General features: G+C 37.8%; 1 protein-coding gene, 2 long non-coding RNA genes, 1 other non-coding gene and 4 pseudogenes across 13 annotated transcripts; 3 read left to right on the top strand and 5 right to left on the bottom strand.

Moving 5' to 3' along the window:
* Window positions 1–216,133: 216,133 nt before the first annotated feature.
* Trnaa-agc78 (transfer RNA alanine (anticodon AGC) 78) lies at window positions 216,134–216,215 on the bottom strand. Its single transcript has one exon. It is a non-coding gene; the product is annotated as a tRNA-Ala (tRNA).
* A 374,727-nt stretch (window positions 216,216–590,942) lies between these two features.
* Rhox4bl-ps1 (reproductive homeobox 4B like, pseudogene 1) lies at window positions 590,943–591,525 on the top strand (annotated as a pseudogene).
* A 33,419-nt stretch (window positions 591,526–624,944) lies between these two features.
* Window positions 624,945–1,032,343, bottom strand: Cdh8 (cadherin 8). Of its 10 annotated transcripts, none has more exons than XM_017601380.3 (13): window positions 1,026,096–1,032,343; window positions 1,011,366–1,011,816; window positions 887,208–887,502; window positions 833,118–833,237; window positions 797,271–797,438; window positions 793,457–793,644; window positions 787,527–787,780; window positions 759,355–759,491; window positions 711,787–711,908; window positions 698,754–698,871; window positions 633,727–633,978; window positions 631,379–631,598; window positions 624,945–625,404 (listed from the first exon to the last, which is right to left on the bottom strand). In XM_017601380.3, the coding sequence occupies exons 2-13, from the start codon at window positions 1,011,615–1,011,617 to the stop codon at window positions 625,269–625,271; spliced, it is 2,262 nt and encodes a 753-aa protein (XP_017456869.1). In that variant the 5' UTR covers window positions 1,011,618–1,011,816; window positions 1,026,096–1,032,343; the 3' UTR covers window positions 624,945–625,268. The 10 variants fall into 10 exon arrangements, with proteins under 10 accessions (XP_017456869.1, XP_017456867.1, XP_017456866.1 ...); XM_017601378.3 differs by having other exon boundaries at window positions 631,416–631,598; XM_017601377.3 differs by lacking the exon at window positions 624,945–625,404 and adding an exon at window positions 626,440–630,456 and having other exon boundaries at window positions 631,416–631,598.
* Window positions 946,923–1,011,359, bottom strand: LOC120098600 (uncharacterized). The gene is made up of 2 exons (XR_005496969.2): window positions 997,911–1,011,359; window positions 946,923–997,558 (listed from the first exon to the last, which is right to left on the bottom strand). It is a non-coding gene; the product is annotated as an uncharacterized LOC120098600 (long non-coding RNA).
* Window positions 967,922–968,007, top strand: LOC120098685 (small nucleolar RNA SNORA32; annotated as a pseudogene).
* On the top strand, window positions 1,026,667–1,066,174 carry LOC134483521 (uncharacterized). The gene is made up of 5 exons (XR_010060349.1): window positions 1,026,667–1,026,795; window positions 1,034,747–1,034,802; window positions 1,036,295–1,044,800; window positions 1,053,941–1,056,935; window positions 1,057,807–1,066,174. It is a non-coding gene; the product is annotated as an uncharacterized LOC134483521 (long non-coding RNA).
* Window positions 1,066,175–1,082,797: 16,623 nt separating this feature from the next.
* Window positions 1,082,798–1,083,532, bottom strand: LOC134483673 (metallothionein-1X-like; annotated as a pseudogene).
* A 16,796-nt stretch (window positions 1,083,533–1,100,328) lies between these two features.
* Hexim2-ps2 (HEXIM P-TEFb complex subunit 2, pseudogene 2) lies at window positions 1,100,329–1,117,550 on the bottom strand (annotated as a pseudogene).
* Window positions 1,117,551–1,153,433: the final 35,883 nt, after the last annotated feature.

Here is a 1,153,433-nt window from a genome sequence, read left to right as displayed (position 1 = left end):
AGAAAAAGGAAAAGGAAAAAGGAGAAGTTGTGGGTGAATAGAGCATGCCACTATATAGAAGAAATGATATGGTACTAGCAAAGTTCAGAAGCCTGATAAAACAGGTTTTCTCATAATTGAGAACAGCAGGAGTTTGAACTAACTCCAGATTCCTACACTAAACCACATGAGCATGACACCGCATTAGGAGGGTAATTCAAGCATTTGGGATAATGTCCACTTATCTATGAGTGCATTCCATTTGTGTTTTTCTGTGATTGGGTTAAATCACTCAGGATGATATTTTCCAGTTCCATCCATTTGCCTATGAATGTCATAAGGTCATTGTTTTTGATAGCTGAGTAGTATTCCATTGTGTCGATGCACATGTTCTGTATCTATTCCTCTGTTGAAGGGCATCTGGGTTCTTTCCAGCTTCTGGCTATTATAAATATGACTACTATGAACATAGTGGAGCATGCGTCTTTGTTATGTTAGGGCATCTCTATACCCAAGAGAGGTATAGCTGGGTCCTCGGGTAGTGCAATGTCCAATTTTCTGAGGAACCCCAGACTTATTTCCAGAATGGTTGTACCAGTCTGCAATCTCACCAACAATGGAGGAGTGTTCCTCTTTCTCCACATTCTTGCCAGCATCTGCTGTCGCCGGAGTTTTTGATCTTAGCCATTCTGATTGGTGTGAGTTGGAAGCTCAGGGGCTTGAGATCCCATATGAACAACAATGCCAACCAACCAGAGCTTCCAGGGACTAAGCCACTACCCAAAGACTATACATGGACTGACCCTGGGCTCCAACTGCATAGGTAGCAATGAATAGCCTAGTAAGGGCACCAGTGGAAGGGGAAGCCCTTGGTACTGCCAAGACTGAACCCCCAGTGAACGTGATTGTTGGTGGGAAGGCGGTAATGGGGGTAGGATTGGGAGGGGAACACGCATATAGAAGGGGAGGGGAAGGGGTTAGGGGGATGTTTGCCTGGAAACTGGGAAAGGTAATAACAATTGAAATCTAAATAAGAAATACCCAATTTAATAAAGATGGAAAAACATTAAAAAAGAAAAGGCAAAAAAAAAAATAAAAAAAAATAAAGAAAAAAAAAAGGACCATGGCAACTGGTCACATAACATTCAGTCTGGAATTCTCCATGCTAATGAGCCCTCTGTTTCTAACTCCTCAAGGTTCTCAGCCATCTGGCTACACAGGAGTTTGAGAACCACAACCTCCAGGAACCCCAGCAGCAGAGAGGAAGAACTATAACCTTGCACCACTTCCTTTTACCTTCCTGAGGTGACCCTATTGCCAATGTTCTGACACCCCAGCAGCTAGGCAGAAAACACAACCTCTCCCCAACACACACACACACACACAAACACACACACACACACCCCAACACACACAAACTAGTTGGAGTAATAATTCTTCACTACACACTAAGAACCATTTACTATCTAATAAAAACCCATGTACCAGGGGTTGGAGATTTAGCTCAGTGGTAAGGCGCTGGCCTAGCAAGTGCAAGGCCCTGGGTTCGGTCCCCAGCTCCGAAAAAAAAAAAAAAAAAAAAAGAAAAGAAAAAAGAAAAAACAAAAACAAAAACAAAAACCCAAGTACCAGACATGAGGAACCTTTTGAACTTTTGGTCAGGGAAGTCACAGAGACTCAAAAAACAGGATAGGTTTTTCATTTGGTTCCCTCACAGAAAGTGAAGGCAGCTATTGCTGATGATACTATGCACTTTGGGCATTGTACCCCGAGTAATAGAACTGGATATGACCCGGAATCATCCTTTTTGAGTACTAGCTTTGATAGCATTAAAAGCTGATATGCATGTTTTCAAGGGGTAGAAAGCAATGAGTAATTCTACTGAGCTCAGATGGCTATGAAATAGAACAGTTTCCAACATGACAAGATATTTTAAAAAGTACAATCTTGACACTTACATCTTGTTAGTGACCAACAGTTGTCTAATTGGACTTAAGACCATTCAAGAGAGGGGAAACCAAGTCAGGTGCTTTAAACCTAGTGTGATGGATGTGTTATATATGTTGGGCCCATGGACTGGAACTATTAGGAGATGTGGCCTTATTGGAGTGTGGTGTGTCACTGTGCGCATGGCCTCAAGACTTTCACCCTAGCTGCCTGGAAGCAAGTCTTCCACTAGCAGCCTTAAGATGGAGATGTAGAACTCTGAGCTCTGCCTGCACCATGCCTGCCTAGATGTTAAATGTTCCCAGCTTGGTGATAATGGACTAAACCTCTGAACCTGTAAGCCAGCCTCAATTAAATGTTGTCCTTATAAGAGTTGCCTTGGGCATGGGGTCTGTTCCCAGCAGTAAAACCCTAACTAAGAGAGAAGTTGATACCAGGGACCGGGTTATTGTTGTGATAGGCCTAACCATATTTTGTTTGGAAGAATGTGGGTTTTGAGAAATGCTTTAAGTGGGCCTTAATGGGACATCCTAGTAGGAACATGAAAGACAGTGGTGCTGAGGGTCATTTGAACTGTGTAGCCCAAGAATTTTTAGTGGAGAAGAACTTTAGTATGTGATCAAGAGACTGTTTTGTGATATTTTGGTGAAGAACTTGGCTGCTTTTAGCTCTTGTCTGAAAAGACAGTTTAAGGCTAAGGTCAACTTGAAAATTCATTTGGAATAATTAAAAAACCCAAAATAGTGAAAACTATCCCCAAAAACAAAAGAATTTTTTGGGGAATCACCATCCCTGATTTAAAGCAATAATGATAAAAACTGTATGGTACTGGTACAGAGACAGGCAGATAGACCAGTGGAATAGAATTGAAGACCCAGAAATGAACCCACACACCTATGGTCACTTGATCTTTGACAAAGGAACTAAAACCATCCAATGGAAAAAGACAGTATTTACAACAAATGGTGCTGGTTCAACTGGAGGTCAGCATGTAGAAGAATGTAAATCAATCCATTCTTTTGGATCCTTGTACAAAGCTTAAGTCCAAGTGGATCAAGGACCTCCACATAAAAGCAGATACACTCAAACCAATAAAAGAAAATGTGGGGAAGAGCCTTGAACACATGGGCACTGGGGAAATTTTTCTGAAAAGAACACCAATGGCTTAGGGTCAAAGATCAAGAATTGACAAATGGGATCTCATAAAATTGCAAATCTTCTGTAAGGCAAAGGATACTGCCATTAGGACAAAATGGCAACCAACAGATTGGGAAAATATCTTTACCAATCCTATGTCTAATAGACGGTTAATATCCAATGTATACAAAGATCTCATGAAGTAAGGCTCCAGAGAGTCAAGTACTCCTATTAAAAAAAATGATGTACAGAGCTAAACAAAGAATTTTCAGCTGAGGTATATCAATGGCCAAGAAGCACCTAAAGAAGTGTTCAACATCCTTAGTCATCACGGAAATGCAAATCAAAAGAACCCTGAGAGTCTACCTCATACCAATCAGAATGGCTGAGATCATAAACTCAGGTGACAACAGATACTGGTGAGGATGTGGAGAAAGAGAAGCATTCCTCTAATGTTGGTGGAACTACTCTGGAAAGCAGTCTGGAAATTTCTCAGAAAATTGGATATATTACTACCTGAAGGCCCAGCTATACCACTCATGGGCCTAGACCTAAATGATACTCCAATATATAACAAAACACATGCTTCACTATGTTCATAGAAGCCTTATTTATAATAGGCAGAAGCTGAAAAGAACCCAGATGTCCTTCAACAGAGGAATAGATACAGAAAATGTGGTCCATCTACACAATGGAGAACTACTAAGCTATCAAAAACAATGATTTCATGAAATTCATAGGCAAATGGATGGAAACTATAAAATAACATCCTGAATGAGGTAACTGAATTAAAATAAACCACACTTGGTATGCACTCACTGATAAATGGATATTAGCACAAGAGCTCGAATTACCCAAGGTACAATCCACAGACCACATGAAGCTCAATAAGAAGGATGACCAAAGTGTGGATGTTTCAGTCCTTAAAGGGGGGGAATAAAAAATCTCACAGGAGGAGATATGGAGACAAAGTTTGGCACAGAGACTGAAGGAATGGCCAATCAGAGCCTGCTCCACATGGGGATCCCATGTATATATATGCACCCATATCAACCAAACCTAGACAATATTGAGGAAGCCAAGAAGTGCATGCTGACAGGAGCCTGATATAGCTGTTTCCTGAGAGGCTCAGCCAGAATGTGACAAATACAGAGGCAAATGCTAGCAGCAAACCATTGAACTCAGAGTCTCCCCATTGGAGGTGTTAGAGAAAGGATTCAAGGAGCTGAAGGGGCTTGCAAGTCCATAAGAACAACAATACTAACCAACCAGAGATCCCAGGGACTAAACCACTACCCACAAAGTGGACAGGCCCATGGCTCCAGCTGTATATGTAGCAGAGGATGGTCTTGTTGAGTACCAAAGGGAGGAGAAGCCCTTGGTCCTGACAAGGCTGAACCCCCCAATGTAGGTGAATGTCAGTGTCAGGAGGCAGGAAGAGGTGGTGGTTTGGGAGGGGAAACACCTTATAGAAGAAGGCAGAGGGGAAATGGGATAGGGGGCTTATGGATGGGGAACCAGAAAGGAAATAACATTTGAAATGTAAATAAAAAAAATCCATTAAAAAAAGAGATTTATATTAATTGCATTGACAAAGTAAATCTCAAAAGAGTCCAGTAGAGACTTTGTTCCCCAGTTAAATTTGATGGAGTGCATTTTGAGCAAACAGAGCAAGCTGAGAAAGGAAAAATTCAAGAAATATACTTTATGTATTAAAGGAACATCAGAAAGTTAAATGAAGCTGAATCCTGTGTTCAAGGATGGTAAATGGAATTAAGGGAGTAGTGTCTTTGAAGCAAGATCTCACCCAACTAAATTTAGGTCCAGACAGAGTAGTACAAGCCTTTAATCCCAGGAGGCAAAGATAAGCAGATCCCTGAGTTCAAGGCCAGCCTAGGACAGAGCAAGAACTAGGTGAAGAAAAATTTAAATCCAGGCTTGGTGGACCACACCTTTACTACTAAGCTATCAAAAACAATAACTTCATGAAATTCATAGGCTTTAGGAGAGAGGCATGCAGATCTCTGAGTTAAAGTCAATCCATGGAGCAAGATTCTAGACAGCCAAGCTTATTAGGCAGTGAAGGAATTGGAAAAGAGGAAGCTAGCATTAATGTAATAAAACAAGGAGGTCAATGTTCTAGCTCCTGCAAGCAGCAGAACTTGGTCATGTGTCTCTGGCTTTATATTCAAGAGGAGAAGGAGACTACTGGGACAATTGATGCTGGTTAGCTGGAGCTAAGAAATTAATGGTGATTAAGAAGAAAAAAGCACCACTGATGTGAAATCTTCTGGGAAATGTTTTCTGAGAGCACAGTAAAGCTGTGTTCCAGAGATAGTCAAGCTTGTACTTCATGCTGCAGCTGTACTTGGTAATGTGAAAGAATCAATCACCCAGGTGGTACTGGTTTTGATGGCATTAAGGGGTCATGAAGAGCAGGTGAGGCTTGGTACTGTGAGAGGACATGGAAGGACATGGGTGAAGGTGAAGCCTCATTTGTAGTTGACAGTCCAGGATTGAAGGTGTCATGCAAAAGATTTGAGGCTTGGCACCATGAAGGGTGCCTATGAAAGGCTATTGGTGAAGCCCAATTGCATTAGAAGACCCCAGTATACTGGAGATGTCAGTACCCAGGGATGATCACCAAGAATAGCAGTTGCACTGGACTGAATCAATCAGGTTGGAGTGCTACAGAGAAGTGAAGAGCTGGAGAAGAGAAGCCAGCCCTTTAGAGGAGCTGAGAAACATATGTGGATCTTACACATTGAAACAAGAAGCTATATCATTGAAGTTACCTTGGGGACCCCAAGAGGGTTGAGATTCCAGAACCGTGGGCTATCTGTTGAGGATGCTGCTGACAGGGAGTGGAACAAGTGGAAAGAAAAATATTTTGGTCAACAAGGATGAAAAAGGAGTTGGAGATCCGACGTCCACTTTGACATCAAACATGGAGATGCAGAGTTTGGAGTTTGCCAAGTTGATTTCCTGGCTTGCTCTGGGAATTACAGTTAAATGATTGGATGCATCTCTGATGAGATCTTTGGACGTTTAACATTGTTGAGACTGCTAAAGACTATAGGCACTTTGGAAATTGGACTAAATGTATTTGTTATTATGCTATGACTATATATGGCCCCCATAGACTCATATATTCAAACAAATTTATGGGGGCCAGGGAGTGGAATGTGATGGTTTGTATATTCTTGGCCAAGGAAGTGGCATTATTAGGCGTTATGGCCTTGTTGAAGTAGGTGTGTCGTGGGCATGGGCTTAACACCCCCATTCTAGCTGCCTGGAAGCCAGTCTTCCACTAGTCGAATTCAGATGAAGATCAAAACTCTGAGCTTTGCCTGCACCATGTCTGCCTAGATGCTGCCATGTTCCCAGCTTGATGGTAATGGACTGAACCTCTGAACCTGTAAGCCAGCTCAAATTAAATGTTGTCCTTATAAGAGTTGTCTTGGTCATAATGTCTGTTCACAGTAGTAAAACCTAACTAAGACACCTACCCTCTGGATAGTCAGCTCAGTGGATTTTAGCTCAGTGGATTTTAGAAGAGAACTTACTACTACTACAACTTACTAAACCAGTGTAATTACTAAGTCCATCTAAAATACATGTCCTTATAAACACAGATAAGTGCATCTCTCAGCCTTCATCAAAGAGCATCTCTTGAAACAGATAAAAAAATGTAACAAAAAATTCAGAGAGCAACTAATCATGAGGATCTCTATCTGACACATCTGCAGTACAATTTCTATTACTAAAGCTCAAGGAACAATAAGAATAGGAATCAGAAACAGAGGAAGGACAAGAAGACCAGGAATTCAACTGTGAGATTTTACTCTTTAGATATGACAGGAGATCCACACGTATGCAATCTCAACAATATGGCTTCATAAACAAATCCTGAACAAAGGCAGCAGCAATTAACATGCCAAGTAAGTGGAAGAAATTTTAGAGGCTCCTAGTGTCAGATGAAGCCCTTTCCAATACGACACTAGTGGTTGGTTATTGAATACCAACTGTTCAGTTCCAAAATCACATACAAATTCCTTTAAATGGACTTATTAGGCTCTATTTATATATGTATTTATATGTATGAATATAATAATAATATTATTAATAATAATAATGATAATCTGTAGAAAAAAGAGGCCATGGATTTGAAAAGGAGTAGTTTGTAGAATCAGAAAGTTGGAAGAAGAGTATAATGAGACAATTTTATTTTCATTTAAGTACAAAATTGTGAAAATATTCTTTAAAGTAATGCGTTTTCTTTTCCATTGTATTTTCTTTTTTTTTTTTACGTGGACTTATGCATGGATGGATACTCTTTTTCTACTGACCTAAAAGAGCAAACTTCTCTTTTAAGACAGGTCTTATTAGTTCTGTCCGGACAGTCTTGAACTTACTCTGCAGCCCAAGCAGTCATTCATTTGCAATCCTCTTGCCTCAGACTCCTAATTATTGTGCTAAGACAGAAGCCCAGACAGGGAGCACTTTCTTTTCCTTTTATTTTTTGAGGTATTATTTATTTTTTAGGTGTCTATGTGTTTTACCTGGATAGACATCTTTGCCCTGTATGTGTGCAGTGTCTCCGAATGTCTGAAGAGGGAGGGAGTGGCTCTCCTGGAGCTGGAGGTACAAATGGTAGTTAGATGCCATGTACATCTTGGGAACAGAGCTCATGACCTCTAGAATAGAACTCAGTTCTTTTAACAGATGAGCCATCCCTGAAGCCAAGAATCTATTTTTTTTTGATTGACAGTGGCACACAGAAAGCATAAGGAAGCCGTACAGTTTCCTAGTGACTTTTCACCAGCGTCTCGTTCCCAAAATGCTTATAAGTTCATTGATCATAAAAATGCTTCCATTCTGTGGGCTTAGGCCAGAGATGGGTTTATGGACAAAAATAGATTTTGAAAGAACTGAATAAACCTCAGTGTTGTAAAGTGAAAAAGGAGTTAGGGTGGAATGGGAATTAAGGATAATTTTTTTTTATAGGAAACCAAACTTCTGAGAGGAGCCAACAGAAAACTAATTTCAGTAAGACTGAGCAGTGGAAAGTCTCTTCTGTCTGGTATTATGTCTTGTCTTTTCTAACATGAGTCCAACTCCCAGCTAGTATCAACTTTATTTAATTCTCTCCGGTCTATTTATTCACTGATGGCACATGTAACTTTTCACCTAAGAGTCAAGCATAGAATTTGCCACCACCTGGAAAGCAGATGTGTCCAACTAATAGAGTCCCCCTTCCGATCTCGGTGGCCCTTCCCTTCTGCAGGGCTCTTGCCACAGCTGAAACACACTTTGAAGGTGAAAGAAAGCCCCTTCTGGTGAAGGAAATGAGAATGTTAATGGGAAAGTAATCCCACCATAAAATTACTGCCACGATTAGGAGATTAATGACAGTTATATGCGTTTGGGTTACTGGAGAAATTAAGTAAAAGGCGAGAGTAAAACTTGTCAGAATCTTATCTGTCCCGAACATCAATAAAATCTTTGTCCAGTTTGTTTACAATTGAAATGTTTCATTGTGTTAGGATTATAAATGTGCATTTATAAAATTGCATTTTTATGTGTTTATGGATACAGTTGAGATGTTTTCCCTTTTTGGACTAGGGATTAAACCAAAGCATTATAGATGGGAAACAAATATTTAAAATATAAACTAGTCAGATTTTCATTTTTTTAATTTCAAACAATACTTCACTAACTTTCCCAGGTGGTCTTGAAATTCTCATGTCCCTAACTGAATATTTTCAGATAGGCCTATGCCACAAGAAACAGCTGTTGACCTTTGAACAACACAATTTTGAATCAAGTGATACAGTCATATCTAGATGTCTTTCTTTCTTCCTTCCTTTCTTTTCTTCTTTCTTTCTTTTCCATTTGTGACAATTAGAAAAATCTTATCTGTGGGTGAACACTATCTTAGAAATAATAATTAATTATTTTAAAAGATATAACATGACTACATAAATTATATACAAATAGCAATCAACTTTGTTATTACTGTCATTAAATAAATAATTATAAATTCAAAAACTTCCAAAATATGCACAAAAATTGCAGATTATGTATGGTATCATTTAGACCAAAGAGAAACATGCAAAATTATACCGTCAATGAATAGACATCAACAGACATCTGAAATCTCACCACTCAAGAGACTGACAAAGAAAAGTCTTGACTTTGAGATTTAAAAGACAGGGAGAAGCCTGTCTTTTAAAAACTACCCCCAATCCAAACAACAACACCAAATTAAGTTTGAAACTCTGCATGAATTCATTGTGGTGTCTGCCATACTATTGTCATGTTTCTTCTATTGTGTTGAGCTTAAATGTTGTTCCGAATCCACTTACAATATCATGCATCATGTATTTCATACTTATAATGGAATATAAACAACACTAGAGCCATACGCTTGCCCATTTATTTCTTACTATTCTGATACTCATACAAATATATATATATATATCACTATATATATCACTATATATATATATATATATATATATATATATATATATCTCACTCAGATGTTTATATAATTGGTATGGCTTTAAGTAAAAAATATTCCCCTAGTAGTTAAGATTTTGGAGAACCACTAGTTTCCTTGGAATTTTGAGTGCATAAGAAATCATTTAATCACTGGTCTTAAAGACAATTCCGTGTATAGATAGAAAATAGAAACAACCAGATTATGGTTGTATTTGTTTTCTGTCACAAACTTAAAATGTACCATACATGTCAGGTTTCAAGAAATGCAAATGTACTGATTTAAGATCTTATCTTACTCTTATTTCTCTAGTCTAGAATCAAAAAAATGGGTCTGTGGCCATAAGCAAGGTGTCTGTGAGACTTTCTCTTTGGGAACTGGGGACACAAATACTCATTTCCATTTTCCTGTTTCTACTGACTGAGTGTTCACATACCCTGATCCACAACTGGCTAATGGCTTCTCACTCTTGTTTTACTGTTGTTTTCCTGACACTTTAATTTCACACACACACACACACACACACACACACACACACACACACACACACAAAGCAGAAAGGAGAGAGCATGAAGTTTACACAGAAGACCCAGGATATTGTTTTAATTTTGAGGTCAGTCGATTTCACAGTCATTAAAATAACCACTGTTTCAGGAAAGTCAGCATAAAGCCAGCAATATTATCACCACCATATTGATTTAGAGTCGAAGTTTGTATCTTCCTTTTTCCATACATCCTCTTCTCAAAGACATGAAATATGAAACATTTATTGGGTGCTAAATGTTTTACTGTATATGTGACTTATAATTACATTGTTATTGTAAATACTTTGTTATATAAATAAGTTTAACACACAATGTTTTCCTTTCACAGGTAAGTTATGTGGCCTTTCATACTAAATTATCATGGGAAATGTTGATTCTTGTTTAATTTACAGAATATTCAAATTGACTGAACCATGGGGTTATAATCCACTATCTAACAGATCAGAAAAATTGATATCCAGCCTTTTGGGACACTAATATTTGAACAAAAATAGAAAACAATGCAAATATTTTCAGACATCTCCAGTAATATCAAAGAAGTTAAATTATCAGAAGACATTCATATAAATACCTACTTCTGATGAGTGTACAACCAAATTATAAAAATGGTAAAGAACTTTTTTCTGTTTACTCCTGGTGAGGAATTGTCAAGTAAGCTAGTAGCTCAGTCATTTATTCACTTAGCATTTATTAAGTCAAATGTATTGATGTATCAAATTCCGCAACCTGTGTGTAAGCATATATTGTGGGTCAAAACTTTCCTTTCCTTGTTATTTCTGTCGCCTATACCTGAGAAAAACAAATATTTTTCAAATGGAAGGACAAACAGACATTAACCTGAGGCTAAGATGTAGGCTATGAGGTATGAACAAAGTAGCGTAGCGAGCAACTTTGTTCAGTTGATAGCATTTTTACAAAGATGGCCTTAGTGAAATGAAACTGGAGTGTGTGTCTTAATATATTGATATAATTTCATATCCTAACCAAAGCAATTTGGAGAGGAAAGGGGTTCTTTGACTTACACTTCCACATTAGTGTTCTTTGTGATGGACGCTATTACAGGAACCCAGTATAGGAATCTACAGGCAGACGCTGAAGCAGATGCAATGAAAGAGGGCTAATTACTGGCTTGCTTGCTCTGGCTTGTTCAGCCTGACTTTATAGAACCAATGACTACAGTCCCATGTATACTCCCACCCATAAAGGACTGGGTCCTCCTGCATAAACCAATATTTAAGAAAATATCCTAGATTCTTGTCTGCAATCTGATCTTATGGAGGAAATGCCTCAATTGAAGTTTCTAACTCTCACATGACTTTAGCATGAGTTATGTTGACATAAAACTAGCTAGCACAGCTAGCTAAGAGCAAATTGAGATACGAGACGATAGTTTTCTAGACATACAAGGGAAGTAGGGTTATGAGGCATGAAGAGGCATAAATGTAGAAAATACCAGATAAGATGATCTGAAATGTAAGTATGGTGTTATGTGCAGGCTTCAGAATAGTTCCCCCTCAAGTGATCAAAGTTTACAGTTGAATAGGGAGATTTGTATTCAACACATGTATGTGCAAGTGCAGAAGCAGGGATAGGAGCATGTCATTGTAAGGTGGTTTTATGCCTAAGAAGTGTGTGGGAGGAAAATCTCTCATTCTCCATGATAGCTGAGACCCGGTCTTTCACTGGAAACCATCTGGTATACCAGATTTAGGGCAAGGTCTTGCATTTCAGATCACTTTATTAAGTTAGATCATGAGAACATGTGCTCCATCCCATGATGCTGAGCTCTGTGTTTGACATCGTTGTTCCCCAGGGAGAACAGGCCTCCAGGGGCATCGGAAGAGGCCATATTAATCACTTAGGTAATTTACAGCTGTTGAAACATAATGGAACCCCAGAGCCTTACAGAGATAGCTTTCACCACATTTAAAGAGGGAAATGATGGTAATTAAAAATGGCATTTCTAATTAGTAAGAGGTTAATTAGTGGGAGGCTCAGAGGACTGAGGAGCTGAGGTCTCCCATTTCCCAATCCACTGCTCCCTTGAAACTAGCTGGAAGAATGACTCATGTTTCTTGCCTGCAGGGTAGTTCCGGACCTTGAGGCTAGCTTCTTCGTATGTTGGACAGCAGCATAGCACTGAAACAGAGATGCATTCTTAGGGTCTTCCTCATTGTCTGCAATAGCAAAAAATACAAGAATGTGACAGTTTTAGCAAATTTTCAAGTCATCCCAAATTAAGAATAATTGGTTTCTGGGAATTCAAAATTGCTGATGCATTGTCTTCCATGTTCTAATATTTTTCTCAGAATGCATTTAATCATGTTTTGCACATAATCGAAGTTATTGTGATTATTTTGTATAACAATTTAAAATGGACATCAGATTGGGAAGGGAAATGAAAGGCCAGGGACAAATGAAGACAATACACAAAGTCACAAAGAGAAACACACACACACACACACACACACACACACACACACACACACACACAAACCAGAAATAATTTTCCACAAAGAAAAGTTAACAGAAAATGAGAATATAAGTTAAATGTAAGCCTACTCATAAAGAAAGCACTTTGATTCACATGTTAGTCATCATCTGCATTTATGGTTTGTCTGTTTTAGATGACTCAAGAATTTGTAATCTTCGAGCCCAAAGAACTCAGAACAGAGCATTTGGATTTTCTGTTCATTTATTGACTTTTTGCTTTCTCTCAATTTTTAAATGTCATTTTCCTTTCCTATGAATATAGCACAAAAAATATGTGATGGGGGTTAGGTATCTAGGGAAGGAGTCAGGTTTACATCTAACTGTGAACCAAAATAATCCTGTTTATATTTGTCCATAGAATGACCATCTCTGTGATATCTAATTGGGTAAAAAGAGCAGATAATTGTTTTCAGCCAGAAATACAAAGTGCAATTTAATAGAAAGAAAATCTGCCACAGAATTCAATTTGTCAACTCTTTTATATCCACCACAGTGGGTAACAATTCTTCCAAGCATCGTTACCAGAAATAATGAAGTATTTTTTGACTGAGGAAGCAGACACATAGGAATTAAGTTCTTTGTAGAAGGTCGAAATGTGAGTGCAATATTAAGTAAAGGCAGAGTGACTCAAGGTATGCATGCTCTTAAACCCCACACCATCACTGAGTATTAAATGTCCCAGTCCTTCCATGTGTGTTTAACACAGGTGATCAAATAGGGACAGAGTTAAAGAAATTCAAATCTGTGCCCTATCTTAAGGTTGCTATCAAGGGCTCTGTTCCTCTTTTCACTCAGATGTGAAGGTTCTTCCTTGAGCTCCTTGCCTGTCAATCACAAAGATGTTGCCTCCCCTGTAAATATCACATTACAGAATGTGTAATAAAGGAGGAAAGAGCAGCATGTGTATTCTGTTTTTACATATTTCTTCCAGAGATATCCATGGGGGATACTGCATTCGTCTGTTGGATACTGACCAAACAATGTTAATAAACCATACTTATTTGCAAGGTGGAATGGTAAAGAAGTCAAAGACAGTAAAATTATATTTATACCAGTCATAATTCATATTATACATATCTCCTTTTTTTAGAACTTTTTTTTTCAAATTTGTGACTCAAATTCTGTTGTAAAGAGGTAAAGAGAAAAATGTCTTTTGGGTAGAAAGATAAAATGATATAGTACAAAGTCATATTCTGCTTGGACTTACATTTACAAGGTTACCATGGCAATGAACTTAATATGTCTAAATTACTTCTTATCTGTTACTTTGTAAGATGTAAGCATTTATTCAACAATTAATGTGGTCCTAATTTGCATGCTAATATGGTGTCCTGTTGTTCTAGAAGAGTTAGCTGCAGGAACATAAAGTATTCTACCATAACTTTCTATCATATGATATAAGATGATGTCATGTGTTACAATAATGATTATTATAAAACTTATTAAACCCTTTAATCATGTAGACATATATATGGGAGGATGATAAGCTGAAATATATTTTTCACCTTGTCCTCAGTAGTCCAATAAAGATCTCTATTTCTTATATAACCTATTCCCATATAATTGAACTAAAGCTTGAAATAAAACTGAAATATTCACTACATCTTAATAGACTCTTAAATTTCCTTAGCCCCGACAGAAGAGCAATTCTATCTACCACCCTAAATTAGCAAATTCTCAGTATCCTAAAGGAAGAGAATGCAAAATGCAGACTCATGATGAGGAACTCTGACTGCAACCCTACTGCACATGTTATCATTGAGGTATGCTACTCAATTTCTCTGGACCTTAGTCTGTCGACTGTAAATTGGAAATTTTAATGATAACCTTACTCTTTTTATTAAATTATTTTATTTATTTACATTCTAAATGTTGCCTTCCTTCCCAGTCCTTCCAACCTGTGTTCTCCACCCCATTCTTTCTCCCCTTTGCTTCTGAGAGGGTAGCCCCCAGGCATACTTCTTTTCTGGGACATCAAGCTTCTCCAGGATTAAATACATCCTTGCCCTCTGAGGTCAAACAAGGCAGTCCTTTGCTACATATGTACTGGGAGCCACAAACCAGCCCATGTATGCTCTTTGCTTAGACTCTGGGAGCTCTGATGGATCTCAGTTTGCTAAACCTCTTGTTCTTCCTATGAGGGTCCAATCCCCTTCAGCTCTTTTAATTCTTTTTCTAGCTCTTCCATAGGGGTCCCAACCTCAGTCCAATGTTTGGCTGTAAATATTTGCAGCTACTGGTAGAAACTCTCCTATTTTGTGGTGATTAAGAGCAGCAAACGTGATATTCTTAGTAGGATGTCTGCTAAAATTCAAACTTTCCCCAGGGAGTATGTAGACTCTTTAGACTGTAGAACAGTAATGTCAAGGTGGTAGTAATCAACAATGACTGTTATGATCACAGTCTTTGAGGTCAGATAGGTCTATTTCCCAGAATCCTTTCTCTTAACTTAGGGGTTATCATCAATTTACTGAAAATTTCAGGCTCTGTTTTAACACTTGTAGAATGAGTAAATTGACAACAGTTAATTTAAGAGTTCATTCCAGGCACTGAACAAGTCATTGTATGTAGTTTCTTTAATCGAAACCATAACTATCACAGGAAAAGTCATCCAAATATGGATTAGGTGCTATTGACATTCACAGAGAAAATATAAACACGACACAAAATATATATTAGAGAATCTTTCGATAACCTTCTCTCTTCTAGAAAATGTAACCCATCTTTCAAGAAAACTGAGAGATTGGAGATGTGGATGGTATACTCTGTGATCAAATATCACAGAAAAGAAATGACAATAGCATTAAGTGAGAAGCTAATACAGTAAGTCGCTAGGAGTAGAATAAGGAAATAAAATCTCATGGGAGAAATCTTCAGTACTAAGCTTGTCTCATGATCTCTGTGTTTTCTATAACTAGGTCTGCCATTCACTGACATTGAGATATTTGGAGAAGTGTGACATTGGTGCTGTAATCTGAGATTAGCACCAACCTTCTAGTTAGGGCTCAGCCACCTAGCTTGCGTGTGTGATCTAAGGAAATAATAGAGAACCCCAAAAGAATTCACTTTGCATAGAAATGATGTCCAGACACTACTTAAATGAATAGATTTACCACATATAGTGCAGCTATGAAGGAGAGAGTGAAATATTTTTTCAAAATAAATATTTACAAAATGAATTATGAAAATTCAGGCAAGGTTAAATATGCTATGCAGGTAAGTGTGTTATGGTTCATTCACTATCTCTCATTTGTTGACTGAAAGCAATTAAATATCTAGAATTGGAATGTAAAGAAAGCAAAAGAAAACCAACAAACACCAGATATATTTCTCTCTCTCTCTCTCTCTCTCTCTCTCTCTCTCTCTCTCTCTCTCTCTCTCTCTCTCCTTCTGCTTCTTTTCTGAGATACAGTTTCTTTATACATGCTGGCTTCCTTGTAACTTATTATGTAGACCAGGCTGACTTCAAGCTCACATAGATCATCTTGCCTCTGCCTCCTAAATGGAATTAAAGCATGGGTCACCATACCTAGCAAACAGTGTTATTGTTGTTGTCCCTCACAATAGGTAGACTGTGGATTCGATCCTAAACTTGGCAGAATAGTTTTAGAAATTAAGTCAGTACTTTAAACTCAAGTGGTAAGAATCTTAATTTTCAAAATTTACCACTCAAATTTTCACCTTTAAAACAATTATATCATCAGAAAAATGAGTCAACACAGTAGGCTAATAAGGCACATCTGTGGGGTTCTTTGATCTGCACTGTTGAAATTCCTGAGATAGTATTTAAAGTCTTTGCTGAGTTACAAAAGCTATAATGGTAGTAAATAGAATAGAAGGGCAAAAGGGTTATGCTTTTATATTCTTTTGGATATTCTGAATTATCCTCCAATTTGAAATAGACAGTAGAACTATTTGCTTGATTTATCTTTTACAAATCGTAGTGGCATTTTTATACTTTTACAGAAGAGATTCTACTTTGCCCTTGGGTGCCAACACAATGTGTCCTTTAGATACATAAAGTTGATGAACTGGTTGAATAGAATATTCCTTCTTCATAGAATAATGACTTCTATATTAAACACTTAAGCCTCCAGGCAAGTCACATGTCTTCATCTCTTTATTAATGTGGGGCTTCTCCACAGCAGAGTGATGTCAAGTATCAAACATTCATTTCAACAGACGTTCTTGTAATGTGGAAGTCAGATGCCCAGTAAGATGAGTATTCTTGCTCTCTGTCCAGAACACTTTGAAATACGTGAAATCTCTCTGGTTTGGAAAAATGGAACAGCTATGAAAATAAAAGACAGACAGCCATCTCCAGATGTAGAATTCTTCTTTTAATCAAAAAACAAGTGAAGGGTCACAGTTTCTCTATAGAAGTGACACTATGTGCAAATGTTGAAGGAGTCTTGGGGATTTACAAGATGGAAAAGTTGAGAATATGTGGGATGGAAGGGTCCATCTGCCGGTTAGTTCTCTGCAGTGTAAAAGCATCAGATACTGGTGCCTTTGATCTCTTCATCAGAAGCTTCCAAAGATGTTATTGGTTAAGTCAATTTTCCTGTCAAAAGCCTCACTGTCCTTAGGTAATTGATCATTATAGAGAATTCATGAGCATCTCTTCCTTTTTGGTTTAAAAGTCATTTTAAAGTACAGAAGCACCAGATATAAAAAGAAGATAAAATGAAAATTCATGGAAATTTAAAACTCTTCTTTTTGTGACTTTTCTTTTGTTTGATTCTACCATGCATCCATCACCACAGTTTCTTCCTTTTAAAATGTCCAAAACTTTATTTTTCTAACACTTGACAAGGATTGCCATGCAATGAGATGAGCATGACCTTTGTATCTTCACAAATCAGTGTGAGCATGATCATTCGATTGTTTAGTTTGCATTGATTGTCGTGATTTGCAAAGGAAGATAAAAAGAGAAGACATGATACCTACGAGTGGAATAATAGAAAACAAGGTGACTGGAAGATGCTATAAGCCCCAACAATAATAAATAATAATTCACACTTATCAAGAGCTTGGCAGTATGCTCCAATTTGTGGGCATCATAAATGGATACTGATTTTGATACCTGACAATAAGAAGCTTAAAATAAAGTAAGAAGATAGTTAAGCTAGAGACTTTAGGTACAAAACACTGCTACTTTAGCACTACAACTATGGGTGCCTGAATTCTATGTAGTTAATGGATAGACAGTAGTGAAAGTCCTTAAATACTTCACTAGATAAATGTTTAATACAATTATTGCTAGCAGTATGTTTCATAGAAACAAAAGTGAAACCACAACTCCAACTTTCATTCAAGAACAAACTCCTTTTGTGGCTTAATTAACAGGAAAATAGGTTTTCTTGTCTTTGAACTCCTTGACTTTATACGGTCTTAAGACTTTCTCTGCTCAAAGTTGGAATCCACTATCTACAAAACAACTTAGAAAGAAACCTCTACTCTTAGTTACTATCAGTGTCATTGCTGCTGTACAGGGTCACAGCTGAGTGATGATCTGGGAACTCTGATAGATGACGCTTGTCTCTTTACTGGCCCTAATCCCTGTGTGGAGTGTGATGAATTCTCAAGGAAAGGCGATCATCTGCCTCCAGTACTAAGTTGGATCAAAAGTATTTCAAAGTTCATGGTATGCCAAGGTTAAAGCATTTAGCAACCCTACTTCCCCAAAAATATGAACCACAAGGTCAGAGAAAATGGGTTTTTACTCACCTTTTCTAGTTGACTTTGTCTTTCTAAATTTAGAAATAAGATCAGAACTCATGAAATTTTTCTTTCAAGGAGAAACTTCTTGATGTAGCTTTCATTAAATAAATATTAAATATATTAAAAAGGAGAACACCACTCTACATATGACATGCTCTTTCTGCTGCTATATGAATTAAAAGTTACAATTTTAATATGCTCACAAAATACCCATGGGATTATGTTTAGTTTAGCAGGTATTCTGTGAAATAGGAAAACATTGCCACAACGTACACATTAAATCAGGAACTATTGCCATATCCAACCCTTCAGAGTGTAGCCCAGCTAATAGGAATGGACTTCGTATTCATTTTCTCAGTTAATGTCACTCAGTAGCTAAATGTACATCCTTTGTGGGAACTCCTGAGCCTGAACTGAATTCTCCCAAATTGATTACTAGATAACAAAGAAGAGGAAGACCATGATTGAAATGGCCCAACCTAAAGGTCCAATACTACCCTACCATACCTTTAGTGAAGAGACATTCAGGACTTTAGATTTGGAAAGTATGTGACAATCTGGAAATAAAATAGACAGTAATGGGTCAGTGAAGGAGCTTTTTCAGATGTGAGACCACAATGCCTTTAGATAGAGGGGTCTCTCTCTTCTTAGTAGGAAATACAGAAATTTAAAATAAAAGTCAAAAATATATTGTCAATAACTTTGTACCATTATAATCAAAATTACAGATGATATATGTGTCAATTTAAAATCAGTCCAGATGAGCAGACACTGAGCAGGTCTCAGCAGGAACCTGCCATCTAGAACTTCACATGTCAAAACATATTATCATATATGAGGCCACTTAGTATTGAGAGGGTAAGAGGAACAAATTCAGGACAAGAGCGCATGCCCAGACACAGTGGAACACACCTGTAACCCCATTATTTGGGAGGATCTCTGAGTTCTAGGTCAGCATGTCTACATACTCTGGTTTAGTCCAGCCAGAGAAACATAATGAGACCCTGTCTCAAAACAAAACAAAGCAAAAACACAAGGTAAGTCTGGTTTACCAAACAGGTTTCGGAACTATTGGGTTACTCTCAAATATTATGAGATACCTATACAAGAGAAATGAAGGTAGAAGGCAATGGAGGAGGAACACTCCACCTCCCTAGCCTTCCAAAAGCACAGGTACACATGGTCAGGGACATTCATGTGCCTTTAGAGATTATATACAGGAATAATCATGTTCCCTTTAAAAATGATAGAACACATTTTTCTTTGCATTTAGCAAGTAGGTGCAAGGCAATATGTGTGTGTGTGTGTGTGTGTGTGTGTGTGTGTGTGTGTGTGTTTGTGTGTGTGATAGAAGTATAAGTGACACTCTTCAATCAAGTGCATTGTGGAAATTTGATGTTACCTACTCATAGCATTTGGAAATACTCACGAACTTGTAAGTTAGTGGACAGTAGAGGGAGAGAGGGAGACAAAGAAGGGAAGAGAGCCAGGAGACGGGGAGGAGGGTCACTTAAGTAAGTACAGGAAGGAATGAAATGGTAGATTTGAGATCTCATTCTATTTATTAATGCGTCTAGATGTTTTTGGGTGCTCATGAGAGCCATTGTTATTATCTATGCCACTGTAGAAGAAAAAAACCACCCCTTTCCATGCAGCCAAATCAAATCCAGTCTGCAGTATTAACTAGCAATTGCAAGTATTTTGCATTTTTCATGGAAAATGAAGGAGTAATTTCAAGCGGCTACTTCCAGATAACTCAGCAGTTATTTGTTTCTCTTCCTTTCAGACTTTCCTAAAATTTTCTAATCATCATCCAGGATTCAGGCCACATTAAACATTTCTTGTCCTTTTTTTTTCCCTAACACCCACATTAGCTATGACAGTGCTGGCAGGTTTTGTGTGTGTACAAGCACATAGAACCTGCATCCTTTAAAATTCTTTGTTATATTATTTTATTTTATTTTTCTTTATCTTCTTCTTTGTTTTTACTGTCTTTATTATTAGAACCTACTTCCCGAAATTGCCTGTTTCTATTCTTTCTGCTGGCACTCAGGGCTTCAGTTTTTTTCTCCCACCCCAAACCATAATATGTCCCCCTATCCCCTGCTGCCTGTCTCCTTTTCCTCCCAGGCCCCTCCCTCTCCCCTGTGGTTCCTTTCTTCTTCCTTCCAACTGGAATTGAGGTGTACTCACATGGGCCTTTTAGCTGTTGACCTTTTCTGAATTCTTTGGACTGTATCTTGGGTAGTCTGTCCTTTTTTATGTTATGGCTAATATCCACTTATTAGTGAGTACATGCCATACATGTCCTTTTGGGTCTGAGTTACCTTACTGAGATGATATTTTCTAGTTGAATCCATTTGCCTACAAAACAGAGGATGTCCTTGTTCTTAATAGCTCAGAAGTATTGTCTTGTGTAAACGAACCACTTTTTTTTCTGTATCTTTTCTTCTGTTATGGGGCATATTTATTGTCCTCACGACAGAATTTTACTATGTAGTTCTAGATAATCCTGACCTTACTTTGTATATGAGACTTTCTTTGAACTCATGGAGATCAACCTGTTCTCTGCCTCCCAAGTGCTGGAATAAATGACCCAGCTTTTACCCATTTTACAAAAAGTATGGCCATAAAGATTTTAATTCCTAGTTGTAGTTAAATTTTCATTAAAAACAAAACACAATAAAAAGATGTCCCATCTTTCCATTATTCACGAGATTCTATCAAAAATGATGGTGTTTTTGACTTTTGACACCATTATTCTCTCTCTCTCTCTCTCTCTCTCTCTCTCTCTCTCTCTCTCTCTCTCTATCTCTCCCTTCCTCCCTCCCTCTTTCCTTCATTGCTTACCCTCTCCCCTTTAGTCTCTTGCTATCTGTCTCCCTTCTTTTCCCTTTCCCTGCCTCCCTCCCTCCCTCCCTTCCTTCCCTCCTTCCTTCCTTCCTTCCTTCCCCTTCCCTCCTTCCTTCCTTCCTTCCTTCCTTCCTTCCTTCCTCCTTCCCTCCTTCCTTCCTTCCTTCCTTCCCCCTTCCCTCCTTCCTTCCTTCCTTCCTTCCCCCTTCCCTCCTTCCTTCCTTCCTTCCTTCCTTCCTTCCTTCCTTCCTTCCTCCTTCCCTCCTTCCTTCCTTCCTTCCTTCCTTCCTTCCTTCCTCCCTCCCTCCCTTCCTTCCTTCCTACCTTCCCTCATTCCCTCCTTTTATATTTGAGCCAGGGTGTTAGTCTGTAGCCCAGATTAGCTAGGAACTCACAATGTAGCCCAGGATAGCATACTTTCTGATTTATCTGCTTATACAACCTTCACGATATCTTTCATTCCATTTTCCCAGGGACAGTGCTAAAGACGCGGGTGTTGTCCTGTTCATTAGTGTTGGGATTATAGTTTTGAACCATCATGACTAGCCTGATTTTTGGTTTGTTTGTTTTGGTATTGGTTGGTTTAAATCTTAAAAAGTTATTTTATGAAGGTAAAAGGCTTATGTGGGCCAGTGTTTCTTTGTAATACTTGACAAGAACCACCTGGAATAGAAGTGATTTTAAAAGTTATTTTAGAAGAGCATAATGAGAAAGCAAGTCAGGGTGTCTGTGTTCATTACAGCATACCTGGTATCCTAACAATTGCTAGATAGAGAAAGAAGGAGCAAAAGTTCAAGGCCAACTGAGATATCTCAAAAAAGTAAAGAAAAATTTAAATAATAATATGAAAATGGATAAACAGTGTATAGTGCAAAGATTTGCTGCCACTGTAAGTAATACTTTAAGATGCGTGCTACAGTAAAGAAAGGAGGAAAAACGGATAAATGTCTTCTACTTTCTAAGTCATTTGGAAGTGTGACTAGATCATCTAAATGTCAATTTTCTTTCCATCTTTAACATGAAATGGAGATTAAAAAGGGTTCATTCCCCAAACTGTAACCTGTATCAAACACTCAATGGCTCAGGAGCTCTTAAATACATTGTTAAAATTTCCCAAAATATCAATATCAGTAAAGCATTAATAACACTTTGGCATTTTTTCAAGCTGTATTGCACACTACTTTCTATGAAATGGTGCTCAAGTAGGTTTTATTCAAATGAGAAAAAGACAACAGACATAATGGAACTATTATATAAATTTCACACTTTGACTTTGCTGGGACACTGAAATGCAGTTTAAAATATGTAAGGTGAAGTTAGATGGAGTTTAGTGTCAACAACAATCTTCCTGAGTCCATTGTAAAAGAGAATGTATCGCTCAAGATGATGTGAAACATATGTGTGGATTAAATCATGTATGTGTAGCTGTAGATGACAAATGATGAACAGAAGCACGGTGGGATTGTTGGAGTTGGGGGTGAAACCAGGGCCATTGACTTCCTTGCAATTCATTTCCTCAAACTTTTCCATTAGTTTACTTTTTTTCTGAAAGAAAAAAGACACAGCATCCACTCAAAAGTATAATGAAGAAAACACAGAACAAAAGATTATCATATGAGGAATGGATGCTGTATTCCTACAAATTAGTTTTACAAATATTATGGCTTACTTTCCTTCTAAATATTATGATTTCTGTAATAGTTCTTTTTTTCTGTAAGGAACATTTGTTTACATTCAATAAAGTTTGCAAATGTTATGTGTAAAGGGAAATATTAAATAAAATAATATACAATGGAGTAAATGAAATTTTGCTGAGGGTTCCCATTCCTTAAACACAAATGTTTTAAAAAGCCTACAACTAGCCACTCTATCTGTTACACATTGGCATATTATCATAATCACAGACAAAAGCACTGAAAAACTGTATCTGTACTTAAAATATTAAAAGTGTTCGCATGCTCATGGATTGACAGGATTAATACAGTAAAAATGGCCATTTTACCAAAAGCGATCTATAGATTCAATGCAATTCCCATTAAAATTCCAATCCAATTCTTCATTGAGTTAGACAGAACAATTTGCAAATTCATCTGGAATAACAAAAAACCCAGGATAGCTAAAACTATACTCAACAGTAAAAGGACATCCACGGGAATCACTATCCCTGAACTTAAGCAGTATTACAGAGCAACAGTCATAAAAACTATATGGTATTGGTACAGAGATAGGCAGATAGACCAGTGGAGTAGAATTGAAGACACAGAAATGAACCCACACCCCTATGGGCACTTGATTTTTTACAAAGGAGCTGAAACCAACCAGTGGAAAAAAATAGCATTTACAGCAAATGGTGCTAGTTCAACTGGAGGTTAGCATGTAGAAGAAAGCAGATCTATCCATGCTTATCACCCTGTACAAAGCTTAAGTCCAAGTAAATCAAGGACCTCCACATCAAACCAGATGCATTCAAACTAATAGAAGAAAAAGTGGGGAAGAATCTCGAAAACATGGGCACTGGAGAAAATTTCCTGAACAAAACACCAATGGCTTATGCTCTAAGATCAAGAATCGACAAATGGGATCTCATAAAACTACAAAGCTTCTGAAAGGCAAAGGACACTGTTGTGAGGACAAAATGACAACCAACAGATTGGGAAAAGATCTTTACCAATCCTACAACTGATAGAGGGCTTATATCCAAAATATACAAAGAACTAACGAAGTTAGACTGCAGGGAGACAATAAAAAATGGGGTTCAGAGCTAAAGAAAGAATTCACAGCTGAGGAATGCTGAATAGCTGAGAAACACCTAAGGAAATGTTCATAAGGGAAATGCAAATCAAAACAACCCTGAGATTTCACCTCACACCAGTGAGAATGGCTAAGATCAAAAACTCAGGTGACAACATATGCTGGCAAGGCTGTGGAGAAAGAGGAACACGCCTCCATTGTTGGTGGGATTGCAGACTGGTAAAACCATTCTGGAAATCAGTCTGGAGGTCCCTCAGAAAATTGGACATTGCACTACCTGAGGACTCAACTATACCTCTCTTGGGCATATACCCAAAAGATGCCCCAACATACAACAAAGACACATGCTCCACTTTGTTCACAGCAGCCTTATTTATAATAGCCAGAAGCTGGAAAGAACCCAGATGCCCTTCAACAGAGGAATGGATACAGAAAATGTGGTACATCTACACAATGGAATACTACTCAGCTATCAAAAACAATGACTTTGTGAAATTCATAGGCAAATGGAGGGAACTGGAAAATTTCATCCTGAGTGAGCTAACCCAAACAGAGAAAAACACACATGGTATGCACTCATTGATAAGTGGATATTAGCCCAAATGCTTGAATTACCCTAGATGCCTAGAACACATGAAACTCAAGAAGGATGACTAAAATGTGGATGCTTCACTCCTTCTCTAAAAGGGGAACAAGAACACCCTTGGAAGGGGATAGGGAGGCAAAGTTTAGAACAGAGGCAGAAGGAACACCCATTCAGAGCCTGCCCCACATGTGGCCCATACATATACAGCCACCAAACTAGATAAGATGGATACAGCAAAGAGATGCAGGTTGACAGGAGCCGGATGCAGATCTCTCCTGAGAGACACAACCAGAATATGGCAAATTCATAGGCGAATGCCAGCAGCAAACCACTAAACTGAGAATGGGACCTCCATTGAAGGAATCTTAGAAAGAACTGGAAGAGCTTGAAAGGGCTCGAGACCCCAAAAGTACAACAATGCCAAGCAACCAGAGCTTCCAGGGACTAAGCCACTACCTAAAGACTATACATGGACCTACCCTGGACTCTGACCTCATAGGTAGCAATGAATATCCTAGTAAGAGCACCAGTGGAAGGGGAAGCCCTGGGTCCTGCCAAGACTGAACCCCCAGTGAATGGGATTGTTGGGGGGAGGGTGTTAATGGGGGAGGGTGGGGAGGGAACCATCCATATAGAAGGAGAGGGGGAGGGGTTAGGAGGTTAGGCTGATGTTGGCCTGGAAACTGGGAAAGGGAATAACATTTGAAATATAAATAAGAAATACCTAATTTAATAAAGGTGGGGAAAAAAGAAAAATATTAAAAGTGCATTTCCTGAAGCAATATAAGGTAGCAACTCTTGATATACTCAGTATTTGCATCTACTGGGTACTCTAAGCAATTTGAAATTATTTTTATAAAGCATATGCATACATTCATGTATGCAAATGCACACATGTATACATAGGTCACATGGCAGTATTTATATGGTTTTATATGAGATACATGAGTGTCTACGGATTTTATATTTGGATGACACTGGAGCAGGTTTCCTGTGATACCAGGGGCTGGTTTGCATCTATTATACTCAACATGGTGTCTGTCCAGTGAAATTATATTGACCTTTTCTGTTGCTTCATGAAGTCTTGTTTTATTTGGGGAAATCAGACCATTAACTTTAATTAAATGGGCTACTAATTTTTATATTTTAGGCTTTTGATTATTTATATATCTAGGTAAAATCCTGTTACATAGCCTATATATTTTACCAGGTAGAAAGGTTGTGTTCTTAAACAAGCTTTCATTTTGCTTATAGTAGTGTAATATTTTAACAAGAACAGTTGGGATTTTTATATAAATTTTATGCAATTGACAAGCTATGACTACACTTCTTCAGGCATTTTTAAGGCTTCTTTCACCCTGCGACTTTTAATGTGTAAGAGTGGATTAAAAAATGTGGAAAGATTTATCCTCCTCTCCAATCCACAGTGTCACATAACGCAGACTGGGCTGGCACTCTGAGGTTGAGTTTTGCTGTGTACCCCTGGTCCTCTTGCCGAAGTGTGGGTAGTTAATACTCGAACTCCAGAACTACATTTTCTTTTCTTCAGTCTATTAAGGCTTTTGTGCATAATACAAGCATAATATTTCACCCTATTTTAGGACTTCTGCAACCTATTGAAGAATAGGTACCAAGTTAAAATATTATTATCCGAAATAATTTTCATAGAGGGTTGAGCATTTACTATTGGAAACCAGCTCATAAAAATCAAGATGAAATCAGCTGTGTGCCTCTCAGAAAGACAGAAGCAGAATGTTTTATATACCTCCAAGTTTACACATATGATATATTGTACTTTACCAGGTAAAAGCTATCAATAATGTACAACTACACAGAAGACTACCACACAGAGCATTAAAATGGGGGTCTATTGGGCTAAATGCAGTGTCATTCAATCTCAGCAGCTGAAAAGCTGGCACAAGGAACTTGGTCTACACAAGGCTTTGGCTCAACAACAAAGGTATTTAATATAATATTATGCCTGTTGGTTCTTCAATCTACATGACGTAACATAGTTGCTGAATTGTATAAGATTCCAGTCACATAAAACACATGTCAGTTTACCATGAATTAATAAATAAACTATATCTTAGCAGTTTGGAACTTAACGAAATGTTGATAGAAAGTCCTCAAAAATTCCAAATAATGCCTACTAAGATTTTTCAACAGTAATTTTACATAGGCAGTTCTCATCCTGTGGATCACAACCTTGCTGACAAGCCTTTATCTTCAATTATATTTGTGTTATAATTCATAACAGTAGCAAAGTTACAGATAGGGAGTAATAACATAAAATATGTTATGGTTGAGGGTCATCACAACATCAGGAACTGTATTAAAAGTTTGCAGAATTAGGAGAGTTGAAAACCACTGTCTTAGAGGACAAAGCTCATAATTAACTTTGAGATTTCTAAATTAGAACTGAACATTACAATTCTTTCCATAAAGTGGAAAATATCTGTGTGGCAAACACACAGGTAAAAAAAGGTCAATTGGACTCTAAATTCCTCTTACGTCCTCTGCCATAAGCCGTAAATAAAAAAAAAAAAAAAAAAAAACCAAGAAACTAGTGAATGCTTAAGTTTAAAATGTAAAAAAGTTACCCTTTCAATTCCTCCTAACTTTTGTAATCTTAAGAGTCCTTGTGCTGATAAAATTACTTGTGGCAGCTGGAATTTGCTTAAGAATGTCACCTGATTTAGAAATAGCCACTGGAGTTGAACATGAAAGCGAAAAGCTATGCCCTTTCTCCAATATCAATATTACTGTGGTGTTTTGTTCTATATCATTTTGTTTCTATTTTCAGCCTCTCCTGCAATAAAATACAACACTTTCGTGAAGTGGTGATAGCAGGTTGCCTCAATGGTCCTGTATTTTAGTAGTTTTACAGAGGTTTGATTTTCACCTTTAAGAGGACCTTAAATACAGTTAGAGAGCTGTTCGTTACTAGCCAGGTATGTGTGCCACTATTGCATGCTTCGGGGTACTGTGCCATAATATAAATGTCTTAGTTAGGGTTTTACTGTTATGAGCAGACACCATGACCAAGGCAAGTCTCGCAAGGACAACATTTAACTGGGGCTGGCTCACAGGTTCAGAGATTTAGTCCGTTCCCATCAAGCTGAGAGCATGGAAGCATCCAGGCTGTATGGTACAGAATGGGTTGAGAGTTCTGCATCTTCATCTGAAGAAAGACAGGAATGGACTGGACATCCTCAGGCACCTAGGAGGAGGGTCTTCAAGCCCACCCCCACAGTGATACGCTTCCTCCAACAAGGACAAACCTTCTAATATTGCCACTCCCTGGACAAAGCACAGGCAAACCATCACAATATATAACAGCAATTAATGAATAAAAGGGCAATGATTTTGAAAGAGAACAAGGAGGGTTATGTGGGAGGGCTTGGAGGGATGAAATGAAAATGATAAATTATGTGATTATATTATAATCTTAAAAATAAAAGAAATAACTTTAAAATAAGAATAACCTAACAAAATTCAAGAGATACATATATAGATAATAGAAAAATAAACTTACTCTTTCAGTTCCAGAATACCTAAAGCGTATATTTTGTACCCCCTCATTATGTAGATTCCAGATGAAATAATTAATTTAAACTACAGCACAATGTTATTACTACATAATTTTTTACAACTCATTTATTACAATCATTTTCTCCAGAGTACTTAGAATCTCTTTATCCTTCAGCAAATCATATAACTTGCTAAATCCATGCCTTTTCTTTTTCCACTATCTGGAGTGCTTTCTCTTGGTAAAGTTTTCAATGTTCTTTATTTGGCATACAATACAGAGCAAAGCAACTCTTTTCCTTCCTAGAATTAATGGGGAACTCGTATAAAGAAAAAAAAGTATTGTAATATGATGCCAGAATAGTGAAATTACAGTTCTTTGGTGAATCTTATTTTGCTGCTTCTAGACAAGGTGTCTTAGTTATGGTTTCAATTGCTGCAAAGAACACAGTGACCAAACAGTAAGTTGGGAGGAAATTCTTTTCAGCTTACACTTTCCCATTGCTCTTCATCACTGAAGGAAGTTGAATTGGGACTCAAACAGGGCAGGCTATCTGAGGCGGGAGCTGACACAGAGACTGTGGAGTGGTATTACTGTTGCCTTGCTTCCCCTGGCTTGTTTATCCTGTCTTCTTACAGAAAACCGGAACATCAGCCCAGAGATGGTACCAACTAGACTGTTAGGGACCTTCTCCCACTGAACACTAATTGAGGAACTGCCTTACAGCTTGGTATCACGGAAGGATTTCTTCAAATGAGCCACTTTCCTCTTTGATAACTACAGCTTGTGTCAAATTGACACAAAAGATAACAGTACACAAAGTTTCAAGAATACTGGGCTAACTTTGCCTTGATTTCTATGGGGAAGATTGTCTCAAAGTTCTTATTGTTGTGCTAAAACACCTACAAAATTTTGAGAGGATAATGTTTACTCAAGCTTACAATTCTATATCATGGTCCATCACCAAAGGAAGTCAGGGCAGAAATCCAAACAGGGTAGATACCTGCTGGCAGTAGCTGATGCAGGGGCCATAGAGGAAGGGTATTTATGTGCCTGTCCCTCAGGCTTCATCATCTTGCTTTCACATACTACTTAAACTTACCAGACAAGCAATTCCAGTGCTTACAGTGAACTAGGCACTCCCATGTCAATCATCAAAGAAGAAAATGCACGTCTCCAATATGACGGAATGTTCCCTCTGTCCAAACAACTCATGCTTGTTTCAAGCACACATAACCTAGCCAGCATACACATTATGACCTTAAGCCTCTGAAATTTCTGGGCCTACATATGAAGTGCTAGTCTACATTCTTCTTTAGTGTGTTAGAAAAACATGCTAACACCTAAACTTCTTTTCTAAATCCCTTACAAATGTAATAGGAAATGTAGACCTAGTTTCTTCATGAGTATATATTGCAGCATAATTAAAAAATGCACACAACTAGTTCCTGCTAGTTCCTACTCTGTGTGATCCGTGCACTCATAGCTGTTTGTCTGTCAGCCGCTTTCACACACAGTCCCCTTGGTGGGATTTTGCCATGCCTGACACACACACATTGTGTTCCATGGGATGTGCTAGCATGGCCCCACGCCACGCCAGCCCCAAGCATTCTACAGCCTAGAATGACTTCCTGTCATGGACTCTGTGCACACTCCCAACCCAGTGAAGTCATGACTCAACAAACTGTAACCCAACAACCAGATTTATGTGTTAATTACTCAATGGACAATACATCCACACAATTAACTTACAACCAATTGCTAAGGATATAAACATCCCACCTACATAATATATAATTTGTTCATCTAAACACACAAAATTCTGTACATATCCATCACTATATAAGAAATACTCAAGTTAATAATAAAAAAAAGAAAAAAAAAAGAATAGTCATAACAACCTGTAAATATAGAGAGAAATCTTAACATCGGCCTCTCCATGCTCTCCTCTCTAAAACTTTTCACTCACCCATCCTTCCTTCTCGTCCAATGACAGACCTTATTCTATCCTGTACCTGCCTTCACTTGCATCATGACATCAACCTACAACCATACTCAACTTTTATCTCCATGATGAAGGAGCGAAAGAGGGATAAGCAAGAATGACAATGATCTGTGGTAAGACTCTAGCATATTTAAGGTATACTGAATAAAAAGGCAGTTTAACTTTTTCACAAAATTGAAAGAAATTTATTCTGACTGGAGTTCAGAGTTTGAGAGAGAAAAATGTGGAGAAGTCATAAGCACGGAGGCTGGAAAGCAAATGAGCAGCAGTTCATAAAAGCCACAGCGAACCAAATTAGGGACTTTGTATTCCTGATCAATGAGAAGCCATTTCTCCACTGGCTAATTAACATATATCATAGGCAGGTCCTTCTGTTGGAGACACTAACTACTTCACATGCTTTCCCTCGGCCCTCTGCTCCTTCTGAGGGCCTATATTTTTCAATAATTACTTGCTGGATGGTGTTGTAGTTAGAATGAATGGCAGAGTTATTCCAAAAAGGCTCAATTCCATTTCTTTTCAGTCAGTCATTTTGTGATCACTCTCCAAAGGCTTTGGTGGAAAAAAAATCCCAAGATAGCCAGTTACCTCTACACCACGTAAAATGATCTCTTTATACTGTGGCTAGCATTTCTATCTGTATTCACTAAAATACCTTTTCTGTCTCCTCATTAAGCAAACATTGCTGAAAGGCGGCAGCCCTTCAAACACTGCTAAAATAATTTGAGCAATCTGTATTTATCTTTCAATTAAAACTCCAATTTATAAAGACATGGTATCCAATCTTTAAGAAATGAGAAATCAATAAAACTGAGTAAATCCCTGTTATTTTTATATCTCTGTGACACACACACAGTGACACACACACACACTCACACACAGAGACACACACGTATACATCTACAGAATGAACCACAAAATATTTTTGTGTTAAAAGACAGATTACTAAATGAGTCTCACATATTATTCTTAAAATGTCTTTTGCATGAATAGACTAATTTCTAAATATAAGGCTCCCACGATATTCTAAATAGAAAATAAACTTAAACAAAATAGTGATAAAAAACAAAATGCAATTTCACTCTTCTCAGAGAAAGTGGAAAAAACAGATAAGGCAAATTAAAAAGAAAGATATGATTGAGAGTTTGTGTTAGAATTAATAAAAGGAAAACACCAATATCCGAAGTTGTATATGCCATCATAAACTTCTTTATATCTGTGGTACTTAGATTTTATTTGCTTTCCATGCCTGCATTCTTCCTGAGATATTTTCCCTGAGTTCAGTTATATTGGAAAGTAAGATTATATTGCTATTGAGTTCATTTTCCTAGTATATAATACCAAACTGGGTTGCAATATCTGACAGATTTATGACTATTTGCTGAGACATATTTTATAAAATGGCAGAATAGAAGACAGTTTTTTCAATCTGCTCTCTGAGCAAACCTTCACAGAAAAAATAGTTTTTAAGGAGGAATATATTATAATTTTTGCGGTCTTTTTTGTCTGTGACAAAGACAATTTCTGAATAATACATTGTAAAATAACGTATTTCAGATGAAATACACAATTCATTGCTTATCCTATAGAGAAAGACGTCTTCCTGTCTCTGCTAAATGTGTGAGTTCATGGGTATATAAAAATAGAATGCACTTGGCAATGAAAGTTACAGGCTGATGGATGACACCTTATTGTCATACAATTGATAGCTAGTGAGGAATTATAGCGACCTTGTAGTAGAGCACAGGAATTTCAACAGCCCCTGAGATAAGTCTAGCAAACTACCTTCTCTCAGAAGGGTGCCTAGGTCACTTTGCTAGGGGAAACTCAAGTCCTTAGTTTTGTTCAGAAACCATGTTATCATGTCTGGCCAAGGAAGACAGTTGGGACTTTCAAGGCTATTTACTTTAGTGAATTCAATCTGTAACAATGACCATGAGTAGTACACATCGTCCTATGACAGCTTTTACAGTGATACAGAAATAAAACTGAACATTCAACTTTTCATCCTTCTAATAAAATGCCATAGTGATGAGGCACAGTGGGAGGGCAAGCCAGAGGAGCTGAAGCCCAGTTCAGAGTTTACTACATCAGCTACAGAGGCTTGAACACAATTCCTCTTCCTCTATTTTCAAGGAATCATGGTTGGCTTTTAATAGACTGATTGGAAGGACAATAAAACAGTGTGTATGCACGTGTGCACACACACATTAGTGTGTGTGTGTGTGTGTGTGTTTTCAGATGGATAATAAAGTAACAGCACTGAAAAGTATCCAGGTGGTTAAAACAACAGGACTTTGGCCCCTAAAGTCACTGAGGCTCTTCAAGAAAATATCGTCTATAATTCTGAAAAGACATATATTTTGTTATTTTGACCTTAAGTTGTTGTTGGTGTTCTTTTTTTTATTCAAAATGAGAGCATTTATATTGCGATGAAAATTAAGTTTAATAAATGCTGAATTTGTTGATAGATATTAGGTCCATCAGGGTTTCAGATTTAGGATTAAAGCTACTTAAGGGTTGAAAGAAACATATCAGTTTCAGGTGACCAATGAAATCATAGTGAGAGCTGAGAAAAAACACAAAAACAAGGCCTAAGATAGCTGATTAGTCAAACAAAAAGGCTCTGACAGTAGAAGGTTTGAATTTCAAGATAGGACCACATTTAAGAAGAAACTTTAACAAAACTGGGCACAGTGGCATTTGCTTGTAATCCCAGCACTGTGGAGGTGGGCAGAGAAGGATCAAAAGTTTGGGGACATATGGGAACACATGAGGCTATGTCTCAAAAGTAAGAAGCCAATCCCCAGGGAAGGAGGATAAGATTAATTGAAAAGAAGTTTGGTCAAGGTGTCTAGTCATACGGGTGAAGCAAACTCATAGTGAAGAGCAAGAAGAATTACTCACAGTAGCAATGGGCAAAAGGCATGAATAACTCTCTTAAAAGGTTTGGATTTGTGCATGGAATGCATCTGTTATAAATACACTGAAGTTCATGGTTTGAGTGTGCAAAGGATATTCAGATGTGTAAGCTTCACATTTTCAAAAAATTGCCTTTCAGGAGTTATGAATGAAAATAGACACCTGGAAGGTTAATTAGATCACACTAATCCACAAAAAGAAAGCTGAAAACCAAGGCTGAGCTCAGTGTGGACCTTTGTTAAAGCACAATTATCTACATGTATGTCTTCCAAGAATTGTGAAACAAACTAAAGAAAAATATGTAAGTTATAATATTCTATTTGCGTAATAAAAAGCATTTGCTAAACATCAATGCAACAAGAACTTGGATGTTAATAAAACTCAAATTTTATGTGGGTGTGGGTGAAAAATATTTGTGATCCCAGCACTTAGGAGGAGAGTGTGAGAGAATTATAAATTATATGCTAGACTGGGCTACACAGTAAGACTACCTGAAAGAAAGAAAGAAAGAAAGAAAGAAAGAAAGAAAGAAAGAAAGAAAGGAAGGAAGGAAGGAAGGAAGGAAGGAAGGAAGAAAGAAAGAAAGAAAGAAAGAAAGAAAGGAAGGGAAGAAAGGAAGACTGTGGGACACCTGAGAATCCTAAAAGCAAAATCTCAGTGGCTATTAGACAACTTAATTGTGTGTGTTTGTGTGAGCACATGTGTGTGTGCACACATGTGTGTTTGTGGATTTGCATGCATATATGTGAGTATATGTATATGTATTTATAATGTGTATATGCACATGTGTGTTTTTGTGTGAAGCTGTCAAAAGCCTTCAAGGAGAGGACAAAGGCATGCAAGTGAGATTTTTGGAGATGACCCACCATTTTGCTGGCAATGATGTATGAATTCTGGGATGCAGGGGACTTAGAGACCTCAACGCAGAATTGCTTCTTGCTGCTGATAAGTCTTCCCTGCCACTATTACATAGCCTACTGAATTCTGGGCGTCAGCTCACCCTATTGAGCAACTTTCAGAAACTAATGCTTTCAGATGAATTAGTGACTTTATAGAATTCCTTATTTGATTCAATAGTTTTTGAAAATTTTAGATGATTTCTGTTGTTTTGCCAAAAAGATGTAATATTAAATTAGAATCAAGAATAGAGTGTGCCAACTCCTCATAAAACAGTAAGTAAAAGCTGCACAGTAAGGAATATAATAAGTTTCCATAATTGTACTCAAAAGAGAAATAGGCTTGGGACAAATCTGTGATCAAGAAGAAACAGTCGTTCTAGGTCAGGTCCAAGACTGAAGCCACAGGTATGCACTATGATAAGAAAAAGCCATGTGAGACTTGCTTTAAACTTGTAATGACCTTAAAGAATGAAATCCTGCTTTGAACTCACTATGGACATCTTTCTGGAACTCTCCTTTTGTGTAACATTTTATCTATTAGGCAATTTTCTAGAGGACTTTTGTCTGGAAGGTATAAGATGGCCAGATAGGGAATACAGTGTGACTTTTGTGTCTATATATACTTGTGTAGGTAAATATGTATGTGTAAGTATGCATGAACACTGCTGGAGTTGATGAGACAGGTGGTAGGGGCTGGCTAGAGGTTGTATATGTATGAATCTAGGTACATCTGTACATGTTGTCTGTGTAAATAAATTTTGTTTTTCTTCCTGTCTTTTCTTTCTCTTTCTTGATGAGTTAATGAGTTTCCAAGCCTTCACCCTGACCAGGGAAGAAGTCCTTGAACCAGAGAAAAAAGAGCTCTACCAATTAACCCCCTTTTCTTTATCCTTTGAGGTGGAGCAGCAGGAATTAATTACCAGAAGTCAATGGCTTCGGGCTTAGAATAGTAAAGAATTAAGAAAGGTAAATATTGCTAAAAGTAACCAACTTTTACCCTTGCAAAACTAAGTTTTGTCCCTGAAGAAACACTGGTGCTATCCATCCCTGGTTTCCTCAGTACTTGCTGCTGGGGCTGTTTCCTTGCATGAAGAAACACAATATGCCTGGAGAAATAGGAAAAACCTTAGGTTTCAAGATTTGTGCCTTGTTTGAACGGACATCTTTTTGCTTTTTACTGCTACATGCTATGTACAGCACGATAACTGGTCAAGAGCTCCCAAGGATTCTCCTGTCTCTGCATCACCCACTTCACCATAGGTTTAAAGATGTGCACTAAAGTAGGTTCCCAGTCAAATGCTTTACTCATTAAGCAACGCCCAACCCCCAACATAGTATTTTTTTATCTCTTTAAAGAGAGTTGCATAGTCTATTTAATGTGTTTGAAAACTAACTAGTTAGCTGTCTAAGCCTTATGATATTTCAATTATTCTTGATGTTCTATCATATAGAAAATATGCAGTGATCAACACAAACTGCTTGTAGCACTGCCACCGTTCACATTTATATATTGTATGCAAAAATAAGTGAAATTGACATATCAAAAGTATTCCAAAGAATATAGTTTGCTCATATAATTGTTTTTTTCAAAGTATTTTTCATTTCTTTCTTTGATAAGGGAAACTTCAATAATCTTTTCCAAAAATTATTTTTATGAAAGTTGCCATATTTTTTCTTTCACCCATAAGAATTGAAATTCCTTAGCATCTAACTACAGTTTTATTTTACTTTTGCTGAAATCAGAAAATACTCTGTGGCTGAAACACCAACTACAAGAAGCGCAAACACACTAAACACAGGCTCCAGATAATACACTAACTGTGCTGAATAGCGTTTGCTGGCCCTCAGATTTTCAGGACTTTTGCTCTATGGTGTATAAGCATGGGTCCCATGCTAGGCTCTCTTCCCCTTGGGCTAGGCTTTTTTTTTCTTGCCCTATTTTACAGAAAAGATAGAAACCAAGAATAAATGGATAGTTTTCTCTTTTACCATTTTACTTTCTTTCTTTCTTTTTTTTTTTTTTTTGGTTCTTTTTTTTCGGGGCTGGGGACCGAACCCAGGGCCTTGTGCTTCCTAGGTAAGCGCTCTACCACTGAGCTAAATCCCCAGCCCCACCATTTTACTTTCTTAACAATACTTGGGTTTTTCACAGAGTGAAATATCTTTTCTCTTATACTGAAAAAGCACGTATGAGCAGATAAACTTATTTACTAACGCTGTCTTTATTTTTAACAAAATTATTGATTCATTGGTATTTTGTACACAAGTTTTTCCTCTGACCATATATTCCCCAATACTGGATGCCCTGAAATATTTGATTCTCAGTGAGAATTTTCTCTCTCTTGTCAATTATTTTTATTATCGCTTCTTTTCTTCATTTATTTACTTACTTATGTATGTACTTATGTATGTATCAACAAATTTACTTATTTTAAACTTTACTCTCAATGATAAAGTGTTGCAAGAGGTTTGTTAAATTCATGTTTGATCTATGTGTTCTATCATATCTTCAACAGAAAGAGGTGACTACGATGGCACCAGTTCCTCTGGATGGAAATGAGATTGGGAAGACAAGTATAAACACATCCAAGGATGGATGAAGCAAAGAAGTGCAGGCCGACAGGAGCCGGATGTAGATCGCTCCTGAGAGACACAGCCAGAATACAGCAAATACAGAGGCGAATGCCAGCAGCAAACCACTGAACTGAGAATGGGACCCCCCGTTGAAGGAATCAGAGAAAGAACTGGAAGAGCTTGAAGGTGCTCGTGACCCCATATTAACAACAATGCCAAGCAACCAGAGCTTCCAGGGACTAAGCCACTACCTAAAGACTATACATGGACTGACCCTGGACTCTGACCCCATAGGTAGCAATGAATATCCTAGTAAGAGCACCAGTGGAAGGGGAAGCCCTGGGTCCTGCTAAGACTGAACCCTCAGTGAACTAGATTGTTGGGGGGAGGGCGGCAATGGGGGGAGGATGGGGAGGGGAACACCCATAAAGAAAGGGAGGGGGGAGGGGGATGTTTGCCCGGAAACCGGGAAAGGGAATAACACTCGAAATGTATATAAGAAATACTCAAGTTAATAAAAAAAAAAGTATAAACACATCCCAACTGAGGTAACAGCCAGTGTTCATACAGCCATACTGATACATTTTTAAAGTCTTCTTTTTATTATCTTAATTAAAAATATTTAATTATCATTATTTTATGTGTAGTAGTGTTTTTTCCCCTGCATCTGTATATTTGATGCCCTCAAAAGAAGGCATCCCTTAGAATTGGGGGTGATAGATAGAGTGACTTACCATGTAGATTCAACTGACTTTGGGTCCTCTGTGGCAGGATCAAGAAATCTTACCACTGGAAAGATCTCTCCAGCCTCCTATCTTTATTTTCAATTATGTATATTTGCATATTTGTGAGTGTCAGAACCCTTAGCACTCAGAGAAGAGTGTCAGATACCCTAAAGCTGGATTGAAGCTGGAGTAAGCCACCTGATATGAGTGTTTGACACCTAACTTGGGTCCTTAGCCACAGTAACATATGTTCTTAATCATGGAGTCATCTCACAAGCCCTTTGAAATCATCTCCTAGCCCTAGGGCTTGATTTTTTTTTTTAAAAATATGTGTCAGGAAACAACATAAGGATATAAATAGTTCATATTAGTCAATAATTGCTTATGGTGTATTAGATTATTGAAGGAGTGTTTTTTCTTTCCTTTCTCATATGTATTATGAAAAATTTAGGTGGAGATGTCATTCCCTCAGGTGAAGAGCAGAGATCTAGTGAGAATAGAACAAAGCATTTGAGGAATGTCTCCTAGAGCATCAGCATGATTTTTTGCCAAGGTGCCAATAGGATATTTCTTGTCAAATAGAAACCCAGGAGAGTGCATCAGAAGTCAGGTATGAGAGCACATCACTGGGATTCCAGGACTAGGCAAATGATATAATCTGTACGTTGCATTACTACTTATCTACACATTTCTCCATTTGTCTTCTTCTCTGGGGAGTTGCCAAGGATTTGTGTTTATGCTAAAGTGGTGCTAAGACTTGTGTATATACACGATAACAATCCTAGGACAGGAGCATGCTTCTCTTGGCCTTTCAAGCAATATTCTACAAAACTAGATGAATTACTCACTGACAGCGCCTATAGAGGTTTGACATAGCTAATTGTGATGAGGCATAAACACACACACAGTAACAGAAGCACACAACCACACAGACACACACACACAGACACACACACACACACACACACACACACACACACACACACACCACTCACATATACTTAGTGTGTTTTCTTTTCATCCACGGTAAGCAATGCAAAAATATTTTTTATTAAATATGTATATAACCAAGTACACAATTTCTGTCATTATTGTTTCCTGTCTAGTAGCAGGGAACAGAGGAAAGTAGTCTGAAATATATCACAAAAATGAAGCCATTAAATGATGTAATTGTCCAAGTTCAAGAATAATAGTGTTGTCTCCTTGTGCAGTCAAACACTTCAAAATAAAGAACAGAAGTAGTGTAAAGATGTGTATAAAGTCTCTCTTCGACAGGAAACAACATGCAGGAAGCCTCCAGGGTGTGGGGAAACAATAAGATTAAGTTAGGCAACTCAGCACTGAGGAGAACACCAGCTTTCATAGCAAGTCTGTACTGTCTTACCCAAAGCAAAGATGTTCTGCTGCAGACCCAGCTGAGAAAGGAGAAGTGACAGAGAAAACAGATTTCCTCCTTATAATGTGTCAGGGAGCTTGGAGTAGATTAAATCCTTGTAGGAAGGCAGTACAGAGGCTCAGCAGCTATTCTGACAGAGCTGAAATAGAGCCAGGAGCCCATTACTTTAATACTAAGGGAAACCAGACTGATCGGCATCAGAGCCATTCAGGAAAGGTGGGTAGATTGATGGCATGGTCCCAGGTGACATCTTAGAGCAATGACAGCCTTTCAATACTGGGCAGACTTCCAACTCACACCCACATTATCTTCACATGCTACAAATCCTGCAGGCTCTTACCTATATTCTATATACTGGCAGGGGGAAGATTTATAATAGGAAATCACTTTGAATGTGCTCATTAGCTTATATTGTAAACAATAATGCAACATCAGCTTTCCCCTTGCCTTCAGTTCTACAAATGAAATATTACATATTTAATATAATATCATATGCCTGAAGAAAATTTATATGCAGCCTCACAATGTCCGTGTCTCCATTTTTCCCCCCAACAATCTTGGGACAAACAAAATAGACAAGGATCCAGGAACCTTGATTTAAATGGACAAGGAGTGAGAGCCAAGAGGGAGGAATTGGCAGTTGTGTAATAGTAAAAGTGGACAGCTTCCATATATGGAGGGTGCATTTGGAATCCAAAGTTGGGCTCTGAATATCAAAGTGCAGTCACAGCAACAGAAGGCTGTCACTAACAAACAACACAGGTCCAGGCTGAAATGGGCACTGGTCTTTACAGTCCAGGAGAGTGAATACTCCAAATATTTAAAGTGTTGTTGGAAGAACAGTTTTCCTCAAAATATTTATGACAATTTCACCTGTATTGAAAGAGCTAGTGATTCAGATTGTTTTGCTTTTAAAAAATCTATACTATTTTGCAAAATATAAACCTCTTCAATACTTTACCTCTACCCCCACCCCAAGATCTCCGCATCACCCAGTACACATTTGCACTTGTTGAATTGAGTGGTTTATCCTCGGGTCTGTCAGCACCATTTCTAACCTCTTGCTAACATCAGAGCTGAAATCTGATCCTACTGGGAGAAGATTGGTAATATATATTTACTCCATGTTTTTCTTTTGTTCATTGATTGTCTTGTTTATTGATTCATTAAGCCTCCCATCAACAAATATTTGCCACATACTCAAGTGAGGAATATTTATTAGGCACTGTAAAATACTGCCTCATAGTCTAGTCCTATCTGTGTTTTCTTTCCACACCACACTCATCCATCTGCATCGTACATGGCTTCTGACAAACTTGGAAACAGAACATAAAAGAAATTCATTGGGAATCTTCAAGGTCAAGAGTCTTGTGGAATTTATCTTGTGACACACAAAATTGGGTTTCCAGATAATATGAGTAAAATTCTTAATACTGTGTTATAACGTAAGTGCATGACTGAAAGGAAACAGACTCTACTAGATTTTTAGGGTGGCCATATCATAGTGGCACAAAGAGGAAGCTGAAAACATGTCTGATTTAAACAATTCTGAAAGCAAACACTTGAAAGGAAGATATCAGAGCCACGCTTACTCAGACGTGTCTACTGAAGACTCTTTTTCATGCTTTTTCAATTAACTTCTGGCATTTTCTGACAATCTGCACTTTCAGGTAACTTTTATCTCTAAGTCTAACCTCAGTGGTGTTCTTCTATGTGCATTATCCAAGAATTTCTGTTCGCTTATAGATATAGCCACATGAGCCAATGACCCACCCTACTCAAATACAACTACACATTTTGCACTTATGTATCAGAAAACAAATAATGTCACGTTCTTGAGTTCAATGGAAAACATGAATTTCAGGCACACAATTCAACCTATTACGTGTCATTGTAGAAATTACTGCCTCTACTGTTGAAAAAGGTATCTTTGTGTTTTTCATAAAGTATTGGAGTCATTGGGAAAAGATGAGTAATATCACTTAATTTTATGCACTATCCTTTATGCCGAATTATTTAATCTGTGGAGGAAAATTGACCTTGAAGAAATGATTTAGAATGAGAGATGGGAACTGAAGTTTAGCGATCCACCAATCTATAGAAAATCTCTAAGATAGCAGCTAAGATTTATAACTAAATCGTTTACTTTTTACATACTAAAGTGGAAAAATGAAGGGGGTGGGAAGGGAGGGCTTGCTGCATTTCTGGTTTAATATGAAGAAATTTAACTACATATGGATTATAAAATCTTTGTTGCCTAGTGTCCTAGGGCCTATGGAGATGAAGGTGTATTAAATGGTGGACGCAAAGAAGCCTAGAGTTGGTTCCCTATTCTGATGATAAAACACAAACGTGAATTGCAATTCTCTTTTCCAAATCCTGCAATGTCCTGAGCAAGATACTCAGTATGGGAGTAACTAAGATAATAGGGCAATCTGATTCAATCCACTTAATTCAAGCATGTTCCAGATAGGTTTAGAAATCAATAAGCATTATGATCTTCTAATAGATTCTAAGGTTTTCAATAATATTCTCACTCAAATGAGCTCAGGACAAAGCATATACAGGTGCACCCTGAAAGGCAAGATCGTGTCTGAGTGATATCATGCGTTACTACTAGAACTGAAGATCTGCACTTAACCCATATGGCGATGGTATGGCCTATTCTAAAGATCACAGACATAATTTATATTTGCTTTCTCAGGTTAGGCAGACAGTAAATGATTTTTGCCTCTTGTCAAAGAGAAGTGCTGTTCACACAAACTAGTTTTCATCTTAGGTGAGGAAATGTAGAAGAAAGATTTCTATTCTCATTACTAAATGTGAAATATTGAACCTAATAGAGTTTAAAGTGGTAGGCTAAAGAACTGTCATTGACAAATGATATATTGTTTTATAAGTTTTTATAATCTTTATGAAGCTATGGGGAATGTAAATATCCTCTCTTTCAGATGTGGAAGTTTTATTTTCATTTAAAAAAATTAAAAATTAATTAAAAAATCTGCAGAAGTGGGAGATTAAATTCATGAGATATGGATTGGAGAGGTGGCTTTGTGGTTAAGAGTGCTCTCTGTTCTTTTTAAGGTCCAAAGTGTGGTTCTCACCATTTAACTCGGGCTGCTCACCATAGCCTGTGACTGAAGTACTAGGAAATCCAGTGACCGACCCTGACTTTTGTGGAGAAATGAATATGAGTGCCATATGCTCATATGGATACACAATGCACATGGTTATTTTTGAATGCTGTTGGAGTACATAAAAATCCACTAAGGTATCTCAGAATGCTAGAATTATTATATGATTGTACTTTTCCTTTGGGGGATTTTTTTCACTGCCCGGCTTTCCTGTTCCAGCAACGATAAGATGTGCTTTAGAAATCTATCTGTATACCATTTGCAAGAAAACTTTCCTTCTGCTGGCCTAAAGAATGCATATATAAGAAATACAGATACAAAAGTACACTTTTCAGCTCGTAAAAACAGCACTCTAATGAGACAGATGAAAATATGAATTGCTCCTAATGAGCTCAGAATTACATACACTTCTCTTGGTTTAATTTTCTAAGTGTTCATAGATATTTTTTTTTGTTGTGCTTATTATAAAACAAGAAGTGGCCACTAGGCTGTGATAAACCAATTTGTGAGATTAAAGTGCTGAACTTGAACGGTTTCATTAAATTCTAAGTCATGAGTTGAAATCAGAATTTTAAAAGCCTCCTTTCCTTATTTACACGCGAGCCACAGCAGTCGCAGAGGCGGAAAGTGGCGCCAATTAATGTGAAGTCTGTTGATGAGGTCTAGAAAGACCCCTTAGCAATGCTGTGGTTTTTACCATTCAACCCCTCATCTTTGCACACACCCCCCACCAAAATGCAAAGCTTAAGTTTTTTTTTTTTGTTTTTTTTGTTTTTTTTTTTTGCAAAGCTTAAGTTTTAATAACTCTCAGCCCTAGCCCCACATCATACTCACAACTCTCCTGGCTAAAAGTCAACATCATGTCTGACAATAAGCACTTACCAGCTCATTTAGTGTCTTATACCTGGGGAGTCGTGCAAAGCCCTTTGTCATGTTGCTAAGGGATTGATCATGGCAATGCGCTATGCGTCTAATATAAAGATGAGCAGAATTACAGTGACTATTATTTGTATGCAAACAACAGCCTCTAGTTAATTAGTGGTGCTACTTAGAAATTATGGGTTTCTCAAAAAACTGCAGGGTGTAATAAAATAGGGTGGAGGATCATTAGCTTTCAGTAATGAAGTTCAAGAAAAATAAGCAGAGCCTTGTCTCTCTATAACCCACAAGAGCCAAATTAAAATACGTAACATGGGTCTAGGCCTATAGCTCTTCATTCTTGACGAACACGCTGCACATTTTAGTATGTTTATGTCCATAAATCACTTGTCATTTCTATCAAGTACATCATCAGTGTATCTCCACATTCTTCTTTTCCCACTCTCCGCTCTGAAGGTAACTGTGGCCAGCAGCATGTCCAAGGGTATTTTGCTTGTTCTGAGCACACTTGGTGTGAGTTCACCAAGTAAATTCAGCTATTATTTCATCAAAGTTGATAACTCCAGCCGAATCGCATCATTTCCTCATACGTTGTTTTAGACTATAACATTATTTAACTTGCGCTATGTGTAGGTTATATGTGTGTGTGTGTGTGCCCATATCTGTGACCATAATAGATATTATTCCCACAGGGCAAAAGGAAGGTAGACTCTGCATCTTTATCAGATCAAAATTTGTTCTCTTTCTATTCTCTCCTTGGCGTAAGAGTAAAAACAAAGGTGCTACACTTCAGTGTTTAATAACCCACTCCCAATGTTTACAAAACTATGGCTGCTTCCATTGCTCCTTAATCCCCGTGCTGAAATATATTAGTGTGCAACCCTGGAGCTTGTTGTTTTATTTCTATGTAGCTCATTTTTCTTCCACCTAGAACAGAACACCTACAGCCTAGAGACAACGCAGGGATATCATTGTGTGGGGGATAGAGACTCATTAGTGGTTTCCTGATAAGCAGTAGCAGACACTAGATGAATATTCACTACATAGCAGGAGCCACTGCATGGTAAGTGTTCTTCCTTAACACCGATGACCTCTGCAAATCACAGGCTTCTGTTTTACATCGTTGGGAAGAAAAGAAATGGCAAAGCATTTGTTCTTCAGTTTTAAGTGTAGTCGAACTGCACCAAGTGTGGCCTAAAACTGCACACCCTGCTAAAAGCCCGCAGAAATCTAAAACAAGCATTACCCTTTACAGGAACCAAAGTAACCCAAAGCAAGACCCATGTGGTATTACTTGGCTTTTTTTTTTCTCTTTTAAAGGCTTACAGTGATGGTCAGATCCCCAAGTAGTCTTTAAGTACACACCAGCCATGAACATATGCTTCTGCAAAATGGTTGTGGGGAGACACAAAGGATTCAGAATGGTAAATGCACTCTCCTGGCAGGTGGCTACAACATTATGCCCAGTGCAAAAGTGTCTGTGTGCCCTCCCTCTGGTTTTTGTCAATACCTCAAGTCAAATGCCCTTCACAAAATTTCAGCACTTGAGGAATTACTCTCACATTTCGGAGAACCAATAATAAGCAGAAGAAAACACCCAGAAAAATGTATTTTCAAAATCAGTTGTGCAACACAACCTTGAAATTGTTCCAATACACAAACACAGCAGTGGGTGACTTCTACAAGTACATATGCATGTGTGAACATATGTACCGTATACACAGAACTGCCAATATTATAAATGAAAAATTTACATACATACACTTTGTGTGCATATATATAAATATGTGTGTACATAATATGTATGTGTGTGTTGTTTGCATGCTATAAATTTGCATATATATGTATATGTGTTAATGATGTTCAGTCTTAGAAATAATAGAAAAAGTTAAGTAAATATTGGATCTACAAAATAACTGGAAGACAACTTTAATATAAAAACAGGTTTTTGTGGGTGATGAGTAAGGTCCCAGAAGGTGCACAGGCACCTTGAACAGAAAATAATGAACCTTGTTCTTATTCATTTAAAAGTGAGGTCTGAGAAGACATTCAGAGACAGGCTTAGATTTGTACAGTTTCTCAATTTGCTATTAAAAGCAAACTCCGTTCTTTATTCCAGGCGGCCATTTTTGTGCTTTACTTTCTTGAGGTAGTTCTCATCATGATATCTTATTTTAATTTTTCAATGAATAAATGCCTCTCTGCCTCTTGTGCTACATACTACACAGGCTGGCCTTTAAATTTCGATGTAAATAATAAAAATTGTTCATAGAGCAATTAGTGTCTGAAGCCAGAATTATCTTACCTCTGTGCTTCAATATGACCAGCCTAAATTCGGATGCCAGGGACATCACCAAACTGCCTTAGATGCCAAGATAAAAGGTGTCTCGCTCCAGCCTGGAGGACACTAGATAATCTTGTGATAGTTGGGCAGTGAAACAGAAAGGACAAAGCAGTGTTATTATGTTTAATTTGTGTTGACTTAGAAACTGAGAAAGGTCCCTCAGACCCGAATGTGCTAGCAAATGAGAATTAAAACCAGCCTGTCTGATTTGTCTCTTTGTAACTGGTCTGCTATTTAAAAACCTAATTCCAGCAGACTTTCTCTCCAGCAAGACTCTCTTAAATTCTGTCACTTACCAGGCTCATTTCTTAACAATGGCAACAAAACAGGATACAAAGAAAGCTGCATTTGTTGTCTTGTCAAATGTGTTATTGTTGGTTTTAATTTAATGTATAGATCATGAGTTCCCAAGCATTGCTAAGCCTGGTAATTAACGGTAAAATAAGGATTAAAATAATCTTTGAGGGTTTTTAGTGTATATTATGTGTGTGTGGTTTTGGGAACGTGTGTGTGTGTGTGTGTGTGTGTGTGTGTGTGTGTGTGTGTAAATGTGTATACACTTGGATATGAATGAGGGAATGCATGCATGTGTGTCTGTGTCATATACAGAAGTGGAATATTTCACAATAACCATTTGTATTTATATAATATAGTTACCTGCATATAAAATATAATTTTTCAAGTTTTCCAATGAACTAAATGATGCATTATCTTTCATGAAATCTAATGTAGCAATCTTCTGATCCATACTATAACTCTAGAGATCTATCATAAATTTGTTCAAATACGCATAATGAAAAACATCAAAGGGTAAGCCCCTGAGTGAACTATGGACTTTGAGTGATAATGACATGTCAATGTAGTTCCATCAATTCAACAAATGGACCGCTCTGGTGGCAGATGCTGGTAACAGCACAGGCTGTGTGTCTGACAAGCAGCAATGTTGAAAATATCTGTAGCCTTCCCCCCTGTTTTACAGTGCAACCATACATAATCTAAGCGCTTATAAATTCTACAATCAGCAAATTATTAATTCTGCTCCATGCATTGTTTTGTGAATTAATCATTTTTAAATGTATTGTCTATTAACCTCTCCCATATGGCATTAATCTTGGTATATGTTTTCCTTATCAGAAAATTTTCCTTTTGTTTTTTAGTCTTCTCAATGTTCAAATATTCAGCTTATGTTTTTATGAATATACCGGGACATGTCTTCCGATATAAAATTACTAGGTGATATTGACAACCCTATCTTTAAATCCACCAGACTGTTCAACTGCTCTAAAAAATTGGTTATAAAACTTTACACTCCCACCAACATTTTTTTTTGCTCTGCTCCCTTGCTAAGTATAGACTTACTAGGATTACTACATTCTGCAACTATGGGGTATAATAAGGATGTGTTTGGTTTGTGTATATTGGAATTCAAAGGGGAATGATATGTCTATTGGTCACAGTTGTCTCTATATTTTGACTTTATCAACATCTTTGTTCATTTTCCAAATTGCTTTCCCATTTTATTGTAAGAAAGTTTTTTGTGCACCTTTCATAAGATTCTAGATATTTAGTATTTAAAGATACTTATGATAATAATTTTTTCACATAATTTCATAAAATTTCTAATTCATGAGTTTTTGGTATTTTGAAACGTTGAGCTTTTTGTTCGTTTTTGGCTGGCTGGTTGTGGGGCTCCGTGCTGGAGGTTTTCATGGAGATCTTTGGTCTGGCTAGGTGTGTGGATTCAGAAGGGAAGAGATCTAGGGCAGGGAGGGGACCGGCGTTTTGCTGCCTCCACTGGTGCTGCTTCACCTCCATTTCAGCCCGGGCTGAGCCAGGAGGGGACTGGCGAGCTGGTGAGGGGTGCAGGGGAGCTTGTGGCAGCGATTTTGGGAGGACAGATCTCTTCCCGAAGCGTTGGTGTTACAGCTTTTATGACAGAAGTTCTCGGACGATGAAATAGTTTCTGCACACCTCTAATTCTTCTCAACAGGATTCTCAAATACAGTTTTTGGATGGGTCAGTGTCTGACCGCAGGTACTTCCTATTGGGATGGCCTGAGAGCTTAGGAAGACCTCATCTACATAATTGGGGGCGTGGTCTTATTTCTAAGTCTGATCCGTCTTGAGCCTATGTGACCCGTGGTCATGTCCTCACCTAAGAAGGAGGGTCTTGGGTTGTTGTCCTTTGTGACTGATCTGTCTCAAACCTCTCTATAGTGGGTTCTGGGGCACTGTAGCTACATGAGAATGGCCTGATCTTCTGGAAGACTGCGAATGCTCCACCATCCCTTTTAGGGTTCTCTGAGATTTGACCTATCTAGATCAGGAATCAGGGTACTTTCATAGTCCGCTGCCCTACAGTTGTTTTTTTTTTTTTTTCTTTTTTTCTTTTTTTTATTAACTTGAGTATTTCTTATATACATTTCGAGTGTTATTCCCTTTCCCGGTATCCGGGCAAACATCCCCCTCCCCCCTCCCCTTCCTTATGGGTGTTCCCCTCCCAACCCTCCCCCCATTTCCGCCCTCCTCCCACCAGTCTAGTTCATTGGGGGTTCAGTCTTAGCAGGACCCAGGGCTTCCCCTTCCACTGGTGATCTTACTAGGCTATTCATTGCTACCTATGAGGTCAGAGTCCAGGGTCAGTCCATGTATAGTCTTTAGTTAGTGGCTTAGTCCCTGGAAGCTCTGGTTGCTTGGCATTGTTGTACTTTTGGGGTCTCGAGCCCCTTGAAGCTCTTCCAGTTCTTTCTCTGATTCCTTCAACGGGGGTTCTATTCTCAGTTCAGTGGTTTGCTGCTGGCATTCGCCTCTGTATTTGCTGTATTCTGGCTGTGTCTCTCAGGAGCGATCTACATCCGGCTCCTGTCGGTCTGCACTTCTTTGCTTCATCCATCTTGTCTAATTGGATGGCTGTATATGTATGGGCCACATGTGGGGCAGGCTCTGAATGGGTGTTCCTTCAGTCTCTGTTTTAATCTTTGCCTCTCTCTTCCCTGCCAAGGGTATTCTTGTTCCCCTTTTAAAGAAGGAGTGAAGCATTCACGTTTTGATCATCCGTCTTGAGTTTCATTTGTTCTAGGCATCTAGGGTAATTCAAGCATTTGGGCTAATAGCCACTTATCAATGAGTGCATACCATGTATGTCTTTCTGTGATTGGGTTAGCTCACTCAGGATGATGTTTTCCAGTTCCAACCATTTGCCTACGAATTTCATAAAGTCGTTTTTGATAGCTGAGTAATATTCCATTGTGTAGATGTACCACATTTTCTGTATCCATTCCTCTGTTGAAGGGCATCTGGGTTCTTTCCAGCTCCTGGCTATTATAAATAAGGCTGCGATGAACATAGTGGAGCACGTGTCTTTTTTATATGTTGGGGCATCTTTTGGGTATATGCCCAGGAGAGGTATAGCTGGATCTGTTGCTTTGCTCCCCTCCCTGCTCCCATGCTTCTATGAAGATGTTCTCACTCACACACATCCCCACTTACACCACAACACCGTGGCATTCCCCTACACTGAAGAAACGAGCTTTCAGAGGAGCAAGGGCTTCTCCTCCTATTGATGTCAGAAAATGCCATCCTCTGCTACATCCTCTGGAGCCATGGATCCATCCATGTGTTTCACTGGTTGGTGCTTTAGTCTCTGGGAACTCTGGTTGGGTCTGATTGGTTGCTATTCTTGTTCTTCCTATGGTGTATTGCTTGGTTTTTTGAGACAGAGTTTCTCTCTGTAGACCTGTCTATTCTGGAACTCTATAGACCGCACTGGCCTTGAAGTCAGATAACTACATGCTGTGCCTCGGGATTGCTGGGATAAAAGTATGCCCTACCAAGGTCTGGGCAAGTCCAATTTTCTTTTTTATTTTAAGCTTTCTGTTTGTTATTTCAAGTCTGCTCTTCTTGGCTGTAATAGAAGTTCCCATTTTTTTAAAGTTACTAATTTGATGTGTGAAATATTATTTCTCTATAAATTATAATGCTTTTACAACTTCATAAATGTATATAATGCATTTTGGTTTTCCTCCCCCTTTTCCATCTCTTTCCTATGTCCATGCTACCCTTACCTCCCTGCAATGCTTTCCCATAACCCTACTTCTTTGTTTTGAGATTTTATGGTGCTTTATGCGGTAGAGACTCATCTTTGTTTTGCTTGAGAATGCAAGCGCCTACACGTGTGTAGATGACTTCCAAGTAGTAAGTTTCATTCTCTCAGTGCCTTTTGTTTTTTTTCCCTTTCTCTCTCTCTCTCTTTTTCAGTCAAAACCACAGATATTTATTTTCTTCCAGAGAAGAAAAATCTAAAATCAAGTGTCGAAGATCAAGCCAGGTGGTTTCTTCTAGGGCATTGCGTCCTGGATATAGATGACAATTTTCATCCTGTATCATTTCATTGTATTGCTTTTTATTGCATTTCTCTTCTCACCTTCTCTCTTTAGGACACCCATCAGCATCATATTTGATACAGGTATATTTATTCAGTTAGTGGCATATTTTCATTTGGACCACAAGGTAAATATGAATACAGCCCCCACATAAAATTGTAAATGTCCTTAAAAATGAATTCTTTTCCAACTGTCTTTAGTAGTAGCTTACTTAGTAGAAGACAATATTGTGTATTGATATCAAAAAATTGGATAGTCTTGTTATATAGTACCATAATATCCTGACTCAATATTTTAATAATGTATGCTCATCTATAACAAATGTATTTAAATATAGTGTAGAAAAGTATGGTGGTGCAAGTGAGTCATTCCAGCACTTAGGATGTAGAGAAAAGAGTAATAGGACTTCAAAGTTAGTCTTGGCTCCATAATGAGTGAGTATGGAGCAAGGCAGGGCTAAATGAGCCAATCTCTCAGCCCTACCTCTCATTCTCAAAAGATAGATAAACAGCATAAGGGTTGCATAATTTTAAGATTTAAATTATTTTTTATATTTTTCTATTGCTACATAACAGTATTAACTATATTGCTTTATCTTAACACTTGATGTAAAATAGGGTTATACGTCTAAATTTTGTCTAAGAATATTCTGCCTTTAGCATTATGCACATCTCCAGAATAATTTCAATATCTTCTTCTACATTTATTCTTTTTTTTTATTTTTATTTTATTTTTTTTTATTAACTTGAGTATTTCTTATATACATTTCAAGTGTTATTCCCTTTCCCGGTTTCCGGGCAAAATCCCCCTCCCCCCTCCCCTTCCTTAAGGGTGTTCCCCTCCCAACCCTCCCCCCATTGCCGCCCTCCCCCCATAGTCTAGTTCACTGGGGGTTCAGTCTTAGCAGGACCCAGGGATTCCCCTTCCACTGATGCTCTTACTAGGCTATTCATTGCTACCTATGGGGTCAGAGTCCAGGGTCAGTCCATATATAGTCTTTAGGTAGTGGCTTAGTCCCTGGAAGCTCTGGTTGCTTGACATTGTTGTACTTTTGGGGTCTCGAGCCCCTTCAAGCTCTTCCAGTTCTTTCTCTGATTCCTTCAACGGGGGACCTATTCTCATCTCAGTGGTTTGCTGCTGGCATTCGCCTCTGTATTTGCTGTATTCTGGCTGTGTCTCTCAGGAGCGATCTACATCCGGCTCCTGTCGGTCTGCACTTCTTTGCTTCATCCATCTTGTCCAATTGGGTGGCTGTATATGTATGGGCCACATGTGGGGCAGGCTCTGAATGGGTGTTCCTTCAGTCTCTGTTTTAATCTTTGCCTCTCCCTTCTCAGCCAAGGGTATTCTTTTTCCTCATTTAAAGAAGGAGTGAAGCATTCACATTTTGATCATCCCTCTTGAGTTTCGTTTGTTCTAGGGATCTAGGGTAATTCAAGCATTTGGGCTAATAGCCACTTATCAATGAGTGCATACCATGTATGTCTTTCTGTGATTGGGTTAGCTCACTCAGGATGATATTTTCCAGTTCCAACCATTTGCATACGAATTTCATAGACTCGTTGTTTTTGATAGCTGAGTAATATTCCATTGTGTAAATGTACCACATTTTCTGTATCCATTCCTCTGTTGAAGGGCATCTCGGTTCTTTCCATTTTCTGGCTATTATAAATAAGGCTGCGATGAACATAGTGGAGCACGTGTCTCTTTTATATGTTGAGGCATCTTTTGGGTATATGCCCAAGAGAGGTATAGCTGGATCCTCAGGCAGTTCAATGTCCAATTTTCTGAGGAACCTCCACACTGATTTCCAGAATGGTTTTACCAGTCTGCAATCCCACCAACAATGGAGGAGTGTTCCTCTTTCTCCACATCCTCGCCAGCATCTGCTGTCACCTGAGTTTTTGATCTTAGCCATTCTCACTGGTGTGAGGTGAAATCTCAGGGTTGTTTTGATTTGCATTTCCCTTATGACTAAAGATGTTGAACATTTCTTTAGGTGTTTCTCAGCCATTCGGCATTCCTCAGCTGTGAATTCTTTGTTTAGCTCTGAACCCCATTTTTTAATAGGGTTATTTGTTTCCCTGCGGTCTAACTTCTTGAGTTCTTTGTATATTTTGGATATAAGGCCTCTATCTGTTGTAGGATTGGTAAAGATCTTTTCCCAATCTGTTGGTTGCCGTTTTGTCCTAACCACCGTGTCCTTTGCCTTACAGAAGCTTTGCAGTTTTATGAGATCCCATTTGTCGATTCTTGATCTTAGACCATAAGCCATTGGTGTTTTGTTCAGGAAATTTTTTCCAGTGCCCATGTGTTCCAGATGCTTCCCTAGTTTTTCTTCTATTAGTTTGAGTGTGTCTGGTTTGATGTGGAGGTCCTTGATCCACTTGGACTTAAGCTTTGTACAGGGTGATAAGCATGGATCGATCTGCATTCTTCTACATGTTGCCCTCCAGTTGAACCAGCACCATTTGCTGAAAATGCTATCTTTTTTCCATTGGATGGTTTTGGCTCCTTTGTCAAAAATCAAGTGACCATAGGTGTGTGGGTTCATTTCTGGGTCTTCAATTCTATTCCATTGGTCTATCTGTCTGTCTCTGTACCAATACCATGCAGGTTTTATCACTATTGCTCTGTAATACTGCTTGAGTTCAGGGATAGTGATTCCCCCTGAAGTCCTTTTATTGTTGAGGATAGCTTTAGCTATCCTGGGTTTTTTGTTATTCCAGATGAATTTGCAAATTGTTCTGTCTAACTCTTTGAAGAATTGGATTGGTATTTTGATGGGGATTGCATTGAATCTGTAGATTGCTTTTGGTAAAATGGCCATTTTTACTATATTAATCCTGCCAATCCATGAGCATGGGAGATCTTTCCATCTTCTGAGGTCTTCTTCAATTTCTTTCCTCAGTGTCTTGAAGTTCTTATTGTACAGATCTTTTACTTGCTTGGTTAAAGTCACACCGAGGTACTTTATATTATTTGGGTCTATTATGAAGGGTGTCTTTTCCCTAATTTCTTTCTCGGCTTGTTTCTCTTTTGTATAGAGGAAGGCAACTGATTTCTTTGAGTTAATTTTATACCCAGCCACTTTGCTGAAGTTGTTTATCAGCTTTAGTAGTTCTCTGGTGGAACTTTTGGGATCACTTAAATATACTATCATGTCATCTGCAAATAGTGATATTTTGACTTCTTCTTTTCCGATCTGTATCCCCTTGATCTCCTTTTGTTGTCTGATTGCTCTGGCTAGAACTTCAAGAACTATATTGAATAAGTAGGGAGAGAGTGGGCAGCCTTGTCTAGTCCCTGATTTTAGTGGGATTGCTTCGAGTTTCTCTCCATTTAGTTTAATGTTAGCAACTGGTTTGCTGTATATGGCTTTTACTATGTTTAGGTATGGGCCTTGAATTCCTATTCTTTCCAGGACTTTTATCATGAAGGGGTGTTGAATTTTGTCAAATGCTTTCTCAGCATCTAATGAAATGATCATGTGGTTTTGTTCTTTCAGTTTGTTTATATGATGGATCACGTTGATGGTTTTCCGTATATTAAACCATCCCTGCATGCCTGGGATGAAGCCTACTTGATCATGGTGGATGACTGTTTTGATGTGCTCTTGAATTCGGTTTGCCAGAATTTTATTGAGTATTTTTGCGTCGATATTCATAAGGGAAATTGGTCTGTAGTTCTCTTTCTTTGTTGTGTCTTTGTGTGGTTTAGGTATAAGAGTAATTGTGGCTTCGTAGAAGGAATTCGGTAGTGCTCCATCTGTTTCAATTTTGTGGAATAGTTTGGATAATATTGGTATGAGGTCTTCTATGAAGGTTTGATAGAATTCTGCACTAAACCCGTCTGTACCTGGGCTCTTTTTGGTTGGAAGACCTTTAATGACTGCTTCTATTTCCTTAGGAGTTATGGGGTTGTTTAACTGGTTTATCTGTTCCTGATTTAACTTCGATACCTGGTATGTGTCTAGGAAATTGTCCATTTCCTGAAGATTTTCAAATTTTGTTGAATATAGGTTTTTATAGTAAGATCTGATGATTTTTTGAATTTCCTCTGAATCTGTAGTTATGTCTCCCTTTTCATTTCTGATTTTGTTAATTTGGACGCACTCTCTGTGTCCTCTCGTTAGTCTGGCCAAGGGTTTATCTATCTTGTTGATTTTCTCAAAGAACCAACTTTTGGTTCTGTTGATTCTTTCTATGGTCCTTTTTGTTTCTACTTGGTTGATTTCAGCTCTGAGTTTGATTATTTCCTGCCTTCTACTCCTCCTGGGTGTATTTGCTTCTTTTTGTTCTAGAGCTTTTAGGTGTGCTGTCAAGCTGCTGACATGCTCTTTCCTGTTTCTTTCTACAGGCACTCAGCGCTATGAGTTTTCCTCTTAGCACAGCTTTCATTGTGTCCCATAAGTTTGGGTATGTTGTATCTTCATTTTCATTAAATTCTAAAAAGTTTTTAATTTCTTTCTTTATTTCTTCCTTGACCAGGTTATCATTGAGTAGAGCATTGTTCAATTTCCACGTATATGTGGGCATTCTTCCCTTATTGTTATTGAAGACCATTTTTAGGCCGTGGTGGTCCGATAGCACGCATGGGATTATCTCTATCTTTCTGTACCTGTTGAGGCCCGTTTTTTGACCAATTATATGGTCAATTTTGGAGAAAGTACCATGAGGAGCTGAGAAGAAGGTATATCCTTTTGCTTTAGGATAGAATGTTCTATAAATATCCGTTAAGTCCATTTGGCTCATGACTTCTCTTAGTCTGTCGACATCACTGTTTAATTTCTGTTTCCATGATCTGTCCATTGATGAGAGTGGGGTGTTGAAGTCTCCCACTATTATTGTGTGAGGTGCAATGTGTGTTTTGAGCTTTAGTAAGGTTTCTTTTACGTATGTAGGTGCCCTTGTATTTGGGGCATAGATATTTAGGATTGAGAGTTCATCTTGGTGGATTTTTCCTTTGATGAATATGAAGTGTCCTTCCTTATCTTTTTTGATGACTTTTAGATGGAAATTGATTTTATTTGATATTAGAATGGCTACTCCAGCTTGCTTCTTCTGACCATTTGCTTGGAAAGTTGTTTTCCAGCCTTTCACTCTGAGGTAGTGTCTGTCTTTGTCTCTGAGGTGTGTTTCCTGTAGGCAGCAGAATGCAGGGTCCTCATTGCGTATCCAGTTTGTTAATCTATGTCTTTTTATTGGGGAGTTGAGGCCATTGATATTGAGAGATATTAAGGAATAGTGATTATTGCTTCCCTTTATATTCATATTTGGATGTGAGGTTATGTTTGTGTGCTTTCATTCTCTTTGTTTTGTTGCCAAGACGATTAGTTTCTTGCTTCTTCTAGGGTATAGCTTGCCTCCTTATGTTGGGCTTTACCATTTATTATCCTTTGTAGTGCTGGATTTGTAGAAAGATATTGTGTAAATTTGGTTTTGTCATGGAATATCTTGGTTTCTCCATCAATGTTAATTGAGAGTTTTGCTGGATACAGTAACCTGGGGGGGCATTTGTGTTCTCTTGGGGTCTGTATGACATCAGTCCAGGATCTTCTGGCCTTCATAGTTTCTGGCGAGAAGTCTGGTGTGATTCTGATAGGTCTCCCTTTATATGTTACTTGACCTTTTTCCCTTACTGCTTTTAATATTCTTTCTTTATTTTGTGCGTTTGGTGTTTTGACAATTATGTGACGGGAGGTGTTTCTTTTCTGGTCCAATCTATTTGGAGTTCTGTAGGCTTCTTGTATGTCTATGGGTATCTCTTTTTTTAGGTTAGGGAAGTTTTCTTCTATGATTTTGTTGAAGATATTTACTGGTCCTTTGAGCTGGGAGTCTTCACTCTCTTCTATACCGATTATCCTTAGGTTTGATCTTCTCATTGAGTCCTGGATTTCCTGTATGTTTTGGACCAGTAGCTTTTTCCACTTTACATTATCTTTGACAGTTGAGTCAATGATTTCTATGGAATCTTCTGCTCCTGAGATTCTCTCTTCCATCTCTTGAATTCTGTTGGTGAGGCTTGTATCTACAGCTCCTTGTCTCTTCTTTTGGTTTTCTATATCCAGGGTTGTTTCCATGTGTTCTTTCTTGATTGCTTCTATTTCCATTTTTAATTCCTTCAACTGTTTGATTGTGTTTTCCTGGAATTCTTTCAGGGATTTTTGCGATTCCTCTCTGTAGGCTTTTACTTGTTTATTAATGTTTTCCTGTGCTTCCCTAAGTGTGTTCATGTCTTTCTTGAAGTCCTCCAGCATCATGATCAAATATGATTTTGTAACTAGATCTTGCTTTTCTGGTGTGTTTGGATATTCCATGTTTGTTTTGGTGGGAGAATTGGGCTCCGATGATGGCATGTAGTCTTGGTTTCTGTTGCTTGGGTTCCTGCGCTTGCCTCTCGCCATCAGATTATTTCTAGTGTTACTTTGTTCTGCTATTTCTGACAGTGGCTAGACTGTCCTATAAGCCTGTGTGACAGGAGTGCTGTAGACCTGTTTTCCTCTCTTTCAGTCAGTTATGGGGACAGAGTGTTCTGCTTTCTGGCGTATAGTTTTTCCTCTCTACAGGTCTTCAGCTGTTCCTGTGGGCCTGTGTCTTGAGTTCACCAGGCAGCTTTCTTGCAGCAGAAAATTTGGTCTTACCTGTGGTCCCGAGGCTCAGGTTCGCTCGTGGGGTGCTGCCCACGGGCTCTCTGCAGCGGCAGCAACCAGGAAGACCTGTGCCGCCCCTTCCGGGAACTTCAGTGCACCAGGGTTCCAGATGGTCTTTGGCTTTTTCCTCTGGCGTCCGAGATGTGTGTGCAGGGAGCAGTCACTTCTGGTTTCCCAGGCTTGTCTGCCTCTCTGAAGGTTTAGCTCTCCCTCCCACAGGATTTGGGTGCAGAGAACTGTTTATACGGTCTGTTTCTTTCAGGTTCCGGCGGTGTCTCAGGCACAGGGGTCCTGCCGCTCCTGGGCCCTTCCCCACGGGAGCCCAGAGGCCTTATACAGTTTCCTCTTGTGCCAGGGATGTGGGCAGGGGTGAGCAGAGTTGGTGGTCTCTTCCGCTCTGCAGCCTCAGGAGTGCCCACCTGATCAGGCGGTTGGGTCTCTCTCTCACCGGGTCTGGGAGCAGAGAGCTGCTGCGGGCCGGGATCTGCGGGTGTGGGACTTCTGGTAAACACAGAACGTGCCCGGTCCTAGAGAAATTCTGCTTTCCTGTGTCCCAAGCTCACCAGGCAGCTTTCTTGCAGCAGAAAATTTGGTCTTACCTGTGGTCCCGAGGCTCAGGTTCGCTCGTGGGGTGCTGCCCACGGGCTCTCTGCAGCGGCAGCAACCAGGAAGACCTGTGCCGCCCCTTCCGGGAACTTCAGTGCACCAGGGTTCCAGATGGTCTTTGGCTTTTTCCTCTGGCGTCCGAGATGTGTGTGCAGGGAGCAGTCACTTCTGGTTTCCCAGGCTTGTCTGCCTCTCTGAAGGTTTAGCTCTCCCTCCCACGGGATTTGGGTGCAGAGAACTGTTTATCCGGTCTCTCTCTACATTTATTCTTAAGTCTTTGAAGTTGTATTCCCCTAAATGGGTCTGATGTTCTGATTGCAATATCAGTTCATTATGCAGGTAAGTAAGGTTTATTGTGTTTTAAATTTGTGATTATTAATTTGCCGAATTTCCTTAAGTGAAAACTTGCATGTAGATCATGAATTTTCCTGGTGGAAAAAACCCTCTGCTTGCTTAGTAAATTTTGTTTCTTTCTGTTCACATCTATTTTTCTTCACCTTTATCTCTTTCCAAATAATGATTTTCCCTATTATACTTTATTATTGTTTTCTCATATCAACATATAGAAACAAAATCATTTCAAAATCTATGTGAAAAAGAATGTTTAGTACGTCCCTGTCATAAGATTTGTTAAATGTTTGCTATTTAAGTTTTAGTTTTCCATGATCATCAAGTCCCCCTTCATTAGATAAGAATGTGCCATTGTTTATTACTGTGTTAAAATACTTGTAGGTATGAAGGCTTAATTTATTACAATATTGGTGCCCATCTAGTGAAGTTGCTTCTCTCATGCTCAGAACCTTGCATGCCTTCCAATTTTTCTCTTTTGTTTGAGTTCTTTTAAAAAAATTAATAAACAATTGTATAGCTTCCTATAAATCCACAGATTCTTATAAAAGCCTATGATTGGTTACAAAAGTATGTAGGGAAGTGTTATCCAATTTGGGGGTCATTAATAAATAATGTTTGTGCAATGTTGACTTAGGAAGATTCAAAATGTTTCTGAATTAAAGTTTCAAATTTCTAAGGTCTGATATGTCATGAATTTAACAATGAATGGATGGATGACAGATTCTGCATTCTCAAAGTAAAGTGTAAGCATGTACATATTCTTTTAAGGAAAACTGTATTTTAAGTGAGGAATGATTACTATAATTTTATAGTTACCTAAAACACCTGATAATTTCTGTCACTTAAAGAAACATTTCTACAAATAATTGAACCAATGATTTTCATATTAAAGAACTAGAGGAACCAATGATTTTCATAATGTAGAACTAAGAAGTGGCCTTCGTGGCAAGCAAACAAATTATCTTTAAGAATTTACTTTCACGAAAATGTCATGCACTTGAAAATATTAATAGACTTCTTTTCTCACCCAAATGGATGGAATGCAACGTCATCCTTCCAGTCAGTGACAAATTTAATAACATTCTATAAAATATCAAACTAGCAATGAGGCCCGTTTTAGAACAACTCAGTAATTAGGCATATGATAGTATCAGCAAAAAAAGTCCAATTCTCTAATGATTTATTCTGGAGATATTAGGACATTATACAATTTTAACTTTTTTATTGGATATTTTCATTATCTACATTTCAAATGCTATCCCCCTTCCTGATTTCTTCTCTGGAAACCCCCTATCCCATCCTCCCCACCCCTTCCTCCATGAGGGTGCTCCCCACACTCCTCCTACCTCACTGCCCTGGAATTAACCCACACTTGGGTATCGAGCTATCACAGAACCAAGGGCCCTTTTTCATCTTTATTTCAGTGACTACTGACAAAAGATTTGAAAGATGGAGGGAAACAGTCTTTGGAAAGACAAATAGATTGAGGTGGGCATCTCTGGAATGAGCTAGAAACCGAGCACAATGAAAGCTTTCAGGGATTTATGAGGGTCAACCTAAGACTCCTAGAAATGAGAGATATGGAGTCTGAACTGGTCATCTCCTGTGCCCAGGCAAGTCTTCCAATAGAGGGTTTGGGAGAGCAACCCAGCCATAAAACTTTAGAACCACAATTTGTCATACATATAAATTGTGCAGGAGTAAAAGGACAGAATTTGATGGAAGGGCCAACCATTGACTGGCCCAGCTTGAGACTCAGGCAATTGGAGGGAGCCCACCCAAGACACTGTTAATGGTATTTTGCTATTCTCGCAGACAAGAGTCTAGCATGAATGTCATGAGAGATATTTCACCCAGCAATGGCTAGAAACTAGTGCAGAAACCCATGGCCAGAAATTAACTGGAGCTTGGAGAATCCTGTGGAACTAGGCCTCTAACCTATTCATAATCCTGTATAAGTATACATATTCGAAAATTAGGAGGTAGGATCCGTATATGAAAAACAATGTATACAGTATTTACCTTCCTGAACCCTAGGTTAATCACCCTTAATATTACCCAGCTTGATTCATTTTCTTGAATATATAATTTGTTCCTTTAGAGTTGTGTATATGTATATATATATGCATTTTCTTGAGTAGTACAATTTCCTTGCTCATGAAAAGAAAAGTCATTTACAAATGTCTCTGTATCGTCATTTGGGAAAGCTGATGTCTTTGATAGTTATGCTTTCAGTTTTTTTAAGAAGACTTTACACTGAAATCTAGGTTCTGCACCAGTATGAATATTTTTTCCCCAGCTATGACTAAGTTTATTCTTCTTTACATCCTAGCCAATAACTGTCAGTACTTTTTTCCTTAATGATGGTCATTCTGGATAGAGTGAAGAGGAAACACTTAGTACTTTGAATTTGCATTATCCTGATGCCTGCCGGATTGATATGAGAAGATTCAGGGGCACACTTCAAGATGAAGTTATAGACAAGAACTGTGTGAATAAGCCCTGGATAGCAGGGGAAATGGTCCCAAGAGACGACAATTAGGATTACATCAAGTTAATTAAAACAATTTACATAGCAAAAGAAACTATTAATGAATCTAAGAGGCAGCTACTGAGGGGTTGGGGATTTAGCTCAGTGGTAGAGCGCTTGCCTAGGAAGCGCAAGGCCCTGGGTTCGATCCCCAGCTCCGAAAAAAGAACCAAAAAAAAAAAAACAAAAAAAAAAAAAGAGGCAGCTAGTGAATGAGAAGAAATTTTGTCAACTACTCTTCAGACAAAGTTTTAATATCTACAATATATACGAAAGGATACAAATTAAGAATCAGCACTTCTATCAACAATTCTGAAAATCAATTGATGGTGATTTCTAAAAATCATGAACTTTTCTGAATAGCTAATGTTCTAATATATTGATTTCTCCATTATATATAATTAACAAACATATCATAAATGCTCAAAAATTTTGAAGTGCATTTTATTTTTCTGCTTAACATGTGTTTGGATTAACATAGATGGAATTATTTTGTCAATAAGCATCTTTTAGTTTACAGTTCTTTCAGTCAAAAAAGAAGACATTTATCAAGTTGGAAGAAAAATAGCAATAATCAAATTGGATATGGACAGAAGTTTTGCATGTGTTTTAGAGAATACAGTTGGTGAAAATAAAGATCAAATGGTTTCTGGACTTCAGTGACTCCATGGTCATACTGAATACTAACTCTCCCCATCTATTTCTTCTATATGTAGAACAATACCTAAAATTAAATTGAACTTTTCGCAATTCAAAAGAATATATTGTGAGATAACTTAAATAGAAAGAATTTTAATGGAAGTTCTTAAAGAAAGTACAAGTTGAATTATTTAAAACTTTAGATGGAAAAGCAGTGAAGCTTACAAATGTAAATGATGTCTACATTTTGAAGTTGGCTAAGAAGGTAGTTTCAGGTAAAGAGCAAGACAGCAAACAGAAACAAGTGGCACCGACTTTCTGGGAACACTATCTCCCTCACACGCTGAGGTATTCTGAACAATAAAGCTAACTAACATCAGTGCCTTTCACGCTGGTGATTTGCTGGAGATTCCCTCTTGCACAGTCAGACCATAAAACCGGCAGGATTCATGTATATTTTGAGAACTCTAAGTTTTCAATAGGTCATTTTTTTAGAAGGAATTTTAGAAAGACTCTGTTTTGGAAGAAGAATGATCAGTAGAAGGAACAAGGACCACAGTAGAAGGGATACTAGACTTAGTCAAAGTAGAATTACTCCTAACAATGCTATTAAAATCTATATTACATAGGCATGGACATATGCCTCTATAGAACTTTGTTGTGGTGATAACTAACAGTAACACATTTATTCCTTTGGTGATAGCACATTACAGTGATCATCTGAACATTTCTCTTGGAATACCTAGGATCTAATAACTTGTAGATATTTCTCAACAAAGATAAAGATATATAGGATGGCCAAACTTCTTGCTTCTACATTTGTGTGACACCTGCGGACTCAGGGGAGATTGGTGGTTTCTTAAGAATACAGCACACTTGTTGCAGCTGCCATCTGTTTCTCAATACCTTATGATGGTTTATTGCCTTTTTGGGTCTCATGTTTCTGATGTCATATTAGCACTTTCTAGAACTGCCTGCTGTGGGAACCACTATGATATGAAACATTTTCTTGGATCAGTTTCATGTTAAAAACAGCATAATATACTTATTTTTCATTTTTAAATGCTTACTCCTGAGGAAATTCCTAATTTTAGCTCTGATGAATAATAATTTGGGAATTTATTGCTCTTAAGAAAATCAAACCAATGTGAATATCTGTGACATTTCTTGAGCCTATAAAAACAAAAGTCATAGAACAAATTCTTCTTAAGGTATAAAGAGGGAGACATAGTAAGTGAATAATTTTTCTGGTACAGAAGCTTATGGAATTATGATGAGAACAAAACAGAAGAAAATGTTTATTGTGAACAAATTCAGTATGAGGAATGGCCCCACATATTTGTGAGTTTTATCTCCAGGAACTTCAACATATTCCTAGAACCAGGAAAGAAAATGCTACTCATAGAGAATGGTAAAAGAATATTCTTAAATGAAATGGGCCCATTATGTGCCAAGTCACATGCTGTAATCCATGACTTTTGAAATTTAAAAAGTCTTTCTCATCTCTGGTTCCTAGATGTGCAGAAGTTTCTTTCTCTAGTTATACCTCCTCTGGGTCTTTTGCTCTCTCCAAGGTCAGAAAAGTTGTATGAATGTGTGTGTGTGTGTGTGTGTGTGTGTGTGTGTGTGTGTGTGTGCATGTGTATACACACACACACACACACACACACACACACACACACATATATATATATATATATATATTTAACCATATTAACATGCAGCTATGGGTTTTAAACTCAGAGTGATTTACCTTCTGTATATCTAGGACCATAGCATGTGGTATAATGTGACTATTTCTCAGAGAGCTGAAAGGAACCCTCTTTGAGAAGGGGTGCTTTAACTCTTGGTTCCTTACTTGAAAGGGATATTTCAACAACCCAAACAAAGAAAAAGTTTTTGAAGAAAAAAAGCACTGGCATCATCTCCATTAAATTATGTCATGAGTCATTTCACCTATGCTTATTACCAAAGCATATTTTAGAGTTCATGCTTTAATTAAAATAGTAAGTTCCAAAGTTATGCTATCACTAAGAAGCCAACCCTTGTTTCAAATACTTAGATTTTATAAAAGTACATGAATGAAGAGAAATGTCATTCTAAATTGAAGGTGAAGAAAGCTATGCATAACTTTGCAACAGACAGATAAATTTAGGTAAAAGAATATTAGTAATGATAGAGAGGGGTGCACCTAATGATAAGGGTCAATGGTCAAGAGTAAGAAATACTCAGCCATTCGGCATTCCTCAGCTGTGAATTCTTTGTTTAGCTCTGAACCCCATTTTTAATAGGGTTATTTGTCTCCCTGCGGTCTAACTTCTTGAGTTCTTTGTATATTTTGGATATAAGGCCTCTATCTGTTGTAGGATCGGTAAAGATCTTTTCCCAATCTGTTGGCTGCCGTTTTGTCTTAACCACAGTGTCCTTTGCCTTACAGAAGCTTTGCAGTTTTATGAGATCCCATTTGTTGATTCCTGATCTTAGAGCATAAGCCATTGGTGTTTTGTTCAGGAAATTTTTTCCAGTGCCCATGTGTTTCAGATGCTTCCCTAGTTTTTCTTCTATTAGTTTGAGTGTATGTGGTTTGATGTGGAGGTCCTTGATCCACTTGGACTTAAGCTTTGTACAGGGTGATAAGCATGGATCGATCTGCATTCTTCTACATGCTGACCTCCAGTTGAACCGTTACATATGACTTATCAACAACTGATATATGAATCACATAATAATAGCCATAACATCCATGAAGGTTTGAAGATGAACTTGTATATGTCTGTGTAATTTATTGGTCAAGAAAGATATTTTAAGTGATTTTAAATATACTTTGAATTCATACCATTGCATGCCGGCAGCTTTTACATTGAGGAGGCAGAAGCAGGAAGATCATTTTTAGATAATAGCAGGACCCTATCTCAAATGAGTAAGGATGGGCAAGGATTTCAATGGCAAACCAATTAAGTTTGGCCCCAAGCAGTGAAGAAAAGTGAAGAAGACAGAATGAAGAGTAAGGCAGTAGCTAACAGATATGCATAAGGTACGGAGAGCATTTAGAAGGAGATCTATAGTCCAAAGATGTAGGGCAGCAAGATAAAAAGAAAAAGAGGCCGAATTTACAATTTAATTTTAAATGTAGGAAACTGCAGAATGAAGGGTTGCAAAGCCTTCAGCAAGCATAAAGAAAATCACAGAAACCAAATTAAAAAAATAACAACAGGTGTTTTTTTTTAAAAGATTAACCTAATTGATAAAGCTTCCCACAATGACAATAAGGTAAAACAATAACAATAACAAAGGTCTGGGCCTATGATGGGAAATCCCAAATAGTAACTCAATAACTGAGCTCAAGTGGAGACATTACTACTGTCATAACAGATACGAGGAGTAACATATTACCATAAACGGTCTTCTGCTTGTTTCTCGGGTAGGAAATTTCAGTGCAATGGCAAATGGATATGTTATCAGATGGCCAAAGGCTACTCAAGAAGAAGTAGACAAAAGAATTCCCAATAATTTTTAAGGTAAAGCATAACCCCAAGGTTTATCAGTTTGCAAATAACCTCCTTTTATACAACTTAGTTTCCTGCCAAAGGTACAGGGGTAAAAGTACATAACCATAATCTCAGTACTCTGAATGCAGAGACAGGAACATTGTACATTTAAAAATAATACCATGCCAAAGACCTGGAGGAGAGTAAAACACCTCTTTGGAGAAATATCTCAGTGGGTTGGTCAAAGTCAAAATGCCCAGTGGCAAATTAAATTCTCAGCCTGTGTCTTCTGAGAGCTGTTCACGTCTGTGGTCTTCCTTCCTAAACTCATTCCCTTATCAGATCATGAGAAAAGCAGACACACACACACACACACACACACACACACACACACACACACACTCTAGTGGCAAAGTATTTTTACAAACATATTGACCATCAAAACTCTCAAAGTAATGGAGACAAATTTTGAAAAGAGTCCAGCAGAACACATAAACCATAAACTATTAATAACTGATGTGGCTTCTTGTCTGGGACCCTGGGACTGAAAAGGGACACTGGATATAAATAAGTGAAAGAAGTGTGAAATGAGACTGTGTTTTAGCTCAGGTGATTTATCCATGTGAATCACTGATTTTACCAACTGTACATAGTAATGTATGATGTTAATAAAGAAGGGAAACATAGGGTATAGAATTATTTGCAATTTTCTCACAATTTTACTGTACAGTCAAATCGTTCTAAAGAGTTGCAGTCTTCTTTTCAAGTGTGTCAGTAATACTACCTCAGACAAGCATGGCACTGTGTTGTCCCTTTAATTTTCACATTGGAACATCAAATTATGTATATTTTAGTTGTTTCTCAGTTTCTGCTCTCATTAATTTCTGCATTTGGGGGATACAATTCACAGCTCCAGGAAGTGAAAGACTGGGATAATAAAATCTTCAATTCTTTGAAGAAAAAAAAAGAAGATTTTTTTAATTAGATATTTTAATTTACATTTCAAATGTTATCACTTTTCCCAGTTCCCCATTCATAAAACTCCTATCCTATCTGTCCTTTCCCTTTTTCTATGATGGTGCTCCCCCACCCACCCACCCATCCATCTCTTCCTGTCTCCTTACCTTGACATTCCCCTACACTGGGGCATCGAGCCTTTGCAGTACCAAGGGCTTCTCCTCCCACTGGTGCCCAACAAGGCCATCCTCTGTTACATATGGAACTGGAGCCATGGGTCTGCCCATGTGTCCTCTTTGGATGGTGGTTTAGTCCCTGGGAGCTCTGCTTGGTTGTTATTGTTCTTATGTGGTTGCAAACCCTCTCAGCTCCTTCAGTCCTTTCTCTTACTCCTCCAATGGGGACCCAGTTCTCAGTTCAACGGTTGGCTGTGAGCATCCATCTTTGTATTTGTCAGGCTATGGCAGAGCCTCTCAGGAGACAGCTGTATCAGGCTCCTGTCAGCATGCATTTCTTAGCATCAGCATAGGTAGGATTATCTTTTTAAAAATGACAGTCCTATCCAAAGCAATCTACAGATTCAATGCAGTCCCCATCAAACTTCCAATACAATTCTTTATAGCCTTTGAAAGAATACATGTTAACTTCATATGAAAAAACAAAAAATTCAAGATATTCAAAACAATCCTGAACAATAAAAGAACTGGTGGAATTCACACCATCCTTGGTATCAAGTTATATTACAGAGTTATAGAAACAAAAACTGCATGATGTTTGGCATGAAACTAGACAATGTTGATCAATGGAATCCAAATGAAAACTCAGAAATAAATCCAAAAACATATGGATACTTGATTGTTTATAAAGATACCAAAAATCCACACTGAAAATAAGTCAGATTCTTTAAAATATGGTGCTTGTCAAAATGGAAACATTTCAAAATTTATCTACTGCACAAAACTAAATTCCACATGGATTAATGATCTCAACATAAAACTAGACATACTGAACATGCTAGAAGAAAGAATGGGAGGCAGCCTTCTACGTACTTGCAAGGAAAAAACATTTCTTTTTCACTAGAACACTCAGGTGCGAAGACCTACAATCAACAAATGGGTCCTCACGAAACTGAAAAGTTTATGAAGGGCAAAAGGCTGTCAATTGGACAAAGCAGAAACCTACAGCATTAGAAAATACTTTACCAGTTTCACATCTGGTAAAGGAATAAGATCCAAAATATGTAGTGATTGTAGATATCATAGCCAGGAGGTGATGGCATATGACTTTAATCTCAGCACTAAGAAGGGGAGGGAGGGGCAGGTGGATGTCTGAGTTGAAGGCAGTCAGGCCTACAGAGTGATTTCCAAGATACCCAGGGCAACGTAGATAAACCTTGTCTCAAAAGCTAATAACAGCACAGCAACACAATTATTATTATTATTATTATTATTATTATTATTATTATTATTTTTATTATTAAGATGAAGAGGAAAAATAATATAAATATCAAATAATTGTGGCTGGAAAGATAGTTCAGCAGGTAACAGCACTGACTGCTCTTGCACAGGTCCTGAGTTCAATTCCCTGCAAACACAACCATCTGTAAGGTGATAAATGCCTTTTTCTGGTGTGTATGAGGAGAGTGACAGTGTACTCACATACATAAAATAAATCTCTAAAAACAAAAACAACAACAAAAACTAAAACAACACATATATACACACACAAAACAAGCAACCAACCAACCAACCAACCAAACAAACAAACAAACAAAAGAAAAACTACAGGTGTCCTGGAGATTAACAGGAGCACTGGCTGCTCTTCCAAAGGACCTTGCTATAAAAATAATAGTAATCTAATTAATAATGACACACAGTTGTAAACATAGAATTTATAATGAAGGACTCACAAATGGCCAAGATACACTTATATGCTCAACATCCTTAGCCATCAGGGAAATAGAAATTCAGACTGCTTTGAGATTCCATCTAAACACCTGTCAGAATGGCCAAAGTCAATAGCACAAGTGACAGCTCATACTGGAAGGAATGTGGAGCAAGAGGAACACTCGTCCATTGCTAGTGGGAGGTCAAATGTGTCCAGTCACTATCAAACCAATATTGTGCTTTCTCAGAAAATTGGGACTCAATCTACATCAAGAAATAATTACGCCACCCTTATGCATATACTCCAAGAATACTACATTCTGCTACTCGCTGTACCATGTTCATTGTAGCTTTACTCATAATATATACAATCTGGGAGCAATCTAGATCTCTTTCAACCAAAGAATTTATAGTGAAACTGTGAAACATTTATACAGTGAAGTACTTGTTTAAATACTCAGCTGTTTTAAAAACAATGACATCATGAATTTTGCAGGCAAATAGAAAGAAGTAGAAAAAAATTATCCTGAGTGAGGTTAGCCAGACCTAGAAAGAAAGATAAATATGATATGAATTCACTTTAAAGGAATACTGTACATTAAGTAAATGATAGCCAACCTGTTTTCTTCACCCAGAGAGGTTAGATAAAGAGAAGTGGGGAGACACATGGATATCCCTCAGAGGGTGAAATAGTATTTACAAGTAAACTGAGATTGTGTTTGATAGGAGAAGATCCACATCGGGTGGAAGAGATAGGGGGAAAGGAAAGAATGCAAGGAGTAACAGCTGGAACTGGGGGGGCCCTGGGGGTGATGCGAAGTAGAAATGTAATAGAATCAACAAAGGTGATTCTAATAAGGACTTCTTTGAATGGAGAATTTGTAGTTCCAACTGGCCATGACTGGTAGTCAGGTGAGGGTTCCTGTGGTGGTCTGGGTTTGCTAAGTTGCTGGCTGTGGAGTTATTATGGAAATTCTCAAACAACTCAGGATGTTTCTAGGACAAAGGGTTGTTCTCTCCAAACTGACAGTGGGAACCCATTGATGAGGACAACATCTACACAACTCAATGAATATAAATTTGCTCTCGTCCCCTTACCCTTATTTTCTAGTGTCTTAACTGCTGGAAGGTACTCTAGGGGCTACAGAAAGAACAAAAAATGGACACCAACAGAGCCACAAAACCTTTCATCTAGAATCTGTCCTCCCTAGAAAATACACTGTGGCAATTGTAGTACAGAAACTGGGGGAGTAACCACCCAATGTCTAATTTGACTTACAGCCTAACACTGCTTGGATAACAGGAACTAAAGACTATATGCCCAGAAACTACAATTCATGTAAAGAAATAAAATGGTTTCTAATGATGTTCAACATCTTTAGTCATAAGGGAAATGCAAATCAAAACAACCCTGAGATTTCACCTCACACCAGTGCGATTGGCTAAGATCAAAAACTCAGGTGACAGCAGATGCTGGCGAGGATGTGGAGAAAGAGGAACACTCCTCCATTGTTGGTGGGGTTGCAGACTGGTAAAACCATTCTGGAAATCAGTCTGGAGGTTCCTCAGAAAATTGGACATTGAACTGCCTGAGGATCCAGCTATACCTCTCTTGGGCATATACCCAAAAGATGCCTCAACATATAAAAGAGACACGTGCTCCACTATGTTCATCGCAGCCTTATTTATAATAGCCAGAAAATGGAAAGAACCCAGATGCCCTTCAACAGAGGAATGGATACAGAAAATGTGGTACATCTACACAATGGAATATTACTCAGCTATCAAAAACAACGAGTTTATGAAATTCGTAGGCAAATGGTTGGAACTGGAAAATATCATCCTGAGTGAGCTAACCCAATCACAGAAAGACATACATGGTATGCACTCATTGATAAGTGGCTATTAGCCCAAATGCTTGAATTACCCTAGATCCCTAGAACAAACGAAACTCAAGACGGATGATCAAAATGTGAATGCTTCACTCCTTCTTTAAATGAGGAAAAAGAATACCGTTGGCAGGGAAGGGAGAGGCAAAGATTAAAACAGAGACTGAAGGAACACCCATTCAGAGCCTGCCCCACATGTGGCCCATACATATACAGCCACCCAATTAGACAAGATGGATGAAGCAAAGAAGTGCAGACCGACAGGAGCCGGATGTAGATCGCTCCTGAGAGACACAGCCAGAATACAGCAAATACAGAGGCGAATGCCAGCAGCAAACCACTGAACTGAGAATAGGTCCCCTATTGAAGGAATCAGAGAAAGAACTGGAACAGCTTGAAGGGGCTCGAGACCCCAAAAGTACAACAATGCCAAGCAACCAGAGCTTCCAGAGACTAAGCCACTACCTAAAGACTATACATGGACTGACCCTGGACTCTGACCCCATAGGTAGCAATGAATATCCTAGTAAGAGCACCAGTGGAAGGGGAAGCCCTGGGTCCTGCTAAGACTGAACCCCCAGTGAACTAGTCTATGGGGGGAGGGCGGCAATGGGGGAAGTGTTGGGAGGGGAACACCCATAAGGAAGGGGAGGGGGGAGGGGGATGTTTGCCCGGAAACCGGGAAAGGGAATAACACTCGAAATGTATATAAGAAATACTCAAGTTAATAAAAAAAAATGGTTTCTAATGATAGGTAAGTACCTTAATCAGTTATCACAAGAAAGATTCTATTTAGCAACAGACAGGAGCACATGCAGAGACCCACAGCCAGATATTATTTGGAATAAGAATTTAAATTGATGGACTCCATTAAATCCCACTCCTCAGAGATCATGGAATCTTTATTTTTCCTCTCGTGGAGAGGTTTAATGAGAGAAGAAGAGAAGAGGAGAGGAAAGGCCAGCTATGAACCCAGGGAAGGAAGGGTGGAGGGATGGGGAGAGAAGGGACAGGGACAAAGAGGAAAAGGGCACAGGAGTAGAGAAGAGAAGAGTAAGAGCAAGAGCGAGATCACGGAATCTTAATAAAGAAGATGCAGAATGAATGTAAGACCCAGAGTGGATGGAGGATGCCAGCAAAACAAGGCCCCCTCAAATCAAGTAAGCAAGACACATGTGAGCTCACCAAGACTGGAGCAGTAAGCATACCGTCTGCACGAGTGAGTGCCACATCTTCCCTCAGCAAATACAGCATTGCTTTTATAGTATTTTTGAGGGACTTCTGTCAGATAAGAAGGTTTCTTTTGTTAAAGACTTTTTTTTATTGGATTTTTAAAATTTACATTTCAGATGCTATGCCTTTTCCCGATTTTCTGCCTGTAAGACCCCTATCCCATTTCCCCTGCCCCTTCTTCTACTAGGGTGTTTCTCCATCCATCCACACACCCCTTCCCACATCCACTCCCTGATATTCCCCTGCAGTAGGGCTCCAGCCTTGGCAGGACGAAAGGCTTTGCCTCCCATTAGTGCCCAACAAGGCCTTCCTCTGCTAAATATGCAGTTGGAGCCATGGGTATGTCCATGTGGACAGTTTGGATGGTGGTTTAGTCCCTGGGAGATCTGCTTGTTTGATAGTGTGGTTCTTATGGGGTTGCAAATCTCTTCACCTCCTTCAATCCTTTCTTTTACTCCTCCAATCGGGACCCCATTCTCAGTTCAGTGGTTTGTTGCCAGCATTCTGTATTTGTCATGCTCTAGCTGACCTGTCAGAAGACAGCTATATCAGGTTCCTTTCAGGATGCATGTTTTGGCATCATCAATGTTGTCTGGGTTTGGTGCCTGTATGTTTATGGACTGTATCCTCAGGTGGGGCAGGCTCTGAATGGCTGTTACTTCAGTCTCTACTCCAAACATTGTCTCCATAACTCCTCCTATGAATATTTTTATTCCCCTTTCCAAGAAGGACTGAAGCATCTGCACTTTAGTCATCCTTATTCTTGAGCTTCATGTGGTCTGTGAATTGTATTTTGGGTTATACATCCAAATATCCACTATCCACGTATTGACTGCATACCCTTACCCTTACCCTTTTTTTTTGTGCTTGGGTTACCTCTCACTCAGGATGATATTTTCTAGTTCCATTCATTTGCCTATTAATTCCATGAAGTCATTGTTTTTGATAGCTGAGTAGTACTCCACTGTGTAGATATACCACATTTTTTGAATCCATTCCTCTGTTAAAGGGCATCTGGGTTCTTTCCAGCTTCTGGCTATTATAAATAAGGGTACTATAAACATAGTGGAGCATGTGTCCTTGTTGTGCGTTGGAGCATTATTTGTCTCTGACAATGACTTGAGCTTCTTATAAGCCTGTGTGTCAGCACTGCTGTAGATATGTTTTCTTTCAGCTGGATCTGGGTACAGAGAGCTGTGGGACTGGGTTAGCTATGACTGAAGGCTGAAACTGGAAAGGTTCCAGACTGCTCCTGTGTTGTATGTCCTGATGCCTCCAAGCTGGTTCTTCTTGGGCAAAGAATGTGTGGAGAAGTGGTGGTCCCCCCTGTGCTCTCAGGATTGGCCACACTTCTGAGAGTCTTGCTCTCTCCCCAGGGGATTGGGGTACAGAGAGCTCTGTGATTGGTCAGTTCCTGTCACAGGCAGAGACCAGATATATTTTGTGCCGGACTGCTCCTGGGTTCCTGTGTCCTGAGGGCTCCAGACGGGTCTTTCAGAGCAGAAGTGGTCTTAGCTCTGCTGTCAGGTGTGTCAGGGTCCCTGGAAGCTGGCTTTCACCTCCAGGCTCAGGTGGAGACCAGAATGATTCAGTCCCTGACTCCTTCTAGGTTCCTGTGTCCAGAAGGCTCTAACTTGGTTCCTTTTGTGCCAGGAATGTGAGCAGAAGTGGTGGTCTCCCCTTAGCTTTTAGGATTGTTTTCACTTCTGAGAATCCACCTCTCTTCCCAAGGTGATCTGGGTACCAACAGCTGTGGGACCAGGTCAGCTCTGGGTGCAGATGGAAATCGGAAGTGATTAAGTGGATTTCTGACTCTTTTGCCCGCTCTTGGAAATTGTTTCCTCCTATTGGGTTGCTACAACTAATTCCTATGTGATAGTTTTTGCTTCTCCTTATTATATTTTATTCTTTCTTTCCTTTTTTCATTTCTTTTTTTGTAATATCAGACAGAATCCCTAATGTTTTATTTAAGGAAACGATATTTGCAAACAAGAGTTTATTCACTGATGAATAATATACCATTATAAAATCGTTCTATAATATATTCCTGTCCAACAGGTACACATTTATAATTACACAGTTTCTCACCAGTGGGAATTAGAAGGTGCCACTGCTCTAAAAACCCCTTGCATAGCAAGATTGTTTCAGGCTAAAGACAGTGAGACAGCAGAAAGAGAAGGAGGAAAGAGAGGGGCAAGGTGACAAAGGAGTGGAAGAGGAAGGAAAGAGAGAAAAGAAGGGTGAAGAAAGGAGAGGAAGGAAAGAGTGAAAAGAAGGGTGAAGAAGGGAGAGGAAGGAAGAGAGAGGGAGGAGGGAATAGATTGGGTGAGGAGAAGGAGGTAATTTAAGGGAGGAGGAAGGGGTAAAGGACAAGCTTGTCTCATTTATGGTTCCTATTGTAAAACACCATGACCAAAAGGAACTGGGGGAAGAAAGGGTTTACTTCAGTTTACACTTTCAGTAACTATTCATCACAGAGGGAAGTCAGTGAAGAAACCTAAGAAAGGAACCTTGAGGCAGGAACTTAACCAGAGTCCATGGAGGGGTGCTGCTTACTGACTTACTCCTCATGGTTTCCTCATACTGCTTTCATTTCTATCTTTTTTTATTATGGGATATTTTATGTATTTATGTTTCAAATGTTATCCCCTCTACTTGTTCCCTCCTCTCCCCTCCCCCTCCACCTGCTTCTATGAGGATGCTCTCACTCCCATCTCAACACCCTGTCAATAAAATTCTTGCAAACCAAATCCAAGAACACATCAAAATGACCATTCCCCATGATCAAATAGGCTTCATCCCATGAATGCAGGGATGGTTGAATATATGGAAATCCATCAACGTAATCCACAATGTAAAGAAACTCAAGGAATAAAAAAACCTATATGACCATTTCATTAGATGCTGAGAAAGCATTTGATGAAATTCAACACCCCTTCATGTTCAATATCCTTGAAAGACCAGGAATTCAGGCCCATACCTAAACATAGTAAAGGCAATATACAGCAAACCAGTAGCCAATATCAAACTATATTTTATTCTTTCATGTTTAGTTGTTATCTCTTAGAATCCTATTCTTTTCTAATCTGAGACAGAAAGGGAGTAGACCCTATTGAGAGAGAAGTTAGCAAAGAATTAGGGGGGAGTAAAGAGAGTTGAAACTACAATCATGATATATTGTATAAGAAAAGAATCTATTTTCAATGAAAAAAATAAGAATCCAAAAACAAGAACAATAATACAATATAAGAAAATAGCTTCAGGGAAGTTCCTGAATAATTAGAGTTGACTCTGAAGGAACCATGTATTTTTTGTCCTCTTTTATTTGCTTTCTCTAGTCTTGAAAGGTCTTACTTTAGTTGTCATGAAACATTTTATTCTTGATGTTAATGCTAGATAAACAAAGTTAAATAATCACATCAAAAAGGTCTTGATTCTCTTAATCTCATATTTTCCCTAACTTCACTTTTACTTTTAAAATGAGAATTAGCTATTTACTTTTATAGCATTTGTGTTACATATCAATACTATGTAAAATATTGTTCTATACACAGAAGGCAAGGAATAGATCAAGTTTCATACACATCTTACACATAGTTGAAGGCACACTCTGAAGGCAATATTCACTGTTATTTAATTCATAGCCACACTCTCCTGGATACTAATGTTCCAGGAGACATACACTAGAGTGCCTTTAAATTAGACACATGTTTTGTCTATACATGGACCTAAAGGTGGGCTTATTCCCTGAAAACATTACACAAGAGGGACAATTAAAATTTGTACAAGAGAAGCCATCATGTTCTCATGTCACAGTTTCTACTTTTTCTTTTTCCTTTTCTTTTTGGTTTAAATAAACCATAAGTCATTTCCTCCAAGAAAGCTGGCATCATAATAATGTGTACATTTCTTAACTAAAAGCTCTTTTTAGTTTTAAAACTTTAGCATTGTATGTGAGTGTGTATGTAGGAGTGTGTGTGTGTGTGTGTGTGTGTGTGTGTGTGTGTGTGTTTCAGAGACAGAAGATTGTACATGTGAAGATATCAGTACAATTTCAAGCATCAGGTTCCTTTTCAACTCTTGTGTGGCCTAATTTATTGATTAAGGTCACCTGCCTGAGCCGCAAGCTACTTTAACTGTTGAGTGTTGAGCCATCTTGCCATACCTCAACTACAAATTCTCATGGAAAATTTTGTCATAAAGGATACATATATACATATACATATATGTGTATATATATGATATTTATATGAATATATGTGTCATAAAGGATATATATGATATTTAATATATATGAATTTAATGAAACCATATGAAAAATTTATTCTAGTTTATCGAGAGTGTCTCTTTCTGTAGCAATGGAATCCCGGAAGCCAAGAAATCTGTATAGTCCTATGGAGCTTGGTTAGTTTTTCCACCTTGGCACTGGATACCAAGAATGTATGGGAAAGGTCCTAGAAGGCTAGAAGTAAGAAAAAGTAAAGCAGAAAAAGAAAAAAAAAATCAGTCTCTTTGTTGAATTCTCCCTTCTGGTGCTATGGACAGATAGAGGTTACGGAATGCCTGCCAAGCATGCAGGAGGCCTCCATCTTCAGCACACCAAGAACTGAGTGTAGTGACTTAAGCTGATAATCCCAGTATTTGGGAGGTGCAAGCAGAAGAATCAGAAGTTCAGGATCATGCTTGGCTGCACAAGCAAGTATAAAGCCAGTCTGGGTTAAATGAGACACTGCCTCAATTTTTTCTTTTCCTCTGTGCAAGTTAAGGGGTAGCAAACTGTATCCGTTGTCATCACAGCTTGTTTTACAAGGCTGTGTACAAAATTTATTATGAGAACTATCTTCCAAGGAAAACAGCAAATACAACATGAAAGGACAATGCTGTATTTTGTGATGATAGTGTCTGAAATAGAATAAATTAGAATTACTAAATTAAGAAATATTCGTGAATAAGATAAGGTCACGAATGAAGACTGTGCTCAGCAATTTTCAGTACTCAGCATTGACTGAGCATAATTTGCTAGTGTAAGCCACAGGTATAAAGTGTATTACAAGTTTAGCTAATTTCCAGAAATACCTTCCAAGTCATGTGGCACTGAGATATTTGATTTAAATGTAACATCATTGAAGAGTACCAGCAAAAGAGAAGCACCAGGCTCAACAAAATTCTAAAAATATGCCATCTTATAAAAAATGTTTTTAAAAAAGCCTCAGAGAAAACTTAACTTTTGAGTTTTTCTAATTAAATAGCATTATGCATATTCAGTTGTTGTTCATGAAGCACATGTACCATTACTGAAATTGCCACTCAGATTTAGGAAACTGATGAAAATTGAACTCATAAAAATTTAATGCCGGGAAATCTAAGTGTGGAATATATAGACAGGGTGTAGTTGTTTAAAGGAACCACATTAAGCTGGCAAAAGAAATCACACTTTGCTATACAGACTAATTTAAAAGGTAGCATGAACATATAGCACTTATGCTTGCAGAGCCGAAGTAAAAATGATTCTGGGAAGGCTTAAGTTCTCTAGGAAGAGCCATGATACTTGAGAGAAGTGGGATGGATACTGTCATTCAATGTGGTCTCCTGCAGAAGTAATGGAGGAACTGTCAGGGTTGGGGGGTAGCGATAGGGTATTTTGTGATAAAAATGCAACTGGATGGTTTGGTTGCATAAAAAGAATTTTTCTATTCAAAGTGAAAAATCATAAAATTCTTACTTGGTTCACTAGTTTGCTAGACAATGTGAATAGATAATTTGGGGACTATGAAGCCAGCACAGGCACAGAGAAACTTCAGAAGAAAGCTTATTTAAATAAATATTAAGTATCACAGGGCCCTTGTAATCTTTTTCTTTGTATTACATGCTAAAACCACCAAAGAAGTAGTATATTTTAAAAAGCAAGTTGAAATTTTAAGCAAAGAGATAGTGCACCAAATGAAGAATCAGAAAATAAGTGCTCTATGGACTGTTGAGATGGCTCAGAGGGACAGAGGACTGGCCACCCAGTCTGACAACCTGAGTTGAATCTCTCTGGTAGAAGGAGCAAGATGACTATAAAAAGATGTCTCACTTCAACAATGGAGTTTTGGTGTGGTGTGTTTTGTGTGCGTGTGTGTTTGTGTTGTGTAAATAAATGTTAAAAGTTTCCATAATACAAAGTATAAGGCTTATTGATAATTATGAGAAATTAACCATGAAGACTGCTGTGTGCCATCTTATCTTGTGGTAATGACATCACTTTCATTTCTTAACTGTTTTCCTATGTAAGTGACACTCTGTATAATTCATACCTTTAGAAATTCTCACACCACCACTCTGCTTGAAATATAAATATTAATATTTATTGGCTAGGGAAAATATTTCACTTCTGAGAACTCAGAGGACACGATTACTTTCTGACCAACATTCCTGACCTGAGAGGAAATTGATTAGTGCCAACCATGTTCCCTGGGCATAGGGGCCTAGGAAAAGTCAGGGGCAGGACCATTCAGGTTTCTGCCTGTGTGGACAGCTGAAAGCTAGACTCCAGGAGCATCTACACAACTGAGAGCAGAAGTAAGACCAACTATTTTGCTCCAAGTGACCTGCCTGGTAGACTCAAGATACACAAAGGCAGAAGTGCTCTGGGACAGGACACTTTCAGTTTCTGGCTGTGCCTAGAACTGAACTGAACCAACACTACAGCTTCCTGTACCCAAGTCACGTTGGGGAGAGAAGCTGAACTCCCAGAAGTGTGAATTATCCTGAGGCCTCAGGACAGACCACCACTTCTGCCCACATCCCTAGCCAAAGAGGAAACTGTGTAGTGCCTCTGGACACAGGAATATAGTGGCAGTCAGCAGCAGAAACCAGGCTGGGTCCTGCCTGCACTTGGAACTGAACTGAACTGGACACACAGCTCCCTACACCCAAATCTGGTAGGGGAAAGAGCTGGACCTTCAGAAGTGTGGACACTCCTGAGAACTCAGAGAAGAAAACTACTTTCTGTCCAACATTCCTGACCTAAGAGAAATCGCCTAGTGCCATCTGTACCCCCTGGGTCCACAGGGACCTAGGAGCAGTCTGGCAGGACCCTTTGGGGACCCTGCATGGAGAGCTGAAAGCCAGTTGCCAGGAGTGCCTACACACATGAAAGCAGAGCTCTCTGTTCCCATATCCAGATGAAAGGAAACAGGTCTATAGGAGTGCTGACACAGTGGCTTACAAGAGAGTCAAGGACTGTCACAGACAGCAAGACAAGCTAACACCAGAGATAACCTGATGGCAAGAAGAAAGTGCAGGAACCTAAGCAACAGAAACCAAGACTACTTGGCCAGTTCTCCCACCAAAGCAAATACTGGATATTGAAATACACTGGAAAAGTAAGATTTACATTAAAAATCACATTTTATGATGATGATGGAGGACTTTAAAAAGGACATAAATAACTCTCTTAAAGAAATACAGGAGAACACAAGTAAATGAGTAGAAGCCCTTAAAGAGGAAAGCCAAAAATCCCTTAAAAAATTACAGGAAAATACAACCAAACAGGTGAAGGAATTGAACAAAACCATCTAGGATTTTAAAATGGATATAAAAACAATAAAGAAAGCACAAAGGGCGACAACTGTGAAGATAGAAAACCTAGGGAAGAGATCAGGAGTCATAGGTACAAGCATCACTAACAGAATACAAGAGATAGAAGAGAGAATCTCAGGGGCAGAAGATACCATCGACACAACTGTCAAAGATAATGTAAAATGAAAAAGGATCCAAGCCCAAGACATACAGAAAATCCAGGACATTATGAGAAGATCAAATCTAAGGATAATAGGTATAGAAGAGAGTGAAGACTCCCAACTTAAAGGGTCAGTATTTATCTTCAACAAAATCATAGAAGAAAACCTCCCTAACCTGAAGAAAGAGATACCCATAAACATACAAGAAACATACAGAACTCCAAATAGACTGAAGCAGAAAAGAAATTCCTCTAGTCTCATAATGGTCAAAACATCAAATGCACAAAACAAAGAGTATTAAAAGCAATAAGGGGAAAAGTTCAAGTAACATATAAAGTCAGAACTATAAGAATTATACCAGACTTCTTACCAGATACTATGAAAGCCAGAAGATCCTGGGAAGATGTCATACTGACCCTAAGAGAACAAAAATGCCAGCCTGGGCTTTTATATCCAGCAAAATTCTCAATTAACATAGATGGAGAAACCATGATATTCCATGATAAAACCAAATTTACTCAATATCTTTCTACAAATCCAGCCCTACAAAGGAAAATATATGGAAAACTCCAACACAATGAAGGAAACTACACCCTAGAAAAAGCAAGAAAGTAATCTCCTTGCAATGAGAGCAAAAGAAGAGAGACAGACAAACATAATTCCACCTCTAACAACAAAAATATCAGAAAGCAACAATCACTATTCCTTAAAATCTCTTAACATCAATGGATTCAAATCCCCAGTAAAAAGACATAGACTAATAGCCTAGATATTTAAAGAGGACCCAGCATTTTGCTGCATACAGGAAACACACTTCAGAAACAAAGACAAACACTACCTCAGGGTAAAAGGTTGGAAAACAACTTTCCAAGCAAATAGTCTGAAGAAAGAAGCTGGGGTAGCCATTCTAATATTGAATAAAATTGACTTTCAATCAAAAGTTATCAAAAAAGATAAGGAAGGACACTTTATATTTATCTAAGGAAAAATCTACCAACATGAACTCTCAATTCTAAATATCTATGCTCCAAATGCAAGGGCATCTCTATTCATAAAAGAAACCTTACTAAATCTCAAATCACACATTTTACCTCACACAAAAATAGTAGGAGATTTCAACAACCCGCTCTCATCAATAGAAAGATCATGGAAACAGAAATTAAAAAGATACATAGAGAAACTAACAGAAGTTATGAACCAAATGGGATCTTTTCCAAAATTGACCATATAATTGGCCACGAAACTGAAAAGTTCTCAGGGAGAACTTTCCCTCGGGATGGAGACCCTCCAACTCAATGACCAGACCGAGACCACAGGATGTAATCAGCAAGAGGATTTGGTTTATTGTCGGGATACACAGGCACAGGCACCTGTGGGCGCTTCAGTCACTCGGGGGACTGGCGCGCCCCACGGAACCAAGGATGGGCTTTTTATAGGATTCTGGGGAGCAGAAGCAAGCATACAGAAGCAGATGCATGGTTACAGGGATATAATTGGTGGATTCTAATGTGGCAAGGGTTCAGCCCGGGGGCAAGTTTCCTAGCTACCTTCCTGAAACATAACGGCTGACTCGGCCCCCCACCAGGGTGTGGGACCTCTCCCGGGGCTTTTCTCATTGTCAGGCGCTCAACCGCAGTCGTCCTGTTGCCAGGCCTTCAACCACACACATCTTGCTTGGCAGCCGCTGTGTACTCAGTGTTCTAACCTTTCCCTGAACCAGTCATCTTAAGTACAGCCTTGCAAAATGGCGTTACTGCTGCTAAGCTGGGGTCTTTCAAAAACAAGCCTCAACAGATACAGGAAGATAGAAATAATCCCAAGCAACCCATCAGATCACCACGAACTAAGTCTGGTCTTCAAAAACAACAAAAACGACAATATTTGGAAAAGTCTTATTTGTTCTTTCAGGAGGCCATAACTTCTAATATTGCCACTCCCTGAGCCAAGCATATACAAACCATCACCTTCCACTCCCTGGCCCTCATAGGCTTGTTTGAATACATGAGTCTATGGGAGCCATATATAGACATAGCATAATAAAAATACATTTAGTCCAACTTCCAAAGACCTCATTGTCTATAGCAGTCTCAACAATGTTAAAAGTCCAACGTTCAAAGTCTTTTCAAGATGCATCAAATCGCTTAACTGTAATCCGCAAAGCAAGTATCCCATGGCTCCGCAATCTCAAACATCTTGGGGTGTCCAAGACAAATTCAGTGTTATAGTTTCTTGCTTCATTGTCTGGAATCCACACAAAAGGGCTAACATCACTTATCCTTCTCTTCTCCCTGTAGCACTCTAAGTTCAGGTCGATCCATTGCTGTTGTTCGTGGTGATCATCCCGTGGTAGGGGCATTTGCAATACGAATTCACTGCAAAAAGGCTTCACCAATAAATAGTCTTTCATAGGCTCTCCTCATGTTACCACGCCTCAACTCCTTTGCATGACCTCTTCAGTCCTGGGCTGTCAACTGCTACAGGGGTTACACCTTTACCCATGGCCTTCGGTGGCCTCTCACAATGCCAAGGTTCAGCTGTTCTTCATGATGCCTTCATGCCTTCAAAACCAATACCACCTGGGTGACTCTTATACAGTAGCAAGTGCAGCTGAAGCACAAGGTACAATCTTTGCTAGCTCTGGAACACAGCTTCATTGTGCTCTCAGAAGACACTTCCCAGATTTCAGCTCAGTGATGCTGGTCTCTTCTTAATCACCACTAATTTCTTAGCTCCAGCTGACCAACAGCGATTTTCCCAGTAGTCTCTTTTATTGCAGACTCTAAAGCCAGAACCATGTGGCCAAAGCTGCCGTTGAGTTCTGCTGCTTGCTGGGGCTAAAATATGGCCCCTTGTTCTATTACATTATCACCAGCTTTCTGTTTTCCAATTCCTGCACTGCCTAAGCTTGGCTGTCCTGGAACTTGCTGTGTAGACTGACTTTGAACTCAGAGATTTGCATGCCTGTCTCCTAAGCATGGGGATTAAAGGTGTGGGCTACCAAACCTGTATTTAAGTTTTTCTTTACCTAGATCTTGTTCTTTTCTAGGCTGGCCTTGCATCTAGAGATATACTTGTCTTTGTTAAAGGCATGAGCCATCTTGCCTAGATTTAAATTTAGCTGTGTAGAATGTTGCCCCAAGGTCCCACTCCCTTAATTTGTTATCTCATTTAGTTCCATTTCACTTCCTGTTACCCCATTAATGTTCAAACATATATTTTATGTGTTTTCTTTCTAAGCTTGCTACACTTGTTTAAAATGAAGGTACCATGAGGTAATGAGAAGAAGGTATATTCTTTTGATTTAGCATGAAATGTTCTATAAATATGTTAAATTTATTTGGTTTATAACTTCTGTTATTTTTTCTATGTCTCTGTTTAGTTTCTGTTTCCATGATGTGCCCATTGATGAGAGTGGGGTGTTGCAATCCCCCATTATCATTGTGAGAGTTGCAATGTGTGCTTTGAGTTTTAGTAAGGTTTCTTTTATGAATGTAGGTGCCCTTGCACTTAGAGCATAGATATGTAGGGTTGAAAGTTCATGTTGGTGGGTATTTCCTTTGATGAATATGAAGTGGCCTTATCTTTTTTGATAACTTTTGGTTGACAGTCAATTTTATTCAATATTAGAATGGAACTCAAGCTTGTTCCTTTGGACCACTTGCTTGGAAAATTGCTTTCCAGACTTTTATTCCAAGGTAATGTCTGCCTTTATCACTAAGGTGTGTTTTCTGTATGCAGCAAAATTCTGGGTCCTCTTTAAGCATCCAGTATGTTAGTCTATGTCTTTTTATTGGGGAATTGAGTCCATTGACGTTAAGAGATATTAAGGAATAGTGATTGTTGTTTTCTGTTATTTTTGTTGTTAGAGGTAGAAATATGTTTGCGTGTCTCTCTTCTTTTGGGTTCCTTGCAAGAAGATATTTACTGGCCCTTAAATTTGGGAGTCTTTGCTCTGTTCTATAATTTTTATCCTTAGATTTGATTTTATTATCATTGTGTGCTGGATTTCCTGGATGTTTTTGATTAGGAGCTTTTTGTGTTTTACATTATCTTTGATAGATGTGTCCATGATTTCTGTGGTATCTTCTGCTCCTGAGAGTCTCTCTTCTATCTCTTGTATTCTGTTGCTGATGCTTGGATCTATGACTCTTGTTCTCTTTCCTAGGTTTTCTATCTCCAGGGTGGTCTGTCTTTGTGATTTCTTTATTGTTTCTCTTCCCGCTCTTACATCCTTGATGGTTTTGTTTAGTTCCTTCATCTGTTTCGTTGTGTTTTCCTGTAACTCTTTATGGGATTTTTGTGTTTTCCTTTTAACGGACTTCTATTTTTTTACTTGTGTTGTCTTGTATTTCTTTAAGGGAGTTATTTCTGTCTTTCTTAAAGTCCTCTATCATCATCATAAAATGTGATTTTAAGTCCACAACTTGCTTTTCCCTTGTGTTGGGATATCCAGTGTTTGCTTTGGTGGGGGAACTGGGCTCTGCTGATCCCAAGAAGTCTTGGTTTCTGTTGCTTATGTTCCTATGCTTGCCTCTCACCATCAGGTGGTCTCTGGTGTTAACTTGTCTTGCTAACTCTGACAGTGGCTTAACACTCCTGTTAAGCCTGTGTGTCAGCACTCCTGTAGACCTGTTTTCTTTCTTTCAGCCAGATCTGACAACAGAGAGCTGCTCCTATGTTTGTGTGTCCTGAAGCCTCCAGGTGGCTTGGAGCAGAAGTCTTTGTCTTAACCTCTGCTCTCAGGTGTGTCAGCACTCCAGGTGACTGGCTTTTAGCTCTGGGCTCAGGCAGAGACCTGAAGTGTTCTGCTGCTGTCTGTTCCTATGTTCCCATATCGAGAGGGCACTAAGCAAGCTCCTCTTGAGCCAGGAATGTGACCAGAAGTGGTGGTCTCCCTTGAGCTCTCAAGATTGTCCATAGTGAAGGGGAAACTTAAAGGTTCTTTGGAAAGTCAGTTTTATTGGATGGTGTTTTGCTAAGGCAATCGTGTGAAGGAACATTGCATTGAGTAGACACAGGTGAAAGTCTAAGTCAGACTTGTGAAGGAACTAAAGCTCACACAGGTAAAGGGATATTCTGCTAAAGCAACCCTGTGAAATGTCACATGAGGAAGGATTCTTTGCTAACAACATACATGTATTGGGCAGCCTACGTTGCATAATTGAACTGCATTTGTAGAGATTCCATAGAGAGAAACTCAGTGAAAAAGTCCTGGTGGTATGCTGCAACCTCTTAGTGCTTCCGTAGACTCAGGCTGATTGGCAGAGTGATGTCAGCTGAGGCAGGCATGTGTGCTGAGGAATGATACAAGCTCAGGCAAAACCTGTGGAGGATATTTGGGTTTTGGAGGGAACATAACGTGGACTCGAGGGATAGTCACTGGGGCTAAGCTAGGCTTGCTTGCATAACTAAATGTTTGTTGGTCTCAAGTCTTTGTTGATCTTTACTTTTCTGGGAGAGGCAAAGCCAATTACTTTTCCCTGATTTCCTCTTGGCCCTGGTCTCTCCTGCTGACTCCAGGCTGAGGCCTGTCTGTCTCTGCTAGGTTTTGCCACTCTTGCTGCTACTGGACTGAACTGCTGGTATATCCACGAAGTTTTTGTGAGTGGATTGAGCTGCTGCTGCCGACCTGTGAACAGAACTGCTGGTTTTCACACAACACAGATGGAGGTTACTCCAAAGAACCATTTCTGAACAGGTCCACTCCTCCCGTATGATCCTTTCCCACTAGCTCTGGGGTTGGTGGTCTAATAGGGAGCCTAGAGCATTTAAGGATCATCATTGAAAGTCTACTTTGAAAAATTAAAGTTACATCCAGGAATCAATGGGGGTGATCTTACCTGCGAGTCACAGCATTGGGAATGTGGAACTTGAAGAGGCCTGTACTTAGGAACCCCTGTGAAGTGACAGGGACACCAACACACCCACAAAATTTTCAACCCCAAATTTATAACGTCTACTAGAAATGCCAGGACAGGGGATGGAACAAAGACTGAGGGAATGGCCAAATGATAAGAATCTGAATTGAAAACATAATTCCACCCATGGGCAAGCACCAATTCCTAACACTATTAATCATACTCTGCTGTTTGCAGGTAGGAGTCTAGCATGGCTGTCCTGCAAGATGCTCCACCCAACAGCTGATTCCCAGATCAGATATCTACAGCCAAACAGTGAATGGATCTTGGGGAATCTTATGGAAGAAAAGGAGGAAGGATTGCAGGCCCTTTTGGAGCTAGAGTAGACCTAGGCCTCGCTGCACATATGTAGCAGATGTGCTACTTGGTCTTCATGTGGGTCCTGGACAACTGGAGTGGACACTATCCCAAAACTGGCGCCTGTCTGTGGGTTATGTTCTTCTAGCTGGTAAACCCTTTCTTGTCCCAGTTGGAGAGGATATGCCTAGTCTCAAAAACAGTTTGATGGGCCAGGGTTGGGGAAACCCAGGGGGCCCCCACCTGCTTAGAGGAGTAGGGGAGGAATTTGGGGGGAAGGATTTTCTGTGAGTGGTGTGTAACCAGGAGGGGAGCACTGAGTGGGTTGTAAATTACTTGAGATAAAAAGGAGTGACTTTTTCTCAAGATATATTTGGTTGTTTAGTAGAAATTTCTAGGAAGATTCACTTGATCTATATCTGCTTTGTTCAATTAGAGGACATAAAAAGTTTGGCTTATTATGAATTTCAAAATACAGTTAATGAGACAGAGGGAATGAATGTTTTATATTATACAAATAATGTATCTCTAAACATCTATACTTGGCTTCTAACAGATCCGCTGGAACAGCAGAACTTTGGGTAACAAAATATTTATTTTGCATTTTATTCCTAGTCATTAGCACCATGCTACACACTGCCAAGTCAATCTAGACTATTCACTAGACTGTCACAAAATAAAGCAAAGCAGCACACTGCAGTGCACAATGATAAAAACAAAACCCCAAAAACAACATGGTCAAATTAGGTGTTCATCCTTTTATTAAAATTCCCCTTGACAGCATAAGACTTTGTTTATTTTAGGTTGCAATAAATATTTACTCTTTCACCAATTCTCTGTGATCTATAAGCATCCATTATGAATCCCTTTTCTGGGCCACAGGCACAGTTCCTAATCTTGACTGGCTCAATTTTTCAGTCTTAAAAATGTAAGAGCCACTCCTGAGGCTGCAGAGCAGAAGAGACCACCAACACTGCTCACCCCTGCCCACATCCCTGGCCCAAGAGGAAACTGTATAAGGCCTCTGGGCTCCCGTGGGGGAGGGCCCAGGAGCGGCAGGACACCTGCCTGAGACACCTCCGGAACCTGAAAGAAACAGACCGGATAAACAGTTCTCTGCACCCAAATCCTGTGGGAGGGAGAGCTAAACCTTCAGAGAGGCAGACAAGCTTGGGAAACCAGAAGAGACTGCTCCCTGCACACACATCTCGGACGCCAGAGGAAAAAGCCAAAGACCATCTGGAACCCTGGTGCACTGAAGCTCCCAGAAGGGGTGGCACAGGTCTTCCTGGTTGCTGCCGCTGCAGAGAGCCCATGGGCAGCACCCCACGAGCGAACTTGAGCCTCAGGACCACAGGTAAGACCAAATTTTCTGCTGCAAGAAAGCTGCCTGGTGAACTCAAGACACAGGCCCACAGGAACAGCTGAAGACCTGTAAAGAAGAAAAACTACACGCCGGAAAGCAGAACACTCTGTCCCCATAACTGACTGAAAGAGAGGAAAACAGGTCTACAGCACTCCTGACACACAGGCTTATAGGACAGTCTAGCCACTGTCAGAAATAGCAGAACAAAGTAACACTAGAGATAATCTGATGGCGAGAGGCAAGCGCAGGAACCCAAGCAACAGAAACCAAGACTACGTGCCATCATCGGAGCCCAATTCTCCCACCAAAACAAACATGGAATATCCAACCACACCAGAAAAGCAAGATCTAGTTTCAAAATCATATTTGATCATGATGCTGGAGGACTTCAAGAAAGACATGAACACACTTAGGGAAACACAGGAAAACATTAATAAACAAGTAGAAGCCTACAGAGAGGAATCGCAAAAATCCCTGAAAGAATTCCAGGAAAACACAATCAAACAGTTGAAGGAATTAAAAATGGAAATAGAAGCAATCAAGAAAGAACACATGGAAACAACCCTGGATATAGAAAACCAAAAGAAGAGACAAGGAGCTGTAGATACAAGCTTCACCAACAGAATTCAAGAGATGGAAGAGAGAATCTCAGGAGCAGAAGATTCCATAGAAATCATTGACTCAACTGTCAAAGATAATGTAAAGCGGAAAAAGCTACTGGTCCAAAACATACAGGAAATCCAGGACTCAATGAGAAGATCAAACCTAAGGATAATCGGTATAGAAGAGAGTGAAGACTCCCAGCTCAAAGGACCAGTAAATATCTTCAACAAAATCATAGAAGAAAATTTCCCTAACCTAAAAAAAGAGATACCCATAGACATACAAGAAGCCTACAGAACTCCAAATAGATTGGACCAGAAAAGAAACACCTCCCGTCACATAATTGTCAAAACACCAAACGCACAAAATAAAGAAAGAATATTAAAAGCAGTAAGGGAAAAAGGTCAAGTAACATATAAAGGGAGACCTATCAGAATCACACCAGACTTCTCGCCAGAAACTATGAAGGCCAGAAGATCCTGGACTGATGTCATACAGACCCTAAGAGAACACAAATGCCAGCCCAGGTTACTGTATCCAGCAAAACTCTCAATTAACATTGATGGAGAAACCAAGATATTCCATGACAAAACCAAATTTACACAATATCTTTCTACAAATCCAGCACTACAAAGGATAATAAATGGTAAAGCCCAACATAAGGAGGCAAGCTATACCCTAGAAGAAGCAAGAAACTAATCGTCTTGGCAACAAAACAAAGAGAATGAAAGCACACAAACATAACCTCACATCCAAATATGAATATAAAGGGAAGCAATAATCACTATTCCTTAATATCTCTCAATATCAATGGCCTCAACTCCCCAATAAAAAGACATAGATTAACAAACTGGATACGCAACGAGGACCCTGCATTCTGCTGCCTACAGGAAACACACCTCAGAGACAAAGACAGACACTACCTCAGAGTGAAAGGCTGGAAAACAACTTTCCAAGCAAATGGTCAGAAGAAGCAAGCTGGAGTAGCCATTCTAATATCAAATAAAATCAATTTCCAACTAAAAGTCATCAAAAAAGATAAGGAAGGACACTTCATATTCATCAAAGGAAAAATCAACCAAGATGAACTCTCAATCCTAAATATCTATGCCCCAAATACAAGGGCACCTACATACGTAAAAGAAACCTTACTAAAGCTCAAAACACACATTGCACCTCACACAATAATAGTGGGAGATTTCAACACCCCACTCTCATCAATGGACAGATCATGGAAACAGAAATTAAACAGTGATGTCGACAGACTAAGAGAAGTCATGAGCCAAATGGACTTAACGGATATTTATAGAACATTCTATCCTAAAGCAAAAGGATATACCTTCTTCTCAGCTCCTCATGGTACTTTCTCCAAAATTGTCCATATAATTGGTCAAAAAACGGGCCTCAACAGGTACAGAAAGATAGAAATAATCCCATGCGTGCTATCGGACCACCATGGCCTAAAACTGGTCTTCAATAACAAAAAGGGAAGAATGCCCACATATACGTGGAAATTGAACAATGCTCTACTCAATGATAACCTGGTCAAGGAAGAAATAAAGAAAGAAATTAAAAACTTTTTAGAATTTAATGAAAATGAAGATACAACATACTCAAACTTATGGGACACAATGAAAGCGGTGCTAAGAGGAAAACTCATAGCGCTGAGTGCCTGCAGAAAGAAACAGGAAAGAGCATATGTCAGCAGCTTGACAGCACACCTAAAAGCTCTAGAACAAAAAGAAGCAAATACACCCAGGAGGAGTAGAAGGCAGGAAATAATCAAACTCAGAGCTGAAATCAACCAAGTAGAAACAAAAAGGACCATAGAAAGAATCAACAGAACCAAAAGTTGGTTCTTTGAGAAAATCAACAAGATAGATAAACCCTTAGCCAGACTAACGAGAGGACACAGAGAGTGCGTCCAAATTAACAAAATCAGAAATGAAAAGGGAGACATAACTACAGATTCAGAGGAAATTCAAAAAATCATCAGATCTTACTATAAAAACCTATATTCAACAAAATTTGAAAATCTTCAGGAAATGGACAATTTCCTAGACAGATACCAGGTATCGAAGTTAAATCAGGAACAGATAAACCAGTTAAACAACCCCATAACTCCTAAGGAAATAGAAGCAGTCATTAAAGGTCTCCCAACCAAAAAGAGCCCAGGTCCAGACGGGTTTAGTGCAGAATTCTATCAAACCTTCATAGAAGACCTCATACCAATATTATCCAAACTATTCCACAAAATTGAAACAGATGGAGCCCTACCGAATTCCTTCTACGAAGCCACAATTACTCTTATACCTAAACCACACAAAGACACAACAAAGAAAGAGAACTTCAGACCAATTTCCCTTATGAATATCGACGCAAAAATACTCAATAAAATTCTGGCAAACCGAATTCAAGAGCACATCAAAACAATCATCCACCATGATCAAGTAGGCTTCATCCCAGGCATGCAGGGATGGTTTAATATACGGAAAACCATCAAAGTGATCCATTATATAAACAAACTGAAAGAACAGAACCACATGATCATTTCATTAGATGCTGAGAAAGCATTTGACAAAATTCAACACCCCTTCATGATAAAAGTCCTGGAAAGAATAGGAATTCAAGGCCCATACCTAAACATAGTAAAAGCCATATACAGCAAACCAGTTGCTAACATTAAACTAAATGGAGAGAAACTTGAAGCAATCCCACTAAAATCAGGGACTAGACAAGGCTGCCCACTCTACTTATTCAATATAGTTCTTGAAGTTCTAGCCAGAGCAATCAGACAAGAAAAGGTGATCAAGGGGATACAGATCAGAAAAGAAGAGGTCAAAATATCACTATTTGCAGATGACATGATAGTATATTTAAGTGATCCCAAAAGTTCCACCAGAGAACTACTAAAGCTGATAAACAACTTCAGCAAAGTGGCTGGGTATAAAATTAACTCAATTAAATCAGTTGCCTTCCTTTATACAAAAGAGAAACAAGCCGAGAAAGAAATTAGGGAAACGACACCCTTCATAATAGACCCAAATAATATAAAGTACCTCGGTGTGACTTTAACCAAGCAAGTAAAAGATCTGTACAATAAGAACTTCAAGACACTGAGGAAAGAAATTGAAGAAGACCTCAGAAGATGGAAAGATCTCCCATGCTCATGGATTGGCAGGATTAATATAGTAAAAATGGCCATTTTACCAAAAGCAATCTACAGATTCAATGCAATCCCCATCAAAATACCAATCCAATTCTTCAAAAAGTTAGACAGAACAATTTGCAAATTCATCTGGAATAACAAAAAACCCAGGATAGCTAAAGCTATCCTCAACAATAAAAGGACTTCAGGGGGAATCACTATCCCTGAACTCAAGCAGTATTACAGAGCAATAGTGATAAAAACTGCATGGTATTGGTACAGAGACAGACAGATAGACCAATGGAATACAATTGAAGACCCAGAAATGAACGCACACACCTATGGTCACTTGATTTTTGACAAAGGAGCCAAAACCATCCAATGGAAAAAAGATAGCATTTTCAGCAAATGGTGCTGGTTCAACTGGAGGGCAACATGTAGAAGAATGCAGATCGATCCATGCTTATCACCCTGTACAAAGCTTAAGTCCAAGTGGATCAAGGACCTCCACATCAAACCAGACACACTCAGACTAATAGAAGAAAAACTAGGGAAGCATCTGGAACACATGGGCACTGGAAAAAATTTCCTGAACAAAACACCAATGGCTTATGCTCTAAGATCAAGAATCGACAAATGGGATCTCATAAAACTGCAAAGCTTCTGTAAGGCAAAGGACACTGTGGTTAGGACAAAACGGCAACCAACAGATTGGGAAAAGATCTTTACCAATCCTACAACAGATAGAGGCCTTATATCCAAAATATACAAAGAACTCAAGAAGTTAGACCGCAGGGAGACAAATAACCCTATTAAAAAATGGGGTTCAGAGCTAAACAAAGAATTCACAGCTGAGGAATGCCGAATGGCTGAGAAACACCTAAAGAAATGTTCAACATCTTTAGTCATAAGGGAAATGCAAATCAAAACAACCCTGAGATTTCACCTCACACCAGTGCGATTGGCTAAGATCAAAAACTCAGGTGACAGCAGATGCTGGCGAGGAGGTGGAGAAAGAGGAACACTCCTCCATTGTTGGTGGGATTGCAGACTGGTAAAACCATTCTGGAAATTAGTCTGGAGGTTCCTCAGAAAATTGGACATTGAACTGCCTGAGGAACCAGCTATACCTCTCTTGGGCATATACCCAAAAGATGCCTCAACATATAAAAGAGACACGTGCTCCACTATGTTCATCGCAGCCTTATTTATAATAGCCAGAAAATGGAAAGAACCCAGATGCCCTTCAACAGAGGAATGGATACAGAAAATGTGGTACATCTACACAATGGAGTATTACTCAGCTATCAAAAACAACGAGTTTATGAAATTCGTAGGCAAATGGTTGGAACTGGAAAATATCATCCTGAGTGAGCTAACCCAATCACAGAAAGACATACATGGTATGCACTCATTGATAAGTGGCTATTAGCCCAAATGCTTGAATTACCCTAGATCCCTAGAACAAACGAAACTCAAGACGGATGATCAAAATGTGAATGCTTCACTCCTTCTTTAAATGAGGAAAAAGAATACCGTTGGCAGGGAAGGGAGAGGCAAAGATTAAAACAGAGACTGAAGGAACACCCATTCAGAGCCTGCTCCACATGTGGCCCATACATATACAGCCACCCAATTAGACAAGATGGATGAAGCAAAGAAGTGCAGACCGACAGGAGCCGGATGTAGATCGCTCCTGAGAGACACAGCCAGAATACAGCAAATACAGAGGCGAATGCCAGCAGCAAACCACTGAACTGAGAATAGGTCCCCTATTGAAGGAATCAGAGAAAGGACTGGAAGAGCTTGAAGGGGCTCGAGACCCCAAAAGTACAACAATGCCAAGCAACCAGAGCTTCCAGGGACTAAGCCACTACCTAAAGACTATACATGGACTGACCCTGGTCTCTGACCCCATAGGTAGCAATGAATATTCTAGTAAGAGCACCAGTGGAAGGGGAAGCCCTGGGTCCTGCTAAGACTGAACCCCCAGTGAACTAGTCTATGGGGGGAGGGCGGCAATGGGGGCGAGGGTTGGGAGGGGAACACCCATAAGGAAGGGGAGGGGGGAGGGGGATGTTTGCCCGGAAACCGGGAAAGGGAATAACACTCGAAATGTATATAAGAAATACTCAAGTTAATAAAAAAAAAAATGTAAGAGCCAATGCAGTGAGCTTCCCAGGAGGGAGACGAGTCATCCTGACCATTTAGCTAGGTCAGGATTAACCTCCAACTTGTACTTTTTAACTGAGTGGTATTAGAGAATTTACTTAATGTTTTTGTAACTCAGGTTTCTTACCCATAAAGTAGAAAGAAATACCTGAGCCAATATGAGGAGTCCTGGGGACTCCAAAAAAAAAAAAAAAAAAAAAAAAAAAAGTTAAGTCCTCTCATTTTTGGGGACAGAAGAGAAGATAACATCAAGAAACATCCTATCAAGAATTGCATACTGGATCATGTCTGTTTTGTTTTTGTCCTTTTTCAGACACAGGATGCACCTGTCAATCTATCAGTCAAACTATATATCTATATATGTATGTATCTATCTATTTAACTATCTATCTATCTATCTATCTATCTATCTATCTATCTATCTATCTATCTATCCTCTCTCCTTTAAAAAATAACTCGATGAGAAACTTTGTTTTTTGACATGTTCAATTGTATCCTCCCTTCATATTGAGTGTAATTTTCAGGGTGTACTATATTGTTTTATGTAGATATCAGAGGGCTGTTTCTCTTTCCTTTGTGTCATCTCCAACACAAACACAGAGAGATGGGGTGGGGCAGGAACTAATCTATCTTGTGTTACAATGGTCTTCTGTGATCTCAGAAACACCAGTTGCCTTTCTCAACAACTTAATTGCTAAAGACAGTGCAGGGTCCTTGACTTACAGTGATAGTGAAGAATCACTATTCCTAGTACCAAGTCAATGGAAAATGTAGGTGACCTATGGGCTCCATAGGTCCTCTCAAGCACTTCAAGCTTTCCCAAGGAGATCCCTCTTTCCCTACATTCCCCTGTGTTGGAACTTAGGTCAAGCTTCAGTTTGAAACCTGGAATTGCAGCAATCCAAATAAAGGAAAGTATAGGAAGCCAAAGAGTTCACCACATGTTCCCTAATAACCTGGCTTAGATTTAAATAATAATCACCCCTTTGGGACAGGCTTCTAGTCTGGGGATTTACTATGCAAAAGAACATTGTGTGCATTCTGCAAGGAACATTTTTTGAGGGAAACCAAACACACTTGCTGACTCCAGTGTTGGTGGCTATTTTAAGCTGCTGTTAACAAAAAAGAACTGCAGGACCCGCCTGTTCTTCCTTTAAAAACATATAGCCAAAAGGAAAGGGCAAGTGAGTTACGTAGAGCACACCTCCAACGTGCCACACAGGGCCTTGGGCACTTTAACAAGTGACATTTTACTTAAGTCCAGCAATCAGTCTGTGCACAACCTTTGTGAGCCAAATATATATATATTAGGGGGAAATAAAATAAACGGAAGGAATATCAAAAAAACAATTAATGTTTAATATATAGGAAGTGAGTATTCATCTTAGTAATGCTGACACACTAAATGACAACACATTGATTACTGTTTAGTGTAACCATTTTTAAAGGCGATAATCTAGGGAAATTTAGCAATTGTCTCACTTAGAAATCTAGGAAGAGGGACTGAGGTCAGTCAGCATGATACTTGCTATGTAAGCATAAGGACCTGAGCATGATCTCCAAAACCCATGCAAAAAAAGCTAAACTCATTGGGCCTTCAATTCCAGCCCTGGGGAGGCAGAGACAGGCAAATACCTGGGCTCTCTGGCTAGTCAACACAACCTACCTCGTCTCAGTCCTGGCTTCTACACGTAACAGTTTTGACTATACATATATATCCCTACACACACAAAGAATATATAGAACCAAAATTCCCCTTCAACTAACCCATTGGAACACTTTTACATTTTTAATATTTTGTGAGATAGTAGTATGTGTTCAGAGAAAATAAACCATGATTTGAATCATGTGAATTACAGATGTGATTTACCATGTTACCTGTAAAAGTTAAAAGGCAGAATTAATTGATATACTTTTTCTTGCAACTATAATTTCAGAAACAAGAATTCTTTTAAGGTGATAAATTATAGAATAAATTATTCCTGCTGAGTGATTATACATGTTATTAAATTTGTTATTTTAAGGGAAGTAAAACTGGGATTTATAGTAAAGACCTAAAATTTAATTATATTACAACTTTCCATATCCATTTGGTTTGCTCCTACTCCTTTTTTTTAAAAACCTAATCTGGTAATTTGATCAGAACCCTACAGCTACACCTCTGTATAGAGAGGTGTGGGCGATTTGACAAACTGACTGTAAACTACTTGGACCGAAGAGAAAATTTACAAAGATATTTGGATCCATTAACAAAAAAATTATGTTTTGTAGCAACAAAACATTTTCAAGATGAGCTATTTGAAATTCCAACAAAATTAATAACCACGTCATTGTGAGTAAATCTAGGCAACTGATAGATCTCTATGAAGGAAACCTCAATCATTCCATTGAAAGGAATGATAAGTCAAAAAGAAAAAGCAGCCCTATAGTATTAGATCAGGAGAAAAACAAAACAAAACAAAGCAAATGAAACAAACAAAACACAAAACAAAAACAAAAGCAAAAAGACAACAAACAGAATAGAAGAAAGCCACATGAGTTATAGAAAGTTGTAATATTACTAAATTTTAGTTCTTGACTATAATCTACTTTCCTTATCGTACTTTGACTTGAGATGGCCTGCCGAGTCTTTGTTGCACTAAAGGAGCAGAATTACTCTTTTAATCCTAATCTAAGCGTCCCAGTCTCTCTGCAGAGGGAAGGCTGTGTGGAGGTGGTGTTTTATACACCTGAAAATGGGTAGCAATGTGGATAGAATTGCACATTGCAAGTCAGTTTCTCTGATTGTCCAAGCTGTAGAGGTAGAATTCAGTCCATGTCCTGTGTGTCACCTCTGCTCAGGTCGTTCTACAGCTGTTATCAACTTTCTTATTGAGAGCATCTCAGTATCCTGTATGGGCAACGATAAAAAAAAAAAATGTCAGCAGTCATGGCTGAGGCAGGAGAATAACATGTGATAGCCAGTTTGGGGCTTTGACCCTGATAGCCCGACCAGAGTTCTAATTCTGTATTTAAAAAATAATCTGTATTTAAAATATTTTTAAAACTATTTATTTAAAAATATTCTACATTTAAGAAAAATAAAGTAAGATAGTAGAGGAGGGTTGTGAGAGAAGGCGCATTCCATCCTTACATTGATTACTGTAAAAATCAGGGAAGAGGTGGAAGGTAAAAACATTGGTCATGTATTATGACTTTATGTAAGTTGGTACCAAGACAGAATAATGATTACAGAATAAATTACGTAGAACACATTCCTATTACATTCAGAGTTTCACTCAATGCCGAAGGCAAAGAAGAATCTTTCACTATATGGAAATGTGGGTACCCTCTGTAATCAAAGTTAGAAAAGTGAATGATGACATCTGAAGAAAAGAGTTAAGAAGATAGAAGAGAAAATATGTGAGGAAAATTAAAGCTACTCCAATATTCCCCCCCCAAAAAAAACAAAAACAAAAAAACAAAAAACAAACAAACAAACAAAAAACCCAAAACCACCAGTCCACATGTGGTTGGTGATTCCTAGCAAGCATCTATTGCAATTGGTCTTTTAACAGTCATTAAGCACTGGTTACAGGCGGACTGTATTACATTTAGGCAGTGATAGCATTTACACTCGAGAACACCTTCCCTGTCCTGTAGTGGGTAGTATTACACATGGACACAGAAACTTTGAGGTGCACTGCCGTTTTACATCTATGTCTTTCCATTTGTTAACGAAGACAATTACTTAATGTTTTGTTTGCCAGTTATATCATTGAGGTTAAAAAGTAAGGACACATGAAAAAGTCAAAAGTGAATATAAATTTAATTGAATTAAAGGTTCATATGAGTGAGGATTATTCCAAGAGAAATGGAAATCAACAGGAAGAAGTACAAGGAGTGAGATTACAGGAAAGATGCTATTGAGGTCAAAAGATAAACGCCATCTCCTCCTAGGACCATAGAGGTGGAATGTGTGGTTCAGATGATACTAATTAGAAGCCCCAGTGACAGACACTTCAACACACATGTATCCCAAATAACATGCTCAAAAGTGGAAAATATGGGGAAAATACCATTGTACATTTCCTTCTAGCAGATGCTCACAGTGAATTAACAATGTGATTGTAGATACAGATTCCCTAAGTTTCCAAAATCCTAACAAGCCAGCTGTTAAGGGGCGGGCCACTGGACCATTGAGTGCACTCCAGTGAATACATAAGCAAAACAAATAGGAATTGGTATTTTTATAATTTTTTTCTTCTCTTTTATTTCTTTATTTCCCTTGGAAATGTCACAAGGGTGGGGTGGTAGACCAGTGAGGACTAGGAAATAAGTGTGATTGGGGTGTATTAAGTGAAATTCCCAAAATAATCAATAAAACAAACCAACTTACTAAACAGTAGGTCCTTTGCCAAGATGCTATGTGCTGCCAGCAAAATAAAAAAAAAAATCTTTTGCTTGCTTGGGCTGTTTTGTTTGTATGTTGTTGCTGCTGTTGCTGTTTTCTCTGTTTATTTACACATCTTTGGCAGTGGTTGTAGATGTGCAACTGAAGAAATACAGCTTTAGAGAAGAGACTTTTATCTTTTAAGTTTTGGAATATTTTAATTTAGTGCTTTTTGATGTATGAATGCAGGCATGTGTGTGCCATCGTCTGTATATGAAGCTCATGAAGACAACTTTGGACTCAGTTTTTCTCTGTCCACCTCCACATAGGTTTCAGAGACTCAACGAAAGTCACCAGGCTTGAGAGGCAAATGTGCTAACCTTCTAGTCTATCTGCCAACATTTAATCATAACAGCTTTTAACAATACACACTCCAAGTTTATTTTGGTTCCCTAGGGTAAGAGAAGAAAAGGTGCTGTTGTTTCTTTGTAGGTTTTGGAGGTTTTGAAGGCACAAGAAACTCCCTGCGCACTTTATCACTACCTGGACCCTTCCTATGTCTCCATCACAGCCTGTAGCTTCATGTTTTTCTTGATCCAATTTATATTTCTACCTGAATCTAGCATGTATCTAATCACTTTATGCACATACATGTTTGGATTATGCTTTCAATTAATGCTGCCCTATGGGATGGTTTGGGATAAAAGAACAAGACACACATAGTCTCCTTTCTCTCTTTCTCTCTCTCTGTCTCTCTCTCTCTCTCTCTCTCTCTCTCTCTCTCTTCCTTTCTCTCTTACTTTTCTCTTTATTTTTTGAGTTCAAGGTTTACTACACAAGTAATCGTACTAATGGAACAGGAGACAAGGTGTGGAGCAGAGACTGAAAGGCCATCCAGAGATTGCCTCACATGGGGTGTATCCCATATACAGCCACCAGACCCAGACAACATCGTGGATGCCAAGAAGTGCATGCTGACAGGAGCCTGACAGAGCTGTCTGCTGAGAGGCTCTGCCAGAGCCTTACAAGTACAGAGACAGATGCTCACATTCAACCATTGAACTGAGAACGGGATCCTCAACAGAGGAGTTAGAGAAAGGATTGAAATAGCTGAAGGAGTTTGTAATCCCAGAAGAAGAACACAATATCAACCAACCAGACACTCCCACCCTGACCCCAGAGTTTCCAGGGAGGAAACCCACCATTCCAAAAGAACACAGGAATGGATCTATGGCTCCATCAGCATCTGTAGCAGAGGACGGCCTTGTTGGGCGTCAGTGGGAGGAGAGGACCTTGGTCCTGTGAAGGCTCGATGTCCCAGTGTAGGGGAATGTCAGGGTGCGGGGGGGGTGGGGTGGGGTGGGGGGAGTATGTGGGTGGGTGAGGGAGCAGCCTCATAGAAGCAGAGGGCGGGTGAGGTAGGATAGCGGGCTTTTGGAGGGGGAAACCATGAAATGAGATAACATTTAAAATGTAAATAGAAATACTAATATTTGGCAAGACCATAAACAAGTTCATTTTTTTCAATCAGTCTTTGCTTCCTAATTTATTTTGGAATGCCAGAAAAGGTAAAACTATAGTCTATCATTCTGTGTGGCCTGATTCAAGCAGTTTCCACAGACTAAGCATTCTGTTACCAGCAGAAAGAGGCAGGGTGAGAGCTGGTCCAAGATCTCTGCTTTCTGTTTACCTTCAAGTACCTCATACACAGAATGATAACTTGAGATGGCATCCTTCCTATCCTCTACAATAGCCACAAACCTTATTAATTAATTGAAAATTTTTTCCATTTTATTTTAAGCTAGGTAAATATACTAGGCAGCAAAGCAAATTAGATACAAAATTCAGGCTATCAAAATCTAGGCAACTCTTAACCACTTTTCCAAGTGCCTGGGGCCCCCTGGGAGGACAACTTAGTCAATTAATATTCTGCCATTCTTCCACAAATTATTCACTTCAGTTTGCCCACACAAATTAACAAGCATATGAATGTGCTTGCTTTGGGCTAGAAAAACTGTTAAATTAGGCTAATCAGAGGCCATTGTCCAAAAAACCCCCCTGCATTTTGTTAATAAAAAGCATAAAGTACTTACTTTAAAATTGGAGTCAATGATGCTCAAATTTTGGACACCATGCTTTCTTGTATTAAAAACTTCCACCTACTAACCTTGCTGGTGGCATATATATAAATATATATATATATATATATATATATATATATATATATATATATAAATTTATGTGTGAGTGAGTGTGTGTGTCCCTCCTTGAAAAGTTTAGTGGATATTTCAATATGTAAGAATAAGTCACAAAATCATCAACTTTAAAAAATTTGAACATGGAATCCTAGTTTACACTAACAGGGTCCGGTAGTTTCTGTTTGAACTCAGGGTGCCTCAGGCACTTCTGTATCCTCTGGCATTTTCCTCTCCAGCTTAATAGTTTAACCCATTTAAATGCCCTCAGGTCTATCTCACCAGTACTGTGTTCTAATTATCGCATTTTACTGAACTCCCAGGTTCTGGCGAGGCTGGTTCAGATGTTTTCAGACTGATCCTTGTGTCACACCATCTGCAGATTTGACTGCCACCCACTTTCCTCACGTCGATCAAATCATTAATAAAGGAAGAAAAGAAAACAAACAAGCCCGAACTGCTTCTGCTCTTTATCTTCCCCAACTTCCAGCAAGCTATCGCCATGCCCAGAAACACTCATTTATCACCAGACTTGCTATGTTCCTGGAGCAGATCTTCCGGTGTGGACGGGACTGACCTCCAGTACCCCTCCCTCCATTTGTTAGATGTAAGATCATGGATAGAGCCATACTGGACACATCAGCTAACCCCACACTCACAATCCCTCACGGTTTTATGGTATGTAAATTCAAGTATCACAGAACTTTATATGTGTTCTTGAAAGATCCCCAAAGGGAGACTCCCATTCTCTAATGTTCCAGAAGTACTCGGGGTACACACATGGCTAGAAGCTGTACATATTCATGACTCATGATGTCTTTTTCAAGGTCCAGCCTTTAATATAGTACATCTATCATTTACCTTGCTAAATATGTTGCTCTTAAAGTCACTGCATATCTTTCAGTGACTAAAATCTTAGCAGTGAAATTGTACTTTGTGATCTCGAATGTTTCTGGCAACCATCTGTGGATTTCTGTTCCGAAAATAAGCAAAATAAATAAAGAGTGCTTGCTTGTGTCACTCAATACACTTCCCTTGCATACTCGAAACATCTTTATTTTCGAAGGATCTTTAAAATGACCTATGTCCCCACGTATTTCTGATTCTTTTCATGCCTGTTCATATGCTAGCTTTGTTTTCTGGTGTGATCTCATTTTGAATAAATTTCTATTTTAGGATACAACATACACATTCATACACACATATGCACACACAAATGCACACACATAGAAAGACATACAAAGACACACACACACACCATAAATAGAAACTTCAGAGTGTTTGTGAACAAGAACAGGTGCCACCTCCTCTTTCAACGCCCAGCATCTTCTCTTGAATGGAATTAATCATCTAGTAGAGTAAACAAATGCTGTAGCAGTTTTTGTTGTTTTTTGTTTTCTAAGTCACTTGTTTTATCCACTGTAATGATGCTATTTGCTCATTTGTATCTAGCAGGTCCTTGGATGAATTCCTATTTCAAGATCTGGTTTAGAACATAAACTGCGAGGCTTTGCACCTCAGAAAGGTGGTCTGAGATTAATCAGCCTGTCTTTGGTACGTATTGAGTACTATTCTAATGCTTTGGCATTCTACCATTTAAAGCTCCTTCTAGTGAACATGGGTATACCTTTCCATGTGGAGATGCTGCCCTATAGGTATCTAATACTATAAATATTTGGCCGCAGTATTGTAGTCAATGCCTTGGTTACAAATAAATATGGGGAAATACCACTGATAAGGGAGGAGTTGGTTTCTCAATTTCATTCATGAATTATTAACCATGAGTAATATTTTACCTTGGACCCACTGAAACTAGATACTTTCGTAAAATAATATATGATTATAAAACCTCATATACGTAAGAGAGACATTTTATCTGCCACAGGTATACTCTATTAAGGAAATGTATCATTCAATATGTATACTTTTTAGTAAACAATTTTTGAGAATAATTAAGTTTACTTGGTTAAACAATGGGCTGAGAGATCCATGTTTATTAGTAAATTCACAGGGAAGCTACTTTAAAAGTGAGAATGTTAAATATATTCACTACAATTTACTGTACATGCCCACACACATATGTATGTTCATTCAAGAACATACTCTAAGTTACACATAAGAATAAAAGCATGTCATATGTCAAAAACCTCAATCACCAGGGAAATATTAAAAACTGCCAAAGCCCAATGGTGTCCCTACCTGTGACTTAGAATAAAGGCGCATGAGTAAGGCCTTAAGACACTGATCTCCACTTACGTTTCTCTGACCAAGTAATGCATAACTCATATCTCAGATTTTTATTACCAAAATCCTTACATTAAAAGTAAATAAATGAAGTAAAATAATATACAGTAGTTGTATATGTTTTACAAATCAGAAAGATGACTTTCCACTACTATGGGTTGATATTGATGAGGTTCAAATTGAAAATCAAATAACGTTAGTTAAAAACAATACAAAAGTTATTTTTCTTTCAATTGCTTTTAATTCTTTTTCCCATTGTGACAATGCTAAAGTTTTATACAAAGATAATGTGATTTAATGTACCTTGCTAATGTCTCACTCTTTGGAAGGGTTAGAATAAATAAACAACAGAAGGAAGGGAAAGAGGACAACAGCAATGAGAGATTATCACAAATCCAGACGTCTGACTCTCTAGCATGTGTATGGTGGAGAGAGGCAGGAAAGCAGAGTAAGAGCGAGAGCGAGAGCGAGAGCGAGATTGGGCCATGGCATTAACTTGCACAACAGCATTCTACCTATAGGAAGCACCACGATAACAGTACCAAATTTACTATTTAAAATGAACAATTCGTGCTGTGCTTTTAGAGTTGTATTTTAATGGTATAAATATTAATGGCCTTAACTAGCAATTACCTGCATCCAAGAAATTGTTTTATGAATAATAACAGTGAGTCGGAAGAACATATTTGTCCGTGCAATCAAACACTTTGACATTTTGCTTTGGTCTTTTTTATTATATTAAGGAGTATATGGAATGATCTCAAAGGGAGTCTTTTGTTCCAGTAACTTTTGTAATAATCCCATCAATATGTCAATATTTAGGAAAACTTAGTAGAAAGATGAAAATATAAATGTAGGCATATATCTTATGAAAGTTTCTAAAAAGTATGTTTATTTTGACTTCTGTCTAAATTAAATTTCTTACAGCTGAAAGAATTGTAAATGAGTTCTTTTATTGCAGAAGATAGACCTTCCATAAAACATGGTTTCAATCATGTCAGAAGTGGCTTATTGGAAGCAATGGTGGGGTGACCACCATGGACACCCTTATAACTGAAATAAATTGTCAACATTAGGGTTCAATCTGGAAGTTCATGGAAGTAGGCATGGTCTTTCCTAGCCCTCTCTTCCTTTCTCCCCTTCTCCCTCCCTTCCTCCTCCTCCCATCTCCCTATATCTGTCTGTCTGTCTGTCTATATCTATCATATATCTATTTCTATCTCTTTCCTTTCTTGTTTATTTCTTCCTTTCTTGTTTCTTTCTTTCCATTTTCCTCATTTGTAGTTTTGAAAAGTTTGTCAATCAATTTCAGTCATCAAGCAGGTACAGTTAATTATTCAAGTTTTGCTATTTGCAAAAGAATAAATGAACGCTTGCATAGAACCTTCCTGGTGTTGTGATGTCAGATCCTTAAGTACATACTTTCACAGCATTCTGCATTCTTTTATCTTCATAAGACTTGGAGAAATAATGATAAACCACAAAGAACATACCTGAGATCCTAGGTAAACATTTAAGTACGATTTATATGCATTTTGAGCTCCTTAAAGATAAAATCATAGTTTGCTATATCAACCCTTACATCTATTTTTACTTTAAGTATATATGTAAAAGTGTTTCCATAACCATAAATCTTTTCCAAAGCCACAGTGACCATCACCCTGGAAACACAGTACCATACTGGAAATTATTTTGGACTTCATAAATCTGACACTGAGGATTTGTTAATGCTGCTACTGTTGTTCGTTTGAAAGCAAACAGCAGGTTGCCCTGAAGTTCACAATATAGCTCAGGCTAGACTTGAATTTTTGGCACGCCTGCTGCCTCCACCTCTGGATGCTGGAATTACACATGTGCACCACTACACTAGGCTTTGCTATTTCCGTGATGAGTTTTAATTTGCTTTCTCTGAGATTCAGGATGCAGAACTGTGTCTCATACCCACCTTAAAAATTTTTTTTAACACTACTAGTTACCTTTTATTTTATCTGTCACCCTCCCATATCACTTAACAACAAGAAGATAGTATGATACTATCTACTATTTATTTATATATATTTATTTATTTATTTATCATTTATTCGGTTTTTTTTGTTGTTGTTGTTGTAGTTTGTTTGTTTCTCAGTATCTGTTATCTTTACTTTATGGCAGAAATTGCATCATACATAGTCACAGAGCATTGGCAAGTTGTTGAAAATATTTGGTCCTTAGGCCACAGTAGAATGAGGTAAGTTTGTTTAACAGCGTTCAATATTACAGTCTTTAATCATGGCCTTCTCTCAACAAGTAGGGATTGGTATGAGGAGAGAAAAAGGTTTACAAAACAATCTTAAATGAAGAAACTAAAGCAGTAGAGGTGCTAGTAATTAGTCTATCTGAGCAAAGGTCTAGCACATGCAGATAGTAACGGTAGGAGTGATAGTAGCAGAGGTCGGTGGGAGTAGTGAGGATTGTGATAGTGATAATGATGGTGATGGTGGTGGTGGTAGTGTTAGTGGTGGTAGTAGTAGTGGTAGTAGTAGTAGTAGTAGTAGTAGTAGTGGTGGTAGTAGTAGTAGTAGTAGTAGTAGGAGTGGTAGTAGTAGTAGTAGTGGTAGTGGTGGTGGTAGTGGTAGTAGTAGTAATAGTAGTAGGAGTGGTGGTGGTAGTGGTAGTAGTAGTAATAGTAGTAGTAGTAGTAGTAGTAGTAGTGGTGGTGGTGGTAGTGGTAGTAGTAGTAGTAGGAGTGGTAGTAGTAGTAGTAGTAGTAGTGGTAGTGGTGGTGGTAGTGGTAGTAGTAGTAATAGTAGTAGTAGTAGTGGTGGTAGTGGTAGTAGTAGTAATAGTAGTAGTAGAGGTAGTAGTAGTGGTGGTGGTGGTAGTGGTAGTAGTAGTAGTAGGAGTGGTAGTAGTAGTAGTAGTAGTAGTGGTAGTGGTGGTGGTAGTGGTAGTAGTAGTAATAGTAGTAGTAGTAGTGGTGGTAGTGGTAGTAGTAGTAATAGTAGTAGTAGAGGTAGTAGTAGTGGTGGTGGTGGTAGTGGTAGTAGTAGTAGTAGGAGTGGTAGTAGTAGTAGTAGTAGTAGTGGTAGTGGTGGTGGTAGTGGTAGTAGTAGTAATAGTAGTAGTAGTGGTAGTAGTAGTGGTGGTGGTGGTAGTGGGAGGAGGAGTGGTAGTAGTAGTGGTAGTAGTAGTAATAGTAGTGGTGGTGGTGGTAGTGATAGTAGTAGTAATAGTAGTAGTAGTAGTGGTAGTAGTAGTAGTGGTGGTGGTGGTAGTGGTAGTGGTAGTAGTAGTAATAGTAGTAGTGGTAGTAGTGGTAGTAGTAGGAGTGGTAGGAGTGGTAGTAGTAGTAGTTGTGATAGTAACTGTCCTGGCAAGAGTAAAAGATATTTGAAGAGACACATCATGTATCCTTCCCTTTGACTAAAGATTATTGAAACAATTGCCCTCAAGAAATTGGAATTCCACCCAGAAATCTCATGATAGGAATGTGGTGTTACCAGAAGTAGAATCCATCTCTCTATAAGTAATTCTACACAGTTCTGACAATGTGTCACACTGCCTTGCAAGAAAAACCTAGACAGAAAAGGTAATGGTTGGGGCCACACTTCCTTCTGAACATGATACAACTAACCCTAGATTTAAGCATAAAATTCTTTGGAACCAAAAGGATGGACTTGGTGGAGGTGTCCCTGGACTGTTTTACTCATCTTACCTATGTGACCATATTGAATTAATCACTTATTTGACTTTTGCTATTACTTTTCTCATTAATTTACTTACTGAGGTCAATGATGGTTTGTTAGGATTATCAAACTCTAGACTCTGATGCTAATAACTCTGAAAACAGTGACTACTGTAATAGACTCTACTATTGTAAGAAGTGACAAGCCAGCAACTTCCTCCAGGATAAATTTTACAACAAAGGAAGGAATGATGCCATCACAATATAACATAGTGAACCAATGCATTCGTTAACTGGACTTGTTTACTTGAACATTAGAGAAGGACTTATAATGAGCATAGGAAACTCAAAACATCACGGAATTTCTCCTTTAGTACACTATACTGTAAACATCTCCTGAGATCATTACAGCCAGGAAGCAAAAAGAGGCGATGACCCAAACTTTAGGGGAAGGTCCAGTGACCCTTTGCACCTCTCTGCTTACTAGTAAGAATTAGTAGCTATGTGAATATTACAGTAAACATGTCTATAATTGATTTCTCCTTTTTCTTTTTAAAATTAAGTATTTTATTTACATTTCAAATGTTATTCTGTTTCCCAGTTTTCCCTCTGGAAACCCCTTAAACCATCCAACTACCCGCCCCCTGCTTTTATGAGGATGCACCCTAATCCACTCACTTCTGCCTCTCCTGGCATTCCACTACACGAGGCACCCAGCCTTCATAGGACCAAGGGCCTGTCCCCCATTGAGGTCCCACAAGACTATCCTCTGCTACGTATGCAGCTGGACCATGGGTCACTCTATATATACTCTTTGGTTGGTGGTTTAGTCCCTGGGAGCTCTGAGGGATCTGGTTGGTTGATATTGTTGCTCTTCCTATGGGGTTACCAAACCCTTTAGCTCCTTCAGTCTTCCCTAATTTTTCCATTGGGTTCCTCGGGCTCAGTCCAATGATTCTCCTTTTTCAATGGCACGACTACAGAAACAAAGTTATCTCTGTTCCAGGAAGCTTGGGTCTTTTCCCTCAAAATTTCATGAACAATGTCAACACCATATTGACCCAGGCATAACACTGGTGAGAAGAGATTGTCAACTCAGCTATCTAAAGTGCGTAGATATGCTGTAAGTGTTCAACACATGCACTACATGTGTTTGTGTCTGTGACTGTGTATTTGTATCAGTGTGTCTGTGTGTGTGTGTGTGTGTGTGTGTGTGTGAGTGTGTGTGTGTGTGTGTGTGTGTGTATGTGTGCATGTGTTGAACTTTTGAGATGAGCTTGGAACAAGGTCTCATTTCAGCCTTAAAAAATCTGGTCAGATTCAGGTGTCACTGGTACAGCTCATTGTACAGCTTTCATTTAAAATTGTTTTGTCTGGTAATTTGAATCATAACAGCCAAGTTGAGTGGGGCGTTTGGTGGGAGTTCTTTTAATGTAATGTTACTAAAGGCTTAAATAAATAATCAGGTCATCCAAAAGAGACTATTTATTATGACTAACAAGTATTCAGTGAAAATGCTTTCTAACGAAATGATGCAATTTCTATTTGAATTTATGTTGTTTGATTTTTTTTCCTTCTCTTTATGGATATAGAGTGCAGAGCTACTCTGATCTCCATAAAAGCATCTGCCAACAGTGACACAAAGACATTAGTTCCATCATTTATAGTTTTTCCTGGAAAGTAACAGTTCTAATGTTCTTCACCTGCAGAATAAATTTCAGTTGAGTTTCAGAAGATGTGGAGATGAATTCAATTGAAGTTTTTTCATGTTTCCACTGAAGGGAAATATTGAAAAAGAAAAGAAATATAACATTTTTTAAAAACATTGTTTCATCATATTCATAGTTTTGTTCATTGAGTCACATATGGAAAAAGATAAAAACAATAATTATTTGCTCCAAACACTAAGGGATAATGAAGCTCAGGAAAACAAATTAACTTTTCTAATACAACATGTTAATGTACTAATGAAATCAAAATTTTGGGCGGAAGGCGGGAAGGTGGGTAGTTGGGGAGGAGGAACACCCTTATAGAAGAAGGGGAGAGGGATGGAATAGGGAGCTTATGGACAGGAAACCAGGAAGGGAATAACATTTGATATGTCAACAAAAAATATCCAAGAAAAAAAAGGAAAAAAAATAGAAAGAAATCAAAGTTCAGAGTTCCATTTCTCTTTTCCTATTCTTGGCTCCCTAAAGGACAATGTTAAGTCTATAAATCCTAATCTTGAAGGGCATAGGACACCCAGGAAAGAAATATAAAACTGAAAAGAAAATGATTTAAGATCAGTCATAAATTATAAATTATATACAAAATTGAAAAAGTTGCAAATTGGAAAAAATACCAGACAGGGAGATTATGAAAATGGTACTTACATCAACACTTATCTGACTTTTAAAATATAATTTGTGTGTGTGTGTGTGTGTGTGTGTGTGTGTGTGTGTGTGTCTTTGTGACATTCTTCTGTCATTGCATTACTCTCTGTCAAAAGTCAGTTTGCTTCTTCTGTACCTGTTCTAAGGATTAAATACAAGTGTTCAGGATTGGCAGCAAAGACATTTACCTGTTTATCTCTCTTTTCAGGTCATTAAAAAGAGATTAGCTTTGCTATTTTATAATTTCAAACATGTGTGTCATGCTTTCTAATCTATTCTCTTCCCATCCAACACTGTGTTCTCCATTCTTTCCATGAGTATCAACCCTCCCCATCCATTCCAGTACCTTTCCCAAATTAGTAACTTTTTGTTTTGTGATTCATTAGTTTAAGCAAGGCTAGTTTTGTGACTGAATGAATTGGTATTACCCACTATACTCTGGTGAGGTCATTAATAGGTAAGCAGCTAAGATCAATGAATCTATTAGAGAATAGGTCAGCAGAAAGTTGTAGGGTCCTGTGAGCCTCTCATCTACTCATATCTGTCTGTTAACAGACCAATTTTTGTGTCAACCTAGTGTAAATATTCTTAACTTCTGAAAATACATGGCTGTGTCTTTCTCAGAACATGATATTTCACAGCCATCTATCATCTATCAAACCATAGGCCACCACCATTCCCTGGAAAAAGAAGCTCCCTTTACTAATGGTGTAGGTAACATTTGTCTATGAATGTAAGCATAAAAAGTGAAAGGTAGCACGGTGCTGTGTCCACTTAACAAGATTGTTGAGCTTGCATCCAGTCACCTCCTAGAAGTCACCATCTTCTTTGTTATGGAGTTTTTGACCAGGTTAATAGTACCATACATGGAGTCCATGTGTGGAGTGAACCATAAATCTAGTCATAGGGAATTGGGCTGCCACAATAACAGTAGTGTCACTGTTGTACTGAAGGTTTATCTTGCCTATAAATAATAAAATTCAATGCTGGATACCATCATTTATACTTTTTCTCACCCCATAACATTGATAGATTTTCTGGGATTAGGAAGTAATTTGGAGGCAGGAAACCTCCCTATCTGTTCCAGCTTGTTCATGCATCTGCCTCATGCACCAAAGATACAGGATATTTTCAGAAAGACAGTTGTATCACACAGTGAGCCACCTGGAGAAATGAGAAGATCTTATATTGTTTTGGGGGCCTCTAGGGTCTCTCTGACCAACAACACCTACAGAAGTATCACACCCTGGCACTAGGGTTTTTGTGTAATAACCTGTGGCATCTAGAAGTAGCCTTTAGCGGCCATCGAGGGCATCTTCATTAAACCCTTCTTTTACAAAACCATGATTGCATTTTCTTAACTAAGCCAAAGGTTGTAGGTTTCAATGTGGCTTTTCAGAACTCTTCGTCCTGATTAATTCATCCTGTGCTCTTCTCCCAGCCCAAGTCTTGTGCATAGCAATGTCCTCTGAGATAAAATTATTCAACTTCTAGGGAAGCTCCTAACACACAGGATGCTCTAACAGTAGTTGAAATATCCCCTCCTATACAGAAGCTTGTTAGACCAGGGAGTAAGCATTTCAAAGTACAAAATATTCCCTGGTTTGCATTAATGTTCCATCATTCTCTGCTAAAAATTACCATCTCCATATTCCCTCTCTTTATTTTCATGTCTCCAAATTTCCAGTAACTCAATCCCTTAAGTATTTCCAATCCCAAAGATCTGCTTGCCACATCATGGCTTTCTACAAGTGTTCCTATCTGTACACACAAAATCAGAGATCCAGGCAAAGATACAAACATAACGGAGAATACATAGCATATGTCAAGATTACCTAATTCACTATAATTACTTTTCTGTTCCACTTATTTATTTGTAATTCTCATAATTTTATTTTCTTTACTCCCAAACATATTTCTTTCATGAATATGGACCATATTTTCACTATGCAGCCAGTGGGTCACAACTTCTACAGTGACTACTTTCCCTAGTTTTGGTAATGAGCATGGGTGAGCTTGTGTTTTTGTATCAGGACAAAAGTCCTTCGGGTATGTGCCCGGATGGAAACGCTGCATTGCATGGAAGTTTTATTTCTAGGTTTTTGAAGAATCTTCACGGAGTAGGTTTTGAGTAATTTCCACAGTGCCTGTTCCGCCAGTTTGCGTTTCTATCAGAAGCAGATAGGGTTTCCTTCAGTGGTAACTAAGGGTTCTTCTTTCCCCACCTTCTCGTCAGCGTGGGCTATTGGCCTCATGGATGACAGCCCTTCCATCTTCAGGAGGAAGAACTCTCAAATTGTTATTCTTTATTCTTTTGAGAATTTTCTGTTCCAGTCCCTTAAACATTCTAAAATATGTAATTAGGTTTTTGTGTGTTCTCATTTTCAAGTTTTTGCTTTGCTTTGAGTCCATTTATAGGATTATTAAATTTATTTATTTTCACCTATTGAGCCAGATCCACATCTCTGGAATGTAGCCAATTTTATCAAGGTGAGTGAAATTTTTGGTGTGAGCCTACAATTGGTTTTAAGGATTTTCTTGATATTTTTCCACTGAGGTTCATCAGGGATATTAGTCTATATTTCTCTTTGTTGTTGAGCCTTTATCTGACTTTAGCAGTAGAGTAATACTGGCTTTAGTGATGTTTGAAGGCATTTCTTCATTCGGACTAATTTGGGTAGTTTTGGTTGTATTTCTACACTTAAGCTATGGTAGAATTGTATATCCATCCCTCTGGACATGTACTGGATTAGTTCCCAGGAAATGTTTTATTACTGCTTCAAACTCTCTGCTTATTATAGGTCGGCTTCAATTAGTGAAGCCATCTTTGCTTATCTTAGATGCATCAGATATATCTAGAAATTCTTCAAATTCCTTCAACAAAACAAAGGATGTGCAGTAGCCTACAAACTCAACTGTAATTATAGTAGGCATAAAATAATTTTAAACCACTCATTTATAGACGATTTAAATAAAACGAATGTAACATGCTCAACTTCCTTATAACTAGATTTCCAGGTGAAATCTTCCCCTCTTAAGTACTAGGAAAAATATCAGTAATGCGACTAGAGGCAAAATCCACATGCAATAAGGTTTGTCATCTAGCTGAAGGCAGAACTTTACCTGTGTGGTGTTCAACATTGAATAAGAGTCGTTAAGCAATAATTTAGAACAGTAAAGTATACAGTGCAAAATTTGATGACAATATGGTGACTCCTGAAAAGTATATTTAATTCTTCAGGTTAAAGAGTCTGCTGCTCACTAAATGTTTTTGCTTAGTATGTGCATGAAACTAGCAAAGATGTATTGGCAACTATTATAATTCTACACATGTGTTTCGCCTATGAGAATCCTTTTGCCCAAATGGAAACCCTTAAGAAGTCAGTAATGTGTTCAGGTGGTACTGACTTCAGTTTCCACATAAAATCCTTGTCTTTTTCTACCTTCAAGATGAAAGTCACATGGAAGATAGAGTATTATTTTTCATCTATATAGTTCCATTTATTTACTCAAGATTCCTCAGCAATACCTTAATATGTTAAGCCTTTGGATGGGTTCCCTAGAAGTGATGGGTGTTGAAGTCCAAACTTAATTTGCTGCAAGATAAACTTCAGAAAGCAAATCTCTCCATCATTGTGTGGTTTGTGCCCTGATTCTCATTAATATGTGTTTCAAGAGTCTTATGAGGAAGAAGTACAAAGAAGATTGTATTCAGCAAACTACAGAGGGATCTTTACCTTTAAATCTTAGTAGATTTTTTTTTACAGTCCAGTCATTATCCCCTTTTCATTCTGCCCTCTGATAGTTCCTCATTCTATTTCTCCTCCATAGTCTCCAAGAGGATGTCCCCACCACCCCACACATACCCACACAACCAGCCAGGCCTCCCCACTCCCTCACACATCAAGTCTCTCAAGGGTTAGATGCATCTTCTCTCCCTGAGGCATAGTCATCTGTTGTGTATGTCAGGGGCCTTACATCAGCTGGTATATGCTGCCCGGTGTCTTAGTGTGTTAGGGATCTCAGGTGTCTGGGTTAGTTGATACTGCTGGTCTTCCTTTAGGGTTGCCTGCCTCCTCAGTTTTTTCCAGCCTCTCCCTAAATCAACGACAGGGGTCCCTGACTTCAGTCCATTGGTTGTGTGTATACATCTGCATCTGTCTCAGCCAGCTGCTTGTTGAGACTCTCAGAAGGCAGCCATGCTAGGCTCCTGTCTGTAAGTACACTATCCATGGAAGGATCTTAAAGAAGGCTCCATTCTGAATTCTGTGATGCTACATAGCAATCATTCATGTATTTCTGCTCTTTATCTCCGCATTCACATTCACCCTCCCTCATGCAAGCTCTACTTTTACGGTGATAGGAGCACTTCAGTTTTCAATGCTATTTCTAATGGAGAATACTTATGAGTGATAACATTCCCTAATCATGAAAGAGTGCTTGTGTTTTCGGATTGGTTGTGAATAGACAATCTTTTATTTTTGTCTTCAAAATATGTTATTCATTTCAATTACAGCAGATAGAATCATTCATGCTCATACAAACACACACACACACACATATACACATACATATAGACACACACATAAATGTACTTCTGTTTGCTTATTTTGTGGTGATTACTGAATAAATACTTATGGTCAAAGTTAATTAGCAAATATGAACAGCTGCCTTACTATAATAATTCTAAATAATTATTCAAGTCATATAAATTGATTGTAGGTTATTTTTATATACATAGATTAAGTACTTTTATTTAATTTTACCCATTTTAGCTGATTTTAAACCAATTTAATAACATCATTCTCATACTTTAATATTTTATTCTTTATGATCCTGAGAAGTAAAATTTATTTTTTTGATAGATGTGGGATTAAAACGATTTGACTTTTGACTTTGAGAATAAATGAATTGCATTTTTAACATGCATTAATTTTCCAGACACGAATATTTTTAGGGACGTTCCAAAATTAAAATAATGTTTTTATGAATGTTTTTGCATTAAAAAATTACTTACTGTTTGTTTATTGCAAAATATCATTTTAATTTCAAAACACCAATTATAAGCAAGGGTGAATTTAGAAGTCTCCCAGCTTCCTGTAATTCATGGTCACCCAGCTTGTTAGGTTTCCTTTATTTGTAACATCTAAGGGAAATCAGTTTATGTAATCAGCTAAGAGTTGAAATACCTTCTAAGCAGACAGAAAGCTATGTTTTTACATTGTCCTAATGTATTTGAAATTCTTAATGTGAAATACATATTTGTATCAGCCCTTACTGTCTTCCTACTTTGGTTTTATGATTTACGCATCAAATATTTGGTTTATATTTTTTGCTAGAAAATAATATATTTTTTATTTTTAATTGAAAATAGTTCCTTCTTTCATACAATACATGCCAACAACAGTGTTCTCTCCCTCCATATCTCCCAACCACCTCTGACCTCGTCTCATCTCCAGATCCACTTCCCCTCTGGATCACTTTAGAAAAGAACAGTTCCCCAAGAGACAACAATCAAACATGGAAAAACAAAATAAAATAAAAGCAAGACAAGAAACACTCACACCAAGGCTGGACATGTCTACCCAACAGGAAGAAAAGAGTCTCAAGACCAGACAAAAGAGTCAGAGACAAATGCTTGGAAAGGGTCCCATAAAAACATCAAGCTTACAGCCACAACATGTATGCAGAGGACCTGTGTAGACCCACGCCATGTCTCCTGCTTTGCACTTCAATCTTTGTGAGCACACATGATTTCTGCTCAGTTGATAAAGTGGGCTTTGTTCTCATGGTGGCCTCCTTCTCCTCTGATTTCGACTATCTTTCTTCCCCATCTTCAATAGGACTCCTGATCTCTGAAAAGGACCCTGCTGGAGATCTCCAGTTTAGACTCTCTCTGCCTAATGTCTGTCTGTGGGTCTCTCAATTTCTTTTCATGTTCTTTAGCAGAAAGCCTTTCTGAGTATGATTGGACTAAATAGCATTCTCAGTGTAGCAGAATATCATTGTGTATCATTGCATTGATATCTATCTACTTATTTGCTATTATTTGTTTGTTTGTTTGTTTGTTTGTTTGTTTTATTGTCAGTCATACCTGGACTATCAGGTCTCTGGTTCCTGGTCATTGAAGCAGCAACATGCATCAACTCCCTCTCATGGAGTGAAGCCCAACTAAATCAGACATTAGTAGGCTCCTCCCCAAAATTCTATAACCCTAACCCCCCAGCATATTTTCCAGGACAAATTTTAGGTTGAATATTTTGTGGCTGGGTTGGTTTCCAGTTTTCTCTTTCAGAAAGGTATCTTGCAGAATACCTTCCCACACTCGAGAAATTAGAATGCAGGGCTGAAGGCTACATGCAGACACCAGCTTGAACTCCCCATGCTCTATAGGCTGTCTGGATGTTGTCCTCTTCATGAGGACTCTGTCAGTTTATGGATAGTAACTCTGTCTTAGCATCAGTCTGGAGTGTTTGGGGATCTCTACATGATCCCACTAGCAAACGATGCAATTTATTGCAGCCAAGGACTAACACTGGGAGACTTGCCTGGCTATAAAATATGCCCAGTTCCGGTTCCTTTTCCCCATTGGTTGGAGTCCTCATTAGAATCGCCCTCATAGATTCCAGGAAGATTTCACTGCACTAGATTTCCACATAGCTCCCGAAATGTCACTCAATTCCAGTCATGCCCCAATTCTCTAGTTCTTTCTTATTTCCTCCTGACCTGATCCCTACCATCAGTTCTTCACAACGTCTGCTTCTTCCTGCCTCTAGTCAAAGTATAAAATCCACACTATGTCTCCCTTCCAGGGAAAACCATGTACCCACCTCTGTCACACCCCAAGAGCTCTCCTCTTTAAATAACCTTTCCTGGTCTATAGATTTTAGATTGATTATCATAAACTTAATGATTAATATCCACATATAAGTGAATACATACCATATTTGTCTTTCTGGGTCTCTTGTAACTCACTCAGGCTGATTTTTTTTTCTATTACTATCCATTTTCCTGCAAAGTCCACGTCATTTTTGTAAACTGCTGAATAATAGTCCATTATGTAATTGTACCACATTTTCTTTATCTGTTCTTCTGTTGAGGCTCATCTAGGTTGTTTCAAATTTTTGGCTATTATGAATAAAGCAGCAATGAATATGTTTGAAGAAGTGTAGTTATAGTACTATGGAGCATCCTTTGACTATATACCCAAGAGTGATAGATCCTTGTCTTGAGGTAAATAGAGTCCCTATTTTCTGAGGAGCAACCATAATGATTTTCAGAATGACTAAAAATTTGGACTTCCACTAACAATTGACAGGCGTTGCCTTTGCTCCCAACCCTTTTTGGTAGGACTTGTCACGTGTATTACTGATGTCAGCCATTCTGACAGGCATAAGAAGGAATCTCAAGCTAGTTGTGATTTGCATATCCAAGACAGCTAAGATGGTTAAACAGTCGTTTTAGTCATTTTCAGCCACTTGTGATTCAACGAATTGTTAGAATATTCAATACAGTTTATTGTGAGTCTGTTTATATCTGTATTTCATCTTAAATTTGATTCTTTGGTTTTTGATATCTAGATTTTGAGTAGTTTTATATTTTCATATTAGTCTTCTATTAGATGTGAAGTTGGTAAAAAGCTTTTCCCATTCTGTAGGCTGCTACTTTGTCAAACTGATGGTTTCCTTTGCCTTAAAGAAGCTTTTCAGCTTCATGAGGTCCCATTTATTAACTGTTGACGTTAGTGCCTGAAATAAAAGTGTTCTGCTCAGAAAGTTATCTCCCGTGCCAAGGCATTCAAGGATATATCCTACTATCTCTTCTATCAGATTCAGTTGATCTGATTTATGTTGAAGTCTTTGATCCAGTTTGGGCGACTTTTGTGCGGGGGTGATATAGACCTATTTGTACTCTTCTATATGCAGAAATTCAGTTTTACAAGAAAAATTTTGAAGACAATGTCTTTTATTCAGTATATATTTCTGGAGTCTTTTAAGAAATCAGATGACAATAGGTATGTAGATTTATGTCTGGGTATTCAATTCAATTTCATTGACCATATTGTCTGTTTTTAATGTGAATCTCATGAGGATTTTGATTACTTTGTAGTACATCTTGAAATCAGGAACGGCGATATATCCTAAAAAGGTATCTTGTGTATTTGTTCTTCCATATAAAGTTGAGAATTATCCTTTCAAGGTCTGTGAAGAACTGTGATGAAATTTTTATGGGGATTGCATTGAATCTGCAGATTGGTTTTGGTAGGATGGTTATTTTTACTATGTTAGTACAACAGATTCATGAGCATGGGAGTTCTTTTGACCTTCTGAAATCTTCCTCACTATGTTTTTTAAAAGATACGGGTGTTGGAATTTGGAAAATGCTACTTCAGCTTTTAATGATATGATCATTTTTTAAATTTATTTGTATGGTGGATTGTATTCACTGATTGTCATATTTTGAACCATCTCTGTATTTCTGGGAAGGAATCTACTTGATCATAGTGGATGATGCTTTTTATGTGTTCTTGGATGCAGTTTGCAAACACGTTATGGAATATATTTGCATCTAAGTTTATAAAGGAAATTGGTCTGAAATTCTTTTTTTTTGTACACTCTTAATGTGGTTTGGGAGTCAAAGTTGCTGCTGCCTCATTAAATAAATTTGGCAATGTTCCTTCTGTTTCTGTTTTGTGGAATACTTTGAGGAGTATTGGTGTTAACTCTTCTTTGAAAGTGTTCCAGAATTCTGTGTTAATTCTTCTGGCCCTGAACTTTCTTTGAAACTTTTAATAAATGACAGGTTCTATTTTACTAGGAATTATAGGTCAATTTACATTTTATTTTATTTTGATATAACTCTGGTAAGTGATACCTATAAAGAATGTTATCAATTTATTTCAGGTTTTCTAATTTGATAGGGGTTGTAAATTATGTCCTTATTTCTCATTGTATTTTCTTGGTGTCTATTGTGATGTTATCCACTTCATTTCTAATTTTATAATTTAGATATTCTTGCTGTGTCTTTTAGTTAGTTTAGAAAGGGGTTTATTTATTTATCTTGTTGATTTTCCCCAAAACCAACTCTTCCTTTCATTGATTCTTTAGTGTTCTTCTCTTTGTTTCTATTTTACAGATTTCATCACTCAGTTTGATGATTTCTTGCCATCCTCTTTGCTATGCTTATATCTTTTTATCCTAGAGTTTTCAGGTGTGTTGTTAAATTCTAGCTTAAGATTTCTTTATGTACCTACGTAGTTCAATGAATATTCCTCTTAACATTGCTTTCACTGTCTCTAGTAAGTTTGTTTATAGTGTCTATTCATTTTCATCAAATTCTAAGATGTCTTTTTTTTTTCATTTTGCCTTGACACTTTTTTTTTTAGTAGAGAGTCGTTAAGTTTCTATGACTTTGTAAGATTTCTGTTAATTCTGTTGTTGGTAAAATACAGTTTTTTGTTTATTTACCTGTTTGGGGGATTTTTGCTTTTTCCCATTAATTTGTTCATTCATTCTCTTTATGTCTGGATTGATGCCCTCTCCCAGATCCCACTTCACACATGCTCTCCCCCTTCTCTCTCCCCTTCTCTGAGAGACTGGAGGCCTACTCTGAGTATACTCCAACCCTGGCACATTAAGTCTCTGCAGATTTATGTAATTTTAATTTTGTGATATCTGTTTTGATGATGATTGTTAACTGCTTTAAGCACCCTAATAGCCCACCATCCAACAGAAGTAGATACAGGGGAAGTTGACATGTTTAGAAAGGGTTCTTGGGGGGCTGGGGATTTAGCTCAGTGGTAGAGCACTTACCTAGGAAGCGCAAGGCCCTGGGTTCGGTCCCCAGCTCCGGAAAAAAAAAAAAAAAGAAAGGGTTCTTGGTTCAACTGGCAGTCAGCACGTAAAAGAATGTACATCAATACATAATTATTTCCTTGTACAAAGTTCAAGTTCAAGTGAATCAAGGACCTCTACTTAAAACCAGATGCACTGAAACTAATAGAAGAGAAAGTAGGCAAAGCCTTGAACACATGGGCACACGGGAAAATTTCCTGAACAGAACATCAATGGCTTATGCTCTAAGATAAAAATTTGACAAATGGAAACTCATAAAATTGAAAAGCTTCTATAAGGCAAAGGACACTGTTCTTAGGACAAAATGGCAACCAACAGATTGGGAAAAGATCTTTACCAGTCCTACATCTGATAGAGAGCTAATATCCAAAATACTAGAAAAACTCAAGGGAGTTAGACTCCAGAGAGTCAAATTATCCTATTAAAAATGGGGTACCAGGCTAAACAAAGAATTCTCAGCTGAGAAATATCGAATGGCTGAGAAGTACCTAAAGAAATGCTCAACATCCTTAGTCAACAGGGAAATGCAAATCAAAACAAACCTGAGGTTCCACCCCACACCAGTAAGAATGGCTAAGATCAAAACTCAGGAGACAACAGATGCTGGGGAGGATATGGAGAAAGAGGAACACTCCTCCATTGTTGGTGGGATTGTAAGCGGGTACAACCACTCTGGAAGTCAGTCTGGATGCTCCTCAGAAAATTGGACATTATACTACCTGAGGACCCAGCTATACCACTCCTGGACATGTACCCAAATGATGCTCCAACACACAACAAAGACACATGCTCCATTATGTTAACAGCAGCCTTATTTATAATAGCCAGAAGCTGGAAAGAACCCAGATGCCCTTCAACAGAGGAATGGATACAGAAAATGTGGTACATCTACTAAATGGAGTACTACTCAGCTATCAAAAACAATGACTTCATGACATTCATAGGCAAATGGATGGAACTAGAAAATATAAACCAGAGTGAGGTAACCCAATCACAGAAAAGCACACATGGTATGCACTCACTGATAAATGGATATTAGTGCAAAAGCTAGAATTACCCAAGATACAATCCACAGACCATGAAACTCAAGAAGAAGGATGACCAAAGTGAGGATGCTTCAGTTCTCCTTATTCGGGGGAACAAAAATATTTATAGAAGGAGATATGGAGACAAAGTTGGGAGCAGAGATTGAAGGAATGTCCATTCATAGCCTGCTCCACCTGGGGATAAAGCCAACATATATGCGTATCTGTATCTGTATCTGTATCTGTATCTGTATCTGTATCTGTATCTGTATCTGTATCTGTATCTGTATCTGTATCTCTATCTGTATCTGTATCTCTATCTGTATATCTGTATCTCTATCTATCTATCTATCTATCTATCTATCTATCTATCTATCTACCTACCTACCTATGTCTGTCTATATCTGTTGTTGAAAAAATATAAAAATAAAAAAGTAAAGTTGCCTTTTACCCTGCTAGCTCTGGCACCGTAGTGTCCCAACATAACTGCTAGATATATTGGCGGAAACACATCCCAGCCACACGCTTTCCTACACTCAGACCCTCACATAAAAGAACACACAACACAATAATCTTTGACCCAATTGATAAGATATAATTGCCCACTTAAACATACAAAGCCTGGTACTATCCATCCCTTAAGAACATTGCTAACAACCTGTAAATACACAGAGCAGAATCTTAACATCACCTGCCATGGCTTCTCACCCTCTCCTCTCTCCTCTCTCTGTCCTGTGTCTCTCTCTCCTACTTTTGTCCTCCTCCTTCAAACTTCTCTTCTGCCCATCCTCCCTTCTTCTCCAAGGTTAAAGAAAAATCTGTGGCTCCGGGTAGAGAGCTTAACAGATGGATATATTTTGGGTTAAATTCCTGAGTTTTAAGTTGTTTATTGGTATTAGAATTGATAGAAGGTGTTTAAGTTTGTTTTAAGGAGAGTAAAGAGATTACCCTAATCACATGGAGATTTTCATCTATAGTTCAGAACTTAGATAGGGAAAAATGGTCACTAACTCCAAGTAGAGAGTTGTGATAAATGTCTGTAACACCAGGGAGAGTGAATGCAGGCATATATTATAGAAGTTATTAAGGTTAAATAAAAATCTGTGGCTCTGGGTAGAGAGTTTGACAGATTGAGATATTTTGGGCTAAAGTCCTGGTGTGATGTGTTGCTTATTGATACTGGAATTGATAAAAGATATTTGGTTTGTTTTATGAATTAGCCCACCGAAGGCCATATGGCTCGTTGATGCCAGCTAGCCAGGGTTTGTGGTTACTCTTGATATTTACCACAACGGGAAATTCAAAGTCTCTTAATGTGGGCTCCACGGAAATTTTGGGTTCATTTCCTGATATCATAGAGTACAAAAGCCTATCAGGCTCATTGTTTAGCTTACTTCCTTTTTAAAAAATTGTTTAGTCTTCATGATGGGTGTGACTTTGAGTTTTATGGTTATATTATTACTCTGGGAGAGAGTGCAAGATACAAACTTTTCTGGTTACAGACTAAAGAACACAGTATTTTGGGAGAAAGATTTTGTCTTTGTGTTTTTAAAAAGTGTGATTAGGCTCAGAAAACCTCACAGAGTCATACTGATCAGATTTGATAGAGGTAGACTGCCTGAAAAATTTATTCAGGAGAATCAAACAAAAAGATATCTCAATTCTAAACTTTTGTCTTGAGAGTTGTAATTTACAGAGTGTGCCAACTTAGAATCCTGGTCTCAAGGACTTTCAGCTGGGTCCAGTCAGGACACATCGGCTACAGAATTTGCTTCAATCTTCCTACCCCCTTACCCCCAAGGAGATCTCAACAGCCATGTACAGCTTGAAGAAGTTATAGAGGAGTCGTTGCCCCAATTCCCTGGACTTTGGGGGGCTGGAAGTGGTTATTCTAAAGTTGTTTTTATGAGAAATTTAGAAATGATTGTAATTTAACAGGGAGGAATTAGCTAGATTGAATTGTACAGTCATAATCTCATTTGGTAACTAAGCTTAAATCATTGTTTTGGTATAGAATTTATTTGTCAAAAATTTAAAAGTACAGGGTTTAGAGCCAGTCCTTCTATTGTTGTCATTACAAACTTCTGAGTTGGTATCACCTGTGAGTTAAGGTTCAAATAGCAAAGTCATGGCTCTGAGTTTATGAGAGTGCTTTCAAGATATTATTAAGATATAAAGACAACAGTACAGATTGTCTTTATAGGTAGATGGTTTTCAAAAATTTCAGAAATCCACAAAATTTGAGATTTAAAGTTATTTATCTTTTGTTGAGACATGTCTGCTCCTAACAGTTACACTTTGGTGGATTTAATGAAGAATGTGAACATCTCTACCTCCAGATGAGGCAATACTTGTGGCTAGGCAGCCACTACACAAAACCGCCTGTTTCATCTGCAGACTAATACTGTCCAGAAAAGGACAAATTATGCAGAATAGTTGACTGATAAACTCTGCCAAGACAGGGTGATCAGCCCTTCAAAATCTGCATTTCTAGAGTCTGTCGGTTGATTTTGGGCCAGAAGGCTGAAGACTTGTGCTAACATGTTGCTAACAGGGGACTGTGCTAGTGGAGATTTGTCTCTACAACCTCTCAATTCTGGAAGCCGTGTTAGGCTTCCTTTGTGTATAGATATTTGGTCATTCTCAGATTTCTGACGGGGTTGAAAACTGATTATAGTCTCATAGCCTGTTTAACTCTGAAAATACATATTTTATTGGATAGTTATCAGATAGTATACAAGCTAGCCAAGATATAATATAGATTTTAAGCCTTTCTTAAGCTGAAATGAATAACTAAATGTTCTGTCTAACTGTTATAGTGATGGACTGGGTGTTCATTATATCATATGCTTTATAAATTGTAGAATGATAATAATTGTACTCAATTTATATGTAAGTAAACAGGCTTTTTAACTGGACAAAAAGGGGGAAATGTTGTGGTTTGCCCTGAAATTATCTGTATTTTGATGCTAATTCCACTGCCCCAAGGACAGCTGCCTAGTCAGGGATTCAAAACTCAGGTGACTTCACCAGAACCACCTCCCCATTGAATTTGTAAAGTACAAGTGAGGGGCAGGTACAGGACAGAAGGAGGCCTGTAATTGGAATAGAAGGAAGGATGGGCGGGAGAGAAGTTTGAAGGAAGAGGAGGAGGCTAGGAGAAAAAGGAGAGACAGGAGGGAGAGAGGGGCGGAGATGCCATGGCAGGACAAGGGGGCAGGTGATGTTAAGATTCTGCTCTGTGTATTTACAGGTTGTTACTAATGTTCTCAAGGGATGGATAGTACCGGGCTTTGTATGTTTAAGTGGGCAATTATATCTTACCAATTGGATCTAAGATTATTGTGTTGTGTGTTCTTTTATGTGAGGGTTTGAGTGTAGGAAAGTGTGCGACTGGTCTGTGTTTCCACCAAGATATCTAGCAGATATCTTGGGGCACCGTGGTGCGGACCAAGCGGGGTAAAAGACATCGTTACCTTTTTTATTTTTATATTTTTACAACAACATATATCTATATCTATATCTATGTCTATATCTACATATCCAGCACACCTAGAAGATATTGATGAAGCCAAGACGTGCATGCTGACAACAGCTCTCCTGAATGGCTCAACCAGAGTGTGACAAATACAGAAACCAATAATAGCAGCAAACCATTGAACTGAGACCAGAGTCCTCATTGGAAGAGTTAGAGAAAGGTTTCAAGGAGCTGAAAGGCCTTTCATCCCCATAAAAATAGCAATATCAACCAACCAAATCTCCCAGGGACTAAACAGATACCCAAAGAATACTCATGAACAGACCCATGGCTCCAGCTGCATATGTATCAGAGAATGGTTTTGTTGGACACTAATGGGAGAAGCCCTTGGCCCTGCCAAGGCTGGACCCACCTCACTCCCAGTGTACGGGAATGTCAGGGTGGGGAGGCGGGAAGGGGGGTGGTTGGGGATGGGGAACACCCTTATAGAGAAGTAGTAGGAAGAAGTATTGGGAGAGGGATGGGATAGGGGGCTTATGGACAGGAAATCGGGAAAGGGAATGACATTTGAAATGTAAATAAAAAATATCAAATAAAATGTAAATTAAAAAAGAAAGAAAATGCCCTGCAAAATATATAATGCCATATAAAATGCAAGTTTATGTGGAGACCTTTAATTTCCTTTCATTTCTCTATATTTGCTTGTCCCTACTATGGAAGTTTTTTGCATGGAGACAATATTCAGCAAATGAATGATATTCAAAAAAAAAAAAAAAGAAAGAAACCCACAAAAGAAGACCCCACAAAATCTCTCTCTCTCTCTCTCTCTCTCTCTCTCTCTCTCTCTCTCTCTCTCTCTCTCTGTGTGTGTGTGTGTGTGTAAGAGTACCTTGTCTTCAAAAACTACCTTGCCATCCAAAGTTTATGGTCCTTTTCTTGTATCTTGCTTATTTCCTTCTCATTTTAGTTGACATCCACCATCCCCTACTGTTATTCCATTATTGGGTAATTTGTGCCCTTGTACACTCAAGATAGCAGGCGCAGAGCCAAGGTTTGTCTAGTATAAAATGGACTGTGTTAAGAAGTTTGTTTGAACAGAACTCCATAAGTTTGAGGGAGACATTATGTCACTTATTTATACAAAAAATATAGTTTGCTTGTTATTTTTAAAGAAGTAAACTTTGCTTTGCTTTGTCTCTCTGTCTCTGCTATCTCTGTTTCTATCTCTCTCTGTCCTACACACATACTGTACTTTCTGTATAAGAAGGTAGAATAACTGGGTCAATCCAGCCCTGTAGGCTACCTGTTAGTGGGTCATAATTTACAAGAAAATTCCCTTGAGTCCGTCAAGACACCTCCTCATTCTTACTAATGACTTAAATGCTATTTATAAATAATATCAGGGTCAGCATTTGTGTAATCAAACACTTCTGCATGTTTATAAATAGTTGTCTCTGTTCCTAATAACCATAAATTAATTAGTATCACAGTGACTCCACAACCTAGAAAGTAAAACTTTGTGATTTTTATATGGACATTTATTTTTCTCAGTGCAGATTTACTGGCTACATGGCAACATATGGCAATCCAGGTGAGGTTTCCCTGGAAAATTGCCCAAGCACCTGAAAATCCACCTGGCATTCTCTTTTTTGGTCTGTAATTAAACTCATTCCAAACTGGACTTCTCTCTCTAGATATAGCTACCATTTACTTTTACATAAAGTACTTTTCCAGCACAATTTTTACATACAGTTGTATCAACTCATATATCTATCTTTTTGTGTTTATTGGCTATGTATTGAAAGATATATACGCATACAGAGAAAACCATACATTTGTACCTCTACCTGAGACTATAAACAGAAATATTTCTTGCCCATTAAATGAAATGACAGTTGAGGTAGTATTTGAAAAGTGTGTGGGAAACATGGGTCATTTATTTTTAAATGTAACAGTATGGTGGGGACTTTTAACAATCTAGAGTCACCCACTATAGACATCTTAATAAGGAATCTAGGGCAGGCTGCAATGTCTTTGGGGGTTGTCTTTAGTGAAGTCAAAAGACCCCACCTATTTGTAGTGTCATGATTCACTAGGCAGGGCTTTCTGAACAGGAGAGGAGAGGAGAAAGCTACTGATATCAAACAAAGCAAGCAAGGAGGTGATCAGCTGTTTGATTTCCTGCCTTACCAACCAAAGATGATACACTGTAACTTAGCATTGTAAGCCAAGTAAACTCTTCCCTTCCTTATTTTGCTTTTTTTGTTGCAGCATATTTGTCCCAGAAACAAAACAAAACTAACAAACAAAACAACAGCAAAACACAAAACAAACACTCGAATAATTCATTTTCAAGTTGGGGAATGCATCATGGTACTGAAGACAACGAGGTCCACTTAACCTGGGAAGAACAGGACTTTCACAAACAAGGTTTTAAAGAGGGAAGATTATTAATTGCTCATCCCAGTAATATCGGGTCAATAAACGTTCTTTATTGAATCCGAATACTAATTTCAAGACAAGAAATTTGTAATCTACCAAATCAGGATTCACTAGGCACCCGTGATGGAACTAATTTTTATTTTACAGCTGTTTTTCAACATTAGCGTAACCCTTTTAAACTTTTTGATCAAGGAGAAAACAATTTGATTACTTTTCATCCCCTCGTGCTTTTTCTCCCAATGGTGCTTCCTGTTAATCCTTTGTATTGTTACCTGTTTTCGGTTAACCCCAAAGAGAAAGCAAAAGCCTTTAGGGTTAGGTCAGCCTCCAACTCTTACATTAAAGAAGAATTCTGCCCTAGATGGAGGCATAGTGTTGACTCCTCCCTTAAAGGGTTAATCGAGTTGCACAGGTCAAAGAAACACCCCTGAGACAGGTATGTTTCTTTACGGCCTACTTTAAGACCCACTCTAAGACCCACTTTAAGGGCTACTAAAGGGATAGGTGGACTAACTATCCCTTTCAGGTGGTAACGTACAGTTCCTTTCTAGAATTCCCACGCGTGCAGAGGTTACAGCGCTTTCCTTCTGACTGCTTTCCTGGGGTCACGACCACTTTTTCCCACCTGTTTTCTAAGAATGCTTACTCAAACATTTTGGCCTTCGCTTTTTATTTAAATTTTCTCTCCTTCACATGCGGCTGCAGTCTGCCTTCTCAAGGCAGTAGCACAGATTTATGCCATTTCAATGGGGTGGGGGTTTTTGTTTGCTTGGATTGCTTTGCTTATTTGCTTGCATTTTGCATTTCTTCTTCTTTTTATAAAATCATTCCATTCCTTTACACCTCAAATGATACTCCACTTCCCGGTTACCCCCTCCAACAAGCCCCCATCCCATGATATCCCACTTCCAGGTTACCTGTCCACCAGGTCCCCAACCCACACCAGCCCTCCCCCGTGCCCTTTGCCTATAGGAGAGTGCTCCCCCACTTGCCCACACTCTCCTGCCCCACTACTCAAGCATCCTGCTACACTGGGGCATCAAACCTCCCCAGGACCAAGAGTCTTCCCTCTCTTTGCTGTCAGACAAGGCCATCCTCTGCTACATATGTATCTGGAGTCATGGATCCCTCCAGGTACACTCCTTGGTTGGTGATCTAGACTCTAGGAGAACTGGGTGATCAGGCCAGCCTACGTTGCTCTTCCAATGGAGTGGCAACTCACCTCTGCTCCTCCAGTCCTTTGGCCAGGTCCCCCATCAGGTTTCCTGGACTACATCTTGATGGTTGGTTCCAGGCATCCACATCTGCATTGGTCAGTTGCTGACGGGATTGTCTCAGGAACCGCCATATTAGGTTAGTGTCAGCAAACACCTCTTGACTGTGGCAACAGTGTTGGGTTTGGTGTCTGCAGACATGATGTATCACCAGACGCAGCAGTCCCTGATTGACCCTTACTTCAGTCTCTGTTCCATTTTATGCTCCTGGTCTTCCTTTGGACAGGAACTTTTCTGGGTTAAAAACTTTGAGATGGGTGGGTGTCCCCATCCCTCGACTGGGGGCCATGCCAGAGGAGGTCTCTACAGGATCTATCTCCCCCTTTTCTGCACATTTCAGTTAAAGTCATCCTCGTTGAATTCTGAGAGGCTCACATTTCCCTAATGTCCATTGGCTATCCCCAGTCCCTCATCCCCAGCTATATATTTTTGTTTGATTTCCTGAACCCCTGTACCTTTCTCACATCTCTAGATCCTGATGCTGCCACCCTTATTTTCTCCCTGTCTTCTCCACCCCCCACCCTCCACCCCTGTCCTCCTTTCCCTCCACCTCCCACAGTCATCCTGTGCTCCATCGTTGCAGGACTGAAGCATCCATACCCTAGTCTTGCTTCCTTTTATGTTCTGTGGGTTGTATTATGGGCAGTGTGGGCCTTGGGCTAATATTCACTTATTAGTGAGTGCATACCATGTGTGTTCTTTTGTGTCTGGGTTACCTCACTTAGGATGAAATTTTCTAGTTCCATCTATTTTCCTGTGCATTTCATGAAGTCGTTGCTTTTAATTGCCGTGTAGTACTCCTTTGTGTAAATGTTCCACATTTTCTGTATCTATTCTTCTGTTGAGGACATCTGTGTTGTTTTCAACTTCTGACTGTAATGAATAAGGCTGCTATGAGCATAGTGGAGCACGTGTCTTTGTTGTATGTTGCAGCATCTTTTGGGTATATGCCCAGGAGTGGTATAACTGGGTCCTCAGGTAGAACTATTGCAATTTTCTCAGGAGCCACCAGACTGATTTCGGAAGTCGTTTTACCAGCTTGCAGTCTTAATAACAATGGAGGAGTGTTCCTCTTTTTCCACATCCTCTCCAACATCTGCTGTCACCTGTGTTCTTGACTTTAGCCATTCTGTCTGGTGTGAAGTGGAATCTCTGGGTTGTTTTGATTTGCATTTCCCTGATAACTAAGGATACTGATCATTGCTTTAGGTGCTTCTGAGCCATTTGCTATTCCTCGGCTGAGAATTCTCTGTTTAGCTCTGTACTCCACTTTTTAATAGGGTTATTGGGTTCTCTGGAGTCTAACTTCTTGAGTTCTTTGTATATTTTGGATATTAGCCTTATATCTGATGTAGGATAGGAAAAGATCTTCTCCCAATCTGTGAGTTGCCATTTTGTCATATTGACAGTGTCCTTTCCTTTACAGAAGGTTTTCAATTTTATGAGGTCCCATTTGTCAATTGTTGCTCTTAAAGTATAAGGCATTAATGTTCTGTAGAGGAAGTTTTCTCCTGTGCCCAAGTATTCAAGACTCATCCCCACCCTCTCTTCTATTAGATTCAGCATATCTGGTAGTATGTGGAGGTCCTGAATCCACTTGGATTTGATCTTTGTACAAGGAGATATGAATGAATCAGTTTACATTCTTCTACAGGCAGACTGACAGTGGAACCAACAGGATTTGTTGAAAATGATGTCTATTTTCCACTGGATGGTGTCAAGATCAAGTGACCATAGGTGTGTGGGTTCATTTTTGGGTCTTCAATTCTATTCCATTTATGTACTTGCCTGTCTCTGTACCAATATCATTCTGTTTTTATCACTATTGCTCTGTAATATGGCTGGAGGTTAGGGATGGTCGTTCCCCCAGAAGTCATTTTATTGCTGAAGATAGTTTTCTTTATCCTGGGTGTTTTGTTATTCAAAATGTTTTTGCAAATTTCTCTTCCTAACTCTGTGAAGAGTTCACTTGGGATTTTGATGGGGTTTGCATTGACTCTGTAGATAGCTTTCAGCAGGATGGCAATTTTTATTATATTACTCCTGCCAATCCATGAGCATAGGAAATCTTTCCATCCTCTGAGATCTTTTTCAATTTCTTTTTTTCAGAACAAAGTTCTTGTCATAGAGATCTTTCATTTGCTTGGTCAGAGTCGCACCAAGATATTTTATATTATTTGTGACTATTGTGAGGGTGTTGTTTCCCTAATTTCTATCTCAGCTCTTTTATTCTTTGAGTAGAGGAAGGCTACTGATTTGCTTGAATTAATTTTATATCCAGCCACTTTGCTGAAGTTGTTTATCAGATCTTGGAGCTTTCTGGTAGAATATTGGGATCACTTACTTATACTATCACATCATCTGCAAATAGTGATATCAGGATTTTCTCCCTCCCACTTTGTATCTCTTTGATATCCTTTTGTTGTTCAATTGTTCTGACTAGAACTTCGAGAACTATATTGAATAGGTAGGGAGAGATTGGGCAGCCTTGGCTAGCTCCTATTTTTAATGGGATCAATTTGAGCTTCTTTCCATTTAGTTTGATGTTGGCTATTGGTTTGCTCTGTATTGGTTTTACTTTATTTAGGTATGCAACTTGAATTCCTGATCTCTCCAATACTTTTAATATGAATGGGTATTGTATTTGGACAAAGGCTTTTTCAGCATCTGATGAGATGATCATGTAAGTTTTTCCCCTTTGAGTTTGTTTATATAGTGGATTACACTGATGAATTTTCATATATTGAACCATCCCTGCATTCCTGAAATGAATCCTACTTGATCATAGTGGATGGTTTTTTGGTATGTTCATGAATTCAATTTGTGAGAATTTTATTGAGTATTTATGCGTTGATAATTTATAAGGGATATTGGTCTGTAGCTCTCTTTTTTGATGAGTCTTATTGTGCTTTAGACATCAGAGTAACCTTTCCTTCATAGAAAGAATTGGGTAGGGTGCCTTAAGTTTCTATTTTATGGAACAGTTTGAGGAGCCTTCTTTGAAGGTCTGATAGAATTGTGCACTAAAATCATTTGGCTGGGTGGATTTTGGTCAGGCGACTTCTAATGACTGTGTCTATTTCCTTGTGAGTGATGAGACTATTTAGATGGTTTATTTGATCCTGATTTAACTTTGGTACCTGGTATATGTCTAGGAAATCATTCATTCCATTCAGATTTTCCAGGTTTTTTGTTTGTTTGTTTGTTTGTTTAGTATAGTTTTTTTTTTTATTTTCCAGTTTCTGATGTTAAAGCTCCCTTTTCATTCCTGATTTTTGTTAATTTGGATACTCTTTCTGTGCCCTCTGGTTACCCTGGCTAAGGCTGTATCTATTTTGTTGATTTTCTCAAAGAACCAGTTCCAGTTTTATTGATTCTTTGTATGCTTAATTTTGTTTCTTCTTGGTTGATTTTAATCCTGTGTTGATTACTTCCTGCCATCTACTCCTTTTGGGTGTAAATACACTTCTTTGTGTTCTAGAGCTTTCAGATTAGCTGTTTAGCTGCTCATGTATGATCTCTCAGATTTCTTTATGGAGGCACTCATAGCTATAAGTTTTCCTCTTAGCACTGCTTTCACTGTGTCCTATATGTTTGGGTATGTTGTGCCATCATTTTCAATGAAATCTAAAAAGTCTTTAATTTCTTTATTTCTTCCATGACCAAGTTATCATTGAGTAGATAGTTGTTCGGTTTCCATGTGTAAGTGGGCTTTCTGTTGTTTTTGTTGCTATTGAAGACAGCCTTAGTCCATGAATGTTTGATAGAATAAATGGGATTAATTCAATGTTCTTTTATCTGGTGAGGTTTGTTTTGTGTTTGAGTATATGGTGAATTTTTGAGAAGGCACCACGAGGTGCTGAGAAGAAGGTATATACGTATGTATGTATGTATGTATGTATGTATGTATGTATAGTGAAAAGTTCTTTTGGTTCATAACTTCTTTTAGTTTCACTGTGTCTCTGTTTAATAGGTGTTTGTTAGGGCATCTGGGATTTGCCAGTCAAGAACCTGTTCCTGGGAAGAAACTAATCTTCTGTACAGCACTGACTACCTGTTCAGATAATAATGCCCTTTAGTAATGTCAATTCAGAGAACTTGGTGAAGTATGTACAGAAAAGAGCATCAGGATGAGTCAATGAGGAAAAGTCTTATACTTTGAGAGATACATCTGAATGTGGGAATTAGGAAAGGCATAACCTAGAGAGGCTTTACATGTGTTTTTATGCTATTTATAATGACTTTGTTCAATGTGACCAATAACTCTAAAGAGTTTAAAGGTTCCAATAAGTTTACTCATGAAGTTAAAAGGAGAAAAAGTATTTGCTTTTCTGATCTTAAATAATTTACCCATTTTGGTAAGTCCTTTTCCAGTGATCTATATCTTTAGCTCTTCATAATTTCCATTAGCAGATGAAATTGTGAAGTGATTGATTAAAGGATTTATGGCATGAAAAGACAGCTGAGGAAGTTAAAAGTCAAAGGTCACACAGGTTGACTGTACAAGCATTGACATCACACATTCCTTGTCAGTTTTCTTAGTACACTTGTGTAATGGTAAATTAATTAAACCGCTTTGGACCAAGCCAGTCAAGCACATCCTGTACCCACCCAAGAACTCTCTGGACTTGTAAATGAAAGACTCAAAAGCACAAGCTAGTTTTAATATGGCTTGACTAGGTCAATAGCTGGATACTTCTCAACCTCTCAGCAGGTAGCATACATTTCCCTCTGGTATTCCTGGCTTTACACTTTTTAAATCCATATTTATCTTTGCTGCTCTCTTACCTTCTAGGCACTTCCCCTCCCATAGGACAGGTTTCCCTTTCTACCTACATCGTTTGATGATTTTTCTCCTGCAGCTCTTAAATCTGGTTCTTCTCCCTCAGAGTCATGGCAATTCCTCTTTTTCATCCCTTCTCTTGGTCCCTTGCCCACTCAATCTAAAAGTCCCACCTCTGTCTCCCTGCCCAGCCACTGACTTTAGAGCAATTCTTTATTACCAATGGATGCCAGCTATGGACAAAGACCCTCAGGTCTAGAACTGTTGCTTTGGCGAGACAAATTAAGAGAAAGCATTAGAACAAATACTCAATGCTCTTGTTTGAAGTATTTCACAGAAAAGTTAACTAATCCTTGCACACATATTTTATAAGTTTAGGTTCCTGATTCTACATAAGTGATGAGCAGAAACTGGACTCAGAGGGAAAGGACTGTTTCTCCTCTTCGTGCCCCTAAAATTTGTCACCTTTCTTTGTATAAGGCCCAGTAATGGAACTATTAAAATGCCTGCTCAATTAGGGGGAAGATTTTGATTGTGAATAGGAGATTGAAGACATCCAGAGACATTTGGAAAAATTGAAAACAGAGAAGAAAATTAGTGGACCAGACATCGCCAGGACTAGAGAAATGGGAGTTCAGGAGACAATAATGGAGATAGCATGACATGGGGAGTAGTGAGAGCAGGAAATAGCTGGAATACCAAGAAGAGCAGGACAAGAATGTTCTGAGGTGAGAAGGGCTAGGATGCTTGAGAGGAGGCTTTGAATTCTGAAGAATTGTAGGAGCCTGGAGGCCTGCATGGGCTTTGATATAAAATTACAGGTACTTGGATCATGTGCATATACCATAAACAGATATATGGAGTTATGTACTCTATAACTACAGCTAATGGAAAATGATAGGTCCCTCTTGCCAAAGATAAGCAAAGGGACTCTTTTGGGTGAAATAAGAAACTGTTTCACAAGTTCCTGAGGATTACTGGTTTCTATCTAAAAACCAGAAATCCTTCTACAGCCCATCTTGATCTCAATTCTGAATATAGGACTTCATGAGACCTAACACTTTCTTTCTTAAGTCCTTGAGTTTCTACTGTGCTGAGAATTATAACAAAATATATAGCTGTTAAGGTAAGACAGGCTAGTTGTCACATACTTTACCAAAGAATGTACTTAATGTTTATATTTGTTTTAGATTTTAGAGTGTCCTAATCTCAGCTTCATAAATTAGGTATTTAAGTAGTTATTTATAGACTAAATTTATAAATAATTATATTCTTGTGATTATAATGTAAGTTTATCATGTATAAAAGATGTGTGATTTTGGTTCCATAAAACATGAAATGTCATGCCTATGAGAAAAATCTTAGGGAGAGTATTGTCTATATAAAAATGAAATGAATAAAAGCAAAAACAACATAACTATCAAAACAAAACAAGCCTCCAACCTACCACTGCCAACAGCAAAGAATGGGTGTGAAGACACCAGGAAAGTTTTTACAAGGAGGTTGACTTCCCATGTGCTACAAACTACATATGATGATTGCAGCTGTAACTAATATAGTATTTGAAATCTTTCAACATGTAATCACAATCAAGTACAGTTAATTCTCATCCATCATTCATTGTTCAATTTAGTGTCCATAATAATAACATATTTATTGGATGACTACCTGGTGATTATTTTATTTTTTGAAAATAATTGTAACCTTGAGGGAACCTGGTTTGGATAACCTAATCAAGTGATTCATAGACTTGGAGTTCATGTGTCATACTGTTTAGCCTGTAATTTTGATCAGGTTGCTTTTTTAAACTACTGTTTCCTTGTTACCTTGGGGACATGTAGAAGAAGAGTTAAGGACATGCCTTTGCCATGAGTCTTCTTGATGCCTAAGCTGCCTCCTTTCTTTGGTAATCTGAGAAGCTCAGACATCTCTCTGCTTCTTTCTGCTATCTAGAAAATATAAACCCATTGTGGAATAATTCTTTCTGGGCTTGAATCCAACAAAGTACAGTTAACTAGTTATGGAGAAAACTTCATAGTAACATGAGGTCATGGTGCTGATATAATCTTAGAGCTGTTTGAGAGCAAGGTCATTTGAAAAGACCTATAATAAATGAGTATTTCTGCAATAAGTGCTATTTAACCTTTATTTCACTTTAGTGGTCTATCCATAAGGACTTTCAAAAATCACCGTTTCTCTCCATGTACATGGTACATGACATATACATAAAATTCCATATAATCAATAAAACAAGAATGGCTCTGTTCTTAAACCTGCTACTGTAACTCACCTTCTTTATTATCCTTTAACTTACAAATGATCCTCCTGACCATTGCTTATAAAATGAAAACATTCAAAATTCCAGCCCACAGAAAAGTCCACGAACTTATTGCTTTGGCTAGATATTATGGTAGTATTGTTCTATTCTCAAAACTTGTTCTCTCTTCTCTCTCTCTCTCTCTCTCTCTCTCTCTCTCTCTCTCTCTCTCTCCCTTATTTATCCTTAAAGATAATTGTAGTTGTTTTCCCTTAAAAAGCATCTCATTTTTTAAAATTATTATGAAAAATAACATTTTAATGTCTTATTTAACCATTGATTTCCTTTATACTAATTTGTCCAGGAGTTTCTGTCTAAAGCATAAGAATTATGGCTTCAAATGAAGAACTTCTAGGTTACTCTTGATTTTTAATCTAATACACAATTTAAGAAATGAACCTGGAAGAAAAAAAAGAGCTAATTTTATTAGAGTTTGGGACAAAAAAAATCAAAGGAGCATGCAAGGCAGCTTCTGGAGAGATGGGTGGGATGCAGAACTAGGCTTTATAAGGTAGTAGTTCAGCAATGGAACTTCTGAGAACATACATCAGGAGTGGTGGTCCTAAGAGGAAAAAGGACAGACAAAGACACAGAGACAGACAGACATTCACATGTTAGGCCAAGCAAGTTTAGAGTTTTTAGAACCTCACAAAAGAAGCTACAGCAAAAGGAAATGTAATGCTCAAACTTAGGAAGTGGTCTGCCTTAGCAGTGAGGATCTCTAAGCTACTAAAGGAGGAGAGGGACTTTGCAATGCATATGTATAAATATATAGCTCATGAAGAAACTACACTTTTGATATTCTTAACACGTCTCAAATATATCATGTTTACTGGAACTAACAGTTTTCTGTGGGTCATGTAGTTGTCAGAGTTCTCTACAGGAACAGAAAAACTAGAATGTGTGTGTGTGTGTGTGTGTGTGTGTGTGTTTGTGTGTGTGTGTTTGTGTGTGTGTGTGTGTATGTGACAGAGAAAGAGAGAAAGAGGGAGGGAGGGAAGGAAGGAGAGGGAGGTAGAGAGAGAGGCTGGGAAAGCCTAGAGACTTTTAGCTTCTTAATCCATGAAGTTGAATGACTCAGCACAGCCTTCACATTATGGTAGTGAAGGCCAGGAAGATTCCTGGAGAGTCTTGGAGACTGGTCTTCAGTCCACATGGTCTTAGTAAACTGGAGTCTGCTTTCAGTGAAAAATGACAGTGGCAGTTGCAATCCAGACAGTGCAATGCCTTGCAAGAAATAAAGATGGGCTATCAGGCAGCTCTGGTTTTTCTAAAATCTCTATATTTTGGCTTCTACCGAGTTAGTTCCCACTCTGGTGGAGAAACATGTCTCCTCCAGCAATTCTCTTTCTAGCAAATACTCTCATCACCCTATCACAGTGGCATGTATGTTCCTTGACTCCAGATCCAGTCAAGTTGGCAATCATAATTCACCACCATAAGAATTTTCTTATTTGGAAGAATGACAGGCCCATTTGGACTCCTTCTTCAAAGTAGAGGCAATCATATGTCTTTGTAATCTTTTGGACAGATTAGAATATAAAGACCCTACCCCAGGCCAGAACTACAACTCAGATACCATTCTTTTAAACAAGAAGAGTGTAACTGAATGGATTAAAAGAATTAAAGAAGAATAAATGAACCTATGCCATAGGCATGCCTTACCATCCCTTAATGGTACTCGCCTAAGCCTAGCTGCTAATATCTTTCTTCCATATGTACTTTAAGCCTTTAGAAAGGGAAATCCTGGTGCTTCCTCTGCCTTTCACAGGGAATTTCAAATTCTAAGGAGACTTAATTATGATAGTTTTCCTAAAATCAGTGTGTACCAGGAATATAGGAAGCTGAGCCCCAGCTGATTATGAGAGAGAGGGTCCTAATCAAGTGTTCTTAGATCTAACCAGCAACCTGTGGTAGTTTTCTCATTATGAGAAAATACGAAACATGTAAGCAAAGAACAACTTAGATTAGGACAGAAAGGTATGTCAATGGGTACAAAGAAGAGCTGACTGGTAACGCAGTCCACAGTCAAGAGTCAGAAAGCAGTAAATACCTCTCAGCTCTTTCTAGTCTTCCTTCAGTGTGAGATTCTGGCCTGTGGGATGATGTTATCCCTGCTCTTCTGATTTACAGGGGCTATTCCCACTTCAGTTGACAAAAGTGAAACCATCACTCACAGACAACCCCAAATTTTTGTTTTGTTTTGTTTTTAGGATGATTAGAAGGTTATCCATCCCATCAATACATCTGGATAGCAGGTACTTCACAACTCATGAATCTGACACATTCTCCTGACTTCTGTGAGCATCAACATGTACCTTCATTTACATGCAAATACATGCAGGCAGTTGTACACACATATACCAACAAAAATAAAAAAAAATCTTCAATGAAGAAATTACCCATTACTCTATTCAGGCTGCAAAACTGGCAAAATGTGGTTGAACCTTCATTCCAAAAATGTTCTCATCATTAACGATCTCCAACCAGTTACTTCTAGTCCGACCCTCAGAATTAGTACATTTGAATGATTTTATCCAAAGTGAAATCATAAAGTCTTATTTTCCTCTCAAAAGAACTCTACATACATTTGGCTATCACTTCCCTACATTAAAAGAATGATTATTTCCAGCACCAATAGTGCTCATGGACAGTCAGAAATGGACGGGCTAAGCAGAACGTTAGTAGATTCCTTACTATGTATTTCTTATCCATACTTCATTTGAAATTGCCATAAAATGTCTCTAATGATTTATATCATTTGGATAAAACATAAAATCATTATATACATCTATTTTAGTGGCCTACTATACCAAGTTGAATTCTTCCCTCATGCTAGCTCATATAGAAATGAATGAGAGCTGAGAAAAAAAACCAAAACAACCACGCTATCACTGTGTTCTTGCGCATTGCTTGTAATACAAATCCTATAAATATTTTATTTGACTCTTTTTTTGCTTCTGATAAATAAAACCCTCATTCTCAGTGACGTGTTATCTTATGTCCTCAAGCATTTGCCTGCACTCCTATTTTCTGCCCCTAGTGAGTTAGGAAACAGCCCCAAGGTTTATGAATCAATTTGCATAACAGAAAAAAAAAACATCTTCCAGTCTGGAACTCTCCCAAGGGTCTTGATTGGAGGATGAGCTAGGTTCATTCACAAACTTCAGAGGCAGGTAGGTGACTACAAAGCAAATGTTAACTACTCTAATGGGGAGGTTTGAAAGCTCATCAGCTCCAGAGATGTGATAGTTTCTGTCACTATTGCCAACGCAGCTGCTGGAGAAGTCTGCCAAAGAGGCTCGGAATGAAAGAGACTGAGACTGCTACTGGGGGAAAGTGTTTCACACAACTTGGCACCATCTGCTATTCTCTTAATCTTTGTTCAGGCAAGGAATGGAATGAATAAGAATACCAACAATGGCTCTGACAGCAGCCTTTCTTGTTAATATAATCCTCAACACACAGTGACCCTGTTGTCCTAAAAATAAAATGAATCGCTAGAGAGCATTGTGTATTTGTTTTTAAACTGCGTTTGCTTTCTAGAGATCTTAGACACCAAACAAAACAGCAGCAGAGAGACACACGCCTGTTAGTTCATGTACAGGACTGTAATTTACTTGGCTGTGTCTACCAAGATAATGAAGGCGCATGAGGGGTTTCAGTGGTCAGAGAACATGGTTGATACACCTGACACCATGTGTAAGAACATCATAATTGCATGCAGAAAAAATGACACAAAAGGTGGGGGGAAAGGCAGTGACTAAGATTCTATGCACTGAAGGTACATTTTTAGCCTTTCTTTCTTTTTTTTCTTTAGCTGTGTTGATAAAAATGGCCTCAAATATAAGAAATGAGCTTAGGTCATATAATTCTTACACAGCCATGTAACTGCCAATTGTGTTTCAATGGGTACAGTGAATTCGAGTCCACGTGAAGGCTGTAAGAGAAGTAGACATGTGCGTCTTTGGAAGAAGCAGCAGATTTAAAGTGGCTGGACCTGTGAGTTAAGAACTTCTTTGTTGGGGCTGCCAGGTTTACAAAACAGGATGTGTCTCCAGTCTGATGACTGATGGTGTGATCCCCACAGGCTGATCCTTACTCTGGAATCCCCAGGCTATCATTCCTCAAATCAGACTGTTCTTGGACATTTGCATTAGAGAACAGAATTAGAAGGAACAATCAGTGGTCGGATCTCTAGTGTTCTTTACTTGAAGGTAACACTGTGGTCCAGATAGTGAAGCGTTTACAACCTGTGGACTTGTGTGCGACAGTTCCCACTCCTCTGGGCACTCACTAATTTGTTCTACTTTCTCCTCCTTCTGACGATCCAAGGAAACATACCCAGCGCACTGGCTTTATTTTGATTTCCTTGTCAGTCTTTCTAAGCCAAAAGAATTTGTGAAGAAGAATTGATGAGTGCTTACTGGAGTCTGAGTTTTATCATTACTGTTTCAAGCATATATCCTTAAGCAAATACAACGGTATACAGAATTCTCTTTTTTGCTCCCAAACATTAAATTAATCATAAACATATGTAAAATTAATAAGAGCTGCTACCTCTTAGCCGCCTCTGTGTATTTGTGCATATGTAAGCAAACAAACAACAGACATACAATAAGAGCTTCAGTATCTATTGACCCGACTCATTGGAAACACAGTTCTAGTCAATTCTGGGAAACTACAAAGATAAAGTAAGTTGCTAGTTACGGTTAGTTACTGTCTTCATGTCCCTCTTCCTTCTTCTGCCTTCTTCCTTGTGTTTCTTCAGTTTTTCTCTCCCTCTTTCCTTCCTTTTACTTCCTTCCCTTCCTTTATAAAAGAAAAGCTAATCAGTTATCACTCTAAAGAGAAAAGTATGGCAATTTTATAAAGAGCTTTTTATCACCAAACCTCAATAGCCTTGATTTATGCGCAGTGTTGATTCTGGATTCCTTTAGGAATAAATCAGAAAAATGCTATAAAATTCAGTGGCAGAACACTTCCTAGGATCTTACAGTGAGCCTTTCTCAAGCCATGACAAGAACCTACTGAGTCACTGTCTTTTGATTAGGAGGTTACTCTTCAGCATCGTCAATAAGATTGGTACATCACTGAGGAGGCAAATACTATATTTCTTTAAGTGATTAAATCTAACTGATGTACTCATAATATGTAAATACCTTATCAACCTTTCTAGCATCTCATTTTTAACAATGCTAAAGCAAAATAAAATTTAACACTGTGAAATTGGAGTTAACACAGACTCACTTTTAGTTTATGTCTTTCCAAGTGTACTGTTTGGAGACATAAGATGGCTAGAATAAATAAATAATAATATTGCCTTTTGTTTCCTGATAAAACCATTCCACCTGAGATGCTCACTGTTGTGCTTCATAGTTAATTGCTTATGTCATCGGCTGTCAGATTAGTACATTTTATGGAGCTCTTCTCTTGATTAAAATTTTCTTCTGAAGATAATTAAACCTTCATTCACCAGACTTTGTTGCAATGAATTATCTAATACTAAGACTTATGAAAACATTTCTGAACATGTCTGGCCTTAGTTGGCTTTTTTTATTTACTAAGTGCTGCCATGACTTAATTCATTGTAAACTGATCTGAATTCTGTGATATATTAACTAATATTTATATGAAATAGTCCAAATGATGATCCATGTAAACGCTTTCCCTGTTTGTTAATTTCTCAATTTCATACAAAGCAACACACAACTTTCGTGAAAAATAGTAGGTATCGCTTACATCTAATTGTTTTACTTTGAATGTATGTGTAATACTTACGAGACATTTTAAAAAATATCATGGTAAATATGTTATTCAAATTTCCTTGATTTCCACACCCTTTGGCAAAACAATGAATTTACTCTAATCATTGATACTACAGTTAATGATCGTTAACATGAAAATTGTTATTTACTGATATATACTGATATATATATATATATCCTGTCTATGTGTATATTCCATAAATTATCTTACTTAATGTTACACTGTTATATGAGAAGTGAACTATCATTAATTCTAATTTATAGGTACTGAAACAAAAATAATAATCACTAAAAATGAATGGAGTCAAATGTGTCATTGGGATGTCATGGAGGAATTTCTCAACATCAGACCTTTTCTCTCCACTACAGCACGCACAGCACATGGGTGGCATACCATTTAGGTATCATTTCCTTTCCTTCATTCCAGAAACGTTTTGTACGTACCTCATTTTTTTGTTTATTGTTTTATTTGCAGAAGCTGGAAAGGAAATTTTCCTGTTCCTAAGATTTGTATTTATTTCTAGCTTCCTAGACTTCAGTTTATTTTAAAACTATATTATATGATAGCATCGCACTTTCCCATTTGTCTCTAGTCTTTTCGGCATTGGCCATTGACGTGCGGTTGAAGTTTGCATTCAAGATTTCATCTTCTGGATGTGGATCACAACTTTACCAGACACGGTTAGGGTTTGCCAAGTTTCAAAAGTATTGATCCACCTCACCTTTTCAGGTCACCTTTACATATACTCCCAGGCTAAGAAACATGCTATTTGCACAATGTTTCTTTGCTGATTTGGGGAATCTTTGCTTGTTTGGTTACTTGTTTGTGGTTATGAACCAGAACCTTTCACTGTAAGCCAGGCTGACCTGGAATTCTCTACAGAGTCCTGGAGGACTCTGAGGTTTTAAGCTTCCTGCATCCATGTCTTATTTTTTTAAACTCTTTTATTTGATCTCTTACATAGTTCCCAAATGAAAACATTTGGAATGCAAGTGAGCACTGATACCTAGGGGGAGAAATTAAACTAGATTTTCAGCTCGAGAACTGAAAACAGAAACTTTGTAAGCTGTTGATCACAAAAGTTTAAATAATTTTCAGAAGCATAAAAACAGCTTAACAAATTGTAGAATTCTCTAAGTCCATTTGAAGAAAATTTAATTTTTTTAAAACTCTTTTCCTGTACCATCAGTTTTCCTGGCATACAATGTGCACACTTTATGCCCAATCCCATAGTTTTAAGAACTGGTTTTTATATCATAGTTGTGAAAACTTCAGAATAAATAAATTCAGAACAGTGTTACATGAGTAGGAAGGCATCAGGGACAGTCTCAGAGTCCACTGTATGCTCTCAGACTGGGAAGATTTGAAGTCACCCAAAGAATTGTACAGATTTTACCTCGGCTCCTTAGAGGTGAGTTTCGGTTTCTTGAAATAAACAAGCTGATCAAAGGATTTTCGCTTTGATCCATGAGCCACTTGAATTTATACTGTAGTTATACCTCGGAAGTTTGGGGACAACCTATATTTGTTCCAGCATTCAAAGTAACTAGAGACAGAAGATAATATCCTATATCTCCATGAAGGACTACAGATTCAAGGTCATCCATGAGGTTTATAAATAAACAAGCAACAAAATAAAAACTCTGGACACTAAAATTTTTGTAGACTTTCCATCATTGTGATATATATTTTTGAGCTGGGAAGTAATAAACTTTGAGAAACTCACAGCAACTGATGACAAAAAAGATTGGCATTTGGATTCACTCCCAGCCTTATCTTGTGTCTCTCCCTGCAGTGGATGCTTGTCTTAGTCAGAGTCTTTATTGCTGTGGGAAACACCATGACCAAAAGCAAGTTGGGGAGGAGAAGCTTTATTTCACAGTCTATCCATGAAGGCATTCAGGACAGAACGTGAAAGAGGACAGGAACTAGAGGCAAGAGCTGATGCAGAGGTCATGGCAGATGCTGGTATAGACTTGCTCTTCATGGCTTGCTCAGCCTGCTTTTTTATAGCACTCAGGACTACCAGCACAGGGCTGGCACCAACAGTGTGATGGACTCTTTCACATCAATAACTAATTTAAAAAACAATTTACAAACTTGTTGGTACAAGTTTATATTACAAACTTGTTACTACAGTCTAATCTTACGAAGAAAATGTCTCAAGTGAGGTCCTTTCTTTCAGATGACTGTAACTTGTATCAACTTGACATTAAAAAAAAATCACCAACACAATTCTCATTTGTATTCTGTTGTTGGATTTAAGTTACAAACCTAAGGATGAGACTCCCCAAGGTTCTAGGACTTGTGCTGGCAAAGCGCAGAGTCTGCGGCTTTTTAGAGGGACCTTTGATTTCTGTCCACAGGAAATAAAAACGTATGATGCTCCTGAGAAATAGAAAATTGACAGCTCATGTCTGCAGTAAGGGTACCCTTGTGTGTTTCTCAGACAGTGAAGTGTTTCTAATTTTTTTGTGTGTTTCTCTTTCTTTTTCATGTTCTTTTTATCCCTCCATGCCAAAGTAACTATTAATCTGCTTGTTGAGACAATAGATTTACTTGTTGTTGACATTTAATATGAATGAGACCATGTAATAAGTGTTTATTAAGGCTTGCTTCTCTTAGTACAATGTCTGTGTTGTTCACCTTCGTTTCTCTGTATCACTGCCTCATCCTTTTCTGCGGCTAAGTAATAGCTGAACAGAATCATTTTCAGTTCCATAGGTGTTATCTGCATTGCTTTACCCTAGTAACTCTTTTCTCTGAGTTTACAGAGATAAAATACCACATTCTGCTAATCAGTAACATGTACATGGGTACAAGTATGGCATCTCTGCTAATCCATTCGTCAGGTTGTTGGCATTGGGGTTGCTTATAGCTTATACTTTTCTGAATGAAACAGCTGAGAACATTTATTGACAGGTTTGGTTTGTATTTTGCACATAATTAAAAGATGAAATGTTGGATTACAGGAGTCTAATTTGATGTTAACTTCTTAAAGGGATATGTTAAAACACTGTACAATAGCTCCATTACACTCTCCCATCAGTCATCTTTGTCACTTATCTATTAATTGTCATCATTTTGGTTTCATTATTTTGATGGTAGCCATGCTAGATAGTGTAAAAAGATATTTGAGAGTTTCAATTTTTATTTTCTAATAGTTACATGTTGAACAGGCTTCCTTTAAGATGCATTATTTAATAGATTAACTTTCCTGTGCTGGAATTTTTACATCTTCTTTGGAGAAAGTTCTATTCTCATATGTTCCTCACTTCGTGGTTGATTGATTCTTTTCCCTACCGAATCACAAAACTTCTCTATCACTGATTGAGGCTGTAAGTGGGATATATACGAATCAAGTATTATTTCTCTATATTCTTCATGTTCATTTTTAAAAATTATTTTATTTATTTACATAACAGTCATTGCACACCACTCCCAGTTTCCTTTCTCATGATTCTTCATCCCATTCCTCCTCCCCCTTGCCTCCATGAGGATACCTCTCGTGCCCAACAGGCATTCTTGTTCCCTAGAGTCACAAGTCCCTTGAGGATTGGACATATCTTCCAAGGAGGCCAGACCAGGTAGTCCTCTGATATATATGTGCTAGGAGACTCAGACCAGCCTTTGTGTGCTGCGTGGTTGGTGGTTCAGACTTTGGGAGATGCCTGGCGTCCAGGTTAGTCGAGACTGCATGTTTTCCTGTGGGGTTACCCTCCCCTTATGCTTTTTCAATCCTTGCCCTAATTCAACCATGGGGTCCCTGACTTCAGTCCCATGGTTGAGTGTAAGTATCTGCCTCTGTTTCCATTCAGGGCTGGTATGGTCTCTCAGAAGACAGCCATACCAGACTTCTATGTGTAAGCACATTATAGCATCAGTAATATTGTCAGGCCTTGGTGCTCCCCCATGAGATGGATCCCAAGTTGGGCCAGTCATTGGACCACCTTTCCTTAAGTTGCATCTCTATTTTTGTTCCTGAAATACTTCTAGAAAGGAACAATTCTGGGTTGAAAATTTTGACTGTGGGTTAGTAACCCTGTCCTTCCCCTTGGGAACCTGTCTATCTACTGGTGGTGGACATTTTGAGCTCCCTCTCCCCAGTTTTGGGCCTTTTGGCTAATGTTACTGCCATTGATTGCTGAGAATCTCTCACCTACCAGGTCTCATACTTTCTAGAGAACCCCCCACCTCATTAAATATCTATCTGTCTGTCTGTCTATCTATCTAATCTGCATGGATTTATGCACAAGTACTATTCGATGAATATTCAAGTCTGTTCTTTCCAATATTCTGTAGGTCCTGGAGGATTGAAGTAAAATCATGAAGCAGAGCAGCAAGTACCTTTACCCTCCAAGCCATCTTGCTATTTCTCGTTAGCTTGTGTGTTTTGAAAAGTAACCATTTTCTTTATGGTAATATCTAAGTTTCTAGTTATTATTTATTCTCATAGTTATACTGCATACTATGTGCACAATCCTATACATAGTTACCATGAACTCTGAGTTGTGGACACCTCGCTATACCAAAACTCAGAACAGTGTTCTAAGAGCAGAAAGAAATCTTTATATCAAGAAGCTGGGACAGTCTATACAGTCAAGAGTTAATGTCACTCAAAGAAAATCAGTATGGTGGTTCCTCAGAAAATTGAAAATAGTATTACCTGAAGACCCAGCTATACCACTTCTGAGCAAATACCTAAAAGATGCTCCAACTTATAACAAGGACCCATGCTCCACTATGTTCAGAGCAGCCTTATTTATAATAGCTATAAGCTAGAAAGAACCCAGATGTCCCTCAACAGAGGAATTGATACAGAAATTATGTTACATCTACAGAATGGCATACTACTCGGCTATTAAAAAATGACTTCATTAAATTCACAGCCAAATGGATGGAACTAGAAAATATCATCCTAAAAAAAAAGAAAAAGAAAATATCATCCTGAGTGAGGTAACCTGGTCACAAAAACAAAACAAAACAAAACAAAACAAAAAAAAAAAACCACGCATGGTTTGTACTCACTGATAAGTGCAAAGAACTCAGAATACCCACAATACAACTCACAAACCAACTGAGGCTCAAGAAGAAGGAAGGCAAAAGTGTGGTGCTTCAGTCCTACTTAGAAGGGAGAACAAAATAATAACACAAGGTAGAGGGAGACAGGGATCTAGGAGAGAGGAGGGGGAGGAAAAAAGGGTGGCAGGATTAGGTGTAGGAGGAGAGAGAGGTACAGAGGGTCAGAAATTGAAAGGAGGTGTGTAGCAGTGGGGATTGGGTAACTTGGGGTTGCCACTAGAGAGTTCCAGGTGTCAGGAAAGCATCAGGCTCCCAGGACCCAACAGAGGTGTTCTTAGCTGAAATACACAACAATGGGAGAGAATCTGTAGAGACCATAATCACAGGTTAGTTGCTACCCACCATTCAGGGATGGAGCCACCCAGCCATCTTAAAAATATTAACACAGAATTGTTCCTGTCTAAAGGAAATATAGGGACAAAGAATGTAGCAGAGACTGAAGGAAAGGCCATTCAGTGACTGCCCCACCTAGTGTTCCACCTCATCTGCAGATTCCAAATCCAGATAGAATTGCTAATGCCAAGGAGCACTCAAAAGGAGTCTGGAAAGGATGTTCCTGACAGGCTCTGGCAGATAAAAATGTGGAGGCTTGCAGCTAACCATCAGACTGGACTGATCATTGAAACCTCAATGGAGGAGTCAGAGCAAGGACTGAAGAAGCTGAATGGTGTTTGCAACCCCACAGGAAGGAAAACATTATAAACGAACCAGACCCCCGAGAGCTCCCAGGGACTAAACCACCAAGCAAAGATTCCACATGGAGGGACCCAGAGCTCCACCTGTTTAGGCAGCAGAGGATGGCCTTATCTGGAAACAATGGGAGGGGTGACCCTTGGTCCTGTGGAGACTTGATATCCCAAATGTAGGGGAATGCTTGAGCAGCAAGGTGGGAGTAGATGGGTGGGCAAGCTCCCACCTAGAAGCACAGGGGAGCAGGGATGGGCTAGGAGGATTGCACGGGAAAACCAGGAAGGGGATAACATTTGAAGTGTAAATAAACAAAATAACCAATAAAACCAAAATTTTATATTCAGGTCCTTGGAGGTAAGTGCCAGGTTCCTGAGAAAGAGGCAAATCAAAGTATTTATTTATTGTCTTAGCTATCAAGATTATACCTTACAAGTTTGCTAGGGTGAAATTTATGATTTATTATAATAATTTACAGTACTAGTTTTTATGTTTATGACAGTAATCTATTTTGAATTAATTTCATTCAATTTATGAGAACCCTGTTCATTTGCATGTAGATATAGGGTCATCAGTATAATTTTGAAAAATAATTTTCTTGATAAATTTGTCTTGATGCCATTACTAAATATCAGTTTACCTTCAATGTAAAGATTTATTCTAAACACCAGTTCAACTTCCTTGATGTACTTGTCCATTTTGGTAGCAGCATTGTGCTTTCTTGATTACTCCAGCCTTGTAGACATGTTTGAAACAAGAAAATTCAAGTCTAACTTTTTGATCATTTCATTGTTTTAAGGAACATCGAGTATTCTGGGTAAAATTATTGAACACTGTTTAAATGATATGTTCTTTTAGGTACTGCTCCATGAAAGGAGAGCAGAAGGTGTCATGATACATCACACACATCCATGCCTTCTTTACTTACTCTCACAAATATACAGTTCCAGACAAGTGATATATCAAAAGAACAAAAGGACGACTAGAACAAATTATCTTTAGATGTACAGATTTTATCTGAATGCCCTTTCCTACATTCTGGTCAGTGCCTCAGGGCAGAGGGATATAGGAACAGACAGCTGCCAGTACCCATGGTTCTGTTCTTCACCCAGGACCGATCTGATCCAACATGTAGCTCCCTGCACCCAAATCCCATTGGAGAGAGAGCTGGAACCTTGGAGGTGTGGATGCTCCTGAGTAGTCAGAGGAGAATACCCTCTGTCCACAGTCAAGACCCAAGAGGGAATTGCATAGTTCCAACTGTGCCCACTGGGTGCAAGGACCTACAGGAGCAATCAGGGGCAGGACCCTTTGATTCCTGCCCATGCCTACAGCTGAAAGACAGTCTCCAGGAGCACAGCCACAGCTGAGAGCAGAGCACCTGTTCTCAGGAAAGGCTGAACAAAAACAGGAAAACAGCTCTACAGGAGTGCTGACACAGAGGCCTACAGCAGGACCAAGTCACTCCCAGAAACAGCAAGACAAGCAAACACCAGAGACAGCCCAATGGCTAAAGGCAAGTGCAGGAACCTAATCAACAGAAACCAAGACTACTTGGCATCATCACAGCCCAGTTCTCCCACCAAAGAAAATGCTAGATGTCCAAACACACCAGAAAAGCAAGATTTAGACTTGAAATCACATTTTTTTTATAATGATGGGGGACTTTAAGAAAGACATAAAGAACTCCCTTAGAGAAATGCAGGAAAGTACAAGTAAAAAAGTAGAAGTCCTTAGAGAGGAAACACAAAAAAAATCACTGAAAGAATTACAGGAAAACACAACCAAACAGGTGAAGGAATTGAAAATGAAAATAGAGACAGTGAAGAAATCACAAAGGGAGACAACCCTGGATAAGGAAAACCAAAGGCAGAGACAAGGAGCCATGGACACAAGCATTACCAGCAGCATACAGGAGATGGAAGAGAGAGTCTCAGGGGCAGAAGATACCATGGGAAACATCGACACAACTGTGAAGCATAATGTAGAACGCAGAAAGCTCCTAGCCCAAGACATGCAGGAAATCCAGGACACAATGAGAAAATCAAACCTAAGGATAATGGGTATAGAGGAGAGTGAAGACTCACAACTTAAGAGGCCAGTGAATATATTCAATGAAATTATAGAGGAGAACTTCCCTAGCCTAAAGAGGGAGATGCTCATAAACACGCGTGAGGCCTACAGAACTCCAAGTGGTTTTGACAGGAGAGAGATTGCTCCCGTCACATGATGGTTAGAACAGCAAGTGCACAAAACAAATGTTAAGAATGTTAAGAGCAGTAGGGGAAAGGGGTCGAGTGACATATAAAGGCAGACCTGTAAGAATTACAACAGATTTCTCACCAGAGACTATGAAAGCCAGAGGATCCTGGACAGATGTTATACAGACCCTGGGAGAACACAAATGCCAGCCTAAGCAAAACTGTATCCAGCAAAACTTTCAATTAACATAGATGGAGAAGCCAAGATATTCCATGACAGAACCAAATTTGCACAACAACTTTCTACAAATCCAGCCCTACAAGGGATAATGGATGGAAAACTCCAACCCAGGGGGAGAAACTATACCATACAGAAAGCAAGAATGCAATTTCCTTGAAATGAAACCAAAAGAGAGACAAACAAACATAATTCCACCTCTAACAACGAAAATAACAGGAAGCGACAATCACTATTCCTTAACAGCTCTCAACATCAATGGATTAAATTCCCCAATGAAAAGACATAGACTGACAGACTGGATATGTAAAGAGAACCCAGCATTTTGCTGCATGCAGAAGGCAAGCCTCAGAGACAGGGACAGACACTACCTCAGAGTAAATGGCTGGAAAACAATTTTCCAAGCAAATGGCCCGAAAGAAACAAGCTGGAGTTGCCATACTAATATCTAATATTGACTTTCAGCCGAGTCATTAAAAAAGATAAGGAAGGACACTTCATATTCATCAAAGGAAGAATCCACCAGGATGAACTCTCAATCATAAATATCTGTGCTCTAAATGCAAGGGCACCTACATCCATAGAAGAAACCTTACTAAATCTCAAAGAACACATTGCACCTCACACGAAAATAGGAGATTTTCACTCTCATCACTAGACAGATCATGGAAACAGAAATTAAACAGAGACATAGAAAAACTAACAAAAGTTATGAACCAATTGGATTTAACAGATATTTGTGGAACAATCCATCCTAAAACAAAAGGATATACCCTCTTCTCAGCACCTCATGGAACCTTCTCCAAAGTTGACCATATGATCGATCACAAAACAAGCCTCAGCAGATACAGGAGGATGGAAATGGTCCCATGCATCCTATCAAATCACTGCACACTAAGACTGGTCTTCAATAACAACAATAATGACAGAACGCCCACATATATGTGGAAGTTGAACAATGCTCTACTCAACGATAACCTGGTCAAGGAAGAAATAAAGAAAGAAATTAAAGACTTCTTAGAATTTAATGAAAATGAAGGTACAACATACTCAAACTTATGGGACACAATGAAAGCTGTGCTAAGAGGAAAACTCATAGCTCTGAGTGCCTGCAAAAAGAAACAGGAGAGAGCATATGTCAGCAGCTTGATAGCACATCTTTTTTTTTCTTTTTTTTCAGAGCTGGGGACCGAACCCAGGGCCTTGTGCTTGCTAGGCAAGCGCTCTACCACTGAGCTAAATCCCCAGCCCCTTGATAGCACATCTTAATACTCTAGAACAAAAACAAATAAATAAACCCAAGAGGAGTAGAAGGCAGAAAATAATCAAACTCAGTGCTGAAATCAACCAAGTAGAAATGAAAAGTACTATAGAAAGAATCAACAAAACCAGGAGCTGGTTTTTGAGAAAATCAACAAGATAGAAAAACCCTTAGCCAGACAAACCGGAGGTCACAGAGAGTGTATCCAAATTAAAAAAATCAGAAAGTAAAAAGGAGATATAACAACAGAATCAGAAGAAATTAAAAAAAATCACCAGATCCTACTACAAAAGCCAATATTCAACAAAACTGGAAAATCTGGAGGAAATGGACAATTTTCTAGACAGATACCAGGTACCAAAGTTAAACCAGGAACAAATAAATCATCTAAACAACCCCATAACTCCTAAAGCAATAGAAGCAGATATTAAAAGTCTCCCAACCAAAAAGAGCCCAGGCCCAGCTGGGTTCATTACAGAATACTATCAGACCTTCATAGAAGACCTCATATCAATACTGTTCAAACTATTCCACAAAAATGAAACAGATGGAGCACTACCGAATTCCTTCTATGAAGCCACAATTACTCTTATAACAAAACCACAGAAAGATGCAACAAAGAAAGAGAACTTCAGACCAATTTCCCTTATGAATATTGATGCAAAAATACTCAATAAAATTCTTGCAAACCGAATCCAAGAACACATCAAAACGATCATCCATCACGATCAAGTAGGCTTCATCCAAGGGATACAGGGATGGTTTAATATACGAAAATCCATCAATGTAATATACTATATAAACAAACTCAAAGATAAGAACCACATGGTCATTTCATTAGATGCTGAGAAAGCATTTGACAAAATTCAACACTCCTTCATGATAAATGTCTTGGCTTTCCAGGAACATTTTAGGAACTCAAGGCCCATATCTAAACATAGTAAAAGCAATATACAGCAAACCAGTGGCTAACATCCAACTAAATCGAGAGTAACTTGAAGCAATCCCACTAAAATCATGGACTAGACAAGGCTGCCCACTCTCTTGCTACTTATTCATTATAGTACTCGAAGTCCTAGCCAGAGCGATCAGACAGCAAAAGGAGGTCAAAGGGATACAAATTGGAAGGGAAGAAATCAAAATATCACTATTTGCAGATGATATGATAGTGTACTTAAGTGACCCCAAAAGTTCCACCAGAGAACTCCGTAACCTGATAAACGACTTCAGCAGTGTTGAGGTATAAAATTTACTCAAACAAATCAGCAGCCTTTCTCGATTCAAAGGATAAACAGGCTGAGAAAGAAGTTAAGGAAATGACACACTTCACAGTAGTCCCAAATAACATAAAATATCTTGGTGTGACTTTAATCAAGCAAGTGAAAGATCTGTATGACAAGAACTTCAAATCTCTGAAGAAAGAAATGGAGGAAGATTTCAGATGATGAAAAGATCTTCTATGCTCATGGATTGGCAGGATTAATATAGTAAAGATGGACATTTTGCCAAAAGCAATTTACAGATTCAATGCCATCCCCATCAAAATTCCCACTCAATTCTTTATAGTGATAGAAAAAGCAATTTGTAAATTCATTTGGAATAACAAAAAAAAAACCTAGGATAGTGAAAACTATACTCAACAATAAAAGAACTTCTTGGGGAATCACCATCCCTGAGTTCAAGCAGTATTACAAAGCAATAGTCATGAAAACTGTATGGTATTGGTACAGAGACAGACAGATAGATCAGTGGAGCAGAATTGAAGACCCGGAAATGAGCCCACACACATTTAGCCAATTGATCTTTGACCAAGGAGCTAAAACCATCTAATGGCAGAAAGACAGCATTAGCACCAACTGGTTCTGGTTCAATTCAAAGTCAGCACGTAGAAGAATGCAAATCGATCCATTCTTATCACCATGTACAAAAGTTAAATCCAAGTGAATCAAGGACTTCCACATCAAACCAGATGCACTCAACCTAATAGAAGAAAAAATGGGGAAGAGTCTTGAACACATTGGCAGTGGGAAAAATTTCCTGAACAAAACACCAATGTCTTCTGCTCTAAGATCAAGAGTCGACAAATGGGACCTCATAAAACTGCAATCTTTTGAAAAGCAAAAGACACTTTCATCAGGACAAAATGGCAACCAACAAATTAGGAAAAGATCTTTACCAATTCTACATCTGATAGAAGGCTAATATCCAAAATATACAAAGAACTCAAGAAGTTAGACTCCAGAGAGCCAAATCACCCTATTAAAAAATGCGGTACAGAGCTAAACAAAACATTCTCAGCTGAGGATTATCAAATGGACAAAAAGCACCTAAAGAAATGTTTAACATCCTTAGGCATCAGGGAAATGCAAAATGCAAATCAAAACAACCCTGAGATTCCGCCTTATAGCATTCAGGATGACTAAGATAAAAAAACTCATGTGACAGCAGATGCTGGCGAGGATGTGGAGAAAGAGGAACACTCCTCCATTGTTGGTAGGATTGCAAACTAGTTCAACCACTCTGGAAATCAGTCTGGAGTTTCCTCAGCAAATTGTACATTCCACTACTGGAGGACCCAGCTATAGCTCTCTTGTGCATATACCCAAAAGATGCTCCAACATACAACAAAGACACATGTTCCACTATGTTCAAAGCAGCCTTATAATAGCCAGAAGCTGGAAGAACCCAGATATCCTTCAACAGAGGAATGGATACAGAAAATATGGTACATCTACACAATGAGTACTATTCATCTATCAAAAACAATGACTTCATGAAATTCGTAGGCAAATGGAATGAACTAGAAAATATCATCCTGAGTGAGGTTACTCAATCACAGAAAAACACACTTGGTATGCACTCATTGATAAGTGGATATTAGCCAAAAGGCTCAAATTACCCAAGATGCAATCTACAAACCACAGGAACCTCAAGAAGAACGATGACCAAAATGCACATGCTCCCCCTCCTTCTTAAAAGGGGGAAACCTATTCATAGGAGGATATATGGAAGCAAAGTTTAGAGCAGCGACTTGAGGAATGGCCATTCAGAGCCTGACACACATGTGGCCCATACATATACAGCCACCAAAACTAGATAATATTGATGAAGATAAAAATGCATGCGGAAAGGAGCTGGATATAGATCTCTCCTGAGAGACACATCCAGAGCATGACCAATACAGAGGTCAATGCTAGCAGTAAACCACCAAATTGAGACTAGGACTGCCTTGGGGGGGAATTACAGGAAGTATTGAAAGAGTTGAAGGAGCTTGCAACCCCATAAAAACAGCAATGCCAACCAACCAGAGCTTCCAGGGACTAAACCACTACTGAAAGACTATACATGGACTGTCCTAGGGCTCCAAATGCATATGTCGCAGAGAATAGCCTTGTTGGGGCACCAGTGGAAGGGAAAGCCCTTGATCTTACTAAGGTTGGACCCCCAGTGCAGGGGAATATGGGGGAGGGTAATAAGGGGTGTGTGTAGGGGGAATACCTGTATGGGAGAGGGGGAGGGGAAGGAATGGGGACTTATGGACAGGAACCCAGGAAGGGGAATAACCTTTGAAATATAAGTAAAGATATATAATAAAAAATTAAAAAAGAAAGTTTATTTAATATTCATATTTCCAGACTAAAAAAGATAAATGCTACTTATTGGGGATGTACTATAAACCAAAAAACTACATACATTTCTTCCATCACGAACACACACAAACACACACACACACACACACACACACACACACACACACACACCATTCTCAATATTTTCATTTGATAACTTTCAGTGTTGTACAAGTTTATATATCTAAAAAATGACCTTAAAGCGTCCACTCCAATGGAAAACAGCAGTACCTTATGATGTCCCCAATTGAAGAAATGCACAGATTTACCAAGTAGAATTTAAATGGGGCAAAGGTCTGAAACACATTAGCCAGAAAATGATATTTCTTCTATAGAACATCAAAGACCAAAATAACTCATTAGAAATTGATTGTTTTACTTAAAAGACTAAGAAAAAATTAAAGTACAGCTTGAAGTGAAAGCATTCTACTCATGTTAGTATTCAATTAAAAGCATGTTTTCATTTTGATTTACATATCAACTCATTTTCCTTCTTTCGCATATCACATTGTTTTTCATTAGGATTTATTCTTTAACATTAAGAATCTAACAGTAAAATCTGACTATAAAATTGTTTTTAGCCTTCTGTCTGTTCTAAGGAATAGTACAGTTGGAACTTGGATACTATCCTGAAAATGAGTGGACGTTATTGCTAAATTGCTATTTGTTGAATTTTTATTTTGATATGAATAATGTTATTTAAAAGGTAAATATAATTTATAACACATATTTATAGTTCATATTACACCTAGATTAGAGCAACGTTAAAACGTTTGAAGATTCATTTTCTACACAAAGGAACATTATTAATCATGCTGTGGGTATTGTGAAGCTCTGTCAACTAAGGACATGTACAGCAGCTCTGTTTAATTTGGGGTCATGCCATAGATGAACAATAACATATATATATATATACATATATATATATGTGTGTGTGTCTGTGTGTGTGTGTGTGTGTGTGTATGTATATCTTCTATACTAAGGTAAATTTGCAGTTCCTTGGTTATTTAATTTGAATAGTTTAGGCAGACAACTCATTATGCATTCTCCTCACCATATTTTATTTTTATTATGCAAAGTCACATTGAAATGAAATGGATACATGCACCATTGACTTTAATAGGATTTTGCGTTGTAAGAATAACGTACAACCCCAGTGTAGTGCATAGAAGGCTCATATGGGGTAAGTACAACAGGGTTATTTCAGAATTCTGTAGGCACACAATTCAACGGAGAGTCATTTCTAGTAGCTTTTAGTTTTCCTCTGTGGTAGGTAGTGAACTGAAGAAGAACCAGTTTTAACAAGATTTCATGTGTAATGTTAATTTCATAATGTATCATCTGTAATATTTTATAGATACGATAAGTGGAAAGCACATTTATCAAGGATTTGTTTGTAAGTGCAGTTTCTAAATGATCCTCAGGGTTTGGTAAAGTAGCAGACTAGGTGGTGAGGCCAAGTGAATTTCCTATCAGGCTAAAAGTGATTGAAACTGGAAGAAGGAATGACAGTGTGAGTCATTTAATCATGGAACAAGTATTTATTGAGAAGCATGCATTTTTACTGAACATATATTTTTATTTAGGGTGTAGAGAATTTTTTAACATATCTTTGATCCCTGTGGCTGGAATACAGACATCTCCTTAATCCTTTTGACTGGAATACAGACAAGTGTTTAGTATACATCTTAAATTCCCCCCAAAAATGATATCTAATTTATGGGCAGACAAAGTGATGAACCAGAAATAGATTTGTCAGAATGGGTCAGAGATGGGATGGCTACTTTAAAAAGCAGTGAGGGAGAGAGAAATCAATTCAGTTCAGTTCAGTTCTAGGCATTTCAGATGAGTGCAGTTGAGCCCAGTTCAGTTATGAGTAGAGAGCTGTTAGGTTCAGAGTAGTTCAGTCTGTTCTACAAGAGGCAGCCGTGAGCAGATGCTACTCAGAAGCTGGAAAAAGCCAATTTGAATCAGTGTTCTTGGACAGGGGTTTTAGCCAGATGAGATTAGTTGAACCAGCCAACCAGAGATCAGAAAGTGCTAGAAAGAGTGTGTTGATTCAGCCACAAGTCTTGGAGGCTGAAACACTCTAAGCCTAGGTTATAATTATTTTCTACAATTAAAGTTCTGCATTCCAAAAAAATACTGTGATTGTAAAATTGCTTAAATCAAAGGTTGTTAAAAGAAACACATAAACTATAAAATGAAAACCACTATTTGGTCTAGTATACATAAAGCTATCAGTGGTCCCTGCCATGACATCTCATCCAGTTTATCACAGAATTTTGCTTCCTGAGGATAATCTGTAAGAGGCAATAAAAACTAGCAGGTTCACAAATCACAAAACACAGTGATCCCAATGGTTTGTAGCTCTCAATTGTTCACTATACGTGGAACTTTAATTCAAGTACAGTCAGAAGGTTCAACTTCCCAGAGGGACTGTTAAAACTGTAGGAACTTTACAGTTGGAAACTGGAAACATTTTCAAACTATTAAGTCAAGCTAAGAGAATACATGCTTAGGTAGCATTTGTTAGAAACTGTTGTGGAAAGAAGGTGGCAGTCAGAGAGAAAGGAGCTCCATTATACAAAAGAAGCTGATGCGGCTATTACTGGGAATTGTGCTTGGAATACCATATTGTCTTCAGAACTCTTTCCCGACCTCTTATAAAGCATCATATCCAGCATTGAACTCCCTCCCAGCCTTCAATCTTTAGATAAGCACTGTGAAGGCTCATCTGCACCCATGTTTTTCTTCTGTTCTCTGTAATCTCCCGTCTCTGTTTTGTTCTCTGAACCTGTCCTCAGAAAGCCAACTACTGGGATGATTCATACAAATATTTGGTTCCTGAGTTTTCTACCAAATTCTCACTTCTGTTGGAAAAGATGTCACCATGAATTTTAATAGTAGGCCATGCTGCTAGAGTTTACTTTTGGCCTTTTTATAGCATGTTTTCTTTTTTAATTTGTGCTATTTTAGTATTTTTCTCAGATTTCTAGAGCATGGATTCCTTTAAGACTAAATAGTGATTCCTATCAAATCACATTGCTAGATGTGGCATTGACTGAAGGTTAGACATTTGTATCTGCTGCAGATCCCTCAAATGATGTAAACTAACCCACAGACCCAGAGTCTTCATCTCTTCTCTCCCTGATCCTGTTATCTAAATGAAATACTACCCCAGTAAGCCGTTTTCTTTCTGTTTTAAAAACCCATTTTTCTCATCTTCACTAAAACCTGAACCCAAACAGTGTCAAAACTTTGCACTTTATGCCTCCTTGTCTCCCAATCTCGTCTTTCTACTATAGCAACTGGACAGGTTATTCAATTGTACCTTGAACTATTCCCCATGTTCTCTTCCCATCAGCTGTAAATCTTATTGTATTACACACATTCTGTCAAATTTCTTTGTCTGGAAAATAAAATACAGCATATCTCTCTCTTTCATATCAATCAATGACTCCACATTGCCTGCAAGATTATGTTACCTGAGGGACAATGACTTTGAAGTCTTTCTTCTTCCCTTTGGATAAGCCACTCGACCTGCGAGTCCCCTAGAAAGCTACCCCACGATGCAGCCTATTTCACCTGGATAGATTCATTCCCACTTCTTAAACTGTAAGCAGAATCCTTGCAAGATTATCACAACACTTGTCTATTTGACAAGGTTAATCTTTAAATTGTGAATCAAGAAGTAACTCCAAGTAATTTTCAATACATTTTTAATATTTATAATTGAACATATTCCCAACAGAAACATTTACAAGAACAAAAAAAAACTAAACACAAGTAAATACAAACATTAGAAAATATGTCATTTTATTGCAGAAGACATTTAATTAAGATGTGATAAGTAATGATTACATATATGAGGCATAAGTATTTTGTACCAGTTAAACAATATTTGTGGAAAAATAATATTCCTTGTATATGGTGTATTCAATGTCGGTTATTAGATTGATAAATATACACAGAATGCTGCTGAGAGAGTGGGCTGCAGCATTTGTTAGTGTTTAAAATTTACTCAGGGTCCAACAAAAGGTTATGACAGAATATACACACAGAATGATAATTTTCCAAGGGATTTTGGACTTCTTTAATGAATATTGTTTATTTATTATTTTAACATATTTCCATTAAGAAAAATATCATTACATTATGAGTTATTAAGATTACAGATGATATAAACAAAAAATAGACGATAAAATGTTTACATAATAGAATGTTAAATCAAAATGAAATCAAAAAACCCTTAAGGTCCTCAGTGATTCTAAACGTCTTTTTATAAACACATGGTTTAATATTCCAGCCTCATTCACTTAAAATTTCAAAGCTTTGGTGTTACTAAATCTATTTCCCAGTTCAATACTTACTTTCTAAACTACCCTGTCTATGTGGTTAATGTCACATTCGAAAAACTCAAAGAGTTCACACTCTGGTGTTGCAGACTGAGCTCATATTTCACATGAAATAAAACCAAATTCTATTTGCACAATTCCCTGTTCTAGTAATTTCTATTACCATTTGGTAGCTAGTTATACCGATGCTCATTGAGTAGTTTTCATTATGTGGAAATACGTACAATAGGATGCTTGTATATGTACAATGAAAATGAAGACCCAGTCATATGGCAGTTGTCATAGCAACATAGCATTGTTTCCCAAGGAGCAAAGTAAATAAGCACTTCTCACATGAAACCTACAATTGTCCTGACACTGTGACATTTCCCCCGAAGCAAACCCTTAAATCAATAAAAGTTTTCAGAGCCAGAGAAGGGAGCTTCGTGATTTATGCACTTTGAGGTCTACTCTGCACAAAAGCAGTTGGGTGTTCCAAAAAAGGAGAAATCTGTGGTCAGTGTTTATTTTCCTTTCCTCATTCCAAGGAGCAGTTTTCAGTGAGATCAAGGAGGATCCCTTGACTCTGTCAGGCCTTCTTTGATGATTTTACGGATCTTTATATTGATGCTTTGTCCTTGCCACAGAATTGTTCATGCAAACACGAGTGTAGTGCAACGCAAAACCAATGGAGGCCTTACAGTTCAAGATTATTGGTTGTTGAATTTGGAAGGAATTTGTAGGTAATGTCTTGGCTAATCATCTCGTACTTTATATTTATGGATATGTATGTATATGTGTATGTGTATATGTATATTCACACATGTAGCATGTAGATTATATCATTATCTATGACATCAATATCCTATATCAATTATCAATCATATATTATAAATACCATATGTGTAATTACCACTATTGTTAGAAAACTTAATACATATTAATTGTTATTGTGAATGTAGGGCTTGTTTGCCTGCATGCATGTGTGCTCCAAGTGTGCTGGCCACAGAAGTCTGAAGCTGGTGATATATCCCCTGAAACTACAGCGAATGAAGTTAGAAACTGCCTCGTGGGTGCTGGGAAATGAGCCTGACCTTAAGTGTTCTTAACGTCTGAGCCATCACCTCAACAACAGCTTAGATAATCTCTAAAGGAAACAGGACTCTCTATGTTTTCGCATATAAAATATTGAGTCCAGTGTCCAGTTCATCAGGGGTGTCAGATAATGTTGTTATGGCTTCGATGCCTTTTCTCTTTGGCAGAACTTGACACTTAAAATAGCACATTTTCAGGATTGAAAGCTTGTGCTCAAGTAATACCAGATCAATCAAAGCAAGTAAAAGCCTCTTTACTTTCTACATAAATTTATCCACGTGATCATGATTATGTGTTTCCTTGTCCTTATACTGTTTTTTTAAACTGCTTGTTTTATTTTTCATAGAAAGTCCATGCAGTTTACAAAATATCTTTCTTTTTTTTTTTTTGGTTCTTTTTTTCGGAGCTGGGGACCGAACCCAGGGCCTTGCGCTTCCTAGGTAAGCGCTCTACCACTGAGCTAAATCCCCAGCCCACAAAATATCTTTCTTTTGCCTAAATAATGTGCCAAAGAGTTAATAGACTAAGATGTATGGTATATGAACGAATCTGATAGTTATTTGAACTTCGCTGCCTTTTTTATATTTTATCCATTGACTAATTGCTATTTCTGAAGTGTTTTCTAGGGAGTTTAACTACCTATTGTAAATTAAACTATGAGGCCATGTCTTCTTAATTGAAAAGGAAGTGCAAATAATTGACCTTACACTTAAATATCTCCCACTCAGAGGAGGACATCCTGTTCTCAGAAGAGCCTTCTATCCACATCCAGGGTGCTTTAGTTTACTGAGGTGTCATAAGAAGGGAGTTTGTAAGTCCAAGGTGTATTGAGGGTGCTTTTCCCATGTGCCCTATAATTCAGTACATACCTGTGCTCATTATAGTGTCATATCTGTAAATAGTATTAGAATTTCCATTTTCGTGTTTTCTTTTTAAGTAAGCAGTAATAATAAGTGACTGTCAATGTTAATCTGTATTGTCAACTTGGCTGGATTTGAAATCATAAGACACATCTCAACCATGTCTGAGAGTGTGTTCAGAGAGATAGTACTGGAGTAGAAAGGTCTACCAGAATGTGGGTGACAACATTCCATGAATGGGGGTTGCTGCTATAAGAAGAAAGGAGAAGGGGAAAGGGTCTGCTTCCTGATTATGGCTACTATAGAAGCAGTAATCTCCCATAGCCAATGTCATGGTTTTCTTGCCATGGTGAGTTATATACCTTAAGCCACAATAAAGCCTTCCTCAGCAAGCTTTTCTAGGTATATTGTCCCAGAAATAGAATAGATAAGAAATTATCTTCAAGATAATCTATTACTGTTAAACTTATCCATGTTTTCCCTCTGAATTGTATGGGTAGAGAAATTCCAATTGCAATTAAATATATCATAGTGCATAATCATATGCATTATGTAATACAACAAAATATGTACACATATATGTATATAGATGCATATATTTGTTGTACACACATATATTTCACTTAAAATGATTAAGTTTTCAGTTTGGAAAGTATATGCACATATAAAAATCTTCAGCTAGTCAAGCATTTAATAAGCAATTTGAAATTGATGCCTTTTTTCTTCTAAATTGTTGCTAATTTCAGCTCTCAATAGTGAGAATTTACTGAAAAGGAAACAGAAATGCAAAACTCCTCTTGTCCTATACATTATGGTCATAGATTAGCTTGACTTACAGAATCATTTCCTCTTAATTGTACTGGACATGAAATTTTCCTTCCCCTAACGTTGAATAAAGGTGAGGCAAGTCTATTCTTGGATTTCAGCAGGAGGTGAGTATCCATAATGTATGGGACATAGGTGTTCTGATATTTTTGTTCTCTTGAAAGAGAACACAAAATCAAAATAGGGTTGGACAGTTAATACGAATTTTTTGGATAAAGAGTGAACTGGGGTTTTCAATTTGAACCTGTTTAATAAAACTCTGATGAAAACAAAACCAAAATATTAAATAAAACCATTGAATATAGAAGGAAATTTGGCTGTGATCTTTGGAATCAAGCATTAACTTCGTTTTACAAAGGAGACACTCCTTTGATTTATAGGTAGAATTTACTTCATAATATCTTGAGATATTTGATTAAAGAAAGTATAAAGAAAATTTAAATTTACCACTGCTTATTTCCCGAGACAGGGTCTTGTATGTAGCTCTAAATAGCCTGGTGTGCACAGAGATCCACCTACTTTTGTTTCCTAAATAATAAGACTGAAGGATGGACTAAGATGCTTGGATTAATTGTGTTGGTGGTGGTGGTGGTGATGTTGCTGTTGTTGTTGATGATGATGAGGAGGAAGGTGGTGGTGGTGGTGATGATGACGATGATGATATGTTTGCTGTTTCTTGTTGAAAGAGATTGGTATATTTGCTGAATGAACCTTATCTAATCAGTGCCCTTGTACTATAGCAGAAATGACATAAGGCAAAAAGTTGAGTTACCCTTAACTTTTTCTGACTCTACAGTAGATAACAAAAACCTGGCATCCTTTTAGATCTAACTTTGGTAGTCACATGTAATATCCTGCTCTTTCAGACTTTTTTCATACTCGAAAAATTACTTTTATCTTACTATGTTGGAAAAAACTTTGGTATTATGAGAAAGCAAGGAAAATGAAAAAAGTATGGCTCTCAGGACTTTGGTCCCCACAATCCCCAATACCAGATCATGGGAATGGGGGAGAGGGGAACACGATCTAGTATTGGGTGGGGGAAAAGGACTGAAGCCTTGAGGGCCAACAGAAAGAGTGGAAACAGGGGACCTCTGGATAAAGGTTGGGAGAACCCTCCAGAATGTACCAGAGACTTAGGAATTTAGAGACTCTTGGGACTCAAAACGGGGAGGGACCCCACAGTTGGAAGAGGGAACTTATTGAATCCACCTTCAGCAGAAAGACAGGGCATCAGTGAGGGATGGGGCTGCTATCCCACAGCCAAAGCTGTGACCCATAATTCTTCAAGTCAGTAAGAAATGCAGGGATGGAAATGGAGAAAAGCCTAAAGAAAAGAAGGTTCAGCGACAGGCCCAAAGTGGGATCCAGCTCAAGGGGAGGCCCCAAGACCTGAAACCATTACTGAAGCTATCCGGTGTTCACAAGAAAGGACCTATCATGACTGCCCTCCAAAAGACCCAACAAGTAGCTCAAAGAGTCAGATGTAGATATGTGCACCCAACCAAAGAACAGAAGCTGCTGACTCCTATGGTTGAATTAGGGAAAATCTGGGGCAACCATGTAGTAGGAACAGCAGTCTCAATTAATCTGGACCGGTCCTGTGATCTCTTAGACTCTAAATCACCAACCAGGCAGCAAACACCTGCTGAGATGGGGCCCCCAACACATACAGCAGAGGACTTCTGGGCCTGGGTTAAGTCAGAGAAGATGCACCTAACCCTCAAGAGACTAGAGGCCCCAGGAAGTTTAGAGGTCTGGTGGGGTGGATGGGGTGGGAACATCCTTGTGGAAATGCGGGTGGAGGGTGTTCTGGGGGACAAGAAGGAGGTATGGGATGTGGAATTCTCAGAGGGTGGACTGGGAAGGGAATAAAATTTAGAGTGTAAAAATAAATAAATTTTACAAAACAGAAAAAGTATGACACAAAAACTATTCAAAAGCAAGTACTAGTAATAGCACATGACAAATACTCTCTTTCTACCTTCCTTCTTTCCATTCCTTTCTCCCTTCCTCTCTCTCCCTTTCTCCCTCTCTCCCCCTTTTTTCCTTCCTTCTTTTTTCATTTCTTCCTTCCTACCTTCCTCCCTCTCTCATTCCCCCCTTTCCCTCTTCTTTCTTTCTTTATGGGTTTCATTTTGTAAGATTCCATGTTTAGAAGGGAAACTTTTATTGCTTGGTCATGAGGGGACTATGTGTGAAAGTAACATCAACATACAAACCCACATGCAAGACATTAATTGCCAAAATAAATGCTATGAAGAAAAAATAAATCAGGAAAAGGAAGAGCAGTGGCTACAATCAAACAAATCTAATAAGCTTGACTGGGGACCAAGACAATGCGATTGCAACAAGATATGGAAGTAATAGAATGTGAAGAAAAGAATTAGAAATGGATCAGTGGTGAGGATAGTCTCATAGCCTATTCCTACGACAACCACCTTTGATGAGTCTAGGAACTGACAACACAGCCTTGCTCTAATTTGACCAAAATACTCCATAAGTTAACACTACTCACCAGGGTTAATTAAATTTGGGAACTTTTCTTTGCAAAATCAAAGTCAGCAGTACGGTCCCATGGACTGCCATTTGAAAAAAAGACTTATTTGGAAATTGATGACAATTTCCTGTTCCCTAAAAGGTTAAATAACATCTCTATATTTGCTCTCTGTGGTCTAAATTAGGACATTGTTCTTGATTTGCACATTGAGTAGGAAAGCAGTAATTAGGACCTTCCTAAAACTCCTCGATTTCTTCTAGTTACCTGATTTGGACCTCTCCTCACGTTTGCAAACTTTAAATTATCCCCCACGAACTTCCCCAAAATTGTATAAAATATTGGAGGTCAAGATATCCAAAGACTTTGGTGTAGACATCTATTAATTTTCTCTACTTCTGCCTACATCATCTTCAACACACTGTGATTTTGCTGGAGTTCGTTCTAAAGCAATGAATTCACAGGAAGCTCTTACATCACCTGTAGAATAGCCCCATCCTTTTTACAGCATTCAGGACAGGGGCAGGAGGAACTTTTTTGTAAAAGTCTTCCACAAAGGTTCATGCGTATTTTCAAAATGAGTAGATGAACTTAATCTATGATAAAAGATAATACCTTATTATGCCTTCAGGAAGTTTGCTACAGACTTACTTATTTGTTTGTATTTTATGTGTTATCACGTATTTTTCCATTAAAGAAAACTTTCAAGGTACTTTTCCAATAATGACAAAGCCATATGGCTGCATTTCTTAGTTAAGTCTGGCTTTCTAAGATTAGTATGAAAAAAGTACACATCTAGAAGCATATTTAAAGTAGAAAAAAACAGAGTTTGTTACTTTAGTTCAATAGAAAATAATATAGGATTATGACCAATAATTTTACCAAGAAAGGCTTTAGAGATTTTCCAGGGAGATTCTAATTATGCTTAAAGTGCATTGGGTTGTTTTTTTCCTAAAGAAATTATTTTCAACAGGCACATAACTTCTGAGACACAGGTGTGCTGTACTAAATAAACCTTGCAGTTTTATCCTGTGTGGATGTCAGTATATTTTATGCACCTTTTCAGATTTAATCTACATGGTGAATTACTTATTTGTGTAGCCTCTCTGAGTTCATTAACTCAGAATATTAATACTCCTAAAGCAATTTGTTAACAGCAATCAAAATGATAGATATAGAACTGTAGGTTTTATGCATTATAGTTATGTCACACATATTTCTATGTAAGAAAATTAAATTATGGAAGTTGAATCAGATGATATTTCTAATCCTTTTTGTGATGGCTAATCTTGGTTGTCAATGTGACATAAATGGGAAGAAGACCTCCGAAGTGAGAAATTCTATGCACTGTATTTGCTTGTGAGCATGTCTCAGGTCATTTTCCTGATTGACAACTGGTGTTAGATGGCCCAGCCCACTGTAAAACATGCCACCCGGAACACAGGTGGTACTACATGAACAGAGAAAGCAAACCAGTATGTAGCATGTCCTACTTCGGCACCCCCTCAGTGACTTACTATAACCTACATGCCAGGCGAACCCTTTCTTCCCAACATTGCTTTTGGTCATGATCAGAAGAGAACAGACAGCAAACTAGAATACCCACCCCCCACAACACACACACACATACACACCAAACTTCAATTGATTTTGGGTTAAAAAATAAAGTGCTTGTTTTGGTTCCTCTTCTCACAGATTTTAGAGTTTGCTCACTTCTATATGCTGTTGACTCCCAACATGATAGAATTCCATATTCTCTAGAAGAAAATTGTAAAGAGAGTTCAACATCAAGAATATAACTCTATGGAATGGGTGAGTGGGTGACGGAGTCCCCTCATAGAAGCAGGGGAGGGGGAATGGGATAGCAGGTTTCTGGAGGGGGAAACTGGGAAAGGGGATAACATTTAAAATGTAAATAAATAAATAAATAAATAAATAAATAAATAAATAAATAAGAAAGCATGTAACTGCTGTTATCAGCGTTTACCCTAGTTTATTCTGAAGGAGGTTTTGTGTGTGTGTGTGTGTGTGTGTGTGTGTGTGTGTGTGTGTGTGTGTGTTTGTTTGTTTGTTGCTGTTTTTTCCTATCTTGACCCTGTAGCTTTAAGGCTAATAGAAACAACATTATGCAGGAAAGATACATGTTTTTGTCTATACAGTTTCTAATTTTTAGGTCAAATGGTTGAATGTCTCCTCTTGTTCCTTTTTCTGCTCTGCTCAAGGACATATTTTAACTTTCTCTAATTATCAACTCTTAGATTGGCTTTCGAATTCAAGACTTTTCAGAAGAGTAGTTTTCTCACATTATATAAACATTTAAAAAATCTTAATAAAGTTTTTGTTACTTTTATCATTATTTCGTTTTCTATGGTTAGCTCAAATATTTAAAATATTAGTAGAAGAAATAGCAATTATATACAATGCCATTCGTTGAGTGTTTTATTCTAGAAAACAGTGTGCTATTTTATTAGTATTAGTCCTTATAATATTCAGTATGAAAAGTAGAAATTGTCTCCAATTTTATAGAATAAGCTATACTTAACACATTTTACAAATATTTGTTGATAGTTTTTATGTCCTTTTAGAGAGATGTCTAAATACATTATTCTGCCTACTGTTAAAAGTCATTTTTATTTTTATTTACTTGTTTTGTTACTTTACGTGTTTTGCCTGTGCATAGAAAGAAACCAAGTCTTCAACAAATTCTAAATTTCAGATTTACATACCTAACCACTTAATTGTGCAGTATATGAGTATAAATTGTTTTAAAAAGCCCATGTCCTATAAAATGATCAAAAAATGTGAAATTCAATAGTTTCTAATAAAGTTACTTATTTATTTTTGAATGCATATTGTTGTCATATTCATGTATGGCTGCATTTTCATGTATTTGTTGATACTTGGGCAAATGTGTGCGTGTGTATTTGGAGCCCATGACTTCCTGCTCTTGAGTGTCATTGCCATGACCTTCCAGTTTATATACTGAATCAGATTGTCTCAATAAACATGGAGCGCATTTATTCTGGTATCATAGTTAGCCAGCCTATGTTGGGGATCCCTTACCAGTGTCTTCTGGTTGCTGGGATCATGGTAATAACCAAACTCACCCAGAATACCCATGAATGATGGAGATCTTCACTCTGATTCTCTTGCAAGTCTGCAAGCATTTTAAACTCTGAGCTATATCCCTAGATCCTAAGGTTTGGTTTTTAAATTGAATTAAATGAATTGATTTGAAAAAAATGCTCTTGACAACCATAAAATAGTTATATACGTTGAACGATATGAAAATTCAAAAATTCATTCTACTGGTATTATTAGGGTGTTTACATTTTGTCTCCCCTTGAATGTCTATCTTCTGAACATTTATTAGACAAGTCAGACATAGCACAAGGCCATAGTGCAGCTGTGTGTTCATGGAGTTTTTCCACCGAGATTTCCAAAATTATTCACTGACATTTGCATTTAAGCTCTGAATGAAATTTTTCTGAAGTACAAGAATGTAATGTAAAATCCTTTGCCAGTGTTAAAAAATAAAATAGGTAAATATACTTTATATTTATAGTTAGTGAAAAGGCACTCATCTCAAGTAAGACTGAATATTATAATTCTTGATCTAGAAAGAAAAATCAAAGAAGCAAACAATTCTATTATGCAAATGGGAGCAATTTATTGTGTGGTTAGGAAATAACAATCTCTAAAAATAAGTGTTTATAACAAACTCTCCCATGCATATAAGTAGATCAATGATTCTTTCTGTATTTATGCTAAAATAACCCACAGGGTTATAAGACACAGGGAAGACGTTGTAAGGGTATACATTTATTTGCTTGACTTTTTTTCTCTAAGGTTATACTATTTTTAAGGAAGAGACAAGCATATCTAAGATTCCTTTAACATACTTTTCTTAGTCTTAATTATAACCCAAAATCTCTCTGATAGTGAAGTAAACCTCTGTTCTAATAAAGAAGTTAAACAATGAAATAGTATATATTAGAGTCAAAATTCAGTTTCTCATTGTTCTCATTTTTCAGCCATTCTTATTCAATAACTATCTACTGGATGTTTTTCCTTTGTAATTGCTTACACTGAATAGTACAAATACAATTTTGAATAAGGATATATTTAATCTCATGGAGAAGTCTTGTGAGAAAAGACTTTAGAGGAATAACTACATACATGGAATTAAATTCTCAATTATGACAAATTATCTGAAGGAGAAGAATGTGATAGGAAACATTGACTTAGTCAAACAATGAATAACAATTTCTCAGAAGAGATACAATGTGGTTCTGAAGAATTGCAGTTTTGTTACATACCCTATCATGCCAAATGAATATAGCCAAGATTATTGAATCGTCTGGCAGATTGCTGAATTCACTATGACAATGACAACCCATAACATTGAAATAAATCACAATTACCACTATGTTCAAAAATCTCAGGCAGTCACTTTGTCAAGTTTAATGTTACCATTAAAAAAAACCCAAACATATCTGAGTTCACCGGTTTGAAGGTTTCAATTAATAGGTGGTGTGTCCATTTGCTTTTGGGGAAAACAAAAATCAAATGATCACATTATGAATTCTTGCAGGAAAACCAAATTCTCAGCTCAGAACCACTGAGCAAAAGAAAGAGAACATGTTGAGGTAGGCCTTCAATGACTTGAGCCCATGTAATGATGCTTTACCTAATAAGAGTGTTATATCCTCCCAAATAACAAATCTTAGGATCCCTTTTGGGGATACTTATCATGTAAACAATATACAACACTCCCTTTTCAGGAAAATTTCTTACTCTCTTAGACGAAGCCAAGTTTAATTCTGCTTCAAGTTGTGTAGTACTTTCCTTTGAATAGAAACAATTCATGCTAGATGGAGGCTTGGTAAGACTAAGAAAGTAAGCAAAACTTAGAAGATTAAAGAATGTATATACATAAAATATGTATAGGGTGCTTCAGGGAGACACTCTTTCTCAAGTTGTCATCTGGGCTAGAATGAATTTTTTCAGTTTTTAATACCTTCAGCCCATGTCCTTACATATAATCCTAAGAAATCTCTTTGATTTTCCAGTGTTGGCTTCCTTGGAATGAATTTTCCTCTCCCTCCCTTCACACACATGTTTCCTTTTACTGAAAAGAAATATTTTCTCATACAATATATGCTGTATATAGTTTATCCTCCCTCTACTCCCCAACTCTTCTTCATTCTGGATTTACTCCCTTCCTGTTTTTCACTAGATAAAGAACAGGCTAGATGAGAAAACAGCCAAGCCTGACAAAATAAAAGTTTAGTAATGCAAAACCCAAGCCATCACATCGTGGTTAGACACAAAATCAAACAAAAGGAAAAATGCCCCAAGAACCGACCGAAGAATCAGAGACCCACTCTTCTACACACTTAGGATTCTCTTAGTAGTATTAAGCTGAAAGATATAATATATACACAGGAGACCTAATGTAGGCCTTGTGCTTGCAACTTGAGTCACTGTGAGTTCATATAAGCCTTACTCACTTGTTTCTTATGCCCTTGTTCTCTATCCTCTCTGGCCTCCCCTTCCTTGAAGTTCCCTTGGCTCAGAAGTGAGGGATTTAATAGAGACATTCCACTTAGAGCTATGTGTTTCAACTATTCTCTTAGTAGAAGCTTCTCTGATGATGACTGCATAAAAACTTTTTTCTAATAATATAACAAAATGTCATTAGGAGTTTCTTTATTGATACTTTAAAAAACAGCATGGTTTGCTTATTATACTCAGGGTCTCAGGGCTATCTAGTCTCTGATTCTTGGTTACGTAAAGAATGTTGAGTATGGATCTCGTGCTGTGCAGTACGCCTCATGTTATATCTGACAGGGGGTGGCTACTCCTGGGAATTCTGTTGCACCATTGTCTAAGCATATCTTGCAGGTTTGATAAACTGCAGGTCAAAAGGTTTTATACTGGGTGGTTGCAGAGTACATGTCTGCACCAAAGGCACTAGAACTAGGGGTAAAATCTCCATGTACACACCAGTTGAACTTCTCCACGTTCACTGAATTGTGTGAGTATTGTCCTCTGCAATGGGGCCTCACTGTCAATTTTCCTGGAGCAACCTATTTTCTTTGCAACAACTTGGGTTATCTGGTGATTGTCCTGGGGCCTCCTTGGCCAGCAACTCAACTGAATGGAATGCACTCTTGGTTTTGGAAGTTTCATTTGATGACAAGAAATGACAAGAGTCACTTGGTACTCTGTTTCCCCAATTATTAGGAGACCTCGTTTAGATCACAATTAATATATTTTATGGGGTTTCTACTGCACTAGGGTTCCATACTATGACTCAAATGTCCCTCAGTTCCAGTGGTTTCTCCCCATATTCCCCCTTCTACTTTATGTTCTCTACCCCTTCAAACCTGGTTCCCTCTTTCGCATCTTTACACGCCAGGTCCACTTATAAAATATATTCTATTTCCTCCTCCCAGGGAGATTCATGTGCCTCCCCTCCTGAATTCTCTTCCTCTATACATAACCTCTCTATACCTAACTTCTGTGGATATTCAGATTATAGCTTGGTTAATGACTAATAGCCACATATAAGTGAACACACACTACACTTATCTTTCTGGGTCTGGATTACCTTACTCAGAATAATAATTTTTCTAATGGCATTCATTTGCATTTTATAAAATCATTTTTCTTTTGAAACAGCTGAGTAATACTCCCACTATGTAGATGTAACCCATTTTCTTTATTCATAATTGCATTGAGAGACATCTATGTTGTTTCTGGATATTGGTGAATAAACTGCAGTGGACATGGTTAAGTAAGTGTCCATATTAGAAGATGGAGAGCCCTTTGCATACATTCCTCAGAGGAGTATAGCTAGGTCTTAAGGTAGATCAGTTCCCAGTTTTCTGAGTAACTACTATACCAGTTTCCAAATGGCTGTACAAGCTTATGTTCCCAGAAGCAAGGGAGAAGTATTAATTCCCATCATTCCACTTTCTTGTCAGCATGAGCTTTCACTTGGGTTCTTGACTCTATTAGCCATTCTGACAGATATTTAGCTGTAATCTCAAAGGTGTTGTGATATATACTTCCCTGATGATTGAGCATGTTGTACATTTCTTTAAGTGTTTTTCAGCCATTTGAGATTCTTCTTATGTGAGTTATTTGTTTAGAACTATACCCTACTTTTTCAAAAATTGGATTGTGCTATTTGTTGATTTCTACTTACCTTAGTTCTTTATATATTTAGGATATAAGCCCTCACTCAGATGCGGAATTGGTGAAAATCTTGTCCCATTCTGTAAGCTGCTATATTGTCTTGTTGACAGATCCCTTTTCCTTGAGGTTCTACATATTAATTACTGATCTAGTGCCAGCACTATTAGTGAACTCTTGAGGAAAACGTCTCCTGAGCCAATAAGTACAAGCTTATTCCCCCACCTTTTGTTTTAGCATATTTAGTTTATTAGGTTTTATTTTGAGATCTTTGATCCACTTGTCCTTGAGTTTTGTGAAGAGTGATAAGTATGGGTCTAGTGTTGAGAAGCATCAGTTGTTGAAGATGCTGCTTTTTGTTTTTGTTTTGTTTTGTTTTGTTTTGGTGTGTGTGTGTGTGAATGTATATTATTTCTGGCATTTTTATTAAAATAATCAAGTGACCATTAGTGTGTGAATTTATGTCTTAGTCTTCAATTTTTTCCATTGACTAATATGTCTGTTTTTATGCCCATCTATGGTTTTTTAAATTATTATAGTTTTTTAGAAAAACTTGAAATGAAAATGGAAGGGCCTCCAGAAGTACTGTAAATCTTCAGAATTGTTTTTCCTATCCAGTTTTTGTTTTTCCACATGGATTTGAGAATTGTCCTTTCAAAACAATATCATATTGGGATTTTAATGGGGATTGCATTGAATCTGTGGAATGATTTTTATAGGATGGTCATTTTTGCGACATTAATCCTAAGATTCAGGAACATAGGAGATCATTGTACTGTCTGAGAGCTTTTACAATTTCCTTCTTTACTGACAATGTTATTGTCATAGAAACCTTTGCTTGCTGGGTTAGAATTATACAAAGATATTTTCTATTATTTTAGGCTATTGTGAAAGACTTTTTTGTATATTGTGAATTGTGAAATATATATTGCATATTGTAAAATGTGTTTTCATATATTGAATTATTGCTGTTTCTCTGTGATAAAGCCTATTTGATCATGGTGAATGATCATTTGATGTATTCCTGGATTAAATTTGAGATATTTGGTTGAATATTGTTCCATCTATATTCATAAGGGAAATAAGTCTGTAATTCGGCAGTTGTGGCCTCACAAAATAAACTGGGAATTATTCCTTCTGTTTCTAATTTATGAGGTAATTTGAAGAGTATTGGTATTACCTCTTCCTTGAACATCAATTATAATTCTGTGTTAAAACCATCCTTGCCTGGACAGGCTTTGTTTGGCTACACATGATAAGTGCGACTGATGAATTCAGGTTTGTAGGTTTATTCAAACTATTTATTTGGTGCTTGTTTAACTTTGTTATGTGGTACCTAAAATAAGAAGATATTTTATTTCTTTTCGATTTTCCAATTTGATGGTGTATAGATTTTTTTTAAACAGCAGTATCGACTTTTAATTTGAAAAATTGTCAATTCAGAATCGCAAGTAATCATTAGACTACTCATTTGCTAGTGGTGGCTGCCACTACTCCAGTGTGACATCTGGCATATGAGGGGATCTTACACATTGTGGACAGTCGGGGGATCAACTAGGCTTCTGGGCGCCAGGACCCTCCCTGCTAAATGTCTTACCCTAGTCTGTCTTTTGCATAAGCTTTTCTGCTGATGTAACTGGTCCAGACTGGGTTTGGATCATAGTGTGTGTCACAGCTGAAGCTTACTACACAGTCGCATTGTCACGACTGTAGCTAAGGCTGCCTCATGACCACAGGTCTCTTATGGTCATGTCTCTTTATTTATTTCTTTTTAATTTTTTCTCTTTTTTATTGGATATTTTAAAATTACAGTTGCTATTCCCTTTCCCAGTTTCCTGTCGAAAAGCCCTCTATCCCCTCCTCCCTTCTTCTATAAGGGTGTTCCCCTCCCATCCACATTCCTGTCCCCCAACATTCCCCTATACTGGGATTCCCCAACACAGGACCAAGGGTTTCTCCTTCCTTTGGTTCCCAACAAAACCATCCTCTGCTATATGCAGTTGGAGCCATAGGTCAGTCCATGTATAGTCTTTGGTAGTGGTTTAGTTCCTGGGAGCTCTGGTTCATTGGCATTGTTGTTCTTATGGGGCTGCAAGCTCCTTCAGCTCTTTCAATCCTTTCTCTAATTCCTCCAACGGGGTCCTGTTCTCGGTTCAATGTTTTGCTGCTGGTGTTCACCTCTGTGTTTGACATGCTCTGACTGTGTCTCTCAGGAGATATCTATATCCGATTCCTGTAAGCATGCACTTCTGAGCTTCACCAATCTTATCTAGTTTTGAATATATATATGCTACATATGGGGCAGGCTCTGAATGGCCATTCCTTCAGCCTCTGGTCCAAAGTTTGACTCCCATGAATGTTTTTTAAGAAAGAGTGAAGCATCCACACTTTGGTCATCCTTCTTTTTGAGCTTCATGTGGTCTGTAGATTGCATCTTGGGTTATTCGAGCTTTTGGGCTAATATCCACTCATCAGTGAGTGCATACCATGTGTATCTTTCTGTGACTGGGTTACCTTACTCAGGATGATAATTTCTAGTTCAGTCCTGCCTATGAATTTCATGATGTCATTGTTTTTGATAGCTGAGTAGTGCTCCATTGTGTAGAGGTAACATATTTTCTATATCCATTCCCCTGTTGGTGTATAGAATTAAAAGCATGTGCTTATGATTCACTGACTCTCCTTGGTCTGTGTAGTTATGTTCATTTTTCATTTCTGATTCTCTTTATAATTTGAATATTATTTCTCTGTTTTGAATGTGGATAACTTTTGCCTGGCTTACTTATTTTCTCAAAAAAAAAAAAAAAACCAAAAAACAAAAAAACCCAACTCATTCCTCTATTGATTTTTATTTTACCAGTTTTAGCCCTGAGTTTGATTATTTCTTACTATCTACTCCTCTTGTTTGTGATTACTTCCTTTTGTTCTGGAGCGATCATACACGTTAGTAAGATGCTAGTACAAAAGATCACTCCAACGTTTCAGTGTTTTTGTCTTTTCAGGGTTTTATTTGTCGTTTTGTTTTTGGCTTTTTGTTTTTGTTGTTTTATTCATTTATTTTTATGTAGCCATTTAATACTATGAACTTACCTCTTAGAACCATTTCCGTTTTGTTCTATAAGTTTGGCTATGCCTTTTATTCATTTTCTTTGCAATCTAGAAGGTGTTTAATTTCTTTATTCTGTCCTTCATTTTTCATTTAGTAGAGTTTTTTTTTTCAGTTTCCATGATTTTGGAAGCATTCCGTTACTTCTGTTGTTGACACTGTCCAACTTTAATCTATGACGGCTCAATAGTATGCTAGGAGTGATTTCAATTCCTTCTACCTGTTGAAATTTTACTTTATATCTGAATGTGGTCAAGTTTGACGTTCCATGAGATGTAGAAAAGAATGTATATTCCTTTGTGTTACCATGAGATTTCCAGTAAATATCTGTTATGTGTATTTGGTTCAAAACATCAGTTAGCTCCCACAGTTATCTGTTTTGATTTTGTCTGGGTGGTATATCTATTGGTGAGAGTGGGTAATGAGGTCTCCCATTATCTTTTTCTGGTTGAAGGTATAGTAGTATTTCTTTGATGCCATTGTGTTTGGGTCACAGATGCTAGAAATTAGAATGTCTTCTTGGCGGATTTTTCCCTTAATGGTAATTTAGTGTCCTTCTCTGTATCTTCATATTAGCTTTTGTTTGATAGATATTTTTGTCATAAAGTGGCTGCACAAGCTTGCTTCTAGGTCCATATCTTTGGAATAACTTTCCCATCTCTTTATCCTACGGTATTCTATATGTCTGTTGTTGAATGATTTTTGTTCTGCCATTATTGTCCTTTCTGGTGTGAGTACATGTGCATTCACATACAGTTAAGGAAAAGTCAAACACTACACAAACTTTCTCAGATAACCCATTTATGCTCAATGTCTTATATTAAATGACATGGAAATATGCAGGAAACAATGATTGACATAGAAAACAGAAGCTTTACCTCTCTCTGGATATTAGAATGACAAAAGCCCATAATGGCAGATATGCAAGTCCTTCTAAGGAGATAAAGTATATGCAGAATAATTCTCAGCTTTCATCTTACTTAAAAGGAAGTGAGCCACTGTCACATCATTTTTATTTAAAGAAGATAACAGCATGCTAAAGGCACACATAAGCAATTCTGGGAAGTCATCTAAAAGATGTGTCCAGAACACAAATATTTTATTGCCCTCGAACTATTCTTTTCTTTCTCCTGCCTACATTATTCATTAACAGCCCAAGAGCTTTGGTATCACTGAGCTCAGAAATGATAGTCACCATCTGTGGCATTACTACATCTAATCAGCGCTCCGGTCCTACCAATCTTTCCTCAGTAATAGAATTCCTGTTTCACCATTGCTGGTATAATTCAGGTCTACAATACATTGAAGCTGGAATATTTTAATAGGCTCCTAAGAGGTATACCAGAGCTCAGAGTTTTACTACTGCCATCCATTTCCCTAGTTATAACCAGTGTTCTTTCCTTTAAGTACATCTCTATTCATGAGACTTCCCTTCCTAGACTTCAGTTGGTAGGCAATAGGGAATTGTTAAAAGTTTTAAAACTCATTAGCATACGATTCACAATTTTTCTCAAGAACTATTTTCAAAAATCTGTATTGCTTTATCTCAACAAAAAGCCATTCCTGTGAGGATTACATTAAATAGATATTTATTGAGCACCTATTATAGACTAGAAATCAAATATAGGAAAATAGAAATAATAGAATGATATCTTTCAGTAGCCTGTAAACTTTTAAAGGTTATCCTATATTTTAGCACTCAGCGAGCAATGATGTCATATGAATGTGGAACAGAAATGAATGATCTAATTCAAAATACATTTTGTCATATTTCTTCTTACAAACCTTTGATTATGAATATATTAAACATTGACTTATTTCTTTAATGTCTATTCAGATATGAGGGTATTGCTCACTATTAGATTATAATTTTAATTATCAAATTAAAACTAAAATTAATTTTTGTGCATGGTATCAGCATACTGTTTAACAGGTATTGATAAGATTCTATGCTGCTTTATTTTTCAACCATAATGTGTTCTATTGATGCTTCCTTTTGTAAACTGTGAACAATCCTTCACCAGGTCATATATGTTTTAGTACATCCCATATTCACCACTGGTGGTGAAGCAATAGAAGGTTGGGAATCCTAAGGGCTGTAGCACATTGCTGCAAGATGTAGGTAACTAAGCTGTCACGACAGCTTGTTTGAGTTGTTTATGAATTTTGTAAACAAGATAATATGAATAAGTCAAAGCAGAGATCCGCTCAACATATATGAAGCAGCTTCATCTACCGTGATTATCCCTCCAACAGACAGAGGCAAAATCAATCTCTCTTCTTCTAAGTTGTTTACATTGGGTATTTTGTCACAGTGACAAAAAGTAATTAATTAGAGATCATCAGGAACATTTTAGTAGTCATTATTTAATGCAACAGAAATTTAACCTATTTATAGGTATATGCTTTTACATTTTGTAAACAAAGAGGCTTATTCTTTTGTCTGTGTCTTTTGGCTTTATCTGTGAGAAAATATTAACTCAATAACTTCCGATAAATGATGGTCAGTGTTTAGTTAGAAAAAAAAATGTTCCCTGGTTGCTAGATTTGTTTTAAGTATAAAGATATCAATGTGCACCCCATGCTCCTTGTATCAAAACAAGACTGTCAGGTGTCCGTGAAAAATAAATACAGAGATATATTGTCTGGTTTTTTTGAAAAGGAAAGCCAGCCCTGTGATTAAAACATACAGGAAAACATTATAGATAAAGTTAGATGAAACGGGTCAGGTATATTAATAGAAGTGTCACATGACCTTACATGTTTGTGGCATCTAAAAAGAAAAACTCATAGTATGTTTACTTTATAAATAAAAAAAGGCTGTTACCAAAGGCTGAAAGAGAAGGAGAAATTGAAGTGATGTTGATCATAGTTTGAAACTTTACTTAGACAAGTAAATTTCAATAGATTTACTTTATGCGTACTAGAAGATATATAAAAGAGAAAATCTCAAGAGCACAAATAACAAACAAAATACAAGTATTTCATGTTTCCATGTATCAGCTAGCTCAGGATATTGACTGCATAATCTATAAGAAAATATATATTTCTTTTTAAAATGTATTTCAAAATAGTCATATACATAATAAATCTGAGCATATTATTTTTAAATAAGGTTTCATTATATCATGCTGTGGCACAAGCCAGTCTTTAGTTCCTAATTGTCTTGCCTCCATTGACTCCTGTAATATGTGGTGTATAACATCTGATGATCAACATATACATTTTTTATCCATAAAGTGAGTAAATATATGTGAAAAGTTTAGGAGTTATTAATTTGATGTATTTATAAATTGTGTTCCTATTATATTTGTATGTATGTATCTATTTGTCTGTATACAAGTGTATACTTGTACCACAGAGAATGCATGGAGATCAGTGGACAAGACACCTAAGTCAATTTTCTCTTTTTACTACGTCTATCCTTCAGCTCTTACTCAGGTGTCGGTCTTGGAAGCAACCACTGAGCCATCTTCAGCAATCTGTGGACAGATGTTATAGTCTGTTTCCTACATCAACCCGAAATTAGCATTTACTCTACAGTCATTTCCTCCACTTTGCTCTCAAGAGGCTTTCTGAGAATTTCATTTTTCACATTTTCTCTCCTCAGTTCCATGGATGTATCTGGTTTCTCCACAGTCTTTTATCTAAGTATTATAATATTATAGAGCCTAAAGACTCTAGACACTCTTCCTTACTTGGACTTTCTGACTGTTTTTGTTTTGCTTTCAATTTCTGACATTAGAATACAAAGTATTAAGTTTCATTACTGCATTGTGAAACCCAGTTCCTTTTCTCTTGTTTCACTTACCAGCTTCTCCCCAATTCTATGCCTTTCTTTGCAAACTTCTAAAGGCCCTCATCTTCTCCTCCCACTTCCCTTCTTAGGAACCCAATGGTTATTACTCTATGATTTTCTCCTTGTATTCTGTTTCTGATTATTTATTTATTTCTTAATAATTTCATATTTTTCATACCTGATACATTCTTTTCTAAAAATTCTTCCCTCATCTGTTAAACTCTAGCCATAATTTCTCCTCCCTCCTCTCTCCCAGTCTTTTCCCCAACCTCCCATCTCCACCAGATTCTTTTCCAGTTTCTCTTCTGAAAAGAGCAGGTCTCCCTTATATCAAGGTTGAATCCAGTAATAGGGAAAAAAATCTCAAAAGCTGCAAAATAGTTAGAAATATAAGCCACTGCCTCTGTTAGAGGACCCACATAGCATAAGCTGCATAACTATAACATGTATGTTAAATGTTAAAACAAGCTCCCTGATTGTCACTTTGCACTCAGTGAGTCTATACATGCTCCGGTTAGTTGATTGTGTGGGCTGTTTCTTGACACTGAAATTTAACCCCTTCTTACTCTGTCATCACTTTTTACTACTGAATCCCCATACCAATTTTATGGCTTTCTCTTCTGTTCCTAACTTTTTGCTATGTGATTCATTGAAGCAATAGCAATAGTAGTTAGATCAGTGATGACAAAGGTAATTTGACTCCAGTAATCATCTTGTCATTGTCATTAAGGCCCTTGGATAGTATGAATTTCGTGGGCCCTTCTGCAATCTGTGACTGAATTTTTTACTTGCCCTAGTTTATGCAGGTTCTCTGAAGAAAACTAAATACAGCTGTTGAGATTTCATAAAAGTCACAGCAAAATTATACTGGTGATATAGTTTCTTTTCTTCCTTCCCCACTAGACTCTGATACTTAACATTTTTTTGCTACATTTTCTCTAATGCTCCCCAGCCTTTTAAAACGGGGGAGATTTAAGTGCCTTTTAATTGCAAACTCTAAAAGAAAAATCTTGTCAGCATCTCTTTGGCAGGTCAGAAGTATTTACATTTACTACTGCATATTTAAAAGAGAAATTTATTTGATCTGGGCTGAGGAAAGCATTTGTCTGGTTGTAGACACAAACATCATAAGGCACATCAATAATGTGTGCCTTTAACAATTAAAAAGATGGTTAACCCCATTGCTATGACCTCTCCATCCCTCGTCCTCTGAACATGTACACAGTCCTAATCATGAGCTCTTTCCTTTGGAAGTAGGTCTCAAACCAAATCACAAATCAGTAGATCGCTCTAGTTTAGAACTTTAGGCTGTTGAGTTAATGGTGATGATTCCGCCATTTCCAGATCAAGTAGCGAACTCTGTATCCAATCACATGATCCTGTATCCAATCACATGATGTAGCTATTAAAACTTCCTACATTATACCTGGATTTGTTTTCATAGTAAACGCCACAGAATGAAGGCTTAAAGATACGGTTCATTATTCTAGTAGAGGCTGTGAATCTCCTTCTTCCCAGAGATAATGCCTCCTTCCCAGAGATAACACTGGAGCTAATTCATCATCATTCAACTCTTTTATTCATCCTATTTACTCTGTCAGAATGGTACCTATGGCTATATGAAAAACTAAAGCAAATATCAATCTATGTGATAGCATACCTTATTATTGACTTTTAATTATATCTACATAATATAGTGGCAATGGTATGAGTAAGATTACAAAATAATTTAGTAAAACTAAAACATTTCTCCTGGTAGTCAAACAAATATTATTTTACTCATAGTGATGTCTTCTTAACTTTTAGAAGTTGTGAAGATTCGATCTAGGATTGCAACTAGATTTTGTGTCACAATTTAATGTTTTTATTTTAGCAGTTCCCCTGGCTCAAAGTTTCAAAATATCTTTTTAAAAACTGATTAAAATCATGATTGTGTATTTTAGACAGACTTCGTTCTACCATATTTATTATATTTGTCAATTAATTCTACAATTATGAGCTTTTTGATGAGATCCAGGCTTTAAATGTCAGCCATCCTTGCTAAATCAATTGTCATTGTAAGCTAATCAGAAAATGGTGTAATATTACATTTTAACACACAAATTCAAAGAGATAAATCTTTCTAATTGCGATTTGGCTGAAATTTATATTTCTAGATTTTTTTTCTAAAGACAGAGGTAAGAACTTTCATGTTATATTGACACAGGTTCTGCAATAAAACCCATTAAGAGAAACAGTTCAAATAATCATTTTCTAAGTGTCTTTGAAGCATACGTTTCTTTTTAGAAAAAGTTAATGTCCTACTTTCTATAAAACATTACTCATAGGACAAAATTAAATCATCTTCTTTCTTTCTTTCTTTCTTTCTTTCTTTCTTTCTTTCTTTCTTTCTTCCTTCCTTCCTTCCTTCCTTCCTTTCTTTCTTTCTTTCTTTCTTTCTTTCTTTCTTTCTTTCTTTCTTTCTTTCTTTCTTTCTTTCTTCCTATTCTTGACTTCTGCCTGTCTTATATGTAGGAAGTGCTCTACCATTTAACTATACATTATTTTGGAGCCTAAACTGGCCTAAAACTGGCTGTTGTGTAGGACCCCTCTTCTGCATCGCTTGACAACTATCCTGTCTATCAATTGAATAGGACTAGAAATCTTTTTTACCAGGCCCAGTTCTTGTTGTCTTTTTGAAATATGACTCTCTGTAGACTAAGTATGCTAAGCACCTTATTTTTAGACTTTAATGCTTTAATTTTTTATATGTGTGTTGAAGATGAAACTTATGGCCTGGTGCACAGTGAAGACATGGTGTAGCTCTGAGGTATATTTATAGCTGAAACTTATCTTTTGTATTGAGAGAGAGAGAGAGAGAGAGAGAGAGAGAGACTGATATTCTTTCTGGATATTTTTTATTTGAATTTCAAATGTTATTCCCTTTCCCGGTTTCCTTTCCACAAAGCCCCTATTCCATTCCCCTCTCCTTTTTCTTTAAGGGTGTACCTCCTCTCCAACCAAGCCCCTTTCCTGCCTCCCCACTCTGACCTTCCCCTACACTGGGGGTCCAGCCTTGGCAGGGACCAAGGTCTTCTCCTCCCACTGGTGCCCAATAGAGCCATTCTGTGCTACATATGCAACTGGAGCCATGGGTCTGTCCATGTGTAGTCTTTTGGTAGTGGTTTAGTCCCTTGGAGCTCCAGTTGCTTGATATTGTTGTACTTATGGGTTTGCAAGCCCCTTCAGCTCCTTCAATCCTTTCTCTAATTCCTCCAACGGGACCCCATTCCTAGTTCAATGGTTTGTTGCTAGGACTTGCCTCTGTACTAGTCACACTCTGACTAAGTCTCTCAGGAGACAGCTATATCAGGCTCCTATCAGCATGCACTCCATGGCTTCACCAATAATGTCAAGAATTGATGGCTGTAAATATGGGTTCGATCCCCAGGTAGGGCAAGCTCTGAATGGCCATGCCTTCAGTCTGTGCTCCAAACTTTGTCTTCATATCCTCCACTATGAATATTTTTGTTCCCCCTTTTAAGAAGGACTGAGTCATCCAAATTTTGGTCAACCTACTTCTTGAGCTTCATGTGGTTTGTTGATTGTATCTTGGGTAATTTGAGGTTTTGGATTAAAATCCACTCATCAGTGAGTGCATACCATGTGTGATTTTCTGTGATTGGGTTACCTCACTCAGGATGATATTTTCTTGTTCCATCCATTTGCTTATGAATTTATGAAGTCATTGTTTATGATAGCTGAGTAGTACTCCATTGTGTAGATATACCATATTTTCTGTATCCATTCTTCTATTGAGGGGCATCTGGGTTCTTTCCAGGTTTTGTCTATTATAGATAAGACTGGTATGAACATTGTGAAACATGTTTTTTTTGTATGTTGGAGCATCATTTGGATATATGCCTAGGAGTGGTATAGCTGGGTTCTCAGGTAGTGCACTGTCCAATTTTCTGAGGAAACTCCAGACTGGTTTCCAAAGTGGTTGTACCATCTTGCAATCCCATCAACAAGGGAGGAGTGTTCCTCCTTCTCCACATCCTCGCCAGAATCTATTGCCACCTGAGATTTTGATCTTATCCATTCTGACTGGTGTGAGGTGGAATTTCAGAGTTGTTTTGATTTACATTTCCCTGATGACGAAGGATGTTGAACATTCTTTAGGTACTCCTCAGGCATTCGATATTTCTCAGCTGAGAATTCTTTGTTTAGTTCTGCACCCCATTTCTTAGTAGGGTTTTTTGTCTCTTTGGAGTCTAACTTCTTGAGTTCTTTGTATATATTGGATATTAGCCCTCTATTGATTGCATGATTAGTAAAGATCTTTTCTCAATCTGTTGGTTACCATTTTGTCCTAATGAAAGTGTCCTTTGAAATACAGAAGCTTTGCAGTTTTATGAGGTCCCATTTGTCAATTATTGATTGTAGAGCATAAGATCAGGAAATTGAACCCAGTGCCCATGTGTTCAAGGCTCTTCCTCATTTTTGTCTATTAGTTTGAGTGTATCTGGTTTTATGTGGAGGTCCTTGATCCACTTGAACTTGAGGTTTGTGGAGGGGAATAAGAATGGTTCAATTAGCATTCTTCTACATGTTGACCTCTAGCTGAACCAGCACCATTTGTTGAAAATGCTATCTATTTTCCACTAGATGGTTTTAGCTCCTTTGTCAAATATCAAGTGACCAGAGGTGTGTGGGTTCATTTCTGAGTCTTCAGTTTTATTCTGTGGACCTACCTGTCTGTCTGTGTACCAATACAATACAGTTTTTAATCACTATTGCTCTGTAATAGTGCTTGAGGTCAGGGATGGTGATTCTCCCAGAAGTTCTTTAATTGTTGAGGATAGTTTTTGTTAGCCTGTTTTTTTTTTTAATTCCAAATGAATTTGCAAATTGTTCTTTCTAACTCTATGAGAATTGAGTTAGAGTTTTGATGGAGATTGCATTGAATCTGTAGATTGCTTTTTGGCACAATGGCCATTTTTACTATTATATTAGTGCTGCCAATACATGAGCATGGGAGATCTTTCCATCTTCTGAGATATTCAATTTCATCCTTTAGAGACTTGAAGTTCTTGTCATACAGATCTTTCATTTGCTCAGTTAGAGTCACACCAAGATATTTTATGTCATTTGTAACTATTGTGAAGGGTGTCGTTTCCCTAATTTCTTTCTCAGCTTCTTTGTTATTTGAGTAGAGGAAGGCTCCTGATTTGATTGAGGTAATTTTATACCCAGCCACTTGCATGAAGTTGTTTATCAGGCTTTGTAGTTCTCTGGTCGAACTTTTAGGGTCACTTAATTAAACTGTATCATTTGAAAATAGTGATATTTTGACTTATTTCTTTCTAATTTGTATTTGTATCCCTTTGACTTTTTTTTTTTTGGTTTAATTTCTCTGGTTAGAACTTCCAGTACTATATTGAATAAGTAGGGAGAGAGTGGGCAGCAGCCTTGTTTAGTCCCTGATTTTAGTGGGATTGCTTCAAGTTTCTCTCCATTTAGTTTAATGTTAGCTACTTGTTTGTTGTATATTGCTTTTAGTAGGTTTAGGTATGGGTCTTGAATTCTTGATCTTTCCAAGACTTTTAACATGAAAGGGTGTTAAATTTTGTCACATGCTTTCTCAGCATGTACTGAAATGATCATGTGGCTTTTTTATTGAGGTTGTTTACATAGTAGATTTTGTTGATGGATTTCCATATATTGAATCATTCCTGCATCACTTGGATGAAGCCTACTTGATCATGATGGTGATCTTTTTGATGTATTCTTGGATTTGAATTGCAAAAAATTTATAGAATATTTTTTCATTGATGTTCATAAGGGAACTTGGTCTGAAGTTCTCTTTTTTTGTTGGGTCTTTGTAAGGTTTAGGAATAAGTGTAATTGTAGCTTCATAGAAGGAATTCGGTAGTGCTCCTTCTGTTTCTATTTTGTGAAATAGTTTGGAGAGTATTGGTATGAGGTCTTCTATGAATGTCTGATAGAATTCTGCACTAAACTCATCTGGTCCTGGGCTTTTTCAGGTTGGCAGACTTTTAATAACTGTTTCTCTTTCTTTAGAAGTTATGGGGGGGTTGGGGGATTTAGCTCAGTGGTAGAGCGCTTGCTTAGGAAGCGCAAGGCCCTGGGTTCGGTCCCCAGCTCCGAAAAAAAAAGAACCCCCCCAAAAAAGAAGAAGAAGTTATGGGAATGTTTAGATGGTTTATCTGATCCTGACTTAATTTTGGTACCTGGTATTTGTCTAGAAAATTGTCCATATCCTCCAGATTTTCCAGTTTTTTTGAATATAGGTTTGTGTAGTAGGATCTGCCTAATTTTTTAATTTCCTCAGGTTATGTTATTATGTCTCCCTTTTCATTTCTGATATTGTTAATTTGGATACGGTCTCTTTGCCCACTGGCTAGTCTTGCTCAGGGTGTGTCTATCTCCTTGGTTGTCTTAAAGAAACGGTACCTGGTTTTGTTGATTCTTTGTATAGTTCTTTTTGTTTCTGTTTGGTTGATTCCAGCCCTGAGTTTGATTATTTTCTGCCTTCTAGTCCTCCTGAGTGTATTAGCTTCTTTTTCTTCTAGAGCTTTCAGATGTGCTCTCACGCTGCTAATGTATGCTCTCTCCAATTTCTCTTTGGAAGCACTCATAGTTATGAGTTTTCCTCTCAGCACTGCTTGCATTGTGTCCCACAAGTTTGGGTATGTTGTGTCTTCACTTTCATTACATTCTAAAAGTCTTTTATTTCTTTCTTATTTCTTCTTTGACCAAGTTATCATTGAGTATATTGTTTTTCAACTTCCTTTTATATATAGGCTTTCTGTTCTTATTGTTGTTATTGAAGACCAGACATAGTCTGTGGTGATCTGGTAGGATTCGTGGGATTATTTCTATCTTCTTGTATCTGTTGACGCCTGTTTTGTGACTGATTATGTGGTCAGTTTTGGAGAAGGTATCATGAGGTGCTGAGAAGAAGGCATATTCCTTTCTTTTAGGATGAAATGTTCTGTAAATATCTGTTAAAACCATTTTTCATAACTTCTGTTAGCTCTCTATGTCTCTGTTTAGTTTCTGTTTCTGTCATCTATCCATTGATGAGAGTGTGATGTTGAAATCTCCCACATTATTACGTGACATGCAATATGTGCTTTGAGCTTTAGTAAGGTTTCTTTTATGAACGTAGGTGCCCTTGCATTTGGAGCATAGACATTCAGGATTGGGTGTTCATCTTGGTGAATTTTTTCTTCGACAAATATGAAGTGTCCTTCCTTACCTTTTTTGATAACTTTTGGTTGAAAGTAGATTTTATTTGATATGAGACTAGGTACTCCAGCTTGTTTCCTCAGACCATTTGCTTGGAAAATTGTTTTCCAGCCTTTTTACTCTGAGTTAGTGTCTGTCTTTGGGTGTTTCTTGTATGCAGCAAAATGCTGTGTCCTCTTTAGGTATCCAATCTGATAGTGTGTATCTTTTTATTGGGAAATTGAGTCCATTGATGTAAAGAGATGTTAAGGAATATTGATTGTTTTTCCTGAGATGGAATTATGTTTGTGTTTCTCTCTTCTTTTGGTTTCATTGCAAGAGTACTTTCTTGTTTTTTCTTGTTTGTAGTTTCCCTCCTTGTGTTGGAGTTTTCCACCTATTATCCTTTGTAGGGCTAGGTTTGTAGAAAAATATTGTGTAAATTTGATTTTGTCATGGAATATCTTGTTTCTCTATCTATGTTAATTGAGAGTTTTGCTGGATATAGTAGCCTAGGCTGGCATATGTGTTCTCTTAGGGCCTGTGTGACATCTACCCAGGATCTTTTGGCTATTATAGTCTCTGGTGAGAAGACTGGCATAATTCTGTTAGGTCTACTTTATATATTACTTGACCTTTTTTTCTTACTGCTTTTAATATTTTTTCTTTGTTTTATGTGTATGGTTTTTTGACTATTATGTGACAGGAACAATTTCTTTTCTGATCTACTCCATTTGGAGTTCTGTAGGCTTCTTGTATTTTTCTGGGCATCTCTTTCTTTAGGCTAGGGAAATTTTCTTCTATTATTTTGTTAAATATATTTATTGACCATTTAAGTTGGGAGTTTTTGCTCTCTTGTATACCTATTGTCCTTAGGTTTGATCTTCTCATTGTGTCCTGGATTTCCTGGATGTCTTGCATCAGGAGCTTTTTGTGTTTTACATTATCTTTGAGGGTTGTGTTCTTATTTTCTATGGTACCTTCTGCTCCTGAGATTCTCTCTTCTATCTCTTGTATTCTGTTGGTGATGCTTGCATCTATGATTCCTGGTCTTTTCTTAGGTTTTCTCTCTGCAGTGTTGTCTCCCTCTGTGCTTTCTTTATTGTTTCTATTTTCATTTTTAAATCCTGGACAGTTTTGTTCAATTCCTTCACCTGTTTTGGTTGTGTTTTCTTGTAATTATTTAAGGGATTTTTGTGTTTCCTCTTTAAGGGCTTTTACTTGTTTACTTGTGTTGTCCTATATTTCTTTAAGGGAGTTATTTATGTTCTTCTTAAAGTCCTCCTCCACCATCATCATCATCATCATCATCATCATCATCATCATCATAAAATGTGATTTTTAAGTCCACATCTTTCTTTTCCGGTGTGTTTGAATATCCCGTATTTGCTTTGGTGGTAGAATTGGGCTCCAGTGATGCCAAGTAGTCTTGGTTTCTGTTGCTTAGGTTCCTGTGTTTGCCTCTTGCCATCAGATTGTCTGTGGTGTTAGTTAGCTTGTCTTGCTGTCTCTGACAGTGGCTTGACCCTCCTGTAAGCCTGTGTGTCAGCACTCCTATAGACCTGTTTACTTTCAGCGGGATCTGGAACAGAGAGCGTCTCCTTTGAGTGTGTGTGTGTGTGTGTGTGTGTGTGTGTGTGTGTGTGTGTGTTTCCTGAAGCATCTAGGCAGGTCACTTTGAGCAGAATGTTTGGTTTTACCTGTGCTCTTGAGTGTGTTGGTGCTTCAAGCAACTGGATTTCGACTCTTGGCTCTGACAGATACTGAAAGATTCCTGTTCCTGATGATTCTTATCCTCTGGTATCCAGATGGTACTAGGCAGTTTTTTCTTGGGCCAAGAATGTGAGCAGAAGTGGAGGTCTCCTCTGAGGTCTCAGGATTGTCTGAACTTTTGAGAGTCTGAGAGTTCAGCTCTCTCTCCCATGGGATTTGGGTACAGAGAGCTATGGGACCAGTTCAGTTCAGTTCCAGGTAGGTGTAGGCAGAAACCAGAAGATTCCTGCTACTGACTGTTCCTATATTCCTGAATCCAGAGGGCACTAGGCAGGTTCCTTTTGGGTCAGGAATGTGGACAGAAGTGGCAGTCTCCCTTGATTTCTCAGGATTGTCCACACTTCTGAGAGTCTACCCTCTTCCGGAAGGGATCTGGGTACAGAGAGCTGTGGGAGTGGTTCAGCTCAGGGCCAGGCAGTAACTCAAAGTGTCCTGTTCCAGATGACTTCTGTCTTTGTGTGTCCTTTGTGTGTCCATCAGGAGGCTCACTTGTAGTAGAAGTGTTGGTGCTCCTGGTGGCTGACTTTTTGCTCTAGGTACAGGCAGAACCTGCTCTACCAATATTTAAAAACAGCATCTGATGAAGTCAGGCTGGCCTTGAACTCCTCATCTTCATTTTAATGGTTATTTTGTTTATTTACATTCAAGTATTATACCTTCTCCCAGTTTTCTCCCCTGAAAAACCCACACTCCACTTTCCTTGCCTCCACTTGGGTGTTCCCCCACACCTACTCCTGACTCCCCACCTTGTCATTCCCCTATGCTGGGGCATCCAGCCTTCACTGGACCATGGGCTTTCCCTGCCATTGTTGCCAGACAAGGCCATCCTCTGCCACATATACAGCTGGAGTCCCTCCCCTAACTTCTTCACTGGGGTTCCCATGCTCAGTCTGAAGATGGACAGAGGGTCAGGAATTTGAATAGAGGTATGTAGCAATGGGGCATGGGAAACGGAGTTAACTACCAGAAAGTCCCAGATGCCATGGAAGCGAAAGGCTCCCTGGACACAACAGGGATGACATTAACTTAAATACCCAACAAAGGGGAAAGAGAACCTGTAGAGAACATATCCAGAGATTAGGCACAGCCACCCAACCTTCACACAATTTCAACACAGTATTGCTCCTGTCTAAAGGAAATCCCGGGACAGGTAGCAGAGACTGAGGGAGGAACTGCCCAGAGACTCCCCCACCTGCGCGTCCATCCCGTATGCAGCCACCAAACCCAGACACTTGTTGAAGCTGGAAAGTGCTTGCTGACAGGAACCTGATGTAGATGTCTCCTGAGAGGCTCTTATGGATGCAGATGTGGATGCTTGCAGATGAACTCCTCATCTTTCAAGATGACCTTAAAAAAATCATCTCCCACCTCACTGCCTCAAGAGTTTGAGCACAAGGATTAGAGACGTCAACCACCACAGTTCTTGCATTATATTGCTGGGTATTGAACCAGAGCCGCATAAGCTCTAAGTAATCAATGTGCCAACTGAGAGGTATCTCCAGAATGCATCCTACAAATCTGTTAGTTCTGTGACACAAAGTAGCACGTGAACATTAGAATGTTACAAAAATTTTATATCACCTTAAACTCATTAATAATGTTCTGAGAAGTTTGAAATTAATGAAAACATACTAAGTATGAGGTGTTTCCTTTAACAGGGAAATGATACTAATAGTAAGAAACTGACATGTTTAAAAACATGATGGGTGGACAGACAGCGATTCCTACTCTTGGAAGTCTGCATGAGAACACAGATCAATGACATTAATAGACCTGTCCTTCTAATCATCTGAGGACGCTATAGTCAATTAAGGTTGTAAAAGAAATTCACATATTTCATCCTATAGAAGTTCTGATAGCCTTTTTTGTGTTCTGTTCTGTTTTCCCCATGTTACTGGTGTACCTCTGAATAACTTACATTATATTGTGACCAACAGTACAGCACAATAATACTAAAGATATTACCTATCTGCACATATAGATATATACACTTATCAGGAAAATCAAATTATATCATATCATACTCATCTAAATAGCAAAATTGAGAGAAGAAAAATATTGAGTTAATCAAGACTTGGAATCAGAAAGTTTACATTCTGATACATGAATATAAAAATAGTACAACTGTTTTGGATAATGAAGCTGAATTTAGGTATCTTGAATCCCCATGCATTGGCTCCTAATAGTGCTGAATTATTTCTTTAACACCCAGGAGAATTTGAATAGTAGCACTATGGAGAGTGAATCATAAACAAGAAATTTTTTAGATGTTTACTAAAGATTTAGTGAAAATGATTATATATACACTCACAATGTGTGTTCCTGTGTGTATGTTTGTGTGTGTGTGTGTGTGTGTGTGTGTGTGTGTGTGTGTGTGTGTAATCCTAATACTATTTTTTGGTAAAGAAAAACTGAGTAAAACACTGCTACAGAAAGTGAGTGAGACGATATGTACAATTAAAGAAACTAGAAACCATAATACCAAATACTGTATACTATTGTATACTCAAATTGTGTCCCATAACATTCTTGTCACAAGTCTTAGCTCCCAATGGAGATATATTTAGATATATAGATGTTTAGAATATGGAGATATTTAGATATAGGACATACAAAGAAGTAATTATTGTTCACAAAAGGCAAAACCCTGTAATTCTATATTGAACTGGCATCCTTACAAGAGACAGAGGCAAAAGAGCTTCCTTCTATTAACGTGCACACTCAGAAAAAGTCACAACAAGAACATGGGTTAAGGCAACCAGGCAGAATCAGCATATGCTGACAGCTCAAACATGGATTTCTACTTTCAGAGATGTGAAAAAGGAATGATTGTTGTTTATTTCACTTGTTATGGTAGACTGCACAGACTAAAACAGAAATTATTTATCTATGAGGATGAAATCAGGATGTAGAAGGCATTCTCCTTGGCATAGGGCAGAAAAAAATAAAACAAAACTCAAAGCCTTTTGACCTGGATTGTAGGCACTGATTATGTGTTTTGATTGTTTATTAACTAATTAAAACATGATAAGGACTTCTGTGACCTCAAGTTTCTGTATTCTTATTATCTACAGTATCTTACTGCTTAGTTATATCTACACTAGATGTCTTGCTAATTCTTTGGGATATTAAACAGATCTCTATCTATTCATGACTTCTTACAAAAATGTGAAAATGGAGCTTTTGAATGCCTTCCTTGCTTACAATGCATTACAAAATGAATTTCTTTCTTCAATTTGGTACATCCATTAACATATTATTTTATAAGTAATAGTATTGTGTTTATAGTTATTTTTATTAAACTATCTACTTCATATCCCAATCAGAGCTCTCCCTTCTCCACCCAGTCCCTTCCTTCCTCTCACTTCCTTTTCTCCTATAACCTCATCCTTTTCTTCTCAGAAATGAGAAAACTGCCCATGGTCATCAAACAGACATATCAAGTTGTACTTGACATATCCAAGCTTATGGATTCGTTATGTATTTTTCTTAACAGTAGAATGAAGTTTGAATAAAACTATTCTCAGTTGTTTTGCTTCAAATTTAAATCTCCCTCCCTCCGTCTCTCTCTCTCTCTCTCTCTCTCTCTCTCTCTCTCTCTCTCTCTCTGTTTATTTATTCTTTGATACTTTCATATATATATGCACAGTTTATCTTTAAAAAGATTTATTCTACTACTTTTAATCATGTATATGTATGTGTGCATGCGAAAATGTGCACTAGGTGTATATTTTTATATGCGGATGGATATGTAGAAAAAACAAAAAGAATGGCAGGTTCTGTGGAGATAGAGTTAATAGCACATGTGATCTGCCCAAGGTAGGTGCTAGGAATCAAACTCTGGTTTTCTGAAAATATCACATGCTCTTTACCACTAAACCGTGTCTCTAGCATAACAGTGGATTTCAATCACATCCAGTCCCTACTTCTCTTTCTTTTTTTCTTAAGTGCCAGGATTTCTTTAATTGCTTTTTTAAAATTTACATTACAAATATTGTCTCCTTTCCCAGTTTCCCCTCCAATAAACTCCCATTCCATCTCCTTTCAACTTTGCCTCTAAGAGGGTGCTCCTCTATCCATCCACCTACTTGCCTCACTGCTCTATCATCACCTACAGTGGGGCATGGAGCCTCCACAGGACCAAGAACCTTCCCTCCCATTGATGACAGCTACGGCAATCCTCTGCTACATGTGTTCCTGGGGCCGTGGACCCATTCATGTGTACTCTTTGGTTGGTGAGTTAGTCTCTGGGAGCTCTGGGGTGTCCAGTTAGTTGATATTGTTTTTCTTGTTGTGGAGTTGCAATCCCCTTAAGGTCCTTCAGTCCTTCTCAAACTCTTCTACTGGGATGCAGGCCTCAATACAACGGTTGGCTGTGAGTATCTGCATCTGTATTAGTCAGGTGCTGGCAGAGCCTCTCAGGGTAAAGCTATACCAGGCTCCTGTCATCAAGTACTTCTGGTATCAACAATAGTGTGGGGGTTTGATGTCTGAAGATGGAATGGATTCCTACGTGAGGCAGTCTCTGCATGGTTTGCCTTCAGTCCCTGCTTCCTTCTTTTCCTTGCATTTTCTTTAGACAGGAGCAATTTTGGGTTAAAATTTTTGAGATGGGTAGGTGGCCCCATCCCTCTACTGGGGGCCCTGCCTAACGTCTAGATATGCTCTCTACAGGTTCTCTGTATTTCAGCTAATATCAACCCTGTTGTATCCAAGGAACCTCTTGCTTCCCTGGTGTCTGGGACTTTCTAGTGACTACCCCCACTTCCCCACCTGCTACATAATTTGTTTTTCTGAATAGAAATTATTGTTGTGGTGGTTCATAAGCATCATATTTGAGTAGCACTGCTAGTTGCTTACATTTCTTGGAAGCTGCTATGGCATTTTCTGGTATGAAGAAAGCTGGTTCTCTGGGAGGAAGTACCCAGATCAGTTTCAGATAAGGGACTCTGTGTCTGACATTCATGGTGTCTTCACTTATTGGGACTAACTATCCACTTCTGGTGGTGGGCAGCCAAAGACGATAATAGTAGAGTATGTATGTTAGGAATCTTGAACAAGTTTGATGAATAACTCAGAGGGAGGCTTCTCACTCCCCGTTTGAGGTTTTTGTAATGTGTTTTCAACCCTTCAAGTAAGCATTGCATAATAATCTCTTGAATCCAGTAAGTTCATGGCTACAGAGATCACCCAGTAAGTCATGAGCAGCTTTTCATTACTTGTTCTCAAAAGAAAAGCACATCTATATTTCTCATAAGCCAGCAATTGTCATTAGCTACTAAGGAGTACCTCCCAGCTCATCATGCATGCTTGACCTTTGTGCAGCTATTGTATAGATAAATATATTTGCTATGAGTCAATGTACACATTAGCCATCCCAGGTTTTTAAAGCATTTCACAGTACAGCTCTGCATTGGCTGACTATTGCCTTGTTACCTAAAAATTTAATATTATTTTAATGAACATTGAATACCATGTGGACTAGTGGAATATGAGAAAGACTGAGCTCTGTGATGTTAACTATGATTCTAAGTACTATATTTAGATTTTTCTTTCACCAGTCAAAGTTCCCAAAAGTCCAACATGTTTTTTTTCCTATTACCAAATGCAAACATTTAATTGTTTTAAATTAAAGCATCTTTGCCTTTATTACAAGGGTGAAGTGTAAAATGTCCCCAGTAAAGCAACACAAAAGGGGCTTCCCTAAAGGACCTTTTGCTCCAGACATGACCATACTGGCAACTGCTCATATTTCCACAAGAACTGACGAAGACAAAGTTCACATTTTATGAACAAATACTGGATTTAGAGCTAATTCTGACTTTATTGAGATACTGAAGAAAGAAATGAGGTCAAGGATATTATGCAAGACCCCTGCTCACATTTATTTTTAGTACATAGGCCTATAAGTTTCCAACTTTTATATTTTAAAATACAATTAAAAAACATGTGTGGGGTAAAAGTGACTTCTCCAATGAAATACGTTTTTCTTTGGTGGGCCATATGTTCCCACAGCTAGTTGACAACAGAAAAAGTGAAATGGTATACTCTTAGTGTTAGTTAACAGGAGGGATGAGAAGAGTTAGGTAGGATGCTTTTGTTTTCAATGGTGACATTTCTTTAGTTCTTCCCACTTGGTTTATAGACATCCAGGGTCCATGGCTTCTGGGTACAAGAGGAGGAATGTAGTTAGGAAAGAAGGGCTGAATCTGGCACGCATCGGTGCCATCTGTTCACTCTTCGAATTCACAGATGTTCCATACCAAAAAACTGTGTAAGTTAAGGCTTAACATGCTCGGTGGGCACTCAGAGCCCCACCTGCTGGAGCATCGCTGTGGGGGACTGTGGAAGTGTGACGAGGATGCCAGCATTCCTGCTGGACCTGATGCAGGAAAGACTTTGAATGTGGGAGTCTCCTGCTATCTTCAATAGCTCACTTTGCCAAAGAGCACATTTGAACGACTTCAGCTCAGGCACAAACTGTACACCATGGAGAGAGTAAGGTATGGTGGATTGAACATTGGACAATGAGCCCAAAAGATTTGGCCACTGTTCCTGGAGCCATGACACACTCTTTGTGTGACCTTGTGGAGTTTGTGCAACAATTTTGTCCCTTCAAAAAAAAAATAAAGATGACAATAACAACAAAAAAGTCACCAAGTTCTCACTCCTCTGGGTTCCCAGAAGGATTCCCTTTATGCATTTATTTGGCTATCTGATGTTTAAACTCTTCCAGATTCTGGTAGGGAGTCTGAAAAGTTCTGTGTATAATCTTTAGAAAAATATTGGCATCCCCAAGTTTACAACTGCATCAAGACCGATTTTATCAATGCAACTTCTGTTCAGAATTATGTTTCAAAACTCACATCACAAACATTTTTGAATACTGGTCGCTGTTGAATACTGGACGCTGTTGTGCCCTAAAATATAAACTTAGATATAAGAAAGTTTCTATGAACATGTACTTGTATCTTTTATTTTCATTATGAACAGATTTTAAAACTTATTTACATTTCTTAGTTCATGTTGTCTACAATTGAGTAAAATACAGAGAAACTCAACAATACATTTGAAGTTTTTCACCTGTTATATTTAAATCCTTAAATATTTAAATCCTTAAATCAAATAATCTGGACAGTTTTCTTTTTAACCTGAAGTACCAGCTGGCTGGATTTTGAGTTAGCCATGTTGAAAGATTTAAAGGGAGAGCAGGGATTATGAAATATGATCTTGACTTATCCAAGATGCGAGAAACAAAACTCAGTTTAGAAGTTTCTTTGGCATCATTGACTGAGGCCTGTATTGAGTGACTAATAGTATAAAAAAGAGAGGCAAGGATGAAAGTGGACTTGATTCTGTTTCCTACTGTGTTCAAGTATGTGTCTGACATGTTGGGTAATCTATACAGTTATGTAGAGAACACCACAGTCAACTGTCAAAGGCAAGTATGCACATAAGGATAAAGACATAAAAACTGAAATCAAATATGCGCTTATGTGCACTAGTTGTGTCATATTAACAATCGGCTCAACATTGCCAATTGCTTTGACTTCTCATTTGAAAATATGAAGTCAGTAGTATCTTGAGCTCAGAATGTTGTCAGAGAAGAATTAATGAGATAGTGTGTGGAAAGAGCTTAGCATAGTCCTTCATGGGCCTTAATGTTCATTTGATTGCCTGTTACTGATGTCTACGAACCAATTAGAAAGCACAGCTTAGGCTGTATTCACGGTGGCATAGATTCAGAGGTGCAGACTGAGTGCAGATGATTGATTGGGTAAATGACCCTTGGAAGCACAAGTTGCTGAGTATGGAAATTGAGCTAGGATGATGACGTCGACTCTGTAGAGTAAGTTAATGAGCAGGTTATCCATCTGGGCTGTTGTGGTTCATTTCCACTACTGACTTTAATTAGATTCAAAGACTATTACAGGTAAGAAATGAGGAAAATATTTACTGATTTATTCAGTTCTCCCACTGACAGAAAACTGCTACTTCAATCCTTAAGAGAAGACACTGAGGGCTGTTTGACAAGCACTGTGATATAAGCAATAAACAGATATGGGCATGTAGCATGTGCTGCCTTCAAAAATCTTTTAATGTTTACCACATTCTTATGAAATGGATTTCTAATACCTATTTTTAACACATGACAATTCAGAGACTAGTTTTGAATTACTTTTCTTAGAGCTCTTCAATTACAAGATTCAGGGTTAATATTTGAATCAATGGTGCTCATTTCAGCCATGTTTGGAATGGTTTGTTAGCTGCAAGAGATACTTTGAATAATCTTCAGTATTTCATTCTCCAGTCCCCCATTATTTTGGCTAATGAGGAATAGAAATTCTCTCCTGAATCCCACATCTTCTATTTGAAGCTATTTTCAACACCAATCTTATAATAATTAAGATGTAATTTAACCTATTAACTTTTAGCTATCTTTAGTTATATGTGTTTAAATCTAAAAACTGCCTTTTGATAAATATGTAATACACACAACCTATCGAAATTCAAAGTATTTGTAAAATTTGTGGAGGAAACAAAAAAGTTGATTGTTAGAACTGGAAATCCTGAAGCTGCAAGAAGACATTTTTATTTGCTTGTGGAAATGATAAGAGGTTAACTGAGTAGCATTTAAATGCATGGTCACACTTTAATATTACTGGAGGGGAATCTGTATGTACTGGGGCAAGGGAAGCCAAGAGTGATTAATAGAAAGTACCATGATCTCTGAACACCCAGTCTCTCTTCAATACAGTGACCATCAAAGTTCAATATCATCTTATTTGCTTGTTAAAACTAAAACTAAAGCAAGACCTGAAAAACAGAACTCCAAGTAATTAGCTACACATCATAAAGCAGCTTAGTATGAAGGCTCAAGTTACTTAAGAAAATATAGTGGGAAGAGAGATACACAGATACCATGTGCGTCTCTGCTCTGCCCACTTAACCTTGGAGGCAGGCAAAGGGGCAAGGTGTCTATGAATATACCAGAGGTTCTACGTGTAATAATAATAATAATAATAATAATAATAATAAGTAGCAGCAGCAGCATTAGTTGTTGATTTTTGTTTGTTTGTTGTTGTTGCATTAGTAACTGCAGGGAATTTCTCCTTGTACAGAGCCCAAAGGGAATGTACAGCTTATGAATAGAATCAATCAGTATTAGGCTACAAGTATTCATATTCATCTGGTATATGACTGGTATATTAGCATCATCATCCTTGCTGGACTTAGGCAAGTTATGTATCATTTCTATACATCATCATCTCCATCAATAAAAATAAATGATCAAGGATGACTCCTGTCATAATTTTGCCTGAGTATTCCTCTGGGCCAAGGCTGACATCAGTAATCATACTGGCCATGTTGCAGCCAGACTTCCGCAGTGATTTTAAATTGTACACTCTTAAGAGTAGCCAGTTTTGGATTACAAACTAAATTGCCACCAAAATCAAAAAGGAATAATGGACCAGCAACTCAAGTGAGACCTGAACACATTCTAGCTTGCTTCTATAAAATTTGTTGCCATATTACATATTTACTATAATTTATAATTTTCAACAATTTTCTTAGGTATGATGTAACCGTTGAGTGTGAGTTCTTCTGTAACTTGTTGAACCATACAAATCTTGTATAAGCATTGCTGTAGGGCTTCATGGGTAATTCCATAAAGCACCAAAAACGTTTCTTCTCAGATCTTTTTAAGTATTGTTATTGTCTGTTAAATAACCTATTTACAGAACTTTGAAGATCACCTGGACCAGAGGCTGGCTTAGCCAGTACTCCTGTGATCTTTGATGCTGTTCCTGGCTCATGAATGACATAGTTTTGGATCCTCGCCCCACCCCTATACCACCCTGAGTGATCTTAGGTGATATTACTTGGAAAAGGATTACTTTCCTGAGTCATGAATAATTTTTTTAACACAAGCTATATGGCAACAGTGTTCATTTCAACTATGCTTTGGCTCGGTTTGCTAGATGCAAGAGGTAACATAACTAATCCTCAATACTTCCTTCTCCAGTCCCACTTTATTTTGGATAATGAAGAACAGAACTTAGTTCCTTAAGTCTCCGATTAGAGAGGAAACACCTTACAGCACTGGCAAATTATGCAAGAGGCATGGAAGGCATTGTGTTTAGGACCACAAATGAAATATCTGATCTTGACATACTTCTGCAGCAACCAAAAAAGACATAGAAATTTATTTGACCTTCTCCCTTGGAACAAAAACAAGGGACACCATGTGCCTGTAGATAGTCAGAGGTCTTGCTTTGCTGTTATCCGAGCATACTCCTTTTTATCATTTTAATCAGATTTACTTGAGCAAACAAAAAAATGTAACTAAGCAACCATGGGAAATCAGAACTTACATTTAGAATATGGCAAGGAATGAAGTGAATTTAAACATTGTTTGCTGCTGGGACTCTAATTACAGGTTTTAACTACCAGCTGGAGCCTCCAAATACCTAAGCAATGGCAGGTTCAGCATGAGGCAAAATATCTATTATGGAATGACATAAAAGATTTTTTTATGTAAGAAATAGCCATTTATATTAATTTTTGTTGGACATAATTTCATCATTGTTCCAAATGGAAATGTTAAAACAGAGCTTTTTTTGTCCATAAGAAGACTATCCTTAAGACAAGTGATATTTAAAATTTACAAAGAAAACATCTGCTCTACACTCACTCCCTCAAAGACAGTCAAGGGTTCATGGGCATGAAACAGTGTTTACTAAAACCAAACTTACAGGTTACCTGTGTCAGAATCAATTCAGGTTGTGTTGATCAGAATCTAAATAAAGATTCTTGGACTCCGATCAAGATATGCTACACTGCATTTCTAGTTCTAATTGTGTGTCCCAGAAGCCTGAATTTTAAGAAGCAACCCAGGTGATTTCATTTTGATTACCTAAATTTTGATAATAAAATTAACAAATGCATTTTTATAGAACTAAATCGTTTTTGTTAGACTTCCCCAAAGACTGTGGGTTGCTCACAAGCTGTTGAATATTAATCTATCTTAATCTTCCTGCAGCCTGACATTAAATACCCGAAAGAATTAGACAGTCCTAAAAACTAAAGGTAAAGATGTGTGAAATGGATCTAATTAGGATAGTTTCATAATACATCAATGCCAGTCTAATTGATCTAGCCATGGAGAAGCTAAAAGAAGAAATATGATTTTATACCTTTTAGGATGTGTATTAATGTTCTTTAAGAAACAAATCCTCAAGTGGGGGGAATGGAATTGCCATACCACTGTCAAAAACTAAGACCCAGAATTGTTCCTGTCTGAAAGAACCCCAGGGACAAAAATAGAGATGAGCCTGAGCAAAAGGAGGTCCAGCGAAAAGCCCAAATTGGGATCCAGCTCGAGGGGAAGCCTCAAGGCCTGAAGCTATGGTGTGCACACAAAAGGTGCCAATCATGACTGCCCTCCAAAAGGCCCAACAAGCAGCTGAAAGAGTCAGGTGCAGATACTTACACCCAGGCAAAAAACAGAAACTGGTGACCCCTGTGGTTGAGTTAGAGAAAAGCTGGAAGAAGCTGAGGAGGAGGGTGAGCCTATAAGAAGATCATCAGTCTCAACTAACCTGGACCCCTGAGATCTCTCAGGCACTGAACCATCAACCAGGCAGCATACTCCAGCTGATATGAGGCCACCAACACATGTACAGTAGAGGACTTCCAGATCAGTACTCAGTCAGAGAAAAGCATCTAACCCTCAAGAGACTGGAGGCCCCAGGGAGTGGGGAAGGATATCCTTGTGGAGACAAAAAGTGGAGGTATGGTATATGAAATAATCAGAGTGTGGACCAGGGTGGGGATAAAACCTGGACTTTAAAAATATTAAAGAATAAAGAAAACCATTTAAAATGGAAATAAGTGATAAAATATGTACGAAGAAAATAAATTTTTTCATGTTAAAATCATTGAGGTTGTAGTAGACAGGCATTTGGAGATTCTCATTGTGTCCTAATAAGGAAAGGGGGGGGGGCGAGAGAAGGAGAAGGAGAAGGAGACAGAAGAGAAGACAGAAGGGGAGAGGGGAGAGAAGGGGAGGAGAGGGGAGGGGAGAGAAGGAGAGAATGAACATGAAGTTGGGAAGGTAGAGAAGTGGAAACAATCTGGGAGGAGTACGGAGCTGGGGAATGGAAAGCAACATGGGCAAACTATGTTCTATGAAAGTTGTTTAAACAAATAAAAAGAATGCGTTGTCAAAAGACAAAAGAAAAATAGCAAAGCATAGAGCATTGTTAACACATAACAAACCCTTGGGGGCTCTCAGACAGAAACACCAACCAAAGAGCATACAGAGGTTGGACCTAGGCCTCTGGCATATATGTAGCAGATGTGCAGCTCAGTCTTCGTGTGGGTCCCAAACAAATGGAGCTGTTGGCAGGGCTATCCCTAAAGCTGTTGCTTGTCTGTGTAATCTGTTCCACTAAGTCTTCTGTCTTGTCTGGCCTTAGTGGGAGATTTAAAGTCCGGCAGAGAGTTGATGTGCCAGGGTTGGGGGATACGCAGGAGCAGGGCCTCTACTCTCTCAGAGGAGGAGAGGGCAAAAGAGGGAGGGACTATGGGAGTGGGACATCAGGAGAGGGGTAAGTGATCAAGGTGTAAAGAGAAAAAAATCACACACACACACACACACACACACACACACAAACAAAAAAAAAAAACAATTCTGTTTAGGTGCTTAAGAGAGTTAAAGGTTCTAGGAAAACCATACACCACACTATTGAAAAGATTAGTAGAAAGAGGACTGGGAGAGCCACTGGAGGAATAGAGAAACCATGAATTGAGTCTGGGAAATTGCGCAAAGCTTAATTTAGCCTATTTTAAACTAAAACTACCAAGGGAGGTGGAGCATAAGGCTTCTGCAATATTCCATGACTCAGCTCTACCCATTTGACCAGGTACTGACATCTAACAGCAGGAAATCAGAATCGAAGCTCAAGGGAGAAGAAAAGAAATTTCCGTATGCAAAAATACAGGTTTCCTTCTTAACATGGATTTCTCTGGAGAAACTAAGTAGCTGGAGCTGATCCTTCCAACTATCCCCAGAGGAGAACAGGCCAGTTCAGAGTCACACAGATTAGGGGAAAACAAAAAGCACACCAGAAGATGACAAACTAGAGAAAGCACTAGAATCGCATATGGCAGAAGCAACTGTAATAGGCAAAAAAACAACAACAAAAAAATTGTAAAAACATATATTGTGCGCATAAGATAGCATGCAAGCACAAGTGGTCATGGTAAACAAAGGGTTAAAAATCCATGAAAGAGTTAAATGGAAGTACTAGAACTCAACTGTGACGCTAAGACAAACAATTACCTGTACCGATTCATTAGAAAAGCAGACATGGATAGAAATGAGTTTCTCAGTCTCACACTAGCTAATGCAGACCTCCAATCGCGAGAACTGAAAATGGCCAGAGCTCTGTAATAGGACAATAAGGGGCACGGGACAATTACAAGTGATTGCTTAGTCAAAATTCCAGAAGAAGCAGAAAGAAAGGGGCAGAATAAATGCTTAGAACAGGGCGAGTTTTCTACACCAGTGCCAAGGATCGAAACAAGATTCAAGACTCTGAGAGTGCTATGTAGGTAAATGCCAAGACACAAGGAAAATCTATATAATGACTCAGCCACAGGCAAACACACATGCAGAAATGTGTGGGGGAGATGCAGGGTTAGGGAGATGGAGAGGGGAAGGGAGTGGTAGAGGGAAGGAGAAATCATACTATATATATATATATATATATATATAGAGTGAGAGAGAGAGAGAGACAGAGACAGAGAGACAGACAGAGACAGAGACAGAGAGAGATTTAGCCCACTAACCTAGGAAGAAACCACACTCTTTAAACTTATTCTTCAGTAGTACTGGAGAAATAAAAATTCCTCTGATATAATATATAATAATTTGTCTGGAAGGAAATGTCAAAAGGCCTGAAGGAAGATATAAAATACTGTGAGAAATTCAATAAAACATACAGAAGAACAGCAGAAAAGGATAAAATAAGATAAGATATTGGCTGCTTATTTTATTCAGTTTTTTTTTTTTTACTATTTTAGTATCAAGCAGACTTGTATGTCAGAAGGAGAAAATGTTCCAACTTCGTCAGTACTGTAACCAGTAGAGAGTTGATTTTAATTCTCTCAACAATGAACCATTTGATGAGTACAGCCATTTATTGTCCTGCTCCTTGGTTGAAGTTTCCCTTAGGCTGCGGTTCGTAGGCTCCTCTTGAGTACGTTTGTTCCTTTTGTAGAAAAACAGAGTCATGGTGGTTTAGACGCTTGTGATAATTTACATTTTTTCATTATCCTCTTTTGTACATATCTGGTAATATCTTTCCTGCTTTTGCCTGTTCAGTCTTTTGAAAAAATTTAATAAAACCTTGTCAAATTTACTCTTGCTTTTAAACAACAGACTTCATTCACTTAATTAGTATTGCTGTTGTATCTGTCTGTCTATCATCTATCTATCTATCTATCTATCTATCTATCTATCTATCTATCATGTATCTATCTATCTATCTATCTATCTATCTATCTATCTATCTATCTATCTAACTGTATGTCTATTTTTATCACCCATCATCTATCTATAGCTTTACTCTCAATGTAATATTTTTTCTTTTCCCTACTGGTTGGTTTTGATTCTTTGTAATATTTTCTTTGACATACGATACCTATACATTTATTTGAGCTATTTTAAAGATATAACTGTACATAGCTACAGATATTACCAATGTATTTTTCTGCATCTTAGAACCTATTTATGTAGAAATATAATGTTGTATTGAGATATTTCCCCGGTTTTCTCTTTTACCCTCTTTTGATTAACTGGCTGTAGAAAGCAAGATATTTTTTGCATATTCGTAAGATTTCTCATTATTATGAACAATCATATTTTTTATAATCGAGGTAATACTTGGTACGATTAAAACACATTAAATTTGTGCAGATATGATCACACAATATGCTCAAGGGATGTTTTTGTGTGAAATAATAAAAATGATTGTGTTCCCAACCAATTTGTTATCAGTCTGTGATCAATTTCAAACAATGTTTCATTCTGTTTGTGTTCTATATATCTTAAATTCAACTACTCAGTAGATTTGTTGAAAATAAGGATTCCCTTACTGGTTTCCCTGTAAATATATTCTCCTGAGAATATTTCTATTGAAATCAGGGTCACAAGATTCCTACTATAAATGTACTGCTTTCAATTACTCCATTCTTCTTGGTTCTCCTTTCTGTATAAAGGAGTTCTTACATTTAGAACATTTACATGATAACTGTTTGACTTTACCTTTTTAACACGAGTTAATTGTTGTTCATAATAATCTACTGATACACTATGTAATTGATTACAACCCATTTTCACTGAAAAAGGTTGGCTGCAAAATATTATAACACTATGTAGCTTTTTAGATTTTATTTTTAAAGCATTTCCTTCTTTTTTTGCTACTTTTTAATCTTACAGGCTTCCTCTGGGATTCATAGATGGTTTGTGGCTTTTATTTTTTGTCCCTTACAAGATAGGTTTTAAGTAGACCAGGTTGTTCTCAAATCTGCCACATAGCCCCATAGCTTCGAGCTCAGGATTCCCTTACCTCTGCCTCCAAAGTTCTGTGTTACTGTTGTGTAAATGTGCCTTGATTCTTTTATTTTTCTCTGTATAGTGACATGTTTTGTTTTTCTTCTCTCCTTTTTCTCTGTATGTTCTATAAGTATTTTCTGTGGTAGCTGTGAAGATGATATAAATTATAGTACAGTTATAATGTTCCAGTGAAACTCATTTGTCTTAAATTAGATCCCAAAACTCATCATTCTTCAACATACACCCATACTCACAACCACAAAATTAATATCCTGACTATTACAACTTATATAATATATCATGCATCAACTTTCAGGAATACTATTATTTGTAACATTTTCATTTTTGAATAGTATCCCAAATTACAGAAAAGATGGAGATAGGAAACACATTACGCATTGTTAATTCATCAAAGGAAAAATACAGTTTAAAAATCATATTTACATCTATGAACATGTAAATGTGTAATTCTTATATTCATACTAAAACTCCAAAATGCAAAGAGTAAGACATATGTTTTATATTGGTCATGATTTATAGGGAAGTAATCAATACATATTAAAAATCATGACCTTAAGGAAGGTATTATAGCTTGTTATTTTTCTAATTCAGAAAATATATAGTATATGTAATGTCATCACAGAATCTAAAGCAATCTTGAGCTATACATTAAATGAAATGCCATTTTTAATACCAAACTAAAATACAAGATCATACACTAAGGAAAATAATCATGTAGATTAAATATTTGACACTGATTTTGCTTTTTCATCCCTGTCATTTCAATAAAACATGTGCTTTAAAGGAAGATGTCTTTGTATAATACTATATTCAATACATTTCAACCTTTTATGTCTTTCGTTCTTCAGTCAAAACAGAATTCAATTTTATCTTGCACAATCATATTAGAATTAGTGGTCTACCGTGTAAATTAGCAATAAAATAATATGTCGTTGTGGGACAAATTAGATATGAAATTTAAAGGCCACAAAATAGATTCTATTTTTTTCTTTGTTTTATTGCCTGCTGTTGCGAGTGCTTATTAAATCAGATCCTTCACGTATTTGATGATTGTAGAACATAGAATTCTAACAGTAGTTCTACAGGAGGGGTAAGCAGTGACAGTTTGTCTGAATATTTTGTCATGAGATAAAAGAAAATGATGCTCCTATAAAAGTGTCAAGTGCCTTCATGGAGGTGTCATTTATAAATCTGAAAGGAATGAATGAGTAATCTGGCACAGGGAGATGGTCCATCTCTTTAAATCTTTGCTGCACAAATCGTAAGAATCTGAGTTCAAATCCACAGTTGATGGTGGTAACACCCCTTTCTGACTTGGGATGGTAGAGATAGGTTGGTTTTTGGAGCTAAATGGGTAGCCAAATGATCAAATGAAAAAGGTCTAGATTTGGTAAAAAACAAAACAAAACAACAAACAAAAAAGTCTATTTGGAGGGGGGAGGGATGGAGGGAGGGAAGGAGGGAGGGAGGGAGGGAGGAAGGGAAGGAGAGAATGAGAGAGAGAGGGGGGGGAGGTAGAGAGAGGTAGAAAGAGGTAGGTATCTCAAACCCCCATTATCATACACACACAAACATTATGCATAAACACACTCACCTTTTGGTGAACTTTTAGAAAAAAATAGTATTAAATTTACTCTTTGACATTTTGTAAATAGAAATTATACCCAACACACCTACAGTCACATTTGAATCACCCTAAAACTTTTACCATCTTCTCCCTAAAACTACCCCCTCCCCATTTATGTCTAACTATTCTTGGTTGTCAGCATGATTGCATTTGAAATTATCTAAAGATCAAATCCAAAATGAGGTTTGTTTGTTTCTTTGATTTTTCTTTATTAGACCTTTAATCCAGATGTTTTGAGGTGGGAAGAGACTCCTTGACTACACCTTCTGCTGGCAGCCTATATAACAGACATGGAAGTAAGAAATGCTCTGCATTTGCTCTTTTTCTCACCAAGTCCCTTCCTGCACTTTTAGTAGTATTTACTTCTTCAGAATTCTGGTGTATACTGAAGACCAGCTCATGATACCCCTCACGGACTGAAAAACTACTGGATTGTAGGACCTTCTGTTGGTAGACAGTCATTTTGGACTAATTAGACCACAGCCTATAAGACATTTTAGTAAATATAAGTGCATTTAATAATCTTCCCCCAATATATACTCATTCTCTGAGTTCTGTTCTTTTAGAGGACCCTTATGAATACTGTGTCTTTCTTTATTATTTTCTTACTCATTGAATAATCAATGTGGCCACGGTATTAGTGTAATTCAATGGAGCATGAAGAAATCATCAGTGCATAGTAGCTGAAGACAATGTCTGACAGTCTCCTGGCATCCATGAATGGTCAGTAGTGCAGCAAGACAAAGTGTAGCTCTCACACATCTTTGACTGTTGATCCAAACAATCTTTTTTTTAAAGATTTATTTATTTATTATATATAAGTACACTGTAGCTGTCTTCAGACACACCAGAAGAGGGCACTGAATCCCATTACAGATGGCTGTGAGCCACCATGTGGTTGCTGGGAATTGAACTCAGGACCTCTGGAAGAGCAGTCGGGTGCTCTTAACCGCTGAGCCATCTCTCCAGCCCCCTGATCCAAACAATCTTAAAGAGGCACATTATTGTCAATTTTAACTGTTATGACTTTGTGATTTTATTTGCTCTGTCATGCCCAAAAGATTTCATTTTGTAGCTCATTCCAGTCTACAAATTCCTCCCATGAACCTGAGAGCGGGTGCTAGCAATGTTCTCATTAGGACTGAGCACTCTACAGGCGGGTATCCTCAGTACTTTGAGCAGCCTTGCCTCTCAGTCTTTACTTCTGTACATTGGGAAGAAAAACTTGTCTACCTAAGGTTAAGACCATTAATTTTTTTATAGAAATAGACCTAAATCCATAAAAGGAAGTTTGGTGCCATCTCATTTTACCTTGGAAGTCATAGTTAGTTATTTCCTACCTCCTAAGACATCCTCAGTAATTGCTTTCTAACCAAGGATGAATTAAGGTTGAAATATTAATTGTAATGTTGTATTTATATCTTACTGAAATGTCACCTTTTTTCATTCTCTCTCTCTCTCTCTCTCTCTCTCTCTCTCTCTCTCTCTCTCTCTCTCTCTCTTAAAGATTTATTTACTTTAATTACATGAGTACACTGTAGCTAATTTTAGATGCACCAGAAGAGGGCATCAGATCTCATTACAGATGGTTGTGAGCCACCATGTGGTTGCTGGGAATTGAACTCAGGACCTCTGAGAGAGCAGTCAGTACTCTTAACCGCTGAGCCATCTCTCCAGCCCCCCATTTTTTCTCTTATTAATGGTTCATACCCTCTGCCAAACTCTTGGATAGCCAGTGTGGCATCTTAAGAGTTGGGATATCAAAAATCTCATTGTAGCATCTCTTCTGAAAATAGAAGTAAGACTTCAATAGAAGAGGCTTTAAATAGACTTTAGTTTGCCTCAGTTGTTATCCTCTGGCATCTGAGGACACATATGAGAATAAAATATTTACCTAGATTTGAACTTTATAGCATTATAAAAAACAAAACTAAAACATTTTAATAATTAGCATGGTAGCATATAATAAAAGTCAATGAAGAGAGAAACTAAAGAGTAGATATCAGTCAGAGTTATGCTGAAGTGAACATTCCCCAAATGCCACTAATTAGATTCAATAGGATTTTGTAAAACTACAGATTTACACAGAAGACACTATAGCTCTGAGGGTGCATCCTGAGAGACAAGTGCACCCACACTTGCTTAATCTTGAAATTCCCAGCTTCTGGAGTTTTGAGAAAAGAAACTTGGTTTTATGATTTGTGATGCCTAACCTATTTGGTTTGCTTATGAACAAGAAAGTACAAGCATTGACTGTTATTTTGAAGATTCCTTTTTTTCTTCAAAGTTAATTTTACTCAGTGCAATTGAAGAAAATAAACTAACATGCTTACGAAAACATATTTAAGAACAGATCTTTTGTTTGTTTGATTCTATTGGTTTAACACCTAGAACATAGCCAGTTACATTTATTCAAAATGTTATTGAAATCAAATTAGAAACATTTGGGATTATTCCTTTCAGGCCATTAGAAATTGAAGTCCATTCTTTTATTTTTAACATTTTTGGGGGGATTTTTTTAATTTCTCTTTCAAATGTTGTCTCCTTTCCTGGTTTTGCATCCAAAAACACCCTATCCAATATCCCAACCCCCTTCTTCTATGAGGGTGTTACCCCACCCATCTACCCACCCATTCTCACCTCCCTGCCCTACATTCCCCTACACAAGGGTTGGGGATGGTGGTCCAGTCTTGGTAGGACCAAGGGCTTCTCCTCCCATTGGTGTGCAACAAGGCCATCCTCTGCTACATATGCAGCTGTAACTATGGGTCTGTCCATGTGTACTCTTTGGATGGCGATTTTGTCCCAGGGAGCTTTGGTTGGTTGGCATATTTTCCTTATGGGTCTGCAAATCCCTTCAGCTCTTTTAAATCTTTCTGTAACTCCTCCAATGGGGACCCTGTTCTCAGTTCAATGGTTGACTGCAAGCATTCGACTCTCTACTTATCTTGCTCTGGCAGAGCCCCTCAGGAGACAGGAATACCAGTCTCCTGTCATCATGTACTTCTTAGTATCAGTATTATCTGACTTTGGCGGCTGAATGAATATGGGCTGTATCCCCAGGTGGAACAGGCTTTGAATGGCCATTCCTTCAGTCTCTGCTCTAAACTTTGTTTCCATATTTCCTCCTGTGAATATTTTGTCCCTCCTTCTAAGAAGGACTGATGCATTTACACTTTTGGTCGTTCTTCTTCTTGAACTTCATCTGGTCTGTGGATCGTATATTGGGTAATCCAAGCTTTTGGGCTAAAACTACTTATTAAAGCGTGAATACAAGGTAAAATTTTCAGGATTGGAAGTCCCAGGATATTTTCTAGTTCAATCAATTTGCCTATGAGTTTCACAAAGTTATTGTTTTTGATAGCTGAGTAATATTCCATTGTGTAGATGTACCACAGTTTCTGTATCCATTCCTCTGTTGAAGGGCATCTGGGTTCTTTCCAGCTTCTGGGTATTATAAATAAGGCTGATATGAACATAGAGAAGAATGTGTACATGTTATATGTTGGAGCATTGTCTGGGTATATGCCCAGGAGTGGTATAGCTGGGTCCTCAAGTAGTAATGTGTGCCATTTTCTGAGGAGCCCCCTGATTTCAAGAGTGGTTGTTTGAACTTGCAATCCAACAATGGAGGAGTGTTTCTCTTTCTCCACATCCTCTTCAGCATCTGCTGTCACCTGAGTTTTTCATCTTAATCATCCTGACTGGTGTGAGGTGGCATCTCAGGATTGTTTTGACTTGCATTTCCATGATGACTTAGGATATTGAACATTTATTTTGGTATCTCTCAGGAATTCCATATTCCTCAGCTGAGAATTATTTGTTTAGATCTGCACCCTATTTTTAATAGGGTTTTTTTGATGGTCTGGGGTTTATCTTCTTGATTTTTTTGTATAAATTGGATATTACCCTTTATCAGATGTAGGGTTGGTAAAGATTTTTTCCCAATCTGTTGATTGCTGTTTTGTCCTAATGACAGTGTCCTTTGAAATACAGAAGCTTTGCAATTTTATAAAGTCACATTTGTCGATTCTTGATGTTAGAATATAAGCCACTGGTGTTTTGTCAGGAAATTTTCCCCAGTGCCCATGTGTTAGAGACTGTTCCCCACTTTTTCTTCTATCAGTTTGAGAGTATCTAGTTTGATGAGGAGGTCCTTGATCCACTTGGACTTGGGCTTTGCAAAGTATGATAAGAATGGATCTACATGCTGACCTCCAGTTGAACCAGCACCGTTTGTTGAAAAAGCTATCTTTTTCCCACTGGATGGTTTCAGCTTCTTTTTCAAAGATCAAATGACCATAGGTGTGAGCATTCATTTCTCAGTCTTCAATTCTATTCCATTTATCTACCTGCCTGTCTCTGTACCAGCACCATAGAGATATTTTTGTTTTTGTTTTGTTTTGCTTTGTCGTTTTTTCTGTTCTGTTTTGTTTTGCTATTTTGTTTGTTTGTTTGTTTGTTTTTTGTTTTGTTTTGTTTTTTAAAGTCACTATTATTCTGTAATAAAGCTTGAGGCCAGAGATGGTGATTCCACCACCAGAAATTCTTTTATTGTTAGAACATTTTTCGCTATCCTGGGTTGTTTTTTTTTTTCGCTCCAAATGAATTTGCCAATTGCTATTCCTAACTCTGCATAGAATTTAGTTGGAACTTTGATTGAGATTGCATTGAGTCTGTAGATTGCTTTTGGAAATATGGCCATTTTTACAGTGTTAATCCTGCCAGTCCATTAGCATGGGAGTTCTTTCCATCTTCTGAGATTTTCAATTTCTTTCTTCAGAGACTTGAAGTTCTTATCATACTGATCTTTCACTTGCTTGGTTACAGTCACACCAAGGTATTTTATATGATATGGGACTATTATGAAAGGTGTCGTTTCCATAATTTCTTTCTCAGCCTGTTTATCTTTTGTATAGAGGAAGGTTACTGATTTGTTTGAGTTAATTTTATACCAAGACACTTTGCTGAAGGTGTTTATCAGATTTAGTAGTTCTCTGGTGGAACTTTTGGGGTCACTTAATTATACTATTATATAATATGCTTGTAGTGATATATTGACTACTTCCTTTCCAATCTGTATCTCTTTGACTACCTTTTGTTTTCTGATTGCTCTGGATAGTACTTTCAGTACTATATTGAATAAGTAGGGAGAGAGTGGGCAGCCTTGTCTAGTCCCTGATTGTAGTGGGATTGCTTCATTGTTCTCTCCATTTAGTTTGATGTTGGCTACTGGTTTGCTATCTCTTGCTTTTGCTTTGTTTAGATATGGGCCTTGAATTCCTGATCATCCCAAGACCTTTAGCCTTAAAAGGTATTGAATATTTTCAAATGCTTTCTCAGACCTAACGAGATGATCATGTTGTTTTTTCTTTTTCTTTCGAGTTTGTTTATATAGTGGATTACATTGATGCATTTCCATATATTGAAATATCCCTGCATCCTTGAGATGAAGCCTACTCGATTATGATGGATGATTTTTTTTGTGTGTTCTTTAATTCAGTTTGTGAGAGTTTTATTGAGTATTTTTGCATCGATATTCCTAAGGGAAATTGGTCTGAAGTTCTCTTCCTTTCTTGGGTCTCTGTATGGTTTTGGTATAAGCATATCTGTGGTTTCATAGAAGAAATCGGGTTTCTGTTTCTATTTTTTTTTTTTTTTTGGAATAGTTTGGAGAGTATTGGTGTTAGGTTTTCAATGAAAGATTGATAGAATTCTGCACTAAATCTATCTGGTACTGGGCTTTTTCTATTTGAGAGACTTTTAATAACTGCTTCTATTTCTTCAGTAGTTATTGGACTATTTATTTGGTTTATATCATCCTGATTTACCTTTGGTACCTGGTATCTGTCTAAAAAAATGTTCCTATCATCCAGACTTTGTAGTTTTGATGAATATAGGCTTTTGTAGTAGGATCTGATGATTTTTTTAATTTCCTCAGATTCTGTGGTTGTGTCTCACTTTTCATTTCTGATTTTGTTAATTTGGATACACTTCATGTGCCCTCTGGTTATTTTGGCTAAGGGTTTATCTATCTTTATGATTTTCTCAAAGAACCAGCTCCTGGTTTTATTGATTCTTTGTACAGTCCTTTTTGTTTCTACTTGGTTGATTTCAGCCCTTAGTTTGATTATTTCTTTCCATCTACTTCTCTTGAATGTATTTGCTTCTTTTTGTCCTAGAAATTTCAGGTGTGCTGTCAAGCTACTAGTGTATGCTTTCTCCAGTTTCTTTTTGGAGGAACTTGGAGCTATGAGTTTTCCTCTTAGCACTGCCTTCATTGTGTCCCATTAGTTTGAGTATGTTGTGCTTTCATTTTCATTGAAATCTAAAAAGTCTTTATTTTTTTATTTCTTCCTTGACCAAGCTATCATTGAGTAGAGCATTGTTCGTCTTCCATGTATAAAAAGGCTTTCTGTAGATTTTGTTATTTAAGACCAGCCTTAGTCTGTGGTGAGATGATACGATGTATGGGATTATTTCAATCTTCTTGTATTCATTTAGGCCTGTTTTGGGATCAATTATATGGTCAATTTGGAGATGGTTCATGAGGTGTTGAGAAGGTACCCCTTTTGTTTTAGGATGAAATATTCTATAAATATCCGTTAAATCCATTTGGTTCATAATTTCTATTGTTTCTTTGTGTCTGTGTTTGTTTTGTATTTCCATGATCTGTCCATTGATGAGAGTGGGGTGTTGAAGTCTCCCACTATTATTGTGTAAGGTTTGCTTTGAGCTTTAGTATGTTTTTTTTTTTTTTTTGAATATAAGAGCCCTTGCAATTGGAGCATAGGTATTCAGGATTGAGAGTTCATCTTGGTGGATTTTTCTTTTGATGAATATAACGTGTCCTTTCTTATCTTTTCTGATAACTTTCGGTTGAAAATTGTTTTATTAGATATTAGAATGGCTACTCCAGCTTGTTTCCTAGTATCATTTGATTGGAAAATTGTTTCCAACACTTTTCTCTGAGGTACCGTCTGTCTTTGTCACTTTGTCCTGTAAACTGGAAAATGTTGGGTCTTGTTTACATATCCAGTCTCTTAGTCTATGTCTTCTAATTGGGGAATTGTGTCCATTGATTTTAAGAGATATCAAGGAATAGTAATGATTGTTTCCTGCTATTCTTGCTGTTAAAGGTATATTTATGTTTGTGTGTCTCTCCTCTTTTGGGTTTGTTGCAAGATTACTTTCTTGCTTTGTCTAGGGTGTAGTTTCCTTCCTTGTGTTGGAGTTTTCCATCTATTATCCTTTGTAGGGCTGGATTTGTGGAAAGATATTTTGTAAATTTGGTTTTGCCATGGGATGTCTTGCTTTCTCCATCTATGTTAATTGATAGTTATGCTGGATATAGTCTGGGCCCAAATTTTTGTTCTCTTAGGGTCTGTATGACATCTGTCCAGGATATTTTGTTTTCGTAGTCTCTATTGAGAAGTCTGGTGTAATTCTAATATGTCTGCCTTTATATGTTACTTGACCTATTTCCTTTACTGCTTTTAATATTGTTTCTTTTGTGTGTTTGTTGTTTTGACTATTATGTGACAGGAGGAAGTTCTTTTCTCATCCAATCTTTTTTGCAGTTCTGTAGGCTTATTGTATGTTTATAAGCATTTCTTTCTTTAGGTTAGGGGAGTTTTCTTCTATAATTTTGTTGAAGATATTTACTGGTCCTTTAAGTTGAGAATCTCCTCTCTTTTCTATACCTATTATCCTTAGGTTTGATCTTCTCATTGTCCTTTGAGCTGGGAATCTTTGCTCCCCTCCATTCCTATACTTTTTACATATGGTTTTTTATTGTGCTCTGAGTTTTCCTGGTGTTTTAGGTTTGGAGGTTTTTGCATTTTGCATTTTCTTTGAAGGTTGTGTCAATGTTTTTATCTACCCCTGATGTTCTCTATTCTATCTCTTGTTTTCTGTTGTTGATGTTTATGTGATGATTTTTTTAATTTCCTCAGATTCTGTGGTTGTGTCTCACTTTTCATTTCTGATTTTGTTAATTTGGATACACTTCATATGCCCTCTGGTTATTTTGGCTATTTTGAAATTATTGGAATATGTTGTTGCTTCATTTTCTTCCATGCTGTAAGTTTCAGCCTTTGGTGTTAATTTTTATTCTAACCACAAACTACTATGCATATAAGTTTCAATTTATCGTAAATTTTTATTCTAACCACAAACTACTATGCATATAAGTTTCAATTTATCGTAAAGCAACTTCAGAAATGACTCAATTTCACCTGACAGTCTTCAAGTCTGAGAACTAAGCAGATATAACAACTTTTAAAGGCCATCCAATTTACTAACAAAGAAAGTAAATAATATTTTATTTCTTGTCTTATTTTGCACACTAATTAATGTCATGTTCTAATTATAAGTCTGGCTACACAAATATATCAAATGTTTACTACATTCATTTTTTAATTATTAAGGTTATTTAGAGTATTTGTTATATTGTTCCAGTTTTTTGTGTTGTAGTACAAAAAGGTTAATTATTGTTGTGTGTCTAGGAGAAAAGACAAATTTTCCTCTAAAGATAAATCTAGAGAGAAAGAATACCACATTTCCACTTGAATCCCAGATAGTGACTGAAACTGATCTTCATTTGTAAACTTTATTTTATTTCCTCCACATAAATTTCTAGATTTAATGCCAATGAATGACATAACAATAGCTCAGCGTGCTTTCTATTTTTCCCATAAGTATTCGTTGATACAATCTGACAGTTTGAAATATCTATATCCCACTTATTTGTCTACTTACAAGAATGTCAGACTCCTAAAACCACCCTAGCAGAAAAGACACATTGTGCTGCCTGGACCACCTGCCACTCCTTATGGAAAAGCTAAAAGTATCTTTTTAAAAATTACTCTTCACAGCATGTCAAGCTAAAACTTTATTAGTTTGGATGGATTTTTGAACGCTTAAGTCAATTGAGAAAAAGGAACCAAGGAAAACTTAATTGTGGCATACATTTCATCCATTGCCTAATCTGCAAGTGTTGTTTGAGCTCCCCAAGTGTGATCTCTGAAGCAGGGTTGCCCCACCCATCCTGTCAGAAAAAAAGTGTGGCTGTGTGGATCCTATGGAAGAGTATATCCGGGTTTGGACTTCACATCCTTACTCTGTGACTTGAAGGAAAGAAAAGGGGGAAATGTACAATTGTAAAAGTACACTGTAACCTTGGAGACAATTAGGTGGTGAAGCATTTACAATAGCTGTTACTATTGTTACCCTGTGATGCAAAGATGCATTCATCAAGAGAGAGAAGCCTGGAGTTCAGGCATGGGAAGCTTTTCCTTGGAGAAAAATGTCAATAAGGAGCTCAGCTGACTTCCCCATACCCCCCCACCCCCACGATGTTTCAAATAGATGTTGTCAACCAATTTGATGATCTCATCTGTGGCTGTTGTTATTCTTTTAGAATGACTTATCCTAGAATTATAAAATAATACAGGCACAGACCTACAGGCAATTGAAGAAGGGGAGGAGTTTGCCACAAATAGAAAGATAGAAAATGTAAGTAATACTCCTCAACCACTAAATATAATTTATTACAAGTATAGTCTACTCAAAGGAGGTTTACCTGAAACACACCCTTTGTTTTAAAGCAGTTGCAAAGCTGCAACCTTTCCTGCATCCTACAACTACCCTATTCTTCACAGGGCTAGTCCATGAAAATTGACAATAAATGAAAGCGGCAGGTTTCCATGTGGGCTTTTCGTTTTACCCTCTGCTGTTATTCCAGGGATATCCTGCCACTTGGATGCTACCTCGAGATGAAATAGGCACATCTGTGTCTTGATTACGTAATCTTTGTTATTCCACTGTATAATTGCAATCTCCTGATCCTGGTCTTAGAAATCTGGCTCTCTGCAATCCGTGATTGATCTATCCCAGGATCCCCCTGTCTCTACATTTTTATTTTATTTTAGTTTTAGTTTTAGTTTCCTCCCCAGATCCCCCTTCTCTGCCTCATTAGCACTGGTTTACAATAAGTCTCATATTGCCCTGCCTCCATTTTTATGGAGGTGCTGGGAATCATAACTCAGGAACTCATGTCTGCACAGCAAATATTTATTACTTGAACTAGCTCCCAATTCATCATTTTAGACTAGCTTAAAATATAATTACTTTTATTTGTTCAGGGTTCTTAGTAATCTTTATGTGATCAGTACATCTGCAACCTTTATTTACTTTTGTGTTTAAGTTATCCTCTTTCTGGAAAAAAGTTTCAAATGATAGTATTCAAGCAAAACGCATGGTGTTAAAAGGCCTGAACATTTTTTTTTATTTTCATTTTTTTTATTAACTTGAGTATTTCTTATATACATTTCGAGTGTTATTCCCTTTCCCGGTTTCCGGGCAAAAATCCCCCTCCCCCATCCCCCCTCCCCTTCCTTATGGGTGTTCCCCTCCCAACCCTCCCCCCATTGCCGCCCTCCCCCCAACAGTCTAGTTCACTGGGGGTTCAGTCTTAGCAGGACCCAGGGCTTCCCCTTCCACTGGTGCTCTTACTAGGATATTCATTTCTACCTATGAGGTCAGAGTCCAGGGTCAGTCCATGTATAGTCTTTAGGTAGTGGCTTAGTCCCTGGAAGCTCTGGTTGCTTGGCATTGTTGTACATATGGGGTCTCGAGCCCCTTCAAGCTCTTCCAGTCCTTTATCTGATTCCTTCAACGGGGGTCCTATTCTCAGTTCAGTGGTTTGCTGCTGGCATTTGCCTCTGTATTTCCTGTATTCTGGCTGTGTCTCTCAGGAGCGATCTACATCCGGCTAAAAGGCCTGAACAAGTCCCAAATACGCAGATTACTTGTAGGGCAGTGAGGGTTGTCAAAACTCTTTCTTTAATCTCAATTCCAATAAGTTATTTAGAAGGCCACAAACTTGGTAAAATAAAATATTAGACAAAGGACATTTACATAGAGAAAAGATAAATAGAACATAGAATGTCCAAATAATGGGGTGGTGATCATCTTGAATTGCCAGAATTAATCAAGGAGCAAAGCTTGAAAGCATCAATAATGTTCACCAAGAAGAGGTATGTTTCCAAAAACAACTAATCAAATAATGCCTGTGGTCATTAGCATGTCCTCATTTTCTCTTGACTCTTTTCGAAGTAAGAAAAGCTTTGGAAATTCATAACAAGCTGAACTGAAATTATGATGAATTCTACACTCAAAATATTTTAGTCAAAATAATCAGAGAGAAGCACTTATAAATGAAATGGATGTTTTTATCAAATATTGCAAATAGATTCTCCTTTCTCCCTTTCTCTCTCTCTCCCCCCACCCGGTGTGTGTGTGTGTATGTGTGTGTATACCTTGTTCATGGCAGTCCGAGTTCTAAAGATGTTTTATTTGAATGAATAGAAATTTCTATCCATTTGATGATAAAAATTTTTATCATGTGCTTGCATACACACACACACACACACACACACACACACACACACACACACACGATCCAGTTCTTGTCCCTCATCCTGTTTCTCTCTCAACTCCAAGGTTTTATTCTATATTCCGAGCCCTTGTTTCTATTTTGGTGTAGGTTTATACACTGCTGTTTTGTACAGTGATAATTTGTCTTATTGGAGCAATACTAGTCTTTTTCAAAAATTTTGTATTTGCATAAGTCACAAGGATTGTATCATATTATTCCATTGACAAGTGACTGGGTAGTGTGCAAGTACATTATCATCAGCTACAGAGTAGCTAGAATACACCCAGAAGATGCAGCTGACAAAGAGGCATGTGTGAGGACAGATGAACTCAAAAAAAATTTGCCTGGGAAATTCAGTCTCAGATTTAGCTTTGGTATTCTCTACCTCAGCTTATCTTATCTTATGTTTTATATGCCCCCCCCCCCTCTGGCTCTTAATTTTTAGGTTCATACTATCTACTTCTGCAGCAATCTCTTCTTCACTTAGCTTTAAACAAGGGTGGCCAACTCTCTGGTAAGTGGTGCTCCCTAAGAAGCATTAGAATAGGGTGGATGCTGACTGGAAATATGATCGTTGGGCTTTCCTTACATGAATAGGAAGGGGCAAAGTGAAATTAATTTTGAAGTCTAATATAGGTGTTCTTTAAGGTAAAACCTTACGATATTTAATCGCCTAATTCCTAATTTTTCTCCTTTTTTGTCTTTGAAACGTTCACAATCTTCAGCTAACCTTTTATTTTTACATATTACTGCTGCAGAGCTGGTTCCTAAAAACCCAAAATGGATGGTCGAAGCATCAAATTTTACAACGATTTAACTTAGGACACATGCACAAATTATTTTTCTGGAGTAATGAATGAATTCTTAATTTGGGCTGTAATAACACAAGATACTTAGGGTATATAACTTAGACATGACTTTAAAGTTCTAGACGCTAATGTTACTGTCATGGTCTAGAAAATTTAATTTGGGAGAGAGCTTTATTCCAGGTATTCAGTGAAAGAGGAAAACATGTAGTTATGTTTACCAAAGGGCAGTGATCTCATACTGATTACTCCATCCTCATGAACTCATCTAAATCGAATATTCAAAGGTTGCATCTCTTAGTACTTCGTAACTTCATCTCTGTAAGAGCTGTTTCTGTACATGGACTTTGAAGAGTTAGAAACAGAGCTCTTCCTAATGAAGAGTAGTCAGGATGTTGTGCTGATAGACTATGATTGCTAGAAAACTTTAATGTGAATTTCCAAGGTCTCTAACATGACCAAGGGAACAAAGAAATGTTGTGGAGCAGTAAGTCTCTTTGTGCACATGACATCAATAATGTGATATAAAATAATCATCAGGTAAAAAGGTATAGGTAATTAGGTATAAGGAATTTGTTTGCCTTATAAACACTTTGTACAATGCTGTCATTTCCACAGAAAGACCTCTAAGAAGTGGTTCACTTTTTGCAAGGCCATTTACAGCTATTACATTGACCTGATTTAGAAAGCCAAGCCATGAAAATATATGAGGCTTACTACCACTTATTTTATTCAACATATTATTTTGCAATTTTTAGAGATTTGACAGTGTTTCCTACCTGGGAATATGAGAACGGCTTAAGAGTGTAAATCATATACTTCTTATGTTCTTTAAGGGGCTTATTTTTACCCAAATTACTCTCCACTTGGTTATTAGCAATATTGCCTAGGTGAAATGAATACTACTTTGCTTTTAAATTACTTTTGTCGCAATAAAAGTAGGTTTTAGCATGCTTAATAGTCAATGAAAACATCTGAGGAGGGTTTATGCCATAGGCCTCCAGAGAAAATCTATTTGAAGTTTTCATTACACTCTGTTTCCTCAAGGAATGACCCTGTTTTGACACTGCAACTGTATATTGGAAAAATATAAGTATTCACTGTTTAGTGACTAGTGTTACATAAAATGTAAATACAAGCTTATCTAAATGCACTCATTAGCATAAATATGATTCACTGTAGTACGCATTGGGGAAAAAATAAACATATAAAGAAGTAAATTTACATTTGATTGACTCAGAGGTACCTCTTGTAATGTGATAACAATTTAAAAGCATTACCCCTATAATTCAAGCACTCCACATGTAGTTAGGTGCCATCCAATTAATGTAATGTACAGAGCATTTTGCTTTCATTTCAAGGTGGTAGTAAATAATATCAAACTCCCAGCAAAACAATCAGCCTCAGATTTCTGCAATGTACCTTTTTATAGATTCTGAAAATACTCAATGTAATGGAATCTTCAGCCATTTATTCTTTTCAAACTATAGAAGGAAAAAAATATTGAAAGAAAAAGCTAGTATAAGTTTATGTAAGTGAATCGAATGTGTTGTAATAAAAGTAAAAATCTCAGGTGATTAAAGCATATATGTGTCTCTGACGATTTAAATATGAATCAAGGAATTGGCATCAGCCAAAGATTACAGTTAAGGGTTCATGCAACATACAGAGAGAAGGTGGGGTGGTGTTTCATCTTCCATAGGCTATCCTTGGCAATGTGACACAATTCGTATTAGGCAGTGCTTTCTACAAAATGTCAGAAAAATTCTCCCCTTCCCCTTCTGTTCTTTCCTTCCTTCACTCCTGTCTTCTTTTCTCTGTCTTAAAAATTTCTTCCCTGTTCCCTTGAAATAGTCTACACTGAGATATAATTGTCTGTCTGTCTGTCTGTCTGTCTGTTTGTCTGTCTGTCTCTGTGTGTGTGTGTGTGTGTGTGTGTGTGTGTGTGTGTGTTGGTTATAGTGTCAGGCTAGTGTTTGTCTAACAGAGTAACTTCCATCCCTTTAACTTCTTAGATGCTCTGGGGAAGATTTAACAATAGTTATTCTTTGACAGGTTTGCAGAATTTCTATTTTCTGTCTTCTTTCATTACCAACTCTTGACCAGTGCATATTTTTTATATTGTAATGGTTCCATCTTGCTGGGTTGAATTTATCCTTTTCTTCTCTATTTTCTATTTTGTAGTCTATAGCTGTTTGTGAAGTTTCTCATGCCTACTCGAAAGGTTGCATGATTTTAGTTGTGGCGTTCCTTCTTTTATTCATTTGAGTCTTCTCTCTCATCTACTGAGTTAAATAAAGTTTATAAAATCTGTTCATTTTTTCGAAGGGCCAGTTTTGTCTGTTTAATCTTCTATGTATGTTCTTCCTGGTCTAAGTTTCACTTGTTTTGTCTCTCCTTTGTTTTTCTTTCCCAATGCTTGGTTTATTTCTGCTCTCATAGTTTCTTCAGGTGTGTGTTTAGTTTTTATGAATTTATGTGGCTTATTAATTATATTCATTGTTCAGATCTTTTGAAAATGGTAACAACTACAGGAAACTTCTTTTTCACAATAAATTTGTCTCTCTCATTCAATTAGACATTTTTGCTTTTTTCCCCCAATTGTATTAAGGAATCTTGAAATTCTTTCTTTTCTCCTTTGCACTCATTTTGTATTTTTCATTAATTTACTCATTTATTGACTTTACATCCCAGTCACAGCACCCTTCCTCCTCTTCTGCCAGGCTACTCTCATGAATTGTCCCACATTGCCTTCTCCCTTCTCCTTGGGGAATGGGGAACTCCCTTGGGTACCATCCTGAGACATCAAGTTTCAGCAGGACTAAGTGCATTCTCTCCCACTGAAGTCCAACCAAGCAGTTTAGCTAGGAGAAGGGGATCCAATGGTAGACAACAAAGTCAGAGGCAGCCCTAGCTTCAGTTGTTAGGGGATCCTCACGTGAAAACAAAGCTGTACATCTGCTACAAAGTCGTATAGGATCATACTAGATCCAGCCCTCCCACACCCTTCTGTTGTTCATTCAGTGTGTGCAAGCTCCCACGGGCCCAGGTCATTTGACTTTGTAAGTCTTCTTGTGGTGTCCTGGACACCGACATCATCAATCATCCAATCACATGCCCCTACTCTTCCATGTTCTTCCCGAGCTGTGGGTCTCTGCATCTGTTTTCAACTACTCCTGGATAAAGCCTCTCAGGAATCATTTATGCTAGTCTCCTGTCTGCACATCATTAATAGTTAATGTCACGGGTTGGCCCTCTCTCATGGAATGGGTCTCAAGTTGGGCTAGCCGTTGGTTCTCTTAATCTCTACTCCGTCTTTATTCTTGTCCATTCTGGAGGCATTATGAATGTTGACTGGAAGCTGTTGTATGTGAGTTGATGTCTCGTTCCCTCTACTGGAAGCCCTACCTGGCTTAAGAAGGTGGCCACTTAATCTCAGTTTCCAAATATCTTTTTGCTGATAAGTTGTATTGATTCCATTGTGGCTAGGAAAACTATATTCAGTAGGATTTCCTATCTTAAACTGCTGTGAAACTTGTTTCAAAGTGTAAAAGATAGTCTCTTTATAGATATTTCCAGGCCCCAATGTGATTAATGTGTCTTTCACTTATTTTATAACATGTTATATACATGTCTGACACCTCCATTTGTTCTAGAATTTCTTAAACTGTATTCACTTAGGGCTTCTTCATGCCTGAGAAGTCAAATAAATACAAAAGATATATTACTTAATTATTCGCATCAAACATGTGCTGATAATAAATTATAAAGAAAGGATTTTAATATAATTCTTTGACACAAATACAATTTGTCATTTATTAAAAGAGCATATTCACATAAGTAGTATGAAATGCATGCTGCATATCTTTATATAAGGCTTTAAACTTGAATAAATAGTTAATACTTCAGGGCACAGACCATATTCAATGTTCTCAGAGTTGATTGATATTCTGAATTTATTTCTTATTGCTAACATCACGAATGCCACGACACATAAATACATATTAGGTCTATTTAGAAATGATTAGATGAGATCGGGCGCGTTCAGGGTGGTATGGCCGTAGACTAGAGTAGCACTCCACCAACTGACCCACTGTGAAAGCACACCAGGGGCCATTGTTTGGTCTCCATACCTTATAAGGATACGGTTCTGTTTCTCAAGCCTAGCCTGTCCGGCAAACCATGGTTTCCAACCTAGGCTGAACTTGATTTTTTTTTCTTTTTTTTTTCGGAGCTGGGGACCGAACCCAGGGCCTTGTGCTTGCTAGGCAAACGCTCTACCACTGAGCTAAATCCCTAACCCTCGAAATGATTAGAAATTCCATTGTAATAACATGCCGATAATTATTTTGGGTGTTTTTGAAAACTAAGTCAACAACTCATTCAGCTAATTTTAAATAAAAATATTTTATCACTGAGTAATCATAAGCTTTGCTAACTTAATCTTTATATTCAAAGAAGTAATTGTAGGAACGCATTGAAATCTTTGGGTTACATAATGAAAAGTTTCTTTGTAAAAGGAGGAAAATGAGAATTGGCAATACAAATTTTGTGATTTAAAAAACATCCAGTAGTCTGTAATACATTCTGAGATGTTTCATGCAGCGTCAATTTGCACTGTATGGTTTAGGCACATTCCTCATGTAGAGTACATATGTTGTGTGTACAGAACCAAGGCTATGGTGAACGTCAGGTATGCAAAATGAGTTAGCTCTGTCAATAACACCACAGTTTCTTTATGTGTTGTAAATTCAATTTTGTTCATTGTGCTATTAGAAAACGCTTTATGGTTGTCAAATTTATTTGTAATCTTAACACTCACATGGGGTCACAATCCTTTGCATAAGAAGCTCTGGCTTAAGACATCATTGAATACTTTGTGTTAATTTTCGATTAAGATTATCTAAGAATGATAAAGTATAATTTCTATTCTTCCAATATCATAGCCTGAGTGCTTTTCACAGCTACTCATATTAATGAATAGATGGGCGTTTTCATATACATCAATACATGTTTACAGATGTTAGACTCATTTATCACAGGGAACATGTCTCAATGTTTATTAATGGTTCTGGATCCAAACTCTATCTTATGTTAGTAAGTATAATCGAACCTTGTGTCTTGGGCTTTCAAACACAGAAAGGACCATTATTCTGGTCTTTATAGCCCATTTCTGCCCATACAGAAAGAGGAATCTTAAAGGAAGAATCTCATTCTGCTTAACTGTGGGGAACATTAACTGACATGGACTCCTTGTACTATGTCTTTGAGCTGTTTTGTAGATCATTTGTCCCTTTTTTTCTCCTTCTTCTCTTATGGGAGCTGATTTTTTGCAGTGGCAGGAATTTATCATTCTCCTTTTTTGCTTTTATGTGTTTATGATCAAAGACTATGCTAAAGTTTATATTAAAACATACATTTAGTAAATAACCTAAGCTAATAACTTACTAATAATCACATGACGAAATTCTCCCCCTTTATATTCACACATATATAGTTTCACATATTCTAATATATATTAATATATTAGTAAGACATTTTTCTAAAAATATATATCAGAAAGGTATCTATTTATCAATCGTCTGTCTATCTATCTATCTATCTATCTATCTATCTATCTATCTATCTATCTATCTATCTATCTATCTATCTGTGATGATTTGTATATGCTTGGCCCAGGGAGTAGCCCTGTTTGGAGGTATGGCCTTGTTGGAGTAGGTGTGGCATTGTGAGTGTGGGCTTTAATATCCTGGCCTTAGCTGCCAGGGAGTCAGTATTCCCACAGCAGTTTCAGATGAAGATGTAGAGCTCTCAGCTCCTCCTGCACCATGCCTGCCTGAATGATGCTGTGTTCTTACCTTGGTGATAATGGAATGAACATCTGAACCTGTAAGTCAGGTCCAATTAAATGTTGTTCTTATAGATCCGCACCCCCTCCCCCCGTTGAAGGAATCTGAGAAAGAACTGGAAGAGCTTGAAGGGGCTTGAGACCCCATACGAACAACAATGCCAAGCAACCAGAGCTTCCAGGACCTAAGCCACTACCCAAAGACTATACATGGACTGACCCTGGACTCTGACCTCATGGGTAGTAATGAATATCCTAGTAAGATCACCAGTGGAAGGGGAAGCCCTTGGTCCTGTCAAGACTGAACCCCCAGTGAACGTGATTGTTGGGGGGAGGGCGGCAATGGGGGGAGGATGGGGAAGGGAACACCCATATAGAAGGGGAGGGAGAGGGGTTAGGGGGATGTTGGCCTGGAAACCGGGAAAGGGAATAACATTCAAAATGTAAAGAAGAAATACTCAAGTTAATTAAAAAAAAAAGAGTTGCCTTGGTTATGATGTCTGTTCACAGCAGTAAAACCCTAACTAAGACACTATCTACCTATATTTATTTATTATAGATATAATTGTACTGCCATACACTACAGCTTCATATTTGATAGAACTACTACATTTAACAGAGATGAGTATACTTTCTTATATTACTAATCACTTGTTTAAAGTTATTAAATTTATTTTTATACCCATTTTATAATGGGTGAGTTCTGACTGTAAACTTTTATTTATGTAACAAAATACTCTTTTTGTAGCTTTATTCTTTTTTTATTGGATAGTTTATGTATTTACATTTCAAATACGATCCCCCTTTCCTGGTTACCCTCTCTCCCATGCTCCCTCCCCCTGTTTCTTTGAGGATGCTCCCCTCCTAACCACCCATTCCAACCTCAATGCCCTGGCATTTCTCTACACTGAGGAAATGAGCCTTCACAGGACAAAGGGCCTCTCCTCCTATTGAAGACAGACAATGCCATTCTCTGCTACATTTGCAGCTGGAGCCAGGGGTTGCACTATGTGTACTCTTTGGTTGGTAGTTTAGTCCCTGGGATCTCTGGGAGTTTGTCTACTTGGTTGATATTGTTATTCTTTCTATGGGATTGCAAACCCCTTCAGCTCCTTCAATCCTTTCTCTAACTCCTCCATTGGGGTTCCTGTGCTCAGTTCAAAGGTTAGCTGCAAGCATCCTCATCTGTATCAGTAAGACTCTGGCAAAGCCCCTCAGGAGACATCCATATCAGGCTCCAGTCAGTAATCACTTCTTGGCATCAGCAACAGTGACTGGGCTTGGTGACTGCATATGCAATGGATCCCCAGATGGGGCAGTCTCTGGATGGCCTTTCCTTCAGTATCTGCTCCACTCTTTGTGCCTGAATTTCCTCCAGTGTGCAACTTTATTATTGAAAGTCAGAAATCCTTGGTAGAATATTTCACATGATTGATAGTTTAGTTCAAGGATTTTATAAACTACTCCTATTCATTCTGGTCTTCAAGTTTTCTGCTGTGTTATCTGTTCACTGGACTTCTCTTTTCCTGCTGTTCTCAATATTATCTTTAAGTTTTGACAATTTGGCTATTATGTACCATGTTATAGATCTCCTGTTATTTGCTGTTCTATGGACTTCCCAGATCTTGTAGTTCCTTCTCCAAACTTCAGAAGTTTTCTGTCAGCACTCTTTACAAACCTTCATGCCATCCTTCTTTCTGTCATCTCTTGCAACGTGAGAATCATGTGGCTTTTCTTGTTTGATGGAGTTCAGACTAAAAGACTTGTCGTCAATTTAATTTAGGTCAAATCTCTGCACTAGAGTTTTAAGTTGAGTAAAGATATTGTTCATATCTGTAATTTCTGTTTGTCAGTATTTTCCTACCTTCATATCACTTGATGAAGTTCTCTGCTCATTTGTGTTGGCTTGAGCTCAACCCATTACCTTCCTTAGTTGCATTCCCCTGAGTTCTCTCTCAGCTGTAATACCAACACCTTTTCATTCCGGTCATATTTTGGGGGGAATATATATCTTCCTGTTTTAAATTTGTTTCAATGATTGTTTACTTGTTTGATTCCCTTGCTATTTTAGGTGTTTTGATTTTAAATTTACTTGCTGTTTTGATGTGTCCTTGAGGGTCAGACTCAGGACTTTATTGAAGATGGTCAGACACTCTTCCATCTAACTATACAATACATGCCTATCCCCGTGTCTGAAGTTTCTCTCATTGCTCTCCTCAATGAACTATTGCCAAATAAACCCTTCCTTATATTTTTAGGTAATAGTTTGTAATCACACATAGGCCTAATTCTCTCGATTTCCATACTTAATTAATAACTACATTGCAGGGAACCTTACTAGGTAAGTTCTATATTTATTTTTATAATTCATCATTTCATTTTATTTATATATTTACTTACTTATTTGATCCTGAATCTCCAGTTTGAGAATCTTCTTTTTATTTTATTGGGTATTTTTTATTTACGTTGCAAATATTATCCCCTTTCCCCCACCTGACCACCCACCACTTCCTGTCTCCCCGACCTGACATTCCCCTATACTGAGAGATCCAGCCTTGGCACGATCAAGGTCTTCTCCTTCCTTTGGTGCCCAACAAGGCCATTCTCTACTACATATGCAGCTGGAGCCAAGGGTCTGTCCCTGTGTAGTCTTTGGATGGTGGTTTAGTTCCTGGGAGCTCTTGTTGGTTGGTATTGTTTTTCTTGTGAGGTTGCAAATACCTTCAGCTCCTTCAATCCTTTTTATAACTCTTCCAATAAGAACCCCATTCTCTGTTCAATGGTTGGCTGCAAGCATTTACCTCTGTATTTGCTATGCTCTGGCAGAGGCTCTCAGGAGACAGCTGTATCAGGCTCCTGTCAGCATGCACTTCTTGGCATCAGCAATATTGTCTGGGTTTGGTGGCTGTATGTATCTTTTCAGCTTCTGATTATTATAAATAAGGTTGCTATGAAGAGAGTGGAACATGTGTCCCTGGTATATGTTGGAGCATTGTTTGGATATATGCCTGGAGTGTTATAGCTGGATCCTCCCGTAGTACTATGTGCAATTTTCTGAGAAACCTCCAGACTGTTTTTCAGAGTGGTTGTACAAGCTTGCAATCCAACCAACAATGGAGGAGTGTTCCTCTTTCAAAATATCTTCGCCGGCATCTGCTGTCACCTGACTTTTTGATCTTAGCCATTCCTACTAAGATGAGGTAGAATCTCAGGGTTGTTTTGATTTGCATTTCCCTGATGACTAAGAATGTTGAACATTAGGTACTCCTCAGCCATTCGATACTCCTCAGCTGAGAATTCTTTGTTTAGCTCTGTACCCCAGTTTTTAATAGAGTTATTTGATTCTCTGGAGTCTACCTTCTTAAGTTCTTTGTATATAATGGATATTAGCTGTCCATCAGATGTAGGATTGGTAAAGATCTTTCCCCAATCTGTTGGTTGCCATTTTGTCCTAATGACAGTGTCCTGGGCCTTACAGAAGCTTTGCAGTTTTATGAGGCCCCATTTGTTGATTCCTGATCTTAGAGCATAAGTCATTGGTGTTCTGTTCAGGAAATTTTCCCCAGTTCTCATGTGTTTAAGGCTCTACCCCACTTTTTCTTCTACTTGTTTGAGTGTATCTGGTTTTATGTAGAGGTCCTTGATCCAATTGGACTTAAGCTTTGTACAAGGAGATAAGAATGGATCAATTTGCATTCCTCTACATGCTGATTTCCAGTTGAACCTCCTTTCTTAAGGAGACACTTGAGAATCTTGTCCCAAATTTCTAGCTCAATATCCAATATGGTACCCATGTACAAGGAGGACTTAGGTTGCTATATATTTGTTTTCTAACCCTGTAGGTAGAAATTTCTCAACCAATCTCTAACTTTATTAAATAATCCATTCAGAAACAAATTTGGGTACATCTGTGAGCAAAATGATAATTAAATACTCCATAGTTCACTGTATTGATGATGTTACTCCCTTGGAGAATTCTTCCCTATGTGATAGAAATTCTTTGTATATTCTTTAGTTGTAGATAACAACACACAACAACAAACCTAGAAGCTTTGATAGTTGATTTTTTTTCCTTTTTGATGAAATGTATTCTATCAAGCATTTTGTTTGGGTATGTTCTTAATTGGAGAACAAGGGCTTAATATTTTTAGTAAACTGCCCAAAACTTATATGTAATTGCTGTTTAATTGATATATTCTGTTCAGAAAGCTGGGAAGAATGCAAAGTGTGTAAAGTACTTGCCACAAAATATAAAATCCTGGGTTTTTATTCCCAGCATATATGTTAAACTGGACATGGTGGTAGGCATTTCTGACTCAGACCTGAGGGAGGGGTGGAATAGGCAAATTCCGGGGATTAAATGGAAACGGCAACTTGATTTTCAGTGAAGAGTCGATCTCAAAACCCAACCCAGAGAAGATATCCTAATATCAACTTCTCATCTCCATGATTGCCCACATCACCAAAAGCAAGCACTAAAAAATATAACACATACACACACATACAGAGAGAGAGAGAGAGAGAGAGAGAGAGAGAGAGAGAGGGAGAGAGAGGGAGAGGAAGAGAGAGAGAGGGAGAGGGAGAGGGAGAGGGAGAGGCAGAGAGAGAGAGGGAGAGAGGGAGAGAGAGAGAGGGAGAGGGAGAGGGAGAGGGAGAAGGAGAGGGAGAGGGAGAGAGGGAGAGGGAGAGGGAGAGGGAGAGAGAGAGAGGGAGAAGGAGAGAGGGAGAGGGAGAGGGAGAGGGAGAGGGAGAGGCAGAGAGAGAGAGAGAGGGAGAGGGAGAGGGAGAAGGAGAGGGAGAGGCAGAGAGAGAGAGGGAGAGGGAGAGGGAGGGAGAGAGAGAGGGAGAGAGAGGGAGAGGGAGAGGGAGAGGCAGAGAGAGAGGGAGAGGGAGAGGGAGAGGCAGAGAGAGAGAGAGAGAGGGAGAGGGAGAAGGAGAGGGAGAGGCAGAAGGAGAGGGAGAGGCAGAGAGAGAGAGAGAGAGAGAGAGAGAGAGGGAGAGAGGGAGAGAGAGGGAGAGGGAGAGGGAGAGGGAGGGAGAGGGAGAGAGAGAGGGAGAGGGAGGGAGAGGGAGAGGGAGAGAGAGAGAGAGGGAGGGAGAGGGAGAGGCAGAGAGAGAGGGAGAGAGCACAATACTCCTTAAAATTACTTTATTCTAGAATTATTCTATTAATATCAGACTTGATTAAAATGAGACTTACAGATGGTGAATTTTGCTTACATGTAAATCAAATAAACTTGAACTCAAACCAACACATTAAGAGCAAACATAAAAGTAATAAATACTAAAAGATGGTATTTTTTACAATTCCATTAAATTTTAAACAACAAGGAATTATCATACACATATTTCTTATAACCAGTTTCAAATTGAGCATTCATTCCTTTTTAATTTGGTAACAAATATGATTAAATTTACTTCATTATATGAATAGACATAAAACATTACCTATTCACGTTACTGTGACAAAGATGAAAAGTGGCTGCCAAATAAAATTAAAATATTTCACAATATTTCGTCATCTTCTAAATTTTACAAGTTATCTCTGGAATTTAATATTTTGATATCACTTTCTCATGTTCCTCTTCAAAACTAGGGCAGAGATTAAATTATATAATAAAAGCTACTTGATTATAAAAAAGTACAGTTTGCTAACAGATTTGAATGACTTTTATTTTTAGGGTAAATTTAATACTTTTATAGGGAAAAGCATTCCAGGAATTATAATTACTTAATTTATAATTCAATATTATTTAGGGAATATATCTCTCTTCATCTTCACACACACCCACAGACACCAAATTCTTTTTTTTTTTTTTATTCTTTATTCCCTTTCCCGGTTTCCGGGCAAACATTCCCCTCCCCCCTCCCCTTCCTTATGGGTGTTCCCCTCCCAACCCTCCCCCCATTGCCGCCCTCCCCCCACCAGTCTAGTTCACTGGGGGTTCAGTCTTAGCAGGACCCAGGGCTTCCCCTTCCACTGGTGCTCTTACTAGGATATTCATTGCTACCTATGGGGTCAGAGTCCAGGGTCAGTCCATGTATAGTCTTTAGGTAGTGGCTTAGTCCCTGGAAGCTCTGGTTGCTTGACATTGTTGTACTTTTGGGGTCTCGAGCCCCTTCAAGCTCTTCCAGTTCTTTCTCTGATTCCTTCAATAGGGGACCTATTCTCAGTTCAGTGGTTTGCTGCTGGCATTCGCCTCTGTATTTGCTATATTCTGGCTGTGTCTCTCAGGAGCGATCTACATCCGGCTCCTGTCGGTCTGCACTTCTTTGCTTCATCCATCTTGTCTAATTGGGTGGCTGTATATGTATGGGCCACATGTGGAGCAGGCTCTGAATGGGTGTTCCTTCAGTCTCTGTTTTAATCTTTGCCTCTCACTTCCCTGCCAAGGGTATTCTTTTTCCTCATTTAAAGAAGGAGTGAAGCATTCACATTTTGATATCACTTTCTCATGTTCCTCTTCAAAACTAGGGCAGAAATTAAATTATATAATAAAAGCTACTTGATTATAAAAAAGTACAGTTTGCTAACATATTTGAATGACTTTTATTTTTAGGGTAAATTTAATACTTTTATAGGGAAAAGCATTCCAGGAATTATAATTACTTAATTTATAATTCAATATTATTTAGGGAATATATCTCTCTTCATCTTCACACACACCCACAGACACCAAATTCTTACTGTTTATACTTATGTCATGAAGTCAGAAATTTTGCTTTAGAGGATTTATTTTTCTTTGTAAATTTAGATGTAACTAAATTTAATTTGCTTCTAATTTTATGAGTCTTTAAAAACTCTTGATTTCAAATACAAACTGAGGCAAGAAAGACATTTAAAATAATCACTAATGTTTATAAAATATATACGTGTATTTTATGAGATTACTATGTTATGTAATTTCAGAATTTGATAGATATCGCCAAACAACTGAATATAATTACAGTCCAATAGAAATAGCTTAAAGATTTTTCCACTGTTCTGCCTGACAGTACAAATTAAATTGCTGCATGTAAACTTTGGGTATATTTTAAATTGAACAGTAAGTGTTTTTCTATTATTGTTTCATTTCTTCACTATTACTGTATGTCCAGTATCATTTCCTAGACCAACTCCATCTTGCCGTCTTAATGGTGTTTTTGTCTTCAGTCCATGAAAGGCAGAGCTGAACATAGGCCTAAGACAAGCAAATGGCGAACCTTTCAGATCGCCATGTTTCTGCAAATAAAATTTTACATTTAAAATTCTAAAATCAGTTTAATGAGAATTTTCTCAAAAAATTTAAAAAAAACAACAGTTTTATACTCCATCTGCCCATAGAAACATACAAACTAACTAATACTTATCTAGAGCTTTAACCTCCTACCAACTAGTCTCATTGCACTAGACAGTACTAGGCACCTTTTCCTATACTGATGACCTGCTTGTGGGATATGCTGATATGAGAATGACAGAAATCTTCGAGAGGAGAGTAACCAGTCACTATCTGAATTCATGACCCACTTCGTGAGATGTAACCTATATAGGACATTGCTCAGTTAGCCAGGGACCTGAGAATAAGAAGGATGTCGACTTAGTGGAAAACTAAATACTTAGGTCTGCTAAAGGAACATAGCAATAAAATGACTTCTAACAACATTCTGCTATACTCAAAAGATATATAAACCAGTACCTAGGTCTATAATCAATCTTAGACGCCTAAATACTAGCACAAAAACGCAGTCAATAACAGCCAGGGCAGTATGTTTGCCATCACTGCTGTCCCTGAATATTCCAAAATAGCCGAAGCACAGAAAAAATACCTTAAAAATCTCACTTATAAAACTGGAAGATTCCTTAAGAAGAAATTAATAAGTCTCTTATAGAAATCCAGCAAAACAGAAACACAGAGTAAGGAATGAATACAACTGTGTAAGTCATGAAAATAAAAGTAGAATCAATAAAGAAAACATAAAGAAATGGGATTCTGAAAAAAATTCATAAAAGAAAAATTTAGAAACTCCAACAGAAAATGCAGAGGCAAGCTTTATCAACAGAATACAAGATATGGAAGTAAGAATCTCAGCCTTTGAAGATGTGATAGAAAATGAATAAATTGTTCAAAGAAAATATGAAAGCCAATGAACTCCTGACCCAACACATCCAGGTAATCTGGGCCATGATGAAAAGATCAAACATAAGACTAATGGGAATGAAGGAAAAGTAAGAAACCCATTTCAAAGGGCTGGGGAAAGTTTAAAAAAGAATCATAAAACTCATTCTATAAGGTCAAAGTCTCACAGATACCTAAACCACACAGAGACCTAAACCACACAGAGACTCAAGAAAGAAATAGAATTGCAGACAAATTTCTTTTATAAACACTGATGAAAAAATACTAAGAAAGATACTTGCAAACCAAGTCCAGGAACACATCACAAACATCCACAATGATAAAGTAACCTTCATCCCAGGGATGCAGGGATGGTTCAATATATGAAAATTTCTCAATGTAATCCACCATGTTAACAAACTGAAAGAAAAAATATCACATGGTTATCTCATTTCATGTTGAAAAAACCTTAGACAAAACCCAACACGTTTTCATCTAAGAAAGGTTATAAATATCAGAGATATGATGTGCAAACCCAAACACAACAAAAGCAATATACAGCAAGCAAATAAACAACATCAAATTAAATGGAGAGAAACTAAAAGCAATTCTACTAAAATCAGGGGCAAGAAAAGTCTGTTCATTCTCTCCTTATCTATTTTTTTCTCCTTATCTTTTAAATATAGTACTTGAAGTTCTAGTTAGAGCAATAAGACAATAAGGGAGATCAAGGGGATGTAAAGTAAAAGGGAAACAGTCAAAGCTTCAGTGTTTGCAGACTATATGATAGCATACATAAGCTACTACAAAAATTCTACCAGAGAAAAGTTGAGAAATAAATTAGGAGAAGAACACACTTTATAATAACCACAAACATTGCACAGTATCTTGGTATAACTCTAACCAAGCAAGGGAAAGACCTATATGATAACAACCTCAAGTTTTTGAAGAAAGAAACTGTGGGAAGGCTCGGAAGATGGAACAGCTCATGTTCGTGGATAGGTAGGACTAACACAGTGAAAATGGCCTTCTTCTCAAAAGCAGTCTACAGATTCAATGCAATTTCCACCAACATTCTAAGATAATTATTTATAGATCTTGAAAGAATAATTTTCAGTTTTATACAGAAAACCAAACCAAACCAAACCAACCAAACAAACAAACAAACAAACAAAAAACCAGGATAACTAAACCAATCCTGAACAATACAAAGCCCCCGGAGAAATTAGTATTCTGAAAAGCAATATGTACTTCAGAGTAACAGTGATAAAAACTGGTGTTGGTATAGAAACAGACAGGTTGATCAACTGAATTGAATAAGAGACTCAGAAAGAAACCCACAATCCTTTAGGCACTTGATTTTTTACAAAGAAGGCAAAATCATATCATGGGGAAAAAAAAAGAAAGAAAGCATCTTCAACATATGGCGCTGATTTACCTGATTGTATCTGCACGTAAAAGAATGAAATTAGATTCACATTTATCACCCTGAGCAAAACTCAAGTCCAAGTGGACCAAAGGCATCAATGTATAACTGATGTATAATCACGATCAATGTATAAGTGTAATAGACCAGAAAAGGGGAAGAGCACTATGCTTGTTAGTACTAGAGACAACTTCTTGAACAGAATACCAATGGCTCAGGCTTAAAAGTTAGCAAATGAATACATGAACTGAAAACTTCTGTAATTGATAGGAAACTGTAAATAGGACAAATATTCAGCTTACAGAAAGATCTTCACCAATTTCACATCCTGCAGAGGCTAAGATCCAAAATATGTAAAGAACTCAAGAGGATAGAAATCAATAGTCCAAACAAACTCAGGTGACAGCAGATGCTGGCGAGAATGTGGAGAAAGAGGAACACTACTCCATTGTTGGTGGGATTGCAAGCGGTTACAACCACTCTGGAAATCAGTCTGGTGGTTCCTCAGAATATTAGACATAGAATTATCTGAGGAACCATCTATACCACTCCTGGGCATATACCCAAAAGATGCTCCAGCACATAACAGGGACACATGCTCCATTATGTTCATAGCAGCCTTAATGAAATAGCCAGAATCTGGAAAGAACCGAGACGTACATCTGGATCGCTGTACTGAGATTGGCAGGGGAAAGCAGGACTTTCAAAAGTGTGGACAATCCTGAGTGTACAGAGACCACCACTTCTCTCAAATTCCTAGCCAACGATGAACCCACTCGATGGAGCCCTATGGACACGGGAACCTAGGAGAAATCAGAGAAAGGAACCCTCTGGTCTCCACCTGCACCCAGAACTGAAAGCCTGTCTCCAACAGTGCTGACACACCTGAGAGCAGAGTAAAACCACCACTTCTGATCCAAGGGAGCCAACTGAAGCCCTCAGGACATAGGAAGACAGGAGTGCTATGGGACAGGATCCTTCCCATTTCCACTTGCACCCAGAGGTGACCCTGTGAAATAGCTGTCTGAACAAAGATCCCACTGGGAAAAAGTCTGTCTCCAGGAACTGTGACACACTGGCTTACTGGAGGGTCAAGCTACTGTCAGAGATAACAAGACCAGGTAACACCAGAGATAAACATATGGCAAGAGGCAAGTGCAAGAACCTAAGCAAAAGAAACTAAGAGCCCTTGTCATCATCAGAGCCCAGTTCTTCTAACAAAGCAAATACTAGATACCACAACAGACAGGTAAAGCAAGATTTGGATTTAAAATCACATCTCAATAGGATGATAGAGAAATTTAAGAAGGATACAAATAACTCCCTTAAAGATATACAAAACAAAAGAGGTAAGCAAGTAGAAGAAAATACAAAAATCTCTTAAAGAATTACAGGAAAACAAAACAAAAGATGGGAAAGAGTTGAACAAAACCATCCAGAAAACGGAAAGAGACACAATAATGAAATCACAAAAGGAGATAGAAAAACCAGGAAAGAGATCAGGAGTCATAGATGCAAGCATCAATAACAGAATACAAAATGTAGAATAGAGAATCTCAGGGGAAGAAGATACCATAGAAACCATTAACACAAATCAAAGAAAATCTACAATGCAAAAAGTTCCTTACCCAAAATATCCAGGAAATTCAGGACACAATGAGAGGATCAAATCTAAGGATAATAGGTATAAAAGAGACCAAAGATTCCCAAATTAAAGGGCCAGTAAATATCTTCAACAAAATTATACAAGAAAACTTCCCTAACCTAAAGAAAGAGATGCCCATAAACATAAAAGAAGTCTACAGAACTGCAAATAGATTGGACCAGAAAAGAAATTCCTCCTGTCACGTAATAGTCAAAACACCAAATGCAGAAAACAAAGAAGGAATATTAAAACAGTAAGGGGAAAATGTCAAGAAACATACAAAGACAGACCTATCAGAATTACACCAGACTTTTCACCAGAGACTCTTAAACCAGAAAATCCTGGGCAGATGTCATACAAACACTAAGAGAACACAATGCCAGACTAGGCTACTATGTCAGGAAAACTCAATTAACATAGATGAAACCAAGATACTCCACGGCAAAACCACATATGCACAATATTGTTCCAGAAATCCAGCCCTACTAAGGATAATAAATGGAAAAGTCCAACACAAGGAGGAAACTACACCATAGAAAAAGCAAGAAAGTAATCTTCTTGCAACAAACCCAATAAAAGAGAGACACCCAAACAAATTCCAACTCTAACGACAAAAACAGGAAAGAACAATCACTATTCCTTACTATCTCTTAACATCAATGACTGAATTCCTCAATAAAAGACAGAGACTAACAGACTGGATATGTAAAAAGGAGCCAGAATTTTACTGCATTCAGGAAACATACCACAGTGACAAACACAGGCATTACCTCAGAGAAAAAGGATTGAAAACAATTTTAAAAGCAAATGGTATGAAGAAACAAGCTAGAGTAGCCATTCTAATATCCAATAAAATCGTCTTTTAAACAAAAACTATCAAAAAAGATAAGGAAGAACACTTCATATCCATCAAAGAAAGAATCCACCAAGAGGAACTCTCAATCCTGAATATATATGCTATAAATGTAAGGGCACTCTCTCTGCTCCCAGACCCCATGGGAAAGAGACCTCACTGCCTTGTCAGGTGGGCACTCCTGAGGCTGCAGAGCGGAAGAGACCACCAACACTGCTCACCCCTGCCCACATCCCTGGCCCAAGAGGAAACTATAAGGCCTCTGGGCTCTTGTGGGGGAGGGCCCAGGAGCGGCAGGACCCCTGCCTGAGACACCGCCGGAACCTGAAGGAAACAGACCAGATAAACAGTTCTCTGCACCCAAATCCCGTGGGAGGGAGAGCTAAACCTTCAGAGAGGCAGACAAGCCTGGGAAACCAGAAGAGACTGCTCTCTGTACATACATCTCGGACGCCAGAGGAAAATACCAAAGGCCATCTGGAACCCTGGTGAACTGAAGCTCCCGGAAGGGGCGGCACAGGTCTTCCTGGTTGCTGCCGCCGCAGAGAGCCCGTGGGCAGCACCGCACGAGCAAACTTGAGCCTCGGGACCACAGGTAAGACCAACTTGTCTGTTGCAAGAAAGCTGCCTGGTGAAATCGGGACACACGGAAGCAGAATTCCTCTAGGACCGGGCACGTTCTGTGTTTACCGGAAGTCCCACACCCGCAGATCCCGGCCCCCAGCAGCTCTCTGCTCCCAGACCCTGTGGGAAAGAGACCTCACCACCTGGTCAGGTGGGCACTCCTGAGGCTGCAGAGCGGAAGAGACCACCAACACTGCCCACCCCTGCCCACATCCCTGGCCCAAGAGGAAACTGTATAAGGCCTCTGGGCTCCCGTGGGGGAGGGCCCAGGAGCGGCAGGACCCCTGCCTGAGACACCACCGGAACCTGAAGGAAACTGACCTGATAAACAGTTCTCTGCACCCAAATCCCGTGGGAGGGAGAGCTAAACCTTCAGAGAGGCAGACAAGCCTGGGAAACCAGAAGAGACTGCTCTCTATACATACATCTCGGGCTCCAGAGAAAAACACCAAGGACATCTGGAACCCTGGTGCACTGAAGCTCCCAGAAGGGGCGGCACAGGTCTTCCTGGTTGCTGCCGCCGCAAAGAGCCCTTGGGCAGCACCCCGCGAGTGAACTTGAGCCTCGGGACCACAGGTAAGACCAACTTGTATGCTGCAAGTGACCTGCCTGGTGAACTCAAGACACAGGCCCACAGGAACAGCTAAAGACCTGTACAGAGGAAAAACTACACGCATGAAAGCAGAACACTCTGTCCCCATAACTGGCTGAAAGAAAACAGTAAAACAGGTCTACAGCACTCCGGAAACACAGGCTTATAGGGACAGTCTAGCCACTGTCAGAAATAGCAGAACAAAGTTAAAACTAGAGATAATCTGATGGCGAGAGGCAAGCACAGGAACCCAAGCAACAGAAACCAAGACTACATGGCATCATCGGAGCCCAATTCTCCCACCAAAACAAACATGGAATGTCCAAACACACCAGAAAGGCAAGATCTAGTTTCAAAATCATATTTGATCATGATGCTGGAGGACTTCAAGAAAGACGTGAAGAACTCCCTTAGAGAAACACAGGAAAACATTAATAAACAAGTAGAAGCCTACAGAGAGGAATCACAAAAATGCCTGAAAGAATTCCAGGAGAACATAAATAAACAAGTAGAAGCCCATAGAGAGGAGACACAAAAATCCCTGAAAGAATTCCAGGAAAACACAATCAAACAATTGAAGGAATTAAAAATGGAAATAGAAGCAATCAAGAAAGAACACATGGAAACAACCCAGGATATAGAAAACCAAAAGAAGAGACAAGGAGCTGTAGATACAAGCTTCACCAACAGAATACAAGAGATGGAAGAGAGAATCTCAGGAGCAGAAGATTCCATAGAAATCATTGACTCAACTGTCAAAGATAATGTAAAGCGGAAAAAGCTACTGGTCCAAAACATACAGGAAATCCAGGACTCAATGAGAAGATCAAACCTAAGGATAATAGGTATAGAAGAGAGTGAAGACTCCCAGCTCAAAGGACCAGTAAATATCTTCAACAAAATCATAGAAGAAAACTTCCCTAACCTAAAAAATGAGATACCCATAGGCATACAAGAAGCCTACAGAACTCCAAATAGATTGGACCAGAAAAGAAACATGTCCCGTCACATAATAGTCAAAACACCAAACGCACAAAATAAAGAAAGAATATTAAAAGCTGTAAGGGAAAAAGGTCAAGTAACATATAAAGGCAGACATATCAGAATCACACCAGACTTCTCGCCAAAAACTATGAAGGCAAGAAGATCCTGGACTGATGTCATACAGACCCTAAGAGAACACAAATGCCAGCCCAGGTTACTGTATACTGCAAAACTCTCAATTAACATAGATGGAGAAACCAAGATATTCCATGACAAAACCACATTTACACAATATCTTTCTACAAATCCAGCACTACAAAGGATAATAAATGGTAAAGCCCAACATAAGGTGGCAAGCTATACCCTAGAAGAAGCAAGAAAGTAATCGTCTTGGCAACAAAACAAAGAGAATGAAAGCACACAAACATAACCTCACATCCAAATGTGAATATAACGGGAAGCAATAATCACTATTCCTTAATATCTCTCAACATCAATGGCCTCAACTCCCCAATAAAAAGACATAGATTAACAAACTGGATACGCAACGAGGACCCTGCATTCTGCTGCCTACAGGAAACACACCTCAGAGACAAATACAGACATTACCTCAGAGTGAAAGGCTGGAAAACAATTTTCCAAGCAAATGGTCAGAAGAAGCAAGCTGGAGTAGCCATTCTAATATCAAATAAAATGAATTTTCAACTAAAAGTCATCAAAAAAGATAAGGAAGGACACTTCATATTCATCAAAGGAAAAATCCACCAAGATGAACTCTCAATCCTAAATATCTATGCCCCAAATACAAGGGCACCTACATACGTAAAAGAAACCTTACTAAAGCTCAAAGCACACATTGCACCTCACACAATAATAGTGGGAGATTTCAACACCCCACTCTCATCAATGGACAGATCATGGAAACAGAAATTAAACAGAGATGTAGACAGACTAAGAGAAGTCATGAGCCAAATGGACTTAACGGATATTTATAGAACATTCTATCCTAAAGCAAAAGGATATGCCTTCTTCTCAGCTCCTCATGGTACTTTCTCCAAAATTGACCATATAATTGGTGAAAAAACGGGCCTCAACAGGTACAGAAAGAAGGAATAATCCCATTCGTCCTATCAGACCACCACAGGCTAAACCTGGTATTCAATAACAATAAGGAAAGAACGCCCACAAATACATGGAAGTTGAACAATGCTCTACTCAATGATAACCTGGTCAAGGAAGAAATAAAGAAAGAAATTAAAGACTTTTTAGAATTTAATGAAAATGAAGGTACAACATACCCAAACTTATGGGACACAATGAAAGCTGTGCTAAGAAGAAAACTCATAGCGCTGAGTGCCTGCAGAAAGAAACAGGAAAGAGCATATGTCAGCAGCTTGACAGCACACCTAAAAGCTCTAGAACAAAAAGAAGCAAGTACACCCAGGAGGAGTAGAAGGCAGGAAATAATCAAACTCAGAGCTGAAATCAACCAAGTAGAAACAAAAAGGACCATAGAAAGAATCAACAGAACCAAAAGTTGGTTCTTTGAGAAAATCAACAAGATAGATAAACCCTTAGCCAGACTAACGAGAGGACACAGAGAGTGCGTCCAAATTAACAAAATCAGAAATGAAAAGGGAGACATAACTACAGATTCAGAGAAAATTCAAAAAATCATCAGATCTTACTATAAAAACCTATATTCAACAAAACTTGAAAATCTTCAGGAAATGGACAATTTCCTAGACAGATACCAGGTACCGAAGTTAAATCAGGAACAGATAAACCAGTTAAACAACCCCATAACTTCTAAGGAAATAGAAGCAGTCATTAAAGGTCTCCCAACCAAAAAGAGCCCAGGTCCAGACGGGTTTAGTGCAGAATTCTATCAAACCTTCATAGAAGACCTCATACCAATATTATCCAAACTATTCCACAAAATTGAAACAGATGGATCACTACCGAATACCTTCTACGAAGCCACAATTACTCTTATACCTAAACCACACAAAGACACAACAAAGAAAGAGAACTTCAGACCAATTTCCCTTATGAATATCGACGCAAAAATACTCAACAAAATTCTGGCAAACCGAATCCAAGAGCACATCAAAACAATCATCCACCATGACCAAGTAGGCTTCATGTCAGGTCTGGTTTAATATATGGAAAACCATCAACGTGATCCATTATATAAACAAGCTGAAAGAACAAAACCACATGATCATTTCATTAGATGCTGAGAAAGCATTTGACAAAATTCAACACCCCTTCATGATAAAAGTCCTGGAAAGAATAGGAATTCAAGGCCCATACCTAAACATAGTAAAAGCCATATACAGCAAACCAGTTGCTAACATCAAACTAAATGGAGAGAAACTTGAAGCAATCCCACTAAAATCAGGGACTAGACAAGGCTGCCCACTCTCTCCCTACTTATTCAATATAGTTCTTGAAGTTCTAGCCAGAGCAATCAGACAACAAAAGGAGATCAAGGGGATACAGATCGGAAAAGAAGAAGTCAAAATATCACTTTTGGCAGATGATATGATAGTATATTTAAGTGATCCCAAAAGTTCCACCAGAGAACTACTAAAGCTGATAAACAACTTCAGCAAAGTGGCTGGTTATAAAATTAACTCAAATAAATCAGTAGCCTTCCTCTATATAAAAGAGAAACAAGCCGAGAAAGAAATTAGGGAAACGACACCCTTCATAATAGACCCAAATAATATAAAGTACCTCGGTGTGACTTTAACAAAGCAAGTAAAAGATTTGTACAATAAGAACTTCAAGACACTGAAGAAAGATATTGAAGAAGACCTCAGAAGATGGAAATATCTCCCATGCTCATGGATTGGCAGGATTAATATAGTAAAAATGGCCATTTTACCAAAAGCAATCTACAGATTCAATGCAATCACCATCAAAATACCAATCCAATTCTTCAAAGAGTTAGACAGAACAATTTGCAAATTCATCTGGAATAACAAAAAACCCAGGATAGCTAAAGCTATCCTCAACAATAAAAGGACTTCAGGGGGAATCACTATCCCTGAACTCAAGCAGTATTACAGAGCAATAGTGATAAAAACTGCATGGTATTGGTACAGAGACAGACAGATAGACCAATGGAATAGAATTGAAGACCCAGAAATGAACCCACACACCTATGGTCACTTGATTTTTGACAAAGGAGCCAAAACCATCAAATGGAAAAAAGATAGCATTTTCAGCAAATGGTGCTGGTTCAACTGGAGGTCAACATGTAGAAGAATGCAGATCGATCCATTCTTATAGCCCTGTACAAAGCTTAAGTCTAAGTGGATCAAGGACCTCCACATCAAACCAGACACACTCAAACTAGTAGAAGAAAAAGTGGGGAAGAACCTCAAACACATGGGCACTGGAGAAAATTTCCAGAACAGAACACCAATGGTTTATGCTCTGAAATCAGGATTCTACAAATGGTACTATATAAAATTGCAAAGCTTCTGTAAGGCAAAGGGCATTAGGACAAAATGGCAACCAACAGATTAGAGAAAGATATTTACCCATCCTACATCTGTTAGAGGTTTAACATCTAATATATACATAAAACTCAAGAAGTAAGACCCCAGAAAAATAGGAGTACAGCGAATGCCAGCAGCAAACCACTGAACTGAGAATAGGACCCCATTGAAGGAATCAGAAAAAGAACTGGAAGAGCTCGAAGGGGCTCAAGACCCCTTATGAACAACAATGCCAAGCAACCATAGCTTCCAGGGACTAAGCCACTACCTAAAGACTATACATGGACTGACCCTGGACTCTGACCTCATAGGAAGCAATGAATATGCTAGTAAGAGCACCAGTGGATGGGGAAGCCCTGGGTCCTGCCAAGACTGAACCCCCAGTGAACACGATTGTTGGGGGGAGGGCGGCAATGGGGGAAGGGGAGGATGGGGAGGGGAGGACCCATAAAGAAGAGGAGGGGGAGGGATTAGGGGGATGTTTGCCCGGAAACTGGGAAAGTAAATAACACTCAAAATGTAAATAAAAAATACTCAAGATAATAAAAAAAAAAAAACAAAAAAAGAAAACAAAAAAAACCAAACAAACAAAAAAAAAAAAACTGGAGTACAGAGCTAAACAAAGAATTCTCAGCTGAGGAGTATTGAATGGCTGAAAAATACCTAGAAATGTTCGACATTCTTAGTTATTAGAGAAATGCAAATCAAAACAATCCTGAGATTCCACTTCACACCAGTCAGAATGGCTAAGATCAAAATCTCAGGTGACAAGAGATGCAGGGAAAGATGTGGAGAAAAAGGAACACTCCTCTCTTGTTGGTGGGATTGCAAGCTGGGACAACCACTCTGGAAATTAGTCTGGCGGTTCCTCAGAAAATTGAACACAGTACAACCTTAATAATAAATTCCCTTAATACAAAGAGACATTCCATAAGTTCTGTGACTCTAGAGAATTCTCACTAAAACAATTACCTTCACATATTTCATGAAGTTTCTACTGAAGTAGGTTTCCATATCATCCTGCATATGACCCTCAATTCTAGCTCCCTTTCTCCATAATTCCATCACTCAGCGTATGCTCCCTCCTTCCCTCATCTATTCCTCCAATCATTTCTTCTTTCTGTTGTGCATCTATGGATTGATTTCTGTGTCTTTAATTATATTCTCCTGATCTATCTGCCTGTCTCTGAACAAATAACACACAGTGTTTTTTTTTTACCACTATTTCTCTGTAATCCTGCTTGAGGTCAGGGATGGAGATTCCCCTAGAAGTTCTTTTATTGGTGAGTATAGTTTTCACTATCCTGGGGTTTTTGTTATTCCAAATGAGTTTGCAAATTGCACTGTCTAACTCTATGAACGATTGAACTGGAATATTGTTGAGGACTGCATTGAATTTGTAGATTGCCTTTGGCAAAATGGATACTTTTTATTATATTAATCCTGCCAAACCATGAGCATGGGAGGTCTTTCCATCTTCTGAGATCTTCCTCAATTTCTTTCTTCGGTGACTTGAAGTTCTTATCATACAGATCTTTCACTTGCTTGGTTAAAGTCACACCGAGGTACTTTATGTTATTTGTGACTATTGTGAAGGGTGTCATTTCCCTAAATTCTTTCTCAGCCTTTTTATACTTTGAGTAGAGGAATGCTACTGATTTGTTTGAGTTAATTTTATACCCAGCCACTTTGCTGAAGTTGTTAGGCTTAGTAGTTCTCTGGTGGAACTTTAGGGGTCACTTAAGTATACTATCGTATCTTCTTCAAGTAGTAATATTTTGACTTCTTCCTTTCTAATTTGTATCCCTTTGACATCCTTTTGTTGTCCGATTGCTCTGTCTAGAACTTTGAGTACTATATTGAATAAGTAGTTGAGGGAGTTGGCAGCCATATTTACATCCTGATTTGAGTGGGATTGTTTCAATTGTCTCTCCATTTAGTTTGATATTGGCTACTGGTTTGCTGTATATTGCTTTTACTATGTATAAGTATGACCCTTGAATTCCTGATCGTTCCAAGACATTTAACATTAAAGGGTGTTTAATTTTGTCAAATAATTTCTCAGCATCTAATGAGATGATCATGTGTTTTTTTTTCTTTATATAGCGGAGTATGTTAATGGATTTCCATATATTGAACCATTCCTGCATCCCTGTGAAGAAGTCTACTTGTTCATGATGCCTGATCGATGTGATTTGTTCTTGGATTCAGTTTGCAAGAATTTTACGGGGTATCTGTGCATGGATGGTCATAAGGGAAATTGGTCTGAAGTTCCCTTTCTTTGTTGGGTCTTTGTGTGGTTTAGGTATAAGTGTGTGAGTGGTTTCATAGAAGGAATTGGGTAGTGTTCCTTTTGTTTCTATTTTGTGCAATAGTTTAGACAGTATTTGTATTATGTCTTCTATGCAGGTCTAATACAATTCTGCATTAAACCCATATAGTCCTGGGCTTTTTTTGGATGGGAGACTGTTAATAACCTCTTTGATTAGTTTAGGAGTCATGGGACTATTTAGATCCTGATTATACTTTGGTATCTGGTATCTCTATAGAAAATTGTCCTTTTCTTTCCTCCAGATTTTTCCAGTTTTGTAGATTGGAGGTTTTTGTTGTAGGATCTGATGATTTTTTTTAATTTCTTCAGAATCTGTCCTTTTCGTTTCTGCTTTCATTAATTTGGATCTACTTTCTGTTCCCTCTGGTTAGTGTGCCTAAGGGTACATCTATCTTGTTGATTTTCTCAAAGAACCAGCTCCTGGTTTTGATTATTCTTTATTTAGTTCTATTTGTTTCGACTTGGTTGATTTCAGCCCTGAGTTTGATTATTTCCTGCCGTTTAATCCCTTATTGTGTATTTGCTTTCTTTTGTTCTAGAGATTTTAGGTGTGCTGTCAAGCTGCTAGTGTATACTTCCTACAGTTTCTTTTTAGAGCCACTCAGAGCTATGAGTTTTACTCTTTGCACTGCTTTCATTGTTTCCCATAATTTGGGTATGTTGAGACTTCACTTTCATTAAAATCTAAAAAGTCTTTACTTTCTGTCTTAATTTCTTCTTCAAAAACTGTCATTAATAGAGTGCTGCTCATCTTCTATGTACATGCAGGCTTTCTGTAGTTTAATTTTTATTGAGGACTTGCCTTAGTCTTTGGTGATGTGACAGGATGCTTGGGATTGTTTCAATCTTTGTGTATCTGTTGAGGCCTGTTATAGAACAATTTTACGGTCAATTTTCGAGAAGGTAGAAGGAGGCACGAGAAGAAGATATATTCTTCTGTTTTCGGATGAAATATTCTATAGATAACTGTTAAATCCATTTGGTTCGTGACCTCTGTTAAATTTTTATGTTTCTATTTAGTTTCTGTATCCATGATCTGTCCATTGCTGAGAGTGGGGTGTTGAAATCTCCCACTATTATTGTGTGAGGTGCAATGTGTGCTTTGAGCATTTTTAAGGCTTCTTTTATGAATGTAAGTGCCCTTACATTTTTTTTTAAATTTTATTTTTTTTATTAACTTGAGTATTTCTTATATACATTTCGAGTGTTATTCCCTTTCCCGGTTTCCGGGCAAACATTCCCCTCCCCCCTCCCCTTCCTTATGGGTGTTCCCCTCCCAACCCTCCCCCCATTGCCGCCCTCCCCCCACCAGTCTAGTTCACTGGGGGTTCAGTCTTAGCAGGACCCAGGGCTTCCCCTTCCACTGGTGCTCTTACTAGGATATTCATTGCTACCTATGGGGTCAGAGTCCAGGGTCAGTCCATGTATAGTCTTTAGGTAGTGGCTTAGTCCCTGGAAGCTCTGGTTGCTTGACATTGTTGTACATATGGGGTCTCAAGCCCCTTCAAGCTCTTCCAGTTCTTTCTCTGATTCCTACAACGGGGGTCCTATTCTCAGTTCAGTGGTTTGCTGCTGGCATTCGCCTCTGTATTTGCTGTATTCTGGCTGTGTCTCTCAGGAGCGATCTACATCCGGCTCCTGTCGGCCTGCACTTCTTTGCTTCATCCATCTTGTCTAATTGGGTGGCTGTATATGTATGGGCCACATGTGGGGCAGGCTCTGAATGGGTGTTCCTTCAGTCTCTGTTTTAATCTTTGCCTCTCTCTTCCCTGCCAAGGGTATTCTTGTTCCCCTTTTAAAGAAGGAGTGAAGCATTCACATTTTGATCACCCGTCTTGAGTTTCATTTGTTCTAGGCATCTAGGGTAATTCAAGCATTTGGCCTAATAGCCACTTATCAATGAGTGCATACCATGTATGCCTTTCTGTGATTGGGTTAGCTCACTCAGGATGATATTTTCCAGTTCCAACCATTTGCCTACGAATTTCATAAAGTCGTTGTTTTTGATAGCTGAGTAATATTCCATTGTGTAGATGTACCACATTTTCTGTATCCATTCCTCTGTTGAAGGGCATCTGGGTTCTTTCCAGCTTCTGGCTATTATAAATAAGGCTGCAATGAACATAGTGGAGCACGTGTCTTTTTTATATGTTGGGGCATCTTTTGGGTATATGCCCAAGAGAGGTATAGCTGGATCCTCAGGCAGTTCAATGTCCAATTTTCTGAGGATCCTCTAGACTGATTTCCAGAATGGTTGTACCAGTATGCAATCCCACCAACAATGGAGGAGTGTTCCTCTTTCTCCACATCCTCGCCAGCATCTGTTGTTCACTGAGTTTTTGATCTTAGCCATTCTCACTGGTGTGAGATGAAATCTCAGGGTTGTTTTGATTTGCATTTCCCTTATGACTAAAGATGTTGAACATTTCTTTAGGTGTTTCTCAGCCATTCGGCATTCCTCAGCTGTGAATTCTTTGTTTAGCTCTGAACCCCATTTTTTAATAGGGTTATTTGTTTCCCTGCGGTCTAACTTCTTGAGTTCTTTGTATATTTTGGATATAAGGCCTCTATCTGTTGTAGGATTGGTAAAGATCTCTTCCCAATCTGTTGGTTGCCGTTTTGTCCTAACCACAGTGTCCTTTGCCTTACAGAAGCTTTGCAGTTTTATGAGATCCCATTTGTCGATTCTTGATCTTAGAGCGTAAGCCATTGGTGTTTTGTTTAGGAAATTTTTTCCAGTGCCCATGTGTTCCAGATGCTTCCCTAGTTTTTCTTCTATTAGTTTGAGTGTGTCTGGTTTGATGTGGAGGTCCTTGATCCTCTTGGACTTAAGCTTTGTACAGGGTAATAAGCATGGATCGATCTGCATTCTTCTACATGTTGACCTCCAGTTGAACCAGCACCATTTGTTGAAATTGTTCTCTTTTTTCCACCGGATGGTCTTAGGTACTTTGTCAAAGATCAGATGACCACAGGTGTGCGGGTTCATTTCTGGGTCTTCCATTCTATTCAGTTGATTGACCTGCCTGTCTCTGTACCAAAAATATACAGATTTTATTACTATTGCTCTTAATAATACATGTGATTCCCCCAGAATTTCTTCTATTGTTGAGGATAATTTTTGCTATTCTGCCCTAATGTAGGCCTCCAGCAGAAGATATGGTCCAGATTAAAGGTGTGTATCATCAGGCCTGGATTTGGCACTTGGTCTCTCACCACCTGTCCTTAAGCTCAGAAATCTACTTGCCTTAGTCTCGTGCAATTAAAGGGGTGAACTACATTGTCTAGGCCTAAATTTTCATGGTCAATTGTTGTTAAGATCTGGATCAAAAGCATATGTCATTCCTCATCAAAACCCTAGTATCTTCCAGCCTAAAAATCTAGATCATAGTTGTACTCTCCATTTCTGGATTGTAGTTCATTCCAGAGGTAGTCAAGTGGATAACCAGGAATAGCCATCATAGCGATTTAAATGAAGTCTAATAATGAGGGAATTAGAATCTCACCCGATCATCTTATGTCACCAACTGAGGTCACAAGTAATGGGACTATGCTGCATTGAACTGAGTTGTTGACCAATGGGGTACCATGGAAATTCCCAAACAACCTAGGCTGTTGTTAACATGATTCTCTGAAAACTGAGAGTATAGTCCCATTGCCAACAATAATACACATACAACTTACTGAACGTGAGAAGCCAAGCTCATGCCTACATGAGCCTTCACCATTATGTTCTAGCATCCTTGGAAGGTATCTGCAGGCTACAAAACGAGAACTTAAAATACCAAGATAGCCACAAGACCTTTTATTATAATCTTTCCTTCCTAAAAGATATGCTGGGAAAATTGTGGTACAGAACTTGTCAGAGCAGCTAAGCAATGTTTAATTTGACTTAAAGCCTACTCCAGCAGATAGAATTCAAATCTGCCACCATTAGGTAACCAGAATATACCTAACCCAGTGACTTAGGGAAAACAAATTACTGCTAGTTGTTGTTGTTGTTGTTGTTGTTGATGATGATGATGTTGATGATGATGATGATGACGACGACGACGATGATGATGATGTATACTTACAGATTAGTGTCTTATTCAGTCACTATCAGAGAGGCTTTCTCCTCCAGCAAAAGTTGACAAATGCAGAAACATAAAGCCAGTGAGACCTTGGAACACAGAGCTCTAAGTGGGATGTCTCTATCAAGTATCTTGTCTCAAAGCACAGGGAATCCAATGGAAGACTACACAGAAAGAGTATAAGATCGAGAGGAGGTGGAGAATGCCAGGAGATCAATATCCTCAAAACAACTGAGCAGGTCTCCTATAAACTCAGAGAATCAAGAACAGCGTCTACGTGGGTTTATACCTTTTCTTCTGGTATATATTATAGTTTTCACTTTGTATTTTTATGGGATCCCTACTTTTTTTTAACCAGTGAGTCTCTGATTTTTGTGCCTCTTGTTGGTGCATTCATTTTCCTTCTGCTGTGTTGCTTTATCCAACCTTGATGTGATGGTTTTGGTTTTATCTTATATTTTATTTGGCATTTTTGGTGGTTACCTTCTAGAAACCATTTTCCCCCTGAAGTTGGTTCAGAGAAGAGGGGAGATTGAGACATACTCAGGAGAATAGACATAGGCAAAACTGTATATTGTATGAGGGAATAATCTATTCTCAATTAAAAAGGAATTCAAAGAAATGGAAAAATGTTTCTCCTCATACAAAGAAGAGGAATGTTTATTATAATAAACTGAACTCAAATTCTTATGAAATATTTCTGGGGAAAAGATTTAACATATCAGAACTGAACTATTGATAGTATTTCCATTTTATGATTTATGGAGTGAGCAAAGAAAGGAAATTTGTTAATATTTCTGTCTTCTACATACATTCCTAAAATCATTGCAAGAATGGACAAGTTCAAAAACATTAAATATGATTGCAATTGGTACTATAGCATCCCTAGATTTTTTTTTCTTCTTTTCCTTATTGGACCACTAAATTGAATATCTTTCCTTATTATTTTGAGTCATGTTTAGACATATTTTAACTATACTTTTCACAAAAAGAAAATGAACACCTTGTAAATTGCTGCCTGTGTTTCTCAACACATTTTACTTAGTTCTCAAAATTGTTGGAAATAAATTGATCAGTTGATTTAACTATGTCAAAATATAATTATTTTCAAGAGTATAAATGTAATTTTACTAAATAATAATAAATTATAATTTTTTGAAAACTGAAAACATTATGGTATTTTAAATTAAAAACTCATGGAATACTTATGAATTATGGATTTATTCACTCATTTACTTTTTCATTCAATCACTTAATATTCTGTCTGTTTGTCTGTCTGTCTCTGTCCTTATTTGCCTCTCTGTCTTTTGTGTGTGTGCCTCAGTGTGTGTGGTGTGGTGTGTGTGTGTTTGTGTGTGTGTATGTAATATGTTGTACATCGTGTTTGTGTTTCAAGAATTCATTTCTACTTTCCACAAAAAGGTTTTCAGCCCAATGAATCAACTTATTTTAAGCCTTCTTCAGCAATATTTTCTCATAATAAATTGCAAAAGACATTAAGTACCAACAAAACAGATTTTAACATATGTCCTTTAAATATCTGGGAGGAAATCAATACAAACTGCATAAGAAAGATTAGCTCTGTTGTAAATATTACGCCAAACATTTTATATGTTGTTATAGGCCGTATTAAGTTCTTCCAATAACTGTGTAAAATTTCACTGATTGTTTAAACTGAGTTAACTTGCAAATTATTAACTACTGTACTGATTAGCATTGCAGAGAAAGGAAGAGAAAAAGAAAGAAAGAACAGTTCTAATTTTTCCAAGTCAAAACCAGATAAAACTTTCTATATGGATAAATTTAGAAATAAGCATTTTCATAGAGTTTTCCTTATGTGTTTTATATTTTCGATTATGATCCTATCATTTAATGGCTGAGTTCTCTTTCGGCAAGGATGGGTGGGAGTAGGGGGGAGAGAGTGCAGGGAGATGCAGCTTGAATTTGAAGCATTGGAAACTTTCTGAAATATGTGTGTGTGATCCTAGTGAGACTCCTAGTAATGAAGGATATGGACTCTCAACTGGCCAACTATAGGCAGGCAAAGCTTTCAGTGGGTGGGACTCTTGCATTCATCTGAGTTGTTGGCAAAGGAGATACATTGGCGATCCCTGATACCGATACAGAAGACCACTCTCTGAAATCGCCAGTATGACCCCACTGCCAAGGACAACTTCCAGAGCTCATTGCACGGAGACGTGAAGCTGTTGCAGGCTTGGAGCTTTCAGCCCATTTTATGCCTCTTAGGTGGAAAAGGGCAACTGGCAGGCAACAGAAAGAAACCTGGCAAAAACCAAGCCACCAAACTGTCCACCTATCATCTGTACTTCTGGTGAGATGGAATGGGTCAGTGGTGATGCAGAACTGTGGAGGAAGCCCAAAACATATTTGGTTTAACTTGGGGTCCATATTTCTTTTTTTTTTTTGTTCTTTTTTTCGGAGCTGGGGACCGAACCCAGGGCCTTGCGCTTCCTAGGTAAGCGCCCTACCACTGAGCTAAATCCCCAGCGGGGTCCATATTTCTTGAGGTTGTCCATATCCTACACTGCCTGTATGACCAGGAACCAGAGAATCTATAACAAAAAGACATAAGGTAGAACCAAGCATGCTTGCCAATAATTTACATGGATAAATGATAGATAGATGATAGATAGATAGATAGATAGATAGATAGATAGATAGATAGATAGATAGATAAAAATGAAACTATTCCTAGTGGTATTTTGCCACACTGATAGATTCGTCCTATCTAGCCCTGGTAGGAAGGCTTGCCTTCTTGTATCTTGTTTTGTCCATTTTGGGTGTAGTCTCTTGGAAGCTTGTCTTTTTTGAAGAGAAAGTGGAGGCGAGTGGATTTGGGGTAGAGGAGAGGAAGCTGGGAGAAGTGGAGAGAGGGGAAACTGTGGTTGTTTGGATATACTGTATGAGAGAAAAAAATCTATTTTCCATTAAAATAAAAGTCTTACAGACCTGTTTCTGTTTCAGGGGCAATGTGAAAACCTAGCATAACGGACAGCCCTGGAATCTATGAGGGTGACCTGTAGCGAATATTCCTATTAATGGGAGAATCCAAAACCTGAACAACCCATCTTCTATTACCAGGAAATGAAATGGAACTCAGACATCGGTGCAGCCACAAAGGTTTTGGCACACAAATTGTTCTAACTGCAAGACCTGCTAAATTTATGGAGGAACAGACCTTATGGGGATGGTCACCCAACCCTTTGTTTGACTTGAGGTCCACACTGGGAGAAGGAACCCAGGATACTTCCTGGAGGACCAGGAACCAGAGGCTAGATAGCCCAGAAACATAGGAGCTATGCTAGAACCAAACAGGACTAGCAAATAAAAGTCAATGAAATAGTTCCTTAGTATATTATGTTATATTCATAGGATCAGAGCCTAGCCCGATCACCTGTTGAAACTTCATCTAGTACCTCATGGGAGAAGACTCAATAACCTATAGCCAAAGACGAGGTAGAGCTAGGGAAACCCTATAGAAGAGGGGGAAGAGCAAATGCAGAAGTCGGAGGGGCCCATTGACTCAATTAAGCAGGGCTCATGGGGGAACACAACTATCGAGGGTATATGGCTCCGAGCTAGGCTTTCTACATATTCCTGGGAGGACTGCTGTTTACTGAAGGGAAAGGGAGAAGGGATGGTTCTGGGTGATTGGTGAGGTAGAGGAAATGTAATGGGAGGAATGGAGGGAAAGAAAAGTACCATCATGATGGAGTAATATATGAGAGAAGAATAAAGGGGAAGGAGTTCAGTTTTATTTACTCGTTAATACCAGTGTTTGAGTGTTTGAAGCCCTAACTATATCTTTGATAGGGTTGGTGATTACTTTCTATCTCAGAGAATGTTCAAAACATCCCCAGGAGACCTTGGCCATAGTTGGTAACAAATTATTCAGTGGTTACTTGTATCCTTCAAGATAAAACCAAGCATGATGTACTTGTCAGGACTTTAATTCTCTCTGTACTCTGCCTAGTGCATCTCCTGACTGAACTTTATGTTTCACACTGACTGCCACAGAACACATATTTCCTCCCAAGCCTCTCAGTGCTATAAACATGGAATTACACTTTTCATAACTGCTTCAATTTTCTTCTAGCAATTATTGCCTAAGACTACAATCATAATATTTCTCCAAAGAAACTTCTTTATCTAGCTATTCATCTTCACTCGATACCACTGGGGTATGAAGAAGATGTCTACACTCTCTGTCGAACAATGGCTGTTTGTATTTGTTTTTAGAATTTGTTATGATGTGAATCTTCTGATTGATGATAGAAGGACTAATTTATAGCTCACATGTGACAATGAGAGAATCAGTGTTTCAAGACATGAAGCTGAAATAAAATGATATTTCCGAATTATAGTTTGACGTAAAGAGCAGCTAATCTCACTGAATATGCAGAATAGAACTTATACTGGCTTCAAAATTGAAGAACTAGTCATTTAGCTTCTTAACAAAAACTTGTGTTTAAACCATGTGAAAATATTTGCTGTGCAGCAGAAAGTGGGGTAATGGTCTTCATCTTAGTCAGCTGCTGAGGAGGAAGACATATGCTAGTTTTAAAGGAATCACTTACATTAGTGGGAGAATTATATATTAGCACATTCCTCAGAATAATGCCAACTTTAATATTTTGCACAGATGACATTTGAAAAGAATCTGCATTCCTATTATTAGCTCTAGGAAATAGCAATTAAATTTATTTGGTCGAACCACAAATACATTTTGTGTAGGGTGCTCAAAATATTGGAAAAACTGGATTTTACAATTAGGATTATGTATGGAGTGCTATGGCCCAGAAGCCACCTGGTGTTTTTTAGTGAGCACTAGATATGACAATGTATTCAGAGGTATCAAATCCATGTTTTCTGCCCAGCATGTATCTCAGAACAGGTACCAATGAAGCCCTACTACACAACAGCAAACGTACTCAAATCATTAAGAAACATTTTTTAAAATTCTTTCTTAGTAATATTATGAATGTTGAGATCATAAACTTTATAGATGACAAGGTGATGTTTCAACATCACAGAAAATAGACAGAAATATGGATTTGTTATTTGTATGGCTTCATTGTTTCAGTTATATCATGGTATGTGGCTTTCAATGATATCCAAATGCAGACAGTATACATTATATGTGATCATGACAACTTGGTGAAGGAGATAAAAATTATCAGCAATGTTTTAAACCATGATTCCAAACAATGGGCAACTAAGATTATTTAGAAGTTAAATAATTGTTCTCATTTTGTTAATAGTGCTTCCAAGCCCTCTTTGCATCTAGTGCAATGGCCATTGTACTTTACAATCAGACCCTCAATGCCATGATATATGAGCAGCCTAGATGAACACAGATCCAAATCCTACTACTTTAAGTAATTTGATTTTCATAATAAAAGCAAATATGCTCCCATGTTCTCCATTATGTTTATTCCCAGCCTGACTTATTAAATACCTCAAAAGAAAACAACGCAGAAAATAATGTGATGAGAGAAGTTTATTCTGTAAAAACTAGATAGATGAATTGAGTTTTTGTAAAGACAGATAGTAAGACACTGCTTAATTTGTTGACAATTCATGTAGATTCAGTCTACAATTTGTAAACCCATTAAGTGTAAGTATATGGTGCCAAATTCAGAAGTTATTAAGGACTCTGCCTTAAGAACAAATTAAAGAAAATTAAATGGACTATTTTCTCAACAAAACACCTTGTTTTGTTTTATTTTTAAGTTAAGACTCAAATGCATTCCATTATATCTATTTAAACGACATTATATTCAGTAACAGACAAAATCATTTATTGATGATGAGTGTATTGAACAATGTGTAGAGGTCATGACAGATTAAAGTATGCCTTTATGATGGGAAGATATTTCTAAAGTTAGTTTGCCTCAAAATGCAATGGCTAGACAATTAGAAAAATCTAGAAATCCACAGGAATAAGTTTGAAGGCCAGAAAGGGAAATGTTAAATCCCATGCTTTCAAGGTGTTTGGCAACACCAATGCTACAAATATTGCTCAAGTAGTTCTATATATTAGAGGTATTAATTACAATACAGTGTCACTTCCTTGGTGTTATTAAAATATATTAATGCAGACCATGGTAAATATGTGTTAAAGCAATATTCTTTGTTCCTTGCCAACATATTTGCTGTATTACAGATTCTATTTCAGCAATGGTAGGTAAGAAAAGTGACTTTGAAAATTAATCCAGGACAACACACTGGCCATCTTAAACTCAAGGCTGATAATGTGAATATTTCAACAAGAACATTTACACTCACACCAGTGAGTATGCGACTAATGTACAGACTATTCTCAAGTGTTAATTTCCAAAGGGTCAACAGATTCGATTATCACCAACTGTAGGAACTTCTTGAACTTCTTCTTGCTGGATATGGCACCATTGCCTACTTTTGTGAAGTAAGATGGCCAAATCTCCAGAAAATATTTTCATCACTTATCAACTATTTTCTAGTACTGAAAAAATTTATGCTAGAATTTGAGGATGAAAACTGGCTAGCATATTTAGCATTTTAATATACCAAACATCTCATCTGAATGAGGCAAACATGAACCTTTAAGGAAAGAGAAACCATTCATCAAAAAATAGAGACACAACTTATCTGTGCACTACTTGAAATCATAATAGGATTCCAAGTAGAATTGAGACTGCGGTGATCTCCAACAAAGGCAAAGGATTTTATAAATTGTGACACATTGACTAAACATTTCTGTAATCAGCAAAATATGTAGGCTTATTTGCGGTAGGAGTTTGTAAAAAGATCTCAAGGTTTCTGGGAAAATATTGTTTTGGTGTATTTGTAACTGTATTTTATTTGTCATAAATAAATTGCCTGCCATGTTAGAAATGCAATGGAACTGCAAGCTGATGTTAAATTTAAGGGAAGATTTGCTCATCCTCCCTTCATTAGGTTTGTTGGAACTGCCCTCTCAGAAATGAGCATCCCTCACTAAATGGTCACACCAAGCCCATGTTACCAATTGCCTCAAGCATAACCTTTCTTTTGGGCAGCACCTACACTTTTGTGCAATTATTTTTCAAGGAATGAAACCCTCTGAGAGTAAAATTAGAAGGAACATATGGGATAACCATTCTTTCAGTTAATTTTCTGTTGCAGTGACTACATACCATGAGCCAAGCTACATAATAAAAAATGGGTTTATGCTGACTTATGAATACAAATGATAGTGTTTAGTTATCGTAGTGGGGCATGGGATTACAATTATAGCCCAAAGGAGGCTGATCACATTTTAATCTATACACAGGCAGCAATGAAAGAGCAGGAAGTGGGGTGAATGTATACACCCCCCCAAATCTGACTTTATTTATATATTTTCTCCAGAAAGACTTCAGCACCTAAATGTCCTGAATTGTTCTACCAAATGTGTATCAAGGATCCACATACATAAGACTGTGGGAAGAATTTTTTTTCATTTTTATTAACTCGAGTATTTCTTATTTACATTTCAGTTGTTATTCCTCTTCCCGGTTTCCAAGCCAACATCCCCCAACCACTCCCCCTCCCCTTCTCTATCGGTGTTCCTCTCCTCATCCTCCCCCAATTACTGCCCTTCCCCCAACAACCACTTTCGCTAGGGGTTCCGTCTTGGCAGGACCAAGGGCTTCCCCTTCCACTGGTGCTCTTACTAGGCTATTCATTGCTACGTATGAGGTTGGAGCCCAGGGTCAGTCCATGTATAGTCTTTGGGTAGTGGCTTAGGTGGGAAGCATTTCTAATTCAAACTACCCAATTCTGCCTCTCTATTGACTAATATACATCTCATGATGAGGAATGCTTTTAGTCTAACTTCAAAATTTCCCCTCGGTCTTTAACACTCTCAGTGCTGTTCGCAAAATTCAGTTTCTTCTAAAACTCAAGCGAATTTCTTAATCTAGAACTCCACAAATTCTTTAAATTTTTTTGTTCCCCGCATAAAATGGAAAATAACATATTTTCCAACCAAAAAGTGAAGAATGGCAAAATACTGAGGACAAATTTATTCAAAGAAAGCTAAAGTTTAGTACTACAGGCACCAATTCTGATGCCTCTCATTTAGCATCAGTTTTAAAGAGCTCAGATTACGGTACTACCCCAGATTTTATTCATGGAACATATATTATTCTCTCTTGGGCTGGTTTACTTCTCTGTATGTAGCCGTCCCTGGCAGGCAGATATCTAACAACCACAGCATCGTCACGATTTGGTGCTCTCCCCTTCAGAGCCCAATCCCCAATTTCTCAGAGCCTAATTTACAGGCACTCTGCCCTGGATGTGTGCTACTTAGTCTCAATGGCCCCAGCAGCTCCCTGAATCTGAAGGAGGAGGAGGAAGAGGAGAAGGAGGAGGAAAAGGAAGAAGAAGTAGGGTTTGCTCTCTGTGGCATTTTCTAGGCCACCCAGACTGGTGCCGGGTAAAAATTCTACTAAATTTTGCTGCCAAGTTGGAATGGACCCTGGTATCTTTGGAAAAGAGTTGCTGCATCCTCAGTATATTAAACTGCATAATACATATTCATGTCCATATACATATACATATACTCTAATAGAAGAAAAAGTGGGGAAAAGCCTTGAACACATGGGTACTGGGGAAAATTTCCTGAACAGAACACCAATGGCTTATGCTCTAAGATCAAGAATCGACTAATGGGACATCAGAAAATTGCAAAGTTTCTATAAGGCAAAGGACACTGTCATTAGGATAAAACAGCAAGCAACAGATTGGGAAAAGATCTTTATAAATCTCACATCTGATAGAGGGCTAATATTCAATATATACAAGAATTCAAAAAGGTAGACTTTAGAGAGTCAAATAAACCTATTAAAAATGGGGAGCAGAGCTAAACGAAGAATTCTCAGCTGAGGAATATCGAATGGTTATCTAAAGAAATGTTCGACACCCTTGGTCATCAGGGAAATGCAAATCAACACAACCCCGAGATTCCACCTCACACCAGTCAGAATGGCTAGGATCAAAATCTCAGGTGACAGCAGATGCTGGCAAGGATGTGGAGAAAGAGGAACACTCCTCCATTGTTGGTGGGATTGCAGACTGGTACAACCATTCTGGAAATCAGTCTGGAGGTTTCTCAGAAAATTGGACATAGTTATTACCTAAGGATATAGCTATACCACTCCTGGGCATATACCCCAAAAATGCTTCAACATATAAGAGAGACATGTGCTCCATTATGTTCATATCAGCCTTATTTATAATAGCCAGAAGATGGAAAGAACCCAGATGCCCTTCAACAGAGGAATGGATACAGAAAATGTGGTACATCTACACAATGGAATATTACTCAGCTATCAAAAACAATGACTCCATGAAATTTATAGGCAAATCAAAGGAACAAGAAAATTTCAGTCTGAGTGAGGTAACCCAATCACAAAAACACACACATGGTATGCACTCACTAATAGGTGGATACTAGCCCCAAAACTCGGATTACCCAAGATATAATTTACAGACAACATGAAGCTCAAGAAGGACTACTAAAGTACAACGCTTCAACCCTTCTTAGAAGGGAGAATAAATCTCTAGAATTACATTGTCCTTTAGTATTTATCAAGGCATCCTGGGAGTTACAAGCTTATCCATCCTATCCAGAGTACTTGCTTCTAAATTATGGCAATAGTTTAGTTAATCGTTACCCATAAGACAAGAAATACCTCACTGCTTGAGGCTATTTAAATACAACTAAAACATTCAGGAGCAAAAGAAAAGAAAACTTAGTGCTTTTTGAACCCCACAAATTACAAGAAATATGAAAAACAATTTCTATATATGTAGAATTTGGGAGTGTGGATATAAATTCCATTAGTCTACTATTCTACACTAATTATGACCTTCTAGACAGCCCAACTGCCAGATTAGACGATGCCCTATCTTTTATTTATCATCTGTCTTAGGCTGTCTTGATGCTGAAGTATTTTCTTGTAGTTTATGATCTTCTTAACTGTTTCTCACAAGCTTCTGTAGAGTTTTTAGTGTTTTAAACTATATTAAGTTTTTTTTTCTATTTAGTTATAGGAATAAAGGGCTCAAAACTGCAAAGTCGCCAGAAGTGATTAAGTTTTCATTGTCTTTTATTTTTCTAACAAAGGGAAGATAATAAACTATGCACAGACATGGAAGGGCACATTCCATATCTGTTACTACATGAAAGAAACCACATGAAAGAAATGAGTTTGAAAAGAATACATGCTATAAGATTCTGCTTATGAAATATTCTAGAATTGAGCAATACTACAGAGACAAAAACATCAATGATTGCTAGGGGCTCAAACAGAGGGGAAATGACATTTGAATAGTTAAAAAACCAGGGGACATTTAATGCCTAAGATTGTTGCATAAGAGTGAAATGGGGAATATATACCATGCTTTCTAAAAACTAAAATAACTTTAGAACAAAAAGAAGACATCAAAATTAACATAATTTAAAAGTCATTTTGGATATGGAAATTTCAAGGGGGGAAATACAGATGGTTAAAACAGAACTGATTATATTAGAGTGCATAAAATCATCTCAATAAAGTTGGTGTGAGCAAGCACATGTACCTTATTAACAATGTGGGTGGGTGAAGTCTATCTGGCAAAAGAAAACTAAGTTAACATTCTACTCTAATTAAGCTTGTGATTGCATGCCTGAAATGGTAACACTCATGAAGCTGAGGCAGTGGGGCTTCTGTGAGACTTAGGGCTACAAAGCAAAACTTTAGTGAGATAGAATTATCTATCAATCAATTAAACAATTAAGTTGCTCCCACTGGAGGCATTGTGAATGAATCTGGAGCTTAACATGTGAAAAACGGGATTAAATAATTATATAAATATATGTAATATGATTACAACCAGGTTCCTTTTTGGTTGCATGGAAGGTTAGAGGGGAAAAATGGGAAATATTTTATGTGTAATAAATATGGGAAATACTATGGACCTATTATTAGCCCAATTTAGACAATGATAACTGAACATGGAAATAAAGGAGTATAAGCATAAATAAATCAACACATCTGTTTTCTGATTCATCTCTCTGTTGAGATGAACTTAAAGAATAAGTCATTGGCGAAGGATGGCCTCTCTCCTAGTCTGTGAATTATTAATTTATATGTTTCCAGTCAAAACAGTCACACTTTCTCTGTGTGTCCTGATATGATGCTGTTTATTACCCTTTCAAATATTTTTTGTATTTGATAAAGTCCTCAGACATATTCTGATGATCTTTTTGCTGAATTTTCCGAGTGGAATCCTCTGTATAAACTCAAAATTCTCATCAGCATTTCTGTGCAACACACTCCAGCTGTCCTAATCTCCAAGATTGGAATTCTGTCTGCACAGCCCAAAGATTCTGCTACATTTCGCCCAGCTTTCTTCCCAATGAATACTAGGAGTTGTCTCAATGCATTAAATTATTAAAATATTAAGGCTCCCCTCATATATCTTATGTCTTTCAGGGATCCAGCAGTGGTTGATTGTAATGAGAGAGAGGGTGATAGGGAGGGAACAAGTAAGACAGGGAGGATGAAGTGTGTGTGTGTGTGTGTGTGTGTGTGTGTGTGTGGGTGTGTGTGGGTGCGCGCGCGCGCGCGCGCGCGCACACGTGGGAGCAAGTTCAACTTCACGTGTCTTCCTTTATTACTTCCCTTCTTCACTTTTGATGAAGGATCACAATGAACCTAGACTTAACACACTTATTAGAAGGAGCTGCCACCGGAAGTCCCACACCCGCGGATCCCGGCCCGAAGCAGCTCTCTGCTCCCAGACCCGGTGAGAGAGAGACCCAACCACCTGGTCAGGTGGGCACTCCTGAGGCTGCAGAGCGGAAGAGACCACCAACTCTGCTCACACCTGCCCACATCCCTGGCCCAAGAGGAAACTGTATAAGGCCTCTGGGCTCCCGTGGGGGAGGGCCCAGGAGCGGCAGGACCCCTGCCTGAGACACCACCGGAACCTGAAAGAAACAGACCTGATAAACAGTTCTCTGCACCCAAATCCCGTGGGAGGGAGAGCTAAACCTTCAGAGAGGCAGACAAGCCTGGGAAACCAGAAGAGACTGCTCCCTGCACACACATCTCGGACGCCAGAGGAAAAAGCCAAAGACCATCTGGAACCCTGGTGCACTGAAGCTCCCGGAAGGGGCGGCACAGGTCTTCCTGGTTGCTGCCGCTGCAGAGAGCCCGTGGGCAGCACCCCACGAGCGAACTTGAGCCTCAGGACCACAGGTAAGACCAACTTTTCTGCTGCAAGAAAGCTGCCTGGTGAACTCAAGACACAGGCCCACAGGAACAGCTGAAGACCTGTAAAGAAGAAAAACTACACGCCGGAAAGCAGAACACTCTGTCCCCATAACTGACTGAAAGAGAGGAAAACAGGTCTACAGCACTCCTGACACACAGGCTTATAGGACAGTCTAGCCACTGTCAGAAATAGCAGAACAAAGTAACACTAGAGATAATCTGATGGCGAGAGGCAAGCGCAGGAACCCAAGCAACAGAAACCAAGACTACATGGCACCATCGGAGCCCAATTCTCCCATCAAAACAAACATGGAATATCCAAACACAACAGAAAAGCAAGATCTATTTTCAAAATCATATTTGATCATGATGCTGGAGGACTTCAAGAAAGACATGAAGAACTCCCTTAGAGAACAAGTAGAAGCCTACAGAGAGGAATCGCAAAAATGCCTGAAAGAATCGCAAAAATCCCTGAAAGAATTCCAGGAAAACATAAATAAACAAGTAGAAGCCCATAGAGAGGAGACACAAAAATCCCTGAAAGAATTCCAGGAAAACATAAATAAACAAGTAGAAGCCCATAGAGAGGAGACACAAAATTCCCTGAAAGAATTCCAGGAAAACACAATCAAACAGTTGAAGGAATTAAAAATGGAAATAGAAGCAATCAAGAAAGAACACATGGAAACAACCCTGGATATAGAAAACCAAAAGAAGAGACAAGGAGCTGGAGATACAAGCTTCACCAACAGAATACAAGAGATGGAAGAGAGAATCTCAGGAGCAGAAGATTCCATAGAAATCATTGACTCAACTGTCAAAGATAATGTAAAGCGGAAAAAGCTACTGGTCCAAAACATACAGGAAATCCACGACTCAATGAGAAGATCAAACCTAAGGATAATAGGCATAGAAGAGAGTGAAGACTCCCAGCTCAAAGGACCAGTAAATATCTTCAACAAAATCATAGAAGAAAACTTCCCTAACCTAAAAAAAGAGATACCCATAGACATACAAGAAGCCTACAGAACACCAAATAGATTGGACCAGAAAAGAAACACCTCCCGTCACATAATTGTCAAAACACCAAACGCACAAAATAAAGAAAGAATATTAAAAGCAGTAAGGGAAAAAGGTCAAGTAACATATAAAGGGAGACCTATCAGAATCACACCAGACTTCTCGCCAGAAACTATGAAGGCCAGAAGATCCTGGACTGATGTCATACAGACCCTAAGAGAACACAAATGCCAGCCCAGGTTACTGTATCCAGCAAAACTCTCAATTAACATTGATGGAGAAACCAAGATATTCCATGACAAAACCAAATTTACACAATATCTTTCTACAAATCCAGCACTACAAAGGATAATAAATGGTAAAGCCCAACATAAGGAGGCAAGCTATACCCTAGAAGAAGCAAGAAACTAATCGTCTTGGCAACAAAACAAAGAGAATGAAAGCACACAAACATAACCTCACATCCAAATATGAATATAAAGGGAAGCAATAATCACTATTCCTTAATATCTCTCAACATCAATGTCCTCAACTCCCCAATAAAAAGACATAGATTAACAAACTGGATACGCAACGAGGATCCTGCATTCTGCTGCCTACAGGAAACACACCTCAGAGAAAAAGACAGACACTACCTCAGAGTGAAAGGCTGGAAAACAACTTTCCAAGCAAATGGTCAGAAGAAGCAAGCTGGAGTAGCCATTCTAATATCAAATAAAATCAATTTCCAACTAAAAGTCATCAAAAAAGATAAGGAAGGACACTTCATATTCATCAAAGGAAAAATCCACCAAGATGAACTCTCAATCCTAAATATCTATGCCCCAAATACAAGGGCACCTACATACGTAAAAGAAACCTTACTAAAGCTCAAAGCACACATTGCACCTCACACAATAATAGTGGGAGATTTCAACACACCACTCTCATCAATGGACAGATCATGGAAACAGAAATTAAACAGTATGTCGACAGACTAAGAGAAGTCATGAGCCAAATGGACTTAACGGATATTTATAGAACATTCTATCCTAAAGCAAAAGGATATACCTTCTTCTCAGCTCCTCATGGTACTTTCTCCAAAATTGACCATATAATTGGTCAAAAAACGGGCCTCAACAGGTACAGAAAGATAGAAATAATCCCATGCGTGCTATCGGACCACCACGGCCTAAAACTGGTCTTCAATAACAATAAGGGAAGAATGCCCACATATACGTGGAAATTGAACAATGCTCTACTCAATGATAACCTGGTCAAGGAAGAAATAAAGAAAGAAATTAAAAACTTTTTAGAATTTAATGAAAATGAAGGTACAACATACCCAAACTTATGGGACACAATGAAAGCTGTGCTAAGAGGAAAACTCATAGCGCTGAGTGCCTGCAGAAAGAAACAGGAAAGAGCATATGTCAGCAGCTTGACAGCACCTAAAAGCTCTAGAACAAAAAGAAGCAAATACACCCAGGAGGAGTAGAAGGCAGGAAATAATCAAACTCAGAGCTGAAATCAACCAAGTAGAAACAAAAAGGACCATAGAAAGAATCAACAGAACCAAAAGTTGGTTCTTTGAGAAAATCAACAAGATAGATAAACCCTTAGCCAGACTAACGAGAGGACACAGAGAGTGCGTCCAAATTAACAAAATCAAAAATGAAAAGGGAGACATAACTACAGATTCAGAGGAAATTCAAAAAATCATCAGATCTTACTATAAAAACCTATATTCAACAAAATTTGAAAATCTTCAGGAAATGGACAATTTCCTAGACAGATACCAGGTATCGAAGTTAAATCAGGAACAGATAAACCAGTTAAACAACCCCATAACTCCTAAGGAAATAGAAGCAGTCATTAAAGGTCTCCCAACCAAAAAGAGCCCAGGTCCAGACGGGTTTAGTGCAGAATTCTATCAAACCTTCATAGAAGACCTCATACCAATATTATCCAAACTATTCCACAAAATTGAAACAGATGGAGCCCTACCGAATTCCTTCCACGAAGCCACAATTACTCTTATACCTAAACCACACAAAGACACAACAAAGAAAGAGAACTTCAGACCAATTTCCCTTATGAATATCGACGCAAAAATACTCAATAAAATTCTGGCAAACCGAATTCAAGAGCACATCAAAACAATCATCCACCATGATCAAGTAGGCTTCATTCCAGGCATGCAGGGATGGTTTAATATACGGAAAAACCATCAACGTGATCCATTATATAAACAAACTGAAAGAACAAAACCACATGATCATTTCATTAGATGCTGAGAAAGCATTTGACAAAATTCAACACCCCTTCATGATAAAAGTCCTGGAAAGAATAGGAATTCAAGGCCCATACCTAAACATAGTAAAAGCCATATACAGCAAACCAGTTGCTAACATTAAACTAAATGGAGAGAAACTTGAAGCAATCCCACTAAAATCAGGGACTAGACAAGGCTGCCCACTCTCTCCCTACTTATTCAATATAGTTCTTGAAGTTCTAGCCAGAGCAATCAGACAACAAAAGGAGATCAAGGGGATACCGATCGGAAAAGAAGAGGTCAAAATATCACTATTTGCAGATGACATGATAGTATATTTAAGTGATCCCAAAAGTTCCACCAGAGAACTACTAAAGCTGATAAACAACTTCAGCAAAGTGGCTGGGTATAAAATTAACTCAAATAAATCAGTTGCCTTCCTCTATACAAAAGAGAAACAAGCCGAGAAAGAAATTAGGGAAAGGACACCCTTCACAATAGACCCAAATAATATAAAGTACCTCGGTGTGACTTTAACCAAGCAAGTAAAAGATCTGTACAATAAGAACTTCAAGACACTGAGGAAAGAAATTGAAGAAGACCTCAGAAGATGGAAAGATCTCCCATGCTCATGGATTGGCAGGATTAATATAGTAAAAATGGCCATTTTACCAAAAGCAATCTACAGATTCAATGCAATCCCCATCAAAATACCAATCCAATTCTTCAAAGAGTTAGACAGAACAATTTGCAAATTCATCTGGAATAACAAAAAACCCAGGATAGCTAAAGCTATCCTCAACAATAAAAGGACTTCAGGGGGAATCACTATCCCTGAACTCAAGCAGTATTACAGAGCAATAGTGATAAAAAGTGCATGGTATTGGTACAGAGACAGACAGATAGACCAATGGAATAGAATTGAAGACCCAGAAATGAACGCACACACCTATGGTCACTTGATTTTTGACAAAGGAGCCAAAACCATCCAATGGAAAAAATATAGCATTTTCAGCAAATGGTGCTGGTTTAACTGGAGGGCAACATGTAGAAGAATGCAGATCGATCCATGCTTATCACCCTGTACAAAGCTTAAGTCCAAGTGGATCAAGGACCTCCACATCAAACCAGGCACACTCAAACTAATAGAAGAAAAACTAGGGAAGCATCTGGAACACATAGGCACTGGAAAAAATTTCCTGAACAAAACACCAATGGCTTATGCTCTAAGATCAAGAATCGACAAATGGGATCTCATAAAACTGCAAAGCTTCTGTAAGGCAAAGGACACTGTGGTTAGGACAAAACGGCAACCAACAGATTGGGAAAAGATCTTTACCAACGTACAACAGATAGAGGCCTTATTTCCAAAATATACAAAGTACTCAAGAAGTTAGACTGCAGGGAAACAAATAACCCTATTAAAAAATGGGGTTCAGAGCTAAACAAAGAATTCACAGCTGAGGAATGCCGAATGGCTGAGAAACACCTAAAGAAATGTTCAACATCTTTAGTCATAAGGGAAATGCAAATCAAAACAACCCTGAGATTTCACCTCACACCAGTGAGAATGGCTAAGATCAAAAACTCAGGTGACAGCAGATGCTGGCGAGGATGTGGAGAAAGAGGAACACTCCTCCATTGTTGGTGGGATTGCAGACTGGTAAAACCATTCTGGAAATCAGTTTGGAGGTTCCTTAGAAAATTGGACATTGAACTGCCTGAGGATCCAGCTATACCTCTCTTGGGCATATACCCAAAAGATGCCTCAACATATAAAAGAGACACGTGCTCCACTATGTTCATTGCAGCCTTATTTATAATAGCCAGAAGCTGGAAAGAACCCAGATGCCCTTCAACAGAGGAATGGATACAGAAAATGTGGTACATCTACACAATGGAATATTACTCAGCTATCAAAAACAACGACTTTATGAAATTCGTAGGCAAATGGTTGGAACTGGAAAATATCATCCTGAGTGAGCTAACCCAATCACAGAAAGACATACATGGTATGCACTCATTGATAAGTGGCTATTAGCCCAAATGCTTGAATTACCCTAGATCCCTAGAACAAACGAAACTTAAGACGGATGATCAAAATGTGAATGCTTCACTCCTTCTTTAAATGAGGAAAAAGAATACCCTTGGCAGGGTAGGGAGAGGCAAAGATTAAAACAGAGACTGAAGGAACACCCATTCAGAGCCTGCCCCACATGTGGCCCATACATATACAGCCACCCAATTAGACAAGATGGATGAAGCAAAGAAGTGCAGACCGACAGGAGCTGGATGTAGATCGCTCCTGAGAGACACAGCCAGAATACAGCAAATACAGAGGCGAATGCCAGCAGCAAACCACTGAACTGAGAATAGGTCCCCTGTTGAAGGAATCAGAGAAAGAACTGGAAGAGCTTGAAGGGGCTCGAGACCCCAAAAGTACAACAATGCCAAGCAACCAGAGCTTCCAGGGACTAAGCCACTACCTAAAGACTATACATGGACTGACCCTGGACTCTGACCCCATAGGTAGCAATGAATATCCTAGTAAGAGCACAAGTGGAAGCGGAAGCCCTGGGTCCTGCTAAGACTGAACCCCCAGTGAACTAGTCTATGGGGGGAGGGCGGCAATGGGGGGAGGGTTGGGAGGGGAACACCCATAAGGAAGGGGAGGGGGGAGGGGGATGTTTGCCCGGAAACCGGGAAAGGGAATAACACTCGAAATGTATATAAGAAATACTCAAGTTAATAAAAAAAAAAAAGAATAAAAAAAAAAGTTCAAAATAAAAAAAAAAAAAGAAGAAGGAGCTGGTCATTGAACACTTTACAAACTGAGACACATTTCTCCTTGTATAAAATTTGCTGATATTTTGAAAGCCATCATTTTCTGATTTTTATATAATTGTGTTAAAACCTATTCTTTAAGAGAAATACATATATGTATGTATATATGCATGCCACAATAACTGTCCTGAAATGCTCCTCGGGTAACTATTTTGGATTGGATTTATGTGCATGTCACTTTCTGAGGTTGAACCAACTCTTGGCACAGTAAACAGTGCCAGGGCCCTGTTGTTTGATAGGTCATAACCATAAGGGAGAACTTAAAATTATTCCGCTAAGTGGACATAGTATTAGAACAATTTCTTTTTTTTAAAAAAAGATTTATTTATTTTATTTAATTATATATAAGTACACTGCATCTGTCTTCAGACACACCAGAAGAGAGCATCAGATCTCATTACAGATGGATGTGAGCCACCATGTGGTTGCTTAGATTCGAACTCAGGACCTCTGGAAGAGCAGTCAGTGCTCTTAACCACTAAGTCATTTCTCCAGCCCAAACTATTTTGAATGAATTATTGCTATACACATACTTCAGTGTATTGGTAAACTCGCTTCAAAGAAAATTATTTTAGTAGATGGCAATTAACTTAGAGATCCTCAATGATCATACCACAGAAAATTTAAAAATAAGAAATCTATGGAGTCATCAGCCTTGAAGGGGACTGATTAGTTAGAACAATTTTATGGTTCTTCTCATGCACTCTTCCCCTCTTCCCCTTTGTCCCTTCTCTCTCCCTCCCTCTCCCTCGTTCCCTCCAAGTGTCACAGCCGGCCTTTATTCCTCTCTTCTTATACTCTTCTCTCATTAAACCTTTCCACATGGGAAAGAAAGAAAGAAAACTTTTATGGAAAGGGGAGTTAGAAGATTGCAAGAGACAGAGGAGGTCGTTTATCCTCAAGGTGACAGGGTTTTCAGGACAGTAGCACAGTTGAACATGTGAAATTACATTGATTGTGGCAGCATGTAAAATAGGTTTAACCACAGAAAATCCCAGCATGAAGGCAGGGGGATGTAAGTGTGAAGTCCCACCACTAGCTGAGAAGCTATAGGAACTTATGGATTCTGCAAGAGGGAGAGCCTGTTTCATTAATTGTGTGAGGTTCTGGTAGGGCCACCACACTCTAGCGCCAGCCTCAATACCAATAATAGTTGAGCAATATAAATTAGACTCAACAGAGGTTTTTTTTTTAATAATTCCAAAATTTGTAAATTTTGTTTCATGGTTCAAGCTATCTGATATCCAAATAAATTTTTGAATGCACATGTTATTTTTCCTAAGTAGTAACCACACAGAACCTTACATGAGGGAGTTAATTTGTTCATAAGGCAGCAAAACACAGAATAAAGAACACAGTAAAATCTTCATATGAAATGAAAATCACTGCTTTTTTCTTTTTTTTTACAATTAGTACATTTTCCTATTCCATCCAGTCTTGTGGGTGTGTAGGACGAGTGACTTCTTCGTTTTAGCCAAGTCTATTAAAAATGTGTCATAGGGAGAGTAGGCAAAAATCAAACTTTCTGTCACGCTGTTTAGATACTTTATGTTCCAAATTGGTTCAGTTCTTGAATTTGGTCAGTCATTATGGATCTTCATAATTTAGCAACTCTGAAGAATTATATTTGTGCCATTTAAACCAAATTTTGTAATAAGTTAATTCAATCGCCCTAATTGATTACACCTGTACATGTATATTAAAAATCAAAAGGCCCAGCACAGAACTTATATGATTTTATTACAGTTTAGAAAAATCCATGGATATCACAATCCCCAAAGAGATGCTCAAAGCAGATTTACAAAGTGGCATTTTCTGCTAGGTTTTGCTGTTTCAGCATGAGATAGCTAGCAACACTTTACATACAGAGTTCTTTAACTCTTCTGTGAGGCAGGTTAATGATAACACTTTGCACTCTGTCCTTCTCCTTCTGGTAGGATTTTAGTCAGTAATTTGCTAAGCGCCCAGAACAGTTGCTAGTTAAGGCAAGAAATGCATTCAACCCAGATTCCAGATTCTAGGCTCTGTCTTTGACAGTTTCTGACAACTTACATGTGGGCTTGATGCTGTGTCTCTCCTTTGAGGCTGTTAAAAGGGAAGCAGTTGTGGATGTTTGATGAATTCGTATTACTGCGACTTCCTTTCTCCCAAATGTGTTGTACAGTCATGCAGTCAACAGTAAAATGTATAAGTGCACATAAACGATCCCTGTATTGTGAAAATTGCAGAGAAAAGACAAGCAATTATGCCAGAGAGTACATTAGGCAATGCTGTTTCACTTAGTTCCACAGCCTCGGCTTTATTCCGTGTGTTGAACTCAATTTCCATATTACTCAGAAGACATTGATCATTACTAGCCTAAGTAAATATTCGTTTTGATTGTCTCAGCAGGCAATCTTCATGGTCATATTTTAACTCCTCCTGCAGGCAAAAGGGAAATTGATAGATATTTTGGCTGGTCTCTGCCATTATAAGACAGACCCAGCCAGGTGCGGAATAATAATAGCATCTGGGAAAAGACTTTGTAAATACTAATTTGCATGGCAGACGTAACAATATGGGTTCATCATGTATCACCAGCCAAGGAATATGTAGAGATAAAGTTATTAATCCTCTCCTAGGAGTGGGTACACTGAAGTTCAGAGGATAGGAGGCAAAACTGTATACCCATGGTTACCAAAAAGCTTACCAGTGAACTGAGCTGAGAAGCATGCTTGGTTTCCCTCTCTAATACAATACATAAAGTAATGTATTTAGCTTTGTCTCCTTGTTCTATCTCTTAGCCTGTCTGTCTATAACCTTTTCCCCGTCCCCTTTCCTTGGCCTTAATGCTTTCAATGAAGGCTATTTATAACATAAGAACACAGAGAATTTTCTAATTTTTTCTTTAAAATTTTCTTCAGTTAATGTTCATCCTCAATTCTCCTCTAGTGTGCCTACCTACTCCTTTACACCTTGCTGACTATGTAGGCTATCCAGAACTTTGGGACATATTCCAGATTGCTGCTTTGCCTTTGAACACAACATTCTCTAGATTTCTTTATGTTCATTTCTCTGACATAAAAATATTCCATCTTTAATTTTAACCCCTCCAAAAGTTCTGCTCAGTCATCCTGGATAAACTATTATGAATAACTTTTCTAATTATGTACAACAACGTAACTGTAACTCTTTGTAAACTTTCAAGTGTTAACAGGCAGACAAGAACCTTATGATTTTTTTTTCCTTTCTTTCCAAAACATGTGTTTCAGGAAGCAGGTTTCCTACTCCTGAAAGTTCCCAGATTCATGTGTTAAAATCCTGCTTGCCTTCAGGATTACTACAGAATTTCAAATCGTGTATTGACATTGATGACGAAAAAGACATAGATGCCAGTCACTTCACACATAAACCAAATAAGAACAACTCAATATGTTCAATTTACAGGCAGTGAAAGCTAAGTCTTTCTGCTCACATGCCTCATATTTATTGAAAATGAAAACGAGATGGAATTCAGATTTAAAGGTTTTGTTTAGAAATATTTTAAGTAGTAAATGTACTTTTGTTTCTGCACAGCTTTAATTTTTGTAGAAAGTTTACAGCAGAAATACAGGAGCTGGTTTCTTCTGCTTTCTTGTTTCAAATGAGAAACATGTCACCTAGTAAAGCTCACTCTCTTATTATGTAGTAATAATGGAAGCAGAATATGAATAAAGACTTTTCTAAGTGTATGGCTTAGAAATAATCACACATAACAAAATACACATATAATTTGGCACACACAGGACACAGTGCAGAGTATCTATATGCCACGTCATGCCATCACTCCAGACATGATAAATCTGAGTGGTTATTACTGTCATTTTTGCAGGGGTTGGGGGGATGTTTTTAATTTGCTACCACTGAAAATTCTCACCTCTCTCTTTTTGAATGTTTTTTTGTTCTCATCTTAAATCTGTCTTTGTACATGGTTTCCTGATTCCTTTCAGAATTGGTGTCCATTGACGAGATAATTCTCCTGGTGATTCTACTTCATGAATTATTGTTCCTAGAGGCCATCCAAACAAGGCTACTGAGTGTCACATTTTGCTTAAATGGATACTAAAGCCATTTAGCATAAGCTAATTAAAATTTGGATGTCCTTCATAAGCACACCACATGATGGATGGTGATGAGTTCTACCATCATTACAGAGCACATTACTTTTGTAGCTGTGCCTTATAGAACATTCTGAAACGATTTATTTTATCTTCATGGGCATGTAGAAACATACTTCTTCTGTTAAAGGACAAAGCTTTTTATAATAAAGCAAGGGATTTTTCATTTCCACACTGAATTTATTTTCTATGTTTCCCCTCCCCTGGGTCTCTTTATGTCCCCTGTCTTCTTTCTTGTCATAAGAAGGATTTGGGAAACGTATAACAGCTCTTGAGACTATAATAATAACACCTATCCAATCGAAGTCACTCCATCTGAAAGACTAAACACAGGCTTTGGGGTTAAATTTCAATAAATACATACTTATTTTTTCAGGGAGATTGTATTTATTGCATTGATCTCTCAAAGACATCACAAAGTGTTAATGTTACTTTTTTCCACAGTGATTTGGGTTATACATTGTTAGCTAAAGAGAGAGCTACCGAATTTAAAGTAGAAAATTCTCCTCTCCTCTAAAGGTAGCAACTTTTAGTCTTCTGGCCTTTCTTTAAGTATATTACTAAAAGGGTTGAGGGGATGTAGCTTTTGTTCAGTGGAATCATATTCTCACAATTCATGGTCTGATTCTCCCTAGGGTAGCTGAATTATTATCTTAGATGACCATGAAATAATAGACAAAATAACAACGTATGGCTTTAGAGGTTGGTGCACACTTTGCTGGTGCTTGGCAGGCTATTGTGGGAGGATCATGTATCTACCAACCTAGTGAGGCGTGCAGTTGGCTGCTGAGATGTTAAAAATATCCTAGACAAGTGGACCTATCCCATTAGCAGAAGCAAAAATCCATGGGAGTGTTTGGCAAGGCTGACAACTTACTCCAATGTCCAGCCTTTCTAATTTAAAGGAAGACAGAGAAAAGATTTGTAGAGCAAGCTATCTACTGAGAATAATTCCAGTAAGGAACTTTAGGTTTAACTAAGAAATGCTGCTTCGAAAAAATCAGAAGAGCGAAGGAATCTTTTTTTTTTTTTTTTTTTTTTTTTCCGGAGCTGGGGACCGAACCCAGGGCCTTGTGCTTGCTAGGCAAGCGCTCTACCACTGAGCTAAATCCCCAACCCCATGGAATCTTGATATCACCTATGGCCCTCCACTTTTATGTTGGTACACACACACACACACACACACACACACACACACACACACACACACGCACGCACATGCACACATGAAAGAAAGAAAAAGAAAAAAAAACAAGAAACTCTTAAATATGACTTTAGTCTGCTTTTTTTTTCGATGTTTTTTATTTACATTTCAACACATTCCCTTTCCTGTTTTCCCATCCTGAACACCCTATCCCATCCTACTCCCCTTCTTCTATAATAGTGTTCCCCCTCCCCAACAACCTGCATTCCCATCTACCTACCCTGACATTCCCGTATACTGGGGAGGGGGGGTGACCAGCCTTGGTAACACTAATGTAAAGGCTTCTCCTCCCATTCATGCCCAACAAGGCCATCCTCTGCTAAATATGGAGTGGAGACATGGGTCTGTCCATGTGTACTCTTTGAGTAATAGTTTAGTCCCTGGAAGCTCTGGTTGGTTCATATTGTTTTTCTTCCAAGCCCCTTCAGCTCTTTCAGTCCTTTCTCTGACATCTCCAATGGGTACCCCATTCTCAGTTCATGTGGTGGCTGCAAGAATCAGGTTCTGTATTTGTCATGCTCTCATAGAGCCTCTCAGGATACAATTATTTCAGGCTCCTGTCAGCATGCACTTCTTGGCATGAGCAATATTGTCAAGGTGGCTGAATATATATGGGATGAATCCCCAGGTGGGGCGGACTCTGAATGGCCATTCCTTCAGTTTCTGCTCCAAACTATATCTCCTATGAATATTTATGTTCCCCCTTTTAAGAAGGGCTGAAGCATGTGCACTTTGGTCAACCATCTAGAGCTTATGTGGTCTGTAGATTGTGTCTTGGGTAATTCGAGCTTTAGGGCTAATATCCACTTATCACTGAGTGCATACCATGTGTGTTTTTTTGTAATTGGGTTACCTCACTCAGGATATTTTCTAGTTCCACCCATTTCCCTATGAATTTCATGAAGTCATTGATTTGATAGCTGAGTAGTACTCCATTATGCAGATGAACCACATTTTCTGTATCCATTCCTCTGTTGAAGGGCATCTGGGTAATTTCCAGCTTCTGGCTATTATAAATAAGGCTGCTATGAACATAGTGGAGCATGTGTCTTTGTTGTATGTTAGAGCATCTTTTGAGTATATGCCCAGGAGAGGTAGAGCTGGGTCCTAAGGTAGTGCAATGTCCAATTTTCTGAAGAATGTCCAGAGTGATTTCTAGAGTGCTTGTACCAATTTGCAATCCCACCAACAATGGAGGCATGTTCCTCTTTCTCCACATCCTCACCAGCATCTGTTATCACCTAAGTTTTTTATCTTAGCCATTCTGACTGGTGTGAAGTAGAATCTCAGGGGTGTTTTGTTTTGCATTTCCCTGATGACTAAGGATGTTGAACATTTCTTTAGGTGCTTTTTGGCCATTTGATAATCCTCAGCTGAGAATCTTTTGTTTAGCTCTCTACCCCATTTTTAATAGAGTTATTTGGTTCTCTGGAGGATTAACTTCTTGAGTTCTTTGTATATTTTGGATATTAGCCCTCTATCAGATGTTAGATTTATAAAGATCTTTTCCCAATCTGTTGTTTGCTGTTAATTTTATACCCAGTCACATTGCTGAAATTGTTTGTCATGCTTAGTAGTTCTCTGGTGGAACTTTTGGTGTCACTAAATTATTCTATCATATCATCTGCAAATAGAGATATTTTGACTTCTTCCTTTCCAATTTGTATCACTTTGTCCTCCTTGTGTTGTCTGATTGCTCTAGCTAGAACTCTGAGTACTATATTGAGTAAGTAGTGAGATAGTAGGCAGACGTGTCTAGTCCCTGATTCATAGTGGGATTGCTTCAAGTTTCTCTCCATTTAGTTTGATGTTTGCTGTATATTGATTTTAATATGAATTCCTGACCTTTCCAAGACTTTTAACATAACAGGGTGTTGAATTTTGTCACATGCTTCCTCAGCATCTAATGAGATGATCATGTGGGTTTTGTTTTTTTTTTTCCTTTGAGTTTGTTTACATAGTGGGTTATGTTGATGGATTTCTGCATATTGACCCATCCCTGCATCCCTGACTCTTCCCTACTTGATCATGATGTATAATCATTTTGATGTGTTCTTGGATTCGGTTTGCGAGAATTTTATCATGTATTTTTGCATTGATATTCATAAGGGAAATTGATCTGAAGTTCTCTTTCTTTGTTGATCTTTGTCTGGTTTAGAGATAAGAATAATTATGGTTTCATAGAAGTAATTGGGTAGTGTTCCTTCTGTTTCAATTTTGTGAAATAGTTTGGACAGTATTGGTATTAGATTTTCAATGAAGGTCTGATAGAATTTTGTACTAAACCCATCTGGTCCTGGGTTTTTTTGATTTTTTTTTTTGGGCTGGGAGACTTTTAATAATTGCTCTGTCTTTAAGAGTTATGGGACTGTTTAAATCGTTTATCTGATCCTGGTATAAGTTTGGTACCTGGTATCTTGTCTAGAAAATTGTTCATTTCATCTAGATTTTCCAGTTTTGTTGAATATAAGCTTTTGTAGTAGGATCTGATGTTTTTTTTTATTTCCTCAGATTCTGTTGTTACAAATCCCTTTTCATTTCTGATTTCGTTAATTTGGGTTCAATCTCTGTGTCCTCCTGTTAATTTGGCTAAGGGTTTATCTGTTTTGTTCATTTTTTTCAAAGAACCAGCTCTGTGTTTTGTTGATTTTCTACTTGGTTGATTTCAGCCCTTTGTTTGATATTTATTGCCTTCTAGTTCTCTTGGGTGTATTTCTTAATTTTTGTTCCAGATCTAGGTGTGCTGTCAAGCTGTTAATGTATACTTTCTCCAGTTTCTTTTTGGAGGCCCTCAGAGCTATATGTTTTCCTCTTAGCACTGCTTTCATTGTGTCCCATATGTTTGGTTATATTGTGCCTCCATTTTCATTAAATTCTAAAAAGTCTTTAACTTCTTTCTTTACTTTTTTCCTTGACAAAGTTATCATTAAGTAGAGTGTTGTTCAACTTCTAAACTGACATTTTTGTTGTTTTTGAAGACCAGCCTTAGTCCGCAGTGAACTGATAGGATGCCTGGGATTACTTCAATCTTCTTGTATCTGATGAGGCCTGTTTTGTGACTGATTATATGATCAGTTTTGTAGAAGGTACCATGAGGTAATGAGAAGAAGGTATATTCTTTTGTTTTGGGAAGAAATGTTCAAAAATATCTGTTAAATCCTTTTGGTTCATAACTTCTGTAAGTTTCTCGATGTCTATGTTTAGTTTCTGTTTCCATGAACTGTCCATTGTTGAGAGTGGAGTGTTGAAATTTCCCACTATTATTGTGTGATGTACAATGTGTGCTGTGAGCTTAATAAAGTTTCTTTTATGAATGAAGGTGCCCTTGCATTTGGAGCATAGATATTCAGGATTGAGAGTTCATTGTGGTTTCTTTTTAAGAGTATGAAGTGTCCTTCCTTACTGTTTTTGATAACTTTTGGTTGAGAGTTGATTTTGTTCGATATTAGAATGGCTACTTCAGCTTGTTTCTTGGGACCATTTGCTTTGTTTTTTCAGCCATTACCTCTGAGGTAGTGTCTGTGTTTGTCACTGAGGTGTATCTCCTGTATGAAGCAAATTCTGGGTCCTCTTTATGTATCCAATCTATTAGTGTATGTCTTTTAATTGGGGAATTGATTCCATAGATATTAAGTGATATTAATATCTGAATGTTTATATTATATTACATTAATATTTATATTATATTAAATATATTATATTTATATTAAATATAATTCCTTAATATTAAGTGCTATTAAGGAGTAGTGATTGTTGTCTCCTGTTATTTTTGTTGTTAGAGGTATAATTATGTTTGTGTGGCTCTCTTCTTTTGGTTTGTTTTTTTTGTTCTTGTTGTTGTTTTTGGGTTTTTGGTTTTTTTTTTTGCAAGGAGATGTCTTTCTTGCTTTTTCTAGGGTGCAAATTTTCCTCCTTGTTTTGGAGTTTTCAACCTATTATCCTTTTTAGGGCTGTATTTGTAGAAGAAAGTTGTGTAATTTAGTTTTGTCATGGAATATCTTGGTTTCTCCATCTATGTTAATTGAGAGTTTTGGTGAATATAGTAGCCTGGGCTGGCTTTTGTGTTCTCTTAATGTCTATATGACATCTGCCCAGGAGCTTCTGGCTTTCATAGTCTCTGGTGAGAAGTCTGGTGTAATTCTGATAGGTCTGCTTTTATATGTAACTTGATCTTTTTCCCTTAGTGCTTTTACTGTTCTTTCTTTCTTTTGTGCCTCTGGTGTTTTGACTATCATGTGTCTGGTCCAATCTATTTGGAGTCTGTAGGCTTCTTTTATGTTTATAAGCATCTCTTTCTTTAGGTTAGGAAAGTTTTCTTCTATAATTGTGTTGAAGATATTTACTGGTCCTTTAAGTTGGGAGGCTTCATTGTCTTCTATACCTGTTGTCCTTAGGTTTGATCTTCTCATTGTGTCCTGGATTTCCTGTATGTTTTGGGTTAGGAGCTTTTTGTGTTTTACAGTACCACTGACTGTTGTGTCAATGTTTTCTATGGTATCTTCTGCCCCAGAGATTGTCTTCTATCTCTTGTATTCTGTTGGTGATGCTTGCATCTATCACTCCCGATCTTTTTTCTAGGTTTTCTATCTTCAGGGTTGTCTCCCTTTGTGCTTTCTTTATTGTTTCTATTTTCATTTTAAATCCCTGTATAATTTTGTTCAACTCCCTGTCTGGTTGTGCTTTCCTGCACTTCTTTAAGGGATTTCTGTGTTTCCTCTTTAAGGGCTTCTACCTGTTTACCTGTGTTGTCCTGTATTTTTTTAAGGCAGTGATTTATGTCCTTCTTAAAGTCCTCTATCATCATCCTGAGATGCAATTTTAAATCTAAATCTTGCTTTTCCAGTGTGTTTCAATATCCAGTATTTGCTTCGGTGGGTGAACTGGGCTCCAATGATGCTACCAATCTTTGTTTCTGTTGCTTATGTTCCTGATCTTGCCTCTTGCTATCAAGTTATCCGCGGTGTTAGTTTGTCTTGCTGTCTCTTACAGTGGCTTCACCCTCCTGTAAACCTGCATATCAGCACTCCTATAGACCTGGTTTCTTCCAGCCAGATATGGGAACAGATAGCTGTTCCTGGGTTTATGTGTCCTGAATCCTCCAGGAATGTCACTTGGAGGAGAAGAGTTTGTCTTATCTCTGCTCTCAGGTTTTTCAGAGTTCCTGACAACTGGTTTTTAGCTCTCGGCTCAGGTAGAAACCAGACAGGTCCTGCCCCTGACTGTTCATAGGTTCTGATATCCAGAGTCCACTAGGCAGGTTCCTCTTGGGCCAGGAATATGAGCAGAAATGGAGGTCTCCCATAAGCTCTCAAGATTGTCAGCACTTCTGATAGTCCAGCTCTCTCACCCACAGGATTTGGGTACAGAGAGCTGTGGGAGTGGTCCAGCTCTGGGCACAGGCAGAAATTATAAGTGCCCTGTCCCAGACTGCTGCTGCTGTTTTGTGTCCTGAGGCAACCAGACAGGTTGCTTGGGGCAGAAGTGTTGGTCTTACCTGTGCTCTAAGGTGTAAGACTTTGTTGGTTATTGGTCCAAATGTCTTCTTTGTCTCAGGTTTGATGCTATTGTGTACGGAATGGCTAAGATATCTGCAGGTCTCTATTCCTGGATCATGAGACCTTGATTCCACTGCAGTGGTTGTGAGTAGAAAGAAAAAAGATAGTTACTTAGTTGTAGAAGCCAGTATACCTGCTTTGCCTTTCAATGACCTGGCACTATAATATTTTCACAGTCACACAGCAGCACGAACTTGGTTGGGTTTTGATCTACATTTTTTCCCTTACCTTTTTTTCTGGTTATCCTGAAATGCAAGTGTTGCTGTGTACACTTAGTAAGTCTCTAGTATTTCTTTCCCGCATGTTGGTTTTTTAGTTTTTTCATGGAAGCTTGTAGCTTGTTTACCTTTATGTCTGATTAATTTCACACAGATCTTAGCACTCTGCTGGGAGTTAAACACCATTTTCACTAGCAAAAAAAAAAAAAAAAAACACAGATTCAGGTACAAGTTATTGGAGGAAATATACATGCTGAAAGATAATTGTGGCCCAGGTTGTGTCTATGTAATATGCTGTGAAGAATGATAGAGACAAAAATTAATAAATCTCTATGCAGCTCTAGACCAATGTAAGCAAATCATATGTTGTTTAGAATGTATTTATATCATCATGTCATCTGGTATATTGACTTGAAACTGTTGGCAATCTATACATTGCTTTAGAATTTTCTCTGCTATAATTTATAGTTTGAATGTATTCTCTAAATGTTTATACAATGTAAGGTGCTGCTTCTTTTACAACTCTGTGCTTTCTTCAAGCTGTTGCTCGTCTGTTTAACAAAATTTAATACACTTTCTTTAAGACCCGCTTAGAAAAATGTCCTGTATCACTCTATTTGACTGACAGAAAAGGTGCTGGATTCCTTCTTCAGAAGACTCAAAATAATAATAATAATAATGGTAATAGTGGAACGGGTTGCTAAAATAACTTTCTGACAAGGAAACAAGCAAGAAGGTTATACACATGTGGATTCACTCTAATATATTTAAGAAATCAGACATTTTATTAATAGTTTCCCTTCCCTTTAATAAGATAGAGTAATTAGACTAGAGACGAAGTAACGTGGTATTCTACAAAATTGTTGTGTAAATATTAGAATGCTTTCTTTTTTGATTTGGCAAGAGAAGAATACACATTCATCAATGTATGGATTTGGATACATTAAAGATGGAAAAATAATGTAAGCTGTAATCTATTAAATAATAGAGGCATCAATGAGGACAGAGAGGGGGTACTTTGAGAGGTTTTGGTGAAATATTAAATGCATTTCAAATGCATTTAAATGAAGTGTTTATAACTCTGATTTGTGTCCAGCCTTTTAATTCCCAACTTCTTTTTCTCACCTGTCATTTAGGAGCGTGACATGTGTCAGGGAAAGGCACAGCATGAGAACGCATCAACCTTTATTCCTACCATTGTAGAGTGAGTCTCAAACACACGGCAAGTTTGGGTGAAGACAGCAATGACCTACATTGTAGAGCGCTGAGAAATATCCTCTGCTACAACTACTTTCCACAGAGTTCTGTGTTGGCGGGTGGTTGAGCATGAAGATCCATCCTGGAGATAATTGCAGTGCACTAGAGTTATACCTCTGAAGGAAGATCCTATTATCAGCATGGTGATTGACAGTAAATTATAGTGGGGTTGATGATAGATCTGTAATTACATTACAAATATTTATCTCCAAAAAAAAATCCTCCCTGAGTGGCTTCTCATACGATATGCCTCCCCTGCCTTGCCCTGCCTTTCCTTCACTGAGATCAGTTGTGATTGGAATCAAAATCTATGCTAAAATTATCAACAAAATAAAATGGTTAATTTGATTAAAACTTGGATAATAAATGATCCCTGAGCAGAAGGCAGTTCTTCCAAAGTTATCGTTTCCATCTCAGAAAAGTAGCAATTCAGATAAATGTGTGGTTTTGCTGAAATTCAAAAACACTCAAGGGATGTTGTTGAGAAAGTTTTCCACTTAAAAGTCACTAACCAAACATCTGCTGTTGGCCTCCATGATCTAGCATGCCTTTCTTTTTGGATGTCATTCACTGCGCACCAGAGGGCTTGCTGAAGATATAATAATATTTAATAATGATCATGATGATGATAATGATAATAATAAATATCAAAGAAACAATCTATCAAACGGTATCAGCAACCTCTTTTTTTTTTTTTTGGGGTTCTTTTTTTCAGAGCTGGGGACCGAACCCAGGGCCTTTCGCTTCCTAGGTAAGCGTTCTACCACTGAGCTAAGTCCCCAGCCCGATCAGCAACCTCTTAAATCCACTTTTCTTTTTAAGTATAAATTTCTCGTCCTAATTTCACCTTTGACACTGTTCCCCTAAATCACTGGAGCAGACGATTGACAAGCTTCATGTGCCTAATCGACGCATTTTACTGTTACAGCTCATTTCCTTGTGGGCACTAAGGCAAAATATGTTGTGTTTTTGTTGCCTCTCTACTCGGTTTCCACCAAATATTTGAGCTCAATTCTGGTGTGATATTACAGAACAATGCTATATGAGGTTATCATTTTCAATACTAACATAAAGATAAAAATAATCTTGCAATTGTGGGTTCTTACTTTTGCTTCGTTTGTAAAAATGGTATTATGATGAAACACAATGATTAAATACACAATAAGAAAATTCCACAAAATGTGATCCTAAGTCACGTTCTTATGGACTTGCACATATATTCAAACGCATTCCAGCGTGATCTAGAAACTCACTTCTTCATACATCATACATCATACATCAACTGTTAGGAAAAAGACTGAATGTGGAAAATAAATATCTTTTAGCATGAGGAACTTAAGGGCTTCCGAATGACCAAGGAAAGTAGCAGGAAGCAAGTTGCTAATAGAAAGTAGCAGGCTGTTTCCTCAGCCAAGCCCATCACATCAAGGTACTGCAAAATGTCTCTTCCCCCATTATGCTCAGTATTTGCATCTCTTCCTTCAACTGGTGACAGATCAGACAGAACCTGGTAGGCAGGATGTTCTCTCATGCTTTTGTTGCCTGTTTGTTTCTTTTTTGTTGTTGTTGTTTTGTTTTGTTCTTAAAACCATATTCTTGCAGTGTACAAAGGCAATGTAATCCTCTGCCTTGCTCAGACAGAGCCAGGGCTCCAGGTTGATAGTGTCTTCCTACTCATTTAGAAATTAGGGACTTGTTGAAAACAGGTGTCATTAACATGTTACTGACCACTGCACTAGATTGAATTCTTTGAAATTAGAAACTGATGTGATTCTTTCAGACATGGCGTTTAGAGGTATCTACAGGTGAAGAAAGATGGCCACCAAAGCAAGGTGGTACATTTGCTTAACAATAATTTTTAACTTGAATTATGAGCACATCTAAGATGTATTTAAAATTTTTGTAATTCTTCTCTCTGAAGGAGGTGCTGTGCCCTGCTAAGTGTTTGAGCAATGGGCGTGATTAGTTCACATATGACCATCCTGGGGCACTCCACTGCAGACCTAAAGATGTTCTAGTGTCTGTAGGCAAAGATTAAGATTCTTCCCACCCGCTAACCTAAGAAAACGCAGATCGTTTAAGTGTGCCAATTCTAATCTGGCTTATGGGTAATAACGTTTTCTTGGACTCCGCCATTATGATATGACATTGGGAATATATAGATCCAACTGAGAAAAAGAGCCACAGCTAGATCACTGTGTCCTGCCAAAGTACTTCCTATTTTCAGTTGCATCTTCTCTACTCCTTATGGTACCTCACCACGTTCCAGCCTTCAAGTCTCACGACAGCTATTACAGAAACTTCCGAATTGGGCTCTTGCTTTTGGTTTTGCCGTATACCAACACGTTTTTCTCGTGTCCATTCAAGTGTTGCTTTAAAAAAACCTGAATTGAGGGTACTAGACCTCCGCTGAGATTCCATCGGATTTTCTGAATTATTTTCACTATATATCTGACTAAGAGAAGCTATGAAAGTCTGGCATCTGGCTCCGGGTCACCCCCGCTAATCATGTCTCCTGCTTTAGATCCACTCTTCACAATCTGACCCTCATTGAAGCGAAGTTTATCTTTTGCAATTCTTTTCTCACAATACCTGATATTTGGTTGCATTATAAAGGAAAATAAATAAGGAAGTTTACAAAATATTCATTCTCCAGGGCACATAGTTTCTCACTCAAGGGAAGGTTTGGTCACCTCACAAAGCAAAGTGCTTCTGTATCCAGAAAGGACTGTCTTGCCAGGTCACTATGGTGTGGACTGTCGCCTACTGCAGTCTGTTGGCATCGTTCTTTCTCCCTGATCCCTGGCTTCTCCCCTGCGACATGTTGAGAAGCTGAGCTGCCAATACATGCAGATCCTCATCCCTTGGATTCTATCCCTTGAAATAGTTTCTGCCTTGCAATCTTATGCCAAAACCAAATTTAAAACACAGGGAGAAAACTCTAAAACTGACTCACCCAAATAACTCATCTAGCTATTTTAGATTAAGTGTAGTGTGGATAACAATGTCTTCTCCAATCTGAGAGCTTCAGCTATTTGTGGGCTGAAATGAAATGATAGGCAAAAGATGGTGGGGGAGAAGAGTTTAAATTCTCAACCTGATGGGCTTATAGACAGGAAACAGTGAAAGGGAATAACATATAAAATGTAAATAAAGAAACATATCCAACAAAAATATATGTAAAAAAATTCTAAACCTGAAACCACAAATATCTTTCCTTTATCAAATCCTCAACCCCAAGACATCATTCTTTATATATTAGTTTTCTATCTTATTGTTGTGGCAAAATGATTGATAAACCAGCCTAAAGAAAAAAAGCTAATTTCTTTGCTCATCATCATCATCAACATCATCATCATTATCAGGGATACAGAGATGGCCAAGTGCTTAAAGCACTGACTGTTCTTCCAGAGGAGCAGATTTCAATTCCCAAAACCCACATGACAGCTCTCAACTGTCTGTAATACCAAGAAATGATGCCATCACGTGGACATGCATAGAGGCAAAACAGTAATACACAATCAATCAATGAATCAATCAATAGTTGTTCATCCCACTTCAAATTTATTATTATTATTATTATTATTATTATTATTATTATTATTATTATTTACTATTATCATGATTCAAGAACATGAGGTAGCTTGTCTCATGGTACCCAACCCAGCAGCAGAAAGAGATGAATGCTGGAATTTCGTTTACTCTCTCCTATTTTCCTTTTTATTCAGTTAAGAAACATAGCCCCGTGATAGTGCTACCCCATTCAATATAATCCTGCCTATATTTCTTTTGTCTCTTCTCTTCTCAGTTGAACCTTTTGGAAATGACCTTACAGACAAAACTGGCGATAGGTTTAGTAAATGATTCCTAAACTAGCTAAGCCCGCATCATAGAAAAACCTTCACACTCTATAAAAATAACTTTGGAAATTATTTCAACCTTACCCATAGCTTAACTGTATCATTTTCTCCAGCAGATAAATCTGCAGTTCCAGAGTGCTTGGTAAGGTTTCTTTTTCTTCATTGAAAACTGAGTTAGAATGAAAAGAGGAAAGGAATTGGGTTAGAACATTTTACTTTAAAGAAAACTTTTAAATGTATACCTATGTGTCTGAATGATAAAAGTGTGTGTGTGTGTGCGTGTGTGTGTGTGTGTGCGTGTGCATGTGTGTGTGTGCATGTGCGTGTGTGTGAGTGTGTGTGTGAGTGTACATGTGTATGTGTGTGTACGTGTGTGTTAGGACAGGATCTAGTGAGATGGCTGAATAGTTATGAGCCTGTAGAGTACCAATGTTTGTTTTCCAGGACACATATCAAGGGGTTCGTGACGACCTATTACTCCAGTTTGAAGGGAGCAGAAGGCCTACTCTGGCCTCTGAAGGCACCTGAGTTCACTTTTACATACCTATATGGAGACAGATAACATATAAATGAATAAAATGAAATATAATTAAATAAAATAAGAATTCAACTACCATTTCAAATCTAGTTTTCATAGTTTTTAATAGACAGTCATAAATACAAATATTATAAATAATTTTTACGTTTTTAGACATTTATTTACTTATTTACTTACTTACTTATTTATGTGTGTACATAAGGATAGACGTTGTTTACCAGGTCCTGTCTCTGTAGGGTCAGCCAACAAGTTTCCAGAACTGATTCTCCTTCCAGTGTGTGCGTTACAGACATTGATCAAGCTCATGTCCTCAGACTTGACAGCAGAAGCCTTTACCCACTGAGCAATTTTGCCAGCCCCACCCAAGTACTATAAATCATTTTTACCTTGAAGTATAGCTTTAAGAATTTATTAAAAGTATTACTGATAATATAATCATCTTTGTGTGTGTGTGTAAATCCTTCTACAATTTTGAAAAATATCTACTAACAGAAGAAAGCTTTACTGTTACAACAAAGCATTAAATTTATTATAACTATTAGACCCAGAAATCATTTTATATACTTAGAAGATTATATGGTATAATTTTTATGATTATTTTAACATAGACTACTCTTTGAAGATATAAAAGGACTATGTAGGTGTTAAAGTTTCTTTTCTCATTGTTGTGTCCAGTTACCTGACAAGAAGCAACCTAATTGAACAAGGTTTATCTTTTTGGATATTGTTTCAGTGTACTTTAGAATATGGTATGTGGAGCATGACAGATTGAGCATGAGGTAGCCGGTCCCATTGAATCTACAATCAGGAAGACGTAAGCAGAAAGTGGAGCCAAGCTATCAAACTCCAAGGCCTACTGCTAGAGACTTACTTCCTCTAATGTGATTTTATCCCTAGACTGTTTCACAGCCCTCAGAAACGGCAATACCTGCTAGGGAACCAGTGTCCAAATAGATCAGTTTATGAGGAGGTACCTAACGTTCAAATCACCATAAGCTTCACAGGAAGGGTGAGTAAAAACTCGAAGGCAGTAAGTGGATAAGGAAAAGTTGGGTATTCACCATCATCTTCAATTAATCCTTCACTCTTCTTGCAACCAAAGTGCCCTGGTAGCTTCAAAAAAATTGGTCCATATGATGCCTATTTTTGTGGTTGTTGTTCTTTGTAGTTCAAGGACTCCATGATTCCATGTTCATAGGATTCCAAAAACCATGTACAACTGAATCCTCAAGGAAATATAATCTAAGTTCTGTAGGTATCTGAAGTGGTCACAGTTCTTGGATCTATCATGAAGGTCTACTTCATGGGGCAGGCTCTGAAAAGCTGTTGAGTCGCTGCTCTAAACTTTGCTTCCATATCCCCTCCTATGAATGTTTACCCCTTTTAAGATGGAGGGGGAGCATGTGCATTTCGTTCATCCTTCTTTTTGAGCTTCCTGTGGTCTGTGGATTGCATCTTGGGTAATTTGAGCTTTTTGGCTAATATCCAATTATCAATGAGTGCATACCAAGGGTGTTTTTCTGTGATTGAGTTACCTCACTCAGGATGATATTTTCTAGTTCATTTCATTTGCCTATGAATTTCATGACATCATTGTTTTTGATAGCTGAGTAGTACTCCATTGTGTAGATGTACCACATTTTCTGTATCCATTCCTCTGTTGAAGGGCATCTGGGTTCTTTCCAGCTTCTGGCTATTATAAACAAAACACCAGTGGCTCATGCTCTAAGATCAAGAATCGACAAATGTGACCTAATAAAACTGCAAAGCTTCTGTAAAGCAAAAGACACTGTCATTAGGACAAAACGACCACCAACAGATTGGAAAAGATCTTTACCAATCCTATATCTGATAGAGGGCTAATATCCAAAATACACAAAGAACTTAAGAAGATAGACTCCAGAGAGACAAATCACCCTATTAAAAATTGGGGTACAGAGCTAAACAAAACATTCTCAGCTGAGGATTATCGAACGGTCAAAACGCACCTAAAGAAATGTTCAACATCCTTAGTCATCAGGGAAATGCAAATCAAAACAACCCTGAGATTCTACTTCACATCAATCAGAATGGCTAAGATAAAAAACTCAGGTGACAACAGATGCTGGCAAGGATATGGAGAAAAAAGAACACTTCTCCATTGTTGGCAGGATTGCAGACTGGTACAACCACTCTGGAAATCATTCTGGAGGTTCCTCAGAAAATTGGACATTCCACTACCTGAGGACCCAGCTATACCTCTCCTGGACATATACCCAAAAGATGCTCCAACATACAACAAAGACACATGCTCCACTATGTTCATATACTCCACATTATTAATTGCAGTGTTCTACCCTGTACCTTTTAACATCTCTGAGTCTTGATTGCCTTGGCTATAAAATAGAATAGTTATGTTTTGCTTTGAAAGACATTTGGGAAAGAATGAGATTAGTGGCAAATATGGAAAAGCCAAACCATACAACTTTTGATTTGGAGTTCTTAGCCTGTTGTTAGAAAATTGGCCTTCTACATATTTTGCATTAGTTGATGAATCTCTGAAAGTAGTCTGTTATTCAGCTCAGTGCCTCAGGGACATATGATATTGGGTTGGTATTGGCTGGATGACTGAAAAAATAAAATGTTCAGCCAATTATCTCCATGGTTTCTTATTTGAGAAAAATATATTTTATACTAGGTCAGCATGTTCAAATGTATTTTCTCCTGTTATCTCTTCTACAAGAAAGGACAGAATGCAAAACCATAGATAGAAAAGGGGGATGGCATAAGAGTAAGATAGGGGACAGACTTCTTAGAAGGGGGAAGAAAAATATTAATAGGAGGAAATAGCGAAGACAAAGTTTGGAGCAAAGACTGAAGGAAAAGCCATCCAGACACTGCCCCACCTGGGGATCCATCCCATATATATATATATATATGTATATATATATATATATATATATATATATATATATATATATATATATATATATACAGCCACCAAACCCAGACAATATTGCTGATGCCAGGAAGTGCATGCTGTCAGGAGCCTGATATAGTTGTCTCCTGAGAGGCTCTACCAGAGAATGACAAATACAGAGGTGGGCTCTTGCAACCAACTATTGAACCAACCTTGAGTGGATGACATTGAGAATGGAGTTCCCATTGGAGTTGTCAGAGAAAGGTTGAAGGAGCTGAAAGTTTTTGTAACCCCATAAGAACAATACAAACCGACTAGAGCTCTCAGGGATTAAACCACCATCCAAAGAGTAAACATGGACAGACCCATGGCTCCAGGTGCATATGTAGCAGAGGAAGGCCTTGTTTGGCACCAATGGGAAGGGAGGCCCTTGGTCCTGCCAAGTCTGGACCCACAGTGTAAAGAAATATCATGGTGGGGAGGTGGGGGAGCACCTTCATAGAAGAAGGGGGAGAGGAGTGGGATGAGGATTTATGGACATGAAACCGGGAAAGGGGATAACATTTGAAATGTAAATTAATAAATACAATTCAAACAAAAGAGTGGGAAACAGAAATCTAGTATGCTTAAAACTTTGTATGCACAGAGCAGTGCATTGAAAACCCACCTTATTATTATTATTTATTTAATAATTTTGTTTATTATTCAATTAAATTTAATTTAATTATAGTATCATTTAGTATTACTTTCGTATTAAATAAGAAACAAGGGGGTTAATTTGTTCAACCTTTCATTCTTCAAATTAATTAATTCAAAAATCTATGAAAACTAAAGTCCCAGACACAAAACTGCAAGTAGAATTAGTCCATGACTGATTTTCATCTTACTGTGTAGTCTAAGTCACTTCTAGAATACTTACAACATGTAATACATCGAAATAGTTGTTACACTGTTCTCTTTATGGAACAAAGATAAGAAGAAATCTCCTCTGTATATATCTGAGAGAGATAACTCATTGTTGTCCACTCAAGGTTGGTCTTGAACTCAGATTCTCTGTGCCTACTCAAATGCATGTGCACCCTGAAGAGCTTACTTGGTCAGTATTGTATTGAGTGAATATGTAAGAGGATACACATATAATGGATGCTGGTTCGACTATCTTGTAGCTTTAACTAGACAAGGTGCCTGCTTTCTAACCTTACTTTACCTGTTGGGGTATTAACAATGATACTCACTGTCTTTTCATAAGTGTCTGCATAGATGAACCAATGCAGAAGTATGGGGAGGTTATTAAGCAGGGACAATGAGACAGTTTTTCAGTGTTCATTTCCCATGCCCAAAGTCCTTACTTTGAAAAGATTGTGAGAAATTGACAGTTATTAAACTGCAGAAGGGGCTGATGTGGCAGGTCAGTGGAGGTCAGCTGCCCACAGCGCCTGCCATAGGGTTCCATGGTGGGGAAAAATCAATACACTTAAGAACAACTGGAAGTTAAATGCTTTTCTGTGACCCAGTCTAATGGCTCCAGCTGGCTGTGCTCAAAATCACCCTTCCCTTTCACCTGTCTTATCTACTTATTTTTTTAAAGTCAGTATCAGATAACTGCTTTCTAGGATGTTCATATAAAAGAAAATTTGGTTGCTGGACCAGGGTCAGATGGAATTATTGGAATCCAGAGACATTCTTTTGTTGTTGTTTCAGTCTCCTGAAGGACATGGCAAATGGGAAACGCCATTCAGTGGTGCAGAGGAGAGTAGATGGCTGCTGAGACCTTGGACCAACTCCTCCTAGTTATTAAACTGCATTACAATGGTTACTTCTATAGAACCTCTGTCAGCTCTGCAAAGTCGATGCTCCACTCTGATTGGGAAACATAATTTCTGCTACAAAGGCTAGTTTTGGCTCTGTCTTTTTGTCTGTTACCTTGTGAAGAAATAACCTCCCTTTCCAAAGTAAAAGAAAAGGAAAGGAAACCACTACTTGTTACCCCTTGTGTGATTGTCAACTTATGCTATGAACAACAGTCAAGGAAAGAAATATGCAAGCTACTAGGTTTCTAAGTGGTAAGCCATTCAGTTCTGTGTAACTGCTAAAATACCCAAAGCAGAAAACTTGATAAATATCTGGTTATAATAAGCTCAGAGGGTTTCAAGCATTATATGTACATATATACATACATATATATGTATATGTATACATACACACACACATATATATATGTATATATATATATACATATATATATGAAATCATATGTGATATATGAAAGCATTTATCTGAAGGCTCATCTCTAACAACACAATAGAATAAGTTTCCATCCTCTTAATTCAGTACATTTGAGTTTAACCTCCTTTATGAATTTGAAGGTTCAAAATATATTAATACTCAGAAATAGTAATAATTTTTAAAACTCATGTTACTTGGGATTGCTCACAAAGTATTTGTGAAAACCCAAGCCAGCTCATTTTGTTACAGAGTCATTTTGAGTCTCTAGTTAAGTTTCTGTTTACTATAAAATGTTTGTTTCTCAGAACCTCCATTGTTGGCGCCTGCACCGACATCGTACCAAGAATCGAGCAAAAGCCTGTGGGATGAAAGAAACACACACACACACACACACACACACACACACACACACACAGGTTATCGTGTCAAGCCAGGAGAGAAAGAGAGGAAGAGAGAGAGAGAGAGAGAGAGAGAGACAGAGAGAGAGAGAGAGAGAGAGAGAGAGAGAGAGAGAGAGAGAGAGAGAGAGAGAGAGAGAGAGAGAGAGAGAGGAAGAGCAGAAGAGACTCCTGTAGCTTTATTCACCACTTATATACCCAAGTCTTCAGGTAGAAAATCTCTGGGAAGCACAGTGGGAAACCCTGACTCCTGACTACCTGGCTCGTGACTTCGGTAACAAAAGACCAACTACGAGACCTGAATTAATTAGGGAGAAATCCCAGAAGACCAGCCTAAATCTCAAGGATAAAGGCTGAGGAAGTAAAAGGCAGAAGTAAATTGACCACCACCCAGGTGTGGTCCAGGTGTGTCGGTTCCACATGCATCAGCCGGGCTCAGCAGAGGTCATGCAGTGGAGACACTGGGTGTTTACTACTTGGTCTTTTCTTCCTGTGCCGTAAATACATGGGAGAGGCCTCTGTTCAACAATCCCATGACTTCTTAACTGTGGCCATGCAGTTACAAAGCGGCCAGGCCCAAATCCAATATGGCTCACTACACTCCATAACCATATAATATATGAGAAACCACAACCTAGGCCGCCTATTTCTGACACGAGGATACATTTCTGTATAGTCTACTTTCTTTAGCTGACTGGTTTTGTTTCTATAACCAGGCTTATTGTCAAATTCTTCCATCCTATGGTTTTGCCTATAAAAAGGGCTCATGAAATTGTTTGAGGGCTGGCCTCATACACCCTCCCTTATGGTGAGACCGACACCAATTCAACTTGATGTGTACATGAATAAAACTTCCTTGAATGTGGTAATAATTTAGATCAGTTGTTTTACTCTTCATATCATTGGGATTAAGACCTGACACACAAAATGCACATCATATATCACACACACACACACACACACACACACACACACACACAGAGACACACACACACGTGTGTGTGTGTGTGCATACACGTGTGCTTATATACATATATATGTGTATATATTAGATGAAATTTCTTATATAGTTCTCTGTCAAATGGTTCTAAACCATTAGGAATAAGGGTTTTGAAACCATGAGGTATCAAGAGAGAGGACCAGCAAAGGAAAATAAAGATGAGAAATAAAGAAGACAAAACCAAAGCCTGGGACCAGGAGGTCTTGATGATTTATCTAAGTAAGTTTATTAAGAACATTAGCAGATTATATAGTATTTGCAAGGGGAAAAATATCCAAGGTCAGTAAAAAGAGAATTCAGAAACTATTGACGACTGAAGAGAAGATACCCCTGACACAGATACCTCAAGAGTAATAACCATAGCCAAGAGGAAAGTATTGGGTCTCCGGATGACACAGCTTTAACCAGACAGGCTGTGTCAAGTAAACGTCTGAGGAAACAATACAGAAATAAAGTTCCCTTTGATCTTTTATTGTGGCCTCTAAGAAAATCTTTGGGGGGTCCAACCTTACATAGTTCATATATGACTGGGGAGGATTAGTTTAATAAACATCAACTCTTTTATATGACATTTGACTTGTAAGGTTGCCTAGTACAAAATACTACCATTGGATGGCCTATAACAATGGAAATTTATTTTCTCATGTATTGAAAAAAAAAGAAAGAAAGAAAGAAGGTAAAAAGAGCAGGAAGCTAGGGAAGAAAAGAGACTAAAAGAAGAGGAAGCTAGAGAGCTAAAGAGAGATAAAAGACAAGAGAGGAACATATACTGGCCACAGTAGTTAGGGAACCTAGGAAGACAGTACCTGGCAACAGAAGAGAATTCCTGGCTAAAGATCAGTGTGCCTAATGCAAAGAAAAAAAAAGACACTGGGTCAGGGACTGCCCCAGAAAGAACAAGAGGGGACACTGGAGAGCCTCTTGGTCCTAGAGTGCTGGCTATGTACAGAGATAGAAGGGAAGTGTGGATACAGGGACCCAATGCTCTGTGCTCCTATGCCCCCCAGTGGGCCAATATCCAAAGACCTTGAGTGCAAGGGGCTACTGGCAACGAACAATACTTATGGACTGCCCGAAGAACAGTGGACCTTGGCGTGGGCCGGGTAACCCACCCACTAATTCATGGTCATCCCTGACTGCCCCTATCCCTTGCTCATGAGAAAATTGCTCTCCAAAATGGCTTGCGTGGGCTGAAATGGCTGGGTGAGGCCATGTGTATACATATCTACAGACTGTGTATGTGGAGCTTAAGACCTGTCTCAGTGCACCAGTACCTGATGCTGGGAGATGTGTGACTTAGTCCTGATCTGCCTGGAACACATCACTCCTGCCAACCGGGCAATAACAATTATCACCCAATCCAGGACTTAAACTGTGATAGAGTGGCTGATGTTCTGCCTTTGAATAGAGTGTCCCAAAAGATGGGACCACTGGTCAGCTGCCATGGACTAGATTCTCCACCGGTTGGGGACAATCTGGTCACCTTGCTGCCCAATCCGGACCTGGAGCCACCACAGCACGAGTGTCAAGTACTGGCAGAAGCCCATGGGTGGAGGAAAGACCTCTGCGACTGGCTGATTGACCCCTGCTGAAAGCCGAGGACCTTGTCCACAGACGGGAACAGTTCTCTTCATGAATGAAGGTCAGAGACAAGTGGGTGCTGCCATGGTGGACAACACAATGTCATCTGGGATGGCTGAACCTCTACCCCCCCAGCACATCAGCACTTCAGATGCTTTTGCCATCTCTTGGATGCCCTGGTGAAGCCAACCACTGTGAGTACTATTCATTGCTCAGGATATCAGGAGGGAAGAGATTCAGTGGGATGGGGCAATAACGAAGCAGATCAAGCGGCTCGAAAAATGGCTATGCAGGAGCCTATCCTGGTTGCAGGCCTGCAAGAGACAGCCACTGAGAACTAGGATCGGACTAAGGGATGGCCTCACTTAGAAAAGGCCCAAATTGCTTAAAAGATAAAGGACAATGGCACACTTGAGGGGAAAGCTATACTCCCCAGAGAACAAAGAAAAGACTCACTTTGCCAAATACAGAAATGGACTCATTTAGGAGATAAGAAGTTTGTCCAAGTAGTTAAGGTGTATGTAACAGACTTTAAGATTTTAGCCAGAGAGACAGTAAAAAGTATAAGGTATGTCAATAAGTGAATGCTTAGCAAGCAAACAGGGCAAAGAGACCTAGAGAGTTTAGTGAAAAGTCGAAGTGAACTTCACTGAGATAAAACCAGACAAATATAATCACAAGTATCTCCTAGTGCTTGTAGATACTTTTTCAGGAATAGATAGACGCTTTCCTCACCAAACGAGAGACGGCCTCTGCAATCATCAAGAAGATACTGGAAGAAATCTTCCCCAGGTTTGGAATGCCCAAGGTAATCTGGTCAGACAAAGGCCCTACTTTCGTTGCCAAGGTAAGCCAGGGTGTGGCCAAGTATTTAGAGGTCAATTGGAAATTACATTGTATTTACAGACCTCAAAGTTCAGGACAGGTAGAGTAAATAAATAAAATTTTAAGAGAGACCCTGACCAAATTAAATTAACCATGGAGACTGGCGCAGACTGGGTGACACTCCTTCCCTCTTGCTCTCTTCAGAGCAAGAAATACCCCTTCCAGATTCAGCCTTACCCCCTTTGAGATCTTATATGGGGCCTCAGCTCCCCTGACTGTATTAGATGATGTTACTGAACCAACATGTCATAGTGCCATAGTAATAATGATTTGTGTGCCAGGCTGAAAGACCTTCAGGTGATACAGAAAGAAATCTGCTCACAGCTGACAGCAGCCTATGCCCCGGAGACCCCTGAGACATCCCATCAGTTCCAGGTCGGAGATTGCAGCTACACTGAGCCCAGACACTCGAGCCTCGCTGGAAAGGACCGTACCTGGTGCTGCTGACCACCCTGAGAGCTGTCAATTCTCAGCCCTCACCAGCTGCGTACTAGCTGTTGGGGCTGAGAGCTGGGACCTAGAGGGAAATTCAGTCATGTTTGTCCTGGGTTCTATCAAGATAGGTGTGGGATAGGCTTGATTTCCATTACAAATGATGTAACATTGCATATGTTAGTACTCTTAACACTTCTTGGGACTGTGCCTCAGCGATCACAGTCTGTATAAGCTTAGAAGTTCTAAAAGCTAGTCATGACCTTGGTGGATAGGCTTGGATAGTGTCCAGGTTAGAATCCTCATGTTAAGACTACAATACCAAGCTGTTATGCTAGATGAAGCTGAGTTCTCCATGAAGTTCTAGGATTAGAACTATTAACAAAAAAAAAAGAAGTGGGGAATGTAGAACTAGAGTTTCATAAAGGTTGCTCATTGTCAGAGTCCGGATGTGCAGGGCCGGACGTGCCTGAGGGAGAGCCAGAGATAGGACTTGCCAAACCAGCTATCAGCCCCAAGGACACTGACCATCCTTCCTTCCCCAAGGACACCCTCCCCTTCCTTCACCCCCCTGAGTGAGATGAGCTACCCTACCTGCCTGCCGAGCTGCTAGATAACACGTACTCCTTGCTGATGTAATTTCGCGCTGAAAGTAACTGTGCACCATTTGAATTGACCAATCATGTGCACCCGCGCGAATGCCCCTAACCTCCCCTATATAAACCCTGAGTTTGGAAGCTCAGGGTCGATTCCTCTGTCTCCTGTGTGAGATACGTGTCGACCCGGGATCCCGCTAAGACGTGGGATCTCGTTAATAAAGCTACCTCTTGCTGTTACATCAAGAATGGCTCCTCGTGATTCCTGGGGGCACCCCACCCTGCGATCGGAGCGAGAGACGCGGCTCCCCGTTTTGGGGTACGCTCTTTCAGTATCTAGAGGCTAAAAATTTAAGCTGGAAATATGGGTAGGGCTGTATGGTCTCTCTGAATTGCCCAGAGAATTGGCTTTGAACTTGTACTGCTGCAAGAAATATTCATCTTTTGTGGGTTATAGAAGCATACCTTTAATTTTTCCTTCTTTTCCATATGGTCATAGAATCTGCTTCCCTGTATTAGATTACCTGCTTTTGTATCTGACTACTATTCACCTTGTCTGGTCTGTCCTCATTCCAACTTGATAACATCTGGGAAGACCCAAATGAGGTCACATTCACAATAGTAGTAAGAAAATGGAGCCTCTCTCTCTCTCTCTCTCTCTCTCTCTCTCTCTCTCTCTCTCTCTCTCTGTGTGTGTGTGTGTGTGTGTGTATGCATAATAAATGTAGTGTTAATTAATTCCATTGTAATCTCATTCCACTAGAACTGTAAGGAAACAAGGACTTGAATTAAGTCTGTGTGACCTAACATTCATATGACCCGGATGTATTGTAATGCCTGTGTCCTGACTAATTGGAATTTAAGGTTTGCTGTACCTTGTAATGCCTTAGCCTACCTCCCACTGCTTACTGGCAGTTTCCACAGCAGACATCTAGCTTTTTCTCCCCCACCCCATCCCATCCCAGTCTCCTCTCCTGCTGCTCTGGTACTCACAGGCTGTTTAATGGACATTAAATCCTCCATGCCCTCCAGTCACTAAATCAGGATCTTAATAGCATTCTATTAATTGTGTAAAATAAGGACTTGAAACAAACCATATAGTTATTTTTTGCATTTTAATTAAATTCCCATTGATTTGGAGAAACAGATTTATTGAGACCTTAACAGCCATGCAACACACATAACTGAGTTCTTAAGTCTCAATAAATATTTTAGGGAGAATCAATTGACTTTTGATTAACAACAAATATCTGCTTTTATAAATCTCAGTGAAATAAGCCATGGAGTATAGATAGACATTTTAATTAAGCTGGGCTTTTTTATTCTTATACCTAACTGCCTTGACCCAGAATTGCTTATCTAAGCCTTTTACTTGGGAAAAAATTATCACAACAAAAGAAAGTCTATTTATTGGTGTTAATGGAATAAGTGCTTTTGTTGTGGTGAATCTGCATGAAGACTGGGTGAAAGCCTCTTAGGAATTGAGCGACTTAGGATGTTCTTATTTTTAACAAGGTTTTCCATGAACATCCTTCTGGAATTATTTTAGCAACACAGCTCATGCATGTTTTCTTACTCATCTCCAAATCCTGTGATGTTGTAATGAGCTTTCTTTTATCTCAGGACAATTATCCAATTGTGGTACCTACTGTAATAGAAATATCATTCATGTTAGTAATTTTGTGCTTCTGGAATCAAGACAAGTACCTAGTAAGCATCCGTCCTTCCTCTAAACATTGTTTAGTATATTCCTTAGTTGAACACTCAATAATCAGTGTGAACCTATAGTTCTGTTTCATTCATTTCAGTTGGAGTTGCATAGTATTGTAGTCATATCGAAGAAATCTTATTCTACTTGACAGCCCAAACTTTAACACCAAATCCTTTTCCAATTCCAATATACATGAAACACTGAAGCTATGCTTTCACTACAGAGGTTTCCTCTGCTTTCAGCATTCAACCAGGAATAGATTCCTCCACATTCATGAAAGTCTTTATATGTCCCCCATTCTCCCTGGAGAATATACAACTATAATTCCTAAAAGCTTGATCTATACCTGTGTGTCACATATTGATAAACCGTTGACACCTTGCTTCATTGGACATCGAAAAACAAATCGTGCCCAGTGTACCATAAATTACCACCTTAGAGTCATTTGTTCAATGTCAGCACTCCACAACTTGTCACAGCAATATCCACAAGGGAAGGGGAGAAAGGAAAATGGCTGAAGCCATTCTCTCTGATAACCTCCCCTAAGAAAGACTAAGCACATACAAGAGGATATTTGATTGTCTTTACTCAAGTTAATAGGACTCACCTTATTTAGCTTTCAAGGAGAAACTGTAACGTATAAACTAGTAAACTACAATGTATTTATAAAACTCTACACCCAAGTGAGTATGTGAATGTGCATTGTATTTGAGGCACTATGTTTAGCAAAAGTAATGTTTTTCTCATTATTAATCTACAATTACATTTGAATAAAATGTTATTTACATCTTTTGCATCAACAAAGCTCAAGTATTAGATGGGGTATAGAATATTTTAAGTCACACAAAAATATATTCTACCATTCAAGTCTGGGTCTTAGAACTTCTGGCTATGTATAAAATATATTTTTAAAAATCATCTGATAGGGCCAGAGAGATAGATGGCTCAGTGCTTAAGAGCATTTTCTGCTCTTCCAGAGGCCCTGAGTTCAATCCCCGGAGACCATATGATGACTCACAACCATCTATAATGTGGTCAGATGCCCTCTTCTGGCACAAAGTAGTACATGCAGAGTATTCAGATACATAAAATAAATAAATCAATATTTAAAAGAAAATCTTCTGATAACATGAGAATGTAGAGGAGATTTACAATGAGATCCTGAGATTGATAGATATAGAGCTAAATGGGATCAATTCAAATGTCTAGACAAATAATTTGACATTTGACAGTAGAAATAACATTTAAAAATATTTTTATTGATTTATTTGGAATGGCGCCACACCTCTTCCTATAACCACTACTTTATTCCTCTAACAGAACTTTCAGTTTTCTTCTTTGTGTGTGGGTGTGTGTTTCTTTTTGTTTCTTTTCATTTTTATTGTATGTTTTCTTTATCTATATTTCAAAATTATCTTCCTTCCTGGTTTCCCATGCGGAAATGCCCTATCTCACCCTCCACCCCCTACGTCCATGAGGATGCTCCCCCACTCACCAATCCACCCACTCCCTCCTGCCTCCCTGCCCTGAGTTTACTTCTGTTTCACCTCATTAGTATGGTATGGATTGCCCCGCTAGCCTTGGGGATATGGCCTGTCCTACATGTGATTGACCTACCAGGGTCAATCAAGAAAACTGATTCTCTCCCAGCTGCTATCAAATCCTTTCAGTTCCTCACCCACTGGCAGGATATTTTCTCAACTCCCCCTCTAGACTTGGACTATTACAGACATGAGCTTAGGCAAGTCTTTTACATTCTTCCACTGTCACTGTGATTTCATATGTGCATTTGCAACACATTTTTTTTCTTGATTTATTTAAAAATCTCTGGCTCTTACAATCTTCCTGCCCCATGTTCCCTGAATTCCATAAAGATTGGGGGAGAGGGCTATGATATGTATGTCTCATGTAAGCCTGAGCCCTCTGCAGTATCTTATTCTCTGAATATTTCCAATTGAGGATATCTACATTAGTCTTCATCTACTGAAGAATGTACCATCTCTGGTGGGTTGAGAGATGCCCTGATCTATGAGCACAGCAGTAAATAATTAGGAATTATTTTAGTGCTATGCTCAAATAGCAGAATAATAGTATTGGCTTCTTTTCTAGACAATATGTACTATCTAGTCACAGGCATTTGCCCTTTAAAATGTGTCATATATAGGCTCTGTCTCATTAAGTAAGATTCTAAACTAAGAAGAAAGTAATTGGTTACTCCCATAACATTCGAACCACTATGACACAAGAAGGCATATCTTTTCAGGCCAGTTCTTTTATCAGCTTGCAGTATTTTCATCTGAGTGAAATTGATGATTGCTTTTTCTCTAGAAGTATTCACAATGCATGCTAGTATTATGAAAAGTTCTGAGTGAGCATGATCTTAATTTCACCATGTTCAGGGACTCTGTGTCTTCACAAACAGTATCATAAAAATAAATGAATATATATATATATATATATATATATATAATAAGATAAGACCTAGAAGGTACCAAAGAGTATTGGCAATAGCCTGTAATTCTTGGGTTGTCTATGTAACGTCATTGACCAGCAACTCAGAGATATAACCTATTCGCTGTACCTCATGGACTAGCTATTTTGAGGTATGTAGTTAAAATGCTGTCCTCCCTACTTTAAGATTTCATCTAACCATGTTCACAACTGATACTATGACCAAGACAAGTCTTATAAGACATTTAATTGGGGATGACTTATAGATTCAGAGGATTGGTCCCTTGTCATCAAGGTGGGAACATGGTTGTATCCAGACAGGCATGGTGCAGAAGTAGCTGAGAGTTCTACATCTTCATTTGAAGGTTGCTAAGAGAAGACTGGCTTCCAGGTATTAAGGATAAGGCTATTAAAGCCAACACCCACATTGACACACCTACTCCAATATGGTCACACCTACTCCAACAGGGTCACACCTTATAATAGTGCCACTCCCTGGACCAAGCATATACAAACCATCACACCAAGATTAAATATAATAAATAACAACAGATTCAAGAATGGGTATGTGGAAAAATCAGTTATTTGTGGTTGGTGGAATTTCAAACTGATATAACACTATGCAAATTACTCAAAAGTCTTCTCAAAACTCTAGAAATGTACACAGTATATCATCCTATCATCCTACTGTACAACTCTTGGACATATATATAAATGACTACTTATCTTACTATACAAATATTAGCTCTTATATTCACTGTTGCTCTATTAACATTAGCCAATCAATGGAAACAGCCTAAATGCCCATCAATTGGTGAATGGGTAGTATGGGAAATTTACATGATATATTCTTTTTTCATTTTTATTGGTTATTTTATTTATTTACACTTCAAATGTTTTTCCTCTTCCCAGTTTCCCCTTCATAAGCCCACCATTCCCTCCCCTTCCCCCTGTCTCTATGACGGTGCCCCCCCCATCTGCTTACCCACTCCTTCCTCAGTGCCCTAGAATTCCCCTACCCTGGGTAATCCACCCTCCACAGGACAAAGGGGCTTCTCTCCCAGTGATGCCAGAAAAGGCAGTCCTCTGCTACATATCCAGCAGGAGTCATGGGTTTCCCCACATGTACACTTTAGTTGGTGGTTTAGTGCCTGGGAGCTGTGGGGTATCTGGTTGGTTAATGTTGTTGTTCTTCCTATGATGTTGCAAACCGCTTAAGCTCCTAGAGTACTTGTCCTAACTTCTACATTGGGATTCCCGAGCTCAGGCCAATGTTTGGCTGTGAGCATCCACATCTGTATTGGTCAGGCTCTGGCAGAGCATCTCAGGGGATAGCTATACCAGGTTCCTGTCAGTAAGTACTTCTTGACCTCAACGGTAGTGCCTGAGTTTGGTGTCTGCAGGTGGAATGGATCCCTAGGAGGGGCAGTTTCTGGGTGGCCTTTCCTTCAGTCTCTGCTCAACTCTTGTCCCTGCATTTCCTTTTGACAGGAGGCATTCCGGATTAATATTTTTCAGCTTTGAAGAAAAGTGAAACTTTGAAATTTGCAGGTAAATGGATGGAACTAGAGACAATCATTCTGGGTGAAGTAATCCAGAAACAAGAAGAAAAATAATATGTATGTTCTCTCTTTTTGGGTGTTAGCTTTCAATCTAATGATTGCCCATGGAACATACATCACTGTCAGGACTTTAGTAGGTGTTGTGAGGAGGAAAGAGATTCCAAGGCCGAGGAGATAGAACACCTTGGTCCAAAGTTAAAGGGAAATAGTGGAAGATGGTGAGAGAAGAATGGACGGGATTAAGGAGGGAATATGTTGAGGCAAAACTAGCATTGCAGCCCTTTTTCAAAGCCATGTATAAGAATATATATATATATATATATATATATATATATATATATATATTCTTGTAAATAGGATAATCCCTCCCTCCCACACACACAAAGGGCAAACAGTTACAAATTGCCTTGTCTTGATATTCTGCTATTCCAAATAGTTTTGTGAGTTCCCCCAAGGTCATACAACTAGCATATGTAACAGCCCAGGATTCCATGGTGAGATTGACTTGGCTGAATTATCTCCTAAGTGCTATCCTTTTATATCAAAAGACATAGCCCATTTAGCTAAAACCCTCATCTCCATCCAGTCTCTTGAGTTGATAACTGGGCTTGTCATTTGATTTCACTTTTTTCCTGTGACATTTTTCTCCCTTTCCCTTATCACTGCATCTCTTGATTGACAAACCCTAAAAGATTGTGGAAAAGTCCCCCCCCCCTGGATTTGCTAGTACAATCTACTGCCTGCCTGATATATGCGTCTGTTCAAAATGTGGTCCAAATGTTTGGTTAAAGATAATGACCCAGACTGAAAATGACTGTGATAAAAATGTCATGTAATTTTCCAGGGTGACTTTGAAGAAAGGCTTCCCATACAAATGTGGGGGGTTGGAGTAGACAGCTATTATTCTCTTCCATGATGAGCATTAAATTACTGTCTTCCTAAGCTCCATCCTTGCTAATTTCTTTCTTCTCCTGTAGCCGGGCCAAAGTAATACTTGAGGCTCTCTCAAGAATAGAAGTCCTCTGAGCATTGTTTTCTTCCAACCCAGTCAGTCATTCAGGAAACAATGACGATAAAGCTCAATTACTGGAACATCAGGGTTTTTTGTTTTAGTTGCTATTAATTTTCTTGTGGATTTAGAACAATTTGAGTCCGTGGTTCCTCCTGAAATATTAGATTTATCTAATAATAAATAAAGGAAACACGATTTCCAAAATACCTATTATGAGTAATGATGCTTCTTAAATGTCAGACTGAATGAGGAGAACAGAATTGGAAACAGAGACTGAGGCATCCCCAATTTGAGTAATTCTCAGAGTCTAGGAATCTGTATTTCAACAAAGCATTTCAGTTAGTTTTAAAATAGATTAAGCCCCCACCATGGTTTGAGAAACTCAGGCTATATACAAAGAATAGAACTACATAATGAGAGATCCTAGTCAATCATTCAGTCATTTGCTAAGTGAAAAGTACTGTGTATCATGGTTCCCTGGACGTGGCACAATCACTGTATTGTGTTTGGTTGATAATGTATTTCATTCTTCTACCCTCTTTATTCCCATCACTGAATTGTTTATAAATGATAACCAACTGAATATCTTTTCCTCCAAGACTCTGTAATGAGTTTTCCTGTCTTCAAGTGCAGTAATCCCAACAATAGGACACCAATTCTTCTGGGGGAAAAAGTACTGAGTTTTCCAAAGGAATTTAACCCAAACACCTCACCTATGAATAATAGAGAAAATCTCCACCCTATTATAATTTGCTTTAGTTTGTACATTATCTTAGCATCATTCTACACTGGAACATTTGAGAAAATATATTTTCTTCTCCCAACTCAGATATCTCCTGTTGTCATAAAGATTGCAATTTAAAGAATGAGCAAAGCCCCATTAGTATTAATATACTATTATGAATACTGTTATTATTTTTCAGGGTCTTCTTCGGCAAACAGGTAAGGACTGAATCAAAACTATTCAGAAATCAAGTGTTCTGTTTGAGTATCTTACTTATCATTTCTGAATGGTAATATTTGTTGGAAAATATACATGGTTGACTGCCGACACTAACAATGTTCTCTCAGAAGGTCAACACATCTAAGGAGTGGTTCAGTCTAATTAGGTTAAGCTTAAGGTGATAATGTGTGGATTGTCAGCAGTAAGAGCATTTAGTCTTTTTTTTTTCTTTCCCCCTAAACTCGTGTCCTTGGAAACAGGCAATTAACAGGCTGCAGGGAAGAACAGCCTAGACAACTGGAGATTGAATTGAAAGGCTCTCCCTCCCTGACAGGGCAGAAAGAGAGGCTGAATAGTGACTCCCCCTACAAAGTCAGTGATCCCTGTAGCACTTTTGATTGGAAAGATGTGAACCTTTCCAATTGCTCATGTACATATAAATGGAAATGCTAAGGGGATTAGTTAAGAGTTGAGCAGCAAAAAACTGAAGGAACACACTTAGCTGTCTCTTGAGTTTTATGACTCTTACCCTTTCATTTATAATATATATAAAACTTTTAAAACACTTATCAGTGATGATAGATGTACAAATGTGGAAAATGAAAACTGAAGCTTGAAAACAAAAACAATTTCCATTTCATTAAAAAAATTATTCCATTTCTGGGTTCATCACAGAGGTCTTTATAGGAAGCTTTACAGAAAACAACAAAGTTCATTTGTGTTCAAACTCCCGTTACCCACATTCATTATTTCTATTGTTTACCTTACGATTGAGTAAGGAATGCTGCGAAGAGGTGAAAAAGCCTTAGCCAGGGAAGAACAGAACATTTGGTTATCCAGAACCAAATAGTCAGCCTTAAAAAAAATATATCTATATGTATATATATATATATAAATATATGTATATATATACACAATTAATATTATACAGACCAATCAATTATATTTAAGATAAATATAGACATAAGTATAGATAGCAATATAGATAGATATAGAATAGATATATAAATATAGAATATATATATATATATATATATATGATAACAATGAATAGAGTCCTGAGGGGGCATATGAGAAGTTTTGGGTTGAGGAAAAGGAGGGAAAATGTAATTTTATATGATCATAAACAAAAATGAGTTTGTTGTATATAAGTTGTTTTCTTAAAATACACAAATTATAACAATTTGAAAAACTAACGTTAATAAAGGTGCCTTACTTGACACCATGACCTAGCCCTGATTGCTGACAGATACCTTTACATGTCCAGAGTTTCTTTCTCTTATTCTTAATGAGAGTATGGGCTGTCAAATTAGTGCACAGAGCTTACTTTGTGCTGGAATAGAAGTTGTTTCCCGCTTATAATAACGACTAAGATTCTGTCTTAAAAAATGTTATAAAATACATAGAAATCAAATCCCTCAAAAGGAGAAAATGAACCAAATAAATGAATGTAAGAATCTAAAAATACCATTATACTTTTCTTCTACTAGACCTAACAATCTTGTCATTGTATAAATTCTTTTTTTTAAATTTTTTATTAGATACATTTCTTTATTTATTTTTCAAATATTATTCCCTTTCCTGGTTTCCTGTCCATAAGCCCCCATTCCCTCCCCCTCCCCCATATGGGTGTTCCCCCATCCACCCCCCTTATCAACCCCCACTGTCTACATTCCTCTGCACTAGGGGTCCAGCCTTGCAGGATCAAGGGCTTTCCCTTCCACTGGTGCCCCAACAAGGCTATTCTCTGCTACATATGCAGTTGGAGCCCTGTGTAAGTCCATGTATAGCCTTTCGGTAGTGATTTAGTCCCTGGAAGCTCTGGTTGGTTGGCATTGTTGTTCTTATGGGGTTGCAAGCCCCTTCAGCTCTTTCAATACTTCCTCTAATTCCCCCAAAGGCGGTCCTGTTCTCAGTTCGAAGGTCCAAAGTAAAAGCATTTTGGAACAGAATATTTGGAAATTAATTAAGTCATAAGAGAAGAATCCTCATAATAGTATTCAGGACCTTATATGATGTCATTAACACATCCATATAAAGAAAAAGAAGCAAACCTTAGCAGATACCAGAACTAAGCTGCAGCACCTCGAGAAGTGAACTTGTTTATAACACACTTCTTCCATACTGTCTCAGTGCAGAAGTACAAATGGACAAGTACCTCACTTACAAACACTTTCATAATCCAAAACTAGTAAAGGGTAGATGTTGAGAATTTATTCGTGGCTCAAAGATATGGTCCAACTTCAAGATTGGAAAGAATATTTCATTAAAATACACAGGGGACATAAGAACTTGAATGGAGTAAAGGAACTCAAAAGACACCATCAGGCACAGGAACCTGGTCTCACTCGCTGAGACATTTGTGTATCAATATATGGAAAATGAAATGCTAAAGTAAAAGTAGAAATAAATTACAAATTAATTATACATTGGGCAAACTGCTAGAAAGAGAAGTGGCTCCATGGAGGAGTAACAGAATGTGCTCTCCCTAAAACCGTGGGGCAGTGAGGAAAGGCACATACCAATATTCTGTTGTTCAAGAACTGGAAAGAGACTAGGGCTGGTCATGCATGTGAGGCAGAGCACTGAATGGCTCTGGAAAGAGGTTAATGCAGTGGACCACTCATAAGTCCAAAATTATATGAATCTCAAAGAAAAACATGGAATTCATATGGGGGTAATGTTGTTCAAGAAGCATTGGCTAGATTTTAGAGTATATCTGTAAATGACTAAGACAATGCTTGAGAAATTAGGTTATATGTCCTTCATATTTGCTCATTTGAATTCTTCACAAATCTACTAGTTCAGGCCTTGAGGATATCTTAGAGTTCACATAGGAATTTATCATAATCAATGTGCTGAGTAGTGATACTGGTTCAAGTATAGGATTAACAACATATGGAGAATATATATTTATCTGTATATGTACACACACCCACACACACCACACACCACACACACACACACACACACACACACACACACATATATATATATATATATTCTCAAGACACAGAGGAGATAAAATAATCAGGGAATTTATCCTTAAATTCTGTAGAAATTATGGAGGCAATAAAACTCTGAGGACAGCATTTAAAACTTTCTTACACCTCAACAGGAGAATGACAAAAGAGAAATGGTAACTTGCTGAGAGACTAGCCCTTCCCTATTTTTCAGCAGTATTTTATTTTATTTTTGGTAAACAAATGTGTGTGTGTGTGTGTGTGTGTGTGTGTGTGTGTGTGTGTGTGTGTGTATGTGTGTATCAAATGAAAGAGAGGGCCACAAAGATATACAGACATTTTACATTTTGGCATTTTAACAGAACCATGGGTAGCTAACAGATATATGTGCAGTTATTTGCTTTGAGATCCAGTAACTTTATTAGGTAATAAATGAAAAGAAGAAATATCATAACTTCCTTACTTCTTTTTCATTAAGTAATTATTTTGTTAATTTACATTCCAAATGTTGCCCTCCTCCAAGTACCTCCTTTCATAGTTCCCCCCTCTTTCCTTGTTTCCTCTGTCCTTTACCTCTGAGAGGGTGTTCCCCCAGGCCCAGGCACACCCTTCCACATCCCCAATGCCTCTCACCCTGCCTCTCTGGGTCTTCAATGTATTAGGAACAAACTCTCTTACTGAGGCTAGAAAAGGCAGTCCTCTGTTGCATATATACCACAGCCCTTGGAGTAGCTGCTGTATATGCTCTTTGCTTGGTGGCTCAGGCTTCTGAGAGCTCCCAGGGGTCCAGATGAGTTGACACTGTTGGTCTTCCTATGGGATTGCCATCCCCTTCAGCTCCTTTAATCCTGCCTCTAACTCCTCTATAAGGGTCATCGGCCTAAGTGGAAGGTTTGGCTGTATCTGGATCTTTCTCAGTGAGCTGCTGGTAGAGCCTCTGAGAGGACAGCCCTGCTAGGCTCCTCTCACAAGCAAAACATAGCCTCACTAATAGAATCATGGTTTGGTGCCTGACCATGGGATGCATCCTAGGTTGGGTTAGCCACTGCTTGGCCTTTCCTGAATCTTCTGCCTCATTTTCTCCCTGCTTGTCTTTTAGGTAGGAACACTTTTTCGTTGAAAATATTGAAGGTGGTTTGGTATCCCTGTCCACTGGAGCCCTAATCTACTGAAGGAGATCTCTTCAGGTTCCATATCCTCACGGTTGAGCCTTTAGGTTGAGGTCACTTACACGGAGACCTCGAGCTTCCCCCATCATAGGTCAATGGGAGTTTCTATATCACAACCCCAGCCAGCTGCATATTTCTCGTTGTTCTTCTTCTCTCCCATCTCCCTGGGTATTGCTCCCTCTTTTCTCCTCACTCTCCACCTCTCACTCAAATACTTCTCTCACTCTGTCACCCATGATTTTTTGCTTCCCCTTCTAAGGGGGATTGAAGTATCCTCACTTTGGGCCTTTCTTCCCGTTTAACTCTTTATAGTCTGCGGGGTGCATCATGGATCTTCTGTACTTTTTGACTAATATCCAGTTATCAGTGAGTATATACCATGTATGCTGTTTTCGGTCTGTATTCCCTCACTCAGGATGATATTTTCTAGTTCCCTCTGTTTGTATGAAAAATTCAGATGATAAATGGCTCAGTCTTTAAAGGCTGGACTCACAACTAAAAATGTAAGAGCTTTCCTATTTCTAAAATAATGTTATTCACTATTTACCAATTATCGTTGAAAATCATGAACTTGGCTTCTAACTACTGACATTGTATAGTCATACACCAGAGAAATGCACAATGTGCCTGTGACTATGACCTGTGCTGTGGGTTTATAGTGTCTCTGACTACTAGGCTCTGGTTTCTCCAATCACTGGATACTGGCAAAAGACCTTATAGTCCTCAGATTTAAATATAGTACTCAGTTTTCCTTACAATAGGTACCATTTTTCATTTTCTGAGACATTCTTGGATATCTCAGTCAGAAGTACATGCATCCATTTATCAGCTAGCACAGGAGGATGAAAGCTGAGCTCAAAGGGTCATTCTCTGTATCTACTGCTATCTTATTGGTATTTGCTATGTTATTCTCCTTTGGATTTATTCTTTACCACTACTGTTCATAGCAAAGAAAAAAATCAATGACTAATTTTTTCATTAATGATCGGGTGCTCAAGTTCTTGAAGGCATCCTCTGTACATAAAGTGTTCAACCAACTCTAGAAATACCAAGGGCCTCAATGATAGATTCTGTAAAAATGATGACCTGATACACAGCGTAAAATTAGCTTTTCATGGGGTTGGGAATTTAGCTCAGTGGTAGAGCGCTTGCTTAGCAAGTGCAAGGCCCTGAGTTCGGTCCCCAGCTCGAAAAAAAAAAAAAAGAAAAAAAAAGATTAGCTTTTCATGTAATGGTCTTAAGGAGAGGAATATTTCATCAGTTGCCATTGCTACACTTTAGGAAATTAATTAAAGTGTTTTACCCATGTAAAACTGTATGGTTCAGAATTGTACATTCTATAGGGACCAAATTTGTTTAATAACTTAGCAGAGAGAAAGCATTCTGATATTTTAAGATATATTTGAATTTATATCCTTTTAGAATAAATCATAGTTTTTGGAGAAATGTAAGTCCTGAAGAAGAACAGTAAAACTAGAAATCATCAGACAGTTCCTGATAAATTGCCGTCTAAATGGAAGTGACTGTAATCACAAGAGTATTAGAAGGGTCAAAGAAGGCTTTTCAATGGAAAAGAAATTGGTCCTGGTTCTGAAAATAAAGGAGAAATTCAAATGGACAGATTGAGGTGGGTATGCTTGCAACCCAGGTGTATGTGGTCTTATTATCTTCTGCGGATGGCAGATCATCTTGAACACTGAGATTCTTTGTCAGACGACGCATAGTGTCAGTCCTACAAAATGATGCCTTTAGCTATCCAGAGTTCACAAACTGAGCCAATAATGGGAAGATTACAAAGGACAGGAATGGACTAACAGGTTCCCTATAAACTTCAGAAAAGCATGAAATTCAAAGCCTCAAAGGAAAGACATTAATGTGGGTCAGAATTTATATAAAGCTCTCCAATACTGACAATTTCACTTTCCACATTTGCATTACACTTAGCAAACACTTTTGAGTTGCCTTGTAACACATATGGGGATCAGGCTTTAGTTCTTTCTGAATATATCTCATTACTCTTTGTTTTTTTGTTTGTTTGTTTTGTATAAAATATTTTTATTGGATATATTTCTTTATGCACATTTGAAATGTTATTCCCTTTCTTGGTTTCCTATCCATAAGCCTCTTATCCCCTTCCCCTCCCCCATAAGGGTGTTCCCCACCTCACCCATCTTATTGCTGAATTTCGACGTTTCCTTCTATTACTTTCACCATACATACTAAAGCACTAGAATCTTAGGAAGTTATCATTTCACTTTTGTCCAGTGTCATGTTGATGTGTTAGAAAGCATTAAATTCTGTCTTCTATTTCCTCAACCACAACAGCAGCATAAAAACTCTCCTACTCATTATCCCACCAGAATAAATGAACCAGATTTCCCAAACTGGAAAATTTATTTTTAGGTTTAAGTCCTCAGCCTTTATCCATATAATTTAATTCAGCTTAGATTATACTGAGCACCAATAACTTTACTTCTTCTTTATCTTCTACTTGGCTTTCAAGATTAACAATAGTTAAGAGAAAAGTACATAAATAGTAAAAGACATTCGTGATCCATAACTGCATGTGTGCGTGTGTGTGTGTGTGTGTGTGTGTGAGCACGCGCGTGTGTGCATGTTTGTACCAATCTCACAAACTTGATAAAAAGAATATAAGTAAATAGAAATTGTTTCAAACATGTGCAAAAAGATAGCTACATGGATAAGTAAACTATGGGTTGAAGATAAATCTTTAAATTAAAACACAGAGTTAGTTATTGGAGAATTGTGGATAAAATCACTGAGCCATGTAGAGTGGCTATGGTATTAAAGCCGTCTCTGCCAGCTCTTGGTAAGAATGTGAAACATCTGGAATTTCCATCTCTTTTGTTAGAAAATAAATGGTATGACTTATTTGTGGCTGTATCTCAAGTAATCAAAGAGTTTTTTACTATGTAAATCAAACCTCCCAACCCAAGGCATTGGCCGTGAAAAAGGAGCACTAATTTCTACATAAATATTTTTCTGTAGATGTTTGAAACCTACTCATCTGCCAAAAATAACTTGGGAAAAGCACTTTTAAATCCAGAATTGTATACCTCAACTCTTATAGGTTTTATTATGAGCTAAAATTATTGACAAAATATCAACTTTCTAAAATGAATACTGTTAAGTGAAAGACAAAATAAAACACCCTCACACAATTCTGCTTCTACAATATTCTATAAATTAATATATAAATATAGATATTGAAATAATACATATAAATAATAATATAGTATAAAAACAATTTCAGTGGTTCTCTGTATACAAGTTAACAGAAAAATGGAGAATGGAATTTAAATGGGTCATAAATTTTAATAAACAATTGATAGTTTTTATTAATTTGAGAATATGGCATTTTAGGCAATTAATATTTGTATATTTAAAATGTATTTATTAAATACTTATTCAATACTATGTTATATGATGTTATTTATACATAATAATTTATATAAATAAATTTATTTACTTATAGCCTTTGTCATAATTAAGATAGATATATCTTAAAAAGAATAATACATCTGTGGATAGAGCCCACAGGTTGAAACAGAGGCCAAACCCAATCACTTGTCTAACCTGATCCAACTAAATCGGTTCCCAATCTTGTTTTGATTCTATGCATTTATTTAAACGTTATTTTCAATGAGATGGATTTTAACAAAATAATATGCATTTTAATAAAAAATTGCCATAATAAGGCTCTCTTGCCTGACACTGAACCAGAGGCTGGATAGCTGAGAGTTTCAGGATACAAGCAAAGATGACTAACACAATATATCAATGAAATTACTCTAAATGATATTCTGCTATACTCACACAGTCCGTGCCTACTCCATAATCATCCTGGAGGCTTCATCCAACAACTGATGGGAGTAGATGCAGAAAGCCATGCCCAGACATTAGGGAGAGCTTGGGGAACCTGGCAGAAGAAGAGAGGGATGGATTATAGAAACCAGAGAACTCAAGGACACCTTAAGACAACCCACAGAATCAACTAACCTTGACTCACACAGCCTGAACCCAAAACCAGGGGGCATGAATGGGTTTGATCTAGGTCCTCCCTATTTATGTTGTGTGGCTTGGTCTTCTTGTGGGAAGCCTAACACTGTGAGCTGTTCCCACCTATGATTCTTTTGCCTGTTTTGGGAACCCATTTCTTCCTACTGGGTTGCCTCATCCAGACTTAATTTGAAAGGAGTTTCCCACTCTTACTGCAATATGATATGCCATGTTAGGTTGATATCCTGGGAGGACTGTCCTTTTCTCGAGGAAAGAGAAGTATTTAATCTGGGGGAGAGGGGAGGTATCAGGAAGAGTCTGAGAGGAAGGGGCAGGAAAATGTGGTTGGTCTGGATGTTTATATGAAAGAGGAAATATATCTCGTAATAGTTACCTACTATTAAAAATACTTTCAAGTTTAGATATTGAAAATATGTGGGCTTGAAAGGTGAGCCTGGGATCATCACACTTTGTTAGAATCCTAAAGTACAATTTAAGAAGTCCAGCTGGCATAAGACTGTTTTGTTGGGAAAAGCACTTAGAAATATTTCTTAGAAGAACACGAAAAGTGGCCAGCTACCATAAGTGCCTGTATGTTTCTGTTCCTGTAGTTCATTTATGAGTGAGGTTAAATCTTGATGTTTCTATCCCAAGCCTTTGAGCTACCTTTCCAATATTTAATGGCTATATATATATATATATATATATATATATATATATATTACCAAATCCTCTCTACATGATAGAGTCCTATGCCAAATAAATGTGCCAGTCATAGACCATATCTTGTAATGATTTCATTCACAGGGTTAGATTACAAAAAGTTATTTTCACACCTGAAAGTAGGAAGCTATGGCGACAAAATTTTAGGTACATGTGTATGTGTGCTTAATTTTTTTTTAAATTGGATCCTAAATATAAGTAAGAAGAGTGTTAGAGAGATACAGCTTAGAAAGCTGGTGAATGAAAGCCCAAGGTCCCACAGAGAAACTAATATGAGGAGAGCTGTATCATAGGTCACAGTATATCCAGTGGATGCCAGGGATGAGCATATTGATTTCAGATCAAACACAATTAAGAGGCCCTCATTTGAAGTACAGAGATTATGCTAGATTCAATCCTCAGCCACACGCAATGTTTAAACAATAAAGTCAGGTGGCACAACTTGTGTTTTACAAAGATTGCTCTGGTTTCCACTTGAAAGAAAGAAAAATCAGTTATGTGAAAAGGTTTGTGGGAATCAAGGCAAATGTGGGTGGGTTGAAGCTTAGACTCAGATGGTATTTATGTAGGTGAGTGAAAGAAAAGGCTTAGAATATATTTTGAAGATGAGCAAAAAAATTAAAAAGCAGAAATTTATAAAGATTAATGTAGAGCAAAGAAAATTTCGTAATTTTTTTGTTTATGTGGAATATTCAGAGGGTCAAGTCAGAATTTAAGTGTTTTACAGACATAAAGCTAAAAGAAATTTCATTTCATGTCTATCACTATATCAAAGAATCAAACTTACTTGACTTTCTCTCCACTTTCTCTTCTCCTAGACAATGCATTTTGTTCAACAGCTTGAGTGCATATATGAATACCATATAATGCATTGCCTGCTTTATGGATGAATACTGACGATATCTAAATGATATCTATACTTCCTGTGAATGCTGCAAACTGGTATTTGATCATTTCATTTTCTTCCACAAGATGAAACATTATGATTTTCAATAATCCATAAAGACAGGCATTTGTTTCCTTTGTGAAACTGTACCCTTCAACGATTATACTTCACATTAATCATAGTAAAAGCCACGCTGAAGGTAATCTCTTTCTCACTGCAGATAATAAATGCTGACTGCTGATGGAATAAAAGTGAGGAAAGGTGAAAGGCAGGGTGAGCATTGCATGTTCGTGAGATAAACAGCTGTCATCATCCTGAGAGTACTGTGATCACAAAAGGCCAAAGTTGCCTTTTTACATAACGATGAAAGTACACTTCACCTTCTTTGACTGATGATTCAACTCATGGCACTGTGGATACCTAGCTACTAATTCCATTAAAATGTTTATTAAATGCCCCCAAATTCATAGCTCAAATTATAAAACAATAAAAACTTCTAAAATTGTATCGAAAGTCTACTTCTAAAAAGTCATTTTGACTTATTATTTCATTCAAATGAAAGATACTCTCATTGCTTCTTCCTTATAAGTCATCAAGACTGTATCCACATATGAGTCATTGAGTATAAGTTTAATTTGGGGTAGAAGTCATAAAAATGTCACTAACAAGATGGAAAATAAAATAATAAATAGCACTATGAGGTTTTCAAGTAAAAATCCTGAGGACATACATCAGTGGGTACAGAAGACATTTGGTAAATTAAGTCCAATTGAAAAGGCTTCTAAGAAATGGGAATGATGGAGGTGGCATTCATTTAATGATCATTTGACACTGTACTTTGAGTTGTTTCTGTGAATTGCTTCATTTAATTCTGATAAAATTCAAGCAGATGTCTCTATAAAGCCTGTTATGACATTTTTTTTAAAATAATGAGACTTAACAGAGAGGCAACCAGGAGTCACACAAGTCATAAAATGTCTCAAAATTTTGTAAATTTTACCATGTTTAAATGCAGGTATAATTGGCTGCAAGCTCAGGGATTTTTCTTCATTGAATACCTTACCATGTGTCATGATTTCAGTAAGTTTTAGAATGGTGTTTTGAAAATGATTTCAACAGTTTGAAAACTAGCATCTTCCTCATTGTATCACACATATACCTCCAAATTTCCAAATCTATGAGCATTTATTTACAACCCTTTTCTATAAGAATAGAATCAATGTCTGAACAAGCTTCACTTATCTCATGACACAAATCAAACATGTTACCTTCAGAGAGGATTTCCTTAACCTTAGACTGAGTAGTATATGATTATTTCACAAATGTACTCTCTCACCACACACACACACACACACACACACACACACACACACACACAATCAAACACTGTGGATCAAATTTAATAGTTGCATGATAATCTGTTCTGTCCTCAATTTTTCTGGGACAAGCCTCACAAAAGTAATTACATAGTATTCAAATTTGAATGATTAGTGCCTAGTAGGGCACCTGACCCATTTTGATTTGATTAGTCGATGAATAATATGCACACTACAAATACAGCGTTTGCTGCAAATCTGTTATAGTGTTTATGCCATGTGATTTCTAGTAGACAGGCTAACTCATTCAGAAAGAAATATAATGAAATCAATTACTCTCAGCAACAAGAAGTTTCTGTTAGTTACTATGGTCCTTGTAAACAAATTAATAACAAGGAACAACTTAAAGAAGAAAAGGATTACTTTTGCACATGCATCAGAGAATAGCATTCACTGTTCTGAAGAATACATAATAGAAGGATGTATGTGGTCATCAGTCACATCCTGTGCAATGTCAGAAAGTAAGGTCAGTGCTCACACTCTGGTGACATCTTCTTGTTTTACTCTCTACTCAGACGTGTATGTTGTAGGTGACTCTACATGCAGTCAAGTTGACAATGGAGATTAAGCACTAAAATTGTCCCTTTATCTACTTGACTCCTGAAATATTTCACCCCTGATTCTCAAATATTCATGACCATCTCAAGATTCAAAGGCATTAATGTCATGTCCCCAAATTCACAAAGTCTTATCAATGCCAACTCTAATTGGAATTACCAAGTTCCCATTTTTCTTTTGAGACTCAAGGCTATCTCTTAATTGAGATCACTTCTTAAAAAGAAAAAAATCATAAAAAAAGTCACAGAGATCCATTGTGCCACTTCACTGAGTATACATCCCATTATGAAAGGAAGAAATGGGAGAATATCAAAGTTCATACCAGAGTAAGATTGAAAATCTGCAGAGCAAATACCAAGTTTTACAATTCTATGTCTGGGATCTAGTGTTGTTGGCCTTTCTTGACTACAACAGACATGGCTCTCCTACCCTCTGCCTCTATTGTCTGTAGATCATGTGATGTTTCATTTAGGCTGACTCTACCTGGTGCTTACAAATTTCCTCAGTATACATTTTATATTTCTGTGATTTCCAATACCCTGGAGTCTCCATTATAACTTAGTCTGCAACTTTACAGATTTATGCACACCCTTCTCACCCACATATTGCATAGCTTCAGCAGCTTTTCCCAACATTTTTGCAAGCCTCAAAAGCCCCTCACTCTTGTAGCTTGAATGCCTGCAAAATCAGCAACTCCTGAATGGAGCTAAATATTACTATCAACAAGAGAGGTACCCTGGCACTGACACTCTTGGATTACAAATGTAGCAACCTCTATACACCTTCAAAGCAGAAATTGGGAGAGCACTTCACCAGACAGCTATTTTCAAGCAGTGGATTTCAGTGCTAGCAATCATGGCGTAGGCTTTCCCCTTTTAATTGTATTTTTATAAGCAGTGGTTTTTCAGTGGGTGCTATTTCTCCCAAGGAGCCATTCCTGTTGTCCTACTGCAAGGTAGGCTGTTTTTCTTTAATGACACCAATGATTTGGCAAACTCAATCCATTCAGTCTTCTGGGAGTTTAAGCATGCTCACACTCCCTTCTAAAATGAACTACAAGCTTTTCAGATCTTTCTTACTTGGATTTTCATTTGACCCTCCACAGACCCAGTGAGAATATTCATGCCATGGTATAAATGTTTCACTGCCTTAAAAGTCCCCCAGCCAATCAATTTATTCTATTATTTCTGAATTCAGTTTATTCAGGTTTTCTGGATATGAATAGAAGTAAGTTACATCTTTTCATCCAGAGTATAGTGATAATGGCTTCTATTTCAGTCAATGAGACAGCTGTCCTGCCTGTCTGAAACCTCACAAACAGTCACCACCATTTGCATTAACTGTCAGCATCAGTATTACAAACTCCTACCACAATGGCCCAGTAATTCTCCTTACAATGTTTGGACATTCATTTAGCCTACAACTCCAAATTCCACCACATTCCTCAAATAAACTCATTGCATAAACCATGGGATTCTGGCTTATGGAATCAATAAACTCTGGCCTGGTACAGGTGCTCAGTTTAATCAATTTTGTATTGTTCTGACCAAAGATCTGACAAGGAATAAATAAATTGAGCAAAGGTTTATTTTACTTAAGGCATAAGCAATACAGTCCATTGACTATGGAGAATGTTTTGGTGAATGAGGTGTGGTCACAGGGAGTCATAAACATTAATAAACAAGTGGATTTCCTTTTCTTTCCTTTTTATTCAACAGAAGGTCCTAGCCCATGGAACATTGATGCTAGGACTCAGAAATGGTTATTCATCAAATCTGGAGGCATACCTCAAAGGTGATTCTAGTTCTAGTAAAATTAACACTGTAAATTAGCCTCCATGTGGTTCATATGCATCCTCTCTTTTTCTCATGGCATTATCATTAGTAATGCTATATACCTATCAAATTGACTTAGAAACCTCACTCTGGTAGTCTTGGGAGTCTAGATGGAACAGTGGTGGTGGATTAGACAGGAAGATAAGTAGATATGGACAAACACCCAGGTAAAAGTACTGAATGAATAAATTAGTAAACAAACAAATAGAAAATAATAAAGAACTGAAAGAGATCCACATGTTAGACAAAGTAAAATCAGTTGGAAGGAATCTCTGTTTGTGTGTGTGTGTGTGTGTGTGTGTGTGTGTGTGTGTGTGCGTGCGTGCGTGCGTGCGTGCGTGCGTGTGTGTGTGTGTGCGTGCGTGCGTGCGTGTGTGTGTGTGCGTGCGTGTGTGTGTGTGTGTTATTATGTGTTATTTTAATTATTGTCCATTCTACTTCTACTTTCTTGGTACCCTATCTCTAAATAGTTTCTTTTTCCATTGTCATATAACACACCGTCATAATTACCCTTCTGTAGCTTCTTAATCCTCTTCCATTTAAAATTATCACCCTCTCTGATAGCCACCCTTTTCTCTTTCTCTCCTTTCTCTCTTTCTCCTCTCTCTCTCTCTCTCTCTCTCTCTCTCTCTCTCTCTCTCTCTCATGCACACACACACACACAAACACACACACACACACACACACACACACACACACACACACACACACAAGCACATACCCACAAAATAATATCCAGATTCCTCATGTGAGAGAAAACATGTAACATTTAATTTTCTGAGCTGGCCTAAATTTGATTTATTTAATCATCTTTTGGAAATGTGCTGATTATCATTATTATTACTGCATAGCTTAATGTATAACATGGGTCAAAAGTAAAAGAATTTTAGCATTAGACCAAGTTGGCAAGTAGCAATTCAACTTTCTTTTCTTATTGATATCTTGTTTGCTTGTTTGATACTGCTACTCATTATGTAGCCCAATATGGGCTCAAAATCCAGTTCCTTTTATCTTTGCCTTCTGAATGCTGGCAGTATAGGCAGGCATCACTATTCTTGGTTAAAATTATTGTGATGATTATATATCATAGTCTTCTGAAGTTCGTTTTTGTTTAAAAATCAATGTTCATACTGTACCTCTATGAATTTAAATTGCCATTTAAATGTGCAAAAGAACTGTCTTGGGCTTTCGTTTATTATTACTCTGATTATGATACCAATAGTTTCTGCCTACTGGATATTATCCCCACCCCAACAAACCTTCCAGTCTGCCCTCACCTTTAAAAAAATCCATTTTGTTCTTTGCAATCCAAAACTGTATTCATATACAAGTAATAAGTAAATAATTATCAAAATAAAAAATGTTAAACAAATGGCACTTAAGTGACCTTTGCAGTTTTTGCAGAAAAAAGTTATTATCAGATTTATTACTGGCATGCTAAACCTTTCTTTATATAACCATCACATTACCATAAAAAGTAAAAAATATTCATACAGTTGAGTACAATTATTATCTTTTTATTTACAAAAAATCTTTTTTAATAAGAAAATCTATTTACTTAATCAGAAACTTTAGAGTGCTTTGTATTTCTAGGCTAAGGTGACTTTTTGTGTCCCAACAATGAGCTACTTCCTTGAAGAAGAGTAGTGCCAGTGGTGATATATAATTTGATAGATAGACATGTGCAAGATGCCTTTTACTGACATGCTTTCTGCCATGCTTTATGTAACCAACTAGGGCAGTAATTGAAAAGCTAAATCATCGTGTTCATTTTTTATATAAAATATACAAACATTCTTTACACCTTTGACACTTTAGTAATCATTTAGAAAATAAAATCTTGTGCAAATCATACTAGAAGACAGTCATCTTCTACCCTTAACAAATCTGACTGCTCTGGAAATAATCAACTCATAAATATTTAGCTAATATACATGCAGAGCAATGGATTGTGCAAAATTAAATGCCTCATTGAAACAATTAATTTCAAATGATATGATTTATTGTGCGTACTTTACTGGAAATTTAATAGAAATATGGACTTAAAGTAATTTGAGCAGAAGATGTTTGCACTGTCTTTGATTTCTGGCCAACATGTATTCTTTCTTACCCTGCAGGTGAACCTCAAGAAAAAGAGAATTTCCAGGAAAGCTCTCTAATTGAATTTGTGGGTCAGGGTTTGATGAGAGGAGGTGATGACCACAGATTGCACGATGACTAAATAAATAAATAAACAAAATGAAGTAATCCTCTCATATTTCTCATTCCTCCTGCAGCAAAGCCCCGAGGGAAGAAAATACCACTTCAGTAAACATCCTCTGTTGTCATCCTCTGTCCATCAAAAGAATACAGCTCATGCTTCTCAGAGCATCAATAACCAAATATATCCTCCAGGCATCTTTGAAACACTTGGTCCTGCAATTTCCCCTAAGTGTGTTGTGCTGGATCTTGGGCAGAAATTTTTGCACATCAGCGGGATGTTTAAAGGGATGTGTTGAGGATAGACTGGAGTGGTACTAATGAACAGGAGTTATCTAACAGCAGAAGGTGATGAGAAACTGTAATTAATCCCTTGGTCTACTTAATGCCTTAGGTTAACCTAGGCTATTTGTCTTGTAGCACAAGGGAGCATTGAAGTGGGCCCATGAAGAGCTGGATTTCTAGTTCTTCCTTCTGAAAATTTATTTATATTATTTTATGTGTCTGAGTGTTTTCTCCATCTGTGTGTGTGTGTGTGTGTGTGTGTGTGTGTGTGTGTGTGTGTGTGTGTGTATGTGTGTATAACACATGCAGGTCTGGTACCTGAGGAGGTGGTGAGCCTCCTTGGGGGTGGGTCCTAGAGACTAAGCTAATGCCATGTGGTACAGCAAAAACTGTTCTTAACCACTGAGTCAAATCTCCAGCTTCATTGATTCTAGTTAGAATTAAGCTGTGAATGACCTCAAGAAAGTCATCTGGTTCTCGTAAGATTCAATTTTCTCACCTGTGATATAAAATGGGACAAAAGCATATGATAAACTCTAAGATTTCTTACAATTTAGGGAGACATTGCCACTAACTTTAAATTGTGACTTAATTATTCCATTTGCAAATGTCATTGCACATCTTGCACGAAAATCTTAGGCTCAAACACAGTTGATTTTTGGCTTGTGTGAAATTTGTGGTTTGGAGACAGTCTCCACATGGAGTTCTGTATGACTTGAAGTGCATAATTTCCCTACTTCTGCATTCCTAGTTCAATAACCACCACAAAAGCTCACTAAAACAGCTGAATTTTAGTTTCCAATATTAATGACCAACAAAATTTAGCTGGATCTTCTTGCTTTGATATATTTTTCTCTTTTGTTCACCTTTCAAACACTTCTGAAAGAAGCCGTGCCCTCTGGTGGTTATGAACTTTTAAACTGTAAAACATGTTTACCATCATTTTGAAAGATGTTTATATAATAAACCATTCATTAAGAACATATTGAATCATATGCCAATCTAAAACTTAACTTGTTAGTAATATTAGATATTGTTGACATTTGATATATTCTCCATCAATTTGAATTATCTGAGATACAAATATTCATTCATTTCTCTAATAGCAAACTAACTAATGAGTTACAATTTATCACAATTCCTAAAGACATAGTTCTGAATGTAGTAGTCTTGAGTGTTACATTCCCTCAAAGTCCTTTGATTAAATTCTAGATCCTGAAAATCTTGGGAGTCATACTTCTAAATGGTTAAAATCTCAAATGTTGACATGTCTTAAAACAAAACAACTCTGAAAAACATTTCCCTTTTTGGTGAAAAGGAAAGACAACAGAACAGGAGGGTCTGGGAAGAGTTGTGGGAGAGAAATCACGATTAGGAAGGACATAGTGATCATTTTCTTGAACAAGTACGAGAAACGTTAAGATTTTCTTAAGGATTCACTGTGTCAAGTAAAATGCCTGATTCTACATTTGCCTCATTGCTCAATAAAACAGTGGTTGCTATCATGTAACACTGTGTATTCTTAAAGAACAAAACATGATTATGAAAGCAATTATCCTGAGATAGGGTATTTGATATCTTCTTCGATATTGATGAGATGTTTGTAGTTTTCTTTTATTCCATAAAGGGAAGTCAATTTGGTTCAAGACATTCAGTAATCATTAGTTATTCTCAGTGGTAAAAAACGAAATGAGCTGGTGTCAGGCTAGTACTAAAGCTTTACATAGCCCATGTAAATCTTGACAGAATTGCAATTATCCTTCCCCTGGTCTCTTCTCTCTCTATCACAAGTAAAATAACTTTTAAGCCCTTTTTCCAATAAGTTATAGTATAACAGAGTAAAATTTAGATGGACACATACAGAAATATTAGCACATTAAAACAATATTTCTCAAGTTCCAATTTTCACCTGATTCAACCAAGGTCCTAATATAGTCCAAGTTCTGATTACACAGGATAGAAGTGATAATCTAAACCCAAGTGTTGATCTAGAGTTCCAACTAATTACAATCCAAAGATGACATTCAGTGTTGCAGAGGAGAAGGAACAGTAGTAAGGACTGATAGTAGGAATGACTGTGTAAAGAGGTTCAAAAGAACTATTTACTGCATCTCATCCATGAGTTCATATATGTTACAATCTTTGTCTCATCAGTCTCTATAAATTATAAAATGATTACAGGTATGGAGGGAGGGAGACATCTTGCTGCCTACTCAGCTGCCTCTTGTTTCGCTGAACTGTACATAAATCCCAATTCTTTCACAAAAGAACTAATGAAAGAAAGAAAGAAAGAAAGAAAGAAAGAAAGATAGAAAGAAAAGGAAGGAAGGAAGGAAGGAAGAAAGAAAGAAAGAAAGAAAGAAAGAAAGAGAGAGAGAGAGAGAAAGAAAGAGAGAAAATGGATTTGAAGTCTGTTCTTTTCGGGACAAGTGTTTAAATTTAGTGCCTGGGGTTTGTAGAAATTCAATAAATAGTTCATATATGAACAAAATGGTTGTATCCTGACTTTCCCAATTGTGATAAAATGACTTACCATAAATAACTCAATTGGTGAAAGGTTTATATGGCTTCCTAATTTGAAGTTTCACTTCATTCTTGTAAGGGGCTGGTTATAATGCTAAGGTCCTGTTCTGCAATTTGTTCTTGATTGGTCATTAAACATGGCAGGGGCCAATTGCTGGGAGGAAGGACAGAGGTGGGACTTCTGAATCCCCAAAGGAGGATCTTCAGAGGAAACATATGCTTCTCAGCCATTTGAGATCTTGGACAGAGACAGAGCAACCATAGACCACTTCATTAGGCAGAAGATTAGGATGTTGAACTAGGACTAAAGGTAACTGAGCAACTGAAGCTGAATGCACATTTAGGGTTCTGAGCTAAAATTATTGGGAAAGGCACTCTAGCTATGGTAGATTAGAAGTGCCTAGCAATTGAACCTATAAGGCAGGTTGAAATTGAACAGTGTGCAGCTGGGGACATGGGTCCTTCCATGTGTACTCGTTGGTTGGTTCCTGGGAGCTCTTGGGGGTGGGGGTCTGGTTCATTGATATTGTTGTTTTTCCTATGGGCTTGCAAACCGCTTCATCTCATTCAGTCATTTCTCAAACTCCTCAGTTGCAATCCCCATGCTCAGTCCAATGGTTAGCTGCAAGCATCCTCATCTGTATCAGTAAGGCTCTGGCAAAGCCTCTCAGGACACATCCATATCAAACTCCTGTCAGCAAGCACTTCTTGGCATCAGCAACAGGGTCTGGGGTTGATGGCTGCATATGGGATAGATACCCAGGTGGGATATTCTCTGGATGGCTTTTTCTTCAGTCTGGGCTCCACTCTTTGTCCCTGTATTTCCTTTAGAGTGAAACAATTGAGATGAGTGGGTGGCCCCATCCCTCAACTGGGGCTGTGACTAACCTCTGGATATGGTCTCTACAGATTTTCTCTCCCCTTTGTTGGGACTTTTAGTAGCTATCCCTAATTCTCTCTCTTCAATTTCCTGACCATTTGTACATATCCTCGACCCTCCCCCACCTCCACTCACCCCCACCCCCATCCCCACCCAGATCCTGTTCACCCACTCCTGATCCTGAACCTGCCTTTTCTCCATACCCCTTCTCTCTTCCTTTCAAGTCCTTCCCACTTCTACCTCCCATGATTATTTTATTCACCTTTCTAAGTAGGACAGAAACATCCACACTTCGGTCTTTCTTCTCTTGAGCTTCATATGGTCTGTGAGTTCTATCGTGTGTATTCTGAGCTTTTTACCTAATATCTAATTACTTTGAGTACATACCATGTGTGTTCTTTTGTGACTGAATTGCCTCACTCAGTATATTTTGTAGTTTGGATGACCTTATCTGGCATCAATGGGAGGGGAGGCTCTTTGTTCTGAGAAGGCTTGATGCCCTAGCTATGGGAATACTAAAGTAGTGAGGCAGGAATGGGTGAGTGGATGGGAGAGCACTATCATACAAACAGGGGGAAGAGGTAGGGGATAGGGGGATAACATTTGAAATGTAAATAAATAAAATAACCAATAACAAATAAGCAAGCAAACAAATAATAAAACAAAACTGAGCAATGAATGTATGTCTTTCATCCAAGAATCTGAAGAAACCTGGGCAGGACTGATAGCACAGTTCTCACTGAGCTGAAAGAAGAGTAGTAAACTCTACATGCTATACATCCTATCAGCACCCTGAGGTACCAGATGACATCACATCCACAATCAAGAAGAAGGGGATGATAGATGTTGCTGTGCAGTTCTGCTCTCTTTTTATTTATTCCACACCAAATCCCCATGAATGGTGCTGTCTCAAACAGCTTAAGCCAGTTCCTGGTTAGAATGCTCAGAGGCTTGTCTAAAGTGATTCTAGAGTCTGTTGGGCTGATACCATTAATCATCAGAGCAGCCTTTTCCTTAGACTCAGTCACATGCTTGAAATTGTGGAAAGGAAGTTGAAAAGCATTTGAGAGGTTTTATGTAGGTGATTGAGGTCAAGGCTTATATGACACAATGACTCATTGCAAGAAATTACCTTGACTTAAGCATCAGTATCATCAGAACCTTGCCTAGACTTAGGGCTCAGAATTATCTGGAAATATGGAAGTTCATGCCCAAGAGGCATTAAAGTAACAAGCCATCTTATTGAGAGGAGACCTTCCAGAAGGCTATGGGCAGAGAGAAGAACATGGATAGAGTGAAAGTATATTTTACGATGAAATAACAAAAGTAATTTAAACTATCTAGATACCACCCACACCTGCTTACTGAAAACTTCTGGAGAAGTATAGTTCAGTAAAATATATTTCACCAAGCTCTTCAGTTTTTCTTATTCTCATTAAAATTTTGAGTGCTATTGACTTAAAAGGTGAGGGCTAGTTAGTTCACTTGACTTGGAATGTAGCATAAGGAAGAAAAATATGGACGATCTAAACATGTTTTCACATTAAAGAGATTATTGGATATCTCCATTCAGTGTAATGACTGACCATGGGTCTCCCTTTTCCTTGAGGTCTTTGGCCACATGCTCATGGTGAAGAAGGGAGCAGATGCATTCAGACAGTTAAGGAGGAAGTGTTCAGAGAGCCATGAGTATGATAGAAGGACTTCCAGAGAGACAACTTCTTTGAGACAGCTCTACTTAATTGTTTCAGGCATAGGATATATTTTGGGGGGATGGTTACACGCAGGAAGGATTGATTGGTCATAACACTGTACCTAATTTTTACATAACAAAACAATGAGAAAAGTTCAATGGGACTTATGTGTTGAATCATGTAGTATTTACAGGAATTTCATTGCTGGGTCATCCTCCAGATAAGGTCAAGCACCTGTGCTTAGGTCACTAGCTAGATAAGGTCATTGGAGAAGGATAAGCTCATTGAGAAAGGGAGTCCACCATTTTGAGCTGATCTCAGAGAGCTATCCGGACATGATGGACTGTTGCCTCGACTACACAAAAGATCTCATCTTTTCTCTGTTTGTAACACACAGAGCAATTGATGTTCTCCACATAGATAGCTATTGCCTTAAATATGTACACACACACACACACACACACACACCATACATTTGTACATAAGAATGGAAAATTTTTACTAGGGACAACGAAAGCTGAAAATGAGCAGAAGCAAACATGGGCTCAAGCAACTATTCTGACCCAGGCATGATGCAAAAAGAAAACCTGGATGGGTTCAGGAAATGAAGGAAAAAGGCAGGATACAAATATTAGCTAAAATCCAAAAGACTGGAAATGATTTCCAAAGCAGGGTAAAATAAGCTATTGACATTCTGTAAGGACAGACAGAATCAGGAATTCTTCCACATATTAAAAAGGCTCTTAAGTTACAAAGATAGAGCAGATACCATAATTCCACACTCACATGCAAAGATTTCCTCTCTAAGACAAAAGTATCAATAAACACACCATGAATCCTTTAGTGATGGGCAATTAAACACCAGTTGCCATCCTTTGGAGAATAACTAGAATTTTCTTGTTTGTATGGAATTCTGAATAAGCTTTTAAGAAACAGGCTAAAACAACACAGTTCAAACAGTCCTTAGACCTCAGCAGATGGCTGAAAATGAAAAGCCACAGAATTCCACTTCCCTAAGTCCGAACTGTGATCTGAATGCTCTTCCTAGAGTGCTGTGAGAAGGCAGTGAAGCCTTTAAGAGATGGGGTCTTATGGGAGAAATTGTGCTGCCAGGGACCAGCCTTGGCATGGAGAGGGTTTCTGAGACAAGGGGTGTCTGGGAGTGGTGAAAAGAATGACTTGAAGTCAAATTTTAATATTCTAAGAGATTTCTCAGTCCATGGCCTGTGTGTGTGTGTGTGTGTGTGTGTGTGTGTGTCTGTGTGTCTGTGTGTCTGTCTGTCTGTCTGTCTGTATGTCTGTCTTTAAGTAGTTCTTCCTAAAAAAATCTACGTAGCTCATTTCTTGCAAAACACAGATCCAGTCTTTTACTTTACATATCAATCTAGACATTTAATCCAGGTTTCCTTTTGATTATCTTATCTTATTTTATTCTTAAGATACAGTATACATAAATTTTTTTCTTAGCACTCTAAAAGAGTTCAGAAATCTGTCTGCCCATTTTAAGCACAAATGATAAACTAGTTGGGTGGAACCATGCCCTGAAATTACCATGTCTACCACACCTGGGGTTAACCTGGCTCTGTCCTAGACTGACTGTGAATTCAGGAATCTTTCTGCCTTTGTATCTCTCTGACAAACTGGCTCACAGTGTAACTGCCTTTGTTTCTTTAAATTCATGAAGCCACTCATAATTCGTATTGCGTCCTGATATTTTGCATAATTGAGAAATTATAATTTATGATGTATTTAGAGATCTTTTCCATAACTTTTCCTTATAAAAATATTTTATTTTTCATTTTCTTTATGATCTATTCTATTCAAAAATTCCAAACATACCTTGGAAAACATTAATATCTTTCATGTATGTTTGTAGAAGCTACGGATAGTAAAGTTTATAGTACTCAATATTATCTTCAAAATTGCTACTGAATCAGTACAATTACAATTTTAAGGATGGATATCTTATGTATTTACATTTCAAATTTATCCCCTTTCTTCTTCTCTCATACTCCCTTCCCCCTCCCCCTGCTCCCACTCCCACCCACCCACTCCAATCTCAGTGTCTTGGCATTACACTACATTGAGTAAACAAACCTTCACAGGACCTAGGGCTTTTCTTACTAATGATGCTGGGCAAGGCCATCCTCTGCTATATATGTGGCTGGAGTCATGAGTCCCTCCATGTGTACTCAATGGTTGATAGTTTAGTCCTTGCAAGCATTGGTGAGATCTGGTTGGTTGATATTGCTCTTTTTCCTATGGGGTTGCAAGCCCCTTCAGCTACTTCAATCTTTTCTCTAATTCCTCCATTGGGACCCCCTTTTTCAGTCCCATGGTTAGCTGCCAGCATCCTCATCTCTATCAGTAGGGTGCTGACAGAGCCTCTCAGGAGATACCCATATCTGGTTCCTGTCAGCAAGCACTTCTTGGCATCAGCAATAGTGACTGGGTTTGGTGGCTGCATGTAGGATGATCCCCAGGTGGGGCAGTCTCTGGATGACCTTTTCTTCAGTCCCTGCTCCACTCTTTGTCCCTGTATTTCCTCCCATGTGTAGTTTGTTCTCCCTTCTAAGAAGGAATGAAGCATCCACATTTTGATCTTCCTTATTCTTGAGTTTCATATGGTCTGTGAATTTTTTCTTAGGTCTTCCAAGCATTTTTTCATATCTTTAAGGACTGTTCTGAAGGTCTCAGCATTTAGCATTTTGTGGAGACATAGCCACACCCTTGACCCTGCTGTCTCATATTGTCATGGATCCATTAAAATTAACAAAGAGGATATGTAAACAAAGTAAGTATATTGCTATACAAACAAGGCCTCTTCTAGGGGCAGAACCACATCACCACCATGTCACTCTGTCCCCTCCAGAGCCACACCAAGCTTGGCAATGTGGCATAGGAGATATTGTTATCTGACCCCTTTTCCCTCTTTTTTTTTTCACTTTGCTTCCTAGAGAGCATAGGAAAAGTTGTTCTTCCTACCATGTAGCCCTACATCTCTCAGGCCAAAGAAAGTTGAGTCATGCAACTCTGGACTAAATCTTCAATGCTAAACCTGTAATCTGAATAAACCTTTCAAGTCCTTTAAGTTCATTCTTTCAGTATTCTGTGTTAGTAACCAAAAGCTAAGTAAATAACTTCATGACTTTTGTTGAGTTATTTTCCTTAATGTTGAATATCACAAACCTCTTTATGAAATGAATAAAGATTTGAGGAAGGTGTTTTAAGATTATATACTATTTTTATGAGTATTTTTATTATGGTTGTTATGGTTTGAAGTTTCGTCAAATGGTTTTCATTTTGGTTCGGTTGATATATATATATATATATATATATATATATATATATATATATATATATATATATATAGAGAGAGAGAGAGAGAGAGAACGTATGATTCTATTTGGAAACGAAAGTAGTGATGATCTGGGAGAACATTCAGGAGGGAAAATAATATGATCAATACATATTATATGAAAAAAATCTAAAAATAATTCCCAAGTACAACTAACCTTCTAATGGACTATATAGTATTATTGAGAAACTGATATAAAACAAATCTTGATTGTTTTCTTTTCCTAATTCTCTCCTCCCCTGATTCTTCAAACTTTCACAAAAAAAATCATACTTCAGAAATATATGTATATACATTTATAAAATATTGTCATTTCATTTGCAATCATAACTGTTGAATTATCTTACTGTAAATTTCTTTTAAAAATCACTATCATAACATTAATAGCATCAATAAGAAATAAATTTTCAATCTTCTTTGAATAAACGTATGATTTATTTATGGCGCTGCAGCCTTTAAATTATTCATTTGTTCCTGTTTATTTACAAGTTCCATGCATTTATTATTTATTATAGAACAAGTAAAAGCATGGGCTTTGTTATCGTTGCTGTATAGTACTTGCCTTGAAGAAGTCACTGAGAGTTTGTTTTGTTATCTCTAAAGCAAATTGTTTATCATAATAAAAGCTAATACTTATGAGGACCTGTTTTGCATACTTTCTTAAGTTTGTTAAAATGAAAGGCTTTACGCCTTGATCAGATGTTTAGAATACATACTGATGGTTAGAATAGATACTGATGGTTAGAATAGATACTGATGGTTAGAACGCATACTGTAAATTGCCTGTATGTAGATCATGCAGGTGTATTTGACCTGTTTACATTCTCCTCAGTTTCTACTATTAAAAATCAACCCACCACTAAAGGTGTTAAATTACTCCACTAGTACTGTGAATAAGAGCATGATTACTGGTTATCAATTTGTGTGCTCCCTCCTTATTTCCATGACGAATGTTTTCTCCAGCATACCGCATGCATCAGAGTTTGCAGATATCCTGAATAGCTTTCTTGAAACAAAGTACAGTCATCTGTGAAGACGGAACCAGAATCGAGAAGATACCACCATCAGACCGGCCTGTAGGCAAGTTTCTGGAGCACCTTCTTGATTAACAATCGATAGTGGAAGGCTCAGACCGCTAAGAATGATGCCACGGCTAGGGAGATGGTCCTGAATTGTATAAGAGGAAAACCTGAGCCAGCCATAGCCAGTCAGCCAGTCAGTATCTTCCCCTCATGATTCCTGTCTGTGCTCTCCTCTGAATCCTTGTCCTGATTTCTTTCAATGGTCGACTCTGATTAAGATGAATATGCCAACAAACAAACAAATAAACAAACAAACACATTTTCTTCAAGTTGCTTTCAGAAAGCAAATGAGAACAATGAATGGCTTGTGAATAAATGTTAACAAGTACTCACCAGGAAGTCCCTGGGTTGAAGAATAATGCCAATTCAGAAAGCAGAAAATGTATAAAAATCCCAAAGTAGGAAAGCGTTCCAGGAAAATATTAATGAGAAAACTAATCCTGACATTATAGGAAAGCACATTAATTCTCTTCACAATCCAATTCATTCATTGGCAATGACCGCTCCCCAAACAAGAATAAGAAAAATGAGATACAAGTTAATGTAGGCTAAGCACACATATTTATATTACTTTCGGTTGACTTGCGTGCATGTCGCCAGATACGGATCACAGACAGCAAAGACAGGGAGGGAAGGTTAAAGTAGAAAAGCAAAGGTGATATTTATTACGAAGAATTTATTAAACAGAGAAAGAAGTGGTTACGTGTACTTGGAGAAGAATCCCAGGCATGATGGCAGACACTTGTAATCTCAACACTGCCAAAAAATGAGACAGCAGGATTGTGAATTCCAAGCTATCTGGATTATGCCTCTCCTTCTCCCTCTCCATCTCTAATCCTCTGTCTCCCACTTTTTCTCTGTCCAACCAACTCCTCTCCTTTGCATGTTTGCATATCTGAGGGTAAAACATTTTGCTACAGGAATGATGGTCTCGGGATTTCCTTGTGAGTGATCCTTCTAGTGATATATGGAGAGTGCATACACAGTGGATAGGAAAGAAATACGAAATGTCTTTATAGATGATAAAAGAGGGTAGGGTCATGATTCAGTCAGCAGCCTCAGTGAGGACAGAGAGAAACTGTGAAACTAGGTGAGAACACAATCATTTCTGAAGGACATGGTTGGCCGAATGTCAAGCTCCAACCCTCAAGATATCGATGAACACCATTCAGCACACTCCTTAGAGTACTTCCAGGTAAAATCTGTATATATTTTTTATTTCCTTTCTGATCATCCTTATTCATGTCATAGCAGCATAAGACAACAGGAATTTTAAACACTAGGTTCCTAATCAGAATACATAGAGGAAACATCAGAAATTCTAGCTTCAATAAGTTTTAAACACCTACTAAACCTATTTAATTTAGAATTAATAAGGCAGTCGTATGGAAATTAAATCCCCAATGGTTGTCAGAGAAAAGGACCTATTGAGGTATAAACATAGGGAAGATAAATCTACTTGCAATGTAATTAATTCAAATCAGCAGTACCAATGTGTGTATGACGCTGTTCTTATTATTACATTACATTCTGAAGCATTCTCAGGAATTTAATTAGCATTTACCCATACGACTGAAGAAAATGAGATATTAAGCATGCTATTTAATTAACTAGCTATAGATTTCTTGTTAAATAAATATTAAATGCATAAACACTTGAGACCAGACAGAACATGTGGCCCTAAATAAATACCCATTTACTCAGGAGTTGTAAAAAAAAAAAGTGGTTAATTTCAATAACTAAAAATACACCGAAGTTTCCAGAAGAAAGTGTGCATTTTGCCCATGCAATGATCATTTTTCTAATCCCACACAAAATTTTGCCCTTACCCTTCTGTTTTAATTCATGTCAACTACATTAAGAACCTATGAGCACATTCTGATCAATTTATCAGGCATAAAACCCTCTGGTCTCATGTGTGTCAATGAACTGTGTACATACTAGTGTGCCCAGTCTCCCATGGTGAAAAAGCGGGGCTGATGCTCTCTATTGGAAGCCTTTCAATATTACCTGTAATGCAGGAATAAGGAACTCATGCCAAATCAAGTTCTTAAAGCTGCCCAATAGTTTCATTTTTTGATTTCTAAAAACTACATACTTTTTTATCCCCCTCCAAGCTTAGATTCACCCCATGTCTGATCTAATTTTCACTGCATGTTCTTTTGCTTTTCTGTTCCAAGTTTGTTCCAGGTGAGCTACATCATCAGAATATTGAGTAACAGCAAATTATCGCTACCACAAGTTGGTTTCTACAGGTGCATAAACATTGCCATCGAAGGGAGTGCTCACTCTTACCAGTCCTCTTTATTTAACTCATTTTGCCTTTTCCCCATTGGAAAATATGCTATACATTTCTCACAGTTTGTTATTCTTTTATACTACATCCAAGTAACCATAAGTCCAGAGTAAAGAATTTATGTCTATTCATTATTCTTTACACAGTATCAAAACAAATAGCCCTGAGATATGGTCAACATTCAACCAACATACAATGAGTTAGTAAAATAAAATTTTTAACGATTAAAAATGATCATGTACACATATACAAATACTATATATACATACATGTAACATATATGTTATGTGGTATTTATATTCCATAAACAAGTAGGTATGTATATATACTTTTTAAATGTGTATATATATATATGTATAGTATTTTTTCTCTCTCTCTCTTTTTTTTTATTAACTTGAGTATTACTTATATACATTTTGAGTGTTATTCCCTTTCCCGGTTTCTGGGCAAACATCCCCCTCCCCCTCCCCTTCTTGATGGGTGTTCCCCTCCCCATCATCCCCCCATTGCCGCCCTCCCCCCAACAATCCAGTTCACTGGGGGTTCAGTCTTAGCAGGACCCAGGGCTTCCCCTTCCACTGGTGATCTTACTAGGATATTCATTGCTACCTATGAGGTCAGGGTCCAGGGTCAGTCCATGTATAGACTTTAGGTAGTGGCTTAGTCCCTGGAAGCTCTGGTTGCTTGACATTGTTGTACATATGGGGTCTCGAGCCCGTTCAAGCTCTTCCAGTTCTTTCTCTGATTCCTTCAACGGGGGTCCTATTCTCAGTTCAGTGGTTTGCTGCTGGCATTCGCCTCTGTGTTTGCTGTATTCTGGCTGTGTCTCTCAGGAGCGATCTACATCCGGCTCCTGTCGGCCTGCACTACTTTGCTTCATCCATCTTGTCTAATTGGGTGGCTGTATATGTATGGGCCACATGTGGGGCAGGCTCTGAATGGGTGTTCCTTCTGTGTCTGTTTTAATCTTTGCCTCTCTATTCCCTGCCAAGGGTATTCTTGTTCCCCTTTTAAAGAAGGAGTGAAGCATTCACATTTTGATCATCTGTCTTGAGTTTCATTTGTTCTAGGCATCTAGGGTAATTCAAGCATTTGGGCTAATAGCCACTTATCAATGAATGCATACCATGTGTGTTTTTCTGTGACTGGGTTACCTCACTCAGGATGATATTTTCCAGTTCCAAACATTTGCCTACGAATTTCATAAAGTCATTGTTTTTGATAGCTGAGTAATATTCCATTGTGTAGATGTACCACATTTTCTGTATCCAATCCTCTGTTGAAGGGCATCTGGGTTCTTTCCAGCTTTATAAGGCTGCAATGAACATAGTGGAGCACGTGACTTTTTTATATGTTGGGGCATCTTTTGGATATATGCCAAAGAGAGGTATAGCTGGATCCTCAAGCAGTTCAATGTCCAATTTTCTGAGGAACCTCCAGACTGATTTCCAGAATGGTTGTACCAGTCTGCAACACCACCAACAATGGAGGAGTGTTCCTCTTTCTCCATATCCTCGCCAGCATCTGCTGTCACCTGAGATTTTGATCTTAGCCATTCTCACTGGTGTGAGGTGAAATCTCAGGTTTGTTTTGATTTGCATTTCCCTTATGACTAAAGATGTTGAACATTTCTTTAGGTGTTTCTCAGCCATTCGGCATTCCTCAGCTGTGAATTCTTTGTTTAGCTCTGAACCCCATTTTTAATAGGGTTATTTGTCTCCCTGCGGTCTAACTTCTTGAGTTCTTTGTATATTTTGGATATGAGGCCTCTATCTGTTGTAGGATTGGTAAAGATCTTTTCCCAATCTGTTGGTTGCCGTTTTGTCCTAACCACAGTGTCCTTTGCCTTACAGAAGCTTTGCAGTTTTATGAGATCCCATTTGTCGATTCTTGATCTTAGAGCATAAGCCATTGGTGTTTTGTTCAGGAAATTTTTTCCAGTGCCCATGTGTTCCAGATGCTTCCCTAGTTTTTCTTCTATTAGTCTGAGTGTATCTGGTTTGATGTGGAGGTCCTTGATCCACTTGGACTTAAGCTTTGTACAGGGTGATAAGCATGGATCGATCTGCATTCTTCTACATGTTGACCTCCAGTTGAACCAGCAACATTTGCTGAAAATGCTATCTTTTGTCCATTGGATGGATTTGGCTCCTTTGTCAAAAATCAATGCCCATAGGTGTGTGGATTCATTTCTGGATCTTCAGTTCTGTTCCATTGGTCTATCTGTCTGTCTCTGTACCAATACCATGCAGTTTTTATCACTATTGCGCTGTAATACTGCTTGAGTTCAGGGATAGTGATTCCCCCTGAAGTCCTTTTATTGTTGAGGATAGCTTTAGCTATCCTGGGTTTTTGGTTATTCCAGATGAATTTGCAAATTGTTCTGTCTAACTCTTTGAAGAATTGGATTGGTATTTTGATGGGGATTGCATTGTATCTGTAGATCAATTTTGGTAAATGGCCATTTTTACTATATTAATCCTGCCAATCCATGAGCATGGGAGATCTTTCCATCTTCTGAGGTCTTCTTCAATTTCTTTCTTCAGTGTCTTGAAGTTCCTATTGTACAAATCTTTTACTTGCTTGGTTAAAGTCACACCGAGGTACTTTATATTATTTGGGTCTATTATGAAGGGTGTGGTTTCCCTAATTTCTTTCTCGGCTTGTTTCTCATTTGTGTAGAGGAAGGCTACTGATTTATTTGAGTTAATTTTATACCCAGCCACATTGCTGAAGTTGTTTATCAGCTTTAGTAGTTCTCTGGTGGAACTTTTGGGATCACTTAAATATACTATCATATCATTTGCAAATAGTGATATTTTTACTTCTTTTCTGATCTGTATCCCCTTGACCTCCCTTTGTTGTCTGATTGCTCTGGCTAGAACTTCAAGAACTATATTGAATAAGTAGAGAGAGAGTGGGCAGCCTTGTCTAGTCCCTGATTTTAGTGGGATTGCTTCAAGTTTCTCTCCATTTAGTTTAATGTTAGCAACTGGTTTGCTGTATATGGCTTTTACTATGTTTAGGTTTGGGCCTTGTATTCCTATTCTTTCCAGGACTTTTATCATGAAGGGGTGTTGAATTTTGTCAACTGCTTTCTCAGCATCTAATGAAATGGTCATGTGGTTTTGATCTTTCAGTTTGTTTATATAATGGATCATGTTGATGGTTTTCCGTATATTATACCATCTCTGCATGCCTGGGATGAAGCCTACCTGATCATGGTGGATGATTGTTTTGATGTGCTCTTGGATTTAGTTTGCCAGAATTTTATTGAGTATTTTTGCGTCGATATTCATAAGGGAAATTGGTCTGAAGTTCTCTTTCTTTGTTGGGTCTTTGTGTGGTTTAAGTATAAGAGTAATTGTGGCTTCATAGAAGGAATTCGGTAGTACTCCATCTGTTTCAATTTTGTGGAATAGTTTGGATAGTATTGGTATGAGGTCTTCTATGAAGGTCTGACAGAATTCTGCACTAAACCCATCTGGACCTGGGCTCTTTTTGTTTGGGAGACCTTTAATGACTGCTTCTATTTCCTTAGGAGTTATGGGGTTGTTTAACTGGTTTATCTTTTCCTGATTTAACTAAGGTACCTGGTATCTGTCTAGGAAATTGTCCATTTCCTGCAGATTTTCAAGTTTTGTTGAATATAGGCTTTTATAGTAAGATCCGATGATTTTTTGAATTTCCTCTGAATCTGTAGTTATGTCTCCCCTTTCATTTCTGATTTTGTTAATTTGGACACACTCTCTGTGTCTTCTCGTTAGTCTGGCTAAGGGTTTATCTATCTTGTTGATTTTCTCAAAGAACCAACTTTTGGTTCTGTTGATTCTTTCTATGGTCCTTTTTGTTTCTACTTGGTTGATTTCAGCTCTGATTTTTATTATTTCCTGCCTTCTACTCCTCCTGGGTGTATTTGCTTCTTTTTGTTCTAGAGCTTTTAGGTGTGCTGTCCAGCTGCTGACATATGCTCTTTCCTGTTTCTTTCTGCAGGCACTCAGCGCTATGAGTTTTCCTCTTAGCACAGCTTTCATTGTGTCCCATAAGTTTGGGTATGCTGTACCTTCATTTTCATTAAATTCTAAAAAGTCTTTAATTTCTTTCTTTATTTCTTCCTTGACCAGGTTATCATTGAGTAGAGCATTGTTCAATTTCCAAGTATATGTGGGCATTCTTCCTTGATTGTTATTGAAGACCAGTTTTAGTCCGTGGTGGTCCGATAGCACGCATGGGATTATTTCTATCTTTCTGTACCTGTTGAGGCCCGTTTTTTGACCAATTGTATGGTCAATTTTGGAGAAAGTACCATGAGGAGCTGAGAAGAAGGTATATCCTTTTGCTTTAGAATAGAATGTTCTATAAATATCTGTTAAGTCCATTTGGCTCATGACTTCTCTTAGTCTGTCTACGTCTCTGTTTAATTTCTGTTTCCATGATCTGTCCATTGATGAGAGTGGGGTGTTGCAGTCTCCCACTATTATTGTGTGAGGTGCAATGTGTGTTTTGAGCTTTAGTAAGGTTTCTTTTACATATGTAGGTGCCCTTTTATTTGGGGCATAGATATTTAGGATTGAGAGTTCATCTTGGTGGATTTTTCCTTTGATGAATATGAAGTGTCCTTCCTTATCTTTTTTGATGACTTTTAGTTGAAAATTAATTTTATTTGATATTAGAATGGCTACTCCAGCTTGCTTCTTCTGACCATTTGCATGGAAAGTTGTTTTCCACCCTTTCACTCTGAGGTAGTGTCTGTCTTTGTCTGTGAAGTGTGTTTCCTGTAGGCAGCAGAATGCAGGGTCCTCGTTGCGTATCCAGTTTGTTAATCTATGTCTTTTTATTGGGGAGTTGTGGCCATTGATGTTGAGAGATATTAAGGAATAGTGATTATTGCTTCCTGTTATATTCATATTTGGATATGAGGTTATGTTTTTGTGCTTTTCTTCTCTTTGTTTTGTTGCCAAGACGATTAGTTTCTTGCTTCTTCTAGGGTATAGCTTGCCTCCTTATGTTGGGCTTTACCATTTTTTATCCTTTGTAGTGCTGGATTTGTAGAAAGATATTGTGTAAATTTGGTTTTGTCATGGAATATATTGGTTTCTCCATCTATGTTAATTGAGAGTTTTGCAGGATACAGTAACCTGGGCTGGCATTTGTGTTCTCTTAGGGTCTGTATGACATCTGTCTAGGATTCTGGCTTTCCTAGTGGCTGGTTAAAAGTCTGGTGTGATTCTGATAGGTTAGGGTTACTTGACCTTTTCCCCTTACTGCTTTTAATATTCTTTCTTTATTTTGTGCGTTTGGTGTTTTGACTATTATGTGATGGGAGGTGTTTCTTTTCTGGTCCAATCTATTTGGAGTTCTGTAGGTTTCCTGTATGCCTATGGGTATCTCTTTTTTTTAGGTTAGGGAAGTTTTTTTCTATGATTTTGTTGAAGATATTTACTGGTCCTTTGAGCTGGGGGTCTTCACTCTCTTCTATACCTATTATCCTTAGGTTTGATCTTCTCATTGAGTCCTGGATTTCCTGTATGTTTTGGACCAGTAGCTTTTTCTGATTTACATTATCTTTGACAGTTGTCGATGGTTTCTATGGAATCTTCTGCTCCTAAGATTCTCTCTTCCATCTCTTGTATTCTGTTGGTGAAGCTCGTATCTACAGCTCCTTGTCTCTTCTTTTGGTTTTCTATATCAAGGTTTGTTTCCATGTGTTCTTTCTTGATTGCTTCTATTTCCATTTTTAATTCCTTCAACTGTTTGATTGTGTTTTCCTGGAATTCTTTCAGGGATATTTGCGATTCCTCTCTGTAGGCTTCTACTTGTTCTCTAAGGGAGTTCTTCACATCTTTCTTGAAGTCCTCTAGCATCATGATCAAATATGATTTTGAAACTAGATCTTGCTTTTCTGGTGTGTTTGGATAGTCTGTGTTTGCTTTGGTGGGAGAATTGGGCTCCGATGATGCCATGTAGTCTTGGTTTCTGTTGCTTGGGTTCCTGTGCTTGCCTCTCGCCATCAGATTATCTCTAGTGTTACTTTGTTCTGCTATTTCTGACAGTGGCTAGACTGTCCTATAAGCCTGTGTGTCAGGAGTGCTGTAGACCTGTTTTCCTGTTTTCTTTCAGCCAGTTATGGGGACAGAGTATTCTGCTTTCGGGCGTGTAGTTTTTCCTATCTACAGGTCTTCAGCTGTTCCTGTGGGCCTGTGTCTGGAGTTCACCAGGCAGGTCACTTGCAGCAGAAAAGTTGGTCTTACCTGTGGTCCCTAGGCTCAAGTTTGCTCTTCGGGTGTTTTCGTCTGGCGTCAGAGATGTGTGCAGAGTGCAGTCTCTTCTGGTTTCCCAGGCATGTCTGCCTCTCTGAAGGTTTAGCTCTCTCTCCCATGGGATTTGCGTGCAGAGAACTGTTTATCCGGTAGGTCCCTTCAGGTTATGGCGGTGTCTCAGGCGCAGAGGTCCTGCTGCCACTGGGCCCTCCCCCATGGGAACCCAGAGGCCGTATACAGTTTCCTCTTGGGCCAGGGATGTGAGCAGGGGTGGACAGTGTTGGTGGTCTCTTCCGCTCTGCAGCCTCAGATGTGCCCACCTGACCAGGCGGTGAGGTCTCTCTCCCACGGTGTTTGGGAGGAGAGAGCTGCTGAGGGTCAGGATCTGTGGGTTTGGGACTCCCGGTAAACAGCGCAAGTGCTCGGTCCTAGAGGAATTTTGCCTCTGTGTGTCCTGAGTTCACCAGGCAGGTCTCTTGCAGCAGAAAAATTGGTCTTACCTGTGGTCTAGAGGCTCAAGTTTGCTCGTGGGGTGCTGTCTACGAGCTCTCCACAGCAGCCTATATATAGTATTTTTATCTGTGTATTGTACATATTAATCATATTCAGCCCTCACTCTACAAGTAAATGGAAGACCCCTTATCATAATGACTGCCTGATTTCATTGTCTTCCTTTTAATTTACTTATTTATTAAAAGATCATGATTCAAATTAGTATAAACTCAACCTTTTGGGCTCATGGCCATACTCCAAATATTAGTAATTTTCTTTTCCCCATCAGCTGTCAATTTCAAGTTTCGTGGCCAACCAGAGACCCATTCACTCCATGCTAGAACGTTTAACCAGCATGATCTTATACAGATAATCACAGCTACTCTGAGTTCATTTGTACAACAGCTATGTCATACTCAGACCATAGTATTTGCAGCCCTTCTCCTCAAAATCCTGCTCTTATATCTCTGTTAGTCCCCAGATTTTGGCAGGGGTCAAGGTTGATACAAATATCTCATCTACATGTGAGCACTGACAACCACTTATTATCCGTCTCTGCATCTTACTCATTGATATAAAAAGCTTCTCTGACTAAGATTAGGACCAGGAGAAATCTTTGGATAAGCAGAAATACTTAGAAAGCAGCTTAGCAACCTGACTATTGAACAAAATATTTATCACTTTACAGACCATGAATTTAATTTCATTTACAGTATCAGGCATGAATTCCCTCCCAGGAAATAGGTCTCGAATATAATCGAGAAAACAGTTGATTACCACCCATAAACTGTCTTGCCACTATTATACTGTTGCATATATCTCGCCTGGTAAGTCAGTATGTTTTAATTTGAAGGGTCCAGGCCTGGAAAAGACCATTGATTTCTTTACTTTGCCAGGAGTCTGCATAGCACTCTGAATGCTAGCAAGCCAGGAGAGATTTTACTTCATTTAAGTAGATTTCTCTGTGCACTGTAACAAAAGTATACTATGTTTTCACAAGCAGGATCTCAGCACCTGGTTACAGATTGTGGCTAATATCATTGACAATAGGATGTATCATTTTAGGTAACCATGTTTTCTCTGTGACCATTAGCTTTTAGGGATGTAACCTGTGCATAGCTCTGAGATTTTCATTTAATAACCCATGTCTTCTGGTAGCCATGTTGTCACTACGTGGAGGGCCTTCATTTAAACTCCCCCTTTAAAAATTGTGTTAAACTTACCTTAGAAACTACTTGAGTTTCATAAAATTTCTTCCAACATCTTTAGCTTTGGTAACTACTATTACTATTATCATGTTCCATGACCTTTACATCAAATCTCTAATTTTCTTTTATAGTTCATGTTGGTCAGTATTACATATACAGAAAGGAATTGTGTAACATATTACAAAGAAATGGATGATACCATTGTATTTCCATTTTTTATTCTTTAAATGTGTGCTTTGGCAGTTTCATAAGTGAAAATAATGTATATTGACCACTCTCACACAATACACTTTCTCAACAACTTACCACCCCTGTTCCTTTCCCTGCTGCATACAAATCTTTTCCTGTCAACTTGTTTTATTTTATGACTGACTAAGTTTAAGAAAATGATCCAGGCTCATTGTTCTTGGCTATTACTTTTTCTTGTTTCATAGATATGTATTCTTATTAATAATAAAATAAGTGTTTGTTAAATATTCTTGTGTGTTGTTAAATCTTTGTATGTGTTTCATAAAATAATTTATGTAAATTATTATCACCTTATCATTTCTGATTTATGAGGATTAAAATGTAGCTAATCCACATATAATCTAATATTTTATTGTAATAAATCTTGTGATTCAAGTAATTATTTCTCTATATAACTAAATTTTAATCCCTGAGAATTCATATCTTCTTTTATGCATGGGAATATGTATCTGTTGTGTTAAAGTGAGAGATTTACCTGATCATTACAAACACACAGGGACTAGATATGAAAAATTATTGAAATCTACATGTTATTCTAGAATATTATCCAATATTTTAGTCTATTATTTTGTTAATACTTCTGTACACTGCACAATAAAGATGATTAATTCTCTGTGTTAAAAATCAAGGCAAAGGTTAAGAGAAATACAAGATCTGTTTTCTGTGTATCTCACTTCTGTGATAATTATCTTGCATGATAAATCAGGCTGGAAGCAAAATTGTCTATAGGGCTAAAGCATGGGTATCCCAGAACTTAAGAACATGAAGTTAATCTCATAAAAGGATTTCCTGAAGTAAATAGAGGACTGTGAATGGGGGTTTCATCATTTCCAATTGTCTGAAAGTGTCTTGGTTTAGAAAGTTGTTTATTTGTTGTTTTGGTCCTTATTCACAAAGAGAAGATGAAATGCAAAGAAGAATTTAGACAAAAGACAGATTATGTCAGTCAAGGCAAACAGAGCAAACTCCTAGTCATATAAAGCAAACTCACATAGCTGCATACATACAGATCTCAAGTAGACAAGCAAGTTAATGTTAGAAAGAAATATATGAACAAGGAAAAAGAAGAAGAAAAGAAAGGTACTAATGCAGTGATACCATAGAGAAAATCATTAGAGAGGGAAAATTCAAAACTATAATCCCAGTTCTCCTACGTAAAGGTTCTAGGATAAACTTGAAAATTGGCTAGATGCAAAATTGTAGAAACAAAAGAAATTCTGCCCCAAAAGAAGACTGAAAGGGAGTGAAAGGGAGAACCAACTCAAAACATTGACCTCTGAACTCATATCTGTATTGGGGCACTGGATCATGCATATGTGAGGGGACACAGAGAAAGAAATATTCTCTCTCTCTCTCTCTCTCTCTCTCTCTCTCTCTCTCTCTCAATGAAATAGTGTGAAAGGAATATTTTACTGCCAATAGGCAAAACACATGAAGATGGAAACATGACAAAGTTTTTAACTATGAGTAAATTAACTATTAGTAAACAGTCTGAGCATCACGTTTGTTACAATTTAATTATAACAGAACCAGAGAACACATTTTCAAAGGTCCCAGCTTTTATGAGCATCACAACTGTAAGCACAAATTCTGAATAATGGTTCCCTGTGAGACTGTGAACATATTAGAACTGTCCTCCTATTGCTTTATCTACTAAATTTTGCAAGTTAACACTAGGATAGATATGAATATGCACACAAGCAGATAAAAGTCAGGAGGATCACATGACAGAGCTTTAACTGATATGTTTAGGACAGAGATTAGCATATTTTCTCTTATTCCTCCAACTTTTGTCTAAATTTGTTCGGTGCCCTTTTCAAAATAACATTTTTACAAGAGTGTATTTAGAAGTGTCTTTCTTAATAGTTATGGGGCAAACGAATATTTATTAATTATCAACTTATTGCATTTAATCATTTTTAGGTGTGTGTGTTTTCATGTATTCTGTTTGCCATTTGTATGTAGTACCCACAGAAGTAAGAAGACAGCATATACTTTCCTAAAATTTGAGTTACTAATAACTGTAAGCCACTATGTAGGTCTTGGTAATTGTACTCAGGTTAACCACTAGGCAATAGCTTCATTTATTTTTATAGAAACAAAGTAAACTTTTGATTATTAACTTCTCTTTTTATGATCCTTAAATGTTATTAATTCTCAAAACAGGATTTTGCTAATTCTTCCATTTCTAAAATCTGCAAAATTCATAATTCAGGATTCTCGCTGACAACCGTATATACTGTCTAGCTCATATGTAAATAACGAACAATGCAAATATTGGTTGAAACCATGAAAATTTAACTAGCTAAGAGTTTTACTCTCAAAGAGAAGCCTATGTCAATGAAAGGATAAATGTCATCTTTCGAAGAATATTTGGGGATAAAGAGAGTTAAAACAGTATTATGAGATGTGACACCACCAGGGCCTTCAATAGTTAAACTCCAGAAGATTAAGTTGACATTGGCTTTTAATTCTTTGTTTGATTATGAAATTCAACTCTGATCAGGTTTGGTAACATGGTTTTTTCCAGAATTGTGTTCCATGGGATTTCAGAGTAGGTCAAAAGCACTGCGGGAAATAATAGTTTCCTAAACATTTAAAAACGTTTTCTTCCGAGTGCTTATTTAACTCACAAAACTATCATAGCAAAAATCCTATCATTTTCATATGAATTTATGTAACAATAAAACTGTGGTATGTATTACCAACCCGACAGTGACTTTTGCTATAATAGACTATAGTGGTCTATACACTCCAGTTTTATCCATGGTCATTTTTCTGTTCTAGTATGTCATCCAAACTATTCAGTTGAATTCAGCTGTCATGACTTCAGTCTCCTCTGATCTATAAATGTCTTTCAGTTTTCTTTTTTGTGAACTTAGCAGTTTTGTGACATATTTGTTGCTTGGTAAAATGCCCATCAAACTGGGTGACTGATGTGTTATTATTTCCGTGTGGTTATGTTTTTTTGGCATAAGAATCAAAAAAGCAAGATTTGGTATATCGGGTAACTGATGGTGGCATTATTAGCCATTGATGATTTTACCCTTTATCATTCGGTTCAGGTTACAGTAAGAGAGAGTAGGTCTGGACTTTCAAAGTGATACAATTTGTAATCAAGTAAAAGAAATAACTCTAGGTAAGTCAATGGGTCTATTTTCTAGAACAATAGCTGAGGTGGGAAGACCTGTTCTAAGAGTGGGCAGCAGCATTGCCCAAGGCCCAGATATAAAATGGTTTGAGGCAAAATCAGTGTTGTTATTTATTTTTCTGCCTTTATTACCTGCTGGTGAGTGATTCTACTTTGTTAAGGCCACAGCTGCTGGTTCCCAGTTGAGCTAAGCCTTGAAACCCTGAAACCCTGTACACACTGAAGCCACAGCCCCCCATAGGTTTGTGGGCATCAGTCCCATAAGGGCAATGCCCCAAGCCCCTCCACGTGCAATGAATGTGATCTGTAGTCATGTAGGCTCAAGAGAGATCTCCATTTTAATAAGGTATCTAAAGGCCTGAAGGGTTTAGTCAATAAGCTTTCCTTCCCAGACACTCCTCCCTGAAAAAGGTTATTTAATTACAGGCCCACACTGAGAAGTGGGGTACGGTTTTACTCATCCACTTCCTGCCATGACAATAAATGCCTTAAAACCATGGACTGCCTCTTTTCATTGGGCTCTGCTGTGGGGAGCTACAAAAGCCTGTGCCTACAGAGATGCCCCCTACTCTCCCATAGAAGGCTTCTTTGAGCTCCCAACTAAACCAGCTGTTAGGCTCAAGCCAACTACAGGCAAGCTAAAGCCTCTACCCATGAGACCAGTTGGACCCCCTCTCTACCCTCCTGGCCCCAGGCTAGATCCAGCTCGCAGCCCCCCACTCCATTCTCAGCTCTTCTGCTGATCCTAGTGGAGCCTGGGTATCTGAGAGCCCAAGAACAGGATGGCCCCAGGCTCTTCACAGACCCGGGGAACCCCAGGCCAGCTACCGCTCTCACGTGCCTCAGACTGCCCCCCCCAATGTGTCTCGAGGCTTCCCTATGGCCAGACAAGGCCTGTCTGACAGTGTGGGGTAAGCTCAGTCATTTCCTGTGCCCTGTATCCCTGTGTCAGAGCAAACGAGGGCATCATAACCTTACAAGCTGCCATCATAGGAGTCTGACAACAGAATCCACCTTTTTCAACTTTTCAATATAGACTAATGCCAAGCACTTCTCAAGGTTTCTTCCTGGCCTTCAGTACCAGGCAGGAAGTGTCTTCTGCGTTGAGCAGCTACTGACATTTCGGTCTCTCCAGTGTATACTTTATTTTTTTTAATTGGATATTTTTTAATTTACATTGCATATGTTATCCCCTTTCTTGTTTCCCATCCATAAACCTCCTATCCTATCCTCCCTCCCCCTTCTTCTTTGAGGGTGCTCCCCCACCCATCCACTCTCCCTTCCCGCCTTCCTGCCCTGACACTTCCTTACTGGGTGGGGAGGGGGAGCCTTGGCTGTACCAAGGGCTTCTCCTCCCCACTGTACACTTAATCATTATTGTGAAACTAGAATAACAAATCCTTTTTGCAATGTGAGTGCTTTCTATTCTGTATGTTCAATTCCTCTCGAGATCCCTAACTAATATTGGTGGTTTGGACATCCTCAATGCTATAGGGTCAGTCTTGCTTCATTCCCATACATTTATCTTGGCTACTGAAACAATGTCCACGAAGAATACTCGAAACAAGATGGATTGCCCTTAATAAAGGGCACAGTCCCTTTATAGCTATTCAGAATTCCTCATTATGGCACGTACGTCTTTTTGGCTTTAATTATTCATTTATTTATTGCTTCCACTATTTATTAAGAGTAAAACTTCATAGAAATTTATTGAAAATTTTGCATTACACCTATATGGTAACATGATTTATTTCTTGAGGTATCTTATAACTTGCTAACGATGAGTCTTTAAGTGTGGTTCATTTGTCCTTGTGCTAAGCGTCTATGTGACGGTCGCTGTTACTTGAGTATTGCATTGCTTCCTACCTGTGTCCACTCTCATAGGTGTACCTCACACCTACTTGTCTCTGTTCTAGAATCTTGTGATTTTTTTGTCATTTTCCCCTAAGGATCTACTCAGCCTTCCATTTTAAAATAGTACACTGAAATTGGAGATAGAAGTGAGACAGTGGCCTTTGTTCTTTCAAATTAATTGAATCAACACAGAGATGGCTAGAGGAGGAGAGAATTATGAATTATGCTTGATGTCTTCTGTTCTCTTTTCTTCCTGGTGTGCTGCAGCGAGAGCTCCCAGAAGCTACAGGTCAACTGATATATACTGCTATTTAGAGACAGAAACTACAGTCTTGCATAGAAGGCATCAATTTTGCTCTCTCTCTCTCTCTCTCAATCTCTCTCTCTCTCTCTCTCTCTCTCTCTCTCTCTCTCTCTCTCTCTCTCTCTCTCTCTATACTCCAGAATCCAGCCATTGCTACTGGCTTCTCTGAGCCTTAAATACCTATATGGAATTTAATACTCTCCAATTTATTTTTCTCTTCTCCCACATATCCTCTCCATAATGCTCATAGTGACGTTCCCCCACACTCCCCCCCCCCAACAAATGCCTTAGGACAGAGAAAGAGCATATCTAAAGTGACCTTATTACTATGACTAGGTTTTAAAATTATTCATTGCTCTGTTGCTGTTAGCACGTTTCATATCGATACTGAGCAGAGAGTGGACATAGGTTTGGTCACCTTTTGTCTTTTGAATGTGAGTACCGGCAAAATATTTAAATGAAAACAAATATTATAACGAGGTTCGCTGACTGCTCTCTGAGCACATAAGGAAGTTTGGAAGGGGAAAATGATGAGCTCTAAGCTTTAAAATTCCAGGGAGTTTCCATGCTACTGGGTCTCTGATCAATGAAACATTTCCATAGGAACGGATTTATTATTTTCAGAAAATTCCATATATGATTCAATCTTGTGAATAGCTGATTTACAATTGAAACAGAAATCACAACTTGGTGATCCTCATGTAAAATCATGGCATTTCTCATCTATTGAACTTTAATATGAAATGTAAGATACTGAGATGTGGGCCTCTGGCGCCGGGGGCCTCTCCTATGGAGAGGTGCGTGGTGTGGGGAGAGGGGGAGAACTCTGGCAGGAACAGGCAACAGCTTTCGCTACCCCTGCTGCTGGTCTGTCTTTCTGCACTGCTGCTTCAGTTGCCCGAGCCAGGCTGAGCCAGCAGGAGACTGACTAGCAGGTGAGGGGTGTAGGGGAGCTTCTCGCAATGATTTCAGGAGAGCAGATCTCTTCCTCAAGCAGTGGTGTTAACAGCTCTTGTGACAGAAGCTCTCAGACAATGGAATAATTCCTGCACACTTTTAATCCTGAACACAACTTTTACATTTTTTGGATGTGTCAGTGTCGGACAGCAGGTACTTCCTATTGGTTTGGCCTGAGAGCTTGGGAAGACCTCATCTACATGTTCAGGGGCGTGGTCCTGTTTCTACCACTGATCTATCTTGAGCCTATGTGAGCTGTGGTCAAGTCCTAACCTGACGAGGAGAGTTTTGGGCCATTGTCCTCTGTGACTAATCTGTCTTAAACCTGTCCTTACCTGTGGAGGAGGGCTTGAGGCATTGCCCTATGTACCCAGTCTGCCTCAAATCTGTGGGGGGCTGCAGCTAGTGAGGACTTGACATGGGAATGCGCCTGCCACCCCTATTAGGGTGTCTGGGGATTCTACCTATCTCGATCAGGAATCAGGGTACATTTCACAGACCCACATTGAATATTTTCTCCTCTTGTTCCATTTAATATCTCCTCACTGGAAAAAAATGGGTATTTGTTCTGTTCAAGACAAAGTAAATTCCTATTCAGACTCTTCTTCTTCCCTAAGTCAGTTCTCACATTCTCACCATGGTCCAGCCATTTGCATGGGCTCCATTTTCAGCAGTTTTCTTAGTGTTGTACCCAAAAGTATGACTCATGGTGAAGGAAAAGAACAGACAATCTTACCTGTTCATATGTGGCAAAAACTGGGGGATTTTGGATGAAAATTATTTCAAAGGTAAAATATCAAAATGTGTGAGAGTATGAAACCTGATCTGATTTGATCAATATAGGTCTTCTCAGAAAGTATTCTAGATTCGGTTGGAATAGCTGGGGACGTACCTGACATCTTAACTAGAAAAAGTTGCTTTGATGCAGAAAGCGCCAGCCCTAGAAATCCTGTTCTGAGGTCAGCTTGAACATAATTGACATAAAATAGGAAATTATTAGCTGAGAAAGATGGGAATTCTCGTGACTATTTTTGACCCTCCTGGCCGTCTTCAAACTATGTGCTCTTGTAGGTTAAAGGAAACCCTCTATATTACCACTGGGAACTACCTTCACTAAAGCTGTACCAGTGAAAAAACATTTGATCCTCTCCGATATCTGAAGCTAATCAGAGTTGGACTTGTTAGCACGTATAATGGAGAAATAACTCCAATTAGGAACACAGATACATTCTTCACAAACTCAGTAAGAACTGTGTTCTAAACAATACAAATAATATTAGTGTCTTGATTAGAATGTAAAATGCATCCCCATATATCTAAATGGTATATTTGAACACCTCTTTTCCCCAATTGTATGTACTTTGAGAAAAGTTTGTGAAACCTTTGTTACATGTGTCATAGCTAGTAGAAGCAGGTCTCTGGGTTAGCGGGTGTCTTAGTCAGGGTTTCTACTCTTGCGCAAATATCATGACCAGGAAGCAAGTTGGGGAGGAAAGGGTTTATTCAGCTTACACTTCCACATTGCTGTTCATCACCAAAGGAAGTCAGGACTGGAACTCAAGCAGGTCAGGAAGCAGGAGCTAATGCAGAGGCCATGGAGGGCTGTTTCTTACTGGCTTGCTTCTCCTGGCTTGCTCAGCTTGCTTTCTTATAGAACCAGGACCACCAGCCCAGGGACGGCACCACCCACAATGGGCTGGGTCCTCCCCGCCTTGATCACTAGTTGAGAAAATGCCTTACAGCTGGGACTCATGAAGGCATTTCCACAACTGAGGCTGCTTTTCTATGATAACTCCAGCTTGTGTCAAGTTGACACACAAAACCAGCCAGTACAGCAGCGTAGAAATTATCTTCCTGTTTTTCTGAAACAACCATAAGGAATGTTAAGGAAGGGTACCCTCCAGTATGTGTATGTAATTAGCAGTTACAGTTATATTTACAGTAACAACTCAGGAATAAAAAGATCGGGGAAGAATGGTGAAAAAAATATGTGTAGTTCAGCAAGCAAAGGAATTTAAGTGCATTTGAATTTGAGGACATGCTGAGTGAGCAGCTTTGGGCAAAGCAACTGTAATAATTAAAGACTGATACATTTTACTAGGATCCGTTGATCCTGTGAGACATGAGCCTAAAGTTTACTGACTCAATAGAATGTTTTTGACTGTATCTAACACACTCTCTCCTGAAATACAAGCCCACTTGTCTTAGTTAAGGGTTACTATTGCTATGATGACACACCATGACCAAATGGGACAAGTGGCTTGAAAATAAGTACTTCTCGATGGAAGGAAATAAAGTACAAAACTGCATATATGTATATTTGGCAGAGCTGTGCACTGAATCAAGGGGCCATTGCATGCTAGGCTAGCAGTAATAATGAGCTAAGTTCCCAACGTGGGAAATACCTACCTTTAGGAGAATGCCTAAAGGTCGTAGAATAAAGATATGAAATGCTATGAGAGGGGAGAGTAGGGTTGTTTGATCTACAACAGGGCAAGAGCAAGGCAAAACAATTGAAATAATATTTAAATCAATAAAAATAGTGTGTCTTATATAAAGGCTGCCTGGATCGGGAAAGCAGAAGTACTCTGCTTGGAGAAGATTACTGAGAGAAGGTCTTCTATGTTCAACCATGCACATTCTTTACTGACAGATCATGGCCAAAGAAAAAAATGCACGGTGAGTGATGCCTTAGGCAACTGAGAGAGGCTACAGAAAAAAAAAAACCAACAACAAAACAAAAAACAAAATAAAAAAGTCAAAGGGCATTTTACCTCAGGCACATTTTGTTCCGTTGATTGTTATTGAATGTGATTTCATGAATCATGTGACAAACATTTACATATAGTTTATAAGACAAATTTATTCTTGTTGGCTGTCATAGCACAGGTATAGAATCCAATTTGATCAGTGTACCTTGGATCTGGATATGACCTTCTGCCTTGCTTTCATAATGTCCCTGATATAATCTATAATGCATGCCAGATAATTGCTTGTAGACTGGTGTGTCCTCGGAAAGCTTTGAGAAAGGCTGATTATTTCCCACATGCCTAATCACCTTTATTTACTTATTTTCCTGATCATGTTTTCTGGAACTCAGACAACCTTCCTTGGATCATTACTTTCTTTGTTACAATCATGTGTCTTTGGTTCTGCCCCAGCCTCTGTCTAGGGAATCAGAAGGCAAAGTCTGAATTTTCCTTATCCTTTTCCTACTAAAGGAATCTATGTTTTCTAAAGACAAAACAAAACAAAACAAGACAAAAACAGTACATGAGACTAGGATATAACTGAGACTGCGAAACAACTGGAGACTAGAATGGGAACTGGATTGACCTGCTTTTCTCCTTGCCTCTTCTATGTTTCTATTCACTAAAGAAGGCCTTATTAACTCCAAGTAAGTGAGGCTCCTTTGGTTCCCCACCCTTAGGGAACCATCCTGTTATGTCCAACCTCTGTGTTTCTTAATTCTCTTAAACTCTGTATAACAAAACACTTCTTATTAAAACCCAACCTCTGTGGTCACTGAATAACTTTCTTGGAATCTATCTGACATGAACCCAAAGGTGACTGACTCGGAAAGTATTTGTGACAGTATTTGACAGCCTATCTCCTGAAGTATAACCCTGTCTTAGTTAGGGTTATTATTGCTATGATGAAACACCATGGCCAAAGCAAGTTGGGAAGGAAATGGTTTATTTGGATTATAGTTACACATCAGGGTCCATCACTGAAAGGAGTCAGGATAGGAACTCAAACAGGTTAGCCAGTTAGTGATGCCGAGACCACAAAATAATAATCCGTACTGGATTTCTCGTTTTACATTTCTTAATCTACTTTCGTATAGAACACAGGACCACATGCTCGGGAGTTTCTACATTCACAATGGTCTAGGTCATTTCACATCAATAGCCATTTAAAACCATGCTCTGAAAGCTGGACTACAGCCTAGAATTATGGAGACTTTTCTCAGATAAGGTTCCAACATCTCAGATGACTAGAGCTTATATCCACTTGACATGAATCTAGGTGGAAGACTATCTACCTAGGCACTGTAATGGCACTGTAATGCCATTACTAGGTAGAAGACTATCTACCTAGGCACTGTAATGGCACTGTAACGCCATTACTAGGTAGAAGACTATCGTCCTAGGCACCGTAATGGCAGTGGAGCTTGAAGCCATCTACATAGTCTAACTTTGTAGGCACATATAAGGCAAGGATTATGTAGACTAGGGCTAAAGTTCCATTTAAAAAAACTACTGAAGTAAAACGATATATCGTAAGGTAGGTCATGGAGAGACAGGCTACAATCCCAAATATTTAAAGCCACGAGAGTAAAAAACTAAATTTCAGGAGAATTGCATTGTTAGACATTGCTATAATATTGAACGCCTATGGATAGACATTTCAGATACTAAGCGGAGTTAGTCCAAGATGGAGTTTGCGTGAGCTACAGGAAGCATTGATTTGGGATGGAGAGAAAGAATCTCTGGGAGCTCATATAGCATCACTTCCTGACCTATACGTGAAGCACAGAGCTGCAGTGTTCACCCTAGAAGGTTGCAGTCTGGTCAAGTTGTGGTTCATGGACATCATAGCTGGATGCAGTAATGCTCTCCCCAAGATCTATAGACTACCAACCAAAAATTCTAATACCAATCATAAGAAATATCAGTTCAGGTTGTTGGACACGGTAGTCGAAGTGGCTCTCGAAGCATTGTAGGTGATCGCTGTTGCCTTTGGTTCCCTCTCAGAATCCAAAGGTAAGGCTATATTTCTGAGAAACTGCATACTTAGAACACAAAACGCAGAAGATATAAGTAGGGTCTAACCTAGAAGTCTCCCTCCTGTGTATAGCTTTCATCCTACAAGAAAGTACAATGCAAGCTTTCAATGATGGTAAGTAATCAATAATTCTATGCATCTGAGATGTGTAGGAACCACTACTTTGATAGCACAGCAAAATCTCCCTAAATTTAGAATAGTATATTTGTAACTTGGTGGTAACCAATAGGTATCTAGTGGGACCTAAGTCTCTTTCATGAATATATTGCCACCTTCCTTGGGCTAATGATGTGAAATTTAAAAGAAAACCCACTAACAACATTTTATGAGATCATCATAGCATAAAGTCTTACAACATCATAAAACTTATGCCTACAGATAGAGCTCTGATATACCATTAAAGTAAGTTCTCTTTTCAGAACTGGAGACCAGTATAGAAAACCAGAACTGGTCACAATACAGAGAGATTGACAGATCACAGGAGTTCAACACCACTAGATATATAATCAACATAACTCTTAACATCTAAGGTTCAGGAACATTTTGGACAAGGAGGTAAAATGATTATAAAAGCTAGAGAACCAGGAGGTTGGCTGTGAGACTTTATCTCCCAGAAATAATGACCTAATGTCTTGAATAGTGGCATTATTATTGAATAGTGACAATATTAAGAGATAACTAATGCGCATGGGATGAAATCTCAGGGGAACTCACCCTTAGACAAAGAATTGTAGGTGACTAATTGATGTGGTCAGTGTTCTATTCCTGAAAAAGGACATCATGGCCAAGGCAACTCTTATGAAAGAAAACATTTACTTTGAAACTTACTGCTTCAAAGGTTCACTCCATTATTGTCATGGCAGGGAGCCTGGTGGAAAGCATGGTATCATGCAAGAAGGCATGATAATGAAGAAGTAACTGAATGTCTTATAATTGAATCTACAGACAGCAAGGAAAGTAATCTACTGAGCCTGGCTTGGGCTTTTGAAACGTCAAAGCCCATCTCCTGTGACAAACTTCCTCCAACAAGATTACAAGTACCTCACGAAGGCTACATCTCTCACGTAGAGTCACCACACCCTGATGTCTTAGCATTCAAATATATGAGCCTATGAGGCCCATTATTATTATACCCCATACTAATGACAGCAAGGGAAGTAAAGTTAGCCTCATCCAAAGATGGACATCCTAACTTGTTAACTAGTATACAGTGGTCAGCCCTGACATCAAAAACCATATAGATTCAGTAATACATATCTGTAATAATGTATGTACCAATAATAATAAAAGAAAATAGCCTTTCAATTTGGTAACGATATGGGGATAGAGGGAAGCAAGGGAAGGAAAATGACATAATTACATTTTAATTAAAATATATAAAATAAAGGAATGTATAAGGCAAATGAAGACAAGGAGAACAAATCAGTAAGCAGCATCCCTCTATTATTTTTCTGTTCAGTTCTTTATTTTCTGTTGTAGATTTCCTCAAGGACAGACTATGATTGTGACATGTAAGACAAACAAATCATTTTGTTCATAAATTGATTTTGATCATAACATTTGCCACATCAGTAAAAAAAAAATCAAAAGAAAAAGCACTTCTCAAGTTCCCACTGCTAAGGACTGAACCCCTTTAAGAAACTTGTGTTTCCTACCATGAATCCAGCAAGTAACATAAATCTACTCTCTTTTTCTTTTGACAGTATTCTATCAGTATATTTAGAGTAACAAGAAAAATAACTAATTCATCACAGATTTCTGGAACCTAGGGGGAGGTGATGCTCCTGAGTGGCAGTGACTGAAACATGACCCTTACCTGAAGATTCAAAGTAAATATAATTGTCATGAAACAAATAACCCTTTGTCTAGTGAACAGAAGTGGGGATTAAATAATCACCATAAAAAATAGGCTTCCAACATAACCCCAAGATATTACCTAGTTCTCTAACTCAGGGCCTTTGCTTAGAGGAATGGTATGATGCATGCTTTTAATATATATATTACACAATGTAAGTGTCACTTTATCTTTACCAAATCATCTCCTAATTTCAAAGCTGCCATGTTTCAGGAAAGGGAGACTAGTAAGCCCTTTCAGTGATTCATAGTATTACTCATAGCTGCCACTCAGTTCTACCATATGCACAAAATGCCAATATAGCACATAGACTGTAGGAGTACAAAGTCCAAGGCATTAATAGAGTTTTAATTCAGTTCCATTTCATGGCAGATCTGCTGTGTCCCAGAACACCTTCCACGGCTACTCCTTCAGTTCAAAAATATTTAATAGCAAAAATGTAAGTCACCCAGTCCCTCAACTGATATCTCTGAACAAAGAGATAGGAAAGGGAAATTTAAAGTCTTTTCTACCTTCAGAGTTAGAAAAAAAAAAAGAAGAAGAAGCAACACTCATTTCTCGAGAGACTACAGAGATTAGAGATAGAGTCGGAAATGTGAAAATCTAGGTGGGGAATTCCTGTCACATCAACTGAAAAACCAGCATTTGCCCTATATGGGATTTTCCTAAATCCCTTCAAGTTGTTACTCTAATTACAGTGGCTTCTAAAACTTTGGCTTCTCTCTGAGAATCTGCTTTTCTATACTTTTCCATGTTTTAATCATAGGAGCTCTCTTTGTTCTCACTATGCTGAGTTCTCAAATCAGTTCTGTGTACTGACTTTTCATCAGCTCTAGAACGTTGTGTTCTATATGCTTTGTGCTTTCCAGCTTAAAAGAAAATCATGTTCCTGTCAGAAGTACTTACATTACCTCACAAAAGATAGGAACAACTTTACCCCTGATGTTGGACTGCTAATCTTTATGTTCATAGTTGTGTGCTACAAACTTCACACTGCTGCATTTCTGTTCTTCATTGAAACTCTAAGATGTGTGTTATGTATTTATTTACACGGACAGAAGCAAGAAACAAAGGAAAACAGTACAATGTTGAATCCTTATCTCGAATATCTCACAAAATTGCCTAAATCTCAAATTAATGCTTTGAACTGAGTATCACTAGTCTTATACTGACCAGGATACCATGGTTCAAAGAGTTTAAGTAACTTGGGCAGAACATACAGCTAACTCTTATTCATGTGGGTTTCTCTGATATGGAGCCTTGGAACCTTAACTTGCTTCCTATTTTCTTTAATAACGTTGCATGCTGTCTAGCCATTAGATGATAAGACTCCTGCAGGCACCCTTTTCCTTGGGCTATTATATTTTAGTATCCATGTTAGTATGCGTAATATAGGACTAAATCCTTATAAAAAGAGAAGAAAAACAGATAGAGTTTACTGTTTTTTCACTGCCCAAACTATCATTTTAGAAAAGAATACGCATGTAAAGGTCTGTCTCAGGAGTAGAAAAATAAACTAGACCTTGACCCGTAACTTGACCACTCAATATAGTTAAACACTTGGCACATCCCCATCGCACCAAAATTAATACTTTTGCCTTATTGTGACCACATTACCTCCCAGAAATAGCGTCAGGGAAGGAAGGTTTATTTTGCCTCTTGGTTTCAAACATCTATGCCTGAACAATTCAGTTTGCAGTTGCCTGAGTCTGTGGCAGGGGTTACTCTCCTCGTGGTAGACAAGGAGGCAGAAGGTGAGTTCAGAAGCAAGGGTAAGTATAAATGTTAAATCTAATCTCTATGCACTTTTTCCAGTTAGGTCCATCTATAGTCTGAAATTTTCAGTCTCCCACAAAAATACTCTGGACAGAATAGTAGCGTTTAAAAGACGAGTCTGTTGGGATGATTTCAGCCTGAAGCTCTAACACATGGAAGTCAGAGACTATGCCCTCCCATCTTCACATCTGTGAATACAACAGGCTTCTTTTCTGACAGAAAGAATTTGACCAGACGTTTCTGAACGTAGAAACTTAAATCAATGAAAATACATCTTATGATTGGAATAATGCATTTCAAAGTGAAAAAAAATGACTATAAAGTCAGAGATATCTCTTCATGCTAGGACTGTAAGAGTATCATGCCCAATTAGACTTTAATATTCCTGTTTAATATAGTAATACCACTATACACACATATGAGCCTATATATGCATATATTCATGCAAAAAAATCCACAAACACGCGAACACATGTTCACGCTGACATCTTATACATCGGAGGGGAGATCTTTCATTCAATGCTGTGTTAAGATATTGAATAATCAGAGAAGTCAGTGGAGGAATGGTCTCTGAACTTTACAAAGTGACATTGTCGCTAAATTTCATTTACTTTAGATGCACTGATAAAGGTGGATTCAACCAGTGTATCTTTGGCATATCCCCATGGCACCAAATTAATAGTCAACTCACATGGACTCCTGCTTTGATATTCTCTCTTTCTTCCTTAATATGGATGAGGCATATATGACTTAAGTATTATTGTAATGAATCATGTATGTTTTTATTATTTTAAATGTTTATATATTTAGCCATATATATGTATATATGTACATAGATATAGATGTATAGATATGTCGGCAAGTTATACTTAATGAGGGATATGCTACAGATCGTGTCAAATATACCAAATACCTGGCTGAAGATTGAGGAACTAGTTATAATTGGGAAAGTTTTTATTCAGGTTTTTTTGTTATAAAAATTATTGCCTTTGTTTTATATAACTCTGTTCAACCCCCCATGGGAGAATGAATAATTCTCTCCTTATAGATCCTTTAATAACCTAGACTCATCTTTCGTAAGTAAGGAGTGCCATGCAAATACCCTGTTAGATGGAGAGATGTATCAGACTACCTGTGCATAACGATATACTGAGCAGCTAATGAGAGACCCGAGGAGAGTTACAGTGGAGTAGTAAATCCTTGTTTGTTTGAAAGAAATATGTAGAGAAAATATGAATTGCCAAATGCCTAGAAATGACACAACAGTGATTAATCCTCACTGGCGGTGGGACAACTGAGGAAAGCTCTTAAAAGCAGGTGGCACTGGAAATGAGCCTTGAAAACTAGCATGTGACGCTAACAATTTGTAATACTCAGGAAGATGGGAAGGATCGGAGAGAAAACAGGTTGGCTGTGCTTACAAGGGTGCTTCAATGCCCTTTAAACAAACAAATATTCTCACGATGCTGAATTTACCAGAGTGTTTGTCACTTGCCTTCAGGGCTTTGCAAGTGGGTGTTTATAAAGTTAAATGCTGGAAATCAGAGAGCTGTCAGGAATGAGGCAGAGAAACAGTGACATCTCTCCTGACCCAGCCTAAACTAGAATGTACAGATGGGAGAAAGGACATGCCGATTGTTGGCTCGAATGCTGTGCAATGAACCAGAGAGGATGATCCAGTGTGACAGCCTGGAATGAGTCTGTGTGGGTTAGGGACAGAGGTCAAAGGTGGCCACGGAGTGCCTCGCCAACTGACAGCTCTAGAGTGAAAGTCTCCAGCGAGTTCCTTCAGATTCAGGGAAGGCAGTCGGGTATGCAGGGTAGCCTGCTGACTGCTTCAGCAGATGGGAAGGTCCTTGTAGCCAATTCCCAAATACATGTAATGTGTTTGCCTGATGGTAAAAGAAAAATCAGAGGCTTTTGTTTTTCTCTTTTCCTTTCTTTAACCTACCCGTTACTTTCCTTTTCTTCCTTTCCTTCCTCCTCCCCTCCTCTTACTCCTCCTACCTCTCTCTTGCCCCTTCTCTCCTTTTTGAAAGTAGGAAAGTTACAGGGTGCTTTATTAGCTAAACTCACTTCCAAATTAGAAAGCCTGAATCCTCCCATGGAAGCCTAGTATTCAATTGCATTCTCTGAAGTTCCTGGTGACTTCAGCATCAATTCTTCACACGCTAAGCAGCTTATAAGAAAATAGACACGTGTTGGTGGATGAGGAATGAAAGAGATAGGGAGAAGGTAGAATTTTAGAAAATCTGGGGAGAGTACGTGTTGAATAATTTGAATGTGATCACAGCATTTATCTACTTTGGGCTGTTCCACTCTGACTTGTCTTAATCTGTTTTACGCTCACAGTGCAGTGCAAATGCTCCCTTCAGCACTTGCAGCATGAAGGCTTGTGATTCTGTCTCAGATGAATAGAGTGTGCTTCATCCATTACCTCCACCTCCTCCTGTTTTCCTCTCCAAATGAAGATCTGAAGTATGGAAGCTAAAACCTACACACATACATACACACAATTAATTAATTAATTAATTAATTAATTAATTAATTAAGGGACACAGGGCTGTATGCTCTTCATCAAGAAACAGACTATAGCATCAGGTTCACCATGTCTAAAGGACCTGTGCAGCTACAATGTATCAAAGGTTGCCAAGGGTTACCTTCTTTCCAATTCAATCAGTCCCAGTAGTAATCATTTCAGAAGATTTTATGTTCTATATTTTGGCACAATGTTCACTTTTCATTAGATTTTTTTTCTGTTTTAATACAAGAATACCCACAATCACTTCTGTAGATTCACTACCAAGTGCTTGTTACTTCTTAGCAAAAATCAGAAGTTCCACAGCAACCCTCTGGTACAGCTGCAGCAAGGTAGCCTTGGTCAGCCATCGCCACTATAGAGAGATGAGGAGTACTGAAAATCGGAAGAGGAGGGTTATTTGAAGTAGTCACATTAGCAAGAGGAATAAGTAAAGAGCTATCAGAATCCTAGATCTGTCTTTGGGTACTGCTATGAATTTGGGGTTCAAACTGGAGAACCAGCACAAACAATGGGATGAATCCAGTGTTTTGTTTCCATTGGCCTGTAGTTTGATTACAGCCTAACCAAGCAGTTTGAACAGGTTCTCATTTCTAGAGGAAAAAGTTTTGTTTTTTTTTCTGTGGGAAATGATTGCTTCTATTTCAAGTGGCAGTCTTCACCTTCATGGTCAGTTACCCTGTCTGGAGTGGTGGTTTGTACTGTGAAGTTTAGCTCTTTGTGCCATCTTAGATGGCTCCAAGTTTAGTACTTGTGTCAGTGTTTTCAGTCTTGCAAGGATTTGTTCCCTTAGGTTAAAGGATCAACCTAAGATGACCGATACAAAGTGAAGGCACATATACCATGTATTCACTCATTCAGTAGCCTCATGAATGGAAGTGAGGAAACATTAACATTTTAGGACCAACATCCTGTAACCATGTTTTTTTGTTGAGTTCTGGATAATGTTCGTTATAAACTTTGACTTTGTTCTTTGGAAATATAACAGAGACAAGTTATATTGAGTGTTTCAACAATGTGTTTATGGATGCCTTTTGTAAATACAAATGTGCTTCCGTTTTTCACATATACATGATGTCACAAGGTTGGACTTGAAAATCTCTCCATCCTTTAGGCCATGTACTGTTTTATGGTTTCCAATAGAATAGAGAGATTTTACTTTAAATACGCACCATGTTGAATTCAAGATGTTTTCTGAAACCCAATGATAAGAAATGAAAATTTCCATCTCTTGAAACACATTTTATACTATGTAGCTATGTTTAAAACAGAACAAACAAATCAAAACCAAACAAAATGAGCAACCAATCAAACAAAAATCCCATCAGCTTTAATGGAAGTGAGAAAGTAAAGCAGGAAAGTGAGGACTGCAGTTGCCTATGCAGGGATCGACATTCGATTAATGTGCCTTGCGAGTCATCATATTGCTGATGTATCTATCTGACTGGAACTGAGATAATTAACTTAAAACCACAGATACATTTTCAGTATTCAGTCCCTACCTTTGTAGTCCCCTCAGCTGATTACTGATCCCTGCCACTTTTGTTGCCCTTGGAAAAAAAGTACTTGGGTTACTGTGGGATTTAGAATTACAGTATGTTCCCAAGTGCTTTAATAGTTAGCAGATATAAAACTGAATCACATTAAAAGCTATCTGTTTCATATACCTTTATGATAGGGTCCGACAAACGTAGCTGCGTGAAAAGTCAGATAAGGTAGTAACAACATTGAAGGGAACGTTATAGGAGAAGGAAATGGATTTGGAAAGAAAATTGACAAAGAGAAGGTATTTCGAAGGGCCAAAAGATACAGCCCTTTTCTTTAGCCCTGGTGGGGGTTATTCTTCAATGTCAAAGCGAGTGTGCTTAGAATTAGATTAGGTATGTCTTTGAAAGGCTTTATGGCCAGGTTCTGAGAATCTCAGAAAGAAAGACTCCCTGTAAATGAGAGATATACCATCCTAGGCATTGAACTCACAGACTGGGCAAACATGTAAAGTGTAAGCATGCACACATTTGCTTTCTCGCTGTGGGTATAACGTGACTATCTGGCTCCTACTCCTGTTCCTCTGCCTTCCCTGCCATCACGGACTATACTTTCAAACCATGAGCTAAAATGAATCTTTTCTTTCCTTCTCTAAGTTGCTTTTGGTGTCTGGTGTTTTGTAACTAATAAACTAACACAGACACAGAATAAAATCTTCTATACATTCTACAACCCTGTAGAAATAACTACAAGTTCTTTTTCTCAGTATGATTGGCATCTCCTCTTTCTCATTCTGCTAATGTCCAATATAGTAATTAAGCCCTCAGAGCCCTTCAGTGTGCTACATATGCACCCCTTTCTGATAGAGAATGAAACAAGCCAAATACCAGGGAGCCACTCAAACATATCTATGTTGTATTACGTTGTGAAGGGCACTGACAAGAGCTTGCAAGCAATTCCTTTTTTTTTTTTTTTTTAATGTTACCGGCACCATGTAAGCACTAGTTTATAATGGATTATGTTACATATATCAAATTATGAAATGCACAATTCTTTTTAAATTTCTCTAAAGGGTGCCCTCTCATCATTTTTATGGATTTGAAGGCTATGCTAGATATAAATTTATCATTTGAAATTCAAATGGTAATAGTTATAAAGCTGCTGACTCGTAAAAAACAGGAAATCTTCCATATATCAGGATGTGAGTGCAGTGCATGATTCGCTGAACTTTTATGATAATTTCAATAAATTATTGAATTAGTTCTGTAGTTTTACAAATATGTTTGAAAAATGTTCAGATAGCTCTAGCAATGAATAACGCTTTTTTAAAAAAAAACTTTTTCCCTATTCAGAAAATAATTTTCAGCTGACACACAAGTTTGAGAATGACTTGTCAAACAACAATCAAATCCAATTATTTAAATTTTTGCAAGGTCCACCGGAATAATAACTTAAACTCTCATTACCAATCTGGCATTTGCTACTTTTCAATATTCAAAATGTTTATTGATCAGGCATTTTTTTTCTTTTGCCATAGAAAATCTTTAGGATTAAATCTAAACTTTATGCAAAGTAGTTCAGATTGATGGAATTTTAAAAGATTTCATCATTGCCACAGCGAATAGGAATTGGAATGAGAGCCAGAGTTTTGCAATGAGAACTGAGAGAGAAATGTCAAAGACTGCCTAATATTTTGCTGACATCTGCATTTTCTACTGATTTGATTTATGTAAATATGGACTAATTGGATCATCATACAAAATTGAGTTGAATCTATCCATTGACTATCATCTAAGGTGTAAGCAATTTGTTCTCTTTCTCTCTCACTGTAAAGAATACGAGATTCAGGATATGAGCTCAACAATTTTTTCCATCCAACTTTGGATTTTTATCCAGATTTATAATGAACAGCAGCAATAACAAAGCCCCAAGCCATGTATTTCAACACATCAGGGTTGAGAAGGACCAGGTTTGTTTGTCAACAGGCATAAGTTTAATAATTTCCTGCTGATACTTATAGCACTAAACAGAAATATTACCTTGAAAAGTTCTCAATTTTATTTTATTGAGATAGGATCATGCTGCAAGACTGGATCTAGCCTCTAATTTACTAGATGCACAATGTATTTGTTCAGTCTTTCTGCTTTGGTCTCCACAGTGCAAGATTTCTAAGGACAAAACACCGTAAGTGGCTGATGTACTTATTCATTAATCCAATCTCTATTGTTTTGCCTAACAAAACTAACTTCATCAAAGTAATTCTTTTGCCCAAGCAACTTTGTTCAAAAGTAGAGCTCCTTAGAGAGCTGTAATCAACTCTTATTTTGCCATTATAACCAGTGGAAGTATTTATAATAACATTTGTATAGTGTTGCTGCCATAAAATAAGAGGTATGCAAGGTGGAGATATTTCTATAATTTAGATGATTTTATTAGTGGGGAAGAATACTGAGATGCAAGACATGAGTTATTTATTGAGATAGGGTATTTGATTTATTTGCATACGTTCAAAAGTTTTTGATCAAGCTCTTGTCATGGTTGGATACAACTGATCTGGATTTTTACTTGAGTTCTTAATTTTCTTAAGAGAATACAAGTTAGAAAGCAATAAGTCAAAGAATTCCTATTGCAAACAATATGATTGTATACATAAGTGACCCAAAAATTCTACCAGAGAACACATATAGCTGATAAACACCTTCAGCAAAGTGGTGGGATATGTAATTAGGCCGAAAAAAATCAGTACTCCTTCTCTATATACAAATGATAAGTGGGTTGAGAAAGAAGTTAGACAGTACCCTTCCCAATAGCCACAAATAAAATACCTTGGTGTTTCTTTAAGTAAGCAAGTGTATGACAAGAACTTCAAGTCTCTGAAGAAAGAAATTGAAGAAGATATCAAAAGTTGGAAATTTCTTCCATGCTCATGGATTGGCAGGATTAATATAGTAAAAATGGCCATTTTACCGAAAGCAATCTACAGATCAATGCAATCCCCATCAAAATTCTAACATAATGTATTTTTATAGAACTTGAAAGAACCATTTTTAACTTTATATGGAAAAACAAAAAACTGAGAATAGCAAAAATTATTTGGAACAATAGAAGAACATCTGGAGGCATTGCTATCCCTGACTTCAAGCTGTCCTATAGAGCAATAGTAATAAAAACTACATGGAATACATAGAAACAGACAGATGAATCAATGGATTGGAACACATGGGCACTGGAAAAAATTTCCTAAACAAAACACCAATGGCTTACGCTCTAAGATCAAGAATCGACAAATGGGATCTCATAAAACTACAAAGCTTCTGTAAGGCAAAGGACACGGTGGTTAGGACAAAACGGCAACCAACAGATTGGGAAAAGATCTTTACCAATCCTACAACAGATAGAGGCCTTATATCCAAAATATACAAAGAACTCAAGAAGTTAGACCGCAGGGAAACAAATAACCCTATTAAAAAATGGGGTTCAGAGCTAAACAAAGAATTCACAGCTGAGGAATGCCGAATGGCTGAGAAACACCTAAAGAAATGTTCAACATCTTTAGTCATAAGGGAAATGCAAATCAAAACAACCCTGAGATTTCACCTCACACCAGTGAGAATGGCTAAGATCAAAAACTCAGGGGACAACAGATGCTGGCGAGGATGTGGAGGAAGAGGAACACTCCTCCATTGTTGGTGGGATTGCAAACTGGTACAACCATTCTGGAAATCAGTCTGGAGAATCCTCAGAAAATTGGACATTGAACTGCCTGAGGATCCAGCTATACCTCTCTTGGGCATATACCCAAAAGATGCCCCAACATATAAAAGAGACACGTGCTCCACTATGTTCATTGCAGCCTTATTTATAATAGCCAGAAGCTGGAAAGAACCCAGATGCCCTTCAACAGAGGAATGGATACAGAAAATGTGGTACATCTACACAATGGAATATTACTCAGCTATCAAAAACAACGACTTTATGAAATTCGTAGGCAAATGGTTGGAACTGGAAAACATCATCCTGAGTGAGCTAACCCAATCACAGAAAGACATACATGGTATGCACTCATTGATAAGTGGCTATTAGCCCAAATGCTTGAATTACCCTAGATGCCTAGAACAAATGAAACTCAAGACGGATGATCAAAATGTGAATGCTTCACTCCTTCTTTAAAAGGGGAACAAGAATACCCTTGGCAGGGAAGAGAGAGGCAAAGATTAAAACAGAGACTGAAGGAACACCCATTCAGAGTCTGCCCCACATGTGGCCCATACATATATAGCCACCCAATTAGACAAGATGGATGAAGCAAAGAAGTGCAGACCGACAGGAGCCGGATGTAGATCGCTCCTAAGAGACACAGCCAGAATACAGCAAATACAGAGGCGAATGCCAGCAGCAAACCACTGAACTGAGAATAGGACCCCCGTTGAAGGAATCAGAGAAAGAACTGGAAGAGCTTGAAGGGGCTCGAGACTCCATATGTACAACAATGCCAAGCAACCAGAGCTTCCAGGGACTAAGCCCCTACCCAAAGAATATACATGGACTGACCCTGGACTCTGACCTCATAGGTAGCAATGCATATCCTAGTAAGAGCACCAGTGGAAGGGGAAGCCCTGGGTCCTGCTAATACTGAACCCCCAGTGAACTAGACTGGTGGGGGGAGGGCGGCAATGGGGGGAGGGTTGGGAGGGGAACACCCATAAGGAAGGGGAGGGGGGAGGGGGATGTTTGCCCGGATACTGGGAAAGGGAATAACACTTGAAATGTATATAAGAAATACTCAAGTTAATAAAAAAATATATAAAAAAAAGAAAAAAACAGAAAGTTCCAGAAATAAATCCACACTTACAAAACATCTGATTTTTGACAAAAATGTCAGAAGTATTCCTTGGAAAAGGGAGAGCATCTTCAACAAATTTTTCTGGTCTAATTGGAAGTCTGCATGTAGAAGAACTCAAAGAGGTCCATATTTTTCACCCAGCATAAAACTGAAGTTTGAACTGATTAAAGACCCCCAATGTTAAACCAGATATACTAAATTGAACAGAACAGAAAGTGGGAAACAGCCTTCAACTCATTGATACAGGACATCCATTTCTGTATAGAACACTAATAGATCAAGCACTAAAGTCAAGAATTAATAAATGGGACCTCATGAAACTGAAAAGCCTCTGTAAATCAAAGTACACCATTATTAGGACAAAACAATAGATTTGCCACAGATTGGGCAAAGATCTTCACTAATCATGCATCTGACAGAGGGCTAATATCCAAAATACATAAGGAACCCAAGAAGTTAGACATCAACAACCCAAGTAAGTAAATTAAAAAATAGGGTGGAGAATGAAACAGACAATTCTTAACATAGGAATCTGAGTCATCAGAAAATTGTAAGCCAAAGTGATAGGACACCTTCCACTCCACAGAATGGTGAAAATGAAAAACTCAAATGACAGCATATGCTGGAGAAGTTGTAAAGCAAAGGGGACACTCCTCTGCTACTGGTAGGAATGTAAACTTGAACAATCATTCTGGAGATCAATTTGGTGGTTACTAAGATTGGGACTAGTTCTACCTCAATAACCAGCTATGCCACTCCTGAACATTTACCCAAAAGATGCTTCACTGTCTCACAAGGACACTTGCTCAACTACATTCATCGCAGTTTTATTTCACAAACTGGAAACAACTTAGATGTCCCTCGACTGAAGAATGGATAAAGAAAATGTGCTACATACACACAATGGAACACTACTCAGCTATCAACAATAAATACACTATGAATTTCCAGTCAAGTGGATGGAACTAAAATATAACCCTGAGTGAGGTAACCCAGACCTAAAAGTTCAAACATGGTATATACTTATTCATACGTGGATATTAGACAAAGTACAAGATAACCATGATAAATCAATAAATCAAAAGAAGACAAATAACCAGGATGGCTCAAAGGAGGATGATTGAATCTTTCTCAGAAGGGGAAACAAAATGGAAATCAGAGGTCAATGGAAGGAGAGAACTAGGGGGAAGAAGAAATGGGGAGAAGAACAGGGAAGGGAGGGGAGTATACATAGGAAGAACATGGCAGAGAGCAGGAAGATGAGTGTTGGCTGGGGTGCAGGCAATTTCTAGGAGATGACAGATACCTGGGAGAAGGGGAAGCCCTAGAGGGTCTATAGGGGTGACTGTAGCTGAGACTTGTAGCAGGAGGGGATATGGATCCTGAAGTGGCCACATCCAATAGCCAGGCAGGACTCTTAGTGGCTGGATAAGGACAGACAGCAACCTACCCATAATTCCTTCCACCCAAAATGTGCCATACCTACAAGAAGGGAGGGAATGGCCAACCAATGACTGACACAAATTGAGACTCATCCCATGGGCAAGAAACAATCCCTGACATTAATAATGATACTGTTATTGTTATGTTTGCACATAGGAACCTAGCTTAATTCTGAAAGACTCCACCCAGCAGGCAATGGAAAGAAATGCATATGCTCACACCCAAACATTGAAGTGAGCTCTGGGAGTATTACAGAAGAGTTGGGAGAACAATTAAGGGACCTAAGGTGATAGGAAATCCACAGAAACACCAACAAAGTCAACTAAACTGGACCCTTGGAAGCTCCCAGAGAGTGAATCACCAAAGCAAACAGCAAGCATGGGCTGAACCTAGGCCCCTGAACGTATGTAGCAGATGAGTAGCTACATACGTGCAGAAGGGTGGGGCAGTAGGAATGGGTAGGGGGGGTGGGAGGGAGGGGGTGGGTTTGGAGGGTGGAAGAATGGAGGATTTGGGGAGTGCAGGGCTGGAAGTGTTAGTTGTGAGCATGACACACAGAGGTGGCACTTAGTCTTCTCAAAAAAAGAAAGGGTTTGTTAGAATGGGGTGAGGACTGGTATGAGGAAGTACTGAGAGGATACAAAGGGCTGATATTGTTGTAAAGTGAATGAATGAGTTAATAGATTAATTATTTTTAAAAAGTAGAACTGAAAAAAAACTTCTCTGTGGTAAGCAAGAAACTTTCACTGAATTAATTTTTTAAACTTTTTATTTCTTTCTAGAATATTTTATTTACATTTCAAATGTTATCCTTTTTCCTGGTTTTCCCTCAGGCAATCCCACATAACAACACCCCTCCCTCTGCTTCTATGAAGGTGCTCTCCCACCCACTTACCCACTTCTCCCTCCTCTCCACCCTGGCATTCTTCTACACTGGGACTTCTAGCCTTGACAGGGCCAAGGGCCTCTCTTCTCATTGATGCCCAACAAGGCCATCTTCTGCTACATATGCAGCCAGAGCCATGGGTCTGTCCATGTGTACTCTTTGGATGATGGTTTAGTCCGTAAGAGCTCTGGGGTGTCTGGTTGGTTGATGTAGTTGTTCTTCCTATGTTCTTCCTATGTTCTTCCCTGTTCATCACATCTAACTCCACCATCAGGGACTTGTTCTCAGACCAATGGTTGGCTGCGAGCATCTGCTTCTGATTTGTCAGGCTCTATATCAGGCTCCTGTCAGCATGTACTTCTTGGCATTGACAATAGTGTCTGGGTGACTGTATATGGGATGAATCCCCAGGTATGGCAGTTTCTGGATGGCCTTCCCTTCAGTCTCTGCTCCACACTTTGTATTTCCTTCTGTGAGTATTTAATCCCCATTTCTAAGAAGGACTGAAGCACCCACACTTTGGTCTTCTATCTTCTTGAACTTCATGTGCTCTGGAAGTTGTATCTTGGGTATTCCTAGCTTTTGGGCTAATATCCACTTGTCAGTGAGTACAAACTATGTGTGTTCTTTTCTGACTGGGTTACCTCACCCAGGATGATATTTTCTAGTTCCATCCATTTGCCTAAGAATTTCATGAAGTCTTTGTTTTTAGTAGCTGAAAAGTACTCCATTGTATAAATGTACCTTATTTTTTTAAAAAAAAAACAAGAACTGGGAGCAGGGTTTTATTTTTAAAGTCTCATTTATCAAATGAAAACAGAATATAACTGTTAGAATTTGAATTTAATGTCATCAATTGATAATAATAACACAAGCATTTTCCTAGATACTGTTATTTATTTCTGTTACCACCGTGGTCACAGATCATCTTTTACATCTGCTTTTCTTCATTCTTCACCATTTTGATTGTCATACTAGAGACAGGTGGCTGAGCTTAGTTCATTGAGACTTCCAAAACCTCAACTCTTGCCAAGAAGGAGAAGGGGGAGGAGAAGGAAGGATTACATAGTAATAGTAAGCAAAAGATAACAGTTGACCATTTTATGTTTTGGACCACAAAGCAAGCAAACGTCTTTTATGTCCCAGTCTACTGATTATTGCTAGACTGTATATTATTCCCATTTTGCAGACTAAGTATGAATGCAATTTTGAGAAGCTGATTGGTGTCCTTACCTCTTAGCAAACTCAGGAGAGTGCTGAATAGAGTGGGAATTGTACCAGTTACCATTGCAAAATTGCATACTGAATTATTAGTTTACCGACCTCATCATGTAGACATTAGACAAGCTGGCCATCCAAAGAATAAAGATAAAAGAAACTCACAAGTCTTAAGTTCCAACCCTATATTCTATTTCAGTTCCTGGTATTTCCTTATCCTATTCCCAGTACAGTCTGAATAAAATTAGTTCTTTCAGGAAGGGTGCCCACATCTACAACCCAGGGGAAATCTCTCACATTTAGAAGGTGTGAGCAACAGATTGTGTTTTCCATAAGCAGAGGCAAACCACAGAATGTTTGTACTGTAGAAAGCTAAGGTGTGGCTGTGGCAACAATCAGTCCTGGAGTGGCATTCTGAGAAGAATGTCCTTGTCAAGATCAAAATGCTAATCAGAGTGTGAGTGGGGAAGTCAGTAGTTGCCAGCTGCAGCCAAAGTATCAGTTGCTTGAAGCAGCTGTGCCATATATTAACACTTAACTCCTAAATGTATTCTCTGTGTAAAGGACTGGCAAGCAGTCAGAAATAAAATCAAGGAAGTAGACATTGCATAAACATGAGAATTTCAACAATTAGTCCCCAAAAGACTTAAATTCTCAGAAGACACTCAGGTGTAATCAAGATCTCCTTGTTATTTAGCTTCATCGGGTTTGTAGAATCTTTATACTTTATGACTAATATCCTCTTATAAGTAAGTACATAACATGTTTGTCTTTTTGGGTCTGGGTTACCTCACTCAGGATACTTTCTAGTTCCATTCATTTGCCTGATTCCACTGTTTTATCCCATTATGTAGATGTACCATGTTGATTTTTATCCATTCTTAAATTGAGGGCCATTTACTTTATTTCCAGTTTCTGGTTAATATGAACAAAGCTGGTATGAACATAGATGAACTATGTTGTTCTTGTGGTATGGTGGAGCTTTATATGTGTATATGCCCAGGAGTGATACAGATGGGTCTTGAGGTAGAACTATTCTGAATTTCCTGAGAAATATGCAAGTAGTTTTCCAAAATTGTACCACAAACTTGCACTCCCAACAGCAAAGGAGGAGTGTACCCCTTACCCCACATCCCACCTAGCATGAGCTGGTTCTTGACTTTTTGTTCTTAGGCATTGAAGTTTCTTTTTAAAAAAGTGACTTAAAGATGAAAATAAAATGGTAAGCAAAACAATAACGATTTTGATATTGATTTCTTGTAAACATATAATTCTTTTTTTTTTTTTGGTTCTTTTTTTCGGAGCTGGGGGCCGAACCCAGGGCCTTGTGCTTCCTAGGCAAGCGCTCTACCACTGAGCTAAATCCCCAACCCCATAAACATATAATTCTTAACAACATGAAAGTATTTTTATATATACATGTAAATGTTGATATCTAGTAAGTGTATGCTTTTTATATTTTTTAATGATATTTAAGATTCAGACACAGAGGATATATCTGTTTGTTTTAGTTTATGGATTAAGGGTTGTTTTAAAGGGGAGCCAGGACAGCTGCTGTTGCATTGGGCATTGATGTCAGCATTGTGAGAATGGACTTGTACTCTTGCAACTGTGTTGATGTTTATTTTAATGAAAAGTAGCACCATTTTTTTTTAATCACTCAAACTACATTGCAAAAGTAACTCTATTTCACCAGATGTAATCGTCATCTTGGAGGATCACTGCTGCCTATGTTGCTAACCTTTTCTTGTTCCCTCTTTAATTGCACATGGCTTGTTCAACTCTGTTGTTCTGACTCAAACTCCTATCTAAGCTCGCTAGTTTAAAATGGCGTCTCTCATCTTCTCTCTGAACTGCTCTGCTTGGCCTCAAATTAACTCTGGCAATTTGATCTAATCTTCTGGGTCCTTCTGATTCTCTGGCTTCAAGGGATTTTGCTGACCAGCACTGAACTGTAGTTCAACTCCACTGCACGGGACTCACTGCACTGACTCCCAACTCATTGACTCAAGTCCACTTTACTGAATACAACTGACTGAATAGAATTGACTGATCCTCTCTCCCTGCACTGTTCTTAAATAGTTTTTCTTTCAGGTGGGCATATGCTATCTCTGATTCATTCTGTCAAATCTTTCTCTGACTCATCACTTTGTTTGCCCTTCAATTAGATGTCATTGTTTGGAATTAAAGTACGTACTAAATGATTCTAGTGAGAGTTGTTAAAGGTGAGTACTAAGGGAATGTCTGCATTCCAGCCAGATCCCAAAGACCTAGAAAGCCTTTGAATGTTATCATAGCAAACTGGTTCCTGGGTTAAATTCCTGTTCACAAGAATTTGAAGTTACCTGGGTCAGCCTTCTCATTTTCCCTTATGGAATCCCAACTCCTTTGATTTTTTTTACTTTAATTTTTATTGAATAAGTATATTATATAAAGTATCAGTTTCCCCTTTCTACTATACATCTTCTCTAGAAAAAATGAAGTAGGTACAGTAAACAATACTGAACTGCTTGTCTGATTCTACTTTCTTCTAAATCCATTGTCTTATGCCTACAAATATAAAATATTAGCTAGACAATTCAAAGACACAAATTTGATGGTAATTTTAAAGTATTGTTTGTAAGGAAAGTAAGATTTTATCATTTGCTCACTTCCATTTCCTTCCTTCAACCCCTCCTACTGTCCCTTGAAATCCTTCTATTAACAGTTTTGTTTTCTTTGATTATGGTTTTTACACAAGCACACACATACAAACATATACTTGCATGTTATATATGCTCACCCAAATACACACACACAGCCTGTTGAGTACATTTTTCTTGTTTTTATATATGGTCTCAGGTCTTACCGCTATACATTGGAGAAACCCATAAACAAATTCATACATTGAAGAGGCTAATTTTTCTCTTAGTTTATTTTTAAAAATTATCCTTACATATTACATGAGTGAAATAATACAAACTCAGAAAAGCATCACATTTTCTAATGCATGTTGACTTTAGGGTTTAATATTCTCTCTCTCTCTCTCTCTCTCTCTCTCTCTCTTTGTGTGTGTGTGTGTGTGTGTGTGTGTGTATGGGGGGCGGTATTTATGTTTGTATATTTGACTCATGAAGGAGGTGATGAGAGAGCAGAAAAACATCTTAAGGACGGGTAAGTCAAATATGTATAAATGTAGAAGTGGAGACTAACAGTGGGAAAGAAAGGAACCATATGAAACAAGAGGCAAGAAGCTTGGGGGAGAGGCAGAATGTGAAGGGATGTTTGAAAATAAAGTCCATGAAATATGCATGGAAGTGAAACCTTTTGTATGCTACCTTACACACTGGATTTGAGTTAAGAAGAAAATGTCAGTTCTAACCAAAGAAAGAATCTTGATATGACCTGTAAGCATTCATAAATCCTGGAATACAACTTTATCTCAACACATAACATACACACACCACACTCACACAGAGCTTGATAACTTTTGCTTGATTTCATTCCTCCTTTTCTCCTCTGAATACTGTTTGACAATTTCTTCTGAAATTGAAGCATTCTCTGATGCAGGGAAGCTCTTTAAACATGGCAGTAAACAGCTCAAAATAGCTCGCACAAGTCCCTGAAACTGACCACTTCTCTAGAAACCTGGTATAACAGAACTTCAGAAAGTCACTCTCAGACAAGACAAGCTACATATAAAAATCTGATGATCCAAAATTCAAGGAAGACACCAAGACATGGGAGCTGCAGTGAAAACTCAGAAAATAGCTTTCTAGAAGAAAACAATAACCAACCAAGCTTCCTGGAAGAGGTTCAGGTCAGGATCATCTTGGAAGAGTGACTCTCTGTGTTGCTGACTGCAGGCTGTGCTGTCTGCTCCAGGTCTTTTGAATTGTCACCTATGCTGTGGTAGCCTTTGATGTCTTTGAGTCATTTCTTCCCAATAAGTAGCCACTGTCACTAACTCCAACAAAACTCATTGGTTCACCAAGCTGGACTTTGAATCTTTACTTTGGTCTTCCTTGGGCTTCCTATCTGGGACAAGTAGACTTGTGTTGTATGTCCTTAGGAAAAGTCTTGACCCATCACACTAAATAACTGGTGTTCCTGTATATTTTTTCAAAACCAAATGTTCATTTTCTTAAGCATTCTTGATGCTTGATGAACCAGCCTGCCTTTATCTTCAGATTGAAAGCAATCTTATATTAAAGAAAAATTAGGTTCATTCCTGTTTATGGTTAAATCTGTTTCTCAAGGATTGTGTTATGTCCTACTTCTAACCTTAATTACAAATAGTCCTATACTACCTGTTCCAGGAAAGAGCAACCAAGTCTTTGCTGCAAACCCATTTGCAGTACTATCTCATTTTCAAAAGGCTGTTATGATTACCTTGTTATGACCACCTGTTGTTAACTTGTTATGATTAACTTGTTAATCTTACATTACAACTATGTCTTTTAACTAACTTGTAAATTATATGTAATATATATATATGTTGTATATATATTAAAGCTATTACATAAAAATATTTTCTATCTTCTCCAGGTTACACATCGTAAGTATATTCTTATTTTGCATTAAATTTATGCAGTTATAGTGAACTTTAAATGTTTCATTAATTTGTAAGTATGAAGGCAATATGTTTCCATAAGTCAACAATGTCAAAATGGAGGTCATTTTTACAAACTTGTTTTACTTATGTCCTGTTCTTGTTACCCCACCTAAATTTTTGTGCCAAAACTACCATTTGAAAACCCTCTAAATCTAAACTATAAAAACCTGAGTTCCTTATATCCAATGCTAAACTTTGAAACCTACCTTATGAGGAAGTAGCACATGTACACAAATAAAAAGCTTCCTTTAATTAATTTGGCCACAATGAGTTGGGTTGGAGGTCTTTTTCTTCCTATCTTTTGAATTAATATTTCTTCTCTTAACTGTACAGTCAATGACTACTATCTCACTTATCTTTTCTCTTTTTTCTAAGTGAAATTGTGTACAATGTAAAGATTACATTACTGTTATTATAGAACTATTTTGTTGGATTATATCTCAATGTCATTCTCTCAGAAAAATAAGCACTTGGGGATTAATATTGATTTTATCTAAGTTCAAAATTCCAATATCTTTGAAGGCAACATTGAAATTTGCACGTAAATGGATGGAACTAGAAAATATCATCCAAATGAGGTAACTAATACCTAAAAGGACATGTACAGTATGTACTCAGTAATAATTGGATATTAGCCAAAATAAAGTACAGAATACCCAAGAAACAATCAACAGAACTCAAAAATATCAACAAGCTGAAGACCCCAAGTGAGGACACCTCAGTCCCACTTGGGAGTGAGAAGAAAGCAACCATAAAGGGAGAGGGAAGGAGGAATCTGAGAGGGAAAGGGGAGGGGAATATCATTTAGTATTGGGTGGGGGGAAAAGGACTGAAAAGCCCTGAGGGCCAGCACAAAGAGTGAAAACAGGCAACCTTGGGAGGAAGGAGGTTGGGAGGACCCTCCAGAATGTTCCAGAGACCTGAGAGGTGTGAGACCCTCAGGATTCAAAGGGAGAAATCCTAGGTGAAATGCCCTACATTGGGGGGAAAGAACTTGTACAGGCCATCTCCAGCAGAAAGACAGTGCATCAAGTGAGGGACAGGGTTGCTATCCCACAGTCAAAACTCTGACCCATAATTCTTCTTGTCTAAAAGAAATTCAGGGATGGAAATGGAGAAGAGTCTGAGAAAAAGAAGGTCCAGTGATAGGCCCAAAGTAGGATCCAGCTCAAGGGGAGGCCCCAAGGGCTAACACTATTACAGAGGCTATGGAACACTTACAAAGAAGTGACCTATCAAGACTACCTCCCAAAACCCAACTGGCAGCTGAAAGAGTCAGATGCAGATATGTGCACCCAAACAATGAACAGAAGCTGCTGACCCCTATTGTTCAATTATGGAAAAACTGGAAGAAGCTGAGGAGGAGAGCAACCTTGTAGAAGAAGAACCAGCAGTCTCAATTTAACCTGGACCCCTGAGAGATAACCAACCAGGCAGCTGATATGAGGCCCCCAACTCATATACAGCAGAGGATTTCTGGGTCTTGGTTCAGTCAGAGAAGATGCAGTTACCCATCAAGATATTAGAGGCCTCAGAGAGTTTAGAAGTGTGATGGGGAGGGGGAGTGTGATATGGACATCCTCATTGAGACAGGGATACAGGAGGAGGTATAGGGTGTGGAACAGCACAAGTGTAGACTGTGGGGGTGGTTAAAACCTGGCGTGTAAGAAAAATAAATAAATAAAATAAAATGTCTTAAGTGATTGGAGTCATCACTTGGAACAATAAAATAAAAGAAATCTGAAGTTGTGACTATTTCTTTAATTCCAAAACCCGGGAGGCAGATGCAGAGACCTCTATGAGTTCAGTGCTGAACAGTTCTACATAGTGAGTCCCTGGATAGCCAGCCCTACATAGAGAGACTATCAAGAAGAAAAAAATCAAATAAAAACAAAGGCAAAATACAAAAAAAGAAAGAAATCTGAAGTAATTGCTGTGAATATCTGCTAATTCTAATTATTTCTAAAACTCGGATGAAAATTCTAGGGAAGATTTCCTTTGGAATGCTGATTTTTTAAAATTTAGATTAAATTTAGATTTAATTTTTTTTAAAATTATTTCTCTGTACTTCATCATAATCTAAAGGCTGTCAAAAGAGAATAAATGAATACCAATATTATTTGTGTATTCATCATTTGTGTATTCTAAATATTTATAAATTAAGCTACATATTCTACATAAAGTTTTATTATTTGTAAGTTTTCATCCAGAAATTAAGATACACAAACACACACACCAAACACACACACACACACACACACACACACACACACACACACTCCCTGCTAAATTAGGACATTGGAAAGAAGCCAAGTCCTGTCATACGGATGGGATTATTTTTTCCCTTGTGGAAAGTAGCCTTAAAAATATTCCCTCTTATCTCATCAAGCCATTTGGCTCTTCATCCATCCATAACCTTCCTGGCAGACAGACCCTCCTCACTCTATCCCTTCCAAAGAGACCCTCCTGCTGATCAAAATCTTTTCAAAGATCTCAGCTCCTCCCACGCAGCAGGAGGTGCCTGTGTTTGACCAGGCACTCAAATCAATTTGTCTTTGCTGAAACCTTTAGGAAGATGTCAAAATAGGAATCATTTTCCTTACGCCTCAGTTTTTCCCCCCAAAAGTGTGATATCAATTCGATATTTCTGAAAATGAGCCTCATGTTTTTGTCATTGCTTTTGATAAATTTCATCTAGTACTGTTCTTTTTCCCCAAGAAGTGTCCTTGAGTTTCTTCAAGCTCAAGAATCATGTTGAGGCTAATGAGTAACGTATTGTTGATTCAATGAACTCTTAATGTTTAATATATTTGAGGGATGATATTAGAAGCTGTCAGTAACAATTGTAGAAGAAAATGAAGACACGATCCATGACCTTACAAAGTTAAGTACTTTTAAGGGTGGCTCTGATGATTTACTGGTCCAGTGCTGCACAAAAGCACATTAACCTAGAATGAGTAGAACGTAAGGTCCAATAGATAAGTTAATGGAATAACAATACAGTTAGCATCATTCTGTAGAAAATCAGAACACTCATTTCCTCATTCTTCACAATGTTTCTGAATACCAAAATTAAGCTTAACACAAGTTTAATTAAGCATAAGCATTGATCTAAGAATGTATTATTGTTATTATTATTATTATTATTATTATTATTATTATTATTATTACTTTTAATCTGATAAATGTAGAAAAGAGTTTGATATACTTGGAGAATGTTAAACAGCTTGAGAGATTAGTGGTGGGGAATATTAGTCTAAATGAGGGTAAATATATAATCAGGAAACAAAGACAGAGAGATATTATACTTTGTAATAATCATATTACACATCTTCTGGTTTTCAATACCATGTTTTCATTTAATGACAATAAATGAAGTTGACAGATCCCTGAAAGCAAAAGATGTAGCAGATATAATTTTTGAGTCTACACAGGATGAGCTCCATGCCATCCTAAACACATAAGCATTTGAAACCAGCCAAATTGTTGTAGCTAATTTGTTTTAGAGGTAGGAAGGTGTAATTTTCAAATTGCTTTTTCCCTAATTTTGACAGAATAAAAATGCTTTCCTAGATCTAAAAAATCTAGCTTGTAAAAATCTGTTCTTAATTTGCAACTTAAACGCTTAGTAAGAATTTTAAGCTATGAACTAGTTCTTTTAAAAATTCATTGCAATTCAAGATCTGCCAGCTAATATTTCTATGAATTTGTACAAGGCATATGTGTTATCTGTGATTCTATTTCAAATATAAATTGATTTACAGTTGTTCAGAGATGTATGGTTTTGTGATAATTTTATTAATTTCCTAAACAAAAATTCATGACTATCTAGTCTCTTAATTTCCTTTGGGTATCTGTTTCTCCATAACACTGTCAAATATATTAATTTGGGACTTACACAATTTATAAGGTTTGAGATTTATCTTAGTGATCTTATGTAGTTAGTGTTTCTTTAGAAAATAATATAGCCAAACTGATCTCTATGTTCAATGAGGCTGGCTAATTAATCTTTATTTGTTGGAAATGTGGTGGGCAATGCCATTTTCAACTTGTTACAGGTAGATGCTCCAATAGATTTGTGATTTTCTCCTTAGAATGTCTTTCTATTACATAATTACCTCTCCTTAAGCCAGGCAAATGATATCTAAGTAATTTTCCCGCATACAAAGAATACATAGAAACACAACACACACACACACACACACACACACACACACACACACACACACACACATTCCCCACAAGACACAACAGAACCCAAGCTCTTCAGTTGGATGAGTAAGATTTCATTTTATCTATGTAAATTCAGTTTATTAATCAAATATATATGTGTGTGTGTGTGTGTGTGTGTGTGTTCTCCCTTTAGAAGGATTATTGAAATTCTTGTGGCTTCATGGATGTAAATGGACAAACGTGGTGGCATTTTCTCATTAAAACATCATTGTTTCTCAGAGTCAAAGAGTTATAGTTATATGTTAAAGCTAATACACATACCATTTTCAATGATTCAAAGAGTTAAAATAATGAACCACCTTACCCTAGTGAGCATATTCCATACATGCAATCATACAGCAATAGAGACATGTATGGAAAGGGGGATTCTGATATCTTGTTTCAATTTGTGCACTTGATGTTGTTAATCATACAGGGTTGTGTATGCGGTAGTACAAATTTGAGCCTCTGACATCGTTTACCATGTGAATGACTTACAGGATCAAATTAGGTGAAATTTTGAACCTTGGCCATATCTAAAGCAGCAGAGACCATGCAGATATAATTCAGGCATCTAAAAAATAGGAAGAAAGTTCTAAGTGGATAATTCAAGAAAAGAAGCTATTAAAGTTTGCCCAGACTTTCCTTTGTTTTGGATTCTCTGCCAACTGTTAGATTTTTTTTCTAATGAAGATTCTAGCAATTAAACTAAGATATCCAGAGGAATAGTTATCCACAACATTAAGAATACAGTTTAATTGCTTGATACTACTGTAGTTCTATTCTCAGTTTTTCTGACGACCCTTTATACTCACTTTCATATGTCTGTGCAAATTTGCATTCTTACTTATAAAGTTTAAGATGCTATTTATAAACTTCACCAGATCTGAGCATTACCTATGTGTACCAAAGTATCACATAGTGCCTAATAATTGTAGATAGCATGCATTAATTACAAAAATCTAAAAGCAAGTTGTTTAAATACAGAAAGGCCATTAATATTGCTTGAGCATTACTTGCCTCTTGGAATTAAAAAGAATATCTACTTCAGAATGAAATTTTGATGATTGAATGATGAGTGCAGGCATTGCTTTCAGTGCTATTATAAGCAAAAATAGTATCTTCCAAAAATGAAACACCCTTAAAATTATCATTCTCTAAATTTATTTACTATGCATTTGCTTTTGCCAAAAAATTTGCTAAGCACCGATGGTCAGCACTGAACAAAGGATACATATAAGGCTTTCTATGATATAGTGGATAATAGCCAAAAATAAATAAGGGAATATATATATATATATATATATATATATGTAAGGAGATTAGCAGGCAATGCTAAAATTAAACAAAGAAATGTTATGATTAACTATAAGCAAGTAGTCATGTAGTCATACACAGAATTCCATGATATTCTAAACTATATGGAGACTTGGTTGAACTTGAGTAAGTTATTTGATAATAGAGGACTGAAATATTTCAAATGGTAGGATAAGCTATGTTAAATATATATGGAGAAACCATTCTTGGGGCATTCAAAGAAACCATTGAACTTTGAAAGGAGGAGGAGGAGGAGGAGGAGGAGGAGGAGGAGGAGGAGGAGGAGGAGGAGGAAGAAGAAGAGGTAAGACAAGTAAACATGAGAAATTTTATAAAAATTTGGTGGACAGTAGCAATGAGCTTGGATTTTACTCCAGTATATATAAAGATACTATAAAAGTCTGTTGTACAAGAAGATAACCTAGTTGATTTGTTTCAAGCTTATGCCAGGTATCACTACATACACTAGAGGGAAAATAGTGGGTTATATTCTAGCACAGTGGGGGTTGGTTGGATTAAAGTTAACCTGTGTATACCCATAAAGTTAAAAGTGACTTTTTAACAATAATGTCCAGCACAAATTTTTCTGATGGCAGATGTGTCTGAGGATATGTCATGAGACCAATATAAATGTATCTCATTATTTTTCACTTCTCAAACATAATAATTTAAATGTACAAAACCACATATGGTCTCCTTTCATCATGACGTAGTTGGCTGTAAAAACAACAGTTCAGAATCAAACTGACATGCCTTAAAACTCCATGCTCTTACCTGCAGCCCTGCCATGCAGCATGCGGAAGAAGCAAATGAGTAGCATTGAGAGGCTTCATATAGTTCTACTCATGTTCCCTTCTTCATTTCCTACATGGAAGAATCTGTCAACAGTGCAAATACTGTTCAGTGATGTCACCAGTGCTACTCCTCTGTTCCTGTTCCTATGGTCCATAGGTCATCTTGCAATTCTCTTTTTGGTCATAACATATGGTACATGGGAAAAAAGAGAGTCACGTTTGCTTTCTAGAAAAACTTAGCTGTTCTGATAATGTGTTCGTTCTGAAAGACCTGCTTTAAATTGTAAAGAGGTTGCATCTAAAACTGTCCCATTCCAATTGTTTGTTAATTTGTGGCATCATCATAAGTGACAACAAATAGCTTCTCTGGGAAGGCAGACGTGCAATTAGGTTGTCACTGACTGTCAGCTGTTGTATCGGGGTGTGATTTTTAATGCAATTCTTCTCATGCACTCCAGATTCTTATAACAGAAATGGGACTTGATATTTGCTTTTAAGGAATGGTTATTAATTTATATTTATCTTGTACTCAGATGTGGGAGCTTGAACAAGGGACATAGAATAGCGATGGGAACACAGAGCAATGGTGGCATGCTTCTTTCATATGTGTGGGGCCAAAATTCAATCTGCAACACGCATACATGCAGGTGCGCTTTTACACACACACACACACACACACACACACACACACACACACACACACACACACATCAAAAAAAAGAAAAGTCTTCAAACATTCCATAGTTTAAATACTGGTTGGTGTACAAGTTTCATGAATACTACACATGGTGAATATAATTAAAATCAAATATCCTTTAATAATTCCACCTCAGAATAAATCTTTTATTGCCTTTATTATTATTATTATTCCAACATTTTACTCAAGGCCTGCTTGAAACTACATTTGATTTCTTTTATTGTCTCTTGTTCATTACTAGTGATAGTTTTGAGTGAGTTCTCGGTAGATCTGTAAAGGTAGGGTGTTGCCATTGTATGTCTGCATGCTGCCTGCCCTCCCTATAGATAGACGTGAAGAGTTAAGTGTAATGGATACGTGTAAAGTCTGGAGTCCATGGATACTGTTACAAACACACTTTGTGATGACTTCAATTACCTAGCTTTTGCAAAGAAAAAAAAAACACAGACACAAAATGTGGGGAAGCAGCTGGATTGCCGACCAAATTTGAGAGATAATTTTATTACTAAAAATGAATTTTGAGTATAAATATATTCAACAAACTCATCATCTGAAATAACAGAAAAAGATTCCAATGTTCTAAGGTCCATGGCGTTGCAACTAAGCTGTCATTACCGCTGGGCTAGGAATAGTGCGGAAGAAAGTTTTTATTTTATTCTTTAAAGAGAGAAAAAGCATTGCAAAGCCTGTAACAAGCCAGAATTCTTCGAATCAACTCTTAGTATGGTTTCACTGTGCTGAGAGTTACTGTGAAGGAAGCACAAATCCATTAGAATATCTTTTCCTGATACAGTTCACATCATGAGTTTCAGGTAGAATTGTACATATACACACACTGCTACCTGTGTGTATACTCCCCTGTCCCAGGTCTCTGGAACTTCCTAGAGATCCATCACCCACTGTTCTCCCTCCCCTGCTCATTTCCCTGCCTGCCACCACCCTGTTCCCCTTTCCTTCCCTTCCCCATCCAGTTTCCTCCCTCCTAGCAGTCTTGGATATGGATCTTGAAGTAGCCCCCTCCTGTAGCATGCAGGATTCTCAGTGGAGGAATAAGAATCACAACACACCTAGGAAAACTTTGCGGCAAATGTGTCCTGCCTACAGAATGTACAGGATATAAGTAGAGGTGGAGGAAATGGCCAACAATGACTGGCGTAAATTGAGACCGTTCTCATAGGCAATAATCGATCCCTGACACTAGCAATGATACTCTGTTATGCTTGCAGACAAGGAGCCTAGCATAATAGTCCTCTAAGAGTCTTTACCTAGCAGCCAATGGAAACAGATGCAGAGACCCACAGCCAAACATTAGATGGAGTTCCAAGAGCTCTATGGAAGGGTTGAGGTAAGGATTGAAGGACTGAAAGAACAGGGACTCTACAAGAAAACCAAAAGAGTCACCTGACCTAGAACCTTGGGCCTCCTAGAGATGGAACCACCAACTAAAGAGTATGTGTTGGAACTTGGTCCCATGCACATATGAAGCAGAAATATATCTTGTTCTTTATTTGGGTCCCCCAACAACTGGAGCAGGGGCTATCCCTGAATCTGTTGCCTACTCCCTGTTACCCTAACTGAGCTGTCTTGTCTGGGCTCAATGGGAGAGGACGCACTTAGTTCTACAGTGACTTGATGTGCCAGGGACTGGGGATAGGGAAGGTGATGGGAAGGACGCTCCCTCTTCTCAGAGGAAAAGGAGCCAGAAAATATTTGTGTACCTCCCAGGGGGTACTGGGAGGAAAGGGAAGGCTGATATTGTTACATAAAGTGAATAAATACATTAATTATTTGAAAAAATAATGAAAAAAAGGTATCTTTTCATAATACTACTTGGCAATAAGTAACATTTATTTTTTATGATTTTGTTCATAGGCTCCTAGCTGGTACTTTTTGTAATTGTTGATATTTACAAAAAAATAAGGAATCATTTACATATGCATTTCAGGATGCAATAGTGGAATTGGCTTGTCTTGATATATCTGATCATATCTGTTGGAACTCACTGAAGAACTTGTATATCCTGAACCAGGACTTGGCATTGCAGGAGTCTCTGCCTCCTGTAGATTTTAGAAAATATTTTATTTAGAAGAAGTGAACCTATTTACTTTCTATACGATTCACAGGGAAATGTGAGATTCATCGTGTGCTAACAGCCCAGTGTTTACTAATCTTCATTCCTTGGTATTGCTCTTGCTGCTAATTATAGGCACTAACACTGTTTATCAAGAAACGTGTATTCCTCTAGTGACTGAGACTATTGTCAGAGTCCTCTGTCTTTGATGACTGCCTACTTTGATGAACTCTAAACTTAGTAATCCAGGAAAAAGGGGGAATAAAATAGTTATCACAAAATCAATATATGTAAGCAGCATTCAATTTCTATTCTCCGAGCATCTCTTTCCCTCTATCTATGTCCAATAAAAACCCTAACAAACTGCTGAAGTCGTAATACTGGGTTAATGTTTTTGTCCTTTCTTCACCTCTCTATGTCCTCTTTCTTTCACTCTCTCTTTCTTTCTTCTTTCTTCCTTCCTTTCTTTCTTTCTTTCTTTCTTTCTTTCTTTCTTTCTCTTTCTTTCCTTCTCCCTTTCATCTTATGATTGGCATGCATCTCCCTTTTCTCCTTACGGAAACAGTGTGATATGTATGTCAAAGTCACTAGAAAGGTGGCGTTTCTTATGTTTGGCCCATTAACCTTTGAAATCTCTCACTGAGCTACAAACATTGGCTACTATTGTAGGTTGAGGTCTGAGAAACTTCAATGCTAACTCCAATTCTCATTGCCATTCATGTTTGGTAAAAAGCCATTCTTCACATCACATATGAGATGAAATTAACAAAAGTAAGCACTTGAAATATCTTCATTTAGCCTTTTATTACACAACATGACTGTAAGCAATATGTGATCTGTTTTCTTATCCTTAGATTTACTCAGGAGGAGACCCCTCCACTCCAGTGATCATGAGGGTGGTCTGCTGCTTCCTAGTCATCTGTCCACATTACTTGTGGTTCTATGTCGTCTACACATAATTCAAATATTTCTCAGTAAATTTCTAAATTAAATCCAATCAAAGCTAGACTACCCACCACCCATTACATTATTTTACAACTTGTTTTTTTTTCCATTTTGTAGCAGTCTTAATAGAAGGTCAAGAGTAGAACATATTTGAACTTTGCTATGTCTCTAGAACCTAAAACACACAAACACATAGTAGATACACACTAAATGCTTACTGGCTTTATGAATACAGGTGTCTTTGGCAGGAAAACCTGCTCTTTGATTCACTAATGAGATGTGTTGCTATGGCTCGGGGACCTTGTCTTTTCTCCTCTTTGAATGGCATTGCACTAAAAGACACAGCTCACTCCACCCAAAGAGTGGGCATTATTGCTTAGCGGACAGAGACACAGCTCACTCCACCCAAAGAGTGGGCATTATTGCTTAGCGGACAGAGACACAGCTCACACTAAATGCTGTTCCTGCACTCAGTGGTTTCACAACAGCTCTCCAGGGTACATTTAAAGACTTCCACTCAAGTCACCTCACAAATTAATTTGATACTTTTGAATCTTTATTAATGCAAATTGACTGGATACTGTAAACATACACAGATGACTGCTCAGATTTCCCATTGTTTTCTGTATACACAGAAGTCATGTTTTAAGGAAGCTTTGCAAGTAGACAGAGCTTCAGTAAAAAACATGTTTGAAATAGCCTTTATAACATGAATACTCAACTTTAATCCATTTCTTTAAATTGATCTCAGACTTATTTTTAAAAAGTTGATATTAATGTTCTATGTACACAGTTATTTTTCCTCAAATGAGATAAGCTGTGAAGCCTAGAACAATCCAGGAATAGAAACACACAGAATACATTGGCAGGAAGAAAATTTTGAGTATGACTTTAAAAGTAATTGTTTGTGGATCTGTTTTATGTATCTATATTCTTGGGCATTTGTGAACTTCACCATAAAGAGCTGAGCTCCCTGCCTTTCCCACAGGAACATCCTCTCCCAGTTAGGAGAGACAAGGAAGCCCATTTAGAATAATGTATTCCACAGACAGGAAATAGCTTTAGAGATGGCCCCTGCTCCAGTTGTTAGGGACCCACATGAAGACCAAGCTGTACATCTGCTACTTATGTGCAGGGGTATGAGGTCCAGCCCATGCATGAGCTTCGGTTGGTGGTTCAGTCTCCAAGAGCCCCAAGGGTCCAGGTTAGTTGACTAGTCACTTATGTGACAAAATTCCACACGAGTTTGTTGTAGTGAATTGGACAGCAGACAAGTTCAGAAGGAAGAAACTAATGGGAGAAAAAATACCTCAACAATTTCTAAAAGTGATAACTAAAACTATTACATTTTACAACATTTTTCTTATAAAGTTTTTTTTTATTTTATTTTTCTTGGATATTTTATGTATTTACATTTCAAATGCTATTCCCTTTCTACCCTCTCCCATACCCCTCCCCCACTCCCCCGTGCTTCTACGAGGATAGTACCGCTCACACCCACCCACTCACACCTTGTCTCCCTGGCCTTACCCTACATTGGGGAAACGAGCCTTCACAAGACCAAGGGCTTTTCCTCCTAATGTTGCTGGACAATGTCATCCTCTGCTACATATGTGGCTGGAGTCATTGGTCCCTCCATGTGTACTCATTGGTTGGTGGTTTAGACCTTGGAAGCTGTGGTGGGGTCTGGTTGGTTGATACTGTTGTTCTTCCTATTGGGTTGCAAACCCCTTCAGCGAATTCGATCTTGTCTCTAACTCCTCCACTGGGGTCTCCGTGCTTAGTCTGATGGCAAACATCCTCATCTCTATCTGTAGGGCTTTGGCAAAGTCTCTCAGGAGACACCCATATCTGGCTCCTGTCAGCAAGCACTTCTCAGCATCAGCAGTAATGACTGGGTTTGGTGGCAGCATGTGGGATGGATGCCCAGGTGGAGCAGTCTCTGGATGACCTTTGCTTCAGTCCCCGCTCCACTCTTTGTCCCTGTATTTCCTCCCGTGAGAATTTTATTCTCCCTTCTAAGAAGGAATGAAGTATCCACATTTTGGTCTTCCTTCCTCTTGGGTGTCATATGATCTGTGAAATTTTTCCTTAGGTATTACAAGGTTTTAGACTAACATCCACTTATCAGTGAGTGCATACCATGTGTGTTTTTTTGTGATTGGGTTACCTCACTTAGGATTATATTTTCTAGTTTCATCTATTTGTCTAAGAATTTCATGTAGTTATTGTTTTTAATAACTGAGTTATACTCTATCTTGTAAATGTACCACATTTTTGTATCCATTCCTGTTTTGAAGGACATCTGGGTTCTTTCCAACTTGTGGGTATTGTGTACTTTTAATTGTCATGTCCACCAAATAATAATTACATCTCACTTCGGTTCATGACACTCAACTAAAGTAGTTTATCTTGAATATACTCATATGCAAATTTTGTGTTTCATGATACTGTCTGTTAGATATTTGATATATCCCATTATTAAAAATAAAATTATTCCCCTATATTCCCACTATTTTGTTAGACAAACTATGAAAACTTGTGTAGTAAAATGCCAAAATGTAAATTTCAAAAACAGTCTGAAGTCACCATGACATTAACTAAGGTGCTTATAGAGGAAACTAGATAATTTTATTCTGGTTATATAGTTTAATGATAGGATATTAAGACACTGAATTAAATATTCTCAAAATTAATTTTACCTGCTCTGCTTGACTTGTTATGCACAGATACTGAGAAATTTAGAAATTCTTGTGAGGCTTTTCCAAGTGCTTGTTAAAGTGTTTGGAACTGAATGTGGGAACTAGGAAAGTGTGGTGATATGTATTCACCATGTGGAAAAAAGCCTTCATCACCTGCCAGAAGCTGAGAACCCATCTTACCTCACCACTGAAACAAATGTGCACTCATGTTTGCAAACCGACTTTATTATAGCACTTTGTTCGCTAGTCAAGAGTATGGTTTTTCTTTTCTATTATTAAGGAGATATAAAAATAAAGGGGGAAGTCTCTCAAATTGCAAAAAAAATAGGATAAATGAGAGGTGGGACATTAAATGCTAATATAATTCGGGGAACCGACAAATTCTTGCTTTCTAGTTCTGTGATAATTCTCACAAGGTAAGTGGCACACAATAGTATTCACAGTAAAAGAAATGAAACTATATAGGCTCAATTGTTTGTTTGGAAAATTTGTGCTTTAAAAATTGTATACAAAAATCTCAGAGAGGTTATATTAATGTTAAAGTAATTTATTGTTAATATCTCTACATAAATGTATATTATTCCCACTGTCTAACATGAATGCCGGTTAATCTCTTCCTAAATATATTCTGTAATAACTGTCCAGGAAGCATTTGAAAGCTTTGGAAATTGTTCAGCATCTGGTGGTAGAATTCATGATTCAGTCTAATAAAGGAAACTCATCGACATGGCTAAAGTACACCAGTATTAAACTTGTCTCTGAAATTGCTTGTACGCTCTATTGTGTGACAAGTGTCTTCCAGGAAATTTCTCAATGGAGTTCCTGTCTTTATATGTGTAATTACCACAACATCAATGCAGTCCCTGTCTTTGTATGTATAATTACTATAACACCTATGTGCTAACAGCAAGCTCCTGGGTGGAGTGTCATGTGAACCTTTCTGATGGACTATGTGCATTTTGAGACTATATGAGGTCACTTTACTAATCATTAGAATCACAAAAGAAATGACAGCAATAAGAGTTTCTGAATGAGCAAAAAAAAAAAAGAAAGAAATTCAAAATTAATGTGGAATGAACATGAGTTGTTATTGTGGGCACTTAGTAAACAGTGTTCGTGTGTGTGATCTCACTGTACTGTGGTGCTGGACTCACAAAATAGGCTGCCGTGCCCAACTGGTTTCTTCCTGGAAACCCAAGCTAATTCGTGCAGATTTGGTACTTAATGAATTCAGGGTTTCTTTTACTTTACAGAAAAAAAAAATTCTGATATTAGAGAGACATTATGGTTTAATTTTCCTAACATCACTCCCCAGCATGCACGTTTCAATCTAGTTTGTCTATGTCTTGCATTTTGTCAGACTATTTGAGGGTGTAAATTGCTGTTTGAGTTGCTAACTTGAGTTTCATGTTAAAAATCATTAAGTGACTTTGAGTTGTGGATAGAACAGCATTCCCAACGGTTTCTGAAATGGCCTAAACATACTTATGCCATTTCCGCGTTGATTTATGCAAGAGGATGTCTACCTGTCGATAACTACAAAATCCAAATTTTGATCAATTCTTATGGTTTATCTTCTTGGGTATAGAATGTTCAACCAATATTTAAATTTTTATGCAAAATTAAACATCTTAATGATTTGAAAATTTGTTCCTGTTTTTAACAAATGACCACTTATCTATTATCTACAAGGATTGTCTTAAAGTCCTTCATGGCTTAATATCTGCACATACTTTATTTGTGGATCTATTTTATGTATCTATATTCTTGGGCATTTATGAACTTTTCTCAGATAAAAAGGGTCACAAATGGAAACTCAAAATGGTTTATTCTGTGCACATAAAGGCAAAAAACAAGTCCTACCTTCCATACCAAATATCATCAAGTTAAATTTAACAGAAAGAGTGCCAGCAGGTACTTTAACCCTTAAACAATTTTCTCCCCATATTCTTAGTTCATTTCCCAGGACCCACATAGTAGAAGAGAAGGAATTCTTACAAGATGTTCTTTGACCTCCACACTCATGCTCTGTTATTGTGCACACAATAAGTAAATAAACATGATAACAAGGATAATTCAATAACAACAGACTTCAGAAAGGTTAAAGATCTTTTGTCAAATCAGATTGTTTAAAAAAAAGCTAAAATAAAATTTCTCAGCACTTTTGGCAAGAGAATTCGGAGTGAAAACAGAATTTTATATGCAGGAGAAAAGGGGAATGATAATCTTTTGCTTTCTATGGGAAATATAGAAGAGAACGTTTTTACTTAAATGGGTAAAATATATTCTCAAATGGAAAATATAGATTTTCCACAGCTTTTATGGAAGAAAAGCTAAAAGAGTAAATGAGGAGTCACAGTCGTCACAAATAAGGAGATATTTTACTTCCAAGGTGTTAATGGAAATAAAATGCACAGACTATATCAGAAAACCTTCTTCATAGGGATAAACACAGCTGACAAAATACAGGCAGATGCCCATTAAAGTGACAAATATTAAAAGTTCTGGAAAAAAATACCAATCAGGGAACCAAGGTGTTTTTCAATGACATTAAAATGAAAGCTAAGAGTTCCACTTGCAATGCATAACTGTCTCTTAAATCGTGTCAGAGTGAAGAATGTTCTTTTTAATCAAAATAAAATTTGCTTGAAACATTGGCTTTGCAGTTCTCAAACACTCTTGAAAATATATGAGTTTTATCTTTTTAAATTAGGGTTTGGATATACACTGGACCATTCTTGTTAAGCAGTTCATTTGTCTTTATTTCAAGTCCTTCATTCATTGAACAATTGTTTGCATGGCAGTCACTTTGTGTCTGTTTTGCTGACAGTAAATATATTAGTAATGCCCCAAATTTTTAATTTTGTTTTATGTTTTGGATCTCTTATGGACATACATACATACACACACACACACACACACACACACACACACAGAGAGAGAGAGAGAGAGAGAGAGAGAGAGAGAGAGAGAGAGAGGGAGAGAGAGAGAGAGAGAGAGAGAGAGAGAGAGTCACAGAGTGCAGACCAGAAGATAGTTCCATGGTTCCAAACTTAATGTGAGTCTGATCCCTGGACCCAAAGAGAAGGAGCTGAAAGAGAAAACTGACTCCCATATTTGTCTCCTGATGTCTACACTTGTATTGTGGTATGTGTGCCTAGACACCTGTGTAAAAATAAATGAATGCATAAAATAATAAATAAAATAGCAAGATTACTTATGTTATTGTTCCCGACACGGTGAGATGAAGGTGTGCCTGAGTGGTGGATTAAAGACCTTGGGATGTAAGAGAGACTTGGCAGCCGAGCTTCAAATTCTGATGGAAAGTGTGAATGAAGAAAACCTCTGGGATAATGAACGGGACGCTGTTAGGCAATTTTAAGCTGAAAGCAGAGTCAGTGTGGTGTGCAAACTCTAGATCCCCAAGGAATTGGGTATTTACAAGGACTTAAAGAAATGGAGTCATAGCTTAGGTACAAAGAGGAACAGAGGGTAGGAAGACAGAGGGAAGTAAGATGCAAAAACACAGCGTAGGATGATAAATGTTATGCTCTGCACAATGAAATTAGACCAAGGATTGAAGCTGGTGAATGAAGAATATGAAATTTACCCTATAATAATAACTAATAGGCACTGAGTACCTATTAAATTATGTTGCATGCCTTATATCATTTAATGGATCGATGGCTCATTGAGTTGGAAAGACTAATTCCTCTCTTCAAATTCTTAGATGATAAAATAGAAAAAGTCAATCCACTGAGTCTGCAGAAGGCAAGACACATTTCCTTAGAATATGCATAAATATACTTGAAAACATCAGCAAGGGATATGCTAAAATATTTGCAAGATTATGTACAGAATGACTTCCCCTAGTAACTTTCAAACGTTCTATGGATTTTTAAATACTTTGCAATATTCTCTCTTAAGTGATAATTAGATAATTTGCAATAGATACTTTTACCAAACAAAAAAACAATAATACTTTTACAAAATTCGTTAAGCATGTGTTCCAACATTGAGCCACTTTCAGAAAACATCAATGTTGTAAGAGTTGGCAGAAGAGCAAATATAAACAATAGATTGTATATTTGTATTTATTAATAACATTTGTTTACCTGCAGATGATTCATCATAAAATAGTTAAACAGTATAGCTTCTTTATAAAAATGTATCTAAAATGTTGTATGAGGCACTCAAAGCTTTTACCACCATGACCATTCACCTAACATAAGCATCTGAATAAAAAAAAATCTTAAGCTCTGATTTCTGCATGAAATGTTTCATTGGCAAGAACCTTATGTATTCAAGCTCACAAGTCATTGGAGATCCTTTTAATGAGTGACCATCCATTTTAAATCCTTTTCGAAGTACACACAGTGGGTGGCATATGAATCTAGTGCCTGAAACCTTCACGCAGGCAGAGGGTCAGCCTCTGCTAATGCTGTGGCCACAGGCTTGTGATTGTTTTATTGTCCCTTGAGTTTCATGACCTGCTGATTCCAGTTCCAGGATTCTCTTGAGAAGAAATCTGATCCATGCTGTCAAATGTATCTCACTGTTTGGAATTCCGCAAGCCCACATGACTTCCAGCCTCATTTTTCCTCTTCAGCCCATTTTAGGAGCAAAATTCATTGCTCCTTAAGGAATCCACAAGAGCACTAATTTACTGTGGTTCCCTGCGCTCCTGGCACAACCCAGATTCTCATGAGTGATCACCCTAAATTATGTTGTGAAGGGACTTGTGATTAAATGAATGAGCACCAGAGTTTGACAACAGTAAATCAGCAAATAATCACAGGCATGGAAAAATATATGAGTGCAATTTCACAATGCCTCATATATCTGCATTCGCCTTGGCAGGCTTCGATACTCCTTGCATCAAACTACAAGTCATCTTTTATGCCTAGTCGTGGGAACAAGAATATTCAACTGTGTTTATTCTTGTTCCCACTTGTGCCAACCATAGTATCCAGGACTTCCCACATCAAATACTTCTGACATACTATGTAACAATACTTATTACATAGTATAAGGTTCTTTTAATGACATTCACCTGAATTTTAAATATTAAGATCATTTTCTTCAGATGCATTTAAAACATGTTTTTGAGATACACATATTTCCTTTTGAAAGATTTATTTCTTCCTTTGATGGGCTAATTACCTTTAACCAAGACTTAGGACTAATTACATTCGTAGAATACTATTGTTGTAGAGATGGTGTCCATAGATGACACTATTTACACTTAATTGACATTTAAATATTCAATTTTATTGTGCCATGATATAAATTTTGAAAACTTATGCTCACAGCAAAACTTTGGGCCAGTTCACCACTAATAACCAGTTGTCATTATTTTTAGTAGTGTAATTTAATGAACCTATGGACATTTTCAGGTTTGTCATATTCTAGAGTAAATAGAATTTATACTAGTTTTGCAGGATGGCTGTGACTTTACTTAAAATTAATTGAGAACATCCACAACATAGCTTTTGTTTTGAAATCTAATTCCTGTGTTGAAAAAGTGTGCCAGGAAGTCTTTTTAGACCCCTGATATTTCATCACAGACTTTAATGTTATTCCAGAATGTTAATGAGAAAATTACATGCCATTCTTTTAGTCATAATATTTATAAGCTTAATTCTTGCTAAGGTTTCATATGAAACATATCTTCTACCACCTCCCAAATCCAATGTCTACATGTGTTAAAGTCTTGTTCTGAAGTTGACGGTGCTATCAACACTTATGAATTAAGACCCTAACTTCATGAATGAATCAAGATGTTGAGAGTCCATACTTAGATGGGATACTACAGGGTAGAACCTTTTGGGAGAAATATCCTAGTGGAAAATAATTGATAAGTATATGCTGTCCTCAACCCTTCTTATAGTTCTCTCTGCTCCTGATTACTGTGAAGTTTGTACGTTCAGTCACCACATCATGCCATCTCAATCATTGTGCTCCTCATAACAGATCTGTAGCAATGGATTCAGACAATACTTCCTTGTATGATTTCACAGGTAGTTGGTTACAATGATGAAAAACTGAAACGACTACATCCCAAGAACTCCTTACAATCACTTTATTCTTCACAATGAGAGCTGTTCTCTTTGGATTTGATTTTGTAATAGATCTCTGTGCTATTTATTAGATAAGTATCTTTTGTACTCGAAAATACCACCACCACCACAAGCACACATGCTCTTATGCTTTCTACTGGTTCTGCTTTTAGACAAACAGATACTATTAAAATATTTCAAGACTGGCATTATATGACTAGAGAACATGCAAAATATCTGCACATGTTCAAACCAGACAAAGCCCCAGCATGGTGGCAGGCACAAATTCCTACCCCTAGCTTAAGAGGTACAGATCCTGGATTGCTGATAGGACAGGGAAAGCCATCTTTCCTTGAAGATTTCACACCTGGAATATACACCACAGACTAGAACAAGCGCCACAGACAAAAGTATTAAATAACAAAAACTATTCACCATTCACTTCAGAGAAAAAGAGAGATTTGAGAGGTGATGCATATGAGCAAATACATTGTATAAAATTTTCAAAGGTTGGAAAATATTACAAAAAGTTATAAAATAATTTAAAAGGTATAATCATTTGAAAAGGAGATCAGAAGTATCAGTAACGCACATAAATTGTGGCAGTGTGACTGAGCATTACACTGAGAATCAGAAAGTACAATTTGCTGCCTGTGCCCTGGGCTACTGACTGCCTGACACCTACCTGCCCTTGGAGGGTGAGGTGAGGTGGCTGGGCCATCAAAAACAGACTCCACAGACTATGGGAACAGAAACTCTTGCATCAAGCTTATCTGAATGGCTGCTGCAAGCTTCTTTAATACCTTCCACCTGTACTCCATTGGTCCTAATAAAGCATTTCTTCTAAGCAGCAGTTCCCAATTGGCCGGAATTGACTGGAATTGTCTACTTCAGCAATCCTTGGTCTCCCTGGCAGTCTTCAACTAGGTTCTACTGCAGGAGATGCCTTTGTGGCTGCTTGATCCACAGTGTTTAGATAGATGTGGCTGCCACCTGTACAATTAAAATACAAAGTTCTACCCTTTTAAAGGTTTCGGTAACAGTAACACTTCTGGACCCATAGTGAAAATTCATAAGTGATCTCAAGATTTTCCTTGGATGACAATGTAGAGAAGTAGAAACTTGGGTTTAATTCCAATTCAAAATTTTTCATCGTATCAAATATCAACTCTGTTTTGATGTAGTATTATCCAAGATAGCTGAAATCAGCATTTCCCATTAATTCTTTCTGCTTTTTTCCTCATATGGCCTAAAATGAAGGAGGTAAAATAGTTGACAAGTATAAGTTTGTCAACAAAATAGACTGGAAATTCTGTAACTAGAGACATTAATTTAAGAAGTGATAGTCATTAGTTACATAAATCCTTGATATGACTTTACTCATAAGATACGCAGGCAAAAAAAGATAGAGATTTAATTAAATAATTTTTACAATATGCCTCAATTTCATCAACACATTACAATTACAGGTAGCAATTCATTATGCTAACAATATATTAAAATAAAATAACTATAAGAATTGCATATTTTTTCTAGGCTTATAAAGTCTAATTAAAACAGAGGACATAAACATGCAAATATCTTTAGAGGAATATGAAATCTCATGCCTTCACAAAATGGCATATGCATTCTACCTCTAGGAAGGTCAACATTAAAATCTTAAGGGTCCACAAATCCAGTGGTAGTAACTGAATACAACCTGTTGCCCTTCAACAAGTATGTTTCAACACCAGTGGAAGTCAAGAGAAGATACTCTCTTTAAAACAAAAAAAGAAATAAGTCTAGATGTGATACAATTTGAAGATATCAAATAGAGTTTTAATATCTACATTTAAATCAATGAGCCAAAAATGAGAATCTGCAAGTTCAAGGCCAGGCTAATATATACAGAGAGTTCTGTCTGAGGAAAACAAACAAACAAACAAACAAAACAAAAAACAAAAAAAACCCCAAAAAAACAAACTAATAATACAGACTTCTAAAACTCAGCCAGAAGAAAACAATTGCCTTTTTTTTTATTAGGTGTGTTTTGTGTTTTGTTTTAATTAATCTACTTTTATTCACTTTACATCACGATCACAGCCCCCCTGCTCCCTCTCTTCCCAATTATACCCTTATAAATCCCTATCCCCTTCTCCTTAGAGAAAGGAATCTCCATTTGGTACCATCCTATCTAGGACATCTAGTCCTAGCAAGACTAGGGACATCCTCTTTCACTGAGGTCCCATCAGTTAGTCTGAGATCCAATGACAAGGAATAGAAATCAAGAGAGCACCCACTCCATTGGTTAGGGGATCCACATGAAGTCCAAGCTGCACATTTGCTACAAATGTGTAGGGGTGCAGGCTCAGCTCCTTCATGCTCCGTGAATGAAGGTGCAGGCTCTGTGGGCCCCCAGGGTCACAAGTTATTTGACTCGGTGGGACTTCTTGCGGTGTCCTTGACACCCCTGATTTGCTTACTTTGGTCTCTCACTCTTCCAGAAGACTCCCTGGGATCCACCCGATGTTTGGCTGCGGTTCTCTGAGTTTGCCTCCATCCAGAAAAATAGTGAGCTATCACGATAGACCTTCATGATTTAGGAGTGGCAGAAGATATGATGGGGCATAGGCATATTCAGGCAGTGATCACTGGGATATACCATGGCATCTTTGAGATAGTTCAGAAGTTTCTTTAAAATTTAAATACCATGTTCTATTCAATCCAGTAGTTTCATATATATATATATATATATATATATATATATATATATATATATATATATATATATATGTTTTTCTACATCATATTTGGGAAAAATATTTATTCACAAACCTTTTGTGTGAATATTTTACTAGTCGTTCTCTTACTACTAAAAATTATAAGCAATAAGATATCCTTCAATCCACAAATGAATCAATAGTTTTAGGTGTATACATAAAGTAAGATAACATTCAATAATGAGACATAATGAGCCATAAAAATAAATAGATGATCCTTTTTTATGAAAAAAGCCAAAATATCTTCATAGTATAAGGATACACTTATACATAATAACAAGTTATATATTGGAGACACAAAGCCTGTCACTTACTGCTAAGGATGGGGGAGGCTTTGGGTTGGTGAAACAAAGGCTCTTGGTGTGGAAACTTAATCTGTATTATATGGTGATGATGCCAACATTCCATGGCGCTTTTACCCAGTCTCACAGAAGGTGCTGCTTTGGAAGATGCTTCTTATGCACTTTTAGAACGTGATCTGTATGTCTAAAATGAAGAGGAATTTCCTTCTGCTTTCATCGGAAATATAACTTAGTTGATAAAGTATATGGGTTAACAATACTGAAGTCAAAATACCCAGACATTAAAATGGAACAGAAAGTATATGATTATGGGTTCATCAGTGCGTGATTTCTTGCTGTTGAGTGGAAGTTGACAAACACAGAAATGGTACAGCACATCCTCATCCTTGCATGAATTATGTTGGAGACATTGCACTATTCTGCATTTTAAGTGAATACAGATGCATCCAGTTACATGAAGGCAGGTTTGCATGTATGTACTCATGAATATGTAAGTTTTTACATATGTTTTTGTTTTAAAAAGTCCATTTATACCAGAGAATTGCTTCCCAATGTTGCTTTTTTAATAAAAAAATAGATCGCATATTAAAATATAGAACTCAGATATGGCCTGGGAATTTATAAGTGAGCTTAGAACATCTTGTAGTTCCAGGAAGAAAAAAAAAACTACTCAAAAGAAGCAGATATGTCGTCGTTGTCTTAAAGAAACAAGAGGGTCAATGACAAGACCTTCCCATGGTCTGAACTGATGCAGTTTAAGCAACAAATGTAGATTAACCAAATCAAACATAGCACCGCATATATGTCTATGTCTATATTGTCTATGGCATCTATGTCTATGTCTACTTATATATAGTTAAAAACATAAAATAACATTCATGTACAGAATAAATATCCCCAATTACATATTCATACAAAATAATAGATTAAGGAAATGAACATAAACAGAAGAAAATGAATACAAGAAAAATAATTCGAAGCAATATATGCAGTCTACCCTTAAGGAGAAACAGCATGACCATCCTTTGTGCATGGGGATTATACTGGGTTAATGGCTTCCAGATACCTGTGTATTATTTAATAAAGATATCCTTCTCATTGTCGTGCTCCCTCGTGGAGAGTGTGGAAGCATTATATGACACAGGAAGCTAATGATACTTGTAAATTTAGGAAGCTTAGAAATTCAGAACCCCCGCAAGTCCACCCTTTGATGTTTTATGAGCACCATGTTGCCTGTAAATTGGGCAGTGTTCTCAGGGACAGAGATATCATGTGTGGTAATTCACGAGCTTTTAGTGAGTCAGTTACCCTTGCTACTAGAAGTAACTGTTAACATACTTAGTGGTTTGTCAAGAAGGGCTGGAATAGAATTTGGGGGGAGCCGTTGTCACTCACTCCCTGAAATTGATTGAGATGCACTGCCACTTCCCTAGGAAAAAATTATACAGTGCATATGATAAAAGAGAAAAAAATTGGAAATATGTTTTGGAGAAGTCAATAAATACTTCATAGCCAAGTGAAAAAGTAATCATGGGGAATGCATACTCTTGTTAATGGCATGTATTCTGAGCATGCCACTCAATGCATGTTCTTCATCATTATGGATTTTGATTCCATCATTTTCTGAGTAATATCTATCTGTAAGACAGATATCATACTTTCTAGTCAAGGAATTGTTTCCCTACAAAATCCCTAACCAATGTTCCTCCAATCGGAGAGAATGACACCCAAACCTAGGGAAATCTAAAGTACTATGAAAGACAAAACCAGGCTAAGAAAGCTTTATGACTAAATCTTACACAATATTCTAAAATAGACTTCTGGCAAAAAAAAAAGAGATGTGGATGCAGATGGAAATTAAGAGGCCAAAGAGACAGGATGACTTTTGTTTAGTAAAAAGGTATCAGTTCTCATTAACTAACTGTAACAAATGCAGTGCATTGCTCTCAGGTATTTGTCATGGAAGAAATATAGAAATATTGTCTCAAAGTTTCTTCATTTTTTCCAATAAATACAATTCTTTATAAAGTAATAACAAATAACAAAGGGATTAATGGAATTAACATAGTAGGAGTTTCCTAGGGAGTATTATATTACCATGTTTAGTCAAGAAAATATGTTAAGAACACAGGAAAAGGACACTGAATCAAATACTTAGGCAAAATTAACATGTTTGGGGAAATTTTACTGATTGAAAATTACCATCAAGTAGTAAAATGCTTAGAAGGACAAAAGTCGTCCACAAAGCTGGTGAGTAGGTCTGTTTTCCTGGTGGGCAAAACACAAGTTAAAGATGCTGAGATAAATTAATAACAAATTCCTGTTGCTACCATCCTGCATGTTGCTTTTAAGCACTTTCAATGCTCTGGATTATTGATTTCCTGGAAGGCAGGCAAGGTTGACTTGTGTGATTCTGCATGGGTGTCTCACAGAGGAGCCACTTCTACTGCTTGGGGGAGAGACAGCTCAGCCTCTGCTTTCCAGCTGGCAGGATCTGCAGGAACAGAAGAAGGGCTTGCTGGCACTGTTCAGGGCAAAACGCTGCCAAAACTTCAGTTGCACAGTTGAAAACTCCATGTGTTTCCCATCACACAGCAATATTTCCACACCTCTTGTGCCATTAATTAAGCTCTCTTTATCCTCAGACTTCTGAGAAGGGACCCACATCTTCCAATGTAGTGATCCATTTTTAATGGGTGCAAGCATGGGCTATTTTCCATTGGATGGTTTTCCCATGTTTATTTTACATAGCAGAGCTGAATCGGTTGCAAAAACCTTTACATATTTTCCATATCAATTGACCTTCCCATAGAACTGAATCTTTGGAGAATACTCATTCGAATCACTGAACAGTGTGTCATAAATAACATAGTTGAATCCATAGAATATTATTTGATGGCATTGCTATTAGCTGAATAGTTATTAACAGACTTTGACCTGAATAAATGGGTATTACATGATGTCTACAGCATAGGGGAATTTCAAAATTATAGCATGAATATACAGATATCTAGTAATTGAATTTATGGCCAATTTGGACATTCTAATAATCATATAAGTAGATTAAATAGAAAAAGAAATTATCAATAGATACATTTTAAAAATATTTTGTTCCTTAAAATACCTCACTTTTCTTTATATTCCTTTGAATTTTTTCCTCTGAGATAATTACAAGTTCACAAAATGAGGTGGGAAATACAAAAGTCTTTAGTACCTTTTTCCAAGTAGACATATTATTACAGTATAATTTGTAAACCCACATAATGTTAGCCTAATCCATTTAATTCAAATTTTGTCTGCTTCCCATATACTTATCTTTGGTCTATTCTCTGTCTCTCTGTCTCTCTCTGTTTCTCTGTCTCTCTCTGTGTGTCTCTCTGTCTCTCTGTCTCTCTGTCTCTCTCTCTCTCTCTCTGTGTTTGTGTGTGTGTGTGTCTGTGTGGTGTGTTTGTGTTTGGGTGTATGCATATGTATATGTGTACCAGTGTGTATCTGTGCTGTGTGTGTGTAAAAATGTCTATGCTTGACTATGACTATTTTCTTCTTTTTAATTAGTTCCTTGAATTCAACACTACATTTGTGATTGTATACATCCTGTCCCTTAACTGGTCCTAACCATGAAACTTTGTGTTCTCATTTGTATTACTTATTCATTCCAATTTGTTCTGACCACATATTCTTAGAAGTATAATCCTTCCAATGCAGTGTGACCAAGTTACCAGAAGATGCACTATATTGAAAAATTGCTATTAATAAAAGTAGACAGTTCAGTCATATAATATAACCTGATGAAAATTTCCCCTCCCTCATCTCTGTCCTAATGAGTTGCCTGATCCAGCCTTGATGTGAGGAATGGTGCCTAGTCTTATTGCAACTTGATATGTCATGTTTGGTTGATATCCCTGGACAGCCTGCCCTTTTCTGGGGAGAAATGGGAAGGAGTGTAATGCATGGTGGGATAGGAGAGGGACTAGGAGCACAGGGGGGATAGAGGATGCAAGGAGATGCAGTATATGAGAGAATAAATTCATGGATATATGTCTATTCCTCTCTCTACTACTCTCAATTCCCACCATATTCCCTCCCATCCAATCTACCCCTTTTCTATATTTCAAAAACAAAAACAAAAACGAAAAACTGAACCGAGAGAACTCTATGTTATTAAAATAAAATAAAATGTATAATACAATATAGGATGATAAACCAAATACAAGCACATAGAAGACAAACCCAACAGAAGAAATGTGCACAAGAAAATGCACAACAAAGAGATATTGCCAAAAAATGGACAACTTGTTTGCGAATCTCGTAGAAACACTAAACTGGAAGCCAAGGTGTATTCCTAAAGGACTATATGAATAATAGTATTTTTAAATGTATGAAAAAAAGATTTTTTAAAAATAAGAATAAAACACCGGATAGACATTTTGAGAGGAAGTAGCTCAGAAGATGCAGTTGAGCTTAGTTTCTGTTACTGTCTATTCCTGGGCATGCAGGTTACCCTTAGAAGTAGTTGGTTTTCCAGGCAAGACTCCCGGTGGATCAATTACACTTCATTTGCATATGGTGAAATGAGGAGCTAGCTTCTGTTTTAGGAATGAGAGCATGCATCTACATTTTCAGCTCTGCAAACCCATCTGTTGCAGACTCATGCAGGCCCTGTGCATGCTGCCTCAGCCTCTGTGAGTTCATATGATCTCATGAGTTCTGTGAGGGCTACATTTTCTCGGTGCCCTACATACCGTCTGATGTTGAACTTCTGTTGCCTACTCTTCCACAGGCTTCCCTAAGACCGTTGATTGAGGATCCGTTTAAGCCTCGTGTGTCTATATGTGTTCACATTTGTGTAGCTTCTCTAATAATGGCTGAGCAAGCCACTGATCTGTGAGTATATTAGAATGTTATTGGGCATCATTACATTGCTAGATTCTTTTCATAGAACACTAGTACTTAATTTCACCCCAGGTCTGTGTGCTACAGAGACTCAGGCTCTTGGGACTTGAAGTAGTGTTCCTCCTTCTACTTTCTGTTCCTCTCTCTATCCATCCTCCTGACTCTCTCTTACTCTCTGCTTGTTTGTTTTTTCTAATCTTATGCTCACTTCCTGACAGTGGTTGCTTTTTCCGTTCTTTCTATGATTCCTAATGATATTCTGCTATACTCAAAGATCAGTTTCTTTAGCCATTCATCATCAGATAGGCTTTGTCTTATAGCAGATTAGATCAGAGGAGTCCACCCAAAGCCAGACATTACGTGGAGAGTCGAAACTGAAGGTCCCCATCAATTCCTTCCCCTCAGAGTTCAGGGTAGCCCACAGCAGCGTAGGCAGAAAGATCATAAGAGCAAGAGGGGATGGAAGGAAGCAGAGCAAGTCCCTTTGAATGAAGGCACGCGTGATGACACGGAGACTGAAGCAGCAAGCACGGGGCCAGAATGGGTCTTCATTAGGCCATCTGTGTATATATTATGGCTTTCAGCTTAATATTTTCACTTAAGCTAAATAACTTACATTAAGCTCAATACTTCGCGTTCACAATTCTGACTGTGAGAACAAGTGAGTCTTTCACTCTTGTATCTCTTCTTGGGACTCCTGTTGTTTTGTCATGTCCAACTTAGATATGAAAGTATTGATTCATTGTATTGCATTTTATTTTGCCATGTCTGGTTGTCATCTCTTAGAAGCCCGTTCTTTTCAAAGGAGAGACATAAAAGGGACGGATCCCCAGAGAAAGTTAAGTCAGGGGAATCGTGATTAATAGAGATATATTTTATAAGAAAAGAATGGGTTTTCAATAAAAGAAAAATTAAGACATTTAAGAAAGAATTGAAAAAGATAGATCAAATTAATTACCTTGATGCTAACGGATCAACAGGGCTAACAAAAAAAATGTCCATCCAATGAAAAGCAATCTACAGATTCAGTGCATTTCCTTACAAAATTCCAACATAAGTATTCACAGATCTTGGAAAGACAATTTTCAGCATCATATGGAAAAAAATAAAAACCTTTATTTTCCAGCATAGCTAAAAATAAAAATCTTTAAGATAAAACAACTGCTGGTGGCATCACCATTTCCAGCTTCAAGTTTTACTACTGAGCTATAGTAATTAAAACGTCAAAATGAAAGCATAAAATCAGACATGTTGATCAATGGATTTTAATTGAAAACCCAGACACAAATCCATACACCTATGTACATCTTGTTTTTGATAAAGAATTTGTAAATATGCATTAGGAAACAGAGTATTTTCAACAAATTGTGCTGGTCAAATATGAACAACTACAAGCCAGAGAATCCAAATAGATATAAACTTATCATCCTACCCAAAGCCCGACTCAAGAACACAAAGACATCAGCCTAAAACCAAATACACTGAACCTAATAGTAGACAACATACTTGATAGCCTGGACCTATTGGCTCAGGAAAATAATTTCTAAACAGAACACTATTAACACAGTCGCAAGGATCAATAATTAATAAGTGAGATCTCATGAAACTGAGAAACTACTGGCTAGCTAAGTTCATCATCATTCAGACAAACATCAGCCTGGAGTTATTATAGGTAATGTTACTTGATGTTTGGAAATTCTCATTTCTTTGTTTATTCTGTTGACTAACCAGTGGGCTAGCATATAATAAGCTGTAACTTATTATACATGATCCTAATTTGATTAGTTTAAGAAAAATGGTCAGTAGAACATGATAGAATTTTTTTGTAAATTAATTAAACTCTGGTGTGTACATAAAATAGTTATTACTTCATTCCTTGATAATTGTTTTTCGATAACATGATGAGTAGATATGGTTTTACTAATCATTCATTCTTCAACTTTATTCTAGAGGAAAATCTTAAATATCTTTCCAGAGAAACACTCGTCTATCATTTGCTTATAAATAACTCATTTCTGTATCACAATCTCTAGATACCAGGTATGGGACACAAGTCTATCATTCCAATACTCAGAGGGATGAACCAGTGGCATGACAAGTGTGAAACCAGGAAGAACTTCATGTAAGAAATGATTCCAAAATAAATAAGCACAATGCAGTTTAGAAGGTAAAGAAAGAAAGTCCAATTACGACCTATTCATCATAAACATCAATTAATCCTGTGCTCTTTTTTGCCAGTACAACAAATTTTAGCCTTGAGATTCCAGACTTTAGCACTAATGACAGAAACAGTCCCAACTCATGTTTTTTCACACATAAGCCAAGTAAAATACTATCTACTCAGGTTGTGCTTAAGTGTCTATCCTTTCTCGTTACCTGTTTCAGTTTTACACTTCTGCCAGATACTTGAGTAAGGGCCAAGTGTTCATTAACACGTTGAACCGCCTCTGAATTTAGTTAATTAGTTTATAGATTACCTTGAGAATCTATGGGTGTCATGTTTAAGAGAGGCTACTTGCTGACATGCATAGAAAACCATATACACAAGGTGAATCTCAGCACCGTGTGTGCTACAAAGACCTGCTCTGAAAAGTCCCCTTCAGGGACAGTGCCTTAAGTTATACTCGAGCAGCTGCCTGGTAAACATGATCACAATTGCCATTGCTCTTTATGAGAAAAGGAGTGCATAATTTTATGAGTCTGCTTCCTTGCATCATTAATTTTAATGGAGTTTTGCATAGGGAAATGTTTTTCAGATATTGTATAATGCATAGCAAAGCCTATGAATCTTAAGTAATATAGCTGATATTATTCCCCCTATGAGGATTAGTAAAGAATTCTGACTTACAGTTTTGGCTCTGAAGATGATATCAAACTCCAGTCCTCATAACTGAAAGTTTTGCTGTCAGCCAAACCCAGTTCTTATACTACAAAGTACATTTGCATGGTTTTTTCCCCTTAAAGACAGCAGTATGCAAAGCCAATGGACAAGTGAAAATGACTTATTTTTCGACATTTACACATAAGTTTCATGTAATTAGTAATTTGTCAGATAATAGAATTAGTTAACATTAAAAAGAATTACTGACCTAATTTCTTAGAAAGATAACAAATAAAACTTATCCACAGAAAATGTTACAGAAGCTGAGAGTGCAGACAAATGAAAAATATGACCAGGAGATCCGAACGCTCTCAAAATTATAGCTCTGCTTAATCTGCACATTACGCAGTAAGGCCAGATCTAGTGAGGGGTCATATTTGCAGGCTGCAGGAACATGTTAATATTCCATTCCTACAGATTGGGGCTCATGTTTAATTTGATGCCTCGTTCCCAGAAAAGCACCGCTTGTTGACTTTTGACCACATCTGTCAAGATTTTAGATGCAGAAATTGAAAGTTATTGGTTTGATTCATGAATAGTTTAGCACCTAAAAACTGGTTCCGTCACTTCCATTGTTAGTGATTTCAAATTTGAAAAGACACATTGTTGGTTAAGTGTGAGAGTGCGTCTGTGTGTGTGTATGAGAGAGAGAGAGAGAGAGAGAGAGAGAGAGAGAGAGAGAGAGAGAGAGAGAGAGAAGGAGAGACAGGACAGGGACAGAGACAGAGAGCAGAGAGTGTGTGTTTATATATGCATATATTGGTATATACTTTTATATCAAATACATGCATATATGCATATATCCCAAAAATATATGATATATAGTATATACCAAATGTATGCATACTAAATTTATTTTATCACAACTGTGGAAATTTTCTTTTATTATAATCAGGGAACAGAAATTGCAAGTGATGGTTAGATGTGATATTTAAACATAGTTGCATTAAATTCCATACTACTCTTTTTCATTTTATTTTTATTAAAAATGAATATTATTAGTATAGTCTAGTTTGGGCTTAATTTGTAATATTTTTGTTCATCCTACTAAATGAATATTACGCTTTTTGTATTTTAATTAATTTGCCATATTAATTTGTCATATTCAAAGTGTGAGAAAAGAAATATCATGGTCAGGTACCTTCATTCTGAGTATCCAGAGTAAGCCTTATACCATAGTACTAAAATAAAAGCATTTATATTAAAGGGTCCATTTATATTACTGTCTTGATGAATGCATTTTATGACATTGATTTGAAAATGACTTCTTTTCTTTATTTACTTTCAGATTCTAAAACCAGAAAATCAGGAGGCTGTTACATTTAAAATAGATTATTTCAATTATATATAGAGTCATTATTTGTGATTTTGTAACTAAGGCCATTAATATTTGTTTCCCTTTTCTTTTTTTTTTTTTTTTTTTTCGGAACTGGGGACCGAACCCAGGGCCTTGTGCTTGCTAGGCAAGCTCTCTACCACTGAGCTAAACCAACAACCCTGCCATTAATATTTCACTACAAATATTTATTTGACTGTAAATAAAAGATAAACAAATATAAGCATCTAATCCAGTGTAATCCTTGACACCCTTTGACACATTGATAGGCTTATTATTCTTATAGTTACAAATGTACAAAATTGGTATCTTGATTTTTAACTTTTTACATGGTTTTGTGTAGTGTTTTAACTTTTTACATGGTTTTTAATTTACATATAGATACTGAGCCTAGACTTATTACTTGTTTGACCATGCTATCCCCATCTAATGCACTGTTCGAAGGTCTGGATCATTTCAGACTGTATCATTGCACTACATATCATAGCCTACTAGTTTCTCTTTTGCTACTGTGATCAATACCTAATTCAAATATCTTAATAAAAATGTATTTCTATTGTATTTGACTTATAGCTGAAGGACCTACAGTTTACTGTGGAGGGAAGACACAGTGTCAGGAATATGGGGTGAGTGCTGACATTTTGTATATAATCAGGAAACAGAAGGAGTGTAATATGATTCTTTTATTTGCTTTCCCTCTTCTTCAGTTTGAGACCCCAACCCATGCTCCAGGATGTCTTCTTCAGTCAGTAAAACGCCTCCGTAAAGACTCTAATAGCAGCTTCTATTGCGGCTTTCTTAAACCTTCATGCACGTTTCCATCACACCAAGAGTCTTGCCTTTTTAACACCTGCAAAACCCGTTTCATGAATATGACGCCTCCTAATTCTTCGCCAGTGCATCTTGTCCATTAGAGTATAACTGTAAAGACGATGGCAGAGAGATTCTGTTTCCTCCATTGCTTATTCCTTGTAACTTCTGTGGATGAATCATGTACAGATGTAAAAGCACAACATCAAGTGTCAGAGCACCCTTCACACCTTACTTGGGACAAGGCTTTCTTCTTGTGTTTTGGCTGCATTCACCATACGTGTACCAGGACCTGTTGCCCATGAACTTCTGGGAATTACCCTGTTTCTTCATCCTATTTCATTGAAGATTTCTGAGATTAAAGAATACGTTAGTGAGTCTAGCCATATGTGTGTGTGTGTGTGTGTGTGTGTGTGTGTGTGTGTCCTTCTGCCAGCCGGGACAGCCACTCCTTCTTTTGCTTCTGAGTGTCTCTATTTTATATTTCTCATATAAGTAGAAACCTGTTTTAATGCAGAGCCAGTCTCTAACTGAGATGGTGTTCTCCCTATTCAACTACACCTTCAAAATGAAGCTTATTTATTTTATAGCTGAGCAATATTTTTAGGTGTATATAGCAGAACCTGGAAAAACACTGACTGGTCTGTTGATGGAAGTTACGATTGTTTCTGTCCCCTACCTGTTACATAGAATGGTATAATAAACATAAGCAGAAAGGTCTCTCTCTGAAATCCTGGTAGTAAATGATTTAATATATGCTGGCAAATAGATTGTTTATATTATATTATGATTTTACGATTTATGTTATATTTTTATTGTAGCTATTATTGAAGTGTGTTTTGGAAGATGTATTGTATGTTGTTTGGTATTTATTTTTTCTTCTTACCTTGTGGCTCCATTAACATGAATATAGTTCATTTTTGTTTATTTTATTAAGTTGTATTTTATATTGCTAAGTTTAATTTTGCTTTTAAATTACAATTAAAAGTGACCCAGTGGTCAATGTCACAATACTGTAGTCATCTGTGTTTATTTGTGTATATTTAGCTAGAACTTTTATATTTGATAATTATATTGTTGCTATTATGGATCCTGTCATTTCATCTTCAATCCATTCTTTTAACAATTCTGAAAATGGCCTGTAGTACAGGAGGAATTCTGAAATCCTCCTGTAGATTTGTTAGAGAAAATATTCCCCCTCTCTCTTTTATCTTGGAATGACAGTTTTATCCATATGCAATTTTATATGATTGTTATTCTTTTCTTTGATACTGACTGCTATTTCTCTCCTTTTAACCTGCAAGATTTATAAAATTGTTTTTTCTCGTCATTTTGTAGGTGTTTTCTTGCAAATGTTGAGTTTCTTTTCTCTTGGTTCGGATTTGAAATCGCGATAATATTATTTCTTTCCAGATTCAACCCATAAAATCTTGGTTGTTGTGATTGTCACTGGGGAGTTAATAAGCTTTATCCTGCTGTGATCTGTTTAGATTCATGATGCTCTTGTCCATTTTCTTTTCATTCTTGGGAACTTTTTGCCACTACCTCATTAGAAATGTTCTTCATCCCTTTTCTGCTTTGAGCATTAATTAGTAATTTCAAATTACCGTTTTCAAATTAACTAACTCTGCTTGACCTAGCGTACCTTTATATGCTTCTCGTAATCTTTTCAGTTCATTTGTTTTATTTTGTTTTAGCCCCAGATGTTGCATCTGCTTCTTTTCTTACTGTTGGTATTCCAAGCTTCTTTGTGATTTTTCTAGAAACGTTTTCCACTGGCTTTCTCTCTTCTATGTGTCTTGGGGAAATGCTTTAAATATATTATTTTGCATTTCGTCAGTTAAGTCATAGACCTCCATTACTTTACTGCCATTTTCTGAAGGTTTATTTTGTTGAATTAAATAGATAATTTGCATTGATTACTCTCTTTTTGCTTTGGTGTTGCGAGCTCTACAATAGATAAAACAGTCCGTTCTAGTTACTGACTCGGAAAAGGAAAGTTCCAGTATCTACTGAGCAGCCCAAGCTTCTTTGGGACCTCTGTAATCCCTGCTCTATATTATTTTCTACAAAAATTTCCCTTTCTGGTTTTTATGTGTTTATTCATTTTTTCCATCTATTTTTTCCTCATTTTTCATAACACCCAAATCTTTTGCTCCTTCTGAGCCTGACTATGAACCATGATATTTAAACACTCTCATTCTCTTCTTTCTTCTTAAGAGGAAAACCAGCCTTTCAAGGCTCTGATATCCACTTGTCCCCTTCTTTATTTTGTTTATTCTTTTGTTCTTACCTTTTCCTAGGTATCTGACTAAACTAGCTTAATTATGATGGTGTGGGAGATGAGGCAGAATCTTTCATATTATGGCAAAAGGTTGTGGGTATAGCACATGTGTTCAACTATATGAGGAGAAAGTCATTGGCCAAATTTTTTTATCTCTTTTTTTCACTACTGTCAAGTTGAGAGAATGACTGATACGGACCAAATATAGTTACAACAAATTTAGTCACTTAATTGTTGCTGTTTTAAATTTCATATTTATTTGGATATTCCAATATCTTACCCTGAAAATAGATCCTCAAGAGAACTATTTACAACTATATTTCATTGACAAATGAATGCCTTGTGAAGACACAAACAATGACTCCTAATCCTACTTTTGTACTAAGATACAAAAAGTTTCCAGCCAGAGAGAGCTCTGGAAAAAGTACCTACTGCCAAGCATAACAACCTAAATGTGAACCTCCTTACCAATACTGTGAAAGGGTAAAACCACGTCCCCCAATTTGTCCTGTTTCTTCATACCTGCTGTGTAATATGTACTGACACACAAACAAATATACACGGACACAACAAATGAGTAAACTGTGATAACATTAGTTTCTGTCTATAAAGAAATGTTATTTTGGTCCAGACAAATATGTGATAAATAATTCAATTTTAGACTTAATCACCCATGTGAATTTTGCAAGTTACTTATTAACTTTGAGCTCTAATTTCCTTAATCATAAAATCTGAAATAAAATATACATGTACAATAGTCTTAGGTGATTGTGTGATAATAAGTTTGCTGAAACTAATTAATAATTGTTACTGTGATCACTTTCAATTCAATGTAAAAGCCAAAGTTACTAACCTGTCCTTTGCCTTATCATACAGAAATATGCATGTATTTTATTTATATATTTTATGTATGTGCAATATGATTAATAGTATCACAGTGCTCCTGAAAATGGTGTAAAGTCCATATGAACAATAGCTTCATATTCAAATAAATAAAAGCAATAGGTTATATAGGTAGATTTTTATCTGTTGTCAAAAAGTCATCCATAATATGGCCTGCAAATCCTATACTTTCTTATTACATGGACTATCTTTCAGTACAGAGTATATTATGGACAGTCGTACATTCTCACTTCTATGCTGAACATTTGTTGTGCTATGTATAGTTTGCTATTTTTGTATGTTGAATCATGGTCCACACCATTTTAAATAGCTGCTAGAATATTTCATATTACTCATAAACTATCCATTACCTACTTCCCTTATGAGTGGTCACCAAGGAAGGATTACTGCCTATCAAGAGAAACAAGGATAAAAGCACCTTCTTTCCTCAGTATCTTCTTATGAACTGTTGCTCAAATTTGACCATTGTTGTCAGAGTGACACACCTTAGGGTATGACTCTGACTTCTGCTCCAGGACCACAGGATGCCAAAAGTTAAGGAGTGATAGTTATTTTAACATCAAAACAAAGACACAGCAGATAGCATGCAATCCTGCATTGGCATGTCAAGAGCCATGTTTGTTACATGTTTCACATTTATACATTGATATCACAGTGTGGCTTATTGTGTCATTAGTGTTTATAGCTATAAACATTATCATTCGTATAGGATAAGAAAAATGGTGATTAAAAACTATCTTATTGTAAATATAGTGTGGCTTTCAGGTGGTGTTTTTATTGGACCCCTAACAGTCTGTCTTTATGACTCTTTTTCCCACTCTTGAAACCTTTTTTCCTCCTATTGGGTGGTTTTGTCTAGTCTTGATAAAAAGGGTTTTGCTTTGTCTTTTTATATATTGTTTTGTTGTGTTTAGTTGTTGTCTGTCAAAGGCCATGCTCAACATCCATCGTAAACTGTGAAAGGCAACAAAATGTGGTCTCTTAGGGTTTGCATTGCTCTAACAAGACACCTTGACAAAGGCACATCTTATAAGGAAAACCATTTCATTGAGGCTGTCTTACAGATTCAGAGATTCAGTGCAATATCATTAGGGTAGGAGCATGGCAGCATCCAGGCAGGCATGGTGCAGGAGTTGCTGAGAGGTCTACATCTTCATCCGAAGGCTTCTGGGAAAAGACTAGCTTCCAGGCAGTTGGACAAGGTTTTTAAATCCCATACCCACTATGACAAACCCATTCCAACAAGGCCATACCTACTCCAACATGGCCATACATTCAAATAGTGCTATTTCTTAGACCAAGCATATTCAACCTACCACATGTGGCATCAAATATTACCCCCTTTCCCCAAGATTTCCTTCCCGAAACTGGCTATCCAAACACCCTTCTCCCATTCTTCTATGAGTGTGCTCAATCACTCACAAAACCCACTGCATCCCAACTCCCGGCCCTGACATTTCCTTACACTGGTGCATCTAGCCTTGGCAAAAACAAGGGCCTCTCCTCCCATTGATGCTCAAGAAGGCCATCCCCTACCTCATATGTTGATGGTGCCACAGGTCCATTGCTGTATTCTCTTGAGAGGTTGGTTTAGTCCCTGGGAGCTCTGAGGGGTCTGGTTTGTTGATATTTTTGTTGTTATTAAGGGGATGAACCCCTTCAGCTAATTCAGTCCTTTCTCTAACTCCTTCATTGGGGATCCTATTCTCAGTCCAATGATTGGCTGTAAGCATCAACCTCTGTATTTGCCAAGCTCTGGCATAACCTCTTAGGGGACAGCTATATCAGGTGCCAGTCAGCATGCACCTCTTGTCATCCCAATAGTGTCTGGGTTTGGTTTCTGTATATAAGATGGACTCTCCAGGTAGGGAAGTCTTTAGATAACCTTTCCTTCAGACTCTGCTCCAGAATTTGTAGCCATATTTCATCCTGTCAATATTTTTGTTCCCCCTTCTAAGAATGTCTGAAACATCTACTCTTTGATGACCCTTCTTCTTAAGCTTCATGTGGTTTGTAAACTGTATCATGTGTATTCTGAGGTTTTTGACTAATATCCACTTATCAGTGAGTGTATAGAGTGTATACCATGTATGTTATTTTGTGATTGGGTTACCTCACTCAGGGTGATATTTTCTAGCTCCATCTCTTTTCCTAAGAATTTCGTGAAGTCATTGTTTTAAGAGTGGAGTAGTATTCCATTGTGGCAATATACCACATTTTCTGTATCCATTCCTCTATTGAAGGACATCATTTTCACCTTCTGGCTATTATAAATAAGGCTGCTATGAGCATAGTGGAGTATGTGTCTTTATTATATATTTGAGCATCTTTCACGTATATGCCAAGGAGTGGTATAGCTGGGTTCTCAGGTAGTCTTATGTCCAATTTTCTGAGAAACCTCCAGACTGATTTCCAGAGTGTTGTAACATCTTGTAATCCCATCAAAAATAAAGGAGTGCTCCTCTTTCTCTGCATCCTTTCCAGCATCTGCTGTCACCTGAGTTTTTGATGTTAGTCATTCTGACAAGTGTCAGGTAGTATCTCAGGGTTGTTTTGATTTGCATTTCTCTGATGACTAAGGATGTTGAACATTTCTCAGGGTGTTTCTCAGCCTTTTGTTATTTCTCAAATGAGAATTCTGTATCCCATTTTTAATAGGATTATTTGATTCCCTGGACTCTAACTTCTTTATACATATATATATATATATATATATATATATATATATATATATATATGATATTAGCCCTCTATCAGATGTAGGATTGGTAAAGATCTTTTCCCAATCTGTTTGTTGAAATTTTGTCCTAATGAAAGTGTCCTTTGTCTTACAGAAGATTTGCAGTTTTATGAAATCCCATTTGTCGATTCTTGATCTTAGAACATAATTTATTGGTTGATCTATTCATGAAAATTTCCCCTGTATTCATGTGTTTAAGGTTCTTCCCCACTTTCTCTTCTATGAGTTTCATTGTATCTGATTTATGTGGATGTCCAAGATCCACTTGGACTTAATCATTGTACAAGGCAATAAAAATAAATCTATTTGCATTCTTCTACAGGCTGATCGCAAATTGAATCAGCACCATTTGTTGAAAATGCTGCTTTTTTTGTCTACTGGATGATTTTAGCTCCCTTTTCAAAGATGAAGTGACCGTAGGTGTGTGGATTCATTTTTGGGTCTTCAGTTCTATTCCATTGATCTACCTACCTGTCTCTGAGCCAATACCATACAATTTTTAATCACTATAGCTCTTGCAATACAGCTGGAGGTTAGAGATGGTGTTTTCCCGAGAAGTCCTTTTATTGTTGAGGATACTTTTTGCTATCCGGTTTTGTTTGTTTGTTTGTTTGTTTAGTTATTCCATATGAATTGACAAATTGTTCTTCCTAACTCTGTGAAGAATTGACTTGGGTTATTGATGGGGATTGCACTGAATCTGTTGATTGTTTTCAACAAGATGACCACTTTTGCTATGTTACTCCTGCCAATCCATGAGCACGGGAGATCTTTTCATCTTCTGAGATCTCCTTTGATTTCTTTCTTCAGAGACTTTAAGTTCTCGTCATACAGATCTTTCATTTGCTTGGTTAGAGTCACCCTAAGGTATTTTATATTATTTGTAACTTTTGTGGTGTATTTCATTTCCCTAATTTCTTTCTCAGCCTGTTTATCATTTGAGCTAATTTTATATCTAGCCACTTAGCTGAAGGTTTATCAGCTGAAGGAGTTCTGTGGTGGAATTTTTGGGTGCACTAAGTATAATAGCACATCATCTATGAATAGTGATTTTTTTTTTACTTCTTTTCCAATTTTATCCGTTTGACTCCTTTTGTTGTCTAATTGCTCTCTCTAGAATTACAAACACTATATTGAATAAGTAAGGAGAGAGTGGGCAGCCTTGTCTAATACCTAATTTTAGTGGGATTGCTTCCAGTTTCTCTCCATTTAGCTTGATGATGGGTACTGTTTTGCTTTATGCTGCTTTTACTACATTTATGTATGCACCTTAAATTCCTGATATTTCTAAGACTTTTAACATGAAGGGGTATTGAATTTTGTCAAATGCTTACTTACCAAATAATGAGATGATCATGTGGTTTCTTTCTTTGAGTTTGTTTATGTAGTGGATTACATTGATGGATTTCCTTATACTTAACTATTCCTGCATCCCTGGGATGAAGCCTACTTGACCATAATGGATGATAAATTTATGTCTTCTTGAATTCATTTTGTAAGAATCTTACTGAATATTTTTGCATCAATATTCATATGGGAAATTGGTTTCAAATTCTTTCTTTGTTGGGTCATTGTGTCATTTAATATGAGCATAGTTATGGTTTCATAGAAGGAATTGGGTAGTGCTCCTTCTGTTTCTATTTTGTGAAATAGTTTGGACAATATTGATATTAATTGTTCTATGAAGGTCTGATAGAATTCTGCACTAAAACCATCAGGTCCTGGGCTTTGTTTTTGTAGTTGTTCTTGTTGTTGTTGCTATTATTCAAGACTTTTAATAACTGCTTCAGATTATGAGTGTGCCCTGATTCTTCCCTCTTGAGATGAGATTTTTTTTCATTTTACTTTGATCATTACAGGTGCCTACAGAGGAAGAACTTTGCATTTATAAATGAGATTGTTGGGTTGTTTTTTTAAATGGGGAGATTGGATATTTTAAAGATATTGGAGTTTTAATGTGTTTGAATTTTAAGAATGTGGGGTTAAATTTTATATTTTATGTTGTGATGTGATTATTAACATGCTATCCGGGGAATAAATGAAAAAGGAAAAGTTCCGAGAAAAAAATAACTGCTTATATTTCTATAGGAGTTATGAGGCTGTTCAGATGGTTTATCTGATCATGATTTAACTTTGGCACATCTGTCTAGAAAATTGTCCATTTCCTCCAGATTTCCAGTTTTGTGAATATAGGCATTCGTAGTAGGATCTGATGATTTTTTTTTAAATTTCCTAAGGTTCTGTTGTTTTGTCTCCCTTTGCATTTCTGATTTTGTTAATTTAGATATACTCCCTAGGCCCTCTGATTACTCCGTCTAAGGGTTTATCTGTAATATTGATTTTCTCAAAGAACCAGCTCCTGGTTTTGTTGATTCTTTGTATAGTTGTTTGGGTTTCTACTTGATTGATTTCAACTCTGAGTTTGACTATTTCCTGCCTTCTACTCCTTTTGGGTGTACTTGCTTCTTTTTGTTCTAGAGCTTCTAAGTGTGTTGTCAAGCTGCTAATGTTTGCTCTCCTCAGTTTCTTTTTGGAGGCACTGGGAGCTATGAGTTTTCCTCTTAGCATTGCTTTCATTGTGTCACTTAAGTTGGTGTATGTTGTGCCTTCATTTTCATTAAATTCTAACAAATCTTTAATTTCTTTCTTTATTTCCTATTTGGCCAAGTAAAAACCGAGTAGAGCATTTTTCACCTTCTATGTATATGTGGGCTTTCTGTCTTTTGGTTGTTATTGAAGAAAAGCCTTAGTTCATGGTAATTAATATTAGAATGGCTACTCCAGCTTGCTTCTTCAGACCATTGGCTTGGAAAATTTTTTTCAGCCTTTCACTCTGAGGTTGTGCATATCTTCGTCACTGAGGTGTGTTTCCTGCAGGCAGCAAAATGCTCTGTCCTCTTTACATATCCAGTCTGTCAGTCTATGTCTTATTGGGGAGTTGAGTCCATTGATGTTAAGAGATATTAAGGAATAGTGACTGCTGTTTCCTGTCATTTTTGTTGGTAGTGGTGGTTTTGTGTTTGTGTGTCCCTCTTTTTTTGGTTTTGTTGCAAGAAGATTAATTTCTTGCTTTTTCTAGCTTGTAGTTTTCCTCTTTTTGTTGGAGTTTTCCATCTGTTGCTCTTTGTAGGTTTGGATTTGTGGAAAGATACTGTGTAAATTTGGTCTTGTCATAGAATGTTTTGTTTTTCTTCCATCTACATTAATTGAGAGTTTTGCCGGATATAGTAGCTTGGGCTGTCATTTATGACATCTGCCCAGGAACTTCTGGCTTTCATAGTCTCTGATGAGAAGTCTGGTGTAATTCTTATAGGTCTGCCTTTATATGTTACTTGGCCTATTTCCCTTACTGCTTTCATTGTTCTTTATTTGTTTTATACATTTGGTATTTTGACTATTATGTGAAAGGAGAAATTTCTTTTCTAATCCAATCTATTTGTAGTTTGTGGGTTTCTTGTACGTTTATAACTATCTTTTTCTTTAGGGTACAGAAGTTTTCTTCTATAATTTTATTGAAGATGTTTAACGGCCCTTTAATTTGGGAGTCTTTATTCTCTTCTATACCTATTATCCTTAGAATGGATCTTCTCATTTTGTCCTGGATTTCCTGGAGGTAATGGTTTAGGAGATTTTTGCATTTTACATTATCCTTGATGGTTGTGTAGATGTTTTCTATGGTATCTTCTGCCCCTGAGAGTCTCTCTTCTGTCTCTTGTATTCTGTTGGTGATGGTAGCATCTATATGACTCCTGATTCCTGATCTTTTCTGTGGGTTTTCTATCTCCAGGGTTGTCTACCTTTGGGATTTCTTTATTGTTTCTTTTTCCATTTTTAAATTCTTGAAATTGGTTTTGTTCAATTACTTCACCTGTTTTGTTGTGTTTTCCTGTAGTTCTTTAAGTGTTTTTTTTTTTTTTTTTTTTTGTGATTCCTCTTTAAGGGCTTCTACTTATTTACCTGTGTTGTTCTGTATTTCTTTAAGGGAGTTATTTCTGTCCTTCTTAAAGTCCTCTATCTTCATCATGAGATGTGGTTTTAAATCCAAATCATGCTTTTCTGGTGTGTTTGGATATCCATGGTTTGCTTTGGTGTTATACCTGGGCTTTGATGATGCCAAATAGACTTGAACTCTGTTGTTTACCTTCCTGTGCTTGCCTGTCTCCATCAGGACAGAAATGGTGGTCTTACCTGTGCTCTCAGGTGTGTTAACACTCCTGGGAAAACAGCTTTCTTTCAGTGGATCTGAGCACAAATAACTGTGACACAGGGTTGGGTCTGGGAGCGGATGAGAACTAGAAGACACAATTTCATTTTCTTTTGTTTCAGTCCATTTGTATTCTTTAAAACAAAGTTCTCTATGTAAAAGAAAAAATTGCATCACAGATATAATGTTAAATATAGAGTTGTAGCAGCATTGTTGATAATTTCAAAGCAGTTGTTTTATTTGTGTTTCATTCCATTAGCTCATTATAAGTTCAAAGCAATAGTTTTATGTGTTCATCGCCTTGTTTTTTCATGGTGCACATCTGTGGCCTCTTGTTTGGACCTGACCTAATATGAATATTTTTCTTTGATCATATATCTTTCCCAAGCCTATTTCTTTTCCTAGTGCAATTTACATGCTTGCAATGCATGGCAGCTCATTGTATTTCTTTTTCATGTAGTCGTTAATTACTATTCTTTGAGGAAGGGGAACATTCATAGAATTTGGGGAAGACATACTTTAATCAAATAGTCATACAAATGCAAAGTTATAACACTAATTATACCCAGGATTCATAACATACTGAGATAAAAAGTAAGATAATCTTATACCTATGGGAATAGTCATGGATTTCACTGTGAGTGGATAACTGAACTGAATTTATTATAGCAGTAGAATAATTTAGCAGACACAACTATAACACAAATATTTACTATGTGGTTATGGTTATAGACTGACAGTATCTGTCATCAGAAAAAAAGGGAAAGGGAGGAATATCAGTGTAGAGGTATAAACAAGGACTAGAGTATGTAATCTTACTAGGCAACAGGACAATGTCAACTTTAACTTTGGAAAAAGTGGCAATTAAGGAAGGAAGTAGCATGATAGTGCTCCTGCTTCAAAACAAACAGAGGCTGAGAGTTCCCACCCCTAAGATATAAAACTACTTAGAAGAAGAAACTAATTAATGTTTAGGATCATTCTTTGACTGTAATTATCTTTGATTTCCTTTTTGCCCATCTGAGGAAGAATTGAGAATTATCTTCATTGATGCTTTAATCACTTGAGAACTGTTCTATTTGATCGAAGCTCAGAGTTCTTTCAATGTCGTCTACAAAAACAAGGAATTATCCAATGCCATTCTTGCATTCTGGGAACAAATTTTATAATGATATTAAAAATTCAAATTCAAGGTTCATTTACCAAAGTGAAAAGTAGTTTTAAAAATACTTCACCAACCATGAAGCTTACAATGGGATCATTAATTAAATTACCTAATAGTCAAATTTCAAATCAATTACAAAAATAATTAAAGCAATGAGACTAGTAACATTTAGAACACAATATAGGGAGACCAATTGTGTGAAATGGGAATTGTCCCTGGGCACACTTAATAATTGCAAATACTTAAATGCATTATTGGCTCCAAAATGGTCCCATGTGGAAGGTTGATGAGAGAGGAAATCCTTTACTCAGCACCCTGAATTACTCTACAGGAGTCATCTATGTGCATTAATTTCTTAAAATGTAAATTATATAGATACATTTATTGTTTTTAGTGCAAAATTACTACTTTAATTGTTTAAGATGTAGTTAATTTCTAGATCATTTATTATAAGTGGATATAGACATTGGAATGATTAAATAATCAGTAGAATGTAGGAACCTCTTTCTCCATGAGTAAGAAGATATATTTTATATTTAATCTGTATAATGTTATACAGATTTTTGGTTTGGTGGAACTCATGATAAATATTGAACAAGAATATAAAAATTCATAACAAATTTTATGTCTGTTAAAAAGTGTGGATACATCCAAACTTATAGCATACATTTGAATTTTTTAATTAAATAAAATAGTAAATAACTAAGGGTTTCATTCTTTCAAAAAGCATTAAATTATTGTACTTTTCCCATTATTGTAGGTTAATGGGATAAGCTCAATAATAGCATCCTGTATTGACAGGATATAAATAGATACAATGTTTCATCCTTGACTCTAGCATTTAACTTGAAAATTTCCTCATGAGGATGACCTTTCTTCTTTTAGTCTGTGGTGAAGACTTTGTGTCCTATTGTTTTTCAAATTGCTTTTTTTCTATCAGAGGATTCAGTACAGCGAAATTAAACTTGTCCATGAATCATATTCATTTTCCTTCATCTTTTTTGAGTCATTCTTTTTTTGCAGCTTTAATAATGACTATGTTTTATATTTTCTTTTGTTGTTCTTTTTAATCTGTTTCCAGAGAGAATTTGATAAGGACCAAGCTCGTTTACAAGAGTGAAAGTAAATGCAGAAAGATATGTGGAATGGCATCTATCTGATACTCATGAGTTTCATTTTACATCCCCCAAAACAATCTACTCTGCCAGAGTAGAGTATTATGAATCTATATGATACACTGGCATCGTTGTCATCATATAATTTCATCTTTTAGATTATCAGCCTACCCTAACATACAGATTGTTTGACGATCTCTTCCCTCTGCCCCCAGTCTCTTGAGTTTGCTCTTCTCTTTGTGTGTTTAATTCAGTTGGGCATGTTCATATCAAACTTTGTTTTGACTTCTACAAAACAAATCTAGAGTTCAAATCTAGAGTTGGGTCGCAAAGACGTTCCACACCATTGTAAGGTGATAGTATCCTTCCCCCCCAGATTTACGCAACTTCTCATCATCTGACTTTCAAAATGAACACACACACACACACACACACACACACACACACACACACACAAACATAAACACACACAAACATACATACACACAAACATACACACACACACACACACACACACACTCACAGTGGATATTTAGTAAAATAGGACGCCTTAAATTGAAAAAAAATCCACTTTAATCAACCAACAATGTATTCTTTTGTGTGAAAAGCTCAAAATTTAGAGCACAGAAATAATAGGAACTTACTCTGGTAACAATTTCATCTAGTTATTAGGAAAGACAAAAGGAAGGCTCTTTTAAAATAAAGATGTGACAGGATTAGAAACCAATGAAGATCATCAGAAATTTGAGGGAAAAAGAGTATTTTTCCCCTCTTAGTTAGCAATTAGACAGCTGTATTTTGCACAAGCTAAAATTGATACCACGAATATTGTGCTCAAGTTGCTTGAGCTAGAAATAGAACTGAATGTAACTTAGGGTGAAAAAAGTCTCCCCAAATGCCCAGAAGACTGTTCAACCCAATCTGCCAAGTTTTCTATTGACAAATAAGTGAAAGTTCTTTATTTGTTAGTGTGTTTGATTTCGTCTTCATTCCTACCTTCTTTCCCATTCCTTCCTTCTCCTCCCCTCCTTCCCCTCTTATTTCCTTCCCTTCTTTCTTTTGCTTCCCCTTCCTTCCTTCCTTCCTTCCTTCCTTCCTTCCTTCCTTCCTTCCTTCCTTCATTTTCCTTCTTTATATTCCACCCTCTTTTCTGCCATCCTGACTTTTATTTGTTCCATTTTTTTATTTTCCTTCCCATTTTCATCTCTTCTCATCCTTCCTTTTACCTTTCACACTTTACTTTTTTGCTTCTGTTCTTCTTTTACTTAATTTTTTCTTTATCAAAGAAGATTGAAATAAGTAACATTAAAACAACATATTTAAAGCAATACATGTGAGTTTGGAGATGCGTAAGGAGATAGTAAAGAGAACATCATAATTGGAAGTCATGAACATTTGACCCCATACATATCTGGTACTCTATATCTTTTCATCTATTTATATACACATATTCTCTAGTGATATTTATGAGGACAAACTAATTTCAATAACAATCCAATAACTAATTTCAATGGACATTCATATAATACAATTAAATATTTAACTTATCTCATTTGAAGACACACGTGGATTTATTTGATGAATAAAATTTTTTATTTCATTGAATTGCAATGTTCTGGAGAGGTAACAATATCAGCTGCTTATGGAAAAATAGTCAAGACCTCTGTTACTTAATCACTGTATTTTTAAACATCCAGTAAAAAGGAATAATAAAAATGATTTGTGATATTTGGCTTACATTTCATGATATAGTTTGGAAAAATTAAATATAGGAATAAAGAATTAATGACACCTTTGGCTTTCTGGATTAGCTCATGGATAGGAGGAAGATGAGACTTTGATAGGGTAATTGAGGGTCTGTATCAGGCATTAGCTCAGGGGAACTCTAAAATCTTTCAGAAAAAAACATACTCTCAGCATGTTATATGACAAAACTTCCATTAACATTTCATTGGACTAATGATATAGCAATTATTCATACTTTCTCAAAGTCCTTTGAGTCACTCCATTTTCAGAAATAACTTAATAATAAATGTAGTAGCATTTCATCTGTGGTAGTAATATTATTGATCAAACACCATTAATGTTTGCAGCATTTTTAAGACCCATTACCTGATTGTGTAGTAGCCCTCCCTGGCAAAGCACATCACTTTCTCTGTTAAGGTTTGGCAGACAACACAAAAAAAGCAATTTTACCTGCGACAGTGTCTGTCTGCCTGCTTGATAAAGTCAATCAATAATTGAATTCACTCTCCTACAGCCTCTAGTAAACAAGATGTCTGCTCCATTTCAGATGCAAACAAAAGGAAAAGAACCAAGATATAGGTGGATCACAATCCAGTGCTTTGGATGTTGTTCAGCGGGCATTTGGGGAAAGATTAAAAGGTAGGGGTGGAGAGACTGAAAATTATATCTTCTAAAGAAAACATTGACTAGATAACCCATGACAAAAGCACTGTAGCACGCTGGAACTTTATAGCCAAATTAAAGTTTTACTTTTATTTCTTAATAGGGTTGTAATGGAAAAGCTATGTGAATTAATATGAATTCAAAGATATTCTGGAAGATTACCTATCACCTTACTATCTTTATTCTCTACCAAGTCATCTATCAATCTATTTGTCAATTAAAACATTAATCTATAGGACTAATAGCCACCTAAATAACATTCTATTTTACTGCCTTCCTATATCTTCTATTTGCTTAAATTTTCATGCTTAGTGAACTAGCATGAAATTATACCATCATTATTTTTAATAAATCACTCATGTTAAATAGAGATTTTTCAAATCCAAAGAAACGTGAGGCATTTTAATGCAGAGACAGAGAGAAGGAGTAACAGTGGTTAATTCTCATAACACTCCACAATAAATGTGTCCATATGCAGTCAGTTTGACTCTTTAGTTCTGGTAATGTCTCCTGTTGATATGGTTGAAGTGAGAATGTGAATTTTCATCACTATTGCAACCCTACATTTTACTATAGTCTATCCTCCTTTTCAATCATTTCAATCATTTGAGATTGTCTTGAGATTAACATCTCTGCCTTTTTCATTGAAGATTACTATTCTCTTCTGATTTATTCGTTACACAATTTCCCTTCTCAAAATCATTTCAGCTGTTTGATTTTCACTTAAAAAAATACAAATGCAGAGAAGAATAAGTATCTGGGGTAGGGAACATTTCAGCCAATATAACTGTCATTATAATAATGTATTCTGACAGTTTTTAAGATTAAACTATGCCAGGCACCCAGCTAAGGTTGAAAATCTTTAAAGTTCTATCAAGACAAGCAGATGGAAAACTCAAGTCAGTTTAACTAAAATTAAGGATAAATTTACTTTTTTAAAAAAAAGAAATGCAATATTTCAAGAAACAAATAAGAGTTATAAAGGTTTGATTCCCCTAAAGACTTAAAATGAAAACTTGCAGGTACTAAAGATAAATAAATGCCAAAGGAATGAAACAAAGTTGTCCTTCAAGAGCATTAGATCCAGACCATATCACTGCCTGTGAAGAATTTCATTATCTCACATTCTTCCTATTTTTCCCTGTTCTGTAACTGCATCCCACTACAGGACTCAAAACGAAACTAGTCAACATAGGAAAGCTGTATTTTGTCTTTGATATGCTTTGTCCATCCTGATGGAGAATAGAACTTTGAAAGTCTCGGGAGAGAAAGGATCACACATAGAAAAGAGAAACGTAAGATTCTGTAAGATGTCATACCACAGTTAAATTTTACCGTACCATGGTCTCACTGTAAATTAAAATTGAAGAAATTACCACTCAAGTCAGAAAACAAACGGCTATACAAGTTTTAACAAGAAATCCACAGTGTGGTTAGGAGAGATGGCTCAGAGTTAGTGCTCTTACAGGGGATCCAGATTCAACTATTAGTACTGACATGCTAGTTGTCATCGACTGTAACTATAGTACTCAAGAATTTGACATACTCATGTCTGAAGGAACAGAGCAAACAAACATGCATATCTTCAGTCAAACACTCAGAAAAATAAAAACTAAAGAAATCTAAAATGTTTTTTAATATAATTGACAAATATTCTATTATAACTGTGTTCTTATTTATCATCAGGCACACACCAGCACCAGGCATATATATACATATACACACAGGAACATATACATGCACAGAGTGACACTTATATGCATGTATGCACAGTCTATTTTAAAATATGGATATATCAAAGTATCTTCAATTAAACAAAGAATATTCATCAAAGTTGATAAGGTTGTTAAATAAAGACCTTTGTAGGTCACAGACACTTTGAACAGTATTAAAATTGATTTTTCTCAGCAGCACAATTGCCAGGCTTAGGGAGGGAGCTTTATTCCCATTTATAGATAAGGAACTTAATCTGAAAGAGGTCCAAAAGGGTGTTTGAAGTCTGACAATCAATGTTAGAACTTACACTCAAATCCAGGCAGCCTGAGCTTTAGTCTAGTCATGCCCTCAATAACCGTTGCAAAGCAAACCACAGGATAGAACAGTTTGTGGATCAAAGAAAGTAGCATTTGCATTATACTACCAGCTTTCCTGAGGTTACCCAACAGCTATAAGCCTATGCAAAGATCTACCAATCCACCCAGGTTGATTCAAATCATTGGAAACCCTATTTTGATGTTTATATATTTTGATTTGTGGGTAATTTCTTGTCCTACTAGGCAAATTATAATACATTTTAAATGAATCCCATAGTACAACTTGCAATGACCTTTAACAAAAGTGAGATGAGCTGATGGCAGATAGGTTGTGAACAATAATAAAGGTCACTCAAATGTATCCTTTAATTTTCGTAATTCAGATGTCAAATAAAACATATTTAATACAATGTGTATCCTGAACAAAGAGATGATGCTGAATTATATTCACTGAACTGCACAGTGAATTCTGGTGAATATTTTTCACATTATACAAAGCCTGGAGGTTTTTTCAAAGAGAGAGAATGCTACTGAAGAAGAAGAAGTCTTTATTTCTACATGGGAATTGCTTGTATCACCATCTAAGCTTCACTCTAAAACTGACTCAGTTGCATCCTGAAGATATATAAGAGTATTCTTTTAGTTATCCACTGCTGTATCACAGTCTATAGTGATTAATGATCCATAATAAATATACTTTTCACAATTCTAAAGACTTGGTAGATTTAGCTGAACAGATGCACTGCTGGGAATGACTCTTGTGGCTTCATTCAAACATGAGTCTGTTTGAGGCTGTGACATTTAAAGTATAATTCCTTCCCATACCTAGGGTACTGGTTCTGGTTTCCAGCTGAGGCCCCTTGGTTCTATGTATACATAATATTTCTCTCTCGATGACATCCCAGTATTTAGTAGAGTAGGCTGAGTCTCTTAACATAGCACCTGCATTCTAAGGGGAAAAATTAGAATTGTTATTTCTCATGAACTAAGTCTAGATCTGGCACAGTTTCACTTCAGTCATGCTGCATTGGTCAGATAAGTAAAAAGGTATACTCCCTACATGAAAATTCATGAGATTGTTAGGTATCATGAGTAGACAGTGTTCTTGTTTCTGTTGTGATAAAATGTGCTAGGCAAAAGCAACTTAGAGGAGGTTAAAGTTTATTTGGTTTGCAATTACAGGTCAAAGAACATCATTGAAGAACATCAAAGCAGAAACTCAAGACAGGAAATTGAAGGTAAACGGGGTTGCTCTACCACACCACATTAGATCTAACCAATTAATTCATATCATAGACAACAATATACAGTAAAAACCGCGGAGAATATTAATTGCCAGCACATAAATTGAGTTTCATTCAGTGTATTCTCTGGTACAATTCAGGACCACCTGCTTAGGGATTGGTGACATCCCCAAAAGGCTGGCCTCTCCCTTAGAATTAACATTCAAGCCATGCCAGGAAACAATCAGATCTACTCAGTTCCTCCAGTAAATCTCTGCTGTCAAAGAACTCTACCCTATGTCAAGTTGACAGTTAAAGCTTACCACAGATATAGTAAGAAAAAAAAAATGGGAACAGAGGAAACAAGGAGCCGAACAGATGAAACTTAAAATCCATTGTTAGAACTAGTAAGCCTTCTTCCTTCTGTATTTAACTCCTTCCTTCTCCCTGACAAGCCCTTCTTCTCATTTCCCTTATCAGATCACTAAGATACATGGAGCAGTAGGGCATGCGTATTTTGTTTGGTAGCCAACAGCTCTCGATTGTGACTTAAGCCCCTCTTTGAGAGGGAAACCATGCTTGGTCCTGGAAAACTAACTAGTCAGTGCCAGTGAAGTAAAACTTTCTTGAAGAAGATCTATAAACACTAATTTATTCCTTTGGTCCAATCTCTAATAATAGTCTATAAACGTTTGTCCTCATGCCCATAATTAAGTGAAATCTTCACTTTCTCAAGGAAATTTATATTTGAAACAGCTGTGCTCTTGTACAAAAAAAAATCTAAAACCAATTAAATGATGAGTTTTAGGGGTCATTTCTGATAAATAGATTTACAATTTCTGATAAATAGATTTACAATATACTCTTACACCAGAGGCTCAGGAAACATTGCAGAAGATTGGAAGAAACATTGTAAAAGCTATAAGATCAGACACTTTGCTGTGAGATTGGAGACATACCCAAAAAATTTCATTCCAATTGTAAGCTGAGGAAGGATGATGATGCTTGGTGTGCCAACGTGGACAAAAGAAAGCCCAAAGCCCACCAAAGAGACTTAGGAAAGCTAGAAGGGAAAAAGTTGAGATTCCCTAGGGGGAAAAAACACACCAATCATTTGGTTGTTTGGTGCCAAATAGTCAGCTCTGGGATCTCTCTCTCTCTCTCTCTCTCTCTCTCTCTCTCTCTGTCTCTCTCTCTGTCTCTCTCTGTCTCTCTGTCTCTCTGTCTCTCTCTCTCTGCAATAACAAGTGAGGAAACTGGGGCTTTGGGTAAGGAGGAAAGTGAAGAAGGGCATATGTGTAACTGTGACCTTTTCCACCCAGTCTCTTTTTTCCCAGAAATAATGACTCTGAGACTTAATTATACACGAATGAATGCTTAAGCCATAAGCTGTGAATTGTTCTTCTACTAGCTCATAAATTAAATGCCCATTTCTTCTATTCTTTGTCCTTCCACATGGTTTGTTACCTTTCCTCAGTTTCAGCCTCCTTCAGCAATCAGGCCAAATCTTCCTCACCTGGCTATTTCCCATAATCTTCTCACTCTCTGCTGATTGTTCAACCTTCTAATCCTGTCACAACTCCTTAGCCATAGGCTTTTTATTGACACATGATGCTTCCATACAATACATAAAGATTTGCTCTACATATACGAGAGGATTTGGAGGGAAGAAAGGAAATGGAAAAATGTAATTGTATTGTAAAGAAAAAAGTAACACATAGAGTAAAAACTGAACTTAAATGTCCCCCTATGTGATGTGACAATTATTCTTGGTTGTAAACTTGAGTAAATCCAGAATTAACCACAATCCAGAAATGGAAGGCAGACATGTATGAGAATTTTTGCTTACTTTAAAGTGTATGAATTTACTACTAGCCCTGACCTATACGGTAGGAGGATACATGCCTTTGATCTGGGTCTTGGTGTGAGAAGACAAACTTTTAACCTGACCAGACCTGCAGGAAACATATAACCTATCATAGAAGAAGGAAGCTGTCTCTTTGCCTGTTTGGCCTTGCCTTGCTAGCAAGTCCATTCCTTCATTGGCATTGGGACCTACTTCTTTGGGATTCAAATAGTTACATTTTTATACATGTATACATGATATGATAATTAAATCAGAGTAGTTATAGATATTATATCAAACATTTACCACTGCTCATTGCTTATATCATTCAAATTCCTCCCTACTAGCTATTTTTCAAATACACCATATGCTACAGTTAGGAATATATGAGATGACATAGAGGGAGTAAGTAAAGGGAGAGTGTTATAAAATAGTACAATCTTAAAAAATTAAAATTAAAGAAATATCCAAGTATATAAAAGAATGAGTCCCAATATCACTAATTTTCAAGGAAACACATTTCACTCACAACACAAAGAAATTGAACCTAACACCAATTAGAATGACAATTTTACAGAGTTTTAAAGAGGAATTATAGTATTATATTTTAGTATTATATATAGCATTACATAAAGTAATACATATATATAGTAGTTTAGTGATAGTAGTAATAATCTAGTAATACCATACTATATGGTATACTATAAATGAATTAAAAAGAAAAATAAATAAAATTTCCATGTGTTGGAATTATTCAAAATATAAACCATTATCTGTAAATAGAAATTTATTTCTATTGATGTATGTGGAACTAACGAGGAAATGTAATATTTTATATATTAATCCAATAGAACTTCACTTGGTCCTCAAAGAGTTAGTTCATACTAGAACATCTTTGAAAACACTATGATAAGTGAACAAAGCCAGTCACAGAGACGTCTCATGTGATTTGATCTTCACATAATTTGTCAGTATAATAGTAAATGTGTAAAAAAGTGCAATATGGTGATGATTTCCGTAGGCTTTTCAGGAAAGAAACACAGGAAATTTGTGCAATGGGTGTACTGTTTCCATTTTGAAAGAAAAATGTGCTTTAGGGATATGCTATATAATTTTGTAATTACAACGAAAAGATCATATTATAAATTTAAAAGGTGGATAAGAGGCAGATCTCATGTATTTGTTAGCCCAAAGGGAATTAAAGATACAATTTTCATTATGTTGTATACTGGTCACTATTTCTTTGTATATGCTTTTGAAGAATTTTGTAAGTTTTTATTCTCAATTTATCTTTTAATAACCACTAATATGAAAATAAAGACTTAAAAAATCAATTCCTGGGAGGTTAAATAGAGATTTTTAAATCATAATCAGAGGGTTAAGAAATGGAATTCAAACTCAGTCCCCTGGACTCTAAAGTCCGTACTCAGCAACAAATTTTATTATGTTGCAAATAACTTTTGTTTGATCAATAGACATATATTATGTCTAGCATGAAAAATAAAACTCCAACTTTCAATAAATAAACAAACATGGACCTGTTATATGCATATGATTGTTAGAAAACCAGTAGAAGGAAAGCTAAATGCAAAGGTTTAAAAAGTAAAACAGCAAAATATTTTGTAGACAGATAACTACAAGTGATTTTCTAGTCTGTCAACTGGTAAGCAGAAATGAAACGGCAAGAGGTTAAGGCTGAAACAAATGTAGGGAGAGGGCTAAAAGGGTTATTGGGAAATGCATGTGCAAAGGGATGCATAGAGAATTTTTTCAAGGCAGCGGCTTACATGTATTTTAAGCATTTAAATCACAGCATTTTTTATTTAATGCTGATATGCTTGTGCCACTTTTCTTATTGGAAATTTTCCTTATTTACATTTCAAATATTATCCCCTTTCCCTGTTTGGTTTCCCTTCTGGAAACTCCCTATCCAACACCCCTCCCCCTGCTACTATGAGGGTGCTCCCCCACCCACTAACCCGCTCCCTCTCATCTCCCCACCCTGGCATTCCCCTACACTGGGGCATCAGCCCTCACAGGACCAAGGGCCTCTTCTCTCATTGATGCCCAATAAGACCATCCTCTGCTACATATGCTGCTGGAGTCATTGGTCGCTCCATGTGTACTTTTTGGTTGGTGGTTTAGTCCCTAGGAGCTCTGCAGGGTCTGATTAGTTGATATTGTTGTTCTTGTTCTGGGGTTGCAAAGCCCTTCAGATACTTCACTCTGTTCTCTAACTCCTCCATTGGGAACCCTGGCACTTTTAATGATCTAGAAAATTTTAGTATATCATTTGATTTAAGTTATCATTGATGTCTTAGAACTTGATTTTATTGAATTCTTGGTAGAAAGCACTAACAAGAGTTATATTTGGTGTAAAAAACAGGAAGGTCAAATAATTTATGTCTCCTCTCTGCTCAGTAGGGTGTGCAGGAGTGGCTTTAACTCCTAGGGGTCTCTACATTAACTTCATTATGAAGTTAAGTGACTTCAACAACTTGTCTCTGTATTCTCTATTTCTCCTCAGTTTCCTCTGCAGTATAAGCACGACAGTGGTGTGCTGTCCCCATTAATATAACTTTTTCTTTCATCATTTTTGTACTAGTAGAGTTTGAAACATTTTTTATGACAATCTGGAACATTAAGCCCCTTCTGTTAATTCAGCATATGTCCTCTTTACTTCCGAAATGCTTTACATTTCTTTTTTTTATAGTTAGAATTTTTTGTTTCATTTTAGTTAATTCTCTGTATCGCATATCTAGACAACTCAAAAATATCAGAGAACTACATTAGTAACAGTATGCTGTGCTTATTGTTTTGGGTATGTGATTTCTTTCTTTACAAAGTGATTATCAATAAATATAGTTACATATTTTTATATATGCTTTCTTAGTATATGTATATGCTTTACATTTCAAGATCTAATTCATTGAAAAAAATGTGAGATTCAGAACTTTCTTCCTCTTGTCTGGAACAAAATTTCAGTTTCCAGTTTTGATTTGTCACTAAGTTGATGACCGCAATGACAAAATTTTGATGTTTGTCTGTTTCTTTGATTGTGCTTAGCAATGTGACTTACTTACTGTGCTCTTGCTGGGAAGAGATACCTATTACAACAATGACAAGCTGTATAATACTCCTGAAACAGTTCCAGTTCCATTATCTGGTGACTGTAATACTATGGGGGGCTATTCTCATTCAAACCACTACATTCCACTCTCTAACCCTCAAAGATTTATAGCCATATCATAATGAAAAATCACGTTCAGTCCAACTTCAAAAATTCTCATAATCTATTCCAGTCTCAACCCTGTTTATCTGCCCAAACTTCAAAATCTCTTCTGAGATTGATAGCATTCTTTTACTTATTTTTTTTAATTTTTTTAATTTCTATTTTTTCATCTTTATTAACTTGAGGATTTCTTATTTACATTTCAATTGTTATTCCCCTTTACGGTTTCTGAGCCCACATCCCCCTGACCCCTCCCCTTCTCTAGGGGTGTTCCCCTCCCCATTCTCCCCCCATTACAGCCCTCCCCCCAACAATCATGTTCACTGGGGGTTCAGTCTTGGCAGGACCAAGGGCTTCCCCTTCCACTGGTGCTCTTACTAGGCTATTCATTGCTACCTATGAGGTTGAAGCCCAGGGTCAGTCCATGTATAGTCTTTGGGTAGTGGCTTAGTCCCTGGAAGCTCTGGTTGGTTTGCATTGTTGTTCATATGGGGTCTCGAGCCCCTTCAAGCTCTTTCAGTCCCCTGTGAACTCAAAATAAAAAACAGATCACATACTTCCAAAATGCAGTGGTACAATACACACACACACACACACACACACACACACACACACACACACACGCACAGGGGAAGAAAGAGGATAGTCAGAAAATATTGGAACATAGCACAGTCAAAAGGAGTGGCATATACTTCCAAAATGCAGTGGTACAATACACACACACACACACACACACACACACACACACACACACGCACAGGGGAAGAAAGAGGATAGTCAGAAAATATTGGAACATAGCACAGTCAAAAGGAGTGGCATATACTCCGAATTCTGAATCTCCATATCTGATATCAAAGCATTCTTCAGAACTCTTTAAAGGTTTAGTGACTTCTATATATTTCTCTTTTCTGGGCTCTTTCTATACCTGATCTTCAGCTCTTCTTATCAGCTACACTATGACTTTGGTATTTCCAATACCCTTAGGTCTTCAACAAAGCCTAGGTTCAACTTCATAGCTTCACGCAATGTTCTCTCCTGGTCTCCATGGAAGGAAATTCCTGATGCATGCTTGCCTCAGCAGCTTTCATTAGCCATGGTGATAAATTCCACAACCCTTTTCTTTCATACTAGACTAAAGCCTAAATGAGGTAATAAGATGACTGAAATTGCCATGGAGATGGAACTCAGTGCCCCCTTTCACTTACATTTGCACCAGCTTTCTGTTATTGATGATTTCCTTCCTTACTTAAGCTTCCCTTTATTTCCTTTTTAAAAGTTGAAAGTTAGAAGTGTATCTGGGCAGGGTCTTACCCTAAGGTCACCATTCTCCTTAATACATTTAGCCCTCGGCTTTTCTTAAACTTTTTACCCCCTTAAGCACTGGACTTAGCTATATTATACTTCCTGGTGCTCTCTTTCTCCTTACAATGTATATTTTGTATATCTCTTCCTACAGCTTGCTTCTTTTCACTATAGGTCTGATGAGAGTGAGTACTGATAATCATACCACATAGTAAATACTTGGCTGTCTTAAAATATCCTTTGCCCAAACTACTAAGCCAAAAACTCCTCTCTTTAGCCTCATGTGGATTTATAGGAAGGGCAAAAATCCTCGACATTTTTTTCTTTCTTTTTTGCTTTTATTTTAGGATATATTTATTATGTATATAGTGTTCTGACTGCTTGTATGTCTGCAGGCAAGAAGGGGGCACAAGATTTCATTATAAATGACTGTGAGCCACCGTATGGTTGATGGGAATGAACTCAGGACCTCTGGAACAGCAGACATTCCTTATAGTCTCTGAGCCATCTCTCCAGCCCTGATACTTTTTCTAAACTATCATGGAATAATCTTTATGCTGCTCATCATTTTGCTTTCTTGGGAATCTTCTTGAGCTGAGGTTCCATTTTTTATATTGGTCTCAATGCCACAATCCATGCTCCAAGCCCCACTTAATGCATTCAGCTAGTTTTTCACACCACAGTCCCAAAATATTTCATATTCCCCCCCCCAAATCCAGATTGGTCAAGCCTATCACAGCAATACGCCACTTTTGGTACCAAGACTTCTATCTTAGTCTCTGTTCTATTACTGTAAAAATGAGAAGTAATCAAGGCAATTATTATGATAGAAAATATTTAATTGGGGGCTTGTTAACAGTTTCAGAGGTATCGTTGATTGTTGTGAGAGTTTTGCATTCTGTTCTGCAGTTGAGGACAAGGAGGGAGGGAGGAAGGGGGAAGCCCGAAAGGCCTTTATATCCCCAAAGCCTATCTTCAGTGATACACTTCCTCTAAAACTTCTAATTCTTTTGAACAGTTTTACTCCCTGGTGACTAAGCATACACAAGCCTGTGGTACCACTCCCATTTAAACCATACACGGAATTGAGATACCTATGAGCAAATTATTTGATGTTAATTATGTATCTCCAAAATATTCTTGGGGTTACTCAACAGTAACACTTTAATAGCTAAACTGGTCCTCACTTTCTGTTGTCTAATAATTCTCAGTTATAGCAAATGATATAAGCAGGCTGCTACTTCCTGGTCTCTATTAAGTACAGTCCACTTCAAATGACTACATATTGTGAACAGATAATGACATTTTCTTCATCTTAAACGGTATATCTGACTAACTGCTCTTTTGGACCAAGTTCAGAGAATAGATTAAATGTCTTCATGTCACATCCTTGGTATATTAAAAGACTTTACTCCCCATAGTTGTAATTCAACATATACATTGAATACAAATCACAGGAAAGTCTTCTGTGTTACCTATTGAAAACTTTTAACATCATAAAGTGTATATATTGATATTCTGATCCATCACCATAGGAATAAAAGTTACTGTTTCTTTTTTTTAGGAGTTAATGCATTCTAGTATGTCAGGTAATAACGATAGTGTTCCCATCATGGAACTAATGCCCTTATGAGACTAAAGAAAATGCTTTTCTTCAATGTGCTGCTAATGTGACCTCTTGGACATTTGTAAACCAAGAGGAACACTGTTGGAAGAATGGAATCAGAACATGCTTGATTTTGGAATTATCAAATACCATAATTGAGGGAAATAAATGTATGCTAGTTAAATCACTCAATCTATATTGTATTGTTATAGAAGGTAATCTAAGATATTCTCTAAAATTCACATCAGGTACGTAAAAATCTATGTAGTATAAATTTAAATTTTCTGTATAGGCTATAAGTCAAAGGCAAGCTCGACATTCTATAGTGCTCTTAGGAGATAAGAGAATCTTTAATAACAGGGGCTTAACAAAGTAAGTTATATCATAGGATGGAAATTCAAAGGAGATATTGGACCCTGATGTCTCTATACCTTTGATATTTCCTGGTTAAGATGAGGTGAGTAGCCTTCTGTGGCAAGTGCTTCAAACAAATCTGACACACATTATGGAATTTAAAGGCATTTATTTGACTTATGGCTCCAGTAATTTCAGTCCACAGATAACTGGCCATGTTGTCTTGGGCCTGTGGCTATAAAAATTCAAGTGGCAGCAAGCACTTGATTTGCCTTTCTGTCTCATTAGAAAACAAACATGCTCATAAGGGATACTATTAGTGTAATAAGATAATACAAAATTAACACATCAGAATAGGACAAAACAAACAGAGTGAAAAGAACCCAGGAAATAAGACAGGAAATAGTTATACAGAGAACCACTCACTCAGGGATCCTGTAAAAACACTAACCTGGAAGCTATAATACGTAATTAAAGGACAGCTAGGGTAAGATACAATTTTTAAAAGTAAAGAAGAGATAAAAGTAAAAAAGAAAAGAAGAAAGCTCTGATATATGAGATATGAAGTAAAGAGCCTCCAAAGATTATATTAGGTTCATTTTCTGTTGGTCATCTGCTGCTGGACATGCAGCCTACTCTTAAGAGTAGTTTGCTTTTCCAATGAGACTCTCTTGGAGAAAACCACATTTTCATTTGTAAGTGGCTACACATTGGAGATAGATTTTAGGTTAGAAATGGGGCATTTGTGTACTTCTCCTTAAACTCTATGACACTGTTTGATACAATCCCATTCTCAGTCTTTGTAAGTCAGTCACAGATACATAAATCCTATTAATTTAGAGGACTTTTTTTCCTGGTTTCCCCACAACTTTTGGCTCTTAAACTTTATTTTGTCTTCTCCCCTACAATGTTGCATGTTCGGACAGAGATAGTTGATGGAGGTACACTGTTCAGGGTTTATGTCACAAGGTCTCTCACTCTATTCATTTGGCTTTGCCTCTCTGATGATGACTGACCAAGGTGCTGTTTTATGAGTTCATCAGAATGGCATTTGCAGTCATTCTATTGCTACAATCTTTTAAATAAAACCATTGTATTTGATTTTATTCTGGGTCCCTGGGCTATCTAGTCTCAGGTTGCTGGTCTCTCAAGCAGTAATGGGCAGGAATTTGTTCTTGGGTCGTAGGAGGTATTGTTTGTTTACTCTGACAAAGTTTGTAAAACCATTGCAGTAACTTAACTTGTAGGTAAGACACCATTGTAGAAGAGGCGTTTGCAGTTGGGTTGGTATTCACATTTTTATCTTTAATACTGTGCGGGATATTCCCTGTACCAAAGACACTAGTATTTCGAGGTGAGGCTTCTACAAAGGCACCAAGTTGACTTTTCCATGGTCAATTGCATGGACTTTCTCTTCAGCACTTATTATCTGTTTGTGGAGAGCAACCTATAATCTTGGCAACAACCTGAGTTCTTTAGGAGTTCCAATAGGATCAGCAACACCTCAGTTACATATAACCCATTCCCAGTAAGTGAAACTTCACTTGAGACAGGAGTTGGCCAATTTGGACTCTGTCTCCCACAATGTTTGGTGCTTTCATTTAGATCGCCTTTATATATCTATGTTTTATGTAGCTTCTATTCATTTTGGTTTTTAGTTCAAAACTTCTCATACCTCTAGGATTACTTGGCTTGTGTTAGAAAATTCGAATGAACTCATAATATATCCACCAAAACTGGATAAGATTGATGAAGCTAGAAAATGCGTGCTGAAAGGGATCGGACATAGATCTCTCCCGAGAGACACATCCAGAGCATGTCCAATACAGAGGTCAATGCTAACAGCGAACCACCGAACTGAGAATAGGACCCCCTTGGGGGGAATCAAAAGGAAGTATTGAAAGAGTTGAAGGAGCTTGCAACCCCATAAAAGCAAGAATGCCAACCAACCAGAGCTTCCAGGGACTAAACCACTACTGAAAGACTATACATGGACTGACACAGGGCTCCAGCTGCATATATAGCAGAGAATAGCCATGTTGGGTACCAGGGGAAGGGGAAGCCCTTGGTCTTGCCAAGGTTGGATCCCCAGTGCAGGGGAATATGGGGGGGGGGCAGTAAGAGGGGATGTATAGGGGGAATACCCATATGGGGGAGGGAGGGAGAGGGAATGGGGGCTTATGGACAGGAAACCGGGAAGGGGAATAACGTTTAAAATATAAGTAAAGAAATATATCTAATAAAAAGATATTTAAAAAAAGAAAATTCAAATGAACTGAACCAATTAATTAGAAACTCCTGTTTCTGTCATTTTCTGCCTCTCTTCCACATTTTCACATCCTAACATCTCCACAGCAGTTGTCCCACCTAGAACAAAGGATATGATTAGTTTCAACAATTCCAGTTCTTGCTTCCCCAGCACAGCTATACTGTTTTTGAATTATGACACACTCTGTAGTTAAATACTAATTGACTTTGACATCTGAAAGTCAGCAAACACAGGTGCTTCAAACTTGTGACTTATTATCTTCAATAAGATAGCAATCACTACCTCTAAACACATTAGTCACTGGATGCTTTCACTTAAATGGTGAGGTATCAAAGCAAAGGGAAGGGAATGTATTAGAGCAACAGCATGGGTTCTAAAACATCTCAAGGAGATGAACACTAAGAGCCATTAAAGACAAAATATCCTTTCAATTTGAATGACAATAATAGCTAGGTATATCCATTAGTACATTAATAGTACATGAAGCCATTACACTTTATCTACCTACCTATTAATACTCTGTTTCCACACATACAGTAATGAAATTAGTGATAATATGAAAAAAAACTATTCAATATTTGAAATCTCTAGAAAGGGAAGGAATGAAAAGCATATTTTTGAAAATGAGCCCAATAGTTTTTCTTTTTGTTCTCATCTGTGTTAATTCAAAGATGCTAGCATGGAGCTATGATATGATAGGAGGATGTATTTAGAGTGAGTCAAGAAAATATCTTGAGAATGAACAGACTAAAAATATCTGAGCGCATACTAGGAATATGATTTAATAACAAATTTTGTACATACCACCTTAATCATTTGTCTTCTTCATGATTCAGGCTAAGTCACTTGAAACTTCTTGAGCTACTCTTTGTTCACTTACAAACTTAGGGCAAAATAACACCTTTTCCTCAGAATAAGTATTAAAACAACACATCTAGTTTTACCACTGCCTAGACTACTTGAAACTTGAAACTTGACAATATTCATCTCTTCACAGAGTTAATTCTTAAGTCCTTCAAGAATGGACATATCATGTTCTCTTTATAGGAAAAGAGAACTGAATACGGATTGCAAATTCATAAGCAGTAAACTGTGGGCTTGCTTTCTATACTTGACATATTGTGTTCCCAAGCCCTTCTGCATGATGCCTGACGGGAAAATAAAAGCACCAATATTTACATTTTATTCATTGAGTTCTCCTGACTCTCACCTCACAGGTGTCAGCCAATGAGCATGTGGGAAAGTAGCCAAGAAGGCTGTTAAAAGTGCAAATGAGGGCAAGACCCAGGGCAGATAGTATTTATCCCAAGTAACTGGGACCTGGCAACACTTCTATGCCAGCCAGGATAGTTAGTTAAGGCTGGTGAATCTCTGCAGCATTAAATCTGCAAGGCGCTTCTGCTGCTCCAAAAGGGTCTGATGATCCTTTGTTCCATCAAAACTTTGGTTTCACAAAGTAGAAGGAAGACCTCTCTTCTGGGCTTGATTTTGTCTTTTGTTCTTGACTCTGACCTAGCTGTTTGGCCCACTTTAGGTCTTGAAATTGTTCCATCTCATGCTTAGAAGCAAGAGGCAAAGAGATATTTAAGCCCTGTCAAAGACAGTCTGAGATAAAAGAGCATCTGGTTCCTGCACCAACAGTAGCCCCCAGCAGGTGTCCAAGTTTGATTTCTCTCTCCCTACCCTAGAGCCAGGGTACAGAAGTCAGGCTTCTGTCTTCCTTTTTATTTGTAACTTGATTTGACGAATGTCTCCCAGCATTATACTCAATCAGAGATTGTTTACTTTTCAAAAAAAGAAAAAGAAAAAGCCTAAAGCACATCCTTACATTTTATTTAAAATTTTGAGTGGTTCAAGATAAGGTAGAAAGGAAACACATTTAACTGGAGCAGATAATGATGGCTATTTTCTTAGATATATTTTTCTCCTTTGGAAAGATATGTAGGAAAAGATGTTAAGCAGCAGATTTTAGGTAATCCGAGGGAAGAAAGTAGTAGAAACACCTCATCAGTAAATCTTAACCGGGAACCAGCCCATTCTTGAATGGCCCTCTGTGTCAGAAGGCATAGACATCACGTGCTGAATCATAAGATATAAGTACGGTTGAATATCAATATATCCTCCAGGCATCGCTTTCCTATGCTTGCAATTTAAGTGCATAAAATAAGCTGCTATGTCTTAGCTGTTGAGAAGCTGGTTAGTGTCTTTCATGTCGTACTGTAAATTTAACACCCAGCACTTTCCACTCCTGCTAGAATCCTCTCAAAAGTCACACTCTGAGGGTAGCTTCAGAAGCAAGTTCACAGAAAATGTAGCATTTGGGGCGGACAGCTTGTATCTGCCTGAAAGAAAAGGTCATTTCTTTCTACTATATCCTATTTGATTCGAGAAGGGTCTGTTAGACATAGCCTCTTGCTTACTGTTCTATTTTTTTGTGAGGAGGAAAAAAGGAAAGCAAATCAAAACAAACAAAAATGGACTATAGACAGCGAATTAGTGAAAGCATCTCAGAATGTTCCTAAGAAGTAACTTCAAAATCTGACAGGGGAAAACCAAACAAACAAACAAAAAAACCCGCCTCTCCTTCCCCCGTTTTGAAGATTTATTTATTGATAAACATTTTAAATTCTTTTTTAAATATTCTATTTATTTATTATATATGAGTACACTGTAGCTGTCTTCAGACACACCAGAAGAGGGCATCAGATCTCATTACAGATGGTTGTGAGCCACCATGTGATTGCTGGGATTTGAACTCAGGACCTTGGGAAGAGCAGTCAGTGCTCTTAACCACTGAGCCATCTCTCCAGTCCATTGATAAACATTTTAAATCATGAATTCAATTAGATTTAAGAAAACCTGTACAGATGAAATTATAATAACTTCTATGATAGGAGAAAATGCTGCTACTGCGTGTTGAAGAAGGTGAACTGAAATGTAATCTCAGGAACGTCTAACTTCGGATGAGCATTAAGTGTGCATGTGTATGAATAGAGTCTGTAGCTCTCTCATTGCTATCTATTGATAGACCCTTATATCCCTTCAGGTTTTTCACCATTTAAACATTACACATCAAACATTTTAGTACGCTAAAGAGCACCTCATCAAGACCTCTTAACCTGTGGATCATGACGCTGCATGTGTTGCAGATTGGGAAGGGGGTGAAAATGGCACCTGTAAATGGTTTCTGAGAGCCCAGTATTAATCCAAAAGTGATGCAGGATGAATCAGAGGTGTTTCTGATAGCAGAGGCCTGGGTAACATTAGGAAACTTTACTGTTGCCTTGATTGTGAACACACATTATGGACACTTTGCCAATCACATGCTGGCACATCATTAATCATTGATGAACAAAGAGTCAAGAATGCTGGGTGCTCTGAACTGCAGATCTTTATTCTCTATACAAAGCTATTTGTTCTTATAGTACTATGGTTGCTTAATTATGAAAAGCAAAAGAGAAAATTGTAATATTGTGTTACCGTCACATCTCATCATGTTAATATCAAACTAGAATTATTTTTGGATTGTATTGTGTTAAAATCCTAATGTAAAAAGTGTTTGTTGCCTTAATGACTTGTGTGTCAGAAAGTATTTATTGTTCAATGGCACTGGCTTGTGAGGGGACAGAATTTCCACTTTTTTTCTTTTTAAATGGTCCTATAAAACACTCCTCTTATTTTACACTACATCATTGTGTCAAGCAGCATTCTTGGCTTCAATGACTAAGGGATTAACGTACCGATAACCTCAGAAATTGCTGAATATGCTGTTAGTCCTGCAGTATCACACATTGAGCCAGAATTTAATTACCATAAAAGATAAACAATCACACCGGTCCCATTGACGTACAAATGAACTTTTGTCTTTAATATGTGGTAAAATTATGAGTGTGGCAAACTGTTTTTAAAGTAAATCTGTTTGCGATATGTTTTCAGTGGACACCTGACTTTAAATACTTGTATAATAGAATCATATAAGATTCATTTGGGGTAGAAGGGTTGTGAGTGGAAAAAGTTTAAGAATTCTTTTGGTTCATGCACAGTGACATATACCTCTAACTTAGCACATGGGAAGTAGGGACAGAAAGATCTCTATGAGTTCAAGTCAGTCTGGTATGCAGAGAGTTCCAGTCCAGCCAGGGCTATTAAGTGAGTCCTCTGTTTGAAAGAAAGCAAAATAAAACAAAACCAACCAAATATTTTATAGCCTATAAAAACAGAGTACACCAATATACAGTGTCAAAACTGATGATGTAAATGAGGAAACAGTATTATGTCTCAGGAAGATGTGCACTAAATTAAATGATGCAAAATAATTTTCTGTCTCCGTTTACTAGATGTATAATAAAGGAACAATTCACTCCATGTGTTTAAGCATCTGATTCTTGTTCTGTCAATTCTGCCCTCATAAATAATCATAATTGGTATGTGTTGTATAAACCAGAAAACCTCAATCAGTGAATTCGGATGAGTACAAGAAGAAAAATTGTCTTTTCAGGAACATACCTATTAATAGGCTAATACTTAAACCACTGAATTCATACATTGTATTTCTGTTCCAAATAAATGTTACAAAAGAAACATTATGTAATAGATGCCAATAATCTGGTGAAATTAATCTAGGAATTGTAAATTATGCTGTATGCTTGTCTTGTGCCAAGCACAGCTTTGTGCTGTTTGGGGCAGCATTTTAAGAGATATAGCCTTTCATTCATATACACATACACACACGCACACACATATATACAATGGTATCATAAAATATACAATTAACATTTGAAATAGATAGAAAAGTACTAAAAATGAAATTGAAATAGCAACAAAAATTGAAGCCTTATGAGGCCATTTGATTTTATGAATTTATCAAATGATAACTGGCCTTTCTGAATTTAACAGCTGATAACCAATGCCAGCAATAAGGATATAAATGATTACAGCAAGGATACTTTCATAATTGGTTAACTCTGCACTTGAAATTACCTAATTTTTACAGTACTACCTTGAACCAGCTGTCTCGATCCCCACATTCTACTTGAGACAGAAAGGCATTACATTACATGCCTTGAACAATCCACACACAGAAGTAATCAATAGAGTTGCCTTACTTTAATTTCTCAAATAAAGAGCTCCACAGTGGCTTTCCTTTGGTGTCTGTTTTTAGCTTTTGACAAAGGGATGGTTTCAAAGTCATAATCATCTTTTATCTATTTTCAATCTGTTGGAATTAAGACCATGTGTCACAATATTTGAATCATAATATCAAGCATTATTTGTTCCAATTAAGTGATGATACATTGTTTGAGATACTTATTTTTATGTGTATGTATGCTTGTTGTGTATGTGTGTTCATGGACACACACATGAATGTACTAAAGTCACATGTTTTTCTCATTTGAATCCTACCCTAATTTTGGTGACAAGGTCTCTCAATGTAACAGGAGATTGCTAATTGTTCTCTAATTTCTGGCCAGTGAATTCTGGAAGTCTACATGTCCTTGCCTCCCAGGATTATAGATATCTACTGTTGTATTAGTATTTTTATGTAGGTATTGGAGAACTGACCAGACTTTTTCATTATTGCATGGCCATCATTTACTGAATGAACCATTTCTCCAGCTTCTTTGAAAATGATGCATGTATGTATGTAAAGATGTATGTATCTGTCTTCTATGACGTATCTGTCTATCTATATAACATAAATTTTATTCATCCTGAGTGAGGAAACGCAATCACAGAAAAACACACTTGGTATGCACTCATTGATAAGTGGGTATTAGCCAAAAAGCTGAAATTACCCCAGATGCAATCTACACATTGCACAAGAAGCTCAAGAAGAAGGATGACCAAAATGCAGATGCTCCCACTCCTTCTTAAAAGGGGGAACAAAAATATCCATAAGAGGGGATATGGAGGCAAAGTTTAGAGCAGAGACTAAACGGCCATTCAGAGCCTGCCCCACATGTGGCCCATTTATATGTACAGCCACAAAACTAGATAAGATTGATAAAGCTAAAAAGTGCATGCTTAAAGGGATCGGATCTAGATCTCTCCTGAGAGACACATTCAGAGCATGTCAAATACAGAGGTGAATGCTAGCAGTAAACCACTGAACTGAGAACAGGACCCCCTTGGGGGGAATTAGAGGAAGGATTGAAAGAGCTGAAGGAGCTTGCATCTCCATATGAACAACAATGCCAACCAACCAGAGCTCCCAAGGACTAAACCACTACCAAAAGACTATACATGAACTGACCCTGGGCTACAATTGCATATGTAGCAGAGAATAGCCTTGTTGGGGTACCAGTGGAAGGGGAAGCCCTTGGTCCTGTCAAGGTTGGACCTGCAGTGCAGGGGAATGTCGGGGGGGGGGGAGAATGGGGGAAACACCTGTTTGGGGGCTTATGGACAGGAAACCAGGAAAGGGAATTACATTTGAAGTGTAAATAAAGACATATATCTAATATAAAATTTCAGAAAGGAAAAAAGAAATACTGTAATATAACTTTATACTTCAAATTCACTCACAGGCCTGTAATGAAAAACATGTCCATATTATCAATAAAGATCTTAATATTAATGAAAAATCATTCTCCAATGAACATTCACTTGATATGTAAACATCTAGAAAAGGTTTCTCTTATTCAGTTGTAATTGGGTGGTAATAATTGATACCTGTGAAAATTAGTACTTTGAAAGATTTTCATCTATGAAATCAGAGTCCTTGAATACAGTAAATCAAACACTTGAAGAACTTCAAGGAAATTATGTTGGATGAATACTAGATGGAAAAGTATAAAATCCTTTATTGGCAGTTAAGGTCATAAATCAGAAGAAAATCAGCAAGGTCCTTACATTGAGTGGATAAATGATAAGCTCATTAATTCACTAATTTATTCATAGATCTATTAATTTGCTCACATATGTATGTATTCATTTGTGATTTGGTAATTGATTCAATATTTATTTAAATATGCATATTATGCCTGCTTAGCACAGGGGTAATTTCTGGAGAGACCAGAAGTCAGATAAACGTATTCACACTTACATCACTACTGAATTACAACAACCTCAGGAATAATGTGCAGTATCTACATTTGTTTGGAGTTTCAGTCTGTCACTCAGTTTCCTGTCATGGAAATGTGTCATCTTGCAAGAGAAAAGGAGCACTTTTGTTGTTGCTGTTGCTTTTTGTTTTTTGTTTTTAATTGGATAGTTTATGTATTTACTTTACAAATATTATCTCCTTTCCTCATCCTCCCTTCTCCTATCCCCTTCCCCTGCTTCTATGAGGATGCTCCCACCCCTATCCACCCACTCCCACCCTAACACCCTGGCATTTCCCTACAGTGGGAAAACACGGCTTCACGGGACCAATGGCTTCTCCAATTGATGCCAGAAAATGCCATCATCTGCTACATATGTGGCTGAAACCATTGGTGCCCACATGTATTCTCTTTGGTTGGTGGTTTAGTCCCTAGGAGCTCTGGGGGAGCATCTGGTTGGTTGATATTGTTGTTCTTATGGAATTGCAAAGTCCTTCTGCCTCTTCAGTCCTTTCTCTAACTCCTCCATTGGGTTCCCTGTGCTGAGTCTGATGGTTGGCTGCAAACATCTTAATCTGTATCAGTAAGGCTCTGGGAGAGCCTCTCAGGAGAAATATCAGGCTCCTGTAGCAAGCACTTCTTGGCATCAGCAATAGTGACTGTGTTTGGTGGCTGCATATGGGATGGATCTCCAGGTGGGGCAGTGTCTGGATGGCCGTTTCTTCAGTCTCTGTGTTGTAAGACCCCTGAAGTGGCCTCACCTCAGGAGCCCAACCCACAGAGCACAGATTGACAAAGTGACTGCTGCAATAGCATGAGGGTATAAAATGTTTAATCCACGTAGGTGGGGTTGCTCATCCACATAGTCAGAGGCAACCCCAAAACCCAAAAGCACACAACTTTTATTCATTACAGAGGGCAGACTTCAGCAACAGGGTTAGCTGGCCTATGGTACACAGGACAAAGGATCTGGTCAGGTATTGGCTGACCTGCTCAAGGGCTGCTCTTGGCTCAGTTAGATGCTTTCCTCATCCAGTCCTACACCTGGCCTTGGAGAATCACTGGGAAAGGGGGGATGAACTGGCTGGTCTGGCAGGGTCAGATGACATCTTGCAGTTGTTCTCAGGATTTACTACAGGGAAGGGTGGGGGTGGGTCTTTCCAAGAACAGTTGTTATTGTTTTGTCTTAATTTGCTTAGTCAGAATTGCCTCAATATCTTGACCACCATAACTTTATCATATCACTGGGCATCCTGACGTCAGATGTATCTCTCGGAAAGGTCACAAGTTTGTCATAACATCCTGACCACCAGATGTATTTCTCAAAACCTTGTTTTCACAGCTTTGTTTTTCACATCTATGAAACTTTCTTTCTTCATCTGCTCCACTCTTTGTCACTGTATTTCCTTCTGTGAGTATTTTGTTCCCCTTCTAAGAAAGACTGAAGCATCCACATTTTGTTCTTCCTTCTTCTTGAACTTCATATGATCTGTCAATTGGACCTTGGGTAGTCCCAGCTTTGGGGCATATATCCATTTACCAGTGAGTGCATGCCCTGTGTGTTCTTCTGTGACTGGGTTAACTCACCCAGGATGATATTTTCTAGTTCCATCCACTTGACTGCAAATTTCATGAGGGCGTTGTTTTTAACAGCTGAGCAGCACTCCATTGTATAAATGTACCACATTTTCTGTATCCATCTCTCTGTTGAAGGACATCAGTTGCTGTTGCTTTCTTATCTAAAAATACTTTAGTATTTAAAGGACTGTGTATGTTTGGATTCTAAGTTAAGTTAATATATAGTTTGAGTACTAAAGAGGCACCAGGAAGAGAGATGGAGCTGAATCCCCTGTTCAAGGATACTTAACTGAATTAAGAAAATGGGACTTTACAGCAAGATCCTACTCAGCCAAATATAGATACGGGCATGGTGGTGCACACTTTTAATCCTGGGAGATAAAACAAGTGGATCTCTGATTTCAAACCCAGCCTGAGACAGAGAAGTTCAAGGCAAAGGAAAGCTTAAATACAGGCGTGGTGGTACATACCTTTAATCCCAGGAGACAGACTTGCAGATCTGTGAGATCAAGGTCAATTTGCAGAGCAAGATCCATGACAGCCAAGATTAGGCAGTGAAGGAGTTGGAAAAGAGGGAGCTAGTGATAATGTAATAGAACAAGAGGGTCATGTTCCAACTCCTGCAAGCAGCAGAACTTAGCAGCTTCTGTCATATGTCTCTGACTTTCGAGTTAAGAGGAGAAGAAAACTACTGGGACAATTGGTGTTGGTTAGTTAAAGTTAAAAAATTAGTGCTGATAAAGAAAATAGCATGACTGAGGTGAAACCTCTGGGAAGTGTTTTCTGAGACCACAAAGAAGCTGTGTTCCAGGGGTATCCAAGGTTGTACCTTGTGGTACAGCTATACTTGGAAAGGTGTAAGAGTCACCCAGGTGTTACTGGTTTTAAAGGCATGAAGGGGTCATGAAGAACAGCTGAAGCTTGGCACCGTGAAAGGCCATGGAAGGTGCAGCCTCATGTGTAGTTGATGGCCCAGGGCTAAAGGGGTCATGCAAAGTGTTCGAGGCTTGGCACCACAAAGCTAGCTATGAAAGGCTACTGGTGAAGCCTAGTTGTGGAAGACCCTAGTGTATTGGAGATGCCAGTACCATAGGATGATTACCAAGAATAGCAGCAGCAGTGGAGTGGATTGACCTTAGCTTAGATTGATACAGAGGGCAGAGGTGGAGAAGTCATGCCAGCCCTTTGGAAGAGCCCAGAAGATCATGTGTGGATCCCAGACATTGAAACAAGAAGCCTTAACATTGAAGTTGCTTTGGACACCCCAAGATGTTCTAAATATAAGAACTATGGGTTATCTGCTGAGGAAAGCTTCTAAAAGGGAGTGGATCTAGCTAAGGAAAAGAAGTCTGTTGCAGTCAACAAAGATGAAAAAGGACGGAGATTTGAAAGCCACCTTGAAATCAGCCGTGGAGATGCAGAATTTAGAGATTTCCCAATCGGTGGGCTGTCTTGCTTTGGGAATTACAGGTAAGTGATTGGATGAGTCTCAGAAGAGACATCGAACTTTGGATTTTTAACATTGTTGAGACTGCTTTACACTATGGGGACTTTTGGAGTATTAAATGTATTTTGCATTATGCAATGTTCAGGTATGGCCCCTATAATCTCATATGTTTGGACAAGTGTATGGAGGCCAGGGAGTGGGATGTGATGCTTTGTATATGCTCAGCCCAGAGAATGGAACTATTAGAAGATGTAGCCCTGTTGGAGTAAGTGTGTCACTATGGGTGTGGGCTTTAAGACTCTCATCCCAGCTGCCTGGAAGCCAGTATTCTACTAGCAGCCTTCAGATGAAGATGTAGAATTCCTGCACCATGCCTGCTTAGATGCCGCCATTCTCCTACCTTAATGATAATGGACTGAACCTGTGATTGTGTAAGCCAGCCCCAATTAAATGTTGTCCTTATAAGAGTTGCCTTAGTGTCTGTTCACATCAGTAAAATCCAAACTAAGACAATTGTGTAACTTATATTAGAAACAACATTTCCAAAGCTTACCCCTCCATGATGAAGAGCCAAATGTAATATGTTCCAATTAATCTAAGAAGTCAAGTAGAGCTTGTATAGCAGGGAATGAGCCTAGCCCCAGAAAAGATATATATGATAATATATAATACATATAATATATAAGTTCTTTTCTATTATATATGTGATATGTAATATATTTTCTGTTGTGTATTACATATGGATATATAATATAGAAGAATATATTATATACTTTATATTCACTATATAGAACATATATTATCTATACACATACATATATATAGTCTAAATATTTTCTCATTATACTTCTATATATCTAAGAGTAGAAAAAAATTACTGTTACATATTCAAGAAGCTAGAATGTGGCATATACTAAAGGCAATGCACTAAATTTTACCTAGTCATCAGTAATAGTCATTATTCACAAAATCAAAGGCCATAAAGCATACCCAAAACTCATAATACCTTATCATTTAATCAGAAGACATACTGCTATTTTAATGTACCTGAATTTGGTAATTAGAGTGGGCTTTGTGTTAGCTGTTCTGCTTTATCCAAAATGAAACCAAACACCATAGCATTATAAGGAGCAACTTGGCATGTTGTAGAAAATGAACACCAAAGACAGATTCCTACCTAACCATAGAACCCAGGAAATAATAATTATGTTTCAAAGTCTTGGGCTACTCAACTGGCTTCAGATGTTTAAAAGGATTAGCATACATAACCATGACATGGAGACAAGCTGATTATTGCAACATATCTCTAGAATAAATTATGTATTGTGTGTACTTATAAAATCATGCACACATATTTAGAAGGAAACTACAAGTAGTCAAACTATAAATACTGATTTTTGTTACAGACTATTCAGAAAACTGTATTACATTGGAAACCTGTACACAATGAAAAACAAAGCTATATTTAATATTTAGTTGTTTTATCACAAATATTACATTCAAACATTTCTCAATTCCTTCTTTCTTCATCAAGGTTATTAATTTGAAATATATTTTATTTGATATTGACTTTGCAGACATAACTTTGCTGTGTTATGCCTGTCTGATGTATTTGCAATGCTCCCATTTTAAGCTCTTGTGTGTAAAGATTTTGCTTGTACAGAACTGCATACATCACAATGCATTTATATTTATATTTTTATATTTTCTGTAGGAGCTACTTATCAATATTGGTTATGGAAACTTTAGTATAGTTTCTCAAGATAGATTAGAGAAATATTATTTTCCCAGACCCAACATTTGTTTCTTTTATTTCCTAATTCTTTTAGTCAAATAATCTCTGAAAATTTGTTTCTTTCATTAAATGCTTAAAATGAAAAATTTCTCCTACTCTTGTTTATTATACAAATGTAGATTTTTACAGTATTTTTCATGTAGCTTTATGTTTAAATATCACTATATACTATATTTTTGTAAGTTTTGGTTCACCAAATATACTTTATTTTGTTTATTTTGGGGGGGGGGTGAATGGTCTAATTTATATTCTGAAGCCCAGGATGACCTCACATATGTTGCGGTTTCGCTTCCTAGCCAGCCAAAACTTATGATTATAACTACATAGTTCTGTATTCAGCCCCATATATTGGTTCATAGAATCTTTCTCAGTCTTTAATTTTGTAATGTAGTATCATTATTGTAGAGACTTCAATGTTCTTGTACTCACAGAAAGACGCCAGAGAAACCATGAATATTAAACAGCCAGGGTTGTTTTCCCAATGGAGCACATGTTTATCTGTTAGATTGGCGACTTATATTATCTGTAGGGGCAGGCCATGCCTGGATCCCCAACACTGTTATTTTTTGTCCTAGATTCTTCCTCCCAAAATCTGTGTCTTGAGTATTTTTTTCTGAGTCAATAAAATCTTATTGCACACATACTTTGCAGGTGGTGACTTCTATGATGACCTAGAACATACCAGTTCCTCTGCTAGGCCCTTCAGTTATAGAACTCATATTTATGAAATAGATCACGTGTACTTTGCAAAAATAATTTTGATGTACTCACACCTTAACTTTATTTTACACAAGAGATTGAGATCACTGTTAAAAGGAAACTTTTATTCAAAATAGTACTCTACATACGTATGCTTTAATTAGCTTACCTACTATCAAATTCTAGAAATTTGAACCAGTGTCAGATACGAAGTATGCTGAACCAGATTTCCTTCTTTCCTCACATGTACTATTAGTCTGCCAGAGGTGGCATTTGCAGGGACACTGAATACTGATCCATGTGTGGTTATTCCACACTTTACAGCTTCTCTTTAAGCCGGATCATAAACGAGATTAGAAATAATACAATTCAATACTGCAATTATTTGTATATATGTGCATTAGTTCATATATACAGTTATAGTGTGAATAAGTGTTTTTGTATGTGTTGTTGCTGAGTTTATCTTGGAAAAATTTTCCTCTACTTTCTTCAAGCTTAAATACCTTAGCTTTACAGACAATGCTAGCTCCAATAATCTTGTGGTGTATTTCATTTCTTGTTCTCAGCATTTTCATCTACACCAATTTTTTTTCTGAAAATTCATTAGAATAAAATGACTAATGAAATTCTGACTCACTAAGAACAGTATATGTAAGAATATGAAGAGAGTCATGACAGATTGTGTCTTGGCACCTTCCTCCATGTATTCTTTTGGAGATTTTCAGAGACTTTATTTGATTCTCTTTCTCTGCCCTCTTTCCTCCATTAGAGCACGTAATATTCTGAATTACGATTATTGACTTTCTTGACAGTATGCTCTTCTATAAGAGTAGGGGCTACTTCTTAAAAGTAGAGCTATAGGTGTGCAGAGATAAAACGACTGATGGAAATGATCATACAAACATAACTAGAAGGTTAGAAACACAGGCCGTATGATCTTCTTAATATTGGCTTTTGTCACTTCCCATCCTAAGTGATTAAATAGCATGGCACTTGTTCAAATCCTAATAATTTCTCCCTTCTTCCCTGGGAATTTCAAGATAAGGCCTTAATGTCCTTGTAGACCATCATTCCAGAGATTATGAAGTAGTAGTTAACACACACACACACACACACACACACACACACACACACACTCAACACACAGTCACACACACAAAGGCACATTAATGGATTTTGGTCTAAATATATTTACATTCCTTAAGTTGTACATTATAGAAATCTTAAAACATCTTTAGAGTAGAAGCAAGATGTGAAACTGCTGCTGTTGTGGAAAGTATATTGAAACGAAATTTTATGTACTTTTAATGTAATTATAAGTAGTGTTATAAGCAAAAATCCCAATTATTGAATCCTTAACAAGTCAGATCTGACCACTCATACAGAAATCAAATAAAAAGTAATTATGAGAAACAAAGAAAGAGCTTTAATCAATATAGAGACAGCAGGAAGACTAAGCAACCTTACCCTGTTTTTCAGGTCGTGACATAAGTTGCTATGTTACACATGGAAAGGACAGAAGGCCGAGTCAAAGAGCGTGAATATTTATTGAGTGTTAATCATACTGTAGTCTGTGTGAATATTATTAGTTCGGGTTTATTCAGTCATGGCTTTATTCCTATCAGAAAATCATTGTACTTTTAAATGATTTGAATATTGGTCAGTAGATTTTTATACATCATACCTGGAGTTCCTAAAATACAGGGTGACTAGTATAAAAGTGACACACATCAAAACACACACAGGTTAAAACAGGAGGCACAGACTCTCAGATTTTATATCATTTTTATTTAGCTATTGGATACCTAGAGGCATGTGATGTATCAGATTCTTTTCTTTTCCTTTTTTCTTTCTTTATTCTTTTGAACACCAGTCTCTAAGTCTTTGATAGATGATATATAGTACAAGAAAAAAAATATAAGTAACACTATTGACTACATTAAGAAAATAAAAAAATACTCTCTAAATCCTAACCAACATTTGAGGTCATTTTTAGAAAATAGCTTTTAAACATGGAGCAAAATGCAGAGTGTTATAGATCATACTTTGATGGTGCTGTTAGTGATATTTTGTGATGTTTTTCATATAATTGATAGAAAATTGTTTTAAAATTAAACAATTTCCTTTCATCACTTCTGAGTCTTTTAGCAGAAATGGTACCTGGAAGCTTGGTTGTAGGTATGACTGAAGAGACTTGATAAGCAAGGAACTTCTGTGTCTACAGCTATTGCTATAAGCATTCAAATATCACTAGAATAGAGCCTACTGAAGTCATCACAAAGGAATTTCAAGGAATCTTTAGGTATTTTTTTTTAAGTTAAAAGTGTAGATAGTGACTGTTTAAATACCTGGAAGTGCATTTTTGTTTATTGGATATTTTATGTATTTTAAAGACCACTTGAACCTTGTGCTATTTTTCACCCTCTGCCAAACTGAGCAATACATTATTTGGAATGAAGTTTGAACAGATGAATGTAACACCAAGAAACTTTCATGAAGATTAAGAACCTTGGAAATATAATAGGAATATCTGAATTTAGCCAAGCCAGATGTACACCATGCCTTAATTATATTTTAATTTTAATTTGTTGTGCAGTTAGCAATTTTTAATTTGGACCTGTTCTTAATTTGTCACATAGCATTTCAGAAAATGTGGACTCATTGCCTCAAATAAGTAGGGAGTTCACCAAGCGTTTGTTATGATTCAGCTACTAAATTTCTGAGAGATCTGTAAATATACAGAGTCTTGCTCATATAATTTTAATACACTGAAAATTTTGTTGTGAATTATACAAGAAACATATCTGTAAATACTTAAGAAGATTACAAGATTAGACCTTATAACCTTACTTCAGGGAAAGGAGATCAGAAGGCCTCGCCCTTCCCAGTGAATATTGCCTGGAAAAGGGGAGCCATTTTTTTCCAGTTGTGTAGCCATGGTATGTTGCCTGTGCTCCAGTAACACCCTATCCATGTTATGCAAGCAATAGTAATTATTCAGAAATAATAATTTAAGAGGAAGGGGTGTGGGGCTATAAAAGGATAATGTAGGCTGAATATGATCACAATATGTTATGTATTTTTATAAAAGTGATTTTATAAGTTACACAAGGAAAGAGAAAGGATATGAACTGAGATGAATAAATGGCAGTTGAGTGTGAGCAAAGAACATTGCATGACATTTACGGAGATGCATAATAACATCTCTTTATTCTCTGCAACTAAAATATGCCAATCGCTTGGAAGAAAATGGGTTATAGATGCAACTGTTTTAAAACTTGCTCAAATCAGAGTATGTATATATTTTTGATGTTATTTGTTGACTTGTTGAAGGTCATTCTTGAACACTGAATTTCTCATATGAACAAAAAGGCTAGATGTACGGATTTTATATGCTTTTGATTAATTATACATTGTTAGTCAATTATTATTTATTAAACATCATGGGTTTAGAAGCAACAGCCAGATGGTCCTGTGGCTTCTGACCTTTACTTCCTCAATAAGGCCATTTTGATATTTTCTCTTTTATTTTAAAAGTCATGAGATAACCTGGAGAAGAAGTATGGGCTTGCGGATGTACGGAATGATTTCTGCTTGTATGTTTAGGACTAAGCACTTGTTATTCCTCCTAAACTTTAGTCATATTTACTCTAAAAGGCTATTAATGAGACCAACAGTACATAATTATTAAGTATGTGTGAATGATGGTATAATTTATTGTTGGTAACTTGTAAATGTTTCTTCTCTACTTCCAATGAAGGGTGCTGCAAACTATGTAAAAGCACAGAAGTTCCACAAATTGGAAAGTAGGATGTTTTACTGAAAATTAACAACCTTTTGATCATCCTGAGTAATGAAACAGTACAGCTTTTTAAAATCATATTAAAATCATATGAAATAATAAACTAGCCATACTTGATATTGAACAAGAATGTGAACTTTATGGAATAAACAGAACACATATGTGATTGACACAAATTACATCGGCTGAAAGAACAAATTAACCACTGTGTAGGAACGAGTTAAATTTTTGAAATGGAAGAAAGTCAAAATGATCTGGCCCAGTGTATATAGCAAAGAAGACTTACAAGTTGGAGCTGATTACAAGATGCTACCTTGGGGTGAGTTCGGCCTCTTTTAAGGCAACCCGTGGCAAAATGAGATGCTAAAGGAAATACAAGGAGACTGTAGATCATTTAGAAAACTCAAACAAATACATTTTATGCATTTCTAGCAAGATGAGGGAGTATATCACTGCAACCCTTAAACATCTCAATTTAAGTGATTCAACATCATCCATAAAACTTAACTTTTAAAGAAAAAATTTAAAGTTATTAAGGATTCCCTGAAGTGAAAAACTTGCAAGGCCAGCCAACACATGAACAGACTCAAGTTTTCCAAATAAAATTCTCCAAGTCAATTGTACATTGTGTTCATATTCCCTAGAAAGCTAAAGAAACATAGACACTTTCCAAATAATAATTTATGTACAGAAATGCACATTATCCAAAGGCTTTGGCAATACCTTGTATCTCACAGGCCCACTTGTTTATGGATTTATATATGTATGTATATATATATGCCAATATGCTTATGATATGTTGTCAGCACTTGGCCTCCTAAGAATGTCTCTAACCATCACAATCCCAAAGATAATCATGGGGAGAACAGAGGGCAAGTACACGATATGTATAAGAGACGGACATTGCTGAAACGGAATAGAAGATGGGCCCTCACTTAAATGTAGACTTTGGTTCATATCCATACCATTCTATTCATTATTTTACTTATTTGCTTAGGTAATTAATTAATCAGTTGTTTCTCTTATTTAGTCATGGTAGCTCCACAGCCACAAAGTGCATTTAAATATTTCAGGATCATATTGAGAATGAATATTGCATAGACACAAGACCTCAAATATGTGTTCTATTGCAATTCTATTTTCAAAAACTGCTGGCCCTCTAAGGGAGATATTTACATTCAATACCTTAAGGGTTTATATGTAGTATAAGCTATCATTTTTAGAACTCTATTATATCAAAAGAATTACCAAATACTCTATACTTCCCCTACAAGCTACCTATAAATAATACCACTTTCTTTTCCAAATTTAATGCTAAACATTTTGATATATTCAATTGCTCCTCAAACTGTGAGGCCAGTGGTCACTGAAAAGTGTTTGACACTAATGTAGGATAAATATATTTCTATCCTACAAACGTTTTTTTTTTTTTGAAAAGGAGTGAAACATGTTATTTGCTTCCTTCAATGGGTAAAATGAAGTTGATAAATTGAGGTAGGCTTGAGCTCTTGCCATTGCAAGCCAAAATTATGAGAAACAAACTTAGGACTAATTCTTTAAACCAGCAATACGTGTAGAACCAGCAGCAATTGTAGAAAATGTTCCCTGTATCTCTGGTGTCATGGTATTTTGTAGGGATGCTCAGAGGATGAGAGGATTTAACTTGCCTATTAAAGACCTACATTGGTATATGATAAAAAAGGCAAAAAAAAAAAACAAAACAAAACTGTAAAGCAAAGAAAAGTATATGGCAGACACATCATCAGTGGAACATTTTGGTTGATTATTTTTAAGGTACATTGTGATATCACCTTGAATCCTAATAGTATTCAGGACAAGAATGTAGAGGCCCCCCTTTTTTTTAACCTTGTGAATTGTTGGTCAGCTAAATGAACTTGTTCTATTTTTTTTCTGTATGTATCTCAGTTTAGGACATCTCAATGAGTGTATCTACAGAAATTGAACCATACAGTGTGTAAGGGTAATAAGGGTAAGGAGACGAAATAGCTTAGTAGTTCTCTGTACAACTTCACACATGATCCAGGGGAAAGAAAAAACTGTTCTGGCTTTTATTCCTCTTCCTCTTTATTTTGTTAAATGTTCTATGTAAAGTAAGACATATTTGCTGGAAAGTGCTGAAACACTGTTGTCCATATTAATAGTTATCAAGCAGAGGCAGTGAAACTGTCCCTTCCACCAGGATATATTAATACCTAGAAATGTGTCTATGGGCTGCATCTGAATAGAGAAAGTTACTGTCATAGAGTATGAAGTCTTAAAGGACTCTTAAAGGAATATATTAGGAGGTCCAAGACACCAAGGCCCTCAACAAGTAATTAGACAGCTCCTGTACCATTAGTTAATACTATATAAATATGTAAATATATAAATAAGATATCTAATACTATACCATTTCTCACTATTGTGTGGCAATGTAGAATAAGAGTCCCTGTATTTCATAAAGTTATCAGTTTCACTCAGATGTTAAAATTAAGGTGAGTTTATAGTATTTAACAGGCTGAATGACTGACTCCTTTTACCCCTCAATATTGGGTTTTCCCTAGAACCCATTTTATATGCAGTGAAAGAAGTTTTATAAGTTTTGTAGTTCTGAGGTATCTCTGTCCTCTGACCATCTGTGAGTCTCAGAACTTTGTACCCTTCATGCATTCATACGTATAGTTTGTTTTACTTGAGAGCTCAGGATTTAGCTTCTATTGTAGGATTGGACCTTGTGGTCTCTTTTTGAATTGAACGCTGAAGAAACTTCAGCTTTAATTAAAATGATAGTATCACCATTTAAAGGCTAAAATACCTACAAGGACACAAGTAATAATGGCCCAGTTTTATGTGGCTTGGCGGACTGGCTATCGAAAGAATACTGTTTTGCGCCTGGCTTGCTTCAAGAAAGAGGAAGGCTGCTTTTCTAAAGATATGAATTCTGGATCTGATTGCTTCTGTGAAGAACATTTAAAAAGGGTTAGGCACCCTTGGCTGGAAAAAAATCCCTTTGTGTTAAAAAGTTTCAGTCAGCTTCAATTTAAGTCCATCAACTTTTCCTGTGCAAACTTATACCTGGTTCCTGAGCTATTCCCAGAGCTGCAAAAGGAATGAGATCCTAGAGAGGACAGTGTTAGGACTATCACACAGGCCAACTATGGCAAAGTAAAGAGGGCTGAGACAAAATATAGGCAACCAGAAATAAATATATATGATGCTGCTATTGCTTATCCTTTGATGGTGTAAATTGCTATTTCACTAAGCAAACTTGAGGATGCTACACATCACAAGACTGAGCATATATGTTTTCCTGCTCCATCAACTCACAAGCTTGCTTTCTTCTTATGAAGCCAATTCCTCAATGTGCACATAGGTCAATAAATATGGCAGCATTATATGCTATCTTATTTACTGTTGGATCTCCGATACCTTAAACATTTTCATATTCAATAGGCAGGCTAATTATATTTGAGGTAATCTATCTATCTAATGACCCCCCATTTGTACAGGAATAGAGGCCAAGCATGACTCACTAGGCATTCCATATGTTTTGTATGGAGTAAGAGCTCTGTTATACACTGCAAAATCAGAAACCACCCCACAATGTTTCTTCATGACTAATAATCGTTAAAGCCAAAGAAATAAATTACTTTTATGGTATGCTTGCTCATCCAGCGTGTATTAAGTACTTGTTGTTACAGCCATATTTTATTCATTCCGTAATACTCCATGTTTTGAATAAATGCTCACAGTAAATTTAAAGTTGTAATAACAGACAAGTAGGCACACATAATATAAATAAACATTTTTCAAACCCAGAGAAGCCTTTTCTTATTTTTCTTTTTTTCTTTATTTTCAGGTATCTTTTCTCTAATTCCCTTTATCTTGTGCCTGTTTTCACACAAATGATATATAAATAAACAAGGCATAATACTTTAATTTAATTTTTAATATTCTATATGGAAATGGATTTATCTGTAGACAAGGATGCGTAAAATCTGATATGTACTTTAGACTCATTTGGTACTCATATATCTAATCAAAACATAGTGTTATTTTCCTTGCTCATAATTTCATTTCAAGTGAGTTTGCTTGTAGATGTTTGCCAGAGGGGTGGAATCTGGGCAAACGACTTAAGCTCCTGGATGCTACTCTTTGGAAATGCTATGGCCAGTGATGTAGATATTTCATCTCCATCGTGAGCTTAAAACTGTCTGAGGACCAGAGTCCACCTCCAGTAGAAAGACAGGGCATCAAGTAAAGGGACAGGGTTGCCATCCCACAGTCAAAAATTCTGACCCAAAATTGTTCCTGTCTAAAAGAACTGCAGGGACAATAACAGAGAAGGGACTGAAGGAAAGGAGGTCCAGTGGCCGGCCCAACTTGGGATCCATTTCAAGGAGAGGCATCAAGACCTGATACTATTACTGATGCTAAGGTGTGCTTACAGACAGGAGCCTAGCATGACTGTCTTCTGTGAGGCCCAACAAACAGCTGAGACAGCAGATACTTAAACTCAACCAATGAATGAACTACTGTGTTGAATTAGGAAAAGACTGGAAGAAGCTGAGGAGGAGGGATATCCCATAGGAAGACCAGCAGTGTCAACTAGCCCAGATCACCGAGACCTCTCAGACACGGAACCACATCCATTAGCTGCATACCCTAGCTGGACCTAGGCCCTGGACACATATGCACCAAAGGACTCCCTGATCTGGTCTCAGTGAGAGAAGATGTGCCTAATCCTTGAGAGTCTTGAGGCCCCTGGGAGTGGGGACCCTGGCAGGGTGGGGATGGGACAGGGTCTTGGGGGTGGGGACATCCTCTTGAAGAAACGAGGGGAGAGAAATTGGATGAGGAACTGTGGAAGGGCAGACTGGGAGAGGGTAGTGACTGGCCTGTAAAAACATTAAAACATAATAATAAAAAAATCTGTGACTGGTAACAGTGAACTCTATGAATAATTGTCAAAAATTTCCCACCTGTCTACTGTGGGGCTTGAGGCCTTTCCAGTCTCTGTGTATCTCTTTTTATCTCCTTTTCATTATAACTTCTTCAATATAAGTCTATTTTCTATACTTTAACTTAAACCACATCCAGATTTATTTTTTTAATTAAAAATGTTTGAACTGAACAGATGTATTATATATCTTACTTTATGCTTAAGGGGTTGAATTGTTTCTGGAGGATACAAACCATCAGACCAAGTAAAGAAACCAAGGAAATCTATAAGCATAAAAACAAGTGATTTCGTTTTTATACAACCCATTGTTTTACTAGAGGAAAGGGGACCCTGTTTTTGTGGCTATCATGCTTTAGTGTGGGTGCTCTGTGACAAGTAGGCAGGACTAGGCTCTTTTTCATATTTGAATTTGTCAGTGGGCTGTGAAACTACAATACTAAAGATGAAAGAGATGGTCCAGTTAGTAAAAGTGCTGGCCCTGTATGCCTGAGGACTTGAGTACTATATCTGGAACTCATCACATAATTAGACAAATTATTCTTGAAGTGTCCCCCCACTTGTGCACACATGTGGGTGCACGCACATGCACACACACACACAAACACACACACAAGTACACACACAAACACACACATGCACACACAAATACACACATACACACATACACACACACAAACACACACATATACACACACAAACACACAAAAACACACACATGCACACACACAAACACACAAACACACACACAAACACACACAAACACACACACATGCACACACAAACACACACAAACACACACACAAACACACAAACACACACACATGCACACACAAACACACACATATACACGCAAAAACACACACACAAACTCACAGACACAAACACACACATAAGCATGGATACACTTACTCATGTACACAGTACATCATATATACACAATAACAATAATTTTCAAACAACTGTATTTCCCATCTCATTACCTTAAGTTCTAGCAATGTCTGCCTTCTCTAGTGTCAGCTCCAGGACCAATATGTAGCTAACTTTTTAACCCTAATGTGTGTGAAAGAACACTTAGTGTTGGTAGCCATTAAAAATACCTCAAGTAAAGGTATTTTAATGAATATTCAGAATAAGTTTGTCTGCTGTGCAGTCATCTAGTGTCTTCTATAACCAGGTACAGGTGACTCATACACGTGAGAAGACAAAAATATAAAGAAAGCACACTTGTAAACGTCTCAGTACTTTCGTCCTGACATTTATAAGTGTTTGGGCAAAATTATTCTGATCCAGGCTTAGAGGGCTGGGATGCGTATTAGGAAATGCCGATCAACCACATGTAGTGGGGGATCTCTGGTTGTCTTTCAAACCACAGTGATAGATTAGATGCAGATGTCATCAACTGGTTCTGTAAAGATACGCCCCATCTGCACAGTCTAACTTTCTACTTATCCTTTACACTTTGGGTAACAGACAAAGTCAGAGAATGACCCAATTGTTCAGCAACAGTTCACTTGCAGCTCCTATGGGCATTTCCCTTCTGTGACTCTGAAACCTCAGGAGCCAGGGGGCGGCAGGGAGAGGATTCCTGCTTACTGCTAAGGAGCAGGAATGGTCTTGGCATTGAGCCTTCAAAGGACACGGTCTTTATTTTCGTGTGAATGTTTTGCCCTCTCACAGATCACTGATGAAGTAACCTCCTTCAGTATACTTTTCTGATGGCTGTTATTGTCATGATTCCCAAAAATCTCTATTTAATATGGTGTTTATTTCAGAATCTCCAGGTTTCCCATTGTAACTAACAGAGAGTATACATGTACATTTTTCTGTAACAACATTTTCATAAAGGCACTAGGAGCTGATGCCTTGCTCAGTCCTAGGTCTCACTGGAAATGGGAATATTGTCAGTAATGAACACAAGTAGGTTTTTCTTTTCATGGAAAAAACAGAACACTGTTTTTCCTTACATTTTCAGTTTTATACCAGAAGCCTTTATTTCCTTTTCTGCTGGGCTGCCACCTGTCCCTAGCAGATGCTTCCTTTATTAATCCTTTGACAGTGCCTGCTGCCAGATCACTCCCCAAATTCTCACTCCTCTTAGCAGTCTAATTTCTTTTCATGAATTACATTATTCAGTCATATTAATATTCTCTCTGTGCATATCTCTTTCTGTATGTCTGTCTGTCTATGTCTCTGCCTCATTCTGTCTCTCTGGTTCCATGTATCGTATATGAGTATGTGAGTGTGTGTGAATGTGTACAGTGTATGTGTGTGCACATGTATGGTGTGTGTGTGTGTGTGTGCGCGCGCGTGAATCATGTATGGTATGTGTATGAGTGTGTGCATGAGCATGTATGTGGTGTGTATGTATATGTGAGTGTGTGTCTAAGTACAGTGAGTAAATATATGGTATGTGGGTATATTGTGTATGTGTATGAATATGTGAATGGTGTATGTGTTTGGGTGTATATACATGAATGTGTATATGTTTGTGTGCGTGTCTTTCCAACACTCCCCATTTTATTCCCTTTGAGGTAGTCATCTTTATTCTTAAATCTGTTAGAAAAATGAGTGAAATTTTAAAATCTTTGATACTGTGAAACATTGGCTTAGGTTCTCCTAAAAGGTGAACCTTTCTTTGATTTCTTTCTCTCTGTATAGGGAAAAGGGTGGAAATGTGTGGTAAAATGGAAAAGACTAGCTCTCCTTGCTTTTTCCGGGAAAATTAAGCAAATCTCATAATGATGTCATGTCCACTTTCTTGGACTAAAATAACATGGCCATTCACATTTGTCTCAAGTCTGAATTTACAATTCCAAGAATATTCTTTGCTGACTACTTTTTGTGGGACTAAGAAAGTATGTGTTGTGATTATAGAGATGTTCTTGGGCTGTTTGGATAGTGAGGACTGTCTTCATGTCCTCAATGATGCTGACGCAGCATGCCCACCCCCACAGGAAAAGCTTTCTGACAGCCAGAGTTCTACTCCATGTTTTTAGAATTTGAACTGTTAAGGAATCTAGTTGTAACTTTCATTATCACTTGGGCATCACTAACAAGTGCTTATGAGTTAATTACTTAACTTCTTGAACCTTATATCTCTAACTTGTGATATAAGGATGACTAATACCAATACCATGCTTCATGCTGGAATATCTTAGATTTAGAAACAGAAAATCAAAGAGAATGGGTGCAAACCTTTGATACAAAGCATGTTTTTTAGCAAACTGGGCATCATGTGATTTCATATTCTCTGACAGTCTTTATAGTTATTTTTCAAGAGAAGATGATTCTACAGCTGTCAAATCCCTGATGCAATTTCATCAGATTCTGCTTTATCCCTTTCAATTTTCACTAAAATAATAATAATAAATAATAAAAAATAATAATTTCCAATATACTTTACTGTGTCAATAAACAAAAGTCGTTCCTATCTTTTATTATTATTCTATTACTTGTCCACATAGTTCTTGATATCCTCTTGTTCACAGATGGGATACCAACTTCAAAGAGTTGATTGATCTTAGTGTCCTGCATCACAACTGGAAATTTTGACTGACTCCAGTGAAATGTAGTTGGAGAAATCCATTGCTTGGAAACTGGACCTGTGGATTACTCAAATGAAAGTTTTCCCCATTTTTCTTAACACTACCTCCAAAGCTTCTCAGAAGCATCCACAAAAGTTTCATGTGAAATGAACAGATGTCCTGCCTCTTAATTTAATTTCTATTTAATTTTATGCAAGGAGTAACCATTTTTCTTAAGTCATTTTTAATACAATTCATTCAAGAAAGAGCTCTTGCAAGTAATTACTTCATAAACTTAAGGGAACAAATCATAGAACTTAAGGATTAATAGCAAATGCAGGCAGGAATCTTTCTTACATGCCAAGGGAAACTTCCTGAAACAATATGCTAAAATTATACAGTATTACAGAATGGAGTGGCATAGAATGAAAGGTTTTCCTTTAACACTTAACTTCGTCTCTTCAAGACACTGACATCTAAATAACTCAAGTGGGCTACACAATTTCAGCCATTAATTTGTATTGTTAAGTATGCATTAAAGCTGGGAATGAAGCTTCAACAACACATGTGGATGCAAATTATTATATCCTGAGAAAGAAATTTATGTCAATAGTGGTTGACTGAATTAAGACTGAAGATGCAGGCTTTATCAGTCTAAATGAAGGTACTGAGGATTAAGAAATAAAATTTGCTGAGAGAGAGACCCAACCGCCTGGTCAGGTGGGCACTCCTGAGGCTGCAGAGCAGAAGAGACCAACAACACTGCTCACCCCTGCCCACATCCCTGGCCCAAGAGGAAACTGTATAAGGCCTCTGGGCTCCCGTGGAGGAGGGCCCAGGAGCAGCAGGACACCTGCCTGAGACACCATCTGAACCAGAAAAAAACAGAACGGATAAACAGTTCTCTGCACCCAAATCCCGTGGGAGGGAGAGCTAAACCTTCAGAGAGGCAGACAAGCCTGGGAAACCAGAAGAGACTGCTCCCTGCACACACATCTCGGAAGCCAGACGAAAAAGCCAAAGACCATCTGGAACCCTGGTGCACTGAAGCTCCCAGAAGGGGCGGCACAGGTCTTCCTGGTTGCTGCCGCTGCAGAGAGCCCCTGGGCAGCACCCCACGAGCGAACCTGAGCCTCGGGACCACAGGTAAGACCAAATTTTCTGCTGCAAGAAAGCTGCCTGGTGAACTCAAGACACAGGCCCACAGGAACAGCTGAAGACCTGTAGAGAGGAAAAACTACATGCCCGAAAGCAGAACACTCTGTCCCCATAACTGACTGAAAGAGAGGAAAACAGGTCTACAGCACTCCTGACACACAGGCTTATAGGACAGTCTAGCCACTGTCACAAATAGCAGAACAAAGTAACACTAGAGATAATCTGATGGCGAGAGGCAAGCGCAGGAACCCAAGCAACAGAAACCAAGACTACATGCCATCATCGGAGCCCAATTCTCCCACCAAAACAAACATGGAATATTCAAACACACCAGAAAAGCAAGATCTAGTTTCAAAATCATATTTGATCATGATGCTGGAGGACTTCAAGAAAGACATGAACACACTTAGGGAAACACAGGAAAACATTAATAAACAAGTAGAAGCCTACAGAGAGGAATCGCAAAAATCCCTGAAAGAATTCCAGGAAAACACAATCAAACAGTTGAAGGAATTAAAAATGGAAATAGAAGCAATCAAGAAAGAACACATGGAAACAACCCTGGATATAGAAAACCAAAAGAAGAGACAAGGAGCTGTAGATACAAGCTTCACCAACAGAATACAAGAGATGGAAGAGAGAATCTCAGGAGCAGAAGATTCCATAGAAATCATTGACTCAACTGTCAAAGATAATGTAAAGCGGAAAAAGCTACTGGTCCAAAACATACAGGAAATCCAGGACTCAATGAGAAGATCAAACCTAAGGATAATAGGTATAGAAGAGAGTGAAGACTCCCAGCTCAAAGGACCAGTAAATATCTTCAACAAAATCATAGAAAAAAACTTCCCTAACCTAAAAAAAGAGATACCCATAGACATACAAGAAGCCTACAGAACTCCAAATAGATTGGACCAGAAAAGAAACACCTCCCGTCACATAATTGTCAAAACACCAAACGCACAAAATGAAGAAAGAATATTAAAAGCAGTAAGGGAAAAAGGTCAAGTAACATATAAAGGGAGACCTATCAGAATCACACCAGACTTCTCGCCAGAAACTATGAAGGCCAGAAGATCCTGGACTGATGTCATACAGACCCTAAGAGAACACAAATGCCAGCCCAGGTTACTGTATCCAGCAAAACTCTTAATTAACATTGATGGAGAAACCAAGATATTCCATGACAAAACCAAATTTACACAATATCTTTCTACAAATCCAGCACTACAAAGGATAATAAATGGTAAAGCCCAACATAAGGAGGCAAGCTATACCCTAGAAGAAGCAAGAAACTAATCGTCTTGGCAACAAAACAAAGAGAATGAAAGCACACAAACATAACCTCACATCCAAATATGAATATAAAGGGAAACAATAATCACTTTTCCTTAATATCTCTCAATATCAATGGCCTCAACTCCCCAATAAAAAGACATAGATTAACAAACTGGATACGCAACGAGGACCCTGCATTCTGCTGCCTACAGGAAACACACCTCAGAGACAAAGACAGACACTACCTCAGAGGGAAAGGCTGGAAAACAACTTTCCAAGCAAATGGTCAGATGAAGCAAGCTGGAGTAGCCATTCTAATATCAAATAAAATCAATTTCCAACTAAAAGTCATCAAAAAAGATAAGGAAGGACACTTCATATTCATCAAAGGAAAAATCCACCAAGATGAACTCTCAATCCTAAATACCTATGCCCCAAATACAAGGGCACCTACATACGTAAAAGAAACTTTACTAAAGCTCAAAACACACATTGCACCTCACACAATAATAGTGGGAGATTTCAACACCCCACTCTCATCAATGGACAGATCATGGAAACAGAAATTAAACAGTGATGTCGACAGACTAAGAGAAGTCATGAGCCAAATGGACTTAACAGATATTTATAGAACATTCTATCCTAAAGCAAAAGGATATACCTTCTTCTCAGCTCCTCATGGCACTTTCTCCAAAATTGACCATATAATTGGTCAAAAAACGGGCCTCAACAGGTACAGAAAGATAGAAATAATCCCATGCATGCTATCGGACCACCACGGCCTAAAACTGGTCTTCAATAACAATAAGGGAAGAATGCCCACATATACGTGAAAATTGAACAATGCTCTACTCAATGATAACCTGGTCAAGGAAGAAATAAAGAAAGAACTTAAAAACTTTTTAGAATTTAATGAAAATGAAGATACAACATACCCAAACTTATGGGACACAATGAAAGCTGTGCTAAGAGGAAAACTCATAGCGCTGAGTGCCTGCAGAAAGAAACAGGAAAGAGCATATGTCAGCAGCTTGACAGCACACCTAAAAGCTCTAGAACAAAAAGAAGCAAATACACCCAGGAGGAGTAGAAGGCAGGAAATAATCAAACTCAGAGCTGAAATCAACCAAGTAGAAGCAAAAAGGACCATAGAAAGAATCAACAGAACCAAAAGTTGGTTCTTTGAGAAAATCAACAAGATAGATAAACCCTTAGCCAGACTAACGAGAGGACACAGAGAGTGCGTCCAAATTAACAAAATCAGAAATGAAAAGGGAGACATAACTACAGATTCAGAGGAAATTCAAAAAATCATCAGATCTTACTATAAAAACCTATATTCAACAAAATTTGAAAATCTTCAGGAAATGGACAATTTCCTAGACAGATACCAGGTATCAAAGTTAAATCAGGAACAGATAAACCAGTTAAACAACCCCATAACTCCTAAGGAAATAGAAGCAGTCATTAAAGGTCTCCCAACCAAAAAGAGCCCAGGTCCAGACAGGTTTAGTGCAGAATTCTATCAAACCTTCATAGAAGACCTCATACCAATATTATCCAAACTATTCCACAAAATTGAAACAGATGGAGCCCTACCGAATTCCTTCTACGAAGCCACAATTACACTTATACCTAAACCACACAAAGACACAACAAAGAAAGAGAACTTCAGACCAATTTCCCTTATGAATATCGACGCAAAAATACTCAATAAAATTCTGGCAAACCGAATTCAAGAGCACATCAAAACAATCATCCACCATGATCAAGTAGGCTTCATCCCAGGCATGCAGGGATGGTTTAATATATGGAAAACCATCAACGTGATCCATTATATAAACAAACTGAAAGAACAGAACCACATGATCATTTCATTAGATGCTGAGAAAACATTTGACAAAATTCAACACCCCTTCATGATAAAAGTCCTGGAAAGAATAGGAATTCAAGGCCCATACCTAAACATAGTAAAAGCCATATACAGCAAACCAGTTGCTAACATTAAACTAAATGGAGAGAAACTTGAAGCAATCCCACTAAAATCAGGGACTAGACAAGGCTGCCCACTCTCTCCCTACTTATTCAATATAGTTCTTGAAGTTCTAGCCAGAGCAATCAGACAACAAAAGGAGATCAAAGGGATACAGATCGGAAAAGAAGAGGTCAAAATATCACTATTTGCAGATGACATGATAGTATATTTAAGTGATCCCAAAAGTTCCACCAGAGAACTACTAAAGCTGATAAACAACTTCAGCAAAGTGGCTGGGTATAAAATTAACTCAAATAAATCAGTTGCCTTCCTCTATACAAAAGAGAAACAAGCCGAGAAAGAAATTAGGGAAACGACACCCTTCATAATAGACCCAAATAATATAAAGTACTGCGGTGTGACTTTAACCAAGCAAGTAAAAGATCTGTACAATAAGAACTTCAAGACACTGGGGAAAGAAATTGAAGAAGACCTCAGAAGATGGAAAGATCTCCCATGCTCATGGATTGGCAGGATTAATATAGTAAAAATGGCCATTTTACCAAAAGCAATCTACAGATTCAATGCAATCCCCATCAAAATACCAATCCAATTCTTCAAAGAGTTAGACAGAACAATTTGCAAATTCATCTGGAATAACAAAAAACCCAGGATAGCTAAAGCTATCCTCAACAATAAAAGGACTTCAGGGGGAATCACTATCCCTGAACTCAAGCAGTATTACAGAGCAATAGTGATAAAAACTGCATGGTATTGGGACAGAGACAGACAGATAGACCAATGGAATAGAATTGAAGACCCAGAAATGAACCCACACACCTATGGTCACTTGATTTTTGACAAAGGAGCCAAAACCATCAAATGGAAAAAAGATAGCATTTTCAGCAAATGGTGCTGGTTCAACTGGAGGGCAACATGTAGAAGAATGCAGATCGATCCATGCTTATCACCCTGTACAAGCTTAAGTCCAAGTGGATCAAGGACCTCCACATCAAACCAGACACACTCAAACTAATAGAAGAAAAACTAGGGAAACATCTGGAACACATGGGTACTGGAAAAAATTTCCTGAACAAAACACCAATGGCTTATGCTCTAAGATCAAGAATCGACAAATGGGATCTCATAAAACTGCAAAGCTTCTGTAAGGCAAAGGACACTGTGGTTAGGACAAAACGGCAACCAACAGATTGGGAAAAGATCTTTACCAATCCTACAACAGATAGAGGCCTTATATCCAAAATATACAAAGAACTCAAGAAGTTAGACCGCAGGGAAACAAATAACCCTATTAAAAAATGGGGTTCAGAGCTAAACAAAGAATTCACAGCTGAGGAATGCCGAATGGCTGAGAAACACCTAAAGAAATGTTCAACATCTTTAGTCATAAGGGAAATGCAAATCAAAACAACCCTGAGATTTCACCTCACACCAGTGCGATTGGCTAAGATCAAAAACTCAGGTGACAGCAGATGCTGGCGAGGATGTGGAGAAAGAGGAACACTCCTCCATTGTTGGTGGGATTGCAGACTGGTAAAACCATTCTGGAAATCAGTCTGGAGGTTCCTCAGAAAATTGGACATTGAACTGCCTGAGGATCCAGCTATACCTCTCTTGGGCATATACCCAAAAGATGCCTCAACATATAAAAGAGACACGTGCTCCACTATGTTCATCGCAGCCTTATTTATAATAGCCAGAAGCTGGAAAGAACCCAGATGCCCTTCAACAGAGGAATGGATACAGAAAATGTGGTACATCTACACAATGGAATATTACTCAGCTATCAAAAACAACGAGTTTATGAAATTCGTAGGCAAATGGTTGGAACTGGAAAATATCATCCTGAGTGAGCTAACCCAATCACAGAAAGACATACATGGTATGCACTCATTGATAAGTGGCTATTAGCCCAAATGCTTGAATTACCCTAGATCCCTAGAACAAACGAAACTCAAGACGGATGATCAAAATGTGAATGCTTCACTCCTTCTTTAAATGAGGAAAAAGAATACCCTTGGCAGGGAAGGGAGAGGCAAAGATTAAAACAGAGACTGAAGGAACACCCATTCAGAGCCTGCCCCACATGTGGCCCATACATATACAGCCACCCAATTAGACAAGATGGATGAAGCAAAGAAGTGCAGACCGACAGGAGCCGGATGTAGATCGCTCCTGAGAGACACAGCCAGAATACAGCAAATACAGAGGCGAATGCCAGCAGCAAACCACTGAACTGAGAATAGGTCCCCTATTGAAGGAATCAGAGAAAGAACTGGAAGAGCTTGAAGGGGCTCGAGACCCCAAAAGTACAACAATGCCAAGCAACCAGAGCTTCCAGGGACTAAGCCACTACCTAAAGATTATACATGGACTGACCCTGGACTCTGACCCCATAGGTAGCAATGAATATCCTAGTAAGAGCACCAGTGGAAGGGGAAGCCCTGGGTCCTGCTAAGACTGAACCCCCAGTGAACTAGTCTATGGGGGGAGGGCGGCAATGTGGGGAGGGTTGGGAGGGGAACACCCATAAGGAAGGGGAGGGGGAGGGGGATGTTTGCCCGGAAACCGGGAAAGGGAATAACACTCGAAATGTATATAAGAAATACTCAAGTTAATAAAAAAAAACAAAAAAAAAAAGAAATAAAATTTGCATTCACATAGTTTTCAGTTTGCAGTCAATGTGGTATCTGGTATGTTGGATACATTGCTCTGGTAATTGCCTTCTCAAGTGATACACAAATGATTTAAAAGGACAATCAAAGGGTGCAAGTGGGGGTCAGTGTCTTTTATCTCAACTCAGAGACTAGGATGAAACTCTCTGTAAACTGAAAAGAAATGGATAGTTAAGAGATTGTTTTAGTTCTATTGAGAATGAGTGCTACAGATTCACATTCAGGAATCTGAATCCGTGCAAACCCCCGTTCTATTTCTAAGAGAACTTCTTTCTTGCTTACTCAAGAGAAAAAGAGATTATGGAAAAAATGAATACCAAGCAGTCACATTATGAGACCTTATTTTTCAAAAGTGGCTACAATTCCATAACGCTTTCTAGAAGAAGGAAGGGTTTTCAGAATTAAAATGCGAAGTTACATGTGAATATCAAAATAATAATAAACCTTTAAATGAATCTGGCAATCATTTATTTAAGTGTTTGCCATACATGGAGTCAGGTCTCTTACTTGGTACTTACCTGACTTGATTTCCATAGATTTTAAAGGTAGAAAAAAATTAGGAATATTTAGGCAAACTTTTGCTTCTACAGAGTGTATTCAATATTAATGTCCACATTTGCAAAAGTTCACAAAGGTAAAATAGTTTTAATTCTCTTTCATACACAGGAAATTTAGAAAATAAAATTCATTATCCTAAGTCTCCTGTGATGGTTTTGAAGTGTTATAATGTTAGCTACAAGCAAGTTAGCAAGAGTAACATTTCCAAAATATAATTTCCAGCAATGGAAATGTTTAAGTATGTGTCATCAGGATAAATCAAGAGAAAGAGAAAAAATACAAGAGGAAGAGGAAGAGGATAAAAAGGAGGAAGAAGAGTAGTTTGAGGTTATAAAGAAAACTAAGAATTTGGAGAAAAAGATAAAGTCTAGAGTGTTTTGTCATAGCTTTAACAGCAACAAAATACCCAACAACAACAAAAACAAATAAAAACAAACAAACAACAACAAACTAATTCACAATATTGACTGAGAACTGTAGAATTGATAGAAGAGAGATTGAAAATATAGATGATAGAAGTCTGTAGTCATCATAATTAGAAAAAGGAGCTAGCCCACACACTGAAGAGTAGAAAGTTACCAATTAGATGTTGCCAGTTCTATGCACACATAGGGCCTAGTTTTATAGAGTCTAATAGGAAACTGAAAACCCAGATGGATTTCTAATATGTATCACTGTGTATGAATAAAGTAAAATTGTTTTTTTTTGTTAAAAAAAACCTTTTTTGTTAAAGTGAAACAAGTAACTAGATGAAACACACAATATATTGATCTCAGCACAGGGAGGTTTAAAATAAACTCTGCTAATATTAGGCCAAAGATGATGGCTAGTGTCCCTTTTGATGCCTGAGAACACAATTTCAAGGAGTAAAACTATGCCCAGTCAGAACATCAAGGAGAATGTAAAAGGGACAACTCTGAAATGGAGTAGTGGATACAAATATGTTAATAGAAGTTGGAGTAGAGACTAAGACTCCCTTGTAACAAGTATAGAGGGTACAATGTGTTGTTCACAAAAAACAAAGACTGAAATAATCATTTACTTTGTCGCCCACCAGGGTGTCAGAAGTCTTTATGGGCACCAGTTTCCAAACACCATGTCTGAAAGGAAGATTCTTGAGTTTTGTGATAAAAACTAATGGGATTGAGCCCTATTTTACTATGTAAGTGTTGCATTAGACTGTCCACTCCCTCCTTTCTTCCTGGTGCTACATGATTTTTAGAGTTACTTTGTTGAGAACACATTTGACTTGTCATCATTGTTAATGAGAAAGACTGAGAAGCTTTATAAAATAAATTCATCTAGAACAACATATTAAAGAAATTAAAACAACCAGGAAGAATGAAAATATTGACATTAGTGATTAGAAGAATATGAATGTCATTGAAAATTCCAGTTCAAATCTCTCTCCCTCTCCACTTCCCCTCCTCCTCCTCCTCCCCATCCTCCCCCTCTCCTCTCTATTATGTATAATAGATAGTATTCATTGTGGGAAATATTGACCAAAGTAATTCCAGTCATTATGGAAATGTTTTGTACCCTATTTCCAGAGTCTGTAACATTAAGTTATACCCTTCATAATGCATACCCCATTCTCTCTAGACAACCTTCTATTTGCAATTACTACAAAAAAACTCCTCAGGTTTAAAAAAAAACTCCATCTATAATTTCTGACACATCCTACTCATTTTTAAATTTACATTATTTCTTAATTAAACGAATTCCCACATTCCCACATAATTTGGAATTTTTGACCCTTATGCTTTAGCCTCCCTACTGCTGTGGTCACAATAGGTCAGAGCTCATTGGCAAATGCTTGAGGACCTGCTCAGCTGATGTGTGGCGCCAACATGATCGGTCTTGCTTAGTCCCAATTAAAGGCGAATGGAAATTATGAACGAATAACTCTACCTTTAATACCTCAGTGCAATGTACTCAACATGGTACCTCCAGAAGCAGTAGGAGAACTAAAATTTGATTGTTTGTAGTTGGATCCAAGGTTATTTCTCAGTATCTGGGTCCAAATTACACACAACACTTCATGAATTGTTGATATTGTGTGGACAGAATTATCCCTAACCTTCAGGTTTTATTATTTGTTTTAATAAGTTCTGTTTATTTAAACCATTACGAGTAACACAAAAACAAAAACAAAACAACAACAGAAAACCAAAAAAGAAAAGTACTTGGAGTTAGATTTCTTCCTTTCTTTCTTTCTTTCTTTCTTTCTTTCTTTCTTTCTTTCTTTCTTTCCTTCCTTCCTTCCTTCCTTCTTTCTTTCTTTCTTTCTTTCTTTCTTTCTTTCTTTCTTTCTCTTTTACTTTCCTTTATCCCATATTTCCTTTTTCCTTTGGTAGGACATTCACAAGCAAATAGACAAGACTGAGAAAAAAGAAATGGAGACATCTTTATAAGGCAACCGTGTTCTGGTGTTCCTTTTCCCCAACAAAAAGACCCACAAATGAGAAACCTCTAGTTGTGGAATGGGGCATTCCCTCCAGCCCTCTCCCCAGATCTTCCTGGCTCCTGTACGTTGTCCTATGTTTCTGGTACTCATTGTTCCATTTGCGATGTCAGCAATATTTTTGATGACTCTGATGCTCCAGACTTACTTGCCTGTCGTTTCCAAAACATCATGCAATAAGGAAATAGCTGAGTGCTTAATTTCGGAAGCATTTTCAAGAAAAGACAGGCACTTGCTTCCAGCTTTGTCATTTCTTATCTTAATGAGCCTTAAATTGATAGATTGACCAAGCCAAACTTAGGAGATTGTAGTGTTAAACTTAATAAAGGTTTAACAAATGGATTTGACAGAGTGTTTCAATGCCCACTTAAAATATTAAATCACTTGAGACCAGGAAAGTGGGTTATGAAAAGAAACATTGGGGCAAGGAAGGACAAATTACTTGTAAAAAAAACCTCTCTGAGACAAAATTATTTAAATAAGAAGAAACATTAAATTATACATACTGGAAACATGAACTGCAAAAAAAATTAAGCAGTAGGTTTTATGTGATTCTTCATATATAGGAGAGGGGTTCTCCTAAAAGAGTACAAGAAGAAAGAAAAACAAAACTGGAGCTGGGCAATATTGAAAGAAATGTAATGTGCAGAAAGCCCAGGGTTCAATCTACATACTGAGAAAAACATATCAAATAATGCCAAACCAGTATATTTTCTTGAAAAAAAAAACGTACTATACAACAGAAAGACTCTGTCCTGCCAATTCTAGAAGTATAAAGGTGGATCTGGTTTCAATTATATGGCAGGAAATGTGCATTAGAAGTAAAAAGCCCGTTTTTACCTAATAGAGTGAACTCAGAAAATCCATGGCAGGAAATGTAGAGAAGAAACCAAAGGAGAATAAGAATCAACATTTGAGAGGCTTCAAGGTGAGAAATTGTGACTAGAAAATAGTTTGCATATTTTTATTTTTTGATGGCCACAGTTTGTCTTAAAAGACATGTGTGAATTGCATTCTGAACCCTTCATGGGTGTATATGTGTTGAAGCTAGCTCCCTACTGTACATTGGCCTCCAAATTCTTCTGGGGTCTTTTCTTTCATAGCTCACAATGTCTAGTACTATACATTGTCCTATTAAAATTTTAAAGTTTTCATTTATTTATGGGTATGTATGTGTGTATGTAAGCCATGTGCATGTACACACACATTACATGCATGCACGAGAGAGAGAGTGAGAGAAAAAGAGAGAGAGAGAGAGAGAGAGAGAGAGAGAGAGAGAGAGAGAGAGAGGCGCCCATGTAAACCAGACTCGTGGGTGCTGGGAAATGAACCCAAGTACTGTCCAAGAACTTAAGTAAATGTTCTTAATTATTGAATCATCTGTGTAATCAGTAAGGGATATTTTAGATTACAATAGTTACTTTCTCATTCCCGTAACAACTTACCCAGATGAAGCACTTAAGGGAAGATGGGTTTAAGTTCATGCTTTCAAGGTCTTCATGGAAAAGAAGTCCAGAGAGTGAGACTCTTCCAGCTGAGGTGACAAGAGTTGCTTAGAAGACACCTCTAGTTAGGATTCAGAGAGTAATTCGTGTTAATATTCAGCTTGAAATCATTAAGTAGAGCTGAGGGTCTTCCCTCTTCAAATATGCCTTAGGCATGGGATTCTTAAAGTCATCTTGCTAAAATGAACATAACTGCTTGCATTCTTTCCATTTACCTAACTACTATCTACTCTGAATCTCTGTCTAGTGAAAGTCGTTCCCCCTGCGATCTTTGGTCTTATCGGTGGCAAAGGGCGAATGAAGATTTTAAAAAGCAGGATGACGCTCCTCATGTGCTCAGCATGAAAAAGGAGAGAATAAAACAGTTTGGAAGAAAAATGATGATCATTGTTGACCAGGGGAATAAGATGGAGAGGAGAAACTTGTAAACGTATGGACACATATATAGAAGAAGATATAGAGCATAATTCCAGAGTAAAGATCACAAGGGATGTGATACTAAAGTGGCTAGGAAGATCAGTGTTATGATTATATTGTCTTTACCCTGAATCTCCACTGTGTTTCTTAGGGACAAGCTCTGTTTCTTCTGGTGTCCAGGCCCTGCTGTACACCATGATTGAAGCATGAAACAGAATCTATAGCAGGTGAGGTCTTCAGGATCCAAGTCTCACTGGGAGTTATGAGAGAAACAGGGGGAGGTGTTTCTTGAAGATTTTAATGAAACGGCTATCTTAGAAGATCTTGACTTGTAAGCACACTTTTTTTTTTATTTTCAGAGTGGGCTTGTTTGCATACAGTTTAACTGGGGAGAGCCATGTCCGTATATGAACCTTGGAGAGTTGGAAGGAATTTTCAGGGTAAATGTAAAATCGTTGACTAAAATACTGTGAACGCCTTATTCGTATGGAGGGGCATCCCAGAAGTGTTAGGTATTTGCTGGACTGGTTCAGAAAGTTGACCTTGTTTTTCTGCCAAGAACTATTTGACATTTCTGCAGGTCAGGGTGTGGTGGGTCAGGCTAACCAGGCGAGGTCAGAGAAGGGAAGGCCTTTTGGCAAATGGAGTTCTCCATTTTGCACTGAGCTCAGAGGAACTATCTGGGCATGGTAGACTGGGACCTTAAGTAGCAGGGTTTCCCAGCATTCCACTGACTATCATTTTTTACATCTGCAGCATAAAGCTGTTCTGGACAAGCCAGCAGTTTCATCAAATTCAGGTTCTAATTTAGTTGAACATTAAAACCACATATTAATATGACTGTGTAGAAAATCCAGAGCTCCTTTCTGCACAGGGAAGAGAAGTAGGCATGCTGTCAATCCAAGGGACTCCTAAAATTTCTCCGTAACATTTTCTCCCAGTCTCAGTGAAATCTTATAAAATGGCTTATTTTCTTAATATTACTGGACATTTCAAAGATTCTCAGAGCTTCTTAATATGTACATTTCATAAAATCATTGTTCATGTGAATTAAACATTTTTTTTGATTTTCAAATTTTTTTATCTTTATTAACTTGAGTATTTCTTATTTACATTTTGATTGTTATTCTTTTTCCCGGTTTTCTGGCCAACATCCCCCTAACCCTTCCCCCTCCCCTTCTCTATGGGTGTTCCCCTCCCCATCCTCCCCCCATTACCGCCCTCCCCCCAACAATCACATTCACTGGGGGTTCAGTCTTGGCAGGACCAAGGGCTTCCCCTTCCACTGGTGCTCTTACTAGGCTATTCATTGCTACCTATGAGGTTGGAGCCCAGGGTCAGTCCATGTATAGTCAAAAATTTTATTGACAAAATGTTTCGTACAATATATTCTAATCACTATTTCCCCTTCCCCAACTACTGGAAATTCTGAGGCTCAGCGTGATTAGTAATTCTGAATAAAACTCAGATGTTTGTGAAGTACACAATTATATGGGAACATTTATTATTTGCTGAAAACAGGCTATTGTTTAAAACAATGTAACATCCAATAAAATCATCAAATACCTGGGTGCGTTTTACTACACATGAGATGCCTTTAATTGTAATGTGACTGATGAGCAAACGTAGATTTTAATTCTCCTGATACTGTCATAGGTCATTTGGGGATGTTCTACCCAGACACACAAACAAATCAACAGTAATGAACAACAACAACAACACATAAATACAACAACCCTCAAACTGCAAAAAGCTGGTGAAAAATTATCATTTACTTCTAGAACTCTGTAAACTTTGAAAATAGCTTTAGAATCTACGGTTTTTCATTTTACTCAAAGAAAGCGGAGGACATGCCCCCCGTGAGAGCATTAAAACCGTTATCTCCAGAAGTTCACGTGGCAGAATCCCATTGTTCCCTCCTAAAATAGGCTCTTGAGTGTGACACAAGTTCAAGAGCAAAGGACAAACATTCCCCTGAATTAGGACGGATAGAAAGACATTTACCCTGTTCTTTAATTAGTAACAAGTATTTTTAGTTTTTCTGTTTTGTACAGAACCTTCTTACTGCTGGGCCCTTACAGTGAGCTATTTCCTTTCCACCTTACTCCAGGGAGTGAAAATTGGTATATCACTTTTGCAAATCTGTTGCACACATGTATTAAAAGTTTGCAAAACTGTTCGCACAACCTGACCTAATAATTCACATTATGTATGTAGGAATTTTAGTCGGTTTGAGAAACCAGAAATTTCCAGAAATAGACATGTATGCTTGTTATATCCATAATTACAAATTTAAGTCATGTAAATAATCTATACTTTCTATAATTGAATATACAATTTTTAGAGGAGAATCGACCTAATAACATAAAATACAGCAAAATATAAAGCCATGAGATGATTTTTAGACACACATGTTACAATACATATTTACATTACATAAAATATTTTGTTAATTTTCATATGTAAATAAAATGAATAGAAAGATGCCAGAAAAATTAAATATCATTCTCTCTATATATATATCATATTTTATTTAAATTTATATTATAGGAACATTTCTTTAAATAATTACACTAATATAATTTGTAACTAAAAGCTCATAATTCTCTGTATAAATTTGCCCAAGAAAATGTACTTTAAAATTGTGGTAAAATACATACATACCAGTAAATGTGGATAGCACACCTCACCTCACTTTCTCTCATATATGGTCGAATAAATTTATAAAAACGTCACAGCATATTTTGGAAAAGTCAATCTAAAATGTTATTTTTAACATTTAAATGTTGTAAAACCAGACTGTCAATAACCGACGAATTCAATCGAGCCATTGTCAGGGAGCACAGAAATAAAAAGCTAACGCCATCGATGATGTAAACATGTATGGAGATGGTTTTAAAGTATGAAATTTCTCTTTAAAATACAGTGTACATTATATGATTTCATACTCTAATAGGTTTATATCAAGAATCAAAAATCAAACTGAATACCAAATATGCCCCACGTCTGATATTCTTAAACGCTATTCATAACTGCTGAGAAAAAAAAATGTTTAGTCTCTTCCAATGTATGAAAGAAACTGCAGAGAGAAAAGGGGGCACAAGACTGGTAGAACGGTAGTTAAAGTATTACAGTGAGAAGCAGAATCCCATAAATAATGTTTTATCACAGTTTCATTAGCCAACCTGAGCTTCTGTATTTCCATGTGGGAGGAGTCGTGGGAGGGGAAACAGTGATCTGCATATATTTTATAAAATAATTTGTCAATAAAGTTTTGAAAATGAAATTCAAATTGTTAAAGACCTTATGAATTTGTAATATTAAGCACCTTTTGAATCTTTAACATATGCAATGATGTTGCAGTTGCCAATTAACCTCTCCTCAAATCAACCTAGGGGCAGCAGTTCATTCCTCGCTACCTGCCTGAATGCTTTCGAGTTCATGAATAAAACAAACACACACACACACACACACACACACACACACACACACACACACACACACACATTTGCAGCCTTCCATTTTAATATGTCTAAAACAGCTCAAAGGCTGGGCCACTCCCAAACCTCCATGTGGCTAATGCCTCCCCTCTAATTCTCCTGAGTCGTTACTTACCAAAATTTATATTTCATCATTGCTACCCAAACCCAAATGGGGAGGATCCTGGGCTCTTAAATGATTGGTATGCTCCCGACAAATACACAAGAGGATGCTCAGAGCCAATCATTGGACTGAACATGGGGTTCCCAACGGAGGAGTTAGAGAAAGGACTGAAGGAGCTGAAGGGGTTTGCAACCCCATAGGAAGAACAATACAAACCAACAATACAAACAACCCAGAGCTCCCAGGGACTGAACCACCAACCAAAGAATACGCATGAAAGGACTCATGGCTCCAACCGCATATGTAGCAGAGGCTGGCATAGTTTGGCATCAATCTCAGGAGAAGCCCTTGGTCCTGTGAAGGTTTGATTCCCCAGTGTATGGGCATGCCAGGACAGTGGGGTAGGAGTGGATGGGTGGGAAGGGGCGCACCCTTATAGACTCATAGAAGCAGGCAGGCATAGGAAAAGGGGTTTCCGGAAGGAATACCAGGGAAAAGGATAACATTTGAAATGCAAATTCATAAAATGTCCAAAAAACAAAACAAAACAAAAAACTCTCAGACCTGGACTTTAGTCCTTTCCCTGGCATGGTGGTTATAAGTTCTTCTTTCTCCCTCTGTCTCCTTGCCCACGAAACCTGAAGTCCTGCCTGTCTCCCTCACCAGCCATAGCTGCCAGCAACTTTATTTACTAATCAGAGGGCTTTGCATGTGAATTCTCATGCACTTTTGAGAATGTAATTAACAGAATACAAGCATTACACCAAATCCACAACACAGTAATAGAAAGAGTAACGCTGAAAAACAGTACAAAGAATAAAATAAACAACTATGTATCACTTCTCTCAAAACGGAGAGGGATGCTTTAATTGCTCCCACCGTAAGATGGTTTGTTTTCTGTTTTGCTTTGCATTTAATGGGAAGAGTCCCACTTTGAGGCTTCCGGGTGCCTAGAACTAACAAAGATCCACATGGTCCTGTTTTTATGTTCCAAAACTAATCACATATGGTGCCATGTCTAGCATTCCATAAATGTTAATACCCTCATCAATACATAAGAGGTAAATGTAAACACTCATTGATATGCTTCTGAGTCTAATTTGAGCACTATACAATGCATATTTACAGAAAGGTCACTATACCCATAAAGGTGCACAGTGAATTATCAATGAAATATGTATGATATAAAGTAGAAATATGCATGATATAAAATTAGATGGGAATCTATGGGAAATAAGGAAACTAGTAGATGGAGTAAGGGAAGAGGGGAATAAAGGAGACTAAGGTGGATAAACATTGAAAAATATAAAAATTTGAAAAATATTAAACATGCATTTAGAAATCCAAATATCTATCTATCTATATTATGGATATATCTAGATCTATTCTATATCTATATCTATATATCTATATGTGTGTGTGTGTATAAAATGATGGATAGATAGAAGATGGGCAGACAGAAAGATAAATGATAGCAAGACAGAGGGATAGATAGATACATAGTACATATATACATAGATATTTTATCTAGAGTATAGAGAATGTATAGCAGTCCTATAGTTTGATGTGAAGCAATTTAAATCTTCATTAATACTACTAGACTGCTTGCTTAATAAGAGAAAAATAGCACATTTTATGATATGCCTTCCTTACCAGAATTTTAAGAACACTTATGAGCATTAGTGAAGGGTAGCCTCTTTAAAATAGGTCTTAAGGAAGAAGATCAGTGGAGAGGAACAAGTCACAGTAAACTAAGATTTTCTCTGAAGTAAGAACAAAATGAGTGAGAACAAATGTAAGAATGTAAGAACAAAAAGAATGAGTAATTAAATATTAGAGATCATTATGCTATCCATTAGAAACTACATGTGGAAAGGATAAGAGAACCAGGAAAGCTTCAAGTTCCAAAATATCCTGTATTGTAAGCCAGGCAACAGACTGAATCCAATTTTTAAAATAATGGAAAAATCAATGGAGGATCTAAAGAGGGATGATGATCTGATGCTATTTAGGTTTCTCTGGTGCTGAGGAAAGAGTTTTTTAAAATCAAGCATACACCAAGGAGTTGGTTTGGGAGCAATTTCATCTTTGAATGCCAGAAGAGGAAGAGGGATGCTCTTGGATGACTTGTGGAAGTCAAGTCCTCTGACAGAGCCATAAAGCACACAAACTGATTTTATACTTGAGTTTTGAATACAAGATCTATATCCCTCAGTATTCCTATGGTTGCATCCAGGGAGAGAGAAAACCAAATACTCAAAAGGAAGATTTAAGCTTAGGAGAACATTTCTTTTGATTGCTATCTGTTTTTGACTGAGATTTACTCGCTTGAAACAAAATTCCGTATTTAGTTAATTTGAATGGGAAAGATTTTGTACCGACCGTCTAAGATATATGGTTACTTATAATCCCCCCCTTTCAAGAAAAGTTTCATGTGGCTGAGGACATTGTAGTTACATCCAGGGAAAGAAACTGAACTAAAGAGATTAAAACCCTACATTAATAAGGACTTCTATCCTTGAGGAATTTAAGAGTTCACTGTAAATATCGCTTGACAAGAAACAAACAAAACAAAACAAACAAATTTAAAACGAGACAAAAAACATACTATGAAATTGTATTTAGACAAAATTGGTTCCAGAATCTAGTTCTAACACCTAAGTGTCAGTTAAGTAAGTTATTCCTACATTTTTCAAGGTAATTATTTCCAGCACGCTCAACATATACCAAACCCCAAGTATGCTCAAGTATATTTATAGATGACTGAAAAATACCCTCTTGCCTACTGCAAAGCTTCTCTATATAACTGAGAACATGTAGCCAGTGTACTTACTGTCCTATGGAATTATCTACAGCAAGGGAAATGTCTGCACAGACTTAGTAAAGACAAAATATCTTTTCCAAATATTTTGCCCATAATTACTTGAATGAAAGGAAAAATGTAAGTAAATGTATGTCTTTTATAGCCACCCACACCTGCCAACATTTGAAGATTTGAATTCATTGTTTAATTGGTTATTCTATTATTCTACTTCTTTATTCTTTTTTAGTTTTAAAACATTTTTCTGGTAATTTTGTGAAACTGGTTGAGTGTTAGTTTTCTTCCTAGGAATGATTTAATGATATCCTCCTTTAAACAAATTATGGTTCTAATAATTATTCATTAACTTTTACTTTTGTTTTTGTTTTGGTGTTGGTAGAATGGATTTTAATTAGTTTGCACATATGAAAAGTATGACATATAAAACATATTTGCAAGGAATCCAATTTCATTTATTTCAAAGATGTACAAACTAAACAATAACAATAACGATAAAACAAAGAAACAAAAATAAAAAGCAAAAAAAAAAAACAGGGAAAAATGTTTATAGACGACTCCCTGTATAGATGTTTCTTGTAATGAATGTGGGATAGATGTTCTTGTGTTCTGTCACAGCCAACTTGCACTAGTTTTTGTTTTTAATTTCTCTGCCTTCAAATATGCTCGCTTTCTTTATTCACGTGTCAGTGCCTTTACCTAGAAGTAACCTTGGACTATTTTGACCCTGTTACAATATCTTCCATTATATGGCCATATATCTGCCACAGATTCTCTTCCTTTAGAGAGAAGACAAATAGTAGATATCTTTCTCACTCTTTCCCTCTTCTTCCAACCTTCCCTGGGTCCCTCATCTTTCTGCTTAAGGTAGCAACTATTCAATGGGTGTGATAGTAACTGTTCGATAGGCTTTCTTGCTTAGATGAGGCTCTGGGAATGGATGATATAGCAAAGACTTGGGCGATTGGTAGAGGAAACATTTATTAATAAGCAGCTTAAATCATCAGATGCTAACATGTCAGAAAGCAATCATCAAACTGCTTATTGATGTTTAGTTAAAAATGAACAAGGAGATCAGCAGGGACATTTAAATGGACAAAGAATTTGGTGTAGCGATGATAGGCATGGCTCTTCCGTCCTGCTCCAAAGCAAATAAAAGTCAAAATTCAGACTGACAGTATTCAATATGCCTAGCCACCTTGAGGGAGGGTCAACACCCATCCTGAGTTTGCAGCCATGTGAAATTGCCTGTAAGTGATCTCAAGTTAAATTCAATAGAGAGCATTTAGATTTTTTTTCCTTACTTGACCCTGAAAATTGAGATGCAAGTTTCTTGCTTAAGACTCATGCCATCATGGATATATTCAAGTTTCACTTATATCTTAATAAAAACTTCATCAGAAAAAGACTCAAAGGTAAAGTTCTTTAATCTCTTCGGGTAAGCCAAATTTGATACCTCACCCCAACATATGGAATCCCTTTACTTCTACTTATTTAAATCTCTGTTATCCTTTCCTCTTGTCTCTACTCCATTATTTGGGAGGGTACTCAATGGGAGCTATCACCAACTTTAGACTACTTCTCCCAGGAACTGAGGTGAGTCTCCTGGCATCTAATATCAGATTCAGAGGCCTAGACATGTGTAGTGGCTATTCCTGGTTGTCAATTTGACTATATCTGGAATGAAATACAATCCAGAATTGGAAGGTTCCCCTGTGATCATGATCTTAAGGCTGGGAGATACAAGTTTCTGACCTGGATGTTGGCATGGAGATATTAAGGCATAGTTTCTATAGATCCCAGGAGACTAAGGCAAGGAGATCTCTGAATTCAAGGTCATTTGGGACAAAGCAAATCCCAGATCTAGGCAAGGTGTTACACATCTTTAATCTTGGACACACCATCTGCTGTAAACCTACAGGACATTGGAAAAAGGAAGATTCTCTCTGCTTTTCCTGCCTGCCTTTTGGGATTGGCCAACTGCTAGATCCTTGAACTCATAGCTGCTGCTGAGCTTGTTGGGGAGTTGGAGTACAGATTGTAAGTCATCAACAAATTCCCTTACTATATAGAGACTACCTATAAGTTCTGTGACTCTAGGGAATCCTAACTAAGCCAACATGGTACTCAGTTAACCCTGAAGATGGGCTATAATAGAATTATGTTGAACACTGTAAATGTAAACATCACATTTATTTACTCAGAAGAAGTTAAGGGTTGAGAACTGTACCCAAGCTTATGAATATGTGGCATGGCCTGTGGCCATTGCGTTTCTAGCTAAGCCTCGGTCTGGGCGTAGAAGCTAATAGCCTCCATACAATCTAATCTTCTGCAAGCCCAGACCATAAGGACTTCAGCTTTCATCTTCTGATGAAAACTCTAGGCCTAGATTTTGTTTTAACCTCTGAAATTTACTACTGAAAAACTTACAGTTTTTATCTCTTTCTCAACTCCAGCTGGCTGGTCCAAATCAGCTGTTCTGGCTGAAACTCTTCTCCAAGCTGAATGATTTAAATTTACTTCTCTAGGCTTCTGACTGACTTTCTCTGCTTGGAAAGACTGCTTCTCAACTCCATGAAGTGAGCTGTTTCAAACTGAACTGCACTGAACTGAATGAATGGCATTCAACTGAACTGCACTGTACTCAACTGGCCTCCCCCACCTCTTCCTATGCTGCTCTGAACTGGTCTCCATTTCTTGTCTTCTCATAAGAGTTGGACATATCTGATCTTTGACTCGTTCTGCCAAACCTTTCTCTGAACCATCAGTTTCTTTGCCCCCCAATTAGACATCATTTTCAAACATGGCTGTTAGCTTTTACAAACTAAGTTTACTTACATTGTTTGGGATGCCTAAGGGTGTATCAAAAAATTCTATAAAGGATAAAAGGGAGTTAATGTTTTTTCCATTAGATAGGAATTTCTCTTTAGATTGCCCAAGTCCCAATATTGCATGCATCTTTACTTACTTTAGTTATGCCTTTGTTTTAATAACATAGACTTATTCTAACTATACTTTCTATCCACTTCTATCTGATGCATCTAAGCTCCCAGTCATATAATAGGAACCTAGCACTCCCAGATAGCTTTTCAAGGACATCATTTTAAGGTATATTTCTGTATTTGGCATAGTAAATTTTTGTTTTGTTAAAGCACATTATAAAATAATTAGTGAAAAATACTATACTAGTATAAATCTTAGATTTTTTTCAATTTTAAATTGTTTACTGAGTTGGATTGTGCTTTTTAAGGGGATTACATTATATCTGTAGATTGCTTTTGGGAGGATGACCATTTTTTTTTTATTAACTTGAGTATTTCTTATATACATTTCGAGTGTTATTCCCTTTCCCGGTTTCCGGGCAAACATCCCCCTCCCCCCTCCCCTTCCTTATGGGTGTTCCCCTCCCAACCCTCCCCACATTGCCGCCCTCCCCCCATAGACTAGTTCACTGGGGGTTCAGTCTTAGCAGGACCCAGGGCTTCCCCTTCCACTGGTGCTCTTACTAGGATATTCATTACTACCTATGGGGTCAGAGTCCAGGGTCAGTCCATGTATAGTCTTTAGGTAGTGGCTTAGTCCCTGGAAGCTCTGGTTGCTTGGCATTGTTGTACTTTTGGGGTCTCGAGCCCCTTCAAGCTCTTCCAGTTCTTTCTCTGATTCCTTCAACAGGGGACCTATTCTCAGTTCAGTGGTTTGCTGCTGGCATTCGCCTCTGTATTTGCTGTATTCTGGCTGTGTCTCTCAGGAGCGATCTACATCCGGCTCCTGTCGGTCTGCACTTCTTTGCTTCATCCATCTTGTCTAATTGGGTGGCTGTATATGTATGGGCCACATGTGGGGCAGGCTCTGAATGGGTGTTCCTTCAGTCTCTGTTTTAATCTTTGCCTCTCCCTTCCCTGCCAAGGGTATTCTTTTTCCTCATTTAAAGAAGGAGTGAAGCATTCACATTTTGATCATCCGTCTTGAGTTTCGTTTGTTCTAGGGATCTAGGGTAATTCAAGCATTTGGGCTAATAGCCACTTATCAATGAGTGCATACCATGTATGTCTTTCTGTGATTGGGTTAGCTCACTCAGGATGATATTTTCCAGTTCCAACCATTTGCCTACGAATTTCATAAACTCGTTGTTTTTGATAGCTGAGTAATATTCCATTGTGTAGATGTACCACATTTTCTGTATCCATTCCTCTGTTGAAGGGCATCTGGGTTCTTTCCAGCTTCTGGCTATTATAAATAAGGCTGCGATGAACATAGTGGAGCACGTGTCTCTTTTATATGTTGAGGCATCTTTTGGGTATATGCCCAAGAGAGGTATAGCTGGATCCTCAGGCAGTTCAATGTCCAATTTTCTGAGGAACCTCCAGACTGATTTCCAGAATGGTTTTACCAGTCTGCAATCCCACCAACAATGGAGGAGTGTTCCTCTTTCTCCACAGAGGATGACCATTTTTACAATACTAGTATTAACAATCCAGCATAAGAGGTCTCCTAACTTTTAGTAAATTATTCTATTTTTGTTCGTTTGTTTAGTGTCAGTCTTAGTTACTTTTATGCAACTTTTATGTAACTAAGACACCATGGCAAAAGCACCATAAAAACTAAGTGTTTAACTTGTATGTGTGGGTTCAGGTTGGAGTATATTATAGCCAAGCAAAGTCTTGGTAGCAGGAATGGGTGAGGACTCACATCTTGAGCCACAGTAACAAGGTAAAACACTGGGAATCAGATAGGTTTTTAAAACCCCAAAGCCTGCCCAGGCTACATACTTCTTCTACCAAGGCCACACAACCTAATTTCTTATGGAAAGTTCTACCAGCTCAATACCAAATGTTCATGTCATAGGCCCTCAGGAAAAATCAACTACTATTATTTTTGCTGAGAAGAAAGATCATTTAACTGGCTTTTAATGATGTGTTCTTATAGCCATAGATTAATGAATCTCTTGACGTTCAGCAGAAGACCTTTTGTTTATAGTAGACTGTGGTTTTTTACAGGGACACACAATTAGCTAAGGCACAGAAAACAAGAGACTGAAGATTCTATCATTAAATAGAACATATATAACTCATCTCCTTGTTGTTGTTCTGGTTTATGCAGGATGATTCCTAGAAGGAAAAGTACCATTGGTTTTTTTCAAAAATGATATGATACATGCAAGTCCAAGACAGAGCAAATCTCAACATAGAAATGGGAGTTCGGCAGGATATCCTACCCCTACATGTGAAGCTACTGGCAACTGTTAGCTGTCATGAGAAGAGTCATTTTCTGTAAATGCCCAGACATTAGTAAATTGACCATGCTCCAGTGGAAGGCCTTATATCCACAAACGTTTGGACAGAGCAAATAGGCCTTTTGGGGAAAACAGCAGAATATGGAGTGAATATATGGGAAACTGGAATGGATCTGTGAAAATTCAGGTAAAGGACACTGGTCCTGATCAAACCATGATTTTTGAAATTCTCAAAGAACTAATAAAAATTAATGAGTAAAATCATTGTTAAGAGTAAAAAGAAAAGAATTGAGAAGGGCATTAAAGGCCCACAACATTTGTTCTGCTGTTGTATTTGGTTTTGTTTCGCTTTGTTGACAGCATTCCTAAAGTGATTACTGAGATGCAAAGACCAATCCTGAATGGGAGCAAGGGCATCCTCCTCTCATGGCCTGGGGTCCAAGGCTGAAGAAGAAGCAAAATGGTGGAAGGCAGCTGACAGCATTCCTCACTCTGACTGCCAACAGGATATAGCCTGTCACAGTCAATCGCTTCCTCCAACAGCTGCCAAATGCTATTCCTCACCATCCATGATGGACTGAGACACCTGAACCTTGAGCCAGAGTAAATATTTCCTTAACTTGTTTCTATTAGATGATCTGTCACGGCAATGAAAAAAGGGAAGCAATCCACCATCTTTCAGGTTTTAATCTCTTCAAGAAACATTTCTGAAAGAGTACTATATAGCTATTTCAGGGTCACGAGACAAAATGGTCAACAGATACCATTTACTTTTACAGGATATATGTGGGAGTAAATTAATCACGATTTAATCAGAATGGCTGAGTGTGGGAACCTATCAAGCCCCCTAACTCAATTTTGATCACAGCCTGAATGATTTTATTTTTTTTTATTCTCATTCACAGAGAGATGGAGTGGAGATAGCATCCCTTAATAGTTCTCTGTCTCTTTAAGAACTCAGATGAAGGCAAGGTGAGAAAGTTTTAACAACTTTTTCTGTCCTCTCAACACTTGCTGTTTACAGTTGCCTCACACACCGATTTGATGGGGGGAAAATAAGAAACTAAAAATAAGCAAGGCCTCTCATTCACAGGGGTAATGCAGTTACATAAGTCAAAGTGGCAGGTCATACGAAGCCTTCTGTGATTCCTTGGGGTTTCTGTCTCATTTCACAGCCTAGCAAACAGTGAAACAGTGGGATATATATTTTTCAATTAGGTTGTCAATATTTTGACCAAACAACCTATTTATAACATTCAGGTTTACTGTTCTGCTGTGAGAACCACTAGAAACTGCTGTGTCCTAAAGTCAGCTTGAAGATTTGAAGCTACATGATGGCATAGTGCAGGCCAGCTCCATGCTCACACTTCTTCTGCTTGTTCCTCAACCAGGGACGGCACACTCAGGAGCATGGGGATCACGGTGTAGAAATATTCATATTTGGATACTTCGCTGTCTTTCCTAAAATCCATAGCAGAAGCAATAATACAGACAAGATTAATTGTTTTGAGATAAATCTATTTTGAGATGTGCATTAATAATAACATAAAATAATCCTAGTTTTCCAGTTTACTTAGTCAACAGATTTCCTAACATGCGTGGAACCTCGGTTTTGATCCTCAACACTGCATAAAACTAAATGAGAAGAAAGTGTGTGATTCCAGCACAAATTAGGTAGATGCAGAAGGATAAAATGTCTCAGGTTATTCTTAGCCTCATTGCACATTGGAAGCCAGCCTGGAATACCTAAGTCCCTGCCACACTCTAAAAAACATCAAAATTAATTTTCTGAAAGGACAGTGGATGAGTTGTTTTAATGCAAAAGCTAAAAAGCAACTCCCCTTTCCTTTCCTTTCCTTTCCTTTCCTCTCCTCTCCTCTCCTCTCCCCTCCCCTCCCCTCCCCTCCCCTCCCCTCCTCTCCTCTCCTCTCCTCTCCTCTCCTCTCCCCCTTTCCTCTCCTCTCCTCTCCTCTCCTCTCCTCTCCTCTCTTCTCCTTTCCTTTCCTTTCCTTTCTTTTGATTTGAGGAGGAAAATAAAACATTTCTTTCCTTACATATTCTTTAGTCTTCTTTGATCATAGATTAACTGTCTCTGGGGAAAAAGAATGGATATACTTGTCTGCGGTCTGACTCTCCACTCTGTGCTCCCTCCTCCTTCTCTTTGAAAGCAGTAGGACCCCTGTAAGGCGCTTGAACTGTGACATCTTTTCTTTGTCTAATTACATAAATGAGTGATGTTTATTACCAGCTCATATTTAATATAACTTGAAGATAATTTCATAGAAAATAGAACTGAATGTATCATAAAACAGAAAACACTATACAAATATTATACAAACATTGAAAATCAATAATGGCTAATGTTATAATTACAGAAATTGCATATGTGTAGAGATATAGAGGATACTAAGTAAATTATTATTTCTTAAAACTTTTCTAGTATTTATGTTTACACAGCTGGGTGAAAAAAAACTAAATAGCCATGTAAATAAGCAAAGTAAGCAAGAGAGAAGGCATTTTTTAAAATTGATATGGTACAAGTCAATGCTTTCTGATTTGCTTGCGCTAAGTTCCCAGTTTAGAATGGAGTTATTCAGTGTCAATAATTAAATCACCCAAGTCACATGGAGAAATCAGAGAAACAGAAGCCTGTTGAGGAAAGCAAGCTTAAAGTATGTTCCAAAAATTCATTTAAATATTCAGTATAATTACGAGAAATGCATAATGTACGTAAGTAGACAGTGAGACTATTTAGAATACAAAGTAAATAAATTTGGAGTTATTTACTTGGACGCATTGTTTAGAAAATCAAGAAACTAGGAAATCATAGGAGAGCAGTAGAATCCTTTAAAAGGTATTTTTGTCCTCTGTGTATTTTTTTACTGGTTTGGGGAAACCTTAAGCCATCTACCAGGCTGACAGGAGGCCAGAGATGAATGTTCCAGTAACCACCATGCCTTAAAAATTACTCATTTACTTTGGGAATCACAGACTGAAATCACAGAACTTACACCTTGGCTAGCATCCTTAGAATACCACTGAGGATCATGTGTTCTTTTACACTACCAGACAAAACTGTTTTCATACTTTAATGCCTTTCTTTTATTCAAGATTCAAAACTACCTTTAATCGACAACAATATTTATTTATATCTATGGTTTACCAAGTATTATTTCAGCATATGTACACAAATAGAGTAATAAAGTTAATGCATTTAATATATATTCTAAACTTTTATTTATTTTAGTTTTTGCAGCATGCATGTTTATAATCTATTTTTAGTTATCACAAGCAGAAGAGAGAAATATGGTATGATGTCACTAATCTATGGGATCAAAAAAAACTCAGAAAAATGGAGACTAAAATTATAGTTAAGGGAGAGAATGGTTTCTTCAGGGAAAGGAAGACATTGGTCTATGAGTACAGGTTGTAATTAGAAATAATGTTTAAGTTCTGAAATACTATTGTAAAATAATGTTACTGCAGTTAATAATGTCTTGATCCATTGTTTTCATATTCCAGTTGTTCATTTACTTTTAGTAACAATAATTTGCTCTGCCTTGAAGTGGAAGACATACATGGCAGATATTGGGAAGTAAATGATATTAGCTATCAGAAGGATGTTGGATCCGTATGCCTATAGCCTTCACACATATTGAAGTACTTATTCCTCCTATAACACTGTGTCTCCCTCCAAAACTATAATGCCTATAAATGGACAAACTGTTAGTGGTGGCCCAATAGAATAATAATGACTATGGAAAAATCAAGCAACGTTTGCCCACCAAAAGTGCTTATCAAATTCATGAATCCAGATGGTGTCCCAGGCCTGACATCATTTACTTGGTCAGTTTTCCTTCTGAGACTTCACATGTGTATGTCTTCTAATCTGTGCTGACCCTCATTGTTTTAAAAAAAAGGAAAGATACAGGCATAGGAAAAGAAATAATGAGACAGAAAGCTTTGCACATTTTTGTCATTGGCATACTGTATGTTAAAAACTACTTCTAGGAACAAATCAAACACTTGTCCACATAGAAATTTTGTACACTTTTTTCAATTAATTACATTCATTTACACCTCACATGATATTCCTCTTTGCAGTCACCCCTCAACAAACCCCACATCCCAGTCATCTGCCCTCTGTACCCTGACCTTTGCCTCTATGAGGGCGCTTCCCCAACACCAACCCCTCCCCCTCCTGCCTCACAACTCTAGCATCCCCCTATGCTGGGCCATATAGAATTTTTAATCATTGGGGATAGAATAATGAATCATGAATGTAAGGAAAAACTTCATTAGTAGATGACAAAGGTAGTCTTACGTCTTTTGAAGATATAGAAATGTGTGTATTAAGATCGTCATTATTTCTACTTAGTATATTTGTAGGATAACAATGAAGGATCCTCATTCTTCACAAGAATACATTTCAGTCTCTCGTAATCTTAATCGAAAGCAATAGTCATCATGTGTTAACCATTTGTTCTTCTCTCATTCACAGAAAACTGTATTGAAAATAAAAAATTAAGAGAAAAGTATGTTTTATTAAAATAGCATAATTACAAATCAGGTAAAAGACTCTTAAGTTCTTTTAATATTTCTATGACAATGATGGACCTTTTGAAAATCATAATACGAAATCTCTAATAAACATGTTATTAACATGAAGGAAAGGATAAGGTTAAAAGGGCAAGGATTTACTGTGCCTTGCTCCCACATCAGAGGCTCAACCCAGCTCCCAGTCTTCACACCATCTCTCCCATCCTCCGTCTGTGTTACATGCCTCCTCAGGCCTTGTCCAAACCATGACAAAGGCTGAATTCCACATGATGTTATCGAGTGAAGACCTAAGCTCAAATTTCAAAATCTTTGGCTTTGACCAAGTTAGATCTATCTATCTATCTATCTATCTATCTATCTATCTATCTATCTATCTATCTATCATCTATCTATCTATCTACTTATTTATTTTACATTGCTGGACCCTTTGCAGATTGTGTCAGTGACATATCCTATTTTATTGGGCCTTTAAACCCTTTTAGAATGCTCTAAGCGTGTAGGATGATGTTTTGCATTAAGATAGAGCTTTGGAGATTTCGCAAGGAACAAGAATGATGAGCTTTAGTAACTAGAGCACCTCAATAATTCAGCTGCTCTGTTTTCTATGATTTATAAGGAGTTACATATTCTCCCCATCACCATCTTTCCAGACAACCACCTACTATTCTTCTCTTAGGTAGCATAAATGAGGTAATTTAGAAAATCCTTCTCCTCTTCCTCTCCTACTTCCTATCTCTTCTACACACACACACACACACACACAGTCAAAATCTTTGGCTTTGACCAAGTTAGATCTATCTATCTATCTATCTATCTATCTATCTATCTATCTATCTATCTATCATCTATCTATCTATCTACTTATTTATTTTACATTGCTGGACCCTTTGCAGATTGTGTCAGTGACATATCCTATTTTATTGGGCCTTTAAACCCTTTTAGAATGCTCTAAGCGTGTAGGATGATGTTTTGCATTAAGATAGAGCTTTGGAGATTTCGCAAGGAACAAGAATGATGAGCTTTAGTAACTAGAGCACCTCAATAATTCAGCTGCTCTGTTTTCTATGATTTATAAGGAGTTACATATTCTCCCCATCACCATCTTTCCAGACAACCACCTACTATTCTTCTCTTAGGTAGCATAAATGAGGTAATTTAGAAAATCCTTCTCCTCTTCCTCTCCTACTTCCTATCTCTTCTACACACACACACACACACACACAGTCACAGACACACAAACCAAAAATGAAACTGAAAACAATGCACATGAATCCATCAAATTATTTAAACTGAATACATGTATAGATTAAAAAATTGATATTTGAAGGGAAATACCCTATATTATATTTAGAATAATATAATTAATATGCTTATTATCATATATATTACATACACTAAGGCTTCAGAGTGTATTAGAATTAGAGTTACTGAAATCCAATATTAAAAGATCAAATATAAAGCTCTGGTTTATATAAAACAGAACAAATAGATTAATTCTAAATTAAAATTAATATGTAAATAATAATTAAGCTAAAATATTTACATGCTACCTTCTAAACAAAATATTGATTAATCTCATGTTTTGACACATAAACACAATCCTTCCCTATAATTCTTTATACTTTTGTAAAAGTATTTGTTAGAAAGTTTGTATGTATTTTGTTGCTTCTCTTTTATAGAACAAAATAAAATGAAAAGACAAACCACTGTAAATAGAAGCCGACATGTTACATATTCTTTGAAATTACTGTATGCTTATGTACATAAATATATTGGTATGAGTGATTAAATATTACATTTTAATCTAAACAGACACATATTTTACAAAAAGAAAATATTCTTTATTGTCTTGAAGTAATGGTCACACCCATGGTTAATGTTGAAGAAATTATTTTATATCATTATATTAAATCCGATTTGTGTATTCACCTTACATGTTAACATATGTTAAGAAGTGGAGTTTTGCATATTTTCACAGTTCGATGTATGTGTTGGCATTAGTCGTGACAATTACATGGCCAAGCCCTCCTGATTTGATCATAACTGAGACTGTTCTTAAGACACAGGGCACTTAGTGACACAAGGGAACAGGCCAGAGCTACCCCTTGTTCACTGCGCTGTAATGGCATCTGGGCATGCATTTGTGCTAAGCTATTTAATGAGTAAACATGGCTCAGACTTGTGGCTTGTGAGCACCCTGAGTTTGTGTGAGCATGTGTTTTCCCATTCCCTATCACACAGTCCCAGAACACCACATAGTTAGGAGCTTGTCTGGGGTAGATATAAATCTAGCTGGAGTAACAAGCCACGTGAGAAAAGGAAAGGCTTTGCACTTCTAACAAAGCTACGGAAAAAATGTACAGATTTTCCAACTACATGCATTTCAACATATATGGAATAATTGAAACCCACAGACAAAACAATAAACAAGTATGAACTCCTTGCTTTTTCTTCTACATATTGATACATTTTGGTGCAAAGCAGATTATGGAAGGATGATCAACTTACATTTGTGTATCTAAAAGTGTCTAATTGGGAGAAGCTGTGGATTAACTGTACACTAAATAATGTTTAGAACTATAAAATATTTTAGAAAGTGTCAATTTTACATTTTCAAATGATAATTAAATTACACTGTGCTGTATTAAATTATCAAAAAGTACTTTCTGTCAATAAGTTGCTTTAGAAATTAGTAATAGCATTTCTGTTGCATTTTATAATAGCCCAGGATATTGGCTCCTTTTCTCACTTGTCTTTTTTATTACTTTTGTGTCACACACATACGAACACACACACACACACACCACACACACACACACACACACACACACACACAGAGAGAGAGAGAGAGAGAGAAACAGATACAGAGACAGAGAGAGACAGAGACAGAGAGACAGAGAGACAGAGATAAAGAAATAAAGGACAACTCTTACCTGAATATAAATAAACAGAAAGTATATAATGCAAAATACAAGTTATAGGGTATTCCCTAAACTCTGCTACTTTATAAACTGGATTAACATTTATTTACCTGTGATATGTCTCAATAGTCCTAATGTAAAACTAAACTATAGAGTTCTAATTTCATCTGTATCTATACATTATATAAAATCTAAAATTAAAATGAATAGTAGAAATATCATTATTGATGCCTTGAAAACCTCCTGAATCCCTTTGGATTGAATTAAAGTGTGAACCCATATATTTACATGTCAACTGTGAAGGGTAGTAATTCAGTAATGTAGTAATTCAAAGGGGTTCTAACTCTGTCACCTTGCTTGGTTCACTTCATCACAGTTTTTCTCCCTGCTTTTAAGTTACAAGCCTTTTAGAAACCTAGCCGTGGAACAGACATCACTATGGCTTAGATGCTAAAAGTACGTTCTGGATAATAACATGAGTTTGAATCATAAGACACCACAGAGTGGGAAAAAAGGGATGGACAAAAATCAATATTCAGTGCCATCTACAATCATGCATGCATACGTACACATGCTGACACCAAACACATTTCAAAACTAAGAATGCCTCCGCTGGAATGTAACACTCTCTGAAGGGTTTCTTATTTTTCCTCATTATTAAATTTTCTTGTTATAATTTTATTGACATTTACAGTATCTCACATTCACCATAACCATTTTACCATGCAACTTGCGTTTCCTATAAGCCACAAAATGAGTGATACGGAACTCATATTTCCTCTCTTTTGCTTGCATATCATCATCCTCTGTAGAAGAGGTCCTCTTATCCCTACTAATGGAAAATTGAATACTAAATATTATGATAAGGCTCTCAAACATATTTTAAAATATTGTTTTCAAATACACATCTAAATACTATCCTTGAGAAATTCTTAATACATAATGTGCGATTTGAATATGCTTGGCCCAGGAAGTGTTAATCTTAGGAGGTGTGGCCTTGTTGGAGGAAGTGTTACATTGTGGGTTGTCCTTTGAGACTCTTCTCCTAACTGCCTGGAAGAGAAAGTCTTCTCCTGGGTTCCTTGGGGTCAAGATATAGAATTCTCAGCTCCTCCTGTGCCACCCCTGCCTCTATGCTACTATGCTCCAGCTTTGACAATAATGGACTGAACCTCTGAATCTGTAAGCCAGCCTCAGACTCAGACTATAAAATTAAGTATTTTCCTTTATAAGAGTTGCCTTGGCCCTAATACACTAAAACAGAAATGTAAACCCAACTAATACACTCTAAATTGATGAAAATCTGTAACTAAAGCTACCCTAAGGAAAAATGGATGTAGTTCAAGGACAATGGAATCCTCTGTTGACTGCAGAACTCTGCTCACATTCATGAATTTAACACAATTAAGAGGTGTGTCCACATTGTAATCCTGGTTTGCCAATGGTAAATACATCAGTTGCTCAGTGTCTGTAACAATGTTCTAAGTATCTTCATCCACATTTAAAGTAAAAAAATGAAGCACGAGGCTTCCTGAGACTTCCTTTAGCAAAACTGTAGCAATGTCAGCCATATTGGAAAGTCTAGTCGTGAAAACTACAACGATGAATGTGGGCATGCCATGTTCAGTTGAAGTATTGCTATGAGATCTGCTTTTCTGAATGGTAAGAAGACACAGCAAATCTGGGGGAGAAAGCAGGTGGGAGAAGAGCTGAGATTAAGAGGGAATTGGAGGCTGTGATAGGGATATACTGTGTGAGAGAATAAAAAAATAAAAGGAAAAAAAGAAATTTAAAAAATAAATATGTCATACACAGTGGAATAAAGTTACTTTAAGTGAATTAAAAACTACAACTATCCTGCCAAAATGGGGATTAGAAGATGAGGGAGGGGGAATAAGAAAGATAAGCACAAGGTTAGGATGGTTATTTGATAGCAGGCATTGAACATGCTATGTGGAAATGGTGTCTTGTATATGATCTATGACATTCACACAAACATATGCAAGGGGTAAGAAGGTAGAACACAACTATATTGTAGTCATTTAATTAACAAATTTATTCAAATATGGCTACTATTAAATGTAGAAATAAATGGGTGTTAAAAGAATGTATTTCAATTGTTCTAATAATTGTTTTCAATTTTTGACAGTTCACATTTTTAGTACATTTTCAATGGAATTCATTGCTTAACATTTTCTAAAGCAGCTGAAAATAATCAGAAATGATCCATTTGAACAAAGGAGTGACTACTATTAATATGAAGTTTCCATTAAAAGCAATGCTTATGATTGATTCTCTTGGGCATTCTATGATTAAAAGTGCCTGCTACTCTTCCAAAGGACATCAATTCAGTTTCCAGTACACAAAACACACACACACACACACACACACACACACACACACACACACACACACACACAAAAGTGTGGGGGGGAAAGAGAGAGAGAGAGAGAGAGAGAGAGAGAGAGAGAGAGAGAGAGATATTAGTATTTGGGAGACTTCACTGGGCATTAGTGATTATGAATTCTGAAACTTTTTCATTGATGTGACCTTCACCATTGCATGAAATGACCTTTTATTTGGGAACAAACATAATTTGAATTACAATCATATTTTATTGAAATATGATATCAAGTTGATTATATTATAGATTGTAGCTAGCTATTCACTCTTGATAGATTAGTATATATAATAAATAACTAAATGCTTAGTAAGAACATAAAGAGTCTGTCGCCCCATCTCATTCTCAAATGAGGTAGAACGATCCCACCATCGGAAATCCAACTTGATCAAAACATAATTGATTTATTTGAGGTGTTCTTATGTCTTCAATATACTTATCTATGGAGTGTAGTTTGCTAAGTGTGAAATTTTCAATTAGCTTCTGTAACATGGGACCCTTGATTCTCAGCTAGTCTTAAGATAAAACCGCAGAGGGGGCTGGGGATTTAGCTCAGTGGTAGAGCGCTTACCTAGGAAACGCAAGGCCCTGGGTTCGGTCCCCAGCTCCGAAAAAAAGAACAACAACAACAACAAAAAAAAGATAAAACCACAGAAATAACGTACTTTCAGGGTACAGAGAACCATTTTAGTAAGTATTCTTCGATTGAAGCATGTAGAAAGTTTTAAGTGGAAAATTTCTAGAGTATACAAGATCGTCCTGTAATGTGGGTTATTGAAAATCATCTATGCATGCCAGCTGCATTTCTTGACTTCAGCTACAACTAAAAACTTTTCAGAGATATCTGCAAGTATTTATGGGAAGAAAATGCATTCTTAGAGTTGAGATCACTGCTATAGATTTGTTTTTCATATTTTATATATTAGGTATTTTAATCTAACCACAGATAATATATGTATATATATATACATATTATATGTATATATTTATATTGCAGACAACATCAGCCATTCTTATATAATAAATGCAACCATATTTAGTTTTTACTATTATTTTTTATTATTGGCAATTATGATTTCAAAGTAAAGCATGGGTAGTGTACATCATCATCTTATGTGATGGCATAGTCATCATGGACAAGAGCTATGGCTTTTTCTCCAACCACTCACAGTGAAAGCATAGATAACACTATTCTCAGTGTTTAGAACTTCTATTAGTTTCTTTTTATTGTTATAATAAAGTGTGGCTACCAAAGAAACTGATGAGAGAAGGCTTATTTGTGTTTATGGATCCAGAGGCAAAGTGCAGCAGAGGCATGAGATGGGTTATCAGAGCAGGGAGTTTCAACTTCCCATCCTCAAGTGCAAACAGGAAACAAAGAGGGAAAACTAAAGTGGATGATTCTATGAATTACATGCCTGCAAAATGTTACCCATTCCCTTCAGCAAGGAAACATATGCTAAATATTTCATAATCTCCTACAAATAGCGCCACCATCTAGAGAGCAAGACTTCAAATACCTGAGCTAATAGGGAATATTTCTTACATAAATAATCACAGAACACTATTATATTAAATAATGTCTGTGTGTGGGGGGGACTGGTGGTCTATATAGGGCATCCTTTGCTTAATCTCTGTGAATCACACACCAAAAAGGACTTTGTGTGTGTGTGTGTGTGTGTGTGTGTGTGTGTGTGCTAATAGCTAATGTAAGTCATTAAGTTTGTAAGAATGAAGCATATAAATTAACAATAGTTCCAATGGGGAATTCACAGATTTGTAGTTGAATAAGTAACATAAAAAGTTACATTGCTAGCCTTTTAAAAATTATGCACAGATTTTAGAGTCTTTTCTCTAATTAGTGTAATTAAAACCAAATCTTATGCTGGAGCAAGGTGATAGATTGTGTCAACTGCTTTTTCTTCATCTTTTTTGAGCTCTTAAATTGCATATTCATAATGTATTCAAATTCAGCAAAGTAAGGAAATGGGAGGAATTTGATAATATGAAATATAGTACATACTAAATTTTTGTAAAGCAGCATTCTGAATGGAATGAAACTTATCTAATTAAACCAGAAAAATAATCTTCCATAGTTATATGCAATTTACCTAGTCCAGATGTCTGCTTATTATACATCTTGGCAAGATTCCACAGTTTACTGTCTTAGGATGAAAATTATTTTTGAGAATGTCTTAGTATGTTCCTTAAATGCTATTACTACTTATAATAATTTATGCTACATTGTTGGTTGACTCAGTTATATTAATTGAGCATTTTTGTAGTTATAGCAATAAACACAAATTATGTTTTAAAATATATAGATACTATTACTAAGATATAGAACACTGATATAACTTACATAAGGCAGGAATCAGAGACAGGAAGTCAAATGCCATTTTCTCCAAATTTTACTCTCCCTCTCCCTCTCCCTCTCCCTCTTCCTCGCCTTCTCCCTCTCCCTCTTCCTCTCCCTCTCTGAAAATATGTATTTCCCTTCTGCCATATTCTTTGTGTTTCATTCTACAGGGAAAACATGTTTTATTTAGAACCCTTTGGTTCAAGAACTACCTTGGGTCAGTTAATGTTTGATGCCTGGTTGAGAAGAGTTCCTATGTAATGCCGTTTAAGGTGTTTATCCAAGGGAATGGGTAAGAGGGCAATTGATAAGACAGCATTGTGAATTTCTGTACACTGCAAAAACACTCTACAAATATCACCACCCTAACATGCTGCTGTGAAAATTCTGAGGTTGGTGCCAGACTTTCCTCTTTTCTGGCCCATCAGTTAACACTTGTCACGTCTCCTACATTATCAGCTTCTTCTCAAGGTGAGTGCTAGGATGTGAATGTATCCCATTGACTTCCCTGGCCCATAGAAGGATCAATGTATCTCTGAACTTGGTTTACAAAAGTCAACTAGCTCATTTTAAACTTTGTATTTTCAGATATTATGTGTGTTACTAGCTTTCCCTCCCATTGCCCATATCCTTTAATTACCCTGTTCTAATTTCACCATTATTCCTTTATATCACTGTATTCTATTTTCTATTTCTTGGATGACAACCCTTTTACACCTAGTCTCTTATTAGTTACCCAATCTCCGTTGGAATTATAAATGACTCACTCACATATCTACAACATAAAATTAGCCTTCATATATAAGAGGAAATATACGTTGAAGGAATCAGAGAAAGAACTGGAAGAGCTTGAAGGGGCTCAAGACCCCATATGTACAACAATGCCAAGCAACCAGAGCTTCCAGGGACTAAGCCACTACCTAAAGACTATACATGGACTGACCCTGGACTCTGACCCCATAGGTAGCAATGAATATCCTAGTAAGAGCACCAGTGGAAGGGGAAGCCCTGGGTCCTGCTAAGACTGAACCCCCAGTGAACTAGACTGGTGGGGGGAGGGCGGCAATGGGGGGAGGGTTGGGAGGGGAACACCCATAAGGAAGGGGAGGGGGGAGGGGGATGTTTGCCCGGATACCGGGAAAGGGAATAACACTCGAAATGTATATAAGAAATACTCAAGTTAATAAAAAAAAAGAGGAAATATACAACAGTTGTCTTTATGCATCTGGGTTATTTTACTCTGAACGACTATTTCCAGCTGTACCCATTTGCCTGAAAAAATGTATAATTGTTTTAATAATAAATGGATAGTATTCCATCGTGCAAATGAACCACATTTTCACTATAAAGTCATCAGTTTATGGACATCAAAGCTATTTCTTATTTCTGTGTACTACAAAGAGAATAGCAGCAAACGTGAATTTGCAAACATCTCTGCAGATCTATTTTCAGCTGTCAGGGAAACCCATACTGACGCCCATAGTGGCTCTGTCAGGTTGTGTCACTACCAGGAGGAGTTAATAGATGCTCCTCTTTTCTGCAACCTGTTGCTCTTTCTCTTCATAAACCTTAGAATTCTGACGAGGGTAAGATGAGATCTCAAAGTAATTTCAGTTTGCTATCTTAGAGAACCACACTTAATACTGTTTTTATTCTCGATCTTTCTCTATAATACGAACAGGACAGTATGTATACTAGTACATCATGTACACAAAGACTAGGATGGATTTATTTTTGTGAACTTTTTGACTTGGTAGGAAGTAAATGCAGCCTTCCCTCTGCCATGGACGTTTCTGTTGCCCCTAATATCTTTGCTGGTTTCTCCGTACGTGTTCTTTTCAGAACCACTGTGCTTCCTCTCTAAGGTTTCCACAGAACTGGCAGTCTTTCGAAGTGCATTCTTCTTCTTGATGGCTTTTCATTACTCTCAAGGCTGCAAATGAAAGTGATGTGCTCTAAGTGAACCCCTGGAGTCACGTCTAAAGTTTTCCAATCTTTTTTTCAGATATCTGGGGCCTGGGTAAAAAGATAACCTTTTGCAAACATGAGCAAAAGCTTTAAAAAATGTGTCTTGTTTTAATTCTTCTTTAGTTTAATAATATTTTTTTTTGCTACGTTCATGATGAAGAGGTTGCCTTCCTTACCATATGCCACGTAGATGAATGGTGTCATCCTCTGTGATTTATTGGGTCCCTCCTCCATGGATCCCCTGAGGTGAATATACCTGTGTAGGAGAGTTGCTTTATTTTGTGTTCTGTTTCTGCAACAAAACCAGAATCTCTGTCCTTTGTTCTGGGATGGATTCCCAAGTATTGCACTTGTGAAAATATTTAAAGTCATACTCTGACTGAAATTCCTTGTCTATGTTATGTTCCATGGCATGATAGTAGCATGTCAAAATTCCCTCCGATGAATGTCAAGGTTTTGCAAGGAATAGATCATTTAATCTAATTCTTACACTCTGTTTTGAACAAGAAGAATGAGAGGACAACCTTTCAAAGTATTGTAGTGATGTGTTTAAAGTCACAAAAATAGAAGTACTATGCTAAATATTCTATTTTTACCTAATTAAAACCGTTTTTATCACACCATGCAAAGAGAGATAAATCGTTCCTTGCAAGTGAAAAATCAACTCTTTAACTAATCATTTGAAATTTAGTATCTATGTGACTGCAATGTATAGGAATCAGTATTACCAGTTTATAGGGGTCAGTAAGACATTAAAACAAGTTTGATATGTTTGTTTGTTTCAACTGCAGCTCTATTTAGTTATCAAGATGAATGAGATCCTCTTTTTCCAGTCTGTAGTTACCAAGCCAGGTTTTTCTGAGTGTGTGTGTGTATTCACATAATGTGATACTTAAAAGATACTGTCAACTTTATTGGCTTGAAAATACGTCAGGCATTAGACAAGGAATCTTTAGCTTTGACTATGTTGGTGGTCCCCTGTCTTCACAGCTTTGAATGGATCTTTGAATGTGGCCCCTGATAACAACCAACCATATTGTTCTTTACTTCAATGAGTTTAAATCTTTTTACATATTTAATAGCTGTTTGTTAAATTTGTTTCGAGTTACATATTTTAAAAGTATTAGTATTTCTATGCCTGGTTTATTTTATTAAAAGTAATGTATTAGAGTTCACCTACATGATTACAACCTGGAAGATTTTTTTTAAAATAATTTATGAATAACATCTAAACTCTGATATAAACCACATTTACTTTGTCTGTTGTTAGACACTCAAGATGTTACACATCACAATTATGTGAATAATCTACAGTGACTATGGGAACGATGATACATCAATATATCGCTTTCATAGTGTGTGTGGGAGGAATGCGTGTGTTTATGTGTGTGCAACTTATTAAATACCTTACTGTCTAATCTCAGTTTTGTGCAGGGAATTTCATAATGCTTTCCACAACCGTGTGTTAGTGAACATTCCTAATGGTGCAAGGATTTCATCTTTATCTAATATGATCACTCATTTTGTGGATAATAACTATTTTAAGAGTTTAAGGTATTAATACATGTTGCTTTTAATTTTCAGTGCTGCTGCTGATTAATGATGTTATGGACCAGTTGATTATTATGTTTTCTTCTATGGAGACAAGTCTAGTCAAATCTTTTATCCATTTTTACGCAAGTTACATCAATGTCAATCACAACAATAGGACACGATTGTCATTTGAATAGATGGTATTATGTAAACGACATGCACATTTACTCATTAGATATTTATATTATATCATATTTAAAAATTCAATGCAAATTGAAGTAAATACTTAAACATATGATAAGGAGGAAACTACTGAAATATTATGTGAGGGAAAACCACAACATTGGCACTCAAAATAATTTTGAATGGCCAATAAAACACAGGAAATGAATGTGAAATATACAAATAGCTCTGTTACACCAAGTAGCTTTGATACAAAAATAATAATAAACAAGTGTCAATATTCAACCTACAGAATGGCAAAAAAATGCAAAAAATATATATACAGGCACATAAAAATTAATATTATATATACACAAGTAATTCAAGTAACTACTTAGCAAATAAACCTGGTAATTAACCTTTAACTAAATATTATCATTAAAATTCCTCTTTAAAAGTGTCAAATAAAAACGTTAGGGGAAGTTGTATAAAGAAAAGTAAATTTGTTTTCAATTTTTTTCTTATATCATTCTATTTTTTACTTTATGGAAATAGGCACAGTTGGTTCAGAATATATAACAGGAATCAGCTGTCTCCTTTAGTCTCTGTCTTAATTAGCATTACAAAAGAAAAACACAGCATATATTAGGCGTAATTTCTAACCTCAGAAGAAAATGTTACCTTGAGTTCCTCTGCAAGCATGAGCTGAATTACTGTTTTTGCTCAAGGGAGGATATATTTAGGCTTGTTTGTAAAGTATGAATTAGAGTAAGTATTACAGTGTTGCAGGTAACTTGATGGCCTGCAGCACCCCTCTCCTCTTCAATAATTAAGGTCTGATTGATACATATGCACGGGCCCATGTATGCAGTTGTACAAGTCTGAGTAAATTTGTATACATACATGTTTAACGACCTCAGTCTTCAACTTCTAGACATAAAGCTCTCTCGAGTAAATCTGATCCATCTTGCTCTTGTTGTGGTTAGAAATAATAAAAATAATAACAGTAATAACTTCTTTAACCTTGAAAGCCTTGGGAGGGTAATTAGTGCTAATTACAGCTATTTAAAAAGAGATCTATTCTGAGAAATCATCCTTGTTTCCTTAGGTGCTCATTTTCATAGTAAAGAGTAAGGGACTCAAAATGCCACGGGAGAGAATAAGAGAGAAGCAGTGGCTTCATATTTATTGTAACATCGCAGAAACACAGGGTACATGGAGGTGGTGGTGAGGACTGGAGTACTGTTAAGTCCTAAAGCAGATGTCTTTAAAGGGGTCAGCCTTGAACCATTTTATTACATGCCTCATGTCTCTTTTCTTGTTAATGTGATCAGATCCTCAGACAAAAGTAGAATTTGAGAAAACGTTTTAATTGCCTAATATTTAAAAGTTTATTCCGTCATGCGAGGGAAAGCAAGGTTGCAGAGGCTTGAAGCACTGATTACACTGGGTGAGTGCATGCTTGCTGTTATTCAAGTTTTCTTTCTTTTTTTCTTTTATGAGGCTCAGGTTCCCAGTCCTGGGACTGCTTACAATCAACAGTGGACAGCTTTTCCCACAATCATTAACATAATCTAAACATTCCTCCACAGTCCTGATCAGGGCTCCATCTCCTAGGTTATAATAGATTCCCTCACATTAATAATTAACAATTATCATCAGAACTAATTGTCTCACTTCTGAAGTACATTTCTGGTTTTTTAAATCACTTATTAAAAGAATAAGTTTTAGCAATGGCTGTAAGGGTAAAATTTGGCAGGACACTTGTTATATATTTCTCATATCTATGGTAAAAATAGTAGACAGAAAGCAACTTAAAGGAGGAAAAAATGCTTGGGTTCAAAATTTGAGGTGATACAGTTCATTGTGGTATGAAAGGTGTAGGGGGCCACTCTTTGATCAGAGAAGTACGTCAGCTCCAACAAGGTAGCAGGGAATTAATTAGACAAGAATTGGGGATAGCCTATAACACACGAAGCCCAATCATATGGCCTTGTCTGCCCGGTAGGTTCATGTCCAAAAGTATTCACACTCCTAGTACAACAGCACCAGGTCCTCAAGTGATGATGATCAGGGCAAATGGGTGTCCCCTAGACACATAGTGACTGTATTTAAAACTTAGCCATGTACTCTGTACACTTACAGTCTGTTACCCACTTAGATCTCCTGAAACCTTTTTTTGTTGTTGTTACAAAATGAGAGTTTTAATGTCCCATATGAAACCACGCAATCTTGTACACTCTGTCTCCTATGCAATAAAAGTTCCAGTCTAGCCAGTGCTGACTTCCTGCTTTTTTTTTTACTACACTGCGGTGGCTCACAGATATCTTGCGATATTAGTGAAGCCAAAATCGTCTGGTACCTGGGAAAAAAATTCATGAGTGAAGGTTAATCCTCTGGGTGAGGACAGTTGAGTCTTCCTGCTGTGGAGATCATAGCTATGGTAACCTATTATGACTGCCTTCGGAAAGATCCAACAAGCGACTGAAAGAGTCAGATGTAGATATTTGCAGCCTACCAATGAGCAGAAGCTGCTGACCACTGTGACTGAAATACAAAAAAGCTGGAAGACCTGAAGAGTAGGGCAACCCTGTAGGAGGACCAACCTGGACTCCCAGGATCTCTCAGACAATGGATCACCAACCAGGTAGCACACACCGGCTGATATGTGCCCCCCAACACATACACAGTAGAGGATTGCTGGGTCTGGGTTCTGTCAGAGAAGATGTACCTAACCCTCAAGAGACTGGAGTCCTCCGGGAGTCTGGTAGTGCCTCTTGGAGACAAGGGTGGGGGAGGTGGTATGGGGTGTGGAACAGTTGGAGGGTGAACTGGGAGGGGAATAAAATCTGGAGTGTAATGTGGGGAGCCATTCTGAGCTATACAATCACAAAGGATGTGGGGAGCAGGTGTGGCGGCAGTCCCAAGATGGCGCCCGGGACTGCGGCTAAGTCTCATGACTAGCACCTGACTTCCTCACACACCTGAAACTAGCCACGTCCATTGTGAGAGCTGCACAGGCGCACATGACGCAAGATCAGGCCATGTGACGTGGACCTATGAACTGAGATTACACAGACTGGATTAAGGAGGCGGGGTTGAGGGAGGATATAAGGGAGTGTGTGTTCAGGGGTTTAGAGGAGAGAAGAAAAGAAAAGAAAGATTGCTGCTTGCATGCAGAAAGAAACTTTCCTGAATAAACTGCTTTGAGAAGAATGTCATGGTGTCGCTTCTTTCTGCGGGACGGAGACAGAAACAACAGTGTAAGAAAAAAGAAGAATAAAATAAATAAATAAATAAATAAATAAATAAATAAAGATTAAAAAATAAAAGGAGAAGGGGAAAAAAGATTTGTAACAAGATAAAGGTGCAGGTACACTTAGGCCTAAGAAAAGCCCATCACCTTGAGTAGAGTAACTTGTGTCAATGTACTTTCTTCCCTTTGATTAATTGGTTTGAACTTTTCTACTGCAAGAATGATTTATCTTTTATTCTCCTCTCCTCAACTCCCATGCCCACCTCTTCATCTTATTCCCCTCCCCCTTCTACTTCTCTTACCTCTCTGCCTCCATTTTCTTCTCTGCCTTTTACCCTGTAAACACTTCAAGAATACATGTATATTCTATATTCTATATCAATATGTATATACATATATACACATATACATATAAACATATATATGGAAGTACAATATATAAATCATAGTACAATATGAAGTCTTAGTTCCTTTATTATAATTCCATATTTCAGGATGGATTTCTTTTTTTCTAGGCAGAAGAGTAGCTGTGGTATATAATGTGTAGGGATTAATACTCTTGCTATATATTTCACAAAATTTTTGTGCGGGTCTGACATTTGACTATAAGTTTACTTAAGAGAAACAATACAAAGGCTATTTCAGATGTTAATTTTCATGGACCATCTTAGAAGCTTCAATCAATAGGACAAGCCATGGGCCCATGCAGTTTCTGCTACCTATCTTCCTATGAGTACAAATTAATGGCTTTTGACAGCATGGCTGGCAGAAACAAGTCACTTGTCCACATTTTAGCTGCAAGGGAAGCATCACATTTTAACTTTTTAAAAGTGTTCTCTGTGTTCCTTCTGAAAATCCTATACTAGACTTGGAGATGTATAAACTATGCTTTGAAAGATTCCGGGGAAGATGAGCAGCCTATGCTCACTCTGGCTATATTGTCTCCAATATAGATAACATATGGTTGGCTGGGGAGGGAGCCGTATTTATTATCCCAATCTCATTGTAAACCTTGGTACCAGTCAGCAGATTAAATTCACAAAAGGCTGTGTTTATGGAGCCCCAAGCTGACTTGTAGGCCATCGCTGGCTGGATATGCAATTAAAGGTGCTCTTCAGGCTAGAGAAGCAAAGGTCAGCTCTGCCTCCCAGAATTATGTATTCAATACTTTCATTCCTGATACTCTTGCAGCAGACAAGGCTTTCCTTTTCGAAAAATTAAATGCAGTGTAGCAGATGCTGGTATTCATCTTGTGTGACAGCTGTGTATAATCAGTTTGATAATCAGAAAAACATACATGAAGTACAATAGATTATGCTCTGAGAGTCATACTGACTTTCAGTCTTAGAGACTCCCCAAATGTCAACCTAGATTTCACTAACTTCTTAAATAACCAAGTGCAATAAAACAGAATCTAGAAATCTTGATACTCTAGCTCAGAGCTCTGTGTTCTCATTACAAAGCCTGTTCTGAAAGGCATTCTGATTTGCTGGGTACATTTTTTTCTATCCCTTTCCAGTCTAGGTGACCTTCCTGCAGTAATGGCAGAGACAGATGTTAATGATAGTGGAAAAACTAAGGAAAGTACCCTAAAGATTTCAAATATCAATTGGGTATCGGGACACATATCTGTAACCTTAGCACCTGGGAATCTTGGACAAGGTGGTCACAAGTTCAGGTTACATACAAAGAGCCTGTCTAATTCTCAATAAAACAGATGAGAAAGAAAGTATACATCACATTTAAATATATATTTTCTCTAAGCACCTACTCTTAGTCACACTATGGGAATATTGATACCTATTCAGATCTATTTTTCTTATTAACAAAATTTTACCCTGGTACTGAGAAGCCTGCTATCCTTGCTAGTACTCCATTTTCTGACACCTCTCTGCCTACCTTCATCAGAACTTCCAATCCTAAACCAGTCAGGTTAGTTACCCTTCTGAGTCCTCTTGGGCATTACAAGTTGTGTTTAGTCATCTACTAACCCCAGCAAATCTCTATTCTCTGCCCACCTCTGCTCCCATCTTTATTAGACCTATATAGTCTGAATCATACAGACTTGCTGATTGAGAATCAACCAACACAAGGATATGCATCAGAGGCCTGACATACCACAACCATCGAAAATAACCACCCCTCCTAATATCAACCACAACAAGACCATTCTAGGACCAAAGCCTTTCAGATAGCTTAAGGCCCTCAACAGAACAAAATCAGCAAAAGCCAGGGCAATATGACACCTTCAGAGCACAGCTACACTACTAGAGCAAGCCACTCACAGCCTAACACGGTTGAAGCACAAGAAAATGGCCTTAAATCCAATACTATAAAGTTGATAGAGGCTTTTAAGAGAAATGAAATACATCCCTTAAAGAAATACAGGAACATACAATCAGACAGGTAGAGATCTTTAAAGAGGTAACAAATAAATCCCTTATAAATATATAGGAAAGGCAATTAAATGGGTGAAGGACATAAATAAAACTGTGCGAGACCTGAAAGTGGAAATAGAAGCAATAAAGAGACACAAACTGAGGAATCCTAGAGATGGAAAACCTGAAAAGGAGATCAGGAACAACAGATACAAGCATCACTAACAGAATATAGGACGTGAAAGAGAGAATCTGAGGTGTAGAAGATACATAAGAAGAAACTGATCGATCATTCAAAGAAATTGTTAAATCTAAAAAATTCCTGACATAAAACATGCAGAAAATTTGGGATACTATGAAAAGACTGAACCTAAGAATATGAATAGAAGAAGGTAAAGATCCCAACTCCAAGCTCAGAAAATATTCTCAACCAAATCAAAGAAAGCTTTCCCAACCTAAAGGAAAAAGATGCCTATAAACATGCAAGGAGCTTATGGAGCACCAATTAGACTGGACAAGAAAAGAAAATTCTCCCACTACATAATCATGAAAACACAAAGTCTATAGAACAGAGAAAGTATTAAAGTTGGCAAAGCTGGAAGACCCTGAAACCTTCTTGCAACCTTTAAAAAATCAAAGATGTGAACCTAGACTACCATATCCAGCAAAATTCTCAATCCCCATGGACATAGAAAACAAGATATTTCAAATTTCAAATTCAAACAACATCTATCTGCAAGTCCAGTCCTACAGAAAAATAGTAGAAGGAAAATACTAACTCAAGGAGGATACAAGAAAACACAGAAATTAAGTAATTCAACAGGAGCAAAAACAAAAATGTGAGTGCACATGCGTGTGTGTGTGTGTGTGTGTGTGTACAAGCTTGCATGCACATATACAAATACAACAAAATCAAATAGGAATACCCATCACTATGTATTAGTATCTCTTAACATCAATGGTCTCTATTCCCCAATATGAACACACAGACTAAAAGAAAGTATGCAAAAACAGGATCCATCATTCTGCTTCCTACAAGAAACACACCTCAGCAATAAAAATTGACATGGCCTTATAACGAAGGCGGGAATATAGTTTTTCAAGGAAATGAACCCAAGAAGCAAGCTAGAGTAACCATTCTATTATCTAGTAAACTAGACTTTCAACCTAAATTAATCAAAAGAGACCAGGAAGGACACTTTATACTTGTCATAGAAAAAAAGTCTACCAAAATTATATATAGATTCTGAACATCTATGCCCCAAACAAGAAGGCTTCATTGGCTTTCTCTGAAAGCTCTTTATACCTGTTTTTCCCATTTGATCTTCTAAGTAATTCACAAGGTCTCCAGCTGATTAAAATCCTGATTCATATCATTGACTAACCTAGAGAAAATCAGACACTCTTCTGGAAAGTCTCTGCTTGTCTGGTTATTCTGGTGTCAAAAGAAAACAGAATTAAATAAATTTAAGATATGTATGTTCATTCATCTTCAGTGTTTTTTATTTCTCCTGGATAGTTGTCAGATAAACTTGTCCATACCTTTAAAATAAAGAACATGATAAGCTGATGTATTGCATATATGTATAAGGATAAGCTGGCCAAATTACTCCTGTGTATTGTTTTATTTTTTATGCTGTGGTGAAAATCAGACTGCATAGCCTTTTCAGTTTCTGAGTTGAACAATGAGTTGAACACTATTGTCATAAAACAAGCTAACCATAGCCAGATCCTGAATTACACTCAGTATTCAACTCTTGATCTTAGAATTAAAGAAAAATCTAATCATTAATATTGACGAAGAGGACATATTGTAAACATACTTTGTCTGTTTTTGCTAAGATCTCTAATGCTCATTATTTTGGTGTGGAGAGAATATCTTATGTCTGTATGGATATGGTACCTGCCAATAATAAATCTGATGGCCTATGACCTAGGAAAGAAATAGGAGATGGGATATCCAGAAGGTGGAATGAACTCTGGGATAGAGTCAGGCATGGCAGATTTGCCTGGGAAGATGGGAGGAAATGGATGCATGATACCTAAGCACATGCAAACAGTCATGTGGCATATTGTAGATTAAAATAAATGGGTTATTTTAAACTATCTAGTCAGAGAACAGCTTAGCTATATTCCCAAGGTATTTGTAAATATATTTTAAGTCTGAGACTTATTTCTGGGAGCAAGGGGCTTTCAGGAAGAACCAGACCTAACTTCTACATTTGGACAATACTTTCTCTAATACTCTACCTTCCAAAATCTCAGTTTTGAGCCTGATGTAACCAGTGAACACTTACTACGTACAACATTAATGTAACGGGCTTCCTATTATGAGTCAAGCTTGCACTATTAAGTTATGATAAATAGCAGTACTGGCACTAGACATTATTCATTATTGAACTCTAATGTCATCTTCCTTAGCAACCCAAAATAAATGAGTGATGCAATTAATCTGATGACTAAATTTAAGGGATATTGCCTGAGAGTGAAACCCTAACATTTTATTACCCCATTACATGTGACCTTTCATGGTTGCCTTCAATATTTAATAATAGGCAAGAAGAGCAAGAGGCCAGCATCGTCAATTATTTTTATTCTTGGGATTAATATGTATAACACTGATTTTCAAATGCATGCCAACTAAAAAGATTAAAAAACTAACATAAAGGTTGAATATTTCTTGAGATATAGTGCATGACTAGAGTCAGGTAAAAGTGAATTATCTTATGCAAATCTTACAGACACCTGTCACTTTCATAATTCTTCTCCAGAGTGAGAAAATTAAAGTACAAAGATAAACAGCATTCTTTACAGACTAGATGACGCCTGAAGACAAAGTTACTCAATTCCTCAATCACAATTAATTTATTTCCATTTATATACAGTCTAGATTGAGTTCTCCCCAACTGAAATCAAATAGACTCTTTTATTCTAATATGAAGAAGCATAACCTCCCTGATAATAACTTTATGATTGGCAAATTTAGGCAACAATTCAATTATGTGTTTCTAGCACAATTTACCATGTTGATACATACAATAAATAAAAATTAGGCCTATTTCTGGAGATAACATTATAATAGTATAGACAAAAAATAAATAACATATTCTAAAGTATGCTCTACCAGCTCACATGAGAAGTCTTTGCCAATTATTAGTAGAGAGATAGCTTTGGCCTCATCCTCACTTAAAACTCAAGAACAGCAAGATTTAATGGATGTCACAAACTGATAACAGACAGCAGAATTATAAGGCATACTGAGAATCCAGTTGCCAAACATAGCAAACTAAAAGGAATGTTTCCAAGAACAGGTAACACTGACAAGAACCCTTGGTGCTAATGTTTTTCCCCCCAACTCTTGTGTAAAAGACATTTTAAACTCTTAGAATTGAGCCATTTCCTGGGCTCCCTGGCATATATTTTTATCCTCTAGAGCAGTGACTACCTCTTTTATCTGAAACAATGTCTTGTCTTTTGGCAACTCGAATAACTAATTCTGACTACATAAAATCGTTCCAGTTTCTGTTATGATTTGGCTTTCTGCTCCTGTAAAAAAGTACTGACAAAAAACTCAAAGTGGGGAGGATTTATTTCATTTTAAAATTCCAGTTTAAAAAAAATCCATCACCGAGTGAAGTCAGCGTATAAACTCAACCTAGAAACTGGGAATCAGGTATCTCACCTGCTTAAAAATGGAACCACCCACAGTGGACTGAATCCTAATATATCCATTAGCAATTAAGTTCATGTCCCACAGATGTAACCAATAGGCCAGGCTAATAGAGATGATTCCTAAGATGGGATTTCCTCTTCCTGGTGATTCTAGTTTAAATCAGATTGACAGAAAGGGCACCAGCACAGCTTCAAAACTAATACTTGCTCGAGGAGTGCTTATACTGAGAATCCAACATCAGTTATAATGCTGACTTACAAAGATGTACAGTACATAGAACAATTTCAACTCATCATTAGTAGGCTCCATATTCATAATATATTGTATCTAAGTCTTTCCAACCATGCAAAAAAAATGACTCCTTTCTCTCTTAATCATTTTATTGCTATGTCTGTAAAAAAAAGGTGTTAATTTTTTAGAATTATATTTGGTTATATTATTTATATCTCATCATTGCACTGAGGTACATTGTCAAATTAAAATATTTCATTCTCCCTTTGTGATTCTTCCTGAAAATACAGAATTCAAAATGACAGAGATAAAAAAAATCACAGAAAATACTTCGTAGGGTGTTGCACTGTAGTTAGATTTTTAAGAAGAGTAAGTTGGACTAGATGGATGAAGCAAAGAAGTGCAGACCGACAGGAGCCGGATGTAGATCGCTCCTGAGAGACACAGCCAGAATACAGCAAATACAGAGGCGAATGCCAGCAGCAAACCACTGAACTGAGAATAGGTCCCCTATTGAAGGAATCAGAGAAAGAACTGGAAGAGCTTGAAGGGGCTCGAGACCCCAAAAGTACAACAATGCCAAGCAACCAGAGCTTCCAGGGAATAAGCCACTACCTAAAGACTATACGTGGACTGACCCTGGACTCTGACCCCATAGGTAGCAATGAATATCCTAGTAAGAGCACCAGTGGAAGGGGAAGCCCTGGGTCCTGCTAAGACTGAACCCCCAGTGAACTAGTCTATGGGGGGAGGGCGGCAATGGGGGGAGGGTTGGGAGGGGAACACCCATAAGGAAGGGGAGGGGGGAGGGGGATGTTTGCCCGGAAACCGGGAAAGGGAATAACACTCGAAATGTATATAAGAAATACTCAAGTTAATAAAAAAAAAAAAAAAAAAGAAGAGTAAGTTGATGCTGAAGACTATGTGTGATGATATGGGAACACCAAATATGCAGATGAGTATGTTCATATAAACTAAAGATATATGTGGTCCTAAGAACTCTTTCCTGCCCCCACAGCCTAAGTATTTCTTTATTATGACCTATATTGTGTCCTGTGCTCGCTTTGGTTTCCTGCTAAGTCCAATTTTGCTAGCCTATCTGAATGCCAGTCTTTCCACATCACTCTACAACTGATGAGCACCTTAGATACAATGCTCTCTTCTAATATCAATTCTTGATCACTTCCTTCCTCACTACAGATGAACAATGTGATGAATCTGGATTAAATATTTATATATACTGGGATGATATTAACAATCTACTTTGTTCCATTTACATGTATGTCAAATATTATCTGAAGGAAACATATTTATGTAATTTATTATCATCCTAAAATTAAAGGATAACAAACACCACATATTCATGTTTATTCAGCATATATTTCTAGTTTCCTTATCAAAAATCATGTATCCATGAGTATTTGAAATTTTGTCTGGGTTTTCAATTGATCAATTGTCTGTTGCACTGTATTGCCAATTCAAATGGGGAAAAAAGGAAACTCTAACAGTTCCTTTATTGTTGAGATGGTTTCAGCTATTCTGGGATTTCTTTGTTTTCATATCAAGTTAAGAATTCTTCTTTCAAGGTCCATGAATAATTGTGTTGAAAGTTTGAAGTGTATTTCATTGAATCTGTGGGTTGCTTTTGGTATGTTGGACATTTTACTATGTGCACCTTAAAGTCTACGAGCATGGGAGATATTTACGTCTCTTGGTGTACTATGCAGTTTGAATGTAGAGAAATGAGATACAGAACATGAGTAAACAAAGATGAAAACTTTGAAAACTTCATAGAGGAAATGGTATACAATTATGACCAGTATAAGAAAGTTTGTTAAATTCGCAGTTAATAGATGGAAGTTTCATGTCCAGGAAAAATGTGAAAAGATACTTGTTATCTTCAAAAAGAATGAAATTGAACATGGTTCACAGGTTGGGAATTCATAAGAAAGTATGATATACAGTTGATAAGACAGATAAAAATGTTACTGACTACAGGTTTCTAACAGATTGCTACCACACTAGTGATTTCCTGAAAAAAATTTCCAAGTCTAATTTTTTTGCAAAGAAAATGATGATGAATTAATTGGTTCTCTACCAATACCAAATATGGTGCTATTTGTATGACCATAACATATAAGCCATGCTCTGTACAAAGAATAATCAGAGAGAGAGAGAGAGAGAGAGAGAGAGAGAGAGAGAGAGAAGAGGAAGAGTGTTATTTGATGTTGTTTAAAATTCTAAATTTATTAGTAAGAATTTCCCCGATATGGCTTTTGTTTTTAAATTGTTACTGTATTAGAATAGAGTGCGGGAATAAAAATGATAAAACCCTAATGCAGTCTCTTAGCCATGGTATGATCGACTGTTCCAATAGAACACATCTTAAGGGTCTTTCACAGTTACTGATGCATAGTTTCTTTAGTTCAGAAAAGTTTCAATTCATAATACTGGGTTTTCCCAAATTGAATTTGTTTCTTGTATCACATTTTTGTTTATTCAGCAATAGATATGAACATATAAAATAATCTCACACTTTTCTGTATATAAGCAAAAAGGACAAGTAGAAGTCTAAAATTTAAGGATTTGCTTTCTACAGAAGGTCAGTTTAGATATTCCCTAATCTATGTCTTATGTCACAGCCACCTCAAACAGTCTTTGAATTCACAAAGAGTTTACACATAAAGACAGATGAAATACCACCATATATTCTTACCTTACATTAATGTCTAGAACAATTCATATAGCATGCCACATGAGAAAATTGTAGTAGATAAGGAAATAATGTTCCCAAGTCTACACTTCCAGAAAGTGGGAGAGCCTGAAGATGGTAAAATTGGAATGCAATCAAAGATTACATTCTTAGTCATAAATGAATAACAAGATGTTCTGCATGTGTGAATACTGTATTAAAAAACAATGTGGATGTTCTTAAAGAAATATCAGTATGAACTATAGGGTCTAATATAAAACTTGAGGCTCTACCAAATACCAGTAGAAGGTAAATAAAAGAAATGTATGCAGTCAGGGCATCTAGCTCATTGAATAGAGAGTGGTGCACCTCAAGCACAGCCATGTTGACCCTTTGTTGACAATGCTTACTCAACCCAGTGAGATCCTAGAAATTTAGGCTATTTGTCCAATTCTTGTTCTTATATTTTGAAGACCAATAAAAAAAGACTTTGTGGCTCAACCAAAGAATAACAGAAAAGATGATAACAATAGACTTCAAATACGAAAACCTCTACTCCAGGGATAAGAGGGATTATCCAATGGTCTAAACACTTGATTTAAGGATTTCCCTATGAAATATGTCCAGGAATGGTTAAAACTTGTGTGTGTTTTCTGTGTGTTTGTGTGTGTTTGTGTATGTTTAGGTTGTGTGATTAAAGGCAATTAAAAAGAGGCTAGGAATTCCAGGTCTGTTGGGTCATTGAAATATCATAACTGAGGAATTCTCCTGTTATCAACCTTCTCAAGCTCTAAGTTACCATCATTGAAATGTCCAGAGGATGCAGTCCTTTTATAATAATAATAATAATAATTATTATTATTATTATTATTATTATCATTGTATCTAGAAGGAAATTATAGGAAAGTTGAAAGATTCTCCAAATGGGGATTGTGAGTGTATACACAAATGAACAGTAACATTTTGAAATTTTTGGGCTTTACATTGTAGCTGAAGATTGGTCAAGAAATCCTAACCTGAATATGTCTTGGATGATGGCTGCCTCAAAGAAATGGTTTGAATTCACAAAGAGTTTGCACTTAAATGATTTTAGAGCTTCTGGCAACTTGGTTCTCTAATCTTGCTTTTGAGAATTCATCAAAGCTTTTGAACATTTATATCCATCACAGGATGCCAGAAGATATTAAAGCATTTTTTGATTGTACAATTATATCACCATGAAGGGCACTGTCTCAGGAGGGGAAAAGGAAGAAATGAAATTTTAGGATTTGGCAATATAAGAATGAGGGGATCAATGAAACAAACATGAACTTTTTGAGATTCAGGAAATCCTTGCTGTAGATATATGTACATTCAGAGAAGGAAGGATATATATATATATATATATATATATATATATATATGGCATTTTAGATTGTCTATCAACATTCTTAGAATGTCTTATAAACCTAAACACATATGTAGACATTATATGTTATATTTAGTATTTCCATATTAGCAATTCAAACTAACTTCTAGTTAAGGATAGAAAGAGCAACCAAATCAGTTCAAACAACATATTGTTCAAGCAGGGATGGTCAATGTCTTCTCAAAGTCCATGTGTTACAGTCTTGACATAGATTATAGTGCTTCTTGAAGGTAGGAAAATCTTTAAAAGATTGAAGCTAGTGAAACAATGTCGTGTTATCAGATATAGACTCTTGAATGTTTTTGGGGACTTTTTCTTCTTTGTTTTGCTTTTTGCTTCCGGTATTAAGATTAGGTAAACTGTTTCTTCGTTTTTCCAATCTGATCACAATTTACTGTCTTCCCATTCAATAGCAATAAGGCAAAACACCATGAATTAGAGCTTTGAAATTGGGTGAAAATAAAAGTTATTTTATAAGCTATATACCTCCCTAATTTTTTCATGGTGACAAAAGCTAGCCAGTACACACACTTAACCTTATTCAATTGTATATGTGCAAAAATATTTGAATACATTTAGAAATAGAATTATGTCATATCTTTCTACCAAGCAGAACCAGTAAGCTAGGAAGATTTCTGTATTCTTCCTGTGGCTTGGGCATGATTCAAGTGGACTTTGCCACACATGACATTCTTCTCTCATATTGGGTATCCATGAAATTATTTTGTGCCATTTCCTCACTTTCTGTGACCTAATGTAGCAGCAAAACTTTGGCTTTTTTCAGTCTCATTTGTTCTTTGTAGGTTTTCATCCTTAGAAAATTTACTTAAGATTCAATTTTCTGAAGTCAGTCTCTAGATTCTTATGTATGAAATGTCACCTGTAATGCAGGTAGCAGGACAGAAGACTCCAACTCTACATTTTCCTTAGTTTGTTTTTAATAACTCTAGTGACATAACAGGTTCCACAAAACAAGTTCAAACATATGGATATTTTATATATTTTATAAGAAAGCTTTTGATGATGCTAGAGAATGAATCATATATATGTGTATATATATCATTTCTAATATATATAACCTATATATAATATACAACCTATATATAATATATATAACCTATATATAATATATAGCCTATATATTATAGTATATATAATTATATATGTATGATATATATATATAAAAAAAACTATGGACACAAACATATTCATACAAATGCACACCTATGCACCTTCATTTTTTCTATTTACTTAGTAAAAATTTATTTTATTGGATGATTTTTCTTTATAAGAAATGAGAATTTTTGATGAGTACATTTTACTGTGTACGTTTCCAAGATCTACCTCCCTTCCCCTTCCTGTTCAATAATTATGTCTTTTTTCACTAACAAGGCCAATCTATACTGCAAATGTATTCTAGGATGTATGGGCTTCCACTGCAACATGGCTGACTTAGTTGGGGCTACATTTTAATATAAAACTGACTCGTCCTTTCTCAGAAGGTAAGAATTTCAAATAGGTCCTTGACTAGGAATTGACCATCTTACCTGATTTCCTTGGAACACAATTTTGGTTGATTTTTACTTTACTACTTAAATTCCAGCTATAAGAATTTATATGTTAACAAGTAGATATCTGTTAAATATATATTAAATATATATAATGTATAAGTTCAATATGAGCTAGAAGTAACTGCAAAATCTGTTTGTTTTATAAACTTTTACACATCGGTGTGTGTTTCTCTCACATTTCCTATGATGGCCTAAAGTTCCTTCATGACCGTAATTAATTTCTTAATCTAGGTTGTGTCAGAAACATAATAGTTGAGCTAGAAAATGAAATGTGGAAATGACAGTAGACACACAGTGTATCCTGAACCCTTCCAACTACCCTCCTCAAGTCAACACTGTACTTATTCGAAATATGTATAAACTACCCAAAATAGAGGCATTCTGAAAAAAACTAAGTGTAAAATTAATGCTTCTCTCTAAAAGTATAAAGTCCTCACTCAGTCTTCATGAATAGGTGAAGAGAGAGCTCAGAGGCTTAGGCAGATCAATAGCATGCATTTAGGCTCAGCACTTTCCTTTGCTAGATCTATATTTTAACAAGTCACTCTCCTAAGTGTACATTTTCCACTTTTTAAAATGAGCTGGTTAAAAATATATCTGTCATAGAACTTCGAGTTCAAGGAAATGTTTGATCCTGAGTATGAAAATCTTACTTTTGGATATTTTGGATTACTTTTTGGATATTTTCAAACATACAATTTCTTACCCATTTGTGTCTACATAATCTTCAGTTTCTAAGAATGGTAAAATTTTGGAATGCAAATGTTTTGATAGACAATGGACTCGGTAACTAAGCATACAGGCAACCCAAGAGACTACTGACTAGTTTCTCTGTTGACACTGATTTTTAAAAATTCTCAATAAATACTAGCAAATTGAACACATCAATGTAGCAAAATGAATATTGTGCCAAGTGGCATTTATATCTGCAAGATTGGCTTAGTATATGCCAATGAATCAATAATATACATTTCATTAACAGACTGAAAAATAAAAGCCATATGAGTAGCTAAATTTCTGCTGATAAACCTTTTCAAAAATTAATTATTTCTTGATAAAATCTTTCAATATTGTAAGTAGAGAAAATTTATCATTGTAATAAAACTATTAAAAATTCACAATGTAACCAATGAGAAAAAGAAAATTAATTCCTTGTGACATCTAGAACATAATAAACGTAACTTTTCTTGTCTATTCTAGTCCAAATAAACTTGAAAGGAGTATCATAAGCTCCCAGACAAGTTTATTCTAAGCATTGGTTGCTTCTTGTGAGTTGACAAATCTGCCATTAGCCTAGTCTTCAACACCATCAGAGATCTGAGATGAATAAATTGTAATTGAGTAAGCAAGAAGCAATATCCAGGTCAATGAGGGCATAAGTAGACCGGGTAGCTCTGAAGGGAAGGGAACAAGATAAGAATTGCAGACCCAGGAGTTTATTTATTTATTTATTTATTTATTTATTTATTTATTTTTGGTTCTTTTTTTCGGAGCTGGGGACGGAACCCAGGGCCTTGAGCTTCCTAGCAAGCGCTCTACCACTGAGCTAAATCCCCAACCCCTGACCCAGGAGTTTATTATAAGTTACGTGGGGAAGTTAAGATATTCCAGGAAGAAGAAGAGGAACTGGAAAGAAGCAGAGGGTCATAGTAACAATACATTTATTAGAAATGTTCAAAATTACAGAGGTGACTCTTTCTGTGTGATGGGGGCTGAGGAGTATAGAAGGAAGCTTCCTGACAAACTGGTTGTATTAGGTAGAGGAGAAAATAGAGAGGTGAAAGAATCTTAGTAAGTATAATTATACATGTTGTGGGGCCCCAAAGAGCATAGTAGAGAGATAATAATGTTCTGATTGCCCAAAAGGGACTAGAAGGGAGATATCTATGTGGTGGGTTCTCCAAAAGGGAGTAGTCAGGACATGGAGCACTAACTGAGAAGGCAAGGAAATATGGCTCGATAAGATATGGGGAAGAAGGGGCTGAAGAAATGAGTTTCAGAATCAAATTTGATGAATAGCAAAATTTGAAAAATAAATGATTCATAAATCTTAGGAGATTTTGAAACAAAGATTGGTTCAGAGGAGCCAAGTTCCTTGGAATCCCCATTTAAGCTACACCCTATGTATTGATACCAGATAAATGAAAAGAGAGAGAGATGGGGGAGGGGAGGGGAGGGAAGGAGAGGAGGGAAAAGGAAAGGAAAGGAAAGAATGATTGCTTGTAGATATGATGGTATGTGTGGGAGAGTATAGTTGTGTATCAACTTCCTCCTCTACTTTACCCAGGAGCAGTCACTTTCTTTTCTTTTCTTTTAAATTTCTGTTTTTCATTCAGATATAATATCAATATACAAAATCTTTCATATATCTATGCACAAAATGTTATTAGTTTTTTAAAATGATATCGAGAAGTTAATACCGCTTATGATACTACATTTAATCACACAAAGTAAACAGGTCACTGCATTCCAAACTAAAAAGTGCTAATAAAACAATTCAAGAAGCAAAGGATGTGGGGGTCCTCTGTGATCAGAAACAGATGATAAAATAATGTTGAAATGTCAATTGTACTCAACATAGCTGACAGATGCAAAGAAACACCTTTCAAATAGCCATGCCTCACAGAAATATAATTTTTAAATCCTAAAATGTGTGTACAACCATGAAAGACTGCAAGTGGCCAAGGCAATTTTGAAAATGAAAGGCCAATGTGCATGTCATGGGCTATAATTTTTTTCTAGATCCACTCGGTGGTACTGTTTCTGAATATAATGCGTGCCAGTGAGAAGTAACTTCTAAGAATTTGTCAATGAGACCCCATTGCTTCTAATTCCAGTTGTTTTCAATGCATGGTAGACACCAGCAGGTGACTGGGCCCTAAAAGTAAAAGGAATGCAGGTATTTTTTCCTGCTGAGCTTCACTTTGATAATGTTCTCTTCCACCTGGAACCAGGCCTCCTGCCAAGAGGCACTCTCACCAGAACTCAAGGTAAATGTGTAGGCAGGTGTAAGGAACAGCCTGTTTTAAAAGTATAGTCATGGGGCTGTTTTATTCTGTGTTATTGTGAATGTTCTGGAGCCTAAAATCTTGGATGTTGAAGAGAATTCCATGTACAATCTAACTTCAAGGACTAGGACCATGCCTAAAATAACTTCAAATAGAACTTATGCGATGTTTAGTTTTGGGTGTTTGGGGTTGTTTATTTTTGTGGGTAACTACAAAGGTAGCATTTAAAATGCATCTGATTTGACAACATAGAATAACTTGGTAAAGAAGTGGGAGGTTAGACACCATATTAGTAAAAAAAAATAGACTTTTGAAACTGTTTCTGCTTTTATTTTGGTACATAAATTCAAAATGAGGATTTCTCACCAAAAATGCCTTTGAGAATTTACTTCAAAAATGTTTAAATAACAGCACGTAAAGGCAAATCTTTAATGAATGGAAGCAACAGAATTCTGGAATATATTAAAACGACAAAGGCAGCTTATAGAAAAAAGGCTTCACCTTCTGGATTCCACCTGCACCCTGAGCTGACCTAGTTCCTCAGCTCTCTGTACCCAGGTACAATGGAAGAGAGCTGGACTCTCAGAAGTACGGACAATCCTGAGAGCTCAGAGGAGATCACCACTTTTGCTCACATTTCTGGCACAAGGGGAACCCTTCTGGAGCCTCTAGACAGAGGAACCTAGAAGTACTCAGGGACAGGATCGATTGGATCTCAGCTTGTGCCCAGAGATGAAAGCCAGACTTTCAGAGTGCTGACACACCTGAGGGCAGATGTAAGACCAAAACTTCTGCTCTGAGGGACCCTTCTGAAGCCCTCAGGACACAGGATCCCATGAGCATTCTGGTTTCTGCCGGTTCGTGGAGCTGACCATGTGGCATAGCTCTCTGTATCCAGATCATGCCAGGAGAAACTGGTCCCCAGGAGTGCTGACACACAGGCTTGTAGAAGGGTCAAGCTACTGTCAGAGAAAGCAAGACCATCTAATACAGAGATAACCAGATGGCCAGAGGTAAGCACAGGAACCTAAGCAACAGAAACTAAGACTAATTAATATCATCAGAGCCTAATTCTCCAACCTAAGCAATTATTGGCTATTCAAATACACTGGAAAAGCAAGATTTGATTTAAAAATCACATCTCATAATGATGGTAGAGGACTTTATGAAGAACATAAATAATCCCTTTAAAGAAATGCAGGACAACACAGGTAAACAAGTAGAAGCCCTTAAAGAGGAAACACAAAATCCCTTAAAGAATTATAGGAAACCACAACAAAACAGGTGAAGGAATTGAAAAAATCATCTAGGATTTAAAAAATGAAACAGAAACAATTAAGAAATCACAAAGGGAGACCACCCTGGAGATAGAAAACTTGGAAAGTGATCAGGAATCATAGATGCAAGAATCACCAACAGAATACAAGAGGTAGAAGAGAGAATCTCAGGGGCAAAAGATACAATAGAAAACATTGACACAACCATCACACAACAGTCAAAATACTAAATGCACAAAACTAAGAAAGAATATTAAAAGCAGTAAAAGAAAAAGGTCAAGTAACATATAAAGGCAGAATTATCAGAATTACACCAGACTTCTCACCAGAGACTATGAAAGCCAGAAGATCATGGGCAGATGTCATACAGACCCTAAGAGAACACAAACTCCAGTACAGGATACTATACCCAGGAACCTCTCAATTGACATAGATGGAGAAACCAAGATATTCCATGACAAAAACAGATTTACACAATCTCTTTCCATAAATCCAGCCTTACAAAGAATAATAGATGGAATACTCCAACACAAGGAGGGAAACGTTACCTTAGAAAAAGCAAGAGAGTAATTTCTTACAACCGAGCCAAAAGAAGAGACCACACAAACATAATTCCACCTCTAACCAAACAAAGTAAAACAAAAAACAAACAAACAAACAGAAAACAAACCCCAGGAAACAAAAATCACTATTCTTTAATAACTCTTAACATCAGTAGAGTCAATTCTCCAATAAAAAGACAGAGTAACAAACTGCATACATAAACAGGACTGAGCATACTGCTGTATACAGGAAACACATCTCAGTGACAAAGACAGAAATTACCTCACAGTAAAAGGCTAGAAAACAATTTTCCAAGCAAATGATCCCCAAAACCAAGCTGGAGTATCCATTGTAATATCAAATAAGATAGACTTTCAATCAAAAATTTTGATAAAAGATAAGGAAGGACATTTCATATGTATCAAAGGAAAAATCCACCAAGATGAACTCTCAACCCTGAATATCTATGTTCCACCTACATACATAAAACAATTCTTACTAAAGCTCAAAGAACACATTGTACCTCAGACAATAATAGTAGGAGATTTCAACCCCTCACTCTCATCAATGGACAGATCATGGAAACAGTAACTAAACAGAGACACAGGGAAACTAACAGAAGTTATATACCGAATGGATTTAACAGATATTTATAGAACATTTTATTCTAAAACATAAGAGTATACCTTCTTCCTAGCACTTCATGTTACCTTCTCCAAAATTGACTATATATTAGTCACAAAAAAGGCCTCAACAAATACAAGAAGATTGAAATAATCCCATGCATCCTATCATCTCACCACAGACTAAGGCTGGTCTTCAATAGCAAGAAATGACAGAAAGCCCACATACACATGAAAGTTGAACAACGTTCTACTCAATGATTACTTGGTCAAGGAAGAAATAAAGAATGAAATAAGATATTTTTTAAGAATTTAGTTAAAATGAAGGCAAACTTATGGGAAACAATAAAAGCAGTGCTAAGAGGAAAATTCATAGCTCTGAGTGTCTCCAAAAAACTGGAGAGAGCATAAATTAGCAGCTTGACAGAGCACCTAAAAGCTCTAGAATAAAAAGAAGCAAATACACCTAAGAGGAGTAGACAGTAAGAAATAATCAAACTCAGGGCTGAAGACAACCAAGTAGAAACAAAAAGAACATACAAAGAGTCCACAAAACTAGAAGCTGGTTCTTTAAGAAAATCAAGAAGATTGATAAACCCTTAGCCAGAATAACAAAAAGGGCTAGATATTGTATTCAAATTAACAAAATTAGAAATGAAAACAAAGATGTAATGACAGAATTTGAGGAAATTAAAAAATATTATCAGTTCCTACTACAAAAGCCTATATTTAACAAAACTTGTAAATTTGGAGGAAAGGGACAATTTTCTAGACAGATACCATGTACCAAAGTTAAATCAGGATAACACACACCATCTAAACAGTCCCGTAGCTCCTAAAGAAATAGAAGCAATTAATAAAAGTCTGACAATAAATGCCTAGGACAAGATTGGTTTAGAGGCGAATTCTATCAGATCATCAGAGAAGATATAATACCAATACTGTTTAAACTATTCCACAAAATAGAAACAGATGGAGCACTATCCAACTCCTCTATGAAGTCACAATTATGCTTATATCTAAATCACACAATGACCTAACAAAGAAAGAGAACTTCAGATCAATTTCCCTTGATACTCAAAAATACTCAATAAAACTCTTGCAAACTGAATTCAAGAAAACATCAAAACAATCATCCATCGTGATCAAGTAGGCTTCTTCCCAGGGATGTAGGGATCGTTCAATATAAGGAAATCAATCAAGGTATTCTACTATATAAACAATCTCAAAGAAACAAACAAAAAAAAAACAAAAAAAAAAAAAAAACAACCAAACAACAACAAGAACAAAGAAACCCACGTGATCCTCTCACTAGACATTAGCATTTGAAAAAATTCAACACCCCTTCATGTTAAAAGTCTTAGAATGATCAGGAATTCAAGGCCCATACCTAAACATAGTAAAAGCAATATACAGCAAACCTGTAGCCAGAGATAGGGAGTTATATCAGTGGAATAGAATTGAAGACCCAGAAATGAACCCATATATATGTAGTCAATTGATCTTTGACAAAAGATCTAAAACCAACCAATGGAAAAAAAGATAACATTTTTAACACATGGTGCTCCTTCAACTGGAGGTCAGCATGTAGTAGAATGCAAATCAATCCATTCCTATCACTCTGTACAAAGCTAAAATCCAAGTGGATCAAGGACTTCCACATAAAAACCAGATACTCTCAAACCAATAGAATAAAAAGTGGGGAGGAGCCTCAAACATATGGGCATGGGAGAATATTTCCTGACTAGAACACCAATGGCGTATGCTCTAAGATCAAGAATCAACAAATGGGACCTCATAAAATTGCAAAGCTTCTGTAAGGCAAAGGGCAGTGTTATTAAGACAAAACAGCAACCAACAGATTAGGAAAAGATCTTTACCAATCCCACATCTGATATAGGGTTAATATCCAGTATATACAAATAACTTAAGAAGGTGGACTCCAGAGAGCCAAATAACCCTATTAAAAATGGGGTACAGAGCGAAACAAAGAATTCTTAGCTGAGTAATATCAAATAACTGAGAAATACTTAAAGAAATGTTCAACATCCTTAGTCGTCAGGGAAATGCAAATCAAAACAGCAAAGAGATTCCACGTCACACCGGTCAGAATGGCTAAGATAAAAATCTCAAGTGACAGCAGATGCTGGCGAGGATGTGGAGAAAGAGGAACACTCATCCACAGTTGGTGGGATTGCAAGCTCGTAAAACCACTCTGGAAATCTGTTAGGAGTTTCCTCAGAAAATTAGACATTGCACTAACTGAGGACCCAGCTATACCACTCCTGGGCATATACCCAAAAGATGCTCCAGCTTATACCAAGGACACATACTCTACTTTGTTCACAGCAGTCTTATTTACAATGGCCAGAAAACGGAAAGGACCCAGATGTCCTTCAACAGAGGAATGGATACAGAAAATGTGGTACATTTACACAATGGAATACTACTCAGCTATTAAAAACAATGACTTCATGAAATTTATAGACAAGTGGATGGAAGTAGGAAATATCATCCTGAGTAACCCAATCACAGAATACACAAATGGAATGCACTCACTGATAAGTGGATATTAGGCCAAAAGCTCGGATTACCCAAGATATGACACTCAAGAAGAAAGATGACCAAACTGCAGATGCTTCAGTATTTCTTAGAAGGGTAAACAAAATTATCCGTAGGAGGAAACATGGAGACAATGTTTGGATCTGAGACTGATGGAATGGTCATTCAGAGCCTGCCCTACCTGGGGATCCAGCCCATTTATATACAGCCACCAAAACTAGACAATATTGATGAAGCCAAGAAGTGCATGCTGACTGGAGCCTGATATTGCTGTTTCCTGAGAGGCTTTGCCAGAGCATGACAAATATAGAGAGGAATGCTAGTAGCAAACCAATTAACTGAGAACTATGTCCCCATTTGAGGAGTTGGAGAAAGGATTGGAGGAGCTGAAAAGGGGGTTGCAACTCCATAAGAACAATACCAACCAACCAGAGCTCCCAAGGACTAAACCACTATCCCAAGACTTCACACGGCAGACTCACTGCTCCATCTGCATATGTAGCCCAGGATGTCCTTGTTGGACACCAATGGGAGGAGAAACCCTTGGTCCTGCCAACACTGGAACCTCCAGTGCAGGGGAATGTCAGGGCAGGGAGGCAGGAAGGCATGGGTGGTTGAGTTGGGGAACACCCTCATAGATGAAGGGGGAAGGAGGTTGGGATAGGGTGTTTATGGATGGGAAACTGGGAAAGGGAATCACATTTGAAATGTAAATAAAAGATATCCAAAAAATACGGAAAGAAAAAGAAGACAGGCATCATTTGATCCTACTGTTTCCAAGGATTAAGAGACTATTATGAAATCAGACAGGCATTGTGTGGCTGAGAGAGAGACCGGAAACTCATATCCTCAACATCAAAGTGTAAACTGCAAACAATCAAATTTCTACCATGTCAAAATATGCCTTCAATGGCCTAAGTCCTCTATAAAAGTCACTCATCCTAAACTTCCCGAACGAGTGCAACCACATGGGTAACACATGTTCAGAGACATGAGACTTTGGGAGTGAATTTTCATTCAAATCACTACATGTGTAAACTTGTACCTATCCAAAATTGATTATTCTTGATAACGTGCAATAAAATAGTTTTTGTGAGATGTTCACTAATAACCACCAAGAAAAAGAACCCTCTGGAATTAAATATTCCTGTTAATTTATATTAGGACCTCGATCAGCCAAGTAAATTTCATCAGTAATAGAGTCATTTGTTATTTTACAGAGCAGGTATTTAATTTAAGTGACCTTATGTCAAAAGCTTTCCTGTCATTTTTTTTATAAATTTAATGATATGTGCAGATCATTAAATGTATAAACACAAAATGTCATGATATGTTTAATTTATTCAAACATTGAAAGACATGCTACACTTTGTTTCTAATATGAAGACTTGAGACATTATGGTCTCAAACACAATGTTCTTCCCTAGTGGCCATTCTCACATTCGTCATATTATTTCAGAATTTGAGTCAGAGTTCATTCCTCCTCAGTAACATTCAAATAATACTAATTTTACCTATTGGACATGACCTACTTCCATTAGATGTTACTGTTGCTTCAAGAATGCACCATGCCTTGAATGTTTTACAGTAACTCAGAGTGGACCTCTTTATTTTATTCCAAATCTATTCATTGCCAGTTACACGCTTTTGCAGCTCCATTGTTGTAAAACCCTATAGCTTTACCCAAGTTTCTTTAGCAATTATATGTACCAAAGAAAGGATAACATAGAAGTAAATCAGATGCTTCACTTTTCGTGAGTTTATGACTGCCATGAGAGAATGAGAAAGACAATAAATCAAAACGTCAAATGTTATAAGGAATCCATTGCTTATTTAATGTATCACAATGCTATTGCCTGACATTAGGCTATAATAGTTTATCAATCATTTTCAAATGATTCATAGAAAAGCATACCATGGTAATAATGAGAATTAATACATGTTGACCATGTTCCTTTACAAAAATGCCTCACATTAGCATATTGGATAATATGTTATTTAATCACATTATCAACTACTGTATATATTTTATAAAGATTGGAATTATTTTGATTCTTTCCTTCTTGATGGTACCAAGAACATCATAGTTGTATCATAGTTATGACAATTCCTAGACTGCCCTTTGCTTGATAGTTTGTCTCCAATTTTTTTCCCTTTTTCCTGTATGTTTGAGGAGGAGGAAGGTATTTCAATTAAGATTAGCAGTTCTTTCTCCTAGTACAGTACCAGTGCTGGAGCAAGGGAGATCATAGTAGAAGACCTCATTGGTCTAATCAACAAGCCATTCTCATAAACATCAAACTGACACACATGACCAATAATGTGCCTGTTGCTTCTTTTACATAAAGTTTTAATTGTCTACATTCCATAATAAATGTAAAGTCTCCACATAATGAATACTTAAAAGCTATGGACTTAATTCTCCTTAGTGGTAAAAAATACCATCTGAGTTTAATTAACGGGATTTTTTTTCTCATTTACTGACTTAATATATCATTTGATTTTTAACTATAATAGATTTTGGCTAGTCTTTCAGTTAAAATCCATAATGCCTTTATACATTTTGTTGTTCACAGACTTTTAACTTTTGCTCTAGAGATATTCCATTTGACTTCTGTATTCCTTTGACATATTGATTGTAGTGTGTGTGTGTGTGTGTGTGTGTGTGTGAGAGAGAGAGAGAGAGAGAGAGAGAGAGAAACAGAGACAAAGAGAGACAAAGTGAGACAGAGAGACAGAGAGACACAGACAAAAATTTGAGACAGAAAATACTGTTGTATCTATGACTACTATGTCGGCACATTAAAGTACTCCATGTTGAACATTTTTATTTTCCGTTCCTTCCTAGAAGTTGTAGTTTCTTTCTTTTTTTTTTTAATTAACTTGAATATTTCTTATATACATTTCGAGTGTTATTCCCTTTCCCGGTTTCTGGGCCAACATCACCCTCCCCCTCCCCTTCTTTATGAGTGTTCCCCTGCCCAACGTCCCCCCATTGCCGCCCTCCCCCCAACAATATAGTTCACTGGGGGTTCAGTCATAGCAGGACCCAGGGCTTCACCTTCCACTGGTGCTCTTACTAGAATATTCATTGCTACCTATGAGGTCAGAGTCCAGGGTCAGTCCATGTATAGTCTTTAGGTAGTGGCTTAGTCCCTGGAAGCTCTGGTTGCTTGGCATTGTTGTTCATATGGGGTCTTGAGCAGCTTCAAGCTCTTCCATTTCTTTCTCTGATTCCTTCAATGGGGGTCCTATTCTCAATTCAGTGGTTTGATGCTGGCATTCGCCTCTGTGTTTGCTGTATTCTGGCTGTGTCTCTTGGGAGAGATCTACATCCGGCACATGTCCACCTGCACTTCTTTGCTTCATCCATCTTGTCTAATTGGATGGCTGTATATGCATGGGCCACATGTGGGGCAGGCTCTGAATGGGTGTTCCTTCTGTCTCTGTTTTAATCTTTGCCTCTCTATTCCCTGCCAAGGGTATTCTTGTTCCCCTTTTAAAGAAGGAGTGAAGCATTCACATTTTGATCATCCGTCTTGAGTTTCATTTGTTCTAGGCATCTAGGGTAATTCAAGCATTTGGGCTAATACCTACTTATCAATGAGTGCATACCATGTGTGTTTTTCTGTGATTGGGTTACCTCACTCAGGATGATATTTTCCAGTTCCAACCATTTCCCTATGAATTTCATAAAGTCATTGTTTTTGATAGCTGAGTAATATTCCATTGTGTAGATGTACCTCATTTTCTGTATCCATTCCTCTGTTGAAGGGCATCTGGGTTCTTTCCAGGTTCTGGCTATTATAAATAAGGCTGCGATGAACATAGTGGAGCATGTGTCCTTTTTATATGTTGGGGCATCCTTTGGGAATATGCCTAAGAGAGGTATAGCTGGATCCTCAGGCAGTTCAATGTCCAATTTTCTGAGGAACCTCCAGACTGAATTCCAGAACGGTTGTACCAGTCTGCAATCCCACCAACAATGGAGGAGTGTTCCTCTTTCTCTGCATCCTCGCCAGCATCTGCTGTCACCTCAGTTTTTGATCTTAGCCATTCTCACTGGTGTGAGGTAAAATCTCAGGGTTGTTTTGATTTGCATTTCCCTCATGACTAAAGATGTTGAACATTTCTTTAGGTGTTTCTCAGCCATTCGGCATTCCTCAGCTGTGAATTCTTTGTTTAGCTCTGAACCCCATTTTTTAATAGGGTTATTTGTCTCCCTGCGGTCTAACTTCTTGAGTTCTTTGTATATTTTGGATATACGGCCTCTATCTGTTGTAGGATTGGTAAAGATCTTTTCCCAATCTGTTGGTTGCCATTTTGTCCTAACCACAGTGTCCTTTGCCTTACAGAATCTTTGCAGTTTTATGAGATCCCATTTGTCGATTCTTGATCTTAGAGCGTAAGCCATTGGTGTTTTGTTCAGGAAATTTTTTCCAGTGCCCATGTGTTCCAGATGCTTCCCTAGTTTTTCTTCTATTAGTTTGAGTGTTTCTGGTTTGATGTGGAGGTCCTTGATCCACTTGGACTTAAGCTTTGTACAGGGTGATAAGCATGGATCGATCTGCATTCTTCTACATGTTGCCCTCCAGTTGAACCAGCACCATTTGCTGAAAATGCTATCTTTTTTCCATTGGATGGTTTTGACTCCTTTGTCAAAAATCAAGTGCCCATAGGTGTGTGGGTTCATTTCTGGGTCTTCAATTCAGTTCCATTGGTCTATCTGTCTGTCTCTGTACCAATACCATGCAGTTTTTATCACTATTGCTCTGTAATACTGCTTGAGTTCAGGGATAGTGATTCCCCCTGAAGTCTTTTTATTGTTGAGGATAGTTTTAGCTATCCTGGGTTTTTTGTTATTCCAGATGAATTTGCAAATTGTTCTGTCTAACTCTTTGAAGAATTGGATTGGTATTTTGATGGGGATTGAATTGAATCTGTAGATTACTTTTGGTAAAATGGCCATTTTTACTATATTAATCCTGCCAATCCATGAGCATGGGAGATCTTTCCATCTTCTGAGGACTTCTTCAATTTCTTTCTTCATAGTCTTAAACTTCTTATTGTACAAATCTTTTACTTGCTTGGTTAAAGTCACACCGAGGTACTTTATATTATTTGGGTCTATTATGAAGGGTGTCATTTCCCTAATTTCTTTCTCGGCATGTTTCTCTTTTGTGTAGAGGAAGGCTACTGATTTATTTGAGTTAATTTTATACCCAGCCACTTTGCTGCAGTTGTTTATCAGCTTTAGTAGTTCTCTGGTGGAACTTTTGGGATCACTTCAATATACTATCACATCATCTGCAAATAGTGAAATTTTGACTTCTTTTCCGATCTGTATCCCCTTGAACTCCTTTTGTTGTCTGATTGCTCTGGCTAGAACTTCAAGAATTATATTGAATAAGTAGGGAGAGAGTGGGAAGCCTTGTCTAGTCCCTAATTTTAGTGGGATTGCTTCAAGTTTCTCTCCATTTAGTTTAATGTTAGCAACTGGTTTGCTGTATATGGCTTTTACTATGTTTAGGTATGGGCCTTGAATTCCTATTCTTTCCAGGATTTTTATCATGAAGGGGTGTTGAATTTTGCCAAATGCTTTCTCAGTATCTAATGAAATGATCATGTGATTTTGTTCTTTCAGTTTGTTTATATAATGGATCACGTTGATGATTTTCCGTATATTAAACCATCCCTGCATGCCTGGGATGAAGCCTACTTGATATGGTGGATGATGGTTTTGATGTGCTCTTGGATTCGGTTTGCAAGAATTTTATTGAGTATTTTTGCGTCGATATTCATAAGGGAAATTGGTCTGAAGTTCTCTTTCTATGTGGGGTCTTTTTGTGGTTTAGGTATAAGAGTAATTGTGACTTCATAGAAGGAATTCGGTAGTGCTCCATCTGTTTCAATTTTGTGGAATAGTTTGGATAATATTGGTATGAGGTCTTCTATGAAGGTCTGATAGAATTCTGCACTAAACCTGTCTGGACCTGGGCTCTTTTTGCTTGGGAGACCTTTAATGACTGCTTCTATTTCCTTAGGAGTTATGGGGTTGTTTAACTGGTTTATCTGTTCCTGATTTAACTTCGGTACCTGGTATGTGTCTAATAAATTGTTCATTTCCTGCAGATTTTCAAGTTTTGTTGAATATAGGCTTTTATAGTAAAATCTGATGATTTTTTGAATTTCCTCTGAATCTTTAGGTATGTCTCCCTTTTCATTTCTGATTTTGTTAATTTGGACACACTCTCTGTGTCCTCTCGTTAGTCTGGCTAAGGGTTTATCTATTTTGTTGATTTTCTCAAAGTACCAACTTTTGGTTCTGTTTATTCTTTCTATGGCCTTTTTTGTTTCTACTTGCTTGATTTCAGCTCTGAGTTTGATTATTTCCTGCCTTCTACTCCTCCTGGCTGTATTTGCTTCTTTTTGTTCTAGAGCTTTTAGGTGTGCTGTCAAGCTGCTGACATATGCTCTTTCCTGTTTCTTTCTGCAGGCACTCAGCACTATGAGTTTTCCTCTTAGCACAGCTTTCATTGTGTCCCATAAGTTTGGGTATGTTGTACCTTCATTTTCATTAAATTCTAAAAAGTCTTTAATTTCTTTCTTTATTTCTCCTTTCACCAGGTTATCATTGAGTAGAGCATTGTTCAATTTCCACGTATATGTGGGCATTCTTCCCTTATTGTTATTGAAGACCAGTTTTAGGCCGTGGTGGTCTGTTAGCACGCATGGGATTATTTCTATCTTTCTGTACCTGTTGAGGCCCGTTTTTTGACCAATTATATGGTCAATTTTGGAGAAAGTACCATGAGGAGCTGAGAAGAAGATATATCCTCTGCTTTAGGATAGAATGTTCTATAAATATCTGTTAAGTCCATTTGGCTCATGACTTCTCTTAGTCGGTCTACGTCTCTGTTTAATTTCTGTTTCCATGATCTGCCCACTGATGAGAGTGGGGTGTTGAAGTCTCCTACTATTATTGTGTGAGGTGCAATGTGTGTTTTGAGCTTTAGTAAGGTTTCTTTTACATATGTCGGTGCCCTTGTATTTGGGGCATAGATATTTAGGATTGAGAGTTCATCTTGGTGGATTTTTCCTTTGATGAATATGAAGTGTCCTTCCTTATCTTTTGGATGACTTTTAGTTGAAAATTGATTTTATTTGATATTAGAATGGCTACTCCACCTTGCTTCTTCTGACCATTTGCTTAGAAAGATGTTTCCAGCCTTTCACTCTGAGGTAGTGTCTGTCTTTGTCTCTGAGGTATGTTTCCTGTAGGCAGCAGAATGCAGGGTCCTCGTTGCGTATCCAGTTTGTTAATCTATGTCTCTTTATTGGGGAGTTGAGGCCGTTTATGTTGAGAGATATTAAGGAATAGTGATTATTGCCTCCTGTTATATTCATATTTGGATGTGAGGTTATGTTTGTGTGCTTTTCTTCTCTTTGTTTTGTTGCCAAGACGATTAGTTTCTTGCTTATTCTAGGGTATATCTTGCCTCCTTATGTTGGGCTTTACCATTTATTATCCTTTGTAGTGCTGGTTTTGTAGAAAGATATTGAGTTAATTTGGTTTTGTCATGGAAAATCTTGGTTTCTCCATCTATGTTAAATGAGAGTTTTGCAGGATACAGTAACCTGGGCTGGCATTTGTGTTCTCTTAGGGTCTGTATGACATCTGTCCAGGATCTTCTGGCTTTCATAGTTTCTGGCGAAAAGTCTGGTGTAATTCTCATAGGTCTGCCTTTATATGTTACTTGACCTTTTTCCCTTACTGCTTTTAATATTCTTTCTTTATTTTGTGCGTTTGGTGTTTTGGCTATTATGTGGTGGGAGGTGTTTCTTTTCTGGTCCAATCTATTTGGAGTTCTGTAGGCTTCTTGTATGCCCATGGGTATCTCTTTTTTTAGGTTAGGGAAGTTTTCTTCTATGATTTTGTTGAAGATATTTACTCCCTTTGAGCTGGGAGTCTTCACTCTCTTCTATACCTATTATCCTTAGGTTTGATCTTCTCATTGAGTCCTGGATTTCCTGTATGTTTTGGACCAGTAGCTTTTTCCGCTTTACATTATCTTTGACAGTGGAGTCAATGATTTCTATGGAATCCTCTGCTCCTGAGTTTCTCTCTTCCATCTCTTGTATTCTGTTGGTGAAGCTCGTATCTACAGCTCCTTGTCTCTTCTTTTGGTTTTCTATATCCAGGGTTGTTTCCATGTGTTCTTTCTTGATTGCTTCTATTTCCATTTTTAATTCCTTCAACTGTTTGAGTGTGTTTTCCTGGTATTCTTTCAGGGATTTTTGTGACTCCTCTCTATAGGCTTCTACTTGTTTATTTATGATTTCCTGGAATTCTTTCAGGGATTTTTGCGATTCCTCTCTGTAGGCTTCTACTTGTTCTCTAAGGGAGTTCTTCACGTCTTTCTTGAAGTGCTCCAGCATCATGATCAAATATGATTTTGAAACTAGATCTTGCTTTTCTGGTGTGTTTGGATATTCCGTGTTTGCTTTAGTGGGAGAATTGGGCTTTGATGATGCCATGTAGTTTTGGTTTCTGTTGCTTGGGTTCCTGCGCTTGCCTCTCGCCATCAGATTATCTCTAGTGTTACTTTGTTCTGCTATCTGACAGTGGCTAGACTGTCCTATAAGCCTGTGTGTCAGGAGTGCTGTAGACCTGTTTTCCTGTTTTTTTTTTTTTTTTCAGCCAGTTATAGGGACAGAGTGTTCTGCTTTTGGGTGTGTAGTTTTTCTTATCTACAGGTCTTCAGCTGTTCCTGTGGGCCTGTGTCTGGTGTTCACCAGGCAGGTCACTTGCAGCAGAAAAGTTGGTCTTACCTGTGATCCCGAGGCTCAAGTTTGCTCCTGTGGTGCTGCCTACGAGCTCTCCGCGGCAGCAGCAATCAGGAAGATCTGTGCCGCCCTTTCCGGGAGCTTCCATGCACCAGGGTTCCAGATGGCGTTTGGTGTTTTCCTCTGGCGTCAGAGATGTGAGCAGAGTGCAGTCTCTTCTGGTTTCCCAGGCATGTCTGCCTCTTTGTAGGTTGAGCTCTCCCTCCCACGGGATTTGGGTGCAGAGAACTGTTTATCCGGTCTGTCCCTTCAGGTTCGGGGGGTGTCTCATGCGCAGGGGTCCTGCTGCTCCTGGGCCCTCCCCCACGGGAACCCAGAGGCCGTATACAGTTTCCTCTTGGGCCAGGGATGTGAGCAGGGGTGGGCAGTGTTGGTGGTCTCTTCCGCTCTGCAGCCTCAGGAGTGCCCACCTGACCAGGCAGTGAGGTCTCTCTCCCATGGGGTCTGGGAGCAGAGAGCTGCTGCGGGCCGGGATCCACGGGTGTGGGACTCCCGGTAAACACAGGAGGTGCCCGGTCCTAGAGGAATTTTGCCTCTGTGTGTCCTGAGTTCACCAGGCAGGTCTCTTGCAGCAGAAAAGTTGGTCTTACCTGTGGTCCCGAGGTCAAGTTTGCTCGTGGGGTGCTGCCTACGAGCTCTCCGTGGTGGCAACAACCAGGAAGATCTGCGCCGCCCTTTCCAGGAGCCTCTGTGCACCAGGGTTCCAGGTGGTGTTTGGTGTTTTCCTCTGGCGTCAGAGATGTGTGCAGAGTGCAGTCTCTTCTGGTTTCCCAGGCGTGTCTGCCTCTCTGTAGGTTTAGCTCTTCCTCCCACGGGATTTAATAATCTGTAGAAAAGTCAATACTGGAGAGGAATGAGAAAGGAGTTTGACCAGCCTTGGAAGTGGTACCCTGTGGCTTCCAGGTAGCTGGCCCAAAGTTGTAGTTTCTCAAAGGAGATAATAGGTCCTTTTGGGGGGAAGTGGTTTAGGTGGCGAGTTTTATGTGGTGAGTGGTATGCTCACTGGGACTGCAATACTGCTTCTAACTCTCTACAATGACAGGCTAAGGTGCACACATGAAAAATTATGTTCATCTGTACAGGTATAGTAAAAAGTACTGTTTAAGCTTATAGTTTCTAACTCTACCCTACACCTATATGAATCATTTTGGCCATCATTTCTTTGTAACTTTCTGTTGAAGAGCTTGTTCCCCTTACTCCTTATGCATTCATTTGCTTCACTACAAGGGAATCATGGTTTAATTTGATAGGAGAGCATTGACATAGCACAAACAAATTCTAGGGTTCAGTCCCTACACCAAAAAGTAATCAACAACAAAAGACCAACACAGTCATTCCAGGATTCCTATCACATAGTTTCGGATGTGTATATGTGAGTGATTTCAATTATACTTCTTATCAATATATAGATATGATACATGATAAATATTTCTATGTGATATTAGTCTTAATCACTTAATTCCATAGTCACTGAGGTTGACTGTGAACTTGCAATGAAATAGTTCACTGTACCTCAGCTCAGTCCTATTCCTTTAATGTGTTATCCATTCCATCTTGAGATCAATTTATATACTGTGTACATAAATTCTATTTTAACTTTAACATATTACCATTCATTCATTGCTATAAATTTTCATGGATCTATACAAATGTGAATCCATATTTCAGTATCTCAGCTTATGAAGTAAATTTTGACTACCTTAAAGAAAATTTGTATGCATCATGAGTCTATGATCTCTCCTTCATACTCTCAGACAACCAAAGATCAGTTTGTTCATTGTCTGTAGTTTTGACTTGCACAGTTTACTGTGTATTAGACACATGGCAGGCAACCTTTTTCCGACTGAATTCTTTCACTTTACATCACAGATTTTAGTGTCATCTATTTTGGAGTTAATGACTATGCATTACTTTTTAATCAGTGCACAATTCTCTGTGTCATGGATGTGTCGCAAGTTATCAATTTATCTTTGAAAAATATGTCTATTGAAGAAGATATCATCTATAATGAATGAAGCTTATCTAAACATTTCATGCAAGATTTTATGTATCAATAGTATCTTACCATCCTTTTATTCTGTTATTCTTAAAATAGATCTTCAATTTGAAGAAATCTTGAAATGTCATTGCATCTCACATGCTAACACAAGCAAAGTACACAAATGAGCTTAGCGATAGAACTGTCATCTAAACAGTTACATTTCTCAGTACAATTGCGCTTTAAATTCCAAATTCTGCTTCTAATCCTTTAATCTTTCCCCCCGATTTGATGTAGTACTGATGGTAATTACATTTCTCATTGTCTGTCTGTCAGCTTTATGTCCATGGACTCTGGTACTTTTAACAAGACAAAATGCTTCTAATTTCTCTATTAGATTTCCCTACAGAACTTTTTTGAATTGTTTACTAAATGCTAATCAATTATACTCTTTGAGCTGGATTCAAAGAAGGCTACCCATTGTGTCTGATGTGGTTCAGTTTTCTCATCAAATAGTATATGTCAAGGAGCAGACACTTTGTCTCCAGAAAGAGACCTTTGATACATTCACTAATGCAATGTTAAATGTTGATGGATTCTTATATAAGACTACTATTTTACAAGTTGTCTGGAAAAGGCTTTTTCAATTATGAGTAATTCTGTCATTCATTTATTTTTTCTATGAAAACATTCTGGCTTTAACTACTATCTACATGTTTTCACACCCATTCTCTTTATAAATAGTTTCCTAACTGTGAATCATTCACTTTAAAAAAAAACTTAATGCTGAAATTTTAATACAATTTCATAATTTCCCTCTTCCCTTTACTTTTCATCTTTCAAACCCTCCCATTTACCATCTCATGCACTATTTCAAATTTGTGAGAATATATATAAATATATATATATAAATATAAATATATTACATAATAAAATACAGAGTGACAGGGTAATATATATACCTTTTTAAACTCTGTGTGTGTGTCTGTGTATGCATGCGCATGTGTGTGTGTGTTATATCCCTTTGAGTGAAAATATAGGTATTTGTGAACCACCTAATATAGATATTAATGAACAAATTGTGCTTTTCTGAAAGAGCACAATTAACCCTCTTAACTGCTGGACAATCTTTGAAATCTTTCTATTAATATTTTTGCACAACATCAAGAGAAAAGGTGGTTCATCATATGTGGAAAGCATATATGGAGGCAGTGTAGACTTTTTGAAAGGATGATCTCCTTCATATACTGTAGATAGGAAGAAAGTGTTTGACTCAATTAAAATTATTTTTAATAAATTGACTGTGTTTCCTGCAATGTGATCCTGCTCCGTTTGGACAGCTTCTAGAAAATTCCTTTACACTTTGTCTCATCCAAAGAGGAAACAATAGTAAAAATTCCAGAGACAACTTAGCCTTGTTAAAATTACAGTTGCAAAATGAAAAACAATCTAAGTCAATTTTCAGAAGGAAGGAAGGCAGGAAGGAAGGAGGAAGGGAGGAAGAAAGAAGAAAGGAAGGAAACAGGAAGGAGGAAGGAAGGAAGGAAGGAAAGAAAGAATGAATTAAGGAAGAAATGAATGGTTATGAATTTTAAAATTACAGTCCTCCCTTTGGTAGTCCAGACAGCATTAAGTATCTCTTTATATCTATATATTCCATGACTTGTTTTCTTGCGCTCTCTGTATCCTTCTTCCGTACAGACATCATCAAAGAGAACATGATAAGGACTTTGGACAGATCCCATTTTAGCTCCTGGTAGTGACCAGCTTTAGCAGTAGATACAGAAAATAAACATACACAGGAACACTTTATATCTTAGCATTAAACACCAATTACACGTTCTTATATATCAAACACAGCATGAAGAGAAAAAGGCCTGCATTTCTAGCCTCATTTTTGTGATTTGCTTACAAATAGAAAACATATTAAATTGTGTTGACTACCCTATTTCATTTATTAAAAATATTATTATAATATATATTAGAATAAAGCCATATTCACTCTTCCATATATTGACTCTATTTTTTTGGTGATTTGAATAAGAGTGGATCTTATAGGTTAGTACTTGGAATGTTTTATTATCAGGGAGTGGCATACTAGAGAAGGCTTAGTAGATGTTGTCCTGTTGGAGGCAGCATTGGTGGAGAGTGGGCTTTGGGATTTCAAAAGTGCGGGCCAGTCTCAGTATCTTTCTCTTTCCTGCTCCTGGCAGATATTGTATTAGAACCGTCAGCTACTCTTCCAAATACATATCTGCTTCTGTGTGGCCATGTTTCTTGTTGTGAATCTAGGAAGGAAACCCCAATCTAATGCTTTCATTTATGAGCTGTCCTGGTCATGATGTCACTTCACAGCAATAGGGATCATAAGTAGGACCCTTTTTCATTATCATGTCAGGAATAAAGTACACGACTGAGATGCCAGATACAGAGCTTGCCAGCCCCCAAATGTTTACTGACTTGCACTTCTGAGAAAGATTTTCCCAACTTCTCCAATAGACATCAAGTTCTATCCTTATAAATGAGGAAACTACACTTATATTGACAAACCAGACATGCTGATTAGTCAAGAACTTAAAAAAATAAAGGTATTTTAAAATGTTATGAGTATGGGTTTCCCCACCTATTAACTTATGGCTTTGGGTTTGGGATTTTATTTTTGTCTGTCTCCTCTCCCCATCTCTCCTTATTTTGAGACCCAACTTTAATATGTACAGGTCTTCTTAGAAAGAACAATTAAAATATACTATCTGCAAGTCTGATCCTTACCTTTATTCTAAATGACATTGCTTGGACTCCCACCTGCAACCTGTCTGAAAGGGCACCACTGCATGTAGTATGTGGGAGAGTACCTCTTCCTATGCATCATGCCTGCTCAACTCCTAAAAGCAGTTTTGTAATTTTTTTAACAGAAAAACATATCATTTTTTTTTATTTTTTTATTGGATATTTCTTTACTTACATTTCAAATGTTATTCCCTTTCCTGGTTTCCTGTCCATGAGCCCATCATCCCCTCCCCATCCCTTTCTTCAATGAGGGTGTTCCCCTCGCCATTCACTCCCCCTTACTGCCCCTCCCCCACCGACAATCCCCTACACTGGGGTCCAACCTTGGCAAGACTAAGGGCTTCTCCTTCCATTGGTGCCCAACAAGGCCATTCTCTGCTATTATGCAGTTGGAGTCATGGATCTGTCCATGTGTAGTCTTTGGGTAGTGTAGTCTTTAGTACCTGGGAGCACTTGTTGGTTCTCATTTTCGTTCTTATGGTGTTGCATCCCCCTTCAACCCTTTCAATCCTTTCTCTAATTCCTCCAATGTAGGTCTCGTTCTCAGTTCAGTGGTTTGCTGCTAGCATTCCCCTCTGTATTTGACATGTTCTGTCTATGTCTCTCAGGAGAGATCTATATCTGGTCCCTGTCTGCATGCACTTCTTAGATTCCTCAATGTTATCTAGTTTTGATGGCTGTATATTTATGGGCCACATGTGGGGCAGGCTCTGAACAGCCTCTGCTCTAAACTTTGCCTTTATATTCCCTCCTGTGGATATTTTTGTTCAACCTTTTAAGAAGGAGTGAAGCATCTGCATTTTGCCATCCTTCTTCTTGAGCTTCATGTGATACATGGATTGAATCTTTGGTCATTTGAGCTTTTGGGCTAATATCCACCTATCAGTGAGTGCATACCATGTGGGGTTTTCTATGATTGAGTTACCTCACTCAGGATGATATTTTCTAGTTCATTCCATTTGCCTATGTATTAAGAGCAATTTACAAATAAGTGCTTGAACTGTGATGTTTTATTAGGTTTTATTTACTTAGAGATTATGGATGCACATATTCTGTCCTTTATGAAATGATAAACAAATAATAAGAAAACTTAAGTAGTACATATTTTGATCATCTTCTTACTTTTGTACAGCTCCTCCTAGATTTTTTTCTACCTTCATGTCCATACTTCTCATTCTCTCTCTTTCTCTCTCTCTGTCTCTTTGTCTGTCTCTGTCTCTGTCTCTCTGCCTCTTTCTATCTTTCCTTCCCGCCTCAGTGTGGCTCTAGTACATTGCTCTCAAACAAAAAGTAAAACAGACAACAAAAAACAAAAGTCAAAAAAGATAAACACGGGGCTGGAGAGATGGCTTAATGGTTAAGAGCACTGACTGCTCTTCCCAAGCTCATGAGTTCAATTCCTAGCATCCACATGGTGACTCATAACTATCTGTTATGGGATCTGATGCCTTCTTCTGGTGTGTCTGAAGACAGCTACAGGGTACTTATATGCATAAAATAAATCTTTAAAAAAAACAGATAAACACAAAACAGTAAGAAAAGAAACAAGCAAACAACAGTAGAATGAACACACATGAAAAACCCCAAGCAAATAAACAAACAAAACCAACCATGGAGTCTATGTTGTATTAGCCAACTTCTGCTCATGGCATCTTCTCTGGAGTATAGTTGATTTACCATTCTCAAATACTTCATTTTAGTAGCCTTCCTTCATTATTGTAATGTGAGTTTCCACCAATTTTCTAGGAAAGGCAGACAGTCATGTGTATTCTGACTTTGTCAGCATCATCTCACAGTTCTTTGTTCCACAAGCTTCTCAATCCTTACTTTATATTAAGAGAAGCTACTCATTTTCCTTGTATTAGTAGCACCATGTTGTATATCAGAGGTTTCAACTTGGGTACTTTTTTTTATACTTATTACACCACAATTTACCCATTTCACCTTGTGTAACCCCTCCTCTAACTTCAGACCTACTGTGGAACAAAGTTGTCATATTAATCTGTTTCAACCCTAGCTGAACTTCAGAATTTTCAGATACCAATGGCTTTGACAGAGTATGAGTTGATTAAACTAGACATGTGGAAACAGCATGATAAATCTGAGTATGACTGAGTAGTACATCAAAGCTCTTAAAACTGTACACCCAAACTTCTGCTTAGTGTTACACCAGAAGCACACAAATATTTGTGACCCTCACTCCCTCTTTCGTAAGATAGTAAAATTTCTTCATTCGTTTACTGATAGTTACTTTTCATTGATTTCCCTGTAAGAACAATGAGCTCCTCCAATTGATGAATGAAAAGGAATGATCCTTACTTCATGTGCCAATGGTCATAGAATTAACACTGGATGCCATATTGCACCTCAGTATATGTGTGATGAATAAACAAATAAATGTCATTGTGACCCCACATTTATTTGTCTAAGCTTAGAGTATATAATCCTTCTTGAGGTAACTATTCATTTTCCTCCAAAAATTTAGAACTTAGTTCTGAGCACTTTAGGTAATTGTTCAGCTTCCAGTTTCACATTGTCTTTTATGACAGTCTTTCTATTTCTTAATTATTGCATTTTGTCTTTCCCTGTGGCTCAGATAATAAAACTATAGTCTGGATTAGCATTCTTCAGGCAGAAAGGAAATAAAAAAGCTTTCTGCATTATTTCATGACATTGCTACGTCACCATTTTTCTCTGTCTTTGGAAATAAATTGTTGGCAGATCCGCAATTTCTTCTGTCTGCTCTCCGGAACCCTTGGCAACATGTCACCTGTTCTGTCAGATTTTTATATTCAGGGCACAATTCACAGCTCAGAAAGAATTCTTTGCTGATTTTTTTCCAGTCATTAATCACTGCCTACTGCTTCACTATTAGAGAGCCATCTCTGTCCACACATGTGCATTCAATTAAGGGTTGATTGTTTTCGTTTATGGATGATCTGGATTCTGTGTTTTGTGTTATAGTTTCTGCTTGATTCCCCTATAGTCCATCAGATCATTCATCTCCCAAATCATTTCTTTATTGGCTTTTGTCAGCATCAGAATAGTAGGAGTGGAAAACATTAAAAAATAAATTTAGCTTTTATATCACTGTTAATTAATTTACTGAAATATGGGGGGAATACCAGTATTCATTTATGGAATGAATTTTATTGTTTCTGAATTTTCTTCTCTAAATCTTGTTTTCCTTTCACAATAAATACATGGGGCTAAAGGAAAGCATTAAAAGTGACTTGGAAACTGGCATGGTCTGAGTGTCAAACAAATGACTGAATTGTTTTCCTGCTGCACAATACTTGTGCACCTAATAATTGGTCCTCATTCTCCATTCATGAATCAAAGTGCAGTAGTTATCAGTAGGAATTAATTCAGGCAACAATGATATTAAAGAAAGACCAACATCTTCAGAAACCAAATTTTTAACAAATAAAATTCTGAAGTCTCTCTGTGAATGTGAGATTATACCCATATGCTGTGGGGTTCCTGGGGTTTTCTAAGACAGAAAAGGGAGAATTTTGGTGATGGAAGAGTCCTTCCATAGGTCAGTTTGCCTGCAGTGTGGAGGTGGTAGACACCAGTTAATTTGGTACGTGAATCTCCTAGTCAGAAGCTTCCACAGGTAATAACAAACAAGTCAATTCTCTTGTACAGCATTTCTCCATCCACTTGAGGCAGTTAGGTCATTAAACTTTCAGCAATCATTTGCTTATATTAAGGAAGACATGTAGGTCATTAATTTAAGTTGTTGATGTAAATACTGTATCACACACATATAAATATGCACTTACGAATACACAAATATACACATGATCTTATTCTAGTTCAGAGAATTTAGGCCAAAGCAATTTCTGTCTTACAAGCAACCTGCTAGAGTAGAAGAAACACCTGGTTATGATAATAGACTTTCTGACCTGAGTGGAGACTTAGCATCCCAGTTGTATTGGGTCATACAGTTAAAGTCCCTTCCTTAAGAATGGTGACTCACCTTAAAGCATGCTTTAGACATAGCTAGATCTATAATGTCGGGCTGGACTTTCTCCTCTCTGAACCCTGCTGCCAACACTCCTAGCTCAGTACTTACCAGACTGCAGTCATGTGTATTTTCTCTGAACTATTTGTGAAAACATACCTTCTCCATTCTTTTTTCTGTCTATTTTCAGACATGCTTTCCTCAATTCGTGGTGTTTCACCAACATTTTGGGCTTTGTTCTCCATTCTCAACAGGCTCCCTCTCTGTCATGTGGCTGCTTGACTGCCATGTCTGATCTCCATGCCTTTAAACAGCATGGCATTTCCCCCTCCTCTCCTCTGTTTTCCAGGCAGCCATTGAAGTCACAACTTGCTTGCCTTGGCAGCAGGTACAGGATGTTCTTCTCAACTGCAATAACATTTCCTCGAGTTTCGGTTTGAGTCTATTCTTCAACCTTTGTATTAAGGAGAACAATAACCCCAAGAGGAAACTCAAATTTCCCCTGTATCATAATTATACAATATTACTAAAAAAAAATCTAAGCAGAAACAAAATGAACAAACAAAAACTCAAACACCTTAAACCCTACAAATTCAAAGTGCACCAGGCTCTATACTGGATTTCTGCTTATAGCATTGTCTACTCCTGAAGCAGAGAACAACTTTTTCTTCTTTCTCTACAACTTTTAACTACTTTACCTCCCTAACTATAATCCCTTTCTATCTCTTACTTAAGAAGATATATGTAAGGCTATTTTGAGCCTAAGGTTTTTATATTACAGACCATGAAAATAAAGATACTTACCATTGTACATTTCATGTAAGGATATTTATTGGATTTATTTTTTTGTAAATTGCCACTTCTAAATATTTGCATACAGTAACCAAAATGATGCTTGTCTTCTCCACACTGCACATAAAAAGGTAATTTCCTGAAAGTTTAAATAGATGTTCTCATGCATATTTAGGGGATATATATATATATACACATCTATATATATGTCATATATACAATATAAATTATGTACATATATAATACATATATAGTGTGTGTATCTATGTGTCTGTATGCATATGTATACACATATTATGGTATATATATGGTATATATGGTATATACAAATGGTATCTCCATGTATATATGGTAATATATACATATATATGTAAGTATATATACATGTATATAAGTATATATATATATATACAATTACAAATATTCTACGAATGGTTCATGCTCATCATTTCATATGATCATTTGTGTGTATGTGTGTGAGTGTGTGTGTGTGTGTGTGTGTGTGTGTGTAAAACTTTCTTTGGAGGGTTGTCATTTAATTCTATCCATGATCTGTTTTTAATTAAGCCTAATTATTTATGATTAAATACCAAATTTTATATGTTAGTATACTGGAAAATAATCTGTGAATAAGAATGTGCTACTCTACAGTGAGTTCTCTTAGCATGAGCTTCTATAGAGTGTGTATTTCTGTTTGACATTAGGCCACAGAATACAATGAACCATATCATTTTAATTCAATTAAAATGTTAATGAGCAATAGAACAAGCATCTTTTGTATCCAAAACTGTCTTTATCCTATTGTTTTACTGATAGAGAATTCGTTTGGGGGTCACAAGTCAAATCAGGATGGTGTTAGAAGACCCTCTTCTCTGAAGAGGATCATTGTACCAATTTTCTCAAGCTATGAGAGTTCATGATAGCTCAGACTTCCAGCTGATATTTGTAAATAACTACTTTCACACATAAAAAGTAATGCACACTTTTAATCTATAATCTCAAGGGTTTTGAATACTACTTGGAAGTTTTGCTTTTAATCATCCCTTTTCCTGATTTGTTTTTTCTCTAACAACTTAAATTTTTTTCACTCATTTACTTTCCGGGCTTCATATTGAGAAGGTTGGTCAGAATTATATATCCCAATATTTCCTGAAACCCTCTATCACTTCTGTAAAAATGTTTAAGGTATAAAATTACCAAATAATACTTTGTGGCTTTCTTCCCACCACCACCTCCATCCCCTAGGGCTTTAAGTAATAGAGTCACTTAGACTTAATAGGCAACAAATTAGGTGAATTATTTGTTGCTAGTCCAGGAGATAATGTTCCATATTTTTCAAGGCTTGTTATCCTGTTTAAAGCTATGGAGTTTTAATTATTACTTCAATTGGATCTTTCAAAAGAAACTGGACCCTTAATCACATAGTGTTTTTTTGTTTGGTTTTGCTTTATCTTGTTTACATTTAGTACCAAATGGACCTTATTGATCTAAAGGAGATTAGATCATAGCATCCATTCAACAAAAGCGGGGCAAGGGGTATGTCAATAAGCTATAAAAGAAATAACTTGTAAGTAGTTTGGAAGCTTTTTTAAAAATATAGGAATGAAAGTCAAATTCAGGACCACAAGTACACACTCCTCCAAATATTCCACAACTGAGGTACATAGACAGCCTTTTGTCTATATTTTTGTATTTGTTGTTGTTGTCTGTTTTTATAATTAGTAAATCTACATATGATATATTATATTCTGTTTTAGCTTTCAGGGGATCATTTGAAGTGTATGGTTTCATGAAAGCAGCAGAAAACTAGCCTATGACTTGCTCAGCATTTCCATTTGCTTCTTCCTCATTATGGAAGAACTATGGAACAAAAGACATTTCATGCTCAATAATTGAAAATTTTTCTCCCTCCCATGCTTATGAGCTAGTCCATGCCAGATCAATCATTAGACATATATTAGAGGTTATTGCTCTAGATAAACATTCACACTATTAAGTAGTTATGTTTCAGAATTCTAGTCCATGGTCTTATAATGAGAATCTGCAGTATTCCGTGCCTGTGGAAATTTGGATACAAATGAAAAACATTTTTTTATGTTAGTATGCTAGGATGTCATGAAATTTCTCTACTCTCGAATACTAGTCTTCTGAAGAACCTCGTTCTTCTATAATTTATGTGCACCGCACCAGTATTTGACAATCATCTTATAACTATTCAAATCCAGTCATACCTCATTTTCCTGTACATTGCTTAATTATTGATTTGATGATATTGTGTGTGGGGTGTTTGGTTGTTTACCCTGTTTTCTACCGACTGAAGATCCTTTGCAATTCTGTATCTGGCAAGTGCACAAGCAAAGATTTTCAACTGCATGGGTACATTTTGCCACACATTGATAAATTCAGAACTTTTGAAAAGTTATTGTTATTAAACTTGTCAGGATGGTTTGTGACAATTTTTGTAGAGTTCCAGATCAGACCGATGGACTCACACACGGTGAACAAATAGTATATAATCTGAGCTGTGTCCCAATTCAGTGACTTTGATATCAATGTTGTAATTATTTGGAGGCGCCATAAAGAGTATTTTTATACGACTTTGAACTTAGTAGAAAATTGTATGTGTCCTGATTTCTTCTTAGTTGTTCTGTCTTTCACCATACACTCAGCTTCTCTAGTGCCTGAAATAAAGAAATACTGAAATTAGGACAGTCAATGACACTCCAATGATTTGATTACAATAGATGAGGAATGGTGAGACCTTTAGTGATGCTGTAGGAGAAGCTAGGAAGAGCTTTGCAGTTTTATTATGTTCCACTTCTCTTCAGAGAACATCAGGTCATGCTTATGGTAATCACAATGGTTAGTCAAAAGACAGAAAGTATATAGACAAAATGTTGGTGAACAATTTATGTGGTTTCTATGAGGATAGATGTATTGGAAAGAACAGTCATGTTTGGAATTAGTTCATTGAATTTCTAGTCTCTGTTTGTGCCCTTGCCCTGAGGAGAATGGCACTGGTATTACATGATCCTAAGAATAAATGAACTTATCAGGACATGGACTTAAAGTACTGGCCAATAAAGGGGATGGCTTTATGAATAGTATCCATGTTTTCAAGTGAGCTCTGTGATTTCACTAGGCTCTAGACATCTACCACAGTACCTAAATTTAATATTTAGAAAATTTTTGTTTGTATTTTGGGGGTTTGTCACATTTATTATGCAAGAAGTAAATAATAATAGCTGTAAGTTTTAAACAGTAAACAAAAAAGAGAAAAATGGCAGAAAGAGAGAGAGGGAGAGGGAGAGAGAGAGAGAGAGAGAGAGAGAGAGAGAGAGAGAGAGAGAGAGATCTTTGTATTTATCCAAAAGACAAATTATTTTTTTGATACAAGGATGCAGTTCCAAGATTTTGGCAGACTACACATAATCATCTTACTGGTCTGTGTGTACAGTTTCAGTTTTTTCATAGTTTTTTATTGAATATTTGAGAATTAAGCATCATGAACCCAGAACTCACTTCTCACTACTCCCAGATCTGTGTCCACCTTGAGACCCCCACCAATCTCTTCCCCTGCAAACAACAACAACAACAACAACAACAACAACAACAACAAGTTCAATTTGTGTTGCTCATATACTCCCTTAAGAATGGTCAAACACCCAGTGGCCAGCCACTTAAAAAAAACTGAACCCCTTAAAGAAATTTTTTAAAAGTTTTATTTATTTGTTTACAATCCAGTCGTTACACCCTCTGTTCTCCCTCCCCAAGTTTCTCACACCATTCCTCCTTGCCCCTGTTTCCAAGAGCATGCCACCTGTGTTGAGCTGCCCCACTCACTCCCTGTGGCCTCAAGTCTACAGGATTAGGCATGTCTTCTCCCACTAAGGCCTGACCAGACAGCCCTCTACTGTATAGGTGTTGGGGGCCTCAGACTATTGCATATATGCTGGTTAGTGTCTGAGGGAACTCAGGGATCCAGGTTAGTTGAGACTGCCGGTCTTCCTATAGGGTTACCCTCCTCCTAAGCTCCTTCCAGCCTTTCACTGATTTAACCACAGGGATCTCTGACTTCAGTCCAAGGTTGCATGTAAGTATCTTTGTCTGTCAGCTCTGTCTCAATCAGCTAATTGTTGGGCCTCGCAGAGGACAGCCGTGCTAATGTACACCATAGCATCAGTAATAGCGTCAGCCCTTGGAGCTTTCCCTTGAGCTAGATCCTAATTTGGGTTGGTCACTGGACCTCTTTCCCTTCAGTTTCTTCTCCATTTTTGTTCCTGCAGTTCTTTTAGCCAGGAACAATCAATTATGGGTCAGAATTTTTGAATGTGGGATGACCACCCCATTCCTCCACTTGATGCCTTTCTACTGGAAAAGGACTCTATGAGTCCCTCTCCCCACTATTGGGCATTTTATCTAAGGCTCCTCTCTTTGAGTCCTGAGATTCTCTTACCTCTCATGTCTCTGGTACTTTCTAGAGGGTTCCTTCACCTCCCACTCCCTAAGGTTGCATATTTCCATTCATTCTGCTGTCCCTCAGGGTTTCTCTGTCTTCCCCCTTAATACCTGATCATGTTCCCCTTTCCCTCTTCACTTCCACTCAAGTGCCTCTCTCCCACTTTGCCTCCCATGATTGCTTTCTTCTCCCTCCCAGGTGGTATTGAAGCATCCTCATTTGGGTGCTTATCCTTGTTAATCTTCTTGAGTTCTGTCGATTTTATCCTAGGTAGTCTGTACATTTATGGCTAACATTCCCTTATTAACCTTGCATGTCCTTTTGGATCTGAGTTACCTTACTCAGGATGATATTTTCTAGTTCCACCCTTTGCCTGCAAAACTAAGGATGTCCTTGTTCTTCATAGCTGAATAGTATTATTGTGTAAATGAATCACATTTTCTGTATCCATTCTTCTACTATGGGATATCTGGGTTACTTTACAGCTTGTAAATAACATGGTGGAGCATGTGCCCCTGTGGCATGATTCAGCATCTTTCGGATATATCCCTAAGAGTGGTATAGCTGGGTCTTCAGGTAAATCTATTTCCGATTTTCTGAGGACCCTCCAGATTACTTTAAATAGTGGTTGTACCAGTTTGCAAACCCACCAGCAATAGAGCAGTGTTCCTTTTTCTCCACATCCACGCCAACATGTGTTGTCCCCTGAGGTTTTGATATTAGCCATTCTGATTGGTGTAATGAAGAATCTCAGGATCATTTTGACTCGCATTTCCCTGATCACTAAGGACTTTGAAAGTTTCTTTAAGTGTTTCTTAGCCATTTAAGATTCCTGTAATGAGTTTTCTGTTTAGCTTTCTACCCCATTTTTTGATTGGGTTGTTTGGTTTTTTGGAGGTTAGTTTCTTGTGTTCTTTATGTATTTTGGATTTTACCCCTGTATCAGATGTAGTGTTAGTAAAGAACTTTTCCAACTCTGTAGAATTCAACAGAGACTAATGGAAAGATCCTGTTTCTTAGCTGGGAGCTTGTTGTTCACGAGAATTGTCAGGTAGATATGCTTTGATTTTGCTTATATCAAATGGAAGCCTTAGATATCATCTTGGGATTTTGACATTGGTTCTGAAAATACCAATCATCAAAAAGAAAGCATTTTTTGTATATATTAGTATCTATGTAGTGGATTTGGAGAAAATAAAACAAAAGCTTTAGATTCTTGACAAACACTCAGGTTTTCAGGGTTACTCCTTTTTTCATTTTCAGTCCCTCTTTACGTATTCTTAGATGAGTTGCCACCATTTGCTCCAAGTTCTATTAATTTCTGGGAATAAAAACATGAAAATCACAGTTACTGCCCATTTGTGAAATCAGTCCCTTTATAAGATATATTAGCGTTAGAATATAGGATAATTTCAAGATGAATTTTAAACCTGGTGCTTTTAATCCCCCAGAAAACATATATCTACATATGATATCTCTATTCCACTTAGGTCTGAGAATATTTTTATAATTTGTTCCCTGAATTTTCAAGTTATATATTAGTTCTAACAGAAAAATTACATTTTTTTCTGTTTCTAACTCCTGATTTTCCTTACTCTTGCAATGGAATTTTTACATCTTTTTATTTTTTTAATGTTTCTTAAATGTACATTAAAATATGGATCACTAGTGTGTGGCTTTGGTATTTTCTTTCACCAAATGAACACACCCATTCGTTATAACCTCTAACTGCATCCACTAATTCTCTCTGCTTGATATTCTGTATAAACTGATCAACGCTAAGCTTTAAAGTTTTTAGATTTGTTTTTCTTTTTAACTGTGGGGAAGACAAAGATGACCGATACATACACACAAGTTCAGGTACCCATGGAGATATACAAGGGCCTCAGATTCCCTGGAATCACAGATAGTTGTGCTAACCAGTAGCCATTTTTTTCCAGCCCCAATATTACACTTCCAAGGAAGATGTATATTGCTTTATATAGTTTTAAGTTCATTCATTTTTACATGTTATACACTATCCCATAACTTGTTTTAGTTAGACTTTTGTGGGCTTTTGACTATTAACATTAGTTTTGAATCAATCTGTTTGCATAGCTCACAGTGGCTTGCATATTTTTAAAATCATATTCCTTATTTTTTGTTGTATGTGTAGATGATGCAATGGGGGTGGGCATTGCTGGCATGTACATGCTACAGCACACATGTGACAATCAGAGGACAACTGTGCTAAGCTTGTTCTTTCCTTCCACCTCTATGGGGAATATTATCACCAAACTCAAGTTGTCAGACTTGTGCCCAAGTTCCTTACTCACTGAGAAGTCTTGATAGCTCTGATCGCACTTTTGTAAAGGATTTTTTTTCTCCTGTATTCTTTAGAAAATTTCCTTGTGACTTTACAAATATTTTCTTTTTAAAAAATGGATATTCTATTTATTTACATTTTAAATGTTATCCCCTTTCCTGGTTTCCCCTTTACGAACATTCCCCTATAACACTCCCCCTTACCCTGCTTCTATGATGGTCCTCCTTCACCTACCCACTTCTGCCTCACCACCCTAGAATTCCTCTACAGTGGAGCAGCAAGACTTCACTGGACCAAGGGTCTCCCCTCCCATTGATGCCAGATAAAGTCCCTTCAGCTACTTCAGTCCTTCCCAAAACTCCTCATTGGCTTTGAGATCTTTGAGATCGACATCTGTATTGGTCAGGATCTTTCAGAGCCTCTCAGGAGACAGCTGTATCAGGCTCCTGTCAGCAAGAGCTTCTTGGTATCAGCAAGTCTCTGGGTCTGGTGTTTGCATGTGGGGTGGATCTCCAGGTGGGGCAGTCTCTGGCTGGCCTTTCCTTTAGTCTCTGTTCCACTCTTTGTCTCTGTATTTCCTTTAGACAGGAGCAATTCTGGGTTAAAATTTTGGAGGTGGGTGGGTGGCCCTATTCTTCAACCTGGGGGCCATGTCTAACCTCTGAATATGGTCTCTAGACGTTCTCCCTCCCCTTTGTGGGGTATTTCAGCTAATGTCATCCCCTCGGGGTCCTGGGAGGCTCTTGCTTTCCTGGCATCTGGGATTTCCTGGTTGCAACTCCCAGTTCCCCATCTCCCAATGCTACACAGCTCTGTTCAATTCCCTGACCCTCTGTACATCTCCCCCATCTCCTCACATACCTGACTCTGCCCCTCTCTTTCCCCCTTCTCCTCTCTTGCTCCCAAGTCCCTCTCTTTTTATTAATTAAGCATATAACTCAAGGATTTATGTATAATTTTACTGCCTAAAATTTTCTCCTCTTCTCTCGAAATCCATTTACCTCTCTAAACCAGATTGAAAACCGTCAGGTATGATATTAAATGTAAGTTCTCTGCAACAATGGAATAGCACAATCACGCTGATGATCTGTAGGTCACTTTCTGTCTTAGTTCAGTTCAACACAATCACTTGTATATTAAACTTGGAAAAATAGAAAAAATATATGGCAAACAAAATTATATAAAGTATTATTAAAAAGATTTTTTGAAGGCAAAGCTAAGGAAACTGTGTTAGAGGTTTCAAGACTGGAATAAAACATGGGAAGGACTAAATATATAACTTAGGATTTGAAGGCAGGTATAGTGTATTTGATGAGTATTTTATGAATTGATTTATCCATTGCAGTATCTTCAAGATACTCTCTACACTCTGTTTTCTAGTCTTATGTTTTGCAGCTGGCCCTTAGAATTTCATGTGCAATCAGCAAAATAATCAAAATTTGCTATTCTGCTATAACAATTAACCCAGTTGTTTTCACATTAGCTCTGAAAAAAAAAGATAATCCCTCCTGCCTACAAGGTGTATTGGGGAAATGAAGACTCAGAACTTACAGGAGTGGCCAACCACTGACTGGTTTAATTTGAGGCCCTCACCACAAGAAGAAGCCTATTTCTGATACTGCGTAGGTGGCCAGGAACTAGAGGCTATATAACTCTGAGATAGAGTGAAAAAAATCAGTACAATGAATCTTAATAGCATTGTTATACTCACAGATTGGAGCTTGGAAAACTATGGAGATAAGGGGGAGAAAGAATTGTAGAACCCAGAGCCCAACAGAATCAACTAAGTATGACCCATAGGGGCTCACAGAGACATCCAAGAAACAGTCATTGAGTCTGTAAGTGTCCCTGCTAAGTCCTATGTATATATGTTGTTTGTTAGTTTGGTGATTTCGTTGGGCTGCTCACCCTGAGTAGGTGGGTGTCTCTGAATCTTTCATCTGCTCTTGGGACAGTTATTCTCCTATTGTGGTGCCTTGTCCTGCTGTGATATGAATATTTGTGCATAGTCTTACTGTATTTTGCTACGATGTTGTCTTACTTACGGTTTCATTGCTGTGAAGAGACACCATGACCAAAGCAACTCTTATAAAGGTAAACATTTAATTGGGGATGCATTACACTTTCAGAGGTTACATCCATGGTCATCATATCAGGAAACACGGTAGCATGGAGGCAGGCATGGTGCTAGAGAAGAAGCTAAGAGTTCAATATCTTGATTCGAAGGCAACAAGAAGAGACTTCCCTTGCGGTCAGCTAGGAGGAGGCTCTTTTCAGCACTAGGCAGAGCCTGAGCAATAGGATCCAACAAAGCCTGCCTACACAGTGACATACTTCCTCAAAAAGGCCATACTTCCTAATAGCACCACTCCCTATGGTCCAAATATATTCAAATCATCTCAGGCTGGCTTACTGTTTCAGAGGTTCAGTCCATTATCATCACAACAGGAAGTATGGCAGCATACAGGCACAATGGTGCTGGAGATGCAACCAAGAGTTCTACATCTTAATCTGAAGGCAGGCAGAAGGACACTCTTTTCTGCAGGCAACTAAGAGGAGGCTCGTTTCCACATTGTCAAACCCTGATCACTCGGAGCCCTCAGAGCTCCTCTACAAAGTGAAACACTTCTTCCAACAAGACTACACCTATTCTAACAAAGCCACACACCTCATAACAGTGTCACTTTCCATGGGCCAAGTATATTCAAACCACCACAGGAGTGTTCGGTTGATATACATGGGAGGCCTCCTCTTTTCGTTAAGAGATACCATGGAAGAGTGGATCTGAATAAGAAGTGCAGGGGAACTGGTAAATGAGGATGGAGGGGAAATTGTGATCCAGATGTACTTAAAACAAAACAAAATGAGTAAAATTATTATAGATATCATATATAAAATGGTGAATATAAAATAATTTTTATTTCAAAAGAATTACGACAAATGTAGTTATCATTTCTAATAGCTATAGAATTATTTTTTTCCTATATTGGAAGACCATATTGCCCCAGTATCATGGGTGCAAATTGTAGGCTATGTATCAAAAACACCTGTTTTTTTCCCTCCAATTGCCAGAGCTTGACACGGAAGCTATCCTTTCTAGATTGGACATTTAGAAAATTATAGACACTAGGCTGACAGATGAAACCTCAGCAATGCTACAGCTTGTCTGTTTCGTATCAGTGCCAGTGCTGTAATGTATTTTAAGGACAATAGTTATTTTAAAGATCAATAAAAAAGTATCATGATTCTAGTTCTTTCTGGTGAACTCAGAGTGTTTTTTAATGTGTCCCTTTGTCATTGTATTAATTTCACCTTTATCTTGGAGCTCTACATCTCAGGATGACTCATCTACTAAATTTCTACTCCAGAATTTCCCTTCAGAAATAGTTTTCAGCAACTTGAACATCACCGTAACACACACATACATATACACCTACGAAAGGAGAAGGTTACCCTTTCTTGACTCATCTATAGTGAGGGTCATTGGAGCCAATATCTCTTATTAACAGTGAGAGAAGGTTAATCATAATTATAGAGAAGAGATGTTAATGTTTTAATCTCATTTTAATAATAGCAAAGCTTTTCAGCCATTATCAATATGGTTCATCTATTTCACATTATCCTGAAAATAACCAAAATTAAAAGAGAAAACACATTTATTAAGAATATAAAACATGGAAGACACATGTGAAATACTCTATCTCCAATTCTAATTGTTTAACTAAAGAAATGGCATTCAAGGAATTAAGATGGTGTTTCCAGAACAAGGAAAGATTTTAATTAAATTCTCTTACATCCTAAATCATGGGAATTTTCTTCATAAGAAAAAAATGTTAATAATGTTTGTTGAGTATACAAATGAAGGAAGAAACGTGTAATTTGTGAAATAGTCTGAAAGAAGGTACAGAAAATCCATGAAATTTCTAAACCATTAGACTCATCAAGTCAGAAGGCATACTCTTATCTTTTTATTTTTCATATTATTGAAAATGATTTTTTTCACAAAATATCACCTTATCACAGTCATCTACTGCTGGGCAGAACATCCTTAAGAGTAGTTCTTCAGTGAGACTTCCTTGGGGGGAAACTAAATTTTTATTTGCAAGTGGTTATCAATATGAAGTTGCTTCTAGGTTAGGGATGTGGGAATCTGTCCCTTTCTTTCATCTCTACAACCTCATCTGGTGCAGACCCCTGAAGGCACTATGCATGTTGCTTCAGTTTCTAAGTGTTCATATGTGAATCGATCATGTTGCTTTAAATGGCCTGGTTTCCTTGGTGTCATCCATCCGCACTGGTTCTTACTCTCTTTCTGCTTCCTTTTCACACAGAGATCCTTGAGCCCTGATGGAAGTGATTTGATGGAGTTATCCTTTAGCAGTGGGTGCTCCAGGGTCTCTCATTCCTTGCATAATGTCTCTGTATTTGTCCCTGTCTGCTGAAGAAATACGATTCTTTGATGATGGCTGAGCAAGGCACTGATCTCTGAGTATAGCAGACTATCATTAGGAGCCATTTTATTGCTACTGGAAAAAAAAGTGATATTTGGTTTCACCTAGATCCATGAACTATCTAGACACCGGTTCTAGGTCACACAAGAAATGTCCAGTATGGGTTCTTCCTTGTGGAGTGGACTGGAACAGGTGTTGGTTGGTTTCTCCCTTAAGTTTTGTGCACAATTGCTTTAGTATATCTTGCGGGTGGGATAGCACTGCAGATTAAATGGTGTGTGGCTCACTTGGTGCTCCTGTATCCTTCTTTCTATACCAAAAATGCATAGGGATATAGGCTATAGCATATATATATATATATATATATATATATATATATATATATATATATGCACCAGATCAACTTTTCCATATTTGATGAATTGTATATATTTTATCAACAGCAATGGGATTTTGCTCTGTATGTTAGGAAGCCTCAAGTTTCCATAATAACCCGAATGTCCCTTAAATGCAACTGTCTCTCTTCATAACCTCCTCTTTCTCTTTTTCCCTCAGCACAACACTTGATCTATTGCCAACCACGCATCCAAACTATCTATTCTTTTTCCATTTCTTTTAGATTTTCCATTTCGGTTGAGTACAGGTTTTATAAACGTTCTTATGATTGACTGGACTTCCTCAGAGCCTGTTGCTATGTCCTATTTTCATTTCTAATTTACTTAATTCGGATAAGAGTTTGTCAATCTTATTGATTGTTTTTGAAGAACCAACTCTTTTCATTGATTCTTTGTAATTTGTTTTTATTGTATTTCCACTTTCAGATATTGAACTCTTTCATTCATTTCCTTCCATTGTTCATGTTTTCATAGATTCCATTAAGAATTCCTTTTTAAGGACCTCTATAATTTTCATAAATGCTATTCTAATGCCTTTGTCCTGCGTTTTAGGTATGTTACTGTATTCATCCTTTACTGTGCAAGGATTGCTGAGCTTTAGTGTAGACGTATTGTCCTGGTTGTTACTGTTTTTGTTTTTATGCTGGTGTGTATGTATTTGACTATGTGAATTGAAGATTGTAAGTCTATATGTTGATATATGGTCCTGTATTTGTTAGGTGGTTTTTTTTTGTTGTTGTTGTATATTTTGGTTGTGTGTGTGTGTGTGTGTGTGTATGTGTGTGTGTGTGTGTGTGTGTGTGTGTGTGTGTGTGTGTTGGTCCTTGTTTTCTCTTCCCCCCTCTCTGGTTCTTAAGAGATTGTTGTGGCTATGTGTTGCCTACTAGGAATTCTTCTGGGATCTTGGTAGATGTGGCCACTGCAAGTTCCAGGTAAAATGTATTTCTAGGAATCTGACACTTGAAAATAGGAATCGGTTTAAAAAAAAAAAGACTCACTAATGGAATCCACAGGAGGCAGCAAATCAGGATACTGCACCAGGATCTATGTAGTTCCTGGAAAACGGGGGCTGAGCATAAGAAGATGCCCCAAGAGATAATCTGCTGCAGAGCCTGGGATGAGAGTTTGAATTTGGATAAAAAGAAGGAGGGTAACGATCCAAAGTATGTCTACCCGTGACACTGCCTAACTCGTTTCTCTGGAAGGCTTGACTAGTAGGATCCAGAGAAGGTCTGTTTAGTTGGGTGTTGGTGTAATAGGATAAGTATAGAGGAACTCCAGGATCCACTGGAGTCTGAAGCAGAGATTAGGAGAGGCACAGCAGGTGATCTGCTGGAGAAGGTGGTAAAATTGGTGTTGGATTTACAAGGGAGGAGTGAATATCTTATTATCCTACCTGCTTCTTTGGCTAGAGTGCTACAAAGTTTCTTGATATTAAATAATTTGTTTACATCCAAGACATTGAAAAACTATTTAGTTCAATTGCAATTTACAACAGAAAGAAAAAATCTGGAAGAAATATTTTGGTATACAAGTGACAAAGTTTAAACCAAAAAAAAAACAAAAAACAAAAAAAACAAAAAAACAAAAAACAAACAAAAAAAATTTTGCCATAGAACAGTAGAGTTAATTATTAGTCTAATTGGAGGTAAACTTCTCTACATTGGCTTGCAAAAATTAGGTCTTAACTAGACTTTCATGATAGTAATTTGGAAACTCACTTGAAATTAAATATAAGAAGATAGCCTGAGTTAAGAGAAAACCAGTGGGAATCAGTTGTTTTTCAATATGAATGAAACATAAAAACAAAATTAAATAATTATAGAAGATAGAGTAGATTCAAATCACATTAAAGCATGAGAAAAATGTGAATGTGAAAGGCAAAACACGGAATTCCTGGGGAGGGAAATATTCCCATTTGGAAATGGTGAGAACAGGCCACGGGCTTTTTGAAAAACTTCATCAAATATACAACATGATCTATCAAAGGCTCATATAACTGTGTTCTAACCACAGACTTTTCTACCAGGACCCCATTTTCAGAAACGAAGAATCTGAGACTTAATTATATATAAATAAATAACTATATATGATTAAAGGCCTATGCCATAAGCTTGGGATTGTTCTCCAACCAGGTTGTAACTTAATCTGTTTATTATATACTATGAATACATATATAGCTGGTTACCTTGTCTCAGTTTTATGTGCCTGACTCCTCAGAGTTCGAGGTGGAATTCTTCCCTGGCCTGATTCTATCCCAGAGTTCCCCTTTCCCTGTCAGAACTTCCATATCCTATTTCCTGTCTCAGCTCATTGGCCGATCAGTTTTTTATTGATAGGTGATACAGAAGAGAATCTCTCTACAATCTGTGTACATAAATCCACAGTTCTCTAACGTGAAGGACAAAAGTAGCTCTACACATGGAAAAAGTAAACATATCAGTTTAAACTCCTCTTGCTATAGTTATATTTTTCCAAGTCAATGTTTGGCCACCATTCATCTCACCCGTATTTTGTGTTCATTAATACAGTGTGAAGTATTAATGATTTCTCTCATATTAAAATGTACAGACTTTTTGCACAGCTTTTCACATACTACTAAGTGCTCAAGTTGGAAAATCAAAAGGTGATTGAAAACCTTATCTCTAATACAATTTTGTTTGTCTCTGTGTGCTGGAAATTGTATCTGAGGTTTCATATATATTAGGTAAGCACGCTACCACCGAAATATATGTCCAGCCCTTTAAGAGCTATTCTTCATAGTATTATAAATTATTAGGATTTTAAATTTAATTTAAAATTTGAAAGACAAAATTGTATTGGCTGATAATTTGTAACATAAAAATGTCAAGAATGTATACTGTGGAATGTATATGTATTAAATTAAATGTATGTATCAATTTTAGTCATAATTATTTTAGGGAGAACATTTTATATCCATTCCTCATTTGTTAAGAATATGAGTTATTTTATTTAAAAATATTAATTTATTTAAAATTGCTTTATAAAATAAAGTTTCATCCCATGTTTGCTCTCCTTCTGCTTCTCCCAGCAACGCCTCTCCCTATGCTCCCAACTTTATATTCCTTCTTTCTCTTACACACAAACAAAAACAAAAACATTGCAAAACAAAACATAGAAAAGCACAAACTATGAGAAAAACTCCCCAAACCAAAATCAACGTGTAGAAGACAAAACATAAAGCCCATCACATATTATAGAGGTAGGTCAGCCAAAAACCTGTTTAATCTATATAGATAACGCACAGTGAATGTCTAACAAACAGAGAAATAGTGTATAAAACTGCTCTCTCCATTATAAGATTTATATTATTACATAAGTACCCATAAAATTCATAGAATTGCCAGGGACGTTTCCCTTATCCATACCTAAAAATGGAGATATATTAATAGATCATTAAGAAAACAACAGAAGCTGCTATAATTCACTCATTACTTTCTGCGGCCATGTAGAGATATGGATAGGATGGTAAGCGATGCAATCTGATCAAGAGATGGGAGATGTAATATATCTGACATTTACTAATTAATTTAAACAGAAATAGCTTTTCACTTATGAAAGGAGAGTATCCCCATATATTATGGCATGTGTTCATGTGACCCACATCCTGTTTCCTTTATTCCCAACAAAAATAAATACTGTGTATCATTCTTATCCAAACAATGGGATGTATGTGGGTTTCATTAGTAGAACTCTCTCTGAACAGAGGGGGAAAAAAGCTACAAAAAGTCAACTTGTAGAGATGATCCGCCTTCCATCCAAAACTGAGTAAGTGAAGGCAGGCCACTGCTCTGAATGTCAGAGAACAACTAATAGATAATGTATAATTGAACTTTCACATGCACTTGCCTTCCATGTAAGAACTTTGAAATCAGCATCCACTACTTTTCTGTTGTTATTTTGTTTCTGGATTACTAATTTATTGTTACTTTGTTTCTAGATAATGGTTCAAATCTGCTTCCAATTTATGATTCCCTTATAATAGTCTCCCAAGTTTCCGGACTGTAGCTGTGTCCTACCATGCCTAACATAAATACATTTTTAATACTAAATCCAGATTTTAAAACTCCAAAGAATATGTTCAAGAAACCAATATTAATCAACATTTTAAAAGTTGGGCAAAATTATCCTAATGTTTAGATAGTTTCTTTACTTATAAAATAGAATTTTGAATCATCTTTAAGGTTTGAATTGCAACCAAGATAAAGCCACTATTTCTATTTTACTTGTAGTAGCATCTGATATACAGCTCTACCTCCTCACTTCATGAAAGGTGATGATCACATGGGCTATGTTTAGACTAAGGATTAATCTTGGTCGATACATGTTGATTATTTTAATTGCACACAGTAAAATTTACCTAATTTCTTCTCCCCAAAAATAAAGGGAGAAGAATGCATATGTGGTATAGGGCAGCATTTCTCAAACTGTGGATTACAATCCTTGGGCAAGTCCTCATCTCTAAAAATTATTTACATTAAAGTTCATAACAATATCAAAATAACAGTTATGAAGTCACAACAAAATAATTTTATGTTTGGACATCGCCATAACATGAACAACTAACTGTATTAATGGGTCATGGCATTAGGAAGGTTGAGACCATTTGTAGAGAAATGGTATTTGACATCAGTATAAACATATTAGAACAGGATTCACAGTGGTCCTCTTCATTTAATTTCACAGCATGTGGAAAAGTGCCAGGAGAGTGCCTGTGATGGAGAAAGGAGTTTTGGAGGTCAAGAGGAAAGCTTGTTTTTGTGGTTAACCACATATTGTATTTTTGCTGTTCTGTAACCATTTTTTGTTGAATCTAATAAAGTTTTCATTTCTAGTGATCAAGCTTTTAACTTGTTAGGTTTGTTTCCAGAAAACCACAAAACATTGCAGTCAATTCGAACAGTACAAGAGGTATGACATCTTCATGTATGGAGTTCTCAGTTGTTTAATGGGCCAAGGGGATAAGTTGTCGTTCCAGCATTGCTACAGCGTCCTAACCCTTGCTCGTACCATTATGCAAAAACACTGGAGGAGTATATCATAATGGTTTAAAAAGGTGAAGCAGAGTAAGTTCAGCTTCTCTCCCAGTCTTTTAAGTTTCCAAAACCAAATCCGATAAAGCCATTAGGAGTAATCTGTCACGACTGTCAAAAAAATTACTGATTCTAAAATGTATTGCTTGTCTGTTTACTTCATCCTTCTTATAAAAACCTCATTTCTTCGAAGCATTTCTCTTCTCTGAGCAGTAAAGCATTTCTCTAAAGAGGTTTATAGCTTTAACATTCTTTGGTGGCATGACAAGGCTTGCTTTAGTGACGTGCACTTGACATAATGCTCATGAATGAGAAGACTCTTAAGGGAGGATGTTACTTAGGACAGAGCTGGTAGTCTTTGACTTAGAATGTGAAATCAAGATCAGCTTCAGCTTTGAATCAAATAAATGCAGTGTGCGCTCTGATTAAAGACTTGAACAAAGAATATCCCTAGTGATGTTTTGGATCCCTTAGTGAACACAAGATAAGAGAGCAATCACACTTGGTTGAATTAGAACATGTGTATATCTATTCCACACGATTCACAGAATCAACATTTCTTGTTGCTTATGGATAATCACATGCTACACAAAACAATGAAAACCATTGACTAGGTTATGTAGCAAGGAATGGACATTCATTAAGTCTTGACATTCCCTCCTAGTTATTCCGAAAGGGCATTACCTTAATACCTGACAAGAGCTTCCAAAGTAGGTGACGGAATAAAGGACCTAGAGATCTGTGTTGTGGACACACGGGAAAGAAAAACACATTCTGTAGGAGTTTTACTATTTTCTTCCAGGGACAGTATAACTCTAGTGTCTGAAAGTGACTCTTTATTAACTATAAAGTGGAAGGGTAAGAGAGGAAATAAAACAAACCACACAAAGTCTCCAAAGGAGGCAATAAAAATAGAAAGGTTGTACTGGCCAAGAAGAATGACAATTCCAGGAAATTTATTATATGCAATTACCTGTTCACAGCTCACAAACACTAGTCTGAGAGCATCTCCATTTATTCCCTCCTCCTGATGTCAGAACTGTAATTTTCACTTGTCTTCTTGCCTTCTTTCATGAATGACCCTGTTTGCCCAGTTGTTGACTTCCCTCTCCCTGTCGTTCCATTAATGGCATTCTGTAGACATCTTGACAGAGGAACCTGGCGTGACTGGAAGGTGAGTAGATTCACTGTGATTTCTAGTATCTCTTAGCAATTTTCACCTCAACCTTCTGGTGACATGACCAGCCAGGGTCAACTCTGATTGCCTCGCTGTAATTGGAGGCACATAAATTTCTGGATTTTTGCCCTAGTGTCATTACCGAAATTGGATAACTAATCCAGGCAGAAGATAGACCAGTTATTTTCTATAAACAAAGATGTTATTGTTTGAGAGAGTCTATTCCATTGATAATTAACTGCTAGAATGAACTCTTAATACAGATTTTTCTGCTGTTCCAACTTAGTATAGCTTATGAAGAAATGTTTCATGGTGGTGTGCTTATGACACTGCAATGAACAGAACTCACCGGATTCTAAATAATTGGATATTCTGTTACTTTTTTTCTATTTGTGTGATTGTGAAAAGGTTAAATCTACTGGCCAGTTCTTCACCTTGTAGACTGAAAACTGAACCTGAGAGACTCTCTCACAGTAAAATTTAAATTGATCCAGCGACAAAGCTTTCTAAACAAATTTAAGGTCTCATTCCTCAGTATTTTCTGATAGAAACACTTTGAGAGTCCTATTGTAAAGACACACAAGAAATTCCTTGATGAGCATGACCTTGTATATTTGAAAACTTTTGTTTGTAGTGCAGGATTGGATTCAGTGAATTAATCTCAATTAGAGAGAGATTGTGGGCATTAGGTATGTAGATCAGAACTATAGAGCTTGTGTAGAATACACATCGTCTCATGTTTTATTCCAAGCACTGGAAAAATTAAAATTTGTGATGTTTGGATTTTTTATTAAATAAGGAATTTTACATTTTATTTATTTACATTATTTGAATTATATTTATGTCTTTAGTGTATGAAAGATATGAAGGAACTATAAATGACTATCTGGAATCCAGAGGATAGTTTACAGAATAGAGCTTTCGCTTCTACTGTTTGTTTTACTGGAATGGAATTCGGATCATCAGGATGGGCAGCATGTACTTTTACATATTGAGCCATCCTGCTGGTCCCCAACTGAAGAATCTTAGGATCAAAGTGTCTGTGATGACAATTCAGTGCATATTCTCATACGCTCTTTGGCAATATGAAAGTAAACTGTGTTTTGTCTTTGGTTATTTTATTTATTTACATTTCAAATGTTGCCCCCTTCCCACTTTCCCCTCCACAAGCCCTCTATCCCCTGCCCCTCTCCCTGCCTCTAAGAGGGTGCTCTCCCATCTGCCCACCCTCTCCTGCCTCAGCAGGCTAGCATTCCCCTATCCTGGGTCATCAAGCCTTCACAGGATCGAGGGGCTGCTCTCCCAGTGATAAGGCACCCTTTGTTACAAATTAAGCTGGACCCATGGGTAGCACCTGTGTACTCTTTAGTTGGTGGTTTAGTCCCTGGAAGCATTGGGGAGTCTGGTTGGTTGATATTGTTGTTCTTCCTATGGGTTTTAAAACCCCTTCAACTCTTATGGTCCTTGCCCTAACTTCCCCATTGTGATCCCCTGCACTCAGGCCACTGTTGTACCTCGGCATCTGTATTGGTCCAGCTCTGGCAGAGCCTCTTAGGGGACAGCTATACAGGGCTCCTGTCATTCAGACTGGTGTGAGTTAGAATCTCAGGGTTGTTTTGATTTGCATTTCCCTGATGTCTAAGGATGTTGAACATTTCTTTAGGTCCTTCTCAGCCATGTGATATTCCTCAGCTGAGAATTCTTTGTTTAGCTCTGTACCCTATTTTTAAATATGTTTACTTGGATCTCTGGAGTCTAACTTCTTGAGTATTTTGTATATATTGGATATTAACACTCTATCAAATGTAGGACTAGTAAAGATCTTTTCTCAATCTGTTTGTTGCCATTTTGACCCATTAAGGGTGCCCTTTGCTTCTCAATTTTATGAGGTCCCATTTATTGATTGTTGATCTTTGAACATAAGTCATTGGTCTTCTGTTCAGGAAATTTCCCCTGTGCCAATGTGTTCAAGGCTCTTCCCCACTTTCTCATATATTAGATTCAGTGTATCTGGTTTTATGTGAGGGTCCTTGATCCACTTGGACCTGTGCTTTCTTTGTACAAAGAGATAAGAATGACTTAGTTTGCATTCTTCTACATGCTGACCGCCAGTTGAATCAGCACTATTCATTGAGACCCACTCTATGATATTTTGTTGCAGCTGAGTAAGGACTAACACTTGAGCATTTTAAACTTCAGTAAAGACTCTCTCTTTGGCCAGTTCACTGCTATAGTCTTTTATAAAGAGTCAAACTATGAATATTTTATTTTCAATAAGGTAAGTAGGTATTGGGTCTTAGCCTGTCTCTAAAGCTGCGTTTACTCATGATGACATGTACAGGTCCTGTCTTCTATTACTCACAATAGCACAATACTTACACCTTTAATGCCATGGAAGGGTCTATTCACAATTGACTGACTCTGAAAAAATAATTGTTAATGTTTAACTTTCCACAAAGTAACTGATACTTGTCCTATCTAACCATCTTTATTTCTGTCCTGTAAACATTTCGGCATTCTGATCCACTCTTAATATTTTGATACAGAAAGTGTACTCTTTATTTTTAGGAGCAAAAGAGCAACTTCCTAGATATTATTGCTCTGAGAACTGATTTGGTGTTGCTGAAGTCTGAGTCTTTGAGTGAGATTGCAAGCCGCAGGCTTTGGACGAAAGAGTAACATTTGGATTCCACTTCTTGTGGTAGTTATCTCAACTTTTCCTAAGATCATGTAATCCACGATCTCTTATGAATACATATACAAAACAAGAATAACCCAGGTGTTCAACTGATAAAATGTATTGAACAGATTCTTATCCTAAAGTATTCCTTTGAGTACTTTAAGACAATATAGGAAAAGGAACTATAATATCATTGAATTCAACAATAAATGAATGAATGTGGTAACACAGAAAATAGACTTCAAAAACTACAATTTATTATAAAATTTAAGGATCATTATATTCAAATTAATACTTAAATATCAGCTGATATTCATGTAAAAGTTCAGCTACTTTAGAATAATCAAGACAATAGTGATAGTGCCATTTACATATTTTTCTAATTATGACATAGATACAAAACAAAGTGATAATGTCCAAGTCAATTGGATTCTTATACATTGTAGGTTGAGAACAATATAGTATACTGTCCATTACTATATTATTGAATGTATGCCAGAAAAAAATTAAGACAAGAATGTGATTCTGTAATTAAAATAGTTTATTTAAATGTGCTGGTCTATATTATTAGAGCATCGACAAAGATGGACTTACAGGATGAACTGGCCAGCTGGAATATCAGGACAGGGTAGATGTAATACTTCAAGTTTAAAGGCCATCAGGCTAAACCTAGAAAGAAGCAGGTGCTGAAATTAAAATCAGATACTCACCTCATAAAATATCCTCTTATTTAATGTGGACCGGTTTGTCTTTAGTTTTATTCACAACTTTAATTGATTGGTGGAGGTTTGCCCAGATTATGGGGTACAATCTTCTTCACTCAATATCTACTAAAAAAAAGGTAAATATAATATAAAGGAATAAAATGTGAAATTCTTTAATTCATCAGAAAAGGTGAAGTGATCACTCAGAAATCTTTTCCCCAATCCAGTGTTGAGACTTAACCATAGGACCTCCTCATTCAGACTAGAAAATTTGCCCTTCACAGAAAGTATTTGATGAATTCTCACTGTAAACGTTAGCATCATAGCTTATATCTGAGCTCTATTCACATTAATTTAATCATTAAAGCCACTTATCATATGACATTGCATTCTCCTATTATCCACCTACTCAAGCAAAATGGAAGCCAGTGCTCATGTAGACCTCAATCAAAATATCTAACCGTAATTACATTCCAAGTGCTTCAATTCGAAATCACCTAAGTCTATACGAAAGAAGTAACTACAGTAGTGATAAATCTCAGCTTTATTGTACTGAACACTAACAATTAAAATTAACTGTTAAGGATGATGTCTTAGTTAGGGTTTTACTATTGAGAACAGACACCATTGCTAAGGCAACTTTTACAAAGACAACGTTTAAATAGGGCTGGCTTACAGGTTCCCAGGTTCAGTTCATTATCATCAAAGTGGGAGCCTGGCAAAGACCAGGCAGGCAGGCATGATACAGGAGGAGTTGAGAGTTCCACATCTTCATCTGAAGACCTCTAGAAGAGTGGTTGCCAGGCAGCTAGGATGAATGTCCAGGACATGCTTCCTCCAAAAAGGCGACACCCACTCCTACAAAACCACACCTCCAAATAGTGCTGCTACCTAGGCCAAGCATAGTCAAACCACCACGGATAGCATCCTACAAAGAAATAAATTCAGAATACAGAAACAAATACAACAAAAACATGAATACAAATAACTGTGGAGGTTGGAGGACTAGCCATCAGCAAGTCACAGCGGCCAAGGAAGTAACAGGCTCCCAGGACCCACCTGGAATGAGATTAGCTGAAATACCAAACAAAGGGGAGGAAGAACCTATTGAGACCATATCCAGAGTTTAGGCAAGGCCCCTTGGTGGGGGATGGGATCAGCCACTTATCTACAAATTTTTAATCCAGAATTTCTCCTGTCTAAAGAAAATATCAGGACAAAGTATGGAGCAGAGAAAGGCCATCCAGAGACTTCTCCACCTGAGGAACCATCCCATCTGTAAACAACAAATCCAGACACTGTTGCTGATACCAAGAAGTGCTTGCTAACAGGAGCCTGATATAGCTGTCTCCTGACAGGCTCTGCCAGAGTCTGACAAATACAGATGAGAATGCTCACAGCCAACCACTGGACTGAGCACAGGTACCCTAATGGTGGAGTTAGAGAAAGGACTGAATGAGCTGAATGGGGTTAACAACCCTATAGGAAGAACAGGAATCAACCAACCAGATCCCCGAGAGTTCCCAGGGACTAAGCCATTGACCAAAACTACACATGGAGGGACCCATGGTTCCAGTTGCATATGTATTAGAGGATGGGTTTATCTGGCATCAATGGGAGGGGAGGCCCTTGGTTCTGTGAACGCTCAATGCCCCAGTATAGACAAATGCCAGGGCAGTGAGGTGGGAGTGGGTGAGTGGGTAGGGGAGCACCCTCATAAAAGCAGGGGGAAAGGAGATGGGATAGATGGTTGCAGAGGGGAAACAAAAAGGGGATAACGTTTGAAATTCAAATAAACAAAATATCCAATGAAAATAAAAATGTTAAAAAGTAAAGATGAAAAAGATAATAAAAGATCTTGTTTTGAAACTGAAGAAAAAAAAAACAGAATTTTTTTCCCTACTAAACTTTGAAAAATATTAAAGTGCTTCCAGGTTGGGTTGCCTACTAGGAGTCATTTTTCTGATTTCATTATGAACATTGACCACTGTGAAGGGAGGGATAATGTATCATCATGTGGCAAGGGCATTAAGTTAACAGGGGAGAATTCCCTTTTTCCAATCACCTTTTAAGGGTTGTTCAAATATGACACTGGTCTTTAAGCTTCAGTGACTCAACTCTAGGGGAGGTACATTCAAAGCACAGCAGCCCCATTGACATATGGTCTGAGAAGGAATGAATATGACTGAGAGATTTTAGTTATACACACATAGAGAAGCAGTGCTACACAAGGAAATAGAACACATTTCTCAGTGTGTACACCACCAACCCCATGGTTCTGACATTAATGATCCTCATCAAATCAGTTACTATGTCCTAAAATCTGGACAAGATTATTGTTTCTGTTATTCAAAAACTTTACCAAACTTTAAATTTAGGCAATATATTTTCAAGTGGTTTATCTTAATACAAATATAGTCATAAGCATTTCACATTTTAATATAAATTAATATCTCTCAATCTTTCATTATTGCACTTTTGGGAAAGAAAAATATTTGTGGATTACGGCTGTGCCTTTTATGATGCTTGCATTTTAAATTTATGCCTAGCCTCCCAATTTTACTTCAACAGCCTTTTATTTTATTTGTGGTTAAACTTGTGCTTAATTGTGGACACTGAACAAAGCACCTTCTATTTCATAAAGACCTTTGAACTCATGATTCAAAAGAAGAAACAAAATCTGAAATGTTTTAGTGAGATGCTGACCTTAAATATCTTTTACAACAAAAAGGTATTCTGAAGGACTGGATGGATGTTAGTGAAGAATGTTAGTTAGCAAATGTGAGTGTGTTGAGAGCGTATGTGGGTATATAACAATTGAGTGTGATTTTGTTTCAAAAGTTTATGCTAAGAAATATGTATCTTTTAATATCCAACTTAGATTTGTGTTCATGTAAGGCTTCTTAAGTATTAAGCTTTTCAATATTGTATATTTCAAAATGAAATCAAAATATATATGGAGACTATATGTATAAACATATATATATGTGTGTGTATGGACATACACATATATAAATATATATATGTCTACAAATATATACAATATATCATATATTTTATTATATGTTTAAAACATAATTGAAATATTTATGCAAACCATTCACATATATATTTCTCCTTTCAGCATTTCATATATATATGAATAATAGAGAGAAATCACAGATGAAGTAAGAGAGACAGAAACAGAGAGGAAGGTAGTCTACTACACTAAAAGTTGTTTCTTAAATCTCCTTCAGATATTAGTGTACTAGAGGCATGTTTATGATAGAGCATCTTATATGTGTCCTTGGGCCTTTTAGAACTCCAAGATGAATTGTGGGAACCTGCCTGTTTCTCTTCTTTCTCCTTGGTTTTGAGGTAAGCTACCTTCCTCTCCCACGGTATCTTCCTACCTTACAAAGGGCCAACGCACATTAATCACAAACTGAAGATTGCAAAGCTATGAACCAAATGAATAATTTTCTTCACAGATTGATTATCTTAGGTGTCTTGCTGTTGTGATGGAAAGCCTTCTGTAATATTTTGATATTCCAAATATAAATTTCATTGCCATACTTCAGAAATTTAATGAGATATTTCTTTTCAGCTCTAACAGAGTGATGAGTCATTTACAACTGAATACGTTCTCCCACATATTACATGCAACAAATAATATCAGTTAATAGTCCTGCCAAAAAGAAGATACATACGACTTACTTCCAACCAGGATCCTATAGTCATGAGCCCTTCTATAGACCTTCAGGGGCTTAGTTCTGTTTAGTTCTGCTCATTTTATGAAGGTCTCAAACAGAAAATAACACCTTTTCTATTCAGTGCTTCTCTGTTCATTCTCCTTACTGAAGCCAAGGCTTTATGTGGGTTCGATGTGTGGAGTCTGTAGTGAGGAGGATTAGGAGATTGAATGCCTATGTCAAAGATGTTCTTACAAAATATATGCATGTATGCATGAAAATGAGTTGACCCTTCGTGACTGGTGTTTCAATAATAAATTAAATAACACCAGAGAACACACACACACACACAGACACACACACACACACACACACACACACACACACACACACAAGCATACACACAAAATAATTTACTATCAAAATCATTTCCTTTGATTTAATAATTTAAGAAGGCAACATCCAGTATAGAAAATTTATACCAAGCAAGCTGTCCATACACATTTCAATAAAATTTACTGGAAAATATGCTAATACAACATAAGAAATGATCTATGAGACTTGGTAGAAATTAGCAAAATCCATACAATAACCACATGGAATTGGATGTCTAGTGTTTATATATATAGCTAAATAAAAAGATTATAAAGTCATCTGCAAGAAATTTCTACTAATACAGAAAAAGTGTATGTTAAATACATTTCAGGAAAAGTTAACTGCATAATATAGATACACCAAAAATGGTAAAATAATTATCTCTTGTTAGGTTTTATGGTTAAATAAGTTTTATTAAGATTTGCTGATAATATGATTGCCACATATAGGTTATCTTTATGTTTTAATATTTATATAGTTGTGGAAGATTTCATGTTAAAATGTAAAATATATTTATAATATTCAGCTATGTAGGAACAAAACAATGCATTCTATGTATTGGCTGAAAACACTGAGCATCTTTGGTTCTTGTAAATGTAGTGAATAGTAGGTATCTATGTATTTTATAATTAAGAGAATAATAACATAATCTATACAACAGGAATTATGAGATCATGAGTCTGGTTTTAAAAAGTCTGTAGAAACATGGATTCAGACTTATCGAATTCAATGTAAAAAAGTCTGATTATGGATTGTCACGAAAGTAACAGAACCACATTTGATGATTGATAGGTTTTAGAATGAAGAGAAAGTGTTTTAGAAGATTAAAACTACCCAGACTTGGTGAATAACCATCTATAACCCCAGCCAATGAGGTGGGAGCAGGAAGATCAGGACTCTGACATTAAACTGGGTTAATATAATAATCTCAAAAGACCATGTGCTGGTGGTCTAGCTAGTGATGGTCTGCCCAGTGTGAGCTTGGCCCCTGAGTTCGTGCCCATCACCTTCAAATAAGCAATAAAAATTATGCATCAGGGAAAGGCATGCACATTGTCAGAGTCCTTTGAGAGAACATTAGTGGTTAGAAAATACCATTTCTCCTCTTATTTGTGCCCAACCTTAGCATATTATAAGAAAATGTAATCCCTCTTATTTATCATTCAACAACGTTGCTGTTATGCTTTTGATTATTGATATTGTCATTTCTTAGAGAGAGGTTCCTACTAAAGCAAGAGCAGGACACTGGGCCAGACCAAGAGTCTTAGTTACAGCAGGCTTTATGACTTCCCCCATCCTTCCTGTTATAAAGCATACTTGTATTTTATAAATATCAGATGAATAGGCTCTCTGACTCACAGTGCTTTTGCAGAGAGAGTAGTTAAAGATATCAGTTTTACAATTACAGTGCATTCCTAATGCTTGTGTTTCCCAGACACCCGCATGTACACAGCACATCATTAGTTTGTGGATGATGAGATCCACTTTTGGAAAGACTGAGCAGAATCCTTTGTATAGAAGTAGGCCTCCAAGTACCACAGAAAGGTTTTAAATGGGTTTTGAAGTTGCCCAATTACAGCCTTTCAAACGAATCAAAGACAAGGTCTCATAGTCTTCTTCTGAGAACGGGGTCTGAGGCTCTTTGGTGGGAGAGAGGGGAGAACAAAGAGCCACTACCTTCGATATGGATTATTAAATGGGAAATGCCACTAGTACATAACAACATACAAAATAAACAAGCTCATCTCAGCTCCTGTCTTGGTGGAGTTCGTTTTCTTATTTTTATTTTCAAGTAAATCCAGAAAACACACAAAAGGCTCTCATTTCAAGGAAGTTGAAAGAAAGCCCTGGGCCTTTGGTTGTTTCTGGCCTTTGTTCCCTGGACAAAGAATTTTTTTCTTTTTCTTTTTCTTTTTTCTTTTTTCTTTTTTTGTTCCTTAATGTTAAACTTCCTTTCTCTAAATTGACTACTGAAAATTCAAATCTCAGAAAACATGTGCAAGGAAAATATCACTTTTATTCTTGTGAATTTAATTATAGATCACAAGTATCTGTTCCAATTGTTTAAAAATATAGGCAAACTCTCCTAGACAAGAAACGGGCAGCTTGTTTCCCTGTCTTCCATGTGGTAACTGGATCTTGAATGTGAGCAAATACACAGGAGGAGGTGAGTGTGCTTTTCCAGGCCATAGCCTTTGCTGAACACGTCCCTCTTTTCAGCCTTCTCATGGCCTTGCCTGTCTCAGGGAATTTCTCAGATTCACTTATAGAACAGGAAGTTCATTTCTGAGATTCCTGAGGAAGGACAGTAGATAGCAAGTCTTGCTTCATTCAGGTTTATCAGTTCTTTTCCTAAAAAAATATACCTTGCTTCGCTTTGTCCAGAACTATCTTGTGGTCTTCTTCCTTGATCTCATATTTTTAACGCAATAATACAATACTTTAATTCACCTTGGTTCTTGAGGTGCATTTGTGTTGTTAGTATATTTCTTTTATGGCAAAATTGCATAAGATACAATACCATATATTAACTGTTTAAAAAGTGTACTTCAATGGTATTTTATATGCGATCAATGCTGGGCCATTATCACTAACAACCATCTTTAGGCACTTTTCATCTTATAAAAACAAAACTCTATATCTATTAAAACTTCTTGATCCCTCTCTGCCTTCAGCCTTTGCCAACCAAATTGTCCCCTCTAGGCCTGTTGTCTTTCCCAATATTGCGAATGTTGTATACGTGGAAACACAGTATTCCTCTTTTGGGCAACGGTTTGCCTCACTTAGCTTATTTCCCTATAGTGAGAAATTAGGTTTCTTTAAGAACTCAGTTATGTTATATGAATATCATTTGTTTTAAATCCCTGGTGTGGGATATGGGGCTGCTTCAGATTGTACACTGCCACTCAGTAGAATTGTGTCCTGCTCTAGATGGGATGTTTCTTGACACCTGCAGATATTTTATGTTTGGAAATCTTGGGTCTTTAGAGAGAATATAAATGTATAGGTCCTAAGAGTGCCTGTGACAGCTCCTGCTGCTTCTTTTGCTATTGCTATGTCACTGTACTGTTATATTGATGATTTTCTGGTTTGTTGGTTGTTTTCTGGTTTTTTAGTTGTTTGCTAGTTCTGGTTTTCTGATTTTTCTGGCTTATTGGCTTGCTCATTGTTCTCTCTCTCTCTCTCTCTCTCTCTCTCTCTCTCTCTCTCTCTCTCTCTGTGTGTGTGTGTGTGTGTGTGTGTGTGTGTTTCCTGGTTTTTCTTGTTTTCTGTTTTCTGGCTTGCTTTCTTGATGCAGGTTTTTCTGGTTTTCTGGTATTTTAATGTACTCGTTTTGTGGGTTGGTTTGCTGGATTACTGTGTAGACATATCCTGATGATGGAGAGTGGGTGTACCCCAAGGAATTTGATGCTCCTAGACAGGAAGTAGTCTAAAGAGGTCTATGTTCCCTTTCCCCTCTAACCTTCTTTCTCTTCTAACTAATGTTGGGGATTTGGCAGGGAATGGGGTTGGAATGATCAACAAAACAGTGGTAGACTCTAAAAAGAAATCCCCTCTTCCCTATAGTGTCAATAAGAAGTGCTCAGGCATTCAGCTAGACAGAATGGGAAACTCGGTTTCTAATGCTGTAGAGGAGATGGCTGGGTATGAAAGAATGACTTTACTGTTTCAAGATGTCAGCAAAAGATTTATTGTAGCTACTGCATCTGGGCTTTCCTCCCAGAGGTGATTTTCTATTTCTTCTTCCTTCTCCTCTTCCTCCTCAATCTTCCTATACTCGATTTCATAAGAGGTTAAGAGAAAGCATGGACATGATCATCTCATTAGATGCTGAGAAAGCATTTGACAAAATTAAACAACACTTCATTTTAAAAGGCTTGGTAAGATCAGGAACTCAATGCTGTCTTAGTTGATGTTTTATTGCTGTGAACAGACACCATGTCCAGCACAAGTTTTATAAAAGGCAATATTTAATTGGGGCTGGCTTATAGGTTCAGAGGTTAAGTATTATCATCAAGGCTGGAGCATGGCAGCATCTCATGGTACCTATTCCAAAACTGACCATATAATGGTCACAAAACAGGCCTCAACAACTACAAGAAAATTGAAATAATTCTGTGAATCCTATCAGATCACAAAGAATAGAGGCTGGTCTATTGCATCTAGGCAGGCATGGTGCAATAGGAGCTGAGATTTCTATATTTTTATGTGAAGGAAGCCAGGTACAGACTGAGTATGTTCAGTCAGCTAACAGGAGGGTCTTCAAGCCCACCCCCACAGTGACAGACTTCCTCTAACAAGGCCACACCTTTTAATAGTGCCATGCCCTGTGCTGAGCAAATACAAAACTTCACAATGTCCATACCCAAACATAGTAAAAGCAATATACATCAAACCAGTAACCAACATCGAACTAAATGGAGAGAAAATTGAATCAATCCCACTAAACTCAGGAACTAGACAAGGTTGACCACTCTCTCTCTACCTATTCAGAATAGTACTTGAAGTTCTACCCAGAGCAATCAAACAACAAAAGGAGGTCAAAGGAATACAAATTAGAAAGGAAGAAGACAGAATATCACTATTTACCGATGATATGTTAGTATACTTACGTGAGCCCAAAAATTCCACTGGAGAACTACTAAACCTAATAAACAACTTCAGAAAAATAGCTGGATATACAATTAACTAAAATAAATCAGTAGCCTTCTTCTACTCAAAGGATAAACAGGTTGAGAAAGAAATTCGGGAAGTGACACCCTTCACAATATTCACAAATATTACAAAATACCTAGATGTGACTCTAACCAAGTAAGGAAAAGATCTGTATGAAAAGAATTTAAAGTCTCTGAAGAAAGAAATCGAAGAAGATCTCAGAGGATGCAAAGACCTCCATGTTCATGTATTGGCAGCATTAATATAGTAAAATTGGCCATTTTACCATTGGCAATATACAGATTGAATCAATGCAATCCCCCTCAAAAATACAACTCAGTTCTTTATAGAGTTAGAAAGAGAAATTTGCAGGTTCATTTGGAATAACAAAAAATAGTCAAAACTATCCTAAACAATAAAGAACTTCAGTGGGAATTTACCTTCTTGACCTCAAGCTGTATTACAGAGTAATCCTGATTAAAAAAAAAAACAAACAAACAAAAAAAACACCTGCATGGTATTGGTACAGAGACAGGCAGATGGAACAATGGAATAGAATTGACGACCCAGAAATAAACCCACATATTTATGGTTATTTGATATATGAGGAAAAAACTAAAGCCATATAGGGGAAAAAGACATTTTTCAACACATGGTGTTGTTCACCTGAAGGAGAATGCAAATTGATCCATTACTATCACCCTGTACAAAATTAAAGTCCAAGTGGATCAAGGACCTCCACATAAAACTAGATACACTCAAACTAATATAAGGAAAAGTGGAAAAGAGTCTCAAACAGATGGACACTGGGGGACATTTCCTGAATAGAACACCAATGGCTTATGCTCTAAGATCAAGAATAGACAAATGGGATCTCATAAAATTTCAAAGTTTCTGCAAGGCAAAGGGCAGTGTCATAAGGACAAAACAGCAACCAACAGATTTGGAAAAGATCTTGACCAATCCCACATCTGATAAAGGGCTAATATTCAATATATACAAAGAACTCAAGAAGTTAGACTCCCGATAACCAAACAACCCTATTGAAAAAATGGAGTACAATGCTAAACAAAGAATTCTCACCTGAGGAATATCGAAAGGCTGAGAAGTACCTAAAGAAGTGTTTGACATCCTTATTTATCAGGGAAATGCAAATCAAAACAACCCTGAAATTCCAGTCAGAAATGACTAAGATCAAAAATTCATGTGACAGCAGATGCTAAAGAGGTTGTGGAGAAAGAGGAACACTCCTCCATTGTTGGTGGCATTGCAGACTGGTACAACCACTCTATAACAAGGACACATGTTCCAATATGTTCATAGCAATCTTATTTATAATAGCCCAAAACTGGAAAGAACCCAAATGTCCTTTAACAGAAAAATGGATACAGAAAATGTGGTACATGTACATATAGAGTACTGCTCGGCTATTAAAAATAATGACTTCATGAAATTCTTAGGCAAATAGATGGAACTAGAAAATATCATCCTGAGTGAGGTAATCCAGGCACAAAAGAACACACAGTGTTTGTACTCACTGATAAGTGGATATCAGCTCAAAAGCTGGAAATACCCAACATACAATTCATAGACCACTTGATGCTCAAAAAGAAGGAAGATCAAAGTATGATTGCTTCAGTCTTCCTTAGCAGCAGGAACAAAATACTCAAGTGAGGTAGAGAGTGGGAGGGACTCAGGAGGAAAAAAGGAAGGGGAGGGAAGGGGGGGCAGGATTAGATATGGAATGATACAGGGGTGATATACAGAGGGTCAGGAATTTGAACAGAGGTGTGTAGCCATGGGGTTTGGGGAACTGGGGGTAGCCACCAGCAAGTCCCAGATGCCAGAAAAGCAAGAGTGTTCCAGGACCCAACTGGGATGAGATTAGCCAAATGCCCAACAAAGGGCTGGGAGAACTTACAGTAACCATATGCAGGTGTTAGGCAAGACTTATGGTTGGGGGATCAGGCCACCCTGTCATCTCTAAATTTTTAACCCAGAATTATTCCTGTCTAAAAGAAATGCAGAGACCAACTGTGGAGCAGAGACTGAAGGAAAGGCCATCCAGAGAGACCGCCCCACCTGTGCATCCATCCCATATACAGACACCAGACCCAGACAGTATTGTGGATGCCAAGAAGTGCTTGCTGACAGGAGCCTAATATAGCTGTCTCCTGAGAACCTCTTCCAGAGCCTGACAAATACAGAAGCTGATTCTGGTAACCAATCACTGGGCTGAGCACAGGGATCCCAGGGGAGGAGATAAAAGATTGAAGGAGCTTAAGGTGTTTGCAAGGAAGAACAACAATATCAACCAATGAGAGCCCCCAGAGCACCCCAGGACTATAATCACCAACCAAAGTGTATACATGGAGCTACCTATGCCTTCAGCCAAATATGTGACAGAGGATGGCCTTGTATGACATCAGTGGGAAGAGAAGTGAAGGCTCTATGCCCCAGAGTAGGGGAATGCCAGGGCAGGGAGCTGGTTGTTGGTTGGGGAGCACCCTCACAGAAGCATGGGGAGAGGGGAAGAGATAGGATGTTTCCGGAGGGGAAAAAGGATAGGGGATATCATTTGAAATGTAAGTAAATAAAATATCCAAGTAAAACAAAAAAATAGGCAATTTACAGATTCAATGCAATCCCCATCAAAATCCCAACACAATTCTTCAAAGACAAGGAAAGAGCAATTCTCAAATTCAACTGGAAAGTCAAAAAAAAAAAAACCAGAAAAGCAAAAATAATTCTTAACAATAAAAGATCAGCTGGGGAATCACCACCCCCTCACCTCAAGCTCTACTACAGAGCAATAGTGATAAAAACTGCATGGTGTTGGTACAGAGACAGACAGGCTGATCAACAGAATAGAATCAAAGACCAAGGAATAAAATTTACACAAATTTCATCTTTGACAATGAAACCAAAAATATTCAATGAGAAAAAGAAGGTATCTTCAATAAATTGCACCGGTCTATTTGGCTGTCTGTAGGTAGAAAAATGAAAATAGACCCATAATTCTCACAATGTACAAAGCTCATGTTCAAGTGGATCAAGGCCTTCAAGATATAACCAGATACACTGATTCTAATAGAAGAGGAAGTGGGAAAGAGCCTTGAACTCATTGGCACAGGGGGAAATTTCCTAAACAGAACTTCAATGGCTAATGCTCTAAGATCAAGAATTGATAAATGGGACCTCATGAAACTGGAAAGTTTCGGTAAGGCAAAGGACATAATGAATTATGCAAATCAGCAACCTACACATTGGGAAAACAATCTTAACCCACCCCACATCCAATAGAGGGCTAATATCCAAAATATATAAAGAACTCAAGTAGCTAACTACAAAAAAAAAAAAAAAATCAAACAATCCAATCAGCAAATGGGGTAAAGAACTAAAGTGAGAATTCAGAACAAAGGAATCTCAAATGGCTGTGAAGTACCTAAAGAAATGTTCAATCAAAGTTCTTAGTGATCAGAGAAATGCAAATCCAAACATCCCTGAGATTCTACCTCACACTAGTCAGAATGGCTAAGATCAAAACCTCAGGTGACAACACATGTTGGCAAGGATGTGGAATGTTGGGAGCGATGCCCTTGAAACACTCCATTATTGATGTTATTATTATGGTTAGAGTTAAGTATGACTGGGTTCATGGAAAATCCCCAGCCAGCTGCAGAACACTAATACAAATCTGGTGGTCAGGACGAATAATGATACGATAAAGTTCTGACCTTGCTGAGAAATACATCTGACGTCAAGATACCCAATGTGATGACCTGACTTTTCTGAAAAACCAACATCCTGTTGATATCACCTGACCACATGAATACTGTGTCCTTGGCCTGTGTAAATGTTTCACACTTCCCCTTCCCTCTGTTACCCCTGTTAAGGTATAAATTCAGCCTTGGGAAAAAATAAAATTGTCGCCTTGATCAGACGCTTGTCTTGGCATCCTTCTTCACGTCTCTTGTTCCCCATTCTCTTCCAGGTACCCTCTGCACCCTCGTTGACAGTGGAGAAAGTGGAACACTCCTCCATTGCTGCTGGGATTGGAAACTGATACAACTACTCTGGAAATCAATTTGGAGGTTCCTCAGAAACTTGTAAATAGACCTAACTAAAGAGCCAGCAATACCACTCAGGGATATAGTAAAAAGATGCCCACCATGCCACAACGGCACATGTTCCACGATGTCCATAGTGGCCTCATTTGTGATAGCCAGAAACTGCAAATAGCCCAGATATCCCATGACAGAAGAATGGATACAGAAAATGTGACTTACCTGCAGAATGGAATATTACTCAACTATTAAGAACAAGCTTTGTAGGCAAATGGTTGGAACTAGAAAAGAGTGAGATAGCTCAGACTCCAAAGGACAAGCACAGTATGTTCTCACTAATAAATGGATATTAGCAAAAATGTACAGAATACCCAAGATACAGTCCACAGAACTCAGCAAGCTCAACAAGCTGAAGGGTCTGAGTGAGGTCACCTCAGTCCCACCTGGGAAGGAGAAGAAAGCAACCACAGGGAAAGAGGGATAGGGAAGGAGGGATAGGGGAGGGAAAGGAGATGGGGTGGGGAAAGAGGGGAACATGATCTGGTGTTTGGCAGGGAGGAAAGGACAGAAGCCCTGAGGGTAAGCAGAATGAATGGAAACAAATGACCTCAGGAGGAAGGAGGTTGGGAGGACCCTCCAGAATATACTTGGGAAGTGAGATACTCTCTTGAGTCAAAGGGAGGGGACCCTAGATGAAATGTCCTACAGTGGGGAGAGGGAACTTATTGAGCACACCTCCAGTAGAAAGACAGGGCATCAAGTGAGGGATGGGGTTGCTATCCCACAGTCAAAATTCGTACTCATAATTCTTCCGGTCTGAAAGAACTGCAGGAATGGAAATGGAGAAGACCCTGAGGAAAAGAAAATCCAGCACCATGCCCAAAGTTGGATCCAGTTCAAGGGGAGGCCCCAAGATTTGACACCATTACTGAAGCTATGGAGTGCTCACAATAAGGGACCTATCATGACTGTCCTCCAAAAGACCCAACAAGCAGTTAAAGAGTCAGATGCAGATATAAGCACCCAAACAGTGAACAGAAGCTGCTGACCCTATGGTTGAATTAAGGAAAAGCTAGAGGAAGCTGAGGAGGAGTTTTTCCTTCTCAGGGCAATTCTGGAGGAGGACCAGCAGTCTCGATTAACCTGGACACCTGAGATCTCTCAAATGCTGGATCACCAATCAAGCAGCATACACCAGCTGAGATGAGGCTCCCAACACATATACAGCAGAGGACTCCCAGCTCTGTGTTCAGTCAGAGAAGATGCACCTAAACCTCAAGAAACTGGAGGCCCCAAGAAGTTTTCCAGGTCTGGTGGAGTTGGTGGGGTGGGGACATCCTCATCGGTACAGGGCATCAGGGGAGGAAGTATGGGATTTGGAGCAGTTGAAGGGTAGACTGGGAGGGGAATAAATTCTGGAGGGTAAAAAATAAATAAATAAGGAGCAGCAGGACCGCTGCGTCTGAGACACCGCCAGAACCTAAAGAGACCTACCAGATAAACAGTTCTCTGCACCCAAATCCCGTGGGAGGGAGAGCTAAACCTTCAGAGAGGCAGACACACCTAGGAAACCAGAAGAGACTGCACTCTGCACACATCTCTGACGCCAGAGGAAAACACCAAACGCCATCTGGAATCCTGGTGCACAGAAGCTCCCGGAAAGGGCGGTGCAGATCTTCCTGGTTGCTGCCCCCACGGAGAGCTCTTAGGCAGCAACCCACGAGCAAACTTGAACCTCGGGACCACAGGTAAGACCAACATTTCTGCTGCAAGAGACGTACCTGGTGAACTCAGGACACACAGAGGCAAAATTCCTCTAGGACCCGGCACTTCCGGTGTTTACCTGGAGTCCCAAACCCGCAGATTCCTGCCCTCAACAGCTCTCTGCTCCCAAACCCCGTGGGAGAGAGACCTCACCGCCTGGTCAGGTGGGCACTCCTGAGGCTGCAAAGCAGAAAAGACCACCAACACTGCCCACCCCTGCCCACATCCCTGGCCCAAGAGGAAACTGTATACGGCCTCTGGATTCCCATAGAGGAGGGCCCAGGAGCAGCAGATCCACTGCATCTGAGACACCACCAGAACCTGAAGGGACCGACCTGATAAACAGTTCTCTGCACCCAAATCCCATGGGAGGGAAAGCTAAACCTTCAGAGAGGCAGACACGCCTGGGAAACCAGAGAGACTGCACTCTGCACACATCTCTGATGCCAGAGGAAAACACCAAACACCATCTGGAACCCTGGTGCATGGAAGCTCCCGGAAAGGGAGGCACATATCTTCCTGGTTACTGCCGCCTCGGAGAGCTCGTAGGCAGCACCCTACGAGCAAACTTGAGCCTCGGAACCACAGGTAAGACCAACTTTTCTGCTGCAAGTGACCTGCCTGGTGAACTCAAGACACAGGCCCACAGGAACAGCTGAAGACCTGTAGATAGGAAAAACTACCCGCCCGAAAGCAGAAAACTCTGTCCCCATAACTGGCTGAAAGAAAACAGGAAAACAGGTCTACAGCACTCCTGACACACAGGCTTATAGGACAGTCTAGCCACTGTCAGAAATAGCAGAACAAAGTGACACTAGAGATAATCTGATGGCAAGAGGCAAGCACAGGAACCCAAGCAACAGAAACCAGGACTACATGGCATCATCGGAGTCCAATTCTCACACCAAAGCAAACACGGAATATCCAAACACACCAGAAAAGCAAGATCTAGTTTCAAAATCATATTTGATCATGATGCTGGGGACTTCAAGAAAGACATGAAGAACTCCCTTAGAGAACAAGTAGAAGCCTACAGAGAGGAATCGCAAAAATCCCTGAAAGAATTCCAGGAAAACATAAATAAACAAGTAGAGCACATAGAGAGGAGTCACAAAAATCCCTGAAAGAATTCCAGGAAATCATAAATAAACAAGTAGAAGCCCATAGAGAGGAGTCACAAAAATCCCTGAAAGAATACCAGGAAAACACAATCAAACAGATGAAGGAAGTAAAAATGGAAATAGAAGCAATCAAGAAAGAACACATGGAAACAACCCTGGATATAGAAAACCAAAAGAAGAGACAAGGAGCTGTAGATACAAGCTTCACCAACAGAATACAAGAGATGGAAGAGAGAATCTCAGGAGCAGAAGATTCCATAGAAATCATTGACTCAACTGTCAAAGATAATGTAAAGCGGAAAAAGCTACTGGTCCAAAACATACAGGAAATCCAGGACTCAATGAGAAGATCAAACCTAAGGATAATAGGTATAGAGGAGAGTGAAGACTCCCAGCTCAAAGGACCAGTAAATATCTTCGACAAAATCATAGAAGAAAACTTCCCTAACCTAAAAAAAGAGATACCCATAGGCATACAAGAAGCCTACAGGGGGAGGGGGATGTTTGCCCGGAAACCGGGAAAGGGAATAACACTCGAAATGTATATAAGAAATACTCAAGTTAATAAAAAAAAAAAAAAAAAAAAAAAAAAAAAAAAAAAAGAAGCCTACAGAACTCCAAATAGATTGGACCAGAAAAGAAACACCTCCTGTCACATAATTGTCAAAACACCAAACGCACAAAATAGAGAAAGAATATTAAAAGCAGTAAGGGAAAAAGGTCAAGTAACATATAAAGGGAGACCTATCAGAAACACACCAGACTTTTCGCCAGAAACTATGAAAGCCAGAAGATCCTGGACAGATGTCATACAGACACTAAGAGAACACAAATGCCAGCCCAGGTTACAGTATCCTGCAAAACTCTCAATTAACATAGATGGAGAAACCAAGATATTCCATGACAAAACCAAATTTACACAATATCTTTCTACAAATCCAGCACTACAAAGGATAATAAATGGTAAAGCCCAACATAAGGAGGCAAGCTATACCCTAGAAGAAGCAAGAAACTAATCGTCTTGGGAACAAAACAAAGAGAAGAAAAGCACACAAACATAAACTCATATCCAAATATGAATATAACAGGAAGCAATAATCACTATTCCTTAATATCTCTCAACATCAATGGCCTCAACTCTCCAATAAAAAGACATAGATTAACAAACTGGATACGCAACGAGGACCCTACATTCTGCTGCCTACAGGAAACACACCTCAGAGACAAAGAAAGACACTACCTCAGAGTGAAAGGCTGGAAAACAACTTTCGAAGCAAATTGTCGGAAGAAGCAATCTGGAGTAGCCACTCTAATATCAAATAAAATCAATTTCCAACTAAAAGTCATCAAAAAAGATAAGGAAGGACACTTCATGTTCATCAAAGGAAAAATCAACCAAGATGAACTCTCAATCCTAAATATCTATGCCCCAAATACAAGGGCACCTACATACGTAAAAGAAACCTTACTAAAGCTCAAAACACACATTGCACCTCACACCATAATAGTGGGAGATTTCAACACCCCACTCTCATCAATGGACAGATCATGGAAACAGAAATTAAACAGTGATGTCGACAGACTAAGAGAAGTCATGAGCCAAATGGACTTAACAGATATTTATAGAACATTCTATCCTAAAGCAAAAGGATATACCTTCATCTCAGTTCCTCATGGTACTTTCTCCAAAATTGACCATATAATTGGTCAAAAAACGGGCCTCAACAGGTACAGAAAGATAGAAATAATCCCGTGCATTCTATCGGACCACCACAGGCTAAAACTGGTCTTCAATAACAATAAGGGAAGAATGCCCATATATACGTGGAAATTGAACAATGCTCTACTCAATGATAACCTGGTCAAGGAAGAAATAAAGAAAGAAATTAAAGACTTTTTAGAATTTAATGAAAATGAAGGTACAACATACCCAAACTTATGGAACACAATGAAAGCTGTGCTAAGAGGAAAGCTCATAGTGCTGAGTGCCTACAGAAAGAAACAGGAGAGAGCATATGTCAGCAGCTTGACAGCACACCTAAAAGCTCTAGAACAAAAAGAAGCAAATACACCCAGGAGGAGTAGAAGGCAGGAAATAATCAAACTCAGAGCTGAAATCAACCAAGTAGAAACAAAAAGAGCCATAGAAAGAATCAAAAGAACCCAAAGTTGGTTCTTTGAGAAAATCAACAAGATAGATAAACCCTTAGCCAGACTAACGAGAGGACACAGAGAGTGTGTCCAAATTACCAAATCAGAAATGAAAAGGGAGACATAACTACAGATTCAGAGGAAATTCAAAAAATCATCAGATCTTACTATAAAAGCCTATATTCAACAAAACTTGAAAATCTGCAGGAGATGGACAATTTCCTAGACAGATACCAGGTACCGAAGTTAAATCAGGAACAGATAAAACAGTTAAACAACCCCATAACTCCTAAGGAAATAGAAGCAGTCATTAAAGGTCTCCCAAGCAGGCCCGCAGCAGCTCTCTACTCCCAGACCCAGTGAGAGAGAGACCCAACCGCCTGGTCAGGTGGGCACTCCTGAGGCTGCAGAGTGGAAGAGACCACCAACACTGCTCACCCCTGCCCACATCCCTGGCCCAAGAGGAAACTGTATAAGGCCTCTGGGCTCCCGTGGGGGAGGGCCCAGGAGCAGCAGGACACCTGTGCCTGAGACACCGCCGGAACCTGAAGGAAACAGACCGGATAAACAGTTCTCTGCACCCAAATCCCGTGGGAGGGAGAGCTAAACCTTCAGAGAGGCAGACAAGCCTGGGAAACAAGAAGAGACTGCTCCCTGCACACACATCTCGGACTCCAGAGGAAAAAGCCAAAGACCATCTGGAACCCTGGGGCACTGAAGCTCCCGGAAGGGGCGGCACAGGTCTTCCTGGTTGCTGCCCCTGCAGAGAGCCCCTGGGCAGCACCCCACGAGCGAACCTGAGCCTCGGGACCACAGGTAAGACCAAATTTTCTGCTGCAAGAAAGCTGCCTGGTGAACTCAAGACACAGGCCCACAGGAACAGCTGAAGACCTGTAGAGAGGAAAAACTACATGCCCGAAAGCAGAACACTCTGTCCCCATAACTGACTGAAAGAGAGGAAAACAGGTCTACAGCACTCCTGACACACAGGCTTATAGGACAGTCTAGCCACTGTCAGAAATAGCAGAACAAAGTAACACTAGAGATAATCTGATGGCGAGAGGCAAGCACAGGAACCCAAGCAACAGAAACCAAGACTACATGCCATCATCGGAGCCCAATTCTCCTACCAAAACAAACATGGAATATCCAAACACACCAGAAAAGCAAGATCTAGTTTCAAAATCATATTTGATCATGATGCTGGAGGACTTCAAGAAAGACATGAACACACTTAGGGAAGCACAGGAAAACATTAATAAACAAGTAAAAGCCTACAGAGAGGAATCGCAAAAATCCCTGAAAGAATTCCAGGAAAACACAATCAAACAGTTGAAGGAAGTAAAAATGGAAATAGAAGCAATCAAGAAAGAACACATGGAAACAACCCTGGATATAGAAAACCAAAAGAAGAGACAAGGAGCTGTAGATACAAGCTTCACCAACAGAATACAAGAGATGGAAGAGAGAATCTCAAGAGCAGAAGATTCCATAGAAATCATTGACTCAACTGTCAAAGATAATGTAAAGCGGAAAAAGCTACTGGTCCAAAACATACAGGAAATCCAGGACTCAATGAGAAGATCAAACCTAAGGATAATAGGTATAGAAGAGAGTGAAGACTACCAGCTCAAATGACAAGTAAATATCTTCAACAAAATCATAGAAGAAAACTTCCCTAACCTAAAAAAAGAGATACCCATAGACATACAAGAAGCCTAAAGAACTCCAAACAGATTGGACCAGAAAAGAAACACCTCCCGTCACATAATTGTCAAAACACCAAACGCACAAAATAAAGAAAGAATATTAAAAGCAGTAAGGGAAAAAGGTCAAGTAACATATAAAGGGAGACCTATCAGAATCACACCAGACTTCTCGCCAGAAACTATGAAGGCCAGAAGATCCTGGACTGATGTTATACAGACCCTAAGAGAACACAAATGCCAGCCCAGGTTACTGTATCCAGCAAAACTCTCAATTAACATTGATGGAGAAACCAAGATATTCCATGACAAAACCAAATTTACACAATATCTTTCTACAAATCCAGCACTACAAAGGATAATAAATGGTAAAGCCCAACATAAGGAGGCAAGCTATACCCTAGAAGAAGCAAGAAACTAATCGTCTTGGCAACAAAACAAAGAGAATGAAAGCACACAAACATAACCTCACATCCAAATATGAATATAACGGGAAGCAATAATCACTATTCCTTAATATCTCTCAATATCAATGGCCTCAACTCCCCAATAAAAAGACATAGATTAACAAACTGGATACGCAACGAGGACCCTGCATTCTGCTGCCTACAGGAAACACACCTCAGAGACAAAGACAGACACTACCTCAGAGTGAAAGGCTGGAAAACAACTTTCCAAGCAAATGGTCAGAAGAAGCAAGCTGGAGTAGCCATTCTAATATCAAATAAAATCAATTTCCAACTAAAAGTCATCAAAAAAGATAAGGAAGGACACTTCATATTCATCAAAGGAAAAATCAACCAAGATGAACTCTCAATCCTAAATATCTATGCCCCAAATACAAGGGCACCTACATACGTAAAAGAAACCTTACTAAAGCTCAAAACACACATTGCACCTCACACAATAATAGTGGGAGATTTCAACACCCCACTCTCATCAATGGACAGATCATGGAAACAGAAATTAAACAGTGATGTCGACAGACTAAGAGAAGTCATGAGCCAAATGGACTTAACGGATATTTATAGAACATTCTATCCTAAAGCAAAAGGATATACCTTCTTTTCAGCTCCTCATGGTACTTTCTCCAAAATTGACCACATAATTGGTCAAAAAACGGGCCTCAACAGGTACAGAAAGATAGAAATAATCCCATGCGTGCTATCGGACCACCACGGCCTAAAACTGGTATTCAATAACAATAAGGGAAGAATGCCCACATATACGTGGAAATTGAACAATGCTCTACTCAATGATAACCTGGTCAAGGAAGAAATAAAGAAAGAAATTAAAAACTTTTTAGAATTTAATGAAAATGAAGATACAACATACTCAAACTTATGGGACACAATGAAAGCTGTGCTAAGAGGAAAACTCATAGCGCTGAGTGCCTGCAGAAAGAAACAGGAAAGAGCATATGTCAGCAGCTTGACAGCACACCTAAAAGCTCTAGAACAAAAAGAAGCAATTACACCCAGGAGGAGTAGAAGGCAGGAAATAATCAAACTCAGAGCTGAAATCAACCAAGTAGAAACAAAAAGGACCATAGAAAGAATCAACAGAACCAAAAGTTGGTTCTTTGAGAAAATCAACAAGATAGATAAACCCTTAGCCAGACTAACGAGAGGACACAGAGAGTGTGTCCAAATTAACAAAATCAGAAATGAAAAGGGTGACATAACTACAGATTCAGAGGAAATTCAAAAAATCATCAGATCTTACTATAAAAACCTATATTCAACAAAATTTGAAAATCTTCAGGAAATGGACAATTTCCTAGACAGATACCAGGTATCGAGGTTAAATCAGGAACAGATAAACCAGTTAAACAACCCCATAACTCCTAAGGAAATAGAAGCAGTCATTAAAGGTCTCCCAACCAAAAAGAGCCCAGGTCCAGACGGGTTTAGTGCAGAATTCTATCAAACCTTCATAGAAGACCTCATACCAATATTATGCAAACTATTCCACAAAATTGAAACAGATGGAGCCCTACCGAATTCCTTCTACGAAGCCACAATTACTCTTATACCTAAACCACAAAAAGACCCCACATAGAAAGAGAACTTCAGACCAATTTCCCTTATGAATATCGACGCAAAAATACTCAATAAAATTCTGGCAAACCGAATTCAAGAGCACATCAAAACAATCATCCACCCTGATCAAGTAGGCTTCATCCCAGGCATGCAGGGATGGTTTAATATACGGAAAACCATCAACGTGATCCATCATATAAACAAACTGAAAGAACAGAACCACATGATCATTTCATTAGATGCTGAGAAAGCATTTGACAAAATTCAACACCCCTTCATGATAAAAGTCCTGGAAAGAATAGGAATTCAAGGCCCATACCTAAACATAGTAAAAGCCATATACAGCAAACAAGTTGCTAACATTAAACTAAATGGAGAGAAACTTGAAGCAATCCCACTAAAATCAGGGACTAGACAAGGCTGCCCACTCTCTCCCTACTTATTCAATATAGTTCTTGAAGTTCTAGCCAGAGCAATCAGACAACAAAAGGAGATCAAACGGATACAGATCGGAAAAGAAGAGGTCAAAATATCACTATTTGCAGATGACATGATAGTATATTTAAGTGATCCCAAAAGTTCCACCAGAGAACTACTAAAGCTGATAAACAACTTCAGCAAAGTGGCTGGGTATAAAATTAACTCAAATAAATCAGTTGCCTTCCTCTATACAAAAGAGAAACAAGCCGAGAAAGAAATTAGGGAAACGACACCCTTCATAATAGACCCAAATAATATAAAGTACCTCGGTGTGACTTTAACCAAGCAAGTAAAAGATCTGTACAATAAGAACTTCAAGACACTGAGGAAAGAAATTGAAGAAGACCTCAGAAGATGGAAAGATCTCCCATGCTCATGGATTGGCAGGATTAATATAGTAGAAATGGCCATTTTACCAAAAGCAATCTACAGATTCAATGCAATCCCCATCAAAATACCAATCCAATTCTTCAAAGAGTTAGACAGAACAATTTGCAAATTCATCTGGAATAACAAAAAACCCAGGATAGCTAAAGCTATCCTCAACAATAAAAGAACTTCAGGGGGAATCACTATCCCTGAACTCAAGCAGTATTACAGAGCAATAGTGATAAAAACTGCATGGTATTGGTACAGAGACAGACAGATAGACCAATGGAATAGAATTGAAGACCCAGAAATGAACCCACACACCTATGGTCACTTGATTTTTGACAAAGGAGCCAAAACCATCCAATGGAAAAAAGATAGCGTTTTCAGCAAATGGTGCTGGTTCAACTGGAGGGCAACAGGTAGAAGAATGCAGATCGATCCATGCTTATCACCCTGTACAAAGCTTAAGTCCAAGTGGATCAAGGACCTCCACATCAAACCAGACACACTCAAACTAATAGAAGAAAAACTAGGGAAGCATCTGGAACACATGGGCACTGGAAAAAATTTCCTGAACAAAACACCAATGGCTCATGCTCTAAGATCAAGAATCGACAAATGGGATCTCATAAAACTGCAAAGCTTCTGTAAGGCAAAGGACACTGTGGTTAGGACAAAACGGCAACCAACAGATTGGGAAAAGATCTTTACCAATCCTACAACAGATAGAGGCCTTATATCCAAAATATACAAAGAACTCAAGAAGTTAGACCGCAGGGAAACAAATAACCCTATTAAAAAATGGGGTTCAGAGCTAAACAAAGAATTCACAGCTGAGGAATGCCGAATGGCTGAGAAACACCTAAAGAAATGTTCAACATCTTTAGTCATAAGGGAAATGCAAATCAAAACAACCCTGAGATTTCACCTCACACCAGTGCGATTGGCTAAGATCAAAAACTCAGGTGACAGCAGATGCTGGCGAGGATGTGGAGAAAGAGGAACACTCCTCCATTGTTGGTGGGATTGCAGACTGGTAAAACCTTTCTGGAAATCAGTCTGGAGGTTCCTCAGAAAATTGGACATTGAACTGCCTGAGGATCCAGCTATACCTCTCTTGGGCATATACCCAAAAGATGCCTCAACATATAAAAGAGACACGTGCTCCACTATGTTCATCGCAGCCTTATTTATAATAGCCAGAAAATGGAAAGAACCCAGATGCCCTTCAACAGAGGAATGGATACAGAAAATGTGGTACATCTACACAATGGAATATTACTCAGCTATCAAAAACAACGAGTTTATGAAATTCATAGGCAAATGGTTGGAACTGGAAAATATCATCCTGAGTGAGCTAACCCAATCACAGAAAGACATACATGGTATGCACTCATTGATAAGTGGCTATTAGCCCAAATGCTTGAATTACCCTAGATCCCTAGAACAAACGAAACTCAAGACGGATGATCAAAATGTGAATGCTTCACTCCTTCTTTAAATGAGGAAAAAGAATACCCTTGGCAGGGAAGGGAGAGGCAAAGATTAAAACAGAGACTTAAGGAACACCCATTCAGAGCCTGCCCCACATGTGGCCCATACATATACAGCCACCCAATTAGACAAGATGGTTGAAGCAAAGAAGTGCAGACCGACAGGAGCCGGATGTAGATCGCTCCTGAGAGACACAGCCAGAATACAGCAAATATAGAGGCGAATGCCAGCAGCAAACCACTGAACTGAGAATAGGTCCCCTATTGAAGGAATCAGAGAAAGAACTGGAAGAGCTTGAAGGGGCTCGAGACCCCAAAAGTACAACAATGCCAAGCAACCAGAGCTTCCAGGGACTAAGCCACTACCTAAAGACTATACATGGACTGACCCTGGACTCTGACCCCATAGGTAGCAATGAATATCCTAGTAAGAGCACCAGTGGAAGGGGAAGCCCTGGGTCCTGCTAAGACTGAACCCCCAGTGAACTAGTCTATGGGGGGAGGGCGGCAATGGGGGGAGGGTTGGGAGGGGAACACCCATAAGGAAGGGGAGGGGGGAGGGGGATTTTGCCCGGAAACCGGGAAAGGGAATAACACTCGAAATGTATATAAGAAATACTCAAGTTAATAAATAAAAAAATAAATAAAAAAAAAAAGGTCTCCCAAGCAAAAAGAGCCCAGGTCCAGACGGGTTTAGTACAGAATTCTATCAGACCTTCATAGAAGACCTCATACCAATATTATCCAAACTATTCCACAAAATTGAAACAGATGGAGCACTGCCGAATTCCTTCTATGAAGCCACAATTACTCTTATACGTAAACCACACAAAGACCCAACAGAGAAAGAGAACTTCAGACCAATTTACCTTATGAATATCGATGCAAAAATACTCAATAAAATTCTGGCAAACCGAATTCAAGAGCACATCAAAACAATCATCCACCATGATCAAGTAGGCTTCATCCCAGGCATGCAGGGATGGTTTAATATATGGAAAACCATCAACGCGATCCATTATATAAACAAACTGAAAGAACAAAACCACATGATCATTTCATTAGATGCTGAGAAAGCATTTGACAAAATTCAACACCCCTTCATGATAAAAGTCCTGGAAAGAATAGGAATTCAAGGACCATACCTAAACATAGTAAAAGCCATATACAGCAAACCAGTTGCTAACATTAAACTAAATGGAGAGAAACTTGAAGCAATCCCACTAAAATCAGGAACTAGACAAGGCTTCCCACTCTCTCCCTACTTATTCAATACAGTTCTTGAAGTTCTAGCCAGAGCAATCAGACAACAAAAGGAGGTCAAGGGGATACAGATCGGCAAAGAAGAAGTCAAAATATCACTATTTGCAGATGATATGATAGTATATTTAAGTGATCCCAAAAGTTCCACCAGAGAAGTACTAAAGCTGATAAACAACTTCAGCAAAGTGGCTGGGTATAAAATTAACTCAAATAAATCAGTAGCCTTCCTCTACCCCTAAGAGAAACAAGCCGAGAAAGAAATAAGTGAAACGACACCCTTCATAATAGACCCAAATAATATACAGTACCTCGGTGTGACTTTAACCAAGAAAGTAAAAGATTTGTACAATAAGAACTTCAAGACTCTGAAGAAAGAAATTGAAGAAGACCTCAGAAGATGGAAAGATCTCCCATGCTCATGGATTGGCAGGATTAATATAGTAAAAATGGCCATTTTACCAAAAGTGATCTACAGATTCAATGCAATCCCCATCAAAATACCAATCCAATTCTTCAAAGAGCTAGACAGAACAATTTGCAAATTCATCTAGAATAACAAAAAATCCAGGATAGCTAAAACTATCCTCAACAATAAAAGGACTTCAGGGGGAATCACTATCCCTTAACTCAAGCAGTATTACAGAGCAATAGTGATAAAAACTGCGTGGTATTGTTACAGAGACAGACAGATAGACCAATGGAACAGAATTGAAGACCCAGAAATGAACCCACACACCTATGGGCACTTGATTTTTGACAAAGGAGCCAAAACCATCAAATGGAAAAAAGATAGCATTTTCAGCAAATGGTGCTGGTTCAACAGGAGGTCAACATATAGAAGAATGCAGATCGATCCATGCTTATCAAACTGTACTAAGCTTAGGTCCAAGTGGATCAAGGACTTCCACATCAAACCAGATACACTCAAACTAATAGAAGAAAAACTAGGGAAGCATCTGGAACACATGGGCACTGGAAAAAATTTCCTGAACAAAACACCAATGGCTTATGCTCTAAGATCAAGAATCAACAAATGGGATCTCATAAAACTGCAAAACTTCTGTAAGGCAAAGACACTGTGGTTAGGACAAAACGGCAACCAACAAATTGGGAAAAGATCTTTACCAATCCTACAACAGATAGAAGCCTTATATCCAAAATATACAAAGAACTCAAGAAGTTAGACCGCAGGGAGACAAATAACCCTATTAAAAAATGGGGTTCAGACCTAAAAAAGAATTCACAGCTGAAGAATGCCGAATGGCTGAGAAACACCTAAAGAAATGTTCAACATCTTTAGTCATAAGGGAAATACAAATCAAAACAACCCTGAGATTTCACCTCACACCAGTGAGAATGGCTAAGATCAAAAACTCAGATGACAGCAGATGCTGGCAAGGATGCGGAGAAAGAGTAACACTCCTCCATTGTTGGTGGGATTGCAGACTGGTACAACCATTCTGGAAATCAATCTTGAGGTTCCTCAGAAAATTGGACATTGAACTGCCTGAGGATCCAGCTATACCTCTCTTGGGCATATACCCAAAAGATGCCTCAACATATAAAAGAGACACGTGCTCCACTATGTTCATCGCAGCCTTATTTATAATAGCCAGAAAATGGAAAGAACCCAGATGCCCTTCAACAGAGGAATGGATACAGAAAATGTGGTACATCTACACAATGGAATATTACTCAGCTATCAAAAACAACGAGTTTATGAAATTCATAGGCAAATGGTTGGAACTGGAAAATATCATCCTGAGTGAGCTAACCCAATCACAGAAAGACATACATGGTATGCACTCATTGATAAGTGGCTATTAGCCCAAATGCTTGAATTACCCTAGATCCCTAGAACAAACGAAACTCAAGACGGATGATCAAAATGTGAATGCTTCACTCCTTCTTTAAATGAGGAAAAAGAATACCCTTGGCAGGGAAGGGAGAGGCAAAGATTAAAACAGAGACTTAAGGAACACCCATTCAGAGCCTGCCCCACATGTGGCCCATACATATACAGCCACCCAATTAGACAAGATGGTTGAAGCAAAGAAGTGCAGACCGACAGGAGCCGGATGTAGATCGCTCCTGAGAGACACAGCCAGAATACAGCAAATATAGAGGCGAATGCCAGCAGCAAACCACTGAACTGAGAATAGGTCCCCTATTGAAGGAATCAGAGAAAGAACTGGAAGAGCTTGAAGGGGCTCGAGACCCCAAAAGTACAACAATGCCAAGCAACCAGAGCTTCCAGGGACTAAGCCACTACCTAAAGACTATACATGGACTGACCCTGGACTCTGACCCCATAGGTAGCAATGAATATCCTAGTAAGAGCACCAGTGGAAGGGGAAGCCCTGGGTCCTGCTAAGACTGAACCCCCAGTGAACTAGTCTATGGGGGGAGGGCGGCAATGGGGGGAGGGTTGGGAGGGGAACACCCATAAGGAAGGGGAGGGGGGAGGGGGATGTTTGCCCGGAAACCGGGAAAGGGAATAACACTCGAAATGTATATAAGAAATACTCAAGTTAATAAATAAAAAAATAAATAAAAAAAAAAAAGGTCTCCCAAGCAAAAAGAGCCCAGGTCCAGACGGGTTTAGTACAGAATTCTATCAGACCTTCATAGAAGACCTCATACCAATATTATCCAAACTATTCCACAAAATTGAAACAGATGGAGCACTGCCGAATTCCTTCTATGAAGCCACAATTACTCTTATACGTAAACCACACAAAGACCCAACAGAGAAAGAGAACTTCAGACCAATTTACCTTATGAATATCGATGCAAAAATACTCAATAAAATTCTGGCAAACCGAATTCAAGAGCACATCAAAACAATCATCCACCATGATCAAGTAGGCTTCATCCCAGGCATGCAGGGATGGTTTAATATATGGAAAACCATCAACGCGATCCATTATATAAACAAACTGAAAGAACAAAACCACATGATCATTTCATTAGATGCTGAGAAAGCATTTGACAAAATTCAACACCCCTTCATGATAAAAGTCCTGGAAAGAATAGGAATTCAAGGACCATACCTAAACATAGTAAAAGCCATATACAGCAAACCAGTTGCTAACATTAAACTAAATGGAGAGAAACTTGAAGCAATCCCACTAAAATCAGGAACTAGACAAGGCTTCCCACTCTCTCCCTACTTATTCAATACAGTTCTTGAAGTTCTAGCCAGAGCAATCAGACAACAAAAGGAGGTCAAGGGGATACAGATCGGCAAAGAAGAAGTCAAAATATCACTATTTGCAGATGATATGATAGTATATTTAAGTGATCCCAAAAGTTCCACCAGAGAAGTACTAAAGCTGATAAACAACTTCAGCAAAGTGGCTGGGTATAAAATTAACTCAAATAAATCAGTAGCCTTCCTCTACCCCTAAGAGAAACAAGCCGAGAAAGAAATAAGTGAAACGACACCCTTCATAATAGACCCAAATAATATACAGTACCTCGGTGTGACTTTAACCAAGAAAGTAAAAGATTTGTACAATAAGAACTTCAAGACTCTGAAGAAAGAAATTGAAGAAGACCTCAGAAGATGGAAAGATCTCCCATGCTCATGGATTGGCAGGATTAATATAGTAAAAATGGCCATTTTACCAAAAGTGATCTACAGATTCAATGCAATCCCCATCAAAATACCAATCCAATTCTTCAAAGAGCTAGACAGAACAATTTGCAAATTCATCTAGAATAACAAAAAATCCAGGATAGCTAAAACTATCCTCAACAATAAAAGGACTTCAGGGGGAATCACTATCCCTTAACTCAAGCAGTATTACAGAGCAATAGTGATAAAAACTGCGTGGTATTGTTACAGAGACAGACAGATAGACCAATGGAACAGAATTGAAGACCCAGAAATGAACCCACACACCTATGGGCACTTGATTTTTGACAAAGGAGCCAAAACCATCAAATGGAAAAAAGATAGCATTTTCAGCAAATGGTGCTGGTTCAACAGGAGGTCAACATATAGAAGAATGCAGATCGATCCATGCTTATCAAACTGTACTAAGCTTAGGTCCAAGTGGATCAAGGACTTCCACATCAAACCAGATACACTCAAACTAATAGAAGAAAAACTAGGGAAGCATCTGGAACACATGGGCACTGGAAAAAATTTCCTGAACAAAACACCAATGGCTTATGCTCTAAGATCAAGAATCAACAAATGGGATCTCATAAAACTGCAAAACTTCTGTAAGGCAAAGACACTGTGGTTAGGACAAAACGGCAACCAACAAATTGGGAAAAGATCTTTACCAATCCTACAACAGATAGAAGCCTTATATCCAAAATATACAAAGAACTCAAGAAGTTAGACCGCAGGGAGACAAATAACCCTATTAAAAAATGGGGTTCAGACCTAAAAAAGAATTCACAGCTGAAGAATGCCGAATGGCTGAGAAACACCTAAAGAAATGTTCAACATCTTTAGTCATAAGGGAAATACAAATCAAAACAACCCTGAGATTTCACCTCACACCAGTGAGAATGGCTAAGATCAAAAACTCAGATGACAGCAGATGCTGGCAAGGATGCGGAGAAAGAGTAACACTCCTCCATTGTTGGTGGGATTGCAGACTGGTACAACCATTCTGGAAATCAATCTTGAGGTTCCTCAGAAAATTGGACATTGAACTGCCTGAGGATCCAGCTATACCTCTCTTGGGCATATACCCAAAAGATGCCTCAACATATAAAAGAGACACGTGCTCCACTATGTTCATCGCAGCCTTATTTATAATAGCCAGAAAATGGAAAGAACCCAGATGCCCTTCAACAGAGGAATGGATACAGAAAATGTGGTACATCTACACAATGGAATATTACTCAGCTATCAAAAACAACGAGTTTATGAAATTCATAGGCAAATGGTTGGAACTGGAAAATATCATCCTGAGTGAGCTAACCCAATCACAGAAAGACATACATGGTATGCACTCATTGATAAGTGGCTATTAGCCCAAATGCTTGAATTACCCTAGATCCCTAGAACAAACGAAACTCAAGACGGATGATCAAAATGTGAATGCTTCACTCCTTCTTTAAATGAGGAAAAAGAATACCCTTGGCAGGGAAGGGAGAGGCAAAGATTAAAACAGAGACTTAAGGAACACCCATTCAGAGCCTGCCCCACATGTGGCCCATACATATACAGCCACCCAATTAGACAAGATGGTTGAAGCAAAGAAGTGCAGACCGACAGGAGCCGGATGTAGATCGCTCCTGAGAGACACAGCCAGAATACAGCAAATATAGAGGCGAATGCCAGCAGCAAACCACTGAACTGAGAATAGGTCCCCTATTGAAGGAATCAGAGAAAGAACTGGAAGAGCTTGAAGGGGCTCGAGACCCCAAAAGTACAACAATGCCAAGCAACCAGAGCTTCCAGGGACTAAGCCACTACCTAAAGACTATACATGGACTGACCCTGGACTCTGACCCCATAGGTAGCAATGAATATCCTAGTAAGAGCACCAGTGGAAGGGGAAGCCCTGGGTCCTGCTAAGACTGAACCCCCAGTGAACTAGTCTATGGGGGGAGGGCGGCAATGGGGGGAGGGTTGGGAGGGGAACACCCATAAGGAAGGGGAGGGGGGAGGGGGATGTTTGCCCGGAAACCGGGAAAGGGAATAACACTCGAAATGTATATAAGAAATACTCAAGTTAATAAATAAAAAAATAAATAAAAAAAAAAAAGGTCTCCCAAGCAAAAAGAGCCCAGGTCCAGACGGGTTTAGTACAGAATTCTATCAGACCTTCATAGAAGACCTCATACCAATATTATCCAAACTATTCCACAAAATTGAAACAGATGGAGCACTGCCGAATTCCTTCTATGAAGCCACAATTACTCTTATACGTAAACCACACAAAGACCCAACAGAGAAAGAGAACTTCAGACCAATTTACCTTATGAATATCGATGCAAAAATACTCAATAAAATTCTGGCAAACCGAATTCAAGAGCACATCAAAACAATCATCCACCATGATCAAGTAGGCTTCATCCCAGGCATGCAGGGATGGTTTAATATATGGAAAACCATCAACGCGATCCATTATATAAACAAACTGAAAGAACAAAACCACATGATCATTTCATTAGATGCTGAGAAAGCATTTGACAAAATTCAACACCCCTTCATGATAAAAGTCCTGGAAAGAATAGGAATTCAAGGACCATACCTAAACATAGTAAAAGCCATATACAGCAAACCAGTTGCTAACATTAAACTAAATGGAGAGAAACTTGAAGCAATCCCACTAAAATCAGGAACTAGACAAGGCTTCCCACTCTCTCCCTACTTATTCAATACAGTTCTTGAAGTTCTAGCCAGAGCAATCAGACAACAAAAGGAGGTCAAGGGGATACAGATCGGCAAAGAAGAAGTCAAAATATCACTATTTGCAGATGATATGATAGTATATTTAAGTGATCCCAAAAGTTCCACCAGAGAAGTACTAAAGCTGATAAACAACTTCAGCAAAGTGGCTGGGTATAAAATTAACTCAAATAAATCAGTAGCCTTCCTCTACCCCTAAGAGAAACAAGCCGAGAAAGAAATAAGTGAAACGACACCCTTCATAATAGACCCAAATAATATACAGTACCTCGGTGTGACTTTAACCAAGAAAGTAAAAGATTTGTACAATAAGAACTTCAAGACTCTGAAGAAAGAAATTGAAGAAGACCTCAGAAGATGGAAAGATCTCCCATGCTCATGGATTGGCAGGATTAATATAGTAAAAATGGCCATTTTACCAAAAGTGATCTACAGATTCAATGCAATCCCCATCAAAATACCAATCCAATTCTTCAAAGAGCTAGACAGAACAATTTGCAAATTCATCTAGAATAACAAAAAATCCAGGATAGCTAAAACTATCCTCAACAATAAAAGGACTTCAGGGGGAATCACTATCCCTTAACTCAAGCAGTATTACAGAGCAATAGTGATAAAAACTGCGTGGTATTGTTACAGAGACAGACAGATAGACCAATGGAACAGAATTGAAGACCCAGAAATGAACCCACACACCTATGGGCACTTGATTTTTGACAAAGGAGCCAAAACCATCAAATGGAAAAAAGATAGCATTTTCAGCAAATGGTGCTGGTTCAACAGGAGGTCAACATATAGAAGAATGCAGATCGATCCATGCTTATCAAACTGTACTAAGCTTAGGTCCAAGTGGATCAAGGACTTCCACATCAAACCAGATACACTCAAACTAATAGAAGAAAAACTAGGGAAGCATCTGGAACACATGGGCACTGGAAAAAATTTCCTGAACAAAACACCAATGGCTTATGCTCTAAGATCAAGAATCAACAAATGGGATCTCATAAAACTGCAAAACTTCTGTAAGGCAAAGACACTGTGGTTAGGACAAAACGGCAACCAACAAATTGGGAAAAGATCTTTACCAATCCTACAACAGATAGAAGCCTTATATCCAAAATATACAAAGAACTCAAGAAGTTAGACCGCAGGGAGACAAATAACCCTATTAAAAAATGGGGTTCAGACCTAAAAAAGAATTCACAGCTGAAGAATGCCGAATGGCTGAGAAACACCTAAAGAAATGTTCAACATCTTTAGTCATAAGGGAAATACAAATCAAAACAACCCTGAGATTTCACCTCACACCAGTGAGAATGGCTAAGATCAAAAACTCAGATGACAGCAGATGCTGGCAAGGATGCGGAGAAAGAGTAACACTCCTCCATTGTTGGTGGGATTGCAGACTGGTACAACCATTCTGGAAATCAATCTTGAGGTTCCTCAGAAAATTGGACATTGAACTGCCTGAGGATCCAGCTATACCTCTCTTGGGCATATACCCAAAAGATGCCTCAACATATAAAAGAGACACGTGCTCCACTATGTTCATCGCAGCCTTATTTATAATAGCCAGAAAATGGAAAGAACCCAGATGCCCTTCAACAGAGGAATGGATACAGAAAATGTGGTACATCTACACAATGGAATATTACTCAGCTATCAAAAACAACGAGTTTATGAAATTCATAGGCAAATGGTTGGAACTGGAAAATATCATCCTGAGTGAGCTAACCCAATCACAGAAAGACATACATGGTATGCACTCATTGATAAGTGGCTATTAGCCCAAATGCTTGAATTACCCTAGATCCCTAGAACAAACGAAACTCAAGACGGATGATCAAAATGTGAATGCTTCACTCCTTCTTTAAATGAGGAAAAAGAATACCCTTGGCAGGGAAGGGAGAGGCAAAGATTAAAACAGAGACTTAAGGAACACCCATTCAGAGCCTGCCCCACATGTGGCCCATACATATACAGCCACCCAATTAGACAAGATGGTTGAAGCAAAGAAGTGCAGACCGACAGGAGCCGGATGTAGATCGCTCCTGAGAGACACAGCCAGAATACAGCAAATATAGAGGCGAATGCCAGCAGCAAACCACTGAACTGAGAATAGGTCCCCTATTGAAGGAATCAGAGAAAGAACTGGAAGAGCTTGAAGGGGCTCGAGACCCCAAAAGTACAACAATGCCAAGCAACCAGAGCTTCCAGGGACTAAGCCACTACCTAAAGACTATACATGGACTGACCCTGGACTCTGACCCCATAGGTAGCAATGAATATCCTAGTAAGAGCACCAGTGGAAGGGGAAGCCCTGGGTCCTGCTAAGACTGAACCCCCAGTGAACTAGTCTATGGGGGGAGGGCGGCAATGGGGGGAGGGTTGGGAGGGGAACACCCATAAGGAAGGGGAGGGGGGAGGGGGATGTTTGCCCGGAAACCGGGAAAGGGAATAACACTCGAAATGTATATAAGAAATACTCAAGTTAATAAATAAAAAAATAAATAAAAAAAAAAAAGGTCTCCCAAGCAAAAAGAGCCCAGGTCCAGACGGGTTTAGTACAGAATTCTATCAGACCTTCATAGAAGACCTCATACCAATATTATCCAAACTATTCCACAAAATTGAAACAGATGGAGCACTGCCGAATTCCTTCTATGAAGCCACAATTACTCTTATACGTAAACCACACAAAGACCCAACAGAGAAAGAGAACTTCAGACCAATTTACCTTATGAATATCGATGCAAAAATACTCAATAAAATTCTGGCAAACCGAATTCAAGAGCACATCAAAACAATCATCCACCATGATCAAGTAGGCTTCATCCCAGGCATGCAGGGATGGTTTAATATATGGAAAACCATCAACGCGATCCATTATATAAACAAACTGAAAGAACAAAACCACATGATCATTTCATTAGATGCTGAGAAAGCATTTGACAAAATTCAACACCCCTTCATGATAAAAGTCCTGGAAAGAATAGGAATTCAAGGACCATACCTAAACATAGTAAAAGCCATATACAGCAAACCAGTTGCTAACATTAAACTAAATGGAGAGAAACTTGAAGCAATCCCACTAAAATCAGGAACTAGACAAGGCTTCCCACTCTCTCCCTACTTATTCAATACAGTTCTTGAAGTTCTAGCCAGAGCAATCAGACAACAAAAGGAGGTCAAGGGGATACAGATCGGCAAAGAAGAAGTCAAAATATCACTATTTGCAGATGATATGATAGTATATTTAAGTGATCCCAAAAGTTCCACCAGAGAAGTACTAAAGCTGATAAACAACTTCAGCAAAGTGGCTGGGTATAAAATTAACTCAAATAAATCAGTAGCCTTCCTCTACCCCTAAGAGAAACAAGCCGAGAAAGAAATAAGTGAAACGACACCCTTCATAATAGACCCAAATAATATACAGTACCTCGGTGTGACTTTAACCAAGAAAGTAAAAGATTTGTACAATAAGAACTTCAAGACTCTGAAGAAAGAAATTGAAGAAGACCTCAGAAGATGGAAAGATCTCCCATGCTCATGGATTGGCAGGATTAATATAGTAAAAATGGCCATTTTACCAAAAGTGATCTACAGATTCAATGCAATCCCCATCAAAATACCAATCCAATTCTTCAAAGAGCTAGACAGAACAATTTGCAAATTCATCTAGAATAACAAAAAATCCAGGATAGCTAAAACTATCCTCAACAATAAAAGGACTTCAGGGGGAATCACTATCCCTTAACTCAAGCAGTATTACAGAGCAATAGTGATAAAAACTGTGTGGTATTGTTACAGAGACAGACAGATAGACCAATGGAACAGAATTGAAGACCCAGAAATGAACCCACACACCTATGGGCACTTGATTTTTGACAAAGGAGCCAAAACCATCAAATGGAAAAAAGATAGCATTTTCAGCAAATGGTGCTGGTTCAACAGGAGGTCAACATATAGAAGAATGCAGATCGATCCATGCTTATCAAACTGTACTAAGCTTAGGTCCAAGTGGATCAAGGACTTCCACATCAAACCAGATACACTCAAACTAATAGAAGAAAAACTAGGGAAGCATCTGGAACACATGGGCACTGGAAAAAATTTCCTGAACAAAACACCAATGGCTTATGCTCTAAGATCAAGAATCAACAAATGGGATCTCATAAAACTGCAAAACTTCTGTAAGGCAAAGACACTGTGGTTAGGACAAAACGGCAACCAACAAATTGGGAAAAGATCTTTACCAATCCTACAACAGATAGAAGCCTTATATCCAAAATATACAAAGAACTCAAGAAGTTAGACCGCAGGGAGACAAATAACCCTATTAAAAAATGGGGTTCAGACCTAAAAAAGAATTCACAGCTGAAGAATGCCGAATGGCTGAGAAACACCTAAAGAAATGTTCAACATCTTTAGTCATAAGGGAAATACAAATCAAAACAACCCTGAGATTTCACCTCACACCAGTGAGAATGGCTAAGATCAAAAACTCAGATGACAGCAGATGCTGGCAAGGATGCGGAGAAAGAGTAACACTCCTCCATTGTTGGTGGGATTGCAGACTGGTACAACCATTCTGGAAATCAATCTTGAGGTTCCTCAGAAAATTGGACATTGAACTGCCTGAGGATCCAGCTATACCTCTCTTGGGCATATACCCAAAAGATGCCCCAACATATAAAAAAAGACACGTGCTCCACTATGTTCATCGCAGCCTTATTTATAGTAGCCAGAAGCTGGAAAGAACCCAGATGCCCTTCAACAGAGGAATGGATACAGAAAATGTGGTACATCTACACAATGGAATATTACTCAGCTACCAAAAAACAATGACTTTATGAAATTCGTAGGCAAATGGTTGGAACTGGAAAATATCATCCTGAGTGAGCTATCCCAAACACAGAAAGACATACATGGTATGCACTCATTGATAAGTGGCTATTAGCCCAAATTCTTGAATTACCCTAGATGCCTAGAACAAATGAAACTCAAGAGGGATGATCAAAATGTGAATGCTTCACTCCTTCTTTAAAAGGGGAATAAGAATACATGTGGCAGGGAATAGAGAGGCAAAGATTAAAACAGAGACAGAAGGAACACCCATTCAGAGCCTGCCTCACATGTGGCCCACACATATACAGCCATCCAATTAGACAAGATGGATGAAGCAATGTAGTGCAGGCTGACAGGAGCCGGATGTAGATCGCTCATGAGAGACACAGCCAGAATACAGCAAATACAGAGGTGCATGCCAGCAGCAAACCACTGAACTGAGAATAGGACCCCTGTTGAAGGAATCAGAGAAAGAACTGGAAGAGCTTGAAGGGGCTCGAGACCCCATATGTACAACAATGCCAAGCAACCAGAGCTTCCAGGGACTAAGCCACTACCTAAAGACTATACATGGACTTACCGTGGACTCTGACCTCATAGGTAGCAGTGAATATCCTAGTAAGAGCACCAGTGGAAAGGGAAGCCCTGGGTCCTGCCATGACTGAAGCCCCAGTGAATATGATTGTTGGGGGGAGGGTGGTAATGGGGGGAGGATGGGGAGGGGAACACCCATAAAGAAGGGGAGGCGGAGGGGTTAGGGGGATGTTCCCCTGGAAACCGGGAAAGGGAATAACACTCGAAATGTATATAAGAAATACTCAAGTTAATAAAAAAAAGAAAAAAAAGAAAATTCACATATGACATGTAAGTTTGTAAAGATATAAAAGTTCAATTGTTTAGGAACTAAGAAAATATTTTAGTATCTAGAAATGATACTTTTTGGGTTGATAAATGTAAGTTATGATAAGAAAGTGATGTAGGCATAGTACTGTTGATTCACCAAGGCAGGATAGATGTGGAGTACTTACTCCAAAATTGCTAAATAAATAAATGTTGACTGGCCATTGTGAGTGTAATATGTACCTTATAGCTCTCATAACTGTTATTATATGTGGTTTTGTTTTTAGGGAAAAATGTTCTTTGAACTAAAAGTGGAAAATAGAGTGAAAACTTTGGTTTCTTTAAATACCCAGTTATATTTTGCTTTTGTTTTAATCCCAGGTGTGGGATGTGGGCTGCTTCAGACTGTCTCCAGCTACTAACGATGAGGATCTTGCGCTCTAGGAGGGGGCACGGTTTTTGCAGCTGCAGATAGTTTATATTTGGAATTCTGGGGACTCTTGAGAGGGTACTCATTTGAGAGCCCCGAGATGGCCTGTGGCAGCTGCTGCTCCCGGAGATGATGGCCCTGCTGTTGCATTTGCTGTTGCTCTATTGGTATTTTGCTGGATTCCTAATCGGAGACATCCTTATGACAGAGATTGGACTTGCTCCAAGGAACCTGACGCCCCTATTCAGCGGGAAGTACTCCGAAGAGGTCTATGTCCCCTTTTCCCTCTAGCCTTCTTCCTCTCCTACCCAGTGTTAGGGGTTGGAAAGGTTTGAGGTGGAAAAAGGCCTGGAAGGTTGGTAGATAATAGAACCCAATAGAAAAGCCTTCCCAAATTTGCCAATGCTGCCCCAGGTCCATCTTTGTTAAAGCACAACTTAAAAATTCTCTTTTAAAATTTAACAATGCAAAGTAGTGTGGCTGTTATGGAGAACACTGTAGAAATGTCCCAAGTATTATTTTAAATGTTAGCACATGAGATGGAAATTACACTTTCATGGAGGATTGAAGAAATGGAAACAGAGTCTCAGTATTTACATAACCAACTCCAGTGGTCACAATAAGCCATAAACGCAAGCCCAGTACGCACAGACAAATGAATAGTTAAGTGCAATGTAGACTTTATATAAAAAGGGACATATTTATTCTCATTATCTGAAATGTCCCATCCATACTTTATCCACAGTGAAATCTCAAGCTCATAAAGTTCAATACAGGAGATCACCTACTTAATAAACCTCAGAGCTGTGGCAGGTAGCTGATGATATTTTGATACGCGCTAAAGATGCCAATCAGACCCCAGTTCTTTCATTTTACTAAGCTGCGAGCAACATTTTAAAATTTCATATCATAAACACCCGTAACAGTGTGTCCGGATTCCAGCTATGGAATACAAATGAAGCAAAGTAGAAAGATTTACTTTCACTAAGTGTGAAGAGAAAGTAGGATGGCTTACACACATTTATTCTTAAGTAAAATAAATATAAAGCTGATAAGGCTGCATCATTCAATCTGATAGAGCTTAAATGGAAATCTTCTTTCACCTGATAATGAATGAAGTCCCTGGAAGACTGTTGTCCTTTCTTTGTTCTTTAGTGACTCCTGTGCTCCATGTAGGAGAATGTAGCACTGTATACTGAGCGTGCAATTTGGAGTGCATTGGACATAGGCTGAACTAGATCATTCACTCATTCTGTGTATTTCTACATGTTGTTTTGTTGCTCAGATATTAGTAACCTTTAACTGAGGATGAAAATACTTACTTTCCAGGATTATATAAAGAAATAGAAATCAATATTATATGTTATGTATGTTACATAAAAATTTATACTTTAAAAATGTAACTATCATGGTATAAATTACACCCATCGTGCATATCAAATATTTGGTCTCTTACACAATTTCACTTTTGTACTATCTTCGAATAATGTCTTTTTTTTTTGTACTTTAAGATATCCCGTTTTTGAACTGAGAATGAGGTACCCATTGGAGGAGTTAGAGAAAGGATTGAAAGATCTGTAGGGGTTTGCAACCCTATAAGAACAACAATACCATCCAACCAGAGCTCCCAGGGAATAAACCACCATCCAAAGAGTACACATGGACAGACCCAAGGCTCCAACTGCACATGTAGCAGAGGATGGCCTTGTTGGGCACCAATGGGAGGAGAGGCCCTTGGTTCTGCCAAGGCTGGACACCCCCTGCAGTGTAGGGGGATACTAGGGGCAGGGGGAGGGGGTGGGTGGTTGGGTGAGGGAACACCTTAATAGAAGAAGGGGAAGGGGGGAGGGCTGGGAGAAGGTATAGGGCGTTTACGGATGGGAAACCAGGAAAGGGGATAACATTTAAAATGAAAATAAAAAATATCCAATAAAAAAATTTTAAAGAATGAAAGAAAAATAAAAGAGATATGTCCTAAATTTTGAGGTATGTCTTTTGGAGGGAGAGGAACCCCTCTTCTGGCACCAGGACCCCAGAATATCCGCACCCTAGAAACGGAACTGCCTGAAGATAGCCTCGCTCCTAGGGGCTGTTTCTAGTCTCAGAGTGGCCAGAACCTGTTGGAAAACATGTGCTCCCTAAAGACCAGTTTGACCATATGCCAGCAGAGGGGCCGCTTAACTGAGTTTCTGGAAGGCGAATGGCTCCTGCTCTTGACTCTTTTATCATTCAGAGAAAACATTAGAGGGCCCATTCAAGAGGACCGCAGGGAACCTTAGCAGAGCTGCGGCAATTCTCGCAGCTCTAACAGTACTTAACAGTTCTAATCCATCTGCCCAACCCGCACCCAAGCTCCTGTAGTTACATCATGGAACACTGGAAGGAAGAGACCTCGTGGATAATCTTTTCAGTTTAATTTCTGTTCTCTTGTCAAGTAACAGGCGCCTAGTATAAACTACTAGGCCTAGACCAAAGTCATCCTTTGTTTTCAGAGGACATAGTCTCACTGTGGTTCTGGCTGTCCTGGAAATCACTATGTAAACCAGACTGGCCTGGAACTCAGAAATTCACTTTCTTCTTTCCCCCGAATGCTGGGATTAAAGTCATAAAAAAGCACCCCCAACTAAACAAGAGGTATTCTAAAAACACCTCGCCAAGGTCTCTAGAGCTTTTCTTCTTCAATACAAGTGGTTTGGCACAGTTGATCCTAGAAGGTCATTTATCCAACTGCAATTTGGATAGCCACATGTGCATCTGTACAAGCCTAAGTACCATGTGGTCCCTGAAAATATATCCTGCTCATTGCAGCACAAACCTGGTCTGGTTTGCACCTCAGGCTCAACCCATAGCTGCAGGAGATCAAATGGAAATCAGGATAGCACACCCATGATTGGATAATTGTTAACCTGCACTACTACCCCCGAAGGCTACAAGAGAATCTCTTTCTGGTTGAGAAGCTCGGCTTTCAACTTTCATAACCTCAGGAGTTCTGACTCAGTATCTGCTGGGGCAGGCTGCATTCAGGACATGGAGCATCAAAGCATGAACTTCGTACTTCATGAGGGACTTGACCAGGATAAGGAAAAATTGAATGGTGCAAAGGCACAGGTTTTATCTGATGGAGAGGCTAAAAACGAGGGAGAAAGTAGACAGGGCCAGCCTGGGTCGGAGCAGCAGCTGCAGACCAGGAAGGAGCAGAAGAATTAAGTGGAGAAGTTGGGCCCGCTGCTGGTGCTGCAGGCCTCATGGGTAACAGGAACCAAGAGGACCATGTCACCAGTGACAGTGGCCAGGACAATGAGAAGCAGCCAGAGAAGCCAGTCTCCAAGGACATGGAGGTCATTGAGAATATGCAGCCTTTTCCGGTGCTGATATCTGGTCTACAGCCTGTTCTAGTGCTCATATCTGGCGGGTAGCTGGTACACCAGCATAGCTTCCACTAAAAGTTCACGCGGTGGCAGCTGCAGGAGATGGAACAAACTTTCCAGCAGAATCACTTCATCAGTGCAGAAGAAAGAAAACACCTGGAAAGACGGATGTGAGTGAAACTAGAGTTGAGAATTGGTTTAAGGGAAGACGAGAGCAATATAGGAGACAGCAGACGCTATAAATGCTACAGGTGTCTCTTTTCCAGAAAACTGTGAAGGAGTCCTAGAGAACCACCCTTGCGCAGAAGCCAGATGTCTATAAGGTTTTGCGGCCACCTACACTCATATCCTCAACATCTCTACTTTTAATAAAAAAGTGACTTCTCTGTTTAAAAAACAAAACAAAACAAAAACAAAGCAAAAACAAAAAAAACAAAAACAAAAACAAGATATCCCTTTTTAAAATGCCTGGCTGTCTGTTGTAGTAAATATCACATAAAGCTTAAGCTAGCTTTTAAAAAAAATAAAAATCAATATTTTTTTAAATTTTATTTTTATTAAGTGTGTGTGTGTGTGTGTGTGTGTGTGTGTGTGTGTGTGTGTGTGTACATAATGCAGGTCCACACAGCGGCCAGAAGAGGCCATCAGAGCCAATGTACCTGGAGTTACAGACAGGTACAACCTGCTCAGTCTGTATTATGTGACATGTTTGTATATTTTCCCAAGCTGACCATTTGGTATTGGATAATCAAGTGTATTTTATAGCAATTGGTGTGCTCTTTCCTAAGAAAGACTATTTCTTCTATTCTCAGAAATCCTTGGTTTCCTGCAGTTCTCTTTGAGGCTGCTTAAGATTTCCTCAACAGGAGGAATATCAAGCAGGGCAGTGGCAATCTAGCCAAATATGCAGAGCTGGTAAGGGCATGGATCTTAGAGGACAACCGACAACCACCGCTTCAGCTAGTAAGCACAATCCCTAGCTGCATTCTGAGTATTTGTCCTTATGTCCAGTCTTTACTCAAAAAAAAACTGGTCTGCAACAGATGAAGACCGCTGCAGAGAACCACAACTAATCAGAATGCAGAGTCCGCGAGTCCGGTGTCAATGGATATACCCCTTATACAACACTTATCCCTCTCTAAGGCTAGGTAAACTCCAGCAGTTCGGATCTCCTAATATCTTATCCAGGCACCGCTAATCAGACGTTTGAAGTAAAACAAACAAATAAACAAATCCTGGCATGGAAATACAGACGGCTTTGAAAAGCTATCTGACCAACACCACATATCTGCTAAGACACCCACCTTTACACTAAACTCAATACCAGTCCACTGTGTCCTTAGGGCAGATTCTCTACACTAATTCATGTAGCAATGGCAGACACAGAATGGTTTACATTGCACTGGGTGGTGTCCTGTGTCTTACTGTTTCGTTGTTGTTAGTTTGTTTTTGTTTTTGGTTATTGTTGGTTTATTTTGGCCTGTATTATCCTAACTGAGGATCTGCCAGGCCAGATATTTGTTGGTTAGAATTTGCAGCCAGAAACACTCAAAGACTGAAAGACAATTTGATTTGTTCAAAGCTACACAATCATGAAGTGGCAGAAATGGCTCATGTATTTATCAGTTGTCATCAAATCCAGTTTTATTTCCTTTCATGTTAGCAAGTGGGAGCCTGTGTTCAAGACATTATGAGCCCACAATAATACTTGAGTTTTCTTTCTTTCTTTTTTTTATTGAAAAATCTATTTTATCCCTGATGCCAGCCTCTGCTGACCTACAGTATGATTCAAGACAACAGAATTAATCTCAGGTTCTGTTCCTTATGGACACTTGTTGCCATTCCTTCTCTAGGAACAGTTGTTAGTCTTTACTGCCCAGATCAGGAGACATTGTGATGTCAAGACATTGGTTGCACCTTTAAACGAATTTTAAATGTTTCTAGCCCGACTCTGTTTGAGGCATAGGATAGGGGTTCATTAGAGAGTTGGTGTGGGGCAAGTGAGCCAGGCTACCACAGGAATGGGTCTGAAACCAGATTGAGGTCGAGACATCTCCAATACCCTTTGCTCAAGGCCAGCAAATTTCTGCAAACCCAAGACCCAGACAAGCTTGGTGCCTGAATACCCCAAAGGCAGAAGCAGAACCTAGCTAGCCATAAGGTGGTGCGGAAGGCACCAGGAGACTTGGTCTGTAGTAGAAGATTAATAAATATCAAGTCTCACCCATTCCTTTACATTCCTGCTATAATCAACTTCTAATGTCTCCATTTAGTAGTGTTTTCCTTTATACATTCATGAACAATGATTCACTTTAGGTGATGATAACACCAATTAATTTTTTCTGTTCCTGTGGCAAACTCCTACAAGCTGGTAAAAAGAAGAAGTTTTATAGTTTATAGTTCTAGAACTACAAAAGTATGGCATCAACAGTTGCTCAGCTCCAACAGACGTCCTCCTGACTCCATCATGTCTCATTGGGTGACATTTTAACACGAATATGAGAACACTTATTGGGAGAAAGAAAGCTAAGAAGAAAGAGAGTGGGTAGTGTTTGGCAGCCCTACTCTCTTACAGCAATCTACTCTGATGAGAACTAACTGGCTTTCCATGATAGCTAGATTATTTCCATGAGAAGGGCCAGCTTACAATTTACCATTTAACCCCACATTGTGGGCTAAGATTCTAAAACCTGAGGAACTTGTTTAGACCATTTCATTTCCCATGACTTCACTATTGTTTCATTAGGATGTCATTACTTTTTCCTGCAGACATTATGTATAAGAAGTTATGAACAGTTTTCTTAATAGAGTTAACATTCTTTGTTTTTCTGGCAAAGATTAAGGCCAGGTAGAAATAAGAATGACAATTAATGATGAAATCTCTCTCTCTCTCTCTCTCTCTCTCCATATATATATATATATATATATATATATATATATATATATATATATATATGAATGCTATCAGTGAGATACAAAACAAGAGTCTTGCCGTCTTGCCCATGGCTTTTACATGTACAAAAATTTCTCCTACCTAATAACAAATATAGTAGCATGATGTAAAGATGGCTTAGACATAAGCTTTATATTAAAGAAGTACTTCCTCTCCTTTTCACTCTCTCTCTTCATGCTTACAAATTATATTATATATGCATATATGTGAAATATATAATTTCAAGAAACTCTTCCAAATATGCCTTTTATTGAAATTTTCTTTTAATTTATTATGTTTTCTCATTGTATTTTAATTTTTACATTATATTATGATATGCTATTTATTTTATTCTATTCTTTCTTAGTATGAAAATTAATAATGTGAACAGGTTAGATACTGCCACTGCATTCTTGCTCCTTACTGATCTAAACAGACACTCAAAAACTTATTAACTCCTATGCAGTAAATGTGGGAGAGAATGCTATCTATCACTCTCTGAGGTAAAACCACACTAACATAAATATGAGGAAGCATTTTAAATGTAGTGATTAGTGAGCTAAGTCAAAAATGACACATGGATGTTAATTGGTAGATAAAGAAAGTCAGGCAGGTAGATGACAAAATGGAAAGTTGAAGAAGGAGGTTTAAAACGATACCAGGATGAAGTTCTCCAGCAATGAAGTTCACATACAAATGACAACTGTAACTGACTTGAGAGTGTGTGTCCTGTTTAGTAGTTAAAAACAGTGTTTAGCTTGTGCTGTAAACACAATCAAGATGAAAGACAATCTTTTCTGATTCAAAAGAAATGTGAAGAAGGAAAAAATTTTCTCACACAAGATGGAGAAAAAAATAGCAAATTTTGGAAAGAAGTTGAATGCAAACAACTAAGAAAAAATATGACTGTAAAACTAATTTTATTTTTGACATATCTACTCCAAGTTTATTTTTTTATATAATTTACTTTTACTTTTAAAATTAATTCACTTTACCTTCCACTCACTGCCTGCCTTCTTGTCACCTCCACTCATAATTCTTTGCCCGCCTCTATTTCCTTCTACTCTGAGTAGGTGGGTGATCCTTGGGTATTCTCCCTGACACTGGCACTTCTCCCACTGAGGCCAGACAGGGCAACCCAGCAAGTAGAACATACCGCAAATAGAGGCAATAACTTTTGGGATAGCCCTGACTCCTGTTGTTCTGGACCCTCATGAAAGCGAAGCTAGACATCTGCTACATATGTGAAGGGAAGCCTAAGTCCAGATTCTGTATGCTCTTTGCTTGATGCTTCATGATTCTAAGAGGCCCAAGGCTCCACGTTAGTTGGCTCTGTTTGTCTTCCTATGGAGTTCTAGCCCCTTTGGGGATCACAGTCCTTCCTCCTACTCTTCCATAAGAGTCTTTACAAAGATTATTAAAACACAGGAAGAAAATTTAGTGTCTAATTTATTTTAATTTTATTTAATTCTGGCTAAATTCTGGGATAGGTCTGCATTCATAGGGAAGTTTGGTGTTTTGTCCTGTGCTCTCTTGAAGACCAAGGATATAAATCCTACCTCGGTCCTTTTTTTTTTAATAATTTCATCCCATTTTATACAATCCCCTTTGTACTCTTTTAAATTCATGGGCTCTCTTTTTTCCATAAATTATTGTTTCATGCATTTATGTGCATGTATATACATGTATATATCTGATATCACCAGTGAAAGTTACTAAAAAAATCTCATGCTCAATGGAAAACCTTATGTAACTTTCTGGTTAATACCATTTAAGAATATTCATTGTCAAAGCTGGAAAATGAGAAGACTGGGTAGAAGACAGAGGCTAGACTATTATCATTATCTATGTTTGTACAGAAGTGACAACATCTCTGCAACCCACTCCCTTGCATCCACTGATTCCCTCCAAGTCAAGAGCTGTAAGTCTCAAATGTGATTGCCTGAATAAATGAGTTCCTGCATAGAGCTCAGAGGAGGCTGGGGTTTTTGGTTGTTTATTTAGTGTTTTTTTGTTGTTGTTGTTTTGTTTTTGTTTTGGTATTGTCCCTGTAATATTTACTGGGAAGATAATGGAGGTAAGTGAGGGTTTTTCTTTTCTTTTTTTCATGCCTTTCGCCGTCATAGCATGAATTTCACCATCACGAGGGTTCAGCTTCTCAAGGGCTCCTATCTCCAAATATCCTCACATTCAGGATCAAAGTGTCCACATTAGACTTGGAGAATACACGAATATATGTAGCAAATATTTTCCTAAAGTTAAAGCTACATATTAGCATAAGTGTCTTGAGACTGCATGACAAAGTTGGTGCAGAAGCGAATGCAGGAGAAAAAGAAAGTGCAGGTAAAACATCTGGAGTAAATTTGAAAGAATATAGAGTCATTCGGGAAAGGGAATAACACTCGAAATGTAAATAAGAAATACTCAAGTTAATAAAAAAAAAAGAATGGCCATACTGCAGGGAAGTTAGGAAACAACAGAATGAATAAGAAGATAACACAACCAAACACATAGCAGAAAGGTAACCATAACTAATATAGGAAGAATAGCTAGATTCAGCAAGATAAGGCATGCCATGATTTTTTATCTAATAAACACGTACTTTAAGGTTTAATTCCTTTGATATACTGATTCTATCATATTAGCCTGAGTTTCCCTTTGTCAAGAGTGAGTGAAGGGATACATTTCTCCCATGGTATTGGTGCCTTTAGTTTCACATCAGATGATGTTAAACTTACATCCAAGTCTTAGAATCACACTATAATACTCAAAGCAAAGCAACCCAAGTATTTATGTGACGATTGAATTTAGACTAACTTATAATCAGTTACTCAACAATAATTTTTCAGAAGTGATGAATTGACCAAAGCATTTTGCCTTAAAATTCAGAACAAAGCACAATTTTAGTTCTTGAGGCTCTTGGACGGTTTGTAGCCCTGTATAATAAGCAGGGATATTACTGCCATTTTCATAGCTATGGGATTAAAGTGAGTGAGAAGGAGGGGTCACCAGGACACCCTGGGAGTGAAGTGTTGCAATCCAGGGAGGTGGTATACTGAGTTTCAGTTCCTGTTGTGATGAGCATGGGGAAGTTTTAGGCAGAACACAAACAGTAAACCCAAATCAAAGTAGCAAGTTCAGTTCATCTCTGTACCTAAAAAGAGTCTGTTTTATAAGTAATTGATAGAGTTCTTCAAAGAGTAGGCATTGTATTGACAACTATGATCATTCCCACAGGGGCAGCATTAAAACTTGAAAAGTGTGTGGTATATATATTATAGTGTTTTTACTGTCTTCAAATAAATCACCATGACAAATTTAATAATGAGCAATGGGATAGCTGTTGATGTATTACGAAGTTTTCGGCATGTAAAGTAGGGACTCCTATCTTGGCAATATGTGCATTGTATCCTTGAGCAGCTCAAGTAGTAATGAGATAAGCCCTTTCTCCTTGACACCAACAAGAATGGATTATCGTTTCTAGGTTAAAAATATTACATCACACTCTCTTGTTATGAGTTAACTTATTTAGTTGTTCCTACGAGACACTTTTGGTTTATAGCTCTCAGGTAACAGACTGGCTGAGTTAAAAAGTACCATATTTGAGGCAGTTTTGTCTTTCAGGTGAACTGACGCTTTTGATCCAAGTATGACGCTCACCTATGTGTTAATATCTTCTACATGCTCTATCTTCTCAGTAGAATATCTTTCCTTTGTCTCCTCCTTTTATTTGTATACTCGTTGTACTTTTTAAAGGGAGTGTTTATTTATGAATACCATAGAGACTTCCCTTTCAGAGTCTCTTAAAGGAATCCTTCGTATTTTTAATAACTTTACTTTTAAATATTCAAGTTTAAAATAGACTCCTATCATTCTGTTCCACTTATCCAAATTATTGGCTTAATCAATGCTGTGCATTTGGTACAGACATAGACAGACAGCAAACAGACTTTTCCTGGTGGCCTGAGACTTCATTGTTCAGGTTGAATTGAGTATTTCTTAAAAAAACAACAACAACAACAAACAAACAAACCCAAACCCAAAAGCTGTGTTTATCTTTCCTCTACTTCTTCCATTTGTACATTTCATGGTAATTATCTATTACCCTATTGTCTCACTGTTTAATATTTAAGGAAAGCACAGGATTAAATGCTGTATTTATGAAAACGAAATATAAGAGTATAACAAAGAATATAGAAATCATGTGACCGCTGTGGATGAATGTGAAGTTATCTAATGATCTTAGAGTATTTTGATAGGATAATGAACCTACTGTACAAGTGTAGGGTCTCATCCAGTTTTGGAAGTAAAATCAGGAAATAAATCAAATGTATTAAAGACAGCTCGAAAACAGGCACAAACACAGAGATAATTTATTTTCCTGGTACTAGAACACTTATGAATACACATTGTTATGTTTTGCTTCAACATTGCCATTATACATTGAATAGTTTTAATTTATTTTCATTATTATTATTATTATTATTATTATTATTATTATATAAATTGTCTCTTAATTTGAATGAGTGTTTGATTGCATCCATAACTATATCCCACTTTTAGGCCAGAAAATGGCAACAGAACTCCTGGGACTGGTGTTGCAGACAATGATGATCTACCATTGGTTGGTGGGATTTGAACTCAGATCCAATACAAGAGCTCTGAGCTGTGGAACCATCCTTTAACCCCCTGAATCTTTATTTTGATTTCTAGCTTGCTTGACAATGATTTTGGTTTTCCTAATCGTATCAGTAAGGATTGATTCTGATGAGAAGCAAAAGAAAGCCTAAAGAAATAATTCAGTAAATGAACATTCAATGCAGGGATATCCACAAAAGCATGAGGGGATATAAGGAACACAAAAAATGTATACAGAAACACATATCTCACATCTCAGCAAAACATATGTTCCGATTCCCTTGTTTACAGGGGTAGAAGTAAATATGGTGTATCAGAAGTCTCTCAGTGTTAACCCTCTGAAGCAACCCACATTAAGTTTCTGCAGGGGTTGGTGGGGTCTAGGCACATTCCTTCCCACTGAGGCCAGACAAGGCAGTCCGTTTAGGGGCCTGGGATACACAGGCAGCAGGTTCAAGGACATCACCTGTTGCAGATGTTAAGGGACCTGCATGAACACCAAGCTGTCCACCTGTTAAGTATGTGTAGGGGGCCTAGGTCCAGCTCGTGCTCGCTCTTTTGTTGGTGATTCAGTCTCTGGGAGCCCACAAGGGTCCAGGATCATTGACTTTCTTGGTCATTCTGTGTAGTCCCTGTCCTCTTTGGGTGTCTTAATCCTTCTCCCAACTCTTCAGTAAGATTCCGAGGGACTAAACCACCAACCAAAGAGTACACATGGAGGGACCCATAGCTCTAGACACATATGTAGCAGAAGATGTTATTGTGTGGCATCAATAGGAAGAGAAGCTGTTGGTCCTGTGAAGGCTCATTTTCCCAGTGTAGGGGAATGCCGGGGTCTTGAGGTGGGAGAGAGTAGGTGGGAGGGGGGGCATACTCATAGAAGAAGGGGAAGGGGAATGTAAAAGGGGGAAGCCCACTATCTCCTTCTAAGATGATGCTCCCTAGCCCACCCACTCCCTCCAACCTCCCAGCCTTGACATTCCCCTACCCTGGGGCATCAAGCCTTGACAGGACCAAGGGCCTCTCCTCTTATTGATGCCCAACAAGGCCATCCTCTGCTACATATGCGGATAGAGCTTTAGATCGAACCCTGTGTAGTGTTAAGATGGTGGTTTAGTCCCTGGGAACTCTATTGAGTATAGTTCTTCTTATGGAGTTGCAAACCCATTCAGCTACTTCTATCCTTTCTCTAACTCCTCCATTGGGTAACCCAGGTGTCAGTTCAATGGTTGGCTGCAAGCATCTGCTTCTGTATTTGTGAGACAAATACAGCAAGAGACAGCTATATCAGGCTCATGTCAACATGCACTTCTTGGCATCAGCAATGTTGTCTGAGTTTCATGTGTGTTTATGGGATGGATATCCCAAGTGAGGCAGTCTCTGGATGACCTTTCCTTGAGTCTCTGCTCCATACTCTGTCTCCATATTTCCTCCTGTGAATAATTTTGTTTCTCCTTCTATGATGGTCTGAAGCATCCATACTTTGGTCTTCCTCCTTCTTGGGCTTCATGTGTTTTGTGAATTGTATCTTCAGTATTCCAAGCTTTTGGGCTAATACCCACTTATCAGTGAGTGCATACATGTGAGTTCATTTGTGATTGGGTTACCTCACACAAGGTGATATTTTCTAGTTCAATCTATTTGCCTAAGAATTACATGAAGTCATTGTTTTTAATAGCTGAGTAGTACTCCATTGTGTAAACCTGTCACATTTTCTGTATCAATGCCTGTGCTGAAGGACATTTGGATGCTTCCCAGCTTCTGGCTATTATAAATAGGGCTGATATGAACACAGTGGAGCATGTGTCCTGGTTACATGTTGGAGCAAGCAACTTTAGGGAATATGCCCAGCAGTGCTATAGCTGGGTCCTCAGATAGTACTATGTCCAATTTCCTAAGTGATTTCCAGAGTGGTTGTACCAGTCTGCAGTCCCACCAACAATGCAGGAGTGTTCCTCTTTCTCTACATCCTCACCAGCATCTGCTGTCACCTGAGTTTTTGATCTTAGCCATTCTGACTGGGGTGAGGTGGAATCTCAGGGTTGTTTTGATTTGCATTTCCCCAATGACTAAGGATGTTGAGCATTTCGTAAGGTACTTCTCAGCCATTTGGCATTCCTCAGCTGAGAATTCTTTGCTTAGCTCTGTACCCCATTTTTAATAGGGTTATTTGGCTCTCTGGAGGCTAATGTCTTGAGTTCTTTTTATATATTGGGTATTAGCCCTCTATCAGATGTAGGATTCTTAAAGATTTTTTTCCCAATCTGTTGGTTGCTGTTTTGTCCTAGTGACAGTGTCCTTTGCCTTACAGAAGCTTTGCAGTTTTATGAGGGCTCGTTTGTCTATTCTTGATCTTAGAGCATAAGTCATTCATGTTCTACTCAGGAAAATTTCCCCTGTGCCCATGTGTTTGAGGCTCTTTCCCAGTTTCTCTTCTATTAGTTCCAGTGTACCAGGTATTAAGTAGAGGTTGGACTCCCCAGAGTATGAGAATGTTGGGGGGATTGGTGGAGAGGGGAACATCCTGATAGAAGAAGGGGAGGGGGATGGGATGGGGGCTTATGTCCAGTAAACCAGGAAAGGGACTAACATTTGAAATGTAAATAAAAACATATCCAACAAAAGAAAAATAATAACTGGAACAAAAAGAATTGATTGATTTGCATTCTTCTACATGCTGACCACCTGATGAACCAGAAGCATTTGTTGAAAATTCTGTCTTTTTTCCACTGGATCATTTTAGCTCCTTTCTCAAAGATCAAGTGACCATTGGTGTGTGGTTTCATTGCTGTGTCTTTAATTCCATTCTATTGATCTACCTGCCTATTTCTGTGCCAATGCAATCCCCATCAAAATCCGAAGTCAATTCTTCACAGAGTTAAAAGGTGCAATCTGCAAATTCATTTGGAATAATAACAACAACAAAAAGGAAAAAGAAAAAAGAAAAAAACAGGATAATGATAACTATTCTCAACAATAAATTCTGGGGGGAATCACCATCCCTGAACTCCAGCTGTATTACAGGGCAATAGTGACAAAATCTGTATCCATTATTAACTGAGAGACATTCAGTTTGTTTTCAGTTTCTGGCTATTACGAATAAAGCTACTAAGAACATAGTTAAGCAAGTGTCCTTGTGGGATGGTGTAACATCGTTTGGGTATGTGCTCAGGAGTGGTATTGCTGGGTGTATTGTCACAAGCACAAATGGGTAAACAGCAAATGTGTACAGAGGATCTAGTATTTTAAAGGAAAATTATTTAAATAGGTGTGACAAGAGATACAGGCATTCAGTCTTTACCAAATTAATGCAGTCGAAGGAAAGAGCAGTATCATGAGTTTTGTTTTGCTTGATCACTCAGGATTTTTTCCCTACAGTTGGTCCTTTTTCAGGTGGCATAGAACGAAAAGAGAGACATCAGCCCAAGTTGCCTCCATAGCAAGGAAGAGAAACAAAGAAAATGAGCTTATGACAGAATGACTAATTCATTGACCAAGTGGGAATGCTTGCTTAGGGAGGTGTCCACCAACCCTTCGATCATTTGTCTTTCCATTCAGGCTGAAATGAGAATTGTAAAATGACCAGCATGAGCATTCTTTTATACACTGTAGCCAATATTAAGTGGGTCTCTTCTATGATGTCAATTTTTATTACAGTATGTTAATAACCTTACTCATAGCCTAGATAGACATGAAGGTCAATATGAAGACTGACAGATATTTCCACTTGTATTTTTTTTCTTGATCCGTTCAGTACTCAACTCAGGATCTTCAACATTGTAGGCCAATGTTACACCACTAAATCATGTTCCTTTTCCCTCCTCTGTTTCTTTGGGGGGGTGGGAAGTGGGGGGAGTTTTGATGCTATTATCGGAGACCTAGTAAGCGTTTGAGAGGGGACCTGCCTGGTTTAGAAAACGGCATTTTGCCTGTCTTAGTTTCTGAAGTCACTGCAAGAAAGATCTGCTAGTTTCTGCGTTGGTGACTCACAGCTCAGAAGGCATTAGAACTATTTCTTAGATAGACGAAGAGCTGTTGCAAGGACCTCCGCTCTGCATCCTTCAGGAGGAAAGTTAACTTAATTAGTTCTCAAGACAACACTATGTCTTCTGTTGTTCATCACTCCCCTCATTCCTCCTCTACGACTCTATGCTAATTTATTTCTCTGCACTCAGAAAATAGCTGCGAAAGTAAATTATATACTCTTACCATGCAGTAGATTTATAATGCTGTCCTAGAAGAAAACAACTCATGTAAAACTCGGAGAATTAAGCAGTCCTCTGCTATTTCTTTCAATATATTTTATTCTCTTTTCTGTAATATCATCTTGTCCAACTGAATATATATGTTTTCAAGCATTTAAAATTACTAATGCATTTTCACGCATTAGAATTGCAGAGAATTAACAAGATGGAGAAAATATGTTGAGTAAACAGAGCAGGTTGGGAAACAGGTTTTAGTGGTCATAGGCTGCTGGACTCGAAAGACTTAGAAATTTCTTGTCCAAATCCAGTGTTTGGAAATGAGGTCTCTGAGTTCCCAAAAGAATTAAATTGCCTGATGATAGCACTAAATTTTGTATAGAAAATGCTTTCTTCCTCTAGCAGGTTACTCTGGCAAGATTTCAAAGTCAACACGTTCTATTACGGTTCCGCTTCCAGATCCATGTTTCAGAGACCTAACTGATAATTGAGGTCCTGGGAGGGGCTTCATATGCCAATAGGTTACCTTCTTGTAATGTGCAGAGGTGAAGACAGACCATTGCCCTTAATATTTTGTAAACATCTCTTTCCAAATCACATTTCCTTTCAGGAACAATTTTATGCTAATTTTTAGTCTCTGCAACAGGGAAACAATGTGCTGCTAAGAATGTCCAAATATACAGGACATCTGTGGCAAAATAATAACATATAAGAGCAAATGCCCATACATACACACACACACACACACACACACACACACACACACACACACACACACCAGCAGCAGCAGCAGCAGCAGCAGCAGCAGCAGCAGCAGCAGCAGCAGCAGCACCAATGTCATCTTCTTGTTCAGACCATTTTTTCCTATACTCACTTCCCTATACTGCTTGCTTCTGTGTCTTTAAAGGAAATGTCTTAAAATATGAGCTCATTTCATTTATATCACTTTAGACATTATTCTGTAAGGAAAGTGATAATGCAGTTAGTTCATAGTACACTAAACCTTTGTCGGATTGGCCTCTTTTGTCATTTCACAAAATAAAATCTTTCAAAATAGTCATGACTGCTTTCCAATTGGAAAGATTAGATCAGGGAGTTGTGACTCCCTTTTGTTCCTCCCATATTGTGTTCAGAGCTAAAGAAACATGTGTTTACAAATTGTTCCTTTGTATTCTCTGCTTATCTAAACCCCTTAGATGGGAATTTGTGCAAGTGAAGTCAGAGGAAAGGAGCTGACTCTGAAACAAGCAAACATCACAAACATGAACAGGGCTGGATGCGGACTTGGGAATCTCCAGTGTTGGTCCTGTATCCAGAGAGTATGTTTATTCTCAGGGGTTGGGGACTGGGAAATAATTTATAAACTAAAGGCCCTTTCTCTGAAACTTTAAAGCTATCAGACTTCTCACTGATGATATAAGGTTCTGGCTCATGTATTATCTGAAATGTCCATGGTCACTAAAATTGTAACTGTTCATTTATAAACCAAATAAAATAGGTACACATGATCAGATGTACAAGCAACCAAATTTCACACAAGGATTATAAGACATTTCATTCCGAGGCGAAAGAGAATTATTGTTGAAGCACCCCCTAGAGCCATCTTGAAGAAAATATCATGTATACCCACAATTAATGTAGGGGTCCTGCACACACGCTAACACAGGTAAATATCAGCATAAAAGAGAACTAGCTAGCATGTGCCTGGAGTTGAGGTTGTTTCGTATATGCTTTAGATATATGCCTTATAACATGTTTCTGGTGTGATTTTGGATACTTTATACACATGAATGTATGAAGAAAAGTGTCTTGTTAGCATGTTAGAAATGAGGAAACGGAAGAGTCTATGGCTATATTGTTGAGAACCAAATTAGATGTGATATCTATAGAATTTGGCTCCATCCCGAACCAGTATACTTATTGTTTGTTCTGTATGCATGTACACATGTGTATAAGTGCATTCATAACATGGTGTGCATTTGAAGGTCAGAGGACCACTTCCAGGAGCCTGTTCCCTCTTTCCACCATGCGAGTTCCATGGAGTGAATTCAAGTCAGCAGGCTCATGAGTGTTGACTTTACCCATTGAGTCATCCCAGTCTCCAGCTCTTGCATTATTGATCAGTCAGAATTGTTTCCTTTGTGGAATAATCCAGTGTTTAAAAAACACTTGTAGAGAAGGTGCCTTGGGCTGAGTTCTATTTTTGAAACAAGAATAACAGTGGTAGAGAATTTAAGGAAACCTCCCTTTGCTTAATTCCATCCAGTTGATGAGACAGAAATAACTAAGTGACCTGAAACAACAAATGACTCCAGGTGAAATTCAAACACAGTCGGTGGAATGATAATAGATGAGAATAGTAATGTGTGCCAGGCTTGGGTGAGGCGGTAGTAAGTTGAAATGGAAATGGCAAGTGGGAACTAACCTTGGAAGGTAGCACATCCAGACGCTAGCCTGGAGGCATGAACAGGCTTTACCTATTTCAGGAACAAAGAGAAAGTTTGTGGCTTTGGAAAGCCTCAGGAAAGAACAGCAGGAGGTAATGTGGAGAAGGTGTTCAGAGAATAATTTATGCATGATCTGGTGGGTGATGTTACAGAATTTCTTAATGTTTTCCATGACCATGCCGGGACATAACTTGTGACTCATATTTGTACTCAGGGTTTAATCTGAATGTTTATTTTTGATCCTTTTTGATATGAAGCTTCTCTTTCAGAATTTTGGAAAATGGATTTCTATACTTAATGTTTCACTGTTTTTTTTGGGGGGGGGCTGCGTTAGTATATTGCTTGAATAAAAATTTTTAGATGCACTAGATATGTGGGGTATTATTCTTCCTATCTCAACAGTAATGACCAAACCAACTTCTAAATGCCTAACCAAGACATAGACTCTGAATACCCTGTTCACATCTGTAGATTGTTAAGAAAAAGGAAGACATATCAATTATTTTTAAAACTCCCATTAAAAAAAATTGCCTATTCTTCTGCCTGCTTCTGGGACTCTTTTCCTCCTGTGCGGTTGTCTTGTCCAGCCTAGATGTGAGCACTTTTGTCTTATTTTATTTGCTCTCTCTTGGTTGTTATCTCATGGAGGCCTGCTCTTTTCTAAAGGGAAACAGAAGAGGGGTAGATTCAGGGAGGGAGATGCTGAGGAGCTGAGAGGAGTGGAAGGAAGGAAAACATTGGTAGGGATGTGCTGTATAAGAGAACAACCTATTTTCAATGAGAGAGAGAGAGAGGGAGAGAACATAATGGACCTCCATTTATACTCTTCGAATTTCATTATTAATTTAATTATCTAAATAATATTTTTTGTCTATAGAGTTGGTAGAATTTTCTCACTTATTAAAAGTATATTGAATTATTTAAAGCAAAATACATAGGTCATATATTGTAGAATAATTATTTTGTATAACTTTGACACCTTCACATGTTTTAATTTTAGTTTATATGATCAGTTGTGGGATCAGGTGTGGGATCAGGTGTGGGATCAGGTGTGGGAGGAGACCAGGGAGAAATACAGAGGGTGAGGAAATTGAGCCAGAGGCTCCCAGAACCCAAATGAGATGCCTTTAGGTGAAATAAACAACATAGGGGAGAGAGACCCTGTAGAGACCATATCCAGAGGTTAGTCCCATCCCCCGGTTGAGGGATGGGGCCACCAACCCACATCAAAAATATTAACCCAAAATTTCTCAGTCTAAAGAAAATACAGGGACAAAGAGTAGAGCAGAGACTGAAGAAAAGGTCAGCAATGCCCCACCTAGGGATCCATCGCATCTGGAGACACCAAACCCAGACACTATGGTGGATGCCAAGAAGTGCTTGTTGACAGGAGCCTGGGAATGGCTGTCCCCTGACAGGCTCTGCCAGAGTCAGACCAATACAGATACATATGCTTACAGCCAACCATACGACTGAGCGTGGGGACCTCAGTGGCGGAGTAAGAAAAAGGACTGAAGGAGCTGAAGGGGTTTGTAACCCCATGAGAAGAGCAACAATATCAACCAAACAGATGCCCCCACAGAGTTTCCAGAGACTAAATCACCAACCAAAGAGTACACATGGAGGGCCCCACACCTCCAGATGCTTATGTAGCAGAGGATGGCCTTATCTGGCCTCAACGGGAGGGGAGGCCCTTGGTCCTGTGGAGACTCGATGCCCTAACATAGGGGAGAGTGGGTGGGAGAATTCTCTCATAATATCTGGGGAGAGGGGGATTGATTGGGAGTTTGGGGAGGGCAAATTGGAAAGGGGAATATCATTTGAAATGTAAATAAATAAAATAACAAAAAAATCAGTATAAAATGTCGGTTGTTACATTTCAAATTTTTATTTATAAAGTAAATGCTCTACTGATATATAGAGTTCTGAATTATATTTGGAAGTGTTTCCTACTCCAAGGTAGGAGGTGGGAATCAAAGATCCCAGTTCCCTCAACAGCGGCACATTTCCTCAGACAAGGCCGCACTTACTCCAATGAGGCCACGATTCTCAATAGTGTCACTTCCAGGCGAAGACTATTCAAACTACCACAAAGCTAATGTAATTTAGGGGATTCTTCCTATTCTAGGGATTAGGAAATAAGAGTTGATATAACTACAAAAAAAATGTACAATGGGAATGTAATTTCTGCTCTGAAGGTCAGCCAAGATATTCATCTTTAGTTAGGAGATATCGAGGTTAACATATACTAATGTTGCTTTAGATGATATCAGTTCGACATGCATTTAACTATTTTGCTAATTTAATATTTCTAGAATGCCTATCAAGTGCCAGGTATTATGTGAAAATCCATTTAGGGGTAATATTTGGCATTGAGGACTGGACATTCTATCCTTGTGATATCTAGAGAAATAGTGAAGACAAACATCAATCAAATAATTACACAAATAAATGTACAAATAGATGTTTTAATGATATGTTTAGATTAATAAAATTAATATGTGAAAATTTCATATTCTTAAAGAATAGTGCAAGTGTAATATATTTTAGTAAGCTTACACACTCACTACACATACAAAGAGCGAAAGACAGAGAGAAAAAGAGAGAGAAGAGAAAACCCAATCTTAGATTTTTTTCACTCCATTTTCAAAAACCATAAAAATGACACATTAACAGACATTACTCATTCTTCTTTTACCTAGCCTCTGGTCAAACATAATTTTCTTTCTGATTCATTAATTTTTTTCTTGGCATTTCTGATGAATCAAATTATATGATATATAGATATTTTTAATCTGTCTTTTTTTTTACTTGTCATCATCCATGATGACGCACTATGTGACATATATCAGTGAGTATCATTTTGATAGAAAAATTATACTGTGTTTTATGGACTGAATACATTTTATTGTTCAACTTATCAGTGGCTTACACTGGGCTTGGCTTCACAGATGCCATAAGTAATGCTGATGTGAATTCTCACTGGCAATGTTTATATAAACAGGGATGCATGTTTTAAATTGTACTATTTTTCTACACCACTGTGTGAGACACCTGCCCTCCATACCTTCATCATACCTAAATATTTCCTTGTGCACCTTGGTGTCTCATGGTACCTTAAGCTCATTTTTATAATTAATAAACTGAGTATACCTTTATGGGTGTAATGTCCAATCAAATTTTTCTTTGACAAAGACTATTAAAATAATTTGTCTATTTTTTTTCACTGAGTTGTTTACATTTTCTATTATTTAGCTGTATGTGTCAACATTAAATGTTGTGGTCCAAGTTTCCTCTCAATGATGTGTTGTGATAACACTTCTTCCCATCTCTTTTGGTTATCTCTTAACTTTTTTGAATCTTGAGAATCATAACATTTGTCTTACTAGATGAAATCCAGTATACTTATGATTTCTTGTCTGTCATGGTTTTACACATCATTATGATATTTCTGACCCAGAATTCTCTCCTAACTTTGGACTGTATGGCCTGTCAGAGGAGAAATATACTCAACAGTTGTGCCCCAAGGAGAACTTGGGTTAACACACATTTCAGAAAATGAACGTAATTGTCACAGGAACAGTGCAAGTGAAGGGCACATGTAAATCTATAAGGGAACCAATGACTGAGTCTCGTGGAAAGTGCTGAATTCTGTGGACTAGGAATGGCAGCTTCGACAGTTGGCTTGATACAGCTCATGTGGGAATTAGTTTGTCAGGCAGGATGCTAGAGTATATTAAAGCAATGACTTGTTGTGCAGATAGATTTTTGAACTTCAGTTTTATTGAAGAAACTATAGGATATTATTAATACAACATTTTCACATAAACTTGAAAATACGGCAGCTTGCTTGACCTTCTGTAGGTTTTTCACTGTTTACAGATGGTATAAAAAAGTGTGGCAGAGTGGCAAAGCAGCTGAGAACATCTTGGCTAAGCAAGAAGGGGAGAGGCAGAGGGAAAGGAAACTCACGTGTTCAGGGTATAGCAGTGCCACTGAGATGATATGATAGAGACATTTAAAGAGCAGAGTGGGAGTTCTTGGCCTTTAAATTACCACTTACCATATATAGAGTTGGTAAGTGTGTAGTTAAAGTAACTACTGACACATAAAAATATGGAAAGTTTGTGTGTGGCATTGAGAAAATTATTTTATTTGTAATTGACTTAATTTTATTTAATTTTATTGATGGAATTATTTCCATTGAGATAATTCTCAGTTAGGTAAGTGGGCTTCTTTGGACATACACATATGTATACACACAGAGATATATTTTATACACACACACACACACACACACACACACACACACACACACACACACACACCAACAGCCCCACAAAGTCAACATTTCAGATTTATGGAGTGATTGTATACGAGTATATGAGGATCTCTCTCTCTCTCTCTCTCTCTCTCTCTCTCTCTCTCTCTCTCTCTCTCTGTGTGTGTGTGTGTGTGTGTGTGTGTGTGTGTTTGTGTGTGTGTGTGTTTGTGTGTGTGTGTGTGTGTGTGTGTGTGTGTGTGTTGGGGGTAAACATGAACTTGAGAAACTATTTTCTTCCTTACAGATACCCCTCCTGTTCCTTTCCCAGTAAGTATTGAAATGTACAGTTTGATAATTTAAATTTAAATAAACAGTTACAAAAGATTTTAAGATCTTGAAAGACTTTGGAAGAGTCTTAAATCAGTCTGGTAACATAAGATAAAGACACTTAGACAAGGGTCCTGGAGATAAGATGGGGATAAAAAGTTGTCATCTCATAAAACATAAATGATAGATGAACTTTCACACTGTGTTAGGATATCTTCAAGACTAATGAACCTGGAAATCCATTACTATGAAAATGATTCTTTTAATGTGAAAATGATTGAAGGCCATAATGCTATCCTTGTAATATTCTGAACCATGAAGTTGAGCAAATACTTTATTCTGAAAGTAAAATTAATTTGTAATATTATCTTAATTTCAATTTTTAAAAATTTTATATGCATGGGTGCTGTGCTTGAAGCACATGCATGCTTAATACTGGGGAAGGCCAGGAGGCAGCTTCAGTTGCGCTAGAATAGCAGAAACAGATGGTCAAGAGCTGGTACATGGGTACTGAGATATGAATTCAGTTCCTCTCCAAGACTATCCAGCAGCTTTAACAGCTGAGCCCTATCTTCTGTTTCTTGTAATCAATATCAGTTGAAAGATAATTACAAGACGTGAAAAGAGAGTGAAGCATAAAGAAAAGTTTTACATTTCTTATCCATTTTGTAAAAATTAGAGCTAAAGAAAAAAACAAAATCATAGATATGGGGGGGAGACAAAGTGGGACATGAGAGAATTGACACTGACAGGAGAGATAAGAGGGTTCAGGAAAGAGTAATTGGAATACTTTGTATCCATGTCTGAACTTGTAAATGACCAGAGATATTTTACAAAATATCAATCTGCAACTACATTCTTCATAGAATTTTAATAAAGTAAGCATTAGCAATGAGCCTTTAAACTTTCCTTTCCATGCTTAATAGTAAATACAATTGTCAGGAAAGAAGGATGAAGAAATAGGAGGCATGGAAAAGAGAGGGAAAAGTGCATAAGAAAGAGATGGAGGAGGGGCAGAGGAAATCAGAGTTAGGGATAAAGAGGCTTCATATTCTGCCAGAACCTAGAGAACCCACATTAAATATGAGTGAATTAAAGAAATGTATGGTTCCGTTGTTGGTAATGCATTCTCTAAAAAAAGTCCTTAGCATGCCAGTAACTTTTCAATCTATATGTGTTGATGCAAATCTTAAGACATTAATTCTTCATTTATAATTGCTATACTTTTGACCACAAGTTGACTTTTAACCCTATAAATATAGGTTTCTAATTAATGCGTTAAGAGAGAGGAAAACACAACCAATAAGATTGACATTATCAATGACATGCATCCAAAAATATTGTGAAGATTCACCTTCCTTTTGGGATGCTTCAAGTGTATTTGTGATGGACGTTGTTTCATTTGTATATAATGATTCCTCTCAATCATTTGTATGTATGACATCTGTTTTAAATGACGCCAGCAATCGTGCTGGTTAATTGAGGTGGAGAGTTCTAGATGAAAACCTATGTGAAAATCACTGTCATTTTGCTCTGTTTCTACCTTTAAAACTTTACTGAAATTTTATGCTATCAAAATATATCTTTTCAGTGATTCAAATTTTAATGATTAGAAAATCTACAGTTTACAGTTGACCAGAAGAAGAGCACAGGTAAATGAAATGGTTTTTAACACACCTTAAAAGTTCAACTAGCGATGATTGGTCAAAGTGAAGATAAAAAGAAACTCCGGCGTGCTCAGCCTTAAATGTGATAACAATAGCACAATTTCTCCCTTGAAAGCTCAGGACCCACAGAGTAAAAGGAAGAAAAAGATTGTAGAAGGCAGAGGTAACAGAAGATTGCTATGAAGCAAGGCTTTGTGAGTATTAAAGAACCAGGCCACATGTGAACTTGAGGTTGCTAGGACTGATATAAAACCAAGGCGGTGTGAATCACATACCTATCTTTTGGCATATGAGGACTGACTGAGGGCAGAGGGAAGGTCAGTTTTCTTTAATGATGTGACCCCTGATCCTGTTGATATCCTTATATCCAGGTACACACATACAGAATGCGAGGTCTGGATTCTGTGCTTTATAAAGGTACATAAGTGAAGTTGAGAGGAAAAAAAAAGGAGATAGGAACATATGCATGCAGAAAATCTAAAAGAATAAAATTCAAGGGCAAATATATGTAAAATGTTTCAGTTAAATTTTAACTTGAATCTAATTTTTTTAATTTAATTTGAGGGTTGAAGAGATGGCTTGGAGATTTAGAACACTTAATGCTTTCCCAAAGAACCCGCATTCAGTTCCTAGCACCCACATTGAAACCCGAGTGTGTGTGTGTATGTGTGTGTGTGTGTTTGTGTGTGTATGTGTTTGTGTGTAGGTGAGTGTGTGTGTGTATGTGTGTGTGTGTTTTTGTGTGTGTGTTTGTAGGTGAGTGTGTGTGTGTGTGTGTGTGTGTGTAGGTGAATGTGGGAGTGAGTGGGTGTACATATCACAGCACACGGGGAGATGAGAGAACAGCTTTGGGAAGTGGGTTCATGCCTTCTGCTTTGGGTTTAGGGAATTGACTTCAGGTCCTCATGGCTCTGCCACAAGCTCCTTAACCTGCTCAGCCCTTTACCTGACCAGAGGATCTTGAGTTTTGAACTATGCTTTGATCCCTTCTTGTCATTTCATTTCTAAGAACAGGATAGTCCCCCTGTCTCTTTTCTGACAGAATTGATGGTTTGCAATTGGGAAGAGGATCAGTAGCTAGGGTCTTTCTAATGAGTTGAGAGTACTGCTCCTTAGAATGGGTCTCAGCTTTCTAATTGGATCATACATCTAGTGGATGTTCTGCCAGATAAACCCTAAGTGAAACCTCACAGATCACCCCTCATCAATTCATGAGAAGAGTATAGATTTGAAATCCACTCAGAGAAGGATTGGAAGAGGAGTAGGGAGTCCACACTTACACTGCCAATATCCTACCTGAAAAGGAGCCTAAATTAGGCTCCCTTCAGAAGACATCAGGTTTCTTTAAGATTCTAAGTATATAGGGAATATTAAGATAGAGATCTAATCTTAAAGCCCATTTAGAGAACATTAGCCAGCTTCCCTTGAGCCCATGTCTCCAAATGTGAAGCAAAGATTTTTCTGCTAATGAAGTCAAAGGCCTCAAGCAGAGGTCATTTCAAAACTGCAGGAGGACAGAGGACTCCTATTCTGTATCTGCTAGGAAGCTTTTGCTTGCACTGCTGTTCCTAGGTCTGGTTGACAGCCATCTGCATGGGACCCTAAAGGAGCCTGCAGTTTGAATTACAAGAGGGAATGAAAATCTCATTACCAAATGCTTCTGTGGCTTCTCAAGTTTCGGAAAATGTCAATGTATTTTCTCTTTTTCACAGTGCAGATGTTCTCTTAACTTGAGGTTATGGAGAAGAGAGGAAGAGCTTCAAACAGAATTACAATGTTCAGGGGTTTTGACTTCTCTTTATGGTCTGAATGGACACATGTGCCATTAATTATAAAGGAGAATGAATATGGCTTAATAGTGTCTAAGGTATGTATTTATCAGGTTCAATATGGTTACAATGGCTCTTACTTTAAATACCACAATGGTTTCCAGGAAGGCATAAAGACTGAATAATTTAATAAGTGAAAGTTACATAATCTTATACATACTGATACAGAAATTGATGCTGACAGATACAGATATAGAAAACCACTTCTCTCTATGTCCACCATGATTAGAAGTAAGTTGCAAAACACTGAGAAAAGAAAGGCCACTTTGAAACAGTTATGTGTCTGTGTGTTTCTTAGATTGTCAAACAAAAAGGAGGGGGAGGACAGGCAAAAGGAGGAGAAAGGTAAACAGTTAGGAATGGGATTTTAATATAGCAAGGCTGCCTAGAAGGTATTTTCTAATCCTATCTAATATATAATGATAATTTTCATTATATATTATTTTCCTTTTACCAGCCATAGACCTCTAGAAAGATCTTAATCTCTTGTAAATTGCACTTAAAGGAGATACTTATCAATTAATTTTGTCTTGTTAAGTGTAATAAAGTAATAAGCTTGCCAGGTAAGAATAAGAATGCATGTTTATGTTGTTGTTATTGTGTTATTGTTGTTGTTGTTGTTGTTGTTGTTGTTGTTGTTTTAACTGTGGTTGGTCTACCATTCAAAATCACAATTCCTCTCTTGGTTATGGGTCAGAAAATGTAGTTTCCATGGATATCTCTTCATGTCTTGGCCTCAGGTGCACTAGTGGTCCATATTCATTTGTAGATATCCAAGAGTATATCTTCAAACCATGAATTTACTCTCTTATATATTCAGTGGGAAAGATATTTGCCAAACTTTTATTTACATATATTGAATCTCAATTTCCCATATAAGTCAATTTATACAATATTTACAACATCCCAAGCAGCAGGCTGAAAATCTACAAAGTTAGCTTTTATATCAGTGCAGCTCAAGGAAGTAGTTGTCTTAAGCCCTAACTCAAGAGGGAAGAATTCATGATAGTAATGTTAGATGCTGAACTATAACACTGGTTAGCAACCCTTCAGCTATGTGCCAATTTACTCTTTCTTACAGTAAAGTTTGTTTTTGAGTTCCAAAGTCTAATATATTGCTCTAATTTTCAAAAGTCATGGTTTGTGAAAATTGAAACGTTATAATTTCCTAAAAGAACCACCAAACTAAAATTTTGTTTAATTCATTTCTGGATATACATGAGTATAAATTCTTACATAATTCATTTCTGGCTATACATGAGTAATTAGTACCAAATTTTTCCTTGCAGCAGAAAACTCATATACTATCCATTAATTCTCATTATAATTAATATAACATCACAGAGCTACTATTAATGCATGTAATTATATGCTATGGATAACTAAACTCTATCATTATATTAATAAAATATAAAGCATTCCTGAAGCAACTGGGAACTGTGTAGTCACTGAACCATCAAGCTAAGACATTTTGCCAACTGTTAGAGATGCACATTATACCTTTAATGTATTTTGATAGCCAGTTTTATACAAAACACAGCCGACATTTATAAAATATGTTTCTCATCATTGATGCTGGGCATAAAAATATGCCATGTAGCAATTTATCCTAAAATGATAAGGGGAAAAAGAAAAAGGTGATCAAAACGGGATAATTCTGTACCAATCGCCTAAGGATAGACTGCAAAGAGTTCTTTATTTTAGTCAATCTGATGAAAGGGCTAAAGACACATCTCAGTTGGTGCTTGCTGTGAAAGTGTAATTACTTGAGTTCTGATCTCTTGCACCAGAGTCAAAAGCCTGATATGACAGTGTATCTGTAATCCCTGCACTCCACTGACAGAGAAAGGTGGAATCCCCAGGCCTTGTTAGTCAGACACATCTGTCAGAGATCACTCTCTTTCAGAACACTGCACACATGCAAAACCTCAGAGAAATCCTCCGGGACTACGTTATCTGAATTCTCTTCCTTCTTTTCGCTCACAGTCTTGCTTACTTTTGCTGGGTTGTGCTGTTGCTTCTGTCTATGCATCTGCCAACTTCACCTAAATCCAAGAGCCAAGATGAAGGCCAAAGGATGATGGTAACTGGAGTATCCACAGCCCCCAGCGCAGTGGATAGGGTATTCTTATTTTTATTTAGCATGTATTCTTATTTCGAATTTTAGTAAAATAGACTGCCATTTCTGGTGATTGAAAATGAAATGAGGGCTCCATGTCAACAATAAATTAATTCTCTTCTCAGAGAGAATTAGTCTCCACGCCTTGCATTTCAGGAGAAATTTGATTCTACTGTTTATTGTCATTGTTCTCCCAGTCATTAAGTTATCTTCATTTACTGATTAGATACTATTCAACGTCTCCAACAATCATCAAAACAGACATATTAATGCTGAAATTGTTGATCTGACCTTATATACACATAATAATTCTTGAAAGGTATTTACCCGTAATTACTTGAATCCATCTTTCTTAAGGTCCCACTCTCTCTGTCATTAAAATGGTTTTGCCCATTATATTCAATTTAATCTAATCTCCATCTCAGTGGTCACTCACAGAGGATATATTTAGTAGGTATTCTCAATATATTTGTATTGTATTGATTTGTTAATATCATTCACATCTATCTGTCTTTCTGTCTGCCTGACTGGTATATATATATATATATATATATATATATATATATATATATATATATATACACATATTTCTGTATTGGCCTCTGCTTCTCCTGAGATTCTTTGTAGGGTTCTGCATTCTGCACTCACTCTCTCTGTGTCTCTGTCTCTGTATCTTTCTGTCTCTGTCTCTGTCTCTTTGTCTCTCTGTCTTTCTCTGTCTGTCTCTGTCTCTGTCTCTTTGTCTCTCTGTCTCTCTCTATCTGTCTCTCTCTCTATACCTCCCTTTCTCTGTCTCTCTCTGATCTCCTGTCTTCTCTCCTACTTGAACCTTTTATTAGCACAGTACCTGGATATCCTTTATTCTCTTACCTACTATGTGCTTCAATTTATCGACCACCATGCATAAACTTCTGATACCTAAAATGCTACCTCCAGAATAAAACTTTCTTGTTTTCATGTTTCTCAATTTTCTTTCCATTCATCTCTTCAATATCAACATTGGAAGGAAACAGAGATGACTTGCCAATTAATCAATAATTAAAGTAAGTATTAACCTCACTGATCTGTTCCACTAGCTATCTCTCTACTTCATTTCATATTAAATTGTCCTTTTCCAAGTCTGAGCTACTCCTCAGCCCTCTTTCATTTGGCTTTCAAATTAGTTCTTTTCCTGATTGGAGGCATACTACCATGGTATACTACTAATTCTTCTCTCTGCACTAACTCAGTTAACTTTTTCTTGTCCTTTAAATGTTAGCTTAAATGGCATTTTTATTCTTCAGAATTTCCAAGCTCATTTAATTAAGTCACCCTTAGTATTTCCTTTTACAGATCTTCAGAATATTTCTTCTTAGCTCTTCAGGGATTTCTGCTTATTATATTGTCTCTATATGGTTTAGGCAATAAGTTCTCCTGCATGTGATGGTGTTTAAAGATACCTTCTAAGTGTGTGAGTTAATATGGCTCAGGTCTATGCTATGATGCATGGGTGTTCAATATCCAGGTTAGTCCTTAACCTTTTCATGAACCCTTGTGCGGGGGACCCTGTGAAAACACTGCACATTCCCTTTGATTCTGACACTCCCAAGACAAATCCCACCATAACCCATTTGAGGCGATTTTTTTTGCATGCTTATTTAGACTACTGTTGGCATCCACAACTCTGTTAAATCTGAGAAGGTGAGGGCTATGCCATTTTCATTTCCACTTGTATACTCAGAACTCAACATAATCTCTAGCAGATGGGAGTATCCTGTACACACTGGTTGAGTAAATACATACCAGGTGTATTTTGAAAGACAGATTTTTCCTTTCGGACTTTTTATTGTAGGCAGGTATGTGAAGGTTTTCAGCACCAGGTGGCAAGGAAGAGAATCATTTCCCAGGCCTCTCTGCTGAAATTTTCTCTCATGAATGAGAATTTAATAGTCTGTTATCTCTTAGTATCATTGACTGAGGCACATGCCTCTTTCTTCTTTCCAGGTGTGTTGAGAAAAGCCCATTTCTTCCCAATAGGCAAAGAGAAACAGAGACTCACAGATGAGCCTGAGGTCACAGTCAGGTTTCTACCCATGTCATAAGTGTCAGAGAATTTAATCATTACCAATTGATTTTACATTGAATTTTAGAGTTATAAAGAAGGCTTTTTTATATGTCTTTTCAATATAAAAGGGGAGCTGTATCACATTAGAAATCATGTTTACATATCAAGTTAACTTGGATGTATAGTAAAAGCTAGACAAAATGCTATGATTTCTCAACTTGTTCACAGGTAATAGACAAAAGCCTGAGTTTTCTGAATGTTTGCAAAGAGACATTTAAGAAATCTATGAATCCCAGAGGATATTTCAGTATTGTTTATAAATGAAACTGTGTAAACCAATGACATGATGAAGATAGCCTTGGAGTCTTACAAAAGCAACATTGAATAACAAGAATAATAAGGGCCATCAGATTTGCCATCTCTCCTAGCAAGGTTAACTGACTACAATTCACCCACAGATTGTAGTCTGAGCTTTCCAAATACGTGAGGCTATAAGTTATACCTAATCACCTCATTTTTTGAAGATTGCCTTCTCAATTCATGTAGTTATTAAAATAATATGTATTGATTGACATCTGACAAAACTTATGGGAATACTAACCCCACAGGGCCTAACCTGGCCGAAGTTCAACAGGTTTTTTTCTTTTCTTTCTTCTTTTTTTTTTTTTTGTAATTCTGGATTGTGGGTGGGAATAAATAAAATCCCATTTCTTTGTCAGAGCCCTTCATTTTGTACTGAAAACAAATTTTTCATTATTTTGCAGTGTCCGTCAATTGTTTGTTCTCATTATCTAGATGGGGTTAAGAGAATTTGAGCTCTTTTTTTGGTGTTACATTTTAAAATAGCTAAACTTGTTATACAATTGAAGCTATCTTGTGTTCCACATTTGGGATACCATATTTTTCTTCTCACAATTTCAATGTCCCATTCTCTGCCTCTTTTTTTTTAGCCGGTAAAACAGTGAATTGGGGATCCCTTATTCAGTTATTCCATAAAGAAAAGCCAGTCAGCAAAAACTGCATACTAGACATTTCAGTTACCCAGATAGCAAATGGTCAGGAGCCAAAGAGTACAGTTTAATATCTATGGAGACAGAAGAGGAGAAGTTCATGATTTAATTTGAAATATTGGGCTGTCCAACATTGCCATAGAAGAAAAAATCAAATGGGAATATAAAATCAAATCATAACATCAGAGAACCCTGAATTCTGAACAAATCTACCAGATAACAAGCAGAGCAATGAAGGATATAATCAGAAAGTTTAGATCTGAAAGATACACCAGATATAACATTTGGAATGGAGTAAGTCGTCAATACCCTGTGTTAGGTTCTATGGAGCCTAGGAGAACACATACGATCTTCGAGCATAGCTATTTTTTAAGCATTTATGGTCACAAGTGAATAGGCAGACTCTGCAATCTGCATCTTTTAATTTTTTATTGTCTATGGTATTTTTGCTTTAATTGATCAAAGAATTTACAAGGTTTGACTTTAGTGCTGATGGAAAATTAATTCAGTTATCTTATATGTATTCTGTCCAGATTCATAGTTAACTTGACTCACCAAACAATCTCAATGATTTCTTCATCTTTTCCCCATAAATATATTTCTTTGTTTGATTATAATTTGTCAGTGAGAAACTTCCTGTTGTTCCTTTCATTATTCTATATTGCCAGCATAGATAAATGGAGGACAATCATTTTAGAATGTGATTAACAAACCATCATCAAAATGGAAGGCTGGCAAAATTGTGCTACCTTTCATCAATACCAATAATTTCAAGCACAAATGTAGAAACAAGATTAGCCTTAGCATCAGAAGGATTGACTATGAAAATCTAACATACCATCCTTCCTTCCAACATGAATGTCAATGGGATATCCTGAAGAGAGTCTCTCTCTCTCTCTCTCTCTCTCTCTCTCTCTCTCTCTCTCTCTCTCTCTCTCTCTCAAATGCTTGTATTCCTATGTATGTGTTGATGAACTGGAGAGAATGAGATATAGCAAAAATTCATAGTTTTATTTGTGGGGCAATAATTATTGTGATAGTGCCTTTTCCCAATCTGAAAATCATCTACCTGCACATGTGTATATTGGGGTGTGTGTGTGTGTGTGTGTGTTTGTGTGTGTGTGATAATATTTAAAAAAGCAGTTTCTTTGTATCACTTCAAATCTTTTAATCCCCAACAATTAACCTTTTAATGGTTAGACATTTTTAATTATAAACAAGGCAACCTGTGTCATGTCAGTTTTGCTAAAAATGTTACTTAAATCGCAGTGGTTTGTATACAATCTCTATGCACACACAACCTAGTTATGCCATATGACACCTCTCTATATTCATTAACGCCTGTTGATACTGTCGCTGTTTATTGCCTTCATAGTTTTTGTATTTTTTTCAGTTATTATTTTGTGAGTTAAGTGTTTGATTTCACTGTTATTCCCACTTACCCTAAAATATATACATTTTAATTATTACATAAATCTGACAGTATCCTACTATGATCACATTCATGAGGAGAAATTATAATAAAGTAATTTTTATTTTTGTTATTTGAGCTTAGCACATTTTCAAAATCAATGTCTGTTTGCTGTTTTTATCTCTGCCAAATGTGATTTAATTGACATATGTAAAATTCGCACTTACAGCAAGAACACATATTTAGTGTCTTCCGCACCTCACATAATAAACAAACGTAGTAAGTAATATAGGTTATGTTTCCTCATGAAGTCATGGTATCATTGCTGTGTGGTAAGAGAAACAGTGCAGGAAGCTCTTCACTTTCAATATTATCACCAACATTTGATTCTACTCACAGATTTTTATATCTCTGTCATGGACTTAAAATAAGTGGGTAATCTTCTGCATTTTGGATTGCATAACTAAACCTGAGTTATCTTGAGCTCATGGACTGAAGTTGGCTTCACAACCTAAAGAAGAATTCCATAGCTTCAATTGTGCTGTTTGGTTTTTGTTTTTGTTTTCCTTTAGATTTAATGTTCCCACTTATTAGTAATAATTTTCTCAATTATTCATATTTACCTCACTTTTCCTTAAAGATCTGTCTATCTCAAATTTATGGGAGAATGACCTCAACCAAAAAGGTAGGGAATTTTTTTTAAGTATGAAATTGATCCCAAACTACACCAATAAGTTTACATATAAAAAGAATTGTAGCTACATAGGCATCAGGTACTTCAGCACCTGATTTGTCTTATCACAGCAATATTACTCAGATTTAACAGTGATGGTGGCAATCTTCTTAGTATTAATAGTTTATCAACTTAATCTTGTAATTGTTTATTTGTCTAATGAAATTATCAAAAATAATGACATAATACCCAGGATCATAGTTTGCTTCTCTGTTGCTGTAGTAAATTCCACGGCCAGTAGAAACTTGAAGAGGAATGGATCTATTTCATTACACCTTTTCAAGTTATGATATACTACTGATATAAAGAGAAACTGTGCAGAAACAGTGTTCCCTGACTTGATCACAGTCACATTACTAGAAACTATTGTTGTAGTTGTTGTTGTTGTCGTTGTCGTTGCTGTTGTTGTTGTATATATAACTCAAGTCTACCTACATAGGAATGTTACCAACCACAGTGGAAAGGGTCTTCCTTCATCAATAAGCCATCTCTAAAGTGTCCTAAAATATTCTAGCAGGTCAGTCTGATGGAGGTAACTCGTTAGTTAAGAATCCTTCTTCTCAGATGAGTCAAATTAATGACCAATATTAGCTATCATACTCGGTAATTTTTATGTGTGTACAAGGAATCATGTTTTTCCTGTGCAATCATAAGTCACAGAATTTGACTATTATCTTGAATTATTTACTTGTCATCTTAAAGAAATATGTTCTATAACTCTATTGTTTACTTGATATAGAAGTTGGGTATATTATTATTTTTCAAGAAAATTAGTGAGAAAAAACTAATCTGAAAGGAAGGAAGGTATGTGAAATGATTTGGAGAGAGTACAAGGAAGGGGTGTGATATAATTATATAATAATTTCAGATTTTCAAGAATAAATATATAATCTAAAAAATAAAGCAAATTAAGTTGTTTCCTTAGTTCCTTGTCTTATTTTCTAAAGGTTTTAAATCATGGGACATGGGGTAAGGACAGAGGGACCTGGGTGGAAAAGGGGACAGGGAAGGGAAGAGGGAAACATGGTCAGGTATTTGGGGGAACAGAACTGAAACTCTGATGGCCAACAGAAAGAATAAAGTTAGAAAACCTTGGGAAGTAGGAGGAAGATACTCTAGAATGTACCAGAGACCAGGGAGGTGAGAGACTCTCAGTACTTAAAGGGAGGGACCTTAGAAATGCCCTAGTGTGGGAAGAGGAGTCTTGTGGAGTTCACCTCAAGTAGAAAGACATCAAGTACAGGGATGGGGTTACCATCCCTCAGACAAAAACTCTGACCCAGAGTTGTTCCTGTCTGAAAGAACCACAGGGTCAAAAATAGAGGAGACTGAGGGAAAGGAATCTCAGCAACAGCCCCAAATTGGGATCCACTCAAGGGGAGACCCCGAGGCCTAACACTATTACTTGATACTATGATGTGCTCACAAAAAGGAGCCTATCGTGGCTGCTCTTTGAAAGGCACAAAAAGCAGCTGAAAGAGTCAGATGCAAATATTTACACCTAGCCAATGGAAAGAAGCTGGTGGCTCTTGTGGTTGAATTAGGGGAAGGCTGAAAGAACCTGAGGAAGATCAGCAGTCTCAACTAATCTGGACCCCAGGCATCTCTCAGACACTGAGCCATCAACCAGGCATCATGCATAAGCTGATATGAGTTTCCCAACACATATAGAGCAAAGGACTGCTAGGTCTTAACTTAGTGAGAGAATTTATACCTAATCCTCAAGCAACTTGAGGCCCAGGGTAGTGGGGATGTCTGTTGGGTTGCAGGTGAGGGTTTCAGGGGTAGGTATACACTCTTGTAGACAGAAAGGGAAGGTGGTATAGAATGTAGGGGTGGACAGTTAGAGGCTGGACCAGGAGGAGGGTAAAGACTGGACTGTAAAAGAAGATAAAGAATAAAAAACCCCAATAAAATTAGCTGAAAAAATTGTTAGGTCATAAGCTGTATCAGATATTCAAAAATATATCTAATAATGCCTTCTCTATGATGTGTGTGTGTGTGTGTGTGTGTGTGTGTGTGTGTGTGCTAAATAATTATTGTGCAAGACTATATTCCTGGGACCAACTATATTACAACAAGAATATACCAAAACCTGCTAAAATAGATAAGATAATCATAAACTAAAGGATTTCCTGGACTACAGAGTGAGTTCAAGGCCAGCATGTACAAGAACCATGTCTGTAAAGGAAAAAGACAAAAGAGGTGGAGGTATAACTGAGTTTTGGGTCACTTTCATTACAGGAACAAACACCTCATTATAATTATCATGTCAATCAGCAAGCCAATCAACTAAGAATGCTCTCACCATATACATGATTATACACAGAATACATGCTAGCAATGAAATGAAGTTAATACTCTTTGGGTACATCCTCTTAAAATAGTGTTTCTCATTACTTTGTGTGCAAGACTTTCTAGATTGCCAATGATGTAGTATATACATACATGTATATGTATACACACATATGCATGATACACACAAACACACCTATTAAGAAAGAGTTATGTACAACTACATTTTGTCTGGGGTGTTTAATTTGTGTAATTAATATTACTTGTATGTTTTCAGTGCTGACCTTTTGGTACTGAAAAAGTAACTCACTCTTAATTTTATTTTGCTCATCAAGTGTATATACCATGACTATGAATATTCTACCAGAATCCTACTTGTATCAGGTCATTAACACTGTGGCACTCAAAGGCAAATTTGTTCCTGGGCTAAAACAATCCTATTTGCATGTCATTCTATCATTCTATCCTATCTCCATACAGTAAGATCAGTGACATTTAAAAAAAATCACAAGTCAAGGATAGACTTAAGATCAGTTCTAGAGTCCATGTATGACTGGCATGATGCCTTAATTTTAATTCCTGCTACTAACAACACCTTCCCCAATTCTGCAGGTCAGACCATGCCATTGCCATTCCAGTTGTCCACATGAAGGGTGTGAGAGTTGTTAATTCTAATATTTTTATGGTGTCCGCTCATCTCTCCACATCTTCTGAATCTTTCTCCTTACCCATGATGATGTATACCCACCATTTGCATTTACTGCATCTGCCATTTATTTGCTATAGGAGAACCACTAAAGTACCACTACCCTAGCTCGTTCTATGATTTGCTTTTATAAAACATGGCAACTCAGAATTTTCCTAGTGAAATCTACTTCGAATGTCTCATTCTTATCCATTTCTTATCATACTTTATCAATTTAATGCTTCTATTTTTATACTCTTCCTTCTCTTACATCATCATACTTTGAGGCAAGAACTTACTTTATCATAATCATCTAGAACACTTGAATGTTTTAGTTATGCTATTCTCTAAATAAGGATGTGAAAAAATTGTCACATGGGATTTTCTTTTAGTATAAAATAGAGTTTATTTAGGTTATTTGGGGAGGGGAGTCGAGGGGGTAGTAAAGACAGAGAAAGACAGAGAGAAGGAGTAGAGGTTGGCCAGGAGCAGGTAGAGTGAGGGGGGAGGGGAATGAGGAGAAGAGGGGACAGAGAGGGAAAAGAGCAAGAGAGTCACATGAGATTTTGAATATTGGGAAGTCCATTAAGATAGCTACTGACTCAACATTGATATTCATGTCTCCATAACCAAGCCCTAGTCTGAGACCTGCATATTTTAAGAGATGGTGACTTGGTCAGGCAATGGTGTTCTACCCATACCTTTAATCCCAGCACTTCAGAGACAGAGGCAGGCAGATCTCTGAATTCGAGGCCAGCTTGTCTACAAAGCTAGTTCTAAGATGGTGAAGATGCAATCTTAGCCCAGCCTGTGGCAACATACTGTGAATGAATCGGCAGGTTGTGCTAACATACTGTGAATGAATCGGCAGGTTGTGCTATTATCTCTCTGTGTCCTTGGAACCCCCACATTATTTAAGATAAGTCTAACGTTTCATCATGTATTAGCTTCTGTACTAATTTATCTAATCATAAGTCATTTCTTTGAGAAGCAATGGAAATATGTCAAGCCTATGTGATTCCCTTGTCACAGAAACTATCTAGAAAAGATATCTCTTGTTAGGAAGGAATTTTAAAAGTTTATTGAACAATCATTATTGATAGTGCTGACAATAAACTTTGATCATCAAGTTACACATGAAATTGTCAAACCTGGCAAATAATCCATAGCTCTCAAACTGTAGATGTTGAATTAAAATCTAAAAAAAAATATGAATAAAAACCTACCAAGAGCCCAAGAGTCATATTCAAGGGAAATAAGGAATTATCCAAGCCAATGGTTCATAATTGCTGTTTTCAATATCAGACAGTAACTGTTAAAATATTGCTCATATCCGCATGGCCCCAAAGACTTTTAAATACACAGGGGGAGATCTGAAAGGACTAACATGTGGCTTTAGTGACCTCTCCTTTTCTTTTGAAGTCCTGGCTGTTTTTTTCTTTGAAGTCCCTGTTGTCCTTAGTCCTTTTCTTCAGGCAGCATTCTCCGGTATTCCTCTTAAGAAGCCTCTTCTGTAATCTGTGGATAACGATAGAGAAAGCTATTATCTATTTGTATAGCTAAGTGAAAGTTAGACTTGTACTCAAGATGTGAGTCAGGTTGGGTCTGGTTAACTAAGGTTAGAGGGATTATCCCACAGGAGCCCATGCCACCAGGAAGTACTTTCTGTTGAGCTTCTATCAGTACATTTAAAGCACTGGTAATCTCCCAATGCCAGAAATGACCCAGAAGACTAGAGTTCATTTCCATCTCTCTCATCAGATCTCTAAATTAATGGTGGCAAATCCATTAATAAATTCCTGAACATCTTTTTGTTTCAGTGGCTCAAAGTGCATGCCATAATTTAGGCACCTTCAGGGTGTTCTCTGAATATTTGACTTGGATTAATTCTTCACAGTTCACATATATTATTGATCCTTTTAGGTGCTTTTAAAAATTAATTTATCCTCTGATATGATGGAAAAATCTATGGCTTCTTAGTACTCATTGCTTCATTTCCACCTTTACAAAGCAAAGTTCTCACGAAGTCTTCTTGCTTTTTCATTTTTAGCTGCCTCCTTTTGTAGAGCAGTAGGTAACTTACTTTCTCAATCTTACCGTTTGAAATCTCATAATATACTTAGAGCTAGGACTATTTAAGGGAAGTTAGGAGCTCTGCTTAGTTAGCCTCCAGTAAACCCAGATTTGAATACCATTTAAAGACACAAAGCACATTCCATTGATTCGTTTATATATGCTCAATTAACCTCACTCTGCACATGGTGGAAAACATTGAAGAAACCATCACATTTTTCACAAATCCTATGTCGCTTAATTTCAGCTCTGGTAGAAGTTCAGAAAATGTAATAGGCACATTTCCTATAGAAACAGTAGAAATTCTAATTCCATGTTCTGGATTTGTGGAAGTACAACCAGAATAATGGTACTGGGATACTGTAAATATTAACGATATACTCTGATCAATAACTGTGCCAACTACACAGAAAATGATCAAAATAAATATCTCCTTTAATGATAAACAATGAAGACATCATAATTATTATAAACAAGAACAACAATGATAGTAAACATTTTATTCACTTTTTGGTTATCTGAGCAACAAAGAAAAGGAGTTTGTTTAGCCAAGAAAACTGTTGGATCAAAGAAATGTAAACATAGAGAAAATTATTTCCTACAAAATATATTCTACAATTATTATCTCCACAAAAATACAATGATACAAAAGCATCTAAATCCAGCTTCTTGGTGAGATGCACTTAATTCTAAGTCCAGGCTTTATAAGCTGTTATTGTGTTCATAAACAAAAACTCACATTTAAAAACCTTTACCACTAGACAGATTTCTTTCAAATTTAAGGATAGAGTCAGAAAAGCAAATAACCATCATTTCAAGTATTTTTGCAGTATGCGAGACTGTGATATGAAAAATTATTATTGAAACGAGAACATATTAGTATAAATTATCCAAAATAACTTAAGTGTATGTGTGTGTGCATGCGTATGCATGTATTTGTGTACATATGTGTGTACATGGGCATATGTATATTTATGGGCACTCATATGAATGTGTGTGTGTTCTTTTTTGTGTTGATGTTCATGTTTAAATTGTGCATTCATGCAGCTTTTATAGTGATGCCCACTGTTACCTTATCTCTTTGACTGACAGTGATGGGATTTCAGGCACGCTCAACCTTTCCAACAGTGCTAGTGATGGGATTTTTTGAAATCTTATTACTGGTTGCACTGCCTTGATCTCAGATGGAACTTTCAATCAAAAAGGCAATCAGAAGGTTATACATTCGTGAGATTCCCTGCAAAGCCAACGATCGCATAATACAACATGTTGCAAAGGACTACTTGCCTCCAGTCCTTATGTGGCTATAAAAAGTAATTGGCTACTTAGCTCTCAGCACCCGCTTTCCTTCTCCAAAATACAGATAGCTCAGCCCTCTGTGGATTCTCAGTGTGGAGCCGGCTGCTCCTGGGAGATTTCTACATCTCATGCAGAGACCTGTCTTACTTTAAGCATATGATTAAGCAAACTCTCAAAGACACATTTGTCTCTTTCCGAGGATTCTTTCCTCACTGGGTGTTCTGATGCATCCAAGTTCCCTTTCGGGTTATATATGCACGTACACACTTACACATTTTTTATTTTTTGGTGCAAAACGTGTTTGCTATAAAGTTTGTGTCATCGGCAGGAAATTTGGGGTGAGAAAGGCATCAGATGAATAAAATTCAACCATCTTATCATAAGCCACTTTAAATATGTATTGACTATACTTGTAGTGAGAATTTTATTAAAAATGGCTTACTAATATTAGATGATATGTTTGTGTAGATATTAAAAAATGGTTGATCAAATAATACAGAAGGTAGAGGCTGAATTGATCCCAATAGGCCTCTATGCATGCATAGATACCTCAATTTTTCAGAAAAGAGCCTTACAAGTAAAGGGAGCAGAAAGAGATCAACTTTGTTTCACCTGTCATTTGGCACAGAGTTTTTGGGCAAGCATTAAAAGAGACTTGTCCTTGGGACACACAAAGACCACAGACATAGTAATGACTGTAACGTGTGGCAATTTTATATTTGATAAGTTACCACTGATATGTAAGCAAGGAATCATCTGATGTGTCAATATTGCAAGAACAAAATAATTGCATAAATACAAAATTTTAACAAAGTTAGAATCCATTGCTTGAAGAGGTTTAAGAGAGGAATCATTAAATCTCAAAACTAAAACCAACCAACCAACCAAACAAACAAACAAAAAAAACACCAACCAATTTGGGTCCCCATTGTCCTATTCTGAATATGGGAGTTCTAGTAAGTTTGTTGGTAAAGTAAATGTGACAGTCTAATGGTCTGCATATTGGCCTTCGTGAGCATAATTTAAATTCAGGGTAGCATAAAAGTGTACTTCATATAGCAAGAACATGCATAACCCCTACATAATCATACATAGCACCACTTTGTCCAGCATATCAAAACTTTAGATTGGCTTTAATGCCCAAAATACTTCAATAATAGTAAACGGTAATGTTGTTATGGGCCCATGTGTCCATGATGTCTTTCTGGACAAAGTAATTTAAAGATAGATAAGAAAACTTGTTCTAAATACTTTGCCTTTTTTCCCATGAATGCTTTCATAAGGATAGTTTTCTATTGATCAACACTGGGGATATTTATCTTATAATCCTATTAAAAGAATAGGGTAATATATCTGTTACCCATTCTTGTACACTACTTTCCTTTAAAAAGAGATGATTTTGAAATTAAAATGGAAAATAAAAATTAATTCTGCCTTGGCTTATAGCATGTAAGAGAGTCAGGATTTGAAATTTTATTGTTACTATAAGTTATAGTAATAGTTTTTATGATGCTTGCTAATCTGATGTACATAAAAGTCACTAAGGACTCTCCCTTTGACTTTATGAAAAGTGCCTGGTAGCCACTGAGAGAAGCGTAAATGAAAGATTGTGATCAGGCTATAGTGCGCTACAAGGTGGTGGTAAGCCACTGAATAGCTATTAATGTGTCAGCTGAATATTTAGTCGCTTTGATTCAGATATGGTGAAAACGGCTTTCAGAAACTGTTGCCTTCCATCCCCAAGCCAAATCCATGTTTTCCTTAGGTATCCCCACGCTAGGGACTAAAGTAGTAGGTGACAGGAGCCCATGAGTCTTGTTCTAAGGATCCTCTAAGGATCTAGTAAAGAATGGCTTTCACATCTGCAATGAAGTTTTGGTTCTTTCCCCAAAGCTTCAATCCCTTTGTTTTGCTACCTCGTGGACTGTAATCTCACCTAGAGAATTTTTCTATGTAGAACTTGATCTTTGAACCCCTTTTTGTGCTACCTCCACCCAATCCTCTGCATTTAGGGACCCCCAAAACACAGTCAACTATCTTTTAGCTATGGCGCTTATTTTTAAGTCTTGATGTTTTCTTGTTATGGGATCAATAACAATCTATTTCTGTTCCCTGGTTCTTTATTATAATAAAGATGCTTAAAACTAACAGTGGCCCACGGTGTGATTGTACAGTTTGGCATTTTAGTTAAAGTCAATAGTTCTGCTCAGAAATCTTCATATAGCTGAAAAAATGATGACAACAAAGGTATTTATAAAAATATATTTCACAAAGTAGGAAACAATACAGGAGTTTCTCTGAATACAACGCATGGAGTAAATAAACAATATTGCATTAAAGCAAAGTAGAAAAGTAAAATGATCTGCATGTAATACTCGAGTTTTATAATACATTTTCTACTCCTACATGGCAGGTTTGCATTACAAATTAAATATGCTCACATCTTCTAGTGCTGTTCTGCTTTTGAAGTCTAAGACATTCTGCGCATCACCATGACCAGGGACAGAAGTGTAAAAAAACATAAGCAGTAAAATTATGTACAAATCAGTTTCTGCTCTAAATTATTTGGGAGAGGGAAACTTGAAGAATGTTACTGGGTGGGGCATTATGTAAATATCTAAAAGTCTAGAGTTTAAATATTCACAGGAATCAATATACTTCCAGATGTTTGTGCTTGTAGTAAAAACACCAAATACTAGGATTATGAAGAAAATAGAAAATAGTCCAAAAGTTTCTCTGGGAAATGCTGTTCCTGTAATCACCAGTCACAATTACACTTTCTACTCTAAAGAGACTATTACCTCTCCCCTTGATAATATTGCCTGCCATACTTATCTGATCAAAATGTACATGTATTAAACATTCATTGTATAGATATTAATATAAAACAATCTAAAGGATTATTAATGGATATAATTTAGTTTCCCCCATATAATCCCTTAATCTATAGATTACCAACCTTAATAAATAAAAGCATTATTGGACATCAATAAAATATTTATTTTGAGGATTAAACAAATAAATTCACACGCTAGCAATAAAACCATCTGTCTCTGATGTGGTCCACTGTGGAATACAGTTTATCTCTGTGTCCTTGTGGAAGAAGATGAAGTGGAGGGAACGAAGAATCCTGCTTCTAGACACAGCCTGTTTGAATGGCATTTCTCTCCTCCCACCTTTGAGTTGGCAATCCCCACCCTGGAATGGATTACGAACATGTGAATATTTTAAGGCTCGACACAATATTTAAAGATGCTATTCAGTCTCTGTTGAGTGGGGCCAACAGTTATGTACAACGTATGGTCACCGTACCATGTAATCTAGGAGGCCTCCCCAAACTCTATGAAGTCATAACGTACAGCAGACCAAAGTATTGCTTTATCATTTGTGACGGGATCCTTATTGGTGAAGGGACTAAAAACCGTTTGCACTCATAAGAATCCTTACAGAAGACACGTATCAGCAGCAGAGTCCTTGCAAGTCCACTTTTTCTAATAAAGCACCTTTTAATTTTGTTTTGTTTTTTTTTCCTCCTCTTAAACAATTCTCTAAGGATTAGCTAGGATCCCAATCTCTGACTGGCCGTCAGGTAAATATCAAAATATCCAAAGACTTCTAGACAATCCACATACTTAATTCACACTCCACAAGATTTGTCACCTCCTAACATATACTTTTTATTTTTTATTATTTTTTTTGGTTCAACATTAAAATGTGGTTGAGTTTATAGATGATTGGTGCTAAACTTGCCTCTAAAACAAATAGCCACATTTGTTGCATCTAAGGGGAGTGACCCTAGAATATTACAGAATGCTCAGTTCCATTGATTATTTATGTAATCCACTGTCAAGTTTCTTTGTCACTTTCACCAACAGAGTAGAGTTCGCCCAGTCTCTTAAAGCGGGGACCCCAGTCACTGAGGTAGTCAAAATTCTGGTCTGAGTCTGATGTGGTGGACTCCAACGAGCTGAGAGAGCCAGCCACAGACCCTCGGCCTTCATAGCCATAAATCTGAATGGAGTCATATGGTGGGGCCGTGGGGTCATTATCTGCCTCATGAAGCCTTACATTTATAAATTCATCGACATCAACACCATTTGGAACTGGAGCAAGCCCTTGCCTTGGCATAAACTGCAAATCTGGTTTAATATCCTTACGGGGTAAAAATCCATTAATTCCATCTGGGTTTTGCAAAGTTGCAATGTCAAAAGCCTCTGTGTCCTCCTCCCCGCCTCCTTCGTCGTCGTAGCGAATGATGTTTTCTCGAACGTCTTCATCATCTTTGATTATTAGTGGTTCATTTTTATGCCGCCTCAGGGTAACGAACAGAACCACAATGACTGTAAGACAAAGACCAGATCGCGTTCAGTCAACAAGCATATCCTGCCATGATCAAAGCAGAGGAGATGACAGAGGAGAGGAGGATTTTAAAAAGAATATATTTATGACTTCTGCAATCCTGCACCTTGAGTGCAGTGTTTCAGAGCGTGGTTCTCAACCTTCCCACTGCTGCAGTGCTCTAACAGGCCTGTGCGTGGCAACCATTGTAGACACTGTCCTTTAAACCCTTTCCATCTTCCTTGGTTTAAAAAAAAATACATTCAGTAAGCTAGCCTGCAAATTCTATTCCCCTATTTGGCCACTGATTCATTCCTGAGACAAAACACTGAGGTCTAAAGATTTAAATAGAGTTATTATTTGACTAGCATGTTCGATCAGGAATTACATAATCACCTGAGCATAGACTCCTTATGCTCCTCTTAAAAACTCACTTCTGTGGAACACCCTCTCTTCCTATCTTTCCCGTGCTCGCTTGGGGTTGCTGCTGCCTTTGTAGCCCATTACCTTGTCCCTCCCTGGTAATTGGCTTTGTGCTAAAAACTTGGTGACCGGGTATGTCTGATTCGAGGATGGCTGACTCCTCATATAAATTCAATTCCTTATATTATGGTCATTCCCCAACCATAAAAATACTTTCCTGGCTACTGAATAACTATAATTTTATATTATTATGAATCCTAATGTATATATCTGTGTTTTCCAATGGTCTTAGGACTCTCCAATGAAAGAGTTGTTCAGATCCCAAAGGGGTTGCTACCTACAGGTTGAGAACTACTGCTTCAAAGTGTTCAGTCATGCTGACACCCAGACTTTTAAATTCTTTACCAGCAAATTAGCCCAAACAGTCATTTGAATGACCAAAACTAAACTTTTGTACATGTCACTCAAAATCATTTTCATTTAATGAACATTTGCTGTTGTGATGTAAAATGCACATAAACTGGAATCAGCTTTAAGGTGAGCCCTACAGAAGAGAAAATTGCATCTGCAGCATAATTAACACATTAAGTAATTCGTGTGACCTATTAAATTTCCTTGGCGCATATATATATATATGTATATATATACATATATATATGTATATATATACGTATATATATGTGTGTGTGTGTGTGTGTGTGTGTGTGTGTGTGTGTGTGTGTGTGTGTGTGTGTCATACTGCTGGTAGCAGCAATTAAACCCAGGGCACTCCGAATACTTTTAACTACTCAATCAATAAGTTATGGCCACAGCATATGATATAATAATAGTCTCAACTTAAGTGATAGATTTCCTTCAAACATTATATAAATCATCACACAATTAAAATCTTGTATTGAATGGCACCTGGTACTCCTCTGCTCTGACATAGAGCAAAAGAAAGGACTGTTATCCAAGAAGTTTACCATTCAAATGAATCATGAACGGATTTAATTGTTAAGCCACTTTAATTTTCAGGAGAAAGATAAGACTAAGGCGTACATACGCTCTTTGATATGTTCTTGGAAGTAAAAGCGCTGCTTGTGTGCATTTGGACCACTAACCAGGCCCTGGGTAGTCTGGAACGCCTGATCCTCCTCTTTCTCCTAAGGGCTGGATCACAGGGACGCTTTCACTCTGTTCAGGCTTAGTCTTGCTTTTACAATGAGCATTTTACATAGAAAAGTAATGACCCTTACCTCTCAACTTGAACTCTTTCCTGTAATTTTACTGTAGTATCTACTAAAATATCTATAAAATGGTGTGTTTATATGCTTACTGATTCTCTTTACATCTCACTAAACTCTGAGATCTAATGATGGAATGACCCAGTCCATGTGTTATCTATATTCGGTGGTGATTAAACACAGAAGAATTAGCTCTTGCATTAAATGTGTGTGCAACATGTGATTTGGAGGCCATCTTTTTAAACAGTGTTGGGATGAATGTAGAGTTTAATTCTCCACGTCCTTGCCATTTTGCCTCTCACATTATTTGTATTTTCCCTCTTGACAGGTTTAAAAAGGCACCTGAAATCCTCTCAACCTGGTCAGAGTCTTCACCATTCTTTCTCACTTTATCTTAGTGCTGTATACATTCCAGGTTATGTTTTTCTATTCTTCTTTATATTCACTTATGGCAGTAGGCCATGAAGGTGGTGGTACTCACCGAGCAGCAAAATGATGCAGGCTAATATAGCAATTAACGCGCCCATACTGAGCCCAATAGGAAGGACATAAGCTTCGACATTGCACGACTGAACCACGCCGTCATTGCTACAGCCACAGACGCGGATGGTCAGGGTACTGGTGCTACTCAGAGGGGGGTTCCCACTGTCACTGATCACGATAGGCAGAAGGTAGACTTCTTGCTTCTGGCGGTTGAATCCATTATGTTTTGCCAGAATGCTCAGGGAATTATCTAGGAAAATTGAAAAGGACAGATATTTGCATCATTTCAGAATATATGCCCAAATAATACTTGTTCTTCTAGTCCACACATTTGTGTGAACCTGAAACAGTTGCACATACAAAGGGACGATCACAGCTCCTCCACTTTCTTTCCCAACTTTATCAATTGACACAAGCCAAAATAGCCACAGCAAAAGCAGTTGTGTGAACGGAAGCCAGCAATAAAACTTTGAGGCCTTAGATTACCTTGTAAATGCAAAACAGATTTTATGAAAATAATCTTCAAAGGTCTTTTCAGAATGCACATGTTATACCATCTCCCATAAATCCATGTGTACATTTATAACGTAATCACAGAAGCTAACTAGAGAGAACATTACCATACAGACAATGTCTATTTGAGATTCTCTGTATTGATAGACTGAATAAAAACATGAATAATAAAAATTTTATTGACTACCATGTTACGTAAACAACCGTCAGAATTTCCTGAAGCACTTCTCTTGAGATAACAGAAAACAGATTGCTACCAACTGGAAGAGAAAGACCGTAAATTTTAAATTTCTATAGACTCCTTTATGAATAGTTTTTAAATGGTCAAGAAAATGAGACATAGAAGGAATTCCATTTTGCATTAGTTATACAGAAATTACCATTGAATATTCAAAGCCATATCTATCTAAACTTAGGTAATATGCAATGCTGTGATTTAAGTCTGAAGTGAGATAAGTCCATGACAAGTGGCTGGTCCCACATTGACCCTATAGGTTTTATTATTTCAACTCACTTATGAACACTGTAGTCATTCATCATGTCCAGGAGAATGACAGTCACACCATGCATATTTTAATCTGTCCTTTAATCAATAAAAGACACATAAATATTCAGAATGAGAACCCTGATTGTTTCACAATAGTATTTAAGGACAAAAAAAGTACTTACTGAGCTGATATTATTTCGAAAAATTGGCTATTTCAATAGGGAAAAATGTTCTAATATTGACAAACTCACAGACATCAGAATACTGAGTTAAGTCATTATTGTAACCAAATGATACCATCTATGATTTCAAAGCTGTCTAATTTCTGGTCATCAGTGTCCTACTGATTTCCACAGCATTTAAATAAATGGACAAATATTCTACTCCAATGACTTATTATGTTGAGTCCTGCCATATAAAAACCTCTATTAGAATTTTGTAGAAAATAGAAATCATTCTCCAAAATAGATCCATAATTGCATGTAATTTACATTGTTTAAGATATAAACGGGCTTATAATGCTTTACTAGTAAGTACTCAAACAGAAAAGGCACTCTGATTTAATTATTTTTTTTTTGAGTTTCTTTTGGTTGGGCCTCATTATTTAGCAATTTGCACAGCAAAATAAGGTTTTCTCATAGAGTTAAGCGGCGATATACAAAATGATCCAGCAGTATCCTCCCCATGACCTACAAGAAAACACCAGTTAGCTAAAAGCAGGGCAACATTATTTCAACACAGTTACAGAATCCAAGGTTGTGTTACATCGTCAGAAAGCAATGACAAATCTGCACACTGTTAATTAGCATGGGAAATATTTGTTTGATTACTTTGTGTCCTTTAGTTCAACACGTAAGATACAAATGTTTTTTCAATGCCACAGAATTAATAAAAATGCAATGAGGCTTTTTCTTTTCTGGTGACTGGAATGGTTGATATGAGGAAGTATTGCTGTGCTTTCTCTCCTTTAAGAAATCTGCAGTGGTAATTTAGAAATGGCAACAGAACTGTTACTCCCTGCAGAACAAGGTTGTGACTCTGGAAAACATGGGAGCCTCTAATTCTATCCTCTTACTTGCATTTCTGTACTAATCATCCATTTTCCATTTCTGTCGCTCTTTTCACATGCATGAAATTATTGTATAAAAGGAGTACAGGAGACATTCTACTAGGTTCTTAACTGTCAGCCCCAAACAGCATCAATTAGCTTCCTTTTTTAAAAAAAAATGTGTTTGCATATGTTATTGATTGAATTAAGTTTATTTTTAGTAACTGAATGAAATCTTCATTATAGAACATATTAAACCTATAAAAGAACAGTTTCCTGTGCTTAAATCTAATGCACATATACAGGTGGAGTGAATTTTCAAAAATATACATTTTAAAATCTCTTGTCATTTTTTCTTATAAATATATGTTGGGCTTTTATTTCATTAGTATTTTAACTTATATAATTCTGTCTTATGATTTGTGTTTTAAACATATGCACATTTTAGAATTAAAGGTTATATTGGGTAGTGTTAATCTTCTGGATTACAACATCATATGGAAATGACGTTTTCCATGATGGTAATTAATTTCCTCCAGGTTAATTATAGTCTAAGCTCTACTTTCCCCAATGATCTTGAATTGTCTCTCACAAAACAAGTACATGGGCTTTGATCCCTTCAGGAATCTATATGTTACTGTACTTCAACCAACATATATTTTTTTCAATCTTGCACCACTGGCATCCTTCCTAAGCGTGAAAGTATCATAAAAGCCTTGGTATGTCTCAGACCTTCATCTTCTACCATGTGCTTCTGCCTATCTGCTGTTCCCTGACAAATATAGAATGCAGAATGCCAGCCTCCATGAGAGCTCCTTTAATAACTTTGGCAAAATTTATGAAAATTGCAATATATTTTATATAATATGAAAAAATTTGGCGAACCTTAACAACTCTAAAGGCGATTAGTCTTTCCAAAGTCTTGATTTATTTAATTATTATATACGAATAAAATATTTTAATTTCAGGAACCATCACATATTTTATCTATTTTATTATTACTAACAATACATATTATTGCCAAAGTAAATATGTGTAAATGTATTTAGATTGTAAAATCTTATTGTCAGTAAACTTGCTGTTAAATAAATGTAAACTAATTTGTCGATTGCTTTTATTTTCGATAATTGAAAATAGCTTCTATTTAGTTTTCAAAGTATGCAGGCATATTTCATTAAAGAATTTTATGCAGTATGGGAGCAGGAGAAGTTCCTGTTAATGCCCATAAAAATTATAAACATCGGAAGTCCTAGGGAATTATTCAGTAGAAAATGTGTAGAAGTAATATGTATTTAAAAATAAATGAAAACATCCACATAATAGTCAAAACACTGGAAAAATAGGAAAACTTTAAAAGCAATGGGAAGCTCACATCACATCCAAGGAGATGGTTGTACGATTAAGAGTAGAATTTTCATACAAATATTGAATTATTAAACCTCTCAATCGATAATTTTATCCAGCACTGTAGTAATGCTAGATGCAAAATCTTATGTGTCTGTGTATCTCTGTGTGTGTGTGTGTGTGTGTGTGTGTGTGTGTGTGAGAGAGAGAGAGAGAGAGAGAGAGAGAGAGAGAACTCTTATCACACATATCAAAAAACTGAGTTTATTACCAGTATTTACTGTAGGGAGTTTTACACATCTTAATAGCAATGAATTGCAAATTATAATTCACTTGTATGCCCAAACCAAGAAGATCTGTGAAGATGATCACGCACTTTTAAAAGTCAGTAAAAGAGTGTAGTTTCGAAAGCAATTATATCAAAAATATCAATTTAATGTGTTGTGGGATATACCACATGAAAACAAAACTACAAAAGTAAAATGGAGTGCTCTAATATTCCGCTTTCAATAATGTAAAAGCAAAATAGAAAAGTTGAGCAATGATAAAATACCAATCCTTTTCCCACCAGAAGACCCCTTAACAACTGAAGAATAAATATTTCACTCAAGCACATTGTAAACATTCGACATTGAAGAGTGTATAAATCACGAAGTAAAGGTGAGATTAAAGCGAGCGTGCAGCGAAGCTTCTTTGACCAAATTATGTTTCCACCAAATAAAATCAGAAATCAGCGAGAGAAAGTAACTAAGATATTTTTAAAAATGCTTGGAGATTAAATAGTGTAGAACTCAATATCTAACTAGTAAAGGAAAATTTTATCAGAGATTTAGAAAATATTATGATAAATGGACATGTGCACATGATAACTTATGGATAGACGTATAAGTGAATATTCAGCAAAGAAAATTTCATGGGCTGCAACTCAAGGTATAAAGGTAAAATTTAAACTCAATTTGATCGTATTATGAAATCACAAAGAATTCATAGTAAAAGTTTAATTTTTCTCTCTAAGACATCTAGAAAAGAAGGGCAAACTAATCCTAATGTAATAGGAATATAAATCTTTAAGGAATGGAAAGTAAATGGATGAAATACAGGCTAAAATAACCAGATCTGGTCGAGTTTGGCAATTTCTTCCTATCTGTACGTTCTCCAAAGGTCAAGATTTCATTTATTTTTTAAGTGTTATTGCTTGAAATTAATTTTTATTTGTTTTATATTAGTCAGTTCCCTGAGAAGATTATGAGTACAAGAAGGAACATTTAGTCTTTGTACCTTGTTCTAGTTTTAGATGAAAAGACTTCAGATTTGAAGTACATGTGAAAATGGTTGATGGTATTGATTGCAAAATAGTTTTGTGGTTGTTGAGCGATGAATTTGCTTTTCTAGTTCTCTTGGTTTATTATATACTGTAATTCATCTTTCTAGCAATTTAAAGTTGAGGACATAAAGGAATACCCATTCTTTTCACTTTAAAGTTAGCTTCGATTTTACTATGCAATTAATGGAAACTTTGTTCTTTCCCTTGGATCTCTTGCATTTTGATATTGTCTTAACCTGCTCTCCTGTTTTGACTTTTGCTATTGTAATTTTTTTGCCTTTATCTGATCTTTTTGAGCAGGACAAATGTTATAATATTATAATATGTCCTGGTACTGACTTAGTGGAGGAACCAAGGATGGCTTATAACCTAGAAAACACATGAGACAAAAGACATAACAACTGAAATTGACATTCATGTACCATAAATAAATAAATGTAAATATCTTAACTTTAGTATTCATAATTTTATTTTTCATAATTTCTCATGGCACCAATCCCATTGTTTAGCCTGTTATATTTCCAATGACTGTAGGTTCAATAAAAATATTTGACTCATAACTGAAATCTATTTTAAATAGTAAAAAAAAAAATGAAGCATCTTTTAGGAATATCAGCCAGTCTATCCTCAGCGAATTTCTGCTACTGAAAACAAAACAAATAAACATGATTCTGGGAATATCATATTAATAAAAACAGATGTTATCATGTCTCTTAATATGTATATATATGAATATATTAATAAAGATAAAGTAATATAGAATGGTAGCTATAGAATATCTCTCTATATTTATGTGTAAATATATAGCTATCAATATATAGAGAGAATATATTTCTTTTGATATAGAAATACCATATAGCTACAGACTGAGAGAGACTGAGGGAGACTGAGGGAGACTGAGCCTTTAGAATTCTGCTTCAATTACAGGTTGGAGATGTTTTTTCCCATACATTACTATATGTACTTTGTCCAGTTCTCTCTCTCTGTGACATGTTTGACCTTCCTTCTTTTTACACTTCATCTGTCCTGCCATGTTTTGACCCAAGTATCTTCCTTTATCAGAAGATTTAGATTTTTATTTTGACTGATACTTTCTCTACCTCCCCTTTTCCACAGTTTAAATTGTGAATAATTTATGTTTTATCCTTTGTCTATACTTAAATGTTATGTCTTTTTGAATAATTTTCTCCAAATATCTCTAGAAAATTTAGTTGCTGGATCTTCCAAAAACATTTACATTTTCATCAGAACGCTATTATAAGAAATGATGTAGTAATGGGGATTTGATGGACACTGGAGATATGAGAATAGACCGAAACTTTCAGGCAACAAATAACCAATTTAAATGCATAATGAGTGCTCAGCAAATATTTGTTAGATAAACAAATGACTAAGTAACCAGGAGTTAGAGTCGCATTCATTTGTCTTCATATGGCTGCAAAAGGAAGATATAAGTGGTTCCAAGTAAATCAAAGACAGAGTTAGATTTCCAACGGCAGGAGAGCACACATAGCCTGTGGAAATTGAAGAGACTGACAGTTTCCAAATATTTCTCTGAGAATGCTTTATATCACAGAATGTGAGGCATAGATTGGAAATGCATAGGGGCAAGCAGGAAAGCTCAGAGAAGAAATAGCATAATTATGGGGAAAGGCCATCATATAAAATAGGTGTGCCACGGAATTCTCTTTTACTTGCTAAAAGTGGATACTGGCTGGTCCAATACCCTCAACGTGTAAACAACAGAGCCCTTCCTGGTCTGGCCTCCGTGGGAGAAGATGCATCTAACCCTCCGGAGATTTAAGGCCTCAGGGAATGGGGCAGTCTGGTAGGGGTGAGGTAATGGGCGGAATAGGGGGTTGGTGTGGGGGTTGGGGACATTCTTTTGGAGACAAGGGAGAGGAGGAATGGGATGTGAATCTGTGGGAGGGCAGACCAAGACAGACTAACAACTGGACTGTAAAATAATAAGAGTAATAAAAATTAAAAAAATAAATAATGTGGATTCTTCTATCCTCAGTGAGTAGTCTGCTCTTGACCTAGATTAATTTTTCACGTGATTATTGATAGTATTCCATCACCCAGAATTGGAAATCAATGGATATTTTCCCAGAAGTTTATATCTCCGTTTTTTTTGTTTTTGTTTTTGTTTTTGTTTTTGTTTTGTTGTTGTTGTTTTTTTTTGTTTGTCTTGGTTTTTTTTTTTTTTTTTTGTTCCTTTAGTAACAGCTGCATTTGTTCGGGAGTTGCTGTATTTCTTCCCACCAGATTCCTACATTGAAAAGAACAGAGCTGCTACATGTGGAGACGGAGACGCAGTTGATGCCATAACATTTGAGGACCTAATTAACCATCGAGATTAGAAATCTAGGAGAATGACAACCCGGCATTCTCTAGTCCTCAGTTTCTGTAGCCATGCAACACAACTCTCATGGGGGCGTCTAGGTGTCAGCCCCCTATTTCCCAAGAGAAGATGCCCAGGATGAAACCTTCCTGACCACTATCTCTATTGGCCTTCTTGTTCCTAAGAAATGATTTTCCCTCGTCCAAAGTGTAAGTCTGCAGAATGTTTATACAGTTTTGGGGGCAGATCATGACCCCATTGGAATCAGACTTACATTCCATGATAAAAAAAGAAAGAAATATGAAAGAAACATGATTTAAATAGATAAGTCGAAGATATCTCAGTACTTTCTCAGTATTATTTATAATGTTTACAGATAATTAGTTACATACATTTTCTATAATTTAATTTGCCTCTTGCATTTTGAATAAAAGTGTCGATTATAATCTCTGCTGATCTTTTGTACACAATCTATAATTTCAGATAAAATGGCATCAGGTCATATTATTCTGACAGCATCTAGAAAGTTCATATGTGGTGTTCCTAATGCCTAAAGAAGACTTTGGTCCAGGACCCATTCATTTGCAGACAAGGAGTTAATTCTTCTTCTTTTGGCAAGTATGGTTTAAGGGAAAAAAACAGGGAGGGGGTGCCACAGTTAAAGAAGGCTCTTGCTACCATTTATTACAAAATAAAGGGCTGAAGAGGTAATCAGTGGACATTGTGCCTTTTCGAGATATTTGACTTGCAAATTTAAGTCAAATTTTCTTGGTCCAGTCAAGTAAATGCAAATTGTTTTAACAAGGAAAGTGAGCGTGCGTTTAGGAAGCATGGACTGGAGTTTCAATTAAGGACTTATCATTAGGTTATAACTTTTGTTTATTTATTAAACACTTCACAAAGCAACAGAAACTGCAAAGCCTGTGCATTTTCATCATGGTAAAAGGATGCACTCACAGTGGCTAATAAAAGGGTATGAAGCTGATGTAATGTCTGCTATACTATACACAAACTTTCTGACTAGACATGTGGGAATACGGACGTATGGAAATAATTTCATAGTAACAAGTTCATGAAAAATAACTTTTTTCCTTTTTTTCCTTTGTTACTTTATTTACATTCAAATGCTACCCCCTTCACAGTTTCCGCTCCATAGACCCCCTATCTGCTCCCAGTCCCCCGGCCTCTATGAGGGTGCGCCCCCAGCCACCCATTCACTCAACTTTTTGTGAAACAAGTTTCCTCACCATTACAACTTTCTACAATTTCCCTTCAATGTGTACGTTCATATCATCTGCCACAGTTAGCTGTGCATTCTGAGACTTGTAACTAGACCCTTGTTTTACAATTCGCCGTTTTTCCTTTTCTTTCTTTTAAATTGTCCATTTTGCTACCTGGCATCTATCGTCTCAATGGTTACAGATTGACTCATTGCCAAATATCACCGAATAACACCAAGTAACCTAAGATCTTCAGTCGTAAAACAGCTATCTGCCTGGGTTTCAAAAGGGAACATCATCTGCGATCTCTTCGGAATCTCCTAGATTAACACCAAGTGTAATGTTTAGTCAACAGTCTACAATTACACATAGAATGAATTAGCACTTTTTTTAAACATAGGAAAACACACTGGAAGCTCTTTCTGCATCACAGCTCCTTCAGCGCCAGGGCTCTATAAATATCTAGCTAGTTGTCATTTGGGAATGGAAATGTACAGACAGTAGGCCATAGAAACATAGGCAGGTTCTAAGGTTTTCTGCTTAAAGAGGAGGACTATTCATTTCTAAAGCATTAATATAAATAATTTTACATCATATAAAACTTAATATAAATAATTTTACGTCATGTAAAAACTAAGATGGTTTTTAATGGTATAGTGCCAGGAAATGACTGTGCCTCCTATTTTTATTGTCCTGGATTTTCATGTCTTCACTGTGGTGATTGGTGAAACATTAGATTAATGCTATTTTTGATGGTTTCCTGAACAATTATGCCAAAACCCCAATCTACAGAATTTACAAATGTGATCTTACTTGGAAAAGAGTCTTCTTCGTAGGTAACTAGCTGACTTAAAATCGTGAAGTACGGTATTCATGTGGGATTCCTCAATGAGCTCTAAATCCTGTACCACCTGTCTTTGTAAGAACGTGGAAAAATGAAATTTGACAGAGAGGAAAAGACGAAACAATAGAATACCAGAGGCAGAGATGGAAGGATTTGGCTCCAAGCCAAAGGATGCCTGCAGCAACAGAGTTGGGAGAGAGACTGGGTTTTCTCACTGCCTCTGGAGGGAGCCTGAGCCTGTTAGGTATTTGTTGTCAATGTCCCCCTGAGCTAAAAAGAAAAAACCTACTGTTTTATCTGTCAGGTTTAATGCATCTTTATAAAGTGAATGCAATCAGCTATTCTTGCTAAATCTGTGTCTAATTTTCCCAGCAGGACAGGGAATCGATGTGGGACCCCTCTCCCATTATACATTTGAGGAGGATTCCAAAAGATAAAGTGAGTGGTTCAAGGATTTTCATCTGAAATCTGGGATATATAATCATGCTCAGTGGATTTTGCGCGATGTTTCTTTGTCCCCATTGAACAAAACTTGTCTCAAAAAAAAAGTGGTGAAGATGGTTCTAAACTATGTTTTATTAAAAAAAAAACAAGGACAAGAATAAATGAGAAAGAGCAAGCAAGAAGCCTTTCTATCTCCGCCTGCTGTATACATAAGTGAGGGGAAAAAAGAAATGGTCAAGGTCTTTGGTGGATGAAAGTCTATGATTTTCAAAGCGATTACAAAGACACCCGGGACTGAAGCGATAACTCTTCCTGTAATGCACAAGATGTCTAAATAGGAAAAGATGAGACTGGATCTTCAGTACGACACCTGTGTAGGCTGAGCCAGTAGCTACAGCCACTAGGAAGAAGAGGGTTTGCCAAATTGATGAGCTCTGAGCTAGGTGGCTCTCAAAAATTAAGATGGATGGTCTCCGTGATAGAGTTCAACAACTTGGGGTGCTCGTTATCAAGCCATATAACCTGAACATAATCTCTGAAGTCTGCATAGATGAAGCAAAGAACCAGTTCTTCTGGTAACTGCACATATGCTGTGGTTTACACATTTATCTGAATACACAGAGAGACAGACATACGTACACACAGAGAGCCAGACAGATAAAAACAGAGAGACAGAGAGACAGACAGAGAGACAGAGAGAGACAGAGAGAGACAGAGAGAGAGACAGAGAGAGAGACAGAGACAGAGAGAGAGACACAGAGAGAGACAGAGAGAGAGACACACAGAGAGAGAAGGAGACAGAGAGAGAGAGAGAGAGAGAGATAGAGAGAGAGAGAGAGACAGAGATTGAGGAAGGTATTCAACATCCTTCTCTGACCTCTTCATGTAGATCTACACAAAAGTGTCTTACATATACATACAACATGTAACATGCAAATAATTTAAGTAAAGAAATGACAGCTAAAATGCTATCCAACATAGAATGGTGTACTTTGATAGAACATTACACAGCTTAGCATAATTACATAGGAAAACAAAAGAGCATATTATAAGATACTAGCCAGAACTCCATTATGAACCAGTTAGTCATCCAGAAGCCACATATGAATATAAGTGTCACTTAATTCAGTGTCGATGTACGCTCTGCGACCCTGTTTCAGGTGTTAAAATGTGCTGGCATCTCCCTTGGACTTCCTTAAGCGTTGTCTTTTCCACCAATGCTCTATGCATAACTCTTTTACAGACTCCTTGATGCTTAAGAGAAAGGTAGACTATCTCACACAATAGCCACACTCTTTCTTGAGTGGGGATTTTAAAGCTTTCAGAAATATCAGCATATCTGAAAAGAATATTTTAACTACTCAGCCTTTTCAAGAATGTACAAAATACACATTCAGGATACAAATTTCATAGAGAAAACAGACACAAACCATATCCAGCTCTTTACTGAACTGAACCCTTGAGAAGCTCTCAGAAAATAGCTTACTGTCATTAACGGCCACAGCATTAGAAATCTACCATAAGCACATTCGTTTTTCTCTTTATGTGTTGACTAACATATAGTAAGGAGTTAGAAATCATAGATGAATTTGTTTTGCATTGTAGCTAATTTGTGTTCATTCGAATAGATGATAAAAGATATACAAAGGACCACGGTAAGATTTACTTTAAACTTGCCAAATTAAATGTGCTTTTATTTAAGTGAAGCACACGTTGCTCCCAAGATATTGAATATTTAAACCTTAAAGGTAAGTCTAGAGTATGAGAGAAAAGAGGAACCTGAGCTGAATTGTTATCCAAACAACTTGCTTTGATTTGAAAGACACACACTATCCATGAAATCACCACTTAGTTGGGTGCTGGTACACATTCTTCAACAAAACATGTAGAAAGTTCCCTTTGCATATATGAATACAAGGTATTTAATTTGCCTTTGACTTTATGAGGCAAGCACCAAAAATCTATTTTTTCCTAGCCAAATTGCCTTTCTTAAGTCAACACTGATACATTTCATTATTTTTTTCCTTAGTAAGCTGGCACCAAGTGCCTTCAAGAGGTCACTGACAGAGCAAAGCCTCCCCAGCACCCTACCCCACACAGTGCAAGGTAATGGACTGCTCCTTGTCTGACTCACCAACTGGGAGATCCTTTGAGGAAGAGATCCTACTCCTTATTACTCATACAAAAAAGCCTATGTGTGTTTTACTAGATAATCTCTATAGATTTCCCTTAATCCTTGTTACAGGAACTGATGGATGTTGGGGAAGATAAGATAGGATTATTAGTCTTGAAAACCTTTGTTCCAAAACTTAAATAAAAGGCTGTTATTGGCAAGATATCATTCATCTGGTGCTGTGCTCTCTACTTGTCATCCAGGACCTTTGACATGACTCCAGTGCTGTGAACTACCATTCACCTCTGAGCTGACTTTAAGTCTGAATCCTCAGCTAAAATTGAGAAAGGAACTTAGGTGAAGAGAGGCCTGAGAGCTGGACTTACAGTGGTTTTTTTGTTTGTTTGTTTGTTTTTTGTTTTCTGTTCTTTTTACAGTGGTAAAACAGAGAGAAGCATTTCTTCTCTTGATCCATAAACTCTGATGCTTCTATTCCTTGGTCTTTTTCTAACTGGTTTGGGGATTTTGGAATCTGGATTCTTATGTAATTTCAAGTGCCAAACGATCTTTTTGTAATTCCAACTGTATATATTTTTCACTTTTATGTTGAGACTGTCCACTAGAGTCTTCAATATTATACGTTCAACTTTAAAATATTGAAACTAATAGTACCTGTCTCTTTGATTCCCAGAAGGAAAAGATTTCTTTCGTAAAGTCTTAGTGACTGTGATATACACGTCTCTCCAGTTACACACAGGAATATCAAAATGTCTATAGGAGGAACATATATCACCCTTCAGTAATCAGCTAAAACTGAAAAATCCTTTAGGAACCAGTAAATAGAGAAAGTAACCTGAGGATTTTGAAGTACATAATTTAGAAATATTATCAGATGCTTGATGTTGTGTGTATGTAAACGTATAATGTGGTGTTGATTAATATAGCCAATAAGTACACAGAGGACATCTGTCAAGAAGTGTGATTCAGTGTGTAACGGGTCCCTGTGACAAGCAATGCCTATATCGGTGTAAAACACACCTAATTTTGCACACTTGCCATGCAATGAAGGTGGCACTCATCGCTGATCTTGCACATGTCATTGCTTTAACTTCTAAATGAAGTGCAAACACACATCAGAACACCATAGTATATCTGCTTATACATTTAGCTAAAATACTAGTAGTAATTTAGACTCAATACTATCCAGCCCATGTTGGCATTTCCCATCCGAAGCTTGTCTAATTTTCACTTGTGCATGTAGAACATATTGACAGTAAAATTAAGATAACGTGATATCCATTCACTACATTAATTTAAATATAAGAACCCAAGAATGTTAAAGATGTGCATTCCTACATTTTTATCCTAAATCAACTGAATGAGAATATATAAAAATGGGCCCCGACCTTCTGCGTTTGAAATAATTTTTTATTTTTTATATAAAACCTAGGGAGCTTGGGACTCACTTTTCCTCTTTAGGTGTTAGCAATAGTTAATGGCTTTCCCCAAGCTGTCTGAGGCTTCACTAGGAAAGTGATTATGTTCTGGGTTGTGTAATCCAGCAGGGGTAGCAGCTGACAGTAGTTTTCCTGCATAATTCCTTCTTTCCTGGTTTAGTGGTAGAATAGCTGCTAGTAAAGGCGGGAAATGATGCAAGAAAATGTGGCATCCTGCAGGGAGCCGAAGACCAGTGTTTGTCCTTGAATCGTTTTAAAATTTAATGTGTTATATTAAAACAGCTTGGCTAAACATATATCTCTGGGCAGAAGTCTTCATATACAGTGAAGGCGAGAGGATGGAAGGCCGCTATGTAGATAAAATTATCATTCAAGCAGTGCTTACATTATCATTCCTACCAGGCGGCTGAGAGCGGCATGTGCTTTTGTATCTCAAGATTCATCCTCTTTCTAGTGTTGGAAATAGTGCTGTTTTGATCATTCGAAAATGACTTTACATTAAAGGTCAAACTGATTTGCTTTTTCCTTATATTCACCCACATATTAACAGGTTAAAAGGCAGACGAAGAGAGCAGAAATGAAATGATTGGAGAACGAAAAGATACCTGTGTAGGTCACCCTTATGATTGAGGCAGAAATCACACCAGACTCATTCAAACTCTTTTTTTATTGAAAATGTAATCTGATAAAATGCCCTATTGTTATATATTATAGAGAAATCTGAATACATTTTTGAAGTCATGCATGATTTCATTTTAATACTTTTTAAAATAAAAGAAGGGATTTTTGTATGAGTCTTTTAAAATAGTTTCAGATGATATTTGATTTCCCAGTCTTGCTGTGCCTAGTTGACAATGGACATGCCCTACCCCCTCATACTGAGCAAATTTATAAAGGTCCCTAACTCTAAATTCTTTACAGTTTTTAATCCTAGAAGCAATATTTAACAAACTCGGGAAAGTTTAGGGAATATCATCTTATTTCAGGCTGACTAATTCCTAAACACTCATGTGAAGTTTCGCCAGTTTTTGGTATGTATTTTAGAAGTCTTTTGAATACAGTATTGTGCTATTCTTGAGCTGTCAAAGCATCCAAGATTGTGTTTTTATCCCAGTTTCATGACAACGAATATACTAATTCACTGAGGGGGAAACATGTCAAGGAAATTCAGAGACCAATGTGAATATGGCAAAAGGTCTCACAATAATGTGATAAAAGTTCCCTAAGAACAAGACTGGAAAGGAAATGGTGAATAATTTGTTAAAGAATATATTCATATTCATCTTAAAGGAAAATCTACATCTAAGACTAGCCTCTGCAGGCTCTTTGGTTGTTAGTTCAGTCTTTGTGATTCTTCCTGGGACCAGGTTAGCTGACCCTCTTAGTCTTGCTGAGCCTAGATGTTTCATGGTGGGGTTGTACTCCATGAAGAGAATGGAGGCAGTAATGGGAAGAAGGATTTCTAAGTGTGGAACTGAGAGGACAGGAGTGAGGGGACTGTATTAGGGATGTAAAGTGAATTTAAAAATTATTAAAAATAAAAGAAACTCAATCTCCACAATAAAGGTAAAAGTTCCTGGAATAGTATATACCAGTATCTTGTAATTTATGAAGTGATCTACTATAAGTGTAAAATAATTACATTAAAAATTACTCTGTATGGTGGCTTGAATGAGATTGGCCCCCATAGGATCATATATTATAATATTTGGACACTAGGGAGAGGAGTGACATTGTTTGAGAGGGGTTATAAGGTGTGCCCTGGTTAGACTAGGTCAGCCTTTTTGGAAGAAATGTGTCACCGGGAGTGGGGTTTGGAGTTTCAAAGCACACGCCAGTCCTAGGGTCTCTTTCTGTTTCTGCTACCTACAGGTTAGGATGTAGGACTTGTAGATAGTTCCCCAGCACTATGTCTACCTGCATGCCACCACCATAATGAAAACTGCCTAAACTTCTGAAACTGTAACTGTTGAGCTGGAAGTACAAATAAGGGCACGATAGCTGAGGCAGGCTTAGAAAAGCCCAGCCATTGAGCTAAAGCATATCAAATATGAGCTAATGTGTGTGTGTGTGTGTGTGTGTGTGTGTGTGTGTGTGTTTCATCCTTAAATCTAAGGTAATGAGGGCAGGGCTGGTAGCATGGTCCACCTGGAGCTTAAAGCGGAGTAGTAGGAACTACACCCTACAAGCTATAAAATCCATGTCCTAAAACAGAGACGTGTCTTCAAGATATACTGGTGCAATGGTGGCATAATTGTTTAGGGAGTAACCAATTACTACTTTTTAAAGTTTCTTTTATATTTATTTTTTTTTTTAATTTTGAAGGGAAATTCCATGAGACATTCCTGACCCTGTTAAAGTGGCAAAGTACTTGAGACTAGGTAGGTCATGTGCTAGGGGAAAGTTATCTACTATTGTACTCTTTTTTTTCCTTTTTTTTTTTCTGGATCTGGGGACCGAACCCAGTGCCTTGTGCTTGCTAGGCAAGCGCTCTACCACTGAGCTAAATCCCCAATACCTTACTAAAGGAACATAGCAGTAAAATTATTCTGAATGGCATATTTCTATATCAAAAGGTCAGAGTGTCACTCATCTCTCATCGAAGGAGCTACATATAGTATCTGGTAATTAATGGATACCCACAACTGGTCAATATGACAAGAATGAGATTTTGTTCCATTCATTCCTAAACGGTATGTTTTCCTCAAACTAGTTCTCCCAACTTTCAGGAATATATTCTGAAAAGGAGAATAGAAGATTGTAAGAACCAGAGATGTTGGATGATTCTAAGAAAAATGTCGTCTTCCAGAAACTTAGGACAAATATACTTTTGAACCCCAGAGACTGGAAGCATGTATAAGACCTGCAGAAACTCAAAAGGGTTTAAAAAGCTCAGTACTGAGGAGCAGAAGTGGCCTAAAGTCCCATTTCTCACCAAAGTATACTTGTAATTGAAACATCCTCTAAAACACGTCAATCACATTTCATGACAGGCCCAAGGATCAAGAGTATTTGGTTAATTCAAAACAGAGTGTAGTAATGTGTTTGCATGTGTGTGTGTGTGTGTGTGTGTGTGTGTGTGTGTGTGTGTGTGTGTACTTTATGTTTTATGTTGTTTGAATATTTTTCATCTTATTTTTATTTTTACTTTATTAACTTTGATTTCTTAGGGATGTTGTTTTACCTTTAGAGAGAGAAAGAGACAACATTAAGTAGGTGAATAGGAACATAGAGTATCAGGTAGGAATTGGGGCAGGAGAAATAATATAATATGATTAGAGCATATAAAACCTCTTTAAACTAATTTTTATATTAAAATATATTAAATATATTAAATGCTCAAATGAAAATGTATACAAAAGAAACCACTGAAAGTACAGACTGTCGAATGGGAAGAAAATTTACTCACTGTACAATACGGACTAATATTTGGAACATATAAAGCCTAAAATAAATTAAATATCAAACCTCACATAGTTTTTTGATTAATAGCTCAATTAAATGTAAAAACAATAATACTTCTCAACTAACAAGGCTGTTTAAAAAGACCAGAACAGCCAAGATGCCAATGGACATGCTGACAAGTATAAAGAAAATGTAACTGAGTCTAAAATCTAGGCATTGAGTACAGGAAATTAAGGTACACTGAGAGTTAGAGAAGTGAACTCCCTCAAGGAAGAATCCACCAATTGCCTAACCAAATAGTCAGCTCTGAAATAATACATACAAATAACATGCCTTGTTTACAAATTTTAGAAAAAGTATATATCAACAGTTAAAGCAAAAACATGCCATGAATTTGAGAGGGAGAAATTTTTTCCGTGGAGGGGGATAGTGCTTATAAAAAGGGCTAAGGTAAAAAGGAAATGGAGAAAATTATGTAATCATGTTTTTGTAAAAAATACATCTACATATGAAAAAGAAGTTTCATATCTCTAGTCATCTGAGAAATGCAAATAAAATTGCATTTAAATTTCATCTCATCTTAGTCACAGCTTTCACTCAAAAATGATGGTAAAGATGGGCAGCAAAAAGGAATGATTCCACATAGCCGGTAAACATGGAAATCAGTCCAAATACCATGGAATTCAATATGGAAGCTTCTCATAGAAATCAGTATGTGTGGGGGTGGGGGGCAGCCTGTATGGGACTAGCTGGAGAGCTGGGACTGGGGAGGCTAACCAGGAGTCTATTGGCTGACTCTAATTGAGATCCCTACCAGTGAAGGATATATAGACTGATAGGACCACCTCCTGTAGCAAGTCAGGACTTCCGGAGGATGGAAAGGGCTATCAACCCACCCACAAAACCTTCAACCCAAAATTTGTTTTCCCTACATGATGTGCAGGGATAGAAATGGAGCAGAGACTGAGGGAACATCCAACCAATTTTGCCCCGAATTGAGATTCACTGCATGTGAGAGAGTCAAATCCTGGTGTCATTAATGGTACTCTGCTATTCTCGCAGACAGGAACCTAGCATACTTGTCTCCCGAGAGGCTTCATCCACCAGTGGATGGAAACAGATTCAGAGAAACACAGCCAAACATCAAGAACAGCACGAAGAGTTTTGTGGAAGAAAAGTGGATAGAATTGAGCAAGCCAAATGAGTCAAAAATGCCGTAAGAAGACAGAGTCAACTAACCTGGACCCATGGGGGCTCACAGAGATTGTACCACCATGCAGGGAAATGGACCTAGGCCCTCAACATATTTGTAGCTGATGTGCAGCTTGGTCTTCAAGTGGGTGCCTTAAGAGCAGGAGCAAGGGCCATCTATGACTCTGTTGCCAGCCATCAGATCCCCTTCCCCTACCTATATTGCTTGTTTGGGCCTCAGGGGAAGAAATGCTTAGTTCTGCTGGGACTAGATATCCCAGGGTGAGGTGGTGCCCATAGTTATTATGGAAGATTTCAGAATTACTCAATCACGGAATCAACCTCAACTTTTTTTTAAAGATTTATCTATTTATTTCATGTATGAATACACTGTAGATATCTTCAGACACACCAGAAGAGGGCATCAGATCCCGTTTCAGATGGTTGTGAGCCACCATGTATGTGGTTGCTGGGAATTGAACTCAGGACCTTGGGAAGAGCAGTCAGTGCTCTTAACCACTGAGCCATATTTCCAGCCCCCCAACCTGAACATTTAATACATGAATACATATACAGGATGGGAAGTATATGTACAAAGTAGAATTTTATTTAGTTATAAAATGTATAAGAAAATATTGATCACTATTTTCAGTGAAATAAGCCACACTCTAAAATAAAATAGATTTATCTCATATGTAAACTATAGATGTAATATAAACATGCCAATCTTGGTTAAGTATGCATATGTATAGATATATAATGTGAAAGTACAGGGATTATTTGTCAGTTAGGGGTTTGGGGAGATAGCAGTGGATATAGGGGGCAAAATTGGTCAAGTTATATCACATACCGGAATAATCAATTGTCTTTTTGAAGCACATTGATTTGTATATATGAATATAGACTAATGAAAAGATACTTATGCCATTTCAAGTTCACAATCGTAAAGGTATAGACACAAAGAAATTATCATGTAAAATCATACTCAAAATTGTAACTGAAAAGTATTTCAAGAAAATACTAGTCATAATACTTCTAAGGTGGTTATGTTAATACTAAACAAAAAAGATTGCAGAGGAATGAATATTATCAATAATAATAAGATGGTCTTATAACAATGAAAAGGTCAATTGAGTAAGAAGACAAAATAAAATTATATTAACAACTCCCAGGGGTATATCTGCCAGAAATACAAGGTGATTTTTATTTTAGAAGCTAGATAAATGAAAGGAAGCAACAAATAAGACAATTATACCATTAGAAGAATTTTATAATAATTAGCAACAATAAATATTAGCAATCTTTGAATAGATTCCTTTCAGTGTGGTGCACTTCAACTATGAAAATATCTTTTGCTTCATATTATACTTGTTGAAAGACTGACTTTTACACAAAAGCCAGCATCAAGGAAGGTCTTACTCCTTACTCCTGTACTCTGCTGCAGACCCTACTCTGCAATTAGGCTCTACTAACGGCTACAGATTTGACAGGATGATGTACAGTTCCTTACTCTCCTTGAATGACACTCCACAACAAAGGAAGCTTATAAAGATGCGCAAGATTAACAGCATATCATGGAAGTTCCCACAGTCTGCTGCCATGTGTACTCAGACGATCTTAAAATGAATGAGGGATAATCATGAGATGATGAGCTTAAAATACTCGTAGCATGAGTTCACTCATTGAACAGACTTTTGGAAATATATAGTTAAAATGCATGTTGACAATGCAAAGAGAGAACTGACTACCCAATTTATTCTCTGGCCCCCACAAGAATTACAATGCGCCCATGTGAACACACACACACACACACACACACACACACACACACAAACACACACACAGTGTGTGTGTAGAAAAGTGTAAAAAGAATAGATAATATATCTCTTTAAACTTCTGTCAATTCACCTAAATGAAAGCAAGTTTGGCAGAGAAGGGTGTTTTCTCTTTGAACTCCACACTTTCCTGTTTCACTAAGTCCCTTCTGCACCCGACTTTGTTTCCCTCATGATCTGGGATGAAGAGCATGGCATAGTCCAACATCGGTGACAGTTTGAACATGTCCTTGGCTCCTGTGTGTCACTGTTGCTTTCTTTATAGGGATTGTTCATTTCTTCTTCAAAGTCTTTCCCACTGGCAATCTCAAACTTTAATTCACTTGATATAAAAGGTGCTTTCCTCTAAGAAGTCTTGCACTCAAAATTTAGCCTTATACTATATGTATACTTGTATGGAATGCCATTCTACTCAGTAGATTTCTATTCACCTAATGAGCATAGTTCTCCCCACATGAGGTAAGGCATGCATTCCTCTCTGGCTTTGTATTAAGGGTATTAATCTCTTCTTTTGTCTGACACTACACATATCTTAGGTTGACAGTTAGGTTGTAACTTGGGAGAATACTCACTTTTTTTTTCATTCTTTCCTCTTTCAGTTACTGTTTCCTGAGAGAATCATCTTAAAGATAAAAGACTATATTTTTGAATTTTGGTTTAAGAGGACCTTAAGAATACTGCATTCCAGTATTTTAAAGTAAGCAAGGCAGGCAAGTAACGTATCACATTGCTTCTAGATTCAGGGAACAGAGAGTGCAGAATGCTGGAGCACATCTGCCTTTGTGATTGCATTTACTCTGCACTAGTAATTCCATGCCTGGTTGTGCAAAGCCAGTCCAAAACCCATGACTGGGAAGACCCTAAGCTCAGGGAAGAATGGACTAGTGTTTTGTCCAGATGGCCATGCTCTCAAACTGTCTTCTAAATATGGATGCCCTGATGAATAGATTCATGTTGTCCTCAACCTGGTTTAGAAAGGCTCCTTTAGATAATAGGTAGTGGTTAATGAGGACATTCACAAATAATCCACAGGCTGAGAAGTAATTGTTGCTCAGTTAGGGTTGAATTATCTCTATCAACCTTGTCCCATCCGGTAGCGTCAGCACAGAAGCGAGGCCTTAGAGAACGTAAGAGTTGGCAGATGGAGAGGAACACTGAAACGCTAACAACTGGTCTGACCTGGCTGTCCCACACATTGGCTCCCAGCGAGCAGTGTTGAAAAAAAATCAGCAGAAACTCCATCTGGACAAAATTTCAGCACAGATTGAGGAGGGAGAGCTTCTAAAGCCACGCCCATTTTATGGTAATTATTCTGTTTTCTAATTTTCCAATCATCTATTTATAAATTCATCAATATCCATAGCAGTTTGGATTCAGAAATGATTTCTGGGTTGTTTTTGTTGCTATGTTTTACAGTTAAATCTTATTCTGGTTTTAAACGTATTACTATTTTCTCTTTGAGTTTCTGCAATTAAAGCTTTCAGTCTATTTCTTGATTATTTGTATTTGTATTCTCACTTTGATTTGATTTTTTTTTCCTAATGAAACCCACTTTAACATCCTCAACTTTATGTCTCCTCTCCTGTGTTGACTTCTCAGCATTTTCGCTACCTTTGTAAACTTTACCCCACTTACTGTTTCAAATACTCTGCTTGGCTTCTGTTTTCTTGGTAAGTCATTGCTGTATTCACTGTTTTAAATTGAGAAGAAGAAGACATCAGAGGGAATGGATTTCTCTCATCACTAAAAGGCACTATACAAAAATGAGCATTCTGTCTTGGCCCTTTCTTTGGGCAGTGAGAGCACAGCCCATTTTGATTAGCAACAGGATATCAAAGAAGGGGGAGACTTCTATTCAGAAAATGAGAGCCAGCTTGGAGAGTGTGAAAGTAAGTGAAAAGCATACACAGCAAATGCCTGCCTCTAAAGTTGATGTTTTAGTGTGGTTGAAGCCAAGGAATAAGTCAAAAGGTAGAGGAGTAAGGTTCTATGAGAAAGAACACATTTAATTATTCTGGGATGGAGACACTTAAAGATGGTATTTTCATGATGAAAGAGTAACAAAGGTGACATGTTTTCTCTTTCTTTTTCTTCGTTTGTTTTGTTTTGTTATTTTACCACTGGAATACTAACTAGGAATGATTCTCCTTAATTTCTAAGATCAGACTTGTTAGGATGTATTCAGTCTCCTACAGCTTTAGACAGTAATATTTAATGTTTCTAAGAACTTGTAGAAGATTGAGTGTTCAGTCTGTTTATACATAAAATAAGAACAATTGTGTCTGTGGTCCTGCTGGAGGATTGTGAGGATGGCATGCTTCTAAATCAAAGGACAAACTGGCCTTTTTCCCCTGATAATGGAACTGCCCAAACTAATTGCCACTGTGTTCATTGGTATCAGTAGGAAAACAGATAACCTGGATGCTGGACAATGATTCAAGCAAGTAACGAGAATCATCCATTTTATGTTTCCCTTTTTAGTTTATTTTCACAATAGCAAGACTTTACTTTTGTTCAGACTCTTTACTTTTTGTAGTTCTTGGCCACATACTATGCACACAGCACTGTATTGATCACCTCAACTATTCATTTAATTTTGCCTGTGAAAAGAGGCCCTGAGGGAAATTGCAAATTATCTCCTCATTCCAAAGTTCTTATTTGAAAAACAGTGGTGGGTTTGTATTCAAGTGTTACTTTTTAAGTGGCCCTCATCTGGTTCTTTTAATTCTGGTACACATTCTTTAATATGTTCAGATCACTAGCTATCCCTGCTGTGTAACCTTCCACCAACCAACTTCAGGTCTGCCACTGTCTCCTTCAGGCTTTTAAGCTCTCTGTAGAAAGATCCAATCATTAATGATATTAAGGATGTTGAAGTAAGGTTGTTATCTATGCTGGAAATGCTACTAGGTTAGAGAAAAGGGAAAGATTTTTTAATTGGAAGCCTTGTCTCTGGACAGGCCAACAACAGGGCTGGGCTTTATTTGTGAAGTGCATGAATTTGTGGTTCAGCTTCATTAGAAACTAGAGGGACATATCTGCGTGCTACACATTTCCTATTGACATATAAATGCTATAACTATGCATAACCAAAATGGCTTTTGACATTAGGAAACAAAATTTTCTTAACAACGACAAGGATTTTTTTTAAATTAGGGCAGTAAGTATGTGCCATTTTATAAAATGGAACTCAATAATACTTCATTTTTTAACCATAATTCTATATGCATATTACATATGTTTCTCTACCTCAGGACTCTAATGCTTTATTCTTTTAGTGTCTAATTTTCATTTTCTTATTTGTCTTCAGTTGATCTTAGCCAAAAGGTAGAGAAGCGATCTTATTAGGCTTTACTAGTATGTGTTTGGGGTAGGTGAGTTTGTCAAGGTTGTGGCTAGAGGACAACATATAGGACCTGTGTTTTCCCTCCACCTTGTCTTTAGAGAGCAAAAGGAAATCATCACGCTTGGCCTTAAGCAGGTTTGTTGTTGCAGTGTAGTTGTTGAGATTTAGGGTTTTTTTTTCTTTTTCTTCCTTTCTGTTGTTGTTTTTCTTTCCTTTCATTTGTTCTTTCTTTATTTTTGCCAGCTCTATAAAATTGTTACTGTGATTCTGTTTGTAGAGGGTGTGGTGTAGCCCAAGCTGGCTTGATTCTTCTCCTACCAAATGCATAGATCACAAGTATGATCCCCGACTTTATTTTAGTATTTTATGTGTATGGGTATTTTGCCTTCATGCACACATGTGTATCTCGTGCATGCAGTGCTCACGGAGGTCAAAGGAAGGCACTGAATCATCTGGGACTGGAGTTGCCGATGGCTGTGATACCGTATGATGCTGGGAATAGAACTCAGGTCCTACGAAAGAGCAGCCAGGGCATTTAAACACTGCAAAATCTCTGCAAGCCAACTTTGTTTTTGAAGCAGGGTCATGTAGACCAGGTTGAACTTGAACTTGAAATATTCCTGCAATGACTCCAGAGTGCTGGGCTGACGTGCAAAAGCCACCGCACGGCTGTCTTTCCCCTTTCTCTCTTCTATTGCTATATATTAACTGTATATAATTGTGGGTTATCTTATAGTTTCATAAATTATATAAGTGTATTTTTTGGCCAAGTTTGAACATTACCTTTGACATGCTAAAAAATCAAACCCAGAGCCTTGTACGTGCTAAGCAAGCAATCACTCTCCCATACTGAGCTACATATCCCAACAGAAACTTAATATGCTTAAGCTTTTTAAGAAATTATTTTAATCCAAAAAATCCAGTGGTTCGAATTTATCTATATATCAAATTCGATATCAGAATTCCATAGTTTGCTACACTGTTAGATTGCATTCATAATATTTCTGCCCATCTCCCTGCTCCAATTTCTCTGTGTACTTTCTTACTGCCTTCCAGTTACATGATGTCTACTCTGAAGTTCATTACAGACACACACAAATCACTAAGTCCACTTAGCACTGCTATTGTGTGTGTGTTAGTGCTGACCAACTGTCTGAAAGTTTGCGATGAGTCTTGTTTACTATTGAACAATATCCCTAGATTTTATTGAGTTAATATTAGTCTCACTTGTTTTTACTTTTCCTTAATTCCATAAAAAGTTATTAAGATTATGACATGTGATCATGGTGCCAACAAGATGTTAAAGAATAAAGGTGCTTGCCAGCAAGTTTGACGTTATGAATTCAACCCACAATATCCACATGGAAAAAAGAGGGAGATAATTCAGAGAAGTTGTCTACTAATGCTCACATGAATGCAGTTTTTGGAAGTGTCCCATCCTTATACTTGAGTTAACGATTCAAGAAGTGTACGGAGTTCATGAAGGTCAATCCTATTGAATATATACTGCACATGGACATATTTTATGTGGTAGTCTCCAGTGCAGTGTAATAGCCATATATCCACTTCATACATTGGGAATATAAAGTCCAGAGGCTTTCCCTCATTTTATGATGCATTTCTATTCTTCAGAGGCAATACTTACAATCTGGAATCAAGACTAAAGAATGTAAAGGATAATACTGGGGGGGGTAGGGAGCATTGATGATTGTTATTGAGTTGCTGTTGGATTAAATGCCCTCCAAGAATATCCCATACCTGTAATTACAATGGTCCACATACAAGCCATTATGTCAGTGGTACCCTGCTATCGTATTGACAAAAAAGTACCCATTAACACAATGTGTTTGATTTGCATTCTGAAATCAGACTAATTAATTTTGAACCTGGTTCACCAAATATCAACTACATGGATAAGTCACTTCACCTCTATTTATGTTACATTATGCTCTTCAAACTAGAGAAAATACCTATCCAAGCCCGAGTTCATTCTAATGATTTTTTATTGAATGTGTGAATCTATAATCACAGAACTGAATTCAGTCACTTCAAAGCTTCATCTCACTTAACTCTTTTATTAATTTGTGACATGCACTATTTATTTTCATTCCCACTTCTTATGATGAGGAATTCTTAGACTGAAAACACTGAAATTAGTAATCCATGAACTAGGATAGAATCCTTAAATGAAGGACTCTGTCTCTAGAGTTTACCTTCTACACACTGAAATTTCTTTCCTCAAGCAAACCCCAAGGAATAGAGTGAAAAAGCAAGAATGGAGCATTCACAATCATTCTTTATTATGTCATATGTAAGTGCCATCTCTGTTGTGCCAATTTCTTTTTTTTTCTTTTAATGGACTATTTATTTCACCTCTCTCTTTTTTTAAATTGGATATTTTTTTATTTACATTTCAAATGTTATTTCATTTCCTGGATTCAAGTCCATAAACCCCCTATCCCATGCTCCCTCCCCCTCCTTCTATGAGGAAGTTCCACCACCCAACCACCCATCCCTTCCTGCCTCCTCACCCTGAGATTCCCCTATGCTGCGGACGTCCAGCCTTGGCAGGGCCAAGGGCTTCTCCTCCCATTGATGCCCAACAAGGCTATCCTCTGCTACATATGCAGCTGGAGTCATGGATCTGTCAATGTGTACTCTTTAGATGGTGGTTTAGTCTCTAGGAGCCTGTTTATTTGGTATTGGTGTTCTTATGGGCTTGCACACCCCATCATGTCCTTCAATCCTTTCTCTATCTCTGTTTTTAATGGATATTTTATTTATTTGCATTTCAAATGTTATACTCTTTCCCGGTTTCTTCTCTGGAAACCCCTATCCCATCCTCCTTCTCCCTCCTTCTATGGGGGTGCTCCCCTACCCACCCACTTCTGTCCCCCTGCCCTGGCATTCCCCTACACTGGAGCGTCAAGTTTTCTCAGGACCAAGAGTCTCTCCTCCCATTGATGTCCAACAAGTCTATCCGCTGTTGCATATGCGGCCAGAGTCATGGGTCTGTCCATGTGTACTCTCTGGTTGGTGGTTTAGTCTCTGGAAGCTGTGGTTGTCTGGTTGGCTGATGTCCGTTGTTCTTCCAACTCCTTCAGGCCTTTCTCTAACTCCTCCACTGGGGACCTCGTGTTCAGTCCAATGGTTGGCTGCAAGTAGGTGCCTCGGTATTTGTCAGACTCTGGCAGAGCCTCTCATGAGACAGCTATAGCAGGCTTCTGTGAGCAAGCACTTCTTGGCATCTGCAATAGTGTCTGGGTTTGGTGTCTATATACGGGATGGATTCCCAGGTAGGACAGTCTTGGGATGGCCTTTCCTGCAGTCTCTGCTCCACACTTTGTCTCTGTATTGCCAGTTTCTTTGTTAGATTACCTATGTTACATTTTGAAAATTAAGTCTTGTTCAAGCCAATGGTATTACCACATGAATTTTAGAAATGCTTACAGAAGGCTAGTGTAATATATAACGTGTCTTGACTCTTACATGCCTCCTACTTGTCCATGGAACAATTAGTTTTCAAAGAATTTTCAAAAAAATAAAAGGTTTGTAGGGCAGCGGACTGTGAAAGTACCCTGATTCCTGGCCGAGATAGGCAGAATCCCTGTGGACCCTAAAAGGGACTGCAGGCACATTCCCAGTCCCGGAGGAGATCAGGGCCTTCTCAGGCTCTCAGACCTCTGTAGAAAGGTTTGAGGCAGATCAGTCCTATAGGGTAATACCCCAAGCCCCTCCTCCACGGGTGAGGATAGGGCCACAGACAGATCAGTTGTAGAAGCAAGGCCACGCCCCTGAATATGTAGATGAGGTCTTCCCAAGCTCTCCGGCCATCCCAATAGGAAGTACCTGCTGTCAGACACTGACCCATTCAGAATTTGTATTTAAGAATCGTGTTCGGAAGGATTAAAGGTGTGCAGGAATTATTCCACTGTCTGAGAGCTTCTGTCATAAGAGCTGTAACACCGCCGCTCGGGGAAGAGATCTGCTCTCCTGAAATAGCCTCCAGAAGATCCCCTACACCCCTCACCGCCTATTCAGTCTCCTGCTTGCTCAGCCTGTTTGAGAAACCAAAGCACCAGTGGTAGAAAGGGGCAGAATCAGCAGAGGAGGCCTCAGAAGCAGCCTCCCTCCCTGCCTGAGTTCTCTTTCACTCACCCAAACCTGAGCACCTAGCTGGGCCAGAGATCTCCATGGGGAGCCCTTAGCCAGAGCCCCACAAAGTTTGTTTTAGGGGTTTGCTTGATTTTTCCAAGTAGCATGTCCATTAATAGGACTATGCGTTAACTCTGAGATTAATGCCTAGCCTAAGAGACATCTGAATAGAATAAAGATCTTTCTGTAACTAGTAATTGGAGAATCTGGATTCATAATAGGAATATTTATTTGATGAGCATATAGTGGATCTTTCTATGCTTCTTATAAGACACAAGTCATTTTAAAGACTGCCACCTTTTTTCATTCTTTGCATTTGTCCAGCATTTCACTTCCTCCATGAACGTTACTCTTTCATATATACAGATGGGCCATGGAAGGATCGAGGAAGGGATTCTCTCCTCTCCCAGGTCTGAAGGTAGCTATTACTAGTTCCATGTGGTTTGGGTTTCTGCAAAGCTATCACTCTGAAATGACAGAGGAATGTGTATATTGAAAGGCATGAATTATTCCCTTTGACTTCTTCCCCACTGGGGAAGAATCTCTTCCGGAAAAACCTCAAGTTCAATTGCAAAGAAAGTGCAACACGTTTGAAGAATAATTTTTATCTTCTGTATTTAGAGATTATGCCTCTCTCAACATTTACATCTAAAATCGTTATGATTATCAAAGAGAAGCTGTAAGAAATTGGAGAGATTTTGGAGTGGAGGAACACCGAAGAATAGCCTCGCTCATGTGCTTCCATTTATTTTCAACTCTTACTCCATTCTTTCTCATATAAATCACACCCTGAAAAATGTCTGAAATACATGAAATCCTGTAGTTCTGACTCCAAAAAGAGAAAAGCATAACAAGGGGCAGGAAGGGATTTGCACTGACACTTAGCCTTCCAGATTGTTACATAGAGTATAGGTATGGTCTTTTTTTTCCCTCTTTGAAGGCTTTGAGAATCTGCTATCCTTCCTGTGACACCAAACAAAATGTTTTCATGAAACACCAAGAATTTTAGAAGCAATATGGATGAAGTTTGAATAGTGGCTCTTCTTGTAAAATGAAGAGTTCCACCAACCGAAGAGTACAAATGGAAGGACCTATATGTAGCAGAGGGTGGCCTTATCTAGCATCAGTGGGAGGGCTCGATGCCCCAGTGTAGGGGAATGTCAGGATGGTAAGTCAGGAGTGTGTGGGTGGGTGGGTGAGGAGCACTCTCATAGAAGTAGGGGGAGGAGTGTGGAAAAGGGTAACTGGGAAAGAGGGTAACATTTGAAATGTAAATAAATAAAATATCCAATAAAAATATCTTTGAAAAAATAAAGAGCCCCTTCACAATATTGTCATTAGGTGTAAACAATATTTTAATGTTTTTTTTTGTGTGTGTGCAGGACTTATATAGGGAACACTAATTGGCGTTAGCAAAACTTTGTTCTGATGCTCATATTTCCCTCACACTCCCTAACTTACTTCCAACGTGGATGCTGCATCTCAACCTTGCTACTTTACTATTGACCATTAAGTAATAATGTGTAACCATAGTTACTGAGATGTAAGCAATAATGGCTCTTCAGGATCTTCACAGGGAAAGAAGTGATGCAAAGACATGAAAGATGCTTGTAAGCCAAGCTGGTAATGACGATGCACATCTTCAATCCCCACACTTGGGAGGCAGAGGCAGGATGATCTTAGTGAGAGAATCCAGTTTGGTGTATGCAAAATGAAGTCTGCCTAGCTAGGAATACATACTGTGGCCCTTTCACAATAAATGAAAAATGATTTAAAAAAAACGGTTATTTTTTAGAAAGCTAAGAATCAAAGTTTATTTTGATTTGAGAATATCTTCTTTTGGTTTTCTTGTGTTTGTTGTTTGTTATTTTTCTTTTGTTTTGGGTTGTTTCTTTCAAGACAGGGTTACTCTTTGTAGCCTTGGAAGTCACAATGTACACCAGAGTGGTAGAGAACTCAGACATCTGCCTGCCTCTCAATGGTTGTAATTAAAGGCATGCACCATGACCACTTGTTAAGAATCTTTTCTTTAATGATGATAAAAATAAGATATGTGGTATAACAAATATTTATTGAATTTGTTTGAAAGATTCTGGTAAAGTTATTATGAAAGTGATTTATTACTATGTATATTTTCAGATAAGGACTGACTGAGTTTTGCAAGCTGAACAAACTCATCTGAGGTTACCCCTAATAAGAATCTATTTGAAGTCAACACTCTTACAACACTCTAGAAGTCACTACATTGACTGTCTCCTGTTTTAATGTCATATCCATTAGCCAATTTCACTATATATACTAGACTATTTCATATGTGATTATATACTACATCACATATAATAATAATACTATATATTATTGCATCATGGCTGGTGCAATTTAAATGCATAGGAGCAAGGTCAAGTACTACATACATGCTGGAGAGTCAGATCTTGGAGATCTGCATTGATATTGATTTTGGCGATGCAATATCTTTGTTGTTATAATGACCAAGTTTCCTAACTAAGAAACATGGCAAACAAAGAAATTTACATAAAACAATACTGCTCTCTTCTTCAATTTTCGATGTTTGCATTGATTCATCTCTGTTGTAAATTTTGTTGTTCCTCTTCCTTAAATCCTGGAGTAACTTGGTTACTATTGGACAGTTATAAATTCTCTAGCTAAATTTGTTGTCTTGCACATGAATGCTCCCCAAATGGTTTGCTCCATTTATCTAAATTCTTCTATTTCACATGAGAAAAATAAAGTTTCAAAGAACACCACTTTTTAATAATGTTATAAATAGGTAAGTTTTTCAGAATTTGCTCAGTATTTGCAGAAATGGGAACTGTAAAATATTTATGTTCTTCAGTAAACATCCACACATTTACAGTTTCTATTGGTCAATCATTTTAGCTGAATCTCTGTGGCTTTCTGGACTTTTCGCTTAGATTTTTTTTTCTTGTGCCAAGGAACATGTTCATTAATAGCACCATGTGTTAACTCTAAGATTAATGTCCAATCTAATAAACTTCTGAATTAGAATACAGATATCCCTTTAGTTAGTAATTGGAAATTCTGGGATTCATAGGAGGAACAGTTTATTTAATGCGGGCATAGTTCGTCTAAGATTCAGAGTAGGAGTAATTTATTTATTTTGTGCATAGTTCATCTTTTTATGCTTATTATAGTGCACAAGTCATTTTAAAGCCTCTTTCTTTGCATACTTTGCCGTCTCAGTCCCACAATTACTCCCAAACTCCCTGGATCTCTTCTGAGACATTTAAGGTAGTTATCCCCAGGTGCCTCTCACTTTGCAATCTGATAGCAACAGGGATTCTTATGTACCTAGCTGTCTGCTGAAGCAAGTTCCTCTCTTTAGTTGGATGAGGTCCATTTCCTCTTACTTGGGCAGCTCAGACACACTTTTTATGCCCACTCTCCTTTGCAGAAACTTTCTTTAGATTTTCCTTTAGAGTTCAGTCCCCGAGATCTTCATCTGTGAGAGGTTCACCAATTGTTATTGCTCTGCTCACTACCTCAGGGACTTCTTTTCTACTTCTAAAGCTTTAATAAGGCAAAATCTCATACTTCCTTTAGGAGGGCCTAGACCATTGCTGAACGGAGCCTTTCCATATTACCAATTGCTATTTGTGACATTTAAATAAATTTTGCATATGCACCTTTCTAATTTCCTTTCCTTCCCCAATTCTTCTACCCTGGATGGAACATCATGACTTTAACTTAAACTTTCTATAAGACTTAACTCATAAATCTTGTTTTAGAAATTTAAATTGAACAAGCCATACTTGCTAGAATTCTAGGTACCCTGCTTGCAGTCCTTCTGTTTCTCCAAACCCAATCTCTCAGGCTTAGCATTAGCTCTGCAATTGAATGCCAGCTTTAGCCTCCTTTGCCCTTTCCATATTTCCTATGGATCCCACAGATCATCTCCTTCTGAATTCACTCCCCCAACATAGTGGTTATCTAAGCCTCCAACACCAGCAGGCTTTCTTTCAGAACAAATTGTTCAATCAGTCTACTAAAATAGGACTCTTTACAAAACACACTCAACAGGTCAAACCTCTCTCTCTCTCCCCTCACTGAAAATTCAGAGAGAAAACAGATAGCAAGGAATAAAACACCCACCCAATATAGAAAAACCCAGAATTTAGCACTGCAAACTCCGATCACAAAAAACTCAAATGCCCAGACACCAATGCAAGAACACAATTAATAACAGCCAGGATAATATGTCTCCATCAGAACTCAACTAGCCACCACAGTATTTCCCAAATATTACAACATAACTGCAACACAATAAAAAGACCTTGAAACCAACTATGTGAAGATGATAGATGTCCTTAAAGAGGAAATGAATAAATCCCCCGAAGAAAGCTAGGAAAACACCAAACAAACAATTGGAGGAAATGCATAGATCCTTTTAAGAAAGTTAAGAAAAAATAAACAAACTTTTGAAGGAAACAAAACTGTTCAAGAACTAGAAACAGAAATAGAAATAATGAAGAAAGGACAAATTGAGAGGATTCAGAAAATAAAAAATTAGGGAATAAAACAGAATCTACAGAGAAAAACCCAATAAAAAAAATACAAGATGGAAGAGTATCTTGGCATTGAAGACATAATAGAAAAATTGAATGAATCAGTGAAAGTAATAGTTAAACCTAAAGAATATTTAACATAAACATCAAGGATATCTGGGTCACTATGAAGATCAAACTTAATAATAATAGAAATATAGAAAGAAGAAGAATCCCAGATCAAAAGTCCAGAAAATATTTTCAACAAAATCATAGAAGAAAAATTTTCTAACCTAAAAAAACAAATTCCTATAAAGACACAAGAACCACTAAGAACACCAACTAGATTGAACCAGAAAAGAAAGTCCACTTGGGACATAATAATGTCCTAGACACACAGAACAAGAAAGTTTGTTAAAAAGGAAAAAAAGATCAAGTAACATTTAAGGTAAAAATATTAGAATTACACCTGAGTTCTCAATGGAGACTGAAAGAGCCGGAAGGGCCTGGGGAGATGTACTGCAGACTCTGAAAGAACAAAAATGCCAGCACAGTCTACTGTACCCATCAAAACTTTCAATTATCATAGACAGAGAAAAATAAGACTCCATAACACAGTTAAATTTGAATAATATCTATCTCTAAATCCACCCACAGAGAAAGTACTAGATGAAAATTCTCAACTAAAAGAGATGAAGTACAACCATAAAACAGAAAATAATCATATACAACAAAACCAAAAGAATGGAAGCATATATATATACGACCACCACTACCATCACCAACATAACAGGAGTAAATAGTCATTGATAACCTTGATATCTCTCAATACCAATGGTCTCAACTCCCCAGTAAAAATACACCGACTAACAAAATGGATATAAATACAAGCTCCATCCTTTTCTTACATCCAAGAATCACATCTAAATATCAAGGTAAAGATTGGAAAAATATATTTGAAGTAAATGGACAAATGAAGCAAGCTAGTGTAGTGAATTTAGTTACTAATAAAATGACTACAATCCAAATCAATAAAAAGTGATAAGAAATGATATTGCATACATATTAAAAAGATAGTCAATTCTTAACATCAATGTCCCAAGCAAGGCCACCCATTTTTTTTTTATTTTGGGAAAATAAACATGACTAGAGCTTAATTCACATACTGAATCTCACTCCCTGATAGTGGAAACTTTAATTTCCCACACTTACCAACTGATAGTTCATCTACACAAAGCCAAACAACAACTACAACAACAACAACAAAATAAAAAGAAATATTGAAGCTAATAGATGTAATAAACCAAGTGAACCTAGTACACATCTATAGAACATTTCATTCAAACACAAAAGTATACTTTCTTCCATGTATCTCATGGAACTTTCTCCGAAATTGACCACATTCTTCATCACAAAAGCAAGTCTCAAGTGTACAAGAAAATTAAAATAACTTCCTGAAACCTATCAGACCATGGTTGATTCAAGCTGGACATCATTAATAATAGAAACAGCAAAAGCTCACAAATTCAGTAAAACAACAATTTTCTACGGGATAAAAAAATTAGTCAAGACAGATATAAAGAAAGAAAGTAAAGACTTTCTAAAATTCAATAGAAATTAAAACACAGCAGTCTCGATCTTATAGCACACAAAGAAAGTGGAGCTAAAGAAAAGTTCATAGTATTAAGTGTCTACATTTAAAAAATGGAGAGATTTTGTAGTAGCAATTCAATAGCATACCAGAAACCTCTACAACAGAAAGATGTGAGATCAACAAAGGGGACTAGACAGTGAGAAATAATCAAATAAGAGCTCAAATCAATGAAATAGAAACAAGGATTACAATACAATGAATCAATGAAAAAAAGAGTTTGTTCTTTGAGAAAACCAACAAGATAGACAACCTTTTATCCTATCTAACTTAAAGATACAGAGAGAATATCCAAATTAACAAAAGTAGAAATGAAAAGAGGTACATAACAAAAGACGTCAAGGATATTCGGAGAGTCATTAAGAAAATACTTTAAAAACCTGTGCTCCATCAAATTGCAAAATCTAAAAGAAGTGGCATTTTCCTCTGTAGTTACCACTTATGGAACTTAAATGTGAAACAAATCATCATCAGATAAATAATTTAAACAGATTTGTCATTAATATTTCCCCAACTACCCCAAAATAAACCAAGGGCAGGACAGTTTCAGAAATCTATGAGACATTTAAATTATTACAAATACTCCTTAAATTATTTCACAAAAGTGGAAGAGAAAGAAAATTGTCCAATTCATTTTATGAAGCCAAAGTCACCTTCATAACAAAATCGTGTACAGATACAACAAATAAAGATAATTATATATCAAGTTCCCTTATGATCATAGATGCGAAAATACTCGATAAAATACTTACATACTAAATCCAAGCACACATAAAATGATCATCCAGATTAATAAATTTGTCTTCATTTCAGAATTGCAGGGATGGTACATTTGATAATCAATAAATATATTTCATCATATAAACAAATTGAAATGACATATTTATGTAATCATCTCATATGTGCAGAAAAGGCTTCTGACAAAATCCAACACTGCATCAGCATAAAAGTCTTTGGAGAGATAGTGACACAAGAGACAGTCCTCGTATAATAAAGGAAATATACAGCAAGCCTAAAACCAATATCAAATTAAATGAAGAGAAATTCAAAGAAATTCCACTAAACTTAAGATCAACAAGTTTTCCACTTTTTGCTTGCTTATTCAACATAGTACTTTTAAGTTTTAGCTAGAGGAATAAAACAACAGAAGGAGATCACCGGGATAAAATTAGGAAGGAAGAAGTTATTATCATTATTTGAGATGATATGATAGCATATATTAGTAAACCCAAATATTCAACCAGGGAACTCCTGTAACTGATAAACACTTTTAGCAAAGTAGTTGGATAGAAGAAAAATAAACAAAAAAACTATCTTTGCACAAAGAAATTGAAGAAGATATCGGAAGATAGAAATATCCCCCACGCTCATGACTTGGTAAGATTTGCATATTTCAAAATGTCTATCCTAACAAAAGCAATCTAGAAATTCATTGCAATCTTCATTAAAGTTTCAACACAATTTTCAGAGATCCTGAAAGGACAATTCTCAACTTCATATGGAAAAACGACAACAGCAATAACAAGGACAACAACAGGAACAAACAGAAACCCAGGGTAGCTAAAACATGAACAACAATAGAACTGCTGGGCATATTACCATCTCCGAAGTTACAGTATCCTCAAAGCTGTAGCAATAAAGTGCACATAGTATTGGCATCAAAACAGACACATTGAACAATGAAATCAAATTTAACACTAATTTATAAATTCACACATCTACGGACTCCTGATTTTTTATAAAGAAGCCTGATATATACATTAGGGAGAAAAGATAACATCCAACAAATGGTAGACGTCAAACTGTATGTGTGCATATAGAATGCTGATAAACACATGATTATAATCCTTTATAGAACTCAAGTCCAAGTGGGTCAATTGCCTCAACATGAAACCAGATACACTGAACCTGAGATAACAGCAATTGGGGAACACATTAACACAGGAGAGAATGTTCTTAAGAGAAGATGGAAGAACAGGCATTTCAATCACCAATATATGGTAGCTAATGAAACTAAAAAAAAAAAAAAAAAAACCAGACTTCAGGAAGGCAAAGGATATAGTCAATCAGACAAAGTGGCAGCTTATAGAATGGGAAAATAACCAACTCTATATCTGATAGAAGGCTAATATTCAAAATATGTAAAGAAATCAATAAACCAGAGATCAAATCAAACCCAAACAAAATAACCCAATTTAAAAATAGGGTACATATCTAAACAGAATTCTCAGTAGAGTATTATTAAATAGCTGGGAAACTTTTAAAGAAATGCTTAACATTCTTAGCCATCAGGGGAATGCATATTAAAAGTAATTTGAGATTCCATCTGAAACCTGTCAGAAGGGATAAAATCAATAAAACAAGTAAGAGCTCAAGAGTACAGGGATGTGAAAAAGAGGAGCACTTTAACGTTGCTGGTGGAAATGAAAGCTCACATAGCCACTGTGAAAATCAATACTGTGCTTCTTCAGAAAATTGAGAATCTATCCATCTCAAGATCCAGTTATACAATTTTTGGGCATATATTCTCAAGACACTCAATCCTCTCCCAAGCATACTTGCTCAACTATGTTGATTTTGGTTGTATTCATAATAGTCATGAACTGGACACAACCTAGATGACCCTCTACTAAAGAATAGACTAACAAAATGTGGTACATTTACACAATGAAATACTTTAATTGCTTAAATGCTTTAAGAAAACAATGACATCATGAAATTGCAAGCCAATGGATAGAAATGGAAAATAGATCATCCGGAGTAAATTAACCCAGACCCAGAAAGAAAATTTTGTATTATTCAGCTACTAGTGGATATTAGTAGGTACATAAATAATAAAAAAAAACCTTCACTTTTTACACCCAGAAAAGTTAGGTAAAGGTGAGGGATTCTAGTGTGATGCATGGATCTCCATGACATGGAAAGATAGAAGAGATTTTGTGGGTGTACTTAGGACAAGTAGAGATGGGAGAGACGATATCATATGACTGGGGGAAGGTAGATTGGAGGGAGAGACTGTAGGGAAAGACCACTGGAATTGGGGGCCTTTGGGATTGTGTTGAAACATAGTAAAGTGGAAACTTCCTGGAATCTAATAAGGATTTCTTGTAATGAGGAAACAGAGTGTCAGCTGCCACCTCTTGTAGACAGGCAAAGCTTCCACTTATGAGACACAGTTGCGTTTGGTTGAGTTGTCAGCTGAGGAGCTCCCATGGAATTTCCATGAAAAACAAGGCTGATGCTTGCACAGAGGGTTGTCCTTGTCAAACTGGCAGTGGGGGTCACATTGCCAAGAAGAAGATATGTACACTTCATTAAACATGGACAGTTTGAGCTGGTTCCTGCATGGACTCTACATCCCCATGTTCTAGACTCTTTGATGATGAAGGTTCTCTGCAGGCTACCTCAAAGGAAGCATGGATACAAACCCAGCCACGATAACTCAATCTGCCTGCAAGATGTGCCGGAGCAATCAATGATAGCATTTATCTTGTAGGAGTGGCCAACCATTGTGTGGTTTAACTTGAGGCCCACTCTATGGGGGGTGGAGAGAGAGAGAGAGAGAGAGAGAGAGAACGAGCATATCCAGTTCTCCTTAGATGGCTAGGAACAGGAGACTAGATAGCCCAGAGACCAAAGACAACTGGTAAAATAAATAAAATCAAAGAAATGATTTCTAATGATACATTACTATAGTTGTAGATAGGTGCCTTGTCCAATAGTCATCCAAGAGGTTTCTTCCAGCAACAAACTGGAGCAGATATGGACACTCATGACAGACATATAGAGAAAGCTTCTACTTGGAAGTCTCCACTGGGTTCCTCCCTTTAGAGCTCAGGAAATCCACAGACGAAGGGTCAGAAAGATTGCAGTAGTCAGAGGAGATGTAAGACACTGGGAGTACACGGCCCACTCCATCAACTAAGCAGGTTTACATGGGCTGACAGAAACTGAAGTAGAAAGCACGAGGCCTCCATGGGTATTTTCCAGTTCCTCTGCATATTTATTGTGGCTATTAGGATAGTGTGTTTAGGAGACTCGTAACTGTTGGAATGCATATGTTTCTGACTCACTTCCCATCTCTTGAGACTTTTTTCCTCTTGTTGTGTTGCCTTGGCCAGCCTTGGTGTGTGGGCTTTTGCCTTGGCGTTTTGCTCTGTTTTTGCTATATTTAAGTGTTGTACTCTTGGAGGTTTGCTTTTCTCATACCAGAGAAGATGGAGATTGGATCACGTTGGAGAAGGCAGGTGTGTGTGTGTGTGTGTGTGTGTGTGTGTGTGTGTGTGTGTGTGTGTGTGTGTGTGGTGTAGGGATGAAGCCGGAAGGAATGAATGAGGGGAAACTGCGCTTGAGAGAAGAAACTATTTTAAACGAAAATAAATGATTCATATAATTTTTCTTGATTACCCTAGTTTTATTGAAAGTCAGCGATCTTATATCCATTCTGAAAATCTTAGGTCTAGAGCAGGAAACTAATAGTTATACGGTTAAAAGAGAACTTTCAGTATGGTACTCGAGGGAAGTGGACCACACATTAACTTTCCACCTACTACATTCACTAGAGTACCTTTCCTGATTAGCCACAGAAAAGGCATGTAGTCACATTGTGTTGAATGCTCATGAATAGATAAAGTGAACAGGCATTTATAAAATATAGTATTTGTAATGTGTGACTATCAGATTCCAAACCATACATACCACCACGAAAGAGCAAGTTATATCCACTCATTGATTCCATCAGCAATTTTAAGGCAAGTGGTTCAACAGTTCTTTTACTGAATATTTTCATATACTGTTCATCAACAGTCACAATGCTATGTGCTATAAAATTATTAATAGCTAGGAAAATAAGGAATGTCTTAAATAAAGAAATGTAACCTAGTGATTTGGTGACCATATAATTAATGCCAAAATTATCAGATACATTGGTTAGTAATGGCTCACTATGAATGTCTATATGGTTAGAAAAACTAGCATAAACCTGAACCAACCCAGAGAACGTTTGAGTGATAGTTATTCTGCTGTTCTGAATTTCAATGTTCTAACATAAGAATGATGACAACTTCATAGGCCTATCAGCATTCTCCCATCATGTATTCATCTCTAAATGTCTGTACTTGCTTATGAAGCTGCCAGTTGCCTGTTTCTCATAAACACTTCCTACTCCTGGGCCGATTAGACACAATTTGATTGATTCGTTCTGAAGATGTCTCTACATAAAAGAGAGCACACTGTCTTGTTTATCTTCTAAATTTCTCTCTTCAGCAAGTACAGAAGGGGGATTATATGTTTTCTTAATACTGCTTGACCTTTTCTACTTGCCCCCTCATACACACATAAAATATGAGACGTGTGTGTATGTGTGTGTGTGTGTGTGTGTGTGTGTGTGTGTGTGTGTGTGTGTTATACCCAGATATGACTAGTTAAGATTTTTCAATTTGGATTGAAATATATATTCTTATTTACCTAATATTGTTGACATTGCTAAAGTTCAGTATACCCACTTTGAAAGGATTAGTGAATACCTATCTTCTTAGAGTGTTTTTCTTTTTCTTTTCTTTTTTTCGGAGCTGGGGACCGAACCCAGAGCCTTGCGCTTGCTAGGCAAGTGCTCTACCACTGAGCTAAATCCCCAACCCCGAGTGTTTTTATTTATGCATTTAGGTTTTGTCTTTCTTTAGAGAAAAAAAATTTGATTAAAAAAATGAGAGGTTTACTTATGTACTTCTTGCTATGAAAAGGTTCATAAGAGATCTCTGCACAATTGTGCTTCAGAACAAGGTACCCCCACAATGAGTTTGCAGTTAATACTGAATATTTCTTTGGCCAAGGGAGCCATAGATAATGTCTGTTTTCCCTTTCCTTTATATTAGGCAGTCTTGTATAATCTTGTGAACATACATGTATTACCATTCCAAAGGATCAGATGCACACAATAAAATTATTCCATCTCCCCAAATAGTGTTAAACCTGTCATTAAACCTGTCATAATATGTGTCAGAAATCTTGTCTTCACTTTTTGGTCTAGCTGAACTTAATCAGATAAGAAGGAGCAACAAAGTAAAAATCCATCACACCCACAAGGTAAGCCCCGATTGTCGATGACTCTACTTAGTTGCTATACGGGACCTAATATTGAACTGGAATACCCATTTCTGGTTCATAACGTTCAAGTGCCAGGAGGTACCATACAGGTTGTTAGGAGAGAAAAATATCACAGTGTTATCAAGCTGTAGACACAGTGTGGTATAAGAATGCCCTGCCAAGGGAATAGGAAGGCAAAGTTTAGAACAGAGGCAGAAGGAACACCCATTCAGAGCCTGTCCCACATGTGGCCCATACATATACAGCCACCCAATTAGACAAGATGGATGAAGCAAAGAAATGCAGGCCACAGGAACCGGATGTAGATCTCTCCTGAGAGACACAGCCAGAATACAGCAAACACAGAGGTGAATGCCAGCAGCAATCCACTGAACTGAGAACGGGATCCCCGTTGAAGGAATCAGAGAAAGGACTGGAAGAGCTTGAAGGAGCTCGAGACCCCTTATGAACAACAATGCCAAGCAACCCGAGCTTCCAGGGACTAAGCCACTACCCAAAGACTAGACACGGACTGACCCTGGACTCCAACCTCATAGGTAGCAATGAATAGCCTAGTAAGGGCTCCAGTGGAAGGGGAAGCCCTTGGTCCTGCCAAGACTGAACACCTAGTGACCGAGATTGTTGGGGGGGCGGGTGGTAATGGGCGGAGGATGGGGGGGAGCCCATATAGAAGGGGAGGGGGAGGGGCTGGGGGATGTTGGCCCGGAAACCGGGAAGGGGAATAACAATCGAAATGTAAATAAGAAATACTCAAGTTAATAAAGATTAAAAAAAAAAAAAAAAGAATGCCCTGGCAAGAAGGCAAGATATGCCCAGTTGTGCCATGATGTTTTTGGGTGGATAACTTACATAAATTTTTTATGGAATTTGAGACCCGCTGCACAAGAAGGAATATAGCCCCAGTACAATAAAACTGAACAAAAGCCCATGGTTGAGAGAACACAGGTTTGGGGCATGAAATGGGGAGGAGGGCAGAGATATCCTTCTGTTGTCTTGCCAAATACATAACTAAAATGCACTCTAAAATTTTATGCTTATATTAATAGACTAGGACTGATCTCATTTGGGGCAAGAAACTTCTCACTAGAAGGAAGTTAATGGAAAGAATCCCAATTGGTGTGTGACTTGCAAATATGTAACTATTGAGTGTTCAGCCCTAAACTGAGAATTTATACTATTCACTTCAAACACAAGAGAATATTGCAAAAGAAGTGGCAGAAAGAATGTTAGCGCCAGAAGGGAAGAAGAGTGCTATGAAACACTGTATTCTGGACATTGCATGATCATTGAAACTAGGAACACATAACACCAGGAGACACCATGACAAGGCATTCAAAATAGGTCCTTCAACATTTAAGCTTAAATATATGTGCTGGGGATTAGTGATATCATGAAGCCTCAGCCATATTTGAAAATCTAGTGACAATTAATGGTTTCAAATGAGGAAGTATCACTTACGTCAGTGGTACAGCTCCTGGTGAACTGTCTGTATTTCAGTAAATAATGTCCTGCAAGCGTCCTAAACTCAGTGGCTCTGGACAGAAGCTTGAAATCATGAAGGAAGAAAACCAGCAGGAGTGAGCGAAAGAAAAATGAGGAAATGAGGAGTGAAAATAATCACAGAAAATCAGTTACATATATTCAGGAAATCATCAAATTTTTAAAAAAATTAAATTAATTAAATTATATAAATTAAAATAAATATAAAGAGAAACACTCACAAAGTTATCCTTATGAGCAAATAAAATTATGGCATTGGGCATCTTAATTTTTTTAAAGTTTGTTGCATAATTAATTTTAGGATACTTATTTTTATAGAATAACCAACCAGTAAAGATATCAATACTTTATAATGAGATACAATATTAGAAGCCTAAAGGGTATAGTATTTCCTTTACATCCAGGTAAAGAAAATGCTAAAGGGGAAATTAGAAGACAGTGTAACTGCTAGAACAGACACTTTTCTTAGCACAACAATTGAAAGTAATGAAATGCTACAATAAATCATGTCATGTAGTAAACCAAGTCACAGGGTAGAAAAAACATAATCACAACTATCTCTGATGACAGGAACAATTTCCTTAAGTTTTGCCTGTCTCAATTTGAATTCTATTAGTTCATGTGTTTTACAATATATATAGTTGGTTTCTTTATGATATATGTATATGTGCATATAGTGACTTGATCATGTGTTGATTTTGTAATCTTATCTACCTATGAGAAAAAATGGCTTTTTACAAAGTAATTACTATATTGAATGTGTTAAAATGAATTATATACATTTATGAAACCTATTGCATACACAATGGAACCTATTCTTTTGTAAAAGTAATATGCACTTATTAAAAAGTCATTATGAATTTTCCAACCTTGTCAGAATATTTTTGAAGACAAATGTTAAAAGTGTTAATTGAGTTATTTAAAAGAGACAGGCTAAAACACAATGACTAAAAGAATTATTCATTTTAGAAACATAATTTAATGAAATTTAGTATTTATGTCTTTCTAATCAGAAAGCCCAATTGCTCCCTCACTGTGGTATCTTTAAGTGCAGGAAGTGATTCTCACAGTATAAATTCTCTAAAACAGAAATCTACAGACCCATGTAAAAATTACCAAGTTTCGCCTGTTTCCATAGATACAGTTGTGTGAGTTTACATTCTGTATGATTTGTTGCAGATTAAATACATGTAACAGAGAGAATAGAGTTGGCAATGTGGTTTCTAAACCTATAGTTTTAAAAAATAATATGAAATCCTATATCTGATAGAGGGCTAATATATCTAATCTTTGTATAAACTAGATATCAAAAAATCAAGAAGTTAGATGCCAGATAATCAAATAATCCTATTTTAAAAATGGGGTTCAGAGCTAAACAAACAATTCACAGCTGAGGAATGCCGAATGGCTGAGAAACACCTAAAGAAATGTTCAACATCTTTAGTCATAAGGGAAATGCAAATCAAAACAACCCTGAGATTTCACCTCACACCAGTGAGAATGGCTAAGATCAAAAACTCAGGTGACAGCAGATGCTGGCGAGGATGTGGAGAAAGAGGAACACTCCTCCATTGATGGTGGGATTGCAGACTGGTACAACCACCCTGGAAATGAGGGTTCCTCAGAAAATTGGACATAGTATTACCCAAGGACCCAGCTATAAAACTCCTGGGTTTATACCCAAATGATGCTCCAATGTATAACAAAGACACGTGTTCCACTATGTTCATAGCAGCCTTATTTATAATAGCCAGAAGCTGGAAAGAACCCAGATGCCCTTCAACAGAGGAATCGATACAGAAATTGTGGTACATTTATACAGTGGAGTACTACTCAGCTATTAAAAACAATGACTACATGAATTTCTTAGGCAAATGGATGAGACTAGAAAATATTCTGAGTGAGGTAACCCACTCACAAAGGAACACACATGGTATGCACTCATGGATAAGTGAATGTTAGGCCAAAAGTTCAGAATAACCAAGAAACAATTCACAGACAATACTCAAGAAGAAGGAAGACCAAAATGTGGATGCTTCAGTCCTTCTTTGAAGGGAGAACAAAATACTCACGGGTGGAAATACAGGGACAACGAGTGGATCAGAGACTGAAGAAAAGGTCATCCAGAGACTTCTCCATCTGGGGATCCATCCCATCTGCAGACACCAAACCCAGTCACTATTGCTGATGCCAAGAAGTGCTTGCTGACAGGAGCCTGATATGGATGTCTCCTGAGAGGCTCTGCCAGAGCCCTGACACATATGAGGATGCTGGCAGCTAACCATTGGACTGAGCATGGAGACCCCAATGGAGGAGTTAGAGAAAAGACTGAAAGAGCTGACATGGTTTGCAACACCATAGGAAGAACAATATCAACAAACTAGTCCCTACCAGAGCTCCCAGTGACTAAACCACCACAACAAATGGGTATACAAGGGGGGACCCATGGCTCCAACCACATTTGTAGCAGAGGATGTCATTGTCCAGCAACAGCCCTTGGTCCTGTGAGGTCACATTTACCCAAAGTAGGGAAATGCCAGGGTGTTGAAGTACAATTGAGTTGGTGGGAGTGGGAGCATCCTCATGGAAGCAAGGGGAGGGGGAGGGGATATGGAAGAGGAGAGAAAGGGGATAACATCTGAAATGTAAATACATAAAATAGCCAATAAAAATAATACAAAAGGGGTTGGGGATTTAGCTCAGTGGTAGAGCACTTGCCTAGCAAGCACAAGGCCCTGGGTTCGGTCCCCAGCTCTGGAAAAAAAAATACAAAAAATAAAAAGTATCCCCTTGCACAGCATTGAATGAGATAAAATTTAAATCGCTAACAACTTTTGCTAAGACATCTAAAAAAAAACTTTAAAAATATATTTCTAGACATTCCTTACAGTTTAATTCCATAAAGGAATGTTAGACATTTTGATGCCATTGTTGTTCAATTGATACTAAATGAGTTAAGTATAAAATAACACTTGCTGAGGACAAAGGGTATCTGTCAGCTGCTAGGACAGAATGAAAGGATAAAGATGTGATATATCTGCTTTACGAACACATTTATATATTCTGAACTCTAAGCAAATCGTAGCAGACCACACATGATACAGAAAGAGTAAGTTGTCCTTGTCAGGCACCTCTCACAATTAACACTAACTTTAACATTTAAAGTACTGAGCAGTGAGTAAATGCTACTTATAATTGCACATTAAACTCCATGGCAATTGCTTGTTCTTATTATCACATGTAATTCTTAAAGCATCAATACACATTCAAAAATATGTCAGAAAATGTGAAATTCATCAACAAAAAGTCAATGTGTTGCTATTTTAATCTGTTATTACCGAAAACCTAAAGTTTTGTTCTTATTTATTTGCTTATTTCTTTATTTATTACTTTACTTAAATATTTACTTATTTATCTGATGACCGATTCTTCTATTTTACCAATGTCACATGACTGTGGCAGAGAACAGTGTCAGAGTTTCATCATTCCTTGGCAGTGGCACATAGACTTTGACTATGGCTTAATCTATGTTGTTCACAAACTATCTTTCTGAGACCACAGTGAGAGTTTAGAGAACTGAGCTTACTCTCAATCCTGTGTTCCAGTGTGAAACGAATTGACTGTAAAGTAACTTTTTCTGGCAGGGACTACAGTTGTAAATTTATAGTAAGAGAGATCCCTTTGCGTTGATTTCAGATTACAATTGGTGATGACTTTGTAAGTGAGGAGGCCTGTTTGTTTGTTGTACTCTGTGTAATAGGAAGTCTACAGGTCTTGTAATCTTTATTTCTCACCAGGGTTTCACTTATATAAGCTTCATATGTGTGTGATATAATAAGAAAGGGCATTTAAAGGCTTAGTTTTATAAAAGAGTGATAGAGAGCCTTAAATGAACCTATGTACAGTATTTGCAGACAGTAATGTTACAAGGAAACCTATTTGATTACACAGTTAATAAACTCCAATTTTTAAAGGATGTTGACTTGAGATGTATACAGAATGTGTTCATCCTGTACATATTTCTATCATATAGTTGGAACACTGGGACCTGAAAAGTAAAAAGAAATCAAATATGATGTGCAAAAAGATTCTGTAACTACCCATTTAGCATATTTAAATCTGCATATTTAAATCATGTAGTTCTCTGCCCTGTTTTAAGGATTAGATAAGTTGAAAACATTCAATTATTTGGGCAGACTTCAGAAGAGACTGTAACTATATTTAGGTTAATTGATAACTATAATGATCACTAAAATTAGAGAGTCAGTGCACCCCTGTAAACTTGACCCAACTTTGGTGTAATCCTGGATTACAAAATCATCTCCAGGTGCAATTCATTGCTGTTGACAAAAAATTTATATAATCATTATTTCTTTGTAATTTCCGTAAAATAAACTATTACTCTGAAACAATATTGCTATAACAAAAAAATAAAGGAAAAGTAAAGTTTGAGTAAAGACCATTGCAGCTTTCAAAGTATTTCTTAAACTGATTTAGAATTCCTGAGATGTGTAGGCATTGAAATATTTGTGGCTGTCTCAAAATGACCTGCTTTTCATGTACATCAGATTTTTGATCTGTCTGTAGAAAAGAAAAATGGATTGATAGCTGCTATCAAATTTGATAGCAGATTCTGGATATAAAAAAAGTTTTCTTGTTCTAAAAATTTAGCAATCTGTCACATTATATTATGTCACATCTCACAATGACATATTAGAATTTAACATAGTATAAATCACATATTAGACAACTGCAATTCATAACTTTCAGAACAGGAGAGTAATTCCTTATCCAAAAGCTTCCAAGGGGAAGTGAAGGAATCCCTTCATTGAGCTCACCCACAACACTGCTGCCACAACTCATGCTGCCTACTAATCTATAGTTAGCATGCTGGATTTGCATTAAAAATTGACCTATGACTTGAAGAACAGATACAGAATAATGATAGACAAGTCCTCTCACTCCATAAGTCAATTCATGAGAGCTAAGGAGACCTCATTTTGAAAGCTAGCCTTTGTGAACTCTAGTGTGTGAAAGAAAGTAGAGTGCTAAGGAAAGACCACACCATGAGTTATTCTTGTAACATATAGCAGTGATCATTAGACAAGTCATTTGAATGCCTTATATTTTGATAATTGAGCCCATTCCTATTTATGGTATAGATAAATAAAGGGAAATTCTATCACTTATCACATTCACATATATAGCCAGGAAATATAAAGGGATTGTACAGAATAGTAGTAGACTTGCAATCATGGCTGCTCAGGGATTTCCTACTTTCTGCAACTTTTCTGGGAGTCTTAGTTTTTTTTCTTTTATACTATTGATACTGTATTCCATTTATATTTTTTTTTTGGTTCTATTTTTCGGAGCTGCGGACCGAACCCAGGGCCTTGCGCTTCCTAGGCAAGCACTCTACCACTGAGCTAAATCCCCAACCCCCCATTTATATTAATGCCAAGAGTAATGTAATTTTTCATTTTTTAAAAAAAATTGCTTCTGCTATCTGAACACTAAGTGGGTAAAATGAAGCTACCAAGGATTCTGGAATTAATCAGGAAATGATAACCTCATCCTGTTTATCATTGTGAGAGTATTTTGGGAGTAGTGTTCTGAGTGACATCGGGTCTCTTAGTAGTATCTATAACTTCCCTTACACTAATTTCTCCAATTGGAAGCTCAGCCTCTCTATGGAGACATACACAGTTTACATAACAGAACAATAAATCTTCCTGATACTCTGAAGAAATACAACCAGAGATGGCAATACTTCGGGCCTGTCTGATTGTACTGCCTCGCTTTTTTGTGTCCATTTGAAACACACTAGAGTTATTTGAGAGAAAGACACTTCAATTCAGAAAATGTCTTCATAATTGAATGTTTCAGGCAGACCCATAAGACATTTTCCTTAATTAGTGATTAATGAGGGAGGGTCCAGCCCATTGGGTGTTGCCATAGTGAGGATGGTGGGTTGGAGTTTTATAAGACCTTATGATCAAGCAACCAGGGGTAAGTCAGTAAACAGTACCTTTCCTTGGCCTCTGAATCTCCTCCTGCCTCCAGGTTCCTATCTATTTTGAATTTCTGCATTGGCTTTCCACAGTGCACTGTGATTTGGATTATATAAGCCAATTAAACCCTTTCCTCCCCCAAATGCTTTTGGTTGTAGTGTGTCATAATCGCAATAATGAGACAGTGGTGTATGTAATAGTTTTTATTCTTTGTTTATTCTTAGAACTTCTTATGCCCCATTATCCCTTTAAATACAAATATACTCATTCAATGAGAATACATTATGTTGAAGTAGAGAACTTTAAAGCAGAGATTTCTTAGCTATTATGATTTCTTCAACCTACTCCTAGCATAATCCTTCATGTCTTTTTCCTCATATGAGCTTTCACCAACTTAATACTAGTTTCTACATGACTTATTGTTTAGCATGTTTTAAGATAATAATCAACCACTCTGGAAATCAGTCTGGAGGTTCCTCAGAAAATTGGACATTCCACTGCCTGAGGACCCAGCTATACCTCTCTTGGGTATATACCCAAAAGATGTCCCAACATACAACAAAGACACATGCTCCACTATGTTCATAGCAGCCTTATTTATAATAGCCAGAAGCTAGAAAGAATCCAGATGCCCTTCAACAGAGGAATGGATACAGGAAATGTGGTACATCTACACAATGGAGTACTACTCAGCTATCGAAAACAATGACTTCATGAAATTCATAGGCAAATGGAGGGAACTGGAAAATATCATCCTGAGTGAGGTAACCCAATCACAGAAAAACACACATGGTATGAACTCATTGATAAGTGGATATTAGCCCAAATGCTCGAATTACCCAAGATGCAATCCACAGACCACAGGAAGCTCAAGAAAAAGGATGACCAAAGTGTGGATGCTTCACTCCTTCTTAAAAGGGGGAAAGACATATCCATACGAGGGGATATGGAAGCAAAGTTTAGAGCAGCGCCTCAAGGAACGGCCATTCAGAGCCTGCCTTACATATGACCCATACATATACAGCCACCAAAACTAGATATTATTGATGAAGCTAAAAAAGAAAAATGCATGCTGAAAGGAACCGGATATAGATTTCTCCTAAGAGACACAGTCAGAGCATGTCCAATACAGAGGTCAATGCTAGCAGCAAACCACTGAACTGAGAACAGGACCCCCTTGGGGGGAATTACAGGAAGTATTAAAAGAGGTGAAGGAGCTTGCCACACCAGAAGAACAACCATGCCAACCAACCAGAGCTTCCAGGGACAAAACCACTATACATGGACTAGCCCAGGGCTCCAACTGCATATGTAGCAGAGAATAGCCTTGTTGGGGCACCAGTGGAAGGGGAAGCCCTTGGTCCTGCCAAGGTTGGACCCCAAGTGCAGGGGAATATGGGGGGATCAGTAAGGGGGATGTTTGGGGGGAATACCCGTATGGAGGAGGGGAGGTGTGGGGATGGGGGCTTATGGACAGGAAACCGGTAAGGGGAAGAAATGTAAGTAAAGAAATATATCTAATAAAAATTTTTTAAAAAGATGATAATAGGTATGTGTTCATGGTATAATTGAAGTGTTTCATTAGGAAATTATATATATATATATAAAATATATATATAATTTATATATATAATGTATCATAATGCATAAATAATTTGCTGACGTTGAAATTCAAATTGCCTTCTCTTCTGGCTCCTCCTTTAGTCTGCTTCTTCACAGATAATTCTACGTTTACTTTCATTTCACAAATATATACATATGAATAAGTGATTAAAAACAAAAGTATGCAATTTAAGGGAAATGAATGAAATAGGAAATTAAATAAAAAGTGAAATAAACTAGACTTGTTCAAATTAAATATATCTCATTATCTGTCCTCTGTAAATAGCACTGTCCTCTTGAGAGTCAAAATTACCAATAAATGAAGTTCTCAGATCCTAAAAATCCAAGTTATGTGCTAATAATTATGACTCAATATATACTTCGATGATCTGTGTCAATGAGAAACTTGAATTTTATAATATCTGGCTTCAATTAATATTGGATATTATACTTTTAGGGTTGAGACTGTAGCTCAATGAGAGTTTGTCTTATATTCATGATGATCTAGGTATGGTAACTCACTGACAAAAATAAAATTTCATTTGTGTGATGTAAGCAAGCAATTCCTTGCAAATATTACTTTAGTTATTTTAAAAAATATTGTATAAGAGAACTAAGGAAATGATTAATATAACAAAAGCAACATTTCTCTTATAAACTGTCCCTTGCTATCTCATACTATTTCTTACACTTTAAGTCTCTAGGAGTGCTTATCTCAATTTGATTATCCCAATCAGGAGTTTCATTGTGACTAAGTTATTGTAATTTCCCTTCTGTTCTGTTCATAAATAGTGCATAGTTCTTCTGTTTATTTATAGAAATACTAAAGATTCCAATTTTAAAAATTCCTTCATGTTTTAACATCCCATGCTAATTGATTTTAGTTGACTTGATACCAATCTAGACATAAATGGAAAGGGGAAACTAAATTGATAATGGAATGCATAAGAATGATTTGAGGTCAACACTGTGATGACAGGGAAAGTCCCAGCTAACTGAGTATGATGACATCCTCAAGTAGATAGGACTGGTGTATGTAAGAGAACAGACTGAATCCAGGAAACAAGAAATTTCAAGATGGTACTGTACTGGCTAGTTTTGTGTATCAACTTGACACAAGCTGAAGTTATCACAGAAAAATGAGCCTCGGTTGTGGAAGGGCCTCCATGAAATCCAGCTGTAAGGCTTTTTCAGCAACTAGTGATCAAAGGGAGAGAATCCAGCCCATTGTGGGCGGTGCCATCCCTGGGCTGGTAGTCTTAGGTTCTATAAAAGAGAAAGCCAAGCAAGCCATGGGAAGCAAGCTAGTAAGTAACATCCCTCCAAGGCCTCTGTATCAGTTTCTGCTTCCTGACCTGCTCAAATTCCAGTCCTGACTTCCTTTGGTGATGAACAGCAATGTTAGTGTGTGTGTGTGTGTGTGTGTGTCTTGTGTTGTTGTTGTTGTTGTTGTTGTTGTTGTTGTTGTTTTTGACCAGGACAGTTTTAGAAGCAGGTGACAAAGAAAATAAGCTAGACACAGCTGAAGAAGGAGTGAGTCAGATAATGAGAGAAGCCAAAATATTAGAAGTTTTTAGAATTAGTTTGAAGTCAAGCTGAGCGATTCAGTCAGACGCTGAGAAAGGGCAGTTTGCATAAGGCATCTTGGAAGGGAGTTTGAGCCAGTACAGCTGAGTTGAGTCAGCCAGTCATAGTTCAGAAAGAGCTAAAAAGGTGAACTTGTTTAGCAAAGTCTCAGAGGCTGAAACATTTGAGGCCAAGGTTTGTGGACGGAGGCTAGAAGATGAAGTGTACAAGGTCCAGACTTGCAAACGATAAAGTTTTTGGATAAAGATAAAGGAACTGAAGGCTAGTTCCTTCCAGGCCTAAGAGATAGTGAGAAATGCGCTGGTTTCAGACCAAACCGTGTATGAATTCATAATGCTTAGGTATGACTCTCATTTCATTCCTTCATCTCGGGAGAATAGAAGTTGCTTCTACAAATATTTATTTATTTATTTATTTATTTATTTATTTATTTATTTATTTATTTATATTTTACTTAGAGAGATCAGAGGACAATTTGTGAGAGTCAGTCTTTCCTTCTACCACATGGAACCTGGAGATCAAATTCATGCTCCAAGTTAGGCCATAGACATTTTATCAGTTTAAACAAAATAGTAAACAATTCTGAATACTTTGTCTTCTTTTTGATGCATACTAGATATTTAAGAACTTCGAAGGTTTAAAAAGTATTCTTATTAAACAGTGTCAAATGTGACACATTTTTCCAGGGTTCACCTGTACACTCTTACAATTTTCAAAATAAAAGTAAATATTGTCTAAAATAGAAAATAAAACATGAACGATATTACTAAGAATATATTCTAAGATTAAACAGTCAGTTTTATAAAGAGAGTTTCTGACCGGCAAGACTCTGAACTGCTTTTCTCCTTTGTAATACACAGAGAAAATGATCAGTGGCAGGTCATATAACGTAGTAGAAAATAATAGCCACTCTCTTTAGCCATTGTTTCTCTTAAACACAAAATATTAGTGAGAAAGCATAGATTTATCTTAAAATCATCAAAGAACTCTCTAATTCCAAATTTCCAAAAATTTAAATTTCAAAAATAGATGACTAGTGATTAATAATGTTTATGATAATGATAAATAGCATACAATTCACCTTGTGATGTTATTTATGTTCTATACTAAGTCAAGTTTTTGATAAAGTTACTACGTATTTTAATCACAAATGTTTGCTAATATTAAGGGTAACGTTTTCCCCCAATCCCTCTTTGCCTAATCCTATAAGCTATATCTAATCATATATAATTTTTATCTTTTTGCCCTGAGAAAAAATAATTATAATTTTCTATTCAGCATTTTGAAATTTTCCTTTGGAGACATTAACCACCAACATTTATCAGAATACATACAAAGTATGTTCTATGTCTCATCTGTTTAATCAATCTATCCATCCATATCTATCTCCTATCTATCTATCTATCTATCTATCTATCTATCTATCTATCTATCTATCATCTATCTACCTACCTACTTACCTACTTTCCTACCTATCTCTCTAAGTTATCATTTAACTGTCCATGAATATTTTCATTTATATTTGTCCATGTATATGTGTATCAATTTGTGATATACATAAATATATATACAAGTCAGAAGTCAATGCTTTGCTTCATCTTAAGCGTGCTCCACATTACTGTTTTGGTGATAAGGGGTCTTTCACTGGACCCAAAGCTGACTGATTCTGCTGCTCAATGACCTTAAGAGAGATGCCTATCTTTAGATGCCTTGTTCCCTAAACAAGTGTGCTTTACAGAAGACTACCATCATGCCAGACACTTTATGCTGGTGACTGGAGATTAAACCTCATGTCTTCCTGCATGATAAGAAGACATTTTTCACATTAATCATATCTTCAGTCTCCCTTTTGAAATTTTAAAAGATTCAAATATATACTGACATGATCTTACATGTGTATTACTAATGTACATACTATTTGTTTATTTTCCATTCATTATGAAACTGTACACATGTAAACACATGTTCACAGTGTTAGAGACACTTGGTATCCTACAAAAATCATCCAAATAAGGTGCAGACTCATCAGAATAACAAAGATATTAATCTTCTTTATGCAGCCATGGAAGTCTTGTGGTCATGTAGGTTTTGCTAACCATTTTCTGACAATTTTATTTTCAAAATAATGTTGATCCTTTATTTTACTCTTTAGGTTAATAACCTGTATATCAGAACTTCCCTCACTAAATCTGTAAGAAACAGAGAAAATTTACTTCTACAAACATGTCCTTGAGCGCTTATTTTCTGAAACAACGTCCTGACAAATAAATTTGGATCATATAATTAAATATCTCAAGAGATTTCTTTAATTTCTTTGCTTCCTTTTATGAAAGATAGGTAGAATTTCTAAAACATGAAGTATCGTGTACAGTTGTCATCACTTCTTTTGGTATGGAGGACATTTTGTTCTTGAATAGGTCGAGAATCCTGCCACAACAAAGTAAGGAGACACATTAATGTAATAGAACTGTATTTTTTAAGTAATACTATCTGATATCTTAATACCTGGAGATTTTGTTCTGAAATCTCTGGAGTAAATATCATTTTCATACATATGCACAGTTTCTCCTGAGGTTTCAGAAAGAAAATGAAGTATGTTACCTGCTACATGAATTGCACATACTTCTCTGGGAAGTTTAAGAGCAGTTCGGATGGGACATGGCAAGTCATATTGTGGGGTTCGTGTCAGAGAAATAGACATAATAGCTTAGAGGGTAGATATCTGTCCAGCTTCAGTACTGATTAAGGGCTATTATAAATATGAAGGTTGTGTGTTCTTTTAATTGAAAGCTGAATGATTGAATGCAAAGTAGAAAACCTAGTTTGAGATTAAATATCAACCATAACATCTCATCAGCATGCTCTGACCTTGCGTTTGAAAGTCTGCTTCAACATCTCTTACCTAGACTTTCTCATTATATATATAATTAGGTGGGGAATCCACTGTCCATGATTATAGATCGATATCACCCCTCCGACCTGCCAAATGTTTCCTTAAGATGAATATGGGAGAGCCAATGAAAACACTTTTATGTAAGGATAGGTTCACAAATTGAGATAGAATTTAGAATGTGGTTCGTCACACTCGAAATCACAGGATTCTGCAGACCAACTTATGAATTTCAATACCATAAACCAAATATTTCTGCAAAATTATAGCATCCTCTCTGAGAATTCAATTGGTATTCAAAAAATGAACACCAATTCTCCTCCTAGGGAAGAGAACAATACACCATATAGGAGGGAAAGTCACTATCTATTTTACTCACTACTTTGTTTTCAACTCACAGAGCACTCTGATATGTGTGAGGCACTAAGTAAATGGATATCAAATACATGAAAGCATGAAAAAGATGTGATCTATTATTAAAAACCTTAGAACATGAGAAAGAGACATTTCTTGATTTCTAACTGCCTTAACAGGAGCCACGAAGTACTGCAAAGGAAGCCGAAAGGGCAAACTTCACAGGACCTGCTAACAACAGAAATGAAAAGAAGGTATATTGTAGTTATTATCAATGATTAGAACCTAGCTATGTAGAAAAGGTAGAGAGCAGAGATTTACATTCTATGATAAGTGGAAATTTAGGAAGTAATTTAATGGGTAACTAGTTTTACACTTTGAATCCAAGAAATGAACTAACACCTTAGGAACAATGATGGGAAATAAAAATCATAGCCAAATTTACTGACCTGTTGTCTTATTTTCATTATACTCAAAACTTTCAACTGTCATTCAATGCCTATATAATTCATTATTCAACTCATATTAAAAAAGGATAAACTCACAAACTTTCAAATATCCCGTTTTTCAAGTACTATACTTATTTTCTAATAGTATGAATAATTCATATAGTTTGCTACCCTTAATTTATATTTCTGTTTGTTTAACCATAATGAAGAAAATATTCAATGAACTACATACATTATACAAATAACTCTCCTTTTTCTCAATTACCTAAACTTTAGTCATGGAAAAGGCTCACTGACATTTCTTGTGCTGGCCAATTAGGTTAGGTCCAATATGATATTGCTTGTCACCCAACCACTTGTTTCTGGTTTCTTAGTAATGTTTCTATTTTTAACAATAAGTGATGAAATGGATTGAGGCTACTCACAAGAATTGTCTATAAGAAAGAGAAGAAAAAGAAGAGTTAGCTACTGTTCATTTCCAATTTGTTGATTGAGGCCTTAGCACAATAACATTTTTGTTTTTTACTTTACTTATCATTTTAATATTAAGAACAGCATAACGATAAACATTATTTGCACCTAGGAGTTAACAATATGAGGTTGTATCTATTTTTGTACAAATTCTTGTGGATTGTAAACAGATGTGTAGAGATCCTGATGTGCATGTAGCCTATTACAAAGCTTGCATTTTCTGCTGTCCTGGGTTTTGTTTAATCCTTTATTCTAATTCATTCCCAGTCAACTTTTGCAATGTTCAGCTATGTACATGTTCCACTTTTACATTGTCACCAATTGTTCTCCATCTCTTCTTTGACTACTTCTTTTCCTCTTAGAGCTTCTACAACAAAATGTGGTAATCTTAAGAGTTGGCACACATTATTCAGATCACACCCCAGACAAAATGTCATGTATGCATAGTGCTTTGTCTACGAAATATTCGAATTAAGGCAAAAACGCATTATTTCTCCCTTGAACAGTGATGAAATGATTGCCAGCTACACTTAGTATGCTTTTAGAAAAGGAAAATTTCCAAGACTGATGGTTCATTTTATTTTGAATTTTAATTTTTAATTTTAAAGCTGGGTTCCTTTTTTTTCAGAGCAATCATGTTTGTCTGAGACCTATAGATAACTTAGATCTACTTCTGAGCTTAGAATTGATGATAAATCAATAAATAGCATCATTCTTCAATGACATCAGCAGTAGCAAAGCAAAAGGAAGCCTGACTAAAAGCGAAAGTCAACTCTAACTTATTCTGTACACAGTGCCTAGTGTTCAGAACATTTTTCAGTAGCAGTTATTTTTTATTTTTATATTTACTTTTATTTAGAAGCTATTTTTTAGAGGTTTCTCATAGAGCAACACTATCAAATCAAGGCTCCATACCCTAGTATATTGAAAATAATAAATGTAAATTTAAGGTAAGTATGCACAAAGTGTTTATTGTTTCATTTTTGTTCAAAGATCTCCTTTAATAGAATGCAATATCATGACTGGAAATGGCTGCTAGCAAAGTGATAGGGAAGCTCCAATAGAAGCTTTGGAAACTCACATACGAATATATGCTGTTTGTAAATTGTATCCCGGTAGCCTTCAATGCCTATGCTAAATTGTCTCCCATAACACATAGTGAGAACTAGACAATAAGTGCATTGCTATATCTGAACAGGGTAATGATTTTAAGGTTTTTCAATATTTCAAAGGACAAATGTGAAAAAGTACTTTTCTGGAAATACCTCCATCCATGAATTATTGAAATAAAATATGGAAACTAAAACCTAACATGAGCATAAGAAAACAGAATCATCTTGTTTTCTTAATGATGTTGCATAGTCATATATAACAGAATAAAACAATATTTCTGTTTCCAACTCTCCATGACGTAGGTGTTATCCTTAACTGAAGTTTATAAACATAAGAGTTTTTATCAGCAGCATACTGCTGATAAGTATAACAATAACAGTAAAATATGTCTTAGTAAAGCAGAAGTCTTATCAGTTATTTAAAATGTATTTATTGTTTGTTATTTTATTTATTTATATTTCAAAGGTGATCCCCCTTCCCTGTTTCTCTTCTGCAAGCCCCCTATCCCAGCCCCCTTACCCTTGCTTCTACGAGGGTGCTACTGCAGGATGATGTCATTATACAGGTGAAAGCAGGTATAGGATAGAACGAAGCCTGCCATTGGATGAGAAGGAAGGATTGTTGGGAGGAAAGTTTTAGCGAAAAGGTGGAGACTGGAGAGGGGAAAGAGGAAGCAACCGAGAGAATATGAGAAGGATGTTAAGATTCCTCTCTGCACATTTACAGGTTGTTATGAATATTCTTAAGGCACCAGTGTGTACAGGGCTTTGTATGTTTAGGTGGGCAATTATATATTATCTATTGGATCAGAGGTTATTGTATTGTGTATTCTTTCATGTAGCAATTTAATTGAATTCAAGAGAGTGTGTGGTGTCTGGAGACACTGGGCCACCACAGAATTGGGATGTGAATGTCTGGCATGGTGGCAACCTGCCTTGGGAACTAGATGGGTAAGAGATTGTTGCCAGGCTCAGAGAGTAGCCATCGGCAGTGTGGTATGGGATGGAGCAAAGAGGGTAAGACACTTTGCTGACTAAGATGAAAATATCTAAGAGATGTCTTGGGGTACTAATGTGCTGGGTCTTGTGTGAGGTAAAAGAAACTTCCTTTTTTAATTTTATGGCAACATGCTACCTCATCCACCTACCCACCTACCCACTCCTGCCTCACTGTCCTAGCATTCCCCTATGCTAGAGCATTGAGCCTTCACAGGGCCAAGGTTCTCTCCTACCATTGATGCCAGAGAAGGCCATCCTCTACTACATATGCAGCTGGAGCAATGAGTCCCTCCGGGAGCCTTGTGGAGGGTGGTTCTGTCCTTCCCCTCTTGCCTCCATTGTGATTGAAAGGAAATCCCATTCTCAGTATCTCAGTATCAACCATTTAGTTTGGTGAGTATGCTGTGGGAAAAGCTGCTATATTGAATACAGTGTTTTGATATTGCATAACAAGAAGTATATATTATTCACACTGGCATATATATATATACACATATACATATACATATACATATACGTGTGTGTATATGTGTGTGTATGCGTGTGTGTGTGTGTGTGTGTGTGTGTGTGTGTGTGTGTTTAAATCAGCAGCAGCAAAATGGAGTTTCGAGTAATGGGCACTTGAGGAAAGAAATGTAATTTATAGCAGGCTTTCCTTACTTCAAAACATTCTAGACTGACAGAAAACCTTAAGAAGGACATATGGCTTATCCTGTAACTGGAGTGGGAATAAACAAGGAAAGCTAATATTCAAAGTCCACATGGAGGCATGCAACTTTTTTTTTCTTTTTTCTTTTTTTTTCGGAGCTGGGACCGAACCCAGGGCCTTGCGCTTGCTAGGCAAGTGCTCTACCACTGAGCTAAATCCCCAACCCAGCATGTAACTTTTTTAAATATGGAAGGAGGGACTTAACTTCCTCATTACTAGAAGAAATGTTTTTTGATTATTCTGCAAGAAGAAACATCTTCATTCTGTGTGGCTTGTGATCTCCTATCAATTTTAGGCCACAGATTTTTGATTTATGATCAACAGGACTCTGACATTAGCTGACAATTGACCAAGGTCAACCTAGGAAAAATGTCTCACTTACAGTTCCCATAACTCAACATTAAGATAGAAAGTGATCCAGAAAATTAAAAATTGGAGTAGCTAGTGTGAAAAGAATACTAAGCTTTACTTTGTTGAAAGAGATTTAAAAAAATTCCTTTTAGGTTTTTTTTTCCATCTTTATTAAATTGGGTATTTCTTATTTACATTTCAAATGTTATTCCCTTTCCCGTTTCCATGCCAACATGCACTAACCCCTCCCCCTCCCATTCTATATGGGTGTTCCCCTCCCAATCCTCCTCTCATTACTGCCCTCCCCCCAAGAATCACGTTCACTGGGGGTTCAGTTTTAGCAGAACCAAGGGCTTCCCCTTCCACTGTTGCCCTTACTAGACTATTACTCATGACTAAATCTGACAATCCCCATCTCTCCCTTTTCTTCTTTGCTCTTCTTGGATGAGTCATTTGCCTTTCTACAGTAACACCTTGAGGACTATAATATTATCATGTAAGAAGATTGTTTGCAAAGTCTTTTGGTGAGGATAAGCGTCTTTACTGATGATGTCACATTCAAAATTAATCTATCTTTTAAAAAAAAGGCTATGAAGAAAAATTTAGAGGCAACCTAGTTAGGAATGCTATGTTAAAGTAGCAATGAAGAATTTAAAAAGTAAGATTCAGTCGGCTGTTGGTAGAGCCTCTCAGAGGACAGCAATGCCAGGTTCATGTCTGCAAGCACCACATAGCATCAATAATAGTGTCAGTGTTTGGTATCCACTCATGGGATAGATCCCAAGTTTGGGCTGACCATTGGTTGGCCATTCCTTCAGTCTCTTCTCTACTTTTGTCCCTGTATTTTCTTTTTCCACCAGAACACTTTGGGTCAAAAATTTTGCAGGTGGGTTGGTGTCCCCATCCTTCCCCGGGGGTCATGTCTAAGACTGGAGGGAGCCTTTTCAAGTTCCGTATCCCCATTGTTGGGCATTTTGGCTAAGGTCACCCACATTGAGTCCTGGGATCCTCTTCCGTCCCACGTCTCTGAGACTCTCTAGAGGTCCCCCCAACCCCCAATTCCTGGCAGCTGAGCTAGATGCAGATACTCACAGCCAAGCATTGGGCTGAGTTCTGGGACTCCTATGCAAGAATTAGGGGTAGAGCGCTTACCTAGGAAGCGCAAGGCCCTGGGTTCAGTCCCCAGCTCCGGAAAAAAAGAACCAAAAAAAAAAAAAAAAAGAATTAGGGGAAGGATTGAAGAAACTGAAGGAGATGGCCACCCCCTAGGAAGACCAACAATGTCAATTAACCTAGACCCCTAAATCTCCCAGAGACTGAGCCACCAACAAAAGAGCATACAGTGGCTTGCCTGAGCAGAGGCCTTCCTTCTCTGGGCACACTGAAGAGTATGTGCCTAATCCTGTAGGAGGCAGGACCTTTACCAGTGGAATTGGAGAGGGGTGAGGGAAGAACTCTGCAAGGCGGTATCACAAGAGAGCAGGGCAACATTTGGGATGTAAATAAGTAGAGCAATTTATTTAAAAAAAACACAATAAAGCAAAATACCAAAGCAAAACTAAAAGCAAAGACGCATAAAAAATAAAAAAGAAATAAGATTCATAAAGGAACAGATCATGACCTGTTTATTGAGTGGTTTTCCACATCTTCGGAGACGTCTCCGTATGAATATACACGTATATCCATCACAGCACTGCACAGTAGAAGCTAGGAACCATCATCCTGGTATCGCAGATGAGTGAACTAAACTCACAGCAAATTATCTATAGAAATAATATTCCTACGGTGGATATTTTCATAGTACAAAACGTATTTGAAGCAGGCCAACCTCAAGTTGAAATAGTGTTCTGAAGACAAAAATATGACTTGCAATCTTTACAAGTAAATATTTTATAGACATTGAACTAATGCAAGGCCTGTTTACCAAAAGCTCAATTAATAGTCCATGCCATTTATATTAACAAAATCATTTGTTGAGGAAAAAGATACTTATTCTTGTGTTTGACTCTACGGCCTCATATATATTATACCAATGTTTCCTTACCAAAGTTCAATGACAGTCCTAGAGTGGCTATCTTATTAGTAGAATTAGGGAAACAAACTTCATTTGAGATTATGATTACTTGCTAGGTTTTTCTTCTTTTGGTTCTTTTTTTTTTTTTTTTTTTTTTCGGAGCTGGGGACCGAACCCAGGGTCTTGCGCTTCCTAGGCAAGCGCTCTACTACTGAGCTAAATCCCCAACCCCGCTAGGTTTTTCTTAACCATAACCATGTAATGATTAAGTTTAGGTGTAGTGTGTATTTTTCCTCTCATAGGCTTTCCTTAAAAAGGAGAGCTTCCTGAGGATCCAGCTATACCTCTCTTGGGCATATACCCAAAAGATGCCTCAACATATAAAAGAGACACATGCTTCACTATGTTCATCGCAGCCTTATTTATAATAGCCAGAAAATGGAAAGAACCCAGATGCCCTTCAACAGAGGAATGGATACAGAAAATGTGGTACATCTACACAATGGAATATTACTCAGCTATCAAAAACAACGAGTTTATGAAATTCGTAGGCAAATGGTTGGAACTGGAAAATATCATCCTGAGTGAGCTAACCCAATCACAGAAAGACATACATGGTATGCACTCATTGATAAGTGGCTATTAGCCCAAATGCTTGAATTACCCTAGATCCCTAGAACAAACGAAACTCAAGACGGATGATCAAAATGTGAATGCTTCACTCCTTCTTTAAATGAGGAAAAAGAATACCCTTGGCAGGGAAGGGAGAGGCAAAGATTAAAACAGAGACTGAAGGAACACCCATTCAGAGCCTGCCCCACATGTGGCCCATACATATACAGCCACCCAATTAGACAAGATAGATGAAGCAAAGTAGTGCAGACCGACAGGAGCCGGATGTAGATCGCTCCTGAGAGACACAGCCAGAATACAGCAAATACAGAGGCGAATGCCAGCAGCAAACCACTGAACTGAGAATAGGTCCCCTATTGAAGGAATCAGAGAAAGAACTGGAAGAGCTTGAAGGGGCTCGAGACCCCAAAAGTACAACAATGCCAAGCAACCAGAGCTTCCAGGGACTAAGCCACTACCTAAAGACTATACATGGACTGACCCTGGACTCTGACCCCATAGGTAGCAATGAATATCCTAGTAAGAGCACCAGTGGAAGGGGAAGCCCTGGGTCCTGCTAAGACTGAACCCCCAGTGAACTAGTCTATGGGGGGAGGGCGGCAATGGGGGGAGGGTTGGGAGGGGAACACCCATAAGGAAGGGGAGGGGGGAGGGGGATGTTTGCCCGGAAACCGGGAAAGGGAATAACACTCGAAATGTATATAAGAAATACTCAAGTTAATAAAAAAAAAAAAAAAAGGAGAGCTTCAGTTTCTATATTTCCCTGGGTTAAGTCATCTCTATATTTCAGTGAAAACCACAGAAGTTTACTTTTTAGCAACCAAAGATGTTGCAAATCCAATCAAAAATTATTTTACCTCCAATGTGCAGGCTGGTGGAAAGCAGCTTCTGGAGACCTCAAATTTCCTGCAAGCAAGATATTTCAGTATCTGTAAAAGGTCCATTTATCTTCCTTGTTTTCTTATATTGAATGGTTGCTTATTTTCCATTTTCACAGTTAGAATAGAAGCCAATACTAAAATGTGGTCAGCAAAAAAATCTTTGTTTATAAATTCACTCAACTAAAACATGAAGAAACCAATGTCTATACTTCCAAATTAAAGTTTCAAGGTCCTCTGAATTTTAGGTGTGCATGATATAATGTGTCTTCACATTTGACCTTCCATGTTCCCTTCCTCCATATTGAAAACTGCCATCTTATTATGGTATAAGTATTATTCCTATGTCCTTAGAGAAAGGATTATTTTGTATTATTTTATTGAATATTTTATTTATTTATATTTCAAATGCTATCCTCATTATTTCTGGTTTCCCCTCTGGAAACCCCTATCCCATCCTCCCTCCCCCTGCTTCGATGAAGATGCTCCCAGACTCATCCACCCATTCCTGTCTCCCTGCCCTGGCATTTCCTTACACTGAGGCATCAAGCCTTCCCAGCACCAAGGGCCTCTCCTCCCACTGATGTTCAACAAGTCCATTGTCTGGCACATATGCTGTGGAGACATGGTTCATGTCTTCATGTGCACTCTTTGCCTGGTGGTTTAGTCCCTGGGAGTTGTGGGGATTCTGATTGATTGATATTGTTGTTCTTCCTATGGGTTGCAAAACCGTTCAGCTCCTTCAGTCCTTTCTCTAACTCCTCCATTGGTGACTCCATGCTCAGTCCAATGTTTGCCTGTAACCATCCACCTTTGTATTTATCAGGCCCTGGCAGAGCCTCTCAGGAGACAGCTATATAAGGCTCCTGTCAGTGAACACTTCTTGGCATTGGCAATAGTGACAGGGTTTGGTGACTGCATATGGATGGATCTCCAGGTGGGGCACTCTGTGGATGGCCTTTCCTTCATTCTCTGCTCCACACTTTGTCTCTGTATTTCTTCCCTTGATTATTTTGTTCCCCCTTCTTATAAGGGCTGAATCATCCACACTTTGGTCCTCCTTCTTCTTGAGCTTCGTGTGCTCTGTGAATTCTATCTTGGGTATTCCAAGCTTTTGGGCTAATATCCACTTACCAGTGAATATATACCATGTATGTTCTTTTGTGACTGGCTTATATCCCTCATCATCCTGAGGAAGAATTATTTGTGAAATCATTCAACTGAGTAATATAAAAGAGACAGCTCATTTCTATTTCTTTTTGTCTTTGATTATGAATTAGTGGAGGAAAATTGCATGAGGACTTAATCTATTTAAGAAGAAAAATCACAAAAAAAATCTGAGTTGGAAGGCATAGCCACAAGTTTCTTAGAAAACCAAAGTATTTTCTCTGAAGATCAAAGTAATTGGGAAATTATTCCATTCATCAAGTGTAGATTTGGATATTTTGGACGTCAAAAAATTGAGAATGGTTTATTCTCATAAACTTAAATCTGTAAATTATCACAGTTGAGAAGCATCAATTTCTAATCATTAAAAAGTACAAATTAAGGACAAAATAAATGATTAATAGCTAGAAATATGATTATGGCATCTGATTTTATCTTATGCTTACAACATTAAAGATACCACAGTAAATAATAACATAAAATATCACCATCACCTTTGCATTCTCACAAGCTCCATTACCAGTGAAAATACAGGTTATCTATGTACTAACTCTTCTAACCTATGTGTCTATCTACCATATATCCACATAACTATACAAACATTTTAAAATAGACAAATACTTTGATTATTTTAATTGCTTCTATGTATTATTAGTACATCTTATTTTCACAGTAACTATTCACACAGCAAAAAAGTATGTAGCAAAGTCCATGAATTTATAATCTAGGCAAAGGCAAAAAGTGTATAAACTTTACATGTATAATCTAAAGGCCTTCAGCTTCCTGATTTATTTTATGAGGGTTTGCTGAATGTTTGGATCCTGAATCCAGCATCGCAGTGAACAAATGCCCTACGTTCTATAAGACAGTCCTAGTTTATGGTGTTTTGCAGACATAAATATGAACAGCAGCTTCTTCCACTTTAATAAAAATATTTCCCCTTGGAATAACAAATTTCCCAGCCATCATTTGCAAAACAAATGACTATATGATCTAAAATGAAAAATTGTAGTATAGGCAATGCCTTTTTAAGTCCTGAGTCACTTTGTAACACTCAGACTTCTTTTCAGACCTGGGAGGTAGGCCAACATTTGGGCTTCTATTTTCCAGAAACAAAACAAAATAGACAATCCATGCAACTTCAAACATTCTCTTCACAGCTCCTTGAAATTTATGATATAGCATTCCCTATGCATTATTTTTCTACTAATTTCTACGTTTCGGAGAAAACATGAGATCCATTATCATATGAAACGTATTGTCATTTAAAATAGAGGCTGCACCTTAACTTCCTCTGTGTGTCTTCCAGGACCACAGCTATAAAAAGGCAGGTCTTGAAATTATGGACTGTGCAGGGAAAAAAATAAGCTATCTGAGTATGGGAAAAGAGAACACATTTCTTCATGCAGACTCTCTAACTGTAGGGGATTTTACACAAATACAATCTAGATACCAATGAGATCAGGATCAAAATAAGCAGGGTCCATTTTACTGTATACTATAATAGGTTTGGGGTTTATGAGTGGGCCTTGAGCATAGCTATATACATACGATTTCCATAAAAGACAAATCCTGCTTGTCTTCATAAATGAACAAATATAACATTCTTGGATAAGAGTTTCTGATTGGGGTAACCAATAGGTGAGGACTCCATCTTTAGGGAGAGGGAACAGAATGTTGTCACTTTAATGTTTATAATAATGTAAGTTGGGTAGATAAGTAGTATCTGTATAATGACCTTCTTGCTTCCACTTCTGTGATCCGTCTACATTTATCAAAGCATCCCCAAAGAGCTAAGGAACATTGCGTGAAAGGCAAGGCCATGATACATTTAACATGAGACACGACATGCTGTTTTACTTCATAACAGAATTTTCTCAAAAGACACTACCGTCCTACAAGCTGAGACAGCAATATCCCAAACAATTTTCATGCACCAAAGTTTCCTGTGCTAATTGAGTACAAATTCTATATTGTACATTTTAGAAAGCAAAGAAATACCTAAAGGGTAGGGGAATGTCAGGGTGGGGAGGTGGGAAGGGATGAGTGGGAGGGTGGGGGAGCACCCTCATAAAAGCAGGGGGAGGGGGAGGGGGTAGGAGGCTTATGGATGGGAAATTGGGAAAGGGGATAACATTTAAAATGTAAATAAAAATAACCAATAATAAAAAAAAGAAAACAGACCCAGAGAATACTAACGATCTAGTTAGTTGAGATTAAAATAAATATATTAGAACCCAAATACAGTCCTCTAAAATGTGGTATCTGAAGAAATACTAACGTATACATGAAATAATGTCTTAATGGTTGAGCTACATCCTAGGATTACAGTACAGCACACTCAAAGAAAGAGCAGCCATATAAGGAAGGCTGTCAAGAAGTAAAGTGGTGGATCAAACATTCTCGATGACTAAGAGGGACACAAATAGAATTAATTGTATGACTTCCCAAATTCTACTGTAAGAAATATCCATCAAAAAGGTTTTTGTGATGTACTTGCTATTATTAAGGTTGGTACAGGATTAAAACAAATACCTCTACTGTGTACCCGCAAACCAGGCAGAATTAAAACAGACTTTCCCTAAAGACTTAGTAAACAGACAATTAAAAGTTAACAACTCCAAAGTGCTACCTAGTTCTTTCAGTAACTGGTATCTCAGGATCTAAGCCTCCCTGGAAGCATTTGACGGGAGGTAGGTGGTATTTCTCATCTTGTCAAGGAAGCTACTCCCTTGGATACCATTAATTTTCATTAACAGTTTTCTTATCTGGAATGACAGGATTAGAAAGAGAAAGTGATGTAATTACCTTGCCATGCAGCTGATAAACGGGCTTTCAGCTACTCATGAGTGAAGAAAAATAATTTAATCATATTTTCCATTATTGTTTGGAAACTTCATGCCATCACCCAGTTTCCATGCTGCACTTTCGAAGCCCTAATGTATTTACCTTCGTTTTTCTTGATGGTGAAATTTGGGTTGTTGACCATTTCTGGAAGAAGACTGTACAAGAAAAAATGTCCATTTTTGGGATCGTCTTTGTCCATGGCGCTTACTGTTTGAATGACCTGTAATATAAAATTGTCATCAGCACTTTTGATCATTTCAGGCGGTCCCATTGCTTGTAATATCTCAGTGAGATCCCTTTTTGTGGTCTGGTACTTTAGGCCAAAGACTCATTTTCAGCTTTCAAAATTATCATGGATACTTTGGGCCAAGGCTATGGAGCAAAATCCATCACTTTAAAACCTCAGCTGTGATAAATTGATGAAAATTAAGAGCATTACCTTAGTTTCCTTTTGGTGTCTGTGGCTTGAAATAGCAAAGTTAAGTGTATTTGAAAACTCCACTGTGCAATTACAGGTTGCTTTCCAATTTGTATATTTACGGGCATCTAGAAGGAGATTTGGAACTGTTACAGGGATTGGAGTGCGCTTTTGGAGGATCATGGAGGAATGATTTAAACCTTGAATCCTCACAGCTCTTCTTTACCCACGAGGGTATGAGTAGTTGGCAGATAGAGTTTCCCTCAAACAAAGCTCCCTGGAAGAAACCTTTCTGAGAAGTTGTGTATGTTCTCTTCCAATATTGAAAGCAGTTTTTAAACCTAGTGGATAATATACACAAACAGTGCTTAGGATTTTATTCTGAGATGAATAGATTATAGGGATGACTACTGTGCATTGCACTGTTTAGACAGACATAGACTTTTGGAATCCTACCCCGAATGTGCCAGTTTCATTTGTAAAAGCAACACTAACTTAATGCCATGTTGTTTCGTAGGATAACAGAGACCCATCTTAATTCTCTTTATAATTTCATGATATTTATCACTTTAATGTAAAACATTGGACAAGAGCTCACAGTGTAAAAATATCAGGGCTTATATTTCTATTGAAAATAGCTACCATATGATTACTATATGAATGAATCATGGCAGTCAAGATAATAATAGATATAACAAAACTGTGGATACAAGGAAATGATCCATAATAATAATGGGTTGAGTATAAGATGATGATGATCCTAAATATTTTGTGTATGTTTGAATATGAATGCTTTATTGGACTTTGAGATTTTCAAAAAAGGAAAGAAAAATCTTTGTCTTTTGTAAACGGGTCGCCATGGTCTTGTGACATATGACTTGTACAAGTGGAGGAACCATGATTTTAGACCTCCCTTATGGTTGAGTTTTTGCTTTCTACCATTACAATATATTTGGAAACACATCAAAGTTAAAAATGAATGTTTACATTATGTTTAAATTTTGTAACAATGTGTCTAGCTACATTCTAGAGCTTGTTATAACTGCAGTTAGTTTGAGTGGCCCTGAGACATAAAGTAGTTGCAAACAGTTTATCCTTAAACGTCAAGTCAAGAAATAAGAGAGCTTTCTCTTGAATTGAACTGTCCATGTTAAAATCAGTTTTAGTATTTCTTCATTAAGAGAGTAGTTTGACAATTCTAAAACTTACTTTCCTTAAAATGTGTTAAACCCAGTGTTTTCTCATGGGTATATTCATATTATTTAAAATTCACATAATACTCTTATGAAATGTCAATTGGAATGTTATTCACGATAATTGCTATTGTTTTTCTTAAAGACATTGCTTCGCATTGGAGACATGATGCTTCATCGTTCAAGAATTACAGTTACTCCAAGAGGGAAGCTTTCTGACTCTGACCAGAATTGAAAAGAAAGAAATTATATCTATCGTTGCAAAATACATAGTATATATTCTTTGGCATTTAAGACCATGGAGAATCTCTGGGCTCATGAGTGCACAAAAATCAATTAGAATGAGAGGGCAAGGTAAGATGTTCAATGAACACAACTCTTTAGAGCCCAACAAATGTATAGCTGTTTAAGGGACAAGTAGTAACTGACCGCTTTAGTCAAAGACAGCTCTGTAAGAGTCTCATGTTATAAAATCGAGGAATGACAGAGGTCTCCACTGAATCACTTGTGCTATTCTTTCTCCTGTTTACCCAATCTTGTCACCACAGACTTTATGCTTCATAGTTCAATAATTCACTGTGTATGTGAGCGTATCTGAAGAATGGAACGGTGGAAGACACAATTTCTTTATCATCTGGCATGGAGATCAGTCATAAAACAGGGTACTTAAAAGCTATACATAGATAAATTTCCTATCACTTATATATAATGTGACTGAGTTGGCTCATGTGTGCTGATGAAATGACCCATGTAAGAGTTATTTGATTAGTAAATCCATCATATTAAAAACAATGCACACAATTCATAATTTGTTTTGCATGTACAAAAGCATATAGCTACTTACCATACCAAGTCTCAGAACTTTTGTCTGAACATCACACTGGAAATGAAGCATGCTTTTTTCCATCACTTACATCAACCAGGACTCATTAGACATAGAGTTCCTTGAATCTTAACCACAAACTGTCAAACCAGAATGTGTCAGGGCAGGGCAAGTCAATACAAAGGTCCCACAATCTAAGTGGTTCTGATACAGGTTCAAGTCTGAAACCATTTCTTTTTTAATGCACGGCAAAAAATAGTGGTGCTCATGGGTTTAATCATTAGGTAGGAAAAAGTTTATTTTTCAAGAGTCAATAATGTTAAGCTCATGATGTGTTGGGAAGGATGTAATTAAAATGGTGAATCTAATTGACTTAACAAATAGCCCTAAGTCGGCTGTGGTTAACATTTTAGGTTAAACTATATTCAAAATTTCATTTTATTTTTAATGCAGATAACCATTGCTTGGACATTTTCTCTAAATGTTGATCCTGGTAGATCATATGAAGGGCATTGTGCCATTAAAATACATTGAGAAAATTGAATTTTTCAATGATGCAGTAACATCTGAATACTTATTCTAAACAGTAGAAGGAAAAGAACTGCAGGTGTATTCAAGGGAGTAAACCCCGAGAGAGTCCTATTACAGAGGCAAGTGAGGAGATGGCATGTGCAAATCTCAGAATTTCTACTGAGGCATCTTCTGAGCTCTGTTGCTATTTAAGTAATTAAAAATCTCCTTCATGGAAATTTGTAAAAATGTCCAGAGAATTACAGATGAAGAATGTGTACCTAACTTTCAGTTTAGATAACTTCCCTTCTATTTGTAAAGTGACTATGCACTTAAGATAGATAAGGTTTAGTAATTTTTAGGAAATTTATTAAGCTTCAGTGGAGAGTGCAAAGGATTCATGCACCTCTGTTTAAGAAAAATGAAGAAAAGCAAAGAATATTTGAAATACTATTAAGGAAATACATTTCAGGGTCACTATTGAATTTCGAAGCATACAAATATTTCTTGAGATTCATCAAAGAACATTTTCAAGAAAGAATCTAAAAAATACTGATGATAGAACCATTCTGGTTCTATAAATTATTAGATTATACATCCTTCTAAATTTGCATGGAATTCTTATAATTCTTATTAAAATTTTATTTTGCAATAATTTACCCTGTGAAGATCAGATCTGTTAACAAGACTGTCATGTGACCAATTAGAAAATTTCCCATGAGTTCTTGTATTTTCTATTCATCAGTCTGTTTGTAGGTCTTGAAACATGACAGTCTGTGAAATCCTCTCTCCCCCCTCTTTTTCTATTGTAACTTTTCTGGTATGCAATAGCCAGTAACTGTATAACACAAATTGGAGAAGTAAATTAATGGACAAATGAACAAGTAAGTAATTTCAGACATATTTTCTCATCCTTGTTAATGTGTATAATTTCCTAAAAAGTAAACCTTAGGAGATTTGTTAGTATACCAACAAAAATTTTATGACTCGTTTTTAACGCGTCTCATTAAACATATCTACATTCTTTTCAGCTTTCAAGGTAGATCTGAAATTCATTGACTCACATTTTCTATATATGTATTTCAGTAAATTTGGGTTTAGACTTCTAATATGACAACAAATGGTAGGTGAAAGATGTGTCTTCATTATTATCATTTTATTGTTTCAACAGTATTATAGTACCCTAAGGACTCTAAAGGGTAAAATTCACCATCAAATTAATATTGATAATCAAAGCTGCAGAGAGAAGGTACTAATGTGCTGTAATTTTCAAAATATTCCTCAGAACATCAGGAATAAATATGTATATTATAAATATATGTAATATATTTGTGTATGTGTATATTCTCTAGGAAGAATATATTATGATGATCAGTGGGCATATGCAACTAAAGCAGTCACTCAAAAATGTCCTCTGGTTACATTTTAACTTCTCCTACAATTATTTAACTAGAAGGTGACTCTAAAGCAGTAGTCAGTAAAGGAAAAAAAATACAATGACAGAATATGGCAATTTCATAATTCCATTTATTCTATTAGTATTAGCTTCATTCAAGAAATAAATAATAATTTTCCTGAAAGAATAATGTCTATTTTTTATAACAGTAGGTGTTTTTTTATTTCGAAGAAGAAATGAATGACTGATGATCAATCTTTAGTTTACTTTTCCCCACTAAAAGTTAAAATTATTTGAACTTACTAATTTATGTGCATAAATGAAAATAAAGTATGTTTTTTAATTCATCTATGTTGTCCATAATCAAACAAAAGTTGAAAATTATTTTCCTAGAGAATTTTTCATGAAAAAAACTTAAAATAGTTATTATTTACCAAGAAGGAAGATATGTAAATACTACATGAAATATACCTAATCTAGAAAATGACCCAATTATGTCAGAACTAGTTCATAGAGTCCAGATATAAACACTGGTCATGTCTATTTAAAAGATACTAATAGAATTTATGGGTAAATTGTTAAGCCATTCAGTTATAGTCAGGATTTTATTTTGTCCTCTATTCAAAATGGCTTCTTGTATCATTTCTTTTTTTTAAACTAGAAACATGCTTTGTCCTCAACATGTCACATGCCTCTTTAGAATGCACAGCATGAAGGAAAAAGCCACAGGAACATATAAGTATATGGAATTTAGGACACCACATATCTACTATGAAACAAGTAACCACTCTTTCTGCTTTTCATCTCACTTTTCCTACTTTTTACTGACATTACACTTACACAAAACAGTATCAATGTTGTTTTCTGAATGAAATGTTTAGATAAGTTTGCTTTTATGTTTAGTTTCCTGTGTTGCTATGCTGACTCAAAATGTTCCCTATATATATTTTATGCCCTCCAGAGATGATCAATATTAAAAACAGACCATTCCATCTGTTATAAAAATGTATAGATCCTGAAATAGTTAGCTTTCATTTAAAGGTAAACACCAGTTGTCTTCTTTGGCTTGAAGTCACGATCGCCTTTACAACCAACTTATTACCAGACAGTTTTATATGCTAGCGCCTGCTTGTACTGGCTAACCATAGTTCCTAAGCTGAACTGACTGTTTATTCTTCAAAAAGGTAATGCCTTCAACATGGATCTCCTGAGTCATTTATTTTATCTATGTCATTTTGATAGAAACTTACAAATGTTTTTAATTTATTGCTCTTGAACTTGTTTAATTCAGTGTTTCCTGACCTTATTGAGGAATATACACAAAATATACAAACACAGATGCACATGCACACGCACTCTCTCTCTCTCTCTCTCTCTCTCTCTCTCTCTCTCTCTCACACACACACACACACACACACACACCACCACCACCACCACCACCACCACCACCACCACCACCACCTTCACCACCAACACCACACCCCAGATTACTATGCTACTTTACAAGTTTGATTTTTTTTGTCATCTGTAGGAAGATGTTGTAGATGTTGTAGCTTAACACTTGAAAGCTATAGAAATGTAGCCACTGCTTTCTCCATCTTTCCAATACCTCTGGTTCCATTTTAAATACAAGGTATGTCCTTAGTAGAAAGTCTATGCTCAAATTCTATTAGTATGCAGAGCCAGTATTCCTTCTTTAAAACCATAATCTTTTCCCTATTTTAGGGAAAAAGTAAAACAAACATACCTGTGATTACCTAACCCTTTTTACTTAAACACCTACTGAGTAGTGAATAAGTTTAAAAACCATACAGCAGACCTTAGGTGAAAGGTCAGATGTAAAAATTTCCACTCAATATGCCATAACTGAACATAAGACTTTTGGATTTTTGCAGAAGTTTTGATCTTGGATTTTTAAGTGAGAGGTGTTTGACATCTACTGACAGTTAATTACAAAAAAAACTATATTGAACTTTTGAGTATATAGCTACAAATATGGAAGGTAGAGGCAGGATTATCTGTAATTCAAGGCCATGCGCAGACTCATAACAAGTCTCAAGGTGACACAGGCTATATGAAACTTCAAGTCAAAACTAAAAATCATATATACATACACACATATATATATATACATAATAAATATTTATTTATACATTATATATGTGTGTGTGTGTGTGTGTGTGTGTGTGTGTGTGTGTGTGTGTATTCCTTAATAGTGAGTCACAACTTTGATAGATGTCTTAAGGCTGACATTTGGATTGTTCTATTCCATAATCTTAAATTATATTTTATCACATATTCTTTTCTTGCTCTCAAAATTGTGTTCTATAATCCATATTCCTATTAATAACCCTCCTAAAAAGTTTTTCTGCATGTAGCTTATCCAAATATGGTTTTATGAATTCCATTAACTAATCACCTTTTTACTCTACTAAAATCAATTAAAAAGGAGTATTTCTCATTTTCTGTTGAGGTCATCAAGTTCTTCTGGTTTAAATCATTCCTGCTTTCCACTTGTGTAGACAGATAGATCAAAAAAGAGAGAGGTGGTTTCTGAAGGACAAGTTAAAATAAAATCCCCTATCCCAACTTCATCAGTGCTACTAAAACACCCTCATTTTACTTTTTGTTTTGTGTGTGTGTGTGTGTGTGTGTGTGTATGAAAATCTCTCAGAAACTGAAAAGAAATGAACAATGTTGTAAACTTATTCTTTGATAAACACTGATTATCTTTACCTCTCATATTTAGATTTCCTTCTTTTTATCCAAGGTTTTGTAGAATGCATTTAAGTAAAGTAAATTATTTATGCCTCAGGAGTTTGATATATGTTTGCTCCTTTGGTCATGTCTCTCACTTATCGTCAGAATCTTATTGTTCCCATTGTTTTTAATTTACTCACAAAATTTCAAAATTCTTCTTGTTTGGGAAGTACAATAAATCCCTAGAAAGCACAGAGGTCTGACACCATGATTTTTTGTGGTAGTGTATGCCTCCAAGCCCAACAGAGAGGCAGGTGGAAGTCTGTGAGTTCCAGACCAGCCTCCTCTGAAATATCTTATTCCAGGTCAATCAATTAACTCTTCTGAGATCCTTTCTCAAGCAAAAACAAAGAAAACCCGAGAATCTTCTTCATCCTTGGCTTCCATAGCTGTGTAATGGCTGCATGTGCCAAATTCCTCAACTATCTACATCTACGTCTATGATTCTATGTGTCATGTTTTACATATGGCAAAGATTCGGTTGCCTCTGTCTCCACCTGAGAGAAAAGGCTTAACCCGTGTGCTCTGCCGTTCCAGCCTCATAAAGGCCCTTCATATTATACAGTATGTGCTTGGCCTCACAACACTGGTACACATTCTGTTCAGACATAGAACGTTTTTATAATCTAGTCCTTGCTTCCTATTTCTCAGGCCGAGGCATCCTCAATTTCAAGCGCTTTTGCTGCAAATTGTGTTCCAGCGTAAGGTGCTGACTAGAAGCTGCTTTTCATGTATAGTTCTTTGTCATTGCAACCCCATAAAAACAACAACGCCAACCAACCAGAGTTTCCAGGGACTAAACCACTACCAAAAGACTATACATGGACTGACCCAGGGCTCCAACTGCATATGTAGCAGAGAATGGCCTTGTTGGGGCACCAGTAGAAGGGGAAGCCCTTGGTCCTGCCAAGGTTGGACCCCCAGTGCAGGGGAATATGGGGGCAATAAGGGGGATGTATAGGGGGAATACCCGTATGGGAGAGGGGGAGGGGAGGGAATGGGGTTTATGGACAGGAAACCAGGAAGGGGAATAACGTTTGAAATGTAAGAAAAGAAATATATTTATTAAAATTTTTTTAAAAAAGAAAGAAAAACAAAACAACAGAAAACAAAGCGCCAGACAATACTTTAGATCACTGCTATTTTGCTCTTCACCTCTGTTATCTGTTTCAACCTTTGTTTCGTTCTAAATGACATATCTTAAGTGATGTGATTCAGCTATTCTATTGTTTGCCATATGTCCTTCATTGGACTTTACAAGAATGCTTCTACACTTTCATGTTGTGTTCCCAGTTGATGTTATAATAATTAGGACACCATAGATGCATGATAATTAGTGTCCAATACATAAATGGACAAATTTCCATCCAAAGAAGTTAACATGTGTACTGTCTGTCTGAGAGTAAAGCAAGTGTTTCCATAGTAATAAATTCACTTTGAAATATGTCTCATTGCTGAATGAAATCAATCGGAAGCATAAGTCTTAAATTGTGTTACTATTCCTTATATGGCAACTACGTTATATATTACTCAGATGTGTGGGTGAGGATGTTTTGGTGAGCTATGATATTTCTATAATAAGTAAATGGCATATGGCCACAATTTTGCTAGAGATACGTGAAATTCATGAAGGTGAGCTAAACTCTTCTTATTTTGGTATATTCTTATTATAAGCCAGGCACAATGACTTCAGTCTAAATGGCAGGTCTCTGTTAGTACAGATGTTGACGAAACTCAAATTATAACCCATTACATTCATTTATAGAAACAAGATAGGCTGTTTGATAAAGGAAAGAAAGGCTTAAGCAACCTGTCATCTAAGTTTTTGCATACTAAAAAGAAAGCTTGACTCATGCCAAAAATGAATAAATATTTAGTCCCTGGGCAGAGAAAAAGTCTTAGAAGTAAGTCTTTATTCATGTTTCTACAGTGTGTAAGACATTACTACCTGATATAAAATCCCACCAAGTCCTACTTAAGAAATATGATGCAGAACAGAGTTCTGCAAAGCTCTCTAGCCAAGTGTGGGCAATTGTCTACCTTGCTTTCCCATGATTGGTTCTGAGTGTAGGAATGATAAGTACACTGAACGAAGACACTGGTGTTGCACACTTTTTACCTGTTCTTTCACCTGCTGACTGGATTCACATGGTCTTCCAATAGGCTCTGCTTTATCCCCAACTGACTCCTCAGACAAATGGTTTCTGTCCCTGTGGAACTTATCCGGACTCTAAAGAATTTTCATGATGTATCATTACCTCCTCAGGTCCATTTAACTTGTGTGCTAGATGTGTGAAAGAATTTCTTGAAAATCTATAAATTCTAAATTAAATGGAGGAAAATTCTCTGATGATAGTTCTGATTCTTCTCTATTGCATTCCACATTTCTCATGCTTAGCCAAACTCTGGGTTATAGATGATGGTCATCGAAAACTTACTGACCAAAACAAATCAGAACAAACTAAGACCTTCTCAATCCCAAGTGTGAACTATTAAATATTTTTTAGTGTGATGCATATTCCGAGTTTACCTGGGGCACTAGTCAGACTTAAGCGAAGAGATCTTTTCTATGCTTCCCATGGCATTAAGAACCAATTGCTTGGTAATGACTGTATCACATTTTGATTGACTTAAATCTCTAGCGGTACCCCTTTTTATATAAGACAACTTACCTATATCTATCAGACATGGTGTTTGAACAGAATAAATAGCATTCAGAAATACTGCATTAATGCTTAGTGATTTAGCAGGATCATTTAAAATGTTCTAAGATAAAAAAGTATTCTGGTTGATTTTTTTTTTTTTTTTTGTGAAGGATAGTGACTTCTGCCTCTCTCTGACAGTGATTATAGCTCTCTTGAGAGAACCATTTTTTATGAATGCCACCTTTTGCTTCATAATTTTAAGAAGGTCACAGAAACAGGTGTGTTTCACTGTTTTCCTGCAAAAACATAGTATACCTCTTTTAATGTGATACATTACAGACTAGTGCTGATTGCCTAGACAAGTGAAGGAGCCTCTCTCTGTCTTCTCTTAGGTGGTTCTGGATGTGTTTGATAAATCGAATTCTGTTGAAAGGGATATGTTGCAATAGATTCTCTACCTCTATATTGACATTGGAGCCCTTTTGTGAGGGCTTTTAGAATTGTTTTGCATATGCCCTTGCAGTCCAGACCTTTTATGCTCTCTTTAAGAGCTAGTACTGGACCATTGTTAAAGATTTCCAGGTGCCACGTCTCTGATAAACTGTTTCTTGAAGAAGTTTCTCCAGAAATGTGTATCTTGCAGGAACACAAGCCATTCGAGTGTGACTTTTATCTTCCTGAGGTTATTTTCCAACAGTATTAATTGTTGAATAATACTAAGATATCTATTAATGTATTGAGTACTACTTCTTTTTTAATACTTTTCATGATATTATGGACCCGAATATGAACATTGTATTTCCGAAGTGAGTTATCTATTTGTGCCTTATTATGAGAGATAGCTAAACTCGTATTCTACCTGGAGATTGTGGTGTATGCTTTTAATACTACAACTGAGGTGACTGAGACAGAATGGAAAAAGTGTTTGAGGACAGTACCAGTGACATTCTGAATTCAAAGGCATTCTGGGCTACATAGACATTTCTAAAGTTTTAAGTCAGGAAAATATAAAGAAATATACATATTTTGAATTCTGTTTCTGCATAATATGTAGTATAACAACATAAAATTTGGGGGAAATGAAGAAATAACTAAGATAATCAATCATAGACAATTAGGTAGGAGTTATAAGAAGAATCCTACATGAGTTGTGGATGACACAAAGGATTCAGAAAATCCAAGGAATTGTTCAAACAGTAGGACATGCCATACCCAGTTAACTGGATGGCCTAAACCCATGCAAAACTCTAGTGATCATGCTTAAAGCACATTCATTAGGGGACACACTGCAGTGAAACACACACAGCAAAGACATTTGTTCACACAATAAACCATTCATTGCAGTTTGGAAAAGCATAAAACAAAAAAAATCAACATTTTATTTGGATGCTGCATATGATAGGAGAGAAAGCAATGCATTGTTTTTTGTTCGTTTCCTTGTTGTTTTCTTTCTTTCCTTCTTTTTTTCCTGAAGATAAGTAGAATGGCTGAAAAAAATCATTAACTTTATAAACAGTCAAATTCCACAGGGTAACAATCCAGATTCTTAGAGATCCAAGCAACAGTCCTGTCGATATCACTATTGAGGCCAACATGTGAAGTGTCAATGCCATTGACTCTGAACTTGTGTGATGAGTTCTGCATGAGCAATGAAGTTCTAGTTAAATCCTAATGCATTTTACAGATTCTGTATGATACATAAATTCCTAGCTTGTATCTGTAGTCCACTCTGTTATCCTATCAATTTTCTGCTCCATGTAGCAACCATTCCCTTGAACCCGATCTGCCACATTTTGATCAAACTTTCTCTGCCTATTAATTCAGGAACCTGGCTAAGTAATATCACTGACCTTTGCACATGTGGACATGTGCATGCACATATACACAAGCGTGTGAGAGCACACACACACATACACACACTGCCAAGAAGGATCACGAATCAAGATGCTTAGAGTCATGATACATACTTGACAATTCTGTTATAAAATTAGAAACAAGGCTAATTGGGATTTGGAATATGAAAATAAAAACCATTAAGGCTGAATGTTTTGATAAGAACACGGCATCTAGTTAATTAAAGACCATGCATTTTTATTATGAGAATTTTAGCTTTGCTGTGTACGAAATGTGTATTTTGTGCTCTTGTTGCTTGCTTGTTTGTTTTTGTTTTGTTTTACATTTCTGTAGACTAGGGGAAGAGGAAGTAAACATTTGGATTAGTAAGAATTGTCTAGAAGATTTTACCCACTCTTTTATGGGCAGGTTACCTCTTTTTCCTTTGTAATATCAAATAAGAGAATAGAACTAGGTAGCTACAGTCCTATTCTTTTCTTTAGGATAAAAAAAAAATGACTCTTGTCAGGTAAGCTTCTTGGCAAATAGTAAGTTTAATTCCTACCACCCACGTGAGGCCCAAGAATAGTTGGATTAACAACTCCAGTGTCATGCTGTCAGCTGCTGTTTATTTAAATTAAAATGTCACCATCCAGAAATAAATTAGGAAGTTGAAAAATGATAAATTTCTTAAACATACAGTACTCCGGCACCTCGTTAAAATAAATCTATTACACATGTGGTTGGGTGATTTTACATAGGTTAGTTGCATTTTGACATTCAGAGTATAGTGGTTTCTGTAGATTTTGTTTTGCATTTTACCTTCCCCCCCACACCCTGAGCCTTGACTCTCCTTCCCTCCCTCCCACCCTATCTTCTTCCAGCCCTGTCTCCCTCCCTCCCTCCCCTCTTTCCTGCTTCTATCTTTAGATCTTTAGTGTATTTCTGTCTGTTCTATTTTATACATTTTTCTGCCCTTTATTTTTGTCTTCATTATCCCCATCTATGCCTTAGGAGTCTTACCTCTACATATTGAAATGCCTTAGGGGCATATCTAACAATTTGATGTCTACATTATGTTTACTAAACTTGCAAATATGTGTACAGACATAAGTACCACTACATAGAGCTTTCTATAAACTACTGTGTTTTTTTGCATTCCACATTTGTGCATTAATCTTCTTTTCAACATAAAACAAAAATGCATGCTTCCCATGAGCTATTCTTTAGATTCTTGCCAATTGATGGCGATTTCAACCTTCTGCACTGTAAGACTGTCCCCAGCCATCACCCATATGTGATGTATTTTAAGACAGTGATTTGGCTGGGGTCAGAGCAGAGCAGATCATCACACTTTCTGAGCCAATTGGTTCCTAAGTTAGAAGAGAATTAACATCTGAGAAAGACAAATATTCCCTTCTGTTACCGCTTGGAGGAGTTTCCTGCCTGTGACTTTGTAAATCCAACCAATGCAAAATCAGGAAGTAATGCAGGTTAATTAACTAGGAAACAGTTGTATACAAACATATTCAGTATTAACAACATGGAGATATTTACTTGGCCGGGTTTTCCATTTTCACATAAAAATGCCTCATATTCGGACGCGAATTCAGGGGCGTTGTCATTGACATCCAGCACTTTAATAGCAACAGGCACTCGCGATATCTGACTGTGGTTCCCTATGGGAAGGAAAAGATAACATCAGAATTCAGGGTATTTCATTTGAACTTGTAGCTCAACGCTTCATCTCTATGTGTCCTGTGTCTTCACTTCAATAGGACGTTTTCACTAGACCATTATGGTGTCTATATTCAACATTGTGAGGTAAAAGAGTGTTTTACTACATCATATATATATATATATATATATGTAAAATAGATATATGTATGTAAAATATATATGTAAAAGATATACATATATATGTAAAATAAACAGCAACACAAATCACAAATTAGTATTGTAAACACTGTTCTTCTGGAGATTACCACACAAACGACCATATGTAAATGAGCTGAAAGAGGTTTTGCTTATCAAGTAAGATGTATTTTATTTAAAACCCATCATGTAAATAAAAACCATGTATACAACAGTGATTTTTCTGTTCACTGAAGGAGAAAAAGGTGCCCAGTGCGAGCTGTCACTCATTTGTCGATGTATTTTTTAAGATAAAGCCTATCAAGCAGGTGAAAGGGCAGAATTATATCAAGCATGAAAAGGGGTAAAATTTGAGAAGACGAATCATATACTTTGAAAATTTTGTATTTTGTTAAAATAACTCAGTTATTTTATTATTGACATTTTCACAATTACTTTCATGTAAATAAGATTGTAGTCTTCTAATGCTTCTAGGTCAATTCCCATAGTAGAGCATCTAATATTGTAATCTATGATCCTATGATCTTTAAAGTAAATATAAAGTATATTCATACATTTGTCTAAACATACACACACACTTTTGTTGTTTCTCAAATGTATTTCAGGGTTAGGCACTGCTTATCTTTTAATGAGTATTAAATGAATGTTAAATGAATGTACCTTGATTCTGACTATAGCGTGTTGTAATCTTTGATCTGTTGTAAATTACACAGAATGTGTTGAAGAGGGACAATTATTTATTTGTGTTTCTGTGGCATTGAATATTTATAAGCTAACAAAGAGAGAAACATGTTTTGGGTTTTCAATATGAACAAAAAGGCCTACAACTCATATGACAAATTTCTGTTTTTGACAATGGATTAAGGACAAACCTTTCAAACCTTCAAGTATTTTATCATTTTAAAAATATGAATGACTTCAAAGTTACAAAAGCAATGACTCCAACCAGGCTACAAATTCACAATTGCTTCCCAGCTTGCTCTTCAAATGTAAATGCAGCTTAATTGGAGTAGCATGCTCTTACATACAGAAATGCTTTGAGCATGGAGAGCTGACACTGGCCCCATAAAATTGTGCTCATGTACGTTACGGGACACAACTTTCTGAAAATCAAGATGATGCCACTAAACACCTTCCAAGTTTCGTCCTTTGTATTTTGCTGTTTAATGTCTGAAGAACTAATTTCTTCTCTTATAGAGGAAGCATGTAGCTCTCTTGTTTTAATGTAATGCAAATTTTACAAACAGTACACCACATGTCTCTAAGAGAAGAAACTGACATTTCATATTTTGTCTAGTCATCAAAACTCTGCAAAGGTTACATTTTAAATGCAAAAGGATTATATCCTTAAAGGCTTTTATTGTTTTTTTTTTTTTTTTTTACTTGATCGTGAGCTTAGGGTAGCTCCTGCGATGTAAAAAGGATGTTTGCAGCAATTATTCCATCCCCATCTTTGCCTCCTTTGCAGCTATTTTGACTCATTTTCTTCCCAGGGAAATTAATATTCATGAAATTATCATAAATCATATAATAGAAGTAAAGTGACATAAGTATGTGGTCTATATTCAGGCATGTTTATATTTTGTTCAGGCTTTTGTATTTTGTGATATCCAGAATCATCGGGATCATGTTTATTATGTTACTTTAGAGAATATATTTTACACTGCTCTAATATTTAAGTTTATTCTGTTTTGGTCTTTCACAGAACCATTTTTATTGCCAAATATGGAGGGCACACAGTATTTCCTGGAGCTAATTACTACCAAGCCCTCAAATGTTTCCATGTTTGTTGTATTTATTTTGAGTTTGAACAATGTTTCGAGTTTGAATCCAGATATAATTCTAAACCAATTTAATGAATTCCAAAACCCCTGATATTCACAGAATTGCACATGGAAACTACAATCCTCTCTTGGAAGCTACACAAGTTCAATTCATTATTTTATGGTTCTGTTTTATCAATGAAAAGTCCCTTTAATAAATTAATTTTCTATTTTAATTCCATGTGTCCTAACAGCAACGTACTGTTGGTTATTCGTTTTTTATAATTCTAATATATTTTACATCCAATTCTTTTATATAAATAATTACAGGAAATGTCTATTAGAAATTTTTGAATCTAATCAAATGATGCCATTCATTACTAAGTGGTCACCAAAGACTAGATAAACTGGGTCAAATAGTGACTTCCAAGTCTGTCACTATAGACTATAGAAGGTACATGAAAAAACTATCCTATTCTTACACAGTGTCTTGACCCTTTGCAGGGAACAATCAGGCAAGCTATGGTGTCAGACTCACTGACATGTATATCAGTATGGTAGTTGCTCTCTCCCCTTTGTTGTTCTATGGACACATCTTACATGCATAGATAAATACTTAAAAATGATAATTCATTATGAGGTTAATAATTTCAATTTTTCCATATGTGTATATGTGTGTTTATGTCTATGTTCAGAACAAATATCTTACACATCTTGTGTGTGTTATCTGCCACTGATTAACATTAGAAATTTTCTTTTGATTAAGTATTTTAAGGAACTGATTCTGTACAAAAAATTATAAAAGAAGAAAAGGAAGAGGAAAACCATTTCAACTGCACATACAGTGACATTAATGCAGTGGACACAGATGGTAGCCTCATCTGTCTTGAAGAAATGAATGGAAATTTCAGTTAAACTAAGTTCCGTTTCAACTACTGAATGCCTTCCTTTGTTTACTCGGTTGATTTTTTGGTCCTTCTAGGAAAAAATTAATGTGACATTTCTTTTAAAGAGACTAAGGTATTTTTTTTCACTAATACTAAGTCACTGGCCTTGGAGAATGGAGGCACTCTACCATTGAACTGAGAATACGGGTCCAATATTTATGACACAATTTCTATTTCTTTCTTTTTGTTACTTATTTATTTCCCCTTATTAGATAGTTTTTGCAGAGTCCATTTAGTCTGCAGCAAAGTCTGACCCGTGCCTGCACCTGCATTTTCAGAGGAGTTTTCCTTATAGCATACTTTCTGTCAAGGCCCATTAGAATCATTACCTTCTGAAAACATCTTAAAATCACCATCATTGTCTCCGTCTCAGATTCCTTCTGCCTATTGAACTCACAAGTAGTGCTAAACTATGTCAAGGCATTGACATGTTGTCTGTCAGTTCTAGTGTGTGCACACTTGTGGATACATTTAAGGCACAGTGAAGAAATTCAGGATGAGCTCCTCCTATGTGCTAAAGTCATAACATGTGAACGGAATCTTATTTCTGATGTGGTAGTGACAGGCTTCCAAGTTGGGTTCTAAACATGCCGTTATAATTTTCACCATTCAATCTAATACATAGTCTCTTTCCTAAAGCTAGGATATTTGTGATAAATTAGAGTGACATTAATACTCTATAATTGTATTTATACTCCACTTCTATCATAGAATCAGTCAGGTAAAATTAATTTAATTGTATATACTTTGAATTAATTCTTCAAATCACCATACAATATGCCTTTAGGTCATTTAAATTAAACATAATTGTTTTGTGAGAATTTTCTTAACATAATTTTGTTATTTATTTACTTATTCTTCATTGTTCTGTTTATATATTCAATATAGCATTATATGTGTATTGCCATAGCCAAGGCAAATATGTGATATTTAACAGGTTCATATCATGTTGGTTTATTTATTATTCCCTTAGACCTACTAATTATTCATTTAGGGAATGGCTTTTTAATTCCTTTAAATAATCATCTAATATTAGTCTTGTTTTAAAGAGGTAAGTGGTCTCTCCTATTTGGAGTCTGAAGCACATGAAAATAATACATAGAGTTCATTCTCTCCCTCAGACTAGTAGTAGGGCCCAAGAGTAGAAAATTTGTGACCAAATCAAGAAGTGTTGTTGTTTCAACTACTGTATATGGAATGAATTTTCTATATTAGACTTTATGATTTAAAATCATCAGAAACCATACTGAAAAAAATAGTCAGTAAAACAAACAAACATGAAATGATTGGTTCATCTTCCCTAAACATTCCCCAAATGTTACTTTTATCCATAATAGATGGATGCACATGATTTAAATTACAACTTAAGATTTTCAGCACAAATTTCTCACTTAAGTACTAAAGAGTCATTTTTATCCAAATTAGGGAACTGATAACAGTTCAAATTTTAAAAATATTATAGAGTAATAAATTAATTAGATACACTTCTGAGGAAATTATTCATGCCCTCTGTTTCTGGCCCCATAATGTTTGCCTTTCATCTGATACATAAACATTAAATATAAAGATATTATAATTAGAATCTTGATTATCATTCATTAAATATTCATTTTCTATACACAAGAGATAGGACAAAGAGGTCTAGAAGGAAAAGACCATCTCCAAATGGCCACGAAAGTCAGGCTAATTTTTAAAATAAGGAGTATAGAAGCAAAGACTGAAAAAGTACTTTATCTAAACAGCTTCCTGAGGTCTACTGCTAAAGGTGTAATGACTTTCTGTCACCTCTCTGTCACATAGCCTCCTCATAAATTGACCATCAGTCTTTCATTTTTATCAGCAAAGGTAAGGGAATATTGCCAAGTGTGAGTTACTTAAGAATTTGCTTCTAACTGGTTCAATGAGCTTATATGTTTGCAGGCATTGACTGCAACAAACATATTTGCCTTTGTAGCCTATTAAGAAGACAAGCGTGATTTGACCAGTTTAGAAATGCTAGTGTGGCCTAAAGAAATTCTTGATCTGTCTAGAAGGAGAAATCATGAACCATAAATTGTACTTAAAGAGACGGTGCGAAATAATAACTCATGAAAGAGAAATGGATGCCAGTAGACATGGAAACCACAAAAGAAGATGTGATAAGAATACGCGATGGAAAAGAAGGCAATTTAGGAAGTTTAAAACAAAAGTTCTGGAAATGGAGAGATCTTTGAAAACAATTTCAGAGCTGCACTTACTCTAGTGATTAAAGGCAGACATTTAGACATATATTTGGGGGGCATCTAGAATACACTGGAGACCTGGGAGGTGAGACATTCTCAGGACTTAAAGGGAAGAACCCTAGATGAAGTAAATGCCCTACAGTGGGGAGAGGGAAGTTGTAGAATCTAACTCCAGTAGAAAGACAGGGCGTCAAGTGGAGGGATGGGGTTGACACCCAGAGCCAAAATTCTGACACAGAATTATTCCTGTCTAAAAGAACTGCAGGGACAGGGAAAAGGGAGAAGAGACTTAAGGGAAGGTGGTCCAACTACAGACCCAACTTGGGATCCATCTGAAAAAAAGGCTCCAAGCACACTGATGCAATGGTATCTTCACAGATAGGAGCCTAGAATGGTTGTCCTCTGGGAGAGCCAAGAAGCAATTAACTCTGACAGATGAAGATACTTACACCCAACCAATGGACAGAAGTCAGGGAACCCTGTGGTTGAATTAGGGGAAGGTTGGAAGAAGCTGAGGAGGAGGTCAACCCCACAAGAAGACTAGCAGTCTCAACCAACTGGGACACCTGAGATCTCTCAGACAGCCAATAACCAATCAGGACCAATCAGGCAGCTGGTCTGAAGCCCCCAACACATACGCAGCTGAGGACTGCCTGACCCCGGTGAGGTGAGAGAAGATAATGCCTACCCCTGGAGAGACTTGAGGCCCCAGGGAGTGAGGAGGTCTGGTGAGGGGGGGGGGGCAGTGGGACTTTCTCTTGGAGACAGGAGGAAGGAATAATGAGATAAGGAACTGTGGCAGGGCTGACTAGGAGGAAAGCAATAACTAAAATGTAAAAAAATAAAAGTAATGAAAAAAATACGTTTGCCCACGGGTGCTATAATCATTTCTAAATAACAAAGGTGGCTTATCATCCCACAGTTGCTACTCAGAGTTCAAGAACTTGGTTAGAATCAGTTAACTAATGAACACTATCAAGATCTTTAAAACTTACACTGTAAATGAAAATGCAATGAAAGGAATTTTAGACAAATTGTTAGTAATGAACATAAAATATGCTGCTCATTTATTTCCTTTCCCTGTGCATTTCATAACATTACCTACTTTTAATTAATTAAACATATTTATAAATCTGCTTTTATTATTGTATATTATGTGAACACAGATGTCTTTTGTGGTATGAATATGTATATATGCATGCTGTTGTTGTTTGTTTACTTTATACGGATTGAATGTCCCTCAATTCTATTGTTGAATTTGTTAATCAAAAGTTTCAAGTCCTCTAACAATCTTAAGTATATATATGCCTGTATGTAACTTACACACTCCTTATTTCTCTGTAGTACAAAAGGAAAGAAAACAAAGTGGTGTCGGGTTTCTTACAATCTATTTTTAATTTCATAACTTCTGAGGCTCCTGAGTAAACATCTCTATATCTACTATGCAAAATAAATTTCATTAATTTTTAACCACAAAATTTTATGTTTCCTTCATTTTTAAGTTTAGTGAAAATAAATAATTGATAGTTTTCAGTGCAATTCTATTTCTTTTTTCCTTTTTTTAGACATTGGAATGATAATGGTGGGGAGCTAAAAGTTTCAGAAAATTAATGGACAGTTTTCTAACATTTGCTTTAAAGCCTCATTCAGTTCCATGTTTTCAAAAATGCTTCTAAACCATGCTAGCACAAGCAAATGCACTCACTTTATTAGGAAGATGATGAATTCCAGAAATGACATAATAGGCATTGAATGATGTGTCATATGTCATTTCTTTGATTTTTATACAAAGAATTCGAATACCAATGAAAGTTAGAAAGAAAGAGAGGCAGAGGATGGATATATAAGAAAGCCCAGTACATACAGGATATAAATATATTTTATAGCAAGATGTAAACATAGATGAAATTGGTTTATACAAATTATCATAACCTTTCAAGTCCTAAGCAGCCAGTATGCCAAAAAGAGTATTGTGTATACTATCAGCTTGCTCAAACTGACTCAAGGCAGGAATCAGCAAATCTAAAATATGTATCCTGAAGAGTATGGCAATCAAGATACTTCTATTTTTTTTCTGACTCTTACTTGTTTTCATAAACATTTTCTTCCCTATTTTGCCCTAAATGTACATATGCTTTTAATATCTTTTCAGATATTAAAGATGTTCAGTCTTCAGTCACCTGGACTGTCATCTCTGGATATGGCAATTAGAGAAGTTTTGATTGAGGGAAATAAACCCTCCGTAGATGTGGGCTGCACCGTCCTGTGGGCTAAGAATCTGGACTGAATTATATGAACCAAACGAGAAAGCAAACTCAGCGAGGAAATCACAACCTCTCCTTTTCTTTTCTCTTGACTACTCAGACATAAGAAGCTCTAAGTTCCCGTAAAGACATCTCCACCATTGACTATAATATGAATCTGAGTAATAAATTAAAAAAAATTTGCCCTTGTTAACTAGCCTCATGTAAAGCATTGGAACATAGGAAGGAGAAATTAAACATACCAGGAAAGAGGAATTGAGTTTTATATTTATCACTTACATAAAAAGTGACCAAAATTTTAGTACAGTTTAAAACCTATAAATAAAATTTAATAGAATTGAAATGGCTTAGAATATTCAAAACTCATATTTTCATTATTTATAAAAACAATCAACATTTTAATTGCATATGTACCACATTGAGATTTATTTACCTTCTATTAAATTGATGGTTTCAAACAACCATTCGAAACCTAGATGATCTTGGTTTTATGTAAGTAGGCTCATCTTTTCTGTTTTGATGGCATGCTTTTGAATTTATGATATAACCGAATTTTTAAACTTTGATTTATTTTTGTTTGGCTATTATAAGTAGCATCCTTGTTTTTGAATGTTGGTAGCAAATAAAATTATTTTTATAACAAGTAAAAATCTTGCAAATGTCATTATTATAATAGATTGCTTCTTTCTAATGCACTCAATCATGTTTTATGTGGGCACTGACGATATTCTTCTCATCCAAATTGATGGGCTCATTAAACTTCCTTTCCATGAGTCTTAGAAAGATTTCAATATTTCACGATTTTGCTTGATGTTTATTACCTGTGATTTTCGTGGCAGCAATTTATCAGATTAGGTTTTCTTTCCTTTGTTGTATGCCACTGTTATCTTGAGCTAGATTGAGTATGAATCTTTCTGTGTATCTACTGAAATTGTTTATCTCCTTTCCTTTGTTTCATGAATATTTATTTTGTTCCATTAAGGTTTTTGTTTTATTTTATAACTTAAACTCATAGTTTTTGAGTGAAGTATTACTTTTGGATATTAGTGATTATGATTTGATTTGATGATGTGCTACAATTCTACATATTAAATAAAGGCTGTTGATTTTACATCCTGTCATGGTTTGTATATAGCTTTAGGATAAAGACTAGACTGGTATAATGTATAGGATAGAAATATTCCTTCTTTTGATTTTCATATATATATATATATATATATGCTTTAAATTTTTCTCATTCAAAACTGCAAAAGTCATGTTTTTTAAGCTTGCCCTATACCACGATCATTTGGAAAGTTATTTGCATTCATGATCTCGATGGAATTATTCTAAATGAATATAGACTGCACCATGGGTGTTTGGGTGTTACGGTTGCAGCGCACTTGAATTTCACTATCTACACATATCATTTACATGCTATTTAACATATACTATTAAGAACGCATACCATTTACATTTTTCTGAAAAGGTTTTATTTACATTATGCACAAATGTCATCATTCACAAAAGCCAACGTAAATTTCAGAATTGTGTTTTTGTCTCTCACTTCATTATTTCCTATCATATTTATTTTTACATTCCTACTGTATTTCCCTCTGTTTATTTTCAGCCTCTGTGAAATAGACCTTTAGGCATTTGACTTCCACGACATTTCCTTCCATGATATGACACAAAAAAAGGTCCTTTTCCATCAGATGATGCGTTTTTGCATCCCAAGTGGTTTGTCGTATCATCGTTTTGTTATCATTTAATTTTTTTTATTAACTTGAGTAGTTCTTATATACATTTCGAGTGTTATTCCCTTTCCAGGTTTCTGGGCAAACATCCCCCTCCCCCCTCCCCTTCCTTATGGGTGTTCCCCTCCCCATCCTCCCCCCATTGTTATCTTTTAATTTTAAACATCTTAATTTACTTCTGTATTTTATTCTGTTTTCCCAAGGCTAGTCAAAAGTTGAAAGCTTAATTTCCAAAACTGAAAAATAGCATTTTGCAATTTAATTTGTCTATGTTACGAAAGTGTCTCTCCATGTGTTGGAACAGGATACATAGACCTTTTTAGAAGTATTTTGAGTAAAATGTTTTAGATACTCGTGTTAAGAATTGTCCCAAAAGGACATGCATGGTATGTACTCACTGATAAGTGGCTATTAGTCAAAAAATTCAGAATATCCACGATACAACTTCTAGGACATAGGAAGCTTAACAAGAAGGAAGGGTCAAGTGTGGATACCTGAAACCCACTTAGAGGGGAACAAAGTGATCAGGGGGAAACTGGGCAGGAGAGGGGAGGAGGTAGGATAAAAGGAGGAACAGGATCATGAATGGGGAGAAAAAGGAGGGATGTCCAGAGGGCCAGGAGAATGAATCAAAATATGCAGCAGTGGGGGTTAGGAAACAGGGAACTTTGAGAAAGTCACAGAGACCTGGAATGTGTCAGGCTACCAGGACTCGGTATGGGTGACATAAGGCACAATGTCCACTTGAGGCAGGAGGCCTCCCACCCATCTCCAAAATTGTTAACCCCAAATTTCTTCCTGTCTAAACGAAATTCAGGGGCGAAAATGGAGCAGTCTGAAAGAAAGGCCGCCCAGGGACCAGCCGAACTTGGGATCCTTCCCATGCATGCACACCGAATCCCGACACGATTACTGAAAGCGTTTTGTGCGAGCAGACAGGAGCTTGGCCTGCCTGTCCTCTGAGAGGCTCTCCCAGCAACTGACTGAGACAAATGCAGTTACTTACAGTCAACCATTGGATTGAGTCGGGGACCAACATGAGTTAGAGGAAGGACTAAAGGAGCTTAAGGGGATTCCAATCCCATAGGAAGAACAACAGTGTCACCTATTCCGGACCTTTCAGAACTCCCAGAGACTAAGCCAATGCCAAAGACCATACACGGGCTGATTCGTGGCCCCGGCATATTTGCAGCAGAGAACTGCCTCATAAGGCCTCAGTGGGAGAGGAGGTGCTTAACCCTGTGGAAACTTGATGCTCCAGGGAAGAGGGATGCTGATGGGGGTGAGGTGGGGTGAGCTGGTAGGGAACACCCTGTCAGAGATAGGGAGAGGAGGGAGGGGTGCTTGTGTGTGTGTGTGTGTGTGTGTGTGTGTGTGTGTGTAGTGATTCTTTATCTTTATTATTTTATTTATTTACCTTATGAAAGCTGCTCCCCTTTCCCAGTCCCACTTTCCTGAGTTCTTTCCATACTTTAGTGCCATGTAACTGAGTAAATATCATAATTTTGGTGTTTTAATATTCTCTATCAGTATATTTATCAACATCTTTCGGAAGTGTTCCTAGATTCATCTAAAATTTGAATTTTCTTGTTGCTCTCTTTGTTTCTGCCAATTCTTAATTCTGTGTATGGGGAATCCATTTGTAGGTGAACGCAATATCAATAGCATTGTTCTGCATCAGTGAGTTCAGTCCTTTGTTGTTATGAAACTTCTCCTTGAGTTATAGCAATATTTCTTTCTCCCCCGTTGACTGTTGTACTACTTTTTCCTGTTTGTCTGAATTAGTCTATGTTTTGTGTTCCGTTTAGACTTTAAGTGTACTTTTACTTAACATCCATCTCTGCATAGAACCGAGGCTTACGTATTGCTTTCTTTATAAAATCCGGCCTGACAATTTGTCTAGTAGACAAATTTATAGCAGCCTATTTATAGCAATGCAAGTGTTTACATGCTTCTGTGTAGGGATGTTTGAATTTCATATTGTGCTTCAATTTTCTAACACTTTTCACATCAGTTTTTTTTTTTTCATAATACCCCCACTTTTGTGCAGCTGTTTCCTCCACATTGGAACATTCCTTTCTCGGAGGAGGCAGTCCAGTTTCAGAGAAGTGAGTTGGACTTAGAAAGTTCTGTGAATTCTAAAAGCTACAGGATCTTCCCTCAAGGTTGCACAAGCAGAGACATTTGCTAAAGAGATTCTCTCGGTCCAACTACTGCCTGCCAGCCATTCAAGAGGTTTCAAGATGTAGCATCTTGGCGTCCACCTAATTCAGTCTGTGGTGGGCTCTTTAGGGAGGGTGTTGCCTTTACCCATCCACGTTCTTATCAGCATACCCTCATTAATTCTTCCACAAGGAATCTCAACAAACTCACTTGTTTAGTAAGCTCTTTGTACGTTTGTTAGGTTTGTGTTGTTTTTGGTGAATCTGAGTTTTCTATGAAGAATGAACAATTTTTTTCTTCCTTTCCAGGGAAAGCCATAAAACATCTTGTATCAATTTTCCTTCTCATCAAATGGTTTTCATGACTTCATTTGCTCATTATAATTTGAAAATAAGTGTATTAATATCCTAGAAAAAATGCTAAATATAATGCAGATAGATAGAAAGAAAGATAGATAGATAGATGATAGATAGATAATAGATAGAATGATACATGATAGATTTATCTCTTGTAGAATGTTTTATAAGGCCAAACATTTTATGTGCATTGCAAGAATGTTGGCAAAGCATTAATTGTTTATGACAATTTGTTATACCCTTCCTTTTTCCGTGTCATTGTTATTATGTATGTTAATTCTACATCTAATTTACATCTAATACATGACATTCTGAAGGGAATAAACAGTGCTAAATTTAGGGCTCATTTCATTGTGCTTGCTTTTCTGTTTTTTTCCCCCATTCCTTAACCTAGCTGCTTACGAGTGTCTTTGTTATCTAACATTGTAGTTGATAGCAGCCAGAGAACTTGTTGGACATAAGCCACCATTAGAGTTATAAGAAAAAAATCATAACTATCCTTTTAACCTTAGTGCACAATAAGTTCATAATTTTCTTAAGAAAATGAAACTGTAAATTGTCCTGTCCTTGTGGACTAACTCGAAAAAGACTGCTATAAAATAGCCTAATTCTCAGTGAGTTTGAGGAACACCTGGAGAAGTGCTTTTCAGAGTCCAGGGGTCAGCATTAAGACTACATTATATTAAGTTAATGCTCTAAAAGGCCAAACCTATCTCTTGAGAATGCCCTTCCCTTTTCTCTGCTTGAAATACAGTGAATTCTATGTTCCTGAATCAATAGAATGAGATATATGCAGCATATTGATTTAAATAAACACACATAATTCAAAATAAATGATTAGCAGCGATGGCCTAGATAACTGCAGTGCAAGCCACTACCACAGCGACATGTGCACAACAACAAAATGGATACTGTTGATTTATTACCAGATGGTTATATCAAATGGATTGAATATAACTAAATGTAAACATAGATATATATATGCAGATATCTTTGTACAGCAGTTCTTCCTCCAAGCCATCTGTTTATGTATATTAAAAAGAAGCCAAAATAGAATACTGTATATCTTTGTCATGCAATGTAAAACGAAATATTGAGAAAAATATGCAAAGCTATATGTAATGGATAGTACTTTTTAATATACTCGCAGAGTCATAAGAAAATGTCTGCAGATGATGATAATGTTTGTTTAGAATGTTTGTGTTTATTTTCATAGCATGTTGGCTGTGTTTAAAACATAGATGTTAGCTGCACATACCTTACCTAGCTTCTTGAAGAAAAGTTACTCAGCTAACCTCGAACCAGCTTAGGTACCCTACAAGTTTGTAATGGTGCCAACAGAAAGGATGAGAGGCACACATCACAACCAGTTCATTTCCACATATTATGGAGACAAGAGGAACATAGACCATCATCAGACTCTTCAATGTTTTTTACACAATAATGCCCAATATCTTCCAAGACCCCAAAACTGTCAAAGCTTCATTCACTTTCTGAATTCATGGAAGATGGGGTATCTCGTTAAGTGACCCACTAAACTCCTTGATTTCAAAAAGTAGGTCAAAGCAAAATAAATAAATAAATAAATAAATAAATAAATAAATAAATAAATAGAAAGCGATTTGTAATAAGTATTTAGCACATCAGAAAGCTTTCACTGTCCTCAGGGTGTATGTGATACTGGTTGTTGCTCACTGACCACATGTTCACCATAATGTTTTTATTTCCATAAGAATTCTATAGATTTAATACTATTATTCTTTCTTAGACATGTTCCTACTTGGAAGACATCTTTTCTAAATTCTGTGAATTTAATGAGATATTTATTCCATATCCACGATTATATATGAGCCCATGAAAAGTAGAAATCTTCCAAATCCTCTGACTGAAGTTATTCTAGTTATATTTAAGGCGCTATGACTTTGAAATGCAGGGTAAAGTTGTAAAGGTAGGCCTGGCTTCCAAATGTCCACCTTTCCCTTAGACAGTGATGTCAACTAATGTCCTGAGGTACCAGATCATTTCTAGAAATTATAGTTTATCCCCGGCTCTTCTTTTAGTTTGTAATTAGTTCTGAAATTTCTTCATTTATCCACTTCCCTCCAGATCCCTACACATTGGTTTACAATTCTACAAGTATACATTTCTCTTTAGCAATTATTCAAAAAGCCTTAAAATGTGCCATGTGAACATTTATAAAAACAGATTTAGTGTTTTACAGAGTAGAAAAATAAAGTATAAAATTTAATGGCCATTCTGCATCACTTCAAGGAAGCATTTTCAGCACATCTTCTCAAAGGAAGAGGAGTCACCTTATTAGATAGTAATTTGAACCCCTGATAGTTTGTCACAGCAAAGTAAAATTGTGGGAGAACAAAAGACATATGGTAGTAACAAAGGTTTAAATGTTTTGTTAATTTTTATTAAAAGCAATTAGTGCTTTTTAATATTAAATTTGAATTTGGAAGCCATATCTAAGAATTGATTTCACAAAACAAAATCAGTAGATTTCCATCACAATTACTTGGTACACTGTAATTCCAGGTCATATAATTACAGCTCTACTCTGTTTCTCCTATAAATAGTGTGGGTATTATTTAATATATGCTTTTCTAATATTTTTCCCTTACCAACTTTTTATATAACTCTGATTGGTAGAGATATGGCCCCCACAATTCACTACCAATTATAAAACCCTCAAGTTGAATGCAGCCAGTGAGTTCACTGCATGATTTCTCATCCCTGATATTCATATTAACCTCTAATTAACTGCCTGAATGCAGCTAAGAATTTTATAATTTCAAATATTGCCTATCCAGGTATTTTTTTTCTAAACTATATGAGAATAGAAGAAAAATCCCATAGCTTTTAATTTCTTTCACATAAACTTTCATTATAATTTCTTCTCAGGAAACTGTTGGAATTTGTTCAGCACTAAAAAGATTAATTGCCTAATATATTAAGGCAATTAAACAAATCATTTCATCATCTGAATAACAATGAGTATAGTTTCAGAGCAGGAGAAAAGGCATGCCAAGAAATTAAACAAAAGAGGAAACTAACAGTGATGGATGTGCTGTTTGTGGTTAGTATTTTTGTGTCCAAATTATAAAACAAATGTGAAGAAAAAGTATGTTACTTTACTAGAGTCAGAAAATAATAAATACACATGAAGTAGTGGTATCAGAATTAAAATATGCAAAATTCTTACTTACACTCAAATCTCTTCCAGTTATGGGGGATAACAAAGTTTGAATTTTAAAGTCATACATACATCAAAAGGAAGTATTTTGTTTTTATTTTTAACTAGAAGTGTCTAAAAGGTAAATACCCTAATTTGTCAAAAATATTTTTGACTGTCTCTATTAAACTAAGAGGAGGATAGATATTTTTTAATTCAGTAAAAGAAGTATTAGCCCCTTCAAAACCATTTCCTTAAAAGAAGCAATGCCCAAAAAGAGACAACTGAAGACAATGCGATACTTATGTCACAGTATATGGAGACATAAAACTTTCATGGTGCTGTAAGAGGATACAAACGCTATTGCTAGAGAAAGTAATGGTTAATCGTATCCATCTGGGAATCCTGCAAGTCAATATCACAGCCGGCCTGGTAAGATGTGCCCACTGGTACAATACTGACACAAATGTCGTACAAATAACCCAAAATTGTTTGTTTGGATTTAAAGTCTGTTCCACAAGATGGAACCCAGACCTTGCAGTTGTCAAGGTCAAGTATCTGTGCTCAGACTGGCCACAGCCTTAAAGGGAGAACCTATTACTATTGTTCTGCTAAGGGGACACAGGGTTAACCTGACATCTACCAGCTTATAATTATACACATAATGTGTCTTTAGAACCCAATTGAAGAAGCTTCTCTTTCTGTAGAACATGAGTAACACAGTACTCAAGCTGTTTGAGTTCAGAATCTCAGTGACTCTAAAGGGCTCAGCCATATATTCATTACCCTTCCCAAGGCTCAGCGCTTATTGCAAAAGGGTACACAAGACTGCACAAGCTGCAGATTGTGGTGCAAAACTACAAAGAAACAGAGGTCTTTGAATATCATTTGATCATTTGTTAATACATATCTAGTAATGTACAATACAATATTCTAGATTACATGTTGGAGAGAAGGGGGTTTTGAACTTTATGAGATACAGTCTATGCTCTCAGTGACATTAGACTGGAAAGAGAATGAAAGCCAATTCTACTTGCTAATTATTTCGCATATTTTCCTTCTCAACTTCCTGTGACTGTTGTGATTTATTTCCCATCCAGGAGGAGTTGCAACTTCATTTGAACAATGAAGGACAAGCAATGTTTTGGAATGCAAATATGTAGCAGGTCACTTTTAGAAATGAAAAACAAAAACAAACAAATCCACAAACAACAAACCGACCAATAAAACCAAGCTTAATGTGTTAAAGTGAAGAGGTCAGGTCCTTCGAAATGTGCCCATAAATCCTGCATGAGCCGCCAGAAATCAGTCAGAAAAATACAATGTTGTTTAGATTGGTAAGTAATTCCTAGACTTTTATTTTTGAATGTTTTCTTTAAGCTTAATATAAAATGGATAGGATATATATTTATAATTGCTATTTTCAATAGACTTTTAGGCATTCTAATAAATAATTCTCCATTAAACTATATATTCATAAATATAGTTCTTAAGGATTTGGTTACACACAGAATTTTTCTTATCACTAAGAGTCATATTTAAGACAGCTTAAGTACAGATTTTATGATGTAAATATAGTTGAATTGTTAAACATCAGCTCTGACTATATATTACACATTGCAATTTTTAAGTCCAGTTAGTAGAGACAGAAGTGTGGTTATTAATGTAAAAATTGAGAAAAATAATTAGTGAATATGGACCTTTAACATGGGCAAAGGTCAAGGACTAATTTCTCAGAACCATGGGAATGGCAAAGCCTTCTTTAAGTGAGGTTCAGCCAGATGGTTTGTGTGAATGTTGATAGTGTGTGCAGAAAATACATATTTTCTCTGTTCAATCTGTTTGTAGTCTAATACGATTCCTCTTTAGAGACTTTTAGTACTGAGATGAGTTAATCAGTTTATTGTTGTTGTTGTTGTTCATTTGTATGTAAGCATCCTACCTCATTGTTAATATGTATTTAATGATTCTGAATTCTATTTCAGCTCTATGAAATAACCCCACCTCCCTGGTCAAGTAGATCTCACCTGAGTTTCCAGGTGAGGCAGCTTCTCCATTAGATGGCCCCACCCTCCTGGTGGCAGAAGCTTCTCTCTGTCTCTCTCTGTTGCTATCTCTGTCTCTCTGTCCTGGGTTCCCCCCCATAGTGTGTGTGTGTGTGTGTGATTACTTTATTCCTTCACTGCCATGTTATTCCAACCCTTGGAGCCCCCCAAGGACACAGCCTTGTGTAGTGACATATGCAGCTTGTAAGGAACTTACTTACAAGCATAGGGTTATGGTGACATGAGAATAAGTGCTTTTATTTCATCCTCTATGAGGTGCCTCAACGCAAAATATTCTTCTTACCTCTAACTTACACTTAGTTAGTGAAAACTATATTCAAGATGAAGACACAGAATGAGGAAGTCATACTGAATACAGAGAAGATAAACGTCTGGACCTTGGTGTAAGGACTTAATTTGCATTCTTGCTTGTTTTCATGTATTTTGTAGAAAATTCTTTAAGTTTTCAAAAACAACATGTAACTTTATTCATAAAGAGGAATTGATAAATGCTAATACATCTGTACATAAACTAAAATGTAATTAATTGATAGGCAAATATATGGATGGATAGGAGAGCATTCAGCTTATTGAATGGGTCCCATAAAGAGTGTCCCTTCCATCCTTTTGTGGAAAATAGTCTAATTTACAAACATGTCATAATGATAATATGAGGCAAGTGAAACCATTCTCATGTTAAGAAAAGTTTGTGAAAGCTAGAATACATGTTCAAGATCAATTCAGACTTGTAAAGCATAGAACGTATTGACCAAAACAACGCTAATTTTATTTGTCAGTGGGTGAGCAATAATTGTAAGCTACTAATAATTTCATTGGAAACTAAGATTAGCATATCTTAAATACCCAGAAGAGAATGGAATGAACTTTGTGACTTAATCAGCACATTCAGAATCCTATGCACATGTATTCATTTACTGTATACATAGCTACACATGTATGTGTACATGTGTTTATATATCTATAATATGACATAGTTCAGTTCTATGTTACCATTTTCATTTCATCAGAAATAGTATAACAAATTATTTTTAATTTAGGCAAGAAATAAATTTTCATAAGTTATACATTCAATGCATATTTCAATATCACATGAATATGCTTATAATTTTCCTTTCATGGCAAGAGGAAATAAAAACTTAAGTTGCATGATCAATATTTCAAATTTTCAAAACAACAGTGTAAAGATATTGGCTAATGGTAGCTATTTACAAGTTGAGAGTCGATAGAAGAGATTTTTCTCATATTATTTAGCCTATTTTCATAATATATGGACTGTCTCAGCATGAGAATTTAATCAGGATAAATATAGATATTTTGTCTCAATGAATACGATATCAACATTTTATTCCCAGTCTCACAAATGCTGACGTGTATTCATATGTGGTCCCTAACATTTGAGATGCAAGTAATATTTTTCTGTATTTTTTCTGCCACAGTTGCATCTTTAGAGCTTTCACAAGCTCTGCAAGGTTTTCCTATTGCCAAATGTTTAAGGTAAATTTGAATTCACATGTCATCATCTCCCTTTGTAAATCACTTTCGAAATCCGTGAAAATAATTTAAAGAAATTCTTCAGAGAAAAATATCATATAGAAAAGTAAAAGAAATCTCAAAGTACTATGGAAGAAAATCATTTCCATTTAGATTCTAGGAGTCTACACACACACATTCACATACAAAGATATGAATGCAGGCATTCTGATGAATCCAATACATAATTATTCAATGTGTGAATTCTCTCTTCTCCTCTCTCTTTCTACTCTCTTGCTCTCTCTTTCCTCTCTCTCTGTCTGTCTCTGTCTCTGTCTCTGTCTCTGTCTCTGTCTCTCTCCTCTCTCTCTCTCTCTCTCGCTCTGTCTCTCTCACACACACACACACACACACACACACACACACACACACACACCCAGTAGTTCATGCACTATGATATATGATTATCCCATGTCACTTTCCTGAGGTACATCTTCACATAGACTCCCTTCTTCAATTAGCAATTTTGTGGTGGGGACATATTTAACATAATGTGGTGGGGAACCTGTGATAACAATAATACACTTTGTTTATCTATCTTCACACATTGTTAACTCTTCATAAATGTGCCTCCATGTGTGTCCCCACACTCATCCAGATTGAGATCACATCAAGTGGTTGTAAAAAATCATACATTTTAAGATTTCAGTGAGTAAAAATATCTGGGTTTAGTTAAATTGCTTCTTCCTACCTGAGGAGGTTGGTGAACACAGACCCCAGTACCTGTCTACACTAAGTCACCTCCTTCTGCCTTGTTTCTGATGATGGACCGTGCAGACACCTGAAATTTACTGTTTGGCTCAGTTTTTAGGTCCCACTGTCATTCCTGTCAACATTCCCTTTTTCTACTATTTTCAGCAACATTTTATTGATCATCATAAATTCCTCTGCAATGGCAGTGAAAGATGTTATTAATATTGTCAATTTACAGAGAAAAAATAAGAAACTGAGTGAATTTGAGAAACATCCCTAACTCACAGGCTGGTTAGAAAGCAAAGCCTTATGTTAGATCTTCCTGTGTGCAATGAAAAGGCAAAGTAGTATCCAAAGGGGTTTGTAACGGACAGTAAGGCACACAAATATCCTCTCTCTTGGTCAATCTCACACAAAGGACCATGGGAACTAAAGAATGTTGGGTGAAGAAATGTGACTACGGCCATTCTGATGCACTAGATACCTTATTCTTTAAAGACAAGCAAACTGGTTATTTGATACCATACGGTCATCCCTGAAAATATGCATTTGAGTACCATCATATACACGGAGAAGCTTCAATTTAATGCATATATACACCAAATATATAACATATTTATATAAAATTTTAATTAATGAAATAACAGGTCATGCATTTGAAAAAGAGAAAGGAGAGACAGTTTTGAGGGAGGAAATAGAGATGGGAGAAAATGATGAAATTATGTTATCTCAAAAAATATTACTTTTAATTAAGAAGTATCATTTAAGATTTGGTAATTAATCATACTAATCTATAAATTATTTCAGTTACTTTTTATTTAAAAATGTTTTGAGAACATAAACTACATATTATTAATGGACTCCTTTTTTATTGTTAAAAATAATGACAGTTTTAAAATGTGGCTTCTAAGTTCTTGGTATGTCTACCATTAAAGTGTGGAGTATCATGTTTCTGGAATTCTCTTCATCTAGCTGTCTGTATGCATGACAGAAATGAAGCTGTACCATGTCTTTGTGTAGAGTCTTGAAAGTCACCGAACTCACATCTTGGTTCCATTTGATGAATCTCTTAGAATCTGAATAGCAACATTAGGCAATCTCCATTTTGGTTTCTTCAAAGCCATCTCATTGAGAGCCATTTCACAACACCAGTTTGCAAACTGTATGAAGGGATGACCTAAGAAATGCTAGCCAACTCTTTTCAAACAGTTTAGCTGGTGCCAAATTCTTCAGCAACAAGCTGACACCGATAGGTCCTTCTTCTATATCAGTCTTTTAAGTTCAACTGTTTGCAATTTTATCTCACAGTATCCCAAGATATTGTTTGTTATGCAACATTAAATAACTAAGCCAGCTTTTAATGGCTGAATGTAATTGCTTCTGTTGTTATGACAAGTTTAACTGTGTGGCAATGGATTATGGACCAGGTAGGAGTTGGATGGATTGAGAAGCTAGGGAGCATGTGAAAAACAACAACAGCAACAACAGCAGCAAAAATAGCATCACCACCACCACCAACAATAAACCCTGGGGACAAATGAAATTCAGATATTACTACCTATTGAATAAGTGGAGAAAGAAGGAGAATTCCTTACTGAATTTAATGGTTTATTTAAAAGGATTTTAAGCAGATGCTAAATTTTAAAAGTATCACATGTCTTTTTCTCATTGTCCAAGAAAAAGGTGAACTGAGAGGTTTGAGTCAAAGAAGGAGTGTGCCTAGGAACCTGGACGACCAGAATTGAAAGTCTTTTCGTATTTATACATTCAGCAAAAGACGAAACCTTCATAGTAAGAGTCCAAGATTTTAGACGGAATATAGGATAGGAAAATGTGGTCCTCTGATGTTAAGATCTCACAAAGTTCTGAAATGCTTGCTATGTTCGAAGAACCCCTCTGAGAATCTCACAGGCAGTAAGAGTGTCTCTCACTGACCCTCCACCATCGTTTGAGCTCTGATCAGGAGGTGTTTCATACAAGAAGACTTCCTCTTAATTACATGAAACATAAATGAGTGCATAAGAGTGTTACAGAGTCTTTAAAGAAAACATGGTGCTACTGATTAAACAGAAGCTGAGAAGGGACAACACTCGACTGTTGCTTATAAACAGCAAATGGATTGAGGAGAGACTAGCACTGCAAAGAAAATGTATCAGTAAGAATGGCGGCAGTGATCAAGAAAGTAAAGCCAAGATCATCTAAGACACAGTCCAGAGTCTGAGAGCAGAAACAAACTGAAACGTTGTTGATCAAGGATTCTGAAATATGCAGTAAATTGAAGTCAAGAACGGTCTTTACTGGTGACTGCTATGTGCCTTTCTGATCTTCCTGTTTGATAACAGTGTCTCTAAAACTAGTCCTACCTGGTGACCCCCATGAACTCTGGACCTGTGGTAGGCAGGAAACATCCATTTAGATCAAAGATCTTCAGTAGAGAAGAACCACGTGGTGGCTATTTGCCTCCTCTGAAGCCTCTAATTCGTACACTTATTTGATTTGTATGAGGAAACCCTAGGCAGGAAGCCAGACTTGGATGCCATAGCAAGTTAAGATATTAGGATTTTCTTTGCAGGAATATGAGTAATTGAGGCCACAGATGGGTTGGATTTATCTGAAAATGTGACATAAAGTTCTTTACCAGTCATCCCATTGAGTTGCTTCCATTGAACCTGGTGTCTGGCACTGCTTTAGCACTCAAAGATGGCCGGAATCATGCTGTGTCAGGTTCCAGCTGACTAGCCACAAGAAATGACAGGTTTAGTCTTTGTCACGTATGTAGCATTTTTACTTCTGGAAATCAGACAGCCTGGCTCACGGAGACCATGTCCCACTGTAGAACCCCATTCTGAGATGGAGAAACACAACCGTCAGTCTGTCTTACATGAATGAGTAATGGGAGTCATCTACCCTTTATGCAGGTCCTGTTAGTGGACAGTAAATGGATACGGAATGAGAGGACCATGATTATAAGATCAGATTACAGAGTTTAACAAATCGAAGGATTCCTATTGTTTTAGACCAGTAAGTACGGAGTTCATTTTTTAATCAGTATCAGATATTAATATTTAATTTTCATGCCATAACTTGTAAAGTGAATCTTTTAAATATTAAGTAGGATTTCTAATTAGTTTTAGTAGGCAGTGTTGATCACTTGTCTTATTAGTTATTGGCACTGTAGGTATAGTTTCATGTGTAAGGAAGACTATGAAATAGCTAGTAAAACTCTTGAAGTTTTAAAATTGAGGAAAAAAATATTTGAAATGTGATTTCTTAAAATATTAGTAAAAAACATTAACATTATTTTATTCACATGATTGGTCTTTGGGAAGCAGAGAAACAAAGAAAACATGAAAATGTGTTTTTTTAATTTTTTTGTGTTTTCAAGAAAAAATAATTTTCAAGTACATAATTTAACACAAAGCTCTTTTAAAGTATGGGAAAAACTCAGACATTTTTATAACACTTATTTTATATAATGTTTCTTAAAGCACACATCAGATACATGTAATGTATCTGTAAGTTTATAATTTTTTTCTCCATCTTTATTAAATTTGGTATTTATTTACATTACAATTGTTATTCCCTTTTCCAGTTCCAGGCCAACATCCTCCTACCCCTCCCCTTCTATGTGGATGTTCCCCTCCCCATCCTTCCACCATTACTGCCCTCCCCCCCATCAATCCCGTTCACTGGGGGTTCAGTCTTGGCAGGACCAAGGGCTTCCCCTTCCACTGGTGCCCTTACTAGGCTATTCAGAAGGAATCAGAGAAAGGGCTGAAAGAGCCTGAAGGGGCTTAAGACCCCATATGAACAGCAATGCCAACCAACCAGGGCTTTCAGAGACTAAGCCACTACCCAAAGACTATACAGGGGCTGACTCTGGGCTCCAACTGCATAGGTAGCAATGAAGTTTATAATTTCTAGTTAAATTCTTTCTTTTAGAAGAAACGTAAAATATCTTTCTGATTTGACTCAGCTTATTTTTGACCAAAGATAATATGAATGCAACAAAAGAAAGAATTGCCAAAATAAGTGTTCCAAGTAAATATATATACAAATAAATTAATTAATAATTTTTCTCTCCCAAAGTATGCACTCTGTCCATACTTGTGCATGAACAAGTTATCATTTGACTCAGGATTAAGTTGAAAATTTCCAAGATACATATAGAGTTTAGTTCTAATACTCTTTTTAAAGGTCTTTATATTAAAACATAATTTCCACACTTATACATTTAATTTTTGGACACTGGAAGGAAGGATCCATGTATATGACTACCTTACCTATAAATATTTTCTGAAGCTAGGGGCTCTTTTTAGTCTGGGTAATATTTGAACAAATATTAGAATCATATGAGGGCTTATTAAATAGTAAATCTCCTATTTTAATGTCTATGAATACAGTGTTGCAGTCAAGGATTTAGTAAGTCGTAAAATTTTTAACATGAATGCTACATTCTCCTGCTGTGTAGTACTCCTAAAATGATAACATTGTAAAGATTGGGAACCTATTATTGGTTCTAAGTATTATGAAAAAAAGCATTAGGAAGAATGCAGACTATGGGACTTTGTTGGTAGCCCTGTGTCTAAGTCATGGTAATTTGTACATATAATTATGCATATGATAAAATTGAAAAGCACTAAGCATACACATGAACACATGTATCATATGTGAGAAAAATGGAAATAATTGAATGAGGCCAGTTTCATGAATCATAGGAGTGCCTTGATTATAGTGTCTTACTATAAAAGTCAAAATATTAGAACTGGAATTATCTATTTGAAAAGCCCAAAGAAATTCTCTAGTATTTCTTCCAGTGGCAAACAAGTACATAATTATCTATACTCAATATCTCATTTTTAAAATGTTTTACTTATATTATTCCTTTGAATCTTTGAAACCAATATGTTTTAGATGAAAGAAGAATAATATCAGGTCAGTGTTTGCAATGAATGGTTCAATTACAGGATGAGCATCTCTTAAAAACAACATAAATATGTAAAATTTCAGTCTCTAATTTAGATGTTACAAAGGCAGAAACTCACAGGGAAGGACCAGTAACTGTACTTTACTGACTAAAGTACAAGTTAACTAAAACACTCGATGAGTAACAGTGGCTTCAAAGGCGTTTTGTGATTACTACGAAATGTATATATAGTATCAAATATGTTTTAAAAATGAATAGATCTTTTTCCTACAGTCAGTCTGCTGATTGGTAACATTAATATCACTAGAAGCTGATTAGATATGCAGAATCTGCACCCCAGATTTAGGGAATAAAAATCTGCGTTTTAACAAGATCCCCTGATAATTCTCGGGTACATTAAGCTTGAGATACTGTGTCTTGAGGTATTTGGCAGTCAAAATGTTATGTATCCCCTCACAGTGCAGCATCCTTGCAGTGAGAATAAGATCATTTGGGTACCCACATTTTATAGGAGCAGTGGTATTAAGCGAGGTGTATTACACATCTCATAAGTGCCACAGTTCCATTGTGACCTTAAACAGGGCATAAAAACACAAAATCTCTGTTTCAGGGATCGGTCCCATGTCTATGGTCATCAGCACTGTGCAACACTGCCCATTCTTTCTTTATCTATTGGGCCAGGTCCTACAGGCTAATTCCGGTTTCCAACCATTTGCAGCAGGGAATGCCATGAACTGCAGGCTCTCTCGCCAGGGTCAGAGCAGATAACATTATTCATCTAGACAGCTCTGATGGCATTTCTGTCCAAACAATAACCTAAAAGCAGGAGGCTCACATCTACCACCTCCGGATTTTTGGCTTCAGAAAGGAAGAGTATTTGTATGTGCTCCTCTGCAAGGCACCCCATTGATCTTTCCATGTAAATCACAAAACAGAGCTCTGAGTCTGCAGAGTACATATTAGCTGCAAGACGACACTGTGGGGACCTAGAGCTGGAGAGGACATCTCTGATTGTCTCTGGCTTGATTTTGTGCATATTTTCTCCCACATTTCCATTCTGTGCAAGTGTTCAGACTGCTGTGAGACTGCACAACTGACAAAATGAAATAAAGATCATTTATCATTTTTAGGTTAAAGATTTAACTTAAAGGAAATAGAAAAATTCACAAGGAGTTGATAGCTTGAAGGTTTCTTAGGGAAAAGTATGTTCTTATAAACTTTTTTTTTTTTTTTGTGAAATGAGTAAAGGGGAATGAATGCAAAGAGTTTCAAAGAGGTGTAAAAAATGGGAATGCTTTTGGTATCTTCCTCAGCTCTTCACGTATTAGATTATAAATGAATAAATGTATACCATGACAGTAAAACATGACAAACATCAATATATATATTGATGATATCAATGTAACAGTTGTGAAGATCAGTTTTCTTTCAGCCACACCATATTGACATTATTATATACTTTCCGCAGAGAAAGAAACTAGAACTCAGGAATTTCAAATGAACTTCTCATAGCCCAACAGCAGGAAGGTTGCATAATCAAAACATTAACAAAGAGTTATGTGTCTAGTTGGGTGGTGGTGGTGGAGCGTGCCTTTAATCCCGGGACTTGGGAGGCAGAGCCATGTGGATCTCTGAATTTGAGGTTAGCCTGATCTATAGAGTGAGTCCCAAGATAACGAAGGCTACACAGAAAAACTTTGTCTCAAAAACAAAGAAAACAAAACAAAAATAAAAACAAAAACGCATAAACAAAAGGAGAATTCTTGTCTAAAGTCCACTCCTTAGTAAAGAATTGAAGAGATTTTTAAAAGGAGAGGAGAAGGGGTTGGGGACTTAGCCCAGAGGTAGAGCACTTGCCTAGCAAGCGCAAGGCCCTGGGTTCGGTCCCCAGCTCTGGAAAAAAAAAGAAAAGAAAAGAAAAAGAAAAGGAGAAGAAGCCAGAGGGGCTCACTGAGAAATGAGTGGAATTGAACATCAAACCAAAGACAGACTCTCACTGTGCTTCCTGTTTCTTCTTTCTCCCACAGATGTTTTTCAAATGTGTGCAGTTCATCTTCAGGAAAATAAGGCCAGTTACAACCAGCTTTGTGAACTTTTAACCATTCAGATCACTAGGTAAATAGCTTACATAGTATTCATGTCTGCAGATATGTTAGAATAATGATACTTTACTTTTCACTTAGTGTCAGTACTGCTGTCTTCCTGAATTTTTGTGTCCCCTACTCTATTGTGTTGTGTTATTAAAGATAAATATAGAAGTTATAGATATATTTAGTGAGCATCTAAAAGCAAGAAGCATGATGCAGCCAAATAAATTAAGTAGTCATCAGTTCTTCAACATTTCTATTAGTATGTGCAAATGATATCCCACTTCTTCTGGAGATATAACATGTTTTGAAGTATGGATATAAGTATATTCCATCACAGTAAAGATTTCAATCATAATAACTATAATATGTTGAGCATTGATGTTCTAATAATTTGGAAGCAACATTGTAATCATAGACATCTAAAGGGTTGGCCAAGCATCTTACTACTGTTTCAGGAAAATGATTTCTTTTGTCTTTTCATCTTATTTTCCTAGACTTGACAAATGGGTCTAATTATATCTGTCCTTTACATACCTAAGAGGTGCTTCAAGATTTAATAAAATATTTGTATAGAGCAATAAATTGGATACATTAAGATACCATCTCTAGTATCTTCTTGAATTTTGCAAATAAAATTTCCTACAGAACTTTTCTAACCTTTATGAATTAAATAGACATGGGAATACAGCAGTAATGCATGTTAAAATATTTTTTGTCACTTCAATCAAGTGCTTAAATCAAATGCCACTATAAAATATATCTTGGGAATTAACTTCTTTGGAAAAAGAATGAACATATCAGAGGATTGAAAGATTGAAAGACAACATTAGAATACCACAAACTGATACTTCTGCTTGCCTTCTTGTTGCTGACTGAGATTACTGTCATTAGAGCTATATTTCCAAAGAGTTAGTAAGTGAACAATTAAGTTTATTTTTCCTGAAACTCACCAAATTAACAGAAATATCCATTCAATATTTCCCATAACTGTTTTTGGCTGCCTACGGATAAAATGATAGTTGGTTTAACTTCCCATGTTTGCTTTAATATATTTTAGCATTATATAATTAAAGATGCACCTAATAATATTCTCAGATTGAGGTTAGAGAAATAATGTACTTAAGCTTTATATACAATAGAAGTATCTTTATTATGTTAAAATATGCAATATCAACAAAAATTTGTATCATATTTAAATTAGTATAACCAAATACTGGTACTAATTTTTAAAAAGAAATTTCACTCTTTTTAAAAACTCAAATACATATGCATATGCAATAACAATGTAAAAGGAGGCTAATAATTTGAAGGAGTGTGGGAAGAAGTATATAGGATGGTGTGGAGGAAAGAAAGGCAAGAGAGAAATGTTATTATAACACTCCTGGGCATATACCCAAAAGATGCCCCAACATATAACAAGGACACATGTTCTATTACGTTCATAGCAGCCTTATTTATAATAGCCAGAAGTTGGAAAGAACCCAGATGCCCCTCAACAGAGGAATGGATACAGAAAATGTGGTACATCTACACAACGGAGTACTACTCAGCTATCAAAAACAATGACTTCATGAAATTCATAGGTAAATGGATGGGTCTAGAAAATATCATCCCGAGTGAGGTAACCCAATCACAAAAGAACACACTGAGTATGCACTCACTGATAAGTAGATATTAGTCGAAAAGCTTGGAATACCCAAGATACAATTAGAGGCCACCTGAAGTGCAAGAAGAAGAAAGACCTAAGTGTGGATGCTTCAGTCCTTCTAAGAAGGGGAAACAAAATACTCACTGGAGGAAATAGCAGTGACAAAGTGTGGAGCAGAGACTGAAGGAAAGACCACCCAGAGACTTCCACACATGGGGGTCCACCCCACATGCAGACACCAAACCCAGTCACTATTGAGGATGCCAAGAAGTGCATGCTAACAGGAGGCTGATATAGCTGTCTCCTGAGAGGCTCTGACAGAGCCTGACAAATACAGAGGCAAATGCTCGGATCCAACTATTGGACTGAAAACTGAGTTCCTAGTGGATTGGTAGAGAAAGAACTGAGGTAACTGAGGTGGTTTTGAACTCCATAGGAGGAACAATATCAACCATCCAGATACCCCAGAGCTCCCAGGGACTAAACCACCAACCAAAGATTATACATGGAGCAACCCATGGCTCCAGCTGCATATGTAGCAGAGAATGGCCTTGCCGGGCATCAATGGGAGGAGAGGTCCTTGGTGCTGTGAAGGCTTGATGCCCTAGTATAGTTCAATGCCAGGGCAGGGAGGAGGGAGGGAGTGGGTGGGGAGTACCCTCATGGAGGCAAGGGGTGGGGTGATGGGATAGGGAGTTTTCAGAGGGAAAACCAGGAAGGGGGATAATATTTGAAATGTAGATAAAGAAAATATCTAATAAAAATGAAAAAAATCAACAAAAGGGAAAATTAAAAAAAATAATCTGAGGATGATTTTTCTAGAAAAATGGGAAATGGTTTCTCCAAATGGAAACATTTTGACTCAAATGAGAGAACAAAATGTGCTCTGTGACAGGTATCCATAAGATGTTTAAATACATATAGTTTATTGGTAATGACAAGGCAATCTTTGTGAACATTTAAAGATCACAAAATATGATCTTTAAACTTGATGCAATTAGGTGGGTTCCTGAATATATTATATATTATCTAGAAATTGGTGTTAACACAATTTACCTATTTAAAGGTCTCATTTCAATATTGCATAGAAAACATTATACAAAATCCGAGTTTGGACTTTCGCAAATTATGTCTGGCATGCTGAGGAGATCTGTGTTACAGAGACTCTACCATCTTTCAAGACAACTTTAGTCCTTAGAGGAGCAAAGCACGATGCTCTCTGGGGGTCTGCTGATGTGCTACAGGAAAATCCGCAGTTGGAGTAAAGGATGCGTGCTGCACTGCACAGAGGCATCCTGTTTCTCGGGACAGTAGAGACACACACGATGTAAATTCTTCAGTCAGGTTGATGTTTACCAGTAGATTTCTGTATGTTATCTGTCTGTGTGATGCCAGCCTTACTGTTTCAAACTTGGTGTGATTGGTTCGTGACCAACAGACAACTCTATAATCACCAATGCCATGTGTGTCCCTAGAAGTGATCCACAGAACATCTAGCTTTGTCAACATATCTCACTCACGAAAAGAACAGTTGGGAATTCCTGAGCAACCTTTGCATCGCAAAATGCCTTTGTAGGTGAATAACCTTGAAGACAACTTGAGCTCTCAGATATTTGGTTTGCCTAAAACACCAATGCTAACCTCCAGAGTGACCTAATTCAAACACTTACTTTGTGGGCTCCACATTATAAAGAGTAGTCAGTTTATGAACTTTAAAACCATCCAACTGGGGCCAAATTTATCCTTTTCTACAAAACATATTTCTGCTATATCTTAATTCCTTTTTCCCATCTTTATTAAATTGGGTATTTCTTATTTACATTCTTCTTAAATGTCATTCACTTTGCTAAATTCACTAGGATTTGCCTGTTTGTCCCAGGATAGTAAGAATGGCCACTTTCTTTTCACATTTTAAAAAGAAGTGTAGCTTCAACATTACCATGTATTAGTTAGACACTCTGAGGGTAAAAGCATAACAATTAACCAAATTTGCTAGTATTTTGTGAAACATAAAATATTTGACAATAGCATTTGTACTATGTCATACTGGTAAGGCAGCAAGAAGATTTACTGTCAAAGCCTAGTAGTGTCAAGAATTACGAATGCAGTCTTTCAGGGAGAAGAGGAAACAATAGCTTTCTAAATATTATCATTCTTATGGTATTGATAATATGCCCATGGCATTGAGCATGATCACAACTTAAAATGCTTTTATCTCAAGCACTGATCAAAGAATACTTAAGAAATGACCGAAGGGTAAGCATTGTTAACCATTCTTATTAACTTCAATTTTCAAAACCTGATTTTAAATTTGTGAAAGTAAAAAGTGAATTAAACATGGAATAGAAGGGATATGGGATTGTTGGGTATCTTAGGTAAGCAATGGCCTTATTCAGGGATTATCTGCCTGGACAAGAAGCATAGTTGCATCCAGGTTAAGCACTCAAAGTTCAGTCCTTAGAAAGCATCTCTCTTTCTGGGAGCACATTGCTGGGTTGTTTTCAACTCTATAAAATCTACACGCATACCACTCCATGTACTTCTCAAAGAGTTCTAATACCCAAATACAAGTGTTCTGAGCTAAAATTTTATACACGGAAACAGCAAAAATAGACTCAGTGGTTTGTACTGTTATATTTGTGCTTATATACTCACATATGTCATGACAATAATGAAAAAGAGGCTACTTGAGAGTATGGGAGTAGTTGTAGGGGATTGGATGGAGAGAACAAGGGAAGTGCTATAGGAAAGAAAGGGAATGGAGAAGTGATTTCATGATGCCATAATATTTTAATAAAAATGTACATTTAAAGAGGATTCAGAAACAGTAGGCTAGTCTCTATCTGGGCTGGGAAAAATTTTGGCCTGTATGAATGCCACCAATTTTTGTACCAACATAGAAAGTTACATTAAAATGTCAATGTTTCTTTTTTGAGTTTCCTAACATTCACTGTGGTGTTGGTAGCCAGATATTACTGAAATATATTATATAATTATTTTAATTACTCTTCCTTGCTAACAAGTATCTGACAAGAACTTGAAGGAGGGTGGACTCATTTAGGCTCATGTTTGCAGGATGTCCAGCCCATGTTACTGAACTTGGACAGAACATAATTCCAGCAGGACTCTTTGGAGGAACAGGCCATCTACATTAAAGGGGACAAGAACCAGTGAGAAGGGAAGAGATCTAGAACCCTGTAAAAATTCAGAGATGTGAATCTGATGGTTCATACCTCTTACTGTTTTTAGAACTCCCTAAAAAGGTTCACCTGCTGAAACTTGATCTTTCACCATGCCTGGCTCTAGCTGTTTTCAATGAAGGCTGATATTCAACAATTCATTCCCTAACATGACTTTTCGTTGTTGTTGTTGTTGTTGTTGTTGTTGTTGTTGTCATTGTTGATTTTTTGAGACACCGTTCCTATGTGTAGCCCTGACTCTGTAGACCAGGCTGCCTTTGATCACAGAGATCGGCCAGCTCCTGCCTCCTGAGCATTTCTGTTTCTTCTCAAGTTTACTAATGCTTTGATGAGCTTAGTTTGGGGTTCTTCAGATCAAGAGACAAATGTCTTAAGTGTTGTTACTGCCAACAGACAGTTCAGGGAAGGAACTGTACTGGATTTTAGGCAGTACAGTGGTTTTAACACTTACCTATAATTCACTTGGACCATCAATGGCCTAAATAAAACTGTAGAGACAATATGACCACATAATTCTTTTCACATTACGTTTACATCTGAAGACAACTCAGAGCACAGTGGGTCACTCAAACTACCCAGATCCACCCTGGAGGTCAGCCCAATGACGAGAGAGCATACCACTTCCCACATATGCCTGGAGATATTAACCAGCAACAAACTCTTTGGGGAAAAACATTTAGGATTTAGGCTTTTAATTGATAGAATAGGTGAAAAAGATGATTTGTAGTAGTTCTTGAAAATGGTTATTGGTAAAATCCTTAGTAAGTGCAATAAAATTAATTAAATGAAGGAAAAAAAAACCCTAATACTGTAGAGGAGCTTTAATATCCAAACCCTGTCGGTACTCTATGTTCAAAATCATATTAAGGACACACACATATCTATCAGTATAAAACACATTTTAAAAGTGACACTTTTTAAAACAATGTGGAAATATGCCTCATAACAATATTGAAAACTATTTACCTCAAAGGAATTTAGTTAATAAATGCCTTTCCAAGGCAGCAGTTCTCAAAAATTTGTTTTTGCGGACTCCTTTAGCCACATAAAGTAATTGAAGGATATTAAAACATTTATTCACGAGTGATTTTCTTACTGTGGTATGCATCTTAATTTTTATTACAATAGTAATTAAAATGATTGTATTTCAAAAATGTCAAGAATATACAAATACATGCATTATTAGCCATTCAGCAATTTCACCAACCGGAAACATATATCTGGGAACTAATGAGATTCCTAACTTTTGTCACTAACAGGATAGTATAAAGGGCAAAACATGTCTTCATGTTTTAGATTGAAGGTCAATGAACATTTTTAGGGCTCTAAAATTCCCCTATATTCTAGTATACCATTGTTGTCCCAGAGAATAATGAACTTTCATAGTTCAAATATTTTTCCTTAAGTTTTAAACACAATTTTTGAATACTATTAGACTCAACCCATAATAATTTAGAACTATCATATTATTGAAATTACTAATAATGAACAAAACTAAATACAAATGAGCATTTTTGCCCAACAAAAAAATAATGTCAGATTTTAATAGACATATCATAACTCAAAACTTCCCACCCCTAATCCTGTGGTCAGCATCATCCTGACAGGCTACAATAGTAGATATGCTATCAACAATCTGTAAACAAATCTTAGTAAATCTTCACCCAAAGAGATAATAAAGAAAATCTTGAGGAAGAATTCTAGTAGTCCTTTATTTTTAAGTTTTCCAAAAATTTATTGTTTTCTTGAAACATCAAATTTAATCAATGTCCAAATATATACTGTCAATTGTTTCCTTTAAAATAACAAGGTCAAAACTAGAAAAGTTGGTTCCAAAATAAAGAGAAATAGTAATCTTTTTTTTTAAGTTCTGAAATTGTTTTTAATTCAGATTACATTGTTAAGTCTCTACATTTATTAGTGACAATGTCAAATTCAACTCTGGTCACCTCAGGACAGATTGTAGATAAGTTTCAAATTGTTAAAAGATTTTACTTGCTTTATAATAACCCTTCCAGTTTCCATGTAAGTAAAATCATCTCACCTCATACAAGACTTACTAAAATAAAGTATATGGAGGTTGTAACTTGGTTACTTTTTTGATTTCTAGTAGCTCACCAACCAGTTGAAAGCAGTTTATTGGCAGGCATGGTTGCTGATGCCCCGTGTATCCTTGCCCTGTCCCTGTGCTTCTGCAGAGCACTCTGTCTCACTTCTCTTCCCATACATGACTCCGTGGACGACTACTACTGAATGTAGATCTGTAATACAGTTCAGTACTTATGTTGTGTTGGGGACAGATGAGTAAGCATCTTATTTTCTGTGTTGGGTGCTTGCTACTTTGTGTAACTTATTTATGGGAAGGCAGTTTGATCATGTCTGTCTTCCAACTTCCCCTCCCTCCCGAGCTCTCTCCTCCTCCCATTTTCTTTGCCTCTTCTGTCTTTAACATTTTTCTTTTTTTTCTTTTTTTTCCATCTTTATTAACTTGAGTATTTCTTATTTACATTTTGATTGTTATTCCCCTTCCAGGTTTCCTGGCCAACATCCCTCTAGCCCCTCCCCCCTCCCCTTCTATATGGGCTTCCCTTCCCCATCCTCCCCCCCCATTACCACCCTCCCCCCCAACAATCCCGTTCACTGGGGGTTCAGTCTTGGCAGGACCCAGGGCTTCCCCTTCCACTGGTGCTCTTACTAGGATATTCATTGCTACCTATGAGGTCAGAGTCCAGGGTCAGTCCATGTATAGTCTTTAGGTAGTGGCTTAGTCCCTGGAAGCTCTGGTTGCTTGGCATTGTTGTACATATGGGGTCTCGAGCCCCTTCAAGCTCTTTTAGTCCTTTCTAAGATTCCTTCAATGGGGGTCCCTTTCTCAGTTCAGTGGTTTGCTGCTGGCATTCGCCTATGTATTTGCTGTATTCTGGCTGGGTCTCTCAGGAGTGGTCTACATCCGACTCCTGTCGGCCTGCACTTCTTTGCTTCATCCATCTTGTCTAATTGGGTGGCTGTATATGTATGGGCCACATGTGCGGCAGGCTCTGAATGGGTGTTCCTTCTGCCTCTGTTCTAAACTTCGCCTCCCTAGTCCCTCCCAACGGTATTCTTGTTCCCCTTTTAAAGAAGGAGTGAAGCGTTCGCATTTTGGTCATCCTTCTTGAGTTTCGTGTGTTCTGTGCATCTAGAGTAATTCAAGCATTAAATAGTAATCTTAAGAACAAAGCCCAACTTCTCAAATATGGATTTAAAAGCACTACAAAATTTTAAATCTTAATTTTCCCATTGTAAATGACATGATTTTAAGATATTTACCCTTAAAATATCCCCAAAGTGTTCATAGCAGAGTGACAGCAAGTCAGGTTCTCAGGGAAGACTACACTGATTTAAAACTATGGAATTTTATATGTGCTCTTACATGTTTTATCTTCTTCCTAAGTAATCCACAAGCATCATGATTCTTATGCTTTCCCCCTATACACAGAATATCAAACATAAGTCCTAAAAGTATGTTTACATTAAATACTAACTTTCAACATTTCAAGTCATTATTTATTTTATATTCTTTGTAGAGATGTTATACAAATGCATATACCTACATATATTATATTGATTACTACAATTGATACATATTAGGGCTTGCTAATAGCCTGTTTGGTATCCGTGATTTTCTTAGAATTGATTTTAAAGGTATGAAAATATTAACGACCTGTTCTGACCTGTTATAACCAGGGATAGACCTTGTGTATATCTGTGCTGATTTACCCCAGCTACTCTGCAGGTGTCAAACAAACAAATTGTGACTAGAATTTTCTGAATTAAAATTTTTTAACCATTTAGGATTTCCTATATGCACAGTAAAGATAAAACTCAATCCCACAGATACAATACACTCAAATTTATTTAATTTCCATAAATTTAATAATGCAGCCATGAGGGTTAAATGAAATCGTTTTGATAATCGTATACTAGGAACAGAATTTTGTGATACGATAATTTCTACTTCTGTCATCAGATTAACCTTCAAAAAAGTTTCATACTTGGGCCATATTTCAAATTTCGTCACTACTCATAAATGTAATCAGAAGGTCTTCATGAAAATAACTATGTGTGGAACTGTAAAAGTTAGTATGGTTCCCGGTTGATTTAAGGCTAGAAGCCCCGGAGACCCTGAAGGGATAGTAGGAGCTTTGGCTGTTTTTGGGTACCAGGCCCCAGTCACTAGCTGCAGTCCTCCATAGACTTGTGGCATCAGTCACATAAGGGCAATGACCCAAGCCCCTACATATATAGATGAGGAAAAGGACAAGCCCTGTAGTGATGTAGGCTCAAGACAGATCTCCATTTTAATGAGGTATCTAAAGGCCTGGAGGGCTTAGCCAATAAGCTTCCCAGACATTCCTCCCTGCAAAAGGTATTTAATCTCAGACCCAACCTGAGAAATGGGGTATGGTTTTACACATCTACATTCCACCATGAAAATTAATGACCTTAAAAGCATGGATTGACTCTTTTCACTGGGATCCACCCTGGGGAGCCATGGAGAAGGCCTTTGCCTATAGAGCCATCATACAGTCTCCAGTAGAAGGGCTCCCTACACCTCGTGCCAAGATTGCCACCAGGTCTGCAGCCTTCAAGCCAAAAAGCCAGAGCTCCTCCATGATACTCTTTTCCCCCAGCCTAGGCCAGATCCAGCCCACAGGTCCCTACTCTATTCTCAGCTCTTCCAGAGGCACCTGGATGTCCAAGAGACTGAGAACCAGACAGCTCAAGGGACCCAGAAGAAGCTCTGGCTATCCTGTGCCATAGACTCCACTTTCCCACTTTCAGAGCAGTGTCCCAGGGCTTCCCTGGGGTCCAGCACCAGCCCAGCGATGATTTGGGGTGAGCATGGTCAACTTCCAGCATCTTGCCTCTCTAAGCAGCCAAGCCCTATGGTGAAGCAGATGCGGGACCTACCACCCTACAACTGTGTTTAAAGCTGCCATATATACAAAAATTATATCAAGATGAACAAGCCACTCGTTTTCGTTACAAGCAAAAGGGGAACGTTTTGGAATCCCTTCTGTCGTTCAGGGTCTATGGTGGTCTTGTTTTACTTCTCTTCATGCTGCGCGGCCTGACTTGACTATGTACCATGACTATATACCATGAATAAAGCACTTATTAGAACGAACTTATCACTTCCTTACATTTGCTGTGTCTTATCTCCAGCTGCATAACACAACATATTGCATGTGTCTTATCTCCAGCTGCATAACATAATTGTAGCCCAATGTTGTTTCTTTTTCTCTACAGAAGCTTCACGGAGACAAGAACGAGGCTTTCAACAACCCGTGTCCCTGGTTAGAATAACTCATATGTTAAACAGATATTCTATATTTATCTGGTACACTTAGTAATGGCCTATTCGACCTTAAAGCTGTTTATGATAGATGCCATTACAGACAAAAGCACTCATTCACAGGACAGAGTTCACAAGAAGATAATGATATCAGCACTTCATATTTTCTCTAAGGTCTTATATTCTTATGCTAGGGGTCATTTATAGGATATGGAGCAGCTCTTTAAGGTCCATGTCTAACCATTCACTTCTAATAAACATCTAGATATTTTCAAGTTTATTTTAGGTATCAGTTACCCTGCTAAGTCACCCTCACATCAGTGTCTGTCTTAGATGGCTTTTTTTGTATTTTTTTTTGAATAAACAAACTCGGGTTTCTATGGTATTCAGCAGAGTTCATCTTTGTTTCTTTGTAACTGCGACATAATTATATTGGAAATGTGAAAAACAATTCAGCAGGAAATCAAGTGTTGGCTCAGTGTGGGTATTTTTACATTCCGAGATACTGAAATCTAAACAGGCAGAGAGAGACTTAGATACTGTGCCTAACACACAACCGAATGACAAATCTTATTTAAACACCATCAATAAAAGAAAATTTTTCCAAGCGCATATTTTTTCCATGGTGCATTAGTTGTTTATGTGTTGGCTCAACAAAGCAGTTAAATAAAGCCAGGAAAAAGTGGTTTTTATAAAACACGTTTCATCCCTTAAACATGGTGTGAATGGAGCTCACCATAAAAGCACACTCAGAGATTACTCAGCACTCCACTGTTTGAAAACAACGTCTATTTTTTTTCTTTATTAAATTGAGTATTTCTTATTTACATTTCGATTGTTATTCCCTTTCCCAGTTTCCAGGCCAACATCTCCCTAACCCCTCCCCCTCCCCTTTTATATTGGTGTTCCCCTCCCCATCCTCCCCCCATTATCAAAACTAGTTTATACAATGTGACCTGAATATGTGATATGTGCATTATAATATAATATAGATATAAATTCCCTATATATTCTAAGTGAAATTCAGCTTCCTATTGAACATGACAATTTAATTTTCACTGATTACCACATTAGTCAGGCCATGGTAACTGCTTGTATAGAGCAAAGAAACTTCTAGTAGAAGCTCCCTTGGAATTCATATTTTTTGATTGTGGTGTCCCAGCCATTCTTTTCCACAATTTTAATCCAGTTTTATTTTCTGCCTAACTCTCTTGCCCATTACCTTGCATTCAAGGGGATGTGGTGCGAACTGCACTGTCATTCCTAGATTACCCTAGTGGGGAGCTGAAACACTTAGACATCGATATTAGCCCCCAATTCAGACTTTAATAATTTTGGAATTAAGGAAACAGGGATTTCTAAAATTCCACATTCCAGTGCAGAAGATTTCAACAGGTGTGAACAATAAATTTCTCATGCTCATGTGGGTCACGACCATGCCATCAAAACCCATTCAGGTCCTTCAGTGGGAACAAAGTCTAAAGCTGCCCTCTGTCCTTCAAAATCTCTAAGGAAGAATTTCTTGAAAACGGTGTGGATCCTAAAATTTGGAAATAATGGGAAAATCTTTGCATAATCAAAGTTGCTGACCTTTGCTTATGAAGATTTGGAAAACTAAGACTGGAGTGAGCGGAAAGGAAAAGAAAATCATGTTTTTACAGAAACCCACTCGAAATTTTATCTGCATGAGCCAAGTGATATTCATTAATCTTCAGAAGCAGATATATAATATCATTCAGAAATTGGTATTAAGACCCAGACAGACTTAGGATCAAATCCACAGTCATCAATCAATCTGTAAGATTGTGTTTTATCTTTGCTTTATTGGGAGGAAGAAAGGGTGGCGTTGACTCACAGCCATGTGAGAGTTAATCATATTAGCAGGCACAGATAAGATTAGAGCACTGCATAGCACAGAGCAAGCAGGACACTCTCACTTACGTCTCTGTGTCCCAGGCAATAGGACTTACAGTCTCCACAAGTGTCTACTGCTCCTCAAGCATTACTTTCAAACTGAAGTAGATTTGGTTTATTCAAATTTCACCTCTAATCGGGCTTTTCTTTGATTTTGAGTAAAGATTAGCATTTGCTTCTCATAGTGAGACCAACAGCCTTAGTCCAAAAAGGGAACTTACTTGAAATCAGCGTTAAGTGATTCTGAATGCTGGCTCACAGAAGTTGCCCACCCCATTCTCTGTGTTCTGACCTGTTCATGAGCTCTCCTGCTCTAGAATGAATTCTCAGATCCTGAGTACTTATTTTCTTTGTTAGTGTGTTAGTATGTTTGTTCCTGTCTCACAATCAGAAGTGGCAAGAATTGCATTCAAATTTATTTTATAGCCATGTCTACTTCTTCCTGATTTTCTCACTTTCAGGGGACACTTAATCTTGCCCTCTTGCTTCAAAGTAGAGTTTAACTTGAACACACAGTCAAGGAGCATAGGATACTGAAATGACACGAACCCTGTCTGCTCCTGGTATTTGGCTATTTATGAAAATATAGAAAATTACTACACCCGTAAGAAGAAATCCCACGTGTTGGCAAGGCTAACTGGATTTTGGCTATTTTACACCTTAAAGTACACTTCACCAGTCCTTGCTGTTTATCACAATTTTGATGCAGCTTTTTCTCCAAAATCACTGCAACTCAAAAGTCCCAGTAGCTTCTCATTTCCTAGCTGATGTATGTGTCTGGGTGCAGACACTTGGCAGCTATAAGCTGAGCATGTGTGGCCCTTCCTTGTAGCAAACAACAGTCTTTGTACTTGGGTTACAGTTGAGGATAGTTTTGTCCTAAGAGAGATTCCAAGCTCCTAGATATAATACAAATAAATGTGGCTGCAGATTGACTGGCATATAGTAACCACGAGTGAGCATAGTTTCCATGTCTATCATCTTTATCACCGTCTACTTGGCCTGCTCTGAAGTGCAGGTGGCTGGGGGACATTCAGAGGGAACAGTGGCTGTATTTTTAGCCTGACTCCCAGAGATTTGGATTAAGGATTCCTGTAATCAGAAAACACGCTGCACTTTCTTTATTTGGGCTTTGCTGTTCTGTAGCTTGCTGCCTCTTGCTCAATACAGATCAGATTAAATGATGAGCGGACTTGTTGGGTAATGAATTATGGGATGGCATTGTTTGAGGCTTGCCTCAGGGCTCCTGAAGGGAAGAGAAATAAATCTCACTAGATCAGCATGCCAGGCCCCTTCAGGAAGGTGACAGGAGACCTTGGGGTCCTCTCCACTAACACCTTTCTTGTTGCCTCTTACTCCCAAGATTGGTTGATCCGCCATGAGAAACCACTGCATGGACAATCAATGCCCCACAATTTTCATACTAGGAGTGCAGCCTCACACTTGCCCTGCAGACTGTGCCAGTCACTTACAAATACCAATCTACATACCAATAGTACTGTGTGCTTTTCAGCTTGAAATTTACAACTAATCACTGAGGAGAATATATTTAAAATTTAATTCCCATAATCAATTAATAGTGTCTGTCTGAAGTCAGAAGTCACCGGATATTCCCTAATGCTGTTAATTCCTTAGGTTCTCTATTTACTCCTTTACCTAAGTATTTCTTAAGTATTTGCTGGGTCTCAAGGAGAAATCACTGATTTACAAAACACAACGATAATATAATGTTGCCCAAGAATAGGTGATTTAACTATTGATAGTCTTTTTTTTTTTAATTGGATAATTTTACCTGCATTTCAAATGTTATTCCCTTTCCCAGTTTCCCAGACATAAGCCCCCTATCCCATCCCCTTCTCCTTCTTCTATAAGGGTGCTCCCCTCCCAATCCACCCCCTTCTTACCTCCCCCTACGGACATTCCCCTAGACTCGGGTCCAACCTTGGCAGGACCAAGGGCTTCTCCTTCCATCGGTGCCCAGCAAGGAGATACGCTTTAAAAACTTCAGAATTACCAGAGTACACACTAAGACTTTGATAGTGCTTTGGATGACAGAGTAAACAGGAAACTTATAACTCCTGCCTTCCCCTCTCATTCTACCCAAAAACAAAATGTTCCAGATCCTACGGAAGTTCTAGCCTGAAGCCCTGATAGGCAAAGACACACTCCGAAGCCTACACACTTCCTTACTGATAAATCTGAATCTTCTGGTTCGATCAGTCTGTCTCAGCTTAAAAATACTTAAGCACGTGCCCACTTCACTTTATTTATTCACCAATCACGGGTCAATCTGCAATGCCTGAACCAAGGGCATGAGATGAGGGAGGTCACTGAAGAAACGAGTCACACAAAGACCTACACCTATCAGCACAAGCAGGCTTTGATCCCTTCCTAAGTTTTTGCTGCTGTTTTCTTTTTGTTTCGCTGTGAGGAAGGAGAAAAAAATTGGAGCGTAGATAACATAAATTAAGTAAGTAATCTTAAATTCAGAAATAAATCAAACTCTAGGAACTGGATTAGCTATAAAAAAATAGGAAGACTTTATCACTTTCCAAAGTGTACAGGTACACTCCTCACTCAGAGCCATAATACTATCACTTCAAATTCAATTTTCACTATCCAGAACATTGAAAGAATAATTATGATTCCCACTTCCCATATGAGTAAAGTGACAGTAAAAACGAAAAGATATTCTGTCAAGAGTTGGCTAAGACATGTCTTGCCTTCCTAACAATTCTAGAACTTCTCCATGAGTGGTCCAAAATAAATAAATAAATAATAAATAACAACAATAATTGATAATTGATAATAATAATAATAAAAACATTTTTAGCAACCTAGGTTGGACAAAGCACCTTTTGGATGAAGCAATTACTCTAGCAACTGGGCTTTAAGCCAGGAAGAATCATTCCCTTGGTGCGATCAAACAGGGCATTTTCCCTGGGAGATTCAACCATCATTAGTGAAAAGCTTCATTTGCAGCATTGTGTACTGTTCACTGTAGTGGGCCTGAGCAATGCATTATTACCAACTCAAAGAAATTAATTTAACAGGCAATTATATGCTTCTTGCTTTGAAAACTTTCAGGTAACCTCCAGTAGTGTGCTTTCTGTAAAGGATAATTGCCAGCACCCAGGTACAGAGTTCTAGAGTTTCCTTACTTTCCAGCCACACTAACGAGGCTTGCACAGAGCAGTCTTTAAAAACTGGTGTTCGGTGCATGTGCAAGGATCCTGCCTGGACTATTCTAAGCATCTCAATTTCTTCAAAGTCCTCAAATGCTCCGTATCTCTCCTCTAACTGTGTCTGGAACTCACAATGTTCATCTCCAAGCTCTGCCTCAACTCCCAGAGTAGGGCACAATAAAAACTCACAAAGTGGATGAAGAACCACCCCCCCCAAAAAAGAACAAACACAAAACACCATCTTTCTCTGTCCACTCTTTATTACTTACACATGCAAATAAGTCACCATATTTTGGAAATTCGGTGAAGGATGACACATTGGGAAAAATGGCTGGTGGAATCTCTCTGGATCTAATTTAGTGACAGGGAGCTATTGCAAGGGATGCAATATTCTTTCCTTTTTCTTTATTTAATTGCTGTTTTAAACAACTACTCATTTATATTTTTATTCATTTGAGTATTTTCATTTAATTGGGAAACGTCTTGGAATATTGATAGGTTTAAAACAGATATATATCTTCCTTTAAATTTCCACTTCATATTTATTTATATTTCTATTATTTGTCTTACTTCTACTTATTGAAAATAGATTCTTGCCTCAGAGTGTACCTACCATAGGTTCCTGGAGATGGTACTGGAGTGGGAATTCTAGAAGGTTGTGAGTATGCGAATGAGTGATGAAAACCAATCATGGGTCTTCTGCAAGAGCAGCAATTGCTCTTTACTGCCACCCCAGTTTCTTAGTGGTGAGTTATAAGCAATTATGGAAAGTTAGTAGGGCTGGAGGTATTCATTGCAAACCATAAAACCCTTGAAGTATACCACCACACTGTGACTTCTGATCTCTTCTCCAATCTCCAATTTGGAGCTAAAACTCCAGTTTAAAAAAAAAATCTCAAAACTTTGTATTGTCCTTTTTATAAAAGTTCAGATGAGACACCCTGCTTTGACAATCAATATACAATTGTCCTTCCTCACAGTCTTAACTGCTAACAAGTCAGGCACTTTCGGGGGATGAGGCTGACTGTTTATGAAATTTAATATTATTCTTAAATACTTTGCAACTATATAAAGTGCCTTCAAAGTGCCCTTTCATTACTCGTATAACTAACTGGTTTGGAAGAAACATGAATATGCCCAGAGGCATTCGGCTTCACTGTCTTTATGGTACAAGCTACACAACTCTGAAAGTCCTTCTGCCAACCAGCCATCTTAACGATTTCAGTATTAGTTAGGTGACCCTGACCTTAGCAGACCCTGAATACGTCTATTTTCTCCTCCTTCTTGAGTTGACCTTAACTGAGCATGCACAGGAATATCCTTGCTCCTAAGGTACTTTCTTATATGAATAGATACAGGTCCTCCAACCAATATTCTCATGCGTCCTTCACTCCAGAGTAAAGCCGTTTCCTTCATTCACTTCGCAAAGGAGGAGGAAATCAGATCCATCTGATGATTTTGTACTTGTTTTCACACTCAACCTTTGCTATGTACAAAATACTGAACAACTCTGTCATTCCGTCTCTGAGTGCCACCACCTGAGCCCTCTTTATAGCCGTATCTACTTTCAAATGGTGGCTTAAAGATTAGACGCATTGCAGTCTATACAATTCCATCTAACTATTAAATTGATCAACACGTTATGACACAAGTATGTACATACTGTCCTGGTCAACGCCAGCCACGTGGTGTAGTTTCTGGAGATGAGTCGGTAGCTAGCAGAGATCTAGTCCCCAGCCTAATCTCATGATAGCGCATGCGTATCTAACGGCACGCACGTGGGTCTCGCGAGATGTGCCAAGTGATCAGAAAGGCAGGCTCGATCTGTAATCACTGAAACACTTTGGTAACGCACCCAGGGAGCTATCTCAGCCTCATTTAAGTTAATCTGACACAAGAGGATAAAGGCTGACATCTTCATTCACAAAATAGAGAACAGATGGACTTCCCTAAAACCCACTTCTTAGCTGAATTTCATTTGTTAAAATCTTTTTATCTGATGATAAAGCATGCAGACAGGAATTTACAATTGTTCTCTGGGAAAGGAATACTCCCCTATCACTATTAGAACCTTCTCCTGGATAGCTTTAGTATTAATATTACACAAATACAGTACCTTTTAATATTTTTTTCTAAGATGGGGCCTATGGATTTAAAGATAAATACTCCATAATCAAACTGAGTCAACACAATGCTATAACTATGTTCACAGTTATTTTACTTTGTCTGGTGAACTTTTTATCTCTAGTTTACCTTCTGGTTATAATTGAACATTTATAGTTTTGCTATTTATCCCTCCTAACCTAACATTTACTTTAAAGGAGAAATTTAAAAATCTATCTTATATTGTCACTCTTATTAGTGTTAAGAACATGAATGAAGAGCGAAAACAGAAATAAAAAAAATTTTTAAGTGGAGTGACTCCCAGACACTGAACCATCAACCAGGCAACACCAGCTGATATGAGGACCCCAACACTTATACAGCAGAGAACTTCTGGGTCTGTGTTTAGTCAGAGAAGATGCATTTAACCCTCAAGAGAAGGGAGGCTCCAAAGATTGGGGAGGTCTGGTGGGGTGGGGAATTAGAGGGGAAATCCTCATGGAGATGGGGCAGGATGTATGAGAGGTGGAGCAGTCAGAGGGTGGACCTGGACAGGGATAAAATCTGGAGTGTAAAGAAAAGACTCAGTAAAATTATTAATAATAATAAAATTTTTAAAAAGTGATAATAGATTTATTTTGCATTTAAATTTTTTATGTGAATGATTTGTCTTGAAAAAAAAAAGAACCAATTAAAGTAATTGTATTCATCAAGTTAAATGAAATTAAATACAGGGTCTGGGAGATTAGTCAAGGAGTAAACTGTTTACTATATAATCTGGGAGACCTAAATTCAAAATGCCTTGAACTAACATCAGCACTGTGAGAGAGCTGAAGAATAATGGAAGCTCAGTGGCACTCACCACACAGTGCAGCAATAGTCAAGTTGAATGTACACCTATGTGAAACACACCACACACATTCACACACATACAGAGAGAGAGAGAGAGAGAGAGAGAGAGAGACAGAGAGACAGAGAGAGAGACAGAGAGACAGAGAGACAGAGAGACAGAGAGACAGAGAGACAGAGAGACAGAGACAGAGATGGAGAGACAGAGAGAGAGACAGACAGACAGAGACAGAGAGAGACAGAGAGAGAGATAGAGATAGAGACAAACAGACAGAGAGAGAGAGACAGAGAGAGACAGAGACAGAGACAAACAGAGACACAGAAACAGAGAGACTAGAAGACAGGAATAGACAGAGACAGGCAGAGAGCGACAGAGAAAGAGACAGAGACAGAGAGACAGAGAGACAGACAGAATATTACCTCAACATAGTTACACACACTTCAAATTCTCTAAGTTCCCAGTAAAGCTGAGTTCATCTGAAGGAAGAAGTACTCTATGCTTTTCCTTTGTTTGAAACCAATCAGACAAATTCTGTCAGACACAAATCCAGGTCCTTACTAAGAGAATATACTACAAAAATTATTATTTTGTCAATTTTCTTTTGTAGTTTGACTTTCTTGTACATATGAAAAAATGGTAATTCTAATCAGCTATCTCTTTATTACCCAAAAGGCTTTTTTTTCCCATTTTTATTACATAACAGTTTTTACAAACATCTTATGTTCATCAAGAGAATGTCACTGTTGGCATTTATTTTTTTCTAAAATGGAACAGATTGCGTTTCAGGCACTCGTGGTTTTTCTCACCTCTCTAGCTCTCTCAACCCCACCCGGTACACTCATTCACAGGTAGGTGCTTCTGGGGCCGAGGGAGAAAAGTTCTGCAGAGTTTTGGTGGTTTTGTGCCCTGTGGTATGTACACTGAATTCATGGGTGCCGGGAGTGACAGATTCAATGATTACTGGAGTAAGAACCCGGTGAGCATCTTCCCCGATGGGGGTTTGTCACCGTCGTCTTCCTGAAGTTAATACCTCACTGCCCCAGAACATCTGTTTCCTTTTGTCTTTCTCATTTTGAGATTCCTGGAAAATGAACCTTTTGTTTCTAGATTGCTCTGAAATGTTTCTTAAACACCTGTTTGGTGAATTCATTTACTTTTGTTCCTTAGCATGAAGTACATGATTGCTTATAATTGGGACATCCTTGATGAATATTAAAGTGGAGGAATCATTCTCATTAAAAACGGAGCACGGGTTAAGGTTAAACTGAATAGATTACGCTCTTTTAAATGTACTTTTTAAAAGTAACTACTGCTTATATCCTTTCTACAGAACTATTTTTCTTTCCAGCTTTACGTGCTCTTAAACTAATGTAATGAGCTATAGTTTTTCTTCTCTCTTAGAGACTGAAGGTGATAATGGCACTTCAGCACTATAAATTATAAGCTTTTCATGTCTGTACACTTCTGAATGGGCTGAAAGCTTCTAATAAACCCAGACCAGCAAATGATGGGCTTTGTTTTATCATTCCCTTAACATGGCAAAGGAAAAAAAAACTGTAGCCAAACTAAGGCCTTAGGGGAGAAAATAATATCTGAAAGCAGAGAGGGCAATTTCCAAGGCCTGAGTCCATCAGTACTCAGACGTTCTTTCTGCTTAAATATGTTTTCGCCCACACAGAAGCTGATCTTCTGTCTTTAGATTCTCTCGTGTGCATTTGTGATTTGGGAGGGGGTCTTATTATATAGCCCATGTTTCGATGTAGTTCAGGTCTCCCTTCCTCTTTCCACCCAGTGCTAAGGTGATAAATGTGCCCAACTGCATCCAGATACAGCTCTCTCCTCAGAAGTTTCTAATCAGGACATCCTCTTCCCAGCTCAGACATGCATCCGTCTCTAACCGAGGCATCTATTTCTTTCCTCCTGTTTCTCAGGCATGCCCCTTTGTTTTCGCATTTGTCACCAGAGAGCAAGAGTGGCCTTTATAGTGTAGAGCACTAACTTTCCTCTGCACCTTCTCTGTGGTATGCATAAGTAAAAGCCCATGAACCTAATGACCCCCCAATTTATTTTGCTATGGATTAAGAACAGAGGGATTAATATTGTCTTTGTTTTCGTATTCTCTTTTTCACAAGTCTCTAGAATTCAGTATCATCTTGTTTGAAACTGTACAGTGTTGAAGGCTTTATCATGTTTTCCACAAGAACATAAATATGTACTATGAACGTGTATTTTGCATGGAAATAAAATGAAAAGAATGCTTTTTGGTACGATTCGCTCTGTGTGTGTATATATGTGCATGTGCATGTGCATGTGTGTGAATGCATACTTGGGCACTTCCCAATCTAGACATATGTGAAGGCTAGAGAATGACGCTGTGGTGTTTTCCTCAGTCATTTTTCCGTCTTACATTTTGACACGAGATCTCTCACTGAACCTTGATCTAGCTTTTTCAGCTAGACCTGCTGTCAAGCAAACTCTCAGGATCTGTCTATCTCCCCTCACTGCACTGAAGATGCAGATATACTCTGCTACACCTGGCTTTGAACATGATTGCTGGGGACTTAAATCTCCCCTGCTTCATGGGAAGATTTTGTTTTGTTTTTAATAAAAAAGTTAGCGAAAAGTGCAAGCTTGCAAAGATTGTGTCATATGAATTTTTAGCATGTGGCTGCTGTAGTAGCTTCATTAAGTATAAAACACCCTACATTATCAAAGACGGAGGTGTTATTTTAGTAATACTACAAACTGATTCCCTGCAAAAGAGGAGAATTTACACATTATTTTCAGAAAACACCATGTTGAATTTCATTAAAGAAATCGTAATGGTTCTATAATTAAAAACCCCAAACTATTCAGATATGTAAATGTTTCCTTCAAACATATATTAATTACATTTCTTAATTAACTACAGTGTAAATTGCTTTGTGTTGAGATGACTCCTTCAAAGATTTATTGTGAAAAGTGAAATAAATCTCAATGGCAAACTATCTAGGCAGAACAGATCATTTGCCACGTGTTCAATGGGTGCCAAATAAATACATTCACACAAGGAAGAAATCAGCCCGGACACTTACTGATCTCAGTAGCAATGATGGAGATGTTGTGCCACACACTTAGTTCTCTGTCCAGTGGGGTCGCCAGTGTTATCTTCCCATCATCTGCATTGATGTTGAACTGTCTCTCCAAGTCAGTGTGGCGGTCAATGGAAAACCTACAGAACAGAGAGATCTGTAATTTCTTCCAAGTGTCCTGTGACGCTTATCTTCTACAGAAAGCCTTGAGTAATCCCAGGCGACTCATAGTCGTGAAGCCAAATGAATTGGGAAACTCTGTGGCATCGTAATTTGTAAAACAAAATGACTGTATGAGGCACAGGAAACTTAATAATTATTGTCCAAGGAGCAATTAGCCAGATATGCAACATGGAGGTCATAAACCACCATCGGTTTCAATAGGTAGCATCCTCAAAAACTGATGCTGATGAAGAGTTAATTGGACAATCCATCACATTTATTAGACAACTTATGATAATTAGCCATTGCCACGAGATACAATATAAAACAACAAACTCAGGCCAATTCAGGGTGTGCTGCTAAAATGTTATTTATAGCTGTTTGAGGAAATACAGGGGTTTCCTTTTGTTTTTGTTTTTGTTTTTGTTTTTTGTTTTTGCTAAACATAGTATAACTAGATGTTTCTGAAGCTTTATTTTGTCTTGATTTTTTGTTGTTATCATTTTAAGTAATCATTTAGATTTTCAATTATTTCATATTGGTAAAATAACATGTAGTTCTTGATGTTATAGTAAATGTTTTCATAGATATCTGTTTTGATATATGTACTATGCATCGTGATGCAAAAATAGTAGTTTTGAATGGACATGAAAATAGTCCTTCAGTTGAGAAAATTCCTCCAAAGAGACATTAAAGAGAATATTTAGGGCTGGGAGGTAGGTTGGTGTTTTACATAGGGATTAGTAAGGGTAGTATACCACACAATTTTCTATTAAATGGTGTCAACAGCATTATCTTTTTATCATCTGCACTAACAGTATTAAAACAGTAATTAAAGTAGTAGCTAGATATATGTCATACTCTAAATTGTTATTCTTCCATCTTTCAGAGTTTTATCCATTAAATTATGTTATATCTATTTATTAGACTAGATTCAATGACTAGAAAACAGGAAATATCATTGTTGTATCCCCTGTCAAATATGCAAGTGTTTAGAATAAGTTACATTATGTTATCAACATTTATTTAAAGATTAAATTCCCTGATAAAACAATTAGTGAAATTATGATTTTGACTTAGAAATGATTCATAATAAATAAAGTTAAGATAGTGGTTGCTGGTCATCTCATAGAGATTTAAATTGTCCATCTCAACTCAACAGGAAAATGAAAGAATTCGCAAAGGACTCTACAACATGGTGTTGAAATGACACAATAAAATGTTGAGCATAAAGTTTTTAATTATAAAATCTTTGAATTCTTAGTAATTGGAGATGAGACCAAAGGAAATTTTCTTTTAAAACAATGGCTGAGTAAACTACAGACATTCCAATGTTAGCTATAACATTCCTGGAAAGATAACTGCTTTGTCCCACAGACTGTATGCACTCTGACACTTATAAAAGCTCAGAAATGTCTGCAGGCTATATTATCATTTCTCAACACATTCCTTTTAAGTAAAAGTGTCTGGTATTCCAGGGTTCTTGTAATTTTATTTTTGTACTGCTTATATTTCACATATTAATGCAACAAGGTTCTCAAAAGCCATAATTAGTAAGAATTAACAAAATCAGTAATGCACAGTGACCCTTTTTTCCACAGCATGCTTCATGACTGTTTAGTGATTATGTCATGAAGTCACTAGAACGTCTAGACTAAACTGGTTAGAATGGTCCTAAGATATTTGCAACAAAGCTCCTTGTTTTTTCCTTTAGTCAACGTTGAGTGACAAAGACAAGAAATTTGCTAAGAATATATCTGTTCTGAGTTTTCTGTGTATGTGTGTGTGTGTGTGTATGTGTGTATTTGCATGTGTACAAATGCACATGGGTGTATAGCTACATTTGCATGTAAGCACAATCAGTTGGGGAGATTGAAAGCTTATTTTGGCCTCTTCATTAGCAGTCCCTCCATTTTACTCTTTGTTACATTCTTACAGTCTGCTAACTAAGGTAGCAAAAATTATGAAATGTATATGGACAGAATGATTTCAAAACTAAAAGTTAATCAAAATCTTTGGTATTCTATAAGTCCTAAGTATAGATACATTTATTAATAATTGCTAAATTTGATCAGTAAATATAATTTTAAACTAGCTGAAGGAAAGTGGATAATGATGCCTCTCTAACAATATGTAAAAGCCATAAAACTTAAAAAAATACGTCAGTGTTATTTAACTCCCATATATTAAATAGAGGACCAAATATTCATCCCACTTTTTAAAGTTTCATTTCATTACAGACAGTAGGCAATGAATCATATGAATATGTTGGTAAGCAATAAATGCAGCCATATATTAAGATAAGAAGTAAAATACATAGTAACATTATATGACTATACCATGGAGGAAACTTGAAAGGAAGAGTGAATCAGTTGAATGTTCTGGTTTACATGGACTGCGTCATGGAAGGGTCTTGGTGCTTCTAAAAAGGTTTGTTTTCCATATTTTATTGCCAGTTTGATACATTTTCTTAAGAATGGATAACTGATGAGAAAATGAGGGCAACCTTGTGGTCAACAAGCACAACTCAACAGTGAATGTTTACTGGTACAGTGCGAAGTGGCTTTTCTGTCTTTACTTTGAATTAACAGCTTCCAGGACCTCAAAGTGCATGAGTGTTAGAAGATTTGAAATTTTTACACAAACTGGTATAACTTATGTGCTTTTGTGTTACAATTTCCCATGTACTTTCAATCATTCAATGTTTACACTATGGACTTTATCTAATATGGTAGAAAATTAGTAAAAATGGTCATTGTTGTTTTTAAAAAAAAAGCAAAAGAGCTGAGCATGTTTATACAGATACAGGTATCATACAATTAGCATCATGGTATATAGAGGAAACACAGAAGTTCTGGATAGAGATTAAGGATCTGGGCAAACTAAAACAATCATAGTAGGGTGTTCCTACACATAATTTCATTCTCATGAGTTCAGAACTGTACTCACCAGAAGAGCTTTGCTTTCTAACACTTTAAGAAGTAGTTTACATTTATTTTGATGGACTTAAAATTCTGTTGGTTCTACAATAGGAAACCCTCTGACATTAAAAACAAACTATTAATGAATAGAGTAAAATTTCTCAAGGAAATGGGGTGTTTATATAACATAATTAGTAAATAGAAAAATCACAACGTGTGTGTATTTGTGATCCCTTATAACGTTCATTCATAAACAGAAAGTGCTCAGAATTAGATGGTAATAATAGTTATTAATATTACTGAGATAATTAAATGAGATGATACAGTATACCACATTATGCTAACCATTATGATGTAATGGCTTTCATATCACTTATGGGTCAATGTCACACTTGGATTCTACATGCATACTGAATATTAAAAATAATAAGGAAATAGACATGATATTAGGTTGGGATGTTTATCTGCCCCATAGAGCTTACATTTAGGTATTCAAATCCCCCGTAAATTGAGGGTGGATGGCTGAGAAGAGTGTAAGCAAGCCCTTTGTACCACATGGAAAAATAGTGAGATAGCATTCTAGAATCAAGCAAAAGAGGGGACTTTGTCAGAAGCTGCTCTGTTGGGCTCAGATTTCAGGAAGTCTGAATCATAGATACTGTTGACTTAAACTGCCCGATATATGGTATTTTTAATGTCTCTAGAACAGATAAGACTCAGCAAAGAGGTAATTCCTTTACTTAATTTGGAAGCCACCAATTTGAATATATCAGTAATTCATAAGTATTAAAATATGAGATCTAAGTAAAGATGAATTGCTAAATAAGTTAATTGGGATTTAGGCTTCAGGAAGCCAGGAATAATGTCTTCTATCTCTCATCATTTTTATATGCCTCTGGATAAATTTTAATCCACCTCATTATCTCTCAAATTCTGCACTGATGACTGATAGCATAGCTAGTGTGTGTGTTTCTTCTTAGACTACCAGGAAAGTCCAAGGCTACATAACAACACATACCATAAACCTTTGCATAGAGTACAAAAGTCACTGGTCTGGATTAATAATTTCCTATGTAGGATTCATCGCTAGCACATAATAGACAAAACATTCTCAAAGGAATATAGGGTTACTTCTAGGGATAATGACTCAAATTTGGGAATCTGAGGAAATACAAGGAAATACAAGTCTTGAAAATGTGCTCACATAGACAAAGGGCTCAGAAGCATCAAGTCATTTAGCTACGCTGAGGTTCTTGTCATTATTGTATACTGAATATTGTTACAGAAGGAACAATATATGCTGGCCTCATGCCAGGGACTCCACAGCTAACACTCAATTATGGGAGGAGGTCAGTGTCACAGCAACCTCTTAGTCCTAGATACTAGTCTATAAATGGTAAAACACATCTACAGTGTTTTGTGTTGTGGTGAGTTGAAACATAACTGATAACAGGCATGGGGGTCAGTATATAAGTGGTGAAATCACAGAGAGACCAGACTGAGTGGGGGAACGAGAGTCCAGAAATAGAAAGACGTGGATAAAAGTCCTAATTGAAATACTCTAGCAGCTGTGATGAGAGCAAACTGCACTAAAAGAGCCTCACACTCTTCTCAAACACTTTGTGGTATTTGTCTACATTGCTATTCACCTCTGGGACTGTGGGCATCTCAACAGAACACAGACTCCAGTAGAACAGGGGAGAAACTACATTGGCTTTCTAGGTCATGAGTCTTCCACAAGTCATCTTTACTACTTGGCCCCAGTTTTTGTTGGGCTTTCTTTCTGAAGAATGTCTCTCCTATTATTCCTCAAACATGTACCTGACCCCTGCTCTTTACTTACAAAAAAAAGAAGGCTTTGTTCATCCATCCTAACATCAAGTAAGTTAGATAGATTTTGCTGCTATTTTGACAATGGTATGCCGAGACAGTCATTTATTGAGTAAGGTTGTGATTACACATGAATCCCATTATTAAAAAAGATTGAAGGGCTGGAGAGATGGCTCAGCCGTTAAAGGCTAGGCTCACAACCAAAAAGATTGAAGAGTGAGGGAAAAAGAGAGAAGAAAGGAGAAGTTTGTGTCCTAGAACTAATGTTAAAAACTGAAACATATCCTGGCAAATGCATTTAAAAAGTTTACTTTTTATATACATGATTGAAATATCTATCCTGATTTCTTAAGATTTTATGTGTTACGTTGGAGTACCCTTTACACAATTACTTGTGATGTTTTAGTTAAAAGTTATAGCTTTGAGTAGAATAATATGCACTTTGGGAAATCACCTTCCTGCAGCAATAAGAAAAACAAAAAACAAAAACAAAACAACAACAACAACAAAAAACCTTTCCATGAATACAGTGGGAGGCAGAATGTGAAAAAATGGGCTTCTCAAGTCGTGATTATATAAATGAAATAATTAGGACTTTGGAAATAATTACTTTCATATGGAAAAGATGAGTTTTAGAAACCATATTATCTGTGGTTTCACAGAAAACCTACTGAAATTTTCTAACTTGTAATCCATCAAATATTTGGTTTGATTTACTTTTCACTACAGTTGTGAATCCTGAAAGTAAATGCTAAGGACTTCACTAATTTTCTTTATGGAATTAAATCTATACATACAAGACAGTACCCAAGCCAGTGGCTTAAAGTGGCAATTTAGCATGAAGCTCTTACTGGACATGAACTCATGTCATGAATTTTATCCAATTCAGATTATCTGTCTGATATCAGAAGTGAGTTTAAGAAAATAACATTGCTTGGTTTTGTGAAAACTACTTGGAAAATTCTATTGTGTTGAAAAAAATGCACATTTTCTCTTGTTGCTGATTATTAAAAACATCTTTTATGGGATTAATATGCTGCCGCAAAAGATATAATTTCATTTCATATTTTCAAGCCAGTGTTTGGCACAAAATTTTGACCTCTTATATTCAGTTTTTGGGTGTGAAAGATTTATATTAGATTCATTGCTTATAACATGCCCATAAACACACACACCACCATCACCACCATCACCACCACCACCATGATCACCACCACAACCACTACCATCGCCAACCACAAAAATAACAATAACAACATAATTCTTGACTCTCTTATTTTGACCTAGCCCCAAGGCCCTCAACCCACAGGAAGCCTCCATCCCCTCCAGAATGTATTTTCTTCCTCTGCAGTTACAAATATTGGAATGTAACAATTCTATGATAATTATCACTTTCAGGATTTATTAGGTTTCATGTTATTCCCTGTGACTCCGGGCAACGCAGTCAAACTACAGAGTGAATACACAATATACTCCAGAGCTTTACTAATTATTATAACAATCCAATTAAGAAACAACGTGATGTAAACTGCATTTTTCTAAGGGTGATATCACATGAGATATCTGATGATTTTTTAAATTCCTTGGTTACTAACTTCTCTGCTAAGTACACTCTGTGTTCTAAAGTCACCTCATCAAAGAAACACCTATTTACAATTATTATTCATAACAATAGCAAAATTACAGCTGTGTATAGCAATGAAATAACTTATGTTTGGGGGTCATCATATCATGAGGAACTGTATTAAAATTTCACAGAATTCAGGAAATTGAAAATCACTGCTTTAGAGCAAGCCTCCAGTTTTCTACAATTTCTCACTATACCCTGGTTTCTAAATGAGCCATCTCCCAAGAGGACTATAGTTTAATGATCTAAATTTGAGTAGCATTTATCAAGTAATAACAACAAAGTTCAAGACACATACCAGGTATGATAGAACCAAGCTCTGTTAGAGTATTGACCTAGGTTTTTCCTGCTATACACAAGACATTGCATTAGGTAGATATAAGTTTTGTAATGTGTAGCTTAATTTATATGTGGTAAGACAATAAAAGAACATAGCTCTCTTGGAGCTAAGAGTGAGATAAGAAATGAGGGAAGATGAATAAAATTCTACAAATGTGTTTCCCACAAAAAGAATGCAGAGAGAAAAAAACCTAGCACAGACATATGTTCTCTGTCTGTGAAGACTTTAACACAGAACCGTTTGATGGAAGTTTAGTAGTCAATGAAAGGGCGTATCAAGGAAAGTGGAACAAATGACACCAAGGATAGTTTAACTCTAGAAAACGAATCATGTGAAAGCCTTTTAAAAATCTTCACTATTCACCATCAAGACACAGGAATTTCAACTAATTTCAGTGATTGTCTATAGAACTACACCAATCCAAAGAGATCTAGACAACCTATTACTGAAGGGTAGCTTTATTTGCCTTAAATGATAACTTTTAGAATAATTGATAATACTAATTTTAACTTCACTCTTCACAAATAGTATTCAGATTATGCGCTCGCTACACAGACAAAAATGACAAAGTACCTCACTAGCAGTCAATGTAGACTGCAAATTCAATAGTAATACTTAGTAAAACATTTAACTAATTGTTAAAAACGTTCTGTCTCGAAAGAACTGGAAGAGCTTGAAGGGGCTCGAGACCCCATATGTACAACAATGCCAAGCAACCAGAGCTTCCAGGGACTAAGCCACTACCTAAAGACTATACATGGACTGACCCTGGACTCTGACCTCATAGGTAGCAATGAATATCCTAGTAAGAGCACCAGTGGAAGGGGAAGCCCTGGGTCCTGCTAAGACTGAACCCCCAGTGAACTAGACTGTTGGGGGGAGGGCGGCAATGGGGGGAGGGTTGGGAGGGAACACCCATAAGGAAGGGGAGGGGGGAGGGGGATGTTTGCCCGGAAACTGGGAAAGGGAATAACACTCGAAATGTATATAAGAAATACTCAAGTTAATAATAATAATAAAAAAAAACGTTCTGTCTCTCAGTATTTTGATAATCCTCATACATTAATTTCTTAATTATTCCTATAAAATCGTAGCCATTAATATATAATTCAACTGCAGTCACATTCTAATGTCTTTAGTTGTAAATGAAGATAATGCTTATTTCTGCAGCCACAAAGCCATTGAAATAATATGTACAGTATCCTGCAATGCAATGACAAGCGATAATCACACCACAAATTCTAAGTACTTAGAAGGAGGATTGACTTTAATTAGCTGCTCTATTTTCAATTTTGGTCAAACTAGTACACAATGTAGAAAAATTGCTCTTAGAAAGCATGCACACTTCAGAATATTAAATGAATAGTGCATAATTGTATCCAATCAATGTTAGTAAAAAATTTATAAATTCACTTATGTTTTGGAATGTTAGCTGGTCATCAGATGCAATTAGCAACAACAGAAGTTGCTGGAGTAAGTGATGGAAATTTACTAGTTAGTAAGATGTTCTACAAATTAGAAATGAAAGGATATTATAATCACTTGTTTAATTGGATAATAATGCAAAAGAAGAACTTAAGATCAACATCTCAGTATTATGTCACATGCTATTCTTTCTGAGTCAAACATGTTTAATATCATAAATTTCCCCTCCAAATGGAATGCCTGTCCCACACTCCGTGTGTCTTTTACAAAGCCCAACAACACACTTTTTAATTCCAGTTGAAGTTATCCTGAATGTTTCCTCTTTGCTAACGTACAGGCCAACTCTCTGACTGCACACTTCCCACTTCCTCACATCATCAATTCATGCCTGCCTAACCCAATATCAGACCTTCATTGGGGATTAGAGCTAAGCCTTTTGCTGTCATTTGTATCTAGATAATTCTTTCCCAATTTTGGCCATTTGCTATCACTTCATAAGTAATATTCTCATTTACTACTATTGTGTGGCAGTAATCCTTGGGAGTCCTCAACCGAATGTCTAAGCATAACACCTAGGTAACTGAGGATGACACCCAAAAGTAAAGATACCACCAGTACCCAACAAGATAGACTAATGATTTACAGTTGAGGTGCTTATAGGAATATGGGTAAGGGGCTGTTTACAACAGGAGAGATGAATAAGACAGCTGCATCAACAAAAGGCCACTTCAATACAGGTGAGAGCTCATAAAAGCCAGAAACCTGGAGCATATTGAACAACTTGAAGACAGCTCAACAATCTGGAGAGTGTCTTTCTGGGCAGTGTCTTAGCTGCTTTGCATATTCTAGGCAGCTGAGCTGGCCTGAGATATATTTCCCACCAGTCCTAACTGCTTACATGACCATGGGGAGGAAGGTGCATTACAGAATGTACTGCATCTTGATTTCAGGGACTTCCTGAAATTTCTAAGTCGTTTACTAATTGAATTAAGCCAAAATCTCTAAATGATGAGATGGTTCACCTGCTTTAGAACCCATGATTTAAGAAGCTTCTCTATAAGGTGGGTTGTTTTATCTTGGAAAAAATTGCTACACAACCATTGTAAAGCTGCAAACGTCTGTAAATCATCACAAACCTGAATTATCTCCAGAGACCTGATAAAGAAAAGGAATCAAAGGCTAGGCATCATGATTTGTTGAAATCAGATGGTCTTAGTAGAGTGGCTCTAATAAACATTTTATAGAATAGGAAAACAGGCACTTTCCCTTTACAAATTGCGCTCTCCTGAGATGATTCTGTGTTTTTCCTCTATGTCATAAGTCAAATCTGATTGTCCTTCATCTACAGCAAGAGTGGTTGTTCAGTGCACAGTTTCAAATTGGAGTGTAAAAATTTAATAAAAAAAATACTTGGCTGAAATTATGTCCATATATCTCAGTATCAGATAAGGACTTCAGTATATGCTTGCCATGATGCAAGTTAAGGGACTTGTTTGGTCTTATAAGTACAATGATGTATAATGCTACAGCTCAGATTTTGCTAGCATCCTTGTTTCTTTTAGAATATAAGCATTATTATTAAGTTTTGATTCCTGCAGAAGATAGATACATCAAAAATGAGAAGATGTATCAACACTTCTTTTATTTCTGACTTTAAAGACTATTATTCTAGTTTTACTATACTGGGTTGCTTGTTTTAAGTATTTTATTAAATTATTATTAATTAATGAAAATAAATACATAATGATAGTCACCAGTCATCTTTGACAACCAACAGCACACTGATAGAATTTAGGCCAATTGATTTCTTACTTTTGTAAGAAAACATCCCAAAATATGTACTTAAAGGATGAAAACATATGCCTGCATAGTAATCAAAGACTTGAGCAGACAGAATTGTCAATTTACTAAGAGATTACAGGGGCCTAAAATTCTATCTCAGTGGTGGAGTACCATCCTAATGTGTTGTGATATCTGAGGTTCAATATTCTATTCAGTCAAAAATGTAAACAAACAAGTAATTTCCATTGTACTTGTTCATAAACAATGAGATATATTTCACAATTTTCCCTTAAAGGATGCAGATACTACGTGGATCCTGGTTGGAAATTCACATATTTGCCAGAGTTGGGGGAATACCCAGTGAACTCCCATCTAATAGGTGGAGAAGAGGAGTTAGAATGGGGAAAAGATGATGGTGGGGTGCCCGGGTCGGAGAGAATGAGCAGGATATAAAGTGAATAAGTAAAAAGTAATTAATGAAATATTCTCTTCTACTAGTCCATTCTTGTTGACTTCCGGTGTGTCATGGAGTTCTGTCCCTGGTGTAAACATTATTAGGGAAACAGTTATCGAGACACTTTCAATGGTGCTTAATGTAAAACTCCTGTGCTTGAAAATATATTGAAAGAGTTCCACTAGGCTGAATGAAGATGTTTGCCTTCCTTCCTTCCTTCTTTCCTTCCTTCCTTTTTTCTTCCTTCCTTCTTTCCTTCCTTCCTTTTTTCTTCCTTCCTTCTTCTTTCTTTCTCTTTCTTTCTTTCTTCCTTCCTTTTGCACTTCAATAGTTTATCCTTTCATTTGTTGTCTCTGCCTGTTTCCTTTCAAAACTCCAATCTTTAACATATCTTACACCCCAATGCTCATCCTCTGGACTGTCGAATCTGTAACAGATTAGTTACTGGGAAGAAGAACATGTTCAATTCCCAGAGTTAATACAATGAAGCATAAATGACACATAAAGGAGGTTGTCCCTATGTAAAGACAACATGTCCTTCACAAAGAATCCCAGTGTCTCTCGCTGGATGCATATTGTCTTACCAGTGAATGCATTCAAGAGTTTGCTGAATTTACTACAGAAAGTGTACTCAGCATGAGAATTATGTCATGCTTCTAGCCTAAAAAATGCAAGAAGAATCAGTGCATTTATCAAAATCATTGAAAAGGGGAGAACCTGGCAAAGGTGGTCATCAGTCTGAATTCCACACAGCCCTCAGAATAGACATAACACGTCAGGAGATAGGATGAAGCAGGAAAGAGATCAGGGTTTCAATGTCATGAAGGAAACAAAGCCTCATCTTTAAAGTTACCTCCACAGCATTCTCCTTTCATAGTTTGTATGGTATTTGTAAGTCTTCTCCATAGTTAAATAAGGAGGGCAACTTTGGAGCTAAAGAAGGACCACAGTGCATAAAGCAATAGCCACATACTCAGGAAGACTTGAGATCGAATCCCAAGAAGTCATGTGCGTGTTCTGTCTGAGTGTTGACCATTGATGGTAGGAGAATCCTAGGAGCTTGTAAGCCAGTAAGTCAGGTGTGCTCAGTGAATAGAAGACAAGCTGCTTCAGACAAGATGGAGGGTAAAGACAAGTGAAGGACATATGAAGGGCTGTTGTTGTTGTTGTTGTTGTTGTTGTTGTTTTGTTGTTGTTTGTTGTTGTTGTTGTTGAGACATCAGGTTTTCCCGTGTACACCTAGCTGTCCTACAACTCTCTACATAGATCAGGCTTGCCCTTAATTCAAAGAATCTGCCTGCCTCTGCCTCCTAAGTGCTGACTGTAATCAGGTGTTCTTAATTCTGTATAGATGCCATGGCATTCAGGTGGGACCAATAGGAAGTAGCAACCCAAGGCTCCAAGGAAGTCCCAATTGTCATCACAGGTAGCTGTGCTCATTCAAAACTAATTTAAGTGATTACAAGAGTTCTTAAGGAAATATTTTAGGAATCTTAGCTAAATAGCATGTCTGAGGCAGAATAAAATCAACAAGGGCCATGGTATTTATTAATTTAATTGGAACTGTATGAATCTCACTCTATGTGTGGGAGTCTGCAACTGTTTTTGAGAAGATGCTTTTAGGCTTGTTGTCTACACTATTTCAGTCACAGTCTATAGTTTTAGTTAAAGACTTTACTAATGTCCATAGTTACTTTTCCTTTAATGGATTGAGTAGCTATAAAATCATGGAGGGACTAGTCACATAAAAAGAAGATGCATAGCTTATCAAAACCACGTTTCGTTATATTGATAATCCTTGGTGAGTCATGACGTAGAGCACAGAGGAGCTTAAAGAGCTCAAGTGGCCTCCCCTCAATATGGAAAATGGTGTGTTTCTGAATGCTCTGCAGAGTTCACCAGTGGCCTGCTCTGTTTCTCTACTCTTGCTAGAAAATACCTGTCTCCTTTCCAAATGAACTTAATGGGAGATCCAAGAGCAAAGAAAAGTTGAGTTCGAACCCATCTGCCCACAGTCCCTGTGTCATTTAGAATGCATGAGAGAACTGCTGTCCTTGGAGAAAGGTAATGTGGTTGGATTTTTCAAATTTAGCAGGAACAAATGTGCTTTTGTTGTATAAAAAAATGCTTTGTTCAACACTGGGCTGCAGTCTCTCTCAGGAAAATGTACAGGAGGATGCAATGTGGAGCTGACTGAAAGTGAAGATGCCATTCAGAGCCACACATAATGAAATAAACCCCTTAGTTATGAAGCAGTTATTATATTTCACTGAACTCCAACTGTTTCTTTCTCACTGCTTAATTTCATTCTCACTTTTGCTATTGTGCCTAAAGAAAGCATTTTAGCATTTTTTTGCATGTGCTTAGAGAATCAAAAATTCCATCTACAAGTTTGCAGCTTTTTGCCTCTAATTGCTCCACAGGTTGTTCTGGCTGCTTTAATAAATAATATTGTCTGCATTCTTCCAGTCCCAGAGTTCTGTTTATTTATTATTCTCCAGGGGGGAAAAGTATCTTTTTGAGGGAGGAGCAGAGAAGCAAAAGAAAAAAAAAGAGAAAGAAAGAAAAAAAACCAAAGCAATAAACATAGTCCCCTTTCTTAGTTAGCACAAGGGCCTTGAGAAGATGGCATAGTTTCAGTTAACCTCATTAAACAGCTATAGTTGCTTCCACTCAGATTGTATTAGTAATCTATTCTTTTCCCTTTAAAGGTCTGTTAGTTATCATAGCACCATAGCATACACCAGCTGATATGAGGCCTACAACACATATACAGCAGAGGACTCCCAGGTCTGGGTTCAGTCAGAGAAGATGCACCTAACCCTGAAGAGACTGCAGGCTCCAGGGAGTTTAGAAGTCTGGAGGGCCGAGGATAAGGGGTGAGGACAGCCTCATGGAAACAGGGGTGTGGGGAGGAGTTATGGACTGGGGAACAGTCAGAGAGTGGACCAGGAGAGGAAAAATCTGGAGTATAAAAAGAAAATTTAATATTACTTTCTTCTTCTTTTTTTTTTTTAAAGAAAAGCTCAGCTAAAAACTATGCATGGCTTGGTTTTCCTATGGTTACTCTGTCAGACTTTTTACTATAGAAAAAGAATACCAAACAATGGGATGCATCTTTTTGCTTGGTTGGTTTGGTTGGTTTGTGGAGGAGAGCTTCTATATTGAAATAGAGGGGCTGTATTACAGAACTGGGGTCATGGGTGATGGGAGGAAAAAGGACAAGGGGGGGTGCTGCATAGGAGGTGTCTTCCCAGGAATGGATCTACATAAGAAAATGTCCAGGAAACTGTGGGCACAATTAATATAACAAGGAAGACAAATGTCAGCGTGAGTGGGAGGCCGAATATTCCTGTAAATATAAAGGAATAGAGGACTATGCATTGGTCACACATGTGAGGAACTGATTCCAGCCAGTGTAAACAGGTATGTCTGAAATGGTGTTGAGAGAGTTTGTGCTTTAAGTTGGGCAACAATGACACCTCTCTCTGGAGAAGTGAATTTATACATCAAGCATATCGAGTTTTTAAATATTTCTGAAGATTAGATCCTTGGCACCTGACCATCGTGTATTTAGGGGGGGGGGATGAAAGATGGCGCAGCATCTATGCGAAACAGCAAGGAATTTGCTCTAAACCTTAAAAAACCAAACTGCAATGCAATCTAGCAGTACCCGTCCCAGTTATTTATCTGAAAAAAATTGAGGAAAGCATCTCAAAGACATATAATTTTTCCCAAATTCAATGAGACTTTATGCAGCTTTCAGGAGTGGAATCATGTATATGTTGATTGACTGATAATAGATGAATAAAGTACGATATATAATTATAATGGAATATTGTTCATTCTGAAAAACAATGGACATGCTAAAATATGTAAAAAAATGCATAGATAGCCCTTGCAGACATTGCAATAAATGAAATAAGCCCATCACAAAAAGAAAAGACTGCATTGTTTTCTCATATAAAACATCTAAAGTAATTAAACTCAGTTAAAGAGATGATGATAGCCATGGGAGATAGGAGCTGCTAATGAACAAGCAGAATTGCAGTTACAGGGGGCTGTGTTCACAGGTTTCACCACTGATTCATGCTTATACAATATATGATGAATATGTTATACTAATCCACTCACATGCTTATGTACACACACACACAAACACACACACACTATGTGTCTGTCTCTGTCTCTCATATTTTTCTCTGTATGTGTCTCTTTTATATCACACACACACACACACATACACACACACACACACACGGGGCTGTTATTACAAGAATGAGGAAGAAATAAGTGATTGTAGACGATTATTTCAAATTAATAAGATGTTTTGTATCGTCAGAAATGCTTCTCCTTCAGTATCACTGGTGATGCTGGGAATGAGGAGTGTTTTTATGAAAAGAGCTCATTAGCAGCCAGCCTGGTTACAGAAAAGGAGGACTACGGATGCCATCACACCAGGATCAAACAGCAATGCCCTGCCCTTGTGTGGAGTGGACACTTATGTTCAGGAGAGGGATGAGGACAATACAATATGTGGGCACTGTGATCTGGAGTCAATCACCTATTCTCTTCCTAAGTGGTCACTGGTCTGATTTTTAATTTAAACAGCTCGTGTAATTTTATTCAAGGTGAATATTCTGAAAAGAGCAGGAAGCTACTACAAAACACAAAAGAAACAAAGAAAAACAAACAAACAAAAATAAAGCCAGTCTCCTTTCTCAAAACCACTGTGACTCTCAATATAGATTTTAAATAAATTTATTGAGAATAAGGGAATGTTTATGTATAAGCTTTGTACAAAAATGTTCACATATTTTTAAAACTCACTGTGTGTTAAGGAATCTTTTCATTTTAAATGTCATAATTCTCCACATTTCCCATTGTTTTAGTGAGTTTGCCACTAAATATGGCATTAGCAGGAACGAATTACCATCATTATATTCTCATCCAAGAATCTGATCTCCACCATGCCACTCGTGACCTTAGTGGTTAGTAATAAAACACTCAGGTTTAGACCTTGGAAGCCACATGAACTGATACACACTCACGTACCTTCACCTCATCCTTTCACAGTTTCAGCTTCCTTTTCTCAAAGTTAAAACCTAACCACTTCTCAGTATTTTGGAATAATGTTAGACTCATGAAGAAGCCTCCCATGTTCATCTTCCAGAGCACACTGCCTCACAGTCAGTAGTAGTAACATACTATAGAAAGTAGCAAGGCAGATGCGTGGGGCCATCCCACACAGTCTTGGCTGAACACCAGAGACAAGTTATTTTCTGCTTCCCTTGTAGACTCCCTGGATCTGGTGAGGCAGCTTCGACAATGAAGAATAAGTTAAACTTGCAGTTGCAGAGACCACAGATACAGACAAGAATTATGTCATATGGGAGGGGAACAGACAATCGAGTGTCACAACAGCCAAGAGAAGAAACTCAGTCTAGAATGTCCCCAGTGGATACTTCTCAGTTGAGGCAGGCACTGTAATGCCAGCAGGTAGAAATGAAACTTTCATTAGGCAAGGTCCTGTAAAGGAAAGTTAATTTGAATGGGAGTGGCTTCTTACAGGGGATATGGAATCTCTCTTTCATGACAGCTTCATGGCTGTCATGGTGTAAGCAGTCTCATTAGCAACATGTTCCCAACATGAAACATAGAACTGTCAAGACTCAAACATTGTCCCATAACAGGAACTGAAAAGTCGGAAACTATGAGTGTTACCCCTTGCTTCTATCAAGTTGATTTTTTCAGGTATTTTGCTCCACTGTTAAAAAAGATGATTGTATAAGCTGCTTTTCTCAAAGCCGTGACAACGGTTGACATAAAGCACCTGGCTGAGCAATGCTTTATTTTTAGATTTTGTTCTTCGTTTCGTTTTGTTTTGTTTGTTTTTTGTGGCTCACAATTTGAGGTACAGCCCATCATGCCAGGGAAGGAGAGGCAGCAGTGTTGAAGGTTGGTCACCTTCCAACTGCAGGTAAGAAGCAGAGAGAGGTGGATTCTGGGTCTCACTTCACTTTTTCAATTGAGCTCAGGATCTAGGCCCAGGAGAAGACACTGCTAACATAATATAGGGTGGACAGGGGGAATGGCTTCCCACCTCAGTTAAGCCTTTCTGAAAAGCACCCCCATACACACACACAGAATTCCCATGGTTGTTAAAATTATAAAGTTGACAATGAAGATTACACATCTGTTCGTGTGAAGAATGAAAAGCTCATCCATTTTGTCCTCAGCACCTTCCTGTGTTAAATAAAGAGGCTACTAGGCGTATCATCTCAGAAAAATGTTTCAGTGTGAACTAGCATATTAATCCAGGCCTTAAGACATTGATCATATTGGTAACAATGTATAAATCAGCAGCATGAGAAAAATAGAATGAATGACATTATTTTACTATTTATACTCTTCAAAATATAACTTTACCAAAACAAACAACGAGGACAAGCCAAAAACTAACATGATATTCTGCATAGATTTACCCAACTTTACTAGAATTCTCTTCTCATCTAACAAATATTTAATTTCCACTTAATTTTTAAAAATGGGGTTGGGGAGCTGAAAAGTTGGCTCAGTGGTGTCAAATACATCTTTCAGTTGATTGTAATTTAATTCCTGGTTCTCATATGATTGCTCAAAGCCATCTATAATTTCTGATCTAAGGATTGCAGTGTCCTCCTGTTTCTCTGTGTGCTCCAGTCACACACACGGGGCACTAATACACATTCAGGCAAAACACACATGCAGGTAAAGTAAGTAAATCTCTTAAACATTGTGTGTGACGTCTTACCCTTTATGAGCTAGTAATGTTAATGTCAGCTAAGAAAGCAACCTTATATGCTCAGTGCCCTCTGTGGACTATAATATCATATATAATACAGAAAGGGATTCAGAGAGAACTGTAAGACTGACAGCTATGCTGAATAAAAGCACTAATATGATTTTTTTGCCTAGTGTGGCTAAGTTGAGAAACATCACCTTTAAATAAGTTGCCAGAAATGACTCTACATTACTGCACAACATGTAGTAGAAAAGAAAGAAGCAACCCCTTAATTAATGTTCTTCGGAGGGTGACAGCATGATCACAGGTTTTAATGTATATCTCTGTTGGTTTTACCTGGACTGGAATATGGAGGAATATAGATCTAGCTATTGGTCTAAGTATTTCCAAATGCATGTTATTTCTGGATAGGAGCTGCATTCAAAAATGAAATGTAACAGAAAGTCAACAAGCCAGCAAATGACTGCATGCTTTAACATGGCAGATGCCACAATAGATAGCTATTTTTTTTGGCTGGATGGCAAAGCAAATATTATCCTGAAAGATGAATACATTCCTGTCAGCATAAGAAATACAATAGCTCTAAAGAGAAAAAAAATGCACGGTTATCTGCTGCCCAGAGTTTGCCTGAAGTTTCACGTTTGCTAGATCTACTTTGAAAGGAAAAGTTGTCCTAAACCCATCTTCTAGACTCATAATACTCATGCGCTACTGACCTGGTTAGTCAGATGATTTAATTTTTATGTCAAATTAACTGTTTGTGTACAGACATAGGTAAGCTGCTCTGTGAGCCATGTGGCATAAGAGGGCTCCAGAAATGCAGAGATCATGTTGAAAGGGTGGGAAAAAAACAATGGTTCATTGTAGCGTCACCTCCATGGGCCAAATCACCTGCCACTCAGGACTGTGTGGGGCCCACATCATCTCTGACATCTCAGTCTACCACTCGTGCTGTCAAGCAGTATCGTTTTCTCCTTTGTATGGGACTAGAGATGCTGAGGAACTCACGCTTGCCTGGCATACATTAGAAGCACTGATTTGTCTGTCACCAAATCACACTTGATCTGTACATCTTGTTCCCGTCCTTCCCTAGAGCTGGACTGGAAAATGGCATGCTTTGTAAAACTGGATCGTTGCTGCTATAGCGTCCCTAGCTTCTTCTGAACAGTCGTTATTGTCACTTTCCAGTGACAAGAATAGATATGGCTATAATCAGTCACAGCAAGACTCACAGCCTGACTACCTGGGGACTGCAGTTAGTTCAATAAAACTGCTTTCCCACAAATAAAATGGAGAGATTTTAAAATCTGTACAAATGATGAGAGGAGTAGTGACCTTGGTTTATGCCCAGTACTTTCATTTGGAATCTCTAAGCTCCTCAAATCTAGTCTCGATTAACAACATGTCATTTCATAGTGATATCTATCTATCTATCTATCTATCTATCTATCTATCTATCTATCTATTTATATCTCAAAAGAGAGAGAGAAAGAGAGGGGGGAGAGAGAGAGGGGGGGGTGTGGGGGGGGAAATAGATATACGTTTTTATTTGAATGTGTATTTTTTGGTGTCTACATGTGTGTTTGAATGTATATTTTTCCATGTCTATGTATGCTTGTGTTCGTGTCTGTGAGTCTCTCTGTGTGTGATCATACACATATCCTTTATTTCTTAGGGATCATGTTTTCTATAGTTGTGAGCACTTATTTGTTGTGACCTGCGGTAATTGCAATGCCATCACACCAAGGTTTGAGATTATCCTCATAATGAGACTTCAGGTGCAGCCATTTCACTCACTCCCTTCATATTACAACTCATGCATGAGCCTATGAGTAAAGTAAGAACATGGCCTTACAGAGAACATGGGAGAAACATGAAAACAAGGTCACATATTCTTGCAATAAATAGAGCTGTGCCCACACATGTTTGTTCCCACCATACCACCATAGGCACTGGACAATTTCACAGTGTAACCAGGATGTGGATGCCTTTGTAAATGTCTCATTCTGGATCCTTCTCACCCTTTCACATTTGTCCTTCTCACAGACATACTTCTCTCAACCAGATGAAGGGCATTCTGCATGTCTGGGCTTTGGTGCAGCTAATGGCCATTAGTCAAATCCCCACATAGACTGTTATCTTTTTAGTTCTTTTCTCCAGATATCTTTCTGTTTTATCCTCAAGGGGGTGTATTTTTGTTTTCCCAAATGCAAAGTATATTTTAAGAAGAGCTTTAATAGATGTAAAAATAACTCCAATTTTGGTCCAAACTTCTGTCATTTGAGGCACCGACTTCTGAAAAATTTCACCTTAACCTCATGGCTTTATCACCATGCAAGTAATGTGAACTTAACATATTTTTAATTTTATAAGTAAATATTAATGAAAAAAATATATTGAGTAATTGTTCAAATTGTGCTTTCTTTTCAACGTTTACATGGAGTTCTGCAGCTACATCATTTCCAATCCTGCCATTAACACTCCAAATCCTCATGTTTCCATAGCTACCCAAATTAATGACCTCTACTTCAACAATTATTTTTGTTTAAAATATATTTCTATGCAACTACAAAATACAAAACAATCATAAATGTTCCACTGCCTCCAAAGCCTCTATTTTTTAAGATGTACCATAGCTGAAGGATATGAAAATTCTGACACATAAGCACGTAATGACCAAAATATGTGGAAGAGCATCTAAGAAACGAAAGTGTTATAAAATTTAAATTGTATACAGGTACAAGATCCAGAAAATTACTCTTCTAGAGTTTATCAAAAAAATCATTGCATAGATGATAGCCTTAAATAACTGTAGATTAGAAATTGAAATATTTAACATGACGTGTAACCCCTCTATCTCTGTCTATGTCTGTGCCTATCTGTGTGTCTGTGTCTGTCTCTGTGTCTGTCTGTGTCTTTCACACACAGACACATACAAACATACACACATGTATGTGTACACACACACACACACACACACACACACACGCGCGCGCGTAAGACCATATTTAAAATCTACTGTTAACCAACCGCCTGGTCAGGTGGGCACTCCTGAGGCTGCAGAGCGGAAGAGACCACCAACACTGCTCACCCCTGCCCACATCCCTGGCCCAAGAGGAAACTGTATAAAGCCTCTGGGCTCCCGTGGGGGAGGGCCCAGGAGCGGCAGGACCCCTGCCACAGACACCGCCGGACCCTGAAGGAAACAGACCGGATAAACAGTTCTCTGCACCCAAATCCCGTGGGAGGGAGAGCTAAACCTTCAGAGAGGCAGACAGGCCTGGGAAACCAGAAGAGACTGCTCCCTGCACACACATCTCGGACGCCAGAGGAAAAAGCCAAAGACCATCTGGAACCCTGGTGCACTGAAGCTCCCGGAAGGGGCGGCACAGGTCTTCCTGGTTGCTGCCGCTGCAGAGAGCCCCTGGGCAGCACCCCACGAGCGAACCTGAGCCTCGGGACCACAGGTAAGACCAAATTTTCTGCTGCAAGAAAGCTGCCTGGTGAGCTTGGGACACACGGAAGCAGAATTTCTCTAGAACCGGGCACGTTCTGTGTTTACCGGAAGTCCCACACCCGCGGATCCCGGCCCGCAGCAGCTCTCTGCTCCAAGACCCGGTGAGAGAGAGACCCAACCGCCTGGTCAGGTGGGCACTCCTGAGGCTGCAGAGCGGAAGAGACCACCAACACTGCTCACCCCTGCCCACATCCCTGGCCCAAGAGGAAACTGTATAAAGCCTCTGGGCTCCCGTGGGGGAGGGCCCAGGAGCGGCAGGACCCCTGCCGGAGACACCGCCGGACCCTGAAGGAAACAGACCGGATAAACAGTTCTCTGCACCCAAATCCCGTGGGAGGGAGAGCTAAACCTTCAGAGAGGCAGACAGGCCTGGGAAACCAGAAGAGACTGCTCCCTGCACACACATCTCGGACGCCAGAGGAAAAAGCCAAAGACCATCTGGAACCCTGGTGCACTGAAGCTCCCGGAAGGGGCAGCACAGGTCTTCCTGGTTGCTGCCGCTGCAGAGAGCCCCTGGACAGCACCCCACGAGCAAACCTGAGCCTCGGGACCACAGGTAAGACCAAATTTTCTACTGCAAGAAAGCTGCCTGGTGAACTCAAGACACAGGCCCACAGGAACAGCTGAAGACCTGTAGAGAGGAAAAACTACACGCCCGAAAGCAGAACACTCTGTCCCCATAACTGACTGAAAGAGAGGAAAACAGGTCTACAGCACTCCTGACACACAGGCTTATAGGACAGTCTAGCCACTGTCAGAAATAGCAGAACAAAGTAACACTAGAAATAATCTGATGGCGAGAGGCAAGCGCAGGAACCCAAGCAACAGAAACCAAGACTACATGCCATCATCGGAGCCCAATTCTCCCACCAAAACAAACATGGAATATCCAAACACACCAGAAAAGCAAGATCTAGTTTCAAAATCATATTTGATCATGATGCTGGAGGACTTCAGGAAAGACCTGAACACACTTAGGGAAGCACAGGAAAACATTAATAAACAAGTAAAAGCCTACAGAGAGGAATCGCAAAAATCCCTGAAAGAATTCCAGGAAAACACAATCAAACAGTTGAAGGAATTAAAAATGGAAATAGAAGCAATCAAGAAAGAACACATGGAAACAACCCTGGATATAGAAAACCAAAAGAAGAGACAAGGAGCTGTAGATACAAGCTTCACCAACAGAATACAAGAGATGGAAGAGAGAATCTCAGGAGCAGAAGATTCCATAGAAATCATTGACTCAACTGTCAAAGATAATGTAAAGCGGAAAAAGCTACTGGTCCAAAACATACAGGAAATCCAGGACTCAATGAGAAGATCAAACCTAAGGATAATAGGTATAGAAGAGAGTGAAGACTCCCAGCTCAAAGGACCAGTAAATATCTTCAACAAAATCATAGAAGAAAACTTCCCTAACCTAAAAAAAGAGATACCCATAGACATACAGGAAGCCTACAGAACTCCAAATAGATTGGACCAGAAAAGAAACACCTCCCGTCACATAATTGTCAAAACACCAAACGCACAAAATAAAGAAAGAATATTAAAAGCAGTAAGGGAAAAAGGTCAAGTAACATATAAAGGGAGACCTATCAGAATCACACCAGACTTCTCGCCAGAAACTATGAAGGCCAGAAGATCCTGGACTGATGTTATACAGACCCTAAGAGAACACAAATGCCAGCCCAGATTACTGTATCCAGCAAAACTCTCAATTAACATTGATGGAGAAACCAAGATATTCCATAACAAAACCAAATTTACACAATATCTTTCCACAAATCCAGCACTACAAAGGATAATAAATGGTAAAGCCCAACATAAGGAGGCAAGCTATACCCTAGAAGAAGCAAGAAACTAATCGTCTTGGCAACAAAACAAAGAGAATGAAAGCACACAAACATAACCTCACATCAAATATGAATATAACGGGAAGCAATAATCACTATTCCTTAATATCTCTCAATATCAATGGCCTCAACTCCCCAATAAAAAGACATAGATTAACAAACTGGATACGCAACGAGGACCCTGCATTCTGCTGCCTACAGGAAACACACCTCAGAGACAAAGACAGACACTACCTCAGAGTGAAAGGCTGTAAAACAACTTTCCAAGCAAATGGTCAGAAGAAGCAAGCTGGAGTAGCCATTCTAATATCAAATAAAATCAATTTCCAACTAAAAGTCATCAAAAAAGATAAGGAAGGACACTTCATATTCATCAAAGGAAAAATCAACCAAGATGAACTCTCAATCCTAAATATCTATGCCCCAAATACAAGGGCACCTACTTATGTAAAAGAAACCTTACTAAAGCTCAAAACACACATTGCACCTCACACAATAATAGTGGGAGATTTCAACACCCCACTCTCATCAATGGACAGATCATGGAAACAGAAATTAAACAGTGATGTAGACAGACTAAGAGAAGTCATGAGCCAAATGGACTTAACGGATATTTATAGAACATTCTATCCTAAAGCAAAAGGATATACCTTCTTCTCAGCTCCTCATGGTACTTTCTCCAAAATTGACCATATAATTGGTCAAAAAACGGGCCTCAACAGGTACAGAAAGATAGAAATAATCCCATGCGTGCTATCGGACCACCACGGCCTAAAACTGGTCTTCAATAACAATAAGGGAAGAATGCCCACATATACGTGGAAATTGAACAATGCTCTACTCAATGATAACCTGGTCAAGGAAGAAATAAAGAAAGAAATTAAAGACTTTTTAGAATTTAATGAAAATGAAGGTACAACATACCCAAACTTATGGGACACAATGAAAGCTGTGCTAAGAGGAAAACTCATAGCGCTGAGTGCCTGCAGAAAGAAACAGGAAAGAGCATATGTCAGCAGCTTGACAGCACACCTAAAAGCTCTAGAACAAAAAGAAGCAAATACACCCAGCAGGAGTAGAAGGCAGGAAATAATCAAACTCAGAGCTGAAATCAACCAAGTAGAAACAAAAAGGACCATAGAAAGAATCAACAGAACCAAAAGTTGGTTCTTTGAGAAAATCAACAAGATAGATAAACCCTTAGCCAGACTAACGAGAGGACACAGAGAGTGTGTCCAAATTAACAAAATCAGAAATGAAAAGGGAGACATAACTACAGATTCGGAGGAAATTCAAAAAATCATCAGATCTTACTATAAAAACCTATATTCAACAAAATTTGAAAATCTTCAGGAAATGGACAATTTCCTAGACAGATACCAGGTATCGAAGTTAAATCAGGAACAGATAAACCAGTTAAACAACCCCATAACTCCTAAGGAAATAGAAGCAGTCATTAAAGGTCTCCCAACCAAAAAGAGCCCAGGTCCAGACGGGTTTAGTGCAGAATTCTATCAAACCTTCATAGAAGACCTCATACCAATATTATCCAAACTATTCCACAAAATTGAAACAGATGGAGCCCTACCGAATTCCTTCTATGAAGCCACAATTACTCTTATACCTAAACCACACAAAGACACAACAAAGAAAGAGAACTTCAGACCAATTTCCCTTATGAATATCGACGCAAAAATACTCAATAAAATTCTGGCAAACCGAATTCAAGAGCACATCAAAACAATCATCCACCATGATCAAGTAGGCTTCATCCCAGGCATGCAGGGATGGTTTAATATACGGAAAACCATCAACGTGGTCCATTATATAAACAAACTGAAAGAACAGAACCACATGATCATTTCATTAGATGCTGAGAAAGCATTTGACAAAATTCAACACCCCTTCATGATAAAAGTCCTGGAAAGAATAGGAATTCAAGGCCCATACCTAAACATAGTAAAAGCCATATACAGCAAACCAGTTGCTAACATTAAACTAAATGGAGAGAAACTTGAAGCAATCCCACTAAAATTAGGGACTAGACAAGGCTGCCCACTCTCTCCCTACTTATTCAATATAGTTCTTGAAGTTCTAGCCAGAGCAATCAGACAACAAAAGGAGATCAAAGGGATACAGATCGGAAAAGAAGAGGTCAAAATATCACTATTTGCAGATGACATGATAGTATATTTAAGTGATCCCAAAAGTTCCACCAGAGAACTACTAAAGCTGATAAACAACTTCAGCAAAGTGGCTGGGTATAAAATTAACTCAAATAAATCAGTTGCCTTCCTCTATACAAAAGAGAAACAAGCCGAGAAAGAAATTAGGGAAACGACACCCTTCATAATAGACCCAAATAATATAAAGTACCTCGGTGTGACTTTAACCAAGCAAGTAAAAGATCTGTACAATAAGAACTTCAAGACACTGAGGAAAGAAATTGAAGAAGACCTCAGAAGATGGAAAGATCTCCCGTGCTCATGGATTGGCAGGATTAATATGGTAAAAATGGCCATTTTACCAAAAGCAATCTACAGATTCAATGCAATCCCCATCAAAATACCAATCCAATTCTTCAAAGAGTTAGACAGAACAATTTGCAAATTCATCTGGAATAACAAAAAACCCAGGATAGCTAAAGCTATCCTCAACAATAAAAGGACTTCAGGGGGAATCACTATCCCTGAACTCAAGCAGTATTACAGAGCAATAGTGATAAAAACTGCATGGTATTGGTACAGAGACAGACAGATAGACCAATGGAATAGAATTGAAGACCCAGAAATGAACCCACACACCTATGGTCACTTGATTTTTGACAAAGGAGCCAAAACCATCCAATGGAAAAAAGATAGCATTTTCAGCAAATGGTGCTGGTTCAACTGGAGGGCAACATGTAGAAGAATGCAGATCGATCCATCCTTATCACCCTGTACAAAGCTTAAGTCCAAGTGGATCAAGGACCTCCACATCAAACCAGACACACTCAAACTAATAGAAGAAAAACTAGGGAAGCATCTGGAACACATGGGCACTGGAAAAAATTTCCTGAACAAAACACCAATGGCTTATGCTCTAAGATCAAGAATCGACAAATGGGATCTCATAAAACTGCAAAGCGTCTGTAAGGCAAAGGACACTGTGGTTAGGACAAAACGGCAACCAACAGATTGGGAAAAGATCTTTACCAATCCTACAACAGATAGAGGCCTTATTTCCAAAATATACAAAGAACTCAAGAAGTTAGACCGCAGGGAAACAAATAACCCTATTAAAAAATGGGGTTCAGAGCTAAACAAAGAATTCACAGCTGAGGAATGCCGAATGGCTGAGAAACACCTAAAGAAATGTTCAACATCTTTAGTCATAAGGGAAATGCAAATCAAAACAACCCTGAGATTTCACCTCACACCAGTGCGATTGGCTAAGATCAAAAACTCAGGTGACAGCAGATGCTGGCGAGGATGTGGAGAAAGAGGAACACTCCTCCATTGTTGGTGGGATTGCAGACTGGTAAAACCATTCTGGAAATCAGTCTGGAGGTTCCTCAGAAAATTGGACATTGAACTGCCTGATGATCCAGCTATACCTCTCTTGGGCATATACCCAAAAGATGCCTCAACATATAAAAGAGACACGTGCTCCACTATGTTCATCGCAGCCTTATTTATAATAGCCAGAAGCTGGAAAGAACCCAGATGCCCTTCAACAGAGGAATGGATACAGAAAATGTGGTACATCTACACAATGGAATATTACTCAGCTATCAAAAACAACGAGTTTATGAAATTCGTAGGCAAATGGTTGGAACTGGAAAATATCATCCTGAGTGAGCTAACCCAATCACAGAAAGACATACATGGTATGCACTCATTGATAAGTGGCTATTAGCCCAAATGCTTGAATTACCCTAGATCCCTAGAACAAACGAAACTCAAGACGGATGATCAAAATGTGAATGCTTCACTCCTTCTTTAAATGAGGAAAAAGAATACCCTTGGCAGGGAAGGGAGAGGCAAAGATTAAAACAGAGACTGAAGGAACACCCATTCAGAGCCTGCCCCACATGTGGCCCATACATATACAGCCACCCAATTAGACAAGATGGATGAAGCAAAGAAGTGCAGACCGACAGGAGCCGGATGTAGATCGCTCCTGAGAGACACAGCCAGAATACAGCAAATATAGAGGCGAATGCCAGCAGCAAACCACTGAACTGAGAATAGGTCCCCTATTGAAGGAATCAGAGAAAGAACTGGAAGAGCTTGAAGGGGCTCGAGACCCCAAAAGTACAACAATGCCAAGCAACCAGAGCTTCCAGGGACTAAGCCACTACCTAAAGACTATACATGGACTGACCCTGGACTCTGACCCCATAGGTAGCAATGAATATCCTAGTAAGAGCACCAGTGGAAGGGGAAGCCCTGGGTCCTGCTAAGACTGAACCCACAGTGAACTACTCTATGGGGGGAGGGCGGCAATGGGGGGAGGGTTGGGAGGGGAACACCCATAAGGAAGGGGAGGGGGGAGGGGGATGTTTGCCCGGAAACCGGGAAAGGGAATAACACTCGAAATGTATATAAGAAATACTCAAGTTAATATAAAAAAAAAAATCTACTGTTAAACACATCATTACCCAACACTTCATCCTTGGAGACCAGTACACAACACAATGCACTCTGGGTGTGATGTTGCAAGAAACTTACTTAGCTTGAGCACCTAAACTCTTCTTTGTTGACTTCTAAATGAGAAAAATGTCTATAAATCAACATAAAAAACAGATTTGAGCATCATTTCTTACAACAAGAAAAAAAATAACTTGATTAGTTATCATCCTAAGAAAAAATTCTGAGCAAAAGTATTATAAACACAAATCATTTTTAAAATGACATTGAAATTTTTTTGTGAAAGAAACTGGTCTAGATATGCTGACTTATCAGTAATGCTCAGAAACTGAGAATAATTTCAAAGCCACATTCAGAGACAAGATAGGGACATCTGATTGCATTGACACGGTGGTCTCATACTTCTGAATTCTAAAATATAATTCACTATATCTGTCTGAAGCGACAAAATACAAACTGGCAATGCTCATGCAATACTAAAAATATAGAATATATAAAGCATAAAATGTAAAAGATTCTTCCCAATGTTCTGTAAAACATTTGTAATTTTTTATCTCCTTCAAGTTTTTCAAGAGCTGGAATAACATGACTTATCTTTGTATTCCCATTCCTAGGCATTGTCTCTAGATTAGTAGACGGTGGATGTACAACACAGACACACACATGCACATGCAATGCACATGTACACACATGTACATACATAAACACACACACACACACACACACACACACAAACACAGAAACAGAGGATAAAATAATGGAAAGTCCTTCATCACAGGGGCACAGTCCCAAGGCTCCTTCTCTTGTCCAGTGATGCAGCACATACTGTAGTTAGAAATGAAATACCTTATTGGGCTGGAAGTGATATCAGGGTCACGAGCTGTCACTTGGCCAATCACAGAGTTCAAGGCAGCATTTTCATGAACTTCAAGGAGGTAAGTCGGTGAAGAGAAGACCGGAGGCTCATCAGCATCCTCTACAACAATTTTGACTGTTGCTGTATCTTTAAAGGGTCCCCTGCCACTGAAACGTGGGTCGATGTGGATATTGGCTGCCTCCACCTTCAGAGTATAGGATTTTTTGGTCTCAAAGTCCAGAGGCTGTTAAAAAAATGACAAAGATGAATTCTTCTCACTAAACCACAGCAAGAAGAGATGAGTATAATGTCGATGGATGGAAGTTATTCTCATTTAAGCTAGTTTGTGATTGTTAATGGGCTATACCCCCCCCATGCAACTTACAAATTTTACAAGCCATTCATTGATACTTGTTTATTATACAAGCTCAGAGAGTCTAATCTATTGTTCTGTTGTATTTTGTTCATTTCACTTGGAATTCACAAAAATATTCCCACTCATGAATTGTAACATTTTCACTTCAGAGTCATAATAAAATTTTACTATCGATGACATGACCAGCATGCTAAACATGTGGTTAACCAAGCTTCTGCTACAGTCAGATAAGGCAGCACTGAATGCATCTCTATCTGGGAACAGTATTTTATCATTTCTGCACAGTGTGTGAAATGGAAAGAGTAGCAATGACCATTGTTTACCCCAAAGAGATATTACAAAGTATGGTTTAGCACTAAACCTAACAAAGAGTGGTTTATATAATTTCCACAACATTTCTACTCTAACCGGTTATGTGACTTAAATCGGGTCTATTTCTTCTTAGGACATCCTTAGGTCTCTGTCAACAGTGCTGTGCTATGGAGCAGGCAATCAGATGAAGTGAAATGCTTGCACATGCAAACCTATTTTTGTTTACACTTGGAAAAATGGGAAGGCAAACAAATGGACTCCACTAGCTCTGACTTTGGCACATCAACCACTCAAAAGTTGAAATTATATCATTTCTCTGTTCCTGATGATATCTCTGAAAGAGTCATCATTCATTTCTTAATAGTCCACCAGGTTTTTGGTGTAAATTGAGCAAGGTAAGTGTCTATGTTCCCCTTACATACATCAGAACCCATCTAGGGAGATTCTTGGCAAGTTATAATATTCCAGATTTTGAGAATGTAAGTCTGTCAGGATTCAAATAGATAGTTTATATATGCATCACAATTTCTCAGAAGAAACAGAATTTTAAATCTGCAATGCAGATTTTTAGAAAATGGAAGCTGGAACAAAAGCTAGCATGGGAGTAATTGTGCAAGATTAAATATATATTCTTATTTCAAACTTCAATGTTAGCTTTCATGTTTGAATTCAGATATAATGGGAATTAGCTTTTCTCTCCAATATTTTCTGATAAACATTACAAAATATACTTCCCTGTTGATTATAAAATAACAATGGGCATGTCTTTAGTTTGGAAGAAATGATTTAGGGTGGTAAAATATTATTTAAGCTTTGCAAATCTTCTGCACTATAATAGATCTTTATTCTAGGCATGTCTCAAAATATATTTAAAATATGCACCGTGTAATATACTAATATTATTTTAATTGACAAACAGAAATTTTAATTTGATATTAGTTTCATTCTAACTTAGTTGACAAATGTATAATTTAAGGTGCAATAATAGGCTAGTATACAAAGAAAGAACTCAGTTGACACATCCTTCATCTCATTCCCTTAGCAGTTTTGGTGGAAATTAAGACTGTACTGGATGGTTTTGTGTGTCAACTTGAAACAAACTGGATTTATCACAGAGAAAGGATCCACCCTTGAGGAAATGCCACCATGAGATCCAGCTATAAGTCATTTTCTCAATCAGTGATCAAGGGTGAGAGGGTCCATTGTGGGTGGTGCAATGTCTGGTTTGGTAGTCTTGGGTTCTACTAGAACGAAGCTGAGAAAGTCAGGGAAAGCAGACCCATAAGTAATAACTCTCCATGGCCTCTGCACCAGCTCCTGCTTCCTGGCCTGCTTGAGTTCCAGTCCTGACTTCCTTTGGTGATGAACAGCAGTGTGGAAGTGCAAGTTGAATAAACTCTTTCCTCTCCAACTTGATCTTTGGTCATGATGTTTTGTGCATAAAAACAAACCTCGACTAAGACAACAACTCAATTCTTCATTTTTAATAGCTGAGCAGTATTCCATTGTATAAATATACCACCATATTATTTATCTGTTCTGTGGCTGAAAGATAGCTAGATTGCTTACAGTTTCTGACTACTATGAATAAAGTTGCTAAGCAAGTGTCCTTATAGGATGGTAGAAAATTCTTGGTTATATGTCCAGGGTGGTATAGCTGGGTCTTGAGGTATTACTAGTCCCAGTTTTTTCACAAAGTACCAAACTGAATTCCAAATTGTTATACAAGGTTGGACTCCCACCTTGCTCTACATGCTCACCAGCATATGCTATCTCTTGAGGTGTCTTTGTTTCTGCCATTTTTATGGTTTTAAGATGGAGTCGCAGAGCTTATTTGCATTTCTCTGATGTTTAAGACTATTGCACACTTCTTTCAGTGCTTCTCTGCCAACCATTAGAAATTCCTCTGTTGAGAGTCCTCTGTTTAGCTTTGTACCACAAAGTAACACAAAGTACAGGATAACAACATTACAATCCAGAGACCCATAGAAGTTAAGTAATTATGAGGGACTAAGGGAGGATATTTGACTCTCATTCAGAAAGAGAAATAAACATGAGAAGTGGATGGAGTGGGGAACGGGCTGGGAGAGAAGGTAGAAAGAGGAACAGGAATAGGAAGTAGGTATGAGGAGAACAGGCAAGTGAGGGCTGGGAGGAGAGAGGACTGGGAACAGAAATGGGTGGTGGTGGCATATCTGGGGCAACATGAAAACCTGGGATTGTGATACTCCCAGGAGCCTATGAACATGGCCATCCATAGTTGAGACTCCAAACAGTGGGGAGGTGAAGCCTATAGTTACTAGATGATAACTATAGTGATAACTAGATGGGACTTGCAGTAGAGGACAGGGACACCAACCCACCAACAAAACCTTCAGCTCAAAATTTGTCCCACCTACAAGTTGTTCAGGGATAAAGATGGAGAAGAGATTGAGGGAATGGCAAATGAATAAATGGCCCAACTTGAGACTCATCGCATGCAGGAGATCCGACCCCTGATCCTTTCAATGATACTCTAATATGCTTGCAAACCTGTATAGCATAAATGTCTTATGAGAGGCTTCATCTAGCAGCCTATTGAAACAGATGCAGTGCTGCTCAGAGAGTCTGGAGGAAGGGTGGGGGACATAATTGAAAAAGATAAAGGGGTTTAGAACATCACAAGAAGACCTACATAGTTAACTAACCTGGGCACATGGGGCTTCACAGAGTCTAAAGTACTAACCTCATGCACGTATGGGCTGGACCTATATCCCCTAAGCATATGTAGCAGATGTGCAGCCTGGTCTTCATGTGAGTCCCCTGGCCATTGGAGTAGGGGCTGTCTTTGACTCTGTTGCCTACATTTGGGCCCTTTCTCCTAGCGGAGCTGCCTTGTCTGACCTCAGTGGGAGAGGGCAGACCACAGTTCTACTGCTACTTGATATGCCACGGTTGGTTGTTACCCCTGGGCGACTTCCCCTTTTTGGAAGGTAATGGGAGAAGAATGGTGGGAAGGGGGTATAAAGGTGGGACTTGGAGGAGAGTAGTAAAAGGGACTTCAATCAAGGAAAAAATAATTAATGGGGAAAAGTTCTCACCTTAAGAAAAACAAACAAAAAAATCAATTCTTGTAGAAATGCCGTGGTCAAAATGGGGCACAAACTTTCACTAAATTATATCCAGTTTGGTATTTTTGAACTCTTTGATCAACATCTTCCCTTTCCTTTACCTTATGCATTCACAAAGCCCATTATCAAATAATAGCTCTGTAGGCATTTTCCACAAAATTTCTAGAATCTTCCATAAAAAGGTCCTGTAGCCCAGCCTGCCTAAGTGGGTAAATAGGCTCTGGGCACCGTACTCCATGTTTGCTTCAGTAACAAAACAAAACAAGGCAATTCCCTGAGGACATTTTGTTGTTTGTTTGCTTGTCTGTGATTTTCAGCTCAGTTTAACTATGATGTGTCCAAACGTCCTCTCATTTCCTTAGTTTTATCAGTTAATAAACAGTAGCCTAGTGGGCTGTTGAAATATGACCACTTATAAGCAGTCTCTAAAAACAACTTTTGTGTTTCATGGCACTAAGTTCATCACATATGCCTCCAGATTTATAAATATTAGTGGACAGAATGAATAACTAATTGCCTCAATTTATAAAACTACCCAATAGGAAGGGTGGGTGGCAGTTAAAAACAATAAAAATGTCATTACAAAGTTTTAGGTAAAAAAATTTGGTTGCATGTTATTCAATAATTGACTTAAGTATAATTATATAGTAAATACTAGCCTTTAACTATTTTTGACTCAAAGTTCTGAACTTGAATCCTGGCATGAAAATAATGTTTCTCACTGAAAAATTACAATAAATATAGCCATTTGTCTCCAGCATCATCTGTAAGCATTTTATTTAAAAAATGGTCAGAAAATTCTAGGTTTCCATTGATAATTCCTCTTCAATATAAAATTTAGAGAAGTACCATTCCACATATATTATTGAGGTGCCAAAGATAGAACTCTATGGTCTTGCTCATGATTGACAACAGATCCCACTGAGCTACATTGTCAGCTGACTTAGATTATCATACAACATTATAGAGCCACACTGTAGACTTAACACTGTGTCAATTTAATGCTAATAAAGACAGCAGCAAAAACATTACTGGTTCCCAATAGTGTATATCATCACTTGTCATTCATAAATTAGACAATCTATTTAAAATAGCATTTGCAAGAAAGGATGTGAAGAATAATATTGAATAGAGAATTATGGGCAACCACAGTGATAGATCTAACATGAGTAAAAGTTTGTACTATTCTTCCTAACCTCTTTGCCACATGATTTTTATGAAGATAAGAGACCATGATGAAGACTACAAATTGAAAACCATATAGAGTGGTTCACATGCACCACAAAACAGTACAAAAACAAGAAGAAAAGAGACAGTTCAAAATGTTCCAAATCTTCATTTTCTTTAGAAGGTTGCCTTCCTATACTAATGCCTCATCTCTGGAACAAGGATGACATGAGATTTATTTTCCACAAAGCTTGGGCTTTCAACATATTTAAAGTAACCAGTGGTAGGAGTTTCTCCATGTTGAACTTCAGAGCTACACAGGATGCTGGAGCCTGAGCATCTTGCTTATCGTTGAGTTTCTTTTTAAGCACAATTTTCAATAAAGCCCAAGGAAAAATGCCAATGTATTTGGAGGGACATTTAAAGAAAGAGGGGATCAGAAATATGAGAGTTACACAGAAAAAGTCTAGAATCTATTGAACTTGTTATTCCTGGGGGGGGGGGGCAATTGACACATGTCTCCATTGAGAATCCATTTAAACTGTAGGTAATTGTACCCTGGAGTAATTTTATCAGCCAATAGTATCTGTCTAGCCATTGGTTGAGGGTTCCCTTAAGGATAATGACTTCAGTGCCCTGTGTAAAGATTGAATGTTTTGTGTTTGTTTTTTCCCCTAGTGGAAAACACACCGAATCATAAAAGTGGAGATAAGTAGTAGTAGGCCAGCTACAACATGGTAACTGTTTACCAGGGGGACATCTGAAACATGATGTGGCCCTAAGAGACAAGAAATCCTGAATAGTTCTGTTATGTATACCTTTTTAACCCACCATTCATCTTAAATCTAAATATCTACCAACTCTGGATTCTATCTGTCTACTCAGCTCTCACAGATATCAAAAGTTAGATTACTCAAAGATATTTAGAAGATGAAGAAAATACTCCTTAGCTTACCTTTCTTAGTCTTATAACACCATCCTGTGCCTGGGCATCAGAAGTGATTTCAAATAGTGCTGTCCCATCTCCATCAATGATGTCATAGGAAGATTGTGCATTTTCACCAATATCCTGGTCATTGGCTTTAACCCTTCCTATTGCAGTGCCAAGGACCACATCTTCTGGTACTGAGAAGTGATACAAACCTTTAAAAAGATGAAGAACATTGGGTATTATAAAAACACTATTCAGTCACTAATTAATTTAGCAAGGTTAATTGGACACTTTGTATTATGGATGTCTTTAGAGCTACTATCAAGACAGAAATAGAAATGGAAAAATATCTCATCTATAAAATTCACACTCATTTAAACAAATATAAAACAAGTATTTTCCAGAAGTAGTGAGTCCTCTTCATTCTCTAAAGACAGAGAAAATACGTATTATCTGTATGGTTACCAAGTATTTATTTGGAGTAGCCTTACCAGAATATTAGTGTGTCTATGAAAATTTTGTTTCCTAAATTCTGTAAAATCACACCGCCCGCCTGCAGGAATATTTATTGTTGCCCCACATAATATATTTAGCTAATTTCAGCATAGAGAGATGTAATGTGTAATGTGTTGAAAGTCACATTTGATCTTACTTTTGTATTTACAAACTTGCAGACCGTTTTTGATAAAATCCAATTACTACACTTCTGCCATGCCCTGCAGCATGCTACCCAGATACATGAAACACTTCTCTTGTCACTAAATTCTTCATTGCTCTGAAGACTAGAATCCTACCTTCAAAACTCCCTAGGCAAAATACAATTACAATGTGTTTTCATTCTCCTTTGGGGACGGTAAAGCATGTCTAATCAGGGGCGTTTGTCCTACTTTTTATTCCAATTTCTTCTTTGTGATGTTGGTTGCAGTTATCTTCATTGGTGTAGAGGAGGCTTGTGGTACTCGACCACTCTCTCTGGCCATTAACACATTACTGCTCATCTGCCCTACATCTGTCTACCTTTCCCTACATTTCTTTGCCTCAGGGCTTTATCTCACCTTCAGATTCTATTTCATCCATTACATGTCAGGCTGGAGGAACTGCTCAAGCATTGATTCATGCCATGGAAACAGTCATCTAAGACTCACAGGAGTTAGTTTATGAAATAGTAGACTTTCCCCCCTCTGGTAGGATAACATTGTGTTGTTACTATTTTTTTCCTTACATTTCCAACAGTTCAGACATTTCTCAGTAGGATAAAGGTACATTCATCCACAGAGTTAAGTGTTTGAATCCTGTACACCTCTGGCTTTCTAGCCTGCCGTTTTTACTTTCTTTTTGGCACTCTAAGGGGGGAATTAAATTACTTATAATAAGATTCTTGTCTCAGGGCCTGTTTCAGGCAAACCCAAAGTCAGACAACCAGGAAGACTAAGTCCTACAGCAATCACCACTAAATGGAAAAAAGAAATCTGCAGAGCATTACCTAATTGTAATGTAAGCTCAGACACTGAATTCCTGGATAACCGTAATATGTTTATCCATTAGAATTTGACGGATTAATTTGAAGAGCAGACTTTCTTAAATTCTTTTTGTTAATGAGAAAGCAAAATTATCTCTTGGAATTGTAAAGTTGTGGGATTGAAGAACAAAACCATTTTGCAAATACAGTTCAAAAGTAAGAGTAGACAAAGACAATTGTCCTATCTAACACAAGCCGCCAGTACTCTGCTTGTATCCTAGGTAAGTTTAGGGGAGATCCTCTTGGTTCGCTTGCAAAGTTAATAACCAGCATTTGGACCTCATCTTCCTACCAATCCTACACCAGGGAGCCTTAAAAGGCTAATCGAATGCAACATCCCTTTACCCACTGCCATTCTGAGTGTTCTTCTCTAATTTATCTGGGTGATCATAGTTAATAATCATTACTTTTGCAAAGGAAATGGCTTTAGAAACTCACCAAAAACTATTAAATTGAAATAATCTCCTTTCAGTAAAAGACAAGCTGAATATTAATTAGTGGGGGTAGCAGGACCTCAAATAAAGACCATAGAATAGAAAGGGTAGATTATTTTAATATATATCCTTAAAAGTTTCATAATTCCAAGGATGGTAGATATATAAGTTGCACATCTCTACATGAAAATATATTTCTATACTTTCTGCCTTGGAATCTTTTATGAATGAATTCTCAATTGAGTATCAAATACGTCATTTTAGAACTACACCCTGTCCTTCCTCTCTCCCTCCTTACTTTTATTCATTCTTCGCATTCTTTTCAAAAAATAGTTTTCGCGTGGTGTTTCCTAAGCAAGGAGGAAGCTCCAAGAGCACATTAGCTGCTGTTATCAGAAATGCTATAAGCTATCTCCTTAAATTTGGAAGACAGTACATTCTTAGGATTGCACAGTTTACATGTAACTATTTAGAGGCCATATACTTTATTCTGCTTAGACCTGTACCAACACTGTATCCCGTGGCTCCTAAAATCTTTGAAAGGAATGTTTATAAACTTACTGTTTTTGAGCTGTAATGTGGTAAAGTATCCGTCTGTCTGTATGTTTATTTATCTATTAATTTTTTATTACTCTTGAGAAAACTTAGTCAATTCACCTACAGATAATGATATTTTAATAATTTTCTAATGATCTTAGACTAAACATCATGGATTTAATATAGTATACTAACTCAGAAACTGTTCATATGTAGCCTCATTTTTCAGTGCCTTTCATCGATCATAATTCACTGGTTCTCTGAGTTTCATTGGCAGCAAAATGCTTATTATTTTGTTATTTTATATATTTAACAATATAAACAATATTATATATAATATATATTATATATATGAATGTACATGTACAAATTTAGGGCAATGCTAATAATACAGGCGTGTACAAATTTATGGGCATATTAGTTACAATACTCATAAAATAGAAATAGTTTCATACCTATCAATGAATTATTAAATAAGTAAATAGTGGTGCCTATGACTACAGTATCTATGTATTTTTCCAGCATTAATGAATGTCTTTTCTTTGGCAACATAGTTGAGCATTGAGGAAATTATATTAAATAAAAAAATACTAGACAGAAAAAGATCATCTAATTTATTCCCGTTCAGAATCTTTAAAAGTAGATATATGTACATTAGTGTGATTATATAGTATTATGGCTACATGTTTTTAGCTGCATATTTTTAGCATCAATGTCTATAATACATCCATTGGCTCATTGATTTCATCCTATTCCATGTAATTCCATGCATCCTTCATTTCTCTACTCAAGAATCATCCTGCTATGTCTTAAAAAACTTTAATGAATCACTCCCCCGTGTAATATTGCTTAGTAAATACATTTGAGACGCTTTATTAGAGGTTGAATATGAAGGAAATAGTGACCATCTGCAAGCATCACTTATTGTGGCTGCCTGGAATTCTGTTGAGATTGCAAAAGCCGAACATGCCCTTAGGAAGAGGGAATTAATGATTACTGATCTCTCTCCCACCAGCAAGAAGGAGAGCATCTGTTTGGAAACACCTTTAATGTATAGTTCTTTTTCTCACTTGACGCTTATTTTATTTTATACAACAATGGGAGAGTTAGTGGATCATTGTCTGAGGTGAATTTCATCACTCTTTCAAGTTATTTCTGACTCCATTACCTATTTTCCCCTTGATATTTGGTGTTTTCCCCATGTCCTTGAAATTATGAAAATGGATATAAATTTCTGTTAGGCAAGATTTGTAAGTAAGCAATCTCCAGCTGAAACAGGTTCTGCAAAGCTGAGGAAAATTATAGTAAAGATGTCCATGACTCTTGACGAGTGCAGGAAACCACTTACTTTGAGCAAATTTTGGAGGATTGTCATTCACATCGGTAAGCGTCACTGTGAGTGTCGTGGTTCCAGACAGACCACCGGAATGCCCACCCATATCTTTGGCTTGAATTACAACCAGGTATTCCTCCTTGGCCTCTCTGTCCATGTTAGGAAGGGCAGTTTTTATAATAGCTGAGAGAAACAAAATAGAAGAATGAGCTTTAGTAGAATATTCATTAAGAAATGATCATGTCACATATAGGCACATAGATACACAGGAACCTGTATGCATATACCAAGTGCTACTACAAGAAGTCTTGATTTTCTGTTGAGATTTAACTAGTAAATATCTATAAAACTAATGTATGTGAATGTAGTCACAGGCATTCATAGATAACCTTTTTTTTTTCTTTCTTTCGGAGCTGGGGACTGAACCAGGGCCTTGCGCTTCCTAGGCAAGTGCTCTACCACTGAGCTAAATCCCCAACCCCCATGGATAACCTTTAAAAATAACTTTTGTAAGGTATAAGAAAACTTGTAAAAATATATTTTAGAAAACAAACTGCCTACCCCAAAGAATAAATCACAACACAGCCTCATCTACACTGAAAAGCCTAGAAGTGAAAGAATCCTGCAATGTGTCACACACCCCAGTTCCCCTAGAAGATGATCAACAAGAGCTTGGAGGCTCTAAGATCAGAGATAAGTTATTCTTTGGCTCACAAATTCATTAATAAAGTGAACAAAATAAATGAATTCTCAGAATCAACTCAGAGGACTAAAGCACAAAACAGAAGTAAAGCAGACAAGTATTTAAATACGAAGGTAGTGTTATTCATTTACACTTTGTTTAAACAGTTCACTTGTATAAACTGTTTTACCATAAAAGTAACAACTGCATTAGAAAACTGAGAAAATACAGAAAGGAAGAGGGGAAAGGGAGGAGAAAACACTTTATTACTATGTTGGGCAAGTGAAACCCTGTCACCAGACAACACCATGGAAGTTTGAGCAGATTCAGAAATCCCAGTGAATTCTCTTATCTGAGGGTGGTAGGCATTTCATCTACTCCCAAACTGGTTCCTGTCCTGGAACATGTGACAAAGTCAAGCATGGAGAAGATGGGACAATCAGTCATGTAGGGGCAAACTGAGAAGCCAATGCATCAAGAAATAAAACACAGGAGTTAGTTCCTCAAGGACCACATGACAATGTCTGTTTTATAGAACTATAACACTTTGGGGAAGATAATGCTCTCTGGAAGCTTTTGTCTCTAGAAGCTGCTCAAGCCCAGGATAGGCACTTACAGCTCAGTGGCCGGGCGGGCCCTTGGCTCCTAGCCTGCAGAGTAGCAGATGTCTCTGAAGAGACTGGGCATCTCACCCTGATCTGTTTCCTCCTCCCCTTCAGAAAGTGCAACTCTGGCCAATCAAGCTGTGGGCCAGAGCCCTGCAGATCTCTGCAGACAGTATCCAGTACAAAGAACCTAAGTTCTTTGTGGAAATTTAAACCTTCTGAAGGTATATTTGTTTACTATTAATTGTAATATTCTGTTAAATATTCAAAACCTTATATATCCCCAAATTTGTCTTTGAAGATCTTTATCTATTCATATACCTTCGTTCATTGATAAGTATTGTACACATTCTGCCCAAACCCAAGTTCATTGTGCTTTTAGCTCTTGTCTGTGTCTATCCTTATAAACATGCAACCACAACTGTAAGTGGAATATTAGCATTTTTATAACACTTTTGCAGTACAGTGGATCCTTACAGGCACATAGATTTTCATAATATGAATGAATGCACCATGTTAGTTCACGGTCTCACAGCAACAAATATCCAACCTGTTTAGTTCCCTCACCTTTCCAGAACCCAATAGTCTTGTCATCATTGTCATGTAGATAACCAAACTACATCTTCTGCTCTTTTCTTGCTCTTCACCTCTCCCTCTGCATCTTTCTCCTTCTCCTCTTCTTCCTCCTTCTCTTTCTGTCCTTTCTCCTTCTCCCTTTTCTGCAGCTGTCATTTGTTTTTATTCTCCTGATAGGAACATCCAAGATCTCTAGCCTTCTAGGAATGTACTAATACAGTGCTCTCTCTCCCAAGCTCAGCACTATGCTTCCCTGTTGCCTATACATTTGTTCAAGTTTGTGTCAAAACAATTTTTTAAGTTCCCCAAACAAAATAGTCATGGCATGGCTATTTTCTTTCTTTTCCCTAATTTACAGACATCGCTATAGCAAACCTCTGTCTAGTATCTCATTGTCTCCCTTACTCTTTCAAGGATAAGGTTGTTGATCGTACTTGTGTTGCAAGCTTTGCATGCTTTGAAGGTCAATGTTCTCCTGTAACCAAGTTACCCTTTTGTCATAAACCCTGTAAAGTTTAAAATACAGTGGGAATATATCGTTACTTTGTCATCCAAGGGCAAAAGACATGGCCAGAATGCCATTGTTTTCCAGATAGCGACAGCTCAGCAGTTCTTGTTCTGTGGGTATGAGGCAGGTCACTGAGAACCACGGGATCCACGCACTTATCACTACAGTGAGAAACCTGCCTTAGGGGAACAGTTCAACAATATAATACAGGAAAGTTTCATGTCTATCAGCTTTGCTCTTTATCTTCCTTTTTAAGATGTTGGGAGTAACCTTCCTGATTGCTAAAGCAAGTGGGGATTCCCTCTAAGGTTATTTAAGGACACACAACACAAGTAATTGGCTTTGGTTCGAACCATATAATGAACAGATTGCCCGAGCCCACTGCCTCTAATCTTAACCCCAGTACTCGCAGTAATTCATTATAAAATCCAAGACAGAATTTCTAGAACTTTCTCTCTAGCTACCCTGTGGCTATAAAGGCAGTGTACTAGAAACTGCTAGTGCCTTTTATCTACGAATTCTTCTTTTTATGTTGGGTCCTAGCTATACATGTTACTTGCGATTTTTATTCCAACTCAAAGAATAGGCCATTTCACGTCCACAGCACTGTGAGGCGTTGATCGAAGACTGAAATTGCATTAAAAGGCTCTGCTGCTTAGGCCCATATTTTCATCACAAAATCAGCAGCTTTGCAAGGTGTATGGACAAGTACCTTGTTTATGAAAAACATATTGTGCATAAAGCAGAAAAATGAGTAATTAGAACAGGCTGCTTTTCTTCACATATTTGTAGTTCAAAGAGTTGGACATGTGGACACTAAAAGAGACTTAAACATTCATTTCACTAGCAATGATTGTCAGGTTTCAGCTTTGATTTTAATAAGGCAAATAAGCACTTCCTATCACCATTATGTTAGACAGAGTAATATACAAATGCTTTTGTACAGCCAAGATGCAAAATGTATATCCTTGTTTTTGATCATATTGGCCAATGAACAATAGTGCCTGTGTACTCACTTAAGTGCTAATCGTCACACGTTTGCCATGCTCAGCTGCATTTTCAAGAGGTCATGGACATTTAAGATTCCATTGCAGCTTGCAAACAAATTATAAACAGATTATAATTTTTCAAAATGATGTTTTACTTTTTTTTTTTACATATCTGGGCCAGCTAGTTAAGCTCCTTGATGTGATTTTTCTTGATATTTTTCCTTCAAGTTTGCATGCAGGATAATGGGTTTAGTTATGTCATTTTCATACATGTCTACTACTTTATTTTGCACTTAACAATTTCCTTTGCTCCATGCCCTTCCCTACAGCTTACTGGCCCTGACTTCTCACAAATGTTCTTTCTTTGTTTGCTTGTCATGATGCGTTTCAGGATACTTTCACAATAAATAAAATAAGTCATTTTCTCACTCTAAATACTCCAGGAACACTCTGAGCTAAAACAATAATTTTATTGTACTTTGATCTTAATATTAATAAATTTTAGATAGGAATCATTTCTAAAGTTTAGATTTATCCTCTTCTACAATTTTCTAACCTCGTTTAAATCACAAGACATCCCCAGGGTAAACTCTTCTCCTCGAAAAATGAAGGACCCTAACTTTTCATAAGTTTGAGAAAGGTCAAGCATAATTGGGTTTTTAATTGAGGAAAACAAGTTGGTAGTTAAAGTTAGGATATAAAATAGCCCCTGTATATTCATGTGTTATGTACCTTCTTCCAGATGGCTTTACTCTTTTGACAAGTGATAAAAATTGTAGTAGTTGAGAAGTAGCTGGGTAATGTAGGTCACCGAGCTTTCCACTGAAACTTATATATGGGCTAAAGGTCCTTCCTCTTTCTCTGCTTTCCATTGAGAACGGTCCCTTTCTACTTGTGCTTCTGGCCCCAAATATATTTGGTATTGAGCCCACTGAAACATGAACCCAAATTAATGATTCTTCTTTCTGAGTTGTTTCTGTCTTGTATCTGATCACCACAATAGAAATTTAAGTAACGCATGGGTCCTAAGCCAATCTGTAACATCACTTTCAAGGTTCACAGTGGAGGTTGAAACTAGAATCTCTTAAAAGAAATTCCAAGGATCTCGATTTAAGAAATCTAATCTAATCAGAAAATTAATGAGAACATTTGTTCTCCATGAATTAATTCAATGCATACTTGGAATTGACACTGGGGAGTATAGCTAGGGAAGGTAAGGGATTTGAGGGAACCCTGGCAAAGGGATAAAGTGAAAAGGGGATCCTCTTTCACTGAAGTCTACACTGATCACCTTCCTATGACCAGACCCATGTGACTCGTTCTCTGGTGTTTAAAAGGCATAGTTTTACCTTTGTTTTATTCAATCAAATAGCGATTTCCCTAGTGCAAAATTTCAGAGTAAAGAATCTCAGATTGGCCTAAGTGCTCCCTAATGTTAGACAGCTGTTTTTTATGTCTAGGCATTGAGGGAATGGTTTGATTAGAATCCTGTTTCATACATATAAATATAAAGAAATATAAAACTTGTATGTGCTTCCCCCAGCCTCCATTTCCATTGTCTTTAACATTATCATTTGAGAAGCATTTTGTATCCATCTCGAAAACGTCTTTTTATAATTTCCGTGATCTCACCAGATTGAGAGGCTTCATGAGAAAGGCAAGGAGATGCTGATTAAGTCTTTTGTCATATTGAAGGCTGATTACTGTAATTCACTCGTCGCGGGTCTCCCAGATTGTGCTGCACAGAGATTGCAGTTGATATAAAATGCTGCGCTAAACTCCTCTTTTGAATGCGTCTTGTGGAACACATTATACCAGTTATGAAACCCCTACCTTTGTTATCCCCAGAAGCCCTTGCTGATTCAATGTACAATTATTATCTCACTGTCTCTGAAAGAGGGTCTGTCTCATAAGAGAGTAAGTGGGGAGAGACAGTTGCCTGTAGGAGTTTCTGTACTGCACCGTTCCTTCTTGCTGGCTATGTGATTGGTGCCACATGCGGCCAGTTATGAAGGTCAAAAGTATACAAGGGGGAATGCATCCTACTGTTTTCATGAAAATGTTAAATCCACACAATGAAATCCTGAAGAAAGAGGGACACTTACACAAATAACTTAGAAAACGAGTCAGCCAGCATAGTTTTCAAAGGATGCTGCATTTCTCTCTCTTTGTAAGCAATGACTTACAGAAATATAGATAGGCAGATAGGTGATAAATGGATACATAGATAAATAGATAGAAAACCTAGATACATAGATACATAGGTAGATGATAGATAGATAATACAAAGACAACAGAGCAATAGGAAGATAGGATCACTTAGATCTTATTTTTTCATTAATTAATTAATTTACATCCAGATTGCTTCTTCTCCTTCCTCTCTTCCAATTCCCACCCTCTCACCTCCCCTCCTTTCACCCTCACTCCCTTTCTCTTCAGAGAAGTGTAGGCTTCCCATGATTATCAACCCACCTTGCAGTATGACAGGTGCACCTTCTTCTACTGATACTAGACAAGGCAGCCCAGTTAGGGAAAAGGGGACCCAAAGGCAGGCACCAGGGTCAGTGATAGCCCCGGCTCCTGCAGTTAGGAAACCTGCATGAAGACCAAGCTACACATCTGTTACATACTCATATGCGACAGTGTGTCTGTCCCATCCACGCTATTTGGTTGCTGGTTCAATCTCTGGGAGTCTCTATTGGCTCAGATTAGTTGATTGTTTGAGTTTCCTATGGTGTCCTTAACCTCTGGCTTCTTCAACCATGTTTTTCCCTCTTCCACAGGATCTCTGAGCTGTGCATGTTTGGCTGTGGGTATCTCCATTTACTTCTGTCAGTTGGGTGAAAGTAGATCTTATAACTCTATATTTACTGACACTAGTTCTGCATTTACATATTCAATAGCTATGAGATAAAATATATTTTAATTAGGTATGTAACGAATGCCTAGAGACGTTATTTCTTGGTGATAGTATCTAAGCTATATGATGTAACCTCTATTCACATAGCATTTACTTGTAAACTATTTATAAGTAGCCTGGAGATCATTTACTGGGCGGGTAGGCCTATAAGAGATAATCTTTAGGGTCTTTGATATGTATGTGCCTGGATACTGAGAAATACAAAATGGATCTAGTAGAAGATGAAAATGCAGCAAATTATTAGACGTCAAAGAAGTCAAATGAACCAGGAATCAACATTTTACTTACATATTCAAATCAGATATTTGAAACTAATAAGTATCTCTAAGAAAATTACCAATGAGTATTTCTGTTTTCAATCTTTTGTATTTTCATATCTTATAAGATATTACTATAAAAATAAGATTACTTAATATCAATAGTAGAAAAATATTAAATCAGTGGTAAATACATATAGTATTGTGCCAGCATTAACAACTGCACCATAAAAATTTAGCAACAAAAAGTATGTAACAGATTTCCAGTTTTCCTTAGAAGTAATATATGTCATGTTTGATGTATTTTATAAGTAAAAAAAAAATGAGAGTAAATATATATACAAAGTTAGCTTGATATATTCTGGGGAGGGGCTATAGGGACAAGAATCCTGTTTCTTGGTACTTCATGTTTTAGAGAATAGGCTCAGGCAGTACTATATGAGTATATTATGAAAAAATTATGAGTTATGTGACCGTGGTAAAATAACTTCCTTCAAGTTTGCATATCACTTATAAAAAATATAGGATATCTTCAAATAAGAGCTTAGGTTTTAGTATTAAAACATGAGAGGTTAAAACCAAATCTTACCCTGAAATTTTAAGCACACACACACACACACACACACACACACACACACACACACACACACAGAGAGAGAGAGAGAGAGAGAGAGAGAGAGAAAGAGAGAGAGAGAGAAAGAGAGAGAGAGAGAGAAAGAGAGAGAGAGAAAGAGAAAGAGAAAGAGATAAGGTAATATATATTTTACATTTATACCAATAAACATGCAATACAAAACAAATAAATTTTTAAATTCACATATATTTTTGTTTGCATTTTACAAATGTAAACTTACATATATAAAAATTAAATTTAACTAATTAATTCAGGGATGACAATTGGCATAAATAATAAGTCTTAATTAACCGATGAGACACTTCAAGGTACGAATGTGCCCTGTTAATGTTAAAAAAAATTAACAGAAGGATTTTTCTTTTACAATCTAATTTTTGCAAATGCCATTTCCCTAAATGTGACTCTGTGTCATTCTCTTCACAGCATATGGCCCTGAGACTCTGGTCTTGTAATTTCTTAAGAGCTGACACAAATATTAGTGTATCAACAAGTGTATGGATAATGCAGTGAGTCCATTTTTTCCCTTTACTGTACCTCTTAAACTCCATTAATCTTTTCAGAATCTGGTCTGATGTTTCATCAGTAAAAATGCCTTTCCAGGTAGAACTAATTGCTTTCTTCCTTTTTATCTCATGCATGCTTGCTAGGAACTTTCTTACAGCAATTAATTTTCTGTTTTGTCTCGATTTCATTACGGCTTTTATTATTTCAATCTGTCCTGAGAGCAAATTACCATACGCAAAGCCACATCTCATTCATCCTCATATGCCAAAACATAACAAAATCCCTGTGCACAACAGGTCTTCAGTAATTGTAAGAGAGAAGAAAATAATACCAAGAGGAAGAGAGTGTAGGAGGGAAGAAAAAGCCAAAGGGGGGGGGGACTATCAACTGGGGAAAATGTCTGGAGATTCATTTATGAATATGCAAACTTTGACACATACTAATAATCATCCTATCTCCAGACACCAGATATCTTAATGCTGCTAGTAGACCATTAAGTGCCTCTGAGGTCAAACACCTGACCTTGTCATTCCATGAAAACAGTCTCAGCTTCGGTTTGTGTGACCATTCAAGAGAAATGGGGATGAGAATGAGGTGACAGTATTGTATACTGTAGCACTGAGAGATTCCTCTTTGTCTAGACACCTTGACCATTCCATGACTGGCATTAATTACTGGCTATTAATCAATTATCCATCTCAGTATACATGTTGTGGTGTTACAATATTGCATACATGCTCAGAAGTCCTTAAAATGGAGACTTAGTACTACATAATGGGCTACATATTTACATATCATACTAATACCTTTTAATTAATTTCTTGGGGATGAATTTATGAAGAAAAATTTGATATATATTCATATATACACATATATATGGGTATATATACACTTTAATAACAGTTGTTACTCTACCTATATTTTATTCCCATAGATGATATCTTTATATATCTTTGAAAAAACATGGTAAATATACAAAATCTCCTTCTGCAGCTAATGAAAAAACAATTCTCTCTTTATAATTTGAATACTTATTATGTCTTGAATCTTAGGAGTTTGGTATGTGGAAGAAAGTCTTTAGCAAAGTTTATTATCCATGACTAAACAAGGAGCGCATCTCGGTCTCTAATGTTCTGATTATGAAGCATGAACAAAATGATATTCTTGGATTTTTTTTTCAAAATCATCTTCACTGTATGCACAGTAGGATATTTGTGTAACCGTTCCCTCCTAAGTCACCTAAGCATTGTAACGAAGTGAATATGTGATTCTTGCATATGTATGACACTCTCTACCATGTGTCGCTGGGCTTGAATATCTGTGAGAGGACATCAAGCTGGGCATTTTTAAGAGAACTACTAAGAACCATTTAAGTATCATGGTGTATTAAAATTCCATCCCTGCATGTAAAATTCCTGCTTTATCAAGCAGTATGTCCTTCGATTAGAAACCATGACTTCTTAGTCATCCTGCTGTGTAGATAATAGCAATGTCTGAGTCCCCATCTATATGGAATTGCATACCACATCCTAGCAAATGAATTAACAATCACAAGCCATTATGAGCTGTTAAATACAGCAAACATAATGAGTTCATGGTATGGTTTGCTGCTCACATAGATGTTTGAATCCTCTGTTAAAAACATCTGCACACACTACAGTTTCCAATATCAAGTCATGACTAGCTAATGGTTAATGTTACTTGAATGGCTAATTTTGAGTTATTTGGAAACACTAGCAATTACTGCAATTCAGAATTAAGGTGAACATTTCTTTTCTATTAAATTAAAACATTTCCAGGAACTCATCGATCAAGTGGGATGATTTTGTAAAGACTATGATAGCACCATTTTTTCCTTTAGCAACAATCCAATAACGAGATGTATATTAAATAGGTAAGGGGTAGCTCACAAAATCAAAGAGAAAGCTGCTTTGAAACTGGATGCTTTCTCCTAGGCACTCTGAACATATGCAGATAAGAACAGCCGGACTCTGCACAAACTAAAAAAACATTTCTGGACTCCCTTACCATGATTAAAAGTTGAATCTAAAAAAAATATTTGGTACTATTTTCAGCTTAGATAAACAGTCTCTGTCTTCCTGAGAATTGGAAATAGAATAAATTTCAAGGGTGTGGGGGCAGGTATGGATGGAAGAAAGAACTACTGGAACTTGCAGGCATTTCCAGAGTGAGGTTGAAACCTAGTGCAATGAAATCCTCATAGAATCTGTGATGACACTAGTGAAAATTCCTAGTGATGGTGGACATAGATCCTCATCTGGCCATCCTCTCTAACTAGGCAAAGCCTCAAGTGGAGGGACGATGACACAAACAGCCTCAAAACCTTACAGATTCTCATACATGTATGATGTGCTAGGATTGAAGTCTATCTTAGCTGGCATAAGAGTGCCCAGACAGACTTTATCTAGCAATGGTTGAAGTAGATGCAGAGTCCTTCGGCCACATATTAGGAAGAGTTCAGAGCATCTTGCAGAGGAAGGTGAAGAAGTATTAGAGGACCCAGAGGTATGAAGGATACCAGAACATGATCCACAGATTCAACTGACCAGGATTTGAGTTGGCTGTGGTGGTTTGAAAAGGTTAGACCTCATCAACTCATGTGTTTTAATGCTTAGTCCACAGGGAGTGGCACTGTGAGGAGACATGTCCTTAGTGGAATAGGTGTAGTCTGGGAGGAATTGCATCACTATGGCGGTGGGCTGAGGGTTGCTATGCTCAAGCTGCCCAGTGTGAAGTTGGGGCCTCCTCCTGGCTACCTGTGGAAAACCGTCTTCTGGCTGTTTTTCAGACCTAGACGTGAAAACACTAGTTCCTTCTGCAGTAACACATCTGCCTCAGCGCTCCCATGCTTCCTACTATGATGATAACTCTGAAACTCTAAGCCAGTCCCAAGTAGATGTTTTCTTCTTAAGAGTTGCCTGGGTCATCATGTCTCATCACAACAGTGAGGCCCTAGTTAAGACACTGATTCACAGAGATCAGGGACCACGAATAGGTATGACCTACATTCTCTGCATATATGTCATGGCTTGTGGAATACCTAATAGGGGGGCAGGGGCTGTCTGACTCTTGTGCCTGCTTTAGAGCCCATTTCCTTCCTACCGGGTTGCCTCATCCAGCCTTGTTTTGATGATATGTTCCTGGCTATATTGTAACTTATTATGTCATATTTACCCAATGTCTTTGGAAGACCTGCTCTTTTCTGAGTAGAGACAAAGCAGGGGTAGATCCAGGGAAAAGGGGTGAAAAGACAAAGGGGAGGGGAGGGAGGGAAAACTGCAGTTATGAAATAGTATGAAAGAAGCATAGATAAAAAGAAAAGAGTTAAATTTTCAGAAAAGCGAAGGCATTACAAGTTTTAATATTATCAAATTTGGTTACCTTTAAAGAATCTAAAGGCTGAAGAGACAGGTCAGCAGTTAAAAGAACTTGCTGTATTTTTAGAGAACATGCGTTGTTTCATAGCCCCTACATATGGCCCATAATTTGTATGAATTTGAATTCCAGGAGTTTTACTACACTTTTGTGGCCTATGTTGGTCCCAGACATGCACTTGATGCACCTAGAATTTTTTTCAGGTAAAATCACTGTGGACATAAAATAACTAAATGGACTAAAAATGGAAGAAAAAAAACGAAAGAAACACAATCTCCTTGCCTACAGAATGACTATAGAACCACTGTGGTGACTATCCTTGACTTTCAAATTGACTACAACTGGAATTAAATTAAACCCATGTGGTTGGGTATACCTATGAGAGATTTTTTTTTCAATCATTTGAAGTGGGAAGACCCACTTTTTTTTTTATTAACTTGAGTATTTCTTATATACATTTCGAGTGTTATTCCCTTTCCCGGTTTCCGGGCAAACATCCCCCCCCCTCCCCTTCCTTATGGGTGTTCCCCTCCCAACCCTCCCCCCATTGCCGCCCTCCCCCCCCACAGTCTAGTTCACTGGGGGTTCAGTCTTAGCAGGACCCAGGGCTTCCCCTTCCACTGGTGCTCTTACTAGGATATTCATTGACCCACTTTTAATCTACATCTTTTGAGGCGAAAGGATATAACTCTAGTCCAGATATTTTGAGGTGGGAAAATCCACCTCTAGTCTGGGCCACACCTTCTGCTGGCATCCTGTATACAGAAGGTGGTAGGAGGAAGATTGCTCTCAGTGCCTGTGTTCTCTTTTACTGGCAAATTCATTCCTTCTCTGGCATTATAGCCTGCTTCTTCAGGATTCTGGGATATACTGAAGACGAGCTGAGACATCCAGCCTCAGAGAAACGACTAGACCCTTGGACATTTCCTTGGTTAACAATCATTGTTAGACAAGTAGGACAACTAGACCACATACTGTAATACATACATGCATATATACACCTCTATATTGTATAATATATATTAGATTTATACATATTATATAAATTTTGTTTACTTAGAGAACAATGATTAATATAGATTTTGTAGAACCAGGGAATTTGTGGGGCAGACCTGGCCATGTTATTTTAGGAAGGATTGTGTAAGGAATTTTGGACATTGAGCTATAAAAGCCATCAAGCACTGAGAACTAAGCAGGCTATTTTGTCGGAGCTTAGAAGATAAGAATGTGGACAATGCAGATGGTGGAGGCCTGGCATGTCAAACTTCTGAAGGAAGAAAATACACGATGGGAAGAAATTATGGTGTCTGGTCAGCTGGATCTGAAGAATTGGATGTGATTAACAAAAGACCAGAACCACTAAAGTGAAATCTTTGCTTTTCTGGGATAATCAATACTCTTCAGCTGGACCTGAGAAATAGTGGTGATTAAGAAAACACCAGCATCTTTGAGGTGAAATCTTCTCAGAAATGTTTCTGAGAGTCAGGGAACAGAAACTTGGTTTCAGAAGTAGCCAAGATTGGACCTCATGCTACAGTCACACTTGGCACAATATCAACCAACCAGACCCTGCAGAGGTGCCAGGGACTAAACCACCGTCCGAAGAGAACACAGGGATGGACCTATGGCTCCAGCCACATATGTAGCAGAGGATGGTCTTGTCAGGCATCAATGAGAGGAGAGGCCCTTGTTCCTGACAAGGTTCAATACTCCAGAGTAGAAGAATATCAGGGAAGGGAGATGGGAGAGAGTGGATGGGTGGGAGGGAGAGGACCCTTATAGAAGCAAGGAAAGGGGAGACGGGACAGTGGGTTTCTGGAGGGGAAACTGGGAAAGGGGATAACATTTCAAATCTAGATAAAAAAGTACAATAAAAAGAGGGGTTGTGAAACATTTACCAAAGTGGTACTGGTTTGAAGTCATGAAAGCCTTATCAAAGCATTCCAGGCTTTATTTTGTGAGAGGCCAAGAGAATGCAGTGGAGTAGGTAAATACGAGCAGTTGAAGACCCAGACTTAAAAAGGTCAGAAAAGAGCCCAGAAGAGACAATTGGTGAACGCTCAACCCAATTTTAGTAAAAGGCCATAGCATTTTGGATATGTCAGTATCATCGGTTGTCTGTCAAGAAGGGTCCCAGCTGTGCGGTATAGCCTGCCTGAACATAAAAGACATGCTCTGCGTTCAGAAGAGAGCACGTCTGAAAAGTGACTTGGGCCTTTTGGAGGAGCCCAGAAAATATGAGTGTGTTCCAGATATTGGACATTAAATTAATTATACTATGGGAATGTAGTTTTGCATGATTGCCCCATAAAGGAGAGTTTGTAGGGTACAGAAAAAGCAACAATGGTCAACACAAGCACATATGTTAAGATAAGAAATTTCTCTTTAGAACTTGTTTGAACTTCTTTGACTCTGCATATGGAGAGCAGAGCTTGACATCAAGTGTTGTCTCTTCTCATTTCCTCCACATGCAGCTTGTCAATGTGCATAGACTCCTTGCCAGTGTGTGCCTGAAACCTTTCTGCATCTACTTTCTCTGTGCTAGCATTTGAGAAGCACACTTTAAAAATGTTCCAAAAGGTTAGCCTTTTACATGTTTGTTGGAGAATAAAATTAGACCCCTATTCTTCTGTACCAAGAAGTACTTGACTAACAGGAAAATCTCCACCACCTTTCCCGCTTATGTTTGAGTTGTGATTTCTGTAACTTTTGTTTCTAAATTGAGAATGGAATCAAATGAAAGAAATGGGTATGAGTATACCGAAAAGATAATTTTACTATCCTCCTAAAATACAGTATGGTGAAAGTATTAAAGTACTGTCTTTACCAAATGACGTTAGAATCCACGTTATCTAAATTCCAATATTCTGACACCAAATGAGCTGTAATATTCTCTCTCTCTCTCTCTCTCTCTCTCTCTCTCTCTCTCTCTCTCTGTGCATTTGTCCCTCTGTGCATATCTCTGTCTCTCTGTTTCTTTTTAACCAATCTATCTATTGTAAATATGTATATTTTATAAGGACACACAGAAAACACCAAAAAAAATCATAGATAGAGGCACATTGCAGAGATGACTAGCTACAGCGAATTTCCTTTTAAGGAATTTTTATTCCTTTTTGTCCCTGGGATAATTGGCCAGCATCACCCCTAAAGAGTACAAATGTAAGAGGATTGATTCTGGATAACTCAGTACACTATTCTTTTCATAGCTGCTTATCTAGACATTTGATATTCTCAAACTCTGAACTCAGTTTTGTTGGTAGTTTCTGTGTATAGGCACAGAATGTTTTAGGTCTTATAGTCTTTGTTGCTGCAAATGGCCTGTTATGTAAATGGAATCCTATGAGTTAATTTATAGTATAAATGACCTTCATATTCAAAAACATTCTAAGGGAATAAAGCAGAAAACTGGCGAAATAACTAAGTTTTTTCCTTTTCTTAGTGATTAATCACCATGCGCTAAGTTTGTCAAAGCCTGCAAATTTCATTCTAATTTCTTAGATGTGGAAAAGGCAGAAAGTCATGTTGCTTTCATCTGCCCACTTTAGTTCTTCACCCTTGTGTAACTTTGGATTCTGTGATTTAAACCCATGATACTGAGAGAACATCTTTAATGAAACAGACACTGTGATAAGGGATGATGATTCAGAAAACAGAAAAGGATTAGGTCAGAGGACTATGCCTACACATTCAAACATTCAAAAGACGAAGTCATTGCTGAGCTGAAATTCAAACTGCCCTATTTGAACACTGAGAGCACATATCACAACATTAATCATGTCTGATTGTTTTTGATATTTAATTTTCTTCTTAATTTCAAATCTACTTTGCTGGCCCACGTCTATAAAATTTGGTCTTTTAGGCTTTATAGAGCCTCTTACCATCTTCCCACTTTAAAACAAATGACTACTGCATGGCCTACCTCCCTATGCAGTTCAATGTCATTAGGTTCTTAGTGATTTCCACCCTTCTGTGTTGGAAAAGAGTAGCTCGAAACTCAGAATGTCATCAACCAGTCCCTCCTAGATGCATAGGGCAGATAGTGTGACTATCCCAAAGCCACACCTTCTCATTGGTCCTCTCATCATTTGTAGAAACAGCCTTATAATCCCTTTTTCCTTCTCACCAGCCCTCACGAAATAATAACTCCCCTCTGATGACATCTGAGCTCTTTCATATACATTCATCAAAGGCTTTCTTCAACTGCATTTCACTTGTAGAGGAAGAAACAAGAGCACCATTGTCTTTTCTACTGATGTTGGTTCGGTTTGTAGAGCCTACAGTATAAAGCATGCAAAGTTTTCCACCATCCAATGTTGAAACAGAGCATTTCCCTTTTTCAAAAAAGTGGCTGTAGTTTAAATGTTTAACCCTTCCAAAAGTCAAGTTGAAATTTAATTGCAGTTACAACAGTATTTAGAGGTGCAGTGGTTAAAAAATGGTTAGACCATAAGGGTTTTGCCCTCCCAAATGGATTAATGTTGCTATTACTGTTGTCTCTTTCTTAAAGAGAGACAAATTTCGCTCCTGTTTGCCTGTCCCTCTCATCTTCACTTTCTGTTACTGTGTGTGATGCTCATGGTATAGCAACATAAACCTTATGCGAAAACCTTTTTCTTGAACTGTACAATCTCCTGGACTGTGAGGAAAATGTAGCTCTTCACATATTACCAGTACATGTGGCAATCTGTCACAGCAGCACAGATGGACTAAGACAGAGATTCCATATAAAAATAAATGCATCTGATGCTTACCTCCAGACCGATTCCAAGGAGAAAAAGAGGTTTAAGCTAACATTTCCTGTTTTATCACCTTTGTGATCGAAAACTCTGGGCAGATAATACTCAAGAGCTTGAGCAACATTGCCCTACTTAACAGTGAGCCACAGGGTATAATTAATTTATGCATGTGAAACATACTGAATACCTTAGAATTAATATTCTCCCTCTTGTACAACTATTTGCACAAGTGAAAATTCAGCACCTTGACATTTGTTGAAATGGTTGCATTGAAAAGGGGGTGGGTAAATTGACTCCAGTACAGGTGCTATCAGTCAGGGAAGAAGACAGCCCTCTGCCAATGAGAGAACATGAAGGATGAGGGAAATATGCAGAATTAAGAAGTACTTCGGGAGATTCGGTAGGCCATCACTTAGAAATGCCACTTCCTTCTCAGATGTAGTCTGGGAAATAGAGTTGCAATATTCTGACTCACTGTGTTACGGATATCATAACAAATTAATAAGGTGATCTGTATAAGAAAGATGGACAAAGGCTGGGGATTTCCCTAAGTGTGTGGAGTGCTTGCCAAGAATGATGAGGGTCCTGAGTTCAATCCCTGGCATCACGTAAACTATGGTGTCCTTGACTTGTAACGCCAGCCTTTGGGAGGTGGAAGAAGGATCATTATAAGTTAGAAGTCACCTTTAGCTACATAGTAAACTAAAAGGCAACTTACAGTAGAGATCTCTGAAAATTTTTAAAACAGTTTCCAAATTGAGTTCTTTCTAAAGCTAATAGTCAATTTTTTTTTATGTCAGTGTGCCAAATACTAAAAGATGCAGTATACAAGTTTGGGATCTGAGTTGAGATCTTAAGTGAAGATAATTTTTTTAAAATATAAGACCTCAAAGAATAAAGGGGAACCTATGTGTTACATATACTAACTATCCATTGGAACAATTATAGGGCCCTGAAATTTACCTATAGTCATTCAATCTGAAGAAATTAAAAACAGTGGGTTCATGTACATTTGAGATATCACATGTATCAAAGGTACTATGGAATGTAGATGCAAAATGTACGCTTGACTCTGTTTCCAAGATCCACAGTGAAGATCTCACATATTCTTTTTGCTCCTACCAAAAATATCAAATATTACTTATATTTACATTCTCTGAAATCCATTCTCTCAGATATGGCAATCCCATGAAGCCTCAGCTTTGCTCTAATAAAGAATTTATTTGGAAAACATACAAGCCTATTTCTCCTTCTATTTCTTCTTCCAAATGCTTTAGGTAAAAATCAGAAATAACTAGTTTCCATAGTGTTAGAAGTCCGAGGTAAGTTTTGAAGTGACAGAAAGAAGGCAAATTTTAGTTTCAAACCTGATTTTCCCCTGATATTTTCAAATTTCATAAAAAGTGATGTCATCTCAAAATAGATTATACTGTTGTGATTCTAATACTTAATTGTTCCCCGGCCCGCAGCAGCTCTCTGCTCCCAGACCCGGTGAGAGAGAGACCCAACCGCCTGGTCAGGTGGGCACTCCTGAGGCTGCAGAGCGGAAGAGACCACCAACACTGCTCACCCCTGCCCACATCCCTGGCCCAAGAGGAAACTGTATAAGGCCTCTGGGCTCCCGTGGGGGAGGGCCCAGGAGCGGCAGGACACCTGCCTGAGACACCACCGGAACCTGAAAGAAACAGACCGGATAAACAGTTCTCTGCAGCCAAATCCCATGGGAGGGAGAGCTAAACCTTCGGAGAGGCAGACAAGCCTGGGAAACCAGAAGAGACTGCTCCCTGCACACACATCTCGGACGCCAGAGGAAAAAGCCAAAGACCATCTGGAACCCTAGTGCACTGAAGCTCCCGGAAGGGGCGGCACAGGTCTTCCTGGTTGCTGCCGCTGCAGAGAGCCCCTGGGCACCACCCCACGAGCGAACTTGAGCCTCAGGACCACAGGTAAGACCAAATTTTCTGCTGCAAGAAAGCTGCCTGGTGAACTCAAGACACAGGCCCACAGGAACAGCTGAAGACCTGTAGAGAGGAAAAACTACACGCCCGAAAGCAGAACACTCTGTCCCCATAACTGACTGAAAGAGAGGAAAACAGGTCTACAGCACTCCTGACACACAGGCTTATAGGACAGTCAAGCCACTGTCAGAAATAGCAGAACAAAGTAACACTAGAGATAATCTGATGGCGAGAGGCAAGCGCAGGAACCCAAGCAACAGAAGCCAAGACTACATGCCATCATCGGAGCCCAATTCTCCCACCAAAACAAACATGGAATATCCAAACACACCAGAAAAGCAAGATCTAGTTTCAAAATCATATTTGATCATGATGCTGGAGGACTTCAAGAAAGACATGAACACACTTAGGGAAACAAAAAAAAAAAACATTAATAAACAAGTAGAAGCCTACAGAGAGGAATCGCAAAAATCCCTGAAAGAATTCAAGGAAAACACAATCAAACAGTTGAAGGAATTAAAAATGGAAATAGAAGCAATCAAGAAAGAACACATGGAAACAACCCTGGATATAGAAAACCAAAAGAAGAGACAAGGAGCTGTAGATACAAGCTTCACCAATAGAATACAAGAGATGGAAGAGAGAATCTCAGGAGCAGAAGATTCCATAGAAATCATTGACTCAACTGTCAAAGATAATGTAAAGAGGAAAAAGCTACTGGTCCAAAACATACAGGAAATCCAGGACTCAATGAGAAGATCAAACCTAAGGATAATAGGTATAGAAGAGAGTGAAGACTCCCAGCTCAAAGGACCAGTAAATATCTTCAACAAAATCATAGAAGAAAACTTCCCTAACCTAAAAAAAGAGATACCCATAGACATACAAGAAGCCTACAGAACTCCAAATAGATTGGACCAGAAAAGAAACACCTCCCATCACATAATTGTCAAAACACCAAACGCACAAAATAAAGAAAGAATATTAAAAGCAGTAAGGGAAAAAGGTCAAGTAACATATAAAGGGAGACCTATCAGAATCACACCAGACTTCTCGCCAGAAACTATGAAGGCCAGAAGATCCTGGACTGATGTCATACAGACCCTAAGAGAACACAAATGCCAGCCCAGGTTACTGTATCCAGCAAAACTCTCAATTAACATTGATGGAGAAACCAAGATATTCCATGACAAAACCAAATTTACACAATATCTTTCTACAAATCCAGCACTACAAAGGATAATAAATGGTAAAGCCCAACATAAGGAGGCAAGCTATACCCTAGAAGAAGCAAGAAACTAATCGTCTTGGCAACAAAACAAAGAGAATGAAAGCACACAAACATAACCTCACATCCAAGTATGAATATAAAGGGAAACAATAATCACTATTCCTTAATATCTCTCAATATCAATGGCCTCAACTCCCCAATAAAAAGACATAGATTAACAAACTGGATACGCAACGAGGACCCTGCATTTTGCTGCCTACAGGAAACACACCTCAGAGACAAAGACAGACACTACCTCAGAGTGAAAGGCTGGAAAACAACTTTCCAAGCAAATGGTCAGAAGAAGCAAGCTGGAGTAGCCATTCTAATATCAAATAAAATCAATTTCCAACTAAAAGTCATCAAAAAAGATAAGGAAGGACACTTCATATTCATCAAAGGAAAAATCCACCAAGATGAACTCTCAATCCTAAATATCTATGCCCCAAATACAAGGGCACCTACATACGTAAAAGAAACCTTACTAAAGCTCAAAGCACACATTGCACCTCACACAATAATAGTGGGAGATTTCAACACACCACTCTCATCAATGGAGAGATCATGGAAACAGAAATTAAACAGTGATGTCGACAGACTAAGAGAAGTCATGAGCCAAATGGACTTAACGGATATTTATAGAACATTCTATCCTAAAGCAAAAGGATATACCTTCTTCTCAGCTCCTCATGGTACTTTCTCCAAAATTGACCATATAATTGGTCAAAAAACGGGCCTCAACAGGTACAGAAAGATAGAAATAATCCCATGCGTGCTATCGGACCACCACGGCCTAAAACTGGTCTTCAATAACAATAAGGGAAGAATGCCCACATATACGTGGAAATTGAACAATGCTCTACTCAATGATAACCTGGTCAAGGAAGAAATAAAGAAAGAAATTAAAAACTTTTTAGAATTTAATGAAAATGAAGATACAACATACTCAAACTTATGGGACACAATGAAAGCTGTGCTAAGAGGAAAACTCATAGCGCTGAGTGCCTGCAGAAAGAAACAAGAAAGAGCATATGTCAGCAGCTTGACAGCACACCTAAAAGCTCTAGAACAAAAAGAAGCAAATACGCCCAGGAGGAGTAGAAGGCAGGAAATAATCAAACTCAGAGCGGAAATCAACCAAGTAGAAACAAAAAGGACCATAGAAAGAATCAACAGAACCAAAAGTTGGTTCTTTGAGAAAATCAACAAGATAGATAAACCCTTAGCCAGACTAACGAGAGGACACAGAGAGTGCGTCCAAATTAACAAAATCAGAAATGAAAAGGGAGACATAACTACAGATTCAGAGGAAATTCAAAAAATCATCAGATCTTACTATAAAAACCTATATTCAACAAAATTTGAAAATCTTCAGGAAATGGACAATTTCCTAGACAGATACCAAGTATCGAAGTTAAATCAGGAACAGATAAACCAGTTAAACAACCCTATAACTCCTAAGGAAATAGAAGCAGTCATTAAAGGTCTCCCAAACAAAAAGAGCCCAGGTCCAGACGGGTTTAGTGCAGAATTCTATCAAACCTTCATAGAAGACCTCATACCAATATTATCCAAACTATTCCACAAAATTGAAACAGATGGAGCACTACCGAAGTCCTTCTACGAAGCCACAATTACTCTTATACCTAAACCACACAAAGACACAACAAAGAAAGAGAACTTCAGACCAATTTCCCTTATGAATATTGACGCAAAAATACTCAATAAAATTCTGGCAAACCGAATTCAAGAGCACATCAAAACAATCATCCACCATGATCAAGTAGGCTTCATCCCAGGCATGCAGGGATGGTTTAATATACGGAAAACCATCAACGTTATCCATTATATAAACAAACTGAAAGAACAGAACCACATGATCATTTCATTAGATGCTGAGAAAGCATTTGACAAAATTCAACACCCCTTCATGATAAAAGTCCTGGAAAGAATAGGAATTCAAGACCCATACCTAAACATAGTAAAAGCCATATACAGCAAACCAGTTGCTAACATTAAACTAAATGGAGAGAAACTTGAAGCAATCTCACTAAAATCAGGAACTAGACAAGCCTGCCCACTCTCTCCCTACTTATTCAATATAGTTCTTGAAGTTGTAGCCAGAGCAATCAGACAACAAAAGGAGATCAAAGGGAAACAGTTCAGAAAAGAAGAGGTCAAAATATCACTATTTGCAGATGACATGATAGTATATTTAAGTGATCCCAAAAGTTCCACCAGAGAACTACTAAAGCTGATAAACAACTTCAACAAAGTGGCTGGGTATAAAATTAACTCAAATAAATCAGTTGCCTTCATCTATACAAAAGAGAAACAAGCCGAGAAAGAAATTAGGGAAACGACACCCTTCATAATAGACCCAAATAATATAAAGTACCTCGGTGTGACTTTAACCAAGCAAGTAAAAGATCTGTACAATAAGAACTTCAAGACACTGAGGAAAGAAATTGAAGAAGACCTCAGAAGATGGAAAGATCTCCCATGCTCATGGATTGGCAGGATTAATATAGTAAAAATGGCCATTTTACCAAAAGCAATCTACAGATTCAATGCAATCCCCATCAAAATACCAATCCAATTCTTCAAAGAGTTAGACAGAACAATTTGCAAATTCATCTGGAATAACAAAAAACCCAGGATAGCTAAAGCTATCCTCAACAATAAAAGGACCTCAGGGGGAATCACTATCCCTGAACTCAAGCAGTATTACAGAGCAATAGTGATAAAAACTGCATGGTATTGGTACAGAGACAGACAGATAGACCAATGGAATAGAATTGAAGACCCAGAAATGAACCCACACACCTATGGTCACTTGATTTTTGACAAAGGAGCCAAAACCATCCAATGGAAAAAAGATAGCATTTTCAGCAAATGGTGCTGGTTCAACTGGAGGGCAACATGTAGAAGAATGCAGATCGATCCATGCTTATCACCCTGTACAAAGCTTAAGTCCAAGTGGATCAAGGACCTCCACATCAAACCAGACACACTCAAACTAATAGAAGAAAAACTAGGGAAGCATCTGGAACACATGGGCACTGGAAAAAATTTCCTGAACAAAACACCAATGGCTTATGCTCTAAGATCAAGATTCGACAAATGGGATCTCATAAAACTGCAAAGCTCCTGTAAGGCAAAGGACACTGTGGTTAGGACAAAATGGCAACCAACAGATTGGGAAAAGATCTTTACCAATCCTACAACAGATAGAGGCCTTATATCCAAAATATACAAAGAACTCAAGAAGTTAGACCGCAGGGAAACAAATAACCCTATTAAAAAATGGGGTTCAGAGCTAAACAAAGAATTCACAGCTGAGGAATGCCGAATGGCTGAGAAACACTTAAAGAAAGGTTCAACATCTTTAGTCATAAGGGAAATGCAAATCAAAACAACCCTGAGATTTCACCTCACACCAGTGCGATTGGCTAAGATCAAAAACTCAGGTGACAGCAGATGCTGGCGAGGATGTGGAGAAAGAGGAACACTCCTCCATTGTTGGTGGTATTGCAGACTGGTAAAACCATTCTGGAAATCAGTCTGGAGGTTCCTTAGAAAACTGGACATTGAACTGCCTGAGGATCCAGCTATACCTCTCTTGGGCATATACCCAAAAGATGCCTCAACATATAAAAGAGACACGTGCTCCACTATGTTCATCGCAGCCTTATTTATAATAGCCAGAAAATGGAAAGAACCCAGATGCCCTTCAACAGAGGAATGGATACAGAAAATGTGGTACATCTACACAATGGAATATTACTCAGCTATCAAAAACAACGAGTTTATGAAATTCGTAGGCAAATGGTTGGAACTGGAAAATATCATCCTGAGTGAGCTAACCCAATCACAGAAAGACATACATGGTATGCACTCATTGATAAGTGGCTATTAGCCCAAATGCTTGAATTACCCTAGATCCCTAGAACAAACGAAACTCAAGACGGATGATCAAAATGTGAATGCTTCACTCCTTCTTTAAATGAGGAAAAAGAATACCCTTGGCAGGGAAGGGAGAGGCAAAGATTAAAACAGAGACTGAAGGAACACCCATTCAGAGCCTGCCCCACATGTGGCCCATACATATACAGCCACCCAATTAGACAAGATGGATGAAGCAAAGAAGTGCAGACGACAGGAGCCGGATGTAGATCGCTCCTGAGAGACACAGCCAGAATACAGCAAATACAGAGGCGAATGCCAGCAGCAAACCACTGAACTGAGAATAGGTCCCCTATTGAAGGAATCAGAGAAAGAACTGGAAGAGCTTGAAGGGGCTCGAGACCCCAAAAGTACAACAATGTCAAGCAACCAGAGCTTCCAGGGACTAAGCCACTACCTAAAGACTATACATGGACTGACCCTGGACTCTGACCCCATAGGTAGCAATGAATATCCTAGTAAGAGCTCCAGTGGAAGGGGAAGCCCTGGGTCCTGCTAAGACTGAACCCCCCAGTGAACTAGTCTATGGGGGGAGGGCGGCAATGGGGGGAGGGTTGGGAGGGGAACACCCATAATGAAGGGGAGGGGGAGGGGGATGTTTGCCCGGAAACCAGGAAAGGGAATAACACTCGAAATGTATATAAGAAATACTCAAGTTAATAATAATAAAAAAAATACTTAATTGTTACAGTTGTGTAGAATGAGGAGACAGAAGAAGAAAGAGGAGAGAGTCATGCCCTTTTAACTCTTGAATAATAACTCAACACTGAGCTGTACAGAATTTGTAAATATTTTCAGTGCCTATTATTAATAGCCCTTGAGTCAGACTATTACAGTTTTAAGATTCTTGAACTTGCAGAATTTTAAACCTAGCAAAATTTGATTGCTAAAGGTGTTAATTTTTTGTACTCAGTCACATCTGAATTCAAATAGTCTGTGTGAATTCTAAAGAGAGGGAGAGAACTTGATTGTGAAAAGTTTATGAGGCCACTTATTTCCTTGACCCCATTTGGCAGAACAGGATCTGAGGACCAGCCAAGAGTCACTGCAGCCTTTACAATTACCAAGAACTTTATCTATTGTTACTGCCCAAGGTCTGGCACACATTGCTTTCCATTATTCCTATTTGTGTCTGGAACAGTTAATTTATACTCTGTTGAGAATGAAAGCAGGAAAACAAAACTTGCCTTCCATTTTCTTGTTTAATATAGCCCCACAAAACTGTGTTCATTTCAATTAAGATATCTCTGTTTCTTCTTCACGGGTTTCATAGGTGTTAGGACAATGGTGTCCGCTAAAGTAGACCATACCACTGAAGTAATATTAAAATTAATAGGGTGGAAAGGGAAGTTCCACTGGTGATCAATCATACAAAAATCTTTGAAAGACTTTCTCCAAATTTATATTTTGTATATGCATACATATCTATTTACCCCCGCATACATATACTTATCACCAATTACAGACATGCCTTAAATTGTGTGTGTGTGTGTGTGTGTGTGTGTGTGTGTGTGGTGTGTGGTGTGTGTGTGGTGTGTGTGTGTGTGTGGTGTGTGTGTGTGTGTGGGGTGTGTGTGTGTGTGTGTGTGTGTGTGTGGTGTGTGGTGTGTGTGTGGTGTGTGTGTGGTGTGTGTGTGTGTGTGTGTGTGTGTGTGTGTGTGTTTGCCAAACACTACAACTCTCATTAACCTTTTAAAGATCATAATTTCAAGTTCATTGAGTTCCAAATTTCTGGTTCTCATGTTCATATATACTGAAAGTTCTTAATAAAGGAATCATATTTATCCTTCTGAATGTTGAATTAAATATTAACCACAAATTCTCAACATGACATCATGTACATAGTGATTAGAAAAATAACTTTTCCTTCTACTTATTGAACAATTTGAGATAGGGAGCTATGGAATGGGTCAGTGTTTTCAGTAAAAGCATGATGAAAGGAGTTCAGGTCCCATTAAACAGCTATGCTGCAAATGCAGGATGTGGCTGCATATGCCTGTAACCATAGGACTTAGAGCAGAGCTGGTGGCATTGAGGCACTCACTATGACTTTCTGTCTGGCAGGCCTTGCTGAAATACAGTGATTTTATTTTGTCAAAAATAAATGAAAGATGGACCAGTTGAGGAGGGTATCTAATTTCATCATATGGCTTCTAAGTCCACAGGATACATACATACATACATACATACATACATACATACATACATACATACATACACACATACATGCATACACATACATACATACTTAGACATATCACACAGAGCTTGAAGTAGAAAAATCTCATTATTTCTGTATAAGTTCACAATTGCATGTCTGTGAGGGGAATAATTTGCAGTTATTATACCCAGAATGTTCTACTGAACTACAAAGTTTGATAGTAATTAGAAGAAGGAAGGAGTGATTTTGTTGATAGCCACCATTTTTTTTTGAAGTAGCCCCAGCTTGGAATTCTCCAAAAGAACAGATTCCTAAATCACCAGTTTCTAAATACAACTAAATACTTTAGACTGTGTTGCTCAAAGGTGTTCTGTTAATTTTTTTAAAAATTGCTCTTCACAAAGCTAAGTCCATCCTACAGACAATAATAACAGCAACAAATTGCTATTTATCACTTTATTACTTTCCTATAACATTTGGACACTATACAGAAAATATCTAGTAAAAGCCTCATCGTTTGGGATGACATCTCTAAAGGTCTGTGAGCTCCAGAAGCTGTTTCAGTCTATATCCCACACAACAATGTTTCCGACAGTGGAGGAGAAAAACATTGCATATTTGATAGGAAAACAATGATTGAAATGTGATTATTGACATCTTTAGAGCACCTACTTTTTTTTTCTCCACAACTTGGTCCTAGATTCTTAGCCTCCTCTTAATCCTTCCACACAATTTCCTGATTTTTTGTAGTTTGAAACTAAAGAGAAAATGATAGGAAACTCAAACTTTCTTTTTATTTCCCTAAACCATTCCAAAAATTTATTAGAGCTTTTATTGATCTTTCATATAGACCAAGGGTATCATCAGCCATTTTAAAGTTTCCAAGAAAGTTGCAAAAGTGAAATAAAGCAGGCATTGGTGTCTACTACTTATGATCACCACAATTTGTTTTCTAGTTTGGTATGCACAGAGCTCAAGATTTCATTCTTGTGAATAATACTTCATGGCTTCTGGATGAGAGAATCATCAGTCATGTGTAAAAGTTCCCGTTACCTGATCTAATCTTACACAATCTATATGAGTATCTTTGGTTTGTTGGAGTGCAATTAACCATATCATAGCTGCAGTTCCCAAATAATCAGACAATTATATTTATCAAGAATAGCAACACATAGAACATATCACAAACTTTTGAGATTCTAGATGTAGATATAACTGTCAACCTGATCCAGCCTAAAGCTATCTGAGAGGAAATCAATTTAGGATGCCCTAGGTCTTCTTCCTTTTCTTTCCTTCTTTTTTTCCCTCTGTCCTATCCATGTTTAGATTTTTTCTTACTTTACTTACTCATAGATGTCTTTGGTAGTAACTGTAGAACATTTGATCCACAAATGACATGATTTCCTCTAGTCATCATTAACTATATATAAATTACTTGAGATTATCTTTCCAAGAGGTGTACTTGTGGGATTGCTATTCTCACTTAGTATCCCTCATAAACTCTGAGATTCAGGCCTGCCTCACAATGCAATACCAACTGACTTGGAATTTGGGCAAGACCTTATTAGCAGTTCTTCTAAGCCCAAATCTTCTACCTGTTACACTGTCATCAAGGTTTTAGAACTCTTTCTCACACTATGATTATTTTATACATAGATAGCAAACCACTCTCTTGATATACAATGAACCCTATTACTTGTTTCCTATGTTTGTGTGTGTGTGTTCAAGCATGTGCATTGTGTTGTGTAGTCTTCTAGATAAGATATGTTCTAATTTAATATCTTCTAATTATACAAATTTTAATGTGTAATCTGTATTGGTTAGGCACAATTCCTCAACCTGAGTGCCTAGAGCATATTTAGCTTGTGGAGGAAGAGTAAATACCAATTAATGTGAATTAAGGAGTCATGTCTAGACTTTTATGCATAGTCCTACAAGTTTGGCCTGCTTGAAAATCTCTGAATATTCCTTTTCAACGACACAAACGAAGCTGATCCTGTCTGTAGTTGTGTTAACCTATGAAGTCCTGATTAAAAAGAGACCCTGTGCCCCGTATGTTTGTAATTTATCACTTTGACTCTGAAGGCATTAAACTGACTCAATTCTGTTCCAGCATTCCATGAGGACTCCATTATTATCTTGATTTTTCTAAAAAGGAACCATTCATTACATGCTCCCTACCCCCCCCCCCCCAGGAGTATTTTGTTTTTTAACTCCGGTCCATTTTACAGGTTCCACTGAGACAAATCTTATTTGTATCCAATGAAGAAAGATGGTCTTAGTTTCAAGAAGAAGAAAAAAAAGGGTCAATGAATTAAGTTGGTTTATTTTTAAGCAGGCCATTTTTCATACTCTAGCTTGCTTGGAGCAAAGCTTGGACTGCTCTGAAACTTCACCCCAGTTCCCCCAGATAATTAGGCATTTACTATTTACTCGTCCAGCATTTCATTTACCCGTCCTGTCTTCAGTCGCTTAGGATGTACTGCAACTGTTTTCTCACTGCTGGCTTCAAATTAGAGCTACTGAAGGAAATCCTGCTTTTCTCTCTGGCTGTGCCCAAAATGTTATAAGCAAACATATGGTATTGGGGGTGGAGAAGAGAGAGAAGAAAAAAAAGGCAATATTTTTAGACTACAAATAAGCTATTTTGAGCCTTTTGAAGTTTCATAATAAAAGCTATTCACAAAAATGATGGTGCATTTTACAATTGCTTTCACTCACTTCTTGTTCAACACGACATTGTCTCGGCCCTATGCCTACTTATAAAGGAAACCGGGACCTATTTTCAAGTTTAGTAGGTTTCTCTAAAACCAATGACCTGCACTAATGTAAAATATACCACATGTATAGATGTACATGTGGTGGCTTCAGAGAATTCAAATCTGAGGTTCAAATTCACACCATTTCTCTTTTGATATGGTTTCAGAATGTTGAGCAAGAAATTCTATTAAGCCCCATATCTTTGTTGTTGTTGTTGTTGGTACTGGTGGTGGTGGTGGAGATGCTCAAATGATAACGTCTTTCTCAAAACAAAGTTCTCAAAACAATGAATATGTGTTTGATGAGGTGAGTGGCACAGGCAGCACCATGTCAAAAATGCAGTAAGTGTTATATTAAGGAATGGCTTTGCATATGTTTGTTTTCTTTTCTCTCTTATTATAATTAGACAGAATAATCTTTATCTAAAGGCTGGGGAGCTTTTTAACTCCTTCTTCATGAAATCCCATCATGTGCAAGGTGAAGACAGTAGCATTTCTATCTGCAGCGTTTTTTAAAGTGCAAGCGAAGAGGAAGTTGATTTGGGTGAGAGGAGAAGGAGAGGAACAGCGAAGAGTGGAGGCAGGGGAAACCACAATCAGGATATATGATCTGAGAAAAAACTATTTTTTCCATTTTTCTTAAATTGGGTATTACTTATTTACATTACAAATGTTATTCCCTTTCCTGGTTTCCTGTCCATCAGCCCCCTAAAGATAAATAAAGTTCAGTCCGATCTAGAATATGAAAAAAAAGTGTTTTTTTTAAATTGGATATTTTCTTATATTTTTTAATTGTTAACCCCTTTCTGGGTTTCCCCTCTGGAATTTACTTATTCCTTTCCCCCTCTCCATGCCTCTATGAGAGAGTTCCCCCAACCAACCACCCACTTCCTTCCATCTCCCCACTCTGGCATTCAACTGCACTGGGGCTTTGAGCCTTCACAGGGCCAAGGGCCTCTCCTCTCATTGATGCCCAACAAGGCCATCCTCTGCTACATATGTGGCTGTAGCCATGGGTCCCTCCATGTATACATTTTTGTTTCTGGTTTAGTCTCTGGGAGCTCTGGGAGGGGGCGGTCTGGTTGGTTGTTATTGAAGGGTTTTCAACCAATTCAGCTCCTTCAGTCCTTTTTCTAACTCATTCATTGGGATGTCCATTTCAGTCCAGTGGTTGGTTGAGAGCATCTGACTCTGTATTTCTCAGGTTCTGGCAGAGCATCTCAGGAGACAGCTATATATGGCTCCTGTCAGCATGCACTTCTTGGCATGCAAAATATTGTCTGGGTTTCGTGACAGTATATGGGATGAATCCCCAGGTGGGGTTGTCTCTGGATGACCTTTCCCTCAGTCTCTGCTGTACACATTGTCTGTGTATTTCCTCCTGTGAATATTTTATTCCCCATTCTAAGGAGGATTGAAACATCCATTTCATTCTTTGGTCTTCTAATTTCTTGAGCATCAGTAAGTCAAGAACCTATTGTATCTTGAGTATTCCGAGCTTTTGGGCTAATATCCATTTATCAGTGAGTGCGTACCATGATTGTTTTTCTGTGATTGGGTTACCTCATCAGGATGATATTTCTTAGTTCTATCCATTTGCCTATGAATTTCATGAAGTCACTGTTTTTACTAGCTGGGTAGTATTCCATTGTGCAGATGTACCACATTTTCTGTATCCATTTCTCTGTTGAAGAGTATCTGGGTTCTTTCCAGATTCTGGCTATTATCAATAAGACTGCTATGAACACGGTAGAGCATGTGTCCTTGTTATATTTTGGAGCAACTTTTGGGTATATGCCCAGAAGTGATATAGCTGGGTCCTCAAGTAGCATTATGTCCGATTTTCCGAGGAACCTGAGACTGATTGGCAGAGTGGTTGTACTAGCTTGCAATCCCACCAACAATGGATGAGTGTTCCTCTTCATATCATCACCAGCATCTCTTGTCACCTGAATTTTTGATCTTAGTCATTCTGGTGGGTATGACATGGAATGTTGAACATTTCTTTAGGTGCTTCTCGGCCATTTGATATTCTTCAGTTGAGAATTCCTTGGTTTTGTTTGTTTTATTTTTCATTTCTTTTTTATTGGACTTTTAAAATTTTCATTTCAAATATTATCCTCTTTCCCCCACCTAACCACCCACCCTTACCCGCCTCCTTTCTCTGACACTCCCCTACACTGTGGGGTCTATCCTTGGTAGAACCAGGGGCTTCTCCTGCCTTGGGTGCCCAATAAGGCCATCCTCTGCTCCATATGCAGCTGGATCCAAGGGTGTGTCCATGTGTACTCTTTAGATGGGGGTTTAGTCCTTGGGAGCTCTGGTTGGTTGGGATTATTGTTCTTATGGGGTGCAAACTCCTTAAGCTCCTTCAGTTTTTTCTCTAAGTCCATAACTGGGACTCGTTCTCAGTTCAATGGTTAGCTGTGAGCATTCACCTCTGTATTTGTCATAGTTATGTTCCATTTTTAATATGGTTATTTGATTCTCTGGAGTCTAACTTCTTGAGTGCCTTGTATTTCTAGAAGGCCTGACACTAAGTATCACAGTGACTTCAGGAAGAGGGAGATCGCCTAATAATTATTCCTTTCTTTCTCTTGACTCTAAATTTTCTGTTCTTTAAGTGAATTTGAGCAACATCTTCTGTGAGTTTAGGATTTTTACTGTTTTTAGAACAGTAATAATCGAAATTAAATCACCTACAAATTGAATATATAGATTTGGAAATGACAAGAATGTTAGTAACTCTAAATGAATATCAAAGAAAATATGATTGAAATTAAGTGTTCACTTCTGAAAGAATAAAGAAAATAAATTATGTGTGAGTTCGAAATCTGTATCCTCCGATTTCTGTAATTTTGATGATCCTATTCCTCTTTCCATGGTAACTCTCTCTCTCTCTCTCTCTCTCTCTCTCTCTCTCTCTCTCTCTAGTTAAAGAATTATGCTTCGGTGCAATGTTCTAGGCTGACAGATACATGTACTAATACAGCACAAAGTCCTCATTTGTCTTAATCTTGATCCTTTGTATACGAGAAATATTTAAATTTAAATATTTAACATTTTTCATATTTTAAATATTTAAAATATGAAGAAAAGTTAATGGATACAATAATTACTGATTCTTTTTTATTCAAGCTCACAAAAGGAATTAAAGAACAAATTTTGTGTCTCTTGGTGATCTTGATACCTGGAATAAGGGAAGTGCCCTTCTGATGCAGATCACCCACTATAACAACAGAACATAATTCCATTGTATGAGAATATAATAAGCATAGGAAAGCAGGATTCATCTGTTCCAACATCAGATGTTCTGCTCTTATCTTTACTGTGAGGACAAGATGATATAAAGGTTGTTTTCTGCCTCTTATGCTTTGGAATTTTTTAAGATATTGAAAGTGTGCTCATGCCAAGAATTTGTTGACAGTTCTCAAGCAGCAGTCTACATTTCATAAAGATCCTTAACATAGCCGTACTGCACAGCCTGTTGAGTGAACGGTTCTCTGTCAAATTATTGATCACTTTACCTGCAGGTCTGATCCTTGCTGGCATGGCCAGGTCCCTGTAAAAACTGATAACATTTTATGATTGAATTGTGCTGTGTCACTTTCTGAAATCGACAAACCAAATAAGTACAGAGACATTTATTGAGAGTGCTGTTCGAGTTGGATTTTCTGTTGTGATAAAATATTGAACCATAAAAAATTGGAGAGGAAAGGGTTTATTTCGTTTTACAATTCCCAGATCATAATCAATCGTGAAAGAAAGTCAGGGCAGAATTTCAAGGCATGAACCTGAAGTCAGAAAACAAGGATGGATTCTGCTTATTGACTTGCTTGCAGACTCATGTTTACCTACCTTTCTTTTACAGCCAAAGTCCACCTGTCTAGGGATGCTACTACTCACAGTTGGCTTAGCCCTCCTGTGTCAATCAGCAGTCAACAAACGCCCCTGAAGACAGGCCTACAGGGCATTGGATGGAGGTAATTCTTCAACTGAAGTTTCCTCTTCCTAGATGTGTCAAGGTGACAACTAAAGCTAAGTATGACAAATGCCATCAGATGTATAAGGAGTCTCTGCTCATTCCTGAACATTTCTTTACAGTTTCTAGAATTTTAAATCTGGGTGAAAGTTTGGGAACATTCTTGATGCTTTTGATGCAGGAGAGCTACTAATTACGCAACATTTGCTGACCCTGCATGGTACTACGTTTAGCATTACACTCACTGGTTTCATAAGGCAGGACTTTGCTCTTCAGTTGTAGTAAGAATGGTCTAGAGACACAAATGTCCATAGTTCAATATAGGGTATATGCAAGAGAATAGACATTCGTGTGCAGTATGAGATGACTTAGATACTTTATGGATCCCTATGGATTCACCCAAAATGGAGCCAGAACTGTCACAGCTAGTCTTTTCTTACTTTCTCTTTTTTTCTTTTTTATGGGAATCTGACCTGAAGCATTTTGTTCCAATCTGGCTTCCTGACTAGTTTGATCTTCGAGTCATAAACCCCATTAATCAGTATTTATTCCTAACTCCATTTCATTATCTTTTTCTCAGAGTGTCCAAGTGATCCACATCTTGCCACTACTAAAGGTATTTTTGTGAGGGTTCCCTTTGGATTTCAACTTGTCTGGCTCTGGCTTTAACTTATACAGAAAGTCCTGGTCATACAAGTGAGGAATTGTTCTTAAAAAGTTTATTTGAGTTGGGAAGCTCTCCAGATGTGGGCAGCACTTCTAAGTAGCAGCCCAAATAAATGGAAGTTGGAGAAAGAAAAACTTTTACCCCACTTGTTTGGATTCATTTTTGTGTAGGCAAGTTCATCAACACTGCTGTCAACTTGCTACTGCCACTCCAGCTGCTGTCATTTCCTTTGCATCTGAAACTATTTTCATTTAATACAGATCAGAGGTCTATAGCTCCCTTGTAATCCTCTGGGCTCTCAAAACCAGATAGGGCTCTTAAGTGCATGGTATTTTAGTCTGAGGAGTTACACCTCCTCAGGCTGCACAGTAGGACAGCAGCTATTGGTAAATGATACCTGTTCTGTTTCCTTTAGGCCAATCTAATACATTTCAGTTTAGTGCACATATTCATTCTGTTGGTTCTAAAAACATTGAGAACCTTTCTAAAGACTGCTAAAAGTAGAACTACACATTTTCTTTTTTATCATTTTATTTTATTTTTTATTGGATATTTTTATTTAAAATTCAAATGTTATGCAATTCCCAGTTTTCTGTCCATAAGACCACTATCCTATCCCCCTCCCCTTTCTTCTGTAAGGGTGTTCTCCCTCCCACCATACAGGTTTTCTACAGTGTTTATTTTTCTATTTCTATATAAACTTTCTGCTCTTCTCTCAATGTCTTTAACCAGTTTTTTTTTTTTAAGGAGAAAAAAAAAGTTTTGCTGAAACGATAAGAATTAGATTCCATGGGAAAACCAACACCTTTCTTTTAAGTTGAACACACTCAAGTGTAATAATGCATAAATTTACAGGGTGATGTATAAATTTCACTCAGAAGCCACCTCTTCAGGCCATATACACCCTAAGTGATATAATGTTTGTAATAGCAGTTCTTGTTGTCTGAAGAATGGCTGTGTATTATCGACTCCCTAATCAATAAGCTTTATAGTTAATTTCCTATTTTATGCATATAGTTTTCATTTATTCTTAGTTGATCATTGAATGTGGTCTATTTTAAATTTCATTATCACTTCTGTAGATAAAAAGGTTGCCCTTAGCTACTCAATATTTACTTAGCAACTACTGTGTGAATTGTTTGAGTATCTTTTTTTCTTTTTTGCTAAGAATTGTCTAAAGTAAGACCAGAATTAACTTATTAAATTACATATCAGACAATTTTATATTGGTCAAACTATAAACAAAAAAGCTTAAATGGATGTGATATGGATCCTGATAATACTAGCTAAAAATAAAATAATGACTGAAATTGAGAGCATTTAATTAGGCACACACACACACATACACACATATACACATATATATGTATATATACATATGTATGTATGTATAATCTTTCCATGTTTAATTCAGTAAGTGTATAACTATATATACTATATATACTCAATAGGAATTCTTGCCTTCATATCTTTATTAAACTGGAAATGATCTACAAAAATGCTCAAGTGAACAGATCTAAAAACCAAGACAGGAAACTATCCAACTTAAGTTTACAACCAAGGTATTTCTTTCTTATAGAAGCCCTTGTAACCAAGCTGTCACTTATCACAAGTGAACTTCAATGTAGATGGGTATAGTGGTAGTTTACACCTATAATTCTAATACTAGAGAACTGAGTGCAAGAAGATTAGAAGGTCAAGGCCGGCATCTAAATGTTAAGGTCTTATCAAGAAGCTTGGGCTATGTGAGGTCTTGTAAAACAAGGAAAGGAAGGGAGAAAAGAAGAGAAGGAAGAAAGGAAGGAAGGAATGGAGGAAGAAAAGAATGAAGGAAAGAAGGAAGGAACGATGGTGTATGGGAGGTATAAAATGAAAAGGCAGGTAGAGTGAAAGATGCAGAGAAGAAATCACAGAAATCTAACAGTTTTAAATGGGTATGAAAATGGAGACACATGTGTGAGTCTTAGCTTTTCTCAAATCTACCACTAGAATTTGACAGAGTTGTAGGGTTAAAGAGAATGTATAGATTCCCTTTCTCTTTAAATGATACTTTATTCTATTTTATCCAGTATTATCTAAAGATTGAAAGAGGACAAACTTTATGAAAGACTTTCTTCTTCCCTGGAGAAAATCATCTAACCATAACATACCAATTTAATGCACTTTACAAGTGCTTTCCTGTTTCCAAATTTATGTTTACTACTGTAGCTGTGACCTATTTATGTATAAATGTACTTCTTTTAAATTCATGTTTTGCTCTTTGAATTTATTTTGAAAAGCACAAAGAAAAATTTAATTTTTAATTTGATTAATGACTGGCATAATGGCAACTCATGGCATTTCTCTCAATAGCGGTAAAAATTTATGAACCAAAGAAAAAATAACACAGGTAGGCTGAATGATTCTGAATGGTAAAGTGAAGACAGGAACCACAGGGTAGAAAAGAAAAATACATGCAGTAGAAAGTATTTTTTTATTAACAACTGCTCTTAATAACAACATTGACATCAATAAAATATAATAATGTTATGTATGCTGTAATAAAACCCCATGACTTAATACAGACTTTCAGAATAAATCTAATCTTAGGCTCTATTAAAGAATTTAAGAATAGATGTTTTCATTTATGAAATGTATTGTTCAATGAGATCTTTTCTATATTGTCTTCTTTATTTAAAACATTAATGTATATGTGCATACTTATTTGTTTCTTTGTTTTCTGAGAAAGGTATTTTTATAATATGTATCCAGTTAAACCTGTTGGTATTAGTTAAGTTTGATGGGATCCATAAAATGTCTTTATAAAAGATCAAATGCTATGATATCAAAAAGGAGTCCAGTGGTAGATGTAATGATGGAGACATCCCAGGATATTAAATGGTCATTGTGTCACTAATAACACAAAGGCTGTGCTTATACCCACTTCATAGATGGGCAAACTGAAACCTAGAAAATGACTTGTCACTTAACACAGAGCTGATAAACTACTGAATCTGTACTTAAATATGACATTCGACTTGCCTGATGTAAGCACATTTTCTTCTTTGATGCCTAGATGAAAAATGGTATTGGACCATCTGTTTTAAGGGAGATAGCCAACCCCAGTTTTATAATTCATTTTAATCAGCGTCAATAATTGCGGGCTAACCATGTACCTCACCGAGTGCAGTCAAACATTATTGGTAGAGTGAGTGGAATATTTAGCCAGAACATTTCATAAACCAGTTCCTAATAAGTGTTGCCCTGAAGCAAAACACGTTAAATAGAATTTAAAATTTAAGCCACAAACCTGTTTCAGGCTCAATGGAAAAATACGGCTGTCCCTCCAAGATACTGTAAACCAACTTTGCACTGTTTCCATAAACTGGATCGTCAGCATCAGTGGCCGTTACATTAGTGACAGATGTACCTAATTTTAAAGAGAAAGAGAGACAGAATAAACGAGTGAAAATAGTAAGAAAAAAACCACATAATCTTTGCCAGGTGCTAAATTTTGTCAGGCATATCACACAAGAAGCCATAGGAAAAAAAAACTCCCTAAATATGGAGGCAAACTGCTTTGTTCGAACTTGAACAGCAAGAATTTTATAAGATACAGTACTGCCAGACTGAAATAGTGGATTAAGATAGCATTTTTAGTCTCTATTATTTAAGATGCCTTTGTAGTTTTCATCTTAAGGATGCCTAATAGACTAGTGCGAGCTTAAGGAATGTGCAAAGTAACCATATCAAAGAAATATGAAACAAAAGGTTAATAATATAATACAGCATGTAGCACTTGAGTTTTTTTAAAGTACAACAGAATGTACCTTGAAAAGTTATCTGCTGTAAAAGGCAGCACATAAATATCAAAGGAATATTTTATTCTATCACACAGTCTCAGAATCTAAAATAAGATCGGAACCACCAATTAATCAGCGAGCTCAGGTAATTAGACATGTGGATAACAGAACGAAAACCCTCTCAACATTAATCCTCTGTGTTTTATAACAACTACACACATACTTTCCTGTATGGCAGGATATATGCTAATGAAAAATCCTGGTACTAAAGAAGCAGAGAGTTCTGTGGTAGAACAAAAGAGAAGGTGATAGATAAGCTGACTCAGCAGTTCACATGAATGCAGGGCCAGCAAGCATGTGTCCCTCTTTGGGCCTAGCATGAACAGAATGGCCATGGACTGGTTTTCAAGATAGATTCCTGTGAAACTAAATACAAATGAAATGTCAAGTTTGGCATAGACGTGTGCATAGAAGAAATCCCAAGAAAGAATCCAAGCACAAGGAAAGGCACAGAAGACATGGGACAGCCATATGTCTTCTGAAACTTGGAGACCAAGGGGAGTCTGATGTGATTGGAATTAGAGATGAGTACAGGCCTAATGTTAGTGCCCTTCGTCTATTAAAAGCCATTCACAGAGTAGCTATGTAACATGCTTATAACTTGACTAAATAAAAGCATAGATTGGAATTACCTGGTGAGTTATTGAAAATGCTAATGTTACAGATCACTCACAGCAAATATGTTAATAAAAGAATACTTGTGTAATTTTTACTGCAGGGTGTCCATCATTAACCTCTGACAGTAAGGGATGGAAACAGGACAAAGTAGAAGTACACATGATGTCATGGAACCATGGCAATGGCTGCAGTGGATCACCTGAGGGTACAAGGCAGGGTTTGAGACCTGGAGCGCTCATGGAGGAATGGGAACAGACACTATATCTGCAAATCTGAAAAGGAGGGCAGTAAGATGGCCCCAGAGAATGGAACTTTAGCCTAGGCTCTGGCTGCTGTGTTTAGCCCAAGGACAACTACAAACCGATGTCAGGGGTTACCAGTCTTAAATAGTCAATTACTACTGCTCCCAGTGTATGGGGGAAGAGGGTTTTAATCCTGAAGGAGATACATTGTGCCTCTGAGTAGTCTAATTTTGTTGTGATTGAAATAGGATTGAGTCTTTGAAAGGTCTTATCAATCAAAATGTTTCTGAGATGCTTTCAATTGCAGTCACTGTTCAGAAAAAAAAAACGTAATGACGTTTGTTGAGTGGTTGATAGTTATATAATAGAAATTTATCTTTAGAATGATGTCTTATCAGTTTTAAAAACTACAGAGCAACAACATGTCTCGAATTTCACTTCTATAAAGCACTCCAGTATAAATTGATAAATTGGGAACAGTGCATTTCAGTGTGTGTGTGTGTGTGTGTGTGTGTGTGTGTGTAATAAGACTCAGTTTCTCAAATGACATATCTATGTTGCTGGGGGAAGCTGAACACATAGAAGACAAATACTGACAATTATTTGAATATAGTTTAACTTGGGAACAACTGGAGGAAGTATTCTACGTGAGGGGACAATAGGGAGCTTGAGTGTCAAAATAATTTTAGATGAGATGACCTGAAAAGTCTGATATCAAACACAGGGTTAGAGATGCAAGTGAGGATGAAATTATATGAAGCATTTGAATAAGGGAATATGTGTGTTATATGCACTGTGTCAGAAAAATTGACTTTTAGGTCCAGGTCAATTCCTGATGAGCCAGTTCTGCTCTCAGTGCTGCCAGAATAACTTGGAGGCAAGGAGACTGATTAGGAGAACAGACCAGTAATGAGGTTACAGCAGTCGTCCAATTAAGACCACTGGGTCAGGACGACATAAAGTGGACTCGCTTTTCAGTTTCTTTATTTGTACCTGTGAGCTAAGATGGTAATCTGATGGTTCAGGGAGAGCTTGGAAATCACAGCTTGGCCGTGTTTCATCTTAGATTGTGTTCTTAATGTGCAAATGGCAGTAGCAAGTAACCTGGCATAGTTGTTTGTTTTGAGACAGGGTTTCCCTCTGTAGCTAGGCGTTTGCACAGTGACCAGGCCATCAGGCTCCTTCCAGGCAAGCTGCATTTGATTCCTATATGGCTTATGGGAGAGCTTGGTCATTTGGCTCTGCCATCTTCATCCATCTTCCTGAGGGGACATCCGGTTCTCACTGCCCAAAGAGGTAACATACGTTCCCCAAACCCATAGAACCTTACCTCTAGGAGTGAGGGAATTGAATTATGTTTTTGTAAAATACCTGTCGAATATTTTGTAAGAGTACAGACATTTTTAAGGAAGATTACAGTAACTATTTCTGGAGTCTATAAAATTAACCCCAAAAAGTTGAAGAAATAAAGTGGAGAGAAAAAACGACTCCAAGACTGATTTAAAGGATTGACAGAAATCAAAATGAAGCCTAGTATGAAGCTCTGCACGAAGAAACACTGGAGAGTTTTCCTTTGCTTTGGTATTTAGTTTATAGCAAGCGATTTTTCTTTCCAGTGTGAAGTAATCCACTAGCAAGAAAAGTTACTCATGTTTAATGGTCACTATGATACTGTTTTATTGAGCCCAGTCGCTACTAAAACATGGGGAAACAGAGGAAGTGGTCAAAGATTTTTCTTCAAACACTGACATTGCATTCTGCATTGGTGCAAATTAAGGAATGTCTTCACAGAGAAAAAAAAACCCTCGAATATTTTTGAACGTCTATGGGGTTGGGTTAAGCGGTGCCACAGAAGCTTTTGCATACAAAATGGCTAACACATGCACATATCTTCAGGCAAGTCATTTAATTTGACACAGTATCAGATTAATTATATATAATATATACATTATATTCCTATACAATATATAATATAAACATATACATATTTATGTATGCATGTATACACCCCTAAATGTATACCTATACATAAATACATACATATAAATATGTATATGTATATATATATATCATATAACTAGCATAGTTCAGAGGGTTAAGCAAACAATATTTGTAGATAACCCAGAAATTACCACATCCTAAGCCTGAGAGTAATAGCCATGCCTCTATGCAAATTTACTACCTTCTAAAAGTGGTCCCCTAAGATCCAACCATAATGATATGATATAGACAGTCATAGTTTAAGTATACAGTTAAATCTTTGCAGTCAATTCTGATGTGAGGTCATGATTCAAAATACATGTTAGGACAAACTTCTCACCACTGAACTCTGCTTATTTTCCTCTGGCACACTAATTTCTGATGTGACTACTGTGAGGAAGAAAACCCTCGTTCATATTTCTTTCTAAAATGAAGCGTATTTAAAACTATTCATTTAGGGAAACAAACCATGCAGACCATTCCGCCCAGAGAAGAAAGGGAGAATGTGTCCTTGGCAGTTTGTTTTCTTTTTTTCCCCCAAACTACTGCCCATGACTTCTGCTTCTCTGTCTATTGTCATGTGGTGTCCTTTCACTGTGAGAGGCTTCCCATCACAGTACTTGTGCGTGAGGGAAAAGAACTCAACAGCTCCATGGTTCAGCTATTCAACCAAGACAACCATTTTTTCTTTGGCAGAGTTATGGACAAGTCTGCTGAAAAAAAAATACAATTTGGGGGAAAGGTCACAAAGACTTGAATCAGAACACACGTTATACTTTCTATCTCTGAATTTCTCAAATTCTGCATATATTTCTAGAAGCTTTCTGTATTTGCTTAAGTGAATTCTCATTTCTATGCATGCAAAACTGAATACAAATTGTTGTACAATATTCAAGATATAAGTGAGTAGACATATTAATAGTTCTAAGCTGATCACTACACAATTTATATATGAATCTATGTCAACTATAATAAAGGAAAATATATATACCAATAAATTCGTACGAAAGAAGTGATTTCATTATTAAAGTTGACAAAAAAAGATACATTGGCAGGTAACCTCGTATTCATCAGCACATGACCTCTGTCTAATCTATTTCACATCAGTCTCAGCTTTGGGATAAATTGCTCTTGGGTCAGAAAGGGAAAAGTGTTTAATGTAGTGAGTGCAAAGCCAGGCATCTGGCAACTCGCCAATACAAGTTTTCTGATGCTACTTGAATAGAAGGCATTCTCAAGATCACGCTTATCCCACATAGATGCTCTACTGATTCGGGAACCACAGCAGGGCTAAGACAAGCTTTTGCCCACATTCTCATCTCAGATATGTCTCCCTGGTGCCGGGTTTCCAGAAATGCACATCCGTGGATCTTAGATACTTGGAAAGTGTCTAATCTGTCAGGGATGCTATTCCTTCACAGTGATTCAGTACTGTTGATGCACCTATATACTGCGATAGAAGTTTCGCAGATGCATTTGTCCAGTGATTATCCAGAAGAAGGATGATGGATGCTTCGAAGTGAATCTTGCAGCAGAAGAGATTTCGAGTCAAGCTGCTGTGTGGGCTTCTCTGTGGAAATACATGCAGAATGCAGAGCACGGAGGCAAATTGAAAAGTGTAAACCTTGCAGGATAATGTTTCTTCAAAGCAGCAAGTGTTGCTGTGTGATAAATAGGACCCTGAGTAATACCCAGGAAATACAACAACCAGGATTCTCTGTTTGTGTTTTCATTTGGAACAGTTTTTGTCCTTTTGTCAAGGATACAAGAGACTCATTTAGCTAGTGACTATAAATTTGACACTGTGCCATTTCTCCAAGAAAGCCCCTATTATAATCCAACTGGATGCTGATCCTAATTATAATATAACTGTTGTCTCTCCAGCTGTTGTCAACAAAAATGATCCCCGTCACTGCAATCCAGGCTTCTAGTATCAAGTCAAGTGTGAACACACCAGTCCAAGGTGATTTCTGTTTTTAACAAACCTGTTTTTCTACATTTAGATTCTTAGTTAAATGAAATGTGGTGATATGTTGCATGGATTTTAATTAATAGAGAGAACGCAGTATCGTCCACATCTTTTCCCACTTGAAACTTTCCTCCTTTTAACTTCAGAACTCACATATTTTCTTCCAATCATGACAGCAAACACTACAAGCAAAATTAACCATCAAAGACGTTGCTCTGTCAGGTTAGAGGTTCTGGTTTGCTGACAAACGAAGATGAAAAGCCTTCGGGGAAAATAAGATGTTGGGCTTTAGGTAGCATAGCTCTGCTGGCTTGGCTATACTTTTTTTTATGAGCAAGTCAGCACACCAATTCTGCACATTATTCAGAAAGAAAAATGCTGGTGCTGACACCCTGAGCAGGAAAACAAAGGTTTGGTGCAGTGTGAAAATGCACACACTGGAAAAGCTAAAGCTATTATGATGAGAGGAACACAGACCCCATTTGCAAGGAGTCATTTGCAATCCATTCTTAGAGAATAAGCATTGCGATAGCCAGTGGGCAAATAAAGAAGCAGAACCTTTGCAATAGCTGAAATCCAAAGAGGCGTGCACCGCTGGCCTCCTCCTATCGCCTTCAAACTTTTCATTTTAATTTCTAGGTCCCTGTCCCAAGTTCAGTAGGAATAATCTACAGACAGCAGGCACAGACACATCATCTGAAAAAGCCTTACTTAAACATTCATACACATTGCAAAGATCACAAGCCTAACAGGTCATAGCAGCGATGGGATTCTTCTCATTAGTTTAATGAAAATAAACCCTGGGCTCAACTTTTCTCATCCCTCTTATTAATTTCCCCAAGTACTGTGGAACACAATAGGTACATGGGCACAGGGGTCTCCATGACAACATGGCTTGTTTGCTGTGAAGCAGCTATGCTATGATTTCACATGACCCACATAACTTGTTGGCATTTAAATTAACAGTTACTACATGCAGAAACATGATGTCCTGGATGTTTTCAACATGTCATATCCAGTCCATTGCTTGGTAGTCTTGTTGAACAATTCTTTAAAGTCTTGGGTTTTGTGTTCTTCCATTTGTTTACGTCTTGGTTTTTTTTTTAATTATAATATGACAAAACCCTCGTGTAATTATGATAAAAGCTGAAAAATCCAAACATCCAACTTATACCACTATCCCATTTCTTTAACTGATACCATAGTTATTAACATTTATTTCTCCAGACAGATGTCCAGCCAGTGCTCCCAGTGGGAAACATGCCCTAAGTCCTATTGCTATGTTTCTGTTGTGCTCCTTAATTGTAGAAGACACATGCCAAATATCCCAATCTCCAAGCTGACTTGGGGGAAGGGGTTTTTGCAGGCTAAGGGAGATTATAGGGGACTTGGATTAACCTATATGTGCAGATCTCTTTGTCAGCTTAGTTCTGAAGGTAGGGAGCCAAAGCACATGGACATTCAACTTCAGGCCTGAGGAATAGCAAATTGCAGTCTTGCTTTACTTGATAATCAAGTCTTGCCATCAGTCAAGCCCAGCTGACATGGATGAGGAACTCTAACTTGGTCTCATTTATTCAGAAATACACCACATCAAAATCCCAGGAGTTAGCCCCCCCCACCCCCTTGTAATATGCTTTGCTCTGAGTGCTGCCTTCCTACGCCACCTCTTAGCCTACAGTGGACACAGTGGACAGGGCCTGGCAAATTTCTTGTCTTCCAAAATGACTTGAGTATATGAGTGGGCGGGCAACTTTCTTAACTGGGTTAACATGAGGGACAGTACCAAAATGCATTATGCCATTCCATTATTTCTGGCTCCGTGACTTGAGATATCAGCTAAGAAAATAAATCCAGCTTCCACACTGTTTTTGGAGCACGTAGATGTAAGCAATAACGTAACAAGGAGATAGCCAAATCACTTAGCATTGTGTTTAAAATGAGCCAGAAATGTTCATACACGATTAAAATGGCTTAGGAAACATAGCTGAGGACATGGACAATTCTTGCTCACCCATACATCATTCAGGAATCCATCTGTAATGTGCATTGAGTGAGAGAACTGGAAAGAATCATGTGGAAATGTGTTATTGTAAAAATCTCACCTATGTTTCTTGTGCACAGGGGGAAAGTGCCTTCTGCAACACTTGCAGAGGATGCTTGCCATCCTGGTGGCCTAGGACGTACATTTGCAAACAGATAATGAGGGCAACTGGAGGCCTGGTTGTGAAAACTAATAAGCTGCCTGGTTTACAGTAACATGTGCATAAATAAACCCTGTCTGAATTCGGATGACTTCCCCAACAGTACAAAACAAAAAAAGTGTATTTTTATTCCATAGGCAGCCTATTTCTAGCAATAGGATTTTCCCCTAATCAGTTTCCTGAGAAATAGTATCCTATAAATACTAGAACTGAGCCAGCATTGTGTATGCTTTGGAATATCAGGTACATCCATCCAGATCTTGCAAAGTTACGCCACACACGGCATTGAGATGTACCATTTAGATGGCATAGTAATGGGCAAGTTTAATTGTTTCTGTTTTGTTATAGGAACTCATTAATCTGTTCCCACTTGTGGTGTAGACTTTTCCATAGCATACACAGGATATGAGTCACTGAGCAGGATGCTGTGGTATAGGAAAGGATAGGAGAGTTGGAATTTCTGGTTAAACGGTTTGGAGATCACAATGTTTGCAGATGATATATCTTCATTGTAGAAAACGATAAATTTTTATTTTATACTTATTTAAAAAAAACAATGTCATCCAGAATAACCCTGACTTTATAACCATGAGGACATGAATTCAGATCCCCAACATTCATACAGAAACCTGGACACAATGCCACATACCCATTCCTATGTTTTGGGCCAGTAGATTCAAGAGGATACCAGGGGTTTGCTGACCTCTAAGATCACAAAATCGGTTAGCTAGAAGTTAAGTAAGAGACCATGTCTTCAAAAGCATAGTGCCAATCAACGAAGGAATACAGTGAACGCGGCTTCTGTCTTCCACAACTTAGCATAATATGTGAATGTGAAACACACATGAACAGACATGTAAACAGACACAGGCATACACGCATACAGATGAGCTCATACACAGACATAGATACCAGATGGAGCTATAATTCTGCATCCATGAATTGGTATGCCAATCAACTAAGAATTTCTCGTTAACATCCTTGACTCAGTTTTCTAATAACCAATATGAGACCAAGACATGAGATCTGGCACAGAAGATAAAGGCACTTGCCTCCATGCATGATGACCTGATTTCATTGCAGGGTTCCACATGGTGGAAAAAGACAAGTAAATCTCAAGTTGCTGTTATATCCACATGTGCACTGTGACACACAGCAGCACAGAGAGCATCCTCGACCTCAAACACACACACAACTGAGTAATGTTTAAGAAAAAATATCTTAAGAGAAAGGACGCCATGGTCTTGACTGTCTTACTGTGGGCCTCTATGAATAAAGGATCAGCATTATTGCCAGATTCAAGGATCTTTGTTGTGTCATGATCTTGGGTTCCCTACAAGATGACACTGCGTGTTTGATAAAATGTGAGATAAGGCTACTATGGATGAAGGTAAAACACCCCCATCCCAGTGCCTGTTTATTTCTGTTCTTTAAGAATAAGCTCGACTCTCTAGTGAGGAGCCGGGACTTGTAAAAAATGATGACAGTGCACTGTCAGCTCTCTTTTGTGAAGGGAAGGACAAAATCCTGTCAAATTTCAGACCTGCCGAAGTGAAAAGTCACTGAGCCAGTGGAGCGAGTAGAATGAAAGATCCAAATAAGGCAGTATTTATTTGATGTCATTAGGATACTTGGGGTTTCAGAGGGAGATTTTCCTAACTAATCTGTATTAGCAGAGAGTATGGCATCCTGTGCATACTGCTATCCACAATACAGCCAGCATGTAGGCAAGGCAGCTTATCCCTACTCAGGACACTCACCATCTTTGTATTGATATGCCGCCGTGCATCGAGCCTTTATTCCAGCAGCTAAGCAACTATCACTAGGAGAAAAACTCTTGCTTTCTCTAGAGGGCAAATAGTCGGGGCAGGAATGTTTTCAGCAATAGCTACAACATGGTATCATAGACTGTTGTAGGTGAACCAAATATTGAAGAGTCCTAAACAAAATGAAGCAACTAAGGAAATGGTTTTCATATGAGGAGGTTTTAATCATAACGTTAAGCAGATTTTATATTGACAGAAAAGGATGATCCTGTCTCCAAGGTCATAGGAGTTGCAAACTAGGGGCACTTTTCCTGAATTAAGTGAATCATTTGGAGTTTGTTTGGGGAAAATTAGAAAAAAAATAGCCATTTAAAAAGAAGAGTATCAGAGCTCTAATCTTTTGAATTACTTCTTTTTATCTAAAGATTTGGTCTGGCAAATCTAGGCCTGTCATTCAACAGAAAACCACAATATTTTCAAGATATACTTGATTCCTATCCTGAAATGTCCCAGTCACTGAGGTCTCACAATGCTTTATTTGACTGCCTTTCAGGTAATATTTATTTTTATGCAGACATTTTTATTCAAAGAAACTTTTTTTTATATGCCACAAGCTTCTTAACAATGCCTTCTACCTCCTTTTATTTTATGTTGTTTTGTCCTGTTGAACTGTCCTCTCCTGGAGGTCTGCTCTTTTCTAAATAAATGGAAGATCAGTGAATATGGAGAAAGGGGAGGTAAAAAGAAGCTACAAGGGCAGAGGAGGAAGTAGAAATTAATTTTGGGATGTAATATAGGAGAGAATAATCTATTTTAAATAAAAGGAAGAATAAAGAATCTTTAACTGTTTTTACTGGATATTTTATGTATTTACATTTAAAATGGTATAACCTTTCCTGTTCCCCCCTCTACTATCTTCCACCCTCCTGATTCTTTGACGATGCTCCCATTCCCACCCACCCACTTCCACCCCAATGCCCTGGCATTCACCGACACTGGGGAATCGAGCCTTCACAGGACCAAGGGCTTCTCCTCCTATTGATGCCATCTCTGCTAAATGTGTGGCTGGAGCCATGGGTCCCTCCATGTGTACTCTTTGGTTGGTGATTTAGTTCCTGGGTATTCTGGGGGAGGGATCTGGTTGGTTGATAATGTTGTTCTTCCTATGGAGTTGGAAACCCCTTCAACTCCTACAGTCCTTTCTCTAACTCCTCCACTGGGGTCCCCATGCTCAGTCTAATGGTTGTTTGTGAGCATCCTCCTCTGTATTAGTGAGTCTCTGACGGAGCCTCTCAGGAGATATCCATGCCAGGCTCCTGTCAGCAAGCATTTCTTCACATCAGCATGTGACTGGGTTTGGGGACTGCATATAGGTAGGATTCCCAGATGGGGCAGTATTCCTCTTTATTCTATCAAATTTCCCCTATAATTCTCACCTCCATACTTCCACATTTCTGAAAGGCATAACCTTATCATTTAGGTCATTCTTCACACATAGCTCCATGTTGTCTTATTTACATTTGGAAAGTGGAATACCTGGCAAATAAAGGCTCGATTCATAACTTGTATTATCTTTGAAACAAACATGTTAAAATTTGGAGTGAGAGCCTCAGTGCACCATGTGATATGTCAGATCTGATTACAAAACAAACATAGCTGCCTGCAAGCCTGCTCTTCAAACCACACTGTGTACATTACAGTGTTTCTGATTCTAAATCTTTGAGTTCTGGGAAAACAACCTGGTAGTTTCTGTTTTTAACTCTATTGTCCAAAACTGTATCTTTTACATAACTATCTCTTTAGTGAATATGAGTAAGATTTAATGAATAAGTCATGTATTGACAAATTTGTCCAAAACTGTATCTTTTACATAACCATCTCTTTAGTGAATATGAGTAAGATTTAACGAATAAGTCATTTATTGACAAATTAATACAGTGATGAGATGCTTGGCTTTATGTGTTGATACTTTTGTATCATTCTCATTTTTAATCTTACCAGTTAATAATGGTAAATATTTTCTCTATTCTAATTCTTATGAGGGTAGGCAGGACCTATTTTCAACTTGGGTTCATATATTAGTGCAAACAAAAGCTAATCTGATCTCAAACTCTCACTTAAGTTCATGGGTAGAGAAAAGAAACAGACAACTTAGTGGTGAGGGTGCGGGGCTGAGGAAAGGGTCTTTATCAGTGAGGAATTTTATATGATAGGAAGTATAGTAAAGGTGGAGAAATGGGGTGTCATGGCTCACAGGCCACACAATCCTGCATCAACAGCTTTAATTACATGTAAAAAGATAATTCGTAAGTGCTCAAGTATGAAATTGCGATTCAAGGACAAGGCTACTATGGATTAAATAGAGTAGTAACAAAGACAATAACTTATGCTGAATTAGCATGATGTTGGTTGAAACCAGGACTAAGAGAACTCTCTAGAATGTATATCAACAAAATAGCCTACTAGTCAAAGGCAGTAGCGATGGCCAATGATGTTATGGGTTGGGGACAATTTGTACAAGGCTATCCTTTCCTGTTGGGAGAGTTTAATTTAATTGGGACTTTTCTGTTAATATCCTGATTGGTTTTTGTCAATTTGACTTACACTAGAGTTATGTGGGAAATTCAGTTGAGAAAATGCTTTCATTATATTGTCTGTTTATAAGTCTATGTTGGCATTTTAATGATTAATGGTTTGCATGGTAGGTTACCAGGCCTGGTCAGGTGGTCCTGGATTGTACACAAAAAGCAGGCTCAGAAAAGCAATAAGTATCACTGTAGAATCTTATTTGCTTCAAATCCAGCCTGCAGGTTCCAGCCTTCAGTTCTAGCTCTGACTTCCATCATTGATGGAAAATGATCAAAGAGATGTGAGATGAAATAAACCCTTTCCTATCTGATCACAGTGTTTTATCACAACTATAGAAACCTATCTAATGACATGGCAGATGACTGGAATATATTTATTGGTCTGAAATTTCAAGAATTCATATCAATTCTAAAAGCTGGGGCTAGATCTTCAGGCAAGGGCAGTTTGAAGTAATACTTCTCAATAACGAGCCACAATGTATCTGAAACTTATGAAGTTAACACAGTATGCTATAATTAAAATACATCAACAGGAAAGGCACTCAGTCATATCTCTAAATTTTTGAAGATTATATATATATATATATATATATATATTTATATATACCTATATATCTTCCAACACACACGTGCGTGCGCGCACACACACACACACACACACACACACACACAGAGAGAGAGACATATATATTCCTGATAGAAAGTAATTATTACTACAGTCCCATTAAATATTTCTAAAATATCCTTCTATAAAGAACATAAAAGTTGGGGATTGGGCTCAGTGGTAGAGCGCTTGCCTAGGAAGCGCAAGGCCCTGGGTTCGGTCCCCAGCTCCGAAAAAAAGAACCAAAAAAAAAAAAAGGAACATAGAAAATGTTATTTAAACACAGTTTTTACCAATATAATGTTTATTGGCATACTTATCACTGCTCAGCCTTATTTTAATGAGTTACTCCTTTGATTATTAAAGGGACAATATCGCCGGCCCGCAGCAGCTCTCTGCTCCCAGACCCCGTGAGAGAGAGACCCAACCGCCTGGTCAGGTGGGCACTCCTGAGGCTGCAGAGCGGAAAAGACCACCAACACTGCTCACCCCTGCCCTCATCCCTAGCCCAAGAGGAAACTGTATAAGGCCTCTGGGCTCCCGTGGGGGAGGGCCCAGGAGCGGCAGGACCCCTGCCTGAGACACCTCCAGAACCTGAAGGAAACAGACCGGATAAACAATTCTCTGCACCCAAATCCCATGGGAGGGAGAGCTAAACCTTCAGAGAGGCAGACAAGCCTGGGAAACCAGAAGACACTGCTCTCTGAACACACATCTCGGACGCCAGAGGAAAAAGCCAAAGACCATCTGGAACCCTGGTGCACTGAAGCTCCCAGAAGAGGCGGCACAGGTCTTCCTGGTTGCTGCCGCTGCAGAGAGCCCGTGGGCAGCACCCCACGAGCGAACTTGAGCCTCGGGACCACAGGTAAGACCAAATTTTCTGCTGCAAGAAAGCTGCCTGGTGAACTCAAGACACAGGCCCACAGGAACAGCTGAAGACCTGTAGAGAGGAAAAACTACACGCCCGAAAGCAGAACACTCTGTCCCCATAACTGACTGAAAGAGAGGAAAACAGGTCTACAGCACTCCTGACACACAGGCTTATAGGACAGTCTAGCCACTGTCAGAAATAGCAGAACAAAGTAACACTAGAGATAATCTGATGGCGAGAGGCAAGCGCAGGAACCCAAGCAACAGAAACCAAGACTACGTGGCACCATCGGAGCCCAATTCTCCCATCAAAACAAACATGGAATATCCAAACACCAGAAAAGCAAGATCTAGTTTCAAAATCATTTTTGATCATGATGCTGGAGGACTTCAAGAAAGACGTGAAGAGAGACCCTGTGAGAGAGAGACCCAACCGCCTGGTCAGGTGGGCACTCCTGAGGCTGCAGAGGGGAAGAGACCACCAACACTGCTCACCCCTGCCCACATCCCTGGCCCAACAGGAAACTGTATAAGGCCTCTGGGCTCCCGTGGGGGAGGGCCCAGGAGCGGCAGGGCCCCTGCCTGAGACACCGCCGGAACCTGAAGGAAACAGACCTGATAAACAGTTCTCTGCACCCAAATCCCGTGGGAGGGAGAGCTAAACATTCAGAGAGGCAGACAAGCCTGGGAAACCAGAAGAGACTGCTCTCTGTACATACATCTTGGACGCCAGAGGAAGTCACCAAAGGCCATCTGGAACCCTGGTGCACTGAAGCTCCTGGAAGGGGCAGCACAGGTATTCCTGGTTGCTGCCGCCGCAGAGAGCCTGTGGGCAGCACCCCACGAGCGAACTTGAGCCTCGGGACCACAGGTTAAGACCAACTTTTCTGCTGCAAGAAAGCTGCCTGGTGAACTCAAGACACAGGCCCACAGGAACAGCTGAAGACCTATAGAGAGGAAAAACTACACGCCCGAAAGCAGAACACTCTGTCCCCATAACTGACTGAAAGAGAGGAAAACAGGTCTACAGCACTCCTGACACACAGGCTTATAGGACAGTCTAGCCACTGTCAGAAATAGCAGAACAAAGTAACACTAGAGATAATCTGATGGCGAGAGGCAAGCGCAGGAACCCAAGCAACAGAAACCAAGACTACATGCCATCATCGGAGCCCAATTCTCCCACCAAAACAAACATGGAATATCCAAACACACCAGAAAAGCAAGATCTAGATTCAAAATCATATTTGATCATGATGCTGGAGGACTACAAGAAAGACGTGAAGAACTCCCTTAGGGAAACACAGGAAAACATTAATAAACAAGTAGAAGCCTACAGAGAGGAACCGCAAAAATCCCTGAAAGAATTCCAGGAAAACACAATCAAACAGTTGAAGGAATTAAAAATGGAAATAGAAGCAATCAAGAAAGAACACATGGAAACAACCCTGGATATAGAAAACCAAAAGAAGAGACAAGGAGCTGTAGATACAAGCTTCACCAACAGAATACAAGAGATGGAAGAGAGAATCTCAGGAGCAGAAGATTCCATAGAAATCATTGACTCAACTGTCAAAGATAATGTAAAGCGGAAAAAGCTACTGGTCCAAAACATACAGGAAATCCAGGACTCAATGAGAAGATCAAACCTAAGGATAATAGGTATAGAAGAGAGTGAAGACTCCCAGCTCAAAGGACCAGTAAATATCTTCAACAAAATCATAGAAGAAAACTTCCCTAACCTAAAAAAAGAGATACCCATAGACATACAAGAAGCCTACAGAACTCCAAATAGATAGGACCAGAAAAGAAACACCTCCCGTCACATAATTGTCAAAACACCAAACGCACAAAATAAAGAAAGAATATTAAAAGCAGTAAGGGAAAAAGGTCAAGTAACATATAAAGGGAGACCTATCAGAATCACACCAGACTTCTCGCCAGAAACTATGAAGGCCAGAAGATCCTGGACTGATGTCATACAGACCCTAAGAGAACACAAATGCCAGCCCAGGTTACTGTATCCAGCAAAACTCTCAATTAACATTGATGGAGAAACCAAGATATTCCATGACAAAACCAAATTTACACAATATCTTTCTACAAATCCAGCACTACAAAGGATAATAAATGGTAAAGCCCAACATAAGGAGGCAAGCTATACCCTAGAAGAAGCAAGAAACTAATCGTCTTGGCAACAAAACAAGGAGAATGAAAGCACACAAACATAACCTCACATCCAAATATGAATATAAAGGGAAGCAATAATCACTATTCCTTAATATCTCTCAATATCAATGGCCTCAACTCCCCAATAAAAAGACATAGATTAACAAACTGGATACGCAATGAGGACCCTGCATTCTGCTGCCTACAGGAAACACACCTCAGAGACAAAGACAGACACTACCTCAGAGTGAAAGGCTGGAAAACAACTTTCCAAGCAAATGGTCAGAAGAAGCAAGCTGGAGTAGCCATTCTAATATCAAATAAAATCAATTTCCAACTAAAAGTCATCAAAAAAGATAAGGAAGGACACTTCATATTCATCAAAGGAAAAATCCACCAAGATGAACTCTCAATCCTAAATATCTATGCCCCAAATACAAGGGCACCTACATACGTAAAAGAAACCTTACTAAAGCTCAAAGCACACATTGCACCTAACACAATAATAGTGGGAGATTTCAACACCCCACTCTCATCAATGGACAGATCATGGAAACAGAAATTAAACAGTGATGTCGACAGACTAAGAGAAGTCATGAGCCAAATGGACTTAACGTTTATTTATAGAACATTGTATCCTAAAGCAAAAGGATATAACTTCTTCTCAGCTCCTCATGGTACTTTCTCCAAAATTGACCATATAATTGGTCAAAAAACGGGCCTCAACAGGTACAGAAAGATAGAAATAATCCCATGCGTGCTATCGGACCACCACGGCCTAAAACTGGTCTTCAATAACAATAAGGGAAGAATGCCCACATATATGTGGAAATTGAACAATGCTCAACTCAATGATAACCTGGTCAAGGAAGAAATAAAGAAAGAAATTAAAAACTTTTTAGAATTTAATGAAAATGAAGGTACAACATACCCAAACTTATGGGACACAATGAAAGCTGTGCTAAGAGGAAAACTCATAGCGCTGAGTGCCTGCAGAAAGAAACGGGAAAGAGCATATGTCAGCAGCTTGACAGCACACCTAAAAGCTCTAGAACAAAAAGAAGCAAATACACCCAGGAGGAGTAGAAGGCAGGAACTAATCAAACTCAGAGCTGAAATCAACCAAGTAGAAACAAAAAGGACCATAGAAAGAATCAACAGAACCAAAAGTTGGTTCTTTGAGAAAATCACCAAGATAGATAAACCCTTAGCCAGACTAACGAGAGGACACAGAGAGTGCGTCCAAATTAACAAAATCAGAAATGAAAAGGGAGACATAACTAGAGATTCAGAGGAAATTCAAAAAATCATCAGATCTTACTATAAAAACCTATATTCAACAAAACTTGAAAATCTTCAGGAAATGGACAATTTCCTAGACAGATACCAGGTATCGAAGTTAAATCAGGAACAGATAAACCAGTTAAACAACCCCATAACTCCTAAAAAAATAGAAGCAGTCATTAAAGGTCTCCCAAACAAAAAGAGCCCAGGTCCAGATGTGTTTAGTGCAGAATTCTATCAAACCTTCATAGAAGACCACATACCAATATTATCCAAACTATTCCACAAAATTGAAACAGATGGAGCACTACCGAATTCCTTCTACGAAGCCACAATTACTCTTATACCTAAACCACACAAAGACACAACATAGAAAGACAACTTAAGACCAATTTCCCTTATGAATATCGACGCAAAAATACTCAATAAAATTCTGGCAAACTGAATTCAAGAGCACATCAAAACAATCATCCACCATGATCAAGTAGGCTTCATCCCAGGCTTGCGGGGATAGTTTAATATACGGAAAACCATCAACGTGATCCATTATATAAACAAACTGAAAGAACAGAACCACATGATCATTTCATTAGATGCTGAGAAAACATTTGACAAAATTCAACTCCCCTTCATGATAAAAGTCCTGGAAAGAATAGGAATTCAAGGCCCATACCTAAACATAGTAAAAGCCATATACAGCAAACCAGTTGCTAACATTAAAATAAATGGAGAGAAACTTGAAGCAATCCCACTAAAATCAGGGACTAGACAAGGCTGCCCAATCTACTTATTCAATATAGTTCTTGAAGTTCTAGCCAGAGCAATCAGACAACAAAAGGTGATCAAGGGGATACAGATCAGAAAAGAAGAGGTGAAAATATCACTATTTGCAGATGACATGATAGTATATTTAAGTGATCCCAAAAGTTCCACCAGAGAACTACTAAAGCTGATAAACAACTTCAGCAAAGTGGCTGGGTATAAAATTAACTCAAATAAATCAGTTGCCTTCCTCTATACAAAAGAGAAACAAGCTGAGAAAGAAATTAGGGAAACGACACCCTTCATAATAGACCCAAATAATATAAAGTACCTCGGTGTGACTTTAACCAAACAAGTAAAAGATCTGTACAATAAGAACTTCAAGACGCTGAGGAAAGAAATTGAAGAAGACCTCAGAAGATGGAAAGATCTCCCATGCTCATGGATTGGCAGGATTAATATAGTAAAAATGGCCATTTTACCAAAAGCAATCTACAGATTCAATGCAATCCCCATCAAAATACCAATCCAATTCTTCAAAGAGTTAGACAGAACAATTTGCAAATTCATCTGGAATAACAAAAAACCCAGGATAGCTAAAGCTATCCTCAACAATAAAAGGACTTCAGGGGGAATCACTATCCCTGAACTCAAGCAGTATTACAGAGCAATAGTGATAAAAACTGCATGGTATTGGTACAGAGACAGACAGATAGACCAATGGAATAGAATTGAAGACCCAGAAATGAACCCACACACCTATGGTCACTTGATTTTTGACAAAGGAGCCAAAACCATCAAATGGAAAAAAGATAGCAGTTTCAGCAAATGGTGCTGGTTCATCTGGAGGTCAACATGTAGAAGAATGCAGATCGATCCATGCTTATCACCCTGTACAAAGCTTAAGTCCAAGTGGATCAAGGACCTCCACATCAAACCAGACACACTCAAACTAATAGAAGAAAAACTAGGGAAGCATCTGGAACACATGGGCACTGGATAAAATTTCCTGAACAAAACACCAATGGCTTATGCTCTAAGATCAAGAATCGACAAATGGGATCTCATAAAACTGCAAAGCTTCTGTAAGGCAAAGGACACTGTGGTTAGGACAAAACGGCAACCAACAGATTGGGAAAAGATCTTTACCAATCCTACAACAGATAGAGGCCTTATATCCAAAATATACAAAGAACTCAAGAAGTTAGAACGCAGGGAAACAAATAACCCTATTAAAAAATGGGGTTCAGAGCTAAACAAAGAATTCACAGCTGAGGAATGCCGAATGGCTGAGAAGCACTTAAAGAAATGTTCAACATCTTTAGTCATAAGGGAAATGCAAATCAAAACAACCCTGAGATTTCACCTCACACCAGTGAGAATGGCTAAGATCAAAAACTCAGGTGACAGCAGATGCTGGCGAGGATGTGGAGAAAGAGGAACACTCCTCCATTGTTGGTGGGATTGCAGACTGGTAAAACCATTCTGGAAATCAGTCTGTAGGTTCCTCAGAAAATTGGACATTGAACTGCCTGAGGATCCAGCTATACCTCTCTTGGGCATATACCCAAAAGATGCCTCAACTTATAAAAGAGACATGTGCTCCACTATGTTCATCGCAGCCTTATTTATAATAGCCAGAAACTGGAAAGAACCCAGATGTCCTTCAACAGAGGAATGGATACAGAAAATGTGGTACATCTACACAATGGAATATTACTCAGCTATCAAAAACAATGAGTTTATGAAATTCGTAGGCAAATGGTTGGAACTGGAAAATATCATCCTGAGTGAGCTAACCCATTCACAGAAAGACATACATGGTATGCACTCATTGATAAGTGGCTATTAGCCCAAATGCTTGAATTACCCTAAATCCCTAGAACAAATGAAACTCAAGACGGTTGATCAAAATGTGAATGCTTCACTCCTTCTTTAAATGAGGAAAAAGAATACCCTTGGCAGGGAAGGGAGAGGCAAAGATTAAGACAGAGACTGAAGGAACACCCATTCAGAGCCTGCCCCACATGTCTCCCATACATATAGAGCCACCCAATTAGACAAGATGGATGAAGCAAAGAAGTGCAGACCGACAGGATCCGGATGTAGATCGCTCCTGAGAGACACAGCCAGAATACAGCAAATACAGAGGCGAATGCCAGCAGCAAACCACTGAACTGAGAATAGGTCCCACGTTGAAGGAAACAGAGAAAGAACTGGAAGAGCTTGAAGGGGCTCAAGACCCCATCTGTACAACAATGCCAAGCAACCAGAGCTTCCAGGGACTAAGCCACTACCTAAAGACTATACATGGACTGACCCTGGACTCTGACCCCATAGGTAGCAATGAATATCCTAGTAAGAGCACCAGTGGAAGTGGAAACCCTGGGTCCTGCTAAGACTGAACCCCCAGTGAACTAGACTATGGGGGGAGGGCGGCAATGGGGGGAGGGTTGGGAGGGGAACACCCATAAGGAAGGGGAGGGGGGAGGGGGATGTTTGCCCGGAAACCGGGAAAGGGAATAACACTTGAAATGTATATAAGCAATACTCAAGTTAATAAAAAAAAAATTAAAGGGACAATGTCAAAATTAACAAAGAAAAAAAAACTAGTTAATTTGTATAGCGAATAAGAGGAATTTTCTTTGATTGACATAAATTAGTACTTTGTGGGGGTCTTGGTGATATATGGTTAAGGAAATTCTATTAATGCTTGAGAAAACAAAAATGCAAATGTTTTGAGTCAAGGTCTCATGTACCCTAAACTGGCTTGAAACCTGCCGTATAACAAAGGATGCCATTGAACTTCTGATACCTGCCTCCAGAATGAACTAACAAGGTTATTATGGTAGAGCTCTTCGAAGGAAAGGGGTGAAAGAAAATTTGTCAAGTTGTTCTTTTCTTGCTCTTGGCTGTGATAGCACAGAAAGACACCATGAAAACCAAATTTGTAGACAAGGCAATAACTGGATGTTGATCTTGAGCATTTTGCCCTTCAGAGGGTGAGAAAGACATGCCTCTTGTTTGATAGATGTAGTTTTTCCTAATATTCCATAGCAGCAGCCTGAACTTTTAGTGTTTATTAGGGCCATGTCCCATGTGATTGTGTGAGAATCTTACAAACAAATATAGCTGTATAGGTACCAAACCGACATTTCTGCAAATACATCAATATATTTATGCAACATGTTTTTTCTGATATAGTATCTTTAAATGAAATGCTTTTTATCACAGAATCATAATTTTATATTCAGGAAGAATTAGAAGGAAAGACACTTGGTCTTCCTCCCAATTTCCAGTTGTGATATGGATGACGGTATTGCTGTCTCCAACTAGTGCTACAAGATAAACATTTCCTCAGTGATTTTTGTACTCTGGACATAGCTAATAATCAGAAACTGCTATATCAAATTTTAGATAAGAACTAAACCACTAGACAAAGCATTGGTGTTTATGGGTATTAAGTGAATAGTATTTTTGGCTGGTTCCCTTTCTCCCCTCAAGTTTAATGTTCTACCATGAAGTATTGTCAACTTACAATAAATACTCAAGGACAGCCACATACCTGAAATCCAACAACATAATGCATGCATGTCTAATCCTCACAAATAAACTTTGTCTAATCTTTGTCTAGTCCTCACAAAGAAGCTTCAGAAGCGAGACTTCATGTCAAAACATACATGCAAATTGATAGGCTGTGTTTGGAGCAAAGACAAAGCAACACATTCTTTGCGGCTTGATCCGTCCCATGCTACTCGAATCATTCTTGAGTACTGAGATACATTAGTTTCTATTTTCTTTCTCATAGATTGTCTTAAAGAGATTATGAATAGAAAGGGTGTTTTACAGGGATATGTAAAGAAATAAAATGTTGTCATATTGAACAAGAAAGCCAGAGAATAAGAACAAAATATGCTGTAAGAATACAGTGAGACCTTGATATGTGAATGCTTCGAGAGATTCTGAGAAATTGCACTGAAAATTCTGTCTGCCCTAATTAAAATCTTGGCAAGAACAAAAGAATATGTGAAAGGCTAAGCAATGGGTCACAGAGAGTGGCACACAGACATACAAATGATTAGGCAAGGTACTCCTAACAACTTGAGGTTTTAGTTTTCTAATTGGCAAGGTAGAAGGGAGAGGAATAGAGAGAGTGAGCTGTCTGAGAGAAATTGACTAGCCAAACTGAGTGTTTTAACTCTGAAGAAGTCTTTTATCGACTGATAAAACATTAGCAAGAAAGAGGAATGCACATTTAATTTCTTCATTGTGTTCCTTCTATGTATTTCCTTCTGTATTTTAATCTCTATTCCTCAGTACCTTTCTATTCTATAAATCTTCATCAGTTGCTACAGCTACTAGTTATTCTTGGTCACAGCAAAGATACCAATGATTCTTTCCTAATCTGTGGGGAACACACAATCTCTAAGCAGAGAAGTATAGCAAGAATTTCATAATCTGGAACCCTGAAATCTTTCTATGATTAAGGACCAGGTTGTATGCCAAGATTACTACCAGGAAACACTGGAAGTCAGGTGAATACTGTGTAAATAAAATCTTCCTCATGTAGTAATGTTATGTGTGTTCCCCATAAACATATATGATTTTTGAATGATGAATTTATAAATTAAAATTCTGGGTATGTGTGCTATTGTAAAGGTATGTGAGATATATGTTTAATGGCAATTGAAGCATTTGATCTTGCTTAAATAAAAATTTAAAGGAGAAGTTTTGTTCAAAACATCACCTAATGTTCATAAACATATCTGCTGTATTGCAATTTAGCACTGTTAAAAATTTTAAAGTATAATTGTGAACATGGGAGAAAGCCATTTTTACAACGTCCTAACTCCTAGACAAGGAAATACAGAAAACAATGGTTCTTGGCAGAAGAATTAACCTCTCCAGAGGAAGAGTTCTTTCTTGGTTGTCTAATTCAGAGTGATTAGCCTTGAAAATATATACACACAGTCAACAAACAAAGGACTCAGCAGGTTGGATTTATATATTTGTGCACACATAAGTGTATGTTTGTGTGTCCAAACCTACCAGAGAAAGAGAGTCTGGAGAAGGAATGTGAAGGGACTAGAGGAGTGAGGTAAAGGTAAGGAAGCAGGAAAGTAGTCACATTCCAAAAGGCAACAATATATTTGTTAAGGTAGAGCAGAAGAGCTACTGAGGTCTTAATCTTAGACTACAGGCAGTTAGGGAATGCTGAGAGCAACACAGATAAACCTCCTTCCCTAGGAAGGGTACATTATTTGCTTATACAATGCGGAATGATCAGCTCTAAAAACATGTACATAAAAGTAATACTATAGCGACTGATAAGGCTCTCAGTCTCTCAGATAAATAGACAGACAGATACATAGATAGATCAATTGATAGATGATAGATAGATAGATAGATAGATAGATACATAGATACATAGATACATAGATACATAGATACATGAACAGATAGATAGACAGACAACAAGATTTGAAGAAAATGAAGCCATGATTTTGAATAATAGTTGGAGGGTTTGGAGCTGGAAAGAGAGAGGAAAAATTATATAATCATTTTACAATACTGGGAACTTAAAAATAGGAACATTGATAAATATGCATGTATATATAAGATCATGTATATATTGAAATTATATATGGAAATATATATATGAATATAATTATATATGATTATAATTGTATATGAATAACTTTAATGATTATAAGACTATTTTTAATTTTCTGTTCACTTTTGCTATTGGTGTATATATATATATATATATATATATATATATATATATATATATATATATGCTGTGTCCTAACAGCTGTGATTTTCAAGGTACTTTCATAACGTGTGAATTTATTTTTTTCTTTTTAAGATTAGTGCTATCTTTGTGTTTACACTTTGGGCTAATTCATAGTTGACCCCAGTAATATAACCCTTTTAGTCAACATTTTTGTGGCAGACAATCATTGATTTAGCTGTTTTGCAGAGTGCCTTAAAAATCAATAAATCCAGAAGTGAGAACTGGCGGGACTTCATAACATCACATCTCGTTTTTATCACAGATTTCCAATTTACCAAGTTCCTGTCTCATTATTTATCCCAGACGGGGCACGCTGATGAGCTACAGAGCCCACTCTGTCCCTTTTGGCAATTCATTTATAACTGAAGAGCAATTAATATCTCTACAGCTGTTACCCTGCGGAAAGAAAAACTGTGGCAGAATTTTGTACATGTGCGCACGTAAGTGCGTGAAGTATGGAGAGTGGTTCAGACCCAAGAACTCTGAAATTTGGTTTGGGCTTGTGCTGTTGTTATTGTTTCTTTGTTTGTTTTACTTTTAAGTTCTCCAGAAAAATATCAATAATTTCAATAAATATCTCACACAGGAAAAGAAGCTCCCAATTTCCCCCAGAACACAGGAATCATATGGTACTTACCAACGAGCTTCACCCACATCTCTATTCCAAAGAAAAAGAAAGCCAGCAGTACACTGACTTTTGCAGGGACACAACATTTAACTCCCTTCTCATACCTTTTTTTTAGTTATTTACCTAATTGTCAAATATTTGTCTCTTCTATTTAGACATCTATAATTACCATCAGAATAAATGACTGATAACTTCTCAGATTTCATTCTTTTTATTTTGTATTATTTTTATTAATTAACTTGTTTTATTTTCCAGTGTACTTGTGTGTGTGTGTGTGTGTGTGTGTGTGTGTTTGTGTGTATGTTTATGCCCATGTTGTCCATGGATATTAAGATTAATATCCAGTGTTTTCTTCTATCACTTTTCAACTTGTTTGAAGACAGTGTCCATCTTCTTTTGCTTCATACGGTCTGTGAATTGTATCTTGGTTATTCTGAGCCTTTGGGATAATAGCCAAATATCAGGGAGTGCATATCATGTGTGTTCTTTTTGACTGGGTTACCTCACTCAGGATGATAGTTTCTAGTTTCATCCATTTGCCTAAGAATTTCATGAAGTCACTGCCTTTGGTAGTATAGCAGAATGCCAGGGTGGTGAAGGAGTAGTGGGTGGGTGGAAGGGGGAGCATCCTTATAGACAATGAGAGGGAAGAGGAGGCAGGGAAGCTGGAAAGGTGATAGCATTTGAAATGTAAATACTCAATAAAAGTACAAAGAAAGAAAGGGAAAGAAAGAAAGAAAGAAAGAAAGAAAGAAAGAAGGAAAGAGAAAGAAAGAGAGAGAGAAAGAAAGAAAGAAAGAAAGAAAGAAAGAAAGAAAGAAAGAAAGAAAGAAAGAAGACAGCAATGTAAATCACTTTTAGATTAGATTCCTCTAAAGGGCTAAGAGTAAACAGATGTGTACCCATTGTAATTCCATCTACAGAAGCACCAATGTAATTTCTATTTGAGTCATAATTAAAAATACCCTAAAATGACATGCTAGAGAGTGCACAGACACACATAGAAATATACACTCTGCACAATTTCACAGACACATATCCAACGTCATGTCTCTGGACCCATTGCCCCTAATTACAGGTAATCTTGTGTAAACCATTATTTATGGAAAAAGATCTTTTAGACTCCAGAAGCCTGTGGTGCCCCATAAAATCTTATGTGGGAATTAAAGTAACATCAGAGTGAATCTTTCTAATAAGAGAGTATGATTTGTGCTCTCAAAATATGACTTAGTACTTAACAACACTGGGTGATATTCAAGAGGACCCTGGTTTCATTTTTCAGCAATCACACTGCAAATAAACAATCACAACTGCAGTTTTCACAATGGACACCCTATTCTTGTTTCTGCATGTACCAAGCAGACAAAATTGTCATACATATAAAATAATAAAATTAATGTTAAAATTTTAAAAATGCGAGTAGTAGCTAAAGAGATGACCCGTTAGATATAAGTCACAACATCCATACAAGAATCTAGGAATGACTATATGTCTTTATAATCCTAGCACTGGGAAGTATGGAGAAGGAAGAATTTGCCTTACAGAGTACCAGCATAGCTCCACGTTCGGTGAGAGACCTTGTCTTACGGACCTAAAGCAGTGAATAAAAGAGCATGACACCTAAAGTCTTTTTTATGTCTCCATCATCATGTACCACTCATAGACAGAACACGCCTTGACTTTCTTCGGTATTGCAAGACTTTATCTTGTCATCACTTCTTAAATCATTCACATGAACAACTATTTATAAAGCTTTAAAATAGAATGGGGATTTGTAAGTAATTTATAGGTAATCCAAAGCATGAGGTATACATTCTGTTATAGCTAAGCATTGCTATTTTATTTGAGACCTAACCACCGATAGGTTTTTGTTATCTAAATGTGATATAGCAGAACCCTGATAGATTAGAATGACTCTGTATGTATGATTTTGTGTGTGCATTTATGCAAATATGCATGTAGAGCTATTTTATTGAATCCAAAATATGAGCAAGTAACTTTGTGACAAAATCTAGCAAACCAATAAATATGTGTTAGGTAACTATAGGTATAGTTTTGTGAGCACATACATACAAATGTGAACACTTATATATATATATATATATATATATATATATATATATTTTTTTTTTTTCAGAGCTGAGGACCGAACCCAGGGCCTTGCACTTTCTAGGCAAGCGCTCTACCACTGAGCTAAATCCCAACCCTGAACACTTATATTTTTAAATAAAATCCTTTGCCAGTAATAGTAGTGCTCCCCCAAGACCCATGAGATATCTAGTGAAAACCAAAGCAAAACAAAACAGAACAAAATGCTAGGCTTAGGGAAGCAACCCATGAGATTTTGGTCAAGGGAATACAGGAGACCTCTAAATCAATAAGGCTTATTACTATTGCCCTTGGTAGCCTTCCAGAATTCCCAAGAGCATATTTCTGGGGACATCATATATTATAGGTACAGCACTTAGAGAAATCAAGATAGAGCTGTTCTGAAAGCCTCTTCCCTGACAACTGGCTCTCACATTATCTGAAAATTCTTGCAAGCTGCCCGGAAGAGGAACAATCAGTAGTCCCATCTAGCTGTATTGTCTATTAACTAATAGCCAGATTGGCATGATATCTAAAATAGTTCACCGGTGGCACTTCTGTCTTGGAGATAGCCAGCAGCTATGTGATTGGACCTAAGTTCTGTTCAACCAGAGGGAATTCATCCTTGGTACTGCTGACTTTATAAACTATTAACTTCATTTCTAACTGTATCCAAAATATTTATTTTTGTATCCACACAACCTTTCTTTTTCACAAATGGGGACTGTTGAAGAGATAAACAGTTGTACACAAAAGAGAGAAACAGAGTAACATGTCTAAACTCTGCTCTGGGTTAGAATACCTCCACCTTGATTCTAGTCTTCCGGGTTACTATATTTACAAAGAAAGTATTAGAAGTCTTGTGTCACTGGCCAGTAACCTCAACTATTCCAGATGCAGGAAGATCACAAGTTTAAAGCCTGGCCAGGTCTACAGAGTGAGTTCAAGCCTAGTGCATGCAACTTCTTCAGAACTTAAGAACTCAAGCACGTAAGTAAGAGTCGTTAATGTAGCTCAGTAAAGAATATTTTACCTTCTAAGGTTCTGAGCTTGTCCAAATCCATCCTTCTATCCATTCAGACTTTTGACTTCCCTAGTTGAAATCACCTCAAAATCTCATGAGGTAGACCACTATTCCATACTTGACACACTAGAGAAGTCCTGCTAGTTGTAAAGTTAAGGAGAGAGCAGAATACTTAAATGCCTTTAGGAGTTACATGCTATTTCAAGGTTTTCATTATGAGAGTATTACATAGTTATGGTGGGAAACACACCTCATTTTGTAAGCTGTTCAAAGAAACACCTTAGAAGTCACTGGACTATGTAAAGAAAGACTTAAGGAGTTAATTAGCAATGCATTCTTAAGAGTTGTCAGAAACAATTTAATGTGAGTAGGAGGGTCACACTCTCTGAGAAATACCCAGAAAGCTCTCAATGATTCAATGACTGAAAATGGCCACACCTTTAATTTCTCTGTTCTAAGTAGTTAAGCCTATCTACCTTTTGTGGTTTTCTGCAGTCTTTTTCCAATTCTGTTTCTAAATCTGTTTCCAATTAGGCTGTGTTTTGAGCAAATGTGTGAATATAGTTGCTCCTATTACATAATAGTTACATAATAAAAACATTAGCTGTTTGAATAACCAAAGTGTTCTAAATGTGCTTAATTTGTATTATTATATCTGAGGTGGGCTAAATATTTTTATTTATTTTTTATTTTGTTTTATTTATTTATTCTTTGTGTGTACTTGCCTCTGGAGATCAGAGGGTAACTTGCAGGAGTTGGAGTAAGCTTTTTATTTTACCATATTAGTTTGATGACTAAACATGGGTTATTATGCTTGTCAGTAAGAGCCTTTACCTGGTGAATAACACTTTGCTTTTATGCAGTATAACTTTTTTTTTGACATGGTCCACAGAGTAGTATTGCACTGCAAAGAAGGAGGTGGGTTTACAGAGGACTGAAAATGACTCATTCTGGACAATGCTTGTCTAGAAGCATGAGGGTCTTAAAAAGATGGACATAGTATCAGAGATGGAATGACAGATGTAGGAAGATTCTGAAGTTTGCGATCCAGCCACAGAAACCTATCAGTAAGCTTTAGTTTCTGTGAGGGAGTGGAATTCTGTCTCAAAAATGAAGTTTCATAAAAATTGAAAGAGTTACCTGATGTGCATCTCTAACAATTGCTAGAATGTTCATGTAATAATACACACATGTAATTAACAAACCTACACAGTAAGAAACAACACAATAAGAAGTACATTGTGAGTTCATCCAAACATAAGATGCCTATATTCACCACAAGTGGACACACTAATGATATATATTTATTTATCAGAACAATAATTGGTTTTCAGCTAAAGTCAGTAACTTACTAACATTAATATTTGATGCCAGGGATGAAAAAGCTGTGTATCACAGAATAGTCTCAAAATATATCTATTCTGGTCTGTGACTGCTTTTAAGTGTTGTCTCTAAATCTGCCAAGGAGAGAGACCAAAGTTTTTATCAGTTTACCCAATAAAATGGAAGTGGTCTGTGTTTGATTCTGTTTATTTATAAATCAAACAATAAGCTTTGTCGCAGACCAACCAGAATTTTGAAGCCCTTATATTGCCAGCGTCTGGGATTTCAACCATGTATTTGCCAGTAAGGAACTCCAAATATTAAAATATTTGGAAGAAAATGGTTAAAAATCTACAGCAATTTAGACTGCCAAAGGTGTGGTAGAATTTTTAGGTAGAGACAATGACAAAACACATCTACAAGGTCTTGTGTTTTGCTTGGAACATATGATTGATATATTGATATTATTTTAAATATAAAACAGCTTCACAAATATTCTAGGAAAATCTCAGAGATATAATGTGTACCATTCCTCATGCTTTTCAAATCTTCTGACATTATTGTGGACTCCAAGTAGACATATAAGACATAGTTGCAAATCGCTATGTAAGTCATTCTCTCTATGTGGTCTTCAATCCACAGTACCAGTGAGGATTATGTTAGAAATTTTGACTTCAAGTTCCACTCAGGAACTACCAAAACCTAGAGTCTTAAGGGGAGGCTCAAATGTGTATATAATGACCCATTTGGTAATTCTGATGAGCATTCAAACCAGAAGAGCAGTGCATCATGGAAACACTGACAGTACTGTCACATTGATTAATTCCTGTATTACAAAGCTGGTGAGTTTTCATGTTTAGTAAGACAATTTTAATGTTTGTAGTTTATAGGAAAGTTTAAAATATGCCTATCATCTAAAAGGAAATGCATCAAGTCTTGGCATTCTTCTGAGTCTGCTTTAGACACTTTTCATTTTTCTTACAAGTTTCTCAGAAGGATATAGCTAATAAACTTCTCAAGGCTCTCCAGTAATTATTGTATCTCACCACTAAATTCTGGCGAATCGTGACCAGTATCCAGTAGTTAGCTGGACTTCTAGAAGACAGTATATGCTACAGTAGGTATAATATAGCTTTTGTACCAAATACACATTTTCTCTAAACTTATTAAACGTGTGAGCAAGTATATACTGCCAAAACATCAGAACAAGAATTAAAGAAGCATTACTTTTCAAGCACACTCCCAATGTCCCTCATCCTATTCCTCTTCCCCTTGTCTCTGAGAGTGTGCCCTTCCCCTTCCCTAGGTCATCAAGTCTTACCAGGATTGGGACTGTCTTCTCTCACTGAAGCTAGATCTAAGTAGTGCAGGAGGCCTCAGACAATCTCCTGTATGCTGCCTGGTTGCTGGCTCAGTCTCTGGGAGTTCCCTGGAGTCTGGGTAATTTGAAATTGCTGGACTTTCTATGGGGTTGCTCTCCCTTTCAGCTTCTTCAAACCTTCCCTAATTCAACCATAGGGGTCCTTGGCTTCAGTCCAATGGTTCAATGTAAATATCTGTGTCTGTCTCAGTCAGCTGCTGAGTCAGAGCCTCTCAGAGGACAGCCATGCCAGGTTCATGTCTGTAAGCATATCATAGCATCAGTAACAGTGTCAGGCCTTGGTGCCCCTTCCCCATGAGATGGAGCCCAATTCAAGCTGGTCACTGGACGGCCTTTCCTTCAGTTTCTTCTCCATTTTTGTACCTGCAGTTCCTTTTGACCAGGAACAAATCTAGGTCAGAGTTTTTGACTATGGGTTAGTAGCCCTGTCTTTCACCTCCCAGGTCTCTGGTATTTTCTAAAGGATTCCCCCACCTCCTGCCCTCAAAGCCTGCATATTTCCATTCATTCTCCTGGCCCTGTTCCCCAATATATGATCCTGTTCCCATTTTCCCCTTCCCTCTCCTCTCCCACTCAGGTCCCTCCCTTCCCTTGACTCCAGTGATTATTTCATTTCCCCTCTTAAGTGGGATTGAAGCATCCTCACTTGGGCCTTCCTGCTTGTTAAACTTCTGTGGTCGTAGTTTGTACCCTAAATATTCTGTGCCTTTTGGCTAGCATTCATTTATCAGTAAGTACATACCACCAAGCATGTAGTATTTACAGTTCTGCTAACAGTTAAAACTTGTGGCTTCCCAGGCCCCTACCTCAGTGATGTCAGGTTCTTGAGGTCAACTTCCTCCTGCCAGTGTTTTATAAGATATGCTATAATTTGAGTCCCTGAAATGACTAATACCAACATGCCCTGAGCATTTTGCTTCTTGACAGTTTCCTATTAACCTTGGGAAGTAGGTCCCCATATGTTTTATTTTGTCAACAATGGAAAGGCCACTGGTTACTGAGGTTTGGTTCCTGTCTCTCCCAATTTTTTTTCAGGGAAAAACAACAACAAAAATTACTCCTCTGATAAGCAGGGATCATGTAATATGTGCAGTCTTACAGTACTAATGCTTTTCTTTCTAATTCCTAAATGAATATGTGTTGAAGAACCATGAGGGGTGCAAGTGTCAGCCTTGAGTTTGTGTTTGATTTCCTTTCTTTATTCATGACCCAGGTCATGTCCAAAAATAAAAGAAATCGCTTTGAGCCTAGAAATGATCATATGTGGGACTTATTGAACCCGAAAGACTGACATGCAAGTCTCAAAGAATGTCACTAACTTAAGGGTTAATTTACCCATCTGCTTTTCTTCTTTTTTCGCTTTTTATTTATTTATTTATTATTGGATATTACATTTACTTACATTTAAAATGTTATCCCCTTCCCTTGTTTCCCCTCCACTAACCCCCTACCCCAGCCCCTTCTCCTGTTTCTATGAGGGTGCTCCTCCACCTACCCACCCCCTTCAACCTCAGTGCCCTGGCATTCCCCTACACTGGAGTATTGAGTCTTCACAGGACCAAGGTCCTCCCTTCCCATTGGTGCCAGATAAGCTTATCCTCTGTTACATATGCAGCTGGACCTGTTCAACTCGTTTAGTCCTTTCTCTAACTCCTCCTCTGAGGTCCCCATGCTCATTCGAAAGGTTGGCTATGAGCATCCACATCTGTAATTATCATGGTCTGGCAGAGCCTCTCAGGAGACAGCTATATCAGGCTCCTATCATCAAGCACTTCTTGGCATCAGCAATAGTGATAGGTCTAGTGTCTGCATATGGATAGATCCCCAGGTGGGGTAGTCTCTGAATGGCCTTTCCTTCGGTCTCTGCTCCATAGTTTGTCCCCTATTTCCTTTAGAGAGGAACAATTCTCCTGTGTTAAAATTTTGGAGTTGAGAGGTTGGCCCCATTCCTCAACCAGGGACGCCTTATCTGAGAGCATATAAGGTAAAATTTTTCACCACAATTTGATAGAATAAAAACTATCATACCATCTCCAAAGACAATTGCAATAATGATATTCGGCATTTGTTGACCTAGCTTGTCTCTTTCAACCTCTATCTCTGTTAATGACCTAGTTAATTTTTAGCAGAGACCACGCTCTTAGCGAAGACCATGGTAGTCACATAAAATCTGCTTCAATCACCAAGATTAATAAATGCTTTCTTCATAAGCAACAAGATATACTATTGGTGGTAGTGACAGATGAATAACAAGGTAAATGAGGAAATACAGAAATCAAGAAGGTGGGAGTGGCATTCTACAGTTTTGGTGCAATTCAATCCCTTGGAACTTGAATTGCCTTGAATCAGAGCTTACAATATAAATAATTTCTCAGCTCCAGTTTTGCTAAGAAAATACAAGATTAATGATCTCTCTAGTTCTTAAGGAGACTTAAGATTTTGCACATATTTCACTCTCTATGTATATATGGAAAGATGCCTACTCTAGACTTATAAGAGAATTCCCTGCAGGATAGAATTTATATTTCTGTTCTGGGAGATTGTGAGTCAAATCAGCCATTTTTTTTTGCTGTTGTTCCAGACTATACACATTTTTCTCTTTGATTTGGAATGAAGGCAACATTTTCTTTCCATCTTAGACCATATATATTTATATTTATATTTTATATTATATATGTAATCTCCACATACAAACAGCCTAATATTGCAACTTATATAAATAAGAAGTAAAGGAGACAGAGAGATAGTGTGTGCATGAAAGAGAGAGAGGTGGAACAAGGAGAAAGAGGAGAATGAAAGGAGGATTATTTAGAGGAGGGATGAATGTTAACTATTAACTGACAACTCCACAAAACATAGAAACATCCTAGAAGAAAACCTCAAAAAGGCATTGTTCAGATAAAATTGGCAGTGGGCATGTTTGATGGAAACTTTCTTGATTGCCTTAATTGCCGTGGGAAAACCCACCATAAATGTTGACCTGCAACTTTCCCTGGTTTGGGTTCCTGGATTACAGATAGGCAGAAAAAACTCACTAAGTATCAAGCATGAGCCCTTGATTATGGATGCAATGTGGCATTCCTCAGCTGTGAATTCTTTATTTAGCTCTGAACCCCATTTTAATAGGGTTACTTGTCTTCCTGCGGTCTAAGTTCTTGAGTTCTTTGTATATTTTGGATATAAGGCTTCTATCTGTTGTAGGATTGGTAAAGATCTCTTCCCAATCTGTTGGTTGCCGTTTTGTCCAGTGGTCTCAAGCTTCTGCCCCTGTCCCTTTCCTACAGAGATGGACTGCATGCTGGAAGCATGAGCTAAAATAAACCCTTTCTTCCCCACGCTGCTTTTTGTCAAAGTATTTTTTTTACAGCAGCAGAAATAAAAGGAAAAAAAAGAGAAAAATAACTGTATCCAACCAAGACTAAAAAGGAAATATTTTTGGAAATGGCACTGTCCTTCAATTTATAAAGAAGTTAAAAACTAGGAAGAATAAGCCCTAGAATGGATCTATTGCAACTTTTTCTTTGTGACCACTGAAAAAGGCACGTGTAAGCACTGGCTTACCTTAGATTGCTTTGTGAAAATCACTCATGCAAACTGCATGGTGATGACATTAAAGCAATGATCCAAACATTTGGTCAGGTATTCAAACCTTTTAGCACTCCTTCGAAAAACCTATTTTATACTTAGCTGCAATACATCAGTGAGAGGTAAAAAATGCTATTTCCCATCCCTAGGAAGGCATCTCAGAAGAAATATTCAAGGAGCACCTCAAATATCTGAGTTCCCACAGACTGACATATTTTGGATTTCACTGAATGGAAGTTTTTAAGGTATAACTGCACGGGCTTTTGTGTGGAGTGACTGAATGGCAAGTGAAAGAAGCCTTGCCTACCTCCAATCCAATTGTGTTTTTCAACAAAGCACACAAGTATTTTGTCTATGTGCTTTATTCCTCCTGGAAGTATCATGTGCTAGCTCTCCTAAAGTGTTCGTGGTCCAGTTATGAAAGTTGGTGCACAGTTTCTTGGCCCATTTTCTGTAAGACTCTCCGGTCCTCAACTATATTTTCTTGGGGAAAATCAACGTTTTGTTAAAATCTTGGCTTGATAAGTGTGGAAAAATAAAATAATAGAACATCCTCCAGCGTCCTGCTGCACCCAGTCCTAATGATGATGATAATGACACCCCTGATGATGACACTATGATTCCCTTAACGTTTCTAGTGCACGATGCTTGCTTGGGCGTTTTGTATGGGAGATTGCCATTACTCATGAACTAACAGCTACTGAGTATCTACTGTCCTTGCTCCGTGTGTACTAAAATATGTAAAACAAAAAGAATCCCATCTTATTATTATTAAAGATAATAAACTAGATGTGTAAAGAACAATCAAAGCTATGTGGACTCGAATGTTTAATGCGAGGCATCCATGAAATTCAGTTCACTCTCCAGGGTATTGCCACTCTCTGCTTCACTCCACATAATGCCTTTTAGCACTTCATGTTTCTGCATTAAATCCTGTTTTATAACAGGCAGTGTCAGTTACGCCTGAACATTTTTGATCCCTTCTATCTGTGTGTGCTGGCTAGCTTTATGTCAACTTGTCTAGGGTCATCTGGAAAGGAAAAAAAAATTTAATCAAGAAAATACCTCCATAGGAGTGTCCTGTGGGGCAAGTCTGGATGATTTTTTCTTGATTGATGAGTAATGTGGGATGGCAAGATGACTATAGGGAATTCCTCCCCTAGGCTGGAGGTTTGTGTAAATGATCACACGTAGTTGGGATCTGCTGGTTGCTAGAAGAAGGCAGGCTAAGTAAGCCATGAGTAACAAGTCAGTTTGCATGATATTTCAGACCTCTTCATCTGCTCCTACCTTTAAGTCCTGTTCTATTTTAATTCCTTCTTTGATCTTCTTTAATGATGGACTATACTGTAGATATATAAGCTGACATAAACCCCTTTTCCCCAGTGTTTTTATGGTCATGATGTTTTATCACACTATAGAAAACCTAGGTCTGCAAATGAGATTTATATATTTACCTCCACAGCTTATTCATTGGTGAAGGCACAGAAAACATTACAGATAGATAGATAGATAGATAGATAGATAGATAGATAGATAGACACAGTGAATCTTGTATTTCATTCCTTAAATTGCAAATGTATTTTCTTGAATGTGGATTAAGTTACATTCGTGCTTTCTGTAATACCTCATTTGGCAAAAGTTAGAATCTGATAAAAGAAAGTTGCAGTGGAGATGCAGGCCAAGGTAATGGGAGCAACATGACGTTTGGATAGGAGTCATGGAAAAAATAAAAAGCCACAATGGAAAGGAAAAGTTTGAATATAAGAGGAACATTAAAAGATGTCTGTACAAGAAATTCCTTATTTGTCACATCCCAGGGCTTGCTACCTTGCCACTCTGAGAGATAACTTAGATAGAAATATCATTAAACAAACAAACAAAAAGAATGGGACATTGATGATACCTTCATCACTAAATTCCTGCATTGCTCTGAGTTTTGCTAACTACTTGTTATCGTTTACACAAAACTAATAATTTCTGGCCTTTCATGTGTTATTTCCAGCCTTTTCCACAGCTGCTTTCAAGCCGGAGTCCAGGACAAAGCAGTTTACCAAAAACCAAGATTTATCACATGGTATTTCATTGGTCTGTTTACAAATGTCATCATAAGCTACAGGAAGCTTATGGTCAAGTTCATATGCTAACAATTAATAATTTGCAACTTATAGAAAGGAGAAGCTAAAACAACCCAAAGAAAGAAAGTTAAGAAGCAAAGATTGCAATGCTCAAACAGACACCATGTGTTAGAACTTCCTTGTTCACATTCACATGGCAAATCCATAGCCTATGTAGAAACCTTCACCACTGAGGCTACAAGCAGTTTGAGTATGAGTTTGTTGGCTTACATAAATAAAGCACACAGAGCATCATCCCCAAATGCTATGGATCTGGAGGCAATAAAGAAACACAGAAACATCAGTCATAAGCATGACATGGGCAGATAACTAGTATTTGTAATAAAATAAGTGAAAGCTTTCCTACACTGCTTCATAACTGGAATAAGGAGGTGTAAAGATGGCATGACTAAAACCTCTTTGCGAAAGAGAGCTTTTGCTGTCCAAGAATCTGAGCAGGATAGATAAGAGCATCCACAACCTGTGGCTGACATGTAATCAATAGAATTCGGGAAGGTAGGAGGCTTTGTGTGGGTGTGTGAGCATGAGTTGTCACATAGAAAGGGCCTAAAGAGCAAAGTATGGGAGATGGCAACCTGTCTACATCAGCAAGCAAGCAAGCAAGCAAACAAACAAAAAAGAGGCCTTCAGTTCAACAAGCTAGAAGGCCCTGAGTGGTGGTAACAACTAAGATATATTTAGTTTGTGAATGTAAATCTCAAATGAGACCTCAGCCATGGCTGAAATCTTAGTTTCAGCATTGTAAGTCACCTAAGCAGAAACACAGAATACCCATTCTCTGACTGGACTGATAACTTATATAAACTAGGAATTAATACATGTGTGTTGATATTAACCATAATGTTTGTGATAATGTTGTTCAAAAGGAAGAAACACTCAGTCGTAGATGTATGAGAATGTGCCATCTTCTCGACTTTGATGTCACAGAGCAGTTTGCAAGGTATTCGGGGACCTAAAATAAAGGTTAAATATGAGATACTGATATTTGGAAAATGAAGTTATAAATAATAGTAATTAAATGAAAGGTGTGCTAAGACAAACACAGAGAAAGAACGTTGACCACCATCAAGGCAATGAAATGTAACCCTTTGTTTTGAACAAGGACAGCAAGAAATGTAATTACATTCTAAACATCAACACCCGAGAGGACGATGAAGCACACAGATGCTCAGAGAACTCCAAAACACCATGTTGGCCAAGTAATAGAGCCAAGGTTAACGTCACAACCATAGGTAATGTTCAGAGCTTTGAAAAATGGAAATGTTTTAAATACTACATGCCCTGCAAATTACTACAGCCACAATACAACTTTCATTTTGAGTGCCATTTTAAAATAAAAGAGATTCAGATTTTAAGAGGAAATTTTTTTTCTAATGGTTATCCCATTGTTTGAAAATCCCTAATCATAGCACCAGCCTGATTTCCAGGCTGAGGTTTTAAGGTCAGTTACTTTAAGGCAACATTAAATAAAAAGTAGCAAGAGTATTCCTATATTCTGCATGCACCTCTAAGCACAGCATTGAATATATTACATTGCTAAATACCCATTTTTTTGTGATTAAAGCTCCAGTAGCCAGTGAGGATATGTTGAGAAAGCCACTAAGTCAAGTTAAGAATAGAATTAACAAACAAGACCTTTCTGTTCAAAGAAAATGCCAAGTCTAAAACAACCCATTGTGCCTTAAAATCTAATACTTATCTCTACGGAAGCATGACAGGTTCAAAATATCTTTTCTTACCACTGTTGATACCAGAATAAAAGCTTAATATGGAATCTTTATAATGTCTTCTTCTGGCCAAGTATCCTTCACTTGGTAGATGAGACCCAGAAGCTCCTGTTCGGTGCAGCAAACAATCACACACATTTAAATCAATACGCATAGCTGCATGTGACACTGATTGCAAGTCCTTACTAGACTGTTTAGAAGCCCGGAGAAATGAATGATAAGATAGTCATTTTTAAAAATTATTTTTGTGACTCAGACAGTAAGCCTGTTTAGTCATGATAACTTGGCTCATGGAGACATGTAGAAATATCATGTGGAGAGACAGTTTATGTTAAATGTTTGTCACGAAAACAATAAAGTCCATGTTAAAATCCACAGGGATTCACCTGGAATTTTTTAAATGAATTCTACTCCAAAGAGTAATGGCATTATAATTAATATTTCCTATGTAACCTTAAATAGTTTTTCAGATGATGTTTCCCATGATTTTAGTGTAATTGAAATATCATCATTTATGTCACGATAGTTCTTCGGGAATTTTGAAAGTATAAAGACGGCAGGCTGTCTTCCTTTCCATCCTAGATGGCACTGGCAGGCGGGCACAGGTATCAGAAGCCATTTACTGAAAGTGTTTTCACTTGGCATCTACGAAACTAACAGCAGCTCGCAGAACATATTCCTTTCCAAAGTGGTATAATGCCAGCAGTCTACTCTAGGTGTACAAAGAATCAATATTAATTAACTTAAATCTATACATAAACACATTTATATCCAGTTTACTCATCTTTTAATCTTTTTGATTATGCTGAAGACAGCATGCCAATTCTATTCTATTTTACATGCACAGTGTTCCTGATACCTTCTAGTGTCCCGTATACATTGAAGAATCAAAAGGCTTGCAAATAAGAGCTTTACTCAGCAGTAATGCCTGTAATAAGTTTCTGACTATTTTACCTGCACATAGATCTCATACCACACTTACTATTTGGGAGTTTTTGCTAGTGATATTGCTAGCGAGATAAATCTCTTCCTAAAATCTTAGTCTAAATCATATATAAATGTATATTTTCCTTTACATGACGTGGCTCATGTCAGTTAGTGGCATTTTGATGCCAAGCATAAATTCTGAAAGTAGATCTCATGGGACAAAAGTGGATTCAGTGTTCTCTCTAAGGGAGCTTTCAGGGATTTGCCACAAGGCCTGCCGACTCTTGAGAAGAATAAACTGTTAACCACTGTCTATCTGCAAACATGCATTTGTCTGTGTAGTTTCACTGTCTAGTTGTTCAATCTATATTTATAATGTATATATCTGACTGTAAAAAAAATGGAGAAAACAGAGCAGTATGTTCTGGAGCAATAACGAAAAGAAACATGAAGGCAGTAGAAGTAATTCCTGTTTATCTTTTTAAAGAAGTAATAGTTTTAGTAAGTGGATTTCTTTAGGAAAACTGTGAGGTATTTTTGAAGCAGATTAAAGACCTGTATAGTATGACAAGGGCATGATTAATGAATTACCATTTGTTTTACTAAGATAGCGCTGGACCTTAGCACAGACATTCCTACTGAGCAATACGTAGCTTATAACAAAACCCTACCCAAGAGAAATATTATAAAAGTCATCATTCAGAGCAAGGAGAGAAAAAATGTTGTTGGCAGTGCTAATTAACATTATAAAGAAATAAAACAAAAATTATAAGAAACCAGACATAAAAGCATTCATATTCATGAGTCTATCTAAAGACACAAGCAGACTAAACTTATCTACATTAGTAGAGAGAGAAGATGGCTGTTATTAAAAGAAAAGATAATGTGCTCGGGTACATCATAAGAAGAGAATTATGAATATCAATGCAAAAACACTCAATAAAACTCTCACAAACAGAATCCAAGAACTCTTTGAAATGATCATTCATCATGATCAAGTAGGCTTCATTCAGGGATGCAGGGATGGTTCAATATACTAAAATCAATCAACATAATCCACTATATAAACAAATTTAAAGGAAAAAACTGCATGATCAGCTCATTAGATGCTGAGAAAGTATTTGACAAAATTCAACACCCCTTCACGTTAAAAGTCTTGGAAAGATCAGGAATTCAAGGCCCATACCTAAACATAGTAAAAGCCATATACAGCAAACCAGTTGCTAACATCAAACTAAATGGAGAGGAACATGAAGCAATCCACTAAAATCAGGGACAATACTGGGCTGCACACTCTTACCCTACTTATTCAATATAGTACTCGAAGTTCTATCCAGAGCAATCAGACAACAAAAAGAGGTCAAAGGGATACAAATGAGGAAGGAAGAAGTCAAAATATCACTATTTGCAGATGATATGATAGTATACTTAAGTGACCCCAAAAGTTCCACCAGAGAACTACTAAGCCTGATAAACAACTTCAGCAATGTTACTGGATATAAAATTAACTCACACAAATCAGTAGCCTTCCTCTACTCAAAGGAAAAACAGACTGAGAAAGAAATTAGGGAAATGGCACCCTTCACAATAGTCACAAATAACATAAAATATCTTGGTGTGACTCTAACCATGCAAGTGAAAGTTCTGCATGAGAAGAATCTCAAGTCTCTCAAGAAAGAAATTGAAGATCTCATAAGATGGAAAGCTCTCAAGGACTAAACCATCCAAAGAGAACACATGGACGGACCCATGACTCCAGCTAAACCCAGAGGTTGGCTTTGTTGGGCGTCAGTGGAAGGAGACGCTCTTGGTCCTCCCAAGAATTGATCCCCCAATGCAGGGGAATGTCAGGGCAGGGAAGGGAGAAGGGGTGGGGGAACACCCTCATACAGGAAGGGGGAGGGAGTATGGGATAGGGAGTCTATGGACCGGAAACTGGGAAAGGGAATAACATTTGAAATGTAAATAAAAAAATCCAATAAAATAAAAAAAATATAGTCTTCAAATTATAAGAAAAGGAGAAAGAATCTTCAAGATTGGTACCATTGTGACTTTATTTTGATGCTAATCTCACAAACCTGTTTAGCGTCTGGTATGAGGATAGATTTATTAGACTGTACTGACAGGATAACTGAATGCAGAATTTAAAGTATCTTCAGAGTACAAGAAGAAAATAAATGTCAGAAAACCTGCAACAGAGCAAAAGCTGCAGTCAATGCTATTAATATTTACAATTTAAGCAAGGAGCAGCAACTGTGCTAAGTCAGAAGAATGAGAGAACCACTAGGCTTTCCCATTGCTCTCTTTGGTTACAGGAACACCACGTAACAGAACCAGGACCTCTCAGAATATTTGTCTAGAATCTATTTCTGGATGAACAGTTCTGAGGTCAAACACTGAACCCATTCATAATTAATCTTGACAATATAACTTGTTATTGTGCATAAGCATGTTGGAGATGGCTTATATTTTACATTGTCACCTAATAGCATCAGCAAAACTAAAAATTATACAGAAATATTTTTGGAGATGAAGAAAAGTGAAACAATGTATTTAGGAATGACTGCTTTCCTTAGTTTTCAGTATCTATAATCTAGTTTTGTTTTTCATGGTATTTCTTAAAGAAAAAAGCACAGAACATGTTTACCTCATTAATACAATCTTTGAATATATTAGAAAAAGTGTATGTAACACTCACTACTTAGACTTCAAGAAAAACTCATCTTTGTGTGAGCCTCATTTTCGTTTTATTTCCTTCATTTTTTATTAGATATTTTCTTTATCTACGTTTCAAATGTTATCCCCCTTCCAAGTTTCCCCTCCAGAAACTCCTATCCCATCTCCCGTCCCCCTGCCTCCATGAAGGTGCTCTCCTACCCACCTACTCCCTCCCATCTCCCAACCTTGGCTTTCCCTACACTGGGGCATTGAGCAGTCATAGGATCAAGGTACAATTCACAGACCACATGAAACTCAAGAAGAAGAAAGACCAAAGAGCCTACTCAGTACTGCTCCAGTAATTCTTAAAAGGGGATCAAAATATTCATAAGAGAAGATATGGAGACAAAGTATGGAGCAGAGACTGAAGGAAAAGCCATCCGGTGATTACAACACATGGGGATCCATCTCACAGGCAGTCACTAAATGCAAGAGATGCCAAGAGGCGAGTTCCATTTTCTTATTTCAAGGGCAGGCATATTCCTTTCAATAGCCCGGTAGGACGGATATCCCACACTTACTGTCTCTTTTTATTTTATATTATTTCAGCCCCATCACAAAGGCTGGCAAGAAAGTCATTTTTCTCCTGCCTTAGTATTAATAGACTACATAGACCCAAGATGGGCCCAAGATAAAAGCAAATACTACTGATCTGCTAAAGAAACATAACAGTCACGTTATACCTAATGACATTTTGCTATACATGCATATCAGTGTCTCACTCAAGCCTCATCAGAAAAGCTTCCTCAGGAAGAAGTTGGGAGCTGGGAGCTAATATAGACTAACACATGGGCAAGGTACAGAAAGTGAGGGACTTTTATTTTTTATTTTTTTGATCTGTAATTTAGATACATTTTTATTGGATATTTTAAATTTACTTTTCAAATGTTATTCCCTTTCCTTGTCTCCTGTCCATAGGCCCCCTATCCCATCCCCTCCACTCCCCTTCTTCTATAAGCCCGAGCCCCCTCCCCAACCACCCCTCTTCTCACCTCCCTGCCCTGACATTCCCCTACACTGGGGGTTTGATAGGACTTCTCCTCCCATTGGTGCCCATCAAGGCCATCCTCTGCTACATACACAGCTGGAGCCATGGGTCAGCCATGTGGAGCTTTGGGAGTGAGGAACTTAAAATGCTCAATCCTATATGGATTGTCTTCATCAAATTTCTCCCCTCATGGGTCAAGGAGCTGTGTGGAAGAGGATCCAAGATATGTTTTTCTATTTTTTATTTATGTTTATTTATTTATTTATTTATTTTCCACTTAACTTCACATCCTGCTTACTTCCCCACTCCCAGTCGCTCACTCTCACAATTCTTCCACCATTTCTCCTCCGCTCCTCCTCGGAGTGGCTCCTGGCTATCCCTCCAGCTTGGCAATTCAAGTCTCTGCTAGGCTGGGCACTTTCTCTCCCTCTGGCCAAGCAGCCCAGCTAGAAGAACATATGTCACTCACATACGTACACATATACAGGCAACAGCTTGAGGGATAGATCCCCTCAAAGGGGATAGGAACTGCATGGGAAGAGGATGAAGAGGATGTGAGAGAAAGGAGAGCACAAAACCATGATTGGAATATACCGAATAATAATAATAATAATAATAATAATAATAATAATAATAATAATAATAGTAATAGTAATAATAATAGAACACTTTTTCCAACAAAGTAATTCCCAGTATTATATCATTAAGAAACTGAATAGGATAAATATAAATATGACACCAAAGTCCTCAAGTAGGAAATAGCAATCCACTGAATATTTACAAGGACAAGAAGTCCCATCCACGTTGGTATCAATGAAAAACGTGCAAGCAAAGGCAGTTTTGAAGTCCCTCACAAAGTCAACTGTCATCTTACCATGACCTAATACCCACACACCCAACAATGATTTAGGAATTTATGTATAAACAAAACTTAATGGAAACGTACTTATAAACAAAAATTACTTACATACACGCTACAGGAGTTTACTTGCACCATCCTCTCAAAATCCTAAAAGACCTGGAAGTAATTTCAATGTCCCTCAAAAAAAGCTGTGCTAACGGACACCATGAAAGATGATTTAACCACAAAAAGAAACAAGCCTTATAGCCAAGTAAAATCCTCGAACCTTAAAACTACTAAGAAAACTGTTCACAACAAAATGATTCTTCAAACAAGACATTGTAGAGTGTCTCAAACTATATATAGTGGTAGTAATAAGGTTCATTCATAGTTCCTGGCTCTGCTTTCTCAATTTAAAAAAAAAAATCTATAGTAGTTTCCAAATTTAAGGCAGTTAGAATAGAATTGGCTGTCACTATTTAATATTAATTATCATTGACTTATAGAGTGGTTATTTATTATCCTGGCCTTTAGCTAATAGTGTTGCTCTGAATTTTAAAAATATTATTATAAACACTTCAATTCTTATTACAGAGGATTTTCACAATTAAAAAAGTTTTATATTTATTTTATGTATATGTATGTGTTTATGAATTCATGTATATGTGTGTGCTGCCTGTGTGCTTAGTGTACGCAGAGGGCTAGAGAGGGCATTTAATCTCTTTGAACTGGAGTTTCAAATGGTTGTGAGCCATCCTATGGGTACTAGGAGTCAAATCGAGGTTCTTCGCAAGTGCTTTTCACTGCCAAGTCCTCTTTCCAACCCGGAAGCCTTTAACTTTATTTGTTGATCTCCCTCAGTGACCCCAGTGTTTTTTCTGAACTCAGCCTACACTTGTTATTTGAAAAGAATCACAATGGGTATACAATGATGAGCTCTGAAGGGTCTGACATGAATACAAAGGCTCCTCTTGTTGTGCTTCTGACAAAATGAAAGGAAATAAAATCCTCTCCAGTAATGGCACAAGTGCGATTCCGCTGGCTGTGAAGCTGAGTCCAGAAACAAAAGATTGAGTACTCCTTCCTGGCATCTGAGTATATACATTACCCAGAATCCATATGCTCTCCCTCAAAGCCTTGTGTAGTAGCTATATTTTGCCTTTTGTCAGGAAAACTAATCACATGATAAGAAGACATGTAGCATATTTTAAATCTCTTTCTCCATAAGTCTACATGGCTATTTTTATTTCTCACTCATTTAACAGCTTGAATATCCTCTTTATTATTCTTATCTATTAACCTGCGTGCTTTTCTATGCTTGTTGCATCCTGTCGTATAAATCAATAATGCTATTGTTCTCTACGTGAAGTTTCTGAGAGAGAAGACAATTAAATTATGCCTCAAAACTATAAAAATAAAAATGCTAATCAGTTGAACAATCAAAACACTTGGACCTGAATTTTTGTACCAAAACTGGATATCAAACTTAAAGAAATAATGTCTACTTATATTCATAGAGACTCTATGAAACCTCCATTACTATGAGAGGCAAGGTTTCTGGGAGTGTATGTCAAAAATATATTGACAGTGGTGTCCGCTACTCATTTTCAGCCAAGATTTCAGAATTTCACAGATGTATGCTTTAGTGCTGCCCTGACATGCAGCTGACTCATTTTCCTCCCAGACAAATTTGGGAAAAAGCTGACTCTTTGAGCTGTCCTTCGCCAAATCCTCTTAATTCATGAATTTTTAGAATCCTTTTGGAACAAAATAATCCTGAAATACACTGTGAGTGTCCGGGCCTTTTCACAGAGCTCTAGAAACATAAGCATCCCAAATACCCTTTGCAGGACCAGTACACGTGTTCTATCTTGTAATCCTAATTTCTATCTAAATGCAGTGTCAAAGCTAAATTTCAGCTCCCATCAACCATGGTCAGAGGAGCTGATGTCTTCTTCTGTACACATGTAGCATTCAAGAAGGCAATCACATAAATGCACACATGTACACAAATTAAGAACACTTATAATTAATATCAAAAAAAGAATTCCTAAAGAAAATCCAATTCATACACAGTTTCAGTAGAATACAGCCTGGGTTGTCAAACTCTTCTCCATGTCGTAAACTTTTTTGGAAATATGATTCTGTGGTAAATATGGGTTTTCTGGTTTCTTAATTCTAAGAAACAACAATTCAGTAGGTGTCTCCTATCTTTTAGAAGGCTCAGAAATATCAACAAGAACCAGAGTGTCACTGAATCAAAAATCTAGGAATTCTTCTACACATAACAGTAAGGATGAATTGTATGCTTCTGCCCAGTAGGGTTTTTTTGTAGTTGTTGTTGTTGTTCTTTTGGCAAAACTTGTCACCTTATAATTGAGGCAGTTATGAAAGCATATTAGTTCAAAGACGGATGACTCAAGATATTCCTATTACAAACTTTATATAAATAAACAATGTTTATAGCCTCATCATATTTCCAAGTTTGGTTTCATCCACCATGGGGAAAGAGACTAATACCTCTTGAAAGACCAGCATGTTTTAACAGCATGTCATTAACAGCATTTATTTTATTCTTGGACCAGTTGTGGGAGAGCTACTGAAGCAGAAAAAAAAATGGAAAGTAACATCGTATTGCATATATTTAAATTATACTTATTTGTGCATGCATGTTTACAGATATACATGTGGATGATGCAAACTATACCTGCTATATCATGCCCTTTCGGTATGATTGTGTGTGTGTGTGTGTGTGTGTGTGTGTGTGTGTGTGTGTGCATGTGTGCATACAGGTATCATGCCATCTCCACATTCTTAATGAAGATTTAGCTTCTTTATGCGAAATAGAAATGGAATGTTCACTCTGTCCTGAGGTTCTGTAACTACAGCTGTTATTGCTATTCATGTCAGGTACACCAGCTGGATATCTTTTGAAATTGTTTATTTCATTCCTCATGATTTTCTGCCCATGTTTTCCTAAAGAATTTCAATTTTGCTCATCTCTCTGAATCAAAGCTGGCAAAAGTATAATCAGATCCATCAAGATTTATTTTTTTCGCCTTTTCACTTTGCACCATTCCTTTAGAAAACAATGCTGCCGGATTCTTAAAAAGATTGCTCAGGGAGAGAAAAAGATCACAAAAGTAAGCTACCTTCTCGCGATTATAAAAATAGGTGCAGAAGCTTTCGACAGTTTGTCAGGACACAGCATCCTTTGATCTTTTGAGCATGTAATGTTTCTTTAATTATAAAAAAAAGTGTGAATCTTTGCAGCCAGTACTTTGGAAACAAACTTTATTTGGGGCTACCATCCGTACTTCTCAATAAGAGAATAACAAGAATGAAAGCGTAACAATGCATGCAAGCTGAGGTCAGTGAAGTCTGCAGGTCACTTCTCAGAAATGATAAAATTCTCTATTTAGTTGCATGCTAACCTCACATGTGCCCTTGCATAGAAACAAATCGTATTATCATTAAATGTGTTTTTTTTCTAAGCCCTTTATGGGGTAAAGTTGCTGCATGGATGCAGAATTTTTGAATGCAATGAATTATATGCTCATATAAATGTATGCAATGCAGTTAGAGCAGATAATACGAATTAAAAAAATCTTGTTAATGTAAAAAAAATCATGTTAACATTTTCAGGGCCAAATTAACAATATAAGCTCAATTTTAATTCAGAATTGTCAAATGTATTAAACTTTTTGCATTGAATCTATTTTTGTATTTTTTTTGTGAGAAGTGACTCTTCTTTCTTCTTTCTTTCTTTCTTTCTTTCTTTCTTTCTTTCTTTCTTTCTTTTTTTCTTTCTTTCTTTCTTTCTTTCTTTCTTTCTTTCTTTCTTTCTTTCTTTCTTTCTTTCTTTCAGGTTCAAGGAACCACCAATGGTTGTTTGTGTGAGATTGTGCAAGTGTACCTTTAATATATATTTTATATATTTCTGTATATCTGTTATATAATAAGATACAATAGATATAGATAGGTACTGATGCATAGTTTCTTGCCTGTATTACCATTTCTTAAAATAATAGAATTTCACTCCTTTATACTTCCAGAATCTCAAATCACAGTGTGTAGGCACTGACTTCTCTGGGTGGATCTCTCGTGTCCTTTCAAGCTACTTATTAGCTTCTGATAGCACAACACATGTTTCTGCCTCTACCTGTATATGGCTTTCCCTCAGCACATCTATATCTTCCAATAGATTTGATGTAATAGTTAGTTGTATTTATATTTAACAAAATATGATATGAAGTTAACAAATAGTATACATAAATGTCTTCTGTCTAAATAAACATTCTCTTAATTTCTGAGTATTAAGAACACAATTCAAACCCATACAAATGAGTAAAGTATGTTTGCTGTGTGTGTGTGTATGTGTTTGTGAGAGTGTGTGAATGTGTGTGTATGTATGTATATGTATGTGAGAGTGTGTGTGAGTGTGTGTGAATGTGTGTGAGAGTGTGTGTGAGTGTGTGAATGTGTGTGTGAGTGTTTATGTGTTTGTGACAGTGTGTGAATGTGTGTGTTTATGTGTGTGTGAGAGTGTGTGTGAGTGTGTGTGAATGTGTGTGTATATGTGTGTGTGAGAGTGTGTATGTGTGAGTGTGTATGTGTGTAAGCATGTACATATCTCCAAAGAATTCGTCAGATCCTCTTAGATTATGAAGTTTGGAAGCAGAGACACTCTAACAACAATTAATAACACAACAAATTAGATTTAGGCCTCGGGTCTCTTTGTGTAAATTTCTAATTCTCTGGCTGAACTAAACCCACAAAATAAGTGTCAAAAAAAAAAAAAAAAACCTTTGTTGACCAAGAAAGTAAAAGTTGCAGAAAAATAATTAGCATCAGCTACAAGATCATTCCATATTTTTGTGGAGGAGAATCCAGGCATTATAGTAAGTACTTTAAATAACTGTAATGACTTACTAGGTAAAACACAAATCTAAATCACCAAGTTAGTTGAATACATTCATAAGTAAATCAGTAGGAAGAAAAGAACATTCTATCTATAATGTCTCTAGTATGTCATATAGTGTCATAATGTCACTGAAAGCGAATTGAAAAAAAAAAAAACCTGATTGTATTTCCTCGTGCTACTAATTAAGTCAGCCGTGAAACTTATTGATGTTAAAATTTGGTGTTCATAGTTTGATGACAAATAAGATATTTATGAAGGCTCAAAGCATTGCGCACATAAACAAAAGAATAGATTTACCTGGGGTACCTCCTCAGCAGAGTGATCAAAGTTATTGTCACCAATAATGGAAAAAATAGGGCACCTCAAAGAAGTCAGTGTTGCCTTATCTTGGAAAGTATTATCAAAAGGCATATTCTGTATTCAACCAAAGAAAGAACTGACAAAATTTCAGAGTTGTTATAAAATATTTTTTCATAATTGTGAAGCATAAAGACCATGCCAAGGAAGCTACAACTGCAAAAAACTTATAGAGTAACGGGGTCTCATGCATGGTTGTCCCTAGAGAGGTCACTCGCTAGCACAACAGAACATGATTCGGACAAGTGGGAAACTGTGCCTCTCTGTTTAATAGCCAATGAATGTCACTATTCAGTTCTTCAACTTGGTGGTGTTATCTTAGTATATAATTAAATCTATATGAGAGATTATGTAATAGATAAGGAGACAAGACATCAACATCTTAATTTTTGGAGTTTCAGCAAAGACGTTTAGCTGATACCCAGCACTTTCTCATAAGACTTAATCTAGTGAGTCAAAATTGAAGATAGCAATGTTTATAAATAAGAGTGTGTGTTTATTGTGTTTCTCTTCAAAAGAAGCCCTAAAAAGTCTTTACCATAAAAGGGCAACTTTACAAAGACTCATTATATAAATATAAAGAGAAGAGATATAAATGAACAAACATAAAGATACATTTTTTTGGGAAGAAAACATCTGAGTAACTTAAGTTACTCATTAATAATTAATGAATCATTAGTTAATCATTAAGTTATCTTTTCTTCTTTAAGCTGAGTCACCGTCCAGTTTCATGTAATAGACTCGCTTCCATTTTGCTTCCCTTCTTTCTTAGGTGGGAAAACCCTGGAAACCTGTGGGATGTGATTTTTTCAAAAAGACCTATTTTCTAGACCATTTCCTAAACTTTTCAACAAATTACTTTCACCACCAGCAGAAACAGAATCCACTCCGTTCACTTGCTTTTGTATTTGTACCTAATACATTAACAGTACTTCAGTCCCCGCCATTCACCACAGGGATTTTTATAGATGTTTATTGTTATTTGAATTCCTGAGTGCTGTATTAGTCTTACATTTTTTAAGTACTTACATTTCTATCCTGGTGACTGTAATATCTCACTCCAAACTATTTTTTTTTGCAACTTTCCTGTCAGCAAAATATGCTGACCTTCAAAACTCTCTCACCTTAGAAGAGCATTAACTATCGTAAATATGCAGCATAATCATTGGTGTCGTATAAACAAAATTCTCTAGAGATATTATTAGAGATCAGTAGAGCATGATGGTTGACCCACCGAGGTAGTGCCAGATGTTTAAACTTAAATACACTCTCCTTACTTTAATATTCGGCCTTTTAATAGTGATTGCTATACTGGATTCTGATTTAAACTAATAAAGACTAGTGAAATATATCTCCATACTGAAATCACAGTACTATTGGTGAAAATTGAAGGATTTAACACGCACAATATTCAGGGGTAATATTTCAATGAATAATATTTCAGTATTAGAGCATTACCTGGCTTCAAGGTAGTAGAAAAATGATATGTAGTGTTAATCAGTGATTCTCACCCTGTGGGCCTCGACCTCTTTTGGGGGGGGGGTGTCAAATGACCCTTTGAAAGGAGTTGCAGATCAGATATCTTACATATCATTTATTTGCATTGCAATTCACAGAAGCAGCAAAATTAAAATTATGAAGTAGCAAGAGGAAAGATTTTATGTTTTATGTTTGGAATTATCACAGCATGTGGAATCTTATTAAAGGGTCACAGCATTAGGAAGCTTAAGAACCACTATTTAGTATTTTGTAACCTCATAGAAAATAAAGAAAAATACCCCACCATCTAAATTCTACCTTCTGTCAAGTGCCCTTTGCACCCTTGGATTTTTTTTTGTTAGTGTGTTGAACAAATTCTTTTAAACAAAGTATTTGTTCTAGCATGCAAATGTATAGAATAAGTTGTCATTGAACAAGTTTTCATTGGCCACACTTTCAACAATTTATTGAATGATGTTGTTACAATGAAATCACAATATCCTAGTTATAAAGAAAATTTTATTTATTGGACATCAGTTTTATTTTGAACCATGTAATTAGCAGTTTGATGGTTGACATTCCCAAGCATACTCTAGCTAGGGCTTCCTACAGATGAAGTGGCCCTAAGTTAGGAGTTCTAATAATCTCACAATTGGAAACCAGATTTGGAAGTTACTAACTCCAGAATCAATTTATAAAGCAAATAGAAAGTTTATTACACTTCATTCCAGATTTAGACTAACATTTACAGTTTAAAACTCCCTACCCCAATACACAATAACGTTAAGCCATATACTGACTATTTGAAGTAAAAAAAAAAAAAAAAAAAAGGAGACAAAACTTAAAAATAACGTGGTTTTCTACTGTTAAAATAAGTCTGACACATATCTGTACTTTGGTACAGAAGCAAATTATTGTGAATTCTTAAATTCTCTATAGAATATAAAGGAATCAGGTTTCTAGCTTCCAATTCAGATATTTTTGAATTAATTTGGCTGCCATTTGGGCAAATATAATGGGTGTTTTATCTTGACAGTTTGTCAACTGGCAAGCAATTTTCCAACATCTCATTTGTTTCTTTTAAGTATTGGTAAATTTCTCAATTAGAGTTTTATTTTTCACTCTCTGCTCAATGAAATTGCTCAGCTGTTACCGGCATTCCTCGGGGCATACACGGGAAGCACTGGCATTCGTACAACAGCAAAGGAAGAAGAATGAAAGAAGAAAGGAAGCAAAGGGAAGAGACATTATGAAAGAGAACAGTGGTAATGAAGAGAGAAAGGAGGCAGTAGATGACCTTCATCCTGATGCTCACTTTCATGAGAAGTGAAGGGAATAATTCACACTTTGCAGTAAAATGGTGTAGTTGCCTCTGCTTACATTAACCAGAGAAGATAGTATCCAGCAGAAACCAGACACCCACAGCTTAAAATCAATACAAATAGGAAAGCACAAAGGCAAGGTGAGGATTGCTTTAATATAAATTATTTTACCACCACTAAAGCAATAATGGTACATTAATCCTCTTCAAGCATTCCTTTACTTTGTATTTGAGAATTGAAGTCATTAATCGATCACCCTAGCTATGAATAGGGATGTCAATTTAATCTGTCAATATTTCACAATCAACCCCTGAATAAAAGAAAGATAAAAAGAAGGAATACAAACTTAAATATGTACTGGTAACTTCAAAAAATTCTCTATGAATTTTGGTACACTTCTTACACATTAAGGACTTAGATCTTTATGTGTGTATGGACAGTATGTATATGTGCGCATATATACATATGTGTAGGTGTATGTAAAGATTACTTAGTTCTATCCATTTAGCTGAAAACATGATAGAATGCATGCACGCATGTATACACAGAAGGTCACATACACATGATATTCTGTAGTGAATAACCTTTCCTATATTTTCATAGATAAAAGTAACATGTCTTTTGTGCATGTATATGGAATTTTCCCAGCATGTGTATCAGGCAAATAGCTTACATGCACAAAAAAGACATCCTCTGATACATTTATAGTCAATAGATACAGCATTGAGCTTAAGGGAGAGAAAGTCACAGTTTCCTTGTTCATCATTTGTTCTTGTTCACCATTTGTACTTAATTAAGGAAAAGGTGCTAATAATTCCATTTTTCTAATCTGTCTTAATAAAATCTAAATAAAATGGCAAATTGGGTAAGGACTACACCAGACACAATCTAAAAGAAAGAACAGTCACATAGGATTGCTTGCTTCCTGCCTGCCTGTGCTTCAGAATTTAAAGGCTGTGCGAGGATGGAGATGTTTCTCCCTTGCCTGTGTACTTCATTTTTACGGTGGTGCTGATGGAGGAGTGGTACATTACAGCTAGGAGTTCATAAAAGTTTCTCCAAGCAAACGTGTCATTCCGGGCATCTATAGAGCAACAGTTCAGTTTTGATGAGCAGAAAAATAAATAAAAATAGAATTCCCCTCACAAGAAGTATATAAAATGGAATCCTGCCAGGAGAAATATATGGGTAAGATTTGAAGAACCGAAATCAGTTCTGATTTGCTGCTGGAATGGGTGTCTCGGCTGCAGTTTATTATAGGCCGCTCAGGAACAGGATATTGAATGAAAATAAAGCCATAAAAATATCACTGGCTAAGAAGTTTGAACAGTTTTATTCAATGAAAAAATAAACAAACTACGAAGTAAATGGAAGACTTTCCCATTGTGCATTCAAACAGTCATTAACAGGGTTAGAGTATTTAAGGAAAATGTTAAGCAAACTACTGAGATTATCCGTTGGGTTGGCCTACTGTGGGATCTGATCTCAATCTAAGTAAGATGTGTCACTGAGATTTCTCTAGAGAAAGTCCAGTCCTACATAGAGTATATGTCCCACAGTCCTCCTAGAATGGCTCCAGGATCATGAAGAAGAGGAAGCGAAGAGACTTTACAAGTCAGAGGTGGTAGATGGCTACAAAGATTTGGTGCCTCTTGAACAAAGCTGGGCAGATGCCCATGTGAACTATTAAGTCTCTGTCAGTCAAATCACAGCATGGAGATGGAGGACAGACATGAAGCTCCACCTCCACATGAGCTTATAATGGCTGTCTGCAGAGGGAGGGTCAGTTTATTTTAAAATAATCTCTGGATAAGTCAATAATGTTCAACTGAAAAAAAAGCTACAGATCCAAGAACATTTGGACAGCATACTTTGGTCTTGATGAGGAAAAGAAAAAATAAAATAACAAAAACACAGAGTTAGGTAGAAAAGAAGGAGGAGAATTCTGGGATGTGTTGGGAAAGGGGGGGAATGGTGGGTGAATATTACCAAAGCATTTGGGAAAATATTCTTAAAGAATTAATAATTTACTGTCCGTCATAGGTATGTAAGAACAGACTGCTGCAAAGTTTGAAAGAAATAAAAGAAAAACTTGACAAATGTCTTTCAGGTGTTGTGTGGGGTTTCCATGTGTAGGACATAGAAAGTTTTGGAAAACTAGATCAGAGACATCATGATGGTTTTGTTTTCTCATATTGTGTTTTGTTTTCTTGGGACTTTTAGTTGAAAACTGTGTACACTACTGGCTTTGCAGCCAGATGAAGCAGAAGATACTTTGGTTTGGAACACATTTTTATTTTTTATTTTTTTTGATTTTTCTGTTTTTTTCCCATCTTGTCACTTTTACCTTCTCTAGTTTATTTGACTTTGCTGGTTACCATATGTCCTTAATGCAATCTGAAATAACCTAAATTACATACCACATGTGCAAAAACAACTTCTGTGATGCTGCACTTTGATTTTTTAATCCTGCCTTCGGACTTGTCCGGAAAGAATGAGGTCTAAAGACTCTCCCCTTATCTTAAGTGTTCTGAGGTTTTGGGGAATCCTGTATGAAAGGTTGAATTAAAGACAAGATAGTCAGACCTACAAGAGTAGGTTTTAAAATCATGTTCTTGAACGCATGTTGTTTTGCATTTTGCATAATAAAGGCATCAGTGATTCAGAAAAAGTAGGAATGAGTGAATGGTGGTGGCATTGACTTGTGGAAACCATACACTTAAAGTCAATTAGCCATAAAAGAGAAACTCATCGGTAAAAGTGACTGTACCATCCACCTCAGGCTCCTCCCACTCAATCAGGCCAGTATCTGATTGACTATAGTCTTAAATATTTTCCTATGCCTCTGTTCACTACATCTACATGACAATATATACAAACAAATAATTAAACATGAACCAAATATCAATAGGGTTAATTTAGCACGTGGGAGCAAATCTTGATAAATCTGTCTCCGTAACAATACTTGTCTTTGACAGGAATGCAAGGAAGCCTATTGAAATACAGCCACAGGAGAAGCATTATTTTAATAAAAGTGTTCTGCTGTCATTTCCCATCACTAAGGGACTAAAGCTGTTGAGCTGTGGAACTTGTGCCAAGGAAGGGGATTTAAAAATGCAAATGAGAGATAAGTACGAAATAAATGTCTTTTATTCAGCAACATACCAGAGCTGATGGCAGGAGGTATTTGAAAGATGAACCTTAATAGGACCGAACAATTGAAAGCATACATACCCAAGATGGACATCTCTGGAACAGTAGCATGGTAAGGTCCATTGAGAAACTCGGGGGCATTGTCGTTGATGTCTTGAACCTTAATAATAAATTCAGAAGGAGGCTCGAGAGGTTTGTTTGTCTCCCAGTCCACTGCCTGAGCTGTTAACGTATACTCAGCCTTTTCCTCTCGGTCAAGTCTTTTGATAGCATGGATGTCTCCAGTTATATCGTTTATTTGAAAGATTGTGCCGGCTCCATCACCCGATAGGATATACTTGATTTTTTTGCTCCCAGGATCCAGATCTGTGTGTAACTGAAATGAAAAGTAGCAGGAGTTAGTCGTGGAGACAGCTAAATTATCTCCAGGATTATTTAACCGACCCCTGGTTATGCATCAAGTTATTACTTTTTCACTACTTCCTCAGTCTCCGCAAAGCACAACTGTACAAACAGTGTACATGTTTGCATTCACAGCAGGTTACAACAAAGCACAATAACCATCATCCAGACCAGCTTTTATAAAGTGCTCGAGTTTGTTTAAGATAAAGTTGCATAGGGGTTGGGGATTTAGCTCAGTGGTAGAGCGCTTGCCTAGCAAGCGCAAGGCCCTGGGTTCGGTCCCCAGCTCTGAAAAAAAGAAAAAGAAAAAAAAAAGATAAAGTTGCATGGTTTCAAAACGAGAAAGTCTGGAGATCACAAAATTACATGTGTACTTTTTGAATTATCGATACACATATGCAATCATACACATAGAGACAAGTTAGCCATGATATTGTATGAAGTAAAATGAGGCAAAAAAAAACATTATTCAGGTGTAATGTAAACATGTTAAATTTTATTTTAAAATGAGTTATTTAGTATGAGATATTAAAACCAGAGGACCAATAAGGATTGTAAACTTTGTACTTTGTATTTTTGATATTTGATAAGATAAAAATGGAGTGAGTCAATAATTTGATCTGATTGCTGCTGTACTTATGCCAAAAAAAAAAAAACAACCAACCAAACAAACAAAAAAACTCGACTTCTATATGTAAGAATTTCATTTCTTTCTTTAACTCTCAATAATTTTTAAAGTTCAGGAAATCATTCCCATAGTATGGAAAGAATTAATAATGATGGGATACAGGAGAACATTTTCAAGCAAAAGAATAGAACTTTATGGAAAATAGCAATTGTTCAACGAGAATTCAGATTCATCACAGATTACCTCAATGAACACTGATTTAACAAAATTTCGATTGTCTTTTTTTTTTAATTGGGTATTTTTTATTTACATTTCAAATTTTATTCCCAGGTTTCCTGTCCATAAGCCCCCTATCCTATCCCCCTCCCCCTTGTTCGATAAGGGTGTTTCCCCTCCCCAACTACCCACCTCTTCCCGCCCCCTGACATTCTCCTACACTGGGAGATTCAGCCTTGGCAGGACCAAAGTCTTCTCCTCACATTGATGCCCAACAAGGCCTTCCTCTGCTACATAAGCAGCTGGAGCCATTGGTCTGTCCATGTGTAGTCTTTGGCTAGTGGTTGAGTCACTGGGAGCTCTGGTTGGTTGGCATTGTTGTTCCTATGGGGTTGCAGCCCCTTCAGCTCCCTCAATCCTTTCTCTAATTCCTCCAACAGGGACCCTGTTCTCAGTTCAATGGTTGGCTGTGAGCATTCGCCTTTGTCATGCTCAGGCTGGGCCTCTCAGGACTTTCAATATAAAGCAAAACCTTGGCCTTGCAGACCTATGTAGTGATCTCAATTAGTTGCACTGTTGTTCCTCTTACGGGGTTGCAATCCTTTTAGTCCTTCCTCTAACTCTTCCACATTGGTCCCTGGCCTCAATCCAAGGTTGGCTGTAAGACCCAGTCAGCTGCTGAAGAATTCCTCTCAGAGGTCAGCCATGCCAGGCTTCTGTGTGAGGTGGGAGGGAGGTGGGCAGGTGGGGCAACCCCCTTCCACAGGCAGTGGGAAGGGAGTGAAGAAATCGGGGAAGGAGGATCAGGAAGAGGGGCAAGTTTTGGAATGTAAAAAATAAAATAATTTAATAATAATAATAATAATAATAATAATAATAATAATAATAAAGTGGTAGGTAGTAGTAGACACAAACTACAAATTCAAAGGGCAATGTGTTCTCCTGGGATTCCTTTTATTCCGAAGAGGCTCTATTGCTTTTTTCCCCAATTTCAATGGTATTTAGAGCTTCGATAAATGAAAAGATTATGAAAAAGACATAAGATAGCAACAATGAGCCCAAATGCATTGAGATCTCCTCCTTTACCTTTGAATATTTTTATAAGTTGAAGCATAAGATTACATCAAATATTTATTGAATCTCAAAATGTATCCCTTTCATTTATTGTACTAAATTTATGAACAAGAACAAATATTGAAATGCCACTTTATCTTAATGAATGTGGGATTATAATTCATTAATGTGATATTAATCCTAATTTATGATCATTTTAATTTATGTGCATTTTAACATTTCCATTAGCATTTTTATTAAAAAAAGAACATTTGAATAATATATCATTCATGCAAGCCTTTGTTCACACAGAAGCCATTCTGAAGACAAGGGGATTCATAAGTATCATTCTTGTCCACAGTTTTTCAAATTAACAAATAAACCACTGACCTTATTGTTAGTTATGTTAGAAATTATCTCAGTGTATTTTCTTCCTAATATCAATAGAATCTGATTAATTAATTTTATTGTGAAGTTAGGTTTTTAAATCACTTGTCTTTCAAAGTAAGAAGAAAGGAGTAGCAAGCATAGTGTGTTTTCTTTTTATAAGAATAAATACATTAGTAAAAGTCAAGTCTTTTAAACTATCTGTTCTATGGACATTGACAGATTTAATTGGGCTTCAGTTATTCTAGGGACATAATGACTAATCTACATGATTGCCTTTAGAACCTGAGAGGATGTATAAATCTAAAAAGTATTTAAAGATAAAATTGACCATATTGGATATAAAATAGCTGAGACCATTTTCATTCAATGAGTGCTCCAACTAGGTATAACTTTTTGATATTCCTGGCATAAATCTCTTTCCAACACAGAGACAAGTACCTCAGGCAAATGTCTCAAACTTGTAAGACTCTTGCCACCCGTCAAGCGTGGGAACTTAGTTGTTCTCTGACTTACACATGTGGCAGTAGGACACATATGTGTATATGTAGCACACATACAGCAACACACACACACATACAGGTACACACACAAGCACATACAGATATTTATATATCTGAAAAATATTTCAAGTAACTTTTACTAATATCATTCTGTGATAGACTAGAGAAAATTAATACTATATGCCTTCTCTTCTATGACCTTTAACTGTCAACATGAAACAACCTAAGAACACCAGGGAACAAACCCTCAACGAAGGGATTACCTGATTACATCATCTTCGTAACAAGGTTTCTGCTTCAAGACCCTCTTGAGTTCCTGCTCTGACATCCCTCCATAACGGGTGTGTAAACTGTAAGTATAAGCTAAGTAAGTTCCTTCCTCCCCTAAGTCCTTTTTGGTCATGATATATGTCACAGACACAAGCAAACAAACAAACAAACAAGAACAGAAATTGGTACTAAAGAATACCTGTTGGCATTCTGTCTAAGCTCCACCCCCACAGTTACCTGGCAATAGCCAGGTGTGCTCCTTCCCACAGTTGCCTGGCAACAGCTAGCTGTGCCGGACTATAAATGGGGCTGCTTGCCCCCTCCTCTCCCTTTTACTTCTCTCTTACTCCTTTCTTGCTCTTATTCTACTCTGCCTTTGTGCCATCTCTGTCCCTGTCCCTTCTTTCCCCACCCCCCTCACCTTCTCTCTATGTGCGTTCTTCAAAAGGCCTGCCTTTCTGTTCTTCTTCTACTCTTCTCTTCTTAAACCTCTCCATGTAGAACCATGTTGGTTTGGTGTGTTGTGTGCTAGAAGCTAGCCAAGACTTAAACCCCAACAGTACCTGTGATGTTATTTACTGTGTTGTTTCCAGAGGAACGCAGGACACTTTTTTCTGGAAAGCCAGTAAGTGCTCAGATCTGATTGAACTGTTCTAGAAGGAGCACAGAAGGAATGAGGGCTCAAGAAAATGGGAAATGTGAAGGCCTGTATTATGACATTGTGAAGGGTCACAAGTAATCTCTCTACTGGAACTAGGCCACGGAGTACTGTTGTGACATTTGCTAAGAATCTGTATGTGCTGATCAGCTGAGGCTGAAGAATCAGCAGTGATTCACAGAACAGCACCTCTAAAGTAAATAAAGCGTGTGCTTCACTGAACCTCAGAACATTAAACAGACTGTGACTGAAGAGTCAGCTCTGATTAATAAGAGATTAGTACTGTATGGGTAAAAACTTCTTGAGAAACAAGCAAGTATTTCCTGAAGATCAGTACCTCGAAGCTCATCAAAGGAAAGCAGTCTGCATATCCAGCTGTCAGCTGAATATGGCAATGAGTAGGAGTCCCCACATGGTCCTTGAACTGGAGAAGCAAAATCAAGTGGGTAACGGGAGGATATGTGAAACCAAACATTATGGAACAGGGTTCAAATCTCTATGGAGAGCCCAGAAGAAACCACTAGTAATGGTGTGGCCTCATTTGCCATGGAGAGCACAGGATATTGTCAATGCCAGAATTGGTAGATGTCCGTTAAAATAGTGGCAGGTAAAAATTAAAGCTGGCCTAAGCATGTAATAAAGCTTTGTGTGATGCTGATGGAAATGCTGCAGAATTCAGATTTATACGACTACATTTTTTCTCTTGTTTGGGTGTGATTGTCTTTATAGTCCAGGTCTTCCCCATTGAAATAAGAAATATATTAGTTTTATTTGAAAAGATATTAATTTTAAAACACATACGGGGCATTTTAAAGAGACCTTGGACTTTAAAAAAATATTAGATTTTTAAGGGCTAATGGGTTTTTAAAAGTTGTATTATGTTTTATATGATGATACTTCAATGAGCCATTTGTGTCTCTTTCTTTCTCTCTGACAGAAATGCACAAAAACCAGGTAAGCAATTTGAAATTAGAAGACTTGTGGGTGTACAACAACAACAACAAAAAAAAAGTGATTGAGATCCAGCCAGGGTACTCCAGTCAGGCCCTCTTAGTAGTGGCGAAGCAGAATCACAAGCTACTATTTTTGCTGTTCTTTCCCTCATGTCTGTCAGGTTCTGCACATTTAATGCAATGATTTTATTCATCACTTCATCCCACTGACAAGAGCCTATGATGCTAAAGACATCCCAAGTGTACTAAATGTTCACAGTTTCCTGTAATCTGAACATGTGAATGTTGCCTTTCTCAGGAGCTGGTTTTACTAACTGGAGCAGAATCAAGGCCACATGAAAATAAGCCTTGATGGATAAGACTCTGGGGTTTCCTATGGCTTAGGAAGACATTATCTTTTCACTTAATCAGCATGTAGAATGCACCCTGTGCTCTTCATTGTAAAGATAAAAGCGGCGAAAATTGTCTCTGAGATGATTTCTATTGGGGTTGTAGTTCTGACTTTAGGATTTAAATAAAATGTTTTTGCCCATGGGCTAATACATTGAATGGTTGTTTTCTGTACCATGACACAAATTGGGAAAGCTCTGGAAACTTTACCAGAAGCACCTAGATGGGGGAAGTTGGTCACTGTGAGCATACAATTGCTAAACATAGAAGACTTGACATAATTTTTGAAGGTATGCTCACAGGATACCACACAACTATCATCATTAGTTGCTGACCAAGCATAAGGCCAATCAACTGTGGACTGAGCCCTTTGAAAGTAGGAGTCTAAACAAAGCTGGCCTCCGCCAAAGTGGTTTATATCAAGCATTGTGTCATAGCAGTGCCAAAAGAGTTAATACATATATGTCATGTTTCCTGTATGATAAGCACTCTTGGGCATTCCAAGTGTGTATTTGAATCTTAATGCCAATGTAGGAACTAAGATTCATGAGTTAATGGAAGACAAGGTATGTGAATCAAGAACCCTGGGAAATGAATAAATTAATAAAATGAGTGACAAATGTAAGTCATCTCATATGTGGCCATTATCATTCATAGATTCAGAGGAAGAACATGAATTCTTCTTGTGCTTGTACATGTGAATTGTCGATAAATAATCTTCTCTCATCAGCTTTTCTATGATGCTAAGTTAATTCAAGACATGAAATCTAGAGTTAATTCACTTCTGTTAATATTAATTTAGGAAAAAAATATGCTGCAGTTACCAGACAGAATTCCTTCAGGACATTCTGACTACATCTTTTACTCGAATGAGATAATGGCATGGATTATGTATAGTTAAAGTCACATCTTTAACTGAAAATCAGGTGTCCCTGGTATCACAACTCATATGGAAATCCTATTCAATCCAAATGGGTGTCATGGAAATGTCTTTCTGATTTATTATTTTCTTACAAGGGAATATCTAAGTTGCAAGGAGAAAAATCAGCATTTGTTAAAATCTAAGGGTGGCACAGGAGTTTCTGGGCTGCAGAGATCACTGACATTTATGGATTCTGGTTTTACATGGATGCTATCTGGCTCAAAGTTAACAAGCTCAGCACTCTTGAACCAATTTACATGATACACTATTTTCTCCAGATCATCTGTACGGCCTGCTGGGTAGAAACTGGGCTAGGAGCTATCAATTCATCTGTGAATAAATTATAATTCACAGAACAAAACCTTTCCACATCAAGACAGTGCCACACAGTTTCATGCAATATGGCTTTGGCCTAAATATTTGAGGCGATAGAACAGATACATACATAGACTACTATGAAAGTGACAGTGTGGGTTATGAACAAAAGAAGAGTAGCACATGAACTCATTTTGTTTTTCTTGAGTGTTTTCGTGACAGCCCAAGAGTTACCATCACTAGCTGTATACTCTCCCTTCTAATCCAATCCTCTTATACTGAAGAGACAATCTTCCAAAGGATGCCGGACCACCATGGATTTCAGCCTTTTAATGAAGCCAAGTAATTATAATCAATGAGAACTCTACAGTCACCTGATACTTGGGACCTTATTAATAAATAAAGCATGCCTGATACATTAAAGTTAATAAAGCATCCTGAATTATGATATGCCAAGCAAAACTAAGAAAATGTCCTGCTAGGGAGTGTATTACGGAAAAAATCCTTTTATTTGTGGAAATGTTCTACAACAGTCTAAATATAAAGAATAAAAATTACTTTTCATTTAGTGACTCAATTGCTAACAATTTGTAAAATCAGGTTACATAATAAGGCAATATAATAGTCACAAAATCACCCTAGGATTCTAGAAAAGAACAACTGAGGAATGGGTAATTATTCTTCCAACCACACATATGAGGAAATACAAGTTTACTGAAATCACATATGTCTCCAAAGAATACTTAAATATGCTACATTTTTGAATTTGCCTTAAGACCTGAAAGTCTCAAACTCAGGGAAAAGGTCAAAGAGCACTGTATTCTCTATACCGAAGTGGAAACTATATCTCCTTCAGGAAAACAAAGCAGTACATACACAGGCTTCTTGTCAATTTCCGTTAGGCAATGTGTGGCACTCTGAAAACACAGACACAAATACATCACAGTGCTTCTTCTTCCAGTGTGGATAATGTTTGACCGGACCATGGGGACTTGTGCCCACAGAAGTCCATGTGAACAGAGACTCTGTACTGTATGCAGCTGATAATACAGTCAGAAAAAGGAAATGGTTGCTTTCTACTATTCTTTAATTGTAAATATCACAAAACCAGGTCTCCTTCTTACTCATATACATGCATAGAAATACAGACAGATGGACAGACAGACATACACACACAGAGAGAGAGAGAGAGAGAGAGAGAGAGAGAGAGAGAGAGAGAGAGAGAGAGAGATGTCAAGCAATCTGTGGAGCAATTCATGTTGTAAATATGTGAAACAGAATAGACATAGAAATAAAAGCTAATCTGTGTGCCAAGCTAGTAAGTACAATGGAGTGATGTAAGAATACACTGCCGAAACTGACGTTCCTGAGGCAAATGTGCTCCCATTTTGCTTCAGGACCACAGATTTTCAGATTTGCGAATGTGATGTGCCAGGTGTACAGCAAACTCGTTGTTTTTTGCTAAACTTCCATGAGAGTCACACGTCTCTGTGTGCGTCTCCTTTTTCCCCGTCTTTCTTCCCCTTGCTCCCTCCCTTCTTTCCTTCCCCCTCCATCTTTCCTTCTTCCACATTCCTCTCTCGTTTTCTTTTATTAATTTCCTCCTGACTTTCTATTTTCTTTCCCCTTTTTCTTCCTTCCTTCCCTCATTCCTTTTTTCACTCACTCTTATATTGGAAAAAGTAAAACAAATAGCAATAAAATAGTATTATCTGAGTTTGTAGAATATTTCAGTTAATACAATGATCCTTGTTCTGGTAGAACAAGACCTACAAGCAGGCAAAGCAAAAGCATTCACTTTAATGAAATTCAGAGAAAGGAACGGTAAGCATTCACTCTGTAATAATAAGTAATAGAATGTGTTTATTTTATTAAAAGCATATTTAATAGTACCCCACGAATGTGCAAGTTCTAGATTATCAGTGATTCTTACTTCCTTTGTGTATTAGATAAATTGTCAGATTATATATTTAACCAGAAATCCATCAAATGTAAACTAACAGAAACTCATTCTCTTTTCATTTTTATATAGTCATTTAATTTTATTTAATATTGACAACATACAAAATTGTTTCATCTGTGGCCATAAAAATATATTTTAGTTCAGGAAACCTTAGAAGAAAAATAGATTGAAAGCATTATCCTTCGTATAACTAATTAGTTTATACTTAGCCATTTTTATGGTGAGCTTGCAAGTGTCCTGTGGCCAGCGCTGTGTGCTACTGTGCTCAAAGTTAATGGAGGATATCCATGTGTTGAAACATGATTTTTACCTATAAGCTGATAGAAGCCTGGATGAAAAGCCATTTCTTAAAGAATTGAAAGTCAACATGTTTATCCAACACAACCAATGATGTAACGTAACTGTTCAGGCTATGAATTCTAGAATGAAAGTGTAACAAAAAAAGAGTTTGACAGAAATAAACTATAAGATAGGGAAGAATTAACCTTTCAATAGTCAGTTTCTATATTTACAAAATGTTTTAGGAATAATGCCCTTTAAAATTCCTTTAATGGTTAAAATGAAACAATGTATAATGTGTGGGATGTGTTCCAGGATCAAATAAATTCAAACAAAAATAAAGGGTTTAATAGTCTTCAGGAAATATAAAGGTATTTTCTGTGAATTGAAATTAAATGCATTACTTGCATTAAATGCATTGAATTAAATGAATTAAAAATGCATTTACTAAAACATTAAATCTGGAAATAAAATGCACAGATCTTACTCATGGTAAAATTTAGAATGTAATTTTAAAACTTTTAATTCAGTTATGGTTATGTATGCATGAGAGTTGTTTGGGGGAGGGGCAGGATGCCATCGTGTAAATGTGGAGGTGAGGGAACAATTTTTCAGGGGTCAGTCTTCCTCTTCTTCTATGGGTCATGGATTCTGGGGATCAAACTGAAGTCATCGGGCTTATCTGGCAAATGCTTTTACCATGCGTCATCTTCCTGGTCTAAGAGTATAACTTCATGATTTTACTAAACTCAGCTTAAAACTATTTCATATCAGGCATCTAATTTGTGTGGATAAGAATACAGAAAATTAGTAAAAGCACCATTGTTACCAAAAATACATTGACATGAATGTCTGAAAACCTGATGCATTAGAAGGTAGCTGGCTGGCTGGCTGGCTGGATGGCTGGATAGACTGATTAATAATATTATTCTCAGGGATAACATAGGTAAATAAATTATTGTTTGATAAATTCATAGAAGGTAAATGTAGATAAAGAGATGTCTAATAGAAGGAATATTATTCAAAATGTACATTTATATTCAAACTTACCCTGATCATCTTAATTACGAATAAATATGAAGGAAATAATAAAAGGGTAAGCTGAAAAGGCCCCATCTTCTTCCACTAAACTATTATGCTGTTTCACAGCATTACTCCCTCTGTTATACTAAGCGATTTTAAATTTGAATAGTAGTTATAAGAGATACTTATATAATGATCTTTTGAAAATATTTAGTTTTTAACAAGCCAAAGTCTCTTTATAATTTTTGAATATCTCATGTGTATGTATATGAAATTGGATATATATACACACACACACACACACACACACACACACACACAAAGATACAGAGACAGAAAATTCAGAGATAGAAATAATGACAACAAAGATAATAATTAAAGTGCCTATTTATTCCCTCTGACATTTGCAGAAACAGTATTAAGTGCATTACAAAATCCACACAACAAAAATAATGATGGGTCAGCACAAAGGCACCAAGTTGAGAGCATCAGTTGTCTTTATTCCTCAAAGAACTTGAGTAACCAGACAATTCCTGACAGGAGTTGGAAATATGGCATAGAGATGAAACATAGAAATCTCTATTTCTGCCTGAACTCGTTCTCCTCTTTATGCAAATAAGTAATGAGGGCAGGATAGGAGGGTACAGTGATGCCTCCTTTTGAAGTTCTAGGGAGCTCCAGGTACCTGGGAAGAAGCTGTAACTGCAATTATAAAAGGAAATACATAAAAGCAAATTGTCCGTTAAGCCCCAGAAGAGAATTGCAACATTGGAGAGTCACTTCTTTTTCGGATATTTTAAAACGTGGTTATGAGCTCCATTTGTTCTACTTTCCCAGTCTGAGAAACAGCCTGCTGCATATAAAGCCTTTGCAAACTCAGGAACTCTGACAACATTCAGCTTTACCACAACTAACAACATTTTCGAGTTACACTTTTCAGTCACAGCTTCTCCATGGCTGGATATGTGTTTTAGAACATGGTAAACAGACCCATAGTGAGTGAAAGGAGGGTAGATAAAGTCAATAGTTTACTTTTGATTTGATTCCTCTTCTTGCTATGTCCTCAGGCTGATTCCAAACTCTCAATGTTTCTGTCTCACCCTTTGGAGTACTAGGTAACATCATGCAACCAAACCCACCTGAGTTTTCTCAGAGAAAGAAAAGATGGGTAAAAAAAAATCAAATGTAAGAGTAAGTAAAGAGAGCGAAACTGAACTTCCTCTTAGATAAATAATGAGAACCTATGGAATTGCAACTACCAGACAAGAACTTGGTTAAATATTTACTATTTACTCATTCAGTTTTTCTCATTAATATTTCCTCATTTCAGTTGTTAAAAGAATTACCAATGAGGGCCCTACTACTCCAATGACAACTCTTTTTTTAAAATTTTTTTTATGTTTATTAACTTGAATATTTCTTATTTACATTTCGATTGTTATTCCCCTTCCTGGTTTCCTGGCCTACATCCCCCTAACCCCTCCCCCTCCCCTTCTTTTTTGGGTGTTCCCCTCCCCATCCTCCCCCCATTACTGCCCTCCCCCCAACAATCATGTTCACTGGGGGTTCAGTCTTGGCAGGACCAAGGGCTTCCCCTTCCACTGGTGCTCTTACTAGGATATTCATTGCTACCTATGGGGTCAGAGTCCAGGGTCAGTCCATGTATAGTCTTTAGGTAGTGGCTTAGTCCCTGGAAGCTCTGGTTAGTTGGCATTGTTCATATGGGGTCTCGAGCTCCTTCAAGCTCTTCCAGTTCTTTCTCTGATTCCTTCAACAGGGGTCCCATTCTCAGTTCAGTGATTTGCTGCTGGCATTCGCCTCTGTGTTTGCTGTATTCTGGCTGTGTCTCTCAGGAGCGATCTACATCCGGCTCCTGTTGGCCTGCACTTCTTTGCTTCATCCATCTTGTCTAGTTTGGTGGTATATTTTCCAGTTCCATCCATTTGCCTATGAATTTCATAAAGTCATTGTTTTTGATAGCTGAGTAGTATTCCATTGTGTATATGTACCACATTTTCTGTATCCATTCCTCTGTTGAAGGGCATCTGGGTTCTTTCCAGCTTCTGGCTTCCAATGACAACTCTTATTGTTATAAATCTAATAAGTGAAAGACTTTGTCGTTGACTCTTTCTGACTTTTTAATTTAATAGGCTTAAGTGTCATGAGGACTACAGTACAGAAAGGGAAACGGAGCCTAAAATAACATTAAATTATCAGAATTAGATATGTGTTCTCTGTGTGCTTGTTTGCATGTGTGTACAAAGGGCATACCTGCATGACCAACCAACACAATGCAAAACCACAATGCAAACACAACATGCCCTTCCTGACCCAAACTGAATCAGCACTGATGGAAATACATGTGTGCCCAATTTTGAACGTGATTTCCATACTGTTTGAAATTATGGAATTTCCATTACTAATCTGAAATAAAAATGATCCTTTAAACTCCACTATTCATTCTGGGAATATTTTTTCTTCAAAATTCTTGCATGAAACCTTCAATCTTCTGTATCAAGAGAGGATCAGAGAAGGATAAGACTGTTGCAAAAGTAATTAAATTGGAATATGAGTTGCCCCTGAACCAGTGTGACTGGTGCTCTCATAAGAGGTTGAAAATCCAGACGTACAAGGAGATAGAAGGGTAGGATATACACATTTTCAGAAAGGACAATGATACCATGACAGTGATCACACACAAGTCAAGAGTGATGCCTCTGAAGGAAGAAAACTTATTGGCGGCTCATGCATGGAGTTTATAGTATTAAGAAATAGAGTGGGTGCGTGGGAGTGGGAGCAACTTCATAGAAGCACAGGGAGGGGGGAGGGGTATGAAAGGGGGGAAGGGGATAACATTTGAATTGTAAATACATAAAATAGCCAAGAAAAATAATTTTTTTAAAAAAGAGTTCAAAGCAGACTTGGAGTATAGAGGGATTAAAAAAAGAAAAACAACTATAGGACAATAAATCACTTTTGTATTATGTTTCTTCCCTTAGAAACTTTGTCATGTTTTTACTTCCAAATGAATAAAGCTCTCGGAGGCACACTAGCTATTAATAAATGAGTATGTTACTGATGCGAGAGGACAGCAGAAACTTTCAGAGACATTTCACAGACAAGAGTCTGGGCTTTCAAGAAGACGTAATCAGTCCTTTTTATAGAAGGTCTGATACCGAACATCCAAGAATCAGTAAATAGATTGTGTTGCCTATGGCAAAAACTTTGAAGCTCTGGCTAACTGGGGTGCTAAGATGGGGCCATATTCTGAGTTAACTAAGCAAGTACCTTATCATGCAGAACCCTGAGAGAAAAGTATATCTTCTTTGGTCCCTGGGAGACAGGACTATGGAAGAGTGCCTGAACCCAGCCAAAATGCTGGCTGTAATATTGTAGGAATAGTTCCAATGGGCAAGAAGATTCAATGTGTATGAGAAGAATCTTCCTCTAGACATTCTAGAAAAGGACAATATCTAGGCAAGTGTACTTTTATCCCTTTCCAATAAGAACCAGGTTAAGGAAATATATGATAATGAATTTAAGCCAGGAAATATCTGATATTTTTCCAAAGCAAAGCATAAATGAATGGTTTACAGTCAGTAATGTGATGGAGAGAAGGGAGGCATTTTTATTTCAGGCAGCTAAGGAGTCTGGATATACCAAACATCCTTTCCTGTTTGGTAATGAAAAAGAAGGGGTGCTGAATTCCTTTCAGGATGTTTGCTATCACGGATACTGAGCATTGAGATACACCGTCTCTATTTGCACAGCTATTTGACATTTTCAATATTCTTCCATGGAGACTCCTTAGAAAATATACACTGCCAAGTTACCAGAGTGAGGGATGACCTATTCATTTTATTATATAACTATTTCCTCAAGGATGTTAACTGAGAGCTGTCCTGCATCCAATATCTTAAATTATTTTGTCTTTTATCTCATCTAATTATTATAAAAAGCCCTATTCTTTGATTCACAGAGTTTTAAATCTGGGTCTAACATGCTCGTTTATTTTACAGTTTTAATGTGGTGTGCTGAAATCAAGTGCCTGCCAGGGAAAAAGAAAGAAAGAAACAAACCAACCAACAAAGAAATAAAAATACAACCAAACGCCAAAATTCATCATTACTCAAAAAATTAAAACGTGCTCAGTATGTTTTATTCTGTGTCATTTATTTAATACATTAGGTTTTTATTTTAATTGGGCTCTGATAAGAATTACTTGGAGGCAGACATCACCAACCCAGGGCCATGACATGAAAAGCAGTCTTGTATATCATGATCCTTAGAATCCTGTGATACTTTGTTAACATAGCAGAGTTCAGGGACCTGATGGGTTTACAGAAAACAATGACAAAACTGTCAACTCTTAAAAAAATATTTTGCAAATCAGACTCTAGCACAGTAGATAATCTTCTCAAATGACCACAAATAAAGATCTTAATTAGGAAAACCAATAACATTTTGTGCAGTATTTAACTACATAATATAACTGCCATGATGTAAAAGTATAACACAAATGTCTACATGTTTAAAATTGTTACTGGAATCAATGGACTCTTTAGGGAATGAGTCAGTACAGATGTGCTTTATAAAGGGATATGTGCTATTCAGACTTGTTATTGTGTACACGTAACTTTTTTTTAAAAAAATGGTAGCAAAGCAACAAATGTAAATAGATTTATTCTGGCTAGTGGTTTCAGAGATTGTATACAAGAGGCATTTGGTTTCATCACTGTGGATACTACAGGGCAGAGCATCCTGGGAGAGAGGACACATGGTAACAAAGTTGCTCACCTTCAGCATGGAAACTGAAGAAACAAAAAGGAACTAGGGTAAAAGAACATCATTTAAGGCACAACCACATAATACACTTCCACTAACTAAGTTACACCTTCCACACTTCCCAGCGGTCAACTTGTATTTTTCCCCATTCATGATTCCAGAGCTCTTATGATTCGTTCACTCTCTGAACGCAGCACTTCTGAACACTGCTTCCACCAAAGTCCAAGCATTCAGGACACAAACACAATTCATATCTAAATGTTAGCACACCTCATTGTTTCTTCTCTCTCTCTATTTTTCAAGCTGCCCTGAGGCAGTGCAACACCACAGGATAAAGCTAGCTGTACAGTGTCTTGGAAACTGAAACCCTGGAAACCATGAGTCGATGAAGGCTTTCTGATTTTTAACTTATTGGCATGGGTATTTATTTTTCACAGCAATAAAGCAATGGCAGTGGTAAGGAGCACACTGGATGTTTTATGTACAATTTTGAATTTAAAAACAATTCTTCCATGCTTAAATCTTCACAGTATATCTAGGCATTCAAGATAAAATATATAGGTTGGTATATTTTGAAAATTCTTCAATTCATTCTTATTATATTTGGTCTGATGATTCTAAACACCTACCCTTATGAAGATGATTCTAGTTTCATATGATAAAAAATACAACATTAGAATACTGCTAAAGCAGAAGATCTCACTCATAGACAGTGTAGGGGATGATACTGACAAGAATGAGGAGATTGAACATGGTTTTTGCATATAATTAAGCTTGTATATTAGAATAGAAAATTGTGGACGGAAAAAAATTGTCACATATGGAATTGGAATAGAATTTCTAACATTTCATTGAACGGCAAAGTCATTGACTTCATTAGCTTATTACAGAGAGATCGCAATGAAACCTAAGTTAATATTCAACTGTTTTCAATATAAGAACTAGTTTTTCCAAAGTAGTCAAGTGCCTAAACTAAGACATCACATTTTGAATTTCAGAACTGTATAATTTTGTTTGTGCGTTTGTGCCACAACATCTTGCACATCTGTAAATATTGAAAAGAAAATGAAGAAGTAGTAGAGGAAGAGGAAGGGGGAGAAGAAAAGGAGAAGGAGGCCATAAAAGAAGAGGAGGAGGAAGAGAAGGAGGAGGAGGAGGAGGGGAGGAGGAAGAAGAAGAGGAGGAGGAGGAAGAGGAGGAAGAGGAGGAGGAAGAAGAGGAGGAGGAGGGGAGGAGGAGGAGGAAGAGGAGGAAGAGGAGGAGGAGGAAGAGGAGGAGGAGGACTGGAAGGAATGGGATGTTGTCCTTATCCTCTGCACCAAATTTATTCTCCTAGAGCTAAGTTTTGAAATGACTACTCTTTATTGTTATTATGTACGACAGCTTAGTGAGTGGCCAAATTCAATTGAAGCCCCAGTCTATTTCACTTTTACTTCTGAAGAACTGAAATATGCTGAAAATGCAGCATTATGGAACACTAGATGGATTCACCTGGCATTAGCCCTGTGGCCTCTAGAAGAAGGTTCTCCTTTAGTATTTTAATACCACTATCTGGAATGTTAAATGTTTGGCTTGGCTACTTTTTAGAATCTTTCAGAATTATTCACATGGGGAATGTGCAGATGAGACTCTTGTCCAAAACAAGAAGAGTTTTTCTGAGGTCTGCGGAAACTGTCTCATCAATTTCTCTGGTTTCATTTGTCTTATGTTGTCTAGCTACACAGTGTTAAGGAACATACTGGACATTTGTAATGGGTTGTGTGTGAGAGAAGGTTGTGAGTCACCAGAATCAGGCAAGTAATAAAAATTACCCATAAAACAGTGAGCCGAATTGTGTGGGGGCACAGTGGGACTGCTTCGCAAGAGCACTGGAGAGAGTTGGCAAGAAATAAAGCTTCCAGGTTCGCAAGGAAGTCTTCACACCTCCATAGCAATCTCCTGCATCTGGAGTTTGTACCTGACACAAGAGGTGTGGTGTATCAGTTATCAGAGAGTTCTCCACAAAACTCCAGATGTCCCTAGAACCTATTGCTAGCATCTAGAAGGTCAACATTAGTTGTCCTTTTCATTACATTTGGATTTCTTTGGAAGGTACATATATGAATATATAAAAAGTTATTATCATGCAATACAGTGGCATAGAATCCATCCTCACTTACTCATATTTAAAATGTAGGTCTTAAATAAGGGACTCTGAACCAGATATACTGATTTTTAATATTCTGTGTAATGAAATTATTTGTACATCTAGCTTGTCTTCCACACACTGAAACACAAATACATCCAGAGATTATAACATGCTAATTGTTTCTGTTGCAAGCAGAACTCACCACATGTCCAATATACCTCATCTTGTCAATAGGATAACTGATAAACTACACCTATTCTGACTGTTTCATCAACTACATATTTGAGAAAAATGAATAAAAGTATTGTATGACTTTGAAGACAAGCATCAGTATTTGTTCCTCATATAAAAATTGGAGTTGTTTACCAAATATTCAAAGGTCACGATATACTTCTGCATCCGTTAAGTTGGAATATCTAGTCATGCAAAAGTATTTCTGTGTGATTGCTCATATTACTACTGCTTATGATACCTTTTCAATATCATATAATGAAATTCAAAGATCTTCTACTCAGAAATCCAATGTCTTCTAAATGCATGATTTAAATGTCTTCTAAATGCAAATTGGCAAAAGTGCCTTTCAAAGTGCAAGAGAGCCCAATGGATTTGTTGTATCAGAGTACAAAAGTTTATTGATATATTTTGAGAGTCCACATTGCAGCTAACTTCTAACATATTACCTTTTGTGGATGTTTTAATGTGGTGTCAAAGAAAAACTGCCTCAATTATCTCAAATGGTTATTAAAATCTCATGCATTTTCCATCTACGTATTTCTGTGTGAATAGATCACATAACTCAATGAAAACAGCATATTGCAAGAGACTGGAGACAGAATAGATATGAGAAAGCTCTCTTCTTTCTGTGTTTTTGTTTTTGTGGTTGTTTTGTGGTAAAGGGTGTTAAAAAAATTTTAAGGCAATCTTCCTCTAGATTTTAGGCTAGTCTAGAACTCATTATATAATCTTTGCTCCTCCTGGATTCTTTTTTTTTATTGGATATATTTCTTTATTTACATTTCAAATGTTATTCCCTTTCCTGGTTTCCTGTCCATAAGCCCTCATTCCCTCGCCCTCTCTCATAAGGGTGCCCCCCGCCAATCCACTGAATTCTTAACCTTCTTTCTGCTTTGGTCTCTTGGGTGCTAAGATTGCAGAAATGATCACCCACCCATAGCTGACTAGATGAATTATGTTTATCCAGAATCTAAAGATATCTTTATAACTGTAAGACAATATCACCATTCTCACTAATAATGGCAATAAATGTAGGTAGTTATTTTTATTAAAATATAATCATTTATGTAGCTACTTTATATCTTTGTGTATTGTATTGCATCTTCTGTCAAGGGAAGAGAATAGCCAAGGGTAACCTTGAACTTCTACTCTTTCTGCCTGCATCTCCTTAGGGGCTGTTTCTGTGTCTGTTAGTTACTCGAACATTTTATGGAATGTGTCCCATTTCAAACCCTATTTTGAAAATTTATCCTTAAATTCTCTGTTTCAATTCATACCATGAAACAATTAAGATATTTCCTTCTTATAACTCAAAGATTTATATATTACTCAAAAAAATCTAAATATATTCAGGCATAACAGGATATGCTGAATTGTATTATATTGGACTATGTCTAAGGAATACAATAGGGGTCAGCTTCATGGCTTACTGGGTTAAGGTACTTGCCGATAGCCTCATTACTTGAGACCAATCCCCCAGACAATTATGATAGAAGTAGAGAACCGATTCAGGCCCAGTATACTATAATCTCTTCATTCAAACTGTGATACACACAGATATACACTCCCCATCCCAAACCAAATCACACCAAATAATAAATAGGTGAAAAACAATCAAATAAATAAAATTTATAAATAAAAATGATTTTAATCATAAACCCAAAATAGTCCTGTGGTAAAAATGCTTTTGAGATACTTATGTAAATTCTACCCCAACAATGATAATTTTTATTGTATTCTCTGCATACTGGTTGGATCTTGAGAAACAGAAGACAAAACAGTGTAACTGTAGCTTTCATAACTATGCATTGTTATCAATTTTTAAAATTTTGGCTGAAATACTTTGCCTAAGATTACACATAAAACAAGTAATAGAAGTCATAAGTTTTAATACTTGTGTAGAAGTCAATAGTGTAACAGTCAAAACTCATTCTCTCATTGTTCCCTCCAGCAGCAGGGTTGTGGTAGGTATTAACCATCTCACAGATGAGAAAATGAAGGTTTGGGGGTTAAATAATGACCATAAAATATGATGGTGCCTTAGGGAACAAAATTAATTTATTTCCCATCACACCGCTTTGACTTTACCGCACCGTCACTAAGGCAGTTTATACGTCTTAGATATTGACTGGGTGCTTGTTCTTTCAGTTAAAGCTCATGCCAATCTTTACTCAGTTCTCCCAAGACAGAGGAAATACACTGTTGGAATCAGCTACAAAACAGCAGAATCTCCTGGTTTGAGGAGGCTCGAGGTCTACAATGCCAGACATCTTTTTCAATCTTTCTCCACCTTATTTTTTTTTCCACGTGGATTGATTTAATGAGAGAAGAGGAGGAAAGGAGTGAAAAGGTCGGCCATAAGCACATGGAGGGAAGCTGGGGGACTGGGGAGAGAAGGGACAGGGAGAGGGCACAAGAGGAGAGAAGAAGAACAAAGAGAAAGCAAGAGGGAGAGGAGTAAGAGTCCACCTTACTCTTTGAGAAAGGATCTCTCACTGAATCTTACGTTCACTGAACGGCCAGACTGACTGGCCTGCAAGTCCCTTGGATCCTTTTATATCTTCCCCAAAGCACCAGTGTTGTGAGTAGGCGTCCTCTGTCCTACATTATTTGTAGCATCAAAGATCCAAACTCAGAACTCATGCATGCACCGTAACCTCTCTATTCACTGAGCCATATTCCTAGGCCTCGATTTCCACTTCTTTTGGGTAACATATCAACAAATGATAGAAGGTAAGAGTTTATAGTGAGAGAATGAAAGCCTTAAAAACAAGTACAGCTATCTTCCAATCAGTGCTGTGAAGTCTCCAAGGTAACAAGGAGTACATATGCCTGTAAAATTTTCTATGCATATGTGGTATCCAATTGTCTTTAGTGATGCTGAGATCATACAAAATAAATCCAATTTTGAGATAGAATAGTATCCTAAGAAGACAATTATTTATAAAACCTAAGCAAAGCAAAACATCATACTCAAAGGCAAACATACCACTTACTTATTTACATAAAGAATTATAAAAATAATTATACTACATTAGAGATGATATTTAATATAGAATTTTTATATTTTCTCATTTTATAGTTTTTAAACAATATCATCTGCAACTTTTATCTGTAATGTCCTTTCAAGCAATGCTCAGATGAGGAATCCTTTTATAAATTAAATAGTACTGTTCCCTTGATGAAGTAGACTATAGGTGTCATGATGTTTTCTATTTTTTTTTCTGTCATGAGGAAATCTGTATTTTCAAGGGTCATGTCTATAACCAGGCTCTTTGATCCAGAATCAAAATAATCACATATTCATTCAGAGGAAAAAATAATCCCTATTAAAGTCCATGTTCTATACATTACTTTAAGCACTGTGGTTTATATATAAATTTCATAATTTTGAAAATTACACTGTCTTCTGCTCCAGTCACTCATTTTTATTGGATATTTTATGTATTCACATTCAAATGTTATCCCTTTTTCCGGTTGCCCCCCCTCTCCTGTACCCCCTCCTCTTGCTTCTATGAGGATGCTACTCCTCCCACCCGCACACTCCTACCTTAAAACACTGACATCCCCCTGTACTGGGAAACAAGCCTTCACAGGACCAAGAGCTTCGACTTTAATTGATGCCAGACAATGTTATCCTCTGCTACTTATGTAGCTGGAGTCATGGGTTGTGCCATGTGTACTCTTTGCTTGATGGTTTAGTCCTTGGAAGCTCTGGGAGATCTGGTTGGTTGATATTGTTGTTCAATATGAGGGGTTGCAAACCTCTTCAGCTCTTTCAGTCCTTTCTCTAACTTGTCTATTGGGGTCCCTTGCTCAGTCGAATGGTTAGGTGAGACTGACCCATGTAGGGATCCATCTCATATACAGTCATGAAACCCAGTCACTATTGCTGATGCCAAGAAGTGCTTGCTGACAGAAGAAGTCATACATGGATGTTTCTGAGATACTCTGTCAGTCATTCATTTGTAAAGAATAACAAAGCTTTTTGATGAGCAAAAGCACCTGTTAAAGGTTTCCCAACTCTGCAGTAATCTCATTCACACATGATATTTACTTTTATAAAACATTCCAATGTGTTGTTTCATATGATCATTTAGAACACTGTTGTTGGTCTTTGTAAGAGTACACATTTATTGATGTCTGGAAAGAGTCTTAAAATTTATGCTTTGGACTTTCCATTCCAAACAACTTTTTCTTTCTACCCATGTGAAGATATTCTAGAAGGATTGTTATATAAAGAACACTTCTGGAAAAAATAGGTTGACAATGTGTGTCCTTATTCAAACCTATGGCATCAGAGTCACGGATCATCAGTTTTCCTAATAATAACCAGCACAAGTTACCAAACAGTGTTTAGAGGAAAATGAAACTGCTGGATTCACAATACCTGAGTCCAGATTTTCAATGCATGAGTGCAGGAAAGTCATTCAGGCTTTACAGTAAACCAATCCTGCTTTGAAACTTTGCATTAAATAAAACAAAACATGTTAAATATCAGAGAACAGGTCTATTCGCCTTCCTTTTGCAAGCAGCTTCATTTGGGGAAAATCTAACAATAATTTCCACATCCAAGAATTTTTCTGAGATGCTACTTGGCTCACATAAGTCATAGGCAAAGTATATCCCAAGAAATCATATTATTCTGGAAGAATGGATGGCAAGAGAAAAATGTATAAATCCTGCTTGTATACATGTACCAAAGGTTATGGTCATCAGAAATAGAGTCACCTTCAAGGTTAGTTTATTGTAACTTCCCATTGAATCTAGATATTTGGCAGAGATCACACTTCTCTGAAATTCCCAGGGTATACTAATGTTTTTAGTTTAGGAACTAATTATTTGAAGATGAGCATCTAACGTGAAATGCAATTTCTTACTTGTTTTGCCTTATACATATCTCCAAATATTTGAAATGGAGCTCTGTTAGTTGATCAATGAAAACATTATTAAATGATTAAAAAAATTTCTGGTGGGGACTAATGAACTTTAGGTTCCCAGTGTTATTTTGGAGATGCTCATACACTCCTATTTCAAGTACTTCGATATTTAGTAATATAAGATATAGTTATTCAGTCAACATTTATTTATGAAATTTCTACTATTAAGTCTAGCATGCCAAACAATTTATCCTTGTAGTATTATAGGTTATAACAGATTCACAGTCTTATGTCGGACCAAAGCAACCTATGATTTTACATGTAGAGATCCTTAGGGCACTGGAATATTGAAAAACATTTCTTCCCCATCGTTGGGCTCTACATTCACTACTGGATGTTACTGAGCACGATATTCTTGCTAGACTGACATCATGAGATTTTATGAATGTTAAAGAGTATTATACTCAAAAATCACACTCACATATATGTATGGTTTAGAGTTTGATGGAGCAATATAATACAGGCAAATGAATATTTGTTTTCAGAGGAAAAAAAACAAGATTAAAACACTTAAACTAGCAACCTTTCTAACCAGACATGTCATTAGTTGCTGCGATGCTAATTCCACATTTAACATCTCCGCTTGGTTTGCCAAAATAACAATTTAAATAAAGAACTGTTAGTCATCCCAAAGAGGATTGTTCATAAAACATGCTCCATACACAATTTTCATAAAGTTGATAGTAGTTTTTCATTTTAACATGTATTGTTTTGAGAGTGTGGCACAGAGAGTAAAGTAAATATTAGCCAGGGAGAGGCTACAGCTCTGCATTAGCATTCACAATATTATTCAGTCATAATTAATACACTTCTAAAATAAAGTGTTGACAGCACTCTTAGTCAAATATATAGCATATGTTTACAGTCTCGCACATTGAGGTACACACTAATTACAGTATATGTGTGAGAGAAATTGCAGAGGCAATCTGAGGAGCTGGGATTGCAGCTAATTGAAAACTGCCATTGTCCAATTAAAGTAGGTGAGACCAAGGGGTGGTAACACTGCCAAATGCCTATCAGACATGACCAGGCTGATCAATTTAAAAGACTAAATGCAATATAGAAAGAGCAAAGCGGTTTGTGTTGCTCTTGATGTGGTTACTTTAACGGGGAGCTAAGAAGCTAATGGAAATCAGGGTGGACAGTCTATCTGATTTACCCCCAGTCACAGATCGATCTTAATGAGTAATATATCAGTACGGACCATACTGAGTATCTAAAACCACAAAGCTCCCATTTCACTAAAAACCAGTTATCGTTCGGAGAATAGCCATTTACAACATGCTATTGAAGATGCTTTCACAGAAATGACAGTGCGCACGCTACTACTCATTTCTTTCCTCCTGTTGAACTCGATAGAAAATAAATAAAACCTGCTATTCCACATTTCAAAAATTCAAGAAATCATGAATTTCAAAATTAAACTGTTGTTTCTTTTAAGATGTGTAGGGCATGAAATATTAGGAGACAAAGAACAAGAAGTCTGCTATGAGAGTATGTCTCCTAGAAATGACAGAGCACCATTAATCATAGGACCATCTAAACAAGACCTGGAAATGACAATATTAACTCTAAATCTAAGGGAGAAGTGGAGAATATCATAGATTCCCACCTCAAGATTAACTAATATAAAACTACAGGTAACTAATAAATGCAGAGAGATGGAGAAGTTATCTCCCAAGGAATGGACACCCTACTTCAATGTTGCTTAACCTGTACCTAGGTCCCTTTGGTGGCTGAATGTCCCATTCACGGGGACCAATGGAAAGCACAGATACATTATGACTCATAACTAGCAAAATTACAGTTGTAAATTAGTAAAAAATTGATTTTATGGTTGTGGGGTCTGTACAACATTGGAAATTTTAAAGTTTCATATCATTAGGAAAGTTGAGAGTCACTGTTTTCTGGTTATACAAAACAAAATAGTCCTTTGTAAAGTCATATTCATACAAGCAATACTAAATGGGACCAGTAGGTTGTATTTATATATTTATGAATATATGTAAGACTAATAATCAAAGAAAAAGAGGTCATGAATTTGAGAGGGAGTGGGAGGGTTGGGAGAACCTAGACATGGGCTCTGCAGACTAAAAGGAATAGGGGAATGATGTAATTATATTTTAATTACTATTTAAAGAAAGCAAAAAGACTGTAATAAACTGTCATTCACCTCATAAGTTACTTGACTGATCTTTATTTGATTATAAAATTATGGCAACAGAAAACCTATAGTGTTATATCAAAGATGACTCCTACCAGAATCCAGTCGGAAGATGGTAAGGTAATTTAAAACAGAAAAAGTCAAATATGAAAAATACTGAAAGCTACCAGTATCTGGCATATCCTAGGCATGAGCAAATAATTTGACATGTTTACTTCATTGTTACAGTAACATCAGATCTTTTTATTATTTTTTATGTTTTAGAAAGGAAACTCAAGACGGATGATCAAAATGTGAATGCTTCACTCCTTCTTTAAATGAGGAAAAAGAATACCCTTGGCAGGGAAGGGAGAGGCAAAGATTAAAACAGAGACTGAAGGAACACCCATTCAGAGCCTGCCCCACATGTGGCCCATACATATACAGCCACCCAATTAGACAAGATGGATGAAGCAAAGAAGTGCAGACCGACAGGAGCCGGATGTAGATCGCTCCTGAGAGACACAGCCAGAATACAGCAAATATAGAGGCGAATGCCAGCAGCAAACCACTGAACTGAGAATAGGTCCCCTATTGAAGGAATCAGAGAAAGAACTGGAAGAGCTTGAAGGGGCTCGAGACCCCAAAAGTACAACAATGCCAAGCAACCAGAGCTTCCAGGGACTAAGCCACTACCTAAAGACTATACATGGACTGACCCTGGACTCTGACCCCATAGGTAGCAATGAATATCCTAGTAAGAGCACCAGTGGAAGGGGAAGCCCTGGGTCCTGCTAAGACTGAACCCACAGTGAACTAGTCTATGGGGGGAGGGCGGCAATGGGGGGAGGGTTGGGAGGGGAACACCCATAAGGAAGGGGAGGGGGGAGGGGGATGTTTGCCCGGAAACCGGGAAAGGGAATAACACTCGAAATGTATATAAGAAATACTCAAGTTAATAAAAAAAAAAAAAAAAAAAAGAAAGGAAACATGAGACATGGTGTTTTTGACCAATTTGCTTTATTTGAGGGAACCTGCAGATAACAAGCAGCCCAGCCTCGGAGCTTTATTCTGGCCTCTGCAGGGTGTGCATATATGGGTGTGGATGTCCGAGCTTACATTTACTTTAACAGTGGGAATGCGGGATGGGAGATCACTGAGAGGTTAAAACAGTTGCCAGACAAGCATGACAATTCAGAGTTCAGAGCTCTGGAATCCACATAATGTTGGGTGGGTGTAGTGGCTACCTATAATTTCACCCTGGCAGGGTACAGAAAGGGGTTCCTGGAACAATCTGGCAGGGAATATAAGCCACATTAGAGATCTGGAAGCCATTTAGAGAGGGTTTGAATGGAAGACTCTGCCTGGTTCAGTTAAGTAGACCAAGGATGATTCCTAACATCTACCTCAGGCATCCACAACCGTGTGGATACATACATATGTACCCATTGCGTGCACATACACACACACACACAGAAAGAGAGAGAGACAGAGACAGAGAGACAGAGACAGAGAAAGAGAGACAGAGTCAGAGAGAGATTGGTGCCAAGAGTTCAAATCTCAGTGTGTGCATTAAACCTCTATATGAAGTGGTTGTGTACTTTACCTGACAGGTATAGGCAGAAATAGGAGGAAATAAATCTATGATTTAAATACTAAAAATAATAACATTAAAAGAAGGAACCAGAATGAACATTTATGGAAGATTGGCCTTAATTTGCACTCATTACATTGCCAAAATGTAGAAGGATAGGTTACCCTAACTATGACTTACAGCAGCCCATTAACCTCCAAGCCTCTCAACCTTTTTCAAGTTTTCTGGTATTTATACAGAGTTTTGTTTTCTGTCTTTGTAACATCTTCTAAATTGGCATCTTGATCCATGTCCTTGTGAGCTGTTTCTTCCAGAGGACCATGTATTGAATTTCCCAAACAGATGAAAAACATTAGGTGGTCAGTGTCTGCTTTTATGTCCTTAGTTTTTCTGTGACAACTGACAGGTGCAGCATATGTCCACAGATGACCCAGCATTTAAATAATTGTTATCTGTGCAAAGGGATAACAAGAATGGAAGATACTCGCAAGGGAGAACTAATAGACAGTTCATAATCTTTATTTAGTAAGTTCTGGGTTTTTTGTTTGTTGTTTTATTTTCGTGGGTCTACACAGATATCTTTGAACAGCAAAGGCAATTTGAAATAGACACACTAGAGACAGGCATCTAGCACAGACTGAGTTAACGGTGGCATTTGGGAGGAAACACCAACAACAAAAGGTCTCACTTAAGATGCTTTGAACTGTTTTGTTTGAAGTGTCTAATTACCACTATTGAACTCTGCCGTTTATCTGCCATGACAATTTCAAGAATAAAGGGTAAAAGACAGCAGACACATTAGACGGCAAAGCATGAAGCTGGTGCTTATGATCTGAGGACTCTAACACTTAGCCTCAGAGATCACTCAAACTCCTTTCTTGCCACTGCTCACTTTTGGCCTTGATTTCCTTGCCATGTAATTGGAAATCACCAATTGTTGAGTGTGAGTTTAAAATCATTCCCTCTTCAGGCACACCCAAGACTGTAACTGAAGCATCATACCAACTTTGACAAATGTATATATACATATATATATGTGTGTGTGTGTGTGTGTGTGTGTGTGTGTGCTTGTGTGTGTGTATACACATATATAATCTTTGCTGCAGTATTTGTTCATTCCAAAAGCATCATAGTTTAAAGCTACTATGAGACTTACAAAAAAACCTATCTGTGACAATTGTAGACATATTAGGTGTTAGACACATATAATAGGTGGCAGACAGAGAGATGTACAGCAGACATGCTAAATGCAAACATGTAGTTAATAATTTTGCATAAAATTTGCTACATTCATTACTTCTCCACTCAAAACTAGCATTACTTCATCATGCATATCATAAACAAAATTTCAGTCAAATGACACTTTAGCAGCAAGTCTATGGTCAAAGTCTGTTCCAGTGTTATGTTAGTAGGGGAGTCTGTATTGATAGTTTTAAATGTGGAACATGAGTGTTAATGTGGTCTGGGATGTAAAGATTCCATTCCATTCTAATCCGTCTTAAGGCTGTTATTTGAAAACGTTGCACACAAAAAGGTTAGGCTACTTAGAAATACATAGACATCACTGTTCTAAACTGTGTAATACCTATCCTTGTGCTACAAGGAAAGGCATGGGGGTTCCATTCAATACCATTTACATAATGGGTTCTCCCCTCAGTACAGTTAGTTCCACTGAAGTGCTCTTGGCACACAATAGTTCCATCTTTTGTGACCTACATTAAGGAAGGCTGGAAATTAAAAGTCTTATGAGACACCTCGCTGTGATATTATCGAGCTAGAGTTGAGGACGCTGCTCATTACATTGCAGAGAGAAAATGCTTAAGTGAGGACAGCAATTCCCAACACTGAGTCAGTAGCCCAAAGTTCTCAGTATAAACTGGTTTACTTTATTACACATGTTCTCTGATGTATATAAACAATCAGATTTACTCTTCAAACTACAAACTCACGAATGAAATTTATCAGATTCTTTTTCTCACCAGGAATAAATGAGTTATATCTTAGTTTTATATATTAGCTGAAATTATCATGTCTTTTTTTTTTGCCCGGTGGTTATGTATCATCTTCAGATTTTGCTCTCAACTATGATCAATTTTTGAAGTCCTGTAATTAATTTTAGAGGGTTTATTTTAAAAATACATTTTAAACTTCTTTAGTAAGTCCTAACAAGCAATGGAAATATGACAATTATTTGGAAAATGTTTGATGGCAGGCCTGTCGCATGCATTTTATGTTTCTGCATTACATATGGCCTACTCATAACTTTCCCTTTCAGAGATGTATCTGATCAAAACAAGTATAAGAAAACTTATACTTTATATCATTCTTGATTGTCTTAGAGAACTGATTTTGTCCCTGGGTTTTTTTTCTCTCATCAAATGTGTCCATCCTAACTTTTGTCCAATTATAATAAAATGCAAACCGAAATTTCAAGTATCAAATGACGTCACATTCAGATACTAACATCTAACTATATCTGTTATGATTTTATTTTGAGATGCCACCATATATTCAGGTGTCTCCAATACTGGATCCAAAGTTTGTAGGACTGTTTTAGAAGGTTACACTTGCTCACTGGAAACAATTCTTTGTGTATATAGCCTGGACCTCCCTTCTTTTCCATGCATACTTCTGGGGATACAGATTATGAATAAGCAGCCAGCAGTCCTTGACGCTACAGACAAGAATGAGAGATACTCGTTGTGACTGATGTTGTCTGCAGCACCATTTGTTATGTGTTAAGAGCAGGACCCAAAGTAAACCACTCATGCCTAAGTTGATTCTTATTTGGGTATTTGATCCTAGCAATGAACAAAGTAATTAAACAGTTCCCCATGCCACTCAAGAGAGGTGGTTTAGATTCCGTTGTTCATGAGAAAGTACAAGAGCACTGTTTGAAAAGAAATGATGCAAGTTAGTTATGTAAAGGCTCTTTTAGGGTTGGTGACATGGCTTAGCAACCAAAGGATCTTGCTCCAAACCTGAAAAGCTATGGACAATTCCAGAAGCCCAGTGGTACTAGAAAAACATGAACAGCAGCATACGGTTTTGTGACATTACATGTGCACCATAGAACATGCATAATATCACACACACACACACAGACACACACAAACACACACATGCACACACCACAAACACACAAACACATGCATATACACATATACGCACACACCACACAAACACACAAACACACAAACAAATGCACATACATGCACTCACACAAACACAAACACACAAACACACACACACACCACACTAACACCCAAACACACAGACACATGCACATACACACATTCACACAAACACACACAGAGACACCACACACAAACACACACACACCACACAAACACCAAAACACACACACATACACACACATGGACACACACCACACAAACACACACACACCACACTAACACACAAACACATGCACATACACACAAACACACACACAAACACATGCACATACACACACTCACACAAACACAAACATACACACACACACACTGTAAATAAGTAAAATAACAAGACAGAAAAAGAGGTGATTCTGAAGGTGTTTGCAATCTAACTTTGGTCTATTTGATACTTCTTTAAACTGTCCTCTTCTCTTTCTGTGGTAAGATGTCTAGCATATTGACCGAGTGTCCATGTGTCACTGATGTGTCAGGATGGCATCTAATAGTTCAGAAAATTAACCCTCACAGGAAATAAGAGTACTTGCTTTGCATGTGGTACATTCCTCCAAATTTCATGTCTTAGAAGCCTGTTTGTCCATAAGGAAGCACAGAAGTTAGGGGGATATTTATACAGTAATTCTTAACCTTTTGCATGCTGTCTATGTCTAATTTTTTTAATTAACAAATTAATTTTAATTCCTGGTATCACTACCACAATGTACAGAGCAATATATACCTGATGTAATGAAAAGGAAAAGACAAAAGCTACAACATCCAGAATGTATATCTAACTGGAATTATTGTTGTATTACTCAATAGCTATATTTTTAAATGAAAACCTGTTATATTAATATTTCCATCATCAGATGCATAGCCATAACAATAGTGACTACTTGAGCTCTTCTCATCACAATTGTCTCAGCTCCAAGAAACTTGGTTGCTGTTGTCCAATAAAACATTCTCCTTCACTGTAACCATCATCTACCAAAAAGACCTTCATATAAAACGTTCAACGAATTTAAACAAAACAAAACAGAAAAATAGGTATACTGAGTGGAAAGTATTATATTATTGAGGATTAAGTTATTTCTCTTAGTACTATGATACATGAGCTGTTTTGAAGGTATGGCTATCTCTCCTCGGGCATACTCTAACTTCCTGTTCCACCAATTGATCTCCCATTTTTAGATATGTTTCCTCTTTGAAGCCAGTGTTCTAGAGGTGCTGTAATCGCATCTTTGCTAGCTTTGTATCAACAGAGCCACTCTGAACCCAGAACTTGTTTATCCTTTGTTGTGTTTTATAAAAAGATAAGGAGCGAAGGAATATGTTTGGTGGGTGTGTAGTGAGGTGTTGTGGAAGGGGCGCCATATTTAGGGTATGAGGAGAAGACTTGAGAAGGGAGTAGGAGGGGAGGGTAGAGGAGAGGAGAGGAGGGGAAAGGAGGAGAGAGGAGAAGAGAGGAGAGGAGAAGGGAGGAGAGGAGAGGAGAGGAGGGGAGAGGAGGGGACAGAGGGGAATGGAGGGAAGGGGAGAGGAGGGGAACGGAAAGGAGGGGAGAGGAGGTAAGGGAGAGGAGAGGAGGGGAAAGGAGGAGGGAGGAGAGGAGAGGAAAAGAGAGGAGAGGAGAGGAGAAGAGAGGAGAGGAGAGGAGGGGAGAGGAGGGGGGAGGAGGGGACAGGAGGGGAGGTGAGGGCAGGTAAGGGAGAGGAGAGGAGAGCAGGGTAAAAGAGGGGAACGGAACGGAGGGGAGGGAAGGGGAGGGGATGGAAGGGGAAAGGCTGGCCATGAGTACATGCAGAGGAGGAGGGGAATAGCAAGAGAAGGGAAAGGGGTGAGAAGACCGAGTGGGAGCAAGAACGCAAGAGAGCCCCTTCTTTAGTGAATCAGGCACATCTGGCTATTACCAGGCAACTGTGGGGTGGAGCTTAGACACCCTTAACCACATCAAACTGTAATTGAGATATAGTTCTTCTTGACTCTCTCAGAAAAGACCTGGTTATGACACGGGATGGATATTCTTGGAAGGAAAACTGTTATGTTCAACTTTATCTGGAGAAATGCCCAATAAATCTCGGAATTTATCTCAAAATTAAAATGTACCTTTACTAATGAGAGAGAATTCACCCTAATCAGTGAGTCGATTGATATTCATTTTTACAGCACTTCCGTTGTTCAACCTATTTTAAAAGTTCATAACCAAAAAGCCAGTTACCAAGGTTTTCCTTCTATTATTCAGTTTCATTACAAATATATGTCAGGGTCTGCATTGAAACAAAAAGTTGATAATTAATCACTTTGTAATCACTTGGTGATTACAAATAACTGCTTGAAAAAAAATATCCACTTATTTATATTTATATTAAGCTGTGCCAAGAGCAAGGAAAATATTTAAAGAAAATAAAAGGAACAATGTGAACATAATCATGGATGTGTTGTTGCTGCGTGACTTCCCAATAATTTTCTATCTACAATTATAAAATCCATGTCAACACACAAGTATATAGATTCATAGACATGGATATATTTTTCTAAATAAGAAATATGATTTTATTACTCAGAAATATATAATTTTAGATGCAATTCAACCTATATAATTCATCTCAATTTAAGAAAATAATGTGAGTTTTTATTGGCACACTAAACCAGTGGCCTTTGGTTACACTAAAATGAGATGACCTATTTCTCAATGCATCCTTGAAAAATATTTGAAACTAATATTTATTTTATGCCAAAAAAGACAATAGGTTTATCATACTGTATTGACCTTTGACATTAACCCTGTGAGACATTTGCATTGGCTGAGAATGTGTGTTCAAAACAATATGAACATTTTGCTCCATAAAAAATGAATCAGTCATTTTTTTTGTTTTCAGTTCTATAATATAAAGTGCAGATTTACAGTGACAATTACTGTAAGTGTGCTGTACTATATTGTGCTTTTCTCATGGACCACATTAATGTTTAGCCAAGGTTTTGTCTTGCTTTTAAAAAGGGCATGAGGGGGTAGTCTCTTGGCATTAGATTGTAGCAAACAAAGAGATCTTAATGTCCTTGCGAATGAAATTATTTTATTCTTCATTATTATTTAGCTTAGGTAGCTAAGAAAATTAAGCTTTCAGAAGTCCCTTATGTGCATCCAATTGGGATTGAGGAGCTGTGGGCACATCGAACTACATCATCAAGATAAACAAGTTACCTGATGTTCCTGTCAAAGGCAAGATCACATTCTCTCCGATTTTCTGTGTGTTTGAGTCTAGTTTGAAACCGTGCGTGGGGTCTAAATGTATGTTCACAACAACTCACATAAAAAGCAGTGGAAATAATGCGGGTATGTGTAAACAGCCGTTAGCAATCATTCAGCCAGCCCCTGGGTGCTTGGTGAGTGGCACATGGTTTGAACTGGTCTCTCCTCACACTACTCTGACGCTTTTTATTGCTTTTAGAATTCTCAGTTTTACTAGGGGTTTGGATGCAAAACACTTGGTTCCATTCAAAAAGTTCACAAAGGATTCTGCTGGTGTCATGGCTGTAAGTGTTAAACAAGCCATCCATCTTTCCCAACTGTCAGGATATAGGCTTTTAAAATATCAATGGCAGGTGGTGCCAGCACTTTCGTGAAAGAGATAGTTACACGCCTGTTCACCTGACCACATACCTGTTCAGTCACCGTATTAGGAATGAGACTTAGTAAATGTAGGGAACCAACACTAAATATCTTCATGGTATGATATGGGCTGAGAATGTGTGTTCGAAACCATATGAACATTTTTAAATCACTATGGGATTTATTCAAAGTAATGCTCAAAGCTGTATAATTAAGTTAAAAATACCAAGATGCTAAAGTGTGGAAAGGTGCTTGCCCGCAATTCCGGCAACCTGAGTTCAATCCTCAGAACCCATGTGGTAGGAATTAAAAAAAAAAAGCTGTAATCAGCTCTCCTGTGACCTCCACACTTGCACCCAAACAAACACACAAACAAAAGAGGTAAATAAATGCAAAAAAATAAATCCAACGATCTGGATTTCTATGTTCTGAAAATATATTTTGAATAGTCAAATTTGCTATACCAAGAAAATATGTGCCAAAAAGGAGTACATGTTTGCTCTGGAAAAAAATTAATCCTGAGCCATGTGCTCCAAAATATAGGATAGGGTAGAACATTCACTTCTAGGCAATGACCGTGAGGCATTGGGTTACAAGAATAGAATAATCCTGTTTGGAAATTTGCTCAGACTTATTTCTCTGATCCCATTTCTTGTTTCTTGTGATTTCTGTAATTCTAAACGTTAGGCCATAATGGTGATTAAGTCTGCATTAGCTCATACTCTCAAGGAATAGGGATTCTATGTTGAGTGTTAACATGATTCAAAATCCACAAAAGAACTCCAAGAAACTAAGCAGTCTAACGTCCTTTACAGAAAGAAAATGAATATCATTAGCCTGCCTAGTCCTTCTAAAATTCCACGTGTAACCATCTCCTTGGAATCTTACAAAAACACAGATTTGATTCGTTAGGTGCAGAGTCAAGCTGTAATTCTGCGTTGCTAAGCAGCTCTCAGGTAATACTGAGGCTGCCATCTTCAGTATTTAGAAAGACTTAGTGGTCAACATTAAAAGATGGCTTAATGCTCAAATTGGAGAAAGAAACTATTACAACCTGTTCACCTTCAAGCATAAATTGTGTATCACCTAATTTTATAAGGCACACAAAGCCACCTCTTTTACATTAGATACTATTGTTATCTCTATTACACAGAGCTACTACAGCAAGAATAGTCAAATAATGCATTAAATACTAGATAAAATGGAAACAGCATATATATATATATGCTTGATTCCAGAAGTTTAAACCATAACTAAGCTATTATAAAAGACGAAGTTTACAAACAAGCCATGACTTTACTGTCATATTACATGTATGTTGCTTGATTCAGTAACTTATTAGGCAAACATTTTTAAAAAGGGTATTTCTGACCTTAGGAATATGCTGGTGAACCTTCTACAGGTTTGCAAAACTTGAATTTGAATAATTGTTTTCATTCACCTTCAGTAGCATTCCTAATCCACGTTTCAACATTTAGCTCAGAACACCCCAACCTAATACATGCTAACAGTGCAAGTAACATAATAATGTTAGAAAATTATATAAGTGGTATTTTTTAGATATTAGCCCATGGCTACTTGCTCTTATATTTTGTTTCAGAATGATCTAAAGACATACAGATTTGTGTTTCTCTGGATAAAAAGGAAAGTTATTCTTTTAAAAACTGATTGCCGTGGTCATGTTTCTTCCATTAGAACAGATCCCCTAGTGCATCAGAGAAAATGAGTGCTACATGTGTACATGTATTGCCTAGTATTGGTAAATTACATAAACTCACAATGTGACATCTGAATTGATAAAGTTGCTCTATCCAATGTCTTCCAGGGCCACTGAGAGTTTTCTGAGGGAAACTCAGAGTAAGACCATCCATACCTCATATTTCCAAGAACTGTCTGCTCATAGAGAAGGACATCGATAGGAAAGCTTACAGAAGAAATGCAAAAAGCACTTAGGACTTTAAACAAACTAGCATGTCTGCATCAAACCTTCCTTCGAGCTTAACCTCACGTACTGCAAAGAGCTTTCAATATTCTCTGAGCAAGTGATAATTCTATATAATTAGGTAAACTGACGGATAGCAAAAGGAGGCTTCATGTTATTATTGGGGAAGCAAACTATTATATTTTATGTATTTGAAGCAGAAAATGCAATTTGTACCCACTTTATTTGACACTTACACTATTTATCCTACCCTAAATAATTTAGTTATCTCATTACAACTTTCAAATTGGAAAACATAAAATCAAATTAGGGAACACTAAAGGTTACAATCCAATGCTTAGCAACAGTTTAGTCAAAGGAAACCGAAGTCATTCTCCTGATACGAGTGTCTTCCGAGACTCTGTCCCTGTCCAAACACATAGTTCAACCCCTGACATGTTCCTCAAGGTCACTAATAAATCCTTGGCACTGAGCACAAGGTTTACTATGTTCTTGGTATTCACGACAGTCTTAGAGATTTATCTGGCGATCAGAGGCTCCAAAGTCTCCAGCAAATTTAGATCTCATTGCCACCCAAAACTTTTCAGGGGTAAAAAAGCTTTAGCTTTTAGTACAATAGCTCCAATTCAAGCCATGACTCTAAAGTTAGATGTGTTGGAGAACCCAATGTCAAAAGAACTGAGGCTGAAGAGGATTGCCTACTAGAAATACTGGGGGGGGGGGGAAGCTGTAATATTAATGTCAGTTGTGGTCATCTCTTGGGTTTCTTACAAAGATACAGCAAATTCTACTTTACATGAGAAAACGGAATATATTTCACATAGATTAGACCTTAGATTGCATTCCTGATTAGAAGGCTCCAGTATTCTGCAAGAAAACTCTGGAAGAGTCAAAAGTCAAGCATTTTCAGCCTCTATGCTTTAAACTTGCCTGATTAATGCAAAGGCAGAATTCACTGATCCTATTTGGAATGCATCAGGAGGCCTTAAGATGTTTTCATATGATGCATAACTAAAAAAATAAAGCCAACATATTATTTTATATGGAATGAATTAACCAATATATTTCCATTACATTTCCATTTAGATATAAATGTGGTTTATCTAAGCAAATTCTAAGTGGGAGAATTTGAAAATGATGAATAGAAGTACTGTGTAGCTACAGTTACATATCTATATGTCCAAGACTTCAGAAATGCAGTATTAGGATGGAAATGTCTAGTTGAGTTTCTTATTTCGTCTTACCATCAACCAGAAACTCATGGTTACATCATTCTTTCTTTAGTTGAATAGGAGGGAAGAAACCTCTTGTTTTCAGGACAGTTTTAATTTTTCTGGGTTGATACCTCATATATTCACTACTCATTTTTCTTTTCTGGTTTTCAGCATTTAGTACCTGCCAGACAACTTACTATTTGTTAGAGACACCTAAATAAGTTAACTATGTGGGTGGTCTTCCAGTGGACCATGAGCTGTTCACAACAACTTTTGAAACAAAAGGCAACAAGTGCTCTACACCACCATATAGCACATTTACAGGATGCATATATACAATGTAGAAAGTTAGTCACTTGTTTTCTGAAGGATGTACTGTCTAGGATGGATTCACAGTCAATAAGCTTGAGAGGAAAACCTTAGCTATGTAAGACAGGAAGTGTGATAAAGCTTCTGAATTAGACTTATTAGATAATAATCTCATCATATCAATTACACTGCTATGTCACATACTAAGAACCCAGTTTCTCTGTAAAAGGGAATAAATTACCATACTTAGAAGTCCTACTATTAAAAAAGATAAAACAAAACACCCATCTCAAAAATTTTAACCAATAATTGTTCCTATCTAAAGGAAATACAAAGAACAAATGGAGCAGAAACTTAAAAAAAAATTCACCCAGAGACTGCCCTACCTAAGGATCCATCCCATTTGCAGACAACAAACCCAGACACTATTGCTGATTCCAAGAAGTGCTTGCTGACAAGAGCCTGGTATTACTGTTACCTGAGAGGTTCTACCAGCACCTGACTAATACAGATGCAGTTACTCACATCCAATCATCAGACTGAGCAGGGGATCCCAATAGAAGAGTTAGGGGAATGACTGAAGGAGATGAAGGGGATTGCGACCTGATTAGGAGGAACAACAATATCAACCAACTTGACCAGACCTCCCAGGGACTAAACCACCAACCAAAAAGTAGACATGGAGGGACCCATGGCTTCAGCTGCGTATGTAGCAGAGGATGGCCTTATTTAACATCAATGGGAGAGGAGATCTTGGGTCCTGTGGAGGCTTGATGCCCCAGTATGAGGGGACATTAGAGTAGTGAGACTGGAATGCTAGGGGGAGCACCCTCATAGAGGCAAAGGGGAGGTGTCATGGGATGGGTTTTTTTTGGGGGGGGAGGGGAAACCAGGAAGAGGGACAATATTTGAAATGTAAATAAATAAAATAAACAAAGAATAAAATAAAAACATAATGGTCATTATGTAGCAAAAATTCAAGTTATATAAACTCTTACTCTGGATTTCTCTACTAAGAGACTAAGAGATGCACTCAGAAATATTAGTGAAAAAAGGAAGTAATTTGGGGAATTCATGAAAATCTCTGAAAACAGAAACAATGACAATAGCCAACACTTATTGAAAGCTAACACTGATGAAGGGCTTTTAGTGCAGGGCTTGTACTATTATCCATTTTAATTCTCACCTCAATGGTCAGTGAATAATAATGCACAAACATCACTGGCTTGCAAAAAACAGGGAAAATAAATTAGACTTTCCATGGCTCAATACAGAAGGATTCAAATAGCTAGATGACAGAAGTCGTGTGAAGTGGTATAAGACAGCACATATGCCATACATGAATAGATCATTAAATCTCAGATGCTTAGTAAAGAGAAGCCCAAACTGGAGGAAGGCTTTTGCTTACTTGGCAAGTAGTATTTGTCAATGGGGATGCAGGGAAACACAGATAATACAGTTTATTACTCAGAAACAAAACTGATTGATATTTCCAAGGGTCCTACTTTTCGGCTTATTTATGCCTCTAGATAAATAGTAAATTAAACTGCAATTTGGGAACACTCTAAGAACTCCAGGATGGTTTTACTTCAGAGGTTCCTTTTAGTTGCTAAGTAATGTTATTTTTAATTGTACTATTATCTTACATTGAAATTGGTCTAGAAATTAGTGACAATATGAAATGACCTTTCTTTGGAGGAATTTGTAAAATACAATTGTTAATACAGCCTAACTGGCTCTCTGCATAGAAAAGAAAGCAAATTGATCCATATTTATCTCCTTGTACAAAGTTCAAGTCCAAGTGGATCAAGGACCTCTATATAAAACCTGATACACTGAATCTAATCGAAAAGAAAGTGGGAAGTAGCCTTGAACACATTGGCACAGGAGAAAACTTTCCTCAACAGAACACCAATGGCTCAGGCTATAAAATCAACAATTGACAAAGGGGACTTCATTAAACTGAAAGGCTTCTATAAGGCAAAGGACAATGCCAATAGAACAAAATGGCAACCTCCTGATTGGAAAAATATCTTCACTAATCATACATATGATAAAGGGCTAATAACCAAAATATACAAAGAACTCAAGAACTTAGACTCAAAAAAAGAAAAAAAACAAACAAATAATCCAATTTTAAAAATGGGATACAGAATTCTAAACAAAGGAATCTTGAATTGCCGAGAAGCGCTTAAAAATGATGAAATTCATAGGCAAATGGTTGGAACTGAAAAATATCATCCTGAGTGAGGTAACCCAATCACAGAAAAACACACATGGTATGCACTCATTGGTAAGAGAATATTAGCCCAAAAGCTTGAATTACCCTAGATGCATAAAACACATGAAACTCAAGAAGGATGACCAAAATGTGAATGCTTCATGCCTTCTTTAAAAGGGGAACAAGAATAGCCTTGGGAGGGAATAGGGAGACAAAGTTTAGAACAGAGGCTGAGGGAACACCCATTCAGAGCCTGCCCCACATGTTGCCCATACATATACAGCCACCCAACTAGATAAGATGGATGAAGCAAAGAAGTGCAGACCGACAGGAGCCGGATGTAGATTGCTTCTGAGAGACACAGCCAGAATACAGCAAATACAGAGGCGAATGCCAGCAGCAAACCACTGAACTGAGAATGGGACTCCCGGCGAAGGAATTGGAGAAAAGACTGAAAGAACTTGAAAGGGCTTGAGACCCCATATGAACAACAATGCCAACCAACCGAGCTTCCAGGGACTAAGCCACTACCCAAAGACTATACATGGACTGACCCTGGACTCTGACCTCATAGGTAGCAATGAATAGCCTAGTAAGGGCACCAGTGGAAGGGGAAGCCCTTGGTCCTGCCAATACTGAACCCCCAGTGAACGTGATTGTTGGGGGAGGGCAGTAATGGGGGGAGGATGGGGAGGGGAACACCCATAAAGAAGGAGAAGGGGAGGGGTTAGGGGATGTTGGCCTGGAAACCAGGAAAGTTAATGATAACAATTGAAATGCAAATAAGAAATACCCAATTTAATAAAGATGGAGAAAAAAAGATCAACAGCCTTAATCAGAAAATGTAAATCAAAATGACCCTCTTATCCTACCTTACACCTATCAGAATGGCTAAGATCAAAAACTCAAGCAACAGTATAGGCAGTTAAAGATGTATAGAGAGAAAAACACTCCTCCATTTTTGGTAGGATTGTAAACTGGTACAACCACTCCTAAAATCAATCTGGTGTCTCTTCAGGAAATTGGAACTAGCTCCATTTGAAGACCCAGCTATACCAATCTTGGGCATAAACCCAAAAGACCCTCCACCATACCATAAGGACATGTGCTCCACTATGTTCATAACAGCCTTAATTTCAATAGTCAGAAGGTGAAAGGTCCAGCTTACGTGAAGAATGGATACAGTAAAAATGGTTCATTTAGATAATGAAATACTATTGAGCTATTAAAAATAAGGACATTGTGAATTTTGCAGGCAAATGGGTGGAACTAGAAAATATTATCCTGAGGAGGTAATCCAGACCCATGGATGGTATGTATTCATTGATACCTGAATATTAGTCAAAATTTTAAGAATACCCAGGATACAACTCACAGACCCGAGGAAGGTTAACAGGATAGAAAGTGTGGCTACCTACAACCCATTTAGAAAAGGGACAAAATAATCACAAGAGGCAGAGGTAGAAAGTAAACTGGGTGGGAGAGGGGAGGGGGGAAGGAAAAAGAGGGGGTCAGGATCAGGTATGGGGAGAGACAGGAGGGATGCCCAGAGAACTAGAATAATGGAATGAAATATGCAGCAGTTAAGGGGCAGATGGCACCTCTAGAAAATCCCAAAGACCTGGGATGTGACAGGCTACCATGACTCAATGGAGATGATGTTAGCCATAATGTCCAACGGTGGGGGGATAGAACCTGAAGAGACCATCTCCAGTAGATAGACATGGCTCCCAGTTGAGGGTGGAGGACTTATCCATCTTTAAACTTTTTAAACCAGAATTGTTCAGGGCTAAAGGAAATGCAGGGACAAAAATAAAGGCCACACAGTGACCAGCCCAACTTCGGGTTCATCACATGTGTGCCCACAATTCCTGAGGTTATTTTGTTAATGCTTACAGGAGCCTAGGCTGTCTGCTCTCTAAGAAGCTCAACCGGCAACTGACTGAGACAAATGCAGATACTTTCAGTCAACCATAGGATTGAGGTCAGGGATCAATGTGGAAGAGTTAGAGGAAGGAATAAAGGGGCTGAAAGGGATTGCAACCCCACAGGAAGAACAACAGTGCCAACTATCTCAGACCGCTCAGAACTCCCAGAGACTAAGTCAAAAACCACGGAGCATACTTGGGCTGATTTGTGGGCCCAGGCACATGTGTAGCAGAGGACTGCTTGTATGGCCTTAGTAGAAGAGGATGTGCCTAATTCTTTGGTAACCTGATGTCTCAGGGAAAAGGGATGCTGGTGGAGGTGAGGTGGGGATGTTGGACCAGGTTGGGGAGCAACATTTCAGAGGTGGGCAGAGGGGGAGAAATAATGTTAACACACACACACACACACACACACACACACACACACACACACACACAAAGACTTCACTAAGCCCTAGGCTGCATAGGAACTCCAGAAGAGGTCTTACATTGCTAAATTCACAGGAGATTTCAATGTGTGCTTAGGATAAAAATGGCAGTGCAATTTTGATGTTCTTCTGTATGTTGATGCTTCTGCAGATGTAGTCTATGAGTCCAGACTCAGATCTAAATTTATAATCAATATGCTTATCTATATATACTTTTAAAATATGTCTACAGACATCTAGAATCAAGGATTTGGGAATAAAAAGCAAAAGAATACTATTTGGCAAAAAGCATACCTAATGCTCCAGTAGGGGAGACATTAAAAGGCAATGGGTAGAGAAAGTAAATTAATATTTCTTTTCATTGAGGGATTTTGTAAATAAAACTTCTGTAGAGAAAAGGAGACTGGGGGAGGGACGACAGAGGGGAGATCAGGAAGATCAAATAGGAAAGATCAAATACAGTTCAATTAGGATGTGTCTATCAATGAAAATTTGGAGACCAAATAAAGTCTTATTATTTTCTATCTGTCCCTTTCTCTTCTACCCTTCATTAACTTGTATTAGATTGTCATATAATGACATCATTTCAAGCTTCCCTTTCCACGTCCAAAGCCTGTAATATGCACTCATCTTTCTCTTTCAAGTTTTTGAGATCTTTCTTCAATAATTGTTGTTACATATGTGTACATTTATATCCATCTCTAAATCTGCCCTCACCTATAGCAGGATTACATGCACAAGAAGCCAAGGTGTTCATTTTTGAGGAAGGTCATTTATTTTCAAACCTTAGCTAATTGTAAACCTTGAGAAAGAATATCTATAAAGAGATCGGGGTATATTCTCCAAACTAATCAGACCTCATTATAAGCACTAATGTCTGTGAATTGAACTGTTCACCTCCCTATAGGAAAAACCTTCTACAGGCAGAAGGTGAACCTAGGAGTCCATAGTCAGAGGCTAAACATCCAATTGTGCTTCATGCTTTTACCCAGGGCACACCTGTTCCTAATTGCTTTCTCTATTTCTATTTATATTTTAGCCTGAAGAAGTGCTGGGAAGATTAATTACAGCAGTTAATGTTTCCATTTGAAAGGAGATGATACCCTTAAAGTACTAAATATTATTAAATTTAATGGAACCAAATTGCTTTAAAAGAGACAAATGGTACAATCCAGTATCTCATTGATGCCCCCAGAGAACTGCAGCATCTCGTGTTGAGTCATCATGATAATGTAATGTTGCTGTTTAATTCTCCATATCCTCTATAAAATGATTTCATTGAGTATCTACATTCTATGTACCTATTGAAACTGGTCTAAGTGACATGTCAGTGATTATGGGCATGCTGCTGAGAAGTGAATTAATTACACAGCCCTCTCAAATGTCACCCATTTTAAGGTGCCTGTGATTTATATGATCTTAAGAGTAGTTTCAGAACTATAGCAAGTCATTCTTTAAAGGACTTCTCTCTTAGTTACATATCAATCCCCTGCCTGAATGTCGATTTTCTGTTCTTATTATGAGACTAAGTATCTTACTAATATGTGTAGATATGTAGATCATACATGTGAGGAGTCATCTCAATCTGCAAAGGTATTGGGGGCTGGGGAGTACTACTCAGTGGGTAAGATCTTGTGCTGGATTAGCCTAAGGATCGTTTCCATCCTACAACATGCAAGACCATGTGCATCTGTAACCCCAGCTTTGTGAGCAATACACAGGTACATCAGTGGGGTTTTTGGTCTCTATCCTAACTAGCTTTGATTATAGACCTTTGCTTGAAAGAGTAGGCTAAATAAAAGAGTGACAAGGCAGAACATTGATACCTTTCTCTAGTACTTATAACCCACCATACACACATGCACATATACCACAGACACATACCACACATACATCCATCTGCTTTCCCCTCCACACATTACAAAGTAAAACAAAAGAACATGTTGGAAAAGATGAGGACTAGAGTGAATTTAAGCACATGTCATTATGCTGTAAGGATCTGGCTTCCAGGTTTATTTGCTATGTAAATTTTTACAATAGTCAAGGTTCTCTTCTTACTCAACCCACTCATCTTAAATCGGGATGGTGTAAGTTCCTATTTCCAAGGGGTTTATGTGAATAATAAAGAAGATACTGTTATGAATGCCTACACCATGCTACCTATTCAGTTCCTATCCAATAAACAGTAATATAATTATATTTAGTTTTACTCTACCAAAATTCCCTTAAGAAAAAGTCAGCCAGGAAGATGAAGATAGCAACATCCTATTAACACTTACCTACTTTCTCCTTGGTGTCCAATTCTCTCAGCTCCTAAATGTGATTCTGTCTGTCAAACTGAATCCTTTATACATCTTTTAGAACCTAATATAAATATCAAGACCCATTCTAGAAAGATGAAAATGCTCTTCATTCCATCAATAATGTAAACAATTTGTATGTGTGCACGTTTGCTTCTGCGTGCGTGCATGTGTGCATGCGTGCCTGTGTGTGTGTGTGTGTGTGTGTGTGTGTGTGTGTGTGTGTGTGATGGACGCATATGATGGTGGAGGAATTGTATGTATTCTTCCATCGCTTGCCATTTTATTTTTTGGACCAGAATCTTTCACTGAATCTAGAACTTACCAATTAATCTAGACTGACTGGCCAATGAACACCAGCGATCCATCTGTATCCTCCTGAGACCACACCAGTGCTAATATTAGATGCCTGTTGCTGCTCCTGACCTATACTTGGGCTCTAGGGATTCTAACTTGGGTGATCTTGCCTGGGCAGCGAGGACTTTACAATCTTAATGTTTTCCCCAATTTTTAAATGAATTTCTAATTAGAATTAAATAACATCATTTTGTGGGGGGTTGAGAGTATGCGAAAAATGTAGATTACTTATGTTAGTTAGAATACAGAAAAAAAGAAAAATGGGAGAGAAAAATCTACTTTAATTCGAAATATGTCTAGATATTCCAGACTTGTGAAAAATTACAGCAGTAGACATAATATTTAATTGAAAATAAATTAGGTCTAAAGATGGGGAAATGTTGTGTTTTCCCCCTCTGAGGGTTTTGTTCTGCTGCTAAAGTTTATTGATGCCATCATGGGAAGAATTTCATCAAGAGCTATTTATTCTGATGTTTGGAGAATCTAGCTACTTATTTCATAACATGACATTTTAATTTATTAGCATTCCAATTAAAAACATAATTTATCTATAACCTTCAAGTTTATTATTTATACTGCACCTTCTTAGTAGCTAATAAATCATTTGTAATTGACTATGATACCAAAAGCTAAGTACCAAGCCCTGCTAGAATGTAAAAATGACGGCTATGCAAATAGATCTGCCTCTCTTGCTACATATTAAGTTACAGAAAAGGCTAAAGGCTTTTAGCAATTTGTAGAAAGATGCAAAACAGTCTTGTGAATAGCTGTCACTAACTGAATAACTTCCATTTCCAGACAAATAACGTTACTTGTCACATTGCACTGATGAGAAGTATAGGTGACCAGAGTTTAAGAAACATGTTCCAGAGCCTACAGACTTGACATGACAGGGCTGGGATTCAAATTTGTAAAACCAGCTACTAAAACATAGAAGAGAAAACAAGTAGTAGTCTTCAGATTACAGTTTTTAGATTGTTTTTTTGCAAACAATGAAAGTCCTAAAAACAATACATCAACCTAACATTTCATTTTACATATATTCTCATATCAAATGCTGCATATCTGCAAATATGAGTTACCTCAGGATTCCTTTGCCTATATGTTATGACTTTCACAGTTAAGGTCTTATTTCTGGCTTGAGTTGGCTTCTACAGTGTGTATTCATTCGTAAGCAAGGTTAAGAGTTGACAAACGTGCTAGTAGTTCTGGCCTTCTACCGCCATGCGTGGGGGTGGGGGTGGGGAGGGTGGGAAGGTGTGGTTTATAGAACCTGGAATCCCGGAAGTGCCTTTGGACCTGAGGTAATGACACCTAACTCTAAACCAACTTCTTACAGGAAAGGAAAAAGGATTCTGTGTGGACTCCTCACTTTCTTTGTCTCTCTCTCTCTCTCTCTCAAAATTGCAAACCCAAATTTAAGGAGCCTGAGACCCTGACCAAAGAAACACAAGCATACTGATGATGAGCACATATTAACAGCCATATCATGATGGTATGAAAAGACACAAGATAAGAGAAGCTGGTGTAAACATAGGAATCTTGTTGCATTAAAAACACTAATTAATCTGTTTAAAAATTGCTACAAGAATATATAGTAATATCATGATTAAAAACTATTTTTGGATAGCTGTATCATATATAACTCATGAGAAAAACTACACAAGCAAACTGGATCCATCTTTGGTCTTTATTTTATTCCTGCGAAGACTGAAAAGATGATCTCAGTTATGTGGTGAGATTTCCAGAGAAGTGACCTAGAAATGTGGCTGATAGCTCTTTGTCTTTATTCGGGGAAGTTAAGATGTTTTTCAGAGTAGGTTGAAATTGCTCATGCTATGACCCAAGCTGATACAAATCATTAAAATTTTAAAATGAGAAACAAAGAAGAGTATTTGTTTCTTTATTCTCTTCTATGGTTTTGCCCCTCGTTCTTCTGTTTTCCATGCTCTTATTCTGGTATACCTATTACTTTGACTAAATCAAAGTATTCAAGCCCTGTCCATGCTTTCTTCAACTTCCCTGCGTTCACAGGCCCTTTCAAGCAGTTCTCAAACTCTGTATGGTGACCCTTTAGGATGTTGAATTACCCTTTCACAGGAGTACCCTTAAAGCATCAGAAAACATGTATATTTTCATTATAGTTCCTTAACAGTAGGACAATTACAGTTATAAAGTAACAGCAAAAAGAATTTTATGGTTGGAGGTCAGGACAACATGACGAACTGTATTAAAGTTTCACCACATTAGAAAGGTTGAGACCCTCCGATTGAGAGCTACTCTATTCAGACATCTTAGTTTATTGTATCATCTAGTTTTATGGTAAATGCTAGAGTCATTAGGGATGAGGGAACCTCAGTTGAGAAATTCTTCTAGAAACCTGGCCTGGGGTGAAGTCTGGAGTGCATTTTTAAATTAGTGATTGATTCACAAACGGCCAGTCTGAGTGGGTGGCATCAACCCAAGGCAAGTGGTACTGGGCTATGTACAAGTGCTATGTGGTACAAGTCAGTAAGCAGTATTCCTCTAGGACCTTGCTTCATTTCTAGCCCCTGGTTCCTGCCCTGCTTGAGTTCCTGTTCCGACTTCCTTAGATGATAGACTACGATAGGGGAGAATAATTCATATAAACCCTTTCCTCCCTAAGTTCCTATAACAGCAACAGAAGCCTTTACTATGGAATCTATCCTATCTTAGTCCCTAAAATTCAAATATATGCATTGAATCATATATACAGCATTGTTATTGATATGTTCACATAAATATGTAAAAAAAAATACACTGTTAATATGCTAAAAGCAGAGCTCTAACATTTTTTTTTACAGTCCAGCCATTACCCTCCTCCAAGTCACCCAACCCACAGTTGGTTATCCCATTCCTTTTCCCCTTGTCTGCAAGGCCCCTCCAGGCCTGCCCCTACTCCCTGGAATCTCAAGCCTCTCAAGGGTTAGGCACATCTCTCACTTAAGCCAGAACAGGCAGCCCTCTGCTATATGTGTGTCGGGGGCCTTGGACCAGCTTGTGCATGCTACCTTGTTGGGTGAATCAGTGTCTGAGAGATCTCAGGGGTCCTCGTTAATTAAGGCTGCTTCTCTTCCTATGGGGTTTCTCTTCTCTTCATGACTTTTTATCCTTCCATAGATACAGCCTTTTATCCTTTTTTTAAAACATAACTGGTAATATGTACAAAGAAAAGACTCAGAAATTCTAATGACCCCTAACTCTCAAACTATCAAATAAAGATGATTGCCCTGTACTTTCAATGGATCCCTGAACTTTGAGGTTTTTCTCATCTCTCTTGATTCCCAATTCTCAGACCACCAAAATATCTACTCTTGCCTGAAACCCCTAAGTCATTACATAAATATTAGTCTCTGACACTTCTGAGCCTATCACCCTGATTTGTCCTCAAAGTAACTCTAAAATATTTATGAAATATTTGAAATAGAACCAGTTACAAACCTTTGAGTGCTTTCCCACCACAGCAGGAAACTGACCTGACTTCATCCCCTAACCCAAAAATCCCAGGAACACCTGAGCCTAGCTCTAGTCTAACTCCATCACTATTCCTCCACGCACTGCGCACAACTCTGTAATTGTAATGAATTGATTAGTTCCTACCAAATTTCCCTTGTCCAATAGAGTGATGTGCATTACCTTTCCTACCCTTCAATGATCAGCAAATTCTAGTCCCTGATATCCAGCAGGGTGTCCTGCTGAGCCTACTTATATTTGACTGCTAAATCCATGAAAAAACAGGTGGACACAAACAGTGTTAAGAAAATAGAATTCTTATGAATTTATTTTCTACGTAATTGTGGGAGACAAAGTTCAGTTCATGGAACATTTTCCGGTCCTTTGGATGAGTTGGAGATTCTGCATAAGCGTTTGCAGGTCAATTTCCTGTCAAAATAATGCAGAGATTTGATCGAGTGATCAATCTACTCTCAAGTCAAACCCAGGATGCTCACACGAATGCTGAAAACATAACTACATCTAAGGAATTCTTTTTCAGACATATGAGACATTCAACAAAAGTCCTATTGAATGTATGTATGGCTCTATGTTCTCTATATTCCGTGGGCTTTCAAAATATTTCACTGGGAGATGGATTTTTTTGGTAACATCTCCTAAATCTAATAGGATGCCAGAACAATCAGCAGAGTGTGAATTTTATAGTAAGGCTGATGAGTGGATGTACACGATGAGAATGTACTCTGTGAGGTCCAGAGGCTGACTGACAGGCAAAGCTTCATATTTAGGATTCTGAACATAATATGAACAATTAGAAGAAGCCAGGGAGATCAATAAATGAGGACTGTGTTCATCCAAAAAGAAAACTAATTCACCAAAACCTATAGAAGAAAAATGTATATGGATAAATACAAGCAGGAGTGGTGAGCAGCAACATGTAAAGAAGGAACATGGACTCTGAGACCACACAGGACTTTCCAGGGTTTGCTCTCCAGCATCACTATGCATGAGTTATGTCAGAGCAGGTAACCAAGCTTTGCTTCCACAAATGAGAACAACCGAGGCCTGAAGAACACTGCTCATTGCCTCAAACGGGCACTGTGAGGCTGAAATAATTCAATCCTAGGTATGAAACATGTGCTGCCTGAGATTCTAGACTGAGTGGCCAATTACTCGTGCAAGGAGTTCTGAGACGCATGGGAGGATAGGGAATGAGTTAATGGTACAGAGAGATGCCCAAGGACAATGTTTGAATTCTGATTACCAGAGAATCTGTGACTCTTACGAATCAGAATTTAAGATACTTTTAACAGAAAATAATTTTCTTAAATGGTTCCCAGTTGCCTCTTTCTAAACACTTGGGGGAGGCAGCAGCTCAGGCAGATGTAGAGTATACAGCTATTAATATTGTCTTATTTTAACTACCTTACTTCATCTAAATTATTAGCACCTCCATTTATTTTTCTATTAAAACAGAAATAATATTGGCAGCTAAATAATTAACTTGGTTTAAGTATGAAATAATTTAGATGCATGAAATCATTGTATTTTAGAAGATGTGATATCAATACCTAAAAAAGAAATTGGAGCAATGTGCCAGGAATAGTTCTGGTTGCTCATTTCCAAGAGAATAAAAAAGGAGAGGGGTTCTCAATTGGAGGATATCTGTAAACTGCATATAGTGACATTAAAGAGAAAATAAATATACTTATTTATAATCATATAACTATGAAAAGAATATATGTGTTTTTTCACAGTTTATTTTACCACTTACATCACATAAAATGATACTGTCTGAGAAAAACAGTGTCTGTTGGATTTGTCATGGAAACATGATAGAGTGTACGTATACAAGACTAGGTATGCCACTCATTTGAAATGGGATTTTTTAAACATAATATTTTTTTATACTTTGGAAGTTCCATAAAGCTATATAATACATCCTTGTCATAATTGTATATCACTACCAAGATTCAAACATCCCAAGCATCCCCATCCCAATTTCTCCCCAATGTCATGTTTTCTTATCATTTTTTGTGATTAATAAACTCCTAAATCTAAGTATTGTTGGGAAGAATTAGGAGGTGTGATGTGGAGGGAGGAGGTATAATGCTGAGGGTAATCTTTGATGCTTTAAATGCCCATATCAAGTCCATTATCTCTCACTCTTTTCTCTGCAACTTGGCAAGCATGATAGGCAGCTCTCAGCTCCAGCTGCAGTACCATGCCCATCTGCTTCTTACTGTGATGACCATGATACAACTCGCTAAAAGTATAAATACATCACCAGTTACATACTCTCCTTGTGAAGACCTGCCTTCGTCCTGGTGTCTCTTCCCAGAAATAAAACAGTGCTAAGACTCCATTAAACTCCTATAAATTACATAGGATGAATACATACACAGGCTCTAAACCTAAAACTCATGTGACTAAGACCATGTGACCACAAATAATACAAAAGAGAGTTGGGAAACATCTTCCATTCCTAGTTAGATTACCTTTCAGGTGAGAGTTTGAAGCTGGAAGGATGTTTCATTTTTCAGTCCTGTACCATCAAGACCGAATTAAGGTTTTATTTAAAAAAAAAACTTTATTATCTGAAGGTTCTGGGAGTTGTTTAAAATCTACTTGAAGATAACATGAGATTACCTCTCAGGCAGGATTCTTCCGAAGACTAAGGTAGGAACAGTTGAGAAGAGAGTCCTGTCTGTGTTGACTGAACTGGCATCTAAGTGGTTGGTTGCAATATCAAATGCTCTCAAATAGTAGATGGTTATTGCTGCTCATAAACAAGGTGTGTAGGTGCAGAATCCTCATGCTGGGAGTCCTGCCAAAAAGCCAATTTCATTTAGTCTCCACATGCATGATTTAAAAAAGGGATTCTATTTTATCCATGCCAATATGTCACCATTCTCAACCCCAAAGGTTACCTAAATGTATGGGCCACATGGATCTGTGGGAGCTTCCTGATGGAAAGGTTAGCTGAAAATCCAAGTTTGTTCAAGAGTTAATAGCTTGCCTAGGAAGACCAAAGAAAAGCACGTGGTTGAGGAGGACAAACACCTTCTTTAGGAAATCCAAATCCAGAGATGCGTCTGCAAAGCCTGAGAGATTAGCTTCAAGGAAAACAGCTATTCCAAGACACTGAGGAGAAATTAGAAACCACCAGCTGGAGTGAATCAAGAGAAATATGTTGCTGAAAGGTGTTGGAGGAAGCTATGTACACAGAACCAGGCATTCTCTCAGCTTTTTCAGACATGCTTTTTTTTTAAATGTATTTTGTTTCAATATTCCCTCCATTTTTCTTCGGAATCCTTTACAAGGTGTAGAGTGAATGGCTCTAATGTGTGAAAAGGAACGTGATTGAAATGATGCTTTGTGATTTCTAATCATCTTAATACGTAGCAGGTAGAATAGACTGGAACACTTGCCAGAAGGCTGCCTGTTAAAGAAACATCACAAAATTGAGCAAAGTTTCCTATTTTGAAGCTTCTATAAAGATGAGTATTGCCATCAGTATTTGTGAGTGTATACACACTCTGACACACAGACCACATGAAGCAGACTCATGTCCAAATACATACAATGTTGGAGATAACAGTCACAGGATACGCCATGGCGGCTGAATTTGCCTCTTAAGATCTAAATTATCTCTCACAATTGCCAGAATTTATGAACAACACTGTGAATTGGTTTTCTATTTCTGTTAAGTGAAAATTATGTATACATATATGTGAAGGAACCATATGAATTGAAAATTGTTTATCTTCATGATGCCTTGCAGAATTTAAAGAAATCATTACTTTAAAAAATAACTGTACGCACTGAATTCTGGGAAAAGAGACTTATGGAAAATGAAAACCATGAATTTCTGAAGTAGGCATGCCAGGACTTGAAGACAGCTTCAAAAGTCTATGCTTGCATAAGTTTCTCCTTCCCCCACCTTTGTTAGGGTAGAAAACTGGGTTTAATAGGTATAGTCTTTGTTATATAATAAGTGTTCCACAGATAGTGGAGTTTTTTCCAGAAAATATTTCTTAATACATTTGTATTTCCCTTATTATAAGGATAAGATACAATTTGGAGAAAACAGGATTGGTTTGAAATGCAATTCCCCCAAAGTAATTTATCAAGAAGACACAATCTATACAACTATCTTCAGGTTTCTTATCTCCACAATTTGACCTCTTAAAAATACACATTGAATTAAATGGCAATATCCTGTTGTCTTGGCTCACATACAGACACAGAATTTATTGAAGACAAGAGAAATGATTCAGTTAAGATAAAGAATTAAACTGTGTGATCACTAAGACAGGTTAGATGAAGTCCTCAACTATCCTGTTTGCACTCAGTAGACCATTTTGCAGCGATGGATTCACAAATTTACTAAATATATTCTTGATAACATATTAAACTAGCTCTCTATTTCTCTAGAGCCAATAATTTTGACTTAGTAAAAAACAGTATCATTGACGGTACACAAATTACTTCATTCCGTTATTTTTATAAGGTGCAGTGCATTGTGCATTAGTGGGGTATGGTATGATTAATATTACATTGGTTATAAGGAAATGATAAAAAAATCTGACTTCTGTATGTTATGCATCAAATTTTTCTTTTCATGAGCACAGATTGATTTCAAAATGCATTGCCTATATCAGGAAAGCTTCTGAACATTCCCTAAGTCTATATTTTTATAAACGTGGAATCTTCTGTAAGTTCCATTTTTCCACTCAGAGATTGAAGACACAGGGAGTAAGTTGCTTTCATTTGCTTGAGGGTGTACAGTGTTATTCTTAGGATGATAAGTCACATAGGTCCCTGCCTCCAGCTTCTCATTCTATACTCAATTCTAACCTCTCAGAACACAGCACTCAATAGAGAACAAAGATGAAGGAGAACTCAAGTTTCTGATATTACAAATTCGAAGAAAGCACAGTATAAGGTTCCTCTAAGTGTTGCAGTGCCCTGCTTTTAAAACTTCATGCATGACAAAAAGGAATTGTTCTCATACCATGTGATTGATTTGTATTAATAAATGTTGTTCATTTATTCATACATAGTCTGATCATTCTGCCACCCAATTCTCAATTTCTTTCCTAAACCTGTCAGAACAACTTCTTTTCTGCATATTTTTTAATTAGATATATTTCTTTACTTACATTTCAAACGTTATTCCCTTTCCCAGTTTTCTGTCCATAAGCCCCCATCCCCTCCCTCTTCCCCATACAGATTTCCCATCTATCCCCTTTATTGCCTCCCTCATATTCCCCTGCACTGGGGGTCCAACCTTGGCAGGACCAGGGGCTTCCCCTTCCCCTGGTGCCCCAACAAGTCTATTCTCTGCTTCATATGCAGTTGGAGCCCTGGGTCAGTCCATGTACAGTCTTTCAGTAGTAGTTTAGTACCTGGAAGCTCTGGTTGGTTGGCATTGTTGTTCTTATGGGATTGCAAGCTCCTTCAGCTCTTTCAATTCTTCTTCTAATTCCCCCAAAGGGGGTCCTGTTCTCAGTTCAGTGGTTTGCTGCTAGCATTCACCTTTGTATTGGACATGCTCTAGATATGTCTCTCAAGAGAGATCTATATCAGGTCCCGTTCAACATGCATTTTTTTAGCTTCATCCACCTTATCTAGTTTTGGTGACTGTATATATATATATATATATATATATATATATATATATATATATATATATATATATATATGGGCCACATGTAGGGCAGGCTCTGAGTGGCCATTCCTTAAGTTACTGCTCTAAACTTTGCTTCCATATCCCCTCCTATGGATATTTTCCCCGTTTTAAGAAGGAGTGGGAACATCAGCATTTTGGTCATCCTTCTTGAGCTTCCTTTGGTCTGTGGATTGCATGTTGGGTAGTTCCAGCTTTTGCACTAATATCCACTTATCAATGAGTACATACCAAGTGTGTTTTTCTGTGATTAGGTTACCTCACTCAGGATGATATTTTCTAGTTCATTCCATTTGCCTATGAACGTCATGAAATCATTGTTTTTGATAGCTGAGTAGTACTCCATTGTATTGATGTCTGAATTTTGGATATGTCTAACCTAGACCATTTTCATGATTATGGATTTAGAAATGTCTGTTCCAAAGCTTAAGTCCAAGTGGATCAAGGACCTCCACATCAAACCAGACACACTCAAACTAATAGAAGAAAAACTAGGGAAGCATCTGGAACACATGGGCACTGGAAAAAATTTCCTGAACAAAACACCAATGGCTTATGCTCTAAGATCAAGAATCGACAAATGGGATCCCATAAAACTGCAAAGCTTCTGTAAGGCAAAGGACACGGTGGTTAGGACAAAACGGCAACCAACAGATTGGGAAAAGATCTTTACCAATCCTACAACAGATAGAGGCCTTATATCCAAAATATACAAAGAACTCAAGAAGTTAGACCGCAGGGAAACAAATAACCCTATTAAAAAATGGGGTTCAGAGCTAAACAAAGAATTCACAGCTGAGGAATGCCGAATGGCTGAGAAACACCTAAAGAAATGTTCAACATCTTTAGTCATAAGGGAAATGCAAATCAAAACAACCCTGAGATTTCACCTCACACCAGTGAGAATGGCTAAGATCAAAAACTCAGGTGACAGCAGATGCTGGCGAGGATGTGGAGAAAGAGGAACACTCCTCCATTGTTGGTGGGATTGCAGACTGGTAAAACCATTCTGGAAATCAGTCTGGAGGTTCCTCAGAAAATTGGACATTGAACTGCCTGAGGATCCAGCTATACCTCTCTTGGGCATATACCCAAAAGATGCCTCAACATATAAAAGAGACACGTGCTCCACTATGTTCATCGCAGCCTTATTTATAATAGCCAGAAAATGGAAAGAACCGAGATGCCCTTCAACAGAGGAATGGATACAGAAAATGTGGTACATCTACACAATGGAATATTACTCAGCTATCAAAAACAACGAGTCTATGAAATTCGTAGGCAAATGGTTGGAACTGGAAAATATCATCCTGAGTGAGCTAACCCAATCACAGAAAGACATACGTGGTATGCACTCATTGATAAGTGGCTATTAGCCCAAATTCTTGAATTACCCTAGATCCCTAGAACAAACGAAACTCAAGACGGATGATCAAAATGTGAATGCTTCACTCCTTCTTTAAATGAGGAAAAAGAATACCCTTGGCTGGGAAGGGAGAGGCAAAGATTAAAACAGAGACTGAAGGAACAACCATTCAGAGCCTGCCCCACAGGTGGCCCATACATATACAGCCACCCAATTGGACAAGATGGATGAAGCAAAGAAGTGCAGACCGACAGGAGCCGGATGTAGATCGCTCCTGAGAGACACAGCCAGAATACAGCAAATACAGAGGCGAATGCCAGCAGCAAACCACTGAGCTGAGAATAGGTCCCCCGTTGAAGGAATCAGAGAAAGAACTGGAAGAGCTTGAAGGGGCTCGAGACCCCAAAAGTACAACAATGTCAAGCAACCAGAGCTTCCAGGGACTAAGCCACTACCTAAAGACTATATATGGACTGACCCTGGACTCTGACCCCATAGGTAGCAATGAATATCCTAGTAAGAGCACCAGTGGAAGGGGAAGCCCTGGGTCCTGCTAAGACTGAACCCCCAGTGAACTAGACTATGGGGGGAGGGCGGCAATGGGGGGAGGGTTGGGAGGGGAACACCCATAAGGAAGGGGAGGGGGGAGGGGGATTTTGCCCGGAAACCGGGAAAGGGAATAACACTTGAAATGTATATAAGAAATACTCAAGTTAATAAAAAAAAAAAAAAAAAAAAAAGAAATGTCTGTTCCAGCCTAGGAAATTTAGAATATTGTAATTATGGTATAAGACAAATATTTCTTCAGTCTTTGCTCCACACTTTGTCTCCAAATGTCCTTTAGAGAGGAACCATTCTTGGGTTAAAAATTTGGAGAAGAATGGGTGGCCCCGTCCCCCAACTTGGTACCTTGCCTAACTTCTGAATATGGTCTCTACAGTTTCTCCTTCCCCTTTGTTGGACATTTAAGCTAATCTCATCTCAGTTAGGTTCTCTTGTTTACCTGGCATCTGGGACTTGCTGATGACTACCCCCAGTTCTCCATCCCCCATTGCTACACACCTCTGGTCAAATTCCTGACCATCTGTATGTCATCCCCATCTTAGCTCATACCTGATCCTGCCCCCCTTCATCCCTCCCACTCCTTTTTTCCTCCCAAGTCCCTCCCACCCTCTACCTTTTGTAAGTATTTTGTTCCCCCTTCTAAGAAGGACTGAAGCATTCACATTTTTATCATCCGTCTTGAGTTTCATTTGTTCTAGGCATCTAGGGTAATTCAAGCATTTGAGCTAATAGCCACTTATCAATGAGTGCATACCATGTATGTCTTTCTGTGATTGGGTTAGCTCACTCAGGATGATATTTTCCAGTTCCAACCATTTGCCTACGAATTTCATAAAGTCATTGTTTTTGATAGCTGACTAATATTCCATTGTGTAGATGTACCACATTTTCTGTATCCATTCCTCTGTTGAAGGGCATCTTTCCAGCTTCTGGCTATTATAAAGAAGGCTGCGATGAACATAGTGGAGCACGTGTCTCTTTTATATGTTGGGGCATCTTTTGGGTATATGCCCAAGAGAGGTATAGCTGGATCCTCAGGCAGTTCAATGTCCAATTTTCTGAGGAACCTCCAGACTGATTTCCAGAATGGTTGTACCAGTCTGCAACCCCACCAACAATGGAGGAGTGTTCCTCTTTCTCTGCATCCTCGCCAGCATTTGCTGTCACCTGACTGTTGGGGGGAGAGTGACAATGGGGGGAGGGTTGGGAGGGGAACACCCATAAGGAAGGGGAGGGGGGAGGGGGATGTTTGCCCGGAAACCGGGAAAGGGAATAACACTCGAAATGTATATAAGAAATACTCAAGTTAATAAAAAAAAAAAAGAAGGACTTAAGCATCCACATTTTGGTATTCCTTCTTGAGTTTCATTGTGGTTTGTGAATTGAGTCTTGGATATTCCCAGTTTTGGGGCTAATATCCAATTATCAGTGAGTGCATTCCATTTGTGTTCTTTTTTGAGTAGGTTATCTCACTTAGCATGATATTTTCTAGTTCCATCCAGCTGCCTATGAATTTCATGAAGTGATTGTTTTTATTAGCTGAGTAGTACTCCATTGTGTAAATGTACTATGCTTTCTGTATCTACTCCTCAAACATTAGGTCATGTACTAAAATTAAAGGAAATATTTTTTACTGCCAATGCTTCCTCCCCATGAATAAACAATGCCATGAGGAAAAATTGTCAGTCCTATAAGACAAGAGATTTTTGAGTTCAGGTTAGCCTGGACTTCAGTAGTTAAATGCTGTGTCAAACAGAGAGCAAATAGATGTGTATAGTCTGAGTCTTGCCTGGGAGAATTTGCTGCAGAGCATTCCAGATCTATTGTTTTCCTAACTCATCTGATTTCACCACAGGCCTTGCCCATAATAAATGTGAAGAACATACAGAAGGATTTTAAATCTCAGTCAAAACTGACCACCCAGTTAATGTCTCCTCAATAGGTGATACAATTACTATTGATCAAATACTTTTCACTATATTCCCAAGGTAGTGGGTGAGTTCCACTCTGAGTAACACAGGTAGTTTATAGTGTTGATGCAAAGAAATAGCAGCCCAAAAGTAGTTGTAGACATGCATTTAACACTGTTCAAGTATATCCTAAAGGTACGAAGATATTCTAAGTGGAAAAGTCATCTTTTATTATTGCTGTTAATGTTTTGACAAAAATAAAATGTGATTTGTAAAATTTTCTCCTTGCAATTATAAGATCAAACCTGATGCTAATGGTTACATAAATTATACTCCTCACATGACAATATAAGTGCACATTCTTTTGTTATTGTTATTATTTTAATATCAGGTTATAAGAGCAGTCTAAAGCATTTTAGAAACATCACCTACTACGTCCATCTTATGCCAAATCCCTGAGTGGCAGATACACATAACAGATCAGTGGACAAGAGCTCCGGTTATTCATTCTTTACACTAAAGTTAAAAAACAATTAATTCATGAGCTCAGTGCTCAACTCTGGAAACTCTACTCCATGTGACAGCTATCGGTGCCTCCCACCAGTGTTGAGTGAAAGCCAAATTTAGCTCCGTGAATCAAAACATTGCATCACTATAGAACGTGCTCCTTTCTCATGCCTGGCAGCAGGTTTAGCCCTGGATGGTCCTGAAATCAAGATAGTTCGGGGCCTGCAAATGAGGTTGTACAGTGGAATTATTGATAAACCACTTTCTGTCCATAAAGGATGAGCTAACGCACTCCTGGTAAGTGAGACAGGTTGTAATACAGGAAGCAAGGGTTTTGATCTTGAAGAGATCATTTTTTCCCTCCGATTTTCTGTTGAAAGATAGTGCTTCAGATAAGACAGAAAGTGGGGTATTTTTAGCTGAGAAGTAGCTCTTCTTAAGAAACACTCTTTTAAAGAAATATTGCTGGTGCATACAAGATTTTGTCCTACTTAGTAAATGTACATAGGAGTTCAATACTTGTTTGTCTGGTGAATCAATGTCGAAAAGATTAAATAATGGTAGTGCAGCATCACAAGGAGAATGTGTCTGGATGTGTGTCTATCTCACACACTGCTCCCGATTAAAGTGGCTTTGGGACAACATGGGAAACATCAAGAAAGACAAAGTATCAAAGTGGGAGATTACTTTGCCTTTAATTCAATAGGAATCAAATAGCATGATGCCAATTTAGAGTTTTATTCCCTGAAGTGCATCCAATTCACACAACTTATTGTCTGCATAGTTTGTGCATTGCAATTCACCTTTAAGTCTTTGCATGATGGTAAGAAGGGTACAGTTACAATAATGTTCTAGCTGCTGTACTGGGATGGGTACTTTATGCTTTGTCCTTATGCCTCATAGTACAGATACCCCTCAGTCAATCCTGTCAACCCAACTGGGAGAGCTTCCATTCTAGTATCTTCTCTCACATTAGAAACATAGCAACTCAAAGAACTTGAACGAATTGCACTACAGTGATCGTTTAGGTTGAAGACTCATGATTTCAAACCTAAAGCCCACTTCCTTTTCTGTTGAGACACATTTTTCTGCACTGGAGCTAAAAGCCTGAATGTGCTTCAGAACTACCATTATCCTTTATTTCACTGCAGCACTTTTTATAGGATGCTAACCATTCCTTTCATGCCTCTTTCTCCCGCTTTCCTCTGTACTCATTTAAAGGGATATAATTTCTCATTGAACCACTATGCTAAGCAATAGACTACTGCAGAGTCTTCCCACCAGGAGGGAATTTAATAATTTAATTATTTTATTATTTAATTTAATAATGAAAATCAATGGGAAAACAGGACTAGGGTCACAAGAATTTTCCAGCTTAGCTGGACGTCATTCATTGTGTAATGGATAGAAGTACTTGATGTGGAGAGAAATAGAATAAAGCTCCAAGGCAATTACATTTGCATAGCTCCCATATTAATCACAGTTCATAAGAGCTGAACTCTGACATTGACAAATAAATTTTTCTTAGAAATGAAAAAAATTATTCTCATTGTTAATGGGAGTTAAAATAAGTGCATTTTGATCACTGTTAAACAACAAGAAAATAAAAACAATGACAGCCAGTCAGTGAAGGTTTGCTGTTATAAAAGAAAGGTGTTGGATTTCTGATGATAATTAAGAATTTTCACTTCATAAAAATGTGTCAGAAATGGTTTATAAAGCAAAACAAATATTTTAAAGATCGGCAGTAAGGCTGGGATTGAGACTGATTGCTGAGATGGCAGAAAAAAGTTCAACATGAAAAACAGCTTATGTAGAAATCCCAGAAAATAATCTGTACCAAAGTAAAGAAATAAAACAGGTGACATGCATGTTTGAAAGTATTTCTGAAGGATTTCTACGTTCCAGAAATATGGATCAGACCAGCAGTGGCAACAATCATATCTTCTATTAAGAATCTACAGAATTCACCTTCTTTGAGCGAGGGAAAATACCTAAGTGCCCTGAATGAACGTAAAAGAGAAAATTATATATATATATATGTATATATATATATATATATATATATCTTTCTGAGTGAGTACATAGACCAACAAAATGGAAAAGACTATTTAGAACTTTGCAAAATCTCATGAATCTAGAAAACTACTGTGATCCTGTACCATCTAAATGACATTTCTCAAGAAAGTTCGTAATTCTGCTCCCCAATGTGGGACCTGAAATTTTACTCTCAGGGCCTGTGGAGAGGCCTAAATTGGTAAACTGCTTATCATACAAACCTGAACCCTGAGCCCAGATTACCTATAACCCATGCAGTAGCTAGACACAGTAATAGATATCTCTAATCCATGAAGATCTCCATGGAGAAAGGTTAGGGACAGGAGAAGTAACTGAAGTCCCTTGGCACAAGGGAGTAATAATGAAGAGAACATGCTATTGACAAGTTGGAAGCTGTTCTCTACATCTGCTCTATGGAAAGCACATGCTCTCTCTCTCTCTCTCTCTCTCTCTCTCTCTCTCTCTCTCACACACACACACACACACACACACACACACACACACACATACACACACATGAAGAAGAAAAATAAGAGAGAGGTTCTAATTTTAATTTAAAATTATAATACTGTTGAAATCTAGAGCTTATTGAAAGGTTTTAAGATCATAAAGTTCATGGCTGCGATTCTGTATCTTTGCTGAAGGAGACAATCACTCTTCATTTCTTTCATCCTGTGAGGACATAGGAAGAAGCTTAAAAGAAACCCTAACCAGACACCGGATATTTGAGTGCCAAGTTTATAAAATGGTGGGATATGAATATCACGTGTTTATAAGTTGCCAGTTATGGTTTTGTTAAGTCATCATTATTTTGTTATGGTGCCTAAGTGAACTGAGCTAGACATTAAAGAAGTGAGAAGGCAGATAAGCAAATGTATGTAAAATGTAGGTAGGATATATAATTTCTAGGCCAATTTGAGGACTTCTAAAATTCTCATTTTAATCTCTATCATATTATTTTCTCATATTAATATTATAAGTTATATTAGTTGGTATACAAGTCAATATATTAGCAGTAATTGTTTAATGGAAAAAAATCTCGTATTGTAGAAAGCACTGAAATTAAATTAAATGAAAAGGTAGACATGAATAAATAAACAGCAGCCACTAGAACCCTAAATCTCATCCAAGAAATCAATTTTATCATTGTTAAGAATTATAATGTGGTTAGGTAGGTGGTGTTGAAAAATGTGTGTTGAGTAGACTTTCTTCTTCAAATGTCGAAGAGTGAGAAATAAGTATAACTTGGAACCAAAACCTCTGTATTTTGTTTAAGTTTGTGATAAGTGATTCACAGAATCCTTTCAACTAGGGCATAATTGTCAATTACTAGATCAATGAGAGGCATCTTCCAACATGTCTGTTTCGGTTATGGTTTTGATATGGAATGCTCTTTCACAACGCCCCTATGGTGAAGGACTGCTCCTTACCTAGTGACATTACTCCTCAGCGTATTAATCCATTGATGATGACACAGACTATTAGGAAGTGATGGGTTAGAGGAAGCCAGTTAAAGGGGTATTCCTTTGAAGGGATTATTTTATATCTGTGTTCTCCCTCCGCCTCCCTCTCCATCTTCTCCTCTCTCGCCCCCCTCCCAAGTCATGTCCTGTGTTGTGTAGTAGTATCACGCTGATTGATATGCAGTGGCAATTTTTATACTGCATGTCCTTTATCCAGGATGCTTTTGCCTAGCCACAGCCTAGTTGCAACACAGCAACAGACCCTGGGCTGAATTTTCAGAGTCGGCCATGCATAACCACCTCTTCTTGCTCAGGTATTTTATCACAGCGACGAAAGCCTAATGTCCCTTCTTATAGCTCAGTAAGGTTCACTTCAAAGTGCTTTGTCCAGTTTTTTTCTGTACATTGTATACACCAGAGAAACAAACCTTAGGCATGGTACGTGTCTGTTACATAATTTTTAATTTCTCTGTTGTTATTTCTTGTCAAAACGATTCCTTCAATAATAGTAGTAAAGTTCGTTATCTTTCTAGTTATCTTTAAAAAGAACTAGAACTAGTTTTAAATGACCTTTGATCTCTAGTGTGTAGGTCTAAACTTCTGATGTCTAAGTGTCTGATAAACATTCAGAACAACGTTGCAGGAAAAAAAATTGAAAGTATTTACAGCAAGATATTACTCTTTGATTGTCAGAAATTCAGACCCAATCATTACCTCTACTATAAATAGGGGTTACAGAGATGCTCCAAGGTTGACCAGCATTTACTTCTCTTGCAGAGGACTCAGGATCGTTCCCAGCCCCTACATAGTGACCACAACCACTATAATTGGTTCTCAGGTTTGGGGGAATATGATGCCTTCTTACTGACATGGACCCCTGCCTTCACACATGCTTAGACAAGCACTTAGGTACACATAGGTAAAAAAATAACTAACTGAATAAATAATAAATGGAGAAATGAAAATATAATACTGTACATATCTATGAAGCTAAACTTTGTTAGGAATAGCACTCAGAGATGATAAATAATTAGCTCTATTACACTGCGATTCAACAATTACTTTCCAAAAGTATATTTTGACAACTCAGATGAACTTTGACTATTCCCGGATGGATATGCAATACAGTTAAAGGAATTATACAAATATGCTCTAGACCTAGAAGTCCATAAGAAATTGACTTCCGCCTAATGACCATGCTGCTCTCTACTGCAAAATACTGATATTGTGTGACGTAAATTGGTTTTAATTTTTATCTCATGAAGACAGCCTTAATCTACTGTATCACATTTGTTTTAATTTGTCACTAGTAGCAGGGGTCTCTTTAGCGCCATTAGTGGTCGCACAAAACCGTCAGTGTATTTGAATAGGAAAATAAAGCAAGATGGAAGCTTCGGTAGAGAAACCCAGTCAACTCCACTTCATGTCTGCCCCTCATAAAGACAAACAATGAGTCCCGCTGGCCTCCTGAGAATAAGGATCTACTGGGCTCAGGTTCTGGCAAGGGTTTGAACACAAGAGCCAGATTAGGAAATGTTCACTGGTGGCTCATCCTGGTGTCACAGCTGCCACATGAGAGGGAGTGTCCTGAGATACGCAGAAGGTCTATTCCAAAGGGCTGAAGTCATTGAGTGTGGTTGGAGAAATGGTTCTACGCGTTAGAGTAGCTACTTTTTAAGCATGGGGCCCTGAGTTTCTGTCCCCACCACTCATATCAAAGCAGGCATGGGTGGCTGAAGGAACAACGGCAACCTCAGGGGCAGAACTAAATGGATCTCTGGGGATTGCTGGACCTCCTGCCTGGTTGGGAAATGAGAAGCTCCGGGTGTACACACACCCAAGAATAAGCCACCGCTGAGACACCAAAATAAAACAAAACAACTTTAAAAGAATAATTGTAGCTAGTGTATTAAGGTTTATGCACTAGTATTTGAGAACTATAAAATATTTAAATGTTTAACATTCTTTAATTATTTACATATGATTTATACAAACTAGCATCTGACCAGTAGTTTGCTCAATTACAACACACATATACATTTCCTTTAACTATGTGTAAATAAACCTCTATGTTTAAATAATTGTTTCTTAACCTTTGGGAGATCATATATCAGATGTTCACATTATACTTTATAAGAGTAGCAAAATCACAGTTATGGAGTAACAAGAAAATAATTTTATGTTTGGGGGTCATTGCGATATAAGGAACTATATTAAAGGTTCACAGCATTAGGAAGATTGAGAGCCACTGTCCTAATAAGAGTTATTCCGATCCCATTCCCTGAAAGTATTAATTTCATAAGAGAATAGATATTTTTGTGGTTTGCTTTAAATCAGACAAGAGAATCCCTGCAATAGCAACAGACTCACGTGGCAAAAATCTTAAAAGTGAGCTTAAAGAAAATGTCTGCAATTGACTCAAATAACCATAGACACCAATAAAATCCGTCTCCATAAAAGGGGGATAGAAGTAAATGCACATTGTGTTTTATTATATTCCTTAATGTTATCTAATTTCCAAACAACAGAAGCAAGGTAATACAAATTCTATTTTATGAGGGCAAAGTAAACCTAGTTTGCATAAGCATAAAACAGTATCTATTTTTACAGTAAAAATACCAAGTCCCTGAATAGCACTTTCATGATGCCGCTTAGCAAGTTTGTACTTCCTTGGCAAGAAGTTCCTTTGCTTCTTCAGTAGAAAACAGAAAGGGGAGGATATAAAAAGCTACATAAAAAACTCAGTCGTCAGCACGGCATTCCGGTTTCACTCTTGTTTTCATCGGTATTGGTTTGGATCTCCCTGAACCCACAGAGGTGGTCAGGAATCACTTCAGTCAGGGGCACTGTAGGGTCCTTCAAGCTGATATCACTTGATTAGCTGCATTGTCTCTGACCCACTTTCATTTTTCTTGTGGTCAAAACAGCCCATGTTAGGTCATTTTTCATAGAAAGAAATATGAAGTGTTCAATGCTTGTGTTTAATACAAAATACATGCCCCATTGAGAACATTAGATGGATTTGAGTGATTTACTATTTCTAGCTGAATTTCTAAATAGATTAGGTGTTAATGCAATATTGTGTGACAAAGCATTCTTTTAGGTGAATGAAAGTGGTTATATATCCTAAATTAGGTTTTGTCCAGTTGATTCTTAATTATACAATCAGGGCTCAAGAGATCAAAGTTGATAGTCCTTTCTTTATGCTTAGACACATACACACACACACACACACACACACACACACAAACACACAAAGAGAGAGAGAGAGAGAGAGAGAGAGAGAGAGATAAAGAAAGAGAGCCTACCTTGAAACAATTTAGCATGCTCAGCAATCAAAGCATATCCTGGCAGTATTTGTCTAAGAATAAAGCTTCAACTGTCTAAGAAGGACCACCTACAGTCATCTGATTGTTCCTTTCAAGGAAGCCAAAAAGAATGTCGATTTAAGAGCCACAAGCTGCAGCTAAGTGTAGTTTAAAAGGAACACATTGGAAACCCTTCTTCTCTGTCAGCCTCACTGTTTTTGTAACAGAACACCAGTTAATGTAGACTTCAACAGACTACAAACTATTTAAGTAGCCATTCAGCTCAGGTACAAAAAAGGAGAGAGTAAGATTTGAGGGTGGAAAGGAAAGCACCCAGCCAGGTGAGTAACAAAGCCCAAGTGTAGGTAGACAAGCACACTCCCACAGGCATACGCATCGCGTTTGGGATGCACAGGTATTCTGCCTTATCACGTGCTCTTAACACAGCTTGGTCCTTTGGACCTTCTCTGCTCTCTATGCATGAAATGGTTTTCCCAGGGATCTTGAAGTGACTGGTTTCTTACTCTTGAGGTTAAAGCTTCAGAGGCAAACTGTGCTGATCATCATAATGCAAGTCATTTCCTCTCCTGTAGTCCCTTTGCTTCTCCATCAGCTCCTTATCATTTAACCCAAGAAGCTACCACAGTGTGCACCTTAGAATAAGTCACTCGAATAATATTCAAGGCTAGATAGGCTTTATTAGAAAGGTAAGCTCATTGAGTAATTGATATTGGAACAGATATAATAAAATATTTTATAATTTTATAATGTACTATATGTATGCATTAGTGCATTGTAGTTTGATATTAAGGACTAGGGATAGTATGACAAAAAAGGAACAACGTGTGCCTCAAGAATCTGCTGTTTTAGGGCTGAGAAATAACTAAGTCAGTAAAGTGCCTGTCATGCAAGCCTGAGGAAATGAATGGGGCTTCTTAGAGTCCATATTAAATCCTGATATGGTTGTGCACATCTGTAGCATTAGTTCGCGTGGTGGTTCAGGGAATTCAGTGACAGATGGATCTCCAGAGAAAGCTGGTCAGCCAATTGTAACCAATGGTACATTGAAAATTCAGCAAGAGGTCTAGTCTCAAAAGATAAGGTACAAAGTAATAACAAAAGATGCTGGACATTAACTCCTGGCCTCCTAAAGCAAACCTATGACACTGCTTCTGTACTCACATGTGGACGTACAAACACTAAGGGGGCTAGCTCTTACAGGATAGAAGGACGAGTATGGGAACACACAGATAAGCAGAGCTTTGAAAGCACAGGGCTTCAAGGAAGCCTGGAAAAAGAAAAGCAATCCAGTCTCCAAGAGGCAGAGAAAACTCCCAAGGCAGCTGATAGCTTAAGTTAATCCTCAGAAAGTGAGTTAAATAAAAGAATGCTTGGAAGTGCTCCAATTGAAAGAAAAGCATGCATGTAAGCTTGAAGCCACGAGAGTTACTAGATCTATTAGAAAGTTGAATTTATCCCTAAGTGTCTGGTGGTGTGAGGAAAATCAAATGGGCAAAACAGAGTTGTGTCAATATGTAGCTTCATCCATGACAAAAACACGTGCAATTCTATCATCCTTGCAATTTACAGCAATGATTCATAATTTGTAAGAGCCCCTTTCTTTCCAGCGCTGTTCATCTAGCGCACTATAAACAGACGAACTACAATGATGGTTAAACCCCCAGATGATGAATTCCAAATCTGTTTTCTACTTCATCTCCACCTGTCTGGGGACAACAGATTCTAGTCCCAAATCCATTGTGAATGTTCCATATTAATAATGACAACTAATAATATTCCCAATACTTCATTTACTTCATGAAGTAAATGATGCCCCTGAATGATTTTGTACAGATTCAAATACTATCCGTTAATTACTATTGTCACTGTCCTTAAATCCTCCACGATTGTGGACGAAAGATTAGGCACAGCAATATTCAGACACTTTGCTTCCCCACTTAAGAATGTGGCACAGCAGGCACCAGCCTATCCTGACCCTGGCTATTTCTTGCCACTTTCATCACAGTCACCTTAACCCTCAGGCATTCCCAGAACAATGACCATAACTACAACTGAAATCCTCAGGCACACAGCTTCTCCGTAATTTCTCACATTCACATGTGTTAGTTCCTTCTGCCCGAAGTCTCTTTCTCACTTGGTCAACTCCAGATATTTTCATTAGAAATAAACACAATTTGCACACTTTCCTAAAATGCAACTTTTCTCACAGATTATGTTCATTAATTATTTGAAATTTTCATAGGATTTACGTGGATCATGTTCATCTCCTTTCTCCAGCTCCTCTCAGATTCAACCCCATCTACAACTATGTACTGATCCAACTTCATGTTCTTTCCTTTTGTTCAAAAAAAGATCTCTTGTGTGTGTGTGTGTGTGTGTGTGTGTGTGTGTGTGTGTGTGTGTGTGTGTATGTGTGGTGTGTGTGTGGTGTGTGTGTGGCGTGTGTGTGGTGTGTGGGTTTGTGTGTGTGTGTGGTGTGTGTGTGTGGTGTGTGTGTGGTGTGTGTGTGTGTGTGTGGTGTGTGTGTGTGTGGTGTGTGGGTTTGTGTGTGTGTGGGTGGTGTGTGTGTGTGGTGTGTGTGTGGTGTGTGTGTGTGTGGGTGGTGTGTGTGTGTGGTGTGTGTGTGGTGTGTGTGTTTGTGTGTGTGTGTGGTGTGTGTGTGGTGTGTGGGTTTGTGTGTGTGTGTGTGGTGTGTGTGTGGTGTGTGTGTGGTGTGTGTGTTTGTGTGTGTGTGTGTGGTGTGTGTGTGGTGTGTATGTGGTGTGTGTGTGGTGTGTGTGTGTGTGTGTGTGTGTGTGTGGTGTGTGTGTGGTGTGTGTGTGGTGTGTGGTGTGTGTGGTGTGTGGTGTGTGTGGTGTGTGGTGTGTGTGGTGTGTGTGTGTGTGGTGGGGATGAGGGATGAGGATTGCTCATGTGTGGGTAGGTACACATGCATTTGCATAAACAGGCTGAGAAATGGAATCACATCCCCACAAGCTTGCATTATGAAGATTTGATGGACACCTTTGCTGTTTAGATGCTTGCATTCTCCTGACACCACAGCAAGGGCTCCAAACTATTGCGTCAACTTTCTTTCAGCTTCGAGCACCGTTTTCCACCATGCCTCTGAATTATGTGTTTCTGTCCAACGCCTGTCTGTGGAATAATACCACAAAGACGAAGCAAGTGACTCCAATGATTGCTATTTTATTTAGCCACACGCAAGGGGGCAAGTCTAGCTACATCAGTTGTACAGAATTATAATGGGAAGGAAATTAGGGAAAGCATGTCAGTTAAGGGATCAAATTACAAGGATGCCCCTTGCCTTCACCCTCTACTTCTGCCTACACGGATACTATAACATGATACTGGGCTTCACTTAAAAAATAACCAAGCATCATCTCAAGAAAGTGACAACACAGTAGGTGACAAAGCATAGCACCCTTCCAGGTTGAAGAAATGTATGGGCTGCTTAGATGCCCTGCACATGTGCCTGCCCTATTCAGATAGAACCTGGGATCATAACTCTAAACCCTATACTTTGTCATTTGTTTATGAAACAAAGTCGTGAAAATGATCAAGTGGGGAAAAAGACTGAAATGGTTTTCTGTGTAGAGCAGCAGGGTATGGTGACCCATCACCTACTACTCAAAACTATACAGACTAATTCAAAATATAAACGATCAACTGAACAGTCAAGTCACGTCTAATTCAGAGCTGCTTTATTTTCTGTTCAGTTGTCACATTTGTTTTCCTGTATTTTCCTTCTCACCTGCCTCTTCCAGCATCAAGGGATGGCTGGGTTTTCCCTTAATGCACACTGGCTGTATTCAGGTGGCGTATTTCTGTAGCACCAGACCCCTAGCTTCAATACTGTTTACCTCACCCCTTCTTTGTTTTACATCTGCATCTTTGAAAATTGGAATTCCTTAAAGTTCTAACATGAAAGCTGCAAGAAAATCAGAGGAAACTCTCTACTTCTCTATCTGTGTTTAGATTTTCTTCCCTGCAACAAAGATGAAATGATATATTTATTTTTTTATTCTTGTCTGATACATTATGTATGTTCCAACCACAGTTTTCCATCCCTGTCCTCCTCCCAGTATCTCCGACCTTCCCTCTTCTCCAGATTTACTCCCTCTCTGTTTTACTTTAATCAAACACTCAAACAAACAAACAAACAAACAAACAAACAAACAAAAGGCAGAGATATCAGCCCAACACAGCATAACAAGTTACAATAAAACTAGGCACACTCCCTCAAGGGAGTCAAGGTTGGTCAAGTCAACCCAGTAGGAGAAAAGATGATCCTAAGCTGAGGCAGAAGAGTCAGAGACACACTCTACTTTCACCATTATGAATCCCACTGGTACATCAAACTACACATTCAAAATAAAAATGCAGCGTACCAAGGTCAGAGCAATAAAGGGTCCTTGTTTGTTGCTTCAGTCTCTATGAGCGAAGTGAACCCTGCTTGATTCTGTGGACCATGCTATTCAGTGTATCCCATGGTGCCCTCAACTACTCTGCCTCCCACAATGCCCCCAGCTTCTGCATTTTCTCTAGCTACTCCGAGTGTTTGGGCATGGGTTTCTGATGTCCCAGTCCCACCACTTGGAGCCTTGCTTATATAGAAGATGACCAACTCAAGCTCTGTATGCCCCCTTACTAGAAGACTTTGCTAGGGTCACACTCACAGGGAACGATCTCTTTGAAAGCATGAACTGGGTCACATCGCTATCCCACTAAAATTCCATGGCTGTGTATCATTGTCACATACCTCTTGGGTAAGTCCCTTTCTGTGGCTTATGAGGTTCTGCTTTGTTCTTCCTCTACCTATTCTCTGCCGCATTAAAGAAGCCAAAAAAGGGTTTCTAGAATCTAAGTCCCTGTGGTTTAAGACCATTTCCTATTAAATATGAATTCTGACTGTGACAAACGAGCTTGTCATATTATAGGCATTCAGTAAAGTGTACTGTATCGCTTTCTCAATATTATAGGCTGTCGTATCATTCATTCTAAAATTCAGAGTTTTGGTCTCTTCCTCCATCCTGTCCATCCTGTTCACACTTCAGTGAGGGCTTCTCAAGGCTTTGCTTTCATAGTAACTCTAGGAAATATTGTTTCCAGCTCTAACTCCCCTAACCCTGACCTGAGGACCACTAAAGTTTCCCACTTTTCTAAGTATGTTCTCACCTATTATACCATTACTTGTTTCAAATTAAAAATAGTAGCAGAGGACTGGGATAGCTTGGAGGAAAGGAAATTGGCCACCAGTGCTAACTACATGATTTGAATCCCTCAGTCTCCCATGAAAACAGGAGGGAATCAACTGTTACGAGTTGTTCTCTGACCTCAATATGTGGATGATGGCACACACACACACACACACACACACACACACACACACACACACACACACACACAAATAAATGAATAAATGTATTTTATAAATAGTGATAGTTAGCATTGCCTCCATGTCTCTACCTAAAACAGTATTAGGCAAAGGTAAAAAAAAATCTTACTAAATTAATTGAAATCTGAAAACCAATACAAATACTAATTCCATTTGTTTCCATTTAAGTAGGTTTAAAATTGTCTTTGGAATCATGGACTCTCTTTGCAGAGAGTCGTGAAAGAAGCATTGAAAGAAATGTCACTGTGATGAACATACTGGGCATTTCCTGATGCCATCACTTCATCACATTACCCTTGCTGTAAGGACTACGTAGAGAACCTCTTCCAGAAGCATGCCTCAGGCTACTTTCCTGGAGCAATGAGTGTTGCTGTATATTATGGGCCTTAACTAAAATCTGGTGCAATTTCTTTCCTTCCACAGGAAAGTATGCACCATCCCTTCTACTCTTTTTACTTAAAGTAAAATACAACATGGTAGAATGAAAAGCTGTGCGCAATTATATGAAAATAAACCAAGCCTTTCGCTGTTGAGAGTCACTACTTGGTCTGAAGCAGTCATCAATACCTAATCCATATGCACTTCTCCAGATACTCTGTGCATAAATATATCCATAGGAGTATGCCTTACGACATTTGTTTTATGTTTATAGAAATAAAATAAGCAAAACACATTTATGAGGACTCATTGGCCTGTTTTTCAGCCAGTTTACTTTGAAAAGCAGCAATTCTGTTGGATCTCTGTCTCTTTGGCTTTTCTCGTAATGGTGGGCCAGTCACTTTTTGTGACTGTGGCAGAATACCTGAACAAAGAGCTCAGAACAAACAGGTATTTGTGGACCATGATTTCAGAAGTTCAGTATGTGGTGATTTGGTTTCGTTGCCGGTATTCCTTCGATGATACAGAAACATCAGGACGGAGGGCTTGGTGGAAGAGAGCTGCTATTGTCAGAGAAGAAATGAATCAAAGAGATAGGAAAGGGGCTAAGGAAAAACATGTCCTTCTAAATCATGCCCAAGAAAACATTTGGGACCACTTACTTTCTACCTCTTCTCAGTAACATCATCAACTCATTAATCAGTCCGTAGTTTGGTCTATTAACAGGGTCATATTCTTAACACTTTACATCTGATAGCTTATCAAAAGCTCACCATCTGGACACCAAGCCTACTTTTGAGACCTTGTATATCCAAGCCATTCATAACAATCATATGCCACATTATGGTCCAAATAGAGTACAGAATGCCTTAAAGAAGGGCAGCAGAGGTACATCAGTGTGTATAAGCTCTTACTGCTCCTTCAGAAGACCAGCGTATGGTTTCCAGAATCCACGTGTGGGCATAGGCAGTCATTTGGTACACACACCTACATATGCATTAAAAGCACTCTCAAATATTAAATAAACAAATAAACAAATCTAAACACTTCAGTGTGAAACAAAACACAAACACAAAAGTTTGAAAAAAAAAAAGAGACATTAATACTTCTTTCCCTGCCTCGCCTCTTCTTTTGAATTTAGACAAGTAAAATCAAGGCTTTCTTTTACTATATATTCACTTACTTCGTAAATCTGATAGTTGCTATAGCAAGCAACAAGAAAAGCAAAGCAAGACCAGCAGTGTTTGAAGGGATACAGTCAGGGACCTGGCCCTGACCACATCTTTCTTCTGGTTCCCTTTATATCACCACACCTATCAATTTACACAAAGAATCCGAATGCTCTTTAGTACAATTTGCGAATATCCATATCACCTATTTCCTTTGTACATTTGCCTTTAAATTGTCTTTTTGCTCAAATGTATGTCAGAAGGGAATTTTGTATTGCCATGGAAAAGAGAGAAATTGTGCTCTGTACCATAAGGAAGTGCAATCCTAAATATGAGTTTGATGAAAACAAAGCAATGTCATTAAATTCTGTGCAGATGCAGTTGTCAGCCAAAAGCTCTCTGAAAAAGAGAAGCAGCCTCGGGCCCAGGGATGCTCTAATCTCTCTTTTAACACACACTAAAGACCAACAATGAGCTGGGACTTTCTGTTCTCCATTGTGATAAAAACTGAAAGAGAAGAGAAGTAGAAATGCCTTGGGACATGAGAAGCTTCCACATTTCTAAAGTGTTTCTTTCAAACTCCATGGTTCCTGAATATCTGAGAAAAATAATACAGCCGTCATATTAATTCATTGTTGTTGTTTCTTTAATTGAGGATCAGATGCAAAAGGATGCTTAGAAATCTACTTTTAAGCTGTGTAGAGCTTTTCTCTTCTTCTTATCTTCATGGCGCCAAAGTAGCCAGTACTATCACAATTAAGCCCTTTGGCATTTCAATCTATAATATTCTTTAACTATTATCTATTTATAAGCACACACACAAGCTAGAGACACAGATATTTAGCTACAGTCCTATCATAGTCCTTGGCTGAGCAGTGACCTTGTGTCTCCGTCTGCCCTGAAATACACAAAGAATGCTTCAGTCACCTTTCTCTAGCCTGCTCAACTATCCTGAGTCCTTTAGGGGATGTATGGACCAATTGGCAACCATTTTCTTACCTAGATGTTCTGTGGATCATAGACATCTTTTTTCAGTGTGAGTTAGAACACATATCTTCGTTGAAAATACTTAAGTTTGCTTTCTTGTCCATAAATATCAAATATGACTTTTTAAATTAGTTTCCTGAACCTTGCATTGTCTATACACTACCAAGTAGTCTTTTATATTTTATATACTCCGAAGTCATGCTTACCTTTGACTACCTCAAGGCCATTGCTTCATGCTGTTTTCTGCTGACTGAATTATATTTTTCCCTATCTCAACTCCTCTGTTTATTTATTAGTAAGAATGAACCCAGTGGACATGCCCTACACTGAGCAGCACCATGACCATGCCTAATACAATGCTAAATTTGGTCTATTCATGGTGACATCATCTAAAGTAGGTAGACTTCCATTGGCCACTTGCTACTTTCTCTTATGACCTTGTTCTTGCCCTCTAAGTCAAATTCTCATTCTGATATTTAATTTATGAATGTGTCTACTATCCTGTAGAGGAGGTCAATCCCTAAGCAAATCACTTTCTCCTAAGGGACAAGATTGTATCTACACCCAGAGATATATGAAGATCAGTAAATGACCTCCATCTGTCTCTAACAGCTCATAATGAAAGGTCTCAAGATTCTGGTATTTGCCTCCCATTTTTTTTAAATAAGCGATGACTCCCAGAAGCTAAAAGTAATTGAAATTGAGCTCACATAGCTCGATGCTTCAGAAAGAAACTCTTCTTCCTGTTGCCAAACACACAAGTCTAAATAAAGCAAAGGAAAAGAATAAAAGCGAGTGATAAAACAAACAGAAAAATCACCTAGCACCTAATTGCCTCACTGGTAAACCATGCTGACAAGGAAGAAGGTGGCATTACTGTACTTTAGGGAACAATGCAACCGCACATTTCTAAGTAGGTATTGTCATTTGCAAGCAGGTACTTTCCAGAAAATGGGCCATAACATATGCTAATTCTTTTCATTTGCTGTGACTCTTTAGTTTAGTATGTATTGAGAATGCATATTTCTTAATTATCCTTCTGTTTACACCTGAATCCAAGAGCTAATTATTCTAGTAACACCTATGGGCTTGAACAAATACATGGCACTGTTAAAGGGTTAGTAAAATCGGCTTCCTAGCATGAAAATCCATGCTTGGAAGACTTAGTATTATTATTTAATACACTGATTTGTACCACAAAAGGCTCTATTAGACAAAACCATTTTAAAGAAAATGTTACTATTAAAAACAGGATAGAAAACAGCACATTGGCCAATATATGCCTATGATTCTTTTATAAAGAATGAGAGAGTACTAAGGTCCCTGTAAACCAACTTGTCTACTGATACAATTTAGTAATGAAAAAGGAGAAGAGGGAGGATCTGGGAGCATGGGCAGTAAAAGTCTTCTTTACTAGCCATCCTTCTTTGGTTATTCAGGAACAGACACAAGTGTTAGACATTTACATATTCAGTTGAGAATTTACCAGCATGGAATTTCTGCTACTCTAAGGAAACATTGAGCTAGATCATCAAAATCAAGAAAACCCAATCAGTGATCCTCCAGAATATAGGAACAATTAATGCTTTATTGTTAATTTGCAGACATAGAGCAGCTTTCAAATCCAATCACCCCTTGTAAAGCTCTGGCCTAGCCTCTGTAAATTCAACATTTCCTCAGTTAACCTAAGCAACCATGGACACAGAAGGAGATACATTTACTTGTAGAGGATCCTTAGTCATAGGATAGAGAAGTAGCATCATTATATGCTGACTACTAAAGGTAACAGTGCCAAGGTATCTCCCACGGTGGCTAAACTCCAAATACTGTGCAGGCTTCTTTACTAACCTCCTTCTTTCCAATATCACTTGACTTCTTTCCAACATTTTAAAACTGATAATTAGTAACCAAGTGAGAAACCTCATGCTGGGGTTAAAATATTCATATTACTCGTAGCACAGTTGGATTTAAATAGAGACCATTACTTTAAGGCTAGTCGTTCTTTAACCAAAACACGAGCAGTCCAAGGATTAGAAAGTGGAACGCAACATAGTCTAATCCTTATTACTCGCAGTGGTTCTTTAGCATAACTTATATTGGAAATGCACATTTCTGAATCATCCTCTACTAATGCCCAAACCCAACAGCTAATTGCTCTAGTAACATCTAATAGATTGAGGTATGTGGGAGGCATATATGTGTGTGAGGGGTGGTGTATGTACACATAAAATAGATGTATTAGCTATATAAAAATCATTCAGAAAATACTTGAAGGAGTAAGGAAACTGTTTATATGTCTATAAATCCCCTTCTTTCTATTTGCTCTGTTTCTCTCAGGGCCAGCATGTTTTTCTTTACCACTCTTATTGACCATAGTCAGGACTTAAGTCATTCTGAAGAAAATAAAGATTATCTCCCAACAGGTGATGGAGTTCTCTTTCACCTCTGCGCAGCCCTGCTACTCACTGGTCCTACTTTTTTAACAGCACTTTGCCTAACAAACAGTGCAGAAAAAAATATAAGTGGGGGTCAGTGAAAGCAAAGCCTACGTTTCTCTGTGAAATCTGTTGTTTAGCACTCTCTGAATAGAGTTTCAGATTTCTGCAGCTTAACTTAATAAATGAGGCATCTTTTCCCCATCTCCAAGCATAATAAATGCTCATTTGCATTGACCGGATTCATAAATTCATGCTGTTAAAAACCTGCTTCTGCCAGCCTTGGCCCAAGCCCCCACTGCTCTCACTCAGACTTCAGTTCTGAGCAGCAGGAGGGTGTTTGCCCATCACTGGCATCAGCTACCATTAGTTCCTTCCCTTTTGTGCTGCTTGAGAAAGCTGCGTGAAGCCTGACAGGGTGCAGGTTGCTCATCTAAAACAAGATCTCTGCTGAAAATGAAAAAAAATAAAAGGAGGTGTGTGTGTGTGTGTGTGTGTGAGAGAGAGAGAGAGAGAGAGAAAGAGAGAGACAGAGAGACAGAGAGACAGAGAGACAGAGAGACAGAGACAGAGACAGAGAGACAATCACCTTCTGTATATTATACACTGAGTACTTTTCCCAGGAAAAAAGATTAGAAAGAGTACTCAGAGTTCAAGAGTCTTGATATACACTCATTTGAAGACAAAATGTACATATTCACAAGCACGTAAAGAGGCATTCAGAAGAGAAAAAACCATTCCAAGCAGTTATATAATTAAAGAGAAATAAAAGGAAAGGTGAATTTGTTCAAATGCTTTAAGCCTTTGCCCACAAAAGTTCTTCAATAGTGATACAAATGGCTGGAAATAGACCTGCTCTAAGGAGATTGAGTGGCATGAAGTGCAGACAGGCTTCTGACAGGAAAGGAAGGGTCTTAGAACTTGTGGAACACAACCAGACACAAACACAGGAAAAGCACTTCAAACGGTTGTCTCAGATGGGAGACCCATCACTGAATGGATTCCTGGGGAGAGTGTTTCTTCCCTGGAGGCTTTGAAATGTTAAAATGGATTTCCATCTGTAGGCCATGGCAGGATAAAGCACAGATTTAGAATCAGAAACACAGATTTCATAACACAAGGCCTGCCTCTGGAGGTACTGGTTAGACTCCTATGCCTGGTGCTTCTTATCTGGGTGCTTTTGTTCAATTTCCATAATTATGTGCATCACTGAAAAATGGGTATGGCATCAAATACTATTTTTAATTGTGGAACCATATTGTCTTTTTTTTTTAAATCATCTGGCAGTGCCCTGAATAGATTGACTATTTTGTTGTAAAATCTATATGAGAATATTCACCATGAAGATAAATTACTAACTAAATAACTCAGGTGCCATTTTAAGGTACTGGGTGTCAGCTGGTAATATAATTACAGCCATTGTTCTATGTATAGAGGTGAAGATAAACTCTTGTTGGTGAAGACATTACTTAAAGATCCCATGCCTAGCTACACTTTATGTCGATCGTAACAACAGTGGTATAATATGCAAAATCTCGTTTATGATACTCTTAACTATCATGTTCTTTAAGAGCAATAGCGTGTATGTAGTCACAACCTGTCAGGGCAGCTCTCCCAGCAGACTCTGATATGAGAACTGGACTCGGGCATTGGCCCACTTTGTAGAAAACACTCCTTCATCTTAGAAATAGGTGTGAAGTGACCAACTTAGTAACTCCATACCGCAGTGCATATGTGCAGAGAGAGAGTAAGAAAGCCTTCACTTGGGTCTGGGACTAGAGCTCATTTACTCGACTTCCTGCCCAGTATACCAGTCACTGGGACCAGAAGAGACTACCATATAAACTAGGTAAGTTGGTGGACACTATTATCCCAGATCTTGGAATCTATGCATAAAAGGATCAGAAGTTTCAGACCAACCTTAGTTATCAGTGATTTCGAGGCCACTGTGCTAACTGCTCTTTCCGAATTCTGTCTCCCCTCTCTATTAAAAGATATAATATGATAAACTACGGCCCAAGTCCATAAAACAACAACAGCACATTTATCTATAATTACACAAGAGCAATCTCAGTTCAGTGTACTGAGTTGGACTTCTAGGTGGAGACATGACATTTTTAAGAGTCCCACCTGGGGAATCCATCCCATATGCAGCCACCAAACCCAGTCACTATTGCTGACGCCAAGAAGTGCTTGCTGAAAGGAGCCAGATATGGGTGTCCCCTGAGAAGCTTTTCCAGAGCCCTACTGATCCAGATGAGGATGCTGAACCATTTTACTGAACAAGGGGACCCCAGTGAAGGAGTTAAAAGATGGAAGGAGCTGAAGGGGGTTGCAACACCCAAGGAAGAACAACAGCATCAACCAACCAGACCCCACCATAGCTCCCGGGCACTAAATCACCAACCAATGAGTACACACGGAGGGACCCATGACTCCAGCAATATATGTAGCAGAGGATGGCATTGCCCAGCATCAATAGGAGGAAATGTCCTTGGTGCTGTGCAGGCTCATTTCCCCAATGTAGGGGAATGCCAGGGCCTTGAGGTGGAAGTGTGTGGGTGGGAATGGGAGCATGGTCACAGAAGCAGGGTGAAGGGGAGGGATATGGGAGAAGAGGAAAAGGAGATAAAATTTGGAATCTAAATTCATAAAATAGCCAAAGAATATTTTAAAAAGCTATAAAGAGACACATAAATTTGGACACATACCTCTCTCTCTAGACTTGATGTCGATTCATGTTAATTGAGGACATGGAGCCTTAACTGCCCATCTTTTGTAATCAGTCAAGCCCTAAGAAGGATTGGAACACTAAGCCAGCAAAAAATACTCAGCCTACTGCTTGCTGGATGTGTTGGGAGCAGAGCATAGCATAGTAGTCCTCAGAGATCCAACAGAGATTTCTTCCAGCAGCTAATGGGAACGGATACAAAATCTTACAACTAAATGTTAGACAGAGCTCAGAGAGTCCTGAGGAGGAGCAGGAGGTAGGAATAGAGGAGCCAGAGGGTCAAGGACAGCACAAGAACCCAGCCAACAAAATCAATTGGTGACGACTCAAGGCTCCTTAGAGAGATTGGGGAACCTGTCTAGGTCTGATGTTGTCTTCTACATGAATGTTATATTAGTGTAGCTTAGTTCTTGTGGGGACCCTGACAACGGGAGCTGAGGCTGTCTCTGACTCATCTGTGTTTGAGACCCCTTTCTTCCCACAGGGTTGCTTTGATGTGAGAATGTGTGCCTTTCTTACAGTGGTAGCTTTTTATACCCTGTTTGGTTGATGTCCCTGGAAGGCTTGTTCTTTTCAGAAGGAAAGTGGAAACAGGTGGATCTGGGGAAATGGAAGGTGGGTAGGGAGAGGCTTTCGAGAGGGGAATAAAAATGGTAGTCATGGTGTAATATATGAGACAGGAACAAATAAAAAGCAGAAAGCTAAAACCAAGCAAACAAATTAAGACAAAGTCTGTGCACATAAACAGACAGTGAAGGATACAACCAAAGACACAGACAAGTGGAATGTACAGCAGAGATAAGCACTGTACAGTAAAACACAATATTATACATCTTAAATGCATACAATTCTATTTATTCAATTATACATCAATAAAGTATAAAAGATAGAAAAGCACAGTAACAGGAACTGGAAAGATTAATCTACATATTAAGAAAGAAACAAAAGGAACAAGGTAAAACAGAATAAAAAAGATGATCACTTGTTCAGTACCTGAGAAGTATTATGCAAAAAACTCTATTTTTACAGTCCAGTGGGCTTCGGGTGAGACAGTATATATACTCTTATTAATTGCAAGTCTATGAAAAGGATGTCATTAAGATTGGTTCTGAAGCTATAAAATATGTATGTACACCATCCTCTTTTAGTAAGAATACTTGTCTTATTTTTTTCTGGGATCATGCTCACTTGTGCGTGTGTGTGTGTGTGTGTGTGTGTGTGTGTGTGTGTGTGTGTGTGTGCGCGCGCGCGCGCTTGTGTGCGCACGTGCATGCACAAGTGCACTGGTGCACATATTTAATTGAGCCCGATTCCTTGTAGACTGTTCAAGAACAATGGTAATGTAATTGAACTATAAGTATATAAGTAGAGACATCAAACCTTTTTATCACAGAAATGTATGAGTGTCAGCTGAACATAGTTCCAGTTGTTCATATTTTTTTAATTTGAATGAAGACATAAACCTGCAGGGACATAATCTATTATATATTCAAGTTTTTCAGAAGAAAAAGTCCACGTAATCGTCTCCTTTCAGTTAATGGGGGAAAAAGAAAAAAAGAAGGAAAGACACATTAAGATAAATATACAGAGATGTCTCAAGGCTACATGAGATATTTCCAACACAGGTGAGTCCAACTTGGTAAGCTGCCCTCCCCACGCCCCACGGAAATCACTCAGATTGTCTTACACTAGCAAGGCGCACATAAAAAGAACGTTATTTACAGACCTCAACGTGGAAATTGTATGGATGCCTAGCGTTCTTCATTCACAGCACAGGTTTGGTGAATCTGTAATGATTCATGCATAGCAATGAAGAAGCATCCACGGGGTACTAAGATACCTGGAATCCCATTTATAAACACTGTATCATTAGAATAGATCAACACAGAAGCGTAATATGCTGACCATGATCTAGAATAAGACTCTCCACAACTTCTCCATCTGCAGCCCAATATATAACTGTTGAAGTTTTAGTTGATGCTGAAGCAATCTGTCTTTGTTAACACTTTTCCAAGCATGCACATCATTGATAATTCCTTCTTTACTAATGTCACTTCAAATCTGTGACATGGCTCTTAGATCATATTCCTCCCTTATTTCTCATGACCAACACAGGTACTAATAGATCCAAAGGGAACGTCTTTATAGTAACTTGATGCTATGCTACTAGAAACATATAATAGATGAGCATATATATATATATATATATATATATATATATGGCAGCTTATTTGAGGATGGCTAGTTTCACATGAGAATGGATTTAGGCATCAACAATTATCAGTGATGAGGGTTTTGGCTTAAGAACAATACTGCAACCAACCAGAGCTTCCAGGGCCTAAGCCACTACCAAAGACTATATATGGACTGACCCTGGGCTCCAACCTCATAGGTAGCAATGAATATCCTAGTAAGAGCACCAGTGGAAGGGGAAGCCCTTGGTCCTGCCAAGACTGAACCCCCAGTGAATGTGATTGTTGGGGGGAGGGCGGTAATGGGGGCAGAGGATGGGGAGGGAAACACCCATATAGAAGGGGAGGGGAAGGGGTTAGGGGGATGTTGGCCTGGAAACTGGGGAAGGGGGATAACAATTGAAATGTAAATAAGAAATACTCAAGTTAATAAAGATGAAAAAAGAAAAAGAAAAGAGAAAAAAAAAGAACAACACTGCCTCATTCTGACAAGCCTGGCAATTGACCAACCACACCTAACAGATCAACTAAACAGAACTCACGGAGTCTCACAGAGACTAAAATGGCAAATGCAAGTCCTGCATGGATCTGCACTTGGTCACTTGCAAATATTTTATGGCTGTTAGCTTGCTGTTTTGGAGGGACTCTGGGCAGTGGCAATGGATATGTCTCTGTGTCTGATACTTTTGACTGCCTTTTGGACCAGTTTCCAAGTATTGGGTTGTTTTGCCCAGCCTTGCTGTGAGGGTCTACACCTGTTCTTACGTTATATTGTTACTCCATGCTCAGCTGATGTTCCTGGGAGGCCTTCTCTTTTCTGGGGGGAAATAAGAGGGATGGGTCTTGGGGACAGTGGAATTTGGGGGAACTGGAAGGAATGGAGGGAGGGGAAGCTGTAGTTGGGATGTATTGCATGAGAGAAGTATAAATTATTTGAGAGAGGAGAGTAGTGATACATACTATGTAATTAAAGACAACTGGTTCTGAAAAAAAACCGAACCATTTGGAATATTAGTTGGCAGGATTATCGTTGGTAGCACAGGCTTTGTGAAGCCTGTGGGCAGACTCAAAAGAAAGAAAACTGTACATATGTTCAGTGTTTAAACTGTAGACGTTCGGAAAAAGATACCAATGCACAGGATTGTTCTAGTGTCTTAAGTGGTATCACTCTGTGGTCAGTAATCCTAGAAGGTACAACATCAAGGATGTCAATAAACAGCAAATCTGAATTGGGAGCAAGCAGACTCCATCTGATGCCATCTGTTTGTGCAGAAGATAAAGTGCACACAATGTTTCCAAATCTCTTGTCCTCAATACCCCATCAGCACATTGACTCTGATAAGAGCATAAGGAATAATTTTGGTCCCAGAAAAAGAAAGGTTTTATATTTTTATACTGAATGTGTTGACAATAATTCTCTGATTCTTCCTGACATGACCTTAAGAGGAACGAATAAGTGCTGGTAGGATGACTCCCGTTATAAGAAGTAAGACTTGTTTGACCTGAAAAATAATAAAAGATGTGAAGTCTGTGTCAGTTTGGTACATGGAATTTCATTTTATTCTCAGAGCATCAGAAGACAAACTGCAGGAACCATAAATCTTTTTTTGTCTTCATTTAGGTCATCAAGATTATGTGATGGCCTTATGAAGGAACGAGGGGGAGAGGGAGGACACAAAACAGTGAAGAAGGTGGGGGAGGGGCACAAAAAGTCTTCCCATCAAGAGTTGGGTGAAGCAGCATTTTGACACTAGCATTCCAAAGTAGAAAACCCATACCATTAAGGCATATATCACCAGGCATGGAATAATGGCGCTAAGTCCAAGCACAACCCAACACCTAGTCAACCTCTGTGCTTAATGTCTCTGCATAGTGATAGATCTTTAAGTATAAGAATCATAACAAATTCCCATTAGGTTTTCCATATGCTACTTGAGTAGCACTTAACCTGTTGGGAACATTTTTTGAGCAAATCTTTATCCAGTTGTTACTTTATATGTAGATGGTTCTAGAATACTGACTACTCATCCCATTACTCCCATGTTCTTATTATGCAGGGCTAAAAAGCACAACTGGATGCCCTTGAGAAAGGGCTATTTTCAGAGTGCCTGGATGGACAGCAAAGAAATCAAACCAACCACTTAAATAAAAATTTATTGACAATAAATAATTTTATACATTAAAAAAAAGAATCATAACAGAAAATTTAGGATTGCCATAGAGCAGATGATTTTCAAGAAGCACAAATAGTGGAAATAAGGGACATTAAAAATATGAACGACGGTGATGCTTCTGAGGAGATAGTTCAGTCAATTGCACAAACATGGGATCCCGAGTCCATCCCAAGAACCCACATAGATTCTGGGTACGACGATGCACACCTGTCCCACCATTCTTGGTAATGCAGAGAAAGGCAGGTGTCTAGAGCTTACTACCCATCCAGGCAAGCTGACTCTGAGATCCAGGTTCACTGAGATCCTCTGCTTCAAAAATATAAACAAATAAAGAGGAAACCAATGGAGGAACACAGTCAAAATTGAATTTCAGCCTCTGTACACATGATCAGCCTTTTTAACATCCATACATGTACATATATAAAAACCATACATACACAAACTTCATACAAACACACATACTTTTTTTTTAAAAAGAAGGCAAATAATTCAGTAGAAACAATTTTTATCAATCTTTGGCATTTGTTAGTTTTAATAGCATGGCCAATGTAGCAAATGGAAGCACTATAAATAAATGAAATAATATATGAGGTAATCACCAATTAATTAATCCACATAGTATTTAAAATAGTAAAAATGATCTGGCTCTGCATATATGAAGCTTTTCTGTAAAGATGTTCCTTTTGGTTTTAAAATGAGAAATGATGTCTCTGGTAAGCTGATTGACTTAAGGTCATGGTTAGTTACATGGAATGTAAGAATATTTGGCAAACACGATCTGTCTACCATTAACTTCATGTGTATAAGGCAACTTCACTGATTCCTGTAGTCCTGCACAGACCTTAAGTGAAGCCAAGGACTAAGTGGTCTACTTCAACATGTAAATAAAGGCAGCACTTTTCTACACTGTCCTCCCTAAGGATGAACCAGATTGTCTGGGATTTTCCCAGAGAGAATACTGTAGTTATATTAGTTCTATTTAAATCCAAGATCAGGCTTTCATTAGCCAAGCCAGTAAGAGGAGGTGTTGGAGCTCTGGTTCAGACTTTCCCACCATTCTGTTAACCTTCTGAAAACTTGTGCTTATTTTTCTGTGGGCATATTTCTGAAAGTATTTAATAATTTCTATCATCAAACTTCTTAGAGGCACAGTTTTGTGAATAATAGCTTATGATGTGGCAGTGGTTAAACTGAAAAACACAGTGGTAGAGATAAACAGCATAAGAGACATACAAAGAGACCCGAGGTTCAAATCCAAGTCAAATGTGTATGACCACCTGTATGACTCTTAGGAGCAATCAAATAATATCCATGGTCACTTGTTATTTTCACCTGAAGCAAGAACAGTAAACTATTTAAATACAACTTCAAAACTCTGAATCAATGTGGTTAAGTGATATCCCCATGGGTACGGGGAAAAGCCTTGCTTACATTAGAGACTCTTCAAGGCAGACTTACAGATAAAACCTCTGTGACAATAAAGAGATTGCTCAATCTCAAGACCCAAGCTATTATGACCTAAATTGGGCCACTTAATCGTTAATTTTGGTTCACCTTTATATCTGGCCTGGCATTCCTCTGAAAATTGGAGAAGTGTTTAGAATGTACCAACTTAACTTAATTAGAAGCTAAAAACATCATCACTTAGCATCTGACACCTATAGTAGACATGTCCTGGATTTTCTGTGACCTACCTACCTGATGTTTCTACCAATATCCCCAAAAACATGCCTTGTTATGTTTTTCTGTAACAGCCAAGGCCTTATGAAACTGTTTTCACATTGAAATGTTGTTTAAGACAACATGAATCCCAGTATTCTGAAACTACAATCACGCATGTATGGTCAAGAAGAGGCTATTTCCTATTCCCTTTGAATAGTGAGCTTTGTCTGGCATTAACTGTGCTTTTAAAAGAACAATCTGGAATGCAGACATGCAATACAAATATCAGTTTCCAGAATTCCAAATGTCACAGACCGCCAATATGTTTGGGAATGACAAAGGAATCAAGAACTGGAGGCAGGGGAGGGTGGGATGGGGTGAGTAGCCAAGTGGCTCCACAATTAAGTTCATTAGCTGCCCTTGCAGACGACATAGGTACAGTGGCAGCTAACAACAGTGTGCAATTTCAAGAGTATCAAAAGACTCATCTTCTGGTCCTTGAGGGTGCTGCATGCACATGGGGCACAGACAGATGCAGGCAAGTATTCATACTCATAAGCTAAACTTGAGTCATAAAAGAATCAGAGTGGTAAGAAAGAATACATAGCAATGAAATTTAAGGAAGCATAAAGTTTCACTCTTATAGAGTTGAGGACAGTTTCTCTACTTCTGTCCTGAGTTTGTACTCATTTCCTGATCCTGTATTAACAGGGAGATAATGGAATGGTAGGTCCTTAAGGCAGGGAAAACACTTTTGTCTGAATCTTTAGTTTCAGGTCATATCTGAAACACAATAAATGCACACTAATGTCTGAATACACACTGTGGGAAAGCAGAAGTCGGGGATTCTGCATGACAAACCTTGAAAATCACAGAGGAAAAGGTCCTGTGATAAACAAAAAATACTTTATATTTCTCCAAAGATTATTTTTTTCCTCAGCAATTTTTACAAAGATGTGTGTCTTCAAAAACCACAGTGGAAAACTGTCAAAATGATTTATTTTGACCTGTGTATCTTCAGTTATGGGAAAACAAAACTGATCAGATAGTGACATTAACCCTTTACTTTTATTTTTAAACATATCAGTGTGTTTGTGTGTACATGCTGTTTATGTGCACATTACTAGCAGAGACACAGTTGTTTGTGACTTGTTCAAAACAAAAACTGAGATCCAAATTCAAATCTCTGAACAAGAAGTAGAGTCATCCCTCCAGCCGCTAAAAATGTCATATTTATAAGCAAACATTTTCTGGGTCCAAAATTCAATGATACAGTTTAGGAAAAATGCCCATGGATCGCCATGAGACATTCTGACAGGTGAAGTGAATGAACCAGGGCAAGTTTCTTCAATATGGAAATCAAAATGTGAAAAAGAAGACTTCTTCAGACCACACATGCCTGTTACCAACGCTGTGTGATTCTTTTACAGCCATACAACAAAGGGTCTTTAAGGTTATTGAAAAGCACACCGCACGCCTACTATGAGTAAGCACCAGGACCAAATCCACTTAAGTGGTTGTTACGCCGAGTTATTATACTTATTTTTATCTTCATTGTCATGGCAACAAAAAGAGATATAGAGTGTGTCCAGCCTGTAAGATAGCTTATATCATCTATATTCATGCTCAGTTAAGTCCAAAATCTATAAACTTACAACCCTTCTGTCTTTTGGCAAGAAATCCATACTATCAGCATATATCAATATTTTCTTCTGCTCTGCTATGAAAACCTTTATGTAACATAGAAGGATATACAAGAATTTCAGTGAGCATATTGGCCTAACCAGACAGAAATATTTTGTTTGCATTGTATATACTAGTGGTTATATACACATAGGAATATAGTTTTGCTAAACCTATCTTATTTTTCCCTATTGATAGAACAGACTAGACATCCATCCCTGACTGTACATGCTGAAGAAAATTCTCACTGATAGTTCTGTGACTGCCATCATTCTATTTTCAGGAAGTGGCTGTGGTAACACTGTTAGACTTTTTGTTTGTGAGCTTTATGTTTATGCTTATATGACATGTAGGATGTGTGTGTGGTTGTGTGTGTGTGTGCGTGTGCACACACATGCGTGCAAAAGCATGCACATCTGTTCATGGACAAAATGATGCAAGACACAGCTCTACACGGGTTCTTAAGCTTAAGAGAAGTAGACTTTGCTGTTGGGCTAAACAATTGCTCTACATGGTACCTTCTATAAATTGCTCCCCATTCAACAGATCAAGAAACTGACATGCTGAGATCTCATGTCTCATACAAAAGTTCGTGCCCTTCAAATGTGATCCAAATTCAGCTATTTTTAGTAAAGAGTCCTTGCTCTTTCCACTAGATTGTCCCTCTTTAGTACCATCTAGAAAGGACTACTACTAGCTTGCTATGCTTGTAACAAAGAAGACATTGCTTCCTATGTATATGGAGCTGAAACATGCATACTGCTTTTGCCTGAATGCCTGTTCACCGCTGTCTTGTCAATCTTTATGTTTTAATCTCTGTTTGAGTCTGTGGACATCTGCAGGCAAATATTTGTTCATGAAGTGAGCTATTTTCTACATTTCTAGGCTATTGTAAGCTATTTTAATTTCTCTTAAACTTTTGAAAAGCGATTGTCTTCTAGATTTGAAAAACAGCAGAGAAAAATAAAGAATCTCTACGCAAAGCATGAATCAGAAACCAGGGGACACTAGCAAACATGTCTTCAGTGAGGTAGACACTGTATTAAATCTCAGATACTGACATTTCAGATATTAAAGATAAGGCTTGGATGGGACAATTAGAATTGAAGTAAGTGTTCTATGTATTCCTTGTGGACAGAAGGACATAGGGAATGAAAGTGAACTTGAGAAACACGAGCCATGTCTGGTTCCAGATAGGATTTGTCATTGACTTAAACTTTTCTCATTGATTACATTTACTTGCAGAGCCCATCAATTCTAGATAAAGGTCAACCAATACTTTGTATGCATGCCCCGCCTCCACCATCATATGCACAAAACAGACATGGCTAATTGACTAAGGCACTTGATCTCCCTGGGCCAGGATTAACTAAGCATCCTCAAAAATACAGAATTCTGCACAGACTCAGTAAATCAATCAGAAGAAAACAAGAGGGAAAAACACTTTTGTATGAACTGAATCTTTGCAGCCAGGCAATATTTTGGACAGCTATGGCTGTGTTTCTTTTTCATTATAACTAACCTAGATTTTGAAAGATACAACTGACCACTTCTGTAACAGTGGATGAAATCATTTCATAAAATATGTTAAGCTGACCACAGATGAGGTGACATTTAGTCATTGATGAAAGTTCTAGAAGTCTATTTACTGTCCAATTCCTGCCAGTTACTATGGTACCGGTGAGGTATAGATAAGTCTTAGCTGCATCCTCTTTCAAGATATAATGATATGTCTCTTGTGTAGCTGTTTTCTCATTCTCTCATGAAGAGATGTGATTTCTAATTCTCAAGAACACTGGAGAGTCTTACCTTTAAAATTACAAGAACACAGACCAACTCCTTTGATCACTGGGTGGGGAGCAAGGAGCTATTAAAATTTTATGTATTTTTTAGCAGAATTTAGGAAAAAAGTATTTTTTGCGTGCATCTGTGTTGGTAATAAAAAAGGAAATGAGGAACTACTACAGACAGATGTGGTAACCTGAGAATAAGGGTAAACATGGACATAAGTGAGAATCTAGGAATTGAGTTGAAAAGTAGATTAATAAATGAAAACAAGTCAGATAATAATTTGGAATCAGAAACTGAAAAGTCTTCTTAATAAGATTTTTTTTAATTAGTAAAAAATATTTCTGGCCTTCCCTGTGCTTTCTCTGTGCATACCCACCTTTCTTTCGCGGCTTTCTCTTGTCAGCAGATGAATCTGGGTTTCAGTAATGAGAGGCATTATCTTCCTCTTGCTTTGCTTTTACTTGTTACTGTGCCTTCACATTTTAGAACAATGGATGCTCTAATAAGATGCTTAAGGATAAATATGTTGATCTACGTCTTACATTGATTCATGAGGTAAATGTACAGTAGTAGTTGGTTAGTTAAATTACCATGGCTGAAACATAAATGGTGTAATAACTAAGAAAGATATCTAAGGAGCTCGAAATATTAGGCAAGATGCTCTAAGTCTCTGAGAAAGGATGAGTCCTAATACTCTCTTCTTTGAGTTCATATAAAGATGTTATTCACAGTATGTTAAATGCTCTAAAACAGCCAAGTCCATATCTAGATCTCTGAAGTCACATGGGATTCCCATTTTCAGAAATGCGTCTGTCAATATGGGCTATGCTTTAGTGATTCAGTGTTTCATTAAAAAAAAAAAAAGAATTGAGCTTCCAGAAAAAGTACCAGAGTCCTTGAATCTGTCCCATTAAAGAATTATGCCCAATGATTTTTTTTAATTTCCCTAGTTTCTGTTGCTTTGTCTCCCTTTTCATTCTGGTGGTGTAAATTTGGGTACTGTTTCTGTGCCTTTTAGTAGCCTAGCTAAGTGCTTATGATCTTGTTGGTTTTCTCAAAGACCCAGCTCTTGGTTCTGTTGATACTTTGTACTGTTCCCCTTGTTTCTAGTTGATTGATTTAAGCCCTGAATTTAACTATTACCTACCTTACTCCTCTTAGGTGTGCTTGCTTCTTTTTGTTCTACACTTTTCAGGTTCTGTACTGCTAAATTGCTAGTATGTGAACCCTTACTGATACTGATGAGGATGCTTGCAGCTAACCATGGGACTGAGCATGGGGGCCCCAATGGAAGAGTTAGAAAAAGGACTGAAGTAGCTGAAGGGGTTTGCAGCCCCATAAAAAGAGCAACAATACCAACCAACCAGACCCCGTAGAGCTCCTGGGGACTAAACCACCAACCAAAGAATACACATGGAGGGACCCTTGGTTCCAGTCATATATGAAACAGAGGATGGCCTTATTGGGCATCAATGGGAGGAGAGGCCCTTGGTCCTGTCAAAGCTCAATGACCCAGTACAGGGGAATGCCAGGGTAGGTAGGCTGGAGGGAGTGGGTAGCTGGGTAGAGGCGCACCCTCATGGAGGCAGGGGGTGGGGGGGATGTTATAGGGTTTTCGAGAGGGGACATGGGGAAGGGGGACAGTATTTGAAATGTAAATAAAGAAAATATCCAATAAAATGGTAAAAAATAAAAAAAACAAAAACAAAACAAAAAGAAGAAATCTCTTCAGTTTCTTTATAAAGATATTTAGTGATATGAACTTTCCTCTTAGCTCTGCTTTATTGTACCCTATAAGCATTGGGTGTGTTGTGCATTCGTTTTTATTGTCTTGCACAAAACTCAAGTTAAAGTGGATCAGGGGCCTCAGCATAATACTAAACCCATTAAATCTAATAGAACTGAGAGTGAGAAAGATTCTTGAAAGCATTAATACAGATGAAACCAGAAGAGAAACCAAAAGAACAGAACACCATGGCTTAGGCCTAAAATCAACAGTTGCGAAATGGGACCTCATGAAACTGAAAAGCTTCCATAAATCAAAGGACAAGCTTCCGTAAATCAAAGGACACTGTCAACAGGACAAAACAGCTCCCCTACAGATTGGGAAAATATCTGAGCTAGCTCTACACCTGACAGAGGACTAATATCCAAAATATATAAAGAACTAAAAAAAAAAATCAGACTCCAAAAAATTAAATAACCCCACTGAAAAGGGGAATACAAAGAAAAACAGAGAATTCTCAACAGAGTTGAATGGCTGAGAAGTACTTAAAGAAACGTTTAACATACTTAGATCTCAGGGAAATGCAAATCGAAGTAACCCCTGAACTTACACCTTTCACCAAACAAACACATGCAGGAAAGGATATGGAGAAAGGGGAGCAGTCCTCATTGCTGGTACAAGCTTACATTCCCACTCTCCCACTCTGGAACTCAGTCTGCTAGTTTCTCAGAAAATTGGAAATAATTCTACAGAAGACCTAGCAATACCACTCCTGGGACAAAGCTACAAGGACATGTGTTCCATTATGTTCACAGCAGCTGGTCTATTTTTAATACTTAGAAACTAGAAACAACTCAGATGTCCCTCAACCAAAGAATGTATACAGAAAACATGGTTCACTTACACAATGGAATACTATTTAGCCGTTAAAATCAGGTATATCATGAGTTTTGCAGGCAAATGGACAGAACAAGAAAATATCATCCTGAGTGTGGTAACATGGTCCCAAAAGAACATGTATGGTACATACTCACTGATAAGTGCATATTAACCATAAAGTACAGAATACCCATGATGCGCTCCACAGATCCAAAGAAGTTAAACAAGAGGGAAGGCCCAAGTGAGGATTCTTGAAACCTACTTAGTAACGGGAAACAAAATAATCACAGAAGGAAGTGACAAGTAGGGAACGGGGGTGAGGAAAGTAGGGTCAGGGGAATGGAGAGGTAGGATCAAGTGTGGAGAGAGACAGGAGAGAGTTGTAGAGGGCCTGGAGAATGAATGGAAATCTGTAGCTTCAGTGGGTAGGAGTTTGGGTGGGATCATTAGGAGATGATGGGGATGACTCAAGGAGGTCTCTACAAGTGACCTTAGCCAAAGACTCTAACAATGGGAATTTGGAACTTGAAGAAGTCACCTCTTATAGCCAGGCAGGATCCCCAAATGAAGGGATAAGGACACCAACCCATTCACAAACTTTTAACCCCAAATTTGCCCTGTCTAAAAGAAATGCAGGAAAGGAGCAGAGACTGACGGAATTGCCAAACAATAAATAGCCCAACTCAAAACCCATCCCATTGGCAAGCACCAGTCCCTGACATTATTAATGATAGTCTGTTATACTTGCAGACAGGAGCCTAGCATCGCTGTCCTCTGAGAGGCTCTAGCCAGCAGCCGACTGAAACAGATGCAGAGACTCACATCTAAATATTGAGTGGAGGTTGGGGATACTTGCAGAAGACTTGAAGGAAGGATTGAAGACCCTGAAGGGGAAGGGAACACCAGAGGAAGACCAACAGAGACAAATAACCTAGAACCCTGGGAGTCCTCAGAACCTGAGACACCACACAAAAAACACACAAGGGCAAGAAGGATACTCCTGGTATATTTGTTGCAGACATGCAATTGAGTCTCCATGGCTGCCTTGTCTGGCCTCTGTGGGAGAGGATGTACCTAATCTGGCAAAGATTTGATGTGCCAGGGTAGGGGAACACCCAGGAGGGGGAGCATTATCTCAAAGAGAAGGGGAATGCGAGGGGGAGAGGTCCTCTGTGAGGGAGGGAACAGAAGCAGATTTTTGGGTGTCAATAGATAAATAAATAAAACCAAAACAAATTAGCAGACATGATAGATTACCAGTGACCACAGAGATCCAGTACAGCCGGTGAAGTGCACACATTTGTTCATTCTTTTTAAATTTTTATTTTCTTGTTCCCTTGAAAATTGTTCATGTTTATGGTCAAGACGCAATAGTAAGAAACATGTATGCATTATAAAACCATCCAATCACGCTGTTTAAGTATACCTACCACCTCAAATGTCCTGTCCATCAGAATAATTGAGTGCTGTTCTTTTAACTGGCATGATAGAAGGCTGGCCAACTAGGTCAGAGCTGACGCTAAGTAGGAATAACTTGTCCTGGTGCTGCTTTTGTACAGCAAGCAGAGTGACTATCCCTAATGAAATACCACACGACTCTAAATACATTGACCACAGTTTATAAAGCAAGTTGAATGCTCTCAAAACGTTTCCCGTTGTTCTTCTATATTTGTTTTCATCTTGACATTTTTTACATGTAAATATGCATTGAACATATCAGTTTATGATTAAAGTATAACAGTCAAAAGGAGCACTTGGCATAATCAACTGCAGTAAGCAATTGGAATAATCAATCAGATAAAAAAACATACATTTATCATTTGTGTTTACCATACAAGATACATGAGGATATTCTTTGCTTGCCTTACAAAACTTGCACTTCTTATGCTAATAGCTTTTATTCATTTGATTGTTTCTCCTTTTGATTGTGATATAGAATTGGGTTTTAATTATTTTCATCAAGATAGTAACTGCCTACTCTCTCCCTCATTTATTGATTATTCTTTCATTACTTATCTACATGGAAATGCCTGCTTATATGAATCTTTTGTGTATTTATGTTTTTAATTCGGGGTTGGGGATTTAGCTCAGTGGTAGAGCACTTGCCTAGCAAGCGCAAGGCCCTGGGTTTGGTCCTCAGCTCCGGAAAAAAAAAAGACAAAATATAGTTTTAATTCTATTTTATTTAGAATGTGCTGTCTTCTTAGGAAGTTGGTCAGTACTACAGAACTTTGAGACCTGATGCATGCTAGACCTAAGTATTTACATATTGTTTGCTTCTCCAAGAATGTTGATCTTTTCTTTTTTGTCTTTCTTTTTTTTCCATCTTTATTAACTTGAGTATTTCTTATTTACATTTCGATTGTTATTCCCCTTCCCGGATGATGATCTTTTCTTAATTGCAGTGACTCTACAATTTATGCTAACTACTTACTAAATGCAAAGACTGACTCTCTTTACATACTTGAGAATTTAATAGTTCTCTGCAAAGGCCATGACAAAATGTAAACTCTACTGACTGTGGTCATTAACTATATGTGTCTGATTAAATTTATACAAATTAAAAGTAAAATACAATTAACTCTTCAGTTATTCAGTTGTGTGATCAATTCAACCATTTATAACACATACTGGTCGGCGCTATCTTAAATGTGTGTGTAGAGCATTTGAATCTTCTCAGAATGTTTGATTGGACAGTGAAATCTAAGATCCTTGAGACAGACTCAGCTAAGGTCCTGGATTTGTTTATTGTAGAAAAGAATACAGATACAGGAACCCCAGACATGCTGTGATTTTCAGCATGTTTTCTCACGATTACTTAATATTTGAATGTCTTTAATATCTCTTCAAGTAATCGGTGTTGCTTAACATAGAGTAAGTAGTCTCACTCTTCTGGACAAAGCACTAACTGATAAGGAAGTACATCAAGGCCTTTCATATCTATGCTTTCACATGCATGGATCCATCCAATCACAGATAAAAATAATTCAGAAAAAATATTATGTGCACTGAAACTATGCAGAAATTTTGTTGCCCGTATTCCTTAATAGATACAATATAAAAGTGATTGGTTCAGCGTTTATGTCTTGTTAGACATCCTAAGTAGGCTACAGCTCATTTAATGTCAGATGATGAAATAACTGATAAGCAAATGTCAGGCCATTTTACATGAGGGACTGGAACAGGAGATTCTCAGACAAACTCTCTAAGGTTACTGAAGACTGTCAACACTGAGGAGAAAAATAATAAGGTTGAAACCAAAATTTCCCCCATGGAACTCAACTCACCTTTAGTTACTTTTGATATTTTAATAGTCTGGGCAACATGTAAAATGAGTGACTTCTAATTATACAGGTATGGTGATAAGAAACATTTTAACTCATTCTATATGAGACAGCTATGAAAGGGGATATGGTCTGTTGCATACAAACAGATAACAACAAAGAAAGAATATGTGCTTTACGGGTCTGAAATAAAATGCTGTTTAAACAATGGCTGAAATTACAGGAACATTTTATAATAATGAGAAATATAACTCAAAGCAAGCCAGGATTATCTAGAGCAGATGTGTGGTGTGTATTTGTGCTGAAATAGGACAGGGTAGGAGTCCTAGGAGGAGGCAAACAAGATGCTCTGGCTTAATACTGGGTACTATCACTCAGAGGCCTGTGAAAACTTCCAGAGTCACAGAGTTCTTTTGTCTGGGGTTTAGAACATTGGCAACACGTCTTTAGAGATCTAGTGCAGTTTTCTAACCATCCCATGTGTAGTCTGTGTATCAGATGCCAATCTCAGATAGTCTGGTATGCACCACAGTAATTTTATGATGAAAAGTGCAGGGGTCAAGCTACATCTCAGTCGAAGAGTAAATTCCTTGTTTGTGCAGGAACTTATTAACAGCAAAGCAAAATTTAAAAAAAAACTAATAATAAATAAAGAAGAAAAGTAGGGCTTGATGTCTCATGTTCAGCTTTCACACAAGCGTGTTCATCTTTGTGAATTCCTAGGTATTGCACAGAAGAACAGTGTTACCATTGCAGCTTCTATAGCCTGGGCTGATTCATTACGTGTGGTTAGAGAAAAAATGTCCAGCAGATTTGCAATGAATTGAATGTTCACTATGCGTTGTATATTTTGGAGACATCTTGTTATTGTTTTTAAAAAATACCCCTTAGGGACAAGCTTTATTATTTTCACTTGTTAGGGGAGAAAACTGAGGCTTGGCAAACATATACCAGAGCTCAAATTCAAATAGAGATCTAACTCCTCCCATACTCTGCCACATTTTTCATTACAATAGAACATCAAAGACATGAATCTACCATTTTCCCAATTACAGTCAGTAAGGTATTTCAGATTGGCAAAAAGCCACTCGATATCTGAAACTTGCTCATCCTTAGACTGTTTATATTATGCAGGCAAACAAAATACTAATAGCTACATGTATTAAGTGTTAACTGTGTTTTAGACATTTTACATCAATTGCTTCATTTAATTCCCTCAATAACCCTGTGAGGTATGTAATAACCTTTTCATCTTTTCCAGACGGAAAAAGGCTAGGTGAGTAAATTCCAGAGGTTTACATCATCAGTAAAAGGCCTAAGCCCTTAGAGCTTCATAGAACTCCCAGCAAGGGCTACAATCTGTTTATGTTTATTCTCAGAGGTCAAGGCTGTTCAAGGAGCAAAACTGTCACATTACGACACACTCAGAACAGCCAGGTCAGTGTGACCATTGGCCCTTTGTGAGTCTTCACTCTGGCATCTGTCAGAAATTATTTTTAAAGATAAATGTGAATTTCAACATGAGAAGTGATGTTAACACACACACACACACACACACACACACACACTACATATTCAATCTAAGTAGAAAGTACTCTGAAATTCTGAGTATTGAAACAAAAACTTTTAACATCTATAGAGTTCACAAGGGCAGTTTAGAGGAACAGAGATATAACTGTGCACAGAATCGATATTCCAGTCAGCTGTTCAACCAGCAGCATGAAAATACTATGACTTTTTCTATCCTTGATTAAGCAGGTGCTCTTTAAACCAAGCCTTGCATTTTAATTGTAAATACTCTTCTAATTAAAGCATAAAACCTTCCTCAATACCACACCACAGGGAGCCCCCCCCCAATCTGTTTCATGAGCTACTAATACCAAAACAACAGAAACAACAACAACGACCTTAAAAATGGGATTGGGCAGGCTAAGACTACAGAGCCTCCTCTACTAAACTCGTAAAGACAGGACAGAAGTAAAAATGAGCATCAATTTGGTTTTCGTTTTCTACAGCACAGTTGCCTGAGAACTTTTAATTTATATTTTCATTTATTTTATTAATCCAGATAATAACATCTGCCGACCAACTCTTTTTGACCATTCCTCCCTACATTGCTTCCAAATAGTAAAACAATATCCAGGAAAAATGGCAATCTTTGGTTAAAGCAAGAATGTGAGGTGGTTGCTGAAAACGATAATAACCACTCCTGAGATGACAGAATCAATATAATTTCAGCCCAATAGGCTTTCATAGGCAAGAAAAAGAATGAAAAAGTGCGGGTGATACTTAAGGAGAATAGGCAGTAATACTTTGGTGTGTATTTGTGCTTGCAGACAGAAAATCCTCTTGATTATGTGAAACTTGCCAGTATCCAGAAACTTCTGCAATGCTTGGGAATGAATGCCTTAAGAAACTAGTTCTAGCATCGGAAGTCCAATGGAAAAAGATCAACAGAGAGAAGAAAAACAGACAGCATGCCGAAAGCAGCATTTCACACTTTTTATTATTATTTGTCAGTAATGGCCATATGGTCTTGACACCTGGCTATTTTTAGTGGAAAAAAAAAAGAGAGAGAACGATTCAAGATAGTCCAAACAAGTTAATCCCATGATTGATTGAAATTAGCTTCTCTGTAAGTGCAGGCTCGTTAGAGAAACTGTTGATAGTGATGTTTGGGCCATCCTGCTTTGATGGACTTATGAATTCCCAAGTTTCAGGAATATGCTGTGATTTAACCTATCTTCAGTTCTCTGAAGAAAGTGGAGCTTCTAGGCATGGGCAGAGAAACATACACATCCAGAAATAAGACCAGAGCCCGGGGCTCAAAACCAAGTCTTACAGAACATTTTCTTCAGTTGTCTATTTATGTATCAAAGGCCTGGTTCTTGAAGCCGTGGATATGTAATGTGTGCAGACCACCATCTATACTTCCTGTGACTGATCATGAAAGTGATGAAATAAATTAACTGTACTGAATTGCATTAGAGCACAGGGAATGAGAACACATGTTTGCTTGTATTCTTCCCTTTGTATTCCTGTGCAGGCAAAGAAAAAGCACTCTAGAAACATTAATTAAGCCCTCCTCATAATCCATTGTGACTGGGCAAAAGGATAAATTACATTTGCTGTCTATGCTAAAAGTTAAGATCCTATATGCCACAGGATCTTTGCAAGGTGCTGAATTGCTTCACTTGTAGAAACCAGAGTGTAGGTATCTACCTTAACTCTCTTAGGCTTCAGAAAATATCACATCTAATTAGGCTTCAGCAAGGCATCCGAATGTGTATAAAATTAGATCAATCACTGTACCACCAAATTTACTGGATTTTTGACCATGAGCTCTGGATAGCTGTGTATAAAATCAAGCAGTTTGAATTAGAAGATTAATTGATAAACACTGCTTCTCTCATCTGGCACACGAAGAAACAAAGAGAGTGAACCCAATGCCAGGCCGAGAGCTATAAGAATCATCTAGATTTACCAGATAAATGGTGTAACACAGTAAGAAAAGGACAAATGAACTAGATTTTATTTATTTGTTTCTAACATTTATTTTATACAGCAATTAACTTTTTACAAGCAATCTCCTTTAGGAAGCCCTGGGGTATTTTAATTCACTCCCCCCATTGAAGTCTTTATAATGAGAAAGCATTCCAATAATTCGGATAAAAAGAATCTGCATGAGTCAGGTTCAAAGTAACCAAATATTAGTTGAATGATTTACAATGGCCCTTTGAGTTCTCTCCACTTTGACACCCATACCTCTGCTGACAACAGTCACACATAAATCATATATGTGTATCCTGAGTCAAATTCTGTGTGGGAATCCAGACTTTTTGGAAACTTTAGTGTCTCAGAGTCATTTTGGGTAAGCAGAGGCGGAAGGGAAGGAAACTCACATCTATTAAGGTGCCACCATCTGCCACACTGAGTGTGAGGCACTTCTGTGCTCCATCTGCACCACTGATTTTCCTGTCTGCAAACTCCTGTTCTCCCTTTCCCATGGAGAGCAAAGGTTGTGGGAAGACAGGGGATTACAACCTTCTAAACGCGCTTAAAGCTTCATGTAAATGCACACACTCAGCTGGGCTAAGCAACGGTTTAAAGGAACACACCGTGCACGACACCTTGCACACAGTTTAAGACAACACATGAAGGCAGATGGAGACGATGTCTGCTCTAAAGGTGAGGAACACAAAGTTTCTGAGTAAATTGGAAAGGGAGTTGGAACAGCCGATGGCAGAGTTTGTGCCGATGCCCACTTACAAGCTACTCACATGTTTCTCTGACATGCCATTTAATAATCTCCACACTTTCTGAGTCTCTAATACTCGACTTACTTTTGAGAGAGAGAGAGAGAGAGAGAGAGACATAGAGAGAGAGAGGAAGAGAGAGAGAGAGAGAGAGAGGGAGAGAGAGAGGAAGAGAGAGAGAGAGAGAGGAAGAGAGAGAGAGAGAGAGAGAGAGAGAGAGAGAGAGAGAGAGAGAAATGTCACTCCTCACCCAGTCTATAGAGGAGGACAGGAGAAAAGGAACAGATTGCTGTAACCAGATCTCCAGACATGTCCCACTTGTAGATTCCTGCTCCTTTTAAGACAGTAGAGTGAGAAATGCTTGCTGGGTAAGTTGGACTATGGTGATTAGCAATTGGACAGGAACTAGAATCACGTGGGTGATAAGGGTCAGGTGAAGCCAGTAAGGGATTATTTGTTTAGGTTATCTCAAGTGGGAGACTCACATGTAGAGGGAGTAACACCATTGCTTGGGCTATAAAAAGGATGAAGCCTCCTAAACTCAGCATTCATTTCTCTGTTTCCTGACTACTCTACAGTGGGACTGGCTGCCTCAAGCTCCTGCACTAACCCACTGTGTGCTTAAATTCTAAGCCAGAACAAACCTTTCATTTGCATTTGTCAGGGTGCTTTGTCTCAGTCACAGGAAACATAACTGGCAAACTGCCCAAGCAGTGTGACTAATATATACTAATATTCAGCTGATTTCAGTAAAATGTATGTAAAAACCTATGTGTCAGTGTGCTTCTATGGATCTCCTCTTTGCACAAAATAAAGCAGAAGGGAATAAAGCCTCATTGTAACTCTCTGAAAGGGTAGGAAGAAAATACTTGTAATTTTTAATATATAGTCCTAAGACTTAAAGTTTTATGAAAGCAAGAGTTTTACTCTCTAGATTCATCCATTTAACAGTTTTTTAAGCACAAACTCGCTCCTGTGTGAATCTGAACTTGGAGTCTTTAGATATGTGTGCTTAAATTGAAGACATAGAAGTCAGGAAAATAGGAAGGGGCCATGGAGAGCGGTTTTAAGGGCTGGGGTTAGCATGTGGGTAGAACATGGATGCTCTGAATGGCAAAGGGAAACAATGGATGGAGATGGAGATGTTTAGTAGGGCATGGAAGGGCAGGATGGAGGACAGAGCACAGGGCAGTCTAATTAACTCTAGACTTTGAAAAGGCTATATGAAAACCTACGTGGTAAAAGTTTCCTTTGAATATATATATATGCATATATGTATATATGTATATGCATACATACATTCAAAAAGAATTTAAATGGAGCTACTCTGTACTGGGACAATGTCTTTTCCTGACATTACAAAAGATCAACTAGAAATCAGACTGTCATGTATGATAAACCTCTTTACGTTGTTGATCAGTGGGGTCCTATAGACGCTGATTTTATTGCTTTGGTTTGCCTTCCGGAACTTAATGGTAAAATATTATTGAAGATACAAGATACCTGAAACAGGTGGAAACCAATATGCTACCAAGCTTGAAGCTCTATCTTCCAACTGGCCATTTCAGCACTGGATGGTGTTAATGCATGTTCCTCGGCAGAATAAACACTTGCTCTGAACTCTGCCAGCTGTAATTAATCAATGGCCTGGCAAGGTAGGCTTACTGGTGTAAGATTGGGAGAAACGTAAACCACTCTTTTCTGATTGAATATAAAGCCTGTTCTACAGGGCACAGCTCACACCAAATGCTAGAATTGGATCTAGCACCAGTGGCTGATAATCTCACACAAGTTAGTATAGAACTTTCCACCATTGTTCTGCTAAACTTGCCAAGATAAACTGTCACTCTCAATTACTGTCTTCATACCCATAGGCCAGTGTATTTAGTGTATTTAGCAACCTGAATCAGAGAAGCTTCTTTTTCCAATAGATGACAATCAATACACACAGAGTCACAACTAGTCAAGATACAGGAAATAAAAGCCAGGAGGATGTTCAGCCCTAAATGTGACATATCCATCAAGACTCAAAGACCGTTGTAGTGAATGGGAAGAAAGAGTTTAAGAGCCTGAAGAAATGAGTGACTGCTGCAAAACAGTCACTGGGAATATCAGGGCTTTTGCACATAGAAAGTCACAGTAACTTTGAATTCATGCACAGGGTCTGCATAAGATCAAGCCATAACCCCAGTGTGAGAGGCAGAAGGTCTCACAACCTCAGGACACCTAGCTGTGAAGCTATTAGCAACTGAAGGCTGCTAAAGGAGGAGAGTCAGTTTTAGTCATTGATGGGGCCCCATTTGAGGTTCCCAGTGCTCCAAAAGATGGTCCCCACACCCAGGCACATAGAGGAAGAACTGAGTGGATTTTATTGGCTTACAAAAGGAGTACATGATGTTGGGAGAAGAAAGCTCAAGGACAATAGGAGAGTTTTGTGTGAGAGTGAAGGAGCGGATTTGTCCAAAACACATCCTATGCATAAAAAGATCCTCACAGAATAAAAATCACACCTAGATAGCTCATGGTATACACACCATACCATGAAAACTAATTTTTTCCCTTCTTTGGGTTTGTCTTACATTTTCAGATTTATTAGTGTGGATGTACAATGTTCAGTAATAACTTGTATATGTACACTGTGACTTCAGGAAACATCTAGAGAATGTATCTTTTTCAGGTCTGTATTCACTCTTCAGTATATAGTATCTCTAATTTATGTGCACCCTTAATCATCATGCAAGTATTTCACTAGGATGTATCTATTGCTCCTTCCTGAGATCCATTTTATATGCATAGCAATCATCTCTAATCTAAACTATTTTAATAGTTGCAGCAGTAGTTGTAATGGGGGAGTAAATAGGTTTAAGGTAAATAATGCCTAAATAGTAACATTCTTTTAAATAATAAGAAATAAATTAATTCCAGAACAAACTCATCTTCTATTTACTTCTGCTGAGACTAAGAGGTTATTATATTTTATGGATGTCTGTGCATGTACATGTATCTACTTCCAAAAAGATCCTATCCACGTATATGTGCACAAAATATATTTATAAATGCATTCCTTCCATTATTCCTTACATATACACTCATTGTACTTTGAGCACAAACTCATTCCTTTATACATTTCTATAATATTCCAGATATGTATTTACATAATTTATTTAGTTATTCATAAATAAAATACAATCATTTTCTTTAAAATGTTGAAGATCTGACCTTTACCTCCTTAGTGCACACAAGATAAGATGTACAATCAGCTAACATTATTTTTAAGGCTGCAAACTTAAGAGATATTAATACAAGAGGGGAAGGAGTATAACCATCATGTTACATGTTCTAAATTCACCTATCTTTAAAACATTTCTAAATTGCACTATCATTTCATTTGACTCAGTCCTTAATGCACATCTTTTGTGCTTATAATATTATGCCCAAGTGTAGCAGACCTCACATGATGCCCAAAACTCATTTTATATTGTTGCTCCCAAATAACATACCTTGATTTCCAGTCCCAAAACAAAAGGAACCACACGTGCTTGTCATGTGTTTCTACAGCAACCAGCACTAACTGCCCACACTGTTTACCTATTGTATAGAGACTGTGACTTCGCTTGATTCTTGAATGTGAGCACTGTGCCTCATTAATTTCTGAAACGCTGGACATAGGTTATTATGTCCTTTATATATGCCAAAGAAATCCTGTAGAATAGCAAGCCAGATGTAAAATAAACTGTGACTCCTACTCACTCGTCTCTCACTCTGGCATGCTAAAGCTATGGGAATAAATTCTATATTCAGTGCTTTGATGAGCACTGCTTATATAGGAATGGTCCCCAAGCCAGCATTAGCAGCATTACAATGTGTTAAAGATGTGAGTCCCTCTTTCCCATACTTGAGGCAAAGAATCCAGAACATTGATAGGAAACCTGCCCCTCACATGTGCTTTCAAGAATCTTCAATGTGGTCTTGGTTTTGCTGAGTTTTTGTATCAATTCAACGTTTGGTCTTTGCTCCTTACATTAGGCAATCTTTGAAGAAAGCCATAGCACAAGCTACTATTCGTATTTTCTTCTACTGTCCCATTGGAGATCTAAGTGTGTTCTGCAAGACTTCCAGCAAATGCACCTCTCTGAGCATTAGCTCAAGCAACTCAAGAGAAATATACCAAGTTTCCAAAATAGTAATTCCTATGTGGAATCATGCCAGCTTGCTTGCCCATAACCAAGGTAAAGTGTAGATCAAGGGTAGAGGCAAAGAAACCCATCCACTCTGAGACTTGGGATAGAGATTTGAAGAGATGAGAGAGATACCAGAATGGAACTTATAAAACACATCATAAAAAGAAAACAGAAGTAACATCAAAGGCAAAGCAGTTTGTTTTGGGATTATAAAAAGTAACATTTTTATTTATTTATTTATTTATTTATTTATTTATTTATTTTACAAAAGATAAACCAGCTCTGACTTCTCTGGGCCAAAGCTGTTTAGGCAGCAGTCATTTTTGGTGTGATTCATGTCTTTTTGTAAGTCTTACTCTGTACTCAAAGGAATTGAAACATGACTGCTTACATTAGATTTGGAGAATGCTCATAATTATATGAAATGCATGTTCTTCTTAATTCCTGATCAAAATTAATAAGTATTTTAAAAAAGGGAATCTGCTCTCATCCTCCCAAGTTTCCATCCTACCTGCCCAACTCCTTAGATTTAAAACATCTACCCACTTACTTTCCAGCCTGAATTTATAAAATTTTTAGTTGCTACTCTTGATCCTAATCCTGAATGAAGGTTTCTTGTATTTTTAAATCACACTGAAAAGATGGTCCAACTAGGCAGCTTTAAAAGACATATGTCTCCTTTGCCTCAAGACAAAGAAAAATATATTTAATCCATCCTTGCAGATAAATTCATCAAAACCCAAGGCCTGTAGAAATGGTTACTGTTGCCTTTTGTAGTTTCTGGCTAAAAATATCTGAAGTATAAGGGAACTGACAGATCACCCTACAGAGTCCCCAGAAGCAGAGATAAAAATAACAACATTGAGGTTAAGGTTGAACCCAGGATGGTAAAGTCATGTTTTATGATTGAACCACATCATCCTGCTAAAGCCCTTATAAAGGGGACCATCCTGTTTCCTGGAAAATGAATGCATGTAAAGTTGGTCTTGAACTACACCCACATGAAACAAAGTCACACTCTGGCATTTTCTCTTCTTGAAAGAGTATTAATCAATACTCTGAGATGCAACACAACACACTTAAGACTACCTGTCTACAGTTGATTTTACTTGGGGGTATTCCAAGTCAAATAATATTAATATTTCTAGAGGATACAGCAAGCCTCACTCTACACTCTGTCTTGAATAAGATATTGATCAAGAGGGAAGATTATCCTTAACAGATTTTGGTAATTGAAATCATGGAGTTATTTCTCAAAATATAAATAAAATTAAACCTAGTAATGACAGCAGGATAGTATTACAGTCATGTACTCCTACTCAGCTCTCAACTTGCAGGTAAATTGTTCAAAAGAAACATATAATGTGTATAAGTACATAAAATAATAACACGAAGTAAGACATTTGATGAATATGAAGAAATCCATTATTCCTGACATTTTGTGAATTTTGAAATTACAGTAGGATAACAAGAAACCTCCATATGACAGGCACTATTAAAGTTCTTCATCCAATTCCCACAAATCAGGTACTATATTTTTCTTATTTGACACTTGACTGAACTGAGATTTTTTAAGAGCTACAAGACATGACCCTAACAGAAATGTAACCCAGATATCCTAGTATCCAAAAGTTTTTAGTCTTCTGTAACTTCTTCAACCACATTTTTTGTTCCTAAACAGGGCAATGTCATGGGGAACTCAAAAAGCCCTTCCTGCATCTTCATTGATGTACAACTAAAGAACCGGGTCTGTCTGCTGGGTACTGCAGAGAAAGCTGAGATATTCAACCTCATATCGCAGATCAAACAAAATATAGAATGGTTGTTAACACAGATGCCTGCATGGAAACTCCTGTAGCTTGGAGAAGATACAGCAGTGGTCTTACCCCATTTCCAGGCTTCAGGAGCTTCATTTCAATATATATACATACATACATACATACATACATACATATATATATATTGAACATATATATGTTTGAAATCAAACAAAACACTGATCTCTATCTATATTGTGATTCCCTACATACACATACCTATGAAGATTAACTAATAACTCAGATGTCATTTGTACACTAGTAAAAGTGACAAATAATAAATTAAAGTTTAGCATTGTTAGATGTTGTGTTTCATACCATGGCTGTTGCTCTGTGAAAGTGTCTGGGAGCACTCGAATGTCATGGCAATCTTTCTGATTAACCAAGAAGCTACTTAAGTGGTGATAAGGTACTGGATACAAAGTACAGAGAGAGATGACTTACATCCATGCTTGGAAAAAGCAAGGTTGTGTATGATTATATCAAATTACTCAATATAACATACAACTACAAACATATAAACTTTTTATTTCTGGAATTTTTCATTTATCAATTAGATGTAACCATTCACTAGAGGTAACAGAAGTTGCAGAAAGTGAAAACTAGATGAGGATAGACTACTGCTTCCATATTCTGCTCTTGTCAGCCACCTACATAAGCTTAGATATTTACTGAGTTACTAGGTCCAAAAACTATCTTCTTTAAGGTAATTATTGTTTGTTTTTTTAGCAATGAGTCAATAAGGCAAAATGTGTAACCCAAATAATAAAGAAAGGAAAAAATACTCAATTCAGAAATCTTTGGATGGGAAATGTACAGAAGTTGAAACTAAAACACCAGATCATGACCAAGCAGGTAAACCCAGCCATGTAATGGAGGTCTCATTAGTAAGCAGGGCCAACCTTGGAAAGATACAAATTTCAATGATTAGTAGGGACTCTACATTATCTGATTAGAAACAGTAACTGGAACTATAAAGATAGAGAAACAAGGATTTATCAATTAGTGGTTGTCTACTGTATAACCTAACAGATATTGTAGTGCTGGTGAAATGATTCAACATCTATGTTTGGCAGCAGACCTTAGCGCTTAGTTTAATATCAGTACCAGCATGGGAGAAGGAGAAATCTGTTCCTATGCTCTGGATACAACTCACATATACATTCACACTCGACACATACACACACACACTCATACACACACACACACACACACACACACACACACAACAGATACAGAGAGAGAGAGAGAGAGAGAGAGAGAGAGAGAGAGAGAGAGAGAGAAGCAAGCACAGTGTAAAAAGACCAAATATTCTATAAATGCAAAACTGGAGGTCAATGTCCTCTAGCAGACTTCTCCCAGGTTCCTTCTACTTAGGAAACAAAGTTACCACTAATTTTGTTAGGCCACAAATTTTGGAGCCTGGAGTCTTAAGAGGAAGATTGAGATTGAGAGGCAGAAACTCTTAGAATAATGATTATGAAAATCATGACACAGGTAGTTTCTATACACATAGAATAATGAATCAAACAAGAGTTGGAGCCAGATAAAAGAATTGTCAGAGTTATACAAGCTCCTGGTGTGTACCAAGTTCTCAATATACCATAGAGATAATAAAACATGACACATTTTTATTGTTAAAGTAAAACATATAACAGTTAAATATGATAAATGCTTATTTTAAGGCACCCTGGGAAACATTTCTAGACATGTATAACATTCCACAAGTCTCTGTATAACTTCGCACTAATTTCTGATGTTCATATGAACATGCTGGGCCACATAAGATACATGGCTTGAGATAGTTCATGCTATGCCTTCTCTCAGTAGACTGTTTTCAAAATGACACGAAGGAAGTTAGAAGAAAACTGAGCATACATTTATTTAGCTCCTGCTGATGTCATAAAACTTTAAGGAAAAATGTTATTCTGTAACATTAATGAGTGAACATTTACTATGTATGCACAGTCAACAGAAAGAAGAAAAGCATATTGTGCTTGTACTGTATCTTACTGTCAGAGTTATTGTCTAGCAGGAGCAACACTCTGAGTCTGATTCCAAGTCTGATTTATTATAGAATAATAAAAGTCACTGTTAATGGGGGTAGAGCATTAGGTGAAATTTTTCCTTCCTTCCCTTAGTCCAGTAGTTCTTCATGAAGTTGCTAAAATGTTTTGCATATCAACTTCTCGGGTCATAGCTCTAAACACGTTCAATGGTGATTTCAGTAACATGGCTAGAAGTACTCCATACAGGAAGGTCAGCATCACTTCTTTTTAGCTAGCAATGCTTTCCTGGTCATCGCAGTTGCCAACGGTGTAGCACTCTGTTCTGTTCAAAGTGTTCTCTATCCTTCGTGAAAAGTTAAGTGAACCACACTACACTGAGGCTGGGAGTTGTTTAGCAACATAGGTTTTACAAGCAGTGGAAGAACATATATAGTTTTCAAATTCAGAAAAAAATGATTTGCATGCAATGAAGACTATTGCGCTGGGGAACATGTGACTTCTGTGTGAAGAAGACCGTCTCAGGTAACTGCACACCCCAGTCTCATGTGTAATAGCTATATCACAGGTAAATGAAATAGATATTTCATCAAGATGGAGTGTTCTCTTTTGAATTTTTTTAAAACATGGAAGCCTGGATTAGGACTATCAGACGGATTTAGAAGTCGCGAGGATAACTTTAACCTTATATTCCATATATGTCAAAAGTAGACGACAGCACTTGTTAATATAGTATTGTGTGTATATGCGTGTGGCTGTGTTGATATCAACTTGCTGTATGTATTTTTTTTTCAAAAGGCTCCCCCATAGAGACAAACTGCCTGAGGTAAATACACAAACTATACTTCCTGCTTTTGACTTGAGGCTTAACTTGTCAGTGATCATGATTTACATAGTGATCTTCTCCTCCCTGCCTGGAAAGTTGCATTAGCTTCAAGCTATGTGCTCTGTTAAAGAGGCAGTGGGAGAGCATCCTTCCCGTTTCAAGCTGTTTTAGATTGTTGATGTGAGATCTGGATAATGTAGGCGACTTGGTCTCAGTGAGAATACTAAGACTACAGGAGATGTTATTTTAAAAATAGTTGGAGTTGTTTAAAGAGGGGGAAAAAACCCTCTAACATTCCTAGGTTGCATTCTTCAAATGGGATTTTTATATTATCCAAAAAGTATTTTATGCATCATGTCACCTTAGAAAAATCCTTAACATACTTAATGTTCTAAAACTATTACACAAATACAGAAGGTGACTTTTACCCAATCATTTGTCAGTACTTCAGAATAACAAGTTTATCAATTTTATAGATTTTAAACAATCTAGAGAATTTCACTCTCCTTTCTAAACTGTATGTGTGTTCAGTTACATGTTATAATGGGAGTAGTTTAAGAAATCGTAACTTATTTACGACATACTAGATCAGGACACTGAAGGAGAAGCTGGCCTGGCTACATTGGTCTGTAGAATATGAGACTCTTAATCTCAGGATCTTGGGTTCAAGCGCCATGTTGAGCATCAGTTATCAGTCCTCTACACCAGACTCTATCCTTGGAGATCGTCAGGGGCTCTGGCCTAACTAGAGGGGTATTGAAGGTACAATCTCTGAAGGGGAGAGAGGAGTCACATCAAGGCAGCCGCTGCTCTCTTTCTAAAGGGTGAGTGGCTGGCCCTCCAACTGCCACCACTACTCTGACCACCAAGCTTCTCTGGAGTCAGTGAAAAGTGGCAATATGCTGAGGGGACTCAGCTAAGCATCAAGATTGAGACCATCAGGCAAGAAGTGACAGATGGGACCAGGCAGACTCCAGTGGTAAAAATTTTGGGAGAGAACTCTCTTCCTGAGGAAGTGTTACCGCTCTTATATGATTGAAGCTCTCAGTCAATCCTTGATACAGTAATTTTTATTTCTTTTATTCCTACTGAGTAGGGTCTTATATACATTTTGGGGTAGGTTGAGAGCAGACAGTAGATATTTTCTATTGGCCTGGTCTGAGATGTTAGGAATGTCTAATCGGCATGTGGAGGAGCTCAGGGTGCTGCTCCTATATGACTGAATGTCATGATCCTCTTCATGGGGTGCTGTGGTCATGTGACAGGTCCAGAGCAGATGGGACACCTACAGGACCCATGTATGAGGTGCTGGGCCCTCTGAACCTTATGGTCCACTGCCCCTCAACTTTTTTTTACCCAATCATTTGTCAAAAGTTCAGAATAACAAATTTATCAATGATATTGATTTAGAAGATTTTCGAGAATGTCACACTAGTTTCTAAACTATGTATGTGTTCAGTTACATTCTTTAACGGAAATAGTTTAAGAACTTGTAACTTCTGATGACATACTGCATGTCATAAAGGTTTAAGAGAAAATCATGGCAAATATAGTAAGGTTTGACATCCAATTCATCAATTATGTCATAGAATTATATATTATATTATATTAACTTATATTATATTACCTCATTAAATCTGTTGATGCCTACCAATTGAAATACATTCTAGATGGTACCCAGTAGTTTGGTGATTGAGAATTACTCCCATAGGCTCACATATTCCAATGGTTGATTTCTATTGGTGAAACTATTTGGGAAGTATTAAGAGGATCTTGGAAGTAGTGTGTAACTCTGGAGTGGACTGTGAGGTTTCAAAAATCCACACCTTTCCAATTGGGTCTTGATGCCCTGTGCTTGTGGATCAGATCTAAGGTCTTAGTGACCGTTCCTGCACCATACGGCCTGCCTGCTGGTCATTGTTCTCATAGCCTTTGATATTCTCTGGAACCATGAGGACCACGTTAAATATCTTCTTATATAAGTTGCCTTGATCACGGTCCATTTTCAAACAATAGAAAGGTAACTAAGACACACCTCACGTGATTTTTATGTACAGTAAGTGAGATACACCCTGAGTGTTCCATCTAGAATTATAAAAGTGCTTGAGTTATTTCTCTGGTACATCGTGATTTCTTGTAATTAAATTGCTTCTTTCTTTAAGGGACCTTTTCGAAATGGGTTAGAATACCATCTCATCCAAAAACAGGGTATTTCGCAAAATATCTTGCTTTCATAAAACAAAAAAAATATCTTAGATGAATACAGAGGCACATAATCCATGATGGATTTGAATGTCATTGTGAATACAAACAAATTCATTGAGGAATTCTTTTGGTTAAAATAATTATTTTTTATTATTTGAAAAGTTAATAATCACTTATTGAAATAGAGAGTTTGGTTCTTCACATCTATGTGAGAGTACATCATATTGAAATTATTACAAATCTGAAGTTCTTTCCATTCATTCCTTACAAAATACTCCATTAAGCTTCCTTTTATTCCAACAAGTATCAGATAATACAAATCATAGCATTTTAAAAGATTTGAGAATGTGGCGGTAAAGCCATTGTTTAAATTGTGCGCAAAGGAAAATAATTGAATGTACTGTTATTACAATAGACTCACTTTTATCAAGCATGTCTTAATTTTTATACTTGTTGAAAATTTTGCTTAAATACCTGTTATTGTGCTGTGCAATTTTATTTACATACAATAACAATAAGCTGGCCTAGCCTAGTGATGTAGGACTTTAATCCCAGCACTGTGAAGGCAGAGGGAGGCTGATTTCTGTGGATGGGAGGCCGACCTTTTCTCTATAACTAGTTGGAGGCCGGGCAGTGTGACAAGTGAGATCTTGGTAACAGCTTCAGACATGTCCACTACCCTCCATTCTGTGCGCCTGTGTATCTGTGCAGAAGCAAGAGTATTTGTATTCCCTGGTGTTTCAAACAAAAGCCTGTGGCTCAAAGAGTTTGCCTTGGGTCAGTTGATAAATCTGAAAGAGCAAATTACAAAGGGGAAACTACCATTTACTTAAGGAGATGATTGACAGTGAATTTCAACTGCGCACCTCTCACGTTTCAGCATTTCCGGGACGGATGGGATACAACTGGATAGGCTAGAAAAGTTTCTACTGTGATGAGACTTTTATACAGTTTGAAAGAAGCCAGAACCTTGAGGGGCTGTGAAGAGCGGCTGAGGAGGAAGATTTTGCATTTGCAAAGACTCTTGGAAGTTTCATGGTCCAAACGAACCATCCTTTCTTCAGATCCCTCAGCAGGTCTCTCAAGGGAGAGGAGCATCCACATGGCACCCTTTGCTTCTCTCGCACTCCTGAATTTCAGTACTTCCTGGACACAGTGATTTCCTTTGTAAATGTGGCAGAGTTTCCGAGCTAGGCAGCTCATTGTAGGCAACTACACACAAACAATGGCAGAGCCATGAGGCCTTGAACCCACACAATCTAAGCCTGTGACTATTTCCGTGCCCCAAACCTCGAAAGACTTTTAACTACAGAGGATTTCTTCAAATGTTAGCAGAAGAACTCTTCAGGCTTTTTTGCATTTCTGTTTTTCTGGCTTAAATTATGCATTGCTCAGAATGTGGGGTGCTGGAATATATTAAGGAACATAATCTAGGATAATCAGATGCTAAGAGGTCAAAAGGTAGCGTGCGTGTTTGAAAACCTGTTTTAATAATGTCCCCAAGGAGGATGTCTGTTAGTAATCCAGGTTTGCAGTCTCCATTTGCCAGGATAAACAGGGAAGCTTCATGCTTCCTGAGTTTAAAGAGACCACATAGGCCACCTGATTGGATGGAGAGCTTAAGAGGTGATGGTGGTATTCAGGTTTCCTTACATTCATCATTGGCTTGCTGCAGGATTTAGGGGTCAAAGTCCTACCTAAGGGTTTTACGTTAATAATCTCAATATACTTCCTAGTAGAGAGGACTAATCACAGGGGACCTGCCTCCTGACGTGCTCAGGATTTCATAGAAGATGCACAAGTCACGATGGTCAGAGCAGAATGCACCCAACAAAAGACAGATTATTGATTTTCTTGTGGGTCTTATGCTGTCTTAGTTTATCTCTTGATGTCCTGGTTTATTGGGATAACAAAAACACTTTTTTTAGGAAGAACCAACTGTGTTGGATAAAAATAAGAAGTTTTCCATGTTTCCATTTTTAAAAAGAGATATGCTCTTTTTTATCCATGGGAAAAGAAACATAAGGGAGAACCAAATAAAGAGAGGGAAGGGGTGGCTAAGAATATCAAAATGAAGATTTGATTCGGTGAAGCCCATTCTGCATTCCAATCAGACTTTCAATCCTATTGACCATTCCATGGAGTGACTCAGTATCTCTCAAGTGGTGTGTGTGCTTTTCGAGATAGAAACATCTTATCCCATAAGTGATCTGTGGATGCACGTGTTATATGACCTAGAAGACACTAGCCCTTTAAAAAGTGTTCTTTTCCTTGCTACCATCTACCATAGCCATAACTTTTCACTTTATTTATTTTTGTTTATTGGATAGATATGTGTGCGCTCAGATTCATTTGTAAACTTCCCACAGCCTCCTTGAGGCCATTTTAAATTTAAAATCAATTGCACAGAAACAGTTGTTTCTGTGTGCAAAGACAACAAAGATAAATCCCAACTCAGCAGATTATCTGTGCACACTGAATGGATTCAGACATGAGCTGGTTGATATGACCAGGGCATGAAGAAAGGGCAAATACATAGAAACACATACCAAAAACCTGGGATCAGATGGACACCACCATGTATGTAATAATCCAGAACACCACCTTGCTTTATTATAGAACAGCTCAGCTTGGCTGATAGGAGGTCTCTGGAGAAGACACTGGTTTACAGTCACCTGGCAGTAAAGGATGGAACAAGTAATTTTGTTTCTACCTTTCCATGTCTTCTGTAAACAGTATTGGAGACTGTACGTTAATATGAACAATAAGATACAATAATTTCAGATATTCTGTGCTAAGTCATTACGTTCCTGATCGGCATTGAAGCAAATGGTCACAATTTTGTTTGGGGCATCAACAGCAAGGAGGCATATAAGGTTCAAAAGCCAACAGTTTATTCCTAAATGTTTAGGAAGAAAGATCATCATGTCTGTTAGTTCTCTCAAATTGTTCTCGCTTCCTGCTGAGACTGGCCAGCTGTGGCTACTCAGAAAATGTCGTGCATCAAAATGAAAATGCATTTATCTTCAAAAAAAAGGAAAGAAAGAAAAAAGAAAAGATGAGGAGGAAGAACTGCTACTGTATGGTCAGAACTACCTCTTATGTATGTGTTAACTATTAGCCCATTTACACACATCTGTTCACGGAGTAAATCGGAGAAGACTCCATTTGGTGAGACACAACAGTCCTCCTCAAATTCAGCCAATATACCTCTCCTCCACCACAACAACTGCCTCCCTCTCTCCTCCTCTATTTCTCTTTCCCTTCTCTCCTCCCTTCTCCACAATCTCACACATAGCCTTTATTTAGCTTGACCTTCCTCTTGCCTGTGTTTTTTTTTTACCACTTTCCAGTTCTTATCATTTTCAATCCTTACCTTTTTTCTGTATTTCCATGTAAATATTGATCACTCCAGTTGCCTTCTGCTCCTTTTCTCCTTTCTCATTATACTCTGGCATGCCTTAGTTAAGGTTTCTATTGATGTGATTAAATACCTGAGATGAAAATCAACTTCAACATCTGGAGGGTAAGGTTGGTTTCATTTACTTTTACAGGTAAAGGGCCATCATGGAAGGGAGTCAGTGCAGGAATTTTATGCCTTAGCTGGTGCAGAGGCCCTAGGATAATGTTGTTTAACCTTTTGCTCCCAATGGCTTGCTCAGTCTGCTTTCTTATAGCACAGCCATGAAGTTACACCACCTTCAGTGATCTGGGCCCTTCCAAATCTGTCATCAATCAAGAAAATTACCCACAGACTTGCCCAAAGACCAATCCAGTGGCAGCATTTTCCCAATTTTGCCTCCCTCTTCTCAGATCATTCTTACCTGTGTAAAGTTGCCATAACAACTGTTATGACATTGTCACAGGACTCTATCATCTACACACATCCTGAAATACCTTCGCACCTATCCTGACATGCATGAAACACATGAGCCACACATTGTACATGTTTAAATATCAATTCCTTGGAGAAAGTACAGCATTTCCAGCATTCAGTCTCACTGTGTATTTACCGCATCCTTTTTGCTCTTTGTGTTTAGATTTCATTCCATGCTTCATATTCCTTGCATGGATACAGTCATGGGATGTGCTGAAGCACCCATGTCTTCATGCTCACTGCTTCATAATTCAGTTTCTTCCTTCTGCTATCTTTCAGTCAAAGGATGAATTGGGGGGGAAAAGATGGGATTATTTAAATACTAAATAATGAATGCTAATCTAAGTGGTATCCTGAATTTGGAAATGGCTATTTAAAATACTCAGAACATTAGCTTAAGACTCTAATGACAGAAAAGGTAGAAAGAATTTATGAGATACAATGGCCTTGAACAAGGAGACGAGTCATACTAAACATGAAACAGTTTTTGAAAAAAGCAACAACAACAACAACAACGACAAACTTCACAAGGCTGATTATACAAAGCTCTTGCAAAAGCAGAAATGAAACCAAAAGATGAGCGCTTGCCAATGTTCTGTTGCCCTGCAATTAACACACACATGCATTTCCCCATGTGTGCATTCTCTCTCTCTCTCTCTCTCTCTCTCTCTCTCTCTCTCTCTCTCACACACACACACACACACACACACACACATACACACACTCTCCAAGGACACACATGCACAAACACATATACTCTTAAACAAACACACATGCTCTCACACATCCATACACACATATACACAAATACACATACATACAAAAACACACACATATGCACACATACACAGAGAGAAACACAAACATATACATATGGACACACAAAAACACGCACACATACATACATACACAAACACACATTCATAAGTCAGACTATAGCAATGAGAAAATCACGTAAAGACTTAGGCTCACAGAAGCACATAAAAGGAAAGGTGAAGAAAGACTTCACTATAAATAACCCTGCCACATTCTAAATAAGGCCTTCGGGTAACTGGGGAGTCTGACTTGCTTTGAGGAGATATTGGATTTGGTCAATTTTAATAGCCATGTTTGCTCTTTTCCCAAATTACTTTTCCTTGGAGACATGTCTAAAGGCATGAGATGTTTCTTCTTGGTGGACCCAGTGGATAAAGTGTACCAGCTGCAAAGAGCATGACCGGGACACCCAGAGGAGTGCCGTTATGTTCAGGGTTGAAAAGCAAGAAGAGGAACAGAACAAGTGAACAAGAAAGGCACAGAAAAAACACAGCTGCACAGAGTTACAAATGGCCACCAGAAGTCACTGCAGAGAGCAATGAATTGCTCTCCCCACCTCTGCAGCCTGGGCAATACAGCCCAGCAGCTCAGATTCCAGCATCCAGGGGACTGTTACTGAATTATTCAGCATTAGCACAATTAGTTCAGGCAACTTGAGGGTACAAGCACTTTGTCTTCTTTTAGATCCTGTCTATGTGGACAGGATTTTATGTTTCCTTCCCCTCAACCATTATATGTTACTTTCTGCTGTTCTGGCAATTCCCGCTTTAAGGAAAACCTAGAAAATTGCACACTTCTTACCAAAGACTTTAGTGAGTAATTTAATGCCTCAGCTTTGGGGGAGTTAAGAATCACACCAGGCTCGGAAAAACCATTTTAACTATCCTCACTCAGATCACTGAAAAGTGGCTGAATTAGGAAATCTTAATTCTCATAAGTAGATAGACAGTAGGAACCTGCAAATATATTTAAAAGAAATAGCACGGTGCCTTAAACGTCAACAAAATATTCACCAACTAATGCATTCTCCATGCCTTTTCCTCTTATTTCATGAGGCAGGAACAATTATATACTTGCAGGCACGATAACCAGTAATACAATCAGATTACATGTAGATGACTGATCAATAGTGCATAAGTGTAAAAAATGATATAGGAGCTTTTAAAAATATGTGTGTCTGTGCATATTCATATGTGTAAGTGCTGCTATGTGCATGTCATGGCACGCCTATGAAGGTCAGAGTACAGCAAACACCGTGTTTGAAAAGTTATTTTGTTTGCATGTGAATACCTTTGCCAAGCTAGCTGTGCTCCAAGTTTTCTGGGATTGCCCTATCTCATCTTCCTTCTCACTGTAGGACTGCTGAGGTTACAGGGCGGCCCTAGCACCACATCTGGCTTTATGTGAGTCCCGATGATCTTTAGTCAGGTTCTCAGGCTGGTGCAGGAAACACATTAACTAGTGTGCCCTATTCTTAGCCTCTACACATGCTTTGCTGATATAAGGATCCCCCTGCTCACCCAGGCTTGTCTTAAAGTTTTATCTGATCAAGATTATACATGTGCATCAGCATGCCTGGTTTACCACATGTTTTAAAATGAGTATGTAAAAGGAGATAAATACTGTGCTAGCCCTCCTCTATTTAGAAAACAGCCTACAACTCACTGTGAATATGAGAGCATTCCTTCCTGGGCCTAGACTGCAGGAACATTGTCTCCCTATAAAGAAAATAATGCAGTCACCACATGCAGATGCCCCAAGCACATATTTTCTCACTTAAGCTTTGCAGCTCAAACATCTCTAATATGTGCTAAACTACTACCAAACCACTATATTCTAATCATGGGACTATATCTTGGTATTCATGAGTGGTCTCACTTTCCTCATCTGCATATTGGGAGTCTCACCCTAGGACATTAAGGACTTACCACTTAAGATTCAGGTGATGTAATGTTACCATGGTTACCAAAGAAAGCTTTGATGTGCCCTGCCCAGATTTGACTCTGGCTTTATCATCCAGTTATTGTTTGTCAAACAAGTGCGTTCTAATGGCTTTAACTCTTCTTGTCAGTGACTCCTAACACGGTAGTGAGTACATAGTACATTTCCCGATGGCTTGCTGTGAGACTTGACCAGCAAACTTGATAAAAATGTCACAGTGTAAACCCTCTCAAAAATACTATCTGCTTACCTGGTGACTTAAAAAAAAACTGGTTTTTCTTCCCCTCTTTAATATCTCTGAACCATGATGTGGATTCCATATTCAACACAATGATATTCATACCAAAAAACTGTCTATGCCACAGAGCCGATCATTTTTTCTGAGATTAGAAAGAAATAGAAATATGTACCCCGTGTTTTAGTCCCTGTTCTTTCCCAATATTTCCAGGCTTTTCTGAGCAAGCTCATTTGGATTCTGCTATTGTCTCCACTGAAGCCCAGTGACATTTGATCCTCTGTAGTTTCCAGAGCACATCTGCAGAACTCTGGTAAATACAGACAGAAAGGAATGGAGTCCATGGCTCTGAGAAGGAAACAGGCACCATTAACACATGGTGTGGGAAGAGAAGTAAAGGGCAGAGTGAATCTCTTCTTTGACTGCCCATACAAGACCAATGCCAGAGGAAGGAGTCCTGTTTTGCCTTCCACCTACCACATGGGTTCAAACGAGATAAGCACCTATTTGCTCCGGAATCGTCCCTTGAAGCTTTTCGAACATCGTCTCTGTGACTATTCCTTTTCATGTAGACATCAGTCTCAATGTCAGGAGCAAATGTATATAAATAATTATAAATAAATTACTTAACAAATAAGTGGCAAAAATCATTATTTAGGCTATTGTGGAGTTGAATGACAATTGGTGAACTTACTGAAAACTATGTCCTTTTTAACATTTTTGCAATATTTACATGTATTGGTTTGGAATTTATAACTAAATGTTTTATTGGTTAAATATGAAATATATTTAAATACTTAATGCTCTCATGTGCTCAGAAAAGGCCTGGGGATATGGGGAAAATGCAGACTTGATTCACTAAACCAGGTTATATACTGTTGAATGAGACTCTTCAACTCTTACAAGCTCCCAGGCATTGTCATTGCTGGGGACTTGAAGAGCTCATAGTGAGCCATAAGAATGCGGGCTATCATATTTCTTTTCCAGGTTATAGCATCTAAAAGTTTCTGAATGTTTTGTAACCTCCGGAGGGAAAGTGAGAGCTTATCCAAAGAACATTCCCACATCTTTACTGAACATTCAGATCTTTGTCTTTTGACAAAATCACCTTTATTTCAAAATATATGAAGACGTGAGGACATGAGTGGACTATGCTAGAGATGTGGGGTTGAATTTAAATGACATAAACAGATAAAGTATACTACAGTATAAGCAAAATACCACCTTCTAGGAAACATGCATAGCCAGGCAAAATAAGACCTTGGAAACTCTGGAGCAGCCTGACCTTCCTTAAATAGTATAATTCTATAACTAATATTTACAAGTAATTCTTGTTTTTTGAAATGTTTAAAAGAGCATGTAAATGGACTATACTACCCAAAGACTTATAAGGTAATTCCCTACTTAAGGACCGTATATAAAGCCTTTACATCCGCTTAATAATTGGTCTGTTCCACAGTAATGGAAGTCATTTACTATGTCTGCAGCAGTGCAGACACAACGAATGTTCTTTCTTCCTTGTTGCATGAACTGATTAAATATGTTTAGCACAGGAATTGATTAATTGATGAGATTCACCACTTGCCAGCCAAGTGTGTAAGATAGGTGTAGTCCTTCACTTTCTATGCAAGATTTATTTATAAACTTATTTTCAAATGAAATAAGATTTCTAAGAATTTATTATGGATGGATAGCACTCTGAGGCTCTTAAAAATTGAGCTGAACACCATTGCCATTTATTTTCAGGAACTTTGTGGCTTTTAATAGAATAAAGAGCATTATGAAAATAAAACACAGAAAACTATTTTGTAAACTAAGTGATAATCTGGCCATACATACTGGAAATGAAGATTGATTACAGCAGACCATCTTTCTTGCCTGGAGGTTTACTTATTAATCCGAATCAGTGTCAAGAATTAATTCTTCACTTTGCGTAAGGAAGCTTGCCTGGATGGCACTTTCTCATTATGTATTTGGAGTTTTTATGAGCTTGGGTTGTTTTCAATTTGGTAAGTACCTTTATACAAATAACAGGTAGTGATTAGCATTCTCTTAAACTATGACAAAAAATCAAGAGTACTGCCAGTGTCTAGGTCTTGTTCAGGGGTCACAGAAGATGAGAAGAAGGATAGGCAACTGCCGGGTGGGTGAACAGATTATTAGGATAGTAAGTGCTAGAACACACATGTACATTCAATCTTTGAATAGATACATTTCACATGAGTATGCAAATAAGTATTTTCATAGTAAAATACATGTCAGGCACTTTGTATCACACATGCATATTACGATTCAATTCTTTGCACATTTTACTCATCGTTTTTGACAATTGTGACTTTGGCACATGTTCTAAATGTGTCATTCTTGAGTTTTCATTCCACTCTGTTATGTAAATAAACCTCTAGTTATTTAGCCCTTGAGTCCACATGCAATATTCCTATGGGTTTTAGTTCATCCATGAAAATAATAGGAATTGATTCTCTATTCTAAATGCAGGATACCTTTTGTTCTGTATTTATAAAAACGAATTACATAGTCTGATTATTTTACCCATAAGGATATACTGTTGTTTTAATTAGATAACACATAAGGATAAATGAAATAACCCTCAAATGGATGATGAAATATACAAGAATTGTTATTATAAGTCTGGGTTGATTTTTTTTTTTGCTTAGATTATCTACAGAAGTAAACCTAAGTTTACCTCTGACTTTTAGCATGTCTGTATTTTGAAGGGAAGTGAACAATTTATTTGCAACGCTTCTATTGTTTTCCCTGTAGTGTTAGGACATAACATAAGCATCCCAGTTTGTTTCATATTATAATTCGTATGGAATGGTACAGTATAAATAATGGACAAATTTAAAATATGAGAAAATGCAATTTTGTTTTTTCTTTATGTCTTCTCAAAATCATTTAGCAAACACGAAATATGTATATGACATCTCTTGCTCATTTCTGAAAGGGCAAATATCACACCTATACCAGCACAGAATCAATAAAGTACAAATTATTTTATTTGAGTGCATTAGCACAAATGCTACAGTAGCTTTTGAGTAATGTAGCAACATAATTATTTTATTTTATAAGAATAAAACTGCAGAACCTTAGAATATTTGCGCAAATATTAAAGTTTCTGTCACCCGGACCCTTTTTAAAGAATGTAAGAAAGAATGCGAAAGTGTGAGGTTTCAGGAATAATAACCTAGAAGATGCCTAAGATTTTCTTCCATAATAAACCCAGTTTATCCTGAATGTGCACATGTGAGTTTTCATCATGTTCTTTTAGGAGCATGCATGTATCGATATTAGTGTGCCTGTGTAGATATGACTATGTGTCCACTTGTTTGTGCATTGGTGAATTTTGAGGACTGAGAGTGTAACTTTTATTTATGCCGCCATCAAATGACATCCAACTACTCTGAGCTGCCTGTTATTTTCAAGTCAGGACACTGAGCAAAAGGCAAGCAACGCTTGTTGTTTGGCCAGATTGAGACACACAATTCTGACTTGCATTTTGCCAAAATATTGGTGCACAGGGCTCTGTCAGAGTAGGCAGAAGCCTCACAGAACTGACAGTGAATTGTTCTTGCAAGGCCAAAGATACAATTTGGCTGTGGCTGAGTCGCCCAGTGCTCTTAACATGCAAAGGCCTGGCAAAAATAATGGCATGTCAAGTGCAATTTTCCTACTGGCCGCTGACACCGTAAACTGTAATATAGTGTAATTACTTGGCATCCCATGTCCTTCATACTAAGTGCCACCCAAACGATTGCCAAGTTACAGGGAAGAGAGAAGGTTAGAAGGTCAAATTTAAAGAGAGAAATGAGTCAGTGCCTTGGAGGAAGAGGATTATAAATAGATAGAAGAGGCATCACCAGTGAGAGATTTACATCCAAATAAGGAACACATCAGAAACCCAGGTAGGAGGGAAACAGGGAAACAGGGAGGAGAGACAGCACAGGAGTTTATGTAAGAGAAAGATTTAGCATAGAAGAACGCTGGCCACCTGGCCACCTGACTGCCAGCTACCTTTGTTCAAAAATAAAGCAATATGAGAAAAGAAGGGTCATAGGGGCCACAGAAAAAGGGCTGTAGCAACACAGCAACACAGGGTGAAAACCAAAAGATGGTTACATTTCCCCATCTGTGAGCATTTATAGCTAAGGCATCGGTGACCGGGTATATTTTGAACCTACTTGAGAGTGGAGCTGAATTAAAATTGAACATATCTCCCACAGATCCTTGCTTGTCCTTTGTATAAAGACCCCAGTCCTAAATCTTTGCTTTGCAGTACTAAAGAGTACAAAGACTGAAAGCACTACAATGTGCATGGGCGTGTCCTTGAATGTGTGCACGTGTGCGCGCACGCGCGCGCACACACACACACACACACACACACACACACACACACACACACAGTGGTCATACATCTTAGTGAGTATAGTACTTTGCACCTGTAATACCAGCCCATGGGTAGCCCAAGGCAGTTGTGGACTCAATAACTAAATGACATGTAATACCTACCCAAGCTACAGTCTGCATAACAGAATTATATGAGAAACTAGGAAGCCAAGAATGGAGTTTTTGTGACTGATGAATGAAATTTATAACCTTCTAAAAAAAGGCTCCAGAGGACCCTGTTGTCCTACAAGGCCTGCCAAGTCCACCGTGAACATGGGCGTATGTATCTGGAAAGTAACCCTCACCAGAACCCAACTTTTCTGGTACGCTGATTTCAGACTTTTAGTGTCCAACACCATGAGAACTTTCTCTTGATTATCAACTGTGTATGATATGCTAGCATAGAACATTCCCACTGAGTGGTGACCTCTTGACATTATCTGTGCTTCATACATAATTTTGGCATGCCATGTCAAGAATGCTTTATTTTTTCATCCTGTGTCCTTTTCCACATGTTTAATGAGTCGCATCTCATAGGTTATTTCTTCGCAACATGACATGTGCCTACAGATCAGGTTACCTCCCTCTCTTTTCTCTCATACAACCACATAACATTACTTAGAACATTTCCTAAATTTAATAGGACATTGATTTAAATGGTTTTTAACCATTCTCCTCCTGATACAGATCTGTGTTCGTTCTGTGCTGAGACTCCACTGGCAATGGAATGTTCAGCAGATGTAGGAAGCAGATATTCAATACACAGTTATGGTGTCTCTCTACACTGTCTCCCTTACTGCAGAGGCTGCTCCAGATGATGCCACTTCGGCTATCAGAACATAGGCATACACAATTTACCACAAGGGCATTTTTTTGTCTCAGTTGCAAGCTTGATCAAAACCCACTGGTATGTTTTTCCCTTTCTTTCCTACCATCAGGTAATATAAGATTATTTTTAGCTTAGGAGTCTCATTAGCTGTTATGTTCTTTGACAGAATTCCCAGAGAAAGTCAGTGCTGGGAGTGGGCAGTGACTTTCTGCACTTATCTACATGCTAGGTGAAAATTTCTTCCCCAGACTTCTGGAATCAGGGGTGGATCTGGCTAGGGTGGTATTTGTCCTTCATAAACTCTGAAATATCATACTTAATCTACAATGAACCAAAAGCACTGACAAAAGTTTAAAGTATATTTCTTATACAGATGATCTGGCAACCTTTTTGAAAAAGAACTCTTTCAGAAGTAGAAATTCTTCCTTCACTACCTCTAAAGAGACATTAAAATCAATACATAGAAACATGTGGGGAAGTATCCATTTTGGTATAGGAATATGTAAAATACATGAAAACATTTTATTGACCACTTTATTGAAAAATGCCACTTGGATTAATCTAATCGAGCTTATATAACTTCTTTAAGCTCCCTTATTGTTCAGGGAGACTGTCCATTAGGGAGACTGCACTCATATGAAATTTTGTTGAGTATTTCTTAGTAGGCAGATAGTTTTCTAGACTGAGGGCATTTGATCAATTTAATAATAGACACAAATGAACCACTTAAAAAAACCTAAATTCTGGCAGCAGACCAATCATAAACATAGTAGGGGCTAAGTTAGATGATAGAAAGGATGAAATAATAGCACAGGCAAAGAACAGGAAATAATGGAGGAGGAGCAACCATATATAATAGAAAATGGATAGAGACAAGATCTGTAAAAATGGCTTCTGCTTCTTTCTGTGTTAAGAGGAAATACAAAGACTTGTCTTTTTTCTAACTAAGGAAATGGTCTGTCATCTTTATGCCCATAACTTTGTATTAGTCATCTTTAAGTCACACGCCAATAGATAGATAGCTATGAACGCAGTAAAACACAAAATTGAACACTTAGATATATTATTGTATGTTTGCAATTCAGCAAAGAGGTCTTGAGTGAGGACTTTGCATGTGACAATGTGATATCACAAGGTCAAGGAGCCTGATACCCTCTGACTAACTGCAGCAATCTCCTTCAGGTTCTAGGCTGTCACACCAGACTGAGAACCTGGAGCCCTTACTCAATCAACCCTACACAGATCATAATAAACCTGCATAAAGAGGTGGATCTTTTTCAAATCCATAGTCTTACACTCACTGAGGGAGACAGTTATCAGTGTTTTTGTTGTTGTTGTGTGGCTTGTTTATATTTGTCAGATATATTTACTGTATCTATTACAACCATGCACAACACACACACATACACACACACACACACACACACACACACACACACACATACATTCTAGAACACATTTTAAGTACAATTATTATATGACAAGCATTATGCAGCTGGCAACTCATTCACATTCAAATATACTTATTTGTACAATCTTTCAAAGTATTAAATAATTTCCCTAGGACTAACACCCAGGAAATGACAATGTCAATGTTCAAAGCTCTAGAGAGTCTAAGTTAAGTTCTTTCTGCACATCCAGCTGCCACCAATGTGTAAAAACAGAACCTGTGTAACGTAAAGCTGTAGGGGCAATCCTGAAGATCCAATTGCTCAAAAGCTGGCACTGCCCTTGAGCTTGAACTCAACCCAGTAGGTTGAGGCCCCCAACATAGTGACTTGCAGGAGGGCCTTTTAAAGAGCAGATAGGCTCATGGGTAACTAATGCTTCTCAGCTGGTTCCTGGGGAGAAACTCTGCAGTGAAGTGGTTTAAAGAGTCAGATGTGGAAGACTGTGCATAAAGATAAAAAAAAATCATAAGGCACCAGTGAGCGCCCCAATGTGGATCACGTCTGCACTCAACCTGACTCATAATCTGAAACAGTAACCTGAAAGAGAATTTCAGCTTTACAAAAGCTCACAATGCACCAAATTAAGGCTGTCGTACTTTAGGAGCAGCTTGATTTTAAAGGGGAATATGTGTGATTGAAAATATTTGAAGCAAAATTCTTTTAAAAAGTAACGTAATTGTTACTTAACAATTATTTTGGGAACTGTCTATAGTTAAGAGCAGGCAGAACGTATGCATTAGTTCTTCTACCTTCTTTAGTCTATGCGGTATCTGTTACTAAGACTCAGGACCACCCTACTTACTTCAAAGGCCTGGGGTTCATTGGCATTTCTATCATTCAAACAAGCAAGACACCTCAGGGATTTGCAAGTCACACAGAAACCCTGAATACCTGGCTCTTTGACTCTGTCACTTTCACTTCATTTTAAAAATGGACAGGAAGTCAGTTATCAGATACTACATTTTAAAAAACGGTTTAATTGCCTCTTCTAGTCTATTCAGATAAAAATAGAATGCTCTTCTGGGCGCAACATATTCAGTTATTTATATTATGCAGGGCACGTCTTAATTGATACACCTTCATAACAAGGTAACTACGAGAAGCAGGGAAGAATCATCCATCCATTAACTCCATATGCATGTACGCATGTAACTTCAGAATTTCATATGGGATGGGAATTGCTTGCCTTAGAGCTAGTTAAAGAAAATTTGAATATAGAGGATGAATGTACTGATTTTGTATCCTATACTAAAAAGTCAAGTGCAAATTATAAACCTTGGGTACACAGTTACTGAAATATAATATGGTCTGATGGTTGAAATTATTATCTTGGGAACTGCCACCGTGATTTAATCTCATGTAGTACATTTACTTGTGCTGTATCCATAATTTGGTTTATTAATTTATCTAGGCATCAGCTTTTGCATTTGTACATATGATTAAGCTAATCAGGAAGGCTATATCCAGAACCAATGGGGTTAGATGCGATTTGGAATTCTGAACTTTGCCCATTTTTAGAAACATATTAAAGCACGTAAACTATAGAGTAAGTAACAACCTCAGCAGGGTCCAGGTCAGCGCCCTGTAATCAACTACATTAACATTTCTGCCGTGAAATATAGGAACAGCCACTGTAATGGGATACATTATGTCTATAAATAGACTCGACTCACTTCCGTTACCAGAGTTTATATTATGAAAATGTTTCATGGATTTCTTTTTCCATTTTGATTTAAGAAAGGGGGGTTATAAATCTGTTGTAGTGCATATATTTTATGTGTGCACATATAGAGACACACATATACATATGTGACTACACAGTCATATGCATATATGATAAACTATTGTTAAATTCAAAAACTCTCTGTCAACAAAATGTTTTTACAAGAGCAATTCATACATAGTAAACAGTATTGACCCGAATGTGAATTCTTCAGCAGCAAAGATGACTGCTTTATTAGGATACTCCCGGTTGCTTATCTCCAGTGCCCGGTAATTATGTTCGACTCTAGGAAGCCCAGTGTAATAAGACATAGTATCCCCACACCTTTGTGTAGACACAAGACTAAATATTTTAATCCCCTGAGAAAGCAAGCTTGAGGAGGCTCAATTGTCCTATACGACCAGAGAGCACCAGAAGTGCTTAGGGAGGTGCAAGGCATTAAGTCTTGAAGGTCTGTATTTTGTCCCCTGCTACTTCCCTTTTTAGCCACTGAATTTGGGAAAGGAACATGTGATTCACTTCTGGACATTGCTCATCAGGAATGTCAGCCACTGTCAGTTCACTTTGAGAGGTAAATGCTTTTAAAGTTTTCTGTTTGGAAACTTGGTTTGCAGGTATCCTGGTAGTAAATTATGGCCTGGAACTTCTGATCCTCCTGCTTCTACCTTCTCAGTGGATTATGGCTATGTACCACCAAGCCCAGGGTTTCTCACATGCTACGCAAAATGGTCCCAACTTTGCCAGATCTGTAGCTCCTCACCAGAATATCAACATGGGCAAAGACTTGCAAATTATTCTGAGAAATGGATATACACGTGCCTTTGAAGTACTGTAATACAATTTTGGAGAGCTGCGGGCCTGTGTCTACATGAAAAAGTTGCAAAACTAACGAAACAAATGTGACACAGAGGGTAATGCACGCAGACAAACATGGGTACTCTCTACTGAACTAGTATTTTCCTTCTACGCCTTTGATGCCATGTGGCAGTGACTAAGATTAGTCACTATGCTCTATGATGCTAGCACCAAGCCTTGCCCAGCATTTGTGCTACAAATACTGTTTTGCTTTTTCTAAGGACTGAAGTGGCAATCAATGAAACATAGAGGAAAATCTACCTGAAAACTGGGATATACAACCTTAAAATAAGAGCAAAATAATATTTGACATTTGCTATGACAGGAATTCAAACCGGACAAAACTGACTACAACTTTCAAGTACTAGGATCAAGTACAATCGTCTAGGGGAAAGGTTCGACTAAAGAGATCTCACGTAAATGAGAATGCAGTTTGCTTATTTATGCATTACCTAAGTAGCATGTGGTCTCTTGAACCGGTGAGCTAGGCTGACAGTGATGCAGCAACTGACATTTCCTAAAAGAACGTTTTAAACTGTAGGATTATTCATATTGCTAAAGAAACCAACAGGTTAGCTCCCTATCCATCTGGTCTAAAGGATTTACATTTAAGTGTGACGACAAACTGTGGAGATCCTGAAATGAAACATTTAAAGACCAGGAACAGACCCTGAAATGGGAACTAGAAAATGAAGCTTACCCGGCCAACGAGAATCGGTTCAGGTCCAGAAAATTCTTCCAGAACAAACATTTGATTCCAAACCCAACCTCTTTTGGAGCGGTTCAAAATCCGCATTTCTTCACTCTGCCTGCTTAGTTCCAAAGGGGATCCAGTAGTTAAAACGTGAGCCTGATTCATCGGAGCCATGTACACAAAAGAGGGAAGAGTAATCCATAATATTATTAATGGAGTCCAGAGGTCCAAAAGCGTCTCAGCTAGCCTTTCTGGCATGGTCCCACCAGTTAAGCAAATCAGCACGAAAATGAGACAATTATTTTTTTTGCCTCGGGTCCGAAGCCATCCAATTCATCACGCACTGTGAAGCGCTTACTTACAGCTCTGCCACGGGTTCAGAGAGCCGGGAAACAGACATGTCTAAGCAGCTTTTCCAAGACCACGATCCATTGACTTTCCTTTTCATTGAAATTTCCTGCAAAAACAAGAGGGAAGCATGATAAGGGTGCATAGTTACCGGTTTGAAGACAAAATCAGGACTTTGCAGAAACATAAAAGTGAACTGTAATGAGCACTTACTTCCCAAATTCTTGAGTTCAAAAAGTGGACCTGAGGGACCAGAACAAATAAGCTAACAAACTCACTTGTACCTAAGCATCATCTGGGTGTTAGCCTTCATCCCATAGCCGTATCTTCTGTCAATACCTGGTTTAAATGAAAGAGTGATGTTCTCAACAGACAATTCCTCCCCATTATAATTGACACTTCCTCCTTCTGTCCTCTTCCCACCCTTTCTCCCTCCTACCTCCCTCTTTCCCTCCCTTCCCACTTCTCCCTGTGTGTCTCTGTGTGCCTGCCTCTGTGTCTCTCTCTTTCTATCTTTGTCTCTCTGTCTCTCTCTTTGTGTATGTCTCCCTTTCAGTCTTTCTTCTGTCTCTGTGTCTCCGTGTCCCCATGTCTGTCTCTGTGTCTGTCTCTCTTCTGTCTCTCTCTTTCCCTGTCTCTCTCTCTGTCTCTCTGTCTTTCTCTCTGTCTGTCTCTGTCTCTCTTTCTCTCTCTCTCTCTCTCTCTCTCTCTCTCTCTCTCTCTCTCTCTCTCTCTCTCTCTGCACTCCTCCACCTTTCTCCAGCCTTAAATTCTCTGTAGTGCTACATGAGATGTACATCATCTACAACCTGTCTCCCTCCCCCGTTTGTGTATCTGTATGAACTCGATTAAGGAAAGTCAGGCTGCATTTTTAAGAAACTGGCCTTCAGTAACTAAATGGCATAATTTAAAAATTAGAAATGAAGAAAGGATGTTTTTTCCAACAGGTTTTATAGCTTTGCCTATCAGTTACAATCAGGAAAGTCTGTTCACAACTAACGCAAGATGCTAATAATGAAGAGGGAAAAATTAATAAGAGTTTTCCCAGAGAGAATTCTCTAATGTCCAGCATGTGTGCTAGACGGAAGGCTGTGGCAATGCTCCTAAGGTAAATGGGGCATTGAATGGGAGATTTAAATGACGAAAAGCTCTTTTGGGAGTGAAATATGGGAAAAATACAATTTTCAATTGAAGGAATTTAGAGAGAGGTAAAGGGGGAAAAAGGATCCTTATTACCTGAGGTGTCAAATACATTTTTTGCTTACCTTCAGCAGAGCAAAATATGTTTCTTCCCACTCAAAAATTATTTTTAAAGAAATGATGTTCACTGCAGATTCCTGAGAAAAGCCTGGCTGAATTAGATTAAGTGGAAACATAATTCCTGGGGACACTCTCCGGTACAGTTTGTCTGAGGGGATTCATAATGGGATAGAAAACCTCTCACCTCTAGGTCCCTGGCTCCCTTCTGGCTCGGAATGTGAAAGCGAGGACATCGTCAACATTGCTTGGTCTGGCAAATGGCCTTCCTGGAGCCAGCTGACAGGGACAGGCATTCTACTGCAAACACCTTGGTTTCCGAACTAACTAGTTGGCCTACGGCATGATCCTACACAGCCCAACATGGGACTGACACCTAAAAAGGACCTAACCCCGGAAACGCGCAGAGCATCAGTGCAAGGAGCAGCTATTTGGGTGATAGGGACATTTCTATTGCTTTCAGTGTGAGGCCAAGCCAGAGAAGACTTTCTAAGGACCATCTCTCCTGCCCTTAAAATCGCTGCACTGTTAGAGAGGGACAGTCTTCCCCAAGTCAATACACACTTCCATTGCGGAGCATTGAGACCCCAGATATGATCATTTAAATTGAAAACGACACTACTAAAGATTTGTATTATTATATGCGTTGTCTGTCTTCATTTACTTAAAAAGCATCCCAACAAGATTAGAGCAGGCCAAGCTTCTTCCTCCTCTTAGACAAGAAGTGGGGAGCTATGCTGAAGTATTATTAGGGTACACTGGACAATATGTTCTAGAGGCCAGTAGGTATGAGATTCAATTCTAGTTTACCCGATTTACTACTAATGTCAGATGAATACAATACTGAGCTCTCCTCCACTTCAACCTTCACATCTATAAAACTGCTACACAATAACCCTTAATTTACAGAGTGGTAGTGTTTATACTAAGAACCAACACATATGAAAAGCAGCTAACCATGGGAAATACTTCCAATGTTGTAATAGATGTGGTTGCTTGAGCCAGATTGTGGTGGTAGAAGGGATATGGTTCCTTCCTGAGTAGGGAAGCCAATCAAGGACTGAGCCCTTACAAATTCTTCAGTGAGGGTAGACAGGAAGTGGTGGAAGCACAGGAATCATCTCGTAGAGGTGTAGCTATAAGACAAGACGAAGCTGACTAAGGTGGGGCGAAGGGAAGATGAAAGCGAGAAAGTCAAAGATGGACTAAAGTTAACAAGATGGTTGGGGTGTGAACATAATGTTGGTTTAACAGGATTGAAGCTGAGTGGGGAGCCGATGGAAGGAAGGTGGAAGTGATTCCCAAAAACTCAAGAAAGATTGAAAGGGACACTGGTGAGAACCATGGTGGCGCTAGTGACTGCGGACTGCAGGATGAATGTAGATGATGTTGTTGAGGGAAGGATAGAGCTGATGTAGAGAAAAGGAAGGATAGAGTTGATACTGTGGAGAGCAGAAAGGATCAAGGAGGGAGGGGATGCTGGGGGGACCAGGAAAAGGAGTTGGGAGTGGATCCTGGTGAAGGTAATATAACAGGAAGGTGCATGGGAAGCTGTAGAGGCCAAGATGAGAGAGGGATGGAGGTGATGCTAGGAAGGGATGGATGGGCTGGTCCTCTACTCATGGCACCTCCCTGCACCTCACCCTAAACTCTCTCAAAGGAAACAAATATATTTAATCTCAGAACATATACTGCTCCACTGCAAGCTGGACTGCACCTGAAGGCTCGGAAACCATGTGCGATGTCACCTGTGGTGTGAGATCCATAGGTGCAGAGGCAGGTTTGGGAACAACTTCTCATACGGCCATGTGTGTAGTATGAACTCTGGACCTCAGGGTTATTAGCTCTGCAAGTGTTTATAAAAGGTCCAAGCAGCCAGAGAACCAGGGTCAGAGCAGCCAGAGAACCAGCAGATGTGTTCTGACGCTGTTTGGATAAACTCACATGCTCTTGTCCTTTCAGTCAGACTATACAAGAATCTCCTGAAGGATTCTAAAATAAGACGGTTAATCCTGGTTTAAATCCATACCAGACAGTACATGCCCTGAAATTAGTAATTGTAGTCAGGATGGGATGTAACCTGTCAGAGACCTTGGCCCGATCCTGCCAAAATTAGATGAAAAGCCATCACTGACCCCTACACCTTTGAAATACTGCCATAGCTTCATTAATGAGAACAAATACATCAATAGCAGAAGATTGTATAGTCAAAAATAGTATTCATTATCGTAAAATTGTAAAACTTTCCACCTTGCATTGCTGTGCAAAATTGAGGATGGGGGAGTCATTAAATATCTCGATTTACAAAATCCCTCAGTAAAATCAGAAGCATTATTTGAGCCCACGTAACATAATTCTAAAATTCTGTTTTCTTCAATGGCCCCCCGTTCATATGGATTTTTGATGCCTATACCATTGGATAGGCAGAGGGATAGCACAGCCAGTCTGTTCAAGCTTCTTCTTTCCACCTTCAGTAAGCAAAGAATACAGTCTTCAAAGACAACGAAACACAAATAGCACAGGTACTATGTTAGGAGAAGACTAATCTTAGGAAGGCTAGAGGCATAGAGGTATAGCATAACATCCTACCTGGCAGTGTTGAATTCTTCCTGGAAGAGGTGTTATGAATTGATAAGTGTTCAGAGGAGTGTAAAGGTCACATGAGTTAATCAATGGAAGCAAAATAACTAAAGTTAAGCAAGGGCTTCTGAATAATTCAGCATCGAACTTTATTTTCAGATTAGTATTTATCCTGGTCTCTACGGTAGGCATCAAACAGTTCGCCATCTTTTCTATAGACGCTGTAGAGAGGTTGCGTTTGATTGTTGTGAGAGGTTTGTGCAGTAAGTATATATTCTGTATAATAGGTAGAGTGTGTACTTCTCGAGTTTCAGAGGAAAGGGAAGTATAATTTGGCTGATGCTGATGAATCCGTGGAATAGTTCTAGAGGAAAGCAGTCCAAACAGTGGAGATTCTTTTCAGCCACCTTTGACCCCACAACATTGCCTGTAAGCTTTGTAAACACTCAACTGCTTCATCATTGTCTTTTTTTCTCCGTAGTCTCGAATTTCCCATATTTTCATGAAATTGGCTCACTTTTGTTAGTGATTTAAAATAGAAATCCATCCAGGTGTTAGTGTCACACACCTTTTATCCCAACTTTCAAGAGGCAGAGGCAGGCAGATATCTGAGTTACAGATAAGCCTGGTCTACATAGTTCCAGAAGAACCGAGGCTGTACAGAGAAACTGTCTCAAACAAACAAGCAAACAAACAAACAGGATGGAAATCCAGCAGGGGTGTGGCATCATGTATTTTTAAGCATTCAGGAAGCAGAAGCAGACCGATCTCTGTGAGTTGTAACACCAGTCTTATAGAGCTACATAGCAAAAAAACCTATCTCAAAAACAGTTGAATGAATAGTTAGGTACAAAGATGTTAGATAGATGATAGACAGACAGATAGATAGATAGATAGATAGATAGATAGATAGATAGATAGATAGATAGATAGATGGGTAGATAGATAGATAGATTTCATTTCTATTGAAAAGATAAGTGAAGAAGTACAGAGGGTGGCATACCAAATATTTTGTTTTCAGTAAGAAAATTTTAAGAAGAAACTGGTCTCAAAAAAAAAAAGTTCTGACTTCCACTGGTTTCTGACTGTCATGATATAGATACTTTATTCTGAACAATTTCAAGGTTTCTAAAGCTGTCCCTAATCAACTCTGGCAAAAATTGAAAATTTAACCATCGCTCTGTTAAGCCCAGCAAAGAGTCAGGTATAGTATTCCTCTCATGGAATTAACTCTAACATTAATCTGCATAAAAGTTATGTGGACCTCTGAGGACTCTAGAGCCTCTAATCGTGGTGATCTCCGATGAGTCCTGCGGTTCTGCATTTCCAACGACCTCTTCTGCATGTGCATGCTACTCATACAATGACCTATCATAGAAGAGCACAGTGTTCTAAAAGATCAACTTTCCTCACAGTTCCTTCTCAGGATTTGCTGGAAAATGCAGAATTGTGTAGATAGTCACTTCCTCTTCTTAGTCATTTAATGCCATTCACATATTTGCCTATCACCTTTCATATACAGGAATGCACACCTACACCTGATTTTGGGGAATACAGCTAGGGAAGATGAACTTTTTGTTAAAAAAATGGCTAAGTAGTATTCCATAACCACATACTTCTACCTATTCTATGTAACGCTGGAATAACCAGTCAGGTAATTATTGCAATCTCATGCAGATCTGTGTATGCAGGCAGTAGTGATCGTTGACGTTGAGGGAAATGTGACTATAAAGGCTGACATCTGTAATCTGTATCTTCTTGCTCCTCTGCACCAGAACCTACTCCTCTTGTCCTAAGATCAGAAAACTGCTTTATAGGTATTTCTGAGATGCAACAAAATGCTAAGGTGCTGTTATCAGAATTAATAAGTGTTGTGAATTGCAGCTACATGGACAAACTTCTTAGAAGGAATGAAACGAGATTGTAACGATTGAGTTAAAAATCAATTTACTTTTACATTTTCCAACCACAGTGTATATGCCCAGCTGAGCAACCTGATTCATTATAATACCACTGGCTCAAACCCAAATAGCAATATGAATAGATTTTAGTCTCTCTGGAATTCTTGCAAGTTAGAAAGTCTTTAAATTTTCCCCACAAAAAAAGTATCTTCTTTTAGATAAAAGACCTACAATCTGACTTTAATTCACACTCACTACTTAATAGCAGTTCTGATTATAGCCAGATGTCATTCTGAGGGTGTCAACATTTTCTGGAAGACAAACGTGCTCAATTCTCAGACATATTGTCATTATTAAAATCATATTACATCATCGATATTGTAAACAATATGAATTAAAGTCCCAAATAAGGAGACATCCACTGATAGTGACGTTTCCAATAAAAATCAGTCACTTAAGGGTTCAATTCAGCAAATTATTGTGGTTGACAGGAAATTGTGCTTTTATTACCCATTGGTCTTAGTGGCCACAATATTTTATGGAAGCAAAATGACATACGGGACCAGAGAGTTTCTATTAAAAAATATTTCTGACCTTGAATTTAGAGCCATTAGCAGCTTGCTTCAAAACAGGTAAATGCACACTGAATTCAAAGTGATATTTCAGGAGCATAGGGGACATGATTCAGTGTGTTGCCTGGTACAGTTCAACAAGCTCTGTGACTAACGCTGAGCAGGTCTGGAAAATTTTTGGATTGTGAAAAGGAAAGACCCTTGCGTGTGTCCAAATATAAATAATGGAAGGCATTCACTCTCCCCAAGAGTTCTGAACTCTTAACCAAATTACTTTGGTAGAGACAGATCCAATAATACTTCCTGAACACACACACAAATATATTTGTCAGTGTGTTTGCTTATCCCTGTGGTCAGCCACAATCACTCTGGTCCCCAGGCTTCGGTATCAGATCATAGCTCATGTTGATCTACCCCAAAGTGTATTGTTTGCTTTTCCTACTATCTAGAAAGGCACTTGCAAATCTCATCTTTTCCTGTAACTGACAGAGTGCTCTTTTTCCTACCTGAAGCCGTGTCTCTGTTAAGTTCTGAAATTGGTGTTTACCTTTATACTTGTAAATAAATAAAATAAATGATTTCTTTCTTTGCAAAGTGGATATATTATTTACATGGAGGTTTTCAGATAGGTAGATAGATAGATAGATAGATAGATAGATAGATAGATAGATAGATAGATAGATAATACCATAAGTTTAGTTAGGATACTAAGAATGATTCTATTCTATTGGACTTCTTAAGGCATCCCTTTATTGAAACTCTTCTCAATAGGTACATGTATGTCTAACATCTCTCTTGTCAGGTACATATATGGCTACTCACTCCTCCAGCATGAACTAAAACTTTTTTAGTTTAGAAACGAATTTTCATTTGCTACCTTTAAGATACAGTTTCAGGATGAACCCTGTGCAAAGAACTTGTATACAAAAAGGACTGCTATTGGCTTTTTAAATCTTAGTGGTCAATCAGACGTATCTTCTTCTTAATGCTTGATTTGGTGGTGTAACTATGGGAGCTCCAAGATAACCCATCAGAAGTTGTCTGAGTGTCAGTTATATTATTCATAACATGCATGCCTAGAAGTTTATCTCAGTACAATGGTTTAGCAATGGATGCTCCATTTCATGTTACCCACCTTGAAAATTAAAGGGAATGTTTTTTTTTTTTTTTTTTTTTTTTTGGTTTTCTGAGACACAGAAACCAGAGGTGTATCAGAGTCCTGGCTTTGTTGAATTGTCTTTATAGACAAAGCTGGCCTGGACCTCAGAGAATTCCACCTGCCTCTGCCTCCAGAGTTCTGAGATTAAAAGGACTCACCAAGCCTTGAATGTGTAATTGTGTATAACTAGGAATTGCCCTGTGAATAACTTGGTAGTTGTAGCAATTGAGGTTAGAATTGTTAGAGTTGTTATTAACTAACACTGCCTATGTCATAGAACAACATTCTTCCATTCTTCTCTGGAAAGGGCATAAACAAGGTGCAGCACCAAGCATTTTATGAACAGCTCAGCCTCCTCACTGGTAATAAATAACCCATGATTGGCTTCCAGGAGTGTTTATAAGGCATGTGAGGGGCTACATTTTCAGTTCTCCCACCACATTTTTTTCTTATCTTCGTGGTCCACATAGACCTTTCTTTTTCCATTAATGTTTTCTGAGAATAAAATGTAAACACAGCATGGGACAAGCTTAAGATATTCGCTTTCAATCAAATTGCAGCCACTAATTTAAAAATACCGCCAGCAACTTCTCTTCTTTTCCAAATCACTTGCATTCTTGTGGGGATGATGAAATAGAAATTCCCTACTAAAGCCCAAAGAATACTGAGGTTACATGTTTGTACAAGAAGGAATGCTAATTAAAGGTTGGGTTGTGATAGTGACATTTGACAACCTATTTCTAGCATATTTAGAGAAATTTTGTTCTACCAGTGATAAGATCTTACACTGCTGAAATAGGCAAATGGTTAAAATCAGTTATGTCCTAACCAAGACTGCAGAGTATGCCTCCAAGTGTTCCAGTAACCAGTCAAGAGTCTGTTAATTAGGTTACATGGAGTCCCAACCTCCCTTACAATGGCACCTCACTGCCATTTTTCTGTGTTCTAAAAATTTAAACAGCTTAACATCCTCCTCTGGGACTGTTCCTTAAGCAATGTACACACATGATGGATAGACAGAGAGATAGAAAATAATAATTTGAAAAAACTAATATTGGGTTATCACCCCAAGTGTCTAGTGCATGAGAAATAATTGAATAGCTTACAGGGATTCTAGGATCAGTTTACTATGCTCTGCTGTAATACTTTAATGAAAATTGAAAGCTTGAGGAAGACACGTATATTTTAATACCTTAATAAGATTTTTTTTTATTTTAAAGACAAAAATAGTTGGGCTCAAATGTAAATTCTATTTGTTAAGCTCTGACAGCAAAAGCTGAATAAAGGAGGAATTGGATCCTTGTAAATTTTATGACAAGTTTGATTTTTTTATTTCTTATGTAAAATAGGATATAACTTCTCATGTATATCACTCTCCCATCTTCTTAGTTTTTGTCGTTAATATCTCAGAAGAGGAATGGCAGTCTTACTGTATGCTATATTCTACCTAAGAAGAAAAAAAGGTGTGGTAAGCATTACTGTAAATGTTAATAGGATGCAAATATCCAAAACCCTTTACTCGGAGCTGTAGAACAAATGTTCAAGAATACTCCACTTAATGTTTCATTTAAATATAGTCAACTTGCTAAGTATTTTTCATACGCCTAAAATTATAATAAATATATCCGGAAGAGAAATGTATTATAGCAAATTTTCCCTTATGCAAGTATTCAAGAACCAGGTATCTTATAGACGTAAATGATAACTGAGAGTGATAAAATTGTTTTCTGAGATACTGACTATAATTAATATAATATTCACACACTGAATTTTCTAGGTAAGTGCAACAAAAACCAAGAGATAAAGGGGGGTGAGGATGATAGAGAGGGCTTGAAGAAGGAAGGAAAAGGGAAGGAGTGAAGGAGAGAGAAAAGAAGGAGGGAGGGAGGAGGGAGAGAGACAGACAGACAGACAGAGAGACAGAGAGAGAGAAAAATCAATAAAAACTTTTACATTCCTTTGGAGACATTCAAAGTACAGATTCTGAATTGCCCACACAGTGACTGGACAAGTAAAACATTTTCTCTAATAAAATATATCTCTGTGTGCCATTCAGTTCAATAGCATCCTATGATGTCAACCTAGTCAGGGGTTTCCTTCGAGTTGTAGACCACTGGACTACACCATCATTTCTATTCATGTACCATGTAAAATTATTTTTAATAGAGGAAAAACCTGATGTTTTGAACATGAATAGAATTGACCGTTTTTAAATGGGAAAGGTTGTGTCTCAAAATAAACTTAGGAGAACTTATGGAATCCCTGTAGAAACAACTTTAGTAGCTGCGTCCTGGTGTTGCACATCCCATATGAGGGATTACCATGCAGGCTTGTAGTGAAAATGTTGAGGGAAAGTGGGAAGCAGAGTCCCTGGGAATTTCATAGTTCTTGGCTCTGGACCAACCATCCTCAGTCTTCAAAAATTGTCCTTAGCAATGGGAACGGGAAGGGAAAAGACATGTGTTGTTGGTTTACCCGTATGATACTTTCTCTAGAAGACACTGAGAAATCACATCTATAAATTTCTGCCTACAAACAGAACTTCTTACAAAGGACATTTACAGGCAAGAAGGTAAGTGATGTTTATGATAGGGACTACACATGACATTTAAAAGTCAGGCCATAAAAGCCTGGGATGTGACAGAAAAGGAAACAGTATTGGTATAGGTGTCATCCAGTGAAGTGGTGATGGACGTTCAGTCAGCAGCAACATATGGGAGAGGAAGCTAAATGGCGTCCCTTGAACTCATTTCTTTTCTGACCTTTTGAAGTTACCAGGTCCAGCTAATTTTCTGCTCATGGTTACATCTGAAGTAGGTTCTAGAGATAGGAACCCACAGCTCAGCACAAATAAACTGTGAAGCTCAAGTTTCAAGGAGAAGGAAAGGAGACAGCACTAACATCCCCTTGCATAATTAAGCCTTGCTAAATCAGACGGTGGCCTTTGCCCATCAAAAGCCAAGTATTGTTCCAGAGAATAATTACACCAAATATTCTAGATGAAATCTCCACGGTGGTTTAAAGGCCCTGCAGACAAGACTGCTTAAAAGACCGATCATAATATAAATCTGACAAACCGTCAGCACAAATCACACAATTTAAAGTCAGATGCAATGACAAGGAAATGGTGATTAAGTTCCTCTACTTAAACCAATCCAGCAGTCAATTCTTCATGCAAATTTTTGATGAGCTCTCTGTCCACATGTTGGATATGTATTTATATGTTTGCAAAAGTCCACATGAGAGCAAACTGCAAGGACGTGCCTCAGTTTGTGATGGCAGCCTGCAGTTGATATATAATACTCTAAAACAGGGAGCTGTTCCCTGAAATAATGAGCAAAGTTGGTTCCACATCATCCGGGAATGTCAACGGTGCCAAACACAAAATGCAAATAAGAAAACTCTAATCTCTTTCTTTGCTTCTCTGAATAACATTGCAACAAATATAAAATTATGGAAATAAGTACTAGGAATACCTCTGGGCACAGTGTTCTTAAAGAATGTCCTGTGATGTTAAACTGTGCCTAAAATCAAAAGGCTGTGCAGGGTGCACTTGTCTACTTGCTTGTCAAGCAGAAAACCTTGCTGATAGACTAGCAAACTGGCAAGAATTGCAAACTCAATGCCAGTTTAACTTACAGATAGTTTATGGCTTCACATAGAAATTTTGTTCAACCTGGGATGAGGATAACACCACAATAGACCAATCTTTGAGCACAGGAATACTCAATTTCTTTTCCTTGGAAACATTAACAGTTCTTATGACAAGGTCCTCTGAACCTGAAGCGTGGACTCCACCTTTTGATATATGTGTGTTCTTTTTCTTTCTCTGATAAACCATTAAAGAAGCTGGAAAACAAAGCCCCAAGTTACAGTTTCTTGAACAGAGAAATATTATACCCCTTTTCCTTTGGAGTTCCCCTTATTTCTTTCAACACTTTGATCCTCTAGGCTAACAAAGATCAGCATAATTTAAACATCCGGTTTCCTGGAACTAGTAGAAGGTGAGTACATTGCACAGACCAGTCTTTACTGATACTTTCTCAAGGGGTCTCCCATCCTGCTGAGCAGTCTAACAGTGCTTTGTTCTATGGGGAGTTTTGATATAGTTGGTGTTCCATGTATGTGACGCTCAATGCTACACTGAGGAGTTCCAGGAGACGATTGATGCCTGTACTGCTCTGTTATAAAACACTTGAGTCCAGGACACAGACATCTCCCCTTTAACAGTTGAAATGCATAAAGCAAGTAAGGCGAGAGCTACTCTAAAATGTTCTGCCCTTTAGCCAGATCCGAACCGCATCAAAACGTTCATAAATGCATCCTATATGCCACAAGTGAAGTCATGAAGTGCTACATTTTGGAGCTCAGAAATTTACCCATTTGGAGTCAGGAGGGATTTTGGAGACAATAAATGATAATGCAGAACCACTTTTTTTAATAACAAAAAGAATTAGACATTTTTAAATGGGGGGGGGGTAAAGTTTGATAGACAGAATTATAGCAGAGATTTCAGAAATTCTTAGCCAATGTCTCAGCCAATTTGTGAGGGTGAGCGCTTGACTTTACTCTCAAGCCACAGTCTTTGGAGCAGAATAAGTACAGGCAGCCTGGAGCAGTTCCGAATGAAGCCATCCTGGAGGTGGCAGAAAGGATCCTCTCTTTTCAGAATTTTTCTCAACTCCTTACCCTCTTCCAAGGCCGAGGGAGAGGGGGGAGGTAGAAAAAAATGAAGAAAGAGAGAAATGTATATGTCAAAGATGCAAAGGTCCTGTTCGACTCTTGGAGCAGAAAATGACTGTGTGACATGGAGTTTTCAATCTACTAGAGCTGACTTAAAGAATGCTGCGATCTCTTTTATTATTTAATTAGGGGGCTAGTGCTAGAATTTCAGCCATAAAGGGGAGTGGGTAAACCTATTTGCACATCGAGATTATGGAGAGCTCTCTTTGATGGAAGAAAATATAAGCCTCAGAAAACAACCTTCAAAGGTGCAAGTCTTTCCAGTAGAAGAAACACACACACACACACACACACACACACACACCCTACACACACACACACACACACACACACACACACACACACACACACACACACACACACACATTACAGATTAAATCTCTGCAAAACCGGACACGGGCTGATGAAAGGCGGTAGCCAGGGAGACATTTCAGTGGTGTTTAGCAGAAACGACAGGGCTCATTTTGCATGCAGTGAAGTACAGCGGCGATACTGAATGGATGGAAAATCCCACTTTCAAATCTTACATAAATACCTCTTTCTCACATACAGTTTTCCAGTTGAAATGCTCAAATAATGAAGGCAGAGGTGACAGTCTAGCGAGGGCTTTTAAGCATCCAGATGGCTGTCAAAGTGTTATAAAGAGGAGAGGAATGTCAAAACGGTCCCAGCCAACCCCAGTTTCTCTATGTGCCTGGCGATGGTCCCTGATGGGAGAGGCTACCGCACTTGCATACTATCTTAGACTTCTCATTCTCAGAAACGCACAGCAGAAAATAGCTGCTAATCTGGTTAGCAGCTCCGGTTCGCAAAGGGATTGTCGGGATCGTGCCCCCCTAAGGAGGAAACTGCTTCCAATCTTCAGGAACCATGGCAAAGTTGAAAGGGTCTCTTCTCCCTCTCAGTTGCTTAGTTATAAACACTGCCCTTTAATTGGAGCTGAAGTGAGCAGCTGCCAGCCTGATTTTCCATTACAGACTAACGTTATGCGTTTACAACAATAAACAATTAATGTTGTTTGATTTCTTACGTTTAGCAATCTACGCTAACAGCTGCCATCTCTGCTCAGGAGGCTAACAGGCTAGTCATTGACCTGTGGAAGCTGTTGCCTTCGGGCACGGGACCACCACCACAAAACTTTGAGATTTTTTACAACATTGGGCATGGTGAGGCTTTAGTCTTGGGAAGGAAAAAAAAATGAAAAGAAAAAGAAAACGGAGGAATTGTTGGATACCTGTTGGTATCAGCATCTGAAGAATCACGTTTACACCGTTTAGCAGGCTTGGCTAGAGCCTTGGGAAACCAGGGTAGGTCTCTTATGAACCTGTTAGCTCGCTGGCAGAATATAGCCTGGAGTCCCTTTTCGCCTCCTGTATGGCAGGGGCGCGGCTGGACCCCCAGGGTTGGCTGATGCAAAACACTAAGATCTCTAAGAATCTGCACCGTGGGCTCTGGGATAAGGAGAAGTCATCCGGTGCTCAGGAGGGCTCGCTGCCACTGACTGGTCTGCCTATGGGTCCTAAGGTAGTCCTGAGCAGCGTCTTGGTGACTACAAGAGTGGCTAGGTGGCCCCGAAGCTTAGCAAGTTTGCAGCTGGCACCGCGCCCCCGGGCTGGAACAGACACTTGTGGAAAATCTGGCGCTGGGGCTTTCTCAGCAGAGCAGTAGCCCTCGGTCCAACCGAGGAGGTCGCCCTCCCACGATTAAGAGGTGGGGGCATACGGAAAACAAGGAGCCAGCTTTTCCGGCCTCTCAACCTGCTCTCTTTTCGAGCTCGCAGCCTCCTCTGGGCAGGAGGCGAGAATTTCCCTTTCACCGCACCGACCCCGCAATGAAGGCGCACGGCAGCAGCAGCTCCTGCCTGCGTCTCCAGGGTAAAACCGAAAAGCGACCGCAAGAAGGAAAGGGTGGCGCGGGAACTGGAGGGGGGCAGAATGGGGCTCCAGACTCGTCCATATCTGCTCCGAGAGCAGTTTGCAAAACCGGTTAGGTAGAAGGCGACCCCATCAGCTACAGATGCGGTGAATGGAGATGCGGCTCGGCGAGTTATCAGTGCTAGCATCCCTCATCCACCAGGTGTGTAAGGTGTCTGAGGGCGCGTGGGAATTCCTAAAGGAAGCAATCCCCTGGGTTCTTAGCCGCCCAGAGGCGTACGCGGGTAGGGGATAGTACTTACTCAGGTCGGGCTCCGGGATGCGGAAAAAAATCTCAAGCCTCTGGATTCATAAATGGCTGAAGGAGCTGGGGGTCAGTTCCCGAGAGCGGCTAATGTCCACGGATCCCCGCGCGCAGGGTAGTCTCCTCCGGATCGCGTTCATGCCTCTCCGAGCTGTGGAGCCTGGTGCGGAGATGCGAAGCTGGCGCGCTGGGCTCAGTGTCCGCAGCCTAAAAGTACGGCTCGCGTGTTGACGCTCAGGTCTCTGCCTAAAGTGGCAGTGGCGGAGCTTGGAGGAGGCAGGGAGATTCCAAATCCATCCACTAATTCTGGGCCGAGCGCTCCCCGGCTTGCGAGCCCGCCAGCCTGCCAAATGTAACTGTGAAGTGATGTGGAAAAGTGAGCCGGGTGCCTCCCCTGACGGATCTCATTGGGCAGAGCTCAGAGGCAGGTCTACCACTTGGAAATTCATGTAAGCAGTCCCCCACCCCGCCCCCTCCCTGCCTTGCCCCTGCGCTCTCCCGCGCTTGGTTTCCACTCCCTTTCCTCCTACCAAGAGTGCGCACAACTTTTCGCTGGTCGCTCACGAGCACGCCCAGCGCGTCTCCGCCGCCGGAATCACCGGGTGAAGACGAGCCCTTCCACGCTTTGCGCGCAGCCCGCCGCGCGGCCAAGCTCTTGGATAAAGACTGCTGCCAGATCAGAAAAGGATGCGCAGGAGGTACCCTCCAGCTTTCTCTCTCTAGGTCTCACCTGAGCCCCAAGGCTAGCACTATCTTGAAAAGCATTTCAGACACCCAAACCTGGTTTGTGTGGAGGGCAAGGATGCGTCAGCGTGTGGGCCATTCACCTTTTCCCTCATTCTGAAGACGTCTTGCATAAGGGATTGCATGTTTGCAAGACCACTGCCTGCTAAAACTCGTGTGCTACGAGTGTTTCTTGGCGGTGGGTCCTGATCCTGGAGTGGAACTCATTCCTGATGTCCTAGGGTTGCTACTCCTTTGGGAGGCGGGGATTGGGGGTGATAAGGGACAGTAGAGGCAATCAGGATGGATTTGCAGTTAAGTGAATGGGCAGAAAATGGTCAGAACTTGCTGTGGTCATGAGGAGAGGGTCTGACAAGCTTTGTCAGGGTGCTCTGTCAAGCCCCCTCCCCCGAGGGGGGTAATAGAGTACTGTCCTTGCACCTCCCCTCTTTCTACCAAATGATGCCCTATCTTTGGATTCCTAAGCACTCAGACGTTAAGAAATTGACACCCAGGTATAAACCAATGCAAATAGGGGTCCACAGACCCGCAGACCTGGGTCTCTTTTCTTGTGATCATCAAGGCTAACACGTGGAATTATTCAGCAGCACTGATCTCTGTTCATCATTTAACACAGTGAAATAAATACACGACAAATTAAACGTCCCTTACCTTTCTTCAAATCTCTCCTTCATTGAAGACAGGGGTTTGTTCGATTTCTGACTCACTAGACTAGACGTGAGCTCTGAGGATGGGTTTTGACCATCTGGGGACAGAGCAGCAGCAGAAGGGGTGCAGAGGAGCAGACGCACCGGCTGTAGCGCCTGTACTGTCTGACTCGAATTAATGAGAGGCAGTGAACAGAATGGGAAAATAGGCACAATATGCTTATAATACTTATGCAAAATTGGCTTTTGGTGCTGTATCTCACCTCCCACCGTAAAAGTTGAAGACATTGACTATCAGTTTGTTATCTGTTTGATTCACATTCTACTTACCCTAAGAAAGAAACTTGGTAAATTATCTGGGGTTGGGGGGCAAGGGGTGTTTTATCCTCAAGCAGTTGCTGCTTGTTGTCTTTTCAAAGGTTGTGTTAGCTTATGAGGTATTCTGGCTTTGGCTAATTCTGTCTTGGAAAAGAACAGCAGTCAAAGCCCATTCAAATTATAACTGTCCTTAGACCAGACAGTCCCAAGTGGACAAAAGAAATAGATCACACCTTCGGTTGTGCTTAATTTTCAGACATTCATTTTCACTTTGAACAAGTGGTCTGAACCTTTCCTTGGGGTACTTTCTCACATCTATTAGAAGTAAAGGAAAGGTCATATGTTCCTGAAGGCTGAGGATTGTCGAAAGTCACAAAGTCATCTCGAAAGAAAAAAGACTGCAGGAGAGAGAATATCCTCTGATCTAATTTTCCTAAAAAGAAAAACTCAGCTGGCAAACCAAAGGGATTTTCGAATCCAATGTCACCGAGTTCGGTTATAAATTTGTTTCCAGTCAGTGCAGAATGTTTACTCTTATGATATGAAAGCACATTACCTTCACTGACTCTTGGCCCCCTGGAATTTAAGGTGACCCTCCTCACAGCCCTAATCTCTATGTGAAGCTCTGCAGTAGGACTTTCCTGACAGTTTCTTAAGGGAGGTCTGGGTGATTAAGCAGTGTGAAAGAGGATTAAGATAATGTTAAAAATCCCTATCAGGATATTTCTAAAATAATCAGGGATGCTGAAAGGCAAGGCATTTGTCTCTTTCGCAATTCCACCCACACTTAATAGGATGCAGTGCAATGTCTTTGGGGTGAGACTTGTACTTTCTCAAGAAAGGGTTTTCTTTTCAGCACACTCTCTGGAGTCATACAAGTTCAACAGGAGGAGGCTGGTGCAACATCAGCTTTTGCTAACGAGGACCCACATTGCTCTTGTGGTGAAACTTCACTGGAGGTGTGCATGGGGGATTAGTGAGGAAAGCTCTGATAGGACCAGGGTGCCATCATAGGGCACAATCACATCCACTGGCAAGAATGGAAACTTGTCAGGAGTAGAAAAAGTTGGACAAGGCCTGATGACCCTCTCTGATTCCAAAGACTGCCAGATAGGCAGATGAGTTCACAGGGATTAAGAGTGGGTAAGATAGAGACAGGCTTCAAGAAGTAATTCCTGTTTTATCACTCTGAACTGAACCTTGTTGTAATTTTGGCTAAGGGAAACAATAAAAAAGAACTGGCCACTTCTTTAGAAATGTAATCAAAGCCCACCAATGAGCATGCTTAGAAGAAAGGGAAACTTAGGACATGGGGATGGCTAAAACTACACTTTCTCCATTTGAGCAGGGAATGGCCACAGATTACATGTATTATCAGCTTCTACTTTTTTTCCCCTTTCAGCACACATTTATAACTAAACTTAACTAAAATAATAAGCAAACAAAAGTGGATGTTTACTATGGTGTAATGACAGTGAGTCTGCTTGCCTGGTTGGTTTTCTCCCAATTCAATCTTCGATGAGCTAATGAGCCAAGGATTTCTCCCTGAATGTACCAGGTTCAAAATTGTGGAGGGCAGATTCCATGAATGAAGGGTTTTTCCACTGAGATAGCAGCCTATAATATTTTCGTTCACAATAAAAAAATTAGCATCTGCAATCTGAAGCAGCCAAAACAAATACAATGTGCAACGCACACGGTCTTTTTTCTGCAGATTTCCCCAGAATGAACGACTTTGGAACAGTGCTTATCTGTGGTCCAGGGAGGGTAAGGAGTATGTTGGAACAGTGACACAATCAAAGATCACATTGAAGATGGCATTACAGCTTAACGGAGAGTGACTGCCAACTGTGTAGTAAGCTCTGTGTTCAATCCTCAACAGAGACACAGAGCCTCGGCATGTAAGAAGGGAGGAAAGAAAATTAAACCTCTTTTAAGAAGATCTATTGATTTATATCCATTCAACTGTATATGGATCTAACTTTGCCTGCCAATGCCTGCAAATGCCAAGAGAGGGCATCAGACATCCAAGAATAGGTGGTTATGAGCTTCCGGAGTAGATACTGGGAATAGCACAATGGTCCAGTAAAACAGTACTAGTGCTCTTGACCATTGAACCATCTGCCCAGACTCTCAACCTTTATCTTAATTACAATATTGAGGAAGTCTCAAGAACAAAAGCACCTTTCGGAAAAGTTAATAAATATTTAATTAAATGTGATAGCTTTAAAAAGTTATATGAGATTCTTTTAAACCAACCTCTTAATAAAATCATTAAAGGATATGATGGTGCCCAAACTAAATTACTGAGCTATTACTGGGATTTCGTCAAGACAAAGGTACTCAGCCTGAGGTCCTTGAATGGTTTCTGCCTCAGCACTTTCTGAAGATTGGTCAGAAATGGAAATGTGCAGTCTAGAGTCTCGGTGATGTTTAGAAACCTGGTTGTAGCAAATGCTCCAAGGGAGTTGTAGTTTGCAAGCCGCTGCCTTAGGCAACTTCTTAATATGATGAATGTAAAAATGTTAAAAAAAAAAAAGAAACGAGTGTTACATTAATGCATCTTTTACACTGAAGTGTTTTGGTTTCAAAAGGCTGCTATCTTAAGTAACAGAAATAAATAGAAAATTTACCCTAAATTACCTTGTGGTTACTTCAGCCGTGTTAATTATGGGATTTAATAACTAAATTATTTTTAAAAAATAAATGGTAACTAATTTTTGAGGTAAAATCCTCTTTAAGGTTGTGGTCTAGGACTACAGATGTTGAACATTTGCCTCCGCTGGCTTTCACTGTCCCTGAAATTAGGGCTGTATCTCTGAATACTGACTGCAATTACTCACCTCGAGCTTACCGTTATATTTTCTGTGAACGGTGGTATAAACACTTTCTGAAGAACCACATCTGTGCAGAGAACATTTTGAAGATGGTGGTCAGAATGGAATTATCTCCCATCTTCCCAGGTGCTCAAAAAGAGATAAGCCCCCAATTCAGCTTCTGAACAGAAATGGAGGAGGCAGGGGAAGGCAGATAGATTTAAAGGGACTGGACAAAGCTATCACACAAGCCAGCCCTGATCTTGCAGACTTTTAGTGTATACACTTGAGTGTTTAGGTTTTAATCTTATTTTCTTTCTTTCTTCCCTTCTTTCTTTCTTTCTTTCTATCATATTCTGATGTGGGAATCATAACTAAATTAAGATGCTGAAACTCTTGTCTTCCTTGGGAGCAAGGAGGATAAAAGAATAAGAAATATTTCATATTATTTTTAAGGAAAAGAGAGGAGAGGAAAAACTTCTGTATATTACTTGTCAATTTTAACATTTTATTCATCACTAAAATATATTTAAATTTAATTGATTCAAGTACCTTTTAGATAATTACCATTACTTGAATGGACATGCTCACTCTTAACATATCATTATAGATATAAAGACCAGTACAGACCCGTGGAGGAGAGGAGGAATTGGTCCTCTTATGTATCAAATGAAGTTTTTGGTTCTGATTCCTTGTTATCATGTCATTTACTACAGAACAAACACATATGCTTTTGGGGAATACTGAAAGGTTCAAAGGAAATGTCATCTCAGCGGCTGTGTGCAGGGCCTTTTCGTCAGTCAAAGCTGCACACTGCTGTCTAAGGATGTCTTCCTGCTCATATATTACAGGTACTGCCGTGTAGGAAACTGGCTACCGCTTGTCGGTTTCTCTTCTGCACGCACAGGCACCAGTCCTCTTAGATGGATATCGAAGCCTTTTTTCCTTCTACTTCAAGTGCCCTCTAGCGAGCAATATCTGCGCAGGTTGCAATGTAGAAAGAGGCGGAACGAAGAAAGAAAAAAAGAAACCCACCAATTGCGCTCCTGGTCCCTGATGTGCTCCACTCCTTTTTGTTTATTTTTTTATTTTCCTTCCTCACAGGGGTCATTTCCTCCTAAGTACTTGGTAAAAAAAAAAAAAACAAAAAAAAAAACAAAAAAAAAAACAAAAAGAAAGGTGTCTTTGCTTTTGCACGTGATATGCATCGTTCATTTACTAAACTGCTAAGCGAATGCTAATCCTTTCTCAGGGGTTTCTTGGGAGCACTCATCCTGATTTTTTCCTGAAGTTTCATCCACCATGGTAATCAGGCAAATAAAAGAAAGTAAGTTGCTCCCCAGGAAGAAATTCTGTTTTGTTCCCATTTTGTCAGCGGAGCAGCTCTAAGGCCTTTGATGCAAATTGATTAACCTCTCCATGGGCTTTGAGTTTGTGGCTCCATAAAAGTGCATAATACTTCATTCTTACCTCAGGGGGGTGGTATGAGGCTTAATTGAAGCATATAAAACAATTTCAGTTCCTCAGACCCAATTTGATATACAGTCGGACTCGTTTTCATCTACCAACAGGGCTTCGAATTCTCTTCAGTAGTCCACAGCCCAGTGGCGATCAAGACTGTATTTTCCTAAAGATGTTGTTACAACAATGTCTTCTGTAAATAGTGGGTTTGCTTAAGAGATTTGCAGTGTTAAGGCCTGTAAGAAAAAATACAAAGAAAAGAAAAATTTAGGTGCTCCTGAAAACACGTCTATATATAATAAATAGAGCTAAAGAGTAGGGAAGAAATCTTACAAAGCATACACTGGGCATATCTCTCTCTGTTTTATGCAAACTAATAATAACAGACGGTAACTTTACTCACACAAACATTCCATTAAGCAGTTACTTGGAGCGCAGAAGAAATGCCAGGGCATTATTCAAATGACTGGATTTCCGGATACCTGTTGCTCAGCTCTGAGCCTCCTTTCCTGCTATTCTTATGCAGCGTCCTGTTTGAACAGCTCTGACTGCGCTGTCTTCAAGGGCAAATGTAGACTGAGGCAAGCTGCCATATAATCTACTCCATTGGATTCTTGCTGCATCTCTTTAATTATTAAAATGCTGTGGATGGTAGCCGTGGTTCGCCTCGTTCACTGCATTACAAAACCAAGGCGAAGAAAACGTGATTCCTTCCCCCCCAGATCCCACAGTTCATAAGATTACGATTTAAATCAAAATCGTATTTCAGGAGGTCTGAAGAAATGACTCAGTTTCCAAATGTGCACTGTTTTTGCAGAGGACCTGTTTTTGGTTACCAACCCCCCACCTTGGGACTGCAACTTGAGCTCTGGTGAATCCACTTGGTGTCTGAGGGCACCTGCATACACACACACACACACACACACACACACACACGCACGCACGCACGCGCCCACATACAAATTCACACATACACGTAACTAAAAATGAAAGCATAAATATAAAAATGTTGGATCATGTCTGACCCTGGTAAATATTAAAATTGTATCAATGCATGATTATCGAAAACTACTTTTTTTGTAGAAGAGGAAATGAAATTTATCATCTCGTGAAAGTTAAATGTTCAACCACTACGCAATGTTTTTAGTCCCTTGTAACTTTTAATTCAAGTTTTACTTCACTGAAAGGATTCATACGTTAAAACGAAACAGAAGTTAATGTTTCCATTTTTGAGCATCATCACCACATTTACTGGATGTTCATGGATACCAAGTTAAATATACATTCCCCAAAGAGTTTAAAACAAGTACATAAAATAATACTAATTTAGCATAATAAACACCGTCGTGGAAATTCTCTGGGAATATAAGATTTGAAAGGTATTCAAAGTCTTGTTTAATTGCTCAGTTTTTTAATTCAAGAATGCCACTGTTCTCTTATTATGGTTTACACTTTTATGGTCCTTTATACATTCTAAGCACACTTGACTGTCATCCACAATGTATGTAACAATTGTGTGAGATGCACAGTTCTGTTATTACACAAGGTTCACACTAACAGGCTTTTAAAGACAATAGAGTCCTTACAGAATGTCTTCATTTTATAGGAATTGAATTAGCCAGTCTTTTGACATCTGAACTAGGTATGAAGTTATGTAGCCAGATAGCTCTTGAAAGACACTGCGATCAGATCACAGATGATTGATATTTAAAGGATGCTAAAAATCTACCTACTTTTATACATATGATTCTGGGGAAAGTGAGCTAGTAAACACAAGAATATGTAAGATATGGAGATAAAAGCCTGGATAATAAACAGGGCACAGTTTAGAAACTTCATTCTGAATTAACGCAATCTAGAAAAGGCACAGTTTCGCTTTCTAATGAGAGCAACAGTAATATTTTCTTCTTTCACAACATCTCTGTAGAATCTAATACTGTGATTTGTTGGTTCGTGGTGCTTGAAATGTTTCAGAACCTTGGAATCTGACTCTCAAATGCAATTCAAGAGATTCCTTCAAAGCAGATCTTGTCAAATAAAAATTTTTGGATTGAGTATTATAAATAAATCAGTTATCAGGAAGATATTTGAGTCAGGTATCAGGAAGATAGCAATGTAAAACAATACAAACCAGCAAACAAAATAAACTGCGCTGTGATATGCTTTGAAACTTTTTCTGGTAGCTATTAGTAGGTAATTTGAACAGTAATTGTACAAAAAATTCTTTTCAAGTGAGATAGTTAAAATGGATATTTGTAGTCTTCCAAAGCAAAAAACATATGTGGCTTGCTCAAAACACAGAGTGTGGCGAATCTTTTTTCCTCTTTCTTCCATGTTTGCATTGTTATTCATGATTTCTTACTCCAAATTATGGTACTGTCTCTGGTCAGGAGCAAAAATGTTTCACTGTGTTGTCCTGCAAATTACATACAGAGTATACAGAGAAAAAATATATATATGTGTGTGTGTGAAATCACCTTATTTGTTACCTGTAGTATTCCTTAACATTTCAGATGAAAAGTTTTGAAGGTAAATGTATTTAACCTTCTAAAAATATAATTAGAATTTTGTTTAACTCCTGATATCGCAGCCAAGCCACCTTTGTGTGTTCCAGGCAAAGGAAACTTGCCTCGGTATTCTGAAATTGATTACTCTTTCCTCAGCTTTCACAGAAAAGGACTGAAGCTTGCAAGAAAATGTGAGGCATTTGAGGCAAAGCGTAAGTATTCTTTCAACTCTTGGAACAGCATGTCTATCGCTTTAATTTTGACTAGCTAATTCAATAGTTTCTCTCTCTCTCTCGTACGTTCTGTGAGTCCTACTTCCCTGTGCAGGTAAGAAGTACTCACATGAAGGGGGGCTGAAAGTGGTATCTGGTTGTGGATGCGTATAAGCATCCTGTCTTCCATGACGCTGTTAATATCCCCACAACTCAGGAAGAACAGACAGCCAGAAAGTAGCCCGTTTGCTACATCCGTACGGTGTGTTCTGCCCTATTGGTATGCTTTGGTTTTCCTTTGTCTCCTGGCCAGACAAGACATTACCCCAGCTCTCAATCACCCTTTAAATGGCACCTCCCACTGTTCCTGAGCACATTCTGAGCTTGAGGCAAACCATGCTCCTTTCATTTCTCTGTAAATTGTCATTTTCTAAATAGTTTATACCTTGTTCAAAAAAAAAAAAACATTTCTTGGAGATAAGTTAGACTTTCTTGAGATATACACGTGGCTCAGTGATTCAGTATTTACTTCGTCTACATGAGCTCCTCAGTGAGGTAGGACTCCATGTACCACCACCACAACCAAACAAAAACAATTAAACTTAAAAAAGGAAAAGAAGGGGAAAGGGAAATAAAGGATAAAAAAGAAAGGTAGGCTATTTCTGTTTTATTCTATCTACCCCTCTTCTATCTAAATTAATACAAAACCAAAATCAACTGTTATTAGAAGAAAAGGATTTTTCAGTCTTAAAATCAGATAAAGAAACATGGTTTAATATTTCTTATTTAATGACTTTATGGAGAAATAATGTGATTCTAAGCCATAAATGAGATAAAGGGAGACTTTATAGAATGAAGATAGAACTACTGTCCAAAAACTATGGCCTCAAGTGTCAGCTGGGAGTCAGGAACACACCAGGGTTCAGAGACAATGAAAACCATTGGCGATCCATATTCATGCCATATTCTGAACTTTTGGCAGGATGCTCCTGACCAGGTCAGCACTTCCGAGACAAAGTGCCTTGCCAACTGTGGGTCAGCTTCATGCTAACTGACCTCTGGTGGGGATGCTTTATTTATCTAATTCCCTGGAAGCCTTGGGCTCTCAAGATCAAACTCTGAATAGCCTTGTAGGTAGAGAGGCCTTGAGGGAAGAAATCTGGGTAGAAATTCATGAGTCAAGGCTGAGGAGGATGGTATAGCTTACCCCAGATCTTGACGGAGGCATTCATTTACACAACGAGAACCTTTTTAAAAACATTGTTTCTTTATGTATTTGGATATGCATTATTATGTTAATGGTTAATATTGAGGGGTTCACTCCCACATCTATATCATAATTGCTCCTTGTTTTACTCATTAAGCTTAGCTCTACCTACTCTGAGATTACTGGGATCAGCTGGTTGAAAAGACTTTGAATATGGAGTTGTGATTTTCTCAATCCCAAATAAATAATAGTCATGCTATAATTCCAAATGCATCTCTCTTATAGTTTGGACCTAAATTTGTCCCTACGTAATCATGAACTAGAGTAATTGGAAACAGTACCACGTAGGCCAAGGGGTAGAAGACTTGAAGCCAGTACCACCAATGAGAGTTCTAGTATCCTTTGGAATATGGCAGTGATGGAAGGACAAAAAAGGTAAGAAGAGGCAGATGCTTGTAGTAGATAGTAGAATCCTGAATCCTGAACCTTCTTTCTTTACTTCTCAGCCTGTGAAGGGAAGTATGGCATCCTCACTAAGAGAACTACATCACCACATACCTGAAGACAGCAGCACCACTTAACCTTCAGCTGAAACTTCTAAAACCAAGTGGCCAAAAAAAAATCAATCTTTTTTTCAACAAACTTTCAAGTATTTTCTCACCTTGACCAACAATTAGCTGACACAACCACAAATAGAATGTTGTGTGACTTTGAAATGTGAACCAAGATCTATTTCCTTCAGGTATAGCCTTAATAGCAGATCAGACAAATTATTCGACAACATTCTGGCTTAGAGAACCAGTAAGTTTATTACGGGTTACTTACAGAAGCATGGATAATTGCTTATGTGCAAGACCACTGGTGTCACACAGGTGTCTGCATCCATAAAAACGCTAGTGCATTGACCAACTCACAAAAGCTGCATTCCTGGAACTTCGGAAACCATTTCCAGGCAGCTCAGCTGGGCAGTCTCTGCCTTCACCAGCAATTGTGTATGGTTTCTATAACCCTGCCTCTTTTCTTAACTCTTAGAAACTGCCTTTCTCACTGCATGGAGGGGAGGGGATGATTCAAGTTACAGGTCCTAGCTACATACAGATGTGCGTTCTCGGTCAATACTTAACTTGACACTTACGAACTCCTGTCTCCATTTATGACGCAGTATGAGGCTTCATAAACTTTCCTTTCATTTGTGCTTTTTTTTTTTGTCTACTGTCATCAACAGACTGCTTCTGAACTATTTGAAGATAGTATTAAAGAGAATGGCTAGAAAGAGATTGTGTATAGCTTCAATGATATCAAAACTTTTGAATTCTCCAAGTCCAAGCCTCCGTAATATCCATTTATTGGCCTTACATATATACGTCCATATTTTGTATTTTTCAAGAAATCCTTTAGAATTTATGAGCAGACTCCTAGTTTCCACTAACCAAAAGGCTAAGAATGTTGTCAGTCAGCATTGTAATCTTAGAGCAGACATTTTCCTGCCTTGCTGTAATTTACCTTTCTAATGGACATACCATCAATTTGAAAATTGCGATCTTTTATGACTTTCTTTGTTCTATTACCATAAAAGGTTCATGAAACTGCTGCCTCAGAGAAACATGTTCACTCATATTTGGCTCCTTGTATTCATTTGAGGTGAGAGCCATTTCTTTCTTGGGCAGAAAGGGCTCTATTATTCATATCTGAGATCCCCAAACTTAGCTAAAAGCCTTATCTATAGCACATGTGTAGAGATCACATTATCTAAGATGATGAACAAGTGAATATGGCTGCAGAAAAAACCATGGAATTATTCTCAGCAGAATAGATCTAACTATATTTCTAACTAGAAATAGATCCAGATTTGGACTTAGAAAATCAGATGGTCCAACAGATCGGTGTGGGTAACTCAAGGAGATAACGTATTTCACTGGAAAAGGGAAGATGGAGAGAAAAGCGTGGTAAAACAAAGCAAAAGCTGGAAATTCAATCTCCTAGTATAGAAATAGAATATTCATTCTATAGAAATAGTCATAAGAGGAGAATTAAGAGCTGAATAATCTCTCTCTCTGCCTCTCTGTCTTTCTGTCTCTCTGTCTCTCTGTCTCTCTCTGTCTCTCTCTCTCTCTCTCTCTCTCTCTCTCTCACACACACACACACACACACACACACACACACAAAACATCTGACTGACATAATTAAGTGTGAACATAGGGAGACAGGTTAGATCCCTAATGGTGATTTACATGATCATAATAAGTATTACTCAGAGCAATCATAATGAAAATGGCATCAAGTATTAATGAGGATACTTCTTCTTAGCAGCTCATAATTTAATACCTGAGATTTTTATAAAGCAACTCGCCTTTCAGGAAACAAGTGAACCCCAGACCAACTATACTGTTTCTGTTACACCCTCACACAGACAACTCCACTCCAAAAACAGGTTTGAAATAGATTCCCACTATCCAGAGCTGAGATTTTTCTTTAAGAGCAGAAAATATATTTTGTCCATTTATCTTTGAATCCCCAGGAGCACAGAAGAAATGCTCAATAAATTTTTATTGATTTATTATCTTTTATTCCCCACAGCAAGCTACAAAATAAATAGGTCTGTACCCCAATCCTTGAGGTGAGGAAACCAGAGACACCTGCTTAAAGTAGAAATTAGCTAACGAATTTCTAATATTTTTAACACATTAGTCTCTCCTGAAGTGCTCTTCTCCTGCCTAGAGAGACCAAGACTGCCAAGGTCACATTGCTTATTAATTACTTATTTTTTTTCCTGTGAGGAATTCTAAGAAAGCACACTACTTGCCTTCATATTCAGATGTAGAACCAAAGAAGTTTTCTGGCAAAGTGCCCACTTCTCTTGCTTTGCAAGATCAAGGGCAAAGCTGCACACTTCTGAGTCAGCCTTGAGCACCTAAAGCACTCTTTCCTATGTTGACGTGGTGGAGAACAGGAAAGACATTATGCATCTGGAGGTGAAAATCCATGTTTATTCTAGGGTCGATGGAATCAGTGCATCCCTGATTAATTTACACTTAAATCAATGAAGTGTTTTGCAAAAGATATTTGATGTTCAAGAAGCCTTTTAAAGGAGTCTGATGGGACTTTAAAGCTGTTTTTGTCTTAAGAAGGGAACTTTTCTTCTCTATGATCTTATACAAATGACATAATTTCAAAGTCTCCTTTTAGGGCAGAATGCTATTACTTTCAAAATCTTGCTTTTTACATATATTTAGAGGTGGTTAACTTATATTTTATCATGTCAGCATGTTTTTTTTCATTATCTACCTATCTATATATCTGTCAGTTTGTCTGCCTGTTTTGCTATTATCATCTATTGTTCAACTGTCTATTTTTATTTATCTAAACTAACAATCTATAATCATCTCTACCTTCATTTATCTGTCTGGTGGCCATCTATCATCTTTCTATTCACGAATCTATCATCTGCCAATCATCTATTTATATCTATCAATTACTTACCATCAACCATCTATATCAATCTATCTATCTATCTATCTATCTATCTATCTATCTATCTATCTATCTATCATCTATCTATCATCTATCTATCTATCTATCTATCTATCTATCTATCTATCTATCTATCTATCATCTATCTATCATCTATCTATCATCTATCTATCTATCTATTTATCTATCTATCATCTATCTATCTATCATCTATCTATCTATCTATCTATCTATCATCTATCTATCTATCTATCTATCTATCTATCTATCATCTCTCTATCATCTATCTGTCTCTCTTTCTGTCTGTCCATCATCTATTTACCTTAGCTCTAAAACAGTTCTGATTACAAAGAGTCTGAGCAAATCACGTATGACCATGGCATGGGAGTATGGATATTTCTGACCCTGAATTATATATGAGATTTTATAGGTACTGAAACTCATAAATCAGTGCATTTATAAAAAATGTCAGAGAGAACGGCAAGTCGGCAGATTAGAACGGAGCAGAGGTGTTGCCTAATATTGAGAATCTGTTGCTTATTGCTGGGAGTTTTAGATTCTTATGCCCCTTAAAAAAATAATAATTGAGAAGAGACACACTATGGCAGCAAAAGCAAAAACAATTGAAGAAAAAATTTACTTCACACAGGAGGAGGGCAGTAATTCCACTGCATAAAGAATCACTGCTTCCGCTGGAGAGATGGCTCAGCGTTTAGGAGCACTGACTGCTCTTCCAGAGGTCCTGAGTTCAAATCCCAGTAACCACATGGTGACTCACAACCATCTGTAATGAGATCTGATGCCCTCTCCTGGTGTGCATGAAGACAACTGCAGTGTATTCACATATATAAAATAAATAAATAAATCTTGGGGTTGGGGATTTAGCTCAGTGGTAGAGCGCTTGCCTAGCAAGCGCAAGGCCCTGGGTTCGGTCCTCAGCTCCGAAGGGAAAAAAAAAGAATCACTGCTTCCCAGAAACTTGAGAATGCTCCATGTCTCAGTTACATACTAAGGGTGTATCTTCTCATTTACAGACACGTCCCTGTGTCATGTGCGTTGTATATCTCCACCCAAAGATGTGTAGTTTTATAGTATGATGAGCTACATCATACTTCTGGACATTCGGGGATGGCCTTAATTCTAAGAGATATACTACCTGTGTGGAGAAGGAAGACACAGGGTGGATAAAGACTTACACATGTTCGTTGTATGGAGAAACGTGAGTGTGCTGAGAGTCAATGATAATTTGAATTAACTGAGTAATCCCACGCCAGTGTTTTTGCATGAAGTCATTCTGTTTATCCCACACTAACATTTGAAGATGCAGATGTAATCAGCAGCCTTTTGTAGAGCAAGGATACGAGATACAAGAAAGCTATGCTGAATTCTTCAGATGTTGCATCTGGTAAGGAACCGGTGTCATTTTTGTCTGTGCTTTGTATATGGTCCAAACTTCTTAGTAGAGCCCAGCATCTGTCATGAGGCAAATAGTGTCCTTGGTGCTATGATTTCTATTGTGACACAAATCCTAGATGCATGAAATAAGTAAGTGGGAAATTAGCCACTTTCCAAACATCTTTCTGATTTTCATCAAGAGGGAACATTTCAATTCCTATTTCTGCCTTTGCTGATGCCTCCAACAAGCAGAATGCTGGCTTGTCCTCGGAGTCTTAAGAAGACTCCAAGTGACTTTTTTTGAATCCAAGAACAATGCTTTGTACTCATTCAATTTATTTCTAAGTTTACTTTGTAGTGTGGTAAGTAAAAATAATATTTCTATTTCTAGGTATGGATATAAGTTTCCCTTTAAACGAATGTTTATTTTACATTTTGTAGAAGTGAGGTGATTAAAATATTATATCACACAGATGGTGCATAGAAAAAGAAAAGCAATGTAACTATATGCATGGCTACAGCTTGAGTAAGAAAAATACTATGTTAAATCAACATCCTTTCAAAGAACCATCACCAAGTAAATCGTCTTTTTTTAATTTTGGGAAGTATACACATTTACAGCAATATTCCTGGATTTTAAATTTGTGCTAAATTTCAAATGTTTCAGATATTTCTACATTGGTTTCTTACTTTAAAAATATCAACTCTGACACATGTAAGAATCATTTCTGGGAGTTATACTTACATGAGGGATGGGAAGTGCTTATAGGTACAAACTAAAGTATTAGATTTTTATAGATTTGTCTCTCTGTGCCTCCATCCATTAAAATTTCAACACACTAACCATCTTCTTTAGTTAAGATCTTGGACTTAGACTTACAAAATACCAAAGTCTTACCCTTATGATACTGAAGTAAATAAAGTACATCTTCCCAGGGTACAAATTTGGAGCAGGCTATGTGAAAACCAACTTCCATTTTTTTCTGCCTATTTTATTTGGTTTATTATCCAGTTCCATTTGGGGATACATTGTGGTCCTCTTCAATGAAATTTTACTTTTATGTGTTGTATCTTGCTATTGCAACGGGAAGTCAACGTATTGCTCATAAAGCATTAAAGTCTTTATGAACTACTGATGGATATCAAGGAAGTGCTCTGAGGACTAGGAGATGATATTGTGGCAAAATGTCTAGTTCCTCTATCTATTACCTTCAGTGGCTTTGTAGCAAATATTGCTGAAAAAAGCAAGTATAAATCACTCAAGTCCTAAGGGCTTAATGCTCAAGGACCATTTATGTTTTCATTTTGTTTATATTACTGGCCAACAGTACTGAATGAGATAAAAAGAAAACATTATTATTAAAAAAAAGAAGTGAAAGAAGAGAGAAAGAGAAAAAGGTAGGAGGAGGACAGGGGAAGACAAGATGGGTAGAAAGAGAGAGGAAGAGCAGATAGAAATGCTAAACATCCGGTGCTATGGAGGAGACTGGTCCTTTGTGCTATTTTGCTTTGAGATGAGATCTCAACATGAATACCAGACTTGTGACTACCAGGTTCACTACACAAGGCCTGATTCATATATTCATTTATTTACTGGCTTATTTATGTTCATTCCTTGCAGGGATGTACCTAAGGCATTTGGGTATAAGAAGATACAAGCCAACAGCAACAACTTTTTTTTTCAGCTCTGGTTAAGGTCTGGTGTTTGATTGCACAGCTCTGTAAACGATTTGGGAAAGATATAAATCCTATACAGGAAATCTGGGGCATGTTCTGATCCTCACCCCCTAATATGTACAGGAACATGAAAAATTACTCTAGCTACAGCACTGTCGGTGGTTTGTTTCTTGACAAACCTTAGCAGTTTTTTCTACCTGCAGTGGTAAATTTCTTCTTATTGCCTGAGTCAATCAAAATGGAATGCTATTTTATTATAGCTACCTTTGCTCAATATCACTTTGAGGCCTACATATATCCCTGCCCCAGTCTCATTTCTACTACCTATCAATAAATGATGTTTCCCCCCTCCCCGCCCATGTACATAAGTTTTTCTCACCTCTCTCAGTGGACCGCAGTAATCCTACATCACATGAACTAAATTTATGTAACATGTAGATTGTAGTAAGTCTAACGACATGAACTCTATGTGAGGAAGGGTCACTAATTATAAACATGTACGACATTAAGGGTATTTATGTTAGTGAATAATGCAAAAGGACAAGAAAAGTATCAGCTTTCCATTTATATTTTCTCTGAAAACTTGAGTCTAGTTTTGTCATTTTGTACGGCAGTATGAGAAACAGAAATGATGGGTGTATATTGCACGTGTGAAGATAGAAACTCTTGTAACAGACATCCTTGTCTGGCTTGTCATTACCTTTGAAAATTTCACTGTAAGTGTGTCTCATTAAGTGTGAAGGCACTATGTTGAGCCCTTAGCCATGACAGTGCTTAGTTTGATTAATCCATGAGAAATCAGTGTCTCATTAATGTGTAAACAAGTGCATATACAAATACATCTGTACGCCTCCCCACTTTCATCCGCATGCATTAAATCTCACGTTGTTCCCTGCTTTGGACCAGGTGCAGATAATTAAAAGATGAATGAGATAAGATGCCCTCCAAAGCTCAGTCAAGTGGCAGAGACAGACAATGTGAAGACGTAATTTTGGTATAAGGACAGCTCTCAAGTGCGGCAGCAGAGAAGTATGATGAAAATGCAAAGGCTTAGGAGTCTGAGAACACCCTTGGAGATGTCACTTCTCTGCTCTGAATATCCTAGTGACTGTCTAACCTTGGGAGTCTCTCAGCTTCTCTGATAAGTGCTTGGGTGTGGCTGAACTGAGGAAACACAGCAGGAATCAAGAAGAGTAGTAGACTGTGTGCCCCGAACAATTGAATAGGCAAGCCCAAAAGAGCCTTATTTTTAACAATGAGAAACTTAAACATCAATCTATTAATCCCCTGTCATACTGAGAACTATACAACAGGTATATATAGATTTAGCTTCACGACAGCTGTACTAAAATGTAGTGCTAGAGTGCGTGTGTGATATTTTGCCTAAATATGGAGCAATGGAAGGAAGAAATATCATTTAAAATGTGATTGCAATACAAAAGGAATAATGTAAAATACAAAAGCACCATTCCCGATGCTGCTTAATTTCATTTCAACTGCTCAGGAAGTGCTTAAATATCTTGCCCACCATTGCATAAATAACCACAATATTATATTGTGAGAGCTAGGGGTAAAGAATTGAGGCCCAGAACCAGGTTGACTATTATGATACCATACTTTTCTCTCTCTCTCTCTTTCTTTCTCTCTCTCTTTCTTTCTTTCTTTTAGCTTGGCATCTCTCTCTTTCATTGATAGCTGATCCAATACATTTTTGAAAATTCTTTGTCACTATTGTCTTTATTTATGTATTAATAGTGCTTGCTTTGGTGTTCAGCAAATATCTCAAACTTATGTTCTCAATATACCACAATAAGGGGATCAGAAGTCTCAGCGAATTCTGTGTCTAAGTGCTAGTGTGCAGCCCTCTGTGCCCTGTGAACATAATTACTATTGGATAGGCATATGGCATTGTCAGTTGCTCTTTCCCTATTGTATATATTCTCTCTCTCTCTCTCTTTCTCTCTCTCTCTCTCTCTCTCTCTCTCTCTCTCTCTCTCTCTCTCTCTCTGCTAAGACTATCTAATTATCGCCCCTTTCAGATTATTGCTTATGGTCTTCTTGCCTGGACCTCAAAATCAACTTCTCCTCTGCTTCTGTAAGACGCCTTTGCTCATTTCTCTCCACAGTGTCTTATCTGCACCAAGACTCCTCTTCTCGCAGCACAAGGCACTGTCTTCCAGAGAGCTGCTATTTGCCCTGGCATCCCTACTACTATGTCTAGTAATGTGGGTAGCACATGTGTTTTTAGGTAAGTACTGACTGCACACCAGGCAATATGTAGTAGGGATAAATATATTATCCTGAATAATTATTGGCATTTGAGAAGAAAAGACTGAGAGTGTCTAAATTGCACAATGGAATACATAAAGGATTAATCAGACAAGAATTTTTAGTAGACTTCCACATTGTATAGTTATTAACAAATATAAAAATGCATTTTTCCCCAGAGCATAGTTTCCTTAAGATTGACATCTAACATCTTTTAAAATTTGACCCCAGAAACACTTTGCTAACCCATTTGCCACACCCACTGTGGGAAACTTCCTTTCTATTTACTTTGAACCGGGTACATTGGTTCATTAGGTCCTTTGAACTATTTGAATGTAGTAATTAACACAAATTCATCTGCCCTGTTGTAACCATGGCAGACAAGTCTAATTGATTATGGTCGGACATATTTTATAAGATTAATCTTAGGGAAGCACTGAAGGCAGACACTAAAAATCACTCAGAATCATACAATTAGATTAAGTTCCTTTGCCAAATAAGCTTACATGCTTCCCTCGGCTTGAAATGACCTACTTCTGGTTCATTTTTGAGAATCCAACAAGTTCATGTCCCTGTGAAACTGTCTTGATTTTCTTACCTCAAGAGGAATTAACCCCTCTGACTATGTAGCACACAGGTCGACAACATACAGACCTTCATTTGTTCCTTGATTTGGCCTCCTAATTGCTGCACACATCTACCTGTCTGCCCAATGCCATGTGTCTTTTCTGCTCATGGTAGAATTCTTCTTCAAATTCCTATGGCAGGCAATTAAGTGTAGCACCTCCCTGGAATTCAAACAAGCTGAGATAACTTAGATGACTGATTGACGAGTGAGAAAGAAACAGACCCAAACAGAGACTGATCTAGCTTAGTAGACACCAAGAAAAATGGAATTGGAGGGAAGGATAGATTGACAGAGCCATTATGTAAGTTAATTTGCACTGAGACACCCGCCTCCTTCTCAGTGTTACCTGGCTTTCAATCTGCATGAGAACCTCGCTCTGCAGACAGAGAGACAGATTCAGGGTGGATTATGTAATAAACAAAGTGAAGAAGAGCATCTCCCAGTATGTCTGCAAGAATACTTCAATTTCAAAAATAATTATTAAAAGCCACAAGGAAGGCAGAGATAACACCGCTGAAACATTGACTTACTGATCAAAAGAGACACTAATTCGTGCTCCTTAAGGGAAACTGTAAGATTTTTACATGGGTGCAAGCAAATCCCCTTGCTCCTTTCTCCTTCTGTATTGGCATAGAAATCCAGTCCTGTAGTTCTTTTCTGCCTCTTCTCGGCTCTTTTGAAAATACTTTGGTTCATTTGTGTTAATGTCTGTGTTCCATTCTTTCCTTTGTTTCTTCTTTTCTTCTTTCCCTCCTTCATCTATTTTGATAAATCTACTTTTTCTGGAATTCTGTATCTTTTTGCATCATTTTGTAGTCCCTTTCTTCCTCCCTTCAGTTTTGGTATTATATTTAGAAAGGTTTTCTTTTTTTTTTAGACAGGTAGTATGGCCACATAAAGACAAAATACTATATAATTTTTTTTTTGAAGAGCAAATGTCATCAGAAAATGGTCCATAGTGACTTGGGCTATAATTCTCATTTTCTAGGTCTGCTGTCATTACCTCTCAAATTTAGATTTCCACAGCTGTAAAATAACATTTGTACCGTGCAACTGTCACATAAGAAAACTCTTGAATGGTAACTGTGATCACGTCCATCAATATTGCATATGGAAATTGAGCCAGTGACATTGGGACGTCTATATCAGCTCAATGCAAATTGAATCTTTCACAGTAATCCCCGAGGTTTTAAACTCATTTTATGAATTCCGCTTCTTTTTTAAAAAGTGCTTAGCTTTTTTTCATCCAGGACGACTCTCTTCCTTGACATACTAATGGTCATTTCTACTGGGTTTGTAAGCATCCCTAATAAAAATGTATGATGCTGTAAATGCAAAAGGGAGAGTGAACCATAAACAAGTTGCCTGAAGGTAGCTGACAGCCATTGACTTAACACTCAGTATTTGTTGTTGTTGTTAAAGACAAAAAGGACTTGCTTTTGAACAAAATATTCATTAAAAATAGCTCTCTAGAACTTAAAACTTTCTGATAAAAAAAAATGCCACAGATTCAGGACACATAAATCAATTGAATCTTGAGAACTCAACTTTCCTCCTAGTTCTTCTGACCTGCTTCGTTATATACTGTTTTCAAACCAAATATGTGGATACATATCATGGAGAGTTCTGTTTTTAAATAGTTTCAAAGACTGAGTGCTAAAGGTCCTTCCACTAGATAGTCAGAAGAGCAGTCGCTGGCTTATTTCTACAGTCATACAATCTAAGATTTCAACTTGCTTAGGGTGACGTCAGAAAATGCCAACTGAAAAGATCATTTTTGTTTTAATTTATTTACTTTACATCCCTCTCATTTTCCAGTCATCCCCTCCCACAATCCTCCATATCCTCTACCCTTCCTTTCTCCTCTGAGATGGTGGAAGACCCTTTGGCACATCAAGTCTCAGTGGGGAGAGGTGCATCATATTCCACTGAGGCCAGGCAAGGCAGCCCAGGCAGAAGAGCATATCCCACAGATAGGCAACAGCTTTAGGGATAAGCCCTGCTACAGTTGTTCAAGACCCACATGAAGGTGAAGCTGCCCATCTGTTACATATTTGCAGCAAGTCCTAGGTCCAGTCCGTGTATGCTCTTTGCTTGGTGGTTCAGTATCTAAGAGTCCCAAGCGTCCAGATTAGTTGACTCTGTTGGTCTTCATGTGGAGTTCCTATCCCATTCGGGCCCACAATCCTCCCAACTCCTCCATAAGATTCCCCAAATTCCAGCCATGGTTTGGCTATCGTTTTCTGCATCTGTTTGTGTCAGATGCTGGGTGGAACCGCTCAGAGGAGAGACATGCTAGACACCTGTCTGCAAGCATTACAGAGTATCCTTAGTCATGGGATTGGTCAAGTTGGGCCGGATATTGGTTGACCATTCTCTCAGTCTCATCCCTTCATTTCTCCATCTCTCATCTCTCAACCCTCCATTTCTTGTAGACAGAATAAATTTTGGGTGGGAAATTTTGTGGTGGGCTAGTGTCCCTATTTCTTCACTAGGATTTCTGCCTGGCTAGAGAAAGTGACCTCTGAAGAGATATTTTGTCATAGAATTTCTGTGAGTTATGGTCTGTACTGAGTCAAGAACTGTGAAAATTTGAAGAAAAATTAAACAAAATTCAGGGCTACCACCCTGTTTATATGTCCTTAAACCATCTTTTTAAAAATAGTTGTTCATTTAAAGAAAAAGAAAAAAAGGCTTCTCTATACTTCAGATGAGGGATATGTACACTTGCTCCTGTTTGTGAGGACAAAGACTTTTTATTCTCCACATGGATACCTGATAATATATAGTATGTGTTGTGCTAGGTATTAAAAAACTAGATAATTTACATAGGCTATTTTCAAATAGTTAGAACCAGTTATTAGAGATACCTAATAACATTGCTAAGAAAATATAAATGTAGTCTCAGAATTTGGCTTTAATTATTTATTATTTTATATTTTTATGTACGCATTTGTGCCTGCATGAGTTTCTGTGTACCAAGGACATGCAGGTGTCCATGAAGGCCACAGGACATTGGATTCTCAAGGATTGGAATTAGTTTCTATGATGGTCATTAATTACCTTATACAGGTGGTAAAAACCGAGGCATATTCTCTATAATGTGCGTAAATACTCTTAACTATTAAATTATGTCTCCAACCCCTTGAATTTTTTGTTAGAGTCTATTCATTTTTTGTCAACCCTTCTGCTATTTAAATATTCTCTAAATATTTTAAAACCATTTATGGTAGTATATTATATAAAATTAGTTATCTTATTCTATCTTTCTAATAGTAATGAATGTGTCATAATGTTAATGAACATAATGAAAAAAATACTAATCACAAATATACAGCATTGTGATACACACAATGTATTCAGTTGATTACTGCAGTTCTCTGACTGAGAATTGTCCACATAGGTCCATAGATATGCATGTTTAGTCACCAGTTGATAAACTACTTGGCAGGATTCGAAGGTGTGTCCCTGTTGGATGAATTGTGTCACTGGGAATGGACTTTAAGGTTTTAAAAGTCCAGGCTTCGCCCAGTCTTTCTGTCTCTCTGATTTTGTCTGTCTCTTTCTCTCAGATCTGTTTCCTTCTCTGTCTATTTGTCTCTGTCTCTGTGTCTCTGTCTTCCTCTCTCTGTCTCTGTCTCTCTCTGTCCCTCTCTGCCTCTCTCTGTGTCTCTGTCTCTCTGTCTCTCTCTGTCTCTCTCTCTGTCTCTCTCTCTGTATCTCTCTCTGTCTCTCTGTCTCTCTCTCTCTGTCTCTCTCTGTCTCTCTCTGTCTCTCTGTCTCTCTCTCTCTCTCTCTCTCTCTCTCTCTCTCTCTCTCTTTCTCGCTTCCTTCCTGCTAAGGATGGAAAAGGTTACAGCTACTTCTCCACTATCATAATCGACTGCTGCATTGCTCTCCACCATGAAAATGTACTAACCCTCTGAAACGATAAGGAAGCCCTCAGTTAAGTGCCTTACCTTAGAATTGCCTTGGCCATGCTGTCTCTTCATAGCAATAGAACAGTAGCTGAGACATCTATGCATATTCTATGGTCTATTTTTTTTAGATTATTCATTTGATTAGTTAGCAAAGAACAGAGGGAGATGTGCAGAAAACATGGTTTACCTAAGTAGAAATTATTCATTGTTTGCAGAAATAACCCAAGGACTGCTCAGGATCCCATCGTAGCCAGGTTTGCTTTGGTTGAAATATATGATGAAGCCTTATTTTCTAACAGTACAGTCACAAATCACCTTTATCTACAGAGGATTAGCTAAGTCTTTTCAGCATTTCCTAGCTTTTTATTTCACATATTCATCATCCTCCTCAGCACAGCTAAAATTTATACTGTCGTCCTCTAAGGCAACAATAATCTAAAACTATCCTACCTTTGATCACCAATCCTCACAAGACCGGTGTGAAGTAAGTCCAGTTATTCTTCCTCTTTTTTATATGGATGAGGAAACCCAAGATCAGAGATTTTAGTATTTTGTCTTAAGCCATACAACTTTGCCATAAATAATTAATGAGGATTATCAGAAAGTCTGATTGTCACCCTAAAACCCAATCATGCCCTGCTCAACATCAAATACTCATTCTCCCTCCTCCTCCTTTTCCTCTCTTTCTCTGTATGTTTGTTTAGAGAGAGTGAGGCTTGCTATCACAGTATCCAATCTTTGCTAATCCATATCCTTGAAACTCTAAAGTTACATAGTTTAGAAGTGTGTCATTTTTCCTGATGTATAGTTTTTAATGTTTAATACCATAATTTTGAGACATGTATGCAAAAAAGAAACAAAGAAGCCCAGCAAGCTCTTTTTAAAAAGATTTGTTCATTTATTTTGTGTCAAGCATGTTTGCCTCCTAATATTTGTGAGCAATATATATGCAATCCTTCCATAGACCAGAAAAAGTTGCCAGATCCTATGGAACTAGCTTTACAGATAGTTGTAAGCTTACTATGTAAGTTGTAAGCTGGAAACTGAACCTAGATTCCATGTAAGATGATCAAATGCTCTTAAGTGCTGAGCCACCTCTCTAGCACCCCACCCAGTGGTGTTTGATTGATTGCTTGTTTTAATCCAAATCAAATGCTAGATCATCAACATGCCTGTGGTAGTTTCTACTTTTATTCATGTTTAAATGTTGAGGTTCCATGGGTTGAAATTTGTACACATACTGAAACCCAGAGATGAATAAACATAAAAACTTTCCCTTGATGTCAATCTTGAATTTAGGCAAACCTTTTTGATGTTATTGATCACACAATTGAGAATAGCAGAAATCTTTAAAATAGACAGTTTAGTCAAGAAGATAGAGAATTGAAGCAAAATTAGATAATGAGATATTACATTTGGCTTATTTCCATAATACTGAATCTGTCAAATAATGAAAAAGTTAAGAAATCACTTAGGGAAGATTTAATGAGAATGGCAATGTGTGAATGTGATTTTTTGAGATGACGCAGTCTGTAGAATGATGTGTATGAGCTGGTGGTTTGTTATCTGTATTATGGACCTCAGTTTCCCCATGTATGAATTCATAAAATGAATTTTCATAGTCTGTAAGTCAAAACCCACCTATCTAAATTATTTTATCATTTGTCTCAGGAGCTAATTTCTAGACAAGGAGAATAAAATTCTACTTATTTAAAGAACTAGGGAAGCCATACTCACCTGCATCTCACCATCAGGGAAGCTAGTGAAACAGTTGTTCAAAGTCCATCAACCATGAAGACTGCTCTGTTCTGTTCTTTCGGTGACTTTGGTCAATGTAGGTTCCCCAGATTTCACTGTATTGCTTTCTTGGTTTGCTACTCTTTCTTTGATGTTTTAAGTAAACTGGCATAAGTATTTGCATGTGAGCAAGAATACATGACTTAAGATCCTCGAGAGCTCCTGCAATGTATATTCCCTACCAGGTAGGGAATAGAATCCATGCTACTTTTCTCCTACTAAGTACAATTGATGTTCACCCAGCCAGAAGTCTATGACTCTATTTCAGTACCCATGCTTCTAATCTCTTAGAAGTTTCAGCTGATTTTAACAATATAAATACATATGCATATACATGAATATTTGTATGTATATGCATATATATGTATAATGTATATGTACACAAGGCATATGTATGTGTATATGTATGTGTACATGAGGTATATGATGTATATGCATAGGTAAAGGTATAGGTATAGGTAATAGGTGTAGGTATATGTGAGTGCATATATGTGCACTATATACATCCATATCTACTATATGTGTAAATTTTCATGCATTCTTTTTGTATCACATATATATGTGTTATATGTGTATACATTATATGTATCACATATCTATGTGTGTATATATTATGTATCATGCATATATGTGGAACATTATATATATAATTTTAAATATATGTAATTTTACATATGTAATTTGTATGAATATGCACTGACATTGTCTTACTCAAATGTGTAGGGTCTTCTTCCTCCATTATTACAAATCTTCTTTTACTAGTCCAGGTAAACCTGCTGTCTCAGACATCCTGTCTATAAATTCAGTTTCTAGGGGAACAAACGCACACACAGCTGCGTCCACGCTGCTCTCTGCCCTCCTCCTCTGTGTTCACAGCCCTTGATGGAATTCTACTGAAGCTGTGCTTTCCTTTTGTGTACAGAGCAGAGCTTCCCTCATACATTACAGCATCCAACATGTCTGGACTAGCTGCTTTTCTTTGACAGCCTCCCCTGGTTTTCTCTATGTTGGGAATATTGGGTAGCATTTTCTCTGTTCGGTCTTATATTAAAAGAATGTAAGTGAAGTGCTTACATTCTTCTCTCTGTCTGGCTTTGATCCTTCCATTCAGAATTAATTTTACTGATTCTTTAGATCTTATTGCAAGCATTCTTTTCTGTGAAACACATTTTTCGTAACTACATGAAGTCTGTTAAATGGTCTTATGGTATCATTTCTTTTTGTTCTGTTTAAGTGTTTGGTGTATGTTTGCAGGTGCATAACACCTGTGTTTGTGTGCATGTGGAGGCCATTGATCAGTATTGGTCATCCCTCTCAGTCACTACCCATCCTTATTTTGAGACATGATCTCTCTAGGAATCTGGAACTCACTGAGTCAATTGCTGGTTGGACAGAGTTTCAGAATTCCTTCTGTCTCCTTCCTTCAATGTCAGTATTAAAATTGCCCACTGCTCCACTTAGATTTTACACGAGTGTCGAGGTTCAAACTAAGGTTCTCAGGTTTACCCAAAAGCACATTACAGATTGTGCTCTGTCTCCAGCCCAGCCATTTTTTCATGTGTGCCAAAATAACACTCAGGTCCTGACTCTACTCCTCACGGTGAACTATGCCATATGGGGAAAGTCACCTTCTATGTGGTACAATCTATGCAGGGCTAGACAGGAAGTTGTGATTTCAATAACATGCTACAGAAGCAAATGAAAACAACATAATTAATGACAGACGGGACTCATCTGCTGTGTTTTTCTCTTCACTCGATGGACATCCTCAGTGTGCATACACACACACACACACACACACACACACACACACACACACACACACAAACAATTCATGAACAAGATGCAATAAGTTGCAATAAGTTTGAATACATGGGCATGTGGGAGGGAGGAGAAACAAGGGAAAAATAATGTAATTTAACAATAATTTCCAAAATGGAAGAAATCCTCTTTAAAAGTCCCCTTTGGTTTTCCTACCACATGTCTACGTCTTTAGAAGTTAGGTTATGGACACTATGGTCTAATGTCATCCACAGACTTAAGTCCAGGTTGGACTACTGCATGACTTTTGACAACTTACTTGGTGCTAAAAGGCTATGTGACAGGTATATCAGATTGGACTTCAAAATGTTTATCATACAGGCTAAATCAGTAGATGATAATTGAGCCTACATTTCATAATCACTGAATATGTCCCAGCTCTTGGCACAGATGTGCCTTCTCTGTCTACTGAAAAGCTCAGCTAGACAGAGAGGCTTTTTTTCCTTTTCTTTTCCCTCATAAACACCATTAAACATGACTTTCTCTTTTTAAAACAAAGACAGTGAACTTGGGATTCAGGAGTGCTGTTAGGAAATGAGTACGGGAGAAAGCGAGCCGGCCTGGAAGCCTCTCTCTTCCATTATTCATGCATCATGCACATGAAAGTGAGGAACGAATGGAGAAATCCATTTGTTTACTGGCTGGCTATGAGTCAGATTTTTAAGGCCCTGAGTGGGAGAACACTAATGTACGACACTAACTCACATCCTTCTTTTATATTTTGTACATTTTTTTAACCAACAAAGACTTAATGTTTCTTCAGGATGTTTACAGACAACGTTTTCAGACTATATTGAGGGGGGAGGTGGAGAAAATGCTCAAGAGATAGGGTGAAGGCGAATTTATTCAGACCTGCATAGGACTTAGGAATGAAGAGAAAGATTTTTGTCTCATTTTCTCATCTATTCTATAAATACTGAGTTATAGAAAGCTGACATTGCTCTTGTTTTACAGGTAGCCAACATAGATTAATTCCTTTTTCCTCAGAGAAAACATTGTCCTTACCCACTGGATCTTCTAAAATAAAAATATACCCAAAAGATGCCCCAACATATAACAAGAACACATGCTCCACTATGTTCATATCAGCCATATTTATAATAGCCAGAAGCTGGAAAGAACCCAGATGTCCTTCAGCAGAGGAATGGATACAGAAAATGTGGTACATTTACACAATTGAGTACTATTGAGCTATTAAAACCAAAGACTTCATGACATTCATAGGCAAATGGATGGAACTAAAAAATATCATCCTGAGTGAGGTAACCCAGGCACAAAAGAACACAGATAATATGCAATCACTGATAAGTGGATATTAGCCAAGCTCGGAATGCCCAAGATACAATTCAGAGACCACAAGGAACTCTAGAAGAAGGACAACCAAAATGCAGATTCATCAGATCTTCTTAGAAAAGGGAATGAAATGCTCATAGGAGGAAGTACGAGATACAGAGTTTGGAGCAGGGACTGAAGAAAAGGCCATCCAGAAACTGCCATACCTAAGGATTCATCCCATATACAGTCACCAAACCCAGACAGTACTGCAGATGCCAAGAAGTGCATGCTGACAGGAGCCTGATAGAGCTGTCTCTCAGAGGCTCTGTCAGAGCCTGACAAATACAGAAGTAGATGCTCACAGCCAACCATTGGACTGACCATGGATCCCCAATGGAGGAGTTAGAGAAAGGACTGAAGGAGCTGAAGGGGTTTGCAACCCAATAGGAAGAACACAGTATCAACCAACAAGACTGCCCTCCCCCCAATCCCCAGAGCTCCCAGGGACTAAAGCACCAACCAAAGACTACACATGGAGGGACCATGGCTCCAATAGCATATGTAGCAGAGGATGGACTTGTAGGGTATCAATGGAAGAAGAGGTCCTTGGTCCTGTCAAGGTTTGATACCCCATTATAGGACAATGCCAGGGCAGGGAGACAGGAGTGGGTGGGTGGGTAGGTGGCAGAGCATCCTGATAGAAGGAGGGGGAGGAAGGATGAGATGGGGAGGGAGGATGAGATAGGGGGTTTGCAGAGAGAAAACCAGAAAAGGGGATGGCATTTGAAGTGTAAAGAGAATATCCAATAAAAGAAAAGAAAAGAGAAAATATGAAAAAAATCCTGTACTTGAAAAAACCATTTTCTGCAGAGTTATCTGCACACATTTCCTCATTTAACCCCCCAGTGGATTGACATTACAGTCCGTGGCAGATATTTAACGTTAGACATAGTCTCCAGAGTGAAGGGAGGGATGTGTATGGGCACTTAATCTCAGTTATATTTTTGAAATAATTTTCTTTCCTTCTTGTCTGGCAAACACCTGTATTCTAATATTTATGTCAATTTTGATCTTTTCTAGAGAGCTTTTTCTTACTTCTTCATCTCTCCAAAGGCAAGCTTTGTATGGTTTGTTACTCCAACCTTTAGACAACCTAACATCAACTTGGCATTTAAGATGGTAATTAAGCCTCTCTGCCAGTATAGTTGTTTGTAGCAAGAAGGCAGAACATGAGTCAATAAAATACTTCTAACAGTGTAGAGACAGAGTTTGGTTCTTTAAGGAGGGATCTCCGGAGCAAGCCTTACATTCAGTAATTTACATCTACTCTCAAGTTTTCCGACTTCTTCCCTGACTGTGTTTGCTAGGCACTTTCTGGACTTCACAGTATAATTTTACCCACACTAATTGAGTTTTTCCTGCCCAGATATAATCTATCTCCAAGCCCCCCAGTGTAAGTATAATAGTTATTTGTCTAATTCACTGATGTAACACTATGACCTGGGAAACCTAAAGCAGAATTGGTTTCTTTGGGGCAATGTTTGCTGATGTTTACAGTCTACACAGGCACAGGGGAGGTGGCAGGAGCAAGCATGGAGTAGGGGTGGCAGCTGAGGAATTTCACCTTGAACCACAAATTGCAAGCAGAGATAGTAACGTAGATTTGTCAACTTAAATCCAGCGCTCGGTCACATACTTCTCTCAGCAAGACCAAACCTCTTCTCGACAAAGATACACCATCTGGGGGCCAGGTAAGTATTCAGACGCCTGAGATTTATAGAAAACATCTCATTTAAACCACCTCAGCAAATCTGTATATTCACATAACCAATAATTTTGTCTTACTAATCTTTAAATCTATAGTCCAAGGTCTGACATACAGTTGGTGTTTCTGTTTTCTATCACTCTTGCTTTGTCTACTTTAATTCATTCATTCATACACACACATAAAAACATGGTCTTCATTAGCATTTTTATATAGGAGTATCATTATACTTTGTTCTCATCTCCTTTTTATTGAATTTAGTGTTTTATATTTTAACAACTTTTATTTTCCCACAGATTCATGCACAGTTCTGCTACCATATTTATACCAAATGGAATACTCAAATTTCACCTACAAGTCATTTTCTACCTTCTTTATATTTTTATCACATTGATAATTTATAAGCTTCTTTGCACAACATGGGCGATAAAAGGTATAATGAGAGTGGTTGTTTTTTTTTAAGAGAAAGTTTGCTTGTTAAATGTGGAATGGTTCTTAGCACTTTGCCTTCTTTGCCAACATGATATCCTTAATGTGAGTGAAAGGCATTACTAATGAATGTGCCTCTGTCTGAATGCAATATTAGTATTTTACTTTAGTATTTATTTACTTTAATATAAATTTTCTGTGCATCAGTTCCTGGGCACATGTGTGTAGGGTTACATGCATTTGTAGGACAAACCACAATGCCAGGTGTCTTCTGCACTGAATTTTTCCTTGAGCAGAGTATCTAGCTGAACCTGGAGCTCATTGGTTCCACTAAGATGACTGGGTAGCAGTCCCCAGGGATCTTCTTGTGTCTATCCTTCCCAGGTGCTGGGATGCTTCTCCTGCTTTCAAGATTGTACAGCAAATGATTGATAACTGGGCTAGCTTCCCTATCTAATCTTAATGCAATCTTATATGGAGGTAATCTTTTTGTTTGTTTTTCTTTTAAAGTATTTGCCCGTGTTTTTTTTTTTTTTTTTTTATGTGTGTGTGTGTGTGTGTCTGTCTAGAGGCCAGCAGAATGCATTGGAATCCTTGAAACTGGAGTTATAAACAGTTTTAAGCTGACGCATGGGTACTGGGAAACAAATCTGGGTCCACTGCAAGAGCAACAAGTGTAATTAACTTCTAATTCATCTCCCTAGCCTCTCCGCCTCATTTTAAAATATGCCATTAAAGGGTAAAATATAAAGGAATATGTTTCATAGTTTTTCATAAATGAGTTTTAGTACTGCCAGTGATTCTTCTCCTTTATAGTGCATCTAAACTTTTAAAACATTTACTATTTTTTTGTGGAGGAGAGTTTATTTGTGCCACTATAACTTTACGTTTTTCAAATCATAGTTTAATGATTTTAAGCTCTCGTCTAGCCCAACACCCACCAGAGGTAGTAGAAAAGAAAGGATATGTGGCAGTGGACCAGTTTAGAAATGTTTTTGGGGAGCAAATCCCATCTGCATTGTCAGGAATTAAGCAGATGACTTCACCAGTCAGCAGTCCAGTTTAGTAGTGTTGGGATAGCAGTAGTGGTGGCATGACCTAGCAGGAAGAGCCAGGGGTCATCCCAGTCAGGATGAGTCAGCAGGAGGGACTAGGACCAACAGGAACTCCAGGAAAAGTTCTCAGATGTGCCTCTGTCAGCAAAGAGATTATCAGTAAAGATGTGAGACCAAGTGTTGCACAGCTCTCTGTAGAGCAAGCCAAGCCAAGCCCAGCCAAGCAAAGCAAGCTTCCATCGCTGTCTGTCAAGTGCTATTGATGCACCTTCCAAACATCACGTGTCCTCCCACAGGTCCTGCCTCAGCCTGTCAGCCTTAGCAAAACTCCCTGTGAGTCTCAGCTGACATCACTCTGCCAATCCACCTGAGCCTATGGAAGCAGGAAGAAGCCTTAGTAAACCACCACAAGTTTTTTGGTACATTTTCCTCTATGGAGTCCTGACAAGCAAAGCTCAACTAAGCAATGGAAGGTGGCCCAATACATGTTGTTATTGAAGGATCCCTCATCACATGGCCTTTCATGTGCTTGTTTTCTCAGCACATCCTTTACCTGTGCCAACTTGAGTAAAACATTCCTTCACGTGTTTGCCCCAGAAAAACCCCGTCTAACACAACTGAATTTCCAAAGTTTCCTCAGTCTCCACTTCATGTCAATATAAATCTAGAGGTCACAACTTGGTGGTGTCGTTTCTCTTGTTCAATCTTGTGGGTCCTAGCAATGCAATTCTAGACCTTCACCTTGGTGACAAACACTGATCTGTCTGTCCAGCCTACAGCACAGGTCTCATCTGTTACCAACAGTTAGTAATGCAATAAACAAGTTTATCTGTGACTTACCTAAACTATAACTCGCTCTCACCAAGGATTTGGCTCAGGGGTGGTGAAAATACTGCTTTGTACAAATTTATTTTTGCATAAAGGCAAAACTGGCTCCATTACGTGATGCTGATCTATATTGAGTTTAAATATACATGGTCCCAGTTAAACTGTTCTTAAAAGAATAAAAATAAAATAAAACTTTAAAACACCTGAAAACAAAAATCCATACAAGACTTTCTGTTCCGAAGACTAAAATGCCTCCTTGTGCTCACTTGTTCCCTCCCTTAACTAATGACATCCAAAAACTCATAGTACTAAGGGAGGAGGTGGCTAGGAGTATAGGGATGTTGTTATTAGATCTCCGAAAGAAGGATTCTAATTCATCAAATAAATTTTTATTTGAAAGCTCCTCAGTCTAAAAGTAGACCTAAAAATAACCTTGCCTTAATGTTTAAGTTAATGCTTTTAGCAAACCCTTAGAAGTTATAGCTACCAATAATATAGTTATTCATATTGTAATAAATGCAAATTCATGGTGAATATAATTTATTACCATTAATCCCCATAATAACTCAAAAGAAACTAATACGATTTTTTATTTTAACAAGGGAAATAAATAAGGATGATACACGGTAGCATGTATGCAATTTTTCACTAGATTTATTTATGTATTAGTGTTTGGAGAGGGTGTAGGGCACACCTATGTATCCAATGCTATGATAAAGAGGGATGGATATATTGTATTCGTGAATGAAATTCTAAAAAGTCAAAACCAATTTTTTACCAGTATTAGTGTAGAAATTTATCAGTATTAATTGTTCATGTGCCTGATGGTATAGAGCCTAGTTTGCTTTATGTGCAGATGTTCTGTGAACCCCAAAGCATAGTGATTGTTAAATTTAAGACTATGACCCAATAACACTTAAGTTTTTTAACATCGCTGTAAGAGCAATAGAATGAAGTATTTTGTTGCTTATGTAACTATCTGGTTTTCCTGCTACAGAATAGATACTTATAGAAGCAAATGTATAAGTGAGGCACATTAAACTGCAAAACTATGCATTGCCTGAAATTTAATAAAGGAAAGTCTGTGAACTTTTGTGTTTTTCTTTTCTTTTTTCTTTCTTTTATTTTTTGCTAAACATGTTTCAGAGCATGGCCACTATGACTTTCACATGCTTCACGTCTACCAGTTGTATCCAGCCACGAGTCCATGGGCAACTTGTGATTCCTGTGATAATTTCCAACTACCACAATTGTATTGTAAGCTATGTTCTTTTGTAATACTTCTGACTCACTCATTTGTTTTGTGTGATTCCCCCTCCCCAACCCTAATAGTAAATGTATAATATGTGATGATTCAGAAGGGTCAAAATTGGCTTTAGTAATCATCTACTGCATATTAGGATTGTCATAATCACTTGTGCATACTGTGTGGTACGATCAGAAAGCTAGACTGTTTATATTTACCACTGGGAATATTAGACTGTGGAAATAAGACTTTTCAAAAGGATATAATTAAGTCCAAACATAGTAGTGACAGATTGGTCATTCGGAATGTCTTATCTATTTTTCTATAAAATGCGTATGTTTTCTGCTAAAATCTAATTCCTACATCAGACCATTTGTTTCAGCAGTGACTTCTCTTAAAAGTTTTTATTTTTCTTACACTGCTGACTAAGGAACATCCATAAAAATCACTCTACATTTTGTGTGTACTTTAGGAGAGTGACTGACTCCTGACCATTTATACTACTGGGTTCTGCAGTGACATCCAGTTTCATTACGTTTTGAGCACATTTTCCTTGTGAACACTTTTCAGGGAGTAGATTCATAAGCTCGCTGAGATAGTGGTTCTTCTGGCATTCTCTTAAATGGAAACAGCTGACCAAGATTGCCTTGCCTTGAAGCTCCTTCTCATGCCTTGGAGGGTTAAAGAAACTTAGAATGACTATATATGTGAACTGCTAGGATCAGGTTAAAAATAAGGATGGACATGGGACATGGTGACACCTGGTTTTGACATGAAACAAACGCTAAACATCAAAGGTTAATTTAGATGAGGACTGACTTGGTAAGGTCTATGTCCCATTTGACCCCATAGGACAAAACCAATCCTTTGGCTCATCATGAGAATCACATGCTTCTCTGCTGGTTCCTTCCCTCCTGTGTCAACCGGTCTTAGGGGTTTTCCATCTGCTTCGTAAGTGAAGTGAGAACTCTCCTTTACTCAGATAATGAGACAGGATGTCATAGGTGAGAGAATGCCTCAGAAGATGATTTCACCTTCAGCTGTGCTTTCTGGTCGAGAATAGACTAGCTCATTTCCTGCTTTGTACTAATATCATTAAACATCGTAATTGCAAACCAAGTGACTTCTGGCAGTCACTAATTTCTTACATCAGTTACACATAAAGAGAACAGATGGAAACAGTTGCAACACTCGGAGGCTTCCGTATTTTTCTCTGTTAGCAGGGATAAGCACCCACGGGATTTATGATTTTGATTTCACTACCTTCTGGATTGTATCCAAAGACATCTCCTCTGTGTTACTGCTGAATCAGAGGTATCTTTCATTTGCACAGAAACTTTCTCCAAGGTGAGATAAGGTCAGAACCTCAGGAGAGCTTAACCCAGGGGGGCTTGTTGATGGTTATAGCAATGGTGAACACCTCGCTTTGACTTCATCTGACCTCCTGTATCTCCTGCTGTCTGTTCATAGCCGTTCCTGCATAGTCTATTCTGATGCCCAGTGTCTTTTGATTGTTTTACTTAGAAAGTAAAACAATTCAGCTTGCATTCTCATCTAAGGGAGGCAGAAAGCCTGGGGTGTTTTGGAGAAAAGCTTTTACTTATGTTGTGGAAATCCTGACCAGCATTGAAATGCCAATTTATATCATTGGCTTTGTTTCAAGCATGGGACAGGAGTGCAAAATATTTACTTACCAAGGACAAGATGAGTTATAAAATCTCATGGGCTAGAAAGAAGAAGAATTGAGTAAAAGTAAAAAGTATAATTTGATTTATCTCTGCCCACAGCTCTTAACTGGGGCTGAGGTTAGGATTCCCATTAGTTTTTTCATAGCAGAGAGAATATTGTCTTAGGTTTTTGTGTGCTTATGTGTTGGGAATTATTTTTTTAATTGGATGGGTTTTTTTTGTTTTGTTTTTTTTTTGTTTTTTACATTTTGAATGTTATTCCCTTTCCTGGTTTCCTATCCATAAGCCTCATATCCCATCACCTCCTCCTTCTTGTATAAGGGTGTTCCCCCTCCCTAACCAAATCCCCTGACATTCCCTTGCACTGGGAGATCAAGTGCTTGGCAGGAACAAGGGCTTATACTCCCATTGGTATCGAGCAAGGCAATCTTCTGCTACATATGAAGCTGGAGCCATAGGTCTGTCCATGTGTACTCTTTGAATTGTAGTTTAGTCCCTGGGAACTCTGGGTGATTGGTATTGTTACTCTTTTAGGGTTGCAAACCCCTTCATCTCCTTCAATCCTTTCTCTAACTCCTCCAAGGAGGAACCCATTCTCAGTTCAATGGTTTGCTACTAGCATTCACCTCTGGATTTGACATGCTCTGCCCGAGCTTCTCAGGAGACAGCTATATCAGGATCCTGTCAGCATGCACCTCTTGACTTCACCAATATTGTCTAGTTTTGGTGGAGATATATATATATATCATCCCCAGTAGGGGAGGCTCTGCATGGCCATTCCTTCAGTCTCTACTCCAAACTTTGTCTCCATATTTCCCCATATGAATATTTTTGTTCCCCCTTATAAGAAGGACTGAAGCATCCACAATATGATCATCCTTCTTCTTGAGATTCATGTGGTCTCTGAATTGTATCTTTGGTAATTCGAGCTTTTGGGATAATATCTACCTTTCAGTGAGTGCATACTGAGTGTGTGTGTGTGTGTGTGTGTGTGTGTGTGTGTGTGTGTGTGTGTTGTGATTGGGTTACCTTAATCAGGATGATATTTTCTAGTTCCACACATTTGTGTATGGATTTCATGATGTCATTGTTTTAGATAGTTCAGTAGTTCTCCATTTTGTAGATATAACACATTTTCTGTATCCATTCCTCTGTTGTAGGGCACCTGGGTTCTTTCCAGCTTCTGACTATTAAAATAAGCTGCTATGAACATAGTGGAACATGTATCTTTGCTGTATTTTGGAACATCTTTTGGGTATATGCCCAGGAGTGGTATACCTGGGTCCTCAGGTAGTACAATGTCGAGTTTTCTGAGGAACCTCCACACCGATTTAAGAGTGGAAGTCAAGTATCAGTCTTGCAATCCCCCTAACAATGGAGGAGTGTTCCTCCTTCATCACATCCTCACCAGCATCTGTTTTCACCTAAGTTTTTGATATTACCCATTCTGATTGGTGTTAGATGTAATCTCAGGGTTGTTATGATTTGCATTTCCTTGATGACTAAGGATGTTGAACATTTCTTTAGATACTTCACAGACATTCTATATTCCTCAGCTGAAAATTCTTTGTTTAGCTCTGTACCCCATTTTTAATAGGGTTATTTGGCTCTCTGGAGTCTAACTTCATGAGTTCTTTGTATATATTGGATATTAGCCCTCTATACGATGTAGGATTGGTAAACATCTTTTCCCAATCTGTTGGTTGCCATTTTATCCTAATGACAGTGTCCTTTGCCTTACAAAAGCTTTGCAGTTTTATGAGGTTCCAAATGACAATTCTTGATCTTAGAGAATAAGCCACTGGTGTTATGTTCAGGAAAATTTCCCCAGTGCCCATGTGTTTGAGGCTCTTCCCTAATTTTTCTTCTATTAGTTTGTGTATCTGGTTTTATGTGGAGGTCCTTGATCCACTTGGACTTAAGCTTTGCACAGGTCGATAAAAATGGATCAATTTGCATTCTTCTACATACTGATCTCCAGTTGAACCAGCACCATTTGTCAAAAATTCTATCATTTTTCCAATGGATGGTTTTGACTCTGTAAAAGATAAAGTGACCACATGTGTGTGGGTTCATTTCTGGGTCTTCAGTTCTATTCCACTGATTTTTCTGCCTGTCTCTGAATGAATACCATACAGTTTTTAATCACTATTGATCTGTAATAATGATTGAGGTTAGGGATGGTGATTCCCGGAGAAGTTCTTGTATTGTTAAGTATAGTTTTGCTATTCTGAGTTTTTTGTTATTCCAAATGAATTTGCAAATTGCTCTTTCTATTTCTATGAAGAATTGAGTTGGAATTTTATGGGGACTGCATCTGTAGACTGCTTTTGGCAAAATGGCCACTTTTACTATATTAATCCTGCCAATCCATGAGCATTGGAGGCCTTTCCACCTTCTGAGGTCTTCAATTTCTTTCTTCAGAGACTTTAATTTCTTGTCATACACATCTTCCACTTGCTTGGTTAAAGTTACACAGAGGTATTTTACATTATTTGGGACTATAGGGAATGGTGGCATTTCCCTAATTTCTTTCTCAGCCTGTTTATCCTTTGTGTAAAGGAAGGCTACTGATTTGTTTGAATTAAGTTTATACCCAGACACTTTGCTGAAGTTGTTCATCGGGTTTAGTAGTTCTCTGGTGGAACTTTTGAGGTCATTTAAATATGCTATCTTATCATTTGCAAATAGTGATATTTTGACTTTTTCTTTTCCAATTTGTATCCCTCTGACCTCCCTTCATTGTCTGGTTGCTCTAGCTAGGATTTTGAGTACTATATTGAATAAGTAGAGAGAGGTGGCAGCCTTGTCTAGTCCCTGATTTTAGTGGGTTGCTTCAACTTTCTCTCCATTAAGTTTGATGTTAGCTACTAGTTTGCTGTCTATTGCTATTACTATGTTTAGGTATGGGCCTTGAATTCCTGATCTTTCCAGGACTTTTATCATGAAGTGTTGTTGAATTTTGTCAAATGCTTTCTCAGCATCTAATGACATGATCATGTGGTTCTTATCTTTGAGTTTGCTTATATAGTGGATTATGTTGATGGATTTCTGTCTATTAAACCATCCCTGTATCCCTGAAGCCTACTTAATCCTGATGGATGATCATTTTGATGTGTTCTTGGATTTGGTTTGGAAGAATTTTATTGAGTATTTTTGTGTCAATATTCATAAGGGAAATTGGTCTGAGGTTCTCTTTCTTTGTGGGATCTTTGTGTGGTTTAGGTATAAGAGTAATTGTGGCTTCATAGAAGCAATTTGGTAGTGCTCTGTCTGTTTCTATTATGTGGAATAGTTTGGACAGTATTGGTATGAGATCTTCTATGAAAGTCTGATAGAATTCTGCACCAAACTCATCTGGTCCTGGGCTCTTTTTGGTTGGGAGACTTTTAATAAATGCTTCTATTTCTTTAGGAGTTATGGGAGTGTTTAGATGGTTTATCTGTTCCTGATTTAAGTTTGGTACCTGGTATCTGTCTAGAAAATTGTCCATCTCCTCCAGATTTTCCAGTTTTGTTGAACATAGGGTTTTGTAGTAGGATCTCATGATATTTTTTTTATAAATTTCCTCAGATTCTGTTGTTATGTCTTCCTTTTCATTTTTAATTTTGTTAATTTGGATACACTGTGACCTCTGGTTAGTATGGCTAAGGGTTTATCTATCTTGTTGATTTTCTCAAAGAACCACCTCTTGGTTTTGTTGATTCTTTCTATGGTCCTTTTTGTTTCTACTTGGTTGATTTCAGCCCTGAGTTTGATTACTTCCTGTCTTCTACTCCTCTTGGGTATATTTGCTTCTCTTTGTTCTAGAGCTTTTAAGTGTGCTGTCAAGCTGCTGATGTATGCTCTCTCCTGTTTCTTTTTGCAGGCTCTCAGAGCTGTGAGTTTTCCTCATTGCACTGCTTTCACTGTGTCCCATAAGTTTGGGTCTATTTTTATCTTCATTTTCATTAAATTCTAAGAAGTCTTTAGTTCCTTTCTTTCTCTCTTGACCAAGTTTTCATTGAATAAAGCATTGTTCAACTTCCATGCATATGTGCGGTTTCTGTCATTATTGTTGTTATTGAAGACCATCTTTTGTCTGTGGTGATCTGATATGATATGTGGGAAAATTTCTAACTTCTTGTATCTATTGAGGCCTGTTTTGTGACCAATTATATGCTCAATTTTGGAGTTGGTACCATGAGGTGCTGAGAAGAAGGTGTATCCTATTATTTTAGGATGAAATGTTCTATAAATATCTGTTAAGTCCATTTGGTTCATAACTTCTGTTAGTTTCTCTATGTCTTTGTTTAATCTGTTTCTATGATCTGTCCGTTGATGAGAGTGGGGTGCTAAAATCTCCTATTATTATTGTGTGAGGTGCAATATGTGCTTTGATCTTTAGTAAGGTTTCTTTTATGAATGTAGGTGCCCTTGAATTTGGAGCATAGATATTTAGGATTGAGAATTCATCTTTTCAGGTTTTTCCTTTGAGGAATATAAAGTGTCCTTCCTTATCTTTTTTGATGACTTTTGGTTGAAAGCTGATTTTACTCGAAATTAGAATAGCTACTCCACCTTTTTTGTGGGGACCATTTGCTTGGACACTTGTTTTCCAGCCTTTTACTCTGACGTAGTGTCTGACTTTGTCTATTATGTGTATTTTCTGTATGCAGCAAATGCTGGGTCCTCTTTACATATCCAGTCCGTTAGTCTATGTCTTTTTATTGGGAAATTGAGTCCATTAATGTTGAGAGATATTAAGGAATAGTGATTGTCGCTTCCTGTTGTTTTCATTGTTAGAGGTAGAATTATGTTTGTGTGTCTCTCTTTTGGTTTCATTGCAAGGAGATTATATTCTGGCTTTCTGTATAGCATAGTTTCTCTCCTTGGGTTGGAGTTTTCCATCTATTAACCTTTCTTAGGGCTTGATTTGTAGAAAGATATTATATAAATTTGTTTTTTTAAATGGAATATCTTGGTTTCTCCATCTACGTTAATTGAGAGTTTTGCTGGATATAGTAGCCTGGGCTTGCATTTGTGTTCTCTCAGGGTCTGTTTGACATCTGCCCAGGATCTTCTAGCTTTCATAGCTTCTAGCTTTTCTTCTAGCTTCTGGTGAGAAGTCTGGTATAATTCTTATAGGTCTGCCTTTATATGTCACTTGACCTTTTTCTGTTACTGCTTTTAATATTCTTTCTTTGTTTTGTGCATTTGGTGTTTTGACTATTATGAGATGGGAAGAATTTCTCTTCTTTCCAGTCTATTTGGAGTTCCATAGACTTCTTGTATGTTTATGGGCATCTCATTCTTTTGGTTAAGGAAGTCTTCGTCTATAATTTTGTTGAAGATATTTACTGGTCCTTTAAGTTGGGAGTCTTCACTCTCTTCTATACCTATTATTTTTAGGTTTGATCTTCTCATTGTGTCCTGGATTTCCTGGATGTTTTGGTCTAGGAGCTATTTACATTTTATATTTTATTTGAAGGTTGTGTCAATGCTTTTTATGGTATCTTCTGTGCCTGAAATTCTCTGTTTAATCTCTTGTATTCTGTTTGTGATGCTTGAGACTATGTCTCCTGATCTCTTTCCTAGGTTTTCTATTTCCAGGTTTGTCTCCCTTTGTGCTTTCTTTATTGCTTCTATTTCCATATGTAAGTCCTGGATGTTTTTGTTTAATTCCTTCACCTGTTTGGTTGTGTTTTCCTGTAATTCTTTAAGAGATTTGTGTGTGTGTGTGTGTGTGTGTGTGTGTGTGTGTGTTTCTTCTTTAAAGGCTTCTACTTGTTTACCTGTGTTGTCCTGTATTTCTTTAAGGGAGTTAGTTATATCTTTCTCTAAGTCCTTTATCATCATCATGAGATGTAATTTTAAATCCAAATCTTGCTTTTCAGGTATGTTTGGATATCCAGTGTTTGCTTTGGTGGGAGAACTGGGCTCTGATGATGCCAAGTAATCTTGGTTTCTGTTGCTTAGTTTCTTGTACTTGCCTCTAGCCATTAGGTTGTCTCTGGTGTTAGCTTGTCTTGCTGTCTCTGACAGTGGCTTGACCCTCCTGTAAGCCTGTGTGTTAGCACTCCTGTATTCCTGTTTTTTTTTTTTCACCTATATCTGGAACAGAGAGCTGTGGGACCTGGTCAGCTCTGGGTACAGGCAGAAACTGTCCCAGGCTGCTCCTGAGTTTGTATGTTCAGAAGCCTCCAGGTATGTTGATAGGAGCAGCTTTGGTCTCACCTTTGTTCTCATATGTGTCAGCAGTCCTGATGACTGGCTTTCAGTTCTGGGCAGAGGCAGAAACTGGAAGGGTCCTGCTCCTAAGTTCCTGTGCCCAGAGGGCACAGAGGTCTGTAGGTGGGTTGCTCTTGGGGCAGGAATGTGAGCAGAAATAGTTGTCTCCTCTGAGCTCTCATGATTGTCTGTACTTCTGATAGTTCAGCTCTCTTCCCCCACAGGATTTGGGTACAGAGAGCTGTGAAACCAGTTCAGCTCTGGATACAGACAGAAACTGGAAGTGTCAAGACATTTTTTTTTTCAAGGCTGGCCTCAAACTCAGTCATCTGCCTGCCTCTGAGTGCTAGGACTAAAGGCATGTGCCATCAACAACTGGCTGGTATCCTTCATTCCTTCAATAAAGGATGAACATGATTGTAGCAATGTATCGACAACACATTAAAGTATTTGCTCATTGATTTATGTAATCTTTTCTCTCTCTCTCTCTCTCTCTCTCTCTCTCTCTCTCTCTCTCTCTCTTTCTGTTTGTGAGGCTATAGAATCAGAAAGAAGGTTTCAAATATACTAGGCAAGTACTTTTCTTAATATACTCTATTATTTATTAGTTTTAGCAGAGAAATAAATTAAATAAAGAAATAAATTGTTGATTTATCTAGCATAGGTTAAGAACAACAGCAAAACTCTCCCCTTCATATGATCCTTAAAGCTAGGAGTCATGCATAAAGTTTGCATTTTTTTCTAACATTCCTTAATTCATGCATTATACCTGTTGTCAGGACCAATGAATTTAATTCAATTTCAACTACATATTATAAGATGCAATATAACTTGTAAACATTCTCTTCTCTGTGACAGTTAAACCATCACTCTGTGTTTTTAATAAGTAGATAATTTTGTTTCTAATATAATTTTAATTATATTTTACTTATCTTTTAGGGGTTGCATGTTATAATGAATCTGGGAAGGTCAGAGGACCACTGGTAGATGTTGATTCTATATTTCTACCACTTGAGTCTTGGGGACCCAAGTCAGCATAGAAACCTTTACCCACTGAGCCATTCCACCAGCCTTATAGGCTGACCATTTTGTAAGCCCTACCTTTCCTATAAGATAATTCTCCCTTAACTTTGATCTTCATTTTAAAAGCAATATTTAAATGTTATATAAATAAATATCAATATATCTAGTTATTATCTAGTTATTTCCACCATGTACAAAATTTATTTGAGGAAAATTTTAAAAACATACAGGCCATTCCCTTTTAATGGCTCTGTGAGGCACTGAAGCGTCCTTTATTTTCCTTGTGAAATTTTAGCAAACATTTCATCCCTAACCATGTCATCAAATCACTGAAATGTGACTGTAAAGAAACAGTCAGGATAAAACAGGAAGTTTGGCAACAGTAAGGCACTTAGTGTTTTAGTAGTTTAGATTGAACAACAACAACAACAAATGGATAAAGTATTATGCTTAAGTACTTTAGTATTAAGAATAATATTAAAAATGAAGAAAATCTTTTATTATTTAAGAAACATGTAAATAAATTTACTGTCATATAGTCAAGTATGAGATGATATATTTATTCCTTGAAGAAGAGCTTGGTTAGTCAGTAGCAGAGAAAAGGTAGAGTATACCCAAGATATTTGTTATAAAATATTTACAGTGACTCCAAACCATTGCTTCTTGAAAGGAAGCTCATTACTAGTGGTCTCTAGTCAGTTGAGTCAGGAACCAAAACAAAACATAACAAAACATCATGTGAAAATTAGGACAAACAAATTCACTTGCATCTTGAGAGGTTGTGGTATACAATTTTTTTCAATTTATTCAACAAATTTATTACTTTAGATTTAAGATTGGGTTAAATTATTATGTATTAAAAAGCACATTCATGGGAGGCAAAGTTTAGAACAGAGGCAAAAGGAACATCCATTCAGAGCCTGCCTCACATGTGGCCCATACATATACAGCCACCAAACTAGATAAGATGGATGAAACAAAAAAGTGCTGGCCAACAGGAACTGGATGTAGATCTCTCCTGAGAGACACAGCCAGAATACAGCAAATACATAGGCGAATGCCAGCAGCAAACCACTGAACTGAGAACAGGACCCCTGTTGAAGGGATCAGAGAAAGGACTGAAAGAGCTTGAAGGAGCTTGAGATCCCATATGAACAACAATGCCAACCAACCAGAGCTTCCAGGGACTAAGTCACTACCCAAAGACTATACATGGACTGACCCTGGACTCTGACCTCATAGGTAGCAATGAATAGCCTAGTAAGAGCACCAGTGGAAGGGGAAGCCCTTGGTCCTGCCAAGACTGAACCCCCAGTGAGCATGATTGTTGTAGGGAGGGCGGTAATGGGGGGATGATGGGGAGGGGAACACCCATAGAAATGGGAGGGGGAATAGTAAGGGGGATGTTGGCCTGGAAACTGGGAAAGGAAATAACAATCAATCGAAATGTAAATAAGAAATACCCAAGTTAATAAAGATGAAAAAATAAAAGCACATTCATGAAATAATACCAAACCAACACTGATGAACGTCTTCTCCAATGGAGAGATATAAGCAGAACTACCAGAGAGTGCATTCCAGTGTGTCTCCTTGACTTGAAATCAGGACTGTTTGTAGACAGGAGAGCGGAAGTTGGAGGGAGAGATGGGGAGGAAAGTGTGGTGTAAAAAAAGTGAAGTACAGTAGCATTCATGTATAAAAGTTTCATAAGGAAACATACTGCTTCACATGCTTTCAAAATCTTAATACAAGAAAGAAAGCCATGCAAACAAATTTATTTTATTTTAGGAGACTCAGGTCAGTATGGACAGCTTTTCAGCAGTCTTCACTGAAAGGAACCATTCTTTTTATCATGGGTAGCTTCTAGTGAAACTTAAAATATTAGCATATAACAGCAGATTTTCTGTGCTAATGTTGCCCCCTGACTGATCTACAAATTTTCAAAAAAAAATCATTGGGTTAGAAGAGAATACTTAGGGGAGTAAAGGGAAGGCAGGGTCTTCCCTTATACTGTATTTTCAGTGGGAAAGAAGCTGACACAGATAACTTGGGACTTAGGAATGAGAAGACTAACTGCAACATATGGAGTTAGAGATTTATTCTATAAGTCAGAATCTTTATCAAGACAACCACAAATCAATGTTTATATATAAAATGCATTTTAGTCTATTTTATACCAGATATAGACATAACATGATCTCTATTTTAGTGGATAAAGCCTGCAAGTAAAATAAAACATTTCCCCTCTCACACATGTGTACGAGTGTGTGTGTGTGTGTGTGTGTGTGTGTGTGTGTGTGTGTGTATGTTTACCAGATGGTATCTGCAGAGGTCCGTAGGGCTCGAGCCCACTGAACCAACCAAAGAATTGTGCTTTCTCATTGGGCTGGAGCAGTTTCCAGCAGTGAAAGCTTGAGGAGAGAATTTCTGTTCCCCAATGGATTACAGCTCTATATAGTAGACACTCTCAGATGGCCTTGGAGGAAGTAACTAGTGCTTCATTCTTCCTGGACAGGGTCTTATACATATTTTGGGGGGGGTGTTGGGGTCTAAGAGCAGATGCTTTCTATTGGCTTGGCCTGAGATGTTAGGAATGCCTCACCTGCATGTGGAGGGGCTTTTGACACTGCCCATAAGTGACTGATTGTAATGGTCCTCTCCATAGGGTGTCATGGTCACAGTGCTCCAGTACAGGAACCTGGTTGGGAATAAGTAGATGAAACACCTACTGTCCTCAAATATGAGGGAACCAGGGTTTCTGAATTCACTGAACCTTATCAAGTTTTCTGGCATGGTCCATGATCCACAGCTGTGCATGTCTGTGTGTGTTTGTGTTAAGTGTGTGTGTGTGTGTGTGTGTGTGTGTGTGAGTCTACGTATGTATCTCTCTCTGTGTGTATGTAAAATATATATGCACTCATATATCTCTTTTTTATACTTCTTTTTTATTTTAAGGAGTTGGATCACAGGATGTCAATTAGACGTGACTTTAAAAGTATAAGGTTGTGAATCGAAGGATCAAGGCAGAGTTTGGATTGTGCACACAGACAATTCTTAGAATGAATTCCAGAGAAGTCTTTGCTTATGAAGACCTCAAGGACCTAAATGAGACTTTCATACACTGTGGAGCACAATCTGATTTACTCAGGACTGTTGATGAAGTGCTATTTACACTTTTGCTTATGAAAACTCATAATATTGAATAAGATAATTGGATATCATGATTCTGAATGATAATACACAGATTAATATTTAACTAAAAAATTTTAGGTGCATTAGGAGAGGAGTCATGGTGGCTGGTAGACTAAAGGTATCTGTCACTTCAAATGAAAGGATATCTATGCATATATATCTTTTCATGTAACAGCAATTAATTTTTTAAAGGCCATGTATTTAAGGAAGAGCAAGCAGGGGAACATGGGAAAGTTTAAGGGGAGTTAAGAAAAGGAGGATTGATGTACTTATGCTATCATCTCAAAAATGAAAAGAAATAATTAAAAATCTTGTCATTTGAAAGACCATCTCTATATTTCAAAGTTTCACAGAAAGATTATTAAGTTCAAAACTAGTTTCTTAGCAGAAAAAGGCATATTTCTGATAGAATTACTAGACAAATACAGGGCTTATATTGGGTTGCTTCATCACAGATTGTTTGATCACCAATGCTGGAAATCTAACCCAGGGCACACCATCAATGAAGATCAACCGATTACCTTTCAGGTATAATTGTAGCAATCAAAATAAATTTTTTATGATTTTTTTCCTGAGCCATAGGGCCCAATAGCAGCTGGAAAATCCTCTAACTAGAAATAAAAACAAAAAATGTATTTTTGGAGACAAAATGAAAGGGAAACAGGCATTAGTCCCTGGGACCGACTTCTCTGGGTCTTGAAATAGTATTATTGAACATGGAACCACCAAGGGCAAGTAGAACTACTGCACTGAGGAAGTCTGTCCTGAAGAAACATTGGGAGGGTGTTTACCATAGGTGCTGACCAAAGACCCTTAACTGCTGAACAGACTCTCAGGTGTCCAACACCTTCTCCATGGCTGGGCCTACAGTGACTGGTATGCAAGTAGGAAAACATATGTAGCGCTGCCATGTGCAACAGAGGAGTGACAATGTCAGGGGACTGAGCGGTTGCTAAGGCAGAGATGAGACCCGAGAAAGTAGAGAGCCCTTCATCCCAGACTCTAGCTGAAGTCTTATACCAGTGAAGAACCAAAAATCTCGTCATTAATAATGGTCTGTCTCCTTTCCCAGCTATTTTCTAGGGATCTCCACATAAATCTTCTGAGCAGGGAAAGGACATCTATTAAACTCTTCCAGAAACCCTAGTCACTCACAGCTTTAATTTAACAGATTATAATTCTATCCAAGACATTTCTAGAGCTGCCATCATATAATGTCAGTTAACAAATCAGAAGGGGGAAAGAGAAGAAAACAGAAGTTTCTTAATAACTCTTTTGAGATATAACTTGAGATTACCCAAAATAATACATATGGCTATTGCTATGACCCTTAGTTTGTGGCCTTTCTTTAATGTTTATGATTCATATAGATTTCAATCTCTTAGTGATTTGATCAGATTCACTGATAATAACCTAAAGTTGTGAACCTATTTGAAGACATAGTTTTGTTATAGTTGAAATTTTTGCTTATTGTAAAAAATATTTTCTTTGTTATCACATCAAATGTGCATGATCATTTTGTTTCCACAAATCTCAACTCTTCTGTAGATGCACAGCAAGATCAAAATGTGCAGATATTTCTGACATATATCCCAATACTAGGCTCAGCAGAGTATCATACATTTCAGGCCTACATGATCTAAAGACCTGGTTCTAGGCAGCCTTCAGAGAGATCCTATCTCTGAGTAGAACTTAACTGTAATATAAACATCCGGCTTCACTGGGAGATCTTTTCAGTTATATGAGCTAACTTTGAATTACTGTTCTTTAAGGGTGTAGAATAATAATACATGAAAACTAGGTAAAATTCAGAATTGTTCTCCATACCACTGAAAACACAGGGATCTTAGAAACATATCTATTTGAACTACTGGTCTTTGGTTTGTAGTGAGCACTGAGATGAAAAATGATATTGAAAAATTTCAGAGAGAAACAAAAGCGCGTTATGATAATGATAAGAGATTCATTTTTCTAACAGGGTTAAGTTTGTATAATTAATCAATTAATTAATATTAGTTTATTTATTTTTTATATTTAATACAAATCACAGTCAGAAGATGTGAGCTGCACACTCTCTCCTGACCTTCTTTTTTTCTTTTCTATTTTTCGGAGCTGGGGACCGAACCCAGGGCCTCTGAGCTAAATCCCCAACCACTCTCCTGACCTTCATGTTCTGTCTCAAGCTTCTGCTTGCTAGGCCCCAGGAGCATCCATGTTAGCACTTCACCCCCTTAATCTCCTGTCTGCAGCCAGCAGAGATGAGCTGCACCACTGGATTCCTATGCTCTGGCCCTCAGCTCTGCCTGCCTTCCTGAGGAGACCCCCCCCAATCCCCGAAGAGCCCCATGTACATTCAGCCCTACCTGAAGCACAACCAGTAGAGGTCAGCAAAATGTTGCTCCCTGTGTTCCAGTGTCAGGGCCACATCTCTGCCTGCCCTCCTCAGGATTCTTGCTGACATCAGGAACATCCAGCCAACATAAGGGACAACAAGATGGTTAAGGCCAGCATAAGAACACAATAGTAGCCAGAGCAATATGACACCACTAGAACTGGGCTGTCTTTCAACAACAAGCCCTGGATATCCTAACACAGCAGAAGTACAGGAAGGTGACTTCAATTCCAATCTTATAAAGATGATAAAAAACTTTCAAGAGGAAATACATAAATCCATTAAAGAAGTACAGGAAAACACAATCAAACGAACAGGTTAAAGAAATAAAGAAAATTGGTCAAGACCTTAAAAGGAAAAGCGAAGCAATGAAGAAAACACAAACCACAAATTGAGAGAACCCAGATCATAGATAACCTAAGGAAGAGAAAAGAAACTGAAACACAAGCCACAGCAACAGAATAAAAGAGAGAGAACAGAGAATCTTGGGAGTAGAAGATATGACTGAAGAAATCGAGACATCATTCAAAGAAAATGTCAAATCTAAAATGTTCTTGACACAAAATACCCCAAAAGTGTGGGATGCTGCAAAAAGAAAAAAACTAAGTATAATAGGAATAGAAGGAGGTAGGAGTCCCAGCTCCAAGTCCAGAAAATATTTTCAACAAAATCATAGAAGAAATTGTCTCCAACCTAAAGAAGAGAGATGCTTATAAATATACATGAAGCTTACGGAACACTGAATAGACTGAGTCAGAAAAGAAAATCCTCCCAATACATAGTTATCAAAGCATTAAATATAGAACAAGGAAAGAATATAAAAGTTGCCAGGAAAGAAAGGCCAAGTAGCATATAAAGGGTGACCTACCAAAATTACACCTGACATCTAAACAAAGACTCTAAAAGCCAGAAGGCCTGGGGAGATATCTAGCAGATTCTGAAAGACTAGAGATGTCAGCCCAGACTACTATACCAAGCACAACTTTGAGTCACCATAGATGAATAAAACAAGATACTTTATGACAAATCATTATTTAAACAATACCTACCCAAAAATCCACCAATATAGAAGCTACTAGGAGGAATATATGCCCAGGAGTGGTATAGCTGGGTCCTCAGTTAGCACTATATCCAATATTCTGAAGAACCACCAGTCTGATTTCCAGAATGATTGTATAAGTTTGCTATTCCACCAGCAATGGAAGCATGTTCCTCTTTCTTCACATCCTCCCCAACTCATAGCCTGAGTTTTTGATCTTAGCCATTCTGACTGGTGTGATGTGGGATTTCAGGGTCATTTTGATTTACATTTCTATCCTTAACATAGTATGAAAAACCAAAATACCAATAGTTATACCAATCCCAAACAGTAAAAGAACTACTGGACATATCACCATGCTTGGGCACATACCCAAAAGACACTGCACCATACTACAAGGACACTTGTTCATAGCCGCTCTACTCACATAGACAGAAACTAGAAACAATCTAGATGTCCTGTACCTGAAGAATGAATAAAGAAAATGTGGTTCATTTGTGCAATGAAATACTCATCAGCAATTCAAAACAAAGGCATTGTGAAATTTGCAGGCAAATGGATGAAACTAGAAAATATCGTCCTGAGTGAGGTAACCCAGACCCAAAAGACAAGCATGGTACTTAGTTATAAGTGGATATTAGACATAGTACAGGGCAACTATGCTACAAGCCACAGACTCAAAGCAGCTAGGAGGGCCCAAGGGAGGATTCTTGGATCTCATTCTGAAGTGGACATAAAATAGACATGAGTAGTAAACAGAAGGAGGGAATTGAGTGGGATATGTGGCAAGGAGGGGGATGGAGAATGGATCAGGTGTGCAAAGAAAAGAACAGTGAGTGGGGGAGAAAATAGAAATATGTTGGGGGTGATCTCTAGATGAGGTGTAGACCTGGAACAGGGAAAGCTCCTGGGAGTCTATGAGGTAACCACTAGCAGCTGGGGATATGGAGACTAAAGCATGTACCTCCTGTAGCCAGGTGGGAATTCTAGTGAAGCAAGGGCCCACCAATCCACTCCCAAAACTGTCGACCCAAACGTTGTCCTCCCTACAAGTTGTGCAGGGATAAAGATTGAACAGAATTTGAGGGAATGGTCTCTAATGAGTGTCCCAACTCGACACCCATTTCGTGGAAGAGAACCAACCCCTGACACTATGACTGATATTCTGCTGTGCTTGCAGACAGGAGCTTAGCATAACAGTCTTCAGAGAGGCTTCACCCAGCAGCTCATGGAAACAGCTGTAGAGACCCACAGTCAGGCGTTGGGCAGAACTCAGAAGTCTTGTGGAAGAGCTGGGGAGGGATTTAGGGAGCCTGATAGGGTCAAGGGCATCACATGAAGACATACTGTAAAAAATAACCTGTATCAGTGGGGGGTCACAGAAACTAAACTACCAAGCAAAGAGCAGGCACAGGCTGGGACTAGGTCTCCTAGATATATGTAGCAGGTGTGCAGCTTGGTCCTCACGTGGGTCCCTGATAATTGAAGAAGGGGCTGTCTCTGACTCTGGATCCTTTTGGATCCTTTTGCCCTAGCTGTGTTGCCTCATTTTGGCTCAACGGAAAAGGGTGCACTTGGTGCTGCTGTGATCAGATGTGCCAGTGCCTGTTGTTATCCATGTGGCTTCCCTGTCTCTGAGGAGGAGAGGAGTGGGTAATGTGGGGACAGATCTGAAAGAGTGGAACTGAAATGAGAGGAGGGTGCCTTCAGTGTAAAGTGAATAAGGGAAGGAACAAAAAAATAATGAGTAAAAGAAAGATTAATACCTGAGTACAGAATTTACTCCATTTCTCTCAACTCTGTAATTATAGTTATTTATTTGTTTCTTTATTTTTAATGTTTTTAATGAAAATAATTTTGATTTTTTATCCTTCCTAAATTTCTTCCAGATTCATCCTATCTCAACTCTATTCCCATCTCTCCGCAACTCCTCATAGTCTCTCTCCCTCTCAAGTTCATGATTATTTCTTTAATTTAATTTTATATATTTGCACATATGAATACATAAATTTAACCTGCTGACTGTTTTGCTTGTGAGTTTATTTGTTTGCAAACTATCAGTTTGGATTGAAGGAGTCATCTGGGACTGACTCATTTGTAGAGATGACTAATCCTCCCTCTCTCAAAAATTAAAAAACAGTGTCGGTTAATTAAAAGAAATAAGATTTTTTTTTTAATCGATACTTAAGTCATTGAGGTGTGCCCTCAAATAGGATTATGTTCCCCCTCTCTCACACACTTTTTCCTATGCGTGAGTATATATGTATCAAAACTTGCGGGGCTGGGGATTTAGCTCAGTGGTAGAGCGCTCACGTGAGGACCAAGCACAAGGCCCTGGGTTCGGTCCCCAGCTCCGAAAAAAAAGAACCAAAAAAAAAAAAAACTTGCATATCTGCCTTGATATGTTAGCACACACTATCTGACAATGAACACCAGATATAGTAATCTAAAATATATGTAGAATAATAATGTATATATACTCACACTAATATACATATACATATATGTATAGCATGAAAGTTGAAGAACTGAAGGGTATATTTATGTAAAAAGGGGTGGAGTAAGGAAAGCAGGACAGTAAATGGGTAGAGAAGTCAATAAGGATGAATATGGCTAAAACACAAAATATAATTATAGGAAAATACTACAAAGCCAAACACTTTGCACACTACTCATATACCAGTAAACATTAAAAAGTTACATACAACAGTGATAAGCAGCAGATTTAACTCCAATGAATTTTAATTGTGAGCAGATTCGTATTTATAATACCAGAGGTACTTAGACCAATCATGTATTTAGCCAATATATCTGAGTGGTGATCTTGAGATCAGTAGGACTGAGCAGCTTGCTGGGGAGGCACTGTAGAGAACAGTAGGGAGCCAAGTAAGGTTTAAATCTCTTTCTGGAGTCAGTAACACAATGTCCAACCATGTGGTAAATGTTTAGGGAATTAGGAGACTGAAGAAAAAATTATCTCATGTATTACATGCTGTTTGCAGTTTTCCCTACCACCTCTTTTCCAGTTTTTCACCCAGTCATCTCCCTTCCCCCACCAATACACTCCTCCTTCATTTTTCTTCAGAAAAGGGCAAGTTTCCCAAATATGGCATATGAAATTATAGTAAAACTAGGTACCTCGCTCATATTAATGGTAGACAAGGCAATGTAGTATGAGAAAAAGTGTCCCAAAAGAAGGCAAAAAAAGTCAGAGACAGCCTCCATTTTCACTGCAAGGAGTCACACATGGAGACAAAGCTATACAATCATATCATATATGACATATTTATGTCCCGGTCACAACTAGACTTGGTCCATGACTGTCAGTAGCCCAGATTAGTTGATTATGTAGGTTATCTTGTGGTGTCCTTGACCCTCTGGCTCCTACAATTTTTTCTCTCCTTCTACTGCAAGATCTCTGAGCTCTTTCTTAGGTTTGACTATGAGTCTCTGCATCCAGATTCATCATTTGCAGGATTAAGTCTTTTCATTATATCAATATAGCCAAGTATTATTAGGAATCATCTCATTGACTTTTCTTTTTCCAGTTATATTTGGTTCTATCCTAGGTCTCTGGGCTATTCAGTCTGGTTTCTGACCCTGCAGACAGTATGAACCATAGGCACTGTTTGATGGCATGGGACTCAAACTGGGCTAGTCTTCGGTTGGACACTCCCATAAACTATGTGGCGCCTTTACCACAGTACAACTTGCAGGCAGGGAAAATTATGGGTTAAAGATTTTGTGCCTAGGTTGGTGTCTCAATCCCTCTGCTAGATGCCTTGTCTGGTTACAAAAGATGGCCAATTCAGGTTCTGTATCACCCATTACTGGAAGTCCTAGCTAGGGTCACCCTCAGAGGTTCCTGGGAGTTTCCACTGAACCAGTCATCCCCAAAATGATCCCCTAAATCCAGTCATCACAGTACTCTCTTCATCCTCTCCTGGCATGGTCTATCTTGCTTTGATCCCCACCAGTCCCCAATCTGCTTCTGTTATCTCTTTACTTTACTTTCCCAGGGAGATTCATGCATACATACACCCCTTTGAGACAACCTTGTTATTTAGCCTCTCTGGGTCCATGGATTATAGCATAATAATCTTTTAATTTATAGCTAGTATCAACGTATAAGAGAGTATGTACTATATTAATCATTCTGGACCTGGGTTTTCTCACTCAAAACTATTTTTTTCTGATTACATACATTTGCCTGAAATTTTCATAATGTTAATTTCTAGGAGCTGAGTAATATCCCATTGTTTATATATAACACATTTTCTATATCCATTCCTTGGTTAAGGGGAAACTAAGTTGTATTCAATTTCTGGCTATCATGAATAAAGCTGATATGAACATAATTAAACAGGTGTTTTTGTTTTAGTATAGAGTCTCCTCTGGGTATATGTCCAGGAGTGGTATAGCTGGTTATTGAGGTAAATTCATTGAAATTTTTCAGAGAAATGCCATATTGATTTCTATAGTAGCTGTTTCAGTCTGCACCCCCACCAACAATGGAGATTGTTCTACTTACTCCACATCCTCATCAGCATGAGCTGATTGTAGGCGTCTTGAATGGTGTAACAAGGAACCACAGAACCATTTTGATATGCACTTCCCTGATGGCTAAGGATGTTGAAAACAATTTTAAGCATTTCCCAGCCACTTGAAATTTCTCTATTGAGAATTCTGTTTAGATATGTAGCCCATTTTTAATTGGACTATTTGGTTTGGTGATGTGTAATTTCTTGTATTCTTTATATACTTTGGATACCAGCTCTATGTCAGATGTGGAACTGGTAAAGATCTTTTCCCCATCTGTAGGCTGCCATTTCGTCCTGGTAATGTTTTCCTTTGCCTTATATAACTGTCTCAGTTTCATGAGGTCTCATTTATGGTTTGTTCCTCATGTCTGCGGTATAAGTGTTCCATTCAGGATATTGTCTCCTATGTCATAGATTTAAAAAAAGAACAAATTAAACCAATAAAGAAGATATTCTATGACAAAATCAAATTTAAGCAAGAGGAGATATTAAAATCAGATCTTAAAATTTATATCTCCTCTAAGACCCAGTGTATTCAGTTTGAAAATTCAACACAAATTTTCAATTTTTTGAGAGTAATGGGAGAGTAATGAGAATCTGATCATCGTATACTATGCTTATGTATAAAATTGTCAAAAATTTAAAACATAAAAAATGAAGTTAATTTAAAAAATGTCAGGCTGGAACCATTGGGGTGTGATTCTAAGGTGATTATGTTCCTCTCTCTATGTTCCTCCCAGTCCCACATCTTTCTCTCCTTCCTTCTTCTTCTCAATAACTTTATGCCTACTTTCCATGAAACATTAACACTTTCAAGCCTCACCAGAATCAAGCTGGAACAGTATTGTGTTTTATGCTTCTGAACCTGTGGGATAAGTAAGAGGTTGATTTTTATGAGTCAATTTCTTTGGGGACTTGGTTATAGTAAATCAAAAATAAAAATCCACATTTCATGTCCCCTTCTCTTAAAATCTACCATTGGTATTGGCTTTCACCATGTAATATTAATACAGCACCTGTCCCAGGAGGTTGACACTAGTATGGCAGTTAACTGAACTACAAGCATATTTTAGCAAATGTCAGTATTTTTATTATTTTATTTGCAAATAAACCATACTCCAGTATTAGAAATTTATGTGTGGAAAAAGCCTATCGTAGACTTTATAAAGCCTTGTTAATAGCAGTGTACTGAACATCCAAACTGAATTCTCATTAGCAGCCCAGTTTCAGAGTCTTAAGAAAAGCTAGTCTGAAGAAGTTGTGACTACCTGACATTAAATAACGAGAGTCACATCACGGATCCAATTTTCCCTTAAGAGCACGTATTCAGTACCTTCTTTAATATCAAGGGGTCAGTGCCAAGCTCATTTTATCTAAAAGTCATAAAGTTCAGAAGAGAAATATAAAAATCAATCAAAATGAAAAATACAGTGAGTGAGAAGTTGTATACACAGATATGTGCTTCTTAAGTAGGTTCCTTGAACCATGTAAGGGTAAGCAGCAAACGCTCTAAAGATTTGTACTCATGACTGTAGCCTTGGGGTGAGTTAAAGGACAATAGCGTTTCTACTTTTCCTATGTCTTTCAATATCCCCAACAAAATGTACTAACCAACAACAACTGTAATAATTCCTAGGACAGAGCCATTCATTTTATCCAAACAGTGAAACATTCTATATAAATGAATTTTATTTATTTTCAAAAGTGGCATCAGACAAGAAAGCAGAGCATGGATGCGTGCATTGTGTGTCTGCAGCACTGCTGAATGGCCGCCAGAGGATTTCCGTATTGACAAGCAGATTCCTATTAGTTAGGGGGTTATGTTTTTAGGAAACACTTTCAAATAAATTGGCCCATAATGATAGCATTCAGAAGAAAATAGCTGGTTTGTAAAGCACTTCTCACCCATTGGGAATTTTGGGGAGGATTAAGTGAGCGCATGTGCAGGTGAAGGTTCATTCTGTCCTCATCAATAAGGCTTAACTAGCCATTGGCTCTTTATCTTTACAAGGCAAGAGTCAAGAGGAATTGGAGAAGGTGCTTTCTCTCTTGGGGGTACAATCTGTCAGGCACTTCTTTTCAGCTTCGAGGTTTTCCCCACATATATAGTTATTTTGTGGGACTAAATCTCCCTTGCCTCCTCCCTCCCTCCCTCCCATCTTCCCCCCTCTAATTTTCCTCTCTTCATGTGTGCTTTTCTTTCCTTTCCTTGCTCCATTTATCATCTCTCCTCCCCCCTCCTCCCCCAAAGCATTGCATTAATTGTTCCAAGTAGTTACTTTTAAGTACTTGACAGTTTGTCTTGATGATATACTGAAGACTTGTATAAGGCAGAGACCACACTGCATATTCTCTACATGCACTTGGGGTGATGGCACATGGTGAAGCAACAGCAAAGCAGCCATTAAGCGGATTACAGAGAAAATTCAAAGCCTGGAACTGTAGCTCAATATGAACCAGTGCTGCATGTCCTCCTGTCAGCTGTGTTTTAAAGGGAATGGCTCATCATTGGAGTTGAGTGTGTGTGTGTGCGTGTGTGTGTGTGTGTGTGTGTGTGTGCCTCACCTGTGTTTCCATCCATTTCCTTCACAGCCCTTTCATCAGCTATGTATTCACTAACTTTATTTCTATGAATTTTTCCTTCATGTCTGGGATCCCATAGTTCATCCCCTTCCATTGTGGAAAATTCTCACTTATTAATCTGGAAATGTTCTTCAATAATAATATCATATAATAAATATGAAGGTCATTGCCCTTTGGCCATTTGGGGGTTTAAATAGGAATGGCTTCCACCAACTCAGGTGTTTGAATGCTTGGCTAATACAGAGTGACACTAGTAGGAGGTGTGGCCTTGTTGGAGTAGGTGTGATCTGGTTGGAGGAGACTGTGGAAGAGGACAATGGAGTCTCCTATGGTCAAGTTATGACCATTGTGCTACCTATTTCCCTTCTGCAGCCTGTGGATCAAGATGGATACTTTTATTTTTTTTTTCATTTTTTTTCTTTTCTTCTTTTCAAGTCAACATTTTTTTATTATCAGTTACATGTTTTACAGAAAAAGATGTGGAGAATGGGTCAGAAACTCTAGGTTCCTACATATTCTACTCACACAGTTGTGGGGATCCCACTTCAGGCATAGCAGAGGCACTTGTCTGAAGTCTCTTTGCATAAGCATCCCTGGGAGCACTTTGCACAGCCCAAGGGGCAGCAAGAGCATCAGTTTTCCTTGCAGGAGGTACATTTGCACATTCTTTACACTTTTAGGAGCTGGTTTAGGAGCAGGATCCAACTGAGGAACAGGAGCAGACCATGGGGAGTGGAAGGTGGTTGAAGGTCCAGGAATGATGGGTGTGAAGAGACAACTTCCAGTAGGTAGGCAGGGCCACCAGTTGAGGGATGGGGCCACCCACCGATCTCAAAAATTCTAACAGAATTGTTCCTATCTAATGGAAATGCAGGGACAAAACATGGATCAGAGACTGAAGGTAAAGCCATTCAGAGGCTGCCCCACCTAGGGATCCATCCCATCTGCAGACACAAAACCCAGACACTATTGCTAATGCCAAGAAGTTCTTGATGACAGGAGCCTGGTATAGCTGTTCCCTGAGAAGTTCTACTAGCAACTGATCAATACAGATGCAGATACTCACAGCCAATTATCACACTAAGCCCTGGAACTCCAATGGAAGAGCTAGGGGAAGGACTGAAGGTGCTGAAGGGAATTGCAACCCCATAGGAAGAACAATATCAACTAACTGGACCACTCAGTGCTCCCAAAGTTTAAACCACGAACCAAAGAATAAATACTTAGATGGGTCATTGGTTCCATCTACATATGTAGCAGAGGATTACCTTATCTGGCATCGGTGGGAGTGGAGGCCATTAGTTTTGTGGAGACTTGATGCCTCACTATAGGGGGATGCTAGACCAGTAAGGCAGGAGTGGACAAGTGGGTGGAGGAGTATCCTCAAAGAGTCAAAGGGGAGGAGAAAGGAGAGATGAGATGGGGGTGTCTGTGGAGGGATAACCAGGAAAAGGACTATCATTTGAAACATAAATGAATAAAAAGATTTACAAAAATGATGGACATCTTTGATCTCTGTTTCTGGCAGTATATCTGGGTGGATGGTGTAATGCTTTCAGCATGATGATGATGTGGTAGTGGTGGTGGTGGTGATGATGAAGAAGAAGTAGGAGGAGAAGGAGAAGAAGAAGAAGGAGGAGGAGAAGGAGAAGAAGGAGGAGGAGAAGGAGAAGGAGGAGAAGGAGAAGGAGAAGGAGGAGGAGGGGAAGAAGTAGGAGAAGGAGGAGAAGAAGGAGAAGGAGAATGAGGAGAAGAAGAAGAGGAAGAAGGAGGAGGAGTAAGAGGAGAAGGAAAGGAAGGGGAAGAGGAAGAGGAAGAAGAGGAGGAGGAAGAGGAGGAGGAGGAGGAAGAAGAAACAGTAAGCCAGTTACAATTAAATATTTTCCTTTAAAAAAATTGCCATGCATATACCCAAAAGATGCTCCAACAAATAACAAAGACACATGCACCACTATGTTCATAGCAGCCTTATTTATAATAGCCAGAAGCTGGAAAGAACCCAGATGCCCTTCAACAGAGAAACGGATACAGAAAATGTAGTACATCTACACAATGGAATACTACTTAGCTTTAAAATAAATACAATGACTTTATGAAATTCATAGGCAAATGGATGGAACTGGAAAATATCATCCTGAGCGAGGTAACCCAATCACAGAAAAACACACATGGTATGCACTCATTGACAAGTGGGTATTAGTCCAAATGCTCGAATTACCCTAGATGCACAGAACACATGAAACTCAAGAAGGATAACCAAAATGCGGATGCTGCACTCCTTCTTTAAAAGGGGAACGAGAATACCCTTGGGAGGGAATAGGGAGGCAAAGTTTAGAACAGAGGCTGAAGGAACGCCCATTCAGAGCCCGCCCCACATGTGGCCCATACATATACAGCCACCAAACTCGATAAGATGGATGAAGCAAAGAAGTGCAGGCTGACAGGTACCGAATATAGATCTCTCCTGAGAGACACAGCCAGAATACAGCAAATACAGAGGCGAATGCCAGAAGCAAACCACTGATCTGAGAACGGGACTCCTGCTGAAGGAATCAGAGAAAGGACTGAAAGAGCTTGAAGGGGCTTGAGAGAGACCCCATATGAACAACAATGCCAACCAACCAGAGCTCCAGGAACTAAGCCACTACCCAAAGTCCATGTATACATGGACTCCAAATGCATAGGTAGCAATGAATAGCCTAGTAAGGGCACTAGTGAAATGGGAAGCCCTGGGTCCTGCCAAGACTGAACCCCCAGTGAACGTGATTGTTGTGGGGAGGGCGGTAATGGGGGGAGGATAGGGAGGGGAACACCCACATTGAAGGGGAGTTGGAGGGGTTAGGGGGGATGTTGGCATGGAAACCGGGAAAGGTAATAACAATTGAAAAGTAAATTAAGAAATACCCAATTGAATAAAGATGGAGAAAAAAAAAGTAAAAATAAAAAAAAATTGCCATGGTCATGGTTTCTCCTCACAGCAACAAAATCCTAGTATGATAACTTTTCTGGTTTAATGCAGTTTTCCCCCAACAGTACATGTTTTATAGTCTTGGTCCTTGGTGCTTCTTCATCAAGACTATTGGTGCTTTAATGAGCTAGGAACTACATTGTGAAAGGTTGTGTTTTTGGCAGGGATTAAAACAGTTCTCACTAGGCACTGTGTTCTTGTAAGAACCATTTCAGTAAAATAAGCCTCATCGCAGAATCTCTGTCTGGCTTCTTGCTTGGTGAAATGATTCTTCTCTTCTATATATGTTCCCACCACTGTTATCCTATCTCCAATCAATTCTTCTCTAGAGATAATCTGATTGTAGTAACATACCTGTGATCCCTTGAACTTTGGGCTAGGTAGATGTCTTTTTTTTTTTTTTAACTAGAGTAGTCTGTTTTCCAGATTTCATTATGGTGGCTGAATACTAGCTAATACAGCAATATATATTTAAGCAATGATTTAAAATAGAGGAGTTATCAAGTATATAATTTTCTATACACTAAAACAATTGAATCAAAATGAGAAGGGGGTTCATGGCAAATATTGCCAATAAAGGTATTTTAATACATATATGAAACATGGAAATTGATTACTAGTAATCTAAGGTACCTGAAGTTACAATTTTATGAGATATGTAAAACCTGATCATTCATACCTGTTGAAATCAGTTATGTTACTATAACAGAAGCATAAAAACTGCATTTATAAACAACAATGTTACATTTCTCAAAATTCTGAAAGCAAACATTTTTTAACACAGAGATGTCTGTATTGGATGAGATCTCTGTCATGGGCCCTCATATGTGGAGGAATTCTGTCTTACTTTGGCCAAAGGTAGAGTCTGTGACAAAACTCCTTGATTAGATCCTTTTATAGGATAACACTTCTATAGATCAATATGGGCAACTGGAAGCTGGAAGGATCCCATTCAAACACAGCAATGCTTCTCACTGTTCCATATTTAACATATTGTTCATTTCTTGTCAGGATACTGAACACTCTCTTCTTTGCATGAATACACAGGGTGATTTTTCAGGAGATTGGGAGAATTTAACTACTCTGTGAGGACAAAATTTCATAAGTTGGCTATTTTGAAACTTGTGAGGTACTGCAAACATCAGTTTCTATAATACCAGTCCTAGCAACCTGATTACCTTGGGCATCATATTTTGGTCTTTGAGCCTCCCTTTATCTTTCCCCCTTATCTGTGAAGTAGAATTTTACTATTTGTACAGACTATACCTGAACCTATGATCTTGTTTCTCCATCCTACCCACTTGGTGGTATTATTTATCTATATCATTCCCAATGCTGGGAATTGCATTACATTAAACAAGGAAAATATTAATCTTCCAAAGCTCATAGGAGAATAAAACTATAAAAATGTTCTAAAGTCCTGGTACACATACAAACTCTTCCACACATGTCAGAAATAATTTTATATAATGATTCTATTTGTTCTTTTAGTCATTTAGTTGAAAAGTAACAATAAGATTCACCAAAAGACCAATTTCCATATTGTGAAAATAATTTAGTCACTTTGCAAAACAGCTACATCTCATGTATAAATATATGCATATATGCATAACACCATATGTTTTAAATGCATACATTCATTTTATTTATATATGACTATCTGTGGTTTATTCTTAGGTAATTTTTCCACAAATTTATACCAACTATAAGAAAAGTAGAGCTCTGAACACATTACCTTCGCTAGAGCTCTTTTGTCTTTAGGATATTTGTAAAGCTCAGATATCGAGCCAGATTACTATGTAGTTACATTCAGGGTCAGATAAATGAGATAATGAATGTGAATAAGGCTAAGACCTTACAGTTTATGTTAGACCTCCAGATGAATTCTTCTTAGCAAGGACACTGTGCAAATTCTCCCCAAATTCTCTGTTGTTCTCTTTCTTTGTACTAACAATGTGTTATGGTTAATCCACTCAACCACTTGCACTTTAGGCAATATGCAAAGAAAGAGGTCAGTGTTTACTGAAGATATTACAAATGCTAGACATTCTTGTAATACTAGTAAAGTGCTTTTAATTCTGTTTTGTCTAGATGGAGTCTGTGATGACTGTTGACTCTTCCCCTCCTCTCTCCTGTCTCCTAATTTATTTTCTGCTCTAAGTCCTCTGGGCATCACACTCTAGGTAAATCCTTGGAATTTAAGTTAGTTTAGATGGGTAAGTTTAGATAGACTCACTCATTACACATTTTCTTATTTTTTAACTCTAGATGATGATGGAGAATGTACTTTTCTGTAGGATGTTCTTGAGGTACAATCACTGGATGAAGTCAGCTCCTTTGCCCACTGTAGCTATGATGGTTTATTACGTGAATGACAGAAGCTTTTCTTTCATTGTGCTATGAGTAAATACATAATCTCCAGGGATAGAAGACAGCTTTACTCTCAGATAGAGCTCACTCGTTTTGAGCTTAACTTGCTTTTTGTTTGAACACATCTATATACATAGAGGAGAGAACACATTCCTAGCTCTGAATGTTTGTGACATTGCTGATGCTTGCATACCTTTATTCTTTAGGAAACTCTCACTCATAATTTGGAGGTTAACCTTCATTTAGTCTGCAAGAACCAAGCAAAGACACAATGTAGAGATGCATCTTACATTGTGGTATAATATGTTTATATAACATTGACTACTTCTTCAGTGATTTCTTATATTGGGATTCCATTTTACATTTTAAGAAAACAAGAACAATCTTCCTAGGACCCCACTGTATGGGCTATTAAATGAGCACTGAATACGAAGGATTGACAGTGTTCTCAGTCTAGAGGCATGAGACTTTCTTCTGTCTTGTGTTTTCCTTCTGTCGTGGAGCTTTGCAATTTGTGGGTCTCAAAAACACAAGAGAGGCAGAGAGTGACAAGAAGGGCTTGCAAAATGTTTCATCTATTTGTGCCCTTAAATGGAATTGAAGCCCTTTTGACTGTATAACAGATGGAGGCAAAATATTTTTCCTATTCATTATTGTTTTGAAAGTGCTCACAGTTTCAATTAAAACATGTATGTAAGAAAGAATAGAGCGTATATAAATTTGTGATTTTCTCCAGAACTTTAAAGGCAGCCAGTCATTATCTTGGGCCAAGGTCTCTTAGTTTGGTTTTTTAGATCTGTCTTTCTATACCTATGAATATGTCTGATATATTTGCATAAAATAGCGCTTAAAGTTTTGCTATTTTAGACCCTTACAGCTTCCAAGCAATAATTTCTCTTGCAGACACTAGACAGTTGCCTAAAGTATAATCTATGAAGACTATTCAACTGTTTGTACATCTCGTTAGTTAGTTCTTGGAAAGTAATTACTCAAGAGCTAGTGTTCTCTGTTGTCATGGTAGCACATCTCATGATGTCCCAGACCTCTCCTTCCTAGAAGTTGCCAAGTTCTTAAGTGTTTGCCATCATTTGCACCTCTCTGGGGGAAATGAGACAGACCCTGGATTTTCCATTTCATGTTTCTACTGTGGTATAGGCAGAATCCTCTCTCCTGTATCATTCAAAATGTAAATGGTTTGGTGATCAAGAGAGATTAGATGTCTCTCCCCCTCCTCCCTTTTCTCCTTTCCTGCATACAACAAAATCAATGCCAAACTTAGAAAGATTGGAAATCGCAATCACACATGGATGCATACTGTACTGAATGATTATACCATGGAAACCACAATGGTCTCTGGCTGTGCTATGTTTTTGCTAAGTGAATTGGATAGTCTTTTCTTGCAACCTGTTTTCTGTCTCATAAAATAGGCACAGTAGTAAGTTCTAGGGATCTTGTATGGATCAAAATACTTCACAGCTGGTTCCTGACTTTTCTTTCTCTCTTCCTGGAATTCTGACCTGCCAAAGTTTGACAAAATGGAGATGTAGAGAGTCACAGTCAAAGTGGTTGAATGATGTAGTTCGGAATGACTACCTTGCTGGTCATGAGTTTTGTGCAAATTTTGTGGACTGGAAAGGGCTGGGTGTGTATAGAGATGTAATTCAATAATGGGATTTAATACAGTTTTAGTACTTGTTCTCTCAAACTCTGTTTAAGTCTTGGGGCATGGTGTACCTGACATAATTCTCGTGAGAATCCTACAGAAAAAACATCAGCATTGGTTTTTCTTTCACAGGGGATGTGACTGAGTACAGGGAGATATATTACCTGCCAAGTGTAATTAAGAAAATTAAATGGGCAGTGGAACTTAGGTTAGGATCCATCCTAGCCTGAGATAGACTGTACTCTCGGTAACCATGTTCTGCTTGGAGTCACAAAGCAGAGATGGATCATGAACAGAGGTACCTGCAGAAGAAACAACAGCATCACAAGATGTGTTTATCCAGACTCCTACGTCCTTTCTCCACAAAGTCCAATATGAATTTTACAGAAAATAAAGACACCTTTTTTGAATCTTAAGTTGCTTAAAATTATGTGAGTGATATGCTGACTTAGAGTCTTATTATCCTGTGTTACCTTTGTGTTGTACCTGTTCCTGTAGTGGTAACATTTAAAAGTCTCTCTGTCTCTGTCTCTCACTCTCTGTCTCTGTGTCTCTTGCCTCTATGTCGATCTCTGTCACTCCCCCTGTCTCGGTCTCTGCATATCAGTCTGTCTCCCTCTATGTCTCTCTGTCTCTGCCTTTCTCTTTCTCTCTCCCTCTCTGTGTGTATGTGTGTGCACATGAGTGTGTGCTTGTGTGTTTGTGTACAACACGGGGAGAAGGACCTGTGGAGATCAGAGGAGGATATTAGATTCCCTAAAATCAGAATTATACCTAATAGTGAGATTCCATGTGGATACTGGGAAGCAATCCTGGTCCTCTGCAAAAGCATTTAGTGTTCCTAATTTCTGAGTAATCACTTTAGTTCTTAGGATTATGTGCTATTTATCCCCCACTTGATTATCTATAGGAAAGGTAACACTCTCCCTTACTTACATTAGTACTTATAGAAGGTTTGTTCTCATACACAATTGCAGAGTAAAACGAAGAGTCTCAAAGCCTTTGCATATGATAAGTTAGCATGTGTACTTTACATCCTACATTGCACATGCATTCCAACAACTTTCTAGACGACTTTAAAGACTGAACAAAGACACTGTGACTTTTGTGCTTATTGGATCGTTTGCATTGTACAGATGGAACATATCTGCATATTTAGTCGAAACATGCCTAAGGAACTAAGATTGCTTTAATATTATTCATTAATTCCTTTTACTTTATGGCCAGGTCCTAATTACACAGAGAAGGTATTTCATTACGGACTTTCCATACATTCACTTAAAGTGGTTAGATCAGTTTAACGAATCAACAAATGTAAAGCCTACCAACGTTGTATGGGCAGCACAGTCATCCAATCCTAACACTTTAAATTTCATTAATAGATATAAAAGTGCCTTCCATACTGAAAGGAATAAACCTAGAATTTAGTTCTTGTGTGTTTTTCCTCTCCCTCACCTTAGTTTCAGTCTCCCACCCCCATCTTCATTAAATTGGGTATTTCTTATTTACATTTCAAATGTTATTACCTTTCTTGGTTTCCAGGCCAACATCCCCCTAACCCCTCCCACTCCCCTTCTTTATGGGTGTTCCCCTCCCCATCCTCCCCCCATTGTCGCCCTCCCCCCACCAGTCTAGTTCACTGGGGGTTCAGCCTTGGCAGGACCCAGGGCTTCCCCTTCCACTGGTGCTCTTACTAGGATATTCATTGCTACCTATGAGGTCAGAGTCCAGGGTCAGTCCATGTATAGTCTTTGGGTAGTGGCTTAGTCCCTGGAAGCTCTGGTTGCTTGGCATTGTTGTTCATATGGGGTCTCAAGCCCCTTCAAGCTCTTTTAGTCCTTTCTAAGATTCCTTCAATGGGGGTCCCTTTCTCAGTTCAGTGGTTTGCTGCTGGCATTTGCCTCTTTATTTGACATATTCTGGCTGTGTCGCTCAGGAGAGATCTTCATCCAGTTCCTGTCAGCCTGCAGTTATTTGCTTCATCCATCTTATCTAGTTTGGTGTATTATATGTAAGGTGTATCTGTATGGGCCACATGTGGGGCAGGCTCTGAATGGGTGTTCCTTCAGTCTCTGTTCTAAATTTGCCTCCCTATCCCCTCCTAAGGGTATTCTTGTTCCCCTTTTAAAGAAGGAGTGAAGCATCCGCATTTTGGTCATCCTTCTTGAGTTTCATGTGTTCTGTGCACCTAGGATAATTCAAGCATTTGGGCTAATATCCACTTGTCAATGAGTGCATACCATGTGTGTTTTTCTATGATTGGGTTACCACACTCAGGGTGATATTTTCCAGTTCCATTCCTTTGCATACGAATTTCATAAAGGAATTGTTTTTGATAGCTGAGTAGTATTCCATTGTGTAGATGTACCGCATTTTCTGTATCCATTCCTCTGTTGATGGTCATCTGGGTTCTTTCCAGCTTCTGGCTACTATAAATAAGGCTGCTATGAACATAGTGGAGCACGTGTCTTTGTTATATGTTGGAGCATCTTTTGGGTATATGCCCGAGTGGTATAGCTGAGTCCTCAGGTAGTGCAATGTCCAATTTTCAGAGGAACCTCCAGACTGATTTTCAGAATGGTTGTACCAGTTTGCAATCCCACCAACAATGGAGGAGTGTTCATCTTTCTCCACATCCTCGCCAGCATCTGCTATCACCTGAGTTTTTGATCTTAGCCATTCTCACTAGGGTTGTTTTGATTTGCATTTCCCTTATTATAAAGATGTTGAACATTTCTTTAGGTGTTTCTCAGCCATTCGATATTCCTCAGCTGTCAATTCTTTGTTTAGCTCTGAACCCCATTTTTAATAGGGTTATTTGTCTCCATGCAGTCTATCTTTGTGAGTTCTTTGTATATTTTGGATATAAGCCCTCTATCAGTTGTAGGATTGGTAAAGATCTTTTCCCAATCTGTTGGTTGTTGTTTTGTCCTAACCACAGTGTCCTTTGCCTTACAGAAGCTTTGCAGTTTTATGAGATCCCATTTGTCGATTCTTGATATTAAAGCATAAGCCATTGGTGTTTTGTTCAGGAAATTTTCTCCAGTGCCCATATGTTCGAGATGATGCCCTGGTTTTTCTTCTATTAGTTTGAGTGTATCTGGTTTGATGTGGAGGTCCTTGATCCACTTGGACTTAAGCTTTGTAAAGGGTGATAAGCATGGATCAATCTGCACTATTCTACATTCTGACCTCCAGTTGAACCAGCACCATTTGCTGAAAAGGCTATCTTTTTTTCCATTAGATGATTTGGCTCCTTTGTCAAAAAATCAAGTGAGCATAGGTGTGTGGGCTCATTTCTGGGTCTTCAATTCTGTTCCACTGGTCTATTTGCCTGTCTCTATACCAATACCATACAGTTTTTATCACTATTGCTCTGTAATACTGCTTGAGTTCAGGGATAGTGATTCTCCCAGAAGTCCTTTTATTGCTGAAGATAGTTTTAGCTATCCTGGGTTTTTTGTTATTCCAGATGAATTTGCAAATCGTTCTCTCTAACTATATGAAGAATTGGATTGGAATTTTGATGGGCATTGCATTGAATCTGTAGATCATTTTTGGTAAAATGGCCATTTTTAGTATATTAATCCTGCCAATCCATGAGCATGGGAGATCTGTCCATCTTCTGAGATCTTCTTTAAATTCTTTCTTCAGAGGCTTGAAGTTCTTATCATACAGATCTTTCACTTGCTTGGTTAAAGTCACACCGAGATATGTTATATTATTTGGGGCTATTATGAAAGGTGTCATTTCTCTAATTTCATTTTCAGCTTGTTTCTCCTTTGTTCAGAGGAATTCTACTGATTTATTTGAGTTAATTTTATACCCAGACACTTTGCTGAAGGAGTTTAACAGGTTTAGTCGTTCTCTGGTGGAACTTTTGGGATCACTTAATTATGGTATCATATCACCTGCAAATAGTGATATTTTAACTTCTTCTTTTCCAATCTGTATCCCCTGGATCTCCTTTTGTTGTCTGATTGCTCTAGCTAAGGCTTTGAGAACTATATTGAAAAAGTAGGGAGAGAGTGGGCAGCCTTGTCTAATGCCTGATTTTAGTAGGATTGCTTCAAGTTTCTCTCCACTTAGTTTAATGTTAGCGACTGGTTTGCTGTATATGACTTTTATTATGTTTAGGAATGGGAGTTGAATTCCTGTTCTTTCCAGTACTTTTATCATGAAGGGATGTTGAATTTTGTCAAATGCTTTCTCAGTATCTAATGAAATGATCATGTGGTTTTTATCTTTCATTTTGTTTATGTAGTGGATTATGTTGATGGTTTTCCTTATATTAACCCATCCCTGCATACCTGGGGTGAAGCCTACTTGATCGTGATGGATGATTGTTTTGATTTGTTCTTGGATTCAGTTTACAAGAAATTTATTGAGTATTTTTGTATCGATATTCATAAGGGAAATTGGTCTGAAGTTCTCTTTCTTTGTTGGGTCTTTGTGTGGTTTAGGTATAAGAGTAATTGTGGCTTCATAGAAGGAATTCGGTAGCGCTCTGCCTGTTACAATTTTGTGGAATAGTTTCGATAGTATTGGTATGAGGTCTTCTATGAATGTCTGGTAGAATTCTGCACCAAGCCCATCTGGACCTGGGCTCTTTTTGGTTGGGAGACTTTTAATGACTGCTTCTATTTCTTAAGGAGTTATGGGATTGTTTAAATGATTTATCTGTTCCTGATTTAACTTCGGTACCAGGTGTATGTCTAGGAAATTGTCCATTTCCTCCACATTTTCAAATTTTGCTGAATATAGGCTTTTGTAGTAGGATCTGATGATTTTTTGAATATTCTCTGATTCTGTTGTTATATCTCCCTTTTCATTTCTGATTTTGTTAATTTGTACACACTCTCTGTGTCCTCTGGTTCATCTGGCTGAGGGTTTATCTATCTTGCTGATTTTCTCAAAGAACCAGCTTTTGGATCTGTTGATTCTTTGTACAGTCCTTTTTGTTTCTACTTGGTTGATTTCAGCTCTGAGTTTGATTATTTCCTGCCTTCTACTCCTCCTAGGTATATTTGCTTCTTTTTTTTCTAAAGATTTTAGGTGTGCTGTCAAGCTGCTGATATATGCTCTCTCCTGTTTCTTTCTGCAGGCACTCAGAGCTATGAGTTTTCCTCTTAGCACAGCTTTCATTGTGTTCCATAAGTTTGGGTATGTTGTACCTTCATTTTCATTAAATTCTAAGAAGTCTTTAATGTCTTTCTTTATTTCTTCCTTGACTAGATTATCATTGAGTAGAACATTGTTCAACTTCCATGTATATGTGGGCGTTCTTTCCTTATTGTTATTGAATACCAGGTTTAGCCTGTGGTGTTCTGATAGGACGAATGGGATTATTCCTTCTTTCTGTATCTTTTGAGGCCTGTTTTATGACCAATTATATGGTCAATTTTGGAGAAAGTACCATGAGGTGAGGAAAAGAAAGTATACCCTTTTGTTTTAGCATAGAATGTTCTATAAATATCTGTTAAGTCTGTTTTGTTCATAACTTCTATTATTCTGTCTATGTCTCTGTTTAATTTCTGTTTCCATGATCTGTACATTGATGAGAGTGAGGTGTTGAAATCTCCTACTATTATTGTGTTAGGTGCAATGTGTGCTTTGAGGTTCCTTTCATGTATGTAGGTGTCCTTGTATTTGTAGCATAGCTATTTAGGATTGAGATTTCATCTTGCTGGATTATTCCTTTGATGAATATGAAGTGTCCTTCCTTATTTTTTGATGACTTTTGGTTGAAAATCGATTTTATTCGATATTAGAATGGCTACTCCAGCTTGCTTCTTCAGACCATTTGCTTGGAAAGTTGATTTCCAGCCTTTTACTTTGAGGTTGTGTCTGCCTTTTTTCTCTGAGGTGTGTTTCCATGTAAAATGCTGGGTCCTCATTACACATCCAGTTTGTTAATATGTGTCTTTTTATTGGGGAATCGAGTCCATTGATGTTGGTTTTGTCATGGAATATCTTGGTTTCTCCATCTATGTTAATTGAGAGTTTTGCTGGATACAGTAACCTGGACTGGCATTTGTGTTCTCTTAGGGTCTGTATGACATCTGTCCAGGATCTTCTGGCTTTCACAGTCTCTGGTGAAGTCTGATGTAATTCTGATAGGTCTGCCTTTATATGTTACTTGACCTTTTCCCCTTATTTCTTTTCTGGTTCAATCTATTTGGAGTTCTGTAGGCTTCCTGTATGTTTATGGGCATCTCTTTCTTTAGGTTAGGGAAGTTTTCTTCTATGATTCTGTTGAAGATATTTACTGGTCCTTTGAATTGAAAGTCTTCACTCTCTTCTATACCTATTATCCTTAGGTTTGATCTTGTCATTGTGTCCTCTATTTCCTGTATGTTTTGGGCCAGTAGCTTTTTCCGTTTTACATTATCTTTGTTGTGTCAATGATTTCTATGGAATCTTCTGCTCCTGAGATTCTCTCTTCTATCTCTTATATTCTTTTGGTGATGCTTGAATCTATGGCTCCTTGTCTCTTCCTTTGGTTTTATATCCAGGGTTGTCTTCCTTTGTGCTTTCTTTATTGTTTCTATTTCCATTTTCAATTCCTTCACCTGTTTGATTGTGTTTTCCTGTAATTCTTTCAGGGATTCTATTCGTTTACTTGTGTTTTCTTGCATTTCTCTAAGGGAGTTCTTTATGTCTTTCTTAAAATCCTCCATCACCATGATCAAATGTGATTTTAAATCTAGGTCTTGCTTTTCTGGTGTGTTTGGATATTCAGTGTTTGCATTGGTGGGAGAATTGGGCTCCGATGATGCCATGTAGTCTTTGTTTATGTTGCTTGGGTTCCTGAGCTTGCCTCTTGCCATCAGTTTGTCTTTGGAGTTACCTTGTTTTGCTATTTCTGACAGTGGCTGTACTGTCCTATAGGCCTGTGTGTCAGAAATGCTGTAGACCTATGTTCCTGTTTTCTTTCAGCCAGTTATGAGAACAGAGTGTTCTGCTTTCAAGTGTGTATTCATTCCTGTCCACTGGCTTTCAGCTGTCCCTGTGTGTGGGAACCAGAAGGGCCTGCCCCTTCTTCTCCTGGGTCCCTGTGCACAGGGGGCCTAGGTAGTGCTAGGTGTTTTCCTCTAGAGTCAGAAATGTGGGCAGAGAGTAGTCTCCTCTGGTTTCTCAGGTGTGTCTGCCACTCTGAAGTTCTAGCTCTCCCGCGACGGGATTTGGGTTCAGGGAGCTGTTTGACCCAGTCCCTTCAGATTCGGGTACAGTCTGGACCTCAGGGCTCCTGCACCTTGACTTGCCCCTATCTTCCTGTGCCCTGAGGCCCTATACCTTTTCCTCTTGCCCAGGGATGTGGGCAAAGGTTTGCAGAAGTGGCTGTCTCTCCTGCCCTGCAGTCTTAGGATTGCCCACACATCTGAGCGATCAGCTCTCTCTCCCAAGGGGTTTGTGAGCAGGAGGCTATCGGCCAGAATCAGCGAGGTTTCTTAGTTTCAGTCTTATCATGTCCTTTCATGTCCTGAAAATGCGCAATGGTTTCAAGGCAGTTACACTGGAATATGTCCCTCCACAATGGTTTCATTTATAATTTCTTATGAGGAGTTTAGGGATAGGCATCAATGGAGAGACAACAATAACATGAAGCCACATTCTTCTCCTTGCAGTTTGCCCCGTAGTTCACAGCTTTGAAGTTTGTTTTCTTTTGTTTTCCATCACTAGTTAGTGTTTACTGGGAATGACAGATGTGGCCAATATCTCAGAGAGTGCTCTATGGAAACATCACTCACTAAATTTTCCTTGATAACTAACATTTTATGAGACATTGTGAAACTTAAGCACCTAACTCAGTGGTCTTAAAACTCCCAATATAATTCCAATAAAAGGAAGGATTTGTGTTTTATATGTGATTTAATAGATTATAATTTGTTTCCATCTTTAACTATTTGAATTTTAAATTTTCAAATGTAGACCTTGTAAAGGGAATGAAAGGAAGCTTCTTTGGTTTTGCTGCTTTTCTGGAATATAAAGATAATTTTAATCACATTTTTTATATCTTCCTATACCAGCCTAAACTCTGAGCTATTATTGTGTACACAGAAATGCATGAAATAATTCAGTATCTACCTTTCCCAATGTCTTTGGGAGAATAGGATCAGGTGTGGGAGGAGACAGGGAGATGTACAAGGTCGGGAAATTGAACTGTGGTGTATAGTAGTGGGGGGATGGGGAACTGGCAGTAGCCACTAGAAAGTTCCAGATGCCAGGGATGCAAGAGATTCCCAGGACCCAACAAGGATGATTTTCGCTGAATTACCCAACAAAGAGGAGATAGAACCTGTAGAGGCCATATCCAGTGGAGAGGCACAGCCCACAGATGAGGGATGGGGCCGCCCGCTGATCTCAAAAATTTTAACCCAGAATGGTTCTTGTCTAAAGGAAATGCAGGACAAAGAGTGGAACAGAGACTGAAGGAAAGGGTTATCCAGAGACTGCCCCATCTAGGGATCGATTCTGTCTGCAAACACCAAACCCAGACACTGTTGTTGATGCCAAGGAGCCCTAGCTTACAGAAGTATGTTATAGCTATCCCCTGAGAAGCTCTGTAAGAACCTGACCAATACAGGGCAGGTGCTTTCAGCCAACCATCACACTGAGCACTGGGACCCGAATGGAAGCCTTAGGGGAAGGACTGAAGGAGCTGAAGGGAATTGCAATCTCATAGGAAGAACAACAGTTATCAACCAATCAAACCATCCAGAGCATCTAGCAACTAAATCATCCACCAAGGAGCACACATGGAGGGACTCATGGATTCAGCTTCTTATGTAGCAGAGGATTGATTGCCTTATCTGGCATCAATTAGAGGGGAGGCCCTTGGTACTGTGGGTGCTTTACGCCCTAGAGTAGGGGGATTCTGGGGCAATGAGGAGGGAGTGGGTGTGTGGGTCAGGGAGCCTTGTCATAGAAGCAGGGAACAGGATGGGATAGGAAGTTTATGGACAACATTTGTAATGTAAATAAACAAAGTAACCAATAAAAATAAAAATAATATACACCAGAAGAAAAGAACGACTTTAGAAAATTGAAGGAAAGACTGGAATGAAATAAGTTAATGGAATTCTGGGAAACTGAGGAAAACTGAACTAAAAAGGTGAGATGTGGCATATATCATCCTTAAAATACAGCTTAAGTTTATAATATACAAGACACTCCAGTATTGCTATGTGAGGCTAGAGAAGGAGATGGGGTCCATTTTGTGAGAGATGGGGAGTTCTTACCAAGCACAGATTAAACAGTTTTATCTGCCCCACTGAGAACTCTGTATTTAAAAAGGCACTTTGAGTAGTTTGTAACTATAAATGTATCAGTCAGGAGTTGCCTAAAGACAGACCTATCTACTGAATCCTTGAGAAATAATTTAGTTCCATGGTGAATTTCCTCAATCTGGAAACTAGAGATCCACTCTTCAAGCTTGCATCTCTCTCTTCTAAGAATGCACCTTACTTTCCAGCCATCTTGTCAGATAGAAGGCCCCTCCTTTGTTTCCTTACAGTACTTTGTTCCTAATTATTTCAGAACATTGAATCACAAAGACCAGAATGAATTGTGAGAGGAATGTCCAAATAACTACAATTTAAAGAAAACACAAAATCTATTTGGTTTGCCAATAATGGGTTAGGGAACGACACAGCCACCAGGATCCATAACCCGGTCCGCTGCCTTTGAATTGTTAATGGATTTTGTCACAGCAAAAAGATATGGTGCTTGTTGATCCACCCATCATTGTTGCGTTCCAGAAGATAATTAAGAGCCAAGTTCTTAAAAGTCATATTTCTCTGAATGAGGACAGTTGGTGAAAAGTGTGTTTAAAACTGCATTGCTATTTAAGTTAATTGAAAGTGGTTATATGGTCATATGTCACTTCTTTGCTAATGAGTATTATTGCAAAATACATAGCTTAAATAATTCGCAATCCTAGTACTGGTCTGAGTCCAGGTGTGCCCACATAAAAAAGAAGTCAGAAGGGCAGAACAAGGAGAATGGTCTTTTCCTGTACCCAGAGTCAAAGAAAGTGTTTAAAGAGACAAACAGGGCTAGCATATGATGTCTAGTGTCTTCTATTATAGGATTTTTTTCATTTTTTAATGGATATATTCTTTATCTACATTTCAAATATTATCCCCCTTCCCGGTTTCCCTCCAGAAACTCCTTAACTCATCCCCCTCCCCCGGCGTCCATGAGAGTGCTTCCCCTCTCATCTATTCCCTCCTGCATTGCCACCCTGGCATTCCCCTAAACTGGGGTGTGGAGCCTCCACAGGACCAAGGGCTGCTCCTCTCACTGATGCCTATCAAGGCCATCCTCTGCTACCTATGCAGCTGGAGACATGGATCGCTCGTTGTGTACTCTTTGGTTGGTGATTTAGTTTCTGGGAGTTCTGGGGTGTCTGGTTGGTTGATATTGTTCATCCTGTGGGGTTGAGAATCCCCTCAGCTACCTTAACTTACAGAACTGGAACTCCGGATGGTTAATCACATTCCATGGAATTTCCCCCTTTTAAGTTACTTTCTTTGAGATTATATAATTATATCATTTCTCCCTTGCCTATGCTTCCTCTAAACTCTAAAATATACCCCCCTTAATCACTTTCAATTATATGGATTAGTTTTTCATTAATTATTGTTACCTAAAATAGTGATACAACCTGTTTAGTTGGCAGAATGTTACTGGAATATATGTTTTCTGAGCTGACTCTCTGGTATTGGATAACCAATAACAGGCAAAGATTATTTCTCCAACGCTCAACATTTCTTACAGTTTTCAGAGTAGGATTGAGGGCTTCTAGCCTTTCTCCAACCCACTTTTGCATATATAACATTGTCTTTATTCAGATAATAATTAAGAAACTCACCTCTTAGCATCATCCTTGGGGGTAAATTGTGCAGTGAATTCATTTTGGAGAACCATACTTACTTATTTTTCTCACAAGGCCATTTAACTGCTCTGTAAAAAGTAAGATGACATTAAAGACCCAACAGTGAAAATGGCAGAGGAAACTCTGAGCTTGTCTTAGCAGTTCTCAGTGGAGACAGGTATGCTGGGAGTAGCTTTCATCTATCACCTGCCTCCCTGTGACCCAGCTGGCCTGAGTGGGTCTGAAGTGGGGCCTCGTCCTTGGGCCGAGGGGTCCCTTCTGTGGTTGTCTTCTCCTGGTCACAGTAGCTGCACTCTCGGTTCCACATCTCGTTCACCCGCCTAAGTTGCTGGTTTTCAATTTGGAGCCTCTCCACCTCGGCTTTTCTACCTGTTGGCAGGGATGCCTGCTGGGGCGTCCCTGCAGCTGCTGAACCCTCTGAGTTTTCTGCTCAGCCTGAGATAGACTGATCTCTAGATTAGACTGGATCTCTAGATTCAACTGGATCTCTAGATCCAAGTAGTCTCACACCAGCTCCTCTTTGCTGTGGCCCTGAAGGCTCTCAGTGTGGTACCGCTCGCAGGCCTCAGAGAAGTCCCTCTGCTGAAATTCCCCATGGACTCGGCCCTGCCCAGCACTATCCCCTGCTTCGTTATCCCCACAGGAGTCTGCATGGGATGGCTCACGGAACACGTCGAGGTTAGGCTCCTCGAGGTCACGATCATTCATAAGGAACTGGGTGGTGTTGTAGGGTGCCGAGGACTGGCCTTTGGCGAACATCTCCTGGCAGAACCGAGAGGCCCTCCAGCTATACCTCTCATCTCGCTGTTGCTTCTCAGCCCAGCTCTGCCCCAATCAAGCTCCGCTTATGCCTTGGCCTCGTATGGTGCTTCTTTCAGGCCAGCGCTGCCTCCACTGAACAGCCCCCTGAGCTCTGGGTTCAAGAACCACTAATGTTACAACTTGAGCCATCGCTGGCTGAGGCAGTTCCCTCATCCTCTGACTGAATCTCCCTTCCTGGTCGCAGAAGCAGGGAACCACCAAAGTCATGAGGCTCATTAAACCATAGCGCCTTACCATAAATAAAGAGGGAAAGGCAATTTGTATTTCTAACTTATAAATATGTTCGGGATTCCGTTGTTGAGAAACAGAAGCCCAGTGATTCTGGAGGGACAAAGTCTGTGCTGAAACCTCTTATTAGCAAATATTTCAGAGGAAAATGATAATGTCTGCTATCCCCAGCTTGGCTCAGTTCATGTAGGATTTCTCCTTGCTTCTTGTACATACATACACGTTAATTTTACAAATGTATTCATCATCAACTATAACTTATGCTTTGGCTGCAGTGAGATAGGAGGAAAATTCTAAATACATTAAATCCAATGAGTTTCTTGAAGATGTGAAATAATCATGCAAATCCTCGGAATAATCCCAGCACGTTCATCAGTTGCACCTTAGGATGCGTATTTTTGCTAAGTAAGTGAAGGGAAACAGGAGAATCGCAGAAAAGTCTGTAGACAACAGTATTAAATAGTGCAGAGTCTAAAGGTTCAGTGTTAGGGTCACAAAGAGCCTTGTACTCACTCACAGATTGTGAGGGAAACCAGGGATGTTTTATGCAGGGGTGTCAGCTCAATGGAGGAGATAAAACAGCTACATTTAACTTAGGAAAAGGAACAGATATTGTTAACAACTGGGTGACATCCTCCTGCTCACTGTAAAGGCAGACTTCACTCACCTTTTGCTATCTGTAGAATCAGATCTCACCCAAATCCTCCCAGAAGGTTTATCCCAGACTCTCCCTCCCTAGAACGTGAACTTTCAATCCCTGTTAATAGAACCGGTCCTTAGGGGTGGTATGACCTGTTCCTTCTAAGTCTTCTGACCTCAGTGTTGTGTCAGTCAGAGGCCACACCAGATGCTAGGTACTATGCTATAAAAGTCATCTTCAAGGTCACACGTAGTTTATAAAGGGAAAGGAGTTTCTATGTAGACACACCTTATGCTGGATTGTACACTCGGAATTCAAATGACTGTCACCTGGAAACTTTTCCGTGACTTTTATTATGTTTAAGTATGCTGACAATAAGCCGCCTGGCACCAGACCCTTGAGACCAGCCTGGCAGACTAAGTCAGGTTGAACCAGATTTTCATTCTCACTGTTCCTGGTTCATTTTTCCTCTAAACCATGACATCTGCAAGGAGCCCTCTAGCTCACATTTGAAGGCAAAGTTCCTAGTTTCATGCTTTTAATCACTGAAAAGCCATCGGGAAATTAGTTGACTTAAGGTATATGGAAATAACAAGAGTCATTCCTTATAGTGGTTTGTGAGGATCAGGTTAGATTTGTGTAGCAAATGCATGGCGGGGCACACGGAATGCTGTAAACACTCAATAATTCATGATTATTTTTCCTACGAATATATAGTTCCTTTTTTTTTCTAGGCTCTTTCAAATACTACTCAAAATAATTCTTTTGAAGGCCGGATCTAGTCCTTCAGTGAGAAAGTACCAAAGTCACCTTTAGATCACATATAAAAGGGTCCACTGGGGCAAAGAAGAAAATACTTCCCCGTGCTGTGGTTATTTCTATCAATGGGATAGTAAGAAGTGTTATCAAAACCAGATTGGTTTTCAAATAGAATTACATATTGCTGCTCATGTTAAAGCTGTTTCAGAGCTCTAACTTTTTGTGATGTTCTCTGTAAGAAAATAAACATAAATAAACACTTGTATGGGGGTGAGAAACCACAGTCAATATAGAAGGCAAAATACAATGAACTGACTCCAACCAAGCTTTTACCTTAGCCTAGACATGAAATCTAGAAACATTATGTTTGGTTGCATAAAACAACATTCTCTGTCCTCTATTGTCATTCTTCAAAGAGAAAATTCCTCCCGTGGATAGAAAAGATTGACCAGTGGGTAAAGACACTTGTCAATAAGCCAGATGACCTGTGTTTGATCCCTGGGACCCACAAGGTGGAAAAAAAAGACTGACTCCTACAAGATTGAACTCTGACCTCCATATGCACACCATGGCACGCACGTACTTGAAAATTCCCCCACATGCACACATGGAATAATTCAAAGACAACAAAACCTTTTTAAAAGACTACTCTCTTCCTGAAAAACAGTATGTCAAACTTCTAAAAATCAGTACCATAGGGAATGAGCCTGATGTTACTCTGCTGTAATGGGCAAGAGCGTCATTATAGAAATGAACCTTTAAGTTTCAAGGAAGAAGAAAACAACCAAAGAGAGTTGTGTGCCTGCTGTGGGTTCAGTTTGTTGTCAAAGAACACAGTCTCCTAAGATGAGTAATCAGAGATCATCTTAGCTATGAGTGTTTCCAAAAATTATATACCATGCCCATGCCTCGGTTTCCTCTTCTGAACATGAAGGATAGCACCTGCCTCATGTCTCCCAAATGTTCATGCAAAACACATTTTTTTTTACCTAATGTAAAACTCAAACCTGAGCATTTAATTTTTTTCTGTGTTTGTTTTTGCTTTTTGGAGACATAGTTTCTCTGTGTAACAGCTCTGGATGTGCAGGATTAGATTAGACTGGCTATGAACTTTCAGAAATCTGTCTGCCTCTGTCTCCCAAGTGCAAGGATAAAAGGCAATCATGACCACAACTGAAAGAATTTTTAAAGAATAACTTATATAAACAAACAAACAAATGAATAGAGTAGAGTCTGAGAGATGTTCAGAGTTAATGCAAATTGAGACATAATTTGAATTTGAGTACTACTCCGCAGAAGTCTTAGTGCCAACACCTGGATCATTTAGGTCTCGACTCTGCTCATTAAATTCACTGAGGAACACATGACAGTGAAGCAAAATCAACCATTCAATCAATCAATGCCTGGAAACTCTTTCTAATAGTCATTAATCCTCACGTGAATTAGAGTATGTGTGCGTGTGAAAAGCATTGAAACCAAAATTTTGTTCTTGGATATGTGCATGTGTATTACCTGTCAGTATTAAGTAAGTGTGGTTTTGGTCCAGATCCCAGAGTCTCCGACTTAGTACATCTTTAATGCAATAAGACATTTTGGATGGAACAGTTAAAAATGGAGTGCAGCTGCTGTTGTCTGGGTTTACACTTTGAGGACTAGTGCTTTAGATGTGACAATTCTTCAGTACTCTTTTGAAAAGCTTCCTCTTCAAGTATTCTAAATGTGATTGCTTTAGTGCCTTCAAGGTTTTCTTAGGTAAACATAAAGCCTTTGATATCTATAAATAAAAAATAGACATATGCATTACATAAGATGTGTCCAGTAACCAGATTTCCCTTTCACCCTCTCTTATTTACCCAGGAGAAGTGATTGCATTTATTTGGTAAACTTGCTTTTATGTCCTACTAATCATCTTGCACTGATTGATAACAAATCATCTTATCACCATGGACACATATGTAGAGACACAGAGATGTTTGTGATTTCATATTAGAGAAGAAAATTGCATGGGATTGGACAGTGATGTCTAATGTATCCAGAGGAGAAAGACTTGGTCAGAGACGTTGACTCTACATGACGGAGAATAATACAACTAGTTCAGTTAGAATACAGCATTACATCTCACTTCTGATATAAAAGCAAGAATCCTAATGCACACAACTATCAGTCTTAAATGTATACTTGACATAAATGACTCAGAAATGACTTAAACATAATTGCTACATTGAAATGTACATACATATATATGACAATGAAAATTCAAGACTGTTATCTTCAAAAGAGCTTTGGAAAGATATATGACAAACTTCTGTCTTTGGTGTCATCATTTATATTTGGATATTCTGTTGACAACAGTAGGGTGGTAATAAACACTTAAGAATTAAAATAAAATATCCTTTCAAAAATGCGTTACAACTACTGCCTTTGCCATTCTCTAGTGCCGTGGAGCCGAATTTTATGATGCCTTCTCAAACTCCCACTGAGATATGTTAAAATGGCAATAATGATAACTAACTTGTAAGACTATCAATAATTTAAAAGATCATAAAAATGTATAAATAACATAATGATAACATAAAATAGTGCATATATAAAATGCCATAGCTATTATCAAATACTATTGTTGCAAGTTTATTATTTCAGATATAGAAATGAGCAAATAATTATTTTCATGTACAAAGTATAATAGAGAAAACATTTGCTAATATGTTAAGGCAATATATAGGGATAATCTTTTCTAATGGCATGGATTTATTTCCAGTTATTGAGTTTCACAGAAAAATACAGCTTTTATTTTAAACACAGGGCTGGGAAGTACCATAGATTGATTTATTCAACAAGAGACACAAAGTGAGCAGGCCAGAAGAGAGAAGAGTGTAGATGGAGTTGTCAGCAATAGTTCCCATTCTCTGAGACTCATTTTTCTAATGTGATAATTGCTATTTATTTTATAGGTTCGAACATGACATATCACCACTGAAACTGCTTCTAATGCTGCTTTTATTATTAACCTCACTTTTCAATTCTTTATCGACCTTGGGCAAGACTATTTTCCTCTTCATAGCATCAATAGAAAAGCTGGTTCAACTTTGCTTTAAAAGAAATTAATCTCAAAGCTACTCCTACATTTTAAAAGGACCTTGTATAAGAATGTTAATAGCAGCTATTAGATATGGAGTCAGCCCTTCCCTAAGAGGGAAACAAAACTGCAGGCTTAGTGTCATTTCATCAAGGAAATGGATAGTATAGTATAGCTGGGTAGGGCTGCTGCTGCAGACAGAGAACTTGCTGCCAATGAGCACTGAAAGGACTGACATCCTAGCTCCCAATTCTCTTGCTGAGTAAACTTGGGTAAATTCTACACTACTCTGACTCAACTTTTAGGGAAAATGTAAACATGAACCTATATATCATATCAGTTCTTTGTTGACAACAATAGTGTGGTGATAAACACTTAGGATTCACATGATATATTCCTTCAACAGTGTCTTTAAAAAGTCGTTGCCACTCTCTAGCACTAGGAAGTGGACATCATGATACCTTGTCAATGTTCTCCTTCTGTTTAAAGACTCGTATATAAACGGAGGAAAGGGAGAGGGCAGGGAAGTAGGGTTCAGGCAGAGATAGGTGGAGGGATGAAATAACAGGTGGAATAGCCAGTGGAAAAGAGAAGGAACCATGAATGAGAGAGCCAGTCAGAAAGAAAAATCAAAATATGACCCCTGCAGACTACAAACAGAATATTTTTAATTAGGATATCAGAGCTTGGATTCCTTTTCCATGCTACTATTTTACACAGGTGTCCTATCATGAAGTTTATCAGGAATAAGACCACACACTTTAATTTTATTTTCCAGAGACAGAGACCAACAGAGGACATTGATCAAATGCTTTCAATGTCTGATCCAAGAAGTTCACTTCCACTTAATCATCTGAATCTCTTGCAAGATAAACAGTAAGAGTTTCAGTATTGAAATTTTCAAGTCAGCATCTCCACTGTTGATATGAACTGCCTGGTTTTTCAGGGCTTGTAGAAGTCAAATTCATGAGTATAAATATATTTGCCTTTAGACAAAAAGTTCAGTAAATACTGCGAGATTCTGTATCACAGCTCACAGTAAGGCTAGACCATCTTCTAACATACCACAATGTCCCACACTGTGTGCCTGACAAGGCTTTACAACTTGTATAACTGTCTTTTGAATGAAAAGCACCTTATGCTCACACAGGCTCCTTTCAAATAAAACCACATGCAGAATGAGTGGAGCCCGAGTGACACTCTAGGCAATTAAGATCTCAAGAGTCTAGGAAGGATGCAGAGATTTTCAAAAATAATTTCCACTGTGGCAGGAATGCATATTGATTGAAGTTACAGTGTCACTCAGAAAGTTTGTAAGTCTTTTTAAGAATGGCATTAAGCAATGACGGATAATTGACGGGGACAGACACTTCAACAGAGGTTGACAGAAGGACTGGAATGCTACAACAAGAGAAGAGAAATAATGCAGTGAGAAACAAGCATGAAGACTTTCTTTTCCTCCCTGTATTCTGAAATATTGTTGTCAATATACTCATTCTTTTTCATGTGTTAAAACACAAAGCACATTTAGTATTTCCTTCTAAGGGCTCAAATAGTAATTACTATGCTTTGTATTTAATCTATAATACCTTAACTGAATAAGACAGTTTAGAAAATTGAGCATATGGTGCCATGTGCAGAACAGAACTAGAAACACAGGAGAAATGTGATGGTGGTTGCCTGTTTTGAATCTACAGAAGCCACGAAGTAGGGAGCTTCAAGTTTTCTTTCCTTGAAAATCTCAGAAGTTGGTTTTCCAACCCATTTCTAATAAGACAACAGTATGAACGTCAATAGCATAACCATTGGAATCAGATCTTGAAGGTAAAGAATACATAAGCATACACTCTGTAGCTCCTCTAGACAAGGGGATTGGTTACCCTCTTACTTAGTGATTACATGATTTAGGATTGAAGCATGGTCTACCTAAGAGATATTTCCATAAAAGAGAATATCCATCGTAATGGAGAAATAGGCTTTTCTGACCAATATCTTAGTTCTATTGAGAAGCAAAAATAATTGATCGGATATAAGCTATGTAAATTTATATGCTGTGTTACATGAATTCTGCTTCATTTCAGTGTAGTTGATGCTAGCTGAACATAGAATGTGCCTATAATGTTCCTGGGATGAGGCACGAAGAAACACTCTTATATTTAATTACCTGTCCATAAGAGTTATCCCATGAACTATAACCTCATGGACCACAAAGAAAGACATGTCCCCCTCTCTTCAGCGTTGTGAAGATATAAATAAAATAAGGGCCTGTAGCATGTACAAAGTTTGTAAATGACCCTTCAAAAATATTTAAAGCAACATATTTATAAGAGAACAAAGCCTGTGGAACAAATAGATTTTCTAAATGCAAGGCCTTGAAATTTACTAAGGTAAGAAGAGGAAGGATGTCCCATGAGAATGTTTGCAGGTATTTCATTCCTTTGCCATGTGATTCGCTTATTCACAAGGGACAGTGGACTGCAAGGTTTTCGTAAGTGCTCTTGGATGTCTCCCATTGCCTGTTGTTCACTGCCGTGTCCATGAGTGTTACAAGCATTTTATGAAGCAGAGAAAAAGTATATCATTGCAAACATGAGTTTGTTTGGGGCTATATTTCACCAGCACCACGCTCTCTTGTGAGAGATACTTAATAAAGTCAGCTCTTGGAATCAGGTGTCAGGCTTCCAAATCTAAATTTTGTAGTTGCCAGTTCTGTGACCTTGAAAATGTTTTTCCTTTGGACCTTTTCTCTTTCTTTTTAGATTAATAATGCTTCTCAGGATGCCTTATTTTGCATTTACATGAAATGCCATCTGAGAACAATATGAAATATGGAAATAAAGGCTATTTTTTTATAAAATCTAAAAATATTATACAATGCAACATACTGCTATGCTATTTGAGAAAGAATAAATCACACACTTGTCCATATATGAACTAAATAGCAGTTATAGAGGAAAAGCATTTTTCCAGTGATTAGAATGACAGTTAAGGACATAATGTCCAGAGTTAGAATGTAATTTCTGCCTCTGTATTTATAGATCACCATGCGTTCTCTTAAACATATAAAACAAATCAGATCTCATGTGCTATTTCTATATAATTCACTACAGGAAAAACTCAGTGTCTATTTTATTGGTTTCTTTTGCATTATTTTGACCAAGTTTCTAAGGGAGTAAAGGCTGGTTTTTTTTTCTTTTTTTGCTTTGTGATTTTGGTGTGTCACAAGGCATTATTATGGGTAATTGGTAGTGATAAAAAGATGCCTGTGATGCCTGGAGGATCAGGTTGATGCTTGTTCACATGATGGCAGACACAAAGCAGATCTAACCAAACTAGAAGGAGGGGTAGGTAAAATATCAAAGAGCCATAATGAGTGAGTGACCTTCTGACTGCCTGACTCTATCTCTTAAAGGCTAATACCCTTACATTGTTCACAGAACGCATAATGTGACTGGTCAGCTAAATGAATTCACACACACTGAGCCTAAGGTGTCACAGTCAGCATTTGGTGATGAGGACGATGGTGAAGGTGATGACAACTATTTATGTCATGTGCGTCAATTGGTAATCAACCCATGTCCCTCAAGTCTTATATCACTGCAGAGTATTGTTGAATTTTGTCCCATCGAACTTAACAGGTGTCTAGCCCATAGTAGGATCCAAATATACATGAGTGCAATAATCAATTTTTGTAAGGAGGAATAATACTTAACCTAGTTTTTCTCTCACTAGTAAATTTTCAGTTAGCTTGCATTACTATATTTAGAATGTCTGCACATCGAGAGCACAGTGCTAGCTTTGCGCCCTGGAGTCAATCTTAATTTACTGAAACAAATGAGAAGATCGGATAAATATGCAAGTATATTTTTGAGACAGCAACTGAAAATGTAATTATAAGTCACTAGACATTTAATTTTATGTTGCACATGTGGTATTTGAGTGAACTTATTTGTTAAGACTATTCTCTTAAGAATTTTCAAATGTTTTTCCATTTGGCTTAGATTAATTTCATGGTCTTATTACCAGAAAAAAAATCCATTTCATATATGGTCAAGTTTTAGTGAAACATCTTTTATCAGATTTGTTTAAAAATATAATGAATTCACATTTTTATTGCAGTTTATCACGATAGAATTGTCTTGAAGAAATTAGAATTTAGTTTCACATGATAGAGAAAACTCTTTCTAGACAATTCTGTTGCATATTATTTCCCTCCACATGATAATACACAGTGGGGTCTGATAAGTGTACCCAGCTTGAGCCATTTGCCTGAGATTATCCAGATTATATCTCTGAAACCATTACATTCAGAAAAAAATACATTCAAATAATAATGTAAAGGAAACAGTAAAATTTATATAGTGTAGAGGAATTTGGGCATGTGTGTACAATGTGTAGTATACAGTATACTATACTTAGAGACATCGTTGTTAGTCATGAATCCTGGGGATGGATAGCTTCCAGTGACTTGATGGGTACTGCTTAATGCCTGACCTTACAGATAATGGACCCCATGATACAGTATTATCTGGTCCTAATTGTGAACAGAGCTACTCAGAAGGATCTTCTAAAACATTCTATGTCACTATATATGTATGCTGTCTGGATAAGCTGGAATCAGTTCATACTCAAAGAAGCATCAGTCCTTCTCACTACTTAAACATTGCATTATAAAATCAACATCCACTTTTGTCTTAACATATCACTATGAAAATTGATAAAACAAAAGCTTATAGTCATGACGTAGTCTTTTTTTAGGTCATTGCTTGTCACCTGGATAAAGAATTCAACAGTGCTTCCCCTCTTAGTTCAGACCTAGACTCATCAGATCCTGATAGAACAAATTCTGGAATGGTCACTTATTCACCATTTTAAAATGGGAATAGGTAGATGAATGTATGCTTAGTTTTCTAAGAACACATAAATCCTTAGTTCTATTGCATTGAAGAATAGCTGGGAATAATGATAATGTAACATTTCTTTTAATAAAGCTAGAAAACTTGGAATTTTCATAATTAGCAAAAGACAAGTGTTTGGGAAGATCGACAGCCATACTCAAATTTGTTCTGTATGTAATATACTCATGTACTGAAGTAGCTGCACACGTCTGCATTTTCTGTGTGTATGGATGCGTATGGAAGAGGGTGGTTAGTGTTCAGTACTTTTTATGGTGTTCTACATTTTTTTAAGGTAGGGTCTCTCCTTGAAATGACTCTCATCAATTTTGCTAGGTTGGATGGCCAGAAAACCTCAAGTTCTACATTCACCAGCCTACCTAGTGCTGGTTGAGGTTACAAGTGCCTACTATCCAACCTGTCTTTATTCGTGAATGACAGGGATCTGAACTCGAGTTCTCAAGATTGTTCAATAAGTATTTTACAAACTGATTTATCTCCCCAAAACTACCTGTCAGTTTCCACTTCAATAATATATTCACAGGGGGCTAAAGAGACACAGAAGTAGATAAAAGCACTCACAGCGCTTCCAGAGGACTGAAGTTCAGATCCAAGTACCTACCTCAGGATGATCACAACTACCTATAACTCCAACTTCAGGGAATCCCTCAATGTCTTCTGGATCTCTCAGTGTCTTCTGGGATCTATGGACAATTCCACACATGTGACACCTACATACAAACAACAACAAAAATAAATAAAATGATGAGGATGTATTGGGGAAACATGTATACTTACATGTTTGAAACTCAATATTCTTTCTTTTCTTTTAATGGATATTTTCGTTATTTACATTTCAAATAGTATCTCATTTCCTGGTTTCCCTTCAAGCCACCCCCATTCCATTCACCTTCCCCTGCTTCTATGAAGTTGTTGCCTACCCATGTAAGCACTTCCTCCCGCCTTCCTGCCCTGGCATTCCATTTCACTGAGGCATTGAGTGATCACAGGCCCAGGGGCCTCTCCTCCAACTGATGCCCTACAAGGCTATCTTTTGCTACATATGAATCTGGAGACATGAGTCACTCCATGTTTACTCTTTGGGTGGGGATTTAGTCCCTGGGAGCTCTGGGATGTCTGGTTGGTTGGTATTGTTGTACTTCCTGTGGGGTTTCAAATCCCTTCAGCTCCTTCAGTCATTTCTCTAACTCCTCCATTGGGAACCCTGTTCTCAGCCCAATGCTTGGCTACAAACATCCGTCTCTGTATTTGTCAGCCTCTGATAGAGCCTCCCAGGAGACAGCTATATCAGGCTCCTGTCATCATGCACTTCTTTACATCTGGGTTTGATGGCTGTATAAGGATCCCTAGATGGGGGAGTCTTTGGACGGCCTTTCCTTCAGTCTCTGTTCTAAATGTTGTCCCCAAATATCCTCCTATGAATATTTTTGTCCCCCTTCCAAGAAGGACTGAAGCATCTACACTTTGATTGTTCTTCTTCTTGAGCTTCATGTGGTCTGTGGATTGTATCTTGGGTAATTCGAGCTTTTGGACTAATAGACACTTATCAGTGAGTGCATACCATATTTTTTTATGATTGGGTTACCTCAACCAGGATGATATTTTCTGGTTCCATCCATTCGCCTAAAAATTTCATGAAGACATAGTTTTTAATGACTAAGTAGTACTTCACTGTGTAAATGTGCCACATTCTCTGTATCCATTTCTCTGTTGAAGGACATCTGAGTTCTCTCCAGCTTCTGGCTAGTATAAATATGGCTGTCATGAGCAAAGTAGAGCACGTGTCCATGTTATATGTTAGATCATCTTTTGGGTACATTCCCTGGAGTGCTATAGCTGGGTCCTCAGTACTGTGTCCAGTTTTCTGAGGAACTGCCAGACTGATTTCCAGAGTGGGAAACAACACTCTTCACAATAGTCACAAGTAATATAAAATACCTCGGTTTGACTCCAAGCAAGTGAAAGATCTCTATGATCAGAACTTCAAGACTCTGAAGAAAGAAACCAAGGAAGATCTCAGAAGATAGAAATATCTCCCATGCTAATGGATTGGCATCTTGGTGAAAGCAATCTATAAATTCAATGAAATCCCCATCAAAATTCCAACTCAATTGTTCATTGAGTTAGAAAGAGCAATTTGTAAATTCATTTGGAATAACAAAAACCCAGGATAACAAAATCTATTCTCAACAAAAAAGAACTTCTGGGGGAAGTGCCATCCCTAACCTCAAGCTATATTACAGAGCAATAGTGATAAAAACTGTATGATATTTGTACAGAGGCAGGCAAGTAGATCAGTGGAATAGAACTGAAGACCCAGAAATGAACGCACACACCTATGGTCATTTGATCTTTGACAAAGGAGCTAAAACCATCCGGTAAGAAAAAGACAGCATTTTCATCAAATAGTGCTGGTTTACCAGGTGGTCAGCATATAGAAGAATGCAAATCAATCCATTGTTTATATTTTTGGTAATTGTCAATTTCAATTTTTTCCTTTTTTAATTGGATATCTTTTATTTACATTCCAAATGTTATCCCCTTTCCTGGTTTCCCCTCCAGAAATCTGTTACCTCTCCCTATGAGAATTGTCCGCCACCCACCCACCCACTCCCTCCCACCTCCTCCCTCTGGCATTGAGCCTTGACAGAACCAAGGGCTTCGCCTCCCATTGACACCCGACAAGGCCATCCTCTGCTACATATGTGGCTAGAGGCATATGTACATCCCTGTGTACCCTTGAGATGGTGGTTTAGTCCCTGGGAGCTCTGGGTGGTTTGGTTGGTTGATATTGCTCTTCTTCTCATGGGGTTACATATCGCCTTGTACAAAGCTCAAATCCATGTGGATCATGAACCTCCAAATAAAACCAGATACACTGAAGCTAATAGAAGAGAAAGTGGGGAAGAGCCTCGAACACTTGGGCTCTGGCAAAATTTCCTGAACAAAATACCAGTGGCTTATGCTCTAAGATCAACAATAGACAAATGGGATCTCATAAAATTGCAAAGCTTCTGGAAAGGCAAAAGACACTGTCGATAGGACAAAACATAGCAACCAACAGATTGGGAAAAGATCTTTACCAATCCTACATCTAATAGAGGCCTGATATCCAATATATAAAAAGAACTCAAGAAGTCTAGAGAACCAAGTAACCCTATTAAATATGGGGTACAGAGCTAAACAAAGAATTCTCAACTGAGGAGTATTGAATGGCTGCAAAACACCTAAAGAAATGTTCAGCATCCTTAGTCATCAGAGAAATGCAAATTAAAACAACCCTGAGATTCCACCTCCCATCTAGTAAAAATGGCTGAAATAAAAATCGCAGGTGTAGGGGGTGGGGATTTAGCTCAGTGGTAGAGCACTTGCCTGGCAAGCACAAGGCCCTGGGTTCAGTCTCCAGCTCTGAAAAAAAGAAAAAAGAAAAAAAAAGTCGCAGGTGTCATCAGATGCTGGTGAGGATGAGGATAAATAGGAACACTCCTCCATTGTTGGTGGGATTGCAAGCTGGTGAAACTAATATTCTTAATATATTCCGATGTTCCTCTTTGCTACGTCTCCAAGTCTATGAAGAGAGTTGGAACCATCCCTGCTTGGCACACAGGCTTCTATTTCCCATCAGATAACGATACTCTGTTTGACTTATTCAAATCTATATTTATCATGGGTCAATTTATCTGGCACAGTGATACTTAGTTAATGAAGAGGTAAAATGTCTCTGAAGAATCAGTTTACATTTGAGCCTGTCTAAAGAATTACTTCAACTTCAGAGAAACCTGAAGCATTTTCTGAAAACTCAGCGGCACTGTAACCTTCTGTCTCCTTTTCTCTTTGCCGAATCCCCCACGATCACTTATCCCTGAATGTAGTTTTCAATAAACATTCTCTGTCCAAATTTGCATCACACAGTCTCCTTCCAGGGATCACAGTCTCTGCTGCTCAATGAACCATTTCCAAGACTATTGTATTTTACGTTTTTCTACACTTTGGTTGTGTTCCTAAATGCTTAATCTTGCCCCACTGTCAAGAGTATTATATTTCAATTTGATTTTTTGTGCAGGATGTTGACTATGAAAATAAAAGAATAATCCCTGAAAGTATTATATAAAACTGGGTATATCTTACTATGAAACCTTCAGAGTAATTGAATAGTAAAAAGTGAGCATATCAGTCACACACTAACAGGATACACAGACAACTATTAATGTTCAGTGATCTCTAGATGTGGCTCTCCTGATAAAAATATACATATATATATGTATATATATATGTGTGTGTGTATGTATATATATTCTAACTTACAAGTAAGATTATAAATTCTATTTTAATTAACAAAAGTCTTGTGATATTATCAATACTTTTTTTTCACGTAACTAAAAATGTCTAATGATCTTCAAGGCTGTTGGTCCTTAAATGTTTTCACAATCTCTCCCTATTCCACTTGCCTCCACATATACCATGTCCAAATACTCATCCAAACACCTACCATCCTGTCCCATGAATCATAAAGACCTTTCTCCCTTTCAATCTCTGATTTTGGAGCACAAACCTGATCTCTGCCTGGCACTTGAGAACAGCTCTGCCCTATCAATCATCTCAAAGACTGGATGACTAGGCAGGAACTACTAACTTCCTGACTTTTTATCTCATTTTAAGGTGTCAAAAGTGGAATTAATGGGCCCCAGAAAGATGTTGTTCATAAAAAAAAAATCCTAGATATAGGAAATGAAGTGTACAATCCAAAGTTGAGGCATTTGCTCTCCATGCAACCAGTAAGGTATATTGATTGAAAGAACCTAAATGAAGTGGAGAAAAAAAATGACTTACATAAAAGGAGCCTTATGAATTACACATAAATATCACCCAATCCTAGATCTTCCATTTCAAAATTCTGTGAAGGCACGAACAAATCTTGAGTGTGTATAATCTGAATCAACAAGAGATCCCTCCATATAAGCTCCTGAGAAGATGGACAGAGTGCTCAGATTCATGTCCAGGCCATCATTCCCTCCTACTGACTTATACTCGATATCTCCTGTAGAGCCAGAAACTCAGCCAGGAGAAGTGTGGCATTCTACTCGGAATTAAAATACAAAACCCTCTTCTCTATCTGAATTTGAAAGAGACGACAGTTCTGAGTTAAGTGTGAGAGAAAGGCCTGTCTGGCTATCATTTCAGACTTATCTGGGGTTTATATCTCAAAAAAAAATGACTGGAGTATACAGTGCATCCGTGTATTGTAGGTGTATTTTCAGACTGAAGACAAACACAAGAAGATGGGCATTAAGTAATAATAATGCAGATGTGTGGATTTTTCAGAATGTAGGGCACTTACACAGTTGTAAAAAAACAGAAAAAGCTCCTTATATAGATTTACATTTTTCCTTAGAATATGCCTTTTCTGAGTATCAATTTGCTAATGTGAGTTTTTAGTATTTTAAGTGATTCACCTCTTCTACAACTGTGCTGATAATTTGTGTGGACCTCCCATTGCTAAACCTATAATGGAATACCTCACAAAGAAATCCTCTTATACTTTTAATTGGCTTGTAATTTTGTCTAGGTTTTGGTATTAGAGTACTGTCTCGTCATAGAGAAGTCTTTTTGAAAATATAAAGGTGTGACAAGACCCAATCTCGAAGTTAATGCACAGTCTATGATGCCCAAGAGCATACATGAGAGATATAGCTTGTCCTCAGTTAGTTAGATAACTCGACGAACAAAATAAAAATCAAATAAATCCAGCCAAATCTTTGTTGTTTCTTGTGTCTTTTTACTTACTACACTGAAAGCGAAAGACGTACTTTATACTGATGCATCATATCAATCATTTAAAAATTTTTAAATGTATGTTCATTTTACTCTACATTGGATCGTAGTCTGAACATGTTTTTACTTTCTTTTAATGGTGGCTATTTATTGACAGAAAAAATTGTTATCAGACAAATAGAAAAATCAAGAGAAAGGCTACTCAATGTGTTATCCAGGTCATTGATGATTAGGACATGAATCAGGGTACTAATTGGAGTATGAGGATTAGTGCGTTGAAAATATTTTTAGAACATAGCACGTGAAAGTTTTATACTCTAAGGATTCATCAAATTCTAAAATACATGCATCTCTGCAGGGCAAAAAGAGGTGGGGAAAAAAGCAAAAGATTGTCAGGAAAGGAAGTATGGATTTTTTCCAGTTCTCAGTCCTATACTCAACTCAGGGCAGGATATGTGGGATCCCATCAGTGTCACAGTTCTGTCTAGTCTGAGTAGATCCTGACAGTGACAAGTGTCACCTGTGAGTGGGGTGGATGCCTAACGCTGAAGAGCAAATTGCATAGCCAATGAATGCAAAGCACCCCGAGACAAACCTCTTTCCCGACAGACACTCTTGATAATGTGGGTACGATGGGAAGCCTGGTGCCTGAGATTCACCTGGATGCATTGTCTAGGGAAGAGAATTACGCCTGCATCGTAACCAGTTTACACTCGGCCTTGGTCATTTTCCAAGTCTTGGCATTATGATGCATGTATTTGATACATTGCTGGCAGTATTTTACACACTGTTTTATTAGTGACCAGGCAGAGGAGAAGGTGACCAGGCAAAGGAGAATACTGGAATACAGATGGTGAAGCTGAGTTTGTTAAAAGACAAACAGGCCAGTCCAGCTGCCCTGTTCTTGAAAACTAGGGAATGTTGAAGGGATTCATTTTGAACGCTCCTCTTAGCATTTGGGGCCAAGATGACATTATCATGAAAGACAGACTCTGTGCCATTGGAACTGAAGGACATTTCCCCACAAACCGTTTTTCCTCCACCCATTTCTTGATCTTCAGCACTGTATTACATGATAAGGTAACATTTTTATGAACAACGTAAGTGTCTGTGATCCGCTCTCCTTTAAAATTAGTTTCTCCCCAAATATCTGTTATTCCGGTTGCTAAATTACTTCGCGTCATGCTCCAAGTCTTATATAGTGTAATACAATCGAATGGGAACAGCGCTGCACAGCATTAACTGCCGCATATTCTCTGACACTCCAGTAGCTGAATGAGAGCCTAAACCATGCGCTTCCTCAGGTTCCTTGTTGTCCTGGTTGTCAAGTGAGCACAACTCAAGAGAAACTGGTTTGCCAAGTGTCAGGGCCGTGTTTATGTTTCTAGTCTTCTCTGTGAGTCAAGTGCACAGTGCTCTTACCTGGAGTGATATCACCGACAGTGGGAACCACCATGACAACTTGTGTAATTACTGCAGCACCAGTAACTGGGTCATCAAATATTTATATAACTGTGCTAGCTCTTTCAGAAAAGCTGGTTTTCCTAGAACCGTTGCTCTCCACTATGTAGTTAAGTCAGATACGGCATTCCTAAGAATCCAAGAGTGAGAAACCCCAGATGTCCAGAAAGATTTTACTTACAGGTCACTGAGAATGCACCAAAGAGTATCTATCTACCTGGGTGAGCAAGTGTCTTGCAAGTTTGTCCACTAACACCTACTTTTCCTTGTCAACTAAGATAAGCCATCTCCTCCTTCACCACTGCGGGGCATTAGGTAAGAGAGTTAGGGCTTTATGGCAACGTGAAAACAAAAATAGAGAATATCAAAACCGACACAATTGTATTGTAGCCCATATGTTTGAAGTATCTATTTATATCCTGTTATATATCACATCCAGCATAAAAATGTTATCCGAACGTCAGCACTCAATTGCTCAGGCATTGAACCCAAGGGATTAAATTGCTGCTTCTGCTTTAACACTATAAGTAGTTTTGTTGCTTCCACCCCCAAGCCCCACTGGGGATTGTAGGTAGGAATTAAAAAAAAAAACTTGTGGGAAGAGACAGGGATATACTGTGAGTGACTGAGGAGGGAGGGGATAATAAAGAGCTCATGCAGAGAACAATGCCATTTTACCAGGTTCAGTAGGACCATATTACTGCTACAGCATAAAGTCAAAGGAAGCCTGATTCAAACTTCTCATTAGGAGGGCAATGCTCAAAGTCCTACAAGTATTTACTTAAGAAAGGGCAATAAGGTTATTGCATTCTTAGCATTAAATTAAAACGCTGTCTGCTAGGGTATTAAAAAGTCCCCTACCACCATTGTACCATGAAGGCAATGGGCCATTAGCCTTCATTAGTAAATCGGAGCCTTGGATAACCCTGTTTTCTGTCTGACTTTAAAGACTAAGATACAGTCCATGCCACTTAATCCGGACCCAGGTAATAAGCACATCTTAATTAAGATGCCCTGCTGGGAACCAATTTAATGCAATATATATAATAGTGTTTCAATTCTGCTTTGGCATCTTCGTGCTGGATAATAGGGGTGGCAGCCGAAGCTTTATGTCACTAATTTCACGAACTAAATAGAATCTCAGTGTCTCAGCATGAGTATTTAGAAAGCTTGGAGTAGAAAAAAAAATGAAATAGCATCAACTGTTTTAGAATGGTGTTAAGGGAACAGCTTTTAAACTCCTTTTCATCAGTGTCTCATTTTTAGAAGCAATGTTTAAGTGCACTGATAATAGCATCAATTGATCTCTTCTTCCTTTGTGCAGAGGCTTTGTAGTTTGCTCAATATTTCTTGAATTAGAAAAAAAATGTTGTTTTACGCTAAATTCTCATTTTTGATATGTGTTACAGAGAAAGATCTGACTGACACACCGAATTCGAAGAACAAACGTGGAAATATTTAATAAACTTAACAGGCTAAGTCGTTTTAATGTTTTGCTTGTTTAGTTTATGACAATAGAGTTGGTCGATTTGTCCAAAACAAAGGGAATCAACTACTTATTCCTCAACCTCTCTGCCTATGCCACAAGTTGTCTGTCACTTCTTATCACCTGCTAATTCACTTATTCAGTTACTCGTTCATTTCACAAAATACTGCATATTCATACACTATTAGTGTGGAATATTAACAAGTTAGCAAGTCAGAACGCTGTGTGCATAACAGGTGATGAGCTCGGCAGGAACAAAGAAAAATAGCAGGAACTACGAGAAGAGCACCAGGCTACTACAGGAGTTAATGTGAGATCCAGTTAGAACGTGGGTGATTCCTTTCAATTAATTCTCAGAAAATAGATTGAGCCGAACAACATAAAGAGGCTAAAAAGGTATTGTGTTTTAAATTTTTATTTTAAAATATTTTTCTTTATTCTTTTTCTTTATTCTTCTCTCATGCAATACATCCAGACTGCAGGTTCCCCTCCCTTCACTCCTTCCAGTTTCTCACTCACCTCATTTCTTCCCCATATCCACTGTTCCTACTCTCTATTTAAGTTAGTTTTAATTCAGAGCATCTTTTAATTCAGTATATCCTTCAAAACATAGCACTTCATCAGAAAAATAATATTTCCTACAGATTTTTTTATTATAGCCTGACACCATGAGCTTTTTGGAAATATATATCACATAGACACACATATGTATGCCTGTTTCTGTTGCTGTTGTTTCCTAAGCAAAAGTGTATCCTAACAATCTTTTAGATTTTTTTTACCCTCTTAGGTAAGAAAGGTGGAGACTGACTGATTATGGCAGTGTATTTTACATTACAAACTCAGAAATGTGATGGCCTAAATGAAACCACACAAAGAAAGCACACAACCGGGCAGTCTATGTAGTGATGAATTTTAAGACTAAAAGAATCCTTCACTTGTTTTGATAGACATTGCAAGGGAGCTCTCAGCAGGGAACTATAATAAATGAAAACCTTGATTTTAATCATGTCATATTTTGGGGACACATGGTAGGTACATTAAATGGCTATGTATAATTCAATTAGCTATTTGACAATCCATTATTATATTTATGTACCTATTTAATGATATTTAACACAAAAATTTCCATTTTCTCATATACTTCAAATTACATATCTTCAAATAAGTTGGCACATTTCTATTTGATTCCTTGACTCAAATTTGTAATTGTACCTATCTTCTTAGGCCACTTATCAAGAAGTTATTTCAGGAATATATCTATTTTGTGTACTATCTTTGGTTAATTTATATTAGGACTAAAGTAAGTAAAAGTTGAGATATTGTTCACAGGAATGGAAAAGTGCGGTTCTTCTAGAGACTTTATTTCAAGCTTATCCCCATTCCATAGGCTGTAAAGAAGTATAAATAATAACCATAGATTTTGTATAGTATTTAAAATTTTAGCTTATTACTCATTTATTCTGCTCAACTCAATGACACATCTTTGAAGATACATCAAGGTTTCTCAGTCTTAGATTGAAATTTTGAAATTCAAAACATTGAAAAGCTTATTTAAACGTGAGCAAATGAAATTTGAGCTTATTTCTTTCAAGTTCATATGACTCCAAATGACAAAAGACCTCCAACGGAAACTCTGTGGAAAGTTGTGAGGGTGTGAAGCCTGACACTTTGCTAACTGTAGCTATAGACAATCTCTAAAACAACTGCATCATGAAAATTAAGATACAGCCATTGTTATATCCCAAATTCTCATTTTAAACATGATGTTTTATCATCAACCATTATGCTTTTCTGGAATGTTATTCATGATCACTGAGATAGTCTTGACCATTGCAATAATATTCCAAGATTGCTTTACTAACCATCCTGAATGGTGAACTTTGAGATTTCTGATCTTGTATCGGTACTCTTGTTCCCAGCAAAGCATGCAAAACAGGTGATGTAGCTGCTACCAAATGTTCCCACTTTATACTAAACGTGGTGGTTTTAGCTACAGGCTTATTACTCAGCAGCTCTTAAACTAAACAAAAGAGGAACTGCTAAAGTCTCTGGACTTCTGGTCATGGTAGAATCCACTTGGAAGCTTGATCCCTTCATGAACTGTTAATCATCTTTGCTGAATCTCGTGTTTGTGTGATAACCTAGGATTACACTTGGCAATGAATACTCATTCACCTTATAAAAGTTACAGATGTGCTGTCAGATGGTACAATGCTAGGCTAGTTGTGGCAAGAGCAATTCATTAATATGTGGAAAATAAAAGTATGATTTTGTAGAAACAGTGAAGCTTATTGGTTATTAGAAAATAAGAAAGTTTACTCATATATTTTATAAAGAACTAGAAAGACAGTAAGTTATTATCATAAAGAGTCATAACTATTGATGATAGAAATATTCACTATTTTGACTTAGTCTTTGTATGTGAGTGTGTGACTGCACATGTGCGTTTGTTTGTGTGTATGTGTCACAAGGTACTTCACAGAAAGGGATAGTTTATTAGGTGACAATTGAAATTTAAGAAAACCAGCAGTCTTAATCAACCTCAACCACTGTCCATTGTCGAGATCTCTCAGACAATGGATCGCCAACCAGGCAGCATACACCAGGTGAGATGAGGCCCCCAACACATATACAGCAGAGGACTCCCAGGTCTGAGTTCAGTCAGAGAAGATGCACCTAACCCTCAAGAGACTGGAGGCTCCAGGAAGTTTAGAGGTCTAGTGGGGTATGTGTGGTGGGGGACATCCTTCTGGAACCACTGGCAGGGTATGTAAGGGATGTGGAACTTTCAGAGGGGGAGAAGGGTGGACCAGGAGGGAAATAAAATCTGGAGTGTAAAAATAAATAAATAAAAATTAAAAAAAGAAAATCTAAATTTCAAATTCAATTTAAAATATAGTCATACATAGAATGAAGGAGTTACATACCCCTGACTTTGAAAGAGACAAAGAAAAACACTGGGGTGGAATTGAACACAGATATGTGTATGCCATGTTGAATCAAGATATTTGGGCAGACTTTCTGAGTTCTAGAGTGAGAGGACAGGGGAGATGGATGCCTTTACTTAGTAGCAGAGAGGCAGGCCAGGGAAGGACACTCGTAGGTAGCGTGAGGATAGTGAGTTGTGATCCTCCTTTAGCTAGTCACTGTCCTGTGGAAGATGAACAAGCACTGAGCCAGTCATTGTAGATTTGGTTTCAGGGTGGATCGTGTGATGATGCCTCAGTGTTCTGGGATGCACTGGTGATGACAGTTTTAATAAGTGACCGAATACGTGCAAAGAAGGTGACTTTCCACTCTAAAACCGTGTATGACCACTGTGCTCTGCCCTTTCTGTTAGAGATGAGGAAATTCTTAGAGTTTGGGTGTTTTTCTAAATTCTTGAAGTTACTTAGGATGGTTCAAACGTAAAGTTAAGTTTTATTGATATATTTTAGTGTTTTTTTAAAGTACACTGTCCAAAAATTAAAAAGGAAAGATCAGAAACAATCAAATCAAAGGACATCAAAAATGAAAATAATACATAGGGAGTTTACAGACAATAACCTAAACAGGTATAGTTGACAGTTCATTGAAAATTTAATCTATCAAGACTCAACACTGTTTATGTATTTTTATTATATTTCCCACTGTGCCCATGTTCAGTTGTTTTGCAATTGAACAAGAAAAAAACAAATTCTCCTTTTTCTGTATCTCTTTTATTTTATTCCCTCTGTAACACTAAGACACTGATGTTTTCATGATTTTAATGGTTGGAACAGGCCGTATTGCTCTTTTTCTTACAGGCAGCATGGGACTTGAAATTTTACTATCACATTACTACTTTGGGAAAAAGGGAAATGAACCTTTATGTTGGCTGATCCAGTCATCAAAACTTCAGTCAGAGTGACAGGGCGAAGTGTGTGTGGTGGGGTGCAGTGTGGGTGAAATTTCAAGACAGAATCCACAGGTATTATATAACTATATAAGGCTACTTCTTGAGATTGGCTTGAATAAAGGTAATTCCCCTCCCCTGGTTTTACCTCAGAATCAACTCATATTGCTTTTTGATTCCAGAGATACCAGAGTTTTCACACACTGAAAAGTAATTCAAAGTTTGCTCCTTAAGAAACTAACGGATTATAGAGAATTAAATACAAAGGGAAGCAAGACTGCCCGTGGTGATGAAGAACTTCTTGTCTTGTTGCGAGTCATCTTTGAATTTTGATCTTCTGCAAGATACATCTCAGTTTCTACTATTTCCAGAGAAATCGTTATTTCTCTTACATGAAAATTTATCAAGCATATATCAGAATGCTTCTCACTTCTCCCACTCTTCAGTTACATCCATCTGCTTACAAATGACATAGCTATATTCTAATTTCTACTTGAACAATATTTTTTGTGGTTACATTTGCCCTAATTTCCCTATAGATTTATCTGTTGTGAGGACTTAGTCTGAGTGCATAATTTGGCTGTTTTAATGTACTGTAAGAAAGCAACAAGAATCTGTAGGGATCTGTGTCCCTTGGTGACTTTAACTCTTTACATACAGAGGAGTGGGGGGGGGGGTAGAATCACACTGTAGTTCTCATTCTAGTTTTATGATATGGTGCTTATTTCCCTAGAGGCTCGACCACATCCAACATCCAAGTTATGTACAGAATGGATGTGTAGTATAAATTTCATTCTTCCTTTGATATACAAAGAAACATGTTGCAAATATATTTAAGTCATCATTAAATCTCATCCTACAATACCTGGACAATGTTGAGTAATCATGAAAATAGGCAGTCAGATTATTCCTCTTATGTTTCCAACAGCAAGAGACAAGGCAGCGATTCAGATTCTATTAACATTAATGAAACAGTCTGGAACACGGAATGTCCTGAAGTGACTATTTTGTTGAGCCTCTGCTCCTGAGTGAACTGCACAGTAACTGAAAGCAAGTCAGAGAAACACAGAGGAGGGGACTTTTCAGAATTCTCCAAGGGGACTTCACACAGGCAGAAACATTTCACTTCCTTTCAGAACTGAATTAAATTTTAGCCTGTTGTGGCATGTTGATTAGACATATAACTTCTTTAAACATAAGCTTATTTGCAAAACATGACTACAATAACTAATATTGGTGTTTGTTTGGTCGTGGACTGACACTTCCCAGTATTAATATGTAGCAATAAAAGACTCAGCGTAAACAAAGCTTTATCTTCTTCTTCTAACTGAAATGACTTTCGTGTTTTCTACCTTAAAAACTTCTCAACGAAGTTTCTCAGGCTGAAAAAATAAGTCAAACTCATTTCAAGCTAATGTGTCAATCAAGTAACATTGTGCCTGTCAAAGGAGAAAGTAATACCAAATAAAGCTATAGAAAATGATTGTCTATGATTTTTGTTAGAATGGAGAATATCAACAGTTGACATAATAGCAGGAGCCAGGAATAGAACCATATTAGTCAAGAGGTCTAGACCAGAGAAGACCAGTGAGTCACCTCAACGGGAAAGGTGCTAGTGAAGAAGGTAGGTCATTCACCAGAAAGGACTCCAGGAAGTACTAAGGTAGGCAAAATTGTGCTCTTGCAATATTCATTTTCATGTGCGTTAAGCATTTCTTCTGATTCAGAACTGTATTAGAAGGTCGTCCACCTTCTAAGCTGAGGGCAAGAAAGATGAACTCTGACTTCTCTGTGGTAAGTCAGAAATTAGTGGAGCATTCAATATTCTGAAGAAACATCAGTTTCTTTGTCAATCCAAAAATAAGAGAGGTGGAAAATCTCTGAATTTTATGCCTGTGTTGTGACTACATAACTTGGTGCAACTAAATATTAAAAATCAAAGAAATGCCACTATTGTTCTGTTTCTTTCTTTCCCTGGACTCACCGGCCCTGAGGTGAAGCCTGTTTCATTATGGAGGCAGAAATATGAAAAACCATATCTCAACCCCAACTTTCATGTCCTTTAATGGCCTCCGCACTTTCCACTCGTTTCCCTCTGTCTTGATGTATTTTCCCTCTGTCTTGATGTATTATTCTCTCTTAGACGTTTTCAGTAGGCTTTTCCTTGCGATGGTTATTCTCAGGTTTTGTCCTTCTGAATCCTCCATTTTTCTGAAGGAAGAGCCAGCTTTCTGAATCCTAAATCAGCCATGTGACTTGTTGCTGAACTTGTTCCATGGCACCAAGTGACAATTTATAATGTAAAATCTTTTGCTTGCCAGTGATTGTCTCCCAAGAATTCTATTACCTTGCTCAATACCTCTACTACTTGCTTGATACTCTTCCTACTCCATGCTGGGCTAAATTTTCTGTATGTTCTGTGTTTGCTCTGGTGTCTCTATCTGAACCCATCTTCAAGCTTTGACGCAGGCTAGTTAGCCTTTTTTTTTGCTCAGAAAAACCCCAGGCAGAAACTTATATATCAGGGTGATTCCTACTTTTGATGAAAATATATTTTAAAATATTCAATTAAAGATATGGCAGAGATAATATCTATATTGATTATAAAGATATCTATTTCTGTTCCAATGATCAAAATAGAAGGGTGCTGTGGTGAACGTAGGTCAGTGTTGTAAGTTGATGCCCTATTTATATGGAATTCTTGTTGGCAGAGAGCAAGTTCTAAGAGGAATGGAACTCCATTTTATCCATTTCTATTTTCAGCACTAGTGTAGGGCACCATGTTTTATGAACACCCAAATAAGTTCCCATTAAAAAAGTCTGATCATATATCTCTTGTCAAAATGAATTTTATATATCAATATTTAAGGAAAGTCCAGCTGTGTTGTACCTCGAAAAGTCAAGTTTTTTAAAACCACAATTAAATGAAAACTTTCTTGGAAACATTTTGTGTTATAGCAGCTTGTTCTGAAAAACAGAGAATGTCCTTGTTTGGAAGACTCAGGAAAAGTCCACTTATGGGTTGTTAATCTCTGTAAGGTCTACTGCCCTAATCATTGTTCACTCTATATCTACTCATGAGGTGGGAGGTTTGGAAAGAGGAGAGGGAGGGAGAACACAAATGATATAATTTTATTTTAATTCAATTTAAAAATGTCTAATGCTCTGGACAATACACCTGACTACCAAATGAAGCATCAACACCCAACAGGGTTTAATAGGAAGAAAATTTTGAAATGAGGAACATCAAATAAATTAATTCATGTAATTCCTATAAATTTCATTTATAGTATTTACAAAAATAAAAGCAACATACTCAAGGACCAGGAAGGGACTTGAGTTTGAATTTCTGGAACAAACGTGAAATCTGGTAATGAAATCATGGTACTGTGCACCAGTTTTCCCAGTGCTTCTATGGGAAGAAGGGAGGCAGTGGAAGAAGGTTCCTTCCTGGAAGCTCAGACTATTCATAGCAGTGAACCACAAAGAGAACCTGCTGCAAAGGTTTAGGTGAAGATGAAACTCTGAGGTTGTTCCCTAGAAATATACTGTCCATATAGAAATATATGGACTATGGCACCCAGGTACCTGTATACACGAATACATATATATCCGTGTATTCTCCATGTGTTTATACACCACGGTACATGCACTAAAGAAATAATATGCAAAAAAGTCACAGTTGTGCGATGCTAACTAATGTCTGTCACAAAATATTATAAACAAACACTAAACTACTTACTATTTGTCTATAGAAACATATGCATAAGAACTAATGCATTCTGTGTAGTGCTCCCAATTCATAATATATATATATGTAGTAATAATTATATCCACCATTATGAAGTATATCTGTATGTGTTTATATAATGATTTTTGTATAACTTTATATACTCCTTTATCATTTATCATTTATATATAATTTATTATGCATGTACACAGGCCTTAAACATAGCAATAAAGACACAGGGATTTCGGTCTGCAGTAATATCGTCATAAGTGTATTTCTAAAGCTGGAAGAGGTTTCAACAGATGCAAGGAGGTGATGAAGTTTTTTCTTTTATTCCTATGGTCTGGTTTTAAGACTCAGGATCGTAAAGATTTTTGAATGGAACTCTACAAATTGAAAGCTATCTCCCTTTAACAAGCCCAGTCCTGACTCAGTGTCTATTTTATCATTGTCAAATATCAAATTATACAGAATCCTAGCTAATCTTCCATGGCCTGGCTTAGAGCATTGTTAGTGAGCAGGGTACACAGATATGGACCATTTATTTTAAAATGGAGATAACATTAATAAATAGTGGAAAATACAGCCTATTCAGAGGTTGCCTGAGAAAAGCTTAAGGGCGATTGCATTTTCAGCCACAGGAGGAGAATTCTCAGTGGTAAAGGCTTGACATTAGGACTGTGTTTATTTAGCTTGCACGTTGCCAAGTAAAATATATTTCTGTCATTTTTCATATAACAATTAGAATACTAATATTACTTAATGATGATCCTGAGAGGTGAAAATGTGCCAAAATCAGGATTATGAGGGCTGGGATTGGTAGAGTGCTTGGCTAGAATGTACAAAGCTATGAGTCTTGTTCTCAGCACCATAGAAATGATGCATGGTGGCACACACCTTTAGCCACCAGAGAGAGAGAGAGAGAGAGAGAGAGAGAGAGAGAGAGAGAGAGAGAGAGAGAGAGAGAGAGAGATGTTTTGGCTTTATCATTCTGTTGAAGGATAAAGTTGGGTATAGTTTAACTTACCAATTGTCCTGGGAAATGACAACGACTCTCATCATTTTATTGACTAAGAAGATAAACCCCACTCCTAAGTGAGCAGAGTTATTATTCTACTTGTCTTGGTTCCAAAACCCGTGTATGAATGTAGGTGGAAATATATTTACTGGACTTTACCAGTTTGGAGTATTATACTCATTTGTCTCCCTTTTATATAGTGATAGATATTACTATGCCCATTTCTTAGCTGAAGTTCTGCAGGTGGAGATGGATTGAATAAAAAAGGGGGGCTACATGACCAGTAAATGGTGACACTCTACTTAGTTGTTCCTTTGTATTGAACAACCCTCCAAATGGCCCATACTTTATGTTGTCTAAAGCAATGATGGTACTAAAATATTTTGTTATACTTTGTGAACTCTAATGAAATTGTTTTGACCTACATAATTCCACTACAAGTTAAACCCCTTTATCTATTCTTAAAATTATAAGGCAAGTAAGCCCCAAACTAAACATTTTCTGACAATGGTCACCTAATAATCATGAAGATTTTCTTATATGCCGGACACTAGATTAGCTTCTTTTTGTTATTTTTCCCACTCAATCTCCAAAAGAGACTTTGTGGTAATGTGGGGAATACTGACTTCTTACCTTCCCAAATACACTGTGGTCCACTCTGCAGTTACCATGATGAAGGCACTTTATTTGAAGAATCAACATTGCTAACTGTTGATAAAATGAGGAATAGTATCCTGATGGTTTAAAATAGTTTGTTTAGAGTAGCTGAGTGATAAATTCACAAGCCACATAAAGTCTTCTAAAATGCTTTTTAAATTTTATTTTGCATTTTAAATTAAGTGTCAGTACTCGATGACATGTGTTCAGATGGTCATCAAGTTCTGGCCTAGAGCTAGAGTTATAGAAGATGGTGAACCCCTAAAATAATTACTGTGACACAATCGTGTATCTTGTAGAGGATCAGTATATGATCTATGCTAATGAACAATCTCTTTAGTCCCAATTACGTAAACTCTTAACAGTAGAAGAAAAACGTGCAGTAGTGGAGACAAATAGAATGTAATCAATAGCTTTTAGCCTAAACCCAGATATTGTTAGCTTTGGATGCTGAAAGCTAAGATTCTAACAGCTGTAGTGAGCTACCTACTTGCAAACTCATTGCAAGATTTGTACACCAACCATTTGATACAAAATGTCCTAAAATTTTACAAATATATTTTCAATGTTTATACATTGTTTTCTTTATTCTTCTCTCATATATGCATCACAAACACTATCTTCCCCAACCTCTCTTTTCCTTCAGAAAAGAGCTCCTCCTTTTCCCTTCAGAAAAGAGCAGGTCTCCTCATATCAACCAAACTTAGTAACATGCAACAATCCATACATTTTCACATATCAAGGCCGGTCAGGTCAACCTAGCAGAAACATAGTCCCAAATGACAAGAGAACAGTGAGACGTACACACTTCTACTGTCTGTCTGTGGTCCAACAAAACTCCAAGCTACAAATCCATAAAACGCATACAGATGACCTAGGTAATACCCATACAGGCTCTGTGATTGGAGCTTCAGTATTTGTGAGCCTCTATAAGCCCTGTTTAATTGAATTGGTTAGCCTCTGTTCTCCTGGTGTCCTTAACCCCCCTGTCTCCTACATCTGAATTCTTCTTTTCGCTTTTTCTTCATACTATTTGGGGCTGTTCCTATGGCTTGGCTGTGGTCTCTCTATCTGCTTCCATCAGCTACTGGAGAAAGCCTCTTTAATGACGTTTTCACTAGGCAATGAACTATGAGTAGAGAAGAAGATCATTTATAGAGGAATTAGGTTACTATTGTGAATAAAGAACCCATGCATATTATTAACTCATGGATTATATTTTAAGATTTGGATATATTTGAGAACAAATCTTTTGAACTCCAAACAGTTGAAACAAAAATCTTGTTAGTTGATAGCTAGTTTTAGCTGTCAACTTTAGACAAACTAGAATCAATCAACTACAGAGAAATTCTTTTTTTTTCTTTTTTTTTTATTATTATTAACTTGAGTATTTCTTATATACATTTCGAGTGTTATTCCCTTTCCCAGTTTCCGGGCAAACATTCCCCTCCCCCCTCCCCTTTCTTATCGGTGTTCCCCTCCCCACCCTCCCCCCATTGTCCCCCTCCCCCCCAACAGTCTAGTTCACTGGGGGTTCAGTCTTAGCAGGACCCAGGGCTTCCCCTTCCACTGGTGCTACAGATAAATTCTTAATGAAGAAATACGCAGAGGGAAGTCTGTGCTGGAGTGACTTGATTGTTAATTGATGTAGGAACACCTACCTAAATTTCCATTCTTATACCTTTCAGGTATCCTCAACCTATAAAATGGTGTAAGCATTTCATAGATTCAGGATATCTGAATAATATAAGAATGAGGAAAACCATTCTAATATCTAATAAAATAGATTTTCAACTGAAAGCAATAAAGAGAGGCAGAGAAGGACACTTCATACTCATTAAAGGAAAAATCTACCAGGAGGACATCTCAGTTCTGAATATCTATGCCCAAAATGCAAGGGTACCCACATTTGTAAAAGAAACATTATTAAAGCTTAAATTACACATCGAACTCCACACATAAACAGTGAGAGTCTTCCACAGCCCACTCTGACCTGACAGTAGCAGATGTTATGGTACAAACAGACCTAACAGATATCTATAAAATATTTCATCCAAACGCCTTCTCAACACCTCATGGAACTGTCTCCAAAACTGATCATATAATCAGTCACAAAGCAAGTCTCAGCACATGTACAAAAATTGAAATAACCCCTTAAATCTTGTGTAATCACCCTGGATTAAAGCTGGACTTCAACAACAAAAGAAACAATACCAAGCCTACATATTCACAGAAACTGAACCATTCTTTACTTAATGAACACTGGGTCAGGGTTGAAATAAAGAAAGAAATTAACTAAGACTTTCTAGACTTCAATGAAAATGAGAGCACAACCTTCCCAAACATATAGGACACTATGAAAGTAGTGCTAAGCTAAAAGTTCTTAGCTTAAATGCCCTTGTAAAGAAATTGGTGAGTTCTCATATGAATGAATTTAAACTACATATAAAGGCTTTAGAAGAAGAAAAAAAGCAAATACACCCAGGAGGAATAGATGGCAGGAAATAATCAAACTCAAGGCTGAAATTAATCAATTAAAACAAAGGGAACAATAAAAAGAATCAAGAAAACCAAGATATGGTTCTTTGACAAAATTAACAATTTAGAAAATCAGAAATGAGAAAGGTGACAACAATGGACACTGAAGGAATTCAAAGAATCACTAAGTCTTACTTCAAAAGCCTGTACTCCACAATGTTGGAAACCTCTAAATGAAATGGATTATTTTCTAGACAGATACAAATTACTGAAGCTACATCAAGATCAGATAAACTACTAAGTAATCCTATAACTCCTAAAGAAATAGAAGCAGTATTAAAAATCTTCTAACCAAAGAAGGCCCTATGACAAATGTTTTAGCACAGAATCATACAATACTTTCAAAGGAGAGCAATGTCAATACTCCTCAAACAATTCCACAAAAGAGAAACTATACCAAAATTATTCTATCAGGCCACAGACACCCTGATACCTAAACCACAGAAAGATTCAACAAATAAAGAGAATTTCAGACCAAATTCTCATCTGAATATTGATGCAAAAGTATGAAATAAAATACTCATAAGCCGAGTCAAGAACACATGAAAAGCATCATCCACTATGATCAAGTAGGCTTCATCCCAGGGATTCAGGGGGTGGCTAATATACAAAAGTCCATTGATGTAATCCACCATGTTCACAAACTGACAGAAAAACAACAAAAAAAATGACAAGTAAACAAACAGAACCCCACACGATTCTCTCATAAGTTGCCAAAATTCTTACACCCTTCCATGTTAAAACTCTGGCAGAGATCAGAGATATAAGATGCATACCTAAGCACAAAAGAGGAAAATTACAGCAAGCCAATAGACAATATCAAATTAGGTAGAAAGAAATTTAAGGCAATTCCACTGAAATCAGAGACAAGTTAAGGCTGTCCACTATTCCCATACCTCTTCATAATACTTGAAGTTCTAGCTACAGAAATAAGACAACTAAAGGAGATCAGGGGGATGTAAGTGGGGAAAAATGTAATTGGCTGAGAAAGAAGTTAGGCAGACAATACCCTTCACAGTTGCCAAAGCTTATATTAAATACGTTGGTGTGACTCTAAACAAGCTAGTGAAAGATGTGTGTGACAAGAACTTCAAGTCTCTGAAGAAATTGTGGAAGATATGAGAAGATGAAAAACTTACCCATGTTAATGGATCAGTAGGATTACCTCAGTGAAAATGGACATTGTACCAAACATAATCTACAGATTCAATGCAATCCCCATTAATATTCCAACACAATTCTTCACAGATCTTGAAAGAACAATTTTCAACTTCATATAGAAAAACAAACAAAAAGAGAAAGAAAGAAAAAAGAAAAGAAAAATCCAGGATAGCTAAAACAAACCTGAACAATAAAAGATTGTCTGGAGGTATTACTATCTGGATTTCAAGACCTACTACAAAGCACTAGTAATAAAACCTGCATGGTTTTGGTATAGAAACAGACAGGTTGGTCAATGGAATCAAAGACCTAGAAATATACCCACCTACCTATGGACACTTGAGTTTTGAGAAAGAAGCCAAAACTATACAATGTAATTGTGAGAGCATTTTCAACACATGATGTGGATCTAACTGGATGTCTGCATGTAGAAGAATGAAAATACATTCATGTTTATCACCCTGCAAAAAACTCAAGTCCAAGTGAATCAAAGCATAAAACCAGATACTTTAAATCTAGCACAACAGAAACTATGGAATGACCTTTAACTCATTGTTACAAGAGACAACTTCCTGAACAGAATGCCAATGGTACAGGTCATGAGGTCAATTGATAGGTGAATTTCTGGTTTCTTTGGAAACTCAGTTGTATCATGTGATGTTTTTCTGCAAACTGTCTTATGATAAAATGTATATGAGAGGATGTTTTACTGAAGAAGACATGTGGAAGGATGTTTTTGCTGAGAAAAAACGTGGTGTTTTGGGAGAAGCTGCCTGAAAAGTGGCATGCATTGTTTTGTAGGAGTGGATGCTTGAGAGGACATATGCTGTTTGGAAAGTGTATTAATATAATCCAACAGAGAGTTTGCATTCTTGTTTTAATCTTCTCTGGGTTTTGCAATTGCTTTGGCATTGGCTCACCTTGCCTTCTTCACTGATGTTATTTCACAGCAAGAAACACCCCAAAGAAATTCTCATGATATTACTGTGGTTTCTTGCTGTTTCTCCGGACTTGGGCCTATTGGCAGAGCTTTCTAGTTTCTTCCAATTTGAACTGCCATTGCTGATTTATGAATGGCGTTTATTGTAGGGGTGAGTTTATCTACACCACTTCATGCTCCTGCCTGGATGCATGCTTACAGTCATGAGTTCAGGAGTTCTTTGGATCCTTGAATGAAAGATACACAAACATTAGCTTAGTTTTGAAGTGCCTTGGTAAACTCAGGCTGGACAGTTCTAATCCTCTGCCTGTTTCCCCATCCCCAGTCGGGGAAATACCCAATGGCCACTTACCCAAATTCTTATATGGCTCCTTGTGTCTCTCTCCTGCAGCTCTAAATCTGATCAGTCTCCCCACTGCATCATGGAGACCCTATTTCTTTTCCTCTTCCACTTCCTCTGTCTTAGCTCAAATATAACACACACACACACACACACACACACACACACACACACACACACACACACACACACACTGATTCAAACACCAGTTAAAAGTAATTTGAACAACAGAGGTTCTGGTTTTATCCTTTCCTTTTGAAATTTTAATATTGATAGCCAAGTCACTATGTCAGTTTTCAAATATAACTGTCATTAGATCTCAATTAGTATTTTAGAACCATTCTTTTTTTTTCTTTTTCTTTTTTCTTTTTTTCGGAGCTGGGGACCGAACCCAGGGCCTTGTGCTTGCTAGGCAAGCACTCTACCACTGAGCTAAATCCCCAACCCCTTATAACCATTCTTATACACTTTATATTGTTTCCTACTATTATCTTCACTACAAATACATTCGTAGATGTAATTGTTAGGTAGAAATTTTAAATCTTTCTCTCTTCCTCAAATAACGTACTTTTGCTTTTTACCATATTCACTATGAGTCAGTACAGTGCTATAGATTCATTTTAATGTCCTGTTAACATTAATTGTGCATGCAGCTTCTATGAACAAAGAAATGCTGGAGAAACTGTCACTGTGCCACTCTGGGTTGAGGATGCTATGGTTTGCTCTTTATCTCTCCTTTGTTTCTGTTGTAAAACTTCTCTGCATTGGTTTTCCATCAATATGACTTTCAGAGTGAATGCCGTTTATATTTAAGTAAAACAGGAAACATTTAGTGATAGGTACAAAATAATAAAAAATAAAGACTGATGTTTTATTTTTTTATCCATTGTGGTACATAATTGGAGAATTCTTTTCATTTCACTGCTCTTTCAAGGAACCTCATCTAAAGTATATTGACAGCACATTTCCCATTTTAAATCCAAATTATGCCCTCCCCTTAACATCACGAGGATGAGAGATACCTAGATAAAGAATAATCTGTTAAGTACCTCGCAGAAAACTATTATCCTAAATGAGTAAAATACTCAAGAAATAAACACAAAGATTGATTCAAGAAAACATAAAAATATTTGAATAGACATGTCTTAAAAGAAGTATACATTACCAGTGAACTTGTGTGAAATTACTCAGTTTCTGTAGCCATTACATTAATGCAAATTGACAGTAATCTCAAATTTTTTCTAGCTCAGAAGTTCCTATCAACAAACAAGCAAACAAACAAAACAAATAGACAAACATATAAAAGAAATGCTCCAGAGGCTATGAAGAAAAAGAAAGCCATGTCTACTGTAGCTGGTTGCAATGTAACATAGTAAAGCCTCTGTGGAATTCTGTATCAGGTTTCCTCAGTAAATTAAAAACAAGACCATCGTGTTCCCCAGACACCTGTTCTCTAATCTCGACCAAGGGAACAAAGTCACCATACAAAAGGGATATCTGGATGCCTATATTGTTTAGCAGTATTTACATTAGTCAAGTGAAGGCATCAGCCTAGCTGCCTAGCAACCCAAGAATGGATAAAGAATGTTTATTTATGCATAAAGATGTTTTATTCATATACAAATCGGAAAATTGTGTAGCTCACAACAAATTATATTAGAACATATTAAATAAAATATGACAGAGAGAAATTCAAGTTTTCCTTTGTATGTGGGGGCAATGATGAATGGGAAGGAAGGAAGGCGAGAGTAGGGGAGAAGAAATGAAGAAAATGAGGGGGAAGAAGAGTAAGACGAGGAAGAGAAGGAGGATGAGAAGAGAGAAGAGGGGAAGGTAAGAGTTACGATTCTGAACATGCTCCAACTGTAATATATGTGTATGTAAATGCTAGAGTAGACTAATCAGGAGTAGAATTAGTAAGAGTTAATAGATAAAAGAGAAGTTAATGGTCTCCTCACTCCTGAGTACATTCCTGAAACTTTCCAGATATTTTCTTTGCAGCTGTTAGAACACTAGTGCGATCTTTACAGAATACTTTTCTGGACCACACTGGGAACTTTATATCAAATTTAACAACCCATAATTGGGATATTTACACATGTTAATGCTCAGGAATTTTGGTTTTAGAAAGGTGTTCTCTTGTGACAAATTCTTTAGTTTTTGTTCCACAATCTTACTATTTTCAGTACCTCTAAATAGGTGTCATACCCTCCCAATGTTATCAATTTCAGCCATTTTCTACACAGTACTTTTACTTGAGCAGTCTTCATTGCATTTTCCTTTAATATTCTTTCTGTTTTAAATAAAATATCCTTTATCCCAAGAAACAAGTAATTTAATCATAATTTTTTCATCTTTATTAACTTGGGCATTTCTTATTTACATTTCGATTGTTATTCCTTTTCCCAGTTTCTAGGCCAACATCCCCCTAGCCCCTCCCTCTCCCCTTCTCTATGGGTGTTCCCCTCCCCATCCTCCCTCCATTACCACCCCAACAATCACGTTCACTGGGGGTTCAGTCTTGGCTGGACCAAGGGCTTCCCCTTCCACTAGTGCTCTTACTAGGCTATTCATTGCTACCTATGAGATCGGGGCCCAGCGTCAGTCCATGTATAATCTTTGGGTAGTGACTTAGTCCCTGGAAGCTCTGGTTGGTTGACATTGTTGTTCATATGGGGTCTCAAGCCCCTTCAAGCTCTTCCAGTCATTTCTCTGATTCCTTCAACAGGGGTCCCGTTCTCAGTTCAGTGGTTTAATGATGGCATTCACCTATGTATTTGCTGTATTCTGGCTGTGTCTCTCAGGACAGATCTACATAATTTTTAAAAGCAACTTCTGTTTTTTGTGTAGTTGAATTCATATTTTATTTCTTCCTTTTGTACATTATTATCTTTATTCTATTATTTTCCGAGTTATAGTCCAGTTGTTGTTTGTTTTGTTTTTCAGATCCTCACACATCTGTTTGTGGGTGTCTCTCTCTCTCTCTTTTTTTCAATGTTTTGCATGTGTTCATTCTGTATTCAAAGTCTGTTCACCTCTCGCAATTCATTGACGAAAAATGGATTTGTCCCAAAGATTTTAAATCACCCAGTAGCTCTTCTGTCAGAGTAACAAAGTACGCTTTTAATCTATTGAATCGATGTATAGGCAGAGAGATTAAGGATAAGTAGGCATACGCTTATATTTATTTCCTCCTCCTCTAATTTTGTTCATTTTACGTTATTTGAGACATTGTCATACACCACAGTCATCTCAGACTTTAGGTTCCTCTTACAGCCCCAGCAGACTTTGAACTCATTGTAATCTCCTTTCCCCAGTCTTCCAAGTGCAAAAACATAGCTGTGAGTGCTCCTTATGTGCTCTTTGATTCATTTCCCTGATTTCTGCTCATGCAGTGTTTTTAGGCATTTCCTCCAATGTTTTGCTCTATCTCCATGGCTTCTTATGATAGCCGCACATTAAGTGCCCTAACAAAACAATAAAATAAAAGCCTACAAGTGAATGATTCTTTATTTAAGTAATTTGGACAAAATTGTGCTTCCATTTCCAATCCTTGCATAGGAAGCAGGAGGAAGCCAGCAGCTCTTCTGCATTAGGCTCTGCTTCCAGTTTAATTTCAGTCTTCGCTTTCTTTGTGTGATACTGGACAGTTTGGGCGGCTGTAATTTTATTTATTCATGTTTTTTATTGTTGTTGATTTTGTTGGAGCAATGTTAATATTAAACTCACAACTCTGACAATGCCAGGATACTCTCTTTCTCAGTTTGGGATCCTATGATTAATTCTTATAGACATTTCCTCCAACAATGAATATTTATAGTCTGGATGTGTAAAGTTCATTATCAGAATACAAGTAATATGTTTGGTTTGGGTCCTGGTTTCCTTCTAGGTCATTGAGAGCTAGTCAAGCATAGCATAAAAATATCAGACTAAATTTTTGCCATTTTCCAGTAGGGCTTTAAACTCATCCATGATGATCCATTATTATGGCTTACATACATCCCCCATGTTTCACCCCCTATTGCCATCAAATTCAGGATTAAATTTAATAATTACATGTTATGAGTGTATAATCCTTCAGTCTACCTTGTATTAGCTACTTAATATATTTTAGTGGGAATTACACATACCAAATTTTATAATGTCTACACTTGGTTCTGTTTATTAATGGTTGATTTTTTTTTTGTTTGGCAGTTAAGTGTCATGTATGTCAGCATCCTATTTCCCAGGCTAGCTTTATATATATATATATATATATATATATATATATATATATACACTTTGTGTTTCTCTATAGTAATTATTATTCTAGAGATAGTTTTACTGCCTTCCTTGATAACCTGGATGTTCACTGAGCCATTTCACTCTGGTTGGTCAACACTCAAAAGACTCTCAGCTTTGTGGGAGCTCTGAGAATTATTTTAAACTTCATGCTAGAATATCTTTCACCAAGTTCACAGAATTTTTTTCTATACACTCTATCCCCTTGTATTCAGTACAGACTCAAAGGACCTCTTGTCTTCAGATTCAGAGGACCAATAGCTTCATCTTTCCCAGTAGTGAATATTGAGAATTTGCTTGAGCCTGTTTTAACTCTGATAAGCCTACCACGATTCTGAGTATTTCCGAGGTTCTTAGTGTCTCAGTTCTGTAAAGTTTCTTCAGGTGAAAAACTGGGGAGATTTTAAGATTCGTTTCATGTATTTTGTATTTCAAGGGCACTACAATTATATGCTTACTATTGTACACTAGCTGACCAAACTTAGTTCTTACATTTTGCTCAGTTTCTTTGAATGGTTTCATGACAGAACCGAATCAGGTATCTTACACAAGAGAAGTGGGAACATTAGGCTGCATTAATTGAGAAACTGTAGTGCAAGTGCCAGTAACATGGTAGTCACTTAAAGAACAACAGTTTATTTCATAAAAGATGATAAGATCAAAGATATGCTTTAAGTAGCTCAAAGCTGCTGGATCTTCAGTATGATAATTTTTAAGGAACTTAAAAAAATGAAGTAATCAATATTTGACTTTCAGGTTCTGCTTAGTTAAATCCAGTTCAGTCCCCTTCAAGTGAGAGAACGACAAGAGGTATATAGAGGAAGTAGTCATGGCTATCACTGAGAATAGAACTCTGGAATCAAGATGAATGTGAGTAAGCCTATTCTCTCTCCCACCTCCTACTGCTGATACCTTCTCTTCAGTATTCTTTCTCCAACCCACTTCCATTCTGCTATAATCTCCTCCTCTTTTTTCTTTTTCTTCTTGTATATCATCCATTTTTTTACACCTACATACTCAGCCCCCCCCCCACACACACACCAGATGTATATTTATGTATAACGTCTTGCCTACAACACAGAAAGCCTGGAATCAACTCACTAAATAATGTAGGTATGTATTCGTGGTAAGCCATGTGGTGAAAAGAATGCCAGGATGTTTGGCATAGGTAACCATTCAGGACACCAAGAGACCTTGTACTTTTTCATAGAGCTTAATGAATTTTCTGAAATCTTCACGGTGCTTCATATTTAGTCTGATTTGTTGAAACTTGCAGTTAGAGTCAGGAAAGTACCTGGAAACCCAGTGGAAGGTGGCAGAGGGAAAAGGCCATATTTGCCTAAGGAGAAAGCAGTCTGCTTTAGAGCACGTTTAGTGATGTTTGGTCAGAATTGGAATACATATTTATCTCAGAATCTCCCAGATCAATTTCTGGCCTGAGTGGATGATGCATCACTTCCAAAGCATGTCAGGTAGCTCTCATAACCCAATTAACTCCTTTGGTGAACTGCACATGTATGTGCCAGAATAGGTCAGGAGAATGTGCTTCCTATCATTGGGGAGGGGACTACAGCATGTTAAATGTTAAGCTACAAGTATTTGATTCCAAAATTGATGCTTTCCATCAATATTTTTAAGTATTTTATAGATAAAGCATTCATGGACCTGTACTAACGTCAGTAGTAATTTATTTCAACTTATTTTTCAGGTGCCTTTTGCAAGTGATAATTTGCATTTTTCCTTCTAGTAGTTTGTGCAGATATGCTAATGACCAAGGAAGGCACAGCCTGTGTCATGACCTGTTTTAGAGGCCCATTGGGTAACTTGAAGGGATCTGAAAAGGGTCATCTTGTCTATTAAGTGATAATTTGAGAAGAAAAAGCATGTTCCTTGAAGTGCAGAGAGGTAGTTCCTTCTTGGTCCCTTAGAGAATTGTACTGGGTCAGCATTAAGTGACAGACAAAGGAAAGATCAGATGTGTCCCAGGATGAGAAGTCATTATGCCAAAGTCAGCTCTTCACAGGTTGCCTACTCTTTGATGTTGGGCAGAATTTCCCAAGTGGGAAAAGCCTAGGGAAGAGGGCAGGGGAGTAAAGAAATGACTTCAGTTAGCGGGTCTGAGGGAACCAGTGAACAGCATATCCATGTAATATTAACAGGGTTTCTCTTCCTAGGAACTGGAGTTGCATTATTAGAGGGCACATAAGCAGCTGACTTACAGGTTTCAAAATAAACAAGAAGGGATGCAAGAGAGGAGTTGACTTACTGAAAGGTTTATAAACACTCACACAGACCTAATTTGCAACATGATCTCATGAGTTTCCCAGGGACTTTGTAGTAGAATTGTTTTCTCCTGTGGATGTGGGAAAGTATGTCCCAGCCACCCACTGTCAGCCACGGTGCTCTTTCCTCAGCTGCTGTGGTTCAGTGTGGAGGCTGCAGATGGCTCATAGCTGAGTTTTGTAGCAAGAATTAACCTCAATTTTCCCAAGTATGTACAGCATATCTAATGAAAAATGTCGTCCAGACACTAGTCTGTAAAAAATTAGATGCACCTGTCTATTAGCGTGAACTAATTGTTAATGCCAAAACTAGCTGAAGACCCCCTTTGACCCAGCTGTGTTCTCTTTTATTACTTTTATTTTATTATTTTTTTATTTTTACTTATTCACCCTACATCCAGCTCCCTGCTTTCCCCTCCCATGACCCTTTTCCCATCCCCTCCCCTTCTCTTCTGAGTAGCTACCTCCCTCTTCTCTGGCACTTTGAGTCTCTGAAAGGCTAGGCGCTTCCTCTCCTAATGAGGCCAGACAAGGTAGCCCAGCTAGTAGAACCTATCCCAAGTACAGGCGACAGCTTCTGGGGTAGTCCTGTTTCTAGTTGTTCAGGACCCACATAGAGAGCAATCTGCACATCTGCTACATATGCGTAGGGAGGCCTAGGTCTAACCTGTGTATGTTCTTCGGTCGGTGTTTCAGACTCTGAGAGTCCCAAGGGTGCAGGTTACTTGATGCTGTTGGTCTTTCTGTGGACTTCCTATTCCCTGTGACTGACACATTGCTCATTTTCTCCTGGAGTAATTCTGTTTTTTCTATTGATGTTTTCCCAAACATCTCATTAAAACCAATGCAGCAAATGTGTTTCTTAGAGACCCTGTTCTTTAAAAACATGACTTAGGTAACTCACTTCTTGGAATGCTCAATAATTTGGCCAGGGTAAGATTGAGCGTTTTTCTAGATAGTGGGACTTTCAACACTTAACTTAAAGACGTAATGTGTTTGAGTGTGTGAGTATGTTTGTATATATGTGTGTTTGTGTGTGAGTGTGCATTCCTGTGTGAGAGTGTTTGCCTGTATGTGTCTGTGTGCATGCCTGTATGAGTGTGTGCATGTGTGCCTGTGTATGTGTGCATGCCTGTGTATGTGTGCCTGTGTCTGTGCATGTCTGTGTGTGTGCATGCATGCTTGTGTTTGTGTGTGTGTGTGTGTGTGTGTGTGTGTGAGTGTGTGTGTGTGTTTGCATCTATGTATGTGCATGCATCCATGTGTAGGCTCTGTGGGATTGAAAGAATAAAGATTTTAAACTATCTCCCAGTAACCTTGCTGTGAGGACAAGTGCACCTCACAGCAAAGAATAACATAACATGTTTTGGGGGTGTAGCCTGGCTATAGCCACCACAAACCATCTGGCCTCGATAAGGCCTGACTCAACGGTCCTGAGAAAAACGAGAATTAGGGTCAGCTTGCCCCAGAAGCAGAGTGGCTTAGAGTTGAACTGAGCCCAAGTTACAAACCAATGAAATTGCTTTGTGTAACTGTTCCCAACAGCCTATGTAATTTTCCCTATAAATACCTTCCCCTAATTGGGCTCGGGGTTGACTCCTCTGTCTCCTGTGTGAGGTAAGTGTTGTCCCCAGAGCTCTGGTTCCTCAAATACACCTCTTGTTTATTACATCAAGACCGGTTTCTCGTGAGTTCTTGGGGGGTTGCATCATCTTGAGATTTGAGTGGGGGTCTTCCCCACCCCAGTGGTCTTTCAAGATGGCCTCCAGGGAAGTCATTCAATTACTATGCAAACTGGTGATTTCTGTGCATCTATACAAACCATCCTCTGCCTGTGGTGACATACTGTAGTTCATCAAATATGTAGATACATTCATATAGTACATGAAATCTGAAGTTTGGTTATAGTTTTCTTTCAGTCTTGTTTCTGAGTCTGTGTCAGAAGATTTGAAAGATTCCCATCCCCAAGTAAATAATTTCTGAAGAGAATAATTTCCAATGAAATTATTTGCCTTGCATGAGAACTGAAAAAAGAGCACTCACAAGTCGTTACCAAGGCTGGAATGGGCTTTGAAGCAAGTGCCTTGAGTCATGCATGAGCCTGTAAGTAACCCAAGTAAACTCAATGGTTTACCAATCTGTATTTCGGTGGGATCCTATCTTTCGTCTGCCATCAGTGCCTGTTCCTGCTTCACTGCAAATCAAACAAACGCCTTGCAATAGCTCTAGGTGACAACAGCACTGATTTCCATCAATGTCTTGTACTCCTGCTCCTTAGCAGTCATTGTTTGTGACTGCCCCAGGAGGAATTTGTTTGAAACAGAGAATTTTGGAACTAGATGCATCTAGGGACTTCAGTGAGCAGGAGTCCTCAAGTACTCATCATTCCATGCAAAGAAATATAGAGGGAGGAATGGAAATGGGAGAGAGCAAGGGAGGGAAGAAAGAAGGAGAGGAAGATGGAGAGATACAGAGATAGTGAGACAGGCAAAGCTAGTGACAGAGTCAGAGAGACAGAAATGCAAAGAGGCACAGAGGCAGAAACAAAGATTGATTTTCTGTGCCTGTGTGTTTGCTCTGGTCTTTCCTTTTTAGAAAGCCACCAGGATTCAATCATGGGAGCTCCACCTTAATGACTTTATCTAATGTTAATTACCTCCCAAAGGCCCCATGTCTAAACACTATAATCAGATTAAGTTTCTATCCTCTTAATTCCTTACAACTGGGACTAAATTTCAGCACAGGGAGCTTTAGGGAAGACAAACTACATCTAACCCAGAGCCAAGGCCAATATGACCTTCCTCTCCTGTACTTCCTAACCCCTCTGCAATGAATCTAATTGAGGTGACAAATTCTAAATAACAAAACGAGTATAATTATTTGGATCACGTTTGGAAAGAGCTTCCAATCAATCTTTGCACACGTCTCCACTCTCCCACCCCATGCAGTGGCTCCTATGAAGGGATTGCATACACAGATGGTACGACTCTAACATGACAGAGCCTCTGACAGCCTGGGTCCCCAGGTGACATTGTCAGCAGAGGCCCACGATGGCACGCATGCAACATTTAGAAGTAGAGAGAAATAAATTCTATTGCTGTGTGCAAATGAGATTCGCAAGTTGGTAGTAACACAGTCTAGTCTCTCTAGCTTGTTAATGGCAGGGGGTGTTATAAAATGGATAGAAATGGTCATGGACAAAGAATGCCAGGCTATACAAAACAAGCTTAAAACATAGTGTCCTGGTAAGACCTGGAGAGCTTGGAACAGTCTTTCTGAAACTGGGAGGATACGATACATTTGAAAAAATAAAGAAGAAAAGAAAAAAGAAAACAAAAAAAACATGAAGTTGTATAACATGGGGACATTATCTTGTCTTTTTTTTTTTTTTCGGAGCTGAGGACCGAACCCAGGGCCTTGCGCTTGCTAGGCAAGCGCTCTACCACTGAGCTAAATCCCCAACCCTATGGGGACATTATCTACAGAGCAGTTCTGCTACATATAATCACCATACCATGTAAAATATTGACCAAATCCTACTCTGTGCTTTATTGATCCATCATCTAGTTCCACTCATTTCTGCACAGAAGTACTTCTTATATTTGCACCTGGCCTTAATCCCTGGTTATTTCTTATGTCTATCAAACTCTCCCAGCCTGCTTCTTAAAGGGGGTTTTGATATGCTCTTGCAAAATGTCATGGCGACAGGGGTCCAAATCCACCCTCCCAAATGCAGAGCAAGTGGCAATTGTCATGGCTTAAAGAAAATCACATTATGTAAAACACTTTACAGCTATTCCTGAATGAATCGTGTAGTTCCAAAACAAGGGATATATGCAGAGATCTTACACGTGAGTAGAAAAAAACCCTGAAGAATTCCATAAGTAATACCCAGCGCAGACACCGTTATTGATAATACAGAATTAAAGTTGTCAAGCTGGAGTCACCATCAGCAGTATAATTTTTCAAGGACTTTCAAAATCCTTTTAACTCCTGTCATGGTTCAAATCATTGGCAGGGTCAGAATTTGACTTTGAGCTTCAGATTTGGAAAATCAAGGAATTCAAAGAGAATGTCTGCCAGCATCCCCCAGCCTCCTGTGACTTTCCCTCAAGACTATAAATGGATCCTGCTTTTGAAAGCAAGCCCAGATTTCCTTAAAACATGTTCCAGTCTCTTGAAATTCACCAAGGGTATATTTCAAATGAAGGCTGCGCTTTTCTCTGCACTCTCTCCTTGGAGCATCCTCTGTCTAAGCCTTCCATTTCCCTTGTACGGGTTACAGCCACTCTTGCTGAGTTCATGCCTTGTCCATCATTACACATTTCAACCAGACTCCCCAGATGAATTACAGTTTGACATTCCATTGGCCATATGTCAAAAGCGAGCTATTCAGGGTCAACTTTCTTAAAAAGATCTGCCAACTGGTCTACTGGCCTCCTTAACACAAGTGGAATTACAGGAATCTAAACAGGAGAAGGAGGTCAGTGTCCTGGGCACTGTACCTCCAGGGCACTGTTATTCATGTCATTTAGCAAATAAGCGGATCTTTCTTAAAGGTCTTTCACACCTTCCTTTATAGAAGGACACTTATTACAGGAACATTTATGGTCTGATTATATTGTCTGTTCATTCTTTGTATTCAAAGATGTAATCATTAAAACAATTTTTAAATATTAGTTTTTTTCCCTGTGCTATAAGCTTTGTTTTTCCATTTACTGGTGAGATAATCACATCCTTACATTGGACACATTTTTCCTCTCTTAATGCTACAGAATAAAATACTATTGCATCAACATTTTTGGTATTGCAAACACTTTACATCCAATAGTGTCCTATATGGAGTTTGCCTTCACCAAGAAATGTACATTGATATTTCCTAAAGCCTGAGTTGGCTTTTCCCTGAGAGGTTCTACCAGCAGCTGTCAAATACACATGCAGATACTCACAGGCAACCCTAGGACAGAGCCCTGGGACTCTAATGGTAGAGCTAGGGGAAGGACTGAAGGAGCTGAAGGGGATTACAACCTCATAAGAAGAACAATATCAACTAACTTTACCACCAGAGTTCCCAGGGACTAAACCACCAACCAAAGAGTATACATGGAGGGAGTCAGGACTCCGGATACATGTGTAGCAGAGGATGGTATCGTCTGATATTAATAGAAGGGAAGGGAGGCTTGGTGTCCCAGTGTAGGGGGATGCTAGATGGTGAGGAGGGAGTAGGTGAATGGGTGAAGGAGCATCCTCATAGAGACAAAAGGGAGGGGGAGAGGGAGGATGGGATACCGGAGATTGGTGGAAGGGTAACTGGATAGGAGGTTATCATTTGAAATGTAAAAGAATAAAATGATTAATTAATAAAAAGAATGTCTCTTCATCCACATCTGGTTCATGTCACATAGCTAAAGTTCTTTTACTAAATATATGTAAAGTTTAATTATCTCAACCTGTCAAGATCTAATCCTTGTCAAGTGGTATATTCACTAGACATTCCAATTCTGCTAATTAAAAAGAATCAATTCCTATTCAAGTCATTTATCATAAGGTAGAGTGGAAAGACTCTGAAAACAGCGTGACTTTATCACTAGAAAGGAGCTGCCAGGATCACTGTACTAATAAGCATCATTTAGCTACTTTGCTATGTATTTATTAAAATGCTGCTTTTAATACTTCCTCTGTACCAACCTCTAAGATCACATATCATATCTTCTTTCCTTCAAAATAGCCCCGGGAAGTGTGGTTGCTGTATTTGAGATGAGAGCACAAAGCTCCAGGAAGTAAAATCATCATTAGCAAGATTGTGTCCATTGAAGAACTTAGTAGTCCATTTCCTCAGATCCTTCTTTTCCTGGTTTTCAGTCTCATACTCAAGCCATGTAAATGACTTTAGTCAGTTCCAGTTCAGGTTTGCAGTAACTTTTTTGTGTACATGTTCTTCCTGCCTTCCTCATTTTCTTGTACTTTTGACCTTAACTTTTAAAACCAAGAATACCCTATACTGTCTTCAATGATAAGTTCTAGTGTCTTTTCTAAATCTATGTAGCAAGAATAAAGTCTATTGTCTCCCCCTCAAAAAAAGAAAGGAATATCCAGGGGCATAACATGTCCTCACTATAGTGTCCTCAAATGATGCCCATTATCAGCACTAACATATTTTTATTTCATTTATTTTTTTTAATTTTTTGAGACTGTAGCATAATTATAATATTCCCCCGTCTCTGTTATACATCTGTGTCCACAAACCCTTCCCTGCTCTAATTCAAATTTCTACCCTCTTCATTCACAAACTGCAATTGTATATCTACAATTACATTTATATGTTATATAATATATACACATGCAATATATATACATATATACATATATACATATATACATATATACATATACATATATATATGGAATGTTACGTGTGTGCTGGAGTTGGGGGCTCTTTTCAAAGCAAGAAGGAATTAAATACAGAAGAAGGTAGAAGGAGGGTAAAGGAGACTACTAGGATATAGTAATTTGATAGAGGAAATAAAAAGTGGGGGTTATTAGGGGAAAGGGAAAGGAGTTACTACATTAGAAGGAAGGAGTTGGGTAAAGTAACAATAAGGATGTCTGAACAGGTCATAAGAAATCATACTATTCATGGTTTATATTTAAAAAGCCCTATAGCACATGCATATAATATAGCATAATTCTGTAACGCATGCAAGTTTGCGTATAAATATAGATACTATGGACTGTCCCCTGATCACCCTTGCAGTTCTTCACACTTGCCACAGGTGGTTCTGAGGGGCTTGTAAATTTCTGGGACCCATTTAACCAAATCCACCTGTGCCAGTTCCATTGCTACCCCATCGGCATCACATCCTTTGCCTTCAGTAATGACAGGGCTATGCTTGCAATAGTATTGTCATACAGGTAGGAAATGATGACAGTGAGTATCCCCAAGATGGTATCTCCATTCACCAAGTGACAGATGCAGAAACAAAGCCCAAGTCCATGTAATCATCTGGTAAAAGTGGTTTTTCTGGAAAAGTGTTGTCTTCTTCCTCCAAACACGTCCTTCTCCCGAAGGCCTGCTTGTAGCCATTGAACATGTGGTTAAGTGTGTGGATTTCTGTGTCTCCTGTCATAAGAGAAATGTGTCTGTGTCCTAGGATTGTTTGGGGTGGGGAGGCTTTGTGTCTTTGTACGGTAGTCTGACGATTCTCCTGCCTTAAGCCGGCCCCATCTAAAACTATCTAAAACTGTTCCCTATCTAAAACTGTTATATTTTTCTGCTGTCTAATAAATCAGAGCCTTGGAACTTAAAAAAAATGACTCCATGATAATCTGACAACATGAGTCCAGGAGGTGAAGTTGTGGTTAATAGTAACAGCTGGGACCTACAGAGTAGCCTTTAAGGGTATAAGAAACAGCTCTAAGTACATGAGTTCAAAATGTTTCATTTCTTAACTATGCAAAATGGATTCAATATGAATTATGAGGGGTTGAATGAATCTAAAGGAACAAAGGCAGCTACACTGTGGGCAAGTTTGTCTGAAATATACAAAGGCACGAAGATTCCCGAGTTCAAGGTCAGACTAGGACAGACAAGGTAAGGCCCACATGTGTTAAAGAAGGCAATTTCAGGGCAGGGTCCCACCCAACTAGCTTATCCTCTGTGCTCAACAAAGGCAGATGGATCTCTGGATTCTTTTGCAATGTTAAGAAAACTGCATGCCTGCTGTCTCTTAAGAATTGGAGTAAATGACAGGATTGATATATAAAATAAAAGGCTAGACCCAACTTCTGCAGGAGATAAACTATCCAGATAATTATTGAAATAAAAAGAGAGAACTTGGAGAACTGACAGACACAAAGACATGCACACACACAGAAAAAGAGACAAACTCACAGACAGCACACACACACACACACACACACACACACACACACACACACACATGCTGATATTCACACTAACAAGCAAGCAGAACACGGAGAGAGAGAGAGAGAGAGAGAGAGAGAGAGAGAGAGAGAGAGAATATAGACAGAGAAACCTCCACAGAGAAAGAATAGCATAGGGAAACAGAATCAGGAAAAGCTATATCAAGTAGAACTCAACGCTTCAGCTTGGATCCAAGAGTTGACTTCTAGTCATTCTTTTAGCAGCTCCCAGACACCACTTCTCTCAAAACCACTCTCCTTGCCAAGGCTGGTCCTTGGAATCTGGTTATGTCTTTTATTCCCCTAGTAGCTGTTCTATCACACCATTTTATTGAAATCCATTCAGCAGGACTTCATATCCCTACTTGTTAATAGGTGTATACTATACGACTTATTTACACTTTACATTTGAAAACTCTATCAGGGTAGCGACTTTCTTAGGTTATTCTAGTGCCTCAGGCACATCGAATTCTGCACAGCAGTTGTCTGCATTTACATTCAACATATAAAGGGGACATTATTAAAAGAGCAAAATTGAGAAATTCATCTAGGTCTTACAAAGATTAAGATTTTGTGTGTGTGTGTGTGTGTGTGTGTGTGTGTGTGTTACATCCATTTGCCATTTGTAGCACCATGCCATATATACATTTTTCACACAGATATGAATTCCATGGTGAGATTTCTAGTTCTTTCTCAGAACACTCCCTTTTCACTGCTCACCCATCCTCATCACCTGTTGTTCCTCTAGGCAGGACTGCTTTTGCTTCCCTTCTTGAATCACTTTTATTCTTTTCAAATTTGGAGAGACTGTTGATGACATCTAGCAGATACTCCTCAGAGATGATGATACGATGATGCATATTTTCATATTTTTATTACTATCATCATTTTGGAATATGTTTTGTTTTTGGAAAAATATACAAATAGTATAAAGAATATATAGTGTATTTTTACGTTTATTTATTTTTATTGGATTTTTTATTTACATTTCATATGTTATTTCCTTTCCTGGTTTCCCAGATATAAACCCTCCTCCCCTTCTCCTAAAAGGGTATTCCTCTCCCCAACCATCCTCCATTCCCACCTCCCCACCTTGATATTCCCCTGCACTAAGGGGTCCAGTCTTGTCAGGACCAAGGGCTTCTCCTTGCATTGATGCCCAACAAGGCCTTCCTCTGCGACATATACAGCTGGAGCCATGGGTCTGTCCATGTGTAGTCTTTGGCTAGTGGTTTAGTTCCTGGGAGCTCTGGTTTGTTGGCATTGTTGTTCTTATGGGGTTGCAAACCCCTTCAGCTCTTTCGATCCTTTTTCTAATTCCTCTAATGGGGAACCCGTTCTCAGCTCAATGTTTTGCTGGTAGCATTTGCCTCTGTATTTGACATTCTCTGGTTGTGTCTCTCAGAAGGCAGCTATATCAGGCTCCAGTCAGCATGTACTTCTTAGCTTCATCAAACACAAAGTGTATTTTAATCATTCCCTACCCTAATCCTTCTTTTTAACATCTCCTGGTACCTCTAAAATCTCACTCTGAACTTCTTGTCTTTTTTTTATCTCTTTATTTTTAATTGGATATTTTATGTATTTATATTTCAAATGTTAGCCCCATTCCCGGTTTCCCCGTCCCCTTCCCTCTGCTTCTATGACTATGCTCCCCCTCACACCCACCCACTCCCACCTAAAAACCATGGCATCCCCTACACTAGTGAAACAAGCCCTCACAGCACCAAGGGCTTTTCCATTAGGATAGGAGGTCTTTCCATCTTCTGAGATCTTCCTCAAGTTCTTTCTTCAGAGATTTGCAGTTCTTGTCATACAGATCTTTCACTTGCTTGGTAGAGTCACACCGAGGTATTTTATATTACTTGTGACTGATAGAATTCTGTACTAAACCCATCTGTTCCTGAGCCTTTTTGGTTGGGAGACTTTTTTTTTTCTTTTTTGCCTAGCCTAGGCGAGGCCTTGGGTTTGGAGAAAAACAGAAAAACAAAGAAGAAAAAAGAAAACAAAAAACAAAAAAAACAACAAACAACAACAAAACCAGGTAGGGCCAGCCTGCAAGCTTTGCAGGGTCACTATCTGCTGGGAACTTGTTAGAAGATGCAAGCTCCCAGAGAGCTCTTTGCTGGCCCTGGCCATCGATATTTTAAACAGCTGCTTTGCTTGTCTTGCCCCTCCCACTGCTACTTCATACTTGAAGCAGTTTTAAAGAAAATGTTTTAAATTATGTTTTTTAAGTGTGTGTCCTGTGAAGGGGCCTGTAGAAGCTAAAAGTAACAGGGTCCTTGTGAGCAGCACAGTGAGGGTGCGAGCACCTGATCCAGGGTCCTTTGAAAGAGCGACAAGTGCTTCTAACCATGGAGGTTGACTTTAAAAATCTGTGGCTACTCGTTATCTTTCCCGTACATTTCTCTCTCTGTTCCATCCTGCCCACCCACTACCCCCTAAACTCACAAAGCTGTTTGCTAACCACTATCTGTTCGGTCCTAAAGACCTCTCCGGAATCCTCCCTCTCCTGGGTCAAATTTTTTATATCTGGGTATAAACTGAGGTCTCCTGGACACAGCAGCTCAGATACCTTTTTCTGCCGCAGGCTAAGTTTTACTCAACCACAAGCCCAGGGGACTCTACACGCAGTGTGTGGCCTGAGGCTGTTCTCCCTCAGGCACCTTAATCTGCAGGAAGATGAATGCCCCTGTGGTTCCACAGTGCCTCTGGTGGAGTGGAGCCTGGCCTCTAGTTGAGGTGTCTTTGCCTGAATAGGACAATTTCTGAGCAAACCCGTGGGCATTGCCTACTGTCACGAAGGGGACACCAGAGGCTTCTGGCCATCTGCATGTCCAAGTCCCCAGCCCAGAGACTCAGATCTTCCCAGCTCCAAGGGGAGCCAAAAGCCAGTCCCGGGGGCGGCGCCAGCATAGGAAGCGCCCTCGGAAAGGATGGTCCAGGCTGCTGCGCTCAGTGGCACCAAATCCTGCGGGGCCTGGGCGCTGGGTGCTGAAATGTCTCCTTTTGGTTCAGAAATTAGAGGCTGGTGGGGACAGAGAGTTTCCTAATTTAAAACAAGTCTCCTGGAAATCTGGGAAGGAAGCCTCAAAATTATCTGCCACACAAGAGGTTGGGAGATTTTTAATGGCTGCTTTTATTTCTTTAGAGGTTATGGAACGGATCAGATGGTTTATCTGAACCTGATTTAACTTTCATACCTAGTATGTGTCTAGAGAATTGTCCATTTCATCCAGATTTTCCAGTTTTGGTTAATATAGGGTTTTGTAGTAGGATCTGAAGAATTTCTGAATTTCCTCAGATTCTGTTGTTATGTCTCCCTTTTCATTTCTGATTTTGTTAATTTCTGTATTCTCTCTGTGCCTTCTGGTTAGTCTGGCTAAGGGTTTATCTATCTTATTGATTATTTTTCTAAGAACCAGCTCCTGGTTTTGCTGATTCTTTGTATAGCTCTTTTTGTTTCTACTTGGTTGATTTCAGCCCCGAGTTTAACTACTTCCTCTCTGCCCTCTACTCTTGGGTGTATTTTCTTCTGTTTGCTCTAGAGCTTTCAGTCGTGCTGTCAAGCTACTAGTGCATGCTCTCCCCAGTTACATTTTGGGAGTTACTCAAGCTACGGATTTTCCTCTTAGCACTGCTTTCATCGTGTCCCATAGGTTTTGGGTATTTTCTTTAAATTCTAAGAAGTCTTCAGTTTCTTTATTTCTTCCTTGACCAAGTTATCATTGAGTAGAGTGCTTTTCAGCTCCCATGTGTATGTGGGCTTTCTGTCCTTTTTGAAGTTCAGTCTTAGTCTGTGGTGATTTGATAGGATCACAGGATTATTTCAATCTTTTTGTATCTTGTGAGATCTATTTTGTTGTCCATTTTGGGGAAGGTACCATGAGGTGCTGAGAAGAACATATATTCCTTTGTTTTAGGATGAAATGTTCTATAAATATCTGTTAAATCCATTTGGTTCATAACTTCTGTTAGTAAGTCTCAGCCAGGTCTAGTCAGGGCAAACCTGCCGCTGGTGACAGCCTGGTCAATCAGTGTTGCCCCAGTGTCTGAGGAGACTTCTTTTTCTGGCTTCCTCTCTCACACTTCAGTTGTGAACTGTATTCTCACAAGTTGTTGGCTATCATCCCAGGTGGGCTGAGGAGTAAATAAAATAGTCTCAAAAAGAGATTATTCAGTCCCTTGGGGTTCTCTGAAAATGGGGTGTTGGACCTTTCAGTTGTATAAGTCAACTGAAGAGAAAAGTCAATACTGTATAGCCTGATTGCCTCCCTCATCTATGAGCTTGTAGGCTCAGACTGGGAGGGCCACTGTTGTATCTTGTGAAGCAGCCCTTTTGCTCTGGGTCCCCATGGCCATCCCAGTTCTGAGAGTCCTTCCCCACCTTCCCTCTTACTGGGACTGGAGGAGGGTGGACAGTAAAGGGATGTTGGGCAAATGCTCAAGAGAGATCTCTGTGGAGGGGACATGGGAACCAGGGCCATGATAAGGGGATAAGGGGTGGGGGATCCATCAGCAGCAGATCCACTGTGGTAGGGTCTTGGAGGATGTTCTTTACGAAGTCAATGGTCTCTACAGGGTCTCTTTCATGGCCAGGACCTTCAAGAACTTTGGAGATAAAAAAGGTTTTATCCAAGAGTGGAACATCCTCCACTAGATTCTTCCAGGTAACTATAGAGGGCACTTGGTCTGAGTGCCTGAGGGATCCTGGCCTAAAGACTCTTTCCTCTACTGCTTTGATCACCTGCAAGTTAAAGGTCACTATGGGTGACCATCCTACTCTGTAGATGGGCCATACGGAGCAGCAGAGAGTAACTAACTTGCCCTTCTTTACTAGTACTAACAAGTTTTCTCCTCTTTCCCTAACTTCCCTCCAATGGTTAACTAGGATGTTTAACTTGGTAGAGTCAGTCTGTCCCATGTCCAAAAATATAACACAGAATGATATAACCAACACTAACAAACACAGAGAAAGACAAAACACAGACAGTTTACCCCTGCCATGGGCACAGAAATCAGGTTATAGCAAGACTCAGTTGTCTCCCACCAGTACTATGCCTTTCCTTTTGCAAAAGAAGCAGAGTCCTCCTGATTCCCCCTGGGGACTTGAAGTATCCACCAGACTCCCCATGATTGCGATGTTAAGGCACATCTGCCCTCCACAATTGATTGCACCAGACCAGCTTTCCAGCCAACACCATGCTCATGAGCCAACAGTGAAAGCAAAAGACAGAGAGACAAACAGAGACAAACACTTAATTGTGGGTGCCTGTTGCTGAGCTCTGTCTTTTTCTGTCTGATCAGTCTAGTCTATGGTCGCTCAGGGTCTTGTCGAATCCAGGACAAAGCCCCCATATGTAAGATCCTGCC

The sequence above is a fragment of the Rattus norvegicus genome, chromosome 19, assembly GCF_036323735.1.
Source record: "Rattus norvegicus strain BN/NHsdMcwi chromosome 19, GRCr8, whole genome shotgun sequence".
NCBI classification, from domain to species: Eukaryota; Metazoa; Chordata; class Mammalia; order Rodentia; family Muridae; genus Rattus; species Rattus norvegicus.
This window is presented reverse-complemented; position numbering and strand designations above follow the sequence as displayed.

Coding starts and splice junctions, on each gene's coding strand:
- Cdh8 (NM_053393.2), bottom strand. CDS start 1,011,617: ATGCCAGAAAGGCTAGCTGAGACGCTTTTGGACCTCTGGACTCCATTA. Junction 887,503..1,011,365: donor AACCGATTCTCGTTGGCCGG/GTAAGCTTCATT, acceptor TTTTCATTTCAG/TTACACACAGATCTGGATCC. Junction 793,645..797,270: donor TCCTCCAAAATTTGCTCAAA/GTAAGTGGTTTC, acceptor ATCTTTTTAAAG/GTTTGTATCACTTCTCAGTA.